The sequence below is a fragment of the Rousettus aegyptiacus genome, unplaced genomic scaffold (assembly GCF_014176215.1).
Source record: "Rousettus aegyptiacus isolate mRouAeg1 unplaced genomic scaffold, mRouAeg1.p scaffold_m13_p_4, whole genome shotgun sequence".
NCBI lineage: Eukaryota > Metazoa > Chordata > Mammalia > Chiroptera > Pteropodidae > Rousettus > Rousettus aegyptiacus.
Window position 1 is genome coordinate 104,431,495 of NW_023416307.1, and position 1,153,433 is coordinate 105,584,927.

The window sequence follows — 1,153,433 nt, forward strand, 5'->3', positions numbered from 1 at the left end:
CTACAGTGGCAGAGCAGAGTAGTTGCAACAAAGACTCTATGGTCCACAAAGCAGAAAATACTTACTATCTATCTGGCCCTTTACCTAGAAAGTTTGTTGAACCCAGTTATTGATGCCTGTCTAGCCAAATATCTGTTTATCTTAATTCCAGAGAGGGTTAATGGCTGATGCCTGTTTTTTGGTTTGTTTGTTTTCCCCTCACACCTCTTATATTACTGAGCCAGGAGGTAGGGTAAATGTTTTTCTTGATCCTCACTGCCATTTCCAGATTATTCTCCTTCTGTCCTTCCCCAAATCCCTAGAGCTCTGAATCTCATGGTTTTAGTTTCTCCCATCCTCTCCCACTTCCTTGTGGCAGTCATTTACTGATCCCTGAAAAGTTTAGCTCCTAGCTCGCTATCACTTTCAATAATCTTCCCATCATAATTCTTGGTAATTTTCATAACTATTTTCATAAATAATCTTTCCATTATTCTCACCTCTCAGGCCTTGAATCAGATCATCTCCAGTTATTTCACTTGCATTCAACATTGGACAATCATTTCTTGGGTGCCAGACCTCTCTCTTCCACATTCTCTCAGCTACTCACTTCCATGGTCATCCCCAGCCTAGTCTCTGCCAACTAGAGCAGCCCCTGCCCAATCAGGCGTCCACGCTCACTTTCTGCAACCATGACTACCAACCCCCTGAGACCCATTCCATTGATCCCACTACCTTTTCACTGTCCCTTACCCTATTCTGTCTTTATACCCCTTGCTGCTTAGCTTAAACCTCATGACCTCCTTTTGCTATCATTGCTCCCTAGCATGTATTCTCAAGACCCTTTACCCCTGCATTCCTTCACAATGCTCTTCTGGCACAACCTCAGTCTCCTGGTTATGTCCTGGTCCAGTAATGATCCATATCTGCACCTGAACATAAGAACTTGACTGAAGAGAAACATAACTATGCTGACTTGTCTTACTTTAATTCATGCCCTCTAATCTCAAGTAGACATTTATGCTCCCTGGTAATTTTATTCCATTTCTTTCACTCCCACTTTCATAGATGATTACTTCATTCTTCATCTTTGCTCATTAAACCTCCAACATCTCCATCCTTATTCTCTCTCTCAATGATCTTGACTGCTATTTCAATAAGAAAAAGAAGTAATCAGAAGAGACCATCCATCAACTTTCACCACCATAGGTACCTGCTTCTTTGCCATATAGTCTACCTTCCAACTTGTTTAAGGTTCTGTGGTTTTAGCTGAGATCGACCTCTCCATTTGTCTGCTAGACTCTATCCCTTCTTGGCTATTCAAGAATATCACTCCTTCATCTCTCCCCTTCCCTGAGTACATTCATGATTCTTTCCATTTCGTACAAGAATATTTTCATCATTAAAAATAAGTTATTTCTCCCATCTCAAAATAAAACAAAACAAACTCTTTTGACTCAATTTCCCTCTCCAGCTACCACCCCATTTCTCTGTTCTCCTTCATAGAACAACTCTTTGAAAGTGCTATCTATCCTCATTGTGCATAATTTTTTATCTTCGGTTCACTCTTCAACACTCTAATAATGCTTTTGTTATCTTTACTCCATCAGAAGTGCTCTTGTCAAAGTCACAAATGAAATCTGTATTGCTAAATCAAATGGCCAGTTCTTAGTTCTCATCTTGACCTTCCAAAAGTGTTCAACATAGTTGACTGTTCCTTCCACTTAGCTTCCAGATTATCATGTTCTTCTGATAGGAGGGGGGCCCGAGTCCTGCGAAAGAACCATCTAGGAGACCCTGGGTAACATTTGGATTGATCGTATTGAATGCAAGAGGAGACTCCTTTTTGTAGAAACCTCACCCTGGTAAAACACACACTTCAACTAAGATGAGATGATCCTCTCATTCCCATGATGTCTAGAGAAACCTAGTGGCTGACAAGAAGATAGAGTAGAGGGGTGAAGGTGGGGAGAAGAGTTAGCCCTGAGTTGAATCCTGTTCTCCGACTTACGATCTTGTGACCTTGGCCAGGTTACCTATACTTTCCAAGCCTCAGTTTTTTTTTTTTTTTATTTACAAAGTGTAGATGGGAATGCATATTGCATAGGATTGTTGTAAAGAACACATAAATTAATGTTACAGAAATCCTGGGATCACAGTTGGAAACTCAAATGACTGACAGGGTAGTCAGGCAGGAAATATAAATTAAGACCATCAACAGATGCCTACTTCCTAAAAGTAGGTCAAATTCAATCTTTGTGATTATCTAGTGATGGGTCAGACCCCACCCCAGACCTGCTGGGTCTGTGTGAAAATAACCACACCAGGCCAAATGGATCCAACCCAAAGGCCAAGTTTGACCCACCTTTTCCTTGGATAGTAGCTGAAACATGATGAGTATTTGGTAAATATTATATTTGTTTTGGAAACCCACCTCAATCAGTTAGTCATTCGGTCAATAACTACTGTTTTCATGCCTATGACACTCATTCAACACATGTGTCCTGAGCCCCCTCCATGCCGGGTGCTTTGTGAGATAAAGTGATGGTCCCTGCCCTTAGGCTCCATTTCTACTATTAGAGAGAGCAGGGTATAAAATTGGCTGACAAATTGTAAAAATAACCACAAATCGTGAAAAGTATTATGAGGACAAAGAGATGAGATTAAAGAAAAAGTGGAGGATCAGGTCTGGGGGGCCTGACCCACTACACTGGATGATCACAAAGGTCCATTAGTCTTCTAATAGCCTGAGATTCTGTAACTGCTTCCTGTGACCTGCTTATGGTCTACAGAAAAATGAGGTTTATATATAGAAAACTGTTTATTCATTCAATCATTTTTTCATTTGACACTGTTTATTGAACACCTACTGTTTGCCAGGCACTCTTCTAGAAACTGGGATCGAGCAGTTAACAGAATCATAAGATTGTAAACTCCCTGATGGCAGAGACTCAGCTAATACCTTGCACTGCCTTGCCCATTCCCCATGCCATGTACCATAATGGCTCTTAACAAATGAGAGCTGGAGAAGAGTGCAAGGCAATGCATAGGGAAGCAGTAAGCTATGCCTTGCCAACCTTACACCCAGACAACTACTGCGCAGGCAAATTAGTCTGTGTGCCAGAAATATAAGCCCTACCACCCTCACCCCCTATCAAACACACACCCCCAAACTCCATATTATTATAACGTCGATTTTATGGCTGGGATTCCATTTTTTTAGATTTATTCATTTGTTTCTTATGAAAAATAACATAACACTTTAAGCTTTATCTGACATTTCCAGGGAGAAAATAATTGGACTTCAATGATTTTACCCTTTCAATTATTTTATTTTACTGCCAGCTACACGGGAGAAACTGCCTTTCATAAATTAGCAGGTGCTCTGTATTTCTCATATTTATTTCCACAAGAGAAAGAAGGGAGTTTGTTTTGTGACCTGCTAAAGAACCAGAATAGTTACTACACAAGAAATTTTATTCAACCACATCAGCCAGTTGGCATTTGGCCTTCAACCAGGGGTCCTAATGAACATGTCAGGAAGGTCGACTGAGCACACTATTTTTTTGGCACTCTTAATGATAGGTTTATTTGATTAGACTTTATTCCACTCTCCTGCTGCCCAATCTACTCATGAATTATTGTATGTCCACTTAACCACACTTGTGATCTCAGTTATCTATGGCTGCATAACGAATCACCCCAAACTTGAATGGCTTAAAACAAGGTTCATTTTTATTGGTCTCCATTTTGTGTTTAAGGAATTTGGGCAAGGCTCAATGGGGATAGCTTATCTCTGTTCACATGTGCTGATAGCTAGGTTCAAGTTACATTTAGCTGGTGGCTACACTATGGCGATAGGCCTGAAATGGCTTCACTCTCATGTTTGGGATTATCGTGCTGGCTGTTGGCTGAGCTGCCCAGTTTTTTTTTTTTTTTCACACTGCCTCTCTCTCGTCATGGTCTCTTATTCCCTAGGATCTTTATGTCTAGGAGGAGAGCCTGAACTTCTTTACATGGCAGCTCAGGGTAGGAAGAGAGCAAGAGTTGAAGCTGCCAGGCTCAGAACTGGCACAGTAGTGCTTCCACCACATTCTACTGGTCCAAACAAATCACCAGGTCATCTCTGATTCAGGAAGGCAGGGGAGGTATATGCTACCTCTTGATGGGAGAAATTACTTGTGGCCATCTTTGCAGGTGATTAAATCTACATACTTGCCTTCTCTGAATCTTTGTCAATGCACCTCAACTGGGAAAAAATAGTATTTTTTAGGTGGAGGTGGGGCGGAGGTGACAAAACAAAGACTTTTATTTGATTTATAATATCTAAACCCAAGAGGAGTGTCAGAACTCCCATAGGGAAATAAGGATATTTAAATGATTATCTAAAGTATGTAGTTCATGGGTAAGAATGACAGTATAATATGTGTATGTCTATATGTTTATGATAAATTCGAAATGTGTCAAAACCCCAACTGTCCTTTTGGAAGCAAATACAAAAGCCAACAAAACTCTCAAATGCTTCTTATTAGGCTGAATGCATGTCAAAGAAAAAGAGATTTGAACACCACATGAGGATTTTACCAAAATCTCATGGGCAGCAGATGTTTTGAATGCTCTTCAGTTATGGAGCAATAATTCCAACCACATGCTTGCCTATTTTTTTTGAAATTATTATATTAAGAGCTTGTGAAAATATGGAACATGTAAACACACACACAAGCACATAAAAATACATAAAGCACTAATAGTATATGGTCTCTCCTCGTGGAAGTGATGAGGGACATAGCCACAGGAGGTATGTATCTGGGATACATATGGTGACCTGGTGCTTCTTAATCTTTAAATGTTCAAACAAATTACCCATAGACCTTATTAAAAGACAGATTCTGATCCAGTGGGTCTGGGGTGGGGGCTGAGATTCACATTTCTGACAAGCTGCAGGTGATGTTAATGCTGCTGGGGCATAGATTTGAAGAACAAGCTTGTATAAGATGGGGGAGAGGTTGCCTGATAAGTTTTTTTCCCTGTGGAGCAGGCAGGGCTCAGGCAGCAAATGTTGCCTCTATACCTACCACTTGCCTGAAACTGTGCTACACAATAGAAATACCAAGATAGGGCTAAAGCTCAGACTGTCAACTTAATGAGCTGCCAGTCTAGAAGGAGAGAGAAACACAGAAATAATTCAGAGAGAGAGATAAGAGAGTTTAAGTTAACAGTGATTACAGTGGATTAACGGGCACAAGCATAGGCTTTGGGTTCCTAACTCAACTCCTAACCAGGATGTGGTTCGGGTAACTTGATTGACTAGTATCTCAGTATCTTCATCTATAAAATAATTTAACAGTACCTACCTCATAGAATTCTTTTTGTTAATTTCAGTGAAATTAAGCCACAATGTAAAATAGCGCCTAGTGCATAGTAAGTGCTTAGTAATTGTTAACCATTATTATTATACAAGTGCTGCTGTATATGTTATGGGAAAAGGCTAATATATTTATCTTCAAATTTTTTAGCATATTAATCATAAAGGAAATTCTGGTACACTATTAGCAAGTATGGAAAAAGAAAGAACTTATGTCCATTCTCACAATATCCTTGAGAAACAAGTATTGTGACATCTCTCATAAGACATGTACTGAACATAAGGCATGTGTAACAGTGGTTGAGATGGAACTTTGATTTAAGGTTCTACTTATTCTTGAGCCTGTGTGACCTTGACACAATCATTTAACCTCAGCTTTCTCATCAATAAAGTGGGAACAATAACAACTGTCATGGTCAAAGTTTATGAGGTTCAAATGTCATAATGAATCTTTGGTGTCGATAGAGTTGGCTTGGAATTTTGGCCTTGTCACTTACTAGCTTGGGTGGCCTGGAGCATTTTTTTAAACTTCTACCTCAATGAAAGAAAGTATATAAAGCATTCAACCAAGTGACAGATACATAATAAGTGCTCAGTAAATGATAGTTGTTGTTATGATATGACATTGCTTTGAATGATATAAGGTATATGACTTCATGAAGATTATTATTATAAGTTATGATAAATTAATTGTCCTTTATACACATTGAAGTGTTGCTTTTCAGTTGCTGGCAGTAACGCATAAACTTTGATTTCCTGCCCCCTCCTCTTTCACGCATTGCTCCAATTGGAAAGGCAGCAGATTGGGGGGAGGGTCTAGAGAGGCAGTCTCTGGTGATGATGTAATTAGTCCATCCCTCCATCACTGGAGCAAAGAGCCTCTTAGACTGATCATCACTTCAGAATTTCAGAATTTTAAAATGTTCATAGCCTTCATAAGATTTTTCTTTATCCTTTCAATGAACCAGTTAAAATTGCAAATTCACAAGGCAAGGACAATTGTACAGGTTCTAGTTTGTGTTAGAAGGTGGACTCATGATTTTTGGCCCTTGGTTGATGATGCTCTGTAGAAGAAGGCAGGGGCATGTATAGGGTCTCAGTTGAGCTGAAGGCATTAGCCATTCTTGCTGTGGAAATGCAGCAGTTGTAGCTTAGCACTATTTGAGCATAAACCAATATTCAAATAGCCAAAGTTTGCACAATAAAACACACCTCTCCCTACCTTCACCAAAGAAAAATTTTGAAATGGAGAACAGAGAAATCTTAAAATTATCTCTTCTTATGTTCCATCCCTGGACTCATTAGTTTTCTCCCTTACCTTCAACATCTATCCATCTTGTTGACAAGATTATTATGAAGAAGGAGTTAATGAGTATACAGCTTTATTTTCCTTGGAAGAGAGATACAAAGCAGGCTCAAAGCAAGGCTGTCATCACCCTGCAAGTCTCCAGGGCTTTTATAGGTAATTATTAACTCTTTGTGGCATTCCTGGAAAAAAACAAAAAACAAAAAAAACCCTCTATGCTGAAAGCACCTTCTAAGATTTTAATTTTTTCAGAGTTCAAATTCAATAACACCTTAAAAATAAGCCTTAGATATGTGTAGCCCTATATAGTTTATAGCCCCTTGCATCTGATATCAAAATGTATCCTTCCTTAACTGTCTTAGCACTCAGGTCAGAAGTACCATTACCCTTGTTTCCATTTGAAAAAACTGAGGCTTGAAAAAAGGAAATGAGTGAGCAAAGGTTTCATGAATAATAAGGCCTGGCTAGAATCCAAGTCTTCTAAATGCTGCCCTGGTGCTCTTCTAATGTGCTGAACATAACGTAAAATCTCTTCCAATTGTAAGAAAGCACCTCCATATCCCAGCATTCTGTAAAACACCTATTATCACCACCTAGAACTGTAACAAACAGCCACAATTCAGTCCCCTGGCATTTGTGTTTTAATAAAGAAATCTCTGCGATCTACCTGCTTTCTTGTTATTTTGTTATTTGCTTCTCTCCTCACTTGGTGATTTCGGGCTATTTAAATGTTGAGTTACTGTCTATGGTCATGCTACCCGGAATAAGCCTGATTCCCTCTGATCTTGGGAGCTAAGCAGGGTTGGGCCTGATTAGTACTTGGATGGGAGACCACCTAGGAAGACTAGGAGCTGTAGGCATAAAACAAACAAACAAACAAATAAATAAAAATGATGAAAGGAAGGATTGTAAGCTGACAAGCAAAATTATATAATTGTATTAACCAATGTTACCCCAATAAACTTAATTTAAAAAAAGCTATAAAAAATTTTTGGGTTCCTCTTTTGCAGTGAGTTTGAGATGATTAGCTGCTAGGGTTTCTGTATTTCAGAAAGACCTACTGTCTTTGGGGATTTGATTTGACTCTGGCCCTAGAGTTTGGTCTGTGGCAGATTAAAACAAACTGGCAAACCTAAAGTCCTTATATGACCTGTTTAAGAAATAAGTAATCGAAATTGTGAAAATAACAGTGGAGGAAAATAAGGACCCAGAAGGCCCTAATCAACTGTTGCCCTGTGCTGAATGGACCAAGACCTGTTCTTTTATAAGCAGGGACATAGACTCCCTTAGAAACTGGCCCTCATTGTTGTTCAGGTCTCTCTGATCTTAGGTTACTGCTACAGATGAATACTGCCCTGAGCTCAACATCACTGCACTCCAAGCTCACACTCTCCTCTCAATCACAAGCAGGTTGCTAGTATGTGGGCAAACTTCCATACATGGTATGGGGAGCAGACATGACTTCATGCTCTGCTGTAGACGAGAAGAACTGCCAAGGCTCAGGCGCCCAGTCCCCCCAAGAGTTCCTCAGTTTTGGAATCCTTCTGTCTGGCTGTGGTAACCAGACCACAGGGGATGCTTTAGATTTATGGGCACACCCTTACCTTGCAGATTCTCAGATGCTATCCTCCAGAACCTTTCCGTTCCTGAAAAGCATTACACGGGTATACCCACAAGCATTTGGAAAACATTTGACAAAAAAGTATTCCTTTTACAATACTAATAATTGAACGAATCTGAAAGATAATTTTAGGTCAGTAGATCAAGTTCGATGAGTTCAATTTCTTTTTCCTGCATGGAGGGGTAGGGGCAAGGAGACTCTGACAGGTTTTTTTCTTTTCTTTTTCTTTTTCTTTTTCTTTTTCTTTTTCTTTTTCTTTTTTTTATGCCTATAGCACCTGGTCTTCCTAAGTGGTGTTCCATCCAAATATTAACCAGGTCCGACCCTACTTAGCTTCCAAGATCAGACATCAGACTTGTTCAGGGTGGCATGGCCATAGACTGTGGACCATGGCTCCACTGAGGTGTAAACCCAGGACTTTGCGTGTAAAGCAGAGGTGCTAATTGCTACACTATGGAACCATGTCCTGACAGTTTTTTTTTTTTTTTAAGAAAATATTTGCGGGTATTCTGCATTAAATTACAATTTGGTGTTCTTTGGTCTTGGAAAATTTAAGACATATTGATGTAGAAGACTTTGCAAATTTGGGGTACTTTAAATTTATCTTCTCATTATTTTATCAAAAGGCATTATAACAAAGAGATATATTTCTTCTTGTTCAGATGGAATGCGTATGTTTATGTGGATTACAAATGAAACATAAAAGCTAGTTAAAGCCCTAGGTAGACTGGGGTCAGGTGCAGCATTTTTCTGATAATGCTTCTTGGGAATCATATTTGCATTGATTTACACATATATTTGAGCATTGCTTTGGGCACCTCTTGCTGAGGTGATGCAAAAGAAAGGGAGAGGTGGAGGGAGAGGGAGAGAGAGAAGGAGATATAAGGCACCATTATCCAATAGCACGATGAATCAGAAGTAGGGGAAAAAGGAAAAAGAAGAGTAGAAGGAATAAGAAGAAACCATCAACCACTTGACTACCAAGCCCAAACCCAAGTTTGGGTGAAGAAAGGAGGTGCTCTTATGGCTGAGGGAAAGCTTAGCAACATAACTAAAACAAACCCTTTGGAACAAAATCCTTTAAATAATTTTTGCTTTTTCCTCCTGAGGAACATCCGATCCTCTCCATTTTCATACAACAGAAGTCAGATTCCATTTGCCGGAGCAAATGTTTTTCAACAGACTTGACTTGCTTAATTTTCCTGACAATGTATAGTTATGTTAGAAACTTTCATGGGACACCAGTAAACCAAAATGCTAAGAGGGGCATTTTGGTGCTAATCTTTTCCATTTTTCACGGTGTGTGTGTGTGTGCGTGCGTGTGTGTGTGTGTGTGTGTGTGTGTGTCCTTTCCCTCCCCTCCCCTACTCTGTGGGCACCTACCTTACTGTTTCAATGCACTGTCATAACACTTGGCTACTATGTTCTGATCTTACTGTAAGAGTTAGAAACTTTATAACAATTAGTTCTCTTTTTATTCTCTTAGGAGTACTCCATCTATAGCTTCTTGAAAGCTGGTTTAAAAAATCTCTGACTTAAACAAAGTATCCCCTTTGTGGGAAGGCTGGAGCATTTCCAGAAGTACCCTTCAACTAACTAGAACGTGGGTGGAGGTAGAGGAGGAGTTTGTGCATCTTCAAGAATTGGTTTCTGCAGAGCACATTTATTTTGGTAATCAAGGACATATTGCTGGATTTAAGAGGTCAAAATCAAGTCAGGAGCAGAAAGGAGCTCTTGGTTGTGTGAGAAGAAAGACTGCCACTCCTAATGAAATAACTAAAGATGCTCCAATCAGCAGGAAATTTGCTTTTGCTCCTAAAGGGCACCTAGAAAATGGAGTGCAGTTTTGCTCTAAATCTACATCTTCAGCCCTCCTTGTAGCCAGAGGAGGAGGAAAGAAACCTTACGGCCAGACAGCTCCAAGTTGGGGTGTTACCTTTTTAACCAATTTCCTCCTCTCTCCTAGACTCTGAGGGCCTCCTCCTATCTTTATTCCTCCTCTCCCCAGTTTGCATTCGTCTTCTCCGTCAACCGTTAGCCGGTTTCCTTTAGGACCTGGAGGACGTCTCTTCCTTTTCCCCTCCCAGTCCCCCCGCCCCGCCCTTCACACCTTGGGTGGGAAAAGAGAGTGGGGCGGGGTGGCAGGAGAGGCGGGAGGGGCGGGATCTTGGTGAGCGCTCCAATGGCCCTCCAGGCTGGTCGCTGTTGACTCCGGCAGCCAATGAGCAGCAGGCGGGGGCGTGGCAGGGCGCCAGTGCATTGCATCCAACGTGGGCCAGCAGGAGGCCGCGGGCCGCGGAGCCCAGGGGGTGTGTGAAGGCAAGCGGCCGGGGGCGGGGCCTCGGGGACCGGCCAGGGCTGGGCAGCCGGCAGGCCCGCGGCGAGCGGCTGATTGTTCGGCCGCGAGGTCGCTGCGGCTCTCGCAGCGCAGAGGAGCCGAGAGTGATTTGCCCGGAACTGCGCGCGGGCGCGCGCTCTGCCTTGTGCGCCGGGACAGCGAGGCGCAGGGGGCCCTTCGAACAGCGCGGGGCTGGCCGCGCCGTCCAGCCTGGGATCTGCTGTTAGGCGTTTGGGGCCGCAAGGAAGATGCCCAAGGGCGCAGAGTTCAGGCTGAGAGGCTGAGAGGCTGAGCGCCGTCCTTGCAGCGGCGGCGGCACTTGGCGTGCGCGGGAGCTCAGAAGCCGGTCAGGAGCGCGCAGAAGGACGCGGAGCACCGGCAGAACACCCTTTGCCCGGATCTGCGGGGTTCGCATCGAGTACGGGCGGGTCGGCCCGGATGGGCGCGGGGATCGCGGCCCCCTCCGGGCGCTGCGGAGCAGCCCGGGCACTGGGGGCCCGCTGAGCGCCGGAGTCGCCGCCGCGTAGAGAACTTGTGCCGGCGGCCATGCCCCGGCGCGAAGCCTAGTTCCGAGCGGAGTACCCGCGGGCCCGCTTGTGCCCGCGGTCGCCCCGTACCTCGCAGTCCCCGCGCCCCGCCGGAGTTCGCAGCGCGCTCCAGACAAGATGGCGCGTCCAGTCCGGGGAGCGCTCCGGGCCCCGCGCCGCTCGCCTTGTCTTCTCCTGTGGCTGCTGCTGCTGCTTTGGCTGGAGCCGGCAACAGTCGCGGCTGACCCGCGGGCGCCCTGCGCCGCCGCCTGCACTTGCGCTGGAGACTCGCTGGACTGCGGCGGACGCGGGCTGGCGGCGCTGCCTGGGGACCTGCCCGCTTGGACCCGGAGCCTGTGAGTGCCGCTCTCCCCGCGCTCCCTGCGCCCCGCCGTGCTGTCACTTGGGGATGGCGCGGCGGGAGTGGTTATCTGGGAAGGGGGTGCATGTTGAGTTGTTTGCTAGTCCAGTTGTATGGCCTGGAAAACTCATCGTGGATTGTAGTGGTGAGATCGTGCATAGGGGTCTGGAGGAGAGAGGGCGTACGTGAGCAGTCTGCAGGAGAGAACTATGTGCCCCTGGAGGGTCTGGAGGTGAGCGAGCGTAGGTTCCGAGGGTCTGGAGGGGAAAAAGTGTGCCTTGTGGGGGTCTGGAGGTCAACGAGAGTCATGAGGGCCTGGAGGTGAGTGACTTGGTCTTGAGGGCGATCTGGGAGTGAGTGAGTGAGTGAGTGAGTGGGTGTCTGGGGTTAAGAGAATGCGAATGAAAGTCTGTGGGTGAGGTGTTTGTGTGTATATGTGGGTAGAAGTGGGAAACATCTGGAGGGGAGAGTGTGCGGAAGTCTGTCTGGGGGGTCTGCGTGTATGTATGTCTTTATTTTTTCTTCTCCTGTAACCCAGGTCTTTGGTATCTTCGCTCCTTGGCTTTCTAGTGGGTAATGAATGAAAGTGACTATAGGCTCGAGTCTTGCATTTACATTATTAATGAGAATGTGTGTATGGCCCCCTTTTCATCCTCCAGGACCATGGTGGCCTGACATGGCCCTCGCTGGGGCAGAGGCAACCTTCTCTGGAGGACTCCTCTAGTAGTTCTGGAAATCTTACTGCTGGGAGTTTGTCCATTTTATGCCTGATTGGCATTTTAAGGAACTGGGTTCCAGACCCTTCCAGTCTGTTCCCTTGGGGCCCTCTTGAGCTTGATGATCCTGTGGGGCACCCCACCCTCTAGCATTTCTCTTCTATAAATGGTGCAAATTAGTTTTGGAGTAGTGCTACTTCAGGAGAGGGTGCCAGAGACTTGGTTGATTTAAGCAGAGTTTGCTTCACCCAAAGAGGCTCTTTATCTGTGTTGTCAGGATTTTGGCCAATAGAACTTAGTGGGACACTTCTTACAGGAGATTTGGCAAGAAAAGATACGTTAGACTTTTGTAAACATGGTAGAATATAACAGCTTTTGAAAACTTCTAAACAATCTGGTCCATGAGTCAAAACCCTATCCAGTTATGGGTAATTGCATCTCTGCAGAACTTTTAGTGCCTTCCAGAAAAGGCCTAGCTTGAGTAATCTGCTTTTCAGTTGAATAACTGGACATCTTTCTTAGAACATAGAAGAGGCCCAGTAGTAACTTCAGGCATGACATTAAGTTTAAAAAGGAGAAACAAAACTGGTGACACAAGTTTTAACCAACGCTTGTGGCCTGATCTAAGAAAATGTCTGGATATCTGCTAAGGGGTGGGATGAAAAATTAATTCCTTTCTAATGTGAAGATCCTGTACTTCTGAAATGGGGCCCAGATCTTTCTTTAACTTGGACCACACTATACGTTGTTTGATGATCAAGTACTATAGAGTTCTGAAGCTGGACTTTTTAGTTATAGTTAGATTTTCTCTTCCATATTCTGCCGCTCCTGTGGAATTCATTGATTTAGTGAAAACCTGTGGTCATAGTGTGGCTTTTAACATAGGCAGTGGCTGGGCTGTGTCAAGTAGTGGGAGACAGAGCCCAACACTGCCATTGGGTAGTTCTTTATTTAGTTGGGCAGTCTTGGGATATTGTGGTCTTTCCTTCACATACCCTTAAGGTAGTTTTTTATTTCTTTTTCTTTTCTTTCTTTTTAAAAATAAATACATATGGGCAGAATCAGAGTAATCGTCAATGTTCACCTGTTGGAAGAGTAATTCCCAATGTCATGTCAGCGGCATTATGGGGAAGTCGCTTAGTTCAGAATTGGTGACGTCCCAGAGAGGACAGGGTGTCCTCTTATTTGCACTTTCTGTGGTCACCAGATCCACTTTACTTTGATTTTTTATTTTTTAGAGCAAAACTTCTGGTCATTTTTTGAGCTTTTTGTTGCCTAGGAGTGACGTTTCACATGACGTAAATACCTTTGGAACTGCAGTCTTTTCTCTTACACATTTGATGGTCAGTAAATACCACAGTAGGTGTTTTGAGCTTCAGTAGACTTGATTGTACTGATTATGGTGTTAACTGATTAAATTTTAAGATAGGAATAGTGTAACTTTTGGCTGGTATGTGGCAGTAGTCGTCAGTTCAAAATGTATATCCTTTGAAAAATATTCATGAAGTTATTTTTTTTCTGATTAAAGAAAAATCAAGCTCATAGGATTTTTTTTCCCCTCTAGACTTCAGATTTTCCCATTTAAGTCATTAGTCTTATTCTGATTTTTTCATCAGGATACAGTTTATGTTCTTGGCTGTGATTCAGCAAGACTTTAGGGAGAAAGTCTACATAATATAATAAAATATGTTGTAGTTTCACCAAGTTTACACCCTCTGAGTGTGTTGTATCTCGAAAATGTTTTGACCTAATTTATAACCCCATGAACTAGATTTACTGCAGTTCAATCACTTTCAGGTTGTGGGTGTGAGATGGAAAGGGACCTGTGGCTTTATGGAAATTTTCTTTCTTTCTTTCTTTCTTTCTTTCTTTCTTTCTTTCTTTCTTTCTTTCTTTCTTTCTTTCTTTCTTTTTTTTTTTTTGTTACTTTTGTAAACAGTGCATCTGATTTTGGAGTTGCTCCTAGGCCTAGCATAAGGAAAGTAAAACTTTTTAATAGCGACTGTAAATGCAGTTTAAATAGAAGAAATTAAGTGGCACTGGTGGAGAAAATACTTGGGGCCCGAGGATTACTTATTCAGCACAATAACTTATAGTTGTAGTAGTTGAGCCATAACTGAATCTGCCATCCCATTACGTAGGTGAGATTGGCATAGTCCAACCAGCACATTCATAAATAGCACCAAGCACTGCCAAGCCTTATTTCAGCTTCCCAGAACCTTAGAAAAAGTTGAACTTCTTAGAACTCAGATGTTTGCTTTCTTTGAAATTATTCTTGAGAGCATGACTTCAGAAGCTATTGAAGAAGTATTAAATGCCATTTACCTTAGACTGTTATCTGTGGCATAACGTTGAGCAGTGTTTCTAGCTTAAATGCTCTGGGAGCTAAATGGGATTGTGATAGGAAGGATGGGAGGTCCGGGAGGAAGCACAAACCCGGATTCTTGTTCTTACTATGGAGAAAAGACAACATGTCATTCAGAAGCAAGGACATTCTGTAAAGGACACCAGGTGTGGTTATCCTGTGCCACATGAAGATGAATGTGCTGATTTGGACCTCTTTGTATTATGTCTCCTTATGTGTTTGCAGAACTATACCTGGGTGTCTTGGGTCAAACTTTGTTGGTTTGGGCAAGAGGTGGTGCTTATTACATTAGACAATAAATACAAACCGTGGTTGCCATTGTAATTGTGAAGTAAAGGGGGCCTTTGTCTTTCAAATTTTACAGCTGTGCTGGGAGGCCCAGGTGTGCAGGGTGCTGTGAATTAAGGCTTTGGAAAATACTTCCCATCCTGTTTATGCAAATTAGACTTAAAATACAGAAGACTAAATTGTTCCAGAACCTACACTGAGAGTCTTGTGTTTTTCTTTTCTTTTCTTTTTTTAAAGTAGGTTATTGTCCAGATTGTCCTGAGGTCTTCTTTTCTGTCATTTCCTCTTTGTGTCTCTATATCACTTAAGAAGGACTCAAAAGAAATTGAGCATCTTTCCACTTGTTGGGATAGGCAAAGGATGGTTTGAACAGTGAGCCTTTTACACATGGGTAATGGCAGAGAGAAAATCTGAAAGATGCAAGGGCTTTCAAAGTTTTAGAAAGCTTTAGCTGAAGCTCAGAGTCCTTTCCTTTGTAACAAGTATCAGAAGCCTGGCCTTACTTCCCCTTCCATCCTGGAACACTTGTCTGTTACTTGTTCTCTGACACCTTTTTTTGAGTTAGGAGAAGTCTCTGGCAAATAAAATTGGTTAAGAGAAAGTCCCCCAGATATGAAATTATGGCCATAAAATCTAATTTTTGAGTGCCTAGAGACCCCCCCCCCCCCTTGCTCAATATGAATGACTCGTGTTGGCACAGTGTCCATCTTGCCTTTTAGATATGTCAGAGCTCTTCTTTCCTCCTTTTTCAAGGGACTGTTTTAAAAAGGAGTGTGTTGCTCTTGTTCTATAATTACATTTGTTCACTAGATTTCACAAACTTTGGACTTTTGAATGTATTGTCTGTAAAAATTCTTCATCTCCAAAAAGATGAGGATGAACCAGTGCAGTGTAATGAGAGCTAGTTCCTAGTGGATATTACAATCTAGGGCACCCCAGCTCTGCTCCTAGGGCCAGAGGTTTCCTTCCCTGCAGTGTTAATTCCTTTGCCTGGGTTCCCCAGGCAGCCTTCCCTGAGCACCGTTTGGATGGCCTCTAGCTGACCTTTTTCTCCCTCAGAACCTATGCTTACAATGAAAGGGACTCTCCCCCATTCTGCAGAGGTGTCTCCTTGGTGCAGAGTCTTTTCAGCATCCTCTCTTTCAGGGTGGACAGGAATGTGAGAGAGCAGGAGGGTTTTGTGTGGCTTAACAATGCACCTGGCCCAGTGTTGTGCACCTGCTAAAGCCCTGAAGGTCTTTTAGCTGGGGAGGCCAGGGAAGGCCTAAGGAGGTTAAAATAGCCTATGGTTATTTTAAAAGTGACAAGGCAAGGGGAATCTAGAAAAGGGATGGATAGAATTGAAAGTCACTATAAGCAATGAAGAATGTTGGTTGTCTCAGGTTTTTTTTTCCTTCTTTTTCTTATTTGTTAAAAACTCAAAAGGATTCCTCTGATTTACACCATAGGTTGAAGAACTTTAAGTTTCATGAGTAAGCCTAACTTTCAATTCCCTTTGAATGAGCTTGGTGACATTTACTCACTGAGGACCTTCCCCCTCCTCAGCAACTGCAATTTGAAACCCTGGGGGTCGTTTAAAAGCTAACAGAACTCTGGGCTGTGTTAATATTCAGAGCTGTTTACAATGGGTGCAGTTTCAAAAGCTGAAGGCATTGTATTGAGACAGGAGGGAGGAGGGGTAGAAGAAAAATTCCCAGGCAGAGGAGGAGAAATATCTAAAAATCCCCAGTGTTCCCTGGCCTGTGGGAAATTGAAGGACTGTTAGTGGTGATTTTTTTTTTTTTTTTGGTGACTTATGCATAACATCGAGAGATCCTATCTACCTCATAGCTTCAGTTCATGTTGTGTGTCCATAACATGCCTGTCTCCTTTTGTTTCAAGTGCAAGTGGGAATTAGTAAGCAGCTCAGATCTGTTCTTATCTCCCCATGCAAAGAAGTAGGACTTTGAAGACAAGAGGTTAAAATTTTCTCAATAGTTTACCCTGTTGGAACTTGCACTTATTTTTTTATGTAACTGCAGAGTGGTCCAGACTAACCAGTTAATTGGCCAGTTAAATGACTGGGGCTGAGAAATTTTCTGCTGACAAACTTGATACATGACCATCATTGTCATTAAGCAAAATAAGCGGATAAAGATTGTAGGAAAAAAAATGGAAATTGTGGTTTGTATATGGTTCAGATAGAATTTGCCAGTTTGTATCCTGTTTCCTCCTCCCCCCGCCCCGCCCCCTGCCTTTGGATAAGGTGTGCTTATGAATTTTTCTTATCTAAAAGCTTTATGCTTTATATATTTATACCATTATGTTTTCTATAAATAAATACTTTATATGTGGTTTTTGTCCAAGTACTTTATGCATAGTCTTCTGAAACATAAGCTGAAAACCCAGTCTGCTTATAAAAGTCATTTCATTTTTAAAACTTTCTCTCCATTACCTTGAGTTTCATGCTCTTCATGTCTTGCGTGCAGTTCTTCTCTGTGTCCTCTAAATGAGTGTTTCGCTGCCCAACTGCACCTCGGATCTTCGATTGGTTTACTGATGGGAAGAGAAGTGGGTGAACGTGAAGCTCTCTTCACTTTTATTCTGTAAAGTGTGTAGATGTTCTCATCCCTGGTGATCACACGCAGCGTACACTCATCACTGGGGATAGTGATGAAGAGATCCAAAATTATTTCTAGGGTCCATCCCTGGCTCTACCATCCTACAGTTATGAGTGTGATTTGGGGCAAATCTCTTTCCTTCAATTCTTAAAAGGGATCAGAATATACTATCTTACAGCTGCTATGAGGGAGGACAAAGATAACAGATTTTAGCCTAGTTCCTCAATGTGGGTGGGTCAACTTGCTGATGATTCTAGAGCACAGTGTGAAGGTTAAGCCCTCAGTAGCTCAAATTTTGCACCTCTCTCGTGGCCATTCTCTAAGTCAGAAAAAGCCTTTCCTGGGAAAAATTTACTTTTCTGATATGAAGGCTTCTTTTGCAATGTGCAGCGTGGCTCAAAATCCAAGGAGTCTTCTCCCATAAAGTTTTTGGTGATACATATAGAGAGAAACAAGTGAAACTTCATGTGTCTTTGGGAAGTTCAGACAAACAGAAACAGGCCAGGAACAGGCAGGGAGGCTATGAACAGTTGCAGCAAATTACACAAATTATACAATTAGCAAAAATTATTGAGGTGGTTTATAAATGTATTCCAGTTGTGCAAATACTTCTATTTAGCGTTATGCTTTTAGGAGGTGGGGTGTGGGAAGGAGGTAGGGAAGTGAGAGGCCCTTAAACTAATAATTCAGTCCTATTAATTCTCAAGGTTTCATTGAAACTGAGCTGGACTGAGATGCAAGTAACTCCTCTCAGTCAACAGCTTGGAAAAATGCAGGTGTGCGCCTCCAAACATAGGTGCGGTTAAAGACTTTGGGGCTGGCTGAATCCTCCACTGTACCCACTTCTCTTTGGAAATATTTGAGGGAGGAGGAGGTGTGAGAGGAGGTGATTGTTGGATTGTATGCAGAGAGCTGGAGAGTGCTGACACTTTTCATTTGCTTTGGTTTGTTTGCAGTCCTTTGTGGGGGGACTTAGGGCAGTGAGCACAGAGTCATCTGAGGAGTCTGGCAAGGACACCATCTGAAAAGCCGTTTGCTGTTTCTTCTTCTGCACCTGTACCTGTGTTCCTTCCCAGTCAAAGGCCATGATTCACAGCCTTGCCCACACAAACGGCTAAGATTGTTTGCATCTTTATTACTATTTAATCTAGCACAACCAGTAAAGCTCATTGTGCCAACAACCAATCCGTTCATCTCTGTAAATGTAATACATCTTGGTTTCCTTATGAACCAGGATGCAGGTTTCAATCACTGCTTGGTCAGTTTGTTTTGGCAAGAGGTGCCATTCAGAGAGTTTAAAGAAAGCTTGGTCTGTCTCTTCTTAAGCATTTTGCATTGATTATTCTTTAAACTTGTGGTGCACAGGTCTCTAATCTTTTAAGATCTGCAGGTATTTTCTTCTCAAGTCTCATATTTGGAAGAAATGAATGAAATGAGTGAGGGTCTATTCTGTAAGCAGAATTAGCTGGGTATTAAGAAACAAGGTGGAGGTAATAGAAGTTTCTTTCTTTTTTTTTTAGCTGATTAAAAACAATCTCTCAATTTCATCCTCTAAGACTTCTTTATGCAGCTTTTAGCAAATGTCTCTCCCACCCCCACTTCCTGTCCTTTGCTCCTTCTACCAATTTATAACGTGCCATTCAAATAATTTGCCACTTTTCTTGGTTAGAGCATACATTGATCGCACTGATAAATTCTTTCTCATTAGATTACCTACATGATGATAACCTGTTAGAGACAATAAGAATTGAGCACTTGTGAATTGGGGAACAGATAATCTCACTCTAGTTCCATATCTTGTAGTTGCGGTGCTCTTTGTTTGAAAGCGTTTGCAGAACATTTTAGCACTTTAAGCTGGGTGAAAAGAAATTGATATGCCTAAGCAGTGACAACAGCCAGCTGATTGGGAAGTAGGCTGTTGAGGAGATCTTTTTCTTGTGAGGAGAAGATCTGAAAAGTTTGATTTTAAAAAAAAATCTGAATTAAAGGAACATTAGCTATGCAGCCAGGTACTTTAAATAAACTTACCCACTTTTGTTAGTCTAGGGTGTTTTTCCTTACCTTTACTGTGGAGGCAGCTAACGTCTGCACAAGTGGACAGAATCATGTAATGAACTCTATGTACCATCCCCCAGCTTCAACGATGAGGCGGTCAACTCATGGCTCCTCATATTTGATCCCCGCCTCAATACACGTCTCCCCTTCCATGTTTTTGGGAAACAAATCCAAGCATATCATTTCATCTGTAAATGTGTGTGTGTATTTAAAAAAAATAACAGTTTTATTGAGATATCATTTACATATTATACAATTCACTAAAGGGTGGTTTTAAGAAATGTGAATTTGAACAACTTTTGAAAAAAAACTTTATTTAAAATGTTTTTTGCAAAGGGAATTTTGGTAAGCTGTATATTTACAGACTATTGAGCACATACTGTGTGCATTCTTAATTTATGTTTTCAGAATACAGTTCTTTTTTGGGAGGGGCTTAATTGAGGGGTTTCTACTATGCTACTAATTATTGAATGGACTCTATTAATGAACAAACAGAATTATAAGTGGGTTATTTAAAAACTGATATTTCAGATATTATTACTTAATAGTGGGATAATTAGCCATTGGTTGTAGTTAAGTAGTGAGTCTGAATTGAGTTAACTATTGTTTACTTTGTAAGGCCTGATCCTCCAGCTGTGGCTACTTGAGGCTGCTTTAAATAGAGTCCAAGGCACCCTGTAAGAAAATCCTCTGAAAGCAAAGAACTAGGTTCCTGGAACCCTCTGTGCTTGATTTAAACTTCACACAGATTTGAAAATGCTTTTCTCCAAGTAGCTGCGGAATGCTTTTATTTTGTTATGTAAAAGTCCATAGTTTAATTTCTCCACTGCCTGTTACTTGCTTGGTTAGGATACCCTTTTAGTACAGATTGCAGGATGGCTGCAGCTTAATTAGGAATCGGAATGGGAGTTACGTAGTTATTCAAGTTCTAGTCATAGTTTATGGGATGATTTGCATATTCTATTTGTGAAAATCTAATTTCATATAGATTATGGATTGTTCACTGGTTTTAAAAGCAGTCCAACATTGTCAGGTTAAACTCACAGATATATCAAGTTTAATTAAATTTATGGTTTTAATTAGATACCATTTTACAGTGGATTCTGTGTTTAGAAAAGTGGAAGCACATGCCGAAGGGTTTAAGAAAATTTGTGAGAGAAAAACTTATGATTGAGAAAATCTGACTAAGAATTTAATTTCTATTTTGCAAATTGAGAGAACTTCATTCTTTCATCTCATTTCAGCAGTGCCATGTCTTGGTTCAGCACTGTGCATCTTGCCTACATTTTAGTTTTCATTTTATTTTTAATTAAACAAAATTCTGGTCTTTGATTCCTCTCCTTCTACCTGGGCTGTTGTGAGTTTCTGGCATACAAGCTCCCAGTGCTTGCAAAACTTATAAACAGCCAGAAGAGCTCATTGCTTCCAGGAAGTTGGTTGTTGATGCAGCAAAGTGATGGATACAGTTTGAATGGTACAGTGTTTCCTTTCGAGTTTGGAGAAGAGCTACAGAAAGGAAATGCAAATGTTTTGCAGCTATTAAGGTCTGCCTCATCCCAAATTCCTTGGAATATTTTCTTGGACTTGGTGTCTGTGTAGGACCCTTGGCTACAGGGTGGTTTGGTCTTATTGAGGGTGTGCTTAGCCCAAGAGAAAAATCTGGAACTCTTCTATGGAGATTTTTGGATTCTTTCACAAGTTCATTTGAAACAGTACTTAGAAATGATTAAATTGTATTGAATTCCAGACTGTCCTAAAATAAAGACTGGCAAATATTATTTTTGGGGTATCTAGGGAACGTTATTATATTTTTATTATATATTATGTAGTCTTAGAGCTCAGTTCATCTTTCTGGGCAGAAAGGAGCTCACATTTTCATTAAGCTTTTTAAGAGGTTCTTGACCAAAGAGGAATAAAAACTACAGACTTAAAAAAAATTAATTTTCATAAAGCCTATGGGAAAATAGCCCATGGCTGGGTCAGGAGATTTTGGAGTTTTTTTCCCAGCTCTGCCCCTGATTGGCAGTGTGACCTTGGGCTAATCAATTAATTTCCTTTCTGTAAAGGGATGTATGACTTCTAAGACTCCTTGTTTTCAGGTTTATGATTCTATCCTAATTGAAGCAAAGAGGAAATAAACTTACTACTCATTTGATGATAAGAATTAGTAAATTGATCAATGTTTCTAAGATACTTAAAGGTAATTCTTACATTTCGGTACTCTTGAGTGGAATCTTCAAATGGAACCTTGGGCAGCAAAGGGAAATAGGGTGTGTGGTGAGGCGTTTTCCTTGAGGGAACTTTTTGTGTGGCCATAGGTGTTGTTTAATGGGAGCAAATACTTCATGGTATTTCTCTCTCTAATTGGTCTCTCCTTTTTCCCTCCTTTGGCCTAAAGAAAACTATGGAAGCTGGTACAGACCTACTGTAGATCCTTCATTTAACTTTTAAGAATTTAGATCAGAAATGGAAATGAATTAAGTGCATATTTTTCCAGAGTCACTTATCTCTCCCTTTCTTAGGGCCACTGCAGGCAACATCTCACTCAAACAGGCCTTCAGTGCATAATTGGGATGAATGCAGTTATAGGCGATACTGATAAATTGCATTAAATGACAAGGTGGACTTCTTGTAGCAGATTCAGTAGTAATCACCAAAGGAAGGGCAGCTACGCACCTCCTTGTGTATCCTTTCTAAGCTGGTTCGTCATTGACTATATGCAGGAAACATGGTGAACATCAGAGTAGCTTTCAACCCTTTTACCAAGGAGATCTATCGTGTGTGCCTTTCAAGGTGGAAACTCAGCAGCTTAGTATATGCAGTCTAGTGGCTTGATTTCTCCATATTTGGGCTTTTTTGGGGATCAGATTTATACCACATCTTTCCATTTGCCTGGGTTTTCATTGATTTCCTCTTGATCAAATTAATCTTGAAAATCGTGATCTCTGTTATAACTGGACTCCTTAAAATACTTTATCTTGCAGAATCTAAGAGCTTTTATTTTCTGTATTCTGAATATCCACCTTTATTCCACATGGAGTTTGTTAGTGCCTTCAGTGGAAATTCTTGGGCTTTTTCTCTTCCTTCCACTCATTCTTTGTCATGTAAATTTTCATAAGGCGAAACTTTTGGATTTTTTTCTCTTTTTCTTTAGAACAAATCCTTGGAATTTGGAACCTGTTTGGGGATACAGATAAAATGCAGTGAAGTTGGGTCCGTAATTAGTGGTTTGGAACTTGACAGGAATTTTCACAGGAATTAGGAACTAATTTAGGACTAAAGCAAATAGTCCAAAGAACTTGATTTTTAAAAAAAATTTTTAGCGTTCTCCCTTTAAGACCTAAAGGTGGCCTTTTCCCATCTGCTTTCTGAGATCAAAATAGGCCAAATAATTCTTCAACCCTTCCACAAGCCTCTTTTGTCAATGTCAGGCATTCTGTTATTCAGTTGACCTGGCTCTGGTGAATTGATTGATTGATTAATTGTCCTCTCCTAGTGTATTCTTAGTCGATCTGCGATCTGCGTAAGTTTTCACACATCCCTGTCTTTTTTCTCCACTTAGACTTGAAAGCAGCAGGGATTGTTAAATTTCATGTACCTAAGAATCCCTTGATAATTGTTGATTGCCCTTGGACTTTCCTTCTTTGGGCCTAGTACATTTTTTTCTGGACAGAAGTGATCCTGTGTTTTCTTTCTTTCTCAAAAGGGTTCTAAGGTTTACTTCTTTTTTATTTTATTATTTTTAATTCCAGTGTTTATTAAAATTATTAGGTGACATTTATTAATCAAGTTAAGTGTGAGGTACTAACAAAAGTGCTTTTGGAATTTAGGTAAAAGTTGTATAGGCCATTTTCTTCGTGCTGAAGATATGTATTCCCATGAAGAGCCATGTAGAGGAATAAATTCAGAGGCTTTCTTCAATCACTGGTGCTCCTTGCTGTGTAGACCTTCAGTGATAAGTTATAGCTTGTGGATTGTCTGATACATGTCAAAGAGAACTTTTGGAGAGAATATTTGACCTAAAAGAAAAATTATGGATGTTCCTCCCTTTCTTTCCCCTTTCTCCTTAATTTCTACTTTCTGCTTGAGAACCACTTCAAAGAATCAGATGTGTTGGTGCCAGACGCCATGCAGTTATTGTTAAAAGAATTTGGAAATATAATTGAAAACAGACTTTGTTAAGCAAAGCAGATCTAGGCGAGTTCTTACTTTGAGGGAGAAGGGGATTCCAAGTTTTTCCTCTATTTGGAGCTGATGGCTCCAAACACTTGTTCTATGAGATGAATCATCTGTGAATTCTACATCTGGGAGTTATATATTGGGAAATGGCATTCTTTTTAAATGTAGAAGAAACACAAAAGCTTAAAGTTACAGTGTAATTGGAAAATTCTGGTCAGAGTATTAAAAAATGAGCACCGAGGTGAAATTGGCTGAATAATTGGACATGAGATTGTGATACCTAAAATAGGCATGTTCAAATAGGGAAAACAATATGACAGCCACACTTATTTATTGAGACCTGCCCTCTTTGTTTTGAGACAGATGGCATTTAAAATTTTTTTCATAAACATCAAATAATGGGACTCATTAGTTCAGGCAAATGTGACTCGTGAGTCTGAATTTATTTGTCTTGAACTCTTCAAATACGTTCAAGATTTGTGAACTAGTGAAAAGCCCAGAATGGTGCAGTGTTTCAGTGGCTACTAAGGGAGATAACGTTGTGTCCTTATCCTCTACAAAGCCCTGCTTCGTTGCACGGGTGTGGTTATGAGAGGGTGGTAGTAGTAGGGATGAAGCAGCCATATTGTTAGGTGGCACAACGGTAAGAGCAGTGACTCTGGAGCCCAGCTTCCAGGGTGACTTTGGGCAATTTACTCAGCTTCTCTCTGACTCAATTTCTTCTTATGTTAAAAGGATATTCATAGTGCTTACCTCACGAGTTCTGAGAACAAAATTGAAATACTTTATAATTTTTAGAAGAGGGCCTAACACATAACAGAAGCTTGAGAAAGGTTTGTTATAACTATAGCAGTTTACATATTTGCAGCAAGACACATGTACATTAACAAACTTAAATATCATCTTAACTATGAAATATATTACCTCCATGTTATACATGAAGCCCAAAGTGGTTGAATTACGTGCCCAGGGTCTAGCACTGTCCAGAGTTGGAACTCAAACCTGATTCCACATGACTGTTTTTAGAAAGAATACTGTAAGACTAGGCTTGTCTGATTTCTTGTCTTTGTCATGCCTCCTTTACAAGTCTGTGAATTCCTTGAGGCCAGTGATTGGTCCTTCAACTCTTTGGTGTCCTGAACTACTTAGTGCAGTTCTAGCCATAGAGCTAGTGCTCCATAAGTGGTATTTTGAATGTGATCTCGAAGAGCATGCTTCTTCATTGGGAGAGACTGGTGTGTCACAGCCCATTTTTGGTGTACCCCTTTGGTGGAGGGGGCAGTAGCATGTGCACATATCTCACCATCTGCTGTTTATTGTTTCTGTTAGGTTGTGGTTTGTGTTTCTGTTCCATGTTTCTTTGGTTTCTGAGGCAACTGTGAATATTATATGCTCAGGGATCAAAAAAAGTAAACTATTTATAAACAGTAAAGTATCCTTGGGTTTGGAAAGTGTTTTTCTCAAATGCGTGTATATTTGGTGGGTTTATTGTAATCTCTGATGGATCGTTAGACAAGTTGCGAATTGAGGCACATTTAAAAGATGGGCAAGTCACAGTCCAGCTTTGTATAACCAACCAGCTTACAAACTGCCTTGGTGATAAGGCCCTGGTGTTAACACTGACCTGACTGATGTATTTTTAACTCTGGAACATATAAACAGTTTAGCCTCCTGATGGAGTTTATACTGTGCCTGAAATCCTTGGCATGCCTTGGGTTGTGCGGCCCTGTGAGATATATGTGGTTCTGAGAGACTGCTATGGTACCAGTGGCTCACTGTCCCCTAACCGTCCTTCATTAAAAAAAAAAACGACTGCAGCAGAGGGATAGAAGGAAGAACAGTGGAATTCATCAGTGATTTTTGTATGATAAATTTTACGTTCAGCTTTCCTTCTACAGTATTTTTTTGTCTTATGCAGACTTTAGAGGGGAATAGATAGCTTTTTATTCACATCTGTTTTGTCCCCCTCCCAGCCATAGGAGTTTTTGCAGAATTGCAAATTGGAACACTTGACTCTTAGTGCCTAAAGCTCTGGCTGTTCATCTAGCTCTCCACCTTCATCTTTCCTTCCTACCTGGCTTCATGTGTCCTGGCCACCACATGGGATTTTTTCCAGGTCCTTATAACACTGTGCACATCACATGTCCCTTATATCCTGTTCCTTATATTCTGCCTAAAAAAATGTTTTTCCCTCTTTGCCTTGCAAACTCCTACTCATCCACCTTAAATGTCTCTTCCCCTGGAAAGGATTGCTAACCTTCCATCTGGGTTAGACTCTTGCCTGAGGATTCTGTACTACTTTATTCAGAAGTTTCATGTGATATTTGGTTACTATCTTGTTCCCCTGTTAGTCTGTAAGCTCCCTGAAAGCAGGGACTGGTTTTGTTTTTGGTCTACAGATATATTCCCAGAATCTAGCACAAAGCCTGGGACATATTCATTGCCCAGTACAGAAATTGATGGAGATAGAGCTTCTGGCATTCATTCTATGTAGTTCTGTAGGTCCTGTAGAAATACTTTTCCCAGACACATAGGATAATTTAGGCTCATCTATCTGTACATTTCCTAAACATGCCATATCTCTTTGATGATTTCCTCAATCCCCACTAAATACTAGTGTTGAGAAACTTAAAAGAATGGAAAGGAAGAAGCGGCATATAGAACCAAAGTTGAAAGATTACAGGTAGGTAATGTATATGCCACATTAAGAATTAATGGGTCTTTTTAGTTTGTCTTTTGTGGAAAGGTGGCTTTTAAACCCTGTATACAAGTATTGTTACTGAAACCCCTTTTCAGTTGAAGCATGTGACCTGTATCCTGCATGGGGTCCTGGGCATTGTTTCCCTTCTCAATCTCCGATGGCTGTCCTTGGCAGGTGGGACAGCCCAGCAGCTCTCCTCTGTGTTGCATTTGGCGAGGGAGCCCACAGTGCATTTCCCAACTGTCGACATGGTCGCTCATTTACTCTTTTGCTGGAGCCGATGTTTGGAGTTTGCTTTTTCAGGACTGACACTGCAGGGGAGAGTGGCTTCTTACATAGACCGAGGCTGTCTAGACACCCTTCCCTTGTGGTTATTCTGCGCAGTTTATGCTGAGCCCTGGCCAGGCAGCTGGTTTGGGTTGCTTGGCTCTTCGTTATTTTACTCAGTACTCTACTTTGACAAAAATGGTGACCAGGCCAAGATTGTTTTTCTCTCTCTGCTGGCAGAGAAAGAAGATCCTCTCCTTGACCAGAGCAAGCTGTAAGAACACTAACAGCAGGTTACCGTGTCCTTGGTCGTTCAATCCAAAGTAGCAACTTAGATTTATAGAAGCTTCTTCCATGGCAGGAAACTTTGGGCAGATAGATTTCTAACCTGGGCCCTTTTGGCATGGGCCTCAGGTGTGGGCACTCTCCTTGAGATGCTAACTAGAAGCAGTGAAAAAGCTGTATTCTGCCCAGTGAGCTCTGCCTCAGATGTGTATTTTAAAAGTATCGAGGTGTTGTTGGGCTGTGATTCTGTAGGAAGGCCCTTTTGTACCCAGTAAGATGTGATGGTTGAGAAGGGTGACTTTATGTTAAAGAGGTTTTGTACCATTGACCTGTTAGCCTAGTTACCGTGCCTTTATTTGAATTACTTTTAATTTTCTGGTGGCACATAGAAGACATACATGTTTATTGAGTAAAGAGGAAACCATAAAGGAAAAAAATAATCATGGTCATTACTGAGTGATTAATAGTATCACTTTGTTGTATAAATTTCAAGTAATGTCAGTCGTCGAATACCAATTTTGAGTTATATTTTTTAAATACAGAATTAGAGTTGCTGTTCATTTGTAATTCTGCTTTAAATTTTTAAATTGGGGATATAATTGAGATATAACATTATATTGGTTTCAGGTGTACAACGTAATGTCTACTTTTTTAAGACTCCATAGCATGAATATTTTTCCAACTTTAAACTTTTTAAAAAAATGCAGTTTATGTAATAATTAAACTTTCCCTGATATTGGGCATTTAGTTTTTTCCCTAAACATCCTTATGCATATATGTTTATACATTTTTTATTTCCTTAGGATGAGTTAGTGAACCCAATTGCTCTGGATATGCAAATTCTTAAGACTTTTGGCACCACTTCGCCTATGAGGCTACCAATTTATGTGTGAAATTGTGCGTATTTGCCACTGCACCGTCAGAAATATTAGAAACTTTTTTTCTGTAACCATACACAAGTTTAATACATGAAAATTGCATTGAATTATTTTAATCTGTATTGCCTCTTAAATTTTTTTTTTTCTGATGCTCAGTTCAGCAAATAAATTATCTTATGCCCTCAACTGTGAACTTTGGGCTTAAACACAAATATGTATCCCTAATACTAGAGATGATGTGTTTTTGAGAGTATGAAAGGCCTCTTTCTCTCAGGTGTCATTGCATAGAGAACTGCTCTGTGTTACGTATCACTGTTACGTATCACAGATTTTGACTCTGAACCAGGAAATGTTTTGTGTTCTTAAACCAAAGTTGATTATGTGTACTGGAGGGGAATTTTTCAGTGGCTTCGCAGCTCCCCACATGTAGCCCCAGTCTGCTGTAGCCCCTGCAGAACCAGCATGCCTGTGCCTAGGCTGCCCTGTCTGTGGCCAGCGTGCCTGCTATATACAGCTGGTAGGAATCAGAGCAGATTAGTGTGGCGGAGAACCCTTCAGGAACAGCTTCTAGCAAATGGAAATTATTTTAAAACAAATTGATGTGGTTTTTCCTGTCAAACCTACTTGGAGCATAAACAAGGTTGGACTGTAAGCTTGCTTCCCTTCTACAAATGAGCCCGTGTTTAGAATGTGGCTTTCAGCGAAGTAAACATGGCCTCAAAAGTAAGTTGTCATTGTGTTTGTCTGATTTGAAAAGTAAAAGTAGTGCACTGTCCAGCATTCTGTTAGTCTGATCGCACTCAAGACTTTCCTTCATTTGTCTTCATGCCGTAAAAGTCACTACTTCCTGTAAAGGTTTTAAAGGTAAGGAGTAACTTGGTGTTGAAAGGATTAAAGGGAAAGAAATGCTCGGTCAATTTCTATGGTAAGATAAACATTTTAATCTTAACCTCTTTGCCGTGTAGGACTATCAAAAACATCTTGCGAAATACTTAACTCTGTGAGTGTGTGTGTACATGTACACACCCTCCCATTTGAGCATCTTGGAATTCTTTGTCAGTTGCAAGGTGGTTCTCCCACCCTAGGGACAATGTCGGCTTTATAAAATTGGTCATAGCCCCCTCCCCTGCAGAAGATGAAACAATGCCATTAATGTTCTGATTATATATTAATGAACAACCAGGCCAAGGGACAATTGCCAGAAAAGCCACAAAGTGAGAAAGCCACTAATATCAGAATGAACTTTGCACTCTGAAAGTGTGAATGATGTTGGGTGAAAGAAGTTTATTGCAGAAGGGGAGCAACTGAAATCCCTTTGATGTTGGTTAGCATCCTGGCCCCCTTAGACTTTAGGACTTCCCAGTTAACTACATCTTTGCTGGCAAAGGCAGCACCGTGGTATGGTACCTGAATTCTGGGGGGACCTGCTCTGGTCCAGGAAGGATCATCATACCTGTGTGTGTGCACTGGGCTTCGGAGTGGGGAAGATGTGGGGGAGAGGAAGGTTAGTGGGAGGGCGTTGACCATTTGTAACTGCTTTTAGTCAACTTCAACAAAGTTTAATCTAAAACAGAAACGTATAGTCTCACACACTCACTCCCCCAACTTTTCCTCTGGAGGGACTTTTCTAGAACTAGTATTTTATTATTCTAAAATCTCAGAATAGGGTTAGATCTTAATCAGTTAGACCTTAGTCTTAATCTGACTAATTCATATTTTCCCCATGGTGGTGACATTTCCTCCTGCCTTTTGGCTTGCTCTTAATTTTTGAATGGCTGGCCTTTGGAAACCTGCTTTTCACAGCCTTATTAAATAATTACTCAAAGAAGGCAAAAAAAAAAAAAAAGCTGTTTCAAAATCCTGAGAATTTTGTTTTCTGCGAGAGAATAAACTCTAAGTGAAGTTTTTCACTTTTGATGGATTCATGGGCAGAGAGCTATGGTGTCTCGAGAACAGTTTAGGAAGCAGAAGGAACTAATTGGGAGGGAGTGATTTTTGAGGGTGGTATCATCTCTTTAGCATCCAAAATGTGGATATTTTGTTTGCTCCCCATTTCATTGATCTACTAGCATTTAGTGGAAAAGGTTATTTCTGAATTTTTTGGTATGTAAGTGGCTAGGTGGAATTTTTAATCTGGAATTTTGAAAGCCTGGTAAGGAAGCAGTCTTTTTTTTTTTTTTAATAGGATTATTGAAATGTAATTTAAATACCATAAAAGTCATCCTTTTAAACGCTATGATTAAAGGTTTTTAGTATATTCATAGAGTTGAACAGCCTTCAGTACTAATTCCCGAACATGACCCTAAAACGAAATCCTGTGCCATTAGTAGTCCCTCCCCACTCTTCCTCCCATCCCCAGGCAATATCTACTTTTTGTCTCTATGGATTTGCCTAGTCTAGATTATAGAAATGGAATCACAATACAGGGCCTTTTCTGGCTGGCTTCTTTCACTTAGCATAATGTTTTCAGAGTTCTTCCATGTTGTAGCATGAATCAGCAATTCTTTCCTTTTTTATGGCTGAATAATAGTCCATTATAATAGTCCATGGACATAACACATTTTCTATAACCATTCATCAGTTACAACTTTGGGTTGTTTCCACTTTTTGGCAATTATGAATAATGCTGCTATGAACATTGATGTACAAGTTGTCATGTGAATGTATTTTTTGATTTCTCTTCAGTAGATATCTAGGGGAGTGGAATTGTTGGGTCATATGGTAACTCTCTGTGTTTAACTTTTTGAAGAACTGCCTAGATTGTTTTTCAGAGAGGCTACATGTACCCTTTTAACTTTCATCAGCAGCATATGAAGGTTCCCATTACTCCACAGTCTCACCAATAATTATTATTGTCTGTTGTTTTAATTATAGCCATCCTAGTGGGTGTGAAGTGGAATCTCATTGTGGTTTTGACTTGATTTCCCTAATGACTGGTGATGCTGAGCATCTTTTCATTTACTTGTTGGCCATTGATGTCTCTTCTTAGGAGAAATGTCTGTTTAGTTTCTTTGCTCATTTTTTAACTGGGTCATTTGTCTTTTTGTTGAGTTACAAGCAGAGCATATTTTAGAAAGAGATAGGTGGTATGATTTTCAGTGGTTTAGATATTGCCCAGGTAGAGATGCTTTTCTCTATTTTTCCTTCCTTAGGTGAACAGAGTTTTATTTATTTATTTATTTATTTATTTACTTACTTACTTACTTTCTTTTTTATTGTTATTTTTTAGGTGAGGCAGCCCTTGGTTGACCTCACAAATTGCAAGGACCTTGTCATCTTACAATCTTTTATTTTTTAAATTTTTTACGCCTACAGCACCCGGTCTTTCTAGGTGGTCTCCTATACAAGTACTAACTAGGCCCGACCCTGCTTAGAGATCAGATGGAATCGGGCTTGTTCGGGGTAGCATGGCTGTAGACTACAGAATTTTATTTTTAAGACTTTTAAGATCTTTAGGTAGAAATATAATGGACAATACTTGCTTGATTTATTTGGTTTACTTATCTTCATGTTTGTAATCCCAAGAAAGGAGGAAATGTGGTAGAAGAGAACAGTGATTATTCTTGCAATGAATCCAGATTTCAGACTCTTTGGGAGAGCTCGTTACACAGTGTTTGCTACTAAAACGGGAGAATTTGTCCTCTTGTGCATACACATTTATAGTCAGGTCTGACCATTTTCTCTGCAATTCCTTTGCTCCAGGGCAAGCCTGCCTTTGCCGACAGATCTTTGCCGCTATAAATTTGACAGAAGTGCAGTACTGAGGCTGTCCAAATGCAGGCAGGGTAATTGCTCTGGACAGGTTTACAATAGGGAGGTGTGAAGTGTTTGGTGGAGACCGGAAGCTGGCGGGAGGAAAGACATATTGAACTTGGGCAGCTTTGGAGTGGTGGGCTGACACAGCTAATTGAAAAGTATGGCCTTCGTGGCTTTTAATGGGAAAGGAAGCCGAGGCCTTGCAGTGGTTTCTTTCATAGCAAGAAACTGAAGCGAGAGTGGCTCGCTAAGGAGGTTTGTATTAAAACTCTGCCAGCATTTAGAACCTTGAGACTGGGTGTAGAGGATCACATCTTCTGCTTTTTATTTTTAATTTCATACCCTATAGTCCCATTCTGGATGAACTAAGTGGATGGATCTGGGAATTCTGCATGTGGTGGAGAGCTTGAGAGGAGGCCTTCAAGTACATTTTAGAAAGACATTGACAGCCCACCTTTGAGATCTGACTTAGGTAGACTGGTTAGTGGGCTGATTTCTTTAAACAAATGGAATAGTAATTTAATGGTGGCCCTCTGTTAGTCCTCCAGGCAGCCAGTAGGCATTTTCTAACTCCTCCATTGACCTTGGAGTCTGAATTTCTGGTGCTTGGGCCTGGGAATCTACATGTCAACCAGTGCTAACTGGGACACTGATTTGGAGGCTTAAGTGTGAGACCTGCTGCCCTAGATGGTGGGCTCCCTCAGGCTCAGCTACAAGTTCTTGTGCTTACAAGTCCCTCTTCCCCTGCCTCCTACCATCCTACCTGGTTGCCTGATGCCAGGGGCTTTCTGAGCTCAAATGGTACAGGACTGGGTAGTTCCTTTGCCAGTTAAACCTTTCCCTCCTTCAGGGCTTTTGCCTGTACTCTTGCTACTGTGTCTCTTCTGTGTGACTTTATCCTTTTGGTCTCAGGTTAAACATTTCCTCAGAGGGCTTTCCCCAGAGCACTGCCTTATTCTAGAATAGCCTTTGGAACACAGCTCTGGTTCCTTGCTCAGTGTTCATCTTCTCTTCCTGGTTGTAAACTCCATGAGGGTAGAGACTATCTTATTGCAGTGTGGTCGTGGAGACCAGCGCCATTCTTGGCACAGACAAGGTGTTTAATAAGTATTTTTGTGTTCATTAATTTCCAAACCAAATGTGAGCGACCACTGGCTTTTCTGCTGTATTAGATTATCCTAGGCACTGTTTCCTGTGTCCCTGAAACATCTGCCTACACAGACCTTTAGGAATAACCACTTGTTGGCTGTCTACACATCTGCCCTTCTGCGTTTTGCTTATTATCGGTCCCTTGGGGGTTAATCAGATAACATTTATGGACCAGCTGCACCCACTGAAATTATTTGTTCATTAAAAACAAAAATAAAAAATGGACCCATCTGCATTTATTTCAAACTCCACGGTAGCATGTTCCAGAAAGCCCTTTCAAAGGTGGGTTGTGAAAGGTGTGGAGGTGTGGAGGTGATAGGATCTGCCTTGAGATGCGTGGTAGTTAATGTGTAACCTCTTTAACAAGAATGATGTGGGTGTTCATGTGGCCTTGCAGCTACCTTGGGCTCCTAAACTCAAGCTGCCAGTTATGTGTTTGTGGTGAGTACACAGCCTTGCAGATCACTCATACCCCATAGGTTTTAATTTCCTTTGGTGGAAAAACCACTACCACTACCAACTGGTAATCCTCCCCTGCGAAGGGTTGGAGACACTCAAATAGTAGCTGGAGAAGCCTTCCTTTGACTACCTCTCTCTTACCTGTTCTCAACACACATGCACAGTGAAGTTACGTGAGATCAAGAAAGAGAGGTGGAGAGTGTAAGGTCAGAAGGGAGAGGGAATCAGGCTCTGCATTTTTTTTTTTTTTTTGGTGGTGAGAGGTGGCGATTGAGGTACAGAAGCACACGTTCCGATTTAGATAAGACAGTCTGGTCTGAGATCCAGGAACTTGCCTCTTTGGTGAGTGCTGTTTCAACCATACCTATTGCTCCTTCGAGTGTTGGTGTCTTTGGGGATTGTCCATTTGAAGGGGCCAGATTAGAAATGAGAGCGCATGATTACAATAAAATCTTATGGGCAAACTAGGATAATTTTGCTGTACTAGGATTGCCTGTTTTCATGTGAGGAAAATAATTGCTGGAGTTTGGGTAACATAAAACCCAGAGGCTAGGTGACCCAGGTAGTGGCGTACCTGGCTTAACAAATAACATTTTGAAGTACTACCTACTCCTAATGGCAACAGAAACCATCAGTTAAATAAAGCAGCTGTTAAGTAAGAGCAAGAACAGGAGTGTTTGCATAAACCACCTTTAGATTTTTTGATCCTTGGTGAATGTCAGTTGGTTTGTGAATTATTAACTTCAGTGTGCATGAGGAAATACTGGCTGCTCAAGTGTCGTGTATATTTTTACGTAAGAAAAAATAAAACCAACCACACCCTCAGCTGCTACGATTTTGGGCTCAGTACTTGCCTGCTTTCACTCAGCAGGCATATTTAAAGCAGAGGTAGGAATTCTGGCCCCTAACAGACCGCACATGTACCATATATCATAACTCATCACTTGCCATTGCATTTTGCTTGGGAAGGAACTGAAGTGATTTGCAGCCTGTTGGCAAATATGATTACGATGATCCTTATTGGGCTGCATGAAACATCCAGAATCTGAGTGAGGTGTTCAATAGGGATATCTGTCTAGTTGGGAAGAATTGTTCATAGGGGATCAGAAAAGTAGATTTAGTGAATCATAGGAAGATGGCTTAAGAAATCAGTTTACTCTTACTTCCCATCAACTTTGCAAGAGGGCTTTGAGGTAGGTTCTTTAATTTGTCACCAGAGAAAGAGCCGCCTTTCTCTACTGCCTGGATTTCCTTGGCACGAAAACCTGAAGTTGGCCACCTCCACCAGGCCAAATCAGGGTGTCTCCTTGGAAGAAGCCAGCATATCTGACTGGGGGGGCCACAGTTTAGCACCTAGTGCAGAAAAGGGATTTGAGGACTTCGAGTGATGGCAAGAGACTCGGAGGACTCCATTTGTGCACCTGGTTTACACTGAGGCACTGCTATTTTTGGAGGTCCCAAGAGCCTCCTAAAGTTGGCATTAATGGACTAGTTATATCTTTTGACTTTTACCTGGGGAGGGGAATTATGTAGAGGCCTTTATTTGGAGGGAGAGAAAGCCTAAGGGAGGAAGACTCCATAAAGGGTGAAGGTGGTGAGAGTTTGGGAGAATCGGAGCTGACCAACAAGGCTATTGAATAGCATGTGTTCCTTTGAACTTCACATACCTTTGAGTATTGGTTTCTGGATTAACCCTGCCATAAGTCACACTTAGAAATGCCTGGACATGGCTCTAGGAGTTTGTTTGGTTATATACAGCAGGATCTAAGCTTTGCTCATTTCCAGTGCAGAAAATATGCATGCCATTGGAAGGGAGAAGGCAGGCGCCTTGTTTCTCTTCCCCATCTCTTCATTGTCCTCAGGTGCAATGCCATTTGATATTGGCAGTTCTGCATTACACAGACTGCTTTATTCTCAAGGTGCTGGGATTATTGCTGACATAGACCATAGGCCCTGCAGCCAGCCTCCTTCCTATGTGGAAATGGAAGAAAAGAAATTCAAGCTGTAGATGAATCTGTTTTGGGGCTTTGTAGTGGCAAATTATGTGAATGAATGAATTGAAAATTGCCTGTTTTCCACCATCGTGAATACCTAGGCCTTAGATAAATATTGACACCAGTAGTGCGACAGGCCTACTATTTGTCTTATGTCCTTAGGAATAAAAGATGTTTTCTGAGGCGCTTGTGACCTTATAAACTACCCTGACAAGTTTGTGCAGGTGCTTTCTGCAGTAGTTCTTTGGGTTTGAAAGTGAATGGTTTTCTCTTTGTGCTTCTGCAAGCTTAAACCTATCCAAATCCTAACCTGTTTTGGCTTATTGATCCCGGTAGTATTTGCTGTAAGTAAATGTAGTTGGCAGCACAGTTTTGCAGAGTCATGATTGTGTGACCATGCAGACCAGACCTGGGATTGGAGCACCTTTTTTTTTTTTTTTTTTTTTTTTTTTTTGCTTTGATAGTATTTCAGAACCAAGTGTAGGGGAATGAGGAGGAAGGAAAGCCATTTGGGGAGTCTTAGCTGAGACAGGCTAGATGTCATAGCTGAATACCATACTGAGCAAATTATGCCACACCTTGAACCATACTTTGTTTGATCCCCTGTATCTCCGGGCTTGGAACTCATGATGCCAGTTTTGTTAGTGTGAAGTATGCAGGGGCAAGTCAACCACCGCCTCCTCTCAAGGTAGCATGCTATTAGAAGGAAGTCGCCATGGAGTTACTTGACTCAGGCAAGCTGAACACAGACTTTAACAAACTTGAGTATGATTATATCATCTTTAAAAAGAAATGTTAGAAGCTTGGGGGATTATGTGTTTATGACAACAAGTATTAGGCAAAGAAGTCCTAGCTGTTTATAAGGAGGCTGCTTGATGTAGCTGATCTTATCAATGTCTGTCTGAGTTTGGTGTTACCCATGATTTCCTGCTGAGGTGGGAATTGAATGGCTCTTGTCTCTTCCTATGACACAGAGAGGATATGGAGTATCTAAAAGTCCATGTGGTATTTCTGAGGTTTCAATAGCCTGTACTTGGGACTCTCAAAGGAGTCATTTATAATTGAGTTTTGCTAGAGCTTTAAATCAACTTTGCTAGTATTTACTTTAAAAATGAACTAACATCCCATAGGTACCAGTATTCATTATTTGATTAAGGTATAGTTTAGCAAGTGAAATTACTGCTAGGATCCACCCCTTTAAGTTGCATCTTTGGGAGCAAATCACCTGGAACTGCAAACTGTCAAGAGGGGTGTGTTTGTGTGTGTGTGTGTGTGTGTGTGTGTGTGTGTGTGTGTGTGAGAGAGAGAGAGAGAGAGAGAGAGAGAGAGAGAGAGAGAGAGAGAGAGACTGAGAGAAAGAGAAAGAGAAAGAAAGAGAAAGGAGCTCTTGACTTTAGGATTCACTGACCTCAGTGAATGTAGATGGCCATGTGGAAGAGGTGAGGTATCATTTTTAGAGGACTTTATGAATGCTTTTTAAAAATTTTAACGAATGGAAGTATATTGTGGCTCAGTCATTTTCATGGCTAGTTTTCCATTTGACATAGTAAAATTTTAATATGTTCAAAGATGGAGGTCACACACATCAGCTGATTCTTTGTGCTCATAATTTCAATGAGCAGGAGGTTCCATATTTTAATAACAGAAAATAGTCTGTGTAAAGTAATACATGCTTAAATACTATGTTTGTTGCATTTTGACATAGTATCTTTTCAACCATTTCAATAACCAGAGCCAGAGAAGTCCCTGTGGCCCTGAGAAAATGATGGAGACTAGCTTTTAAGTTTACAGTGTTTCATGATGTCTTAGTATCATGTCTTAGTATCGCAGAAAGAAAGATGTTGCCTTTTGGCTTCAGCTAGGCATTTCATGACACATACAAACTTTAAAAAGTACAATGGAAAAATTGACAGAATGAGATCTCAAGTTGATAAGCTAATGAAGTCAGCAACATAACTGTTAGCCAGGAGGCTGACCTTTTAAAACTGTATGTTTTCTTTAAAAAATACTTAGCTAGAGACCCTTGCATGCCTCCCTGTAATACAGCAGATGTATTCTTGAAAAGTTGTGGGTAAATTCAGTTTTCAGATTTGGTGGACTGCATATCAGGGGTCTGTTCTGTATATATGAGTGATCTTCATTTGTAAGTGTTGAGGTAGTTGGGAAAGGAAGGAAGGATAAACCTAGGACATAATATTTGATATTACAAACTTAGAAGATGATATTGAAAACCTAGAAGATAGTGTTGAGAATGTTTGATAATATTTGAAGGAACCTTGTACTTTATCTAGAATGTTGAATATTGTGGCAAATGCAAGTAAACCTGGATTTTTATATTGGCTTTATAGATTTTGGATGCTTGGGCTTTGCACAGGCACAGAAATGTTAGAGACATTGAGTAGTGGGTATAATTTCGGTTGGAAAAATAAATGATGCATGTAAGTTCAAGTGGAAGCTGACGAGACTCCAAAGCACACCCCTAAGAAACTCTTTTATCCCAAAGGGTTTTCCTTATGACAGCTCTCACCTTGGAAGGTTACACCCATTATGTCATTTGTCCCTTGAATTTTTTTGTGTATGTTAAAATAGTTATTTTCCTGTCTGATAGGGAAGTTCCTCTCAGGACTTTTATGTAGGGATACGAAGAGCATGAAATCACTCACTGTTAAGTGAAGAACCATTTCAGTGTTTTGGGAAAGGAAATGGATCCCAGTATCACTGATGGTTGGTAGTTGTACCAGCTTTTACACAAATTCTGTTGGGTGACACATTCAATTAAAGAAGTGTACATTAGATGTTGCTAGTTTGCGTTTTTCATATGTAAACCCCAGATTAATGAATTTTAAGGCTATATCACACTTTTAATTATCACCCTATATTTTGCCATGGTGGATTTACAGGAAGCTTATCTCCTCAAAGTAGACATCTGTAGGGGCAGAGGGGTACAGGTGAAGATGTTAGGCAAGGAAAAATTAATCCACGACCAGAGGGGTACTGGTACACTTTACAAAGCATGTGGCGAACTGAGGATTCCAGATTTATCCGCTAGGTTACTGTGTCCCTCACGTCCTGTGCCTTTTTCCTGACTTGTTTTAACTACTATAGAAGCAAGAGTCACCCGTTTCCTGCTTCAGTAGAGCGAGGTTTCCATTTAGGAGAATACTCCTCTGTCCAAACCCTGGCCTCTGAATGTGTTGCCAGAGGCGAGCACCGGTCCTTGCTGCACTTTCTGTCCCCTCTGGGTCATGACTGATAAGCCCTCTGCTCTCACTGGAGTGCCTCCTGCCTCGGGATGTGAGAAGAGATTGATGGGGGAAGGGAGCGCTTGGCTCTGAGGCACTGACCACCCTCTGTCCCACATTATGGCCAGGCTTTTAGGTCAAGATTAAGCTGTGTGCTGAATGGTGTCTAGAAAGGGTGAAAGGGTCCTATTGTGGAGGTGATGAGTTTGGAAAGTCTCGTAAAGCTTGAAGACTCTGAAAGGGCAAATTTGTGATCCCTTTTAAGAGATGATAAAGTAGAGAATAGTTGACCAAACTCTTGACCCCTCTCCTCCCCCTGCTCATTTCCAAGGCTCCTGCAAAGCCACTTCTCTAATAGTAAAACTAAACGGTGGCTGTAGGTATCTCTTCCTTGCTGGGGTGGTCATGGGTGGTGTTCCCTTTGTGGGAGGGTCAGCCTGTGGCCAGCAGCTATTCCCTCTGCAAATTCCCTTTGTTTGTGAAGTGCCCACCAACTGCAGAGCTGGTGCGCTGGAGTGCCTCCTCTTAATTAAGTTAATTAATCTTTAGAGGTTAGCGTTGCACATACCATATTTAATGAGAGACTGTTGCAGGAAATTTGTGGGCTCTGCCTAGTACCACTGCACAACCAAGCATGAGAGTGCTTAAATAATGAAACCATGTCACACCCAATTACTTTGTTTCCCTTTAGCCAACATCTTAATTTGGTAGGAAAACCAGATCCCAGAATCTCCTGTTTTAAGGGATATTATAGAAGGCAAACACTGATTGCCTTCAGTGGTGGTGGCCTTCTGGACTGTTCTAGTCAAAACTTTAAGTAGTTGGACAAGTTGATATTCTGCCACTGTGGAAATGGTCCTATAGATTAATGTTCAAAAGGGACCTGGCCCTGTGATTTGTTAGGTTTATATAACCCTTGACTAGTACTGCCTGGTAGGTTGTGGATCTGGCTACTTTTCTTGACTTTGGCCTAAAACCGTTTGTGTCTCGCCCCTCTGCTTTCTAGGAAGCCCTGACTTTTTTACTTGATTTTTTTCTTTCTTTTCTTTTTTTTTCTTTAAAGCTTTATACCCTCTATGCCTTATTTAACATTTCTGGCCTTATTTTCTGTTATTCTTCCTCAAAAACCGTGTTCTTCTACCCCTTTTCCAGGTCTGACTGAAGTCTTTTTCTGACAAACTTTTCTTATCATACTGATATTCCCTGCTCTGAAGCCATCTATAATCAGTGGTAGCCATACTGGGGATGACAGACTCATGCTTACAGGGGCCAGACAAATGCTGCAGCTGAGTAAGGAGGACTTGGGTGAGACAATAGGAGTGGAGAGGTCTGTGATCGACTGGAGTACTTACTGAATAAATGTAGCTGATTGTTGGCAATCAGGAGTGCTGGCCCAGTGATTATTTTCAAGAGAAACTGAAGCTTTTATTTTTTTGGTGAAAACCTTCAGTTTCTTCAAACACTGTTCAGTCAGAAACAAATTTCCCCGCAGTCCAGCTTTGGACCAAAAGCCACCAATTTGCAACTCCTGGTCTACAATTCACAAGATGCTTGCCATATTAGAAACTTTGGCTGTAATTATTTGCTCCAGAGTCTTATCTGACCAGTAGGTTGTAAAATCCTTAAAGTCATGGACTAAAATCTCATCCTAATTTATCACAGCACAGTATACATCGTAGACAAACACTCAATGAATATTTGTTGAATTTGATATCTGTTGGGTGCTAAAGGACAAAGACTTAGACCTGTGTTTACATTAACCATAGGTTGGTGTAAGATGGGTGGACTGTTAGGGCACATATAAGACGCCTGGGATTATGGAAGCAGCGTGGTGACTTCTCTCAGATAATGTCTTAAGCATCAGAATTCAGAGGCCCACACTGATTTCTATAGCAGGTTTTAAGGAATAAAAGTTGATGGTGACTCAGGGGTCCTTATATTATGGCTAATGCCTATTCTTTTGAATTGCTAGAAGCCTTATTTGCACAGAGAATTATCTATGTGATATTTTCAAAAACTGAAGCAACTGTGATTCATTACTGACTTTCTTAAATATAACTGACCAAAAGCTTACAAAATGAGCTGTGAATAATATTGAGTTAATATCTGAGTGATTTTTGGGTTTTATTATTTACAGAATGTGTTTCTTTTTCCAAGCCTCAGTTTAGAGAACATGGTGCTTGCTTAGCTTACTGAGGAAAGATGGCAGGCACATACAAAAACTTCTCCTGAGTGGGAATTCTTGGGTGAGGATGCTGCAAGAATGATTCTAGTTTAATATGCAGTTTCATTCTTAATATAACCCTTTAATGTGTATTATTAGGCTGTTTAGTTGTAGTGTTTGGTTAATGAGAGGAAAACATCACAATAGAAAAAGAGGTAAGGACATCTAATATTCTAGATTTTAAAAGAACTCTCTTTTTTTCAAACCCTTATAGGGAACATAATGTGGCGATTTTATTGGAACTTATTTATACTACATATAATTCCTCAGAAGGTAAAAAAGCAGCAGAAACGGCTTTCAAAGTTTAAAGGATTAAATAACTTTAACAAAGTTGTATGTTCTTCCTTACCCACACCCCTTGAAATTTGAAAGAACTGATAGTCCTAAGCAGATAACTCTTTCTTCAATGGTGGCAAACAGTGCAATTTCTAAGGTTAAGAAGGGTTGTCTAGCTGGAGCCCACAGTTTCTTGAGAAACGAGATTTCTAGACTAGTCCTGGGCGCCTCAATAGTTGGATCATTGGATTGCCTCACACTTTTCTTTCTGGCTGTATTATTCAGTTTATTTAGCAAGCATCTGTAGCTTAAAATATGCAAAGTACAGTGACGTTTAGGAGTCCAGACAGGGTTGAGTAATGGGAAATAGCCTGGCCTGGAAACCAAACTGAGTATGAAAACCTCCTTCCCCAGGGAATGATTGTCACAGATTTAGGACTAGTTCCTTCCACTTTGAATTATGATTCCTATTAATGTTGAAAAGTACAACCACATACTGTGCCGCTTTTTGGAGCGAGGCTTTTGTCTGTGTTGTCTGGTTTGTGAGCAGTGCCTGTTTCTGAGGACGAAGTGCTAATTATGTCATCCAACGATGTTGGGGTTATCTCCTCACTACAGCTTACCCCAAAGCAAAAGGAACTTTTTACCCCTCAACTTCCAAGAAGTCAATGAATTATTGTTTGCCAGCCTTGAATAGCCTTTGCCAAGTTTGTAATAGGTGGTTCTGGTTATAATCCAGGAAGATGCTGGTCAGATTATGTAAATACTGATTAAGCCTATAGAATTAGTCTCAGAGAACATTTTTTGTTGTTGTTGAGAGTGTCTTCCTAGTGAAATATTTTCAAAGGCCTTTTCTTCTGTTAGGATGGTTAAGAACTTTGTGTCCTTAAAAGATGTGGGCTAATGTCTATGTCTACCCCCTACCACATTTTTAAACAAAGCTCTTGAATTACTGGGAAATTAAAATTTATTGTTACAATCCAAGTTCGTCCTATAAATACCATTTCATTTTAAATATTTGTTGATGATTTCATGATTTAGAAATATTGATTGATTATTCCATGATACAGCACAGTTTAATAGACGTTTCAGCGATGACAGAAGTGTCTTCTGTCTGCATCATGCAGTATGGTTGTCGTTAGCCACCTGTGTCAGTTGAACACTTGCACTGTGGCTAGTGCAGCTGAAGAAGGGAATTTTTAATTTTCTATAATCTTAAGTAGTTTAAATATAAACATCAGTAGCTTGGTGGCTAGTGGCTATGGTATTAGACACCACAGGTTTACATACTGGTGGGGATTTCTCAGCTATTTAAAGTCTTAGCCCTTCCAATTCTGTAGAGTTGGTAGGGGGCCTCGTTAGGAAAAATGCTCAGCAGGCAGATTGTTGTTGTGCACTGTTAAACATTTTGCTTTTCAGACACAAATAAAACCTGGATAAAACTTGAGCTGTTCTCAGCAGAGGTGCCTCTTGTGTGTTCTGCAAATGGTTGGCTGGACGGTCATCTTTCAGCAGATTAGCTGAAAGAATATCTATGGCTGGGCTCAATTGTTCAAAGATTTGCGCACCCTTTGTATAAGAATAGGGAAAATTTGTGTTATGACAATAACTGACAAAATGTTTAATGAAAGCTGCAATTGGCAGTAACTAAATTCCCTGAGATTTCTTTCTGCTCTTCTTTGCTTCTGAAAGGTGTAGAAATGCGTCCGACAGCATCTGTCCTGCTGACAGATGAATTGTTTTGACAGGAGAATCTGAAACCTTCAACTTAAGACACATTGAGATGTCCGGCCGGGTAAGGGCTGATCATGTTTTTAGAAATAAGTGAGATGCTTTAGATTTGTGTGTATGTCAGCTGCCACCTGAGAGAAAACCCTCGTTAAAGGTTTTTCACTGATTAACCCTTTGATTATTCTTAGGAACTGAGATGAGAATTCACACTCCTCTCTGCATAGTTATTGGGTTGAATAAATGTATATAGTTTTTTAGTCATTGAAAAATAGATGTCAGTAACCATAGCAGTCAAAGAGTTAAACAGTGTTAATAGCAGCATTATTCACAATGGTCAAGAGGTGAAAATAACCCACATGTCTATCAACTACTGAAAGATTTTTCACTGATTAACCCTTTGATTATTCTTAGGAACTGAGATGAGAATTCACACTCCTCTCTGCATAGTTATTGGGTTGAATAAATGTATATAGTTTTTTAGTCATTGAAAAATAGATGTCAGTAACCATAGCAGTCAACAAGTTTACCAGTGTTAATAGCAGCATTATTCACAATGGTCAAGAGGTGAAAATAACTCACATGTCTATCAACTACTGAATAGATAAACAAAATATGTGTGTGTGCGTGCGTGCACGTGTGTGCACCTGCATATACATATACGTGTATATGCACACATATACAGTGAATATTATTCAGCCTTGAATGGGAAGGAAATTCTAACATATGCTACAACATGAGTGAACCTTGAGGATACTATGCTAAGTGAAATAAGCTAGACACAAAAAGACAAATACTGTATGGTTCCACTTATAGGAAGTACTTAGAGTAGTCACATTCTATAGAAACAGGAAGCAGAATGGGGTTTGTCAGGCCTGGAGTAGGGGATGGGGAAGAATGGGGAGCTATTGTTTAAGAGGTACTATATTTCAGTTGGAGATTAAAAAGTTCTACAGATGGATAATGCTGATGGTTGCACACGATGTGAATGTACTTAATGCCACTGAACTATATGGACACTTAAAAATGGTTAAGATGATAAATTTTATGTTATGTGTATTTTACCACAATAAAAAAAATATATTACGCTGGGAATTTGTCTCCCTGAAATGAGCAAACAGGAAGACTTCTCTGAGAATTTTATTTCAGATTATGTTCGTCAGAGAGAATATAGTAAATATTTTCCCCATTTCCTGATCAAGCAATTGGTGATCAACAGGTTGTCCTGGGTTGCAGGATTAGTCACTTCTCAGACTTAAAAGCTAGGCAGCTCTGGTCCAAAAGTAGAAGCTGTTCCAGGGGACCTTAACTTCAGCCTTTATTCTCTCTTCTTCTCTCTGTAATTGCGAGTAGGTGCTCTGAGCAGAGAGTTACCCTTTAAAGCCAGTCTGCTTGACACTCATTTGTTCATAGGCGGCTTTCCTAGTTCATTGGAAGTTGAAGCATCATTGCACCTAGGCTGACCCAGTGAGAGCTTTAATTTCCACCTACAGATATCTTCATGTTCATTGCTGCTTACAGGGATCTCAGTGTTAGGTCCTGATGCTGCTTGGTTTCTTGATAAGACTAGCTTATGGAAGATCCTCTTGCAAGTATCCATGAAGCGATTTTATTCTAGGTAGTTGAAAATGGGGAGACACCATTTGATTGCTTGAGACCCAGATCCTGTGAGCCCTAGCTCTACCCCTGGCTACAAATGTATAAGCCAGAAACAAGTCATTCATTTGAACCTAATAGTTCAAGACTCAGTGGCCTAGATGAGCAGTTGAGAAATGGTGGTCCTCAACCCAAATGTGGCCTTCAGATACGTTCTGTTTGGCCCCATCCAGGGTTACTTTTTTATTTCTTTAAGAATTAAAAATATTTCATGTAAGAATTCCAAGTTTGAGTTTCTCTTGAAAATGGAAAAGATTGGTCTGCACTGCCCTTGTTCATAGAGACAGGAGCAAATGCCCCTTTAGAAGGGCTGGCAGGCAGGTACTGCTCAGTCGGTCTCATTCCACACATGGTGGGGTGATGGTGCCTTTGTGGTTTCTGAATCATTCTCTGATATCTCCTGCAGCTCAACAACTTGCATTATCTATGGCGATACAAATCTTATTGTAAGCTCACAGTATCTTTAGACCCAGAAACGATATTTCAGTTCTCTTCTTTTTATGATAATGTGCTCGAAATAGAAGACAATTTCATTCTATCTAGTCCTTTTTCTGATGTAGGCGAATGCTCTCCATTTGTGAATGCTCTTTTCCGAGTCTAACCTATTGATTTCTGTGTACTCAATTATAAATACCCCCAAGTACAGATAAGCTCACACAATATGTGGTTTTAAAAATTACTACCTTTAATTTTTTATAATAACATAATCTCTAGACAAATTGCTTTTAATTCAGGCTATTGCCCAGACAAGATGTACCATTAATTGCAAGTGTAGCTGAGCTTTTATTTAAATGAATGTCTTGAGTTGACAGTGAAATGGCCATGCGCTCTAGGTTAGTATTGATTGCAGTGTCTCTGGAGTAAGTTTAAAAGATAGTTGCCGCTTATGTGATGATACTGTGCTCCTAAAGAGCTAGACTTTAAACTCATAATTAGTTATTACTGTTAATTGGCAGTAATGTCAATGAAATTAATAGCTGAGATGAAAAATGTTAATCTCTTCCTGCTTACACAGGACTAAGTATATTTTGGTAGCAGGGAGCAAGAAACAGTGTGCTATAAATACGGCCCAGATGGACTCATCTCTGGATTTTGTTCCTGAAAGATTAATTAACCTGACCTATGTTGAGAGTGTGATCTGAGCAGCTCACCTGAGCACACATTTCCCATGTTGCATGTCTCCCTCTAAGGATGCAGCTTGGGTTGGTGGGGAGGGGGCGGCGCTGATGGTGAAGGAGAAAGAGATGTAGTTCTGATTAATTGTGACAGATGCCATCATCTTGAGAAGGTGCTTCATGTGTGTGGCTTTCACTGCCTTTGGTTAACACTAACCATGAATTTCCTATGACTGTGGCTCCTGGCTCCTGTGTGATTTATCACTTCCAATATTTATCCATTGGTGATAGGAATGCTGTGTTTATATATAGATTTATGATTAGGATCTTATAGTATTCACCTAAAAAAAAAAATGTCCCTTCAACTTTGACTATGCATGTGAATTTTTGTCTTAAGTTCTTGTTTAGACCAGGATTTCTCAACCTCTTAAGATTACTGTTGACACTTAGGGCTAGATAATCGTTTGTAGTTAAGGGCTGTCCTGTGCATGTAGGATGTTTAGCAGCATCCTTGGCCTCCACCCACCAGATGCCAGTAACAAACGCCACTTTCCCTGCAGTCGTGACAACCGAAAATGTCACCAGACATTGCCAAATGTCAGTCTTGATTGAGAACCATTGATTTTTAGACAACGAAGGGTCAATTTTTTTTTCTTTAGTACTGCTTGATCCTGTTTGATGCTTTAGTAAAACATTAATTTAAAAGTGCCACTTAAAATAGCCTTGGACCAGCACACTGTAATGTAGGTAGAGGACTAGCTTACCTTAGAATTTCTTTAAAAGTTGCTAAGTGGTGAATAGTATTGATTAAAATTCATTTGAATTTAGCTGATCTCAAGCGATTTGAGATTTTCACAGTGATTCGTTTATGGATATGTGTGGAGGAGATATATCTGTAAATCTCAGTATCAGGTTACTTAAAATAATGCATGAGATAGGGGCAAACATGAGGGAGAGTGCTTAGTTTTTTCGAAGGGGTGGGATAGAAGATACCTGAATTTTGAGTGTAATGTCATGTCGATTAAACTTTTTTTTTTTTCTTTCTTCTCCGTTTATCAGAAACCTGAGCTACAACAAGCTTTCTGAGATTGACCCTGCTGGTTTTGAGGACTTGCCGAATCTACAGGAAGTGTGAGTGCTCTTTGCCAAACCTCTGGGGGGTTAGAGGGATAGAGAGCTCCTTGGGAAAACCCTCTCATATTGCAGCATTGCTCACTGTCCTTGTTCAGCAGTCAAAACTTGTTAGAAGGAACATTCGCATTAAGGTTGTCAGTGACAAATTGTACTGCTTACTTAGCTCTCCTTCACTGCAGCCCACCTCTTTTTCCTAGGCAGTCAGTGGTGGGTGTGTTACAGTCCAGTAGGTTCGGACTTACAGGAAATCAGAGGAACATGGTGGGTGTGTAAGAAAGTCCCCTCCCTGTGGGAAGGCTTGTGTACCAGCTGGGTTAACACACCTGGTGGGTACTTCCCCACTGTTCCCCGGGAGGTAGAGCAGCCTGTTCAGCAGAAGTATGTGAGCCAGCCCCACCCTTCTGTTTTCCAGGAAACAAAGATATAAAAGAATAGACAATAGAGGCTTACCTTTCCTCTCAAGCATCTCTAAACAGAGCTATGCATTACTGCCTTTGGAACTTCAGGCTTGCTGCCTCTTGCAGTGTCCTTTAAACCAGGCCTCAGTCTTTTCTTCTTTTTAATGTAAAGAATTCTGCTTTTAAAAGGGACTTTATGGACACTTTCATGCATACCCACAGCAGAAAATTTAGAAACTATAGAAACATGTAAAGACTAATCACCAGTAGTATTACCCATTTATAACCCTTGTGTAGACTCAGTGAAAAATATATACCTCTACACATATAACTTTGGGATCAAAATGTATATATATTAATAGTTTTTATATGTTTCCTGTATATCCTTACATTTCAAATACTTTATCATGTAAATTGAAATTTTTTGACTTTCCTGTTTTTTTTGTTTTGTTTTGTTTTTGATTTTTTTTGTTTGTTTGTTTGTTTTTTTTGTTTTTAGTAAAACTTCATACGGCACATGGATATTCCATAAATGCTTACCCAGTGCTTATACGTTTATACATTCTGGCTATTATATGTAACAGATAAAAATCCTTATTTGTTATTCTTTGATTCCATTGTTAAGGATTCATCTAAAGGAAATTTAATTTCATCAGCTGGTACAATTTGCAAAATAGTTGCATTCCCTGCCCCATCTCCAAATTCTCCAAAGTGGTTTTTATGATTTCCACGTCTGTTTAACCCTTTTTCCATTTTTAGAAAAGTGCAGCTTGCTGCCAGCATTTATTTAACATTACAGGTAGGAATGCTATATTTTCTAGGACTTGACATTTTCAGTGACCGAGAATTACTATCTTTTGTAAATGGGAATACCACTACTAAAAACAGTGCTATAAATAGAATGATGCCGCTTGTTTCCAAAGACTATTGACATACTAGGGTGATGCAAAAATAATAATAAAGGCAAGATATGTCATGGCAAATTTTGGGGGTTAGGTTAGGACTGTAATCTATGAGTTATCTCCAGGTAAATGCTGCAGCCACAAGCACTGCTGGCAAGCGAGTATTCTCTGGGCCAATGGGAAATGGGTTAAAAAAAGGTTTACCCTTCCACAGTTGGAGGAACATCAGAGTTGGAAGAAACCCTTTGCAATACTACTTTGTCCAGGATCCTCATTTTCTGATGGGGTCAATAGGCTAGTGGTGGGGGTGGCAAGGAAGTTTGAAGTGAGTCACTCTGTTCATTTACCATAATAAAATACCACAGTGGGTGACTTTAAACAACAGAAATTTATTTTCTCACAATTCTGAAAGTTGAAAGTCCAAGACCAAGGTGCTGGCAGGGTTGTTTTCCTCTGAGGCTTCTCTCCTTGGCTTGCAGATGGCCGCCCTCCTGTTGCCCTTTCCTCTGTGCATGCACATCTGGTGTATCTTGTGTGTGTCCAAAATGTCCTCTTAGAAGAACAACAGTCATACTGGATGAAGGCCCATCCATATAACCTCATTTAACCCTAATTACCTCTTTAAAGACCCTGTCTCCAAATACAGTCATATTTTAAAGTTTTAAAGGTTAGCATATAAATTAACATATAAATTTTGAGCAGATACAATTGAACCCAACATAGTCACCCAAGATGATAAACCTAGTTTATCAAGTAGCTGGTTGGGTTCATAACCCAGTGTTTCTTCCTGATCCAGGCTATCTTTTACGTCTGTGGTTAGGATATCCATTTTCTGTGTGTTAAGTCTCCAAGCTTAGTGGTTCTTTTTAGGATTGGACAAAAAATTGGGGTATTTCTTTTGGCATTATTCAAGCTTTCCTTTAACGTTTATTTGAGTGTGTCCCATTTGCCAGACATTGCTCTGGGCGCTGGGAGTACAGTGGTAAATAGGACAGACAGACAGGGTTGGGACTGGGTTGAGGCAAGTGAGGCATTTGCCTCAGGTACAGAATTTAAGGGGGCACCAGAAACTCAGCATTTGAGATAAAGTTTATTTTAATGCAATATTTAAAAAATAAAAGTGAATGTAAAGAAATCCATAATAAGTGAAATATAAAAAGTTTAAGTAAAGACAAGATCAGTGACTTATTTTTTCCTTTTGCCCTCAAGTTCCAGTATGGCTCGATATGGTACTATTGCTGATCCTGTCTTGATGTTAAAATGTAGATATTTTGTTCATCATGGATTTTATGTACATTCATTTTGATTTTTTAAAAATACTACAGTAAAATAGTCTTTATCCTGGTTACTGATTTTTTTTGGCAGCCCCTTAAGTGTTGTATTTCTCCTCACCCAAACCCGGCCCTGCAGACAAACTTATTCTCTCTCAGAGTTTACATTAAGATAGGGGAAGACATGCACTGGAAATTAGTAAGACTTACTAGTGGTAAGTGTAAGGCGGGGAAGAGAACACAGTAATGTAAGGAGTTTTTCTTTTGTAATTTTGGAGGGGTGATAACAGAGCTGGATGGTCAGGAAGATGACAGTTGAGCAGATATGAATGATGTGTACAGGAAGGACTGCAAATACAGGGCCTCAGGGAAGGAACAGGATGAGGGCCATTGTGCCTGGCCTGCATGAGTGGGTATGGCTATGTGGCCAGGTCCTGGACCTAACATGGCCCACAGTTCCAACCATCATTACCCACCTCTTCCGCCCACCTCCATCAGCTAGGGGCATGGTAGATACTCCTGTGAGCAGTTTTCTGTGTTGTTCTCTCTGGCTCTCCTGTTTCATTTGTTCCTTCCCCTAACAGGCTTTCAACTTTCATTGGTTTGGCTCCCTGAACCTACAGCCTTCTGTTGCGTTCTACCTTTTGGAAATTATACCCCACCCAGATCTGAAGTGAGAACATATGACTTCTGCCTGTCTTTCACTGGGGATGCTGGTTATGAGTCTTGTTTTTTGTTTGTTTGTTTGTTTGTTTGTACTTTATTTTTTTCAATTATAGTTGACATTGAATATTATATTATTTTCAGAGTATACATCATAGTTGGATATTTATATAACTTACGAAGTAATCCCCCTGATAAGTCTAGTACCTATATGATACCATACATAGTTATAATACTATTGACTATATTCCCTGTGCTGTACTTTATATGCCCGTGTGGTTATGAGTCCTAAAAATAAATTTCACATGTAACAACAGCCACAGCAATTATAGCAGCATCATGCCAAATCTTTGATGAATACTACTTCATTTGACCTGACTCATACCAACACTATGATATAAATTATTTCTTTCTTTCTTTCTTTCTTTTTTTTTTTTTAAGGCAAGGCAACCCCTTTGGTTGACCTCACAGATTGTAAGGACCTTGTCAGCTTACAAACCTCTCTCCTCCCCTCCCCTCTTCTCCCCTCCCCTCTCCTCTTTTTTATGCCTATAGCACCTGGTCTTCCTAGGTGGTCCCATCTAGGTACTAACCAGGCCTGACCCTGCTTAGCTTCTGATATCAGAGAGAATCAGGCTTGTTTCAGGGTAGCATAGCTGTAGACTGTTTTTTTTTTTTGTTTGTTTGTTTTTTTTTACAATAATTTTCTCCATTTTACAGAAGAGGAAAGAAGCTTGGAGAAGAAGTTAAGTAAACCTGTGCAGTATTTAATGATTGGTAAACCTGAGAGTTGAATTCAGATCCATTCGATTCTAAATCTTATTCATTTACTCCTGAAGCTGCACTGCCCTAAATTCCTACATCCCCCATCTTAACCTGCAACATTCAACTGAAGATTTTAAACACAGAAAATCCAATGTTTATCAACTTGTATCACTCTTTCTACACCAGTCTTCTCTTTCTAGGTACAGAGTGTTTCCTCTAATTTCTCCAGACCTCTTACCCAAATCCACACGTCCTCCAAGTCCACCCTCCCTTTTCCCCTCACAACTTGGCTTTTCTCCCTCCTCTGAACACCTGTTGCATTTATAGGCAGGGTGAGGCTCCTAACCTCATCCTGTATGCCTTCTGTTTTGAGCGTGACTTCTGTCCTTCCTCTTGCAAATACGCTCATGGAAGTTGACCATAGCTAGCCGTTGTGCTAAGCACTATGCTGCATATTGTCACTTATACTTTTTTCAGATAGTTAAAGGAAGCAAGGAACAGAGAATTGACTGGCATTGCACAGCTGGTAAGTGGTAGAACTGGGCCTGCACTCCAGTCTAACTGCTGTCCCATGCTCTCTGTAGCAACACTACTTTCCTGAGTGTGGGAGTTATAAAGACAGATTGCATCATATGGATATAATATGATATAGTAGGAAAAACACACATTATGGTAGCAGACAGACCTGGGTTTGAGTTGTTTCTGTCCCTTACCAGACTGTATCCTTGGACAAATTATTTAGCACTTCAGTGCTTGCCTTCCTCTTGTGCGGTGTGGACATAATAACATTATTGTTATTATTATAATTATTAATTGGAGATTTTGTCCAGGGCCTTACACATAGGAAGGACTTACCGAATGTTATTTCTTTTTCTCTTCTACTTTCTAATCGACAGCTACCCAAATTGGGTGCATTGTTAAGAAACAAATCCTTGAGGGCTGATAGGTTGAACCTTTCACCACTGTGACTGCCTTCAGTCCCTGGTGTTGCATTGTGGGATGAATGAGACAAATTCTGTGGTGCCCAGAGCAGTGGAACGTCTCACTGATAAAATATCTCGGCCTTTCCCTAAGGGAATTCTGATACATTATGGAGGCAGAAAGAGGCTGTCAGGAGTGAGAGGTGGTGAGTTGGGGAAAGATATTGAAGGAAAAAATCATAGTTGACACACAACTGCTTCTAAATTAACTGGGCTCGAGGGTTTCCTAGGAGTTCTCGCTTCTTTTAAACCCTGTACAGCCACGCTAGTCTGGAAACCTCAGCGAGAGGGGAACCACAGGCTGGCAAAGCAACTGGCGGTGGTTTTTAGCAGTGGTTTTATTTTGGAGACCTGGAACCACAGAACACTGTGGGCTGATTGGAGAGAGAAAGCGAACCCGTTGGAGGCCCCTGGAGGACGTGAGGACACTTGTGCAGCTGCTGCCAAGCCACACGGTCTTCACTGCCCACAGCTCTGAGGAAAGCCCACCAGGGAGGCCTCCAGCCAGGGGTCCCGGACTGCGAGGCTCCTCTATTAATAAGAGGGGCTATTTATACCATTCTCTTTAAAAACTGCACTGGGATCGTGTTACTGCTGCCTGGCCCGAGAATGCTTCATGTGGGTGCTGCTGTGTGCTTTCCAGGGCCATTGACCTAAAATGTTCCTGCAGACAGCAAAGAAGGCAGAGCGGGCTCTGCCTCTGGGTATTTATGGTGCAGCCTCTTGTGTCTCAGGCTTATGCTCTCCAGTGTGTGTGTGGTGCGCTTAAGGGAGGGGTGGAATAATGAGGGGGTGTCGTTTTGAGGCACTGCGTTTTGGCTTTAAATTACTGCCACCTGTTAACATTTACTTTCTATCTGGCTATATCCTAAGCTGTTTGTTGTAATTATTTCATCCAGATCCTGCCAAAAACCTATGAAATTGGTACTTGGTGTTCTTTACATTTTTGAAAGAAGAAACTAAGGCACAGTAAGGTTAGTTGACATGCTGAAGGCCATTCAGTTGGTAAAGGGTAGGATTTGGGTTGAATGTAACCCAGGTGTGTCTGATTTAGAAATCCAAGCTGTAAAATTCCTTTAGAATAATTCGTGCTCTGTAGCTGTGCCTCGGTTTCTCTTAAGGCAGGGTAGGAATTTAGTACCTCCCTCAAAGGGTTGACATGTCATTCAGTGAGGCACTGCATGTATAGCACTCAGTTCGGAGCCTGGACCAGAGTAATAAATGTTCACAGTTATTATTATTGCTTATGATTAAAATATCACTATACTAAAACATCTATATCTGGCCATCTGGTATACAAACTACATATCATAAAGTCTTGCTAGCTATTATTTAGTATGTCCTATTCTTGAATAACTAAAAGCACTAATAATAGTAGTGATTGATTAAGTGGCCCTGACTCCCAAACCTAGGCTCCTACCTACGATTGACGACTTTTTCCCTTTAAAGAAGCAAAACCAAAGTTCCAGCCTGCTGCCCAACTCTGACTATTATTTATTGCAGCTCTCTTTGTGTTTGGAAACAATCGAAGTGTCTACTAATAGTGTGGAATGGCTATATAAATCATGGGTCATTCATTCTATTCATACCAGCAGAGGAATACTCTGTAGCTGGTTAAAAGAATTGTGGAGATTTCTAAGATACACTACTAAGAGAGAAATTGTAGTACAGAACAGTCTGTATAAGACACGCACATTATTGTAAAAAAACAAACAAACCTGTATATGTCATCTATCTCTAATAGCTGGCAGCAGGAAGCTTCCTCTTGGAGGCAGACCAGAGGATTGAAGTGCAAGGAAGCTTTTTTTTTCACTGTATAGTCCTGTTATTCTCTTGAAATGGTTTGAAAATTTTACTGTGTACTTACAACAGCTAATAAATAAGGCAAACAACAAACAAACAAAAACTCCAATAGCTCTATAATCCAAAATTGCTCGATGGGTTTGTTTTCATGGTTGAAGCCTAATCCAATTAGGTAATAATAAGTACCCTGAACTGGCCCCCTTTTTACATTTTGCAAGATGTAAAATTTCACTAAGCCAAGTAAATGGAAGTTTCGGAGACTGCTGAGGCCCAGAAGGCCCACCTCCAGAGTTTGCCCTGGGGCCAGGTGGTCCACGCAGCCCCACTTGCCTTATTCACACTTCTAGCTCCAGGGGTGGGTTGTGATTCCTAGTTTATGGCCCAATGCATCTGGGCACCTCTTGATCCAGAATCATCAATCAGGAAAAGGAAGCCAGACATTGTAGAGGATTTTTAGTGCCGTGGATGGAAGCATATTTGGGGGAGTATGAAAGGTAGAAGATTCCACAACCTTAGATATTCCGAAGATTTCATTAAACGCTATCTTAAATTCCGACAATTTCTTTAATGATGGAGACTGTGCTAAACTTCCCCAGGGCCCTTTCCCTCCAGGCTCCAGCTGTGCTATTTTTGACCAGTCTCTATTTCAGTCTGGCAAGTTGGTCATTCCTCAGAGCCAGTTCAACCTCCATTGCCTTCTGAGGATAGTATTCTTGCTTCAGCAGGGACAGAGTGAACAAAGAGAAAGTCATACTGGTGGAGCTAACAGACTTACATTTAGCTAGTGGTCCTTTTTTCATAGACATGATCGAGAAGTAAGCTGGCCATACAGTTCTTCTTTGGGCTCCAGCTGTCCTCTTCCTAAATCAGACAGCCCTGTTAAGATTAGAGCTTGCGATTTTGGCCTTACCCTATTGACTCAGGGTTGCTGATCCAGACATAAAACGCCCCATTTATCTTTAGTACTGATCTGCTGCACCTGTATGTTCTCCTTCCAGCAGTTTTGTCAAAATTTGAATAATTATTATGATGCCGCTTTTCCTTGTTCATTTATTTTTGTAAAATTGGGTGGAGCAGTTGTCATGTGTGCGGTAGGGCTGACCTGAGACCAAGCTCATTCAGCAAAAGTTTCCCTGTAGAGAAGTCTGTACTATTTTGTTTCAGATGTAAAGTCAAGTCAGATTCCGAGCAGGCTGAAACAAAACTACCATGTCACCTAGGGCAGTGGTCCCCAACCTTTTTGGCACCAGGGACCAGTGCTCCTAAATCTAATGCCTGATGATCTGAGGTCTAGCTGAGGCAGAGATGCTAGCTCTGGGCAGTGGCTGCAAGTACAGATGAAGCTTCACTTGACTGCCTGCTGCTCACCTTCTACTGTGCAGCCTGGTTCCTAACAGGCCATGAACCATTACCAGTCTGCGGCCAGGGGGTGTAGGGATGAGGACCCAAGACCTAGGGGATTAGGAGCTTTCCATGGGCTTTTTTGCTTATTGATCTTCTCTGACTTGCAGTTGCACTTGGTTTCAGCTCTTATCTGTGACCCTGGGATAGTGACTTGAATTGAAACATAAGTTTGAGAACTTACCTGTAAGGCAAGGAACAGTAGTGGCACCTGATATCTAACTCAGGGATTTAATGATGAAGTTCCATAATGCACGTTGAGTTAGTTGTTGCTATAGTTATAAAGAAATAGAGAGTAATGGTTAAGAATCTAGACTTTGGGGCTAGACTCCCAGGGCCACTGCCACTTCCTGCTGGCGACCTTCATCAAATTATTTAACATATCAGTGTTTCATGGTCCTCATTGGTACAATGCAAATGTTCACAGGATCTTCCCCCTATGAATCTAGAGATGAGTTAGTACACTGAAAAGTTCTGAGCCATGCCTGGTACACAGTAAGCCCTCGATAAGTTAGCTGCTGCTATTAAATTATTATTACTATTAGCAACATTATCCGTGTTCTAGAATAAATCTCTAGGAAATTAAGAGTTTTTAAATAAGCTTGCCTGTTGGCAACAGACCCCTGACCTTTGTTTTTCTTGCTCTGATATCTCTTTTAGTAATAAGTACATTGATGGTACTATGAAAATTTATTAGTAGAGATTCAGATTGGTGGAGAGTTTTCAGTATCTGTACCAAGATGGGAAATGGATCACTGCTGAGTTGGAGGAGGGAAAAGGTGAAGCAGAAATAATCTGAGTATGGGGGGCGGGGAGCGGGAGTCAGATAAGAGACTGTTAAAGTAATTAATTGTCTACTTCAACACACAAACCAGGTCTCTTTAAGTGGAGAAAGGATTTGCCACATGATACGGATCTGCTTTCTCTCTGCCAGATGCTTCAGTCATGAAGCTATTGAAACAGACATTTTGTGTCCCATGGCCCAGTAATTGCCAAGCTTCATCTCTAACTGGTTTTGGCACTGAAGAAAGCAAATGAGATAATTCAAGGCCTTTTCCTTTTTTTTCCTATTCACTTCTATAAAAGATGGCAGGCAACCAGATTATTCTGTTCAAGCAAATGCTAGCTGTGTACTTGTCTGAATACAGCTGTCGTTCAGTGGCCTTGTCTTTAAACAGTAACGAGATGGTCTATGTAAGACATACTCTCTTAAAAAAAAAATGAGGTTAAGATAACCCAGCTTTATATCCCCTTGATTCTGCATCACAGATACAATTTTTTTTTTAGCCCATCACCTGGCAGAAAGCCTGATTTCTGTTTTGGCTTTCTTAAGGATTTTTGGGCTCACTTCACAAGTCTGATTTTGGAGCCTCTTCTCAGATTTGGAAATACATGTCCTTGTAAGGAGGCCGGGATTGTACAGCCTCTGGGGGCAGTCTGGTCAAGCCATGTTTTGGTTTGCAGGCTTCCCCTTCCGTTTAGAGTTGTGAACTATGGAAATACAGATTTACAGTGTTCCAGCAGGAGGGGAGCTTGGAGAATATCTGTGGTCTGTGGAGAATTTTCAAAACATCTGAGTGCAGAGTTGTGTGTCTATATGTATATATGCCTGGGAAACACGTCTGGAGGCTTCATGAGAGTTCAGAGAACTTGGAATCTCAAATAGAGGAGCATTTCCAAGTCCAGCTCCTTTGTTATTGTACCGGTGAGGCATTGGAATAACTGCCTCACATATCCAAGCTCCTGGGAACTCCAAACATGTGTGTGTCCCTGGCTCTGGGTCCCAGCATGTTGCCCTCTGAAGAGGGTAGAGACCACTGTGTCACAGATGTGTGAAAACACCCAAGAGAGGAAGGTCTTTTCTCCTCAGATTCTTTTTCTGACCGTTTCAGCCCACAAGGAATGCTCTCCTTGACGGTCTTGGAGCACTTTTGTTCTGCTGCACGCATCTTGGCCTGTTGTCGCAGTTCTTTGTCTGTTAGCCTTGATTTCTGAGTTAGATTGGAAGCTCCTAGAAGACGAGAGGCACCCCCTGAGTGTTATTTTTAAACCATAGATGTGATAGATTTTGTGACCTCACATGACTTCTCTTCCTTTAAGAACTCACTTTTAACTTCTTGATCTTTTATTCAACACTACCGTGGCCAACTCAGCCCTGTTTTTCTAATTTCTCTGATATGTAGATGATTTCAAACTAATTTAAACAATTTAACTGATTAATTTCTTTGCATTGTTACAGGTACCTCAGTAACAATGAGTTGACAGCCATACCGTCCCTGGGTGCTGCTTCATCTCATATCGTCTCTCTCTTTCTGTAAGTGGTACATTCGGGGGACCTTGGGCTGGATGGTAAGGCTGTGGGATTATCTTGCTGACATTTGGTGGCAGGAAAACTGTGTTTCTGTACTCACTGGTTAAGAAGGGCCTTGCTTTATGTAGCCCTAATGATCATAACAAATGCCTTGCTTGCCGTTTTGGGGCTTTGTAAGAATTAAAACCTGGAAGTTTTGCCTCATCTCTAATTTGGGGGTGGGGGTGGAGGATTGCTTTTTTTTTTTTAATGCCCGGCGGTACAAAGAATTAAATTTCTTGGTTTTAGAGGTTAAGCTGCAATTTGGGTGAATAAACTAAAGTTAAAGGAAGCTGTGTGAATTATAAGACAGCATGTGCCAATGAATTTGGTGACATGATTCAGCTCACTTTTATGGCTTTAAAAAAGAAAATAACCCCTGAAATCAACATTAGAAGTAAGGAATTAGTAGTTTTGGTCAAGTGTGAGACAACAGGCAATCTGTTGGTTATTATAGGCAGCACACTGACAATGAAAAAGGGTACAAAGAGACTTAAATGAAAAAGAAAGGAAGGGAGGGAGGGAGGAAGGGAGGGAGGAAGGAAGGAAGGAAGGAAGGAAGGAAGGAAGGAAGGAAGGAAGGAAGGAAGGAAGGAGGCAAGCTGCGAGATATGTTATTGTTGGAGCTGTTGAGAGCCTTTGCTCAAGAGTTACCCACTTCCTCTGCAGTCAGGTGGAGGTGCTTGCTCTTTCTGAACTCACCCAGAAGTCTTTCCAGATAAACCAGTTATGAGTCCAACAGTTTTCTTGACCAGATCTTATTGGCAGCTTTTCTGAGCAGAGCACCTCCCTCTCCATGATGAATTTCCTGTTTCTACTCCAGCCCTGCATATTTTTACTTGATTTTGATTTTGCTGGTGTTATAACTCGTTTGCTCACCTGTATGTATCTTTTCTCCACACTGAGGCTCAGCAGAGGGACTTGGCAGAAAGGAATCATCCGTAAGATTGCTGGTGTAGCTCGCGCTTTCAGGTTTTTGCTGGCAGCAGGCCCTGTGTTCGGGAGGTGCTCTATCTCTGTGAAACACCTTCTCAGACTTAACCCTTTTGAGACACTGTGGGGTTGTGTAACAGGGTTAGAATTTTGGCCCAGCTCTGTGTCCTGGATAGACAACTTAATCTCTCTGAACCTCATTATCCTCATTTATAGAATGTGTTTGTGACTTGTTTACACATAGGAAAAGTGAGGCTGTGGTTTGAGGGAGGTGGAATGTCTGTGAAACTCCTGGGATCATGCACATCGTAGGTTGCTGCTTATGCCTTGGCATGATTTCACCTTTAGGGCCACAGGATTTGTGAGTCAGTCCTTATTCCTGTGTTGTGCTGGAATGAAGGTTATGGCCCTTTGTCCCAAGATTGACAGGCAAGGGTCTCTGACTTTCTTTTGTATGCATTTAACCCATGCACTCAGCATCTGGAAGGTGTTTAATTGCTGACTAAATTACATGAATTACCCTTACCTGAGGCTAATTAGGGACATGATAATCCCTCATGTTCATAGAGCCAAGAACTGGAAGGTACTTTTAACTCCTTGCTACTTAAAGTATGGCTTCTGGATCAGCAGTGTTGTATCAGTACCAAGCTCCTTAGAAATGCAGAATCTCAGGCCTCATCCCAGCCCTGCTGGGTCAGAAGTTACTTTAACAAGGTCTCCTGGTCATTTGCCCATTCACTCAAGTTTGAGAAGCCTTGTTTTCACTCCCTTTGCTCCTGTCTTGGTTGGGAATCTAGGGCCACAGAGGACATCTTTGTGTTACTAATAGGAAACTAAGGCTCCCTGAGTTCTTGTAAGTTGCAAGTTTGAGAACTGAGACTGGACACAAATGCCTGTGCATCACTCCTTTACCTACCGCCATGCGCTGGATGCAGGAGTGTGGCAGGTGACTCTGAACCACCCTGTACCACAGATAGGCAGGGCCCCTAGCTTTACCCCAAGGCCTTGTGGCATTTTGAATCGTGCCTTACTCTACTGACTAAAAATACATTTCTGTTCCTTGGCCCAAGTGCCTGGAGCACTGGGGCTGTTTGGCCTTATTCCTGCTATTCCATTAGACAGAGTTAAAATATGTAAAGTAGTGGGGGAAAAAGACTCCCTCTGGTTTTGATTGAGTTTGGAAAATGCAGGTTAGTGTTGGCAGCCACCACTTTGGCCTGAAGCTGGTCTCCATCTGACTCTGTCAGTGATTTCTCTGAAACTACAGAAACTGAAGGATCTTTATCTTCCTTTTCTCTGAGGGTCTCGTGTTCCCTGATCTTAGACCAGCTGCTTGGATATAGTGCCTGCAAAGTTAGGTTATCTGGGTAGCAGACTACAGATAATTTTGCTGTCACCCTTCATGCCTTTCTTTATGTCCAAAGTGGACCTTGCAAAGTACAGGGGAGAAAATAACAGAGTGGGCAGTAGGTGAGCATTACTTTCCCATCCTGACATACGAAGGAAGACTTCCACGTAACGATTCCAATCGTTCAGTCTTTGAAGAACATGTTTTGCTGATGAATCTGTGGCATTTCAGAACTATAGAATTAAAACATGTCGCATGTTCAACAAACATTTAGTCGGCACCTTCTGTGTTCCTGATGTTGGGGCCCAGAGGTCGTCCCAGGGTGACCTTGAGGATTCAGTGCCATCACATACGGGAAGCCCCTGACACGTTTGAAAATGCGATAGGTTAGAGGTAGGCTTAGTCTCCATATTCCTATCTCATCTTCCCTTTATGGGCATGTGGAGTATGAGAAAAATAATAAAAATGTGCAAGAGGAACAGAACAAAGGGATTAGATGGGTGAGGCCATGAGTTAGAGGAGCCCAAACAACTTTATTTGGACACGTGTAGTTTTCCTTGAACAACATGGCTTCGAACTGCGCAGGTCCACTTTATGTGGATTTTTTTTCAGTAAACATGGGTTTCACATCCATGGATTCAACCACCTACAGATCAAAAACAATATTTTCAATCTACTGTTAGGATTTTGAGAATGCAGAGGGCCAACTGTATGCATCGTTCTACACCAAGGGACTTAGGCATCTTTGGATTTTGGTATCTGTGGGAAGTCTTGGGAACAACCCTCTGTGGGTACTGAGTGACAACTGTAGTAAAGTTTTTGGGGATTCAGAGGGTATACATGGATTTTCGACTGCATGGGGGGTGGAGTATTGGCCCTCCTAACCCTGGTGTTGTTTAAGAGTCAGCTGTATAAGGTAGGTGCGTTAGGGAAAAGGGCAGACTGGGCACATACTCAACTCTATCAGATGATGTTGTGACCTGGAACGAATAGCTTTTGTCTCATTTGTTGAATGAAGGGTGAATTACATGGTAAAAGTACCCTCGAAGCTTTCATATTCTTTCTGTGACTCAGAAACTGACAGTTGGGCAGTAGTGTCACAAAAGAAACATTCCTGACCCTGCTGTCGTGTAACTACTATTGCTGCTTTATGTTGTTTAGCAGAAGCAGCAGGTTTGTGGTTTTCTGATCAGACACCTGTAATTATGGACTTTTGCCTCTGGAAGTTGGCTCTCCATCTCTGTGTTTGGTTTCCTGTCCCCTGAGTCTGTGTCAGTGCCCTGGCTCTGTGTTCATGAGACAAGGCTTTGATTCCCCAATTACCAGGGTCCTCTTTTGTTGGGGTCACAGTTGGGAGGGCCTCATGGGAAAGGGTTTGTTTTGCATCTGGCTTTACTATCAGGGCTTCAAAACAGTTTTCTGCTATCAGGGGGAACTGGAGTCATTCAGTAAAATTTCACTTGGTTAATACTTTCTGATTAAAGGAATCTAATTCAATTAAAGTATTTGTCAAAGGGCAGATTTATTTGCCTCTTGTTCTGAGGATAATGCCAAAGCCATTTGTCCTTAATAACAAAAAAGCATTAAACTGAAGGAAAGCTTTTAATAGGATCGAGTTGGAGCAAGGGAGCTAATTTCATAAAATAGTTCAGACTTTTGTTAAATGCAGGCAAAATCTGCCATTAGATTTTCACATTTGTGAGGGTTTTGTTGCTGCTGCTGCTGTTGTTGTTGTTTTTAAATTTGAAGTCCAGGAAACTCAAGTTACAATTCCCAAGGCAACAGTAATTTTGTGTGATATGCAAGTGACATTTCTGGTGACGAAAAATTTCTGCTTTTCCTGTGGTGTTACTGTACTTGTAGCATTGAGAAGATTGGTTACAGTGGAAGTGGTTGGATTTTTTTCCGTCCTAGGAGTAAAATGCTTGCTGTGAAATTGACTTTAGTTGTAAAGCAGGGCCAGCTCTTTGTCTCCTGAATATTAGCTGTAGCATTTTTCCCATATGGTGCTTGGCTTTGTCCACATAACTTCTTTTCCAGTTGGTGGTATATTTTAGACCTTGTCTTAACTATGCCTTGTTCACTGTCCCCCTGCCTTTGGCCTAGATCAGGTAGGAGAACTAGGCAAAAATTAGTTACACACAAATACTTGTGACTTTGTAATAGCACTATTAAAATCTCTTAGATTTATGTTGTATATGAAAACACGTCGAAATACCTTTTACTTCTAATCTTGAAAAAAATATTTTTGAAAACATTTATTGAGATAAAACTAACATAACTCACCTTTCTAAACATGTTAAGTATACAGTTCAGCAGCATTTAGTACATTCTCGAGGTTGTGCAGCCAATACTCTAATTCCAGAAGATCGTTACCACCATGGAACAAAGCCCATACCCTTTAAGCAGTCACTTCCCCTGTCCCCTTCCCCCAGCCCCCTGGCAATCACTAATCTGAAAACTAATTTTTTAAAGGAAAGTATTTTTCCCTTGTGTTAGTAAGTGGACCTGGAAGACTTAGAATATGAATAATTTAAATAAAAATATCAGAAGTGGATTTGACCACACAGTTATATTTTGCTGTGACCCCTTAGCTAAAGAAAAACCGACTAAATACAAGTAAGAATATTTAACATCTCTTTATTGTCACTTCCGGAGAATAAAACCCAGAAGGAATGAAACCAGGAGTCCTGTCTGTGAGTTCACTAAGAGAGAGGTAAAGTGAAGGAAGCCCTGGGTGGAGTTGGTACAGCTTGAAGCCTTGAAGAATGGCTCTTCTTGGCTGGATCTGCTGGGGAAGGAAAATCAATAACAATATAGTGTGCCTACCAAGCTCCTGAAAAAGCCGGGCCAAATCAGTCTTCTTTACAGGCTCATTAATGCAAAGATCAATTCACATTAAAGCATAAATGAAGAGCAAGCTTCGAGGGGAGGCAGTGACAATCTGGCCACCGCTGCTTCAGGGCTGGGGAGAGGAATTATATTTTCAGAGGGCCCAACCAGGAAGTCAGGAAGAAAGGGAGAGACCCAGAACTCAACTTCAGAAAATTAGAGTTGGCTTCAGGATTTGAGCTAAGGCTGTTAATAGTCAGGTGTAAAGCACAGGTGAAATTACAATGAGGAATAAATAGTCAGCTGGCATTCCTAAAACTGTGTGTGTGTGTTGGGGGGGGGGAGGGTGTGAGGTGTGGGGTGTGGAGGGCAGATGTATTCTCCAAGGAGTTGGGTTGAGGCCACTTGCCTTTCTCTTCAATTAGCTGCTCTTAAAACTTTCTCCATATTGCCTCACCTGGAATAAGCTCATCATTTGCAGACAAATAGAAAATTGATATTGAAATCCTTTTTTATACATGGTTTATGCCTGAAAATAGGAAATAATTTGTCTCAAAATGTTGAGTTGGTGGTCTTGGACTATGAAGTTCTGTGCATGTTGATACATAGCTGCATCTGCTGGGACTGTAGGTGTGTGTACAAGGTGAGGCAGACATAGCACTTCTCATCAAGGTGAAGGATCATTTGTACTTCTCTGTGGAGTAATTAGCTGGGGTATCCATGAATCGTTTAAGAGTGGACTTAATCAGTTTGATAGGTAGGCAGTGTGGAAATGGATAACTCTTGTTCCATTCTGCTTCAGAGGGGCGTCTTCCACTAAGAACCCAATTTAGTCTTCCTGGCCAGCCATTTGGGTGTGGCTATAAAAGTAAACACTACCTGTGTCATTGGCATCTTAATTTGCTCTGGGTCTTTTTATGCACTCTTGTCAAGAGTGTGGAGTTAATAGTTACTGAAACACTGTAGGAAGAAACTGTGAGCAAAGTAATGTTTAAAAAGCCCCATGTCAAGTTTAAATGAATGTCCTTGTTCCTTGCGTATCCTGTGCTCCATGTGGTTCTCAGGCACAAAAGGGAAACTGATCCTCATCAGAAAATAGCACATGAGAACATATATAAAATGAGGACTGCCGTTTCTCTCAGTGTCTTCAGAGGTATGCTCAGTTTCTGCCTTGTTTGCCCAGATTTTTGTCGATGTAAACTGATTCTTTCCTCTGTATAAAGTATCACACCCATTCCCTCGGGAGATGTGTCTTCTCCACCTATGTGTTTCTCAAACTGGACCATCGGTCAGAATCACCTGGAAGGCTTGCTAAGACACAGCCCCAGTTTCTGATTCAACAGATTTGGGGTGGGTAACTAGAGACTTTTCCTTTCTCATAAGTACCGAAGTGATGCTGATGCTGCTGGTCTGGGAAACCCCTACTTTGAGAAACACTGCCTGGGCTTATGTAGGGATTTGGGATGGAAGGCAAAGTTTCATGTGTTAAGTTCTCATTACCAAGCTGCTTAGCATTTGGGGGGCAGTAAATTATTTAGACAAGTTCCTAATGTCACTGGTTTAGCAATAGGTATTTGGGCCAGTGAGTCTCAAAAGCCCTAGTACGTGCTTGGAGCGGTGGGCACTGAGCGTGGACAGAACGAATCTGGCTGTGGGCGCAGGTTTGAGGCCCACGGTAATTACAGATTGTCTCTGCTTAGTTTTCTATTTATTGGTGATCACTGTAAGTTTCCCCAACAGCTCATCATCACCAGTTCCTACAGAGGAGGGAGTGCTTAGCAGCCCGGCCTGGTGGGAGACCTGTTATTATCTCATTGTGTGGGTATTAATGGCTCTCCTTACAGTCCTGCCTCTCTGGGCAGCAGGAGCCAGCTCAAGGAGTCACTTTTAGCACCACTTACTTTCCTGCTGATTATCAGTTACTATTATCAGATAAATCTTTGCCCTCTCAAGACTTGAATGGTACTGCTTTGTTCCAGGTGGAAATTAAAAGAAGCATCTGAAAGGAGGGTAGGCCCCCCCCCACCCGCTCCTGTGCGCTAATTGGGGAATCAAAACCCAGGGCCCACACCTGTCCCCCAACCTTCATTGTTCCTGACCTGGTTACTTACCTCTTGTTTTTTGGCCTTCTGCCATCCAGAGGCTGTCGTCCTGGTCATCGGAGGGCAAAGGGATGAAAAGAAAGTGGTGGAAGCCCAGCTTGGTTTATGATAGAGACCAGGGGCTCATCTGCAAGGCTGCTGAGGCTGCTGTGAGCTTTGCCCCCATGTTCCCCACGTGAAGCCCATATGAACAAACATGCCCCACCGACCGGAGTTCTTGCCCTCACGGAACTCGCAATTCAGCTGCAGGGAAAGATGGGTAAACAGGCAATTGTAATACAAACACCAGCTGGGAATGTCTAGGGGCTCCTCACGGCTATCACTGACGGGGTGTAAGACAGGGAAGGTTCCCAGATAGAGTGACATTTTAGCTGAATTTTCCCTTATGTGGAACTCCTTTCTCAGTCCCCTGCCAGGTTAGCGTAAGGTATGATATCAGATGGAGTACCCTGCATGCCCCGCCAACACGTTGAGTGCTTGGAGGAGCACTACTAGATCATGGCTAGTTCCATTTTAAGTCTATTTTTCCCCTCCCCACTGTTTCCTTTGTCAATGAGCAGGCTGTTAGAGGCGCCAGTGAGCTTCTTTTGGAAGGCAGAGCAGGACCCCTGTTTCTTAGAACTACAACCTCATCAGATGCTAGGTGCCACCAATGAGCCTCGAAATAGAAAATTAAACACCCAATTTACAAAGAAAGCAGCTCTGTCCCAGAAACTTCGCAGGGGTTCTGTAGTGCAGACTGCCTCTTGCCCTGAGTCTCAGTGACTTTTGCTGGGAAAGGAGCTGCTGTGGCCGCTGCCTCAAGCCTGCCAAGTTACACAGTCATGACTTGTCGTTTTCCTTCTCTCTTTTTTTTTTTTCTTTGAGAGTGGGGGTGGTGAGGCAGCCAGATGAGCGGTACATCTGCAAGTCATTTGCTGAGAAAGTGAAGCGAACACCAGCTGTGGGGTCTGGGGAGCTGAGGAAGAGGTGTGCCGGTGGAATAGAAACTTGGTCACGGAGGTCACTGCCTTTTTTGGGAAGTTGTAGCTTAGGTTCTATTGTTGAGAGTTGGCTTTTGTCATGTGTTTGGCTCCCCCCTTCCTCATTTTTCCTGATGACTGTGTAAGTTTTAAATATAGCCCAAGACCCAGTGGGAATAGGATGCTGGTGAAGCATGCGTCGTCTGGGAGGGAGGTGCCTCCTTTTAGTGGTGGGTGCTGAAACCCTCCAGGGCTACCAGAACCAGAGCTGGAAAGCAGAGCTGTTCTGTCGATTGCACAATCTCCCATGTGAAAGGAGTTGGCCCCTGCCTGGATCAACAGTCTTCTTCCAACTGGGACTGTTTCCTCCTCCTCCCCCTCGCCCACTTCCTGCAGGTGGCTTCTCTAATCCACTTACCTCTAGGGAAGCCTTGTGAACGTGTGCACCTAATCCGAAAATGGCTGGCTTGACTTTGACCCGTGTGGTGACCTTGCAGAAAAGGCAGGGCCTATTGTGTCTGCTCACACCTGGGAGCCATTTTCAGCTTTTATAGCCCAAGTGGAAGAAATGTGTTTGCGTTTATGCCGGGCCTTCCTTTCATAAGGCCTGCCATTGTTGGGCGATACGAAAGGAATATTAGGTTCACCCTGCTTGTTCAAAGGTAAGGGTCTTTAAAGATATAATAGTCTGCTCAGTGTATTGAGTCATGCAAAATTGCCGTTTTGGTTTTTTTTGTGTAGTTGAAAAAGGGTCAAAATGTTGGCAGTCTCATATGGTTAAGTCTTTTGAGGTGGAAAATTGTGATCATCAGCATATGTGATACACTGAGGTTGGCAGACATTGCTCCACGTCTTTTCCTGTGCATTATTTCATTGTATTGCCTCTGTAGTCCTAGGAGAAACAGGGTCTGTTGTTGAGCATGTTTTACAGATGAGGCACCCGAGGCACAGAGAGGGCAAGAAACTTGTGGGAGGTTGCACAGGAACTGGCAAAGGTGGGTCTTTACCTCATTTCTCTCCACCTCTGGGGATTGTGCTCACTGTATACTTGGAAGTCTGTGTTTTGGGAGCCTGAGAGGGTCTTGTTATTTCAAATGCTTACATATCTAATTATGTTAGGAGGGAGAAACCTCAGAACTATAGCCAAAAGGCTACATGTTGCACTGGGGCTAGGCTGAGAGGCTTCTTCCTAGGCAGTCATCAAGCATCTTAAAAACTGTATGCAGGCCTCCGTAAGGGTGTCCTCAGGTGAACTTACTGTGGGCAGCCCTTGGCGTGAATTTCATTAACTGATGCAGAGTAACAGGAAGTGCTTCTCCTGCCTCTAAAGATTAGGTTGACCCGCTGCTCCGATTCCTAATCACACACATTAGTTACCCTGAGTTGGTTATGATCTTTTGTCCGTTCAGGGCACAGTGAGGAAAAATCATCTTCCTGTGGGTCTCTGCAGATAGATCCCAGACTTGTTTGATTGTGCCATCAGCCTCTCACATAGTGGCTGTAAGACATCACTTCAAGGTGAACTCCTCCATAATTTCCTTGATTCCTGGATGCCTTTCATATCCGGACAGCAGAGATAAAGGTGCCAATTTGTGGGGGATTTTTTCTTCCCAACTTCAACCAGCAGATGGAAATGTATGCTGTGAAGGATGGCAGAGGTATTAGACTCACCCGTGTGGCACTCATGGAGTATCTTCTCTAGGGGCCACTGCTCTCTGCTCAGCTGTCTCTTTGTAGACCCTCTGGGTGCTAAGAAACATTTATGATTAGGGAAGGCTGCTATGAAATTAGTTTGAAAAGACCAAGTAGCTGTAGCAAAAAGGGAGGTACAAATGGATCTCTTCACCTTACTCTGATTTCTGCATCATAGGGCTTTACAGAGAGGGGACAGTTCTACATAGTGGTTAAGAGAAGGTTCTGGATCAGACAGATCTGGGTTTCAGTTCTGCCTTCATCATCCTGGCTATGTTCTTTTGGGCCTCAGTTTGCTCATGGTATTTGCTGATACAGCGACATGTGAGCATTCACTAAATACTACATGTCCCCAGTATAGTGTCTGGTATCTAGTGAATATGCACCAAGTAGTAGTGGTGCATATTTATCACTGACCACTCTCTACCAAGCACCTTGCAGGTATGGTCAGGACTAGCCCTGCTTTTGCTGTTGTGTTGTGAGGGAGTTTGTTCTCCACATGGAACCAAGAGGCCTGGTGCAGGAGACTGGGCCAGAGGTTACTTTCATTGCCTAGAAACGGACCTTACTTGCTAGTACCCATTATGGCTCACTCTTGTGAACCAGTTGGAGTTTGTGGATCATAGCATGTGTGTATGATTGTGAGTCATTAGCTTTCTTCTATACCAATTCCTGTCGTGGGAACTGTTATGCACAATAGTGGAGTTGATTTCCCTCCTCATTCCTCGTTGTCTCTACCTGGGGTGGGTACAGCAAGCAGCAAAACTGAGCAAATGTTAAGCAGTGGCTTCGTCCTTGGCTGCATGGTAGAATAACCTGGGGAGCTTTACCTTGACATCCAGGCTATGTTCCAGGGCAGTTAAAACCTTGGGTCAGGGGGCTGTTGGCAAGAGTGGCACTGGGCACAGGCGTTACTGTGTTTTTTGTTTGTTTGTTTTGGTTTTTTAAAGCTTTTCGGGTCATGCCAATGTGCAGTGAAAAGTCTTAATGAGCCACAGCTGGGAAACTGCGAATGAAAGATATTGTCCTCTCCTTCTCCTCGCATACCTGTCACTTAAAATGCCCTGGCTCATCTCACTCCCCTTCTTTTTCTTTTTCTCTCCAGGCAGAGGGGAAATAAATACTAAAGCTGGTCTTCAGTTTAGCCCTGATGAATCTGGGGGTCCCCATTAGAGGTTTTAGTTACCTCTTTCACCACTGATTTAATTGGAAGATACTATGAAGTTAGCCACTTCAAATGACTAGGAAACTGCTTTTTCTTTGTAGTGTTTGGTCTGATTATGCATGACCACCTCATTGGGTGATGACAGAATGCTTACTGTGGATTTGGCTTCTAATCTGGGTTATTTCCTTCCCCTGAAAGCTAGCCCACCCAGCCCTCACTTGTAGCCTACCTGCAAATCAGAGAAGTCCCATTATGATGATGACAAACAAAACAAACAAACCCTCTTTATAATAAAACGGTAGGCAAACCTAACTTCAGGCTCTTTAACCCCTCCCCTCCTTTTTAATTCTAAAAGTAAGACATAGCTCTTAAAAAAAAAAAAGTATGTAAATACATGCTGTAGAAAGTGAAGGTCCCCTCTGCTCTCACCCAAAAGTTGTATTGTGATTTATAGCAAAATTCTAGATGCTGAGTTTGAGTTTGGATAATTTTGTGAGGCTTGCGTGTGGAATCGGATCCTAAATTAGTCACAAAGAGAAACTAGAATTTTGTAAATATGAAATAAGATCCCTTTGGACATTTTAGAATGTGATGTTTTCTCTAAGTTTTTTTGTTTGCTTGTTTTTTGTTTGTTTTTAAATTGGGAGAACAGTTGTTGTCAGCATGCGTAATGAAATTTTTCTGTCCAGTAAGTGTTGCTTGGTTCTGAGGGTCAGAGTGAGGACTGGCCATCCAGCACCCCGCGCCCCTGCTCTGCTGACAGCAGTGATAAACCCTTTTCACCATCTGAGGCTCCTTATAGGTCATCCTGGCCCCTACCCCCTCCCTCATTCTCTAGTGTGTGTTAACAAGAGCCCTAATTTGGTGATTCTCTAGCAATTATGTGGTTCCAAGTAAGAGTCTAATGCCTGTCTTCACTTTCTCCTGTTCCCTGAAAAAAGCTAGCTCCTGAGAGATTCAGTAAATTGTCCAGGGAAATTGTCTGGGGAAATGGATTGTGGAAACAGAGTGCTCCCGTGCACCGTGGGTGTCATCAGATAGTTTCCTGGCCCACACTCACCCTCTCTCTGCTTCAGTGGGCTCGTGAGTCGCCCCTGGGAGGACCCTGCCTGATTCTAAGATGGCTGCTCCTCTGTGGGTGTTTTGGCAGAGAGCCTTGGTCCATTCTTTGCCCACCTCCAGCTGGATGTTGGGGTGTGTAGGGTGCCTTCTCTGCTGTTAGGAGAAGCTCCTCTCACCATCGTCTTGTTAAGATATCACCCAGTAAGCTCATCTTACCTGTTGATCCCAGAATGCAAGTCATTCTGCAGTGAGATGGGTGCCAGTGCCCTGGGAATGGGGAGGAAGCATATGTTCCTCAGTGCTCATGGCCTCGCCTCATCAGCACCGGAATATTCAGAAAGGAACTAATATTGGCCCCTCAGTTTCTAGCCTTGACTCTGCCAGACATTCCACAATAGGACCTTTCACAGGCCACTTTTCTTCTTTGGGCTTCTATTCTCTCAACTGTAAGGAGAGGGGCTGGTTTCCTATTAGCCACACTTAACTATGGTCAGTACACATGGCTGCTGCTCCTCCTGTAGACCTGGATAGGACCTGGGGTGTGTGTTCTTTGGAACAAATGTTCATCTCTAGTTGAGAATGGCTGACTCTCTAGCTGTGTGACCCTTGGTTCCTGGTGGAGGCTCATATAGTTGCTTATGAGTTCCGTCTAGTGGGCTAGCTGTGCTGTGTGTACCCATGTTGAGAAGTCTGATTAAATGAGGCAGGGAGTTAGCATCCTGGCCAGCTCTTCCAGTCCGCTGCCAAACCTGAGGTGTGTGCCTCATCTCTAAAGGAGGTCCTCATGGCCTCGGCTCCAAAGGTGCCCAGACTTGACCCTTTTCTTCCCCCCTCCCTTAATTCCTCCCCATGTGACCCCTATAGAGCTCTAACCTCTTCCCTCCATCCTTCCTACCCAGTGAAGTGCCTGCCTCGTGGTTGCCCCACAGTCAGTATTTGTTGAAGAAATGAATGAAGGACCCCTTTGTGGCTGCCCCATCACTCACAAGATGAAGTCTCAGCTCTTAGAATTAGCCCCTGGTTCTATTTCTTCCTGGCCTCTCTTCACTTCCTGCCTTGCACTTTAAATCAAACTGCATATAATGAAAACTCACACTGACTGTGTCTCTTGATTCCATGCCTCATCCATGTTGTCACCTTGGTCTGAAATGGCTTTCCTTCTCCTAACCTCCTCCTCCCGCAATATTGTGTCCCCACCTTTCAATGCATCCATCACATCTCTATCTTTTTCTCTCTCCTCAACTCCAGTGTGTGTTTTTGAGCACTGGGGAGTGGGATTTAGGGGGTTGGTCATACTGTAGTCAGATTTATCTTTTACTTGCAGCAGCTGCACATAACAGACATCTCACGTTTGAATGAATAAATTCACTAAATGAATGGGACAATTGAAGATTAAGTGATTGTGAAGCATAGGGCAGATACTGGATCGTTTTAGACATTTATTGGCCAGGTGAAGGAAAAACCTTAGGACAAGTAATAGCAGACATGGTCTTTTGGGGATTCCTAGAGGGCATGGCTCTTTTCAGTTAAGAGTTGGAACTTGCTTTCCTTGATTTATTGAAAAGCTGGGCAGAATTTTGGAGGAAGTGGTAGAAACTGCTCCATGGCAGGCAGTGTGGCTTCGAGGGGGCAGTGTGGGCCCTGGGTTCCCATTATCGAGGTTTGAATCTGTATCCTCTGCTTTCTTATAGCAGCTTTCCAAACTTGGGTTTGCTTAGATGTGAAATTGCCCTCCCCTGGCATGGGTGTGTCAGGAGAAGGGCTCTCCTGGTCTCTGCTTGCCTGTGAGGGGCCAGCAGGAGGTTTAAGGAAAGCTTTTTCTGAGGTGAAGATGGATAATCATTGCAGGTCCCTCCATTTGCCTTGCCCCTCTCAGAGTCAAAGGTAAGCAGCTTTCTTTACTACAAGACATGACAGAGTCTTTAATAATGAGGGGTGAAACGTGTTGTTTCCCACATAAAATGAGCCACCTGGAGCTCTTGCTCTGTGATGCGTTAACAGGTACTTAATAAAAAAAGGGTCTTGTGGTCGTGTAAGTTTAGCAAATGCAGAATCGTGCAGAATGAGAGGTATCTCTATTAGAGCCCTCATCAACACCATTCTTTGGCCGACCTGCTTTGGGCATCTACTTTTGGGCCCACAAGGGAGGATACATGCCTCCGTTCCAGAACCTTATCATGGAACTCTGCCCATGGCCCGTGATCTTGGGCTGGTACTCTGGGAATCCATGCAAGCCTGACCTGTGTCTGCCGCCATCTAGGTGTGGATGCCCAGAGAGCCCTCCTGCTTGGCCAGGTCTTACTGGGCTCAGCTGAATTACAGAGCGCAGAACTGAATGGTAACTCCGGATGTATCAGGCAGGGGCCACACTGATCTTCTGAATAAGCTTTAGTAGTAACACCTTTCTCACTAGGAGTTCAACCTCCACTGCTGCCCTTTCCTAAATGGTGGAAAGTAATTAAACAGTGCATGCCTATCCCTAGATTTCAGAAATCCTGCAAAGCCCAGTGGTATTTGGTGCTTGACCCTTAGAATCGAGTCATACAGTCTAAGGTTCTGTGGGTTTGAAGGAAAGGCTAGAAACCAAATGATTAGCAGTTTGACTCTCTGATTCCACCAGGCTCTCTATCTGATTCCACTGTGATTGTCATGACATGGTCTTCGTTGTTGTTTTAATTAAATTTTTTATTTTGAAGTAATCGTGGGTTCACATGCAATTGTTAAAAATGCAGAAAGATCTCTTAGCCTTGTTTCCTGCAATGGCAACATCTTGCAGAACTTTTCATAACCAGGTTATTGACATTGAGATCCTCAAGATACAGAACATTTCCATCCCACAAGGATCCTTCCTGTTGACTTTTTATGGCCACGCCCATTTTTTTTCCTGTCCCCATACCCCTGGCAATCTCTAGTATGTTCTCCGTGTTTGTAATTTTTCATTTAGAGAATGCTGTATAAATGGAGTCATACAGCATGTAACCTTTTGGGATTGATTTTTAGAGTTGTTTTTGGGATTATGGTATGGATATATACCACACTTTGTTTAATTATTTGCCTGTTGAAAGACATCTGCAGTGTTTCCAGATTTTGGATATTACGAATAAAGCAGCTATAAGATATCATGTGTGGGTTTTTGTGTGAACATAAATTTTCAATTCTCTGGGATAAATGCCCTAGAGTATAATTGCTGCATTGCATGGCAGTTGTTTAGTTTTTAAGAAACTGCCAAACTTTTTCAAGTGGCTGTACTGTCTTACTGTCCTACCAGTAATGTGTCTGGTTCTCTGCATCCTGGCCAGCATTTGGTGTTGTCAGGTTTTTGTTGTCGGTGGTGGTGGTGGGTTTTTTTGGTGGTGATGTTTGTTTTTTAATCATACCTACCTTTCTGGTAGGTATGTATTGATATCTCATTGTGGTTTTAATTTATATTTCCCTAATGGCTGATGATGTTGAACATCTTTTCATGTGCTTATTTTCCATCAGCATATTCTTTTTGTTGAAATATCTGTTTATGTCTTTTGTTCATTTTCTAATTGGATTTTCAAGTTTTGGCTTAATTTTGAGTTTGTTTTTTTTTTTTTTTAAATATATTCTAGATACTAGTTCTTTGTTGGACATGGAATTTGAAAATATTTTCTCCCAGTCTATAGTTTGCCTTTTCAGCTTAACAGGGTCTTTCACAGAGGAAATGCTTTCAATTTTCATGAAGTCCAGTGTATTAATTTTTTCTTTATGGATTGTGCTTTTAGTATCAAGTCTAAGAACTTAGCTTTAGATCCCAAAGGGTTTCTCCTATTTTTTTTCTGAACATCTGTAGTTTACGTTGTACATTTAGGTCCATGATGATATGTTTTTTAAAACCTGAAGCCAAGAAGAAAATTGAAGCTCATGGTTTCAAGAAAGAAAGTGGCTCCTGTAGGAACCTTGAATGGACAAGACGGAGGGACAGTGTGGTTCTGCGGTAGAGAGCAGGAGTGCTGAAGATGGTGCCACTTTGATGTCGTAGCAGGTCTTATCTTCAGGGTGGATAAGAAGGACTGTTTTAAAGGAGCAACTCCTTAATCTCAACCATACACATCCTTAACCATCCCAAGTGCAGTCGGATCATATGCTGAAGGCTTGGGAAATTGCGTAGTAAGAGATAGCCTAAATCATGTGATCAGGAGATCAGAAGTCTTCCAGATGGGGCAGGAAGCGGGCCTGGTTTTATTTTTAAAGGCACATCATTGGTATCACTCCCCAGAGAGGGAAGGAGCTTTTTTTGGAGGCTGTAGCCAAATGCTGAAGCAGCTTCCTCTTCTTTTGGAACTGCAGAGCTGCCGGGAAGCTGACATGGGAAGAGCAGAGAATGTGCCAGTGGCCAGCAGAAGATAAGGTTCTTTCTGTGATCCCTGAGGGAATATCAGGGGGGCACCCTGGCACCCACTGTCCTATCTCCGTCTTTGTAGCCACAGGCCATCTATATAGCTTCTTGTGCCTCTGTCCCTCCAGAGAGTGGCACAGCCTGGAGTCAGAGGATCCCTGGGCTCACATTTTGGGTAGCTGGGTGATGTCAGACTGGGGCCTTACCCTCTTTGATTCTGGGTTAGCACATGCCTTCCCCAGCATGTTAGAGAGTGATGGGTAAGCAGTTTTCTTCTGCTCCCTGGAGAAAGCTCAGTTCTGTTCCCTCATACTTACTGCCTGAGGAAATAAGAGCCACTCTCACCTATTTAGAGACCATACCAGTCATCTTAAATGTAAATAAGGGAGGTCTTCCTGTGTTCTGCAGCAACTGTGTGACATGCTGAGGGCCTATCAGGTTCGTGTGTGTGTGTGTATGCGCGGGGGGCGACAGGGGGGGTTGCAGTGGCCCGCGGCAGGATTTACATCCTCTGCATCTGCAGAGCTGGGTTTTGCCTTATTGGAATTGTAGCTGCCCCAGAGTTCCTTCTGCCCACTTCCATTATAAGGCAGTTTCATGTACCAAGTAGGAGTGTGGGATAAGGATTCATGTCTGGGCTCTAGTCCCACTCTATGCCTCAGCATCTCCCTCTGTGAAATGGGGATGGTAGTAATATCCTCTCAGGTAGTCATGAGGAATAAATGAGCTAAGCCAGAGCCTGGCTCCTAGTAGGAGCTAACAGCATGTTAGATTTGAGACCATTATTCCTGCTATTATGGCTACTACTCTAGCTACTGTTTCTGCAGAGAAGGAAGAGTAGTGGCTCCTTGGTGGCTAAGTGGCCACAGGGAGCTTCTTGGGAGGTTCCACTGCCCAGTGCTGCAGACTCTAGAGTTGGAACCATTTCTGGGCGGCTGCAGAGGCCCCAGGCCTCCATTGCAGGCTCCAGCTAAAAGACACTTTGATGTTTTCACCACCTGGAGCAGGCTGTGTGCCTGAGAATGTTAGCGTGCAGGGGATTCAAGAGGAACCTCCAAAACCCAGCACTTCCTTGCCTGGTAAATGAGTGGAGGAACTCTGTGTGGTGACCCTGGAGCCCCGCACTGGGGTAACCTCTTGAAGAAAGGCCCCTAGGCTGTGCTCACCTGGAAGGCCCTCTGCCTTGGGACTGTTACTGCAGGCCAAGTCTTTCTAAACTTAAGAATCAGGTTGCAAAGTTCATTCTCCAGTCATATTAATTGCTTTGCAAAATATCTATTTAATTTATTTACCTAATTTTAAACACATTAAAATAATATGCAAAAGAGGGGGGATTCCATCATCATCATCATACTACATTCAAGAGCAAGGTATATATTATAGTTTTGCCTACTTTTTTTCTGCCAGCATCTTTGAGAGGGTGGCAACCCTGTGAATTGATCAACTCTGCATCCTGCCTTTTGCTTGAGCTTTGTGCTGTGGACAGTCTCCTGAATGCCTAAATACTGCAAACACTTGATGCCCAAAGCTGAAATGGGAGGGTGCCTTAAGAAGGAGGTTATGTTTTGTTTGGAAATTTTGAGTAAAGTCAGCGTCGTTTTTCATTGGTGATTCCATTCCTGGTTGGTGATGTCTTCGAGGCACATAAACCACTGTGGCTGATGACATTGTCGTTCTTGAATTCCTGGGTGACCCTCTGTGCCACCCACCCCTACCCCAGCTGCTGACAGCATTTATGGAACTGGGGGAGAGGTGCTTGGTGTCATGTCACATGGCAGGGGTTGGGGGACTCTTCTTCTTGATGCTCATTTGTGCAGAGGGGTCAACGATTGTAGCAGCTTCTCAAGAGGGGCTGTGTGGACACTCCTTGGTGAGAATTTCTGGGGTTTGAGACTGACCTTAAGGGGTACTCTTAAGACCTTGTTCCTGATTGCTTCTTTCTCTCCACCTTGCCCGCCTATTTTTTGCCAGAAACAGTAGCTCAGCCTCTTGAGTCTGGGAGAATCTGTGCACAAGATGAGGGTTAGGCATGCTGACTTTCCTCCCTTCTTCTCTTGAAGGACAGAGCCAAATGGACACAGATGCACAGACCTTGAAAATTTTAACAGAAGGAAGCAGGCAAGTCTTGCTGTGGAGCACCCACAGGCCTCACACTGGTGTCGGGGTTGCAATTCCACAAGACAGCCTGACGCTTGGTGCTCTGACTCTCAGGCCATGAGGGCTCCAGCGTGGTTGAGAGGACTACCACCTGTATGCAGGCCAACAGAGTACCGAGGAAAGGGAGGGGAAAGAGAAGACAAGGGATGCACTGACACATTTAGGAGATGATAAAGCCAAAAGAAAGAAGAGTAGCTATGTCACCCTTGACCAGCATAGAGAAACAGTTTGGCTTTTCTGACCCATATGTGGATAGAGATTTAGGTGGAAGTGGCTCATTGTTCCTGGCTTTCCATCTCCTGGTCTGACCTGGTGCCACTCTGTCCTGCCCAGATGCCAGAACAGGTTACCGCCCCATAGTCACAGAACTGACTCCCTGAACATCAGCCAGCCCTTAGAAGTTTCTGCCAGTGTTAACTGGGCACATCCTTTCTTCCTGGGGAATGCAGTACAGATGAGGCTCAGAAGGCTTCCTCCTGATCAGAGCCTTCTTAATCGAATTCCTAATTCTTCTTCTCTGCCAGGGCCAAGGCAGGGGTTGAGGAGGTGTGTGAACAGATGGAAATGGCTGTGCTGTTTTTCACTGCCAAGGGTGGTCAGAGAAGGAGGGATTGTTAGCCACTGCTTGACTAATAGAGCTGTCACAACTTTGCCAACCCTGGCTAACCAATGAATGTCTGTGTTCAGAGTTAAATTGAACTTGGGAAATGTACGATTAGTCAGAAAATTCATTTTATTTGACATTTTCTTTTAAATATGTCTGTCTGCTTCTCTATCTAGAAAAGTTAATTCTACATTACATGTTTAAAAAAATTTTTTAGTAGGATAGTTGGTTGGTCTTGCCTCAGAGTGTTTTTTTCTGAATAACATTCCTTTGTTCTGGTTTGTGGTAGCGAACTAGGAGACTGAGCTTAAGGCGCATTTCGTTTGTTTATTCAGCAAATATTTACTGAGTGCCTTTTATGTTTTAAGCATAGTCCTAGGTGCTAAGAATATAGCTGTAAAGAAGATGGGCTAAAAATCAAGCTCTTGTGCAGCTAATGTCTAATGATATAATGAAACAATACCTTAGGTTTTGTTTTGTTCTGTTTATAATTAATAGACTTTTAGAGCAGTTTCGAGTTTATAGAAAAATTGAGCAGAAAGTACAGACTTCCCTTATACCCTCCTGCACTTTCCACTGTTACTAGCATTTTGCATTAGTGTGGTACCTTTGTTACAATTGGTGGGCCAATGTGACATTATTATTAACTAAACCCCCAGTTTATATTAGGGTTCACTGTTCATGTTGTACTGTGGGCTTCCACAAATATTTAATGACATGTGTCCACCATTGTAGAGTGTCATACAAAATAATTTCACTGCCCTAAAAATCCCCTTGGCGCCTCCTGTTCATCACTCTGTCTCCCCAAACCCCTGGCAACCACTGATCTTTTTACTGTCCGCATAGTTTTGCCTCTTCCAGAATTCTGTATCTTTGGAATCATACAGTAGGTGGCCTTTTCTGCTTAGCTTTTTTTTCCCACTCAACAGTATGCATTTCCTAGGTTTTGTTTTTTGTTTGTGCATCTTAAAATGGAATGCAGAACTGGATCTGATGATTTGCCATCATTCCTGGGTTCGGTCAACTCTAAACTTCACATAACCATGGAGGCTGACTCTTCACCGTGACTAGGTTTCTTCATTATGGATTTTGGTTTTCCAGGTCAAGTGTACATGCCAATGGGTGGGAGAACCAAGTGAGATCTGCATCAAGCTCCCTGGAACCCTGCAGTCCCATGGGGATGTGACATCAGTTCTCTTTGAAAGGAGTTAATTGGGACAGTTCATTGAAGACCCCGAGGGGAGAGTGAGGCTAAAGGAAGTGGATAGGTTGGGAGGTTGGTTGACACAGCCCAGTTTTGCCTTCAGAGGGGTTGACCCCGCCTGGCCAGAGGCTGTTTATCCCGCCACTGGGCCGGTCTTGTTTTTTATCTGATCTCCACCTGAATAAACAGATTCAGAACGTCATCTCCAGCCAGGCTGAGAATCTGCCAAAATTCCCCAGGGAACTAGTGATTCACCAGGAGTTGGGGGAAAGGCAGAGGGAGGGAGCAAGCAAGAGAAAGAGAAAGAGACCTGCTTATTCTGATTCTCATTTCCTGTCCAGCAAATAACCCAGGCTGGGCTGTTCCTATGAGGCACCAGTTTCTTGGAGCAAATTATCGATTTATGCAGTAGAACAGATGGTTTTGGTTTTAATTTTTTTAAAGAAGATGAATGCAAAGCAGGCTAGCGAGAGGGTAATACTTTCGACTGTCATTCTGAGAAGAGAAACTTTTCTTTAGGTTGGATTAGGAAACTTCTATGGACTTAATTCTTTTTAAAACTTCCTTCATTTCCAAGTTGTATATGGGCATTGGTCCTCACATCGGGTAGGTACATTGACAGCATTTCTTGCCAGTTTGAGACTTAGAATTATTAACTATTTTTCCCCCTTTTTTGGTGTTCATTATGCCCCCAATTATAATGAAATAATTAACACCTGAATGAGATTAGATTGAGTTTGTCCATGCTCTGTGGCCCCAGGCTATATTCCTAATGCTTTTGTGGGGGAGGGGCACAGGAAGAGGGCCACATGAGGGCTCTAGGATCTGAGAATGTGCTTGAATGAAGTAGCATGAAACATGGCACTTGGATCACGTGGCTTTTCAGATTCATTTCAGTTTTGAGGATTTGGTTTAAAAAAAACTACCAGTGTCTGCGAAGGCCGAACGTGCATACTCTGTGACTATATAGCAGTGTCACGCCTGGACATTGACGTCCTCCAGAAATGCTTGTAAATAGGCACCAGAGATATATGCACAAGACATGTCTGTATTGATAGCTGTGAGTTTTGCAGTAACTGAAACTGGAAATAACTCAATGTCCATCAAGAGTAAAATGGAAAAAAACAAATTGCTGTGTATTTCTTCAATAGAAATATTATAGAACAGTGAAGAAGAATTAACTACTGCTAATGTTACAACATGGATCTTATAAACAAAATGTTGAGTGAAAGTAGCCAGATACAGAAGAGTATATATGGAATGATTCCCTGCTTTCTGTAAAGCTATTTTCCCATGTGCTTTATATAAAAATAGGCAAAATTAATCATTGGTGGTAGAAATTAGAGGTCTCTTTTAAGAATGACAACTAGGAAAGCGACAGGAGGGAGGCTGCTGGGATCCTGAGCAGTGGCTACATGGGTGCCTACCTTTTGAGAAAGGCGTTAACTCTACATTTAACAGTTTATGCACTTCTCAGTATGCCTGTGATATTTCAGTAAAAACATTTACAAACAAACAGAACTGCTACCACTGAACTCTGTGGCCTGTTTGATAGCACTGTATTTTTCAACAAAGGAAAAATCATTCTCTTTATGTGTGCTCTTAAAATGACCCACATTTTTTGGCTCTTGCAGTAATTCAGGATTCCCCTTAGCAAGGCATCCGGGCCACTCTGCCCTGAGTTTTACACTAAATAATATCAGTCACAAATTGTCTCACATTGTATGGATTCCACCTATGAGATGTAAAATTACATTGTAGCCCCAAGTGGCACTTAGATGCATGCATACCTCCATTTGTTTCTGTCACACTTTGGAGTGCCTGCTGTGGACAGTGGGGTTAGGCACTGTGACACAGAACCATAGTGAGAATTATAAGGCAGTGTGACGATGGGCCAGGTACAAAGTCTGCTGGTGCCCTGAGGCGGCCGGCGTGGAGTGTGATTAACTATGTCTGTGGGATCACTGTGGAGGTAGGTGGGAGGTAAGCAGTGGTGGCAGGTATGTAATAATTTTTTCTCATTTCAGGGCTAGGTTGTGTGAAATTATTTCTTAGAGGTTCAGGGAAGGAAAGAGCTATAATTTGAATTTTGTTGATTCGATAAGTAAGACATTTAAAAGTTTGATGCCGAGGTAACATTATGCGAGATTTGTTGTTTCTAGTAAGAAAGAGTCAACACTTCAGGAATTGACAGTATGGGCTTCTGAGTCACCATAATTGTCTGGAAGACTGAAGCCTGCGTCAGTGTTAGGACTGGTGCACTGGCCGGCTTCAGCATGTTTCTGCCTAACTAGAAGAACTGAAAAGAGTAAAGATACACAGTGTGAATGTCTGTTCTCTGGAAGCAAACACCCTGTTTGCTCACCTGTCCCCACTGGCTCCAGGAAGGAACCTGGATCATCTTTTGAGGAGCATAGCAATCATGTAGACTTATGTTCCATTTCACTTCCTCAAAAGGGGGGAAATACATCAGTGAGAAAGATTGTGAGTAGTGATTTCTGACATGGGCACTGGAGGGAGAATGAGAACGTTCCCTCTCTGCTGTAGAGAGGAGCTTAGCCCCATTTTGCAGATGGTTAATCCAGATACCGAAAGAGTGATTCATATATAGTTCCAAAGCTGAAGCAGAGTTATTAGAATCTGAGTCCCTGTCCCCCAGAAGCCCAAACTGGTTGCTGTAGTATAAACCAGTAAGCTACAGGCCCTGGGACAAATCTGGCCCACAGTTGTTTTTATAAATAAAATTTTATTGGAACTCAGCCAAACTAATTCATTTACATATTGCCTATGGCGCTTTTACACTCCCAGCATCAGTGTTGAGTAGTTGTGGCAGACCACAATGACCCATAAAGCCTAAAAAATGTACTATCTAGCCCATTATAGATACGGTTTTGCTGATCCCTGGTATAGACAATAGGTGCATAATTTCAAGAACCAGCTGTAATCCATTTGACCCACATTGACCCTTCTTCCTTTGATCCCCTTGCCCTTCTTCCTGGCTGTTAATCTGTGACCTGAGATCTTTTCCACCACTAAAGAGAATACCTTGTAAACCAGGCTTTCACCAAACTGTAGTGGAACAATCAGTTATGATAAAAAGTTTAAATGTTGGTTTCAAATGGCTCTGTTTTACTGTCTAATTTAACACCGGCTCAGAAAATGTAGCCAAGTGGCAAGAGCTTATCTTGCCTGCTCTTTGCCTTTGAAGACTGACTTTATTTTTGAAGCCTTTGACAGGTGTTGGTTTAATAGACTTCTGCTGTATTAAGTTCTCCTCACCCCAGAGGGCAGCCTGAGGGGTAAACCGACACTGGGTGGAGGCAAATGCCCCGTGACCATACATTTCCCCTAGTCCCCGTCACTACAGAATTGTTCTGATTTTGTTTGGTGGCAGAGAAAGGCTGGAGTGCTCCTTCGATGAGGCCAGTTGGAGGTCCTCCCACAGTACTGCCCTATCCCCTTTCTTCTTCTCTCTTTTGTAAGCTTAAGGGCATCTCTTTGTGGCTTTCTGTTCCCTGAGACTAAAGCTAGTAATGCGTCCTTCAGATATAGATGTGTAAAGACACGATCTCAAAGAACTGTTCTCTTCTTTCCATCTAGAGTATCCATGAGTAAGAACTTTAGTTTCATCAGCCTTATTTGCTGAGATTAGCTGCACAAAATCCTCTGCAAATTTGCTGCTCACATGGGACCCTGGGAAGCTGGTACAGAAGTGAGGCCTGGTTGAGACCAATTATACAGACCAGTCTGAGATGACCAGGGAATAGTCAGCTAACACTCAGATCTAGGCAAGTTTTGCTGAAGGTTTACAGGTTGAATCTGAGATAGTGCCCTTAAAATTTTGCCTGGAGAGCCTCTTGGATGGGCTGGTAGATAATCCTGCTCCCTTGGGTTTGCATGCTGGCTCTTTTACTTCTCAGCTGTGTGACCTTGGGGAAATACCAGCAGACCCCTGAGCTTCAGTTTATTCAACTATAAATTTAGGGTTAAGAATAGTACCTACCTCTTATGTGATTTCACTGAGGCTTTACCCAGGGCCTGCTACGTATAGGTGTTCAGTAATTTGTCAGCAGTTGTTAAAAGAACTTGGAAAAGGATTCAGAGGTTATAAAGATGAATATGGACCTTCTTCTCAACTGAGCAGTTAGTTACGTTAAAAGAGTGACATCCTGACCATCTGTGTTGTACATGACATTAAAAATATGGACAGTCTTATGAAAGTGAAACGCCAGTTTGAATCAGGGAACCCTTCTTCACAGCCATCTACTCTCAAGGGAGAGATGGGAGGGCTTCCCCTGAATACTGGCTATTCCCCTGAATACTAACCCTAATGGATGGCTGTCTAGAGGGGATGTCTTCGGCAAGTCTGCTACTCCTGGCGGGGTGGGATGGGGTTTGGTGGGCGATGGGCAGGGGCCATGGGTCTGAGTCCCACTTGCTGCAGGAGTGAGAAGGGGAACATAATCCAGCTGGTTGGGGATCAATCAGATATCTAGCCACCCTGAGTCCTATAGAAGATTTGGTCTGGGATTTGCTTTGAAGCATGGCTCCCCGTGGCTGGGTTTGATACTCTGCAGCTTGAGCAGGCTTGTTTCATTCATGAAGCTAAGAGTGAGAGCTCTGAGTCAGTCCTTTGTTCCTGAAAGAGGAGTGAGGCCTGCTTGTTGACATTGAAATGGGGCAGAGGAATAGACAGGGACCAGTCATTCATTAATTTTTTTCATTTTTTTTCTAGAGCATCTCTAACAAACTAGATCCTGAGCCTGGCTCGGAGGATACAATTATGACTAATAAAGAAACAAGAACTCATTGAGCAACTGTTACATGTCGGGTCACCATTAACCTGTGGGGCATAGAAACTTCCCATTCTACTTAATAGATGGGGCTCCTCTGAGGGTCACAGCTGTAAGAAGTGTAACTGAGATTTGAATTTAGGAGAGTATTGCTCATGGCATGTTCTCACAGAACTATGTGCTCAGCTTTCCTAAGCCTAAGGAGTTCAGGCAGTGTTTGATCAGGGCTCTAGGCTAGAACCTGGAGCAGAGAGACCAGCTGTAAGGGAGAAATTGGCATGTGCATCCTTGGAGACTGGGAACAGCTGTGTTTGAGCCCCAAGGACCTCTGGAACCACTGTATGCTAGGTTGTTTGTGTCTGGGCAGTGTTACCACAGGGCAATTGGCAAATTCTTTTCTTTTGTTCCCTGAATTGAATTCATCTGCTTACATGATTTTCTTATGCTTCAGTGCTGGTGAGTCCCAAATCTGTGTCAAGACTCAGCCTTTCTGAGTTCACCCATGTTCATTGTGATTCATTTAACAAATATTTACTGAGAACCTATTATGTGCCTCACACTGCTCCAATGATTGGTGACACAGCATTGGACAAAGCAGACAAACGTCTCTGCCCTCATGGAGCCACAACCTGGTGGGAGAGACTATGTTCTACGAGAAACAAGGAAAATCTTAGATGGTAATTACAGCTGTTGAGAAAAATAAAACAGGCAGAGGAGTGAGGGGAGAGGGAGAGAGAGACAGAGACAGAGACAGAGACAGAAAGACAGACAGACAGACACACACACACGGACGGACGGACGGGGGCAGGAGGGAGGGAGAGAGAGAGAGAACGAACGTGCACGCATATTTGTGGTTTTAGAGAGCCTGGCCAGAGAATCCTCAGCGAGGTGACATTTGAATAAAGATATTAAGAAAGTAAGGGAATGAGACCTATGAGACTCTGGGGAAAGAGCATTCAAAGTAGTGGGAAGGGCAAGTGCAAGCATCCTGAGGCAGGAGTCTGCCTGCTGTGTCTGAGGGTTAGAGTGGGCAGAGCATGTGAGGTGGAGGAGTAAGAAATGAAGCAATGAGATAAATTTGTGGCAGATCATGTGGGCCTTGGAGAATATTGGAGGAACTTGATTCTAAGTGAGACATCATTTGAGTTTTAGGCAAAGGAGTCTTGTGAACTGACTTGTTTTCTGCTTTTAGTTTTTAAATTGTGGTAAAACACATAATATAAAAGTTACCATCTTAATCATTTTTAAGTATATGGTTCAGTAGTGTTCAGTACACTTGTGCTGTACAGTCTCCAGAGCTCTTGCCATCTTGCAAAACTAAAACTCCATACTCATTAAACAACTCCTCATTCCTGGGTATGCATATATCTCAGATCTGCTTTCAGTTTTTTGTGATATATGCCCATAAGTAGAATTGCTGAATCATATGGTAATTCTGTTTGATTTTTTGAAGATCCACCATGCCATTTTCTTCAGTGGCTACACCAGGATTTCAGTTTCTCCACATCGTCTCCCATACTTGTTATTTCTCTTTTTTTGATAGTAGCCATCCCATGGGTGTGAGGGGTATCTCATTGCATTTTCTTAATGATCAGTGATGTTCAGCATCTTTTCATGTGCTTATTGGCCATTTGTATATCTTTTTTGGAAAAGCGCCTATTTAAGTCCTTTGCTCATTTTTTAATGGGATAGTTTGTTTTTTGATGTTGAGTTGTAGGGGTCCTTCATATTAACCCTTTAAGAGAGACATGACTTACACATGTTTTCTCCCACTCTGTGGTAAGCCTTAACAGTATCTCTTTGGCTCTTGGGTTGGTGATAGACTATACGTGAACAAAGATGGACGGTGTAGCCTCGTAGCCTGCGAACTTAGTTATCTTATTATTTCCAAACTAGAATATATAGGATCACCATCTGATGCACCTCCCACTGTTATCTCCAGATTCTGTGGGGCCCTCTCTTATTCTCTTGTGTCTGTCTCTGTCTTGCCACCACCTCCTCATGGACTTCTGTAAGGTGATTCCCTTCTTCTTAGCTTGGCCTATGAGACATTGCTCAATGTGGTCCTGCCTACCCTCCCAGCTCCATGATCTGATCCTGCCTCTGCCCTTCTCACCAGCATCAGCATCCTGCCCTCTGGAGCTGGGCCCAGCAACCTCTTCCTGGCAGAATTCAACACTGCTCTCTCCTCGCTTCCAGCATGTTTCATCCATCCTGCCTTTGTACTCTCATTCTCACGCTCCGTTGTTTCTCATCTCCATGGCTGCCTCTTCTGCTAAGTGGGGAACTCTTTCCAACATGTGAAAGAGACCTGTCTTCATCACAGTGCCCTTCCTCCAGGATGGGCCTGGCGCAGAGAAGGGGCCTAGAACGTGTTTGATTCAATGAATAAGTAGACAAAGAAGAAGAAAGATGTAAGATAAAAGAGGAGAGAGAGGCAGTGGGAGAAGTATTGGGGGCTCGCGGCAGCTGTCCCGTGAGCCCTTCTACTGTGTAGTTTTCTTCTTTGTGTAACTTTGGGCTGATGGTGTCCCTTCTCCTTTATTCAGAGCCCCTTTTCCTGGCTCCCTGGCACTGCATTCAGAGTTCCTGGATAAGACTCAACTCTGTTGCTTTTATTTCTTACTCTTTTTTTCCCATACTTTACATAATAAAGGTTTTCTTTTATTTCCTTTTTTCCCTTTCTTTTTCTTTTGGAATCAGAAAACTGAAGAGACTATCTTTCTTAAGAACTTAATAAAGAACTCAAAGGAAATAGCTTTGAGGGGCAAGAGGGGACATGAAGGGAAAAAGTGGTCTTTCATTCTAAGGAGATTTCACTGTGTGTGGAGTTGTGCCCTTGTAAATGGATTTTTGGGTTCAGGGCCTGGGAGAGTTGTGAAAAAAACAAAGGAGTCGATGAGCAGCCCCAGAGCTTCTGGGAAAGAGGGCCTTGTTCATGCCCGTTGGAACTGATTTGGTCAAGTGTTTGTTTAAAAGAGATGCCACTTGGTAAGCGTCGCCTGGCTTACTTGTGTTGTGTTCAAGAATGCTTTGATTGGCCGGAGACCCTGACACTGTTTAGTCAGAAATTGGCCGAGTGAGTGCCTGGAACCCAGAGGCCTAGTGCTGTCACCCAAGAGATACTTACGAATCTGAACATTGGGATTAGGGCTGCAGTGATTAGAATGTGCCAGGCAGAGCCAAACCCACACAGGGGCCATTCCCTCCAGTCTCGGTTAGCATTTGTTGTCTTTCTCCTGATTAATAAATATTGGTTAGTTGGTTAGACTTGGATTTGTCAGAGGATTAAATAAATAAGTCATGGTGGTAAACACTGAACACTTAGGCTGACATCTGCCACACACTTTAGTGTGGTTTCAGATTGAATCACCTGTATTCCTAAAATAAGAGGTTGCGGCCCATCTTCCAGATGAGGAAACTGAGGAACAGAGTTATCAGGGGCTAGAGTCAGGAGGTTCAGGGGATTTGATTTCAGTTAGACGCAGCACTGAATTCCTCATTTCCCTTGTCAGGATTTTGTTGTCGTCATCTTTTTAAATGCCTTTTGCCTATCTCCATTCCTGGTACATGGAAGGTGTCAGTAGAATGTGAGGACTGTAATGACGTGTGAGGATGGATTAAACTGAACTGTGGGCTCTGGTGCCTGCAGTCTTGTAGATGGTGGGATTGGACTAAGTCCTGCAGATTCGAGATAAGAACTGCATTAGGAGCTGGCTGGTTGCACAGGGCGTATCTCGTGCATTGGTGAGTTCTGAGTTCTGCTCATGCCGTGCTGCTCTCTGCATGGTCTAAAATATCTCCCTGTGTTCTTGACCTTGGAGAGAGCAGCCTAGACTTAGAACTTGGACAGACTTGTCACAGACAGAAAATTCAGTATTCTCTATCTAGCATCCACCCACTAGATAATAATTTGATGAAAAGAAGAATGGGAGATCTCAGTCTTAAGAGTGTCTCTGCATTTGTAATGTTCTGAAAGAGCAAAACTGCTAGTAAAAAAATGTGTCTAAAACATGTGGCGAGGAAAATACTAGTTTCTTTCAAAGACGTGCTTGAGTCACCTCCCTTTGTGTGTTTTAGGCAACACAATAAGATTCGCAGTGTGGAGGGCAGTCAGCTGAAGGCTTATCTGTCCTTGGAATTGCTGGATCTGAGTTGGAACAATATCACGGAGATCCGGAGTGCCTGCTTTCCACACGGACTGCCCATAAAGGAGCTGTAAGTGCCTCTGCTCTGCCCTCGCACCCAGGTCTGGACACAGGATGGACGTTGCCTTCTCTTCTCAGCTGTGCCCTGGCTGAGGCAATGGGGATGGGCACAGAGCTCCTTGGGCTGTCCTCAGCAGGGCTGAGGGCGGGGCACCCAGGACCACATCATCTTTGTGCCTTTTTATAGAGCATTTCCAAATCCCACAGCAGCATTCTGACTTCATAGATGACGAGGAAGGTGAGGCAGGGAGAGACTAAGTATTAGCTTAACAGATCTGCCACTTGAGAGGAGATCCGAGCCGTCAAACACAGGTCTATTTTGGCGACAAAGCCTGTTTTCTTTCTCATTTATGGGGCTGTCTCCCAGGAAAGGAGAGGAGAGATTAGGGGGTAGTTAGAGGAATGACCGTGGGGGGAGACCTCTTCGCAAAGGCTTAACCTTTCAGTGCTTATCTTTCTAGCATCATGAACTATTGGATCATGTCATTTGGTTTATTTGAAGGGGGCATTTACTTTATTCTGTGGGTTCTCAGCACCTTCTAAATTTCCTTGTTAGTCTCTTCTGCTTTTACCTATCTTAATGCCCTATCTTATACCCAATGGATGGTAGACAGGAGAAGAAAGGTAAAACCTATTTAACCCATTGCCTCTAGGTAGGAAAATGTTGCTTTGGGGAAGAAACTAAAAACCCAGTTTAAAGAGACATGTTCAAATGACACGTGAGTTTTTAGTCCCTGCACTATTACTGTTCCTGACTAGTTTTAGAGATCATTTGCAAGGCCGGTGTAGGGGTCCTTGTGACCTAACTGTTCAGGGAGGCCAAGCCCTGACATGCAGATTTTCCAAGACCCCCAAGGAGAGGAATGATTTCTTTCTTAGGCTGCATCAGGTCACCAGAATTAGAAACGGGAGACCTTTGCTTTTGGTAGGCCAGCAGGGCAGTCCTGAGCCCCCCATGAGGGCTTTCCAAAGGTGTCTAGCTGCCACCGGAAACTTCCTTGCTTGCAACAAAGAAACCACCAACTGCTAACCTGAATCGCAGTGACCTTCTCTCTCTGCATGAGAGCAGGAGGGACTTTCTATTTGGCAGATACTGTCTGGTATATCTTCATCACACAGACTGTTCTGCTTTAATCTGAGTGTTAAGAACAAACAGTCCAGCCCCAATTGCAAAGAATCCTCATGTGCTCTCTCTTGGGCCGCTGCCTGATGGCGAGATGGAAAATGTCTTATTCCCTTCCTTTCTCTGTTTAAGAAAATTCTCTTTATTCTTTCTCCTCTTTGCTTATACCACAAAAAAAACATATTTATTTGGGGAAGGTAGGAGAGATATTAGGGGCAACTTCTCATGGGAATACTATACTGTTGCTTCCTCTTCTGTGTTTTTCTTTATTACTTGATATCATTAATGCACAACAGAATGCACAGATCTTAATCATATAGTGTAATGCGTTTTGAGGTGAGATGCCCCTTACACACATAATCAAGTAAGTGGAAATCCCATTGAAACATTGCTTGTTTTCTAAAAGGACTCTATGCAAGTCTCTTTAACTAGTGTTTCTTTGAGACATTTAATATTATTACATGAATTGGTTTATGCACATTTATTACGTAAGTTGCATAATGAGACTCACTTCAAAATTAAAGGATGTTTCCCCAAATTACGAAATCCACTCTGACCTTGCCTCACAGTTGACTTTCTGCTTGTTAGGGCTTTTCTCACCCTTGGGCAGAGTGAGTGTTGGGGAATGAATCTGCACAGGTGGCTCTGGAGGTGACTGGGATATGGGACTGGCGGGGGTAGAAGTAATTGACTTCCACTCCCACCCTCCTGGGGTCACCTTCCGGCCATAGCACAGTGTGCTCTGAAACAGGGCTTCTCTCCATGCCTGACACTTGTATTTCCCTTGCTCCCCCATCCAGAAGTGAAGATGGACTTTGCAGCCTTGGGAGGACAAATATCTCATTGGAAATCTGTGTTTCTGGGTGTGTTTTAGCTCATTTTCCCAATCGACTGGGTCAGAATGAGGAAGGCCTCCTACTGACCACTACATTCTCTCTCCTGAATCATTCCAGCAATCTGGCAAGCAACCGGATCAGCACCTTGGAGTCAGGAGCATTTGATGGTCTGTCACGGTCACTGCTAGTGCTTCGCCTGAGCAAAAACAGGATCACCCAGCTTCCTGTGAAAGCATTCAAGCTACCTAGGTTGACACAACTGTGAGTATAGAAATCTGCACTTTAATTAAGGTTAGGTAAACTTTATAGAGGCCAAATTTCCCCAAGGACCCCATATCAATTGCAACTCCTTCCTCACTCCCTCTCGCTCATACTCTGCATAAACTATCATTAATGACCGTATGGCAACACCTAATAAAAGCAAATTAGAAGCTGGGTCTGGTGCCTGCGAGCTGCCTCAGGTTGCTGGGAAAAAGATCCACTGAGGATATATATGCTTGTCCTTGTTGGCAATTTACAGAATGAAATGAGGAATCCTGCTGGTTAGCTGATCCTAGCTAAGGCTCAGGCTGTATGGATGGGGTTCCTTATGATCTTAGAGGTTTCTGTGTTTTTTTAAAGGAACCCATAAAATCTATGTCATGGATGTTAAGGTGTCCAGCGCTTCTTGAGCAGGTCGAGAGGAAGTCAGTGTAGCCAGAGGTAGATGTAAACGAAAATAGGCCATTGTCTTCATCTCCTTAGTCTTTTAAGGATTTTTTCAGTTTTTTGATGACCCGGGCTGAAATGCTCTTCAGAGTGGCACAAAGTTTGGATTCAAGAAAACCTCTATTTACCAGACCCTGATGGATTGTTTGTTCCCTGCATATTTGTTTTTTTTCTGTATCCTCTTTGAAGCTGAAGAGCGTATCTCAGGAAAATAAGCCAATATCGGAGATTTGGTTTAAATAGAACAAAACAATCATTCAGGGCCAAGTGTGGCAGCAAGATGGGGTGTGCCCAGCATTCCTCTGTCTGTGCTTCACACACACACCCGGGCTCTATTCTCTTCCTCTGGTCTCTTGATGTTCAGGAGCAGGGTCATGAGGCGCTGCAGTGGTATTTGGGGGAAAATCAAGTACTTTCTGATTAGCACTCTGTTCTCTGCCCCTTCCCCAAGTGTTAGTAAAGGATCAAGCCCACCCAGATTCCTGAAATCTTTTGGTTAACTGATGTTTTATCACATTGGGGCTGGAAGCCAAATGTGTATGCTTCGTGGTGTGTCTAGATCCCCTCCTCTTCCCACAGGCAGTAATTTCTCTCTGTAAGTAGAGATCCCGTTAATGCCCTCAAGTGAAAGTAGCATTGCCATTTGATACCCAGTGGTTAGATTTTTCCTGGGCTGAGGCATTGGTGTGCATTTCTGTTGCTGAGCTAAGAGACAGCTCACCTAAGATGTTCACATCCTGAGTCAGACATTTGCATCCTGAGTCATATGCACCTCCTCACTGCAGAGTCATGGACATTCTGGGAGGAAGTGGGAGTGCTCATTGTTTGAGAGCACAACAGAACTGGCTTCTGGGGAGCTCCGTGCCTCCTTTTTCATTCATTAGCAGTGGCCCTGTCAGCATCAGTGCCTGCATGGTGGGCAGGAGCTGCCATGAGACACTCGGTGGCCTCCTGCTGCATGATCAGGCTTCATTCATTGGGAACTCTTCACTGGGATTTTTTCTGTTGCCTGGGAAACCCAGCAGTGACTGTGTAGGAATGGTTGTAAGTGGGCTGTAGAGGATGCTCTGAACACACACCATCTTCATCTCTTTAGGGACCTCAATCGGAATCGGATTCGGCTGATCGAGGGTCTGACATTCCAGGGGCTTGACAGTTTGGAGGTGCTAAAGCTTCAGCGAAACAACATCAGCAAGCTGACGGATGGGGCCTTCTGGGGGCTGTCCAAGATGCATGTGCTGTAAGTGTGGGGCTGGGTTTGGGGCAGGGCCCTGGCTTTGCTTGGGTGCTAGGGACTTGCATGTGGTCTGTTTACATCATACATACGTGTGTTCATTCAGCCCCCTACCCTGAAGAATCATTTAGGACTTCAGTTGGAAGCCCCCGCTGCCCTTTGGGACTTCACCTGGTCCTAACTCATTGTCTGGGGACTTTGCCCCCCAAAAAAGTGTTTTCCTCTCAGGTTAGGAAAATCTCTTGGCAGAGGTGGGAGGTAGTGGATTCAGGCAAGTAAGTTGGTTAGTGAAGATGGAAGAGGGAGCCATTTTGCTGGGGCTGCCCTCCCCTCCTCATTTCCTCTCCCCGACTCCCGCCTCCTTCGTGGACTGTGGAGCAGGCTCCCTCCCCACATCCTCTCTCCTCTCCCACACGCTACAGGAAGTTCCCTCTCTCCCGTTTTGGGGTTGACAGACTTTCTTGATGTGCAGGTGGGCCAAAAATGTATAGTTCTTCCTGGGAGATTTATTTATGTTTGGTGAGCTAATCAAGCCACTCGGTGCAGATGTTCCGCTTCTATCAAGGGAGAGCTCTCTCCCAGCCAGATGTATACAGTCGCAGAACTTGCCTGCCTGCCAGAGTAAAACAACAAAAAAATACAGAGGAGGGCAGGAAAGGCCGTTACTGAACTTTATTTTTAAACATTTAAATTTGTTTATTGTTAATCAAAAGTAACATATCCTCGTAGATGAATAAAATCAGATTATAAAGAAAAGCAGTCATTGCCCACCCTTCCCACCCGCCATTCCCTCTTTCCGCTGGTTCCACTCCCAAGATGCAGTCACTTCTCGTTTCTCTTTTTGTGTTTTCCTGTTTGTAGTTTTGCTGGTGGTTACTTCCACGTTAATACACTAATACCACTCTCTTGATTTGTCAACTTGAGATTTCTTGCTTTATGGTCAATGATTTAACTCCCTTTCAGTCTCTACAAGTTATGTCATTATGTTTATGTCTTATATTATTACCTTTGCAACGGAAACAAAAAAACAAAAATTCTAAGTCCTGTTTTATCAACTCTCAGTGCTGTTTCTCAACAGCCACGCATGCATACACACGCACGCACACTCACACTGTGCGAAGTGAGGGCGTTAGCACTGCAGTTTTGCTTTCTTCTCTTTGTTGTCCACCCTTCATTGGCTGCATCTCTGTTTTTACATATTCAAGAACACTTTTACTTGACATCCTTAAACTTTAATTTTGGACTATGAAATCTACGTGGTCGTGTGATGGGTGGGCTGAGATTAAAAGAGAACTCTCAGAAAGAGCGTGGAGTTAGCACGTACTATATGGTTTTTATGTTGAACACTTTCATACAAATTGGGAGTGATGAGTTGTCTTAGTGGTTATTTACAAATTTCATGCTTGCCTTTTGAGTAGAGGTAGAAAGTGAGATGATAACAGTGAAACATGGTCGCCCACAACCTTTGTAATACCAAATGCTGGGCAACATTTGAATGAGTAACTTTTACTGAGGAGGTCAGTTACGTGGGGCAGAGCCATCCCTGACCAGGTTGAACAATGTCGAGAAGTTTACTTAATAAACTTGGCGGAAGCTAAAGTTCTCAGCACTGTGCTGAAATGCTGATATGTATTTTTGTTTTTCCTTCTTATAATAGCTCTACGAAGTTGATAGTCTTGAATATCTTCATTTTCTAGATGTTCGGGCTCAGACTGGCAAAATTGGGGTTTAAAACCAATTTATCTGACCCCAAAGCTAAAGCCATGTCTCTTGGTGCAGTGGCCCAGAGCCCAGACTTGGTTGGCCAAACCTGGCTTTGAGTTCTAGCCCCTCATTATTTGCTAATCTATGGGATCTTAGACAAGTTACCTAGCTTCTTCTCTCAGCCTCAGTTTCCTCATCTGCAAAATGGGGATGAGAATGAGATCTGTCTCCTAGTCCCTCTTTCTCTTCCTTTCATGGGCTCTGCTCTGTGCTAGGATCTCTTCTGTCCACTTGTGTGCCTGGTTCACCTGTGCTCAGCTAAAAAGGTCACTTCTAGGAAGCTTCCCCTTGGCCTCTGAAGTCTCCGAGTTGGACTGGACTCTCACCACCATCTGTTCTGATTTGCCTGTCTTCTCCCGTCCCTACGCACACATACACATGTGCGTGTGCGCTCACACACACACATCTCGTGAGCTGTTGCTAGGTCTTTGGTGCCAACCGGTGTCCAGTCCAAAGTGGCTGTTCACTTGCTGTCTGTGCAGTGGATGAATGAGTACCACAGGCGACATCCGCCTTCACCCTGCGTGTCGCTGTCATTGCAGGCACCTGGAGTCCAACAGCCTGGTGGAAGTGAACAGTGGCTCGCTCTATGGCCTCACGGCCCTGCATCAGCTTCACCTCAGCAACAACTCCATCTCCCGCATTAACCGTGACGGCTGGAGCTTCTGCCAGAAGTTGCATGAATTGTAAGTGTTCCCAGCTTTACCATTTGCCAGTTAGAAATGCTCCCTATAGGTGACCCCTCCAGAAGCCAGGAACCTCTAGGTCTGGCACGTCTTGAAGCATAGTGGACTTAGGAGGGCTCAAATGGAGAGGGTGCTCAGAAGCAGGCAGCGGCCTGGTTGAGGGAAGACAGAGCCCAGCCAACAGGCCCAGAACAGGACCCTGGGATTCAGCAGACCTCAGTGATTTGAGCTTGACTCCTACCTGATCCCCTCTCTGTGTCCTCTGCAGGGCTAGCCCCAGGACCCTATAAGGAGCCTTTGCCCCAAGGCCTTCTTAACATAGGTAGAGTGCTCTGTTAAAGGGCAGGCTACAGAAGTGCTCTCCTTGTAGCTGTTTTGACAGCTATTATATGTTAATGGCTATGACAAGTAACATAAGCTTCTTTAATGAAGAGGTTATTTGGGCTCAAACACAGAAAGGACAGTGATGCTGAGAGCACGCGACACGCTGATGGGTGGGAGAATTTACACATCCTGGTAGTTTCTGCCGTCCTTCCCTTAGACAGGTTGCCCTGGCGCTCGCTCCTCCCCTTCTCCAGGTGGCAGTGCCCTGGCCTGGTAGGGAGGCTCCTGTGCTGATGTGACTGTGTTTATACTTTACTTGAGGATGGACAGCGCCCTCATTCCTTTGGGAGACTCCCAGACAGGGCTCCCAGGCTGGGACTGGGAACTCCTAAGGTGGTGCCTAAGGTTCCTGAAACTGGTAGGGGCTGGCTTGGGCTGTCTGCCATGTCAGGGTGGGAGGCTGGTAATGAGAGTGGCATTGCCAGGGACTCAGGGGGCATACCCATGGTTTCTATCCCATGCCTATGAGGTTTGTGCTTTTGGAGGAAAAAAGTGGGCTCTCATTGTGTTTATCTCAGTTTAATATGTTCAGGGTTTCTCAATTCTAGTTTATCCAGTGTTTTGTTTTTTGTTTTGTTTTGTTTTTTTAAAGAGGGTTTGGGTAGGTTTTCTTTTTTTCTAGGCTTGACTGTAGGAAAAGATTCACCCACTGAAGCAAATGATTACTGAGTGCCGAGCCTCTGTCTTTCTTTTCTTGTCTCTCTTCAGACCTCACCAGGCAAACTTAGTGAGACGTTTAAACTTAATGTTGAGTCTTGTAACTGGTGTTTTTATCTGTGCTTCTGTTCTCCCCCTTCTGAATCCCTTCCCCCCAACACCCCGCACTGACTTGGAGTTTATATTTCAGTGAATCCATCATTCCCTAAAGCAGAAATCACTAGTCCTGCCTCTATCATTTTGCTCACTTTCCTTGGATTCTGTGTGTGTACATGCGAGTGTTAACCCTTTGGATTTAGCTTCCGGACCCTTCACAACTGCGCAGTTGCACAGTATTCTCCCGTGGTAGTGGATGGCTTCCAACAGGCTCTTTGCTCAGGCCGTGACCCCACTAGGGAACCCCCAGGACACATGGTTTTCTGTTGTCCAGGCCTGGGAGCCACAGGAAAGCAGAAGGGGTCTTCTAAGTCCCCCAAACCTCACTAATGGGTAAGGTGAAGGGCAGTCCTCTGAGTCACCGGAGGGGTGTGAGATCCTGGTGTTGATGTGGCGGTGGTGAAGGGCATGGTTTCTTGGCCCCTCCGGCCAGTGGGCAGTGTGAGGCTGTCTTCTGTGCCCTTTAGAAAGGGCAGAAAAGGTTACAGACGTGTGCCCTCATCAGCCTAGCAGTTTGCCCGGCACCCAGGTAACCTCAGAGTCAGATTTAGGACTGCTTTCCAGTGTTATCCTCGCCCCTCCTTTAAGCTAAATTCTTAATTGCAGGTGAGGATGTAATTTTGATCTCTTGCCAGGTCTTTGCAATTGACAGGCACTATGACTTATTTCTCCAAGAGGGAAAGAATGTTACTCCCTGTTGCCTTTAAAAGCTCATTAATCTTCTCTAAATTTATTTTCCATATTCCTGCCCCAGACCAGATTTCCCATTTTTCAATGATAGATGACTAACATGCCAAGTAACCAACCCAGGGCCGTATTGGGGAGCAGGAGGTGTGCTGAGAGCAAGGAAGGTTCGATTCTCGTATTTAGGGAAGGTGTATGATTTGGGGGCATGTTTCTTTCTTGTCCTGCTTACAGTAGCGGGGGGGGGGTCATACTTAGAGGCTGTCTCTGGTGTGGGACAAGGAAATCTAGGTGGGAGCACCTGGTCCCACAGAAACTGCTCAGGTAAGGTACAAAGTTCTACAAAGCCTTGTTCCAGGTTGTGGCTAGTGGTGCCCTCTGCTGGCCAATGTCAGGAGTCTAAATGGGACTTCCTGCTCACTGTGAGAACCTGCTGGGGTCCTGTCTAGTCTCAGGCCACTGCCATGAGAGGTCCTTCATAGCCTGGATCAAGACTGGCCATGAGCACCAACATAAAAGGGTCGGATCCTTGAGGTTTCTTAAGTTTAAGACTCCCATGTAGTCCTCACAGTTTAACACACATCCTGGTCTCCAGGACCTCCACAAACATTCCGGGAGTCAGACTATATGGGTGATAGGCCCTAATGGATTTCTAGCTACCCAACCACTTTTGCCCTCGGGATTTTTGTGGGCATATTCCCTTCCCACTGAGACCTGGCTGCATGTGACTTGATATTCAGGAGGGGAGAGAAGAAGGCAACCCTGTGACCTTATGATGACATTTGCTTCTCCCTCCCCTTCCTCAGGATTCTGTCCTTCAACAATCTCACCCGGCTAGATGAGGAGAGCCTGGCCGACCTGAGTAGCTTGAGCATCCTGCGCCTCAGCCATAATTCCATCAGCCACATCGCGGAAGGCGCCTTCAAGGGACTCAAAAACCTGCGCATCTTGTATGTCTTCCCGTGTGGGGTTGACAAAATGAAGGGGCCCCAGCTGGGAGGGCAGGCCAGAGCAAACCAACTACTTCATTGACTTCCCTTCTCATTGGCTGTGAGTCAGAACTGGATCCAAAGCTGACCTGTTATGTATGCTAATTCTCACAGTCACGCTCGGGATCCTGGGGTCCTGTTCTTAGGAAAAGCCTCCCTGGGCCAAGTACTGGAGCAGCCTCCAGGACAGTGGCCCTGGGGTCAGTCTTTCCAGTCTTGAGTTTTCCTTCCTTTGTGACTTCCATTTTTAAGTCCAGGATATTTTCTGTGTGAACCAAGGGGATGCTGAGGCTCATCTTTTGGGGTAATGTTTGCACTTCTCCAGCATAACCCGTGTCCAGGAGGCCCCATTTCCAAGAGAGGTAATCAGGGAATCCTGTGTTTTCCCTTGTGCCTCCCTCAGGGTCATTTAACAAAATGCAGGCGATAATGTCATTTCTCTCTAAGTTTCTGTTATGGGTGGAATTGTGCAAAGTTGCCGCAAGGTGCTCTTTTTTGGGGTCTTAAAATTTTTCAGTTGTTGGCTTCAGAGAACTTCGAGGCAGCTATTGGCATAAAGTTTCCAAAGAGGAGTGTATGGTTTTAACAGTGGTAGGCGTTCGGAGCCCTCCTTCCCAGGCATGCCCCGCTACAGAGAGAGGGCCTGTCCCAGTGGAAGAGGGAGGGAGGCCTTTGCACTTGCACCTGGTGGAAAGGGCAGGGTAGGCTTTAATCCTGAGCTCTCGAGGAGTGTGAAAGAGCCCGGACACCAGGCTATTCAAGCTGAGGTCAGCCTTCGAGCCCTTGCAAGGCCTGAATAACAAGGCAGGGAGCGTTCAGACTGAGCGGGCCAGAAAGAAAAGCTTTGGCAGCCAGGGCTGGGAGCAGGGCAGCGGGCACACAAAGCCACAGCCCTGCATCCCCAGTTTTTCAGTATGAAGATAATGGGGAGGAACCCATTAAAAGAAGTCCCTTCCAGCAGCAGAATCTCAGCTCTTTGAGCTTCCTGCTATAAAATAAAGGTCAGAACAAGCGTTTCACTTTGCGGTTAGAACTCCCTCCCTGTTGGCAGCGTTGGTTCCTTCCAAAGGCTCTCATGGGAGCCAAGCGAAGCATCCCTTTCTGTTCCTGGCCCATATCTGCAAGGGCTTGGAAGAGGAAGGTGTAGGAACCGAGAACCTTGTGGAAAGTTGGAGAGGGCTGACTGTGTAGCAGAATGGGGGCCTAGCGCCAGGTGGGACTTCTCGCCTGGCGCTGCGACCTGCCCTTAGAAGCCGAGGGAGGAAGCTGAGTCATTGACCTTGTGATTTGCGTTGTTGGAGGAGACTGGGCTGAAAATGTTGGCCTTATCCTCCTATCCTGGCAAATGGGTCACAAGTCTGACTCGGCACCCAGATGTTGTCCCTGGCTTGGAGTCAGGGCCTGTGTAGGCCCTGTGAAAGATGTAGGCTCCAGGTTCCGAACCCACTTGCCAGCATGGAGGTAGCCTCTGGAGCTTCTTTCATCACCATCCCTTTCTTCCAGGTGCTCTTTGCAATTTCTTGGTCAAGTCCAGAAAAGGGGCTCTGATTGATATGAAAGCAGATGGGAACCTTACAGAACCTATCTGGCTGATTTTCAGTGCGAGTGGCCAGATGTCTGCTTTTTTAGAGGTGGAATACAAACCAGGCTTTCCTGTGGCCTGTCTGCACCCCTGTCTTTCTCCCGAGGCTCAGCCATAGCTGACTGGGGGAGCTGCTTGTTCAAAGGGTGTGTCAGCTTTGTGGATAGGCTGAGAAAGCCAGGCCATACTGCAAGGTGTACTAACTTGAGCTTCCCGTGGCTCAGTGCACACTTCTCTTGATGGTGCATCACAGCTGGGCAGCTAGAATACGCCTAGAGGGGACAGATTGGGTGTCAGTCTGTTCTGCCAACTTACGCTGAAGAAAAAGTTGAGAACTCAGACTGGATGGTGAGCTCTGTCTTCTCCCCAGGGATCTGGACCATAACGAGATTTCGGGCACAATAGAGGACACCAGTGGTGCTTTCACCGGGCTTGACAGCCTCAGCAAGCTGTGAGTATCTCTTGTTTGAAGTTCTGAGGGACTCATGCATGTGAAGGCATTTCTTGGCTCCCCCTATACCTCCTTTGTTCTGGGTCCTGCCAGAGGAGAGCTGGCTCGCATTTATCTTCTTTTGTTTGGGAAGAAAACTGAATAAAAGAGTGGGAGACTTCCCGACTTCTCTCTTTCCAGTAGTCTCATCTCAGCCCTGGGCATTAGTTCTTTGGGGCCAAAGAAAGACCTGGTGTCTGGAGGCCTGCTGGATCTTCTCTCCCACTTAATTCACGACTAACTTGAAAACAGCCAGTTTTTTTGTTATTCTTTGTACAGCGGAGTATTACTCAATTTCTAGAAATTGTGTGAACTCTCTAAATCTGAGTAACTCTTGAAGGTTTTGAGTCTGGTCAGTATTTTTGTTGTTGATCATAATCTTAAACAGAAACAATCATTTACCAAGGGTAATATAGTAGCTATTTTTTATTCAAGGTTTCTCATGTTTTTGTTTTAGTTTTTTAAGCTCCTAGAACTTTCCGGTTATATTGTGAGGTATGTATATATGTCTAACAGTCTCATGAGGGCAGGCTCTATTATGCAGCTTTTTTGTAGTTGAAGAAACAGAGCTGAAGGGGTTTTGCCCAAGACCACACAAGCTGATGGGCACAGGGGCAGCATCTGCCTCTCTGGTCCTAAAGCCTGGGTTGCATGTCTCTTGTCCCACCCTCTCTCTCTGCATCCCACCAGCACTTTCTGCAGATGCTACCAAAGGAACATACAGGAGTGGGGCCTGGAACAATTATTACTATTTACTAGCCTCTCAGTGGGGGGGTTTGAAGGAGGACAAGACACAAGACAGTCACCACTCCATCTCCCCGAGCCTGTCCCTGACAGCAAGCCATGTAGAATGAAAAGTAAATATTTTGAAAGCAGTAGTGGAGTGCGAGGCCTTAGGAAAGCCTGTGGTGGGGAGAGTCTTCTAATGTTTCTGATTTGTTTTGAAAAGTGGGGTTTTTCATACCTTTTATACTCAGAGTTCTGAGTAAGAAGAAGCTATTTGGGCTTTCTGAGGATTGTGTCTCTTCTTGAGTGTTCTATATTCTGACAGCATGTCATAAATGCCTGTCAGTCTTTCTTTTTCTTCCCTTAAAAAAAAAAAATACTCCCTCCTCCCTCATCTCCTGGCCCCTTTACCCAGGATAGCACAGTGGGGTGCGGCAGAATGAACGCACTCACCTGAGGAGACCTGAGGTGGGAGTTTGGCTGCTGGGGCAGAGGGCACCTGGGCAGCCATTCAGCGCACTCCTTACTGTGTGATGCCTCAGCCATAATTAATGGATGGGTGAGGGCGGGGACAGTGGATGGTGCCACTCCATCTTTGCAGGGCATGTCCCTTCAGTGGAACTTGGAGCCATTCTTGGGCTCCAAGTCATAGCTTCTAGGAGACTCTTCTTCCCCGTGTGAGGTACAGCTGGCCCTCGGGGGTGCCAGGACTTTTACATAAACCATGCTGTGTTCGTAGCCTGATGTCACCTTCCTGGTTGCCTGCTGTTGGTTCCCCGGTGTTTTCTTCACTTCAGCCTCCTGGACTCGGTTCCACAGTTCTATTAAAGTCCCAAGAAGTTAGCATGAGCCCACGTGTTCCTCAGTTGTGTTCTGCTGTTTGACGTGGGTGCCCCAGAAGCAGTGGGTTCCCCATTGACCTGGAACTGAGACTTCAGAGAACTTGTTAAAATGCAGGGTCTCCAGCCCCAACACCCAGTCCCACTGATCAGAATCTTGGGGCTGGAGGCTATCTATCTGTTTCAAAAAAAAAAAAAAAAAAGGAGAAATGCACGTAATTGGGGGAAGTTGGTACAACAACAGTTAATTCCTTTGTATGATTAAATATATGCAGTTATTTAGGTGGGATGGCATCATGGGTATGTTGCAAAAAAAAGGAAGAATTTTTTTCCTCTTGGATTAAGAAAAAAAGAGGTGATGCCTCTGATTTGGATTCCCAATCGTCTGGCCAGGTTGGGGAATGGGAAGTGGATAGAGGCAGAGATGAAATAAGGCTGACATGATTGGATGGTGGTTGCAGCGGTATGTGAGGTTCATGACACTTCGTCTGCCTGTGATGGTGTATGAAATCTTCCATGTTAAGAGGAGAGAAGGAGAGCAAATGCTTTCCTGTGATCCTGGTGCATAGTGCTGGTTAAAAGCCACTACGCGTGGCATGTGGAAGATGTTGAGTAAACATTGTGAAAGAGAGGAAGGGAAGGGAAGGGCGGGAGAAAGGGAGGGAAAGGAAGGGTCAGGAAAGGAAAGAAGGAAGGAACCGGTGCTGCTTTGACCTCCCGCCCGCTCGGTCTCCTCGGAGCACAGCCTGGAAGCTCTCTGGCATCGCCATGGCTGGGAGACGTGGCCGTGACATCATCTGAGTGCCCTGCTGGCAAGTCTGTTGCGATTCATTAGCAGTGGGGAGCATGTTAGCACAGGGAAGGGCTGCCCCTCTAGAGCTGCTGTGTCACATGAACTTATTCAGCCTCTGGGGCTGCAGTCAGCGCTCGGAGTCCCTATGACCTACTGCAGGTCTGCCTTTGAAGCACTTGGGTGGTGTCAGGGATTTGCCTCAGCACGGGAAGGCAGAAACCCTCTCTGGCCTTCACTCAGTTATGCCAGGACTTGGGGTCCTTCCTGCCATGCAAGAGGCCTGACCTAAATTAAAATGTTTTCCTAGAAAAGAACAAGTGAGCAGCAGAGCTATAAAAGGCTTCCATCTCTGGATTGGGTGGATGTGGTCCTGCCTTATGTTTTGCAGCTGCTGAGCACAGCCATTTTGGATAGTTGTTCAAGCTGAAGTTTCCTGACAAGGCGAGAATGCTCCTAGATTCTCGCGAGTTCTTTTCTCTCTAGTTGGCTTTTGATTATTATTACTGATCTACCCTGTGGCCCCTTTCCGAATGTTTATGGAACACCTGCTGGGGGCCTTCACAGTGTCACAGGGCATGAGGAGGGAAGGGCGTAAGCAGCACAAACTAGGGGCAGAGAGGAGTGTTGAGTCACTTGTGTACAATGGGCGATGCAAGCTCCTACCCCATGGTTCCAGCTCTCTCCATGGCATTCCTTAGGATGCGGGGTTGAATTACACAGGGTGGTGTGTGTGACGGGGAGTGTTGGGGGCAATTTGCAGAACTAGGTTGTGGGACTAAGCCCCTCGATTACTGTGGAGTGGAGTGGGCCCAGGTAGGCGCTGTCATCCAGTGGGGGAGCAGTTGCCCCTCCCATCTTCTCAGTGCTATTCATTGTTGAGAGGTGGGGAAGGGCTACTCCCAGTCAGTGCCAGCACCCCCTTCGCACCCCACTCCCCAGCACCTGCAGGATTGCTTTAGCAAGAGCAAGAGCCCAAAGACCTTTGGAAGACTTTGGCCGGGCTGGCCAGGAGACGTGAGAGGATTTGATCGGTGATTCCCCAGCGTTACTATCTGCTTTGAGTTAGTGGTGCAGGGAGCTCGGGCTGCCCAGCCCTTCACCAGGAGCCTTGAATCAGGTGCAGCCAAGTCTCAGTTGCCCACTACCATGTGAGACAGAATGAGCATCCTCCAGGCCCGCAGTCCAGCTCTCTTTTCCCCACAGAGCAGCCTTTTATTAGACCGTCACAGTCTGCTAGCTTGAGCACCAGCTCCCAGCCCCCAGATGTCTGCTGGGAGAATGTAGGGACCTGTTTTAATCTACCAACAAGACGATTTGCCCCTGCATAATTGAGAATTTGAGAGATTGTTTTATTGCTATTGTCACCATTAGAAATAACAGCCTGCCCACATTGTAAAAGAGGTCAGTGTGACTAATATTTAAAGGCCGAAGTGAAGCACAGTTTTTTCCTGGATCTAGTTTATGGGAGATTTCAGTGCACAGTTCAGTACGTTTTACTGAGACCTGGAGCACACAGTGCCTCGGCCTGGGGGATCTGAGTAAGGGAGAAGTTGGCAGCCCTCTGAAAGCGCTTGGGTTTAGTGCCCCATGTGCTGTTATTTGCTCAGCTAGTTATGTGGTTGGGGAGCCTAAGTTAGCCTGGTGTCTGTGTGTTTGGTTTATTTGTTTTAAAATAAAAGCTTCAGATTGAGAGAGGTTGTGGACTCTTTCAGGATGAGATTGTTTTCACATCCATGCAGACTGCCTTGGAGAGAAAGAAAAGGCAAAGGGGTCTTTGGCCTTTGTGCCCCTTCACCCTCCAGAGGCAGGAAACAGAGCTGGCTTTGTCTGAAGGCTGGACTCATAATTACTGATGGGGCTGCATGAATGGAGGACCCAAGAGAAGGAGTCTGTTCCTGAGGCAGTGGGGGCATCTGGAAGCCCCACTGGTGGGGATGCCCTGGAAGTGGGGGCCCGTGGCGCCCCAGGGAGCAAGTTGAGAAAGCACCTCCTCCTGATGCATTTGATCCTGTCTTCCTGAAGACGGGAATTTCCCCAGGTGGCTCCAGGGGCCCCTTGCAATTAGGTTGAAGCTGAGACCAGTATGGACTGCTCTGACATCTTTGGATTTCTTCAAGGCTCACACTTCCTTTCTTTTCTCCTTTTAGGGAGGGTCTGGTGCTGTTTTTTCTTGTGAGTCCTATTCTTGGTGCGGGTCTGGATATAGAGCTGGCCTTTTGTTCAGATTTTTTTTCTGATTCTCGGTGGGATCTTGGATGAGGAATCTATTCTCTCAACCCCCACTGTGACAGGCTGAACCATATTGGCTTTTGCCAAAGGCTTTCTGCCCTGACCACCTGTACCTGTTGCCTGGAAGTTCCTATCCCAGATCTGGCAAGTCTGAGATTTCCTAGGAGTTGGCTCCCAGCAGTCCAAATTTTTACCAAATCCTAGAGGATAATCCCGATGGGCATCAAAGCTGAAGAGCCCACACAGCTGACCGTCAGCATTACCTTCAGGTGTTCGCAGGCAGACAGTTTTCTGTGCTAACAGGAGTTGGAGGGAACACCTTGGTGGGCTCCCATTAGAGCACCTGATGAGGACAGAAAACTGGAAACTTGATTTTCTTCATTCCCAGTGTCCGGCATACTCTAGGTGTTGTGTTCCTACCCCTTCACCATCCAGAAGTCCAGAAACAGACTTTTCTTTGGATTACATAGCCCAGTGGAAGAAACATTTGTTTCTTCCTTGTGTATTGCAGGGGGCAGATTTTGGTTCCCAAGAAAACTCGGTAGTCGTTGCTAAGGCTGTGGTTGGAATTGCCTGGAAGCAGGAGCCCCTTCTCATGGGTATGGCCCAGGGGCACAGGCAATAGATAACCTACAAGGTTGACCTTCAAGAACATGTCTACATGGGATTTAATGAGCCCGGTGATAGCCTTGGCTCCTGCTAACCAGGCCAAAGCGCAGTAGCCTTCTTGTAGGCAGAGTTGCAGTTTGCTTTGGGGACACTTCAGATGCAAAGAGCTAGGGCACCATCTCAGTGGACCCTGTTTTCTTGCCTCCTTTAGGAACCTTTATCCCCAGAATGCAGTTTTCAAAAGGGGTAGTTTTTGGTTTTAGAGTTTTCATTACCTTCTCTAACTCTGCCTCTTCTCACTGACATGGTGATCAGTCCCATCTCCTATGAGGCCATGGCTAAACTTCACCTGCCCCACCCCCAGCCTTGGGTGGTCCTTGGAGAGAGGCAGCCTGGGTTGGACAAGGTGATTTCCGCTTAACACTGTAAGAGGCCTTCTTAGGCAAGACGGTGCATGCAATTCCATCCTGTCATCACTGTTAAATTCTAATAAAGATAAAAGTATTTCATTTCAGAAAGGGGAAGGCCTGCATACTTCAGACCCGTAAGCTCAGCGCAGGTCAGATTTCCACCTGCCTCTCACTGGACAGACTTATCAAATAGCACTGTCCTAATTGTGTGTTCTCTTTTGCCCAACCCTCCCTTGTCTCTCCCCATCTACCCCACCTCTGCCTCCCTCCCCCTGTTTTTTTGGGTGTTTGGAAAATGCAGGACGCTGTTTGGAAACAAGATCAAGTCTGTGGCAAAGAGAGCATTCTTGGGGCTGGATGGCTTGGAGCACCTGTGAGTATCTTGCCAGACCTTCTCTGACCCCAGGCCTGCCGAATGCGGCTGCCTGGGAAGTCTGCTAGCAATCTAATCGCATCTTTGTAAACTGAGAAACAGACGACTTGGAAATGCCAGCTGCTTCCTTCTCATTATAAGTCGTCTTCAACTTTGGCCTTTATTTTGCCTATGCCAGGAACAGTTACAGAACATATGGCCAGTCGATGAGCACGTAAATTACGCTCTTGGTGTTTGGACAAATGCCCTCTTCCCTCCTCCTGCCCTGCCTCGCCTTTTTACCGGCTCCTTCACAGGCCTCTGGTTTCCTTTCCACTTTCAACAGGGCTCTTTATGCTGGCCCAGGCTGGTACGTCCACTAAAACAGCTTAACAGTGCTGAGTACATGTTGGGCTTAGCCCAGAGGTTTTCCCCTGGTATGGTTGCACCTCTTGGCTCACACAGGGGCTGACTTGAGAATGCCTGGAGTGCTTTGCATAAGTAGAGTATTCTTTTGCAGGAACCTTGGAGAGAATGCTATCAGATCTGTTCAGTTCGATGCCTTTGTGAAGATGAAGAATCTTAAGGAGCTGTAAGTACCTCCAATTTCGAGGACCCGGTTTACATGAGTAGAGAATTTCAGAGTAAGAAGTGCTTTACTTGCATTATACCTTATTTTATGTAATCGCGATCCTTTGTGTGTAAGTTAAAATGTCTTTAAAATAATGCCTTGTGGGTGGCTTATTTTGGATCAAGGATAAGCGTACTTTCTCTTAAAGGACCACATTGTAAATATTTTCAGCTTTGTGGGCCATAGAGTCTTTGTCATGACAACTCAACTCTGTTGTAGCAAGAAGCAGCCAAGTAGATGCCCTTTTATAGAAGGGTCACAATCTTGGAATGAGAGTTCTTAGAACAGTGTATACGTGGATAGATATGTAATGAAGCATGTATATAGCAAAACATTTATTGTAATATCTAAGTGGTGAGTATGTGAGTGCTCATAGTGCATTTCTTTCAATCTTTCTCTTTTTGAAACTTTCAAATACAATGTTGGAAGTAAAAAAGATCTGATTTAATGAGAAAGGGGGTATTTTGAGAGAAAGAGGGAAAGACAGGGAAAGAAGATTCTTTTCTTGGCCTGAGACAGTTTTCTTGTTTGGATTAACTGGGCCCTTCCAGGTGCTTGGACACCTCTCTCCCTGAAATGCTTCAGCAAGGTTCTGGAGGCTCAGCCTTGGCCCCCCGCCTGGGTTTCCATCAGTCGCTGCATGTACCCAGCTGTGGCTGGTCCTGGGCTCGGCTTTCTGATGGGACAAACAGTTCCACTTGGTCATTTTCTTTCCCCATTGGATCAAGGCAGGTTGTACTATGCACTTAGTCATCCTCTGGGTAAATTTCCACAAGCAATGATTAGAAACACACTTTGAGTTGGAATCATGAAAATGCATGATGTAAGCCAGCAGAGTGTTGGGATGGCTGGAGGCGGGAGCTGTGGAAGGCGGTGCCTGTTAGCGGTTGACAAGGCTGCACTTCCAGTTGATGAAGGATGAGTAGTGGGAATCTGTAGAGCTTTGGGGTTGCTGGCAATCCCTTGTCCAGTTTTGAGCCCAGCCTTTGTTTGTCTATAAAGTAATGTGTGTAAGTGGAATGAAGGTCAGGGGGACAGTGTCCTCACTGTCTGGCTCTATTTCCATTCCATCTGTCCTGTTGGTCCTAACTCATTCTTTAGGAAAGCCTTCTCTCCACCCCGAGTGCCCCCTGGCTCCTGAGGTCTGGACTCCTATTTGAGGTGGGTTTCTTTGTGGAAGAAAAGGAAATCCTCTGGGGACCTAGGCCCAACAAATAGACCAAATGTGTGACTTGAGGCTTGACCCTTTCCATACACATTTCTGATTAAGGACAAATGCCAGATTTGTTTTCCCCAATTTGTTACTGTGGCGCCAATGAAATATGTCCCTATCCCCACATAATTGCCTAAATTCTCACAGTGAAGACCCAGTATCTTCCTGTAGACATTCATGTTCAATAGTACCCAGCCGTAGGTGCTTCTGTCAGGGAGAGAGTTCCTTTCTGCTCTTCCCCTAGGCTGACAAGTTTTCCAGTGCCAGGAGGTGTCCTTCCCTACTACTACACACAGCCCATTCTGGGAACATCCCCAGGTGCTGAGCAGGAGTTGGCCCTCTCCTCACAGTGAACTGTGAGAGCCCCTTGGTCCCACAGTAATCAGCATGGCCCTCCAGGTATCTCTAAGCACAGAGCTACCTGCCCATCAAATAAAAATAGAAAATCTAGTGCTGATTTTAGGTCTAACATGGGCAAGCATCCCAGGTATAAAAGCTTTGAGATCGCTTATTTCAGTTTGAAAAAGTACTTACCAAAGTAATTTTAAGTTTAAAATGCCTAACTAATCTGGGAACAATGAGGAATAGGAGGGAAGAGTAGATTTTACTGACTTTAGTCATCCCTGGATTCTTGGGCTTCAGTTTCACTCCTCTTTGCTGTTTACTAGTTTGATAATTTCTCTCTTAGAAGACCTGACTGAAATAGGAGAAAAAAGAAAAATGGTCCACTTGGTCACTGTGCTTGACTGAGGAAAATGGTGGGTGAAGGAGGAGGCTGTTGCCATGCTATTGGCCCATGCGACATTTTGGGATTTTTGACACACTTGCATTCCCTTTCTGTCACGGTGTACTGGAGACAGCTTGTTACAGGGAAGCCCATGTGTTTCCTTTCTCGGTCTTCATCCTTGCTGTGGGCTGGCCTCCATTCTTTAGCTCATGGCCTTGAGGTCTTTCAGGAACAGGGCAGTTAGACTCTTTGGTTGACTTATCTTCGAGTGACTCCTCAGGAAGGAATGTCCACTGAGATGGTGATTTCAATTCTGTTTAAAGAGCTGATCCTCAGTTGCTGAGAAATGAAAAAGAAAATATTCTCTGTTTTGGTTGGAACCTCACAAAACTAAAGTTGTGCATTCTCATGCTCCCCGGGCAGTGGCAATTAACTAACAAGCACTATTTAAGGAGCAAAGCTGAAATCTTCTGGCCTCCTGAGTAGTGCTGGTGTAGAGATAAATATACAGACAAGAGGGAAGCGCATTGGCCAGGCTTACACTTGGGAGAAAACATGCAGCTTTTCCAAATAATAAAAATAAGTCACGTAGAAATAGAGCCCTTCTCAGAACTTGTTTCAGATTTTAGATCAAAGTCCAGACCGAATTTGGAAGCTCCCAGTAGCTTATCAGGAGAGTGGAAACAAGCAGAGAGGGGGCAGTGCTACTCCTCTCTATTTGGTGGTCAAAGGCCAGGAGTGGTTAGCCAGACTCTCAAGGGTCATGTAAGAGCAGTGTCCATCTTAGACCGTGTGTGAACTCCAGGTTGTTGCTACTCAGAGTATGGTCCAGTCAGCATCACCAGGGAACTTACTAGAAATGCAGAATTTTGAATTCCACCCCTGATGTACTGAGCCAGAGATGCATTTTATCAAAATCTCCAAGTAGGTTACATGTACTGCTCTGGGTCATTGGAGAGGAACCGTGAGAAAAATCATTGCCATTCCAATTTGCTGCTGTGAATGACAGAGGCTGATCAGAGGTGATCGATCGTGCTGTATCCTGAGAGAATATTCCTTTTTTTCCAGCCACACCTCAAATGTCCCTTGTATTTTTCTTTCAGCCGTATCAGCAGTGATAGCTTCCTGTGCGACTGCCAGCTGAAGTGGCTGCCCCCATGGTTACTGGGCAGGATGCTGCAGGCCTTCGTGACGGCCACCTGTGCCCACCCAGAATCACTGAAGGGCCAGAGCATTTTCTCTGTGCCGTCAGAGAGTTTCGTGTGTGGTAAGATTATCTTTCTCATTTTTTTTTTCCCCCATGAAAAGCAAGGAGGAGCTCTTCATTATGGGAGCGATTCCTATGATCAGAGTTAAACCCCAGTTCATGGTCACCAATCAGCTGCTGGATGCAATTTATTTCCCACTGGAACCACACATAGTATTTACTGTACAGTTGCCTCATTATGTGGTTCTTGGACTACATGCATTTAATGAGAAGGGAACATGAGTTGGCTCAATTATAGATCAGAATAACCAGTTACAGGAAGATAGTTGTGTTGTTTCAAGAGGGCTCTGGTGCCCGGGTTTAGCTGTGACTTTCCTCAGTGTATGAGGTTGAGCTTTTAATGTGTGTTTCTTTCCAACCCCAAGAATGAGAAGTTAAATACAGGAAGAACAAGTCTCAGGAGAACAGTTGCTAGTAAAAATAATTCCTTAATGTTGACTTACACACTTGCTGTTTCTCCAAACCACTGAAATCTGTACTCGTAGCTTGAAATTCTTTTTTCCTTCTGGTTGTTGTAACATAGCTCTTGCCATCTTTTGACCAGGGGTGGTTGGGGTTTAGCGCACTGGTGCAGATAGGAAAAATGCAACCTCACAGTCTTATGTGGTTAAAGAACGTGATGGATTTTGAGTCATTCCCAGAGCGAGGGTGGGATTCCCAGGACTGGATGGAACTGCTGGGCAGGTGTGAGTCCCTTCCGCCTCTGTCCGTCCTCCCCAGTCTTCCCTGAGCTCTGTGGCCCCTGTTGTGACGATCCTAATAGTAGTAGCTCCTCTAGCTTCGCACCCTTGTGGTCCACTTCCCTGTCCTTTTTGGGTATAGCAATAGCCAGTGTGCCTGCAGAAGTCAAGATACAAGTGCCCTCCTTCCTCCCATCCACCCACCACCAGCACCACCTTCCGAGAGAAGGCTTGCCCACCTTTCTCCTGATACTTAAAAACTCTTATCAGTGTGATAGCAGCTTTTCTTCCTGATAGTCTCCTGGGAACGTCCATGTAGAATGTAAGCGTGTGCTCCCATTCACTAGGATGAAATGGCTGTGCAGTCCATCATTCATCAGGTACTTGGTCATTGACCACTAATACAGAGCCCTCTTTGTTCCCTCTTTCCTGCCGTAGGGCATAGTCTTTCCCTTTGGATGTGCCAAGGTAGGACTTTTGACATGCCACATGTAGCCTCCAGCTGTGGCCCTGGTATCTTTTGGATTACAGCAATTGTTTATCCCACATCTCTCACCTCTGCCTCTGCTTGTTAACTCAGGCTCCCACCAAAACAATCTAGTGTTAATGGGGATCATAAATCTACTGGGCAGGAAATCAAAGGTCCAGGCTCGGCGGGATGCTGTATTCATATTTTATAAAATTGAAATATAATCACTTCCCACACATTGGAGGAATAGCTAGAATCAAAATTTAGGTAAATAGTGTTGGTGAGGTTGGGAAAAAATCTGAACCCTCCTGCAGAGCTGATGGGAAAGTAAAATGGTGTAGCTGCTTTGGAGAACAGTCTATTAGTCTCTCAAACAGCCAGATATAGAGTTACAATATGACCTAGCAATTGTACTCTTAGGTACATACTGAAGAGAATTGAAAATATATGTCCACATAAAAATGTGTACGTGCATGTTTATTGCAGTTACTCATAATAGCCAAAAAGCGGAAATAACCCAAATGCCACCAAGTGATAAATGGATAACTGAAATGTGGTATAACCATACAATGGTGTATCATTAGGCTACAAATAAAGAGTCAATTATACAACACAGAGGAACCTTGGAGCCTTATGCTAAGTGAAAGAAATCAGTCATAACAGACCACATATTGTAGGATTCCAGTCATAGGAAATGTCCAGAATAGGGAAACCTATACAAGTGTAAAGTGGATTAGCACTTGCTTAGGGCTGGAGAGTGATGGAGGGAGAAGGGATAGTAGCTGAAAGGTATGGAGTTTGTTTTTAAGGTGATGAAAAGTGTTTAAAAAATTGACTGTGATGATGGTTGCATATATTTGTGAATATACTAAAAGCCATAGAATTGTGTACTTTAAATAGCTGAATCGTATTTCAATAAAGCTGTTTTTAAAAAGAAATATAATTTATATCCCATAAAATTCACCCCTTTAAAGTGTACAGTTTGATGGTTTTTACAATATTGAAAAGTTGCGTAACCCTCAGTTCTAATTTTGAAAGATTTTTATCACTTCTGAAAGAAACCCAATACCTATTAGCAGTCACTCTCTTCTTCACTGTCCCCAGGCCCTGCAGCCACTATTCTACATTATGTCTCTATGATTTACATATTCTGAATGTTTTATATAAGTGGAATCCTACAATATGTAGTCTTTTGTGATTGGCTTTTTCTAGTTAGCATAATTTTTTTAACAGGTATCAGTACTTCATTCTTTTTTTTTTCTTGGTAGCTGAATAATCAGTGTATGCATATGCATTTTACTTATTCATTCATCAGGTGATGGACATTGAGGTTATTTCTAGTTTTGGGTTATTATAAATAATGCTGCTATGAATGTCGTGTTCAGGTTTTTGTGTGCATTCTCTTGGGGAAATACCTAGAAATGGAATTGCTGCGTCATATAGAAACTACATGTTTAACTTTTTGAGGAACTGCCAGACTGTTTTCTGAAGTGGCTGTTTCATTTTACATTCCCACCAGCAGTGTGTGAGGGTTTCAGTTTCTCTGCAGCCTTGTCAGCATTTGTTCCTGTCTTTTTTATTTTATCTGTGCTGGTCAATGTGAAGTGAGAGTCTCATTTCGGTTTTGATTTGCCTTTTCCTAATGACTAATGTTGACCATGTTGTCACATGTTTATTGGACGTATGTGTTTCTGCTTTGGAACAATGGCTGTTCATATTCTTTGCCCATGTTTTAATTGGGTCATCTGTCTTTTCTTGAGTTCTAAGAGTTCTTTATATATTAGAGATCCTAGACCCTCATTAAGATAATGTGATTTGCCAATATTTTCTCCCGGTGCATTATTTTTTCATTTTTTTGATGGTCAAAGCACAGAAGTTTTAAATTTTGAAGAAGTCCAATTTCTCTATTTTTTTTCTTTTGTCATTTGTACTTTAGATGTCATATCTAAGAAACTATTGCCTGAGACCAGGTCACAAAGATTTATACCTATGTTTTCTTCTAAGAGTTGTATGATTTTAGTTCTTATGTAGTCCTCCAATTTTAATCTTTTCGAAGATTGTTTTGACTATCGTGGTTTCATTGCATTTCCCTATAAAATTTTGGATTAGTTTGTCAATCTCTGTGATTAAAACAATTGGGATTTTGAAATAGGGATTGCATTGAACCTCTAGATTAATTTGAGTATTGCTATCTTAATACTAACTCTTCCCAATCCATCCATGAACATGTGATGTCTTTCCTTTTTATTTCCTTCTTCGTTGTCGTCGTCTTTTTTTTTTTTTTTTTAATCTCTTTCATGATTTCTTTCAGTGGTGGTTTGATGCTTTCAGTGCACATATTTTTTATTCTTTTAGGTGAGTGCCATTTATTTATTTATTTGTTTGTTTGTTTGTTTGTTTGTTTGTTTATTTTCTAATTGCTCGAGCTAGAACCTCCAACAGCATTGAGTAGAAATGAAGAGGACAGAAATCCTTGTCTTTTTCCTGATCTCAGAGGGAAGACACATTTAGTCGTTCACCATTAAGTATGATATTAGCATGGGTTTTTTCATAGATGACCTTCATCAAGTTGCAGAATTTCCCTTCTGTATCTTAATTTGTTGAGTGTTTTTTTCATGAAAAGGTGTCAGAGTTTGTCAAATGCTTTTCGTACATCTGTTGATGTGATCAGGTGGGGTTTTTTCCCTATATTTTATTGATATGGTATAATACATTGAGTTTTGGATGTTGAACCAACTTTGTATTCCTGAGATAAATCCAATGTGCTCATGCTATATAATTCTTTTTATATATTGTAGGGTTTGATTTGCTAGTATGTTTGTTGAAGATTTTTGAATCTACACATATAAAGATCTGTAGTTTTCTTTTTCTTTTTTTCTGTGTGTGTGTATGTGTGTTTTGTTTTATTTTATTTTTGTCTCTTTTGTTAATAGTTAATACCTGCCTCATAGGATGGAGTTAGGAAGTGTTTCCTCCTCATCTGTGTTTTTGGAAGAGTTCATAAAAGAGTGATAATTTTTTTTTAAATATTTGGTAGAGTTCGCCAGTAGTAGCCATTTGGGTCTTGGCTTTTCTTTATGGGAAGTTTTAAAATTATTAAGTCAGTCTCTTGTTACATCTTTGCAAATTTTCTATCCTTGATCAGTTTTGGTAGTTTATTCTTTCTCAGAATTTTAGACAGGTTATCTAATTTATGGGTATACAGTTTTTCATAGTAATTATTCCTGTTTATTGCTATAATATCCCTTCTTTCATTCTAAATTTTATGTATTTTGAGTGTTCCTCTGTGTCCAGCCTTTCGTTTCAGCCTGAGGGATTCTCTTTAGTATTTCTTTTATAAAAATTTTTATTAAATTTATTGGAGTGACATTGGTTAATAAAATAATAAAATAGGTTTTAATTGTACAGTTATATAATACATCTGTATATCGCATTGCGTGTTCACCACCCAAAGTCATATCTCCTTCTGTTGCCATATATTTGACCCCCTTTACCCTTTTCTACACCCCCCTTTCCTTCTGATAACCACTAAACTATTGTCTGTGCCAGTGAGTTTTTGTTTGTTTGTCTTGTTTGTTTGTTGCTTTCAGTTTTATATCCTACATGAGTGAAATCATTTGGTTCTCAACTTTTTCCATCTGACTTATTTCACTTAGTATGATGTTCTCAAGATTCGTCCATATTGTTGCCAATGGCAGTGTTTCATCTTTTCTTATGACTGAGTGATATTCTACTGTATATATGTACCACACCTTCTTTATTTAATCATCTATCGAAGGACATTTCAGTTGTTTGCATGTCTTGACCACTATGAATACTGCTGCAGTGAACATAGGGGTACATATATCTTTATGGATAAATGTTTCCAAATTTTGGGGGTAAATACCAAGAAGAGGGATTGCTGGGTCATATGGTAATTATATCCTTAATTTTTTGAGGAATCTCCGTACTGTTTTCCTTAGTGGCTGTACCAATTTACAGTCCTACCAGCAGTGTATGAGGGCTCCTTTTTCTCCACAGCCTCTCCAACACTTGTTATCACATGTCTTGTTGACAGTAGCCATTCTAACAGGTGTGAGGTAGTATTTCTTTGTGGTTTTGATTTGCATTTCCGTAATAGCTAGTGAAATTATCTTTTCATATATCTGTCAGCCATTCGTATGTCACCTAAATATAAGACCTGAAATAATAAAACTCATAGAAGAAAACATAGTTTCTAAATTTATGGACCTTAGTCTTATGATTTTATGAATCTGACCTCAAAGACAAGTAAAAGCAAAAATAAATAAATGAGACTATATCAGATTAAAAAGCTTCTGCACAGCAAAAGAAACCATTAGCAGAACCAAGAGGCAACCAACTGAATGGGATAAGATATTTGCAAACAACACCTCTGAATATATTTATAAAGCCACTTTAAAATCTTTCTTTAGGAAGCCCAAGATCTGGGCTTCCTCAGGGACAGTTTATTGCCTGCTTCACATGTTTTGTAGTTTGTTGTTGACAGCTGAGCACTTAAAATAAAATAATGTGGGAGCTCTGAAAATCAGAGTCTCCCTCTGTCTTCCCCGGGGTTTGTCATTACTCTTTTTATTACGGTCTGCTTATTCAGTGACTTTCCTGGACAAATGTTATAAAGTCAGCTCTATGCAGCCACTGAAGTCTCTTCCTGGTTAGCTTAGTGGTTAGCAAATGATTGGACAGAGTCCTTAATTCACTTCAACTAATATCTCCCATCCTTTGCCCAATATCTTTATGTTAGGGGTGTGCCATTACTACTTGTCTACACTGATTGTCCATTAGGGTCAGTTGCAGGTAAGAAATTAGGATCCTCTCAGGTCTTTCCTGGGTGTGCACATAGCCCTGTGCATGCATGTGGCCTTCTAGATCTTCAGGTATATGTCGGACCTTTTCAAAGCCCACTTTTGACATTTTAATCAGCCGGTTTTCCATTTTAGTTTTTTAGCTAGCTTCTGTTGGACCCAAGTGGTATTACTGCCTCAGCAGTGGCTGCTATTGTTTTCATCAAATGTCCTGGGGATAGGGCCTCCCTTGCTGAGCAAACTGCATCAGGTCAAATAAATACAAACCCTGAGGCTGGGGCTTTGGGGGAAGCTCCAAAGCCATTCTGCCCCCTCCCTGATCGCTAGGCTGCTGCGTTTCAAGGATGCCATAGAGTTGGGGAGGGAGGGATGGGATTTAGGGTAAGTTAAAATGCCACGAATCTTACTTTTCTTCCTGATCAACACTCTATGGATTGTTGTAGCCTGCCATTATATTCCAGAATTCTGAAAAAGTTGCTTATGACGATTTTTGCTAGTGTTTTCATTGCTTTAATAGAGGTACATATTTTTCCTTATTCTGCCATTCCTGAAATGCTTTGTACCCCACTTCTTTTGGAGTAAACTTCATGGATAAAATCTGTGCAGTCATGACCGCTAGTTCCTGGCTCTCTGTTAAGTGTGTATTGTGTTAAAATAAGTAAAGCTGATTCTAGTCTTATCATGGAAACTGCTTTCTTTGATAATTGAGTACTGGTGGCTTTGTTTGTAATAAAGGAATGTGTGCTCTTAGAGGTAATCACTGCCCAGGGACTTATAATTGGATAAGGCCAGACATCCATGGTGTGAGTCCCTTTACAGTATTTGGTGGATGTACAGGTACCCGGAAAGGTCTGGTCCTGCTCAGAGTCTGACTCAGTTTTATGTCAGCTGGAAAAGCAGCTGATCCCTCTGTGTCCTAAGAGCCTGGGTGACTTACCGTTGCCTCTTCTCTCCTCAGATGATTTACCAAAGCCACAGATTATCACCCAGCCAGAGACGACTATGGCTGTGGTGGGCAAGGACATCCGGTTCACGTGCTCAGCAGCCAGCAGCAGCAGCTCCCCTATGACCTTTGCCTGGAAGAAGGACAATGAGGTCCTGGTCAATGCTGACATGGAGAACTTTGCCCACGTCCGAGCACAGGATGGGGAGGTGATGGAGTATACCACCATTCTGCACCTCCGTCGTGTCACTTTTGGACATGAGGGCCGCTACCAGTGTGTCATCACCAACCACTTCGGCTCCACCTACTCGCACAAGGCCAGGCTCACTGTGAATGGTAGGAGGTGCTCTCTTTTTAATTCTGGTGCTAGGTTCCTATGAATCCACACTTGTGATCATTTTCTCAGTTATCCTTATAGAAATGAATGAGACAAGAGACATACAAGCTTCATTGGGACATTACTGTATCATACTATTGCCTAGGTGGACCCAGAAGAAGTTTTGAACGTTGAAGAGTTATTTTCAGAGAAGTCTTTGTTTTTTTTATTCAGTTATTATGTTAAAGAAAATTGCGGGCGCAAGCCTTGTGTTTTTATGCATTTATTATTCTCTGTAAGCCAAGGTGTCCGATATCTAGATCCAAGCATACCCTGATCCTGAGCAAGCTGCTGCCCTCTGAGTAGATGGCTCAGCCTTGGAGCCAGAGGCCAGCCTGGGTGGGGCCAGGTCAGTCAGGAGTGGGGACAGCCAGGCGGCCGCCTCTTTGGAGGCTGTGGAATGCAAGGCTGGTGTGAGTGCTAGCCTGACAGCGCAATGGCCCTGCGGGTGTTGGATGAGGATTTTTACTCTGCAAACAGCTTTAGAGCCTGTCTGGGTGCTTTCTTCAGGACTGCAATTTGTTGTAGTGAATTTAGGTAGAAGGGGAGAGTTAAATAGCTTGAGTAGTTAACCACCCCAGTCCTATAACCTAACAAGATTTTCCTGATTATTAAACCTCTCAGTAAAAAGTGCTGGAACCAATATGTTCTTTAAGCCCTTACGGACCACAGAAAACATTCTTTACCATGCTCTGGCTGGTTGTCTTGGCTTTTTTGAGAGAGTACTCAATGTTTCTCAAAAACTCAGTGAACTGTTAGATTCTCCACCAAAGCGACATTGACAGGAGCTGTCATGATGTCTGACGTGTGGCCAGTGCTTGCCACTGTCAGGGAGTATTTGTGATAAATGCTTCAAGAGAGAAGAGCCGTCGTCCCATTGCTTTCCCCGGGTGAGGACGTGTCATCCTTCCCTCTATAACTGCATCTCGATGGAGCAGATATTTTTGTTTTCCAGGCTCCCTCTTGCTGGTTACTTAAGACAGGCAAGCATCAGGCCCTAGCATATGCGCAGTGTCCCCGTAGAGACTGATTACCATATGAGAAATAGTAGAGGAAATGTTTCATTAAAAGCCTTACATTCGAGGGGGTTGTAGCCAGCCTCAGGTGTACACGAGAGACTGATGGAAATGCTCCTGGCGGGGAGAAGCTGGGCGGCCTTGGAAACCTGTTGCTCATTCACAGGTGGCAGTAGCGGCTCTAGGCAGGCACTGGCTGAAGGGCAGTGAGGTGGTAAACTGATACCCAGACATAGTGTGAGAGATCTACCTGCCAGAGGATTTTCCTGGCCTTTGCATTTAGCTTTTCCGTAACTCGACCCTAATTGTATATATTTTGCAGTGTTGCCATCATTCACCAAAATGCCCCATGACATTGCCATCCGGACTGGCACTATGGCCCGCCTTGAATGTGCTGCCACTGGCCACCCTAACCCCCAGATTGCCTGGCAGAAGGATGGAGGCACAGATTTCCCTGCTGCTCGTGAGCGACGCATGCATGTCATGCCAGACGACGATGTGTTTTTCATCACCGACGTGAAAATAGATGATATGGGGGTTTATAGCTGTACTGCCCAGAACTCGGCCGGCTCCATTTCAGCTAACGCCACCCTGACTGTCTTAGGTTCGATTATTTTTACATTGAGTATATGTGTGCGCGCGTGCCTGTGTGTGTGTGTGTGTGTGTGTGTGTGTGTGTGTGTGTGTGTGTGTGAAAGAGAGAGAGAGAGAAAGAGATTGAGATTGAGATTTTGTTAAATATAATAGGTACCTAGAGGCAGGGTTCTCAGGCTCTTCTGTGGAGCTTGAGGAAGATGAATGTGGTGGACTGTTTCTACATTAGGCAGCTTTCTAAAATTTTCTTGAACAAGTAGTTCAATCTCTTTTTTAAAAAAAATGATTTAGGTGTAAAATACTCTAGATAAGAAATGCCCTCTGAATGGGGCAGGATGGACATGGTCTTGGTGAAGAATAGAGGCACAGGCCCATCATTGGACAGTTGGGGGCAGTGGAGGTTTCTGTGGCTAGAGGTTAATTCATTCTCCTTGTGGAAGCGCCTCCCAGCATGGCAATGACTCATTGTGTTAGAAGGGCTTCTGAAAATCTTGCCACTCTGATAAAAGAGGTCATATGGCATTTCATTGATGTGTTTAATTTTCCTTTGTCCAGAAAACAAGGCAGATTTATAGCAGTTGAGGCTCACGTAATAACTATAACATCTCCTCTGACTTGCAGAAACCCCGTCCTTGGCAGTGCCCTTGGAAGACCGTGTCGTGTCCGTGGGAGAAACGGTGGCTCTGCAATGTAAAGCAACTGGGAGCCCTCCACCCCGAATCACCTGGCTCAAGGGGGACCACCCTCTGAGCCTCACTGAGCGGCACCACTTCACCCCTGGCAACCAGCTGCTGGTTGTTCAGAATGTGGTGGCAGAGGACGCAGGCCAATACACCTGTGAGATGTCCAATGCCCTGGGCACAGAGCGAGCTCACAGTCAGCTGAGCATCTTGCCCACCCCTGGCTGCAGGAAGGATGGAACCACTGTGGGCATCTTCACCATCGCTGTGGTGTGCAGTATTGTCCTGACATCGTTGGTCTGGGTGTGCATTATCTACCAAACCAGGAAGAAGAGTGAGGAATATAGTGTCACCAACACAGGTTAGCTGCTGCTGGCTGAGTTTATTTTCAGGGGAGAAAAAAATCAGTGACGTTTGTGAAGGAGGCCCAGTCCAGAGGCTTTTTCAAGAACTTCAGTATATTTAAAACTCTAGAACCTTTGGGAATATGGAGCCATTCTGGACAGCTGAGGCTCTAGTGTCATTGCACTATTTTAATCTCCAGGAATTTAACATGAAATAGGAATACTCTCAGATATTAGTCCATTATGAACTCTGCAATTTTCTATCTCTTTGGTAATTCACAGGCATCCTTGGCATGTGCTTTGTTGCCACATGGTGCATTGTTGCTGCAATGACCTGAGTGTTGTGCTTCTGTTAGTTCTGTCTCCTTTCCCATCACTGTTTTCTGTCTTTTGTGGACTCAGACATCTGATTGCCACACTTTGTACACCTGGGTGTCAAGTAAGGCCCAGGCGGCCCTGGGAGGGCCTCGAGTGCAAGACTCCACAGTGCACGGCCTTGAAAGCTGCCATTGGCGGGGAGACTGTGTCTGGGCCTGAAACTGAACAGGTGTCTGTGTTTCTCATCACTACAGAAGATTGGAACATCTGTTGTTTGACTATCCTGTCTCTTTGCAGATGAAACCATCGTTCCACCAGATGTTCCAAGCTACCTGTCTTCTCAGGGGACCCTTTCTGATCGACAGGAAAGTGTGATCAGGACTGAGGGTGGCCATCAGGCCAATGGGCACATTGAGAGCAATGGTAAGGCCTCAAAGTCTGATGCGACTGTGTTCCCATGAGCTGAAAGTGGCCTCCAGCCCCTCTCCAGGGCAGGTGTATGGCATTACTTTGAGCACATTCAAACTAGAAGGTGGGCTGGTTCAAAGCTTTCTGTTGGGTTTTTTTTGGATCTAGCCTGTGCACATTCAGCAAGGTTTTAAGAAAACATCTCCCAGGAAGTCACTACATTGGGCTTAGCGTCTCTAGAGTCTCAGTTGCTCTCATACTAGAAGGCTCTCACAAGGGTGAGCTACTTCAGTGGGAGAGACTGAGCACTTGCTTAGGGCAAGTTTATCTTCACAAGAACTTATTAATATGGCGCTAAATGCTGCAAGGTCTGCCTGCCGGGAAGATAGTAGGAGAAAATGTTCCTTGCTGGGCCTGTGATCCAGCACTCTAAAGAACATTTTAAAAATGACTCGGTTCTAGTAGCTTTGCCTATTCTCATAAGAGTTACTATGAAATGCTAAACCCAGCATTTTTAAGTGTGGGAATCTATTGCAGGTGTTTGTCCAAGAGATGCAAGCCTCTTTCCAGATGCAGACGCTCTTGGCATTACATGCAGGCAGCCCAAGCTCTGTGTTGGATATAAGGAGCCATGGAAAGTGATGGAGAAAGCTGATGGGATGCCTGGTCAACAGAAGATGGGTATGAGATGCTTTTTTCAGGAATTTTGTTCTTGAAATCAAAATTGGGGTTGACCTCATTAATGAAAGGGGGAGACACATTATTCATCTAAGACTATCTCAGAATTTGGTATTCAGTATCTAAACAGGAAACGGTGTGTGGCCCGGCTCTCTTTTAGTTCCAGAATAGGATGTCTCTTAATTCATGTGGTGAGCCTGAGCATGAACTGTCCAGATTTATAAGCAACTTAAAGGGCAAGGCCCCAAACAAAAGTGCCTTTCCACCAGGGCTCTTTGGAGGCTGTGTTTCTAATTGTTCAGAAGACTTCTGACACTTCACGGTATTTCTTGCAAATGGAATTTTTCTGGTGTGTGATCAAAGTAGTATGACTACATTGTCTGATGAAGAAATTAATCTGAAATCTTTAAACGTGGAAGAGCCCGTTCTTCATTAATGGCTTGGTGTTTGCCCAGTCCTTTTTATGTGAATGGACTAGGGGGAGAAAGGGGTTTTACAGAGTTGATAAAGTGGGGCTGTGCCTTCACAGCGTGGAGTGAGGTAGCCTGTTTGTGTGCGGATGGAGACTGTAGTGGCGATGGTTCTAATTTGTCTGTCTGTGTCGGTTGTATGCAGAGCACAGTGTCCCGGTTGTGTGCAATGACTGCAACACTGAGATGGACAGTTACTCCAAGGAACAAGCCTTCTGTCCTCAGCCTGTGTCCAGAGACAGTACACAGCCAGGTAGACTGAGCAGCGAGGAACCCAGTCGGAGCGACCGGGAACATTCTCCCCATCATCTGAACAGTGGGACGGTTGATGCACCTCGCACTGACTGCAGGGAGTCCCTCTACCCCAGTAACCACGATAGAATGCCGACGTCCTTGAAGAAAAAGCCAGTGGCACCTCTAGATGGGAAAGGTAAATTTTTACTGTCTTCCCAGGAGTCACCAGGAGCTGGGGGAGCACGTAAACAGCCAGGCTAGAGGGTCTGACGTGCCCTCTCCTTTCTTGTAGGGGCCTCCTCTTGGACGTTAGCAAGGTTGTGTGAGCCGGACTCCATAGCCCTCCTGCCTTCTACGTTAACTCCAGGCAAGCTCGAGCTCACACAAGCCACATCGGGCTTCCCCGACGTCCCGAGCGAGGGCCAGCACTTGCTTCTTTCTAATGGACACCTCCCCAAAGCATGTGACTCCAGTCCTGAGTCCACACCATTGACAGGACAGCTCCCCGGGAAGCGGAGTGTGCCACTGCTGTTTGCACCGAAAATCTAGGCTTTGTCTACCTCAGCTCTTGTGTCGCTCTCTACAGGAAAGAGGTAGGAGAGGCTGTGAGGAAGCTTGGGTTCAAGCGTCACTGATTTGTACAGTTTTAACTTCCATGTGGAGTATCAGTAGTGTAAAGGACTTGCAGCTGAAGCACAGAAATGCGAGAGGCTATTGTGTACAAAAGGCAGAAAAGTATTTGATACCATTGTACATAAGAGTTTTCAGAGATTTCATATATATTATATATCTTTTACAGAGGATATTTTAATCTTTAGTGCATGGTGAAAGAAAAAATGTACAATTTTGACAATATTATTTTTCATATCAGGTTGCTGTTTTTGGAAGAGGGGGGGTAGTTCTGGTGCCTTAATGCATGGATGGAATTTAGACGCTAAAAACCACATTGTTCCCAGGAGTTTTGGTGGGAGGGAAGGACGGAGTCCTCGGGCTTGTATTGCACTCCGCAGGAGAGGACCCCTGGGGTGCTTTACGGGCAGACTTTGCATAGGAAGTAACTTCATGTCAGTATTGCTCACGTGTGGGTGCCATGCAGCAGGCCTCCCTGTGGAGCCCAGAGGTGCGCATGTCATATACTTCTGCAGTCAGTGACTTTTTATCGTAGGTTTGAGTTCTTTAACAAGCATGATGGGGGTTATTAATCCACCACAAGCATTTGGTCTGAACAATTAAGCACTGCCTTTCTTCCTTCTATGATAAAAGCAAATATGGTCAGTATCATTCGATTGTCATTTGAGGCTTTTTAATAAGATAGAGGCTGCTGCTGTTGGTACCTGTGGATTTTTCAATAGTGATTTTTAGTTCTGCCAATATAACTAATATTACATTGGTCTTAGGGGAGAAAAAGGATGGAGTCCTTACTTTTCAGGGCTAGCTTATCTCTACTGAGGATCCGGAGCAGGCCTGTCCATGTCCTTCCCTCGCACAGACGGACCTAGGCTTGGACTGTGTAAGATTTCGCCCTTGACCTGGGTCCTGGGTATATTTGCACTTTTGAGACCTGTAGCTAACCATCTTGTGAATGCCAATGTATATTTCAGGAAAAATTGCATTGAAACTAAAAAGGTCCATAAAAGCTCAGAAAGCAAGGTCCTTTAGCCAAAAAGCTGAAGGTAGGTATTGACAAAATGGTTACCTATGTTAAATTTTACTGTCTAATGTCATCACTGTTCCAAAAGGTAAGCACATATAGAATTTTGTTCTCAACAGTTAACTGATTGTTACTTCCACAACATATGTGAATTTGCTGCTTCTGAGAGGCAATGTGAAAGAGGAAGTATTACTTTTATGTACAAAGTTATTTATTTATAGAAATTTTGGTACAATGTACATTGAAAAACATGTAAAATATTGAAGTGTCTAACAAATGGCATTGAAGTGTCTTTAATAAAGGTTCATTTATAAATGTTAACCGTGTGGCTCAAGTCATTCTACATACATTCACCACCATTGTTTCGTCCCACTGAATTCCAGAGATCCCCTCACAGATGCAGTCATTCTGCCTTTAATTACCTTTTTGTCTCAAAAAGGAAAAAAATTTTTAGGCAAAGCAGAATCATATACTATGGCTCCAGGGAAGGCACGACACCACCAGATTCTTGAGATTCTGAATTTTTCTAACACCTGGAGCTCATTAGTCAAGCTCTAAAATGGTGACCTTCCCATTTCATCCCTTCTGTTTCCAGTGTTGAGCTTAGAACCCCGGGCAACAGAGCTTACTGATTAGGGACCAAGAAACAGCGCTGTCTGCAGAGCCAGCCCCAGCCTTTCCTTTTGGTCTGCTCTGAAGAAGAGGAGAGTGTGGCTCAGCTTCCTCAGAGGACACACCTAGTCACTCGAGTTGCAGCTGTTTTCTTTCACACACACCACATGGGCTGCTGGACACTTCTCTGTAAAATAATACAGTTGTGTGTTTTTATAGGTTAAATCTGAGGGTAATTAAGAACAGTCTGGTAACCCAGCAAGAACTCTCTTTGGACACCTGTAGCTCATTCTTTCTAAACAAAATTGTAAGCTTACACAACACTAATTAACCCAGGGGAGAAACCCACCCACACATGCAAGTTTTTCCTCAAGTCTCCTTCCTTTTTGCCAGTCTAGCCATTCTTTTAAAATTATAACTATCTCTGCCTTCTGCCGACCTTGCTGTCAGGTGGCAGGAAATAAAAGATCAGATATAGATCAAATGAAAGCTCTCAAGGGCCTGGACTCAGCATTACCAAATTTATTTATTCAAAGTACCTCTGTAGACATCATTTCTTTTACTTTCTGGCAAATAGGCTAACGACATCATTCCAGCTAGCCTGTAGCATGGAAGACACATTCTCCATGTCGTAATCTTAGCAGAATTGGATTTTAGCATTGTGTTTTGTTGTTCAGATGGCTGAACAGCTGCTCCCCGGAAGGGAGACGGTTCTCACAGCAGTCTTCCTTCTTGAAAGAAGTGGATGCGGGGCCATCTGTGATTCATGGGCTCTCTTTGCCAAGTTCTAACAGCAAGCTGCGAGTTTGCTCGTAAGCACCAAGAAAGATGAAACCTCCCAGACTGATTGCTGCCATTCGAGGAAAGACACCTGCAAATAATCTAGGTGGGGGAAAGCGAAAGGAGAGATTTTTTAAAATTGTGCGTAAAAAAAAGGTTAAATTCCAGCACCAGAACTTGCTCAACTCAACACATCATGCTCATTAAACCCCACAAAGCACTTAAAAACCTTTTTTCCTTTTAGAATGGCACCAAATCACATTCTCAAGCAGACACGTTGAAGTCTGAACCCAGCTGTTTGTTGGCTAAAGTGGCTACATACCAAACGGCTTACTTGTGAGCACTCACAATTAAGTCAAGTAATTAGTCAAGAAATAGTAACTGACCTGCGACAGTCCTGTTTGAAACTTCCAGACCCTTTTTGTCTTTTAGAGATGATGAAATTGACTTTTTTGTATAAAGGAGTCAAAAGGCTGAATCCTAAGGAAGGCGGCCCAGCCCACCCTGAAAACCTAAAGTGATCTCAGGATGTCAGAGGAGATTTTTGGACAACCGCTGCTCCTCCCAGTGGCTCGGTCGGATTTTGTCCTTAGATACCCACAAATATGGTGCCACGACAGGGAGATGAATCTCCATGGATTCCTTGTTTTCCTTCCCTCTGATGAAGGACAAAAATGGTGAACGGGCTGTGGCTGGGAAGGGAGCAGCATCTCTTCACAGGTTCTGTCCCCAAGCACTACAGAAAACCAGCCACTGTTAAAGTTGCAACTTTGGAATAATTGAGGAGACAAAGTAAAAGAACATGTTACTAGGGATGTAAACTGGGGATTCATTCTTTAAAAACCCTCCCATAGCTATGCACAGATATTTGTTCAAAGAAGTTCATCATGGTACTGTTGATTAAAACAAAACAAAAAAACTACAAAGAACCCCCTCTGGTTACATGAATTCTGGTACAGTATCCACACACAGGACAGACTATGCAGCTGCTAAGAATGATTGCGGCCATAGGTACCAACAGAAAATAAACAGCAGATTCTAAAAAAAATCAAGTCCCAAAAGCTGTATGTATAATATGATCGTATGTTTGACAAACGTGGCAAGGGTATGTGTTACACTTTCTCTAGAGGGTACGATTAAAGAAGATATTCCCTGTCTGCATTTCTGTAATAACTGAACTTCCCCCCCCCCCCCAAAATGTATTACTTTTGTGAGCAGAAAGACAAAATTACAAAATCAGAACGAGTGGATTTACAAGGGAAAATTAACTAGTGAGGAGATCAGGTCTAGGAAAGAAAACTGAAAATGGTCAGGTTATGCCAACAGTGGTTTTGTATCTTTTAAGATATGGGAAGAACCTCCATGATAAGCTAAATGGTGGCTCACCAAGAAACTGGACAGGAAGAAAAGCCCTGAGCCTGGTTCACAGCCGCTCTGGCCGCTTCCTTTCTGCACGACTGTGGGGAGAGGTCAACTCGCCTCCCCTTTGTATGCACTTTTTCTCAGCACTTCTGAGAAAAATGGATTGTAGAGTAGTTTTAGGGGGTCCTTATTTTAATTAGCTAGCTAAAAATTAAAATCATTAAGTAAAATCCTTCAGATAAAATAAGAACTTCTTTTTCTTGTCTAGAAATAACCATGAAAATTCTATAGAAAACCAAAATACATCTGTAAGGAAAAAAGTTGTTCGGCTCTGCATCATGCAAATTGTTTTTGCATGAAGTGCTTGGTGAGGACAGAAACTCATAAATTATTACCACTCTGAGTCCACTGTCTCCTTCCTAAAAGACAGATTCATCTCCCTGTCCCTTCCCTACAAAGGGAAGAGTGCTGGAAAGGAAGCCAGCAGAGGCTGAGCTGTGCAAGACCACATTTGCCACGAAATCCTCCCTCCCTTACTCCTTTACTATCTCAGTTCAAAAAGCTAGCGTCTTGGTTCAGCTTCTGTTAATGAGCTCAGCTGCTCCTGGCTAGGGGCAGATGGAAGCAGTTTATGGTTTCATTAGATGACAGTTGAATCTATTAACATAATTATAGCCTTAAAGTAGAGCAATTTGTACAGTGAGCGCCCCAACCAAACTCGAAGACAAAGGCTTGAGTAGAGCAGGGCTGTTGTGTTCTAGTGACCATAGACTGAATGAGATAACAAATGTAAAGCATTTAACATAGAGCTGGGCACAAGGAAGGTGCACATGGCAGTAGTACGTTATTTCATAAAGGGCACAGTCAAGAAAAAAAAGCCAGTTGATTAACAGAAGAAAAGTAGGAAGGGGCAATGCAGGATAAGCAGGTTTCCCATCTGCTTTCTGGCTACTGGACTGAATGAACATGTGGTATTTTTATTTTGAAGAAAACAGTTTGCCCTAGAGCATACATTCCAAATATGTGCCAGAACATGGTATTCCCCTGTGTGAACCAACATGGAGAGACCAAAGTCACCACTCTGATTTACCCTGAGAGGTCAGCACCATTTCACTGCAAGGTGGAGACTATATGCTGGGCAACCTGAGCAGGTGCATGCGTGCGTGCGTGTGTGTGTGTAAACCAGACAGGAAGCAGATGAGACACCTCAGGTATGAGGACGTCTAGGCTCAGCCCTCAGAACAGCTGCATACATTTCTAGGGGTTTTCTGTTTTGCTTGCTTTTAGTTATAATTCTTTCGTCCAATTATTTGTTGTCTTTTACGACATTAATAGCAAGCTAACTGTCACTTTTTGAATGACAAGCTTGGCTGCCTGGAATACTCTGCTAAAGACCACACTGCATATAGGCACACCTCGTTTAACTAACAGGCAATTACTGCTTTATTGCACTTCACAGATGTTGCATTTTTTTTTTTTTTTTTTTGCAAGTTGAAGGCAAGACCCCCTTCCAGCAAAAAGATTTTAACTCCTTTCATTGTGATACTCACTTTATTGCAGTGGTCTGGAACCGAACCTGCAATATCCCCGAGGTATGAGCGCCCAAGACTTAAGAAGCTTCCAGAAGATAAACAAAACTCCAACTTACTTTTTCAGGGCTAACGGGACAGATATAGGCCCTTGGCACCTGTCCTCAGCCTAAAATTCTGGCACTTCCTACTTACTCGACATCAAGTACACATCACAACTGGGACAAGGAAGATTTAGTTTCAATCATCTACTCAATGAAATTCCTTCTCTACAAACTTTCAGTGGCCATGGTTTCGCCAATTATGCTACACATCACTCACATAGTCACCACCTTTTCAAGAAAGGCAGGTGGGCTGCAGGTCGACTTCAAATCCACAGAGCTAAGGTCAAGAGCAGAGGTTTGACCAAGAGTTGCCACAGGATCTAATACGAAATGTATTGAAATGAATAAGGGCGAAAAATTCAGCAATTTGACTTTATGATCTAAAAAAGCTACTGTATGCAAGCAACAATTCTGTGTGGCCCAAAACTATCTGAAACACTAAGAATCTTTTACTTGTTACTAAATAAGCTGCTTTAGCCCTCATTTCCTCTCATACCATTTCTTTGTTCGATGTGGAACTGGTGTCCAATGTGTCTCTGCTATGAGCAACCAGATTTTTACTTCTTCCCAACACATTAGCCATAAATGGCTGACAATGGCATGGAAGCCACCACGCTGCCCTTCCCTGGCTCAATTATTCCTTTCTGTTACACCCAGTTCTTGTATCAACATCTTAAGCCCTTCAGGCAACCAGAGTCATTCCATCAGAGCTGTCGCGCTCAACACAACCATCCAACACTACCTACTTTTCAAACTTCCAGTTGGAAATTTTGAATAGAAGATGGGGCTTTTCTCCTGCAAAAACCTTACCTAGAGCCTGACCAACATGCTTCACGATCCCTATCAACTAGGTCCAATAAAAACCTGCCAAATGTGTACGAAACTACTATAAACTAAATGATGAACACAGCACCGACGTGAGGGGCCACCAGCCGAACCCCGGGACTAGGCTCACCCCCGACGCCCTCCCACGGAGGCCGCTGCTTTGCGCTCTCAGGAAAATCCCCAGTGGATGATTCCGAAGAGAAAACTGTAATTTTACACACTTGCACAGATCCCGACATTCAGCCAGTTTTCCAAGTTTATGTCGTAAAAGCAATATTGAAATAACATTTTGAAGAGAGCTTTCTAAGGTATGATGCTAGAAGTTTGAGGCACTAAGCTGATAATATAGAACACTGGGTTTCGAGTAAGGTGTCATGCACTATGGTATGTTGAAAGCAATTTGTTGCTATTAATAGTTAAAAGTACCCCAAACCACAAAGCCTTTCTTCTGACAACGTTCCCCGCGCTCCCCTGTGCTCCTGCATTACATAACTGGAAGCCCATCTTGTCAATGCTGCAGCACAGAAGCTAGTGGGATGTCATTTAACATCGAGATGGACAAGGCTGCCTGGCATATTTGCATCATCTTGACTGCACAATACCATCTCACAAAACCAAATAGATCAAATATAATGTTTTGTACCATATAAATAAAGAGACCCCAACCAGGACATAAGCAGAAGGAAGGAAAAGCATTTGTCTGATGTTAGGCTAAGGAGGAAGAGACAGTGGAGAGTGAAAGACAACTGAGCACGACTCCGTGTCCTTACCCTGACAGCCCCTGTGTCCGCCACACCGTATGCAGGGCAGAGAGTACATTCCCACTAGCAGTACTGGAACCAGCCTGTGTGGAAAGACAAAAGAGAAAGACATTATCTTATGAAACTCCCTCATGTACAGCTGGCTCTCAGATATCCTCAGAGGCATGGCTCCCTAACAGCCTCATCTAGGACCCAGTTCCAGAAAGACTGGGGAGTTTCTGGGAAATCAGGACCCCTAGATCTCGCTAACCAGAAGCCCTTACATTCAAAGCCCACAGGCAACACTGATTGGCCCATGCCCATGGAACGCTGCTTTTCTAGATGCGTCATTACTAAACTATGAGCAGAGCTCACCCAAATAATTCATGTACAGCTATTGAACAGGAAAGAGACTGAAAACAATGATAACTGATCTGAGAATAATGAGGGATAATCAGTATAAATGATACTATTATGCAACTTACCTACGTAGATGATAACCACATTTAATAAATAATACTATGTTCAATTTCTTTAAAAAATTTTTTTCAATTACAGTTGACATGCAATATGGTATTAGTTTCAGGTGCACGACAGTGATTAGACATATATAAAATGATCACTCGATAAGTCTAGTACCCGTCTGACACCACAGTTGTTACAATACTAGTGACTTTATTCCCTGTGCTATACTTCACATCCCCATGACTATTCTGCAACTACCAATTTGTACTTGTTAATCCCTTCACCTTTTTACTATGTTCAATTTATAACATGGTTGACATTCTTAGGTTTGGCCTTGTCAGCCTACATACTATAATTCTGCCCTATTTGTTCCACTTTTCCACAAGGGTATGACTTTTTATTGTTTTGTTTTGGTCCAAATCTGTTACATGTATGGCATTCCCTGAAGTCTCAGTCCAGCTTTTTAAAAAATAATTTTTCTCTTTCAAACAAAGAATTTTTAATTCTGATAACTGTCCTAATTCACCTAGTTACAATCAAGCATGACCTAAGTTCTGAGACTCTAGCTTACTTGCTGCATGGTGTGAAGCATGCCAACTCTCTGAGCCAATGTAGTCTTACTAGGCAGAGGCACTACCAGCCCTGGTTGCTTTCATAATGTAGTTTAAAATGATGGTGAAAAGGTAAAATGCTATATAGACATTTGTCTCAGCAATGACTATGGATGTTGTTCTGTCAATGTCAGTTTCATTCGTGGATCAACAGGCAGCATAAGGCTGCTATTACGGGAAGGTGTTTTCCACTTTTATTCATTTTATGTACATATAAGCCTAAGTGCTGATAGACAGAAGCATCTGTTGTGTCTATATTACATTATTTTGCCACTTACCTTTGCCAACATGATTCTTGTTTTTGCCACATCCAGAGGCGTGGTGACTGCAGCTGCAAACCCACCTGTGCATATAAGAAATACCCAACACACAAGGAAGCTCCTGTTTACTGTATTACATGGTATTTTATAATTTTTATTTTATAATTCCTCATAATTCTGCCAAAATCACTTCATCATTATGGCCGCTTAAATGGTTCAATAGGATGCACACATGCAAAATCTTTACCCACGTGCTCCATTGCTTTTGTAGTGATACTGAACTGTATTTACCTACTCAAGTTAAAAACAAGCCCCACAACATGCCTTTCTCTTTTGTGAAGCAGTAAACAGACCTGTGTGTGTACATGGTTATGTGTCTGTGGGAAGGCATCTACTCTCAGTAAAAGGCTCGCTGCTCCCTCCCTATGATGTTCAGTGGGTCCCTGCGCTTCTATGGGCTACTGTTCGTTCCTTACTCTGACTCCAAAATGCTTCCATTGTTTCTGCTTCTGATACAATAAGGGCAAACAGAAATGTGTACCACTTCTGGATTCCTCATGTCAAAAACATTAAGAGTAAAGTGTTCTGTATTTCTAGGCTTCTGACAATAGGCCAGTCACAGTACCATTTCCAAGTTCCCTTCTGCATCCTGTGAGAGTCAGTCTTGATTTAATGGTCATTCTTCAGTAGGGCTTCCTTCCTACCTTATCTTTCAGGGAACGCTGTGACTGCCAAACTGATTTTTTTTTTTAGTACACACATTTTAAAGTGGTCCATATCTATGGAAAGGGGAATTGGAAAACTTTTTTTTTTTCTAATAGAAAGCACTGTATATGGTGCCAATATTTAATTTAATATGGTAAAAAGATACATTTTAAGCTTCAAGAGCCCCTAAGGAAGTAGAAACAATAAACCTAAAAGGGCTCTCTAAAGATTCAGCGTTCGTGAGCTAAGGTGAACTACGAAGTTTTTTAAGAGGGCTGAAGAGAACACATGTATGCAAAGGATGCTCCAGAAATAGTACTACTCTCCCTCCAAGTTTTGTGGCATGTGGACAAGGTCATTTGATCTATGTCAAATATCTTTCTAAATATGTTGCTGAAATAAGATCATCGCACTGAACCTCCATTTGGGAACATTATGACACTGTTTTTTTGAAAGATGTATGTAACCATTTATGCTTCTTTGTTCCATTTTTGGTTACCCACAAATGACACACCTTAGGGCTAAAGAGTATCAATTAACATGAATATTAGTCTCTTTTCTTTTAGCCACTTTTGTGTTATGAATATGTGAAACATTTTCCTCCAGATTCAAAAGTTGCCTGAAATTCAGACTTGCTATAAACTGCCAAGTATTTAAAAATTTTGTGGACCCAGTCCTAAAATCCTGCTTTTAATTTTTTTAAAACCATATATTCTGCACTAAAGGGGTAAATATATTTTTAATTATAGAAAAGGGTGCAGGAAGGCTTCACATCCATAAAAAAAAAAAAAAAAAAAAGGAAGAAAAAAGTTAAAGGAAAGAAAGGCAATGAGCTGTACCATTCCAAACTGCAAATCTTATATTCAGTTTTCTTTCCATTACTGTTCTGGCCTGAAAGAAAACACTTCTTCAGAGTCAGAGGGACCAAGCCTTAACTCCTTGCTCTACTAGGTGGCTGGCCTTAGGTAACTTACTTATTCTCTCGGTAAAGAACTTTATGAGACAGGTATTTTGTTACCCCATGCTACCAGTGTGGAAACTGAAGCTAAGAGATATTAGATAACTAACAGGAAGTTTTACTTAGTAGCACTGAGACTTGAAGTTTTCTCTCTGACTCCAGAACCCAAACTCTTGGCCACTGGGGTTTCTAGCGGCCCGTTTTTCATCTATAAGGTATGGATAGCAATATGACATAGGGAAATGAGTCTGTGCAAAGTGTCTAGAATAGTGCCCGGCTCATACTAGTGCTCAAAGTAATTAGTTCTTCTGGATTGGCAGAGATAATATGTGATTTTTCTTCATCTCTCTAGCTCGGCATACACAGTAGGTACTCAAAAATGCTTACTGGGTGCCCTGGACAAGTGTTTGTAGTTCTTACAAACTGAAGATTTCAACTTGTCCTCTCAAAGGGAGGAGGAGGGGGAAGATCAAAGCTAATAACTGTTCTTACTTTGTATCTGGAACACTGAAGCTGTATTCGGTACTTGCAATGATTATGTTGTCTCATTGCATTATGTTATCTCATTTACAGACAACTTGCCCAGGGACAAACAGGTAGTATGGAGCAGGGCCTCAAAATCATGTGTATCTTAGCACCAAAAGTAGTGCCCTTTTATTACATAATGATTTTGATATATAATAAGACATTAAAATTTGTCTGATAGTTAAAACGCAGAGGTGCATACACCATTTTTCCTATTTGAAAGTGTTCACAAACTGTCCTAGATCAACTAAAAAGACTTTAAACTTGGCAAGGACATCTGTCTGACCACTCAAGCTTTTATGAGTCACCTATGTTGAAAAGTATTTGCCTTCTAATAAATTTAGATACTACAAATCAAACTTATTTTGGCCATTAGCAAAAGTTCCCCATTCCTTTACTGTGGACGCCTGCCAACATTCTCTTAGACATTTGTTTCATCAAAGTAATACGAAGAAACGTTAAAGACAAAAACTCACATGCTTAAATAGGTCCTAATTTTACTACCATGATGGAAACTGTATTTTATGAAAGTTTCTAATAAATCAATTTGACTGTCTTCAAATATCAAAGATTGCTTTAATTCACAGACCTCACAATATTTTTTATGAGGCTGCAAGAAGGACTTGTGAAGATCATGTAATAGAACTGGTCATGACGGGGAGGGGCAGGGACCTGTACTTTCAGTTAAGATGTCATTCCTTTCTATATTTTACTTAAGGGAACTGTAAACTGCTGGTAATAAATACAAGGAACATGCTAACATATTAGACAGGAAACAATTATTTGGTACAGCAACTGTAGGCAGCTTTAGTGCTCACAACACACATGACAATTTTCTACAGGCTCCACTGTAGTTAGGCTTTTATTGATTGCTAGGCTAACTGCTTTCAAGGACCAGATTCAGGGAAAACTAGACGTAGTTCATACATGCCCTTAGGATACAAATACTGATTCTTTACACTCTCCAAAGGGGCCGCCTTCCTACAACAGGCTTGGAGCTGCCACTTCCAGGCAGCAGCCGCTAATGTGAACGCAAAAGCAAAAGCAGTGGGGGCAGCAGTGGGCGGCGTTGTCAATCATTGTCTCTCAAGCATCTTCCCTTCCCTGATCGGCCTGGGAGCAAGAAGAGTATCTTCATGTACGTCTTTGGCATGATCTGGATGTGTAGGGCTTCAACGACCACAAATGTGTGTTTGTGTTTTAAAATCTCTGTTAGGCCTTCTCATTTGTACGCAGATAATCCTTCATCCTACTCTAGAATTTCACGTCAAGGGAAGATCGATCGATGGACCTATCTATCTAACAATCAATCATCTGTCACTCTCCTCTTTCATACAATGTAAATAAAAAGGTATATTAATTACAAGAAACTGATTAAAGAATGCTAGAATAGCAATTGTCGCTATTAGCGAATGTCATAATTACTGAGACTGAATTATGGTTTTATGTTTAGAAGTTAACTGGAAGTGAAGAAGTTGGCAAAGTCCTTTTTTTCCCCTAGTTTAACCCCTGACCAAAAGCCAAGGGAATTTCTGAGCATGACAAGCCATCAACACCTCCAATCTCAAGGGCCATTTTTGGATATCTATGCCAAGTAGTTTATAAAAAACAAGCATGAACACAGAAGAGTGCCAAGGATGGCAAAGAGAGTAGTTCATCTACAATGATTTAACCTGTTTTAAAACTGGAATAGCAAGGAAGAATGAGAAATCTGATTTCTGATTTGAGAGCAAGTTTCATTACTGCCTTTATGGCCATGTAAGGCTAAAGAGTACGGAAGGGCCGCAGGTAAGCATATCAGGTCCGAAAGGAGCTGCCCAGCGTGGCAAGTCACTACTCATTTCCCCATCGTAGTGCACAATGTTGTAACAAACTCTTACAGAATATCACCTTTTCACAATCTGGAATATTTTCAAATGATGTTTATCTTTCAGAAAAGTTTTAAAGTAGTAAATTAATTCCTCAGGATCAACATTTATACCAACTAAAATTTCAAAACAAAAGAGATATAAACAAGAAATGTATTTTATCTTTTGCTAAATATATGTGGATCTACTACTGACAATGGAGTTTTGCAGAATTTGGACAAACTCCACTTATCAGAACTCTGGCTGAAAAAATAAGATGATAGTATTAAGAGAAAATGATTGTATACAATAATTTTATTAAAATTAATCTTTTGACACAGTTGGAATTATTGTGATGATAAAACTATTCATTTCCTGGGTGTTGGTTGTTTTATTGTAATAGTAATAATTCCTTACATATGTTCAATTTTATCAATTTCAAGTACTAATACCTACATTACCTCACCTGTCCCCGAAGTACTATAATTCCTTAAGGCAGGGAGGGTTGCTTCTATGTACACGTAGGGAAACTGGTGCCCAAGAAGGGCCTGAAGTCTCACTCCTTAGCTGGAGGCAGAACCGAGACTTGACAACTTTGTAAGTCCAACCAGCTGGCCTGCACTACACGTGTAGTGTAGCTCTGGGCAAAGTCTCTGCTTACATCCCGGCTTCCCTGCTGCTGGAGCAGGGTGCTGTGTGCTGCACTCTGCGCTCTTCAGGTGAGCCACCTTACTGAAAAGGCCTGGCCCACAGGATCCCACCTTCCAGTGGATGTCTGGTAAATGTTTCTTTCTTGCCCTTACCCCCAACTAATCAAGTGCTTAGTGCCTATTACAAAGCATTATCCAGAAAAAGGAACTGTAATGAATGCAGATTTCCTTAACAGAAACAATACATTTGTAAGCAAATCTTGGAATTACCTACTTAAGGAATGGGACCACAGAAAATACACTTATTTCAACACATGGAAGTTTTATGGCCATCGTTAACTCTAAAAAGTGGCCTTTCCTTATCCAGGAAGAACAGATTTCCATAATGCTCACTTTGTCCCCAGGGCTCAGGAGGGAGTCAACAAAAATTCACATTTCATTTAGAGACTGGGGTATAAAGATGCCTGACCTCTAAAAAATAAATCAAGACCACCTACTCATTCAACACAGCTAATAACTGTGTCATGTGGAAACAATTACCTGTCATAATCAATTTGAACTGGCTTCGTGTCTAGAGGCAAGATTCTTATTTTTGATTATCAATTCTATAAGTCAAATGAGTCAACTATTAATAAAGAATCCTATGAAATGTATGTTTTCTGTTTTCCTAATCACTACGACAAAACACCCAACCTAACAACCATGAAACACATTGGAAAATAATTCTTTTCTAATAAAGGTGACATCTAAACCTACATATCTATCAATTAACTGGCTTCACATCTAAACTAGAAGTTCATAACTTTCTGGCAAATCTCCACTTTGATTTATATCAACTGTAATTCTAATTTACCTTTATTTGCAACAACAAAATGTATTTCTTAGGCTGTTAAACCTATCACTTATGAAATTCCTTAAAGCATCTGAATTCTCATTAAAACTTCACTGGAAAATTCATATGACTTGGTAATGGATAACACAATATTGCACATTGTCACATTGCTCTTGGTTTAATGTCTAGAAAATGCCCAGGTGTTTAGATCTCCACATTTTCTAAACAGAGCAGTTTAGCCTTCAGTAAGTTGTGGAGCAGCCTGTTCTCCTGACACTAGTTAATCTATGGTGCTGTCAAACATGTCACACGAACCGTGAATCATTGCCTTCTGTAGAAATCGCTTAAACCCCCAAAGCACTGCTCAAGGCAGACAGCTGCACAGTTAGCCCAGCACCCACAGCAAGTCTCTTCCCACAGAAGACTTTATAAATCATCTTTAAGATAATCCAAGGGCCTGAGTGAAGGCTTCAATACAGATAAAAAGAAAAAGAAAAATTTGTCAAAAACAAATTGGTTGTCTTTCAAGTGGACACCTTTTTAGCATTTTTTTTTTCTAAAACACTTCCCCCCCACCCCAAACTAGTGGTGGAACTCTCTTCATTTAAACAACCTGGAATTTCTAAAGAATGTTGTTTTTGCATAGTTAATATTTTCACATTTTTCTCTCCCTCTTTGGTCTTTCCCAGTATAATATAATCCTTTGCACCTGCAAAAGCTCCACAGACTGCTGACTGCCAAGAATCCACCACATGATCCTGCCTCCAGGACCAGAGGGCCTGTGTTTAAGGAGAAAGAAAAATACAAGTTATTAAATATTTGAATTTATCGGAACCTCCTGTGGGTTAGCTCTAGGGATGGGAACTTAAGTGAGAAGCTATTTTGGTGGCATTCCTCACTGATGACATAAGTGATTTTCCCAAGGACTTAACTGCATTCTAAAATAAGTCAAAGAAACAAGAGTGATAGCTACATCAGAGTGCTTGTGGAAACAATTTTTAGGAAGTAGGAATATTGTGTGTGTGTATCTGTGTAAAAATAAAGATATATCTTTAAGACAATATAACATTTTAAACATTCCCCATATAATTCTGAACATATATATACTATAATTCACAAATTAATCCAGAGCAGTATTTGCCAAATCCTTCAATTCTTTTTTTCAATCTTTATCCATGTTGTACATTTGAAGGATGTTAATTCTGTTACTTGTCAATTTAAAAACTGTCAAAACATTTTTTGCACTGTTCATGAAGTTGAAGATTATACAAATAAATACCCATGCTGAGTTTCAATCTAGGCAAACTGATGGCAGAGACATGGTGTCTTGCTTATCAAGAGTTTATGATCAAGTAGAAGACAAGATACAGTCACACCAAATGTTGAACAAGGAATGCTCTGAGTTAGACCCTGGTCTAATCTCTGAATATATCTTAAAAACCTACAGTCCTTACAACAATCCTAAGAATTCGGTCTTATTATTAACTATCTTTCAGCTGGGCTTTCTAACAGTGGAGACTGTACTCTTTTTTTTTTTTTTTTTTAAGAGTTATTAAGGTATAAGTGATGTCCAATTAACTACACATATTTAAAGTATGCAACTTGTTAACTTTTAACATACACATGAAATCATTGCCATAATTAAGGTAGTGAACATATCACTCCAAAAAGTTTTTCTGTTCCTTTGTCATCCCTCTTTTCTGCTCTTCCTCGTCATCCACTAAACCTCATCTTTGTCACTCTAGATTAGTTTGCTGTATCTAGAATTTTATATAAATGAACACTCATTTTTTTTTAAAACCTGGATTTTTTTTTCCCTTGAGAATTTTTGCATGATTCATCCAAGTTACTGTGGCTATCAATAGTTTATTTCTTTCTAATTGGTAAGTAATATTCCATTGTGTACATATATCATTTATGTACTCCCCTGCTGATGAATATTTGGGATTTTTCCAGTTTTTTGGCTTTTAGAAATAAAACTGCCATGAACAATTATAAACATGCCTTCATTCTTCTTGGGGAAATACTTAGGTATGGAATAGCTAGATCACATGGCATACATATGTTTAACTTTTTAAGAAACTGCCAAACTGTTTTCCAAAGTGGTTATATCATTTTACAATCTAACCAGTTCCAGTTTCTCCACATCCTTTGAAATAGTTGGCACTGTCAATATTTTAAAATTTTTAACCCTTCTAATAGGTGTGTAGTATTTTACTGTACCTTTAATTTGTATTTCTCTGATCACAAATGATTTGAGGATTTTTTTTTTCAGGTACTTTTCTTCCACCTGTATATTTTCTTTGGTGAAGTGTCTGTTCACATGTTTTGTACATTGCTATTGTTTTCTTAATTATAGAGTTTTGAGAGTTCTTTATATATTCTAGTAAAAGTCATTGGCAAATGTTTTTTTCCTAATCTGTGGCTTGTCTTTTCATTCTTTTAACAATGTCTATTGAAAAACAAAAGTATTTAATTTTAATGATCCTTTTACAGATCTTGCTTTTAGTGACACATCCAAGAAATCTTTGCCTACCTCAAGCCACAAAAATTTTTCACCTGTGTTTTCTTCTAGAAATTTTATGTCATTAGGTTTTACATTTAGATCTATTATTCATTTGGAGTTAATTTTTAGGTATGATGCAAGGTATAAAGTTCTTTTATTTTTTACATATAGATATTTAATTGTTCCAAAAATTGGAAAAGACTATATCCTTTTTCCAATGAACTGCCTTCCTTTGTCAAACATCAGTTGTCCATATATGTGTGGGTCCATTTCTGGATTCTCTATTCCACTCTAATCTACATGTCTATCTTGATACTAATTCGATACTTTCTTGACTATTATAGCTCTATAATAAATTTTGGGATCAGGTAGTATTAGTTCCGCAGCTTTGTTCTTTTTCAAAGTTGCTCTATTTTAGGTTCTTTGTAATTCCACATGAATTTTAGAATCGGTTTATCAATTTCTACAAAACGGCCTGCTGAGATTTTCGTCTGAATTGCACTGAATCAATAGATCATTTTGGAGATAATGGAAGTATTAACAATATTGAGTTTTTCTAACCCATAAACATGGTATAATTCTCCATTTGCTTAAGCCTCTATTATTTTCTCTCAACAGAGTCTTATAATTTTCAGTACAGAGGTTTTGCAATTGTCAGTTTTATCTCTAAGTATTTCATATGTGTTGATACCACTACAAATAGTATTGCTTGTTTTATTTTAAATTTGTTTCTGTTTGTTGCTAACATGTAGAAATACAATTAATTTTTGTATACTAATCTTGTATTCTGCAACCTTGCTTAACTTACCAGCTCTAATGGCTTTTCTTTTCTAACTAAGATTATTGCCTTTTATTTCTTTTTCTTGCTTTACTGCACTGGATAGGACCTCTAGCATAACAGTATGCACTGCAATAGGGTAATGATGTACTGATGGTGGCATGACATTTTTATGGAAGATCAAATATACCACAACTGAAAGAAAAACAGCAAAATTAGTACTAATGTCCTACTCTGAAAATATACCTGTAAGGTTGAGAAGGTTGCTACAGAAATGGATAAGATGTCATGTTAACAAATCAAGACATATAGGGCCCTGTTTACTCTGTCAACTTCAACTTCAACTTTTTCTTTATGTGTGATTTACTGGTTTTATTGATTTTCTTTTACCTTTTGACCTCCTTAACCCATTGGCCCCACCGCATCCCCTGCTCCTGGCAATTACCAATCTGTTCTCTATGAGTTTGACTTTTTTTTTTAAAAGAAGATTTCACATATAAGAAAGATCATACAGTATTTGTCTTTCTCTGACTTATTTCACTTAGCATAATGCCCTTAAGGTCTATACGTGTCACAAATGGCAAGATTTTGTTCTTTTTAATGGCTGAATAATATTTCATTGTGTATATATACCAAAATTTCTTTATCCATTGATCCACTGATAAACACTTAGGATATTTCCATATTTTAGATACTGTAAATAATGCTGCAATAACACAGAGGTACAGATATCCTTTTGAGTAGTTTTTTTGTTTGTTTGTTTCCTTTGCATAAATATCCAGAAGTGGAACTGCTGGGTCACACACAATAGTTCTATTTTGAATTTTTTGAGGATCCTCCATATCATTTTCTACGGTGACTACACTAATTTATATTCTCACCAACCATGCACAAGAGTTCCCTTTTCTCCACATACTTGTTATTTCTTATCTTTTTAATAATAATCATTTTAACAGGTGTGAGGCGAAATCTCATTGTAGTTTTGATTTACATTTCCCTGATGATTAATGATGTTGAGCATCTTTCCATGTGCCTGTTAGCCATCTGTATGTCTTTTTTTGGAAAAATGTCTATTCAGATTTTCTGCCCATTTTTAAAATTGGATTGTTTGGGATCTTTTTGCTATTGTTATGTGAGTTATATATGCTGAATATTAGCCCTTTAACAGATATGATTTGAAAATATTTTCTCCCATTCAGTATGCTCTCTTTTCATTTGTTGATGATTTCCTTTGCTGTGCAGAAGATTTTTCGTTTGATGTAGTCTCATTTATTTTTGCTTTTACTGCTTTTGCTTTGGTGTCAGATTCAAAAAGTCATCTCCAAGGCCTATGCAAAGGCTCACCACCTATGTTTTCTCCTAGGAGATTTATAATTTTAAGTCTTATTTCAAGTCTTTTAATCCATTTTGAATTAATTTTTGTGTATGGTGTAAAAACAGTGGTCAAGTTTTATTCTTTTACATGTGGTTGTCTAGTTTTCCCAATACCATTTATTGACTAGATTGTCCTTTTATTATTGTATATTCTTGGCTCCTTTGTTATAAATTAATTGACCATATAAGTGTGGGTTTACTTTGAGGATCTCTATTCTATCTCATTGATCTACGTATCTGTTTTTACAGCAACACCATACTGTTTTAATTACTATAGCTTTGTAATATACTTTGAAATCAGGAAACAACTTTTCTTAAGCAAGTGTCTACCTATCTATGTCAACTATCAAACAAATTAGATATATAATACACTGTGATGTGAGACTCTAACATTTCCTTTCACCTAACTAATAAGAATGGTCACGTGAAAAATATATTTATTAAATTCACTGGGCTAAGAAAGCAGCCATCAAACCAATATTCGTAACATTAGTTATGGAAGTAGAATTTTAAAAGTTTTATTAAAAACAGCTTTCTAAAAAAAGTCTTGCCACTAAGCAAGACTATGTGGTATTTCTTTAGTAAATGCGCTAATAATATTTGTAACTATATCTGTGCTTTTGTAGCAAACATTTTCTCAAGAGCTCTTATAAGTATTGGAGACAGTATAAGAAACAAGACAGTGGCACAATATCTTCTTACATTTAAGGTGACAAAATGTATATTTTATCAGGCTAATGCCAGTTTTAACACCATAACTTACCTGCTGACTTTTTAGAAAAGAAATGTGAAATATAAACTGGACTTTTTATGATGACTGAAGGACATATTCAATTAACCTACTGATATCTTCATGGGTTGCAAAGAGCAGAAGTTTACTCCAAACAGACTTAAAATACTAATAATTAATAATGCTGAGTTTATAAGCAATAATAAAAAAAAACACATAACAAGATGTGAATTACATGTCATACAAGGGGAAATGAAACAATCAAAGGTGCTATGCAGTTCATTTACTGAGTACCTACTGGGTGTCAGGCACTATAGAGTTACGGGAAAAAACAGCAGTCCCTACATCTAATATTTAATGGGGGTACAGTGGGAGTAGAACAGGATTATAACAGAAAGTACCCAGGAGGTGATGGAGAAGGCTTCACAGAGGTGCCTGATGTAATCTAGGAGGAAAAAAAATTGGTTGCCAGGAGAAAAACAACACTTAATCAAAATAGACTCAGATGGCTGAAGACACAGTTTAAAAATAGAATCTCCATAGATAAGCATAACTTTCCACTATCACCTGGCCAGAATAATTTACCCTAAGAACATAAAAAGAAATCATTTCATATTTGAAAAGGATAATAAAAATTATCTTAAAACAAACCAAAAAAATCTCTAGAACCAGAAGGTTTAGAATCAAGAAACTTCAGTGGCAAACACAGAACATGACAATTAATGATTATAACCATAATCGCAATAAACACTTATATAGCACTTACTACATTCCAGGCACTAAACACTTTACATGCATTTACTCATGTAATCCTAACCACAATCCTCTGAGGTGCCATTTTCTCCTTATCTTATAGACAAGGAGGTTGAGGCTCAGAGAAGTTAAGTAACTTGCTAAAGTTTATACAGGTAATTAATAGCAGAACTGGAATTTGAATGAGACAATTTGGTACAGAATATAAAAACACTTAGACTTAGATCTATAGGTTACAGTTGTCTTAATAGCAAATAGTTAATAGTTTGGTATTTGTAAAACACTTTACTTCTATATACAGATCATAATTTTTACTGGAATATTATTAAAATATACAAGTGAATAAAAAAACTATGCCAATGTCCAAAACAACTTGTTTTAAATAATATGAGTTTGTAATTTTTTTAAATGAGAAATCCTCTGAATACAGAAACTTGGGAAAAATAATATTGAGACCAAGCTAAAAAGATAATTGTTACTTACAAATGATTCATTTGAGAGTAACTTTAAATTCATTAATCACCACCCCAATAACAATAAGAATCTGACTGGTAAAAAGTAGTACATATGAATTATGCTAAGTATTTTTAAATTACACATGTGCTTACATATGTGGAGGAATTGGAGGAGTGTGGTCAACAAAAAAACTGCCTGGAAAGATAGGAAAGGTTACTCATTGGAACTGTAAATACTACTGTTTACAACTTTCAAGTAACAGGACTAGATTGGAAAATGGAATAGAAATACAGTGTAATCAACAGTATAAGTGATTGCTATTAAATTAGTCACCATTTGCTGAGTACCTAGCATAGTTCAGCACTATGTTAAAGATATTACATTTCTCATTTAATTTTGGAAAATGTGTACTATTATCCACAAACATAGGTGCTAAGAGATGTTAAATAACTTGCCTGAGGTCCTACAGAGAGTAATTTGGGGAGCAGAAGCTAGTTGTTTGTCTTCCCTCCAAAGCCATGTGTCTTATAGACAGGACAGTATATATATGCAGCATTGTAAGATTCCTCACTACCATACACAGCTTACTTTCCAGTGGAACTACAATATGAAGTTATTAAAAAATATTCTGATGTCTATAAAAGTTGTTTAAACAATGTGGCTTTGTAATGGAGAATGTTAAGGGCCAATCTGAACACCAGAAATTTTTTAATTACCATAATTTCTCAACCTAAGTATGCCCATTGCCAAAGAGGTCTAATGATTATTTCTGTAAAGGCAAATAGATGACTAGGGGGCACATAAGTGAAGGAAAGAAAATGAGCCCAAATATGAAAAATCAAATGGTGGAAGCTGTGCCCCAAAATAAGTAAGGATAGAAAGCGCATGGCCATATTTGCTTATTCATCCCTATTCGATGTCCTGTTCTCTTTTTCTTTTCAAATAATTTCAGATGAATCCATGCACGTGTGTATAAACCTCATGTTAATGAGAAATTTGAAGTTGAAGTAATGAGACTGGCAGTAAGAAATGTTCTTAATTTCGCTTCTGTGTTTTTTTGTTTTTCTTCCAAGGAATGTCAACTAATAAATGACAAGAGACACCGTTGATCATGGCAGAGCTACATGATTCTAGACATGAAAAAGAGCAACCTGTGGTGCTCACCATCTTATCCTCAGTACCTGCCTGGGGTCTGGCTTATAGTTTAGTTTCTATGGTTTTTCTTAAGTTTTCTTAATGTAGGTTGATTGGAAAATATTTCTAAGAGCTTATATAGAAGATTTCAAAATAATTTAAGACTTAAAGAAAAGTTGCAAAAATATTCCCATATACCTTTCACCCAGCTTCCCTTAATGGTGACATCTTATATAATCATAGTACAATTATTAAAACAGGAGATTAAAATAGGTACAATACTATTAAGACACAGACCTTAATTAAATTTCACCATACACATTATTTTAAACTTTTAAGGTGTGTAATTTTTAAACATGCGCCTTTTTTTTTTTTAATTGAATTAATGACATTCTATTATCCATTAGGGTAGGATGAAAAATCCTGAATACTTAGTGGTATCACTACAAAAGCCATCAGGATATTCTGATTTTCCAAGTGATTTATCACTCATTACTCATTAAGGCCTATCAGAAGAAGAACAATATGAAATTTGGCTACCCCACAACAATATGAAATTTGGCTACCCCACAACAGCTATTAGCCTAAGTATTCACTCACAGGACAGAAAGCAAACACCAGGGAGAATATTATGAAACATTCAAAAGTCCAAGTCTGGGTCAGGTGTTTCCTATTAAACTATAGCATTAAGAAAAGGCTTTGTTTTTCACTTCAAAAAACCCACAGAAATGTACACTATTGCCTTATGAATGAGTAACAAATTGAAAATAAGTGTTTTGGCTTTAGTGCAAGAAAACTTAAATTTGGAATTTCTTCAGCTGTTGTACTGAAAAGTAGTTATGCGTTTCTCATTGTATGAGACTTTGAAACTTTACCAAATTCTTTTTGTGACACAAGGATAGGTATATATACAGAATCATCTACTCAATTCCAAATTAATAACATCAGATAATTTAAGACAACAGAAGGAAAATCCTGTGTAGGTCTCACTGCTGTCAACCTACTACCATAATTTTATAACACATCAAAGACAGCACACAATTTCATGCAAATGCTCTCCATACTATAGTTGATCAAGCTACACTTATGGACTTTTTACACATACACTTTAAAATGGTGACATCAGAAACATGGCAAAGTGAGAGATGTCCCCAGATCTCTCCCCTTGAAACAACAATATGTTGAACATCCCAAACTCGACAAAAAACACCCAAATTGCACACTAGCACGACAGAGCGTGGGATCGGCGCATAAGAGCTGCCACAGGTCAGAACCCCGGAAGTTGGGTGGTAGACTTGGAGAAACAAAGAAACTGCCTCTCACAGCTAGAGGTGAGAAGGTATGGCAGGTTCCCTAAACAACCTTGCCTGAGAGAGCTGTGACTGCCACGCACGGCAGAAAGCAAAGAAGCAGAGAAGACAGAGAAGCAACAGTTGATTATTACAAGTTGCAGTTGCCAAACGCAAGGCTGAGCCAAAGCCCCCATTCCCCAGCCCAGAAGGCTCCTTCCGCCATATCCTCCAAGACCAAACACCGTGGAGCTCCAGGGGATTCTGAACAAATGTTACTGAAACTGTTGCTAACTTACAGGGACTGAGACTGAGGGTAGCCAGCATAATTGAATCTCTATAAGGGGAAAAAAAGGCATTATTAAGACTTTATATAGAGCAGAGATCCAAAAGCTTAGATGCCACCTACTGGGAACCAAAAGAAAAATGCCCTCTTTGTAAATTTTTTTTTTTTTGGGGGGGGGGGGGGCAGAATATACTTCCATTAATGCCCAGGCAGAGAAATAATTCATTAAACACCATGAATAACCAAGGTAACAAGACATCTCAGAAAGAAAGAGAAAAATGTCCAGAAAATAAGTTTACAAACATAGAAATATGTGACTTAAATGACAGAGAATCCTGATAGTACTTCTGAAAAAACTCAATGAGATCTAAAACAATTCATGATAACATTTTCAGGAATTAAAAAATCAACTAGATCAGCAGAATGACTTTTTTAGTAAGGAGACTGAAACCCTCCAAAAGAACCAAATAGAACTTCTGGAGATGAAGAACATATTAAAAGAGATGAAAAATGAAACAGCAAGCTTGGGAAATAGAGTTGACCAAATGGAGGAAAGGATCAGTGATATCGAAGAGAGCAATCTAGAAATAAATCAGAAAAAAGAACAGAGAAACCGAAGAATGAGAAAGAATGAAAGAGAAATACAAGAGCTAGCTGATACCATCAGGAAAGGAAACAAGAATAATGGGCATTCTCGAAGGGGAGGAAAGAAGCAGGGACTAAAAAGCACTTTCCACACATACAAAAATCAAGAATTCTTTACTATAAGGCCTGCATTACAGGAAATACTGAAAAGGGTGAGCTCAACTAAAACAAAAGACAAAAAAAAAAAAAAAAAACCGACTATAAGTCAGGTGACTAGCAGGCAGATAGAAGCAGAGGAGTGCAACCCTTACTAAGAACAGGGCATTATATGTTTAAACAATAAGAAGAGGTTTGCTATAGCCAGATAGTAATGAACATTCGGCATACATAGGGACAAACTGAGACAAAGATAACAGAAAAAGAGAGGGTTCAAAGACCCAAATTCGAAAGGTGAGGGGAAATAAGGCACACACAGAAGAAAGTGGACTGCTATATATAATGATCCTCTACATATTCGCGATAGTAACCATATGCCAAAGATTCACAACTGAAGTATATAAAGAAGTAAAACAAGAAGGACCAAAGTAAAAATCCGCAAAACCCAAACAATAACAACAACAACAAAAAAAAAAAACAAAGAGAAGGAAGCAATTGCAACACCGAACTACCAGAAAGCAAAGATAAAATGGCTATAGGAAAACCTCATATTTCAATAATCACCCTAAATGTAAATGCACAGAACTCACCAATAACAAGGCACAGAGTTGCAGATTGGATCAGAAAACAAAACCCAACCATATGCTGCCTCCAGGAGACACATCTCAGTTCCAAAGACAAATATAGACTTAAAGTGAAAGGGTGGAAAATGATATTTCAAGCAAATGGCATTCAGAGAAAAGCAGGAGTAGTGGTACTAATATCGGAGAAAATAGACTTTAAAATCAAAAAAGGTAAAGAAAGATACTGAGGGACACTTCATAACAATAAAGGGACTCATACATACACCAAGAAGATATAACATTTATTAATATCTATGCCCCCAATCAGGGAGCCCTGAAATATATAAAGCAATTACTAACAGAACTAAAGGGATAAACAGACCAAAACACTATCGTAGTGTTTTCAAAACAGAAAATCAATAAGGAAATAACATCCTTATATGAAACGTTAGACCAACTGGACATAACTGACATTTTCAGAGCCTTTCCTACCAAAACAGCTACTTATACATTCTTTTCTAGTCAACATGGAACATTTTCAAAAACTGACCACATACTGGGACACAGGGATAGCCTCGACAAATTTAAAAGGATTGAAATCATACCAACCCTATTCTCTGATCATAATGCTTTGAACCTGGGGATCAACTGTAAAAAGAAAGCGAGAAGAACAAATACAGGGAGATGAAACATGCTACTGAAGAATGACTAGCTCGGAGGAGAAATAAAAGAGAGATCAAGAGATACATAGAAACAAATGATAATGATAGTACAACATATCAAAACTTTTGGGACACGGCAAAAGTGATCATAAGAGGAAAGTTCGTATCATTATAGGCCTATCTCAAGAAACGAGAATGAGTCCAAATAAACAACCTAATGCTTCATCTTAAAAAACTAGAAAAGAAAGAACAGAGGAAGCCCAAAGTCAGTAGAAGGAAAGAAATAATTAAATTAGAGTAGAATTAAATTGAAAATAGAAAATAGAAATGCAATGTGGAGCTGGTTCTTTGAGAAGGTAAATAAAATTGACAAACCCCTGGCTAGACTCACTAAAGAAAAAAGAGAAAGGATATAAATAAACAAAATCAGGGATGAAAGAGGGGGAAATTATAACTGATAATTCAGAAATACAAAGTATCATACAAAAATACTATGAAAAAGTACATAACACCAAACTTAATAACCTAAAAGAAATGGACAAGTACTTAGATACAACCTTCAGAGACTAAAGCAAGAAGAACTGAAAAACCTAAATAGACAGATCAGCAGTATGGAAATTGAAACAATCATCAAAAACCTACCAAAAAGTAAAAGTCCAGGACCAGGTGGCTTCACTGATGAATTTTACCAAACATTCAAAGATTTAATTCCTATTTTCTCAAACTCTTCCAAAAATCAAAGAGGAGGCAACACTTCCTAATTCATTTTATAAGGCCAATATCATCCTGATACCAAAACCTGGTAAAGATAACACAAAAACACACACGAAAAAATTACAGACCAATATCTCTTATAAACATAGATGCAAAAATCCTAAATAAGATACCAGTGAACCAAATACAGCAACTTATTAAAGAGATTATATACCATGATCAAGTGGGCTTCAGCCCAGGGGAACAGGGCTGGTTTAACATACAAAAATTGATTAATGTGATACACCACATAAACAAATTAAAAAATAAGTATCATATGATCATATCAATAAATGCAGAAAAAGCCTTCGACAAGATACAGCATCCATTTATGATCAAAACACTTAATGAAATTGGTATAGAAGGAAAGTAACTTAACATAATAAAAGCCATATATAACAAACCCTCAGCCAACATTATACTTAATGGTGAAAAAATAAAAACCTTCCCTCTAAAATCAGGAACGAGACAAGTCTGTCCACTATCACCACTGTTATTCAATATAACATTGGAGGTCCTAGCGAGTACAATCAGGCAAGAGAAAGATATAAAAGGCATTCGAATAGGAGAGAAGTCAAACTGTCGCTATTTGCGGATAACAAGATTCTCCACCTAGAAAATCCTAAAGACTCCACAAGAACACTACTAGAAACAATAAGCAAATACAGTAAAATTTCTGGATTAAAAAAATCAATGTTCTAAAATACACAGCATTCCTATACTCTAATAATGAAAAATCAGAAAAAGATGTGGAAAAAAAGATTCCTTTTGCAATTGCAACAAAAAGAATAAAATACCTAGGAATAAATTTCATGAAACATGTGAAGGAACTATATATAAGGAAACTGTAAGAACCTATTTTAAAAAAAGAAGATACAAAGAAATGGAAAGATATTCTGTGTTCTTGGATTGGAAGAATCAACATGTTTAAAATTACCTTATTACTTAAAGCATTATACAAATTTAATGCAATCCCTGTCAAAATCCCATCGGCATTTTTAAAAGAAATAGAACCAAAAAATCATCAATTTTGCATGTAAGCACAAATGACCCCAAATTACCAAAATCATCCTGAGGAAAAAAGAACAACGCTGGAGGCATCACTCTGCCAGACTTCAATTTATATTAAATGACAATAATCAAAACGGCATAGAAATAGACACACAGACCAGTGGAACAGAATCAAGAGTCCAGAAATAAACTCATATTTATATAGGCAACTAATTTTCAACAAAAAATGAAAAATATACAGTGGAGTTAGGAAAGCCTCTTCAATAAATGGTCCTGAGAAAACTGGTAAGCCACCTACAAAAGAATGAAACTAAACTATTGTCCATCACTACACACCAAAATTAGCTCAAAATGGATTAAGGACCTGAATAAAAGACCTGAAACAATAAACTGAATAGAAGAAAACATAGAAACTAAATTCATAGACCCTGGACTTATAGAGGATTTTATAAATTTGACCTCAAAAGCAGTAAAAATGAAAATAAATGAGTGGGGCTACATCAAACTAAAAATCTTCTGCACAGCAAAGTAAACAAGGTTAAGAGACGACCATCCGAATAGGAAAAATATTTGCAAGCAACACCTCCAATAAGGGCCTCATATCCAAAATATACAAAGAATCCGTATCACTCAATAACAACAAAATCCAATTAGAAAGTGGACAGAGGACCTGAACAGACACTTCTCCCAAGGAGACATACATATGGCCAACAAACATATGAAAGGATGCTCAACATTGCTAGCTATGAGGGAAATGCAAATCGAAACCACAATGAGATACCATCTTACACACTTGTTAGAATAGTTGTTATCAATAGGACAAGTAATAACAAATGTTGGAGAGGATACAGAGAAAAAAGACCCCTCATACACTGCTGGTGGGACTGCAAATTGGTACAGCCGCTACGGAAAACAGCATGGAGTTTCCTCAAAAAGCTAAGAATTGATCTATTGTATGATCTAGCAATCCCTCTACTGGGCATTTACCTCCAAAGACTTGAAAACCCATATCCGAAAAGATGTTTGCACACCGATGTTCATAGCAGCATTTTTCACGGTGGCCAGGACATGGAAGCAACCAGAGTGTCCTACCCCAGACAATTGGATAAAGAAGCTGCGGTACATATATACAATGGAATATTAGCCATAAAAAGAGATGAAATATTTCCATTTGTGACAATATGAATGGACCTTGAAATAATCATTCTAAGCAAAGTAAGCCAGACAAAAAGTTGAAAACCACATGCTATCACTTATATGTGTGATATAAACCTAAATAAATGAGAAACAAACAGAGACTCATGGACATGGTCAACAGACTAGAGGGTGGTAGGGAGTAGGGAGGAGGGAGGGTTGATCAAGTAAAAGGGGTCAAACATGGGGTGAAAGAAAGAAATCTAACTATGAGAGGTGAACACATAAGGCAATATATATATATATATATATATATATATGCCTTAGCGTTAAATTGTACCCCTGAGACGTACTGAATTTCATTAACCGTCATTAACCGTCATCATAAAAATAAATAAACAAATAAAATAAGATGGGCTCATCTACTAAGTTTACTGAGTAATATTTAGCTTTTATAGTTAGAAAGTAACATTTTGGAGTATGTATGGCTAGGTTTTTCTGGAGGGGTACTTATTCTGGTTGGGAATTCTCTGAGCTTCCTGGATCTGTGAGGATTTTTTAAAAATTTTGTTATATATTAGTTTCAGGTATACAGTGCATTGGTTAGACATTTATATCATTTGTGAAGTAATTCCCCTGATTACACTAGCACCCATCTGGCTCTACACATAGTCATTACAATACAATTGACTATATTCCCTATGATGTACTCTATGTCCTTGTGACTATTTTGTAACTACTAATTTGTACTTTTCCATCTCTTCATCTTTTCACTCAACCTCCAACTCCCCTCCTCTCTGGCAGTTACCAAACTGTCCTCTGTATCTGTGGGTCTGTGTTCATTTGGCTTATTCCTTTTGTTCCTTAGATTCCACATATAAGTGAAGTCATATGGTATTTATCTTTCTCTGACTTTTTTCACTCAGCATAATAACCTCTAGGTACAACCATGTCATCACAAATGGAAGAATTTCATTTTTTTATGGCTGAGTAATATTCCATTGTATTAAAAAAAAACAAAACCCTAACTTCTTTATCCAATCATCTGTTGATAGGCATTAAGGTTGCTTCCATTCTTGGCTATTGTGAATAGTGCTGCCATGAAAAAGGAGTGCACAGATCTTTATGAAATTAGTGTTTTAGTTTTCTTTGGATAAATACCCAAAAATGCAATTGCTGGGTCAAAAGGTAGTTCTATTTTTAAATTTTTGAGGAATCTCTAAACTGTTTTCCATAATGGCTATATCATTTTGCAATCCCACCAACAGTGTACGAAGATTCCCTCTTCTTCATATCCTTGCCAATAATTGTTTTTTATTTTATTGATGACAGCCATTCTAACAGGTATGAATGAGGTAATATCTCATTTTGGTTTTTATTTGCATTTCTCTGGTCATTAGTGATGTTGAATATCTTTTTGTGTCTTTTGGCCATCTGTATGTCATCTTTGGAGAAATATCTATTCGGATCTTCTGTCCATTTTTAATTTGACTGTTTTTTCTGGTGTTGACTTGTATGACTTCTTTATAAATATTGGATATTAACTCCTTATCAGGTGTATTATAGGCGAATATCTTCTCCCATTCCATAGGTTTTCTTTTAGTTTTGTTGGTGGTTTCCTTTGGTTTTTAGTTTGACATAGTACTATCTGTTTATTTAATTGTTTTCCTTGCCTTTGGTGATATATTGGGAAAAAATATTACTAAATATTAAAGAGCTTACTGTCTATGTCTTCTTCTTGAAGTTTAATGATTTAGGGTCTTATATTTAAGTCTTTAATCCTTTTGAGTTTATTCTTGTATGCAGTATAAGAAGGTGGTCCAGTTTCGTTTTCGTGCATATATCCATAGTTTTCCCAAAACCATTTGTTGAAAAGACCGTCTTTACCCCCACTGTATATTCTTGCCTTCTTTGACATAGATTAAATGACCATGTAGGTGTAGATTTATTTCTGGGCTCTCTATTCTGTTCCACTAATCTATGTGCTGATTTAATTACTATAGCCTTATAATATAGTTTGATATAGGTCATATGATACCTCCTACTTTGTTCTTTCTCAAGATCGCTGTGGCTATTTAGGATCTTTTATGGTTCCATATAAATTTTTAGATTATTCTAGTTCTTTGAAAAATGTCATTGGTATTTTGATAGGGATTGCATTGAATCTCTTGATTGCTTTGGGTACTACGGCCATTTTAATGATGTTGCTTCTTCCTACCCATGAGAATGGTATATGCTTCTATTTATTTGTATCTTCTTCAATTTCTTTTTTCAGTGACTTATAATTTTCGGAATACAGGTCTTTTATGTTTTTCGTTAAATTTATTCCTAGGTATTTTGTTTTTGATGCAACTGTAGATGAGATTGTTCTCTTACTTTCTCTGATAAATCATCACAATATATAAAAATGCAACGGACTTTTGAATATTAATTTTGTATTCTGCTACTTTACTGAATTCATTTATCAGTTCTAACAGTTTTTTGGTGGAATCTTTGGGGTTCTCTACATATAGTATCATGTTATTTGCAAATAATGACAGTTTTACTTCTCGCTTTCCAACTTGGCTGCCTTTTTTTTCTTTTTCTTGTGTGATCACTGTGGCTAGGGGTTCCAACACTATGTTGAATAAAAGTGGTAAAAGAGCTCATCCTTGTCTGGTTCCTGATCTAACGGAAAATGCTTTTATCCTTTCCCCACTGAGTATGATGTTAGCTGTATGTTTATCACATATGGCCTTTATTATGTTGAGGTATGTTCTCTCTATTCCCACTTTGCTGAGAGTTTTCATCATAAATGAATGCCGGATTTTTGTCAAAATGCCTTTTCTGCATTTACTGATATGATCACATGATTTTTATCTATGTTAATGTGCAGTATCACATTAATTGATTTGCAAAAAATGAACCAACCTTGCATCCTAAGAATAAATCCAACTTGATCATGGTATACGATATTTTTAATGTATTGCTAAATTTGGTTTGCTAATATTTTGTTCAGGATTTTTGTATCTATGTGCATCAGGGATATCAGCCTATAATTTTCTTCTTCTATTTTTTTTTTGTAATGTCTTTGTATGGTTTTGGAATCAAGGTAATGATTCCAATCATGAAAAGAATTAGGGAGCCTTCCTTCCTCTTGAATTTTTTAAAGAAGTTTTAGAAGAATAGGTGTTGATTCTTTGAATGTCTGGTAAAATTCACACGTGAAGCCATCTGGTACAGGACTTCTGTTTTGGGGGAGTTTTTTGATTACTGTATCAATTTCGTTGGTGGTAATTGGTTGGTTCACATTTGCTCTTTCTTCTTGACTCTTGGAAGACTGTAAGTTTCTAAGAATGTATCCATTTCTTCTAGATTGTCCAGTCTGTAGGCATATAATTGCTCATAGTACATTCTTATAATTTTTTGTTTTTCTGTGGAGTCCGTAGCTTCTTTTCCGCTTTCATTTCTGATTTTGTTTATTTGGGTCTTTTTTTTTCCTTGATGAGTCTGGTTAAAGGTTTATCAATTTTGTTTATCCTTTCAAGAACCAGCTCCTGGTTTCAAAGACCTTCTGTAATGTTTTTCTAGACTCTATTGTGTTTGTTGCCACCCTGATCTTTATTATTTTCTTCCTTCTACTCACTTTGGGCTTTGTTTGACATTCTTTTTCTTGTTCCTTTAGGTGTAAAGTTAGATGGTTTGAGCTTTTTCTTGTTTCTTAAGGTAGGCCTCTTGCTATTGCTATGAATTTCCCTCTTAGCACTGCTTTCGTTGTATTTTTTGAGTTCTGTTTTCATTTCCATTTGTCTCAAGGTATATTTTGATTTTTTTCCTTGACCTCACTGTCAATCCATGGGTCTTGTTTACTTATCCATTCAACATGTCTTTTGATTGGAGCATTTAATACATTTACATTTAAAGTGATTATTGATAAGTAAACAGTTATTGCCATTTTATTATTTGTATTTATGCATTTTCCCCTCTTCTTCTTTTTACATTAGTCTCCTTAGCATTTCTTGAAATACTAGCTTGTTCATGATGAAATCCTTAAGCTTTTTCCTGTCTGGGAAGCTCTTTATCTCACCTTCCATTTTAACTTATAGCCTGGCTGGGAAGAGTAATCTTGGTTGTAGGTTCTTGTTTTTCATCACTTTGAATATTTCTCACCAGTCTCTTCTGCTCTGCAAAGTTTCTGTTGAAAAGTCAACTGACATTCTTATGAGGGTACCCTTATATATAACAAGCTGCCTTTTTCTTACTGCTGTTAGGATTTTCTTTATCTTTAACCTTTTACATTTTAGTGATGATGTGTCTTGGTGTGGGTCTGTTTGGGTTCTTCTTGTTTGCTACTGTTTGTGCTTCCTGGACTTGTATGTCTAATTCCTTTGCCAGGTTAGAGGAGTTTTCTGTCATTGTTTCTTCAATAGGTTCTCAATCTCTTGCTCTCTCTCTTCTCCCTATGGTATCTCTATGATGCACATGTTGGTATAGGTGATGTTGTCCCATAGGTCTCTTAAACTATCCTCATTTTTTTCTTTTTGCTCTTTCGATTGGATGCTTTCTGCTATCTTGTTTTCCAACTTGTTAATTGGATTTTCTGCTTTACCTAATTTCCTGTTGATTCCTTCTAGTGTATTCTTTATTTCAGTTATTGTATTCTTCATTTCTGGCTGGTTCTTTTTTTTATGGGTTCTATATCATTTGTTGAAGTTCTCACTGAGACTTCATCTATTCTTCCCCTAAGTTCATCAAGCATCCTTACAATCAGTGTTTGCACTCTGTCTCTGATAAGTTGCTTGCCTCCATTTTGTTTAGTTTTCTTTTTCTTTTTTCCTGGAGTTCCTCCTGTAATTTCATTTGTGACACATTTCTTTGTTTCCTCATTTTAGGTGCCTGTGTTCATTTCTATGTGTTAGGAAGACTTGTTACATCATCCAGCTTTGGCCAGATGGCCTTATGTAGTAGGTGTCCTGTGTGGCCCAGTGGCATAATCTCCCTAATCACTTGTGCCAGGGGCTCTGGGCATGTTCCTTGTGTGATTGTGTGTGTTCTGTTGTTGCTAAGCCGATTGCTATTAGCACTTCAGTGGGTGAGAATGATTCTCAGGCTGACTGGCTATAGGGATTGGCCATGCCCGCAGAGTATGAGTTGCTATGTGGAAGCGCATCCCTCAAAGTGGGATTTGCCCCAGCAGACTCGTGTGCCTGTTGAGACCACCTTTGTGTCTGCTGCTTATGGGACTAATCAGGTGGTGTTCAGGTTGTAGGGTCTGACGCCAGCCTCTGGTTGTGTTGATTCTGTGGCCTCTAGTAGTCACTGCCTTTGTATGAGGCTACCTGGCAGGGGCTACAAAGTGATCGTGGATGGCTGCTGCCTATGCTGGATCTGAAGGCAAGTGTGAGAGACAACGCTGCAAGCCAAGGTCCTATTACTCCCCAGTACCAAGCCTGAGGCAGCTTAGTAAAAGGATCAGTGCGCCTCAAGGCTTGAGGCTTCCTTCCAGCAGTTTGTAAGACTCTGCAGCTGGAAGAGCCTTTGGGTGATAAGCAACTTGGGTGGTACAGGGACCCAGGGAGTAACTGGGGTATATGGAGCAGATTTCTCCTAGCCAGTGAGTGTTAGTTCTTGTGTCAGTGCTCTGTGGCTTCCCGTAAAATTCTCAGGTCACAGCAAGGCTAGCTTCTGCCCACCTTGGGCCTGCAGACATCTGAGATCTGTTCAAGAAATACCGTATCTTGGTGCAAGGTGTGTAGCCCGCCACTAGAAGTCTCTCCTAGGATGCATGGTCTGTGAGTGGGCAGCATGAGCTAAGGGCTGTTGTTTTCTGTTAAATTCATGGCCTAAGAAAAGCACAGGGTGGAGCTGGCTGCCTGCGAATGGGCCTACCGTAGGTAGTTTGTGGGTTTGGTGGTGTAGGGTCCTAGGAGGGCACAGGGTGAGTGTCTATAAGGGTGTCTGTGCACAGGTCTTTTAAGGAGGACATCTGATCTGAGTTTTCTACTTCCTTCTGTCTCACTCATACAGCCAGAATCCCCACTGAGTTTTACAGTCAGACTTTGTGAGAACTCCTCTCCCTGGGACTGGAACTCTGGACTGGGGAGCCTCTCTGTGGGGTTTGGACCTCTCATTCCTTCAGAGGGGCCTCTGCAGCTGTGCTTTCCCTCCTGGTGATCAACCAACACATGTAAGTGTGGAGCCAAGTCATTGTGCTCTGCCCCTCCTACTGGTCTTGATGTGGCTTTTTCTTTATATCCTCAGATGTATGTGTTATGATTACCTAGACTTCAGGAGGTTCTCTACATTTATTGTTTTATAATTTGGTTGTAATTTTAATGCAATCCTGAGAGGAGACAAACCCCACTTTTACCTAGTCTAGCATCTTGACAATCACCCCAACTCTCGCTTAGATCTGTGGTTTTATGTCTTATTAGTTTTGGATAGCAACGAAAGGTCCTATTCAAGTTAACAAAATCTTAATATATCACTGAATAACAGTTACAAAAAAGCAAATTTTTGTAACCGATGCTCATGGTGTTCATTGTGAATCAACAAGAAGAGTTGATTACTTATAATACTCCTACCTGCAAAGGCATACCTGGCTTGCTAAGTCCAAATATCAAAGAATCTTTCGAAAAGATTTTTATTAAAAAAATTATTAAAATGAAAGAATTGAGGGACTTACACTGACAAACCCCATTTATCTAGAAATAGATATGCTTACAAGCTATCCTCAACAGCACCAGAAAGATATAAATAATGACTCACTTGTTTTCACTAACCTTCAAAAGCTGTCTAATCTCAGCCTTGTTTCTACAGGAGAGAGACAGACCCTCATTACCTTTGTCTCTGAAGTCCCACAGGGACTTGCAGTGTACCTTATACAAAGAAGGCAGGCAAATATGTGGTGCCTAAATGAACCTCTATGATGTATATAGTGTTTGATAATTTTATCTTTATGTAGATAGTGAGGGAAGACATGAACTAGCCAAACATCATAATTCCCAATTTTCATTCTTGGCTCAGGAGAGCAGCAGTCCCCAACCCTGTTGGCACCAGGGACTGGTGCTCCTATGAAAATCTAGAGCCTGATGATCTGAGGTGGAGCTGAGGCGGTTATGCTAGTGCTGGCGAGCGGCTGCAAATACAGATGAAGCCCACTTGCTTGCTCGCCCACCACTCAACTCCTGCTGTGCAGCCCAGTTCCTAACAGGTCACGGACCGGTATGGTGCGAGGCCCAGGAGATGGGGACCCCTGCAATAGAGGACCATACAAATCAGGAATGGCAAATAGGTTCCACCTCGAGGACTAACATTTACTGAACTAGACAAGGCTTTCTGGTGAGCTATGATAAGATGGTTCCAAGGTTCTGTTTAGGTTCAGCTGGAATGAGGGCTTGTGACCAACCAGTGATGTCTGCTGAGACACAGAGATAATAGAACAGCACAAATGCTATGACATCACATATTTAAAGTAAAAATACTACCGAACACCAAAAATGCTCACAAATAACCAGGAAGCAAGTCTAAAGAACAAGGGAAAACAAAACTAAATCTTTTTTCCTCCATTTTTCAAAAGAGGTTACATGTGAATCTATAGATGGATCTCTTGAAAGCAAATACTGGCAGGGTTTTATATTGCCAAAACAACTGGGAATCATTAGTCATTTTAAAGGTGCTTTTTAATATTTATGTTTCCTAATCTAATTAAACTAAAGTGGTAAACTCTTGTCACACTTTGTCTCAACCAAAGGAATCATCACAGGAATCTTATATCTGATTGATCCTACTTATCTCATTTTAGTCACAAACTTGCAAAAGTAGGAGAGAAATGCTTGAAAGAAAGACAAAATAGTAAAGAAGACAAAAGATTTTTAAAAACCCTCCTTTTTATTGTTTTTTGACAAAGGACCCTAACCCCCTACCCTCTAAGCTCATGAGACATAGTTAAATCTGACCTTCAATTGAAAGTAATGGAACCTGCAAGGAACATGTTAGGTGTTATCACTTTGGCTTCACAGTCTACAAGCAGGCAGCCTGCAGCTGGGTGCTCGGTCTCAGTTCGCTGAGAAACCATACCTTTTCCATTCGTCCTCTCAAGCCTTTGCCAACATACTGCTCCTTCTTCCCTGCTTAGCTTTGTCATCTCCTTTTCACCATCTGTCTTTACCTTTTAACTATAAAATACATGCATTTCTAAACATTTGGTTTACTGATTGAATCTGACTTAAAAGCAGGAGGAATCTTATATTTTTCCAATTCTCACACTCCTTACATGGATCTCTCTCCCTCAAAAGCTCTAGAAACAAGAAAATGTTGCCCATTACTTTTATAAACTGAATGAAAGGATACTTCGGTGTTCTAATTTCTTTTTCCTTTGCATGAAGTGTTCCATATTTTCCAGGATGCAAATTAAGAATTCAAATATTCTTGGTAGTTTTTGAATTGTTAAATGATGATTGCTTCACTATATGATTTTGCTAAAATCTTTATCAGCACATTAGACTCTGACTTAACTGGTGACCTGGACATATAATAAATACCTTGCTCTTATTTTCAGTTGTTCTCTTCCATATTAACATGTTATATTTAATTTAGGGTAAGAGTTAAGTATAGTAAAAATCACACACACACACATTTTACTCATGCTCTTCTCAATCTTTCATATACCATTATAGGAATCTTCTGACCAAACATGTCTGTGCGGACATCAGATTCTTCCAGGCTTATGAAATGATACATGTGGAGACAGACCCTGAACATCGAGCATCTTCTAAGTTACTATCATTTTGTTAATATTACTAAAGGTATGGGAGTTTTGTGGATGGGGTAATGAGACATGTTAACTATGGATAAAATAAGAATCAACAACTATAAACAAGTTATTTATTCTTCAACTTGAATAAAAATAGTTTTTATGAAGTACAGTTTAAAATATTTATAAAATATAAATGAAAAAATCTAATTATTTTATAAACTGTAATTTAAATGATAATCCACTGGCCTCTGATTTCTATTACAAAGCTATGATTTCATCGTAGAAAATCATCAGTACAATGCCATAGTCTTACATAACCAAACTAGTTTTATTTTCATTTTTCTTCAAAGTTGCATCTGAGCTTAAAGCTTACATTTTTACTAGCTACTGCTTTGTAACTTTGTAACACCTCCTGGCTAGAAGCAAAACTATGTAGACCTAACACTAAGAGCACTTTTAACAATCCTTTTACACTGTACTCTACACTGATGTTCAGTATTCAGACAATAGGAAAAAACCTTAAATTCTTACAAGAAATTTTATCATATCTTTTCAAAATATGCTTATTGTTTAAGCTCAGGAATAAATCTGTATGTTATTGTTGTGAACATACCTCTAAAACAACTAATTAGAAACAAAAAAGTCAATGTATACATTTATCCAACTTTGCATTGAATTTGAAAGAGAATGCTAACCTTCAAACAATTAAGTAAGTAGTTATAAACACTTGCTGTGTAAAAGACAGAACCATAAGGAATAAACATAAATATAAACAATCAGAAAAAGTTTCTTCTTCCAAAAAGCAAGGTTATGTGAGGAATTAAACAAAACACATGGAAAAATGTGCCCTGGCTCCATTCATCACCATAAACTATCCGCGCTCCCTGTGGGGGTGGAGGGGGGGAGGTGACTGAGAGCTGACTGGTGAAGTGAACACTTTTCAATCCTTGCTCACGGGCAGCAGAACCTAGGGGTTGGGGGGGAAGTGGTGGTTGGGAGAACTGGTCTAAGAAATATTGTAGCCAGGGTTTTAATATTTATGTCATAACGTTAAGGAACTAATACAATTTTCAGAAACCCCTTAAATAAGCTGATGTAATATGATCATATGGTCACAACTTTTTGGCAACTTTTGATTATATGAAACTACAAAAACATTATTAAAGACATTGTGCACTATGTGCAGTTATGAGTAAAATGGTTAAGAACATCAACTGTGGCGTCGGGCTGCCTGGGTTCCAACCCTGGCTGTACCCCTTTATATCCCTGCAGCCTTGGGCAAGGCACTCAAACTGTCCTTCAGATTCAACACCTACAAAATGAAGTCCATACAGCACCTATCTCTCAGAACTGTCATGAATATTAATAGATGATCCAGAGAAAGTGGTTATCACAGTAAAGGGTACATTGTAACTTTGAGAAATTTAGGTATTATGATGGTTTTTATTACGATGTTTATCATTAACAATGTTAACATAGTAAAAAGATACTGAACAGGAAACCAAGGACTTGGGTTACTAGATGAAGAACAACCTCTCAGGGCCCCGGTTTCCTTGTTTAGTGGGGATAACAAGGTCGACCTCCCTAAGTTATGTGTGATGTAAATGAGATGCTAATCATACACAGCTGACCCTTGAACAACATGGCTTTGGACTGTGCGGGTTCACTTGTATGTGGATTTTTTTTCAATCAATATGCAGTCAGCCCTCCATATGCCAGGGTTTCCCATCCGCGGATTCAATCAACCGCAGATTAAAAACAGGGTTTTCAATACACGCATGTGGAGAGCCAACTTAAGTTTATATGCAGACTTTCAACCATGTGGGGGTCAGCGTCCCTAACCCTATGCGATTCAAAGGTCAACTGTATAGTGCTTAGCCCAGTGCTGGGCATAAGCACTAAACTTTAGCTCAAAACACAGTTGATATTTTTAAGTAAGTATTCAGTTGATAACAAGTATGTAACTAACAGTTAATAAAATGCTGGAAGAAAATAAATAGGTGCTGTGACTATTATGGAGGAATTAAGGGAGGGTAACACTCAAAAGAGTGGTGGACAAGGAGTGTCTCTCTGAGGTGACATATGATCTAAGATCTGGGGAACAAGAAAGAGTTGGAAATGAGAAAAGCCTAGGGGAAGAGCTAGAATGAAAGCTCAAAGAGGGAAGGGATGTTTGTCAGTCCTCCTCATCACCATATCTCCATACCCTAGAAAATGCCTGGCTCATTGTAGGCCCTCAGTAACGATGGAGAGAATGAATGAATAAAGACTATTTCTGGCAGAGGGCACAACAAATAAATACCATCTCGGCATGTTCAAAGGGACCAGAGGGGAGGCCAGCAAGGCTACAGTGTAGTAGTGGATACACTGTGGCTGGAGTGTAGTAGGTGGGTGGCAATTGATAAAGTCAGTGAGGAAGGTGGATGACAGAGGACTCTGTCAGCCATTGTTTAAATTCTGAATTTTATTCTTTCAAAGAGATGTCACTGAAGGGTTTGAGAGGATTTGATCTGGTTTATTTCTTTAAAAGAGTACTCTAGCTGCTGTTAAGAGAAGATACTCTTTTAGAGAAACAAGGATGAAATCAGGGAGGCCATTTGAGAAGCCAGTGTAGCAATTCAAGCAAGAGGTGAGTTAGAGGCTTCAATCAGATTAGTGGACTTGTTGATGAGCTGGATTATGAGGGATGTAGAAAAAGGAGAACTGTAGAATAATTCTTAGCTTTCTACTTTAGCAAGCAACAGATATTTATTTGTGCTACTTACTGAGAAGGAAACAACTGGGAAGGAAAAGGTTGAGAAAAAGAAGAAAAGCAAAAATTCTGTTCTGAACTGGTTCCCCTAAGACATCTAAGTGATGATGTCAACTAGAAAGTTGGTCACATGTGGCTGCAACTCAGAGGAGGGGGTCCACAACAGAGCTACAAACGTGCAACTTATCCATATAAAGATGGCATCCAAAGCCAAGGGATAAGATCAAATAATAGGCTATGGATCTTTACTGGGTAATAAGAACAATGTAACCTATTGTGTTTCTCTTCTTGTTGGGCTGTCAGCAAGTTCCATACTCAACATAAATCTTAAAGGAAAATTATCTTCTCAGAAGTTCTAGATATGATAATCTACTTCTTCTACTTCCCTTCTTCTTTATGGTGTCTAGTCTTTTATCTAAGATCGTTTTTGTAAGTAAATGTATTATTTTCAAAAAAAAGAAAGAAAGAAAGAAAAATATAAGAAATGAGGCAGTACAGGGACATGATTTGGGGAGTCAGAGGGACTGGCTCCCACATTACCTTAAATAGTCTTCAATTACAGACACATTACCTGAAATTATCTGTGGGTGTGTGCCTCTATGGTAGACTATAAGCTCCCCAAGAGCATTAGCTACATCCTATTCATCTTTGCGGTACTGTGAAATGGAACAATTTCTAGCTCAGAATAGGCAGGCACCTGTATACTGACAGCATGTGTGTCACATCTGTAAATGGAAGGGGTTGAGGCCTTGTACGAATATGCTAAGGCTTAGTTCTAAGATGTTTTAAACACAGTGCGGTGCATGATTAAACATCAGTCTGTAATACAGACAACTGCTAGATAAGGGTAAATCTTCATAGCCTGGATTGAAAGATATCAAGCAAGAAAAAAAGAAAAAACAAAACAAAAAAACTGAACTGGCCTTAAAAGATGCAAAGTATTGGGACCCATGGGAGCACATTTCAGAAAGGAGCCAAAGGACAGGGGCAGTAAAGAGCCTACTCTGGCTGGAGGGAAATGATTTTGCAAGGAAATGTATAAGGAAAGGGGAGCTAAGAGAAAAACGACGATGACAACAGTGAGAACACAGTGTGGACATTCCAAGTGCCAAGTTATAAATTTCTAAGAACTTCAAAGAGATATTTAAGGAAGATCACACGAATTCAATATGTAGAATGGATGAGAAAGTAGAGAAACTGTTAACTTAGTCTAGGCATAAGTTAACAGAAGCTGATAAAAAGGAGGTCACAGGTTTGCAAAAGTCAGAGTCAACCAAACTTGGTGAATTGATATGATATGGAGAAAGAAAAAGAGAATCAGATTTTAATTTGGGGGTTGAGACCAAATGGTCAAGAAAATAGTAGTCTGATTAACAAAAATCATGGAGAGAACAGCGGAAAATGATTTCAGAAGGTAATAGCTTCAATTTTAGGCAGAGTAAATTTAAGATGAAAGTGGCCATCCCCATTTCTTGACTCCCTCTCCTTAAAGCACAATGTGAATGCAATCTACTAAAGTCCTTGCCGGGAAAAATTTTCTTGAGTATATTTACATAAACACGACAGAAAAACCCTTCCATATAATATAATCTCTATGATTGCAAAAGTAAATTTAAATGGATAAAATCATAAACAAAAATAAAAGTGCCAAAAATTGTTGACTTGTAAAAAGCACTATATTTCAGTTGAATGTTTTTTAAAAAACACTATTATATGAAAAGATGCTCAACATTATTTAGCCATGAGAGAACTGCAAATTAAAACCACAATGAGATACCAATACACAACTATTAGAATGGCTAAATTTTCTTTTAGACTCCAATAATAACAATGACATGGATGCAGAGCAACTGGAACTCTCATACATTGTTACAAAATGGCACAGCCATGTTGGAAAAACACTTTCACAGCTTCTTACAAAATTAAACTTATACTTTCCCTATGACACAGCAATCCCACTCCCAGGTACTTACCCAAGAGAAACAAAAACATATATTCATACAAATAGCTATATACAAATACTTATGGCAACTTTATTCATAATCATCAAAAACAAGAAACAACTCATATGTGCATTAATTAGTAAATGGACAAACAAATCACATTACATCCATACAATGGAATATTAGTTAGTGACAAAAAGGAACTAACTACTGGTACAGGCAAAAATGAATGAATCTCAACAGTCATATTAAGTGGGAGAAGTCAGGCACAAAACACTAAATAGTGTGTGATTCTATTTATATGATATTCTGGAAAAGAGAAAAGTAGAAATAGTCTATATTTTGGTTATGGTGGCAGTCATAAACATTTGTCAAAACTCATAAAAATGTATACTTGTAAAGCATGAATTTTCCTGTATGAAAATTATTCCTCAATAAATCTGAGTTACAAAAAATAATAACAAACTATAGCATCTTAATGTTTGCTCAAAGAAAACTGTTAAAACTTAACATTGTTAATTATGATTACTCTGAAACATTTTAGACATTTCTTAACTAGCTAAAATACTACAAATGTCCTTAACACTGTAAAAAAATAAACTCTATGCTTTTTCCCTTTTTGGGCCTCAAAACATTCCTATGCAGAGATAAGGCATAGGATGTGAGAGAGTGTGCAGAAGCTGCGTGAATGCTGGTTATTGAGACACTAATAAAGTGAGTCTTGTTTGCCGGACAGCTGTTGGCTCCATTGTTCTTTTGTCACACACACAAAAGGAAAGCTGTTATGCTCATGGAATGTGACCTTCTCATTGGATAGCTGTTACATCATGGCCGGAAACTGCCTGAGAAATCCATTTTTGCTGTGTACCACATAGAAAATGGTAAAAACAAAAACAAAACAATAACCCAACAAAGACCCAAGAAACTATATTAAATAAATTGTACTACTCCTTAAAATCAGATAACTCATAAGAACACTTTCTCAGTACTTAATATTCCAGAGGGGTTTTTTATGAATGTTTTATCTCATTTTACTCTCAGTATATAATCTCAAAAGAATATTTCTTATAGTCCAAATAATTTTTGCTGTTCTTCAAAAGAAATTTTGTCTGGGCCATCTATGATTACTAATTTACTAATTTCATACAACTACGGGAATAATTCCTTTATTTTTTGTATTATCAAATGTCTACCTAGATACTTTGTCATTTTACAGTTCAGTCATTTACAAACCATTTTCACTTGAAGAAGGGCTTTCAAATTCTTTTCATCATTATCCTCACTGAGAAATACATTTTACATTGCAACCCAGTACAGACATGAGTGTGTACATGTGCGTATAACTCTCAAGTTTTACAAAATAAGACATCCTTACCACATAAGATGCTCTCTATTAAATAATTTTCTTTTTTACTATAGTCTTTAAAATGCTGACAAACATACAATGCATAGCATGACCCACAATTTTTAAAATCATCCCATCATAAGATGAAAAACAAATACATCTCTGCATTTTCAAACACAGGTTTTTAAAAATTCATTTGTTTTTATTTAAACATCTGAGTGACCTTTCCAAGGCTTAGTCACAACTCATCATGCTCTATGACTTCTCACTGGGGGTTCCTAGGCCTAGTGGGGTAAGCAGCCAAGATGGAAGGTCCAGACTAACAGAGCGGCATGCCCCCTGAAGCTCCCTCCTCATGCCCACCCTTAGATGTGGATGGAGGGGGCCTGGCTTAGGCCTACAGATATGAGGGCCTTGCTTTCTTTCCTTTTTCATTTACCCTCATTGTTATTCCCTAACATCTACACACACACACACACACACACACACACACACACTCTGAAGTGAAATAAAATTCAGCTGGGTGGAAAAAGAGCTGCAATGCAGAAAAGTAAGGCACAGCTTTTCCTAACATCTGAGGATTTTTGTTGTGACCATATGCTTATTTCTCAGTACCACAGACAGCTGAACAAGTTTAAATGACTGAATTAATGTATAAATCACATGCAAAAAAATATTTTCAACTCTTTGAAATTTTGAAATTTTAAACTGCGAGTCAATATTATATTCTACTATTTCACACTGAAACTCTTGAGTATTTATGGTAGAAATTTTATATGAAGATTGTAAAACTTACTTTTAGAGACTCCCACAAGGGAAACTGGACCAGTGAGAAAGGAATCTGGGGGAAAAAATAAATTAGGCAAAAAAGATCAGACTCTGTCTGGCATTACTATATGAACCCATAACTACTATTTAGAAACATTATTTCATTTTAACTAACTATTATAAAGCTAACATTAAATAAATTTATAGACTCAGTATACATAGGTTTTATAAAGCAAGTTAACTAAAACTGCCTTTAGAGTTCTAACTTTGGAACCCAAGGGATATAAAGTGATGCTGTGACACCCTTTTGAAATGGAAAGGGAAGCACAATATACAGAGGTTCTGGCTATGAAATGACAAAATAAATATTTCCCATCACAAGCAATAAAGATTTTAAAGACCTGACATTTTTCTGCTTAAGAAGTGTTAAGTTTAAAAGAGAAACAGGGATGACAAGAGAGGAATCGAAGGGGAGAGAGGGAGAAAGAGTTGGGAGCAGAGAGACAGTAGAGAGAGGGAAAGGACGAGAAAGCAGGGAAAGGAGGGGAAGAAAAAGAAAGAAGGGAGAGAGGAAAAGAGGAGTGGTGGAAAGAGGGAAAGGAGGGGCAGAGAGGAAGAGAAGGAGGGAACGAGAGAGAAGAAAAGGGAACAGAGAGGGAGGAGAGAGGTTGGAGAGACAGAAGAGTGAGGAAGAAAGGAAGGGAGAGAGCAGGAAAGGAGAAGGGGACAAGAGAGAGAAGAGTGAGAAACAGGTAGAGAGGGCAAGGCAGGTGAAGGAATGAGGGGTAGGGAAGAGAGGAGATAGGCAGAGCTATTTGTGAGAGTCGGCTGAGAAACAGGGCCCAAGGAACAAAGCATCAGTGTTGAAACTCTGCCTCCCCCAAGGAAGATGTAACTTATCGACAGAGAAGGAATGGAGGGCCTGAAAACCTGATTTAGATACAAGAGCAGTCAGGGAGAAGAGTAATTTGCAGTAATGAAGTCTGAGTGGTAGAGATAATCACCACACTTACATAAGTATTAACAACCAGTTGTATAACAAAAAGAGCTAGAATTACCAAGCACTTTTTATGTGTCAGGCACTGTGCTAATAAGCACTTCATAAGTTTTTATTTCACAGAATCCTCACACCCCTATAAAGACAGGTATTATTACTATCCCCATTTTATAGATGAGGAGAGGGAGGTTCAAAGCAGCTCTGTAACTTCCCTGAAGGCACACAGTCAGGAAGTAAAAAGCCCAGGCAATCTGACTCCAGAACCTGGACTAGTACGGTAACTAAAATACATATTAGTACATTCATCTGCACATAGTAAATTCACCCTCAGTATAATCTATTTGCTTTCACTAAACTTTCTAAAATTCTAAAATAGAACCCACCTCCATATTTCCTAAAGTAAAAAAAACCTTAACTCCGGTGGACCCCACACACACTAGCCCAGGAGGACTAAAAGGCAGATGACTCTAATGTTCTTTTTTATCCTCTTCCCTCCCAAATGTAAATGTATCATACTTTAACAAGAATGTAAATACTTCACATTTACAATATGAAAAAGGCCTTGTAATTTATTGTAAACTGTCCATGCTAGCATTCTTCACTTCTTGATTAAAATAACCCATGAAACTGCACTGTATGTTATCTGCACATTTTGGTACTTAATAAATATTAGATTTTGAATCCTGTAGTTGAACATTTTGCCTGTTTTCCTCTATTAAAAATTATTCTTTAAATTGTTCCTTTAATTTAAAGAAGTTATTTAAAAACCACACATTTGAAATTGCCAAACTATTCCATCAGGTATTTATTTTAAAAAGTGGGCCGACAGTAAATCCCAACTTTACTTTCTAAAACAAGATTAACTGACAGTCTAAGGTAACTAAATGTGCTGTCAATGTTTAAACAAATTTATTTCTGGTTTCGGGTAGTAAATATCCCTCATAAGATAAACTCCTGATGTGTGAAAATTTTTCAAATATTCTTCAAGTCAAAATCTTATTGAATGTATCTTGTTATTTACTGTATGAAGAAATAATAATGAAAATGTGTTCCCCACATGTTAGAGAAGTACTGCCAGCAAACATGGCTCCACAGCTAAAACAAATACTTCTCCCAACTTCTACAGTTCCCAACATGGCCTGTCAGAAAGCTAGCTCCCTCCCAGGTCTGGTTTGGAGTTACATAACAGTGATGTTTCTTCAAAACGTGAAATTTTAAAACCCAAACAGATGTAAGCTGTTATTCTAAAATGTTTTATAGATAAAGAAAATGAATAGCTGGACTCAGAGGTCTTATATTCCAAAACACAACATACCCATTTTATTGCACCAAAAGTTACAAAATGGCTCACTGTTGTGACCTTTTTAATGCCTCCATTTAAGATGTTTTGTTTGAATAAGGTTGTTAAGACCCAGGGCACTAATAAGTGAGTAGCAGTAAACCCAGCTACCATCAAAGAGGCAGATGTAGAGGGCAGAAACCTGCTAAAATTTAACATGGATTCCTCTAGTAATAAACAGAGCAATAATTCTATATAATAGTGTATGCGAGGATTCCATGTGAAGCAGATAAAATGAAATTTGGGTGTGGTAAACAGGGGAAGGAAGTGTTGGGTGATACTAAAAAATAAAGATTGTACAAAAGTACATTATGAGAACTCTACCTATCACCAAGCATTGGACTAGAATCATCCCTGAAGCCAGTAAATGCTTATAACCCTGTGATCTTAAATGCCTATAATCTTGTAAGTCTTTTAATAATGATGTGATTTATAATATAACTGAGGGCATATAAAATAAGACTTCTAAGGTATTATTGAGCTCTAAAATTCTATTTTTCAATGAAAAGTAAAATTAGTATACCAATACATTTTTTGAAAAATAAGACTTGATTGAAAGCTGCAATGAACACAATACCTCTATAACTGATCAAGGAAGCCTAAAGAACACAAAAGTAAATTTAAAAAGCTATGAAGGCGATCATGCTTTCAGAAATAACCCCCAAATTCTCCAGCAATGCAACCAAAAAAAAAAAAAAAAAAAAGAATCACAAAAACTGTTTGCTAAGACCTCAAATCAGAAGGGGTTTGAAGAACAGCATGTATATTGTGGTGGGTCCAAACTGGCCCATTCCAAGTTTCAAAGGATCCTACAAGTGACCCACAAGGGAGTCAGTCTCCTTTCTGTTTTATGACAGTGTCCAAATTTCTGAGCTTGACTTAGGATTTTCCATTCTAGTGTCGCACAGTAACAAAGCCATTTCTACTCTTAAATAACGTGCCTCTTTTCATTCGACCTCAGTTGTAACCAAGGAAAATTAAGTGGAAGACTCAAAAACTTTTGGCTTCAAAGTGGCTTATTATTACATTAAAAAAAAAGTGAAAACCATTCAAATCTGGTCTACTAGCATATGACGTACCAAGAAAAAATTCTAACAAATATATATTGATTTTTAAGTTTAACAACTTTAATCATTTATGTGTACTGTAGAGAAAAGAATGTATACCAATTAGGAAAAAATAAATGGCACAGATGATAGAGGCTTTGTTCATCTCTCTTGAGACCAAATCAAAGTTGTGACAGAAACAAGGAGCAAACAACAAGAAAAAATTGCCTGGGATCTAGATGGACAATCCATACAAACAGGGAGAAATCTAAATCACTCTGCAATGGCAGAAGGTAGGACAGGGCGAGGACATGAGGCTGCCTGGTCCGAGCGGCGGAGTGGGACACAGGCAGCCGGTAACTGCAGACGTCTCTTAAAGGGGCCATGACCACAGGCTGACATTCGCGGTGCTGGACCTGCTCATTTTGTGCACCACTGTCAGTTCGGCTGCACAGGAACTTACAGGGTAACACTGAGTTGAGGGCCGCGGTGAGATTCGCTCTGCACAGAAGTGCCGACAGTATCCATTGTTCCTCTGTTGAGCCCGCCCACTTCCCAGTGTGCAAACTCAGCGCCGCCATAGTGGAGACATCAGTAAACTGGATAAGAGGTCACTCCACCCAGAGGATTCTCTGAAACTCCGCCTCCCCCAACTGGCGGCCCTACCCAAGCCACCTCCAGGTGTCTCCTCAGCAAGTCAGATGCTCCTTGATAAGCAGTGCCTAGACTCACATTAGAGGCAGCTGGCCTCAGTTTTTGGTGTGGCCTTTTGAGGCAACTATAAGCACAGCATCTGTGGATTGCTTGCTGAATCTTAACAGGTGGCCCCAGAGGGGCTTAATAGGGCCTGCGGCTGAACCCCTTTCAGGACTGTGCCACTGGACACCTACTACACAAATCCACACTAATAAAATTGGGAGACTTAGGAGCTTTGCTTAGTACATAGAAACAGACCCAGAAAGCCAGACAAAATGGGAAGACAAAGCAAATGCAGAGTTCAAAACACTGGTTAAAAAAATGCTCAATGGACTTAGGGGAAGAATAGGTGAACTCAGTGAGAACTTTAATAAAGCTATAAAAAACATAAAAATGGAAATTACAAAAGAGAACCAATCAGAAATAAAGAACACATTATCTGAGATGAAGAGTATATTAGAGGGAATCAACAGAGTGAATAAAGAAGAAGATCAGACCACTGACATAGAAGATGGTGAAGCCAAGAACACCCAATTAGAATGACAAGAGAAAAGAAGTCAAGGCTATAATAATAATTTAAGGAGCTTATGGGATACAATGAAATGTAAAAATATTCATGTCATAGGGGTACCTGGAGGATAAGAATAAGTTGAAGAGCTATTTGAAGAAATGATGGAAAACTTTCCTAACCTGGTGAAGGAAACAGACATACAACCCCAGGAAGCTCAGAGAGTCCCAAAAAAGATGAACCCTAAGAGGCCCACACCAAGACACACTATTAAAATAGCAAAGATTAAATACAAACAGAGAATTTTAAGAGCAACGAGAGAAAAGCAGTTAGTTACCTACAAGGGAGCACCCATAAGACTTGCAGCTGATTTTTCAAAAGAAACTATGCAGGACAGAAAAGCTTGGCACAAAATATTCAATGTGATGAAAACCCAGGCTCTACAACCAAGAATACTTTATTCAGCAAAACTATCATTTAGAGTTGAAGAACAGATAAATAACTTCCCAGACAAAAATAAACTGAAGGAATTTATCAATACCAAGCCAGTGGTACAGAAAATGTTGGAGGGACTTCTTTAAGAAGAAAAAACATATTTCAAAAATATTCCTATTAACATGTACCTCAAATTGAAAAGAATTAAGTGCTCCAACCAAAAGACAGAGTGGCTGAATGGATAAGAAAACAAGAACCCTACAGATTAAATGACACACAGAGACTAAAAAGAAGGGGATGGAAAAAGATATTGCCTTGATCGACCTAGAGGGTCTTGTTCTGAATGAAATAAGTCAGATAGAGAAAGACAAATATCGCATGATTTCATATACATGTGGAATCTAAAGAACAAAATAAACAACAACAACAACAGAAATAAACCCATAGATACAAAGAAGATATAGACGGCTACTAGATGGGAGGGTGGCTGGGGGGAATGGCAAAAAAAGGCAAAAAAGTTAAGAAGTATAAATGGATAGTTACAAAACAAACATAGAGATATAAAGCGTAGCATAAAGAAAATAGTCAAGGATGTTGTGATAAATGTGTAAGGGAGAAGAAAGGTACTAGATTTAGTGGGGTGATCACTTTATGAGTTATGTGGATCTCTGATCACTATGCTGTACAACTGAAACTAATATTGCATGCCAACTATAATTGAAAAAAACTCATTGAATTGTACAATGTCAATATGAGCAACTAGTTTATCTATTAATAAAGCCAGAAAAAAAAATTTAAAAAGAATCTATACCTAATAGAGAAAATTAATCTAAAAGTAGGAAAAATTGAAAGTGATTTACTCCTGAGGTTTCAAATTCCTAAAGCATCTTACTAATGAAAGCACAAAATGGACACAAGAGTAAGAAAATCTAATATAGAAAATGAGATGTGTGAGCAGTTTGATTCTCAAGTAAAAGTATTAGATCTGAAAGGCAAAAGCATTGAGAGTATTAAAACTTACTACAAAGCTATAGTGAACAAAAACAGTGCAGTAGTGGCATTGCTAGACATACAGAGCAATGGAATAGAATAGAAGAGTGCCCAGATATAAACCTTTGCATATATTATCAAATGATCTTTGACAAGAATGCCAAATCCATTTAATAGAGAAAGGACAAATGCTGCTAGGCAAATTGGATCTTCGCATGGAATGAAGTTAGGCCCTTACTTTACACCATATACAAAAATTAACTCAAAATGGATCAAATATCTGAATGTAAAACCTAAAACAATAAAACTCAGAGGAAAATCTTCATGACATTGGATTTGGCAATGAGTTCTTGGCTATGATACCAATCCACAGGCAACAAAAACAAAATAAGACAAATGTGACAATGTCAAAATTTAAAGCTTCCATATACCAAAGAACACAATCAACATACTGGAGTGGGAGAAAATACACTGAAAATCATATATCTGATAAGGGGTTAATATTCATAATCTATAAAGAACTCCTTTAACTCAACAGCAAAAAACCAAACCACCCAATTTTTTAAATGGGCAAAGAATTTGAATAGTAATTTCTCCAAATAAGATATACAAATAGTCAGCAAGCATATGGAAAGATACTCAACATTATTAAACATTAGGGATATACCAATTGAAACCACAAGGAGAATCACCCATTTAGGACCTACTATCAAAAACATCCAAAAAATAACAAGCATAAGCAAGGATGTGAAGTAATTGGAACCCTTGTGCTCTATTGGTGGGAAGGTAAAGTGGTGTAGCCACTTGGAAAATAGTATGGAAGTTCCTCAAAAAATTAAAAATAGAAGCAATTCCTTCTGGGTATATACACTAAAGAATTTAAAGTAAAACCTCAGAGATATTTGTACATTCATGTTCATAGTAGAATTATTCATGACAGCCAGAAGATGGAAGAAACCCAATTATCCTTCGATAGATAAATGGATACAGGAAACGTGGTATATACACACAATGGAATATTATTCAGTCTTAAAAAGAAAAGAATTCTGACATGCTACAGAATGGATGAAGCTTGAGTACAATAAGGTAAGTAAAATAGGTCAGACACGAAAAGACAAATACTGTATGATTCCGCTTACAGGAATCTAGAGAAGTAAAATTCATAGGTGCAGAAAGTAAAATGGTGGCTGGGAGAAGGGAATGTGGAGTTACTGTTTAATGGGTATAGAGTTTCAGTTTTTCAAAATGAAAAGGGTTTTGGAGATTGGTCACACAACAATGTGAAATTAATACAACCGAATTATACACTTAAAGTGGTTAAGATTATAAGTGTTTTTGTGTATTTTACCACTATTTAATTTTTTAAAAAATATTTAAAAACACAGTGTTAATAAAGAGGCAAGCTACAGACAGGAAGAAAGTATTCACCAAGTATATCTGACAAAGGATTTCTATTTAAAATACATAAAGAAATTTCAAAGCTTAATAAAAAGAGAGAAATACTAATAGCCCAATTTTTAAAATGCACAAGACTTGAACAAACATTTCACAAAGAAAGATATACAAATCTTAAGTTAAACTTGATGTCCAAGGATTTCTTTGTGCTCTGATATTCTTGAATATTAACACTGAGCATTTTTAAGAATTAGCTAATGAAGGGTTAACTAACAATAGTTAGTGTCCATCAACAGGACAAAGGCTATACAAATTGTGGTATATTTATACAATAGAATAATAGGAATAAAATAGAAAGAATCACTGATACATTCTATTAACATTAATGTTCTCGCACACATCATGACGAGCAAAAAATGTTAGACACAAAAAGAGTTTGTCCTATATGATCCTATTTATATAAATTTCTAGGAAAAGATAGAACAACCTGAGTGGGCAGACTGACTGGGATGGGATACCAGAGAACAGTCTGGGGATACGAAAATATTCAATATCATATTTGGGGTGTGGATTACATGAGTATATCTATTCTTCAAAAGTATACATCTATGATTTGTGATTTCAATGAATACAAATTTTATCTACAAATATAACTATAAAGAATACAATTGCAATCAAGGTGAAGAGTGGGTGGAGATATAGATGAATAAAATGGCAGAATATTGATAACTGCTGAAGTGTGGTGGTGGGCACTTCGGGGTTCGTTTTACTATTTTGTTGACATTGTGTATATTTTAAATTTTCCTTCATAAAAAGCAAGTATACAAGTAAAGCATGACTACATTCTTATTATTAAAATTCATCTACAGAAGCCTGGAACTAAGTCACAGGGAGCTCCCTACCTCCAGTAAACCAAAGTTAACTCACATTAATAGTTTGGGATATATCACCTCATTTATCTTAACATATTTTGTTTTAGTTTTTTTTAAATTAGAGACTAGTATACATATAGTTCCAAAATTTGATTTTCCCCCCCAAATGATGTCTTAGAGATATTTCCATGTTGATTAATATAAATCTGTCATTTCTGACCATTGCATAGTATTTCATAATACTTAACTATCCCTTAATGGTTTATTTCCAATTTTTTTCTCATAAAACACTGTTTAATTGATAATTTCTAATATGTAGGAGATTCTAGATACAGGATATGGATTTTATATATATATATTATATATAATTTCTGATCATACTTGATAACATGGCAGGCTAAAGGCCAACCTAAACTCTTCATTAGCATAATTCTCTTTAAAAATGCCCAGTGTTAATATTCAGGAATATCAAAGCACAAAGAAATCCTTTTTAGGTATCAAGTTTAATTTAAGAAATCAATCAAAATGAAAATCCCAAAGTCACACTGGCTTTCACACATCAAGTAAGTGATTCTAATACACCATTCAACATTAACTGTCTTCTAGCGAATGTTCAATACTTGTATTAAAATTTAATCCTGTTTCCACAGGTCTGTAAACATTACTTATGCAGCGGAATTATGGTGTCAAGGATTACCAACCTATGCTTGACTTAGCAGAATGTAAATATGAGGTCACAAGTGGATACAAGTTATGCCCTACCAAAAAAAAAGAAAAGAAAAAAAAACAAAACTAGTTTTGGTAGTTGGAATTCTTAAGAAATAAAGTTAAAAATGCTTTTAAAAGTTTTCTATTTAATTCAGGAAAGTTTTAAAAATCCTATCGTTACATAAATATACATATATATACATACATATACATATACACTGATTCCTTCAGTGATCCACTTATTTTCATTGGCTTCTTTAATGAACTGTGGGTTGCCCCACAATTCTTAATCAGCAATTGTGATGATCCTTGCTATTGAAACCTGAAATTTTCTTTTTGTGTATAAGAGGCAAATGAAGAAGTTCATTTTCAGTTCTTAACAGAGTCATTTCCAATATGTTAAGCAATGTTGATTTAAGCCTTCTAAGAAAACAGCCACAGGGTAGCTGAGGGAGGTGCATGAGACTCAGAAATATCAAAACCAGAATTCCTGTCAAGATGTTAGAACTCTGGCACAGGGTCAGGAAACAGATGTTTTCAGTTGGAATCTGTATGCAACTTTAATCCCTTACAAAATATAATCAGGTTGTTATTAAGATATTTTTTCTGTAGCTGAGAATGACATTAACATACATAGTTCAGTTGTCTTTCTCACCTACAACCTCTTCTTTCCCTTCTTGCCACCATATTTAGCTCTCTACTCAAAATACAAAAAAAGGGGGGGGCAAGGAAAAATGAATAACCAGCCCTTTAAGAAGTTCTACAATAGAAAGTAGATTATTTTACTTATTGTCCTGCCAACTGCCCTTGTAAACTAAGGATCATGCTTATTTATCCAGATTTTCCCCATTTCTGAAGCAATTTTTTTTGGTAATAAAGATGTTCTAATTGATGCTTTCCCAAACTCTAAAGGTAAATCAAAAATTAATAGAATTTAGAAGACTAACCAGGAGCAATAAACATCTCACCTAATAGTCAAAGCATTTGAATAGATATATCCTTTGGTCATTTATGCAAAATTACAACTTGAAAGGATCATGAAAATAAAAACAGGTTTGTATAGTGGTTAGGCCATGTGGGTTAGCTCACATCTCCCTCCCTCCCCACTGACTTACCCTTCTCTCTCAGTACCATGCCCCCAGCCTCCCCAAAATAATCCACTGGTAATAAAAACATATTTGAAAGCAGCCCCAATAACATAAAATGACAAGAGTGAGGCTGGGTGGTAATGTGGCACTGACTAATTTATAGTATGGTCAGAAGAAATAGGCTGAGGGAACAGAAGAAAAGATAGTAAGCTGGATAAGGGCAGGAAGGTAGCAGGGTCTGGCTTACATCTCATTACATTCCAGCGTTTGGCATAACAAGAGTGCTCAGTATCTTTATTACCTAAACAAATGAAGGAAAGGCAAAGGAATGAAAGAAGAGAAGGCAGGGAAAAAGGCTAGTGGCAGAATAAGGGTGGAACCCAGGTCGCTGGGCTTACAGTTCAACGAACACCCTTTCCATTCATCAACTATTGTTTTACAAATACTTGTCAGAACAACATTCTGAGAGCTTAATAAGAAAAAAAGAAAAGTGAATACAGATTATATAGAAATGGGAGAAAATATGAAAATAGATCTCATTTGTTATATTTGTTAGTTAAATCAACAAGTCATATAGGTATATGGCTTTGGAAAACCACTCTATAAGTGCTTCTCCAATTTTTCAACTCTTATTTATTTATGATAACAGAAAACAGCATTAACACCCAGGTATTGAGAACCATAAGGAATCTACTCTGTGTAATTAGAGAGAAGCCATACTTTCAAAAGAATAATTTTGGGTAGAGTTTAGGGCCTTAGATAAATAAGTATAATGAACTGCCACAAGACACTGCCCCCAATTTGCTGGTTGCCCTTCCCTCAGTTCTGTTACATGGATTGGGTCTTATATATAATTCATAAACACTCTACCATAGGTAATTAGTATTTGACCTTAACAACACTATCTTAGTCTATAGCAGTTTAGGAGAGACAGAAAATAGACTTATGGATCTGATACATATTTTAAAGATGATGGAAAAAATAAATATTACTAATAAAAGGAGGAACAAGAAATTAAACCAGATTTTATCCGTCAGCTCTGCTACAGTACCAAAACAACCCACAAATTTCAGTGACATACAACGAACTTGTTTTTCTCACTCACATTACATGTGGGCTATAGCTGCCTTCAGGCTGTGGCATTTACTCCCTGTATCTTCTCATTCCCAGACACAATTAGAAGGAAAAGACCATATCTAAGACATGCCATTCTCAAGGCGAAAGGTAGAAGCAAGAGGACTGATGAAACTTGTTATACCTCTTAAAACTCTGTTCAAAATTAGAATATCGTCACTTCCACAAATATTCCACTTACCAAAACAAGTCACGATTCTAAGCCTGACTACGGGACAGGGAGAAACTGCAAATCATTTAATAGAAAGTAGGAAAGCATAATTGATCCTCTTATAGGGAAAGAAGCCAAGAGTTGAGAACTATAATTTATCTATCTCACAAGACTGTACAACTTCCATGCCTAATGCTTTTCTCCCCACTGCTAGTATTTCTAGGCAAAAGCATACAACCATAACCTTTCAAGAAAGAAAAGAAAGAGAAAAGAAAAGAAAAGAAAAGAAAAGAAAAGAAAAGAAAAGAAAAGAAAAGAAAAGAAAAGAAAAGATCCAGGCCTGTAAAAGACCCCAGAAGATGGTGAGATGAATTCACCCTCTTTTATCTCCACTATCATTTTCAATCTTGTCTGCTACAATAGACATAGGCCTGGAGTCTGCAGATAGCTAAATGGCAGTGAAGACTTAGGCTCTCTGGAATGTAGAGGAAGGAACTGGAAAGTGGGGTGTGTGTGTGTGTGTGTGTGTGTGTGTGTGTGTGCGTGCAGGGGTGGGGGGTTATTTATTTATTTTTCTAGGAGCTGGGCAAGTGCCTAGAGACTAGATTCTTGGAACTCGGGAAATAAGACTATAAGTTAATGGTTCTAGAAAAAGCCTGGCCTGTGGAGATCTGATGACCTTTAGGTGGGGGCACATCTCCCTGAATCATTAGATGCCAAAACCAGAACTGGGTCCTAATGAGCTAACAAGGAAGCTACAACAACATATTAGGAGGCTGAACATGCAAAAAGACAGTGATCAGTCAGGACAAAGGGCGCAAACCCACAACCAAACAGAGCTATTTGGAGAGAGAGGTCAATATGGGTCAGAAAAATAACCAGGGAACTTAGAGAGATTTAAGTACAGCACAGAGAGGCCTTCGTGCATCTAAAACCATGATTTTCCCAATAAACCATACAGTAGGTTAACTGAAGGAAAAAAAAATGGATTATGGCAAAGGTCCAAATTTGTGGTCTGTAAAATCAAATGAAAAAAATAGCTCAAAGTAGCAAAACCAAAATCGTGACAGAAACGATAAAGAGACTTGGAGGACATATCTAATGAGATGAACAGCAGTTTCAGCAGAAGAAACAGAGGAGAGGCAATAATAAAATTCATAACAAAAGAAAATTTACTTGGACCAAAGAAAGGCCTCAATCTGCAGATTAAAAAAGCTTATTTTATTCTAGACTTAGACCTATACATGACCTGGTACATTCCTGAATTCTATAACAAAACAAACAAACAAACAAACAAAACAAAACTACAAGCTTGCAGGTAGAAAGAACATTACTTACAGAGGGGAAAACTCAGAGAGGCATCAGACTTCTCATCTGGAAGCTATAGCAATGGTTCTAACAGACTACTGAAAGAGAAATGGTGGCCAAGCACTACACCTGGCAGCTGGCAGGGAAAAAAAAAAAATGTGTGGGTACTCACAAAATATACCACCCACATAACTCACACAGCAAAACACCTGTGTAAGAATTCTGTCTAAAGAACAAACAAATTAAAACAGAGACCCTCTGGGGAAGGACGGAAGAGAGAACAGTAGTAAGAAATAAACTCCGTATTTTCACTCTGTACTCCATATATAGTTTCATGTATCTGTATCAATTTCACAGATTCTACTAACCATAAGAAAAACAAGTGTTGCCAGTTCAATTGTACATTTACTTCTAGAAACAATTTTAAGGCACTTCTTAATTTCAGAAGTACTAAAATGCAAAAAAAAAAAAAAGTGCTTTTTAGAATTATAAAATGTGATAGTTTTATATAAAGTTTAATCTAAATGAGTAATGATTAATGGGCAGCATGTAATAAATTCTAAATCAGAACTCTTGAAACAAAATAGACGTAGAACAAAGCAATAATTAGTACAAATTGAACTAAAAGTATTAAACTGTCTCAGGAAAATCTGAGAGTTGAGAGAGGAGCTAAAGATAGTAGCAGTAAAAGTATTCTCAAGTTCTCAGCTGGGTATGAGAGAGAGAAAAAAGCAGGGAAGTGAAATATTCTAAGTTCTTGGCTTACTGAAGGGTGGAAGTAAGAGGTATAAAAATGAACCAATCACAGCAAAGTTAAGATACTAGAGATTTCTCACCACCAACTCATTTTCAAATAATGAAAAAGCAATCATTAATTAATTAAATGTACATGTTTAGCAGAATTTCCATAGTAACAAGATTTTTTAAAAAGGAATCCAAAATAACTTTTTAAACCAGCAAAAATAAGAAAAGAAATAAGAAACCACAAGTAACAATACATAATAAATAAAGCAAGTTAAAAGCAAAACTATTGATACGGCAGGTAAAAAAAAGTAAATTACTCCATTAAAAGACTTAGCTGTACTCTGTTTAAAAGAAATATTCTACATAAAATGATAAAGAAATGCTTAAAATAATAGGCATAGAAATTAGGTTTAAAAGGTTAAAATGACTAAATGGGATTTTTTAAAAAGGGCATTAAAAGCCATGACAAAGATATAGTATAAAACCATATTCAACCAAACACATAGCAGTTAAATAAATTAAAAACTAAAACCAGATAGGGATGCCTGCTGTCAGCAGGATTAATTGACATTCCTTAAAGGTTCTAGTGAACACAGTAAGACAAGAAAATGAAATAGCTTGTAGGAACACCGGAAAAGGAAGGAAAAAGAATGGGGAAAAAAAAAAACCTTTTGATTCTCATGCAATGACTTTTTATTAGAAATCCCAGGGTTTCTAGTAAAACAATACTAGACTTAATCAGAAAATTGGATAATGTAGCTGTTACAGAGAAATTTAAAAGTCAATACCTTTTAAAACCATTCTATCGATAAACTCCTAAAATAAATAGGGATGGGGAGTCAGTCCATTTACAATAGTAACAAACACTAGAAAATACCTAGAAATAAGTTCAACAAGAGGGGTATATGACATATAGTATATGAACAAAACTATAAAATTGTATCAAAAAACATCAAAAAAGGTCTGAAAGAAATGTAGAAACTATACTACATTCTTGTTAGTTCTCCCAGGCTTAATATATACATTGCATATTCTTTCAGTTATAAAGCTGTCTCTTTTAAAATTGTATATTGATCTCAACATTTATATAGAAAAATAAAAGCCCGTGCATAACCATGAGTGTTTTGAGAAAGAAGAGCAAGGAGTGGGTTGAAGAAGAGAGAGAATTCAAATTCAGACATCAGAATATACTATATAGTTGCTTTAATCAAATAAATTCATTAATCTAAAAGTAGATAAAACTATTAACGATAGTGAACCAAGTAATAAATTCTCAATATATATGGAAATTTAATTTATAAAAAGGTGGAGAAAGGTGCTGGCATAATATACTAAGGGCAACTAGAAGAAAATAGGGCCCATCTTACCTCAGGCACAAAAAATAAATACTAGACAGATTAAATGTAAAAAAGATTGTTCTGTAAGAACCTTGCAAAAAAATCTAAGAGAATATATGTACATTATGCAAACAAGGAAACCTTAAACTCAGAAGCTATAAATAAGAAGACAGGAATATTTACTACATGAAAATAAAAAATTTCTATAGCAAACGATGGAAAAGCAAAAGAACAGACAATAGCTTTTGGGAAAATATTTCCTATACAGAGGACAGAGGCTTAATATTCATAAAAACAAAGAGCTTTTACAAACTCATAAGATCAGCACCAAGGAAAAAAATGGGGAAAAACAAAAAAAAAGAGGCAAATTCACAGAAGAGCAATTCCCAGTGGTCAATGTTACCAGTAAACAAAACGAGAAAACCCTCAAACTTCGGGAAATGCAAACTGAACTACCAAGGAGGTATCGCTCCATGTCAATCTACTGCAATGTTCTCCATTATTAAATAGACACAATACAGCTTCTTCATGGGAAAACAATCCTTTGCTTTCCAAGTTCAGTGCCATTTAGATATATAAAATTTGAAGGGCATTCTAAGTTATTTGATAAACAGAAGATGCAGAATTTAAGAAAATGAAGAGGTTCTTAAGATGACATGTTTTAAAAAAATCTACAGAGAAACCTCAAAAGGAGGAAATGCAGAAAAACAAATTACAGTATACATGCAAATTAAATATAAAGATAGAAAATCTTTTGTAGAGAGCTTTGGAGTAAACTATAATGTTATCATATCGACCACCAACAATATCAAATTTCAATGTAAAAACTAAAAAAAAGGCACTTCATTTCCATCTTCTCCATCTTTAAAATCAAAATAATAATAGCAAAACCTTAGTGCTCACCTATTGTGCCAGGCACTGTTTGAGCACTTTACATACTACAAATAGGTTATAATACATAACTAATTCTAATGCAGTTAACAACAACAAAAACCCTGCATATATTTTGAGTTTTAACAAAGGTTAGTCAAGAGAAAACAATATTGTAATTCACCTGCTCATAAGGTAAATTTCCCTTAAAGATACTTTTTCTCATAATCCAATAAGGAAATGTTAATATTTTCTTAAAACATTTTAAATGATGTCATTTAGAAAACAAACGGGAAATTAAGAATTCAAATCTAAATGCAAATAATCATAAAAAATACCCAGTAAGGAGAAACACAATGGTGTTTTATTAACACAATTTTTATTGATTAAAGAATGTATAATACTCCTATAAAGACACCTAAGCCATTCCTTAAACACTGAGTTTTCCTTAAGGTAAAAACTGTATAATATAAATGACTTGAGCAGCTCTAGATGAATGGTGGTATTGTTAGATAGGAAATAGAAGTGTGTCAGTGTCAAATCTTTTAGAGTTCTATTGTTAAAGGAAACAGGATAACAATGAATCATCCAAAAATCTGTGCGCTGTTATACCTATATAATATACATACACACACACACACACACACACACACACACACACACACACACACACCACAGCTGACCTCCTACTCATTAGTAGGTAATGTGCTGAATTTAAGACCATGAATATCTAAAACTGATTCACATGAGCAGTGCCTCACAGAAGCAGTTTTTCATATTAAATAAAACTTCAGAGAATAAGAGTTGAAATTTAATATAAAGAAACCTTTGCTATGAAGTAACTCAATCTTTAAATTTGCATCTTAATAGGACTTTTACTCTTTCCATACTATTGTGAAAAGATTGCAACATCATCACAATATTAAGAAAGATCAATATAATTGAAATAATATGTGAAAAACTTTTCTTCCTAATTAGAATTGTTAATAAGAGACAAAGAACGGCTAAATACCATAAGAGAATAAAATATTCTTTCATAAAATATTTACTAAGTGTTTCAATCAAATTCCTAATAACACAGAGTACATGTATTAATACAAATCCAAGGCATGTTACCTTTATTATATCTTTTTTCAATTTGACACAAAGATTTTATTACATGTTAATACCTTTACTTTCTTGATGACTAAATTATTACTTGTTTTTCCATCATTAAATTAGATGAGAAAGAAATGAATGGAAAGAACAGTCATGACAGAATGAACTAAAAAAAAAAACTAAGAGCCCTTTAAAAAGTACAAGTTTTTTATGGAAAAAATTTTAAGTAAAACACAATATGAAAGTTCAAAAAGACTTAATTTAACTCAATCTCCATTAACACTACAAACATTTACTGAAGGCCCATTAAGTGTCCAGTGCTAAGGTAAACTCACAGGATAAAGTATGATTAAAACAAGGTCTTTGGCCTCAAGGAGCCTATAATCTAATGGTATTTTAAATTTTTGTAAGAATAACTTTAACAGATGTTACTTCACTAAATAAAAGTTACTGGCTCCATATCCCATGAGATTACATGGCCTGGCTGCTTGTGGGCACTTCATAAATGATCACTGAAGCAGCTGAACTGAATTATAGCATAGCTGGAAGTGGCGCAGAAAGTTCAATAGCACAGAGGTAGAGACTGACTGACTTTCCTTTCTTAAAAATTGAACCTTCTCAAACTCCAAGGCTGAGAAAACAATAAGATGGATGTTGATGTTCTGTGCTCCTCCTCTTCCCCTCTCCCACTACAGCGCTGCAGAAGCAACTCCTTACTTCAAGGATCTTTTGAGTACCAGTTCTGTGGTAGCCCTTGATAAGAAAAGTCAGATTTCTGACTGTGGGAAGGATTACCAGCCTATTTCAGATACCAGTTTAATAACAAAGATGAGAACTGCTTTTGCCTCCATGTTTGGAAGCCTTACCTGTATACTAGGAAAATTAAAAAAGTGGGCAGATGGCATCGTAGGTTTGCCAAGTAACTCCATTCAATTTTGGTCCAAAAAAAAAAATAGGAAAGACCTTGCAAACAAGTAACTTTACAAAATTTTTAGAGAAACAGAGAAAGGGGATGAATGTGTGTCTGTGGGGGGACTGTGCGGTGTGTGTGCATGTGTGTGTGTACAATATGTAAATATACACACACATATACACACATATACCTGTATGTACATTTATACGTATGTGTACAAACACATATAAACATTTATATATCAAAGACATATAATATTTTATGTAAGACCCACGACCTCCTTATCATGTGATATTTACGGTAAAAAAAAAAAAAAACACCTCAGATGGACTTTGCAAACAGATATTTACTAGCAATCTGTGATTTTAAAAAGGCTGAAGAAACCTAATTGTTAAGTTTAGTAAAGTCTTAATTCTCTGATGTTTTAGGCAGTCCAGCATGTTCAGTCCAAGGAGAATGCACAATGTCTAATGGCTACCTTTGGGCAACAGAATCTTCCTCTAAGCGGTGAAACACGGAACTAGTAACAGTTCTTTATGTTAATTAATGAATCCTCTAGTACAGGTTTAGACAGTAATATCTGAAGTCCTTGCCATAGCTACTTCTATAATATAGACTGGATCAGGGCCCTTCAAATACAAACTATTATTATCAGATATTTCATTAGTTAACCATTCTATAGTGTGATTACAATTAACTTATATACATATGCATATATTGTACTATATTTAGAAAGACTGTTCAATAAGTTACAGATATACAACACTGAAGTAACGGTCTCTGCAAAATAACTTAAATAGAAATACAGAAATACCAGTACCTCCAAAATAATAAATTCTCAGTGATTTGATTTCAGTTTTTAAATCAGACCAACTTCCACCAAACCTTTTGACGTCAACTACCATCATCTACGATTCGATCCCTCAGGACCACTGGCAGTGTCAAGACAGTTGTGAAAACCAGAAACCACACACAAAGGGCACAGCAAACACATGTGCAGATTGGAAAAGTTATCAGAAACCCAAAGACATTTATAGTCTTAAACACCAAATGACTGAAACAAATTTAATGTTCACTTTAAGAAAATGCAACTTTGAAGAAAAAAATGACAGCATTTATATGACGAATTTATAGACTTCCTACAAGATTCAAGGCCCCATAATGGAAGAGGCACAGTACTCAGAGGGTAAGAGGAGATCTCAGGTAGGAGTGATCATCTGTATCAGCTGATGGAAGTGGCATATAGGCTTTGAAAAATGGATAGTGTTCTGATAGATGTAGATGGAGAGTGGGATCTTTTGGTGGAAGGAACAAATAAATAGAGAAGCACAGATAGAGAAAAGCCACTGAGGAGCAGAAACTCGTGTGGGTTAGCTGGCATGTGTGAGATCAGGGACAGTGGGGTATACAGAAGGGAAATATGCACGCTGGGGCCCTATCATATGGTACCATGAATATCAGTCTGAAGAGTTCTGGTGTAAAACAGGAGGTTCTAGGGAGAACTCAGTTGGTATGCGCTGAAGAGGGACATATGCACAGTGGTGTCTTAGGAAAAGACCAGTTAGGAGGTTACTGCAACAGTGTGGAAATGAAGGGAGATTGAACTAGGCTAGACAGAGTAAGAAGAGACAGGAACAGCAGTATTAAAGGTTATGGAAGAACAGTGAAAAGCTCTTGCAATTAAATGTGAGTGCTGAAAGGGAAGTCAAATATGAGAACAGCAGTGTACTCTAGGAAAAGGTGGGGCCAAGAGTTTGATGCTTGGGCTACAGTCTTCTCTTCCCATTAACAGAATCTGTGACTCTGATGTCTTTGTTTCTCTTTCTATAAAGTAAGGCTATTAAACACCAAGATTTCAAAAGTCTTTTCCAACATTAAAGATTCAGAATTCTAAGGTTCCAAGGTTTTAAGTTTTGTTGGCTGAGAGGACTCTGATACAAGGGACAGAAAAGTCAAGAAGTATAGTACTGAAATAGAGGACATCCATGTATCTGTGGGATCACAGATATTTCAAAAATAATTTTAAAATGACTATAGATTATTATTTTAGTTTAACTGTTTTCTGGATTGGAACTGGGTTAGTGAAAAGAGCTAAAGCTATGAATCAAAAAAGACTCTTGTTAAAATCCAAATCTGCCAAATGAATTTGAGCAAATTAATGTCCCTAAATCTCAATTTTAACCCATAAAAGAGAGGCATGAACTGGGAGATATAAAGAGGTGTCTGGCTGACAGTAAGCATTCAATGAATGATAGCTTTCCTGTAGATGGCTCTACAGATAACTATTTTAAGATTATCTTTCCACTCCTTCACTGATGCTGTCATGTAAGATATTTTAAGAGAGGAGAAAAGATTTTATTAGCATAATCTCTAGCATTTGTAAATTTCTATAATGTTTGACATTCCAATAACAATTATAGGACCCACAAAGCTGCTGGCCGACCCAAACAAATATTTTCTTTTAAAATTTATCTGAAATTCTCTCTCTAGTCCAGACAGCTCTTCTAGCTCCTCCCGATCCATATATTCAACTGCTCACTCAGTATCTCCACTTGATCATCTCACAGGCAACTCACTTAAACCCAGTGTGTCCTGCAATCTATTCCATAGTCTAAAGCCCCAACCTCCAAAGCCCATCCTTTTCTGGGGTTCCTTATCTCAGTCAACATGGACACTATACACCTAGGTGATTGTGTCAGAGGCCTGTGGGTATTTCTTAGCAAATTCTTTGTCATCACATGCTAGTGGTCAATTCTATCCCATCAATTTGCTCTCCTAAATATCTCCTTTACCTGGTTCTCTCCACTGCACCCCTAGTCCAAGCTACCATTAACTTTCACCTGGACAACTGCAACAGCCTGACTCATCTCTGCCTAACCTCCTTTTCATTCCCTCCTCCACCACCACCCCCACCATGACCCATTCTTCAGAGAAACCAGAGGCAGCACTAGAAAAGCAGGCCAACAAACATGTATAATCTTCTGTTTAAAGCTTTCAATGATTTTCTATTATTTTTAGGATAAAGTTAAACATCATTCATGGTTTTCAAGCCTCTGCATGAACTGCCTCATTTCAAGCCTCCTCCATGTGCTCAGCTACACTAGCCTTGCCATACCCTAAGAGCCTTCAAACATGATTCCCTCTGCCTAGACTGCTCAGCCTTAACCAAAACCCTTTTCACCTACTTAATCACTATTCATACCTGGGAACTCAGACCCAATAGCACTTCCAGGAAAATGCCATTACTGATCCCAGATTAGATGAGGTGTTCCACTTTGGCATTCTCAGAATACCCATGCTTCCCTGAAACACTCATTATATTCAAATTAAATAGTGTCTGTTTCACTTATTAGACCATGAGCAAGGTAAGAGCAAAGGGCAGAGACTATACTTACCTTGTATTATGCACAGTGCCATGTACATATGAAAGATTGAGTGTACATTTGCAAATGAACTAAGCATCTATCCATTTATTTATCTGTAAAACCTCATGGAGCTGGACTTGACTTCTGTTGTACAAACAGGGTAGTGCACATCGCCTTACCTTTCCTTAGAATTTTTAACTTTCATTTTGATTATCTCTTCTTTTTTATTAAATATATCTGTCTTAAGTCTCCCACAAACTAGAACTGTAGAGTGTTCTGAATGGAATGCTTATATTGGAATTGTGGAAACATCAAACTAGACCAAGATAAAGCAGGGGGTTAAGGCAACTCTCTAGCATAAAGAAAGAGAAATCCAAATGAAAAGGGACATAGAGGTGGAAATCAAACTATTAAGCAGAGTAGTGGTACAGAGTAAAGGAAAAAATCCTCAAATCAGCTCAAACTTTCCATAAATTTCTCTTAACTTGCTCTTAAAATTTAGAATACCTGGTTTTATAGAACAAACTTTATAGAGTAATACATGCACACTAAGTCTGACAACCACTAAGCTAAAGCATAGAAAACAATAAAGCAATATGGAGACCTTTTTGCATTCAAACCATTTTCCCTTTAAGATGCTATCAAATTCCTAAGTGAAAGGAAGCTGGAACAGTATTCTAAAGTAGCCAGCTTGCCTGTGGGGTATATTTCATTTTGTTTTATTATTAAACCTGTTTAACCTTAATATAAGGTCATAGATCCATGTGTTTGCTATAATTCAACAAGTTCCGAAGTGTGGACTTTACTAACATAAGGCCTGGCACATAGTAGGTGTTGGATTTAAATCCATGATTTGCTAAATCGAAACCACATAAATGCTGTTCTTTGAAAAACTATAGAAAAAGACATAGTTAACTGCTTGCTGTCTTTCCTGGTTGGCACTTTTTACCACAGCCTCACTAAACAGCCTCTGGAACTCTCCGAGTTGAGTCCCATTTTACATGGAGTTAGGCTCTGTAAAAGACCACATAATGTTACTCTATGTAGTGGGACTTCTTGCCAGAAACCAAGGCAGTTAAAAACAGAAGAGAACAGGCAAAGTTGGATTTGTGGTCAGGAACCAAGGGCACACACCATAGCTATCAGTTTACGGGCCAGGTAGACACGAGGACACTGTGAAGCAGTAACTGGAGAGTTTGCTCCTTCATGCAATTCTTGTCACTTCACCTGATAGGTAATCAATGCCAGCATGTCCAAGAGCAAGAAAAGGGAAAATGAGAAATTCCCATGCAAAATATCTTTATGAATATAGGGGTAAAAGCACAGAAACCATTGAGCAAAATGAGGGACTAAGGATTGGTACCCCTGGTGGAGCCAGATAATTTACAGAGTCTAAGCCACTGTGAAAACACCTCCATGTTAGTAACAGAGACAGTGGTCCCATCTTTGGAGAATCCTATGCTTTTTATGATATTTGATTCTGAAGACATCCTAAGCACTTCAGCTATTCTACAAATGATAACATCCAAACCCCTTTCCTGGTGGCAATGCCATTTTCCAAACAATTCTCTGTAATCACACCATTTGGTTTATCAAGCTAAGTACAAATGATGTGAGCACAAGAACGACTCTCTTTAGAGGGGTCAGTAGAAGACTCAAATGGTCTTGAGAGTCTCAAATACATTAAGGATGTGATTTCCAGATTTACATGTAAGAAAGAAATATTGAGACAGCAGATCACTATTCTTCCATATCCTTAAAGAAAGGGTAAACTTTTCTCTTATTTTTCATTTAAATATAACCAACTAAATTAAGATACACAACAAGTCCCCTCTATGTTAGGATACTTAAAACAACAACAAAAATTTACCCTCTATCCACCTAAAGAGTTTACATGACCTGAAATAAAGTTGTTAAAGGCATGTAGTGACCTGGAAATAGAATAATTGCTTTCCCTGAATAATATTTTTTAAATATTGGGATGTGCTAGGACTACTAGGCTTTGACCTACTGTCATATTCCACAGAGCTGTGTTTTGTCACTCAATTATACAAAATAATATTTCTCACACTGGATGTTATAGTTTGAAGGTGAACTAAAATAGAATTTTTGCTAAAAATATGTAAACAAAAGGGATCTCTCCAACAAGAGAAGACTAATGAGTACATGCTTATTTGGGAAGTTTTAAATTGGTTCAACCACTTTGGATAAGAATATGGTAGTATTTATTAAGTTAAATATACATCTTACCCCATGACACAGCATTTCTACCCCTGTATACACCCAAAAGAAATGAGTACCTAAACTTACAAAAAATCATGTACAAGAGTGCTCATAGCACCTTTACTCATAACAGCTGAAAAAGGTCAACAACCTAAATATCTATCAATAGGAAAAGCGATATACGAATGGAATATTATAAAATAAAACGATAAAGTTCTATACATGTAATATGGCTGAATCTCAGAGTGAAAGAAGACTGACACAAAAAGACATGTAGTGTGTGTCTACTTATATGAAGGCCATGAATAGATGAAAACATCTAGGATGATGAAAGTCAAAACAAGTGGTTAACTCTTGAGGGCTGGGGGTATGAACATGAAATGGTAAAAGGCCCAAGAGAGACTCTGGGTGATGAAAAAATTTAATCTGAGTTGTGGCTATGGGGATATATATATATAAGTGCAACACACCAAGCTGGGCACTTAAGATCTGTGCACTTTGGAATATGTAAATTATACCTCAGTGAAAAAAATTGGTAAAGGCTTTTCATAAAGCAAAGGAAAAGTCATAAAGGAGGAGAAAATGAAATAGTTGTCTACATAAAAAGGTAAAGCTTCCATATGGAACATAAAAGTCTTGTAGAAAATTAAAAGGCAACTGGCACAACAGGGCATATATTTACAATGTACGTGATAAAGATTGATATCCTAAATATGTATCTCACAATCTAAGTACATCTAAGTACACACAAGAATAAATACATCTCATATAAAATTAACAAAGGACATCGACGGGAAATTTTCAAAATAAACACTAACACTCTGATGTGAACCCTGAGCAGTAATTTCAAACTGAGTAAGCGTACCAAGTAAGTATGTCCTCCAACAAGGCACCACCACAGTCAGCTAAAAGTCTCCAGTTCCATAGGGAATCAGTCATTTCCCTAGTAACAAGCTGAAGAACTATGATACTTTTTTTCTGTCCCTCTCCTAATGGCAGATGGCATTTTCCTAGTATAATTACAAGGTTGAGGTAGGATTTCTATCCTTCCTCCACTAGCAGCAGCCAACCTTTGCCTTGGACTAAGACTGGGAAGAAGAGGAGAGGGTTACCTGCCCCACCCCCAGCAGGTGACTTCTGTTGTATTTCAGTGAAGGATCTGGGACATGGGTGAGTTTTGTGCCTGTTTCACACCCTGTACTCATGCAGGGCTCAGAGCACAGATGAGTTTTTCTGGGTACTCCTGGTCTACCCTTAAACTCTGTGCATCAAGGGCACTCTCTCAGATCTCTTTCCCTGACCCCAAATCCTTCTTATAAGTACCTGGTAGAAGAACACAAAAATGAGCTATAGAATGGGTACAGATTCTCCTGATGCCTAAGACTTCCAGAAATTCTAAACTATCATGATAGAAAACAATGAACTTTTAAGAATGTGTAATATTTCAGTTATTTCCTTCTTACCTACTTTTATGGCTGCCACCTACTTCTTTCTGTTTACCAAAGGTTAAAGTCCATGTATCTGGTCTCTTCTTGGATGGGCTTGTGACCCTTTATAACTCAGTTTGCCTGGACGCCTTGCAATCTTAGCTCTATGATAGGCTCAAGAAAAAGAACTATGATTTCATATATTATCTGGCCTTCTCCTTGTGGCATTATACATCCTATGTGAAAGAACACTTCAGAAAATATTGAGAAATGAAGGAAAATGAAAACCCATTATCAGATTTTGGGATATACAGCTAAATTGGTGCTTAGAGGAAAATTTACAAATTTAAATGCTTATATGAGGGGAAAAAGGAAGATCTACAAATCAATGATCCAAGCTTCCAACTTAAAAAGTTGGGGGAAAAATAACAAAGTAAACCCAAAGTAGTAGGGGAAAAAAGTGATAACTATAAAAGCAGAAATTGGTGAAAGAGAAAGCACACCAAAAATAAAGTCGATTTTTAAAAATTGTTTCCTTGAATAGATCAGTAAATTCACCAACCTCTATCTATACTGACAAAGGAAAGAAAAAAAAAGAAAAGAAAATACAACTAACCAATATGTGAACATCACATTAAAAGGATAAGACAACTTAGATGACATGGACAAATTTCTTGAAAAAGTACAACTTACAAAGCTGACACAAGATAGAATGCCTTAATGCCCTTTATCTGTCAAATATATTGAATTTATCAAAAGTGTGTTAACAAAGAAAACCTACACCCAGATGGGTTCACTAGTGAATTCTACCCCAAAACAAGGAAGAACTATTACCAATCTTACACAAACTCTTTTAAAAAATAAGAAATATTTCCTTATATATTTTATGGGCCACCATTATCCTGATACCGATACCAAAACCAAAGATATTGTTACAAGAAAAATCTACAGATCAATATTCATGAACAAAGATGTAAAAAAAAAAAAAAATTAACAAATACAAGAAGTTGAATCCCAAAATACATGAAAACGATAATACGTCATGAGCAAGTAAAGTTTATTCCAGGAATATAAAGTTGTTTCATCATTCTAAAATCAATATAATTAAACAGAATAAAGAAGAAAAGCTACATGATCATTTCAAGCGAAAAGCGTCTGAAAAAATTAAACATCCATTATAATAAAGTAGAAACAGTTGAGAACTTTCCCAACATCATAAAGAACATCTATAAGAAGTGTACAGCTGGTATCACATTTTATGGCAAAAGACTGCAAGTTTTCCCTGAGACTGGGAAAAACAAGGATGAGCACGGTTGCCACCTTTGTTTAACATTTTATTGGAGAGTCTAGCTAGTATAGTAAAGCAAGAAAAAGAAAGAATATATATTGGAACAGAAAAGTAAAAAAGACTGACAGTATCAAGTTTGGGCAAGGATATGGGCAACTAGAACTCACACACAACTAGCTGGTACCATCACTTTGGAAAAAGTTTGGCAGTTTCTTAAAAAGTTAAAGACACAACACATGGGCCATCCACTTCTACATATGGCCCATGAAGTCTAAAATATTTATTATATGGCCCTTTCTGTAAAAAGTTTGCTGACACCTTTTCTTGATCTTTATCTTACTTGGGATGAGTTTACAAGACTATAAATGTCAAAACCTATTGACCTGTACATTTAAAACGGATATGTTGTAGGTAAATTATACCTCAGTAAAACTGATCTAAAAGGAACAAATACTTTGAAGAAGATAAATCATGATGTAAAAACAAAATATTAGTCCAATTAGTTTTTTTAAAAAAAAAAAAAAGCTAAGACACAAAACATAAATCAAAAGAAATAAAATTTGGTTTAAAAATGAACTTTAACAAATGAAAATATCTTTTTTAGATATAAAGTAATTATTTTTAGACTAGACTATCATTTTTATTGTTGTAAAGCTGGTTGGAAAACACCAGAGTAAAATACTAGAGTAAATTCTTGCTTCGAAAGTCTTATTTACATAAGAACTTTGCAAAGATGTGAATTTTATAATACCAAAATGTTTTGAATCTCATCTTTATGAGAAATAAACCATAATATTTAAAAATCAAGAAGGTAAAAAGGAGATCTGGGAGAAATTTGTTCCTACTTAATCACAAAACCTGACTAAAAATATACTATGAAAAACTTGCAGAAAATTGTTTACAACAAATGTGATTTCCAATCGCTAATAGACACCCTAAATAATTGGTGCACAGAATGAAACATTTCATACAGGAATTGGTAAACTACTTAACACTGACTGAGTGCTGAGCTATCAACTGACTTAGAAGTTAAAGTCATGGTACATATATAAAACTTCAAATTCTAATTCAACATTCATTTGTTCGTATTTATTTCTTATGAAAACCATATGTTGGCACAAAGTCATTTTATGGTTCATTTGAGACAAACATGCAGAAAATTGTGGGAAACAAATAGATCACTAGAAATCTGTTAAAGGCAAGATACTCAACTCCAATGCAACCTCAGTTATGAGGTTTTATGAAGCCTAAACTAAAAAGTTTATCTGTGGTTGATAAGAGGTTTGTCTTAATAAGAAAACTGTACAGTGGCTATAATGAGATTGAAATATAGCAACCACTGACTAAGTTTTAACTTTTATTCCAGAAACTGGAAAATATGGATCTGAAAGGGTTCAGAACAAGTCTCCCCACAAGGTGCCATTTTGGCATGTAGGCTATTTTGAGCTAAAGACAATCAAGGCCCCAAAAGACTCAAGAAGAGCTTACTAGCTCCCCTTTAATAACGTAAAAGAATTTGGTCTAGAAAGAACGCTACTACCAAAGATAACAAGGAATATGGGCTGAGTGTGGTGGGCTAAGAGGACCTAGGCAGGACCTAGGCAGGGCCTGGAGATCAAAATCCTCTCTGTGTCCTATTGTCTCTGCATGACAGGGCAAACATTTATTTACCAAGCATGCTCTTACCAACTTCTTGTGAATTGCCTTTCTTCTCTTTGAAGCCTCAAATCCCTATTCCCTTCTCCTTAGCTCAGGATGGCACATAAGCCTTTTTTGGCCTGAATGTCTAAGGGTCTCATCTTCTTACGGGACCCCTGTACATACATAATTAAATTTATTTTTTCTCTCCTAATTTGATCATGAGACCAGCCAAAGAACCTAGAGGGTAGAAAAAAATTTTTTCCTCCTCAACAGATGCCACTACTTAATGACAGAATGTGTGCCCAAATTTAGATGATGTATCTTCAACTAGTGGTATATTTAAATTTTGCAGGGTTAAAGTGTCTTATAACAAAACAAAACCAAAACTAAAGTATGTGTTGAACTAGTGAATAGCAAAATATTAATACAAAGGACTTCTTCCTAAAAGACACTTTCCCTAACAAGGAAAACAGAGTCATCTCAGAATCTGTCTCCCATACAACTATCTTCAAAATTCATTTTAGACAAACTTGTAAGCATTTCAAAGCAAGTTCCTCTGATAATTTGGAATTCTTGATAGCACACCACTGTTCAAATAAGACAAAAAGTAATGAAGTAGACAGGAAGCTAAGTAACAAGAAAGTGTATATAAAATCCCACATGAAAAATTTTTTTTAAATTCAAAATCACCTTTTGCCATGGTTTCCACTACCCTACAGGTTAAATAACAACTGGCTTCCTCTCTCCTTCCTTTTCTGCATGTACCCTGTCTGCACCCACTGGGGAACACAATTCAAATTAACAAACCTTTAAATAATCTCTATAATTTGTTAAGCATTATGAAAGATGAAATGGTGAAAGAGATGGAAATCTCTACACTGAAGGGCTTCTCAAACTGGAGAAGACACCCAACAAACTAGTAGCATTCCACAGCATAGTCCACCAGGAGCCCGGGGCAGGAAGTGACTTGGGTTGGGGAAGCCATCCTAGAAGGGGCTGTGCCAAGACGCATGGACTCTTACTGAGGGACAGGGGAAGTACTCTAAAAGGGGAATAATATAAATTCTGATATGCATCATTTGGAAGGCTTATTAAAACACAGACTCTGGCTCCTATCCCTAGATTTCTGACTTATTAGGGCCTGAGAATTTGCATTTATATCAAATTCCCAGGTGATGCTGATGCTCTTGGTCCATGGACCACACTTTAATATAAGCAGATATGCATATCTATTTGGAGAATCTCGATTAGTTTACTATGGTTAGAATATAGGTTGGCATTAATTTATAAGAAGTTTCTTTTTACCACCCCCCACCCACCCAAAATCCTATTAGTTTACTTTTTTTTTCGGTAGGGTACACATACTTTAAAGATCATGACAATCGGGATAAAAATAACCAATGTTAACATATAAAAGAATTAGAGGGCCTAACAATATTTTATGGAAAATATTTTAAACTACAATTTCTAAAAATGTTGAACTTGAAGCTTATTTAAACAAAGTTCAAAGCTTTCATAAACCATCTCAAGACATTCTAGTGGTTTATATTACTTCACACCTACTAGGATAGCTATAATCAAAAACGGAAAGTAGGAGGTGGAAAAAAAATGGGGTAGATGATATAGGCTCTATTCATTCTTCTGGCAGCCAAATCAAAGTTGTGACAGAAACAAGGAGCAAACAACAATAAAAAATCACCTAGGACCTAGATGAACAATCCATCACCCTGCAATGGCAGAAGGGGCAAGGATGTGGGGTGACTCGGTATTGAGCAGCTGAGTGAGATGGAGGTTGCAGCAGTGGCAGAAGCTTCTTCAAGGGGCCGCGTCCACGAGTGGATTTTTGTGGCAACAATCCTGCTCTCTCTGAGTACCAGTGCTGATTCTGCTGCACGCAGGGGACACCAGGGACTTACAGGGAGATATTGTCAGAGTGAGGGCTGAGGTGAGATCTGCAGGTTATGGAAGTGCTGGAGATATCCATTGTTCCCTGTTGAACCCTCCCAACTCCCTGTGCACTGGACACAGTGCCGCCATAGCTAGGACATCATCAAACTGGATAACAGAGGTCGCTCTGCACAGAGGATTCCCTGAAACCCTACTTTCCCAAACTCACAGCACTACCCAAGCCATATCCAGGTATTTCCTCAGCACGTCAGGTGCTCCTTGCTGAGCAGCGGCTAGACTCACAGTGGAGGCAGCTGGCCTCAGTTTCTGGTGTGGCCTTGTGAGGCAACTATAAGCATAGCATCTGTGGATTGCTTGCTGAATATTAACAGGTGGCCCTGGGTGGGGGGGGGGGGCACAAGCTGGGGCTTAATTTGGCCTGCAGCTGAATCCCTCTCAGGACTGTGCCACTGGACACGTACTTCACAAATCCACATTAATAAGACTGGGAGACTTAGGAGCTTTGCTTAGTACATAGAAACAGATACAAAAAGGCAGCCAAAATGGGAAGACAAAGAAGCAGAAATCATATGAGAGAAGAGAACAGAGATCTAGAAATAAAGAGAACAGCAATCTAACATGCAGAGTTCAAAACACTGGTTATAAAGATGCTCAATGAACTTCTGGGAAGTGTAGATGAATTCAGTGAGGCTTCAACAAAGAGATAAAAAACATAAAAACAGAAATGGAAATTATAAAAGAGAACCAGTCAGAAATGAAGAATTCAGTGAGGCTTCAACAAAGAGATAAAAAACATAAAAATAGAAATGGAAATTATAAAAGGGAACCAGTCAGAAATGAAGAACACATTATCTGAGATGAGAAGTATATTAAAGGAAATAAACGGAGTGAATAAAGAAGAGGATCAAATGACCTATAAAGCCAAGGAGACTCAATCAGAATGGCAAGAAAAAATAAGCCAAGACTATAATAATAATTCAAGGAGCCTATCGGTCACTATTAAAGGTAAAAATATCCATGTTGTAAGGGTACCTGAAGGAAAACAAGATGTTGAAAACTTCCCTAACCTAGTAAAGGAAATAGACATAAAACACCAGGAAGCTCAGATAATCCTAAAAAAGATAAACGCGAAGAGGCCTACACCAAAATACATCATAATTAAAATGTCAAAGGTAAAATACAAAGAGAGAATCTTAAAAGCAGCAAGAGAAAAGCAGTTAGTTACCTATAAGGAAGCACCCATAAGACTGGCAGAAGCTTTACAGGACAGAAGGGCTTGGCACAAAATATTCGACAGGATAAAAGCCCAGGATTTACAACCAAGAATACTTTATCTAGCAAAGCTATCATTTATGGTTGAAGGACAGATAAAGAGCTTCCCAGACAAAAATAAGCTAAAGGAATTTATCACCACCAAGCCATCATTATAGGAAATGTTGTAGGGACTTCGTTAAAAAGAAAAACATGTATCAAAAACAGGAATAAAATGGTAATGACTACATTGTTATCAAAAAGTACCTCAAATGGAAAAGAATTAAGTGCTCCAACCAAAAGACAAAATGGCTGAATAGACAAGAAAACAAGACACCTACATATGCTGCCTATAAAAGACTCACTTCAGATTAAAAGACATACATGGACTAAAAGGAAGGGGATGGAAAAAGATATTTCCTTAATGGACCTAGAGTATGGTATTACACTCAATGAAATGGGTAGGACAGAGAAAGACAAATATCTCAGAATTTCATGCATATGTGGAATCTAAAGAACAAAATCGACAACAACAACAAAAGTAGAAATAAACTCACAGATACAGAGAATATTTAGAGAGCTACTAGATGAGAGGAGGATTGGGGGAACAAAAAAAGGCAAAATGATTAAGAAGTACAAATGGATAGCTGCAGAATAGATATGAAGATGTAGAGTGTAGCATGGGGAAGATGGTTAATAAGGTTGTAATAAATATGTAAGGGGAATGGGGTATTAGATTTAGTGAGGTGATCACTTTGCAAGTTATGTGGATCTCTGATCACAACTGAAACTGGTATATTATTGTATGCCAACCGTAAGTGGAAAAAAAAAAAACCTCATTGATTGTACAATGTAAATCCAAACAACTAATTGTCTATTATACTTCAATGAAGAAAAAAAAAATTTTTTTAAATAAATAAAAAAGATGACCAAAAAATTAAACAACAACAAAAAAAAACCAGAAAGTAACAAGCATTGGAGAGAAATCAGGACCCACATATGGTGTTGGTGATAATGTAAAATGATACAGCCACTGTGGAAAAGTTTGATAGTTTCTCAAAAAGCTAAATACAGACTTACTATATGACTCAGCAATTCCACTTCTAGGTATATACCCACTAAGAACAGAAAGCAGAGTCTCAAACAGATACTTCTGTACGAGTGCTCACTGCATGCTAGCCAGAACGTTTATGTTCCCTCAAAATTCACATGCGAGAATTCTAATGACCAGTGTGATGATGTTAGAAGGCGGGGCCTTTGGGAGGTGATTAAGTTATGAGATTGGAGCCCTAATGAATGGGATTTGTATGTTTATAAAAGAGACCCCACAGAGCTCCCTAGCTACTTCTGCCAGGTGACGATACAATGAGAAGGCTAAAACCCAGAAGAGGGCCCTCACCTGACCTTGCTGGCACCCTGATCTTGGATTTCCAGCCTTCAGAATTGTGAACAATAAATCTCTGTTTATAATCCACCCAGTCTATGGCATTTTGTTACCCAGCCCAAACGTACCAAGACACTACAGCATTATTCATAACAGCCAAAAGGTATAAGCAACCTGAGCGTCCATCAATAGATGATTGGATAAACAAAATGTATGTACATACAATGGAATGTTATCCAGTCATAAAAAGAAATAAAGTTCTGGTCAAACTGCTACATGGATAAACAGTGAAAATGTTGTACAAAGTGAAATAAGCCGGACACAGAGGACAAATATTTTAATGGTAAGAGTTAATGATTAGGGTGATGAGAAAGTTTTTGAAATAAATAGTGGTGATGGTTGCACAACACTATGCATGTAATTAACGCTACCAAATTATAGACTTAAAAATGGTTAAAGAGGCAAATGTTACATTGTACATATTTTACCAGTCCAAATATTTTAATCTCAATTATTTGTTCCAAAAGCCCACTGGAGATTAAATTGTTAATATCGGTACTTTGATTCTGTAAATTACAAAGACATGTCATATTGGTCTTGTTTTGTCTACAAAGAAAACCCACTCCTGGTAGACTTGACAACAGTTTTAACCCAATCTAGTCAAATCAGCTGTGAAAGGCAGAAGTAGCTACAAGAACTAGCTCACTAATCAGAGACCAGAAAGGTACAAGAATGCTATGTAAGTAGTCTTGTTTCAAAGAAAAATTATCTAATTTCATTTTCTCCAAATCACATGAAAAGTATACTGCCTAGTGAAAGCACATGAAGTATTTTGATAAAAGACTGGCAGGATGTATCACACATCCGAATGATATCACTGCCCATAATTTTTATTTGCTTAGCCATAATATGTATTTCCAGTTGTATATGGTCTCACTTGCTTCTGGCAGCCGTCAACTTTCAATACTTTCAGTACCTGAAAACAAATTATATTCGACTCAAATTATATATCAAGGTCCCTGCAATATATGAAATTTGTGAATAGCTGTGTATCTGATACACTTTCCTACTTCACTAACTTTCATTCTACAACCTCTGACATATTTTAAATGATGCTGACTCTTGATTTCCTACATCAAAAATGTAAACTCCTTGAGGGTGGCTAGACTCTGCCTTCACTCTTCATATTCACAGCCTCTGGTATACACAAAATATATCACTGTTAAGTAAAAGTTTATAAATATAACATAAATCACATGGGGGTGGATTAAGGGTTAACTTTATGAATCTAAAAATCCTTCTATCCTTAATATATAAACTTGGTGTCTATTAATATAATCTTAAGATCCTAACTAGGAGTTCCAGTTTTCACACAACTGAATAACTTAATCAGGTTACTCCTAGAGAACCATCTTGAAAGAAAAATATGCAGATCCACTTGAGAAAAAGACAAGTTATCATGTGTCTTTAATAAACACTTTATTAACAGAAAAGAACTCCATCCCCCAAGTCTAGACACTACTACTCAAAGTTCTTGCATCCATGAGAACACCAAAGATAGGCATGAGAACTCAAGACATTTAATGTGCTTATGAATTATTATTTTGGGGAAGAGGGATTAAGATCATTTAGAAATAGCTGTGGCTTTTGACAGGTGCAAGTGTAAAATTTTAGCTCCTAGTAAATTGTTAGTTGCTTAATAAAAATCCTAGGATTCTAACAACTGATACCGTGTTATAAAGATCACAAGATGTACTTTTCAGTGACAAAAATCTTCAATGACATTATGCATTAAAAGGTTGGTGAGTTTGTCAGGTCTTTTTGATTCTAAAAAGCATAATGTATGTCATAAATCATCTTCTTGATACTAATATATCAATACAGCCACAGAAAAGAAATACGCCAATGGCCATGTGAGCTTGGCAGAAGGCCCGAGCCTCAGATGAAATCATAGACTTGGCTGACACCTCAACTGCTGCCTTGTGAGCCTCTGAGCAGAGAACCCAGCCACACCATGCCCAGACTGCTAGTCTGGAGAACTGTGGGATAATAAATACATGTTGTTATAAGCCACTAAGTTTGTAGTTCTTTGTTGCACAGTTATAGAAACTAACAGTCATCTAAAGCACCTCTAGATGTTCCTCTAAGTGAATCTGATATCACATAACACCTTATTAAGTCATTCATTTTAATAGGGTGAAAAATGTGGGGTACCCTGTTTAAATGATCTTGAGTATTATGTTTGACCTCAGAGCAGAGAATAGCCAAAATTGTGTGTGTGTGTGTGTGTGTGTGTGTGTGTGTGTGTGTGTGTGTGTGTGTGTGTACACACTCACACGTGCTATTAAGGCTTCAGAAACCTTCCAATATTTTCTGACTCATGGCCTAAATTTTATCCAGAAGGCATCTCGGCCATTATCTGGTGCAACCACCTCATTTTCTAAACAAGCGGCAGGGGGGTACTGACTTGCCTGGGCTCACATAGCTAATGCGTAGTAGAGGAAGAACAAGAGCCCAGGTCTCTAGCACACTGAGCTGTCCTCTCAGAAGTATGTCGGCTGGCCTCTCTTTAAAGATATTAGTAGTTGGGCTTGACTGTAGAAAGGAAGAGAAAGAATATTTCATCTCTCTCCTAATGCATTAAAATGTCTGCAAAAGAAATACTGAGCACTTCAGAAAAGTAGGTTTTAAGGCAAAAAATTTAAAGACTAAAAGAATTACTAAAGATGTCAATGGTAACTGAAGCACAATAACTATATTACAATGTCTTCCATATCTTTAAAGCAGTGGTTCTCAACCAAGGACAATTCTGCCACCCAGGGGACATTTGGTTGTCACTACAGGGAGAAGAGAGTAAGAGTTTCTAGCATCTAGTGCGTAGAGGCCAGGGATGCACAGAACAGCCCACACAGCACTTACAGGCCTAAAGTGTAAATAGTGCTGAAGCTGAGAAAGCCTGCTTTAAGGCATCACAGTTGCCCTCTTCATCCCTGTTAACCACTTAGCACTGTGACTTATTCAACTGTACTCTTATACACTCAGATAGCAAAGCTCTCCCATATGCCAATTTTCTATGGCTTAGGTTTCAATCACTTGTTCTTTGGCTTGAGATTAAACAAAAGCTAACTTTTTTACCTTCATTTTCAGCAAATTGTATCCTGCTCTGATAGCATGGACCCATCTGCACCTCTCACTGTTCCTTCTGATAGATGAAACCAAAACACTATTATGTATACTGGATTTTAACAATGTGTTTTCTACACATATCAAAATCTGGCAACCTACAGTAAAGGATGAGTGGAATGTGAGTATGCATAACACCTAGTTGAGAATCTCTGCCTAATCTGAACTGCTGGCAGCAAAGAAATATTATGTGTCTCAAGCAAATGATACAAATGGATGAAGTAAGAAGGTGTTAAAACAACGATAGTGGTAGAGGCTCAGGTCATCTGGGGAACACGGCTTCTGTCTAAAGGGGCAGCTAATACTCAGTTCAAACCAACTGTTGCCACACAGGAATGTGGACTCAATATTGCCAGATATTCTGATTAAACCAAGAAAACTTGCTTATCTGGAGTTGTGTTTGAAATCACTCAATTTTAACATTTTGGTTCATAGTTTTTAAAAACTCTATGAGTCCAACATTTTGGACTACCTTTTTGAAATTTAGGGACTGGTAATTATAATAAGGTCAAATGAAGAGGCTCCAAATAGATTGAATTCAGGGTTTTTTCAGGGTATGCTAAGTTCACTAGGAAGCCTTAGAATAAAGCTAAATGATAAGGCTCTTGGATGAGTCCAGCAAGTTTTACAGTGGCTCTAGTAATGACCATATCACATAACAACAACAATAAATCATAACACTCCTATAGGACTATGTTTCAGGTCCTGTCCTAGGCATTTGCATGTATGAACATACGTAATCATCCCAACAACTTTATGAAATAACTATTATTACCATAATCATGCAGATGAAGAAAATGAGATAAGTGAGATTAAATAACCTTCCTAAGGACACAGGATTAGTAAGTACTAGAGTTGAGATCTGAACTCAGAGGCTACCTCCAGAGTTCATGCTCCTAACCATCACCTATCATGATTCTCATGTTTATGTCTGTAGGTATTAAGTTTCATCTCTCTAACCATCTGTAAGTATGGATAAAACATGGTTCATCAATCTAAGTTCTTAATGGCAACACTTAGATAAGAAAAGGCTAAAACAGTACTCAGTGTACTTTGTCTAAACATGCATGGAATCAGAAGCATTTTTTCTAAATGAAAATCTTAGCCCTCTGCTCTCTACAAATTATGTTGGCCCAGCATGATTCAGTCCGTCTTGTCAGTTAAAGTTTTACTTTCTTGATGATGGTTTGGGCTTGTTTGTAAGAATATTGACAAACACATGTACATGCCATACTCTCTTCCATTTAAGTCAAAAAGCGTATAAGAATTGGCCATGCCCTCTGACCATAGTGGGAAGAACTACGGCAAGCAACTCTAAAGCCCACCAAGGATTTATGGCATGACATTGTCCAACACATGGAAATTGCACAGACACTACACATGGCAACATCATTACTAAAATGCCTTTAAATGTGCATATTCGAAATTCATAACAACTTAGCAAACAAAATTATACCTCAAAGCAGATAATATGTAAATTAACTTCGCAATTTACTTAATTTTAAAACAAGAGTCCTTGCTATGATAAATTCAGGGAAACTGGCAGCTTTAACTTGAATTTAAAAAAGAAAATTCAATTTTCACCTTAAGTAGAAGCTCTGCTATTTGCTTTCTTCATGAACCCTGTTTTCCATTTTAGAATCAAAAGCCCAGAGGAAAGGAGTTCTGTATTTCATTCTTGCAGATCAAAAATGATCTAATGTTATTAAAATGTACAGATTTTATTTAGAGGTGAAAAGAAACTTCAAATATTTTAAACGTCATTACTCCCAAATCTGCTTAGAAATCCAAACAAAATCTCATTTAGAAACAGAAATTTAAACTGTTGGGAAAAAGAACTCTGCACATACAGAAGCATAAATATAGATTAACGAGCGAATTTAACAAGATGCTAACATACAATATATATATGTGTTAGCAATCATTTTGAAGAAAGTACTAAAAATATTGGTACTAATCCATCTTCTTTTAAAGCATGCTGCTGTCTAAAACATTTATATTTCCTACTTTCCCTCCAATAAATGATACCATTAAAATATTTTTTTTAATGAAGCAAAACGGAAACAATCTGAGAACACCAGGCAAATATGAATAAACCATGGTGACATTCCCAGCAGAATGCATTTAAATCCCCACTCAATCCTGAATTTTCAAAACAAACAAACAAAAAAGTATCACCAACAACAAAACTGGAAGATTCTTTAAGAAAGTAGTTTTTAGCATTTAATTGCTCAAACTGTTAAAGATGAATAGGAAAACATTACCTGAAATATGTGCAAACATAAGAGAAATTTTACCTGAGACTAATTTAGTATTTCCTTTAGAAAAGAATAAAGTTCAAGTCATATTTACCAATGTCAACATCAGAAAAATCTGGGCATTACAAAAGATCTCCCTCCCAAACTGCAGTCAATGGCCCACTCCAAGTAATATTGGTAATGGCTGAATTCCAATATAACAAAAAAATAATAACAGCCTAGAAGTCTATTGGAGTTCACTGTAACGAGATTTGAGCTATAATTAAATTTGATTAGTTTGGTTCAAACCTCAAGTTCAAAAGAATTATCAGCATGAATGGATGAAAAGCCCTTTTACACGGGCATTTTGAAAATATGAAAAGGGCTGACACAGCAAGCATCAAAGACTTTAAAAGCAATTGACCCTTCCCAGAGCAAAGGAGAAATGCTAACAGCTGAAACTCAGATGCTGCGTGCAAAGAAAATAAAATTCCAGATGGTTCAAAAAGGCTGGTAGTTTATTAAATATTAAATACTATTATTTTTAACTGGATATTGCCCAGGGATAGCCAAATGTGTCATCTATAAAATGTGAAAAACTGAGGCAAATAAATATTCCCTTTATCAAAAACTGCTATCATGAGAAACATTGCCAAGGTTTGACATTCAAACAACCATGAGGTTTTATTAAAAAAAAAAAAACAAAATAAAACAAACAAAAAAAAAATCCCTATAACCTAAAAAGCCAAACCTGTTTACCTGAAGAAAACTTCACAGAATTTACATGTACATGTATATGTAATTATTCTTTATTATAAAGTAAGAGTTAAATATCTCCAAATATTATATTATATTAACTCTTACTTTATAATAAAGGATAATTACATATACATGTACATTTTGTCCCCCTTGAATTACATTATCTTTTTGGTACATCTAAAAAAGAAAGAAAGAAATATTTTTAAAATTAAAAAGGAGAAAGTAAAAGCAACCAGCATAATAAATTTGGTCTATAGAACTTATTAGTGAATGAGAGTTAACAGATTTCAGAAGCAGTTAAAATATAGTATTAGAGGATTATATTTATGAAAGTTTGTTGTATGTATTTTTTAAAATATATATATACATTCACACAATCAAATTAACTGTATACATAAATGTATAAGTATATATAACACTATAAACGTGATATATGTGTATGTTATATTATGTGTGTACATATCCATGCATGCCAGTTCACACACACACACACACACACACACACACACACACACAAATCCAAGGGTCCCTTTTCAATAAAATTAAGTTAATTCAATTTATACATTCTGCATTTTTAGATGGCACATCTAAGTGAGTTTTTATGTTAAAAGTTTTCTCTTATTACCATGCTGTATCTATATACTTTGGGATTTGGGGAAGAGCAAAGACTGTTTTTCAAAAGATGGAAACAGTCTGTGCCAAATGAAGCAGGTGTGAGATATCTCAAAGATGAAAGCAATTCTCCAAATAACAACGTCATCCTGTAATGCTTTCTTGACATGTACAACTTTGCTATTCCTCTCTTTGAGATTTACTACAAAGCACTATGCTTGTGATCTTTCCTAACAGATGAGTAGTCTGATTGGTACTCATTTCTACTGGTTTTTAGCACTGAAAAAAAAGTCAATTCAACATCGATCTCACTTAACATGGGTAAGAAAGGTAGCCACATAAGACAAGCTACTATACCCCATAAATGATTTTTTTCTTAAAGCATTCACTTTGTAAGCAAAATAATTTAAATAATTCTGTTATTTTTAAAACTGTTTATTTCAAATCATTGGTTTTAAAATAACTCAAAGTAATCCTCCACCAAGAAAAAAAATCCCATAAAAAAATCAATTATATTATTTACTTTTCTTTTTGTCCATTAAAAAAGTGTATTTAGCACTCTTTAATTAATACAAGGCATTATTATTTAATATTTCTCATACTATTTCCAAATAGGAAGCTTACACTTTACAGGACTAAACTCTTGTCACATTGGGTCTTTGCATCATACACTTGGGTGAATAAGGACCTGAGATTGAGCCTTCTGATAAGGAACTGTCGAAAACAGGGAATCAAGGGTTTCTCAGTTCTTACCCTCTTGGTCTTTCACCTTTTTCATCCTATTCACCATTCATTTGGCATCATTCCTTACAAAAATTATTCCCAATACTAAAGTTTTCCCACATGAAAACCAGAAGAGGTAGTAAATTATGACAAATTAAAAACAATGTTTTGTGCAGACTACTAGGTTTGCTCTTAGTTCTAGTTATTAGATAATATTAAAGTGAAACAATATTTATCTAATAAAAATAAAGCAAATATGCTATCTTTACCACACAGATAAAAGTATATGATTATACGTGTATATAATACGCAAGCATTTATGTATGTATATGTCTGTAAATACACACACACACACACACACACACACACACACGCAAATACATACTCCATGCTTCGATAGCTGCCTAAGCTTTTACTCTTAAAACTGACATTTGAATAAGTGAATATATTTTAGCAACCCATAAAGTAAATTTTATGCATTGCCTTAGAACTACTTATGCCAGTTTCTAAAAAATAAACCTGTGCATACATATTATGAAAAAGAAAATACCCTAGCTTTAATTATCAAACACGAATTCAAAAAAATTTTTCTAAAATTGCTCTACAGTTAAAAGTGTGTGATGGGTCCTAAATCTGAGAAAAAGTTTTAGACATGTTTGATGTATACCGAACCGTGCATGAAAAAGCATCTGTTATTTACAGATCAAAGTAACCCTGAGTATCCTAAAACAACCAGAGTGAAAAATGCCTAAATCTAATTTCATCCCTGTCCACATGCTTCTTTGAACTAATAATTCAGAGAACTGGTCAGTACGTTGAACTAATTAATTAGCATGCTTAACGCTTGCCAACTTTGATGGCTCCAATTCTTTATTTTAAGAAAGGGTCTAAAAAAAAAAGTTTAAAAAACACAAACGAGCAGATTTGAGAAAATGCAAAAACTATTCCAAGTTAACAAAGTCACAGATATTGAATAATGCCTCAAAAAGTCCCAGAATATGAACGACACCTATTTAATATTCTCTAAGCTATAAAATAGGTTGTAAATGATTTGGGGGTTTTGATTCACATCATATGAATTTTAAAACATTTTTTCTTTATCCAGTCATTTTTTGTGAGATCTAGCCTTACATCATAACTTTACTTCAACATAAGAAAACTGTTCCTGATGAGAGGTTAACACTTTGTTCTCAATTGAAATGAGAGTAAGTTAATTCAAGATCTTTTCAATGAAATACCACACATTAGAGCCAAGAGCAAAGCGTATGCTTTTACTGTTCACACGTTTGGGCCTCATGGGCACATTTGCTACGAAGATCTTCCTAACATTTACTTACAGTAATCAATGAAAAATCCATTGTACATAGGTCACTGAGTATTAAACGGAGAATGTTAATTAGCTAACATCTACATACTTTTTTCTGGCCCAGTATTGGATGGATTTTTTAAAAGTTCTTCTATTTAATGTTGATATTCTAAGAAGACCCATTCCTATAATTTGCCTGAGAACATCACACGGAGCCTTCCAAGCAAATTTTACTTGCCATTCTATTTTTCCCTTCTAATTTGAGGCAAAAGTTAAGCACCTAAAAAAAAAAAGTTAACAAAGGTCTCAGCTCCAAAGGGGGTTGGGTACATGTGATTACAGGCAGGAAGTCCAAGATTAGTGTTTTAGTTACAAGATAAAAAATATTCTTTAAAAAGCAGTTGGCGTGCTTTTTTTAGAATGCTTCCCAAGACTGAAACATCAATTTCATTATTCTCCCCTTTTTCTCTTTTGTTAAAGGATTACCCAAAATTCAACTCATCCAGACATAAGGATTCACTTCCAGACTGACTACTTAATCTTATACTTGCCAGCACTTTAGCACTTATACTATTATTTTCAACTACTGATGAACTGCATACAAATGCAAATATGTGCCCTTTCACACACAAATTACAGAAGCCCAATGAAGGTAAAATCCTTCATCTTTTCTGTTGTATCCACATACTGCTAACTCCAATGGCATTACTACTTCAGTATCAATATTTTTCTCATAACCACAATGAATTTTGGGGCTACAGAATGCAAAGAAAATCTCCATAAACTTTCTTTTGCACTAAGAGCTTCAAGGGAATTTCATGGTTTGTAGACTTACCATTCTTGGAGGGCAGTGCTAAATTAAGAGTCAAATAATCTGAGTTCTCAGTTTATCTTTACCACAAACTAGCACAATGATCTTGGTAAGTCATTTCAGATCTTGTGCTTTATAGAATATTGTTAAGAGGATGACTCTCAAAGCAAACATGCTTCATGCTTGGATAAAATAAAACACATATAGCACCTTTTTCTTCTGCAAAAAAGTAAGTGTAAGATTATTTATACTATATGGCAATGAAACAGCAGTAACAACAAACAAAAAAAATGAGTAGCCCCATCAAAATTAGATGAAGAACTAAGCTTTAAACCCACTGACGTATACATTTCAAAGGTAGAGTAATTCAAGGGAAAACAGGTCATTCTTAGAAAATGGAAGAAAAATGGTCCAAGAAACATAAATTTTGCAATGTCTGTAGTCAGTCCTTCCTATCAGCTTTTTTTTTTTTTTTTTAAGAGATGATTTAGGGGGAAAAAATTTATGGAAGACACATAAGTTTTGGGGTCTTATTAGATAGCCCTTCCTATCAATTTAAAAAAAAAGAAAGAAAGAAAGAAAGAAAGAAAGAAAAAGAAACTTCTTAGATAATCAAAACATCATCTTTCAAAACTGGGATGTTCAAAAAATATGAATACAAATATCTGAGTTCCTTAGCACATAACAAGGAACCAATACAAGTTTGTTCCAGATACAGACCCACACAAATATGGCCAAATGATTTGTAACATAGGTGCAAAAACATTTCAATGGAGAAAAGACAGTCTTTTTAATAAATGCTTTTGGAACAACTGGATATCTATATGCAAAAATCAAACCTAGATCTAAACCTAATTCCTTAAATAAAAATCAACCCAAAATGGATCAAAGATGTAAATGTCAAGCATAAAACTATAAAACTCTTAGGAAAAAACATAGAAGAAAACCTTAATGACTTGAAGTTAAGTTCTTAGACTGTCATAGTCAAAGTACAATTCATAAAAGAAAAAGTTGATGAACTGGACTTTGCCAAAATTTAAAGTTTTTATTTTATAAATAATACTGTTCAGAGAATGAAAATACAAACTACAGATTATCAGAAGTTATCTGCAAATCAAATAAGTGACAAAGGACCAACATCCCAAACATATAAAAAAACAACTTTCAAAATCACTACAGTGAGAAATAACCCAATTAAAAAATGGGCAAAAGCACTTCACCAAAGAACATCCTAGGATAGCAAATAAACACACGAAAAGCTGTTCAGTATCATTATCCATTAGGAAAACAAAAATTGAATGCACTATGGGGTATCATTACATACCTATTAGAATGGCTAAAATAAAAATCCTGCCAAAAATCAAGCACTGATGGGGATTCAGAGCATGCTTTGCCAGTGGGCATGCAAAATTGTACAGCCATTTTAGAAGAGTTTAGTAGTTTCTCATAAAGTTACCATACACTTAACCATATTACCCAGCAATCCCATTTCTGACTACCTTAGAGAAATGAAAATTTATGTTCAGGCAAAAACCTGTACCTAAGTATTTATAACAATTCTTTTCACAGTGGCCCCAAACTGGAAAGAATAAAGCATCTGTTGACAGGTGAATTTATAAACAAATTGCAGTGTATACAAACAATGGATATGATGAATCTCAAAGGCATTATGGTGATAGAAACTACTCTGTACAATTTATGATTCCATTTAAATGACATTCTCAAAAAGAAAAAAAATATTGAGATAGAGAACAGATCAGTCGTTGCCAGAGGTTAGAAGTAGGGAAATGGATATGGCTACAAAGGGATAGCACAAGGGAGTTTGTGGGACAATGGGAAAGTTTTGTACCCTAATTGTGCTGCAGGTTATACAAATCTGTGCGTGTTAAAATTTACAGCTCTGTATAGAAGTCAATTTTATGGTATGATAAATTAAAAAATAAACAGTATTTGTTGTTCTTGCCTGAGAGACAGAAAAATTGAAAGTAGAAAAAAATTAGCATATTTAATTTTTTAAATTTCTTCTACCCAATAAAAGAATCTAGATGCAATAAGACACCTAGACTCCCAATCTTTGTTTCTAACCACCACTCCTTAGAAAGGTGGCTGATTATAGGACTGGGACAGGGAAAGTACAAAGGAGTGGGACACCTCGTTATACCAGTAAGGAAGCTCTCAGAGATTAATGGGGAAATGTTGTAAGAACAGTCCCACTGGCCAAATTTGGGGCAGTCTGAGCATCGAAAATAATAATAATGATGGTAATGAATTATAATTATTGAATAAAGAGTCCATAACTGTGGTGATAACTGCACATATTTGTGAACATACTAAAACCCACTGAATTGTTACTTTAAATGAGTAAATTGTATGGTACATGAATTACATCTCAATGAAGCTGTTAAAAAGAAAAGAGTCCATGAGTCCATAGGGATACTAAAGAAAGGAGTTTTGGATGGAGGAAGAGTACAGAAGAGGAATGTCAGCTAATGAATTCAGAGAAAAATGACAGTACTGGGAAAATCAACATTTTGCAATCACCAATGTAATAAATGCTTCAGACAAGAAGCATCCACAGACGTTAAAACTATTGGGTGAAAGATTATTAGGGAACAGAATAATCACATGGTCTCAGAATATTACCCCATAGATTAGTTCTTAATAACAAAAGAGAATTGAACTCTTAGAGTACAGAAAACTAGAGAACTTAATCAAATGATTAAACTGAACTTCACCAAGGATACAACATCAAGTGCCTCCTGGTAAAATGCAATACAAAGTATACGACATCATCCATGTAGTATTAATACACACACACACGAATGTAATCTTAATATAATCATGAGGAAACTATATATTCCAGATTATGTGACTATTTACAGAAGGACTACCCTGGACTTTACAAGAATGTCAATATCATGGGGAAAAAAGCCTGGGGACAACTAACAACCATATGCAATGTGTGGTCCCTTACTGAACCCTGTCAAAGGAAAAAAAAATTATAAAACTTTTATTATTAGGACAATAGGAAAAAGGATAAAACTGACCATATATTAGATATTAATGTGTCAATTTCTTGGATATAATGGTACTGTAGATATGAGAAGCATGACTATTCTTAGAAGACATCCTGAATATTTAAGTGATGAAATGTCGGGATGTCTTTTACCTCCTTAAAACATTTCAGGAAAAAGTGTGTGTGTGTGTGTGTGTGTGTGTGTGTGTGTGTGTGTGTGTGTGTATTTAGAGAGAGAGAGATAAAGCAGATAAGGCAAAATGTTGTTAATCAATCTTGGAAAAATATATGTTTTAACTTTTCTGTAAATTGTAATTTTTCAAAATAAAAAGTTAGAAAGGTAGAAGAAAAAGAAGGTGCTACTAGTCTTTTTAAAACCTACTCACACTTCCAGCAGAGAAAAGGAAATACATACATTGTTACGAGAATAGTTTAAGAGTTCAAAGAATTCAGAGCCCAACTCTGCCCTCTGTTAACTGTTACTCCCATCACTGGTTATCAGTTTTCTCTTTGTTATTACACAGACATCTGTTAGTTCATAACATGGTTTACTAGATAGACAAATATAGATTGGTTGGAAATCATGACCAGATATGTAGAGGGTGCATATTTTGCAAGTTCTCAGTGGCAATAATGATTCTTTTTACTATTACTGTAAAGATTAAATGAAAAATATGAAAAGAACCTGGTCTGACAAATGACAGATGCTGGATAGATTCACCCTACATCCTTCTCCAAATACAGAAAAATAATGTGAACTTACCAAGAGGTTACTACCCTTTATTTAGTGTTTTCACTTAGTCAAAAGTAGTCCACAGTAAATGATTAAGTTTTGTTAACTATATCACACACAATTAACTATTGTGTGAACCAACAGATAAATCGGCGGAGAGTGTAACTTCCACAAGATCCTGGTTGCTCAATATAAGATATGTCCTAGTCTCTCCTCTAAATACAGGTATTACTGGTATCTTCTATCAGGCAAAAGACATATATAATTTATCCTATGAAGAAAATTTCATCTCAAAGTAATTTTTAACTTGGTCATTGTTCCATTTCCCAAACAAAATCTGGAATAATTCATGGATAAACAACAGAGAAGATTCATAACGTGTGGATCAAGATATAGGGGAGCTTTGTTAGAAAACACAGTATCAGTTTAAAAGACTCCTACACACAAATTTAATCACGTATTTCCCCAATATAATTAGGATGCACACTAAACTGATAAGATCAAAATACTTTTCTAAGAACCATAACTTATTAGCATAATTCCTTCCTACTTAAAAAAAATCAATGAGACACATTTGAAGCCAAAGAATCATTATGAATGGTTATTATCTAGTGTAATTAGTAAGAACCTTTGTAAATTATATTAGGCACTAGAGAAAGATAATTACTGACTAAAAAGAATTAGAATAAAATAAAGGTCTTCAAACAAATCAGCTATATCCTTATATTTATTATGCCTTAAAATATTTTCATTAGATGAGGACAGAAAGGCATCAGCGGTATAAACTTTGTCAGAGGCAGAGCTGTGGCTGAACCCAGACAAAGTGGCTGCAAAGCCATGGTATGAACCACTATGTTCCAGGGTTTCCAGGACACAACAAATCCAACCCGGGAAGAAAGTAAGGGGACTCCAGAAGCATTCTGATCTTATCAGTGACTGATTATTCCAGATTAGAACAAGAGGAGAGAAGATTCCAAGATTACCAAGGGAAAAAGAAACTCAGTATAAAAAAGATATGATTTTGAGAGTCACACTTAAAACGTATGGAAAAGGTAAATAATGCACCCCAGAAAGGGCAATTAGAAACTCCAAGGAAAAAAATGTAAGAAAGTTCATTCCCAATATGTTCGATAAATTAAATATTGGATAAATTTTTAAAAACTGGTAGAGCACAAGGGTAGACAGTTCATTTGATTCTGATGCTGGAAACATCTCTTTTAGGGTAAACTTGAGTTGATTGCTTGATACCTGATAAAAAAAGGCAGTATAACTCCAGCCCACTGCTTGGCCTTTATAACCATTCATTAAGTCTTAAATTCTAGTTCATTGGTGTTCAACTTTTATAATCAATCCAGAAAAATCACGAAAGAAGTGATGGCGGGTGAAGGATATGATAAAACGGTCATGTCTTGACATCTTGACAATCTAGGGCAAAAGTACAGCTGAGAAAAAGTCATTCCAGAAAGTGGAATTTGAAAGTTAAGGAGAGTAAGGTGGCAAAAAGGAAGTAACAATCTCATCTTACAAAGACAAAGTTATGACACTGAAAGTTTGTGGGATGAGAAATGAAAACACAACTATATGACTTAAAGTTTTTAAAATAATCAGAGGCATGAAATTTATATAACTGTGAAGCTAGAATGAGATAAGATTGGGGAGGAGCATCATGTGAGCTAAATCACATCTTCCATTCCAAAGACTCAACAGATCATGTTCAAAACTGGCAAATTAATAAACAGACATTTACATATATTTATTATCCAGAAATGCAGGTGTAATAAGAAAAATAGAAACAGTTAATGTAAGTTACCTCTAGATAGTGGGACTAAATAAAAGATGAGGAAAAAAACTTTTGCTTTTCATCAGAAATCCTTCTAAATTATTTGACTTATTACTGATTGGATGTATTACTTGGATATAAAAAATTTTAATTGTTTTACATTTAAATTGTCATTATTTTAGAAGATCATTTTTAAAATTAATTAAGTATTTCATATAATGTCCAAATCTGGCTTTGTTTTTTTTCAGGCTTTTAATTTTTGAAATAATTTATAGACTTTCATAAAAGTTGCTAATATAGGGATTTCACATATACCCCATTCCTAGCTCCCCTAATGTTAATAACTTAAATAACCAGACTATGATTATCAAAACCAGATATTAGTATTGCCATAATACTAACAGCTAAATTATAGACATTTGAATTTCACCAGCCTTCCCCTCTAATATCCTTTTTCTATTCCAGGATCCAACCCAGGATCCCTCGCCGCATTTGCTCATTGTGTCTCCCCAGTCTCCTCCTAAATGTGACTACTTTTATCTTTACTTTTCATGACCTTGGCTATTTTGTACATTGTCTCTCGATTTGAGTTTCTCTGATGTTTTCTCACCATCAGATTAAGATCACACACTTTTTGGCTAGAAGACCAATAAAGTGATATTGTATGCTTCTTGGTATATCCTATTGGGGGTATATGATATCAACAGGTCTTCCTACTACTGGTGAGGTTAACCTTCGTCATTTGAATAAAGTAGCGTCTGCCAGTTTTTCCGACTGTAAAATTCTTATTTTTCCCTTTGTAATTTAAAAAGAGCTTCGGGGAAATACTCTGAAACTGTGACATTCATTTTTTGATAAGTTAAATATGTTTTTATCTTTTAGCATGTATAATGAAGTATTTCAGGATTAAATAATATTATTCAGAAATCTTGAATTAGAAAACACTATTTATCATGCTTGATTTTCATTCTGAATTCAAACCAGTTTTAAAGGTATCAAGCAATCAACTCAAGAGCTTCTAGATTCATGCATACTGAAGTTCCTGCCAGCAACATTTAAAACACAGGCATTGTGCACCCTCTAGTGCGTAATTCTATAACACAACTTTTGCATTGACAAGCTCGATAACAAAAAGTTAGTTTCACAAAGGCAAAGAAACATCTTTATAGAGAGAAGGCTATTTTTGCTTCTACGCCAGTTAATAAATTATCTGTTAATTACCTGGCTATGTACAAAACAGCTGGTTTTGATAATTATACTCTGGTTACTTACGTTATTAACATTTTAATACCAATCAACTTTTTCCCACCTATTGTGCTGTTTCTCAGAACATATGCTAAAGCCCAGGGACGAAAAGAAGATAGAAGACTAAAATCAGTCATGCATTTTTAAGTAACCTTAACAAAGGCTAGATGAAGGAGGATGTTGAAATCGGTGCCTGATTTAGAAGAACCTCTTTCTGATTTGCCTAATGGCTCCATTTCTATCTTTTAGAATCCTCTAATGCTCAGAAATTGTGCTCAACTTCAAGTTAACAGATTTGGTTCAAGTCTTACAGACACATTACCACTTTATTTTCCTATGATTTACTGAAAAATTCTAAGAAGAATAAACAGTGAATTTATCTGCGAGTCATGAGCAGGAAGCAAAGTATAATTAAGAAACGAAGGCTATGGAATCATACAGGCTTAGCCTCTGCTTCCAGTTCTGCCACATACTAGCTGTACTGCTTAACACTTAGAAAACCCAGCCTACTACTCTGTAAAAAAACAAAGGTTAATATCTTACAGTTTTATCTAAGGATTAGAAAAATATATGTGAAATATATCATCGGAATTCAAATTATAATTAATAGTATATAATCCTGAGGTAATATGCAAGCAGGTGGTCAAACCTACAGGCAAACATTTTCAATAGTTCTTTTAAATAATTCCTTTCAACCACAATCCTTGAATTACATATAAAAATCTAGATTTTATCTTCATAATTTGTTTTTTTAATACATATAGTCTCTTCCTCAATACTCCTTAAAAGATGGTGTTTGTTCAGAAAATAACATAGTACCTAGTACTGAAAATCTCAAGAGTAAATTTTGACCCACACGGTATTCATTATATATAATTTGTATATCTGATGAAGGAATTTCTTCATAAATAAGTTGTTTACTATTTTCATGTCATTTCAAAATAGTATTCTACATATACAAAATAGTCACAGGAGCAACCTTAACTAGAAATGACAAAATTAAAATAAGGGCTATTTGTGGAAGACAGAAGAATACCAGGAAATATGATTTAAAAAAAAAAAAAAGAGAAAATTAACTTAGTGGAAGTGCAGAAAGTTTATATGGTAGAAAAACACTAACTTGCCTGAGAAATAAGTGAGGATGTCATAATTCTTGCCAAATGCTTCTTAGCCTGAGCATGTGTTAGAGATTTGAAATACCTAAGTAGTTAAAACTAGACTACTTCTGAGAACCAAGTATGATTAAGTCATTGGTTTGTTCATCAAATATTTTCTGAGTGTGCTATGTGTCAAGTACTCTTCTAGGTTTTGGATTAAGTATGGAACAAAACAGACAGTAGGTACCTTGTGGTGCGGTGTGAAGGAAGCAGGTAATAAGTTTGTAAACAAAAAATGAAGATAATTTCAGATAATGGTGCCTGCTAGGTACCACGTGAGTGATCGGAGTTGGAGTAGGTCTGCTTTGGCTAGAGTTGTCACAGAAGACGCCTCAGAGAAGAAATGTATGAACGAACACCTGAATAATAAGAGCAAATCATGCAAACGTATGCAATAATGTGCACATACAAGCCACTGTTCTTCGTGAATATCTCTATTGAAGTAGATTCTCTATATTTATTTGTGTCCTCTGATTAACTTTTGTTTTAATATGAAAATGAGTTGCTGAGAACTCATTTTCCCCAAAGTTCTGGCACTTGTGTCTATCTAAAGGTTCAAAGACCAAAGATATAAATATAGACTATTAACTTTAAATATATATTTTCTTCCTCAGAAAAACTTATCTGCATATAAGTGCAAAAAATACAGCTCAACAAAGGGGTTAAGATCATGGACTCTGAGTCCTTGATTCTCTCCGTTACTAGAGGTAAGAGGGACTATGAATAAACCACAACCTTCCTAAGATTCATGTTCTATAAAACAGGGATCATGTTTTGGATTATTGAAAAGATTTTATGAAATAGTGCTTGCAAAAAAATTAGTACAGTCACTGGAACATTTTAAGTATTTAGTAAGCATTAGCTGTTATTTTAATTTTGCTTTACATATTTTTCAAGGAAAGTATCTGCAGATAAATATGTCAATACTGGTATTCTGAGATCTTATTTTTAAAAACAAAACTGTATTAAAAATAAGTAACTGACATAAACTCATGTTTTCAGAATAATTCAGAGAGAACACCACATGATTTTTAAAGAGTTTTCATATGTGCCCAAAAGAACAAAAGTGGCAGAAAAGGAATAAAAACAGACATTACAGTTTACAGAGTAGAACTGAATGCCTAAAAATTGTGATCTAGACAAATGTTCTGAATGTGAACAACAGAGTACCAAAGTATGCAGCTGAAGCCAGAGGTGCAAGAAATAGTGCAAGGGATAGAACTTGAGCTAGGCTTGAATAGACAGAATTTGGCAAATATTGTACGGTTGCTCAGTAATAGTCTCAACCACTCTCTTTTCCTGTCTTCACTTACTACACTGAAAAATGACATACATGCTTAACTTCCCAATCTCCAGGTTACTCAGGGACACCCTAAGACAGTTGGCCCAAAAAAGCTTTTGTTTTCCAGGTAACCAGAGTGACAGGTAAGGCTAGTAGTATTGTCTCCTGCCCTTTCCTACTTCTTCATGCTTAGAAAGGAGCCACAATGCCTAAAAGTGCAGCAACCATTTTGTGATAATGAGTAAATCAGGCAGAGTATTAAGGTTAGACAAGCAGAATGAAAGAGCCTGGATCCTCAATGCCCTCATTTAATTAGTAACCACCTCCAGGATTCTTGTTATAGGAGAAAAAACCCTTACTCGGTACAGCTACTGTATGTAGTCTGATTTCCTGTTATTTGCAGTCTAAATGCAATCAAAATCGACAAAGATGAAGGAAGGATATATTTCACATGAGACGAAAAACACAAACAAAGGAATACCATAAACAGAGCTGCTTCAACATTATGGTTTTATGACACTAACATTTAAAATCAAGAATTAACTTCCACCTTTATCCAACAGCTTTCTTATATGTTTACACTGAAGAGTCATGTTAGTGCATTTACATCCCAGTAAACCCTATGCATAGGAACTGGTATGCCTTCAGGACATGGCCAACACGCAACAATGCAAATAGGCAGCCTTTTCAAACTATACAAGTGCAAATGAAATTCGGCCAAAGAATGAGAAAAGTAAACAGCAGCTGGTTTCATATAAACAAAACATGGGAAAATATGTGCTAAAGGGCTAAAGTAATTTTTCTACATTAAGATAATTTTACTAAATTGTTCTTTCTAAAAATGTTTGTTTATTTAAGAGATGATGAAAAACTGTAAGCTAAAGTCCATGTTTGAGGAGTAATAATTTTAGATTTTTGTATTAAAAAATGAACTAAATGAACTACCATTCATTCTTTACAGACCATCCCATCTCTACAGTAAAGTTATAATAATGTAAATGCAATTAAGTGACTCATTTTATAAACCTATGTGATTAAAGGGGATATTTCATTTTCATTTGTTAAATATTCGTATTAATAAGAATGTCTCATTATACATTTACTGAAATCCTGAACAATAAAATAGTGGACGAATTCCAAGAGCAAACAGATTTTTTTCTTTTCCCATGAAGCTAACATTATGGAATTTTAACAGATGTTCTATTTGGTCATAGTTAATAAAATGAATTATGTAGGATTAAAATAGGGTTCAATATGTTTGCATTGGATTTTAACTGAAAAACAATTTCACAATAAAAGTTTGGAAAGACTTATAGTAACTTTTTCCCTTTCAAATGCAATTACTAAGATGTATAAAATAAGTGAATTACAACACTTACCACTTTTCTAATGAAATCAGGCTTATAAAAACTATGTTTTCAAAGTTTAAGAAGACTGTAATCTTAGAAAATTATATACTTTTTGGTATTTCATCACCTATCTAATGCAAAGATCCTATAATGTAGTGTGTCCAAAGGCTGCACCACCAACCTGTGTAATTCCAATTCCCCTAAAAGCTCACTTCAGTATTCTGAAAAGAGCATGGTGTCTAGAAGCAGCTAAACAAAAAATAATCAAACCTAAAGAAATAAAAAAACAAATATTTACTGAGTGATGACTTTGTGAAAGACATTATTCTAGAGCCTATGCGTGCTACAAAGATATAAAAATCCAATTGCTGTTTTCAAGAGGAACTTATATGCTATCTGAGAAGACAGGCATAGTTACATGTAGTCAGACAGAATGGAAATGTAAAGACAAACCAAAAACAAAAGAAATATGCAGGTCAAAGAAAACAAGTTCATACAAACACACACAGAGACAGATACACAGCACTGTGATACAAGGGAAAAAAATTCTAATCAGCTAGAACTTTTTTTCCCCTTTTACTATCACGAAAGCAGGAACTAGTACACAGACTTAAGGATATTAAATAAGTAATAGAGGTTCTTGCTACAGTCGCTTCATAACATTTTTCAATGGGAAACATTCAAGTGTTCCAATCTCAATAAGAAAGCCTTCCTAGACATGGGTATCTTATTTGGGAAATAAACTGCAGTAAATAATCATCTGACCTAAATGAGAATAATCATAAAAATTTTCCAGCCCATTTACCTTACCAATTTTGATCAGCTCAACCACCAATACTCTCCATTTGTAGTTGAAAAGCTTTACAAGTAATAACAGCTGCCCTCTACTTCAAACACACCTACTGTTACCCATCATCATGAAATGACACGTCTTTAAATGTAGATAGATCAAGGTTGCATCCTTGTTCAAGAACCTAACAACCTAGAGGCAGGTTTCTCCACTCAATCTCCCAAGCAGACCTCTCTACTGCTGTCATACCTCCTTCCTCAGACTGCTGTGAGATTTCAACAAGAAAAATCTATGCAAAGTTCCTAGCACAGATGGGCAAACTTGGGCATAGAGAGGTTTAGTAACTTGCCAAGAGCAGACAGTGGTAAGAGACAGAGTTGCATTTTACACATAGGTGTTATTTCCTGTCAAAAGCCCTTTCAGTTACCAAGAATACTAACAAACATAGTTAACATTTCTTAAACACCTACTATGTGACAAGCTCTGTAGAAAACACCTCATATCGATCTCATTTAATTCTGACAATAACTTTAGCATAATTTAATCAGTTCACAGTAAATAAATCAGATCTCAAATATATGTCAGACGTCCAGTCTTACTTTAAAAGTACAGTGAGATCATTTTTACCTCTTAGGTTGCTAGTACCGTTAGCAAGGCAGAAGAAACAAGAGAGCTCCTGCATTGTTGGCAAAAACATCAACTAGTAGTTCCATGAAGGGCAATCTGGTGATACATATCAAAATTACAAATGCCTATACACCTTTAACCAAGCAATTCCACTTTTTAGCATATAACTTACATCCTTAACTATGTACAAAATGACATAGGAACAACATATATTATAGCATGCTTGTAATATCCACCAATGAGGAACTGGCTATAAACTGTGGTTAATTTGTACAATGGAGTACTAAGCAATTATAAAAAAGAGAGGGTGCTCTTTATGAAAAGTGGCATAAAATGGTCTCCACAATATTTTGGTTAAGAAAATAAACAAGATACAAAACATCTAAGACAGAGTGGCTCTGAATAAAAACACAAGAGACTTCTATAACATGGAGAGTTTGGGGGAAAAGGAACTTAGTGTGCAGACAACGGAACTGGGAAAAATACTCTGAAGGATGATCACAGAGGTTCCTGTTTCCAGTCACTAGATTAGGGGAAATTTTTACTGCTCAAAGTAGACAATAAGGGTAAATAACTTTGGAAAGCTGCTATATGTACTTAAAAGTGAACTTTTCAATCAGAAAGTTTGAGGGCCTCGATGAACTTATAGAACGGGTTGAATGACTTATTTTGGTCTTTCTGAGTGCTTGATTTTGATTGCACATGTTTGACTGTATGTACAATAGAATTTGGTGTGAGACTTGCTTTCATCAAAGCCTGGTAGCAAAACTGGAAAGAGAAGGGGAAACGACCCTCACCTATTTCAAATGTCTTTAGTGGCCACTCTTATCTACCAAAAAGAAACTGGAACTTATTTATTACCAAAATGGCAATATCCTGCCATTGAGGCACTAAAACCAGCATCTCACTGTCATATTTGTGTAGACAAGAGTCAAACGCCAATAATTTATCCTCCAAACTCCAGGGGACATATGTCAGGCTCTTGCAAAGGCATTTCCATGTGCTCCACTCCAGTCCCCTGGCAAACATCCAGCTAGGGTGGTTGTTCAACCTCTCCCCCTAGCAAACACCCCACCTGGTCAAGTGCTTTCTTGAGGCAGCCTTACTTGGCTTCAGGTAAAGGAAAATCACTCTTGCCTCTTTAATAGGTATGAAAACCCCAATTCTGCTTAGATAGTCAAGATACATGTGTTCTTTCACACCTTGTGCCTTTACATCTGCCTGTCTCCTTCACTATTCTAATTGCCACTCTTTCGAGAATTAAGTCAAAACTAGTTTTCATATATGCAAAAAATACTAATTGAGTACCACTCCAGCACTGCTTCTTCTATAATCTCAGCTGCATCTGGAACATACATATCATTATAGCACTATCACACTGCACTGTAAAGTGTCTATTCCCTTGTTTCCCCGCCAGAACATGAATTCTTTGGGGCAGAAATGTTCTGTGTGGTGCCCAACACATAGGCGATACTCTTAAAGAGATTGCTAAATAGAATTTGTGGATAAAACACATTTGCTGAGTTTAACCTATTCCTATTTCTTTTGAAACATCTTGCCTTTTCCTGCTTTCTTCTTTTAAAGAAGTCCTCATTCACACCCAAGATCATGAGGCTGCTCTCCACAGAATTCTCAGGACAATGGACTCTCTGAAATCAGCCTGACTAAGAAGGCAATTGTGATTTTGCTCCCCACTTCCATCTTATTGCAATAACACCACTGCACCACAATGCCTGGCCACGTCTAATTTGGCCAAGATCATGAGGCAAATGAACACTGAAAGGGTGAGATAAATAGTATAATCGGGTGACCTACCTTAAACTCAAGTATAAAATTCACAGTAACTAAAATAATTTAGAACATAAGGAATAAGCATGCAATCTCTACAAACATTAAATGTAGTAAAAAAAACGTGACAGCATTCATAAAATCTAAAGAACACACAATCTATTTTATAATGCATGGATTCAAACATCAATCTCACTCTAATGGTCTACAACTAGGGAGATAAAACTACTTTAAAAAAATTGTACACAGAATAAACGTATAAAGTTCCCTGGTGATTTTCACTAAGGCTTCCGAGTATTTTCTTATTGAAATAATCACACAAGCTCTTGGCAAAAAGATTTGATATTGGTGTGAGAACAATGTAAGAATTGAAACTATTTATAATGCAAAAATTTTGTTTAAAGCAGACACATCATTTCTTATTTTTCTCATTTTGAAAAGTCGCAATGTTTCGCTCAGCAATAATTTTTCTCTCATTCTATCAGAGAATCTGTACAAAAGCAATATTTCAACTAAAATCAGTTCTGAAAGATCTTTTATGAATACGAATAATGCAAAAGACCTCAATTAAATTGTCAACAAAGCACTGCCATTTTGAATAAACAAAGTCATCTCAGGAAGGTCACATTATTTGCAAGAATTGCAGCCTAGAAATTAATTACAAGTGTGATATATGTCAAAACAAATTTTTAAAAGAATAGAATGCAATTGTAACCATGTGTTTTATCTATTTATTTGTATGCGAAACCAGTATTCTCTGGCATGTAATTATATTAATTTATTCAGCATCTCCCAGAAAAATAAAAAAGGTTCATTGGTCCCCCTGCCTTTTTCCTGCATTCAGTGAAATCTGAGTAAATAACACATGCGTAGTGAGAAAATAAGTACAGAAGATATAGTACAGGTGATATTTTTGAAAGGCAGAGGTCATCTTCACACAAATGACCAATTCTGAAACATCCCACTTGCCTTCAAAAAAAATTTTTCAAAGATATACATCACCTACACAACACTACACTAAAGGTTGTTACCTTGCACAAATCAAAGCTTTAAATAGCAGTGGCAGTGTTTCATAAAGACTATAATCTATAGTATAAAACAAACGAACAAAAAAACTACCTGGGAATATAATTAGGGATTTCAAAAAATTTTAAGATTCTGCTAATTGTGACAATATTTATTTAAATTTAAAACATTTTCATAAATGAATAGCATCCAAGTAACTCCAAAGAGAAAACAAATGTATGCAGAGTGGGCAAGTCAGGAGTGATGGATGTCACCACAGGGACATCACCACAAGGAGACGCCTCCAGCTCCAGTACTGGAGCTGTTGGCAGCAGCCGTCAGCAGCCAGCATTGCCAGCGGTGTGTTCTAGGTCAATATCCAGTTGGATTCACTGGACTAGACAACATGGGGAATCCAATACCAAAAAATATCTCTTTAAACGTGGTTATCCATTCATTATTTATGATGTATTTGCATGCAGGTGAACAGGTAGTGTCCTCCCCAGCAGCATGTAGCTGAAGAAAGCTGAAAGAATTATTATAATGTTGCCTACCAGTATTAATGTGATAGAAGCCTATTCTGGAGCAAATGGAATTCTAAAATATCAGTAGAGAAAGGCTCGCTATTAATGGATTCAAGTACTATTGATCCTGTGGTTTTGAAGGAATTGGCCAAAGTTGAGAAAATGGGAGCAGTTTTCATGGATGCCCCCGTTTCTGGTGGTATGGGAGCTGCTCACTCTGGGCACCGTATGTTTACAGTGGAACGAGCAAAAGATGAATTTGCTGCTGCCCAAAAACTGCTGGGTGCATGGGCTCTGATGTGGTGTACTGTGGTGTGGGGACCCAGCAGGCTGCAAAGATCTGCAACAACATGCTGCAAGTTATTAATAAGAGTGGAACCACTGAAGCTATGAATCTTGGAATCAAGTTAGGGCTTGAACCAAAACCATTGGCTAAAATCCTACATATGCGCTCAGGATGGTGTTGTTCAAGTGAAACTTACAATCCCGTACCTTTGAGTGATGGATGGAGCTCCCTCCTCTGCTAATTACTATCAGGGTAGATTCAGAACAATACTCATAGCTAAGTATCCTGGATTAGCACAAGACTCTGCTACCAGTACAAAGAACTCTATCCTCCTGGGCAGTCAAGCCCACCAGATCTACAGGATGATGTATGCGAAAGGATACTCAAAGAAAGACTTCTCATCTGTGTTCCAATTTCTACAAGAGGAAGAGACCTTTCAAGTTTATACTTTGGCCGTAGATGCTGTTGGAAATCTAATTCTATCTTGAGCCTCCTTACAGATCACTACACAAGTAAATGAGTTTAATCAAAAGAAACCTATATGCTTTTGATTACTAAGTCACCATAAACCCTAGGATTTTTCATCCATTTTTAACTGTTTACTCTTTTTAACTTTTTAGTGAACATATAGTATCTGAATTTTTTTTCTGTAAGCCACCCATGGTTTATGCTAATTAGCTAATTAACCTTTTTCAAACATTTGATCCTTGATCACCTTCAACTAAATCGCTGCATATTTCAATCAGGATATTATTTACTTCATTTCACAAATGAAACAAAATATTTTGCAGTAGGATGAAACTGATCTTAAAGGGAAAAATAAAAGAAATCAGTGTGGGGAAAGAAGGTAAAGAAAGGGAAAGTACAGTGAATTACGTATGACCTGTGTCCCTCAGGAAGTTTGTCCTGTTAACCAGGTGGTGATATTTCTGCATTACTGAGGTTATTGATTTATTTTCCATGGACTTGATAAAGCAAAAGAACTCCTTGCTATGTTTTATAATTTGAACTCTATTACAGCCTGTTAGTGTGTCCATCTTATAACAATTCCCAATACTCAGCAAACTTTTTTATATTTTTGCTTCCTTGTACATTCTTAGTACATATTTTTGTACTTCAAAGGAATGACATCATTAAACCTGTTTCAGGGCCAAGGATATTTGCCTTAGACAATTAGTATAGTATTCTAAATAGAACCATGTTACTTTGAATTCAAATAAATTTCTGTGCTGATAATAAGAAAAAAAAGGGTGTCAGATGTTCTTTTGTGATTTAATAGAAAATTATGTCTCAATCCTTTTTACAGTGTATATATATATGAACTCATCATGCTGTGCACTTTAAATACCTTACTATTTTATTTGCCAATTATATTGCAATGTAGCTGGGGGTTGGGGGGGGGGAAGTACTGCAAAATTTAAGATCATTAAAAAAGAAAAAAGAAAATTATGTCCCAAATCAAAGACTTCTTTTATACCTCACATACCTATAACTTTTGAATTTCAAAATAGCATCTTTTACATGAGGCAAAAATTAAAACATGTTACCTGCAGTAATATACTGAAATCATTTTGCTTTTTTGAGGGGGAGAAGGACAGGGAGAAGGAGGGGAGAAGGGGAAGAAGGGGAAAGGAGGGAGACGAGTAGAGGAGGGAGAGAAGGAGGGAGAAGAAATTTACCACATATTAAATCACACAAGTTGTGGGTTAGAAGGCACGGGAGATAAAATGGCTCACTTCCAGGCATACCTGCAGTGCCAGGACTCCAGGCCAGACTGAACTTCCCAGTTCATCATCATATTTTGTTATCAGGAAAACAAAAGCTAACTAAATGATAGAGACTTTTGAGATACTTGTTTCAGAACAGTGGTCCCCAACCTTTTCAGCACCCAGGACCGATGCTCCTAGGAAAATTTAATGTCTGATGATCAGAGGTGGAGCTGAGACGGTGATGCTAGTGCTGGGGAGCAGCTGCAAATACAGATGAAGCTTCGCTTGCTCAATGCTCCTTACCTCCTGCACTGCTCCTAACAGGCCAAGGACCAGGACCAGTCTGCGGCCTGGAGGTTGGGGACCCCTATCTTAGAGTGTTTCTTTCACTACCAACTTCTGTGTATTATAATAATTAACTTTATATCTTGACCTTTGTAATTATTTCCTAATATTTCAGCTACAACAGACATTTAGTCACTCTAGAAGTACAAAGAAACTACAGGATGGGCCATTTTTATCACCGGGATCACCCTTTCAGCAAACTCCTTCTACCCATTTATTAGATGCAAGAACCAAGATAAGACTAAACTGTGTTTTAAAAAGTGATAATTTCCTTCTTTCATTTTTAAACCAGTTTCACCAAATAAATTTACTGAACAAAGCATATCATTTTTGTACTTCAATGATGGAAATTAAGTTAGTCACCTCTCTTAAAACGGTGCTTTTGTAGCCTCGATACAATCCTTGGATACCCTGAAACAAACAAAAGGCAGAAAGTTCAGAAAGTCAGAACAGTAGAAATTTGTGAATGACAATCTAAATAAGGCATGGGAGGTAAATCATATTTACCTTTTCTAAAGTTTGAGTTGTAAAATGTTCACAATGGCCACAGTTCTGTAAGAGGTTAAAGAACTGGCCTAAGGTATGCAAAGCTCAGGTCAGCTCCCTTTAAAATGGGAACATCTCTAGTAATAAAATTGACTACATATTAATTTAGCTTTAGTTGCTTTCAAAATTTCTTCTCCTGAAAAGAATACTTAAGATGTTTTAACTAAATACATTTCCAGAAGCAAACGTACACGGAATGCTGATTACCCTTTCATATAAAAGCAGAATTATATTTCATAGTTTCAATCAAAAGACATCAGAAATTTATTAATAAACTCTCAATAGTATTAAATACCTCTGGACAAGCTTTGGCTTATCTGTTTAACTGTCCACATGAATAAACAGGGACCTTCTATTGTCTGGATTGATCTCATTCATACAATTAAATATTCAGTATCTCCTCACAGAGGGACCATTAAGAATAACTTTTCTAAAACCTAGACCCATTGAAATTTCCATGTGATTGACTTTAATGATAAAAAAAAAAAAAAAGCATTAAGGTTTCTCTAAAAACTATACAGGAAGCACCTCAATGGTCCCTAGTCACATGGCCAGGAGGAATGATCTCTGACCCACAGCTTAACACTAACCAGTAAGAGGAATTACATTTGACATAAACACTATGACATTAGTCATTAACATCAGTCTATTACTACACTTCTCTTCCATGGGTCCTCAAATTCGGTAATGATGTTTTAATATATCTTCATTCACTTTACATATTTACTATTTATTCCATGTCTGATTCCAAAAGAACTATATAGGATGATTACAATGGAAGACACATATACAACAGTGGCACTCAATATGTGCTTGTTTATAAATTTTAAAAGTGAAAATAAAAATTCAAAAACAAAGGAAAAAAACATTGACAATCTTAGCGTAAAAAGTTACTATAATTGGACATTACATTTAGCTTTAAGGTCTCATCTAGGACTCCTAAGACTCATAGTGTTCATACTAGCTACTATAAAATCTTTCTCAATCAAGAAAAGAGCTTCAAAACACATCTTACCTCTTGATATAAGATGTTTGAGAAAATTTGAAATGTTCTCAAAGAAACTGAAACTTGTGCCCTCTGCTTAACTACTTCAGAAGGAACTCGAATCAGGCAGGCAACCTAAAATATATAAATTTAATTATATCCTAGCAAAGTAATAACTGTTATGAAAATTAAAATGTTTTCATAAGCAAAAATTACAGTATAAAAAATATATTGTACAGGTTTACTGCAAGACATCAAAAGGCTGTTTTTTTGTTTTATTTTGTTTTGTTTTTTTAACCTAACAGACCTAGAATCCTTAATGGACATCCACTGTTTTATCGCCACAAAACCTTTCCTGCCTTATTCTGTAAAGATCCTCCCACCTCCTGCCATATTGTTCCAAGCACATCTATCTATAAGCCCCTGGATAAAAAGAAGCACATTTATTCATGTTGAACCCCCAACACCTATGGAATGGCATCTGATGTTCACATAACAGCCATTTCAAACATGTCTGATGAAAGAATGAACCAAAAGGGCCTTTGCTTTACTAGAAATAACATGCATATTTGTAGAGGCAAAACTGATCATCAGCTGATTACCCTTAACTTTTCATCTCACCCCACTGCAGCTCAACCAGCCCCAGCACCCAGCTCCCCTCGCCGTGTAATGACAAAGAAGTAACTCCAGGCACTCTCAGACCCTGCTCCACCATTCAAGTCGACATAGGTACTGGTTGGTCCATCCCCACCCCTGACTAGTCAACAAATAATTTTAACATTATCCTTCATGATAAGCCAGAGAGAGGTATGTGCCACCTCAAACTTACACTTCTAGGACTCTGCCTTTAGTAAACTACTTATTTTCACAAATTAGAACAATAAAAAACTAGTCAATCACTCAGATTTGTCATCAAAATGACAAGATATAACAAGTGTTAGCCAGGATATGGAGAAAAGGGAACTCCTGTGCTCTGTTAGTGAAACTGTAAATTAGTAAAGCCACTATGGAAAATATGAAAATTAGAACTACCATATGATCTAGCAATTCCACTTCTAGGCATATAGCAAAATAAACAATATCACTATCTCAAAGAGATATCTGCTCCCCCATGTTCACTGTAGCATTATTTATATTAGCCAAGACATGGAAACAATATATCCATCAACAGATGAATAAATAAAGTGTGGTATGCACATTCCATTGTAGTATACAATGGAATATTATTTAGCCATAAAAAAGAAAGAGATCCTGCCATTTGTAACAACATGGATGGACCCTGAAGGCAATATACTAAGTGAAATAAATCAGAGAGCAAAAAACAAACCATATGATCTCACTCGCATGTCGAATCTAAAAAAAACAAACACAGAGAAACAGAACAGACTTGTGGATGTCAGAGGCAGAGCCTGGGAAGTGGGCAAAGGTACAAACTTCCAATTATAAGGGAAGTTCTAGAAATGTAGCATACAGCATAGTGACTATAGTTAACAATACTATATTGAATATTTGAAATTGCTAAGCGTAGATCTTAAAAGCTACCATTAGAAAAAAAAATTTTTTAACTATACGAAGTGATGGATGTTAACTAAACTTATTGTGGTGATCATTTCACAATACATATATCAAATCATTATGTTGTATGTCTTAAACTCATATACTCTTATATGTCAGTTAAATCTCAATAATCTTGAAAAAGAAAAAAAAAATCAAACCAGAAGAAACTCTGCCCACAGGACAGAAGGCAGGGGTAAGGAAAGGGTCTCAGGGTACAAGGAGGTAATCTATGAACTGATCTTTTAACCTGTTTTAATGGAAATACTATATTTAAGCCTCCACACACTAGGCAGTCTACCAAAGATGCAAATTTTTTCTGCAACTTAAGATTTAACACACCTGACTCACATCGTGCATATGGTTGAGGAAATTTCCTTTAAAACTTTTAGACTCAAAAAAAATGTATATACGCACACACACTTGTCTGTTTATATATATTTACATATGTGTTTATGTATACGCACGTATATACACATTATAAAACATGTAGTATATATAAATACATATATATTTGAGTCACAGTAAGAAACAGAGGCAATCTTTCTTCAATGACACATGTAGTAAAATGGAAAGAACAACAAGAAATTTAACGAAACCATCCCACCAAATTCAAAGAGGCTTGTCCTTTTCAATCTATATTCTCCTAATTTCTAATTCTCCTAATTTCTAATCTGAGATTACTGCCCAATTGGATATTTATGTAAGGCTTTGTCTTTCCAATATTAAGTGCCTCTGAGCATGGATCAGTAAACTTTTAATGTAAAAGATGAAACAGCAAATATTTTGGACTTTGCAAGAAACCTGCCCTCTGTCGCAACCACTCAACTATGCTGTGGGAACACAACAGCAGCCATAAAAATATGTAAATGAATGAAATAGCTGCATTCCAATAAAACTTTATTTAGAAAAACAGGTGGCAGTTTGCCAGCCCTTGATGTAAGTTATTATTCTGGCAAATTCTTCTTTGGTACAAGCCTTGGCAAGAGCAGAATAGGCATGGATAGATACAGGCCTCAGCACTCCAGGAGACAAGGGCCAGACATGGCATGTGATGTGATTCTAGATGTCATGGAGTCAGGTTACAGGGGCATATCGCCTCTAAAAGATAGCTCAAAAGCAGCAATGCTTTATGTTAATGCACTGCAACAGGTATGGTTATAACAAAGAATTCATTACCTGAAGTCACTTTTTTCTCAAAACTAACAAGACTTACAAAACAATATAATCTGATTTCTGTTTCTTAATTCATCAAATATTTGAATGCTTTTTGTTTGCAAAGATATCTGCAATATGAGTTAACATACCTTTCCACTCACAGTCTACCTTCAAACTTACCTCATTCAGTTGAACAAAAACACCTGAGCCAAATATTGCTGCAAGGTAAAGAAGAATAAGATGGTGCCCTGGCCTCAAAGAACCCGCAGCTACATACAGATAATCTGAATAATATTTGGCTAAATAAAAAGAGGCATATACAAGTAACAAGGCAAACAGGAGGGGCACAAGATTCAGGGAAAACTGCCAGAGGTTATGCCTTCACGGAGCATTCCAAATTAGCCAGAATTAGCTGGCAAGAAAGGTGACAGGGCATGATGAGGAGAAAAAAACATGAGAAGCCTGGCTCATACCTTCCAGCATCACCTTGTCACACGACTGGGTCCAGGACGAGAAGTACAGGCCTCCTCTTTTTTCTTTGATGCCTCCCAGCAGTGTCCACTTGCATGTGTTGCCCAGAACTACATGACATGGCCATCCTCTATTAGGAAGGCTGGGAATGTATAGATCTAGTAAAGAGTTGATGATACTGCTACCTAAACCAAATCAGTATTCTGTCGGCAAGTGAGACAGGGAAGGCAAATTAATAGTGTCTGTCAACCTTCCAAAAAGAATCTTTTTTTCCATAGGTTACCCAAGATCTATTTCAACTGCAAGCAACCAAGAACTGTACTTAATATTCAAGAGGGAGAGAAATTTGTAATGGAGATTTGTAGAGCAATGGGTCAAGAGTCCCAAGCAATGTACACACGAGGGTTAACAGAATTCACCAAAACTGTTTCGATGGAGGGCTAGGACAGGAGACTCATTACAGAGAACTTGTAATTTTGAGATAGAGATGGACAGATGTAGACTACTACTACAAGAAGGGGGCTAAGGCATGAGGAGATAGGGTCACAGTTAAAGGTAGTTGTTGTTCTTATTTTATTTGGGATGGTAAATAGCTGCACATAGGATGGGGAAAGTGGTAGCAGCAAGGCAGAAGTTAACAATCTAGGAAAGAGATGAGATAATACATATAGATCCTAGAGGCTATGAGAAAAGGCAGAGTCAGCAGCCTTTGCAGATGCCTACAAAGGGAGATGTGTGACTATCTCCCTTTGCCCAGGCTACCCTTCAGCCAAGGGTGACATTTCCTGCATCTACATCAGACCTTTCCTTCAGGGCTCAACCCCAGTAGGGAATGAGCAGGGACTAGTTGAGGTCTCAGACCTAGACTGGCCAACTTCTGTAAGTGAACTCTCAAATGTTCCCTTTGCTTTCTGGGGTCTGATTTTCTTCTTATTTGACTTGGTCCAGAAATCTTTGTGGGATCCTTTTAAGTCTTGATTTCTATAATTCTAAATTTTCCTCAATCATACTTTCTCTTCTTTACCTCAAAAGAATCTTTACTCTTAAAATAAACTATGTCCTCCTTATTCTTATTTCCCAAAATTACCTTACCTGACATTTTTTATGTGTTAGCTTATACCACATAGTTTTTCGTATATATTATTTTCTCTTCTACTAAACCATAAACACCATGAAGATAAGAAGAAAATATGCATCAACCTTACTAATCAAACAGAAAGAATCTCTCTAAAGTATTTTTACCCAGCTTTATTTAGATATAACTGACAAAATTATATTTACTATTTTTTTGTATTATTTTATGACAAAAGTAAAGGAGACTATGCAAGAGGAAGAATAACACCAAAACTCAATCATTTCCACAGAAATGACCTTACCAATACTCCAGAATTTTTTAATATATGTTTTTCTTTGTATTGAATAGACTGTCTATATATAGTTATATAAAGACTAGAAAAAATAGAGTGGGATCAGAGGTGATGTTTCCTCTTCTTTCTTACCTACCTATATTTTCTAAAGTCTCTACAATAAATACGTATTATTACTTTCTGAGTATTTTTTTAAATGATTTTAAAGGGTAAAAATATTTGCTATGAACCAAAGATTCTAAGAAAATAAAATGAAAAAAACTACTTTAAGATATGTTTTTAGATACAATTATATTTATTAGCCTTGACCAAAAAAGTATTTTTAATTTTAATGACAATAACATGCACAAAAACAGATTAAACAGCTTATATCAAGGCCAACAATTAATATAAATTATGTTACCTTTGATAAGAGTGAACTTTTAAATCTACCCTCATAAAACCAAAATAGAAAATAGAGTCCTATGAAACTTACATGAACCTAAAAGGACAGCTCCCAGCATCTAAAACTCATTAAAGAAATGAAAATAAATAAAGAAAAAAGAACAAAGATAGAAAAGGGTATACTAACTCCTTATATTTTTCAATTCAAGAGGTCAAGAGTGAAATATGACCTCAATATGTCAAGAAAATAAGAATTGTCTACTTTTGTGAGTTGGCATAAATATTTATGGAACTTCATGCTTCATAACACTCCATGTTCTTACATTATGTTTTTATTTCTTAAAAATACAGAAACAGAAGAAAAACTTTGAAAAGGTTCTCAGATGAAACACAGTAACTAACACAAGGGGTACAAAGCACTCAGCATGGCTTCCTGACTTCCGCGGCGTGGCAATTTTGGCATAAGAGAGAGGCCACAAAGTAATGCCTCTGTCTATTTCCTCCAGTAACTCTGCTGCCTCCCATTTGGTTTTCTATTAACTCTGATCTTTCTTAGATTTGAATTTGAGCTACAACAGAGTATTTCACTGCACAAGAACAAAAACATGTTACAGTATTATGATTCTATGAAAGAAAATAAAGGTAATGTCATCTGTGGGTCTCTTGGTAAATCCACTCTTTAGAGCATTCCTTCCTCATAAACCTGGGGTTCAGTTTGAATCCAGATTTGTTTTGTGTTTTTTTTTTTTTGTTAAAGTTCTATCAAAGGTCAAGAAAACTAAGGTTTTCCATAAAGAAAATGCATGTCTCCACCTTTTATTAACATTGAAATGCAATACTGGCCTTATTAGATTTAAGCATACCAAAAATTTGATGACCTTTAGATTAAAAATTATCTGTAATAATGAAGCTGCTACCAAGATTTTTTCTTTTACATAATTAAAAACTTTTCTGATACGATTTTATTTTTGCAATGGAGAGTTGAATATCTCCTTTAGTATTTATTAAACATCAAAATGCAAAATTACAAGTCGTAAGACTAAGTCTATGAAAGGGAAAAAGTTAGTGAACTTCAGCCTCACATTAGGTAAAATAAGTGAAGGCAGAGTGAGAGAAAACTAGTAAGAGATAGATGCCGCTAAAATCTCTGGTTCTTTCATCGCTACGACCAAACCACATACCTCCACATGTCTGCCAGTGTTTTACAGCCTCACTTCCAGCCTCTCACTCTTGAAATGTTCTTCAGAGTCACTATGTATCAATAATTATACCTTATATTAACATTACACCTTTTCCCCCAACTATTTCAACATAGTTCACAAAAACTGCCTGATTTAAGCTTTTTCTCTAAGAAACTCAATCAACAACCTATAAATAATTATGTCAGCATTTTATACATAAATTAATCCGAGATAGTAGAAGTTATTGAAGGTCAGAGAGCTACTTGGCTTAGGGAATAAGGATGAAACCCAAATCTTTCGATTATCATCTCCAGAATTATTTTTCATAAAAGGTATATCATATTTACACATATCTAATGAACTTAAAGCTTAAAGGTTTAATATCGGTCCAGTGTTTAAACAGGAAAATCTATAATAAATTTAACAGAAACTTAAGTCGAATAGAGCCAATCACAGCAAAAACCAAAAAGCTGCTTAGGACTTTGCAGAGTAAATTCAATGTGGCAAATTAATGAGAGATTTTTGAACTCCATATCTTACTTATTTACGGTACTTTTTTCCACATTCTTTATGTAATTCCCAAAATTCTTTCTAGAAAACACATTGCCAAAATTAAGAATATCAAATAAATCTTTCTACACCACCATTTAAAAGTGAAACCCTATAACTGAACAGTTCATCTGTGTGCCAATTCTGCCATCTTCTGGTTACATATGGAATCACAGCCAGTGATAAAAATCCAAACAATTTATCAATCCTAATTTCCTTAGGGTTTACATTTTATCCACTGATTTGGAGCACAGGTTCATCACACCTTTCTTCCTTATAAGACTCTTTCCATGTATACGAGTAGCCAATAAGCATAAGAAGAAAAAATTTTAATATCCAAACAGAAAGTTAATAGTCTTCTCAACGAAAATAATTACATCATTAGGCCCTGTGTCTAAAAGTTGTTCACATAATTTTACACATCCCAAGAGGTAAGCCTCAAAAAAGTAAAAAATTTTATATCTTTCCTTAACAGAAATGAGCCATGATTTTATAAAAACCTCATGGATAGATTTATATTATATATAGCTTTCTTTCGCTATAAAATCTGAAAAGGAAGACTGTAAAGGTAACTGCATTAGCTCCATTGCTGCCCTAATAAATTACCACATACTCAGAGGCTCAAAACAACACATTCTCATAATTCTGGAGGTCAAAAGTCCAAAATGAATCATACTGAGATAAAATCAAGGTGTCAGGTGGCATTCCTTCTGGAGGCTCCAAGGAAACATCTATTTCTTTGTTTCTAGCCACCTGCATTCCTTGGTTTGTGGTGCCTTCTTCCATCCTCAAGCAAGCTGCATAGCATCTTAAAACCTTTCTCTCTGACATTCCTGCTTCCCCCTAATAAGGACCCTTGTGATTATACTTTGCCACATGGATAATGTAGAAAAAATCTTCTCAGTTTAAGATTCTTAACTTAATCATAGCTGCAAAGTTCCTTTTGCCATGTCAGGTAACATATTAACAGGTTTGGGAGACTAGGACATATTGGGTGGGGGGGAGGCATTATTTTGCCTACCATTATAACTAACAGCAAATTTTAGAACCCTGACATTTTCTTATTTTCAGAAACCCCGAGTGACCTGAATTCTTAATATTACCCAAGTAACACACTTCTCATTTCCAGTTTTGCATCAATTCTGCCATTTAAAAAATATTACATAAAAAGAAGACAAAGATGCTCCTGGAGGTACAGAGAGAAATATTTGTCTATTAATTCTGTAATGGCATTCTATTGCCCCAGTAGCTGAGAAACCTTGAGTGAGTCATTAAACTGAATTTTAACTTCTTCATCTTCTGAACTAAAGGCCTTCCCTAAACAACAAAATTCTAAAAATGTGCTACATATAGCAATTTGCATGACATAGGACTAGAACCAACATTTATTGGACACTTTATGTATCAGATGCTAGGCTGGGCACTTTGTAAGTGTTGTATCTTTTAATCCTTATAAGATCTGTAAGGTGGAAGCATTAACCTTGTTTTAAAGATAAGGAAAACAGCAGATATGTGAAGTTAAATAAGTGGCCTACAGACCCACAGCAAATATGCAGACAAGACACAATTCCAACCCAGACTTGTGTAACTTGACAGCTCATGATTCACACACAGCCTTATTACAAAGGCCTTCAAAATATTTTCTACTTATTTAAGAAACGTATCCAACTCATTATTCACACAATCCCCAAGGACAGTAATCGTAATTCTTAATCTATGTTTCTTATCACCAATCATAGTGTTTAATATGTAATAGGCAATCAAATATTGAAAAGGATTGTGAAAATGAACACAGGAAACCTCATTCAAAATGGAATGAGGAAGTCATTGATAGTGCCTAACCAGAGTTTTCCATAAGTCAATACCCCTTTGCACCAACACACCTAACAAATAATCATACCCTAAAATTCAGCTCAAGGATTAACTTTTCTATGAAGCCTTCCCTGAATCAACACCCATCTACCCACTCCGATGTGGACAAACCGACCATTTCTTTCCCTTCAGACTCTCCCTGCACCTTGTTCCTTTTTCTAAAAATACCTGTAACACTTTAGTATACTTACACACTTATATGTCCATCTCTACCTGTAGACTGCAAGCCTCTTAAAGGCAGTATCTTATCTTGTCATCTTATCCTCAATGCCTAGAACAAATTAAAGATTTAAGATCTAAATCCACACTGTCAGTTAAAGGCAAACAAAAGTGGTAGAGGAAATGGGAGCTCAACAAAAGCAGCCTATACAGAAGGCCTAAGTGAGGAAAGGATAATAAAAAGTAAAGGCTTTAAAGATGAGGTGATAAATAAAGGGTTTATTGTTGAGGTGATATTTTGAATAATTCTTAGAGTTTGGGGTTTTTAAGAAGAAATTTAAGACTCTGCTTGCCTTATGCACTAATGTCCTGAAGTGAAAAATAATCCCCAGGCACAGTGGTAAGTGACCAGGAGAACAGCATAGTCATGTGGTTAGCTATCTGATGGTTCAGTTTCCATCTTCTAATTGTACAGCAAATATCCCAGCAATATCTGTACACTTCTGCTTCCATTCATCTTTAAATACAAGCAATGTCCACCTGCAGCATTACTGAGCTTCCTTCTGATTTAATGACTACACTGCACTTCAGCGGCAGCCGTCTTATCGTCTACTCAACCTATCTCCCATGACGCAAGTTTATACAACTGCGTGAGTTTGGCGAAATCGCAAATATAAGTCAATCTATATTAATTTATGCGCATTTCAAAATCTATGGTGACTATTTCAAAAGATATCGCACATTTCAAAAGCTGACCATTATTCTTATTTTGTTGAGTGGTTTTTACAAAAAAAAAAAGTTAAGATCATGAAAAACACTATAAATACATCTCAGAACATGATATTAACAGCATAATAAAAAAATAGCTCAAATCCCTAGGGAACCCACAATGTTAAGCAGCCTGTGCACTGCGCTTTGCAGCTGACAAATACTCCTAACAGCATCAATGCATCTAATCTGCCAGATAGCCAATTCTGTGAGAAAACCGAATAAAAATGACATGCTTAACCCAATAAGCTCCCCAAATAGACTGCAATACAGAGACCCACTGACCTTGTTAGAGTTTATGCTAAACTGTAGCATAAGATGCCTTCAACAGCATGGGCCTTGAAGAAAACATCAGACCCGGGTGCAACATGCACTATAACGTCAAAATCCAAATCTATATGTCTGAGCATACTGCCACCCTCAAAATTAATCAGGTTATTAAACTAGGATTTTTAGGTCTAAAATAATATAATTCTGAGGATGGCAAAGGGAATAACTTTCATCAGCATGTGGCACTCATGTTCTGTAGCTAGAAAAATATTTTTATGCATGGTACGGACAAGCTGAATCCATAAAAACATTTACGACTGGGGTATAAATTAAATTTTTTGATAATCCTAAATCAGTGGTGCTTAAGTATCACGGAGCACCGGAACTATCTAGAAATCAGGCTTAAAATGCAGGGCCCCTGGTGCCATCTCCTAAAACCTTCATTTGTAACCAACTGTCCAGGCAACTGATTCTAAATTAGGTGCTCCTTGGCCCATGCAGAAGTATGTTAGAGGCTGTCAGAAAAGCATTTACAAAACATGATATAATTTATTTCCTTGCTTTCCCATATCTAAGTTAGAATGAGACTGAAAAGGATAATTATCTACCAGCAATCGTGTGTGTGAGGACATCCACATGTCCTCAATAAATTCAGTGGCTGATTTTGGCTGCAAAAATTTTCAATGTTCTTTCATTTCTGAAAACAGAATGAACTAAGGCCAAGAGTTGGATAAGACTCGGGAAAGTCAAATCTACAGCCTTAAAAAAATCACTACTACTCTAATATTATAGCATCTTTGTATTAACGTAAACCTGCTTCAACCTTTCTGATCTAATTACAGATTCTACTTCTCACAAGGCTTTTTCCGTGTCTGATGAAAACTGAGCTGTAAAATAACTGATGTAGGGATTTAGGGATTTGATACAGCAAACTTCCTAATAAACGGATTGTCCTTACTGTTGTTACATATTACATATTATTTGATCGATTTTACTGTATTCCAAGTTACAAACATAAGGTAGAAGGTTGTAATTATAGTTTTATTAATTTGTCATTAAGTTTAAATCAAGCTGCTGCTACAGGGAACAGTTATTATGCCAGGGTTCTTTTGTTTCTGTTTCATTTACGTACTTAAAGTTGCTATAACAAAGTAATTGTGGCCAAATTTATAAAGTATTATTTCTAAGAAATCTGTAACATATTCATATCAAAGGAAATGTGTTACAAAGCAATAATGGCACGGAACTATTTCTTATTTTCTCTAGGTCTCTGCACCTTTATGACCATTGAGAGCTATACATGTTTTTGTTTTCTATTCCATTTTACCTATGAAAATTTGTTTCTCCTTAATTCAACCCTTTCTCTTACTTTTAGCAACCACACTTATATGAATCTGAAACCAAAAGTTTATGCTCTATGAAACTGAAAGAAGCTACTAAAACAGGAAAGTAGTATATACATTTCTCAAGCATTTCCTGAGAAAACTGATATTGAATGGTTTGGGGAAGTTTTTAAAGAAAGTTCATAGATAACTGGAGCATCAGAATCAACATTTTCTCAAATTCCCTAAACCTGACAATCTTTTCGGCATACTAAACTGTAAATGAATTTAAAATCAATTAAAAGTCAACATCAAGAGATGTTTCACCTGTGAAGTCAATCTCTACCTGCTGCTGATAAACTGTCCTCTTAAAGTTCTCTGGACATTAACAGAAACTATAAAAAGGCATCTGGCACTGGGCCTTACCACCTAAGAAACCACAGAAACCCAATAGAGATAAGAATGTTCTAGAATTGTATATTTCCAGTCTTACAGATACTTGTTCCCCAACTAAAGTCTACCTATACCACGTCCTATGCCCAACAGTTCACATGTAGAATATTAAAGACTCCCATATTTTAAATATATCAGCTACAGATATTATCATGTTAGAATACACAGCATTTCCTACAAATGAAAAGATGTATCATTAACGTGAGTAATCGAATAGCTCTCATTTTCCCTACCTTATTATATCACTTTATATACTCTGGTTAAGTCTAAGAGACAGTTTATAAATTGAAAAAAGTCTGTCCTTCAACATGGCAAACTAGCTTTCAGGAGAGATGACCCTATATGAAATAAGTAGCCAAGTTCTTTTTTGCTGCTCATTCTCAGCAACATATTAAAAAACATAAACCAAATGTTGAATTTACGATAATGCATTTAAACTTAATCAAAGCAACATGCAATGCTAAAACAGGCGAGAGCTGTCATAAATGCAGAATTTTCAAAACCCGAGACAGTGACTCTCATGATTTTGTTATTCGTTAGTACATATACTCAAAAATAACGCATGTAATGAGATTCTAATTTTAGAGCAATATCACAGACACAAAAACATCTAAACCAAAGACCTGATTAAAATATTTTTAAATATAAATTGCTCTGAAATTACAGTTTAAGCTAATTTTCATACAGAATTCAAACACTAGAGTTCTTACTTTGGGAAGAGACTAAAGAATAAAAATCCCCAGAAATTGTATGTAAAAATGTTCATATGTTTACTTTACTGGAGAGAAAGCCACAGTTTTTCATTAGATTCCTAAAGGGGTCTATAGTTCATAAAAGAAACTACTACTTTATGTTCTTTGCTACTCAAAAATTAATATATTGTTAGTCCTATCAATTCTGTAACTTCGGTAAATTATGAATGCGATTTTTAAAATCCAGAGTTAATTTGGGTTCTGCAAAGGCATTTTTAAACCAATGGCAAAAGGAAATTTTATTAAATACATGTCAGTGAACAATGTCTCTCAGGCTAATTTCTTCCAACAGTCTCTTCAAGGACCATACAACTGATTTCTTAGATCAAGATATTCATTTTACGGCTATTAACAAAAAAGACAAACAAGTGTTAGAGAGGATGTGGAAAAAAGCGAACCCTGTGCACTATTTGTGGGATGTAAATTGGTGTAGCCACTACAGAAAACAGTACAGAGGTTCCTCAAAAATTAAAAATAGAATTACCAAGTGATCCAATAATTCCACTTCTGGATACTTATCCAAAGAAAAAGAAAACACTAATTTGAAAAGATATATGCACCCCTATGTTCATCACAGTATTATTTATAATAGCCAAGATATGGAAACAACCTGAGTGTGCATGAATGGATAAAGAACATATGAGAGATATCTACACACATACAAACACACACACACACACAAGAATATAATTCTGCCATAAAAAAAAAAAATGAATGAAATCTTGCCATTTGCAACAACATGGATGGACCCTGAGGGCATTAATCTAAGTGAAATGAGTCAAGCAGAGAAAGACAAATACCATATGATCTCACATATAAGTGGAATCTAAAAATACAAAAAAAATGAAAGCAGCCAAAGATACAGAGAACACATTGGTGGCTGCCAGAGGTAGGGGATGGGTGAAATGAGTGAAGGTGGTCAAAAGATACAAACTTCTAGTCATAAAATAAATAAATTATGGTGATATAATGTACACCATGGTGACTATAGTTAATAATACTGTAATGCATACTTGAAAGTTGCTAAGAGAGTAAATCTTAAAAGTTCTCAACATACACACAAAAAATTCTGAAACTATGTATAGTGACCGATGTTAACTAGACTTACAGTGATGACCATCTTGTAATATATACAAATATCAAGTCATGTTGTACTGCTGATACTAATACAATGTATGTCAATTATGCTCCAATTTTAATAAATTCATTTTACAATAAGGGGGAAATATAAAGTTTTATATATACCAGATATATAAAAATAAATGAAATGCAAAAACACCATGAGGACTAAAGTTCATCTTTTTTCCCATATCAAATATTATAACCTCAACAATTCAAATTTTCACATGAACAGGGATATATTTACTTTTCTTTAGAACTCAAGACTCCTCCATAATTCTCTTTCTCCTGGATTTTCCAGAGATACTCCTGATATGTTTTCATCAACCAAAATAATATAATTAATTTGACTACTCTTCTTTACAATAAGTTTTACAGAAATTATCTTAACACTCTCCAACTCTTTCCATGAGGCCAGTTTTACCTAGATACCAAAACCAGCAAAATCCACAAGATCACTACAAACCAATATCTCTTACGAATAAAAGAGCAAAAGTCTTCAACAAAAGTACTAGTAAACAAATTAAAACTATATAAAAAGTATTACATACCATGATTAAGTGAAATTTGTTCCAGGAATACAAGAATGGCTAACATTTGAAAATCAATTAATACAACTCATCATATCAATAAAATAAAGAAAACCACATGATTATCTCAATGCGAGAACAAAGAGCACTAACAAAATTCAAACACTCACAATTTAAAAAATAAAAATCACTCAACAAACTAGAAGGCAACTTTTCCAACTTGAAAAAGGACATCTATGAAAAATTCACAGCTAACATCATATTTAATGGTGAAACACTAAATACTTTCTCCCTAAGATCAGAAACAAGATGAAGATGTCCACTCTTACCACTCCTATTCAATATTCTACTAGAGCTTCTAGTCAGGGCAACGAGGCAACAAAATAAAATAAAAGACACAAAGTTTAAAAGAAAGAAGGAAAACTATCTCTGTTTGCAGATGGTATGATCTTGTATATAGAAAATCCTCAGGAATCCACTAACTTTAAAACTAAATAATTAGTTCATCAAAGTTGCAGGACACACAATCGATATACAAAAATCAATTTATTTATATACAGTAGCAATGAGCTAAACAAAAATGAAATTGAGAAAAAACTTCCATTAAAATAGCATCGAAAAGAATTACTTAGGGATAAATTTAACAAAAGAAGTACAAAACTTATTCTCTAAAACTACAAAACATTGTTGAAATTAAGATCTAAATAAATGGAAAGATATCCCATGTATATGGACTGCAAAATTTAATATTCTTAAGATGGCAATACTCTCTAGATTAACTTGTAAATTCACTGCAATCTCTATCAAAATCTCAGTTGTCTTTTTTGCAGAAACTAGCAAGCTGATCCTAAAATTCACAGGGAAATGCAAGGAACCCAGAATAGGCAAAACGATCTTGATAGGGAATAAGTCGGAGGACTCACTTCTGATTTTAAAACTTACCATAAAGCTGCTGTGATCGAGACTATGTCGTATTGGCATAAGGACAGACATATAGATGAACAGAACAGAGTGGAGAGTTGACAAAACCACACATTTATAATCAATTAGTTTTTGACAAAGGTGCCAAGGCCATTCAATGGAGAAAGAATAGTCTTCAACAAATGGTACAGGATCAACTGGATATCCACATGCAAAAGAATGAAGTCAGACCACTACCTCACATCAGATATAAAAATTAACTCAAAACGGATCAAAGACCTAAACACAAGATGGTTTCTTAGGTGTAATACCGAAACACAAGAAATGTAAGATAAAACATAAATTGAAACTTATGCTTCAAAGGACATGATTAGGAAAGTGAAAAAAGAATGCAAAGAATGGGAGAAAAATTCTGCAAATCCTATGTCTGATAAGAGGCTTATATCTAGAATATATAAAGACCTCCTACAAGATGGCAATAGTAAAGAACAGACAATTCTAGATGGATACATAAAAATAATTCTAACAGAGACTGTCACTTAGTATTGGGGAGGAGAGATGAAGAAAGTTGGGTGAGGGGAATGGGAAACCCTTACTGGTACTCTTCTCTGTGTTAGTTTAGGAAAAAAATAGCCCTGTATTATTTTTTATTTACAAATATTTTATCACTTACATTATGATTTCTTTTTTTGGCTCATGAATTATTTATGAGAGAGTTAGTTTTTTTTTTAAACACATGGTAGGGATGAACTGGTTATCTTTTTGTCATTGCTTTCCAATTTTAGTTTTATTAAAGTTCCAAATATGCTTCATAAAAATGAGTTATCTTTATCTATTAGGTGCAGAGCTCTATATATCTCCATTAGACTAATTTTGCTGTTGTGTTGTTCAAATCTCTGGTATTAAATTTATGCCTGTCTGGTCTTAAAGACTTTTACAGATAGATGTGAATATCTCCAATGAAGATTATATTTTTATTCATTTCTCTTTATAATTCTGGCAATTTTTATTTTATATTTTGAGACTATGTTATTTAGTCTAGAATTAGGTTAACTACATCTCTCAGGAGAATGGTTCCTTATATCATTCGTTATACAATGGTATCTTTGTTTTTTTGCTTTACGTCTTTTTTGTCTGATATTAACATTATTCCATCAACTATTTCAATTAGTATTTCTATATCAGAGAAGTAGAACCACTATGAATGATAAGAATAAGAGGTTATTGTTGGGATGTGAACACTAATTGTGGTTAAGTAGTTTATGTGGAACTGTTGCTTCTACATCTAGTGTTGGGACAGAAATCACAGAGCAGGCAGTCAGAAAGGAAAGATGAATGTGATACAGGGAAAAGAAAGGACAAACTGAAACTCACATTACCTCTCACTAATCTCGATGATAAGGGTGAGCTGCAGTATAAGCTGGCACCCTCCACCACAACACCCACACATCTGGACTCAGAATTTAGAGAAACTGAAGAAGAAAGGAGATCCAGTGGGTGCTGGTGGATCTGGAGGCCCAGCTGCTGCCTGAGACCAACAGATCAGAGACGAGGTGTATGAACTGCAACAGCGCCTGCCCCTACATAAGTCTTCTGAGAATAAACTCTACATCTGTTTCACATCCTCAATACAACTCTTGTGCAAATGTCTCCTATGGCCAGCATAACTAGGAACTATCCTAGAAAGGGAATTCAAGAAAAAGGAGTTTGAGTTCAGTTATGCTGAAATACTACACAGTCACCACAATTTGCATGGATATTTTCTTCCATATCTTTAATTTTATTCTTTCTGTAATTTTAGGTCTGGCTCTTATAAATAGCATGTACCTGGATTTTTCTTTCATACTATTTAGATTCTGTCTTTTAATTATCATGCTTAATCTATTTATACTTATTGAAATTTGACTCATAACTCAAACTTTTTCATTTCATTAAAAAATGAAATAAAGTAATATCTATACTGAAGATATATGCATAATTTGCATTTCTGAAGTATTTTATATACATAACTTGTTACTTACCACTTCTCCAGCAGAGGCAGCCAACATATGCTTTGCAGGCATCAAATATGAAGATGAATCAGTGTGTAAAAACCACTTCACATATTCATAGGTGATAAAAAAGGCAGCGGCTGAAATTTAAAACAATCTCAGTCTTTAAAGTATAATTATATATTCAAACCACTAAGAAATGTTTCTCAAAAAAATTACAACTCTAATTAATAAACTGTGAGAACAGACAAAGATAATAAACACATACTCTTCTCCTAATGCCCTTACCCTTGCAGACTTTACTGAGCCCATGTTCTGTGCCCAACACTGGACTTAAGAAAATGCAGAAGACATAATACCTGCCCCAAGGGAGCCTAACAGCTAACCCAGCATTCACCATTTTGTATTAACAAATCATTTAACATTTTTCAGTAAGCCTTCTAGAAAGGGGTGTGAATTTCTGTAATCCAAAATATCTTTATATAGTCATAAAATATAATCAGCTTCACCAATTCAAAGATGGGTTAAAATTGCAAACATGCCTTACCTAAGTAAAACATCTAACAATAATGTTTTATTTCTGCTTATTCAAAATAACCATAGATACTTTTTACTATATCAATTCACCTTTACATCAAGGAAACAATCAACTAATTAAAACTGGAAATCGAAATCTCAAAAAAGCAACCCCTGTCACCATAAATTAATCTCAGCTGCCCAAGAGGGTTTTAAGACTTGCTATGTACTGTTAATCAAAAGATATTTATCATTTCCATAAAAGATAAGGCATGAAAGATAAATGAATGACAAATTCACCTTTCGAAGGACACTTGAACATGCCACATTAAAGTCTAAAACACTTAGGAAAAGAGTTTGACAGTGAAAATCAGTTCTCCATAGTTAGTCAACAAGCTTGTAAACACTCTTCGGGCTGCAAACAAAAACATGAGGACAAAGGAGGATGCACATTGTACCTGGAAGACTGATGACCAATGCAAACTGTTTCATGTAGTTAATACAGGTCCTTATTCCCACTTGTCATTCTTAATAAGGCTTTTCCTACTTTGGCTCACTCACTAAATGTACAGCTTGAATATCTCCAATTGCATTCAGCTGTAAGTTCCACCTGCTACATAATTCACCCTCCCATCCTTACCCACAAGGAGAAGGAAGAAAGAGAGCTAAGTTTCTAGGTTTTCATGGTTAACCACTTGAGCTGGGTCAGACTTTACTGCTACTTTTATGATAGACAAAGTCTTTTAGAAATAAAAGTCCCAAAACTCTCGTGAGTGACATTCAAGAACCCCTTGCTAACTGGAAATGATGGCGCAATAAGGTTCCAAATGAGGCTCTAGGCAAGTTGCAACAAAGGAGGAAGCTGGGCTGACATCTACGGTCCCTTCTACGTAGCTCTTTAAAAAAAGCAAAAACAAACTACTATGGTTTTTCTACATTCCCTTCTACACGGAGAGTAAAGATTATGAATATACGTCCTATATCCCCTTTCACCTTCAATGCCCTCCATTCCAAACTCCTCACCCCTGCAGAATACGTCCTCAAAAAAGTCTACAGCCACTGGATGTTACACTGGTGTAGTATACTCAGACTAGAACTTGAACCATTAGCAAAAGAAAAAAGAAAAGTGCCATATACCAAATTTCAATTCACTGAAAATTTACAGAAAAAAGACCATTTCTGAAACCCTGACACTTGGACAATTCATCCAGTATCTCCTATTCACTGATGTTCTGTGGATAGCAAAAAGTGGCAGGAAAGTGGCAGGAACACCACTTTCTCATACACATAAAAATATGAAGCCACATTCTATATGTAAACTCCTGCTGGAAAGAATATAAACTAGTCCTGTGAGCTTAATGTAGCACCATGTACCCTACAGACTCTCGCTAAGACTACATCTACTAACAATGATTCTTAGGTATGATATTTAAGAATAAAAGATCTTTAGAACAATGAGAGAGACACTGTAAAAACTGATGACCAAAAGATAAGGACCTAGTAACATTCCTTTGCAACTTCCTAGTTCAAAGATTCTCAAATTTGTCTGCATATTAAAATCACCTGGGGATTTTTTAAACTTCCAACTCCCAGGCCATATCTCAGACCAGTTAAATCACAATTTCTGGAAGTGGAACACAGGCATTAGTACTTTACTTTCTTCAGGTGGTCAGGTGATTGAAATGTAGTCAAATTTAGAAACCACTACCCATACTTGGCACTGAGTGGGTGCTCAATAACATGTTATAATCAATTACTGAAGGTATTACAACAAACAAAAATTCAAGGACAACCTTAAAACAGTTTGTTGTTCTAAGGACTGCTAGAGGAGGGGGAAAGGAGAGAAGGAAACAAAAGAACCAAAATACTATTTTTTCCCTTTGCACCACAAATCTTTATGTGAGTGCCGTGCCCACAGATGGACACAGATGAACGTTTAAATGTCAAGTTAACATGAAAGAATTTCTCATGAATTATCCTGAGAAAAATAAAATCAAAGCCCAGAATTTAAGAGTCTCCTAGAGTAGAAGTTCTATAATTGTGTGTGTGTGTGTAGTGGTGGTAGTGGCGATGGTTTTTTCCTTTACTTGGTTTGTTGTTGAATGCCAAAACAACAGTAAACAATTAAAATGAGATGAGTTTCTGAAAAAAGTATACCAACAAGTAGATTAAGTAAAAGATATAATATTGATTCTAGAATAAGAGGGCCATTCATCATATAATGTGACTTCAAATCCAAAACAAAACAAGACACTGTAAGGAAAGTATCCAGGAGCTAAGTGGGAATCGTTTGCATCATCTAGAAGCAATTTAGTTTAGAAATGTTTAATGCCTCTTAGATTCATCTGCTCCAGAAGACTCTCCAAAGCAGTAGTTATTAAACTCAGCCCCACATTGGAATCACCTGGGAAACTACTAAAATCCCTTACACTCAAAGCCCAGACCAATTAAACTTCTGGGAGTGACAGAGGCATTAGTAATTTTTAAAGCTTCCCAAGAGATTCTAATGTGCAGGCAAGATTGAGAAACTCTGCTCTAGGCATCATAATTAATGTTAGAATGATACTTTAAGGACTCTAACTGGGAATTTTAACAACAAAAACCTTTTTAAAAAGATTGCTCATATTTTTTCTATTACAAATACAGTGGCATGGGATCTACAGCTGATTCAAAACTAATGAACAGAAAGCATTCCAAAGATAAGCCACACACATAAGAAACAGTATATGGGGTAACACCACATGCCATTCTGAAAATAAATCCTATCATTTTGGCTTTATAATACTGAGAATATAAATGTAATTTTTACCATTAGGAAAGGATCCAATAGCAGCAGAAGGAACGCCAGCATATATTCCACGAAAACCACCAGCCTTATTAAATCCTTGGGGACTCTGTAGCCTCGTTTTAATGGTATCCAGAGGAAATAATATCAAATCAACAGAGACACCTGCTACTCCACCAGCCTTAAAAAAAAGGAAAAATAAGATTACAACCATTATTAAGCAACATTTCCAAACTATAAATTTTTAAATGAAATGTCCTTTTAAAATGAATTTAATATTTATTTTTAAATTTTTAAATTCACTTTTAATATTTTCACATTGTTCAAAAAAGTAAACGAGCAAACAAACTCAGAGAGGTTAAAAAGTTCAAAGTCTCCTTCCCTCTTCCTAGTAATTCACTTAACCACTTTTATTGGTTTCTTACTGTATCCTCCCAAAGTTACTTTAGGTATATACAAGCAAATATGAATACGTATTTTATTTTCCTTTTTAAAAAAATAAAAGGTGTATACAATATACACCATGCTGGATCTTATTTTTTTCACTTAATTTACATTGGTAATCCTTCCACATCAAACTAAATGTTATATTTTTGTCTTTTTAACTACCGAGTAGTGAACCCGTAGTTAAGACTTTTGGCAGGGGAAGGAGGAGAGGGTTGGAATACTTCTATTTTGAAACAGGTAATGATCCTTGCAAATCTAGATCTATATTTTAAAAATCACATATCTAAAGATTTCTATAGCATTCTCATTTGTGCATATTTGAAAATTCTTTGATAAATTTTTTAATTAACTGAATAAATGGGTGAGGCGGGGCAGAATAAGAGCTAAATTCCTAAAGAACATTAAAACCTGGCCCAAACTAGTCATCTCTCAAGAGAGACAATGTTGCTTTAGAAAGCTGCACTTTAAAAACTAAGTTTGTACCTCATGATTATGTGGGGCATATGTAGAATATTTTAAAGCTGGTTACACCTTAGTCAAAGCAAAAAAGATATTAAGAAAAAGATGAACTAAAAGGCAGTGTCATAGAAAAGTCAATACACAAGGTCTAAAAGCATCGCTTAAAGATGTGTGAATCAAAACCAGTTTACTGAATAAGCAGACAGAAGAATTACAAAGAGGAAACTCTCAATATAGTTTCTACTTAGTAATTTTTAGATTGAATTGTTAACTTTTCTTATCTTTTGAATTTGGAACCTGTAATTATATTACCTATTCAAAAGTTAAAATATACATTAAAAATTGTATATTCCAAACATAGAAAAAGAAGAACTAGTATTCAAACATACAAAGTTCCAAATTATCAGCTGTTTCTACTTTTTGGGTTTATAGAATGCTCAGGTGGTACAAAGCTTAGAACCTAGCAAACACTCTCTGCTCTACTTACCACTCACCATAAAACCACTGCAAGATTTCATTGGAAAAATAAAATTACTTTAATAATTAATCAGCATAGGTAAATTATTAAAAATTAGTTTAAGTGCCAATCAAGATGGCGGAGCAGGTAAACACTGTGCTCAGCTCCTCCCATGACCGTACTAAAATTACAACTAAATTATAGAACAATTAACTTTGAGAACCACCTGGAGTCTAGCTGAACATATCACCTATAAATAAGGTTATAAAAAAGAGGCCACATTGAGACTGGTAGGAGGGGCGGAAACTTGAAATGGACTGGCCCCACACCTATGTGTAGTGATTGACCATTGGGAGGGATATCTTGGCTGCAGAGGTCCCCCTAAAAGAGTACAAGGCCTAAGACCCACACCAGGGTTCCCAATTCCAGTGCCAGGAAGAGGAGTCCACACAAAAGTTGGTTGTGAAAATCAGTGGGGATTCTGATGCCTGGGTAAGACGAAAGAAATTTGGAAACCCAGATATCCCCTTAAAGGGCCCACGTACAGACACCCTGGATTCCAACAGAGGGACAGTAGCTCGGGAGGCACCAGAGACATACAGGGAAAGACTGAATTGTGTCACTTCAGGGCAAGGGCTCTAGGGACAGTAATCAATGTCCCTTTGTTGAGCCCTCCTCCTGTGCAGCCTGCAGGCAGGTGCCATGTTGCCTGTGTTGAGCCCTCCACTCACAGAGCCAATTCTGAACCTGCAATGCCTGGTGAGATTGGCTTGCTCCACCCTGTGACTCCTTGAGACCCTGCCCCACCCAACTCCCAACTGCCTGGTGAAATCCTGTTGCTAAGCAATCAGCCCCACCTTGTGCTCTTCGCAGTGAGCTTATTGGACAGCAATCAGAGGCCTTGGCTGGCCCACCATGGGAGAAAAGTTCAATGGTCCGCAACCAGCCCTAGCAGGAGCTGCAGTATCTCTTGAGCAAATCCTGGGAGTCAGCGGGCACCAGTTGGCCTAGGTGTGATCTGAGACTTTTGCAAGAGGCCACAGGCTCAGCACTGGCGCCGAACCTGAATCTGTACTAGCCAGGATGAAAACCACTTGCTTTACCCCTAGGGCCCAGCCCCACCCAACCTGCATACCACCTAAAGGCTCTTTCAGCTGATGAGCCTTACAGGCAGCCAGTAGGCAGCCTCAGGTCTTGAGGTACCCTGGACCTTTTGCTAAGCTGCCTCAGGCCTGGTACTGGTGGCAGCTTGCCTCAGTTCACAGCATGGCCTCTCCCACTTGCCACCAGGTCTAGCACAGGTAGTGACCAACTGCAGATTGTTTTGTAGCTCTGACCTGGTAGTCATCAGCAGTCATAGGCAGAGGCTGACCTTGGCCTGCGCAGGAGCCACTGCCAAGGGGCCACAGAACCAACACATCAGAAAGCTGGCATCAGACTATAACAGAGCACCACCTGACTAGCCCCAAAAGCAGCACACCCAAAGAGTAGTCTCAATAAGTACAAATGCATGCTGGGGTGCATCGCACTCCATGGGGTCAGCCACCATGCAGCAGCATATACCCTGTTGGTGTGGCCAGTCCTCACAGCCAGTCAGCCTGGGCATCAATCCCATCCACTAACGTGGCAAAAGCAATCAAGGCTCAACTACAACAGGAAAGCACACACAACTCACACAAGGGGTACTCATAGAGCACCTTGCACAAGTAATCCAGGAGACTACGCCACTGGACCACACAGGGCACCTACTACATAAAAACTGGGAGACATAGCAAATATATCTAATATACAAAGAACTAAATGAAGGCAAGCAACCTACTAGAGACACTGCAAAACACTGATTATAAGGATGCTCAATGATCTTAGGGGAAGAATAGACGAGCTCAGTGACAACTCTGACAAAGAGATAATAAGTATAAAAAAAGATGTAGAAACCATAAACAAGAACCAGTCATAAATGAAGAATAACTGAAATAAAGAATACACTAGGAGGAATCAATAGTAGATTAGATGAAGGAGAAGATCGAATCAGCGATTTGGAAGACAAGGTAGCAGAAAACACCCAATCGGAAGAGCAAAAAGAAAAATTAATCAAAAAAAAAAAAAAAAGTTTAAGGGACCTGTGGGACAACATCAAGTGCACCAACATCTGCACTTATAGGGGTACCAGAAGGAGAAGAGCGAGAGCAAAGGATTGAGAACCTATTTGAAGAAATAATAAAACTTCCCTAACCTAGACAAGAAAACAGACATACAAGTCCAGACAGCACAGTGTCCCAAACAAGAGGAACCCAAACCGACCCACCACAAGATGCATCATCACTAAAATGCAAAGGTTAAAGACAAAGAGGAGCCTAAGAGCAGCAAGAGAAAGGGCAAGCTCTATAAGAAGGTCAGCTGCCTTTTCAACAGAAAGTTTGCAGGCCAGAAGGGAATGATGAGAAATATTCAAAGCAATAAAAAACAAGAACCTACAACCAAGAATACTCTACCGAGCCAGGCTATCAATTAAAATGAAAGATGAGATAAAGAGCTTCCCAGACAGGAAAAAGCTTAAGGAATTCATCACCAACAAGCCAGTATTACAAGAAATGTAAGGGGGACTTTTGTAAAAGGAAAGGGGGGGAAAACATATAGACGAATAATAAAATGGCAGTAACTATGTACCTATCAATAAGTATTTTAAATGTAAATGGATTTAATGTTCAATCAAAAGACATAGAGTAACTGAATGGATAAGAAAACAAGACCCATATGCTGTCTACAAGAGACCCACTTCAGGTGAAATGACACACACAGACTGAAAGTAAAGGGATGGAATAAGATATTTCATGCAAATGGAAATTTTAAAAAACTGGGGTAGCAATACTTATAATACCGGACTACACAGACTTTAACACAAAAGCTATAATAAGAGACAAAGAAGGATATAACATAATGATAAAGGGATCAACCCAACAAGAGGATATTTACCCTAGTAAATATTTATGCACCCAACATGAGAACCTATATACATAAAGCAGATATGGACTGACAGAAAGGGAGAGACTGACAGTAATACAGACATAGTAGGGGACTTTAACACCCAATTGACACCAATGGACAGATCTTCAGACAAAAGTTCTACAAGGAAACAGCGGGCTTAAATGACACACTGGGCCAGATGGAGTTCATTGATACTTTCAGAGCATTTCACCCCAAAGCACAATGTATATTCTTCTCAAGTGCACATAGAACATTTTCCAGGATACACCACGTTAGGTCACAAAACAACTATCGATAAATTTAAGAAGACTGAAATCATATCAAGCGTTTTCTCCTACTGAAATGGTATGAAACTAGAAATGTAGAGGCTAAATAACGCGCTACTAAACAATGGGTTAACAATGAGGTCAAGGAAGAAATGAAAAGATAACTTGAGACAAATGAAAATGAAAACCCAACAACTCAAAATCTATGGCACATAGCAAAAGCAGTCCTAAGAGAGAAAGTCAGAGTAATTAAGAGACAGAAAAATCACAAACAATGTAACCTTACCTAAAAGAACTAGAAAAAAAAAATAACAAACAAAACCCAAAGTGAGTAGAAAAAAGAAAATAATAAAAATCAGAGTGAAAATAAACAAAACAGAGTCCAGAATAACAGTACAAAAGATCAATGCAACCAAGGGCTGGTTCTTTGAAAAGATGAACAAAATTGATAAATCTTTAACCATCAAGAAAAAAGAGGACACAATAAATAAAATGAGAAATGAAAAACAAGTGTTCACTGACTCCAAAGAAACACAAAGAATTATAAGAAAACACTATGCGCAATTACATGCCAACAAATTGGACAATCCAGAAGAAACACATAAATTCCTAAAAACTTACATTCCTAAAAACTTACGATCTCTCAAGACTGAGTCAAGAAAAAAACCAAAAAATCTCAACAGACCAATTACTACTAAAAAGTGAATCAATAACCAAAAAAACTCCCAAAAGGCAAAATTCCCAGACCAGATGGCTTCACAGGTGAATTTTACCAAACAGTCAAAGATGAATTAACTAACACCTATTCTTCTCAAACTATTTCAAACAGTTCAAGAAGAAGGAAGGCTCCCTAATTCTTTTCACAAAGCCACCATTACCCTATTCCAAAACCATACAAAGACATTACAAAAAAAGAAAATTATAGGCTGATATCCCTGATGAACATAGATTCAAAAATCTTTAACAAAATATTAGCAAACCAAATTCAGCAATACATTAAAAATACCATACACCATGATCAAGTTGGATTTATTCCTGGGACTCAAGGTTGGTTCGATATTTGCAAATCAATTAATGGGATACACCACATTAACAAATTGAAAGATAAAATCATATGATCATGTCAATAGATACAGAAGAAGTGGCCAAAAGCCAGCATCCATTTATGTTAAAAGCTCTCAGCAAAGTGGGAACAGAGGGAACATACCTCAATATAATAAAGCCTATATATGACAAACGAACAGCTAACATCATACTCAAGGCGGAAAAGTTAAAAGCATTTTCCTTAAGATCAGGAATGAGACAAGGATATCCACTTTCATCACTTTTATTCAACATAGTATTGAAAGTTCTAGCCACAGCAATCAGACAAGAAAGAGGAGTAAGAGACACTCAAATTGGAAAGAAGTAAAACTGTCATTATTTGCAGATGACATGATACTATACATAGAAAACTCTAAAGAATCCACCAAAAAAAAAAAAAAACTGTTAGAACTGATCAAAGAATTCAGTACAGTAGCAGAATAAAAATTAATATTCAGAAGTCAGTTGCATTTTTATAGACTAATGATGAACTATCAGAAAGAGGAATTACAAAAACAATCCCATTAACGATTACATCAAAAACAATAAAATATGTAGGAATAAATTTAACCAAAAAGGTAAAAGCCCTGTACTCAGAAAATTATAAGTCACTGCAAAAAGAAACAGAAGATACAAACAAATGGAAGCATAGACCATGATCATAGACAGGAAGAATTAACATCATTGAAATGGCACTACTACTCAAAGCAATCTAGAGAGTCAATGCAATCTCTATCAAAATGCCAATGGCATTTTTCAGAGAACTAGAACAAAATTCAAAAAATTTATATGGAACCATAAGAAATCTTAATTAGCCACAGCAATCTTGAGAAAGAACAAAATAGAAGGTATCATACTACCTGATATCAAACTATACTACAGGTTCTAGTAATCAAAACAGCATGGTGCTAGCCTAAAAACAGATACATAGATCAATGGAACAGAATAGAGAGCCCAGAAATAAACCCATTATTATATGGTCATTTAATGTATGACAAAGGAGGCAAGAATATACAGTGGGGTAAAGACAGTCTCTTCAACAAATGGTGTTGGGAAAACTGAACAGAACACGCAAAAAAATGAAACTGGGTCACCTTCTTATACCCTATACAAGGATTAATTTAAAATGCATTAAAGATTTAAATGTAAGACCCAAAACCATAGAACTCCTAGAAGAAAACACAGGCAATAAGCTCTCTGATATTGCTGTTAGTGATATTTTTTTCTGATATACCTCCTCAGGCAAGGAAAACAAAAGAAAAAATAAACAAATGGGACTACATCAAACAAAAATGTTTTTTTCACAGCAAAAGAAATCATCAACAAAATGAAAAGAACACTTGTTGAATGGGAGAAGATATTCACCTGGGATACAATATTCAAAATTTATAAAGAACTCATACAACTCAACAAGAAACAATCCAATTAAAAAAAAAAAATGGGCAGAAGACCTGAATGCCTATGTCTCAAAAAAAAAAAAACATACAGATGGCCAATAGGCATATGAAAAGATGCTCGAGGTCACTAATCATCAGAGAAATGCAAATTAAAAACACAATGAGATATCACTTCATACCTGTCAGAATGGCTTCCATCAGTAAATCCAAAAACAACAAGTATTGGCAAGGATGTGGAGAAAAGGGAGCCCTCGTACACTGTTACTGGGTTTGCAAAGTGGTGCAGCCACTATGGAAAACAGTATGAAAGTGCCTCAATAAATGAAAAATACAACTACTTTTTGATCCAACAATTGCAATTCTGGTTATTTATCCAAAGAAAACCAAAACGTTAATTTGTAAAGATCTATGCACCCCTATGTTCACAGCAGTGCTATTCACAATAGCCAAGATATGAAAGCAACCTAAGTGCCCATTCATAGATGATTTGATAAAGAAGTTATAGCACATATATACAATGGAATATTACTCAGGCATAAAAAAAATGAAATCTTACCGTTTGCAATGACATGGATGCATCTAGAGGTTATTATGCTAAGTGAAATAAGTCAAAGAAAAATACCACATGATTTCACTTATATGTAGAATCTAAAAGACAAAAACAAACAAAATAAAAACAAACTCACAGATGCAGAGAACAAACTGGTGATTGTTGGATGGGAGGGGTTTGAAGGAGTGGGTCAAAAAGGTAAAGGGAATAAGAAGTACATACTATTAGTTACAAAATAGTCACAGGGATGTGAAGTATAGCATAATAATACTGTAATGGCTCTGTATAGTGCCAAGTGGGTACTTCAAAAGTGGGATCACTTCAAAAATTATATAAATGTCTAACCACTATGCTATACACCTGAAACTAATATAAAATTTAAACAATTACTTTATAGCAGAAAAGTACATTACCATAAACATTAATACTATACTATATGATCAGCCTGAAAGACATGACAGAAACTCTCAAAGACCATGAAGGTCTATTCTTTGAAGGACCTAAAAAGACGTCACCAAAAGAACAGGGAAATGTGCCAGTAGAGACTCACATATGGCAATAAAAGAATAAAAGAATGACAAATAGCATGTAATTTATCTCAGGATATAAAGATGGTCTTTTCTAAGTCATAGGAAAAAGTTCATAAGTAATGTAGAAAGAGGAGGAAGGTGGGAAAGTCCACCTTTTTCAACATTTTTCTCACTTATTTTTAAAGGATTTTATAAAATTCATATGTAAATAAAATATTTTGCCTGCCTCTTAATTTTCTCAAAACACAAGGACTAAAATCCTGCTGAGAATGTCTAATATGACTGGATTCATTAAAAACATGCTGCACTTCACTCTAATTTTCTCTTTAATCTTAGGAGAGGGTTCGGAGACATGCTTGCTATATATTCCTAAATTTTAATCTATAAGTTAATTACTCTCTCAATCTACTTGGGTACTTTGCATGTATTAATTCTTTAATCCTTCTTTCATCAGAATTCTTATCTTCTCAGAATAAAATGACCATGTTCAATCAACTTATCTAGTAAAACACAAAAGTTACCAATTGCTTCTGTAGATTTTAAACTTCTGTAACTCAAATGTCATTTAAACTCATGAGACTGAAAAAAAAAACAGCTAACAGAAAGCAGGAAGAAGAAATATCTATATATTTATCTATATATTTAAATAGCTATATATTTAAGCAGTGCTTACAATTTTACATTCATGGTGTTTTGTATATAATTATATACAAAATACACAAGCCAACATCAGCTGAATTTTAAAGATCTCTGCTAAATTCCTTTATGTTTAAGCCTGAGAAATTTGTTTTATTTATGGTTATTTAACAAAAAGGTTTTTTGGCAAATGATTAGTTTCAAGATTTATGGTAGCTTATACTGAAAATGCTAAGTTAAGATCTAGACAAAATCCAAAGATACAGAAAACAACCCAGACACAATTTATTGAAACCTTGACATCATATAGATAAAATACACATCTCTACCTCAATAAATGTAAAAAATACTAGCAGGTTGTAGGGAGAACGTCTGTAATTAGTGCTTTGAAATTACTCTGGGAGTTGAAAAAAGTCAAGATTACATGCTCTAAAGCTTTTATTTCTCAAAAAGAGGCTCGCACATAACACACACAAATAAAGCACTGCTACTCAACTACAGGAAAAAAAACGAACGACTTGTCTAGTTTAACTAAGCAAAATCATCACAGGCCACTGGCCTAAACCATAGCTAAGAACCAGCCAAAACATTAACATGGCTTCTCAGGGGAACATCCCTCCTTGACATTCTGTTTTCTCCACAACAAAGTATCCACTAGTGACTTTAAACACCTCCTTAAAGAACTGCTGCTTCCGCTTCCTGTGATACTTCTCTTCCCAATTCACCATCCATTCTTCCTGCAGTGCTATTTTGCCACTCCTACACTAATGGCAGTCATCTCTGGAAAACGCAAATTTCAATTTTTATTTTGTCACTCTCCAGCCTATAAGTCCTCCGAACTTTCCAACAGCCTTTAGGATAAAGGACAAAATCCTAGTACAGCCTATCAGGCTCTGGAAGGTCTAGACTCCATCCACCTCTCCACCCTCAACTCCATCATTTATCCTTTGCTCACCTTCTTGCCACCTTGAGTTCTCGTTTCCTCCAAGTCATCTGATCTTCCTCATTTCTAGGACTTTGTACAGCTATTCCCTAATTCCCCAGTCTCGGATTAAACCCTCTTGTTTCCACATGCTGATTACCATTTTAATTCTATAACTGAGCATCTGACTACTCTGTATGTCCTACTGGACTGTAAAATCCATACCTGTTTTGTTCACCAAGATGTTCCCAGCACCAGTACAGAGTAGGTGATCAACTATTTGAAGAATGCATGAATTAATTACTATAATGAACGGTTACTACCCATATTTTAGAGAGTACTACAAGTCAATGTAAGTACAAAAAGTTTTTAAAAATTGCAAAACATAAGACTAAGTATTTCCCAAAAGAAATACATAAATGGCCAACAAAATATGCTTCCCCACATTAATGATCAAATAAGAACAAATTAAAACATTTTCCCAATAAAATTAGAAAATGTTAAAAAATGAACAAGTTATGGGCACTATAAAGAGAAACAAATTAGTATAATCTATTGGACAATCTGGCAAAACAAAAATGTTAAATTATAAAATTCTTGATCCAGCTATTTTATTTCTAAATAATTCTCCCACAGAAATGAATGCATATAAGAACGTTTACTACAGTATTGTTTGTTACAGTAAAAATTGGTTATAACCTAAAGGTCTATCCTAGGGGGTCTTGTTAAACAAATTCTTATATCTAAGTAATGAATTGCTACATAGTCTTTAAAATAATAAGGTTGATCTAAACTTACTAGCACAGAAATATGTTATATTCTTAAATTTATCAAATAGGCTATTGAGCAATATAGGCTGTATAATCCTACCTTTCAAAGAAATGTGTATCTATTATACATTCATAATTAGAAATCCAGAAGTGTACACACTAAATTATTAGAAGTTATTACCTCTGTGGAAAGAGATTCAAGATGAGGAATATTTTTACTATCTTGTTAATTTTTGTATTGTCCAAGTTTTATGAGTATTATGAACAAAAAGTAAAGCTATTCAAATTTAATACTGTTGTGGCATGTTCAAATCTAAGACCCACGCAGCCAACTGAGATTAATTATGAGTCTTTATTAGCCGGACAGTGACTGATTCTCCCCACTAGCCACTAGAGAACCGGCCTTCAATAGCCAGCCCGCGACTGACCCTCCCCACTAGAAAGTCAGCCCCAAGCCTCCTCCGGAGGAGGCAGCTTAGAAAGCCCGAAACTACGTCCTGGTTGGCCTTGATCAAGCAAGCAAGCAGATTACAAAAGCAAAAGTTAGCTGTTAGCATCTAGCACAAAGAAATATGGTTTCTGGTGGACAGCTATGTTACCTGTACTCCAGCGATAATACTGTTCTATTTTTCTTCTTGGGAGCCTTGGAGCTATTTACTCCTTGGCAGCTGGCACCTGGATATATCACTCTCTGCCCTGTCCTTGGGGCTGACTTACTGAGGAATTGATACCAATAACCATAACAACATATTTTCCAAAGTAGTAATGGCCAGAATAAAGAGGGGAGATGTGAACAAGGAAGATATTATTGAAATGCATTTTTTAACTGGTTGCATTTGTTATACAGAAGGAACTCAGTAAGGGGTACCTAAGAACCTCAACCTATGGACCCTAAACTACATGTCCAGCTTCATTTCACATACTCTAACAAACCTTGAGCCTCATCCAATCTGACTACCCTGTTTCCCAAACATATCCTGAAACTTCCCATTTCTGTGCTCCTGCCTGGGTTTTTCTCTCAACATGGAATGCTGTTCCTATGCCCCTTGTCCCGTCTACTGCAGCCAGCAAATCACCTGCTCCCCTGCCCCGTGACATATACACACCTGCCAAAATCCTGTTCATTGTTACAAGGCTGTGACTACATGCCACATCCTTCCTAAAGCCTTTCCCAATCTCCCAGTCAGCACTAAATGCTACTTCCTTGACTTCCCCACTTTTGTTACTAACCATCATGTCTGCATTATGATCCTTCGGAGTAGAATATAGGTCAGTCACCTTTACCTTCCTAAATATCTAATCCCGCGCCTCGTAAGTTAGCTGGGCTTCTGCACTTGCTTGTTGGTTTGAATCAAAAGGAAATGTGATATGAGAAAACACTTTATAAAAAGATTAAATGTTCAAAAGAAAAACTGCATTAGGCCACTCTTTGGTTGTCTCTGTTGTGGTTTGCCACAGCACTTGTAACAGTGAAAACCAGAGTTATCTGTCTGCTGCTATACTTTTTAACATTCCACAGATACTTCAATGGCATTATCGTATATTCACAGTGACTTCCCCAGAAATTCTCTTCTTATCATCACCTTCTGAAGGAAAAGACTGTAGGTTCAGTTTTGTTTAGTGAGGTTATTCTCAAGAATGCAATGATAGTTCGAGAATTTTGAGGATTCTTCCATTTCTCCTGAAATTCTTTCAGATTAAATATTACCTAAAACCACAGCTTTGGCATCAGACAGACCTGGCTTCAGTCTCAACTAGGTCTCCTCAGAAAAGCTTTTTAACCTAAGCCTATATTTCTTCATGCTTGAAATGGAGAAAATAACAGTATCTATACTTAAAAGAATTTTTGAGAATTGAGTGAGATTACATGAGAAATAAATACAATTAGATGAGCCTGTTATATGCTTAGCAAAATGTCTACCCTTAATAAATTATCAATAAATATGAGTTTTTCTTTAGTATTATGTAACTATAAATATCTTTCAAAGTTTGCTTATGCCATATTTCTGACATGCCAATATGAAAAAACATGTGAAAGACTAAGGTATACTTTACAAAGACTGAAGATTACATTCATATATTAAACTTAATAAATTCATATATAAAATCTATAAATTCAAGTCTTTCATTGCAATAATGAATTAAAAGCTCTCCTCAAATTATGCTCCTTGGACAAGAACCACCCACAGACTTACTCATCAGAAAGCCAAATCATGCAGTGCAGGGCGAGAACAATTCAGCATCAACCTCGAAAACCTGAGCAATACTAATGTTCGAACTTTTTTATAACACTTTGAACTAAATTTATGGGTTAATTTTTTAAGAGACTACAAAACTGTAATGATATTTGGATATGAAAAATTGTATAAACACGTGTTAAAGTGCTCAGTAAATGGTTACTTTTTATCAACATTTGCAATTAATTTTTGTTTTATTTTCTGTTTAATACCTGCTCCTATGTGACTGTACATTCATGGGGCCAGGTACCATAGCTTTGAAGCACTATTCCCAAGCACTAGAGCACAAGCTAACAAATACCTGGGTAAACAGGATAAGAGATAGCTGCTTTGTGGAGGTGGAAAAGCCGTGGATGCAACTTTGTCTTTCCTCTACTTAGCATTTCACTAATATTACTCAAATTCTGTCTTTATCATAAAAAATTAATATTAAAAATTTACATACAGTGTTTTTGGGGGGGAAGTGGTAACAAAAACACATTAACAAGTAATTTCCCTCTACATCATCACATACTAAAACTTTCCCAGTACCCCATCTTAGACTGAAAGAAAAATAAGAAAGGAAAGGTAGTCTCATCTTCCAGCACCTGAGATGCCGAAGAAATGCCTCCATCATAGCAATGGTTCCCAGTTGTGGTCCTAGATGACTAGTGATCTCCAAGGGTACCTCACAGGCACTCTTTTGACTTATCAAAATTCAGAATATACTTGTGTATTGGTGACCGCCTGCTCAACACAAAAATAAGCAAAAAAGAAAGACCTACTCACTTTGATTTATATGCCAAAAAGAAACTAGTCACACAAAGCAACCTTGAGAACATAAAGTATCACTCCCAATTCCTTACAGATCTGGAGATAATACTTCATTATCAGATACTAACTTCCCTTTACTCCAGAATGAATTCTAGAAAGCTACCCTCCAGAAAGATTTGGGGCAAAGAACACTGAACAATTTTCCCTTAACAGTATGTCCAATACTTTAATCTTATCTTTTCTTCTGTTTTCTTACTCCACCTAAGAAGCCCTAGCAATATCCCTAAGCCATTCCCCTCAAGTCCCCTTCTTCCAATAGTTCACAGCATAAAGGCAGGTTCAGTGAGGTACTGCTTAGCACAGTACCTACACAAGAATTTCAGTTACCACAAGTAACACAAGTCCTCCAACACCAGGGTTCAAATTAGTTACCATAGTACCATACTGACATTTTATAAAAATGGTAATTAAAAGAAGGAATTGGCCAAGAAAGATGAAAGTGCAGCGAATAAATGAAAAGTGGTAACAATGAAAGTGTTAGTCAAAGATAAGTGGAGTTACAGAAGAAATAGCTGGCTGTGAGAATAATGTCACTTCTGTCGTTTGAGGGACTAGATATACAGCTAGCTAGAGGAAATTAGTAAAGGCAAACTTATCAACAATGAGGAAGACATCTCAGAGGAAGTTATGCCAGCAAAAATCTTCACATTAAAGGAACTATGTGAGATATTTCACAACACTGAAGCACACAGAATAAAACGTTAGAAGTTGACCCAAACTTAGAAAGTACTATGATACTTTGCCAAGGCATTAAAAAAGATGTTTGTTCTGTATTGTAAGCTATATGACTAGAAAACAAGTACTATTCAAATTATTTTTGATACATTTTTACAAAGAATTAAGTTTTTAATATTTCCAATGTTTTAAATTACAATGTATTAACTGTTATTTTTACTATTTTTTCATTTCCCTAAGCATTTACAATCAACAATAAGTTTTTAATTTTAACATCGACAATTTTTAAAGATAATTAAATTATCATAATTCTTCTCATGATTAAGTCCACTCTGCATGATTTCCATTTATATTCATTTTTACAGCCCCACACTACCATGCAAAGGACTGCCTGTACTTTATACTGTGTAGCACCCACCCTTGCCAAAGTCCTTTCACCTGTAACTTAGGACTGGTTAAAAGTAACTGCAGCAGGGATGTTTTAGTTTCATTCAAAAACAAGCCAGGTAAATAGATGAACTACAAGATCAATAAAAGAGTTAAGTACTGAAAGGGAGAGAGAAAAGAGTCACTCATGGAGAAAAAAGATGTGATAAAGGGTGTGCTATTTTTAAAAATCTAAAGTACTTTTTTGTATTTAAAAAAACTATAAGAAAAAAGTACAGGCATGCCCGTTTTATTACGCTTTGCTTAATCGTGCTTCACAGGAGTTGAGTTTTTTACAAATGGAAGCAAGATCCTCTACCTGCAAAAAGATTATGACTCACTTTATTGTGATACTTAATTACAGTGGTCTGGAACCGAAACCTCAATATCTCAACGAAGCCTGTCCAGGCTTCACTGCAGTGGTCTGGAACTACTATCAGTAATGCTATGATCAAAATTACTTTGTATTATCTTGGAGATTTTAAATGCAGCTTTTTTTTAAATGAATGGAATAGTATTTTTACATAGTTTTAATTAGGCATAAACAGGTATACATATGCACTGTATTGCATTTTTTTTTTTTTACTCTTATAAGCATTTTCCAGCATATGCTCTTCACAAGCACTACTGTCAAGGGCCGCTGAATAGGCCATGAAATGCCACCTAACATCGCTTACCTAACCATTCCTCTTGTGTTTCATGTTTAAGTGGCTTCCTATTATCTTCACTGCGTTAAATGCTATGAACATCTTTAGGTTGCTAATACTTAATTCCAAACTACTTTCCTAAAAGCATGTACCAGTCAATGTACTTTTTGAGGCTTTTTTTCCTAAATAGCCCTCTCTATACTCCAAATGAAAACTGACATCCCAGAGGCATCCCTTATTCAACTCTATAGACCTTCAATGCCCCTCATGAAGCTTTAGAAAGGGGACATTTAAATGTCTGCTACATGCCAGGGTCTGTACTGCATGTTTGATGTTATCGCCTTTAACCTTTAAAATCCAAGTTTCAAGACCTCAGCAATCATCTAGGCCTACCTTTCATTCATTGATTCAACAAATAGTGTTGAGTGCCTACAAAGTGTCAGGTTCTAACGCAGTAGTAAACAAAACAGTGCTTCCTCAGGAACATTCAGCCTTTCTCAAAAATGCTACCAACCTTAAAAAATGGCCACTCCATTTCTATACTACTTTGATAAGAAAATCTTCTAATGGCTTCCATCATGCTTCAGATAAATCCAAATTCCTTTCCAAGGCCCACAAAGACTCTCCTCTGGTGGCCTTGCCTACCTCTCCAGTATTATCTCCTGCCATATTACTCTTACCCACTAGGCCTCAGTCACTTTAACATTCTAAGCTCTTTCCACCTAAGGATTTTCTAACATGCTGCTCACTCTGAACTTTCCCCTATTCCCATCAAAATATCTTGCTCCTACCTATCTTTCAGGTCTTCGCTTAAATATCACCCCTTCAGAGCCTTCCTTGGTCACTCCACCTAAAGTAGGTTCTCCAATATTATTCTATCTCTATCCCACCTCAGTTATTTCTTTTAGAGTACTTATCTTTTGGTTTTGGTTTGTTTGCCACTGTTATCTCCAAGGGTAATCACAGTGCCCAGTGGGCAGAATTCATAGCAGAAAAAATGTGTGCTGAATGAATAAAATAATTTGTCCTTAGCTAGAATGAAATCTAACTTCCTTGAAACTTGTACCCGTTGATGCTGGTTTTACCCTCTGTAACTACATGAAAGAAAAGTATACATTTCTGCAATGTGTACCACTTTAATAAACTTTAAAATCATTGTTCTTTTGTTAACTTGGACACTCACTACTACTACTGCTACTGACTTCAGAAATAGTTATCAAGGAACAGTTAAGGGTATGGAATCCCATATTACACTGCCTGGGTCGGAATCTAATCTCCAACACTTACACGTAAGAAATGGATATCACTATGTAATTTTGGACAAGTTATCTAAGCTCTCTGTACCTCAGCTCCCTCATCTGGCAAACTAGAATAAGACGTCAGTTCTTTGACAGAATTAAATGAGATGATGTATGTAAAGAGCTTATCCCAGGTCCTGGCACAACAATGTTAACTGTTAAAACTACTGCTGCTATCTCACCAGCTAGACAGGAAAATTCCTTGAAAGTGCTAATATATTTCTTTGCATGCATCTCTAAAGCCTAGCTTATGCAAGTCTCATCCCACAAATCTGGCTAAGTTGTCATTTATCCTAACAGTCGCTTTACTGTTCTATCTCTGCTACCTGACCCATGAGAAGTCTATCTTGTTCACGTTATCTCCAACACCTGGAACAATAAACATTTGATAATTAAATGAATGCCTATGGACCTCCATATTTGATGAGAAGCTTTTTAAAAGTTACTATCTGCTTCTGTCCATCCCCCCACAAACCAATCCCTGTCCTATTCACTACTTTATCTAGCTTCCCTTACTGGACCTGCCATAGAGAGATTTCAAAGTATTAATGGATTTTTTCTTTCTTTTTTTTATGCTAAAAAAAAATGTTAATTCTCATAGTTTTCTAAGGCATTAAGCATTGTCATTTGGTTCCATGGCGCGGCTGTTTGTGTTCATCAATATATCTAAAGCCTAGAAGAATGTTTGGAAGCAAAATAAGTGGATTAATTATATATTGAATGAATGAATGGATGTGATTTTCTGAGACTGAAAAAAGATACATCAAAATGACAACGATAGTTTTGGACCGAAGGGCTCTGAGAGATTTAAGTAAGCGTTTTCTGTTTTGCTACATATGTTTTCTTAATTCTCAAGTTCTCCCGAGTGTAGTTAAATTAATTGAAGCTCTTCGTTCTTTAAGTAGTGAAACGGTCTTCGTGCGGAAGGCAATGAGTCAAGTACCACCCCGTCTAGACCCCCGTCTCTTTCTGGCGTCCGGGTAGGAAAAACATGGCCTTGACACAAGGTCCGGCGGCGGCCCAAGGGACCCGCTCTCCCTCCCAAACCTGGTGACCGGTGACTGGAGGAGAGTCCAGTGCGCAAAACCGGAAGAAACTGCTAGTGCAGAGAAGCCCGCACAGGCACCAGTGCCAGACTCTGGCACTCCGAACGCTCCACTTTACCGCCCCGTACTCACCACCAGCGAGGCTGTGAATCCAGGCTGATCCATGGCCCCGCAGACACGGCCAAGGCTACAAATCGGGTCTGAGCAGAGGAGGGTTACGGACATATGCTACGGGCGCCGCCATCTTGAAGGCGGGGCCTAATGTGCCGGCATGTCCGAGGTCACATGAGGGCGAACTACAAAATTACGCGCACAACCAAGAAAGCTGGCTTGGAGAAGCTCCGTGAGAGAGGGGCGGGGCCTGGGGAGGTGTAAGCAAGCCAAATCTCGCGGTTCTTCTCTGCCTTCATTTCCTGCAGCAGCCTGTGATTCGGCTAGATGGAGGAACTCTCGCGAGCACTAACCCTCGGCTGGGTTTCAGGGTTGGAGAGCAAAGCAGTGAGGGCTGGGTGGAGCTAACGATTTAGACGAAGAGACGTGGCTATAGTAGAATGGGAGGCTGTGGAGGGCCCGCTAGTTTCAGGGGACAAAGTTAGTGGTTTCTAAACAGTTATATTTTTTTGGTTTTCTCTTGGTTTTATCTGTACAAATTTTGTCTGAATTACTATAAAACATGCAATTTCAGAATATTATTAAAGATAGAGAAAAACTTCAAAATTTTCCGTACTCCAGCTAAAAATTAACGTCTTCCACTTCTACGTACTGGCAATTATTGCACTTAAAATTATTCACGTGTTCAATTAGTTACTTTCTTTACTTTGTTTCCTGTGATACCAGTGTGCACACCTCGAAGACCACTTTATTAAATACTTAGTACAAGTTTCTTAGAGTAGACCTGCCTTTACATTTATTAAATAAATACCGTCTAAGTTTCCATTTATTAAGGACCAAGTACATCTCATACTTGGTGCTAGATGATTGATAGATCGTTTCGAACTTAATACAACCATTTTGTAAGGTAAGCACCATCTTCATCCTCATTTTACAGAGGATGATGATGCTCCCAAAAGGTTCAGTAGCTAATCCAAAGCTGCAGAGAACATAGCAGAGCTAGGCTTGCAATTTTACTTAGTGTCGTTATCATCTTTCCTCAAAACCTTTGCAACAGCCTGAGCAAGCTCCTTGTTTGCCCTTCTTCAATCCATCTTTCATACCATTGCTAGAATCTTTATTCTCTTCTAGATGAAATGATCTAGAAATGACTAGCAGAATACCTTTAGAGTTTCAAATTCTGAACTGTCACCTTTTCTAAGAGTGAGTTTCCTCCCTTGTAAAGTGGGGATTATGATAGTAACTTCTTCTTTAGTACTATAACAGATTAAGTGAAATGATACATGCACTTTAACTTAGTTCTTGGCTCATAGAAGGTGCTCTGTAAAGATGATGATAATGTCACTTCCCTCTTTTAAATGAACCCCTTTTGCTACTCATGTGAGACAGTCCAGCTCCTTAGCATAGAACTCACCTCACTTGGTGTCTCTCGTCATCCTTCCCACTGGCTGGACTACTCACAGACTATACAGTTTCAAACCTCCTCATTTTACCCATATTGTTCCCTCTACCAAGAACAACTTCCCCTATACTGCCTGCAGAACACTGATACTCTCCTGTTTGCCACGTGGCACCCTCCAAAGGCCATCTCAAACCATGTTAGTTCACTTCCTCTAAGCCAGCAGGAGAATCTCATGCTGTTTGTCTCTTCTAAGGGCTCATATAGCTAGGTCAGGCTCACCCAGAATAGTGTCCTTTTGATTAACTCAAAGTCAAATGATTTGGGAACTTAATTACATCTAAAAAGTCCCTTTTGCCACATAATGCAATATAATCATGGTAGTAATATCATACTAACAGGTTCTACTCACACACAAGGGAAGCAATTATGCAAAATATATACATTAGGGAGCACGAATCTTGAGAACCATCTTAGAATTTTGCCCACCACACTTTCCCAAAGGCCCTTGCTGGTAGCCTCCTCACAGGCCATCAAGGTTCTATCAATAGGCTCTCACTGAAACCTCACTCAAAGTTTTTCCATCTTTCATCTACTCCCTGATGCCAAAGCCACTCCCATAGTGTAGATGTTTGTTACAGTAGCACCCCATTTCCAAGTCCCAAAATCTTTATTGGTTGTCTAGTGCTGAGTAACAAACTACCCCAAAATTTAGAACAACAATAAACTTTTATTACCCCACACAGTTTCTGTTGGTCAGGAATCTGTGAATGACTGAGTGGTTTACCCTCATAGTTTCTCTCCTGAGATTGCAGTCAAGGCATCAGCTAGGGCTATATCCAAAAATTTGTTTGGGAGATGAAGGATCTACTTATAACATGGCTCACTCCAATGACTGGGAAATTAGTGCTAGCTATTGGCAGTTCCTTCACCCATAGACCTCTCCATAAGGTTGCTTGAGTATCCTCATGATATGACAGCTGGTTTTCCCCAGAGTGAGTGATCTAAGAGAAAACGAAATAGAAACTACGATGTCTTTTATGACCTGGCCTCAGAAGTCACTCAGTTACCATTTCTAAAAGAGTCTATTGGTTACACAAGTCATCCTATAGGATTGGATTAAATACCAGGAGATGTGGATCACTGGCTACCACATCAGAGAAATGCAAGTAAAAACCACAATGGGTTACAACTACATACTCACTAAAAGGACTATGATTTAAAAGACCAAAAAGACCAAGTGCTGTTTTCCAGGATGAAAATCAACTGGAACTTTCATGCATTGCTGTTGGGAATGTAATATGTACAACCACTATGGAAAACAATGATCCTTTTATATGTTTATATGTGTTTTTATTATTTTTTTTAAAAATTTCCTCCTATCATTAAATTCTCCCCAAATGTTTTTCCCCTCATCCCCAGCTTTCCAATGCACCCCTTAGGTATTTACCTAAGAGAAATAAAAACATGTGTTCAAATAAAGACTTTTATATTATTATTCAAAACAGTTTTACCAATGACAAGCAAAAACTGGAAACAATCCAAATGTCCATCAACTGATGGATAAATATTTTGTGGTATATATTCATACAATTAAATATTACTCAACAATGAAAAGGAATGAGTTACTGACACATGCAACAACATGAATTAATCTCAAACTTCTAAGTGAAAAAAAAAACAGATTAAAAAACTACATACTTTGTGATTCCACTTATATCAAATTTTAGAAAGAATAAAACTCTAGTGACAACACATATCAGTGATTTCCATGGGCAGGGGGCAGGAGCAAAGAGTTGATTACAAAGGGGGCACACAGAAGAACATGTTGTAGTGATGGAGATATTTGGTATCATTATTGTGGTGGCAGTTGCTTAGGTGTACACGTTTACAAAAATTCATTAAATTGCACAATTTAAATGGATGTATTTTCCTGTGTGTAAATTATACCTCAATAAAGATGATTAAAATATAATCATTTATCTCACAGGATGGTAATAACTGAATGATATATGCATGGAAAGCACTTAGCCGAGTGCCTGGTATGTAGAAAATATTTAATTTGTTCAGTATTTGCCTATTGACGTTACAGATCCTGAATGTTATGAATGAGAAGTTGAAACATTATTAAGACATGTAAGCATGTTGTGATACATACAAATCTACTTTCCTTAAAGAAAACATCTTATTTTCAGTAACTAATCATCTTGGAAGTTTTAGATACAACTCTTCCCCTAAGAGAAAATTTAACCCAGACTTTTGATTTTAATTTCAAGGTAATACTTCCTTTGATCTAAAATTAAGGAAAAATTCTTTTCCTCCTCAATGTAATGGTTGTCTTTAACTTTTTAAGGAGAAATTATATTGAGGCCATTTTCTAGTAACCTGAGGATAATGAAATTCATCAGGTGCCTTTCAGAATCAAGAAGACATATCATATCCTCTCCTTTTGCATAAAGGTAAAAGCTTCATCAGATACTTCGTGATACCACTTAAGCCCTTTAGGAAATATAGATATCACAAACATGACCTGGGGCCTTCTTTTGATGAAATGTTAACAGAAAGATTATTACTATTTGTACATAACCATTTAATTCGAGCATTTCAGTGCATTCTCATTGTCACCACAATTGCAGGTAGAGTAATATCCTCAAATCTTAGATTTTAAAAGATATAAGAAATGAGGTAAGCACTGATTGACATTAAATATGTAAAATTATACTAATAACATTGTCTTCATCAATTAAATCTGCCACTGTAAGCCAAATTTACTTTTAAACAAGTTCTAAAATGATAATAGTATTGATAAAAATTAGCAAGAGGTCAAAAACATAAGTCAAAAAACAAGTTAGGCCTAGCTTAGGGAAAATAAAGGATATAATCTTCAACCAAGAGTAGGCCAGCTCGAAATTCCTGCTACTGATCTTTTTGAAAAGTAAGGTAATAGTTAGAATCATTTTCAATAATAATATTCATGGGAGTATTTTAACCCATCTGCAAAGGGTAACAAATATGTATAATTAAAAGGAAGTCTAATAAAAATGTATAAGTCCTGTTTTTAAGAACAGTTTTTCCTTAATAGGATCAAGGGTATACTTGTCATGTGGCTTTGTGTTTCTATTTCAAAGCAGTGAGGAAAAAAAATTGGTCCTTTCAATGAACGGTTTTGGGACGTAAGCATTTAGAAGAAAATAATTTGTCAGTTCTATCTTAAATTTTATTTACAAAAATAATTCCAAATAATTAAAATTCTTACATCACGTAAACTATTAAAATACTAGAAGGAAAAGGTAAACATTTTAATATTCTTGAGATAAAAAATAGATTCTACACATAAAATTTTTTCTAAAAGCTGGAAAAAATATTTGTAGCATATATGACATTGAACTTTTAATACCTTATGAATCAATGAGAAAAAGACTAGTACCAATAAAAATGAGCAAAGGTCATAAAGAAATATAAGTAGCTAATGAATATGAAAAATATTTTAAATTCATCAAAGCGAAATTAAAACAATAGAGCATATTTTTAAACTTATCAAATAGGCAAAGATTTTTCTTCCAGAGGGAGGGTCAACTTTTCTGAGCAATATGGCAAGATTTTTCAAAACTCTAAAAAAGTCCTTCATCCTCAACTATTCTACTTGCATTGTACTCTAAGAAACTATTTTTAAAAATCCATACAAATATGACTTTAAGGATTTTATTTCACTATCATAGCAAAAGAATTTTTATGTAACTAAAAGTGTTCTTTAGTATATAATTGAGAAAATTTGGTTATGTTACTCATAGGTAGGTATTTAAAACCATGATGTAGAAGAATCTTTAATGATATAGAAAAATGGCAAACAAAAACAGTTTCACAGGAGTATATGCATGTCCTGGTTTTTCCCTTTCTACCTCAGCAGATCCATTCTCTACTTTCTCTGCATTGTTCTCTGCCCTAGGAACTGTCCTTTGATTTCCAGTTGGGTTTGACCAATGAAAGTCATGGACAGATCTGAGGATGGCAAGAGAAAGAGATCAGAGTATTTCTTTTCTACTCAACCTTGCCTTGACCCAGTTCTGGCTGGTGTTTTGTTCCTCTACAATACTTCTATAAGACAGGCTCCCCTCTGTGGCTCCCTCTCTCTTTGGCCTCTGATAACATCTTTTCCTTCGAGTCTAGGAATAATAATGGCTTCCCACTGTTGTAAGCCCTGGCTACTTCTTCATACTTCATTCATTTTCTTAATATTGGCCACAGTTCAAAGCCCAGTTGAGTATACTCTATTTGCTGCTAGAACTCTGACAAAAACCACTATAACCCAGCTTTAGTAAATATGTGTATGTGTGTATGTATATGTGCATGATCTCTTTCTGCATAACAAACTACCCCAACACTTAGCAGTTTAAAACAACAAACATTTATCATACCAGAGTTTCTGTGGGTCCAAAATATGGACGTGCCCTAGCAAGACATGGCTGGCTCAAAAGTCTCTCATGGGACTGCAATCATGCGGTCAGCCAGGACTTCAGTTTCATCTGATGGCTCAAATGGGGAAAGATCTACTTCCAATATCACTCACACAATTGTTGGTGGGTTTAGGTCCCTCACAGAATGTTGACTGAGGGTTTTGATTCTTCATTGTGTGTTGACTGAAGGCCTCCCTCAGTTCCTTACCAGATGAGCCTCTCTAGACAGGAGCTTGCAACATGGCCCCTGGCTTTCACCAGAGTGAGCAAACAAGAAAGAATGAGAAAGAACACTGAAGATGGAAGTCCCAGGTTTTTGTCATCTGATCTCTGAGGTGACATCTCATCACTTTTGCCAGCCCACACTCAAGGAAAAGGGATCATACAAGGGCATGAACACAAAGCAGCAAGAATCATTAGGAGGCAATCTTAGAGGCAATATGTAATTTACAAATGCACAGAAAAAAACCTGTGTGATGACTGGTTATGTTTGGGCACATTAAAAATTATCTTTCTGGTTTCTTTTTGCATTATCAGCCACTTCTAATGAATAATTACTACTACTCTGACTATTATCATCATATAAATCTTTTGTTACTGACCTATCTCTAGCTGAGTGAGTTGATATAAACCTACCTAGACTTGACAAAGAGTGAATCAATTATCTGCCTTAATTGGTTTTGTTCAATATTTGACCCAAGATAAAGCTCTGGCTTGGCTTCCAATACACATATAAAAAGAAACAGGATGGAATTTGCTTCGCATCTACAGAATGCAGAAATTATCCTAAAACCTTGCCTTCTGTATTTACCACCCATCAGTTTGGCAAGCCTATCACTTTGAAATGCAACACAGAGGTGCCCTTGCTGTAATTGTTCTCCTTTTTTAAGTGTTAACAAATAATTAAAGGTCGCCCTTGTGACACTTACCTGACACAGAGGACGACATAAAATGATTTTTCTCAGCCACTGACTATTGTTATATTCAAGGGTAAATTGAGCTATTTTTTCTTTGCAGTATAGGAAATGAGAAAACATAAATGGGGTTCATGATCTTCCCATTATAGGAAATTTAAACAAAAATGTCCACCATTAAACCATAGTCTGGATGAGTACAAATAAGAACTTTTATTCTTCTTCAAATTAATTTCACTAGCAAGTGCTGAGCACTTATTACACATCCATAATGGTTTTATTTCTTTATAAACGTCTTACCCTCTCAACTTTATTTTTTATCATGGTTCCATGATTCTTATAATCTTCCAGGTTAAGAATCCTGCTCTGGTCCAATTTCTTATTTATCTTTGATGTCCAAACCATTATCTGACCTTTTGGAGGACGCCCCTTTCTCTCTTCAAAAACCTTTATTTAGGCCTTTGAAAATCATAACTTAATGGTTATGATTAAGTTATGATGAGGTCATTAAAAACGTTCTCATGACTTTAAATCCCCATTTCCAGTTCACCTAGACAGCTCTACATGAGTAAAGAAATTGCGAACATTTTATGTCATGCCTTATGTAGATGACTGCCCATTTCCCTATTTACTTTCTCACCTAATCTAAACTGTCACCCTGTGACTTAGGTATTTTAATAAGACCTGGACTCCTGGTTTCTGAAAAGAAAACAATAACGCCCAAAAAGTAGTCATTCTCACTTTAAAAGACAGTTTGACAGTTTCTTACAAAGCTAAATATAATTTCAATGTGTGATCTGAAAATTATGCTCCTCGGTACTGAAATTAGTTGAAAATATGTCCACACAAAAACCTGCACGTGGATGTTTATAGCATCTTTATTATAATGCCAAAACTTGGGAGAAACCAATATGTCCTATTTATCCATTCAGTAGGTGAATGAATAAATAAACTCATACATATATGACATTCTGGAAAAGGCAAAACTATGGAGACAATAAAATAATCAATGGTGCCCTGGGGTGCAGGGAGTCAGGGAGAGGAAGGAATGAAGTCTGAAGCACAGAGGATTTTTAGGACAGTGAAACTATTTTGGTACTATATATATATATATATATATATATATATATATATATATATATATATACTATGTAAATATATAGCATATATAGTATGATACTATAATAGTGAAGATATGTCATCGTACACTTCAAAACACACAGAACATACAGTACCAAGTGATTTACCTAAACTATGGATTTTGAATGATAATGATGTTTCAATATAGGATTGTCAGTGGTAATGAATGCACCACTCTGGTTGGGAATGTGAATGCTCAAGGAGGCTGCGTCTGTGTGCGTGGAGTGGTGGTGGGGGTGGGGAGTGGCAAGAGATATATGGAAACTATAGTTTCTGCTCAATTTTGCTGTAAACCTAAAAATGCTCTAAAAAAATAAATTCTATTACAATAAAAAGGAGGTCGTTGTACTATTTTTTGAGATTCCCAATGATAACATACTTTAGTCAAATTCCAATCTCTTTCTACCCAGGGAGAAAGAGAGGGAGGGAAGGTAGAAAGGAAGAGAGGAACACTAAGATAATATAAGGAAAAAAAAAAAAAGATCATGTCTTGCTCCATGTTTAAAAGACATTTTTCTCCAATCCAAATGTCCATGAGCAGATGAACGGATAAAAAAAATGTTGTGTACATACAATGGAATATTATTTGGCCTTAAAACGAAAGGAAATTCTGACATGCTATTATGTAGATAAACCTTGAAGACATTATGCTAAACTAAATAAGCCAGTCACGAAAGGACAAATACTGTATGATTTTGCTTTTAAGAAGTACTGAGAGTAGTCATATTTATAGAGAGAGAACGTAAAATGGTGCTTACCAGGGGCTAAGGACGGGGGGACATGGTTAATGTTTAAGGGTATGGAATTTCAGTTGGGAAAGATGAAATGTTCTAAGAATAGATGGTAGTAATGAGCATACTTAATGCCATTGAACTATACATTTAAAATGGTCATTTTTATGTTATGTATATTTTACCACCATAAACAAAAGACTCTTTCTCTTCATAGGAGGTGGAATGCATTTAATATATTTATTTCATTTCAAAGATGAAATGTTTCTCAGTCTCACAAGGAAGCTGGTGCACAACATTCTTTAATTAACTTAAAGTTTTTCTTACCCCTTCAATGATATTTTGCTTCATGATTCAGAGTTGCTGAAGGGAAGGAGAAAGGGAGACAACAATCGGTGAGGAGCTCTTTTACGTGTCCCAGATAATTCACTGATATGGAAACATTTAAAAGAATGATAGATATTACTTACTATTTCCACTCACCAACTCCCTCATCATTATGTGCCTCTCCCAGCTCAGTAATTAAGATAACACATTACCACTATTGGGTAATGTGTCACTCAGTTCAGTACCACATTCTCTGTTAATTATTAGTTTTGTTCCTTTTGCAGGTTTAATTTCTCAACAGACATTTTATATTTTTACTTTCAGCCCGAGTGATCTAGCTCCCAATGACTACTTCAACTTCATGGCCTATGAGTCACCTTTTTTTGTTTGTTTGTTTTGCTAATTAAGCTTTAGCAATACTGGAGTTTTTGGTCCCTCAGAGAAGTCAGTCCTGTCCATACCTTCAGTCTCAGGTATGTGCCCAGCCCCAATTCCCACATTACTCCTTCTCACTTGACCTTCATCGAGGGCTCAGCTTAATTTGGTTTCCTCAGATGTTGTCTTCTCCTTCGCATTACCCTATTACCACCAGTTTTCTCCTGTAGTGTCATACTTTCTTTAGCACTTATTGCAATTTGTAATTCTGTTTCTGTGCTCATTTTTTTGACATCTGTCTCCACCACTAGATTATAAAATCCATGAAGACAAGGATAATGTCTATCAAGTTCAACACTATGTGCTCAGTTCCAGACACATGATGTGGGCTCAAGAGTTGGACTGAAGGACAGAAGGGAGAGAAGAGAGGAAAGGAGAAAGAAAGTAAAGGAGACCATGTGACACAGTCAAAGCTGATGTGCATTGGGAAGTTTCAATAAGCATCAAGATTCCTAGAAACCAGTACCAGAGGATTTTTAGTGCTACCTAAATCTTCAGGGTATCCTTTTCCCCAGAAAATTATTCCTCCTATATTTCTGACAGTTGTAAAACAAAAGACGTCAATTCATAATGTGTGTTCCTGGCAAAAGAGCATGTAGAATCTATATAGCAGCCTATATCCTAATTTCTCTGATCTCTGCCTCTCTTAGAGTTCACCACTATTGGCCTGTCATAACCCCCTTTCAAGAAATGAGCTGTCTCAGAATCACAGCTGAATCTAAGAGCAATGAAAAATCAGTTCTGTTGAGATCCCATTGGCAATATATTGGCCATTTCACAAGAGAAGGTGATCATCTCTCTTTCTAAAAGTCATTATGATCAATGAGATTATACACTGCTTGCAGAAATAACATGAGGAAATCAAAGAGGGACCTAGATTTTTATCTTCATAAATATAGGGAAAGAATTATTTAAAATAATTTTCAAAAAGTGAGAATACAGTTGACTAATCCCTCAGAAACAAAGTAATTTTTCCGTACTGTTTTAATTATAAAGTTTTTTCCCATGCAATACATAAGTTACCCTCAGTAAGTATTTAGAGAGTACTGTGCTTACATAAGTACTCACAGTATGCTACTTTTATGCTTGCATATATTGAGTTTTAATTCAAGGCAGACTACTTCTCTCATGTCGATAAACTATGTTTCAACAATTGATCAATAGTAATAGATAATCCATTATGCCACCTTCTTTTCCACCTCTATTTCTCTTCAACTTCTAAAATATTCCTCTAAAAGAAAGCTTAGATGCACAAGAAAATTGGGACAGGACTTACGATCAAGGTTTAAAATTAAGTTGAGAAATATATTTCTAAAATACATCATATGCCTCTTTCTTCTTCTCCAAATATTCTACAATTAACAAGACCCATTTGTAACTTTTTAAAAATCTTGGTTTTGACTATTAATTTGTTTACATGAAAGTTTACAGCATTCATCAATTGCTATAGGTAGGAATTGGGAGGTGAGGGCCACTGCTTTATATGTGTTGTGTTCTTATTCATCAAAGAATCATGCAGACGATTGTGAGTAAAATATTAACCTTAAGCCCTGGGCTGAAGCAAGATCTGTTTTTGATACATATTTGGAGCTTGCTATCTTACAGTACTGTCTCACTGAAAATGACAAATTAAGATACATGTGGAAGGTCGTATCTGGCTTGTGTCTGAAAACCTCTAATTGTTGAAACCATGCTGAGAGTGGAAGAGCCTTAAACTGGACTAGAATGGTCTAAAGAATTGGTGAGAAACTGAGGCTGCAGCCTCTTTGTGCTATAGGTGACATGTATGTGTGGCAGCTATACGTGTCCTGTGTAGGTGAAGAAAGCCAGAAAGCTGGAAATTCAGGTAGCAATTGGGCCTCTCAATGAGGCACAGATGCTGTGCATGTGGTCCCGTATCCACCTAAAAAGCTTAGAAAAGATGGTGCTAAAGCTTACTGAGTCTCCTGAGTCTGGTTGCCTGTAACTTTAGAAAGTGTAACTATTACTGAGCTGATGTAAATATATTAACTGAAGTTTCCTTTATTCTAAAATGTCCTCTAACACTTTATAATAATTTCTTTGCTCTTCCAAAAATAATATCTACCCTTCATAGGAGGATTTTCTTATAAAGAGAGTATGTGTACAGCTTTGCAGATTGTGCATTGCATGGCTCCAAGGAATGCCAATTATAATGTAGTCCACATGAATGTTTTACAGATTGTTCATTGCACAGCTCTGGGGGACAATAATTACTTTGCAGTCTATATAAGTGGCAGTTCCTGGAGCTGTATAATGCACAACCTCCACGCTATACATGGCAGCCCTGGATCTCTCAGTCTGAGGTTTACTAGTTCCAAAATGAACCCTGACTTGGAGTAAAGAAAGCAAGAATTTTGCTTTTAGCAATGCTATTTATGCACTACACCATATCTCCCTGGCTCATCTGAGTTCACCTATAGCTATGGTAGGCAGTTCCTGAGAATATCCCAATTCAGGAATCAGTGTTTCTCATCCTTTGCCTGAGCACTCTCTCCTGCACCGTGGGAGATTTGCAGGCACAATCTAAGTATGTGGGTAAGTAAATGCCCCAACCTTCACTCTAACAGGGAGCTTTCACATAGTTTCTCAGACGTTTCCCAGGAGAATTGAGCCATAGTTGCTCACAGCACTAATCTGCTATTTTATGCATATTTTATCACCTTTTTTCCCTTTCTTGTCTCACTTTTTTCACTCTCTTATTTGTGCTTCTAGGAATTGTTTCCACCCCTCCGCCCCCGCCTCCCTGCAAAAAAAAAAAAAAAAAAAAAAAAAAACTACCTGCACCCAAGTCTTTATCTCAGAGTCTATTTTAGAAGAAGCCCAAATTAAAACAGATAACCATTAGAAACAAATTACCTTAATTGATTTTGTAAATTGAGTGCTGAGCGAGGTCTAAATATTTATTAAATGAAGGAACAAATAACTCTTCAACAGGAACAATACACTGCCTCCACTGATCAGGAAGGTGTGAAGCAAAAAGTGAGGCAATAATTTCCATACCTCAATCTGCATGTGTGACAATGTGACAGAAAACTCAACTCAACTGTCCCTCATGTATGCAATAAAGCATGATTGATTCCAGACGCAAACGAATGCTGCTTTATATAGCACTGACATACTTCACATTGTAATTTTTGAGTTGGGAGAAGTATAAGACCCCTTGTATTATGCTATAAAATGTCTCCCTCAACCTCTCAAATTCCCTTCAAGCTCTTAATAAAATATCTGCTAACATTTCCATTCTAATCTTGAACACAAACCTTTGAAATAATCTAGCTTTGGAATGATTATGAATGCATCTGCTTCCTAACCAGAGAAAGATATTAGACTCTGGGGACAGGGAATTATGAATCTGTTTCTTCTTTAAAATAATTTCTTTATCTCTGAGCCTCAATGATTTACTCTTTCTCTCTCATTTGAGGAGGAATACATGTGCAAAGATCATGAAATTAACACAGTGCATGCACAATCTCAATAAATAAACAAGAAAATCTTTTAGTTGTACATCAGTACCTTCATTTAGTTACTAAGATGTTGAAACACAGTTGCATTGCACAACCTAACTTTTTAATCTTTGGAAAAACTAAATGAACAGACAAAAAACTAGCAAATAATGAAGATTGAAATTCTTCCTTTTCCACCAGAGTGCTCAACCAAACACAGAACCAGCAGAATCTGCTTTCCATAATTCTCACTTCCATCTCTAAGCCACTTTGGTCCTCCTAGTCAATACTTTTCCCCACTCCCCAGTACCATAGTCTTCCTCTTTGTCGTCAACTAACTGTACAAAATGTTAACAAGTAGTTTAACACATTTATGACAAACATGTTACAAACATCCTCCCTTTCATTATTGTGCCCATGGCAGGCATTGCTAATCTATTGCTGAAAGAGGATCACACTCTTCAACAAAGTGCTGCCAGCATCCATCAGCAATCAGAGTTGGTGCAAGAAAATCATTCCTTCAATTAACATTTACTGAACTCTTACTATGTTCTAGTCACTGTTCTGACTCTAGGAGCAGTGATGAAAAAATAATATCCTTGAAGACATGATATAGTGAACAAAACAGACAATATCTTTGCTTTTCCTGGGGTCTCGTTATTTTAATAAGTGCTTTTGAAAACAGAAAAATGAAAAGCCAAAAGAATGGACCTCCAGAAATAAATGACACACGTAGGTATTTTTGCTTGCATACTCCATCAAATAACTATTGTTATTTTTATGTAAACTTCCAGCTATAAAGCCAGTAAATCTAGCGTTGAATCATTAGGTCAATTATTTCATTGATTCAGATATAGGGGAAGAAGGTAAAAAAAATAGATAGAGTATTTCTTTCCCCTCTTTACGTTTTCCAACACGCTGCCTGCCTACTATGTGCCAAGTGCTATTAGGCGTGGAGATGAAAAGGTTATTAAGTTTCATTCTCTATCATTGTAATGCTCACAGTGTAATGAAAGATATGGGATCATAAACAGAGTAACTCAGAGTAATACTGTGGAGTACTAGGGCCTGGAATCACTGTATCAGCTGAATAAGCTGACCCTAGAAGGTAATCAATCTACTGTAGAACTACGGCTGTAAATGCTCTGGAAGTAATGTACTACTTTTATGAACTACACCACAAAGAATTACTGTCTTTAAAGCAATCCATCTTTTCTCTTTTTCTCTAGACATCCAGAGGACAGAAAGTTAAAAAACATCTTGGTAATTGTTTATGACCATTTATCTCTTATTATTTAAAAACTTTAAAAAGGAAAAACCAAAGATATATGTATAATCATCCAAAGGTATTTTCATATTTCATTAATCTACAGATATTTTAAGAAATAAGGGTAGGAGGTGAATACACAATGCAATATATATATATGTATATATATATATATATATATATATATATACACACACACACAAACACACATATATATTTATGGCTTACTGTTGAATTTTACACTTGAAACATTGGATTTTGTTAATCAGTGTCACCACAATAATTTTTTAATCACTTCAATCAAAAGAAGAAATAAGTGTAAATAAAATCATATTTAGTCAGCAGTTTTTGAATTTTTTTCTTTTAGAAATTACAGGCATTTAAAGATAACTTATTAATTAAATTAAGCCTAAGTTTTTAAAGCTAGTTAAGAATCTGAAAATTACAGTTTAGTTAACAACTAGATCTTTATGATCTGTATTACTGTAAGAATTTTATAAAACTAAACAATTTAAGAAGATATTCACTATTATGCTATTTAGTTAAATACAATTTAATATATATTATTTTTAATTGTAAATTTAACCTTGGTCTTGAGCAAAGCAAAGTATTATGCTAACTTTTTTATGGTACACTACTTGTTAGAGATTGAATGATGTCTGAAGCGTCGGGATTACCACTCAAACACTTAGAGTTATTGGAAAACCCAGGCAACCGAACAGAATTTTTTTTTTGTATCTTCTTTTTAAAATGGGATTTCTTAATGGCTTTTCTTAGGCCTGCTGATGTATATTATCACATGGGAATGAAATTCAAGCTATGCAAAGGAGGTGAGAATCCTGTTGAACAAGTTTCTCAGGTGATTCCTATGATGCAGCAAATTTGAGACACCTGAATACCCTTATTGCAATAAATCTGGCAATAAGATTTTTTTCTTTCTTAAATGAGGAAGGTCATCTGCTTTACTGCAGTTATCATTTGCTTCTGCTTTTGTGCTACTGTTGTAGGTAGTGTAAAATATTCTGTATTGGGTCTGTGTTTCTTAGATTTCTGTAGTTTAATAGTGCTGCTAGCTGTGTTATCCATTCAGGGCGATGGTGCCTGTGGCTACATAAAAAATACCCATTCATGATATTGATTATGGGGCTTACAACCAAGTCAGAAATGGCATGATGTCAGCACCGAGCTGATGGAAGCAGGAAGATTTCGGCGGTGAGATGCCCAATTGAAAAAACCCACAAGGAGCCCACACGAAGATGAGACTGCAAGCCTTTATTGAAGGGACAGTATGGGCTTATATATGCCAGAGAACAACCGTGGCATTCTGCCACACATGTGTGGTGCAGCAAGCTAATTAATTCTTACATAAGCTGGGCGCAGGTACACCACTGCATCTAATAATGTAACAGGCTGGATCTAGGGTCATGTCCTTAGCTGCAAGCCTGGATTGTGTCAGCCAGGCCTGGGGCCTAGATATGACAAGATCAGTCCCTTATATGCAATGTGCAGGCACAGTATTTATAGTGAAGGACTAAAAACCATTAATTTACTTGGAAATTTGAAAACAAATTCTATTTGATGAAGAAAAGGCTCCATTTTTTTTTTTTTAAGTAAATCATGTCCATTTCTTCCTCTTTTCCCTAATATCTGAATATCTGAACTTTTACTTTTCTTACTGGTCTGATTTTCCTTTAGTAAGAAGGAAACAGTAGTGCAGTCAAGAAAATATGATTATATCCATGAACAATCAGTTGTCTTTCTTCCACCCTGACCACATCTGAGTCTTTTCTCATCAATGATTATACTATACTGTGTTTGGCACATAAGAATCTTAAGATATCCCCCCCCCCCTTTGCCAATTGCTCTAAACTAATTCAGAGGCATTTTCTTACACAAAAGTTCTTAATGGAAAACTTTTCCAGTATGAACTCTCCGAAGTTTATGCCACCTCTAAAAGTAATTTCTGATTTTGGTTTAATAAGATGCATATGTTTGTGACATGTAAAGCGAATTTTTTTTTCAGTTTTTAAAAATAGGTTTTATAGGAGTAAAAAGGGTCGAATATGTGGGGACGGAAAGAAATCTAACTATGGGCAGTGAACACATAATGCAGTATATATATGCCTTACTATTGAATTGTGCAACTGAAATTTACTGGATTTCGTTAACCAATGTCACCATAATAAAATAGATAGATAGATAGATAGATAGATAGATAGATAGATAGATAGATAGATAAAAAATAGCTTTTTATAAAAATAGCTCCTGAAAAAATAAGCACAAGTTTGTTTTTTCTTCTGTGAGAGGTCATGAAAATGCAGCAATCATTGATCTCCTTTGCTCTTGTTAGGCACAAATGATGTGTGTATTATTGTTCTCTATGGAAGTGCATTTGTGGAGTATCCATTGCTTATAATCTTTGTAATACTTTTTCTGTGATAAAAAGATGCTAAAGAACCCATTGTAATAGCTATGGCACTTAGGTCCACAGCTGCCAGCCATGAAACAGAAACTGAGTCCTTGCGTCCTGTTCCACCCTCCCTTCCTTGCTGCCATGGATTGTGCCAGCTGATCTGTCTTACACAGCACCTGACAGGGGAAAATTATTAAAGACTACGGGCATTGTGTGGGGCTAAGCAAGACTATGGTCTCCCTAGCCAGCCAGGCATCTTTTTAGAGGGCTTGAATTAGTTTGGAACCCTAAAAAGTTTGGAACTATTTTCAGCCCTCTAACCTATAAGCCACTAGATGGATAATTTACCATAGTAGCAAAGAGGAATAATAACAGCTACCACATGTTTATTTTTTTAATTTAATTTCATTGTATTAAACCATGTTAACATGAACCAAACAGTATTTGAAAATAAGCAGTACAAATGTGAGCAAGTTGTTAACTATGCATAGTTTCTAAAGAACATTCTTATTGCAAGTTACAAGAAACCAAAATGAAACTAGAGTATATGTGCTTACAAGAAGGTACCATGCTCAAAATCAATTTGGTGATAATGGTTCATGTCAGGTTCAGGATGTAGTTGAAGAAAGGTCAAGATAAGGGTCAATGTGAGGATCCAATCAGGGTTAACATCAACTTGAGGATGGTAGCAAAGGTCAGGTTTAGGGTAAAAGTAAGTTTCAAGTCAGGGTCACGATGAAGAGCAGGGTCATGACCGGTCGGGTCAGGGTCAATATCATGGTGAGGGTGAGATTCCAGATTAGGATAAGAATCAGGACAAGGGTTCAAATAAGTACCAGGGTTAGGATCTGGGTCAGTGAAGGGTTTACTGTCAGGATGAAGATGAAAAAGGGTCAGGTACAGATTCAGGGTCGGCATCAAATGAGGATGAAGGTCAGAGTCAGGATGGGGGTGAGTGCACATTTTAGAGTCAGTGTTGGTATAATAGTCAGTGACAGGGACAGGGTCTGACTGAGGATCAAGGTCATCGTCAAGGTCATAGGGAATGTCAAGGTCAGAGTGAGAGTCCAGTAAGAGTCAAGGTGAGGATATTATTCAAGGTTATTTTCAGAGTCAGGATGAGGGTTATCATCAGAGTCAAAGCAAGAGTGAGGGTCAGGTCTGGTATAAGGGTCATTATTCAGGACAGGTGGGAATAAGGGTGAGAGTCAGGGTGAAGATCAAGGTCAAGTTCAGTGTCAATGTGAAGTAATAATTAATGTGTTTTTTAATTTATACTCAGGGTCATTGTAAGGATCAGGGTGAAGGTAAGGTAAGAATCAGGTTTAGAATAAGAGTTGGGTCAGAGTGAGCATCAGGGTTAAAGTCAGAGTGTTGTTCAGACTCGAGGTGATGATTAGGGGCAGGGTCAAGTTTAGTGTCAAGTACAGGGTAGGAAAAGTTGGGGAGTTAGAAACAGTGTCAGGCTGACATCAAGTTTAGAATAAGATTTGAGGGTAAGTATCATGAAGAGTGAGAATGACTACAAAAATCAGGTAAGGGTCAGGTTCAGGGGTCATTTCGGGGCCATGGTCAAAGTGAAAGTCAGAGTCATTGTAAGGGTGAGTCACATTGAGTGCAGTTTCAAGTCAGCTCTAGAGTCAGGGTCAAGATCAGGGTGATCATCAGGTTCAGGTGAGGGACAAGGTGAGATTGCAGTCAAGGAGAGGGTCAGAATTAAAATGAGTTTAAAGGTCAGAGTGAAGGAAAAAATCAAGGTAAGATCAATGTCGAAGTGTGCTATTGTAAAAGTAAGACTAAGTGTTAATGTCAGGTTTGGGATCAAATTCAGGTTCATAGGGTGAAGGCCGGGGCAGGTTAAGTAAGGGTCACGGCAAGAAATAGAGTCAGCAATATGATGTGGGTCAGAATCAAGTGAAGTATCAGATGTCCCGCCCGCGGGACCGGTTATTTGGTGGGAGAACCGAGGAGAACCCAACCTAAAGAAAAGAGGGGTAACACGGACGAGAGAAAAGAGTGGAGGCAAGACAGTATTCTGATCAAGCCTCAAATTTTATTTTACAAAGCAGCTATATTTATACAGCAAGAACAAAGGGGGGCAAGCAAAAGGGACTTGTCACAATATAATTGGTCTTCAGCTGGTGCTATGGGGACAAGGGGCAGTGGAAGGAAAGAAGAGGAAAGGGGGTACTGGTCATGTACTGATCGGTCAAGCACAGGTGGTGTAAAACAAAGGAAGTTCTCAGAGTTCTCTGTACAAACATGTTGGTGTCACGGGCTGCTGAGCTGCTATTTGTCTTCTGTTCTTGTGAAGCCCAAGCCCAGCATGTTTTATCCTTAACCCTTAAGGGCCCGTTTAGGTTGTGGCGCCCCTAACATCTCCTCCCTTTCTGTTTTTAGAAAGGCGGGCCTTAACCGAGTGGGGGAACATTGACCTGGTTCCTCCCGTGGGCTATATACGCCCATCTATTGTTGGCTCTTGGTATCTTTTGGGGAGGAGAGGCAGAGCCGGTTTTAAATTGTGATTTGGATACCAACCTCTATGCAAACCAGGTATGTTCTCAGGGAAGGACAGAGGGGACCCTCTAGTGGGTCTTCCCTTGCAGTAGCTTTGCATCTGCACCCATCTCGATGCCCATACCTTCCCTTGGTCTATCAAAGGTGAAGGTAGACATTTCTCTGTCCCTTATGTCGTCCCCGTAGGGAGAGGGGTATTTACCACCAACCAAACCTGCTATACCAAGGTCGAGGTCCCTCTTGGGCCAAGGTGGAGAAATTTAGGGCTGCGCCGACTTCTTCCGAGGGCTCTGTCATTGTGATTTGTTGGTAGTATACCGTAGGTCCTTTGGATAGCGCCGAGTCAACCTGTCTTTTAATTAGATCTGTTATTCTCCTGAATGCCCAGGGGCCAAAAGTGAGTAATAAGAGCAAGCCTATGAAAGGTCCTAATAGACTAGGGAGCAGTGTTGAAAAGAGTGGGGAGGTGGAAAACCAATTTTTATACCAGGCTTCATCTTTTTCTCTCTGTTTCTGCCTGGCCTCTAGGCTTTTTCTGACTTTATCTATGCTGTCCTGGACAAGTGTAAAGAACAGCAATCCTAATCTGTGGGTAAGGGGAATATTAGAGTCAGTGCAGAGGAGGACGAGAAACAGGAGGAAGAGCAAAATTCCCGTGAGGAGGAGAGGGGCTGGAGACCATCCTCTGCAATGCTTCTCCGGAGGACGAGGCGGTTATCTGTAAGAGAACAGAGGGGAAGCGAGGTCTCAGGGCTGTGGATCCCTGGACGGATTATAGAGTTTCAGTAGTCGGTCAGGTAACCACCGGGCGTTTTGAGCCTGATTGTCATAGATGCAAGCGTGTCCCTTTCCCCAGATAAGGACGGGGTCAGGACCATTCCATTTTGATGTCAGAGGATCTTTCCACAGGGCTTGTGCATAAGAGTCTGCAGTAGTAGGGTGCCAAAATCGGTCGGCTGCAGACTTTCCATCATTGTCGAGTGTCAGAAAATTAAGGACAAAAAGGGCATGATTTAGCAAGGTCTTATTATTGTTGTGTGGGGGGTATAGGATACCTTTGGAGTGTTGAAGTTTTGTAAGCATATTCTTCAGAGTCTGGTGTGCTCTTTCAACAATGCCCTGGCCCTGGGGGTTGTATGGAATACCTGTAATATGTTTGATATTTAGTTGAGCACAAAATTGTTTAAAGGAAGTACTGGTGTAGCCTGGGCCGTTATCAGTCTTGAGAGTTTTAGGTAATGGTAGAAAGGCAAGGCATGAAATCATATGACTGATAACATGTTTGGTGGCTTCTCCAGACTGTAGGGTTGCACAGAGAAAGCCACTGAAGGTATCTATAGAAACATGTATATATTTCAGTTTACCAAAAGGGCTGAAATGAGTAACATCCATTTGCCACAGTTCTCCAGGAGTAAGGCCGCGAGGATTGACGCCAAGATGGGGTTCAGGTAGTAGAGTAAGACACCCCTGACATTGGCGCACTATTTGGCGTGCCTGTTCCCTAGTAATGGAGAATAAAAGGCGAAGAGTCCGGGCATTTAGGTGGTGTATCTGATGAGCCTGTTGAGCTTGTTGAATGGGGTCAGTAGAAGATATAGCCATAACAAGGTTGGAAACTTCTCGAGAGGCTCTATCAACAAGATCATTGCCAGTACTTAGGGGGCCGGGGAGACCTGAGTGAGCACGGATGTGCCCTATAAAAAAGGGATGAGATCTGGCGAGGATGAGGTTTTGGAGTTCTGAGAATAAGGGGGAGGCATTAGTGGAGGGTCGAATAAAAGGGACGGTCTCCAGAAGGGGAACTGATTGACTTATATAAGCACTATCGGTGAACAAATTAAAAGGACTATTAGGGAGAGTCTTAAAGACTTGAACAACTGCAAAAAGTTCTACAAGCTGTGCGGACAAGTAGTCGGTCCTGATCTTAGTAAGCTGTCCATTAATACTAAAGGCAGCAATTCCTGAAGAGGAGCCATCTGTGAAAACAGAAGGGGCTTGTGGAATAGGACGGCTCTTGGTCAGGGAAGGGAAAACTACAGCTTGGTTTTTAAGGAATTGTATGAGTTTGTCAGCAGGGTAATGATTATCTATCTTTCCTTGAAATGAAATACAATTGACAGCCCATTCATCTGATGTTTGTAGTAGCCATTTGACCTGAGCTGCTTCATAGGGCACAACAATGATGTCAGGGTCTTTGTTAAAAAGCTTTAGGGAGCTTTCGCGCCCCATTTTAAGTATTTGTGCGATAAGAGAAGGGTAGACAGGGAGTATCTTAGAAGGAGTAGCTGGCAAATGAAGCCAATATAGGGGTTTGTTTTGCCACAGGACACCCGTAGGCGTGAATGTTGTGGGAAGAATTAGTAGCCACAGGGCACAGGCAGGGGAATAGTATGAGATGTTTTGATTTAAAATGGCTTTTTCAACTAAGTTTAAGGCCGAGGCTGCCTCAGGCGTCAGGGTGCGTGGAGAAGAGGGATCAGGATCTCCTCGAAGAATGTCAAAGAGGGGCTTTAAATCTCCGGTGGTCAACTTTAGATATGGGCGAAGCCAGTTGATATCACCTAACAGGCGTTGGAAGTCATTGAGGGTCTGTAAAGAGTCTTTCCTTAATTCAACCTTTTGTGAAAGGACCTTAGTGGGGTGTAACTCGAAGCCTAGGAAGAGGAAAGGGGGCTGTAATTGAATCTTTTCTGGGGAGATCTGTAGTCCTAGATCTTGAAGGGCATCAACTAATTTATGGCTGGTATCACGCAAGATGGCAATATCAGAGCCTGCCAGGAGAATATCATCCATATAATGAACAATGTATAGGTCGGGATGTGTAAGGCGAAACGGATCAATGGCCTGGGCAACAAATTTTTGACAAAGGGTAGGACTGTTTGCCATGCCCTGAGGCAAAACCTTCCATTGAAATCTTGGGGAGGGTCCTATGCAGTTAACAACCGGGAGGCTAAAGGCGAAACGCTTTCTGTCCTCCGGATGTAAAGGGATACAGAAAAAACAGTCTTTTAGATCTATGACTATCTTGTGATATCCTGTAGGTATTGCAACGGGGGACGGCAGCCCTGGTTGGAGCGCCCCCATGGGAACCATGGTCTTATTGATTTCTCTGAGATCTTGAAGAAGTCTCCATTTACCCCCTTTCTTTTGTATAACAAAGATGGGAGTGTTCCAAGGGGAGGTAGATGGTTCAATGTGGCCAGCATCTAACTGTTCCTGCACTAACTGTGTGGCCGCTGAAAGTTTATGACGGGGCAAGGGCCATTGATCAATCCAGACAGGGTGGTTGCTCTTCCACGTGATTTTATCTGCCTGGAGTGCAGGGGGAGCAACGGCCCTCACGAAAAATTTTTGATGTCGTACCCTAAGCCTGTCCGTGGGGCCCTGTGTTCGGCCTCTATGGGAACGGTAATACCCTGATTATTTTTTCCAAGGCCCTTGCCCGGGATGAACCCTTGGTTTAGCATTTGATGAGTAACGGTAGCTGAGGGACTGAACATTAAAACTCCCATCTGGGTCAATATGTCGCGACCCCACAGATTTACGGGAAGCCCGGGGACAATAAAGGGGCGGACCTGACCAGTGTTTCCATCAGGGTCTTCCCAGGTGAGGAGTTGAGAGCTTTGAAAGGTGTTTTGAGAGTGTCCTATGCCTTGAAGATGAGTAAGAGAGGGCTGGCAAGGCCAGGAAGAAGGCCAGGAGGCCTTCGCAAGCACTGTAGAATCAGCGCCCGTGTCAAGGATGCCCTTGAATTCTTTGCCATTGATTTTGAGTGTGTGGTATGGGCGTTCCCGAGAAAGTTGCTGGATCCAGAAAATATCAGAGGAACCAGGCGTAGACGCCCCTCGGGAAGGCCCTAGGGAAGGATTAGATGTGTCGAGGGGTAGGGGTAGAGCCTGAGCAAGGCGTTGACCTTGGTGTATATAAAGTGGGCCTCTGGAGCTACTGGCTAATATCTTTATCTCCCCGGAATAATCACTGTCAACAATAGAGGGAAAAATGGTGATGCCCTGCAAGGTAGAGGAGGCCCTTCCAAGGATAAGAAAAAATGTTTTAGGAGGAGGGGGCCCAAAAACGCCTGTGGGGATCACCTGAGTCCCGCTATCGGGCTCTAATATGATGTCGGAGGAGGCACAGAGGTCCAGTCCTGCGCTTCCTGGGGTGGCCCTGTAAAGGGAATGGACTGATTTTGGGGAAAGGTGGGTAGGGGCTGAGTTTGTTTTATCTGGCTGTTCCCCGAGGCCCTGAGAAAAGGGATTGGCTGAGGGGCCCGGGGCTGGCCCCTCTGTCCGTTTCCCTGCTGGCGAGTGATGGGGTTACCGAGTATGTCGGTGGTGGAGCGGCAGTCTCTAGCCCAGTGTCGGCCCTTTTTGCAAACAGGGCAAGGTGTCGAGGGAGGAGAAGGTCCTTTATTATAAGGGCCCTGAACCCTGGGTTTGTCATGGGAACCGTGGCATTGACGGGCAAAGTGTCCTGGCTGACCGCATTTGAAACAATTTTTCTGTTGGCCAGGGTTGGCCTGGACTGCAGCACCAACCGCTAGATGAATGGCCTGAGATACCTTGGAAGTAAATGGATCAACGTCTCGGCACAAGCGAAGCATTTCATCGAGCGTCTTGTCTCGGGTCTTACCCCTGAGGACGGCTCGGCAGGAGGCGTTAGCATTTTCAAAAGCCAATTGTTTGACCAATCTATCATTAGCGGCGTCGCTTCCTAGAGCGCGCTCAGCAGCCTCTAGGAGGCGACTGACAAATTCACTGTAATCTTCCTGGGGACCTTGGATAACCTTGGTGAGTGGCGTGGTGGGTGTGCCAGAACTAGGAAGAGTCCTCCAGGCCCCGAGAGCGGCATTATGTGTCTGAGAGAGGAGTCCAATAGGGAGATTTTGTTGCCGCTCCTCAGTGGCATATGTCCCCTGACCAGTAAGTTTTTCAAAGGTCCAAGAATGAGAGCGGGGATTTTTAAGATTATTAGCGGCTATAGTCTGGCAGCGGTCACAGAAATCAGCCCGCCAAGTTAGATATTGGCCACGGGTGAGGACAGCCTGGACTATGCGGAGCCATTCACAAGGGAGAAGGTGTCCCCCTCGAGACAGTGTTTCGAGGACAGATAAGGTGTAAGGAGCATTAGGTCCATAAGTCCTGACAGCTGTATTTAGTTCTTTTAAGTTTTTGAACTGTAATTTATGGAACTCTTTACGCTCCGGGGCGGGGGAAGGGAGTTCGTCGTCACTGCTTTCTTCCTCATCATTATTGTTAGCAGTATCCTCTCCACCTTCAGGGGCATCAGGGGGATCAGCGGTGTTAGAGGTGGGAGATTCAGGTCGCTGGGATCGGGTGATGACAGGGAAAGTGAGGGTTTTTGGTTTGGGGTTTTTGGAAGGTTTTATAGGCAAGCGTTGGGCGGTAAGAACAGTCTCTTGTAAAGCAGCCTGAAGGGAGGCCAGTTTGCTCTCTATCTCGGCCATCTGTGCAGCAAGCTTATCTTTGGTTTGTGAAGCGTTATTGCCGTTGGAGGCGGGGAATGGCAGAACAGGCGCACGGAACTGTGGATTGTAGGGTGGGGGCCAAGTAGAAGGCCAATCTGGGTTACGATATCGTACGGCCTCATCTTCTAAGGTGGCGGCATCACCAGGATCTAAGGGGTCATTGAGTGGTCTTTTAGTCAATAAGGGATTGGTAAGAGGACCTTTAGGAGAAGGGGAATGTCCTGTGGGCAAAGAGGGGTATATGCCTTTAGTTGGAGAGGGATCGCTCATGTCTATAACGACTGAGGGACATCTAGAGGGGGGCTTTTCAGTGGGAAGAGAAGCAACGGATGCTGAGCGAGACAGCGGTTTAAGGCAGTACTCCGCTACTGACAAGAGTTGTCGTTTTTTCGGGGTCATCGGAGGCGGTTTCTACAATGTCTCGAATTAGTCCCCAATAAGAGAAAGCAGAGACGGGGACGGCATCAGGACCTTCCTTTTGTAACTTATCGTTTAAATCTCTGCCTACCTTTTGCCATTTTTTTGGATGGATTTCAGGGCCATTTACTATGAACCAGGGACAGACTTCATCAATGAAGAGAAAAAATTTGACTAAATCCTTCTTTTTTACTCGGATTCCTCGCTCCTTGAATGAGCATTTTAAGTCTTTTATGAATTGTGCTTCTCTGGACAAGGTTTGTCCCATTTTTTTTTTGTTTTATTTATCTAAAAAGAAAGAGGGATAGGAACTGAGGAAGTGAACATAGGTATCAAGGCAAAAAGGAGGAGAAGGGAACTTAACTTCTCTCCCGCGTGGGCAGCCGGTTAGTACAATCCGCTAACACGGACCCCCCGGGGGTGCGATGCCTACGGACGTCCCGCCGGCTGTGCCTTTGGGCATAGACAAGGCTCTTTTACAGAGGCGGCAGAGGAGGGATTATATCAGAGGTCTCGACGTGGGCAGTCGGTTGGTATAATCCGCCAACACGGCTCTCAAGAGGCGAATCGCAGACCTACCGCTCTCTCCAGGGCGGAGGGAGAGGTCTACGACCGGGATGCCCTCTGAGTGGACGACTTCTGCCTTAAAGTCGACTGACACACTGTATTTTCCCAACTCAGAAAAAGCAGCCTCTAACCTCAGGGGTGGACGGCTTGTGCCAAGAAGCGGGCTAGAGAGAAAAGTCCCTAATCCTTTGAAAAAAAAGGAAAAGACAAGAGGACCTAGAGAAGACAGAGGGAGTTTATGCTCAACTCTTTTCTCCGTTTAAAATTTGTTACTTATGATCCTAGCAGTCCGTGCTGAAACTAAACTAAGGCGGATGAACACTCACCGAAGACGGCGATCTCCGGTGAGCCGAAGACGAGGACCTTCCATGAGCGGTGAAAGGCAGTCTTCTCTGAAAAACTTCTTCTCTGAAAAACTTCTCCTTAACGAGCCGCGGCCTCTGTTATTTCGTAGTCCGCCTGGGTAAGGGTTCTGCACTCGGGCCCCACGTTGGGCGCCACCTGTCCCGCCCGCGGGACCGGTTATTTGGTGGGAGAACCGAGGAGAACCCAACCTAAAGAAAAGAGGGGTAACACGGACGAGAGAAAAGAGTGGAGGCAAGACAGTATTCTGATCAAGCCTCAAATTTTATTTTACAAAGCAGCTATATTTATACAGCAAGAACAAAGGGGGGCAAGCAAAAGGGACTTGTCACAATATAATTGGTCTTCAGCTGGTGCTATGGGGACAAGGGGCAGTGGAAGGAAAGAAGAGGAAAGGGGGTACTGGTCATGTACTGATCGGTCAAGCACAGGTGGTGTAAAACAAAGGAAGTTCTCAGAGTTCTCTGTACAAACATGTTGGTGTCATGGGCTGCTGAGCTGCTATTTGTCTTCTGTTCTTGTGAAGCCCAAGCCCAGCATGTTTTATCCTTAACCCTTAAGGGCCCGTTTAGGTTGTGGCGCCCCTAACAATCAGAGACATGGTGAAGGTGAGGGTCTGGGTCAGAATGAGGCTGACAGTGCAAGTGAGAGTCAGCATCAGGATCATGGTGAGGAATAGAGCTAGGATGAGAGTTAGCATTAGTGTCATGTGAGTTTCAGAGTCAAGTGCAGGGTCAGGATGAGAAGAAGGGTAAAGTTCTAGGTCAGGGTCAAAGTTATAGTAATAAGGGTCACTGTGAAAGTCAGGTACACCTCAGGATGAGAGTCAGATTCAGGGTGAAATTTAGTGTCAGAGTCAGTGTGAGGGTATATGTCAGGGACATAGTAAGGAATAGGGTAGGATCTAAATGAGCATGAGGACAAATGTCAGGGTTTGGTCATGGTGAAGTTTAAAGTCAGATTTAGATTTAGAGTCAGGTCAACTTCAGCTTGAGGGTAAAAATCACATTTAGGGTCAAAGTAACAGTCAGGATCTATGTGAATGTCACTATCAGGCCAACATCAAGGTCAGAGTCAGTATCAGGGCAAACTTCAATGTCAGAGTCAGGAAGAATCAGGGTCAAGGTTATGATAAGGGTCATTGGTTAGAGTGAGTGTCAGGTGACTGTCACAGTGTCATGTAAACTTCAAGGTCAGTATCAGCTTAACAATAAGGATGGGGGTTGGAATCATTTCAAATGAATATTAGGACCAAAGTCAGGTCCACAGGAGAATGAGGTTCAGACTATAGTGAGGGTCAGAGTCAAGTGCAGGGTAAAGGAGATGGTCTGGGTGACAGTCAGGGTAAGAGTGAGGGTTAACATCAGGTTCATGATGGTAGATAAGATTAGTATGAGGTTGAAGGTCAGGATCAAGTGCTAGTGCATGGTCAACTAGGTTAGTGCAAATTTATGGGTAAAGATCAAGATTGTAATGTGACAATAATCAAAACAGCATGGTATTGGCAGAAAAACAGACACACAGACCAGCGGAACAGAATCAAGAGTCCAGAAGTAAACCCATTTTTACATGGGCAAATAATTTTTGACAAAAGAGCCAAAAACATAGTGGAGAAAGGAAAGCCTCTTCAATAAATAGTGCTGGGAAAACTGGAAAGTCACCTGCAAAAGAATGAAAGTAGACTGTTGTCTATCACCACACACCAAAATTAACTCAAAATGGATTCAGGACCTGAATATAAGATCTAAAACAATAAATAGCATAGAAGAAAACATAGAAACTAGACTCATGAACCCTGGACTTAAAGAGGATTTTATGAATTTGACCTTAAAGGCAAAGGAAATAAAAACAAAAATAAATTAATGGGACTACATCAAACTAAAAGCTTCTGCACAGCAAAATAAACCATCAACAAGGTAAAGAGACAACCATACAAATGGGAAAATATATTTACAAGTAACATCTCGATAAGGGCCTAATATCCAAAATATGCAAAGAATTCACACAACTCAATTACAACAACAACAACAACAAAAACAATCCAATTAAAAAATGGGCAGAGGACCTGAACAGATATTTCTCCCAAGAAGGTATACAAATGGCCAACAAACACATGAAAAGAGGCTCAACATCGCTAGCTATTAGGGAAATGCAAATCAAAACCACAATGAGATACCATCTCACACATGTTAAAATAGCTGTTATCAACAGGACAAGTAATAACAAGTGTTGGAGGGGATATGGAGAAAAAGGAACCCTCATACACTGCTAGTAGAACTGCAAACTGGTACAGCCACTATGAAAAACAGTATGGAGCTTCCTCACAATTCTAATAATTGAACTACCATATGATCCAGCAATCCCTCTACTAGTTATTTACCCCCAAAGACTTGAAAATACATCTCTGAAAAGATATTTGCATACCGATGTTCATAGCAGCAGTTCACGGTGGCCAGAACATGGAAGCGACCAAAGTGCCCTATGATAATTGGATAAGGAAGCTGTGGTTCATATACACAATGAAATATTACTCAGCCATAACAAGAGATGAAATATTGCCATTTGCAACAACCCTGAGATAATCACGCTAAGTGAAATAAGCCAGACAGAAAAAGTTGAAAACACATGATTTCACTTATTTGTAGGATACAAACCTAAAAGCAACAAACAAATAGGACAAACAAAGATTCATGGACATGGACAATAGATTAGTGGTAACCAGAGGGGAGGGGGGTGGGCATGGTCAATGGGCAAAAGGGGTCAAATACATAGTGACAAATCTAACTATGGTCAGTGAACACACAATGCTATATACAGACACACATATGCCTTACCAGTGAATTGTACACCTGAAACTTACTGGATTACATTAACCAATGTTACCATAATAAAAATTTTTTAAAAAAACTAAAAAATAAAATAAAGTTAAAAAAGATCAAGATTGTAGATATGATGAGGGTTGAGTGATGGTAAAGTTCGAGAGAGGGTCAAGGTCAGGTGATAGCTATGAATGGGGTCATAGTCAGAGATAAATAATAGTCAGTGTCAAGGTAAGGGTGAGTGTACATTTCAGAGAAAGGGTCAGGTTGACGGTCAGGGTCAGTGTCAGGTTGAGTATCAAAGTAAGAGTCAGCATCGTGTGAACATCAGGATGAAAGTTAGAGTCAGGTCAGGTTCAGGGTCAAGTTTAGGATTCAGGTCGTGCAAGAGTAGTACACAAGACAAATACTGGCAGGGTAGGGTGAGTATTGGGTGCAGGCCAGGTTTAGGATGAGAGTCAGATCAGGGGAAGGGTAAAGGTCTGGTTCAGGTTGAGAGTCCGGGTGATTGAAAAGTCTGAAACAAGGATCAAGATCATATTCAGATGAAGGTCAGGGTAACTAACAGGTTTAGAATAACATTCAGGGTGAGAGTCAGATCAGACTAAGGGTAAAGGTGAGAATCCTAGTAAGGGTCAGGGTAGTTTAAGGTTTTAAGGTAAGCATTAGGTGAAGGCTCAGAGACAAGGCGAAGCTAGGTTTTAGGAACAAGGTAAAAGTGGGAGAAATGTAAAGGTTAAGGGCAACTTCAGAGTCAAGCTCGAGGTGTTGATCTGGGTCACAGACTAGATCAGGGGCAGTGTTAGGGTCAAGTTGAAGATCTGAGGAGTGGGAAATTAGAGATGGTGTCAGGAGGACATCAGAGTCGGTTTGAGGGACAGGTTCTTGAAGAAGGTGAACATGAGGGTCAGGGTTATGGCGAAGGATCAGTTTTGGAATCTGATTCAGGCTCAGGATCAGGATGATAGTCATGGTCCATGTCAGTGTGAGAGTAATGTCAAAGGAAGGAGAGGATCATGGTTAGGATCAGGATCAGGTTCAGTGTCAGGTTATAGGTCTATTTCATAAATAGGCTCAGTGTGAGAGTAAGAATAAGGGTCAGGAAAAGTGTGAGCATCAGGGACAAAGTCAGTGTGTCAGGATCTGAGTCAGGGTTAGGGTAGGAGTAGGATTAACATTCAGATTCTGAGGATTAGAGTCTAACTCAGGCTTAGTGTCAGGGTCAGTTGAGGGTCAGAGTCAGGTTTACAGGCAGTGCGAATATATATGTCGGTTATGTTTAGAGTCAGGGTCATGGTGAGAATGAGCATGAGGATCATCAAAGAGTGAACATGAAGGTAGAGAGAAGGTAAAGCATAGGGTAATAGGACAGAAAAAATGTGAATAGGAGGGTCAAATTCAATGTCAGAGTCAGTCGGCATGAATGTTAGAGTCTGAGTAAGGGTCAAAGTCAGTATCAGGTGAAGGCCATTCAGGGTCAAGGGTCATGTTAAGATTGAGTGTCAGAATTGGGGTGAGAATGAAAATTAGGGCAGGATCAAGGTAAGGTTCATGTCAGAATTAGTATCAGGATGAGGGTTAGATTAGGGTGAGAGTGAGAGTAAGAGTGAGTGTAAGGGTCAAGGTCAGGGTGAGGGTCAATGTGAATTGCAGTACCTTAATGAGGATAAGAGTTACAATTAGGGTCAGTGTTGTAGCATACACATGGTGAGGTTCAGACTCAAATTCAGACTGAGTGTCAGGTCAAATTTAAGGATTAAGCTGATCCAGCTTTTGATTTTCACCTTATCCTAAAAATATCCTTACCTTAACCCTGATCCTGAAGCTGACTCTGATACAGGTACTACCCTCTTGCTGACCTTGATCCTGACCTTGAGTCCAAACCTTACTGGCCCTGATCTTTACATTTTCATCATGACACTGATTCTGATCTTAACCCTTAACCTGACTCTGACTATCTATCTAGATGATACTTTCTCTGAAGTATATATTCATCTTTATCGCAATGCTAACAATCACCACTTCTCTGAACCTAATTCTGTCCTTGACTGTTACCTGATCTTGACCATTATGCTACCTCTGACCTAAACTCCACCCTGAACCTGACTGTTATATTCTCCGTAAACTTCACTCTGAAACTCACCATTTCTATAATCTTGATCCTTAACCTCACATGTACATAGACTCAGAATCTCCCTCTCATCTGCACTTGACCCTGACCCTAATCTTCAGCCTTACACTGACCATATCTCTGACCATGATATTGACAACATGATATTGATGTCACCCTGACTCTGGCCCCTCCAACCTTTCCCTCGCCTGGACATATAACTTCACCCTACATCTGACTCTGTCCCTCATCCAAGTTTGAAATCTACCCTCAAACTGACGATTCTGTCACTCACTCTGACAATGATTCCAACCCTCACTCTTATCCTTATCTAACATAACCCTAATCCTTACCCTGAGTCTCCCCTGATATTGATTTTGTCTCTCAATCTGATGTTAATTGGACACTGAAAGTGACCCTGAGACTTATCCTGACCCTACAATGACCCTTACACTCACAATGACCCTAACTCTCATTATAACACTTAGCTTGAAGCCAACCTGACCCTGAACCTCACCACGAGTTAACCCTGATATTATCACCCTCACCTTGACCTTATTATTCACTATGTTCCTGATACTTACCTTCACATTGACCTAACACTGACCTTCACCCTGAATCTGACTCTGACACTGTGCATCTGACCTTCACAGTGGCCTTCAGCATTTCCATGACCTTGACCCTAACCTAGAACTAACTTTATTATTACATTCATCCTGACCTTGCATTTGGCCTTAAAATTCACCTGACTCTCACCTTTATCCAGACCCTATTCCTTACCATTGCCCTGACATTGACCATTACTTACACTCTCAATTTTATTTTGACCCTCACAATGTCCTTGACCCTGCATTTGACCCTGACTCTCACTCTCAGCTTGGCCCTTTATTTGTCCTATGCCTTGCCCCTGACCTTCACCCTGATCTTGACCCTCACTTTTGCTGTGTTGCTAACCCTGAAGCTGAACTCGAACAACACCCTCACTATGACTCTAACACCCTTACTTCCACAATGAGACGTTTCGAAATTTACCTTTACCTTGATTCTCTCCTCATTCTGATCCTCTCTCTGATTGTGACTCTTTCTTTGATCCCCACCTGAACTTGACCATCACCCTGATTATGGCCCTAAGCTGACTTGACACTGACCCTCAATGTGACCCTTAACTTATGATCTGAACTTCACCCTGACCACGATCATGCATCAGACTCTCACCCTGATCCTGACCCTCATCTTCACCCTCCTCATGACTCTCATCCTCAACCTGACTCTGACCCTGATATCATCTCTGAGCTCCCCACCCCTTGTACCTTACTTGATTTATATCCTAATCCTGATCCTGACCAATTTCATGACTGACCCTGACCCTGATCATACCTTGACTCTTACCTCACACTGATAGCGAACTTGACCCTCTCCCCAACTCTGACCCTCATTCTATCCCCTAAACAATGACATATTCTCACCTTTCCTTGATCTTAACCCTAACCCTGCTTCTGAAACTGGTATCAAGCCTCATCCATAATTTGACCCTTATTTGGCCCTCACTCTGACCCTGACTCTCACAATGACCCTAAAAGTAACCTTGATTCTCAACCTGGCCCTATCACTCTGACACTGACCATAAGTGTACACCCAATCTCATCCTGACTCTGACCTCTACTTTCACTCTGACACTAATCTTGACACTGTACCTGACAGCCCCTTGACTCTCACTTTAACAATAAAGTCTTCACTGACCATAACCCTTGTTTTGACCCTACCTCACACTTTAACCTTGATCCTGACCCTTACTGTGACCCCAAAGCTAACTCTCATAATAACATTTACCCTCGCCCTTATCCTCAGCCTGAATGACCCTCTCCATGACATAAAATTTGGTTCTACCTTGACCCTGACCTAAATACTTCCTTTATCTTGAGCCTAACACTAACATCATGAAATATGTGACCCTGACCAGAGCCTGATACTGAGCCTGATGCCTTTCATGCCCCTGGCCCTGAAGTGAGCCGTATCATCACCAAGTTGAGTTTGAACATAAAATCTCGTACACTTACACTTTAGTGGTATCCTTGTAACTCACAATATGAATGCATTTTTGAGAAGAATGTATAATTCTGCACTTGCTTAAACTTGTATCACATGTTTTCAAATATGCTGCTTTGATTTGTATTAATATGCTCTACTTCAAAGTAAGAAAGTACAGTAGAGAAGAATATCTGGTTTTCGTTGATTTGCCTCTGATTAAACATGGGCTCAATCCCACTAATTCTAACAGTTATTAAGAAATTTCTTGAGACAAATGCCTGATTCTGAGTTTGTTTGTCTGTGAACATATGTACAATTTTCAACTATATTTGCTTTAATTCCAAATAAGTTACTGTTGAGAACATTGTGTAAATATGAGCTAATTTTCACACATATGGCTTATATTAACCTTGTCTTGTTCTAATTCATAAGAAGAAAGAGCAATTGTGATGAAGTGCATTTCTGAATTTTTTCTTCACATAAATCTTACAAATGTCTCCATTCAGGTAAACAAGAAGTAATATTGAAAACAATTCATATTTGTGCAAACCAGCCTCAGACATCTTTCACAGGAAAGTCCTTACTGCTCCTTAGAGTAAACTGAGGTAAACATAAAGATAGCAAAACACATCTTACTTAAAGAAAACAAGATATAAAACATGCTTATAAACCATAATTTTAATTGACCTCTTATTTCTTAAAATATTGGTGAATTAAAATATACAAATTCGTATTGCAATACATATGTTTGTATTTGCCTCCTTAAATTTTTTGATTAATATAAGATAATGCTCTTTAAAAATTACCTAGACAGTTTTTAACTTTCTGTCCTCTAGGTGTCACTTATGTCTACAGAAAAAGAAAGAAAAGACTACTTCAATTAAAGATAATAATTAATGTAGATAGTTGATTATACTGGGTACAAGAATTACAGTGAGAACTTCTACTTGATTTTCTGTTTATTTAAAAAAGTTTTTGCAAGTTGTTTACATAATAAATTCAATATATGTTGTTTTATTTAATATACTTACAAAGTATATTTTAAAACTGTTGTTAAAAACTTTAGATTATTACCTAATTGTGTGTCTGTGTATCTACATAGTACCCAATCATGGAATTGCCCCCACTCTCTAACAACACCCAAATAAGAACAAACCCTCACTTCCTTAGACTCCCGCAAATCATCCAACGAAAGACCCAATTCTATAATAGGTAATTTTAATACCCTCTTACTGAGACACCCTATGGTTCCCAGTGGTGTGCATTCTCCGGTAGCAAGCCAAATTTATTCAATACAGGTATGTTCTTAGGGGTCTTTTACTCAAATGGTATTGACAAGTTGAATGCGTACATAGGCACAGGAGCTGTGGAGTCAATGGTCAGGGTTAAAATATTTTCCTTTTTGCCATTTCAAAAATAAAATAATAAGAGATAAGTGCTTGTTTTTAAAAATATGGATAGCTTTAAACTTTCTTTCCTCCGGGTATATTTTATATCTAGAGAAAAAGAGAAAGGATTGATTACTGTAATTAAACATACTAACTAATATAAATGTTGATTACACTGGGTATAACGATTGTAGACATATACAGGTCTATGTATAATATAATTGTATTTGAAGGCTATAGTCAGGAATTTTAAATTATTACTATCTGATGTTTGTATATCTATCCATTATATGTCTGTATATCTATGCATGCCTGAATTCATACAAATAAATACATATTAATATCAATAGATCCTATATAAATAGATCCTTTACTGCAATTTATTATGTAAGTAATGTGCCAAAGGAATAAATTCGGATTTAGGTCTTTCATGTAAAAATTACTGAGTTATTTTATGTCCAGATCAATAAAGGTTTCTTTTGTCACCAAATTATTGTAAATTCTCAATGCTTTTTGCATGCCCTTCAATCATTCTTTTAAGACTTTCTTAATTATATTTGTTGATATTTTAAAACGCCATTGCAGACTTTAATTCACCCCTAAAAACATGGACCACATTACCAGCAGGTGGAGTCGACGAGTATTAGTGCTCCTGGCTGCGCCGCACCGCGCCTTTAGCTACACGCCCCGGACCTGCCCAGGGCAAGCGCACTTTCTTGAAGGAATAGGTGATCGAAATCCGGTATTTATCTGAGCGCAATCTTCCCTCCTGTGTGGTACTTCCTTTGGAGGAAAGAGGGGGGTGCATTAGATTTCCTCGGTAACCCCCATCCTCGCCCGGCCGCTGCAGCAGGCGCTCTTGGGGCTGCCGAGCGCTGCCTCGCGTTTGCCTCTCTGGAACAACTATTTGGCCGCCAACGCACCTGGAATAGTCTGAGTGTGGTCAACAGTTGGGCAGGGGGCTTTATCCCAAAAGTAGTATTTGGCAGGGTCAACGGGATCTCAGCGGGCGTTTCTTAGCAACTGATTCCTGGCTGGGTAGAGCGTGCAGGAGCAGGGGGTCCTCTCTACAAATTTTTCCTAGAGTGGCAATACCTCCTGCCCGCGAGCATATATTGAGGAGCAGTGGGAACGTGATTTATGCCAAAATAATTAAGTTGCAAAAGGATACTGGATAGTGTAAACCTCGCGATCCGTCACTGGGTTGCGGGTAAAGGGGGTGGGGTTGAGGCAAGCCAGAGAGATCTGTTGCAGCTCTCTCCCTTCCCCCAAGAAGTGGATGGACGAGAGGTGAGGTGGGTGACCCAGGTAGACCGCGGGGTCCAACCACTTGTCCTTTTTAAGATAGTTTCACCCTTTCAGAATAAGGAGAAAATGTGTGAGTCCCAGAAAGAGTTGATCTTACAAATTTGAAAAGTTAATGGTAGTTTGGGTGCTAAGAGTTCGAGATTTTCTGAGAGCTTTGTTAATTTAGTTTTAGAACTTTATTAGTTTTGTCCGCTGTTCTTGAGGACTTCTAGATGAAAAGGACAGTGCAGTTTCTCTGTGAAAGTACTACTTAATAGCAGTGCTAGTAAAATAAGTGCCACGGTCATTAGAGAGGTAAATGGGAATTCCTCAGGTAGGAAAACGAAACCAAGCCACCTTTCCATCTCCCAGGTATGGACATAGCTCTCTGGTAATGAAAAAACTTCAATGTGCCCTGAGACTAAATGCTTAATACATGGAACATATTTCCAATTCAATGCAAAATATATCTGCATGAAGTCCATTTGGAGGTGTTTAAAGGGCCCTAGGGGCCTTCGTTCCTGTCCATGAGCCACCTTGACTGTTTTATCAGGATTGTATGGTTGCAAGACTTGCTTAGAAAACATCCTTAGCATCTACATCTAAAATTAGGCCACCAGTATTGATTTAATATTGCTGCTGATTTGTCTTTGCTTTATGAGTAATACGAAGAAATTTGTTAAACTGAATTTTCAAGTGTTTTTGCATAATCAGTTGGCCATCCCAAGTAGAAATGAGTTAAATTAGGAACTTGTTTCTGACAGTTAATAACAGCCTGTTTGAATTTCTCCAAGGCTTTTCTTGTCTGTGTGATTTTAAGAGTATTTATCTAAGTTAACATTGTTTAACACAGTGGTCAGCTGAAGCATCACTGTAACATTCTAGGTCTTTGTCTTTGACTTTTTATTTTTATTATAGCTATTTTCTTAGGTAATAGCAAAGCATCTAAAAGTTCTTTGATGTGTTGTTCAGTTTGTATAGGTTTTTCTCAAGGTTAGAAACACTTTTGTTTCTAAATGATTCTGAATCTGTGGACTACCCCCAAATCACATTTACTATCAGTATAAATATTTGCATTTTTCCATTGTATATATGTACCATAGCTTCTTTAGCCAATCATCTATTATAGGATGATTCGGTTGCTTCCATGTCCTGGCCACCGTGAATAATGCTGCTATGAACACTAGTGTGCAAACATCTTTTCAGATATGAGTATTCAAGTCTTTGGGGTAAATACCCAGTAGAGAGATTGCTGGATCATATGGGAGATCAATTCTGAGTTTTTTGAGGAACCTTCATACTGTTTTTCGTAGTGGCTGTACCAATTGGCAGTCCCATCCGCAGTGTGTGAGGGTTCCTTTTTCTCTATGTCCTCTCAAACATTTGTTATTACTTGTCCTGTTGATTATAGCTGTTCTAACAGGCATGAGATGGTATCTCATTGTGGTTTTGATCTTCATAATAGCTAGCTATGTCGAGCATCTTTCATACGTTCGTTGGCCATTTGTATATCCTCTAGGAAGAAGTGTCTGTTCTGGACCTCTGCCCATTTTTTGATTGGATTGTTTGTTTTTTTGTTGTTATTGAGTCATATGAGTTCTTTATATACAATGGAATATTACTCAGCCATAAGAAGAGATGAAATACTGCCATTTGCGACAACGTGGATGGACCTCGAGATAATCATGCTAAGTGAAATAAACCAGACAGAAAAAGTGGAAAATGACATGATATCACTTATATGTGGGATATAAACCTAAAAGCAACAAATGAACATAACAAACAAGCAGAGACTCATAGACATGTACAATGGAGGAGTGGTTACCAGAGGGTAGGGGGTGGCAAGGAGAGGGAAGGTAGATGGGGTAAAGTGGGGCAAATATAGGGGGGTAGGGGAAGGGTGAAGTAGGTAAAGGGAATTAAATATATGGCAGCTGAAGGAAACTGGACTTTGGGTGGTAAACACACAATAGGATATATAGGTGTCAGATTATAGTGTACACCTGAAAATTATATAAAAAAAATATTTGCACTTTTATTTTTTCTGAGTTGGCAAGCTTCTGTGAGGACAATTACGCTAGTCACCTGAACTGATTTAATTTCTGGAAGTTGTCTATGTCTAAACGGTGACTTTAAGTCTGTGATAGCATTTTTAACATTGAACAAATAGAATTAGGTCAAGGCTATCCTTGGAATAGCTAAGAATATAGTTGAAGAGTATGCAAAAAAGCATGAGCGTTAATAATTAACCAGCTGTTAACTGTGACAAAAAGGGACTGCCATTGATCTGGGAATAAAATAACAAGTCATTTTACACAAAGGGCTAATTCTAATTTTACATATGTAACAAATTGTAGTAAAGTAACTTTTTTTGTATGCATCAAGACATACATATAAAACACATGTATTAGATAATGATTTAAAGATTTAAACTATAGCTTTAAAATATAATTGTCAGTATAATAAATAATAATTCAAGGGAGGGAGGTAGAAAAGGGTAAATGGGGTCAAATATATGGTGATGGAAGGAGATTTGACTTTGAATGGTTAACACAATGCAATGTACAGATGATGTGTTATAAAATTATGTATTCGAAACCTATATAATTTTATTAACCAATGTCACCCCAATAAATTTTATAAAAAAAATAAAAACAAAACAAAAAGTAAAGTAAAATAATAAAACAATATATCATTTAAGATTTATTATGTGAACAAACTACAACTTTTTTAAATAAACAGAAAAATCACATCCTATACATGTATTGGTTTCTCTCTGCCATGCTTGTACCCAGTATAATCAACTATCTACTCCAAATATTATCTTTAATTCATTTTTTTCTTTTTTCCTATAGATGTAAGAAACACCTAGAGGGTAGAAATTTAAAAATTTCCCTGTTAATTTTTTTATGAATATTTATCTCATATTAATTAAAAGCTTTGATAAGGCAAATACAAACATATATGTATTACTATCCAAAGACATTTACATATTTTGTTAACCCATGAAGAGTTTAAGAATGAAAAGTCAATTAAAATTATGTTTAGTAGACAGTATAGTTTATTCGTTTTTTTCTTTTATTAAGAATATGCCTTTGAAATGTGTTTTGCTGTCCTTATGTTTATCTTGCTTTATTCTGAAAAGGAACAAGGAGTTATTCTTGAGAAGAATGTCTGAGACTGAGCTCACTAATACTAATATTTTCACTACTACTGTTTAGACTCTTCCTCATTTGCTGTACCTCACACTAAGGATGTGCCTTTGAGAGGAATGACACATTCATCTATGTTTGTGTGTACCTTGGCTTACTCTAAGAAGCACTAAGAACTGTCTTTTGATAGAAATGTCTGAGATTGTGCTTTTTTGCACTAATATGGGTTTTTTTAATTCTAATTTATTTTTGCCTACACTGAAATATATAAAAGATTTTTACGACCAAAAATAACCCCTCAGGAATGCTTGTTTATCTCCACTGCATTTTATTCTTGTGAGAACAGGAGGAGTCTAAGCCATATATATGAAAATGAGTTCAGATTTATACATTATTCTCCACAGTAACTTCTTATTGTGAATTAAAGCAAATATTGTTGAAAATAAATTTATATGAACAGACTAGAAGTAAAGAAGTTAGACACTAGTCTCTAAAAAGAATATTGACTGCTAGAATTAACCTATACTTTATCTGAGACAAATCAATTGGATCCAGACATTCTTTTCAATGTACTTTATTACTTTGAAGTAAGAAATTTATTAACACAAATAAAAGCAGTGTATTTGAAAATACATAGTACAAATGTATAGTTAGTTCTCAAAACTATGTTATTATTGCTAGTTATGAGAAATCTAGATGAAACTATCATGTAAGTGTACAAGATTTCATGTTCAAATTCAACTTGGTGATGATTTGGTCATTGTTAGGATCAGGACCACTATAAGAACCATTATGAGAGTCAGGGTAACATTGAGAGTCAGAGAGAGTCACAGATAGAGTCAGATTTAGGGTCTAGATCATGATGACAGTAAGCTTTAGGATCATGGGGAGGGTCACAATCAGTGTTAGAGTCAGAATCTAGGTCACAATGTATATTAGGATTAGGGTCGGTGAGGGGGTTAATGTCAGGATGAGAGAGAGAAGGTCTGATACAAGCTCATAATGAGGGTGGGCATACAGTTCAGGATCAGTGTCAGAGTTAGGATCAGGGTGAGGATCAAGGCAACTTTCAGAGTAAAAGTCAATCTGAAGGTCAGGAAAGAGTAAGAGTAAACATAAGAATGAAGTTCAGGGTCAAGGTGATGGTTGGAATCTGGGTCAGGGTGAAAGTGAAGATGAGGCTTCAGGTAATAGTCATCATTTAGGGGAGAATAGGATGAGGATCCAGGTCATGGTGAGGATTACAATTAGGTTCAGTGTAAGTGTGAGGTAAGAATCAAGCTATAACAGAATTAGGGTTATGTTGAGGATTAGGGTCACATTAGGGTGAGGGTCAGGTTAAGGGTGAATGAAGTATAAGGTCAGGGTGTTGGTCACACTTGGAATGATGAACAGGGTCACTCGGGTTGTTCATCATGGAGAGTAATGTTTGAGGAGTAAGGAAGTCAGATACAGTGTCAGGGCGATGTCAGGGTCAGAGTCACACTGTGGATAAGCGTCATAAAAAGGGTAAATATGAGCATTAGGATCAGAGTGAGGTCAGGTATAGGGTCTGATCAATGTTGAGTCAGAGTAAGTATAAGATTCAGGGTCAAGTTCAAGATCAGTGAGAAAGTTAGAGTGAGGGTCATGGTAAAGGTATGGATCAAAATCAGGGTCAGAATGAGGATGAAGAGTCAGGGTAAGTATAAAGATCTGAGTCAAGATAAGAGTTGAGGTAGAAGATGGGTAAGGATTAGGATCCAAATGACGGGCAGGTCAGGGTTAAATTAATATCAGGTTCAAAGTAACGGGGACAGAGTGAAGGTGAGGTCCAGATAAAGGTCAGGGTCAGGGTCAAGATGAAGATAGGGTAAGGATGAGAGTCAGGTTCCAGGTCAGGAGCTTATTCAACATTGAGTTCAGGTCAGGCTGAGGGTGATGATGAGAGTCAGTGTGAGGTTCAATTTAAGGGTCAGAATTCAATCAAGAAGAGAGTTATGTTGAGAATAGGTCAAGGTCAGGATGAGGATCTCTATGAGGGTCAGGTTCAGGATCCGAGTCTTTGAGAGTATCAGGGATGATTAGGATTAGATTCAGAGGGAGTAGGAGGAAATTGTTAAAGGCCATCAGCGGAGTAAGTATCAGTGTTAATAGAAGAGCCATAATCAGGTTCAGGGACATGGTGAGGGTCAGGGTGAGAGTCAGATTCAAGATCATAATCAGGGTGAAAATCAGGGTCAGGTAAATTTCAAGATCAAGATTAGAATTATATTCAGTGTGAGCCTCATGATCAGGGTCAGTGTATAGAACAAGTTCAACGTGAGGATAAAGGTGAGAATCAGTTAGTGTTGGTGTCAGGGTCTATGTCAGAGTCTAGGTTAGCATTAGGCTGAGTCATGGTAGTCTCAGGAACAGGGATATGGACTATGTCAAGATCTATATGAGTGGAAATCAGAGTCAAAGTTAGACTAAGGGTCTGGTTCAATATTAAGCTCAAAATCAGGGTCAGGCTCAGGGTCATGGTGAAGATTAAAGGCAGGTTCAGGGTAAGGGTCAGAGAAAGAATTAAGTTCAGCTTCAGGCTAAAGGTCAGGTTAAGGTGAGGGTGTAGGTGTGGGACAGAGTCAAAGTATGAGGGCGAGGGTCACCATTACTTTGGGAGCGGTTTGTTGTGCAGGACAAATAAAAACTCTTTTTTTCAGAGGGGCATTATTTATTTGCACTGAAAGCCAACAACTGCTTCATGATCTTTCACATCCTTTACTGTCCAACTCCTGCAGGTCCTTGGAAAGACCTACCTGAAGAACCATGGACTCTTAGAAGCCACCTAGAACAACAGGAGTAATCTACTTTTGTGTTCCCGCAGCCCTCCCAGTCTCTTCCTTTGGGCCTGTTGAGCCAATGCCCTATGATTGGTCCCAGCCTCCTAAAGGCACTTAATTCTCTGTATTAGGAAAAGAGGATACCTTCTCAGAAATTCCCTGGTCATTCACGATATCCCCTCATCTTTGGAGTGAAGCAAGTACTGGCAGGCACATCCAGCTATAACAATTCACCCTCATGCCAGAGACTTCTCTCCGCACATCAGTCACATCTGTAAAATAGGGACGTTGGATTTGATGGTCTTTTTAGACTCTATGGGAGCCTTTCAGGCACTGACTCTTTCCAACTTTCAGGTCCAACTTCTTTTCTGTAGGCTGCAGAATAGTGTTTCTCAGCTTTTAATATTCATGTCCCAAATGGCCAAAAATGCAGGGTCATGGTCTCATCTCACTATTCAAAACCCACCTCCTATCCCATTTGGACCCCCTTCGACTCCTACAGAGCTTCCAGAAGATTCCACAGAGTTTTAATTTCTGTAGTTCGAACCGTGAGAGTAAGAGCAATTTTTGCCATTTTTCCAAATATAAAAATTACAATATGAAATCTGCTTTTTAAAACAACACCCTACCACTTCCTAGGAGAGCCCAGCAAACTTTCTCAGGCTGTCATTTTCAGGTCTCCTCTCACCTCTCTTTTAGAAATCTCTGCTTTCATATCATTTAAAGATATTGATTATCTGCTCTACCACTGACCCTGTTCTCTTTCTTCTTGTCCTAGTTGCCTGTGTCAGTTTTCAGATAAGGAAAGAGTTGCTATTAAGGCTCTATTTATAATATGTCCTTGAAAGCTGAGCGCTGACTTCTTTGAGCTAAAAAAAAAAAAAAAAAACTGGTGGGTAAGGAGAAGAGACACTAGGCAGAGGGTCATCATTAGTGAGATGACAGCACAGGAAGCATAAATGTGGACATGCCGGAATAGGCGCGCGCGCACACACACACGCATACACATGAATAGCATCTAGGTCAAAACAAATAAAAAGAAAAGAAACAGAGAGGTCAGGGAAAGAAGAGGAAATGCCTGGAACATGATAGAAGCTTGACACATGTTTAGTAAAAAGAAAAGAAGACAAGAAAGGAGGGAATGAGGTGGGGAAGGGAGGAATTCAGAGAGACAGCAAATTTAGTGAGGAGTGAACTTAGAGTCAGAGACCTTAATTTGAAGCCTGGCTCTCCTTGGTTTATTTGATTTAGTAGAAATTTGAGCTTGGGCAAGTTTCCTGGCCTCTCCAAATTTTGGTTTCCTTTTCTCTCGAGTGGGTATAATATTTCCTTCCCAACTAATTGCATAAGATTGCTATAAAAATCAAGTGAAACGATGATTATAGAAGTACTGAAAATACTATAAACAATGAGGCCCGGCATGACTGTGAGAGCTAGCATTTTGTAGAGTGCTATTTACTAGCCACTGTGACATGCCGTACTTACACCAAGCATCGATCTTACAGGTATAAACTATTATTATTTCTCTTTTACAGATGAACAAAGATACAGAAGCATGATAATTTGCTAGAGGTCACACACCTAGTAAATGGTCAACTTGGATTTGAACAAGTCCTGCTAGAGTCCAATAGCCAATTTTCTTAACCACTCTGCCACCTCTCAAACATTAATATGTATCCAGTTCCCTTTCACATACCCAAATTAAATGAAATCTTCCTCTCAATATTCAAAGACATTGTATTAGTCAGCTTGGGCTGCCATAACAGAATACCACAGACAAGGTGGCTTAAACAGCAGAAATGTACTTTCTCACGGTTCCGGAGGCTAGAAGTTTGAGATCAGGTGCCTGCAGGGTGCAACTGCAATCTCATAATGCCAAGCAGCTCTGCTATAAAGGAATGAAGTGGGTTTTGTACAAAATATTTAAAATGTTCCTGCTCTCTCTCTCTCCTGCTTGAGAGCATTCTGAAGAAGTGAAAGGTCTGTCCCTTCTCCCCCTTCTTGCCAAGCATTCCTATTTATAGTTTCTGGCGCTGCCAGGTCTGAGGAGTCAAGAGTTTTCAAATCACTTCCATGGCTTTGCAGCTTGCTTCCCCCACCTCCCACCCCCCTCAGCCATTAGCAACCTTTATTCCTGGTTCCCATGGCATAGGGGTGAGGGGAGAAGAGAAACAGAAAGATTTGGAGCTTGCAAAGCTGCAGGGGTTTTTTTTTAAGCCTCAGAGGAAAATAAATTGTGGTTTTATCCCTGCAGTGTTTTTTGCTTAGGTCTACTCATAAGCAAGCCCTCCTGGTCTGTTCTTGAAAACTTAGAGAAAAAGTTTCATATTGACTTCATCCTTGAACCCCACTTCACAGAGATGCTGATGAGTCTGAGGGCAAAGAGAGAAAGGCCAGAAAGGTTTGTTGCCTGGATGCCAGAAACCATTAAAAGGTTTTACAATTCATCTCTCTACTCCTAGCAGCATATGATAAATTACCAGCATCACTCTATCTAACAGTATCAGGCTTCAGAACTTGTGAGCCATATGTTCACATCATTGCTTTGTGTAAATAGATACTCTAAATATGCATTGATCTGGCACATTTCATGAGCATTTATCAAAATGTTCTTTTGTCTCCCAACACATATATTAATAAAAATAATACCAAGTTGCAGCCATGCACGAGATTCCAAACTGTAGGCTTAGTTTGCAAATTTAATGAAGGCTATTTGTAGTCGTAAAAATAAAATTTAAAAAAAATTGGTTCAGTAACCAGAAGTTCTTATGGAAGATAGAATAAAATGTATTTTTTTATAGATAGATAATATAGGAAAAATAGAAATATGGTTGAACTTGACTTATTCCCGATAAAAATTCCGGATTGGGCATTCAGCCATCTGGAGAAAGAACAAACATTCTTTACTTTGGGAACCTTGTCTGTATGATTGTAAAATAAGTCACACCCCATATTTACTCATAGTGCTAACTGACATTTTCTGGAAAAGAAATTAATATATTATTAAAATTTTGGAGGGTAAAAGGGGTCAAATATGTGGTGACAGAAAGAAACCTAACTATTGGCAATGAACATGATGCAATATGTATATATCTTACTGTTGAATTGTACACCTGAAACTTACTGAATTTTATTAACCAGTGTCACCATAATAATAAAAATTATCTATTACAATACTTTCTACCTGATTCCCATAGTCAACAACAGAAGTTCTGAGCTTCTAAAGACAGCAAGACTAATAGTTACATTTCAAGTCAACAGATACTAAGTTAGAAAAAAAGAGCCAGAAGAGTATATGTCAAATTGGCAACATTGGTTATTGCTTGGGGCTGAGTTTATATAGGTCATTATAATTCCTTTTCAAAGTTTTGAATTCACTGAATTCTATTAGAAAACACTTAAGACGTCTTTAACTTTTTGATTTGGGAAAAAATTCTAAAATACATAATAAAGAAAAATACAACATGCATGTATACTTTCCTACCAAAAATGATAAATGTTAACATTTTTGCCAACTTTTCTTCAACCCTTTTCTATAAAATACATGGCAAAAATTACAGATAAAGTTGAAATTTCCTCTCTATCCCTTGCCATTCCCGTTTTCCTGTCTGCCTCACAGAGGTAACCACCACTGTGAATTTGGAATGCACCCTTCGGTGACATTATATATGTAGCTGTCAGTTATGTAAGACGTTGTTTTCTATGTCCTTAAACAGATATATATATATAAACAGCGCATCATTCTTCAATTTAATTTTTCACTCTTATGCTTCCTTGAAGGCTTTCCTCCCAGGTTACTTTCTGGTATTTCAGAAATACACATTAATTTTTTAACAATTTACATTTTTTAACTTTAATAAGTCGAAGTCAGCCAGAGACATCTATAGTACTGACACTTTACAGAATATTATCAGAGAAAGCCACCCGCTTGATGTCTCCATTTAGGACCCCCTAAGGCAAGGAGTTGGGCACAATTATTTTATCAGGAGACTCCCAGGAAGCAAGAGAAGGAAGCAAGGGGTGAGGAAACCAATATGAAAATGCATTACTGAAACTGCCACTGGGCAGGGGCAACAGGGACTTAATTCCACCAGAACCTCTTGAAAAACACATGAAACACTGCCCAGAATTGTCTGGCTAATGCAAGCTCCTCTTCCCCACTGGTCGAAGGTGGCTCCCCAGGGAGTTAGTTCTCCTACCCTTTTGGGCTGCAGCTTCAGAAGGCTGTAAGGCATCAGGAGAGACTCTGAAGCAGAACAAGAAGGATACACGGTGTACCCTCTGATGGGATGTGGCCAGCCAGGGTGGGTCTGAACTCACCCAGAACCACTGGGCCATCTGAACCTGGCCTCTAGCTAGGGCCGTAAAGGCTGACAACAGCTAATAGCAGGCCTCTTTCTTCCTTACAAATGAATCTGATTTGACTACACAAAGTAGGCCTGCCTTACTTCCTCAAATTCAACAAATGATAGAAAAGCTAATTTTCTAATTCTCAAAAGCCATCTCATGTGGAAAATTCCAAACAAGGGATTTGAAATCACTCATCTCTTATAGCTCAAATGCCAACCCAGAAAAAATCAGTCTGTTTAGTCCACTCATCTTACCACTTTTTTCCCCTATAAGTAGAATGATAGAGCAGCTGCCCAGTGTTGTGAGAAAGTCACCAATATCTTCTTTTCTGGCCTGGGCTCACTATAGTTAAAGGAAATGAGCCACGGCTATCTCTGAAACTCCAGCACGTAGTAGATGCTCAGTAAATGTATTGTGACCTGTTCACTCCATCTTGTGCCTAAAATGGCAGGTTTACCTAACATTACTCTTCAAGGAATAAGTCCATAACCTGAGAGAGTTTCATGCACCATTCAAGTCACCCATTGATCTTACTCATTCCTATCCCCTGGGCAATCATAGGGCAGAGGATGGGTATTCTGTGAGAAATAAAGGATGCATAGCAAAGGTTCTACTTAGGGAAAAAGGGAACAGTGGGGTGTCAATACTGAGGGGAGAAAAGATGTTGGCAATGAAAGGTAATAGTTCAAAAGATGAAAGGGTGAATGAAGCTAGAAAGTTTTGTGAGCTGTTGCTGAAAAAAAGTTTCTGTAGCTTCACAATTTTTCTGAGGGCCCACTGTGATTCTCCTTATGTGCAAAGGCAATTTAGTTCAGTGATCTTTGGGATACTATCTTTGTTCAGAACTTTGTTTGTTGCTTCTCATTATCGCTAAGATGACCTAACCTATAAGACAATCTGTGTTCAGTCCAGCTATGTCAGCACTTCCAAAATTCTGCAGGGCAGTGATCAGATCAGTTGACCTTCACTGTGGTACCCAGCATATTTGCAGTTCTCAATGAATCCAGTTAACCATCTTTTTATTCAGTCAATAGGGCATTTCTTTTGATTAAACATGCCAGGCTTCCAAAGTCAAAGGGAAGCACAAGATTATAGTAATTATCTGGATGACTCTGGCTCTAACCTCACTTTTGCCTAAGTGTGATCCTTACCTTAATTACCTTGATAGCTAGAAAGAGACTTTATTCTTGGAATTGTAAAATTATAGGACTAAAAGAGATCTAACAAGGTCATTTATCATCAGGATAATAGGCTCAATTATTTGTTACAAAAACCAGACTCCTCTAACCTTTCATGCTTTACAGGTAAAGGAGATTTAGTAGTTATCTTCCTCCTCACTCCATCTTACCACCTTTCATTTTTTCCCCAATTAAGGCAACCAAAAATGAAAACTTCATCAGTTCTTACAAAATTATAAGGGTCCCTTAAGAAAAAACAAAAATCAATATAAAGTGCCCTTTGATTCCTGTACACAATGATGTCATTTATTTAGGCATAATCTGATGCTAGACTTTGAAATGGTGAATCACATAGATGCAAAAATCTGAGATCTTCTAAACTCTGATACTTATTTTTAGATGGTATTTTCTCCTCAATACTGTAAAATTTCAGGTAATATTCTGTAACTGCAAATAGATTTCAAGAGAATACTGAAGACTGATTTTTTAAAATTTGATCAATAAAGTTCAAATGTATTTTTGATTTACTACGCTCCAAGGCATCCTCTGAATTTATATTAGAGCAGCATATTATAGGAAATAAGGACTGTCACTTACAAAGGATGCCACCATCCACAGACTCCTTCCATGTTTCCCCCTTCTATCAGTAAAAGTGTCCGTCATTCCTAGTCTGTTATGCTTATATAACATCTTAACACTTTTCTCAGGTTCATTGGAAAATACCGAATATTTGTTCCAGTTTTTTTTCTTAAAGCACTCTGTACTGTACGTATGCATGGGTGGCTTTTCAAAACAATTACTTAGGGGTATATCTTGTTCTTATCGACTAAATACACGGTGAAACATGCCCTTTACAATTTGGTAGGTATCTCTTTCAAGATTAAAACAATTATCAAGGTGTGGTTTTACAGAGATTCTATTTATCTAAACATCACATTCAAGAAAAATGATCAAGTGCACTTACAAGTTTTTAATTATTAAAGAAAAAAACCTTTTTTTAAATTTCACAATGTTTGCCATTTCGCTGAATGCTTTCTATAGATAGGTACTACATCATATAATTTCATAGGTTAACCTATTTAATCTTCAAAACAATTTTATGAGCTGGGTATTTATTTCTATATTGTAAATGAGGAAACTTATGCTTGGAGCAGTTCAGTTACTTGCCCAGAGAGTAAAAGGGCTGAATCTGGGATTAGAACCAGGCCTATTATTATTCAAAAGCCAGGTTTGCAAATAACCTTTGTGCTCACTGTATCAATTGTGCTTCATTTAACATATAGACGCACATGTAAATCTACCCACTTTCTGGATTAGCTATAGTGTGGTACTAGGTAGATCAAAATATACTAACTATATCATTAAAGATTTAAGTGCCACCCTCTACATAGCAACATCTAGTAACTTCATAATGCATTTCCATAAGCTTGACAACGTCATCTTATTTTGGTCTTCATTTAGAAATAATGATGAATATTAATAAGAGCTCCAGGCACAGTGTTTTTTTCTTATGAGAGCCTTGTCACATGAGTGAGTAAGTGTCTAGAAAGTTTTGTTCAAAATGGAATTGTGGATATAAATGCTAAAGTGAGGAGATGCAGGTACTCAGGGCTCTGTAACTTAGGTACACCTTTCCAAACCACTGTTTATCTCTGATGAGAGTTTGGGGACATTCTGAATTTTCTGGGGAGAGCCATTCATCAGCCAGGAACTCTATCAGAAGAATTAAATGTCTTGTTTTGTGAACAGGGGCATTCTATCTGTTCTCTGCTACTAATATTTTTAAGCAGACTAATTTCAAGGTATGCCAAAGATTGCCAGCAAACCACCAAAAGCTAGGAGAGAGGCGAGGAACATTCTCTTTCACAACCTCAGAAGGAACCAGTCTTGCCTACATCTTGATCTTAGACTTCTAGCCTCTGAAACTGAGACAATAAATATCTGTCGTTTAAGTCCTCTATGCAGTGCTTCGGTATGACAGCCCTAGCACTAGTATAGAGCCACTGACCAGTCTTGCCTGAAGTTGACTCACCCTAGAATTTTCAGTTTTCTGAATCAATAATGTTTTTTTACTTAATCCAATTTGATTATTTCTAATACTTACTGCATAACGTATGTTACAAATATTCCATCAACCTATAGAGCATCAGAGGAGGGAGACAAAACGGTGATGGGAATAAAACTGTATCAGCTAGGAACAATTGAAGGAGCTGGGCATATTTAACCAGCTGAATGACAACTTACAGGAAAGAAGTAAAACTGGAGTAAGGCAATTTTCACATAAGCTCCATTAGAGCAAGAACATTTCTATGTGATTCCCTGTTATATCTCCAGTGCCTGTCATACAGTAGCTGCTTTGTAAATATTTGATGAACAAATAAAACAAAAATCTCAGAGTTCTTAGTTGCAAGCAATAGAACGTGTTTAACAAAAATAGATGAGGAAGGGTTTATTAAAAATATATTGAATAAACCAAGTAATTTCTGGGATGACTAGGGAAATTAACTGGAATGTGCAGCCAGGATGATAATCAAAATTATGCCACAAAACCAGTTGTGAGGACTCCACTGCTGCTACCCCTGAATACTGCACATCACAGTTTGGGCTGCATTTGTCACTACCACTGAGGACAGAGAGAAATGTTTTATAAACACTTTGTAGTCCAAGCTTGGTTTACCCATTACTACATTCCGGTCCAAAAAAATAAAATATTCATGTCATCAGGGAGTAGGCTCTGCTGCCAACTATTCTGAAATGAAGGACTGCTTTCAATGAAACAATAACATCTATTAAATGCTTGCTCTGTTCCAGGCTCCACATACTATATTCATCTTGCCATTTAGTTATTCTAACCACTCCAGGGGCCATGTCATATGCCCACTGTGTGTCAGGCACTGAGGAATTGCTTACGTATGGAGAAGCAGTTTGAATTATACAGGGGCATTTAATAGGTGTCTGTCCTTGGTCAAGTTACTTAATTCTTCTGTGCCTCAGTTTCCCAGGCTGTAAAATGACAAGATTTATGAATGATTTACTTCATAGATTCTTATGACAATTATATTATATTATTGAGTTAACATATGAAAAGTAGCTAGTACAGTGTAGCTAGCACATGCTCCTCGTCACAATCCTATAACGTGAGTTTACCATTTTGCCATGTTGAAACTGAGGTCCAGTGAGAGTAGTTTATCCATGGTGACACAAAGTAGTTGAGCCTGGATTCAAACAGAAATCCATCTGACTCCAGAGCCTAAAATCTTAAACATCCACAAGATTGACAGTAGAAGCAAACTATGTTGAAATATTTCAGTCACACCTGAGATATAAAAACCATAGAAAGTTTGGACAACAAATTATTATTTTTCAAAATATTTTTCCTGTTCTAATTTTGCATATCCACACCCAAACTTCTTAGGAACCTCACTAGTTTTAAATATTTTTTTCATATACTATCAATAAAAAAACATAAAGGCAAATAAAAGCACTTGACTTGTAACTTGCTTGGCACCTAAATGCAGGGTGCCCCAAGCTGGAAAGGCTGAAACACTGCTCACCCAGATGTGTGCTTTGGTGTAACAGAATGAGTTGGACTCAGTCTAGACTAGAAGCAAGTTGGCCTCAGCCAGTGCTACCTGTTCCATTTGGAGCTGAGGAATGTTATTGCCCTTCTCTCCTGAAAAATATGCATAAAATTTTAAAATGTCAGAGGGTTCATGGGCCTCCATAACCAATTTATGAATTTTTGGAATTTTTGGTGAAGAACCTTTCTTCTTCATTAGTAACTCTTAAACCTGTCAAAAGCCTGCAATCCTTTTTATTTATTTATTTATTTTTTAGTGCAGCAAAAACCACCATAGTTGACCTATATCACTTGCTCCCAGTGTCCAAGAGGAATTTCATATCTGCAGGCCAGTACGTAAAGGCGCATGGAAGCCAGATTTTTTTTCATTCAGCAAATATATATTGAGTATCCACTATGCATTTGGCATAGTTTCTCAAAGCTGGTGATATAGATGTGAATGAGATGGACAAGGCTCTTGTTCTTATGGAGCTGGAATTCCATGGATAAGACTGATAATAAACACAAAAAGCAATGTACAAAACAAAATAGGATAAAGTCACCAAAAGTGACTGGTGGATGGCTATTTTAATGAGGTGGGCAAGGAAAGCATCCCTGAGGGGTCATTTGAGCTGATACCTAAGTGGCAAGATGGAGCCAAATAGAAGAACTAAGAAACCACATTCCTAGGAGAGGAAATAGCAAGTTCAAAGGCCCTAAGTAGGTAATGAACATGGTCTTACTGAAGAATAGAGAGCAATAGGACCATGTAGCTGGCACATAATAGGTTACTATGGAATTTGAAGCTTTAGTAATTCTAATAGTGCACTACATTTAGTTTCTGATTGTCAAATTTGAAGAAGCATTAATAACTACTTAGTAATAACAAGTTTTTAGGAATAGACTTTGTGTATAATCGTTGAAATCTAGGAAACTAAAAGTATTGAAAAATTTCAAGAAAGGATCAACATTTTTTCAATTATTAAATATCTTATCAGGAAGACCTGTGGGCTATACATTATTTTTAGGAATTGCTGAGCTAGATGGCTTCTTGAGGGCTTAAAACCACATATGTCAGCTGGAAGCTCAGCTCTCTCAGACTTTTAGGCCCCTGTTCACCCGCTGCTTTCACTTTGACCATCAGAATTTCAACATCTCTAAATTATATTCCAAACATGTGTCTACTTTGGGAGAAAAGGCAAAATCCGTGTTTTTAGCAGAGATATTTTACATTTAGGAGAAAAAAAGACTAATTACAGTTTGACTGTAAGTCCGAGCTTCAAAAAGACTTCCTAAAAATGCTTTAGAAAGGTAAAGTTTTCTAAAGACACCCCCAAAAAGAGATGTTAATTTGAGAAAACATCTGCAAAAGTTTTTGGCCTGCCTCAGAATTTCAGGAATGTCATTATAATGGATTCATCTTAGTGCAGATAAAATCAAGAGTAGTGAATGGCGGAGTGCTTGTTCCATCACTCAAAACAGCCATTTCATTGCAATTTAAGAAAACATCAAGGGAGCGATGGTTCCCTTGAGGTTCTTGTTACAAAGTAATGCAAAAAGCTGGTTGTACTTAGCTATGCATTTTTAACCCACACTGAAAGAACACAGAGATCCTCCAGGTTATTATTTAGTTCACTGAGAAATTTAATAAGTGAAACACATTAGCGTAAAATCAAAGGAAGGAAAATTGAAGGTTTTTCTCATCAGAGCATCGAGACTGCAAGCAGAATTAAATGGAATAATATTTATAATGCATTTAGAGAAACATGGATTGAAAAAAAGGTTAGCTCCAGGGAACATTAGTGTAGTTTTTATGTTGTACCTTTGACAAAGAAAGGATTTTCAAATATTTTACTTGGTCCTCATAATAATCTTACAGTTAACATGTTAATTAGAAATCTTTTAGGTTGTAGGTATAAGATATGTAAACACATCTTAAGTGTTTATAAACATAAAAGGGATGTATTGGCTTATCTAAAGTGTGCTACATTTAGGCCCAGGTAGATCCAGAGGCTAAATTACTTCTTTATCATTCTCTCTCTTTCTCATTCTCTTTCTCCTTCCTTCTCTGTATCTTTTTATTTTCTAAAATCATGTTAGTGCCATCTCCTATTATAGGTGACTTGCTATAAGCAGCTAAAGTTTACATCATTTTATAGATTTCAGTTCCAGATGAAACGGAAATCAGATTATGTGGAGAGATTCTAAGTGTCCCTGCATTGGCCGTGTACCCATCCCTTGAACAAATCTGTATGAACAATGGAACGGTTTACCATGACTGTCCAGGCTAAAGTCTACGGCCACTTCAGTGGCCAGGCAGTTGATGTAATTGACAGTCCAACCAGAGCCACGTGGAATTAGGATTGAGGGTACTATTTCAGCAATGGAAAGAGGCGTGCCAAGCCGACAAAAGCTACAAATAGGCAATGCCAGCATTGTTAGCCCCATTTTTCAGGCGAAGAAATTTTAATGGTAGACTTGACCAAATTTAAAAATGTCTATTAATAATGGCCTCAAATTTCTTTAACAGAAAATTAAACTTTCTATTTCAAAAAATAAAGGTTAAAGTGTACATTAACACAGTGAATTAAACTTATATCAAAGTAAAAATGTCTGTTATAAGATCCTTCTCTAAGAGTCTTATTTCAGGAGATGAGTACAGTTGTGTGTGTGTAAAGGAGGAAGGAGAAATGCAGTAAGAAGAGTTATTTTAATTGAATCCTTGTCATTTCCTCTCTAGACTGCAGACTTCTTAAAGAAAGAATCTGTGACTTCCCTCCTTTATCCTCTGCAGAGCTTGGCAATGATAGCAAACAGCAGTAAATGTGAGCCAAATAAAGAGAAATATATTACCACCCTTTGCTTGTCCTCTTTTCCTTGGTAAATTGCTACAAGTTCAGTATATCACTTTCAATGCTATGTCCATTGATAGACAAACTGACCCGCTGCATTGGTGGAAACTAAAGGTGTCTGACAGGAATTTGAGAGCAGTGCAAATAACCTGGAATTGTAAATTTACAGATTAAAGCTGCGTTTTTGCATAGCATATGATACAACTTCGCTAATTTTTATATATCAGAGAATGGATGCCAGAAAATGCATATCGAGCCCCAAATTTTCTGTGGGCAAAAGTGGTGGAGGTATGAAGACTACTGTCCTTGGTTCTGAACCACTACTCCATTTATACTTGCTCTTCCTAATGTTGGACACTTGTACTCCTGTCCAACCCCTCCTGGTGCTTTGGGCTTTTCTGTATTTCTGTTTTCAAGATAGATAGGGGGAGGAATATAAGCTATTTACTTCTTTCAAAAAAATGCAACTGAGCCTTGTATCGCAATATATACATGTTACTCCACAACTTTTGAAAGTTCCCTCATTTTGCTGACAATTCACCTTCTCCTTCCCAGGATTTTCTTATTCCATTCAAAGAAGTTAATCAATTTGCTTCAAAATCAGAAATGAATTAGAGGTCCCAAAATTCTTAACTCCTCTGTTGGGTTCCCTCCCATCCACTACCACATCTTACTGTCTCACTGATATCTGAAACTTCCATTCCAAAAGTCTTAAAACTAAGGCATTGCCATCCCTCTTAGACACTTGTGTATTAGTTATCTATGGCTACATAACAAATCACCCCAAAACCAAAGGACTTAAGACAATAAGTATGTATTATCTTACAGTTCTAATGGGTCACTAATTCAGAAGCAGGTTAGCTGAGATGTTCTGGCTGAGAGTCTCTAATGTGGTTGCAGTAAAGATGTTAGCCTGAACTTCAGTCAACTGAAAGCTCATTCTAGGGTTAGGGGAGCTGCTTCCAATGTGGTTCATTCTCATGGCTGGCAAGCTGGTGCTGGTCATGGGTGGAAAGCCTCAGCTCCTCACTCTGTGGGCCTCTCAACAGTTTACTTGAGTGTCTTCACAATTTAGCAGCTGGCTTTTGCCAGAATAGGCACTTCGCGAGACTGAGGCAGAAGTGACAATCTCTTTTATGACCTAGTCTCTAAAGTCATACACTGTCATTTCCATTAGTCCAACAAACCAACATAATATAAGGGTATAAATGCTAGGAGGCATGGATCATTGGTGGCTATCCCAGAGGCTGGCTACCACAGCCTCTTTTATGCGTTTTTATTATACCACTTATCCCACTGTATCATAATTACCTTTTACTTGCATGCCTTTCTGTGGCATACACAGTTGTCTGCCTACCAACAGTAATTATCCCCATTCTCTTTGCTAACATCACCTTGATTTTGTCCAGATATTATAAAGCATTTTTCTCAGGGATCAGCAAACTATGGCCCATGGCCTGTTTTCGTACAGTCCATGAGCTAAATATAGTTTAACATTTTTAAATCCTGTAAATAAAAGAAGAAGAATGTGCAACACAGACCACATATTGCTCACAAAGCCTAAAATATTTGCTACATGTTCCTTTATAGAAAACGTTTGCTAATTCCTGGTCTAAGTCACTGATGATAATTCCACTCCCAACTTACCCTGAAGGGCTAACGAATAGGCAAGTGTCCCAATTTTGGCATGAGGAATGTAAGAGGAAGCCTACTGGGTACTGGAGAGCTTCGGGAAAGGATTTTTCTCCCTCATAAGAAAATAAATCATCAGAGGATATCCCTTTTGCCTTTCTTCCATCCTGTGATGGAGTTTGTCTGGTGAGAATAGAGCTGTGACAGCTGTTTTACAACCATGAGGGGAAAGCCAAAAATATTCTGGAGAGGCTGACCCAGATACCTGACATTGTTAAGTTACTCAGCCAATCCGAAAACCACCTACTTCCAGATTTTTGCTGAGAAAATTAAAATATCTTTAAGCCATCTTTGGGAATTTTGTTACTTGCAACTGAAAATATTCTATATTATATTTAGCCCCCTGTAGACAATGAATATAGGAGGGAAAAAAATGTGTTTATCACAGAATTCCTTATTTCTATAATAAGGCCTGGCAAAGAATAAATTTCTAAATATTAGTTGTCTAAATCATGGTTTATCAACCTCAGCATTATTGACATTTGGGGTCTGATAATTCTCAGTCTTAGGGGCTATCCTGTATATTGGAGCACATAACATTATCTCTGGAGCCACCTATGAGATTCTACTAACACCCCTTTGCCCAAGTTGTGACAAACAAAAATATTCCCAGACATTTCCAACTGTCTTCTGGGGAAAAGAATCACTCCTGGTTGAGAACCACTGATTTAAATAAATGATTCTAAGAATATTAATTTCTAGCATGAATTATTAGGCAAAACATCATATTAAACATGGATGGGGTTCAGTCAGACTCTGGTCAAGGCATAGAGGCCTTAGAGACAATGGATACAATGAAGGAGCAAGATGGGACCATAAAGGCAAAGGAAGAGGTGAGCACTGTAGAAATCTCAGCTGTGTCTCAGGATGGCAGGGCTCAGATTTAACCACTACTATTTCCTCTTCTGGTCCTTTCTGTTATGTAGAAGTTACTGGAGCATAATGAGAAATATTTCTTGGTCTGTGTCTTAGACAAAAGTCCTGAGGACCACAAAAGGCCAGATGACAAAGATGAAAAGAAAAAAAGTGTGATCTTGGTATTGATACCCAGAGTGTTCAGGGAGGCTATAGCCCTTTGGGGCAAAGATTTTGATAAAGGATGGGTGGGGTGGAAGGAGATTAGAAGCTAATACATACTGATGGTTGAAAAACAGAACCCAATAATGAAAAATGTACCAATGTATCAGTGTTGTTTCCTGTAACATGCCTGTCTCTTTTGAAAATACAACAGAAAAGTTTCTATCAAACTGTTTTCTGTCAAATGCTGGCCCCTGACAGATTGTGGCATATGGAGTGTGGTTTATCTTTTAAGTCATTGAGGTTTTCTCACTCAACTTTAGCAAATGGTGGCTGTAATTACGGCAGTAAATGCCTCTCAAATGACAGCTTTTTTTCCTCCTTAAAGAGTGAACATTTTAACAAGGATGTCGAGTAGACCACAAAGAAATATGTGCTACAGGGCTTCTTGGAAGAGAAGCTAGATAATTCAGTTCGCCACGCAGGAGGCTGATTTCCTAGAAAGATCTTGGAGCAATGAAGTAAAAGGCAGGAGTTCCAATCCAGGCAAACCAGATGCTAACTTTGTGACCTTTGTTAGGCAAATCCCTCTATCTCTCTGAAATCTAGTGTTGTCAGCTGTGAATTGGTAGGATTAAACAAGAACGTCTCCATGAAAATCTTTATTAACTGCACCTACATTTGCAAGGATTATTATCATCGTCATCTCCACAACTTATGTCTCTCTATGAAAGGTGAAGAGCCAGCTTATGCAAGGCTCATGCTATGTGTTCATGCATCACCAGTGGCCTTTAAATATCAAATTAATATAAATCTAATTCTGTCTCTTGCTTAAAACTCTTTGTGTCCCATTGAACTAACCTTAACTTGGATGTCAAAGACCTCCACAATACAGCTCTTCTTATGCTCCAACCGCAAATATTATTGCTTTCCATGTCACATCTAGGCTCTAGCTATCCCAAAGTACTTGCACATTGCCACACATGCACGTTGCCACATAAGACAATTTCTTTCATTTCCAGGCCTTGATACATGGGTACTTTTGACACAGAATGTTCTCCCTTGTCAACCTAAAATTATCATGAGGCAATACTCTAGCAAAAAAATGTTTATTTGGGATCAAAAAATTGCCATTCTGAATATACAGATTTAGGTAGCAACTCAAATAGTGTCCTGGTAGGGAGCAAAAGTCAGAGGTTTTTAAAGGAAAAGAAAAAAAATAATGTTTGCATAAGCCGTTTACAAAGAGTTTTGATCAGTGTTAATGGCAGAAAGCTAGTCTTGGCTAAACATGAGTGATTTAGGGGACTAAGCAAAATTCCATTACTGTAGCAAGTTGCAGTTCTTTGCAAAGTCCTCGGAATATTTGTGTTCAAAAGTTCATGGTTCCATGCACATAAAGTCTACTTCCCTAATGGCCTTCCGGCTCCATTTTAAAACCCTTGACATAAGTGATTCCATTTTATTTTACCTTTCACGAACTTTTCCCTAGCTCTTGACCTGACTAAATTCCACTTCTTCTTCAAGGGTCAACTTAAAAGTCAGTTCTCTTTTATTATAGATGGTATTATGTCCCCTCTCATTCATATGTTCAAGACCTAACTCTCAGTACCTCAGAATGTGAATATTTGGAGATAGAGCCATTAAAATGGTAATTAATCCAATATTGTTGATGCCCTTATGAGAAGAGATTAGGACACAAACATGCATAGAAGGAAAACCACATGAAGTCAGCTGTCTACAAGGTAAGGAGAAAGACCTCAGAAGAAATCAATCCTGCCAACACCCCAATCTTGGACTTCCAGCTTTGAGAACTATGAGGAAATTTCTGTTGTTTAAGCCATCCAATCTGTTGTACTTTATTATGAAATTGTCTCCTTCTTAGTGTGTCGGTATATGGGCATTGATGGAATGGCTTGAGGAATGGGCAATTGAAAGTCTTAGGGTCAGGGATTGTATGTTTGCATCATCAAGCTCTACCTGAATGCCTACAGGCATACAAGAGGCATGCTGTATGTTTTCCATGGATGGATGAATATGAATGAAAAGTGTTATGTCAGTTATCCAGATAATTTAGATAATACAAACTCTTTCATTGAAGAAAAGACATGGATTTGAAGTAGCATTTTTCTAATTTACCTAAATTCACTAGCTTCTAATAAAAGTATGTATACATCACTAGATTTATGAAGTCACAGATTTCAAATGTTCCTCAATTTGGTCCTAGAACTGTTAGTAGTCAAAGAAAAATTTCTAACGGATTTTCATTATTTATTTATCTTGCTTCTGTGTATCACCATTTCTGTATTACATTTCCCATAGGAGTCAGGATCAATGATGCTGAGAGGGAAAGATGGAGGCGAGAAGAAAGAGTCTTTGTATATTTAGGAATCCACAATCAGGAAATTGTCAAAGATTTAACCATGGTACCTCCTGCTACAGCTCAAATCTGTTTATACTGATTGCATAGGAAAGTGGTTGGTCACCATTTTTCACGTAACCATCAATCATAGTGCAAATTGACAGAGCTTAAAGAAATAAGTCCAAGATTAGAAAAATTATTTTAAAAAATGGAATCTCAATTTATGTTAGATTTAGCTTTTTTGATATTTAGATAACAAATAATTGAAAGCCGTGACAGCCAAAGGGAGCAATTAGTGGGGGAAAGAAAATTAAGAGCTTGCAAATACATTCTGTTCTATTGTCTTTGTCAGCTAAGTGTTCCCTTTAATTACTATTGATTTTCATAATAGTTTATTAACCCAATATGTCAATTCAAGTTTGTCACAGATTATTATGCACATAGAACAATTCATTTTACAGTAGTGGAGGGGAGGAGAGGCCAGTGTATTGGGAATAAATGTTTCCCCTTACACATTCATGTCTGATTTTTAAAATTGTTTTGCTTAGCCAGAACTTCATTTTATTTTAACTGAATTGACCAATCGTCTTGACAGTGTTTTGGCTCCAAGCCCTTTGGTTTTTTGAGGCTGTGGAGAAATGGAAGACAGAAACGATTTGACAAATCAAGTCAATAAAACCACCTTTACAAGTTTCATGATTAATATTTTATAAATGCAGCACAGGACTTGTGTAGAGTTGAGACAATCAGGGTCAAGACTCAATTTTTGCCACTTTTGACCCTTTTCAAGCTTCCATTTCCTCAACAGTTAAAATGAGGCTTCATGATACCTACTTTACCCTATCTTTCCAAGCTAGCAAAAGGCCCAAATGAGATCATGAAAGGGTTTCTTAAAATTTAACATGTACGAAAAGTTAAGATATTACAGGCTTTCTTGTTTATAAAAAGGTATCATTAAATTAAAAACAAGAATGGACACAGATGCCCCTTAAAGTAAATGCCTAAAACCAGAATCTTCTAAGATTTACCAATCCTGGCTATTAAAATAGAAATTAAACACCAATTGCCACAGGAGGGAAATCAGATTAATGTGGTGGTGCTTTACCTAAATATTAATTATGAATTAAGAGATTCCATTACAAGGCTCAGACAGGACATGATTGATAAGGAGCTCATGTTAACAGGCTGGCATAAAACATTCTCTAAGGAATCAGCCCTGGCATTTTTGCCAGAGACCATAAACTCAAAATAATTTACCTAGCAAAAAATCTATTATCTTCCAGTCTGTAAAACAGTAATGAGAAACACCAGGATGGGTAGAAAAATGAGGATTTAAAAAGTCATGGATGCTCTATTTTCTATTTCTTCATCAATGTCAAAGCTGCTTATACTTATCGGGCATAGAATTTCCTTGAATAAAGCCACTTTATAGAACAATTTGTGAACCAAATACATGAATCTTTAGCCTGTAATCAAAAAGAGGGACAATACTATCTAGGTATGTACTTAAGGGAATTAAAAACAAACATCCATACAAAAACTTGTACATATATATTGAGAGTAATATTACTTATAATTGACAAAAAATGAAAGCAACCCAAATGCCCATCCACTGATGAATGGATAAATAAAATGGGATATACCTATACAATAGATACATGCTACAACATGGACGAACTTAAACATACTGTGCTAAGTGAAAGAAGTAAGACACAAAGACCACATATTGTCTGATTCCATTTATACATAATGTCTGGATAGGTAAATCCATAGAGACAGAAAGCAGACTGGTGGTTTGCCAGGGGTTAAGGGAAGGGAGGAATGGGGGGTGACTGCTAATGGGTAATGGCTATCTTTCGGAGTGAAAAAAATGTTCTGGAATTAGATAGTGGTGATAGTTGTACAACTCTGTGAATATAATAGACTTAACTTTAAAAGGTTAATTTTGTGGTATGTGAATTAGATCTAAATTTTAAAAATTTAAGTGAGAAATGGGGAAAAAGAAAGAATCATTGGCTTGCCTATTCTTTCTAGCAAAATCAAACTCGGGCTTAGCTGATTCATTTCTCTACACTTCCTGAGGACTGAAGTCAAGTTTGAAGCATCAAAAAGGCTGCACTGCCCTCATATACTTCCCTACCTACTTTCTGATGCCTGAAACTCTGCTATGGAGTTACATTCTAGTTCAAGTGTTTTAATAGTTTGCTCTTACTCATTATATTCATGGACCAGTTTCTGGAACCAATCTTGTCTCATGTTACAATACTTCCTCCCCTCAATGCGTGTTAGACTCTAATGGTTTGATGGGAGGGTTGCAAACAAAAAAATTATTCTGCATTTAATCTGAAATTCAAGGTTTTCACAGTCCTTTCCTGTAGTTGAATAGGAGCTTTGAAAGATATAGGACATGTTTACTGCATTCATTAGTAGAAAGTTCAATGGAAATAGAAATTATGACATAGTCATTTAGTTGTCTAATACTACTCAGGGAAGCCAGAGGTCCAAGTCAGCTGGAACCAGGCAGTATCATAAAAACCATGCAGTTTGTTGCTGAAATGCCTACACTTGAAGTCCAGTTCTATCATGTGACTGTAAGCAAATTATAGAGCCTTTCTGCACCTTGATTTCTTCAACTGTAAAATGGGGATAATAATAGTATTTACCTCATTTATAATTGGAGAAATTAAATAAGTTAATACATAGTATATTTGCATGCATTAAATAAGTTAATACATGGAGAGATTTTAGAACATTGCCTAGCTTGTGTTAAGCATTCGGTAAGCCTTAGCTGTTGTTATTCTGAGGATGACCAGAGAAGAGCCCACCCTTTGTTGCATCCTTTCTATGAAAGACTATTGAAGAAAGTCCAAGAGGTGTGAAGTACAGATGAACAGGTGACCTCTCCTCTTCCTCTTTATTTCTTCTACTTTCCCTGAAGCCTGCCGTCATTAAGCAGGCCTCCAAATCCTGCAGAGGCCACTGAATCTAGGAATGTTGTATGCCTTAAACCACGCAGAGCTGCTTTAATTGTTTCCAAAAGAGGGCTAAAGAGGGCGGCTCCAGGGCCTGGTTGTCCCTAATCCAGCCCAAGTTAAATGCTTTTTCACCAATTGTTCCCTACATCATGAAAAATAAAGGAAGAATTGCAAAGAACATTCTGACCTCTACTTTTACTATCTTTTAAATAAACAGAACAACCAAATCAGGGCACTATTTTTGGTATTTTTGGCAGTATGACAGAATAAGACACTTCAAGTGGCAACTGAAAATAACCTTCTCACCCCTTCTCCGTCATCCTGCATCATATTGTTGATTTCTGAAGTTATCTTGCTCACATTCTTGTTTGTGGTAATGCAAGATCGTTTGCATTGTAGAATGAGGATTCCAAGAGGGCATGGTTCTTGTTTCTCTTACTTATCACCACTGTATCCCTAGCACCTGGAACAGTGCCTGGCACAAAGTAGATATCCAGTGGATATTTCTGGAATGAACGAAAGGTGCTCACTCCAATACCCAGCACATTGTCTGTATTCTAGAGAGGCCTCTACCAATGACCACCTCTCAGAACCTACCCACATTTTCCCTTTGAGCTTCTGCAAAGCAGCAGGCAGGTCGGAGAACCTCCTGCCCACCCTCACACCACCACCTTATAATATTATAGTTGACAGGACCTGGGGTAGACTCCTTCCTTAAGTTAAGACATTCATAATTTCTTTCTTGAAAGTTCACATTTGATACACAGAGATTCTGGTTATTAAGAGTTGGTGCTTAAAATAAGAGGCTACAGTGGTCTTGTCTCTAGTGTGATCAAAGTAGAAAATGCCAGTATGCAGCTGAAGAGAATAAAACTAATTTCAAAGCATAAGTGAGAAGATGAGAGGGGAGGGAGGTAGAAAGAGAGAGAGACAGAGTCCGGGCAAGCGAATTTGCTAATTTTTCAGTTCTGCACCTCCCTCAAGACCTGGCTATTTTTCCAGCCTTGGTTATTTCTTTCAGTCCACATTTGTTTTATGGGGTTTCTATTTCTTATACACAAATAATTCCTGACTACAAAACCCTAGCACATTGGAGTCATCCACAAAAACTTTGTTGACTTGAATTTATTTTTCATTCATTAATTTTTCACTTATTCGACAAATATTTGCAGAGCCAGGCAGTGAGCTAGAAAGTATAGGCAAACAGGTATGCCAAAAGTAGGCACCACCTTCCTTTGTGGAATTCTGGCAAGGAGATAGTCACTAATCAAATAAAGACAAGAAGAGGAATAGTGAATTTAACTTTACATCACACACTGCCTTGTGGGTTAGACAAAGACAATTGAGTCATCATCATTATTAAGTGGACCACAGTCTGTTCAGAATGGGGAACCCTCATAGTGCTCTTTACCAAAGAACTGAAACATATTTTTAGCTAATTTGATTCTCAGAGTAATTCCATGAGATTGGTCTTAGAAGATGCCCATTGTATAGGCAAGATGATAAACTTGAATCCCACAAGGGTCAGTGACTTATCTAAAGTCAAAAAGACTGGTCAGAGCCCACTGTTTTTCCTTTTCCTCATCCTGTAAAATGTTGTCCTTTCTGTGAGACAGCAAGTATGCAAGAACCATACATACTGTACAACCCTGCAGAAACTTGAGGTAGAAAGCATCCCCTGGATGTGCTATATTTAGGATAAACTGCCAAAAACAATGCTAGCAGCAAAGAGAAGAGAACTTTAGTCAGTTCTCTTTGCTGAAGTCACTACAACGTGGGTCTCAGAGGGTTTATTTGCAGTGTTAGAGCTCTGATAGAGGCCAGGGTCTCCTTGGGAGGGAAGGTGGATGGCTGAAGTTTGCCAGACCTGCTGTCCCTTCCTCAAATCTCCTGGGTAGCCAGGCTCTGGTAATCAGGTTTCATATTCAGGCACCACAGTGAGACAATAAACAACCTGGTCATAGAGTTTCCCAGAGGCTCAGACCAGGCTCATCACAATTACATTACAATACTCAACAAAACTGTATACTCCTGGGGATCTCATTTTCCTCCCTACTTATCTCACATTACTGACAGAAAGGATAGAAATAACCTCCTCAGAGCTATAAAAATGAATGTCAACGAAACTCCCAGAGCTCTGTCTGTATGTTAGAAGCTGTAACCCTGTCTTCAGACAATCTTACCTCAGAGGAAGATGAGATCATGAACTAGCTGGGGTTTTCATCTGGCTTTACAAGATCAAGTCCAGCAAAGAAAAATGAGATGTGCTTCCAAGGCTACTCAGGAAGATCCCAATGATCTCCCCATCCACCAAGGTGCCTGAAATCCCACCAGGAGACTTGCATTACAGCTCCAGTTGCCACCTTTCATACCTGAGAGCACAAGATGATTGGAATTATTCAAACATCTATTAGGACCAGGTTTGCATATAGGACGACATGAGCCACCTCTTCTAAAGCTAGCAAATGGACAACTTCAGCCTAATACATTATAAATTCCTCCCGCCTCACCCCATATATAACCAAAATTGGTCAAATCGGAGTTAAGAATAGAATTTTTCTTGATGGTTGGGAGAACAGATAACCTCTTTTCTACTGGATGGTATAGTACAGAAATACAGCAGCTGAAAAAGTTGCAATCATTTTGCCACCATCAAGGAAGTCAACAGAAGAATGGAAAAGACACTTAGAGGAGGGCAGCACCGAAAGAATCACAGAGAAAGAGTTGGAGCCTTGATCCAATTATGCCTGAATTCCACCCTGTCACTGGCCTCACTTAGTGACAAAATAAATCATCTTTATTTTTTAAGTAAGCCAGTTTTAAGCTGGGTTTTCTGTTACTCATAACCAAAAGCATCTTAACTAATGTACCACTCTGAGCCAATATCCTCTTGCAACTACATGATGATGCATAGAACCTTGCTGTTCAGTGTGGTCTTTGTTAGAAATACAGAATCTCAGCCTCCCTTCCAAGTCTACTGAATCAGAAGTTTCATTGTAACAAGATGCCTTAGTGACTCATATAAACATTAAAGTTTGAGAAGCAGTGGCTTAGATAGCTGATCTCTCAAGCACTGGGCTAGGTGATAGGGAGACAATGATAAGCTAATACAGACATGGTTACTTGATTCCTCTGACTTGCTTAGATGCCCTGTTTTATACTCAGTAACACTTCACCTTCATCAACTCATTTATTCTTTCACTCATTTGATACATTTGAATTTAGCACCACATTTATATAAATTTAACAAAATTAACAAAAATATTAAAAAGTGAACAAAGAAGAGAGAGCAGGCATTTGCCCTTAAGAAGTTCACTATTTGAGAAAACAGACAATTGTGAAGGTGCCAATTACATTAGTGCTACCCTGGGAAAGTACCAGGGCCATGACAGGAGATTTCATCTAATCAAGGTGGTCAGGCAAGGCTACACTGAGGAGAACTGAAGGATGAGTAAAGAAGGATGAGAAAGACAAAAAGGAGAATATCCAAGGCAGAAGGAGGAAAGAACAACATTTAACCCCTTCTATTCTGGAAGAAGCAGGTGAACTCAACTAGCTGGAAGAGGACAAGGAGCCTGGGATTCAAAGAGTTGAGTTGGAAATAGGAGGTTTATGATGAGTTCGAAGGTGTGGCCAAGGGCCAGGCTCTATAACGCTTTAAAATCCATGTTAGGGAGTGAGTTTCCCCCTTTAGTCCCCAAAACTGATGTATTTTGTTTAAAAAAAATTTTTTTTTGTGTGGTGAGAACACAAAATCAGATCTATCCTTTTAACAAAATTTTAAGTGTACAATACAATATCGTTGACTCTGGACTGACAGTGTTTTACCTCATATCTCTAGAGTCTATTCATTTTGACTGAAGCTTTTTGCCTGTTGATTAGTAACTCTCCATCCCTCCCTACCCCCAGGCCCTGCAACTATTATTCAATTCTTTAACTTTGCAAATCTGACTATTTTAAATACCTCAAATAAGCAGAATCAGGTAGTATTTGTTTTACTGCAGCTGGCTTATTTCGCTTAGTATAATGTCCTCAACATTCATCCATGTTGCTGCATATTGCAAAATTTTTCTTTTTTAAGGCTAAATAGTATTCCATTGTATGTATTTTCTATATTTTCTTAATCCATTCACCTGTCAATGGCATTTGGGTTATTTCCACAAATCGGCTATTGTGAATAATGCTGCAATATATATAAGAATACTAATGACGTCTCTTTGAGATCCTGATTGCAATTCTTTCAGTTGAATACCTAGATAGATGTGGTTGTTGGATTATATGGTAGTTCTACGTCTAATTTTTTGAGAAACTTCCATACTCTTTTCTATAGCTGTTGCACTATTTTGCATTCACACCGACAGTGTGCAAGGATTCTAATTTCTCCACGTCCTTATCGATACTTGTCTTTTTTGATAAAAGCCACATTGACAGGTGTGAGGTAATGTCTCGTTGTGGTTTTTATTTACATTTCCCTGATGATTGGTAATGTTTAATTTTTTTCATATACCTGTTGGCCATTTCTATATATTTGTAGACATGTCTACTCAAGTTGTTAGTCCATTTAATCAGGGTATTCATTTTTCTGCTATTGAGTCATAGATTTCTTTATATATCTTGGAAATTAACCTCTTATCAAATATATAGTTTGCAAATATTTTTTTTTCCTTTCCGTAGGATATATTTTCACTCTGTTGATTGTTTCCTTTCTTTAAAATTTATAAATGTTTGTTTCCTCAGTTATCAATTGAGAATGGTGTACAGCCTGAGCCCACCCCCAAAAGCTTTTGCCCTTGTCTTTTCTACCCTTTTCCCAGCCTAGCAGAGCAGACCAGCATAGCTTAGCTTGTTCACACCACGTTTGTTATTTACAGCTGACAGAAGGAATGGAGCAGTGGGCCAGGCTGAATTGGACTGAACCAGTTTCACATCTTTGCTGTGAATGTCCTGTAGGTAACATTATCATCATTTTGCTCTCAGTACTTTGGGCCACACACTCTGGTCCAAAGAAGGTTGTAATAAATATCTGTTGGATGAATGGCCTAGCCCAGGTTCCTTATCCATAGTATGCCTAAATTTTCTTGTCTGTAAAATAGGACAATAATAGTACCTGGTTCCTAGGGTCGTGTTAGAGGTGAAGGTGTGAGTGCATAGCACAGTGCAAGGCACATGCCACATTTCCCACACCCCATACACACATACATACTTGTGCATGTGCACACACACACACACCACACAAAAGGTATGTCAAAAGAAAGATAGTGTGAGCAGGTGGCTCCCACCATCGGCTACTGCAATCTAAAACAGAGAGTCTCTTAAATATTATCCAACAATTTCTGAATAATCCAGGTGATTTTGTGAGTGGATAGAGAGAAGAAAACGTCCTCATTTACCTCTGTCTCATAGTTTTTGATACAGTCTCAAATTCATCCTATTAATAGTTGTTCTTCTAGGCACCATATCATACCTTTTTTATAGTTCATACTTTTATTGTTTTAGCAGCTCAAAAACTGCCTTTTATAAATGCACCTTTGTACTTTAAGTTCCTCCAGCTTGGAGACTTGGAGATAAGGCTTTGTTGTAGCTTGAACTTCGATCTCCTATGCATATGTATTGATCTGTGAATGAGGAGGCTACAAACCTTGAAAAGCCTCTCTATGGGTTCATAGACTAGACACAGTTGTGGCCCACAGCAGATAATGTATCTTTATAACCCGGTTGCACTTGCCGCTGTTTCTCAATTTGCTCCAGTGCATCCATTATTGTCTGTTGTCTGCTCTTCTCTATGTCTTGAGACCAGCCTCTTAGGAGTGCCCAGTCTGGGTTCTGCTGGGTTCAGATCAGGGGCAAAAATGTAAGGTTACATAATCATCTCCCCACCCCCCACACTCAGTCTCTGCCTAGCCAAGGTCCTATCAGTCTCAAGCTCTCTCTAGGCTCTTGGAATCATGTTCCCTTTGGCTTTCTATAAGGGTGGTAACAACTGCCCTCTGCACTACTGTTTGGGTCTTTCATCGTGCCCTGTTGGGTCCTTAATCCTGACAACTCCTCTCCACAAAGTGATTAAACTCAATTCAACTCTCCTTGCCTAAACTCTTGAATATACCATCTGTTTATGGTCACAATTCTGACCCACAGTTTGCCTATATTAGTTTTCTCTTTTCTCCCACATATTATACAAATAACTGTAGAAAAATACGAAAATACAAAAAGAAAAATCATACCTAATCTTACCCTTAGATCTGATGATTACTACATTTTGGGACATACAGTCCCATATTTTATTCTTTGCATGTAAAATATATATGTGTGTGTGTGTGTGTGTGTGTGTGTGTGTGTATAATTTTTAAAACAAAAGTTCTCAAAAGTAAAAAAAAAGTGTAAAAATAGTTTACCTTTCCTGTTTAAAAAGGTAATAGGAAGCTAATGTTTTCAGATTCAACTTTAACCATATAAAAATTAACTTTATGTTTGTAGAACATTATTATTAGGCTTATTATAACTTCACCTTTTTCAAAACAATTACAAAATAATTATTTTCAGAGCTTCCTCTTAAGGAAGTGACTTAACTTTCAAATTTTACTCAGGCCAGGAAAAATAAATGTGGGGAATATTTTTTGACTCGACTGGTTTCAGTGAATTTCTTCTGCTATCATAGTAGAGGATAAAAGAGACTTGAAATGAGATGGAACATTTTCTAATTTCTATTTCCATCTGGAGGTGTTATATTTAGCTCTAAATGAAAATAAAACATTTTCCCTAGGTATTTCACTTTGAAAGAATAAAAAACTTGTCACATGATGATAAGTATTTTAAAAAATACAAAAGTTATGTATCGCATACCGAATAGAATGCTGATTCAGCAATGCCTATTAACAAGGCAAAAGGATTTGGGACTCTGTCTCCTGCCAAGAATTGTCTTAAACAGGACTCCAAAGAATGACTGAAACCACTCACAGACGTTCTCACCAATAAGTAGTTCCACACGTGCAATGAATATGAAGGCCACTTCAGAACCTGATAAGAACTGAACGCTGTGTCCCCCCCCAAATTTATCCTAAATGTGATGGTATTCGGGGTGCTTTGGAAGGTAATTAATTCTTGGGGTTAAAGCACTGACAAATGAGATTAACACCCTTATAAAAAGGACCTTAGAGATCTCTATCACTTGCTGTCATGTGAGGATACAATGAGAAGTTGGCAGTCTGCAACCTGGAAGAGGGTCCTTACCAGAACCCACCCACTTGGCACCCTGATCTCAGACTTCTGGCCTCCAGAACTGTGAGAGACAAATGTTTGTTGCTTAATCCACCCAGTTTATGGTGGTTTGCTATAGCAGGCCCAGTGACCAAGACAATGTCCTTTAAAATGAATATGATAATATTTATAGGTCCAAGTTATTCAGAGTGATCTAAGATAACAAAATGTTTATCCACCAAAAAAGAACTAGGAAACATTTACTCATGCAAACCTTATGGAGCATTCATGCTCCCACTCAATCATTTCTGTGATCTGGTGTCTTCATTTTCTCCTTTCAGATGATAATTCAATGCTCCTTCACAGTTTCTAATACCGTTTAGGTAAGACATGGAGAATATAGATTTTTCCTTCTTGCTAATAGATAGTCTCTAGCCCCATTAGTTCAATTTTCTAAACCATTGATTTTAAGTAATTCCTAAGAGATTCCTTCTGACCAGCATCATCTCTCTGACTCATCCACCACTAACTTCATGGCTCCAGAAGAGTCTTGGCCTGGGCGTAAATTTTATTTCTTGAGCTGGGACTTGCCCAGTTGCAAAGAGAACTGCTAGGTCAGTCAGACGTCTGACCCTTTCACCTTATACAGTACTTGTAAATGTCTGGAGACGTGTTCTACACATTTTTCCAGTTCCAAGACCTTGATGAATATTAGAGCTTTTGAAGGCATACTTAAAGAGATGAAAAAACACTGAAGCAGTCAGCAATGATTGAAATGCAGGGTTTACTCCAGTTTAAAAATGTCTGGTGGTGTCTATGTGAGTGTACACAAAAATTATTCTGTTCTCTTGGCCTCAGTTCAACCTCCTTTACTTCCAGGACTGTGCTATCAGAAACCCATGTTCTCGATACATCCCAGTAGACAGCCTTTGGCACTGTGTTGACATCATGGTATGCTTCTTATCATTCACTAGCATAAAATTGTACTTCACACACATTGTATCCAGCCACCCCTCATTTAAGCATAACTCAGATACTAGGCATTCCTAGTTGAAGGAGAATAAATTTTACACTTTAAGCAAAATCTGGGGGCCACCTGGGAAGTACCTGGGAGACCAGTGTACCCTGTCCTGCTCATTGAGAATCATGGGTCCAGGGCAGCTTCGCTGGCTTCATTCCAAAGAACAGGCCCAAATGCTTACTTATTAGAAACGTAAAACCTTGCGAGCCTTCTTCAAGGAGCATAATGTTAGAAATCATACTTGGACCCAAGCTAAAGAGAGCCAGGCTCTAGCCACACTAGCTTTGTTTTGTTGTTTTGGTTCCTGAACCACACCAAGCACATAAAGACCTGGGGCTTTGCCTAAGCTGTTCCCTCAGCTTGGATACTTGTTCCTAGATTTTGATAAAGCTGGCCCCCTTTTACCATCTGTGTCTCAGCTTAAACATGATCTTCTCGAGAGCCCTTTCCTAACCACCTATCCAAAGTAGCTCACCCAGTTCCAGTTCTTCTCTGTCACCTTACCGCATTTTGCGTGCTTGCAGGTGCTTGGCATCTGAAATTACCATATTTTTGTCAGGGTGGGCTTCAGGGTGGGTGACATATGCAGCCTCTGAGGGGCTAGTACTTAGAAGGGCCTTTCATGTGGTTTAATGCTCTGCTGTTGCCATCTAATGTTCTGAATAATGTTTCACCAAAGAGACCTGAATTTTCATTTTGCACCACAAGTTATGTACCACTCCTGTTTTTTGTTGTCACTTTGCTATTAGAATATAAGCCCCAGGAAAGCAGAGATTTTATCCCTTTGGTTCAATATTGTGTAGTCAGCACTTAGAATACCACAGGGAATATTGTAGGTGCTCAAAAAATATTTGGTAAGTTAAACATAGGACCGTTATATGACCCGGCAATGTCACTCCTAGGTATATTCCCTAAAGAATTGAAAACAATACAACACACAAAGGGATAGGCCACACTGGCTAAAGCCATGGCCTACGGTGGGGTAGGCCGGCAGGCAGGTGGACTGGCGGGGCAGGGATGGCTCCACAGACCCCTCCCCTTCCACCTTTGCAGGACAGTGGCGGGCGGTGTTATGGACCTAGCCAGGCTCTTGCTGGGCAAAAAGGGCACCTTCTCCCTCACCGGCTTTCTGGGTCTTCTTGTTGCTCCTCTGACACCAGAAGCTGAATGCCCAGATCCAGAGAAGACTCTACTATGGCTGAGACTGGAAAGCTGACTGTATGGAGGAGCTCTCCAGGCCCATGGCAGACACTGCTTTGTAAATGCTCCGGAAAGCAGCTCCAAGCCCTGTTAGCACACTTCAGAAGAAATCTGCAGCACAAGTGTCCCTGTCCTGTGATGCTAGCTCTGAGTATATTAAGAGGCTCTGGTACCACACCCAAACTACCTACAGCATGTGTCCTCTTCTCACTTGTTCCTGATCTCCGTGATGGTAGCCAGTTAGTATCCCTATGATGAGGCAGGGAGGAGGAGGTCTTCAACGATGAACGGGGAGCTGTGGAGGGTGTGGCCCACTCTACTCTCAATGCCCTGGAGAGGGACTTTCTGGGTATCATGGATTGACATCTCTACATTGACCTTTGAAAGATTTTTGAGGTATTGAGCTGGCTAGAGAGCTATGTGGCTGAGAAGAATGGATGGAGATAGGGCTGGTACACCTAAGCAGACCTGTACTGCTGGAGTCATCAGCCTGGAAGCTGGCCCTGGACTCGCTCTGCTAGCAGCTGGTAAAGTTGCCCTACCTGTTGGCTGCAGCATATATGAGCAGTGTGGTCCTGGCTGTGGCATTGGTGGCTATAGTACACCAGTTCTTAAGGCTGAACCGTAGCCCCCCACGTGACCCCCTGGGCCTTGGACTGACTTTCAGGTACTTCTTGGAACCCTGCATACCTTCTCCCATGCCACAGTGCCTGCCAGCTCCTGCCAAAGTTTCCAGCTGCCTGGAATGTGATGTAGTGTTGCCTTTACTCTGGCCTCACTGACACCCCACCTTTGCCTCTCCTAGATCCTCCTGCCCCTCTCACTCTTCTCTATAACTGTGCCCTTTGCCAGAAGCTCCAGAAAGATGCCCCCGCAACCTGCTGTACCTGCCACCACCCCCACCATACCATCCGCACTGGGCCCCCCAGCTTCTTGTACCGTCCCCATGGCTTGCCTTCCCACTGGCCTTGGAGCCCAATGACCCGTCTACTCCCACAGCTCCAGCAGTGTTTCCTTTTCAGCATCATGGAGCTGGCCCGCCTCAAGTCTTTCATTTTTCCCAGGGTAGGTGGAGCTCCAAGGAATGCATTAAGAGGACTTGGGAATCCTTCAGAAGCTGGAGGAGCAAGGCTTGATTTGGATCCTCTCTACCTCTCTGGGTCTTTGTCTGATTCCCTGTTTCTCTGGGTAAGGGAACTTAAGGGGTTGTGGGGCAGAAGAACTGAAGGGCACTCGCTTCCCTAGACCTTAGGGGCTGGCTGCTCATCCAGGACAGTGATGGTATCAGAGAAAGCTTCAACTTGGTAACCAGAGGCATGTTACAGATGGACAGAGGAAAAGCCTGTGTCTATTCATCTCCCCTGGGCTCTTCTAGATTTTTGTTTATGAGATCCCTGGGATGGAAAGATAAAGGTGGAAGACAGGAGAAGTGGGGGGAAGGAGGAGAAGAAATATTGACCCTGAAGCAGGAGAGTCAGGGATTGATACAGCCAAAGAGGGAGCTGAGGGAAGGCGGGGTAAGGTGGGAAGCCCTCTCCACACTCATCCCTTGCATATAATTGAAAGGAGCCAGGGACTACGCAGGCCTTCAACCTTGCCCTTTTGTCTTCCAGCCTTCTCTTAGAACTCTGCTCCTGGTCTTCCCTCTCTTCTGGTTTCTCTTCTGGGTATTCCCTTCACAGGCCTCTCTGTATCTGGGTTCTTTATGCTTTTGTAGAACTGAAGTTTTAATAAACAGATTCAGTTGCAAAAGAAGGAAGAGAAAGAGGGACTGCGGGAAAGAAAGAAAAAGAAAACAGAATGCAACAAATACTTGTCTGCAAATATTATAGCAGCATTATTCATAACAATCAAAAGGTGGAAACAACGCCAATGTTTATCAACTGATGAATGGATAAACAAAATGTGCGATATTCATATAACAGCATTATTCAGCAATGAAAAGGAATGGGGTACTGATGAACATACAACATAAATGAATATTTTGCTTAGCAAAATACGCTAAGTACAAAAAATAAGCCAGACACAAAAGGTCATGTATGTTGTGTGATTCCATTTATGTGAAATATCCAGAGTAGGTAAATCTATAGAGATAGGAAACAGATTAGTGGTTGTCAGAGGGGATGGGTTGGGAGGGGATGGCAAGAAACGGCTTAATAGATGTGGGGCTTTATTTTGGGGTGATGAAAATGGTTGGAACTGGATCGAGATGGTGGTTGCACAACATTATGAATATACTAAATGATGCTGAATTATTCATTTAAGAGTTAACGTTAGGTTTTAAAATGATTAATTTTATGTTATGTGAATTTTACCTCAATTTTTTAAAAATAAATACTTGTCAAATGAATACCTACTTCTAGAACTTTTTCAGAACTCTTTCCACAACTAAGTTCATCCAGCCTACAGCTTCTACAACTTCTGTCCAACGTTTTGAGTCTGCGTGAAGATAAGAACATATTCACACTATTATTTGGAAAAAGATTTCAAATATTTGCGTCTATCAAGATGACACAGGACATCATTATCATCATAATGCCAATCCCATAACTAATTTTTTGGTTGTTTTTGTTTGTTGGTCTTATGCTATTTCATAATAAAATTTGAGATTATTTTAGATGCATATGCAGTTGTGAAAAATTACAGAGACCTTGCGTTCCCTTCACCAAGTTACCCCAATGGCAACATTTTGAAAAACTACAAAATAGTATCATAACCAGGCAACTGACATTGATACAGTCCATTTATCTGATTGGCAGTGGTTTTATGTACTCATTTGTGTGTGTGTGTATGTCTTATTTCTTTACCGAAGTATAACAATAGTCCCTTTTAGTATTGTAGTCTGTTGACTAAATTCCAGAGAGATTGTGGTACTACCAGAGTAACCACAAGTAAATGGTCCCAAGTACAAGTTAAAAGAAAAAAACATTTCTAAAGCAGTGACAAGGGCTTAGCAGTCTGGAACCTGTTAGCTCAGCCATGCCTTTTACATTCACTTAACCCTTTCAGCGCCGCGATTCTTAGATCGGCTGCCACATATTTTATTTAATTCAACTAACTGAGAGGTGTGCTACAGTAAAACTTTCTTTTGTCCTTTGAAAAAATTGGAAATGTAAAATTTGACAAACATTGGCTGGTAGCATACAAAAAAGGTATCAGTTAGATTGTTTTTACTTGGGAAGAACACTTGCTAGTTCAGCCGCCTAATAAATTTAACTTAGAACAGACTTGAGGACATTTTCCAGTGTTTACTATAGGGTCCATCCTGTGTGTGAAATGAATTTTATTTGAAGGTTCTAGTGACTGTTGCTTTCTAAATTGCATCAGATGAATGATTAGACAGATCTTCCCTACTCAGCATCCATCCCACCATGTTCTAATAGCATGTAGATTTTAGTCTTAGGCTAGCTGTTTTGGTAGTGCTATCTACAAACCCCCGGTATGCTACCCCTCACTCCACACACACACACTCATGGCTCACGGAATGGGCACAAACTCAATCAACACATTCCATTCTTTTAGGCACAGTGATTATTTCTGAAAAAGTGTATATCTAAACTGTCAGAGAGATCTAATCCCTGATCTTTTGCTAGAATGATTAGGACAAAGAATCTCTTTCATTGGACTTACATGTGTTAATATATAGACAATGGAGCACCAGTGAATAACGGCAGTGACAGTATGTTGTAAATAAAGCCAACATGGAAGAAAGACGACCTGATAACCATACTTGAGCATTGTTAAAAAAGAAATAATAGGCCCCAAAACAGAGTCACTTGTGCTAAGCCCATGTCACCAAACCAAGACTTAATATCTAACCTAATTGGAGCTTCAGCCTCTCCCAGAAACATAGACTTTAACAAGTCACTCTAGAATTACCTGGTCAGCACTGGTGAGGTAAACTGCCATCTCCCAGAAGAAGGCGACCTTGCTGAAACAAGTCACTCTTTGCTAGAAACTTCCTTTTTACACCCCTTTCCACCTATAAACGCCTTCTATTTTGTACAGCTCTTTGGAGCTCATTTCTATTTGCTAGATGGGATGCTGCTTAATTCATGGTTTGTTGAATAAAGCCAATTAGATTTTTAAATTTATCCAGTTGAATTTTGTTTTTTTTTTATCAGCGTCTAGAACCAGCCATACCTGAAGCTCTTAATTTCTGTTACATGAAAGAATAAGATAATAAATTACCTTTCTGAGTGTACATCAATGAACATGAATTTTTAAATTTTTATTTTTATTTTTGTCACTTGCAACTCAGTGAGAAGAATCAGTGCCAAATAACATTTATTAGATTAAGCTGGGGAACCATAAATCTTTAAGTTAATTTAGTATTTGTCTTCTTATCATTCAACAATTCCCTTATCTTCTCATCTGTCTACACTACTGCCAGCAACAATTTGCCTGACCCAGGGCCTTGGTACTCAAGTAGTACTCAGTAGCGTAAATGAATGGCACTGTGAGTACATTAATGCTTCTGGTCTGATACTGTCATCTTTTAAATAGGTTATGCATGTGTAATGCAGCAGCTGACCATCTGTACTGCTTATTTAAGTTCTGTAATGAAATGGCAAGGCCCTCATTGTTTATTTATGTGATGCAGGCAGCCTCTCTCTAAATCCTAATTCACTCTTTAGTCACTTTTTTGTAAGGTAGAAGCTCTAATGACTGCAAAAGAAATGTTTGCTGCTTCAGATGGTGCTATTAAAAGAAAATTGTTCCCAAAGAAATTCTTATCTCCTGATGGGGGGAGCTAAATCACTATAAATTATGGAAAAGGAAATTGCAAATGTGTCTTGCTTTCTCTTTATTGGAGGCATTGTTTTATCACAACTGTCAAGTCCCGCATATACCTATTTCGAAAAGCTCTTTACAGCTTTGAATTAAGCACAAATGGAAAAATAAGAGGCTGCATAATTAGAAAAGCTAAGAGAGTTCTGCTTTGCAAGGCAAAGGCAGGGTTTTACCATTGCTTTTTTATTCCCAAATGGCACCAACAAAGGGGCGGGGCAGGGCAAAGACTGTGAAAAAGGAAAGAAAAGCAACCACAAAATACAGTCAAGAGAAACAACCAAGGAGACCACTGGAGACCTGGCAGGAGAGTAATAAGAATCTTGAAAAGAAAAGCTGAGACCTTTAGAATTTCATTCCACTGGGGCAGAGAAAAAGAGAAACAGACAGGGGAGGGGCGAGGTCTCGGGTTCTAATTTGTTTCTACTGAATAAGCACAATCATTAGCCATTAATGTTGATGTAATGTTGATAAAAATTCCATAAAGGTGGCTGTTTCTCTTTTCTCTCCATCACAGGTGCTTTCCACTGACTAGAACCTTGCGTAGTCTCTGCTCACGTTAATCACCTAGTGGATGTGTCCAGTGAGGCCAGCAGAGGGAGTGCAAGATTAACCAGTGGGTTCCAAGCTTTGCCAAAGCAACCATCTTCCTTATTCAGGACCTCCAAATCTAGTTTGTGAAGATGAAGCTCTGTCTCCATGCCTCCATCCCTACCCATCTCCCTTTATTTCCCTCTTTTCCCTAGCCTGCCCCTAAGACAGCCATGCTCCCCAAACCCGAAGAGCCCGATTGGTCATTTGGGGACCTTTTACCAAAGAGTGGACAGGTTGACATTCTGTTCATAGATCCCATGATGAATGGGAAAGATAGGCCCCAATGTGGCTCAGACATTAAAAATCATGTTGAATGAGAGAGGACAAAAAAATGGCATAGATGATAGAGGTTCTGTTCATCCCTTTGGCAACTAAAAGTTGTGACAGAAACAAGGAGCAAATACCAAGGAAAAATCACCTGGGATCTAGATGATCAAGCCATACACATAGGAAGAAATCTAAGAAATCATCTGCAAAGGCAGACGGTAGGACGGGGCAAGGACCCGAGGCTGCCCATTGCCGAGTGGCTGAGTGGGACAGAGGTGGCGGCAGCGGCAGAGACAGACGCCTCTTAAAGAGGCCAGGTCTGCGAGCAGACTTTTGTGCTAACAGACTTGCTCTATCTGAGCACCAGTACTGGTTTAGCAGTGCAGGAACTCACACGGGGACACTGAGTTGTGAGGATCCAGGCAAGATTCGCTCTGTACAGAAGTGCTGGTGGTATCTATTGTTCCTCAGTTGAGCCCTCCCCCACCTCCCCCCCAACACACTAGTGCATGGATACAGCACCACCATAGCTGAGACATTATCCAACTGGATTCCCTGAAACTCCGCCTCTCCAAACTCGCACCCCACCCAGGGCACATTCAGGTGTATCCTCAGAGAGTCAAGTGCTCCTTGCTGAGTGGTGCCTAGACTCACATTGGTGGCAGCTGACCTCGGTCTCTGGCATGGCTTTTTGAGGTAACTATAAGCACAGCATCTGTGGATTGCTTGCTAAATCTCAACAGGTGGCACTGTTGCGGGGGGAGGGGACACAGGCTGGAGTTCAACTTGGCCTGCAGCTGAACCTCTCTCAGGACTGTGCCACTGAACACCTACTTCACAAATCCACACTAATAAGACTGGGAGACTCAGGAGCTTTGCTTAGTCCATAGAAACGAACATAGAAAGGCAGCCAAAATGAAAAGACAAAGAAGCAGAAACCATGTGAGAGAAGAGAACAGAGATCCAGAAATAATGGAGTCAAGCAATCTAACAGATGCAGAGTTCAAACCACTGGTTATAAAGATTCTTAATGAACTTATGGGAAGTGTAGATGAATTCAGTGAGAACTTCAATGAAGAATTAAAAACACAAAAATGGAAATGGAAATTATAAAAGGGAACCAGTCTGAAATGAAGAACATATTATCTGAGATGAGAAGTATATTAAATGGGATAAACAAAGTGAATAAAGAAGAGGATCGAATGACCTATCTAGAGGATGGGAAAGCCAAGGACACGCAATCAAAATGGCAAGAAAAAAGAAGTCGAGACTATAATAATAATTTAAGGAGCCTATGGGACACTATTAAAGTTAAGAATATCCATCTCATCGAGGTACCAGAAGGAAAACAAGATGTTAAACAGCTATTTAAAGAAATAATGATGGAAAACTTCCCTAACCTGGTGAAGGAAATAGATATAAAACCCCAGGAATCTCAGAGAGTCCCCAAAGCCAGGAACTCAGAAAGGCCCACACCAAGACACATTATAATTAAAATGCCAAAGATTAAATGCAAAGAGAGAATCTTAAAAACAGCAAGAGAAAAACAGTTACCTACAAGGGAGCACCCATAAGACTGGCAGTTGATTTTTCAAATTAAATTATGCAGGACAGAAGGGCCTGGGCACAAAATATTCGACATGATGAAAATCCATGATCTACAACTAAGAATACTTTATCCAGCAAAGCTATCATTTAGAGTTGAAGGACAAATAAAGAGCTTCCCAGATAAAAATAAGCTAAAGGAATTTATCATCACCAAGCCAGCATTACAAGAAATGTTGTAGGAACTTCTTTTAAAAAAGAAAAACATGTATCAAAAACAAGAATAAATAATGGTAACAACTACATTCCTATCAACAAGTACCTCAAATGGAAAAGAATTAATGCTCCAACCAAAAGATAGAGTGGCTGAATGGATAAGAAAACAAAATCCCTACATATGATGCCTACAAGACTCACTTCAGATTAAAAGACACACATGGACTAAAAGGAAGGGGATGGAAAAGATATTGCCTTGATGGACCTAAAGAGTATTGTGCTAAACGTAGTGGGTTGGATAGAGAAAGACAAATATCTCATGATCTCATGCACTTGTGGAATCTAAAGAATAAAATCAACAACGACAACAACAAAAGCAGAAATAAACTTAGAGATACATAGAATATTTAGAGGGACACTAGATGGGAGTAGGTAGGGGGAAAAGGCAAAGGGATTAAGAGGTACAAATGGATAGATGCAGAATGGACATGGAGATGTATAGTGCAGACGGGGAAGATGGTTAATAATGTTGGAATAAATACGTAAGGGGGAAAAGAGGTACTAGATTTAGAGTGGTGATCACTTTGTAAGTTATGTGGATCTCTGATCAATATGCTATAAAACTGAAACTAGTATATTATTGTATACTATAATTGAAAAAACTCATTGAATTGTACAATGTAAATACAAGCAACTAATTGTCTATTATATTTCAATAAGGACAAAGAAAAAGAAAAAAACATGTTAAATGAAAGAATTTTGAAAGCCACGTTAAAAAGTCCAATGTTAAGTAAAAATAACAGGTTAGAAAACTGCATATATGGTAGCATCTCAAGAATATGAAGATTTTTATCATAAAAAAAATAGAAACGTCAATTAAGAGAGTGGCTGACTTTGATGGGGACTGAGTAAAAAATGGAAAGTAATTAAGAAGTACAAATTGGTAGTTAGAAAATAGTTACAGGGATGTAAAGTACAGCTTAGGGAATATAGTCAATAATATTGGTTTTTTATTTTTATATTTTTCTTTTTTTATTATAATTGACATACATTATTATATTAGTTTCAGGTGTACAACACAGTGATTAGACATTCACATAATTTATAAAGTGATTACCCTAATAAATCCAGCACCCATCTGACACCATACATAGTTATTACAATACTTCTGGCTATATTCCCCATGCTGTACTCTCTATCCCCATGTCTATTTTGTAACTACTAGTTTGTACCTCTTAATCCTCTCCCCACTTACCAAACCCTCACTCATCAATCTGACAACTATCAAAATGTTCTCTGTATCTATGTGCTTGTTTCTGTTGTTTGTTTGTTTATCCTGTTCTCTAGATTCCACATATGACTTACTCCACTCAGCACAATACCCCCTAGGGTTTCATTCTTTTTTATGGTTGAGCAATATTCCAGTGTGTGTGTGTGTGTGTGTGTGTGTGTGTGCATCTCACCTCTTCTTATCCATTCATCCATATTGGACACCCAGGATGCCTCCATATCTTGGCTACTGTAAATAATGCTGCAATGAACATGGGGATTCATATGTCTCTTCGAAGTAGTATTTTGAATTTCTTCAGATAAATATCCAGAAGTGGGATAACTGGGTCTTTTTTTGTCTCTTTTTATAGCCTTTGTTTTAAAGTCTATTTTGTCTGATAAAAGTACTAGTACCTCAGCTTTTTTGTTTCCTCGTTTCCATTTTCATGAAATAACTTTTTTCATCCCTTTACTTTCAGTCTGTATGTGTCTTTCAATCTGAAGTGAGTCTCTTGTAGGCAGCATATATAAGGATCTTGTTTTCTTATCCATATAGCCACCCTATCTTTTGATCGGAGCATTTAATCCATTTACACTTAAAGTAACTATTGCTAGATATGTAGTTATTATCATTTTATTATTCATATTTTTAATGCTTTTTCTTCTTCTTAAAGAAGTCCCTCTTACATTTTCTGTAACACTGGCTTAGTGATCATAAACTCCTTTAGCTTTTTCTTCTCTGGGAAGCTTTTGATCTGTCCTTTGATTCTAAATGATAGTTTTGCTGGATAGTGTAATCCTGGTTGTAGGTCCTTACTTTTCATCACTTTAGATATTTCATGCCAATCCCTCTGACCTGCAAAATTTCTGTTGAGAAATTAGCTGACAGTTTTATGAGAGCTTCCTTGTAGGTAATTAACTGCTTTTCAGATTCTCTCTTTAGGGTCGGGCCTGGTTAGTACTTGAATGGGAAACCACATAGGAATCCCAGGTGCTGTAGGTGTTTAAAAACTTTTTTTTTTTTAAAGATTCTCTCTTTGTCTTTAACCTTTGGCATTTTAATTATGATGTGTCTTGCTGCGAGCCTGTTTGGGTTCATCTTCTTTGGGACTATATGCGCTTCCTAGGGTTTTATGTCTATTTCCTTTACCAAGTTAGGGGAGTTTTCAGTCATTATTTCTTCAAATAGGTTTTCAATTCCTTGCTCTCTCTCCTCTTTGATGCAAATGTTAATATGCTTGATGTTGTCCCAGAGGGCCCTTAAACTATCTTCAGATTTTGGTGATCCTCTTTTCTCATTGATGTTCTGGTTGGGTGTTTTCTGCTACCTTATCTTCTAAATCACTGATTTGATCCTCTTCATCTTATCTACTGTTAATTCTTCCTAAGGTAGTCTTCATTTCAGTTATTGTAGTTTTCATTTCTGACTGGTTCTTTTTTTAAGTTTTCTAGCTCCACTTTGTTTTCTATCTCTTTGTTAACATTCTCACTGAGTTCTTCTTCTCTTTCCCTAAGTTCATTGAGCCTCCTTATAACCAGCGTTTTGAACTCTGCATCTTGTAGATTACTTGTCTCCATTTTGTTTAGTTCTTTTTCTAGAGCTTTGTTATGTTCTTTCATTTGGGACATGTTTGTCTTCCCATTTTTACTCCCTACTTGTGTTTGTTTCTATGTATTAGATAGGGCTTCTATCTCTTCTGGTCTTAGTAGAGTGGCCTTATGTAGTAAGTGTCCTGTGGGGCCCAATGGAAGTCTTCCCTGGTCACTGAGCTGGGTGCTCCAGGTATGTCCCTTATGGGCTGTGTGTGCCCCCCTGCTAGAGTTGAGCCTTGGTTGCTGTTCGCTCATCAATGAGAGGGATTGATCCTTGGGCTGATTGTTCATGAGGACTGACCATGACTAGCAGAGGAGGCGTTGTGCAGGGACTGACTCTACACAGCAGGATTCACTTCAGCAAGGCTCTAGTGCCTTCCTAGTCTGCCCTTCAGGGGTATTGTCTTCAGATGTGACCCTGGGTGGTGCACCGGCACAGACCAAAGTCAGCCACCAGGTGCATAGGCCACGGCTTCCTAGGAGGGGCCCTGCTTCAGGCCAAGTTCAGCCTCAGCCTGTGCCTTGCCTGGAGCCACTTGGCATGAAACAACAAGCAATCTGCAGATGGACATCACCTACACAGGGCTTGGAAGTGCCTCTAAAGGCCACATTACAAACCAAGGCCAACTGCAGCTAGTGCTGGGCTTAGGGCTGCTCAGTTAGAGATATGGGAAATGCCGAGGCCAGATGTTGCTTGTTTAGGTTTTGTGAACCTTTGAGAGATTTTAGGAAAGTCCACAGCATAAGCCAAGATAGGCTATTTGTATGGAAAACCCACCGGAAGGGGCTTGGGTGGTCCTACACATTGAGGGGTGGGATCTCAGGGAATCACCAAGATGGAGTGACCAGTGTTAGCTTCGTTGATGGAGACTCAGATATAGCAGCCACCTGTGTCTGTAAGCTGGACTCGGGAGGGCTCAGCAAAAAAAGAACGCCCTCTGCCAGCACTTATGTTTGGGAGAAAGCTGCCCCTCCAGCTCTTGCCCTAAAGCCAAACAACTCAGTTCTTCCATTTATGTCCCTGGCACCTTTTGAGCTGCTGCTCCAGTGCTGGAGCCCAGAGCGAATGAGTCCATTAGTGAGTAAGGCCTCTTAAGAAGAAAATCTGACTCCCTCAGCCCTCCATCTCACTCAGGCAAAATCTTTGCTGTTTTTCACAGCCAGAAATTGTAGACTTCTATTCCCAGCACTGGAACCTTGGGCTGGGAAGCCCGGCATGGGGCCTGGACCCGTCATCCCTCATCAGCCATGGAGATATTTCCCCTGATCCTCAACTGCCACACATGGTGTAGGACCCGCCCATTTTGCATCTCTACCCCTCTTACCAGTCTTGAGGTGGCCTCTTCTGCATGTCCCCAGTTGTAGGACTTTTGTTCAGCTAGACTTCAGGCAACTCTCAATGATGGCTATTCTGTAGTTTAGTTGTAATTTTGATGTGGTCATGAGAGGAAGCAAGCATAGCATTTACCTACTTCACCATCTTGACCAGAAGCCTCGATAATATTGTAACAACTATACATGGTGTCAGGTTATTAATATTGTAATAACTATACAGGGTATAAGACTTACTGAGGATCACTTCCTAAATTATATAAATGTCTAACCACTATTATGTACACTCAAAACTAATATAATATTGAATGTCAATTGTAATTTTTTTAAAAAAAAACTTTTTTAAAAGAGTAGTTGACTTTGAGGTGTGATGTTTGTATATAAGGGAGTGGATTGGAAGAATTATTTCTTTTTTTCTTCATTACGTATTTTAAATTTCAAATGCAAATCACAGGGGAAAATTAAAGACTGCAAATGCTTGCAAATGTTTTATGTGTTCATATGCAATACTCTCTGTTTTATAATACCATAGGAAATGTTTATGTAACTATACTAAGTAGCACCACAGAAAGAAAAAAAGAAAATGAGTTCTTATTGAGACCTATGTGCTAAAAACTATATTAGAAGCTGAGGGATAAAAAGATTAATTAGATACACTCTGTGACCTCAGAAAGCTTACGGTGACCTATATAATTTTATTTCCTTGTCACAATAATTCTATGAAGTAGATAGCACTGCTTACAATGGGGAGACATTCTGAGAAATGCATCATTAGACAATTAAGCAGCAGCTTAGAGTTTATTTACATAAATCTAAATGGTATAGCCTGCTACTGTAATTGTATGTGCTGTATCTTTATACAATGAACAGTGCAGAAGGCTTATTTACACTAATATCACTACAAACACATGAATAATGAATCGCACTATGACAACTATGATGTCACTAGGTGAAAGGAATTTTTCAACTTCATTAAAACCTATGAGACCACTGTCATATATGTGGTTTCTCATTGACCAAAATGTCATTATGTGGTGCACGACTATAGTATTTTCAGATTGACAGATAAATTCCTACAGTTAAGTGACCCAGGGCCACATAACTATTGACTGGCTGACTGGAATAGTCCTGGCTTTTCACCTCCGAAGACTCTCCTCCTTCCCAAATTTGAGTTGTCATAAGAGTGATAATTGTTGCCATCTCCTACCTCATAACTATTACCTAAGTTATTTAATCACTGCTTTTCTTTATCTCAACCTATTTTTAACTTAAATTTATTTTAAAAGAAGCTTTACACTAGTAATATAAATACAAAACAATTATTTCCCATAAATAAAAGATAACTATTAAGTAAGAACAATTAAAAAATTACATACTAACCCTTCTGCGGAGGCTCTGAAACTCTCTTTGTTCTAAAAAGCAGAGTAACAAGTATGAGAAAGATGTTAAAGACATCTACTACCTCGCTGAGGCTTTCCGCTTGATATAATCAGGATATCTAAGCAAGTACTGTAAGGGAGTAGCTCTGTATGCAATTTAATGCATACCTTAAATGATAACAAGCACTGCTTTGAGAAATATGGTATTTGATGCAAAGCCAAGAAAAATATCACAGCCTAAACAGAACAGAGAAACCTACCAATTAGAAAGACAAGGCTGAGGTCAAATACTATATAAATCAAATTTCACTACCATAAGTCTCATGATTATGGGAGTACTCTTTTTTTTTTTTTGATATCAAGTAATTACTTTGAAATATTAGCATCAACTTGAACATGAAACTAAAAGCATTTTTTTTAAAGAATAAAAATGTATTTCTCTTTGTCGAGAAGACATTCAGTGAGAAGGCAGTGCATTGAGATAGAAAGAGCATCGATTTAGGAACCAAATAAACGTGAATTCAAATCCAGCTCATCAATTTATGACATATATGTGCTGGGTTTGTCTGAGCTTCCATGTCTTTATCTATAAGCCTGAGGAGAGAGCCAAGCGGTTTTCTATCGTGCAACGGTCATTTGTTAAAAGATAATTTTCCTCAAAAGGTAAAATCATGATTCTCATATAGATAAAAATGAATACCCGGTAAATATTTTGTTCAACTTAATATAAGTAAAAATTAGTAAAATGTTACAACTCATTCAAAGGAGAAGTCAACAGAGACATAGATATAGATAGATAGGAATGCTGAAATAAATTTACAAACGAACAAAAAATTTTCTTCTTCCATAATAGGAGAGGGAAACAGTGGACTACCTACAGAACAGAATTTCCGTGCATGTCCATAAACAAGAAGGCCCCTCACAATTATAAAATTATAAGATTCAATCATCCAGCAGATTATTAAATAAGAATGTTTATGTCTATTTTACTAAATCTAAGTTTAAGAAGGTTAGGAGTAAAGTGAAAATCAATCTGAAATAAAAATAAGTAATTTCTGAAATTAGAATGTACGTTATGAAAAAAATAGTCAATAACAGAAAAATAAAATTAAAACAATTTTCAGTAAAATTTGAATTCTATAATCCCAGGCTTTTCCTTATTTAAGAAGTACTGACAAAGAATGACACTACCAAAAAATGAAAGATGACAAAAGCTCTAACTCAATGTCCTGTCAATACAGAAATTTATTGTAAAGCAATTTCCAAGACTTTCTTCAAAGTGATGTACATAATTATTTTTAGCTCAATGAGTATCATTTTATAGAGTAAACAAAGTATCTCAAGGTATACTTTCTAAGCAATTAAGATAGTGTTTGGAAGTTTTTTAAATTTTATTAATTCCTTAATTGTGCACTCAGATTCCCAGTGAAGTTCTTTGTGTCTCTTAACATTTTAGCACTGCCTCCAAATTGGCTGGTTCTTATTCTCAGTGTTGGGGCAGTCCTCAGAGGCAGACCAACAAACTCAATGATTCTCTCATAGCCATTGGGACCACTCACGCCCTCCAATAAATTTAGCAAACAAAGCAAAGGACTCCAAATGACATTTCCTTCTATTCACAAAAACTTCAACTTTTATGTTCAGTAATTAATGGCACTGTTTAACCAGGAATGATGTTAAAAATGAGGCAGTTGTTATTTACCATAGTCATGTAATAAAGTGTCAAAGGTTATCACAACAGGATATCTGTGTTTAAATAGAAAGAGATAAAGAGACAAAGTCAAGCTAGTTATGCCTGTTTTGTTTTCCAGCTGGAGGGAAGTCTGTTAAAATAGACTTCTAAATATCTAAAGCAGCAATCTCAGCACAAATGCTAATTTTAATATTCTAGCCCTTCTTTCCTTCAGATTGTGAGCGACAAAAGTGAACATTCGAATATAACAATTCTGAGTACCTGCAATGTGCTATATTTTACTGGTACCTTCTCATGATCTATACGTAGCATGAGTTTTCTTTCCTGTCTTATATAAGGAGGGTAGCCAGGTTCTAGAAGCAGTCTGAAAACAGGGATGGTGCGCCTGTGTTGATTGTTGTTTAAGGAACATGGACCTCATTGAGGCTTCACTTTCCTACCTTCTCTGTCTCATCTCATGACCTTGCTTTCTCACAGATTTATTCCTCTATCATTTTCTCATCATGATTCTAACACTGTCATTTCAACCCTTCATCTTTATATTTACTCAAAGGAGCATGGCTTTGGAGAACCACTCATCCCTCTCCCTGGGCTTATAGATGAAAGACACTATGCTATGTAGTTGTTGCCAAGTAGTTAAAGCAATGGACTAGATGAAAGACACTGGAGCTTAGAGAGGCTTAGTTTACATATGTAATAAACAGTCCATTGAATTTGAACCCACATCTACTCAGTCTCTAAGCCAGTGTTCATTCTTTCTCAGGCATTTCCTCCTCATTGAAAAATAAATTTGCATTCCTTTAAAAATTGTTTTCATATGTTCATTGTAAAAATAATTCAAACTATGCAGAAAATGCAAAATACGAAAGTAAAAATTACTCAAATTCTCACCATATAGTGGTTAATACTTAAAGATATTGTTTTCCAGTTTCTCTAATGCAACTTACAAAATTGGAATCATCCAGCAATTGGAATCATCAACATGATGTTAACACCATTTTCTTATTAACTATTTTAAGAACATAGTTGCCAATCATTGCAAATAATTCCTTCATATTAATATACCAGTTTATTTAAATCCCTCAAGTAACATTTTAATCCCATTTTAGTTATCGAAATCTTTCATCTTAGATGTTTATATCATAAGTGGAATTATTATATGAACAAGTTATGGAATTCAGAAATTAAGAACATAGGATTTTATTTTCAACAGTCGTAAGTGCAATGGATAAACAGCAGAGACTCCCTATATAGAGAAGATCACTGCAAAAAGTTACATGTAATAAAGGCAATAACATGTCTGAGTCCATTATAATACAGATTTCTTGCCACAAAAGAAGTTTTTTTCCACTTAAGCGGCATTTACACAGTACCAACACATCCAGCTAAAGAATGAAAAATTATCTCATCTAGATGTGACAGTCTTTTAGAAGTGCTAAATCATTTGTGCAAGCTTCAATAACACCTGGGGTCAAAAAGTACTTCATTTTTAAAGTAAAAGCAAAAAAGCAGTATGACAACAGTACAACCTAAAAATGATATGTAATGGGGGATGTTTTAAATATTTTTATATGAAGCATAAAAAGCCACTGATAAATGTAACAGAAGCCAGTATGTTACAGCCACATTATATCCATAATGTTCACTGATATTTTCTCACCCTCCTCCCTGTTGATTCTCTTGAAAGTGGACTTTAACACTCCTGCTGATTTAGGTCTAACCAGGATTTTTAGCAGCCGTGGTTGTCAATTTGTACAAAGGTATTTATGCCTGTAGCACATATTAGGTAAAGAATAACTAATTGTAGCAGAAAAGGCCTGGGAGAAAAAAATATCAACACAGTCTCAAGAAAAGTAAGTTCAGTAACATCTGAATCCCTTATTGTGGCCAGCAAACCTTCTAGATGTAAAAATCACATTTCTATGTAACCGACTTACAATATATGAGCACTTGAGAGCCACTTAAAGCTGTGTGTGAATTAGAATATAACCCACGTCTTCATCCAATACCCAGGTAGTCTCTTGAAGCCAAAACATTGAGCTCTCGCCATGCATCTTCTTTAATAAAACCTACATTCACCAGACTGGCTTCTGGGGCGAACAGAATTTCTCTAGAATTCCTGCTTTTGTTATACATTGCCCTCATCTGGATTATTTCCCTGAAATATTTTTTCTAGACTTAAGCTTTGCCTAAAACCAAAATTCCCTCGCACTCTCCATCCCATGATCATCTTCCATTATTGTCAAGGAACAACTTTGGCTTTTGCTGTGTGTGTGAGGGAGAAGAGAGGAGAGAAGAAAAAAAGAGAAGCGTCAGGATAAAAGTCCCCAACACAGCTCTGAGAGAATGTTTAGGTAAAATAAGAATTTATCCCACATCTTTACAGCTGGATATTATAGAACTAGGCAGACATGGTTACACTGCGTTCTTGCCCCAGATTAAATTATAACCAGCAAAGAACCAGTAAAATTGCAATTGATCTTGGCAAAGTTGCCTCCGTTTCGTCATTCAGAATTCAGCAGCAGGGGGAGGGTGAGGGTGAAGTGGATAAAGGAGATCGAATATATGGTTGCTGAAGAAAACTGGACTTTGGGTGGTAAACACGCAATAGAATTTACAGATGTCATATTATAATGTACACCTTAAAATTATATAATTGTATTAACCAATGTTACCCCAATCAACTTAATTTTTAAAAGGATAAAAAAAAAAAAAGAATTCAGCAGCAATGTCACTTCTTTGGAGAGCTGCCTCCCTAATCTCTGTATAATGTAGAATCCAAGTTACTCTTATTTGTAACTCATTTTCCTACTTTGCACAGATTTCTTGGCTATTTGTCATTTTTTGCGAGTGAGCATGTCTGTGTAAGTGAGTGTGCGCTTCCTTTCTGGCTTTCTGTTTGCCTGCATTGTGATGACAGCTTCAAGAGAGCATGGTTCTTAGTAGTCTCATGGCAGCAGGTGTTGCCGGTGGCTTACTCAAAGATGCATTGAATTGTGCTCTTCTTCCCAGTAGTAGCCCTCCAAAGAAAACAAACTAACCAAAAAAAAAAAAAAAAAATGCTACATTTCTTAGCTTCCATACTGCTAGGTGGCCAAGAGACAGGTAAGAACATATAAGCAGGAATAATCAGGTAAACTTTTCAAGAAAGCATGATCATAGGGCGAGGAATCCTCTGGAACACATATTTTCCCTTCATCATACCCCCTTTCCTGCCTGGAATGCAGACACTTCTGGAGTGGGAGCAGCAAGCTTAGGATCATAAGGAGAAGGTAGAAGTAGACAGGGGCCCTGATGGCCCCTTGGAGACACTGTAAGAGCACAGGGCTGCCTATGTCTAGACTTCTAATTACATGAGAAAAATAAAACCCTTACTTGGTTTAAGCCATTGCTTTTGGTGTTTCTGTCGATTTCTGCCAAAAGTCATTCCTGGCTGATATATAGCAGTATTCCTAGTACTTTGAACAGTTTCTGGCACATGGTAGATGTTCCACATTTATGGGAAAGAGAGGAAGAGGATCCTTTGAGGACATTCATAATCAGGTCCTAACAGGTGCCAATCATATTTTTCATCTTTAAGGATTATGAACCAATTGACAATGACACAGTAGAAAATATAAAGGTCAGTATTTAAAATGACGTTTCATTCATTTAATATTTACTAACTCCTACTACGTACCAGACATCATTGGAGATAAAGCGACACATAAAACAGATCAAAATTCCTGTCCTTGTGGTACTTCTATTCAGCACGGAAGGACAATAAACAAGATATATGTGTGTGTTAGAAGTTGGGGTGCAATTTAAAGGTGATCAGAAAAGGCCTCTTTGAGGAGTCGTTTTGAGCATAGACCTGAAGGGTAATATGTGAATATCAGAGGGAAGAGTGTCCTAGGCAAAGGGAACAACAAATGTGTAGGCCTAAAGTGGACACTTTCAGGTTTTACCATTTTAGTACCAGCCTGATATCAAATTATCAGCATCCACATCCTTTTTTTGCCTGAGAGCTTTCTCTAGGCACTGGAGCCTGCTTCCTTCCCCTGAACCCTCCAACACGCTGGCCAGGGAAAGGAAAGAGTTGGTATTTAAACACCTGAACCTCCACCCGCTCCTCCCACACCCCTTCCCCTTCCCTTTCTGGTGGGCTAACACCGAGGTGCATATTCTACACTGGCTCTCAGACTTTGCCAGTGGATTGAGATCAATTGCCCATTGTGGAACTGGCTTGGTAGCATGCCTTTCCTCTCTCTCTTCCCAATGTCCTAGGGGCATTTTCTTCACTTTCCAAATAACTTACACTCAAATTCTTGTCTCCAAGTCTGCTCCTGGGAGGACACAAACTGAGAAAGTCCCTGAGTTTGGGCATGGAAGGAGGCCAGTATTGCTGTAGCTGAGGGAGTGAGGGAGGAGGGGAGTGATAAGAGAGGAAGTCAGAGAAAATAAGATCATGGGGCACCAGGCCTGTAGGATGCTCAGATTTTACACCAAGTGAGATGGGAATCCATTGTGGGTTTACAGTAGAGGAGTGACATGTTCTGACTTGTGTTTTAAATGCTCACTCCAGCTGCTGTGTTGAGAACAGTTTGTAAGACATACTAATGTTGAAAGTAGGAAGACTTACAAGTAAATTTTTACAACTAATACAGGTAATAGACGATGAGAGCTTGGCCAGCATGGTAGCTTTGATAGTTGTTAAAGCTGAAGAGGAGAACACTGTCTAGACATGAAACCAAAATGATCTTCCTGTCCCTCCTCACCTCAGATGAGTTTATTCTCCAAGCAGAACAGCTGGAAAATCTCCCAGCACCGGGTGGAGTCAATATTCAGTAAGTTACACACACCTGGATTTGAGTCCTGGCTCTGCCACTTACTTTCAGCTTTGCACAAGGTACCTGATTTCTCCAGAGCTAAAAACATTACCTATCATATAAGGCTGCTTGAAGATCAAGTTAAATGAGAGAATATTTTTAAATTGCTGAGTATAATTCTTGGATCAATAAATTACAGCTTAAATATTATCATTCTAATCACTATATTTCATCGAATGTAAGACACCATTGTTAGTAAATGCACTGTTATTTATCTACCTCCAAGAAGAATAAAAATTCTGCCAATTAAATTATGACACAAGGCCTTAATGACAGTCCTGCAGGACACATAAATGAGACACATCGGCTTCTCACTGCTTTGAAATTTCTTTCATCTATTTCAAGAAATATGGCCATTTCGCCTTCCTTCAGTTGTATGGGTTCATGTGTGGTGGGAAATGCTTTTGCACACATCTGAGAAACAGCATGAATTCAAGTATAATTGGCAGCTTTATCTCCTTGAGGATATCTGTCTTCTTAGGTTCCTTCCGCAAACATTTAGAAGAACCATGTACTCCTCCCTTGAGGAATATTCGTTTCAATAATATTATTTTCACCCTGCTACTCTGTTTCTGTATCCATAAAAACTGTGAAAATAATAATTCTTCATTTTAATGCTGAATCATTGTGTACTCTTGTAAAGTGTATCGACATCAATTGAATTCAATACATATAGTTCCAACAGTATGTAAAATGTTGTTGAAGCTACAATTTCGAATAGGTATGACCAAGTAAACAGATTTGCAAGACAAGATCAACTACTTTGTGACCCAGTGGAAACACATACACTTGACCAAAACTCATGTACTAAAAGGGTTATAATAACCCTCTTCCTAAGAGCCTCACCCTGGTCAGCTCCCATATATCTATCGATGGTAGAATAGATAAGTTTTAGTATGTGCATACTATGTGATACATAGCAATGAGAATGAATAAACTATTATAAGCAATAACATATATAAATCTCACAGACATAACATGAAGAAAAAGAAGCCAGATACAAAATATAATTTCATTTATATGACATTCAAGAATAAGCAAAACTCATCTACGCTGTTAGAAGTTGGGAGAGTTATTTCTTGGGTGGGAGTGGATAATAACTGGATTTGGGCAGGAGAGGAGCACCCAGGGTGCTAGTAATGTTTATTTCTGGGGCTAGGTACTGACTACCTATTTGTGAATGAATTATAAAAATGAAAATTCACTGAGCTGTACATTTTTGAGTTGTGAATTTTTCTGAAAGTATAGTATATGTCAAAAAAGTTTAAAATACTGAAGCTCTAAAACATTTATGCAAACACACACAAAACAAACATATACATAGGTGTGTATATATAAAACAAAACTGACTTTTTTATTAGGCCAAAAAGTAACACTTGAATCATGCCACTTATCGTAAAACTTTATTTATTAAAACTTTATGCCAAGCAAAACAATAAATACTTGATTTATTCTTTGCCTCTTGCATGTAGTTGTAATCAGAAATAGCATTTTATTGAGTAAGAAATAATATTTTTATAATTTTATTTTCATTTTCTCTCAAGGTCAATTCCATTAAACCTGACCTCATCCCAAATATACATCCACACTACTCACTGAAGCATGGTCCTAATTTGAAGTCTTTATCTAGTGCCAGTTTTCCTCAGATGATGAGGACCTTCTGTGGGTACAAAACACTGCAAGAACATAGCAGAAGAAACCACCACTTCTGCCTGGAGAAGTCTGGAAAGTATTCCCTATAGAATAAATGACAATATTCCCTGTCATGTCAAGTGGGTAGAATAGCAGCTTCTAATACAAGGATCAATAGTTCAAGAGGTCAATTATTAGATGAAATGAGAGTGATGAGCTAGAGGAAAGCCCATGCTCCAATAGGATTCTGTTGCTTCTGAACACTAGTAAAGTTGTCTCTTCTTATTTATGCTACAATTTACCAAACTTCTGGTAATTTCTCCCCAGCTCTGTAATAGCCCTGGGGGCTCAGAAGACTAAACTCTTCTCTCCAGGAATGCCCAGCCTCCTCCTCCTCCTCCTCCTCCTCCTCCTCCTCCTCCTCCTCCTCCTCCTCCTCCTCCTTCTTTTTTTGCACCATATAGCATAACTTCTTTTCATCTGCCCTTACATGCATGGCTACAGAAGTGTGTTTACACCTTTCCTCAATGACTGTAGCAAATCATCCGCCAGCTCAATACCATCGACAAATCTCCAGCTACTCCAGATAGATCAGAAGAATCGCATAGTCCAGCTCACATTCTGTACCCACAAAATTATGAGATATAATGTTATTTTATGTCACCACATTTTGGTGAAGCTCATTATGCAGCAATATATAACTGGAACAGTAACAATGATTCAAATGATGAATAACTGAAAGGAAGTACACTGAATTTGTAGATTTTGGAAAAGACTGAGAAATTTATTAGCCTCGTGAAGATTACAGAATAAGATAATAGAAATAAACCTTAGAGAACCATTCGGACAAACTTTTAATCCATTCCTGTTTGCCCTGAGAATACTTGCCAGCAGCACTTGTGGTGAATATTATAGACAGCTGTCTAATTACAGTCCCGACCTTATCCCTGAAGTTTGCCATAAAATATTCCTCTTATTATTATTTTTGCATCACTCTAGTATATCGATAACATTTTGTTTTCAGTAGTGGTATTTCCATTTATAAAACATAGTAATTCTCAATTGCTAAAAATGTCAAATTCTAGAAAACGTAGCATTTCTACAAGTGATGTTAAATGAATGCTGGCAGCGAGCTGCACTTTTTTCCCCTAAATGGGAAAAGTTTGGTGACCTTAGGGCTTTTAGTACTTGGTCCTCTGCTCTTTTCTCATACTTACTCCCTTAGTGATTTCTTTCGATTTCATGGCTTTGAACGTTATCTATATTTAAAAAAAAAAAATCATCTATATGCTAGTAACTCTGAAATTACAACTCTAGCCCAGACCTTTCTCTTAAAATTCAGGCTCGCTAATTCAACTATCTACTTGATTTCTTCAGTTGGATGTCTATTAGAAATGTTGAAATTAACAAGGCCAAAACTTCACTCTTGTTCCTCCACTTTACCCCTGACTGTTTCCATATGCAGTCTTCCATATCTCACCAAATTCCAACTTCCTCCATCCACTTGCTCTGGCCAGAAACCTTGGATTCATCCTGGCCTGCTCTTTTTCTCAGTTTCCATATCCCATCCACCAGGAAACCCTGTTGACTCTACCATCAGAATGTGTCCATGATCTGTTCTTTCATGTGATGACCAGTCAGAGGTACCCACAGAAGAGATACAGGAAAGGCTCTGAAAAATAAAGTTTAATACACTCACAGCTCCTAGAAGTGCAAGGCATGGCACACCACATAGGGCCATGTAAGGAACACAGGTTCTGATCAGGAGGCTGAAGACAGGAGGGAGGAGAAAGTTTAGACCAGAGCCTTTATTAGAATTTCTGCGGGAGATGAAAGGCAGGGAAAGGTAAACAGTTCGAATAATTTCTTCAGGCTTTAAACTATAAAGGTGGTACTTAGTCGCTTGGTACCTCACCTTGGGATGATTCAGGTAGAGGAATTTTGCCTACTAGGGTGCAAGGGTCACTCAGGTATGGAGGAGGTACGGCTCTGGATTGGTTAGTTGCATATCAAAGACATGTTGAGCCCTTTACCGCCTCTAAGAATTGGCTAGCCCTTGGAAGGGCAGTCTCTCCCTGTCCAGAAAGGTGTTTGTTTGTTTGTTTGTTTGTTTGTTTTTAAAGATGTTAAAACATCATAACCTACAGAAAATAAAAAATATATAAACCATACAATCCAGAATCTAATCACTTCTAACACTTCTACTGACAACAATGTGGTCCAAGTCATTATCATCTCTCACCTGAATTAAACCAATACTTGGAACTGTTGGAGGATCAAAGCCCCTCTAGATAAATGGAAATTGGGCAGGGTTCCCAGAACACATCATACAGAGTTTTGCCTATCATCCAAGTCATCTGGCTTTCCATGTTAAAGTGTTTTGCATTGCTGCACAGACACCCATTTATTCAACAAACATATAATGAGCTCCTACTCCATGCCATGTACTTTTCCAGGCATTGTGGACACAGCATGAGCAAGGTAGGCTAGTTTCATAGAACTCATGAAAGTGCCCCCTTATATTCAAGAGGGGGCAGTGATAAGTCTGGACTTAGCAGTTATCGAATCTATCCTTTGCCTTATCCAAGTATGACTCAGAGTTATTTTAAATTTCTCCTTCCTTCTTTAAAATATTCAATCAGTCTCCAAATGAATAGGAAAATACATATTTAGAGGGTCTAGTTTCTAGTACCAACTCCAGTGTGTCTTGGGGGGTCGAAGCTGGTTCCTCACACAAAGCAATTCTCTGCAATACCATCTGGGCATCCTACAATTCGACTCAATTCTGACACTATCTACCCAGAGATAGCATCAGATTCCACAGGTTAAGGGCTCAGAAGCACAACATGAGCTGTCAATGGAAAGCTCATGTTGTGCTTCTGACTGAGTACAAATTGAAGGTTCCAATGACTCCCTCCAACTCAGAATACCGATCACAAGTCTAGGTTGTTATTTGTACATCTGACCCACTGGCTATAAATTAGAGGTTCCCATGACAGCCTCCTTGGGTTTGATTAATTTACTAGTGTGGCTCACAGAACTCAAAGAAACATTTTACTTACCAGATCACTGTATCTTATTATAAAAAGATATGTTGAATAATACACATGAACATCCAGATGGAAGAGATGCATATGGCAAGTTTTATGGGAAGGGGCACAGAGGTTTCTTGTTCTGTCTGGACTTGCTACTCTCCCAGCATCGCCACATGTTCACCAACTCAGAAGCTCTCCAAATCCTGTACTTTCGGGATTCATATGGAGGCTTCATCATGTAGACACAATAGATCATTAACTCCATTTTCAGCTCTTCTTCCTTCTCAGGAGAATGGAGGGTGGACTGACAATGCCAAGCTTCTAATCATGGATTGTCCTTTCCAATGACCAGCCCTCAGCCAGGAACTCACCCAGAGTTGCCTCACTGGAAATAAAGACACTCCAATTACCCAGAAAATTATAAAGATCGAAGACCAATATTAGAATAAGAGATGTTCTTTTCTCAGTGCTCCTATCACTTAGGAAATTTCAAGGGTTTTAGAAGCTTTGGGTCAGGAACTGGGGGCAGAGACCAATATATATTTTCTTTTATATCACATATATGTAAGTATACATGTATACATACATTTGTACATATATATTTGTATACGTGTGTGTATGTATGTGTATGTGTGTATAAATACATATAAAACTTTGTCTGGTTTTCTTTTTTTCACCCTACCTCTAAATGTAGAAGGGACTCAGGGTAGATCCTGGCCTAGGCCACCATCTTCTTTTCTTTCTTCCTCTGCCTATTTCTCGCTGATTTCCCTTCAAATCCTTCCCACTGCTTTAAAATCCACCTACTTATTTGTGGACAAGTCTTGGTAAAAGAAAAAGGAAAATAGTAACAAAATTGCTTAGTAGTATGTACTGGCAGTGAAGGAGGATACCAGTTCAGATTTTACTTAAAAGCACTCCTTGGTGAATTTACAGCAGAATTTCAAAAGCCTTTATCCAAAGTGAAGACTCCACACAGAATGAGTGGCCCAGGATATAAAATTGATTATCCTGTCTTTTTCTACTACATAGAGACATTTCCCACTGGAAGAATTTAAGAATATAAATGTGCACTACTGGCTCACATGTAAGATCAGGCTCTCCAGCCCACCTGGACTTATGCAAAGTAACAGAATCTCTAAATATACCTAAGGCTAGGGCTGTTGTTTGTAAATGGGGCCTCTTTTGTTTCCAGGGAATATTTGACAATGTCTGGAGACTTTTTTTTTTTTTTTTTTTTTTACCATTACAACTAGAGGGGAAGTGCTCCTGGCATCCAGTGGGTGAAGCTAAGGATGCGGCTAGAGACATCCTACAATGTACAGAACAGCCTCAACAACAAAGAATTACCTGGCCCCAAATGTCAAGAGTGCTGATGTTGAAACACTCTGGTCTAGGGATAAGTACCTTCTCTCCTTCCTCAGCCCTATCCATCCCACAATGGAGTTCTTACACCTTCAATGATCTTCTAAATCACATAGTCATGACTCTAGTGGCTTAGACAACTAGCTTTCAGTCTGGGTCTAAGTTTCTGTAGTAGCTAATTTGCAAAGACTGCCCCCAATAAAGTATACCATCTGGTATTCATATCTTTGCGTAGTCTACTCGTGAATCTAAATGGTCCTATGACTCACTTTAACCAGTAGAATGTCACAAATGTGACACTATGCCAGATCCAGGTCTAAGCCTGAGGAAGGTCTGGTAGCTTTTGCCTTTCTTGCCTGAGGTGCCATGTAAGAAGTCCAGCTTCCTAGCTAAGGAGACCGAGTGGAGAGGCTTACATGCAGAGGCCATGTGGACAGGGAGAAGCTCTGAAACTACAGGGAGGGAGGGAGAGAGAAACCCAGTGTCCTGGCTGACCCAGAAAATTCCTGTTTTTGTCAAGGCATTAGACAAGTGACCCTGTTGAACCCCCAAATAACTAGCCCCAGTGGATGTCACAAGGAGCAGAAGAACTGCCCAGCTGAGCCCAATCAGCTCACAGAATTGTAAGAGAAGGCTGTTGTTTAAGCCACTAAGTTTTGAGGTAGTTTATTATGATGCAAAACACAAAACTATTTCGTTATCTTTAAAATAAGAAGATGTGACAAAATCATGATATCTCAAATTCTTTTTAGCCTCATAATCCTTGGTCCAAACAAAATCTTATCTGGAAGAACAATATGTATATATCTGTTAAGAATGTTTTTTTTTTATATGGAAGGGACAAAAAGCCAATTGAAGCAGCTCATGTGGCAAGAAGTCTGGAGCCAGATGGTTTCTGGAATTTGTTCAGTGGCTCATTGAGGTCAGATTCAATGTTCCCGTGATTCTGAAACTGAAGGTCCTTATGACTTTGATTAATTTAGCTTTAAATCCTAGATATAGAAATCATCTCTCTCTTTCTCTCTCTTCCTCCCACCCCATCCCACTCAGAAACCTAACCTTTACTCCAAATAGATCAGCAATACTCTGAGACAGCAAAAGAGAATAGCCCAGGCCTGACTAGTAATCACAGGGTCCAGACCTCTGGCAAGCTAAGGTAACTTTTGACCTAAGTTATATTTCAACTACTAAGCCTTAAGGTGGAAGGACCCCCTTACTTCTTACCCATGAAACCAGATGAAAGGACACTGGAACAGACTTTAGGACTGTCCTCAAGACCGGAAGAAATGATTTATTACCTCACTTTACCTTACCTCCAACCAATCACCTCCTGGCATGTCCTAGAATCCCCTAACCCACGGTATCTTGTGATTTTGCCCTATATAATCTGTAACCTACATACCATCAGGAAGTTCGGACTTTTGAGCATTAGCCTCCTGTTTTTCTGGGTAACACCATTCATAATAAAATAGCTAGTATTTCTTCACTGCAATTCCCAATGTTTAGTATTTGGGTCTTCTAGGGCTGGGTGGATGAAATCTTTCTGTTTGATTGCAATTCCAGGAATTCATATCACGCTTATGGCCACATGGTCACAAGATTACTAATGTACACTAGGGCCAGATATGATGTTGGCATTGAAGGAAGGAGGAAGGAAGAAAGAGAAGGTCAGTACCAGCCATGTATGTCCCTTTTTCATCAGGAACTCAACGATTCACAAAAACTTTAGCATCAAGGACTTCTCATGTTTCATGGGCCAACATAGCTGCCAGCAAGACTGAGAAATTGAAGGATAGAATTGTCATAAATGACTTTGAACCTACTCCATAGCTTGAAGGTGGGTCCACTTCCAATGCACACAAAATCACTGTGCAGGAAGGAAGAAATGGGGGCTAAATATTAAGCAATAAAAAACTAGCTTCTGGAGCCATGTAAAAAGACACAAATGGAGCTGATCATACTAAATCAGGGGAGGAGGGGCATGATTTCTGTCAACTCAGCCTCCTTTTTCCTTGTTATTGCCACTACCACATGAGATTCCAAGAGACCTTCCAAGAAGACCCCAGGACTTCAAAAGCCAAGTCTAAAAACCACTTGACTATATCTTGACAGCTCTTCCTGCTCTAACATTCTAGAATCTGTACAGTCAATTAATGTAATTTCTTCAGGTATTAAGTTCCATACTTTTTTTTCAGGTAGGGGGAAGTTGAGATTCTTAAATTTTCTCTGCATCAAATGGTAAGAGTTCCCCTTCCCAGTACCATATTTCATTTATTCATTCACTTATCAAGGTCCTTTAGGAAACTCAGGTCTCTCTCTTTCTTTCTCTCTCTCTCTCTCTCTCTCTCTCTCTCTCTCTCTCTCTCTCTCTCTCTCATATGTAATAATAACAGTAATAATATGTAAAAAATACTTTCAGGATCATTGTTCCAATGATCTTCACAAATACTCTGAGAGGTAGTTATCATTTTACAGATGAGAGACTGAGAGTAGAATGAGCCAAGGTCACACAGTGCTAGAAATGCTACCCAAATCATCTGACCCATGTCAAGCGCTCTTTGCACCAAAGTCTCTTCCAAGAGCTGAGAATAGAGTGGTGAGCATGTCAGGTAAGGTTCTTGCTCTCATGGGTTTTACATTCTAGATGGGAATCTATTGGGGGAATCGCAAGGAGACCAGTATGGTTGGACTGGAGGGAGGGAGAGGAACTAAGTCAAGAGGAGTGGTCAGAGAAGTAATTTGATCATTTGTCCACAACTGCCTACTTCTCGAACTTCACCTTGCCCATGATCTTTTTCACAGGACTCACTCTACTTTCACTTTTGTCTTCTTTGAGGGTCAAGAGCTAGAAAAGTCAGATCCAATGATGCTGATTCTGGAATCTAATGATTTTATGAAAGTAGGCTTGTTAGAGAAATGGTAATAGAGAGTCTATGGATGAAGTTTCCTAATGCTGTCTCTTTTTTTCCTTTTCATTTGGAAGCTGGCATTGACCAGATAAATCATTGTCTTTGCAGCTAAAAATTGCTGAGTCAAGAAAATATGCCACTTTATGGGACATCCATTCCATCTACCCTGAAGTGGAGGGAAAGGGAGCCACTGCAGTGATATGTGCTCCAAATTATGAAGGGAGAGCTCCAATGTTCTTATTCCCCAGCTGCAGAATTTATGGGCTGTCTTGGTTTCTGTTAAAACCAATGAACAGACTTTATAACAACTGCCAAATCCCCTTAGGCCAAGTGTAAACAAACTGATTAATGATGCTTTCCAGTAATTAGCAATTCCACAGGGTTATTGCCCTAACAAACTCTTTTAACTTGAGGTAGGAGGTGTTTTGTTTGTTTGTTTGTTTTTGTTTTAAGTAAAATACAGGGTGAAATTTGAATATTAGATGTGATCCTTCTGAGCCAGAGCATCAGAAAGCTTCAATAGATAAGGAGAATATTTCCCTGTGCAGATGAGAACTAGACTCTCCACAGGGTTTTCAACAATGCCCAAACACTGTAAGCCTTCCTAACAAGACACTGGGAAAAACACTTGAGGTAACCACACTTGCCCTTTGCTGTAAGAGCCAAAATGACTTTTAAAGGAAGTATAACATGATGGTTGTATAATCTGTGACCAACCAAGGATTGAAGGTTTGACACTGCAAGCACCACCCTTGCATGACCTCATACCTTAGATTGCCGCTATCCCTTTACTGAAATGAAGGGTCACTAAAACCCCCCAAAGTCAATGATATGGAACAATAAGACAACAAACAGAACAATAGTGAACCATACAATAAAATAATGATTGTGATGACAACAACAACCATAGTTTCTATCATTTATTGAGAGTACATTATGAACCAAGAGCTTGACATGTTTTATCTAATTTAAATCTTACAACATTCCTGCGAGGTATATACTAGCATAATAGATATTAGTATGATATCAGATGCTGTTATAATCCCAATTATACAGAAAATAAAACTCAGAATCTAAGTCCTGGGTAATGTACCCAAGGTTACTGAGATACTTAATTCTAGGAATTCTGATTCTAGTGGAAATGAGCCCAACTACTAAGCATTCTACCCCTTCCATAGCATTTGTGTTAATATGACATTTCTGTTTTTAAAGATTCTTTGGAAAGAGAGATGTTTCAAAATTCACTGAGCCTATTTCTCATTGTAGGTTAGTCTTTTGGTTATGTTTTGATTTGGTTGTATTTCTAAATTCACAGATTTACAGTAAACAAACATGTCAAGCTCAGTCAAAAACAACTGAAATTATATACTAATTTGATTGCCTAGCAATCCATGTTCTATGCCATTTGAAATAGTTTACACATTGCTTGTTTAAAAAAAAAAAAGCCAGGATGGAGTTTAACCTTCCTAACAAAACAAAATAAAACACATAAATCTTCCTTTTGGCTAGAAGGAAAGAAAAGAAGGAAGGGAGAGAGTTAGGGAGGAAGGAGGGAGGGACTGAGGGAGAGAAGAAAGAAGGAAGGGAAGAAGTGCGGAAGGAGAGGTAGGAGGAAAGACAACCTCTCATAGCATACTAATTGACATCCAATGGAGAGAGCAGGGAAGGAAATTATCCTTTAGGTTTCTGAGATGCCTGACAAAAACATCCCATTGTTAGAAGAGTTCTTGGCCAAAAGTAAAGGGAGTCTTCCTTCTTCCTCCCAGCTCCTGATCAATTATTTCATTTTGTTAGGTACAGAGCAACAGGCTCAGAACTTCAAGAGATAGACTTCAATTAGAACAGTTCACAGCAAAGTCCCTTTTATTTTCCATTCAAAATAACATCAAGTAATGTATTGAAACAGAACTTATCCACCTTCTCAGATTCTCCTAACTGCCCCTTCGTCTCACTGTAAGTGCCTCTTTCACATGAGGTCATTCTTCCACTTCTGGGGAAGGGGATCTGCATCCTGAGCAGTTGCCAAGGAGTTGGATTATACAACAGAAACAGAGGAGAATTAGCCCCCCATGAGGGTAAACCTTGACCAATGGAAAATGGGAGCATGGTTGGAGGGGGGGGGAGAGAAACAGATAAATTCCCCTTACTTTCCTCTTTCATGGACTACTTCCAGGCACATTATTCTTTGTAACCCTTGCAGAAAAGTACTGTGTGCAAAGCCAGCAAGCTTGATGAGTGGTCCGCATGATTCTTCATGACTAGCTCATAATGCAAAGCTTCACATTGCTTACATCTTTCCTTGCCTGGCTTCACTTTTTCCCTCACTAAAACCTCCCTGGGTTTGAACCTCCTAAATCAAAGTTTTAGTGACTTACACATGGCTGCACAGCTAGAGACCAAACCCTTGGAGCTAAGTATAGCTATTTGACTAAGTTCTTGCCAAAAAGATGTGAACAGAAGTGGTATATACAAATTCTAGGGCTTGTCCTTAAAAACAGTTTAGTATACACCTCCCTCCCACCCTCTTGCCTCCCTTCTTTTTCTCCCTCTCCATCACTCCACTCTCTCCTAGCTGGGAAGCAGCAACAATTCAAACAATTCGGGAGGCTACAAATCAATGATGGCTAAGCTGCCATGCCAATACTGGGCCATTCATCACTGGGTTTTTAAGTGAGAGAGAAATAAACTTCTACATTTAAAATGAAAATTTATTGGGTATCTCAAACTTTGCCTCAAGTAATAACTGGGCATCCTTTTTTTTTTTTTTTTTTTTTTTTTTTTTGCCAGCTTTCTTGTGAACATTCTTCCCTTATGTTATACTAAGTGTCCTGGCTGAAGTGAAGGTGGCTTAGGAGGGCAGACACATCTGAAAATCAATGCCCCCATGGTCAAGCATCACAGCTATAACTCAGACCCAGCTTTTCCTCTTCAGGTGACCTTCTTTTATATCTGAGATCATCAACAGATGACATCCAAATGCAAGCATTGATCTCTGGGACACTGAGAAGTTGGTTTCCTGTATTTTCAAATAAAAATATGACAAAGATAAGAAAGCATGTTTGAATACTCATGTTATAGAAAAAGACAGCCTTAAAAAGCTCTCAGGCTTCCATTCACTTCCCCTAGTAAAAATGACTAAATTAATTTTTACAAATATAATATCCTGTGCCTGGCAGTGCCATGGTCTTGTGTTCAAATTTTTTAACTTAAAAAAAAGACCATGACAAGGTAAATGGCCAAGGTCTTGGCCTGCTGAGACAAGATCAACCAATAGTCCTCTGGAAAAATACCTAAACTAAGGTCAATGATATCTAGAAGTAATGATTAGAGGGATTATGAAGATGATGTGAGAAAGGAAAAAATCCAAGTCTATCTCCCTTCGATCAGCAATTCTGGTGCTAGGAATTTACCCTAGATGTCGGGTTTACTTTTAAATGATATTTACACCAGAGTTTTCGTATTAATGTAATAATACAAAACTCGAAAATAACAAAAAATATCTATTTTTAGTAACACAGTTTTGCAAATTCCGGTATATTCACATAATATAATACTAGGTAGTTATTCAAAATGATAATAAATAAAGATTTGTGGTCATTGACATAAAGAAAACATCCATGAAAACTTTGAGTCTTTTAAAAGCATGTTGCTAAATGCAGTAAGATGGTGTCTCTGTTCTGGAACACTGGTTTTCAAATGTGATCCTTGAACTAGCAGCAACATCAGCACTTGGGAAAATGCAAATCCTTGGCCCTGCTAAATCAGAAACTCTTGTAGTAGAGGACACTAACCTGTTTTAACAAGACTTCCAGGTGATTCTAATACATATTAAAGATTAAGAACCACTGGTTTAGAAGGACATTGCTATACACATTTATAAGGAATGAATAACAGCACTGTTTCCCGTTGTTATTCTAACAAAGTTCAGGATTATTAGTTACAATGACTAGTAATAGAAAACGATCTTAAACAATGACTATTACTTCACATAAACTTGTGTATGGCAGGTTCCAGGACCTATAGCGAAGGCTCCATCGCCATGTCTTATGATTTTTTTATGCATGTGCTTCATATTTAGCCTGGCAGTCTGTTGGCTGTTGCTGTTCTACATATCATATTCACATATGCCGCATCGAGAGGCAAAAAGGACCATTTCTTCTGGAATTTTATTCTTAACAGTAAAGGAACATTTTCTAGGAAACTTCCTCTCTCCCAGCAGCCCTTCCCTCATTTTTCACTGGCTAGATCTAGGTCACATACTCATTCCTCAGCTATTATTTGGTTCAGGAAAAAGAAAACCATGATTAGCTTAAATTAATTGGGATTCTCCCCTGAGCTGAAGGTAGGATCACCTTCCTTGAAGGATGGGTGCTGAACAAATTTGAGCTCCTGCTAGTAAAGAAGAAGAGAAGAAATGGCTTATGAGTAGGCAACAAACTGTTACACTGAATCTAGGCCAATAACCATTTCTTTTTACACTTTTCTATAAAACTGAATTATTCATCGCTGCCATGAGTAACTTGTTAGGTATTTTGGAAATAGGGCTTACTATGTTTCCATTTTTTTCTTTTTAGGGCATTCCTTGTTTTTAAAATGACTCCTGAATCTCAAGAGGAAGAAGAATCTATGTTGGCAAGGTTTTTCTTCTTCTTTCTTTTCTTTTAAAGTGCCTTAAAAGACTGATAATATCTAGTGCTGACAAGGCTGTGGAGCAACTAGAAATCTCATACATCGCTGGTAGGAGTCTAAATTACTACAAACACTTTGAAACACCAGTGGTAGTATCTACTAAAGCTAAACATTCACTGATCCTACAATGAGCCTAAACAACCCATACGTCTATCAAAAGAAGGATGAATAAAGAAATTGTGGCATAAGAATAAAAAGAATACTACACAGCAATGAAAATAAACAAGTTATTGATAACGCCAGTTACGTGGATGTACCTCACAGATAAAATATGAAATGAAAGAAGTCCGACACAAAATAATACACACTGTATAGATCCATTTATATGAGATCAAAAACAGCCGAAATTAATCTGCAGTGGTAGGAGTCAGAATAGTTGTTATCTACACTGAAAAAGAAAACCTTCATTGTGGTCTTGTTCTACCAGATAAATAGCCCTAATAATTAAAACAGTATAGTGCTTGCAAATGAAAAAACAAATAACCTATATAACAATAGAATCCTAAAAATAGACTCAACTGAAAATGTAGCATCTCAAACCTCAATAACCAATGTCAAAAAAGACTTTGTAACAATGACTCAAAATTCCAGAGACAATAAAAGCAAGTTGATAAACTTGACTACATAAATATTTTTAAAATTTCATGACCAAAAAATGCTATAAACAAAATCAAAAGGCAACTGACAAACTGGGAGAAAATATTTGCAATATATGTGAGAAGACTAATGCCACTAAAACATAAAAATCTAACAAAAGAAGGGGAAGACACATGAACAGACCACACACATATACAAATGGCCCTTAAACTTATGAAAAGATGTTCAAACTCCCTCCTAATTAGGTAATTAGAGAAACATAGATTAAACAACATTGAAGTACTATTTCTTAGCTGTCAATTTGTGAAAATTAACAACTCCTTCTGTTAGCAAGACTGTGGGGAAAATAGGTACTCTCAAACGTTGCTGGTGGAAACACACATGAGTGTAAGCCCTCTGGAGGAGAATTTGGAAATATCTAACAAAGCTACATATTCATTTACATTTTGACCCAGCAATCCCCTTTCTAGGAATCAACTGAACTTACATCTCCGACAATACAAAAATACACACACACAAGTTATTTATTGCAGCATTGATTGTAGTTGCAAAATAGTGGAACTAACCTGCATACCCACATATAGAGAATGGTCGAGTAACCAGGGTATATCACACAATGGAGTGCTATGTTGCTGATAAAAAAAAAAAAAAAAAAGACAAGGAAAGTCTTAATGACCTGATAAAAAGTGATTTACAGAGTATGTTTTCAGTGAATAAAGCAAAGTGCAAAAGAATATCTGTAGTATGTCACCTTTCATGTAAAAAAGGAGATAGACGAAAACTTGCACAAAAAGAAACACAGGAAAGGTAAAATGGAAACTAAGGAAAATCTTCCCTACGAGAGATGAAAGAGAATGAAGCAGAAAGAACAGGAAATGGGAATGGGGTGGCGAGGGGAGTGACCCTTTTGAGCACAAAGATGGATTTTAGAACCATGTTAATGTTTGCATTCTCAAAATATAAATATATAATCAAAATCAACCAGGATGTGGGGAGAACCCAATAGAATATAAACAGTAACAAACGAGCCTGAGATACAACTGAATAACAGAAGAACTGTTGAGGGGTGAGTAAACTTTTTTTTTAAGTAACTCTGGAAAACAGTATTTTCATTGTATAACACTAAGGAATTGTTTTAACAGGGGTATAGGTTAATAATTCTAAGGCTATTTTACATGTATTCAAGGATTGAGCAAGTTAGTGAGGAAACCTGAGATCCTGGAAATATTCTCTATCTTGATCTAGCTTGGGGTACGTGGGTATACACATATTTAAATTTCACTGAGCACTATGGTTAAGATTTATGCACTTTGCTATAGGTATTTTATTCCCCAATTAAAAAAAAAAAAAGTATTAAAAGAAGAACCAAATCAACTTTGAGTAAAACTGATGACCGAGCTCAGTGATTTGCATTGGGCTAGGCTCCTAATAAAATTCCAGAAATGTACTATTTATCATCATGGTGCTATCAATGAATACAGCAAGTCCCCAGGGGAGATATCAAATGTTATATTTACAGCCCAGTGGCATTTCAAGGGTGCTTATAATTGGTAGAACTGTGTGAAATACTTGGCGTTTTTACTTCATAGATTTTTCGTGACAAAACAGTGAAGAAGATTTTAGTACCCATCTGCCCCCTTTTTTAAGATGAGGAAACCAAGTCTCATAGACATAAGAAGACATCGACTATCCAGGCAGAACTGGCAAAGCCAACATTTCAAAGTCTGATGTGCCTGTTTCTAGGTCCTGGACATTTCTTGCTGTTCCACATGGCCTCAAACAGGAAGATTTTGACTTGTATTTTTGAAAAATGAACTCCAAGTCATTTTATGGTTATTAATTGTTAAACACAAATTATGGTCATGATTTTTAGCTGTACTCCATCAAAAAAAAAAAGGTCTAATTAAAAAAAAGTTTGGGGACTTAGATCTTAAAAAGAATTGTGCCTTTGAATGTTTAGAAAAATTCTTTAAGTTTAGCTTTTTATCAGCTTGATTTCATTTTCTCCTTTTGCTAACTTTTGAACTTTACTTCATTAACTTTCCCTTGAAATTAAGTTGAATGCCTTTCACCAATCATAATAAAATAATAGAATGCGTTCAGACAGACTCACAATAGAGTCAATGGGCAATGACTAAGTAATTCCTTCACAAAGTGCTTCTTTGTATCTTTTTGCCACACATATTAGACACTGGTCTACTGCACCTCAAACATCTCTTATTCCAATTAGTCCAGGAATCCTGAAATCATCTCAATCTATCCACACAGTTTAGCAATCTCCTCTGTGGGCAATACAATCTGATGTTAAAGACCACAGAGCTTAAAATCCGATACACCTGGGTGAAGCCCAGGCTTTATCGTTTTTTTCATTGGTAAGACCTTATAAGGCAAATTGTTTCCTGAAGTCTAGTTTCTTTATCATTAAAATGAGACACCTGCTACTGCTAGTAGTAGTACTGCTTTTTTTCTAAAACAATTTATTATATGAGATAAATATTTTTTAATTTGATCTAATTTTTTTGTAGAAGTAACAACTTTTTTTGTATTTACATTGTACAATTCAATGATTATTTTTTCAATTATAGTTGGCATACAATAATATACCAGTTTCAATTGTACAGTATAGTGATCAGAGATCCACATAACTCACAAAGTGATCACCCAACTAAATCTAGTGCCTCTCTTCCCTCTTCTCCCTTACATATTTATTACATTATTAACCATCTTCCCTATACTACACTCTACATCTCCATGTCTATTCTGCAACTATCCATTTGTACCTCCTAATCTCTTTGCCCTTTCTTGCCATCCCTGCTAAACCGCCTTCCATCTAGGAGCCCTCAAAATATTCTCTGTATTTATGAGTTTATTTCCTTTTTATTGTTGTTATTTATTTTGTTCTTTAGATTTCACATGTATGTAAAATCATGAGGTATTTGCCTTTCTCTATCTGACTCATTTCATTCAGTGCAATACCCTCTAGGTCCATCAAGGCAATATTTTTTTTCTATCCCCTACCTTTTAGTCTGTATGTGTCTTTTAATCTGAAGTAAGTCTCTTGTGGGCAGCATATGTAGGGGTCTTGTTTTCTTATCCTTCTTTAAGAATAAAAACATGTATCAAAAACATGAATAAAGAATGGTTACAAGAATGGAAAGGAATTAAGTGCTCCAACTAAAAGATAGAGTGGCTAAAAGGATAAGTAGTACTACTTGTATCTATTGTCCCTGGGTTATAGGAGGGGTAAAGCATGTACAACACTTTGCATATCCTTTGGCATGTAATTGTTGTTAACTATCACCATTTTCTGGCACTAATTCAATCTGACTGATATTCTGCTCATTATTCAAGAACACGCCTAGGTATTTGTATTGAGAACCTACTATGCATACAGCACTCTGAGGAAAACAAAGATTGATCCTTTTAATATGTCACAGTGAAAAAATTTTACTCTGGAATTCAGTGTAAATATGTTTGATGTATGTCTACGATGGGCCAGCCATTGTATCAGGTTTGGGGAAAACAGTGGCAAATAAACCCAACTCCTGAAGCTTATAGTCTATTGGGAAGAAACAGACAATAAACAAGTAAACAAAGACACAAGAAGATTGTAGTTAGTGAGAAAAGTAAAGCATGTTTATGTGACAGAATATCTGAGGGAGCCACCGGTTGATTTTGCAAAGCCTCCTGCTCCTTGTCCTTTCTGCCCCGACCTTTCTGATTGCTTAAATGCCTACAGAGCCAGAGCAGCCATGTTGGACAATAACATGGACCTGGAAGACAGAAGGTAGAAGGAGCCTGGATCCTGGGCACCATGCTGCAACTAGCTTTTCTTACCTCAGCCACTGTTTTGGGGTTTTGCCACTCACTCCCAAGCTTAATATTACCGAAAGCAATGACTAATTCTCTTCAGAGGACATTTCTGTGTTCAACCTTATCAAATATGGAAGTCTGGAAAAAATTCAGAATTTTATTCATAAAAGCAGAGAGAATGCAAAAGATTACAAACTAGTAACAATTTCGAATTATTTTTGCATATTTTTTACTAATTTGTGAAGCTTCAAAACATCATAGTAACTTTATGAATTATCTCCCTCATGCCTCATTCAAAAAATAAATGAACATAATCCAAGTAGTTAAATCCTTCTTTAAAAAGTGACTGGAGACAAGATTTATTTCCGGAGTGAGAAAACCTTGAGCCTAAATTACTATTTCCTCTCCTATACTCTCTCTAGGGTCAGCAGGAAAAGTAGAGTAAGTGAACTGAAAAGATAAGAGGCACATGCATGTGATAAAGTATTAAATAAATGACTTATGAATAAAAGAAGACAAGAGAAAGAAGAATGATGAAAATCAAGAATTGATGGAAGATGCAGATTCATGGTCCTCTTGATGGTATCTACTTCTACTTTTGTGGCTGAAGGCAATCGTATTTGAAAATCTTTATAACTTGAGGGCACCACCCAGAGCAGGATTCCCTAACTAGAGAAGAAAGCATTTATGCTTTGTTCTATGACAAAATCCTGCCCATTACCTGTTTATTTTTATATATATATATATATATATAAAGTTTTTTTGGCGCAAAGCCACTCCCATTCATTTATGTGGCTACTTTTGCTCCGCAATAGTAGAGGTAAGCAGTTGTGACAGAGACCTTGAAAGACTTCATTATTTATTATTGAGCCCTTGTTGTGGTGCGATCAAATCTAAGACCCACAGAGCCAATTAAGATGAATTGTGAGCCTTTATTAGCCAGCCGGCGACTGACTCTACCACGCAGGGTCGGAGGAGATCAGCTCCCAAAAGAGGCAGTTTATAAAGCCTAGAACCACACCTTGGTTAACACGTAAACAGATTACCACACCCTGGTTAACAGAATCAGAAGTAAATCCTTAATGCTGGTTTACTGGAAAATTTTCCACCCATAACATTTTCCACTGGTTTTCTAGGGGAATTCGAATCATTGATTTGTCAACCTGGAGCAGTGGGCAGTGAGCTCTGAGAACTGTGAATTTCACTACCTGCACCCTTTTTTGACATACATGGTTAACAGTAGGTCTAATCCTCTCCTACTCTGTCAGGCCTCACCTAAAGCCATACAAAGACCTCCTTACTTTAGGATAGAGAGAATTAAGATGGTCCAGACTGGACCCTTGATAGTCTTATTTTTAGTGGGTCCTCTGTCTGATGCAGGGTCCATTGCTCTGATGTCGGTGGTGGATGCGCAGCCTTGATTCTGGTACAGTGAATCCAATGACGGCGCCCAGCTACCTTGACTGCAGTGGGTGTTGTGAGGATGACAGGAAAAGGCCCGTCCCAGCAGGGCTCAAGAGAAGCAGGCTGTACCTTTCTCACCCAGATCCAATCGCCTGGAGTGTGGTTGTGTGGCTGGACTGGATGCTGAGAAGCTGTTCTGGTAGCAGAGACCAGTTGGTGGGTCTCCTGTTGTGTGAGAGAGAGAGCTTGCAAAGATTTAAGCAGTGAAAAATTATGAACTTCAGTTAGCTTTTATTCCCTTAAGTTGGGGAGGAGAGGTGAGGGTCTTCCAAACATTATTTCCCAAGGCGTGAAGCCCTTACAATAGGGTATGCACCGTGCCCTTAAAAGGGCAAAGGGGAGGAGACTCACCCAGTTTTCGCCATTTTCCAGCTTTAACTTAGTTAAGGTTTCTTTCAAGGTCCTATTCATCCTTTCTACCTGTCCTGAACTCTGAGGCCTATAAATGCAATGCAATTTCCAATTGATCCCTAACGTCTTTGCTAGGGATTGGCTGGTCTGGGCGATGAACGCCGGGCTGTTGTCGGACCCCAGTGTTATGGGCAGGCCAAATCGAGGCACTATTTCTGAGACTAATTTCTTTGCTACTACCTGAGCAGTTTCCTGCTTGGTGGGGGCTTCAGTCCATCCTGAAAAAGTGTCAATGAACACAAGCAAGTACTTGAATCTGAAGTTTTCTGGGCTGACCTCAGTGAAATCCAACTCCCAATGTTCCCCTGGTGCTTGTCCACGAAGTCTCATCCCTTGTTGCATTTCCTTGAAGGGCTCTGGATTCACTTGTGTGCAGATGTGGCACCGGGCTGATACCTGCTTGGCCATTCGTTGCAGCCCCGAAATGTAATAGTCTCTTTTTAACAGTTCAGTTAACTTGGTTCCTCCCAAGTGAGTGCTCTGGTAAACCTGGGTTATAAGGTCTCGGCTCAAGGCCTCAGGTACTACAATGCGGCCGTCCGGGAGCCTAACCCACCCAGCAGATTCTTCTTTGCCTCCCAGCTTGCTGCATAGTTCAACTTCCCCTGGAGTGTAGGTAGCGGTGTCTGTTAGCACTCTGGGTGGTAGGGTTGGCAGAATGTCAATTGGCCCCACTGGTTTTCGGGCAGCCTCCTTTGCTGTCTGTTCAGTGAAAGAGTTGCCCTGTGCTACCTCAGAGCTCGAGTTCTGGTGCCCTGGGCAATGGATGATTGCCACTTTCTTTGGCAGCCAAATTGCCTCAGGAAGGGCTAGTATTTCCTCCTTATTCTTAATTTCTTTTCCCCCTGAGGTCAGTAGCCCCCTTTCCTTATATAACTCCCCATGTATATGGGCAGTGACAAAGACATACCTGCTGTCCATGTAGATGTTAACAGTCTTGTTCTTACCCCACCGCAGAGCTCGAGTCACTGCCACTAGTTCAGCCCTCTGAGCTAAAGTGCCATGGCTTAGGGCTTGTGCCCAGATGACAGTCTCAGTGGTAAACACTGCAGCCCCAGCATACCTGACTCCTTCTGAGACGAAGCTACTCCCATCCGTAAATAGAGTAGCGTCTGGATTAGGCCAAGGGCTATCTGTCAGGTCCCGTCTGGTGCAGGTGACGTTCTCTAGGACCTCAAGGCAGTCATGCAGGGGTTGGTGAGAGTCATCGTCAGGCCATAGGGTAGCTGGGTTGAGTGCGGCAGTTTTTAGGAACTCCTCATTCTGCGTCCTCAAAGAGGATGAGGGGGCACTTCTTTTGGGGGTCTCGTCCTTTTTCAGAACACTCATTCTTCCAATGTCCCTTTTTCTTGTAATATGCGCATTGGTCCTTCTCTAACCTGACTCTCCTGGGTCCGTTGTTTGCCCTGGGTGCCTGTTTTCAGCCTCTGCCTTTTCTTGGCAGTCACTTTGGCTGGGCTCCTTGCATGGTTGCAAGCAGGATCTGGGCCATCTTCTTAATATGTGCTATATCTACCTCATCTCTATTGTTGGATACTCATTAGGCTATCTCGACCAGCTCAGACAGGTTCTTTCCTTCAAACCTTTCCATCTTCTGCAGTTTCTTTCTAATATCTGGGGATGACTAACTTACAAAGGTTAAATTCACAGCCCTCCTATTATTAGGGTCCTCTGGGTCAATAGGGGTATAAAACCGGTATGACTCTAAGAGTTGTTCCAGGAGTGCCGCCGGTGACTCATCTTTAGTTTGGATGACCTCGCTTACCTTAGATAAGTTAGTGGGTTGTCGGGTGGCAGACCGGAGGCCCTGGAGCAAAAGCTGGCGATACCGTTGGAGAGCCTCCTTTCCTTGGTCGGCGTTGGGGTGTCAAGGTGGACGGGTGTTCGAGAGAACATGTTGGACACAGGTCAGACATATTGGAACTGTCTGTTGGGCTCTAATATCGCTTTTGCAGCCTACCTCAGGATCCGTTCCTGCTCCTCTGAGGTAAACAGGACCTGGAGGAGAAGCTGACAATTGTCCCAGGTCAGCTGAAAGGCTGTTTGCAGGTCGAGTGACACCTCTGATGGCCACCCTGTTCCAAATGTGGGCCAATCTAACTAGCAGAACCTCTGAAGATCAAAGGGAGTGACACTGGCTCCATAGGCGTGGGCTTGTCTCCTGAAATCCTTTAAATGGTTAAGGAGGCACTGAAGTGGGGTAGGATGATTCGAGGAAGAAGCTTGACTCATGTTAATAAAAACAGGCGAGATCCCCACAAAAGCCAAATAAGCCAGGGCTAGGATCAGCCTCTGACCTAGTGTCCAATCAGACGGGGCCATAGAGGCCAGATCTAAGGAAATAATTAAAATACCACACATTGATATATGGAGTAAGCTTATGAAAACCAAGGCAGTAAGAGGGTAACAGTACATTTTGACCAGTCCGGACAGACAATCACAATACAGAACACAAAACAGTAACAGACTAAGGTAAACCAGTCCGGACGGACAGACACAATACAGAACTGTATATTCGACCAGTCTGGTGACCAGTCCAGACAGACAGACACAATATAGACAAACAAGAACCAGTCCAGACAGACAGACACAATACAGAACACAAAACAGTAACAGACTAAGGTAAACCAGTTCGAACAGACAGACACAAGACAAACTATAGGCAACACAAAACGCTAGGGCACCCAAAAACCTTAAGACAAGTCTGACGTCTCAGGCCTTGACCGAACTAGGGAAGTATTGCTGCGTCCAGCCTTCCACTAGTTCCTCGACAGATACCCAGAAACCTGGATACCTGTAGTGCAGTCTGACTCACCGGTGAAGCTGCTCCAGATGGCTCGTGCCCAATTGTTACAGAATTGTACCTTTTGTCCGCCTGCCCTCCTGGGAGAGTCTGCCTGGTGTCCGGGGCTGAGGAACATCTCTCAGCAGCTGTCCCCTAGACAGGGCAGGTCCTCGCCCAAGATGGCCGGGGTTGTGGGTCTTAGGAGATATCCCCCTTTGGAGAAATCTCGCTGGGGCCTCCAAATGTTATGTGGTGCAATCAAATCTAAGACCCACAGAGCCAATTGAGATGAATTGTGAGCCTTTATTAGCCAGCCGGCGACTGACTCTCTACCATGCAGGGTCAGAGGAGATCAGCTCCCAAAAGAGGCAGTTTATAAAGCCTAGAACCACGCCCTGGTTAACAGAATCAGAAGTAAATCCTTAATGCTGGTTTACTGGAAGATTTTCCACCCTTAACATCCTTTACAGAAAAGCCTGCCAACCTCTGCTCTGTGGTGAGGTTACAGGTCAGAAATCTTCCTGGTTATGCTACATCAGCTCTCCTATGACATAAAGATGAAGCACTGGGAACAACAATCCTTTCTAGGATTTTTTTCACTTCTGAACATATATGTTTAGGGGAAATGCTGAACCTCTATCCTAATGAAAATTTTAAATGCTCAGCAAAACCAAACCCGTTTGGACTGCCCGCCTGTGTATGAGTGGTCACAGTATACCAGGAGACACTTATCTGAATCTTAATAGTACACACCCTTGAACACTCCTTCCTTGTTTAAAAATATGATCATAGATTTAATTAAGTTTAAATCCACTAGATTCATACTTTATTAAGTCACAATAAACTAAAATGAAAGAAAATGGAGGAAAACTTGCCATAAGGAAGACGGCTTTTAGAATGCAGTTGGTAAATAGAGTGAAAATGGGCATCTTGGCTATATTTTTGTAGTGGCAGGAAGCTGCAGTGATTACATTATTCAGTGAGTAATGTAATGTTCTCACACACTTATTCTCGAAGGGGAGAACCCAGGGTTTTAATCATTTGGTAAAGCACTTGCATCGAAACTTGCAGATTTGTCAAATGCCATAAATGAACCACAGTTTTCTCTCTTTTGGGGCCAGCACTATTTTTCATCCACAGCATAAGCAACTTTGAACAGAATGGACAGCCGGGAGGGGAAATCATCGTTCCCGAGAACTCCTGAGCTCCTGGTGCTGGCCTAAGCTGTTTGAGAAAGAACTAGGTGAGGAACTTCAGAACCACCTATAAGATTTCCCTGAAGCCTCCTTTAAGACAGCAGAGGCAGCAGGAGCTGCAATATTTAAATTTCTTTCTGGGATCCTAATGGAAAGCCACTCTTGGGTAAAATTTGCTTTCTGTGTTGTTCCACAGTGGCCACACACACTCTTTAATGCCCGAGTTGGTGTAATCCTTTTCCTGTGTAATTTCAACTGCTTGTCATGTCTGTTTCCTCTGGGTTTCAGTTGCATTGTGGTGAGGCTTTGCTGGGGAGGTGGGGGCAGCAGCGGTGGTGGATATAATCAATCTCTCTGTGGATTAGTCACTTGGCGGATTATGCGTGGGGCGTTTCTAATCTCAGCTGGGCTTCTACATGCCACCCAGCATGATCTCAGCAAAACCCTTCTCTGTCATCTTGTGTCCCTGGGAAATGAAAGCCAGTTTGAATTAGTTAACTCTGGTCTCTATCTAAGAAAAAGTGGTAATATTGGGTGGTTAAGAGGAAAGACTTTAGGAGTAAGACAAACTTGGATCTGAACATCAGTTTTACATCTTACTGGCTGTGTGGCCTACAGTCAGTCAGTTCTTTAACTTCTCTGAACCTCAGTTTTCTCATTTTTTAAAATGGGGTGGCATTTTTAAATAGCCAACTCCCAGGCTTGCTGTAAGGATTAAATGAGTCTACCTATAAAGAAGACTTAAGCTCAGACCCTTAAAATAAAAGTTCAAAAATAAGATTAAAGTTTCCACCTAGAAATTGTGAAAAAAAATCAACAAAGCAATAGAAGTGTGAGCAAGAAATATTGACAGGTTACAGAAAAATAAATATAAATGTCTCTTATCTATATGAAAAGAAGTTTTCCCTCACTTATTATAAGAAAAATGCAAGTCAAAACTATACAAAGATATCATTTTTCACCTATTGAGTTGGCAAAAATCCACCTAAAAAATCCTACAACATGTTTTGTAATACATAGAAAAATTAGACAATTCCCTGCATTTGCTGGCAAGAATGCAAAATGGTACAACCCTTTGGGGAGCTCATTGGTAAATCCTATCAAAATAAAAAATGCATCTATTTTTTGCTCAGCAATATCAGTCCTGAGAATTTTTTACAGTTATACTTAAACCAGCATGAAGTAAAGTGATAGATAAACCCCATTATTAATTTCAGAGTTGTGTGCATGTGTGAGGTAGAGGCTGGAAGTGCCCAAGTGTCCATCTAGAGAGGAGCAGATGAATAAATCAAGGCACTGCTACACAATATCACACAACTGTGAAAAAGAGAATGTCTCCGAACCCTGTGAAAACATCTCAGGAAAACTAGTAAGCAAAAAAGGCAGGATGCAAACAATCCATACAGTGTTCTAATTTCTATGTAAAAAAGGGGAAAATAAGATATTTCTATTTGTTATATCCACACAAAAAGCAACACCAGAAGCCTATACAAAAACTTAATAAGAGTGGTTATGTATAAGAGGCGGAAGGTGGGAAATTGGGTAGGTGGGGTCAAGAGTTAGAATAAAAGCCCTTGATTTTATTTTTATTTTTGAAGAATGTAAATATATGACCAACTCAAATAATACAATCAAAATAAAGAAAATAATTAGCATCTTCTAAAGTAAATAACTTCCAAAATTAGGTAGCAGCCATATTTGAATTCTTTGTCATTTTGAATAGATTTATGGCCCCAGGCTAGGTTGCAGACCTTGAAGACAGGGTACATCTTATGCAACACTGTAACCCAGGTGGCCAGCCATGTTTCTTACTCTCAATCAGGGAGTTAAATGTGTATTTTTTACTGAACCAATGAATAAATAAATGAGCTTACTGCTTTCAAGTATAAAAAGTATGATCATTAGCTGACTATCAAAAACTATCAAAGAATCAAGGAATGACATGAAAACAACAAAATTTTCATTTTCAAGATGGGAACTAAAAAGTAGACTGCTGAAGTAAGAGCTCAATGACCTAAAAGGGAAAACAGAAAACTATAAATGAATTCCTTCTCTGAATTTTATGGGATTCTTTAATCCAGCCTCCTTTGGGGGATTTACATTCAAAACAGAAACCCAAATTCTAGTAGTGTTCTCTTAACAGGCTGGGAAAGAGGTCCAGTTGTGTTAAACCCAAGGAGAGACTTGACAGGTCAAAGAACATGTTTCTCCACAGAAGGTTCTACTCTTTCCTCCTGACCAATCCCCTAGAAAGAATAGGGGAAAGGTCACTCCAATCAGATGACTGATAAAATGACTTCTATGCCAAGAAGCTAATAAAACTTGTTCATCCACGTGTTTACTTTTTGGATCCACTATGCTTTATACAAAAATGCCATCTTCCTTGCTGAAGGGGGCTTGATTTATAGATTGGGCATTTGTTTTATATAAAGGGCCCCATGTAGAACAACAATCTATGTTCTAACAAAACAAAGGACTCTTTCATAAAGCACTTTCAACCAATCAGATACCTCCTACTGATTTTTTTTCAAACCCAATGCATATTTTTCTTCCTCAGAGCTTGTCCTGCATGCTGCTATCAAGAACAGAAAAACACATATATTTCAAGCTTTTAAAGACTCCAAAAAAGCAATAGGAAGCCCAGTAATCAGTCTATTTCTCTTTCATTTCATTCTATAAGACCCTTTTATAAATATTTTCAGGAGGAAATACTTAAAATAGTTAATGTCCTCAGAGAGCCTCTAGCCCAGGAATTGGCAAACAAATGGAACTTACTTTATTATTCCCTGTTTCCTTGCCTACAGCAGACATTACTAATTGAGCAGCTTTTTCCCACTGAGCTTTGCTTGAGGTCCTGCGGTAATTCTCAGCACGAAATTTCAGGTAACCGCCATTAAAAAGCAGCAATTAATTTGCAGAATGGAATAGTTCAATCAGATCCCTTTTAGGATAACAGAACTAAATCAGAGAGGGGAAAGAAATTTTGCCACGGTCACACAGTGAGTCAGAGATGCACCTGAAGTATATCTACACGACCATATGATTTGCGTTCTGATGGTCAAGGATGCATTTGTTACGTATGTGTGGTTTTCTTTTATCTTTTATCTTTTTTTTTTTAAACAGAGCTCTCTTTTCTTAAAAAAAAATCTTTATACACCAAAATGATACCAATTAACTGTTTTTCAAATGAAAAATTTACTAATCATTCCAATACAAACGATTTAGAAGCTCCTGGTAGCTCTAAATACCATTCTGTTTTAGCAATGATCTTCTCCTATCAAATATGCTTCCTCAATGAAAAAGGGATAATTGTTATTAAACAGAAAATTACTTTTTATTTGGGCTAACACAAAGGACTGTGTGATGAGCTTGGATTCATGAACAATACTCACCATCACAATGACACAATGATGTGGTTAAACTGCAGTGGCTCTTTAATCAATTTACTACAGTGTTTATTAAATGTCAACTGAGTTTTGAAAATCTTTTGCTTCAGCAAAATTTCTTAGAATTATAGCATATCAGAGCTAGATGGGACTTTACACTTCATCTAATTAAACAACTATAACAGAGCAGGAGAGTCCCGGAAATTATTTGCCCAGGGTAACATAGCTAGGACCCAGGTTTTATAATCCTAAGCCCCTTCTAAATCAGTATCCCACAACCATGAAATCAAAATGATTAATTCTCTATCTAGCAGATAATCCAAAACATACTGAGTTCTCTAACCAATGCTTCTCAAACTGTTATGTGCATATAACTCAAACTGGGACTCTTGTTAAATTATAGATTCATATTATGTATGTCTGGGATGGAGCTTGCAATTCTGCATTTCTAACAGCTCCTAGGTGACACAAATACTGCTGATCCATGGACCAGTCCTCTGCTTAGTCAAAAGTGAACCATCTTCACTAGATCCCAAAATAATAAGTCACATACAATAATCATGTCAATCAGGTAACCTCAGATTGTTAAAAACTGAGATACAGTTTACACAATAATGAAGACTTATGAGAGAAACTGGCTAGTTAAATGAATTGAACTTGATAAGATACAGGAGGAAGAAAATTCGTTTCCCCCTTTGCTGGCTTCAAATCTTTACTGTGTTTTTCTCCCCGACCCAGGGTCAATATCTAGGGCAGATTCCATGGCTTGTTCAGGAACATTTACATATTAACAATCTCATTTTCAGGTATTGAAATGTCTAATGCAATTTTAACATCTAAACTGTAGTTTCTCATCCAAGTCCAACTTTTCTTTCCAATAGCTCATAACTAACCCAGGATGAGAAAGTGTAATGATTTGTTGTTTCTCTTCTTGTTGTGCCTCCGATTTTAACCACTCTTGGCTACTTCTAGACCCATAGAGTTAGGGCAGGGACAGGGAGGAAAGCTTATAAAAGGTGACAATATGGTCTTACTGAACTGATGACATTAAATCTCATATATTGCCCCTTCCTTTTGGGGGGCAGTTTTATGTTCTTTAGAGACTCACTGCCTCCCTAACCATCCCAAAACTAGGGACTTCTGACAGTGCTCTCTTTCCTTACTTAATGCCTTCTTTCACCAACAGCTTATGTATCTTCTTCTGGTCCGCTCTGGTGGTATAGCCCATATTGCCACATTGGCTACATTATTCTTCAGAGTGGGGTTCTTTAAAGAGATTCAAACAAGTTTACAAATGCCAGTAGGGCATCCACAGTCTTGGCTCACAGCCCACTCTGTAATGCTTTGCCAAGAGGGAAGGCCTCTCACCTTAAGGCTTTTCCATGTAAGTCAGGTTCTGAGCACCCAAAACACCAGGAGAAAGTAGTCAAGCCCTGTCAAGAACATTTTCATTGTGCTTTAGTAAGTGATATTGGCCCCCTACACACACTTTTTAATCTAATGAAGAACTGTATAGTATAGAATGTTAATCTATGGGGCTTAATTTTCAAAGATATATATTTTAGACTGAAGCAAGTTTCCTGAATACAGAATGATTTTTTAAAAATATTTCTAATAAATTATTGCTAATCCTACTAGAATAAAAGTTAGGTAGATGGTATTGAATGTTTCCTCCAATTCAATTAACTATAGCAATTGAGCATCTACTAATTTCCAGGCATTCCTTAAAGCATTAACACTCTAAAATTGCTGTGAATTAATGATAAAAGTACTATTGGAATTCTGGTAAGTGAAGCTCTAATTTTTTTCCATGAAAAATGTATCATACAGAACATTAATCTTAGTACATTCATCTAGTGAAATATCCACCTATAAATTATTATGAAGTCCATAATAGATTAGTGGAAAATGTTTATAGAAATGACTATATACAGTATGTACGTATATCATTTGCAAGGGTATAAGTCATAATGTTAACAGGAGTGATGATTCGGATTATAGAAGAGCTTTTGCTTTTCAATTTATTCTTTCCTATATTTCTGACATTTGACTACATTATAATACACGTAAAATCAGAAAAAAAGATTATTAAGAAACAAATAATAATGCCATAGAATTAAATCCCCAGTTTTTTCCTTTTTAGGTGTCTTTTGTGAGAACCTGCAATATGCTAGATTAACCTATCCAATGAAAATATGAGGCACAGATAAAATTTTTTTCTAGTAGCATTTTACTTGACCTACTATATTTAAAATATTATCATTTTAACATATAATCAATATAATACCACTGAGATATTTATATTTTTTTCCCTAGATTTTTGAAATCCTCAGTGTACATCTTGGCATATCTCATTTAACATGTCATTAATGGTCACTCTGTTGGACAGTGTGGTTTTAGATATGCATGTGCTGTCATTCTGCATAATGATAGCCTGGCCAATTCTGTTTTTTTAGTAACTTTCCACTTGCTTTTCTAGTTTAAACAAGTAGTTAGATCATAAAACACAAACAAACAAGCAAAACAACCCAAAGATAAACATGTCCAAGAGTTCATAGTGGTTAATTTTGGAGGAGAGTCTTTACTTAAGCAGAGTTTTTAATTTCTAAAGTTGTTTGATTCTATTCATATGGTTGTCAATTATACCGGTAATTGTTCAGAGACTGTTGTTGGCTGTTTGTTTGTTTAGAGGAGCTGCTGTCTAAGGGCACCTCCTTTTCCCTGAACAAACACGCCTTGGGTGAACCCTTACTTCTCACCCTTGTCTCTACTTTTATTCTCTCTTAGTCTCTATTGTTGTTGATAAGAGGGGTCAAAAGTCAGAATCGTCAGTAGCTATAATTTGGGCTGGTCCCTGGAAGAAGGAGTGGCAGTGAGAGAATAATAAAAGGCCACACTTACTGGAGCTTGCTTACTGCACCACTAAAGAATGACTTGAATTATTATCAAGCTTCTCTGAATAATCAAAATGACATCTCAAAGGTCTGATTCATTCTAAAGAGGTACTCCTTTTTTTTCTTTTTCTTTTTCTGCAATACCATTACCAAAGGGATATTTTTATTGCCTGACCATCAATGAGAAGAACAGGCTGCAGTGTAGACACCGTGGCACAGTGTAATCAAGTGGCCCTGGGTTTGCATGTCTTTTTCCTCAACTGCAGAGACCATACTATTCGACCTACTTCATAGGATCGTTTCATCATTTTATGAATACTTTGTAATATTTATTGATATTTTGTATCAAGTATCCTATACATAAAGTGCACACAGCCTAAGTGCAAATCACCTGAATCTTTACAAATTAAAAATATAGTCATGTAACCATTACCTAGATGAGGAAACAGAATATTCTCAGTGCTTCAGTAGTTCCTTTCCAGTCTCTACCATCTATATTAGTTTTCTATTACTCCGTAACAGACAAGCTTAGTGACTTCAAACAATACGAATTTATTATCTCGGTTTTTAGAGGACGGGATTCTGGGCATGGCATAACTCGATCTTCTGCTCACGTCTCACAAGGTGACAATCAAGGTGTTAGCCAAGACTTAGTTCTCATCTGAGGCTTGAGCTCATTCAGGTTGTTGGTAGAATTTAATTCCTTATGGCTGTATAATTGAAGTCCCCACTTTTTTTTTTTTTTTTTTTGCTAGATGTTGACTGAGTACTACAAGCTGCCCACATTTCTTGCCACATGACCTCTAGATGCATTTCACCCTGTCGCTTTTGTCCAGGCCAAAAGTAGCCGGTATCTCTGACTTCTGTCCCTGACCTTTAAATGCACTTTTAAGAACTCTCCTGATTAGGTCGAGTCCACCCAGGACAATCTCCTAGGCAATTAGTGATCTCAACTGGAGGAGTAATGTCCCATCAAATCACAGGCCCCTCCTTGTTCAAGGGGCAGGGATTATATAAGAGAGTAACCCTGCTGGCAAAGAGTATGTGGCCACCTTAAGATTCTGCCCACTACATCATCCTCTAAGGGTAACCACTATCTGATTTTAAAACAGGAGTTTTACCTATTTTTTTTTTTTTTTGAAAGTTACAAAAATGGAATTCTACAGTTTGCCTCTTGTGCCCGGCTTCTTTGGTTCAACATTATGGTTGTGAAACACACTCATTCTTCTGTATGTAATTGCAGATGGTTCATTTGTATTGCTGCAAGTATAAATATGCCACCATTTATTTACCCATATAAAAATTGATGGGCATTTGGATAGTTCCTATTTGGGGGCTATCACTAACAGTGCTGCCATGAACATTCTAGAACATGTCTTTTGGTAAGCACATGTACACATCTCTGTTAGGTACACATTAAGGAGTGGAATTTCTGGTTCGTACGATAGGTATATTTGGGAGATACTTCCCAACAGTTTTCCAAAGTGGCTTTACCAAGCTGTGTATCCATCAACAGTATTAGGATATTCCATAAGGCTGTTTTGAGGGTTAAAAATTAAGATCATGATAAAGAACACAGGATAGGATGAGATATAGTAATGACTAAGTAAAAGTTAGTATTATCAATAGAAATTAATGTTGAATGTTCTTTTTTGTTACACTATTAAAACTTTGAGGTGTATATGCCCAACTTATTCATATACCCTTAGTACCTAGCCAAAACATATTAAATAGTCAAGAAACACATTGGTGTTGAGTGGCTTTCTGAAAAAGAACAATTTCTTCATATTTGCAGTAACTTTCCTTTTCTCTGGTCCCTGCACCAAGACGCACAATATGGATACAGAGGGATCTTCATTGTTCAGATCCGAAATTAGCCTAGGCCTCACTGAGTCCGGTAGTTTCTTTGAACTACAAGCAAGCTAACAAGATTAAAACAAAGCACCACAGAGCTTTTGCATACAGCATTTATTTCTAGAACAAAGAACACTCAGGTTGTGTCTTTGCTGGCAATTTAAAGAAAGATAGTTCAGTGGTGGGATCATCAAACCACAAGAAATACTTTGCTTTAAAACCTTGCCTAGAGAAGGATTTTGTCTCTTTTTGCAGGAGATTAAGATGTGAAACTAAGTGCACTTAGCAGCAAGGAAATGTTAATCTTTTGTACTTGGTTATCTTTTGTTTTCATTATTAGTTAATCTTTTATTAATCCAATATGAGTGTATATCATACACCAAATGCCAGTGAAGAAATGCATAAAAGAGTGCTTAAATGAATTTTTTTTGATGTAGGGGAAAACAGTGAAAGAAAGACAACTAAAATGAACAGTGATTTTTATATTAGTCACTACAGATAAAATGATAAACAAAAAATCTATTTGCATAATTGAAAACATATTTAATGGTTATCCAACTTGCAGCATGCCAAATAAGTAAATCAGATCAATGGCACCCCTGATATCTAAACAGATAACCTATTTAAATACAAAGAATAATGCACCGGCCTGGGAACCAGCCTTGTTGGTATACCATCACTTCAGAATGTTATATTTTTCATTTTGGGGGTAATATTCACACAAGTACATATTTCCCATGGAACTTTCCTTTCTGGTTGTAAGACTAATCTATTTTTCAACCTTATTACTAAGTCTTTCATGCTTTTCACCTTAGCTTTGTTGGCAAATTTCTAATTTTTCAAAGTTATTAACTTAATTTTGATTTTTCACAGCTTTCTTCCCCACCCAGTTTTATTGAGAAATAATTGACATACATCACTGTACAAGGCTAAGACATACAGCATGATGGTTTGGTTTGCATATATGGTAAAATGATTAACACAAGTTTAGCTAACATCCATCTTCTCATACAGATAAAATTAAAATAAAAAAAGGAAAAAAATATTTGTACTTGGTTATCTTTTTATCCAAGGGCTCAGGCATGCTAATCAACTCTTCCTAATTGTTCGTCATTATTTCTAACAGGGACGATGAGTCACCAGGTTCAGCTGCTTGCTGCAAGGCTTGAGAAGGCCAAGTCAGATTAAAGTGATCAATAATAGGAAACTCTGCATAGTCATCCTTTTGGTGAACTAAAGTTTTTGCCTAGACCAAAAGTTCTTCAGGAGCCTGACTTCAATTCAGGGTCACTTAACCCCTCTAAACTTCTAGTTCTTCCTTTGTAAAATGGGATAAATAAAGGCATTTATCATATTGGGTATCAATCATTCATTGATTCAACAAATACTTAATTCCCATTATCTGCCAGGCTCTGTGTCAGGCAATTAATTAGTATTTATTAAATGTTAATCATATATCGGCTATTATATTGTCAACACTTAATTATTTGTGTATCAACTATCCTCCTGGGGGAAAGTATCTGAAAGATTCAGAGTCTTAGGCTAGCTTCATACTCCTCCTCTCAAGCTCATACCCACCCGCATGCATAATCACACACCCACTGTCTATCCCTGGTGTGAGTCCAACTCTTCAAGCCTGTGTCCTCAACTTTTGTGGTCAGAGAATGCAAACTAATTTTATTATCACCCTAAGTGCTTCATACTTAGGCAAATATGCCACATTTCAAAGTCACAGAGGAAAGTTTTGGGGATTAACTGATATTTTGATTAATTGTTTCACATTTCCTTTTCCTTTAGCTACGCACATTAGGTCTCAGAGCACTAGATGCATTTGGAAGTACACGGATTCATTTCTATAGCAAAGATTCTCATTCCCTCCCATTCTCCTACATCCCCCATCACCCCACTCCCACCATCTCCTGTCCCCATCCACCCCCAGCTCCTAGGACCCTACAGGAAACTATTAGTGAGAAAACATTTCCAGAATGTTGTTCTTTCTTTGATAGAGAAGTATTCAAATTTGCTTTCAGCCTTATTCATATGGTTAAGGAACAACTATTAAATCAACATTAACGGAGAAACAACAGAAAGTCAGGGGAGCAAAAGAATGGTACTAAATAGAATATTCATTTCTGGAAGCAGAATACTTGAGCTCAAATCATGATAGCTTCATTTTAGAGTTGCCAGATAAAGTACAGGATGCCCAGTTAAATTTAAATTTCATACGAACCACAAAAAATTTTTTAGCAAAAATATGTCCTCAATCTTCATATGGGATATATTTAACACAAAAAATTATTAGTTGTTTGTGTGAAATTCAAATTTAACTGGGTGTTCTGAATTTTTATTTGCTAAACCTTGTAATCCTATTCCATTTACTAGTTTTGTGACCTAGGGCAAGTTATATAAACTCTGTGTTTCCGTTTTCTCTTCTATAAAAAATAGAAATAGTAAAAGCACATCCTTCATAGAATGGTTGTAGTCATTTGTACTGTTCACTAAAGTGTGTCTGCTTCTCTTCCTTCCATGGTAGAATAGCACTTCCTTGTCCTTTCACATTTAGATGAAGCCTATGACTTGCTTTAGCCAATGAAAAGTGAACAGAAGGAATGTGTCACTTCTAGGCAGATGTCTTTAAGAACTAATGCACAATTTGCTGCTCTCTCTTCCTCTGGCACAGTGACCTGCTATTTGCCAAGTGCAATCAGGGTACCTGAGTGGATAACATGAGGAGGCACCCGTGCCTCCCCCGGAATCACACACATTGACCCACAGAAGAAATAGTTTTAAAGACTGAAATTTTGGAATTGTTTGTACTGTAGCACAATTTAGCCCACTCTGATTGAATGCTGTTAATAAGATTGCATGAGTTAATAATTCTTAAATATTGAGAACATGTCTGACACATAGTGAGCATGACATAAATATTTATTGGGTTAAGAAAAAGTCAACAATGATCTTTTGGTACTAAAAAGGAATCGAGATTGGCCCTGCTTGCTATTGAAGTTTTTGTAATAAATATATATTGTCCAGTTTTTTTTCTCTAAGGCTGAGAAATCAAATCTCCCGCTTCTCCACAGCCTTTGGTAATAAACTCAGTAAAGTTAGCAGCACTTAGCTTAGGGAGTTTCTTTAATCATTAGATAGAATTTTTATGTCTAAAACACTCTTGATATTGGGCCACTCAAGTTGTAGTGTGGGTTATAATAGAGCAGCAGACTCTGCAGATGAGCGGAGCCCTGCGATCTGCGGAAGTCAGCCATGTGCACAGTAATTCAGAAAGGGCAGAGGAGCCGGATCCGAGGGGAAAGTCGCCGGTGGTTAATGAGAATCAGATGCAGTGTGATACAGACTGCAGTGCTCGCCCCGATCTCTGGGCACAGGGAATTACATCCATAAACAGACTGACTTGATTTTATGCAGCACTTTCATCCCCCCAAAAAATTCCAAAAGCATTCCAAAAGAATGCTCCTTACTAGACACTCAGTGATGTGGAAGACAAGTAGGGAAATGTGTTCATAAGTGAGGCTCTGTGCCATCCAGAATGGGCTAGCGTGACTAGAATGACGGGTGACCCTTTCCTTTTATGAAAAATATGATTTATTTTTTACCTTTCAGATGAAAATATCCTCACAAAAGAAATCCAAATATGCACTGAAGAGGCTTTCAAATTCCTTCCAAAAGAACCACAGAGCTCATGTCAGACTTACTACATTGATATTTATGAACACATGGATATATTTTCATATATAAACTTCACAAAATATTACCCTTATTATATGTGGTGTAGTTTGATGTCATTGATTCAATTTCACTTATTTTAAGATGTTGGTCACTACCCAATACATTGATTTTATAATTCACTTGTAGGATTTTAAATTTTAAAATTCATTTCGCCAAAAGATAATGAAAGAAAGGGGAAGACTTGGACACCACGGCACTTTAATTATACCACAATTTAATGACACCGGGACAGCCACTTCACATTTTTAGGTGACAAATCTGAGAATCTTTCTGTTTTAACTGCTGAGATTTTGATGTATGGTACCTGTATAGAGATAAAGCAAAAATATGCTGAAACCATCTTCATGTGCTGAGACTATTTTGCAGTTCCTATGTTGATTAAGAGCTGAAGTTAAAGGTAGGGAGAAAAGTCCATTTTCTTTCAGTACTAAACACAGCATTGGGCGGCTCCTATCAGATTTTTCTTTTTCTTTTGGATTGGATGGAACAGAGCCCTCCCCCTCTCAAACACACACAAGCAATTATTCGTTCAAATAGTGGACTGGTTCAGGGGCTATGCGGGCTTCAGCATAGCTGGCTCCAGATGCTAAGATGATGCCATAGTAACCTGTCTTTTTCCATCTCTGGGCTCTACTTTCCTCTCTCGTGGCTTCATTCTTTCCGTTATAGACAGGATCCCTCCTTGTGTACAGAGAAGATATTCAGCAACAGCTCTAAACTTAAATTCTTCCAGGCTAATTATCCAAAGGAAAGAGGCACCTCTTTTCTGATTCTTTCATCAAAAGCTCCAGGCTCCTCATTATCCCAACTTGGGTCACACATCCATTCCTGGACCAATTGCAGTGACCAGGGAAATGTACTGCTCGAACTGGTCAAATCTAGGCCATGTGCTCACCCCTGGGGCATAGCGGTGATGTCAGATCAACTATACTATATGAACTTGAGAATGGCATTATTTCACAAAGGAAAATCAAGGGACCATTTCCAAAATTTAGGGGTAAGAATTTCAAGTAGATGATAAAAAACAAACAAACAAAAAAGGCTTCTACTGACTTGCATCTGCATATACTACCAATCTCTAGCTCCTACTCAATCTTAAAGTATAGAGAGAAAGCTGGCTGTCTATCACAGCACTTGGAGAACACTTTTCATCAAGAGAAATCCTGACGTTTTTCTCTTTCTAATCACTTTTAGAAGTTACAAGCTGTGGCAAAGGATTCTCTTAGCTGTTAAATGGAAAACTTAATGTGCCATGAACTTCTGGTCATAGCCTAAGAAGTGAAAACTCTCTTCGGGCCTTTTAGAAATCATCTCTCTGGCTTTATGTCCATGGTGTGTAATGTTGTAACTCTCTTCGGGCCTTTTAGAAATCATCTCTCCAACTTTATGGCCATGGTTTGTAATGTCATAATTGCCTTCATGATTGTACTGCAGCCATCTTTGCAAACGAAGTTTAAACCGGCAGGTCACCTTGAATTAACCAATTTATTGTGTGCTCAGCTGATGAGCTGAACTACTAGAGTCATGAATACTAGCTCTATTTTGACTGAAAAGCACACACAGAGGGAAAACACACATGTGCACATAACAACTTTGACTAAATCTGACAAAAAAAAGAAGAAAGCATATTGGTGAAAGATGGATCCGATATTATTTTCCTGCATTTTGCTGAACACCATTTGTCTTCTGGGAAGCATTGCAAACAGACCTATGGCTTCTAGGCTCTCCAAATATTATTGCTATACATGTGAGGATATAAACTTGCTAAAACACAGAAGAAGGTAATGTAAGGAGAACATAGACTCTTTCTTTAGGCATATGCCTTTCTCAGACCAGATCATCAGGACTAAAGTTTTGTTTTTTGTTTGCTTGCTTTGTTTTGTTTTTAGTTCATTTGGGTATTTTTTAAAAGTAATTTCCATAGAATAGTTCAATTCAAACTAAGAAAGGCAACCTGGCGATGATGCAAGCACATTTATTACCTTCAAGAAATTGACGGTTTTGATTTGATAACAGTATTTTGCCTTGGGTTTAAGATACAAAATACAATACTTATAGGTACCACATATGGTACAAAGAAACTCGTGCTTTTCCTACTGCCCAGAACATTGTCCCTTCCTTCTTCCTTAGCTTTCTTTTTCAGCCTCCAGATCTTGACTTAAATGTCTGGCTATAGTTTCTTAAAAATTAAACATGAACAAAAGTAAACAAAGCCACCATATAACCAAGCAATTCCATTTCTAGGCATGTGCCCATGAGAAATGAAAATACATGCCCATACAAAACCTCGTACCTAAACTGGAAAATATCTAAAGATTTGTCAACTGACAAATTAATGAACAAAATATGGTCTAGTCATAAAATGGAAAGTATTCTGCCATAAAAAGGAAAGAAGTACAGATAGATGGTACAACATGGATGAACCTAAAAAACATTATGCTAAATGAAAGAAGCCGACACAAAAGATCACATATTGTGTAATTCTATTTATATGAAATGTCCAGGAAAAGCAAATCTATAGACACAAAAAGTAGATTATTGGTTACCTATGGGTGGATGTAGAAACAGAAATTAACTATAAATGGGAATGGAAGATAACATTGGGGTAATGAGAATATTCTAAGATGGATTTTGGTGGTAATTCTACAACTCAGTAAATTTTTATAAAAATCATTAAGTTGTATAATAATAATAATAATGTCTTTCTTAGACCAAGATTAAACAAAATGCCCTTGCTACAAGCTCCCTTGGCACCTACTTTAGAAAGCCTTATCACACTTCAAAGTGCTTAGATTTGGTCTAGACACAAGTGGATTCTAGTCTCGGCTATGCCATTTACTAGCACAATCTTGGAAAGGTCACTTACTCTTCTTAAGTTCTTAAGACTTTAGGCGGCAAGTACATTTGTATTAAATTATTGATCATAGTCTCAAAATGTTGTCTATGTTTGTGTCCTTTCACCTTAATACACCGTGCATTCAGAGATTGTTCCTTCATCTCTCTCGCATCTTGCCTAGTGACACAGCTCAGATCTCTGGGCAGGGCAGCACGGTGGGTGCTCGGGTTTGAATCCACTCCCTAGCTGTGTGACCACTCCCGAGTTATTTAACCACACTGTTTTATCATTGGAAAGTGGTCTTTTTTGTGTGTGCGATATTAAGGATGTTGCGGAAATTTAATGAGATGATTATCTCTGTACCTCATATGTAGACAGATACAAATATCATGCATCTGCTTGACTTTTCACTTCCCAGAAGTGTTTGTGTCCATGTTAGACACGCATCACCACCCATCAACATTGGTACTGTGCTCACTTTAACCTCTGAACAACCTGGTTGTTTATACTTCTTCCAAAAGATCCTTCAATCTTTCACCTGAGATTCTAAACAAAGGTTATCTTTTAGTAAAAATTCAACAAACTCTTTTGTACTAGCATTACTCTCATTAACTTATTCATTAATTCATTGAATCATTCATTGAATCATTCATTGAATCTTTCAAGTTGACCCTTGAACAGCATAGATTTGAATGTTGTGGGTCCACTTACATGACTGATTTTTTTCAATAAATACTGTAAGTGTAATTTTCCTTCCTTATAGTTTTCTTAATAACATTTTCTTTTTTCTAGCTTACCTTATTGTAAGAATACAGTATGTAATATATATAACACACAAAATATATGTTAATCAACTGTTTATGTTATTTTAAGGCTTCTGGTCAACAGTAGGCTATGAGTAGTTAAATTTTTTTCTAATTATTTATTTTAATTAGTTTCAAGTATACAGTACATTGTTTAGACATCTATATAGTTCATAAAATAATCCCCCAATTGCTCCCTCCCTCTCCTGATCCTCCACCTAGCAAACATATTAATGCTAACTGCATTCCCTATGCTGTGTTTCCCATTCCCGTGACCATCCTTCAGCTACTAATTTGTATTTCTTTAATCCTTCACCCCATTCTCCCATCTCCCAAACCCTCCTCCCCTCTGTCCATCACCAAATTATCCACTATAATTGTGAGACTGTTTTTGATTAGTTTATTCTTTTTATTCCTTAGATTCTGCATATAAGTGAAGTCATATAGTGTTTATCTTTCTCTGTCTGACTTAAATGCCTTCTGGGTCCATCAAAGCAATATCTTTTTCCATCCCCTTCCTTTTAGTCTGTGTGTGTCTTTTAATCTGAAGTAAGTCTCTTAAAGGCAACATGTAGGGCTCTTGTTTTTTTTTTCCATTCATCCATTCTATCTTTTATTTGGAGCACGTAATTATTTTCCTTTTGAGATACTTATTGATATGAATGTAATTGTTACCATCTTTATTCCTGTTTTTGATACATGTTTTTTCTTCTTTAAGAAGTCCCTACAACATTTCCTGTAATACTGGCTTAGTGGTGATAAATTCCTTTAGCTTATTTTTGTCTGGGAAGCTCTTTATCTGCCTTTCAAATCTAAATGATAGCTTTGCTAGATAAAGTATTCTTGGTTGTATATCCCGGGTCTTCATCACGTTGAAAATTCTTTTGCCAAACCCTTCTGTCCTGCATAGTTTCTTCTGAGAAATCAGCTGCCAGTCTATGGGTGTTCCCTTATAGGCAACTACCTGCTTTTCTCTTGCTGCTTTTAATATTCTTTCTTTGTATTTAACCTTTGTCATTTTAATTATGATGTGTCTTGGTGTGGGCTTCTTTGGTTCCATTTATTGGGATTCTCTGAGCTTCCTGGGGTTTTAGGTCCATTTCCTTCACCAGGTTAGGGGAGTTTTCCATCATTATTTCTACAAATAACTGTTCGACATTTTGTTTTCTTTTAGATATGGCAATCGGATGAATATTTTGGCCCTTAATAGTGTCCCATATGCGCCTTAAATTATTTTTATAGTCTTGGCATCTTATCTCTTGACATTCTGATTGAGTGTTCTTGGCTTTCCCGTCATCTAGGTAGGGCATTTGATCCTCTTGGTTCCCTTTTATAATTTCCATTTCCATTTTATGTTTTTTATTTCTGTGTTGGAGTTCTCACTAAATTTATCTACACTTCCCAAAATTTCATTGAGCATTTTTCTATCTAGTGTTTTGAACACTGTTAGATTACTTGACTCCATTATATCTGGATCTCTATTCAGTTCTCTTATATGATTTCTGTTTCATCTTCCCATTTTGGCTGCCTTTCCATATGCATTTCTATGTTCTAAGCAAAGCTCCTAAGTCTCCCAATCTTAATAGTGTAGATTTGTGAAGTAGGTGTCCAGTGGCACGGTCCTGAGAGGGGGTTAGCTGCTGCAGGCCAAATTTTGCCCAAGCCTCTGCCTCTCCAGGGCCACCTGTTAAGATTCAGCAAGCAATACACAGATGCTATGCTTATGGTTGCCTCAGAAGGCCACACCAGACAGAGGCCAGCAGCCATCAGTGTGAGTCTACGTGCTGCTCAGTAAGAAACACCTGACTCGCCTAGGATACACCTGAATGTGTTTTGGGTGGGGCCATGAATTACGGGAGGTGGGTTTTCAGGGAATCCTCTGGGCAGAGTGACTTCTGTTATCCAGTTTGATGATGTCAGGGCTATGGCAATGCTGTGTCTGCACACTGGGAGGGGGGAGGGCTCAACAGGGAACAATGGATACTGCTGGCATTTCTGTACAGAGCGAGTCTCATCTCAGCCTTCACTCTGACATGTCTCCCTGTAAGTCCCTGGTGCCCCCTGAGCACAGACTTATAGGCACTGGTGCTCAGAACAAGCAGGTCTGTCACTGCGAAAAATCTGCTTGTGGATGGGGCTCCTTTAAGAGGAGTCTACCGCTGCTGCCGCCTCCTTCTCACTCAGCTGCTAGACTGGGCAGCCTCGCATCCTCACCTTGTCCTACCTTTTGCCATTGCAGGGAGATTTCTTGGATTTCTCCCTAAAGTTGTATGGCTCGTTCATCTAGATCCCAGGTGATTTTTTCTTGCTGCTTGTTCCTTCTCTCTGTCACAACTTTGATTTGGTTGCCAGATAGATGAGCCTCTATCATCTATGCCATTTTTTCCCCCTCTCAAGTAGTTAAGTTTTTGGGAGTCGAGTTATACACATATTTTTGAACTGCAAGGGGGCTCTGTGCCTCTACCCCCACCCCCAAAATTGTTCAAGTGTCAATTCAATGCTCACTGTGTGCCACTGTCCTAGGAGTTTGGGATTTAATGCAGAACAAGATACAATCCTTGTCCTCAAGAAGTTTATAGTCCGAATCAGAGGTTCCAAAAATCTATAGGCATCAGAATGACCTGGAGAAGCAGTAGGGTGATAGGTCTGCTATGGAGAAGGAAGGTTTAAGCACCACTCCCCAACCCTATAATTTCCATCAACACCATAAAGCGACTTCTAATTTAAAAACGATTAAAAAAAAAAAACTAATATAATATCTACTTAAAAACATGTTTAGAAAACTGCTATTTTCATTAATCTGTAACATGCAATCAATGCAAAAGCAATATGCTTGCTATGTAAACAGTCTCAGATAAGTTCACAGGGGAGCCAAAACAAAAATCTATCATGAGTTTCCTATTTAGAAATTTTGGAGCTGTCAAGTTCCAAAGTATAAAGCTTTTTTTATTCATTTAAATCATTATGATGATGGATTTATGAAGTACAGATCCACAAGACTTTCTAAATTAAAATTTCCAGAGGCAGAGCCCATGCATCTGTATTTTTAACAAACTTTCCAGGGTTCAGTTCTAAATCATGGGTGGAAGGGAGGGAGGACAGATTAAACTAAATGCAAGGAGACCAGCTAGGAGGTTAAGAGATGAGGACGGAATGAGCCATGCAAGAGGTGTGTGTTGGGCTGAAAGACAGCTGCCACAGATGTGCATACTCTAATTCTTTGGATTTGTGAATGTTACCCGACACGGAAAAAAGAACTTTGTAGATGTGATTAAGGATCTTGAGAGGGAGAGATTATCTAGGTGGGCCCTAATTGTGATCACAGTACTCTTATAAGAGAGAAGGAGAGGGAGATTTAACTGCACAAGAGGAAGAAGACCATGCGATTAGGGATATAGGGAGAAAAAAGTCGATGTGGTGGGAGGAAGCAGCCAAAAGACAAATAACAGGCAGCTTCCAGAAACCATAAAAGTTGAAGAAATGGATTCTGCCATGGAGCCTGCAGAAGGAACCAGCCCTACTGACGCCCTGATTTCAGACCTAAGAGACTCATTTCAGATTTCTGGCTTCCAGAATCGTAAGGGAATAAATCTGTGTTATTTTAAGTCACTATATTTGGTTATTTGTTACAACAGCCATAAGAAACTAATACAGAGGATTTTTTAAAAAATACAAAAATATGTAGGAGTGAAACCATTAACATTTGGCAATTGATAGGCTAGGACATACAATGTAGAAAAAAGAGAAGGAAGGATCAAGAATGAGTAGATTTCTAATCATGCATAGATGCTGCTGACACCAATGAAAGGAGGAGGTCAAAAGGAGAATGAGTTGTTTGGGCCGTTGCTTGTGTGATGTGCAGGTAAAGGTACATCAGGTAGTTGGATATGCAGGTTTAAAGTGTTGGTTATATCACTTGTAAAATAAACAGAATAAAATACTCTATGTCTGGTGGTTGTGAGATCTAAAGAAGATAGTGTGTGTGGAAGCCTGGCATATGTAGGTAGGTATTCAACAGATGTTAGAGGAAATAGGCCCACAACTACATAGTTCCATGATCTAGGCTAGTTTTCTAGGCAAGGCAGGCTGTGAGACTTTGTCCCTTATCCCCACCCTACTCCTATCAGTCTACTTGGCAGATGCAAAATACTAACTGGAACAGTTGTTAAAATAATCACTGATACCAGCTAAGGTTTAAGAGCCTGGTGAAAAGCGCCTCTTTTGACCACAGAGGAAGACACAGGCTAATGCAGCGGTCAATATTTCCTAATTGAGTAAAGCCTCATTAATTAAGACAGAGGCTCAACTTAAGTTTATGTTTTCCCTTTTTTAAAGAGAAAGACTTTGGGAAGTAAATGAAGAGTTTAACAAGATTTCTAGAGGGAATATTTAAACTGCTTAGAAAAACAAACTGCTTTTAATCACCATCAAATACTTGACAAGCACCATTTGCGGTCCAACTGATTTGTGAATTGTAAACCATTTCCAATACTTTATTAAACAAGTGCTCAGGGCAGACCAGGGAATAATTTTATAGTCTGGTTCTATTTCCAGGAAATAATAAAACTGTTTCCTTTCAAATATTTCATCATTCTGACCTTTCACTGATTCTGATTGGCTTTCCTCTAACAAGGAGTCAGATGACTAGGCTTTGATGGATATTTTTGTCTATAGCTGCTCCTCCATCACTTATCCTTGTCATGTATTTTGGGGTCCTTGGACTCAATTCAAACATTGTGTAGGGGATTGTGGGGCAGGGCGTCCTCCTAACATCACCAAGCAGATCTCAGGGCACCAACTGGCTGCCCCACAATTCAATTTAATTCTGACACTGTCTACCTGGAGATGGCTTCAGGTTCCACAGGTTAAGGGTACAGTCCACAAGACTGCCCTCCACGACTCCTCTTTAGACACCAGTCACAAGCCCAGGTTGTTACTTATGCTTCTGACTGACCAACTATAAATAGAAGGTTCCCAAAATCTCCTCCTCCTGGGGTTTGATTAATTTGTTAGAGTGACTCACAGAACTCCAGCCAGATGGAAGGGACACAGGAGGCAAAGCAGGGGGAAGGGCATGGATTTCCCATGTCCTCTCCAGGCAAGTCACTCTCCCGGAACGTCAACATGTTCACCAACCCGGAAGCTCTTTGAATCCTGTCCTTTTTAGGTTTTTATAAAGGCTTCGTTATATAGGCAGGATTGATGAAATCATTGGCCATTGGTAAATGATTCATCCTCCAATCCCTTGACCCTCTCCCTTCCCCAGAGGTCAGAGCTTGGGACTGAAAGTTCCAACCCTTTAATTGCATGGTTGGCTCAGCTAGCAACCAGCCCTTCCATCTTTAGGTGGGGTCCAAAAATTATCTCATCAACATAACAAAAGACACCTTTATTGCTTCATCACTTAGGAAATTCCAAGAGTTTTAGAAGCTCTGTGCCAGAAACAAGGACAAAGGCCAAATGCATATTTCATAAATGTCAGGGAAAAACCCAGGGCTTATCCTCAGTACTACTCTTCCTATATCCCTAAGGAATCTATCTCCAAAACCTGACCATCCCCATCTGCTTTCCTCTAATTTCACCCTCAGAATTCTAGACCTAGCTACCGATGCCTCTTACCTGGACAAGTAACTGGTAAAGGAACTGTACCTGTAAGAGTTCCTTCTTTGGTTTCTTGAATTCATTCAATGCTCTTTCAAGTCACCCTCCTGACAACTGCCAGTGAGGTCTATCCAAATAACGTGTATCGTCTAGAGTCAGATTGAATGGAATTGTTAGCTACGGGGGCTTTCGCACAGCCATAGTCTTTATGAGCCTTATTGTCTTCATCTACAAACTAATAACAGTCACAGCCTCTGAGATTTCAGGTGAGGATTAATAAAAGTGATGTGTTTCCTTTAGTGAGTGCAAATAACAAATGCTCAGTAAATATTAGGTGTGGTTACTTTTTCCACTTGGTCTGTCCATTGGCCAATGAGTAAGGACAATCTCACCTCAGTTATTATAAACATGTGCATGTTTAGTATACAACACTCATTCACTTGTTTATATAGGTAAAGTGCAAAAGGAGGTTCATTTCTTCTTTTCTTTCCAATAATTTTTGATGCTAGTATAATTATGAGACAATGTATACACCTTAGATGAAACCTATCATATTATGAAAGTCTAAATTGCACATATAAAATGATCATCTAAAATGTGGGCAGATGGACCACTTCAAGGTTCTTCCTTTAAGGAGATTAATAAAATTCCTTTCATACACCTAACAGACTCTTCCCACTATGTATTTTCTAAGGACCCCAATTTAAAAAAAAAAAAAAAAACTTTTTAAAAGATATAAAAATCAACTATAAATAGAGTGGGATATTAAGTATTCAGAAGAGCACTTTATCAGAATGTGATGAAAGAATTTAATCCTTAGCTGATCAAAAACAATGAAAAGTCAAAAAGTAATGCTTCCCTGAAATCTCCATTGTAATTCTATCTAAACACAACATGTGTGTTTTCTGTCAGGTGATTCCTTTTATCTCAGGAGCTGTTCTAATTGCTCAAAATGTGCTCCAAGTTGGCTAATTCAAGAGCAAAGTCTCTCATAACTATTTTGCAGGAAAAGCTGATTAACTCAATGTGAAAGAAGCTTTCTCCAAAGTACGTAATATTTTTAAATGAAATGACATTTTATTACTTTTAAAGGACCCTGGGCTAGAGTTAGAACCTTAAGAAACTCAAAGGATTGAAGAAATTATGGTAGTTACTTTCCATACTCTATCTTGTATTTAAAAATAAAAACAACTTTAAAGTAAATAAAAAGACCACAGTTTGACTTTTCCCGCAAATACTACATTGCTGATTTTTTTCAATAGTATACATTTAATTTTTTCTCAATTTTTTTTTTTTTTTTTTTTTTTTTTTTTTTAGTGAAACTGTTTTGCTGGTGCCTGAGCTCATTTGGTCTGCCTCTCAAGGATTCAGAACTGTAAGGACCTACATGACTAAAACAAATCTGGTACAGATTAGACCAGCCAAGGTGGAACTGAGAGATCTGGATTCAAATCCCAGCTGAGCCTTTCATTAACTGTGTCATCCTGGGCTTGTTGCTAATCTCTGAATATCAATCACTTGTTGATTGAAATGTGGTTGTGTGGGGGATTAGAACAAATAAACAGTGTCTTCTAAATTTGGTAACAACTATTTGCAATTAACCCATTTCCTGCATGTAGATGATGCTTAAGCCAAGTCCTGTTGTTTCCTTAAGTAGACTTAACAGGCTCTCTTAAGACTGTTATTTTGTAAAAATTTGCTTAGTATGTTCAAATGACAGAGAACTTTTCAAAAACTTCACAAATTTCAATTTAGCAGAGTTTAAATTAATGAGTTTTTGGTACCAAAAGCATGGAGAGAAGGAATGACCAAAGAAGAAAATTATATATAAGAACTATTAAAGATAATGAAACACTCACCATATCAGTAGATTTTAAGCATTTAGGAAGTAAATAAAATGTTCTTTGCAGGAATATGCTTGATGCCTGTTGAGAAAACTTACTTTCCTGAGAGGCGAAGGCTTTCAACTTTCAATACCTGCTCAATTATTTCATGTCTTGTCCATACATTGAGGTGATTAAAATAAGAGAAAAAAAGGAGATGCTGTTATTTAACACATCTGACTACACTTCCTCACCCCTGTAGCAGTCATTCATTTAATTCTTTGCTGAATCAGCTGAATACCAACCCATTGTGTTAGATAATGAGGATAAAATGACCAATGAGACTCATATATTACCGTCGCTCACATGGGACATATATGTTTGAAGGAGGGCAAAAAAGGTACTTTTCAGGGCATTTATTGTGCAGTAGCTATGTGCCGGGTACTGCTTTAGCACATTCCGTGTGAATGGACTTGTTATGGACTTCATTGACAACGCCGAATCAGAAGCTATGCAATTCTCATTCATCCTTTTCTTCCAGTTACTATCAAAAGTTGTTAATTGGAAAGCAATAAGAACCATAAAACCTACATTTCTCAAAAAATTTTTTTCTAGGTAATCTGTTTAAAAGTGGACCTGTGTCCTCCAAAAATGTCATTGTCATAAAAGACCAAGAAAGGCTGTGAAGGACTGGTCAAAATTAAAGAAGACCTCACAACAAACCAAATGTAATGTTCCATCTTGGCCTGAATCCTGTACTGGAGAAAAAAGATGCAGTGGAGGTCCTTATTGGGTCAGTCAACAAAATTGGAATATGGACAGTAAATGAGATAAAAGTATTGATCAATATTTAATTACTTGAAGAAGGTAAATGTAAGCTGTTATGTAAGAGAATGTCCTTGTCTGGAAATACACGCCTAAGAATTTAAGGGTAAGGTGACATGATAAATGCAACTTAATTGCAAATAGTTGGGGGAAAAATTTTATATCTGACAAATGATGGGGTAAATATGGTAAGATGTTAACAACTGGCGGATCTCGTAAAAATATATGGAGTTTTTTGTACTATCCTTGTGATTTTTCTTTTTATTTGTTATTAGTTGAGAACAAAAGTTTTAAAACTTTGTAAATCTAAAATATAGAGTCCCTAATAGCACAAAGGCAGGGATGAAAATTTCAAGCACATACTCTGCAGCTGGGTGTCATTATGAATGATGTCCTGTTGTGATCTGATATTAAAAGTTCAATCTGCCATGGTGAATTTCTGTGGATTTGGGCAATAAAATGAAACATTCTTCCAGTCTAGGATTTTATTATCATCCCTCTGAGACTGTATGCTTGGTCAAACATTCTTTATTTTGGCTCCAAGTCACCTGCAATTTCGGAATGTGTTTTAAAGTCAATTCATCTCTTAGCCCATCCAAATATTGAAAATGTCATTAAAATATGAAATAGAACTGAAAAGATTTTTGTCTTGAAATTTTCAGTCCATTCCCATTTCCAGTAGTCATCGGGGAATTTTTACTTGAAATCTGAAATCCCTAATGAACTTAGTCTCTTGATAGCTCAAACATAACTTTGCCTTGATTTAAAGTTTTTCTTTAACAATGTGATTTATGTGCTAACTTACACATATTTCAGCAGGTAAGGGATTCAAAGATCATTCACGATTTGGGACTTTGGGAGAAATAATTTTATGTAGACTCTATTATAAATGGGGAAAATAATTCTTACCTCAGAGAGGTAATTATCATTTGCAAAATGCCTCAAGGTCTTGAGATGAAAGGGGCCATTTTGGTGTTCAGACTGTCATTTTTATTATAGGCTTACATTTCTTTTATAGTAGGTAGAGCACAGTAATTTTAAATGAATTATTTCCTCAGAAAGCTGTGAAGATGGTTACCTTATTTCACAGATTAAACAAACCCATTTACTTGCCCTTGGCCACAGGTAGAATTCCTATCAGAGGAATGTAGAATGAAGAAATTTCTAGCCATGTTGCTTCTCCTTCTTCTTGCTGGCTTACTAAGTAGGCTGTTTTATATTCACTTTGTTACTTTTCTTTTATTTTCATGTTACTATTTTAATTTTATTATATAAACTATTCTTGCCTTATCACTTTTTAATAAGAGCTTTGCCAGATAAATTCAATTCCACTGTCTTAGTTTGCTCAGGCTGCTATACCAAAGTATCATAGACTGGGTAGCTTATAAAAAACAAAAAAAATTATATTCACACTTCTGGAGCCTGGAAGTCTAAGAGCAGGGTGCCACATCATTGGGTTCTGGTGAGAGCCCTCTTTTGGCTGTGCCCTCACATGGTAGAAAGAGGGGAGAGAGCTCTCTGGAGTCCCTTTTACAAGGTTACCAATCCCAGTCATTAAGAATCCACACTCTTGACCTAATTACCTCCCCAAAGCTCCACCCCTAAATTCCATGGGGATTTGGATTTTGAGGAGACACAAACATTTAGTTCATAACATCCACTAATATTTATTGAGCATTTGTCACTTGCTGGGCACCAAGAGAAAATTGGTAGACAAAGAGACCCAGTCCCTGATCTCATGAAGTTTGGAGTCCAGGGGAAAAGACAAGAAATAATCATATAATAAATATTCCATTTTAAAGTTTGATAAGACACAAATAGAAAGTAAAAGATGAGACCTGAGATTATAAAGATGGGGCCTAATATAAATTAACTTCTAATACATCTTTCCAGTTCTGTTTGTAATAAATGTGATCACATATTTCCTCATAGGTAAAATATTTTAATAACACACTCATTTGTCTGTAACAGGAAGAGTTCAGCCTCATTTTGTTAGCAATTCTTATTTTCTCAGAGTTTTAATATTTTTGTGAATAAGATGGAATGGAACATTGCAACAGTAGAAAAAAATGCAAATGCTGAGGCAAAATCGGGTCTTATATACTTGACTGGTAAGAATCAAGAGGAAACTAAACATTTTTCAAAAGAAAATTACAAAATAAATAATCTTGCAGTAATGAATTTAGGGACAAAATATTTATAAGACTCATTGCAGTTCCTAAGAGGACATCTAGTTACCATTTATTCAATGTTTTCTATCTGTATAGAGTAAAGGATGAATAAATGATACTTATTTCTATATCGTATTTGTTGGGCTCATATTGCAGTAAGGACCCACTCTGATTAGCTGAATCAGGAATTTGGGCTCTGTGGGAGAATGGTCAACAAAGACTCTGGAAACATTCAGGCATAAAGAACAGGACCCATAGAGACTCGAATGAATGGAAGATTTCTCTAAAGCAGTATTTCTCAAAATGTGGCCCTTGGACCCCCAGAATCAGCATCAACTAGGACCCTGTTAGAAATGCAAATTCTCATTTCCCTCTCCTTTACCCACCTGCTAAATCAGAAACTCTGGAGGTGGGCCCAGCATGTTTTAAACATGCCCTCCAGGTGATTCTAATGCATGCATAAGTGTGAGAACAAATGCTCTAGAATTAAGGCTGCTCCCTGACCTGGTTGTTTCTGGATAGCTACCGGGTTTGAAAATCTTGACTAGGGGTTCAACAGTTACATGACTTAGCTACTATGTTGCTTTGGTTTTTGCTTCCTTGGCTAACATGTATTCTATTTTCTCTGTAAGTCAGTTCAAAGAGAGGATATGACTGGTACAATGTTGTTATCATAATTCCTATTGGACAAAGTTCTGGAGCCAGGCCTGCTCATAGTCCACCAGCCAACCTATAAAGTGGCTGTCCTTAGGTCCTGTGCCCAGCCCTGGTCCAGTCAGTGAGGGCTACAGGGAACACACATGGGCACTGACGCTGGGTGAAAAGCTGTGTTTTGCAGTAAGGGATTGTGGGGAAGGATCTTCCTAGAAAAGGGCTATTGGTCCCTTGCTTTTTTTCCCACTTAGAAGTATTAAAGGATCTAGCATAAAATTAACTCTAAGACAGGTCCAAAACTGAGTTGGTTTATACTAGAATAATTGTAAAGCTGTTAACAAAGGCCTTTAAATATCAGCGTGTTTAAAAACCACAGAGGATCGAATAGTCATTGGGCCTATTACCTTCTTTTCAAATGAACATGTGTGTTAGGCCCTTGAGGTAAGGATCAGCACCCAAATATTCCCTGAAACATACTGAGTGTCCAATGAATATTTGTTGAATAAATAAATGGGTGGATCAATGAATGAGAAAAAGGAATCCTCTTATTTGTAGGGAAAATGAGGGTTAAATACCAAAGAAGACCAAAGGGAAAAAATTTTTTTGAATTCTTTTACTTAGGGTCCCAAATTTAAAACTTTTGCTTCAACTGTCTATATTCATATAGATTGTTATTTAGAACATTTTATACAGTTTTCAAACAAAAGAACACACGCAACATCATTTGTTTCAGGTTTGTAGAAGATTGCTAAAGGTTATAGCCAAAATGACTTTCCATAGGAACTTGATTAAATTATGGAACCCCCAAAATGGGATAATTTGAGCCATTTATTAATTTTAAATAAAATTTCTCAGAAGCTTATGAAGGTGTTTGTTACTGTTGCTTCATTTCACCGATTAAACAAACCAATTTACTGGCCCGATTACTGATAGCAACGAAAGGAAGAGTGGAAAATGTCTAGCCATGTTGCCATATTTAAGAAGCAGCTTAAATATTTTCTTATATGGAACAACCTCTGAGATTTATTTCTAAGCAAAAAAAGCAAGGGGCTGACAGCAGATAGTGACATTTGTGTAAATTAAAAGAGATATCTATGTACAGAATATCTTAGGAGGTATACGTAAGAAACTGTAAAGTAGTTAAAATGTTGCCTTTGGGAGAACTGAGAAGAGTCGAATGGAGATCTTCATCTTACTGTGTACCCCTTCGTGTTCCCTGCATTTTTTTTTTAAACATACATTTTTATTTACTCAAAATTTCATTAATATATTTACGGTGTTAACTCTTGGAAGATTTCACTTAAAAAAATTAAGAGAAGATAGACCTTGGAGTGATTCTACCCTCATTCAGATTTCCTATACATGCTGCTGTACTTTTATTGAATAGAAAATTGATTCTGAATTTTCATCACCCTTACCATCTAGGAAGATGTGACCACCAGTTATAGAAATCTTGACTTAATAAACAGAATGTATGGATTTCTTTAATGGAAGAGCCCAGATGCAAGGTGGGATTCAAGTGGGATTTCATTCTGAGGTTTACAATGTTTTCGAGGTTTCACAGCTCTTTCCCTTCAATTCTTTCAACTCTGGCCTCTTCTGAATTAGCATTGGCCCCCAGTTGCCATGTCCTGACGGTGGTAAAAATGGTCACTTCTGTTCCAGGCCCCGTAATTGCAATATCACCACACAGTCCGGAATGAAGGGAGCTTTTGTCCCAGCATTCCAAGCACAACCCCTGAGGTCTACCCCCAGGAACCAGCCTGGGGCACCTGTGCAGCACTGAATCGGTGACTGTGGCCAGGTGAATGAAATAGGCCTATCAGCTGCAATGCACCTGGGTTACCAGCTCCTGCCCCTGGGGTGGGTGAAGTCTACTTTCCACAGATGCCCTCAAATGAAAGATGAGGCTGCTGAAAAGGAGGAAAGGGGGGAAGTAGAGGCTGATGAGATAAGAATGAAGTCTGTTACATCAGTATTAAAGGACAAATATGAGGAATTGTCCTCAAAAGGTTGATCTTTGGGCTTACAAAAAAAGAGGATTTAGTGAGATCTCTGCACTTTGATCCCAGAGTTATGTTACACTATTTTTTCCTCACAGTAAGATGCCTGGGCAATCAATCTACTGGGTGGCCAACAGGTATCTTAGGTAACACCACGCATGTTCTCAAAACAAAAGAACAATATCGTTTTCATAGCTTATTCCTCAGCCTCTTTACTACTGCGCAAATGAGCACCCATCCAAGTGCACTTTGGCTTAGTCAGGGTGAGAACAGCACACTGCCTCATTATGATGAAGGTATAAAGGTGACATGTGGATTCTGCTTCTCTGTGGGAGGAGTTCTCCATGGTCATGCTCAGCTTTTATCTATGGCTTTGAAACAGAAACCTCAGCTTTGAATACTGCCAAGTCTACTGGCCTTTTCTGAACCCCAAATCTGGCAGAGCCAACTACTCATAAAACACAAAGTGCAGTTTCGTTATTGAGGCTTTCACATGGTTGTTAGGTTGCTTGAGATGCCAGCTAGTCAGCCAGCCAGCCAGTAGGCCACAAATAGGGTTTGCTGCAGACTACACTCTGGGCAGGTGCCGGGGATATAGTAGTAAAGAAGACAGGGTCCCAGCCCCCCCCCCCCCACCACCAGGGGCTTGCTCCAGCAGAGAAGACACACTGTAAACATATTACATAACAGTTAAGTAAACCCAAACTACAGAGACCCTGTGTGATGATCCCCTGCTCATATCTTCCAGCTTATTAGGGATGCCTCCACCCTCATTCTCTGCAAGATGGATGCCTAGATCTTTGATTTCTTAGAAATAACCCTGTCCCCTTCCACACCTTTGAATACACACTCTTCCCTTTATAGGAAATGGACCCTAATACCACACAATCTCATTCCTCTCCACCTGGTTGACCTCTCTTTCTTCTTTGGATTTCAGTTTGAACTGTCTCCTAAAGGAATCCTTCCCGCAGATTTCTAGCCCCATCTGTGCTTCCCTCTTGGCACCTAGACCCTTCAGAAATAGACATATATTTGGGAGATATTTGATTACTATCTGGCACTCCAGCCAGACTCTACCATCTTGCCTAGATCATGAAGATGAGAGCCTTGTCTATTATTTTCACCTTTGTGTTTCCATGTTACACCAAGCACACTCCCACCTTAGGGCCTTTGCCCTTGCTCTTTCTTCTGCATGGAACCCTCTCTCCCAGAGATCCACCCGGTCCACTCTCCCAAATATAAACTTAGTCATGAGGCTCTCCCTGACCTGCACATACATAATAGTAATCCTTCCTTTGGGCATCACAATCCTTCCTTTTCCTTCTCCACAGCACCTACGCTGTTCAAAGACGTTAGTTTCTTATTTGGGATTTGCTCCACTAAAATATAAGTTCTGTGAGAACATACCTTTGTCCATTTATTTGACTGTTTTTTTCCCTAGTAGTTCACATGCCTGACAGGTATTAGATGCTCAATAAATATTTATTCAATGAAAGACTGAATCAGTACCTAGTGCTCAGCAAATTGTTAGTACATAATAGACACTCAGTAAATATTTTTGAATGAATGGATGCCTGAATGAAGAAGTATAGATAAAACAAATACAGGACATTTAACCTAGTTGAAGGAGTCATATAAGGTATATAGAAGAGGTAAGGAGGTTTTAGTCATTGGATTGTGTTAATCCAACATGTCTAATGTAAATCAAACTCTGTTATAGCTGTGGTAAGACTAGACTGTAAAAGCAGGGATGAGAACTCTGTTAAACCCTTCACTCCTCAGATATCCATATGACCTACACTGCTGCTCTTCTGATATCCATATATTCACTCAACTGGCAGCTTTTGTCATCTTGCAGTTTCTTGCCAAGAACAAAGATTAAAAGTGTCCCATAGAGAAATGAGCCTCAGAGTTGACCAAGTGGAAGCCAAACCCAGAAGTTATTTTTCAGCATTTCTCAACTCCCAGGAGAGCCAGAGAGGAAAAGGAGAAGAGGTTAGAGGGCAGTGTTCTAGAAGTGCCATTCTCTTACTTAGGCTGAGTCATGTGGGTAGAGGAATTATGTGTGATATAGAGCAGAGAGTCCTGTGTATGAACTTTTTGGGAGGTGAAATTCCTCTGCCTTTTATATGTGTTAGCTTTTCAGTTACTAATGACACTAAAGGAGCTATATGTTTTTGTCTGAAGCTGTGTCAGGATTTGCTCCATAAATTACCTAGGAGGATGCCACATGCAAATACAAGAAAAAATAGCAGTCTTGATATTTGTGGCGACAGCTTAGTTATCCTCAAGGGAAAGGGAAGGAGAAGTAGGTCTCTTTGTTCTTAATCAAGTCTTTTCTATCAGCTCCTAGGGTCCATAACCATTCTTACTTGGTAACAGGTTGTGACCAGCCTAGAAATTTTAGTAAAAGTAACTTAACATGAATGTTATTTAAATCTCACATAATAATCCTAGTGGATTGCTATTTTCCTCTGGAAAGTATTTTAAAGGCCTATTCACAGTATCCTTTTCCTGGGATGTAGAAAGCCACATATGGGCATAAAAATATGATTATCTCCTCAAAAGTGGATTACTTTGCTTTTAATGATCACTAGGAATATTAGCAACACTCAATTCACATACAAAGGAGAAAAAGAATGAAGTAACTATTAATTATCATCATCATTATTATGCTAATTGACAACTTATATAACAAATATTTCATTATAACTAACAGCAATAATGCACAGTTTATGAATGAGGACAGCAAGTCTCAGGCAGGTTATAAACTTGCCTAAGGACATCTCGTTCTTATGTGAGCACAGGGCTTTCGTCCTAGAGCTGCCACTTATGAAAATCCATGCTCTAGATCAGGATGCTATAACTGGGCACTGATACTTCACGTAATATATAAATTTTTTCCTTTGTACATTATTGTATACCCCAGCACATTCTATATTATTTTAGTATTTCACAATTTTTTAACGGTGTCAGAGTGTTTTTTTTTTTTAATTTAGGTAAAATTTACATGACATAAAGTTCACCATTTTAATCATTTGAATCATTTTAAGGTATACAATTCAGTGGTATTTAGTACATTAACAATGTTGTGCAACCATCACCATTATTTAGTTTCAGAACATTTTCATCACCCCAAAAGGAAAGCCCAGAACCCTAGAGCCGCACTCCCCATCCCTCTTTTTCCCAGCTCCTGGTAACCACTAACTTACTTCCTGCTCCTGTGGATTTGCGTACTCCAGACATTTCATATCAATGAGATCATAAATTGTGTGGCCTTTTGTATTCAGCTTCTTTCACATAAAGTCTTGTTTTTAAGGTTCTTCATTCTATTAGCATATATCGCTACTTCACTCCTTTTTATAGCTGAATAATATTCCACGTTTTGTTTATACATTCATCTGTTGTTGGTCGTTCAGATTGTTTTCACCTTTGGCTATTGTCAATACTTCCGCTATGCACATTCATGCACAAATTTTTGTTTGTACGTCTGTCTTCAGTTCTTTGGGTATATATACCGGGGTGGAATTGCTGAGTAGTAAAGTAGTTCTATGTTTCACTTGTTGAGGAACTGCCAAACTGTTTTCTGCAGTGTCTGCATTATTATATAGTCCCACCAGCAATGTATAAGGGTTCCAGTTTCTTCACATCTGCACCAACTTGCAAATTTCCATTTAAAAAAGAAATTATATCCATTCTAGTGGGTATTTAATGGTAGCATTGAAATTTTAATTTGCATTTCACTAATGACTAATAACATTAAACATCTTTTCACATGCTTCAGAGTGTTTTTGCAAATAAATTTTTAATTTTAGAGTAGTTTTAGATTTACAGAAAATTAGCAAAGATTATATAACAACATTTTAAGAATACAGTCTCTATATCAAATGTACTAGAAGGCCTCTCTAGCCTTCCTATACTTCTTTCACCTAATGAAGACTGTGCTACATTGTTTATTTTGCCTACAAAACGGGGTAGATAGTATTACGCTGATTAAAAATTAATAAATGAAGGTACATAGCAGAGTGATTAATAACATAATTTTCATCACACAGGTCTTACTACTACTGGTTGTGTCATCTCAGACAAGATATTTTACCTCTTTGTCTCTCAGTCTCATCTGTAAAATAAAACGAAAATAAAAATAAATAGCATCTACTTCACAATGTTGTTATGAGGATCAAATGAGAAAACTTATTGAAACTACTTATATACAGTGTTTGGCACTCAATAAATGAGACATATACTTGCTTGCTTTCTTTTTAAAGCACAGAGCAATCACCTAAGTTTCTGTTCCGTGTTTGGTTAGGATCCATGATGATCATCATTCTATCTCTGCATCCTTCATTAATTCATGCATGTATTCGTTTATTCTTCAAATATGCATTGGGTCCATGTCATGTGTCAAATTGTGGGCAAGAAGCTGAAAAGGTGAATAGTAGTCAAAATCATAGATCTAGAAGCAGAGGAACCGAGGATCAAATCCCAACGGCCACTTCCTGGATGTGTGACCCTGTGCAAGTTACGGTCTTGTCAAGTCTCTGTTTCCTCATCTGTAAAATGGGAATATTAATACTCTCTGCCTCACAGAGAGGATTAAATTAATGTATCATCTAAAGCATTTACCAAAGCAACTTATCTGACACAATGAGCACTCATTTAAAAAATGTTAACCATTATTTCTATTACAGTCGTGATTCTGATTAAGACAAAGACAAATTATAGTAAAGATTTAATGAGACAATAAATGAAAAGATTTAAGAATGTATGACATGTTGTAAATATGTCTCAATATAAATGTTATTCTTTTTTTGATTTTTTTCAAACGTCTAAAAGCGCAAAATCATTCTTAGCTCACTGGTCATAAAGAGGAAGGTTGAGAAATGGATTTGGCTAGGAGCCATAACCCCTGGCACAGTGTATCACACAGAGAAAAGATGAATAAGGTTTCATGGAACTTTTGTTTCAAATATATATATATATATATATATATATATATATATATATATATATATATGTATGTATATATGTATGTGTGTATGGGAATCATGTAGTGAAACTAAATGCATTTCTTACTCTGAACAGCAATCAAAAAAGTTTGAAAACACTAACCTAGAGGAGGATCTCAGCTATCTGGAGAGCAATGTGAGGAAACACTAGCTTGCCTTAGCAAGTGGATTCATAGCTTTGATAGTTTTAAGCTTTAGTAGTGTCAATTCAAAAACTAGAGTCATAACAAGATGATATGTTAAAATAAAGTTAAAAACTGAAAGGGAAATTGGATCTAGTCTAAAACAGAGTAACCTAAGATTTAAGATAAAAAGAAGAAAAGAAAAAAGAAATTGTTATCTATTTTTTACTCCCATCACTCAGCTGTGAGTGTTCCCAGCACTCTCAGGATTCTAGAGAAAAGGTCAAAAGATCAAGTTCAAATATCTGAAAAATGCAGATGCTGTGAGTTTGGAAGCAGAAATATTCAAAAGCCTATGCCAGCTTATGCATTCACTAAAGCAGAGGGCTAACTTAATAATTAAAACTGCAGTATCTTCCAACATTTGGCTCAATTCAGCAGTTTCCTGCTACATGTAAAATGATTGTGGTACCCAAACTCTGGCATACTGAATTTCTCAGCCGGGAGTGTCAGGAATGTTCAGAATACAAAGACTTTAAATCTGGGCACAGAATGGTTGGTCTTAACCATTCTGGGTTTGAGTAAGCCTCCCTTCACCTGGGCAACAGGCCATAAAAATAAGTTTAAAATTCTAGGACAGTGCTAAATTTGAAAAGTGAATAATACATTTGGAGGAGGGCAGTCCTTATTTTTCTGGCTACAAGATTTTGTGGGGAACAATTTTCCAGAGATGGCACAGTTCAAGTAGCAAGGTTGCTCAGATTCCAGATGGTTTAATTATCCTGAGTCATTTTCCAAAACTCCACCTAATGTTTGCTGGATCAGCTTTGTGGCAAGACAGAGTCGTGCTTTATGGAACCATGTATTCACACTGTGGGCGACTGTAACCACCTGGGAACTCTATGAATGTCTCCAATAAAACACACCTTTGAGTAACATCATGTGATTGTAAAACTAGAATTTGTCTTTCACTTCTTAAAATACTATTAAAATAAATTAGAGGGGGAGGAAGCAAGAAGTTCCAACAATGGTACCTTTAATTTCTGAAGCCATGTTGGCAAATTACGATGCTCCCTAATGAGATGTCCTCCAGGATTACCTGGGCTCCCTGTCATTGAACTTACCAAACATCATTGAACTGGTCTGTGTTCTTGTCTGAGTAACCAATTAGAATGTAAACTTCCTCCAGAGGAAAAAAAAAAAGTGTGTCTTTTAGTTTTATACTATAAGTGCCTATTAGGAATCGACAAAATAAGTATTTAATCAACATTTGAACAAACTAATGAGTGAAAATAATCTACTAACTGTCATGTGCCATCTTAGAATATTTAATTCTTTTTTTCAGTGTGGCCTCAGAGAAACTTAAGATTCATTTCAGAACATTTGAAATCAATCTTATGTATTTTAACAAACCATCTGTATTAAACAAGTATGACACTTGATTTGGCTTCCTTTGTAAGAGGTACAATCCTGCGTTATTGCCAGCTTCAGAATATCTTCAAAATGTCTACCAAAATGTAGGCCAACCACTGCAGTTTTAATGGAAATCAAACTCCCATGACATTTGAATTCCTGGAATTCCTGGCTAACTGTAGAAAAGGGGACCACGATAAGAACCACCTTGGCGAGGTGTCCCTGCATTGTCCCAAGTCCACATATACTTGCTCTGCCAGGTTTGGTCTGGCAGCTGATGATGTTTGTAACTTACTCATGTTTATGGTCAAAGCCACTGAAAAATAGGCAAATTCTACCTCTACTCTCAATAAGTGAAATTGAAAGCTGTAATACAGACTGTAATTTCTCTGATTGCTTTTTCAATTTGTTAGTGAACATCTCCTTTCTTCCGACATTGCTAAACCTGAATGATGTAAGTAAGCTACTTGGGGCTGTGTATCCTGGCTGTCTGGAGAAGGCCAATCTGTATGAGGTAGGAAACAGTGAGGGCAACAGAGCAAAATGGAACTAAGAGTTGGAGGGATAGAAAGCTGAGGGCATCTCTTGAACCTCTTCATCTAGCCATGCTAGTTTCACCTCCAGTATTACCAGTAATATGGGGTAATATATTCCCTTTTTGGCTTAAGTTAGTTCGGTTGGATTTCTATCACTGGTAATCAAAAACCGTAATACAAATAATTACTTTAGCCCCAATCGGAATCCTAAATGATTATTAACAGGGCATTGGTTAAAAATATTTTAAAGCATTCAAAGAATGGAATATTATCGAGCTATTGAAAGTGATATATACAGGTCTATATTTACAAATAAGAATTGAATGATATATTGATGAAAAGGGATTAAAAGAATTGGTTTGTTTCATAAATTAGCTATAAATCCCAAAAGGAGAGAGAAAGAGAGACAGAGAGAGACAGAGAGAGATAGAGATAGAGAGACAGACAGACAGACTGTACATTCAAGAGGGTAAACCCTGTGTCTGTGTGTATATATGTGTGTGTGTGGGTATTTGTATTGACCAAAGTCCAGGAGGAGATACCTCCAAATGTAAAAAGTGGTTATCTGTTGGTAATAGAATTTCGAATGTCTTAATTTAATGTTGCATTTTTATTTATCTATTTTTTAAATTGTTCTGTAAAAACATATCAATATAGTATTTTTTAAAACATCAGCATTCTTTGTTTCAATGTGTATTTTCCTCTTCTCTCATTTAGTTCTGTTTTAGTGCAGCAAGTTATTAAAGATATACAATAAGGAAGAAGAAGACATGAACATGTTCAATAATAAAATACTGTATTAATTAAGCATCTGTCATGTTCAAATTATTATACTTTCATAGAGTTGGTGGGAGAAGGAATAAAAGAGATACAAATGTCTGTAATCAATAAAATGCAAATGTCCTATTCTCAAAAAAATTAACAAAATCAACAGATATTTTCAATAGAGTTATGCGGGATAACATGCTAATTTGGGATTCTTAGTGTTTTATACAGCTTAATCATTTGGGAAATTTCAGGAGAGAGTCTCATGATACATTCTTGGGTTTCTGGGACCATCATTGAATTTCAAGTCTTCCAGTTCCCAATATTCATTTTTCCCATGGAAGTGAACAAGTATAGTAGCCAGGAGTAAACTCTCTTTCTTGAGTTCCTTCTCTGGGGTAGTAAACTAATAATTCACATGTGATATCTTGAAAGTTTACAAGAATTAACTCTTTATTCTTACCTATCTGAAAGTACTAAAAGGAGTAATACTATGGTCAGAGAAACCCACCCATCTGCCTCCCTGGAAGGAAAAGAATAAGTTATCAAGTGAATCATTAAAGTGCCACTGGGAGATGACTAGGAAAATGGGCCTCACTGCCATTTACCTTCCATCTGAACTAATGGTTTAAACTTCCTCTGTTGCTTTAAATCGCTGGTTTGGAGTCAGTAACTTTACCGAACATGTATGAGGTATTTATGTTGATATCTATAAAATATGCCTCTTGATGACATTTTCAGAAATTAAAAGATAACCAATTTATATGTTCTTCTTTGCCCCACAGCTGACTAACTTATTTCCCATCCTGACATTTTCAGAAAAATGAGGCACGATACCACTTTAGACTGTAATTATAAATTTCTTTAATCACAACTGGAAAACTTTGGGAAGAGATGTATTTGGGAAAAAGAGAAGAACTGCACATTTTATATTTGTGGTTTATCCCACTTTCCCTTAGTGGAACTAACTATATGAAAATAAGATCTTAACTTGTGCAGAGTTTGTGTTACAGTTTAGTTCTCATCTGAATCTACTGTGTTTATTAAGAGTTCATTGTTGAAATGCTAATGCAATAATGATATAAGGATATTTGGCACATCACTTGTATCACAGCCCACAGACCTCTAAACACTTTAGAAATGTTTGCAAAATAATTTTTATATTCCGGTAAATTATTTAATCTTCAGAGCTCACAGATGGAGAACAGGAGATTGGATTCCGGAGTAGAACACTGTATTCCTTCAGATTAAAGGGATGAGATAGGAGGGTGACTTAATTAGTGTGCCTACACTATGTGGCAGAGTCAGGAGCCCCAAAAATGCTGTTATCCAAATTTGTTAAATGACAGGTGGTCACGTCCTATACTCTAATAGTGCAGTGGTTCTGAGCATGGGCTTTGGGTCATGCCTCTTGGTTGACATTCTAGTTTTATCACTTCTAAGCTCTTGAACAAGTTTCTTTACTTCCTTAGCTTCACTTCCCTCAATTGTAAAATCAACGTCATTCATGGAAAATCAAAGCCATACCTACTTCATACAGTTGTGATGATTAAATAAAATAATGTACATAATTATCCCGGCACACATGTTAGGCCTCAAAGTTAGGTATTTTAGAGCATTATATTCCCCATTGGAATGTATTACCAAAGTCACAGCCTAAGTGGGAGAAGTTAGAGCACTAGGATCTCACTTTACATCTCTTCAAGAAAAATCTACTTCCAAGTGAGATAACTGTAAGCTCTTTCAAGAAAATAATCTTTAACACCTTTGTTCTAGCCACCAAATCTAAATAGGCCTTGTATCAAAGGTCACATAATATGCAGTTTAATGTCACACTTCATCCATTTCTTCAAGTATTCAATCAACAAGTGTGTATGGTGAACATTCCACACAAGGGATGGGTTTGGGTGTTGAGGATTCAAAGTCTGGATAGGATAGGCTATTCCTGCCCTGAAGCTGCTTACAGTCTGTGACACAGGAACTGGAGCAGGTGAGAGACCAGACAGAAAGGGTAAGAGGAAAAGTGTTTGGGAACACCAGAAACTTTGTGCCTGGAACTCGGTGGTCTTAGTTGCTTTGGAGGTTCCACATACTTATGTCTTTGGATTATAATACATTTTTTTATATGTCTCTTCACCCTGCTCTCTGTACCCTCAGGTGTCCCTTCTTTTCTTGGGGTTATGCCACATCTAAAATCTGAAGTGTGCTAAATTCCAGGTTCTTTCCTGTTCTCAGTTACAGCCCACCTGGAATCTTGGAAAGGAAAGATGGTGCTACTGCAATGGAAGGAATCACAAAATACTTGGTCCTACCCATCCTTTGGACTCCTCCAGGTGGGAACCAAAATCCAATGGGGAGGTAGGGAGGAAGTCACTAATTCTAGGCAGATAGGGGTATGGAGGAATGCTTGGCAAACAATCAGACTGCTAGAATATAGAGTGGGGAAGTAGGGAAAAACACAAGGTAAAGCTTACTAGTGATTTATTCGTAGGGGATTCTGTGACTCCACTCTAAGGTGGTATGCAAAAATGTGTATTTTTGTGAGGAGATCCTTTCAAAAAATACTCGTGCATTAATTAGGTACCAGCCACTGTTTTAGCAACTGGGAATACATCAATAAACCTAACTGCCAAAGTTCTCTGCCACCTCTGGAGCTAACACGCTAGAGGAAGATGACCACAGGATTACACTCCAAAAGGGTCTGATATAAAAAATGCTCAGGAATCAACATGCTGGACCTCTGGTCTTCAATGTTATGTACCAGCACCACTTAAGGGGAACCTTAAATGTCCTGAGGTTCTGGTGGGCTGGATGGTTGTTTGGGCTTGGGAAGCAACATTTTGAACTCCCACTCATTTTGATCCAGTCAAGTTTGAAATGTACTGATTGCTTCTGAGAAAAGAGGATGGAGATGAAGTTTCCCTCACTGAGAGCCAAGGGAAATTGGCTGCCTCCTTCTTTCACAAATACTACAAGGCAATGGGATTTTCGGTTCTGGATATCCCAAGAGAAAAGCATCAACATTTTTCTGTATTTTTATTAGCTTAGATAGCACTCTCCGAATAGTGCTTTAAAATATTTAAATGTATTCCTATATATTTTAAACTTTAGAAATGAGAGAAATTGTCATCATCATGTAACTTGATACATCAAATGATTTCCCAATTCTTTCTCCAAATACTAATATTAGTAATAACAGTATAAGTTTTCATTATACGCCACTTTACAAGTATTCTTTTTACAAGCTGAGCACTTTACAAGTATTCGCCCATGTCATAATCCCCGGAACCTTGTGCGGTACTGTTATACTCAACAGGGGAAGAACTAAGGCTCAGAAGGGTCACGGAGCTTGCTCAAAGTCACTCAGAAATTGGACCAGTGAGACCCTAAACCCAGAGGCCGCATCTCAAACCTGGGAGCTGCGGCATCCCATTCTTTCTGAATCCCTTCCGCTCACTTCCCTTACTTAACACTTAGAATCTCGCCTGTGACTAAAGATGAGCAAACAAGATATAAATCACTGACGAAGAAAAATTGCTTGGGAGACTACCGCACAGGCGGATTTCGGGAGTATTCGGGAGTATCCTTTCTGGTGCAGGGTCTTTCCGTTGGCAGCTCCGGGGCTCTTTCCTAAACCTAGACCGGACAGCTGCTCAGTCTACCCCCACCCCTGGGCGGCGCCAGAGGCGGCACCGACCTTCGGGCTGCGAATTGCGAGAGGTGCCTGCCGCACCCACACCCTCACGGGCGCCAAGATGCGGGTGCAGATCCCAGACGCTAGGGTGATCCTTATCTCCTGGCCCCCGGGTAGGGCCGCAGGCTTCCCGGCTCAACCAGGAATGCGAGTCCGGGATAGATGACTGACTCCAGAAGTCTTTGCTGGAAGGGCAGTTAAAAAGCCCTTTTAGGTTGAAGATCCGAAACTCCTCTAACCTTATTGATTTCTTTCTAATGGTTTCTCGGCTATAGTTTTCTCTTTGTACTAAAAAGTTGGCCCCAAAGTTCCAGGGTGTGGGTATGCGTGCATGTGGGGGGAGCGTGTGACACTCGCGGGGATCCCAGTTGGGAGGCCTAGGGGACCCTCACCAACTGCCTACTCAGGGTCCCAGAGACGCAGGCAAGCCTCGCTCCAGCACCCAAATCCACAGAGGCAGTGCAGTTGCAGGCGGCGGACAAGCTGGGCTAGGTGACCCACAGCATGGCCAGCCACTGGTTGAGGTCGATTAGGAGGCTTAGGCCGGCGTAAGTGCGTGAGTGTGCGTGAGTGTGAGGCGAGGGCGAATGTGAGTCTCCCCAACCCCCCACCAGTTTGAAATGGTTTTAAAATGCTAGATTGCCCATGTTTCAAAAGTTGCACACAGTTGGAGTAAAACACGTGAGCGTCCTCTTAGTTTCAAGGGATTTGCTGCGTCCAGGGCATTGAAAGAAAAGAAGTAATAAGAGGGGCATACAAGAGGTGGTAACTTGCCTTCTCCCGGGAGGTCGGTTTTAGGACCCAACGGGAAGCACATTGGAATCTCTCCCTTCGGGGAGGAGAGGTGGGGCGGGCCGGCCGGCAGGCGACCACGGGGCGCATGCGCGCGCGTTTTCTCTCGCCGGCCGCTGCGCTTGGCCGCGCGGAATAGAATGAACTGTAACAAAACAAGCAGAGCCTTTGTATCTGCTTAAAGGGGCCGCAGGCATTTCCCTCCTGTTTCCCCCACCCCCGCTCCGCTACAGCGTCTCCAGGGCTCCCAGCAACTGTCTGGAAGGGCTTCCCTCACTCTCAGGAACAACCCGCCAGCGAGGAAAGGCGAACCAGGCGGGAGGTAAAGAGGAGATTCCGCATCTCTAAGAGGCAAGGAAGGAAGGAAGGAAGGAAAAAAATAACCCAAGCGGTACAGATTGGACTCTGGTCTGGGAGAGCACGGTCGGGCGCCGGAACGGGGACCAAGAAGCACCGGAATGCAAACAAAGCTCGCGGGCGCCTGTGCAGGGCTCGCGGGGAAGCCCAGAAAGTTTGTTTTATGATGGCTTGAGTGCGCGAGTGTGTTCAGGGGAGCGAGGCTGCCAAGTTTCTCTCTCCCGTTGCGTTATTTGGGGGGAGATGTCTCTCCCATGAACGAGCGGGGATTGGGGGCTCGTGCTGTGGGGGGCACCTGTCTCTCATTTTATTATTTTTTGGGGGGCAGGAGAGGTGTAACTCGTCATGTCGAAAGTGATCCAGAAGAAGAACCACTGGACTAGCAAGGTTCACGAATGCACCGTGAAGCGGGGACCTCAGGGCGAGCTGGGGGTGACGGTGCTAGGGGGCGCGGAGAACGGGGAGTTTCCGTATGTCGGAGCGGTGGCTGCGTTGGAGGCGACGGGGCTTCCCGGCGGCGGCGAGGGCCCTAGGCTGGGCGAGGGGGAGCTGCTTCTGGAGGTGCAGGGGATCCGGGTGTCCGGCTTGCCCCGCTATGACGTGCTGGGAGTCATCGACAGCTGCAAGGAGGCCGTCACCTTCAAAGCCGTCAGACAAGGTAAGACGGGACGCGCCTCTGAGAGGTACTGAGAAAAGGGGATCGGCCTGCGGATTGACCGCTATCCTCCTTCTCCTCCTCCTCGCATCTCCCAAATCTGGATTTCCCGCTTTCCTCCTGCGAGCGCAGTTTACAGGGGAAATTGAGGCCGTGCGCCCTGGTGGTGAAATACACAAAGTTGTAGAGAGATTGCGGGTTGTTTGCCCACCTGCGTTAGAAAGAGGGGTTTGGATTTGCGTTGGGAAACGGGGAGACTTTTTGCAGGCCTGGTTTGCCAACCTGTTATTTCAGCCGCCAAGTACAGCGCAGCTTCGCCTGCGTCTGGAGTAGAGTGGGGCAGCCGAGGCTGGGGCAAAGTGGAGGCTCTCCTGGCTCCTTGGAGGAGTGATGCAGCAGGGCGGCGCTGCGTTCTTTTGCCACTTGTCTGTTTCCAGACCTAGAGAACGGGTATGAACTAGGAGAGGGTTTGTGGTTATTGGATCTCCTCCGTCAGAAAATCGCTGTTACCACTCAACCCTCCAGGTGGGTCGGGGCGCCGGAGGAACCTCTTAAGCCGGCCGCCTGAAAATCCTGTATTCATCCCACAGCTGGATGACGCATGTCTACACCGTGCGGCTCAGCACCAGGCTTGGCGGGGGCTGGGGGGAGGGAGAGGAGGGGTATTTCTCTCTCAGCGCGAATCAAGCCCAAGTGTATGCTGCCACCAGCATCACCACCATCACCATCACTAACATTATTGGTGATGGTAATGATAGCTACTCTTCATTCTTAGCTTACTACGTGCCAGACTCTGCGTAAAATGCTTCCCGTGCACTATCTTGTTCTGAGTCACAACAATTCTGAGGAGTGAGTTGTTCTTATAAACCCCATGTTGCAGATAAGAAAACTGGGACTGACATTGGTTAAGTTAGTTGCCCCAGGTCACACAGATATCAAAATGAGGGGTTGAGCCCTTGCTACGGAGCCTTAAGCACTGAGGAGGAAGAAATGGGGGCCTGACCCTTGTGAACTCCTGAGGAGGGGGTGGAAGCAAATTCTCAGAAGCCTGTAGAGGAGTGATGACCTCTTTGATGGTTGTTAGTGGTGGGGAGTCTCTTACATCTCAACTGGTGCAAGCAAGGGGTTGTCCTGTCAGTCCAACAGAAAAGGACTCCATTTCCTTAAAGAGATCCCTTGTATTACCAAGTGCCTTGACACACTTTCTCTCCCATAAAAGCACTAGAAGAGGTGGCAGAGTTGAGTGTGGTGAAAAGTTCCCATGTGTGCATGCTGTTCTGGAAGGGCAACAGCAGCTGGAGGAATGTGTCAAAGGAAAAAAGGGCTGGGTTGGGTTAGGCTGGTCCTCTCTTAGAAACAGGCCTGTTGCAGATGAAACAGAGGAGGGGGCCAGGGGAAATAGAAGGGCTTTTTAGTTTTGGGAACTGAGGGGTGGACACTTAGTTATGGAAAGCTTCTTCCATTTATGTCCACATCTTCCATTTGGACCCCTCCTCCAGGAAGCCTTCTAGCATCCAGCCAGATAGAACCAATCCGTTCTTCTCTGGAATCCCCTAAATGTGTACCTTGTGGATTTTTACTTATCCTAAACTGTGAATTAGGTATCTCCCCTCATTTCCATATAAGGTGGTAAGCTTACTAAAGGGAGAGACTGTGTTTCCTTCATTAAACATCTCCCTGGGCTTTACTTGAGGGCCAATACAGAGCCAGACCTGAGAATGTGTCCTCATCTCTAAACTAGCTTTCTTGAGGGTATTACATAAGCTAATAAGTGGAAAGTATGTGGAACAGTGCCTGACTCTCAGTAGTAACTGCTCAATAAAGATGAGCAATTATCGTTATATTTAAATCGAATGTAAGCAGTTATTTATTTCTAAGCCTAGCTTTTAGTGTCAGGAACATGTATTTATAAATTTAATGCCAATACCTAGATTATCGGGACTTGATAAAACTGTAGAGAAAATACTGTGTCAAAGCATTTGATGGGAGTAGCTCCAGGTGTCATTTCAGGGGCATTTTGGAGAAAGGGATGGAGGAAGGACAGCCAAGGGTACCATCTACTGGTGTCTAATGGGTCCTGTGTGGGAGCTTTTTCAGTGTGCAAGATGCTGCATGTGGTTGAACCTCTTCCTCCTAACCAGTTTTCAAAGATCCTGGAGGTGTTGTCCCAGGGCTGCCTCATCATGGACTTTAGGTAGAGTTGGTCAAATAATCAAGCAGGGGTGTGTGTGTGTATAAATCTACTTGTTCTCCTTGTAGTGGGATAGAATAAAGATGTGGATGGGGACACTAGAATGGCCTGGAATCTACTACACAGTGAAAGCTACTATTTCATATGATAATTACATGGGCACAGTTAGCTCTTCTAATGTCTTCATTATAGAAAGACGGCATAGAAAGCATTTCACTCGTCTTCTGTTCCCTATTTATATCAAGAATATGATTTAAATTATATGACCGAATGGCTCTTATTGTGTCTTCATTACGATGTCTTAATCATATTTGATAGGCTCATACTTGGTACATGGTAAAGGAAAATGTTACTTTTGTGTTGTTTGTACCCTAAACTAGCCACTCCCAGGAACATGGGTCACTCTAGGTGCTGTCTGTATGAAAATGTCACGATTTTCTTGTGGGAGAAAATTCTGCTGTTTCTATTTCACTGCGACTCTCTGGAAAGATGCACAGACCAAAATAGTCTGTAGCAAATGGTATTATATGAGGCAGGGCTGGATTTTGAAGGAATCAAGGTAAATGGATCTATCAGGTTGGAGTTAGTTCATTTTATCACCAAGTACCTAACAAAATTTACATATACATATGTATGCTATATAAAATGTGTTATTTTCTATATTTAATAAAGCATATATGTATACTTTATAAGTATATATTTATCTATAGTAAAATGTACAGATCTTAAGGATATAGTTTGATGAGTTTTGACCAGTGCATATGCTTCTATTATATTCACCCAAATCAAGATATAGAACATTTCCATCACCTCAGAAATTTCCCTCCTATCCCTTTCTAGTCATTTCCCCCCATCTCTTCCAGAGGCAAAGGCTATTTGGTTTCTTTCCACATGGATTAGTTTTGTCTATTATTGAAATTCATATGGATAAAATAGTACTGTATGTATTTCTTTGTGTCTGGCTTTTTTATTCAAAATATTTTGAAGATTTTGTATTGTGTGTTCTCTTTTATTGTTGAGTAGTATTCCATTGTATACATATACCAGTTTTTTTATATTTTTGTTCGTCAGTGGACATTTGGACTTTATAATTTATTGGCTATTGAATAATAGGTATATGAATAGCTATATGAACAAAGATGCTCCAAATATACCAAATCGCTCCACATCTTTGCCAATCTTAGATCTTGTCTTTTGAATTTTAGCTATTCTAGTGTATGTGAAAAAAGAAAAGAGTTCTTAAGGAAACTTTGCTATAGGAAGTAGTTAGTATTTATTAAGCACTTGCTTTAGAATGTGCCAGGCCTTGGCTAAGCTAGTACTTTGTGGACATTTCATTCTTTTTTTCCTCATACTGGGACTCAGATATTGGAAATTGAGGTCTGGAGAGTTTGGGTGGCTTTTCCAAGGGTCATACACATGGTAGAAGTAGACCTGGAACTCAGTTGTGTATTGGACTCTAAAACCCATACTAATTCTTGGGTCAGTGGGTCTCAAAGTAAGGTCCCCAGATCAGTGGCATTAATATTGCCTGGGAACTGGTTAGATATGCAAATTCCCAGGCTTCCCCTTACCCACTACTGATTCTGAAACTCATAGTGATGGAGCCTGTGGGGTGCTTTTAACATGTCCTCAGATGATGCTGGTGCATGCTTAATTTTGAGAACCACTGTTCTAGGGTGTTGATTGACCTTGAGAATGTTGCATCAGATGAGGCAGGTGACCTGGGTTCCAGGTTTGCCAGCTAACATTGTCATCTCCGGCAAGTCATCCTCTTTGTGCCCCTTCAGGTCTTTTGCACTCAAAATGCAGCAATTCCATGAATAATGCAGACTCCAGAAGTTTAAAAGGGTGTGATTGTAGTTTCCCAAACTGGTAATATTATAGGTCATGCTTACATATTTTTGTAGGTGAATTTTGTGGTTTTGCAAATTACTTAGGAACCAAAACTGTCCCTCCACTTTTTTTTTTTTTTTTTTGAGATGGAATGGAGACAATAAATAAGACACAATATAAAAACCACAATACCACTACCAGGCCTTTCCCTCACAGTAATGAGGGAATTATGACCACATACAATTGAATATAGATCTTTGTGCCCTTCTTTGTTTTATTTTGATCTTATGTGTTTATTTTGACCCATTGGAATATGTTACAACAGTTCTGTAACAAAATAATTCTGTTCTTATTTTAAAATAGTGCCTGGCTTTTCTTGGTTTCCCACAAATTCTGTTTCAGGGTCTCTGGGCTTGCTTTTTCTTTCCCCCTGCATGGTCACAAGATTGACTCCTCTCTTCAGTATCTCTTGGAAGAGAACTTCATTGAGCTCTTCATCTGGTGGTGTGTTGCTAAATGCTTAACAACCAATTCTGGTAAAGGGGTGACCCCGATTTATAGTATAGCTAGAGTAGGGAAGAGTTGCATATAATCAGTTCTCCAGAGCCAGCATGAGCTGGCCCCAGCACTCCACCGACCCTATTTAAGATAGCTCGGTGAGCCATGTGCCATCCCCTCATCCTGTTTTGTGTCTTCATAGTCTTGTTACAATTTCACATTATCTTATGTTTCTTCTTTATCGTTTGTCCCTCCTTCCACTAGAATGTAAGGTCCATGAAAACAAGCAGCTTTACCCACTTGTTCACCCATCTGTTTCCCAGTGCCTAAAATAGCACCTGGCAGATCATAGGTGCTCACTAAAGTTTGTTGGATGCGTGAATGAATTTTCCCAGTGTTGCTTCTTACTCAGGTGATAAGTTCAGACTAGACCATCTTCACCATCTTTCCCCCTTTTCTCCCTATTCATCTTTTATTTCTTCTCATTTAGATCATAATATGTTCATTTTCTCATCACTAGATCTTTAATTCAGCTGGTTTCCTGTGTCTAATAATTTATACTGAGCTCTAAATGAATGGATGAATGAATGAATGGCCAAAAAAGCTTTATGAATTATGTTTAAGTATTTCTGCCTGTTGACTCTAACTGGAGTTTAAGAAATAAAATTTTAAATGTTCAGCAGGCAGGATAATAAGGAATTTATCTGTTTTCTGTTGATGAATGATTTGCTGTATGTTAAGATCCATAAGAATGACACTTTACTTCTGTTTTCTCTGTGTACAGTTTTTCCAGCAAATAAGATCTTTGCCACGGAAGTCTGATTTTTGTCCTTTCTTGCTCTTAAATTGTGTGTGTGTTCTTTTTTTTGTGTGTGTATATATATATATGCATACACACACACACACACACAAACTTAAACTTTCAAAAAATTAATCCGTTTTTGTTCTTGGTGCCAAAAGACCACTCTCTGAAGGGTATTTTTACGTTATACTATGGAACATTCCACAGTTTTTACAAAAAATAATGCAAGGACAGGTAACCTAACTGTGCATTGTTCCCAGTGGTCACCCTTTGCCAATGGCTGAGCTATTTAAAAATAGATTAACTTGACCTTATGATGCAATGGCATACAGTTGGCTCACTGCATTTGTTGGCATTCATTCTCCGACTAGTTTTGGATGGCAGAATTGATGATATCCACCAAGGGGAATTAAGTGGTTTATAAGCGAAAACATTCTGACATCTCCTTACCACAAGGGTTTACGTGAAGGATGTTGCTTTATAAACGATGGTTATTTAATGCAAAACACCAGTATCTGATGTTAGTGGTCTCTTCCTTGAGTTTGTATATGTGTGTAACAGGATATACTGATTTTGTATACACTGAGAATAAAAGCTGTCAAATTCGTTAAGGGCTGACATTCACATCCTAAAAGAGTAGGTTACTGCGTTCCTGTCTGTCTTTATGCAGCTCATATGTGAGATCTATAACCTTGAAAAACTCCTAGTAAACACTGGAGCTTTGCTATACTGCATCCCTATGGATGTCGGCATCTATGTACTATTTCTTGCGAATTTGTTTTGATATTTCCATAGCTGAACCCCCATGGACATCAAGGACATGCCTTTATCATCTTGACTTCTGCTTTATAGTAAAGTGTCCTAGGGAGGGTCCAGTGTCTTCTGCATGTCAACTTTTCTGAAAGCATGTAGCAAAATTAGAAAATGTAACTTGAACAATGTCTTCATGATTAAATAATAATCTCTTTTTATAGCTAAGTAGTTAAATAATGAAATAATCTATTATAATCATTTCTATAGTTCCTGTCTGAGAGTGAAAGCCAAAGTCTTTACAGTAACTCCCAGGGCCCCCCATAGTCTGACCCATGACATTCCTTCTCTCTCCGTCCATGGCCTGCTGGTCTCTACCTAGACATTGAGGAGGCTTGCTTTCTCATGAGCTTCAGGTCTTTCCTAAATGTCACCTTCTCAGTGACACCTCCTCTGACCCCATAACTCCACTGCAGCTTGTCATTCCCAACCCCCTTCTCTGCTTCATTTTATTCTATAGTATGTAAATAATTTCAAAATAAGTGCCTTGTTTTGTCTCTCTCTTGTAGGATATAAACTCTGAGAAGGCAGGGATGTAGTTGATCCTGGTCTCTGCTGCCCCACCCCCGCCCCGTACAGAGAATAGTGCCTGGTGCATAGTAGTTGCTCAAATATTTCTTGAACTGTCAAATTTGGAATTAGAATAAATCTCTCCCAAGTTCAGTTGTCTCTAAAAATTCTGATATTTGAAAGTATGACAATTTATGATGGATTGTGTTAAATTTGATAAGGGTTTAATGTTTGTAGTCTCTGACTGGGGCTAAGAAGAACTTAGCTGATTAATGTAGGAATATTCTTGAAGACAACGAGCGTTGCTGGCCTGCTTCAGTTGGTCTTCATATTACGGATTTCAAGCAGCACTGTGCTGAGTGTGTCAGGGAAACCTGCAAACCCTCTCAGCCTCAGATGGACTGTGAGAGGTTCTTCCAGGCACCGTCAGCTGTGTGTAGACTTTTTCTTTTACCATCTCCAGTGTCGTGGGAATGAGTTATGTAAGAGAATTACATTCTCACGGCTAAGGTGTCAGCCCCACCACTACTGCCAACGGAGGCCTTTGGTGTGCCTTTAATGAGATGCAGTTATGTTTTCCACAATAAGGCTTGTCTTTCAGCCCATTATGAGACAAGATTCGAAGCTCTTTTTATGGACAATGACATGATGGTGCAATTAAAAGGCAATTATGCCCTGATTATAAGCCATGTTTCAAAATTATTGCAATATAGAGAGTTAATAGGACTGCAGTACTGCTTGTGAGATAATTCATAAATATCAATTTCTTGATGTGTTGTAGATTCACAGGTTTTGGACTCAGGCTGGCACAGGTTAGAAGGCAGGCTTTTCCACTTATTAACTGGGTGACCTAGGGCAAGAGACTTCACCTCTTTGCTCCAGGATTTCTCCCTCTGAAGATGGGGATAATAATGATACCTACTTTCTAGAGCTGGTGGAGGAACAAAATGAGATTTAAGTAAACCACATGGCTCAGGTCCTGGCACATAGTGAGTGCTCAATAAATGTTGGCTTCTGTTATTTTTTGAATGTTCCCTATTTGAAAACATTTTGTGGAGATGAATCTCTTGAGAGATGGAGATTGTGGTACACAGTTCCCTGGAGAGCTTTTCAAGTCTAGAAAAAAACCCTTCATTTTTCTGCATGATTCAGATGCTGCTTTTTTAAAAGGCTGGGACTGGATTCGTTCAGACAAGTAATCCTCTAGAAGGAATCCTCTCGACCTCATCCTGTGTAGGTGGAGGTCTGAGTTGTCTGAACTTCTTCCACATTGTCACTGGTGACAATTAATTCTAATGATTGTTGTCAGGCCCCAGGCTGCAGTAAGGCATAGAGGAAGGACAAGTCTTCTCTCAATTTGCTGGAGGCCCTGGGCAGGCCAGACCAACAGTATAATCCTTGAGAACTTGACACTGAGGTCTTCTGACCTTCCCAACACCATACCTGGGCTCCCAAATCAGGAATGGCTTAGGAGAGGGACAGTGGAGCTTGGTGTTACAAGAGTTTGGAGTCAGACTGGTTGGATTCGAATCCAGGCTCTGCCACTTCTCAGCTGAGTGACCACAGACACATTAACCTTCTAGAACTTCAGTTCTCTCAGTTGAACACTAGAATAATACCTACCTCATAGGATAGTTATGAGGATTAAATGAGAAAATGTATGCAAAACACTTAGTCCTTTGCTTGGCACCTAAGTAGTGCTTGCTGAAATACTTATATAATAGCAGCTGTGATAATTTTCTGTTGAGAGATGGAAACCCATCAATGGGTTCCTCTAAACCAGTGATTCTCACCCTGGGAGATTTTGCCCCCGCTCCCCTGGGACATTTGGCAATGTCTGGAGACATTTTTGTTGTTATGTGTGAGGATGGGGAGTGATACTGACATTTAGGGAGTAGAGGCCAAGGATGCTGCTAAACATCTTGCAATGCAAAATACAACCCTACGACAGAACCCTTAGCCCCAAATGACAATCAGGCCGAGATTGAAAAACCTGCTCTGAGGTATAACTTCATGGTTGAGACTGGGAATCTGAATTAGGAGTGGTAAACTCATAATCATAACTATTATTTATGGATCTTCTGACATGTCACTGAGACCAGATTAGGGTTTTGCCTGGGTAGATGATGTCATTCTCATTTTAGCCATGAGAAAATTAGCTGGAGAGGTCAGGTAATTTATCCTGGCTCTCAGGCATCTGACATAGGTGAGGTTCAAGCTCAGAGCTATTTGGTTCCAGAGTTCTTATCCAAGGCCTTACATTGGCTCTGGATTAGAGGAGTGGGAGAAGGAGAAGCTGAGGAAGTTCTGGGATAGGAGCACAGTCTGTAAGGAAGAAGTATTTGGTGCTTCTGGATTGGTTGTGGGCTGTAGTCTGGAAAGTTCACGCATAAGCAAGACGTGGTAGCATCTGGTGGACGGCTATTCCTTTTAGAAAAGAACTGAAATAGCTGCCTGGAAGTTGATTCAAAGTTTTAACACATATTCAAGACCAGGAGCAGTCTTGTGTTGGTTTCTGCCAATAGCTGTTAACTGATTAACTTTCCTTGTCTCTTCTTCCCACCTTCTGGTCTACTGTCATTTAACTTAGGGCATGTCAATTTTTCTCTTGTCAGTTTCACTAGAACTGTGTTGACTCCATAGCTGAGAGGTGTGTGTCCTTTTACTGTGGGGGTCAGTGGGAATGCTTCTTTTTTAGGTTGTACCATTGCTGCCTGAGATAGCACAGACGTGCCTGGTGGCCTCACCAAAGATACTCCTGGAAATAAAAAAAAATGGATTCCCAAAGTATTTATTGGTTAGAAGACAGAGCATGCTGCTACGTATTTTCAAGCAATTCTGCTTATTTGCCTTCTTCTGTTTTCCCCTGATCTCCCTCAGCAACACCGTCTATTCCTTTCTCTCTGTGCTCTCTTTTTTTTCCCCTATGCACATCATGATTTCAAGAGTCACAATAGTGTTTTGTATTGTAGATTTGCCAGTATTCTGTACCGGATTATGCATTTCTTGAATTCTTGAAGGCAGCATCCCTGCTTTTGAGATCTTTGTAATCTCTGCCCTCTGTAGGTGCCCAACGAATATCTGTTGAATTGAATTCTTTGGAGGATAACAAGTAGGCATAACTTTTAAATAAATAAAAAATTCTTGCCTAAGATCTTGTTGGCTAGAAAATCCATGGTTTATTTTTAAGGCATATTAAATATACCTAACCATATGTCTGACTTTCCTGTGATGATTTAAGATGGTTGTCTGCCAGTTGTTGTAGCATTTTGAACTGTAGAGAAAATATTGAATTAATTGCGTTGAAGGTCGTGGAGGGTCTTTATTCTGACCAGATGTGTGCAGTGATTGAACCTATTGCTCATGTAATGTGGCCATGGAAAGCATCACTTTGGTTTGATTTAGTCAGTATTTTACCACCTGGATTCTTGGCCAGGCGTTAGAATTTACATCTGATAGGGAGAGCATACTCATATCCTCCTCCAGCTATCAGCCTGTTTAAGTCTGTGTGACTTGGTTAAAAATTCAAAACTCAAGATCGAGTTGTTAAAAAAAGAAATTTCTTTGGTATTGGAGCGTGTGGGTTTTTTATTTTTATTTTTTTAAAGAAAGCATAGGCATCTAGATTTTGGGTTCTGATCTTTGAAAAACGCAGAGTATTGTGACCTTGTATGGCTGTCAGTCACTATCCATGGTTGGTTTGTGCTTCCACAGCTAACATTTTTTTCTGGTGAAATTTAAGTTTTCCTTCTTCATTTAAACAATGTGTACAATACAGAAAGATGTGAAATTGAAAGAAAAATGTATCCACATTGCTCAACCACCTCAGAGAAATACACGTAATAATACTTTTTATTTAGACATTTATATGTATATAGATATATAAAACACAAACATATATATAGTTTTTTTTTTTTGATGGACTTTTGGGAGGGTCTTTTTCTCATGAAAATTAGATCATGCAGTACATGCTCTTTTAGTGAGATTTTTCTTTGTGCCTAATAATATATCATGGACAGTTTTTCTATACTATGTATTTATCTACTTTATTATTTCAGTGGCTATGGAAACAATTTTTGGTTGTATTATATTAAACCATGCCTTTGAGGGTGAACATTTAGGTCGTTTTCAGTTCTCTATTTTATACAACACATTGATGAATATCCTTATGCATATATTTTAGTAAACTTCTTCAGGTAGATGTCTAGAACTTTTGGCTCATATAAAAATTATTTTTTGTAAGACTTAATACGTATGATTATGGTGCTCTCCAGAGAGCACATCAGCTTGTATCCCTGTAGCCTGTGAGAACTTTGTATTTCTCCACTCACCTCAGTTATAACAGTTATAACTTAGCCCTGAAATTGTTTATTTAGAATAGTCATTGCAAACTCAGATACTGAGCAGGTATTTTAAAAGACGTTAAGGAGTGGTGAGGACTGGAGTATACTGGAAGGCCCTGTCTTATTCAGAGGGAGCACTCAGCTTTAGCTTATTGCTGTCATGTGGGAACATTGGCCAGTGTTGCCAGATTTTTCAAGTTTTCAAGAGAATCCAGAAGCTTGAATTTGTTAAAAAAGTGAACTTTGCCAACTTAAAAATGTTGGTTCAAAGTTCTTTCAAAAGCATGGATCAACCAAACAAAACACATCTGGGAGCCATATTTGGTCCTCAGGCAACAAGTTTGCAACCTCTCATTTATGTATTTGTCTCTCACACTTGACGTCTCTCACACGTCATCTCTTCAAGAGCAGTGATCACATTTCTTATTCTTGTCTGTATGTATTCTCAGGGCCCAGGATAGCGACCATCTTGCAGAAAGAGTAAATAAATGTGTATCATTGTGAATAATAAGTTTCAGAAGTGGTCTAGTTTGTCACTGTAGTCCATATAGGTTTATTTGGGGCCCACTTGGTGACAGCTCTTCCATTCTCATTGTCTATTTTGACAGCAGATCATAATTCCGAGAATATTTTGTCTCATGGTCCTGGTCTGCTGACTCTTGGAACTGGGTGTAAAATGGCATCTTGATATTTATATAAATATAATATTTATATAAATATGTACTGGAAATATTATTATCTATATTCTTTGCTCTGAGTTGATTTTACTATATAATATATGGCCTTACAAATAAAAGAATGAATGAATTTTATGTTTATCTCTTAGGTTTTAAACATAGCAGGGAAATTCCTAATAACATGACTTGTTTGGACATTCTGCAGGTTAGTCAGGACGCTAACCTTTACTCCAAGAATGGATGCTTTCAGAAGACGATTAACCTCTAAGACCAGTGGGCATCTGTTTTTCAGAGACAGCGTTATATGATAGAGTTTTGTTTTTTGAAAACCAGTGCAGCCCTTTTTATTTTCCTAGCTGTGTAATAGATTGTTCTGCATTGCATAATTCATGGTAGGCTCTGGATTTGCAGCATTAGGATGAGGAAAAGGATTCAGATAATTCAGATTAGAAGTTAAGTCAATGCAGTTTTTCTTTCAAGGAGCCAAGCAAAGAAGAACCTCTACTAAATGAGAACTATACAATTGGCAGCAAAAGCCCAACATGGAATTCAGATTTTGCTAGGTTTGGATTTGGATTATTTCTGTTCTCTCCTTCCCTTGTATCCTTCCCTCTGTTCATATCCATATGAGAATAAGAACATTATGATAGGCTGTCTAGGAACTCAGATTATAGGTAGGATATTGTATATGTAATTTAGGACTTTAGGTGTGAGACAAACTAAAGACAGTTTTCAAGTTTAGACTACCATAGCTTTGATCCACTTCTTTCATTATGGTAATCACTTTTGAGGCACCCACAATCCCCCCAGGTTGTCATGAAATTTGGCTTCCGTTTGATACTTTAAAATGCTTAAGGATAGGATGTAACAGGAAAAGCTTATATTCTATGTTGTTTTAGGATAGGCTATGCTTGATAAAATTCCTGAGCTTCGGTCTTTGGTAAAGAGAAGAAGCTAGTCATAGTGAATCATGCCACAGTGCAAAGCCACGGATAAGCACCTCCACAGTGTATATGAAAACTCTTTAGAAAGCCCAGTGTTCTCTTAATATTGATATTTATCAATATTAGAAGAGAAAAGTCAGAGAGACAGGATGCCCAGGAAGGAAAAAATTCATGTAGCTATTGTCTATTTTTGTCTAAGTCTGTGGGAAAATACTGCCATAAGGAAGAAAGGGCCAGGCTTTCATAAGCAATGTGAATCTGTTTCTCGGGTTCAGTTTAGCTAAAAATGTAAGCTCAAGCTATTCTATGTGAAATAATTATCTCAAAGGAAGATGATTGTGAGAAGAAGACATTAATGGGAATATGATAGCTAGTTAGTATTGGAGTCTTTTTTGGTGGAAGGAGCCTATCCATGGGGTTTAATAAAACACTGTGAGTCATCCCGTTGCCTGAATCCTGAGGGAAAAGAGATATTCTGAAAAGACTGTGGGGGGATCTTCGTGGCCCTGTGCACCTGTTACCAGGCACTTATATTCACCTCATGGCTGCTAACAGATTGCAGGCAGAGTTGCTTGGAGAAAATGATCAGCTTCAGAAACACTGGCCCACAGATTGGGTTTACCAGAATGGAAAGTGCATCAGAATTACCTGGGAGAATTTTTAAGCTGTGGGCATCTGGGGTGACTTCATTAGTGTTTCTGACTCATGTCTCTCTGCCACGTGCATCCTGATGCCCCAACTCCAAAGAATGCTCTACAAATAGCCACTGATTCAGAATCATCCATGGTTTTTATTAAGTATGGGGATCACTAGGCCTTAGCCCAGACCTATGGAATTAGAATCCCGAGCAGTAGGCCCTCTGAATCCACAGTGATTAAAAAAGGCCTGGCTGATTGTGGGAAGTCCTGTTTGAGGCTCCAGTCTCTAAAATACTGGCTTTTTCAATTCCAGTTACCTAATAACTGATGGTAATAGACCCCACTCTCTACTCACATGAACACTGATTGAGGGAGGGAGTCAAGAATAGAAAGACTAATTGATTTGAGCTACTAATTCTAGGGTGGTAAATCCTGGGTGTGTGCATATGTGTATGTGGAAGGTCAGTTTCTTGCTTTAGGATCCTAGCATTAGTCTGATAATTTAGAGGGACCTCTTCCTCAGCACATTTGCCTTTTTAAAATAGAAAAGGAACTGGAGGAAAGATAGCACTACCCAATAGAGCATTCTGCAATGTTGGAAATGTTCTTTATCTATGCTGTTCAATATTTTAGCCATTAGCTGCATGTGGACATTATGTGCTTGTAATGTGACTAGTGTGGCCACATTTCACTGGCCATACCGTGAAAATAAAATTTTCATTTTATTTACATATAATGAACTTGAATTGAACTCTAGCCACATGTGGCTCGTGTCTACCACATTGAACATTACAGGAGACAATGCTATTACAAAAAGTGAGGATAGTGACAATTCTTTGGTGTTATACTTACTTACCTGCTTTATGAAGAAGAAACTGGAGTGACACTTTGGGTTGATACTTGTTAAATGTAAAAGCTTAGGTAGGTGGTTTCTAAGTGTCCTTTTACTTTTTTTTTTTATCAATGTGTTCATTGACAACAGTTTTCTTAAAGAAGCTCAGTTATGGCAGTGTGCTGATTCTCCCGAATGAAGCAGTTCTTATGGAATAGATATATTCCATGAGGCTAAGGAAGATGTTTTTTTTCCTGTGGACTGCTGTGTATCCAGCACCTGATATAATGGATAGTTGAATAAATGGTTTCAATTTGAGTATTTTGTACAGAGAGGGAGACTATGAGTTACGTTGGGGTCATATAAACCATTTTTTTTTACCTTGATGCTTTTGGTTACAAGTAATAAAAAACAACTCAAATGGGTTAAAAAAAAAAGAGAGATTAGCTGACACATGCAACTAAGAATTTCAGAAGAAAGAGGGAGCTTCAGGTAGGGTTTGATCAGGGCATGGGCCATGTGTCTCTGATTTACTTTGGATTTGCCATTAGCCCATATGGCACCTTTGTTCAAATTAGAAAGTACATATCCCTGGGCAAACACATCCAAGCATGGCATGGAGAGCAGAGTGTGGGCTGGATTTCAACCCGTACTTAGCACCATGAGGACATGACCTAGATATTGTAAGGGACAGCCTTGATTCTCTCAGTGTTGCTGTCTATGCTGACTTTGGCCTCGGCATGACTTCTCTTATTTGCAAATGGGTGACTATAGCAAAGGGGGTGACATGGTTGCTTATTTACAGCCAGGAAAAGAGGCCCAGAGGAATGCTATGTGCTGTGTGCTTAAGTGGCTTAGGTCTGCAATCGCTAAACTAATCGTTGTGGCTCCTGCAAATCAGTACTCACTTGCAGTATGGATGAGGTCAGTCGTTATCTGGACCATGTGACTGTTACAGTGGGAGAGACATGGTTCTCTAATGAACATGTAGGTGCTGTTAAGAAGGGAGAAGCCATGGAATAGATGCTGGGTAGATTAGCCAACCGATACTCAATTCTCATACCTACCCCCAAAATGGTGGTGAATTTAGAGAGAGTCAAATTGTCCAGATGCCATGGGAATTTCAATCGTAATTGAGTGTAGATGAGGCAAAAATGGAATTCTTAGACACGAGTTCAGTAACTGATAGATTCAAGAATATTAACAACTCCATTTATTGACCCTTTGTTATTGTAGCCCTGTTTTAGGCTCTTTGTAGAAAATGTATATTGGTCTGCTTGGGCTGTCATAACAAAATACCACAGATTGGATGGTTTAAACAACAGACATTTTTTTTTTACACTTTTAGGCTAGAAGTTAGTCCATGGTCAAGGAGATGGCAAATTTCAGTTTCTGGTGAGGGCTCTCTTCCTGGCTGTCTTCTTACCTTTGGTGTCTCTTCTTATAAGGACCCTAATCCTGTCGGATTGGGGCCCTGCCCTTATGTCCTCATTTAACCTTAATTACGTCTTTAGATGTTTCATCTCCAGATGTAGCCTCACTAGGGGTTAGGGCTTCAATATGTGAATTAGGTGGGTGAGGGGTGAGGAGGGCACAAATATTGAGTGCATAAAAAAATATATTATCTTATTTTTTTCACAATAACTTTTACAGTAGATATTACTTTACCCATTTTACTGATGAAAAAACTGAAGCATAGATTAAGTAATTTGCTTAAACTCAACAGCTAATAAGCAGCAATTCTAATCTTGTTCTAACTCCAGAGCCTATGCTGTTAAACATTATTCAAACCAAGGTGATTTTGCTCCTGTCCTCCACCCCTGACCAGGCAATGTCTGAAGACAGTTTGGTTATTAAAATTGGGAAGGGGCAACTGGCATCTAGTAGGTAGAAACTAGGGATGCTGCTAAACATCCCACAATGCATAGGATAATCCCCCCTCAGCAAAGAATTATCTAGCCCCAAATGCCAGTAGTGCCAAGATTTAGAAACCTGGTCAAGATTCAAGTGTTACCTTCTCATAGAATCTATCCCCTCTCCAGTCACTCACTCCTTCATTGTTCTTCTTTCATCTTGGCACTCATCACCATCTGAAATTAGCTCATTTATTTTCTGTCCTACTAGAGTGTCATTACCTTGAGGGCAGGAACCTGAGTCATATACTCTGTTATTCTTATGGCACCTGGCAGCATAAACATTTGATACATGAATGAATGAATGGATGAACCAACCCAATGGATGCCTTCTTGTGGTAGGTAGGTGCGATATCGATATGGCTCAGGGAAGATGTAAGAATTAACCAGAAGCTTTAAACAGTGCTGGTTAGCTATGGAGACACACTGGGTTCCCAAAGGACAGAGAGAAGGGCAGATAACTTTTGATCTGCTGGCCAGACTTGACAAGCAATGACTTGAAGAGGAGCAAGGGAGATAAGTAACTGGTACCAAACCGTATTGTGCAGAGTGCGGTGAGAGACTGAGCTCAGGTGGCTGATTAGGACCTTGAGCACTCAGAATACAGGGGAATGCAAAGAAGGTCACCAGCCCTATCAGTGGCCACCAAAGGCTGCAGCAGGTACACCTAGAACCAAGGCCACAAGGGACTATGATCCATGTGAATCAAGAGATCTCAGCGGTTGCAGAGGGCTGCCCCGATTTCAATTCCAGCTCCACCCTTTACCAGCTGTATCACTGTGAACACTTTATTTAGCTTCTCTGTGCCTCAGTTTCTTCATCTGTAAAATGACATGATAATAATAGTGTCTGGCTGGAGGCCGCATAGCTTAATGCTTCAGAATTTTAGAAGTGCAGATAGGGTGCAAATCCTAGCTTCAAATACCCTGTTTGGTGGGTGGAGAGGGGGATGGATGTCACCTTTAGGGAAAGAGAGCCAACTGCTGTTAACCAAGCATACAATCTGTGGATGAAAATAGTCTGCTTTTATATTCCCTGAGTGGTGGTAACAAAAAGTTACAAATGTGAAAATATGCTGGAGCTGCACATGAATGTGCGTGTGTTGTGTGGGGGGTGTGTGTGTGTGGGGGGGTATGCATGCACATTTGATGTTGTTGTATTTTACAAGCCTGGAACAAAATATCTTTAACAACCCCACCCTCCCACACATACCAGAGTGTCCTAACCTTATCTTTCTTTGTTTCATGGTTATGTGTGTGTGAGAGAGAGTACAGCCAGCATTAATTAGGGACTCCATCTCTAACCAAGATGAAAGAAGGTGAAATGAATGAATCCAAGACAATATAGTAATTTACAGATATTAACTCTCAAAGAAGAGTAAAGAAAGATATTTGCTTTTTCTTTTATCATGTTGGTTCTCAGAATTCTCACTGTTTGACTACTCACTGGCTTTCTCCTGCTTTATTGTGTGTGTCTAAAAATCTTTCTTTCTTGTCAGAGTTGGGAAGCCTTCCAGCCCTCACCTCCTCCCCTTAGCATATCATCTGCCTGTTGGGCTTCAAGTCTGGGAGTAGAAACAGGGGAGGAGACGAATACCGATGATGCCAACGATAGCAGGATTCAGTTTAGTGCTTGTCAAGTCAGGCTTTGCTCTGAGGGCCACACAAGCATAATCTTTAATCCTCAGCATGAGCTGTGAAGTGTGTGTATCATCCTCCCATTTTAAAGGTGAGGACACTGAGGCTTGAGGAGTCTTTTTTTTTTTTTTTTTTTTTTTTTTTTTTTAGGTGAGGCGTTCTTGGTTGACCTCGCAGGTTGCAAGGACCTTGTCAGCTTACTATCCCCTTATTTTAGTTCATTTTTTAAATTTTTTATGCCTACCGCACCTGGTCTTCCTAGCTGGTCTCCCATCCAAGTACTAACCAGGTCCAACCCTGCTTAGCTTCTGAGATCAGATTGAGGAGTCATTTCTTGTCTCAGGTACTCAGCTACTTAAGTGACAGTGAAGGATTTCCTCTAGCTTGGAAACCCTCCAGGCTTTCACCAGGATGCTGCATAATTGCCTCATGGCATGTGGTGGGAACCCTTCTGAAGTTTCAGGGTACAGAAACTTCCCGGGTGTGGTCTCCAGAGGCCAGGGACCCTTTTTTGCACTTGCGCAGGCCACAGTCTTTGTGCTCTCCACGGGGAAGGAAATGTCTGTGCTTGGGGGGACGGGTTTGAGGTAAGTCTGCTTGGCAGGTAAGCTGCAACCTAGAGCTTCTGTTTGCTTATCTGCAGCTGTGTCCCGCACAAGTTTTCAGCATGGAACAAAGGCAGTGTTGAATAAATAATATTATTAAAGTTGTTAGTTTTTCACTTTCGAATCTGATATCTCTTGATTTTAGGTTTGTGGAGGCACTGAATTGATTTCATAATTGACTCAAAACACTTCTGTTTAACACTCTTGAGTTTTTATCTTCTTTCCTGGCACTACCACCTCCTCTTAGATTTTATGGAGCTAAATTTGTTGGACCAAATTATATGGAGCAGATTTGATAGAAACACATTCTAAGTATATGATCTTTATGTCTTCATGTTATTTCTCTTAGATCTCTTGCTTGAGGTCTGAATTTAGTCACCACTCTGTAGGAAGTTACAAATGATTATAGCATAACTAAATGATTCCTGAGTCTTTAGAATTCTAGAATGATTGGTATAAAGATAGAAGGGTAGCAAATGCATAGTCATTTTCCAATAAACTTTTATGCCAGGGTAGTTGTGTGGTTACGTTAGTTATTCTTTCAATTGATTTTTCTGGCTGTGCATGGGATCAAAATAGAGCCACTAGACATTTATTGCATATAAAAATTTATGTATCCTTTTATCTCATTTAGTTCTTACAAGTACTAGTTATAGCTTTCACTGTGTGTTATGCTTTGCTGTAAGTATGCTATATTATCTCATTTACTCTTTAGACAGCTCTATGTAGTGTAGGTATTATAATCATTCCCATTTTACAGAAGAAATTGAGGCTCCTAGAAATTAAGATATCTTTGCCATTGCTGTTAATGGCAAAGCCGGGATACAAACCAGGTTATCAGGTCCAGGAATGATGGATGTTCTTATCAGCACAAGGAGGTGGTTGGCTGCGTCTTCATTTCTTAATGAGGAAATGGACTTCTCTGGGATCAGTAGAGCCAGAATCATGTCCAGGTCTTTGATGCCATATCCTGATTTACCACAGCTGTTTTCATTGATCATTTAGTACATGTACATTATATCTTTCTTTCACATTTTTCAAATCAATAAAGACCTTTGATATGTGACAGGGACAGTTAGTAGAAGCCCTGCAAATGGGGCAAGAAATCAGGGTGACTGTTGTGGGGAAAACTATATTTACTGGCAATCTTATTTTATTTCTACTTTTGAGTGATCTAGGACTCTGCTACTTTATAATTTCTGTGCCTCAGTTTCTTCATCTGTAGAAAGAGTAGCGTGTCATATTTATAGATATGAGGAAAAACTGCTAGAATTAAGCGAAGTTGCTAATTGCGTTATCTACCGAGCCAAAGTAGCCATCACGAGGACATCATCTTTCTGCTCATTAAGTGCCAGCAATGGCCTTGTGGGGTGAGGATTTTCAATAACACCCTGCGGGGCTGGAAGTTCCTGACATGGTGGTTGTGTGTAAGGCTCACTTTTGAATTGCTCCCCAGACTGTTGGAATACCCAGTCATATTTCCTGTCTCAGTGTAGCATGCTGCAGTAGAACCGTATGAGTATGTTCTTGGACCTGAAGGCCACAGTGTGGGTCAAGTCCAGGACCCACTGGCCTGGAAGAAGCCTTGGTTGAGCTTTGCTTTGGAGACCTGGCATTCACCCTCTATAGGATTGTTTTATCTGTCCTTGTGCTTGGTGCTCATTTTATTTTTAAAGTATATATTTGGTTGGGAGATCTGGTAAGGGCTGAGTAAGGGACAGGGATACTTGAGTAGTCATTGCCCTAAGCAGCAGGTTTTTTCCTTTTTAAAAATCTAGTCCCCACACATATAAAGGAATTTATATTCTATGAAATAATTTGTTTGTGAGTAAGACTAAGAGGTTTTTGGGATTCTGTTGACTTCTCTCTCTAATATAATATTTGATGCAGAGTAGCACCCAGACTCGAATGCTTTAAAGGTACAGACTGTGGAGTCAGGCAGCTGTGGGTCTTAAAGCCCCTCTCCACCTCTGATGCTGGGTAAGATTTATAACCTCTTTAGTCTCAGTTTTCTTACCTGTAAAGTACATACTTTATAGAATTGTGGTGAGGATTAAACAGATAATGTACAAGAAATAGCCATCGGAGCACCTAGTACATACTGAGCACTCAATACAGGTTAACTACCATTATTATTCTTATTATTTGATACTGTGAACAAGATGATTAAAGGCTTCATTCAACAAACATCAACAAAGGCCTAGTAGCAGGAAAATTCCACAAACATCCATGGCCTAGACTGTCTGGAGTTGAGAGAACATGCAAGAAAGTAATGGAATGACATAGCATGCTTCCTTTATCAGCTTTGCAGAAATTCAGAAGTGTTCATTAACTGTTGGTCTTGATATGACTTGATAAAGCCTTTTTGGAGGGCATTTGGCAGGAATCCGTCAACAATGGTGACCTTAGGAGTTAGCATTTCCACCATTAAAAGTCTATTCTCTGGAAACTCTCAAACCCATAAAAGATGGATGTAAGCCTGTGTTCTCTATAGCATTGCTAATAATGACAAAAATACAAAGTTCACTCATATGTGCTGTGAGTGATTGAAAAATTATAGCATCCCTATAGTGGCATATTCTGCAGTCAATTAAAAAGAATGAGGTGGATCTCTGTGCCTTGATGTGTAAACATATCATGATATATTAAATTAAGAGCAAGGGACAACAGCATCTATAGGATGATTTTATTTGTGTAACTTGTTCACAACTGATGTGGGTGGGTACGTTTGTGTGTGTGCATTAAAAATAAAAAGGTCTGAACAATGGGGAACTGTTACCCTTGGCTACCTCTGAGGAGGGTGGCCATATGTCCCAGTCAGCTTCAGAAATACCTGGTTTACACCTGTTGTCCTGGCCTATTTATTAATAGTGCCCCTTTCACTCTTCAGTATCCTAGTTTGGACAATGAATTATGTGGTTACCCTACCTTCCTCTGAGGATTAGAATTGGGGAAGAGTAATGGGAAACTGGCTGTTATACATGTGACTTGTTAGTATGGTTTACAGAAGGACAGTATTTTTTTTTTTAAGGTAAATTAAAGATTACGGCCCTGATACATTATGTAGTGGCTTACCACTGAGGCGCACTGCATGGTCATTACTGAGGAAGAAGTTACCTTTTTTCTTTTTTGTCAGGATCTGAGTTTCTACCTCATTCTACTTAAGTAAGTCTTCAGTGAACTCATTGAAGATATTTATTGTCTGAGAAAAGTGCTTAGCATTTGCTACTAACATGCTTTTTCAAAGACCTAGTGGGGATTTTTTTATTTCCTTCTTTCATTTGGCTCCTAGGTTATTGAATTGAAATTATTCTTTGGAAAAACAACACACCTTTTTAAAAAATGTAGATATTGTGACCTTCCCCACCCCCCAGGTTCCTTAAACATAAATTTAGACACAATAGGAGTCAAAGTTATTAAATGCGCTACATGCAAACTATTGACCTAGAGTGGGCTTCAGAGTTGGCTTTGTTCCTCTTTTCTTTGCTTCCCAGTAAAATCCTAGAGGAAATGGGGATGGGTGGGAAACAGCTGAAGTTAAAAAATAGCAATGATTCAGATTTACCAGACATCACAGACACCTTTGATGTGCCAGGCACTGTGTAGGTGATTTCTCATCTGTCATCTCATTTATTCTTTACCAGAACTCTTGAAGAGTATTATTAGTCCCATTTTATACATGTGGAAACCAAGGCTCGGAAAAGCTAAGCATTTGCTCAAGGTAGTTGGGATTCAAATCAGGCTCCTTTAATTTGTGATTTTAGTGTTCATTCCACTCCGCTAGAGTTTCTTAACCTCAGCACTATTGACGTTTTGTGCTGGGTGATTCTTTATTGTTAGGGGCTGTGGTGGATGTCTTAAGATGTCCGTCCTTGGCCTCTATCCTTTATTTCTTTAAATATTTTTCCCCTTCTTTAATTCCGTTCTGCCCTGCACCATCTTCCTCCCCCATCACCCCCCCCCCAACTTCCACCCCTGACCTATGGATGTTGCTGTTTCTCCTTAAGAACTGGATCTCTGAAGGCAGGGCGTCTCCTCCCACACCCTCACAAGCGGACCCAGGGCCTGTCCCCCCACTGTGGGTATGGTCCATGGCTCCAACTGTGGTGCGAACCCAGGACCTTCTGCGTGTAAAGCAGACGTGCTAACCATTACACTATGGAGTCATCCCCCAAGCCTCTATCCTTTAGCTGCCAGGACCCGCCCCCCCTTCCCCTCAAGTTGTAACAACGGAAAAAAATGTCTTTATACTTTGCTAAAAGTCCCCTGGTCTGGGGGAGGGCAGAATAGTCCTTAGTTGAGAATGACTTTACTACACCAAAATTGAAGAATAGTGTAGAATCCAAACAAATCAAGACTTAAACATAGTCAAGCAAAAGTAGAGAGACTCTAAAACTTGGCAACTTGTGTACTCTTCCAAATCTAATTTTCTTTGCTTCTCATTTTCGTTTATTAAGTTTGATAAAGTAGCCAAAAATCCTATTAGTCTATTAATGACTCTGATCAAAATGTTGAAAAGGTTGAAAATGTTGAACTAAGAAGAGATTTCTTAGTTTATTAATCTATTCATTTTTTGTCCAGATATCGGTCCTTCCATCTTGGTTAGTCAGAGATGTGCTATAACCATGAAGGCTCATATTATAAATTCCTTATGACTCTATTCAGAGTTATACCAAGAAGCTTAAAAAAAAAAAAAAAGCTTTAAAAAGAGCATTCGGTGAAGTATTCAGTGGTCTCTGGACTTTATATCACGTATTTCTCCTTGAAGACTATACAGGTCTATTTCTTAGCCACTTGATGTTTCATCCTAGGAAGTTCCCTTTAAGTGAGTTAAAGTAGTTAACAAAGTGTCTCATCCATTTTCTCTTCTTCTTTTCATAATTACCTGGTTATTATTGAGCCTTAATATTTTTTCTTTGTGTTTCAAGGCAGGGCTAGTGATAGGGGACTTCTCTTCCCATATCTATTTTCTTAAGAACAATTTGGAATGAATATTTACTAGATAAAGTATAGTTTTTATTATTCAAATTCAGTGGACCTTGGTACAATTTCTTATCTTTTCCCTCTGCTAAAAAATAATTTCTAAAATATTACTTTATTACTTGTCCAAGAAAAGTTTTCGTTAAGTGTTGGAGTGATTAAAGCCTGTATGCATTTTAAAGTTGGGTGTTTCAGGTTAGCTGATTATAGATGGTTTCAGTAGTTGTCATTTCTTTTAATTTAAAAGATATAACTTTCAAACATATACTTTGTTGTTCATTCTAATTAAAACAAACAAAAGCAAATCTGATGTAGACCAGTTTGTGTGAGGTAGGGAGAGTTAGAGCTGAGGAAAAACAAAATGTCAAATATATGCCGGGTAGGGTATCATATCAGCCCTTTAAAAGTTCGTTTTTTTCTTTTTAGATTTGCATTTTACCTAACCTTGGAGAAATGACAAATCAGATAGTATGGTACTATCTCTCCTTTCATTGTTTTGGTCAAATATATGATTTGGCTCCCTTGATAGCAAACTAAGATGGTGATTTCCATACATTTGTTAGGGAATGCCTAGGGATCAATCCTGATAGAGGGATTAGTTGAAGAAGTTAGGTTGAGATAACCTCGGTGAAGACCCAGGCTGACCCACAGGAAGCTCGGAAGTTGAGATGGTTCTTCAGTGTTGAGATGACAGGGCAGGCTTGTCATGTCAGTTAACCATTGGGTGTGGGCTCTTCTGGGAAGGGGGTGTGGCCTTGGGGAAGGTGGCTTTTGGCAGACTTGACAGATCCTGAAGGGGAATCCTGGAGGGAGACATAGAATAGTGTTCCCTGCATATGCAAGTGTGTGTGTGTGTGTGTGTGTGTGTGTGTGTGTGTGTGTGTGTTTGTATTAATTTAATAAGTGCCACTTTCTAAAGTAACTTGACCAAGAACACAGATCTGGGAAGAGGATGCATCTGAATATGAACTCAGGTTTGACTAGTTCTTAAGCCTCTACTTTTGCTGCTGTATGACTCTTACAATGTTAGTTGCCACAGGAAAGACTACCTTGGGGAGGCCCTTTCATTTTCCATGTGGTTTTATGTCTGCTGCAGTGTGGGGACACCCTTAAAGTTTGCTGAATTGGCTTTCTTTAACATATCTTTTGTCACAGGAGTTTGAATGGAAAGATAAAATCATTTGTCCTAAATGAATCATCAGCTAGAATGAAAGTCTGCACTCTAGCCCACTATTATATTCGCCAGGTAGGGGTGACTTTGAGCAAATTGGTATCCCTCCAATTCCCTGGGCAAACACTTGAGTCAACAGGCCCCTTATTATTTAAATACCACAGGTAACACTTGGTTTCCTCTGAGAAAGCTTTCAGGTCCTGGTCCCTTGCTTAGAGCTGGCTGGCATTCAGCACACCCCCTATTGCTCTAGAATAGGAGCCAGCCACAAACTATTCTCTCTGCTTTTATCACTGCCTGGAAATCCTGGGGGCAAAGGTCCTTTGTAAAACCAAGTTGGTGGTGGCTGTGGTGTGCAAAAATTGGAAAATGAAGGCAGTTCAGTTCATGGTTGAATAAAGCAGGTATTAGGCAGTTCCTCCAAACAGCCCAAACAGGAAATTCCAAAGAGGAAGTTACCTTTTACTAAAACTCAGTCCTTATGGATTTTCAGGCAATTGGCTTACTAAGTACACTGCAATACAGCCAAGCCAGAGAAAGCCTCTCTTTACTAGAAAGGTGTGAGTGGGAAACTTCTATGGAGTACACCTGCATCCATCCTTTGTTACCTCTCATCTGCTTCTACTCCTGGCCTAGGGGTAGGTTCTCTTAGGAGGCAGCTTCCTTCATTCCAGCTATAACTGAGTGAGAATTGGAGTGCACCAGGCCTTGGCAGGCTTTAGTGAACATAAGCATGATATTCCCATGCTTCAGAGAGTTCAGAGGTGAATGGGAGAGCCCTTTGTGAATTGTCAACATGCTGCACAGGGTTATGTCTGCTGGGGGCCCTGTGGAGTTCTGAAGCCTGCCTAGGTAGAGCCTGGATTCCCCCTGAATGCCTGAGAAAGCTACATACCTCTTCGTGCTTTGTTGTAAATTGGGGTTAAGAGCAGCACCTACTTCATAGAGTTATGTGATAACTTAATGAAGTAGTAAATGTAAGTGAGGACTTAGCATTGTCACAGGGGTTTGTACGTGTCAATGATTATACTTTTTAAATAAAAAACATTTCTTTTTAGCTTCAAGAGTTAATATTCTCATGAGGGAGAGTTGAAAGCTACAGTGTTGTATAAAGGTAATATATCTTTTATTGAATACCTGCTAGCTCCAACAAATTCCCAGGAGAAGCTGATTCTGGTCCTGGGACCACATTTTGAATAGTAAGAGTCTATGGATCCAGATAAGATCCAGAGAACAGGTGTCGCTGGGGTGCATCCCCCATTTTGTACCTCTTATTCTCTTCTGCTCCTGAGGGAAGTATAGCAAATACATTGAAATGGTTACTGCTATACTGTGGCTTGTCACATTACTTGTTCTCTATTTTCCTTCTTGTCTACTGTATATTTTCTCTTTTGTATCAAGCTCATCCATATTACCATCCCAGCACTCTTTATAAAAGGTCCTGAAATGTTTCCCCCAAAACAACACAGCAGCAGACCTCACTGGCAGCAGCTGCTTAGCAGGCAGTTAAAGAATTCTCCCCGGCACTTGCACGGTCGCTCTTACCCCTGCTCAGTTATGCAGTTGAGTTTGCTGTCATCTCCTCCCTGTCGGACTAGACATGCTATGGCGGGATTTTGGAGGCAACTCCTGCTTTCTTAGGCACCAGTTAGGTTTTAGGTTTATGACCCAGCTTTTCTGCTTCTTGCTTTCCTAATTCTCTTGTTTGTACTTGATTTTGTGTGTTAATTAATAATACAGGAAAAGAGACAGTGAATCTTTGGGAAGATGGGAATGCCACTGTGATCTGGGCTTCAAAGAGGTAATCACATAGAACTGATAAAATTCTACCAGGGTAGGGCTCACTGTCCTCCCCACGTGGCATCATGGGACCTGGCCTCTGCACTATGCCCTGAGTGTCCTCGAACTCCATACAGTTTACGTGAAGTTCATGCTCTGAAAAGCTAAGATCCTGAGCTAAAAAACAAATGAAAATTTAAAAACTCATAATTTCATTCTCCAATAATATTTATATGTTTGTATATTTAAATGTTTTTATGTCATACTATTTAAACAGTATATGCGACATCATTAGAAGCTTTCTTGAGTCCTGGTACTATAGGATGGTTAGAATCTAAACAAATAAAAAAGTTTTATTTCTGCTTGGGCTAGGGTTTGGTGTTTGCTGGAAATAAATCGTTCTAGTTTGACTTAGGCACACACACATTCATATGCACATATATATGTATATATGTGTGCATATATATATATAAGTGTATATGTTTGTGTTGAAAATTAAGAATGACTTGTTTGACTTTATGAGAGGTTTTTAAGACTTCAAAACTTCGGATAAGATCCTTGACAATTTTCTTTCTTAGAAAGTGAGAATTCCTTTTATTTCACATGCACTACTGGCAGTAATAATTTTTTTCAGCCTCCGGCAAGTTAATTCTCATTTGCTGATGTTATTTGTATAGTAGCAACACAAATGCTTTGATGTTGGTTCCTGGTTTTGGCCTGGTGAATAGCTAATTCTCATGATCAATTGGTAATAAAGGCTAAATGAATCTGTGTAGATTCCTGTTTACCACAGAGTGTGATGTAGTGGTAAATCACTAACTTTGGTGACAGGCAAAATCGAGTTGTCACTTTACTAGTTACTGATCTCTCTGAGCCTCATTTTTATTAGCTGTATGGAACCCAAGGAAACCTAGGGATCCTAAGTGACTGAGTCCTGGAGCGATGTCTCATTCAAAGAAACAGAGTCCGGGACTTGACAAGGCTTGCTAGACTGCGACCGGCGCATACTGAATTGTGATCCTTTCTTTTTCCTGAATAAATCCTTTTGCTGAAGGAAACAACAACAACAAAAATAAAGAAATAGAGTCCAGGAGCCAGTAGTAGAAGTGAATCCAGTCTTCTGTCTTTTGAAGAACATTTCAATGAACTCAGGTTATTCCCTACTCCTATATTTTCCTTCTCTGCCTGTTAGTTTCTATCCAATTCTTGGTACCTTGGTAAGTGCCTTGAAGGTCTCCGAATTGTACATTCCTTTTCTCTACCAAATCTCTCCCCTGCATATGTTATCCTTCCTCTTTGTCTCTTCTTCTCTCTCTTTTTATTTATCTTTCAGCTGCTATTTTCTTATCTCCTTTTGCTTTCTCCTCCTCCATTCACATATGCCATTGCCTCAATGTGCATAGTAAAACACAAGAGAAACGAGTAGGAGATTTTGGAATGGGGTTAGTACTGAGTGAGCAGTGCCAAAAATTTTCATACTAGGTGAGGAGAGGCAAAGAGGCTGTGAATATTGATCCTTGAATAATTGGGGTGAGGAGTGAGGAGGACTGCTACAAAATAAAGATGTTAGCTTAATATCTTGTAGTGATGGTGATCCTGGTTCATGATGAAACTGGAAACTTAAAAGGTGGGCTTTTTATATCCTTAAAATAGAAGATGAGGCCGGAGCATGGTTTTTAGGTTTAAGAAGGGGAAAAAGGATGCAGAAAACCAAGGTATGGGATGCTCATTGTTGACCATCTCCTCTGCTTCCCTCTCCTTTCTCTCGAAGAGCAGGACTGCTATGAGATGCTACATTATTGAAGACTGAGGTCTCCTTTGCAACATGTCCAAAGATCTGTAGGTCACATCAGCTGCAAATTAAACCTTATCCTTGGCTTCGCATATGGGGCTGCTTTATAAACAGCTGCTCTTTGTAGTCCATTAAAAAATAAAAACTCTATTTAACATGATGAATTTGTAGTTTCATAGATTTCATCTCAGTGTCATCTGAACTTTGGAATTATAATTCAGCAGATGTTTTAATACTCTTGTACATTTAAATCAAATGTCAATGGGCTACAGAAGGAACCAAGCTGTAGTGAAATAGCAAAGGTATGTATGCTGAGGACCCTTCTAATTGTTACCAGGACTAGTGTTTGTAATTATGGCTTCAAAGGCAGCTCGGTGGGCTTCTGTGGCTGAAATCCCATTCCCCTAGCTCTTGGCTGTGATCTTTGGCCTATCACAGTGTTTGCTTTAAATCTGCAATAGTCAAAGTTGCCTGAGACCCAGATTTTTGTATTTGTTTCGTTTGTGGGATTCTTTTGTCAGCGGTGGTTCATTGTGGCAGATTGCATTTTTTAAAGATGGCTGCAAATATCTCTCATCCCACATCCTCATCTTACAACATGACATTGACTCTCTTCCCAATAGAGTGGGTAGGGGGTATCTTTATCCCTCCTCTTGAACCCGGACAGGCCTTTGTGATTGTTTCAACCAACAGAGCATGACAGAAGTCAGTCATACTATGTAACTTTTGAGGCAAGACTGTAAAAATGCCATGTGCTTCTGCTTTGCTCTCTTGGGGTACTTACTCTTGGAACCCAGCCACCATGCTGTGAGGAAGCCCAAAGTAGCCCACGCAGAGACCACATGGAGAGGCCATGTGTAGGTGCTCCAGCTGACAGCCGGTCTTAGCCTCTAGGCATGTGAGTGAAGATGCCTCCAGACATTGCAGCCTCCAGATGTCAAGTCACCCCAGCTGAGGTCCCAGATATTGTAGAGTCCAACCATTTCCACTGTTTGCCATCTGAATTCCTGAACCCCATAACATGTGAGCATAATAAAATGGTGGTTTTATAACACAAGTTTTGGGGTGGTATAGTTTATTTTGGAGCATTAGTAACTATAGAGAGCGAGAGAGAGTGAGCAGGAAAGGAAATGGAAAAAAGCATTCCCTTCACATGAAATCTGAGTGGGATGTCCCCCCCACCCCCACCCTGGCCACCACCACATTTGTTTTTTGGGAGCATAAAGCATGACCTTCTGAATTATTTTAGCTTGACTCCTAGATATAAAGGAAGTGACATTGTCAGTTTAAAAAAGAGAGTAGAGGTACATTATTGTGAGTCACTCATCTTCTCTTGGTAGCATCCTTTTATTAAAAACAAAGAAGTAAGAATTCACTCTAAGCAATTACCAAGTTAGCCTTAAAAACAGAAAGCATTTGGTTTCCTGACATCCTAGGACCTGCCGTGTTTCTGGTTTTGAGGTACTATCTTCCTTCATAGCTTCCTACCCCTGGTGAATTTTCTAAACCAGATTTGATGACTATTTGGTAAAAGAACATTTTCTGGTAAAGAGTGTTGAGCTATAAGGGACCTTAGTAGTTACCTCTTCTGTTGCCTTTATCTTATAGAAACCCGTGTTTAGAAAGGAGTGATTTGCTTGAAGACATAGAACTAAGGTATCATAGAGCTAAGAGTAGGGTTTTGGCCTCCTGGCTTTCAGGAAGGAGTGGCCTAAAGGTGGACTTTGTGTCAGTAAAGTCTGTGCATTCACAGGAGATGCCCTGGGAACTAATACGTTCCTTTCTTACCTAGTACATAGTAAATACATTTAAAAAGCCGTATCTGTCTGTGAGTGATAGAAACAAATAATATGACAATAGATTTCCCCTCTTTCTGTAATGTAACAGTTTTATCATATGCCTACCGTCTTTTAACCTTAGGAATCAACAAGGCAAATCTATGCTTTCCATTACACAGTAGCTAGATTGCCATTGTGTCGTATTGCGTTCCTGTCTTTGATCACAGTGCTGATGGCTGGTGAGAAAAGAGAGGGAATGGAGGGAAGTGTACAAGTTTGGATTAACGCTTATGGCCATCCTGTGATACTGCTGTTCAAGGGCAAAAGGGCTTTGCTGTTTCACATCAACTGTCCTGTTCATTTTCACAGTTTTACAGATACCAAAGTTCTCATTTCTTCTCTCATATATTTATGGTGGACAGGCCAAAGCAGTTCAATGGCAGTTTTGCCTGAAATATGAATATAATACTACCTCTGTGTATATATGTATTTATTGTTAATTCCAGACTTGTAATAATTCTCCCGTTAGTGTCAATCATTAAATATAATTTACCCACCTGGGCAAATGGCCCTTCCCATGCCATGTAAGTATCAGGGAGGCCAACTTCAAAGTGCAGTGAATCAGAAGCACCTCTTTTAAAAAAGAGTCCATATTAGGAATGGTGATTAGTACCCAGTCAATTTGGAGAAGACACAGATTTTACCCCCTTCCAAAATGTCTAAAAAATAGGCCCTAAATTCTTGTGTAAGACATATATCCTTACAAATAAAATTAGAGTTGTGGTGTTGTCTTCTGTATATTTGTATCAAAAGGAAGTAAAATGTCAAGTGACTAAAATTAATAGTTTAGGGGATTCTTTATTACAGAGACTTTTACCATAGTGAGATCTCACCTCCTCCATCCAGATATTTTTTCTTCTGCAAATTTGTCCTTTGTTTCAAAAAATGCTAATTACAAGTGGTTTATTTCTAAGCTAATTATTTAGTTAATGTTTTGTCAAAGGTGAGCTAATGCAAGTCCCTTTACTGGCAAGAAATTTCTGTGCTATTTGTTTTTTTTAGTGAGATTCCCTCTGTGAAATAGAGTCAGCAAGCTTTGTCAGATGGCTTTTGAGGGTCTGAGCACCCTGGGACATATAGGACTTAAGGCAGGAAGTGGTTTATCAAACATGAGCTTTCTCCTGGGAACAAGTACAGAGGCTACAGGAAGGTGGTATAGACCCTGGCAGTCATCATATGGGTAGCTTTTTGTTTTATATACATGAGTATTTTCAGTATCTATCTTTTTTCTAAGGCGTGCCTGTGGGCAAAACAATTATTTCATTAAAATTGGAACAGATGTCCAGAATTTTTCATTCCTATTTAGACTACTTGGTTTTGATTAGCAGACACATTATTATAAACTGGACAGGAAGCAAAATCTGAAGGGCAGGCAGGAGCAATCTTTAAGGAGCTGATTATATAAGTTTCTGCAACTCAAGCACCAGAACAAGGCATCTTCATAATGCCTTACATTTGCTGACTGCAACTTTTGGAGTCTTAAGTTCCTTCCTTCTTGCCCATTGGATCATTGGGATGCCTAAATGAAATAATGGGTGTGATGCCCTTTACACAGGGCTTAGCGTGTAGTGGATTCTCATTGAGGCTGGTAGACTGAGAGGACAAATAGTAGCTGTACTTTTATAAATGCCTGATATGGAAGCTTTAGCCCATGAGACAGAGTATTGCCTTGTCGCTGACAGGGACTAAATGTTCACTAAGTGCCCACTGCAGGCCAAGCCCCTTAAGCTAAGTTTTTGCCCTTACTAAAGGAGGCCTGGGAGATGAGCCAGATTTTCAGCCCACCAGGTTCCTTATTGAAATATTTGTTTGGAACACTTTTCATCTTGTCTGAGGCCTTTGGAAAGCTTAGGTTTCATTCCCCACAAGGCCCATCATATGCCATTCATTATTTAGAAGCATCAGTGTGTATGTTGGGGTTACTTTTGCCTTATATTAGATTTTTTTAAAACCTACTTTTATTGCAGTAAGAAAAATTTAATTGGGGTAGAAAGAAAGAGAAGGGGAAATAGGGATTAAAAGTGAACATTACCTCCCAGCCTGGTTTCCTGATCCTCTTTGGAGTGATTGAAAGGCTTTTGGGGAAAGAATCACAAGCTATTTTCATTACTGAAGAGAACAAAATCCACTGGACAAGAGTACATTTTTAAAAGATATGGTTACCTAGGTTAACTAAAATGTCAAGTTTCTTTATTTTTAGATGAAATTATCTCAACTCTGTTGGTTACACTGGTTTTCTCGGGGGCAGATAAGTTACTCATTAGTTCATAAGTGCAGTCAGGGAGCACAGACTTCTCATGACTGGGCTGTATTTACCAAACATGATTCAATTAGTTCTTGATGGCAAAAAGGTAGAACAGTGACCTATAGTATCATGCCTTAAAAGGAAACTTAAAAACTCAAAACTCGATAATAAAGAGGGTAACAAGTTAACATTGCTATATATATCAAAAAGTAATTTGAGCTTTCTGACATAGAAAAAAATGATAGAGTTTCTAAGGTGTCCTAGAAAGCATTTTGAATTAATCTGAATTTTAGGTCATTAAATATTTATTAACATAGATTTGTTTTATTCACTGAATATTTCACCATATATCACTATAAGGCTCTGGGTGCTCTGTTAGGCGCTTCTTCCATATTTTTTTGTACTTGGAGTGGGAGAAGGCAATGATAGATTATCACCATCTGTCTCATATCAAATTTTAGTATTTCATATGCTTGGCACATTGAAATTAAGCATATCAATACCATAGGTGGGAAACATATTGGCTTCAGATTTGTTTGTCCTATTTCCCCTCCTACCCCCAACCTGTAATTTCATTAATAAGGGATTCTTTTATAGCCATTGCCTTGAGTGACAAAGGGTCAGAATGAAAAGATACTTATAAAGTGTAACATAGTTGTACACCCATTTAGATGTGATTCTGTTCTCTCCTAAGATATGAAGTAATTATAAATACAATATATGTAAGTGAACTGTAGAACTACATCCATTAAATGTTTCAAGTAATGGAAACAACAGTAACTCTATGAAGCTATATGCCTTAAAAGTTTACAGCCTTTTGAGCTTCAAGGCTTTTTGCACTAGACGAAAGGAATACTACCCTATAAAAATTGGTATCTTATGAACTTAAACCTTCACCAGCATTTTAGGAAAGGAAGGGTTAAAAAAAAATCACTGGTTTGAGTGTTATCTACAAATGGGAGAAGTGGTCATTATCTTTTGGCTTCAGTTAAATAAGAAAGGTCTAACAAATCAGCCTTGATCTCTTAAATCTCAATTTATGAATATGTATTCTTTGTTACGCAAAGGAGTATATTGGAAAGCAAAAACCAGGCTTAAAACTTGACATAGTACAGAATTGTCACAATTAATGGATTTTGGAAGTACTAAGTATAGTGAATTTTTTTTTGTTAATTCATTTGTCAATTTGTTAAATAGATATTTACTATTTATTATCAAGTAGGTATCTATAAGAGTCTGCTGTCTCTGTCATCTGTTGGTGTATGAATGCTTTCTATCAAATCATCTAAAACTCTGTGGCATTGAGCATTAGCATTTATTCTCATACTCCCAGGTCTGCAAATTGGCTGGGGAGCTCTACTCTATGAATTTTGTTCTGGGGCCCAAGCTGAGTGGGACGGTGGTAACTGCGGCAGGTTCTTCTCATGGCAAATATCAGAGCTCCTAGTGGGCAAGTAGGACTAGGTGTAGACAATGAAGCCTGGTCTTGGGACTGAAATGACTTTGGCATTTCAGGACATATTCAAAGCACATCAACAAAATAGATTCCTTTCACAGAGGTTGGAGGAGTAGAGGGAGAGTATTTGCCAAAACATAATCTAATCCACCACCACTAGTATTTGACGTTTCTCGTGAGACTGGAGTTAACAGTGATGACAAGATTGGGAAAGGCCTTTCATAGATCTTACATTCTTATTTTGGAGGGTGAGGATGGAAGGAAAAGACAGTAAACATTAGCAAAAACATTAGTTGAATGAAATAATATCATATAGTGGGCAGGGTGACGTGGTAGAACATGACTGAATGAAATAAATGTAGTCATGTATATCGTATTTTGTCATTTTTATTGGGTTCTTTAGGGTTGATAATCTTTACTTGCTAGTATGATGGTGCTGTAGTTTTATAATTTTGTTTGACAAATCTGAATTTTGGTGTGCGGATAAGTTGGTGGAGGTTTTAGTAGTTTGGGTTCTGTATGAGATTTTTACACGCTGGTTAGTGTAAGTCTACTGCCAGAACATATCCATCAAGATGAGGTGTGTCCAAGTATACATTTTTAATACTTCCTAGATCAGACACTGTTGTCTAGGGAGTGTAAAGTGCTGGAAGCAACATAATCTGCAGGAGAAAATCTAAGGAACTCTACATATACCTCAATTAAATTTCTGCCTTTTCTAAGCAAATCGAAGGTCCAGCAAGCTAGTTAGTTGCTTTTCAGCTGTGAGAAATCGGGAGTAGAGCACCTAAGAAGGTGTGTATTGGGGATGACGTCACTGCTGGTTAAGATGTGAGCTTACTGGACATTTATTTATCGAACTTTTTACCATGACTGGCTGGGGCTCTCTTACAGTTCAAGGTGCTGATATCATCAGAAATAACTCAGAAAGAATGGGAGAAAGCTCCCTGAGTTCCCAGCCTTCCGACTGTCCCAGCTGTCCAACGCAAGCTGGAGTGTCTCTTGCTTTACCTGGCAGAGTGCTCCCGGCTCAGAACAGGAAATGTGGGAGTTCTCCACCCAACCTTGACAGACGGGAGTGGAAAGGAGCATAGCTGGCGGAAGTCTAACTTCATTTTCGGTTTTTAGACTGTCAGACTGGGAGAGTAACTTTAAGTTGGGGATTTTTTCCCTTAGTTTTTCATTTATAGTTATCACTAAATATATTCCGATGATGGAAAATTACGGCTTTTTACTTGCCATTTGGCAGCTGTGCCTGTATCTCTTTTTTAGTTTTTGGTCTATATTTTAAATTCAGTTAGATTTGAATGGAGTGGAATTATGAGACTTAAAAAAAGTTGTCTCAGTGTTAATTTAGGGTTAGGTGCAGTATAAAAAGACAAGTTATAATAGTAGCTAGCAATTATTGAGAACCTATTGGGTGCCATGTCCTGGGCAAAGCGCACAACAGACATGGCATCATTTTGTTGTTTTTATCCTTCTAACAACCCTATGAGGTGGGTGCTATTATTTCCCCCATATTATAGACGAGGAAGCTGAGGTTTAGAGAGGTTCACTAGTTGCCCAAGGTTACCTAGCTGATGAGTGGTGAGTCCTAGATTCCAATCCAACCTGCATGCTCTGGGGCCCAATTTCTTAGAACTCTGGTGTTTTTTTTTTTTTTTTTTTAAAGAAAGAAGAGCATTTTGAATTGGTGCACAAACTTTTGTCTGAAAGAATCTATTCCCAGAAATCTATTCCCAGGATTCCTGGAGCATGGACTTAGGTAGACACTGAGTACTATGGAAACGATCGCACCTGAATAATTACAAATGGGACTAGAAGGGCCCAGCTGAGCAGTGTGCTCTCAGCTGGAAGAGATTATGGGAGGTTGTTAAGTTTGCTGTTTTAGGAATGTGCTTGCTAGTTTCTTTATTTTCCCTCCTCCCCTGACTATAGCTGGAGTGGAATTTGAATTAATTGTTTGGAGCCTGGTGATACACTTTGTATCTGACCCCCATCTCCAAAAATCCTTAAGGGAGCTATAAATCCCTACAGGGAAAATGGGTGAAAAGAATGTGTCCTCTTGTTTCTGTCAGCTATACTGTTTAAAAGTATTTTAGATTTCTAATTAACTTGAACTTTCAATGGGACCAAATCTGTTTTTTATTATTTCTCGGCTCCCTTAGCCACTTGCTAGTTAATGACTTATTGTAATTATTGGTTATTGCTGAACCTCTCTGGACAGACACTGTTGGGTAGCAAATCCATCCTGAGACCATATTGCATTTGTTGTTTATGTTGCTGGTTAACTCAGTGCCTTTATGCAAGTGTGTCTCTTCTTGTCTGTCTGCATCGGAGAGAAGCCAAAGCTGAATGAGTCATCAGAAGGTCATGGTTCCTTTGTGTTTGTCTAGGGCCTGCAGTGTGTAAGTGTTGGGGATCACTGGGGAAAAAGACAATGTTTTTGCCCCTAAAAAGTTTATACAACATTCCCCCTCTTATCTGTGGAGATACATTCCAAGACCGCAACGGGTGCCTGAAACTGCAGATAGTAGTACCGAACTCTATATATACTATGTTTTTTCCTATATATGCATATCTGTTTTAGAGTTTATTATAAATTAGGCACAGTACAAGATTAATAATAACTAATACTAAAGCCATTATAATATACCATCATAAAAGTTATATGAATATGGTCTCAACATAACTTATTGTACTGTACTTATCCTTGTGATGTGAGATGACTCAATGTTTATGTGATGAGATGAAGTGAGATATTCAGGCACACAATTTAAAATGTATAAATTATTTCTGGAATTTTTCCATTTAATGTTTTTGGACCAAGGTTGACTATGGGTAACTGGAACCGTGGATAAGGGGGACTACTGTAGGTCGGTGAAGGAGTTTCTTATCCTAGAACTTCATGCCCCTCACATTTAGCACCTGACTACTTAACCCTTTGCGAACTTTTCTAATTATCCTCAGCTGGATAAGCCATTCTTGCTGGGACTCCAGACTTGTGAGTGCGGAAGGCATCTTGGATGCTCCAGCCCCAGCAGATACCACAGGGAGCCAAGACAGAACATTCTGCTGTTTGCTGTCCAAATTCCAAATGGACAAAATCATGAGAAATAATGTTATTTATTCTAAGCCACTAAGCTCTGGATAGTTCGATATAAATAAGATAATCAGAACAAATGCATTCAGGAGATGTGCAGTCAGCACAAGTGTGGGCCCATCACTGGGCTGGCTGGTTTCTCTGCCTCAGAGGGCTTAGTGTATGGGTAGGAAGAAAGATATTTGATACATTTTTACAATAAAAATATTTTGAAAATGGCAGTGGGTTTCTCACTGGATGCTGAGTTCTAGAGCATTTTGTATGTGGTTTACCATTTACTATTTTTTGTTTAACTGCTTCCCAGGTGTGAGTTGCTCTCTCTTTTTCATGAGATGATAAACTTCTGGAAGACAGGCAGGGAATTGCTTTTCTCTCAAAGAGGGAGCACAGACTAGAGGTAAGAGCATAGACCTTGCAATCAGGCATTTACTAACTGTTGCTGGGAGAATTTTACTTAACTACCTTACGATGTGTGTGTGTGCACGCATCTGTGTGTATGTATGTGACTGAGATCTCTTTACAGATAACATTTACCTCATGGAGTGTGAAGATTAAGATGATGTAGCATAGGGCCTGATGAGATAATGTTTGAATTGCCTAACAAGCTTGTTGAGATCGGATTTCATTCAATTTGATTTAAAGAAATGAAGTGTCTGCTGAAGGTACAAAGCCTACAGCAGTGAATAAGTGTTTGGGTTCAGGCCATGGAACCTCGAAGAGTATTTCAAACATAGTTAATACCCCGCAAGCATTTGTTGAGTGAATGACTAATGTGTGAGGCCTATTTGGATGAAAGTTATTGTTGGTCAATAGGTGTTTAGTAAGGGCTTGTTAGTTCTTCTAATTGCCTGTCGATTCCTACAGCGAGTCATCAGCCTCTAGCTACCTGTGTTCTTGTTCTATCAATGTAGGGCCACACCCTGCAGAATGACAGGCAGAGCTGTCACTTTGAAGCGCCAGTGGCAAAACTGGCATCAGATGGTTTGCTGGTAAAATCGTGTGAAGTAAGCAGGTTAGTATTGTGTCATTACAGCCAACTCCACATGGTCTGTTGCAGTGGTTCTCCATTAAATGGGATGTTCTGATAGACATTTTATTTACCTCCTGGAACATCTTGAAATAAAGTTGAAACGATAGCCAGATTCTTGGAAAGAGAAGGGAATTTGTGAAAACCTGATAAGGACTATGCTGTTCCTTTTGTTGTTCTTGCTGGTTTAGAAGGTGTTGATGTCTTTCAGGGTTTCGCTGTTTACAATGTGGTCCATAGACTGACCAGCAGCTTCAGCATCTCCTGAGAGCTTATTAACTATGGAATCTCAGTCTCCTTTCCAGCTCTACTAGATGAGACTCTGCATTTTAACAAGATCCCCAGGTGATGTCTTGAGTGTTAAACCTGTGCTGGGGAGGGTTATTGGTTTGTTTTGGTTAGGTGGTCCTGGTATTGAAAGGAAGCAAAGTGATGACTGTTAAAGTGTTACTTTTAGGCAGGCAGGACACAACTATGAGTACACAATTAATCACTAAGCTATTCACTGTTTTTGGTTAAATTTTCTTCAGTACAAACTGCACTCCGACTGGGTTATTTCATTGTAGATGATGAAGGCTAGCACTCAAGGACCTGGGGAAGTTGAACAAATACTTGTGCTAAATTATTTATGGAATGAACGTCTTTGTCAGGACGTTGGTGAAGTAGTGTTTCCTGAACTGCATAACTGGCTGTGTTATTCAAAGAAAGTGCCTATTATACATCAGTTAGTGTGCAAGGCACCTTCTGTGCATTATTTCATTTAGTCCTCTTACAACTTCATGAGGACCTGGAAGTTTTTTGAGGTTAACTTGCCCATGATCAAACTCCATATCTCTATGGCACCTAATCCCTTCCATGCCATCATCCTGTATACTTCTTTCTTAGGGGATTGGGACTTATTTTTAAACCTGATATCAGCATGTGATTGAGAGAAGAATCTAAGCAGGGAAAGAGTCTACATCATGTTTGGTCGGTCAGAGCAAAATCTGAAATGTAGTGGTTAGTAAATATTTGAATTTTGTTGCATCAGAAGCAGGCCAGGAGACAGTCTGCTAGAATGAGCTCATCCAAGTTATTTCTTCATTTTCCTGGGCATGAGAAAAAGTGATGTCTAGCTCTGTATTTCCAACACCTACATTTCATAAAGTACACCGAAGCTGTAGAGAAACACTGGGGAAGAACATTACAAAAAATGGGATCCGAAGCAAAGTCCTCAAATGTGAGTCACTTGGAAATTACCTTCATGATTTTTGCCATAGTTATATTTTATTACTGTACTATTGACCTGTTTTTCTATAACTGATTCACTTAAATAATTAATTGTATTTAAAGAGCAAATTTTATATCACAGTCACAAAAGGAATCCTGCACTATTGGCTATGACTATAACGCACACCTAAGTACAAGCTTCTGAGACTGAGTCCTGTTGTCCCTTTATTAAAGAGTGCTTTGGATTAGCCAGTGTTTGGTGCAAAACTCCCTTCTAGTTCCAAACTGTGACCTTCTGAGATTCAGAATCTGAAGGGTCGAAAGAGAATTAGAAAGGAAATGATTTTCTCAAAAGATAATTTAGTGTTACTTGTGCTTGTGTGGGTATTGCATCTAAATTCTTCTGCACATTGGCAAATATGACTGAAGAGAAACAAGTTTTCATAGTTGGAATTCTCTTTCTAGAGCCATTTCTGAGCAAGTTGTCCAGTTTACAACACTTGAGCTTCAGGAGAGTTATATTATACTGAGTTCATGTTTATTAGTTAGCCCCTTTTAGGAGGCAAACAGGCTCAGAGGAGCATAGTACCATGGCAAGAACTGAATTTGAAGAATGAAACGTGAAGCATATACCTGAGAATGTCCTGACAGCTAGGCTTTTATGAGTGTAGAAGCTTCACCCTAATGAGAAGAGTCTCCCTTACCATGGGGCCGTTCTTCAGCAGGCAGCCATAGTAAGTGGCACCGTTTTCAAGGAACGTGTAGTTCTTTCGAAGGGACTACTCCTGAGCAGTTGATTTCAATGCTGATCTTCCATCAGTAATCCCCTTAATCTTTAACTTCTCCATTTGTGCCCATGGTGGAATGCTTACTGCCCACCTACCAGGTATTGGTAGCACTTGGAACAAGATGCAGAACTTTTCACTTTCCTCTACTTCGTCATGGTTGACTCTCACTAACTCTTTCTTCCTCGTTCATGCCTCAGGTCATTCTGTAAATCCTGCCAGTTCTTCCTCCTGTGTCTGCTTCTCTCTCTTCAGCCCCCTCTCATGACCCCATGCAGCTTTCATCATTAGATATCTAGACTTTGGTCCTTCTTGAACTACCTTCATGAAGTCTTCATGTGTGTGTACCACCTGTACTATTTTTTAGTTATTCCTTTAACCAAAAGCTTTTAAAACTTTAGTCTGAAAAAAACATGAAAAGTCATCAATTTTCTATGACAACTAACTTTTCCCAGATACTCATTTAAATGAACATATGACTGTTGGCAGTAAAAAAAAAATTGTACCTGGTATCACAAAATCATTTCATATACCATCCCTTGAGTATGTGCTATTGGTAGCAACTTTTGACCTATAGCAGCGGTTCTCAACTGAAGCATTACATTAAATTCATGGGGGAAAGATATTAAAAAAAAAACCAAAACTCTATGTTCCATACTTTACCAATTAGGTCAAAGTTTCTGGGAGTGGGATACAGGTATAGAGAGTTTTTCTAAAAAGTTTCTTGAGTGAGTCTAATGTGCAGCCAAAATTGAAAACACAGCCTTAGAATAACATCAGGTATTCCAGCTATGTTTAGTTTCTACCTGTTTTAATCCATGTTTTACATTATTTCTATATTAATCCTCTTAAAGCCTTCATTTTCAATACATACTGGTGATACAGAAATAATTATGGTACTCTGAATAGTTCTCAGCATATGGAATATTTTAAATGTAAAATTTTGTGATATAACACTGGAGTGAAAGTGATCACAATTGGGTTCTGGGTTGGGTTCTGCCACTTATTAACTTGGGGATTACAGGCATTTGACTACATCTTTCTGAGCCTCAGTTAAATCGGTTGTCAAATGGAGGAACTAATCTTAATCTGTAACATGTGTATTTTCCAGAGCTGAGTAAGGATCAAATGAGAAAATGTATTTTTAAAATTCTCGTCAACTTTCCTAAGGCTATCATGGCATATAACTATTGTTAATTAACAAGTTCAGGGGAAGATGAATAGGGTAGGAAGAATTTGAGAATGTATTTCACATAAGTGGTGATGATTTTAAAAAATGACTTCTCGTTAATTATAATTATACAACCTACCCCACATTTTCACTCTTGTACTGCTCATAGTCCTCAGAATGGGACAGCTGGGCTCGTCTTAGTGCTTGAACTGAACAACAGCTGCTAATTACAACTAAAACAAAAAACACAGGCTGGCTTGATTGTGGTGTCTAGAGGTTAGAGTCCCTTTCATTGTATCTCCATGTGTTTATTTGGTTTTTGCTATGTGGGTTAGCTCTGGATTTGCCCTCGTTTGTGGATGGAGTCCTTGGAAGTTGCCCGTTTCCACATTATTGGTAGAAATCTTGCTTTGTAGCAGACAGTGTCTCAGATGGGGTGATGTGGGTAAAGAGAGAAATCCACCTCCTCATGTCCCACTGGATTTTAGGGGTGCTTTCTGGGTTCCCTTTTTATTACAGTCAGTTGCTGACATTGTCAAGAATACAAATACATCTGACTTAACCTTCATGGCCACTCTTGCTTTTGGGAATCGTAGGCTGAAAATATAAAAAGGGATCTCACAGACATAAATAAACACCTTGAATTTTGGGACAAGTGTAGATTTGAGTGATTTGGAGATGTTTCTGAGTATTTTCCTTATTTATTAACTTAGGTTTCTTGTTCGATTGAAATGTCATAAGTTTATTATAAATGTCATAATAAACTGAAAAGTAGGGAGGTTTTTGGTTTTGTTTTTTAAACTTTTAAAAAAATATCCAGATAATAACTTATGCCTGTCTTAAATCTTCACTGTGTTTTCAGATCCATGATCTCATTTCACCGTTATAACAGCGTGAGGTAATTAAGGAAGGAATTTTCCTCACCTGATAACAAGTAAATGATTGTGGCATTTAAGGTTCAGCTTTAAGGAGCAGGGTCAGGAGGTGAGTGTTTTGAATCCTGGCTTCTGCCAGTTATTAGCTGTGTGATATGGGCAAGTTGCTTAGCCTCTCTGAGGCACGTTTCCATGGACTATATAAATGCAGTACATGGGTGTATGAAGAATAAAAAGATAACATGTGGAAAATATGGTGACTTAGCACAGACTTGCTAATTGATAGCTGAGGTTCAAGCTGGTGAAATGAGTGGAGAGAACTAGTACACGGGACTGCTGATGTCTGATACTGTGGAAGGAGCACTGGCCTGAGGGTTGACGAGTGCTCGCTCACTCATCAGTGCCAGCCCTGCACTGATCACCCGTGTGCTCTAAAACCTACCCTGTCCTATGTTTATAGTATTTAAATTTAAATAATTAAAATTACATGAATTAAAGTGAATTAAAATGATAAATTTAATTCCATAGTTACATTAGCCACATCTCAAGAGCTCAGTAGCCACACATGTCTGGTGGCTACTATATTGGGTAATCGGTTATAAAACATTTCAGTCACCACTGAAAGTGCTATTGGGTGCTGTTCTAGCAGATAGGTGAACTGTATGGCCCACAATTTGCCTTTTGAGGCCATGCAGAGGATGATCTCAGCTTCTCCAGTAATTACTAACTGACGTTGGGCAAACTACTCAGCTTCTTTCAGCTTTCGTTTGATCATCTGTAAAATCAGGATGATAGCCCTTTTACAGACTTGCTGTAAATGTTATATGAGAGACTGTATGTATTAAGTGCTCAAAAGGTGGTATATATGTATTTTATGTATGGCTTAGCGCTTGCCCCAGTTCTTATAAGTGGGCACCTCTGCCTTCAGAGCCCAAGTTTTTTACAGAGCACTGCAGTGCTGCACCTCCTGACCTTGCAAGAGTGGAGACCTTAATTATGTAATATAAAATAAGCAAATAAAGGGACATTTATCCTGCAATGCCATTTTGTCTGAAGTTGGATTTAATCTGAAGACAAGTGCCTGCATCTCTCGGTCCAGTTCCCTGGGCATCTGGCCCTTTCTTGGTGTCCTTGGGAAGAGGTCTTGACTCGAAGAGGGTTTCTATGACAACTTCAGCCTGGGGGTTAATTCCCACCCTCTGCTTATCTCTAGGGCTAAAGTGCTTCTTGAGATCTTTATATAAAAGGTGCAGCTTCAAGAAAAAAGGCAGATTCCTCTTCTGTTACCTTTCTCTTCCTCCTTAGTGAGACAGTTTTCCTTCATCATGGGCAGAGTTTAAGAAACACTTGGGAAATTTCCATGGTGCATTCATAAAGGGAAGAATGCCAAAACACAGCTATAAAAGAGATGGTATATTTTAAATATTTATACCTAATAAATTAATGCTTTTACTACATATATAATATGCCATATGGACTGACTGCTATTATTAGATAATTATGGTTTCATAAAAAATATTAATTATCAATGCCTTGGAGCATGTGTGGTCTGGTAATGGGGCTTGTGTGTAAAGTTGTAATGATTGTAGTGTAATTTCAATTCAATCACTAGGTTAGAGTCCCTGTATATCCAAGCTCCATCTGAAATAATGCCGGAAAACTGAGAGGCCCCAGGACTAAAATCTCTCAGCAGCCCTCATGGTAGCTCCTAAGAATGCAAAATCTATCTTATTAAAAAAAATTTTTTTTTTTTTTAACAGCAAAGAGCATAGATATTTTAATGCTTGGGGTTTCGTAGAGGAAAGGAAAAATCCAGAATACATCATCAAGAAAAAGTTGCTTACTTTCTAATGTGAATATTTGTTTCTCGTTTCTTTATAATGTGGACTTATGGATTATTTCTCTCCTTTTATTTCTCTCATCTTATTTCTCTGCTTTCTGCTTCACTAGTTACTGCTGTATGGACAGACCATTGTTTGTTCGTGCTCCCCTTTGAAGTTGTGAAAATTAAATGAAGTCCTTTTATCCGAAGAATGTAGGGTATAATGCAGTTCTCTGAGGTCTCTGTGAAATGACTTTAAAATCATAGCAACTTTGGACTTTTTGGTCTTTTAAAATTCACTTACATAATTTGGATTAAAAGAATTTGAACAGACAGTGAGACTTAGATAGCATGACTCCGAATGTGAATGCTTTTCTCTAAATACATTTTCATTTTAGATAGTTTTTTAAAAATCAAACTGAAGGTTTTAGTGGCTTGTCTTTTAAATAAATAATGTCTCTCTCTCTCCTTATCCCTCTTTTCCCCCCAGTTGCCCTCTCATTATTCACTTATGCCTTCAGTCATACAGTCACTCAGGACTCCTAGAGTGGACAGAAACATTAGTTGAGAGCAGCCACTTCCTATGTGGGTCAGTTTGTCAGATTACTTAACCTCTTTCTGTCTCAGTTTTCTGGATTTGCAGAATGAGAATAGTGGTGGTACTAACCCTGAAGGTAAGCCCCATAGGTATAGTTTATAAGGTGGTGGGAGGTTTAAATGAGTTAACGCATATAAAGTACTTTGAGTAGTACCTGTTACCCAGGAAGTATTCAATATGTTGTCATTATTATTTATTTTCTGTTATTATTATCATTCTCATTCTTTTTTTTACTTGCTGCTTCATTCATCAAGTAGTAATTGAATGCCTTCTGAAAAGGCAGCATGCTGAATACTGGGAAACTAGTGGTTAATATAGAAACGTGGTTTTGTGTTCATGGGTCTTGAACCTAGCATTTATTTATTTTTAAAGTTCTATTCACGTGGATAGAAGTGTTTAATGAAACTGTGATGGCCAGTTTGCATGTTTATATCCCACTACCCCCTTTAAAAAAGTTTTAAAATAGTTTTTTCAAAATATAATATTTTGTTCTCAGATTAATGTTCTTCAGTGGAGAAGAGGGGAGGTTTTATCTGTGTTTTACAAGTGGAAGGACTGAGGACAGATAGCTGAAATTCCTGTTTGTGATAGGGGTTAGAGTAGGGCTGAGGCACCAGGGCTTCTAACTCTCAGTCCAGTTCTTTGAAGTGGTCTGTCCAAGCCCACTTTCAGTATTGATGGCAACCCTGGTGTTTCCTTATTTTTTGAGGTTGTGTGAGGCTTTGTGAGCCTAAGTTCTGTGATGGATTCATGCTGAGTATTGGATGGAGTTCAGGGTGTTTCAGGAATATATGACAGGTCGTTCTTAACATCATCTCAGTGGGGGGTGGCAGGCCGAGAAAGGTTTCCTGTAGGAGACAGCATTTAAGCTGAGACCTTCATCAATTCATTCTCTTCTAAGAATGGCTTAAATGACCATAGTGGACAATTTGGTAGCCTGATTGTTTGGATCATATTCAGGGATATTCTCAACAGGTAGTTGGAGCTAATTGGTGTACAGGCACCTCCTTTTTGGAGGTGTACATGATAGGCAGTTGTGAACAGTTGGAAGTGCGTATCTTTCCAAAGTCTCACTGAAAATTTCTGTAGATTTCAGATTCAAATGGGTTCAATGGAATAAAAGATTATTGAAGTAAGTATAAAACTAATGCATTGTTTTAGGTAGAAATCCACCCCCCCCCATACTTGAGAGGCTAAAATAAACTTCATTTCCAGTATTTGATTGTTTATTTACTAACTACCTGTTTGGAGGAAATGTGTATTGTCTCAGAACAATGGGGCTATGGTCACAAGAGGGCGGTGAGTTCAGACAGTGCGTTCGGATAGACCCATTTTGGCTCAAATTTTTTGCATCTCTGAATTCAGGTGAAAAGGATAGTGGCATTCTAGAGAAAACAAGAGAATGGGAACTGGAAAACTGAAACATTAAAACAGTTAAAATAGTGTCCATTTTCAATATGCTTCTTGATTTTGAACTGTCAAGAAGAATGTACTAAATGCTGCAGATATTTGTAAATATGTCAACCTAGTTCACAGATTTCCTATTCCTTTGTGGCTTTTGGATAATCAACTCCGGGGCAAGGGTTTCGGATGGGGGGAGAAGTAGGTTAGATGTACATACATCATTGGTCATTGCCTCCCTATGCCCATGGTAGGTATAGCTGATCAATCATGACACCTTTCTTCTCAAAGGTAGATTTGTTTGCAAAGTTATTCTCAGTTTATTGGAAATACAAATGAAATGCAACCTGTATGCTATTCATATGACATTGCTTTTTTTCTATTGCTGTGGCCCTTTTTTACTCGTGGTAAATTAACTTTTAAAAAAATGATTGTCTTAGGAGAAGAGCTAATATTTGCAGAGCTCTTTAGGTGCAGCTGAAGAAATAGAGTCTATAAATATATTTACAACCCATACTAATTTTATCCATAGATGAGTTGGGGTGTGCACCTGAATCTGTCTCTTGCATCTGAATCGAGGCCAATCTCTCAGTTCTGTTAGCAGAAATATGTAATTAAGGTAAAGGGATTCAAATAGGCCAGCCAGTCCTAAAATTAGCTTTTGCTTTGATGTTCCCCCAGGTGCACATGCACACATCCTTGGTCCTTTCACCTTTGATGCACTTGATTTCTTTTTCTAAGGTATGTGCATACCTTACCCGGATTTCAGCGAGTTTGGTTCTAGCTCAGATTGGGGAACTGAGATTGTTTTCTCCTGTGACTCATTAGTCATATTTGAAATATCAGTTGGAACCTTAGAAGCTTGTTTGTTTAAATATTCTTTTAAGGGTAAGTGTTACAGTTGTTGAGCTTGTGATAACCCAAAAAGCTGTTTCTTCTTTCAAGCTGTTTTTGTGTTTATACTTTGAGTATTATGTTATATTCATTGGCTGCCCTTTCATTCAGTGAAGGTAATCAGTGCAGTTAAAGAAGAGGTTTTAAATTTACCTTTCAAGGAATACCAGTATAGCTACAAATTCCACTCTGGCTGCTTTGGGAGTGAAGCCCTTGAGTCCCTGCTAGTACTAGTGAGCAACCTTATGCAACTTATGCAACCTGTCTTGTGCTTTAGTATCCTGAGTAAAATGAAGATAACACTACTTACCTCATAAGATCGTTATGAGAATCAGAAGGATGACATAGCAGAAATGAATAAATCAACTGGCACATGAACTTAAGATGTAAGCATTTACTCCAAAGAGATGGGTTGTCAGGTAAATAATAGTTAATGCAATATTTTAAAAAATCATGATTAATGAAAAATTTATGGTAGATACTTTTTTGCTGCAAAAAGCTTTATTGTTTCAAAAAACATCAAGTTTTTAATAAAATCAGAATTCGACCCTGCACTTGTATACCCTTGCCTCACTTTTTACACTTTAAACCCAGTCTTGGTGGTTGCTCAGGGATGGTCTAGCCCTGGGCCAAGGCCTCAACAGCATTTTTAGGAAAGGTGATCAGTTTGTACTGACCCATTTTGTAGGCCAGTTAATCTTGAGTCACTAGCACATACTTTCAAGATGACTCTTTGGGACCAAGAGTGCAGTCGAATCCCGGAATATTGCTGAGCTCACAGTTTATAAGGAGGCTGATTCTATATCCTTGGCCTCATGGCCCATCCAAACTGGGCAGGCCCAGACATTGGAGTAATTGGCATGTGCTATTAACACGTAAGTTATTTAGGTATTAAGAACTTTGGACCTCATGTCATCAAGTTTATTAATGTAGCTACTCTTACCGAGGTGAGGTGTAGTTTCCAGTTCTTAAGCTGACCTTCATTCTGAAAACAAAATGAAGACAAGGGAAAGAGAAAGAAAGACTGTTTCAGAAGAGGCATCAATTTTTGTTCATGTTTCTCTGGGTATTTTAAGGCTGTTGTGAAACAGAGGTGTGCCATTAAAATTCCCTGAAGCGAAGAGAGCTGTGAGTTTTATAAGCTCATCTCCAAAGAAGTTAATCAGGTTTCCTTGGGGTTGCTGGGCTACGTTGCTTTGAGGAAAAATAGCACTACCCTGAAGAGTAAGAATAGCTGAAACCACATGTCCCAGTGAGCTTTTAGCCAACTGCTCCTGAAGGAAACCAAACTCAACTGCTAGAAAGGTTTTTGTTGGATGGCGTTTTGATTAATCAACAGGCTGCTTCCCAGCCCTGGAGATGTGATCTTTTGAAGATAAAACTATGGCCCAAATAGAAGCTGGAATAGTAGGAGGGGATTGTAGGCTGAGGTTGTGCCTCGTTGGTTAAGTTACTGTACGAAAATTGGACAGGGTTTAATGTTCAATTCTTATTTATTGTTCCAGAGATCTTGAGATTTCTGTGTGTAGCTGTGGCAAACAAAACAAAACAAAACAAAACAAAAACCCAAAACTGAAAACAAAAACCAATTAAAAAAAAAAAAACCTGGCTATTCTCTCTAACTTGACTGCTTTTTCTGGTATTAAAAAAAGTGAGTGAAGTCAGTGAAAAGTGAGTCAGTGAAATGGATATACGGGCTCTTTGAATGAAGAAAGAAAGCTTTCTGGATCCTTAAAATCATTGTTCTGTGAATCAAGTAATGTAGTGCTGAGTCACCCTTGCTGTATAATTTCAGATTACGCTTGCAATGAAGAAACTAAGTATGTTGGTGGGAGTGGAGGATAGGATTCCTAAATTGGAAGGAAGGTGACCTGGTATAGGAGATGAGTGAGCTTCCTTCCTCTTGCTTCTCTTCCAAGCACTAAGCTCTGGGAGATTGAGCAGTAGGCAGAACAGAGAAGGCCTCTGTTCTGATGGGAAGGCAGCAGGATCTAAAGGTTAAGGGCAGGGATTCTAGAGCCACATAATTCTGGATTTGCATCTCAACCTTACTAGCTATTGGCTGTGTGTTGGGCAAATTACTTAACCTCTCTATGCTTTAGTGTTCTCATATGTAGGATGAGGATAATGCCTTATCTGGTGGTTGTGAAAACTAAGGTGCTTAGAATTGTTCCTGGCACCTAATGAGTCTTTATACAATATAAGCCTTAGTTTTTATTAACTGCTATTACTGCAGAGAGCTTACCTTCTCATACATACCCATATGACAGATAATAGGCATCTTAATTAATAAATGCAGATAAAGACAACTGGTGAAAAGGGTTAATAGGGGATGCCATATTAGATAGGCTGGTTAGGGAAGTCCTCCCTATGAAGTTGATATTTTAGACATGACCAGGATTCTGAGGAGTTGGCCTCATGATCTGGGGCAGAGGGAGCAGGACCAACAAAAGCCCTGAGGCAGGAAAGAACTCAGTGAGTTCGAACTAGAGCTAGAAGACCAATGTGGCTCAAGCGGCAAAAAAATGTAATATGGCCCAAAAGCAAGGCGGTGGCCAGATCATGTTGGGCTCTGTGGATCTTGGAGATGAACTTGGATTTTATTGTAAGGGTGGTAGGTCTTCAGCTGAGTAGCAACATTATCTGGTTTTGAAAAGCTACTCTGTAACCCGTACCTGAGAGTGTCCTCAGGGTGAAGTCAGGTAGAGTGCCTGCAGGCTGAAGGTAACAACACTGGAAACGGTGATGCTGACAACCTTCCATGTATTCTATTGGGGGAGGAAGGTGTCAGTGGACCACATGGTTAGATTCTGTTATGACTTCTGATCTCCTTTCCAATACTGAGTTGCCTAAAGCACAAATTAAATGGGAGCAAACCCTATAATGCCACCATCATTTATAAATAGGTATTGAGCATCACCAAAAAGGCCCAAGTTAAGTGTTTTAATTGACATTTTGGTTTCCTGGCAAAAGAGTTTGAAAAATTGCCTATCGGAGGGGTTTCTATCTCTTGTTAACTTGAAATATTCAAATGATTTCTGCCTGAAAATACCTATAAGAGATACCACTAAGAATATTTGAGGATGCTCTCTGCTTGCTGTTTCTTTGAACTACACAGTGTAAAAGTGTGTAATTTGAATTAGGGCAAGTAATAAAGCTTCTACTAATTTAGCATCATGCTTCCTAACTTCTAATGCCTCTTCATGGTTTACCTGTCTTTTAAGCTAAGTGTGTTTTGATTGATTCTTGTATGTAATTAAGTTTGATTTAAAAGAGTAACAAAGTCAAGTTCAAGAATAATTAGATCATGATCAAAAACTTTTTACCATCAATAAACTCATCAGTGATAAAGGTCTTTTAAGTATATTTTGCATGGCCTACATTTTGCCATCCCCTCTCCCCCCATTTAAAAAGTAGTCATGTACAATAAATTCCATCGTTTCAAGGTGTTAGTGATGATTTGCTTTAATTGTGAATACTTCATGACTCAGCAGCACTTACAGTGTCATCTAGTGCCACATATGGGCTGGCCAGGAGGGAGGCAGCAAGGGGTTGACAGCGTACACAGAGACATGGCTGAGTTCGCCAAATGCTTCTGGCTTCTTAGCACTCAGTGTAGAACTATGATGAAACACTTGTAAAGGGCACTTTGGAAGGAACCAGAACCAGCATAGGAAGCAGCCATAAATAAAGTCTGCCCTTTGCAATAGAGACCTCTTCGTCATTCAGTGGCAGCAGCGTTCAGCCTGACATTTGTTTTTCCTTAATTCCAGCTCAAAAATATAATTTGAAGTCCTTTATATTAATACATGCTGGCCATTGTCACCATCCTCTGGAAACAATTAAACCGAAGAAGAATGCGCCGAGTAAGGTTACCCATGGGCTTGATTCAGTCACGGAAAAGCTCAGACTCGGGAGAGTCAACATTTGTCAGTTATGACTTAATTTTAGTCAAGTCTGTGTGACATTTGATTACAAAAGAAGAAGCAGAGAAATCAGTGGAAAGTTTTTAGCGATGTAAAATTCATATTCCAATTTAGACTGGGGTGATAAGGTGTTTCAGAAAAGTGTTTCCTTCTGTTTTATGCCCTACATAAAATGTTATGTGCCTATGCAAGAGCTAGAGGTGACAGACCATTTTGTGGTCTAAACTCATTTTATTTATTTAAATTTTTTAATTTAGATCTACCTTATGCTCCAGAACAAGAGAGAGGTTTTAATTTGGGAAATTTACCTCTGGGCACTGATGTGTTTGCTGAGCCAAGTCCTGACGTTTTAGAATGTAAATCAATATTATCATAAATTGAAAGGTGGGTAGCAAGAGCATTTCAGTTATTTTTGGTACAGGAAGAAAATCAAAGTTCATATTTCTCACAGATAGTTACTTTTTTTTTACATAGATATTTCTCTTTTTATCTTGGTAACATAACATGAATGATTTGTATAAGTTTTTGCAACTATGCAAGAATAACTGCCTGTGGTTCTGTACTAATTTGTCATTGTCTGAGTTTGGCTCCAGGATTTAAAAGATTTGATGATTTTAAAATTTACAGCCTAAGATGTTCCCCAATGATTCCTATATCCTGTTATTCATACCCTTGTACAGGCTTTTCTCCCGCTGTCAGGGTTGGTCTGTGTGACCAATAGCATAGTGATGGCAGAAGTTATGGTATGTCACTTTTGAGATTATTTTATAAAAGTCTTCCTTCTGTCTTGGGCATTCTTTCTCTTCCATCCTCTCTTGGATCCATCACTCTGGGGGAAGCTGGCTTGTAAGCAGCCCTATGGAGAGGCCCATGTAGTGAGGAACTGAAGTCCTTTTCCAAGAGCCATGTGAGTGAGCTTGGAAGAGTATCTTCCAGACCCTGTAGGTGACTGCAGTCCTACTAACACCTAGTGAAGATATGAGAAGTCCTGACCCACAATCACCCAGCCAAGTCTTTCTTGGATTCCTGATTCCCAGAAACTGTGAGATAATACATTTTTAAAAACTTTTTAAAAATTGAGAAAAAATGGGCATATAATGTTATATTAGTTCCAGGTATATGACATAATGATTCAGAATTTGTATATATCGTAAAATGATCCCCACAATAAGGCTAGTTAACATCCATTACCACACAGTTATAATTTTTTTAATCAAGAACTTTTAAGATTTAATCTCTTAGCAATTTTCAAATTTAAAATATAGTATTATCAATTATAGACACCAGGCTGTACATTACATTCCCATGACTTCCTTTTTTTATAACTGGAAGTTTTTTACCTTTTGACCACCTTCACCCATTTTGCCCACCCCCCTTAATGTTTGTTGTTTGAAGCCAATTAGTTTGGGACAATTCGTTATGCAGTAGCTAATTAATACAAACCAGTAGCATAAGGTTGGCCAGTTTATCTACCCACTCACCCCACTCTCCATGCTTTCAACAAATACTCGAGGACCTACTCTGTTCCAGGAACTATGCTTGATGATTAATCAGGACACTAAAACCATGCCACAATCTGTGTCTGAAGTTGCAAAATACCTAGTTTTCTCCGACAAAACTATAATTGAATTCTACCTTGCCATTTTCCTAGGATGAAATTTGAATTTTAGAAGTAAATATTTAAAGAACATTCTTTTCTGTATCTTTTAACTTTTATTTTGTAATGCCAATTTAGAATAGGTAACAACCATTAATTTAAACCGTATTTGATTTACACTGTAAAAATGAATTTTTGATAAAATTAATGCAAAATATATTTTATGGCATCAGTATTTATAAGTTGTATAATGCTTAAGTGGATTCTACATGTTCATCGTTTACACTTTTTTTTACAGATTGTATGAATTGTTTCAAAATTAAAAAGATACTAAGGAATTTGAGAAAGAATTTGATTTGAGCCAAATCATTACATAATAGTAGATGTAAATATTGAAGTGCTTTTCTCTATGCCTGATTATATGCTTAGGAATTTATGTGTATTTCCTCTGTTAATTCTTACAAGGTATTATAATTATTATCCCCATTTTCATAATGAAACTAAGATTTAGAACTGTTAATTTGCACCAAGTCCAAAAATCAGTAGGAGTTGAAGGTGAGTTTCAAACCCAGATCTCTAGGCCTTAGGTACTCTGTTATACATAAATGTATATACTTGTGTATTGGTACACAATATCAGGCTGCATATTTCAGGAGTTTATAGTTTTGTCAGGAGACATTTAGTTTTACTGTTTGCTATGTGTAAACAGAGCCCTTAGAGCATGGTTTGGCCAAATTTGTATCAGAATATCATGGATGCTGCAATAGTCAGAACTTTAAATGGGGTATCATATCAAATCTTGTGCAATGCAAAGGAACTTCTTGGTACTTTTTAAATAAAAGCATTGAAGATGAAAATAAAAAAAGAAAATATCATTAGAAGTCTCATGAAAATTTACTTTGTTATTAAATTTTGATCAATGTTAAGAGAGGGGGCCTGAGATGAGTCGACTGATGTTTCCTAGGAGAAGTCCCCTTACATTTTTGTCTTTATAAAGCTGAATTTGGCATCCACCTTGGGGGCAGGGGGACAGGATGCTTGTGAGTTTGTTCAGAGAACAGGACTAGAAATAATTGGCCCTTGATTTAATCCAAGCATCATTGTTTACCAGATATGTGACCTCAGTCAAGATGCCTAAGTACTTTTGAGCTCATTTTCCCATATATAAAATTAGAATAACATTTACATGCTTTTATGTTGTTCTGTGGATTATGTATATGCATATGTATATATACTTAATAAATGTTGATTACTAATCTTGATTTATTTCCCCTCTTTTCCTTTTCCTCTTCATCATTATCCTCCTCAGTAGCAACACGTCTCATCCAATCGTAACCCTCCAGAGGTATCATAATGATTCTAGCAGGAATACATGAGCTTTCAGGCTGAATACAAACTTCAAATAAAAATCAGGAAACAAGATGGTTTCAGCCAAGTGAAGGTCAGATAGTGCCAACTGCCCAGGATGTTACATAATAGAAATTAAATTAAAAGGAATGATGTACATATTGGCTAATGAATCTTACTGCATCAGAAATTGTTTAAAATTGCTAAAGTATAATCAACAAAATTTCATCTTTTGGTGGACATCTTTCTAACAATAGGAAATTCAAGTAGGTTTAAATTTACAACAATAGCTTTGTCATTAAATATCTCCTTTAATGGTCTTTCCCTTCCACTTCTTTCTCTACTGCTATTGTATGTGTTCCTCCTATCTGCAGCTTTATATCCATCCCTGTCAGTTTTTCAGTTGAGGGATGGGAACTGCATTGCCTCATGATATGACAGAATTAGGAATGTGTTAGGCTGCAGGATGGAGGGGGTAGGCCTGAGAAAGTCTTGACTAACACCCTCTCTTTTATTCCCTAGAATCAGTCTTCCCTTATGTGCTAGGCCTCTTATCCCCAGGTAGGATCTTTTCCCATTTGCCCCTAGATTTTCCTTTTGCTCCTTGCTGCGTACAGCATGATTATTGACCATTCTCAAGAGGAAGCTCTGTTGAGCTTGGGCCATAACAGGATAAAAGTTCATTCCTTGGGGGGAAAAAAATCTAAACCATCTCCCTTTCTTAGCTACTAGATGCAGAGGGGAAGGGAAGCCGGGGTAGGGTGTGGAGCTGGTTAAAGCGCAGGCAAGCACATCAGGCAGGAAGCTGGGCAGGCTTCCTCCCAGCAGGAGATGGGCAGGCATCCTTGTCTGGTGGAAGTGATGGTGTGCCTGAGTCAGCTTCACGATCTTTGTGCATGATGACAGGGCTCCGGTGAGCTCTCCAATTGTTCACGTTTTTTTTTTTTTGCATAAAAACATGTTTGGCTTGGATGCAAATTTTATTTCTTTTCTGTGTGAAGGGTCTCAGATAGTAGAATGTATTGGTCGCCAGCTCAGAGTGACTGCCAGAGACTGCCGAAAAAAGAAATTTTGAAAGGAGAACATTGAGTGAGGCCTGAAGTGCTTCAGGGAGCATTTCATATTGGATGCTTTTATAATCAGATGGTCTCCAGAGTTCTGAGAGGTGCCAGGCTTCATTTTCCTCAAGTTCAACACCACCAAAAACCATAAGCCACAAGCCCTTAAGGAATGAAGCACAATTCTACACTGGATCCACCTTTAAGGCTCTGAGGCCTAATTGGCCTTCTACCTAATGATCCTTAAAGTGCGTAGTTCAGGACATTCTATTTAAAAGAACTGATATATCTAGAATTTTAGAATGCAGCTGATTCTTAGGCACCTTGTGCCAAGTATTATTCTTTGAAGATTCTCTTGGTGGCAAAGCCATGACCATTGAAACTCATGGTATCAGGTAGCTTTTGCTGTGTAACAAACTGCCCCTAAAATTCATAGCCTACAATGACAAGGATGTGTTTCTCTTAGTCATAGGTGGCTTTATGTCAGGCTGGTGTTGGCTCCAGAGTATAGGGTTGGGTTTGGGTCTGTTCTGTTTATTTCCTCTTTCTTCTCTGACTAGCAGCTACTCTGACATATTCTTCTCATGACAAATTACCAGAGAGTAAGAGGGCATGTCAGACTGCAAAAGCACATTTGAAGCCTCTCTCTGCTTGTGTCAGGTCATGTCTGGGAACATTCCATTAGACAAAACAGATCGTATGTCAAACCAGATGTTCATGGTACAGGGAAGTACGCTCTGTCCATATCAGAAAGAACTGTGAAGGTATATGGCAAAGGGCATGGATGTATAATTTTAATACAGGGATGGCATGAAGAATCATGAGCAGTTGTTCAGTTTATCATGTTGTATTAAGTTTTCTTGGTTTGTTTCTCCCTCCTTCCTTCCTCTCCTCTTCCTCTCCCTCCTTACTTTTCTCTCTTTCTCTCCCTCTCTCCCTCCCTCCTTCTCTTCCTTCCTTCCATAATATACATAATGTTAAAGTTGTCATTTTAACCATTTCTAAGTGTATAATTCTTTCTGTGGCATTAATTACATTCACATTATTGTACAACCATCACCATCATCTATCCTCAGAACTTTTTATCTTTCCAAACTGATACTCTGTATCCAAATGCCAACTCCATATTTTCCCCTCCCTTAACCCCTGGCAACTGCCATTCTGCTTTATTTCTCAATTTCACTACTCTGGAGGCTGCATATAAGTAGAATCATAAAATATTTATCTTTTTTGACTAGCTTATTTCACTTAACATAATGTCTTCAAGATTCATCTATGTTGTAGCACGTGTCAAAATCTCTTTCCTTTTTAGGGCCAAATAATATTCTATTACATGTCTATCCATAAGCCAGAACTTGTCTGTCCATTTATCTGTCAACAGACACTTGGGTTACTTTCACTTTCCTAATTCCTTGTTTCTGAGTTCATATTTTCCTTGGACTGGATCTTTTCCACCCTGGATTCTGGGTCCAACTTTGGCCATTCATTTATTCATTAATTCAACAAACACTTATTAAGAACCTAGTATATTCCAGTAGTTGTTCTAAAGGAACCTGAAATCTCTCAATACTTAAGAGTTTTACTTTCCTATTTGATAGCCAATAGTTACATGTGGCTATTTAAATATAACTTAAAGTGAAATAAAAATTTTAAATGCAGTTTTTCAATTGTAGCAGCTACATTACAGGTAATTAATAACCACATGTGGCTAGTGCCCTCTGTATTAGACAGTGCTGACCTACAGGGTTTAGGGAAAGCCATATAGCAGTGGTAGAGTGACAGCTCTCTCCTTCTGGAAACTCTCCTTTTAACCATAAGCCTATCAAGTTGTCAGCTTGTGAGTGCAAGCTTTCCATAGTTTATTCACCCAGGTTTGAGCAATAAGCCAAGCCAATCAGTTCCCTCCCTCAGTATTTAGGAAGGCAAACTGAACAAGTGATTCACTTTCTCTAGGTCACTGGAAATTTTGCTCCCTGGAGGCAGTTGGCAATGTCTGGAGACAATTTGTTTGTCACAGCTGGGGGAGGAGGGAGGTGCTACTGGCATCTCGTCTAGTGGGTAGAGGCCAGGGATACTGCTAAACATCCTAAAATGGACAGAACAGCCCCCCACAGCAAAGAATTTATGGCTGCAAAAGGTCATAATTCCAAACATGAGATGTGCCTGCTCCTGTTGAAATGGTTATAGATACAGATGGGGGACTGAGTGGTGTTTTCTGGCATGTAGAAGAAGCTGGTCTTCAGTAGAGAAAATGAAGCCACAGAGGTGGAGAGACTCTTGATGGGATCCCAGTCTCTACTTTCTCTTTTGCTTAGGTTCTGAGAAGGACCTCAGTATTATAAAACTTTACTCTTTCATTTGAATTATTTTGAACTGGATTTTAAGCCTTTTGTTAAATGTTGCTATACAGCAAGTTATCTAGCAGTTCTTTTAGTTATATCCTGTGTAAACTGGGTGTTATATTTAAGGGAATCCTATGAAATGTTTAACACACAGTAGGCATTCAGTTAAAGCAAGCTCACAGGATGTTTTGACTAAATTCCAAATAAATTGCTACATTCCCTATGGATTAAATATTATTTTAAAGAAACAGTAGGGCCTCATCATATTTTACTAGTGAACTGTTGGCTGGTGAGGCTCTTAGTTTTACATATTTTTACTGGCAACCAAAAGGCATCAGTACAATGCCTTTTCAAAATCTTACCATCTCAGCAGATGAGGATTTTCTGTTATGTATCACCTGTATAACTCAAAGACCTATATATACTTAAAGGGGGACCTATGATTTTAAAGACTGAGTTTGAGCCAAGACATAGAAACGACAGAAGTGTCCTTCAATAGATGATTGAATGAAGGAGATGTGGTACGTATGTACAATGGAATAAGACTCAGCTATAAGAAAAGATTAAATACTGCCATTTGAGACAACATGGATGGACCTTGAGATAATCATGATAAATAAGTTAGAAAAAGTTGAGAGCCCATATGATTTGACTCATGTGTGGGATGTAAAACTGAAAGCAACAAATGAATAAGACAGACAAAAACCCATAGACGCAGACAACAGTTTAGTGGTTACCAGAGGGAAAAGGGGGAAAGGGGTAGGTAGACAAGGATAAAGGGTATAAAATATATGGTGACAGAAGGAGATTTGACTTTGGGTGGTGAACACACAGTGCAATACACAGATGATGTGTTATAGAATTATACACTTGAAACCTATTATAGAATCATACGCTTATTAACTAATGGCACCTCAATAAATTTAATTAAAAGACTGAGTTTTAGTCATTTGGAAACTGTATGAATCAACTTGATTTTCAGAGATCAACAGCCTGAGACTTTGATTTTTATCACTCACTCAAGACGTCCTTGACAGAATGTCCATGGGAGTGACACATTTTTGTACTGGAGGTTTTAATCAAGAGGAGTTAATGCATATGAAGGTGAACTTTAAAATACTATACAAATGTGCAGTATTTCAGGAGATGCCACTAATTGTCACAGTCCCTTTGGAAATAATTTAGTACAAATTCACAAATAGTACAATATACTGTGAAGCTATATAAAAATAGTTCAATGGTCTGATTTAGAATATGCATATGTGTTTACTTTTATTTGAAGTGAAAAAGGAATATAGATGCGGAGTAAAAAATTCAAATGGCATAAAAGGATATAGAGTGAAAAGTCTCTGGTCCCTGCCTTCTCTACTTCTCCTAGATGGAACCACCTTTAATGTTCTAGAAATTGTATATACTATTATAAGCATATGTTTTTTCTTCTTCTCTTTCCCTCCCTCCTTTTAAAAAAATACACAGAAAATTATATATAGAAAACAGTACATGTGTATATCTATGTGTATGTGTGTGTGTATATATATGAATGTGTATCTATGTAAACACGTACATATGCTGTATGTATTTTTTAATGATGCATATATATCAGTTTCTACTCTTTGTTATTTTCAGTTAATATTTACAACTGTTCTGGAGCCCTTTTCCATTAGCACTGAGGTTGGCTTCACTCTTTGCAATGACTTGGAATTCACCTTGGTGTCACTGTTCCATACATAATTCATTTAACCGGTCCCTTCCGATGAGCACTGAGGTTCTCTCCAGCCTTCTGTTTTTACAAATAATGCTGCAGTGAGTACTATATCCTTGGGCCTTGATCTTTTTGCACATATAATTGTATTTATAAAACAAAATCCCAGTAGTTGACTTTCTAGTTCAAAAGGTAGGTACATTTTGTGTTTTTATTATGTAATGCCAAATTACCCCCCCCCCCCCCGCCCCGAGAAGATGCACCGTTTTTCACTTTTACCAATGGCATATGGACATGCCTAAAATTTCATCCCTTTATTCCTTATCATCTGTTCCTTCCCATTTCTCTCTCCACTTCCCTTCCTAACCCCAGACCCAGTCGAGAAGGTGGGAGGCTTTCAATTGAAGGGTTTCTCTCACTGAAGTATGTAGAACGCAAGTCATGGGCACATTCTCGAAAGCCACAAACCTGTCCTCTTTTCGAGCACAGCCGACAGTTTCTCCTTGGAAAGGGTATGCCGTGCTGCTGCTGTATGCTCGCCTCCCTCCTTCATGTCGATTGCTGGCTCAGCTGCATCTGGGTGAAACCTCCTTCCTCATTCTTTCCTCCTTTTCATTCCCTGGGAGGCTTTTAAGAGCTGGTACTCATCTGTAGCGCTTGAGAAGTTGAAATCTTTTCACTCGTCTTGGGTGCTTGCCAGCACTTAAAGATAGGCATGGTTGGACCACCACATTCTTCGCCGTTTCAGAAGAAGCAGTATCTGCATGTACAGTGTCAAGAAACGGTTTCCAGATGACTGCTTTGGCCTGGCATTTCCATTAATGCTTTCACTGGGGAGATGGTTTCTCTAGCTAAGCTGGCAGGACCCAGGCTTCCAGCCCACATGCTTTTCTCTATCTTTCCTCGCCTTCGACCCTGATTGGAGTAACCTGTAACTTGATTCTGTGGCCTGTACGGTTTAACTGGGACACTTTTTTTTTTTTTTTTCCTTTCACTGTGACATTTTTGGCACATAAATCCGCTCTTGTGTGGGCTATTTTTGAGCAGGGATCAACATTCTGGGCTCTTGTTTGCTGTCCTCTCAACATTTTATTATGAAAAATTTTAAACATACAGCAAAGTTGAAAGAATTTTGTGATGAGCACCCATATGCTTGCTAACAGATTCTGCTATAAACATTTTACTCTATTTGTTTCATCATTTTGGGCTCTTTTCATGGTATCTCTCTGGCATTTCGGAGACATCGTTGCTGGGTGGTTGGGAGTGTGAGCTGTGGAGCCAGAATGGATTTGATTCCCGACTCTGATGTTTGCTAGCCCTGTGACCACGGGCAAGTTAATCCTCTTTGTGCCTCAGTGTTTTCATCTGTAAAATGGTAGTAATAATAGTGCCAAGTGCATGGGGTTTTGTGAGATTAAATAAATGGATACATGTACAACATTTAGAACAGAGGCTACCCACATTACCCATGTAGTTCATGCCATATAGTAAGAACTTTAATATTTTTCATGGATTTTAGAGAAGAAGGCACTGCGTGCCTAGTACCGTGCCAGACATTTTAAGTACTTCACCTCATTTGATCTTCAAAACCACCTTAGGTAGATTATCCCCATGTGCAGAATAGCAAACTGAGGCCCAGTAAGTGGCAGCAATGGGATTTACTCACAGATCCAGTGTACTTTAATGGTCATAACCTCTAGGTTTTTGTCCTTTCTTTTTTAATCACAAGATGGAGAAATTTTAGTATTATGTAAAGTGGCAAAATTTCTGAGGTTGGGAAAAAACCTTCATTTGAACTTGGGAAACAGATAGAAGCACCCAAGTTTTTATCATTTTGGTGTGACCTTGAGCTCTTGAAGGTTAATCTTGAAGGTTAATCAGAAGAAAAAACACCGTGCTATTTTTTTTGTGTCTTATTAAAATACTTTCCCTCTCATTAGCATTTCCAACTCCAGGTCCTCCTGCTGTCTGGAATTCTGGCTGACCTAGCTGGATTGGAATTACCGTGGGGTGTTTTGGCAATGCCATCATTTGTCAAATGTTTAACATCTCAGAGACTAGAAAATTATTCTTCATTTGCTGTCCAAAATCTTTGTGGAAAGAAGAAAAAAAATATGACTACTACTCACTCTCTCCTAGACCTGGATGTTTTGAGGAGAAGCCTTGCCCCATTTGGTCACTTTCGGGCGACAGTTGTGGCCTTGATAACATCTGTGTGTCTGAGAAGTGGTCCACACTAAGCTATGTTATATGCATGTATACTTCAGGCAGTAAAGAGGAGATTGAAGTAAAGCCCTCACTCTTATCTTCTCATTAATTTCTTCCTTAATTCAGATTCAGTCCTTTCCCCCTTTCCCATTAATTCTAGGTGCCATCGTGTCTTTAACACCCCTTAACATTTGCTCATTTCCCTTTATAATTGTGAGAACATAGGATTTAATGATGTCATTTGGCTTTCATTGTATTTGCTTTTAGAGTTACCTTATTTTTATGGCAGCCGATTATGTCTTCTGATAGTGGTGATATATAGTTTCCATTCAAAATGCATTTAAAGCTAAGATGGAATAGTTGAATGGTACTCAGATGTGGCAAAAGTCATGAGGATGAGATGCAAACACTGGAAGTTTTTTAAAACACTAAATGATCCTCAAGGTTGTCTGCCCAGTCTCCACTGACAGTAGTAGATGATTTGGGTGGAGGAAACATTTATTAGATAGTTGCATCTGTTTTGAAGATGCTCAGTGGAAAATCATTTACACCCTATATCTGTTTCTTGGCTAAGAAAAATACATATAGTAGGTTCTGGCCTCTTTGAAAGGTTTTAGAGCAAAGCTAATAATGCCTTGGGGCTTTGGCCAAACATGTTTGTTTGCATGAAACAGTCCTTGGTATCATAAGCATCCAGAATAGGTGAGTTGGATGCAGATGTTTCCAACTTCTCATTGAAATTCTTTTTTTTTTTTTTTGTGGCACTACAACCAAGAAATGGGTACTGTAAATCTGTTAGACTTGAGATGGCTTCATAAGGCAGAGGAACATCAAAGGGTGGCATCCTCAGGGAGTCCTCTGAAAGAGAATTCGAGATAAGCCTGAGGATGTGCATGATTTTTAGGGATTCTGTTTAGAGAGATAAAGGTGTGCAGCTGCTCATAAAAATCTGTCTGGGCTCATTTAGTGCTAAATAACCTAAAGTTTGGAAAGGACGGGAAGGTAAGGGCAAGATCCTTACCTTGGAAAGAGAACCAGATACTCACTGGTAAGAACTTGTTGGCAATTCATGGAGTCTTAAGAACAAGAACAAACAGGAGGTGAGGGGTGGGGGTGGTGGTGATGGGGAGAGAGATGGAGAGATTTTGAGGTGTATCAAAGGAGACTCCTTTCTTTGTATCTTAGGCAAGAAAGGAGCCATGACTCAGGTTTCTGCTCTGTGAAGAGTTCTTTCTCTTTGACTGACTCTTTCTGATTCAGAGATCTAAGGCCTGTTTGAGATGTCCAGGTAATTCAGATAAGCCTCCTTCTTCCTGCTCCTAGGGTCTGATTTTGATATCAGTATGGAAGCGACTTCCTCCAACAGTGAAGGGGCTGTGTTGTCAGAAGGTCAGCAGTTTCGCTTCTCTCAAGTCCTGAATGTCTTTAGGTTTCCCCATGGATCTCTGATGCTAAGGTAATTTCTGGGGTCAGCTACCCTGTAAAAGAGACAGTGAAAGGATAGTGGGAGCCATGGGGAGAGCAGTTACTGGGTAAGAATAGTGTGTGTCTCTCAGTCTGCAGCGTGGGGTCATGATCATAGCTTCCTTGCAGAGATGTGATGTGAATAAGGGCTAATGTTAACATTCTTAAAAGTGATAGAAGGATCAGACTCACAGAGTGGTTGCATACTAGGATTCAGGAATCCCACTGTCTTTCATTGGGATCCTGGCTTAACCATTGGCTGGTCTTGTGGTGTCAGACAGGTTGCTTAATATTTATGAGCCGAATTTGTCTAACGTAAAAAAAATGTTGACTTTTGGTCAACAAAGTATTACTAAGTATCTACTGTTTGCTTGGCACTGCACCAGATCTTGAGATAAATGGCTGAAAAAGGCAAAGCTTTCTGCCCTCATGGGATTCCCCTCACCCCTCTTATTTAGGGTTGTTGTGAGATTTAAATGAAATAGTGCCTGCAAAAGGGCTTGTTTGGCATAGGGCTTGTGTAATTATAAAATGATTATGGAAAAGTCATAAACTGCCCATTCTACATTGGGTTGTCATTATTTTAACAACAGAATGGTTAGAACAAATTACTTCATTATTTTATACACAGGATTAAAAAATCTTATACTCTTTTAATGTTCTTTTTTTTTGCCTGGTCTTGAGATGAAACCCAGTTTCTCTGCCCATTGTGACATGATTCTTTAATCAGTATTTCGAGGTAATAAGATTTATCTTCCTAAATAACTGAGTTGGAAAGTACATTTGTGTGTGTGTGTGTGTGTGTGTGTGTGTGTGTGTATGCGCGCGCACATGCGCGCATGCATGTAACCCCTGTAAAAACTTGAATACATTTGAATGATATAGTTCAGAGTAGTGTCCAGAAGAGCAAACAAACCAAATGTGCGTATTTCTTATCCTAAAACTAGTAATATGAGAGAGAGAGAGGAAAACAACCTCTTGATAAATATTATGCCAAGTCATTTCATGGAAACGGTCCCAAATGGAGGAGTAACCTTTTTCAAATATCTTAGCTGATTGCTTAGGTGGCTCCCAAGCGTATAGCTCTAACCAAGCAATTTGAAGTAAGCTTCTTTTTTCTCGGGACGATGGAACATTTATGAATTTTATCTGGCAGAAACTTTATTAAGGGCAGCCCGACAGGAAGGTCAGGGAGAAGAAGAATGGAGACTGTCATTATTGGAAAATTTGTTTTTGAAACGTCAAATGACATGATTGGATGTAGTTCTGTATTATCAATTTAGCTCCCTACCATGCTGGCAACGAGAAGACCTGGTCCCTGTAGATTGACTTTTGAGGCACTATTTAGGCATTTGACCATCCTTATCTCATTGGTATCTCCAAAAGGGCTCCATTTTAATATTATTTGCCAAGATATCCAGCATAGCACATATACAGAGGTATTTCTGTTGTTATAGCCAGCCATGCGGACTGCACAAATTATTTTTCAATGGATTTTTTTTGGTTTTATATTTTTTTCTTAATTTACATCAGGAATTTTCAAGATCCTAGTCATTTATTCATTGCTGACAGTGTTGCATATGCATATTCAGTGTTGCTTCAGGAACTTGACTTGAAAATAACAATACTAGTACTGAATGAATTCAAAGAGGTATGGGGAAGTGCATGCTGGGTAAATAGTACTAAGCTCAAGGTGATTTTTATTTTTATAGATTTGTTTTGAATAATTCTTTCTTGGTTTCCTGTCTGGCCTTTCTGATGCATCTCAGCAAGTAGAAATAGCCTGATGCAGGGGTATACTAGATGAAAACAGTAATAATCCCAGTCTTCTTATTCCTAAAAGCATGGTGTCATGGAAATTCAAAAGGTTATTCTGGGATTTCATGTTATTTCAAAGCATAACAAGGATCTAATTCATCTTTTAACCTCAGTATTTGCCTGTCTGCCATGTCAGGCTGGTCTGTGCTCTGTGCTGCCTATAGCATGGAAAAGATGGTTGAGTCCCTGCCCATCAAGAGCTTATAGCTTAGAGACAAGGTACAGAAAGTCAGCAAGAGTGATAAGTTATTAACAGAAAAGAAAAGAAAGGAGTACATGTTAGTGGAACATTTAAACTCGTTTCTCAGAATTGTTCTCCTTGCGGGCAAATAGGAGGAAGGATAGGAAAATTATATGGAAGCCAAGTGGGGAATTATGAGGAGAAGTGGGAGAATTGAATGGGTGTAGGGACAAAGAACCACCTCCCTGCACAGTTCTGCTCACAGGCAGTCTTATGAATATTTGTGTGGACAATGAGACCCATAATTTCAGCTTCAAACCTGGGTGATTTTCTCCTCTGCAATTTTGGAATAAAATATTGTAATTAACTCATGATTAGGTGCTTTTTCACTCCTTGAGAGTCATTCCATAGGACAGACTTTTTTTCTTTTGGTGGTCACAGACTTGATAAAGGGACCAGTGACTAATGACATTCTAGTTGTCGTAGAATGTTTGTACTCATCACTTTGTTACAAACCACTCTAAAGACAGATGTCTGACCACCCTTCCTCCAGCTCTCTTCTTCAAAGATGCCAAAACCCTTGTGAGGAATCTGTGTAATGTGAACTATGACTTGGTTATATGAGGTTCAGTGAAATAGCTGGAGCTTTTCCCAGCAGAAGGCTAAAGCAGAATTGTCTAGACATCACTTTCTCCTTATCTAGGCAAGCTTTTCTGGGAGCTTTTCCACATGGGAAGTCAGGCTCACAGGAAAATCAACTTGACTGTCTAAAAACCCATCTGGGGTGAGTTTAGATTACTTCTGAAATGCACCGGGCTGCAGTTGTTGATTTGAGAAGAGCAGAAAGATCTTTGCCTCTGCTGTTTTTGTTGGTATTAAGAGAGAGTTTACTCTTTTGTCCATTAGGACATTATCAAGCACCTACTATGCACAGACACTGTCCTTTGTCCTGGGGAATTAATTATGGGCAAAAAAGTGATTTCTTTGTGGTGAATCAAAGAATTGTGTAGATAAGGGTATAATGACAATTTGTGTAAAGAGCTAATAGGAAAGGGACAACATTCTAAGGGAGCAGAATATGAAGGGACCCAACACAGGGGAAAGGGAGGTCAGGGGAAGCTTGGGAGCCGTGAGCTTGAGGTGAGTCTGAAATATTTTTGATTGTTAACTAAATGAAGAGGCTGGAGAAGCAAGCTAGTTTGGAGTCCTAGGCCTACGTCTTTTGGAGCAGCTATGTCCTCAGAGGCTTCTGGATAGTTTGAAACCTTATTTGTGCTCTGGCAAACGTGAGAAGCACTGGAATTCTTTCTTCACTGATGAAGGGACAGAATGACTATTTTTGCTCCATAGAACCATGGACATTGGCTTTTTATCTTAAATATATGGACCATGTAATGTAGAGCCCTGTTGTCTTCTGTAGGACTATTGGAAATAATGATGAGAAGGACATTTAAGACCAGGCTAGCCGCTGCTTTCTTAGTAGCTCCTGAATAGAATACTGAAGTTTTAAAGTGGCTCTGTGTATTTTGTGCCAAAATACTAAATGACTTCACCATCGCAACAAAAGAGTTATACTTTCAAATCCAAGGCACTGTATGTGTATGCCTCTTCTTGAGACGGATTGGGTGTGTGACGCTTCGATACCACAATAAGCAGGTATTTATTGAATACAGACATGCTTTAAAATACTGTTGAATCATTTCTCTGTAGAATTGTTTCGGCATGTCAAGAATATTGAACTAATTTAAGAATGTCTTATGTTGCACCACTTTTTCTCTCGTGCAGGTCGTAAAAACTTGATTTAGATTTATAGGTTTTATGAAGTTCCTTACTCGTTTTTTAGAGAGGAGGGAGAGAAAAGTATAGTTGGCTCTCTCTTGTCCATGGGGGATATGTTTCAGGATCCCCAGTGGATTCTGAAACTGCCAATAGCACCAAACTCTATAAGTACTATTATACATAAGTATAATAGAGTTTAATATGTAAATTAGTCACAGTAAGAGATTAACAACAATAACTATAATAATAAAGTAAGTTGAAACAATATACTATAATAAAATTTATGTGAATGTGGTCTGTCTCACTGTACCGTACTCACCTTTATTGTCTTCTCTTTGCATATCTGAATTGCCAGCATCGCTGCTTTTGCACTTTGAAAGAAGTGGTTGGCTACACTGCTTTGGAACTTTTGAAAATAAAATATATTTATTTTAGTTTATCTATTTTTAGGGGAAACAAAGTTATTTTGTATCCTAGTGCTTATGTTCAAATAAGCGTTGTTTGAACATAAGCACTATGATAACGTGACAGTCCATGTGATAACTGAGACAGCTCCTAAGTGACAATGGCTGGGTGACATATACAGCTTGGATGTGCTGGACTAAGGGATGATTCACATCCCAGGTGGGACGGAGTGGGTTGGTGCTCGATCTTACCACACCAGTCCTAATGGCACACCATTTAAAACTTATGAATTGTTTATTTCTGGAATTTTCCATTTAATATTTTTGGACTGCGCAGTTGACAGCGGGTGACTGAAACCACTGAAAGTGAAACTGCGGATAGGAAGGACTCCTGTAATCCAAGAGAGAATCACATAAATTATGAGTGTTCAGGGATGAGAGGTCAAGAAGTCAACCCTGGGTAACACTAGCTCAGTCTAGAACTGGAACTCAGTGGCAACCGAGAAGATCCGTCCCCAAAGGCAACCACCACCCTGACTGCTCTCCCTACCGATGAGTTTTACTTGTTTTGGGACTTAGTATAAATGGATTCATTTATTCAGTATGTATTCTTTTGTACCTGATTTTATTCATTCAGTGTTATGCTTGAGGTTTGTCCATGTTGCATAAAGCTATAGGTCATTTTTTATGGTATTATAGCATGAAGATAGCAACGTTAACTCACATGTTCTACTTTTGATGACATTTATGTTGCTTGTAGTTTGGGACTGTTATGAATAGTGTTCCTATTGCCTTTGCCATACATGTCTTTTGGTATACATAAAATGTACTTGCATTTCATGGGTGTGTGGCCCAGAGCTGAGTTGTAGAACTGAGTCATAGCGTGTGCATTTATCTGATTCCCTTGGGTAATTCCAGATAGCACTCCAGGGCGGTGGGTCCAGTTTGCATTCCCACCAGCAGCACGTGAGTTCCCATTGTTTCACATCTTCAACAGCACTTAGTATTGCCAGTCGTTTAATTTTAGCCATTTAGAAGTAGACCTACTTTAAATTTTTAAAATCGATCATTGTGATATCTGAGTGTTTTGTTGATAACAAAAGAGTCTGAGGTTTGAAGCCCAGAAATCTTGAATGAGTTGTGCTTAAACCTTAGTTGAAGGGTCACTAGGGGACCATTTGAGACCCTAGCTGAATGTGGGGTAATTTTCTTAGACTTCAACCTCCAGAATCTGACAGAACATGCACAGTTATCTGACCTCTGTGAGCCACAGTCTGCAAAATGAGAATACTATTCAATTCCTCTCAGAGTTGCTATAAAGAGTACATAAGTCAATCCACCAAAAAACACGTACTTCTGTCCCATAGTCATAATAAGAAAGAAGTCATGAGGTCGCTGTGAGTCACAGGAAGAAGTGGCTAGCTACACTGCTTTGGAACCCTCCTGTATTTATTTTAGTTTATCTATTTTTAGGGGAAACAAAGTTATTTCACTCAGAGCATTAGACGTCAAAACCCAATATATCCTTTGTGGAACTACCTTGTTTGATGTTCGGGTGGCTCTGTGTGTTGTTTTGAAGGACGGCATGTTTATGGCTCAGCTGGACCATAAACACTCCCGGAGCGCAGGGCTGCTCTGGATTTGTGTGCAGTTGACACGAGGGCAGCAGAGAAGGAAATCATCTTCAGCTTGTGTTTTGACACAGACGAGTTTTGTTTTTCCTTTGTCAACTCTCTGCATCCTCCACTGAGAACAAACAAACATTCCAGCACTGGTAAATATTGTGACTGGCAGCCCAGAGTTGTGTTTTTTCCTTTTCCAACATTTCATGGGGACCGTGGGTGACATTTTAAAAGATTAGTGGTTGTCATCATGATATCTAGAAGAGAACTGTAGCCATTCCAAATTTATCATGCCACCTATCTCGAGCCTTCGGAGAGACTCAGAAAGACAGTGGAGCTTCATTTCAGGTGGCTTATTTCATAGCTTCCCTCTAAGCATGGCCTCACTGTCCTTCATTTGCTCTGCCTGGGGAGAGTTGGCTGGAACTGAGGTACGAGCCAGGCCAGGAGGTGGGAGAGGGGTAGCCTCTCATCACACAGCCTCCTAGAATTAGGCCTAGTGGAATTTCATTTGTAATTAGTTAAGGTTATTTTTATTAGTTTAAGAAAGTATATTTCTAACATGTTCTCTATATTTTCTCCTTGTCTTTTTTTTTAAGAGAAAGCAAGGAAAGAAAAAGCAGTAGTTGAGAGAGGTTAACACTGCTGGGGTTTGAATTTACGCTCCAGGTGTGCATTCTTCCGTGTATCTCTTATTGGATGCATGATTTGAGGCACATTCCTTGATTTTGCTAAGCCTCATCTTTTTCATCTCTCCACAGACACAGTAATCCTACCACTTATAATGAAGGTTATGTTAAAAATGACAAATATTATGAATTGCAAAAATAATAACAGCTGCACTTATCTAAAGTACTTGGCATAGTCATTCTTTTAAGCCTCGCAACAGCCCCGTGGGTTGAGGAAACTGAGGCAGACAGTGTTTAAGTGACTTGACTAAGATTCCTCAGGTAATAAGTCCAGAGCTGGGGTTTGAATGCAAGACAGTTTAGTTGTAGAATCTGTGTGCTTAATGACAATATTGCTATTTGCCCACTGACCGTCCAAACAGCGCACCTCCTGCATCTCCCTTTCTTCTCTCTAGAGACAACTATTTACAGTTGGCAGAACTTTTGTGCAGTTTGAAGCAACGAATCTGGTATCAAGTGATCCACTGCACTTGTGTGCCTTGCCTGTTTCATGATATGCTACATCACAAATGTTTTCCATGTCAGTACCTATAGCCTCACCGGGTAAAAAATTAACCAGATTGGCAAGAGCTGGCTCTTTGGCCTGGCCTTGGGTGGGGGTGGGGGTGGGGGTGGGGGTGGGGGTGGCTGGCTTTCTTTCAGAGCAACCCAGTTGCTCTGGGTTGGCTGGCTTGCTGCCTAGGGACTGGCTTTCTTTCCCACAAAGTAGCTTCTGAGAAAAACTGTGGGAAACAAATGACTTCAGAGGTTTTTAGAAACAAAAGTGCAAACTCTAACAAATTTCATCTGGCCTAGAAATGTTATTACCCAAAATCTTGAAAATATTTTCTTATAGGATTATTCCCCCAAGGTTGTTAATCTGAGAACGATCCAGGCCTATTAGGCCTGACTTTTTGCCCCCTGATATTGGAGTATTTTTGTCTTGGAGTGCCAGAGTGTGGGGGTTGAGGTAAAAATATTTCTCTGGAGGAAATGAGGTCATTTTATTTAATATTATAGCCACCACTGGGACTCTATCATTTCAGAAAGGGGATGGCAGTTCACACAGCAAACATAAAGCTTTTAAATTAGTCTGAGACCTTTTAAAGGGTAGTGGTAGGTTTTTGGAGCCACAGGTATTTATTGATTGTATCTGTCCTAAAGATTCTTACTCTAGTTAAATTTTACCTAACGAGCATTATCTTTCTAGATAACTGTTATTGTAACATTATCTGTGTCTTTCTTTTAGTAGTTGGCATTCAGAGTCATTTTACTTTTGGTGTTATAGAGTGGCAGCTCGCTAAACTGTTTCTGTGTTGAGATTATTGTGGGAGAGAGAGGCTTATCTGGCCCTGAGAGCCTGGGTAGCATGAAGACAATCATTTATTTGTTCACAGCTGGAAAGAATGTGCTATTGTACACCTGCCTCCCCAGATACACCTGTAGGGCTGGTTTCGCTGACGAAACCTTACTGTTCAGCGCTTGACACAGGCAGTTTACTCAGCCCTGGCAACTGAGTGTCAACAGTGACTGGACTTGAAGAATCGAGGTTTCTGTGTCTTCTTGCTGGTTGAGTCCTGAGTATGTGTGTAATCTCTCTTAAACTGGTGTGGTGAAGTCGAAACTCGGCTTATCACTGGGCCTAGATTCTCCTAGAACATATTTTAGATAAGAGTTGAAAAAATGCCAGGCCCAGTATTTGCTGCCCTAAGATACAGAGGAGCTTTATTTTTCAACGCAGACAAAGAAAGGCATTTGGATTAATTTTAAAAGCTGCTTCTGAATGGGCTAGAAGGTATAAAAATGGCCTTCCTTACCTCATCTAGGTTGAATTTTTCAGCAAGTGATTTAGAAACAGGGAATGAGGGTGCTAATAACCTTTGCTCACTTGTAGTAGTGAGTTAGTCTTGAGGTTCCTTTGTTTAGTATTTCCTTGTCCTTGAAAACACCACAGGTAACTGGTCTCTGTTGGAAGCCCACCTTGACTTTGGGCAAGTTACCAAACTTTCTCTGAGCCTCAGTCTTCTCATCTGTAAAAAGGGATAATAATAATAGTGGTGAACTTTATCGGGTGGTATTAAGAATTAAGGTTGTAATATTTGTAGTTCTTAGGACAGTACCTAGCACAGAATAAGTAGAAGTGTTTGTAAATGAAAATAAACTGGGAAATACTTTGTATAATTATATGAAGAGCTACTGAAATTAATAAGGTCCTTCTGGTTGCTGAATATTCCGACACACAGAAATTAATTACGAGATCAAAAGAATTTTCTTTTTTGAAACATCATTACGTTTTTTTTTTTTCCTTTTGAGTATACATTCCTTACTGCTCTTCCTGTTCCCTTTGGAGAGCAAAAGTATCGGAAAAAAACAAGTGCAAGCACTTCCTCATAATATTGGTTTGGTTGTGGTCAAAAACAGGAATTGTGAGTCATGAACTCCAAATTAACAGGAATGAGCCAAGGTAAAGTGACATCCTAAGGACGAGGGTCATCTTTGACAAACAGACTCAGGAATCCACTAGGTATTACAACAGCCCTCTTAACCCGGCGTCCGTGGATCCCCAAGGGGCTCTGTGGATAGAAATCAGTGGATCAGATGTTTGGGTGTGAGATAAAAATTACATCTACATTTTCCCTCACCCCTCACTGAACTTGAGCATTTCCTTCAATTATTAATGGAGGCAACAAACCACAGCAGCATAAACTGTACCTAGGGACTTTGTCATCAATAGAAATCTCATCTGTTTTAATGTGGCATTACAGTTTTGTTTGTGTATATTATTACTTAGAAATTATACTAGGTGGTAGAATCACCATTATTTATTAAGTGCTTTAATTTAGGAAAACCGTAGTTATATTATACATTTATTTTTAAACACTTTAAAAATTACATTTTGGTATAATTGGTTTCCTTTGTACCCTTACACATTTTATTCATTTATAAACATCATTCTGAGAAGGGCCTATAGATTTCACCCACTGTCAAAGGAGTCTAGGCATAAAAAACGGTAGTTTTAAAGGTGAAAGTTGAAGCTGATTTGAATCTCTAGAGTGATGTGCTACCCAATATTAATATAATGTGAGCCATATGTAATGAAAATATTTCTAGTTGCTACTTTAAAATGAGTAAAGGGAACATGTCATTAATATTAATAACAATTTTGTTTTAATAAATAGAAAACGATTAATTTAATAATTCAACAGAAGTTATTCCAAACATTATTTCAACAGGTAGTCTATATTAAGTTGCTAATGAGATATTTTACATTTTTTCTTCACAGCAGGTCTTTAAATTAGAGTGTGTATTTTACACTTAGAGTGCATCTCATTTTGTATGCTACAGTTTCATTGGAAATATTTCATCTGTATTTACATTTAACAGGATTTAGTTGGAAAATTAAATTAGATTCAGGTCCAAATACGATGAATAGTTTTCTGTTAACTGCATTAGGTCATTTAAACTTAAATCAATGAAGATGAAATACAATTTAAAATTTCGATCCTTAGTCAGTCACCCTGACACCTCACAGGTACTCAGGCCTGCGGGTAGCCTGCAGTTACCGTATTAGACAGCTGAACTCTAGTCTGACGGGACACAGAACCCTTGTTGTCGAGAAAAAAGGGAAGGAGGCATTTGGGGAGATTTCATGAAGACTGCACATGCTCTTTCGTTACTTGGTTTAGTGAAGCAGGTGCTCATTGAGATCCTCCCTGAAAGGTGTCCCCAGTTCTCTGCCATCCCCAGTAGACCCTCACTTCAGTAGTGACAACACAGAAAACTCTGGCTGAGGCTTTGTGTGACTCAAAGGAGGCCTTTCCATTTAAGTGGGGGCTTTTGCAGATCAGTAAGGAGTGGAATTTTGTAATTTCCATTTCAGCCTTTGAAGAGGGATTTACAAATTCTTGGAGAGGAAGGATTCTAATTTTTTTTTCCTTGAGCAATCCTTTGTCATAACAATGGAATTTAATTTACACATGAAGTTTAGTGCTCGTTTTTATTCACACTCTTTATCCCCTTGCTGTCCTGCCCACTCAATTTAATCTTTTACCCTAGTCTGTCCTTCCTGAATTCACACTTGACTTTTTTTGACTGTCATTTACTATTTAGGGCGGGTGCAGGCCTGGTTGGTCCTTTAGTCTTTTAGGGACTCTGGAGAAACTGCAAATCTACATGGGGGACCTTTACCAGGAAGGTTGCGTGAGGCTCCATGCTTCCCACCACTGGCTCAAGTTGTTAGAAATGTCTTTTCCCTTCCAGGGGTGAGTTTCTGAAGATAAGCTAGGTAATTTCAGCAAGTGTTAAGTCACTCATTTGGGCAGTGTAGCTCTATTTTCATATCCTAAAGTGTGTGTCTGATTTGGATACTGGATGTGGCATCTTCATTTCTTTTGATTAAAAGGGACAAGCTTTGAAAAAATTATGAACCAATAAAGTTGCTAGTCCTGATCCAGTTTACTGTTTCCTAGATATAAAAGTTTAAAAATTTGGGGTTTAGGTAGATATGAAGGGCATTCTGATACTGTCAGTAAGTGAATCTGCTCATGAGTAACTTCTGCTGTATTTGGCACTTTGGAGAGAGTGTTTAACTCGGTTGGCTCGTAGAAACCTGGAAGCATGTCTCTCTCATACCACAGCTGAATGTTATACTGTGCGAGGGCTTCTGAAAAAGAATAAATGGCACATTTCCTGCTCTTGAGGAGCTGTAGTCTTGGTAAAATGAAGCAGTCAACTTGGACAAATCTAAATACTAATTGAGACAGGTACAGTTTTCAGTGGATTCTGTTGTTTTTTTTTTTTTTTTTTTTTTTCAAATTTTACACCTAACAGAAACATAGCAATTTCCAGCCAAGTAATAATAATAACAGCAGCAAATGGAATTTATTTATTACTTTAACATATGTTTAGTGGATGCTTACTATGTGTTCAGTACTATTCTAGAATATAGCAGCCAACACAATGGACACAGTTTGCTTAGGTTTATTATGCAGGTCTTGGGAATATATATCTGATATGGCTCATGCACACTTGCATTTCAGTGAGTTGAGTGAATGTTATAATAGCCACAATGGAAGTATGCTCAGCAAGTAATCAGTGCTTTGAAGAATACAGATAGGTTTGGTGAGGATAAACTTGGAGGAGTGACAGTTGCATTCTCTGCATATTTTTTTCTCTGTGCTTCATTTACTCTGTTCTTCTAATCTTTCTTGGGATGATTACTGGGCCATTGGAAGGAGACTGTGGATGATTCGGTTCAGTCATTTTGCTTTGGGACATAAAATTCAGTTGCATGATTCATGGATAGTATATCTGTACTGTCATCTTCATGCTCTATAGATTTGTATTTTAAATCACAGTAAGAGATTTTTATGATGCTTAAATCAAAACAGAATTTAAAATTTAAAAACAATTTAAAGCAACTTAAATTTTAAGCAGTTTATACAGTTACTTAAGTATTATTTCTAGGCATATAGGGCTTTTTTAATCTGTGGGTTGAAGATGTCTTCACTTGTGACACAGTGATTTATTTTACAACTATATTGAATAAGCTAATCCAGTTTGTATTTTGTCCATATTTTTTAAAGGAAAGATTTCTAAAATTCAAATATAGATTTTGATTTTTTTGAGTAAGCTCTACTGAACTTTCCAAGAATTTTCAGGCTCTGGAGTCTAATACGAACTGTAGTTTAGTAAGGCTGGCCTAGTGACTTTTAATCCCGTTTCAGAGTTACCATAAACTTTACTTGGACAGTTTGGATTCTATCATAATGAAAGGGCAAACACATCTGGCATTTTACTCAGGCTGTTGCAGTAGGGATAACTTTCATTAATGAGGAAAGCCTCAAAGTAGACCGAAAACTTGGGGTTTTATAAAACAAGGCAATCATTGGGAAAAGATGGAAGTGGGCAGCGTGGTTCTTTGCAGTTAGTCCTTTCTCTGAACACAAAAGGATCATGAAAGGGAGGAGGCATATCTTGAACAGGCGCCCTCCCCAGAACACACTCTGATAAAGTTCAGCATGGACCGAGCACAGACTGCAAAGTCTTTTGAAAAGGTTTTGCTGATTAAAGCTTTCATTTCATTTAAAAGCTTCAGCAGTTAATCAGAAATGTGCAGTTTATAATTAGTATAATTTAAGCATAATAATTTCATGATAGCTTGTCCCACTGTACACATTTGATGATTCTAAGATATAAATACAAGATTTTTGATCCTTACAATTTACCTTATGCCAGAATTTAGAGAAATGCTTTTATTTTCTCCATTACCCCATCTTAGGTTGACTATATGATTTTTCTAGGTTCTTAATTGTATTTAGAAGATAGTTGTACTTTGCAAATTTGTTTGGAGTTTTAGAAATTCTAATCCCGGAGTTCCTGTAGCTACAACCATAAATGTAAAAGGACAGAGGCCGGTTATCTTAGTATTTTGTTGCTCTGCTTTCAGGAACTGTTTGCTGTGGCTTGTAGATCTAATTCTCTTACAACATTGGGATTCAGTTTCTTGTAGGGACTGAAGGTAGCACAAGCTGGGGAATTATTTTACCTAACAGTCATGGTAAAATATTATTTATGTATAAATTACTCAAAACCTAAAGGCTTTAGGGCACCAAACATAACATACTGTAGAAACGAACCAGTTTTCATTGACATTTATCTTTAAATTGAAATCAATTCATATAAAATACCTGAGATGAAAAATTTTAGCAGTGAAATTTTGGGTACTGCTTAGCTTTCATGATTTTGTCGTTTTAGATTTAATTTCAAAAGTGTGTTGTATAAAGTCATTTGCTAGATAAAATTTTCCAGCTATCTACTTTCCCCTGTACTTTCTTACTCTGTAGGTGAAAAAATATTTTAATATTTAAAATTCGTATGTGTTTTGTTCCATGTGGCTTGTACCTTTTCTGTTATTTTATTAGTTTGTGCCTGGCCATACTTCTTCTGGAGTCAAAGCAGACTGGGGGGTGGTGCATTGTCGTGTGCGTGTGCGTGTGCGTGTGCGTGTGTGTGTGTGTGTTTTCAGGATACCGTTTATTTGAGAGACGGGTGACTGCAACAGCAAGGCCTGCCTACTTGTGGGCAAATGACATAACCAACAGCTTACTGAATGCCTTGCCAAAACAAATAGGATTGAGTTGTCCCCATTGGTGGCTGCTCATGCCCATGCTGAATTTCATTCCACCCTTGGCTCTGCCTTTCTCGAACCAAGAGAAGCTTGCTGAAATTTTACTCCAAAGAAAGAAACAAAAAGACCAAAACAGGATGTAGTGAAGTTTTCATATTCCAAATCAGGAAATAAATGATAAAATGCAGAAAAGACGGGGAACAAATTCTACCTGGCGTAGAGTTCAGAGGTCAGTGTAAACAACCAGAAAGAGACAGAGGAGGATTTACAGTTACTAAACATTTTTTTTAACTTGTGCTTCTTGAATTGTGAGGTAACACATTTTTTGTTCTCTGTCACCACCCTTCTTATTTCCACTTGTTGCCCTTAAATCCCTGGGAGGGCGTGCAGGATTGGCAGGAAATGCTAGGGTGTCACTTGTAGAGGCCTCTCCAGGTGGCTGCTAGCCCTCTGTGGCCAACTGATTCCACCCCCTTCCAGTGTCCCCTTTGTAGGCTGACCTTACGAAGGTCACATTTACAGAGCTGTCGCATGTGTTTTTCTTCTTACGTAAAAAATAAATTAGCAGGGAAATGTTGGCTCTTGAATTACGTTTTTTGAATCTATGTGAGAAACACTATTTTAATTTTAAAGAATTAAAAATTGTTACTACCCTAATGTTCGTTTCTCAAGTGTAGCTTCATCTATTGCTCTGTTTTAGCACCTCGAGCAGGATTGGCACATACTAGGTAGCCAGTTAATTTTCACTGATTGAATTTATGACTCATAGATACCAACCTCAAGCTCCTGGGCTGTCATCACAAATGCAGATTCTTGGGCACTCCCCAGGCCTTCAGAATCAGAATGTCTAGGAGTGAGGACGGAAAATCTGCATTTTAAAATAGTCTTCCCCAATCAGATTGATTTTCGCCTCCAAGTCTGAGAACAGCTGCCGTAACATACTTTTCATATATATGTACCGTGGAGATTCTAGTTCCCATTCCCTCTGCAACACTGCTCACCGCATCCCAGTAATGTTATATAACAAAAGCACCAAATATAACGAAGGAATGCCAGTCCTGTGAAACATTTTCCCAGTTATTATACACTATACTGTTATCCACTCTCTGTATTTAACCACTTCGCCATTGTTGGAGAACCTCCCACTCCCACTGCCCCCAATTTTCTGTTATTCTTTAATGCTACAAAGGGTAAGTAATTTAAGCACATAGCTTTCTTTTTGTGAGATGGAAGGAGCTCTTTCTAGAAGTTTCTTGCAGAAAGAAGATATAATATCCAAACGGTTCCATTCATGTTTTTAAATTTGTACTTATTTATTGGAAAGGCTATTAAAAAAATTTCTAATTGTGTGTGGTAATGGATATTAACTAAACACTGTGGTCATCGTTTTGCAGTATATACATATATCAAATCATTGTGTTGTACACCTTAAACTAATACAATGTTATATGTCAATTGTATCTTGATAAAACTGGAGGAAAAAGGTAATGCCAAACACCCTCCCACCCCCAAATATATACCTAGTGCAGTGTCTGGCATGTAGTAGATAGTTAATAAATATTTATTGAATAGATCACTGAATAAATAAATGGGTGTGTGACTCAAAAACACAAAAGACTTTAAAAGCTATTAGCATATATACAGCACTTTCAGTGTCTGTTATCTTTCTTGCTTAACTAGTACACTCCCTTTTTAAGGGCCACTTTTCAATAACTTAACTAAGAAATTGAAAAACTGCTTAATGGAGCTGAGCAAGGGTTCCTAAGCACTTCCCTTGTGTCAGGCCCAGGAGTAGGCACGTTGAGAAGAGAAGAATGTTTCTCCATAGCACTCTGTTTTTGATTTGAGAAATTAAACTTAGCTGTAGTTCCTTAAGCCAGGTGATGTTCCCAGTTCACAGATAAGTTTGGGGACTTTGGAGTTCTACAGAATTAATAGATTTCTTAATTGCAGAATTTCTTAAGACTTGTATTGTTGTTGGGATAAATAAAATAAACTTTTTCAAAGTTATTTGACCACAGAATCGCTGATGTCACTTCTCTACAGAAAACTCTCTGGGGGAATACTAGTCTAAAGTGGTGTTTTTCAAATTGTAGGACAAGATTCATGATTATTGGTTGTGAAATCCATATAGTGGGTTACAACCAGAATTTACATACACATATACAAAAACGCACACCTAATTAGTGTATTGAATATGGTAGGGTATTGTTTCCTGCAATGTTTTTTTTTTTCCTAGATGTGTGTGTTCTGAGAGTTCAGAGACAGAAGAGGACATTTCAGAAGACTGTTACTCCCTCTCCTCCTATCAAAAGAAAAACAAAATAACATAAAAATATAGCCCATGTGACATGCAGAATGCAAGCATGAACATTATAATTTCTTCTTCAAATAACGGCAGTATTAATTTTATTTATTTAACAAATATGTAGTACTGACCATGTGCCAACACTGTGGTGAGCGATTTACAAATATTAACTAATTGATCCTTATTACAACATGACAGGTGTAGGTACTACTGTTATAATCTCCATTTTATGGACGAGAGAAGTGAAGTACATTCTAACATTCTTTTGGGTATAATTAACTGTAAAAATCAGAAAGTGACAGCAATAATTACTCTAGTGTATATAACTTTGACCTCATGTTTAATATGGTAATAAAAATAAAAAAAAAGAAGCCAACCATATTATATTAGAGTCGGGATCATAGGAAATGTTCTTTCTGGCCCCAAACTAATAGGGCTGGGGACAAAACAAATTATATTTAGACCCTAAAACGATCAACTTTCTGAGGACTATTAAAAAAAAAAGACATCTCCACAACATCAACAAAACTTCTTCAAATATGGCCTGCCAGTTTCTCGCCACTGCATGTGATGGGCGGTCATCCTCAATAAAGAATATTTTTGTTTTATAACTGATTATTTCACTAGTATCAGGATTATTCCTTTTGTTGATTTTGTTCCTGTCTTTTTTGCAGGTGAAAATAAATGTAATACTTCTTCCAAATTATACAGTGGATACAGTGACTTGTTGAGTGGTGAGCCTCTGGCCAGCCACGGGAGGGGAAGGTTTTATTCAGTACACACTACCCCAAAATACGGCACCTTACCATATTTGATATTTCAAGCTGAGGGAATTTTAGAAATGACGTTCTCAGGAAGGACTCTGTCTGACCTTCCCCTGAAGCAGGTCATGTGACTCACACCTGGAGGAAAGGAGCATCTTTATCCCCTGAGAGGAAGGGACACTGAGAGCAATGAACACACCTTGCTAAGTTTCCCCCTTTGCTCATGTCCTTCTGTCCCAGCACATTTTCCTAAGACTTTCCGCACTTCATCACACCTAACATAAAAAAAGCTCAGATTTAACTACTTCTTGAGGTATTCATTTCTTTACGAAAGCTCCCAGGTAACTTAAAACTTATATTAAATAAATTTGTATGCTTTTCTCTTATTAATGTTAATCTGTCTTTTGATTCAAATCCCTAGGTGAGAACTGAGAAGGGTAGAAGAAAAGGATTTTTTTCCTCCCCTACAAGAGAAATGGCATTGTCTGAGGAAGTTAATGCTCTTCCTTCAATGTCCCATAGCCATTGAAAAACACTTCTTATTTCTGAAGAGGTGATTTGATTCACTTACGAGAAAAGCCAAACCCAAGTGGTTCAGACGTTAGAGTTGTGGTTCTCATTAGTAGCAGTGGTTTTCGACCACAGGGTTCTGTGCTGTCCCCCGAGGGACATTTGGTGATGTCTGGACACATTTTTGTTTGTTACCACTGGGAGGGTGCTCCTGGCACCCAGAGAGTAGAGGCAAGAAATGCTGCCTAAATATCCTACAATGCACAGCATAGCTCCCCACAGCAGTGAATTATCTTGCCACAAAGGTAAGTCTTGCCAAAGCTGAGAAAGCCCTCTTCAGAGCAGTTTGATGCAACTCAGTGTTCGTGAACTGTCTTGGTTTTAACTAGGAACAATAGTATTCCAATTCTTTGCTCCTTGATTCCATTAAAATTATTTTTCTTGCATATCGTTTCCTGTCCAGTGGCAAATATTTTTTGGAGGGGGCACTGCAGTAGAGAAAAGAGGTGAAAAATAGTGTCAGTTTACAGAAAAACTGTGATATTAAGGGTTTCTCTAATAGTTGAACTTTGGAATAAGGGAGCTGGTTCAGGTTTGGAATTTGTGAGGCATTGAGAGATCTGCTGAAAAATGCGCTATGAACAAACTAAATCACGGTTAATGCATTTAAGGCTGTCCCCAGGTTGGGCAGTGTGATAAAGTGCTTTGCATATATTTTGCTTATTCATAATATATAATAAAATTCAAAATGTTACCTATTTTAAAGATGAAGAAAGAATCTCAGTAAACTCCTTAAAAGTTAGAAGCGTGGCATAAATAAACAATTCTTTGGTGATTCCTTAGTGTTGCTTTCCTTGTGAAATGTGATTTGTTTGGGATAAAGAGAAGTGAGGTTTGGAGAACCCCTCTCTGAATGTGACTTTGCTGTCGCTGGTGGTCACCTAGCCCAGCTCCTGGCACTTGATTGTCAATGGCGTAGAAGTTCTGTTGCTAAAGGACAAAGGGCTGGGATCAACAGCAGACAACCTGCAGCCTCTTGCACACTGATATTCAACGATTCTTCTCTGATTTTTTAAAAAAATTCTAATCACCTTCTTCTTTCTTATTTTATTGTTTTTGTCACTTAGATTCTTCTTATTTTAGTCTTCTTTTATGTCCAGAGACTATAAAGTGACTCAGAAACCTAGTAATATTATAAACGAGCATTTAGCAAGTGGCCACAATATGCTTACTACCGTTCAAAGACTGTGAGGAATGTCAGCCTCGCTTTCAGATCCTTGTTAGTCCCAAACTCCTTCACAGCAGTCAGTGTTTGTCTTTTTACTCTCTAAATCCGTCACCGCTTCCTTACTCGTAGGGCCTTAGGTACAGGTGACACATTCCAGGGACGATCACAGGGGCTGGTCTGAGTGATGGAGAAGTAGGAGTTGGTATTTTATATAGCCCATGTTACTCCTGCTTAATAATTTAGATGGGCTCATAATTTAACATTCACCATTGAAATATTTTCTCTGAAGTTAGAAAATGAACCATCTTTAACACCATTTGGTAACGTTTCTTGGCAATACTTTTACATTATTCAGTCAGAGTAATTCAAGCTCATCTATAGTTGTCTACATTTAGCTGTTTATAATTTGTCCAAAATTAGCATTGATGATCTTTCTGGTTATTGATTTATTTTTTCCCTTCACAGTATAAACATGAAAGAGTACGAAATAATGATCTTGGTGGTAGAATGTAGTTTGTACTTTTTTAGAAAATAATAAACATTATACGTTTTGCTATTATATTGGTCTTCCTGCTCCTAGTAATAGCAGTGTGGAAATCTGTATAACTTGCAAAAGGCAATTATAAAAAGGGGAAATAAATAAAAAGACTCATATCCAACTGTAAGTCCCCAGTAAGTTCATTGATGATCTGCATAGCCCATTTGATGCGTGACCTGTGTTAAAATATAAGTAGATGAGTTTGTGTTTTTCTCTTTAGCTTCATAGTCATAATGAAATGATTTGAGGCTGGTTACAAAAGAATTCCTAATGCTAGTGTTTACTCCAGCAGCTTAGAGTTCCTAAATTAATGAGTTAAACAGGGCAGGATATAGCAGCAGGAGGGAGTTCTTGCTGTTTACCTACAATGGCTACATCCTCAGTTGTCAGTTACCCGCCCCCCAGCCCTGAGACGACAAGCAGAACTGTCTTTGAGGTCCTTTGTCCCTTTGTGCTCTGCAGCCTACCACAATAAAATGATTTCAGTGATGTAGTATCATTTCAGTGTTTAACGAGTCTCAGGAATACTATAAATAAATCTTATGTCACTGTTGCACCAAACAAGTACTTCTTGAGGCCTTAGATAATTAGAATGTCCTACCTACATTCATTATGAGCAGTCTGCATTCAAAGAGGTGCATGTTTGACAGTTTATTTTAATTTATTTTATTCTGGGCTTTAAATGGTCCTGTCTAAATGCAGAAAGGCAAAACGTATCAAGTCTCATTGAATGTGACTAGTGGGGAGGTTAACATTTTTAACAATGTCATCATGAGAGCGAAGGAGACATTTTGAGGTTGGTCATTCTGTCCCAGCTTCTATGTAATACTTGAGTCACCTTGAGCAGATAAGAGAACCGAGCCTTTGTTAAAGGTTTTTAAGCATGGTTCAAAATCTGCCCCCGCCCCCACCTTCCCGTAATACTTTAGTTAACTAAAGTAAATTGAAAGAAATTGTTCCTTTCCACGGATCAAGTTCTTTATGTCTCACGGCAGCTCTATTTTTATCTTTAACTTGGATAATTGAAAAACTCAGTAGCTTGAAGTTTATCTTCCTTTTATGTATGCGAACTTGAGAGGTAAGGGTGACCATACTGACATTTAATGTAGAATATACTTCTTAAGGTCAAGGTATATGCTTAAATATTTCATTCTTAGAAGAATATTATTTTGTTCATATTTCGCTGATTCTGATAACTTCTCTTTTTCTTAGAAAAGCTAAATACGTAAATAGAATGAAATAAAGGTGAAAGAACTGCCGTATTTTGTTTTTCATTAAATTGAGACTGATTTCACCTATTTATAACTCTTTTGAGCTAAAGTAACCATCTCAGAAGAATATCCTTTAAATAAAATTCTTATTTAATTCTGATGTAATTTCATTACTGTCCCTTTCCCCCTTCTTTGAATAAAATATCATCCTTGACAATAGCTTTCCTTTTTGTCAGAAGTTAGGTTGGAAATAAAATAATAATAATAATAATAATAAAAGGCATGGCTTAAAAATTCTATTAAGCAGGTGAGGGACTGAGGATTATGAGTTGTGATTATTCAAAGCGAGTCATATAGCCAGCACACAACTACACAGGTGCCCCATGCTGCCGTGGCTGCCTGTGACCATGTGTGCAGCCCATCATGCATGAATTGTCCAGCCAGGGGAGTGCTCTCAGCTCCAGAGACAGCCTCCCTCTCTCCCTGTGGGCAGTCAGGCCACCTCCAGGAAAAAGCTGACTTCCAAACAATTTCCTGGTGAGCCAGCTGGAGAAGGAGGGGATTTCCTTAGCTGAACACTGTGACTGTCATTCAGAACAGACAAAGCCATTGAACCTTGGAAATTTGAGGGAAGTAGGTAAGGGAGATGTGATCAGGAGCAGCAGGCTGAGGTCTGCGAACTGAAAGCATTTTCAAGATATTTGGCTGCCATTCTTTTGACAGCTTTTTTGAAATCTCAAGCAGTAATACCTTGCTCTTGGAATTTAGATTTCAGAATAAAGGCCTTTCTCTCTCTTGCTAATTTACTTTCCTGACAAAATTTTCTCTCTGGTATGAGCACATTGGTATAGGGTGCGCTTTTCCTAAGCCGTATAAACTAGTTCATCAGGATGAAAGATAGCGTCTATAGAAAAAAATTAAACATTTTTTTTTAACAATTTGATTCAAATTTTGCTGAATTGATTTTATTTTATTTTTGGCTGGCAAGGTAAATATAATTTCTTCTTTGCTTATATTGATGGCTCAGCACCTTGGTGCAGTAAGCCTTTATGTCACTTTGATCTCTGCCCTCACATCTGAATCCTTCTCTCTGTTTCTGTCATTGCCATTTAAAGACAGTCAAGGAACAGGGTACTTTGGAGAGTTCCCCTCAATGACTAATGGAATTGATTAAAATGTACTAACTTCTGTGATAAAAAATAACATGTATCTATATAAGAATTGATTTACACTTGACCTGCTACGGCTTGCAGGCATCTACCAAAACATGAGTGAATTCTGATCCTGCCATTTTTCTTTTTGTGTTCAGTAGTCAGTCCCCTGCCTCCCACCGCCTTTATAAGGTTTTCAGGCCCTTGGAAAGTTTTTGGCCTAGGCACCGTGTCTGTGGTACTAATGGATGTTACCTCATTCTCAAAACCCTTCTTCCATCATTCTTCATCGATTTCAGGATGAAGGTTAATTTCCGCAATCAGGTCTCTTTCCGTTTGCTGCCTAACAAAACCCCCAAAGCTTAGTGGCTTAAAACAAAAACAAAAACAAACCCCATGTTATTTCTCATGATTTTTTGGGTGGCTAGATAGTTCTTGGGCTTGTTTCACCTAGACTGACTCATTTTTTATTTTCAATATGTGACTGAGCTAGAAAGTCAAGGTGGTCTCCCTCACTGTCTGGCCTTTGGTCCTTGCTGTCCACTGGGGCATCTTGGTTCTTTTCCATATGGTCTCTTTACATCCATCAGGCTAGACTGGCTTCTTTACGTGGTGCTTTCAAGGCAGCACTCTAAAAGGGTGAAGGTAGAAGCTGCAAGGTCCTTTGAAGCCCAAGCTATAGCAGTCACAGAGAGTCACCTTCACCACATTCTATTGGTCAAAGCAGCTCCCAGGTCAACCAAAATTCGAAGAGTGAAGAAATAGACTCCACCTTTTGATGGAATTTGCAGCAGAGAATTCAATCTGCCAAACCACTTGTCACCTTTCACTGTACATTCTAGCCACTAAACTGCTTTCGATTTTTAAACTCACATTATTCTTCAGTTTTTGGCCTGAAAACATGCATGTCTCTCCACTTGGAATATTCTTTCTTGCCTATTTTTTTCCAGCTAACTTCTGCACACACTAAAGATTTCAGCTGATAACCTAGGTATAAGGAAGTGTAATTGTTCTTCTATGATTGCTTTCTTTGTCATAATAGCTCTCATCATTCCTTTATTAGAATTTTCATTTTTATTTTTGTCTTCCTGATAAACTGAAAACTGTAGGAGGGCCAGACTGGTGTCCATCTTGTTTTTACTATGTGTCTACTATCTAGCCCAGTGACTGGCTTACAATAGCTGGTGTTAAATAAATTCTTATGGAATGCAGATCAAATTAGTATAGATTCCTTATTGGTGTTTTCCCATAAGATGATTTTGATGTTTCCCTTGTGGAATATTTTCCTCATCCTCCACTCCCACCTTTAACCATTCCTGCTCAGCCTAGCAGTCTGGTCTCAAAGAAATAGAAAATGGACTTGTGTTATAATTATTAGGTTGGAAGCCTTTTTCTTTTACTTACTGAGCCATTAGACCTGTTAAATCACTTGCTAACATCAAATGAATGTTTGGAAAAAGCCTTACCTATAGTCTATAAAATAGGTGGTTAAAGATGAAACTTAAGAAAGACTTTCCTTTTGCTCATCCACCCTATTATTTCTTCCTTTCCTGAACCTATATTGCATTTACAATCAGTTGTTGCCTTAATTGCTCTCTAATGATTCCATGTGCAAGTCTCAGCTTCTCACCTAGATTCAGCTCTTTAAAGGAATAGGAGCATGTGTTATACCCCATTTATTTTCATCTTCACAGTGCATACTATCATAAATAATTAATAAACACTAGCTCACCAAGATGTCGTCCTTTTTTCTTCTTTTACTCCAAGCGCTATATTTAGTATTTTAAAATTCACAATTTCAACGAGTACATATTCTAATTTAGTCAGTTGTGGTAGCAGCCTCCATCCCCTCCTCCCTTGCTCCTGGCAATTCTCACTTCTTGTATTCATGCCTCATAAAGTTCTCTCCCACACTGAATAGGACCAACATTCGAGCCAATGAAATATTGTGGAAATGACAGCATGTCACTCCCAACACTAGGTCCTTGAGGATATTTTGCTTCTGCTTTACTCTTTTGGATCACTCTCTCTAAGGAAGCCTTTTCGAATGGTCCACCTTGTGAGGAACACAACAGATATCTTACCAACAGCCATATGAATGAGCATCTTAGATGCAGATCCTCTAGTTCAGATCAAGCCTTCAGATGTCTATAGCCCTGGCCACCTTCTTGACTACAACCATATGATAGCCTCAGAGCCAGAATCACTTTGCTAAACTGGTCCCAAATGCCTGACCTACAGAAACTGTGTGAGATAATAAATGTTCATTGGTGTTTTAGGCCTCTACATTTTGGAGTAATTCGTTTCACAGCAATAGAGAACTAATATATCAGCCATTTTGCATTCTCACTGGATTCTTAGAACATGACCTTTGTCTGCAACTGGATAGACTGAATTTAGCCATGGAAAAAGTCCTCCCAGACATACATATTTGTACAGTATAACTAGTTATTGAGAGAAGTATAACTATAACCTTTCTTGGATGCCCAATTTTAAATGGAACATTTGGTCAGGTGCTCCTTAGAAACATGTAGGGCTGTCTCATCTAATGTCATTCATACTTTTAAAGATCAAAACTTTGAAAAGATAGAGCTAAGTAGATAAAGTCTGTTATAGGATAGAACGATGGTGCTTTATCTAAACTTTATTATGAATCAGCTTTGGTTGCAAGTAACCGCATAAGAAGGAAGGCGTATTTATTATATAGAAAAAGGAATGTTTCATAAAACTCAAGGGTAAGGAGGAAATAAGGTCTCATGAAGGATCTGGAATTGAAACAGAAAGTTGAGAGGACTTCATTTCTTCTTTGCTCTGAATATTGTTCTAGATAGTCTTTCTCTGACTTTCTATCTACAAGATAGAATTTGGAAGTCCTATAGCTCTCTAATTTACTATGTGACAGTTTTAGTCACACAGAGGCTCTGTATTCTAGTTTTCCCCAAAGAGAGAATTTTGTAGTGCCTCAGCCAGATGTTTATTCCTGAGCCAATCAGCCATTCGTGTGTGTGTGTGTGTTTGTGTAGGGGTTGGGGGGTGGAGGTTGAGGGCTGCCGGAGCACATTTCTGTTGATGATATGTATATGTTAAGGGGGAGATACTAAAGGAGGAGATTAAGGTCTAAAGAAGGAGGCTGTGGGACCGACAGATACTTGCTTCTAAGGTATCTGCTACCAGAGAGAACAAATTTTAGAAATATAATGTATTTCTCAGTGTTATAAGGCAGCACATTCTCAACCCATTAGTTTTGAAGCAGTCATCATGATAAAGCCCTGAATATAATATTCCTCCTCTTACACATTCCCACTTAGATCCTGAGTTATACCTTTTGCTATCAAGAGCTTTAGTATTTGGGAGTAAAGTAATACTTATTATATACTCTAAAAGCCAGAATCAAAGACTATATTGATAATGTACTTTTATGACATTTATAAGGAAAGTCAGTATTGGCTGTTCCAAATTATTACCTGTAAACTTGCATTTACAAAGTAGAGTGAGAAAGAACAAATCTTCTTCTGGTCAGTGTAAACTCAAGCATCCTTGATGTCTGGGCTGAATTCATGAGGTAGTTCTGATGTTCTTATTTGTCATATATGTTTTAGGATCGTATACTTTCTTCATGAACAATATAATGAAGTAATTTCAATAGATCATAATCCACAGGTCTCCAAAAAGGCCTTCTTTTCATTGTTTTAAGCAGAGCAGAAGAGAAAATGAGCAAGAAAATAATGTTTAAATCATCAAAAAAGTAGTACAAGTTTGAGGCATTCTTTACTGAAAAATAAAAATAGTGAAATCTTTTGAAATGTTTGTAAACATTCATGTCCACAAAAAGGTAGGTAATTTAATGAGGTTCTTTTTTATTCCAAAATGCTTGGATTCTCAAAATCTTGATTTTTCTCTGTGGTTTATTGTCTGGACTATTTGGCAAATCTAAGTTTCAGTAAAGTATTTTTATATGTGATAGTATTCTGGTGTGGAGGGTGTGTTTTAAAACACATGTGAATTGTACGTATATAATAATTCTAATATAGTGCAATGAAAAGGCAATTGTAAGAAAATATATGTGGAGATTTTTGCTGTGCTATTCCAGAATTGGGTTAAAATTCACACATAATGGCAGGTTATTTTGTGCCCTGGGGAATAATGCATAATTCTTTGACCTGTAATATAACTTGAAGTTGAAGAGAAAACAAGAATGGAGGTGGTCATTTGTTAAATACTCCATCTGTTAGAAGCTACTAATAAAGGCCAAAACACAATTGGAAGAACTTGATACTTACTTTAGATACAAGGTTATTTTTTTGTTATATATAGTTTGTTTTTAATGAACTTACCTTTACATACTCTCTATAAGTAGGAAAGGTGTGAAGTACATAGGGAAGCATTTTCCCCTTTTGCTGATGAAGGTAACTATAGCTTTGTTTACTACCCTGTCATGTCACTAGAGCCCAGGATTTCTGACCCAGGCCACTCCCCACATAGAGCCCTCTGGTATCCCTCAGCTTCTGACCCTCAATCATTATGAGTTGGTCTGCCCCGAGACCCCTTTGTTTGTGTATCATGTTTGTGGGGATTTGTTTAGGTTTTTCACTTTTCCAGCTTTTGCAGGATGAAGGAGTTTCAGTTACTTGAGGTACAATTATCCAGTGCCTTATATGGGTTGTTTTAAATTCTTGTTATAATTCTTCTAATTCCATCCTTGTTCTCTGTGTGATGGCTGAGTTTTTGTCAATTTGGAAGAGGATACTATATGAAGTGAATTATGCGTTAGATTAAGGACAAAGGACGAACAAAGTATAGAGAGGTTGGAGGACAGATGTTCTACAAACGGATTTATTGTCACAGGCTTTTTTCATTGAATGCATTGAAAAGGCATCAGTAATAACCTCTTGTGTACTGGAGACCGATTGTCATTGTATCCCTGAAAATTCATGCTAATTACATCCTTAATTAGAACTGTTTTAATCCTTTTGAGGAACAAAATGGTTTCATTGTTTTGTTTATAGGCTGGAATAAAAACACTTGGAAAGTGTGGTTTACTTTAAGAAACAGCTCCCATTGTTACATTTTTACCTGAAAGATAGATTTTAAATGGAGAAACTGCACTTTTCATTTTAAAAGAAGACGCTGACCATTTTCTCTATAGAGATTAGAACCCTGGAGATTAGACCTAATGAGCTTTGACGTGGATTACAAAATTTTAGAATCTTGAGTTGGAAAAGATACAATTAAATATAGCCACAATATGCAGCATGCTTGCCAGGATCACATATGCTCCTGATAAATGATGCCATCCAGTTTCTGTTTAAACAATGCTACTGGTTCCAATATGAAGAACTCTCTCACTTGTAAATCTGTCCTTATATTGCTGTTGCCTTTAATTCTGTTCTCAATCATCATCCTTGATGTGCTGGTTAATGGTTACAGTCTGCTCTGGACAGGGAGTGCTGATTTGTAATGTTTGCCAACTTCCATTGTGTAAATATTCCCACCAAGGCCAATATTAAGTGACTAATGTGAAGGCACTGAACACAGGATTGGGAAGAGTCACATACAATTGGCTATTTGGTGTTAATACTGCCGGCTCATGCCACCACTTGAGTTCCATACACAATAAAGCATTATGACTGATAATATAATAACCATAAATGAGGATGGATAATGGTTCATTGGGATTAGGAGTTTTAAAGGTTCTTTTACAGTCTGAAATTAGTGCTGTTACTCATCCTGTTTTAATACAGTCTCTATTCCCAAGTACTTGGATTCTCATTCCCTTTAGTCATCTTGGTGAAATCTGAGGTTATCCAAAACCTCAGAATGTAGTTGCTTGTAAATGGTAGATCTGAGATTCAAACCTATGTCTTTCTGATTCCAGAGTCTGCATTTATAATTACTGTAAAACATAAATAATTATTCAAATATTTAAAAAGGTTATTGCATTTCCCTTAAGCTTTCTCCTTTCTAGTTGTGAGCATTCAGAAGTCTTGGGAAATAATTCAATAATTATTTCAGTTTAATAAGCATCTATTCTGTGTTAGGAATTGTACTGTGTACTGGGGGTGTATCGGTGAACAAAACAGTAAAATACCCTTGTCCTCATGGAGAGGAATAGACAACAAATTCATGTAAAAGCAATGATTGTTGCATGTTAGGAGGTGAAAATGCTGTAAAAAAAAATAGAACAGAGTAAAAGGGATTATAGATAATGGTAGGATCTAGGATGCAATTTTAAGTAAAGAGATACTCTCCCCTTAGCTCACTTAATTTTCAGACCTTTCTTCTCTGGAAAGGACATACTGTGTTAAGTAGTTGTGTTTCTTGAGCCTGACCGGCTATAGTCTGTCTGGCTCACTGTGCAGACAGAGCTCCTTTCTTTCCCTTGATTTGGTCCTTAAGGGGTTGGGAATGCAGCCTAAGAGGCCCTTTCCTCCTCTTGGACCCAGGTTGCATTCTCGGCCGGTGTTGATCTTGTGGTCAGCCTAAACCACAAGTCCCTTTCCACATGAGCACCTGCCAGCCAAGCCTGGTTTTCCTTCTCATATAATTTTACCATTGACTGAGTGAACCTAGAAGTAGTACTTTATATTTATCTCTGTGGTTTCTCATTATGTAAAAAACTTACAGAGGCAACTTGATTTATTGGCAAATAAACCCACATTTGTAACATCTCTATTTCTTAATGTTCCTTGGAGCGGTGTTTTCTAAAATGTGGGACTACCCATGATACATGAGGGGATTGACATTAAATTGCATTGAATCTTACAGTGAGATGGTCACTCCCCCTTGCAGTTTACCTTCTGTGGGCATGATTATGTTGAGACAGTCTCATTTGGTGCTCGTGAGTCTTTAATTAATCTTTAACACTTGCTCATCTTCCTTTTCAGAAAAAGGAGAGTGGGAGAGAGAGAGAACTTCCATCTTGAACCCACTGCAGATGACAGTTCTTAGCTAGAAATGAATAATATTCTTTTATATACATTGTGTTTATTTTAGAGTAGATGATACTGATTTTTGAATTAAATCTACACATGTTAAAAAATGTTCAGTTAAAGAAATATGAAATAAATAACAGGTGATTTTCAAGTATGACACGTTTTGAAGATGGGTCTTCAGTGTCTGGAGTTTGGGTAATATTTGTCTAAATAATGCTGCAGAATCAGAAGTAGATATAAATCTTTTTAAGAGGTCTGTCTGTGAAATAAGTAATAACATTTTAAAAACCTAAGAATAGCTTACAATAATCATGTATGTGAATAGTGGTTAAGAACGTAAACTTTGGAGCCAAACTTTCTTAATTTGAATCTCTCTTTTACTAGTTGTGTGACCTTGGTTTGGGTACTTAATGCCTGGTGTCTCAGTTCACTCATCTGAAAATGGATATAAAAGTATTTACCTCAAAGGGCAGTTGTGAGGATAAAGTGAGTTCATGCATTAAGGATGGTTACAACTATCTAGGTGTAAGCTATTATTTTTATTGTTCTTTAAGAGTATGGAGTTCTTCATTTTTATCAGTCCAACCAACGTGTTCTAGTTGTTAAAGGAGTATCACTTAGTATTCTAGGTCATGTAAATACAAAAAGGAATAAACCATGTTGTGTTAATATTATGAACAAAGTCCCCATTGTTTTTCTTCCAGCTTCACATTGGGGAATTATGTTAGCCTGGCCCTGGGTTGTTTATAATTGTTCTTGTTGGGTCAAGGTGGGCTTTTTTTACAGTAAGCCTGGGCAAGGTGCCCTTTATTGTCATTTCATTTGACCTTTCAGCCAATTTCTTATATATAAATAATACATAAAAACACCACCTGGACTGAAGCCTTTTATAACTTTGGAATTAAATTCCAAAGGAAGTATGAAGGGCGATTCAGTAGTTGAGGAACTGGAAATTTATAAGTGGCTTAAATATGGGTCTGCTTTTTCTTCTTCCATCTTATTGCTTAAGTTAAAAATAAAATCTCCTGGATTACATGATGAGCAGTGGAAGTAAAGGAAGCAGAGACACAAACAGGGATTGGAGCTGCATATCGCATGGTAAACTCTGTAGGACTTGAGCTCCCCTAGTGACAGAAAGTGTTTCATGGGGCAATAAAAAGATCCGGTGGCCAGACAAGTTTGGGAAAGACTGGAACACATAAAAAGCTCAATAGATTTATCTATTTGCATGACTTCTCAGAGAGTTTTATGTATGGAAATCTATCATAATGCTCTAAAATGGAAAATAGTAAGTTAACTTATTTAGCACTTACTATCTGCCAGGCATGGTTCTGAGCACTATATATGTATTAATTTATAAGTCCTCACAACAACTTTATGAGGTAGATATCTCTATTTATTCTCATTTGATATATGAGAAAACTGAAGTATGGAGTGTAGGATGTGGGGTTTCCTAAGCTTACCTGATCAGAGATAGGTTTTGTGATGGACCTCGTGTAATCAGAGCATGGGAAACTTGCACTAAGTAAACTGGCTCACATGTGGATAATTTTGAACATAGGATGGCCTCACTCTGACCTCATGTTACTAGGCTTCCTGATTTCTGCCCAGGATATGATGGCTTCTCTTAGAATCCTCACATTATTTAGATTTCTCTCTCAATAATATTCTTGCTTGATTTGATGCTAGAAATTCTTGAAGCAGTACTCATATATCTTAAAAATGATAGATTTAATTTTTTAATTTTACAGTCTCCTGGATGGGGAGAAGAGATCCCATTTCTGCAGACCAGCCCTTTTTCATCTGGAACTTCAGTAGTTTCTTTAAGGCAGGGACCTGATATGTGGAAGGAGAAGACAGGTTTGAATAGGGCCTGTGATCCTGCTTTAGTTCAATGAAAGTCATTTGATTAATAAATCATTTCAATTTTCCTAAAGTTAAAAGAATGGAAAAAGCTACACTTTGCGTCAAGGTTTTAAATACACATTAATTGATCAAGAGCCAAAATGTCATTTTTACAGATGGCCTTAGCTTCATTTATTTATACATTTCCTTGAATTATTTCACTATTACACAAATGATGAAATCATGTTAGGTAAATTACTGCCTCTGCTCTTTTTGACAACTAAGTCTAATACTTAAAAAAAAAACACAACTCAGATATTTCCTATTACTCTTAATATAAAATCCATATTCATGAATGCTGCCTGCAAGGTCTGGTCCCTTTCCTATATGGCTTCAGGGCTGATGCTAGTTCAAATTGGTTCTTTGTGGTAATGAGAAAATAACACTCTTCTGGTCAGACTGTACACATGGAGGGGGCTGCCCTTTAGCCCCTTCATGTGCTTTGGCCAGGTGCCCTTGTGTAGCGCACCACCCGTACAACTGCACATGGCTGACCAGCCTCATCTCATCTGCCTCACGACATCCTTCATGTGTCCTTGGCAATTCTCATCACACTTACAATGACTCATTGAATGTCTCATTCTTGCTAGAGGGTAAACTCTCCAAAGGATGGGCCTATATTTGTCATCTTTACCCTTGTATCTTGCTGAACAGGCAAAAATGCCTAGCACCTAGTAGGCTCTTTATTATGTTTATTATTTATGATGTGTATTGAATGCAGGCTTGAAAATTGCGTACATGGGTGGGTGGATCGATACAAAAGAAATGGATAGAACAAGCATAGGCCTTACACTGAAGAGGTCGTTTGCTTGGGGCACATGAACCTGAGATCTTAGAATCAAACTTACAGGCTGGTATGGAATAATCAACTTTATCGAATTGCTTCTCAGGCTTGCAAATTTTTTCTGTTGTGAATCTCTTTTGTTCAGCATAACCATATGTTCCTGCTATGAAGAAAAAAAAAGGTTATGTTTTACTGTTATGTGCAAGTGCTTCAGAGCTCATCATAGACATATTTGTAAGCTGGGGCTTCAAATCACTGTTGGAAGGTTCTGGAAATACCCTGGTTATTTGGCACCAACCTGGTGATATTCTGACTTGCTGGATTCTATTACTGTCTCTCTGTTCACAGATTTTCTCTGGGCTGTACTGCTACATCGAATCATTAAATTCTCTTCCCCGGGTGTATTGGTTTCCTAGGGCTACCATGACAAAATACCACAAGCCACATGGCTTAAAACAACAGAAATTATTCTCTCACAGTTTTGGAAGTAGAAGTCTGAGATCAAGGTGTGCACCATGCCATGCTTTCTCTGAAGGCTCTAGGGAAGAACCCTTTCTTATCTCTTCTTAGCTTCTGCTGGTTGGTTGCTGGCAATCCTTGGCATTCTTTGGTTTGATGCCTCATCATTCCACTTTCTGCCTCTGTCTGCACATGACACCTGGGAAGAGATTCGATATAGCAGTACAGCCCAGAGAAAATCTGTGAACAGAGAGACAGTAATTAATAGAATCCAGCAAGTCAGAAGATCACCAGGTTGGTGCCAAATAACCAGGGTATTTCCAGAACCTTCCAACAGTGATTTGAAGCCTCAGCTTGCAAATATGTCTATGATGAGCTCTGAAGCACTTGCACATAACAGTAAAACATAACCTTTTTTTTCTTCTTCTGTGCCTCCGAGTGTCCTTTCTCATGAGGACAAAGTCATATTGAATTTAGGGCTGACCCTAATCCAATGTGACTTCATCTTAACTAATAATATCTGTAAAGATCCTATTTCTAAATGAGGTCACCAGAAGTTACAGGTGAACGTGAGTTTTAGGGGGCTGGGGACGCTATTCAACCCAGTATACTACTAGTGGCTAGTCCATGAGTTTAGGTCTAGGCTCTGCTGCTCATTGTATGAGCTTTTGAATGTCATGTCATATCATCTCTTACAGTTTCAGTTTCTGCAAAAGGAGGCTAGTATTTGTCTCTGTATCTTAGGAGGTTTTGAGGATTAAATGAGATGATACAGACAAACCATGTAATACATGGCAAGTACATGGGAAAAACATTTAATATGCTCTTATAATTCCTTTCTTTCATTCTAACCCAAACCTGAAAGTAATTTCTGAATTTCTTTTTACTGATTTTCCGAATCAATTTTGATTTTCTTCTGTGCTTCTTTAACTTTTATTTGTAGGTTGTAGCCAATTATTAGTCATTTTGATTCTTTTTTGATCAGTTGAGTAGATTAATCACTCCTTGAAGGAGATTACAAGAGAGGTAAGAACCTCTGTGTAGATTGGTAACTATTGCAATACAATGGTAAAGTTTTTAAGAAAATTGTAAGTCAATGCTAAAAGAGAGACTGACTTAAGAAAATTGTCTTTTCAAGTCTAATTTTTCTGATTGAGCATTTGCTTGAGCAAGATATGTGGTCGGGATGTTCCAGTTAGGCAAAACCATATTAAGTAATTCTGCAGTGGGTTAAAATGGTAATTAAAGTCAAGGAAATATGTTTGCATTTTCTGTGTAATTATAATCTTTCCTGAGTTTGGCAGTAGAGTAGATTATAAGTGTAAAATGGTAGCCCAATTCCATTTTTTACTTAGTATATGTTGCAATATAAATTAAATCCTGTTATAATAGGAGGGGGAATAATTCAATTTAATGTTAATTTTCATTTTCTTCTGAAAAGTGAAATTGAGTAAATGTTATTAAGAATCTCTTTAAGAAGGTGCAAAATGGACTATAATTATACTGTAATGTTTAAAAAAATTTTTTAAGTTCCAGGAGAGAATGAAGCTTATAAATATGAAGTGGCTTGAGGTGATTAAATATAGGAGAACAGAAATTAGGTTTTCACCTGACATATATATGTATTACAGTCTTAAGATGAGATGGTTCAGAATTAGAAATTCATATGGTGTTTGTATATGACTGACAGGGTATGATTGAAGATCCAGTATGTTTTGTTACACACTGCTTAAAACTAAAAAGAAGGTAAATGTAGAACCACTCGTTCTCGAATATCACTATGTCCTTGATGACTATCACAGAGATCTTAGAGAAATTAAGGGCACAATCTGAAGAAAATAATATAGTGGAATGGAATTGGGTGAAGGGATCATATGTGTAACTGAAGTTCAGTTTGTTCTCTGTGGACTTATGAAATGTAAACAGAATTATGGGGAGTAATTGCTTACATGCAGAGCTCCCTAAAATGAGATGCAGTCACCTAAGAAATTGGTTCATTCACTGACATCTGAGCTTACCAAGCCCAGGCTAGGTTTTCCCAGGAAGTTTAGAGTGGACCCAAACATTGGATGAGAAATTGGGCCAGATGAGGTGACCACTTAGATCCTGAGTTTTCAATATGATGACCAATGGGATATGACTGAAAGAAGTTCAAAGGGGTCTGGAATATTTGGCTAAGAAGTAGTTTTGATATACAAATCGGTAGCTGGATATTAGGGAAGAAGCAAAGAGTATGTATGAGGAGAATTATTCTAGTAGTATTTAATGGTCATTGTTAACAATGCCTCAAATGAGGAAAATTGCCTTTTACTAACTTGATGCAATGAAAGAGAAAAATAGAGGAGAGGAAAGAAAAAGAGAAAGAGAGAGAATGAATGAAGTAGAACATATCCAATTTACCGTCTAGATAACTTCTCTTGTGTAAGCATATTGGAGGTTAAGAAATGGAAAATCAAGTTGTTCTTACATATATAACTTCTGAATGAGAAGTCAGCATTTTAGCTCCTGAAATGCAAAAAAGCTCCCTCAAAGTCAGTGATATTAATTCACTCTTCTCTAGTGGAAACCTGATGAAATTCTGTTGATAGTCTTTCCAAATCAGTGTTTATCGTATTACCTGGTTTTGTGTGCAGTGAGTGCCCCAGTAGACGCACTAATGTCTACCAGAACAATAGGGGATCCCAATTTTATACCTTCTCATCTAGCTTTCGTTTTGCTTTGTTTTTTGTTTTTTTTTTGAAAATGAAGAATATTATCCTTCCTTGAGAAAAACAAATCTCCCTGAGATACACTTAAACTCTTCAAAACTTTCTATAATCATTCTCCTTATCTTGCATTTGTTTGTTGATGGGACAATATAAAGAAGAGAATAATATTTTAAATATTCGGATTTTAAGCAATTGAATTTAAGCTGATGTGTTTATCCACTAAGCATTAGGATGAAAACACTCATTTGTTTCCAAAAGAGGTTAGTCGACGAATGTTATAAAGCTATATATTTTTATAGATCTTCAAAAGGGTGCAATGTTCAGGTGAATGTTTTCAACCCCAGATTTTTTATCAAGATAAAAAAAATTAAAGAGCAGAAAATTAACCTGGTATGATTATTTAATTTCCTGTTCAACTTACAAGTGTCTTTCTGGACATTTAATACAAATACTGAAAGATAGGAATTTTCTTGTAATGATTCTGATCCTGCCTATGTATGTAGCCATTCTTTTTATAATCAGTCTTATTCTGATAATTTTCTGTGTAGTCTTTTTTTAGTAACTTTTTAAAGAATGCTTTTAGGTTCACAGCAAAATTGAGAGGAAGGCACAGAGATTTCCCATATACCCTCACACGTATTTAGCATTCTCCATTGTCAAAACCCCCCATGAGAATGGTATATATGTTACAACTGATGAACTGAAATTTATAGTTTACATTAGTGTTTATGTTAATTGTACATTCTGTCAGTCTGGACAAATGTGTAGTGACAGGTATCCACTGATATGGTATCATACAGAGTATTTCCTTTGCCCTGTGATTTCTCTATGTTTCTCCTATTCATCCCTCCTTCCCCTGGCAATCAATGATTTTTTTCCTGTCTCTATAATTTTGCCTTTCCCAAAATGGTATACAGTTGTAATCATAACGGCATGTAGCCTTTTTCAGATTGGCTTCTTTCACTTAGTCACGTATGTTGTTTCCTCCATGTCTTTTCATGGCTTGATCATTTACTTCTTTTTAGTGCTAAATAATATTCCATTATCTGGATGTACATAGTTTACATATCCATTCACCTACAGAAGGATGTCTTAGTTGCTTCCAAGTTTTCACAATTGTATGTAAAGCTGCTATAAACATCTGAGTGCAGATTTTTTGTGTAGATATAATAACGTTTTCAACGCCTTTGGGTAAATACCCTGTGGATATAATTTTTTCGGCTCCTTTGCATAGATACCAAGGAGTGCAATTGTACGATAAGATGTTTGGTTTCGTAAGACACTGCCAAACGTCTTCCATAGTGGCTGTACCACTTTTCATTCCACCAGAATGAGTGAGAGTTCCTGTTGCTCCACATGTTCACCAGCATTTGGTGTTGTTGTTCTGGATTTTGGGCAAAATAAATGTGTTGTAGCATCTCATTGTTGTTCTTCTCTGTAGCTTTTTATTTTATTTTATTTTATTTTATTTTATTTTATTTTTAATTTTAAAAGCGATAATATTTCAGAAGGAAAGAGAATAAAACAAAACCTCTAGCCTGAGGTAACTCCTCATCCTTTGAGTTAATGGTCTGATGTATACCTTTCCAGATATTTTTCTATTTATGTACAAAAAAAGAGAAATATTCCTGGATAAGTTTAAGAAACAAAAGCAGATTAGTTGAAAAACTTTTGACATTAGTAATTTGAAGTTATAAGAAAGCACTTGGCAGTCCAGATAAATTTTTGAAAAGTCAAAGGTAAATTTTTAGGACCATTAATATATTTATAAGGTATATAATTTCCAAAAGATAAAAAGTAGTTCCTCAATCAGTTGGCTTCCCCTTAACTCTATCAGTGGGCTTTCTAAGAGGCAGAGTGTGTGTGTGTGTGTCTGTGGTGTAATATAGCACATCACATATACATATGACAAATGGTAACATTATACATAATTTTGCATCTAGCTTTTCCCCTACTGATAGTATACTTTGATTCAATATGAATCAAAACTTGATTTACTAAGCTCTGAGCTTCTTGCTTCAAGGTTGCTTAATTATTTTTAGAATTAAGGAAACACAAATGAACTGGGATGTCCTTAGGGAGGAAAGACAGGAAGCAGAAAATACCATTAGTTACCTGATAGTCATCATTTTACCAAGCTATGAGAAAGCAGTTTTCAGGAAAGCATATGGTATCTGGCTCTTGATGGAGCTACGTGCCACTTGAAGGATACACGTGGATAACCCACAGGGATGATTCACTACAGCGCAGCTGTAAACTTCTATTTAATTAGGTAGGAAGCACCTGTGTGTTATTACTTCATTTTTCCTTTTCCTAGTCCAGTTTCTTCAGGGATTAAAAAAATGACCAAAGAAGCTGGAATTTAAACTTTCTGAAGGAGAGAGCACTCAATGTCTGTAAAAAGGGCCATCCTACAAATTATCTGATGGAAAACAAGGTGGGACTGGTAACATTAATGGCTGTGAATTAGGGAGGGCAAATGACTGCACACTGCAAGGTATTTGGCAGGGAGCTATGTATTAGCATCCTGTGTGTGTTTGGATTTATACTTTTGATTTGAGTATTTTACAGAATTAATGCTAAATGTTTACAAGCTACTCAAATTTGAATGGTACCAGTATTTTTTTTTTTTTTTTTAAATATCCTTGGGCTCTGAGCAGATCTATGAGATGGCACCAGTGTTTCTTCATGACTTATGGAAAGTGACTGAGGTAGGTCACACAATTAGTAGCTTTTTCTGAGGGAGTGATCAGCATCATTACCTAGCAGTTTGCCTATGAAATTCACTCTGCCCTCACCTAAATTGTTTTAAACATCACTGGTGTCCAACTTCTCCGTGGATGTGTGCACAGGTGGCTCAACTCGCTCTCTAACGCCAAGCCAGTATGAGCGTCAGAGAGCACTTTGTCTAAGATATGTATATATAACGAGTCCAGCGAGAAACCAACTAAGCAAGGACGACCCACACACAAATAGTTGCCAAAGCATCACACAAGTTTAGTCATACCAGATCCTGATGGATTTCAGTCCTGGTAGACCACCTAGCGGTGCTGGCGGAGACTAGACATGTATTAAGCAGTGACCGGTCGATGCTGGATCGGATGCTGTCAATCAGCGGAGGCCTCTTCTTCAAAGCAGGGCAGTCAAGAACCAGGAGACGGAGTAATGTAGTTCCAGGAGGATAGGGACCACTCTCTCTAAGTCTGCATTAGAGTCCCTTTTGCTTTATACTCTATGATGACATCTTTGGTGTCTTATCAGCCACCTGCACAGGTGTCTGTTTATCTTAAACACTTTGGGTAGCTAAGACATTTTTTTTTTTGGATTTGCATTATCTGGGTTACACATATACAGACCACGGCAACAGTAGCAATAGGGAGAAATGCAACTTTTAAATTTTTATATCACACACACAAACAAGAAATCATATTATGTTTGCCACTCTCGGATTACTGTAACAACTGGTAATAATAACTGAAATATACTTTGTAAAAAAAATGTTTAATGGAGTACCTGCTGTATGCTAAGAGTGGTACAAATGTATCTCTGTGTAACCTTTACTACTTCCCAAAGGGGCTGGTATTATCATCTTAATTTTTTAGATGAGGAAACTGAGGCTCAGAGAGGTGACCTGCCTCGCCCGCAATCATTCAGCGGGTGTTCAGCTCAGTTTTGCAGTGTTGAAAGCCTATTATGTTTGTACATACACCTTGCAAATATTCATCCACCATAAGCAAATTTATTTGACACATCTGGGTTGACACTATTCTCATCTTGGTGATTTGTGAATTAAATGTGCTCATCAGGCATTTGTAGAAGAGTAGGTTCAAATCCTCTTAAGGAAGGTAGGACCTCAGAGGTCTCAAACTAGCAGCCTGTGGGCAGAATTTGGACTGCAGCTGTTCGTCCTTCCCTCCACCCCCAGGAGGAAAGCATTGTTTTATTGAATTGAACAGTTAAGGCGTGGCTTATACTCTTAAATTTCCCTTTAGTCCCCATAACCTCCTATTTTCGTAGGCCCTGCCTGTGTCACTCATTAAAGTTTTCTGCATGGCCCCTGAGGAATTAGAATTTCTGATGACAAGTCATTAAACTAGGAAGTATACCAGTTAGACAGTATACCAGTTCATTTGTTGACTTAGATTAACATTAACAAATCACTTTTTGCCCTGAAATAACCATTGCCGTTATTTATATTACTCAATATAAAATAATGAGTTGACTTTATTACCAATTCACTTTTAACCTTTTTTCCCAGAAGGCCTTTCTTTGGTAGAATTCCTCACCTTATTTTTGTTGAATATCTGCTGACCTGTGGATAGAGTTGTACAGTGCATCTCCTGAAGACTGATGTTTGGTTCATTGTAATAATATGCCCTAAGGTGATTTTTATCATATGGCTTAATCTACTGAAGAAAAAAAATGAAAGAAAGTTAGTTGTTTGTTTATAAGCACTAGTAGGGAAAGGAGAGTTTATAATTCTTTTTCTTTCCTTTCCCCTCCCTCGCTCTCTCACCCCGTACCTCCCCCCTCTCTCTTCTTTTTCCTCTCTTCCTTGCTAATTGACTGTCCAGCTTTGAATAAATTGCATCCTGGCCCCATGACAGTGTCTTCTAAATTATCCAGAATATTTGAGAGCTTTAGGACCTTTTAATAGCAAGCAGAGAACCTGGAATGCTGGGTCAGCAGTGGAACCTCTCTGCAGTTCTATTTATGTACATTGCCTGCTCTAAATGTGGTACATTTTGAAGGAATTTCTGTTCCATGCATTTTCATCTTTAAATAGATTCTACCACATTTTTGGTATGTTTCTCATGAAATACTTGCCCATAGGATACTTTGTGCAAATAAGTTTGGGAAATGATTTTTGCTTCTACACCTACTTAGGGATTCGAAATGCATAACATATCAAAGGCTCTGACAGTACCATATTTAAGGAACATATTTTGTTTTGCCTAACACAGCATTTCTCAAACTTATTGGACCAGAGAACCCCCTCTAGAATCTGTTTTTTCTGTACGGTACCTCCCTATCCTCCAAAACAACCCATACCTATTAGCTTTCTATAGAACATACTTTGAGATTGCCTCTCTGTAAAGATTGCTTAAAATCATGAAACCATGTCTTTATTTTTTTGAATGGGGGAGGCATAATCCCATTTCAATTTTGATGGATTTATTTTGTGAAATGCAAGTTTGTCAGATATGAACAACTGTCATAGCTTAGTAATATTTAAAATGTGCATGCTAAATAGAAGCTTATATAACTCTTCATGATGTCTGGTGGGTGGATTGCTTGATTATATGGGGACTATTTCTTTCTGTTTTAATGACTTGAAGCTGATGATGCAATTTTTAATGTGTTGTACAAACTTGTCTAAATGTCAATTCAGATGGACCTTCTCTGCTTTTTCTGGGTATATTAATCTTGTCATGATCATAAATCTTTCCCACATGAAATTATTTCTTTTGATTCTAATAATAATCCTGTGAGGTAGCTACAAAAAGTATGTTTCTCCATTTTGTTAAGGAAACTGGTTCTAGGAGATTAAATCATGATAAGTTCCATGAATTAGGTTCTGTAGCTGTAGGTCTTCATTACTCAAACCAGCTTTACTTTGTGCATTGAAAAATACATTTATATTACCTAATTTTTTAAAACCCAAAAGTCAGAATTTCTGAACTCTTTGGCATTTGTTTATTAGACAACAAAGGGAGCTTAAATAAAACCAGATGTGACTTATTTTTAACTATGCCCAAATCCAAATGATTGCATGTGAATTATCGACTTGCAGATAATTTTTAATCCCTGGCTTCTGGGTTTTCCCCTACCTGTAGACCTGATGTTCTGTCTCCCTGCCCCTACTTTGGCCTTGTCAGAACAGCTTATAAACCAATGCAAAGTTTGAGAACTTGGTACGTATCATTGAGGGAGCAGAACTCTTTTTTTTTTTTTTTTGAGAGGACAGGGTTTATTATTATTATTATCATTATTATTATTATCATCATCATCATCATCATCATTATTATTAGTTTAGCTAAAGTAATGTATTATTCTATTTAACTCTAAATAGTTTTTAAGATAGGGTTCATGGACATTCAAATGGGCAAGGGTTTGGTTATTAGTAGCCAGTTAATAAAATAAAAATTCCCAAGATATGGTTACTTTCGTGACCACTCCCCCCATCAAGTATTATCATCGTTAGTGATTGGGAATTTAGGTTTTCAGGGGTACAGTTGGATATTATTCTTGATCTGTCCACTTAGTAGCTGTGTATATTGTATATGTATGTGTGTGTGTGTGTGTGTGTGTGTGTGTGTGTGCATGCCCTTGTGCAAGGTAATCTCTTTTCAGCCTTGCTCTGCTCATCTGGGAAATGGGAGTGCCACTTAGTACAGTGCCTTACACATAGTAAGTACTTAGTAAAGGTAGATAAAGAAATCTTATTGCCATCTAGGTGGCAAATTTAGTTCTCAAAAATCACAAGTCAATGGGCTATTAAACAAAATTACGCTTTTGTATTTTATTTGGAAAAGGAGGGCAAATGAAAAATAACAGTATATGATAGGACTCATAAAAGTTTTGAGGAAAGAAAGTCATGGTGTTGGGGTAGTAGCTTTAATTGGGGACTGGGTTTTTATACCAACATGTAAGAATGTCCTTGGCAAACATGTGAGTTTAGATACTTTGGTTGCAAGTGACAGAAAATTTACCCTGAATCCATTTCGAGCAAAATAAAATATAATAAATTTGTTAAAAACAAACAGTAGGAACATGGGGTAGTGTATAGACTCTGAGAGACACCTGAAAAATGGGAATAGAAAGGTAGAAACTGGGCAGCTCCAGGGCAGCTGGATGGACGGAACTGATCCACCATCTCTGCCAAGTGCCCCCTGGAGGATGAATCCACTCCAACCACTTTCAGTCTTTCTGCTTGAGATTTGAATTTCATTAACAAATGTCCAAATAAAAGGTCCACCTTTGGTAAAATTGCTCACATAGAACACTTTGACCGGTGGTCCCAGTGGAAAAAAGGTATGTTCTTTCAACAAAATTGGCTTGCTCCTACCAGAAGGGAAATGGATATTGGATAGCAGAAGTCCACCATGTATGAAAGAGAGGAGGAAGTCATCCATGATGTTGGATAGTTGATGAGCAGAGACTTGATTTGATCAAGATCTTTGTGTCAGGAGGACATAGGGAAGGGAAGTTGGAGAGGTGGTTTGGGATTATGTCCTGAGAATACCGGGACGGCATTGTAGGATTTTGTTGGAGGGTGAGGGCAATTTCTTATTTTTTACAGCAAAAAATTTTCAATAACTAGTTCTTTAAAAAGTAGTACTCTTTTCTTAGATTAGTTTACCATTTTGTCTAGATACCCCATACCTCTGTGTCCCCATCATATTAGTTTTTGGCATGGTGCTACTCCAGCAACCACTTTGATTAATAAAGAAAGGGGTGGCTCCATAGTGTAGTGGTTAGCATGTCTGCTTTGCACACAGAAAATGTCCTGGGTTTGCACTCCAGATGAGGCCATGGACCATACCCCAGGTGCGCTAGGCCCCGGGTGCATGCTGCGAGCATGTGTGAGGGGACACCCCGCCTCCAGAGACCTGGCTTTTAAGGGGAAATTGCAACATCCATGGGTCAGGGGTGGAAGTAGGAGGGTGGAATTAAAGAGGGGAGAAGAAAAAGGGGGAGGGGAAAGAAAGACACAAATGGTGATTTACCTATTGCTGGTTTTTCACTTATTTTTTTTCTTAAGAGTGTTTCTTTTTACTCTGGAATGTGCATTTTACAGACATATTGTCAGCACAGTATATATTGTTATTTTTGATGTATTTGTTTGTTTCATGGGGATAAAAAAATCTCTATCCAAATTTGATATTCTCAGTTCTAAATCTTAACAAAGGTACTCCTTAAGTCTTTAGATTAATAGCCAAAACTATTTAAAATACTTATGTTTTATATTTAGTTATTCAGTATAATTTTATCCATACAGTCATTTGGTTATGCACTTGAGTTTTGCAATTATCATCTGGGTTTGCTTATCTTGTTTGGAATTCCCAAGCCTCTGCAATAAAGCTGATAGCAGCTACTTTGAGAAGAGGTGGCTGTGGAAAATAATTTTGACACTAGCACTGCATTGATGCCTTCAGTGCAGGACGAGAGATTTTATATGTGTGAATGCATTTTGAGGGTGGTCTCATGGGGAGGGGAGGCACAGTGAGCAGAATACGTCCCATGGTAAGAATTCACACGCTCTCCTTGGAAATAGTCATACTTTAACTTGATTTCCAGTTGTGCATGGAGTTGGCATTATAAAAGGCAATCTCTAGAAAATGGGTCATTTTATCATATCTGGAAGTCATCCTCTGTATTTTAAAATCATAAATTTACCACCTTTATTAAAAAATTGATCTGCATCAGCATAACATTCTGGGGAATGAGCAGACTTCTACATTTCAGCTTTAGTGTGTTGCAGATAGAAATGGGCCTGTGAATGGTCATTATGGCTAATGACCAAGAGAAACTTCTAGTGATAAGGCATACTGGAAAGTTACCCTGAGGAGTCTGTCTGAAAGACTGCTTCAGATTTTCTGGAGGGGGAAGTTAGCCAGGGAGTCCTAATATACTTTAGTTTGGATGGCTTAGTTAGTTTTCTCTTAGCTGGTTTTTATAATCTAACCTATTTCATAGAGGGAGCAATACAGGAGATAATTTGTTACCACAGTTAAAAAGTTATTCCTTTTAGAAGCATTAAGGTTTGTTGTGGATAATATTGGCAGAGGAACATGTTAAACAAACAGCAGGAAGAAGAGGCTTTGAGGCAGGAACACGACTGAAAAAGCTACTGGATGTTTGAGGAAGGTAAATTGGGGTGGGGAAGGCATAGCTTGAAACAGGCTCACAGGAAAAGTGAAGTGAAGTTGCCCAGAAGGATTAGTGGTGATGCTGAATGATGACTCAAGGCTGGGCAACATGAAACAGGTCTACTAAAGACTTCGACCTGAAAAATGTCAAACCTTTTGGTTGGCCATTTCCGGAGAGCAGAGTATTCTAGATTTTAAAATAACACGTGCTTTTGCTTTAATATGTCCTCTTTACTTTCAAATGTGCTTATATTTCATTAGTCAAAGCTCGACTGGCTGAGTTGTTAAAAAGTCTAGGAAGGAAGTAGGAGCGAAAGCATTTTGTAGGTGGTGACTTTAAAGGACTTGGCTCCAGAGACCTGAGTTGGAGTCTTCCTTCTGGCACTGACAATCTGTAGGGCTTTTGACAAGTAATTTTATCTCTCGAGGTCTCAGTATATAACAAGATAGTGATATACACCTATTCGAGTTATCTGAAGGATCAATGGTAATAGAATATATAAAGTGTTTATTGCTAATAATATATGTCATGTCACATTTGAAACCAAAGGGAGCTAAGTAGCAACATTCTTTGCAGTTTGAAAAATATGATTAAGGGCTCTCATTAGGCAGTAAAGTAGAACTAATGTTATTTGTAATCAAGCTGTTTCTTTTAAAAATCCTTAACCTTCACCAAATGGAGATTGTTTCATTGTTTTAGTTTTGTTTTAAGTAAACAAGAACAAGAGTTTTCTCACTGAATTTGGAGAGCAATGCTAGCAACAATAGGGAAATCTCATTTTTCTCACTATGGTTCAAGTATAGAAGTACATTATCGAGTTCTCCTTTTTAAAACTTACTAGGAAGACCATAGATTTAGGCTTAAACTTTTCTTTGTTTTTGGTATTTCCGTTGAGGGCCTATTTGAGACAGGGCGATTTAAGACCCGGAGAATGAGAAAGACCTAGAGATGGGAATAAAAGAGAAAGGACATTCTGAGCTGAGGGATGGCAGGAACAAAGTCCTAGAAGTGGGTGGAGCTTGGAATGCTCCATGAGGCTGGGCGCAGAGAGAACGGTGGGAACTGGATTGGGAAGGGCAGCAGAGGACACAGGGCCTTGAAGGCCATAGTACGGGGTTTAGGTTTTGTTTAAGGGCAGTGGCCAGCCATTGGGGGGCTTTAAACAGGCAGTGAGCTTCCCATCATCCAGCTTGACATCTCAGAGGCTGAATAACCCTTTGGAGATATGGTAGGTGAGAAGGGCTTTGAGATTGGGTGGCCTTATTGCCCTCTCTAATCCTGGGAATCTGATTTCAAGTGAGGCAGGGAAAATAGAAGAGAAGAGAAAGCAAGATTGGCCAGCACACGTCACTCTGGCCCTTACCAGCCCTCTTTACTGCATATTATATTGTAGAACTATCAGCCATCAATATGATGGTATTTCTGTACTGTCTGGAATTAGTTGGAGAGGTGAGAGATGAATCAAAAAGTTATCACACAATCTAGATGACTCCTAAAGATGAAATATTCTGTACTCTTTTTCATTTACTAGGTATATATAGTTTCAGTGAATTTTAAATTATTTTTTTTGTGCCCAATTTTAGTCAAATCAAAAACTAGGCCATTTATAAAAGGCACTCGGAACTTTGATTAAAGCAAAACAACTGGCAAGGAATAAAAACAAAAACCTTTCAGGGAGTACCTTCTTTCTTCTTAACGAAACTGATCTCTAGGGAAGGGTGTGTGTGTGTATAGACTCTCCTTGGTTGTATTATACTTGATAATGACATTTCAGACTGCTTTCTGTGTGCTGGGAATTTAATTCTTACTCCACCCTATGATGCAGGCGCTGCTATTATCCCTATTTTGTAGATGAGGAAACTATCTTAGAGAGGAGAAGTGACTTGCTCAAAGTCACACCCAACTAGGAAATGGTATAGTGAGGATATAAACCCAGGTCCCAGAGCCTTAACTCTTATCCACTGCTCTTGCACTGTTTTAAGACTTCAAGCAGAGAACCCTTGGCTGAATGTGGACAGATTCCTTGGCTCTTTTTACCTGATTGGCCCTGTGGTCTCATTCAAGCCATTTAGGGACTCCCATGACCCCTTTTGTTCTCTTCCTTTGATCTTTAATTTCTGATTCTCTTAAAGCTCCTTAGGACAATTTTAGTTTTCTCTCATATTTTCTTAGGTTAATAATAATGTTGGAGGGCGGACACTGGTTACACTTAAATTAGAGACGAGGGTGTGTGGTCTCACCCTGTGTTGTTCCCTGGTTGGGGAGCATGCTCAGTTTGCTGTGCTCAGGTGCCAGCCAAACTCAGGCAGCCCCGCCCCTTTCTCAAAGTTGCTGGGAGAGTCTTGGTCGGCTCTCCCAAATTGGAATAAGGGGGAGGGAGCCACAGGCTTGTACAGGTAAGAGAGCCGGAGCTCCAGCTCGATCTGTTTCTTTACAGCTAAAACTCAGCCCTTCTGCTTGTGATTCCTGCAGGGCCCTGGATGCTTCCAGCAGGAGTGAATGACTCCATAGGGGGATTGGCTTCTTCATGTTCAAGGAACTTGGGCTGTCGGTTACTGTCTTCCTGAACTGTTTTAAATTTCATTGTGAAGGAGCCATCTTGGCTGTTTTTGTTTTAACTGTACTCTTTGAAGTTGGGCTTCCATTTAGATGGGAGACAGTCTGAGACAGTCTCTCCTTGCTAGACACCCTGGAGATGGTATGAGCATTACTGGGGAGACCAGTTCTCTGGGAAGACAAAGCTCAGAGATGTGGGAAAGTTTTCTCTCCTTCCACTTTGCTCGTTTGTCTCCCTTCTATTTATATAATGCTAACATTGCAACCTGTATGATTCTTCAGTAACAGAAGCAAATCCAGATACTCATTTCCTACTATTGCTATATGAGAAATTATTCATTCATGTTGAAGAACTCTCACAAAAAGATTTATTGGGGTGTGTGTGTGTGTGTGTGTGTGTGTGTGTGTAGTACCTTTGTGAAAAGTTAAGGAGTATGTTGCCCTTTTGGGGAGATGTCTTGGTAGTTCTTTCAGTCTGGTGAAAGTGGTGTTTTTTAATAATAATAAAATTTTAAACCCAGTAGGTGTCTTTTAAAGGAGAATGAGCATGCACTAGTAAAAGTGTTAATTATTGGAACTCTGTGGGATAGCAGGCATTTGTGGGAGTTTTTAGGCATTCTTGGATATATAAATGCAAATTTGTGGAGGTCGCTTAGGAAATGAGAACAGTAGAATTGGTTTATACAAAATTTGCCAGTTTTCTGAGAAACTGGGATTGGACCAGAGCCCTGGTATAGCTTGAACAGAAGTTATTTGTGTATGTAGATAAATGATTTTCACCATTCTGAAGCTTAACAGAAATATTTTTCAATAGGAAAAAAAAAACTTGCCATTGCAGTTCTTTGTTTTCCACAGTGGTAGCAAGTGGCGAATGAGAGAATGTTTTTAATTGAAATCACAGAACTTCTCCTCAGCCAGCTTTCAATTGCTTCCCCTGTGCAGCATTTTGCCAGAGTTTCAAACAAGACTGTGCAAGAAAGGGAAAGAATGTGGTATTCACAGATACTAAAACATTATAAAAACAACACTGATATCCTAGCCAATTTAGTCACTACTTTACTCTCGCCATTACACAAAGGATGAACAGAACTGTAATTCATAGACTTTTTCTGAGCTCCCATGTCTCCATTCTGGCCCTGTGTGGTAGATTCCTCATCTGTTTAAGGGCCACCCTGGGTTATCTGCCCTTCTGTTCCTGTGACTTTTATCTTTTCCTTCTTTTCCTTTCTTGTACATTGATTAATTTTGTTAGAGAATCCTTTGTGTAGGACTCTGAGTTGCAAGTAGTATAATGGTCTTGAGACAAAATAGAAAGAAGTTGTATATTTTATGGATCTGAGGGATACACAAGGTAAAGGATGTAGTCAAGCCTTAGAAACACCCTGCGACACAGGACTCTAAGCCTGTCTTTCTCCGCTTAATGTGTTCTTGCTACATTTTTCTATTCTCTTAAAATAGTCTAATCTACCTACCATACCAGAGCCTGGCGGCCTACAGCTCCCAGCATACATTTCTTCCTTTCACAGTCTCAGCCAGATTGAAGCTGGAATCTCTTAGTTCTTGTAAATTCTAGGGAGAGGGATTCTCATTGGTCTTTAAGAGTCTGGATTAATAAAGTGGCCAAGGCAGTGGGGTTCTGTGCAAATACAGCGGCTGGAAGGATGTTTCTTATAACCAGGAGATAGGGGTGCAACGATGTCTAGACAATTGGGGAATCAGGATAATTGCCAGGCAACCCAATGGTGTTGGGCTTATACTTGTTGGACCTCTTATTACCTTCCTCCCCATCCCAACTTCAATTTAATTGGAACCTAGCTGAATAGTGGTATTTATTTGCATAGTGTCGGATGGCCAGACATGGCAAAGTAATTGTGTATAGTATACTATTACTAAGTAAGCATTTATTGAATGCCTACTATTTTAAGTCTAATACTAGACAGCTAATACATGCCTCATTTTATTTTCATTCATACTTTGATTACCTCTTCTCAATTATAACCCTGTGTTTTCTGTGTATTTTTCACCCATCATGTTTATTGTAATGAGTGAGAAATCATTTTGCAGATTGATTAGCAATGTTTGATTTATACCTTTCATGTCCTAGGTGATGGGCATGATTTTTAAATAGTTAATGAATTCAAAGAGACTTGGTTAGATATGTAAGAAACTGCATGTGTTCTAGCAGTGCTATTCAAGGCATGATGACTGAATATATACTGCTCATCACTTGTCCTAAAGACACACAAAAAAGCATACTTTCCTAGTAGGATAGAAAGCTCATTATATTTCGGCCCAGGTAATTATAATCCTGGGGCATATGATAATGTGAAAACTGATCTGAAATTCTTTTGGAACTTTATTTCATTATTCTCTTTGATTTAAGCATACAAGTGATTAACTGAAAGATATGTGAAAAACATTCTTTTCCCTTTTTCTTTGAAAGCAAGATGTGGACTTAAGGCCATTTTAGTGCTACCACTTTGGACTTGACCAAGACTTATTATATGGTATCTGGAAAATTAATGCATCAGGAAGAGTTTTTTTAATTTGCATTTCTTAATCCAGTTTTAACTTTAATCCTCCTTTGCAAATCTAATTCAAAAGGTAAGCAAGTTAGCCGATATACTATATAAATTGCCTAAAAATCTCTGTGGGTCTCCAGTGTATGTATGGAGAATTAACATTGATGCCAGGGTCCTTACTGCGAATTAATTTTCCATCCTAAAAAGTGAGGACAGCTTGCAATTGTTTCTTCTCTTTCCAGCCCTCTTCATTTTATTCCTCTTTTATTGTTGTCTATAACAGGTTTTAACCAAATCATGTCAAAAGGGTTGGTGGTTTTGGCATGGGTGACATTTCCATTACCTGTCAGCGCCTGTGAAAAGATTTTGTTTTTTCCTGAGGTGGACATTCCATCTCTGCCTTCCTGTGATTTGTTTTCATTTCTTGATAAGCCTGATTTCTTCAGATGAATGATCATAAAGGTACATGTTATTGCTAAGAATTACAGAGAGAAAATGGACCTAAATAATTGTGAACTTTTGCCTCTGATGGCTGTTTTCATGGAGCTTGATGAATTCCCTCAGTGTGGATTTCACAGTGTGAATGCATTTTCTGTTTCTGAAAGACATCTATTTACAATGTATTGCTTTGTCATTGGTTGCTGTTGTTTTTATGTGTTATTCTAGATCAGTATATTTTGAAGGACTATGTATAATAAACGTTTCAAAACAGTGGTAGGAACTTTTGCTGAAATGAGTCATACAAAGGAAGGAGGCACAAATTTACTCTTCTTTTCTGTATTTACCAACAATTTGAATTTCAGGTTGTCCTTTTGATTTTGTTGTATGTGTTTTTGTATATATAATTGTGCACACACACGTATACATATGTGTATACACAAACATTCATGTATACCTAATTTTTAGAAATAAATGCCTACATTGCATGATGCCATACCAAACTCTTCTATATTATTATTGCCTTTCCTTAGGTATAGTAAAATAGTACTTTATCCTCACCATTTTTCCCCTTATGCTTTTTTTTTTTTTTTGAGATTTCCATGGACTATTATTTGGGAAGAATAAAGATTTGATTCTTTATGGCTTGGTTAAGTTTGGATTTCTGGGTGAAAACATGTGGCAAAAATAGATATATTCAGGAGTCCTTTTGAATGGGGATTCCATAGAAAGAATCATTGAACTGACTGATATATCACACTCAGACTCATGGTCAGTCTTCTCTGAGGCATTCATTCTTAAGAGTTCTACAGAGAGAAAAACTATGCCTTTATATTGAGTCAAGTATTTGGATTTGAGCTGCAAGTTAATTTCAGGGAATAAGTGTCTGTCTTCTCTGAAAACAGTGTGCCTTTATAAGTGATTCATGTGATAAAATGTTGGTGAAATACTTAAATGCTTTACGTTAATTTTCTAATGCAAATGAGTGGTACATGTTCATTACAGATATGTTAAGAAGACTACATTAACTAATTACCTGTAATTCCACCAATCAAATGTAACCAGGATTATCCTTTTGGGATATGTTATTCCAGTTGTATTGTATATATGTATATAAAATTAAAATTTATATTGAAGCAAATACAGGTTGCTACTTGAATTTTCATTTCCTAATATATCATGAACATTTGCCTTGTCAAAAAAAAACCCACATGATTTTACCCTGTCATTTTGAAGGTTCGCTTAGTATGTCATTACATAGACATATTGTATAACTATTTCCTTTAGTGTTGGGTATCTTACAAGTTTTCATGGTTAAAGTTAAATTTTTGCCCAGTAGATTAATGGTTTTTCTGGAAGAGCTTTTAAGATATAGAATTGCTGAGTCCAAAATTTTGATGATTCTAACTAAGCTTTTTTTTTTTTTTTTTTTTTTAATCATATGTAACCAAATTTTCCTCTATCGATAACATTCCCATCAGCACTGGGCATGGTTGTGCTCTTATTGTTGTGACTACTGTTGTTGTTGTTATTATTATTTAACATCCTGGTGGTTTCACTTTTGAATGGAACCTCAGTTTTCTTCCATGCCCAAGCCTATTACTTGTGTCTGACTTTGAGGTCTATTGCAACATTTACCTTTTGGCCACTGCTTCATGGGAGAAAAATACCACAGCGAGTAGAGATGTGGTCTGTCTGGGGCTTCTTCCTATCTGCCATACTGTTGGGTGTTATTGATCTGCTCCTCTGTGAGCATCCCTTCACAAGTCTGACAGTGCTAGTGAGTCTGTAGTCCTCTCCATGCTAGAGAAGTGCTGAGCAAGTGTTTCCATCTCCGAACACCAGGGTATCTCTTGGGTTTCTAGGCAGCTAGAGAATGCTAAATAACTAATTGGTTTTCAGGGAGATGTTAAATGCTATGGTTGAATATTCTTTTGGGCTTACTGCTATTGTAGGTTGATTATTGAAGAATCCTTTTAGATGATACAAGTGTTTAGTGTATTGGTGGCATAGGGAGGCATTGTTTTTCAACATTAATATGGAGGGATATTTGACATAATTTTGGAGGAGCCTTTGTTTTGATTTTAGCCATTAACTATGCACTTGGAATTTCAAGCTATAATTAATTTAGGTAAAAATATTCTAATATTGAAAACTGAAAGATAGATGTTCATTAGTCATAGTCAGATCCTTTGTAGGGGTTTGGAAAGCAAAAAATTTGATTACTATTTGAAGACAAAGGTAGTGTCTAATCTGCCTTGTATTTTGGGATTAATTTAGAGAATTCTGGTCTCTTACTCTGAGGTGACAATTTGATTCTGAACCCTCAAGGTGTGACTCGATCAAACCTAGATCAGCAAATGCTGTGTGTATTTCACATGTTGTGTTCTTTAATACCCTGGTCAAGGCATTCGGTGGAGAGAACAGAGATTGAAAAGAGGCTCTAGATTTTTAAATAAGCCACTCTGCCTTTTTTACTTGCTATGAACCCAAAGAGGGGGCAAGTGCTGACATTGCCCATTTATAAGACACATTTGCTGAAGAGGTACAGTCACTTTTATGCCTGGCGTTTTACTCAACTCAGTGGTGAAATAAAACACTGATGGACTTAATGTCAAGGGTCCCCCATGAACATCACAGATATCTAAAAAAGAGATGTCTTGATTTGTCGAAGTAAAAAAATTAAGCGTCTTTATTACCTATCCTTGTTATCGTTCAGTACTATTTGGAAGTGTCACAATGATGGGTGTGTGTTATTTTGGCCTCATGTGAAGGTTCCATAACAACAATAAACATTCACATTGCAGGTTTTCATAAGGCAATAAATTTGGATGATGTAAGCATGCTTGGCCTACAATAAAGATGTGTTGTGAAATTCCCCATGCCAGAAGAGACACTCATAGCTGGGATTGACATTTTCAAGGCCATTGATGATGGTAACTGAGAACACTCCTTTTACACTTGACATTAGATGGAGTTTCTAGCTCATTGGATGGGTTGTTTTGTTTAGACTTCATCGGACGCTTGTACCACTGTCTTAGGTGGTTCCTGTTCTTCTCAAGAATTCTATTTGCAGAATACCCTTGGGATTTATTTCTCTTTTACTGTACTAACCCTCAGTTAAAAACAAACAAACCCTAGAATTTAACATCCTTGATAAAGCTAAGAAAATAATAAGATTTCCAACTGCTAGGAGTCGACTGTTAGGAATCATATTATTCGTTGTCTTTTAGGTATCATCGCAGAAATTGAGTGTGGTAGTATGTCCTAGTCCACACTCTTCTTACATAATGAGTTGGGTACCACTTCTGAGGGATGTAGGGGATCTTGGTGTCTGTGCTGTGTTTTTTTCAATTAAGGCTTTATAATTATGTCATTACAGTGGAATTGGTGCTATGAGAATTCCAAGATCAGATCAGAAAAAGTGACATAGTTTTCACCTGATAGTCTTGGAATATTTTATTTTGGAATCTAGCCAGCAGGCTATGAGGAAGCTCAAGCAGACACATGGAACACCTGGCCGCTCCAAGTGTGTCCCATTGGATAGCTACAGCTGAGGTTCCAGATGATTCTCTCCCCTAGCTGTTGAGTCACCCTCAGTCTTCCCAGTAAAAGCTCTAGGAATCCAGGAGCAGAGTCAAGACATTTCTGCTGTGCTCTGTATAAAATCCTGACTCACAGGAACCATGAAAGATAAAATTATTGTTGTCTCTTAAAAAAATTGATGTATAATTGAGACTTAAAATTATATTAGTTTTACGTGTACATTGTAATGATTTTATATTTGAAAATATTGTAAAATCAACACCACAGTAAGTCTATATATATATATGTATATAATTACTGTATTTTTTTTCTACAAATAGCATGAGATCAACATTAAGATTACAACCTGTTGAAAGCCATAAAGCTTATTTCCACATTTGGCTTTTATAAAGAACATTGCAGTGAACATCTATATACATATGTGCATATCCTCATACAAATAAATCCTTTGTGAACATATGCCAATATGTTTACAGTATATTTCTGCTTTTGCTGGCAGCTCAAGTGGCACTTCCTATAGAAAGCCTTACCTGATAACCTGTTCTGAATCCTCACATCCCTTTTACCCCAGGTTAAGTGCCTCTCTTCATGCTCCTTTATATACCACACATGCCTTTTTTAAAGCATGTCTACTGTATTCCCCTCCACCATGAGTTCTTTGAGAGTAAAGATGACTTCTTTTATATTCATATCCCCATATGATGCGTCATAGATGCTCAATACACATTAATACATGGTAATTCATATATGTAATTCATATGATTCATGCATTCTACAAATGAATGAATCGATGGATTGATTGATGGATGTTTTACCAAAACTGAAGTCTCTCTGTCTGACTTTGCCTCTTATTCCTGATATTACAAAATCTAATCAGAATATTGACATTTCATCTTGGGGCTTATATTATTACCCTTTCCTTGGGTTTATTTTCTTCAACTTCTAGGTTGAAATTCAGGGAGATATTTCTCATAGCCTCTCACTAAGGTACCAGAAAATGTAAATGTGATGGTTTTAATTGTCCAAAATTCTATCATTTTATTATTGACAGTATATCATTAGGAAAGTGAATAATAAAATATTTTTAATTTCAATGTTAATTAATTAAATCCTCACATTTCATTCTACTTAACCATTTCTGATCATCTTTTGGTATATGCTTAAGAACTGTAAATTTATTTTAATATCAGTTTAAGTGAAATGAAATTCTGAAGGGTGGTACTCCAATAATTGCTGTCCAGTGACTTTTGAATAATCTACACCTTTGTTTCCCTCTGATTGCATGGGAAATAGAATATTGCTTATTTTGTAGATTCCAAGGCATGCTTTAAAAAAATGAGAGCCCAGCAGTGGTTTTCCTGGTCTTTGGAGCCTAAAGCCCTGTTGAGTTACTAAGTGTAAATTTACCCCAAACCTTAGTTCTCAGTAGGTGGTGATGGAAATAATTATTTTTCTTTTCCTTATTATGACTAATTTTTACATTGTTGTTTTAGTTATTGTTATTTTAAGGCCTCTCAAGTTCAACTCTCATGTTGTCTCAAGTTTCAGCTCCCTGGAGAGTGTTACTTCTGTGAATCACTTATGTTTAAAAGTTAGTTGGCATAAGCTTAGAATTTGCTGAAAGTCACTAATGGTATTCAAGAATAGTTATCACTGTGGCTCATTGCGTTTCTGAATAGCTGAGAGGACAGAGAATTATGACTCTGGACTGAAACTGTTCAGTTTATTACTAAGCCCAGAAGAGAATGGTCTGTGCTAATCCAAAATCAGCAGCAGCAACTGCACTTCTAGAAAGACTCACCTTTTTAAAACTGACGAATCTTTTTTCTTCTCCTTTCACACATTTTCCACTACATATCAGATAATTGTTTTCTATGCTTAGTTAATTCAGCCATCTTACTCTGACCTAGGGCTAATTTAGTTACTCTTTCCATCTAGCAAACATTATGTTATCTAGGTCAATTGAGAGATCCTTCTAGATAAGCGTGGTGGTTTTCAGTCTTTTAGAGTCTATAGACTGTACATTTTTTAAAAAAATTAGATACTCATTTAGTATTAGTTATACTTTCAGTATGTTAGTTTTGTTAAACTACTATAATGCCTATTTATATGTTACATGCATATATTCTGTCTATTCATACATATGTGTATATATAATATTTACATTTTAATTACATTATTATATAGGATACAGATAATTCTTAATATACACATAGAATCTCAAGCCCCTTGGAATAACTTTTCTTCCTTTTATAAAATTAAAGAACCTTTTCAATTAGAGTTGATGTTCAATATTATTTTATATTAGTTTCAGGTGTACAGCATACTGGTTAGACTGGAATAATTTTTCTGTCTATCAGATTTTGTGACCCATAGTTTCTAGGAGCATTAGATTGTAATGTCTTGTGCACCTTGGGCAATCTTTATGCTTGCTCATAATTTGTTTTTATAATGGGGAAATTAAAGATTTTAGATTTTTAATAAGTATTTTATTTTTTACTTTAATCATAAAAAATATTGTCCTAGCATTTCAAATTTGTGTGTGTGTGTGTGTGTGTGTGTGTGTGTGTGTGTATTTAAGACTTGTGAATGAAATTTTTTATTTTGGTAGGTTCTAAAACTGCTGTCACTGATATCTGAAATTTATTCCATTTATTGCTTGAATAATTTTGTTTTTTTTAACTTCTGACAGTAGTAGTACCTTGCGATGTACACCATTTTTTCCTTCTCAATTTAGCCTCTTAAGACTTCATTGGACCTTGAGAGTTAATGGGTCTCTTGAATTCTCTGGTTGCCAGCATTAGACATGTACTAATTCCCTGCTATATACTCAACACTTTCCTTGCTTCTGGCCCCAGAGATGAAAGGTATAGACCTTCATTTTTTCACCTCTCTTTGAATATGCTTAGACTTCTGTAAAGTTGTTGAGATGGATTCTAGGTGCTTAATATGGCTTCTTAGATGGTAACTTTCATAAAGATTTGGAGCACTCTTTTCTAGGAATACTTAAAAGTTGAAGATTTCACACAGTTATGTGGCTATTCTTTTACCATGAGGTTGGGTAGTAGAATAGTTTTTACAGTAATGAGAATGTGATTTAGCTAATCAGCTGGACATACCTTTTATAGAGTTTGGGTATTGCTGATCTAAAGAAGTATTAGTTTGATAGTATGTTCTTTGTGAAATACAATACACTACATTGAACAAATGACAGCCTGAATGATAATAGTCAGTTACTGATACTGTATTATGCAAGGTCTCATAGTTGCTAACATTCAATGTATATGACATTAATGTGTGGTTGATGTGCATTTATCGTTCAGTGTAGTATAGCTATGCTGTTCTTAGATGGGAATAAGTCCTTTACAATAAATGCTGTATCACTGCCTAAGTTTGATAATGGTCTGCCTACCACATCCTCATAAGGTCTGATAGCCTTCAGATCTTGATTCAGACTTAAAGATGGGCCGATTTAGCATCTGAAAACACTGTCCTTAGACGCCATCGGTGTCTCGTGAGTGTGTTTAACATCTTAACCAGAAAAGGAGTGTTTATTTCTCTCATTCTTTAATTTTTCATGAATTTCTTTTTTTTTTGTTTATTGACTCAGAGAAATTGTGGTATCTGTTCAAGTTAAGGAAGTTAAAGAAATATATTTAACTTTTAACTTTTATTGTGTGCTGTGGTTTTTTATGTATAGTAAAAGTTATAAGTTTATGAATTTATTTCATTGAATTCAGAAGGCTGTGGTTTTATTTGGAAATTTCATTGCCTCTCCCTGCACCTGTCTTTTTTTTTTTTTTTATTGTTTTGGTATAACTTACAGAGTTCTAAAATATGCTTTTTTTGGTAGTTTTTTTATATTATTAAAGTATTATTAAAGTTTATTGTGAAACTTCTAATAAATTATAGGCATATATAGGTATATAGCCCTCCAGAGGTAAACAATTTGAGATATATTTTTTTCAATTTTAATACACATTAACTATACATATAATCTTTGGAATTTTCATCTAGATGGAAGATATTTTACTCTTGCCTTAAAACCTTGCTTCAACTCTTGACTATCCTTAATCAATATTTTATTATAATTGTGCCTAGTATTTTATGTGTTTGCACAGAAGCCCTTGACATTAACTCTATTAAATGATTAAGAAATGACAAGTGGAATATCCCCATTTTGAGATATTTTTTTGAGGAACAGATGTATTAGATTAGAGAAATTAAATAGCTGACCATTACCACTGTATTCAAGTTTTATGTGTATCAGCCAAGATATAGGTTTGGCTGCGTTAGCATGCACCCAAATCAGAGGCTTCAGTTTATAGAAGTTCATTTCTGTCTTATGTAATGGTTCAGCCCTATAATAGTCTGAGGCTAATGTGGTGGTTCTGTGGGGATGCAAACTTGGGTTCTATCCCATTTACTGTTCTGCTATTATCAGAATATTATCTTTTTTAGTATTCACGCTAGTGAGAAGGGAACATGGGGAAGGCAGGTCTCTTTGCAAACTCGTCTTGGAAATTACACACTTCACTTCTGCTCACATCTCATTAGCCAGACCTCATTTGTATGGCCATTACCAGATGCAGTGGAAGACCTTAATCAGGGCAGCCATATGCTCAGTTGAGAATTTGGAGGAACTGGAGAATATGTGTCAGTAGGCAACTCACAGTCTTTGCTGATCTGTATGACTATTATTTTGCTTAAAAAGAATCTTGATATAAATACTTAGCTGAGATTAAGTGAAAAATCTCACTGATATATCAAATATAAGTTAAAAAAGTAATTTTCTATTTAAATTTTTCATTGTTTTCGATTTATATAGTTTAACTGTCAACAAATGTTACATATAATTTTGCTAATAATGAAAACATATGAACATTCTCTGCAGAATAGGTGTGAAACAAGATTTTATTAGGTAATGAAACTAAAATAGGGAGATTTTGGAATATAACAGTTCATTTCTCAATCTAATTAAAGATTGGCCTGTTAACTGTTTTAACCTTTATGTAAGTATAGCACATTATCCTTGTAAAGTTATTTTTCCTTTAGTTTATCAAACTTCTTTTCTGTAGTTAGAAAATATAGATAAATAAAACTGTGATATCTCTATTCAGAGATAACCATCATGCAACATTTGATTTTTTAACAGCATTATGTTTGTGTGAATGTATATGTATGTGTATACGACCTATAATTGCATGAATATTTTGTCTCAGATTTTAACTATTTGACAGCCTGAATTTTTTCCACCACATGATCTATAAGGAATGATGTTTACAATACATATAAAACACCAGTTTACATCACTATTCAGATATTCATTTTATGGGTGATTTATAACTTAATGAGTTCTGTTATTGAATATTAGGTTGCCTCTGATTAATATCTTTGTATATTTTTCTGACTGTTTTCTTGAGGTAACTATGACATGTGGAATTGCTTGGTCATGGAGTTTATACTTTAAAGTTTTTTTGATACCGTATTAATACAAATTTTATATTCTCCCAAACCCTGGAGTTTTATCTTTTACTTAAATCTTTGTTAATCTGATAGCAAAATTAGTTGTTTGATAGTTCAGTACTTTCATAGTTAGAAAATTGATTTAAATTGTCTTAAATGTACTCTTCCTTAATTTTATCCCATACTTTGAACTTTGAAACTGTATATGTGTTTTTTATTTGTTATTTTTTTGTTTTTTTTTGGTATTTGAGGGAAATATGTTTGTTCATTATTCACCCTTTTTGTGTGTTTGTAAATGGTAGTGTAGTCAAGGTCTCCCTTTATTCTTTCACTCCACGTGGTAAAATTTATCCTTTCATACTGGTAATGAGTCTGCGCTTAGATACCTCACATTTTGTATCTTCTATCATTTGCTCGCCGATGTACGTAAGGATAGGAAGCAACTGGCAGGGAGGTGGGGAGAGGAGGTTGGTAGGCTTATTTGGGCATGTAGTTCTTTCTGTTTTATTGTGAATTCAGGAATGACATTAGTTGATCAACTTTACGTCCCTTTAACATAATTATTGGTTGGTATCTTCTCTGTTTATCTTTCTTCATTCTCATTCTTTTTCCTATCTATTTTCTACTAAAATTGCATTCTTTCTTTCTTACTTTTTTTTTTTTTTTTTTTTTTGCCTGTTTAGGAAACAGTTTTGAACAAATTCCTTCTTTCTTTTTGGAAGACTGGGGAATTAAAATTGAAAAGCTTATTTCTTCTTGATGAACAAGAGATATACTTGCCCTATTAGTTTATTTAGGGGAGTCGCATTTTACCAAATACCCATAAACAATTCTTGTGTACAAAAAAAAACCAAGATAAACAGTTGTTATTGCAGCAATCCTCTCTCCTGTCGGAGGGTGGGAGACAGGGAAAACAAGGCCATAGAGAGGGTTAAAACTGTGGCAGTCCTGAAATGTAGCATCTGTTTTACAACTGGATATTCCGATGCCAGTGTTTATAGTATCAGATCTGTTCCAAAGAATATCTTTTGAAAAATATGAGTATTAGCAATTTAATAATTGACACATTTAGTTTAATCTGGGTGGTCTTTTAGCAATAGAATCTTAGAGCAAATTGGCAGTTTCAGCAGAATTCCAGAAATAAGTCATTGTTATACTTGTAAAGAATTATTTATCTAACAAGTATTAAATTTTTCCTTGTTATGACCCACCCATATGTAAAAAAGATTCTCTTGTTCATTCTTGAGGGTCTCATTTCAATATTATTTGATTTTATTTCTTTTAGACAAGAACTACAACTTCTGCATGAGTATATTTTTGAAATATTACTTCCAACTTGGTTAGGTAACACAAAATCCATCTTCAATAAAGATTATGTAGTGAAATACCTAAATCTTCTTTTATGACTTTCGTTGACTTTTTGGCTCATTTTTAATATATGCATTTTAATTAACTGTGCTCTTCTCACGAGAGGCCATTGTATTTCCAGACCTGCACTTCAACCTTTTCAGTATAGCTCAATCAATTAAATAACTAGAATGTTAAAGAAATTTGGAAAATAGACAATTGTGTAAGTTCCTGTTGTGGGGTACCTGAATGCTTTTGACATGTACTTATGCGTTTTCTGCATGGAAGAGGTTCAACACATGTATCTTCCCTTTCTCTTTCCTTCCCTTCCTCCATCCCCCACTACTTTCTTTTTCTTCCTTATTCCCATCTAACCCCCTCCTTTAATTATTGGGAAAGTCTCTTTTAGTCTCAGTGGAATTGTCCACTAAAGTTCTCTGCCTTCTGATAGGAGAACATGTGATTTAAGCCAAGTCAATCAGTCACATTTTTCCTCAAGGTAAATATAGAACTGAGTGATACAAAAACTACTGATCCAGAGGTGAGAAGACTATTAGCTCCTGCTTCCTAGATCTTTAAAATTATTTTGGTTCCTGTCCTTCCTAAGGCTGTTTCTTCACCTTTTTTTTTTTCTTTTTTTTTGCCATACAATAAACTTCTTTTTCTTTTTTCTTTTAAGTTAGGGTTGTTTTCTGTTGCTAACTAAAGAAGCCTGTCTGAAATGAACCATCTTGTGATGGTTCAAAGGAAGCCTGTGCAGCAGCCAGGGGACCTACAGGAAGTATTTATTTACCTAGGTGTCAGGAGCAAACTCACATTAATTCACCTCACAGAGAATGATACACAAATTAGAATGATCACCTATGAATGTATAAAAAGAAAATCAGCTATCAGGATAGAATGCTTATTGTGGCATTTTAATACATTCGTTTCCTATTGGTAAGCCACTCAGGAAGTCAGGAGTATTCCAAACAGAAGGTTGCTAGGTGAATAGGATGAGTTAGTTGTATGGTCTACATTTGAAACCTGATCTCCTCAAGACAGTGCTTGGATGGGCACTGCTAATCTCTGGCCCTTGTCCCTGCTAGATTCCCAGAGGCTCTCATACTGTTTTGACCACCACCTGCTTAGGTGAGCAGAATTTTGAATGTCTTCTCTCACATAGCTCACCTTCTGGGGAAGTGTACCTGGATGAATTCAGAAAGGCACAAGGAGCTCAGGCCCTCCACCATACATTTGAAAACACATTCTCCTGTACACCTAGACTTTCTTAAGGCAAAATATAATCAATTGATGAGCTATAATCAGTTGATAAGAACTACTGTGAAATGAGCTTATACACCCACATGTTAGCCCTAACCTCCTAGGATCACAACCAGATAATCTGGATTAGACTTTGGGTGCTTCTGAATTTTTCAGCACACATTCACACTCAACCCTTGGCCAAGAGGAACAGCTTTATTCCCTGCCTCCTTGCCCCACATTTTTTCTCCCAAGAATTTGGAGGCAATGTGATAATAGTTGAGAGGTTGGTCAATAGACCTAGCTTTCCCAGAAAGATAGCCAGACTTGATTTCCCCAGATGTTTTTTATCACGTGTCTGAGTCTCATGGGTCTTCGGAATGTTGGTACCACTGAAGTTTCACCTTTTCTTTCCTCTGGATTACTCTAATGTGCTTACCTGGTTTCTCTGAATTTAGTCTCCTTCATTCAATTTTGTTAATATGGCCAGAAGAATTTTTCTAAGAAAGTACTTTAATTATAGTATTCCCATGGCCAAGAATATAGAGTGACTCCCTGTTTCTGTGCAGAGGCTGCATAGCTTAGTGGTCGAGAACGCAGGCTCTGGAGCTTAGCTGCTTGGGTTGAGCAGTTGTTCTCTCAGGCAAATTACCCTCTCAGTGCCGTAATTTAATCGGTAGAATGGGGGTAATAATAGTACTTATATGGCTGTTGGGAAGATTAAATGAGTTAATATATTATCTTGAGAGGTTTGAGTATTGTCATAACTGTTGTACCTGGTGTAGTGAGAGCCATGCATGTGCTGGGTATTTGATCAATAGTCATAGACTATCAAAGTGCCCTTCCTTGTTCTAATTTATAAGGTTTAAGTTTGATTCCCACTTGTCAAGCATCTGGTATGTGGCATGTACTGTGCTAAATTTTGTTAATATATTATGAAATTGACTCTCCGCAATAGCTGTCAGATAAAGAAGTCTTGAACTCCATTTTTCACATAGGCAACATGAGTCTTAGAAAGGTTAAGGCCCAGAGTCATGCTACACAGCTGGTGAGGTGAGGAAGAGGAATCCAACCTGAGATCTGTCATCTCCAAAGTGTAGCTCTCTGCTCCTGTTGTTACTTCTGCACTATTGAAGTTCTAACTCATGGAGCCGTGGCCAGTTGACCAGTAGTGTGTCTACTTTCAAATTTTTCAGTTGTATGGCTTAAGAATTGGTTCCTGTATTATTTTTCTAATTAATATAAGTGCTCTAGATTTAAAACTACATAGGGAAAAAAATCTCTTGGAATAAAATTCCTCTGCATCAAAAGAGCAAACAATTTTTAAATATTTTAATTTTTTAAATTGACTATAGTACTGCATCATTTTAAAGCAGATTCAGTGGTACACACTGGTAGATTTCAGGGTCATTCTAGATCAGCAGTCCCCAACTTTTTTGGCACCAGAGACTGGTGTTTCTGTGAGAATCTAATACCTGATGGTCTGAGGTGGAGAGGCGGTGATGCCAGCTCTGGGGAGCGGCTGCAAACACAGATGAAGCTTCGCTCATTTGCTCGTCGTCTACTCACTGCTGTGCAGCCCAGTTCCTAATAGACTATGGATCGGTACTGGGAGTTGGGCACCCTTTTCTAGATCATTTTACTGACACAGAATTGAAAGCAGAAGGTTGTTTATTGGCTTACCAAAGGCCACCTAGTAAATTAACAACAAAACTGGCATTAAAGCCCAAGTTTTCTTACTCCTGTGCAATTTGTACCCTGAGGCCATCTTGTCCTTTAAGACAAGAGAAGTGATTTTAAATTTATATTTGATGCTTCCTGGGAAATGAAATCTGTCTGAAATGGTATTTGGGAGGAACTGACACATCCGCCAGGCAGCATCACGCTGTTATATGTGGATTATAGTGGTGGAAGAAGAAGAGATGAAGAAACCTAAAAATTGCTTAGTTTCACAATGATTGTCCTGGTTATTCATGATCTTGACTTCAGGCTTGATATGAATCTGTTGGTCCTTCCACCTGGGAGGTTCCATACCTTTTCTGGCTCTCATTCTCCTCAATCCACCTACAATAGTCTTAGTCACAGTTTAGGTCTTAGCTTAAAACTCTTTTTAGGGAGCCCCTCTTCCCTTATTCACTACTTGGTTCCTTCCTCCTTTGACCTCAGTCATGTTCTTTGAAATATTCTATGAAATCCCACTTCATTTTCTCCCTCTTTTGGCCACCAACCTGTCAAAACTTGACTTTTAATCATTCCTAATGACTTTACTGGCCAAGATACATTTTTCTTGGTAGAATCATGGTCAGATCAAATACATTCTATTACGAGCTACAAAACATAATGTTCCTAAATACACATGTCCACATGGAGAACTTCTCACATGGAGCGTTTCCTTTACTTGTTAACTTACCCCAACCAGTTTCCCTTACCTGTTGTTTACCCCAATCATTCCTACTCACTTAAATACAGTACATTTTTCTCCTGATCAGTCTGTACCACCCATCAGTATTATTCGAATGATTCTTTAATGTGACTCTTCCCTTTTAAGAATGAAGACTGCCTGAGGGCAGGTTCAATTTCTGTCTCAGTCATTGTTATATCCCTAATGCAATGTATAGCATGAAGTAGGACCTTAGTAAATATTTGTTGGTTAAGTTAATGTTTAAATGAAAATATGCAAATGTACAGGGCATGGGAGGCTGGGCATGAATAGCATAGTAGAAAGATGAATCCAGCCATCAAAGAGCTTCCAATCCAGAGGACGAGACAAGTAGTAAATGGTAAAGTTCATGAAAGGATCGACTGAGCTGAGGGTTAATTGGAAGATCAAGGAAAGGCAGGAAATCATGAGCTGATGACAAGGGCTACAGAGTGATTAATCTCGACCGGGCTGGGGGATGACAAGGCAGACTTCACAGAAGAGATGACATTTAATTTGGCTTTGAAAACAAACTAATTTAGTTTGTGTGAGGTGGAGAAGGTCCAAAGCATGACAAATTACAGCTGGGTTTATGTAGCTCTGGACCACTCAGCTCTCTATCCAGGCAAGGTAGTAGAAAGATCACAGGGCTATAAATCAGAACACTTGAGTTTGCTACTGCCTATTTTCACTGCCCTAGACTTAAGGTTAAGTGTAACAGAAGGGTATTGCATGTGAATTTGAAGGACTCATTCTTCTCTGAAACTAACATTCCATGGATGCCACTTTGTCCCTGATCACTGTCTGACTCAGCCATCAAGGCTTTTCTAGTGTTACCTTTCTTTTGGGAATCACAGAAAATCTCGACGAGGAATTAGCCAATAGCTAATCTCGTATTTTTTAAGGGTAATAACAGAAAGAGTAGAGGGAAGAGGAAAGACTATAATAAGTATGATCTCTGGAGTCCATCAGACCCAGTTCTGCCACGTATCACCTGTGTAACTTTAGACAAACTTGTGATCCCTTCTGAGCGTGATTTCCTTATCTGTAAAAATGGGAACAACAACAACAAAATGATGTTCACTCAGTATGTACTAGATATTTACCCAGACTGCCTACTTCAAACTGTTTAACTCCCCTTTGGGTTGTAGGAATCATTATTTTTCTCAACTAACAGATGAGCCTGAGTACAGAGAAGTAAGAACTTTGCCTGTGGACACACAGCCAGTGTGTTGGGGAGCTGGAACTGGGATACAGGTGGTCTGGTTGCCCAAGGTTGTTATAACAGGTGAAGCTTTGAGCATGATGTCACTTAGCACTTTGTAACATTTATTCAAAATGTAATAACATGATCACAAGCTAGGCTTTAATCATCAAGGAAACCTGTTCTTCCCTTAATGAAGGTAGCTCTCACTTCTCTCTGCACAGAACTTTTACTGCCATCTTGAAATTCTGTCTGCTGCAGGTGGTGGGGGATCTGGTATTCCACAATCCTTAAAGCAAATGTAGAATGATTGCTTTTTAGGAGTTTGATTATTAATCTTGGGACTTCCAGTAAATTTACGGTTTCTACTCACACTCTCCTTCCACCTGAATTTCTGGCTTTGCTTCAACAAGTTAAGAAATGTTCAAGGAGGTTTCAGCTAAAGTCTCTGGTGCATTGATGAGCTGACTCATCCCCAATTAGACTGTGGACTTGCCTGGTGGGGATACTCTTGTTTACCAAGGCCTTTTTTTTTTTTAAAGGTGGATTGATGGCATGGACATTATTCCAATGCGAGGTCTATATTGACTTTGAGCACTCCGGCTTTCACTTTTTGAGCTCCAGAAACAAGGGCAAGTAAAAGCAGCTCAGATAGGGTGAATGATAAAGATTTGGAAGAAGAAACTGCCAAATGTAAAAAAACAGTTTCTACCTTTAGCTCCTCCCTCCACCCCCACCTGTTACATAGACAAATTGGAGGAAGCTTCCTGTCAGCTGGTCATTAAATCAATCCAGGCAGCCTTCCTCTGGGCTGTGAGCAGGAGCAGGACTCTGGACTATTTGTAAACAGGCTGAGAGCATTGAAGCAAAGTGCAATATTTAAACTATCACAAATGTAATATGCAATCATGGTGGGAAAACTATTCTGTTATTGGTGTCGTTTGTTCTTTTATTTCTTCTTTCTGATCATGGGTAATAAACACTTATTTGAGGACTAGAGAGAATAATAATATTTTTGTCTTTTTTGGGACAATTAAAGGATAGACCTACATTCACACATCTCAGATTGTTGACTTGAAGCCTGAACACCTTGTCAGGTGAGGATTTTGTCCAGAGTCGGGTGGTTTTGTTATGTACTATGGTCCTATTTTGTTATGGGGTATTCTGTATTTGTAGGTGATCAGATTCTTTTCTGATGACCAGAAAGCTTCTGATCCACAGTTTTGAAAAATCTGGGTGACTGTTTTGCTGGGAAAACATTTCCCCATCTTCTCCCCTTACTGAATCTGTACCTGAGAGCTGCAACACTTTCTGCAAGGATGAGGCCTACACCCTGTAGCTGGATGCAAGCTGAGGTCATCTCTAGGGAACCCGTCCCATGGGTGGAAGTGGAGAAAAACACATCAAAATATCTGAGGGCTTTTGAGAGCTGCTCATAGTTATAGGGCAGCTGCCAGTGTTTATGGCTCTGCCTTAATTACTTGTGTTACTCATGCCAGTTGAGTGTTGGGAGAGAGAAAGAGGGAGAATTGAGCTGTGTAGGTTTTCATCTCTTCTGTGAAATGAATTAACTCATATTGGTGATTATGTTAAAAGTGACTTAATTTGTTTAAAAATGTTTTCTAAGACATCTCCAAGAGCATTTTACATAAATCCTTTAGGGATGAAGGTCCCATAGGTTAGGCCACAGAGTAGGTTGATGGCATCGATTTTGGGCTCGGACCTGAATTTTAATCTCAGTTTTTTATTTTGTTTTAACTTTATTAAAAAATCAAAATAATACACATAATTATAAGAAGCCCAAAAAGTACTTTTTATAATAAAAAGTATGAGTTCCTAACATCATCCCTCCCCACCCTTCAATGGATACCATCTTTAACTCTAAGCTTTTTTGTCTGATATTTCTCTCCATATCTACAAACCTTATGTTGGCATTTCTATTACTTGCAGTTTCAAAGGTAGGTATTATCTAGTATTATCCCTAGTAAGAAATTGAGAATTCATTTTCTCATTCCACCTAGAACTCATACTTTTCTTCCTCTATCCTCCTAATATCTATATATCATTATTAGCATTTTGGGATAAACATTCACAGTCATATAGTATACTAAAATTACATTGCTTTTTATGACACTAATAAATGCTTAGCTTTTTCTGTTGCCTATTTTCTTCTCTGCAGCAAAACTTCAAAATGCTCCCCACATAGCCAAACCAATCACAGAATCCATCATTTCTTAAAAAAAAAAAATTTCTTGGACTCTTCTCTCATGTTGTTTCTTATCTTCCTGCTCTAATCTGGACTGGGCCCTTTCTGTGTCTATTCCACAGTTGTCATCCTGGAATTTCCCTTCATAATATCCTTGATGGACAAAGGGTCTCAATCCTTCTCAGGACAGTTTCTCATCTGAACTATGGGGATAATATTATCTGACTCAAGAAGTTATTGTGAGAATTGAATGAGCTAATGCATAAATGTAAGGCAAGTAGCATGAAGTAGTGCTCGATCAGTATTAGTTACGATTTTTCTTCTTTATTATTTCTACTCTTCATCATGTTATACTAAGATAACTAATCTGCAATGCATCTTTGAGAATCAGGAAATATTAGAGCTGGGAGAGAATTATGACGTTTTTCAATGAGACTCAGAGGAGAGATCTGTCTTTACCAAGGTCACCGAGCGAGTCTGGGCCAGCGAGGTGGAGCAGAACTCGATCTCTGCCCCTCTCACGTTAGGCACAGTCATGTGTTCTTTCCATTTCCTTATGTGGCCTCAGTAGCCTACAGGATATTCTGTTTTTATTTTTCAAAATGTCATAGCCATTCCTTTTCTCCTTTGCTAATTTCTTTTAAAAAATAGAGAACAATTGCATTGCGACGTAATTCAAAACCATACAATTCACTCATTTCAGGTTTAAAATTCAGTAGTTTTAGTATATTCACAAAGTTATGCAGCCATCTCTAAAATCTAACTTAAGTACATTTTATCATCTCAAAGAAAAAGCCTGTATCCCTTTGCTCTCATTCTCCTAACCCCCATCCCTAGTCCACTACTAATCTACTTCCTTTCTCAGTGGATTTGACTGTTCTGGATATTCCATATAAATAGAACCTACAATATGTGGTCTTTCGTGACTAGTTTCTTTTACTTAACACTCTTGCAAGATTCATCTATGTCATAGCATGTATCAATACTTCATTTTTATGACTAAATTCTCCATCGTATAGATATACATATTGTTCATTCATCAGTTGATGGATATGTTGGTTATTTCCAGTTTTGGGCTCCTATGAATATTCATATACATAGATATATGTTTTTATTTCTCTTGAGAATATACCTGAGTGTGGAATTGCTGGCTTGCATGAAAACTCTATGGTTACCTTTTTGAGAAACTGTTTTCCAAAGCAGCTGCACTGTTTTGCATTCCCACCAGCAATGTATGACGGACTGAATTTCTTTACGTCATCACCAACACATGTTATTAAATCAAGTGTATGAAGTATACAAATTTCAAGTGTATGAAGTGGTATCTCATTGTGGTTTTTGCTTGTATTTCCCTGTTGGCTAATGATATTGAGCACTTTTTCCTGTGCTTATTGGCCATTGTGTATCTTCTTTGGAGAAGTATTTATTCAGATGCTTTCTCCATTTTTAAATTGTATAATTTATATTATTTAGTTGCGTAATTATTTTTATGTTATGGACACAAATCCCTTATTGATTGTATGGTTTGCAAATATTTTCCCCCTGTTCTGTTGGGCATCTTTTCATTTGCACAAAACTGTTTTATCTATTTTTTTTCTTTTAGTATTTGTGCTTTTAATTCATATCTAAGAAGACTTTGCCTAACTCACAGTCATGAGGATTTACTCCTATATCTTCTAAGAGTTTTATAGTTTTAGGTCTTATATTTAGGTCTGTGATCCATTTTGAGCTAATTTTTGTGTATGGTGTGAGGAAAGGGTCCCAACTTCATTTGTTTGCATGCAGATAGGATATTGTCCCGGTTTCATTTGTTGAAAAGACTGTTCTTTTCTCATTAAATTGTCTTGGGACCCTTGTCAAAAATCAAATCTGCCAGGGATTTGGACACACTGTCACTCTATCTTCTTCTCCCTCAAAATGTGGCAACTAATATAATAATGTGCCTGATAATGAATGGGTCCCAATAAGCTCCATTGTGTGAAAGCCTTGTGACCAGAGAGAATAGACACCTTCAGGGGATGCATTCCAGATCAGAGAGTCAAATGAGGGGAAGAAAGAGAACAAAGTATCATAATGTGACAACTAAAAAACATCAAATGTGCCAGAAAATATGAATTAAGAATTAATCTTGAGGATTACTGAAAGAACATAATGTAGAATCAGCACAAGCAGCGCAGCTGTGGATGAGCTGTGCTTTAGCTTTTGCTGCAGACCTCTGCAGGTCTGACAGTTTGCTGTGGGGCTGAAAGATGCAGAGGGCAGCAGATGCAATTGTGACTCCATTGGATGTGTCCTGATCTACACTGTTCCCATTCCCGCATACAAGGTTGTCTGAGGTCTTAGCCAAGGCACAAGTCAGCACTTGGCCTGTGGACAGCACCAAAGTCCGCCATGTTGGCTGTTACCCCAGAACCCTGGAGACCTCTGCAGTGAAATGGATGTAGATATTTTTATTTCTTTTGTCCTTTTTTAGTCGAAGGCTAGAATACATAAAGCATGTAAAGTACTAATGTTAAATACAGCTTGGTGACCTTTTAACCTGTGTATTCTTCTGTTGCCACCACCCAGATCAAAGTACAGAGCACTGCAAGCACCCCTGAAGTTTCTCTTGTGTCTCTTCCTACTGAAAGCTCCCTTTTCAAGGAGGTCACTTCTGTTTTGCTTCTGTTTACTAAACATTTATTTTGCCTGCCCTCGAAATTGAAATAAACAAAAACAGTATATGTGTTCTTTTATGCCTGGCTTAACTTATTCAATATAACATTTATGAGACGTATCTATTTTGTTGTGCCTATCTAGTTCATTTATTATTGCTTTTAGATTACATCGTACAGTGTTATATTCTACTGTATGAACACACTATACCATAATATATTTATTCATTCTTCTAGCCATAGGAATCTGGGTAGCTTGTAGTTTTGGGGCTATTTTCAATTAAAATTCTGCATTTATTTTTGTATAGGTATTTCGGTAGACACAAGCACTCATTTCTTTTATATATTGCACAGGTGTGGAAGAGCTGGGTGGGATGGTAGGTATGCATTTGGATTTAGAAGACATTGCTAAATGAATTCTAATTTTTGATCCTTGTCTCTGTTTACATCTCTCTCTAAGCTCTGGCTTAGACTTTGTGGCCTCAGGTATGAATAGGTCAGGGTTAAAAAAGAGGAAGAGAATTTGGTAGAGGTAGAAAGGGATAGAGGAATGTGGTAGTATTAAAGGAAAATAGCAAATGTGAAAATATTAAATGGGTAATATTACAGGAAGAAAGTAGAGAGAATGTCTTGAAGACAGTATAATTATGAGTTGGGAACACAAGTTTTCCATCTGGATTTAAATTCTAGCTCTGCTATTTACTAGTTATTTAACCTCAAGACACTTACTTCACTTCTGAGGCACATTTTTGTCACCTGTAATGTGGAACTAATAATAAGAAGTTGTATTATAGGGTGACTGTGAGTAGTATATGAAGCATTGCCTAAAAGTCATAGCTTGTATTTATTGAGACCTTCCTATGTGCTAGCCACTACACTAATGTAATTATCTAATTTAATCTTTAATACAAGTCTATGAGTTATGTACTGTACTCTTAATTTTCCCAATTTTACCAGTAAGTAAGCTGAAGGTCTTAGAGGTTTGGTAACATGCCCTCAGGTCACACAGCTGGTAAGTTAGCAGAGCGAGAACTCTGATAGGTTGACACCAATGTTTTGATTGCAGAGACTGTGGGAGGCAGACTGACATGAAAGAGAATGTCCTTACTTGTATACACGAAGTGGAGAACTATTGTTGAGACAGGCAGGACAAATTACCAACAAGTAGTTCATCCACGGTTTTCTGGAGTAGTCCAAGAAGGAACAATGACTGCTGGGATGAAGGAGAAAGGAAAGTTGGTAAATCTTTTTCCATGATATTTAACCCTATTTCCAGGGTAAAGTTTTGAGTTTCTTTCCCAGCATTCACTAGAAAACTTTACATCAAGGTAATGCTAAATAGTCCAGGTCTCCACTCAACTCTCCCCCACCTCCCACTCTGCCTCTTCTGCTTTACGTCCTCTACTTGCTCTTTCCTGAAGTCTGATCCTGAGTCTGGTCCTAGGTAAAAGTGCCCTTCCTGTTCCTTCCCCTTCACCTCAGTCTGTCTGCCATGTTTTGGGCTGTACGGCTTCACACTACTGTTTGGCTGCAGACCGCTTTGCTCCCTAAGATCTAATACTTGCCTCCTGGGAAGTATTCCATAATTACTTTTCTCCTTTTTTCCCTCAGAAGTTCCCCAGTTCTCTTTTCTCGGTGCTGATCTCTTGGATGGCTGTACTACAGTCACATAATTCCAATACCAGAGCAAGTCAAACAGTATAGAACTGTGTAACAAAAAAGTTAACATATCCTCCCCACCCCCCTGCCCCACTCTGGCCAATCTCAACGCTTCTTCAGTCCCACCTCAGGCATCTAGTGTTATTAGGTTGATTCTCTTCACACCTCTAGGAATGTATCAAAGCATAAAAACCATAGTTTGCTTTCATTTCATTAAAAAATCTTTTTTCCTGAAATGGTAGTCTTCATTATGCACACAGTCCTATTTTTCTCTCCACTCTTTCCTGTCTCCCTTCCACCCTCCTTCACACCATTAAGAACTGTCTTTTCTGGTTCCCTTCCCTCTTTCCTCCCCTCATCTTTTCCCACCTCTCATCCTCATTTCAGTGAGTTGCTACTAGCCATTGTGCTGGGGCCAGGGGATACAAAGATATGCAGTAAGACACTGACCTTACCCCCTGGGAGATCAAGGTCTTGTGGGGAGGTCAGATGTGAATAGCTAATTGCTACAAAGATTATTTTTCTATCATTTGGATAACCCTCCTCATTCATTTAGAATGAAACCGAATAGTCATTGAGATCCAGGCCTGCTACTCTAGTACTGAATTGACCCTGGGCCATGGGAATTAAAAAAAGATTGTATCCCAGCTCTTAGACAGCCTATTAAATTAAGTCCAGTCTCTACCCTTTCCATATTTGGTTGCTGATCATTACGGACATTTGTCAACATTATAGGCTCCTGTCTATGGAAGAAATAAATGCTCAGCATCCTTAGTAGAATAGCTTCTTCTAACAGGAATTGCATTTAATAAAGAATAGCTTTCTCATTCTCAGAAACAGCTTGATCCATGGTAAGGGTAGCAATCAATGGCTCAGTCTATGAAGCCAGGTGCAGACTACTATGCAGATTTCATTTTCTGGGTTACAGACAGAATAGAGAAGAGGTATTGAATGCTAACTCTGTGCCAGGCATTGTACCACATGCACTTCACTTGTCTCTCACCTGCAGTGAGAATCTTCATTTCAATTTAGTTCAATCAGAAATATGTATGGCATGCCTACCATGTGCTAGACTCTTGTCAGTACTTGGGGTGCATCAGTTCAAAAACAGTGTTGCCCTCCGGTAGTGTACATTCTAGTGGAGGTGGGCAGGTAGGTAGGACAGATGATAAACTATAAACATTAATTAGCAAATTATGAAGAATATTGGAAGTTGGTAAGGGCTATGAAATAAAGAAAAAGTAGAGCAGAGTCAGAGGACTAAAAATGCCCAGAGTTTAGCAGATTTTAGTATTAAATGGAATAGTCTGGGTGGACTTCATGTGGAAGTGATTTCTGTAAAATATGTGAAATATTAAAAAAGACCACTCTGTCCTACAGTCTAGATAAAAGATTTAAAAACTTATTTGTCAAGTCTTTGTTGTGCTGCGTAATAGAGGAATGGTCCATCCTGTCATCCATACCCTTAATGCCTTATAATTTTTCGAGGGACTCAGCCCCTGGAAATAATTAGGTGCTCCAGGGAATAGTGCACATTTCCAATGGAGTTCAGAGGAGGAAAGACTGGATGTCAGTGAGCACTCTCCCAGAGAGATGTGCTGAGCATATGGTATGTGGGAGGCCATGTGACAGACACACGGAGATTCTGAGACATTCTCCCAGAGTGCTGAAAATCTCTTTGGGAGATTAAGAGAAGTGATTAAGGGCCTTGTCTTCAGAGTCAAACTACCTTTTGAATCTGAGCTCTGCCATTTTAGGTTTGGTGATTTCCTTTACCTCTTCGAGATTTGCTTTCTTCCTCTGTAAAATGGGAATATTAATACTTGCCTCAAAGGGTTGTTATAATGCTGATGTAAGGATGGTTGACAGCATTTAGTGTAGTGTCTGACATATGTCACAACAGTGATCATTGTTCTCTACCCTCATCTGCAGGATCATTTGAGGATTTACTCACTGGCAAGATGGCTGAGATAACAATTAGTCTCACAAAATCTCCTGAGCTGAGGCCAGGTGAGAGGCCTGTGGTAGGAAGGTACTGGCACTTTTCACTTCCTATTCTCAACACAGGGCCAACTTTCCCGAAAAGCATATGGACCAAAAGAACTCGTGGGGGTTTTTCTCAGTAGGTGGACGTGTAAACAAATGACAGGGCAGGGAGTAGTGGCTTGTGGATTCCTGATAGGTCAGCAGTTATAAGGAGTCACCCCCGGGACTGCCATCTGTTCCCATCCTCTCCAGACTTGCCATGTCCTGAGTTTCCGACCTAGAGGGGAATTAGGAAAATACAAGTAAAGGGCAGAGGTTGTTATGGCTGAGGTGAGGAGCAGTCTTTCAAGGAGGCTGCTTCCTGTGCAGGCCACTCACACCCTTTGAGATTAGATGGGTCTGGACTGGTAACACAAGAAGGTCTTAATGGACCTTAACTCATTAGGAATTATTCTGTGATTGATTCCTATATTCAGAAAACACTGCTACCAACAGTATGCCAGTTATTATGCCATTGGGAGGGAGAAGAAGCCAGCAGAAGCATTGGCCCTGCCCTCAGGTTGCTCATGAGTGTCAGGCAGAAGTAGTTCAGGGGTATCTGTGGGAGCTCATGGTTGGATGATGATAAACACTGAGTACTTACCTTGGGCCAGGTAACTGTCTAAGCAGTTTCTGTGGATTAAGTCATTTAAACATCACAACAGCCCTGTGAGATAGATCTTATTTATCTCCAATTTACAAACTGGAGAAATAAACCAGATAGAGGTTAAGTAACCCTAGGACACACTCAGATAGTAATGGACACTTAGTATATCAGGAGGTTTCCCGGACATTTGGGTTTTTGGCTTCTTTTAAAGAAGATCCAAAGATGGATATCCGTGGTTGGGCTCTTGTCCTGCCAGGCAACAGCCAGCGGCAGTTGAGTAGCTGCTCATCTTGCTGGTTGGCCAGTCCCCACCATTGACTGCTGGGTAAGGCCTCACCCTCTTCTCTGTGCTGATTACCTGGCCTCTTTTGCATGTGGTGAGCAACCATGAGTTAGTTCACTTTTTAAGTTTATTTGATGAAGGTAGCAACACTCCAGCCTTCGAAAATAGCTTCAGAAAATAGTAAAGTTTAGGTGCTTGGGGGAGGGGGAATGTAGGTAAGTTGCAGTGGGCAATGCCCACACTGGAAACACTGTCTTGTACATGTAGACGAGATGCCGCATCTCTAGTTCTTTAGGTCCAGAGCCCAACTTACATGGGTTATTCTATCATGACCTGGTTTTTCTCAACTGGCTCTTCTATAACCCAGCATGGAGTTCTCTCTTCCTTTTTCCTTGAGTTTCCTTTCATTGTTCTACCATTTTTTAAAATTGCACATCTCATTTTTAAAGAAAAAAATTGAAAATACAGGGAAAAAGTTGAAGACAGCCAATATCAACAGTCCCTCCCAACTATAACTACTTTCTTCACATTTAGTGTGCATTCGTTTTATATTTTATATGTTTTTATATTCTATGTAATATTCATATTTTTAAACAAATTGTATACATTTAGCCTACACATATAAATGTTTCTATTATAAAACTTGAATCATACAATATATAGTGTTTTGAAACTTGTTTTTCTGTCAATAATATACATGAACATTATTAGATGTCAGCAGCTACATTTGTGGTTTTTAAAAGTTTGCCCTTTTTTTGGTATACTGTAATTTCTTTACCTAGATAATGCTCAAGATGTTTACAGATTTTCATATTGGCGCACATCCTAGGTTATTTATTTGATTAAATTCCAGGAGTAAATTGTACCATCAAAGAGTAAATAACACGAGCCTATGGTGGCTCAGTTTCCCTAACTTCTGATTTTTTTGTAAACATTACTATATATTACATATACTTTCTATGTGTGTATATATGTGTGTACATGTGCCTCTGTGTATGCATGTCTATATGGTAAAATTATAGATGCACTTAAAGTATTGAAGGGAAGAGCTGATTATGCCTGCCATTACGATAATGGCGTGCGTTCCTTTATCCCTGCCAGTCTTCCCTAGGAAACTCTTGATTTCCCTTATTCTGCAGCCTCAGTAAAATCTCCATTTTGTGATAGGGTGAGTAAGTAAGTACTTCCAGTGAATCACCACCTGGTTCTCTCTCAAACAGCCTGGAAGGAAGTGGCAGGGTAAAGGCAGAGTACCTTGCTCCTTTCGTTCTTCATCTTCTTCTCTCCATAGCGAACTGGCTGTAGTTGGAAAATTGGAATAGAAAATGCTGTTTTTCTCAATTCTGGTATATAGTTAGCTCTGCAGTGTCGGATGTGGCTGGTTTAGCCACTTGGCACATGTCATGGGCTCCACCATCATGCCATGGCTGGTGACAGCCTGGACGGTCCACACTTTTCCATCACAGCTGCTGTTTTGTAGTTTGTGAGCAAAGCAGGGAAGGAGGCCAGATTTTTCACCTGCTCCCAGAAGTTGTCCATTGCATCCATTTACTCGGGGGGAAACTGCTCTGGACTGTACCAGGGAGAAAGAAGAGCCTGGAGTCTTCTGAATGAAGGTGTGATTCCCTCACACAGATACTTTTAACATTGGCTAGAAGAGTGCGTTGCTGATATTTTGGTAAAGAGCCTTGCCGAGAGAAGTGTATATTGGCAGGTGAGTATAACATTTTTCCTTCACAAAATAAGATTATGCTGAACATGCTATTAGGTGACTTAATTTTTTTTCGGTAATAAGTATATTTTTTCATGTCACTATTCTGTTGAATTTTCATTCATTGGTTCATTCACTAACTTATTTAATAAAAGAAAAAGAAAAGCTCTTTCCACCATCCTTCATTTACTATTAGTGGGAAAGACAGATAATAATCAAATAATCATACCGAATCACACCAATTCTGAAAGAAGTTGCTCTTTGAGCATATAGCAGAGGCGACCTGAGGAAATGCTACGTTAGCTGTGATCTGAGGGATAAGATGTGGAGGTGGAATTAGGATGGGAAAACAGAGACAATAGCCATATTTATAGTATAATATTTTACTTAGGTCTATGTCATATTTTATGTAACAGATTTTTGGGGAGGGATTTTTCCCCAGCTTTATTGAGTGAAGTATAATTAACAATGGGAGCATTTACATTATTTTTGATTTTACACCTATTTCATCCAGTTTGATAGATGGATTGGAGGCTTTGAGTTCCTGATCTAGCAGTGGAGTGAATTTCCCTGGATTTTCTAATATTCTCACTTGGCTCTCTTGTGTTCAGTGATCCAGATTTGCAAATCTCAGACTGAGCTGTAGACAAAGGAAATCAATCTGCCATGGAATTACACTATGGAAGTGGCCTTGCTTTTGGCTTGTGAGGCCAAATAGCCGCACCTGCGTTTATTACCTAATGTAGCTGGCAGGTGCCCTATTCCTTTATGCATCTATTAATTTACCCATGTAACATTTATGAAGTCCCTAGTCATGCCAGCTGATGTGTTAAAGGTTGATAATGTGAAATTGAAGAGCTCTTAGCCTCTGTCCTCCAGAAGCACCTAGTAGGTGTGAAAACACAGAAGTAATTCAGTATATAATGTCATAAATGGTACTCCTGTAGTAAAGGAGTGAACCTAGTCTGTTCTGTCTACTCTGGGAGCCAGAGAACATAACAACCAGCTCCCCATAGGTTTCTCAAAGGAGGTGGTAATTGAACTGATTCTTTTTTTTTTAAAGCGATTCTTGAAGACTGATTAAATTTTGTCAAATATGAAGGGATTTGGGGCTTTCTGATAGAAGGGATTCTTAGAGCAAAGATTTCAAGAACTGAGGGGAATGGCGATGGCCAGTACTTGTGGGAAGTATTTGTATGTTGCTGGCTTCTTGGTGGGAAATTGGCTTGGAGAGTAGTTGGGGCCTTATAGATAAGGAGAGACCTTGAATGCCATGCAGGGAAAGCTGGGTTTTGTTCTGTATGCAGTGAGAGAATGTTTCCATCAGATTGAGTATGTTAGGTAATATGAGCTGCGGTAACAGATACAATTCAAAACCTTTTTGACTTTACATCATAGCCATTAATTTATTCTCCACCTAATGTCCAAAAGGGATGTTTCTGATTGGCAGGTGACTCTCCTTCTAGTGGGGATTTTCATGGAGGTGAGTCGTTTTGTCTTTTTTTTTTTCTCTGAATATACAAAGCTGGGTTTGCAAATACAGTGTTTAGGGTCCAGAGAGGTACCATAAGAGTAACACTGGCCTGGCTTAGTCAGAATTGGTCAGAATTTGTGGGGCGGTGGCGTGTCAAGAGAGTCCACGCCTGATCTGAGAAACTGCTAACTCAACTTAAAAAAAAAAAAAGCCATTGTGTTGGCAAACAAAATATTTACTAGGGGTGTATTTGGTCCCCAAGTTTCTACTTTGTGATCTCTGATAAGGAATATAGCACATTGGAGAAATCTTTGAAAACCAGGAGCAGCATAAAGAGGATATAGGTAGGTCCCTTGCCTCCTCCACAGCCAAAAAACTAGAGTAAGGTAAGCTTTCTTTCTGTAACTCTTAAATCTGAGGGTGATGCCGGCCCCACAGTCACAGTGCTGTGGCTGACTCACCTCCTTGGAAATGCTGCTGAGATAAGGACCTTCGTTAAAGGACAATCTGTGCCCCTCTGATTTGAATTCTATATGCTATTTTGGAAGTAATGAGAAAGTGTAGGGAAAGTAATGATTATTGTTTGTTACTCTGAAATTCCTTGAACAGTGTGTTTGTCATGTAAAGCCCAGTTTAAATTTATGAAGGACAGTCCCCTTCTCAAAGTAGCTGACATTAATGGAAGAAGAGAAAAAATTGCTCACTGTTAGTCTACCACACATACATCCTGCTTTTCTCCCCTGAGCGTTCCCTTTAGTGGCACTAGCTGCCTTAGGGAGGACAAGCTCCTAACACAATTCTAGAGGGCCCTTCCCCGGGGCATCTGGCTGAGGATGCCATCACCATGGTAAATCCCCACAGCTACTGTTAGAAATGTACCCAGAGATCCCTGTGACCTCCCCATAGGACTTTTCCCTCTATTGAGTTAGAGGGGAGGGAGAGGAAAGCATGGGGGCTGCAGAGCCAGGTATACCGGCGCTCCCACCGCCCAGCTCTGTGACTTCCAGCTCCTCCCTGCTCCACCGTTTGTCTCCATTCGTAAAGATGGCTGTCAGTTCACTTGTCTACAATTCTGGTATAAGGACTAAATAAAATCACATATTTAAAGCACACAGCGCAACAGCTGGCACATAGCAGGCATTCAACATATGATGGTTCCCTTCTTTTCACCCTTTCCTGCCCATGGTAGGAATTTCTTGCTCTGTAGTTTGTAGCCTCCAATTGCATTTCTGGTAGATGCAGGGAAACTCGATGTTAGCTTATTTAGAAGTAAAGATGAATTAACTGTGAAATAATAATACAAGTCAATGAGAAAATAGGATTTGATTTATTACTATTTTAATTTAGATGCAGTTGGAGATTACATATTTGCATAAAATAATTCTTGAAAATTATTTCTTTCCATGTACTCATAGATGAGGAGTTTCTTGCAGAGACGAAAAGAGCCCGTGGTGGTTTTAAAAAGGTTTAGGGCCACAATGTTATTGTTCTCCCCCTTTCCTCTTTTCAAAAGAGAAATAATCATAATTATAGCCCATGGAGAGATGGAGAGTGCAGTAGAGTTAAAGGTAAATGAATTTTTGATTCTTGCTTAAACAGGCAATGATTTGGTTACCTCTTATTAAACTTTGAAAATCTGGGTTCAGTTTTTCAAATGTATTAATAGCATTACTCAGCCAAGCAGAGTCACAAACCCACAAGATTAAAAATTAGTTGAATGCACCAGAGACCCATGGATGTATTGACTCCATAACAACTGGCTTGTATTATAGATGTGAGACAGGGCATTTTTATTAATCACACTGCTTACTTAGCTCCATAAATTACATCATCACGTCTTAATGTCAGCATGGAGCTATGAGTCCTTTCTGACGTCATCTGGAAGCTTCTGTTGGTCATGAGTTTTTGTTTAGTGGTAATGATCCCATTTATGCTTAGGCCATTAATGAAACATTGTACTAGTTATTACTATTTTAGAATTAACACTTGAAAACACTAGCTTTTCATCAATCTTTATTTAATCATCAAAATGTGTGTAGTTAGGCTAATTTGTTCCCTCCCTCCTTCCCTTTTTATCTCCTTTGAAATGGCTTCAGGATGTTTTCAATGTTTTCCTTCTGAAAAGAATTCAGTTTAAGTAAAGCAGGACTCGGGTATCAGTCCCATCTATGTGGGTGGCAGACTATAGCGCCACCTACCTAGATTCCTGATGCATAGCAGTTTTCAGGTTTCATGACAGGCAGCATCTCAAGTTTATGGCTTTTTAGGTTCTTTAGGGGAAGAAGGATAATTTTCTCTCTACCCTTATAGGTTCTTGGCTGAGAACCCTCCCACCCCAATAAAAGACAGATTAACAGGAGGAAGACAAACAAGTTTAATACTTCCATATACATGGACGATGCCCAGGAAAACTGAGTAACTCCCTGAGTTGGCCCAAGCAGTCACCTTAAATACCATCTCTAGGTAAAGACGAAAGATGCTGGGGGTGGTGGGGAAGGCCAGTTATGGGAGGTGACCAGGAAAAACACAGTATACAAGGTTATGCAAATTAAAGTCCAGCCTTCTCCACTTAATGAGAGTGTCTAGAATGTTAGTCACCCCCCTCTTCCTGGTGTAGAGAGGAAGACAACCTTACACTTTTTCTTATAAATGTAAATGTCTCTCACAAAAAGGTAGTATCTCTGGTTTTTGGAGCTTCTTGTGTGTCTACTTTCTTAAAAATAACCAATTTAAGATAATTCTATGTCAAAGAAGTATATTTTGGGGTGGCCTATTTCCTCCCTCCCTCCCCCGTCACCAGCATCTTTCTTGAGGGAAATACTGGACAAAAGAGCTAAAACAACGGGCTTGCCGACCAACTTTCTGCAGTATGATACACCAGATGACCCTGCTGGGAAGTTAAGGCCGTTCTGCTCTGGACCCGGTGACCAGGCAGGACCCTCTGCTGTGTTTTTCCCTATAGAAATCGGTGGCAGTGAGATCTGCTCTAGCTGGAGTCGTGTAAAGATTAACAGGTGTAAATTAGAGAATAGCTATGAAAATGTTCTGATTTACAATCTTAGGGTGATAATTACACAATTTCATCATTTTCTGAGTTGTTAAGTATGAAAAATAGGACATATCTGAAATCAGAGATCACTTGGCATCATTTTTGTATTTTGATGGTTCATAAAAATCTAAAACACTATTAGATTGTATGCAGTATTCTCGTGTTTCCTTTCTCCAGGGAACTGCTTGCCAGTCCTCATAAATACTAGCTCTATTTTCTTATGAATGATGCTGACCATGACTTTAGCAGTGACCCTATGAACAAAGGTCACTTCCCATTGAGAAATAAGAGCTGCCTTTCTGCCAGGTGTACCTCGTGTGTGTGTGTGTGTGTGTGTGTGTGTGTGTGTGTGTGTGTGTGTGCACGCATGCACGCAGTGGCCATGAGCCCTGCTAAGCCCCATTACCTCTGTTTGGGCTTGCCAGTTCTTGTCAAGTGAATAGGGCAGTCAGGTTATATTGGTTTTCATGTGATTTCTATGTTTTGGTGGACTAATTGACAATTTCTAATATGTTACTCTGTTTCAAGAAAAGAAAGTCTGGCCCTGTGGGCGATTCAAGTTCCCCTTCCATTAGACATCCTATAAACTCGAGCATGCCCTGAAACTCTCCTGGAAAGAGAAGGTGCTGTTCTTTCAGGCTGCTGACTGCAGTGCAGAGAACCATTCCAGCTTTGCTGAGGGGGTTGAGCCCATCAGCTGCCTGTTCTTTGCTCCAAGCATCAATATAGTCAGGACAAGTTGATCTCTTGAAAAAGTGCTATTGACATGAAAGTTTAGCACATCAACAGCTTCGCTCATTCATCCAAAATATATCAAAATGGAGAGGAGCAAAGTCCTGTTTGTGTTTTCTTGGACTCCTTGTTTTCTATAGCACTGCAGCTTGTGTGTCACTTCATGTGAAAGTGACCTTGTCATTCTTTCAGGGATATATGGGAAGGCAACAGCATCAGGCAGCATGCAGTTTGGACGGAACTGGATTGGGCACCTGAGTCTGTTGACTCAGTGCTCTGGTAGACACTTTACTGAATGGGAGTACAAGCTGTGTTTGTTATCATCTGCCGTTTATTTTTAACTTCTACCTGAGAGGGCACGTTATGAGGTTGGGGGAGGGACGAGTGGGAAAGCTGAACACATGAGGTATTTAATCGGTACAGAAAGTTATGAGTATAAAGGTAGTTGTTGAGGTAAGACCTGCATTCCATTTCTTTGGGGCCTTCCATTCTCCTTGCTTTTCCTTTTCTTCTTCCCAGCCTGAGGGCTACTTCCTACATACTCTGCCTAGACCTGCACTGTCCAGTGTGGTAGCCAGTAACCACATGTGGCTATTTAATTTGAAATGTCAGTTAATGAAAATGAAATACAATTATAAAACCTCTCAATCTCTCAGTTACGATAGCCATATTTCAAGTGCCCTTAGCCACATGTCGCTACCATAAAGGACAATGAAGTTCTAAGAAAGTTCTGTAATCCCAGGAAGTTCTGTTGTACTGCACTGCAGACAGTAAGCTCTGGAGAAGCAAAGGGTGTGTGTGTGTGTGTGTGTGTGTGTGTGTGCGCGCGCGCGCGCGCGCGAGTGTACGCTCACCATCAAGTCTTCAGTGCTGAGCCATGGTGCTTGGCTCATGAGAAGCTTCCAGTGAATGTTGTATGAGTGAATGGATATATAGGAGTGAATGAATGAAGCAATTTTACTTTACGTATGCATGATTTAACTTTGTTCTTCTTTTCCTTCCCCAAACTCATGTACCCAGTGGGGTTAATGGCTATCCGGGTTTGGTTCATGTAAGTTTACACGTGCCTCTGCCTCCTTCTGACTTCATTTATTTGATTGCATTCCTCGCATTTCTTCCGTGCTATTAATGTCTTGCCTGTAGATCTCAAAGCAGATATTTGATAGGCTGTTTTCCATCTTGTGGACTCACGTGGGTTCCTACTCCAATTAGCATATTTTATTAAGCACATTTGATATGCTGGCTAGGGTGATAAGTACTTCAGGTAAACCATTCAGTGCAATCTGTGTGTTTCTCCTGGGAGGTAGGTACTACCAGAGGCCCCAGTGAGAAAGCAGAGGCCAGCCAGGTTAAGAAGCTTGCCCAAGGCAAGCTATCTCCCTAGAACGTGGCAGACCCAGTGGTCACAACCTTATCTAAGATTCCAAAGCCTCTCTGTTGGAGGCCTGTGCCCTCAGTGCTTCACATGTGTATCAATATTCTGATTGATCTTAGAAGCACCTATGCCTCTGTGTCAGTTAGGAATTATATTGGGATGATAATGCAACAAATCTAAAATAGTAACCTAAACAAGATGGACTTTTCTTTCAGAAAATGCTAAGTCCAGGAAATGTGGCCCAGAATGTAAGGTGCATGATAGTGTCACCAGTTTTTCTTCGTGTTCTGCCATCCCTAGGTCATGCCGTTGTCCTTACCTCACGTGAAGCTCCTGAATCAAGTTTAAGGCAGGAAGAAACAAGAAAGGGGATAAGCTTAAATGACAATTGTCTGTTCTCTTTTAAGGAACATTTCTGGAAGTTCCATCCAACACCTCATTGGTTATTCCTCACTGCAAGGGAGAGTAGAACATGCAGTCTTTTAAATGAACATGTTTCCTCCCATGAAATTAGACTTCCATCCACAAGTATGAATCAAAGAATGAGTATTGGGCGGGCACCTTTTAGCCTATCACAACCTCACTGTTACGTTATCGTTTTAGAGGCTGTGAACTCGCACTCTCATGATTTGGGCAGGTTTTGCTTGATCAGCTGAGTTTAACTATTAATTTTTATCCTTCAGATCTGGCATACCCTCTGTTACTAGCAACCCAGATTTTTTCCTTGCACCTGCCTGTCTGTGTGCACTTGACCAAAGAAATGCATGAACAGGCATTTCTATAGAAAGAAAAAAAAATAGTTTAATATTGAATTGGCCAGTATGGAGGCAGGAAGCTAATGCTCAAAACCCAGCTCCCTGATGGTGTGTAGGTTTCAGATTAAATAGGACGAAATCAAAAGACACTGTAGGTTAAGATGTTTGAATTTGTGCTAGGAACTGATTGATCAGAGGTGAGGTAAGAATAATAAATTATTTCTTCAGGTCTTGAGGACAGTTCTGAGGTCTTTTCCAGCATCCCTCTGTCTGGTCTCATGAGAAACTAGCCATGGGGTCATTCTACCTTAGGGTTCAGGAGCTGAAACATAACTTAGCCAAGATGGTATCTTTAGCCTGCCAGAGGTCTGAAAGTGCGACCATTAGTGAGGTCTGGGCTAGTGTCTTCTGCTGCCTCAGGGGTTGCTCATCAGTTTTAAATCCTAGAGCTAGGATTTAAAACTAAATTTAATCAAAGTCATAGGGACCCTCCATTTCATCTCTAGCTGCAGACAGCACTGTCCCCTCTTGGGTAATTCCCAGCAGATGTACGCATTCATCTTACCTTTCTGATCCCCATAGATATTTTGAGTCTCCAGCCCCTGATCAGAGGATGCTGTTCCTACCTCTGAGGTGCCACACTTCTCCTTTGGTTGTGGGCTTTGTGTGGATTATTTCCCTTTTCTCAGTAGTGTGGTCCCAGGAGGTGTGTGAGACCTATGGATCATGGTGAGACCAGAAAAACCCAGTAACACAGCAACCCATTTAGTTGGCAGAGCTTAGCTTTGTTTTAAAGGGGATGCCTCATTTGTAAAACCCACTCCACCAAGCACCCCTCAGGTAGGGTGTTTTATGCAAATTCCCCCAAGTAGGACTCCCGGGAGTATTATTGGTAAGACTAGCTTTTAGTTTTTCTATGACTATATTTGAAAGTTACACATTTTGCAAAAGGGCAGTTCTTCTAAATCTGGCCTTTCAGGCGAGTTGTATTTATCTGGTGGGCTCTTTAAATTATATGGAAATTGTGATTGTGGAACCGCTGGCTTAGGAATTCCTGAACTTTTTGATAGTGGAGAGATAGATGCACTCATTCATTCATTCAAAAATGAGATGTTTTGTACTTACGAAGTTTACTGGGTTGGCAAAATGTTTGAATGAAAAGAGAAGGTGTGTTGCATTTGTTTATGTTTCTTTGTTTTTGACTGCTTAAAAAATATATTTTCACACAATCTAACTCTTTTTGTCAGGGGCATTTCAGAGGATTATTGATTCAGAAGATCATTTTTTTTTCCCCCAGGAAGGTCTTTTTTAGTGTTTGTTGGGTACAAAATGCATCAATCAAAGCATTTTAATACAATTTAATAAAATATGGTCTCATGTAGATAAACTGATTTTGTTTTCTTGTTTATTGAGGTTTATTTATTGATCAAGAAATTCATCATATGTTTCTTTTATAATAAGTTGATGGGGAAGGACAAACGTAGGCAGAGCAGAGACGTGAATAAAGGTTTGATATATCAGAACTTCCCAGCAGCTGAGAAAAGTATGGTGTGTGTTTTAGACTTTTGATATTGAGGTATTTGAGGGATGGAACATGTGTTAAACATTTTATCAGCTCAGAGTATACATAGAAAATGAGCTAAGATCTTGACCTTGTGAGGAACTCACTTATCAATGCATTAAGCTTGCACTTGTGAAATTATATCACGCAAGCAAGATAATGTTTACAGTTTCCATTGAGCCATTTGCAGCATCTGTGTTAGGTTGGGCTATCTAGAGATTGTAATAAATCTCAAAAGATTCCCTTTTGAATCTTAAATTATGAATCAAAAAAGGATGCTGGTCATGCGCCTCAGAGTAGCAACCACAAATATTTTCTAGCACTTTGCCAATTACTTAAAACACGGGTGTCAAACATGACTTCTAACTTATTTTTATAGTAATGGATGTGTGCATGTACACACATCTAGTGTTTATTTTTACCTATTAGTTAGAGCTTCACATTTGATCCACTATCTTAAACACAATGTTGTGGAATAAAGTAAAATTTGCCCACTATCCTCTTCTTCCCTTTCTGGGCAAGCCCAAAACTGATACTGGCTAAGGCCAGACTGCCTATCCTGGATATCATGCTGTTCTTATTACTAGGTGCTGTATCACCTCATGGAAGCCATCAGAAGAATAACCCTAGCCAAGATTTCTTTCTTAGGCTAGGGACAAAAAAGAGGGCAGATGTAGGTAGTATTGATCCATGAACACTTGGTGTTTAGACTAGCCTGGCTTACCTTGGGCCCAAGGGCTCTTGAGCCCTCCCACCCTGACTTACTTTATTCTCTTGCATCTCTACTTAAAAAAACAAAACAAAAACAACAACCACAAAAAACAAAAACAAAAACAAACTTCCCCATATCATCTCAGCTTTTGGCCTTGCGGGGGTCAAAAAGTAATTTTTCTCCTACCTTTCTATGTTCTTCTGGCTGGGTTAATAATCAAATTGATATGAGACAAATTAACAGGAGAAAATGTCCAGAATTTATTATAGATGTACATGTATGGATGCCATAAGAATATGAGATCTGGGAAGACATAGAGCAGTTGAGGTTTATATGCCATCCTGAAGCTAAGGAAAAGTGATTTGGGACTTCAAAGGTCAAGAAGGCAACTCACATGGAGATAGAAAAGCAAGTGCTTGGTGAATAAATGTTTGTTGGCCGTCTTTAAAGTGGGACACAGAGAAGACATTGATCTAATGGGCCTTCCCAGGTTCCTCCCTGTGTATCACAGCACTAGTTCATATTAAACTATAGTTACCTGTGGTGATATCTTCTTTCCTAGAGCAATTCCTCTAACTAACTAAATTCTTTTCAGCAGTTAGGGGAGGTCAAAGATTTTTCCTGAGTCTTTATTTCTGAAAAATAAACAGCTTAAACATATTAATATTCCAAAAGGCATATTTGGGGTGCTAAAACGTTGGTCCCCCTCAGCCTTCATCTACATTTTTCTCAAATTCTTCCCCTTTTCCTCCTCCTCTCATAGTCATACTGTTTAGTCTCTTCCTCCTTATGTTGCATATGGCTTCAGACTTTTTATTTATTTATTTATTTATTTATTTATTTATTTATTTATTTGATTTTTTTTAGGTGAGGCAACTCTTGGTTGACCTCACAGATTGTAAGGACCTTGTCAGCTTACAACCCCTTATTTTGTTATTTTTTAATTTATTTTTTATGCCTATAGCACCTGGTCTTCCTAGGTGGTCTCCCATTCAAGTACTAACTAGGCTCAACCCTGCTTAGCTTCCGAGATCAGACGAGATCGGACTTGTTCAGAGTGGCATGGCCGTATACTCTTCAGACTTTTTTGATTGAACGTCGTTTGATATTACTGAGTATAAATATTTGATTTCTGCCAGCGTATTTTAGTAAATGTTTCCAAATACATGTGGTCATTTAAGTTAATATAGTAGTGCCCCTTTATCTATAGGGATACATTCCAAGATCCTCCAGTGGAAACCTGAAACCTCAGATAGTACTGAATCCTCATATACTATGTTTTCCCCCATATATACATACCTATGATAAAATTTAACTTATAAATTAGGCACAGTAAAGGATTAAGAACAATAATAAAATAGTACAATCATGACAGTATAGTATAATAATTTATATGAACGTGGTTTCTCTCAAAATATCTTCCTGTATTGCACTCGCTTTTTTACTTCACGGGAAGTACTTATGGCTTTCTTGGGCACATCCCAATCATCACTGATCTTGTGCTTTGGAGCCGTTGTGAAGGAGAATAAGAGTTACTTGAACACGAGAGCTGTGATATGTGACAGTTGATTTGATAACCTAGCCAGCTACGAAGAGACTAATGGAAGGGTTTGTAAGAATGTAGGGATGCTGGGCAAAGGGATGATTAAAATCTTGGCTGGAATGGAGCAGGATATCTTGAGATTTCATCACACTACTCAGAACAGCATGCAATTTAAAACTTGATTGCTTATTTCTGAAAATTTTCATTTAATGTTTTTGGATCATGACTGTGCGTAACAGAAACTGCAGAAAGTGAACCTTAGGATAAGGAGAGATTTACTGCATGTATAATTTAGCCTAACAGATTTTCTTTGACTTTAGTTTGCAAGTTCACACTCTATCACTACTACCCAGCAAAATCCAAATAATGCAACAACACAATATCCAGAAGTCGTTGAATGGGAGAAAGTAAGATGATAAAAAGCATTGCAAAAATAATAGAAATCACTTTAATACAGCCATTATTATATGCAAAGCACTTCCACATAACGATCTTTGATAGTGTTACCTATCCTCACATGGTATTAATTTTGTGCCTGGCTTAAAGATTTAGCTGCTCATTTAGTAAAATACTGCAGAGGTCCCTGGCAGACAGTAGTGACCAAAGCAAAGTCCATGCCTTCTAATGAGGAGTGTTTTAAAATAGAGGAAACATAATCGAGGCCTAGAGAGGTTAAATGACTGGTCTGAGGTCATGTAGCAAGTTAGGGAGAGGTGAACGTTATATCCTAGGTGTTTCTGTGTCTGTGGCTTTTTTTCTACAGCTTCACTTATCAGTCTTCTCCACCATGCGCCCCTGTAAAAACAGAAGTTAAAAAGCTTAACATTACTTTGACTGCTTGAGTTCTTTTTCCCCAAAGTTCACCCAGAGTTTATATAGTATCCTATTACATATATTTGTTTCAATGTAAAATTCTTTGAGATGATGTAATATTACCCGCCCCCCCCCACACACACCTCCAATTGTATCTTACACTCCAGAAAGGTGTGTCTTACTTATTTTATGCTTGAAGGCTGTCTTTGCAATAGGGTTGACGAGCCATCCTGGTTTATCCTGAGTTGACAGCGCTCCTGAGATGCAGACTTTCTTAAAACTGAAATAGTCTTAGACTGTCTGGTTTGCCTGAGACTGAGTGGTTTCCAGGTTTGCAGGACTTTCAGTGCTAAAACTGGGTAAGTCTCAGGCAATATGGGGCTAGTTGGTCATCCTGCATTGCATATTGGAAGTAGGAAGGGACTACATTTATTGTAATTGAGAGCATGACGAAGCACTGGTTCAAAATCTTAGAACATTCCCCGGTAGTTAATTTAAATTAGCATTTTTATAAAGAAACAGGGTAGCCAAATGAGTTTGGCTGATGATATTTTGCTTCACTTCTAATATCACCTTTTTTGTGGAAAAACTTGGTATGGTCCTCAACCATAATAGAGCATAACTGATAATTAATTTTAGGTGTATATTCATGCTTTTGTACCAAATCGATAAACTAATTTATTCATCCGCATTGCAGAGAAATTCTCTAGTTTGAAGTTGAATCCAGAGAGGTAGAGCTGGTTTCCTTGGGGTTAAATTTTATAGTTCCCAAATATCAACATCAAATCATCTGTGGAACCTGGAAAGGAGAAAACGTTTATTGATTTATGTTTCACTTTGGTTAAATTTATCTCTATTAAGATTGAAGAAAAATAATATACCTTCAGTGTATGCCTGGAGTACTAGCCATGTTATACCGGTCTAGGAGAAATGCTTACCAAAAAAAAAATAAAATAAAAAAAGGAAAAGAAAGGGAAAAAAAGAGAAAAGACATTTATTGAATACTTACAAACATCTTAACAGCATTATTTCATTTACTCCTTACACCCAGCTTATGAAGTATTTTGTCAGTCCGTATTGTCTGCAGTGACAGAACAACCACACCCCAAATTCCAGTGTTAATAAAAAAAGAGTTTGTTTTTTAGATCAGGATATGTGTGCATCAAATATGTTAGTGGGTGGGGAGGGGAGCCTGCTCATCATAGTCACTCATGTTGATAGGGAGGGCACCTCCCAACATTACTGGTTGCCATGCAAAAGGAAAAAGGAAACTTTGGTTGGTCTTAAATCTGCAGTTCTGTGTTTGGACTAGAAGTGACACACCTCACTTCTGCATACAACTTATTGGCCAGAACTAATCACACAGCCCCACCCACCTATCAAAGCGGAGGCTGGGAAGTGTTACCCTTGGATGTCCCCAAAAGCAGAGGGCCAGAAATCTTTGGTGAGCTGCTCCGATGTCTACCACAGCAGGAAGTCTTCTGTTTGAAGCTGGGGAACCTGAAGCTAAGAAAAGTTAAGTAACTCAACCAAGAGCTTTCAGTTTGCAGGTGGCAGGGCTCCAACTCAGGGCTATCTGGGTCCAGCATCCAAGCTTTTAACCACTAAGCTACTCTGCTGCCATTCTTCCACACCCCATGCCCCTTGTTCCCCACAGAATTTTCCCTCTCTTAATAAATTTAAGATCAATTTCTTGCCTTTGGTAAATACTCTCAGCCTAGAAGGAAAACACACAAAAAAGAAAAGTAGATACAACATAAGTTTGTTAACGCTACCAAAAAAGCAGTCATTTTCTTTGTGTAAACTGTGCCTCAAGTTATTTTCGATTCATTTTAATTAAAGATTGCCTGTCAGCTCTCCGTAAGTGTTGTGTTATGCTGAAGTAAGCAATGATGGATCCATGGCAGGGAGTAAATGTACACAAGTGCCGAAGTGGATTCTCAGTCCATAGGAAGTCAATCTGAGCATCTTAATTAAGAGTGTCCAAAACCAACGCAGGATATAAAACATTCTAGATCACTTGACTTCGCTTGGCCTACCTCTTTAACTCTCTCATGTGTTTCCTATTTGGTTTTCTTTGACTTGAAATTTCATTCAGTATAACACGCAGTTCTCATATTCACCACACTTCCAGTAACCCAGAGACACATGGTTAAGGAAAGTGGATTTCTTTTGACTTTTTCCTCTTTGTTGAGGCTGGCCATTACCTTTGGATATTTCTTATCCTCTTGTTCTCTCTTTTGTGCTTCTATAGGGGAAGAACATTTAGTACTTCAGAGCTACCCAAGGTCAACTGACCCTTTAAACTAATAAATGAGCAAATGTTTGAGCACCTTTTATGTGTCCAGTACAACTGCACTTTGACTTACTAGGTTTGCCAGCAAAAGAATTTTAGCGTAACTGCCATTTATTAATGGGGTTTAAACACTCCTTAGAACTCTTCCATTTTTATGCAAATATATTAGGGTTAGTGAGCATCATGGTCATCAAGGTAAAGCATATAGGGCATAGCAGTAAGGACTATGGGAACAGATAACACTACATTTATATTTTAGGCCTGCTACATACTTTTCTTACTAGTTCTGGGATAAGTTCTAAATTCAGACTGAGCCTCAGTGTCCTCAGCTGTAAAATGGTGAAGTGCTCAGTACTCATTGTAGTTGCATCATCAAAAGTACATTTAACTTATATGAAATCATCTTTCCATCCTCATCCTGAATGAATGAATGATGTAGGTGGTTCCCCATTGTGGGTTAAGTTTAAGAGTATTCAAACTGTGCTGGATATGTGTCTTGGGGATTTTAAACTCATATATTTTGATATATCCTCTATATTTAAGGGAATGCTCTAGAGATGAGAATGTCTCAATATAGATGACAATTAAATTTGTTCAATACTTTAGTTAGAATTACACGAATAAATTATAAATTAAGGATTGCCTGCTTTCTTATATTGGGTCAGTTTGTTTGAAAGCAAGCCTATCTTTCAGATAGATCTTAGTTGGCTCATGGGGACTTAGATTTTGGAGGAAAAAAGAACCACCAGGTGGTGCCAGCCATTTTCTGATCCAGAGACAAGAAATACAATCCCAGCTAAGTAATTTCCATCCGGGATACCCTTAACAATTTGGGATTTCTTAAGGCATTCTGCCATCTGCCTCAGATTTAATGTTATTAAGTACATTGAAATTCTTGAGCTTTAAATCCTCATGTCAAAGACTCTTTCTCTGATTTGTGATTTGTCATGCTACACTCTTTTAGCTGATAGGATTTTTGTATTTACAAAAAAAAAAAATTGCCTGTAGTGATCAGCTGTTGCTTTTCGAACAGTCATTTCATTATGTGGCAGTGTTTAAATAAGTACCTACCCTCAGGGTAGTAAAAATTTGGTTGGGAAATAATTGTCTTAAAATCAGTATAAACAAATGTGCTTGGTTTTTAGTAAGCTGTTGCTATTCTTTGTAATCTGTAAGGAGAACAAATCGATGTTTTCTTCCTTTGGGGGAAAAAAAATACCGGAGGGTGAAAACACCAGATAATTATATTTGTCAATTCATCCTCCCTTTCACAAATATTATTAAATGCTTCTTCAGGGAGACAATGTGGTACAATGGCTAGGACCTTAGGCCCTGCGGTCAGACTACTTGGATTTGAATCCTAGCTCCACCATTTCCTAGCTACTTCTCAGGCCTGTGGTTATTTTATCTGTTGTGATGATAACAACAGAACTTTTTAAGGGGTCGTTATGAGGCCAAAAGCATGACACATGTGTTTTTATAGAATAAATGCTCAAAACATGTTGAAGCCCATGAATGTTAGTGCTTTGAGCTTGTTGCTACTTAGGATTAATACAAGGACTCTAATGGAGCTGGAGGCCCCATCTTGGATCCACTGACCTGCAGTGCCATTGATGGGAGAGCATTATTTAGCTCTCATAACTTAGAAAATCCAGACCATGACCCCCATTTTACAAACGAGGAAATGTGAAGGCTTAAATAACTTATTACGGTTGCTTAAAGGCCAAGCAGCATCCGGTGTCCCAACCTTGCTCTAGATTTGCCATGTAGTCTAAGGCAGGGGTCCCCAACCTTTTTGGCACCAGGGATGGGTGCTCCTAAGAGAATCTAATGCCCGATGATCTGAGGTGGAGTTGAGTTGGTGATGCTAGCTCTGGGGAGCGGCTGCAAATCCAGATGAAACATCCCTTGCCACTCACCTCCTGCTGTGTGGCCTGGTTCCTAAAAGGCTATGGACTGTTCTCAGCCACGGGATTGGGGACCCTTGGTATAGGGCAAAATTTCCCTTTCCAACTGTTATTCACTTGAGACCACATTACCTCATGGCTTGCATTCCGGAATGATACTCATTTTCAGGCAACCGTTAGTCAACTTTAAAGGTTCTCATGAGCATCTTGAAAATAATACTTTTACATAACCACTGCCTTCTGCTAGTGTTAGGATGGGGCTGGCAGATGCTGCATTTGATAGCTGTCTAATCTTCCATCCTTTACTATATGTGCTTGTGCCCACACAGCAATTCCATTTCTATGGGTTCTCAACTGGCCACTCAGTGCTAAGTGTGGCATCGTTACTACTGTTTTGTAGTTCTAATTCCCAAATTTTATGAAAGGCGTAATTCAACCTTGTTAGCCTGGCTATCTACCTATATTTTATCTTTGAACTAGATAAGGACAAAAGGCTCTTATAGGCTTCGCAGGTTAATCTGTCTGTTAGACAATAGTAAAATACTGGTGGGGGGGGGAGGGGGTGGTGGTATTGGAAACAAAATAGCATAGCTTACGTTTTGTAAAAGACTGAAACTTCTAAAACTGAGGTGGTTATTATGGCACTGTCTGCAGTTCGGACCTAGAGAAAGTCAAGACAGGTATGGCTGGAACAGGCGTGTGAAGAACGCAGAGGTGCCACATGAAAGCAAAGTTAAAGTGTCGGATTCTTCAGCCTGTCAGTGCAAAGGCACAGCAGGGACACAAAATCCGTGCTGTTGTGAATGGTGTGATTGAAACATGATGAGACGTTGGGATTCTGTCAGGAACTTAAATAGGTTAATTTCATATTCGACGAGTTGGATGATAGTAACAGTGCCAAATAGGTGACATTTATTGAGTGCCTACTCTGAGTCAGACATCATGTCAAATTAACATAAATTGTCTCATGTAATGCAATGTGGTAGGTCTTATTCTTATTTTACAGATAAAGATGGGGAAGCTCAGCAAGGTTAATTGGCATGTATAGTAAGTGATGAAGCCAGAAATCAAGTTTAAAGTTACTCCAAGGCCCATCGTCTTAAATAATTCACTATATGTTTCCAAGGATTTTGAGTAGCAGAACAAAGAAAGAAAGGGTTGAGCAAATTTATACATGGCCACATGGAGTGCTGATGTCTCCCTAACCTTGAGATCTGAAGTGAAAGTGGACTTAATGGCACCCCCTGGCATACCCTCTAGAGGTAGATTGGTAAATGATAATCAGTATCACTTCATTTAAAATTTGATATTTGTGTTTTTAAAATAGGTTTTGATCTGCATTGGAAAATACACTATAAAATAGGATCCAAGACCTACATGAATTGGGTTTTCGCTTACTTTTCCAGCTGCACTGTGAGAACTGCTGCTCTGGACCTCTGTTCCCCAAAGTATGCCACTCTCACTAGTTCAGTGGGATGTTAGTAGGATATAGCTGTGCATTTGGAGAGTGTACTAAAGCAGAGCTCCTTTGCAGGATTCTTGGGGCTTTCGATATGCTGACAACCCTTAGTATTCCCCACGAAGAGCTTGTCAAAATATTTTTGATCCTGAAACTCTTTTACAGAGCTCCTCTGGGACAACTGTTGAAAACATGAAAAATTTGATCCATACTCTTACTTCCATTGTATTTTAATTATTTCAGTGTGAAAAACCTTCCATATAGCTAAGTCATGGTGATGACTTTTTTCTTCTGCACCAGAAACTCAATGAGGAGAGCTGGAGTGAAGGGATCCTGTGGAAACAGAAGGCTCTTTGGAAATGAGTGATTTAAGTGACAGGTGACTAAATCTCAATTTGGCCATAGAGATCTCCAGGTGGGAAGGAATATTAGTTATCTACTGCTGTATAACAAATTACCTCCAATATTATCAGCTTACAACAGTAAACGTTTTGTATTGCATAGTTTCTGTGGGTCAGTAATCTGAGAATGGCTTAACTCGGTACCTTGGGCTCAAGGTTTCTGATGAAATTGCATTCGAACTGTCAACCAGGGTACAGTCTCATCTAAGGCTTGATTGCGGTGCTATGGGGACTCTCCTTTCAAGATCACTCTTGTGGTTGGCAGGCCTTGGTCCTTCACCACATGGACTTCTCCACATAGCAGCTACTCAATATGGCACCTGACTTCTCCCAAGAAGAAAGATCTGGGAGAGAGTGGGAGAGAGAACCTAAGGCAGAAGAGACAGTCTTTTTATAACCTTACCACGGAAGTGAAAAGAGGGTTGGAGTTTCCTTGGTAGAAATGTGTTTCAGTTTTCATTTGTGGTGAGGAGACAGAACAGTTTAACAAAAAAGCTACTACCTCCCATTGTAAGTATCATATTTCATGGTCCATGAGTAGGCAGAGAAAAATAAGGTACATACGGAAATCAATCAGGAGCAGTTGGTCAGTATGATTTTGCCCTAGGGAACCATGTGGGCTGTGAAGCTTGCTAGAAGGAAGGAAGGAATTACAGAGAAGCATTTTGCTGTAGTCCAAATATTTCTTTCATCAGGAAACAAAATTATGTTAAAACTACACATTTCTAAAATTCAAGGGAGGCAGAACTAAGAAAAGGAGAGATAACAAGTGTGAATTTGTTTTCTTGATTAAATAACCTTTTCTACTTCCTTATTTGAGTGTAAATTGTGGTGTTACAAAAAGGTGGTATTGTTTATTTGCTCTCTTAAGACACCCAGGAGAGAAAACTCAACTTCTTCCTGCTGTCTAGGAAACAGCTCCATAACTCAGTCCTGACATCTGTTTTGATGTTAGCAAAATGGCAATAAAATTTGATTGAGGTGAAATACTTCTATGGGGGTAGGTCTGGAGCAGGAAGTGGTAAGGTGGAATGATAAAAATGCTCACACTGATATTTACATATTTAGTTACTTAAGTATTTTATTACTGAGATTGGCTTCCCTTGTGTCTATATTGTCAAACTAGATAATGATCCTGTTTTTAAAATGAACCCCTGATGTCCCTCAGGCTGTCGGAGTTGGCTCATTTCAGGCCAGTTGTAGTATGGACCATTTGTTCCCCAAATGTGAGGACCTTCACTTCCCCTTCCACTTGAGCATATTTTGTAACATCTGGAGAAATTTTTGATTGTCACAGCTGGTAGCTTGTGGTGGGTGGTGCTATTGGAAGAGGTCAGGGATGCTGCCAAACATCCTACAGTATACAGCAAAGCCATCACAATAAAGAACTATTCAGCTCAAAATGTCAACAGTTGGAGTTTGACAAACTCTAGAAAGCACAGACTTGAGGTTATGCCCTTAAGGAACAAGTTGATAATATCAGACAGGACATAATAGATGAGCAGAGTAAACCAATATAGATTAGAATGCTGACAAAAAACCTTCCTGTAAACCTAAAGGAGAAAAAAGTATAACCTAAGAGAAAGAAAATGGCAAGTTTGAATTACTTGGTGCTTTTCGTTCATACCTGAATTTTATACCGTACGTAAGATGCTCCCTGTTACCAAGCAGCAGGAGCTTGGCTGGAGCTTAACTATATCTCCGGTGAGCAGCTGGTTGCAGTGGCTGCATATTTTATGCAAGCAAAGGACAAAGGCACCTGCTGGTTGTGGTATTCCTTTGTGGTGAACTGGAGAGGTAGACGCTGTGGTGGTGTGATGTTGCAGGTGTGCAGGCGGTGGAGATATGGCTGGGAGAAATCCAGGAGCCCTGTCCCACCTCTGGGAGGTGGTTGTATTTTTTTCCCTCTTCCTTTTTTAATATTGTGCTCTATCTTCCCTTTAGCAAGCACAGCAGCTGCAGCTGATGTTGACCTGGTTCAGCCGTTTCAGTCAGCTGCTGCAGAGAGAACAGACAGGGCCCAGCATGGAGGCGGCATGGCCAGGGAGCCACACATCTGCCTTGGAAATTCCGTTTTTCCTAGGATTATTTCTAGCAGGAGGTGGCTTCTGTGCTTCATCATAGGTGCTTCATGAGGAATTATATCTGACTCTGTCTTTGTCCTGAACTTCCTTATCTTTGTCCTTTCTTCATCATCCCTGTCACTAAGCCAGTGGTCCTCAACCTCTGCGTGTTTTAAAGATCCTTTCAAGGATCTAGAAAAACTGCAGGGGCATTGCACTATGCATACAGACTGAGATTAGTTTCTTTGTTACCATTTAGCCTGTCACTGAGTAAAGCTGTTTACTTTCCAGATTGTAATTTTTCATGTATTCATGGAGCAAAATGTTCAGATTTTCCAATGAAAAGATCATCTTTCTTTAACTTTGTGATGTTGTGTGCTTTCTCTTTTACCTCTTACTAGGGACTAAGTTATACTTCACTTCTATCCTGGGTCATACAATCCAGGATTTGTTTAGGGCAAAATTGAACTGGTAGACCGGAGCAGTATGTACCTGAGGTGATGTGAGTGACATGGCAGAAGCCACCAAACTACAGTGTCCTGATACTTGGTCTTCAGATTGAGTAGGCAGCACCAGTTTGTTCACAGTGATGTGAACTTAAGTTCTGCTTTCATTTATTGTTCATAATATTAAATTTATAATTAAAGCAGGAATAAACAAGAAGCTTAATGTAATCAATAAAGGAGAAACAGGGCTGTTGAACAGAAGGGCCACATCCTGATTTCAAGCACAGGACAGCAGAGTCTATATACGGTACAGTGGATGCCAAAATTATAGATATAAATCATTAAATCGGCCAAATAATGGCCGATAAGTATTTAGTGTAAAATAAGAATGTTCTCATTTACATTTAAATAGTTTAGTGTTCTTAGATTTCTCTATAAAAATGTAATATTAATGCAAATATTATTTGGCAATGAAAATAAATACTGCAGAGTTATTAATTCCTTATACACGGTCATCTATTTTCAAATATTGGCTTACCATGAATGGCCTTTACCATGTTTATGAGTTCTATTTGTTAAAGTGGCAAGAATAAGAAAGTCAGCAAATGCAGATTCATGGAATTAGAAAATCCATTGGCTTTGTGTTGAAATTGAATTTTTTCTCGTTACCTGCTATAAATTAACTTACAGGAACATTTGTCATCGCTACTTAGAGGCCCTTCTGACACTTTGTTTTCCTGCCAGACACATCTGAACCAGTGAATTTTTAAATATCCTTATGATATGACTGTAGTGTCTTGTTTCCTTGATGTGAGTAAAGTAAGTGCATAGTATTTAGCACATAAGAAGCCCATGGTTAAATAAAATAGATATTGTACCAAAGAGATACACTCAAAAATACTATAGACATATCAAAATAGAATTCCCCAAAATGTTCGTTACCCATAGGAAGGCAGGAAACAGGAGAGAGGGAGAGAGAGAGAGAGAGAACAAAATAAAAATTAAAATTGTAGACTTAAGCCCTAACATAATATAACAGTAATTTCATTAAATGCAAATGGTCTATCTAAGTACAGAGGTCAGTTTTAAGACAGAGACTGGCAAGGTGAACTGAAAGCATGACCTAACTTATCCTGTCTTCAAGAAACTTGCTTCAAATAAAACAACATAGGCAGGTTCAATGTAAAATGATGGAAAAAGTTATATCACAGAAACACAATTAAAAGAAAGCAAAGGTGGTTATATTAATATCAGGTAAAGTAAACTTCAGAGCAGATAAAACAACCAGAGAGAGAGGGCCATTTTAAATGATGAAAGGGTCATTCCACAAAGTTTACATAGCAATTCTGAATGTCTGTACACCAAACAACAGAGCTCCAAACTATATATTGCAAAAACTCTGAGAAATGAAAGGAGAACTAGACAAACCCACAACTATATTTGGAGAATTCAACACCCCCCTCTCTACAATTGATAGAACAATTTGAGAGGAGATTTCAAATGTGCTGAAGAACTTAACATCATCAGCCATCAAGATTTATAGACTACTCCACACAACAAGAGTAAAATACATGTTCTTTTCAAGTACTCACAGATAGTATACCAAGATAGACCATATCCTGAGACATAAAGCAAATAGGTTGAATGTGGTCGAAAGCAATCTGAAACCTGTGCACTTAATTTATGGAAAACGGCATGTAGTTAGTTGCCTAAAGTTGATTGCAATGACGAAATAAAAATCTAAGGCAGTGAATTTTAAATTTAAATGGAATTTAAAAATGAATATTCTTTATTTCATATGGCATAGCAAAGACTTGCACATAGGTAAATGATTAACAAATAGTGGTCACCCTATTAAATAGTTATTTGAGCATATAAGAGCACATTAAGTGAAAGATCATCCTCAAGGTATTTAGTTTTTCTGTTTTGCCTTTGAGTTGTACAGATGCTGTTGGGTAAGTTGGAGAGGTCGTAAAGCATGAGTATTGGAAGTTTGACAGACCTAGGTTCTAGTTTTTGTTCTGTCATTTATTTATTTTTTTTTTGCTGGAAGATGTTGGGAAAGTCATTTACCGTACCAGGCCCTAGTTACCTCACCCATAAGGATGGGAGTGATAAAAGCATCACCGTTGAGTTTTTGTGAGAATTTTAACAAAAAATAATAATAATGTATATTTAATCTGTTCGCTTGACATAATCATATATTGGGAGAAAGCTGTGAGTAGGGTTCAAGCCTCCCCTACAGTGAATAATAATCAGACTTGAAAATTCAATAATATTTATAATGGTGTGTCATTTCCACCAAAGTAGATAGGAACCCCTATGGTAACATAGAAGGCAGATGCTTTGCTTGGTTGATAGTCATTGCAGTAAATAGTAAGTATCACTTGTGTTTCTGGGTAGGCCAAGCTGTGGATATATAGAAATGGATAAGAAGCTCTGGTCTTCTGAGAGAGGGCCAGAAAAATGAACAGCTATAAAACAGACTTTCTGAGCTGGGTGCTTTTATGGCAGACAGCAGGGAGCATCTAGCTTCACCCAGGAGTCTCACAGAATAAGTGACTGTTCACCTGATAAAGGTGGAGCAGTTAGGGAGAGTATACTTGGAAAGCAGATTGGCCTGGAAGCTCACCCATTCAGAGAAGTGCTAGCAGTTTGATTTTGAAAAAATTCTCTCTAAACTTTTAATTTTTTTGGGTCTTCTATATACCTAGCGGTTTCATTTTCAATGTGTTTAGTCTTATTATATGTACTAAAAGCACACTGAAAGACTCACTATTGTTTTGAAGATTCTCTCCTAGCTCCTTCCTTGACATAATCTTTGAAGGCTTAACCAAATTATAAGACGTGAGGACTATAGAGAACCAGCTGTATTTGTAGGTAGTGGTTTGGCAGACATCAATTCTGCTAATAAAATGTATGGTTAATGGATCTCTAGTGTGATTTATACCAATGGCTGTGTAGTTGCTCCCTTTCCAGTCACGGTTAAGCATTTGTCTGTGAACGCACAAGAGAGAAGTGCTTTCAAAAGGAATTTTGGTGGAAAACATCAGAGACCGAAAGGCACTCAGGAGTGATGACAAAAAAAAAAATGTAAAGGACCTTTTGTTCAATGACAGTATGAAGTCTCTCAAAAGAGTTTTGGCACAATGTTGAAAGCAAGACCTCCACAATTAATACTCAACATTCACAAAGTCTAAGGGTGGATAAAGTATGTAAATTAGAAAATGATGGTGTGCTCCTCGCGGAACCTTGTGTCTCACATGTGGTGGCAAGTTTCAGATTTGCCTTTTTCAATTTTCAATCTGCAGTAAAGACTTTAAATACTTGCCACCTTTCTTTTTTTAAGTCAATATAGTTCAATATGGGTATTTTATCTAAACTCCCATTGTAGGTTTTCTCTAGTAGGTGCTCTTCAAATTGTCTTGCCAAAAATCTTTGTGGAATTTTGGTTTGCTCTTTTTTCGGCTTTCCTGCCCAAATTTTAAGACCAGGAGCCATTTAGTTTTTTGTTTTTTTTTTCTTTTTTTTTTTTTTTTGTTCAAAAACTTGGCATTCTTTATTGTGGTTACATACCAGCTGTCAAGGGTTAGAAGCCAATCTTCAAATCTATTTTATGAATTAAGTGTTCTATTTTGTGTTTTTGGAAGAAGAGTAGTCAAATTCAAAAGGGAACTTATTACAATGAGATGCTTTATATTTCTCTCCTTCACCCACCTCATCTTAAAAGGATAAAGGAAATCAAACTCATTAGTTTTGGGTTTTAGTTCCTACTTGTTTTAGTTTTTGTAAACAGTAATGCTACTTAGGTTATATAAAAATTTCTCTCCAGGTTGCCCTAATTCTTCCTCACAATTAGAAGAGGAAGCTTCTAGCAAGGGAGAAACCGAGGCTTGCACAGAAGCCACACTTGCTCAAGGTTGTCCTTGAAATGAGAGGAGCAGTCATAGCAGTGGGGCAGGCTGGTTCTAGCTCGGTGTTAGAAGCGAGGAACATAATCAGGACTCAAAGGTCACCGTTAGGGACAGTGCTAGTCCACATGAATTTAGAATGCAAACTCAAATGCAGACCTGTTCTTCATTTCACAAATGAGGGGGAAAATCAGAAGCTCAAAGAGGTCCAGTTACTTACCTAAAGACTTACAGCTAATTATCAGCAGAGTCTAAATGCCAGGCTTATGTTTACTTTTTAAAGATACCATATAACCTTCCTGAAATCATCAAATGCTACCCCCTCTCTAGTTTTATGTGCTATTTTACTTCAATTTAATAATATAAACCTTTTCATTTGATATCATCAGATGTCACAAGTGGGATTCATGGTAAACAATCGAAGTATTGTCATCTCTTCATATTTTACTTACCCTTAATATTAAGTTGTAAGCATTGCCACCTTGATAAGCTTTGGGTGAGTGTTTCATGTTTAGTCACATGGACACATCTGATAATTTTTAATGGATTGCAAAATAGAATACTGTTAATCATAAACCATATTGGAAATTGATCACAAAGTTAATCAGCCTTGTCGAGTTGGTATTGGTAAGGTGTCTGATACCAAGTCTGGCTATTGGAATCTGGTGGAAGAAATGTCTACTGAGAGGAAAGTGTGTGGTAGCATATTCCTCAAGTATTGGTTACTTGTGATTTAACATTTAGAAAATTAATTAAATCCATTTTCTTTTTTGAAACTTATTTTTTGTTTTCCGTGAGAGTTTTCACTGGAGTCTGGTTGAACCAGTCATGGGTTGGTAATAAACTGAACCATGCCAACAACAGCTACCCCAAGTTTTTTTTTTTTTTAAGTGACTGTTTTTTTGATAGTCATGCCTTTCATTCCTTTTACAATATTTTTTCCAGGTGTGGCTTTAGCAGTACATAAATAGCCTCGAGTAAATTTGTGATTATTAAAAATTCAGACTCACCCCTAAGATAAAATTGCAAAAACTGTGATGCCCTAGAGAGAGATCTCCTCTGACCCAGTATGTACCAAGACAGTAGTAGTGTATTCAGCCATGACACTGGCTCTCATCTTATGGGCCTGGGCAGTGCTGGTGGTAAGAACACAGAGAGATCCTTTGCATCCAAATGTGTACCAGGCTTTGTCTGCATAAATAATTTTCTCATGTGTATCTGAAATACAATTTTTCACCTGTATGAGATACTATTGTGATCAATAAGACACCAACTCATTTACAAGCATTGAAGGAATGCAGACTAGATTTGGGAGATTATGTATGTTATCAATCCACACTTACCGAAAGCACAAATTTCATATAGGGGTCCATGCTCTTATCTCCCCATTATAAATACTCCTTATACTTGAAAAAAATTGGAATTGCAGATCAAATTATCTTTGCCTTTCAGCATGGTCTGGGATGATTTAATATCTTTGATAGTGGTCTCTCAGAGACTTTGTCTAACACCAATAGCTGTTTTTGGCATTGCAAATGTGGTTCTGCAGCAACTCTCTTACTAGAGCATGTCTGTGAACCGTATGGTACTATGTAACTGGTTCCTTTTGATTTTGAAGAGTAGAGCCCACTATGTTCAGAAATGGGTTCATTTTTCCTAAGCTATACATTACTTTCCTATTGCTGCCATAACTAACGACGACAAATTTAGTGGGTTGAAATAATACAAGTTTATTTTATATTTTTGGAGGTTCAAAGTATGACTTGGGTCTCACTGGGTTAATATTAAGGTGTTGGCAGGGCTGTATTCCTTTCTGGGAGCTCTAGGGAAAGAGCTGTTTTCTTACTTATTTGAGTTGTTGGCAAAGTTTTGTTCATTTGATTGTAGCAGTGAGATCCCATTTCCTTGCTGGCTGTCAACTGAGAGCCATGCTCAACTTCGTGAGGCAACCCGTTTTCTTTAGTTCATGGCCATCATTCTTCCATCTTTATAGCCAGCAGCAGCTGATTGAGTCCCTTTCACTCTTGCAATCTCTTCTTCTTCTGCCCCATCTCTATGACTTGAGAAGGTCCCCAGCTTTTAGGGACTCATGTAACTAGGTTGTGCCCACCAGATAATTGAGGATAATCTCCTCTTCTGAAGGTCCATTCCCCTTACTGTATCTGCAAAGTCCTTTTGCAACGTAAGGTACATGTTCACTGGGGATGTGAACATCTTTTAGACACCATTATTCTGCCAACCACAGCCTAGCCACTATTTGACTTTAAAACTTGAAGCCATGTTAATTGCTTAGATTTCTGCCCTTTGGGATTTGGAGAGCAGTGTATTAATCACTGACTACACAGCAACATTGGTAGTGGTTGTTCCCTTCTAGTCCCCCATCTAAGTGCTCAAAAAGAGCCATTTAAAGAAATCCAGCCATTAATTTGAGATTGCACAGCCCCAGGGAACAAAAACAATGCAGAAACTAGCTGTAAAGAAGTATTTAGTTTAGTTCAGTGGTGAAAAATCTTACTGTTGTGGTATAGGTCTTCTCCTTCCTCCTTGTTTAACTCTAGAAGTTCAGCTTTAGAGTTAGCCTGTGATGCTGGCTCTTGATATTTATCCAGCTTGGATCAGAACTTGATCAATAAATGGTCCTTTTCTGGCCTATTGAAGAAATCTCTTAAGATATGCTGAGTTAACAGTGAAAAGTAGAACTAGATAAGGACTTTCAGTTTAACGTGCAGATAGAAACATTCCAGACTCAGGGCTCCTTTAAGCTGACTTAAAATCCATCTCTTCTTTGCTGCCAAGAAAGCAGATGGGCCCTTGTCACTGCAGAATGAAGCTATGTTAATTAACATATTATGATACCAACTCTAGTTGAACATGAACTCTGTATGACTGAGTGGTTGCTGGTCTATCTGGAAGGAAGTGCTCAGGGAATTTTTTGCATGCATTTAAGTCTCACCATTGTAATGGCAGATGTAAAGATACTGCTTATTTGTACACATAACTCATTTTTAAAAATATTGTAAGCAATTGGAAGGATTTGATGGGGAAATCTTAGGTTACATAAATGGGAGTAGAACTGTACTTTTGAGTACTGAAATGAGATGGGAGAAAGCTTATCCATCTGTGTAAAAAGTATCTCAGCAATCCTAGCAACTTCCTCTATGCCAAGAGTACCATAGCTAGGGAATTAGAAATTTAGCGTGTCGTGGAGGATGTAGGTGAGTAAGCCTTGATGTAAAGATGTACCTGACATGTCTGTGTTTGACTCCCTTGACTCAACCATCCTAGGTCAAGGCATTTCAAAGTTTAGAACGAAGGTTGCCTGGAGGCAGAAGAGAAAGGCTTTTGAAACAATGTGGTTTGACTCTATAGTTAACTGATTAGCTCTCTGTGACATTGGCATTATTTCATTTTGCTGAGTAAGTTCCAAATGATAATATTATCTCCTGAGAAGACTTTTGAGCATTGAGAGATTTAAAAATAATAATAATATTGTTTGCACTGTGCCTGGCATATAGCGAAATAATCAATATATGGAAGTTCTTTTCTTCTTCCATTTCTTTCCCACATGCTGTCTTACCTCCCAATTTGGCATTAACTTTCTAAAGTTTGACAAATCTCAGACTTTTGGGCATGAATTTTGCTGTTTTATCCTTTTGTCAGGGAGCAGAATGGAATAAAGGAAGGAAAAAAAGGAGAAATATCAAAAGTAGTGGTGAAGATTTAGGTTTATAACCAGCACTGAATTTCTTGGGACTAGATAAAGAAAATTTTTATTTAAAATTTTATTTTTGTCATCAGTACCCCCTGGGTTTATGCAGTATGGTAGCCCTGGAGCTGGCATTCATTTGTATAGCAAATCTCAGAATCTAAGACCTATGGAACAACCATTGAAGCTGGGAAAATATAAATTTAAGATGAATGAACTATTTCTAATGTAGCCGTTGAAAAAATCCTATATCTCAATGTCTCAAAAAACTGTGTAGACTGAAAATAGCAGCAAAATAAATAAGGATGATATTGGAATATTGCCTAAAGAATAAATTGAAATATCATTGAGTCTGTAATGATAACAATAAATGATAGAATAAATAAATAAATGAGGAAGAAGAGAGAAATCTTTACAGATGATTCTAAATTCTACAGGTTGATACTTTCACCTGAAAAAGGGAGAGTTTAATTTGCTTTCTCTGAACGTGGCATGGATGTAGTGACTTGCTTCCAAAGATTAGAACACGGAGGATGAAAAATAACAACTTTACAGTGGAAAAGCCTGGCAGACACAACAAAATGATCAAGGTCAACATCATCAGTGATGAGCCATGTTGACAGCATGTACTCCTAATATGATGTGATAAGAATGGCATCTTCTGCTATTTTTCCTAAAACTTACAACCTAGTTTAATCACGAGAAAAACATCAGACAAACCAAATCGAGCATCATTGTGCAAAATACCTGACCAGCACTTTTCAAAATTGCCAAAGTTATGAAAAATAAGGCAAGTCTAAGAAACTTGAATGAGATTAAGCAAATAATTATTTTAAGTGTGTTTTAATTAGGTGATTACTCTAGATTATAGAAAATGAACCCTCAAGGATTATAGAATGTTGAATCTCCTTGAGAAATAGGAAGCCTTGTTGTGGAGTAGGATACGGCGGATGGTGGCACAAATTCATATCAGATTCAAACAAGTCAGGTAATGCGAGATGAAACTGGAGAATGCTCCGAAGAGCAGTACTAATAGAATGGATTAATTTTCTCTCATTTATTTATAAAGACTATCGTATTCCTCTCACTAACGTTATCATTGGCAATATGTTTCTAAGGTGTTGTGAAAAAGCTCTATTTAAAATATGAAGTTGATCATATGTCCCATCTTCAAGACCTACAGTAAAGGATTTGTGGGATCAGATTGTTAAAACATCCTAATGGGAAAACTGTTGACATCTCAACACAATGCCTTTAGTATAATTAGAGAGAATTAAAAAAAAAAAATCTGCACTGATAAATTTCAGGTTAGTCTGATCTTCTGAATTGGGCACAAGATATACCAAGTCTTGAATGATGTGGATCAGTGTATGTAATTATAGGAAAGTTCCCTAAGAAAAATGTTCTTCACAATTATCTATTAATTTTTTAAAAAGTTTTATCAGACTGAATATCCATACTTAATTAGCCCAGAAGCAGAGGAAGGCTCTTTTAGGCAAAAACAACTTTTGAAAAGTTGCACAGAAGTCTGACGTCTGATCCATTTCAGTACATTTAAAAAATAATACTCCCCTCTATTTTTCACCTCAACTGTCTTCACATGTAAGTAGCTCATAATGTTAATATTGAAATGCACATGTTCGTGTAATAAAATTAATATATTTTAACTTAAGTTTTGTTGTGGTTCCTTATCCATTATGAAATCATAGCTATTCATTTCAAAAACTTTGGAAAATTCAGAAAAGTAAGATGAAGAAACTAAAACTCACTCATATTCCTACCACTCATTGATATTGTGTATTTACCATTTTGGTATATATTTTTCCAGATTCTCTATCTCTCTGTCACTGTTTGTGTCTGTCTGTCTATCTGTCTCTAAACTGAGATTATATATATAATACCTACATTTGTATACATGTATGTAATTTTAACTTTAAAATACTATGGATATCTTCCTCATTGAGAAAGATATAGTTCTATGTTACTTTTCAAAGTGTTTTAGAAGTCCATTGTATAATTGTGCCATCATTTATTTTTTAAAAAGTCCGTTTTTGATAGGCATATATAGCTTCAGTAAGTCTGTAGGTAATTATGTAGCAACTGGTTATCCAGGGAGAAAAGAGCCCTAATTTGAAACACTTGCCGATTTCTGCAGTGTAAGTATATTCACTGTGGCCAATTTCAAGGTATCAATATGAGGTCGCTGAACATGCATTTGGGAAGAGATACTACTCTTGTGAGCCAGCATGAACCAGCTTCAGCACCCATTGCTAAGGTTAAATTTTAAACAATTGATTTTAAGGATAGTTCTTTAAGAGAAATATTGGTTAAATGCTAGACCAATTCTAAACTTGATGAGAGACCCTCTCAGCTGGGGTCTGTATATATGGGGGAAGAATGTGCCTGCCTTTGGCCAAAATGTTTCATTGGTAATTGGTCAAGCTCTTTTCTTTTTACTACTTCTTTTATTTTTATTTTTTTAAAACTAACCTTGGGCTCCAATTTTCAAAGATAATCTTTTAAAACATCTTCACAAGTTTGCTCTTCACAAGTGATTAATGGATTTTCTGTGTCTTTGCTTTTTGAAGATGTTACTCTCTCTTCTTTAGTTCGTGGATTTCTTACTTTTGGCTGCTATGTCTGTTTGGTGGCCTGGGGTAGGGAGTGCAGGTCATGCTTCTTCCAGGGAGCGTCTGCAAATATTTAGTGTTCACTTAATCTTAAAATGTGTTTTAATATTCCCATGGATATTTTGGTATCTGAGAGCAGAAGAGATTAAGATGGAAAAGAAACATGGCCTTTTCCATGTCTCTTATAACTTACTAAGAGGTTTAATTATTGATAGGCAAGAAAAAAAACCCATGGCGTCTAGTAATATTACCTTTCTGATTAAAAACTCTAAGCTTTAAATGCTAAGTTAGATGTGAAAGGTATTTAGGTGGCCACTTTCAGGAGGAAATGGAGGGCTATTGATTTCATTTCTTTGTTTGTGAATACATTAATGGTGGAGAGAGATTGGGTCAGCTGAAAGCAGATTTACTTTTGAAGATAATGAACCTCATGCAAAATCCTTTCAACAGTCCATTTGGCTTGCATATGCAGCTTTCTTAAGGTCTTTGTCACCGTTCATATGTTTTTTAACAGCTCACAGTTTGAGAATTATCCTTGGGCCTCTAGACCTGCTGGGTCCCTTGTTTTTTTTCCATCCATGCAGCGGGGCGTATTCATTTACCTCTTGAAGCAAGTGCACAAATAAGATATATTGCTTTGGACCTTGTAAAGAGTTCTTGACCAGCAAGAAATTGGAAAGAAATCAAGATGTGATGTGCAAACAAAACCCCCTATTTGCACATCTGCAACCTTGGCCGTTGGTTACATCTCTCCTTCCAGATCACAGAAGGATACAGGCAGGGCATGGAGTCTCAAAATCATTTCGAGTCCAAATTTGCAGGAGTGGTGGGTAGTCTGGGGCGGCTTGGCCAAGTAACTGTTAATCCTTTTTCAGTTAAAACAAATTAATTCTTTAAAAAATTCCTAGGAAAAGAATTGGTACAATAATCAGTAACTTTTTGATTATTATGAACTAGGCATTATGAAAGGTACTTTTTGTTTAATTTTAACAATTCTGGAGTATAAAGTTTTAACTGTTCTGTTTTACCAGTCAAAATGTAGAGGTGAAGAGAGTTTAAATAATTCATCTAATGTCCCAAAACCAAGATTCATATTCAATCTCTAAAATTCTAGAACCAAGTGTGCATTACTACCTTTTATATGGTGGAATTAGAGAAGGCACATGCCAGGTATGTGTCCACCATTAAAATGTATTTGCCATGAAGCGTTCTCAGTATGAAGATCAGCTCTAGCAGACAGTATAAGATCAGTAAATATTCATTGTCATATTCTGAGATATCTATGATTCTAATATTCTAATGCAAAAGCTTAGACTAATTAGAATCAGTGTGTAGATCAGGAGTTTATAACCAGCACCCACTTCTTTGTTTTCCAGCAAAAACCTCTTGGATTTATATTGAACCACTACTACCCTTCCTCTGCTAATTTGACCTCCAGCTTCTGGGGTGGGCATGTGGCACAATGTTGGGCAGAGATTCCCATCTCCTTGGCTGTAGTAATTGACTTGCAGATGGGCATGTGACCTAATCAGAAACAGAGCTAATACTGTGAGTTTTGTTAGTATAGTAGTAAGAAAGGTCCTGTCTTCTTTCCTTTGAACTTGAACCTGAGACCATGTTGGCCTATAGCACTTCACTCCATGGTCTACTGTATAGATCCTGAGAATTAAGTCTACAGAGATGAAAGAAAGACAGTCTTGATGATGCAAACTGTATCTCTTGACTCAAGTTGTGCCGTTATTATATAACATATTAGTTATGTTATTTGTATAAGATGATAGTTCCTGGGGGTGAGGTGACTTGAGTTGGTTTGACTTAGATTTCCTGTTTCTTAGAACTCCCAAAATCCTGACCCATTAGATGTATTTGGGGGGGTCCATGCATGGGCTTCAAAAATTTTATTTACGATTTTGTGACTCTAGGGAGCCATGACCCAATCGGTTTCTGACCCCAAAACGTTAAGGACCCTTGATGAAGATGTTTCTTAATTATCATGGAAGAAGCCCTCTTGACTTAAAGGGAAGAGGTCACTATTCTGTCTCTACGCCTTCTACCAACAACCCCTTGACATGGAAGATGACATCACTGATGTAACTAAAGATGGGATATAACTAAAGATCATCACAGATTGGGTGTAAATAGCAAGAAAATCCTGGAGAAATCTCAATGTTAAAGAGCAGGCGTCTAAAACTGTTCCCATTTTTGGCATGAGCACCAGGGCCTCATCTCTGAGGATCTCCCAGAAAATGGTAATTTTATGCAGTGCAAGTTGAAAGGCAGAAAAAACTGCTACAGTAAATAACACTACCTTCAAGTGTGGTGATTTTTTTTTTTTTTTTTTTTTTTTACTTTGAAATACTTGGTTGTATAGCAGTAAAGATTTGTTTCTGTTTGGGTACTGATTGTTGGACATTCTGGTAAGTCTGTTTAAAGGTTAACCAATTGATTAATAAAGAGCTTGGATGATGCCCAGAATGGTCCAGTGTGATGCTTCTTGAGTTATATACCTGTGCAGAAGGAATGTATATGCTTATAATACATAATTCTGCTCAACAATTATGAATGGATACCCAAGCTACTTTAATTCCTTAGCTTTGCTTTTTATTGCTGTAATACTGGGATGGACTCTATCACATTGATGGGATCAACATTATAAAAAAAAGTGAGTTAACTCGGTACAGGGATCTCTAATTCTGACTTGCCAATATGCAACTGTATTCATTAATAGCTAGGGCAGTGAATGTGAGGGTGATGAGAAGGAAGTAGTATGCATAACATTTAGGGCAAGCTAATTTAGTCATTGTAAAACAGCTCAAACTTCATGTTTTCTTGTTAGGGAGCATATACATTGTTAGTAAAGAATGATATATATATGTGTGTGTGTATATATATTTATATGTATTTATACACACACACACACACACATGTATTTGAGTGAATTGGTAAATGGATATGTTTTCCAGTATGAATCAAGTTGAATCAGCATTGTCAATCTTGTGTTGAGCATTCTGGGTTGTAGTCTGCAGGAGTTTTCTGCTTTTCCACTTCCTCCACACTCTAATCTCTTCTCTCTAAGGCTGCCAAAGCAATTGTCCTATAAAATTCAAAGCTGGTTCCACCATGCTGTCAGGGTAAAAGTCAGAACGTTCTAATAAGATGTACAGTAGTTAACTCTGCTCATTCCCTGGCCTCATCTTGAACTCACTACTCTCCCCTCTCACTTACTGAATGTTGTCGTCTTCATTCAGTGCTGTGCCCACTGCCAAGCTATTGTACATGCCATTTCTTGGGTCAGCAATGCTCTTAACTTTCCTTACTCTCTGCTCCTCTGCTGTTTCTGTTGGTCAGCTTGGATTCATACTTTGGGTCACATCTTCTGGAAGGATGTTTCTCACTCTCACATCTGGGCCTGGATCCCCCACTGTATGTTCGGACAGCACCCTGTACTTACTCCCTTTATAGCATTTATCATCCCTTATTCAGCCATTAATTTATGTATTGTTCCGTCAGACTATGGAACTTAGCAAGTTCATTGTCAGATCTCCAACATCTGGTATGGTGTTTGGCAAACGGACCCCCAATAAATATTTGTTGAATTAAATGTTGGAGATAGGTTTACAAACTAACTACACAATAGTACAGTGAACTCTTTGGTAGAGAAATGTATAAGAGAACCCATGGAGGATAAATTAACCAACATTTTCTAGACCAGGGCAGTATTTGAATAATACAGAATATGGTGTTAAGGGAAAAAAAAGACTTAAAAATATTCTTAGAAAAGAGGAAGTGGGGCAGAGACTGACTTATAATTTCATTTAGTTGTTTTTTGACTGCAATTAATGTGTTATGTGTTTTGGCTTTCACTGTGTAACTAGAAAGAAACAATGAGGAGCTATCATGGTCTCTTGTTTTGGAAATGACTGTTTTAGGCCATTATCACAGTCCAAATTTCTTTTAGAATCTGCATTTCTTTTTTATCAGACCATCGTATCTTGTTCTAATACATTTGCTCTGTAATTAGTTTAAAAACTCGGGCAAAATCTTCCTTTTTTTTAGTGTCATAAAAGTGGTACTTACCAAGGCCGAAGCAATAATTCTTACTTAGATCAGGGGTCCTCAGCCTCTGGGCTGCAGACCGGTACTGGTCCGTGACCTGTTAGGAACTGGGCCACACAGCAGGAGGTGAGCAGTGGGCCAGTGAGTAAAGCTTCATCTGTATTTGCAGCTGCTCCCCAGCGCCAGCATCACCGCCTCAGCTCCACCTCAGATCATCAGGCATTAGGTTGTCCTAGGGGCACCAGTCCCCAGTGCCAAATGGTTGGAGACCACTGATAGATGATATACAGAAGAGTTGTGTCCTCAAAGCAACTGATGACTACATGAGATTCATATTCCATGTCATTGATCACTCTCCCTCTCAATTTTCTAATAGCTACTCATTGGTTAACCTGGCTTTGTTTTGGGAAATGGGAAGAATTTCAAGTATATTATTGAGTTAATGAGAAGTATATCAATATGTTTTTGGTTTTTATTTCTAGAGAATTTAATTTATCAGATGAAGCTCTTGTTTGGTTTTAGATGGTTGCATGGTAAAGGTACATGTGGGGCCATAAATGGTGTTTTCTTTTTGAAAGTGTCATTCAGAATATAATAAATAATTTTAAATTATGGAGGAATTTACACGTATAATTAGCTAAGTGTAATTTATTGCAAAGCATTTCTGAATTAAATTCAGATATGAAATATGTCAGTCTCTGATATACAAAATTCAACAAATCTGAGGCTTTTAAAAAAGCATATCATTTTATGGCAAAATTCATGGAAATATGCATATCTCTGGAATTAGTCCACTGACATGTAGTCTTGTAGATTAAATTAGCTTGGCACGCAGGAAATATACATATCTCTGGAATTAGTCCACTGACATGTAGTCTTGTAGACTAGATTAGCTTGGCACGCAGGCATGTAATGTACCCAAGAATGTAAAAAATTCTTTTTAAAATAAAAGTGAAATGTATTGGTAATTTTTCTAGACTGTAAATTATGTCTAAGCTCTTATATTCTACAAGTATTATTAGCTACAATATTCAAGATATTGGATACATGTATTCATAATTGCTCTATCATTAAGTAATTAACCCATTGAATATATTTAAAACATTGGAGTAGGGGCCAAAGATATAAAGATGCACAATTCTCATATCCTAAATTCACTTTATTTCTTTACATTATTATTATGACATGATACATATGATGGCCGTGATTAGCAGTTGTTACTTGCTTTATATAGAGCAAATTAAGAATGATCCTGAAGACTTGTGTCCTCAGAGCATATTTGGCTGAATACATTTGACATATTTTCAATAGCATTGATCATTTTTTTTTCCTATTAGCTAGTCAGAGCATATGAATTGTTAACAAAGGTCCATTTGGGAAAATCAGTTCTGTCACATAACTGATGTGAACAGTAAGAGCTCATCTGCGTTGCCTCTTTGCTTACAGTCAACATCCCTCTTCACCCATTTCAAACCAATGAGGCTGAAGCAGATTAATGTCCAATACAATACTCTTCTCATGAGGGAATTGAAATTTAAATTAATAAAAATATAATAAAATTTGAAATTCTATTCCTGTCACACTTTCACACTAGCCATTGTAGCTAGTGACTGCCATTTCGACAGTGCAGATTATAGAATATTTTCATCGCTGAAGGAAGTTTTTTGGGACTATGCTGCTCTAGAGATTTTCAAAACCTCATTTGGTTGCTTAGCTTCTTCTCTTAACATTTAAGTTCTACACCAAATCCTTCCAGGTGGTGATTTCTAACCTTGACTCTACATAAAAATCATCTTGGGGGTGTTTTAAAATTGATGTGCTCACGCCAGTTGGAATCAGAATGGTAGTAGGCGGAGTGTGTGGGGGGCAGGTAGAGAGAGACAGTAGCCTGTATGTTAGTAGCCTATAAGGGCTCAGCCTTGGGAGTCAAGTGAACCTGGGTTCTGCCCCTTTCCAGCTGAGTGACTTTTAGCCAGTTACTTTATCAGTCTGAGCTTTTGTTACTTCATGTGTAAAATGTAGATTATAATAGTACTCGTCTTGTAGCATGTGAAGATTAATTAAGATAAAGTATAGAAAACAGTTGTGACAGTTCCTGGCACATAAGCCCTTAATAAATATTAATATATATTATAATATAAAATGGTTAAAATGTAGTATATTTTATGATATAATTTTATAGTATAAAATTCTTGCTAAGATAATATTACATGATTTGTCTTCATGAATTTTGTCCTTTTCTGTCAGGGACGTTTTAAATATACTCCTTACTATATCTAATGGCCAATAAAGGTAGATATGTAAGCACTGTTGTCAATTGAGTGGGGAGATATTTGGGTGAAGGAAGGCTTGCAGAGTCTGCTGTGTATACCACAAGTTGCTTGCTCTGTTTTCTCCTTTAACATGGTAAAATTGCTAAGCAGGATTGAATTTGAATGCTCTTAGCAAGTGTTCTCTCTTGAGAAATGACTGGGGCCGTCCTGGGTTAGATAAGACCATTTTATTCCTAGACCGGTGGGCCCAGCCTTGTCAAACTTCGAAGAGAAGCTTCTCTTCTAGTTCCTAGAATCATTGAGACTTCCATGAAACTGGATGGAGAGGTTGTGAAGGAGGGGCAGATTTCAATTCTGCTGTTCGCTGCTGGCTCATTGAACTCTTTAGACAAGGGGCTCTCATGGCAGCAATTGGCTGGGAACTGTACCAGGTAGGACTTAGCAATATATCAGTGAATCTTTGATTGATTTCCCAAGTGGATGATCTTGCAGCTTTCCCAAGTCAAAACTAAAATGCAGTTAAATTTTATGAGCTCCATTCATTCTTTTCCCCTCTGTAGATGTTAGTATTTTCTTCCAAAAGGCATGTTTTCATAAGCTGCCTATTAAAGTGCCAAGACTCTTAGCAACTGGTTATATAAATGAACCATTTTATATCTGTGTTTTAAAATGGTTAAAGCAAATTACTATAGAAATGAAACCTGAATTATCACCATTTCTCAAAGACATAAAAACACATCCACCATACTTCTCTTCATCAGTGCTTCCGTAACAGTCCGTGATGCTCTGAGTGTTCCTTGAGTATTCTCATGGTTGTGGGGAAAGGTGACTTGTCAGGGTTGTTAGAAGAGGATATGCAGTTGCTTGAGAAGCAAAGTGCTTGCTTCCTTAGTTGCAGAAACAAAACAAAACAAAACAAAACAAAATACCAAAAAATTTGTACAGTTCAAAGACTGGAGTCCATTAGGCGAGAAAAGCAATTTTTGACTGTACAAAACACTTGGTTTTATGGATGTCTTCTAGGATATCTGAGATGTTACATCAATGGGAAGTGAGGGATAAATACTGGCTAAATGTGAAATTCTAAGCTTTAGACTGATATATATCAAAAGAGCTTCCATTGTAGAGTCTTGAGTATCAGGCATTGAGGTAAAAATATTTACATGCGTTATCTTAGTGAAATTTCATCATAATCTTAAGAATGAGATTTTATCATTATTGCCTGCAGGTAAAATTAAAAGAAGATTACACCATTTTTAAGAGTTTATTAAGGATGAAAACCCTCATGTATGTCAGGAAAATTTGTGCCTGTAACTAGTAGGTACTAAAGATCCACCCTTCACTGGAACCTACTAGATATTTGGGGAGCTAATCACCCTTTTTTAGTCCATATATATCTTTATATTACATGATTTATAACAGTTGCATGATAGTCCTTAGTGTCCAACCATTTTTTGTTTCTTAAGCAGTATAACCATTTAATTATACACAATTTTAAGATGTTTAATATGTCATACAGATTAAGTCTGGGATGAATGAGGAAGATATCCACCCACTGGTATTCCCCTGTCAAAGCTGCAGAAGACCTTTAGCTACATCAGCAACTCCTTAAGTTTTTCAGAACAAAGTTTGAAGAATCCTGGGTTTAAATATATGTGTACACTTCTGGGAACCACTCCACCATTGTGGGGCCATTATATCGGTGCCATTATCTCCCTGTTCTAAGACGTACTTGAGAATGGATTGGAATCTGAACCTGAAAAGCCATCAGAACTTTTTCTCTCCCTCTTGTCTCTACTCCACCCCCCCCCCCCCGCCCCCCATATCTTTTCTTTCTTTGTGGAGCAGCTTTCATGTGGAAGAAAACATGAATATCTCTTAGCTCCTTCTACAGTTCCAGCCACCCACAGAGACTGACTAGCTGGCTCTTTCTTAGTTTTACATTCCCTGGAAAGAGATTCTGCTTTGCCTTGTGTGGATCACATGGCTGCTCTTGGCCAATAAGCGGAGCTTGCATTCTCAGTCTAAACATGGCTGCCTTGAGCTCCCCATGGATATCTGGCAGGAAGCTTCTCAAGAAGAGGGTTGGCTTCTGGGCTTGGCAGACAATCCAAAAGATGTTCAATGTAATAAGAAAAAGCAACCCAGGATTTAGACACTAGCACTCTAGACTCTAGGCAGGAAATGTTAGCATATGTAGTCTTCATTGTCTGTTGGGACTGAACGATAAGACAGAGGGGAAAAATTACCATAACGGTATATGCTCAACAAATATTAAAGGGTCAAGAGGCAGAGGTTGTTTTGTGAAACTGCATGGAGGTAAATAATGAAGTATATATGGACACATACTTAAGTGTGGTAGAATATTTTCTACAGTTAAGTTTCCAGAAGCTAAAAATCAATTATCTATTGAGAAGAAAAGCGTCTCTTTCTTCGTCAATATTTGTTATGGACTAAATGTTTTATGTTTCCTTCGAATTCAATTGAGGCCCTAACTCCCAACATAATGAAATCTGGAGGTGGGGCCTTTGGGAGGTAATGAGCTTTAAATGAGCTCATGAGCCTGGGCCCCCTCATCAGGATTTGTGTCCTTATAAGAAGAGAAAGATAAACTAGATCTCTCTCTATCTTCACCATGTGAGGACGCAATGGGAAGGCAACTGTTTGTGAGTGAGGAAAAGCACTCTCACTAGGAACCAAATCAGTTGGTACATTGACTTTGGACTTCTCAGCCTTCAGAACCATAAGAAATAAATTACTATTGTTTTAGCCACCTGGTCAATGGTCTTTTATTATGACAGCTGTAGTCAACTAAGACAGTATGTAGCTATTCATTCATTATTCATCAGTTTTTTGTTTAAAACCAGTGGATTAATTACCTCACCAAATATGTATTAAGTGCCTATGCTGTGATATGTATTTGCAAGGTAATAAGGAGATTGCCTAGAGTCCTGCTGAATTATATAGTCTCATGGAGGAGAAAGGGGAGAAAGAGTAAACACACAAACGAAAAACAAAAACAGAATAATAAGATGTGTAGATGCCCCAAAGGACATAAATAGGTTGCTGGAGTTAAGAATCAGTGGACCTGAGGAGAGAATAGGACTCTTTTCCATGTCACTATTTTCAGATCATGACAAAGACTTCTTTGACTAGGTGACACCCGAGATTGAGACTGGAAGAATGAAAAGAATTGGACAAAGACTTTTCTAGCTGGAGGGAAGGGAAGTCATATTGTTAAGTTGTAGCGAACAAGGTATATTGTGGTGTGAATGCTCCTGGGTCATGAGGGCCTGATAGATGATGAGCTGTTATTTTTTAATGAATCTGTGTGATTCATAGTCCATTTTTGAATACAAGACAGATATGACAATAAGCATATGCATCTGGGAATGAGAGAAACAGGGACCTGTGGGGTCACAGTGAAGGCAGTATCTAACTTCTCTGGAGGGAGGGCACAAAATAAGGAAGACCTATGATTGTCCTGGCTGGCTGATGTGTGTGTCACCAGAAGGTCTGGATGCCAGAGGTTGAAGTTTCATCTAAAGCATCTGGAAATATGGGGTGTTTAGTCACCACATTCAGAGGTGTGAGTTGAGAAAGTCATTGCATAGGGCATATTTTGAAACTGGAAGATAAATCCCAAGGTTGACATGAAAAAAGCCCGTATACTATGAGAACTTTGCAAATATTTAGTGAAATTCTTAAGAAGGCAAATATATACTTCCAGTGATAACATTTGTGAGTTATTCTGCAGCTTGACTAACCACGTTGTTGGGTGTTATCTTACGTATGGGTATACGTGTACATGTTGTGTAAGGAGCAGAGTGGTGGAATGTGAACTTTTATTGCCCATATTTCATGGAAGTGGAGAGATCTACTGCTCCCTGCCATATGTCGAGATTGGGCTGTTTCCCCTTGGCTGATTGAGGAATGCTAGCGCTCCAACAGAGGGCTGCCATCATCTTCCTTGAAATTGACTCTTTAACGTCACTGACAGAGATGGAATCTTTGCTGGATCCTCAGAAATTAGAGAAGGAAAATACCCATCAGTTCATTTGATTCTCTCCAGGGAGCCAAGTTGAAGTTCATTTTCCAGTTGTTGTGGTTTCTCGTTTCTTGTCTGGAGCAAGTTTCTGACTTGTGTTCCTAATCAACAGTCTAATGGAATTACTCATGTTTCATTTAACAGTCTGTCTTGAAATAACCTTTTGGAGGTATTACTCGTCCAGATAGAGGCATTACTGGCTCTAATTGGCTTTTAGGTGTATGGGGTAGAGACTGGATAAAAGAGAGAAGCTTCCTGCTGGTTAGACTTTAGAGGCAGACTATCTCCATGGCACAATTTGAAGGCCATTAGGAAGATAGTTCCTCTTGGTTTCCCCAAAGTGCCACAAAAATTCCACCATTAAAGTCCCTGCCTTACAGTTAAAACGACTTTACCTAAAGTGTGGCATAACAGGAAATGATTATGCTGGTAGAAACTTTTGCCAAATGAAGTCATGTACTGGCTCATGTTTCTGGCGGAGATGAAATCATAGGCTACTTGGGAAAAGAGGAGATACTGAAGGAGACTGATAGATGATAGAGAGGGGTATGTGTAGGGGAACTCAGCTATGCACATAGGACAAGTGGGAGGAGAGTTGGGGAAGAGGCATACAAAATGGGGTGTGTAGTAGGGCAGCAGAGAAGAAAGGAACCCAGGTGAGCTTTGAAGACTGACTAAGCTTTTCTAGAAAGCTTAGAAAGCAGAACTATGTAATATTCACCATTATACGTAGATGACAAGACTGACCTGAATGTGTAGTGCATTGCATTTACTCTCCCTTACTTCGGTAACTGGGTGCCACTTTTCCTCTGGGCAACTGAGCCAGTTCTGTGGCAGCCTCTTCCCTGGCCTCTGGGATCCAGGCTGGGCATGTGACTAGGGCAGCAGATGAGAGTGTCCCATCTTCAACTTGAGTTTGGTTTCCCATCATAACTGAAAAAATTTTTTTCTTTTACTGTTGTTTATTTCTGTAGGGTGGTGGGATTGAGCAGAACAAAATGAAGACTAGTACAAAGTGTTTCTGAAAGACCTCTAATTAAATTAAATTGTTCTTTCCTACCCCACTGATGTTTCTTTTGTGCCGCCTTTATCGCCTCCAGTTTTGACTTGCATAAGTCCTATCATTTTCATATTGCAAGGGAGTTTAAAATGGACAATGTCTGAGAACTGAATTTTTGTGATCCTGGTAAAGGTTTATATAAAATTCTTTCACCTACTTATTTAACCTCTCCTTAGAAATGGTGACAATTGTTACTGCGTCTTAATGGCCTTAAATTTAAATTTATCTACTACATTTGAGCTGCTGAAGTGTCCAGAAAGAAGCTTAAGGTCCCAGCGTGGTCAATTATCCCAGCTATTAGAGCATATCATCACTGTCTGTGATGGGAGTGCTATGTGAAACCTGAAATAGTATTTTTATACCACTATGGGGTGTGTGTGTGTGTGTGTGTGTGTGTGTGTGTGTGTGTGTGTAGCAAAGTATTTCAATGTAAATGCATTTCTTAATAACATCCCGTGGACCTTTCTGGACTATAATCATGGGCTCAGTTCTCCTTTGGAATTCCCAATATCCAAATATTCCTCTCAGATTAAATATCTGTACTTAGATTATTCCCACCCTGGGTATTGCTCTCATTTTCCCACCATAAATCTCCCTTTGTTTCTTTCCTTTCCTGCTTTGGGTTATCCACGAGACACATTGTTCATATACTTCACGTGTCCCAGATGAGCTTCAGCTGTGAAGCTAATATTTTTGTAAAAGGAGAATTCGCTACTCCCCCCCACCCCCACCCCACCACCTCCTCCACCCCCACAATCTGGTTCTACTTAAAATGAGATTTAAAAAGCCAAGACCCATAGAGGACCTGAGTAAGTCCAGAGTGACAGGAGACCGAACAGTCCCCAATCTGTGAGGTGGTTGGTTGGGGCGTGCTGCTGGAGCTCTGTTGGTCTTATGAAGATCTCACTACAGAGTGAGACCCAACAGTTTTTAACCTGTGTCAGTTACTGCTGATAGTCTGTCAGCTGTTTACATCATTATTATTCCTTAACCTATAAAATCATTGTGTCCAAAGCTATTGAGGCTCAGTTGTCACCTTGATCTCATTTTAAATTTTGGCTCCATCAGGAAAGCCAGTTGTGTGACCTCAAATAATTTACTCAGTCTCTTGAGGGACAGTTTTCTTACCTGTAACATGGAAATACTAGTGTCTCTCTCAAAAGATTACTCTGAGGATTTTCGAAATCACATGAACATATGAAGCATATGCTATTAATAGAAGCCACACGAGAATTCCCTGTCCCATGGTGGCCTGCTTCTTTGCCTCTACGCATGTTGTATTGTTTGGGTACCACATTCTATGTTTACCTGTTTGGAATAGTCTGATGCTGTGTTCAAAGAGTACTGTCATAATTCTCTGTGTGGAGATGGCAGTACAGATTTAAAAGTTTGACCTAGATGTGGACCTTTGGTCAACTTCTTACTGTGTCATCTTGAATAGTGCATTTAACCTTTTTGAACCTTAGTTCCTTTATCTATAAAATATAGTACCTATCTGATAGAGTTGTTTTACAGAATAAAGTATATATAAAGTCCTCAGTACAACATCTGATGTAGAATACCGAATAGGAGGAAATTGTCCTGTTTTATTCTTATTACTGCTTTTGTTACTATCATCATCATCATCATCATCATCATCATCTGTGTCATTATTATAAATCAGTGGTTCTCAACCAAGGGCCATTTAATCTTCCAGGGGACAATGCAAATGTCTAGAGATGTTTTTAGTTGTCACGACTTGGGAGATGTACTGCTGGCATCTAATGGGCAGAGCCCAGGGATGCTGTTAAATATCCTGCAGTGCGCAGGACAGCCTCCCATTAGAAAAATGATTTGGTTCCAAGTGCCAGCGGAGTTGAGGTTGATATAAATCAGTTGTCCACACCAATCACTGATGTCATCTGGAAATCTTTTCTTTGTTTTAATGTTCTGGCATTACTGTGTTCCTTTTACTAAGCCATCTGAAAAATGCTGAGAAATGATGCCCTTTACAATAAGTGCTACCTGCATGATTTTAGCCTATTGTTAAATTTTCATCTCCTGATAGAATACTGTTGGATTTCTCATACTATTTTGTTTATAGCACTTTACCAGAATAGAGATGTTTGCTATCTTTAATTAAAAAAAAAAATCAGCTTATGTAACAATTGTCTTATTCAAAACCTCTTTCATGTTGCAAGACACAGAAAACAGAGAAATAAACGAAAAATGGATGAAGATGTTATTAAAAGGATAAAAGGAGGTAACACAGAGTCTGTTGAGGGCACTGAATCTGTCTTTGTCTTCATGATGGTTTACATGGGTGTATCCAATAACAGGAAACAGCTAGGTGTTGAAATTTGTGTTCTGCACTGTGGATAAGTTAGATATCAACCAAAGACATGGACACACAGGAGGTGATCCTTTGTGGGGAGTCTTAAGAGAGTGTGTTGAAGTCACCAAGGAAGAAAAAATGGTTAGGCATTCAATACTAGTTCTTCAGTTACCCATTCTTTCCTCAGCCATTCAGTAATCACTTAGCTGAGTCTTGGTTATATGCCAGGCATTGTGTACTTGATGGAGGTTACAGGGATGAACAAGGGAAAGATTGTCTTTGCCTGAACATTGCCACCCATTTACTAATTTGCAATGATAGTAACAAATGGGTAGAGCCACTGGTTTTTAATCCCAATATATAGTGTGTGATTGCACAGTATCTCATTTTCTTAAGAGGGCTTAAAGTAATTGCAAAGAACTTTTTTTATTTTTCTAAATATTTCTCACACAAATGCTTTAGTTCTCTCCCTTTATTTTTTAGTAATATGAGTAATTCATTAATGCATTCATATGGTCAAAATTAAAACCCCAAAGACAAAGGGAAAATTGCCTCCATCTTCCCCTCTTCACTCTTTCTCTCAACCAAATAGTATTTAGAATTCCCTTATCAGAGGTAATCGTTTTGTTCAGACCCATTCTGAGAGAGAGGGAAGGAGAAGGAGAGGAAGGGAAAAATGGGAAGGAGGACAGAAAGTTTTCTGGGGCAGAATTTGTATCTCAAGTTCTACGAACAATGCCTAGCACATAGTAGGAGCTCAGATAAACTTGAATTGACTCTATTTTTAAATTAATGCATATTCTTTGAGAGTTAATAAAATAGAAACTCAGTGAATTTCTTGATGGTTATTATATGTATTTGCTTAACCAATTGATATTAAAAATAAAATTACTGTCATTTTAGGATCCACTAAACTTTAAAATGTATCTGCATATTTGGAAAAGTTGGGAGTTACTAAGCTGGAGTGTAGGACAAGTGGTGGGTGGGGGAGTTTTTAGAAGGGGAGGCAGCCTTCAGGGAGATGGAGACTGATGGGCTACAGGCAGGCCACCCCAAAATATGCCACTTTGACATTTGATTATTTTGAATTAAACAGCATAAGCTGTTTATCAAGAACACTCTGATCTCCCTGTCCTTTATTCCAAAAGCAGGACTTAAATCACCCATGTGAAAGTATCCTCTTATACCCAAAAAATGGAATGCATCCTTATCACCAGAGTTAGGGAATTCCAAGCTGAGAAAGCTGTATAAACAAACTTCTTTACTTCTTCATTAATTTTCTACTCAAAGCAAAAACTGCTTTATTTTGTTATATCTTCACAAATAATTTTTTTGTTGTTGTTTAAAACATACATATATATATATATATATATATATATATATATATATATATATATATATATATAAACAGGCTGCTTTGGTCACTTCTTAGGTCCCATTTCTGTAGACCTTCGTACATATAAATAAGCTTTTTTTCCCCTCTGTTAATCTGTTTTGTGTCAATTTAATTGTTAGACCAGCCAATGAGAACTAAGAAGAGTAGGGGGAAAGTTTCCCCTTCTTCAACAGTACCCAGATTTGTAGAGATCTTCCTCAGACCTTGATAAGGTAGACCTTTCTCCAGCCGAGTTTGCTTAAGACGTTACTTTAGCAAAGTAATCCAACTGCAAAGATTTTTCTCCAAATTTAATAGTCGTGTTGGTGGAATCTAAGATCTAACCAACCTGGCATTTTTTAAAGAATGTTATGACTTTGCATCTGATCTCAAGACCCAGCTACTTTTATCAGTTCAAGTTTTCGTGCACCCCCTCACCCCCGCTTTTTAAAATTGGTCCTGGGAATGTACATTGTTAGATCTGGAAAGACTCAAGCCACTGAGATTGACCACATCAGTGTTCTTGTATAACGGGAAGCCAAACACTTGCTGTTTTGGAAACCCTTCCTCCAATTTCTGTGATTGTTCCTTGCCATTCAAAAATGAATTTACCATTAGAATCTTTAGATCTTTGATGCTGGCTCAGAAGAGCTTTAACAAGAATTGTTCTTTATTTTTTGTTTCCATAATCAGCAATCCCTGTTTCTTGGCAGTTTGCAAATAAATGTAAGGTGACCGAGAAAGAGGTAAGTAGAAACTTCCGGAGAAGTTTGTCTGGTTGTTGCTTTTGGGTATTCCAGATCTTCTGGCCACGACTTTCATCTCATCTTCTACTATTATTGGTATCTTTTAGCCTTAGAGTGTTGTCCATGAAGGGAAGGACTTGGGATCCAAGTCATATCTTGTTTTGTGGAAATGCAGTATACACCAAATACTGTGACCATTTTGCTCCAATGAGAAAGGAAGGTAATGGATTTGACTGGAGTCTTCAGGTTCACAGAAGTGCATCATTGCCTGAGGAGAAGGTTGGATAACTTCTCAGCCAGCAGAAATTTTTAAGTACCATCTGTGTTCACAAGACCAACATGAAATAGCAGGAAATGGAGTGTTTTTTTTTGTCTATGTGGTACTGGTAGAGAAATATATCCATGCAATATATTTTCTTTGTCTTTTTTATGGCTAGATTCATCTTTAGAGTGTAAGAAGATAAACTGACAGGAGGAACCGGGGTCGGACTGCCCTTGAAGTCCTCCCAGACAGACACAGGTCTCTAGCTGCTTCACCCAGGCTGGTGGTTGGTTAGGTATTTGCTTCAGTATTTTCATTGTTCTCTTGTCTAGATAGCACCCCAGATTCTTAGGCTAACACCTTGAAGTTTGCTTAGTTGCTATTTTAATCTCTTAACCTATACATAGTCTCTTTTCACTGCAGATAAGTATTTTGAACAGTGTAGCTCAGAATAATACCTCAGTAATATTGTTTTTCTTGTCAGTCAAAGGTAGAGGTTTGGATGATTTCTAAGTTCTGTCCCACCTCTAGCATTCTGAGATTTTCAGCTTCTCAGTGGAAGGCAATTGGTTTAATTACCAAAGGTTATGTTGGTGAGAGCTCTTTTCATTAGCTACTACTGTGTATAATTAACCAATTTATAAATCAATTATTTTATTTCTTGCCAGGGCCTGAGTAATTTTATTAAAGATGGTCACAGATAGATTAATCCCATATTCCATCTGTCCCAGCTAAACAAACTTCTTCTCTTCAACTAAGCCCACAGGGTGCCTAAATAGTATCTGCTCTCTAGAATATGATAAAACCCCGCCTGCGATTGCTACTTCGAGACCCTGGCCCTGCCTTCCAAAACCCCTGTCTTTCTAAATTTGGCTTCCCTAGAGACAGTCTTCAAGGGGTTTCTTAGTAAGAAAAGAAAACTGTTTCACTTAGGTGGATGCCTGAACAAATTATTAAAGCCAGAATTTAGCCTTATGATTAACCAGTTTTTCAAACTCAAATAGAGTAAAGAGTTCTCCTCTTTTGGTATGCTTGAGAATCACCGAGAGAGACAGAATACAAATTCCACGGCCTCACCTCAGAGGTTCTGGTTGAAATAATTGGAATGGAGCTAAAAATGCTCATAGGCAGTTGTGCTGATTATGGTCGGAGAGTAGACTGAACTATTATTACAAAGACGTTAAAGAAACACCAAGGGCGGTGGGAGTCAGGGATATGAATCAATCTCAGTCTCTCTCAATCTCTCTCTCTCTCTCTCTCTCTCTCTCTCTCTCTCTCTCTCTATATATATATATATATATATATATATATATATATATATTTGGGAAGTGGAAAACACAGAGAGAGTAAACACAACTCATAAGCTACCAATAAAAATGTTTACCTCACTGTTAATTTAACATGGGGAGAAAGATGATAAATCCTCCATCTCTTTCTCTCTCCTTTCCCATTTTTTCCTTCTCTTCATCTCCTCCTACTCTCCCTTTTATATTTAAAATACATAATTATATGTCACTGATACTTTTTAGAAATTCTCATTTTAAGCTTCCCCCATTTAATGCTCCTCGAATATTATCTTTTAGTATTTTTTAACAATGTGCTTTTTAATTGCTGTCTATCATAGATCATTCAGATGTAGGTTCCATGAAGCAGACCTTGTTCTGTTCACAGTTGAGTCCAGTGCTTGCAACAATGGTAAATAAATATCTGTTGAACAGTATTAGAATGTATGAATCATAACCAATCCTATGTAGCTTGTCATTTAAGTTTCTGTGCAATTTTGTTATTGTAACACTTCAGTGAACATACTTGTATACATACTATATGTATTAGTTTGTCCAGCTATTTTCTTGAGAATATTATACCTCAAGGTGGAATTCTACATCAAAGTGGAAATGTCAGTCTGAGGGTTTTAACACAAAAAGAAACTTATTCAAATTAGCTGAAGAAAAAAAGATAATTTATGGAGGACACGAAGACAGCTCTTAGAACCCAAGAATGGGAAAAGGGCTAGCCTCATGTGAACTCGACCTGGTTGATAGATTTCTAACCAGAGTCCCACTTTGTCTTTCCTTGTTATTTTCTTTTATTGCTTTTTATATCTACTCCATTTTCCTTGCCTTGCATACCAACTTTCTCTATTTTCGCATATACCTGGTGGAAAAATGGCTATTGCAGCCCTGACTTTATGGGATGTTTCAGCAACATGTTACAACCAGGTACCTAGAGTTAGTGTCTCAATTTTGAATTCTGTTAGAGAGTGTCTGACATTTAGCTTTGATGGGAGAGATCATGGGTTCCTTCACTTGGAGGCTGAATCTACACCAATCATGTGGGGCTTGCAGTGAGGAGAAGCTGACGGTGATGGAAAAATGGATGGCAAGCACTGTGAAGGGTGTCTGTTGCAAATATATTGCATTTATAAAGCATGTTGATTTGAACATTCTCTTATTACACCAATCTCTTACCACTGTGGAATTGTTCCCACAGGAAGCTGAGATTGTTAGGTTGATGAATGATGACACTTTGAGTCCAGGCTACCATTTTCCCCATTTTATTAGCTTAAGTTTAACATTTTTAAAACTCTTATAGCCAATTTAACATGAGTAGTAAAACATCATCCTATCAAGTTCTAAGTCTATGTGTTTTGGGAAAAATAGGGTGTGTTTTTGTCTGACAGTCATGTCTTCTGCTTAACCAATAAAACTTTTAGTCAAAAGAAGGTTTATTACTAGACTTCAAAGGGGTTGGATTAAAAACTTGCTGGGCCTGGGTTAATAAAAGCCTAATTTAGGCAGAGCTGTTTTGGGCAAATATTTTGAAAGGACGCCTCAATGTGTTTCCTTGTCCTTTTTCTTCTTTCTTCCCCAATTATATGAACTGCTGTAATTAAGAAGGAAGTAAGATCAAAAGGTCAAGCAAAGCATTTTATCTTTTGTTTTTCTTTTTTTTTTTTTATTGTAGTCTGGAGGCCTTATTGTTGTTATTAATTTCAAATATTGCATCTTGATTTTTAATGTTGGGTTTGGTGAAATTGGAGTAAGCATAAACTTTCTTGGACTCATGAGAAAGTTAGAACTACTAATCTGAAATAAGACAAACCAGGGTTGGAGTCTAGATCCTGTTACTGAGTTCATGTCCTCGGCTTGTTCTTTCTCCTTTCTGAACCTCAGTAAAGTTATTTGTAAGGGTGGGATGAGAACACTTGCATCGTGGGATGGTTATGTGATTGCCAGGACAAACTGCACTTGAAAACTCTTTGTAAAACTTGAAAGTGCTTTTAACATACATCTGACTTATGAGTCCTGCCCAAATGGGCTTTTGGAGAATTTCTCACTGTTATTTCCTGTGAACTTACTTGGGCACAGCTGAGTGACAGCATGTGTTAATTACTTTTTAAGGTTTTTGGTTTGACCTCAAGAAAATTTAGATGGGTCCAGAAAATGGGGGTGGGGGGGAAATGTAGCCTCCAAACTTGTATGCCCTTGAAGGTTTGGCTCCTAAAAATCAAAATGTTTATTACATTTTTCATGGTTAGCCTGTGCTTACTTCCTTAACCTCTGTTAGTTTTTGTTCCATACTCAGTTTCAACCATACTGAACTCTCTTGTTTCTTGAATTTGCAAAGCTCTCCTGCTTCCAGGCCTTTGCACAGGCTTTTCCTACTTATTTCAATGGCCAATTCCTTCTCATAACTTTCAGCTATATTACATTTATTTGTAGTTATTACTATATACTTAGGTTTAAGTTAGGAGCTCTATATTCCTATAGAATCATGTGCCTACTCTGACATGCTACTCTCTTTTGTTGTGGTTCACTTATTTGTCTGTCTGGTTTATCAGGCTGTTAGCTGTCAGAGGGCAGGGACTATACTCCATAGTTAGATGGAATGATTTTTAGGTATGTAGATGAATGATGTTTGAAGGTTCGTTCCCTTGTTGCTCAAGTACAGCGTGTTTTGGCATTCTATTTAAAGGTTTTGGGCTGCCTAGAACCGGGTAAACATAACATCTTTGTTTTGACAGTACACTGTTCACTGAAAAATGGCAGAGAAAGACTTTCCAAGTTGTTTATCATTTAGCAATCCAGTTTCTTATAGAGTGTATTGCTGTGAAAATGCTCTGGTACCTGATAAACTCAAAGTGCCTTAAAGATGACTGTCGCTTGTGTCTGCAACAGCTCATCCTTCACCTATTTGTTAATACCAAATGAAAAACATCTCTGAAAATTATGCCTAATTTTTATTGTGACCTAGTTTAGAGTCTAATAGAATTTTTGAAATCAAACATGGCTTCTGGCGAGGAAGTAGGGCCAGGCCCAGTATTCTTATTGCTTCAGACATTATTCTGATGTCAGACTATTTGAAATATGAGATAGATGGAGAGGAATCTGGTTTCTCCTAACAGAATGCTCTGTACTTGTGGTTTATTAAGAGGTACATTGATTGAAGAACTTTAAGTAGGAAAGCCAGAGGTTACTCACTGAGAGAGGTGCACCAGCCAATATTAATAAAGGATTCCGTGGCCAAAGGAATTGTATTTACTACCACAGAACGTCTCTATAAACTCGTTTGAGATGTTCAGTAAAATGACGGTGATGTTTTATTCATTTGTTGTATGGATGAAGGGAAGGATTTTGATCTGGTCTCCAAGGCATGGTAGATAATTTTTCCCTCTGAAATTTAAGAAATGTGGATGGCATTCATTTTTTGATTATCTTATTCATTTAATAAATATTTATTGAGTGCCAGTTATACTAGACATTGTTACAGGGGCTGGAAATAGAGAGCAGAAATCAAGTATTTATAAAATGTTCCATTTCTTGTAGTGATTTGTATTATCTTAATGAGTTTTATGCTAAATAAATAACTTTGTATAATCTGTTGTATGACTAGAAGGCGAAGAAATGAGCCCAATACAATGCTATCTGTAGTTTCTGTATTACTGATATTTAAACACTTTTTCTATCTGTTTAAGTCATGACTTTCAACCTATTACCAAATTTGGTCACACCGTTGGCTTAAATGTGTTGGATGAATACATTTCTATTCTAAATATGATGGTATTTAGAATTTTATAAATATCACTAATAATACTACCACCCTACTCCCACTTCTCCCTGCCTTCTCTTCAAAAAAAAAAAAAAAAGCTTGAAATAATATCGAATTGGTAACTATTAACCTGGTAATTTAGTCTCCTCATTCTGTAGCTATGAAGAAAGCGCCCTCTTGTGGTGGACTGTGGTTGCTTTACAATTCTTTCTCAAATATCTGCTTCCTTATGTAAAAACGATACAGTAATTCATGGATACAATGGAGTATGGAAGTTAAGACACATTTTAAACAGTTTTATTGAGATATAAATAATATACCATACAATTTTTCCACATAATATGTACAATTCAATATTTTTAATAGATTCACAGTGTTGTGCAATCATTGCCACAGTCAGGTTTTAAAATGTTTTATTCGCTCCAAAGGGAATACTGTCCTCATTAGTAGTCACTTCTTGCTCAATCTCTTCCCCCTGCCCTCAGTGCTAGGAAACCACATATTTACTTTCTGTCTCTATCAATGTGCCTGCTCTGGATAAATGGATACAAATAGAATAATACAATCTGGGGTCTTTTGTGACTACTTTCACTTATCTTGGTTTCAGGTTCATCCATGTTTTAACATATATCATTACTTCATTTCTTTTTTATTGCAAAATAATATTCCACTGTATGGATATACCACATTTTATTTCTCTATCAGTTGGTGGACATTTGAGTAGTTTCTACTTTTTGACTATTATGAATAATGCTGCTATGAACATTAATGTATAAGTTTTTGTGTGGCCATGTTTTCATTTCTCTTGAGTATATACCTAGTAATGGATTGCTGGGTCACATGGTTACTCTGTGTTTAACTTTTTGAAGAACTCCCAGACTGTTTTCCAAAGTGGCAGATCCGTGAGGGTTCTGATTTCATTATATCAACACTCATTATTGTACCTTTTTGATTTTAGCAATCCTTGTGGGTGTGGAGAGGTATCTTGTGCTTTTTGTGTGCATTTTCCTAATGAGTACGGACGCTGAGCATCTTATGTGCTCATCGATCACTTCTTTGAGCAACTGTCTGTTAAAATTCTGGTCCTATTTTTTAATTGGATTATTTTTTTATTGTTGAGTTGTAAGAGTTTTTATATGTTTTGGACAATGGACCTTTATCAGGTACATGATTTGCAAATATTTTTCCCATTCTACAGGTTGTCTTTCCACTTTCTTGGTAATATCATTTATACTATAAATAATGGTATAAACAATGCTTGATTTTGATGTCCAATTTATCTTTTTCTTTAGTTGCTAATGTTTTTGGTTGTATTCAAGAAACTATTGCTAAACTCAGGGTCATGTGAATTACTTCTATGTTTCCTTTTCTGAGTTTTCTAGTTTTAGCTCTTACATTTAGGCTTATGACCATTAAATTACTTTTCACTAGCGGCCCAATAATAACAGTATCTGCCTCATAGGTTGTTTTGAGAACTTAATGAGACACTTACACCTGGAACATAGTAAACATTAAGGAATTGTTTATTGCGGTAACTGAACCCCAAAACGGATCAACTATACTAAAACACCCCTTCAAACTATCTAAATTATACTCTAAACTACAATCGTAAACTTCAGTTACTTTGAAAAGGAGATATTTTGAGAAAAATAATCATAATAAAGCAAACCTTTCAAACTTACGATTTTTTTCTTTTGCTAAAAAAAATTCATGTAATCCCTTTTGAAAATAGTTTATATTCTCCCTGTTCCAAGAGGTTTAGAAAAAGACTCAGTAGTTACTTCCTGTATTAGTTTCCTTTTTACTGCTGAAACAAATTTCCACAAACTTAGTGTCTTAGAACATAAAATTTATTACCTTATAGTTCTGTAGGTTAGAAGTCCTGCAGTTTTACTGAGCTAAAATCAAGTTGTCTAGCCGGACTGCATTCCTTTTTGGAAATTCTGGGAGAATTTGTTTTCCTTGACTTTTCCAACTTCTAGAGGCTTCTTTCTTCTGCCTGAAAAGCCATCAGGGTTGCATCTTTTTGTGCCTTTCTCCCATACCCATATCTTCCTCTGATTCTTCTCTTGTGCTTTCATCCTCCTCTTTTAAGGGCCCTTGGGATTAGATTTGGCCCACCTGGATAATCCAGGATACTCTCACTGTTTTAAAGTCACTATAATTAGCAACTTAATTCTCCTTTGTCATGTAACATATTCACAGACTCTGTGGATTGGGGTGTGGACATATTTGGGGGCCATTATTCTACCCACCAAACTTCTTAATTATAATTTCTGCCAGCTATGATAGCAATTTTGATAGTTACAGGTTATCTATACTAGACATGTGATAAACTGATATAAAACGCCTCCCATCTCAAGTGCTATGAAACAGTAAAAGCTACCAGTCTTTCTGAGAATTTTCTTTTCTTTTCATGTGTCTCTATTTTTATAGAACAGTCTCATGTTTGCAATGGGGGGTTTTCTAGTCAGATAGTTCAGCCTCCCACTAATCCTGTGACTTCAAGACAGCTCCCTAAACTGCATTTTTGTAGCCTCAGAGGAGCAGGATGGTAGAGATGATTCAGAATTGACTAAAGTCGTTAGTAAGTTCCTGTTGTGGTAGTGGTTTTTATTAGGGATAGTGCCGATATTAGCCCCAAAGCTGTTATGATTTTATACCAGCTTTTCAGTCATGAAATGAAACTGAATTATCTATGAGTTTAATATCAAGTCAGTTTCATTATATCCTTGGTCTTTGAAAATCTGCAATTGCTATAATTTGTATAATGTCTTTTAGTGAAACTATTTCTGCGAAACAAACATTTTAGTTAAAACAACAACAACAACAACAACAACAACAACAACAACAACAACTTCATTCCCTAATCAGGGTAGATAAAGCAGTTGTGAGGATGAAACAATCAGATGCTCAGATGATCAAATGAAGCCCTAAGCCCAGTGCCTGGCACTTAGAAGTGTTCAGTGAGTGCTACGAAGTATCTTATGATGTACCAACATTTGTTTTTTAGGATGCTGTTTGCAGGCACTATTTTGTTTTCCTTCCCAACTTTTAAAAATAAATACTGGAAGTACTAAAACCTAAAAACTGAAAGATACTGAAAAGATAAAAATCACCCATAGTCATAGACCTTAAAAAGTATAAAATAAGCAGTGTTTCTATTCTCTTCTGCCCCATGTGGGCTAGATTCTCCTCCTGTCTTTTGCGAACCACTGTTAACAATTTGGCACCCATCCTTTATTAATTTTTCTAAGTTTTACAAATAAATCCACATATGCTTTTAAAACATACAGTGGGGTTTTTCATCCAATTGAACAAAGTAATGATTTATTTTAAATGTTAGAATCTTTTTAAAAAATGGATTCTTCCTGCAAAGAGGAAGCTCTGATTCAGCTGTTAACACTTTCTGACCCTGTGACTCTGGAGTACCAGTATGAAAACTTTCCATGAATAAATGTGCAAATTAGCCCTTCAAGACTCCTTTCATTAGTTTCAGATCTGGTTGTTTATCCTTTCAAAATCCTTAGTATTGTGGTTGTAGAACTTCTGCTTTAAATCATCTTTAGAGCTTTTGAAAGTCTTTAGGGCATGTTAGTAATTTTAGAATTAAGTATTGATTTAAATTAATCTGTATATATTTTATCAAACATATCAGGAAAATGTTTTTGCCTTCCTGTTTGCATATTTGCTGGCGATAACATAGAATAAACTGCCTTTTTTTTCTTCCTGCCTCTTCTTACTACACCTTAAGAAGACAGTATAGTCTCAAACAGTGCCACCCTTTTTTCAAATTTGTCAAAAGTGTTACAGCTGTCATCCTCCTCCCAACTCCAAACACTGTGCTTTGCATGAATATTCATGCTCCCTTCATGTGTAATCGATAGCAGATCAAACTAATAAGAAAAAGGTTAGAGTTACTTGTTACTGCCTTGGCTTAACAACATATACTTGTCGCTTTCAAAAGATAGATTGTTTTTAGAGACCTTAAGGAATCAAGATCTTTTCCTCCATGGTGTGAGTAAAAATTCATTAGACTATGACTTTCCAAAAAGCCGTGTTCCCACAGGAGAACTGATTATCCAAGAGATCCATAAATCTTAAGCTGAAATTTTCAAGGAAGGGGCAGAGGCTATCAAATTAGGGAATAAATCTATCAAGTGACTGCAATTTCTGCTCTTAGCAAATTCAACTTTACCTTTCCAGGGCAATTTTTACCTTGGATGATTTAATTTTAAATCGTCTCACAGTTTTTTATGCCAGAAAACACAGGCAAAGAAGACCACAATGCTGGTTCGAAGATGGACTACATCTGGAAAAATGTCGACGGCAACAATGTATGGCACTGAAAAGACCCCCTTGCTGACTCTCCTTACTCTGGTCTGAGCCCTTTCAGAAGCTAATTGGGGACCTTCTGTGTCAACTTGAAACTGTTATGAGTCCGTTTGTTCACATCTTCGTGGAGAAGAAGGCCACTGACATGAAAGGAGGCCTAGCCTCCGGCGTGATGAAAGAGGTCACATTGGCAGTAATGTGTGCTGAAGCATAAACTTAACACCTGGGAAGAATGAGCGCACTAAGTGGTTATTTCTATGGAATTTTAGAGCATCGCCAAGCACCGTACAACTCTGTAAAGTCAAAGATTTTCATTTCGCCGGTGATTACAGGGTTTCTTAACGTTGGCACTATTGATATTTTGACTGGATAAATCCATTGTCGCATCCCTGGCCTCTACCCCAGGTGCGAGTAGCTCCTTCCTCGTTGTGACAGCCATGACTGTCTCTGGTCCTTGACAGTTTCCCCTGGAGGCATACCCCGCCCCATAGAAAATCCTCGGAATACTTTGGAATCTTTGGTAATTTGTTATAGCAACTTGAGCTTAGATGAGAGTTTGTCTTTTCAAGAGTTATTAAAAGTGAAGATGAATTCTGACTGTTTGGCTTTACTCACCTTTATATTTTGCTTGTCAGTAAATTTGAAAGAGATGGGCATAATGCTGGATAGGTCTGAGTTTGAATTCTGTCCCTGAGACATGGGTGACTCGTGAGACTTGGCAAGTGGCTTAACTGCTGTGTGTCCTCACCTGTGCATCAATGTTGGTCTGTTGTGCAGGTGAAGTTAGATTACACATGTACAAAGCCCTCTATGGGGCCTGGAAGCAGTTGGGTATTCAGTATTCAGGGTATCCTCTTCTACATTTCTCAAAAGGTTTTTCTTTTTATATTTTTTTAAATGAAGTTAATGCTGTAAATTGTATCTTGTGCCTATTGTGGAACTTTGCAGAATATGACCTCTAAATAAAGGTTCCCGATATGATGTAAGTGCTCTGTAAGTATTATACACATGAATAAATTGTGCATAACATAAATTATTATGTAATACCTATTTAGTCATGATATTACCAGATTCTCAAATAACATAGTAGTGTTAGCTAAAATGTATTGATTATTAACTGTGTGCCAGACATCTTACTAAATTCTTTATACATATTGTTTAATCTTCACAAAAACCCTGTGAGATGGGAACTGTTGTTATCATCTCCATTTATAAATAATTTACAGAGGCCCAGAGATTATACAATACCCCAATCAAATGCACAGGATTTGAAGCTAGCTATGTACATTTGTTCCCCATCTTTTAGGATAGTGAATAATTTTCCAAGTCCATTTGCTATTTATGCCAAGATTGACCCTTCTGTATTAATAGAATAGCAACAGTGAACTTGGTGTTTATTTGCTTTTCCTTACTTCTTTTCCTTTGACTTGGAGCATTTATTTTGTTCCAGTCATTCTGCGAAGTACTTTACAAACGGTAAATAATTGAACCCTCCAGTGACCCCCAGAAGCAGGCACTGCTGCTGACCATTTTAGAGGTGAAGATGCTGCAGCACCAAGGGGAAGGAATTTCCCTGCTGTCATGCAGTATGGGGCATATTATCTGTATATTTGCTTCTAAAAAATAGCATATTTCCTTTTATAAATGAAGTCCTTTTAGAATCAGGGAAGTCTTTTAGTTTTTGATACTTGGTTCATTTACATTCTCAGTCATTGTCTAGTCTGTCTACCAAGCCTTTGGTTGAGCATCTACTCTGTTCCAGGCAATGTGCTGGGCTCCGGATGCCCTTCAGGGACTGTGGAGGAGATTAAAAGTAAAGAGAGGTAAAGGCCGTGTTGGAACCAGTGGTAGAAATCAGGAGCACTGTTCAGCACAGACAAAACCAGGGTATGAATGAAGCAGCCAAAGCTGGGTGTAAACGAAAGTGGCTGAAATGCAGAAAGGTCTGATGGAAGAGATCGAATGACTCTTTGTTCATGAATCACACAAATGTCTTTCAGCTGCTCTAGGCTAGAGGCCGTGTGGATTCATGTTTTACATTAAATCTGTGATTATTTGGGGGGGGGCATTTTCTTGTTACTGTCATGAAATTTTTTTTCATTATGAAGCCTGAAAGCTGGCATTAATTATTGTAGCAGTATGTCTGCCCAGAGAGTTCCTGCAGCTGCCAAGAAAACCAAATATTTGAGGAGAGTCAGAAAATCACCCCAGATGTGTTCTATTATGATTTAGAAATCAGACTTTACAAAACTGATGTCCAATATATAATTTAATATGTTCAACAAGGAGATCTTTTGTGTGTGTGTGCGTGCATGTGTGTGTGCGTGCGTGTGTGCATGTATGCGTGTGTGTGTGTGCGTGTTTAAATAAGGGTTAAAAATCGTGTTTTCTAGGACTCAGAGAACTTGGAAATATATCTTCCATTCTTTCACCTCATCATTTTTTTTTGACATTAATGTTTGCATAGCTTTTTTAAAAAATTGTAAGTAGGATTTAGTTAATGGAAGGTAAAACATTCAGAAGCCATAAAAATCCCAGCTGTCTAATGCCGATAAGTGTTTCATGCAGGAAGTAGTAAAGAATGCTGCATTGATTCCTTTTATTCTGTGTACCACCTATGGAGAAGGCAGAGCAATGCATATTTATATTTCAAGGGTCTAGTAAAAATTGCAAACTGGATAGTAAGAGTGATAAAAAATTGTATTCATGTAATTTATTCTACTAGATTTTGGGCACAATGTAAGTTGGGAGTTTATGTTATTTCTTTATGGAAACAAATTTTAATTTCCTTATTTCAGAAGTAATATGTGTTCATCAAAGAACAATAGAAAATGCTGTTATAAAGAGGCCTATAGTTTTACCAGTCATAACCACAGGAACACTTTGGTGTATATTATTGCAGATTTCTTCTATGCATATCCATTTATACATATATGGACTATGTGATCTTTATATAAGACACTGTCTATTGTATTGTTTATTGTTGTTCACTAAAGTGGGCAGCAGTAGTTTTATAAGATAGAGGAGGATGGGAAGGAGAGGAACTTTATTATAGTACAGATTAGCATAAAAAAATGCATTCGAGATCAATAAATCTATTTTTATGTTGTATTAATTTGACTCTTTTGGGTGATGATGATGATGATGATGATAATAATAATAATAATAATAATAATTATAGCTAATATGTTTGAGCACTTACTATACACCAGGCACTATGAACTTTATATATATTGTCTCATAAAATTTTCACTGCTATCCAATGTTGATATTTTTAATCTCAATTTCATAGATAGGGAAACTGAAGCTTTAAAGGCTAAGTAATAGATTCATGTAGATTAATCAGTAGCAGAAGCAGAATCAAACCCGGGCTTATCTGGTTTCAACGGCTGACTTCTTAATATTGTTTACCTGCCATGTAAGCTGAGTGTTGCATCTTAGGCCCCTTGTTAGGCAAGAAGATATGCTCAATACCAGTTGGCTCTTTGGTTAAATTTCTTGGTAATCTTTTACTACCATCACTTGTGATCTTTAAGTTTGAGGTAGTTGTTTATCACTGAGTGGGAAAATATCTTAAGCATGCTATTTCTCTTAGTAGAGCAGATGAATATCAAGGTAAAGAATGAATACACACGGCATCATCCATCGACCACGTGAACAAAAGCTTGACAGACTTGGAGTTTTTAGGGGTTCCGAGGAAAGTATGTGAGCACTTATTATGAGTCCATTTCCACTGAAACCTGGGCATTTACTATAAGAAGGAACTTCTGGTCTCAAGAAGATTTTAAATGTAGGACAAGTTTGTACTTCAGAAACTAATTTTCCCTGAAGTGATGCAGGACAAAAATAGTGTTGATTTCAAACACATTTTCAATAAATTCATGGGTGAAAAAATCACAGGGAGATCATAGAGGCAACAATGGTATTGTGATAAATGTATTCCATACCTTAGAAAGCAACATCAAAAATGACAACCACTGTTCCACCCTGCTCAGGACTTTCATGCTTGTCAAAAATGGAATTTGGTTCAGCCAGACATGTTATAAGTAGATATTCTAACACTGTAGAGTTTCCTCCAACGTTAGAATACATTTTTATTATATACTAGTGTTTTAAATTTTTATAAACCAGATAATCTAAGACTATAAAAACAGATGTCCATGTGCCACTTAATTATTGTGCTGGTTACATTATGGGGTTCTATAGTGTGTAATTTCTGCAACAGAGTTATTTATCCTTTGGAGCTTTCTTTCTTCCTATGACTTCTTCCTGTTTGTTGTTTGGAAGAAGTCGTTCTAATTTATAACATTCAGCAACCACAAGTAATTCATATTAAAAAGAGAGTTCGATGGAATATAAAAATTTTAATCTTTGTTTCTAATTACAAAAAATGTCATTAAAATTAATGACTTAAATATAATTAAGGCTAACCAGCCTAGTCAAGGCAATCTGAGGCCTGAGAAGGACAAATTAGAATACAATTTTTTTTTCTTTCTGAATTCACCATATTCCCCAGAAGGCAGTCTTATGAATTTTTAGGTCATACAGCAAATTCAAAGGCAACTTAAAATTTCAAGACCTGTCTAGCAGCACCACAACCCTTGGAACTTTCCAAGGCAGCAGCTGACTTTTAACAATCAGAATGATGTTGGTAGGACTGGGGACAGTATTCTAATTTATCTGCCAGTGATCCTCCCTCCCACCACTTTAGCTCATTAATTTTTTGGAGGTGTTGGTTGTTATTTTAATATATCATTTCTTGATCATAGTGATTCAAGGTTGGTGAGAACTTGGGGATTTATATACATATATATTTTTAACTTTATATTTTATGGGGGTAAAAAAACAATAATAGCCAACATTTATAGAGCACTACTGTATACTAGGTACTTTTCTAAAAATCTCATACATATGATTTCATTTATTTTTTATGACAGTCCTGCCAGGCTGGTAGTTTCCCCATTTAACATATAAGAAAACTAGGCCCTGAAAGATCTAATAATTTTTCAAAGTAAGAAGGTGGTGGCTGGTATGAGTCTGGATGTTGACACAGTTCTTTAGACCTCAAACTTCCAAATCCTACCTGCTAACACTATTTCCCCTCCCTAAATTCTCAGGTCATTAGTTGCTTTCTATGCATCGCTTCTGTCATCCTTGAAGGTAAGAAATCCTCATCAGCCTGCTTAGTAACAGGGACTGGGTCACAAAATCAGGTCCCTGAAAACGTGTTTTATCCCAAACATAGACTGATTTATAAATGCCACCCCTAGTTCCTCTGGTTTGCTGGCTTCCTGATTTATGAGGCTTTATCTAAGACTCATCATTATTCTTTTCTCTGCTCCATGTTCACTTCCTCTATTTGCTTCAATCTTGGGAAGGTGTTCTCCACATGACAGCTCTGAACTTACTTTAGTCTCATACCTAGTGAGGAAAGAGGCACCCCTCCCTTCTAGCATGATTATTGTTCTCCAAACAGACCTGTTACTTCAGTCAGGGGTCATGCTTATATCAGGATCGCCTGGCCACCCTGGTTCCTGTGCCAGGATGGCAAAGTCCTATAATGGATGATTGTACTCAAGTCCCATGTAGTCTCATGAAGTCTGGACAGAGGAGACAAGGAAGGAATAGGTTTTCCCCATAGTCTGACATTAAGTAATGGGTAGAACTTTGAGTAAAGAATCATAAAGCAGAATCATAAAGTCTCTATTTTGATGAGTAAAGAGGACACTGATCCCTCTAGGGAAGGAGTCGAGCCTTGTGTGTAACAGTCTTTTAAAATGTTCACAACCATAAATTAAGATCTTACATGACATAGAATCATAAAATGGACTTCAGACACTATCTGGCCCCTGGTTTTCATAGCGTGTTCCAAGCGGCACTGGGGATTCATGATTAAGGCTAAAATAGAGTAAAATAATCATAGTTTTATTGAATAAAAAAATAGATCCATTAAGCTTTTTGTTTTACTTAAATTTCTTAAATTTTTGGTGGTTACCCTAGTTTATTTGCTTTTGAATGTTAGCAGAAAAGAAGACAATATAGGCTAATAGCACACAATTATTAGCTAAAACATTTGAAGAAGGCTGATTATATCTTTTTTTGATAGCTAGGTTTTTAAAAATTGCACATTTATAATCTAATAGCCATGATTTTATAATACATATTTATAAAAATTTCCTTTGTATTAATGTTAAAATAGATACCTCAGTATTACTCTGTGTTTTGTGAATAAATGCTCACTTTCAAGTGCTCTGCCACCTGAAAAGACTGAGAACCTCCTTCAAGATTTGTTTTTCACATTCACATACCATCTGAGCTGATATTGCTTAACAATATTCTTTAAATTGACTTTCTTAAAAATAACACGATTTACTAGAAAAGAAAACCTAAGTCTATATTACAAAGGACGAATATTTTTCTAATACTCATTACCTACTAAAAGCATCTTTCGCACTCTCTTCCCCTATTCCCCTCCATGGGAAGTAAACCGCACTTTGAGAAACACTTGAGGCAGATAAGTATCATTTACACAAGAGTGAACTGAGGGAGGTATAGTAACTTGCTTGTGTCAAGGGCTACTGGGCATGGCCAGAGAAAGGACTGACCAGCAGGCTTTCGCTCAGCTCTTTTACTTTTTATACCTGGCAAGCTGGACCAGAGATTAAATTTACCAAGTGATGTCCTACAATAATTAAAGGGCAGATGAAGGTATGTCAGCATTTTACCTACTTCTAATTAATTAGCTTGGCCAATTTTGATACAAAGGTTGGGAATCCTGATTACGGTTTTCTGGGAGGCAGTCTTCTTGGGAACTGGAAGAAGATATAGAGTCCCTGGGAAAAGTTGAATGACCTCAATAGTCTCGTCTTAGTGGTTGCACTTCTGCCGGAGTTAGAACAAATCCATGGTAAGCACGGAGAGCAGTTTGCCATGTGATATATTTTCTTCTGCTTCCCTCACCTCCCCTGCATCCTTAATAAGGTACTTACTTGAGAGCTATAATAGTGTCATGGGCCTTAGATAGCAATCTCCTGAGTGCTACATAAATCTGTAACTTGAGACTTTCTTTTATGGTGAGTTTTGGATGTAAAAATCTTTGCCCAAGGACCCTGTGCCTTTTGTTAGGGATTGTGACAGGAGAGGCCATCTCATTGGTGATGTTTGTACTACATTATTAGAGAAGTTATGTACATGGGGAAGGTGTTCCCAAAGACCCTCCGTTCCTGAATTTGAAGGGTCCTTTTTAATCTCATCCTGTTTCAATTTTCTCATAGGTCAAACAGAGATATGAAACTTACTGGACCAAGATCAAATGAGGTGGATAATGAGATTAGCTAATTGCTTATAATGGTTCTTCACTTAGTTTTTTTTTTTCTATTGTGCTTTTGTTTTTATAACAGTTCAGATGTAAATAAGACATAATAGCATAATCTACGGATGTACTCTAAAAAAAAGAAAGAAGAGCATGCTATTTTTAGAGGGTATTGTTACATCAAGACTGTAACTATACCTTTAAAACAAGGTGCTCACTTATTTTCTTGGTGTCCAGAGACCTGTGCTATCAACATCTGTATCTATATTTTCTCATCAAAGAATAGGAATAGTACTTTATAATCACCTTACAGCTCAGGGCTTTTTCAGCTTTCATTTGCACGCACATCCCTTTGGAATATCCTTAAAATGCGGTTTGTACTTGAGGTGGGGCCTGAGATTGTGTATTTTTAATAAGCTTCCTGTAGTGCTGATGTACTTTGAGCAGCAAAACCAAGGACATCTACAATGTGAGCCCATTTTTATAAAAAGATCAAAAGGAAACAAAGACCTAATATATATACACACATGTGTTAGGATTATATACACCTAGGTAATCATTTGGCCTTGCTTACTTACATTACTTTTGTCATCAGAAAAAGAGATTGACAACTTTTTTTTTTAATTAAAATGATTAGGATGACATTGGTTAATAGAATCAAATAGGTTTCAAGTGTACAATTCAATAATATGTTATATGTACATTGCATTGTGTGTTCATCACCCAAAGTCATATTTCCTTCCGTCACCAAATACTTGATCACCTTAACCCCATCAACTACCCACCGCCCCCTCTTCTTCTGGTAATCAATTTTAGTTACTAGGAGCTGCTTGCTGGTTTTAAATTTCAAGGTGTTCTTAGCACCAAGTTTGGATAGAAAGACTGCCTCAGAATCCCAATGGCCTTCAGTAAGATGACATAGGAAAACTCTTCTTGTCCTTGGAGTTTAAAAGAGAAGGTATTCTCTATGCAGCATAGTTTTTATCATTTTTGAACCATGTTTCTCACAGTTTTCTAAAGATAATAATTTCTTTAACGCAACTGTAGAGTTGCCTAAGCAGAGATATTAAAATTTAAACTCTAGAAAGGTTCAAACTCACACTTCTGTGTGCTCTATCTTAACTGGAAAAAAATAGGTCTCCATTGCTATATATTTCATCTTTGTCATTTATTTAATAGATGTGGATAAAGTCATTCTGCCCCACAGCTGGGTTTATTATGTGAGCCTTGCAGGAGTGATTAGTTTTTCAGAAAGATTTTAACTTTCTGCTGTTTGATTTCAAGTGTGCGCGCGTGTGTGTGTGTGTGTGTGTGTGTGTGTGTGTGTGTGTGTTCATGCACATAAGTACATACATTTTAGTAAAACTACCTGTGATTCAGAAAGAAAAAGCAGATATATTTTTGGGTCTAGAAGAAATATTGGACTTAGGGATCACAGAGGGGTCAGACAGAAAGTTAAATGTGTGAATAGGTGATTATTGATAAAATGGAAAGGTAGCAAGTATGGGGATCTAAGGAATTCGTGCTGGACACCCAGAACAGATGTGCTGCTTGATTTCGCATGCCATGATTCTGCCATCCCTGCTAGATAATCTAGGCAAAATACTCAGAGAAGAGACAAGAGAAAAACTTAAACTCACAGATGGGGATACGATTTGCCTAAGAGGATGGTCTGTTATCAACTGAGGCTGGACTAGGCCCCAGGCATCTTTACCCCCAGGCTAGTGTGTTTTCTGTCACTTTGTCATAGTAATGACTGATAAAGATTTTTCTTTCACTTTGGTGGGCCACATATCCCATACTTTCCATTTTATCAAGAGGTCTCCAGTTCGTCATTCTCTGGTGTCTTAAAGTTCTTGCTGTTGATCAGTAGTTGCCAACTATGGTGTAACTAGGATATGTAGGGCATGTAAAAAAACAAAAACAAACAAAATGTTAGCGTCTATTTTCTGAAAATAGTTTCTGAAAAACTATTTTCTGAACATATTCATTAGAGTATTTTTTTTAAACTGTAAGAGTAAGATATGATGTGTAACATATCATTTCCAACACGACACCCCCTGTCGTGTGTGTGTGTGTGTGTGTGTGTGTGTGCGCGCGCATCGTGAAACTTATATTTCAAGCTAATTTAAAGGACATTATTTTAGATATATATCTAACATTCTACTGCTTGGGGGTAACCATTAAATTCCTTTCAACCTGGTTTCAAATCCTTACTCACATCTCCTTTGCACACAATTCAGTTTATATCCCTCTTAAAATGTGGCATCCAGAACAGATCGCAGTAACTATTGCTCACCAGAGCAGGATACCTCCTCTGCTCTTCTAGAGAATATATGACACTGAATGCAAGCAAAGCTTATTAAAATACCTATGTCTGAGTTGAAGCAGGTATCCCCCACTTACCCAGATGACGTTTTCCGAGGATTAATTTGTTAACTTGTGCTATGCCTTGTAGAAAAAGCTATGCTAAATCTGTGAAGTTTAATTAGTACTAAACATATTAGGAAGACAAATGCAAATATCCGTAGTTGTTAATTATACAAGTAGGAAAATGTTAGGCATAGTTCAACCTCACCTATTCATCTCAATTTAATAAGTAGCAAGAATTAAGCCACAGATGGGAGTGAGGGTTGGGATGGTCAAATCAAATTTTTTAGTTAAAGGGCAGCAAATATTTTGGTTCTATTGTCAGGGTCATACATATATTAACAATTTAGGCAGATGTTGCAGAAATATGAATATCATATAGGAATTGCCTTGCCTAGAAACATGGTTGAAAAGGACAAATTATGAAAATGTTGAAGATTGCCTATTGACTTTCATGGAAAAACTAAATTGATTTCGTGGCTAAGGAATCACTGACATTCTTTACAACACTGATTCTCTACAAAACTAATTCAAAAAGGCTACATAGCCTCTGGTTGAGTATTTCTAAAGACCAATCTCAGTACTTCTCCAGGCAATTTTTCAAAACACCTTAAAAGATGGAGTAAAGGCACAATAACTTTATGGATTTGGTGTTAGGCTATCTTGGACTTGAATCCTGACTCGTCCAACTCTTTAGCTGAATGACTTGGGGTAAATTACTTAAATATTTTAAAATTCAATTTTCTTTATTATATAAAATAGAGTTACTGTATATACACTTTTTAAGGTTGTTAAGAGCACTAATGAAATTCTTCAGCTTAATGAGCACTCAAATATTGGTAAATTTATAGTTGTCGCCACTACCAATTTTTGTGATAAAGTCAAATAGTTGGCACTATCTCAAATGAAACTTAAGCTCCCTAATAGCAGTCCTGTATTTGTTGGGTAGCCTTGCCCTTTGGGATCAGTCCTTTCCTTAACACCAGAGCTGTAAGTGGGATCTATCATATTTGCCAACAATTTTCATTCTACAGGAGTTGATCTCATATATTATACGTTTTAAAGGGAACAGATAAATCACATAATGTTAGTTCCTAAATTCTGTAGGACCAAAGATACCACATTGAGAGCCATCTATTGACTTTTATGATGGAAAGTATATATCGCGTGCCTAGGGACACAGCCCCTCTATAGAAACCAACCTCACTGTTTGTTTGACTAAATTAAGTTTCTATAATTTCTTTAATGATCAAGTGTCCATTTTTCTGCCATATTCTTGGCTCAGCGATAGAACCCGAAGGAAGTAGTTCACATTCTGTTGCCATGTCACTTTGTGAGCCATGTGAAAAGACATGAAAATGGACAAAACAAATGGTGCTGTTTTTAAATGTCTAGAAGAAATCAGCAGGCCCTAGGCATGTACTGAATCTATGTGTGCACATCTATGCTTATCCCAGAAACTCATTAGTTTCTGAAATTCTTTTTAAAAAGTCATTTTAAATGATACTATTTTTTTGCATACCGTATCCTAAAGAGGATGCTTAAAAATAAAAAAAAAGCTGATTTATGGTTGATGTCTACTTTCTGCGAATTGTACTGATTCTGATGAATTTTTTTTGTAAGCATTCTATCAAGTTAGGGGAGTCTTTCCAAAAGGCCTCAGTTGTTAGGCCTTCTTTAAAACTTTAAGGTAAGCTGAGCTTTGATTTAGAGTGTTAACCTTAAATAGCCAGATTGTTCTTCAGCAAATGGGTGTATTTGGGAACACAAAGAATTGCAATTCAGGACATACATGGTGAGAGAAACAAAGCAGAGGACTGATGCTTTGTGGACTTGGCAGGGACTGTTGTAAACAAAGAGTCCATTGGAGAAAACTGAAAGTTCATAGTGTAGTGACTTTTCATTGGCTGAATTATGACAGTCTTCCATTGGCTGAGCAGTTACTGGGCGAGGAGGAGTCTTTTCTTCCTTCTGCTGCCATGGTAAAGTAGTATCACTTCCTGTTGGAGATGCAAGGTTCATCTTTTCCTGTGGGGTCAATAGTGTGCACTGAGTGATGTGTGTGAGGTGTCTGTTTATTTCCACAAGAATAAAAAGCAAAGAATCAAAGTAAATGAAACTGACATTCCCTTTCTTCTTTAAAAATGTTCGCTGTTTTGAAATTATAGCAAACATGGTGAAGTAGAATACAGCAACTTGGAATGTCAGAGCTAGACGTTTAGATTTTCTTTTCTTTTCTTTTTTTAATAGTGAAGGAGGGAGGAGGAGAAAGGGAGAGAGGCAGAGAAGGAATGAGTCACAATATTAAGTAATGCTGTACCGGCTTACATTAAAAGTTTAGCTGGAAAGCACTTTATAATTCTTTATCAGAGCATTTTGACATCTACATCTTTTTCTTATGGAGAAGGAGTTAGAAATTCTGCTAATTGTATTTAAGTGTTTCATGTTCATTATAAAAAGAAAGAGAAAGACCATGTTAATACCCAAGTATAACCCTTATTTTATTAGCAATCACGGTTCTTTTTTTCTTTAAAAAAATATAAAAATGGAATAAGCGTACAGTCCTAACAAGGATATTGTATTATTTTGTCACCTTCAGTGTAGGGTAATCCTGGGACAGCCTGGATTAGAATCCCGGCTGTTGTACTTAGTAACAGTATGACTGGGAAAGTTGCTTTATTTCTCTGTGCTTCAGTGTTCTGAGGTTGTTGCGAGGATTAAATGAGCTAATATATGAAAAGTGCCTGGCAGGAAGTGAGTGCGATATAAATATTGACGTCACCGCTTCACTCAGCTGTGTTTTCCTTTGTAGTGACTGCCTGTGTTCCATTGTGCAGCTCTATCATCATTTATTGAACCACCTGACTCTGGGGAAGTGATGCTGTTTTTATTTATTTATTTTTGGTTCCAAATCGTGCTGCTATGATTATTCTTGTACACACACTTATGCCTGCATTTAGCCCACGTTCTGGAGGTGGTAGCCTGATGCGTACATTAATACCACACAGAGAATGCTGCTCTATTTCATTTTCCATGTGCAGACAAGAGTTTAGATCCTGTCTCAGCTACTTACTGGCTGTGTGACCTTGGGGGAATGTATTTTGCCTGTTGGGACCTCAGTTTACCCTTCTTTAAAATGGGAGAAAGCAATATTACCTACTTTAGTGGGGGGTTAAATGGATTAAATGAGAAAAGCACTTAGCACAGTGCCTGACCCATAATAAACACACCATCTGTAACCAAAGAAACAAATGAAAACAAAATCATTATTATTATTGATAATGTTATCACTTCTTTAGTGAATGAATAAATGAGCAATGAGTGGTTCACTCTTTTCTTGGGATTATTATAAACTAAAACCCGATGGCATCCTTCTGAGAGCTGCACATTTTTGCTCCCGCTCTCCCTACCTCACTTGTCCATCTGCTGTGCAGTAATGAGATTCCTGAGAGAGGCTAGTTTTTGGAGAATGAATAGGTGCCCCGGGAGCCACCTCTGCTGCATGCGTCACTTTCCCATCATCAGAGGACTGCAGCCACTGCACAGCATTTCCAGTTTGGAGAAGAGAGAAATGGATGTTCAAAGAAGTGAGAGTGGGAACCCCTTCCTGGGACACATTCCTGCTTCTTGCTGGAGAGGGAAAAAGTACAACCACCTGAGCTGTGATTGTTTATGGATTGCCTGCCTGAAAGGACTTGGGTATTTGAAATGGTTTTTACCTGTTGAAATGCAGTCATTCTGGATTATCATGAGCACTGGATAAATGATAGTTACTGTGAAGAAAAAGGGGACAGTTCCGATCACTGCTCTGTTGACCTCTCCAAACTTCCTGGGCTCATGTTCTGTTCTGCTCTATTGAGGTGTCGACCCTGAAGGGTTAATCTGCCCTCATTTTGTGTCTGTCTAAGCCCATTTAAAACAAGATGGAAAATGCAGCTCTTCATCCTGTCAAGACTATTTTTCATTTCTGCAGCACCATCCCCCCATACCTGACTTGTTTTCGCAAACACTTGGAAGCCTAGCAATCCTTGAAGGAAGGAGTGGAAATGAAACAGATCACATTCCCTACCAAGTGGGACTGAGAGGCAAAAACAATTAGTTTTTCCTGCAGCCATCATGGGCATCTGTTTTGTGTGATTACCACAAAATTGTGCATTCCAGACTCATTCTCTGCTGGTTAATGAGGAGCAGGCTCGCTGACAGAATAAAGACTTCTTTTGCAGCATTGTGCATTCAGGTTGTGGCTCGTTTGAAACAAAATGGCTCTCTCCTCTTAACCTCTCTCCTTTTGCCACTAGAGAAGAGATATAAAAGCATTTCGAGAGGTTAGAAATGAAACCTCATGTAATTACTACAGGAAATGGCTTAACAATGTTAGGATTTGGTATTTTGCTATAGTTCTGTAGAGTCCTTACTTGACAAGACTACCCCTAGGTTTATTGGAAATATGATTTAGTCTTCATAAAAATGTCTAACACTTTTTAATTTGACTCCATTTGCCTTCTCTAGCTATGCAGGAGTCTCTGTTTATCATCTTAGATCTTATAATTATTCCTCTGAATTTAGGTGGTGAAGTTGTATGGCTATGAAGCTGTGATTTCTGACAGCTGTGCTCACAAATATACCATCTTTTGCCTTCTACATCTCGGTCACTATGGAAATTGGACTTGCCCAGAGAGACTCAAGATAAGTTGAGGGTTTCAAATCACATATGTTATTTCACTGCATCTGTCCTGTGGAAAGGCTCCATTTATCCATCTTCAAACATGTGCCTACTTCAGTAATTGGGATCCCAGATTACAAGAAATTTCTCAGCCTGTCTCTCTTTTACTTTTCCACTATTAAAAGACAGTGTCTCATGATAGTCCAGCCTCACAGGCTGAGCTCAAGTATCAGCTTTGCCACTTTCTGGTTTGGTGAACCTGGGCAAGTTTCTTAACCTCTCTGCTGTCTAATTTCTATCTTTTAAATATGAATAGTAAGTACCTCATAGACCATTGTCTGGAACATAGTAAATAGTTATGTTAGCACTTATTAATCATCAGATATATATTGTCAGCCTACCTTGAGCTAGGCATGGAGCTGGGCGTTATGGATAGTGATGATAACAGCAACAACAGTAATGATGGTTCACATTTATTTTACATGTACAGGATGCCAGATCTTGTGTTAAGAGTTTGACATGCATATCGTTTGTATCTCAAAACAATTCTAAAAAGGAAGTGCTGTTGTAATCTCAAATTTGCCCAGGAAACTGAAGATATGAAACATTTTATGAGACTTTCTACTGGTCAGAGCTAGTAAGTGGTAGGGCCAAGATTCGAATCCAGGCTATTTCTAGGACCTTGAGTTTTAATTTCAGTGCCACATCCCTTATAAGAAAATGAGCTCCATTTTGGGCCTGTTTCTCCTATTCACTATCCCTTTAAGGATATAGAGACTCAGTTCTATTGGAACAAAGATCTCCACATATTTGTTAGGCATAGTGTTACCCCATGACTTTGTGTCTTTAAGAGCAGAAATGGGAATAAAGGTGAATGCCAAAGACTTCTGTTCGTTTAACTGTGTGCCCCATGTAACTTGAAAGCAACCTCTTTTTCCACTCCCCGTTCTATTGATAGTGTTTTGCAATAGATGTTTCTTGTGTTGGCTTTCTTCTCCCAACTTTTTTGGTGGCTTGCTCAAATATTACTTGGCTATAATTACACACATTGGCCTGTGGTCTCACTAACAAGAATAACAGCAGCAGCTGCCTGTTCTTTTTGAGAGCTCATTTTGTGCAAAGCACAGACCTAAGGAGCATTATATTATTCTTCACAACATGTACCTATTTTACAGGTAAGGAAACTGAGACTCGCATAGGTTAAGTAATGTCTTTTAATGTTTGATGTTGATGAGGATGGTTAGTTTTAGCAGTTTAGTTCCATATTTACGAAATTATCCTGGAGGAGAATATTATCGTAGTAGGAGGAAGAACACCAAAATTAGAGACAAGATTCAATTTCCTGCTCTCCTGTGCACCCACTGGGAAAATCCAGACAAATTGCTTTACTTCCCTCAAGCTCAGTTTCCTTTTTTTCACAATAGGCATAACACTTCTTTGTGGGCCTGCAGTAAGGTATGTGTGAGGTAGCATATAAGAAAGCTTACAAGTGTCTGACAGGTTTGAAATGCACATTTGGCTAACATTCACGAACATGTGTTCATTGAATGTCTTATTTTTTAAGTGAAAAATAAGTAAATATTTGTCTGTTTTTCAGACTTATTGAAGAATTTGAGTCAGAAAGTTTACCCCATGGAGAAAACACCGTTCTCAGTGAGTGAAGGCCATGAAAATGCTATTGATTTCTCTAGGACAGAGTTCCTCACCCTTGACACTGTAGACATTTCAGGCAGGGTACTTCTTGTCATGGGAGGTCTGTGCATTGTAGGAAGTTTAGCAATACTCTTGGCCTCTGTCCATTATATGTCAGCAGCATCCCCCTGGTTATGACAACCAAAAATGTCTTCAGCCATTGCCAAATGTCCCCTGGGTGTGATAGCAATCCCAGTTGAGAACCAATGCTTTGCGATTATATATTGGCGAGGAATTCACTTAAAAATAAGTATATTGCAAGCTCGGAAATGTGATAATGGGCCCATGTGGACGGTTTGAGAAATCTGACCCATTGCAGACAAAAGGGGATTTTCTTTTCAAGAATGCCTTTTTTTCAAGGTATTTCAAGAGTGCCTTTAGTGGGAATGAACACCATGTGATTAAAAGAAAAAAGCAGTGAGACAGACTGGCTGCCTAACATGTGGAAAGTTTTGAATATAATAAAATCTGTAGCAGGAAGCATCTTTGAGAAGGATGACTAACTATTCTTTCCCTCCCTTCCCTTAGTTTTGTTTATGTCTTATTCTGCCCCTTCTCCTCCCATTCCACCTTGCTTTCTTAACATGGGAAAGGTGACTGGTTCAACAATTCCATTTTAGGTGGTCATTTCTGTGCCTCTCTGAGAGACTCAGCTAGGACTGGGAGATTTATCTCCTTGAGAATCAATACACTCTTGAAGTCAAAGAGAGTCCTTTTTTAGGTTAGAATCCACTTAATTAGGCTCTAGGACTTCGGGTGCCTTCGATCAGTGTGTGTTTAAGGTGCTGAGATGTCAGAGAAAAGGAGCCTCTTAAGTCCGAGAGAAGTTTCTGGCAAGAGAAGAAATGCTCTGAAGTATATATCTGGAACAGAATGTTAACCTCTATTTTTCAGAGGAAATTAGGTGATTCATTTAGTTAAAATTCAAGTGTGTCTTGCTTTCTATATCAAAGGTGAAAATCTCAACTTATAAACCAGAGAAAGTAGAAATGAGTACCTTTTTCTATCTTTTTCCCTTTTTAAAAAATTTCTAAGGTAATTTATTCCAGAATTTCTTTTAATGGGTCATGTGGCAGAGAAAGTGGCAGGGAAACCTAAAACCGAAGTAGTTAGTTGCCCCTGCCTAATGTGACACCTCTGAGAAGATGATTTAAGTAACCAGGAGGTTGTGGTTTTATTTATAGAAATTTAATTTACACTACATTAAAAAAAGTCAGCTGGTTATATAGTGATAGTGGAGTCTGTTTTCATGTTTCAGAGACTCTCTTCTGTAAAAGCCCTTTCCCTCACCCCCAGCTTTGATCCCCTAAAATGGCTGTAAATCAGTGCTTGTTCTGAGTTCAAACTCAGTGAAGATGAAAAGAGTCTACATAGACTATCAAATATGTTTTTCTCTCCAAGTTACTGTTAAACAAACAAACAAACAAACAAGCAAATGAAAAGTTACATAAAGGCTTTTAAATAAATTGATAAACTTTGCATTCAAAAAAGTAACAAGCCAAAGCTATGATACATTATAAGACTTAAAGTGTTTTTTCTTAAGTGTCTGAAATAGAACTTTTTCATTATGATTTAAGAGTTATTTTCTTGAACTGAAATGTTTTCAAATCTGCCTTTCGGTCTACAGATTCAGATATAAGGTCTTCATTACCAAAGAAATTCTACTTTTCATCAAGGGTAGATAATAGTTAAATATCCTGTCTGTACGATGGTGTGTTTGTGTATGTGAGTACTATTTTGTTTTAGTTAAGACTGAAATGTAGACATTGTATATAGCTTTCATTTTAGCTCTGTTTTTTGAGTACTCTGTCTTGAAGATAATATCTACCAATGACCTAAGAATGCGTTACTTGGGAATATAACTGTAATTTTTTCATTAATATAATTTATAGGAACAGACTATGCCACCGTAATTCACTTTGGAGCGTGTACACTGGGCAAAAGGCGTATCTCGTGATGTACAGAGATATTTAGGAAAGGCTTGACAGCAGGTTCCAGAGGCTAGATGGGCATGTAATATTTCTGTGCTCATGCCATCCAGTCCTAGAGTAGTATTGCATTCAAAGAGGCAGGGTCCCAACAATAATTTTGACCTTTACTCACATCTTTATGAGATATTGAAGGTAATCCATAATTACTGACTGCATGACAGCTCTTAACTGAAATTTTCTGGCCTCTGTTTTCTTTAGCTTCTCAATGCTTCAGAACTTCACTCTAATTGACACTGTCATCACCACAATTTCAGTTCCATAGCTGTGCTGCAAAAAATGTGCACAAATTTTTCCCCACAGGTCATATTTCCCCAGGGGAATGCTACCTCTATTTTAGCTTCTTTATTCCCCCCCTCCCCCCCACACACAAGGATTTAATAGTGGAAAACTAAATCAGATTGTCCTTTTTCTTTTCAGCAAGTGGGGGTCAGGGTGGAAACTCAGATGACAAAGAGAGAGGAAGAAGTCCGTGAACCTTCCCGTATGAATGTTTCACCACATGCATTTTATAGTTGTTCCCAGATTTAAATTATCTTCCATTGTGAAAGTTGAAGGTATTTTAAAGATTTAAGGGGAGAGCTTATTTATAAGTGGAGGAGTGATAATGGTAAAACTATATGAATTTTAAATGTAAGAGTTTAGAAATGACAGATTTTGAATTATACACATTCAGATTATGCATTATTTGTACTGCAGCATAATAATTCATAAAGTTGCCTTTGGGGTAACAGTTTTCTCAGATTGGTGCTATTTGAAATGACTTGGTACAGGGTTAATGAGATTTTATTTAAATAATTATGGTAACTTTGAAGAATAGCTGTTGCCTTAATTTTTTTTAAGATTTACTTGATTGTGGTAAGTTAATTTCATTATTCACATGAGAAAATATTAAGGCATTATGATAACCTTTCTCTAGGCCATAAATATGTATAGTTGTATCCTTGTGTTTCATTTACATTTTCATAGAAGACATTGATTTTATATGTCTACATTTAAATTCCTACCACTTCATGCTGGATCCCATTAGACTAAGAGATATTAATTCTAATACCACCCATACTCTTTCTCTGCCTGCTGTATGACTCTACACAAAGTAGTGATCTTTAAATAAACTCCTATGTTCATATGTAAATATACCAGTATCAGAGACCACAGATATACTGGGGAAAGATTATGGGCTGAACCTAGTCAGAAATGACCATGAATCTGACCAAGTTACTTAACCTTTCTAAGCTCTTCCTCTTTAATTGTCTAAAGGAGATATCTACCTCCTTGTGTGAATTGTTTATAAGCGAATATGTTTTTGTGTGTCCTGAATATTAATAAGTCTTTGATAGGTGCTCTATATAGTTAATTTTTAAAAAAATTTCATCACAGATCAGCTTCTTATTTTTTCCCCTCTTGCAACTGTCACTTTAATGGAGATGAACATTTATTTTTAACATGCCATTGTTTTTATATCAGATCCTAGAATATTAATTCATTCTTTGTGGTGGTGATCAAAATTGTCTTTCAAACATATGTAGGAAGTATGAGTTTTACCTTTATACTTTAAAAAAATTGGTAAAAGTTACTGTATTATAGCAATATCCATCGTGATAGATTTCAAATGAAAGTAAAACGGAGGAGAAGAAGGTCCTCTGGGAGGGATATTCAAAGACTAATAAAACTTGGGTGATTATAACTCATGAAGAGGGCAGGCTAACTTATTTGTTCTGTTAGACATCAAATACCCATTCAAAAATTGCCTGAATCCATGTGGTCAGTCCCCACGGCCATGAGGTTGCAGTTGGGTGGTTCTCTAGTTGGGGTACCCTTGCTTCTCCTGGAGTTTTAATTTTTCTTTTTCTCCTTTCTCCTAGATATTGCTCCCAGGGAATCAGTTTTGTGTGATGGTGAAAAAAATGGGCTTCAGAATCAATCTGCCTGCATTTGATTTTAGGCTCTGTCACTTTCTAACTTGGCACAAATTACTGGACTTTTTAAATTATCAGTTATTTCATAAATAAAATGGTGATAATAATCATATCTATGTTAAAAGATAAACTGAGGCATATTAAAAATCTTATATAATTTTAAAAGTGAGCAAAAATCGATTCATTTTGCATCTAGCCAATCTGGAAATGGTTAGGAGTGCTCTACCAACAGGAACTGGGAAGAGACTTTTATAGAGAAGAGGTGGTAGTGAAACTGGAGGCAGTCTAGTCTGGGGCTCATCTTGCCTGTGCCGCTTTTAGCCAGTAGACTGACACAGGAGTTGGGCTATTTAGAATTAGCGTTTGTTAGAGAATTGCAATTGCTGGAGACACAGGCAAGCTAGTGCTCAAAGGCCTGGCTCCCTGAGTATCTCGAAAGCACAGATTATATAGGAAAAATCAGTTGTCATGGAAACTAAAGGAGTTGGTGTCATGGGTGCTACTGATTGGACGATTAAAAGGGGATGAGGTAATTGATCATTGTGTCTGGTTCTGGTATCAGCCATGGTGCCATCTTGTTTGATCCTGTGACCTTGTACCTTGGCTGGTGGGGTGTAGTTCTGTTTCCGTGGGGCTGAGCCTGAAACATATCTAAAAAGAAGATATTTTCTTTAGTCTAGAGTTCAAATGAAATCTATTTGTCCTCATGATTATAGACCTGAGGCTCAGTTAATCTTATATTCTAAAGTCTTAATAATTAAAGGAGCAGGTATACAGAGGATAAGGGCGGAGGAAAAGGCAAGCGGTCCCAGGGCTATTACCTGGGCAAAATCAACTTGAATCAGAGAGGAAAAAAAATTTTTTTTTAAAGAAATTAACTTTGTGTGTGGTTACAAGCTATAGGGTAAGAAGAGGTGAGGCTGGGGACACCATAAGGCCCATTATATGGGGGTCTTTGTATCAGGTCTTTCTTCAGTAGCAAAGCCAGGAAATTATTGGATTGGCCGTAACTTAAGCAGTTGCATTATTTAGGAAAGCCTAGTGGGCTGTTTGTAATTGGTTGTTCTTTAGTTTCGATTTCTTAGTCTTGAGGCATTACAGGCTTAGGTTTTGGGTAGTTTATGTAGGCTAAGGCTTTAAAGCTACCTCAGTCTCAGAGCCTCCTTGTTTAATTAATTTAACACCTACTTCGTAGGTTTTCTCTGAAAATTCAGTGAGATAATATACATAAGAGTGTTTCTTATTAGTATTTTTTTCTTGGTTTTTCTCATTGGGTGATGATGGCAGTGTGTCTAGGTTACCACAAATTTCAATGACTCAGGGCAGTTTAGGCTTACACAGTCACAGAGAGAGAGAGAGAGAGAGAGAGAGAGAGAGAGAGAGAGAGAGAGAGAGAGAGAGAGAGAGTGTCTGTGTATGTCTGTGTGTGTCTGTGTGTCTGTGTCTGTGTCTGTGCGTCTGTGTGTGTGTTTGCAAATGCTTCCCTATAGTTCTCAGACACTCGATTTCAATTCAGGATATATGGCCTTTTCCTGATTTTCTTATATCTGTTTCTGTCATCTTTGTCAGTGCCCTATGGCATAAGCTCATGCTTTTTCTATTTCTCTTTTGCACACTGTTAAAAAAAATTACTTTGATGCTCATTAAAATAGTATGGAAGACTTTATTTAGAACTGTTAAAATGAGGGTTTACAATAGGGGAGAGAGATAGGGATCAACTTGGAATATTGGAAGAACTAGTGGCTATTTATAACCATTGAGCTGAGTAGGGGCATCAGTGGCTAGAAAATTGCTAAGAGAGGACATCAAGGGTAGGGGGCTTCATGCTAAATTGACTTAACAGTTTTCAGGCTGAAGGCAGATTAGAGTGATCAGATATCACGGGTAGGGAGAATGACTTAGTAAGATGCTTTGCTAAAATTGAGCTAGGCAGGGCAAAGAAAAGACAAGAGCTGGAACAGGATCTAGTCAAAGAGAGGTCTCAGAAGAGCCTAACTCTGAAGTTTGATAAATGGGAGAATCTTTGTCAGTACACAGGGATGCATCAAGGTCTTGTACTCAATTGAAAACAGATACCTGCATCGCACCATTCCCGTAGTAGCTTTGTTCCCTATGCTTAAGAACCATACCTCTGGGCTTGCAGTTGTAACTGTGCAAGATAGTTTCTAAATTTTTTGGATTATTTGCATGATTTAATTTTGAATTTAAATTACATTTTCGCGATTGGTTATCAGCTGTAAAGCACTTTACCATACATTATTTTATGTACTCCTCACAAGAAACCTAAGTAGGCATTTCCCCGTCGTAGAGAAGGAAATTGAAACTTAGAGAGGTTGAGTGACTTGTCTAACATCATACTGTAGTAAATGACAAAACCTGAGTTTTAACTCCAAGTCTTAAAGATTTCTCAAGACCTTTAAAGATATCTTTAAAGATAAATACCTCCAATAAAGATAAATATCTTTATTTTTATTAAAAATTATTGGGCCAACATTGATCAACAAAATCCAGTAAGTTTCAAGTGTACAATTCAACAGTATGTCATATATATTGCATTGTATGTTCATTAAGGATAAATATATTTAAAAGTAACATCTTTATTAAAGGTATTTATCTTTAAAGATAAATATTGTTTAAAAATTCTTCTGTAAGAAATTCTGTATTTGTAAGACTGAACAGAATAAAAAGGAAGTAAAAAATTGGTTAACAGTCAAATCTTTTGACTCTAAATATTATACATCTGATTCTAAGCTCTAAAAGTGTTACATGAACTAGAGTGTAGAATTTTTATGTATTTCAATTATGGAGAGGAAAAATATGTCATATGCACATGTATATAATAATGTGTGCACTTGAACAAGTGCGCACGCATGCACACACACACACACACAAACACACACACACGTCCTAACAGGCATACCATCCACGTTTGACTCAGTGATACTTGCAAAGACCATCTTTCAGTGACATTTGGAAACAGCCTTTGTCATCTGTCTCTATTAAATGACACAATCATCATCTTGTCGTCTTGGTCAGAAGTACTGCTAGTGTCTAGGAAGTGTGTTTTGGAAAGCAGCTTATCAGAACCATGTAGAACAGTGCCCTTTTCTCCGAAGGTCACTCTGACATCATAATCTTAGATTGAAAAGGGACATCAAAGTAGACAAAGGGAGACAATGTTTGTTCTTTCAAGCTGACCCTGACACATAATGAAAACTCTGCAGCTGGCTCTGATGCTACAAATATGCTTTTCTCTTTTTCCCTCTGTTAGTACTCCATTGCTTAGCAGGGGGTAAGACCAGTTCTTTCTTCATTAGCCATCTCTAGCTGAAGATCCTTACTTTTGTTTCACAGGGTTTCTGAGCTAGTTTGGGTAAATGTAAAGGCAGAAATGTGATTGGCAATCTTCTTTTGAATGTAAGACTAGTTATATCATTTTAATCAGATGTTTTATGTAGGTAATTATGGCTTATACTGTATAGTTTATAGCTTATACACTTTCTATGTGTCTGGCACTGTACAAAGTAGATGTATTAGCTGAATCAGTCCTCATAAAAGATTTATGATGTTATTTTTAACCCCCATTATAAAGATGAGGAAACTGAGATTCAGCGAGGTAAAATAAACTTTCTCACTGCTTTTCCTGATTATAACCTTCAACCTCACTTGCATAATAGATGATTGGCCAAAAGTACAGTTTTATAGCTGATTTTGGTCATGTTTTACATAGATTTTGGCCTAATTCTCAGTTAAAAGGATAGCTATGATAATAGTAGACACAACAGTTATTATTACTTACATTTATCAGGCATTGGGTATTCTTTCATTTAATCTTTACCACTATCTTTACTAGGGTTTGCTGGCTACAAACGAACACCTTCCACTCTTATGTGACCAAGTTGTAGAAGCCTGCCAGCTCTTCCATTGTAGAAAATTGGCTGTTTATTTTGTGTTTCTCTCTTTCATCCCATGCATCCAGTTATCCCTATAGTCCCATTGATGCCATTCCAAAATATCTTTGACCCTATCTACTTCTCTCAGCCTGCTGCTGCTGGCCAAGTTGAGGATGCCGTCTGGACCACCATCATCATTCTGTCTAACCTGGGATTCCTGCCTCTGGTTTAGTCCTCCTTCCCAGGGTTGCTTTGAGAGCCTGAGTTGCTTCTACCCTTTTGCACATATGGTCCCCCAGTCAGCACTGTTGTGCCTTTTACCCTTCTACTCATAATCTGGCCAAATTTTACCTGTCATCCAGTTTTCAATTTTGGCCGCTTCTCCTCCAGAAACACATGTTCCTCATGTCCTTCCTTTGGGTGCCTATAACATCCTTTCTCTCTCATAAGATGTCAAACTCAGTAGTTGTGGTCTCTTTCTTTTTTTAAAATCAGTTGCTCTAACTTTATTACCATGTCCCTGCTGTCAGGTCTGGCACACAGTAAGGGTTTAATAAATATCAGCTGGAAGAGTGAATGGAAAACTGAACCCAGCCTGCCCTGCACTGTGTAGCAGTACAAAGCAGCAGGTAGAAATTTATATCATTCTGTTTGAAATGATACATAATTGCATTACTCTCTGGGGATTACTGCTCAATTTTTAAAAGCCCTAACCCAGAAGAGAGCTCTGGGCTTTGCATTAATCATTTCAAGAAGACTTGAACTTGAGAATCAAAATGTCTCTATGCTCATGGCTTTAGTTTCCTTCTAAAGAGAAAAGTCTTTAGAGAAAGTAACTTTAGTGGACATGGGCTGGCTTAGTACCACATCTCACTGATTCTTTGAGGTCACTCTCCCAGTTACTGGTCTATACTAAAACAACAATCATATTTTAATTCTCCTAATCTTGATAAGAGCAAGCCTGAAAAGTCTAACTGTCTAAATTCTGCTACTTAGGTTCATGTCACTCTTGCTTGTAGCTTGATTGTCTCTGAGACTTCTGTGTTTTCCTTGTTCCTCTTAGCTGACATTATTTTAGGAGAGAGGAGTCCTGTTTCTGGCAGCAATGCTGGGAAATGTTATCTTATTGAAAGCTTTCTTTAGATCCACATCTTAGTTCTAATTACCATCACCTCTCACCTTGGTTAAATGACATTGCTCACTGGTTGCTCTGTCTACCTCCCTCACACTAGCTTCAGTTCTGCTTTTCTATAGGTCAAGGTTTCTCAGACTTTTTGATCTCAACACTCTTGTGTACTCTCTCTTTTAATAGAATTTCGTTTTTGGAGTAGTTTTAGGTTTACAGAAAAATTGCACAGAAAGTATATAGAGTTCCCACATATCCTTTCTCTGCTCACTGGATGGTTTTTCTTATTACTGTATTGAGTTAGTATATACATTTTTTTTACAGTTGATAAACCAATATCAGTTATTATTTGAAGTCCATAGTTTAATCCTTTATACTAAAATATATTTGAGAATACAAAAAGCTTCTGTTTCTTATATATTTACCTTTTTAGAAGTTAAAATTATGAAATTAAAAAAATTGTAACTGGCATTTCTTTACATTTTTGACAGTCTTTTTATGCTATGATGTAAAAGAGGAGAGCCGAATTCTCATAATTGCTTCTACCTTCAAGCTGCTGTGATGTCACTAGTCACATAGCCTCTGGAAAACACCACTGTAAACTTGTGGGCAAATGAGAATGAAAAGGACATATACTTGTTAGTATTATTAGGAAATGGTTTTGAGCTTGTGAATCCTCTGAAAGGGTCTTGGGGACCCCCTGACCACACTTTGAGAACCTCTTCCACCCTAAATGACACTACTTTAACTCCTACTCATCCTTTAGATCGCAGTTTATATGTTTGTCATCAAGGAGGCCTTCTCTTACCCCAGTCTAGATCTCCCAGTTCTACCCTCCCATCACACACACTTGTATTAGAATATCTGTATTTGTTAATAGACGGTAAGTTCTCCTAAGGCAGGGATTGGGGTTCTGTTCACTGCCATATGGCCTATTCCTAGCACAAACATTCTGTGCATACTTAATGAATCAATGATTGACTAGGCAGAAGGAGTGGAAACTAGTATAATTATTGTCCAGAAATTTGCTAAGAAGGAAGGAAGAGGTTTGAGCATAATTTATTTCTACATTAGATTGCAAAGTCCTTGATGACTGGAATCATGCTTTTTCTCTGTGTGTCATCCACAGACATATTTAGTGCTCAATAAATGTGGTGCTAAGTGAATGGATGGGTATTCAATGAGTGAATGGATGGATTCAGGGGTTAGATGTGATTTCAGGTGGGAGTTGAGAGTCCATGTGATTATTGTGTCTTAGAAACGACTAATTATACTGTTAATAATTGATGTCAGCTCTGAGTTCTATTTGACACAGCATTTAATATACTTGCCTTTGGAGCACCTACATTCTACATGGGAATGTTTACATGAAAACCATCTTGACTCAGGAATAAATGTGCATTGAATTAAGAATTCAATATCCATATCCCACTGCCAGCCTGCCATGAGAAGAAGAAATAATTGATTAAGCATGTAGCTTAAACTACTAAGAAAGACATAAAATTATGCCAATTGAATTTTAATATGTGTTATATATTTATGTTTTTCAGGTAAGGAATTACATATCGTTCTGCCTGGTTTCCCAAGGAACTTGACAAATGCTGTCTTCTTGTGTTCATTTGTAACCTGCCAAATTGTGCAAAATATGCTTGCCTGCAAAATTAGGGCTTCAATTGTAAGTAATATATTCTATACTTTTGTCAGTGCAGTGGATCTTGAGGTAAGAGCTGTGGAAGACACTGTTGGTTATATGTTTATTCTCTGTTAGGCTGATTGCAGAGTAGCCATCTGACATACTGACTACTACTAATCATTGTGGGGGCTCTGAGCTACTCACCGTCTGCCTCGTGCACCTTTATCTGCTCTATTCTTCCTGTGGGGATTCCTTTCCTTGTAACTCATTCATTATTTCAAGCATAAAGCCTAATGATTTCCTATGTATAACATTTTCATTGTGAAAAAAAATCAAATACACAAAAATATATTAAAAAATTATTTGTTGTGATGAACTTTGAAAACATTATGCTAATTGAAATAAACCATATGTAAAGAGACTGGAATCATATGATTCCATTTATATAAAATTCTTAGAATGGACAAATTCGTAGATAGAAAGTAGATAAGAGGTTACCAGGGGTTGGGAGCATGGAGGGAATGTGAAATTATTGCCTAATAATTACAGAATTTCTGTTTGAGGTGATGAAGGAGTCCTCCCCCCACCACACCATTTTATTGAGATATAATTGAAAAAGTTTTGGAAATAGATAGTGGTGATACTTGCACAACATTGTGAATGTAACTACTGCTACTTGATTGTACACTTAATTGGCTAAAATGGCTAACTTTATGTTATATATATTTTATCAGAGTTTTAAAAAATGAAAAAATCAACCATAACCTTACCCCTCAAAGATTTCATTGTTAATACTTGGGTACATTTCTCTTATTTTTAACACCTTTAATGTATTCTTACTAATCTTTCTTATTATTGAAGTTAAGATTCTATAGTTCAATAAATTCTACATCTAATTTTCTTTAATTCAGCCTTCTTTTATAAGTATTTTTTTTCATACCATGGACATTTTTACATCAATACTGTCAGCTACATAAGATTTCATTCTAATCAGACAATTCATTAAACACCAAGTGTGACCATAATCTTTCTCAGCCTATTTCTGTTTATGCTGACTTATCTATTTCATTCTTTAGCAGATAGTTCTAGAGTACTCATTATGAGTTACTCTCTCTTCTGGGCCCCCTGAGTGAGGAGGAGGCCAGGATTGGGGCTCAAGCAGTGGAATCACATCATCAGACCTATGCAAACTCGTTCTGCGGGATGCATTTTGGGAGACACTGGACTGGATGGTCTATGATTATCATTCCACTGGTTCTAAAATTCTCTGATAATAGGGGATTCAATACAGATATTTGAAAACTAACTGAAAGTAACCCGGTCATGAATAAACTACTGTAAGCATTTTCCAAAGTTAGCTCTCTTTCTTTTAGTTAGTACTCAAGATGTTTTGACCTCTCCTAAAAACTGATTTGTAATATAATGAACACTTTGAAAAAGTTATTAAAAAAATAAGACAAGTGCATCCCTTTACCACAATTTTGGTGACAAAGTGTAAAGTCATATTTTTTAAGAAGTAGAAGGACAAAGCCCACACACAACAATGGTGTCATGTAAATGTGTATCTTTGTTATGTATAAATTAATTCTTCCTAGACTTTCTTTTTTTACATTGAAATGCATGCCACTCAAGATTTGAGAATCAACATAAGGAAATGAATATATGCTAAATATAGCTACAGACAAAATTACTTTAATGAAAGTCTTAATGAAACTAGTGGGAATGTTTTTTAGACATTTTAAATATTGGCAGAGACAGTATTAGGACTACTTCAGAAACATATTTCTTGATTAGCAGGTGGATGGTGGAATGTGAAGAACTAGTTGGACATACTCTTGGGCAGTCAGCATAAACATTGTATAGTATCAGACACATAGTAGAAACTTGACGTTCATTTGAATGAATGGATTTTGTAAAGATAGAACTTTTACATTAGGATATGACTATTATCACCGTGGGAATAATGTTACTTATTTAAACACATGATCTCAAAGAAAATTGGAGAGGTAATAATGGGGTAGTATGAATCATGTTTGTATGCCTACATGTATCCAGCATCCAGGAATATATGCAGATACCTTTGTTTATAGAAAGCACATAGGATATTTTTTTCCCCGGTGATTGATAAAATAGGGCTTATTTTACTCTACCTTCTATTTATCCTCTTTCTTAAAAAGCTAATTTTCATATGTTTTCAGATGTTTACGTGGGCAGATGTTTTATAGTTTATTTGCAAACATCTCCCAGACATCTAGTTGATCAGCAGGTTTCTTCACTTAACAGCAGCTTCTTAAGCCTGTCTTCTGCATTCTGACTATATGACAAATGCCATAGGTTTTCAGGGACAGAAGTTTACCAACTCAGCAGAATCCAATGGAAATCAGATAATGTATCTTAGGACAATTCTTACAGTATGGAATTCATTAATAGTTGTAGGTCTTGTCTTGGATGAGATAATGCTCAGCTATTGTGCACTTGCCACACTAAGTACTAGACAGTGCGCACACACATTCACTCATGCGTGGTATCTTACGTAATCCTCTGAAGAGTTATGAAACAAGAGACTGGAATCTTTATTTAATGGATGAGAATTGAGTCTCAGAGACCATAGAACTTGCCAGAGTCCACTTGCAAAATTCATGGTGCAAAGGCATTTCATGCCCCGATGCGTCATGCTCTAAAAGCCCTTACTTGCTCTCTCTTTAAAAAAAAAAAAAAAAAAAAGACTTCTTGAAATGACAAGCATGTTCTGGGGTGTGTTGGATTTTTATGAAGGGAAAAATGTGTGCATTATCTCACAACATAGGCACAAGAATCTGAGAATCATCTCTTGAAATGAAATGATGTAGAATGTTTGACATGGTACCTGATGCATCCTAATATTCTGTAAGTAATGCCTGCCATTGCTATTGTTTTTATTATTGATCTATAACAATGGTAGCCTTTGAAGAGCAATCTTTGTTGTTCTTGAACTTGATATAGTGGGTGTGGCATTTAGAAATAGAGGGGCAGAGTCAAGCTCTTCAGGTTCAGACCTCAGCATCTTGGTTTACTGGGTGTGTGACCTTTGGCAAGCTTACTAACCCCTCAAAGCATTGCTCTCTGTACCTGTACAGTGGGGATAATAATTACACTAACTTCCTGGGATTTATGTGAGGATTAAAGTAAATGTTAGGGTAATGTACATACTATACCTTGCACAATGTCTGCTACTTAGAAAATATTTTGAGCATCATTATCGATCATTAATGTCATTATCATTTGATTGTCATAAAAACCTAAAAGGCACCCCCCCCCCCCCCAGTGGAAGCTGATCAATGCTATTTCCTGGCAGAAATACGAATATGGGTTGCTGGTTGGCTGTGTGTGAATGCAGGTGGGAGTACCTGTGCGTGCTGTGTGTACATTACTATCAGCAGCTTTGAATCGACACAAAAGCCATCACAAGGCTTCTCGGGGGATAGTGATAGGATGAGTACTAATTTCAGTGTAAACCTGTGATTTAAACACTTTGATACTGTATTGAGAAGATGTGGCCCAAAGCCATTGTCACAGAGAAGAAAGAAAACTGAGAGCTTTTGAAAGCACTTTTGTTTGCAGTGACTTTTTCTTATTAAATTAGAAAATTGTAAGGGAACACAGAATCTAATTTTAGGAGGCCTAATGAGGCTGGTTTCATGAGCTTATGTGCGTGGGTGTATTTTCAGTAATTGGTTAAGTGAAACTTCAGACTTCTACCTTTACCCCTTTCCTACCCATTTGTCACATGTAGCCAGAGTGAGGTTCATAAGTAGAATCTGATAGCCTCACTTCCTTGTTTGAAACCTTTCTTTGGTTCTAATTTGACATGACTTACCTGGGCCTTTGTGATCTGATCCTGGGCACCTACTCATCTAAAACCTTTATTTCCTGCCTTTCAGGAGAGTTGGTAAGTCTGGCCACATGTGGCAGCTGGTGGTTGTGAGGAGTGGCTGAAGCCCTTAGACCAGGCATTCAAGGCCCACGGCTCACTGCTGTTACTCACCTGGCATTGTGGCCGTTTAGCACTTATGAAGGAAGGAGCCCCTTGGTGTCTTCATGACAGGGTTGTAAGGTCCCTTTGCTACACTCTAACACTCTCTGCTTATCCCTGTCAAAGCTGTGATACAGCTGGAACAATATCAAATCATCGTCTTGTGCCCTTTGGGATTCCCAGTGACTAGCACATTGCTGGGTTCTAACTCAAGGCATGCTTGGTGAATAAATGAATTAGTTCCAAAGACTGACTTGTCTCTTACCTGTAGAAATTGCTTTTATTATTAATTTTGGGGCCAATCTATCTGTTGGTCCATCCATCCATCTATCCATCTATTCACTCACTCATCCATCCATTTAAAAAGGCTTGAAGTAAACGGCATTAATGACCAGTTCTGGCTGGTGGGAACACAGGTGTTTGTAATATTCGGTGAATGACATCTTTGAAATTAATAGTATTTCATCAAACAAAAGCTCTGTTCTTGCCACCTGGAGCTCTACTGATAAAAAAAATCACCACTTGAAAATTTTAGAGAGGTGAGGCTGCTGCTCTTTCTGGGAACTTTTCTTATGGGTTTGAGATAGAATAATAGAAATAAAAGTCCTCCTGTGGTGAGACCCATATAAAATCACAGGAGAGTTGAGTGATGGGAACAGAATTGAAGGGTGGGAGGATAGCCAACCATTTCCTCTCTGAATTCACTTTGAAAAATATCAATACTGTTCTTGAAAATTCTGTTTATGGGAGTCATAATTGTTGGAGCATCTGAGGTAAAAGTAGTGGCTTTGGAGATGAAGATTCATGTTCGGTTGTACCTTGGTTACTCACTGGTGGTGTGACCTTGACCAGGCCATCTAATCTTCTTGAGCTTTCATGAAATTTGACTATGGGGATAAGAACAGCTGCCCACAAAGACATCCTGAGGATTTATTGACATGGTGCCTGTGAAGTGCTTGGCACAATGCCTTTCACGTTCTAAATATTTAATCAATGGTGGCAGTTATCATTGCTAAACTATTTATTTATATTGAAATGTCTAATTTCTCTATTGTAAAAGAGAATTAGCAGAGGAGAGATCTTTAAGTGTGTAGCCTCCTTGTCTGTACGTGTTGCTTTTTTTTTTTTTTTTTTTAAAGTCTTCAGTAGGCTGTTGACAATAAGCACCGTTGCTTTGCTGCCGTGGAGCCTGAGGGTTACATTTTACACCAGCTCAGGGGCTTTCCACTGGGTCAGAAGGATCCCTAGCAAGAGCTGAGAATACCAAATTCAGTGCTGTCTAGATATCAATGGAGTCTACAGATTGCTCTTGACCCTTAGACAGCTTTACTGATTATTCTGATTTATATGTTCATATGAAGCCATGGAATCCCACCCATCTCCTACTTCTTACTGTCCTGTTTTGTTCTCACTGCCTTACATAACCTTAAGTATTACTCCCTATAAATATTTTCTATTGACTTCTTATCTTAAAACAATCCAACAAAACTTTAAAAAATGGACTTCATTCACTTTTAAAATGAGAGACGAAAACGGTACATAAATTCAACTTTTGTTTGCCTATTAGAACACTTGCAGACAGCAATCAATAAAGTGAAATTTTAAATGAAGCAATCTGTATGGCTCTCATTCATTCATTTTTTTGGGGGGAAATGAAATGCTGGAAATACGGAACAATTCTAATAGGTGTCTGAAGAAATCTTTGGAGATTAAACGATATCATAAGTCTTTAAATTTAATTTTGTATCTCCTTCAGGAATAATTTATTATTGAATAACAGGTGGAGATTTGGCCAGATTTTCAAGTAAATTATACGCATATGCATATACTTTCTTTAACATGTAGGAAAGAACTCATGTGAATTGCAATGGACAGTAGGGGAATTTTAGAATTTGTTCTCTGTCATTTGTTCTCTTGCTTTCTTTTTCAGAGCAATTAATCCAGATATGATACTGGATATAACACTCCAGGAATTTCTAATAAATGCATAAATATATTGAAAGGGATTGGATCTTTTTATAGATTTTAGGAACTCTGCAGCTTTCAGGAATCTTCAAAGGTCATATATTTGATTTGGGAATAGTAACTAAAGAGTTTTTAATGCTGCCGAAATAGAGATTTGACTAATGACAGTAAAGCTTATATAGACGAGACAATCTATTTAACATGCCAATGAAAATAACCTGGCATCTTGTTACCTCATTCTCATTTGCTGAATCTATATTCCTTGATCTGTTGTCTCTGGAGAAAATGGACAGAGAATATGTACTTATTATTGAAGAAAAGATAAATGATTATAAGGAAGGTTATGCTGATAGGAAGAGGAGACTGGAGTTTAAATTTGACACAAGATGGGGAAAAATAACAGTAGGAATTAAGGCTGAAACTTTTGTGTTTAACCAGATCTGCACTTGAGAAGATTAATAACAGCAGCAGTGGTGTGGCCTCCTGCAAATGCGAATCTGCACTATTGCCTTCATTTCCTCCTTGGGAATGTCCCTCTGACTATCTTTCTTTTGAGATTTGGGACTGAGCCTGTAGGGGAAGAAATAGCCCACACTATTGGAGTAATTTATTTATGCTTTAATATGCCATAGAAAGCCTCTTTGTTTCAAAATTAAGATGAAACACCCAATGAAGGGATTGGTTGAAGATTTAAGCAGTCTTCAAATTACCACATCTGCTACATCTGTCCCGATTAACCAGATGGTTTTTTGATAGGATGAATCGCATTGTAGGACAGATGGATGAGTTCTCCTTCTGTTTTTTTTTTTTTTCCCCCTTGGTTTGCAGTTGCCATTGATAGATGATCTTATAGCAGAGATGTCTGCTATGGTGGGCCAAATACAATCTACTGTCATGATTTCCTTTCCCCAATACAATGTTTTGAGGTAATTTGAACATCTAAAATATGAAGATTTTACATTTTTTTGACTTTTTAAGAGTGAAAAAAATTAAGTGATATTACAACACTGGGCCCACATAATCTAGTAGGACTAAGCAGATCCTCACCTCTTTAATGAGTGTGAGCTCTCCAGTTTGCCACAGCCCTTACCATTCCCCACTGTTTTATACTTAGTTTATTTCTCTCGTTTGAGTTTCTAATCAGTGAATTTAAGAACCACTGAGTCATAGTTTTTTGGAACTTAGAGCACTTTTTTATGGAGTAGATAGTTTAATGCCTTCAGATAGTGAGTGTGTAATCCCCATGAAGTGGACTATATCTGGGGGGATAGGGTAATGGGCTAATTACTCTTCACTGTGATATATAATATGAGACAAGATTTTTGCATGGTTTCCTTAAGATAGCAGAAATGTAAAAGCTTGTCTCAAGAGTTCTGAATGTTATATAAGAGAAGTCCTCATTTTAAATCAGTATATATTCTTTTCTAAGCCATAAGAAATAAGTGAACAATATAGTGCAATGATGTGAAAGTTGTTTTTCTTCCTTTCCTGCTGTAATATTGAGATCCTCTAGAGGGCAATATAGAGCAGCTAGCGCAGTCTCTGTCAGGGATGCTGGTTTGTAATAACTGAGAAATCTTTTCTTCTTCCTGTCTTCCTCTCATGCCAAATCCTGACAGTACAGGAGATTTCTTGGAAGATGTAAGAAGAAGAATGAAAGTTATATTCTCTGCGAGATATTGTTTATTAATGTCTCTAGGAATCAATCAAATACCGTGTGTGTGTGTGTGTGTGTGTGTGTGTGTGTGTACACACAAAGAATTTACAGGTCTTTGTATCTTTTAAATCAGAGTAGCAAAATACAGCGTGCATGTGTATTTGTCCTGAGCGCCAAACGACTGGACTGTGAAACTAGCACAGGCACTAACAAGAGAGGCAGGAGCTTTTCCTCTCGAGATTCTATTGTCTCTCTTAGGTTTGCGGCCTGTTCTTGAGGCCAAGTCTGAAATATTTATTGCTAAACAGGTTAGCAAGAGCTAATTGGCTTAACTGATTTACATGGTTATTTTCTACTAGGAAACAATGTAATTTAAAGGGGTAAAGTTTTCATAAGACTTAGAACTGTTTAATTATAACATTTTATATCATCTTAATATTACATCTCAACCACAGATAATCAGTGCAAATAATATTTCATTTGGCAGTTTCTAAAATATGGAGATTCATTCTGCCCTGTGCTTGTAAACATCCAAAATGGAGATTATACATTATGTTCTAATTTTGGCCACAGTCAGCATTCAGTGTTCATCTTAGTATCAGTCTTTGCTTTCTGGGAATAAATATGTACAGTTTGTTTACTACCTGAGTTATAAGAAGTACCATTTATTATTAAAGCACTAAAAATTGCTAATTTATGCATGATAATATAAATTTCTTTATATGCTTCTAGAATTCAGTTTTAGCCAGACTGCAGCCAAATGTTAAGTTTGGCAGTGTGATGGTGTTTTAGCTGTGATGTGGAAATTACTTTTATGTGTGTCTGACTTGGCAAACAATGACCCTCATATTCTCTTTGGAGCTGTACTTCTCTGGGGCAGATTTCCTTTGTGAGAGTATTTGTAAATTTTACTTTTTCTTTGTATACCACTCATTACATCATTGGGATATGTATCGTACATTCAAAATGGACATTTAGATCATCTTTTAGAAAAACCGATATACCCTCTTGTATTTTGGTTACCTTTTGAGTTATTCAGTCAGTGAGTTTTGGTGTTTGAAGATATTTCTGGAGGTAATTTGAATCTTCCTTCTTCTTTGCAATGAATATGGTAAAGCCTGCTGTGGAGATGACCACCTCTCTTATTAAAAATAATAAAAAATCTGAGAAGGAGCATTGTCAATAACTCATTCTATTCTATAGCTCTGACATTTCGGCTTCCCACAGTATTTAGGCTTCGGAGGAAACAAGGTATGAGATAACTTTTATCCTTTAATGGCCATTTGTTTATGCACAGATACTTCCATCCTGTGAACACTTGTGGAGTACACCACTGTCCTTGCCTCCCACTTGTTCCTACTAATAAATCCCTGATTCTGTGTTTAGTCAGCATGATTACTTGGTCTTAGGCAAAGCAAGCCTGTCCCATTTGTACTTGATGAATAATGATTGGTCTTAGCCAGTTTGGTCAGCCCTTCCTGCTCCAACAGCGATTGGTCTAGAGTTGTACATGTGACCCACCTCTGGCCAGTGATGCATAAGGGGACATGGGAGAGGTTTCTTTCCTGAATGAGAATGACAGACACCCTGAAGACAAATTCTTTTGTCTCTCTTGTTTCTTGTTTTGAATAAGGATATGTTACTTTGAAATACAGCAGCCATCTTATAACAATGAGGTGACAGTCTTGAAGAAAAAAGGAAAATGCTGAGGATGGTGGAATAGGTGGAGAGAGCTGTGTCTTCACAGCATTGTCGAATAGCCGAATCAACACCAGGGACCACCTCCCTCTAGAATTCAATGAGAAGAATAAACCACTAATTACTTAAACCACTGTGATTCAGGGATTCTCTTATTTGCAGCCAAAAGCATTCCTAACTGATACACTGCCTGAAAGGCAAATTATGTAATGGAGATGTTCGCAAGATGAAAAGACAGCAGTGTATTTTGTCTAAGTCTGCTATTTTGTAAATATTATTTTCTTTTGGCCTTGTATTAAAGACAGATGTTGAGAAATATAATTAGACAATTGGTAATATGGCCAAGTTTTAATTTTTAATTGAACCTGAGGCCCTGAAATATTTGGCAACAGAAAGAAAATAATCCAGCATTTCTTACTAATTAAGTCATCCTGTACTACTGTATAACTGAAGATCAGAGCTAGTATGATTGCATTACATGGTGATTTTAGCGTTGCTGTCTTTTGTTGCTAACCGCTTGTTTTAAAATCTAGCCTAGTCTGCTGCTTCAAATGCAACACTGTATTTACAGAAAACTGATTTAGAGGTTCTCTCAGGAGACTATGGTTATGGCTGGATTCCCATAGCGGCTGAAAAGGTCAGGAGGCAGAGTTCACTTTTGTTGGTGGTGGGACCCTCAGTGATGGGTTCCAGAGAGGTCAAGCAGAGGTTTGCTCATGGGACAGTTGCTGTAATGTTCAGGTAAAGCACCTTTAACAGAGGCTCCTCTGTCTTAGATTTACCATCATTTCTAAACCTAAATGGCTGGAGCTTAATCCACTTGTAAGTTCAGAAAAAAACAAACCAACAGGTGACTGGATGAAATATGTCTGTTTTTTATTATCTGTTCTGCATAGTATTGTACCCCAAATGTTAAAATATACTAATTTCATGTGATTCGAGGCAACCTCAAATTTCATACTAATTAATAATAAGGCTAGCTAGAATTACTGAAAACTTTCAACTAGGAAATATTTTTAAATGAATATATTCATTAGCTAAGATATAGATATAAGCAACCTCAAAGTAGGCTAACAATATAATAGATCTTTTGGTAGCTTGCTATAATGAATAGATAAGCACTTTGTAATGAGTGTATTGGTTCTATATAAATAGATTTCTATATAGTTATTTCTCTTCAGATTAAATCTGCCCTCCACCATTGTCTGATTAATAGGGTCAGAATTAATCAGGTTTTACTGAGTCTCATGTCTTTTTAATCTCAAGAAATTTTAAACATGTTGAGTTATAATTTTGTGAGGAACCGTCATATATGTATTAAGAATTAAGGTAAAGTCTTACCATTTAAAAAAATAATTGACTTCTATATACACTTGAATTCTACTTGAGGAACAGTGCTTATGTAGTTAAAATTTTAAGTTTTATCCTCAAGTTCTTTTTTTTCTTTAAGATTCAAAAGAAGGTGGTTCAGAATAGTAGTATCCTGGATGATACACTATTAAAGCAAGTGTGTTTTTCTTTGCATCAATTCTTTGGGATGACTGTATCTCTTCTGACAGTACTGTTTCAAGGGTAAAGTGCAACTGAGTGACAGAACATCTGTTCTTTCCTTAGCTGGGTGAATATCAAGTTTGACTCATTCCTCCAGGATTTGGAATTCTAGGCCTCAGGTTTGTGGAGGTAACCTACTATGTTTAGGTGCAAATTACTGTTTCATTTCTCTAATATTTTTCCTGCTGTTTTTTTTATGCAGCAGTACCCCCTTTTTAACAAAAGAAATCATGTCATGGCATTTTCCTGGTAAAGCAGCTGATTAACTTTTCTTGGATTAGGGGTCCCCAACGCCAGGCCACAGACCGGTTAGGACCTTTAGGAACCAGGCTGTGTAGCAGGTGAGTGGCAGGTGAGCAAGCGAGTCTGTATTTGCAGCCGCTCCCTAATGCTAGCATCACTGCCTCAGCTCCCCCTCAGATCATCAGGTGTTAGATTCTCATAGGAGCCCCGATCCCTGGTGCCACAGAAGTCAGGGACTAATACCTTAAATGGTGAACATCCGAATTCCTTACTATGGGCTCTGTGGGCCTGCATGATCTGTCCTCTCCCTGTGTCTCCAGACTCATCTTTTTCCACTTTCTTCCTCTCCAGCTGCACTTATTCTGTTCCTTAGTTGCCCTAAGCTCATTTCTATCTCAAAATCATTTGCATCTGTGTGCCTGGTAAGGCAATCTCTTTTCCCAGAAATTTGCTTTCTTAGCTTGTTCTCATAGTCTTAAAATCAGCCCCTAAGTCAGTCACCTCCTTAGAGTGCTCACACTCAGTCTTAAATCATATTACCCAGGTTGCTATATCACACTTAAAGGCGTGACATGATTTTACTACTGAATTTATTTTATATGTAAACATTCCTATTGTTTGTCTCCCTTTGTGGAAATGGAAGTGCCATCTTTCCTACCTTGTTTATTCATCTTGTCTATTTTCTCTATCTGGAATCTCCAGTGACTAGAGCACATTGTAGGTACTCATAAATACTACTTGAATGAAATGAAAGGAAAGAAAACAAACAATGTACAACTGGAATATTTTAGAAATAAAATGGCAGAATTAATTTAGGCCATCCAAATATATTATTAATTACTTCTCCTAGATCACATCCTGTCCTTTTTATCATAAAACATCTTACCTCATTTGGAACTCCATCTGGAATACCTCCCCCTTTCTTTTTCTATTTATTTTTTTAAAAAAAATAATTTATATATAACTTTACTGCTTATTGAAGCTCCTTCATTGGGTAGCATAAGTTAAATGCTTAAAGCAGATGTTCCCAAACTGTGTTCTATGCATTCTTAATCATGATGTAGCACCATTAAAATGAGTGTACTATCAAATAAGTCGGTGAAATACAACATATTCCATTAGCATATTAAGGAATTTTTCAAAGTCCTGCAGCGAGGAAATCTCTATTACTTTGTTTCACTATTTACTATATTTGTCCATAGAATCTCCTCCATCCCCATGTATTTTGTTTTTTTTCCACACTCCTGTTAACATTGTGTGGAACTATAGCATCTCAGTCTGCCCCTCACTTTTTGGCTGTCATGAATGAAATAGACAATGGTGATATTTGCATAGCCCTTTGGAGGGAATTTAGAGCCTCATCAAGATGCACATAGGATGAGACCATCCTGAGGCCCCTCAGCTGCTCAAGTCTCCACCCAGGACCTTGAGGGTTGAGGGCATCAGTTTTTCTAACAACCCTGGTTGAGAAGCTGTGCTTTATAGCACACTTATTAATGGTGATCTTTTATGGCAATTGTTTATAGCCTTCGTTCATATCAGTGTGTATAGAAGGCTATAATTCTCTATTTTCGAGATATCATCTGTGAACTGGGCTTCGTGAATGCTGTAGAAACTAGGTGCCCCTACAAGAAAACATGGTAGTTTATGCCTGCCCCTGTGGTAGGTTTATCAAAGATTTGGTCTAGTTCTGAAACCCACTTCCCAATTGGAGGAAAATGTGTGTTGCAGTAGATATCCAGTGCCAGAGATTCAGTGTCTTTACTAGATTGAATGATTCATCCTCAACAAAGGATATTCTTTTTCCTAGATTCACATTTTGGCATAATGTAGCTCAAAAGTAAGGTTTTCATTGTGAAGTATTAGGCTAAGATTTTTTTTTGTGTGTAGAAAGCATTGAATTATTTTATTCTCCAGGTGGCATAGTTTAAGTAAGATGGAAGTGTAAATCTAATCAGCTATGAAACTATGTCTATTTTATACTGTGTAGCTTCTTTAAAAAAGACTGATTCATATGCAGCGGTAATTCATTTAATTTCAATGAGTCTTTACATAATTTTATATCTTTCTACTATACACTCTTTGCCAAGAACATGTTCATATAAATCACTTTTCCCCTGCTAAACTGGCTTCAGAAAATATTTGAAAAGCAACTAGACCCTTCAAATAATAGTCTTTTTCTCTTTTTCCATATTATTAATTAAATTACCTGGAATCAAATTCTTTGAGAAAATGAGTTTCTGTATTTTTCCTATTATGCACAGACTTTTTTAATATTGGAGCAATCACCTTGGAGAGTCTTGGAATCCTAACCTCCAGATCATTTGTCTGTGATCAATAGCTAAGGCTGTGTTGTTTCCATTTTTAAGTTGGCTAGAATGAATTGTGCTGCTACTCATGCTAGAATTTGGCCAGAGAGTGAAGGATTCACCAGTTCATGTCTTTCTACTCCCTCAGCTCAGGATCACTGAAGTCCCTTGTATACTTTCTTTTACATGCTATGGCAGGGGATCATAAAGTTAGCCCACATGTTTGCTTTTCAGCTTTTGTTTTGGAATATCTAATGGAGGTGTAAATGCAAGCATTGTGATTTGATCTTAAAAGATTTGGTAGAGTTTTGAAATCTGCTTCCCAACTGTAGAAAAATTTATACCAGCTTTTGCTGAGTTGAGACAATGGAAGGCATACAAGATATGTAATACCATGTGGGTGGTGCTGTAATAAGAACTTCGGATGTTTTATTCATCTTTTTATCCGTAGTGTATGCTCAATTATAATAGCTGTAGGTCTTATTACTGTCTCTGTTTTTCAGCTGGAAACACAGGGGCACACAGAAATTAAATGGCCCCTTCAAAGTCACATAGTGATAGAGCCAGGATTCAAACCCAAGCATTAAAGTTCCAGAGTCCATGCACTTAACCATTGTACTATCCTATCTCAGTTGAATGACTTAATGATAATTGGAAGGGATACAGTGTCAAACTATGTTGCATAGGAATCTTATTTGGAGTTTTCTGAGCAGGTTAAAACACTGAGTTCTTTTGACCCACATTCTGGGCCTTGATATTTAAAAATAAAGCATGGAGATTTGAACTGAGGTTTTTTATTAATGCTGTGTTCTTTCATTCATTTATTCAGCAGATGTTTATTGAGCACCTAGTATGTGCCATGCTTTATCCTAGATAATGGAGATTCATCAAAGAACAAAGACAGGGAAAAAAACCCTTCTCTCAGGTAGCATCCCCTCTCATGGGCAGTACTGAGCCAGCCATGCAGGGAATTCTCTACCCAAAGACTTTGTAATTATGACCATACTTAGGTGATTCAGAACAATCAGAGTCCTATGCCTAAAGGACTTTACTCTGGACTGTTGAGGAATAACTCAAGGAAGTCATTTTGGCAAGAACCTCTGAGATGAAACAGAAGCACTCAGACGTCTCCAGTGTGGTGGTGATTTTTTGTTGCTATAGTAACCACTTTTCTTAGCATCCTTCTCTACTGCTACATCATAATTTTGACAGGACAATGTGAGTTTATGTACAAATACATGTGCTTTTATAAAGCCTGGTGGAGTGTAAGAAAGCTCTAACATGTTTTTTTATTTTTTTATTTTTTTAAGGTACATGATGTCCAGGCTAATTAAACCTATCTGTATAGGCTTATAATTGTCAGTGCTTTGCTTGGAGTATCAAATTGCTTTTTTTGAAATGATGGTGTGTCTGCAAGTGATGGGATTTTTAAACTATATATGTTCACAAGTACACCTAGCAAATTCTCACTTTTTCTAATCCAGAAACGTGCTTATTTTCACACGAAGTTCTCTAGCACACTGCATCTCACTGAAGACGAAATACTTGAGGCTCTAGTGAGGCCCTCCTATGTGATTAGGATTTCATTACTCTCACGTTAGCATAAGTTTTGCACCAAACCTGTGATTATGATGTGTATCTTACATGTTGGAATTACTAATTTTGTCATCTTTCGTTGTTATTTTTCATTTTCTAACATTAATGAGAACTCACTGCTTAAAGAGGAGGTATGTATTGAAGAGGCCCACATCCCAGTTTATTATGTATGATGGCTGAAGTGACTGGGTGTGTTAAAAATATAGTACTTATGGAATCCATTCCCCTTTGTGAGTAACACTGCAAGCAGGGGGAAAGTCTTGCTAGAATAATTTTGAAACGTATAGAGGGGTCCTGAAACTTTGCAAACTGCTGTTCCAGGAGTTTCCACAGCTGGAGGTGCCAGAAAGTGTCCCTGCTCTCATTTCTGCCATCTGCGGATTCTCAGGTTTCTTTTGGAACCACCTTGGGGTGGGGAAATATCAGATGCTGGATGTTCTGCACAAAAGGTCCAATATTAAAGTTTTCGGTAATGCAGCTCTTTGTTGTACGCACATCTATGCATGCACGCACTCACACATTTTCTCCTCGTGGTGTATTCACAATGCCACAAGAGTTTTCACTACTAGCCATACTCTATCCTCTACCATCCTTTCTCTCAGTCCGTCGGGGTTTTGTTGAGTGCTGTTTAGTAGTCCAAACTCTAAGGTAGTTTTCTTCTCGGGCCTCCCTGACATCTTTTTTTGATTTGTGACCATAGTGTAGACAACCTCAGTCCATCAGGGATGTTTTGATAATCATCGTTCCTGCTCAAGGGTCCTGGAGCTCCAAGTTCGCATTTACCTCCTTTATTCAAAACCATGAATACCTACTTCCTATATCCAGAAAATTAAAAGGTTCCATTCAAGTGTGGCTCCCTCCCCCGACCAAGTATCCAATTCTAGAAAGAGAAGTGACAGGAAACTCACATGATGATGCTCTTGATTCTTTCCAGAACTGAGGCCATATGGAGGTCTGAATTGTGTTTGCTCATATGAAACTTCTGATAACATTTATTAAGAATTTCTTGAGGTTTTTCATGTCATGCTAACATTTTGGAAGTTAGCTGAAATCTAGTCTTTATTATCAAAGAGTTTAACATCCAGGTAGAAAGAAGATGTACCTAAAGTAATTTGTTATATTTGCCCAGCTCAACTGTTTCCAAGAACTTTCACATTCAATAAGACATTTAATTCTTAACAACCAGAAATAACAACAAAAAGACCACGTAAGGTGGACACTGCTGAGTAAAACCTAGGTTGGAATACTTGTACCACAATTTACTAAATTTAGTTTCCTAATCTGCAAAATGGGGATACTCTACCTACCTCTCAATTTGTTGCACAGATTGGTCGACTCAGTTCTTAACCTCTGAAAAGCACTCTCGTTGTGTAGAGGAACCGGAGAGCACTACAGAGGGAGCAAGTAACCATGAGCAGGAAGACTGGGGGAAGGGAGTGGAGGGCAGTCGGTAAAGGCCTCAGCATGGAGGGTAGGAGTTTTAAGGGTGGAGTGGGATGGTTGAAGGGCATTCCAGGAAGAGGAAACAGCATGGCAGAGTCGAGAATCACTATGGTAAGTAGGAAATTATAGGCTGCTTAGTAGGCTCCCAGCATGTTTTTCTTGTTTCCTCCACAAGCCTCTTTAGTAATTACCAAGTCTTCATAAGCCTGCTTTCTTAAAAAAAAGCATAAGAAAATCACTGAGCAAGTGTGCAGTGATTAAGTTCCATGAGTTGTGTCCTTTGCTATATTGTTTAGAATAACATAAATAAGAGGGCTAATAATTTTGAGTATATTAATATGTTTTCTTCTGTATTTCTATATATGAAACCACCTTCCTAATCACTCAGAGACGTCCATTTGCCAGAGATTAGAATTCTTAGAGCAGGAAGGCAATTAAAAAATCAGTGTCCAACTTCATCTACCAAAACAAGAATTTCTGAATCCCTTAAGTCTCCCTGACGGTGTCAAGAACTGAGATTCATGATCCTGAGCATAAGTTTCAGTACGACTAGAGTGACCACACCTACCGGCTTGTCTCAGGCACCTCCAGTTCATGCACGTTGTCCTGGCCTAAATATCAATAGCATCTCTTTTACTTGCAAATGTGTTCTGATTTGGTCGATACATTATATGTAAGGGAAATCCCTGCCACAGAGGAGGTAGAGTGAGATGGAGCTCAACCATTCAGTCCCAGTTAAGTGTGGAAATGGAGAAGGAAGATGGAAGGGGTGGGCAGTCAATATGTATATGTATGTTACCCTATGTCCAAAGTCAAAATTCCTTTTACTGTGTTTTTAGGGTACTGGTTGACATCTTAGCTAAAAGCAATAATATATTTGGCTTCACTCTCCTTGGAACCCTAGAAAGGCTACAGTACAGGGTCACCCCATGCCAAGACAGGTTGGCAGCAGCATGTTAAGAACAGCCGCGAAGTGGGCTTAGGCAGAGAGAAGGCCTGAGAGATCCTATCAGTCCTGAGCTTCCTGCAATCTCACGTGGTGTGAAAAGGAAGTTTTGATGCATTCCTTGGGGGGATGTGCATGACCTGAGTAGAAAACTGAAGCCTTGCTTATGGGGGAAAGTTAGTGAGCATGAGATAACATCCTGGAGGGTAGAGCTTAAATAGGCTAAATCAGGGCTTGGTTGGAAGACAAGGCCAAGGCCCAGAGAGTCCATCAGAATTCAAAAGCATTATATAGGTTGAAGTTGGGAAAGGAGGATACAGGACTCCGTCCGAGCTTGGAGAGCAGAGCCAAGTCACTGGGGGTCGACTTCAGTGTCCAACACACTAGATAACCTGGGTAGACAAGGAGCCTCACAGCATAAAGCAGAACACCCAGTGACCAGCACAGGTTCCTACTCCCCAGCACACTAGATTGTGTAAGCCTGCCTGCCGTACACCTGGATGCCATCTTGGGTGGGGATTAGCAGAAATAGGAAAATGGAGGGTGTGGAGTTTGCACTCTCATGAAAATGATCGATTCTTTCATTTAAAACATATTTATTGAACAGTTACCCTATACCAGGTATTGGTCTACATACTGGGGATAGATGCATCAGTAAATAAAATGGACAAAAAATACCTACCTGCCTTTGAAAAACTTGCATTTCAATGGCTTTATCCAAGGACCTCATTTAGACCATAAGAAATTGAAATAAATTAATACTACTCAGCTATGGTGGCGGGATGGGGGAAATGAGAACTTAAGGAAGGCTAAATAAACTGTAGAAAGTTAAGAAGTTGCATTAAGTTTTACTATCCAAATAATAACATTTGAAAGTTTGACCCCAAATGAGCAAAAAACTAAATATGTAAAGATGAGGGATTGAAAAGGTAAATTATGGTACATCTTTAATAAAATACTATAGATTAACAATCAAGTTATGGATTAATATTAATTGGTGTAGAACAGTATTCACAGTGTGTAATGTAAGTTATGAAAAGCTAGTTACAAGATCACATAATATTCTATTGCTTATTAAAATATTTAATACATATTACATACAGTATAGTATCTGTTTTCAAAAATGAAATTATATAAAATCATATGTGTATGTATATCTTTTTCATATAATAAATAATAAAATCCACACATACATTTATGCACAGTTTGAACAAATTTATAGCAATATGTTTATAGAGGTTGTCTTTACATGGATGCACTATTTGTAGATCTCTTTGTAGCTTTCTATGTCTTCTGATGCTTCTCTTAAAAATAAATAATGTTTTGGTTTAAAGTTATTTTTCAAGGGATTTTAAAAAAATATTTCTAGTATCCAACAGTTTAGGGCATTTACATTGTACTCTTTGTTTTTTTGTAGGACTGTGTGCTGCTGGGTGGAAATTCTGGAAGGAAGCATATAGGGTGGGGTGAGGAGCAGAGAAGGGGCAAGGGGAAGTGGTCAACAATGTCTCTTAGTGGTTTTTGGAAGGAAGGAAGTGAAAAAGGAAGGAAGGAGAAACAAAAGAAGGAAAAATACTGTGGCTCAGTTTGAACTAACAGATGGAAGTCTGTGAAGGACGTCTGTGATACTCAACCTGGGAAACTTAATATTGAAATGACCAATACATTTCTGGAAGATTCATATGAAAAGAAGAGGAATTTATTCATTTCAATTTTTATGTTGTCCACTTTAGTGCTATATCCATTTCTGGGTTCACTTACCATTGTTTATGTGTAAATCCCATAATAATGTGACCTCAGATGTACCTAGAAATCTGCATTATCCTTGATCACAGGCTACTTTGACTATTTATACCAGTCACAAAATGTGAAGAAATTCTAAGTCAAGGCACATTACCAGCACTTAACTACAGTGAACTGCCTGTGCTCTGCAGAGAGATAAAATGCGATAGAATGATTTGAAAAGATAAATCAAATACTCAGCATTGCAACTGATCAAAGATTCGTTCATCTCCCTTTCATTGTAGAAGTGGGTATTGTGAATTGTATCAAGTTCACATAGTAATCTTTTTTTATTTTTCATCATTTCAAGAAGCTGTCTTTTAGATCCAGCCATAATGCTTCTGGCAATGCCGTAGAGCTCGCTTCTATTGTTAGAGTGCCTGGTCACAGCATTCTTAAAGAAAAAGTCTGTATTGACCAAAGTCATGTCACATTTACCTCAGACAACATAGTCTACCAATTGTATGTCACTGTGACCTCTTGAGAAACACCTTGTTGGGGGGTTAGATTCACAGGCTAGTTAATTCAGAGTCCCAGGTAGAGATGTGGAGGTGCAGAGACATACATGGAAGGTGTTGCTGTTGCTATACAGTGTTCATAAAACCCTCCAAAATCATTTTGTCCACTTGGCTAGATAGAATCTAATGCTGGAGCAGACACTTTAAAAAAATCTTTGTTACATTGTTTCTTTTTGATGACCAGCTTCATTTTGACCACTATTTTGCATTCTGGTGTATGTGGAGCAGTTGCTGACTCAACTCTTTTGGCCTTGGCGAGGGCATGTGACCCATCTTGGCCAACAGGATAGAGCTCCATCCTCATAGCCACTATGATAGTTCAGGAGTCAGGGACTGATTCAAGCTGGGCCAGTCAGAATCAATACAAGGACTTTTGCCAGACCTATCAAGGAAGGGACATCTGAGATTGAGAGTTGTAGGCTTGAAGCTGTTTGCAGCCACATTGTTACTATGTAGGGAGATATTAGCAGGTGAATACAGCCAAGCAAAGCCAAGACATGCAGGGAAAATATGCCGGTATTACATTGTTTTAAGACAGCACACAATTGACATTTGGAGCTGGATAATTCTTTGTTGTAGGGGGCTGTCTTATGCAATGTAGGATGTTTAGCAGCATCCCTGGCTGAGAATCCCACCACGTGTCAATGGCACCGTCTCCATAGCACCAGACGTGATAACCAGACATGTTTCCAGGCGTTACTCAATGTCCTTTGAGGGACAAAATTGTCTCCAGTTGAGAACTGCTGATTGAAACTCTTGCGTCTAACTGGGTTTGAAGACAACTCTTTGACTTTTTAGTTATTTGTACTGTATTAGATTTTTTTTTTTTTATCACTGGTGTCTGTATGGCTTTGCTTCTGTCATCATATGTCTGACTAAAGCCGGAAAAGTTCTTCTTTTTAAAGGATTCATGTTAATTCGATTGGCCTATCCATATAATCCAGAATTGTCTCCTTATCTCAAGGTCCTTCACTTAATCACAGGTGCAAAGTCCCTTTCACCATGTAAGGTGACAAATTTACAGATTCGAAGAGTAGGTCATGGACATCCATGGGGGGCCATTATTCTACTTGCTCCATGCACTGATAAATTTGTTTTGCCCGAATTAGTGTGACTTGACTTTCAGTTGCTGCAACCAAGAATTAACAATAAACTGTTCGAAACCTTGTACTCAAAATTTCTAAGTCATGCTGTGGTTTATAGAATCAGATTTTTTCTTACCCCCAAACCCATACATGACCCTGTGTGTACAGTGGGCCCTCCATGCAGACTCACTGAATGTGTGTTTATTCTTTTCATTTGTCTTGGGTCTCGAGAGAAGAGTTATTAGAAACTCTACCACATGAATTGTTAGGCAGAGCTCTGGGAGAGAGAAAGCAGAGAAAGGATGTAAACATTCCCTGCAAAGATAAGCAATTAAGTGATTTTAAAGAACTGGGGATTTCAGAGTCAGGTAGCAAGGAACAAATTGCAGCTCCCCACTGTTCCTACTACTCTGTGAAATAAGATAGTCTGTCTTTGTGTTGGCCTAATTGCTGCTCTCTCTGGTTTCTTTCTTTTCTTTCTTTTTTTTTTTTTTGTGCATTGCACATTGAAGTGATTGATAAATCAGTCCTAGGTGGAAAAAATTTATTATTTTTATTTTCCTCCTCAGAGCAGTTTCTCAAGATGAAAATATTTTATGTGTTTCAGTCTTATGTATTCTGTGGTCTCAGGTTTTTCTAACGGGGAGATGGCACAAATACCCTTTGAGATTACAATTCATTGGACATCCCTACTATGCCTTCTGTGTCCTCGGTCTCCCAGATTCTCAGGCAGGTCCTGTATCTGATATAGTTCCTCCATCCTAGGTAGACATTGTCTGCTACCTCAGCCCCAAAAGATGAGGACTAGAGGATGCCTTTAATTTAAAACATCCAAGGGAGCCTGCATGGTTTATCTCTGCAGATGCTATCTTGGAATTCGATGTTTAGTTTTCAAAGGCATTAGACAACAGAGAGACCTGAATCTCACATACCTTTCATTGAAACATGGAGCTTTTTGAAAGCTGTGCTCTCACCAAGTGCTTTTAGCACATCTGGCTGCCCAAAGGACATCTCAGCTGATATGGGAGCTACCCTGGCTTGAGTTTACTAAATTTACAAATCCAAACCAGAATGGTTTCCACAAACTAAACTCTTTCTGCTTTTTCACTTAAGCAGCACAAAATCTTGGTTATAAAACGGAGTGTTTTCCCGTAATGAGTGCACATAAATATTTCATCAATGCAATTATCTTTGATGTGATATAATTCCATAGCACGGTTAGTGCCTAGGAGAAGCGATAAATCTGCTTCCTTCCTCCAGGTGATTTCTTTTTTAAACAAACAAAATGTGTGTCTGAAACTGTGGTTCATGTGTGCGCATATCTCTTTGTACCTGCCATTTCTTTCCCTGGAATATGCACAGGACTACTAGGAGTAAGTGGTAATGAGAAAGGAAAACAGTGTTGCTTTTTGCAGCCAAGATGAAATAGACAAATACTGGTCCAATTGGAATTTCCAAACTTGGTACACTTAACTAAAAATGCATTTCAAATTCAGAGTTTTTACCATAATATAACAAGAGTTAGCAAATTAAACTTATATGTTTGGTCTTAAAAAAAAATTGGGCTGCAGAAAAGGAAGAAAATGCTACAAGGGGACCAAGAAAATCTTTTTCATCCTGCAAAATTTATAATTGCTACCTGTACATTTTTCACTTTTATTTGGGTTACATAACATTGTCGTACTCCATTTTTGTCATCTGATAAAAATGATATGCCCTTGATAAAGTACGTTTTTGCAGAGCATTGCTGATTAAAACTTACTCGTCTGAGATAATTTTTCTTTCTGGATAAGTTTCCATTTTGAGAGTAAATCTGTGCACTTTACAATATTTGAAAATTTGCCACCTTCTTTGCTTTTATGATTCTTTGGCATTCTCTCTTTTCCCTCCCTCCTTCCTTCTCTCTCTCCCTTCTCTTTTGTCATCTTATGTCTTTGTCACCATTCTGCATAATGATGAACAGAAATTTGGGATGATTTAGATTGGTGTTGCATGGTGCGTATTCTGTGTGCATGCGTGCGTGCGTGCGTGTGTGTGTGTGTGTGTGTATTTCATGATGATGGTACCTAAGAACTGTCATTAAAAGAGACTACTCTGTCAGAGACTGAAGACTTATCTGTAGAAAACTAAGTTAGGGATCACTGGTGATTCTTGAGGGACATTGTCAGGATCTGGAATTTTACTCTATTGACAAGCTAATAAGTTTGCCTATTACAGTTTTATGCATGCTGGCAGAAAACATGAGACCCTTGTGTCAGAGATAAAGGACTTAATTTCTCCCCGTACAGCGAGCAAAATGAGCATCATTTTGTGTCAACTCTAAAGCTCCCCAAATCCCAAAGTGGTGATGCAAAGGAGCCCAGATGGATATCTGCACACTGGATTTGCTCTGAAGCTGAGGATCTTGAGTTTGGGAAATCTACCTCTTTTATGGCACACCTGCTCTTTTCCCTTCAGGAAGTTTTGACCTTATCTATTAAGGTTGCTTAGTGCAGACACAATTCTGGGCAGCGGCCCAGGCAAAGAGCAGTCAGGGTGTAACATTCTTTCCAGGGACACTGGAGGTGCAGAGCCTGTGGTGGATTGCCTCTCCCAAAAGTCTCCAAGGTTCTTTCATATGTCATATGAATAATACCACCTGCAATTTACTGAACATCTCTATATACCAAGCATGGAGTGCACACTCTACATGGGTTAATTTGCAACAAAACAGCATAGTAGTATGTCTGTTTATAGATAGGCAAACTAAGACTTAAAAAATTTAAACAACATTGCCTGTTCTGACCTAAAGTGGGACTCTTTCTATTATTTTCTGTTTAATAACCCCTTGGATATCTCTTTCATAGCTCCTATAATGATATGTCATATATTTAATTTTTCTCCTCTGTCTCCACTACTAAAAGGAAAGATTTTTAAAGGCAAGGACTTTATTTTGTTCATTTTTGTTTTCCCTACAGCTCGATTAGTGCCTAGTGGTGTATGGAGGCATGGGGTAAATATTTCAGGACTGTCTGTTTTGTACACAAGGGTTTTCTCAGTGTTTAGCAAGAAACACTTCAGTGCCTGTGAGCTAGTAGGTGTATGAAAACATTTTGTTTAATGACTGTATAAATGAATGAATGGATTTACCGAGATACTGAGTAATGTAGTCAGGACTTGAACTGTGATCTGTCTGTCTCTGAAGCCTCGTACTTAACTATTATCAATCTCTGCCCTTCTCAATTAGTACTAGAATCAGCCCAATGCTCAAAAATTCTTGGAACTTAGGGTTCTGTATGGATCGTTTTAGTATTTCCCATAAGGTAGGCAGTTAATGTTATTTTGGAAGTCAGAAATAAAAGCTTCATTAATTTTACTGAAAACATTTCTCTTGCAGCTTGAAAGGGAGAAAACAATGGGAGAAAGCAATGGATGCCTCTCAGAATCAAAAATAACAATTTTTACTTAAATACAAGCCTCTCTTTCTAGAGCTCCCTGTGGGTGACAGCATAGAGGGTTTGACCAAGAATGTTGAGATTCTTCCCAGGCTAGTTTCCATGGTGATGGTTGCAGCTTTGATAGGGCTGGTGTGGCAGAGAGAGGAAGCATTAGACAGGGTGATGCTGCATCACTAAGTAACCAGAATCTCTCATGACCACAAACAGTAGAGTCTGCAGCCAATGACGGTGTATAGAAACTGGCTCGTGAATCGAAGGAATGGATCTTAAAAAGCTGTTTTTATCTATTAAACTATCTTAATCCATTTTTGAGAGATGTGCCTGTAGTAGGGGTCAAGAGTTAACAGTAAGATTACTTCTCTTGTTGGAGAGTCGAGCAGTGAGAAAATCAAGGCAGAATGATGCTCACCTATTAGGTTCTCAGAAATATCCCAAAGCACTTATGGACACAATTTGTACAAATATCCCAGAAAGAATTTCATCGAGCAAATATTTTAGAGTGCTGTTCAGGTAATATATTGCTACATAAGAAACCATCCCCAAATAAAGTGGCTTAAAACAGTAATTTTACTATTATCTCTCATGGTTCGGTGGGTGTTCTTTCTTGTCGTCTCTCATGTGGTTGCATTTCAGATGGTAGTTGCCCCTGGGTTCATTCTGAGGGATTTCTAATTCACGCGTCAACCAGAACACATGCTCATGGCCTCTCTACATGGCCTGGTTTCCTCACAGGATGGTGGATGGGTTTCAGGAGTGAGTATTAAGGAGAAAGGAACTAGAAGTCTCTTAAGCCCACAGCCTGGAAACTGGCACGGCATCACTTCTGCTGTGTTCTGGAGACTGTGTTGTTCCAGAACCCACCGACGTAGATCCTGCCTTCTAATGGAAGGAATGCCAAGGAATTTTTTAGTTGTGTTTCTATTTATTTTTTATTAGCCTACAGCACCTGGTCTTCCTAGGTAGTCTCCCATCCAAGTACTAACCAGGCCTGACGCTGCTTTAGCTTCGGAGATCAGACGAGATTGGGCGTGTTCAAGGTGGCATGACCGTAGACTAAGTTGTGTTTTTAAACCAGCAAAGTGCCAAATAGATGCTGGACACTTTGGAGAAATATGCCTTCTTTCTGTCCTCATGGAGTTTTATAGTTTGAGAGATAGACTTCAATCTAAAATCATACAAATAAAAGGTAAATTACAGTATGGTAAGGGCCATGATGGGGCTCTTACTCTGAGAGTCTACAATATGGGTACAGTCTTAGCTTGCTCAAACTTCCATAACAAAATACTACAGACTGGAGGGCTTAAACAACAGAAATGTATTTTCACGCAGTTCTGGAGGCTAGCATTCCAGGATCACACTATCATCAGATTTGGTTTCTTCTGAGCCCTCTCTCCTTGGCTTGCAGATGGCTGCCTTCTTACTGGGTCCTCACAAGGTCTGTATTCTATGTCCTAATCTCTTCAAGACCTTATCTTCAAATACTCACTCATACTCTGAGGTTTTGGGAATTAAGACCTCAACATACAAATTTGGGAGGGACACAGTTAAGCTCATAATAGGGATTTGGCTATTTATTTAAAGTTGTTTTTTTTTCCCCAGGTCTTTTTGTCTGTGGATATATCTTGCTGTGGATATAAACTCAAATTACCAAGTTTTAAATCATTTGGGACAGTCTGTTTTTAAAGGTCATTTTTTAATTTAATTTTGTTTTATGGTTAAATAAAATGTTTACATGGTTTCAAAGTAAAATCTACGAAGTAGAGTATATTCAAAGAAATCTAGCTCCTAAACTTTAAACTCATTTCCTCTGGAAGTCATTATCTGATTGATCTCATCTTTACACTCAGAGTTTGTTATGTCCAATGACCATGGCATTGTGGAGTTCATAGTAATCGTTTCTCACTAATTGTTTCTCCTTTGCTAGAGTGCAAGCTCCATGAAGTCAGGAACTTTTATTCTTTCATTCATAGCATTATCCCTGAAACCTATTACTGTACCAGGAACATAGTTGGCATTTGTTGAATGAATGTGTGGTTCTGAGTTTCAGGGTATAGACTGGAACCAATAGATTTGAAAGTCATCTGCATAGGGGCTCTTAAACATGGAGAGAAACCTCAGAAGTATTAACAGAGGGAGGAGAATTGACTCACTTTTAAAGACAGAGACTTGGCAAAAGACACAGCTTCAAAAATGTTTTCTTAAAACTTTTGAGGTGCTAGGCATTGGACTAGAAACAGAGAGATGGTTTTCATTTTCTAGTATGTCACTAAGCGCCTCTGCCTCAGGGATTGGTTTAAGAAATATGTCAGGCTGCACATTAGTTTCCTCAGTCCTTTTTTATATTTGGAAAAAACTGAGATATAGTAATGTAAGTGCAGAGCAAATTTCTGTCACACAAAAGGGAACAGAGACCTATTATATGTGTAACACATATATACACATAAACACACACATCTTTATTTGAAAATTATGGGCTAGTTTTAAATTTAATTTTTATCATATAAAAGCTGGAGTGTGTGGGTCTGTCTGATCTTCTAAGTTCTAGTTAAATTAGAACAATTTGTTAACTCTTATGAAACCTCTGATTTCCTTCTCTGAGGACACAGAGCCTGTAGAGCATTGAGAGATAGGGGAAGTAATGTGAAAATTAATCTTCCCTACTTGGCTGGATTTACCCTCCCTTCTTCTCTTCACATCCTTCAGATACCTTGGCATTTGGCGAGAAAGAAAGAAAAATAAGGGAAGTGCTCATTGAGAAGAATGGCAAGGTCTCTTCAGAAGATGCCAGAAGAAACGGAATGCTATCTCCTGTCTAGTCTCTTTCCTTCTCTTTCTGTTTTCTCTTCTTTCTTCTTTTGCCTTCTTCTCTACTCTCATCCTTTTATTCTCCTATCCTCCCTTCTTTTCTTCTGTTTATCTTCCTCCTTTTCCCCCCTTTTTCCCCACTACCACTAACCTACTTGCTAACCTTACTGTTTATTTAAGCTCCAATTAGAAGAAACAATTGATAGAACATTTCTTCCCACATTCATTTTTAAGAAGATAAAGCTTTTCTGGATTAATGACAGCATGGCATCTCTCAGCCATATTTTTTTAGCCCATCTATGGTAGTGCTCTTTCCTCCTTCAGCAAATAAGCGTAGCTGCTGCTCCAAGCTCATCATCTCTCTTTCTACAGGGACAGAAGGGCTCCACTCAGACTCCTCACTTTTAATTGCAAGAGGCCGGAGGATACTTTTGTCAATGAAAGCTGGCCTTCCTTTCCTCCTGGTCCTCTTATCATCTCTTCATTGGCTTTGTTCATTTTTTAATCATTCCCATATTTAATTAGGATTGGCATTTTTTTTTTTTTTAAAGAGGGAAAAGCTAGATTGAGTCTCATCTGTAATGGTTGAAGTAACACTGAACCTCAGGTTGGAGGAAGTTTAGTTGTAGGAGAGACATCAAGTGTATCAGGTTGGTTCTAAAGATTATTTTTTAACTTATAGAAAGTTGGTTACATTTATAGAGTTGATGATTTTTATAAATAGGACATATACAGAACTATGCCCTGTTCTCTATCTACCCTTTGATAATGAAATGCTTTATGTATATATTTATGTGTGTATATATATACACACATTAATGATTTATCTAATGATAAATCATGTATATGTATACATTGATGATTTATCTAATGATGCTTAACTCTTTGTGCCTATCTGGCTTTATATTCTTCACACAGTCACAGCCTCAGGTTGGACTGGCATGACCATAAACTTGAGTTTTTAAAGGACTTCTGATTCTCAATATTTTATTGACTTGCTTTCCTCTGATTCAGCTATTGATGCAGTTTGAAAGCGTTCCTTAAAAAAAAAAAAAAAAAAAAAAAAAAAAGCTTTCTGAGAAAGAAACATGAGAAACATGAGAGGGAAGTTTGAAATCCAGGGCTGGTGAAATATCTTTCGTCTTTGTGGTTTAATAACTCTCTTCTTTAGGGATGCACTTGCCATCCTGATTGCATATTTTGATTACTTACAAAGTCCTTCTATGTGGCATAGCACTGAAGCATATCAGTAATGAAATATTTAATTTGGAAGTGTGAAATGGCAGATTTAGTTTGAAAGTTACATTTTAGGAGCCCTGCCAATCAGCACTGATGAAAAGTTTCCTATGTGTAAGGTTTAGTTAGACTTTGGATTTAGAAGTTTCTACACCATCCACAGGAACTACAGCAAATACGTTCATGTTTGATCAGTAAGCTGTCATCTCCCCAAATCTTTTGCCAAGTCTTTACTTTTCCTGCTGCCATGCTGAAACGGTGATTCACTTGAAGTGGTGAATGAAATCCACAGATGGTTTTGGTATGGAAATTTTTGTTTATGCCTTGCAAAGATGGAATTATAGGACTGGACTTAAGGCAAATTGAGTATCCTGAATAAAGGCCTTCAGTGTTTCCCTGTTGAAATTACAATAAAATGCAGAAACTTATTATCATGGCCAACAAGGCCCCGTGGTATCCAGCCCCATCTGGCTTTTTCAGTTCCATCTCATTCTACTATTCACTACCCCCGCCCCCATGTCCCCTGCCCGTCCCCATCACCTTCGTGACTGTATAGTCAGCAGAAGGGCAGTGATGCTGGTTAAACTGCTTCATCTTAGGATCTTTGCATTTCCATTTCCCTCTTCTCAAATCTTTGCTTTCTTCCCCTGATAACTGGATCTTCCTCAGATTTCATTCCACTCAAGGCTGTGCCAGGTTCTCGCCTGACACCCAGGGCTTTCCTCTACCCTTATCACATGGCAGATTGTATTGTAACACTGTTTTCCAGCTCATTGAAACTGGGACCTTGGCTCATTTTTGACGGTTTCCCCATTTGTAGCACTCTGCTTCAGTGAATGGAAGTGAATGACGCTCTGTGAGTCAGTGAATGGAGCCTGGGTAAACTGAGGGAAGATAGAGGTTTTAGAGGTTCCTTATTTTTACTGGAATAGCAACTAAATATACCAATGAGGCTTTTAAATATTTTGCTCATTCATTTCAACAGTTGCCATGGTTTGCTATTTCAGAACTTTTTTTTTTATTTAACAGAAAATTTTATTCTTTCAAACAGAAGGATCAATTTGATATAAAGTTAGGATTATTTTGTTTTAAATCCCACCTGCAAAGCAAGGGGAAATTTAAACTTGCCTGTGTACTTTCTACTAATGGGTTTTCCAACAAAATATAACAAAAGTGCTAATATTTTCATTGTATCTATTAGAAAGAAAATTAATTGGAGAACTTGGTTTGGACCTACTGAACTGTTTGTCGAGTAGAAAGCACTGCAAAGCACATCCTTACAAACAGAATCAGAGTTTGTGTTTTTACAGGAGAGCTTAACTCATGAGCTTGGAATAGATTTTATGCTACGATGATAATTCAATCAGAAATACATAGCAGTAAGTAAATAATCTCTCTGCTGTAAGAATTTCTTTTGTAAATTAATAAGAAAATCAGTGTTAAGCTCCCATTAGCTTCCATATTGAGAGGACATATTTGCCCTAAACCTGTGCATTAGTCTTGTCTGAACAAGAAAATAGTCATTCGATTTTGAAATTTATTTTCCACACTCAAGGAATCTTTGGAATGGGAGGAGTTAAGGTCTAATTATCTAGGAAGAGGTGAAGATGTCCAATATCTATTATGATTTAGCTTTGAAGAATTAGTTAGTCGAAGCCATAAACTGGAAGGTCTACAATTGAATATAAGAGTATCTACTGTTCCCCAATGTGAATGATGAAGCGTCATCATTGCAGGTTGTTTAGACTGACTTAGCATGCCGCATAATTGCTTTTTTAAAAAATTGAGCTAAAATTCATATAACAAAATTAACCATTTTAAAATGTACATGCACAATTGTTTTTTAAGGGATTAGGTGTACAGTTGCTATTGGTCTTCTCTCTTTTAATTGGTCTCTTTCTTTAATTAGAATTTTAATAAATTCTCAGAGTACCTCATAGCTGGCCTTGGTATGCCACTGATTGCTAACTGCTTTGTGAAATTTCGTAGAGCAGAAAAAATACTCAGTTAACACACTCTAATAATAATAAATTACTTGAAATATCACTTTATTATCCAAATGTGAGTGTAGATATTATTTTCTCCTGCTTCAAATAGACCTCTATAAGAACATAGTTTGACTTAACACCATGAGAATGAGAGTTTTTTAAAAATCTTCTGAAATTCTCTGCATCAGTGTCTTATCCAATATCTGTATGAAAGTAATATGAGACGAATTGTGACTGATCCTTACCCTCAGCAAAGGTCTCCAAAAATTTAGCCAGGCAGAGCCATTTTTAATTGATCAGGGATTTGAGAGAGCCACTGAGGAATTTGTGCAGCTGTAGAAAGCCATGTTTTGAGTTTAGAAGGAAAACAATGGGAATTATTTGGAAGAGTAGGTAAATATGAGAAATAGCTCACAGTGTCCACCTACTGCAGAATGAAATGGGATGAGATCTACTGCATGACTAAAACTGAGGAGAACTATTTAGCTCACTATGTGGGTGCATCTTTACAAAGTGTGAACACTGTAATGCTACTTGTGCCATTAAAAAAATGAATCTAAAAAAATGAATCATTATGTGGTCATGCATTCAGATGCACAGAAATTCTCAAGAACTGATTAAAATAATGATTGAAAAAAGAGATCTACAATAGCATTTCTAAATTTACGAACCACATAAGCCCCATTGACTTATATGTCAAGTGTACAAGTTCTTGGTGCCAAATCAGATGAGAAAAAAAGAATCAGAACGAGAATAATCTGTCTGGACAAAGATAATTGAAAACAGAGAAGATTGAGGGCAGGAGAAACCTGACAAGTGGTAATGTCCCAAACTTCTGAGGAAGCATATGGAAATGAGGCAATCTAGGACAGCCAGTCTGATGTGAGCCTCCCACTGGGAAGTACGGATGGTCATCTCTGGGCAAGTCGGCTGAGTTGATACCTAGAGCTGGTGCTTGTTTGGAAGCAACTGTGTCTAAGAAAATTGGAAAGAGTTGGAGCTTGGAAACAAACTGCAAATGAACTGTGTCCCCGAAGGACAACAGAGTTCCTTTTAGGGTTTGAGACTAACTCAGCCTATTCGTGTTGGTGAACTAAAAGATAAATGAGGCAGAACACATAGCCAGCTGGACTTGTAGAATGTTGCTCAAGAAATGGTATTTTCCTATGAGGATTATTAAAAGTGACTAGCGGATTGGCGACCCCCTTTCTTTTTCCACTACTCCTTACCCCCTGCACTGGGAGGTCTTCATTAACTGAGACTTTTAAACAGCAAAGTAAGCAATAAAAGGCTGTTCATATTGTACTAGCTTCCCCCTAAACCCCTGAATACTAGGCAAGTTTATTTCTTGAAACAAGAAATTCTAAGCCCATCGATATATAAGAAATCTCCAGCTAACACTGAAGTTAACAATTCCCGGATTAATGGGAGGTTGGGTAGCATTTTATTGACAGTTTTCGCTGTCATTACCAATCTAGAACTCATTTCCCTGAGGTTCATTTACCCAAGCAAATCAGTACATTTGCCCCTCCCTCTCAGTTTTCCTGCAGGCATCCCCATCAACGAGGTGGAAAGACTATGTATTCTTTGGTGTCATCTAAACCTGAAATTAACCTGCCACTTTCTATCAGTATTACCCTGGGCAAGTTTTGCACAATTTTGAGTTTGAGATGCCTGCAAGATATCCAAGTAGTAGTGTCCAAGCGGCAGTTGCATATGTGAGAGTTACTCAGATAAAGGTCCGGCCTGGAAGACTCATCAGCGTAGAGATAATAATTGAAGCCTTGGGCTTGGATAGAATTGCTTAAGGGCAGAGCATCTAATGAAATGAGAAAGAGCTCTGGGAGAGTATTTAAATTTTCTTGGACACGTTTTTATTGGGTCTTTATTCTAATCAGTGAGAAAAGTTGTCCAGGGCAGTCTTGCTTGCATTAGAATAGATAATTGACTCACCAGTCATGGGCCCTCACTTACATACCACACTCCTGGGTTCAGTGAATGCCCTCATGGTGTTCATTACTCTAGTTAAATTTACTCAGCATTAGAACAGCTGTCAGATTTGCTCATCTTCTGGTTCAGTAGTATAGCAGCAAAGACTGAAAGCCAGCCATCCTCTGCCCCAACAGTAGGGAGGAGTACATCATGCCTTGAAGCCCGAATGATGCAGATTGTCAACTGTAGCATGGAGCTTCTGCACTTGGAGGGTGGGCTGCCCCTCTTAGGCCCCTCCCCTTAGTGTTTCTGCTCCAGATTCTGCTTGAAAGTATTCTGTGAAGGCAAGTACATTCCTTCTTTCTTAGCAGGGAGGCAGCCCTGCATCTCAGATCTGGGGAAGAAAATTTATACTGAGCTCAAGCTTTTAGGAGTGGATTTTTTTTTGAAAAGGAGCTGCTAATTTATTCATTTATTTGACAGCACGCATTAAAAACCAAGGCTTTAGAGATACACTGGTTGCTAAGACAGACAAAGTCCTTGCATTTATGGAGTTCAAATATGGAATTGATATGTAGATAAAATAAATAAAATAATTACAGGTAGTTGAAGTATTCTGATAGAAAATAATTAAGTAGTCTTCTTTAGCCAGAGAAGGCCTCTCAGAGGAGGGGACATTTAAGCTGAGTCCTGAAGGGTGCAAAGTGATAGATGTAGAAGAATCAAAAAGAGTTAAAGAATAAGTGAAAAGGCCAAGAAGGAAAAGGCATGGTGATTCTAGAAAGGGAGAGGAGTGTGCCGTATGAGAGGTGTCTCTTGGGGTAGTCTGCAAAATGCCCTATGTTAAATTACACCGGTGACCCCAAAGGCTATAGTGGCATTGGACTTGCCTTTCTTTCCATCATAGTCTTTATTTTAAAGGTGTTGGGTTCAGTCGTGAAAACCCTTTTGGGAGTGACTACTCCCAAAAAGTGGTTTGTCCTGTGTGCGTTGATTTTTTAAAGAAGCAGAGTGGCAAAAGTCTGCCTGTAAAGGGGCTGAGGCCTTTTAAACTGACACTTAAAAGATATTTGCATACAAATTCTTCTCAACATTTGGATTTAATGCTGCTATTATAGGGGACCAGTGGGCTCCTTCGTGAACAATATACTGAATCTCAATCAAAAATCTTCCTCAGATTTGTCATCTTCACCACAGCAAATGTTCCATCCAGAGCACTAAGCCAAGAAGGTGATTAGAGCTCCATTGTTTCTAGTTGGATTTCCCAAGAGCCATATCCTAAAGAGAGGGGGGAAAAAACAGGCCTAGGGAATATATGCAGGCATTGTGTGCTCTTTGCATATAACTTGCATAGCACTTGATAAGCTGAAATCTAATCTCAGAAAATATTCAAATTAAAATTTTATCATGGCTAACTGTGTAGCCATTTCTTATTATTTTTCCCTCTATTTTATTCTTTTGCTCATATTGACTGTAATCCATGTATTTCGTTTTGTTAGAAACTTACAGCTATGATTCAGAGCATCAATGAAAAAAGAGGAATGTCTGGGTCCACTAGAGACCATTTCTTGGCAAACGAAGTTTATATTCAAGGCCTTCTTAGTCCTGTAGTAAAAGTGCCTTTATTTGGAGCTTGTCTTGGAAGCTGAAGAGAGCTGCATATGTGATAGGAAAAAAAAAGTGATTCTTGTATTGAAAGCTGCTTGGATTCAAGTTCAGTCTTTATTCTTTATTCTTATGAATTGTGAATTTTTAGGTGAGTTACTTTGACTATTGGGACCTCATTTTTTTCATTCATAACTTGGAATAAATATAACCTTCGTTGGCTAGTGCAAAAATTAAACAACATATACGTAGTGCTTAGCACAAGGCCAGCAATTAATATTGATAACCTGTTTATATAAACTGTCCTCAAGCCATATTATGGGCGTAATTTTTGTCTCTGAAATTTGATAATGAGTGCCTTAATGTTGGCCCCAATGCAGTAAGACGGTGCTGTTGACTAAGTGATTGCGGACTCCCGTTCTCCCTGCTCTTTAGATTTAGGGAGTGGCTAGAGCACTTTAGTGATCTGAAGAGCTGTGCTGCATCTTATAAGTACTCACATTTGCACTTAATATTTAATTAACACATACACTGACTTCATTAGAAGCAATTAAAGGAACAGCTTCAGGTAAAGACTTTTTTGAAATTTCTGTACATGGGGCTGTTAGACATTCATGTTTTCTATCCTTCGAGGGTTTCTTATATGACGTTTTATAGTCATTTTTTAATTTGCTAATTCTTGCTAATTATCAGAACTGCTACCTGAAACAATCTCAACATTAGGATGAAATTAGATGTGGTTGCTCAGTTTTATTTATAAGTAGACCCAGGGCAGCCATGGAATACAAAGCCTTATTTAAAAAAATATTTAAAACATTAGATCCATTTATGTATAATTACTAGCCAAAATGACAATTCCATTAAGAGGATAGGATAAAATGTACTGTTTATTATTTAAGGGCTGTCGCACCCACCTTATAATCATCTTTTTTAATTTGTAAGTCAAAAGAATAAGATTGTGCCTAGTTAAAATAAATTTCTAAGACCTCACATCTTCCTTCACGGCAGTAGTTCTCAAACTTGAGTGTGTATCACAATCCTTTGGAGGGCTTATAAAAACACAGATTTCTGGGCCCCTACCTTCAAAGTTTATGATTCAGTGGGTCTAGAGTAGGGCCTAAGAATTTCCATTTTTAGCAAGTGCCCAGGGGATTCTGATGCTGAATCTGGGGTCACATTATGAAAATTACTGCTTTAGGGAAAACGTACAAGGTGTTACGAGAGAGCTTTTCCTTCTGTGTTGTTTCTTTATTACACGTGTTTCATAGTGAGATAGATTGCTTTTTAATGAGAATCCAAATATGTGTTTCTATACCCTAATTTTTCTTCACATCATGTAAATCTTTCACCTTTTACAAATGTGTGCTTCTATTTGACTTTTCATCACAATTGTTTCAAATTGGGAAATTGGGTTTATGGTTTCTGGCAGGAGGGTGGCAAAGTATGGGACTCACATAGATGTGTTTTGAGGGGTAGATAAGCTGTTCTTTAGATGAAAATAGGCCTTAATTATCATAAGTATCAGTGGGAATTCATTATTCATTCAACACGTGTATTGGGGAGTCCTGTGTGCCAAGTATTGTTCTAAGTGTTCTGGATACCTCATGAATAAAGAGGATAATATGCCTTCCTTAATGGGGTTTAGGTATTGGATGAGCACGGGAAGGGCTGGAGGGAGGTAGTAGATGATAAATGTATTTGCATGTCAAGTAGAAAATGTTATAAAGAAGAATGAAGCTGGATGAAATTATGGAAAGCGATGGTGAAGGAGGGCTATTTTACATCGAGCAAGCAAGGTAGGCCACCCAGATACAGTGATAGTTGCTGCAGGAAGTAAGGAATCTGGGCTTATGGATATTTGGGGAAAGAGGATGTTTCTGATGGAGGAAAGTGCTTCCGGGAGGCAGAAATGTTCTTGTTGTGTTTGAAGAACAGAGAAGAGGCCAATGCCTCATTGGGTGAGAGGGAAGGTGAGTGATGAATGACCGCTGGATTTTACTCTGAGTGAGAAGGGCTTCTTTGAAGGGTTTTGAGAAGTCCAGTGATAGGATCTGCCTTACCTTTAGGAGGAGGAGCAGTCTGGCTGCTTGTGGAGGGTAGAAACAAGGAAAGCATCCTAGGTGATGGAGGATGAGTAAAGAATGAGTAAAACACTGGCATACTTGTTGCCGCACACATGGCAGACATCACAAATCAACCACAGAATCCTTTCCTAGTGGTAGGGATTTTGATTGGGATGACTTCCCAACACAGCATGCAGCCAAAACTGAGCTCTTGGAGTGTGCAGATGAAATGAGATTTCTTTATATCCGCCCCAACAGTTCATACATTGAATGGCTTTCGAATGCGTTATTTATCCTTAGAAGATGTCTAAGCATCCGCTCCAGATTCAGTCATCAACAATATATAGTGAGCTTTGTGAAGCAGATAATTTAAAAAAGGTCAATGAGTAAGTGAACTTGATATTTCAGATCATAAGTGCTGTGAAGAAAAAAATGACGAGATTGAGACCTGAGAAATGAGGAGTTGGCTGTTTAAATAATAGCATTTGGTGTGAGGGAGCAGCAGATATGAGGTCCACTAAAGGAAGTGTGTGTAGGGTGCATATCCTCTTTTCTCTAAGTTCACATGTATCCTTTTGGTCCGTGCTGAGTGTGAGTTTTGTAGTACTCTTCCCGTGACATGATTGGCAGGTCTGTGATCAGGCGATGCCTACATCAGTTCTGGGCTTCCGCTTAACACTCTCGTGCCCAAAACATCTCTCTTCTGCACTCATGTCCACATTGTCTTCCTTTCTCTAACTTAGTTATTTCTTATCCTTTTTTATCTTACCAGTTACCTATGTGGAAGGTGACTGTCTGGCAGAATTTATGAGAATGGATTTCACATGGCCTTTATGTATTAATAAGCTTATTAGTTTGGTGACCTTCTTCCTTCCCTCTTTCCATCTATAATTACTTTTTATAATAAATACTCATCTAGTTTACTAAATTTCCCTTGAACATAAGCAACCTTATATACAAAAGAAATTTCTCATTTTGTACCCTGATGTAGTAGTAGTGCCAAAATATCCACACAAAAAAAGTCATTCAATAGGAAAAATAAAGTATAAAGGAAACCAATGATTTCATCTGTTCAGGGAGTCATGCAGCCAGAGTAGTTAGTAGTAATTGCAGCATTTTGTCATGGAAGTCTTTGGTTGTAAATAATAGATTTCTGCTTTTTAGTACATTCACATTATTGCCCATTAGAGGGCCTTGCTTTGAGAAGTGCAGCTGGGAGGTTAGTCACAGGGGCAGGAGTTAAGGGGAATGTCAGGGCACCTGCTATTAGCAGGATGAGTTTCCAGACATGATTGGACAAGAACAGAAAACTTAGCCAGAATCAATTGTTGGCATTGTCAGCATCTGTCAATATTAAAGGGACTTTCTGATGAGTCTCTTTTGCTCTTCATCCCCTGCGAATGGCTCACGGAGTTTCGGTTTACTTTTCTGTAAAATGGAGTCGATTGAATCTGCCTTACTGAGTTGCTATGATAATAAGCCCAGGGTGGTGGTAAGAACCGTTCATATTTTGAACACTTACTACCTTCCAGGCATTTTCCAAAGCACTTTACATACACGCTTTCAGTTAATCCTCATAACAGCCTCATTTAGACCCTGGTATCCCCATGTTCCTACTGAGGAAACCATGAAAAGTTAAGTGAGTGGCTCAAGGACACCCTGCTTAGTCCAATGCCTGACACACATAACTGCAGTTGCTACTGTTTAGACTAACTTAAAAACATAATTTGAATATATTACAGAGTATAGGAGGTCATATTCTTAATACCTCTTGTTTTCTGTTTAGTTATCTGGTTCCATTTTACAGCACTAATTTTCATCTTTATTGTTTTTCTGCTGATAAACAAGTCTGTTTTTATTTATTTATTTTTTTGCCCATATTTTCCCCTCCTGTAAGGGCTCTGCACGTGGGCATCCTGTTAGAATACACCTGCGTGATCTTGGGTCAGACCTTCTTTGTTCGCTCCAGGAAGACCCACCCTGATTCCCCTTAGGGGACAAGGGAGTAGATATTTCAAGTTAAAAAAGATCCTCCAGGAAGTTACGATTATGGGCGTTCCCTGCACTTCTCATTTTCAATGTTTTCAGGATCTCACATGGCTTTCTTGAAAACATGGCCAATTATGCGTGTTTTTTTTTTTTTTATGCTCCAGGTGCCTTGGAACCCATTAGTGGGGACAGTGAAGACATCGGCCCAGGCCTTAGCTATGTATGTAAAGGTTGTCTGATCTTAGGAAGATTTCACAATGTTGTCAAGTCTCAGTCTCAAAATGGGAATGATAGTGATGATGACGTTGATGATGGTACTAGGGTATCTTAGGGTTATACAGATCTCATTATCTCATATAATCTCATAAGGTTATACAGCTTATATAAAACTATGTAGGATAAGTCAAAGCCACTGTAGGCTATTTTTCCTCCTCTCAATTAATATACTTCATTTTCTGTGTTCTACTTTTCCCTCAATATTTAGTTTTCTTCATGTTGTTCCTTCCTATACCCCTGTTCTTATATTCTTTCCTTTTTTCCATTTATCCAATCATTCATCTACCCACCCATCACTCATCCTTCCACCTGTCTATCCATCCATCAACCTTGAGTACCACTTTTACCAATTGCCCTTTTAAACCCTGGGCACATAATAAATAAAACAGATGCAGTCCCTGTCTTCATAGATCTTACTTTCTTTCCTACTCAATCCCTTTGTACCTAGTAATTTAAATAAGATTTTATCCTGTAAATGGGGATCAGATTTTGGGGAAATGATGGTTCATTGCATAGTTTTCAGGAAGAATATTGCAGCTGACTTGAAGATGGCTCTATCTGCCCTAATACTTCAGTGGGAAGTACTGAGCTTTTCGCTTGGCTAAGAGGTTGAAAACAGAGGAGGAATCTGTTCAAAGAATGCAAAGCACACAAGAAGTATTAGGAGAAAAGGGAATATAGAAGAAATAGAGACTAGGCATCACTGCCAGAGGGCATTTAAAATAACGATAGGGTAGACAAATGGGGATGTTCTTTGAGGAAATAAAAAGCAATGAATGTGATGAAAAAAGAAAACACTAGAAGTAAGAACTTCAAGGAAGTGGTCTAGAATTTCATCTATAGTGGGCTGTGATGCCAAGAAGTAAGATATGCTTGTCACCATTTACAATGTTGTGGCCATACAGATGTTAATCTATATTGTGATGAAATGTAAATATATATATATATGTGTGTGTGTGTGTATTTATATATATGTTTCTATATATGCTTCTACAAATATAACTACATATATGTTTCTCATTTTTTTTCCTCGTCTCACCTGCCCTTTAGATTTTTCTCTTAATGCTATAAGTACAGCTGCTGTGTCCCCAGTGTTCAGAGCAATGTCTGGCACAGAGTAGCACTTAACAAATAAATGAATGAATCTCTACTGAAACTTAACATATAGGCAAATTGAGAAATGAGTGCTCATTCAGTTTATAAGAACCTGGGATTATTTAACAGTTTGAGCAGTTTCAGAATTGTCCTATCAGAAGATAACTGTGAACAGTTTTCAAATTATGGTCTTTGTAGATTCAAGAGTTTCTTATAAATGTGTAGGAATTGATTTTCTGGGAGAAGAGAAACGCAGAGCTGATGTGACTCTGGGCTCCCACACCCAGCTTCAGTCAGAGTGGCTCTGCTTTTATCTAATTCATGTATCTGGCTTCTACTTAAGATCTGATTTGAAGAATGGTTTCTTCTACTAAACACTTTAGTATTGGATTAGAAAATCCTTCAAAAGCAGTGCTACTCTAGTAGTCTAGTTTGGTCTCCTTTCAGATCCCTTTCAGGCATTCTGTATGCTGGAGCCAGAATGATCTTTCAAAGTATAAACCTGACCATTATATACCTCCCTCTACTTAAAGCTCCACAATGGATTCTCATCAATAATAAAAACAATATCTACCATTTATTAAGTATTAGTAAGTCCTAGCACCATGCTAAGCATTTTGTGTGTATTAACTCATCAGGTCCTCTATATTGGTGAGACACTGTGATAAGTCCCCATTTTATAGGTGAGAGAACTGAGGTTTAGAGATGTTAAGAAAATTTGTCCAAGTGATACAGCCAATAATTAATCTTCTAATAAAGATAAAACAAGGATCTTAAGGGTTCCTATACATTTTGTGCCTGACAGCCTGATACAATCTATAGAAACCATCTCAGAATACTATTTTTTCACTGTGTAAGAAGGCATCATATTACAAAGAAAATGATTACATTTGAATAGTTAAAAAATTATTTTAAATAAATTTGTAGCATATGGATTATAAAAATCATATACGAGCTTCTTTAAATGTATTAAGTAACCAGTTTAGAGCCAGGTATAGTAACTCCATAATTTTAAAGAAATGATGAATGCAAATGAATTTCAAGGTGTCTGAAAGAACCCCAATGTGATATGAAAATACTACTAATTTCTATTAGAGAAAAGGTTTCAGATTTGCTATAATACTACCATGACTTGTTTCCTATGTACATAATAGAAGGGAATGCTGAATTTTAGTTAAAGGTTAGTTAAAATAAGAATGTGATTTTTTTTTCTATCTAAGTTCTCAGACTCCTGGAATATGATCTTAATAATAACTCCTTCCTTGTCTTGAACACTACAGCTTGGCCTACTATACCCCTGCACTTTCTGTTCCACAGACACATAGCTTGCCTCGGGTCCCTCATGTTCTTCTCCACAGTGCCTTTGCACGTGCTCTTTTCTCTACCTAGAATATACTTCCCATCCCTTCTCACTTTGGTAACCCCCCTCCTTCCCATCTCAGTTCATGTGTCACTTTTGCGGGGAGGGCCTTCTTGATCTTCCCTATCAGGTCACTCTTCTCTGTTACAGGACTCTGCTACAGGAGCTGGTAGGCTCTTGGCACATGGATTTCATGTACCAAGTCAGAAATGCAGATCTGGGTTTGTGTGAGTACTTGATAGAGGCCTGTCTTTCCAAATAGAGTTTAAGCTTTATGAGTACAAGGGCTATCATAACAAAGTATCATAGACTGGATTGCTTAAACAACAGAAATTTATTTTCTCATAATTTCAGAGGCTAGAAGTTCAAGATCAAGGTCTCAGCAGGGTTTGATATCTTCCGAGTCTTCATTCCTGGCTCATAGATGACCACCTTCTTTTTGTGTCTTCACCTGATCTTGCCTCTGAGTGCACCTCTGTCCTAATCTCCTCTTCTTATAAGGACATAGGTCATATTGGATTAGGGCCCACCCTAATGACCTCATTTTAACTCAATTACCTCTTAAAAAGCCTCATCTCACATTTTGAGAAAGTGGGGGTGAGACTTCAATCTACAAATTTGGCAGGGGTGGGGATGGGGCCATAATTCAGTCAATAACATGAGGGAAGGGAAGAAGTCTGATTTTGCTGACCACTCTGTCCCCATTATCTAGCATAACATTTAGCCCAGAGTAGGCCATCAGTCAATATCTATTAAATGAATAAATATGCATGCAGACATGAATGAATGATACCATACTTTGTTGACCACTGCAATTTTTAAAACATACATTTTTATCACATATTCGAACATTGAGCTTATTCTTTAAGTTTTGTTTTTCATTGTTCTTAAGTTAGTACATCTGATCTGTGAATGGCCAGATCACATTAAAAAAAAATAAAAAAACAAAAAACTCAGTGCCTATAATTGAGATTCAGCTCAAGTAATGTGAGTCATGTAATTAAATCACAAATACAGAATGTTTAAGTTTTGACTCTGGAGTGATTAGTTACAACCAGAGTTTTATTCTATTCTGAAATGTAGCACTTTAACTTTGATTTAATAATAGCTATTTGGTTATATAAAGCAGGTTTTTAACTTCTATTAGAAACTAGTTAGAATTGATTTAAACACGTATTTTCTGGGTTGATTTTAGTCTCGTTAGGCATACCTTTTTATTTTTGCTCACATATCAGCAGAAGTGACCACAGCAGTCTCAAATATAAAATTGAGAAGTATAACACGATGATGACAGCATAACTTCTGGAAGTATATTGTCTTGGGATATGCTGTGATAGTGGGATTTAAATTCTGTTAGATTTTGAAAATCAAGGTGCGTACATTTTTATTAATACAGCAGCAAACTGGGAAAACAAGAATAGGAATGTGCTTCAGATGGAGCTGGTAGGCTCTTGAGTGCAGTTTTCTCTAGTGAAATGTTACTGGGTATTGCTAAAAATAAATTTTAAAAAAGACTGTTATGTGGTCACAGATCACTGGAAAGCAAGTTTCTTAAATACAGAACTTAATATGCTAATATACATTGTGACTTTCCAAGCAGGGAAAACAGTTTGCAGGCTGTCATACACATTTGCCCCCAAATATTTTTCCTTAATGAACAAGTATCCTGAGAATCACTGAGAATGGTCTCTCTAGACAATCTAAAAGAGCTCACACATTTTGTTAGTTTTGTTAAGTAGGGTAATTTTATCAGAATTTTGCCTTTTATCATTCAGGATATTATAGTATTATGACTTGGTATTTCACAGGCATCATTCCAAATATCAGATTTTAACATAGACCATTACAATGGTTAAAGTTTTATAGACCTATTGTAAGCTTTTCACTAAAATCAGCAATTAAAAAATAACTTGGAGCCTCTGTATTTTTTTTGTTACAAGTGTCAGAAAGCCAACTCAAACTGGCTTTAGCAAAAAATAGTGTGAAAGTATCAGGAGAGGGATGCATTAACTAAGAGTGTGTCATCAGGATTCAGCCCCACTCCATCTGCTAGATTTTCTCTTCCTCCATAGTCATTTGATTCTCAAGGGAGAGCTTTGCCTGTGTAAGCAAATGGACTCCAGCAGGTTTACTCATATAGCATTTGTAGTGCAAATTGAACTTTTTTGGGGCATTCTTCCAACAAAGTCCCAGATTTAAATCTCATTGGCCTGGTTTGGGTTCTGTGACTCCTTCCTCCCACTCCCTCCTAGGCCTGTGACCGGCAAGGCTGGATTTTGTGCTGTCCCTTACTCCAAGGGGAAGGAGCAACCCCGCTGTAACTACATGCACTGAGCCAGGGTAAAGATACAGGAGATGGATTCCCAGAGGAAAATGGAGGCACTATGGTCCAAAGAAGCAGAAATGTGTACCTGGCAGGTAAAAATAACAGGTAGCCCATTTGTTTGCTTTCAGCTTGTTGGCTTGTGAAAACCTCTTTTCCCATAAGTTGAATGAAAAGTATTTCAGTTAATTGAGCCTCTAGTTAGTTAAGCTGCAGCTAATTAAGTTTGTTAGATTAGGTGCTGATGGAGTAAACAAGTGGAAGAGATATCACAGAAATAAAATCAACAGGTCCTGACAATGGATTCAATGTGGGAACAAGTGAGAGAGAAGATTTAAGATGTCATAAAATGTTTTGCATGATATGACTAGACTATGAGCTCTCCTTGTCTGTGAGCTTCTCCACCAGGGGAACTGTGTCTCTTTCATTGTGGTGTAGCCATAGCCTGGCATAGTTAATTCTCAGTGATTTTTGCTCATTTTTGTAGAATTAGGAGGTTGGAATTTTTGAGGGGGAGGGAGGATTTGCAAGAAGGCACAAAAAAGAAAAATACAGATTTAGGAGAAAAGATACTGAGTGTGAATTTGAAATTAAAATATATTGGAGCTGTGGGTGGGACAATTTGGAGCATGGGAGCATGGAACCCAGGGTCATTTGATTGTATTACAGGAAAATCCAACCTTGTCTTTACTTCAGTTTAAAATAAAACTTTCTTTGATGAAAGTGTAGGCATATTTCCTCATGAGAAGCAGTAGGTGAATTGCTTTATCCCGTAATAACACTGTTTAAGGGAAATGTTTATGGAGCATTTGTTTTCTCTTAAATTCACTGATGTCTGGGTCTCAGAGGGGTGATGTATTTTCAAATGTTTCCATTTGTGAGTGGCAAATTGCATTCGATGCCACATTTTAGTGACATAATATCACATTGTCTCAATGAGAGCAATTTGGGGTACAAAAATCATAGTCAAGAAAAGTCACATTTATTTCCTTTCCAGTCAGCTGTAGTTCAACTATTTTTCCAGGGCAGGGATAATATAGAAAAATAAAACTACAAACAGAATTGGCAACGTGTAAATAATTTCTTAGTATTTCTCAACTCAGTGATTCTCTATTTTATAATACAGTCTTTTAGTGTTTCCTTTAATATCCTAAAATGAAATAGATAATACACCCTTTCATAGATCTAATTCATTAAGTCATGTAGTAACCTAACTACAGAAAATAAAAATAAAAAGTAATTTATAGTAAATGATGTATGTGCAATACGTTCTTTGGCCCAAGTTCACTAGGGCAGTGCTTCTCTTGGGAATCATGGTAAAAAGCAGACTGTGTTTCAGCAGCTCTGGTGCTGGTGTGGGGCCTGAAATTCTGCATTTCTAACAAACTCCCTGATGATGCTGGTACCACAGGTCTTAGACCCCACTTTCATTAGCAAGGCTCTAGAGGACATAATGGAGTATCAGCTGCTTGAGCTTACACACAGAATCCTTATGGATACTTCAACTATAAAACCCACTGCTACAGATGCAGTGAATGGACTACTGAAAACTGGAAGCTGCTGGTAACACAATTTTCTGAAATGGTAAACAAACCTTAGTAAAGTTCCCAGCAAAGCAAAGTAGCAATTTCCTCTCATGTTACACAATTATGCATGCATTATATATTAAAACTGTAAAAAAAAACATGCTCTGCATTTATGTGAACTAAAGGAAGGTTCTAGGCTCAGAGGCTTAACATTTCATTTACTCTCCACTGGGGCAGTTCTAAGTGATGCATGCCATAGCAGTTCTTTGAGGTACCCTGCCCACAAACTCCCAGTCTTGACTCCCAGTTGCTGAGATAGTTCCCTTCCTCTCTGTATTTAGACAACGCCCCCACAGATTTCCAAGATGCCTCAGAGGTGGAGCTTTCGTCTGTTGAGACTCTCTGAACCCAAAGACCAGTAAATGGAAATAGGCTACAGGGTGGTTCATAGGTATGATGTGACTACCTACAGTTTAATTAGGCAAATTATCCCACAAGCCAGGGTCCAAAGAAAATAGAGTTGCAGTCATTGCACCAAGCATGACAAGAAGAGTGATATATTCTTTTCTGAGGTGTTTTCTCTGCTGTTCACTTTGTTACTGTAGTAATTGGGGAAAAAGTTGCCATGGCCATATTTGCAGCTGACAGATTTGTTTTGCACCATGTTGTGAGAGAGTGTTAAGTGGAGGCCTGTGAAGCATCTGAAGCAAATGGAGATAAGTTGCGGAGGGGGGCGGGGCGGGGTGGCGTGGAATAAGCGAGTGTTAATTTCCTAGTTACCACAGACTGGTTTGTGTTTTTCCAGCTTAGTTTCTACTTCTCCCAGTGGCCCTGTATTTCCAATGTCAGAACCCTTGGTGCTCTCCTGACAGCAGAAAGGGAGAGAGCAGTTACTCAGGGCTACATAAGCCTCTGAAGATCTACATTTGTACCTTATAGCTCTACTGAAAGCCTTATTTCTAAAATAGAAAAGATGGTATCGACTGAATGAAAGTATGTAGAGTGAGTTTTATTAATTACATCAAAAGAAGTATTTATCATTTCTAAATTCAACATTTCTACCGCAAATAGTTTCTTAAAATATTCTAACCCTCAGACAAGCTGCATTCTTTGACTTTGTGCTTGATAAAAAATATAACATGAATGATGTTTCCCTTTTGATATCAAGCATTTTTAATGGCATTGGAGTATAAAAACAATATAGTCATTATAGACTATTTGGAAAATAAGTTAAAAATGTGAGAAAAAAAAACAAAAAGCAAGTAACAGTATTATAATTCCACTACCCAGAAATGATAGACACTAACAAGAACAGCATTTTCTCTTAATCTTTTTTCATAATGTATAACTATATGATCACATGCTCACATTTTAAGAAAATTCACATAGTTCTACTAGTTTTGTATGTTAATACTTTTACTTAGTATTATAAAGTGTACATCTTAATGGTACTTTAACAATATTTTTGTAATAGAAAAATTTTAAGGTGATTGTAGATTCATATGTATTTTCACGAAAGAGTACAGCAAGATCCCTTATTGTAACATTTTATCAAACTGTAGTATAATATAGGATTGAGGATATTGACATTGATACAATCCACCAATCTTATTGAGATATCTTCAATTTTACTTGTACTCATTTGTATGGATATATGTATTTAGTTTTATGCAGCTTTATCACCTATGTAGGTTTTTTGTATCCATCTCCACAATCAAAATACTGAACAGTTCCAGCAACACAAGGATCCCTACTATTACAGCCACCTCCATCCTGCCTCTGCGTCTAACCCCTGACAACTGCTTATCTGTCCTCAGTTTCTAAAATTTTGTCATTTCAAAAATTTTATGTTAGTGGAGCAATAAACATTAACCTTTTGCGATTGACTTTTTTTTCACTCAGCAATCTAGATTTCACTAACCTGGAATTTATCCAAGTTATTATAGCGAGTCCATCCCTTTTAATTTATTTTATATACACATACATACATATATATTTATTATATATACCACAGTTGACCTAACCACTCACCTGTTGAAAGGCATCTTGGCCATTTCCAGTTTTTGGCTATTACAAATAAAATTGTTGTGAATGTTCATGTACAGTTTTTTCCCCCCTTTTTTGTATAAACATTTTCTTTTTTTTTTTTTTTTTTGAGTAAAATGCACAAGGACACAATTGCTGATCAAATGTTTAGTCTATAATAAACTGACAAACTGTTTTCCAGGGTGGCTGTACCATTTTGCATTCTCACCGGTATGGCGGTATCACTATTTTCATTTTATCCATTCTGATAGGTGTGAAGTGATCTCATTATATTTTAAATTTGCATTTCCTGAATGACTAATAACATTGAATATCTTTTCATGTGCTTGCCATCTACTTATTCTCTTCAGTCAGACGTCCTTTCAGGTATTTTGCCCATTTTCTAATTGGATTTTTTAAAAAATGTTGAGGTTTGAGAATTTGTTATATGTTGTAGATACTAGTCCTTTGTCATGTGTGTCAAAAAAATCTGTAAACGGAGCCACTTTAAAATGGAGCTAGAGCCGCTATGCCAGAGGAAAGTCGTATGCCTCAAATTATTGGACTGTTAAAGCATGGCAGAATATCCTTTGGGCTGGGCCTAAAGCAACCTTACGTCCCAAAGAACTGTTTGCAGGGATAGCAAGAAAGCAAGTATTATAACTACCAGACTAATGGTTACCGGACTAAAAATTTAAAAATTGTTTATAATTAACATCATTATGTTATCTGAACCAATAGAAATGTCTTCCTTCTATTGATGTAATTGTTCTACTTCCCTTTCTCATAAATTCCCCTTGCCTTTGCTAATCGGAACATTATCTGAGTTTCTGCTTGAATCAGTGCTTCTCAGGCTATTCTTTGATCTCAAATAAATGCTTGTTGTCTCTCTCACTTTGAAAGCCTTTTTCTTTTTAGGTTAACATGTGTGTAATTTGCAAATATTTTCTCCCAGTCTTAAAGTTGTCTTTTCCATTCTCTTCACATTGGTTTTCATAGAGTAAAAGTTTTTACTTTCGATAAGGTTCAAATGATCAGTTTTGCCTTTTATGGATCATGCCTTTGGTGTCAAACTAAGTTACATTTAAGCCCATGATCCATTTTGAGTACATTTTGTATGAAGTTTGAGGTTTAGATCAATACTCATTTTTCTGCCGATGGATATCCACTTGTTCTAGCACCATTTGTTGAATAGACTATTCTTCCTCCTTTGAATATTTTTGTGACTTTGTCAAAAATCAGTTAGGCATATTTGTATAGGTCTATTTCTGTGTTCTATATCATATTTCTTTGATTTATGTGTCTACCTCTCTGCCAACACCACACTGTCTTGATTATTGTAGCTATATAATAAACCTTAATATTGGGTAGAATGATTTTTCCTGCTTCATTCTTCTTTGTCAGGATTGTTTTAGCTAGTCTAGGGCTGGACTGCTTGCTTCTGGTGTTGCATGTTCATTCATGATGCTCATTTTCAACCCTGGATTCATTTTCCAGTTTTTCTTCCAGAGGCATTTTATTTTACTAAGGGAGCATTTTCCCTTTCCCAGGGAATCTTGTCTTTCTTTCTTTTTTTTCCCCTCTGAGTGTCTTAAAAATTAAAATTATAAGTGATTTTTTTTAATGCCCACCTAAACCTGTCAAACTCTTAAACAAATTATAATGGACTTGTTCTGCTTTTTTATCATCTTCTCCCTTGGGCACATAGTTCTTAAGTTCTTTTCATTTTGTTCAAGTTTATCTGCATGATTGGGATTAGGGACGAAGAGACAGAAATTACTCACTAGTCATCTAACCGTGGTCTCTTTAAAAAGCAAGATGGCTTTGCATTGGAGTCTCAGTGAACTTGAGCATAAATATAAGTGCAGAGGGTCTGCTAGTGTTTACTTAAACAGAAAGTTTTTTAGAGTTATCTTCTTTGGAAAATGTTTCCAAACAATATGACAGCAAAATGATAGTGTAAATTGGAATGCCTTTCCTCATTGGATATGTAAACAGGAAGAATCATTAAAAAACATTTTGGGGGGTTATTCATTTAGATTGAAAACAATGTAACTCTCATTCAAAAATAATGGCAGCATAAAATAATGATTTCATCTTTTAGAGTCATATAGATCCTTTGTTACTTTTCAAAGACTCTGAGGGAATAGCTAGTGTGGAGCAGGTGTTTCTAGATTGTGGTCTATAAGTGAGATCCAGGCCTTTGGAAGAGAGAGGGAATCAATTCAGGGAGGAATGATTTAGAATTATTCTTTGTGTTGTAAATAATGAAATGGATGCTCTTAAGTTTCTATGGTGGTGCTTTAGCCATTAGACTAAGAAGTACCTACATTTTGTTCTTAAAGTCCCTGATATGCTTATGCATAGATGATGAATCAAAGTACAAGAATATAGATGCTTTGCCCTTAAACCCCACTGTAGATCTCAGTTAAGCACATCTGGACCTATGAACTTGTGACCTCCTTTCCCAAGCCTCACCAGTGCTCCAGAATGGCTTAAAAACTAAAGTAGGCCCAAACCAATCCTTCATAGTTCCCAAGGCCCAAACTCAAATATATAGTCTTTTTACTTCATAATGAGAAAAAAATTCATACCATAATTTTCTGGTTTGCCTGGGACAATTCTAGTATATATCTCTGGTTGTCCCAGTTCACTTATTAAAAGATTCCTTTTCAGTCTCAGGAATATCCTTATTTGGATGATAAATTATGTGGTCACTGGAAACTCAATCAGAAACAAATCAGAAGGAAGGAATGAATGACAAGAGACTGCTTTAATGCTTGGTGGAGAGCTACCCCAGGGTGCTCTTCAGTGGTACCTAGTGACCGAAGTGAGTTTGGGGTATGGATGGGATTCCAAGGGAGATACCTGTAGACCTATTCTACCTAATTTCATAGAAGAATAGAAAATACACAAAGAAAAAAGTGGGTGATGTAATGCCTTTTCCTACAGGATGCCCTTTTTGCTTTCTTATCCATATTTAGAAAGGGGAACACTTCGGGATCAAGGGAGTTACTAGTTTCTGCCTGCCTCCTTCCCGCTTTGTCAAGAGAATAAAGAAAGTCAGAATATTAGAGTCATCGGGTATGTCCTTGTCCTATAGGAATCTATAGTCCAGCCACTGCCCAAAAGTCTCATGGGAAGCAAGGAGATGGGAGAGATTCTACAGCCCCATGCACTCAAAGTTCTGATGAGCAAAATGAAACCCCACCCAGTCTTAGAGACCACTCTCCCCTTACTCTCTCCAACCATCGCAGTACTCTTCTTTCTGGAGAGTAGTGTGAAGATGGGAGAAATGAAAGATTTTCTTAAAAGCCATGCCTACCTCCTGCTTATGATGTATATCTCTGGGGCCTGGTCATTCTTCTGCCTCTGAGGAATGTGTGACATATGATATATTTCCAGGGCAAAGTAAGATTAGGGCAGCATCATTGCCTCCACCTTGCTTTGGTATAGAATTTGTAGCAGTATTTTTTGAGCACTTTAATAATGATACCAACAATTTACATGTCAAAAACTGTCATTTTAGAAGAGAATTAAATTGAGAAGTGTGTGTTATTGTTGGTTCCACTATAAATAAGTACTATGCGCGGCATTTCACATTTGAGTTATAAATTTATATACTTCTCACGTAACTGAAAAAGACATATTAGAATGCATATGAGTATTCATTCATATAAACTAGTATTCATTCTAGCTTATATGAAAATAGAAAATAATTTGCGAACTCAAACATTTTAATTATTAAAAGTGTCTGATGACATTCTTCCTACCCTGTGGGCAGACAGTGGCATTTGAGAATTGCTTACCACATGTGAAGACATTACCCAGTGTGGGTCTTGAGTTGTCTTTACAGGTAACATGCAGAGCCTGCTGAAAGAAGCTTCTTCTGTATTATCCTGTGCTTTGGATTTGTTCTCCCTTTTTTTTTTTTTTTTTATTTGGATGAGTTTACTGATGGGTCCAGGGGAGATTTTCATTAGGCTGTGGAAATGCTGCGAAGAAAATGGTAAGATTCATCAAAGATTCCCTAGGGAAACCTCAACTACTGTTCTTATCATTATGGATGCCTGTTAAAAGATGGTCCTAAAACGAAGTAATCACTATGCATTAGATTTCAAGACATGGCTCACTGTGTGTAATTCATTTGCCAAACACAATGCAAGTGCAGAATATTTGAGATGGTTTAGTATAGCTCATTCATGTTTTTTGAGCTTAAGGATGTAGTCAGGTAAACAGAAAACCTTCACTGCAGAAATGACACAGTGTAGGGGAAAATTGTTTTATTAATCCAACGATATGCTTAGCTGACGAGAAATTAAACAACATGATTGAGGAGGAAAAGCTGAGCAAATGGAACATGGTAATAAAGAAGAGTTCTGCCATCACTTCGGCCATTATTCATGTTGAAAGATTGAATGGCTTTTAATTTTTCATTTGAGTGTCAATGAGGATAGACGATAACTCTTTCAGAAGTAAAATGGTAAGTTCAGATGAGTAAGAGATTCTCAAAATCCTAAAGTTAAGTCTATGTAGAATTTTGGAGGTTTTCCGAAGCCTGTTGAGTTTCATGTTGGAGAAAAATGTTACACCAATGGACAGTTTTCTTGTTCAAAGAGTGTTAGCACAACAGGCTGACAGAATCTGAAAAGAACTGTGCTGATGCGCAAAAGAAAAAGGGATGACTCTGAGCTTCCTGCGATTAGCAAGGCAAACTGGGGGTTACTGTAAGTGTAACCAAATAAATGTGTGCTTTTCTGCATCTTTAAAAAGTCTGAGAACATAGAGTGGATGTGAGGAAGTGTCAGTTATCTGTTTCCTCCACTTAGGCCCAAAGGATGTACGTATATTTCTTTTAATCCCATTATGTTGTTGCCTGATTTCAAGTAACATTTGCTTTTATTTTGGTAGCAAGGATGTTTGACTTAATTTCTTGGTCTGTACGATGGATAACTAAAGAAAATGCAAAAATACTACAACTTCTCAGTGTGAGTAATATATGTTTTTTAATAGGAAGGAAAAATACACAGCCTACCAGCGATTAATAGAGTGCTGATTTTTTGCCCTTCTCTGTGGCATAGTGCATTTTTTTGTGGATTTGGATTAGGCAGAGGCAGGATGCTTGGCATGTGAAGAGTTTTACCTTTCGATGTGAATATGAGAGAGCGAGAGGAACTGGAGTCGCTACCAAACTCATGCTAACAGCAGAAAGCTGTAAAGTGTAGAAAGTGAGGAGGGAGCACGAAGTGGGGACTCCCTCTCCTGAGTGATAAATCTGGGTCAGATTTTGACTTTTCAAACTGCCTTCCTATTTCCGCATACTGACATAGTTTTTCTACATCACATTAAGCCCTCTTCTCAAATCCAACATTTTTCTTCACTGTTTCTGTCAGTTACAGGAACAGCTGTTTTTGTTGTCGAGGCGGAAACCTTGCCAGTCTGTCATCAAGCCACGTAAAGTCTCCTTCCGAATGTCTGGGTCACCACTGTCCACCCAGCTGTCATCCCTGGATGCCTTAGTGGCTGAAAAGCCTCTTTTAGTCTTCTTGCCTCTACTTTGCTGTGTGTCCTGGCCTCACTTGCAGTGCTCTCCTTTCCAAAGCTTACCTGACCTTTCTGGCAAATAGTAAATACAGAAAAAAAAAAAAAATTAGAGGAAGACAAAATGAAATAGTAAATTTTAAAAAGGTCATAAAATTTCTCTCTCGCTCTTTTTAGCCTAGTCTCAACTCTAAAGATCTTGTTTATACTTTGTAACAACAGCAACAACAACAAATAATGAGTTCTTTCTCCTATTTAATCTTAAACTTCTCCAAATTGTTTATCTCATTGTCATTTTTTCCCTCCCTACCATGAAATTTTAGATTTCTAAAGGGCCCTCCACAGCTTATAATAAAATACCAAGTCCACAGGAGACACCGAATTAATACTTGTTGAATTAAATACATCTGGTAAAATCCCTTTGAATAGCTCATTAGTAATAAAGTCTGGTAAGTTTCTGTGTGAGGAGCAAACTGGGATATGTCATTCTGTGTTGTCGAACACAATATTGTCCCTTCAGAAAAACACTGTTGGTTTTGTGTGATTCATTGACAAATTCAACGGATGGTATGACCATCTGTTTTCTATAGCTCCTGAGGAAAGAACAAAAGGATTAGCCTTTGAGCTGAAAATAAAAAGAAGGGGTTGGATAAAAGGAAGAATTTTTTTTCACTATTCAGGTTGTATAACAATTAACTAGATAATCCAGGAACTCTGCCACCTCCTTCCATAGAGTCTTCATACAAGGAGCATCTTCTTTGATGGAAATGGTGGACATGGCCTTTCCGAGATGACCTCTCTGGGCTGGACCCATTTCTGTGTTTTTAATTCAAGGTTCCCTCTCCCTCCCCATTCTCCAGAATTTTTGTTAATTACAAAAGAAATATGTTTTTTAAAAAAAATCTGAGTTTTCAGAAAGTTACAAAGTAAAAGTCTTCGCTGTAATATCTTTCCCCAGAGGTAACCACTATTAAAGATTTGATGTATGTCTTTTCATGCTTTTTATTTTAAATATAGAAACATGTGTGTACATGTCATAGCTTTTATAAAAATGCAATTATAGTTTTCACCCTGTCCTTTAGTTTGCATCTTTCCTCTCATTATTGTGTATTAATCTGAGTAATGATTACTCAGAATTTCTTTGTATAAATATACATAATTTTACTCTCACATAGATGTATATTTATGTTGTTTCCAAAATTTACTGTTAAATATAATGCTACACATGTTTGTGCTTTACTATAAATGTGTCCAGAATATGTGCTCAAGTTTATGAAATACTTTCTTTAAGCCATACGCTGGGTCACTATATTTTTTTCCCTCTAAAATATTGATAGATAGAGAGTATTAAAAGTTTAAAGTCATCAAACAAGGTGAAAATTGAGTACTGCTATAAATACCTTTGGAAGTCCATTAAATCTCATTTCTGCTCTAGCATTTCTCAGTGAGAGTAGCTCAGCCACATTTTCTCCCAGTATTGGAACAGATTATTGTTTCTTTGATTGAGCCCTATGAAAGGGTTGGCTTGTGTTATAGACCACCTTTTATCAAAGACGATTGTTCTTGGTTAAATTATTGTTGTGTTGTTTTGGTTTTAGCTCAGTTATACAATTGGAATTCATAAGTTAGAAGTAAGTATGTTGCTCTGCCATTGTAATGAACTATATTAATAGATCTTTCTATTGTACTTTCCTTGAAATTTTGGATTAAGTCCTGCTTGGTCCATGGTGGGTTTGCTTTTGTTTTTAACATTCTGTTGAATTAACTGTTCTACATTTTTATATGAGTTCATATGAGTTTATCTTCGTGTATTTTCCACAAGTTCCTTAACACATAACTTTTATATGTATTCTACAATGTACTATTAGTAAACTTTCAAGTAGTATGTTTCTGGTACTTCTGCCCCCCACCCCCACCCCCTAGTTTAAATTGTCATTGATGCTATGGCAGAAATCACTTTGAGACAAACGAGTGCAGCTTTCCAAATTGGTTTATTCTAAGCAAGCATATTCCATTATCCTTGAAATTCAGAGGTCCACGGGGGTTCCATTTTTAAGGCCAATATGTTGCTGTTTTAAATTACACTGAAAACACTAAACATGTGGAGCTTTTCATTTACCCTCCATCACACACATCAATGACTCTCGTAATTTTATTTTTATTTGGTCTCATGAATCTCAATGCCCACATGATGTGATTGAGAGTGACGGTATGGTCGAAGGTTTGTTAGGGAGATCAGAGAGTGTCAGGTCAGCATGTTCTTTCCTTCTAGTTTCTGATCCTTCTGTATTATGAGATACACCAGAGCCTGCTACCTGAGTACTTACTTCGGTGGTGCAGCTTTGGAATATCAGTGGAACTCTCCGCCCTCTTTATTAGGAACCAGGCGAAAAGCAAATTGGGAATGTACCTTACAGTGTCTGCAGGAAGTTTCAGGTTTATTTATGGTTATTAAACACATTCGTTGGGCTGCAGTGATGAGATTAATTCTTACTTTTAATATTTGATTTGCAATCGATTAATCGCTTGAATCTTTCCTTGTACTACAAATTTAGACTGCCAATATGACTGCGAAGTGCACCAGATTCTGAATTACACAGGCAGTGGTGGTAGGCACGGGAAGGAGTAGGGATATTGAAAAGGTGAAGGGCACACTGGAAATTTATCTTTTTTTCGATTGTGACTCTAGGGGAAAGGCGGCTTTGAAACTCGTCTGAAAATGTAAAGCCTTGGAAACAGCTGCTGTACAAACTAGGGAAAGCTGAATTGTGTCAGTAAAAGAGAAAGGGTTATTTTAGTGATACACAGCCTCTGACACTTTGGCCTTTTTCCTGAAATATAGTTTCCATATGTGGAGTTTTACGGACACCTTATGGGATTGGGAATGTCTGTGATCATAGGGAAAAAATTAAAAAACTGCTCATTCTTGAAAATTCATATGAGGGCTTACATTTTTCAGTGTTTGCGAGAATGGTAACTAAAAGCCTCATGCTGATCAGGCTGTGATTGCTTCTCTATGATGGTGTATTATCTTGTTAGGCTTGTCAGAGTATAAAAATTCATAGGCCGTGAAGTAGAAATCTAAGCTACTTAACATCTTTTTTATACACACATATACACACACACATATACATATATAGGTTTAGACATATGCACACATATATACACATATACATAGACACACACACATAAATTTGGAACTCTTAAGCCATCAGTCCCAAAGTAATTTCTGCCAGAGCATAAATGACAATTTAAACACAGGAAGAAAACTTCCAGAAGAATACACTCTAAAGTTTATTAACAATACATTATAGGATTTTTTCTACATATACATATATATGACATATATGTATATATAATATTTTGAAGACTTATGCTTTAAAAAAGTTTTAGTTTCACTGCAAAATAGAGAAGATACAGAGTTCCTGTACACGTCCTGATCCCCCACATGCGTAACTTCCCTCATTATCAACATTTCTCACCAGAGTGGCACACTTGTTACTGGTAAACCTACATTGACACATAATCACCCATCATATAGGTTACCCCTGATCTTTGTACTGTCTCCGATTTTGCCTTTTCCAGAATGTTATATAGTTGGAATCATACAGTGTGTAGCTTTTCACATTGGCCTTCACTTAGTAACATGCATTTAAGGGTCCTCTGTGTGTCTTTTCATGGCTTCATGGCTCATTTCTTTTTAGTAGTGAATAATATCTTATTGTCTTTATGTATCACAGTTTATTTATACATTTCCCTACTGAAGGACATCTTAGTTGCTTCCATGATTTGGCAATTATGACTAAAGCTGCTATAAGCTTCTATATATAGGTTTTTGTGTGGACATAATTTTCAGCTCCTTTAGGTAAATACCAGAGAGCATGATTGTTGGATGGTATGTTTAGTTTTGTAAGAAACTGTCAAACTGCCTTCCAAAGTGGCCGTACCATTTTTCATTCCTATCAGCAATGAATGAAAATTCCTGTTGTTCTATATCTTCACTAATATTTGTTTTTTTTTCAGTGTTTCAAAATTTGGCCACTTTAATTGGTGTGTAGTGGTATCTTGCTGTTCTAATTTACATTTTTCTGATGACATATGACATGGAGCATATTTTCATATACTTTTTTTCTATCTATATCTTCTTTCATGAGGTGTCTCTTAAGGTCTTTGGCCCATTTTTAATTAGGTTGTTTGCTTATTGTTGAGTTGTACATTTTGTATGTTAACTTCATTTTTGAGACCTCTGTAGATATGGTCATTATTTATGTCTTTAGCGTCCTTTTGTGCCACCTTTTAACTCTAAATCTGAGTTACCGTGTATGCTTAAATAGGAAGTGACCCTACATGTAAGACAATGCCCCATTTCACTAATGAGAAGGATGGGAAGGAGCTCTTATTTTGCCAACTTAAATATATAAGCTTTTAGGGATATAGAAGAAATAGGAAATGTCTATTTGTAATATTTATTAATTATATAGTATATAAAATGATAGAATTATGTTTTTCTGTGCTCACGTTTTTAAAGGAATGTGCACCTGTGGCTCGCCAGTAGAAAGAGAGGAGTGAGGCTTGTGTCTGGAGGTCCGGTGGCCATTGTTGCAGACTGCTAGAGATGGAAGCACCCTTAGAGATCCTGTCCCAGGTTCTGACCTTCCAGTGAGGAAACCAAGGCTCGATGTGGGCACACGGTGTGGCAGAGCTGAGCTTGAGTTCATGCCGACTCTTCTCAAATTGAGTTAGAAGTATTTGTGGAGATTGTTAAATATCCAGAGTTACATGAAACCAGGGAATAGATATGGTACCTAAATGAATCATCAATTCAACCTGAATATTTGGTGATAAACCATAAGCAGCCAAGCTGTAAATACTCTTAAATATTTTTAGATAGAACCAGAAATGGATTACTCTGGTGTACAGCACAAAAATCAGATGGAATTTTAAGGTAAAATATTAGACATCAGGAAATTTGAGGCAATTACTTTAGACTTTACCTCTACTACAGGAAACTCATGCAGGATCTGGCCACAAAGGGGTACAGACATTAGGAGGAATGTTTAAGAATGTCTGTACTACACCATTAAGAATAGTATGAAGACGCCTCTCCATGTATAAAACTTTGATCAAGCCACCTTGATCCAATGTGAACAAAGAAATGTGCAAGCCCCAGTAAAGTACACTTCTAACTGCGACCAATAGATGGTGGTAGTGGTCATTTCGGTGATGCCTTGCTGGGCTTGGGAACAAGTTTTTAACACTCACCTTTTCAGAACCTAACTCAACAATTGAAAAGATGGGATATAAGAAAGCACTTTTTCATACTTGATGTTGGTATATCTCTTAAGATCTGCTGAACTCCTCTTTGTAATTCCATGCTCACCAAGAAAATTGGAATAATTTTTTTGACACTTTAAATTGAGTAAGGCCTACTCTTTATGAGAGTATACTGGTAGCACATATTTGCAGGACCTACTTAAAGAATGGTTGTTCTCATTTTTACTTGAGCAACCCAAGACACTTTCAAATATAACCATTTCATTCTGTGTTTACATATGATTAGAAAGTAAAAGTGACCTCAACTGATATAACTTGCAGATTATCCACAAATTGATAAAAGCAGAGAAAAATGTCTTCTTTTAAACTGTTGGGATGGTCCATCAGCAGTTTTCACATTTTGCACTTAAGTAGTATAAACAGATACAGCAGTGATGGTTTGATTCTCTAAAGTAATTTCATGTTGTGGGATGAATTTTTTTGGGTTGGGGATAAGACCTGGGATTGTCAGACTATATAGCCCTACCCATCTATAATATATAGTATATCTCCATTTTTTTCTTTTGCATTTTATCAGAGGACATGAATGCATTTCCCTGCATCATTTCCAGTCAAAAATTTCTAGTGAATACAGTTTATGGCAATACCGATTTGGGGTCTATCTCCCTCTTCCGCCCCCGCCCCCTGGGGTTTGTAGCAGACACTTTGCATGACAGAGAGGTGAATTTCCAATTTAGGATTTAATTTTTACCTCCCTCAGCTTCGAAGTAGAAACCAGCCTTTTTGTAGCAATGATTCTGCTCCATTTTTTTTTTAATCTATGATGAAGAGATTGTATTTCTATGAAGGAATCTGTCTTTGACCAGATTGTCTCCAGTTATATGAAAATGGGAGTTTTACAAACATTTTTCCTTTGGGAGTTTGACCCACTGTGTGCAGTGCAGTGCAGAGTGGAAGCCTGTTAAGGAGGAAAGTGATGAGTATCTGGTGATTTCACAGAATAGAACATTAGCTGTGGAAAGGCTAACAGTTGAGCCCTATCCACTCAATTTCTGGATAAGGGATTTGCGGCACAGAGAAGGGGAGTAATTTCCCAAGATGACATAGCTAATTGGTGGCCGACATCTCCTCTAATAATTTTCCTGGACTATTATGCTGGATCCTAGAAATTCTGATTCCCTGAGTCAGTGGTTGGGCCTGACATTTCCATTTTTAGTCTAATTTTTAAAAAGTATCCCCTAAGCATTTTTATATATAGCCGAATTTAGAAATTCCTCTACTCTGCTTCTCTTCGCTTAACAGCAGTGGTTCTCAGCCAGGGGCAGTTTTGCTCCTGAAGGTACATTTGGCAAACTCATTTGGGTGAGTTTGTTTTTTACTGGAGACACTATTAATGGTCACAAATAGGAATTGCTCCTGGTATCTAGTCAGTAGAAGTCAGAGATGCTGCAAAACATCTACAGTCCATAGCAGTGCACAGCAAAGAACTATCCAGCCCCAAATGCCAGTAGTGGCAAGATTGAGAAGCACATGATTTATAGCTCTAGAGTCTGCAAACTCCAGATTGAATTTTAGTCCTTTCCAGCACTGTGACCCTAGGCAAGCTACTTAATCTCTTGAAGCTTTCCCATCTGTAAAATGGGGATATTAATAGGATGCTTCACAAAGCTGTGAGGCGTAAAGTGCTTAGAAGAATGCATGGCTGCTAAGAAATCCTCAAGAAACATTAGGTGTTATAACTGACTGTCATTACAGTTAATGCCTTTTAGTTTTGATACAATATCATAGCTAAAAACAGTGAATGAATAGTCCCCAAATATAAACAGTTATAAAAAGCACTCTGACACATTTTAAGGGCTTAAAACAGACTTGTTCATTAAATTGAAAAATGTGAATGTGAGTATGTGTGTAGCTTTTTTGGGGGGTGGGTGGGTATACATTGAGTAGGAGGGATACATAGCAAATATGCAGAGCCTCAGGGCAATGCTATACTTGTTATCCACGTTAATTGTGGAGATAGCTGAGATTCCTGGAGGACGGAATAAAAGCAGCTAAGCCCCATTGGGGCTCAAAATGATCCCAGGGAGAGCAGTGCTCACCAGTGACTTGGTGCCAGATTCCCACTTGATCTGCCTTTAGTCCTGTGAGAGATGAATACGGGGTGATGGGGCAGGGGAGGTAAGATGAGTTGGGGTCTTACTTCTTGTATTATCTTGGCAAAAAATCAGCTAGGTTGTAAACCACTTATAGGCAAGACCTTTGTTATGCTTCTTCTGTAGCCCATCATGACTAAGTCTGTGCTGACACATCATAAATATCTGTCATTGGGTTGAGGATTTGGAAACAACCTCAAATTTTTCATGTAACCTGCATAAAAGTCAGGAATTCAAAAGACCCAATCTCTGCTCAAGTCACATTAAAAATAGATTAGTAACATTATAATAATGATGGCAAACATTATGTGTCTATGCATGTAAATATATGGATATATATGTATACATGTAGACGTGTGTGCACACACATGTGTATGTGTATGTATGTTTGATGTGTTGGTAAATGTTTAACAACTGACTCTCGCTTTGGTGAGGGATGACTGATGTCACTGGATACAGAGTTGAGCAAAGATTTGGCTCTTGTGAACCAGTACGAGCTACCTTCAGGACACAGTTATTTGATACCACTTGAGGTGCCAGGTACCTTGCTAAGTGCTTTAAGTGTATAGCTCATTTAAACCTCATGTCAGCTTTTTGAGGTAGATAGAGTATTATCTCTGTTTTGCAGATGAGAAAACTGATACACAGAGAGTATAAGCAATAGCCCAAGGTCACATAGCTAGTAAGTGGCAAAATTGGGATGCGATCCAGGTAGCCTGGGTTCTGAGTTCATGTTCTTACCTCAACATTATACTATTATAGCTCAGAAAACTTTTAATGTTATTCATTTAAATTTCACTTAGAGTCTAGAATTACTTCTGAAAAGACACCTATTCCTCCTGGCTCTGTTTTTTCTCCTGTACACGTAGACCTCCCTTAGCCAGTGCCACGCATACATCACATTCCTCAAGCAGGAATGTCTCCAGTGGCCTTTGAAAGTATAATTAAGTTTTACCTTCTGGCTGCTTTTCTCACAAGAGTTGGCCACTGTGGAATTCTGATGAATCAAACTCTTCTCTGGATTACATCTGTTCCCTCTATCAAACCACTTTGAAATTTTTCCCTCCCATCTTAATCCATATCATCACATATACCACATAGCCTGGTTCCACTTACCATTTTGAGTTGTCCCTCAAGGGACAATAACCCATTGCTCTCTTCTTCGTGACTCTCTCCTGATGTCTCTAAATAATTTAGATAAACACCTTTTGAAAATGAAAATGTCTTGATTTAAAGACTTTTCTCCTCTATTCTTCTAAGCAAAAGGAAGCCGTTTTCACTCACTGTGAACAAATAGCACACTGCCATTTTTCTATATGAGAAAATTCTTTCCTTATGCTCATCTCTCCCAGTGGGATAGTAGTGGCTATTTCTAAAAAGGTTAACCTGGGTCATGTTGTCTAGTTTAGGACAGCTATTGTCCTGGAGAAAAGGGTAGTGAAGTCCAGTGCTCAGTTCCCCCTAATGGCAGCCCTTAACTGTGATAATGCAGGAAATAGTGCAGCTTTTGAATTTCTGAAGGGGGGCAAAGCTGTATAGTGACTGATCTGCAATTAATGCTTATGTTGAAGAAAGAATTGTGAGGAGTAATAGAGGATTCATTAGAGAATCAAAGGGACCATTAGTGGTGGATTGCTTTATCTGTGGCCTCTGCCACCAAGATATTCAAACAGCATTTCTAAGCATTGTTCTCTGGAATTTATAGGTGTTTAGAAGAAATGCATCATCAACTAAGCCTGGGAGATGCTCACTGAAACATATTTTAGACATGTTTTATTCTTACCTTCCCTTCAGGGCTTCTCAGAGCTTTTATTACGCTAATATACAATCGAATGTGTACAAGACTTTATCCAGCATTTTCCAGACTCATCTGTGGTAGAATTCTTTCTTTTCAAAGTATTTTATTTGACTTGTGTTCAACAGAACAGCCTCTGGGGCATTCTGGATTGGAGATAAAAATTGTTGGACATTTAGGGATGACCCTAAGATCCACCTTGAGTAGGATTCAGTCATTGTTCTTTTAAGAAAGTACATTTCCAAGTCACTGTTCATAGTCATGTCAATGTCTCTGATTATCTTTTAATGCTATTTGTATATTGTTCTGATTACTAACATAATAATACATGGTAAACAAACAAACAAAAAGAAAGTTTTAAAGAGGAAGGAAATTAAAACTTGCTGAGAGTGACAAGAAGTCAACGACAGACTCCTGTCGTATATTGATCAACACTATTCAGTGTTATTATGGTTAGTACAGAAAGCCTTCTGCCTTAACAAATGGACCTCTGGCGAGAATTTTGGGTCGGGTTACTTTTTAAAATTTCCTAATGGTTTAGAAAAATTGTTGCCTGGAAGCAAAGATATAAGCCAAATAATTTCACAGCATGAGCCTTGTATGTCATACAAATAAAATTTAGGGTGATTCCAAAGGCTAGAATGAATAATAGTTTGTTAGAGAGCATTACATATCACAGTGTTCATAAGCTCAGGTCTGCGGATGAAGAGCTTTAAAACACTGAGATTTCTGGGCCCTACTGCTGAATATTTTAATTCCGCAGCTGTGAGGTGAAGCCCAGAAATATGTAATTTCTAGCAGTGGTTCAGATGCCGCTGATGCTTGTTTTTGTTAACAGTTATGTTCTATGGAGTTGCCACGAATATTGAAGCCAGATTTCTTTGGCTTTCAGTCTCACCATGCTGTCTACTATGCTTTTGTTGTTGTTGTTGTCGTCATTGTTATCATCTCAAGAATCCTCAAATTTAGCCACTTTTTCATTTTTTTCCGTGGCTCCAGAATGCACTATGTTACTTTTAGCATATTCTGTAGCAGCCTCATGTACAGATTGACAGATTTTTTCCTTCCTTTTTCCAGATGTACCTTACTGTTGTTAACATGGAACTTATGGTGAAGAGCATTATAATTCATGTCTGAAAGTTTATCTAATGCATATTTTTTTTCATAAGGCACATCATAGCCTTCTCACACGTAAGAACGCTAGACAGCACTTTAGCATTGCACTTGAGGGCCATTTTAAATAGAGAAATCACAAATAAAAAGCACAGAAATGTGAAAACATGGCACTTAATAGATTATGAAAAGGATACTTGTTTATACTTTGAGAACAGAAACTAGAAGGCAGAGTGTTGCCTTATTTGATCTCTACTGATAACATACACATTAGTTGAGTAAAATTTTTCACCATTCTGCGCATGTCTATGAATGACTGCAAAACTACCACAGTGTTGATTTGGGGGTTAAATTTTAGTAAGTAGGCCAGTTCACAAATATGTACTCTGAATAATTAGGGTTGGCTTTATTTCTCCATGTGAAACTAGGTTGGAGAACCACTGGTGAAGTAGAATTAAAATCCCTCTTTCACCATGTAAGAATGGTGTAACCTTAGATATCAATGTCAGATGCTACCTCATAGGATTGTCCTGAGCATTAAATGAGATGATGGCGTTAGAGCAATAGTTTACATGTACACATACTTATTGAATAAATGTTACCTTTTGTGTTATTGGTGGTGATAATGATATTAGACTTGGAGACAGTAAAATCGAGTATAATGTCTGCCAGAGCTACTTTATGTAAACGGCTTAATTTTTCTGGATCTCTGTTTTCTCTTCCATGTAGTACATGCTGTAATAATTACTTGTCAAGGCTTTTGTCAGCGTTCCATGACATACCATAGATGACAGAAGTTGATCAGTTCTGAAACCCAACACAGGTACTCTTGCGATGTCATGGAGAAGTATGAATGAAGTCTACCATTTTCCTAATGGTCATAACTATCATTTAGTTAGGATTTACATTTTATAACGAACATTATTTTTCTGTGAGGATTTAACATTTTGGAGTTAAAACCCCTTCTGTACCATTTGGCATGTTATTTTTCTTATTAACTGTAATTATCATTTCTTTGCTTTAGGACAGTGGTTCACAATGGAAGTGATTTTGATGCTTGGTATGCATTTGGCAATGCCTGGAGAGACTTTCTGTCAGAACTAGGGAAGGTGCTACTGGCTTCTCATCTAGTGGGCAGATCCCAGGGTTGCTGCTAAACATCCTACAATGCACAGGACAGCTGTCCACAACAAAGAACTGTTGGGCTTAAAATGTCAGTAGTACCAAGGGTGAAAAAAAAAAAAAAAAACCCTGAACTAAACTGAAGACTTCCTGAGGGCAGATACTGTGACTTACCCTCCTGAAGCCTGGCACAGGACTGGATGCCCGGTGGGCTCTGAATAGATGAACTTCTCTAATGAAAGGATCTGCAACACACTTCGCTTTTTGGTTTGGCATGTCTACAGATTGGCTCCACATTTTAAGATTCAGTCTTTAATCTCCTCATTTCTGATTTTATTTTAAAAACCTCAGTTAAATGTGGTCTGTGGACTCGTGCCAGTGTGCAAACTGATATCAATCCATAAGGCGCCCAGTAAAGAAAGTGGGAGTAGGAGTTTAGATGTTTTGGTAGCATTTGGCCAGGGCTGTGATGCTTCTGTAGTTATACAAAAATATTGGTCTGTAGCAGTATGGAAATTTAAAACCCTAGACCTTCATCTCTGGTAGTTTGAGAAGCACAGATAACCAACACTTGTGACTCCCACTTCCCAGATTTCACAGATGTTGACATTTTGTTGCATGAAATTCATATCTCTATGTCCATCTTGCTCTGTCACCTTTTGCTCTTTTTTTTTTTTTTAAATAAGACCTTCTGAGTATATTTATTGAGCTCCCAATATGTGCTAGGCACAGGTTAAGTGCCTTTCTTTGTACCAGGTTCTTCAGTGCCCTGCCCAGCACCCACCCCCTTGTTTGCTCTACCGTCCATCCCTTGCCCCTCACCTGATAGTGGAAGCTGAGGAGGTAGACAGAAACAACCGCTAGGAGAACAACAAACAAGAACATAGCTACCATACCGACCTCTCACATTTCCATTTAAATCGAGGATAAGCTGTCTTTGTTTCAGTCAACTTTTATGGGAACACAGCCATGCCTGTTCGTCTGGGCAATATCCCCGGATGCTTTCAAACTGAGTGGCTAAAGTCCCTATGATCTACAAAGCCTAAAATGGTTAGTTATTGCCTGGCCTTTTACAGAAAATGTTTGTTAATCCCTAATTTAGAAGAGTACTTTTTTATGTAAAACCAGACTAGGCTACTCATTTGCATGTCAATGTAAACAATTTGCCTTTTTGGGGGGACTAAATTGATACTTCTTAAGGGTGGGGGTAGGGGATAAGGTGGACCAAATCTTGCAATTAAAAGATTTTTTTCTTCTTTAATTCACCTTTTAGTTTCATATTATTGAGATTCTATCCTGAACTTGTTATTAAAGTTCTTGGTAATTCCTGTTTTTTTTTTTCTCTTTTTTCTCCCTGTATTTCAGTGGCCTTGCTGTTTTGGAGGCAATAATAAAGAAATACAAATATGAGTATAAGAATAGTAATAACAGGTAACAGTTACAAGTGTCAAGTGCCAGGCTGTGAATTTTATATGCTTCACTTCACAGCAAGACTATCATCTCCTATTTACAAATGAGGAAACTGAGGCTCAGGGAGGAGAAGCAGCTTGCCCAAGGTATCCCAGCTTAGAAGTAGAGCAGGAATTCTGACTCAAATGTCTTGACCTGAGTCCAGTTTCAACCTTTGTACAGAAGGACCTATTGATTACTGATGTGTTGATGTGGTATATGTTTCACCATATATTTTAAAGTGTTAATATTCAGGCCTTTTTTCTTGAAAAACCAAGATGTCATTTTAAATGGCTGTTTTCCATGGAATTTGTTCTCGTTTAATTATGAAAATGACTTGCGTGTTTAATAAGATGCCACATGCACAACAAAATACAGAATTTTCATTTTGTTGATAGAAAATAATTTATTCTGTAATTTACATATGATAATGGAGGTATCTTTGACATTTGCTTTTCTTTCTGCTTATCTCCAGATTCTAGACTAGGGATCTGAAAAGGCTATTTCTGCTCCTTGGAGATATATACCTACAATCAATCTAGTTGCAAACCAGAGCAGATGTGCCTAAGAATGTGCATTTGGGCTTTTCAGTTTTTTATTTTCTAGAGCTCTAAACTGATGTTAGGAAAGATGGTTCTGTGTTCTGAAGGGCGCCTAATTTTCTTCAGAAAATGAGCATTCATGCTGGAATCCTGGGGTGTAGTTTAGCGTTTTGTTTGATGTGCTTATGAGGTGTCAGTGTGATGAGTGTATTTTTGTTTGAACTTAATGCTTTTCTCTCTACTAATCTTATTCCCAGAATTAAATTCTAGTAATAATTGGTCCTTTGACATCATATAGATGATTTCAATGTGTTGTTAATGGCTTATTATGAAAAACTAGACATTGTGGCCTCCCAGAGAGATAATGTTCCCTGTTCATCTTGTTTCATTATATGCAAAATTTGTTTAATCTGAAAGTGAAAAGAACCATTAGCAGATGTCAGAAAACTTTTTGACACTCTAGTTTTCTGTGATTTTAGCCATGGTTTGAAGTAATCATGTAATAAGAGCCAAAATCTGGCCCATTTTTTCCTAATGAAATCTGGAAACGTTTTTCAAGTCAGTAATGTTCTTTGTTCCCAATGAATGTGTCAATTTTATAGTTGTGAAAGGACAGTCACTTTGTGGAGCTAGACAAAAAAAATAGGTTAATAAATAAGCGTGTTTGAGTATGTATCTTAACCTTGTCTTAGTTTTCTAGGATGTGTTGTCTGTGGCCCTAGATAAGGCCAGGTCTCCCCCAGCATCTTGTACTTGACCCTGGTTGTGTTCATCACAATTATGATTATTTATATAATTGTGAATTTACATCTATCTCTACTGCTTGACTATGAACTCAGAGAGGGTGAAGCTGTCACCTGACCTCTTTACCTTCATGGTCCTAGTACCCTACAGAGTGGGTGACATGGGACAACTTCTTAGTGAACATTTGTGGAATAAATGAAATCAATGAAATTTTACCTCACCAAAAATACTGGATTCCCTTATAGGCTAACACTGTTCCTGCCCTTCCTTCCTTCCTATCTCCCTCCCTCCTTCCTTCTTTAAATTTATTTTTAAATTATAGCTGACATACAATATTATATTAGTTTTAGGTGTGCAGCATAGATATTAGACATTTATAAACTTTAAGAAGTGATCACCACAATAAGTCTAGTAACCACTTGTCACCACACATAATTATTACCATATTATGGACTGTTATTTCTTATGCTACACTTTACATCCCCATTACTTACTTTATAACTAGAAGTTTATACTTTTTATTCCCTTCACCCCCCCTCTTCTAACAGTTTGTTCCCTCTATCTATGAGTTTGTTGTTCATTTGTTGTGTTTTTTAAATTTTACATATAAGTGAAATCATACGGTATTTGTCTATATCTGACCACCTTTCCTTTCTTATATTTACCCCACAACACAGCATAGGGGACTCATTTGATAAATACCAGTTAAATTAGATAGTTGAGTGATTTCTGTGTGGTCAACTTACAATAGGTGTCTTTTCAGTATTGTTCTGGGCAGGCTGTAAGCCACTGGCTCCGTCCAGCACACAGAGAGATAGAAACCAAACTCTGGGAATCTGCTTCCTTCACCATGAGCTCATTCAGAGATTCAGGGAGTGACAAATGTAGGACCTGGAACTGATACCACTGTGACACAGGGAATTCTTTGGTTCCCTTATACTCCAGAAGCAGAACTGAAAGTTCTGGGATAATTGTACATCATAACGAGCCCATGAGCATGGACTTGGGAGTCACACAAACTCTGTACTTTCTATCTGGATGACATTGGGTAAGTTGTTTAATCTTGCTGAGCCTCACTTTCCTCTTCTGAAAAATAGGGATAAAAATAGAACCTACCTGGTGGTTGTTGGGATTAGATAAACATAAAGGACCGTTGTGAAACATGTAAAAAAAGAAGTAACTATTATTAACCCTTAAAGAAAGAAGGTATGGATTTAAGTTCTGGTTTTTAGTATTTATTGTATTTTCATCCTAATGTAGTTATATCAAGGTACGGGGCAAGAAAACCCTCAGATTTAGGCCCAGCACAATCTTTTGTTTTTTAGCTATTTTATTTGGTTTAGCATTGAACAGAAACCTCCTCTGAAGTAGGATAAAAAGTGCCTTGCAATCTGATAAAGAAAATATCAAGCTAGATGAGAGAGAGAGAGGGAGAGAGAGATGACTTGTGTCTCATAACCTTACTACTTAGAGTGTGCTCCGTGAACCAGCAGCATTCTCGTCCCTGTGAGAAATGCAGAGAAGACCTGTGTTACAAAATTCATTTGGTCATTATATTAATTTGGTTACTATCATGCTGAAATCCTGGTGTTTATAGATGGTGTTGCAGGATAAAGAAGGCAAAAAATATCTTTAACAAAATTAATCTTGTTAAAATAGTAGCATTTTACCTGACCATTGGGTTTTTAACTGAATATCAAACTTGAGCTTTCATTTCTGTACTGACGTATTGATATTTGGTCCATCATGTCCTTATTAAAAGTCAACAATGATATTTATAAAAAGAACTGTACAATTTCCTAGAGCCCAATAGAAAGGTTTTATAAGTGATTTTGAGCCAAAAAACAGAATCAGTTAATTTTAATGAACCATCTCCTCGTTCTACCTTCTTATTACAAGTTATTCTTTTCAACATTAAATCTCTTTCCCGGGGATTTTGTGATAAAGTCATTGATTTCCCTTGTTGTGACTTTTATGTCATTTTAAAACCTAGCATATTGAATTACTGTTGAATCCCCATTTTCTGTAAGTACACTTAATGATTCACTGATTAATAGTATACATGGCACTGAGCATTTTACATACATTATTTACATGCTCAATTAACAGTGACCCTCTAAGGAAGATATTGTTATGCAAGCTTGATAGATGAGGAAATTACACTCAGAGAATACAAGTGATCTTCCCAGTAGCAGGTGGCTGCTATTCAATGACAGATTCAAGATTTAAACTAAGGTCCTGGTGCTATCACTTCTATGTGGGGTGAAGGGAATTGTGCACGGTGGTTTGATTTTTATTGCACTTTGCTCCAAGTTTTGTTGCTACCAGGTTTTGTTTGCACAAAGCTCAGGCTAATTAAGATATAGCCAAATAGAGCTTTTAACAGAAACCAAAGTCCAGCCAGGCTGTTGAAACCAGATGGGTTTCACTGCACTGTCATTCCCTAAATACTCGGGGATCCAAGTTACTCTTCCCTTTAACAGAGGTGTTCATTTGGGATATTAGTACATTTTGCTCCCTAAATAAATAGCAGCACACAGCTTTCTACATTGCTTGCTCTCGTATGTACCAATTGAGAGCACTTTCCACTACCCCTCTTAATTCAAACGTATCTTTTTTATTTGTTCTACTTGGGAGGCAGTGTCAGCATAGGCTCTGGAGTTTGAATTCTAGCTCCACACTTATACCTTGGATAAGATATCTAGCTTGTCTCTGCTTCTATTTCCTTCTCTTTAAGTTGGAGATAACAGTAGTATTTACCTCCTAGGAATGTTGTTGGAGTTTGAAGGCAGAGATGTATATAAATTTCTTAATCCAATAATTGGCAGGTAGTGGGCATTCCATAAATATTAGCTATTAATATCATTGTTGTTTCCCTTATTATCATCATGCTCACTATTGTGTCACTTTTTTGATGCTTCCTGATGTATCCTGTTTGTTATGGAACACAATAGATGTTCTTTAATTTATTCCCATCTTTTATCAGATAGCCCTGCTTTCTTTTTCTCCCCTGGAATAAGCAGTTTGTACTAAAAGATTCCAGTGTCCTTTTACCTTTGATGGTAATGATTGCAACTGGACTTGCTATTCCAAGGCAGGAGATACCCTTGAAATCCATGTGAAAAGAGTGGTGTAAATAGCAAGAGGCATTTTCATGTTTGAATTTAAATTATTTGACAATTGCACAATACATATAATCACTCCACATGCAATCTATCCTTAAGATTTTACTTTTCTAAGGCAACTGGGCAGTAAGTCAGTGTACTTTATATTTTTGTACTTGAGGCCCAACACTCAAAACTTTGGACAAGAAATGCAGCAGACAGAAGACAGAATTGTCAGTGGTCCCTACACAATTGTTCATTTCATTTCCTAACCAAGACTCTGCTGTGGCATTTGGGTAACTAAAGGTAAGTGTAGGTGAAATTTGGTAGGTGAGTATATCACCATACTCATAATGAAAAAGACATTGTTCAGGACAAAAAAATAGACAGTCACTACTCTTGTCATGAGCACACAGAAAGAGCCTTAGTTGTGTGTGCTGAATGAAGCTGTGAATGTGAAGCTTTTAATATTCATGGTGCTTTAATGGAACTTTTGATTTGAAAGTGGCAGGGAAACCTTTTTTACCGAGTATTACAAGATGGCCATACTTTAAAACTGTACTTCTCCCTTTATTTATATTCACAATGGATCAGTTATTTCACATCTCTCTATATACCTTTAACACATCCTAATATTCTGGAGCCATTAATAATTTTACTGGAAATTTCTATGCTTTCAATTTCGTGTATTTTTGTGTGGGTGTTAAAAACTTTAGGGATGATGGATCCGGGATGGTAACTTGTGAAGGCACCAAATGATAACAATTTCCATTCTGTGCCCTGTTATCCAGACATAAATATCTGCAGCTTAAAAGAATAAGGGCACGTGATAAATTTTTCCATTCTAAAGCAATTTGATGCTACCTTCGCCATCTGTTCTGTATCTAGGTCTATACATAAAGACTTTTTTTAAAAAGTAACCTTGTAGGGTTTTTATTTATTTTTCTTATTTTGTTATCGATAGTGGAAACTACATGAAAGTATTGAGAATCAAATTAATCATCTCTAATCTTACCATCCAGAGATATTCCCATTAACATATGGCTGTGTTTCTTTCAAGCTCATTTGCCTTGTGTATAACTCTATGTATAATTACCTCTCCCCCCTCCTCCAGCCCCATGGAAATATAATGTGTATGTGGATGTAGATTTTGAATATAGTTGTGTTTTATATTCTGGAATCACATTGTTAATAAAGTTCATCACCACTGTAACTTCCCCAACCTGCACTCCTGCCAGATTTAAACTAACCTTGGCCCAGTTCCCTCTCACCCTCTCAGGAAAAAGAAAGTCACGTAGAAATTCAAAGAGAAACTAGAGAAGTTAATTCGTGACCTTTGAGTTTCCAAAAGTGTAAGTCCTGGCAGTGTAGAGTGATTTTTAGGTGTTAGGTGTTAGGATTATCTGACTTCTTAAACTGTTTTAGTACCAAACCTTGCATAAGGTGTGATTCCACTACATATAACATTGTTTTCTGTGTCCCTCCGTGCCCCTCTCTTATATTAAATCATAGTCTAAATAACACAGAAGCTTGAAGGCATTTGAATTTCATTTAAACACATTCAGAAACCCAGGAAGGAGTATAAGCTGGAGAGGTCAGTCAGATTCATGCTTTTGAAAGTTTGCTTAATGTCCCACAGGTGACTATTTAAGAGGCTTTTGTAATAGTCCAGCGATGAAAGGTATAATGAGAAGTAGTGGGGTTATTCATCAGATACACAGGAGGTGGGATTGGGAGAACTGGGCCATTGATGTGATGTAGGGGATATAAAAGATGGAAGAAGTCAAAGGTGACTTTCAGGTATAAGAAGGTGCTCTTTTCTCTTCCCCAGGTTGTGAGTTTAATGCAAATTTCTATTGAGGAAAATAAAAAATAAAAAATAACATACAGGAAAAAAATTACAAAATAACATCAGTAACCTCTGCGTGCTTGCTGGGTGAGTTAGCTTACCTTGTAGACCTCTCCTGACTACTGATATTTCCTGGACTACAGCAATTTAGGCTAATGGGGGTCATATTTGTGATGATAACTTAGACCAGGTCTACAACATGTTTCCCACGTTTTTGGACAGAGTGACTTTATCAGTTATGCCTCATATTAACTTTGGATGTTTGCTTTAGCCTCCAGAATTATATCTTCAGTCTCTAGAAAACCAAGGACCAGTTATTATTTCATTCCCTATAAAGCTGAAGCCTCTACATTCATGACCTTGCATTGCATGAAGTATGCTAATATTTGGATGATTCCTAAAAACTAGTCATAGGAAGCTGAATGGTGACTGTCATTCCATTGGGTTGGCCAACCACTAAACTCGCAGAGGCCAAAGGAGTTCAGTTATGTATCAAAATTCAACGAGGCTACCCTATTGCTTAGTTAAAGAGATGGTTCTCAACTGAGGACAGTTTATTCCCCAGATGTTAGGCATGGCTAGAAATGATTTTAGTTTTCTCAACTAGCAGGAAATGAGTATTAGCGTCTGGAATCTAGAGTGTAGAGGCGAGGGATCCTGTTAAATATCCTACGATGCATAGCATAACTTCCCCACAACAAAGAATTATCTGACCCCATATGTCAGTGGTACTAAGTTTTAGAGCCCAGAATTAAAGTAACATTTTATTTTTTCCATGTGTTATAGTGTTATTTCTTCCTTCTATTTACTCACTTTGAATGACCATGAATCCTACTTTCTTCTTGAAATCTTTAAATAGTGGCAAGTAACTTCATATTCAGAAGTGAAAACAAATTTTCTTAGAAGAGTGTTTAATTATCTACCCTTTGATAATCAGAGTTTAAAATTATTTAAACAATGACTTCATAGCATGAGTGTGATTGTATAGAAACAATAATAAAACTCATTTAGCTTTCATTTTGGATGGCATATATATAAATAATTGTTGAAGTTTGGAAGTAGATATTGTTTCGTTTAGTCAACTTAGTATTATCTCTTTAATTAAAGTGTTTTTTCCCCTCAGTATAATAGTTAAAGAAGATAGGTTTTTAGATGTTTACATATAAATATTCTCAGAACATGTTTGAACTGGAGCACTGCGTTCTCTATAGAGGAGCTGAAAAGTTCATCTAAAATGAGGTCATTTTAAGATGGGGGCAAAGAGGGTTGGCTTTTAGTACAAATCGTTTGAAATATTAACTTTGGAGTTGAGTGAAGCATATCGTTGCTTTAAATTATGTGAAAAAAGATTATCTCTTGGATCACCTGAAAATCTGGTGGTGTTTCCGTGGTGCCGATTGCAACGTTGGCATGCCTGGGATGTCTGTCTGCAGTGAGAAAAAGAAGGAAGAAATGAATTTAAAAGTTGACTCACAATAAGCAGTCAAGTGATTGCACTGCCTGGTGTTGCTGATTCCATGTAGCTGGAAATGTGGGTTTAATGTACAATAATAGGCTGCAATGCCCAGGCACACAGCTAAGCACCATCGCAATCAGAGCAGTGAACATTTCCAATGGGCACTGGGCTCTCGTTGCCAGATCTGCATTCTGGAGCAAATATAGACCCACAGACTTTGTATATGCAGGGAGTATGTCTGTACTTGCTGCTTGGTCCTCAACCCTCAGAGCGTTTGGAGCTGCTTTGGGTGTTTCTTCGGATGGACCACTGTTTTCTTGAAGGTCTTTAAACTGCCTGGAACCTTGCAGACTTGGTTGTTAATGAACCTGGGTAAATTCGTTGTGTGGGATTTCATTCCACCAGGTCATCACAATCTTAGGAAAGCAGTGAGCAAAAAAGTAAATGTTGATCCAAATGTTGAGCCCCAATATAAACCTGTATTTGCCTTAGAAATCATCTTAAAACATATAATTATAAGAAGTGTTGAGAACAAAGTGGGGCCTGGGAGGAAAGAGTCACAATCCCTCTTCCCCCCAGTAGCTATTTGTATGTTTTGCTTTTCTCCATCTAGATCTTGACTGTATACACACACACACACACACACACACACACACACACACACACAAATCACACTAACAATATGGAATTTCAAATGTGTACCCTGCTTGTTTTACATACATTGATACCATTAATGCTTTCCACACTGGTACAAAGCCATCGCCACAAAAAGAACTGTGTAGTAGTGTATATCAGAGCCGCTCATTCTTTAACCATATTTAATCACCTGAGAACATTGTTTAAATCCTGATTCTGATTCATTATATCTGGGTCAGGAGCTGAGAATCTGGAGTCTCAGCAAATTCCCACAGGCTGCTGATATGGCAGGTATATTAGTTTCCTGTGGCTACTGTAACAAATTACCACAAACTGGGTGGCTAAAAACCACATAAACTTATTCGCTTACGGTTTTAGAAGTCAGAAGTTAGAAATCAAAGTGTTGCCAGAAGTGTGCTTCCTCCATAGGTTGTAGGGGAGAGTCTCTTCTTTGCTTCTTTCTACCTATTGTCATTTCAAAAATGTTATATAAATGGAATCATACAGAAAGTAACCATTTAGGATTGGCATTTTTTCACTTATTATAATTCTCTGGAGATTCATCTAGGTTGTTACATGTATCATTTGTTCCTTCCTTTTTATTTTTGAGTAGTAAACTGTAGTTTTACCACAGTTTAACCAGTTACCCACTGAAGGATATCTTGGTTCATTTTTTTGGCTATTACAAGTAAAGCTTCTATAAACATTTGTGCACAGGTTTTTGTGTGAGCATGATTTTTCTTTTTCTCAGATAAATGTCCAGGTGTACAGTTGCTGAGCCATGTGATAGTTGCATGTTTAGGTATTTAAGAAGCTGCCAAACTTTTCCAGAGTAGTTGTATTAGTCTGCATTCCCATCAGCAGTTTATGGGTAATCCAGTTTCTCTGTATTCTAGCGAGCATTAGGTGTTATTATTTTAGCCATTCTGATAGGTGTGTAGTTAGTGATAGCTCAAGGTTTTAATTTGCATTTCCCTAGTCCCTAATGATGTTGAATATCTTTTTATATGCTAATTTCCATCTGTACGTATGTTTCCTTTAGTTCGATGTCTGGTATCTTGCCTATTTCTACTTGAGTTATTTGTTATTGTTGTGTTTACTCTTGAGTGTTCAGAATCCTTTTTCTGTTCTAGATTCTAATCTTTTGTCAGATATACAGTTTACAAATTTTTTTTCCAAAGTTTTTCATCCTGTTAATGGTTTTATAGAAAAAAATAGTTGTTAATTTTGATGAAGCCCATTTTATTAATTTTTTCTTTCGTGGATTGTGGTTTTGGTGTCATCTAAGAACTCTTTGCCTAGCTCTCAGTACCGAAGATTGCTTCATTTTTTTTTTTTCACCATAAACATTTTATAATTTTATGTTTTACATTTAAGTCTATCATCTCAAATGAGTTATTTTTATATAAGGTATGATGTTTAAATTGAGGTTCATTTTTTTTTCTGTGGATGTTCAATTGTCGAAAAGTTATCCCTTCTAACCTGAATCGCTTTTGTTCCTTTGAGAAAAAATCAGTTGGGCATATTTGTGTGGATCTGTTTCTAAGTTCTGTATTGTGTCCTGTTGATTTATGTGTCTAGCCTCCATTAATAGTATACATCCTTGAATACTTAGCTATATAATCAATCTTGAAATTAAGTAAATGGATACCTCTAACTTTATTCTTTTTCAAAAAAAATTTTGTTATTCCACTTTCTTTGCCTTTCCATATGAATTTCGGAATAATCTTGTATATATCTACAAAAAAACTTTCCTGAGATTTTGATAGGTATTATATTAAACCAGTATGACCATTTGAGGAAAATTGATATCTTTTTAGTGTTGACTCTTTTAATTCATGAATATGGCACATATCTATATTTATTTAGGTCCTTTTTTTTACCTTATTTCATCACTGTTTTCCAGTTTTCAGCAAGAAAGTCTTATACATGATTTATCAGATTTACACCTAACAGCTCTGTCTTTTGAGCCACTGTAAATTGTATTTTAAATTTAGATTTCATCGTGTTCATTGTTGGTATATAGAAATACTGTTGATTTCTGTATGTGTTTCTTGTATCCTGCAATCTTTCCGAAGTCACTTAGTACGAGGAGGTTGTTTTATTTATTTTTAAATAAATTCCTTGGGATTTTCTGTGTAGACAATCATGTCATTTGTAAATAAGGACAGTTTTATTTCTTCCTTTCTGATCTGTATGCCTTCTGTTTCCTTTCTGGTCTTTGTTGCAGGAGTTTTTGGAGAACTTCCAGCATTTTGTTAATTGAAAGCCTTGTGCTGTTTCCAGTCTTAGGTGGGAGGTATTTAAGCCTTTCACCATTAAGAATAAAGTAGTTGCGGGTTTTTTTAAAGGTGTTCTTTATCAATATGAAGTTCTTTTCTATTCATAATTTTCTGAGTTTTTGTCATGAATGTGTATGAAATTCTATCGAATACTTCTGAATCAGTTGATATGATCATGTATTTTCTTCTTTAGCATGTTAACATTGTAGATTATAGTGATTGATTTTTGAATTTACAACCAATCTTGCATCCCTGAAATAAACCTCATTTGGTCATGATGTGTAATTCTTTTTATATTTAGTTCGATTCAATTTACTAAAATTTTTTTGAGGATTTTTACAACTCTAAGTTTATGAGAAATGTTGGTGCAAAAGGTTTTTTGTTTTATTTTGATTTGATTTGCCTATGTTCGTTCTGGTATTGGAGTAATACTAACTTAATAAAATAAATTGCTAAATGTTCTTTCCTTTTTTATTTTTCAGGAAGAAATTGTGTAGAATTGATGTTACTTTTTAAACATTTGTTAGGATCCTCCAGCAAAACAGTGTGGGCTGGGCGATTTCCTTTTGGGTTTTTAATTTGTAAATTCAAATTCCTTAATAGTTCTAGGGTTATCCAAATTCTATATATTATATTGGGTGAGTGTGGTAGTTTGTATTTTTTAAGGTATTTGTCCATTTAGTCTAAGTTGTCAATTATAGATTTGTTCATAGTATTTACTTACCTCTTGGGACATATGCAATGATCTTTAGTGAAATCCTTGTTTATTTCCTGTTCTTGACTAGAAATTTTTTAGTTGTTTGATCTTTTTAAATAACTTGTTCTTTGTTTCATTTTTCTCTGATGTTTTTCTGTTTTTAATTTCATTGATTTCTGCTCTTTATGTTTTCCTTTTCTTTGGGTTAATTTTTCTTTTTTTGTAGATTCTTGAGGTAACTAAAATTTTGATTTGAAACTATTTTTTTTCTTTTCTAATATGATCCTTTAGTGTTATACATTTTCCTCTCAGCCTTGCTTTAGCTGTGTCTCACAAATTTTGAAATGTTGTGTTTTTATTTTTTGTTCAGCTCACTGTATTTCATTTCTCTTAAGATTTTTTCTCTTTGACCCCTCCCACCCCCCTGTTTTTTTTAGAGAAGTATTAGATTTTAGCGTTTAGAGGTTTTCTTATCTTTCTTTTATTGATTTCAAGTTTGGTTCCCTTGTGCTTAGAGAATATACTGTATTATTTCAATTCTTTAAAATTTATTGAGGTTTACTTTATTATCCACAATATGGCCTATTATGGTGTATGATTGGTGGACACTTGAAAAGAATTTGCATTCTGCTGTTGCTTGGTGAAGTGTTTTATAAATGTTCACTTGATCCTGTTGCTTGAAGGTGGGTTTTTCTATATCTTGCTGATTTTCTCTCTAATTCTATCAATTGTTGAGAGAGGAGGATTGAACTTTCCAAGGATATCCAAATGGATTTGTTTCTTTTGCTTTTCGGTTCCATCAATTTTGTATTCTGCAACACTCTTGTTTGATGCATATACTTTTAGAATTGCTATATCTTCTTGGCAATTTGACCCTTTCTTATTACATTAATTTTTTTCTGTGTTAACTTTCTTTGCTCTGAAGTCTATTTTACTAATATTAATATAGCAGTCCTACTTTCTTTTGATTAATATTTGCATGATGTATCATTTTCTATTCTTTTATTTTCAACATACCTGTAACATTATATTTGGAGTTTCTTATAGACAGAATATAATTGAATTGTTTCATAACCTACTCTGGTAATATCTATTTTTTAATTGATATATTTGGAACATTTCCATTTAATGTAATTATTGCTAATTTAGAGCATAGGTTTAACATTTTGTTTTTCTTCTGTGTTTGGTCTCTCTCTTAGTCATTTGTTTTCTATTTCCTGCCTTCCTGTAGGTTATCCTAACACTTTTTTAGCATTCCATTTTGATTTATCTGTATTGTTTGGAGTGTATCTCTTTTTGATTGCTTTAGATATAGACTTTTTTTTTATATTCTATTGTTGTCATTTTACCAATTCAAGTGAGTGAACCGCTGAAACTTTGCTTCCCTTTATATCCTTGTTTAAAACATCATTGTCTTAAATATTTTCTTCACATACACTTAGAACTGCATCAGACAGTGTTATAATTATTGTTTTGAACATCAAACTAACTTAGAAAACTCAAGGGGAGTAGGAAAATACATTGTATTTATCCATATTTTTGTTTTTTTCCAATTTTTTTCTTTCCTCTTATTCTAAAATTCCTACTTTTATAACTTCTTTTCTGTTTAGCAAACTTCTTTAGCCATTTTTTTAGGGTAGGTCTGCTCCCCGCAGAGACTTTTAATTTTCCTTTATTTAAAAATGTCTTGATTTCCACCTTATTTCTGATGGAGATTTTTATTTGATATAGAATTCTTGGTTGATCATTCTTTTATTCCATCACTTGAAAAATCTTGGACCCCTTTCTTTGTGGTTTTCATAGTTCTTTATTAAAAATCCATTGTCATTCTAATTATTTTTCTCCTCTAGGTAAGGTGTCATTTATTTTATTGCTTTCAAGACTGTTCTTTTTCTTTATGTGTTTGGGTGTGTGTTTTTAAAACTTCATTCTGTTTTGGGGTTCACTACGCTTCTTGAATCTGTATATTTATGTCTTTTGCTAAATTTGGGACATTCTCAGTCATTATTTCTTCAGGTAGTTATTTAACACTGCCCTCTTTATCCTTTCTTTCAAGACTCCAACAATATAAATGTTAGAATTTTTTGTTACATTCCTACAGGTACCTGAGGCCCTGTTTATTTTTTTTCTAGTCTCTTTCTCACTTTTTTAGGTTGGATAATTTCTAAAGTTTTACCTTCAAGTTGACTGTTTCCCTGTCCCCGCTTTATTATAAATTGAGTTTTTTTATTTCACTGATTGTAATTTATAGTTCTAAAATTGCTATTTGTTTTACCTTTATATCTTCTGTTGGTTTTTTTGAGACTTTATACTTTTTCGTTTGTTTCAAGTATGTTTGTAATTGCTCCTTGAATTATTTTTATAATGAACGTTTTAAAATCTTTGCTGGATAATTCCAATGTCTCGTCACCTCAGTGTTGGTGTCTGTTGATTATCATCATCCTGGATGAGATTTTTCTGGATCTTGTTATGATAAGTTATGATATTTTGGATATTATGTTCTGAGACTCTGAATCTTATTTAACTTTTCTGTTTTATATGGTTTGGTTTGACATGGCTTTGTCAGAGAAAGGGGAAAGATACCTTTTTACTGCCAGGGCTGGGTAGAAGTTGAGAGTCTTCACTTTTCTACCATTGACACTTGATGGGGGAAGTGATTTTTTATTACTCTCAGGTGTGGCAGGAGTCGTGGCCTGCTATGGAACACATATTGGGGAGGGAGAGCATAGGGAGGTGAAAAGGTTCATTTCAGCCCAGTGGGTTGAAAATTCTGTCTCTCTACTTGTTCTCTGACATTACCCTGACATGGGGAGGGGAGATTGGGATACCCCATTGCAGACTGGAGAGGGCAAATGCTAGGCTCCCTACTCCATTGTTTCTGGATCGGGTATTGGTGGGACCATAATTTCTTTTTCTATGGTATTTAGCTGGAGTAAAGCAGTTATTGTTGAAATGTTTCCTGTATTGTTAGTCTATCTCTTTTTTTGGTTCTTCAGCCTGAGAGAGCAGGCTTTCATTGCACTATTTTTTGTCTTCATCCATTGCTGTTTATCACTTGCTGGCTCTTCAGCTCCAATTCTGGGACATGTGAGATGTAAAGAAAACCCGTGGAACTCACCTCCATGCTGAGGTCTGTCCTGAGATTCCTAGCTTGCCTGCCTTCATCTGTTCCACATTTCAGACTTCTTGTTTGTTTTATAGGTGATACCCAAGGTCTGTTGTTGCACTTAGTAGGAGAAATAAAGAAACATGCATCTGCCCCCTCTTCTCAGAAGGGAAAATGCTACCCTTTTACTTTTTATATGCAGCAGGTGAGACATTGACTTGGCTCTATAATCCAGAATGTTTAATAATGAGAGCCGTTTAGTTGGCACGAGATGTTTGGTATCAGCATGATTTTAATAAAGATAATTACTAAGAAAATTGGTTATATACATTTATCCAGTTCTTTTCTTTTCAGCCCTTCTAAGGAACCCTGAAATGGAAAGTTACAAATGGATGGGCAAAGAGGGTGAGGAACTGGTAAATGAATAATCCACTCTACCATTTGGCCTGCTGCAGTTCAGAAAGTCACATGACACCACCGAGTTAGTTCTCTGTGTTTACCTGAGGTGCCAAATGCTATATTTAAGCCAAGAACTGATTTTGAAAATATTTTTCTACTTCTGTTTGTCAAACGTGTTCTTTGGCATATTATGTTAGGGCTTGTTCTGCTAAAGCTTAGCAGAGCCTTCTGTTTCTTCAAGCTGATTTGGCTTGCACAATTCAAACATTAGACCCTTGTTTTGGAACAGAAGTCTTCTCTAGAGATAGCACAGAGTATGTTTTAATTTTCACACAGGTAATAACCATCAAATGAGAGATGGAGCTTTTATTCTTTAATTGTTATTCTTTTATATATGGGACTTCTTTGAGCTATTTTCTGCTCAAGCCTGTTTGACTACATTTTCTCTTTCCAGAATCCTTGTAATTATGGGGAGAAAAGGAAATGTTAAGCTAGTCTTATTTTAACAAGAAAAAGGAAAGGAAGTGCAACTGCTGCTCTATTTTCATAATTTTATTTTGCTTGAACTTTTAAAATACCAGTATGCTTTCAGTGTATATAAATAAAGCATACATATCAAGGTTATAGATAGAGTAGATGTCTAGGTAAGCCAGTATAGAAACACTTCATGGAAAACTGTGGTATCTGGATGAAGAAAGTGTTTTCTATTGGGCTTAAATATTTTTAGTTTGCTGATGGAAAAATTTTGAATACTTTGCACTCATTCCCTGGAAGTTTTCTGGAGAGAGGGCATGACAGTAATAGTGACCAGTGGAGGAATAATATCTCATTAAAAGAAATTGATTGTCCTTGTGAGTATTGAAGGTATTGATTAGAATCTGAGAGTGGCTGAAAGCATCAATTGGTGTTAGTACTTGAAGAAACCTTTTGTTGAGGTACCATATGGGTTGGTGTTAGCTTGAGTGTAGAATTCATCAACAGAATAATTACTAGATTCACAGCAGTCACATTTGAGTTGTGTTTCATTTGGGGGAGCCTTCTATCTGTTCTTTCATCTTTTTAGCAGTTTCTAAATGTGGCGGTGCTTCATTTGGCTTCGGAAGTCAGCCTGTGCCACATTAAGACATCATTAATATCAGTTCAGTGTGGGAAACCCTGCATCTGTGCTCTCAGCCCACCCATTCTCACCTCGCTCTTTGTCATCGATTATAGCCAGGCGGAAACTTTGCTCCCCCCAGCCTCTATCCCACCCTTTACATTTGATGTGTGCTTTTCAAACTTAGTATAAGTAACTTTTGACTTTTCTCAGGAACTGGTTTGAAAGTGAAAAATGTGGCTGAGCTGCAGTGAGAGACATCAAAGTGCAGGTCACTCAGAGCTTCCTGATCCTTCGAGGTGAATTTTCTACTCAGCTAATTTGAGTTTTCTTCCCAAGTCAGGGCAGGCAGAAACCCAGTTTAAATCCGCAGGGCTGTGATTCTAACAGGGTGTTGGGATTTATTTTAGCTTCCTTTCCCCTTGATGTTCTTCACTCACATCCACCCCACTCTGGTTCTGACCCTTGTATTTCCACTTTGAAGCTCAGGGCACCGCCTCTTAGGAGATCCAATAGGATACTCTATAAACAGAAAGTTCTGTATAGATATTCTTATATTAAGTGAATCTACTGATAATTCAGGATCAGAGAAAGAGGCTAGGCTTAGAACCTGGACTACACAAAGGAACATGACAAAAAAAAAAGCCTTGTCCCTCCCCATAGATTCTTACTTAGTCGGTCTGAGGTAGGAAGGAGCCTGGGCACTGATATTTTAGATGTTTCCCAGGTGATTCTAACATTTAGCAAGGATCAGTCCCCGCCTTTCTAGGTAACTCCCAGTTACCACTTAAATTTAGAATAAGCCTGTTTGGTTCCCTGTTATCAGAACGTTTCAGGATTTGAGGCAAGAGCGGCTCTCTGCTTTTGTTTGAGCCATGCTGGGGATTCCAGTGAATTGAGTTTCTTCATGTTCACACTGTAACTCTCGATCACGATCACCTAATTTTCTTTTTTCATATAGATTTATTATAAAGCAAGAATTCTCAATTGTGGTTTGACATCTCCCTAGGGTGTAGGCTGGTCTCAGAAGGCATTGCAAATTTTATTTAAAGTCACCTGAATTTCTAAAGATGGATTTATTTCTCATGAGGACTGGTCTGAAATCTGGCAGTAAAAAAGAGGATGTCAGGGTTCCCAAAGGCCGAAGTGTCGACATGTTTCAGTTTGTTCCTCTGACAAATGTTGGATCCCCTTCCTATGTTTTGGTAACTCTGGAGTGTCAGAGACTTGCTTGCCCAATAGTGGGTCAGTAATTGGGTTTACTGGCTCATCTGGCATCTTTGTTGCAGTTTTTAAAATGTTATTTTGGGAGTAGGGTGAGTGTGTCTGTATATAAGTAATGTACTTAGAGGAGAAACTGGAGAGAATTCTGCAGCTACCACCCTGATTATGAGTAAACTCTCAGAAAACTTTGAATTGTTTGCAGTCTTTAGCATTGCTTCCACAACATGGGACGAGTAAGCCAGAACAGGTGTCTATGGAGCCAGGGGCCTATTAGAATTACTGCTAAGTTGATTAGCCAGGAGGATGCTTTGTTACTTTTTCTGAGAGGCACAGCCAAATTAATTTTAGAAGAAGACACTCAAGGGAGAAGGTGTTGCTGGAATAGAAAAGTGAGACCAAGGTAAGTATCAGATTTTTAGAATAGGAGAGACCTCAGGGATTGGTGAATCCAGCCCATTCATTTACAGATTTGTGAACGAGGCCAATTTTTTAGAGGTTCTAATTCATTAAATACCTATAAAAATGCTACATGCTGTGCTGGAACTAGAGGACATAGATGATGTGTTACTCAGGGTTCTTCATAGAAATAGAGCCAATATATATATAGAGTGTGTGTGTATATAAAGAGATTGATTGTAAGAAATTTGCTTATGCAGTTATGGAGGGCTGACAAGTCCCAAGATTTGTAGTTGGAAAACTGGAGACTCAGGAGAGCTTATAGTATATTTCTAGTTGGAGTGTGAAGGCACAACAACCAGCAGAGTTCCAGTTTGAAGGCAGGTAGGCTTGAGACCCAGGAAGGGCCAATGTTTCAGTTCGAGTCTGAAGACAGGAAAAAGCCAATGTTACAGCTCAAAGGTTCAGGTAGGAAGGATTCCCTCTTACTCATGGGAAAATCAGCTCTTTTTGTTCGATTCAGGCCTTCAGCTGATTGGATGAGGCCCACCCTCACCAGGGAGGGCAATCTGCTTTATTCAGTATACCAATTTAAATGTTAAACTCATCCAAAAGCATACTCATAGAAAGATGCAGAATAATATCTGATCAAATATCTGGGCACCCCAGTCAAGTTGACACATAAAATTAACCCTCACAAATGACTTCTCCAAACACGAATATGACACAGATTTAAGTCCAAATCCAGGTATCCTAACTGTTACCCAGAGTTCTTCTATCTACGTGATTATGCTGTTTGTTGACTCATCTGTAGTAAGTGAAAAAAATAGATAAAATTGATAAATTAGATTTCATCAACAATCTAAACTTCCATTTATTAAAAGACATCATTAAGAAAGTGAATAGATATAACACAGACTGGAAGAAGATTTTGCAAAATATATTTCTGATAAAGACCTGGTATTCAGATGCATAAGGAACTCTTACAATTCAATATCAAGAAAACAATCTAATAGAAAATTAGGAAACGATTTGAATAGAAACTTCACAAACAAATAAATATTCCATTAGCACATGACAAGGTGCTTTCCATCATTAGTCAATTAGTCATCAGGGTAATTCAAATTAAAATAATGAATAACCAATACTATATATATATATATATATATATATATAGAGAGAGAGAGAGAGAGAGAGAGAGAGAGAGAGAGAGAAGAACTAAATGCCAGATACCCTGAAGTCTGGCCTAAAGGGAGAAGTGCAGTTGTTTGATACTTTGCTTTGTCATCATAGTTCGCACAAACCTGGAAATCCTGTCTCTTTGCTTGCATACCTTTGGCCAATGAGTATACTATGAACAGAAGTGGGTGTGTGAAAGCAATCTGGTGATAACATGTAGGTTTTAATTAGTTTGCAGTCTAGCGATATGGAAAGGCTGGTTTGTTTGACTTTTTTGTTTTATATATTTAGTCATAATCACAAATCTTTAAACAAAATTTCTCTCCTTGAGAACAGAATTCTATGAAAGGTGTTTTCGAAATACATTACTTTCAAGTCAAGTGATGAAGAGGAGGATTACCTTGTGTAGTCTCATTTATTCCTCATTGCAGCCTTTCTGGGAATATGCTGTCTTGTCCTCATTCCACTGATTGAGACTCAGAATAATTAATGAACTTGCCTAAGAATACAGAGGTAGCAAATAGTAAAGTCAGGATGAGAACATAGGTCTACATGGTTTAGTTACTGCTTATATTATTTTAATTAGTATTATCATTATTTACTTATTTATCGAGTCATTACATTATGCCAACTCAGCTCTCGTTCAAAACTCTCATGGTGAAGGAGGTGACAGATAATAAACAAGAAAAAGGAAAATAAATTATCTAGAAGAATGGTAATAGCTATGAATGCAGTAAACCAGAGCAATGGGATAGACGCTGGTGGAGCGGCCTCCTTAGCGGGCCTTGTCAGAGAGGGCCTCTGCTGAGCCAGTGAGAAGATTAGCTCAAGTCTCTGATCCTGGAACTAAGCTCTGCTGCCTCTCAGTCATCAACCCTATACCAGAAGACATGTATGTTTATGTAATCTGTGCATAGCAAGTATAATTTTAGCAGTTTGGAATCATCCACAGTGTGGGCCCTCCTGCAATATTCTTTTCTAATATGTTCTTGGCTCTAAATATAAAAAAAGAAAGAAAATTTAACAGTTAAACAATAACTGTCCCTGACTGCTTTTCATTTCCTACCTCCCAAAGTGGGACTGACCCACTAGGGTTGTCACAATGACTAGGGAGCTTCAGACATTTCTTGAGGCCTGCCAAGAGCTGGGATTGCTGATGTCTGGGGTGGGGGTGGAGGGCGGGGTAGGAGAGGAGGGGTAAAGCCACAACAAAGAACTGTCCTGCCAGGATGTCAGTGGTCCTCCTGTTGAGAAACACTTGGTGAGTCGTGCATAGTGCTTAATTAAGCTTGTGTACTAAAGTCTCATGTGTTGAGAGGTGGGATTTGGTCCACCAGGTCTGAAATTTTTGTCATTGAATTTCACTTAGGTCTCTCCCATTCTGTGTTAAAGGCCAGGACTTTGACTTGAGTCAATTTTTTATCTTCTGTACTTTCCCTCCTGTTCTCTGGACATAAGAAATGCCAAGACAGAAAATGGTTTATTAAGTTTTTTTTTTTTTTCCTTGTATGTACAATCTAAAAAGCTATAGCACTTTGGCTTGCTGATCTATTCTCTAGTCAAGAAAAAGAAGCTGTTAGGAGCAATGCTAACATGCAACCGGAGAGCCCTTCAGAGGGGAAACCAGACTAGCAGATGTGATAGAGTTGTCTTCCGTAAATCACCTTCCATTGTCGAGGTGGGCATATGGCCAGTGAGTGTCCTAATTATTGAACGACTTTTATAGCCTCATCATTTATAATCACTTTTGAATAGCAGCTGAAAGACTATAGTGAGATGGGATAAAAATAGAGTGTGAAAATGACAATCATTTATGGAATTATAGAGATTAGAACTATCTAATGACCAATCTGTGAGTTAAGAACTCTCTTTTCCAATCATTTTTTAACCAGATGTACTATATACCACAGTCTCTAAAACTGTGAGCTGTGGTCAAGCCAGAGAGGTGAAAATCTGTAAGAATTCTGACCTTAGTGGGTTTGCAACATACAAAATGGCCCTGCACACAGCCACATTCACATAATGAGTGCAGTATACATTTTTTAAAGAAATGAACTCTATTTTGAAATATTTAAGATGCAAAAAAAATTGCGAAGATAGTACTGAGTTCCTGAATCTCCTTCACCTAATTTTCCCTAGTGCTAACAACTTCTTGCATAACCATGGTATATTTGTCAAAAGTTAAGTAAGTTAACTTTACTTACTTAATGGTACATTACTATTAACTCCAGTCTTAACTCAGATTTCACCATTTTTGTTTGTTTGTTTTTCACTACTGCCCTTTATTTTTCCCCGGATCCAGTGCAAGACACTAGCTTGCATTTAGATGTCATGTCTTCTTAGCCTCCTCTAGTCTGTGCCTTGCTTGCTTTTCCATGACCTTGATCATTTTGAAGAATATCAGTATTTGGTTTTAACAACACAAAGTGAACTCCACTGCTGTATGAACATCTTGTTTGAAGTCACAGAGGTGGAGGAGCATCGAACTTTGTCAGAACATCTGGATTCTAATCTTGTACCTGATCGCTTTAACGCTGGGAGTCTCACTTTCCTCATCTGTTTTAAAGTGGGAATAATGCCACCTTTCATAAAAGTGATTTATGATAAAGCATAAATTTATAATCAAAGGGAAATTTGTATTTATTGTGTATAAATTTTTCTATCCTGCATGTTTGTAGAAACTGGAGCTTGGCACTAGTAACAGATTTCATTCCAAGAGTCATTTGATAAATTTCCCTGAAGGCTATCCAGGTCTTTAAATTTGTGAAATTATTCTACTTTCTAGAGGATGTGGGGCTAAGGTATTTTTAACCTATTCGGTATTTCTTTGAAAGCTCCATCATTGTGGACCCAAGGCCCACCTTCCTACTCCTTTTCTGAGGGAGTGGTTTATATACACCTGTACAAACATGCACATCCCTGGCAATATTAGGAAAAGGTAGCATATTTTTGAGAGAGACACAATCCTCTAGCACAAGGGATGACGAAGTACAGCTTGTGGGCCAAATCTATCCCACTGCCTGCTTTTGTAATAAAGTTTTATTATAATACAATCATGTAGTCAGTTACATATTATTTACAGTTGATTTCCTGCTTAAAAAAAGGAGAGTTCAGCACTTGGAACATTGATCTTACAGCCTGAAATATTTACTGTCTGACCTTACAGAAAAATTTTGCCTGCCTCTGCTCGAAAATCCTGATGCCTGAGAAGTTTTTTTGTTGTTGTTTTTTGTTTTTTGTACCCCCCACCCCCCTTCTCACCTGTCTGGGACCATGTGATTCTCTCTTTTGTTTTCAGCTTTGAAAGATATTTAAAGAGAGGCACTGTGCAAAGAATAGATTTCTAGGGATGCCCTGCTGATGGTAAATAGTTGCACCTTTTTTAGACCCATCAAATTATGTGCAATATTGCTGACGATGTTTTTTTTTTTCCTCATAATCTAGCAGAAATTGAAGTGGCATGCTCTATTGTAACCCTGTTTGCATGAGGTTTTCCCAGTGTGGGTCAGAGTGTCTGGAACTCTTCCCCTAGCCTACTGTTGTGTGAATGATGTCAGACCATATTAGAATACAGTTTGTGACCTAGATTATTGATTCCTGTCTGAAAATAAATTAGGGTGAGGCTGGGAGGGTAGGGTAACAGCTGCTTTAATTATTATAGATGTTCCAGGCTAGGGAATGTCAGTGGGATCTCAGTTTGCATTTGCATAAAAGCATTTAAAACATTTTATTTGTCAGCACTGTCCTAACACCCAATAGTGCAGGTGCTGGTTCCTGGGAAGGAACCTTATTTATATTACATCCCTGGCTAAGTGTTCTCTGAAAGTCAGTGCTGTTTAGATGTCACTTTCTGGGTTTCTACAAATGTTGGGCATTGAGAATGATTTGGGGACAACTTTACAATATGACTGTTTAGTTGGGAAGTCAGTCTTTGGTTTTTATACCGAGATTCACATTGATGTTTTCTAATGGCATGGTGTATATAACTGCTTTAGAAAAATAATTTTATTTTCCTTTTTTATTTTTAAAAATTTCAAACCTACACTGCTGTCGAAAGAATAGCATAATGTATAGCCCCATCACCAAAACTGACTAGTTATTAACATGTTGACGTACCCATTCCTTCTCTTTATATTTATACATATTTCCATTCTGTCAAATTACCTGAGTGCTGGGACAATCTGCAGGGCTTCTTCTGTAAAATGGGACTGGAGATAGAGCCAAACTTATTGGGTTGAAATGAGGACTATAAAGTGTCTGGTCTGTAAAAAGTGCTCAAGAAATGTTCACCGTCATCACTGGAGTCCAGCAGGTCACCTGAGCAGAGTTCTTTAAGCACCGAATGAGTTTCTTTTTAAAAAATCTAGTGTTTTCTTGAAGGGTGTGTACGCACACACACGTGCACACGCACGCACACACGCGCACACATACACACGCATATCTTCAGATTCCACTCAAGCTTCTGAGTGTAGAACATCTGACTTCAGCTTTTGGTGAGGTCATGCAGCTGTTTGTTGATTAGGACTGGACCTAAACTCATTCCAGCCATGTTACTTTGCCAATAGCAGGACATTGCTTTCTACTTTATCAATGAACATCTTGTATTTATTTATTTTTGAACGGCTATTCATCTACTACCCTTGTTTAACTAGAATAAATATAAGAAGCACAGAAGGCTGAAAAGAATGAAAAAAAAAATAGAGATGATGGAATTTAAACCTTGCTTTTTCCCCCCATGCTTAATTCAAGTTTCTTCTCACTGAGGAATGAAACTTGTTATAAAAAGATTCATCAGGAGAAAAAGAACCAAGAAGGCAGTCAGGATGTAATAATAAAGTGAATGTCCTGAAGTGCTAGCAAAATGTTTTGTGCTTATTCATATGGGGAGTTAAATGTAAATAGAAGTTTCTAGAGTTTCATCAGCATAAATAAATCTGTCCTGCAGCCTCTATTTCACATCACTGCACAGTTTTCTTTTTTCATTTTATTTAAATTCTACATAAACATGACTGAAAGAACAACTGTCTTTGTAACACTAGGGGAATGGATTCAACCTCTGCATGTCTGATGAGGTACCTACCACCTGCCTGTAGTTCCTTCTGCTCTGTCTCTAATTATAAAGTGTTATTATTAGCCCAGTAGTGGAGTGGCAGTACTTGAGGTTTGCCAGAGATGGGAACATTTGTGAGAAATTGGGAAATAGGCTCATTCTCAGAGCCTAGCTGCTCACATTTTGTCAGGGAGCTTTGCTGTGATTTAGTCCATTGGTTCTCAACCTTCAGCATGTGTTAGAATCACTTGAAGTCTTGCTAAAACATAGATTGCTATATTCAACCCTCAGAAGTTCTAACTGAGTCTGGGATGGAACCCAAATATTTACATTTAAGTAGTTTCTGGGTAGTAATGCTGCTTAGGTCACCTTGGAGAAATGAATACTCTCCACCTCTAACCCAAGAATTACATAAGAAGAATTGCTCCCATTGAGATGCAGGACCAACATCTAGGCTCAAAAATTAGCAAAGTATGGCCCCAGGGCCAAACCTGCTGCCTGTTTTTATAAATAAAGTTTTATTGGAAAACAACCTTGTTTACACATAATCTATGGCTGCTTTTATACTACAAAGGCAGAGTTTAGTAGTCCAACAGAGTCTTGATTGATATGCCCCCAAAGCTAGAACATATGTATCTGGCCCTTGGCCCTTTGTAGAAGAATTTTGCTGGCTCTTGATTGACCAGTTCTTGTATGTCATTGGGGAGAATGGGGCTTGGAAGTAATTCTGTAAGGGACGGGCACACTGAGTGTTCCCAATTTGTGTGTGTGTGTGTGTGTTTTTTAGAAGTATAGTTTTTTTTGTTTGTCTTTATTTTTTTACTTAAATATATACTAATGAAATTCATTCATTACTTCTCAATAAGCCATTCTCCAAATTAATTTTCTTATTGGAATCTGCAGTTTCTCAAAATGAAAAGAAACTCAGTTTTACCATACACATTGCCTTGCTAATATAGTGTTGGCACTTTTAAAATTATTGGTGGAAAGGTTTTTAATTTTTTAAATAATTAAAAGGGGAAAATCATTCTTATTTCACACTGTAATTGTCAGATTAGTGGTATTGTGCACCTTTTAGGCTTTAGTAGAAACTAGTGTAACTCTTCTGGAAAGCAGTGTCAATATGTATCAAGAATCTTCGAAATAATGTTCATACTCATTACTCTAATAATCCTCTTTTGGAAATTTAAGCAAAAATTCATATTCAAGATTTTTCATTACTGCATTGTTTATAGTAGTCTATTAAAATGGAAGACCTCTAAATGTCTATTAATATGAAACTGATAATATTATGAGGAATCCACACTGCTACTTTGGAGCCATTTAAAATCAAGCTGGATAAAGGGAAGCTAGAGGGAATTTGTACCAAAAGCCTGAAATGCTTTTACACTTTTTTTGTCTCAATATTGCTATTTCAAGGATCATGAGAAAATAATCAGAGATACAGATAGATTTTATGCAAGGAAAATAATCACAGTGAAAATAGTGTGCATACTTAGTAATTGGTAATGGTTAAATAGGTTGAGGTAGAATGATAAGATAAAATACTGTGTAGCTATTAAATTTTTTTTTTTTTTGAGCACTGGTAGCATATTGGAAATGTGTTAAATTATGTGTGGAACATTTGAATATAAATCCACATATATGGCATGATCCTACATATCTCAAATTTAATAGGAACTTTGTATTCCACTCAAACCTACTCATCACCAGTTAAGCCGAGACATTGGGTTCACTTTGACTCCTCCCTTGTGTTTGGTATCTTCCACCATCACATCAGCAAACGCTATCAGTTCCAGCCTTAAATTACATCTCTCTATCCCCTCCTCTCCCATTTCTCTGCCATTTCCTTAGTCCAGGCCACTTCAGGTTTACTGTGATCAGCTCCACTGGCTTCATCCTGTCTTCTGCCTCTATTCCCGATCCATTGCACAGCTGCAAAAGTAATCTCAAAATTTGGGCCGTGACCTCCCACCTCCCTGACTGAAATCTCTTCAGTGGATTCCTACTGAGCTTAGAATAAAATGCAAACTTTTTATCATGGCCTGTAAGACAGAGAATTATTTGGCCTCTACTTTTCTTTTTAACCTCAGTCTGTGCCACCCATTGTCTGAACTTCATGCTATTTGTCTAACATGCCAACCTCTTTTATACTTAACAAACTATTTGCACATGCTGTTCCCATTGCCTAAAATGCTCTTCCCTCCACACTTTGCAGAGCCAACCAGCCTCTTGTCTTCCTTCAGTTTGCATCTTAACAATTGTGTTCATCTGGAGGATAGCCCCTTTCTACCCTTCCTAAAACATGTATGTCAGTCCCTGCTCAGGAATTCTATGTTGTCATGTTGGATCTTAAGGGCCCATAGAATATCTGGATGTAGGCACTTAATAAATATTTGCTGAACCAGTGAATGAATCTCTTCAAATGTCTAAGTGTACTATATGTGAATGTGTGCATGCACAATTGAAATGTTAATGGTGATGCAAATCAAGTTACAGTTGATTTCAACTTTGTTGTACTTGTCTATATTTTTCACATACTATAATTAACCTGTATTACCTTTTTTTGTGGTAAAATATATATAACATGAAATTTATCATTTTAACTATTTTTAAGTGTATAGTTCTATGCTATTAGTTTAAAGGCCTGTTTACCAAGTTGTCTCTTGGCTGGAATCTGGGACCTTGGATTTCAGAAGGGTTCGGTCCACTCCCTAATAAGTGTGGCTCACTATGCTTTAACTGTTTGTGCAAAAGATATGGTTTCTGCTTTCCTTCTGAGAGTCTAGAGTTTTGTTTCATGCCAGACAGAGGCTGCCTATATGACCAGTTCCTAATAAAAACTCTGGGCCCTGAGTGTCTAATGAGCTTCCCGCAGTGTCTAATGGGCAACATTTCACAAGTGTTGTTAAAACTCATTGCACTGGGAATTAAGTGTGTGACTCCTGTGAGAAAGGTCTTTGGGAGCTTCCACTTGATTTCTTGTCGCATGAGCCTTTCCCTTTGCTGGCCTTGCTTTGTATCCTTTTGCTGTAATAAATCATAGCTATGAGTCCTTTGAATCCTGCTAGTGATCTAGGGCAGGAGTCCTCAACCCTTGGGCCATGGACAGGTACCAGTCGATGGCCTGTTAGGAACTGGGCCACACTGCAGGAGGTGGGAAAGCGAAGTTTCACCTGTATTTGCAGGGACTCCTCACTGCTAGCATCACCACCTCGGGTCCAACTCAGGTTATCGGGCATTAGATTCTCATAAGAGCAGCAGCCTTTGGTGCCAAAAAGGTTGGGGACCACTCATCTGGAGTACCCCTGATGCACTAATAATAGCCAGTATTGGCCTGAGAGTGGCGAAATCGAACCTCAAAAACTATTGGTGGAAAATGGCACCACCATTTTGGGGAAGAATTTAGCAATATCTAGGTAAGTTGAAGATGTCTATGTCTGTTTCCAGGTTTAGATGGTTTAGAGAAAAAAAAATTAACACTTTCTTTCTTTTTCTTTTTCTTTTTTTAAAGGCATTACAATGACATTGCAACGTTGTCATATTATCAAAAACAATGGAGATAGCCTAACAATCTATGAAGGAGAAATATATTTTGGTAGATTTTTAAAATGGAATATTATACTACATTTAAAATAATTAATGAAACTTACATCAGTCAACATGGTTAAACTTCTGTAACCTAATGTGAACTTAAAAAGCAGCAATATATTGTTTTATATGTAAAAGACAGAATTCCAGATATATAGATAAAATATGAAAATATAAAATCATGGCAGTCCAGGGTAGTCTAAGCCCTATTTTTCCCATTTAGTTTATAAAATTGTTTAAAAATAAGCTCTGAATCCTTTTCTTAGAAAAAATTTCACATATTCCTGACCTATGTTTTCTTTTCCATTTGCAAAACAAATCTTGAATTTCAAAGAAGGTGTAGATCCTATGACAAATTCTCTCTTGCAATGTATTATTTCATTGGCTCATTGCCCTTGACAATTAGGAGAAGATTTATAGACATGTCCCCTAAATAATTGGCAATTAATTTGAGATTAGATGCCAAAAAAGTACAGTATTCTTAATGTAATGTGAAGGTTGAGGCTTTTTCACTTATAAATGTCACAGAACAGAGTAAATGTTAACTGGCAACACAGTTAACCCTGCTCTTTTCTGTATCCGCAGTAGAGAGGAGTTATACAGTTTGATAATTGTAAACTGTAACTAGCTTGGCTAGTTTTAATGTAAAGCCTAAGTATAAACAAACAGTGCCTGTGTCTTAGTGCTTTCCAATTCATAACTCCTTGGTTTATGTCGATAGGTACTGCTTATGATCCATAGGGGTGGATGAACCTACGTTCTTTATGAGACGAAGAGACAGTGTATTCCAAATCCTCTTTGGAATTTGGCTTTTGACTCAAGCAGTACATTTGGGTCTGATAGACATCTTTGGTACTTATGACTCAAATGATAACTACCAGGGTCTTTCATTTTTACTTTTTTAATTTTTCATTTGCAGTTGACATTCAATATTATATTAGTTCCAGGTGTATAACATAGTGGTTAGACATTTATATAACTTATGAAGTGATCACCCCGATAAGTCTAGTACCCACCTGGCAGTTAATGTCTAGAACCGTGGTCTCTTAAGGAGAATATAAAACCTTAGATTCTAGACAATACACATTTTACTGGTAAACATTGTTAACCTTTCAATCAAGTTACAGAGTGCTTTACACCTAGAGGTAGAATTGGCAGGTGTAACTATCAGATATCAGTGATTTACCATTTGGTTTCATTTCCTGAACTTCAGCTCTACTAAATGTTAACCAGTTTACATATGTCCGGACCATTTGAGCACAAGTAGCATTTTATTCCCCTTGCTCAAATGATCTACACATATGTAACTCTAGAAATATCCTTCAATCTAAGTTTCCCCAGGCCTATATTTTGTTTCTGACTATATCTAAACCAATAGGATGGATTTTATGTTAATGTGCATTAAAAAAAAAAAAAAAACGGTCCATCTTTGGACTGATCCCAGTTCTTTCCCCATTCGTCTCAAACTATTGTTCACTCTATATTCTCATAATGATAATTTTCATCATTCATTGAGTACTTTCCCTTTGCCAAGCGCTTTCCGAATCTCATTTAATCATAACAACAATCATATGATGGAGCTACTGATATATCAGTGCTCTATTTTTGCAGATGAGAAAAGTGAGATTCAGAGATTAAGCAATGCGCTTGGGTTTACCAGCTAATTATTATTGGAGCCAGAATTTAAACCCAGCCCTGTCTGTGTTAACTACCAAAATTTATTCTATTTTTCTGTCAGTTCAGTTTTCTAATGGGAACTTGAGAATGAGCCATTTAGAATAGTGTCTAACACATAATCATTCAACAGTTATATATATTTTAAACTTTCGAAATAGGTTTTCTTACAGGATAATTTACATACTATAAAATGCACCCATTTACATATATAGTTCTGTAAGTTTTGACAAATGGATAAGCCTGTGATAGCATATCATAGTTAAGATATATTTTTTGGCATCTCCCCCAAAAGTTTTTCTTGTTCTCCTCCTTTTAAAAACATTTTATTTAGAAATCATTGTAGTTGCCCAGGAAGTTATAAAAAAAACAAGACAGAGTTTCCCTCTACCTTTTACTCAGTTTCCCCCAGTGGTAAAATCTTATAAAGCTATAGTTAAATTGCAAAGCCAAGAAATAGACATTCAGTACACTCCATTTGCAGTCAGCCTTTATCTACTCTCAGGTAACCATTTAACTGCCCTCTGTCACTATAAAGTTTTTAACCTTTACTAAAACTTTTTATAAAGTTAGAATTGTACAATATGTTCTCTTTTGTGTCTAGCTTCGTTTGCCTAGCATTACGAGTTTGAGATTTATCAATATTATGTATTTACTCCTTTTACTTGGTATTGCATCGTATTGTTTGAATGTAATTTAATTTGCTTATCCATTCACCTGTTGATGGACATTTGGGTTATTTTCAATTTGGGGGCTATTATATAATGAATAAAGTTGCTATGAAGATTAATCTACAAGTTTGCGTGTATGTGTGTGTTTTTGTATACTTGTTTTCATTTTGCATGCATAAATAAAAGTGGAATTACTGGATCATTTGGTTAGTAAATTGTTAACTTTATAAGATATTGCCAAATTGTTTTTCCAAGAAAATGAACCATTTTATTCACCCTAGCAGTGTATAAAAGTTACTGTTGGCCCACAATCCTGCTAACGCTTGATATTGTCGGTCTTTTTAATTTTTGTCATTCTAGGGGGTATAAAGTAGGATGTTATTGTGGTTTTAATTTTCCTTTTTCTTATAATTAATGATATTGAACACCCCTTCATGCACTTAATGGCCAGTCATATATATTCTTTTGTGAAATGTCTGTTCTAACCTTGTGCCCATTTTAGTGGGGAGTGAGTGGGAAGTTTGAGTGTTTGTCTCTTTCATTTAATAAATATTTGATGAGTAATTGGATATTTATTGAATGACCTAAGATTGACTTGAATAGATGTATTTTCTTTTTGGACACTTGAGACCATGAGTATAATACAACCCAAATAAAATAGTTCAAGTTGGATTTTGTTAATATGTTCTAAAATGATCAACCTTAGCAGGGACTCGTGTTTTGAACATGATGTTTCCTGCCCTAGGTAGGACATATCATCATCTTAACTATTCCTGTCATCCTGGCAATTGACTCTTTTTGACCGTGGGGAAGTTCTCATCTGAAGACGTGAATTCTGTGGCTCACATGGATACTGCATTGCTGCATTGTTTCTCTAAGGCTAGAAATGCTCTTACCTAATTTTTATCTTGTCTAAATGGAAGGTCAGTCTTAACTTTTCTATTTTTAGCTGTCACTGAAACATCTTTCTTTATTAAGGGTGAATGTTAGCTAGGTTGATCTACGAGCCTTCTGTTGATCCTGTAGACTATAATTTGTGTTTATAATTTTAAAAATACATTTTTTTACCATCTTCCTATGACACATATTTGTAACAATGTAATTTTTAAGTTTTTCTTTCTGTTACATGAAGAGAATTACAAAGAAATAAACACATAGCTCCATCCATTAACTATTGCTTAAACAACAACAATAATAAAAAAGATGTATCTAATGTCTGTAAATTAACACAGGATAGTATGATCTATCTATTTTTATCTATCTGTCTATGTAGCGATGAGTGATGTATCCTCCTTTATTTCCCACCCTCAAGTCCTTCTCCCTAAAGGGAACTGTTGTTAAAACTTTCTTATGATTCCTTCTATTAATAACGCATAGTCTTTCCTTTTCTTTATTCCTTTTTACACAACAAGGATCAGGCAGCATGCACTATTCCACATATCTTCCTATAATACCAACATATGAAGATCTAGCATCTGCGGAGTCGTTACTATTTGGATGAATATGGTTTACTTAGTAGATCCCAGGTTTTTTGTTTTTGTTTTTGTTTCCAGGTTTTTTGTTTTTGTTTTTATTTATTTGCTGTTATAAAGTACTTCAATAAACAATACTGGAGATTTGGGTAGACTTTTGCAAGTATATCAATAGGGCAAATTTCTACCAATTGGTTCCTTGGTCAAAGAACATTTTATAATTTGTCAGCTATCGCTAGATTGTCCTCTTTAAAGTTTCAGTCATTTTCTCTCCCTCTAATAGTGTCTGCAAGTGTCTATGGCACATATTTTTCATGTAATAGCCTAGTTTAAATTCTTTGTTATTTTAGCCTTCTAGTATTCTGTGAAACGGGACCCCCAAATTAATGCTATTTCAGTGCTGTTTTGTCTTTATCACATTCTTGCTTACTTTCTCCCCTGCAGAGAAAAACCTAAAGTGAGTCCTCCTAATGACTAAGAGTGGCTGATAGAATGGCTTCATGTGGCTTTCCCGCGCATGGCTCTCAGGCTGCTCAGTTTTCAGGAAGCCCTGTTGTTGATGTATTGTGTCTCTTTCATATATTTCCTACAGGAGGAAAGCTGAACAAGGACCTGCGACATTTTCTCAATCAGCGGTTCCAGAAAGGGTCTCCTGATCATGAGCTCCAGCAGACCATAAGGGATAACCTTTACCGCCATGCTGTGCCTTGTGAGTAGCCAGTTTTGGGCATCTTGCTGCTGGGTGGGTGTGTGAAAGTCGAGTGGAGAAAGAATAGCTCGACAGCTGGTTCTGGAACACTTGGCAGCTTGCTCACTTAGTGACTCCATAAGTCCAGGGAATCATAATTGGCAAGGGACATACAGCACAGCACAAGGTGAATTACTTGGCTTTCGAGTTCTGCCTCTGCCACCTAGTAGCTTATAATGCAGGGTAAAGTATTTATCCTTTGTAAGGTTCAGTTTCACATCAGTGAGAAGGACATCTCAATCATACTAATAACTTCACAGAACTGTTGTGAGGAATAAATGGCCTGAGGTACATAAATGCCTTTTGTATCATGTGGGCATGGTGTAAGCCTTCATAATGTTAACCATCTTTGTTATTAATGGAGTAGACCAGGCCAGAGACCTTCAGGCGACCACTGTGGAGGTCCCTACGTTCCCTCAGGGAAGCGAATGCCTCATTGGATTTTTTTCTTTCCCAACTTTATCAGATTCAAAAATTTATGTATAATTTTGTTTGAAGAAATGGTTTCTGTAGATTAATAAACCCAAAGCCCCAAACTCATTAGATCAAACCAAATCTGAGAAACCAGGACAGAGAACATAGGGACTGTGAAAGCAGGGTTTTTCTATTAAGGAGGGAAAGAAAGAAGGAATGGAGGGAGTGAGTTTATGAGGTAGGTAAATTGGCAGTTCGTTTGTAGTGAAGCATTACCATGCTTTACCAAACTACATTCCTATATAGCTAATCATAAGCTAGGAATCCTGAGAATATATACAATTATTTAATTTCATTCAAAATAGGAAGAAAGAATGATCTGGTTTTATTACTTGGAATTTTTTCTTTTATCTTCTATTTCTTAGAAATATTATATTTTAACCAGAAAATAACAGGAAAAATGATTTGAAGTTCAAAGTACCCTGCTTATTGCTGCTATTTGTTTGTTATAAATTAATTTCTTTAAAAAATAATACTTTGCAAGTAATGTCCTAGAGCATGAATGTTTCCTGATAGTACTGCAAAATAATAAACAGACCTAATCTAAGCTATGCCATAGCTCTGCAAGAACTTAAACCAAGAACTTAAATCTAGACTGGTACCTTTAGAGATCAGATTCTGGAATAACCCCCTGCCCTCCATTTTACTTATTAATGAAACCAAAGCTTCAAGAGGAAAAGGTTAACTGCTAGTAAGTGGGGTCAGTGCCCCAAAGCTGCTTTTTTTCTGATGAGTGGCAGAGATGCATTTGACAGAGAAAATGCGATAATGTCTTAATGGGAATTTCTGGCCCTCAGTTCTCTTAGTCTTACAGCCTTGGAATTGAAACCTGTTATCCTAATAATAATTTCTTATACTTGGATTAATAATAATTTTTAATGTTAATCACATGAGTGAGGCAAGGATTATCACTTTATTTTTATAAACCAAGAAACCAAGGCACTGAGGTTAGTCAATAAAAAGACTTAAAGGTGACCAGGACTTCTAGTCTCCTGAGTCTACCATTGCCCTGCCCCTGATACACTGTCCAGTTTTACTTTTAGAAAAACCCTTTGAGGTTGGAATTTTTAATGCCCATTTTACAGATGAGGAAACAGTCATAGGGTGATCAAGTAACTGACAAGTAGCATCTCTAAAGCCCTCTAGGGCTATTTCTGTAGCTGTACCATAGCTGCCTCTGAAGTTTTAGTATAGCAGGTCGAGTGCAGTTTTGCAGAATTTAGTAATTGCAGAATCATGATTGTTTTCTGTGTAATTTTTCCCCTACTTAGATTCCAATTTAAGAAATGGGGAATGAAGCAAATGAGCACACCATTTCTTGATGCATCTGTGGTGTTACTATGGTTACATTTTGGCATGCTTTCCCATTTATTTTTTTCACTGATTTATTGGACCTGACTGTAAGCTAACTGGCTTGATTTTTAAGCTTACCACTATGTAGGAACTGGGGCAAAAATGACCTCAGCCTTTTAAAAACAGTTGAAAATCATGTTTTATGTTTGCTTTTATAAAACCCTTGGTATTGATGTTTCATTTCAATGAAACCAGGAAATCGGGAATTTGGAACGTGGAAATGGTCTTCCTACTGAGAGAAAACAAGTAACATTTCATTTTTACACTTCCTTCATAAAATGGGAAGGAATCAGAAGAGGTCATTTTCTGAGTCTGGCGCAGTGCGTGCGCCTTTAAACATGAGGAGACCAGGTGCGATTTGGGATTCTGTTACAGGCTTGGATAACTCTGGCCACATTTGTGTTTAGTTTGATTCTTTGACCCATGTGATGGTAAAGCAGTACCTCTCTACCAACCTGTTCTGCTAATGGATTAGGAAGCCCTTGATTAGGAGAATTGATCTTTCTGATTATGTGGTAATTTTGCCATAGAGAAACAAACTCATGTAATCTGTATTCCTAGAACTTCCTGCTGCTGCTATTTCAGTGACTTCAGTATTTTGAGAAGGGATGATCTCATGAACAGGTGCTTGTGAGTTACCCTAGCCTACTTTTCCTATACATTTTAAGAGCTCACATGTCATTAGAAATTAATAAATAAAGTCCCTTTTTTTCTCAAGTTCTTTTTGGTGTCGTCATAGTGTAGTAGAGCCTTATGTGCACCATGGTGGATTTTTATCATTGAGGATTCTGTTTTATCCTAATCCCTGAGCAAAGACAATGAAGGTAATAGCAGCCTGGTTTTACAGGGAAGAAAATGAAGCAACAAATGTGACTTCCTCAAAATTGAACCCCTTCTAAAGGGCACATTATTCTTATCTAGTGCTATTTTAATTTTTAAAATTTTAACAGTATTATTGAAAAATAACTCATATAAATACAGTTCACCCACTTAAAGTGTTCATCCAGTGCTATTTTTGCTGCAGTTATTATTCTTCACTCCTCTTTTATTTTGTCTTTATTCAAATAGTTTCATTATTTCTACAATTTTCAAAAGGTCATCGTAGTTGAAATTTAGTTATATTACCATTGAAAATCACCACCAAAACAAAAAAAAAAATATGGCAAGAAGGAGAACTAGTTGCAGAATGAGTCAGAAATCCTGGTGTGCAGTCTGAGGGCTGTTGTGAAGCTAGCTATATGGCTTGGCACAAGTCATGTAACCTCTCTGAGTCTCATTACTCTTCAGTAAAATGGAAATAGAAATACCTACCTTAAGTATTGTCTCGCCAGTTACTGACAGCAGCCCTAGAGATGGGTCCATTACAGGAAACAGAGGCTTGGAGAGGTGAATAGCTTGCCTAGAATCACTCAGTTAGCAAGTAGCATAGTCAGTATTAAATCAGTTCTCTCTAACTCCAGTGTGGAGTGTAATTAATAATAATGTGATTAGAGCAGTATAACGTGGACTATTGAGGGTGAAAGAAAAGAAGCTTCTCATTGCTGAATTGTATAGTTTTAGCTGTTTAAAATCACAGGGTTTTATGTCTTGGGAGTGGGTGCTATGTAAGGCACTATACCTTAAAAACAAGTATCTTATCTCTTGTAAGCTCACTAGTATGTACAATAGAATTTTAATAATCGCTTAATGATTATTCAGCTTTTAAGAATCATTATAGGATTATCTTGGGGTATCTAGGTTTATCTTATTTTTCATTAGATCTGTTAGCATACCTATGAATAAGCACCTTTAAATAAATAGACTTGAAATGCAGGTAAATGTCATCTGTGCTGCTTACTTCTCTCACCCCTCAGAACCATCCGGATAATATTCGTATTTCCTGCCCCTCAAATTCTGTTTAAATTCCAAACCTCCTCCTCCTCAATGTTTCAGCCATACAGACTTCATCCATTCCTGGAACACACCTAGTATCTTTTTGTAACTGGGTATATATTATTTTCCCCTATTTTCCTACCTTTCCATGTGACCAGTTCACAGCCTTCTTTTAAGCTGTAACTTAGATGTCACTTTCTCCATGAAAGCCTCCATAGATTGCACTTACTGCCCTCCTCACTGCTCCCAGAACCACCCTTTATGACTCTCTTCAAGCATGTAACATGCCTGCTTGCAGTGCCTGCTACATATCTGTCTAATTAAAATCTAACTCTTCTGAGATTGAGGACTGTATCAAACTCAGTGACCAGCCTATGTCTAGCTTAATGTTTTGACCATAGGCTAAATGTTTGTTGAATGAATGAACAAATGAAGAAATGGATAAAGATTTTCTTTGTTTTTCTTGTTCTATTTTTTTCTTGGTTAGTTAACATTTGGGAGAAACAGCAGAGCTGCCATAAAGGTTTTAGAATAAAAGGTAGGCAGCTCAGTGGCTTAAACTCCTAGTTGGCTGATAAAGATTCCACTGATCACTTGCTTTGGTAAGCCAGGCCCAGAGGGAAAAAGTCAGGGCTCCTGTGAGCTTGAAGCTGGAGTGTCCATTCACAGCTCCTCCTAATTGCAGTTGAGATATCGCTGTACCTCCTGCATTGATAGTCTTCCTACTTTATGACTTCTTGTCCTAGCTGATGTGACAACATCTGAGAGTCTTACTTTGCAGTGGCTGCTTTTCCTGTGAAGATAAATGCATTACCTGACGGGGCTTGTCATTTACTATACTGCTGCTGTCAAAATGAGATACAACTCATCCAGTAATACTGGTTCTGTAGAATGCTGAACAACACCCCTCCCATCTCTTCTCTCTTCTCTAGGCTCAACTCTAAGGAGCTCATCTTTTCTTTTCAAGCAAAGGTCATCTGAACAAGGAAGAGATGGGTCAGTTTTCTTTTGTAGCTTAACACTTTGTTATCCAAGGCTCTCCTGATACTGAGACCACTGAGATCTATGTAAGAGGCATTGATTATTGACTTAAAGGAGTTTTTAAAGGGATTAAATTTCTTTGATCTACAAGACAAGTTTAAATCTGATAAGGTGGCAATCATAGGAGATCCTGCTCTTTATTTATAGTGGTGCCATTTTCAAACATATTTGGAGCTATTATTCTCTTAAGCATAGCTATTTCTAATACCGCCTACCTAGAATCAACCCATTCTGCAATTAGAGACTATGATATGAACTAGGCCAGTTTATCAGCAAGAGGCCAGGATAAAGAACTGAGCATTAGAACGTTACTGCTCTCTTGGATTGTGCATGCCTGTTTTCAGGTTGTTTGACATGAGCAAAATGTTTCAGGTTGTAATTCATGAGCTAGACAGTCCTACAGGCATCCCTGGGACTGATCAGATAAAAGTCACTAGAAACTTTCTCACTGTGATTATTGCCTTCCTCTTGTAAGGAAACTAAGTGCTGTCTAAAAGAAAAGGGAACACACAATGCAATATATATTTGCCTTACTGTTAAATTGTTGCCTGTATACAATCAGTATTTGTCTTCATTCTCTATCAGTTCTCAACTCTTTCTCTCCCTTTCCCTTTACTCATCAATACTATATTTTCTCATGTGTCCCCTGGCTGGTCTGTGGTCTGGAGACTCCTCCTTACCCAGTGACCCACCCTCTCACTCCCTACACCTAACCTTTCCTTTCTTCTTCATCTAAACTTATTTTTTCTACATTGGTTTCCTGTTGACTTGTCCTCAAAGAAGCCAAGAATTAAAACAAAGAAGTGAATGGTTCATATTGTGGTGTAGGGTTCTCCATCTTATATAATATGTATATTTTAACAGATGACTTGTGCTGCTAGAAATACCCTATATAATGGAATTTTCTGCCAACAAAGTAGATTAATGGGTAGAGATGAGTTCTTATGCTTTTGATTTGTTTTTATACTTTTTATGGTGTTTATCTCTGTTTATGTACACACACACACACTCACACACACACACACAAACACACACACACACACTACACTTTAAACATAAGATTGCCTGTATCAAGGAGATTTTCCCCTCTGCTTGCTGTATTACTACTCATTTATAGTTTCCTATTCCACCAAGTATAAGCTGAGACATTCCTGAATTGGACATTTCCTCTTCTCCTTGGGGATAGAACGTTCAGGTATGGTGGGCTGGAGAGGCTAGTAGGTGCTATGTTAAAACTTACCAACTTTGTTAACTTGGGCAGGTGACGTGGGCTTTCTGGGACTTTGTTTTCTCATTACCATTATTAGTGTTTATTAGAAGTACGTAAGCGCACAGCATGGCACCTCATAGGTCCTCTGTGTAGATCGATCCTCTTTCTTTCATGCCTTCTTTTCTTTCCCTTTCTAACATGATTTCTCAGGCCCCACATTCTCCCTTTTCTCTTTTCAATTTCTCATTAGGCTTTGGGCTTTATTTAATTGATTCACTCTCCTTTTAAAATGATTTTTATTATTTATATGATGGGGGGACAAGTTATTTTCAAATATTTGTTAAGTGACATCCTAACAATAGAAGCTAGGTGAGAATATAGTGAAGATTAATGATAAGATGATTAAACCAATAATAGGCATGTTTAAAACAGCACATTTTCCACATAGTCCCAGCATCAGCTAATTCCCCAATGTTATTTTTCTTTGTGTTTCCTATTATATTTTGTTACCCTAATTGCCATTGTATATTTGCTGAGTAGAAGGAGTCATTGGAGAAAAAAAGGAAAGAAAACCTACCAACTTAAAAGCTGATAACGCTGGACTTGATTCATATATGTCTATTAATAGACTTATATAAACATGGTTTGGCTTGTGTTCTTTATTCTAAGGTTCTCAGGAATGTAGAAAAAGAGAAACCCATAGGAGTTTAGACTTAAGTTTAATTAGGATTGAGGTAATATATAATCTTCTTGTGAAAACATGTTAGACCAGCCTTACTGTTTAGTAACATCTATCATTAATTGAGTAGTTACTATATGTACCAGGCACTGTGCTAAGTGATTTACAAGCTTTGTTTTTTTTAACCCTCTCCAAACTCTAAGAGACATAGTATTGTCGTTCCTATGTTATGAGCACAGCAATTGAGATGTGGAGAGCTTAGGTACATGACTCGTTCAAGGATGGATGCAGTTTAATAATGTTGGAACACAGACCCAAATCCAGTTCTTACTGCCTGCAAGAGTCAAAACTCTTGATTTATTTCTCTGGTTGCAGTCACCTTAAAGACCATTTTTAAACCTAATATATTGAATTTAAAAAGAGTCTTTTCTTAATAACATATGGATTCGTCCTTGGCTGGATATAGGATACTAAAATATCTACTTGGCAGTCATACTAATTTATTTAATTGCTTTATAATTTTAGATGACATTTTTCATCAAGATTTGTTGCAATTATAAAGTAATTTCCACAGCAATTTATGTAGGGACATGGAATTTTTTACAGTGTCCTTACTACCTATTATTTATTTCGAGAGACAGTTTTACCAAATTTTAGCTTCCAAAGAATCATTTAAATCAAGAGAATGAAGTACAATATATTTTTAAAGAAATCTTGTATCAAATGTGTTCAATAAAAATATGTACGAATAAATTTTATGACTTCTGTAATGGATTATGTGCATTTATGCTAAGATCCAAATAAGGGTACTTCACCGGTTATACTCTGATAGGCTTTCCTGAAGTCCATATGAAGTGAACTATCCCAAATGATTACCTTAAATTTAAACAATAAAATGTCACTTTGTGATATAATATGAGTTGACTTATTGACAACTCAATGAGATATTTTCCTATTGCATTTTAAACTAACCGGTTACACATCCATGTTTTTAGGAGATACACTGTAATGTGTTTAGTGGTAAAGGGCCATGGCTATGGCCGATGCAACTTACTCTCGAATGGCTACAAAACATTAAAAATGGTTAAAAATATGTTTTGTGTGGGGAAAAAAAGAGACCAAATGAGATATAGGTTAAAATGTCAATATTAGGCGAACCTGGGTAAAGGGTATACAGCTTTCTATGTACTTTTCTTGTTCTTGCAACTTTCTGTAAATTTGAAATTATTTCTAAAGAAAATATTTAAAAAATAAATCCATGCCAAAACATTTTTTTAAATGCAAACAATATAATTTACATTTTTGTTCCCTCCCTAATAGTATTAGGGTTTTTAGCCTATTATTGAATATTTTATTAGTACTTTGATAGAACTTGTCTGTATAAGTACAGAGAGACTAGCCGGAAAGACATTGTGTGTATACAAAACAAATATCTTACACTTATGGAATGCCAAATATGCACTAAGTGTTTTAATTATAGTTTCTCATTTAATCCTTCTTGAAATCCTATTTAATAAATACTACTATTCTTCTCATTTTCAGATGAGGAAACTAAAAAATAGTAATGTTAAGTGATGGGACTGGAACCCAGGCAGTCAAGATGGATCCCACTAGTAACCACATTTTATTTGCTCAGATTGTATATGTGTACATCTCTCTCTCTCTCTCTCTCTCTCTCTCTCTCTATACATATATATATAGATGTACACATACTGAATTTTTTTAGAAAATAACTTAGGGAAGTTTATTTTAAATGAATCCTAAGTATCTGCCAATGAGATTCTAGGCGAAAATAAAAGTATAATAATAATAATTATTATTATTATTATTATTATTAATGTATTGAGCACTTGCCTTGTGCTAGGTTTTATTCTATATTAGCATAATAATTTATTTCTTCCTAACTGTATTCGTGTGATGTAGGTGCTATTACTCTCCACGTCAAAGGAACAAAAGGGTTAAATGACTTGCTCACAGTGTCACATCTAATAAGTGGTAGAACTGTGCTGCATTACTTCATTCTTAAGCAGTGGCTCATATTGTTTATTTTACAACTCTAGAAAAAATTTAAAAAAGAAAAAGAGAATCAGTAACTAACTAAACATATTATTTTTCTTCGGGAGGAGGTGTCTTTTGTTATTCTTTCTGTGATATTTACTTCTAAGGCTTAGGTCCCATTAAAACCATTACATTATACAACTCTAGGGGGCATTATTTGTTTGTGATCCTTGTGCATGGTGTCTTTGATGGGCAGCACCCTGACTGAGTGACTTTATGTAGTGGCTGAGTTCTAATAGTAGGTACTCAGCTACTAGAGATAGACGTAAACTGCCATTCATTTGAGAGGTGCATATCTCAACTGTGTTCTCCAAATATGGTGAAGTGGTACCTTTTTCTGGTAAGAATAATATCAATGAGATCCTTGAATATCAGAAGCCTAATCCAATCTAGTTACAAGATCTCTCCATTTTTAGTGTAGCTAATTAAAAGCTGTAGACAGTGTTAGAATTAGATCTTATTGAACAGTAACTATTATTTCCTTTGATCTATCTACTCACCCTGCCATTCTCCATTTATTCCATTTATCTGTCCATTCAATGAAAATGTATTGAATATTACTATGAGTGGGTAACATTTTCTGCTCTCGAGGAGTTTACAGTATAGTGGGGAGGACAAAGAAGAAACAGCTATAATAGAGAAAGATAAATCCTATGGTAGGGTAAACCCAGGACTGTGTGAAATACAAGGACAGGCACTAACCTCAGTCTTGAGACCAGAGAATCGGTGTTACCAGGAAGTGAAATAAATACCAAGAGAGAGACAAAATAAAAGCAGTGGAACCTGTTTCTCAAGGAGAATCAGGAAAGATCTACCCATATGACAGTGGGCAAGTGATGCTGCTTAACATCTCTAGGTTTAATTCTTCTTTTAAAAGGAATCTGTTTATTAGGGGCATAATATATATATTAAGCATTCTAATCTCCAGGCTCAGTCTCAAGGTAATGTATTCCTCTGAGTGATGCTTGCTCCTTTGGACCAGCTAAGGATTGGGAGACCACTTATGTTTTTAAGTCTCTTGCAATATTTAGAAACAATAAAAACAGAGACCTATGCCAGAGCAAAAGTTAGAACATGGTTTTAACATTTGTATTTAGTTAATGCTTTTAACATACACAGCAATATCTTATAATTGTGTTATTCACCAATTGCAAGATGTATAAATCATTAACTCAAGGCACATCAAAATCAGTATAGTCTAGTAATAGAACCTCTGTTTAAATAGCTTTCATTTCTTTTAGTATATCTTTATAACTGTAGACATAACTTTATTTGAAGAGAAAAAAAGTCTAAATTTGAGACCCTACATGACTAGAAGACCTGATCAAATGACCTTCTTGCTCGTACTTATTCTTGGCAACCTAGATAGGTATGGGATGCTATGGGATGACACTTTTGAACCAAGACTTGACTATTTCAGATCCAGCTTGAGTTACAGGGTGACAGTTAGACAAGAACTGTCTAAGCAAGCAAGATGGGCCATATCAGAACCCCAGTTTTACCAGGGCACCACCTTCTCATTGCATTTCTCATCACTCCTGTCATCAGAAGAAAAGTCTTTATTCCTTTTATACCATTTATACCATTTCTTCTGAAGTTGCCATATTTCTACTTGGTTCTTCTCTATTCTCATGTTAGAAGTCTTAAATGCTTTGCTTTGAAAAGTGAGACGAAATTTGGTTATATTAGAAATGAAGTCATTATCATGGTCAACAAGTTGCTGATCTGTAAAAGATTTATTACTTTGGCTTTCTAATGGTAGTTCCTGTATATAAATGAACTTGACATTTTTCTCCTCTCCCATCTTGTAAGATAAAATCATTATGAACAGACCTTATAGGATTGCCAAGAGTTATAACATCTGTATTCTTTGTTTTTATCATCAATTGATTTGAGAGATGCAGATTTCTTATTTCCATCTGTCAATGGTTTTGCACACTCTGTACTTCACTTAATTAATGATAGTTTTAGGGGGAAAAACATATTTTTCAGTGGAATTTTTAAAGAAAATGTTGCCCGAGTTGTAGATAAACTATTCTTTATATGTATGATATGAATTGAAAATGGATATCATAAAAATGCATCAGGTGGGTGGAAACTCAGCCTAACTTCTGACAGTGTTTCTTGCTGGACTATACTAATTCTGGAAATCTTTAGGTCTCCAGGTTTTTTCCTCAGAGGATAAAAGTTTGTGGCTAATACAGATTTGATGGAGTTGCACATCTGCTGCTCAATTTAATACCCAGTTTCCAAAGTGATTGTACTAATTTGTACTCACATTACACTATGTGAGAGTTCTGATTGCTCCTCATCCTCAGCAACATTTTCTGTTGTCATTCTTTTTGATTTTCTGTCATCTTGGCGGATAGTGGTATCACTTTGTGATTTCAATTTGCATTTTCCTGATGTATAATGATATTGAGAACCTTTTCAAATTTTTATTGTCTATTTGGATATCCTCTTTTGTAAAGTTCCTATTCAAGTCTCTTCTAATTTTTCCTTTTAATTGAGTTGTTTGACTTTTTCTTTCTGATTTGTAGAAAGAATTGTGTTTTAAATTCTAACTTTGCTGCTTATTCACTATGGTTGGACAGTTTGCCTAAACTTTTTGAGCTTCGTCTATTGGACAGGGCCAGTAATACCTGCTTAGTAAAATTGTGGTGAGGATAATAGGAGGAAATGCATGTTAATCACTAAGCGTAGTTCCAAGCACAAAAAAGGCATAGATGACTAGTATCTAAATCAAAAATAAATCTATTTTGATGTAAGATGAATATCCCATTAATATATTCTAATATTTTTTCTTCATTTTCTTTTTCTATGCTCACATCTTCTTTTTATTCTTATAGCTGAGAAGGAAAGACAGTGACCATGTACATAATACACAGTAGGCCAAAGTGACTAATTTTTTACAAAGGAACACTATAAAATCAAATCTATTCTAAGAAATTTGCCATTGCAACAGAACAAATGAGAACCAGAAAAGAGTTTTTGTAAAGGAGAGAATAAGATAAAATGTAGATGTGGGACCCAGTTAGAGAAATCCGTCTGCCCTGGTTAGTGGTGGGGAGCATGTCTTTTATTTCCTTTTCCTACCTTGTCAGTTAGCTTCTCGGAGACTTAGTTTCCTCATCTGCAAAATAAGGGTAATGATACCTCCCTTAAAAAAGTTGTCCTGAGGCCTCACACACATAATATCTTGTTCTCATGTAAGCACCTCACATATGGAAGGTGCTGGGGCGAATCATGGTCATGGCTCTAGTGCTTGTTGTGATGGGGATGGTGGTGATGATGATGAAGATGCTGTTAACAGACATGTTGTGAGCCCAATGAAATGCTGTTTCAGGGGCAGAGGAAATGGGCAGGTAGTGTGACCTGCAGCAAGAGGTAGGCAGGTCAGAAAGGAGCAAAGAATCTTCTGCCCTGGGAAGAACCAGTGTAGGAAGGATATCGATTTGTACACTAAATTCAGGTATGTTGGAGAGGACCTGGGTATCCTAAACTATATTGCAATGAGTTATGTTACTGTGTTTGATTATATATCTCTAAAATATATATTAATCAGAGTGGAAAACAAATCATAGCGGCACAAGCAGTTACTGAAACTTGCCTTAAAGCACCCATATCCACATTAACCAGAACCTGAGTCTCAAGGGTACTTCCAGGAGAAGCAGCCTCCATCAGCTTTCAGGGCATTGAGAGGCACAGGGTTATGGTTGCTAATAAACACAGGCTTTGGATATGGACAGAGCTGGGTTTGACTCATGGCGGTGAAGAAGTTACTTCCCTGAGATTTCATTTCCTATTTTAAAGAATTGGGACAATAGTATCATCTTCACAGAACTGTGGTGAGAGTTAAGTGACACAATACATGAGAAGCACCAAGAGGGGCCCTGACACATAGTAGATGTTCAAACTGCAGAAGTATATTCATGTATCTGATGAGTAGAGCTGCACACTCCATGTCTATTTCCATGACTACTATTTAGTGAACAGAGAGGAGCGATGCAGAGGAGGAAGGGATCTTTTTATTGTATCCACCCTGAAACACAGTAGAACTTACTACACCTCATCTCTGTTGTGGGTGAAAATAGGCTTTATTGCAGAGGTTGGTCACTAAATCTGCTGCCAAAATGCTTTGTGTTTTTTAGAACAATTACAATTGGGATGAGTTTGCTGTATAACTAACCCACCATCTAGGCCAAATTGGACAATTTATTATTTACTTACATAAGGCATACTGATGGGCACATTTAAGTGGTAAGTGCTGTTGTGGACTTGTTTATTCTTTCCTCCTAATTAACTCTGATCTGCCGAAAGCCCCTAAGCATACTCTAAATGTAGGACAGGCACCCTAGAAGGGTCTAGTTGGCCTACAAGGTCTAGTTTTTCTTTTCTTGCCAACTCTTGAGCTCTTCATCACTGAGTCTTTGTGTATCTGCAGGAAAATGAGCACTCCCTAGAGTGGTGCATGGCCCCTAAGAAGCGCAGTTGCCTTTCACATCACATTTTCCAGCAAGTATCAAATGTGTATTTCATGTCCCTGTTATTTATTCATTGTGACAGATTTACTCAGAAGCTCAGTTGGTTAGTATATGAGTGCAGTGAGTTCTAACATGCACATGGTGAATATACTGTTGGGAGTCCTAATTTGTGTTCTAAACCAGCAAGAGTCAAATACAAAAAGATGACACTATAGGTTCAATGTAGGTTGCACAGTTTTAGGGATGAAGAGATGTGGCCTTGTAAAACAGATCATTCATAGAAAGATCCAGTCATAAAAATATAAAGATTAAATTTTGACAACACCCCTTTTGCAACAAAAGTTCTTACAACTATTATCTTTGAGAGTGCCATTGCTGAATCATTATTCTCTCATTAGCTATCTTAAATTGCGTATTTGCATTTCATGAGCCATTTTTTGACATAATAGCTGGAAACTTTTCTGCATTTTCTTGGGGAACCTGTAAAACTCATTTGAGTACCATTCATGAAGGTAGTCATCTTTCACACCTTGGAGAGAAATAACGCTAGAATAGTGACGCTTTAAGGTAAATGTTTCATGTCTGTTCTATTTCCATTTCTTGTTGAAATTTATAACCATATGAATTCTTTTTATTTCATGTTTGCTCTTTGGTTCCCCAGTTGACTAACAAAAGCCAGAGAATTGTCAATGGAGTTATTTATTTATAAAGAGGTTACTTTGTCTTATTTTCATGGCAATTCAAGGTAAAATCCATCTAGACAACGGCATCTCAAGCTAGCCTTTCTCTTCCTTCCTTTCTTCCTTTCTTCCTCCTTCCTTCCTTCCTTCCTTCCTTCCTTCCTTCCTTCCTTCCTTCCTTCCTTCCTTCCTTCCCACCTCCCTCCCTCATTCATTAGTTTGTTCATTTGTTCTTTATTTAATGGTGGAAATCAAAGGTTATTATAAGAAAAATACCCATCTCTTTAAATACCCAAATTGAAGTGATTTGTTAATTATCTTTGACAAATGAAAGTCATCATATTCCATAAGCCATGAAAAAAAATCAACAATAGCAACTCCCAGTATTACTCTTCTGCTGTATGCTGATCTTATAGTCAGGACCCTTGGTCATTTAAAAAAACAAACAAACAAACAAACAAAAACATTAGCTATATTGAGGCACTTTTGTTTTCCTTCCCAGCCAACAATATTTTCCTTAATAACCCAAAATATTTATTATTTCTTAAATAATCACCATAAACTAATGTCAATATCTAACTAAACATCATTGTCTAGGTAGACCTTTGCTGCAGAATCTAAACAACAGCTTAAAATGTTATCATTGGACGAGTGTTTTTAATTTTTATCAGTATTTCTCTTGGTCATATAATACCATTATTTCTTGATTCTCAAATACATATATTTTTCTGAATTTGGATGTTATTGAACTCAATGTAAATATTTAATGTGGTAGTTTTCTTTTTTCCCCTAATTAATAATATTTTAAAACAAAGGAAAATTTTGCTATTATAAGAATTACAAGGCTGTTCATACTATTTGTTAATTCTACTTTGACTTTATATTTTGGTTTTCAACTTCATTATTTATCCTGAGGGATTTTGCCTGCAATTAGAATAAGTGGCCATGAGATGGCAATAATACTTTTCCCTTACCTACTCTCCATGGTTCAGTCAACCAGACAGAAAATTTAATCCAAGTCTCCAGTGAATATCTTAATTTTTTCAATCCTAATAATTGTCAAATTATTTTTACTATTGTGTAAGCAATACATATAATTTTTAAATTAAAAATAAAAGCATCAAAATGAATTGTAATATCCCCTTTGACCATCCACCCTAAAGCTGTTTTGTCTTCCTTAGAAGTAACCAAGAATCATCATTTTAAAATATTCCTCTGAGATCTTTTTGAATCATTCATAAAAATGTATGAACTCATAGAAAATAGATAATATATAGTAAAGAGAGAGTGTGTTTTATATTAACATAAGGGGTACCACACTCTTCTTTGAAGGCTTGTCTATAAAGCATCCTGGACTGGAACATGCTTTTTATCCTTATAGGATCTGGGAAAAGGGAGAGGGGGGATACTTTTCTAACTTCTTTTCATTTTAGTTTTAGCCATTGCTCTAGGGAAGATTTCTGCTTCTTAAGATAGTTTCATTTATTTATTATCCTAGAAAATGATCCATTTTTTTCTAGATTTTGAAGTTAATTAGTATAAAGTTGTACATGGCATTCTCTTATACGTAACAATAAACATCTTCTATACTTGTAATGCTTTCTTTTTTTCCTAAAATTGATTGTGATTTTTTTCTCTCTTTATTCAGGATCACATTTGCCAAAGGTTTTTCAATTTTATTAGTCCTTTCATAGAAACAACTTGTTCTCTTGCTTTTTTTTTCTTTTTTGCCTACAGTTCCCTGTCTATATTTCTACCTTAATTTCATTATTCCTTCTTTGTACATTTTTAAAATAGCGTATTGAGATTTAATTCACATACTATATAATTCACCCACTTAAAATTAGCGTTTTTTAGTATGTTGAAAAGATTGTACAACTGCCACTACAATCTGATTTTAGAATATTTTTATCACCCTCCCCCCCCCAAAAAAAAACCCTATTCCCATTAACTGTCATACCATATTTTCCACTAACTCCCACAGCTTTAGGTAATCACTAATCTACTTTCTGTTTTTACAAATTTGTCTATTCTGGACATTGCATATAAATGGAGTCATGTAATATATAACATTTTGTGTCTGGCTCCTTTTACTTAGCATAATGCTTTTAAGGTTCATCCATGTTGTAACTTGTATCATTACTTCACTCTTTTTTATTGTTGAATAATATTCCATTGTATTAGATATGCATTTTGTTTATTAATTTGGCAATTGATGGACATTGATTCCGCACCCCCCCCCCCCCGCACGCCACTTTTTGGCTATTATGAATAATGCTATTAACATTTGTGTACAAATTTTTGTGTAGATGTATGCTTTTATTTCTCATGGGTATATATCTGGGAGTAGAACTGCTGGGCCATATTGTAACTCTATGTTTAACTTTCTGAGAGACTGCCAAACTATTTTCCATTACTTTCTTATGTATGAGAGTTCCAATTTTCTACATTGTCACCAATACTTGACTTTTTAATGATAGCCATCCTAGTGGATATGAAATGGTTTTGATTTGCATTTCCTTAATAACTAATGATGCTATGTATCTTCTCATATCCTTATTGTCCATCTGTGTGTTGTGTTTGGAGAAATGTCTATCCAAGTCCTTTCCCCATTTTTTAATTGGGTTATTTGTCTTTTTATTGTTGAGTTGTAGGGATTCTTTATATATTCTAGATACAAGTTTGTTTCTTAATTAACATTCTCTCCCATTCATTGGATTGGATTTTCACTTTATTGGAAGTATTGTTTTCAGCACAAAACTCTTTAATTTTGATGTAGTATAATTTATTTTTTTCTTTTGTTGCTTGTACTTTTGATATCATTATCTAGGTCAAAGTCATAAAGATTTATTCCTGTGTTTTCTTCTAGGAGTTTTATAGTTTTAGGTTTTACATTTGGATTTATGATCCCTTTTGAGTTTTTTTTTGTGTGTGTATATGATATAAGGTACAGGTCCAACTTCCTTCTTTTCATGTGGCTATCTAATTATCCTAGCACTATGTGTTGAATTTTCTACCTTTTTTTTTTTTAAAAAAAGTTTATTTCATTCAGAGTAGAAAGAGTAATTTATTTTTCCTCTCTTATTCTCTACTAAATGCATTTAATGCTTTAATTCTCTTTATGTAGGAATTTAGTTGGCATTCCACAGATTTTATTATTGCTATTAATGTTTATCTTCTTTTTCTATTAATTTCTATTTTTTATTGTATTTTACTTTGTGAATGTGGCCTATGTTATTGTCACTTCAACATAATTTTATCCAAAAGGTATTTCTATTAAAAAATGACTATAAAATCTTTTTTGAACCCTATAGATGTACCATACCTCTTTATAACATCAATAGTGCTGTGTACTTAGTATATGCTCAATAAATATTTGTGGAAAGACATGCAGAGCAAGCCTTTAGAGGAAATCCACGCCTAAGTGTTGGAAGTGTTTGACATGGCAGTAAAAACTAACACTTATTGAGTACTTTTCTCTGTGCCAGGCTTGTCTATATGCATTGCCCTCATTTATTCGGTCTTCATAACAACCCTATGAGGCAGGAACTCTTTAGTCCCATTTTCTAGGTGAGAAAGTAGAGATGTTGTATGGTAAAGTCTCTTAGCTAGTGGTTCACACCGAGAAAGAGCCAGAGGTAAGTTTTGAACTAGTTTTATAAGTGGTCACATTTCCACAAAATTTAATTGGTCTGATTCCTAATCATTTCTTTAATTGCTTTGGACGTGTTCAGTGAAGGAAGTTCTTGACCCTTTTCTCACAGTAATTTGTTAAAAATTGCTAGTAAAGAAGTGTCTACACTTCACTGCTACTCTAAACTGCCCTCAAGACTCTGCATAGCTCAGCCTTCCGGTTTAGAAGTCAGGCACCCCTGGAGGAAGGCCGGCCAGGATATACTGGGTTTAATTTTTTGTGTGTGACAACAGAGCGTTTAGAGGAAATGCAATTAAGCATTTTTCCTGGCTACCACTAGAGACCACACAAGCTCAGAGAGGCTCAGTTTTTGAGATCAAGTGTGTACTCTGATGAAAACTAAGTAGATTTTCATGAAATCTTTTACTCATGCTTTACTTACGCATAGAGAAACCTGGTCTTTGGAGCTCTGAATGAAAATAATTTGTTATTGTTAGAGATATTTCCAAACCAAATGAGGGCTATTTTTCTTCCTCTATTGAAGATTGGAAAGCTACATCCTTGAATACTTATTGAATAAAAGTTTCCTTCTTTCTTTCATAAAGAAAATGGCTTTTGTATTTTTGTTCCTTTCAGTTCAGATTCTATGCAGCTTACAAAAAAGCGATTTAATTTATACTGTACAGTCATTTTCTTGTGGAAAACTAATAAAATACAAATTCCATTTTTCAGCATTAGGTTGTGGCTAAAGGTTTTCAAAAGTTTTAGGTAGAATTTACTTTTCTTTTTCTTTTTTGATGATGATTGAGAGGAGAAATGATATAAATGCTCACATGTCTTATATACATGGTTGATAAAGACACTGTTCCTTTAAGTTCATTGTTTCTCTGAAACCAAAAATATAAGCTAATACTTCACACTCAGCTCTCAAGGCCTTTTCACCGTCCTAAAAGTAGATGTGAAATAAGAATGAAGCAAAGGAATCTGTTTTTCTTCCAAGGCAGCTTGTTCACGTTTTCTGGGAGGTTTAGTGATATCCAGGGTGCTGCTGTCATTTTTCTGACTGAAGCCCTGGGAGCTGTTCCGGTGTACAGGTCCCACAGAAACAGAGGATAGGGACTTTCATTTTGTAGAGACACTTTACACGGAAGAGATAGTTATAATAATAATATAATAATATAATAATATAATAATAATGATAGTAATAATAAATGCCATTTAGTGAACACCTTTTATGTATGGTGAACTGTGCCAGGCACTTGGTATGTATTATCCTCACAACAATTAGGTAGTTTTTGTTTCATATTTTATACATGGAGAAACAGGTGCAGTTCTGGCAAGTAACTTACCCATAATCACACAGCAGAAAAGTGGAGAGATGTGGTTGAAACCCAGTACATCTGACTCCAGAGTTGACTCCTTTGACCATAATAAGTGACAGAAGGACAAGGTGGATTAGAAATGCAGCCCTTCCCCACCCTGTGTTGTTCAGGGAATAGTCAGACATACTTGTATACAGTGACTGTTTACTGAGTAACAAATGTGTAGAAACAAATTTTGTTTTCTTATCTGCTGTGAAATCCAGCTAATAACTGCATTGAGGGAAAGAACTTTGTTACCTTGTTATTTGAATGGCTTTTCCTCTCTCATTCTTACTGCTTTTCCATCACGTGAAATCTAGACCTCCACCCATTTTGCATCTAGGTTTTACATTGCCCTTCTCCTCCCTACCCTGAAGGAGGAGACACTTCCTTTGCTTCTACCCCATCCCCCCTTTCTATTTTCTTATCATTCTTCACCTCAGAGCCTCTTCCAGACCCTTTATTTTCTTCTGTTCAAACTGCAGTAGTGAATTCCTGGAGGATGGTTACATGTGACTCAGTAACACCTGGGTTAGGGGAAGGTAAGAAAGACAGTGGACTGACTTCTTCCTTTGACAATCTGTGGCCATTCTCTGCCTGATGACAAGGAGGGGCTTCAGCATTTACCAAGGACAGACCATTTGACAGTGGAGAAAGCTTGCCTCACTAATGCCAGAGGTCTCTTAAAGTTTTTTCACCAAGGAGGGTGAGGAGTAGGGGAGGGATGTCTCCTTAGAAACAGAATGGTAACAATACCCCTGGGCTCCTACAGATTTCTTATAAAGTGTAGGTTTGAATGACATAGAGATAAGCAGTAAAGAAACAGCTTGATTCTGTACCAGGTTCTATCCTTTGTTATTGAAGTGTCTGTTCTTTAAAAGTAGATTCTTCAAATTAATATTCTAAGCCTCTTCATCCACCTTTATCTTAACTCCAAGGAAAACTTATCATTTCAAACATGAGCGTTATTATCTTTGAAATTCCCTCTAGAGTTGGGGAAGAGACACCTAGGCAGAAGTGGGTACCATAGGAAGGCACCTGGAAGCCTTCTGCCTCTGGTTCTTGTGAAGTCAGAGTTGCACCCCTAACCAAGAAAGTCCTTGCCTTCCCCTCCCCTCACCCATTCATCCACACAGCCTCCTGCCTCTTGCCAATGGAACAGCCCCATTTCCCGCCTTTCCTTGGCCAGAGGCTCCCCCCAGGACCATGCAGGCAATCGGGACCTGACGTGCCTGGTGGGAGAGGCAGTGCCCGCCCCGCTCAGCTCCTCCTGCCCCACAGGTGCGGCCCTAATCCCTCTGGCCTAGATATCCGTCAGCCTCTAGGAACCCGGGCTCTGTGATGTAATGCTCTTTTTTCACACTCCCGGCTTAAATACAGATGGAAATTGTTGTCATGTGTTAGAAATGTCGCCAGTAATATAAAAGGCGCAAGCTTGGGCATCTTCTCTCCCTTTTTGCACCGTCAGCTGCTCCCGCCATCAGCGCCTTCTTCCCTCGCAAAACCGCTCTGTGGTCAGGTGGCCGAGGCGCCCCCAGCTCGCCTAGGAAGGGGTTCGGATCCCACCCCCCACCCCCGCCTCTCTTTACAGCCGCTGCAGAGCGAGGACCAGCGTGGTGGGAGGCTCTTTCAGGCTCACAAAGGGAAGGATTAATCTTGGCGATTGGGCTGGGGTTTGCAGGCAAGTACAAGTGGTCCATGGTCACTCTCTCGCAGACCCCTGCCGACCCCTGCCCACCTCTGGATTCGAACTCTCTTCCGCTGGAGGAAGGCTGGGGACAGACAGGCGGCGGCAGGGGTGTCCTGCCACCGGAGGTTTGCGCTTGGGTTGTGGGAACGTCCATGGAGGTGAAGATGCTGTGTGTGGTGTGTGGACCAGGGAGGAGGGGCGGAGAGAAACCGGGCCAGCTTGGGAGAGCCAGATGGCTGCGGCTGCGTTTTAATTTACCGGGCAGGCCCGTTTGGCTAGGCAGGGTGGGAGGGGGAGGGGGAGAAAAAAAATCAGGGGTCAGTGAGTAGGGAGAGGCCGGGCTCTGGAGCAGATGCCTGGTGAACAATGGGGCTTTTGAAGGGGATGCTGGAGGAAGTGTGGCGCGCGCTTTGTATCGCCTCCTCCGCATTGCAGGTTGGAATCGGGCAGCTAAATTTTAATGAAGTGCATTCCAAAGTGTGCTCGTCAGCCTGGGCTTTCAGAGTGAGGGGCTCAGCTGAATGGGGACTAGGGGTGGAAGGGGGAGGGGGCCGGCGAAATGAGTTCCTGATGGATGGTAAAGGAGGAGATGAAAGCCTGCTCAGTGTGGAGGGCAAGGGAAGGAAGGGGGAAAAATCAATACGTCCCCGTGCATATTAATAGGCTCCAGCAGGTGTTGGTAAATGTATGTTGCTGCATTGTTCCGGCGCCCAGGCTGGGGAAGGCGGGGAGAGACAGAGCTGCCTCTCTGGGGCGCGGTGGGCAAATAAATGCCTTTGCACTTTGGAGGGCTTTGCAAGCTCCCGGGAATTAATAAAAGGAGGAAGGAGCTGCGATCTGCACCCACCTCCCGTTTCCCCCATTTTTAAAAGAAAGAATGTACTTGCAGAAGGCTTTTTAAGTTTGCTTCCTGGAAATTAACATGTGTGTATCAGAGCACAGTCTTATCTAGGTAAGATATGCATGTCTGTGGGCATCCAGAAAATAGAAAGGGGAATCTAGAATCTGGCTTGCTGGGTGCTTGGGAGCTGAAGGGCTAGTCTCCCTCTCTGGTTCTTGTAAGTGAACCTGCCAAGCCAGGAAGGTTGGGGGATTTTTCAGTCCTAGGTGCCCAGGGTACCTGAGTAGAAGGAAGCTATCATGTCCATGGTGTTGGTACATACACTTTGTCTCACACAATGGGAGTAGATTTGTGCCTGAGACAAATTAGTTGATGACATGTATAGCATATTTATAAGGATTAGGTACGTAGTGTCCTTTTCTCTTCCCTAGAGTTTACCGTACTCAGAGCTCTGTCAATTTAGAATCATTTAGACTACTTATGAGTGTGTGCTGGCCAAATAACCCTACCTGGGGCTTGTTGCCTGTTTGTTTGTTTGACTCTTCCTCTTGAATAAGCATTCAATGCTTCAAAAGGTTCAGACATATTTGTTGGGGTTCAAATAAAACTGGAAGCTTTTGCATGAGGGCATTATGAGACTTTTTATATTAAATATTTGTGTGTGTGTGTATACACACATATATATATGTATATATATGACCTGTGTGTATGCATTTGGTAACCCATAGAATAACCTATTGTCTTTCCGTTTCTGGGAAAATAAATGCATATCTTAGTTGAGAAAAGCTTGTCTTTTATCATCGATAAGGCTATTCCTTCTGAAAATTGATGTTTTATGATAACTTTGGAAGCCCTCAAGTATTGATTGGATTTGCTCTTAGGTTCTTTTCATGATTTAACTTGCACTGTATCTCATCGGCAAGACGCAGCTCATCACTTGCCAATGAATTTTAGTGCTGTTGAAAGCTTTAGCAGATTAATGGTATCAAAGAGACTTGATTCCTCCATTTCTCAGCTGAGCCAAACAGAAGCAGCCTGTTCTCAACTCCCAAAGCCTTTCCTCTTCTGGTTTTGGGAAAGCGGTTGGGGCTGAGGGAAAGCATCCCTGCTGCAGACACGGGTCTCTGACCCCCACCTCCACCCCACCAAGCTAAGCACTGAAGCTCACTCGTTGGCGTTTCTGTGTGGTTTCTTTCTTAGGCTGCATATTTCAGCCTGTATTTCTGTGGCAACATTTAAAAAAAAAATGTTTGGGTTTTGGAGTTCGGTTGTGTTGTGCTTCTAATAAAGAGGTGTGGGGTCAGTTTGTTGTTCCTTTCTTTTAACTATGGCTGTTGAATGGGTCTATGATTACCTTTAACTTGAGTCTTACCTGCCATTTCTTGCTGAGCAAAAAGCATGGGGAGTGTATTTACAATGAGACCTCCCCCAGGGGAGATCAGAGCCACACTGCCTTTTAAGTTAACTGTGGCTGGAAGAAGCAATTTGTGATGTGCCCCATGTGTCTGCTGGACCCAGGTTCTCTAAAAATTTTAGGTAACACTTTCATTAACAAAAACGATCTCCTTGAACCACTACATCCTCCCTCAATACCTAGGATGGCTGTAAATCTTTAATACCCTTATGTATAAGAACAGAAACTATACCCATGTGTTAAAGGCACTCTAAGCAATGACTGTAGCTGATATTACTAAGACATGGCTAGCGTGAGACTTCTGTTGAGAGGCTCCACCTCTCCTCCTTGTTTTCCATTCATTCTTGGTATATGGATGTGGATAGAGGAGAGAAAAAAGAAAGGGATCTCTGTAGTTACTAAGGAGTCGACCACCATGATTAATTGACATGTTACTGAAAAATTAAATTGTGTTTTCCGTTTGACTATGTTCTGTCATATAAAAGAGATGATAGGATACCAACTGTGATTGCCTATTAATGATCTAAATAACTATGAAAACCCATGTATTTTTCTGAGGTTGGCTTATTAGAGTTGCTGTAGGGAAAAGAATTTGGGAGACACTTGTAACTAAAAGTAAAAGAATTTCTGAAGTCAAAAGTAAATACAGAAATGATAGTACTAGAAAACCTAAATCAAAAGATTCTTTCTGCCCTGGTCTAAACACTCCAAATTTTTCTTTACAATTTTTATGGCAAAATCCAGTTAGTTTGGTAGTCACCAGTTTGTCAGCATATTTGTTTCTTCTTTAAAAAAAAAAAAAGTTTCTTATGTTGATAATCAGACCCCAAATATTTGAATGTAAGCACATCCCTTGCAGTCATACTGACACCCTCTGGCACCAGAGAAACTGTCATAGCATTTTTTGAGAAGTCTGGTGGGAAGAAAAGGCAGCAGTGCCAACCATTAATTCATTAGCTTTGCTGATGGCTGCGTCTGACAGCAGGTCGGCTCTGGGTGACTTTCAGGCTTTTCAAATATTATTAACACTAAGTACAAATATCTTGCTGACCTTCCTTTGCTTACCAGGTCTTGATGACAAGTTTATGCTATTGCTGGCCTCTAAATTGTGCCTACGAAGTGTGATGTGCCATTTTTCATTGGTAAACCTATTTGACTCGTAATTCCATTTTGATTACAGCAGCCCTAAATCTGTTCACTCCCCAGAAGTCTAGTGAGTTGGTAACTAAATGTTGTCTAGATATCTGTTAGTTTTTTTTTTCTCCTGATACAGTTTTTGAGCTGCTGTTCTTGAATTTTATTTCTTCTTTTAATTACGTCAACGTCTCTTTAAGTTTCAGTAGGTTGTCAGATTCTAGAGTTAAAACAGACTGAAGAAAATAATACCTAATTTTCACTCAGAGGTTGAGATCTTAAACGTGAGAGTAAAGGGGAGGTCTTGGGCTTGAAAATGAATCACTAGACTGAACATTCTTGAATGAAAAGATTTTTAAAGTTTTAATGTTTGTGGTTATGTGATCTGAGAGGGCAGCAAAAAAGTGTAGTGTACTTAACTCTATTTTGTGAGGCTTAATACTTTTGTCTGTAGGGGGTTTTGCTGTTTCTTTCTATATCCCAGTTCTAAGGACAATGCTTAGCACATAACATGTGTTCAATAAATACTTGAAGGAGTGGATGCTTTGAGAACTTTGACTAGTCATTAAGAAGTTTGAGCTATTTCTTAGACTGGATTTGCTATTACCAAAACAAGGCAAAAAAGTACAACTACATGAAAAATTGTTTTAAAAATACAAAAGGAAAACAGAGCTTTCTCTTGTATTTAATAACGCACATTCTTTTCCATAAGGTAGGTATTTATCCTGTAGTGCTGTCGGACATAAAAAAGCATTTAGATTTCTACTCACTGTTTAATCTATCGTAAAAGTTGATGCTGTTCTCCTGATTCAAGAATCTCCTTTCCTCAATACCTTTTCTACTTCAGTATGTCATGGGTCTGAATTATCACACTGGGTATATTTCTTTGCTGCAATAAAGATTAGATCAGTGTGAATCTACAAATTTAACAACAGCCATATGAAATAATTTCCCTGTTAGACAGTAAGTGCCATAATTTTCTAATTAATTGTGGCACAATGCCAAAGAGAGTTGCTTTAAAAATATATAATGATTATAGATAGAGACCTGAAAGGGAAGCAAAAAAATCTAAAGCATTTATTAACTCCTTTTTATGAGACTTAATACTCTGGTCTATGAAGGCTTTTGCTGTTTCTTTTTGTAGCTTTTTGGACCTTTTAATTCACTACTTATACTTTTACCTGGAAGTGATCTCTTATCAAAACTAACTTTATAAATATTTGAGTGCCTACTGTGTGTCAGGCACTTTTTAGGTGTTGGGGATAGTGGAGGGAACGAAGCAGACAAAACCTTCTACACTTCTGGAACTTGTATTAGAATCCATTAATTTATTCCTAATAAGATCAGGGAATAGGGAATAAGGTTCAAATGATTAGTTAAAATGAAATCTATCAGCTGTGAGAAGTTTGTTCCTAAAAATTACTGTAGTTGGCAAAACTGAAGTTTGCTTGTTTGCTTGCAAAATAGTCAAGTACAATGGAATATAAAATTATGTACTAGCCTTCACTCTTCAAAAGTAACTATTATGTATATATTTAATATGTTTTCCCTCTAAACCTTTCAGCATTAATATGTACACATAGCTTTTTTTTCTTTCAAAGAAAATAGAAAATGGTATCACACTCTATGTCCTTTTCAATCAGTAAGTAACTTTTCCCCCCACCTGAAATTTACATCTTATTACGATAATACAAATATTTCTTCCTAAGTCTTGGTATCAACTACCTGGTGTCCAAAGTATGGAGGTGAAGGTTGTATAATCTAATTAACTGTTACCTGGATGGAGAGATTATAAATTTGATTGTTTTGTTTTTTCAGTATTACTAACAATGCTGTAATAATAAATGGGCAGCTTTCCACATAAGTACATGTATGCCTTCTTTGTTCTTTCTAATAATAACTGGAACCTACATTGATTAGGTGGCTGTTTGCAAGGGCTGGTTCACTTTGTTCTTACAAAAAAATCTAAGGTATATTTATTTATTCATTCAGTAAGTATTTACTTAGCAACTTTTATGTGTTAGGTGCTTGGGACTGTTCTAGGTGCTTGGGACAGTTTTGACCAAAACAGATAAAGATACTTCATAGGGTTTATGCTCTCATCTGGAAGACAGGTGATAAATAGTAGATGTACTTAAATAAGTAAGTGATTTTATATATTAGGAAGTAGTAAGTGATTTTGGGGAGAAAAGCAGAAGAGAGTAAGGTGGTCAAGACTGTGGAGATGGGTATGTTGCAATTTTAAATAGGGTTGTCAGGAGAGAATTCACAGGGAAGGTAGCATTTAAGCAGAAATTTGAAAGAGTAAAGGAAGGAGCCATGTGTGTATCTGGGTGAAGTCCAAATGCCCTGTGGCAGAAGCACAAAGGCGTAGTGCAAAGGCCCTGTGGCAGAAATGGAACTGCAGGGAAGCCAGAGTGGCTGGAATAGAGAGAGCAATGGAAGGACTATAGAAGGAGAGGTCAAAGTGTAAGAGAGAGCAGACAGATTATGCCAAGCATTTTAGACCATTTGTACTACTTTACTCAGAGTGAAATGGGAGCCATCGTGAGGTCATAATTGGGATAACAGCATCCTTAATTAACATAAGTAGTCTCACTTTAGGTAACATATGGAAACGTGGAAGCATAGAACACAAGAAGCTGTTATTGAAATCCTGGTACAAGATGATGGTTGCTAGACCACAGTAGTTCTAGTAGAGGTGGCATGAGGAAAGGTTGGATATATTTTGAAAGTATACCCAAAAGAATTGTCTGATGGATTAAATGAAGGGTATGAAAATGAGAGGCGTTAAGAATGATTCCAAGGTGTTTTTAAACCTGAACAGTTGGAAGGATGGAGCTGCCATTTGCTGGATAAGGAAAGCTGGGGCTGTGTCATCTTTTGGTTGAAGATCTGGAGTTTCATTTTGGACATAGTGAGTTTGAGATGTCTGTTAGACATGGAAATGGACTCTCAGGAAGGCAGAAGGCACAGGATGCGGAGTTTGTGGAGAACATTTCTGTACCATGATGTCGGTCATCTTTTCCTAGTTTTGGAATGCTAAAAACAATGCTGGAAGGGGCATCTTTGCACGCAGAGCTAGGTGCCCAACTGTGATTCTTTTCACAGGTTAACTCCTGAAAGTGACATCACTGATTTTAGGAGGGTGTGCATTTTAGGATTAGAAAGTACTTCCCATTTATTTACATTCCTATCAGTGGGTACAAGTATTCATTTCCATTCATCTTTGCCAAAATCGAACATAATCTTTTAAAGTTTTGCTAGCTTGATAGGTGGAAGATTTTTATAGTCTTTACTTACAAGCCCGCCCATATGTCCTCTGGCTTCAGGCTCTGTTTTGGAAAATAGAAATTTCCCTGCTCTGTGAAGGTTTGTCTTTTGTAGACACAGTGATGACGCAGGTCACACAGATATACCTCAGAGTTATTGTGGGTTCGGTTCCAAAACACTTCAGTAAAGTTAGTATTGCAATAAAGCAAGCCACATGAATTTTTTGGTTTCCCAATGCATAGAAAAGTTATATTTACACTATACTGTGGTCTGTTAAGTATATAGTAGCATTATGTCTAAAACAATGCACATACATTAATTAAAAATACTTTATTGCTTAAAAAATGCTAACCGTCATCTGAGCTTTCAGCGAGTTGTAATCTTTTTGCTGGTGGAGGATCTTACTTTCACTTTGTAAAACACAGAATAAAGTGACACAATAAAATGAGGTGTGCCTGTATTTGGTAGGACAAACTAATTGCTTGAAGGCTTAAGCTTTCTGCAAGAGGATGTAACATATTCAGCATTGTTCAAGCAGCTAATTAAAGACTAATGGGGAGACAGCTAAGTAGCAGTTTTAAAGTACATCTCCTTTAAGAGAGGAAATTTTGAATTATACCATCCTGAGAACGAACAGTACATTCTGACATTTGGACAATTTTTAATAGCAAGTATTGAATTTAAATCATTGGCAAACCACAGTAATTGGAATGTTGAGAGAATTTGAATTTCTTTTAAGTTCTATAAGGTCAAATGAGCTCCAAGTTGGAATATTTGTGATTTTTGCACAAATTAATGAAAGAAATAGTTGCTATGACCCAGCTGTGTGCTAGATATTTTATTAGATCCAGAGAATACAAAGAAAGATGTATAAGCACAGCGATTACCCTAATAGAGAGTCTAGTAGAGTTGGTGGTGGTGAGAGACAGATATATGGCAATGACAGTCCAGTGTCACATGGGCTATAAAAGAATCTGTAAGTCCTTGGGGAATAGAGAGACTGGCTTGATTTTGTTCAGAATTCAAATCAGGGAAGTTTTCATGGAAGAGACATTGGTTATGTGTTTGAAGGACAGACAGGAATTTGCCAGATGGACAAGTGGAGACATTGCAGAAAGAGGATCCAAGCATGTGCAAATTATGGCATGAGAGGCTGGTATTTCTGGGAAGCGTCAAGTCATTGATTGTTGAATGTGCAGTGGTACGAGTTTGAGAAACAGGCAGGAGGAGAGACACAGAGGTCCTTGTATGTCCTGCAAAGGATACTGGAACTTATCCCAAGGGCAGTGGAAGTCTTGGAAGGGTTTAGGCAGGAAAAGAGCATGGTCCTTTTTGTATTTTTTGTAAACCACTCTGGCAGCCATCTAAGGCAGGGGTCGTGCAACTGTGGTCCTCGGGCAAAATTCAGCTCACTGCCACTTTTTTGTTTAAAACATTCTGTTGGAACACAGTCATTGGTTATGTGTTGTTTGTGGCTGCTTTTGTGCTACAATGTCAGGGTTGAGTAGTTGACACAGAGACTGAATGCCTTCCAAAACCTAAACTCTTTCTTATCTGGCCCTGTACAGAAAAAGTGTGTTGACCTTTCTGTAGGGAATGAAATTAATGCAGGAGTGGCAACAAAGAAGCTATGGTCAAAGTGAAAGCCCAAGGTAAGGTAAAGGAGGAAAGGAGAGACCCAAAAGATATGCAAGAGTGAGAACTTAGTGAGTGATGGAATGAATGAAAGGGAGAAGGAGAAGTCCAAGATGGCATGCTGAGTCCTAGGAAAAGAGTGACCAGGTACTCTGGAAGGTCATAAGGCGCATCTGAAGAAAGATGTGTCAGAGTGTGGGGTAAATGAGCCCGGGTATGGCATAAGTGAGTGTTCAAAATGACAAGTTTAAGTTTAAACCCATTTTTATAGTGCCTTGTTAATACATGTAAGTCCAGAAGCACCTTATTCCAATGCCCCATCTAATAGCCTCTTCTTGAAATGAACCTCCATCTTTGCCATTTTTAATATTTCTTGACCAGTCAAGCAAGGCTTGGCCACATGTCAGTACACTTCAGGAAGCCTCCTCTGCAGACTGCAAGTGTGACCTGTCTGTCTGAGGCGCTGTAGAATATCCGTGGAAACTTTAGTGACTACATGGTTCTTTTCTCAAGTCAACATTTCTTATTTTTCTGTCTAGAATGTAACTTTAAGGATACGTTCAGCATCTCATATATTTTTCTGTGCCTACCAGGTGTATTGTAAAATCACAGGTTAGGTGTACTAATATTTATTTTTTAATTACTGAACCAGATAGTCAAACAATGGAGCAAAGCAAAGTTGTCCTGCCTCTTAATCATTCATTCAGCCATTCAACAAAAACTTATTGAGCCAGACACTCCGCTAGGTACCAAGGATACATGGACTGCCCTCATAGAACTTATATTTTAATGGAGGACAGAAAATACAATGTCCTCTGTGCTTTTCTAATTCCTAAAACTATACAGCATAATATTACAAGAAAACTCTGAGATTTTATTCTTGCTCAACCCTCTTATTTTACAGGTGTTTAAACTGCATAGATATAGAAATTGAACTGCCCATCTCACTAAGAATGGTGAGGCTTTCATCTGTGTTGTCCAGATTGAACAATGCGATTTGATTCCTATTCAAGAATATAGTAATTCATTGTTCTAATGCACTTTTATATGCAGGGAGTTGCTTGTCATCTATACTCTGGTGAGTGTCGATTCTGAAGTTTTTCTTTTTGCTATTAACACAACCCTACCAAATTTGTCTTTTACTTCAAAATCTCTGCCTCATGGGTCAAATTTAGGGAGGAATGCTTTCCCCCATTCCACAGTCTTATCTCCTATAACATTAGTATTCTTGAAAACTGACATAAAAAATGAAGAAACACAGTCTCTGGCAGCTTCCCGTCTTCATCTTTACAGGAGTTGAAAGCATCAATTTTCATTTCATGCTTTAAATTGCTCATAATATGGGTTTTTAGCAAGTCTTTGAGATGAGCCAGAACTTTGGGGCTGTTCATGAAAGGAGCCTGGAAGGAAAGCAAGAAAACAGGCTCTGGAACGCCAGGGGCAGAACCAAATGTGAGCTGGAGAATGGAAGTCCAAATGTATTGCTCTCCCAACACTGCCCAAGTGAGCTTCTCGCTGGCTTGCCAGACACTTCGTAAACTTCCTCACTGACAGAGGGCTTCAGTTTGGCGTCCTTATGTTATAATACGTCATGCCAAGAAGTGGGATGAAGGGCGTGGTTAATGCCCCAGTGAGAGTGAAAAAGGTAAGGATGGACGTTTGAGCGCCATGGTATCTTGTGAGGGAATGACAAAGGATATCAAAAGGAGTTTAACCAGGACTTTGATAGCAAATCACTTACCCAGCAGTAGATTAGGATAGAAATTCCCAGGGCAATTGACCAGGTTATTCTTATGGTACATCTTTCTTACTGGGAAATCAGCAAGCCTATGGAAAATTACAGCTTCTTGGCAGTTTCTCCTCTGTGAAGATACACATTAGCTATAGCAGATTTTGTGTCTTATTACAGGCTGAGGAGAAACGTGCACCCCCATTCCAGAAGTTCCCCTGCACAGTGTTTGCATTTTTCAGCACGAAGGTGTTGGAGCGAGCTGTTCTGCTTGCCAACCAGAGAGGTGTTAAAAAAAAAAGTCAGTTACTTACCAGTTTGAAAATATGTATGTTCCAACATTTCGTCATTAAGAAAACTTCTTATAGTTTAAAGTGGCTTTAATCTAGATGAGTTTTAATATATTTATGAGAGGTATTTAATTTCTCATGTTAAAATCACAATTTTTCAAGTGAATTTTTTTATGTTTGAATTTACGTTAACAGTGAAATTCGCTCTTTTTGCTATATAGTTCTCTGAGTTTTGACAGATGCCTATAGTCATGTAACCTCCACTTCACTGAAAACACAGAATTGTTTTCTAGTTTTAGGGTATTATGAGTAGAATCACTAAAGGAGCTTCCACAGAAAGCAAGAGAATAGGCTGAGAACCCCAGAGAAAGGATCAAATGTGTATAGGAAAGGTTTGTGTATTAACTTGTTTTCATGTTGCCTGGGTAAATACCTAGGAGCGAAGTCACTGGGTTGTATGGTAAGTTTAACTTTATAAGAAACTGTCAAACTCTTTTCCAAACCAATTACAATTTTGCATTCTCCCTTTGTAACATATAAGAGTTCCAGTTGCTCTGTGCATCTTCACTAGCACTTGGTGTTGTCAATATTAAATATTTTGTTTCTCCTAGACTTTCTAATAGTGTGGTGGTATTTCATTGTGATTTTAAATTGCATTTTCCAAATGATTAAAGATGTTGAACATATTTTCATGTGCTTATTTGCCATCTGTCTGTCTTCTTTGGTGAAGTGTCTGTTCGATTTCTTTATGCATGTTTTAAATTGGTTTTACTTCAATTATGAGTTTTAATGGCATGCACAAACCGATCACTCAATCTTGCTAACTGTTGATTTACCTAATTTGCTTAAAATATCAAGATGATGTTTTCAAACATGATTTGTAAACATCTTGTTTTCAAATATTAAGCTTATAATAGCAGTCAGACAAATCTGGGTTTGCGTCTTAGCTCTATCACTGACTATCTGAATGACCTTGGCCAGTCATTAGACCTCTGTAAGACTTATTTACCTCAACTGTGAAGTGATCTTAAAGCCTAATTGCTGATGATTGTTAGGTTTAAATGAGTGTCTTGCACAGAACCCAACACATATTAGGCATTCACTAAATGACAATTCTTATTACGAATGTTATCAATATTATTGACTCAGGTGAACTTATGTAACCATGTCTGCCTTCCCCACAGTGGATAAGTAGGATCCATGAAGGCAGGTCCTTGTCAGATTGAGTTAACCAGTGTAGTACCAGTGTCTAGGATAGAACTCAGTGTATGAAAGACTTGGATGAACTGGTCGAATGAATACATGAATGAAGAAAAGAATGGGTACTATTTATGCTTGACTCACCAAAAATAATGCAAATATAGTCTTGTGAGGCACTGTCCTGAATCTAGCATTTGTTGAGTAGTACTCTTATTACATTTTCCATTTATTTTAGTACTGTAATCATTGGAATTTTTTTTATCCACACACTTCCAATTTATTTTTTGTAAGACTGAAGGCATAAGGATTTGGGATGCTATATGCTTTTCTTCACTCTGCTTTTATATGCATTTTCAGAGGCCAAAAGGTTCATGACCCATGATGCGTTTTTAGGTTTCTCTTCCACTTCAATGTGATATCGGCAAGTAATTGCAGAATAAATCAATTGCTTTCCAGCTCTGTGCCAAACACTGTTCATCATTCAGTTCTACCAGAGGTTGCTGCCAATTATTTTTTGGCTGTTTTTAGGATAGTCAGTGTGTTACCGGTCAGCCTTTTCCTTTGTCTAAGAGACTGGGCTTGGAGATATATAGCATCTGGGCTCCTATACTGTGACCCCATTTTTAAGAAATTGCTGACTTTGGCAGGGCACTTTCAGAGTCTCACCAATTCCAGCATTGGTCTCCTGAAAATCATTGTCGCAGGTGGTCTCTGCTGAGTCAAAAGTTAAAACTGGCCCAAAATATCTCATTGTAGGCTGAGCAATACTTGAAACCAACCTCGCACTGAGAGAGAGAGAGAAAGTTAACTATAATCCGGTTCACTTTCTTTTGCAAAAGCTTTTTAAGACCATGGGAAATGAAAATAGAGGTTGAGAATGTCAGAGTCTCGATGTCCTGTGATGTGTTAATTATTTTATGTTCCATCTAGCTAGGCACTTCACAGCACTGTCACTGTGGAAAGTTCTCCAGATTGAACTGCCTTTCATATTTCAGTAATCCATTTCACCTTTAAGAGGCTAGTAGAAGCAATAATCTCATCTTCAAGGAGAAAATGACAGAGCTCTTCTTGGTACAGACTTTCAAAGCAACTTTCTCACCTGATGAATTACCACCTAACCTGAATGTGTTTTAAGTCCTTCATTAAAAACTTAGTTAGGACATTATATTGAGTCCTTAAAGAGTCTTGTTCCTCTGTAAGTCTTATCTTGGTTGTTCCTCTTAGAACACTAAGAGTTTGCCTACAGCAGTGTAATTATAATGAGAAAGAAAATGCAGTTCAATTTTCTCCTGTTTCCAGTCTCCTTTTTGTTGCTGTTCGGTTTATCTTTTGTTATTGTTGGCATAGCTGTTTCAAAAAGCCGTGTGGTCAGCACACATATGCCCTATCATCAATGAGATGCACCATTGTAAAACACTTCTGAAAATCATTGGAATTCAGTGACATAGGTTCTAGTTAGAGCTCAGAGAAACACACATATTATTTGGGAATAACAAAAACAGACTAGCTCTGTCACACTTCACAGCCCTTTCCCACTATGATGCTGCCTTTTTTAAATACCTTGCAAGAAGCATGTTTTGAAGCCAAGAACAATGAAAATGATGTCATTATAGGTTAGAAGACATTTTGAAATCAGTTATATGATCTTTAATTGATATGAATCTGAGAGGAGCAATAGCATCCTTGAAAAGAAGAAGCTTAACATCTAGTCTTGTGGCATCCAATATGGTGGCCACTAGCTACATGTGACAGTAGGAGCATTTTTAATGTGGCCAGTCTGAATTGAGATGTAGTGTCAGCGTAAAATAACTATATACCAGATTTTGAAAACTTAGTGTAAAAGAGGAAGGTAAAATATATCATTAATATATTTTTTACTGATTTCATATTGAAATTATAGTAGTTTGGATATATTGAGTTAGAGTACATATATTTTTGAATTAATTTCATTTGTTCTTTTTTACTTTTTATTGCTATGTATATAATTTAAAATCACATGTCTTTACTGGACAGTGCTGAAAGAATGGATGACAGTGGTTATAGAAGTTGAAGTCATATTTCATGGTACTATTCATTTGCTAATGAGGCATATCTATCTATTGGAAATTAACATTTATGGAAGCAAAGTCTTTGAGAGTTCTGGCAGAGAAGAGGGACTTGGTAGATGATGGTTGAGATTTCTTTCCTAGATATTTGGACTCATGACAACTTTGGTGTGAATTTCAAGATAAAGAAATGAGGTAACAAGGTCAGAACACAAAGTAAAACCCAGCCATTTCTCTGGAGAAGATTTCTATCCATAGACATCTTATTTAACCTCATTTTCATGCTCAGAATCCTTATACATGTCAAAATCGGTGAGTCCCTCTCTGATATGATATGCCCCATGGGAATTCCAAGGGGCTGTTACCTGAAGTTAAGTGCTTCTGTGGCATTTTCAAAATTGTCCTGCTCCCCGATATTCCCAAGAATATTGAGAGAGGCCTGTGTGTATCTGGCCATTAGAGGAGACTAGGTGGAGCATAACCAGGCTGAGCCCCTCCTCTATGCATCAGATGTTCTTTCTGTGTGCCAGGAGAATCAGAAACTCAGAATAAACAAGAGCTGTATTTCTTGTCCACAGTGAGCTTACATGTTCAGCAATTATTGAGTACTTACTATGTGCCACGAACTATTCTGGGGCTGAAGATGCAATAGCAAGAAAGCAAACTAAAATCCTTGCCTTCGGGGAGCTTACATTCTGGTGCAGCCTATCATGTAATTTAAAACACTCATTTGGAATGAATTTGTGAGTTAGAGGGAAACTTAAGGGTTGTGTAGCCCAACCTATTTATTTAACGAGGATACGTGTCATTTTATATTTTGAATCTACTACAGGAACTAGTCCAGTGCCTCACATATGGTAGGTACCAATTGTAGCTACTCATTTATTCAACAGAAATTTATTAAACACCAGTGTTCTAAACACTCTTCTAAGTGTTGGGGACATACTGGTGAACAGAAAAAAGATGGTTGTTCTAAGGGAGTTTAGATTCCACCTGGGTAATGGGGTTAGACAAGACCACAAAGTATAAGTTAGTTATATAGTATGAAATTGAGAAAAACTATAAAAGGAAAATGATGGTAAGAGCAAGATAAGGGGTGTTGAGAATGCCGATAGAAGATGGATTGTAACTTAAAATAGAGCTAGCTGAGAAGGTGACATTTGTTCAAATGGTGGAGTGTAGGGTGTTAACCTTCCAAATTTCTGGGAGGTAGGGTGGAGCAGAACACATTCCAGGGAAAGGGAACAGCTAGCACAAAGTCACTGAGGCAGGAGCATGCCTAACTTGTTTGAGGAGCTACAAGGGGGCTAGTGTGCCTGGAGAAAAGTGTGTGAAGAGGAGAAAGGGTATGAGAAGATTAAGTCAGAGATATACTAGGGAATTTGATTGTGTGCGAACTTCACTTTTACAATACAGGTTTTTGAGCAGACAGCTTCTGTGGTCTGACATATTTTTGGTTAAACTTTGTTAAACATACAGTAAAATTTCCCCTTATCAGTATACAGCTCCGTGAGCTTGAATGAATGAACATAGTCATGTAAACACTACCACAGTCAAGATACAGAGTCAGTCATTCCATTACTCCAAAAACTCCCTCATGCTGGCTCTTCATTACCATAACATTTTGAAAGATAATTCTGGATGATCTATGTACATTAGACTGTAAGAAGGCAAGCTTGGATGTGGCAAGACCAGTTGAGAGGTTCATGCCACTATCAAAGTGAACAGTGATGGATGCTGGCCCAGAGTGAGCAGGAAGTGGTCAGGTTCTGGGTCAATCCTGAAAACAGAGGTTTGGGGGGAAATGTGAAAGAAAGGAAAAAAAAGGATGGCATAATGATTTTCGCCAAGCCAAAAGGAAAGCTGAAGTCATCATTTACGAGATGGAACATGGTACAGGTCTGAAGGGGAAGGTTATTGTTCAACTTTGGTGTTTGGGCTTTCACTGCCTATTAGATACCCAAGCAGAGGTGCTGACAGGGAAGTCTGCTGAGTTGAAGTCCATAATTCATGTTTAGAAACCAATGTGCACATCGTCAAACAGTTGGGGAAAAAAATCTGTGATTCTTATAAGGAACCATTTGTCACTCTTTAGGATTCAGAGGTGCTTGAGTAATCAGATACCCAATTCGTTGTCTGCCACATCTTTGTTATTGTCCTTCAGTTGTATTCTTCATCCTTTCTTTGGTAGAAAGATATATATCCTTCCTGTGCAGAAAATACTACAAAGTTCAGGATGACTGTAATGGTCCTGGTGTTTGCTTGACTTGTTAATTGAAAAAAATGACCTGCATTAGGAGTTAGGAAGAACTGGTTCAGAAGGACTCTTTTTACTCCATCAAAGTTGTTTAACTCAGGAAGGACTAATGGTGTTTGACTTTGAGTCACTGTATTGATTTACTCAATTCTGCTGCCTTTAGCTGCCAATGCACCTGAGTTGAAGAAGAGAGAACAAAAATTAAAGGCATAATGTTATAAAATCAAAAATTAAAGATATAGGATACAAAATTCTTTATATGGTCTAATCTCAAATTAGATAGAAAATTTGCGTGTGTGTGTGTGTGTGTGTGTGTGTGTGTGTGTATCCAGACTATATTTTGAACAGAATATCCTAAAATGTTATTATGAATGTAAGTAAACTATAAGTCTCTGTACTGTGAAATGATGATTTTTGCTTTATTCAGAACATTTTTTCCTGTTTTCAAGATTTTCTCAATGAAAATACATACATACATGTATTTTCTCCTATATATTCAGAAATGTTTATTCAGACCAGGAAGGAGGATAGACCAATGAACAAGCCAGAAAAAGGCTCTGTAACTTCAGGAAGCTAATAGCTTTGTGATGTCATTATAGTTTTATAATTAGAAAAAAAGATAATTAATGAAGAAAGAATGCAAGTGAACTTATTCCGTCAGCTTTGTGATGTACCAGTACTAAATGAGTTTTTTATGAATCACTCTTCATCCATGTTTCTCCCTGTTGCAGTCTCAGAGGAGTGGGCCTTTGTGACTATGTGACTCCTGGCTACATTTCTGATGCCACTCATATAATGTGGCATATCTTGTCATGATAGAGAAAGAGGTCTTTCACCATGGGGAGGGACTGCCTTAGGAACATTGCCAACCTTGGGTTCACATAGTCCTACCACAGGGCAGTAGAAGACATCATGATTTCTTGGCAGAAGGTGTGGTGGAGGGTCACACCTGCTGTCAGTATGATCTAAGACAAGTCATCTGGTCTTGCTAAGCCTGTAACCTAACCTGGAAAGTACCTGAGACAACCCTGTGGAATCTGATATTCTGTGACTCCAAAATTTGCACAGTGGTGACATTGGGTAGTTCCTGATTTGAACTTCGAGAATGCTCACCTAACAGATATTTACATAAACATAATTATCAAACTTTCTTTCCGCCATGAGAGGCCAAGTGCCAAATCCATATTTTATATCAGTGACCCCAGGAATGGAGCTGATTTCGGAGAGCTTGTAGGTAATCTGTTCTCACTGAGAGACTTGGACCAGGGAGATTTCTTTTTCCCCAATGACTGTTTATTTAGGTGTAAATACAATTAAGGAATTGGCATCCAGCTCTTATATTAGTTGGTGACTGGCTAGATTCCATAAGTAGGAGCAAAGAGAAATAGGAGAGATGTTTTATTCCCCAAGATTTGGAACTTACAAGAAATATTCTAGTATTTTCACTGTACTAGATCTCATAGCTAGTTGAATTTTACTTTCCTCTTTTTTTCCCTTTCTTGTATGAAAATGTTGATATGGTGACTTCCTTCTAATTTTATCAAATACAGTATGTCCAGAAGCAAAACGAAACCGTGTTTCCATGTGTGATTCCTGGCAGAAACGATACAATTTTATCTTAGGATAAAACTGTGAATTTGTGGGAAGCAACATGGTATGGGTACTTAGGAAAAGCAAAAGGAATACATAGCTTAGCTGCCAGAGTCGCCTTTGTCTTGGAAAGAAATCACTAGCGATTTGTGAGAGCTGAGGCTCCTAAGGACAGAGTCAGTCGGTCAACAAGCATGTGTGCTGGGTGGAGCCAAGGGGCAGACGGTACTGCCTTTCCAGTAAAGTCACATTATTTATGCATTCAATTTACACAGGTCAAGTGTGTGTGTGTGTGTGTGTGTGTGTGTGTGTGTGTGTGTGTGTGTGTGTAGAGAGAGAGAGAGAGAGAAGAAGGGAGGGAAAGAGAGAAGGAGGGAGGGAGGGAAATGGAGACTGGGAGGAAGAGTAAAAACACAAACAAGAATGAACATAGATAAATAAAATAGTGTAGTTGAGTCCACCTGCCTCTGAGGCTATGTCTGGAGTAAGGGTGACATGATGAGAGACATGAAACTTTTTTTTTCAGTTCCCAAGAGACTCGTATAGCACCACAACAACCCTGAGCTGAGTGCGACTCTGCTGGTTATAGACACACATTTTGCATATAGCATGGCTCCTTAAATGTAAATCAGCTTCTTGATCCAGGAGTCACCTAGAGAAACGGTGAGCTGTTCCAACAGTGGAGACAACTGGCTTGAGTTGCATTTATTATGTACAGTCTAAGGGATTTTTCAAGGGCAATTTTGACTATTGTGCAGGGCTGAGATTAGGTGAAACAAGTGAGACACTCACCTGGTGCACAAAATTTAAGGGAGTACCAAAAAACTTAGTAATCAAGAGAGAGAACACTTTAATGTAATTTTTTTAAAAAATTCAAAATTAAATATGAAAGGATCAGTGTTAACTGATTTTTTTTTCCCCCTTTTGCCTTGGGCTTCAGTATAGCTCTGCATGACTTTGTTAACTGATCCTGTCTTCATTTAAAACTGATTTTGTTCATCATGAACTCTTTGCATTAATTTTGATTTTTAATAATAGTGCATGAAAATACTGCATACTATTTTTCTTGATCTTTAAAATTTGTGTACCAGGATTCTTTCTGTCTTGTTTGTTTCACTGTAGTCTGGCTCTGTTTGTGATACTTGCCTTAATTTCTAATGTTAGAAGCCCTGAGTAAAATATGGTTTCAGGGGACCAAGAGAGCACCCAGGGTTACTGTCTTCAAGCAGCTCAGTTCTTACAGAATATTGGCTATGTTCATGAATTAAACTTCTTTTTATGTGAAAGGCTACTTACATATTCATTTATTTAGTAGCTTTTTGTTGAACACTTAATATGTGCTTAGCACTATTCTAGGTGCTGGTGTTACAGTGATGCACAAATTAGACAAAATCTCAGTATTTGTAGAGCTAACATCTCATTGGTAACTATACATGACCTTTAGTCCTCACAAGCACTTTGCAATGCAGATGTCAGTGTCACCATTTTACAGGTGTGAAAAAGATTCGGAGGATAACCCTAGCAGCAGATAACTGAGTATGGCATTGTCTAACACAGAATATAGTGTTGAAAGGATTCAGAGAAAGTCAGATTTATTATATGGTATGGGCTTAGTTAATAGGAAGCTTCCTGCAATATGTTACAAAGTGTAAAAATTATTGTTGAATGGATTAGTAGTAACAATTATTAACTAATTGTTACTTGATTGATGGGAGAGTTTGTCCATTTCTACAAAACAATATGGTGGGATTTGATTGCTACTGCAATGAATATAGATATAGACATAGACGTAGATGTGGACATACGTATAGATCAATTTGCAGAGAATTGACATTTAAAAAATATTAACCGTAAACAGGGAACATCTTTTTAACTTTCAGTAAACTTTTATAGCTTTCATGCAGTTCGTTTATATCTCTAGTTAGATTTTCTCTGAGTATTTTAAAAATTTTGGTGCTGTTATAAATGATATTTTAAATTTCAATTTCTGATTACAAATATTAAGTGTATGGAAATATAAGTGGCTTTCACATATTGATCTTGTATTCTGAAATATTGCTACACTTGCTATTAGTTCTCAATGTTTTATTGCAGATTTTATCAGATTTCCTTTGTAGATCAGGAATTAACCATTTTTTTCTTAAAAAGCCAGATAGTAGATATTTTAGGTTTGTGTGCCATGTGGTCTTTCTGGCACCTCTTCAAGTTTACCCTATTGTTGGAAGAAAGCAGCCCTAGGCAATACATAAGTGATTTAGGTGTGACTATGTTATAATAAAACTTAATTTACAAAAACTGCTTCAGTTTGCCAACCCGTGACATAAACATACAAGTCCTCTTATAAAAACAAAAAAGTTTTACATCTTTCTTTTTCAATCCGGATGCTTTTATTTTCTTTCCTTGCTTTATTGCACTGGCTAGAATCTCTAGAAGATATTGAATGGAAATGAGAAAAGCAGATTTTTTTGTCTTGCTCACTCTTTCACCATTAAGTATGATGTTAGCTGTAGTTTTTTTCATAGATTCCTTTATCATGTTGAAGAAGTTACTTGCTATTTATAGTTATCAAAGTTTTTTTTTTTTAATCAGAAATCATTGTCAGAGTTTGTCAAATGCTTTTTTTGTGTGTCTGTTGAGATTATATATATATTTCCTTTTATTACTGTGGCAAATTATACTGATTTTTTGATGTTAAACCAATCTGCATTCCTGGGGTAAACCCCACTTTGTCATGATTTATTGTCCTTTTTATTTAGTGTTGGATTTGATTATTAATATTTTATTAAGAATTTTCATGTGTTCATGTGAGATGTCATACAATATGTACAGTTTGACTCTATTTTGATGAATGGAAATCCCTTAGATTTATGTGTATATGTGTTTATATAGTTTTGTATGAAAGGAGTGAATATAAACACCAGGATATTTTGCATTGATTATTTTGAGTATGTGATTGGGATATAGAGATAGGATAGTTTATTTTGCCTTTATATATCATAACATGTTTTTTGTTTTTTGGGTTTTTTTGTTTGTTTGTTCGTTTTAATTTGTAAAGGAGGTGCAAGCCTAAATTAAATTCATGGGTAGGCTAAAACTCTGGAAACTGTGTAAGTAGGGGAGAAACAATCTGTTTTTTGGCCAGAGTTTGATCCTTCCTAAAACTGTTGAACAAATAAAATGTTTTTATGATCTGTTTCTCCTTTGGGAAGGAAAGTAGTATAGTGGGCATAAGTTTTTGTAACTAAAGACATATGACCTTGAATCCTGATCCTGTTGACTGACTTGCTTTGGGCCTTTGATTTTTCTGTGCTTAAAATAGACATAATAAGACCTACTGGACTATATTGTTATAAGGACAAAGGATACAGAGACTAGTATATACAACATTTTTAATAAGTGGTAATTTCTACAACCACTGCTACTTCTGCTACTGTTTATAGAATCAAAAAAACTCCAGGTCTTTAGTTCAATTTTATATGCCTAAATCCAATCTCTGTGTTTACAAGTGATCTATTACCTCTACTTAAATACTTTGAAGGATAGATGTTTATGATCTTGTAGTCTTCACTCTTCCACTGTGATCAGCAATAACTCCCCAACTGGATATCCAGCTCTCCCTCATTTTGTCACACACACCATGAACTGTAGCAATATTGTCTTTCTTTCTATCCCTCTGACACCTTTAGCTTCTTCATCTTAGCCTCTTATGTTTTCATTAACTGTTCTTTTAGCCTGGGAAGCAAATCCAGCTCTTCTCACTTAAATTCATGTAACCGTAGACCATCCCTTAACCCCTTTGAGACTTAATTTACTTATCCATAAAAATTGGATAATAATAGTACTCTCCATGTAGGGTGGACTTACTGAGATATTATTTATAAAGTATTGAGGATGGTGCTGGCATGGAATAAGTACTTATTATTATAAACCAGTCTGATCTGCCTCATTCTTATCAGTCAGAATTAAATAGGATTAATACCTTCTTTGTATTTTACATTACTTCTCTATTAAAGAATAATGTCTTCCTGTCGCTTTTTTTTCTATTTATTTTTAAATTTGTGCATAAGTGCTATATTTTTCCTTTTTACTCACCCAAAGAATAGGACTTTTACTTTTTACTTTTTTCTTGAGGTTGGGTATATTTGTACAAACTGACAAAATGATTTTAAATCCTCCTTTTGTGTATCAAATTATCAGCACTGTCTTGGAGCTGTGTTTGATCAGCATGCTCTTTGTGTTTTCATTTAAAACATGCTTGTATCTCTGAGCAGGACAAAGTCAAATATAGAGATTAATGACTTCTCTCACAATCAATCCATTGGTCAATACTCTTTAGGTGTGATTGTCCCGTCACCTGTGGATCCTCCCTTGTCAAGGATATCATATAAGAAAACCCAAGCAAATGCCTTTTGAAATCCAAATACCCTTTGCTGTATTTTTTGACCTATGATTTATAATGAAGAACCCTAAAAATTACTTAAAGAAGTTAGTTGGTTATAGTTTTTTCTTGGTAATCCCATGGTATAATCTATTAATCATTACTTGCTTTTGAAGGGTACATTTTATTAACTTATGAAGTAGAAAGTTCTAGTTACTAAGCCTTCTGAAATCTTAGCTACTGATTCAATTGAAGATCATTCAAATGCTCTTATAAATAACACTAGACAATTTTCTTTGAGTGATAGGCCATCATTATGTGTATTTATGATTTAAAAACCATTGAAAAGCATGTATTTTCTTCTACATTCTCCAAAATACAATATTGGAGGAAAATTACTATTTTGTATATTTATTGCCTTGATAGAAAGTTGTAGGAAATAATTTGCATACAGTTGAGTAAAGGAGGAAAAATATTCCCCTTAGTTTCAATCACTGTGATTTTTAAAATGGAATTTGCCAAGCAATTAATCCCTAATGTGTGCAGGTGCATTTGGGTTTTTCATTTGCTGGAACATATTTCATGTTTAAAATTTTATTGAAAAACACTAAAAAGCAAGCTGGTTTATAAGTCTCTGGAAAAAGAAATGACCTTTCGGTCTGCTCTCTTGAAGGAAACAAAATTAGTAAATGCATCTGATTTTAAAAAAACATTTAAACCTACTTTTCTACAGATACAGTTGACAAAATAGAATTTGTTACTCAGTATTTGACAGTTTGGTTTGCATGTTTTTGTTGTTGTTGTTATTTTGAACCATTGAGTTTAAAAAAGACCGCAAACAACTAGACAGCCAGAAATGGAGTGAAATAGTGGGAAAAAGTGGTTTAGTCCTTATTCATTGCTTATTCTGTTTTCTATTGTTAACTTGATTTTAACCCCCACCCTAAAAGTAGAAAGAGCGGTGTAATCAATCTAGATATAACTATCACCTATTTTAAAAATTTTCAACTTTTGGCCACTCTTGTTTTATCTGTACATCCACTCCAGTGTACTCCCCCAGATCCTGGAGCAAATTTGAGACATAAAATTATATAATTTTATGGTAAACATTTCAGTGTGTTTGATCTGGTTTATAAGTCTTATAGATAGAGGACATTTTCTAATGTTTGGTATTCTTTATTTTTTAGTATAACTTTTGATTTCTAATTTATAGTGTTTTTCTTTCACTGTTATATTTTTAATCTAATCTGGCTAAGTACATATTCCTTAATAAGTAAAGTATTATAGAGATGAAAGGTGCTCACCTATATGTCAAGAGAGACCATTACCTCTCATTTTCTTCTAATGCCACGAGTTCCTCCTTGCTGTATCCCAGCTGAGTATTTTAGTAAAAGTAGTATAAAAGTCAGTATTCACCACATAATGTTCTCTTGAATATTTTTAATCTTAAAAGGTCCTAAAAGAAAATATCCTGGGGTGATATAAACCAAAATAATGAGTTGGTTATTTCTGAAGTATATTAGGATTTATACTTCCTTTTGCTTACCTGCATTTTCTGATTCCACGATGCACATATATTCATGTCTATAAATGAAGAAAGTTATTTTTAAAATATTTTTATTGTGGTTAAGTATAAATAGCACAGCTTATCACTTTAATCATTTTAATTGTATAATTCAGTTACACTAAGTACATTCACACTGTTACACAACAACGACCAGAATCTGTGTTACTTTTACATCTTCTCAAGCTGAAACTATGGGCTCATTACACAATAATTCTCTTTTCCTTCCTCCCACCAGCTGCTGATAACCACCATTTTCTTTTCTGTCTCTATGAATTTTATTTAAGATAATGGAATTATATTTGTAAATGAAATTATATTTGTCCTTCGTAGAGGCTTATTTCATTTAGCATAATGTCTTCAAGGTTAATCCTTTGCAGCAGGTATCAGAATTTTCTTCCTTTCAGGGGGCTGAATAATATTCCAATATATATGTATTTTACCACATTAAATTTTTTTAAATTAATTTTATTGGGGTGACATTGGTTGATAAAATTATATAGATTTCAAGTGTACAATTCTGTAATATATCATCTGTGTATTGCATTGCGTATTCACCGCCCAAAATAAAATCTCCTTCTATCACCATATATACATATTTGACCCCTTTACCCTTTTTCTTTCCCTTTCTCCCCCTTCCCTTGCTAACCACTGAGCTGTTGTCTGTATCTATAAGTTTTTGTTTGTTTGTTTGTCTTGTTTATTTGTTGCTTTTAGTTTTATATTCCACATATGAGTGAAATTGTGTGGTTCTCAAATGTTTCTGTCAGACTTACTTCGCTTACTGTGATTATCTCAAGATCCATCCATGTTGTTGCAATTGACAGTATTAATGTTTTCTTACTACTGAGTAATATTCCATCATATATATGGACCACATCTTCTTTATCCAATCATCCCTCAGTGGGCATTTCAGCTGTTTCCATGTCTGGGCTACAGTGAATAATGCTGCAGTAAACATAGGGGTGCATATATCTTTATAGACAAATGTTTTCAAGTTTTTTGGGTAAATATTCAGAAGAAAGATGGCTGGATCTTATGGTAATTCCTACTTTTTTTTCTTTTCTTTTTTCTTTTTTTTTTTTTTTAGTACATTCATCCACTAATGGACATTTAGGGTATTTCCACAGGTTTTTTTTTTTTTTCTTTAAAGTGCTCACATAAATGTGTCCTTTCATATCCGTGTTTTATCTGAACCTCCAGAAAACTTTGGATGTGGCCAGTGGTCGTTGGCCTCATTTTTCTATATCTGGAAAGAGATTCAGAAAGGTTGTAAGCTCGCGAGTAGATACAAGGCGTCATATTTGCAGCCAGGCTTCGAGACTTGAGCTCTAGTGTTCTAACTTTGGTACTCTGTTCTATATCCTGGGTCCATGCTGGAGGTCTGCAGATGTCAGCATGGTTTTCTCTATCTCTAGTTTGAGGATCTTATTGGTCATTTGGATGGGACAGCTCCATTGTGTAACAGTGTCACAAGTATCAGAGATCATTCATTATGTGACAACAAAAATTATATCTACAGTGTGAGCAAGTGTCATTGAACTGTAAAAAGCTCAGCGTTCTTCATCTTTAGTGAGTCCCAATATACTGGTCTTAGTCATAGCAATTGCACATACTGGCTCTCTTACTTCCATCCATCTAGTGTTAGGCTTCATGTGTTCATAAATCAGGCAATCCTAATATACTGGTCCTGATAAGATGTGGTGTCTTTTTCTAGGTATACATAGCTGTTATGGATATTGATAAGGTACCCTAGCTAAAACTGGCACTGAGTCATAATTCACACAATCACTTTATACACTGCCTATTTGGAACTCCTGACATAAATAAATGAAATGTGCTATGCAGACTTACAACAGGAATGATAGAGACTTGAGATAACTGGAGCACATAACTGGAACGTCCCACTCCTCTCCAGCCATCCGTGCCAGGGAGTGGTGCAGGATCTGCGTTGTCACATCTCCATTTTTTTAAGGCAAGCTAGAAATTTGAATTATTTTTCTATGACTTTTCTCAGTTTTTAAATATTGGCAACTAAGTATTTTTAATTGAATTAAAATGCATATAACATAAAATTTACCCTATTAATCATTTTTAAGTGTATGATTCAGTTGTATTACATGCACACTGAAGGTACAACAGTGTGAAATACATTTATACTATATTGCCAGCAATTTACAGAACTCTTTTTATCTTGCAGGACTGAAAGTCTACCCACTATACAACTTTCAATTTTCTCCTTCCCTCTAGCCCCTGGCAACCACCATTCTACTTTCTGTCTCTATGAATTTTACTGCTCAAGGTATCTCATATAAGTGGAATTATATATTTATCTTTTTGTAACTGGTTTATTTTACTTAGCATAACATTCTCAAGTTTCATCCATGTTGTAACATGTATCAGAATTGCCTTCCGTTTTAGGCTGAATAATAGTCCTTTGTAGGGATATTCAACATTTTGTTTATCCATTCATCCACTAATGGATACTTGGGTTGCTTGGCAACTAATATTTTGAAAGAATTGAGAGCACAGTGTGAGACAGACAAATTTCTCAGCTGGCTGGATTTAGCACATGGGCTGCCATTTTGTGTCAGCTGCTCTATATGGATAATAAAATTACATATGGACATCATTATTAACTCATTGCTGTAGGTCATAGAAACCTTGGAGGCAGAGAGGATAAAGAAACCCTGGAAATCACACTTAGGGGACAGGCCTCCTTCTACTTAAAGGCTTGGCTAATTCTATAAGTGAAATTTATGGAGCATTACCAGAGACTTTTCAAGACACCAAACACTTATGTTTCATACTCAGTCAGGTTAAAATACCAAAGCAAACTTGGAAGCAGTCCTCCTCCTTTGGGAACCAACATATAGCACCTTGCACAAAGCTTTGCCCAAAGCAGGCGCTAGACAGGTGCAGAGTCAGAGAATTCATAGCAGACCTGAGTTATGTAGTTCCTACTCCCCAGTACACTACTGAAAAATCACCAAACTGAGTGGAACACGAGTGTAATCAAGTCATAGCTCCCTGCTCATGTGTGATGGCTCCCTGACTCGGCAAGTCACAAAAATGACTTTATTCTGCGCCCTTATTTGAGTGCAGTTAAGGATTGAGAAACCATAGCAAGCCATTACTTAGGTATGCTTGGATGTATATAACCAGGCCTCTCTAAGCTCTTGTGAACAACCAAAAGGGAAACATAATGCATGTCTTCCCAATCAAAAATTATTTTATTTTTATTGCCATGAAGTTTGGCATCTGGACTGGAGAGGAGAGGGGGAATGAGATGAGGGAAGCCATTCCCGCTTCACGACCAGCAGAACACTGCCTGGCCCTTACCGGGATGGGGGAAGAATTTATGACGAGTTGGTCTTAGGCAGATGTTTGGCACTTCAGTAGTCTTTCACTTTCATGATAATTGACCTCTGGTTTTGTCCCTTCCCTGGTAAATAGTTTCCCTTAGAAAGATTCTTTTAATGGTTTCTGTATTGATGTTGATATGGAAGCTGATCTCTGGATTTATATCCTGGCACCCCTTTGAAGGAAACATCCAGTTGCTAAAGAGATTTGCTAGAGTCACATTCAGCCTAAATTAAATGTAAATATAACACGCCAGTGGGACGTGTTACAGCAGCATGTGAAGAGCATGGGAAGCTCGCAGCTTCCCGTCCTCTTCCTTCTTCAGTCAGTTAGATTTGATGAGATAGTTAAAGACGCGATTATAGAGCCTTCCATCAAATATGCTTTTAATATTAGGACACTTAACATTATTTTTTAATATTAGTAGCTGTTCTTATGTAGAGACATTTTCTTTGGAGAGGGGCAAGCAGACATTTTTATAGAATCAGGGTGACTGTGGAAGAAGCAAGAACAGCTTCAGATTTAGACTTTTGATATTATCGCCAAATGAAAGTTGACATAGAGCCACTTAGATATATTCATAGTATTTTAATTAATATATTTAAAGATAACCCAAAATTTGTATAACAATTTCTGGGCATTTTATACTAAAGGCTTCAAAAATCTCAAGGATCTTGGGCCTCTTCTGACATCTCAGAGTCCTTGTCAATTTTGCCTGCTTTTAGAGAAGTACAGATAATTAAAACTATGTCATACTTTAGGTTGCTTTTTTCTAAATTCCTAAACTCTTCTGCACAAGCATATGATCCACATTCTGAAACAAACAAAAGTCCAGGAATGTTAACTTGGGGAAGCTGACATCTGAGTTAATATGTCACATTAACCAAAGCCTTAAGAAACTTTAAAAATAAATTTTCCTAGGTTTTTAGTATCAACTGTGTACTCTTTGCCTTTGCTACCATATGCAGTGAATGTGACCATCACAGAGATCATTCATGTTCATTATGGAAATAAATTACAGATAAGCAACATGGGAGAAATAAAAATCACCTCGAATCCCGCTGGCTCTTGTTAATGATCCGATGTTGATATCCTTCCTGCCTTTCTTCTGTGAGCATATAGATGACATGTAGATATGTAACGTGTGTACCTATTTTCAACCAAAATTACTTTTTGTGCTTTTTTCCTATGTAAAAATGTCGTGATACTTTTCTCTTCCAGTTCCTGTAACTTCACATAATTGGTAAGGGCTCCCTCTCAATCTGTTGTATGACATATTTTCACTTCGAGGCCATGCCTTCCTGGAGGGCATGTAGATTCTTTCATAAATGTTTCTTAATGAGTAGTGTTGCCCAGACTAAACCATGTTGTCAAGCCAAGCGAGGTGAAGATCTGAAATGTTAAATCAGCTCAAACACTTTGACCTAACAACCGTGAATGCAAATGGCCATTGTGTGCTTTTTCTTTTTTAAACTACTCCTAAAGTCTTTAGAAATATTTGTTGTTCACGCATGTTCCTACATATTTTCTAATTAGTGCTGTACATGCTAGTGGCTACATATTGTGGATTAACAGCAAGGAATATGATAGGCCATGGATAAAAATATTTATTTTCTACTAGAGTTAGTCAGTATTCGATATAGGTCATGGTATCTGATAATGAGAAAAAATGGACAAGGTGTCTTCAGTCGTGCACATTTTCTCTTACTCATTTGTAACTTTCATGAATTGCTTGTGCATACACGTGTGTATTTGTGTGCATGGTTGCATGTGGGTTTGTGTTAGTGCCTGTCGCTGAGTATCTAGGTTTAGGAAGAACGAGACAATCTCTACAATATCTTAGTAGTTCAGTTGGCCTTGACTGAGGTCTATTGCTTTTATGTTCTCTGGGGAACCAGTACTCTGGATATGTAACCTGCTTTCTCATCTTCATCTTTAAGTTGTCCCACTTGGTCTGAAGCTTTTGGAAACATTATGTCTTTGCCATTGATGAGTTGGTTGGCATTGAGGGATCAGTAAAGTTATTCTCTCACAGGCATTTACTGACGATAAAACATTAGTGATGCCATTTAAGAGCATTTTGGACAAGTAGTCTCTCTACTAAAGACCCTGGCTGCAGGTTAGAATACTGCTAGGCCATCAAAATGTTAAGCAAATGAATCTTTTGGTTGCTATTGAACATGAAAGGAGGTGGTGCCTGTTGTTAATTTCCTTGGGGATTCAGGAATAGCCATTGCATGGCCCACTTTTTTTTCTTCTTTTTTTATCTTCATATGAGTATTGTAAATGGGATGACAATTCTTGTCCACAGTTATTTCAAGATTTCCACAGGGAGTTATTTATAAGGGATTTAAAAAAAAATAAATCTCATTCATTTTTATGCCATCTAATTGTCTCTTTGCTTTGGCTAGATATATTCAGAGAACAAGAAAAATCAGAATTAGATGTGGAAGGAGGCCAAATGCAGGGAGATGTCAGTGGAAGTATCAAAATCAGGGCACTTTGCGAAGCACATTGTGATTGTAAAAGGAAGGAACGAATCTTTAAAATAGATTTGTTCTGCCCTTCCCCCCCCCCCCCCACACTTAAAGATTTGTTATCTATTTTAGTAGTCTTCTCTAAAGCAGGGGAGCTGGTCCAGGATTCATGAAATCACTTGCCAATCCTGCATTCTATTCTAGTCGGTTTTTAATGACCTAGTCATTAGGGTGGCTTTGGTAGGAGAGAAAGTATTGAAAAGGGTAGATGCAGGAGCTTGGACGGTCCATTTGGCCAGTCAGGACCAGTGTTTTGTTCCCCAGGAGCCCAGCTTCTAGTTGCAGGAGTGCTTATATATCGTATGTGCTGTTGCTGGAAGCTGCATTCATTAGGTACTTCCCGAGTGCTGTGCAGTAGTACCTACCTTAGTAGGTGAGAAGATAAGGACTATGAAGGCTTACCACTATGATAATGATTATGAATATAAAGGCTTGGCATAGTGGTCTGACGTAAGTAAGTATTCAGTAAGCATTTCTCATTAGCAATATTTGTATTGAATTTTAGCGACTCATGATAAGCCAATGAGGGGGGGGTCACAATTTCCAACCCCATTTTACTGATGAAAATGTTGATTCTTAGAGAAATGGAGTACCTCACCCAAAGTTACCCTGCTATTAAGTGGCTGAATCTGCATTCAAATCCAGGTTGGAATGATTACAAAATTTATTCACGTAAGTACCAGTAATATTAGTGATCAGTACCATTTATGTAATGGGTGCTTGCTTTTTGCAGCTATTTTATAGACATTCTTATTTAACTTTTATGACAACCTGGTAATGTTGGCATTATCTGACTTACCCATTATCACACAACTAGTAAGAGGTGAGGTTAAGTTTTGAATTCAATTCTTGATTCTACCTTAGTGCTCTCATACTCATTTCAGCCCCAGAGGCCCAGGAATTGAAGGGTGAATTATCTTTATTTTTTACCAAAATCAGGCTCTTAATTATGAACTGGATCTCAACTCTGATTTCCCTGCTCAGTTCTCCCTGCAACCTTTCTATCCTCCTTCTACCTGGTGAAGTCAGTGGATAGTTCAAAGGAACGCACAACCATCTCAGAGAGTGGGCAGCTCCAATGGCCTTGCTCTGACCAGAGCCAAAGGGGAGAGGACAAGTAGAGAAGTGTCCACACTTCAATTGCTCTTTTTTAGTGTCTATCATAAAAAATGGGTGTACTGAAGTCAAGCTATGATTCGGGGTAAATTCTTAATCTTCATGACGTGTTTTCTTTTTTGTAAAATTGGTCCAATAATATTGCCTGTATAGGGTAATTGTAAGAAATAAAGAATATTCAGGACACCTGAGAACCATGGCACCTACTTCTGTTATTGCCAATCAAAACCCATCCTTGTCCTTCTGTGAATTCTGAGGTTTTACAAGCCTGCCTCACCTGACATATGCTCATAAAATACGTTAGCCTACTTTTTTGGTATTTCACAAAACAGGCTTATTTAGCTGTGTGTTGACTCTGGAATTTGAAGAGGATAACAGTAGTTTCTGCTAGTTGATTTTCTTTGCATACAAAGGTGGACTGGATATTTGGAAATACAGGTGTTTTATGGATCACTTTTTTCTTGTTTCTTCTGCCCTTGATTTTGTTTTGTTATGAAACAGATCTGTATATGGGCTTCAGGGACCCACTGTTTTGAGCCTGACAATCCCAAGAGCCGGGTCTCCCTGATATAGGCCTTTGGAGGTGCGATGCGGTCAGTGCAAGGAGAGGAAAGCAAATGGGATTGAGGTTCTTGGCTGGAAGCTGTTTTCGGGCATTGAGGTTGCTGTCTAGCTGTGGGCGCTTGTTCTCCATGACGAAGGCTACAAGTACAGGATGGGTTTGGTTTTCTGGTGTCCTTTTTTATTCCCAACTTCCATATGTGTACATGGCTCATTCATCTTTAACTGAATACTCTTGCTTGCTGTTGCTGTTATCACACTATCTTAATTTCTTACTTATATTTGGTTTAGTACCTTACTGGGGAATTATGAAAGGAGACAAGAGCCTCACGTATAAAGGGGTATTTTGTAGCCTCCTATAATCCAGAAACCCGGAGAACCTCACTTAAGGAACCCCCATGTAACCAACTTGCTGTTCATTCTAAAAGGTGCTCATAGCCTGCTGACTGTCCATATCAGCACACTGCTGTATTAATTATCACTTCTATGTGGCAAATTATTCTCAAACTTAATGGCTTACAATAATAAGCGTATGTTACTTCGTATGGTCTCTATAGACCTGGAATCTGGGAATGGCTTATCTGTGTGGTTCTGAGCCAGGGTCTCTCATGAGATTGTAGTTGAGGTGACAGCCTTAGTTGCTATGGACTTCTAAAGGCTTGATTGGGGCTGGATGTCAAGGTGAGACACCTCCAAGGTGTGTCACTTGCATGCCTGTTTAGCTCATGCTGGTTGTTGGCAGGAGGCCACAGGGACTTCTCCATAGGGTTGGTTGAGTGGCCTCATGACATGACAGCTGGCTTCCCTCTAGTGAGAGACCAAAGAGAGATCGAGTTGCAATTTGTAATGTCTTTTATGACTGACCTAACCTCAGAAATCATACTCCATCATTTCTGCAATATCAGGTTAACCCCATTCATTGTAGGAGGAGACTACATAGGAGGTTGACTACCTAGGGGAAAGAATTAGTAGGCATCTCCTCAAAAACTGGTGTCCATCGGCGCATCTCTCTGCCCACTGTGAGTTGCATGCTTTCCAGTAATCTGTTGTTTATTCTCAAACCTGATTATACATATTATATTGTTACTAAAATAATGTAATTTAACTAAATATTACATAACCCATTGACATATGAGTGGGGAAAAAAAAGAGATGTTTTTCCTTGAATACTTAAATCCTTTAAGAAGACTTAAAAGGTTGGTTGCTTAAAAATTGTTGTTAAATTATATATTGGAAGGAGTGAAATATAAAGAGAAGACATAAAAAAATCTAAAGCACTAAAATTGCTTTGCAAGTATCTTTACATTATCACTTCATTTCAAATGAGCCCAAATTGCAAATCATAGACTTTAAATTATAAGCCTACTAGTTTATATCAAGAAAGATTCTATAGAATCCTAAACAGGAAACCTAGGTTCAAAAAAAGTTCTCAATCTAATTTAAAAGATGGATGAAACAACACTGCGTGTTAAAGTAAGAGACTTTATGAATGTATGTATGAATAATTTTGTATTTTTCTTTTGTGGAACTCTTTTGTTTAAGTCATATATGCTGGTCTCATACCTGTCAGAAGGAAGTCTTTTAATACATGACATGTTCAACAAACTCTTTCTTACCTGTTAATTATCACAAAAAGAAGTTTACCACATTCTGTTCTTTTAAGAGCCATATAAATCAAGGCATTTCTTTTTCGCAATATCATATTTCATTAATTCTAAGATCCGTCATTTTCTACACTGAAATATTTTAGAAATTGAAAATGCATTCTACAATTATGGCATGTTGTCATTTAATTGGCAGTTTTTTTTTTTTTTTGCCTTACTGCTTCATAAATTATAATTGTCTTAGATTTGATTTAACATGTTTTTTTTAATGATTTTATTTTCTAGAAAATGTGTTAAATATATGTTAAATACATGTGAATTGCTTTTTTAGAGTTGAGGTGGGCACATCTGCCTAGATATGGTTTAGACTGAGTCTGTCTAAATTTATTAATAAAGTTTTCTAAAGCAGTAGCCTGATTTAAAAAAGTAGGAAACTCATATTTTATCTTTTTTTTAAGTAATGGTAATAAACATCACCTTTGTGTGTCTTGGTTTTTTCATGTGTAAAATGAAAAAGGCAATATAAATTATGTCTAAAGTCCCTGTCAAGTTGACTATCCTATGAATCTGGGTCTTTTCTAGAGCAAATTGAAACTTAATTTTTAATCTTTATGGGGACTGTCAGGTGTCTTTTATTATAGGATAAAATCCATCAACCCTCTCCAGCTAGCAATAGTGCCCATGAGACCTTATTCCCGATTTCACCTGTGATTTCAGGGGTTAATAGTGCACTCAGAGCTTGTTCCTGAACATCTCAGAGTCTTTTGACCTCAAGCCAAGCACATCTTTGAATTTTGCATCTTGAGTTTGGATTTTTTCTGTGTCATGGTTTCTTTCTTTGTAAAACTGTGTGAAGTGGAACTTTTTGAATTTTTTTTTTTGAATTTACGGATTGCTTTTTAAGGCTCAAGTCTTTGCTAGTATCCTCTACCTTAGTCCACCTACAGTTCTGATTTTTCATTTGCCCCAGCCATAGATAGTCTAACTGGGAGCCGGCACAATTGTGAAGGGAAAGAAGCTCTCAAAATACTTTGATAAAATAATCTCTATAACTCAAATCTCTGCCAAATAGGGAAGAGTTATTGACGAAAAAATATCATTGTTATACTTTGTGTTTGAAGATTTATACAAATTTTTTCTACTTGGAGTTGTTTTAAAGGCTTAATATAACTCCCAGTTACAGAATCCATTAAAGAAGTAGGAAAAGCACTAGGGCTAACATTTAAATGCCCTGAACAGCTTGTTTTTATCTTTCTGTATATATCTGCCATACTGGTTGTGTTGCGTTGATAAGAATTACTGAAGGACGTATGTACTGGCATGAACATTTTCAAAAAGTGGACTGAATTTGTACTGATTTATCTCCATGGATCACCTTCAATGATGCTCAAATCAGCAACTTTAGCAGTTCCTACCTGGATTAAATCACCAAAGAGCATTCATCCCAGACTTCCCAAATGTTTGGAGATGGGCCACATATCTCTTATGCTCTTTCGTGGGCACTACAGCAGGAAACACTCCCATGTGGGAAAACCTCAGCATTATGGCTTTATACTTGGTGGCTTTGCTTTTTCCATCGTAGAGTCCATCTTTTCGTATCTGGTAACACAATGGGATAAGAAACAGCTCACATTTCCTCTAACTCTGTTAAATTAATTGCAGGTGGATGGCTTTTTCAGAATCCAAACCTGTCTTTAGAATTTGGTCCAGCATTTGTAGTTTCTCTTTATTAAAGGATAGAATAAGAATAGGCCTCCATTTTTTGTTGCGCCATTCTAATGGACAGTTTTAAGTGATGGATTTAACAGCAGTGTTGTGTCACTTTCTCTGAAGCAATAGAAAATCAGCACTGATATGTGCCAGGGAATCCCCTGTGTGGGACAATATTAATTATTTATTTTATGGGGCTATTAATTTTTATTTTATGGGACAATATTAGCTATTTTTATTTTATAGTTTCGTGTATTGCCAAGAAAACAAGCTTTGAAGTCAGAATTGTTTTAATTTTTCCCAGCTTTATTAAGAAATAATTGACAAAGAAAAATGATATATTTAAGGTATATAATGTGATGATGTAATATACAATTATGAAATGATTACCACAATCAAGTTAATTAACATAGCTATCACCTCACACAATTACTCTTTTTGTATGTGGTTAGAATACTTAAAAAAAAATCTACTCTTTTACAAATTTCAAGTAATAATACTGTATTGTTAACTATCATCACCTTGCTATACATTAGATCCCCAGACTTATTCATTTTATATCTTAAAGTTTGTACCCTTGACCAGCATCTCCCCATTTTCTCCACCCTGCAACCCCTAGCAACCACCATTCTGCTCTCTGGTTCTGTGAGTTCCTTTTTTTTAGATTCACATAGAAATGGTCATACAATATTTATCTTTCTGCGTCTGGCTTGTTTTGCTTAGCATAATGTCTTCTGGTTTATCCATGTTTGTCACAAATGAGAGTGTTTCCTTGTTTTTTTGATGACCGAATAATATTTATATAATAATTACATAATATAATATATACATACATCTTATACATTATATATGTATATATTTTCACATTTTCTTTATCCATTCATTCTTGAATATGCACTTAGGTTATTTCCACATCTTAGCTATTGAGAATAATGCTGCAGTGAACATAAGAATGAGTACAGACATCTCTCTGAGATACTGATTTGATATTCTTTGCATATATACCCAGAAGTGGGATTGTGGGATTATTCAGATTTGTTTTAAATGCTTGTTCATCACCCATGAGCCATGTGAACTAAGACAAGTTTTGTAGCCTCTCTGAACCTCTTCTTGGTAAGGGTTTTGGGGAGATTAAAATAAATAATGGATGAAATTATATAGTGTAACACCTGGCATACACTAAGTAAGTGCCAGAAGACTATTAGAGATATTTCAAGAGAGAATAAATGAAAAAAAATGAAAGTAATTTAAAAAAATTAAAGTAGTATGCAAACGAATATTTTCATATAGATCATTTGTATTTTGAAAACTGAAAATATTGAAGAATCACCCAATCACATAGACATGTCCAATTTTTAGGTAGGTTTGTTTAAAAGTAGTTTGATAGTTGGGGTCAGAAACAGCTTCTGACCCAGATAGGATAAGAAAGAGTGGCTAAGAAAAAGATGATTGAGTCCTCTGCTTTGGATCACTGTTTTTATAGTGACAAATGACATAACAAAACTTTCTTGTAACTTCCTTCAACTGGTCACATGAAGAAGATATTCTCAAGGAGCTATTAAAATTGGTTCCTTATTTGGAAGTTCATTAAGGAAAGCGAACTCCAAGAAGGGTACTGTTATTTTCATTGTCGTAAGACTTTTTTTTTTTACCTCCACCTATTATGAAAAGGACTTGAACCGTCTAGTATGCAATGTGAGTGTATAATTCTATCCTTTCGGTTGCTTTGTGAGAAGCCTGATTTAGAAGAGTAGTATAATAGTGCTTGAGAATGAAGTTCCTAAAATTTTTTGCTGTAGAAGGTTCATTGTTCTCAATTTTCTGTCATTTGCATTAGAGCAAATATGTGCATTTGTGAGATCATAGCCCATTATAGTAGAAGTGATTTTAAGTCACTTAGAGCTTTTATACCTGGTATTATAGTCCATTTCATGGGTTACTGGCTAAAAATGTGCGTTTCTAGGCTACTTTTCTGGAAATTCTGACTAAATTGATCTTGATGGGGTCCTAAATCTGCTTTTTTTCTTTTTTTTCAAACAAGCACCCCAGTTGAAAATGTATATTAAAGCAAGGCTGAGCAACCATAGCCACTATGGTTAATCCATTGTAAGCACTGGCTAGATCCTTGTGCATCTTGCAGGTGAAATATGAGCTTTCTTTAACCAGAAGACCTAAATTTGGGGAAGTAACAGAGAGAATGGTACAAGGAAAAAATAAAATCTATCACTAGCTTTGATTAAACATTGAGTGTTGATGGCCTGCCAGATCTCTTTGTGGCTGTATACTGACAGCTTGACTGTACCTAAGAGTGTTCTTTCAAGATCACTTACGTGGTTATGGCAAGAGGCTTCATTTCTGGGCTACTCACGCATGAAAGTTGGCTTCCCCATCACCACCACCACCAAAACAAATAGCCCAAGAAAGAGATAGAAACTGTGCACATTACCAAGATGAAAGTGTTAGTGTTTTATAACCTAACCTTGTAAGTGACATATACTGTCACTTCTCCTACCTTCTATTGGTCACACAGATCAACTCTGGTACACTGTGGCTATAAAATACAAAAGAGTCTGTATACCAGGAAATGGGCACTATTAAGGTGCTATCTTGGAAGTCACCAGCTCACTGAGTCTGGGGGATTGTTTGCAGGCTTTTCTGAGATAGTGCTGTTCAAGCTGAGATACAATGGATAAGTAGGTAGAGTGTGGGTAGTGATAGATAGAGAGCCTCTCCTCGGTGGTCAGAGCATATTTTGAATGAAAGCTGGTAGGGGTAGAGCAGAAATAGCTGGTAATCATGTGCTGAGAGATGATGCCGAAGAGGTTGGAAGGGACCAGACCACATATGTCTTTTTAAGTCAAATTAAGATTTTGTTCTTTGGAGACTTAAACCGATGAATAATGTAATCATATTTATTCCCCCCCTCCCCCCCCCCCTTTTTTTAACACCTCTGCCTACTGTGAGCAGAATGAATTATAGGTAAGGAAGCCAGTTTAGAAGCTATTACAGTTGTCCTGGCTAAAGATTGTGGTGGATGAGAAAATTGGCAGTAGAGATAGTAGTGCATGGATGTGAAATATATTTAGGTAGAAAATTTGTCAGAACTTAGAGATGCACCTAAGAGGTTATCTAGGATGATTACACAAGTTCTGACTCATAGAATGGGATGGATGGAGGTAATATTCACGAATAGAGTGAACCCTGGAAGGGGACTGGGTTTATGAAATACATGACAGAACTGATCCTGAATTTAGAGATGTCATTGCATATGTTGATTAAATGTATCAGGTTATTCAGGTATGGAGACAGGGAGGTCTTTGCCAGGAAACTGTAATTCCACTCTGATTTATAAAAGCATGCTGCATTTTTAGAACCATATGACAAGTTTTTTTGTTTGTTTTAATTTATGTGTGAGGCAGTAAATTCTGGTAATGTATGACAGGGAATTCTTTGTCTTTCTCTTTTGATTATCATTCTTGTTCTTTGAAGCAAGTTGTTGAAATCTTTTAAATACCAACTTAATTTGTTTTTCGAAGTAAATTTTAAGGTCCATTAGGATATATTAGTTCAGGTCTCTATTCTTCTTTACCTTTATCTCCAAAGTGAATTTGTTAACTAACATTCTCTTACACATACTCCCTCTTACATACACACACACAAATCACACATACATGCTTATTTGTCAAATAACTATGACACGTCATAAAATTTTAACATTTGAGGGTCTAAATAGACCAACAGCCGATCATTCTTATATTCTAGGCATAAAATATGTTAATTGAACACATACTTTCTGCCAGGCTCTGTACCAAGGGCTTTCATATTTCATAAAAATGATACTGTCTCTCACCCATCAAATATTTACTCTGTAGCAAGCACTGTTTTAGGATTACATGCCAGGCAATACATCCATTCCCTGGGGTGGCAGAGAACAATAATCATACCCTGGTTATAAGCAATTTACACTCCTGCCGTGGAGACATAAATGTGGCATTGCAGTAGACAAAATAAGGCCCATAGGTATTACCCCATAGCTAATCTGAGAAGAGACAAAATCACTAGAATGTAACAATATCCATAATGTTAGATATTATTGTCTTATTTGGTTCATTACTGATTCCCAAGCTTCCCAAAGGACCTGCTTGGGATAGACCCTCAGGATATACTTGTTGAAAGAATAAATGAGAAAATCACCATGTTTTTTATTTTTCTTAACTTCATTTTGAAATAATTTAGAGTTGGAGAAAAGTTAGAAAAATAGCATGGAGAGTTCCGATATCCTTTACCCAGCTTCCCCTGATATTAACATCTTACATAACCACGGTATAATGATCAAAACTACAAAATTAATATTGGCACAACACTGTTAACTAAAGACTATTAGAATTTCGCCATTTTTTCCCATTATTGTCCTTCTTCTGTTTCAATATCCAATCTAAAATTCCACATTGTGTTTAGTTGTCATGTCTCCTCCAATCTGGGATATTTTCTCAGTCTTTCCTTGTTTTACATGATCTCAACATTTTTGAGGAACAGCTATAGTTAGTTATTTTGTAAAATGTCCATCAGCATAGGGTTATCTGATAACTGAGGGCTGGCAAAGACTTTGTACTAGAAAAAACTTCATGGAGGAAGTGGGACTTTTAGTGGGCTTGATGGAAGGGGCTCTGATAGTGCACTTGGATGGACAGAGAAACGGAAAGAGAACTTTTCAGGCAAGAATGGAATGTGCCTGTCCTGGAGCACTGTGGTGTTATCTTGGTTCTTCTTTGTATGTGCAAGTGACAGGGAGCCTTAGCTGACTAAGAGTTATTATCACTCTTCGTCCAGCTACCCTGCTGCTTTGGGTTTTGACTTTCTCCCATCAGCCAGCAGGTCTTCCTGATTCAGGCTCATTCCCAGCCTCCAGATGTTGCCTGCTGTGCTGTTGGATTCAGGCTTTGGCTTCCTGGGTGTCAGAGCTGATGTGCTTCTTGTCATCTTTTTAGCAAACTTTAAACCCTTCTCCAGTCTAGGGACATCAGGTCTTCTATTTATGTTTTCTATTACAACTATTGTATTTGCTAAGATTTAGCAAGCACTATGTGCCAGACTCTAGGCCATGCTTTCTCAATGGGGAGTGATATTACCCCTAAGGGGGCAAATGTTGGTGCTTCCAGTAGGTGTGAAAAAATCTTACTATTTTTATGTATAGCTACAGATAGGCATACAATACCTAAATAGTCATGCGGGATATCTATAGTACTAAAATTTCATGGGAAGATGGGGTGGGGGTTGATGAGGGAAAAAGAAATGTTAAAAAGCTTATTAGTGGGATTGATAATGAAATAAAGGTTGGGAAACATTGATCCAGGCCAAATAATTTCCCTATATTATCTCATTTAACTTTATAACATTACCTCAAGGGAAGAATTTTTATTATCCTCATTAAAAAATATAAATGATGAAACCAAGGATTAGTAGAATTCAGTAATTTGTCCAAGGTCAGAAAGCTGAGGCTAGACTGGAGATGTCCACCTCGACTCCAAGACCAAGGTCCAAAGACTGATCATCACTGTCAGTTTGTAGCCTTATTCATATTAAAGACTGTTTCGAAAGTCAGTAGAAAAAACACATAGTATATCCTAAAACCAAAGAAAACTTTCATAGGCTTAGTTATTCATTGGAATTTCTTGTTATATTACCCTATGATTAGGGTTAGTAATTGTGGGTCACCTCTGTATACATTCGAATACCGATGTTAGGATTCTAGTTAGGTACAGGTATACAACTGCATGAGGGCAGGGCCTTTTATCTGTCCCCTCTTGCATGTCCAGTGTCCAGTATTCATTTGAGTTGAAGGAATAAAAGGGAAAGGATATTATATTTTAAGAAAAAAATTAAAGCCAAACTGAAATAATTCTATTCGATGTTAGGACCATGATGTTTGCACTAAAAAAATAAGCACCAAACACCAAAATGTAGGACAAGACTCATACCTACCACAGAGAAAGTAAGTTCTGGGGTGGCCAGTTGGGTTTAATCTACAAGCCACACCTAGTTACTCAAACTCCAAATGTATGACTTAATATTGTTATATCATGTATAGCTGATAGAGTAAATCGGACTTACTTTTTCCATCCATTTTTAGGAGCTCAGAAAAAACCCACAATGTTATTATTTGAGATAGAATGGTGATAATACAATTGAGTGAAATATAAAGCATTTTCCCTTCCCTTCTCTTTCTTTCCCTTCCCTTCCCTTCTCCAGTTGAATGTTAAGGACAGCTATGTATGTTTGGGGTGGGGACTAAACATACATGAGATGTTTCATTGCATCAGAAAGGATGAGCAAAAACCCCAAGTTGTATGAGGATATACAAGAAATTTTTAAATTTCCCCTCCCTAAGAAATTTTACATTTACCATCTGTGAATAAGAACTATAAATTAGTCAGAATAGTACACAAAACTTAGAATTCATTTTATAATCTTTACCGAGGCATAACACATACATCTGCTTGAGCTAGGTTGAAGGGTCAGGATTGACTACAGAATTAAGTTAAATTTGCTAAACTACCCCCGACAGACAAATGCAAATTTCAGTTTTCATAAGGCCTTCCCATTTTAGAGACCAGGAAAGGCTTGAGTGGCTAGAGTGGCTCCAAAGAAGCCCATTTCAATATGGGCCCTCTCTATATCAGTAGAGGTAGACAAAAGGTTGGTGACATCACCACCAAGCCCTAACATCATGGTCCTAACATCGAATAGAATTTTCTTGTTGCTAATGGCATTTACCAGAAACAGCACTGAGAGGGCTTCTAAGAAAATCTGCAAGTGTAAATGAAACAAAAATTGTGTAGCTCAGAATCCGAGCGTTGTTAGGAATTTTGCGGCTGCTTCAAAGGATAAGCTACTGTTACACCCCTGTGTTAGACGCAAGCTTCTTTAGGATGTGGGTTCAAATATTTCTTCCTCTAAATGCCATTTTTTAGAATCTTGTAAAGTGACTTTTTTGTTTCGCTTTGCTTTTAATTCTTCTTTCCCTACCCCCTTGAAGTTTATAGGGCTTGGCATAGTTAGTAGTAGTAATGGGAAATAGACACTCACACTCACATACACACCACCTCCCCACCCTTTGTTACCTAGGCAGGCTGTATTCCAGTCCTCTTCATGAAGAGGTAGGTGCTTCAGAGCTTCTGTAACAAACTTCCTGCCACCCAACACTCAGCCTGTGAGAACCCTCTTAGCAAGAATACCCTGTACATGTACTACAGACACTTCATTCCAAACACTGAATGCCCTAACATAATTATTCAGAATTGAAAAATCACTTTCACTTCAATGGGAGTATCTCAGCCCTGCCCCCTCCTTTGGAGTTACTAACTTAGATATTCTTTTTTTGCATCTTATCAGAATTAGGCTTATCTAGTCCTCTGTTGAGCTCCACTTACGGAAATTGTACTAGCTTGGCTTTGGGGAACCCCTCATGTCAAATCCTTCCCCTGTGGCTGCTTAAGAAAAAAAAAAGAAGACACTATCGAAAGCGATATGACTTGCTCATTTGCTAATGCATTTCCACACCCTGGAGGGAAGGCCTGCTTCAGACTTATATTGTGGATTTTATTGTCCTCTAATTCTATAATTCACATGGAAAAATCATTTTAACATTATATAAAGTATATCAAATAATTGCTTCTAAGCTTCCACCTTGGTAGATGATTTGTTGTCCTAGGCAGTGATGTGAGCATGCCTGGGGCCAATCCCAACATAGTCAAATCGATTATTTCCCACGAATGCCCATTCATTGCCATGGTCCACCTGAAATTACAATTGAATTCTGTACAAATCAGAAGGATGAGCTGGCCTGTGGTGACAGATTCAAAGGGGTTCTCTGAAAATTTTTTTTCTTGGCCCAGGGAGTCCATCTGGGGTGGTGGAAGGGGGTTCTTTGCCAAAGAAGAGGTGAAATATCTTCCAAAATTCAAAAAGCATGCTCTCTTGGGCTTCACGTTTACAAAGAGCAGTAGCATGAGGAGACTAAGATCCAGGACTTTGACTATGGACTGACTAGAACATTGTTCCAAGAACTTAGCTGAGTAACCTTTGCCCATTATTTAATCTCTCTCAACCCATCTTTCTCATTGTTCAGAGGGAAGATAGTTACCCCTTTCTAGGGTTGCATGAGGCAGAGATGCATTTGTTTGGGGGCTGGCGAGCAGCACCAAGATAGATTTTTAAGGGATCTTGAATGTTAAGCTAAGATGGTTAGCTTGTGTTTCATGAATTGAAGCCAATATAAGTTTCCAGAAGAGTGAAGATATGATTGTATTTGTATTAACCAGAGTGGAAGTGGTAGACTGGAATACCAGCACAGTGCTTTCAAAGTGGTCTGCACCAAGAGAGAATATTTTTGGCTTATAATAAGTACTTAATAAAATGGCAGGTGCCACTTAATAATTATTATAAGATGATGATGCAAGGTTCAGCTTTATTCCTGCTATATTTTAAGGTAAATAGAATTGTCCTGTTTGACCCACACCTCTCAACATTTATTTCCAAGGGTGTAACAACTTTAAGTGGGCCCACATTTCCTGGCTACCCTGGACTGAGACCACGTGACCCCTCTCCGCTGCTAGGTGCCCTGAAAACCATGTTTATCCCTCCATCCCCATCCAGACCGTGTGGATGGGGGTGGGTGGGAGGCCGCGCACTCCCGGGGGACCCGGCACTGGCCCCCGAGTGTGAATAGCACGCATTGACGCTGCTGCCGCCAGAGCGAGCTGGCTAGGGACGCGCGGGCAGTGCCTCGGTTGCGGGCCTCATAAAAGGAGCAGCTGCCGCCGGGGCCGTTCAGACTCGCGGGGATGAGGCGGGCGGCGGCTGAGTGAGCGCCTGGGCTCCGGCAGTGACCGAGGCGGACCTCGCGGCCGCTCAGGGGTTCGCAGGTAACGGCGTGTGCGGGTGGGTTTTGTCCTTGGACTTGGAAGTGACAGCAAGAGGAGGGGAGGGGCGTGGGTCAGGGAGGCAGGAAAGAGGCTGGGCAGGAATGAGAAAGAGGGGAAGAGGGGACAGAAATGAAGAGGAAAGAGAAGGAAGGAAGGAAGGAAGGAGCCACGCCGGGAGCAGCTGGGATGTGCTGCTCTCGCCTCCAGCCCAGACGTTCAAGTTCCTCACCTCCGACCTCTCCCCGCCTGCAGCAGCTGGTTGCATCCCTCCCCGAAACGCTCCCGCGTGTCGCGCGCGCATCGCGGATGCTCCAGCCAGCCATGTTTTCTAGGCATCTCCGCCCGCAGCGCTGAGCGGCAAGGCCGGCACGCAGCGACAGCCTTGGCTGCGGCGTGGGGTCAGGTGGAAGGAGACTGGAGCGGCCAGTCTCCTCCAGGCTTGTGCTGCTTAGGGTGGGGTCCGTGAGAGGATGCTTTCCTTTGCTTCCAGTGGGTTAAAAGCCAGGGTACCTTCCCCCTCGCTGCCTCCCGTTCCCGCCGTCCCTACTTCACTGGCCCGCTGCCACTTAATGAATTGTTGGCTTGCTCCTCTCTTCCCCACCCCCAGTAGCCAGTATTTTGAGCTTCTTTAAGAGTGTTGTTTGCATAAAACTGAGCTCAGCTGGAGAAAATGGAGACAGTCCAAAAAGGAGGAGGCCCTTTTGTGCAGGGCCCCATTGTAGAGCCCCTTTTCTTCCCCACCCGAGACTCTGGAGGTACCCAACACAGAAAGAAGTATGGTGGGGCACCCCAGACTTCCTTGGCTTGCTGTTGGTCAGCTTCCACCTCTCCTCTGCTATTGGGATTCTTCCTCTTTGAGAAAAAGGTTGCTCTGAGGTCCCCATTTCACCTGGGATGCTCCAAATAACCCTTGGCTCTAGTTTCCATGGCTTCCGGGGCCACTCAAAGGAGGTGCAACTCTTGATGACTGCAACTGGCTGCATTGAGCAGTTTCTTACTCCAGACCAAAGCTGAACACATCAGTGGGCTGTGTAGATTCTAGTCTGGGTTTGGGGGTTATAAGAGACATTTGCTTGGAGCTCTTCGATAGGTATTTGGGAGTTCCTCAGTTGCTCTCCTTACTCCTTGGTTGAGTTTCGTCCTTGATTCTCACCTGATAATGAAACTTCATAGCTGGTCTTTTCTACAACATGTGGTGTGTCCCAACCACAGACTTTGCCCTAAAGTGGTCCAATGGTGGTTTGTATGTGGGTAAAACATGTATGATTGTAGCTCTATTAAGAATGAATATGGGCAGTATAACCATAGCAGTGAGTTATATGGAGTGTCCAAGCGTGGGTCAGACACTGTTCTCAGCTCTTTATACATGTTATGCTCTTCGATACATACAGTAATCAAGAATCCTTAGTTAACAGATAAACAGAAGCATAGAGATATTAATTGTGCAGCATCCACAGCAACTATATGATTGTGCTGGGATTTGAACCTAAGCAGCATCACTCCTGAGCTCATGCCCCTAACTGTGGAGTCAGATAGATTTAGGTTGAATCTTGGATGCCATATTTACAAAATTTGTGAGTTATCCTATATAAATCCTCCATAGTATATTATACAATAATGAATATAAAATTCCTAGTGTGTGATTTATAAACAGTTATTATTAGATGTATTTGGTAGTTGAAAGAGCACAGTACCATTACCAGTTATAGATTTTAAAGCAGAGGCTTTGTGTTGCACTTATGTCCAATTCTATCACATAGGGGCTAAATGAACATAGCAAAATACCTAAACCTCTCTTTTCACATCTGTAAATGTGGGTTGTTCTGCCACTAAATTAGAAGATGTACTTAAAACAGCACAGAGCCTGGCACACGTAGTGCTCAAAAGATATTACTATTGGGGTTTTTGGGGTTCGTTTGTTTTATAAGTCAGTATAGACTACTGTATTGTGTTTGTTTTTGTGTTGTAATACCTGGATTAGTATGGTTCAGCATTACTCCTTGGGCTACAGTGCATCATGGACTCTCTACAACTCTTAGCTTAAAGAGTTTGTATGCACACTCATGTTCTTGCATGTGTGCCTGTGTGCATGTGTGTGCGTGTGTGTGCATCCACACACACAAACTAGAACCTGTACATTTGAAATGATAAGAACTTAGTGAATTCTGACTTGTTCAGCAAGAGTTTTGTTTCTCTTGGCAAAGCAATTACTCTTTTACAGGGTAGAGAAACTTCAAGGTTAATTTGAAAACTGCCTGAAAACCAGCTGGAAGAATTAGCACCACACCTAACAGTTACAAGGGAAAAAAAATGTATTGACTGGAATTTATTTTCTTCATAGGCTCTTAAAATCTAAAACACATTCTGCTAAGCTTTTAGAAATAATCAATTGGAATCTTAACTTAAACAATTCTAGAATGAGCATCTTCTCAGATATGGTTTTGTAGATACTGGTAAGTGAAAAGAAGTCATTGAATGAAATAGTTTCAAAATACAATGTTAACATAGATTAAGGTGTTTTAAATAGCTGTTTGGAATTTGGCTAAGATATTTGTTTATAAAAGAAGAGGATGCTGTAAGGTCAGTGCTTATTTAAAAAAAAATGTATTGACTGGAAAACAAACTAGATACCCATCAATAGGAACTGGTTAAAGAAATTGTAGCATATACTTACATTGAGGCGAATATACTCCCATTGAAAAAATGAGGTGTTGTTTATCTGATGATATGGAATAGATAACTGCAATATCAACTTCATGAGGTCAAGAATTTTGTCCATTTTGATCACTTATTTAGTACCTCCTAGAACAGTGCTTGCTACTTCATAGTTGCTCAATAAATAATTGAATTAGTGAGTGAATATTGTTCAGTGAGACAAAGCAAGGTATTGAACAGTGTCTACATTTTTAAATGACAACTTATGTGTTTGTTTGCATGTGTATAGAAAACAATGATTGTCTCTAGGAAAGGACTGGAGGGTTGGGGGCGGGGAGAGTGTTTGTTGTTGCTTGGTTGTTTTTTTTGTAACATAGCCCACTATGTGCACGTACTAATTAAAAACAAAACATTTCAGAGGAGTTGATTTCTCTGAATTTGCTCTTAATTTTTATTCTATATAACTCACCCTTCTTCTTACTCCTTTACTATAAGCTGTTTAATTTCTTTGCCTTGTTAAAGTAACGGCCACCCTTCTATAGGAGGATAAGCATGGATTTGGGACAGGAGAGTGTCTACTAGATGGGATTCCTGTATAAGAAATGGTGCCTTGTCCTGCCTGTGAGATTGCTCATGAGGCACACTCTACTGTTGTTTTTTGGAGCAGTATACAGAGGCCTCCCATGCCTTATACAGAGTTTAAGTCACATAAGAATTTAGAATTTCATAGCAATAAGGGCAAGCCTCAAACTAAGCAATGTTTGCTTCAAGATGAGTACTTCCTAGTCTTTGAGAAGCATCTTGCACACACTTCTAGAATTCTAACCTCTGTATAGGTCCATTTAGGGAAGTGGTCTTCAAAGTTCAAGAGGGCCCATGAGAATAGAGAAAATATCAAGAGTTCTGTGTCTATACACTTAAAAAATATTATCTTTTTAATATCATATAGATCCCGAATGTTAATGGTTTTTTGGTATTTGCTTTCTTTCATTGTTTTGATTTGTTTGGGCTGAACCATTGCAAGTTAGTTGCCCATATTATGCCACTTCACCCTTACCAACTTTTTTCTTGAATTTTTAAGTTTCTTTCAAGTTACCGTATTTTTTTTTCTTATAGATTTTTAAAGAGTGACATTAGAATTTGGAAGAAATATATATTTTGTTATCTGAATTTTTAGTATGTGTCCATTTCTAAGATGTGGGTCTTAATTTCCATTATCTTGGACCATCTTGGTAAACTGAAAAAATGATATTGATCATTATATCCTAGAAGTGATTGATATAGATGAAAATAATAGTGAAGATGTTAGCAACATATTAACACTTTTTGGAAGTTTATGCTCACATTTATAATTTAATCCATAAAATAACCTTATCAAGTTTGTGTTATGTTTGTTATTAGAGATAACACTGATCACACTGCTTTTTCATCACTATTTCTAACAACACGTATATTCCTTAATATTCTGGAACTATCCTATTACTATCAGTTAGGCTTTGGTGATGGATCAGGACAAGACCACTCGTAATCATGTCCTAACACAAACAAAAACCATAAAAATTGTCTAGAACACAAAAATGACCTTCTTATGATTGACTTCTGCTTCTTTATTTTTTCAGTTATAATGGTAGCACTGCTTTATTCCTCCTGCATTCTAGGTGAGATTTATTAGGATACTGAAACATAGAATTACCTCCACTTCTTAACAGCATGCAGTCCAGAATGAAGCCCTGCTTCTTTGAACCCTCCCTTCAGATTGCCTGAAGTCATGTGACACATGCCCAACTCCTATAAAAGCCCTTTGCAATACCCTCTTACTGAGCCACCCATCCATTCTTCATAGTGTGTATTCTTTCTGTTGCAATGAGTAATAAGCCAACTTGTTCAGTGACCAATTTGTTCCTGGTGGTCTTTGAAGCAGTTGCTATTCAGTTGTTTAAAAACAGAAGAACTTATTGGATACCTTTGAGTAATATTTTACAGTGACATACAGAATTTCATCTGTAAAATAATAATTATGCATTATAGAGAATCAGAAAAGTACAAAAAGATTCCAACAATAAAATAAAAATTATTTTATTTTCATAGTCTAAGAATAATCATTACAAAAATTCAGCTGTATTTCCTTTGATCTATATTGACATCTACTTCTACATTCCTCTCTCCATATGTACATGCACAAAACATATACTACATATATGTATACATACACATACGCACACTTAAATTATTCTATATAAAATGATCAGTTTTTTTTTAACTACCATGATAAACATCTTATAATTTTAAGGTATATTTAGATTTCTGTTTATTGCTTCAGGATAGATTTCCTTAGAAAAGTAACTACTTTAATACATATTCTTCATATGTATTTCCTAATTATTTTTTTTAAATGTTGGTACTTATATCATCTAGAGGTTTGGTAACAGTTGGGAGTCAGAGCTTATGACACCATAGGGAGTCCTGGAGTTCTCAGTCTCGCTGCTGCTCTGCACATCTGCTCCTTCCTTTCCTCTCACGGCAGACTGGTCTTTACATTTTACCAACATGGCTGTATTTGCTATCACCATGCGGAAGAAGGGAGAGGGGCAGTTCCCAACGAAGGGGGAATTATTGTGCATTGATGCGCCCCAGTGTGTATGAACTATATTCTTCTAGTACCTTTTTAATGCCAGAATCTGATTAATCATTACCTCCTCCTCAGGACCTAGCTGGCAGCTTTGTAGAATATGCTCCCTAGTAAATATTTGTTGCCTAAATAGATGATAATCTTGTTACAGATGATGAGCAACCTACAATATTTAAAATCCTTTTAAGAAAATACAGCTCCCTTCCAAAACCAAATATAAAAGTTTATAACCCCCTACATTTTTGGACTTATATTTCTCTAACATCCTGAAAATACTTATTGAGGACCTCCTTTTTGCTAGGCATTAGTAAGGGCACTGGGGATAGAGCAGTGAGCTTAACCAAGTTTACATTATAGAGCGTGCATACAGAGAATAAACTCCACATAATGTAAAGTGCCAGGGAATGATACATGCTAAAATAATAAAGTGGGGTGAGGAGATAGAGAATCAAGGGGTCGATGGTTATTTTGAATAGAGTGGCAAATAAAAATTAAGAAGTCTCTCTACTGTTGGTTATGTTTGTTGATCCAGAATATTCATCATAGCTTAGATATTAGTGAACATCTATCGCCTAGTTGTCAATATGTGGTTGGTTACTTTTCCTCTGAGCCCATCTCAGTGACAAGCACTTTCCGCATATTATTTAATCTCATGTTCCCGGTGCTCTTGTGAGGTAGCTTTTTGCCTCTTCTATGGAAATAAGTGTATAGGGAGTGAGAGAAGTTAAATTACTAGCCTAAGTTCACAAAGCTCCTAAGTTGATATTCAAATCCATACTTTTTTTATAAAGCCCCTTAAAAGGCATCATTGGCCATGACTAAGAAGTCTAGAGGTAGTCCTTCCCTAGGTTCCTGAGGCTAAGAAGGAAAAAGCACTTGTGGTCAAAACTACTGGTGATAGGTTAATTAGAAACCGTTGGTATGTAAGCCATATTAATATTGATGACAGACTGCTTTTGTTTCTGAAAAGTGGATACAGACATAGGGCCTCTTCATATGCTAACTAGCTGTACAAAGTCTGCTAAGTGCAAAGGAAGCCTGCTCCCTTTGTGTCTAGGAATAGCATGGAAAGGCTTGCTCTGCTTTTGATCCGAGTTGGGCTGTAGTGAGTTATTTAACATATGTTTCCTTACACTCTTGTTATTGAGCACATATGCTTTGGCCCAGGATCACAAATACAGATACAGGGTAAAAGGACATAGGCATTTTTTGTTGTTATTGTGCTTGTTCCCCAGAGATTTCAAATATCCATTTCAGACGGCCCCTTGGCAGCATTGTGGGGAGGAGAGTTTTCTCTTTGACGGTAGTTGGTATGTGTGTCTTGTTTCATAAAAGAAAAATATTGAGGATTAAATGGAAAGAAAGCGGCTACTTTGGGTCTAAATGCTGCCCTTCACATCCATCTGATTCTGACATGAATCTTGCTCTCTGAGAGTTAGATCAGAGCACAGCATCCCTTTATCTTATTAGTTGAAGAGAAGTACACTAAAACTGTAATTAATTTTTCAGCTTAATTACATGCTTCTTTTGATAGTCCTAATATTTTCCAGATTTCAAAGAGTTTTGGTAATATTACAGTTAAACCCAGCTTAACTTGGTATGAAGCTACCTGTAGAGGGTTTCTGGATATGGGTATTTCTTTCAGAAAATACTTAGCATTAAATAGATAGTTTTGGATAAGAGAGATTGGTGTTTCATCACTTTGGTGTATATCTTTTAGTCTGGTCAAAGAATTTCCCATTGAATCTATCCCAGGTAAAGCATTATTCTTAGCTGAGGCATTTTATTGATTATATTAGAATCTGGAAGTCTTCAGACCACTGCTTTCCTGATTCCTTTAATTCCACCCTCTGGTTTCATCTTTATGCTCCAACCTGTAGGTTAGGGAAATTGGCCGAGGGAGAGAGAAACAATTGTGATTACATTGAAAAGATCAGTAACTTCATTCTCTATCTCTTTGAAGTGTATACTTTTCAAAGGTTTTGGGGAGAACATGGAAACCTAATTTGACTATTAGTTTAACAGTAATTATTTCCTTTGTAGTCACTTAATAAATCTAGTTTAAGTCAAAAGATGGAAAGGTTATTTTGGAAATAATTGAATCTAATACTGATCTGATTTTTGCTTGGATTCCAAGGTATATTCAGGTCCTAGACACTCTTGTTCAGAGAACAGCTTTGTTCTCTGCCCCCTGTTTCATTCCGTTTTCCTTCCCACAATTTCTAATTGAACATTAAATTATGAGGAAACAAAACTTAATGTTATATACTTTTTGAGTATGGACTGTTGAGCAGCGAGAGAGACAGATGAACAAATAACAATAATCTAATGTGGCAAAAGCCATAAGATGCCATAAATCATGGGAGAAATGTTAAGTGAGCATGGCGAAAAGAATGGTTGTTTCTGCTTTGAGTACTGGGAAAGGCTACTTTAGAAAAGTGGACTTTGTTGTATCAATAGAAGTTTGCCAGGCAGAGAAAGGGGGAAGGATCTCATAGGGAAAGGTAATATAATGAGCTAAGGCATGTTGGCCTAAATGTGCATAGTCTCTTCATGGGCAATATATAGTGGAACATATCTAGTTTTTAAGTGCATGGAATGAATGATAGATGATGGCAGATGAGGTTAGAGGAAGTAGGGCAGGGTTTACTGTGAAGGATCTGAGTGTCACAAGCCTATGCTAATCCTTAGTAACACCAATTTTTCACTTAGAGCCCTTGGCCTTACCACAGACAGAATCTGAACTCAAATAGACTGAAACAGAAAAGAGAATTATTGGCTTATGTAATGAAAAACCCAAAGGTATATAACTGCCCTCAGGCATGGTTGGATCCAGGTACCCACAGGTCGTTGTCATGAATCTGCCCTACATCTCAGCTCTGCCCTCTCCTGTGTTGGTTTTATTCATATCTCTGGTAGTGGGATTTTTCCTGGCAGCTTTAGACTCTCATTTTTGTAGCTTAGCACCCTCCACGAAGATGAGGTTCTTTTTCTTTGTAGTCCTGTGATTGAGTCCCTTTGGATTCACTTGGATCATATGACCACCATGAACACCCCGGCTGGAGAAGAGGCAGTGCGGATTAGCTAGGTCCGGCTCACATGCCAATCTCTGGAGCTGGGATCGGGTTGCATTAAAATGGGGAATGGAGACTAGTTAGACCAAAACAGTACATTTCCAATACTATAAATTCACCTTCACAAATAAAAGGATTGGCTTTTTTGAAAATATCCTGGCATCTTTTTGCTTTGTTTTATTTTCATAACTATTGCAAGAGCCTCATCATCCTATTTGTATAAATCTTTAGGAAGGGTAAGCTGTAGCAATATTTTCAAAGCTTTTTTTTTTACCTCATATTTCATTAGCAGATCACTTTTTTATCCATTTAGATTATCCCATTATACCCTTTTCTGAGAACCTAGTATGTGGGAAGAGCTTGAAGCTAGGAAATTACAGTGTACTAGGAATTATTATAAAAAGATGAATCCTGCATTCACAGAACTTACAGCTTAGTCACTGAGATAAGCTTAGAATAAAAATAATAATAAAGAGTAAAATGTGAGTACATATGAAATGCAAAATCCACAATCTACAAGGAAAAACATAAATAATACAGTCTTTGCCAGCTGCCTTTCAAAATAATGGGTAAAGACCTCAGAGTGAGGAGTTAAGGCATGAATCTGCCTGTTTCATTTGTTTTTGGTGTCTATGTGCCCCTCATGGTGTGAGCATCTCACAAAGTGGGATGTCATTCTAGTGCTTGTTTATGTGTGTGTATGTGTGTGTGTGTGTGTATTTTTTTTTAATTCAACATGGTCCTTGAATCCAAGCCAGCTTCCTCAGCTGCTATTTAACCAAAGAAGCAGTAATCAATGGTGATTTTGACTATAAGCTGTCAAGAAAAAAATATCGAGGTGTCATAATTAAGACAGAGATTACTTAACTGATTTCTATTTTAAGAAATATTAATTTTCACTTTGCCAAATTCAAGATTCAGCTATTTATTTTGAATCATTCTTCTTAGTCAAATGCATAAAATAGCTTTCAGCTGAAAGAATGATGGTATTTGAATGTCCTTGATAGTTTTATTCCATTAAAAAAGAAAGAAACTGAACACTTGGGTTACTTTCTGGATTTAAAAGATTACCATGTTCATTGTTTTCCCAGTGTGAAACAAACCTGCGTACTGAGAGAAATACAGTTGAGGTCTTAACACACCTTTCTGGATGCCATTTCAATATTTCCTGCCCTTTACCTTTGTCCATAAACTCCCCTCATAGGGACTTCTGGTATTAAACACTAGCTTCCTTCCTCCTCTCCCTATTGCCATATTGACTGCACTCAGAAGCTTATGTCAGAGACAAGTCATCTTATCTAGTTCACCTGTCTCATCTTATCTAGTTCTTTTGCAAGAGAGGAGAGTGAGGTTGTTAAACTTCCTCAGAGTTAACAATGATCTTCTTGAAACAGATCTCCCCTTTGAAGAGTTGTTCATGCACCAGGTTTTTGGGAAAGGAGGAAATTGTTTTAATGACCTGGCCTTAGAAATAGTCACTATCATCAAACTTCCTTTCATCTTTTAGGTCATTTTCAAATTCATGACACTAAAATCTCTTGGGGAACAAGAACAACACTGAGAAGGAGCTGACCTGGGCTGACATCTCCTACCAGCCGTATTGGATTTTGCCAGGGTTATTTTTGCCCTTGGCAGTCTTCTTCCTCCCTAATTGCAGGGCCATATGGTGCCTTGTCCCCCACATGGAGAGTTGGCACTTTTTCTCCATTCAATCTCTGTTCTTTCTGCTCTACAAATTATCTGCCATGGTGATGGAGTTGAACAAACTCACCACCCGCCCCCGTCCCCCTCTCCCCCGGCTACCCAGAGGTTTTGCAGCCTCAGTGCCTTAAAACTCAGGGCTTCTTCTAGATGCTCTAGATTGGCGACCAGCAATGAAAAAACTAAATAAGAAATGGTGAAATGAGATTGAGTTTTGGAGATAGGCATACCTGGGTTCAAATACTGGCTCAGTCTTGCTATTATTATCTTTGTTCTAGCTGACAATACACTGAGCATTTATGCCAGAGACTGTGATCTCATTTTCGGATCTTATTTATTTGTCATATCAGCTCTTGTGTGGAACTGAGGCTTGGAATAGTTATTAAGATACTTGCTTGCTCAAGTCACAAGGTTCGGGCCAGTTTTGAACTCCAGTCTTTTTTGTTTCTAAATTCCACCATACTCTTAACCAATAGTATCTTTTACCTCTACAATATCTAATATTAATTGTGTTTTCATACTGTATTTTATGTCATAACATAATCTGCATACAGGACCATTAATGATCATACTTTTTACACAAATTTACACAAATGATCTTAGGTAGGTAGTGAGGGATTTGGGATTGGATGAATGTAGTATGTGGGGTGGTTTCTCAAGACTTCACAGGTTTAATTTTCAAGGCTTCTATCTTAAGCACAATCAGACCACGAAACCATCTTAACCACATGGATAATTCCTTATTCAAGTGCACAGAAAATATTTTGATGGAGAAGATCTATTAGGAGTTGCCTCTTGTGGGAATATTTGGTCAAATTAAAAGGACTTGGTAAAATCCTACTTGTTACCATTCTTCAGGCATAGTCAGTCATTGAATTCCAGAAGGTGATTTTGAAGGGAAGATGTTACAGTGATAGAATTTCTCATAATCGGGTGTTTAGTGACATTTTGAAACTGTATTTTGGAAGATGTCCATACTCTGTGATAGTCAAAACACTGAAGTAATGATTGCAGTGTGTTTCAAAACTAGATCCAAAAATGAAAATAATGCATAAAGTCTAAGCTCCTTTTAAGTATACACAAAGCAAAAGTTACCATCAACTTACTATTTTACTCCTTGAATATTTAATGGTATGCTAAGAAATGTGGAATACATTATTATCACACTGCGATGCCCCTATGGATAGTGACTGTGCCTCAGTTATCTTTGTTCCTCCAGTGTTTCCACCCAGTCAATGCTCAATACGTGTTCGACTGAATTAAATCCACTAATTTGAGATAAGAAAGTCATCCAATATTTGAAAGAAACACAAAACCAGGCCATCCACACATACCATGAATTAGTCAGTCAAAAGAGAAATATTTCATTCCTTTTGTGAGCCAGGAGCTATTCTAAATGCTGGGGGGTTCAGAGGTCCTCCAAAAAGCTTACCTTTGGTGAATGGAGGCATACATTAAAGAAGAAGCTAAGTAATTCCCTGTGCTACCAAGTGCTACAAAGAAGAAAGCGTAGAACATGTGGTGGAGATACTGGGAGAGAGGAAAGGGTCCTGCTGAACCAGGATGGTTAGGGAAATCTCCCTAAGGTAGTGCCATTTGAGATGAGAAAGGGACAGCCATGCAGGAATCTGCAGGGTAAATTGTTCTGCAAAGAAATGGAGAGAGAACTCATTAAAGTGGCTTAAACAGGATAGGAAAGCATTGTCTTTTTCTCCCTCACATTAGCAATATGGGGATAAGTAATCTGGAGCTGATAATGCAGTTTGATGATCACCTGGACTCAGGTTGCTTCTGTGTTCTTATTTTGCCTTTTATAGCTTTTGGCTCCTTCTATCTTGTTGCTTTGCATTTTTCCAACCTCATGCTCTAAAATGGCTATCCAACCGTGAGCTGCCATATTTGCACTGCAGCGTACCCCACCAAAGAAACTCTAAAGGGAGATGTGCTTTCCTGATTTCAGGTCTTTTCCTGAAAGTCACATGTAATATTTCTGCTTCGATTCCATTGGCTAGAATGTAGTCCCCAATCTGTATCTAGCTGCAAAGCAGGCTGAAAATGTAGTCTCTGCTCTAGGACACCATGTGGCCAGAAGAAATTGGGAGTTCTTTAACTAAGAATGGGAGAGGGGATGTTGGAGGTCAAGTAGCAATCCCTGCCACAAACTGCAAGTGCAAAATCTTTGCCATGTTCAAAAGCATTGTGGTTAGAGATTAGTGAAAAGAGAGTGGAGACAGATGAGGTCAGAGAGGAAAGTAGTAGTAAGAGCATATAGAACTTTTTAGGCTGTTAAGATTTTATAAAAAATAATTGTTCTCAGTGCAAAACTAAGGGAGCATTGAATGGAAAGTGGTGGTGTAGAAGATGATTTGATTCAGGTTTTAGAAAGTTTGCTCTGACCATTTTGGAACATGAACTGTAGAAGGGCTAGAGAGTAGGGACAGAGACACATGATTCGAGGATATACAGATTTATGGGAATTGATGACGGTGGTGGATTATACTATGCTGTTGGCAGTTGAAAGAACTAAAAGAGCTCAGGTTTAGAATGCATGCTAAGTATGAGTGTAAGGCAAAGAAAAATAACAGCTAATTACTAACAACTTGTAATGCACTGTGCACCATTGGAATCGCTCTACTATATCAATTTACTAATTTTCATAGTAACTCCATGCCATAGGTCCTATTTATTCTTATTTTACGGATGAGGAGACTAAGTATGGGAAGGCCAGGTAACTTGCTCAAGTTCACTTGGCTGGAAACTGGAGGAGCTATGATTCAAACCCAGCAGTCTGACTCTAGGACATGTGTTCTTAATGCTGCTATCTCTGTAGGCCTTGAGGATGATGCCTAAGTGCTTCACTTGAGTGCACTATGGTTCATTTACTGAGATGGATGGGGAAATTGGGGCTGGAGAGCAAATCTATAGTAGTTCAGTCTGGGCCATGTTAATTTTAGTAGTATTATTAATAACTTTTAATTTTTAAGTAGTTAATACATAAATTTGCAAACATAATACAGAGAGTTCCTGTGTATACTTCCATAAACAGTATCTTTGTCATACACTGTATTAATTCTAAGATGTCTCTTAGAGATCTAAAATGGAGATTTCATTTAGGCAGTTGGACAGTAGGCAAGTCTGCAGCTCAGACAGCAACTCTAGCTCTAAATTTGAGGTATCAATTTGAGATTCATCAACTTACAGATGTAGAACCATGGGTCTAGATTGGAGCAACTGGCAATGGTTTCCCCAGAGATTTTGGCGTACCCCAAGAGAAATTTAATTCATGCTTGGGACCTCTATAATTAATGTTTAGAGGTACCTTTGATTGCACTACCTATATACTTTGTTAAGTACTTCACATGGATTATGTCACTTGATTCCCACAACAACTCGAAGGCATGGAGATTATTTTCCTTATTAGACAGGCAAATTGAAGCTTATGGGAACTGCAAATAGTAACATGACCAGTTGAAATTCCAACGCTGTGCTGTCTGTCTCCAAACCAATATTTTTAACCACTCTGCTATGCCATTTGGAGGAGTTTTGTGATAAAGAGAGAAATCAAGGTTAGTCTTAGCACTTGCCTAATTTAACAACTTGGAAGACACTGATGATAAGCATTCAGTGACATTCAGGGTAGCACTCTGAACACTAATGGATGCCTTTTATTTTAACCTTGGATAATTACAGGGTTGATATTCCATCATGTGCTCACTTTATTTTTACTACATGCAAGATATTACTTTATCATTCATTTATTCAGCAAACATTTACTGAACACCTAATATAAGCTAGGACTTTCCTGGATACATGGGTAATATATGTAGGTGGGGTATGGAGAGGACATAAATTCACTTTAGAGTCTATAAATGTAAAGGTGGGAGAAAGTCAAAATCAACTAATGATGGGGAAAGGAACAGGAAAGGCCTTCACCAAACAAGTGTAGCGAAGGCTTACTGCAGAAGTTACTGGCTGTGTGCATGTGTGTGTTTAGTGTAACTACCTATTAATTCTAGTTATGTCGAGTCAACCCTTAAACAATATGGGTTTTAGGCGTGCCAACCTCCCCCTCACCCCTCCCCGTGCCGTCTAAAATCCCTGTGTAACTTTCGATTCTCCAAAAACTTAACTACTAATGTCCTACTGTTGACTTAAAACTTTACCGATAACATGAACAGTCAAATAATACATATTTTGTATGTTATATATATTTTGTATTTTTACAATAAAGTAAGCTAGAGCTAAGAAAACATTATTAAGAAAATCATAAGCGAGAGGAAATACATTCACAAATACTGTACTTATTTTATCAATACTGTAAGTTTTGACCGTCTGATTACAAGATGAATCATCTCTTAGTACCTACATCAATATAGCCTTATATGATACAAAACACTATAGATATTATTTGTATTACTAACACGAGACAGCAAAAATGAAAAGATAATATGACAAATAAATTCATTTATTTGCAAGTATAAAGATTCATGCACTAATAACAAAGAAGCAGTAATATTGTTGTTTATGGTAGCCTAGTGTAAAAGGTACAATTGGTTCATGGTAGTAAGAAAATCTCCTAAAAATTTTGAACAAATCCACATATAAGTGGACCTGTACATTTTAAACCTGTGTTGTTTAAGGGTCAACTGTGTATATTATTTGTGTAGATGTTATATTTATGTATATAGAATGTGTACATCTATATGTGTTTGTGTTTCATCTGTGTATCTATATATTATATATGTGTATATATTTAAAATATTTAAAATATTCCACTCCTAGATAGATACTCAAAATAATTGAAAACATGTTAAAACAAAAACTTGGACATGAATGTTCATGTAGTAAACGATTCACAACAATCAAAAGGTAGAAAGAACCCAGAAGTTTATCCACTAATGAATGAATAAACAAAATGCAGTACAAATACAAAAGAATATTAGGAAAAGGAAGTACTACATCCTACAAGAAGATACATGCTACCATATGAATGAATCTTGAAAACATCCTAAGTGAAAGAACCCAGACACAAAAGACCATGGTTCCATTTTTAAGAAATATCCAGGATAGGCAAACTCATAGTAGTTGCCAGGAGTTGTGGGGAGATGAGAATAGGAGTGAATGTTTAATGGGTATGGACTTTCCATTTGGGGTAATGAAAGTGTTTTGGAACAAGATAAAGATGATGGTTGTACAATATTGTGAATGTACTAAATGCCACTGAATTGTACAGTGAGATTTATTTTTTTATATTTATTAGTATAAAAATATGTGTTTGAAATCTTTTACTTTTGAAATGTGAACAGAAATTCCTGGATTTCTTTTATTTTTAGAAAAGAGCTTTCTAATGAGACATTAATTAATGGCAATATTTTGAATAGCTAAAAGTAATGTATTGGCACAGTGGTGAATTTTTACCTTGGAAGGAAGAAAAGAATTGTGAATTGACGTTTGCTGCACATTTGTTCTCTTCCAGGCCCTGTGTGAAGTACTTAACTAGGTTATCAAATTCAAATAATCACAAGAGCCTTTTGTTCTGGGAGACATTTCTCCATGTTAAAGATTCGGAAGTTGAGGTGCAGGTGGACCTGTAACTTGCCCAGTATCTCACAGAGAGAGGTGCTATTTCTGTGAGTGCCAGTTCCCTTGGATGTTCCACTGCATGAGGACAGGCACCCCTTCTTCTGGTTCATCCATGGTGACCTCAGGCCCTGGCCCCTGGCCCCTGGCCCCACCATGGTGTATGTATTGAATCTGGTCAGTGAATGGACAACAGTCTTCATTTATGTAAAGTAGCACAGTATTTGATGGCAATTGGACCACTTGCCATCATGAGGAAACAGATTACTTTGGTACCGTTAGGCAAATCTGTATCAGTTAACATAGAGTAAAAGAGAAGTGAGGAGAAAATATGGTATTTCTGTTACCTTAAAAAAAAGTATAAGTTTCAAGCCACCTTTTTCAAGGTGTTTCAGGTCTTCTGTGATATAAATGATAGAGGCAGGACAAGGAGGAATTAATAAGCAGTTTCAGATTAATTTATGGTCCTCTTAAAGTCTTTGTATTCTTTCCGTCAACTGGAAAAGGCAGTCTATAAAAATAACTTTATTTTATATAAAGATCAATCCTCCTCACTTTTTGTAAAATTGCCAGTTACTACTTACAGTCTCTCTGAAATATAATTAACTTTGAAAACAATATTGGAGATAACCGGATATGAGACTCTTGAGTATCTTCATGGTAAGCACAGCAAGCTGTGGGTGCCCAGAGTGCCGATTGCGACTCTGCTTCCTTGAAAGAAGGCTGCTGGTGTGACCAAGCAGTGCTTACTTTTCTTCTGCAGGTCTAGGTAAAAGCAATGACTTAGGTCAGCTCTTTGAAATCTAGAAAATAACCAGAGGGAGAGAATATACGTGAATATTACCCTTCCTGAATATATTGACCATTCTAAATGACTTAAGACCTGCGTTTGTAGCTTTATGCTTGTATTTTAGGCTTGGAATTAAGAACTTGATATTCTTTTTTTCGTCTCTTACTCCTGCCTGCTGGTGGCTTTTGAAAGTTCCAGGACTTAGTGTTAATGATCGATGGCAAAGCTAGGAACTAACAGCTGTGGGTTTGATGGCCATTTAATTTTTTAACCTTTAGAGGATCGTGGGACTATTTATTCACCCAATTACACATATTGTCAGTTGAGAGAGCTCTCCTCCTATACAGCATTGAAAGTGTCAGGTCTATAGAAGGTAACCTAGAAATTCCCCTCTTGGCTGTTCTTGTATTTATTTAAGGCAATGAGAAGGCGGGTCAAATACCAGGTCCTACGTGTGAGGAAGGAATTAGACTCTTGGTTGGTGAGCGACTGCAGGTATATGCAGTGTGTTATTAGAGTAATTGAGCTGTGTTTTCATAAAGAAGATAGTTTCATTATCAAATTCTTGTTTTAACACTGTCATAATAGCAGCTGGAACACATATGAATTAATTTGCATGCATATAAGGAATTCTGGACAGCTTGGTGGCATAATTACTGCATAACATACGTTGCCAGGAAGAGCTGGAGCTTTTACTAGAGGTATGCTCATGGGACTCATCTCCCTGACTTTGTTAAGTTTCAAATGATATACAAGCAAGAAGTAGCCATTTTAGTGACACTCCATTTGTTTTACAGGCAATAACTTCCCAAGTTACCTTAATTTGAGCAGGCATTTTGGCAATATATAGGAATAATGTCAACAACACCTTCATAGCGAACTGAACATCAGGGAGGATAGAAAAAAAAGAAAAGAAACAATCATATATCCCATTCTGTTTTTGGAGTAGAAAACCACAATAGATATTAATTCACAGGTATAATTAGTTAGAATAATGTAAATTATGATGAAAATAGATAATGTAAGATTATTTCTTTGAAAATCTGATTATATGTAACAAAAGATTCTAATTTTGTAAAACTTAGGAAGACTTTTTTTCTATACACATTTTCTAAAACTGTCATCTCCCCCTGACTGTGATTTGGTAAAGTCAGTGAGGTCCCCAAGAAAAAGGTGAGTATGATGAGGACAGGAGATAATGTCTGTTTGCATCACTTTTACTAGACACAGTGAGTGAACATAGTAGGTGCTCAGTAAATATTTGTATAACGAAGAATTGGATTCTCATCATTAACCCTGAGGATATTAAGAATTAAACACATTCTATATTAATGATAAGATCACTGTTTTGTTCTCCTTTTGCTTTTTTGTAAATTTTTACAAATCAGAAGTTCTTTGTATCTATGATTGGAATATTCTATGACATTAATCTGAAAAGGTAATACAGTGGAGCATATAGAGTTACTTCAGACAGTAGTCCATATTTTAAATTAAGATGTCATTTTATTTAATCTTCCTAGAAACTAGTGGATTAGACACCTCACTGTTCTAAACTTAGTATTTACATTTCTTAGATTACTGTTGGTCCTTTAGTGACATCTTCGGGTATCTATCATAGGTTTATCTTAATTTTGCAAATTTTTTTAAAATATTTTTTTCAATTACAATTGACATACAATATTATATTAGTTTCAGGTATACAAAATAGTGATTAGACATTTCTATAACGTATAAGGTGATCACCCTAATAAATCTAGTACCCATCTGACAGCATACAGAGTTATTACAGTATTATTGACTATATTTCTTATGTTCTGCATTACATCTCTGTGACTATTCTGTCACTACCAGTTTGTACTTCTTAATCCCTTCTTCTTTTTCACCTGTCCTCCAACGTCCCTCCCTTCTGGCAACCATCAAAATGTTCCCTGCACCTATGAGTCTGTTTCTGTTTTGTTTGTTTATTTTGTTTTTAAGATTCTACTTTAAGTGTAATTGTATGGTAGCTGTCTTTCTCTTACTCATTTCATTTAGCACAATACCTTATAGGTCTATCCATATTTTTGCAGGTGGCAAGATTTCATTATTTTTTATGGCTGAGTAATATTCCATCATATATATATGATGGAATACATACATTTGCATATACATATACATATACATACATATACCACTTCTTTATACATTCATCTGTTGATGGATACTTGGGTTGCTTCCATATCTTAGCCACTGTAAACAATGCTGCAATGAACATATGGATGCATATGCCTTCAAATTAGTGTTTTGGGTTTCTTTGAATAAATACTCAGAAGTGGAATTACTAGGTACTTCTTGGCTTTTGTTATAGCCTTTGTTTTAAAGTCTATTTTGTCCAGTATAAGGATTGCTACCCTCCCCCAGCATTTTTTTTCACTTCCATTGTCATTGGATATCTTTTTCTGTCTCATTACTTTCAGTCTGTGTTTCCCTTCAATCTAAAGTGACTCTCTTATAGGCAACATGTGTAAGGGTCTTGTTGTTCTTTGTTTGTTTGTTTTTTCTATTCAGCCACACTATGTCTTTTGATTGGAGCATTTAATCCATTTACATTTAAAGTAGCTGTTGATAGATATGGACCCTACAGGACACCTACTACATAAGGCCACAAGGCCACTCTGCCAAGACTAGGAGACATAGTAGTAGTTCTACCTAATGCATAGAAACAAACAGGGAGGCTGCCAAAATGAAAAGACAAATGAATATTATCCAAATGAAAGAAGAAAACAAAACTCCAGAAAGAGAACAAAATGAAATGCAGGCAAACAATCTACTAGATACAGAGTTCAAAATACTGGGTAAGGATGCACAGTGATCTCAGTGAGAACTGAACAAAGACATCAGAAGCATAAAAATGGAGACAGAAAACATAAAAAAAAAGAACCAGTCAGAAATGAAGACTACATTAGAGGGACTCAGCAGTAGATTAAATGAAGCAGAGTATCAAATCAGCAATTTGGAAGTTAAGGTAGTGGAAAATACTCAATCAGAACAACAAAAAGGAAAAAGAATTTTTTTTAAATATGGATAGTTTAAGGAGCCTCTGGGACAACATCAAGCATATCAACATTTGCATCATAGGGGTACCAGAAGGAGAATAGAGGGAGCAAGGAATTAAAAACCTATTTGAAGAAATAATGATGGAAAACTTCCCTAACCTGGTGAAAGAAATAGACATACAAGCCCGGGAAGTGCAGAGAGTCCCAAACAAGATGAACCTCAAAGAGGCCCATACCAAGACACATCATAATTAAAATGCCGAAGGTTAAAGATAAAGAGATAATTTTAAAAGCAACAAGAGAAAAGCAGTTAGTTACCTACAAGGGAGCTCCCATGACTGTCCGCTAATTTCAACAGAAACCTTGCAGTCACAAAATATCCTTTTTTTTTTTTTTTTTAGGTGAGGCAACCCTTGGTTGACCTCACAGATTGCAAGGACCTTGTCAGCTTTCAGTCCCTTATTTTTTAATTTTTATGCCTACAGCACCTGGTCTTCTGAGGTGGTCTCCCATCCAAGTACTAACCAGGCCCAACCCTGCTTAGCTTCTCACATAAGATGGGATGGGGCTTGTTCAGGATAGCATGGCCATTGACTGAAATATTCAAAATGATGGAAAGAAAGGACCTACAACCAACATTACTCTACCCAGCAAAGCTATCATTTAGAATCAAAGGACAGATAAAGAATTTCCCAGATAAGGAAAAGCTAAAGGAGTTCATCAGCACCAAACCAGTATTACAAGAAATGTTAAAGGGACTTCTTTAAGAAGAAGGGGGGAAAAGGTCAAAATAAGAATAATGAAATGGCAATAATTACGGTTGCATGGATTTTCAAAGTATTCCCAGCACTAGCTGATTGTTCTCTGCAGATGACCTCAGTACAACAGGTGGTGTTCTTGGTCATAAATAAGGGTGAAGAGAGGGGAAAATGACTGAGGTTGATGGAGTCTGTGAGGCTATCGCTTGGAGCTGCCAATCTGAGGAAAGTATTTTGCTCAGCACATGTTAGAATTTTCCCAGAAAGGTTATTCACAAATGAGGCAGCTGTGATGTCAGGGTAGAGAGATGGCCGCATCTGGGAAACTTGCTGATTGAGGGTTATGAGCTGGAAAGGAACCATGGACTCATTATAGGGAGATGAAAATGTTTAAATTTGAGCCTGCAGATACAGTTCCAAGGAGATGCTTAAAATGGTGGTTGAAGGAGGTTGGGGCTAAGGGGAGAGAGCTATTTCTAACAGCACAAATGAACCTCTATTTTAGAGTAATTGTTTCTGGAAGACATACGTGAGGCTGTACCCGCTAGACCTGTGATCTTTAATGCTTGATCTGAAAGGTACAGTTTGCGTATTATTAATAGTCTGGGTTTGGAGCTTTGCCAGTTTTCCTATTACGTTTTTCTGGATCATACCCAAAACCTTGTAGATGAGCTATGACCTCCAGAAAGAGCCCCATGAATTGAGAGAGTTAGAGTGTAAGTGACCACAAGGAATTCTTCATAGCCCAACTTTTCAAATATCCACCTGACATGATCTGTTGTTTGGCTCAACTTGGTTCTACAATAAGGACTACACCCTTCAATATTGTTCACCCGTTTTCACACTTACACAGCAGACTGGAAGAACAGGAAGTGTTGACACTTTGTAGAATAGGCTACACTTGCTCAGTTCTTCTATTTCTCTGTTACCTGATTCCATTCCATTGTAGCATGACCAACTGGAATATAATCATGCTCCCAAATGTCTCAGCATTTGCCCTGGAAATGTGACAGAACACAGCTACATGCCTATCACTTTTCTATAAGCAAAAACAAAGTAATAAGCTAGAGGCTAACATTCATTAGAAATGAGCACTCCTGCCTTACCTGTGGCACTTTGGTTTTCCTCTTTTGAAATCTATAAGAGACTCCATTTATTCCAAATAGAACACATCAGACATTTTCCACTGGGTAGTATTATCTGTCTCTATTGTATATCATGATTTGTGGATTAAGGATATGGTCTAAAATTTTAATTATTAATGTTTGCTGTAGGATAACGAAACTACTCCAAAATCCAAAATCAATGTTTCTTTCTTCTTTACCTTCCTTTTTTCTTTTCTTTCTCTTTGTTTCCCTTCTTCCATTTTTTCTTCTTTTTTTACACCTTGCCTTCCCTCTATTTCTCATTTTCTTTCCTTTCTCAGAGTTTCATTGCTTTGTAATAACCACTATAGTAACTGGAGGGCTTTGTAATAACCAGTATAGTAACTGGAGGCCTGGGTTTCATGTGATCTTTAACTTTGAATTTCTGTTGGTGTCAGGAGGAATAAGATATCATGGACTCTTCTGTAGTGACATTTCCCAGGACATGCACTCTGGAAATATTTATGCTTGTTATCTTGAATGACACAAAATTATGTAAAGGCCCTGTGGCTAATTTATGTTTGCATTTTAGTTTCAGCCAGTATTTGCAGTTATTGCCAGCACAGAAAGAATTCTTATTTAGAATACTTATGCAACCCAGTATTAACCATGTCCATTCTCAAGCACACAAGGCAAACAGAATTGATTAAGGTCAAGGTCTCCCTTGAAATTGTCTTAATTTGTGAACTATCTCACACTCTGTGGGGCAAGATGCTCACTTTGAGGTCCACATGGAACAAGGACCATTGGGAGAGCAACCTCTCATCTCCTGGCCACTCAGGACAGAAGTTCATTTAAATGGAGAAACAACTGCATTCTTCAGATTGCTTTTTCTACCTCCCTCCACTTTTTCCCTTCCTCTTTTCTTTTTTTCCTAACTTCACTCATTATGTTAGCACACATTAAATGGTATATATAGTGATTGCACTCTACCCTTTCTTGGACTTTTGCAATAGTAGAACTAGAGCATTGTCTCATTAAATATCCAGAGCATCTGAAGTAGAATTTTCTACTCTTGAGATAAAATGACAGGCATTATTGGGTTAACAATAATCTGTTTAGTGATCATACGTTCTGAGTGATTAATGATTGTTTGTGGTGTAAAAGACTCTTTACTAGAAATGATGTGTGTGCCCAGACCCCATAGTTAGCCTCCAGGGAATATACATGCTGGTTGAAACAAACAAATAGATCATTTCAATGGAGAGTGGTAAGTCTTATGGTGTGGGTAGGGTGGATGCTTTGAGAACTCATAGTAATAATACCCAATCCGGCATTTGTGTATCAGACAAAGTTTCCTGGAAGAACTAATGTCTTAGATGAGCCTAATGCCAGAAGAACATATGAGAGTCCAGCAGGAACTTATGGCATGTTTTCTGATAAAGGAGTAGCAAGTATAAGTCTCCAAGTGTAGATGATCATGGTAGGTGCCACATTCAGCTAAATTAGCTAAGACTTCTTTGTCTTTGGAGCATTTACTTGGACAGAGGGGATGTGGGTAGCCAGGAATGCCAAAACTGGGGTCCTAATTGCTGACAGAGATGACTGGGGAGGAAGCAGGTTATAGAAAAACTTTCAAGAACTCTACAGAATTTTGATTTTCTCTTGTAGGTTTTGGAAAGCCATTGGAGGACTTCAAACAGGAGAATGATGTAATTAGATTTGTATTTGCCATTATCGTCTCTTGGGTCTAGAAAGTGTGCCCTAACTCATAAATCATTGCAAGATTTCATCCTAAACTTGACTTATGTGGAAGAGAAAATAATAACAGGAATCTTCTTGATACTGAGTTCCTTCAAAAACATGAATAAGCTGCCTTTGAGATCAAGGAAAGTGGTACTCAAACTTCCCCAGCCTGCGTTGGTGTTTCCCACAGGGAACACTAGTGCTGTGAAATGTCCAGTGAAGAAGGAGCTGGGTAAATGCAGCATAGTTTATCCTTTTGGGAAACTCAGTGGGTACCAGCACCTTAAAGACTTTGAAGAAGTCTTGCAGTAAACACTCTGTTTAATTGGATTCAATTATTTGACTCAGATCTCTTTCCTGCTGAAACTATGTTAATATTCACAAGCCATGCTGTGGGAGAAAAGCAGAGTTTTGGGGGAATATTGTTGTAAGAGGGAAAGAGGAATGAAACCCTTTTTTCCCCCCTCGCGATAGTGTGTTCTCTTTATTACTACCTCTCTGTAACAATAAAGACAGTTTGGGGAACTTATTGCTCCCTTAAGCTAATGTGGCTATAAAGGATTATGGAAATGACAGAGAAACACATCCCAGATACATTAAATTCTATTGAAATAAGCAATAAATTTAATAGCCAATACAAGTTTTTAAAAATAACAAAATTTTGGTTTATGCTTCAGCAGATAAATGGTGGCTTCTGTGTAAAAATGAGAAGTTTTATGATTGCTAGTTTGTAATGACTTTCTAATGCATTTCAACGTTTTGTAGTTTAAAATGAAAACTTGACTCTTCATAAAGTTCCTGTGCTTTAAATACTTATTAATATATGGTAAGGGATATAACATTTATCATAATCTAACCACCGAATAGGAAGCTAAATCACTGAGGAACTCAGGTATACATATTTACATTAAAATAGTGAATTTTCATTGTTCATGAATATTCATTGTGCTTTGTATTTACTCAGTAAGTAACACAAGCCTCAATATTTTCTGAAATCTATATTTTACAAACTAATGGCATTTTGGCATATGTATGTATATGTTTATTAAACCAATTCCAAACATCTGTTGTACTTGCTCCTAAATCATAGGCTCTTGACACTTTTTAAGTAACATTCCTTTCCAATGTCCTCCCAACAATGTACCTTGAAGGCTGGTTGTTTAATATAAGGATGTATGGAAGTAGGTTTTTCTGTTTTGCTGTCACTATTATGTCAGAATTTTATTGCTTCTGGCTAAATGCCACAGAAAGACTTTTACTGTTAAAATTGGCTCTCTATTCAGTATAATCTCCATAATAAAGTAGAAGTGCATGTGAGTATCTCAGAACAGTGATCTGTTATCAAGCCCAGGTTAATAAAGTGGTAAAGTGATCCTTCTGTTTGATTCTCTTCCTCTCAGGGTGGTTGGTGTTGCATCTCATGTGTAGGGTTTTATAATGGAGCTTATTCTAATTTTCTGCAGTGAGATTTCGATAGAATGATAAAATCCTACACGTTCTTTTGTAAATTTACAGCCTCATAAATTGGTGTCATTCCAGTTTGCTTTTCACCAAGTTGGCTAAAATCTTTACCAAAGTAGATACAATGGTCTTAAGATTTGGGGAAAGTATTATGTCAAGAGTTGGGACGATTTCATTAACTCCTTTTGTTATCACCATGCTTCACCAGTCACAAGAGGCTTCTGAAAGTCACTGTGGCAGATAATCATAGATTTTAAACATTGTTCTTGGTTCGAAGGTGGGTAGTCAACTGTGGTTGTTAGTTCCCCCGGAACTAATTCTTTTTATATCTGGGCTCTTATGGTAATAGAAATCAGGGACTCATGCCACAGCAGCTTCCATTTTGAAACTATTCAGTGGTATATGCCATTTTTAAAAATGTGAAAAAGCAATCTTTTTTCTAGTTCACTTTTTTTAAAGAGTACTCATTATGTATCAGACACCAGCAAAGCATTTTACATACATATCTCAGTGTAACTAACAACATCTCAAGCAACCAGGCCATTTTATCAATTCCATTTACAGATGAAGTTCAGAAAAAGTAATTAATTTGCCTAAGGTCACCGGTAAGGTGCCATAGTTGAGTTCAAATACAAATCTTTCTGAGTCCAAAACCCAAGTTCTTAACCACATTAACCTAATTTTCCCCAAATAACGCTTAGGAACTTATCTTTTCCCTTATGGCTGGACGTAGGCCCCCATGAATTCCGTTTTGGTTCTCTATTGCTGTGTCACAAACCACTCCAGAACTTAGTGACATAAATCAATAATAGACATTTGTTCTGTTCATGAATCTGCACTTAGGCTAGGGCTCATTGGGGTAGCTCGTGTCCCTTCCATAAAGAGTAGACTGGGTGGTTCAAGTGTAAACTAGAGGGTCCTTAGAAGGATGGTTGACTCATGTGCCTGGAGTGTTGGGTGGAAGCTTCTGTTCCTCTCCAGAGGGGCTTCTCCCGCCTCCTCCTAACATGGCAGTTATGTTCCAAGAGCAAGCGTTCTAAGAGGCCAAGTTGGAAGCTACAAGAAACCTTCTGACTAGCCTTGGAAATAACAGTGTCACTTCCTCCATATTCTCTTGGTCAAGCAAGTCACTAAGCAGATTCGGATTCAAGGGGAAAAGAAAACTGGACACTATCTTAATGGGAAGGATTAGTGGCTTATTTACCCTGTCACAATCTATTGTTTCAGTTACTGTAATCTTTTAACTACCGTTCCCGTTTCTATAGTGCACTATGGAGTTTATTCTCAACCCAGTAGATGGAGTGACCTCTTTAAAATCAGTCTGTAAATTCTTGTAACATTGCTCTGGTAAAAACCTTTCAGAGTGAGAACTTATGGTGGCCTACTTCTCCTTTTTTTAATCAAGTCTCCATTAACTCTCCGATCTGAAATTTTACTCTTACCCCACCCATCTGCTCTTGCTGTGACTAGTACACCAGGCACATTCCTGCCTCGAGGCGGTTGCGTTTGGCGATTTGCATTTGGTGTTCCACCCTGTGCCTAGAACATTTTTCTGGGTTTTCTACATGGGTTCTATGCTCACTTTCTTTAGCCTTGTCTACGTCTTTTACCTTCTTAGTGAGGCATTCCCTGACCACAGAAAATTGTAATTCCACTTTCATCACTCAGAATTCCCAATCACTCTTATTAGCTTATTTATTGTGTATTTTTAACCTGTTAGAATGTAATGTCTGTGAGGTCAGAAGCTTTGTTTTGTTTGTTTTGTTTTGTTTTATTGGCTTAGTAAATATTTGTTGAATGCATGAAGGAACGTGATTTCAACATAAGTTTTAATTTTTTGTGGTATCGATGTTTATGAAGTATTTTAATTAATGACCATTACTTAATGTCTCATAATGCTATTGGACATCATATCTGACCCAACAAACAGCCATTTGGGATTCTAAGTCACACTGAGGCATTCCAAGGGGAGATCACTACCAATTCCCACCTCCTCCTCCTTTCTTTTTTCTTGGAAATATCAAAAGGGATTATTGTTTTGTGAGGTTATTTCAACCCCACGTGCCTTCCTTTCAACAAGTAATTGTGCAACTACTGTATGCCTGGGCTGTTCTAGTCACTGAGGACATAGTGGGACAGACATACCTTAGCCCTTAAGGTGTTAATATCATGGTGGAAGAGAAAGATAACAAATCAGTGTGCAGATACATAAAGTCCTTACAGATTGTGAAAAGTGCTATAAAAGGAATCTACAGTGGTCTGTGAAGGGGAATTAGAGAAGACTTACTTTGGTTTGGGTAAAGGGAAGCCTTTGGGTACAAGGTGCCCTTTACGCTGGAACCTAGACAGTAGCTTCTGGTTAGTTTTAAGCTACTAAGGACAGAGAAACATTCATTCAGCTAATGTTTATTCAACACCTACCATGTTCAAGTTACTATTCCAGATTCTAGGGATTCGACACTAACAAGACAGACAAAACCCATTCTCATGGAGCTTACATTTTAGTTTAAGAAGGTATTTTCTAAATGTTTTTTATAATCTAAAATTAAAATATAGTGTAATATTTTATGATGCATCAGTTAGGGTTTGGTCAGGAAAACAAAAACAATACTGGGTATTTCAAAAGAAGGATTCTCTAATATTATAGGAATTAGTGTTGAAGTTCTGAAAAAGCAAAAGGAGAACTGAGGTTATACAAAGAAAATAATGCCATGAAGCAGTTCGTACTCTTAGGGTAAGAGGACCAAAATGAAGCAATTGGGGTTGTTCAACTCTGCAGGCTCAGAAGAGGGGCTCTGATGGCTGAGAACTTAGACTTCAGAGGAGGTGGCACTACCCTCCCTCCCCTCCCTCACTGCTGGTACCTCCCAGATGGGATGAGGCTGGTTCCAGGGAGCTGTCACCTGGAACCAACTGCTACTACTAGGTGAAAGGTCTCTGATGGGCTCACACCGACAAACAGCAAACAAGCAGGAAGAAGCAGGTCCTGTCTCCTCTCCTCCTGCCTTCTGATCTTCCTCAATCAGCCTCTACTGTACAAGAATTTTGGGAAATACAGTTTGCAGATTCCTAATGCTATATGGAAGGGTAGATTTGGAGCTGAGAGACTACTTTAATAACCAGCAAAAATGATGATATGTGCTATAGAGAAAGATAAAGCAGGACAGATATTACGAGGATGGAGGGAAGTGGGAGAAGGCTGTTGCAATTTAAAATAAGGCATTAGAGATCTCCTTACTGAGAAGATAACTAGTCTTTTGGGGCTGCCATAACAAAATACCATAAACTGGTGGCTTAAACAGCAGAAATGTATTTTCTCATAGTCTCAGAGGCTGGAAGTACAAGATCTAGGTGCCAGCATGGTTGAGTTGTGGTGTGAACCCTCTTCCTGGCTTACAGATGGCCCATTCTTTTTTGCTGTGTGCTCACTAGGTAGATGGGGGAGATGAGAGGAGGGGGAGGGAGAGAGAGAGAGAGAAAGAGAATACAAGAGAGGAAGGCAAGAGCTCTTCCTGATGTCTCTTCTTAAAAGGACACTAATCCTTTCGTGGGGGCCGCACCTCATAACTTTATTTAAATATTACCTCTCAAAGTTCCCACCTGCAGATAACCATTACATTGGGAGTTAGGGCTTCACCATGTGAATTTTGGGGCAGATACAATTCAGTAACAGCAGTGATATTTGAGCAAATACTTGAAGGAGGTTTAAGAGCAGCCATGAGGCTATCTGGTGAAAGAGTGTAGTAGAGTTGAGTTACTACAAATACAAAGGCCCTGAGGCAGGAACCTGCTTAGAGTGTTCTAGGGGCATAGCAGACAAAGAGCGACACACGGATCCATATGGCATCAAACTTTAGAGTTTAGGCTCAAGTCAGAAAATTCTAGGCTTTAATCCGAGTTCGTACCCCTGTTTATATGATGGCCCTTGGAAAGGTAATATGTCCTCTCCAGTCCTTAGTTTCTTCATTTGAGAAATGAGGATATTAAAACTATTCTCATGATCATTATGAGGTTTCAGGGGGAAAAGAAAGTAAAGTACTTGCACAGTGCCTAACATACAGTAAGTGCTTAATAAATACGCAGTGTGGTGCTGATAATGGTAGTATTAATTCAACACCTGCTATCATTGCTACTAATGCTTCTCCTTCTCCTCCTCCATCTTATTATTATTATTATTCCTACTGCTATTACTACTACTTCTTTTGATACTACAAATGCTAATACTCATACTGCTATACTTATTTAATGACCCAGGGCTTAAAACCTAGGTCAAGAAATTGCTTTTGATAAATTTTGGAGTTTTTATAATTCTAGTCCCTCAACCCCGTGTTAAGATTTCTGAATTGTGCATCAGTCGGTATTATTTTTCACCATAAATTTTGTGCTGTGCCCTCGATCTCAATTTCAGTATTTGTGCAGCCTGAAGTATATGAGTGGTCACTGTGCTAATTTGATTATGAAAAATAGCAGTGCTTTTTCCTTGCAAAGTATTGGTCCACGATTGTTGAATCTGGATTGTAATGAGTGGTTAGTGACAATTTTGAGGTCTGAGAATTTACTGGAAGACTCTAGGACCTCAACCCTGGGACTGAGTGATGACTGGGGCCTTTGGGTTCTTCGCTATTGATAGTGTTCATTTCTGAATGTTGGGGATACTTGTCTTCTTTGTGCTTTTTGGAGGTTCTAAATTTTCTGTGGTATGCACTTTTTATATATGAAGAGAAAAATAAGAGATTTTAAGTGTTATTTGTTTTAAAGTTAGCCACTTCTATATGCATTTTTTATTGTCTGTTGCCATTGATTTTGTTGTAAATGTCATTGACATTAGTTGGTATTCATTTAAGGGTTTAGAAAACCAATTTTCTCTCTTAAGTGTCTCATATCCTGTTTTACCACAAAAATTTCTTCTGCAAAATTTTGTGAAGTCGCTAACTTTAAAAATGAATAGCTTTAATCTCTTATTTCTCTTTTCAAATATAACATGTATTACATATTTAGATTGGAAAAACTTTCTGGATTTCCATGCTGGCTTGTTTAAATGCCCCCCCCCCTTTTTATTTTGCTTTGTTTTGAGAAGTCAAGACTGTGGAGGACATTGATGGTAGTTTCTGGATTTATCAAAGACTTTGATAGTTTGTTCCCCTCTGGGCAAAAATGTGGGTTTCCCAGAAGATGAGAGTGTAACTGCCAGGTAAATAGGGTAAGAGGCAGATATCTGGTGTAAACTCCTTGTAAGAGCTCCAAGATCATCTATCACATCTCCAGGTCTTCACCTGCTGACAGGAAGCTAACGGCAGTCATACTCTGTTGCCAAATCGAGGCAATAAAGATTTCTTCTACTCTCTCTTTACCCTTGATCAGTAGGCACTGTCAACAGGGATGATGAATTAGATGAAACCGAAGAAAAAGAACCAGTAAGCAATATGTGACAGGACATTTAATTAATATATATAAAGCAAAACAAAAATAAAAATCACTCAATTTTTTTCCTTTTGGGAATAGATTATTCATATTACAACTAAGATGTCATTACCTTTTAATTAATTGATCTTTAAATTTCTGTCTCTAATAAAGAGTCATTGATTTGATTCTTGATTTGATTTTATCTAGTCTAATCTGGACAGATGACAAGGGCATAATTTGCATTCTTAGGTTAATGAGATTCCTGTAGGCTTAAAATGATATGGCCATCTTAGAAGACAGTGTATTTACTCACCTGACATTTCTGAAGTAAGACTTGTTTGAAAGGGTCAATTTCTATTAGAATACAGAATAATTCTTGTTTTTATATAATAATTATTATTAGTAACTTATAATAACAAAAATTGCCACTTGACTTTGCTTTTTAAAAACTGGCCATTTGTTTTCAAATAATATCTTTAATACCTCATGTAGTCTAATGAAATAATTTTTTAAAACGTGAGTGTGGACGAAGACCAGGTTTTAAATTTATCTCATCGGCACAGGCCTCTATTCATTGCTGTCTAAATGTTTGCCAAGTATTAGTAATTTTTTTTAAATTTTACCTCTAAAAGCTGCCTAATTTACCTTAAGAGCTAGAGTGAAAAATAATAATTTATAGGACTCATCTATCTAGAAACCGTAGTCTATTACATAAAATGAGTTGGAGTTGTGGCAAGAGAAATACTACATAATGTGAGAATATAATTACTCATTGAGAAATGAACTAATTGAAATGGGGGCAATAACAGTTAATCAACTGGGTCTATATCATTTTGCAAGTGCTCCAAGTCCTTGTTTTTTTTGGATTCTTTCTTATAATTACAGAGATAATCAGCACACATTAGATGGATGGCCCTGGGGTGGGGAGAAGTCAAGGAGGTAATTCAGTTTTCTGGGAATCTGCTGATGTCATCATTTATGGGGGAAAAGCATTAGTAGCAGTCTCAAGTGAATCCAATTGCCTGGGAACCAACCCACCCTTAAGTGATGTTCAAATATGTTTCTGTCTTTGCTCACAAGACACTTTTTGAATGTTAGAGTTTTTGGTGCCAGTAAAGCCTTTTTAGAGTGAATGCTTGTATTAAAAACAAAAACAAAGTGAAAACAAAAAAATGCATATTTAAAAATGGAACGATATATCTAGTTAATATACTCTTCACTCGGTAACCCTTCAACACTATGCTGAAATATAATCCTAGAAATTCTGCTTTTCTCACTGGTTTTTTGTTTTTGTTTTTGTTTTGTTTTGTTTTGTTTTAATGCTGTAAAGACAGTGCCCAACAAGGGAACATTTAAGTAGTACCAAAGTATATCTTTAATCAGTATAGGCTTAATATACCACATTACACAATATTCTCTTTTGTTTACTTTGGCATGGCAGTATATATACTTGATGGGAACCAAAATGAAATCTGCATAGTGATGAATATTTGGCTGTATGCTTGAGAAGACTTTAAGAACTGTCATGCCTTAAGTCAACTGAGAACTAGTGTATTTATTAAATTAACAAAACTCACTCCTTTTTTTGTATATTCATCTTAAATTGTTCCTATAATTGCATCGTGTTAGTACTCAATATTAATTGATTTGTCTTTATAACTAGTCAAATAGTATTTATTGAATAAGTGTATATCATATCCCTTCAATTGAATAATATGATCACATGAAATCAGGGAACTTGAGGTCCTCAAATTCAGACATTGTATTCCAACAAACATTTTCTTATAGATAGATACTAGTGCTTGATAATAAATTGATCAACTAAAATTATGGTATTTACAGAATCTGCTGACTTTGTGATTTCTTATTAAAGATAATCCAAAGAGTTGTGGTTGGGAGTGTGTACCTGTGTGAGAAACTTTGGGAAATGATGGTTAAAGATAGAAAATTTTATGAAGGTAGGAGAGAAAAAGTTACTCTTGGGAGCATTGAATTAGACAGTATTATGTATAGAAAACCTGTGTTCCATGTTAGAAGTTTACTAAATGATCATTAGCTAGCTTCTTTTCTTTCACAACCATTTCCCTTAAAAAGAATATGTGGTGGTTTTGATGGTGATGATGCTTTCGTCATTATAGCTAATGTTTATTAAGCGCATATGCTGATCAGGCTAAGCATTTTATATGTGTTGTCTTTTTATAATTCCTACACAACCTTATGAGGCAAGTATTATTAATACTCCTAATTTAGAGATGAGGAACCAATGCCCCAAAATTTTAACTTTGCTATGGTTGCACAGTTTGTAAATATCAGAGTTGAAATTTGAACTCACCAAGTCTAATTTTAGATTTTATAGTGATTTATCTATACTGCCCTTCTGAGAGAACTCCAGACCCCTGCAATTTTTGGAAAAATAACATAATATGGTCGGTAATTTCTGATCTCACACTTGTCCTTGGTTTATATATCAAGAGAACTAATAGTGGCAGCTATTAAATTGTTGAAGAGTGAATTATACCATGCACATACAATTCATTAGAATTTAACTGTTCCTCTATTCAAAATTATGATATCCTTGAGGACAGAGACTATTTTCTATTTATCTTTGTGTCTCTGTAGTATAATTTTAACAGCTTTATTGATATATAATACACATTCCATAAAATTCACCCCTTTTAAAGTGTAAAATTGAGTGTTTTCATTATATTCCCAAAATTGTGGCAACCATTGGAACTATCTAATTTTGGAACATACTCATAACCCCCAAAAGAAACCACATAACCATTTGCAGTCATTCTTGACTTTTTTTAAGCTAAAGAAAGAAAGCAGTCAATATTAGAAACATTCTACAGTGGGTTTACAAAGTCATCTACTTTGCAGAAACTTGATTTTATTAATTAATTGTAGCTTTTAAACCAAAATAATCATTTTCTTTCACATGCTTTTGAAATTATCTGGTTGAAATCATTGGAATGAGTTCATTCCTTTTATATAGACAATTGCTGTCATTAATTCAGTGAAAATAAAAAGCATTACCTGTCATAATGAAGAACATCTATCCGATCTAATCCCTGTTTATCATAGATAGCCCTTAGTACTAGGATATGACATTGCTGATTTCCAGAATTCCTTTCTGCACAAAAATGTCCGAAGATAATCCTCAGAAGTTGATTTTCGATAAGTGTGTAGCTAGTGCTGGAGATTCTTGTCCTTTATTTCTTGAATGTTGAATGTTTGACACGAATCAATGCCATCTTGAGAATTTTTACTTTCTCGTTTTTAATGAATGCAGTGTTTCCATGTTTATGTATGCCAAAGTTTCTTCCTCCATGTAAAAGAGGAAGAACATTTCAAGTTATTAGTTGACTTTCTGGTTCAATGGATTCTGGCCTAATTTACCTCATTATTTAATTTAAGAGGAGTAAGACATAGTTCCTGAGAGCTTGGGTTTTAGACCAAAAAAAAATCTTGTGAGAGAGACATTCTCCCATAAGTTTAACTCTGTCAATGGACCTTTCCTTTCTTTGATGAGGACAAGTGATGATTTACTCACCCGTAGGTGAAGAGCTGTGGAGATCAGCTATCCCCCTCCCTCCACCAGTTTGTTCCCTTATTCCATTGTACAGGAGCTTTCACTGCTATGTGTCAATAAATCTCTGAATTCAACTCTTAGCTCTGCCTCTTACCAGCTGGGTAATTTTTGGCAAGTCACCTAATCTCTCTATGCATTTTTTCTCAACTGTGAAGTGGGTTTAATCATGGTACCTACTTTATAGGGAGGGTTATTACAGAATTACATGAGATACCATGTTTAAAGTATAAATGTTGGCCTAAATGCAGATTTTTATTATGAACAAAATTTGGCAGGGACTTTGTATCCTTTCACAGGAGTTGATTTGTTATCTCATACTCATACTCATTCTGTGATATCATCAAGGCAACGCTTACCCTTCCTGTTTTACAAATAAGGGCATTGAGTACATAAAAAGAAACTGTTCAAGGTCACTAACATTATTAATTTAGTGTTAGAGCTGAAACTAGAACCTGATTTTTCTTATATCAGTTCCTTCCTTTTGAGTCACTGCCTTTGTTCATTATTGGGAGCAATCTGCTTGCTAAAGTCTTCCATAGATCACCTTTCTTTGTATCATAATGCGGTTCATACAGCAGTGATTGGGTAGATCTCCTTGAAGGGGAGGTAACAAGTTCAAACTTCTTCTAATAGAGGAAGACTGACTTTCAAAAAAAATGATATATGGGCATTTTGAATGGTTTCTGTTGAACTACCTTCAGCATGGTAGCTCATTTGATTCTGCTATTCAGTACTTCTCTCTCTTCAGCCCAAATCATAGTCATAGAGTGAAAAGCTAGAACTAGGATCATGAAAACCATGTTTGCCACCTCTAATATCTAGGGTACATTTCCAAGTCATGAACACAATGGAAGAAATGCCAAGTCTTTACTTATTTTTGAGTGCTTTAAGGGTGATCCATTAATTAGATTCTTGTGCCTTTATCATACAATGTTCCTACATGAAAGGTGGACCCCAAAAGGGTTTTTCAGTATCAAGCATGTGAGTTGTAGCGGGCATGAAATAATTATATTTACACACTTGCTGTTGAGCAGCTTGGAAGTATTCCATTCAAGACATAATTACTGAGTATTCTGTGTTACAATCCAGGATAGAAAGATAAGGGTACTATTTCTGACCTTTGCTGTGATGACTGTGAGGTTTGGAGAGAGGGAATGCCCAGTTAGTCAAAATGTTGTTTCTCAAAAGGATCAATTGACATTGCCCTGTATATTAGTCACAGTTCTTCAGAGAAACAGGACAAATTGTATATGTGTGTGTGTGTATAGAGTGAGAGTGAGATTGATTGATTGATTGATTATAGGAATTGGCTCACATATAGTTATGGAGGCCTAGAAGGCTTTCAGTCTGTCCTCCACCTATTGGAGAATCAGGAAAGCTGGTAGGGTAAGTCCTGGTCTTGAGTCCGAAAGATCGAGAACCAGGAGTCCTGTAGTCTCTGGACAAGAAAAAATGGATATCTCAGATCAAACAGGGGGCAAAGTCGCCCTTCCTTTGTCTTCTCTTAGGCCCCCAATGGATTGGCTGATGCTCACCCTTTCTAAAAGGGTGTTCTTTACTCCATCTACGTCATGCTAATCTCTTTATGAAATACTCTCATAGACACCCAGAAGTAATGTTTTACCAGGTAACTGGGCACCTAACTCAAGTTGACACACGAAATTAATCATCATACTCGGTGTGACCTTCCTTCTTCATTGGGACTTCCTTGCAAAGTAAGGGAGTGATTGATGATTTATAGATCTCTATGTTTGGAGCATTAAAGAACACATCAACAACTTACAAACTTTGGTTCCAGTGCCCCTAGAATTAGGTTGTCCTGTTTATTTATTTTTATTTTAATCGAACAAGTCCCTTGTAGTTGCTTTCCCATTTATAACGAAGTATCAATTTTGACTGGACACAGGCTCAATCACATTCTGAGTTCTGAACACAAGGACCTTATCTTCTCAGCTTTGTTCTGTTGGAAATACAGCACAGCTAGTGTGTGTGTGTGTGTGTGTGTGTGTGTGTGTGTGTGTGTGTGTGTGTTGCTCAGTGACACTATCTGAAAGTTTGAGGCACATTCGTTCCTGTGACCATTCTGTGTACGATAGCTGTCAAACCCGAGATCGTCAGTATTGTGGATTTTCACCTCTTCTCCACTGTTTCTTTTTCTGCCTTCCCCTTTCCCAACACACACCAAGTATGAGCCACAGAATACTTTCAGTGCTTCCCATGGCTCCATGACCACCTTGTCCAACTCTTTCCTCTTGTCACATTGGAATTTTTTAATGTTCTTTAACACACTTTTCTTTGTTTTATCTCTGGGACTTTTCACTTTTAGATCCCTTTGATAGCACCCAGAGACTTCTCTAGTTTCTCCTTCATAGCACTTGTTGTCGTGATTATTTTATGCTCTCCACAAACTTTAAGCTTTCTTAGTATAGGGACTGCATCTGTCTCGCTCACCACCATCACCTTACATAATATCTAGCACATATATAGTAAGCACTTTAGAAATTGTCGTTGGATAAATAAAAGTGCAAGCATGCATTAGAAAGTGAAGACTAGAGGGGTAATTCTAAAGACCTTTAACTCTTGCCATGCATCAGGATACTGTTATCTTTGAATTGCTAAGTATAGCAATTCCCTGGCACATGGTAAGTAAGTGCTCAATAAATAGTGGCTATTACTAATATTGTCATTCTATATTTCTAAATGAGGAGATACTTTCAACAATCATATATTATGGCCTAGCCTTGTGTTTCCTCTGTCTTTAGCTCTTCTTTCTATCTTCTTTAATGTTTTCTGGTTGATTCTATTATAAAAAATCAGTTTAGATCACCTTTTTCAAGGAATGAAGATTTGAAAGGATTCAAGCAAGAAGCCAGATGGACTTGTATTAAACGTAGAAGAAAAAGTCTGTTGGTCTTCTGTCCTCAGTTTTCTGTGGATATTTCATGTTAAGCAGCAGCATTAGTGATACAGAAGCTTCAGTAAGACTGAGTTCTTTTTATTGAAAAATCCAGGAAGATAACATGAAGTACACATTCTACTCCACATTTTGGTGCCTGCTGCTGCATTTAAGGCACCATAGAAAAGTCATTATGGTTTTGAATACATAAAATGAATATGGCCATGGTCAGTATTTGTGGATATTTTGTTTCCAAATCTTTGTTTAGGGAGTAAGGAGATTTAAATCCTTCCTTGTGATTGATCAGGCTCCCTAAGAAAAAAAGCGTGCATTCATAGAAAAATGTTTGCAATGGCGTGTGCTATGAGATTTGAATTTCTTGGATGGTGAAAAGCGGACAGGATCGTTGACAAATCAGAGTGAAAAGTCAGGACTTTTTCCTTCAAGGTGAAAACATAAAGATCATTTATCTGTAGGATGTATGTTCCCTCCATTTTTATTTTGAAACAGAGAGGATTGAAATAGTACATAGGCAGGTAAACACCTAGCCAGAGTAAAGAAGGATTACCTTAACCGAGGGCCAGAATCAAATGATGCTGATTTGGCTTTGGTGATATTTTGCATGAGTACAACATAATATGTAATGTATCTAAATCATAAGTATAGAGATTTTCTCCATGAGCATATTTTCAAGAGTGTTGTTGAAAGTCACATCCCAGTTTCTAAGCCAGCCAAATCAGCCAGCTGAGTATCAACCCCTGTTTGTTTCGGATGCTTACGATATGTTGGACGCTGTGATGCGATCTGCATAGGTGGTGTTGGAGCTGGTGCTCACCAGAGCCTTGAGGTGTAGATATTTCTATTATGTCCATTAAAACATTTCTATTTAAAATTCATATTTATTTTTATGATTTACATCTTCACCTGTAGATGAGGAAACTAAGAACTCAAAACATTTAGCAACCTAAATTCTTTGGAGAGTAAAGTGGTGGAGTTAGACTTTGAAACTAGATTTTTCCAACTTCACAACTTACCTCTCTGTCCTGTTTTTCCAAGTGTAGAGGCTTAGTTCTAGTGGTTCTCAAAACAACTTCAGGATGATGTGAGATGTTTTCAGTCAGTGTTTTAGATGCTACTTTAACATTTAATCCAATAGTGAGCTACTGATTTTCTCTATAATTTTTAAAAATCCCTATAATTATATTAAGAAGAAGGTCTAAATTTGATATTTGTAGGTATCTAACACCTTTTGAATGTTTGTCAGTTTCCCTTTGTAATAAGAGAATGCAAACCTCAGCTCAGAGCCTTAGGCTCTTGATATAATGAAATAGCTTTGTTTTATTTTCGTTGTATTTATTTTTAGTTACTATTTTTGGGAGGGTAAAACTGATTTTTCATTTGAGGTAATGCTGTTTCCTTTTTAAAAAATTATAAGCAGGAAAATTCATCCTGTGAGACGTACAGTTCTGTAGATTTTGAGAAATGTATAGTTAATCCACCACCACTGTGATCAGGACAGAGAATAGCTCTGCATCCCCCCCACCCCCAATTCCCTCGTGCTGCCCATTTGTAGTCAATTCCAGCCCTACACCTGGCAGCCACTGGTTTATTCTACATCCCTCTTCTAAATTTACCTTTTATAGAATATCATTTAAATGGAATCACAGAGTATGTATGCAGCCTTTTGGGTCTGGCTTTTCTTTCTCTTAGCACAATGTATTTGAGACTCATCCATGTTGTGTACATCTGTAGCTTTGCTGAGTGGTATTCATTTATTCATTCACCAATTCACCATTTATTCATTAATCATACCACATTTGGGTTGTTTCTCAGTTTGGGATGATTATACGTAAAGCTACTATAAACATTATATAGGTTTATGCGTGAAAATACATTTTTATTTCTCTGGGATAAATATCTAAGAGGGTGGTTGTTGGGTTATATGATAAATTTATATTTAACTTTTTAGCAAACTTTCAGATTCTTTTTCTAGTGACTATACCATTTTGCATCTTGCCAACAATTGTATATGGGAGTTCTAGTTACGCCATATTTTTGCCAGCATTTAGTGGTGTAAGACTTAAAAAAAAAATTCTAATAGTTGTGTAGCAGTTAACTATTTCCTTTTTACATGAATATATATATATATATATATTTTTTAAAGCAGTTTGTTTCTAAAGGAAAATATTGAATAAATACTACCACTGGTCCTGAGATCCTGCAAAAAATTTGTAAGTGTTAGGTATAAGTGAATTTGGGGGAATAACACATTCCACTCTGCTCCATCTTCATCACCTAAAGAAAGAAGGGTATTCTGGATATCTAACCAATTTCAAGCAATGAAAACAACTATTTTATTATAGAAAATAATGATCTTTTCTTAACATGAACATTACTACAATTTTTGAAGTCTTGTTGGATTTTGAGAAGCAGTTCCCAGATTAATTCAGCATCACTCGATATTGAATATTAGCAATTTAATCTGAGTAGACTAATGATTCCTATATTAGTAGTCTGGCCTTGAGACAGTTTGTACAGGTGCTTGCCTGGAAACCCAAGGGTGTTGGAAACACATAGCAGTGGAAATGGCATATCAAGTGTCTCATCTCTTAAGATTTTTTTGCTTCCTCAACTGGATATTTCAAGATAATTATTGGAATTAGAAGAGAGAGCAAAAAAGCTCCGAATGTGGTTTTCTTTCTGTAGCCATCGTTTGTGGAGTTTGATGATGAGGAAGGTCACTTTCTGATTTCCTTAGCAAGGGTCACTCAAGCTGGGTATGCTAAAAGTTGAACCATAAAATGTGTATAAGAAGCAAGCAGCCACTCAAGCTTTAAGGTGGGGACTTTTCAGGGTATTGGTAATTCATACTGAGATATTCCATAGGGCACAGCTCAAATTAATTTGCTAAATTATCTGTTGGTAAAAGGGTTGATAGTACTCACTACTCAGGTGCAAATCTTTTAGATATTTTAACACTTAAAAAGGACTCTGTTTAAGTGCGTTTGAGGTTTAAAAAACAAAATCAGGTAGAAAAGTAATACCACCTTCTCTCAACTTTTTTTGTAGTGTGTTCCTATAAACAGCCATAAGCAAGTGTTGTTGACATTGATGCTGGCTTCTGTGAGATGGGAAACCTCAGAACATATCATTTGTTTGATTTACTCAGAGCCTATATTCTTTTGCACGCTTCTGCAAGGTCTTAGTTAATACAGAAGATACTATAGTAGACTGCCCAAGATTCAAGTCTTTCAAGATTCCTTAAATAATTATTTTATTCAATTTATAAAATGTTAAAACAGCTACTACATATGCACTGGTACAATTCAGAATGTGAAAGGTATTTAACTAAACAATCATTTCATCTTTTCCCATTTCTGAACCCGCCCTCTTGAGGGTACCACTGTTAAAGGTTTAGTATTATTCTGCCCTTTTTAACTGTTTATTAACTCAGAAAACATGAAACATCCATCTTTTGTATTTTTCCACACAATGCATTTAGCATTTTATTTTGTAACTTGTTTTATCACTCAACTGTACATCATAGACATTCTTCTGGTAACTGCGTATAGATCTATTTCTTCATGTAGTGAAAAAAATGTTAAAGGTGAAAATACCGTATTTCATTTAATATTTCTTGTATTCATGGGTACTCAGTTTTTTTGTTGTTGTTTTGTTTTTGATTTTTTGTCTTGTTTTATTTTGTTTTGGAAGGCTGCTTTTGTTTTGGTCTCAGTGTTTTCATTTCAACCGCAAACCATGCTGCCACAAATATCTAAGGAGGGTTTTTTCAAAGAGACCACAGCCAGTAAGAACCAAATAGAGTTTTTAGTACAAAGCAGAGTTAGATTAGATCATTTTTCAAAGCATGTAAGTTTTTAGAAGGAAGGTTTTTGTATGTAAGTACAAAAGATGTCTGCCTTTTAATATAAGTATGGTTCTTGTTATTATTTTGAGGGCAGATGTACTTTGTGGGCAATGTACTGGGTACAGTGCAATGCAGGGAACTCAAATACCAACATGGTTTCAAGCTGTGATAGCCAGTCCGGTTGTTCCTAGCCACTAGTGATTATTTAAAGTTCTTAAATTTTAAAATTCAGCTCCTCAGTCACACTAGCCACTTATCAAGAGCCACGTGTGGTTTGTGACTACCATGTTAGAAAGCACAGATATAGAACAGTACCGTCATGGCAGAAAGTTCTGTTGGACAGTAGTGGTTTAGAACGAGGGATGCTAAAGTCAGAACGTCTGCTTTCAAATTATAGCCCTGCCCAGCTTACTAGTTATGTGACCTTGGGCAGGTTACTTTACTCTCTAACTCTTAGTTTCCTCATCAATAAAATGGGTAGAATAGTAATCTTTCTACATTTCTTATAAAGATTAAATACAGTAGTCTTGATTAAGTACTTAATAACTTCCCTGAGATATAAGTAAACATCCAATAAATGGAAGCTATTATTCTTTTCCTAATAATCTTTTTTTCTTTTTTGAAAGTAGGAGGTGGGCACTGTGTTTATTCATTTAAAGCTAATGACAAGATATCGTTGACCCGATTTCTAGCTAGACAAGCAGAAGGCAGTGTTGTAGGTTGTAGAAAACCCCAGTATGTCAGCCTGGTGATTTTTTTTTTTTTATTTAAACATGCTGTTCCTGAGAAACATGATAGAATTTGTTTTATTTCTCTTCTGCCAGGAAGTAACCCTTCTGGCTTTGTTAGAAGCATGGTTTGTAATAATTGTACCCACCCCAGATGGCTCCTGAAAACCCTTTGAAATGCCATCTGCCAGGCGTGTGTCCAGCAGGCAGCCTGTCATTCTGCTAGAAGAAAAGAGGAGGCGGAGTCCCCTCCCCAGCCCTTTCCTTCCTCGCATCACTGAATGGAGCCTGGTCATATTGGCGGAGAACCAAGGCGAGTTGCTCAGAGGATAACTGGGAGTAAACCTCCTGCTAGCCTGCAGAGTGGAAAGGTTTTGTCTGGTAATAAACCCTGAAGGTTTTGTGGGCAGAGACTTACCCGTCCTCTACTCCCTTCCCCTGCAGCTCAAAGGCCATCTAAGCATATTTATTTACAGGGGGAAATGGTATCTGCTAGTTTCATTTTTCCTCTAAAATGTAGCATTTTTGAAGTCATCATTATTGCAAATCCTTTCAGGAAATTAAGACCCAAGGGTGATTGTTGTCTTTAAAGTCTGACAAATTAGTTCTGAAAACATGGTTGAAAGAAATGGCAAAGATAAGATGGCTACAGAGAGAGGGGGAAAATAACACTGTCTGGTTTTGGAAGATTTTAGAAACCCAAGAAGTCTTTTGTTTGATTTTATTCATTCTCATCTTTTTTGAGAGGTAGAGTCGGGGGATGGATTAAGTTAATGGAATTTTGGTATGCAGACCAAGTTTGATAGTTGCCATATAGAACATATTTAGGACAGATCTTTTCACAGCAAGTTTCAAAGAGATTACATTCTTGCACTACACTGGAATTTCCCAATATGATGTCAACTGTTTGTTTTCCAAGTAGCTGACTGAACAGCTCTTTCACTTGGCTCCAAGATATCATACCCTCATCCTTTGCTGACTGCTGCCTCTTAGTCTCCATTGAGGACCTTCCTTTTTTTCCATGTTTCTACTTATTATAAGGTTTTAGTGTTTAACCCAAACATCTTGCCTTTTTTTTCTAGATGCTCTCTCCCTAGATTCCCTCATTCTATCCCTTGTCTTTAAATACTAGTGGTTTACTAATCATTACCAAGTTTATGTACCAACCTTCATTCTGATCTTCAGATTTATATATTCAACTATCCACAGTTCTCTACACCTAGGAGTTTAATAGGCATCTCAAACTTTACATGTCCAAAAGTGGACTCTTAATTTTTTTTCCCTAAAAATTATTTCCCCCATCTTCTTGATCTCTAAAAATGGCACCACCTATTTGCCCAGGTCAAAAAATTAGATGTCAGTCTTCATTCATGTCTTTTCCTTACACATCCACTCCATCAGCAAGTTCTGTCTTAAAAATATAGACCTAGGATGGCCCGATGAGTTGACATACTTTTAATATGTCTACCTTGTGGACATATATTACATCTATTTAAGATATTCACAATTCATGATAAAAATTCATCTGCTTCTTACGACATCCTACTATTCTTGCCTGTGCCCTGATTTTCTCTCACTTGGACACTGTAATAGCCACCTAATTGGTCTTCTTGCTTCTATTCTTGCCTCCTTCCCTCTACTATTTTGCCCATAGCCTGTAATCTATAAAGTCGAATGATGTTTTAAAAATAAATTATGGCATCACCCTGCTCAGAACCCTCTAGTGGCTTCTCATCATCCTTAGAATAAAATCTAAAGTGTTTTCTGTGGCCTACATAACCGGGCCCCTTTCTTTCATTTCTAACCTTTTTTCCACTGCTCTACTGCATTTCTCTGGCTTTTTTTTTTTTTTTTTTTTTTTGCCCTTGCCTCAACATGCCAAGCCTATTCCCACATCAAAGCCCTAGGTCTTTAACACCTTCCTGCAATGCTTTTCTCATCACCTTTGCAGGACTCTAGATTTGGATGAACCTCCTTAGCCAGGCTTTTCCTACTCACCTATCTAAAATAGCTTCTCTACTCTCCACCTCCCTTCCCTCCTCCAAGACACTCTCCAGTCTTTTAACCTATGTTGGCTCTGAGACACTTTCTAACCCTTTAAGCTCTGTTTCCTACAGAAGAATTATTTCCAACTAAAATTAAATACTACATCTATTCACATACATAATTATTTTTCGTCTTTCACAGTAAACTATAAATTCCATTAAGGTAGGGGCTTCGCCTTGTTCACCAGTATTTCCCCAGTGCCTAAATTAGTGCCTGGCATATATTAGAACCTTAGTAAATATTTATCAAATAAGTGGAACATAAGGATCTGTGCAATGATAATAATATAAGTGATTTGAACTGTAATATTCTATTAACTCATTTCATTCTAACGGTAACATAAACCATAATGTCTGCTAATGGTTATTGAGCTAAGTCTTCTGAAAGGATTATCACATGCGATACACACAGCAAACCTCTGGCGTAAGTACTATTATGATCTCCATTTTGCAGATGAAGAAACTGAGAAATAACAGAAACTAAGGAACATGCCCAAGACCACAAGTTCTGGAACTAGACCATGATCCATCATTCCCATGCCAGACCCCTGCTTATGAACAGAATATGATACTCTTTGTGTTTCTGGACTCTACCTATTGTGTACCTGACACTAGAGATGTAAATTTAAAACTTATGAGGAACTTCAAAGTACTTGTCATTGTCCGCCAGGGGAGCCAGAAATGCGAACAAACTAGGAAACAGCAGAAGAGCAGATTTCTAGATACCATACAAGTAGGCTTTACCAGAAAGCCCAGCATACTGGGCATGATAAACAAACATTTTTAATATAACCATTCTATGGACAATTTGCAACTATTTTTAAAACATTCAGATTTCAGATATTAGAAAAATTGGGCTCATTTAAAAATGTATTTATCTTGAGTTAAATATGTAAAATTTGTTAAGTTTTCCATCTTACAAAAATTCTGGATATCCACTGTATGTATATGGATTTGCTCGGTCACATAGGCACGTAATCAGAGAATGCACTGTGCTAGGAATATTAGAGCCACTAGGATCATATATACAGTTGGTCATTTAATTGCTTTTAAAGTTCCAAAGAATGATGAAAAATCCCAGCTTATTATGTAGGAAAACATTGACCTTAAAGCACCATAGGTGATGGTGCCTTTCCGAATCAGCCATGTCAGTTATACCCCCTAACTTGAACATAGGAGCAGAAATCATGTGTTTTGCTTTTTCTGGGTGGAGGGGCTTTTTATAATATTTAAGATAAATTCCTAGTATGTACTCCATAATTGATTCTTGCTTTATTTTCTTTTATTGGTTTATGTGTAAACCACGTCCTTCCACATTGCTTCTACGCTTTGAGTTGAGATTGAGCTAAAATGATAGGTCTACAGTCCAGCACCTGAGCTGGGTGACTAAAATATTCTAGAGGCTCTATATTTATTTTTTTATAAGAGGATTTGTTCTATTTATTAGTCATTGAGAGAATAACCAGCTTAAGGCAAGGGGGAGAATTTTCTAGCAAATGCAGTGTCCTTTCTCTGCAGTCAGAACTTATAGGTAGCCTCTTTTTACCAAACATATTAATTACATGGAAGGCAGCAGTGTTATTTAGTCCCTGGGCGATATCCAGCCACAGATCTTGGGCAGTCACAGTTCTCTAGAGAAGTGTTTATGTAGTGTGTGTCATTTTCTTCAAAAGGCTTATTACATTGGGACTTACCTGATGTACTAAGGAACACAAGATTCTGAAGGCCTGTGATGAAAATATAAGCCCCTTAGGCGCTGAGCTTAAGGTGGATAACTTTTTAGTATTTACCAGAGTCCTCAAAGGTGCTGATTATGAATGTTTTCTGTATAAAATCCAGTTCACCTTTTTCATTCAGCGCATTTGTAAAAGGATAAAACTTCCCTTGCCTTACCTCGCTCTGCTTGGTTTTCTCTTTGTCCTCTTTGAGAATCCTGGGCACTGGACGTTATAAATGAGGATGTTATTCTGTTAGAAAAAAGTTGCCTTTACCAGGTCCCTGACTGGGCAGATCGGTCTCAGAATCTTAGGTACTCTAGCTTACTGAACAGGTTATTTTAATTACACCTGGATGCGGAGCTTCCTGTTTTAGTTGACTGATGGCGTGTTGTGCATTTGTTTTGTCTCCTGCAGGCACAACCCGATCTCCGAGAGAAGGAGAAGTGCCTGGCGTGGACTATAACTTTCTGACTGTGAAGGAGTTCTTGGACCTCGAGCAGAGCGGGACTCTTCTGGAAGTTGGCACCTATGAAGGTGAGCTTATCAATGTAGCAGCCATGAGGATGCCTCTTTCCTTGGCACTTGGAAGGACTCAGGGCCATCTCGGCAGAAATTCTTCATGTACTAGTGAGATCTGAACAACTATAGGAGATTGCAGTTCACCTTAATAATAATAAAATATATGGAATAAGGTGTTGTGGAGCTCTTTAAAATTAGTTTTCATTTTCTTCCTCTAGGAGTTTTCTGATTTAACTTGCTAATTTAAATACGTATGTTTTGTTTTTTAATAAGGACATGTGTTTTATTAGAAGAAGAAGAATCATGCTTAGTCTCAAAATGTGACCTAATCAGTACGGAATGTCATTTTTACCATGAATTGATTTTTAATATGTTTTTGAGTAGATAATACAGTTACATGGTTCATAAAGCAAAATATTTTAAGAATATTCAGTGAGTAATATCTTTCCTATAACTATCTTCTACTTGCCTTATTTCCAGTTTTTTTTTTTTTTCTTTTGCCAATGTTAAAACCAATATTATTAGTTTCTGGTTACTGTTCTGAAAGTTCTTTATGTAAATACAAATATATGTGTGTTCTTATTTCTTTCCTGTTTTACACAAAAAGTAATATGTACTGCATACTATTTGGCACCTTGCTCATTTATTCAATAGTATATCTTACAGGTCTTCACAATTCTGTAACAGAGCACCTGTTTTATAAGTGGCTGTATAATCTCTTTGTATGGGCATACCATAATTTCTTTAACTAGTTCCCTTTGGATAAATATTTTTAATATTTCAAAACATTATAGCACTGAATAACATAGACATAAATCATTTCACACAGGTGAAAATATAAGATGAGATCCCACAAATGAGATTGCAAGGTCAAAGCCAAATGTGGGAAAAAATTAAACTTACATTTTCTGAAAAAAATATTATAGCTTCATTGCTCTTTTGAGTGTTATTATTTGAGACAGAAGAGCATAGTATAATACTATTATTAACTGAGTAAAATTATTAACTTAGTCAAGTTATTATGATATATCTTTATGAACTCTGAAAATTGGTATTTACTGGATGATCACAGGGGCATTTTCAAGATTAGCGTTAAAAACAGAGGGTAAATACAAAGTTGACCATTATTGTGTTAGGAACATTATAGCTTTGATGTGAGAATAGCCCCCATCTCAGGCAGTGGCTACAAGTTAAGTAATTGATCTTCAGTGTTAGGTGTGCTAATTCTAATTCAGTATTCTTTGGGAGGGGGAAGGGGAAGAAAATTATCTCTATATCTACCGTTCATTTCCAAATTGTGAATATACAGTGGACAGTGTTTAGATGTTAGTCAAATTTCTGTTGTAACTCAGATATTTCTTTTGAGTGTTGCTCATTATCAATTATCTCAGTTTCCTGGTGATTGGGGGGTATGAGAGGAGATCCGAGAATGCCTGAAGCAAGAACGGTTCATTAAGTCCTACAAGTGAGTAAGGAAAGGGAAGAATACTGGGAGCTTCTTCAACATGTTGTCTTATAGATGTGAATCTAGTTAAAAATTCGAATGACTGAGAACAGAGCAAATGTGAATCCTCTTTGGTTAGCAGAAAGAGAATAGTCCTTATTTGAAGTCATTATGCCCATCTGGGAGCTTGAGTCCTCTAATATAGAAAACATCCATTTGCATTTTTAGAGAGGTTAAGGGTGAGGGTGGTTGTGTAAAGCCACTGTTGAGTTGAAAAGGAAAAGCACGTGGCTTACACAATGGTCATTTTATTGAGGTGTTTATGTTATAAAAGATATATAGGTGGAATCTCTTTGTTTTCTTATTTAATTTGATTGCTTTGATAGACATAGCTATTATCACCATTTTTAGATGGGGATGCTGAGGCCAAGTAGCACTTAGGCATTTTTTTCAAGGTAGTACAGCTGGTTCTAGAATGCTAGAGCCAAGAACCGAACCCAGCTCAGTTGGACTTTCGGATCCCACACTTTTTCCTGAAAACCCCAAGAGGAATATTTTAGATGTAACTAAAAAGTTTTAGAACTAACCTCTTAGTGCCTTAACCTAACTTCCTGGTATATAGCAATAGAGAAACGTTTTTCAGAAAACATCTGATCATGTCATATAAAACTGACTTTCCTTGAATGTTGCTTAGTTATTTTAGAGTTGAAATTTTCTTATGCCCCAAATTAATCCATTACAATTTTAAGGCATTTGACTGTACAGTGTTCTTCAGTCTTTGACCTTTTAACTGTATAATTTCCCTACCATATGAGACAGCTCATAATTTTTTAGAACTGACTGGAGTTTATTATGTTGACTCTCATAAGCTGAAAGCAAAGCGGAATTTTTATTAAATGCCAGATACTGTGACAAGAATAGGGCTGGACAGATTTTCAGAGAGCTTCCCATGTCTTTGCCTCCCCTATACCAGCCCCTCAGTGGTGGCTGCTGTCTGTTGTTGGACACCAACAGGCGTGCAGGCTGTGCTGTGGCACTGCCTGAGTTTGAATCTCTGCCCCTCTACTATTGAGCTGTGTGCCCTCCAGCAAGTTGGTTAATGCTCCATGTCTCCATTTTCCCTTCTGTAAAATGAGGATAATAATAGTGCTTCCTCATAGGTAGGATTAAATGAGACAATAATTGGAAAGGGCTGAGCACAGTGTCTGACACATGTAAGCTCTCATTAAGCATTAGCTCTTAAATTTACACACGGGGCTGGTCTGAAAATTGCCACCCGAGTGGATTCCTTTCCTTTCCACTAGTCACTAACCCAGCAGATTTATCAGTAAATATCTTTACTCTGCAGGTACTCATCATCTTTTTTCCCTGCTCAAATTGTTTTTTTTCTAGGCTTGTCCTGGTTCCTGAAAGGAAAAGCATGCCAGAACACCACAAAATACTAGTTAAAATTTTTAAGTAATAAATGTACATAATAGACTATTTATATTAAAGAACTTAAAAATATTTAAGTCTAAGTTGCTTCTCCCTGTAAGTAACCACTGTTAAAGGATCTAGTGCAAGGAAAACTTATACATAAATGGTGTGTACATTTGTGTTCTTGTGTATTTCACTCTGTTTTTGCCTTTTACACATATAACTTGGAGATCTTTTCACATTACTTTGTATAGTTCCACCTCATTCTTTATAAATGCTGCACAGTATACCAGTGTATGAACGTACATAATTTATTTAAACCAGTTGCCCTGTAGTGGTGGAATCTTAGGATGGACTCTATCTCACCTCCTTTTTTGGTGTTTTGTGAACAGTGCTTCAGTGAGCATCCCTGAATAAATATCTTACTGAAACCAGAGGGCAAATGAGTCCGGGACTCGTGCTGCCTGCTCCACTCAGCCAAAAGACCGACACAGGAGTTGGGCTAAATAGAATAAGCGTTTATTAGAGAATTGAAAGTCTCAGAGACAGAAGCGAGCTATTGCTTCAAGTCATGGCTCCCCAAGTATCTTCGGAACACAGATTATATAAGGAAAAAATCTGTAGTCATGGAAACTAAGGGAGATGGGGTCGTGGGTGCTGCTGATCGGATGATTAAAATGGGATGAGGTAATTGATCATTGTGCTTGGTTCTGGAATCAGCAAAGGAGTCATCCCTTCTGGTCCCCTCACCTGGCTCCTTGGCCGGTAGGGTTGTAATTCTGCCTCGATGGGCCTGGGGCTGAAATACATCTAAAGCCAAGATGTTGTCCTTAGTCTAAAGTCAAACAGAAACCTATTGTCCTCATGATTACAGACCTGAGGCTCTGGTAATCTTATATCCGAAGGCTTAACAAGTAAAGGAGCTGGCATGGGTGGGGGGAGAGGAGCAAGTGAGTCACAATGCCATTGTCTGGGCAAAACCAGCTTGAATCAGAGGGAAAAAAAAAACTATATTAAAGAAATGAAGTGTGTGTGTGGTTACAAGCTATAGGGTAAGAAGAGGGAAGGCCGGGGATACCATGAGGCCCATAATACAGGGGTCGTTGTATCATGTCCTTTTTCATTACTACACTCTTTTGAACATAACTCTAGATTATGTTTCTGATAGTGCACTTTTAAAGCAAGCCCTTTTATACAAATGCAGTTTGTTTCTTCAAGTATTTACTTTGGGTCAGATATTTTCCAAGCCACAGAGTATGATGTCCAGATCAGAAGACAAAGCAGCTTTGCCTTTTTAGTGCTTAAGCTTTTTAGTTATTTTTACCAACGCTTGTCCATATATACTATGTGATGGGTGCTGTTCAAAGTGTATTATAGTCACTAACTCTCTTAATTAACCAACAATCCTATGAGATAGTTATAATTTATCCCCATATGACAGAAGAGGAGTTGAGACCCAGGAATGCCGGTTATCATTTTTAAGTTCACATGGTAAGCCAGACATAAAGCTGTGATTCAAACTCAGGCTGTCTGGCTCAGGGTCCCAGCTCTGCATATAGCCCGAAAGTCTTATGAGGCAATTAAATTTAAACAATTTCAAAACAAGTGAAGATGTTCTGAGAAGGGAACTCCAGAAGCATGTAGTCATATCACTGCATCTAACCCCACCTCAGAGTAGGGCCCCTTGACAAAGTGACATTTGAACTGAAGCTTGTCAGGATTTTATGAGGTGAAGTGAGAGGCTCACGACTGTGTTTCAGTTCGGAAATCAACACCGAGCATGATGTCTGAATCCAGAGAGAGCAAGATGATGAACCAAGAGAAGGTTAGAATGATGGGTCCTCGAGATGGAGGGATCAGGAACCATGCCCAGCTTCCTGTAATGGAACTTTCTTCAGAGATAGAAATGTTCAGTATTCTGAGCTGCCCAGTAGGACAGCCACTAGTCACATGTGGCTACTGCAACTGAAAAACTGAATTTTTAATTTAACTTAATTTAAACAAATTTAATTTTAAATAGCCACATGTTCCTGACAGCTGCCATATTTTACAGCGCAATTATAGAGTAAAAGCTTCTGCAAGGAAGGATTGAGGACCTCTTCAAAAAGATCATGCCCTTCTCACCCAGCTGAGTGCAGAGAACTAAAGCACATCTTTTAGAGTTAAGCTCCTTTTTAAAAAGTATAATTTTAAATCCTTGCAAAAAGGATGTCACTACAGAGGAGTGGTGATCTTCTTTTGTGGATACATTCAGTGACATGTGATATGACAGACAAGTAGAGTGAACCAATAAAACCTCAAGGCCTGATAATCTGCAGAATATTCTTTCAGGCCCAATATTTTGGGATTTTTAGAATTACAGAGTTGTAGTATTTTAAAGCTGGTAATGCAGTACAGCTCATATCTTCATATTATAAAACAGATCCAGAGAGAGACTGGTGAAGACACTGAAGGGAGTTGGGGACAAACCCTGACAAATGCCTGTCACCCAGGTCATGTCACAAGCTAGTATTTCCTATGTCTGCTGTCTGGAAATTGATACTTCTTTTGTAGACTCTATTATCAGTTTGTTCATTATGTAAGATAAAATACTGGGCAAAACCAGATAGGACCATTGTCTTTATGAGTCTTACAGTTTAGTACATGAGACACGTTATTCAGATATCACAGAAATAAATATACAATTGTAAGTATGTTTGGATCTATAAAGGAGACCATAGGATGGAGAGATTTGATCTCTATAGAGTTGAGAAAAGCTTCCCCTGCAGAGGTAATAATTGAGGTGAGCTCTGGTGGTTGAGCTGGAGTTAAGTTGCTAAATTTGGCAAATAAAATTACAGAACACTCAGGCGTGCAGTTTACCTGGCAACCCTAGTTGGAGTTAGTTTTGGACTATGTTGGCAGTGGTGATAGTAGTAATGAGCCAATGAATATAGAAATGTTTATGCGATTGAAAAGTTAGTAATGTACTGGTTATCTCATAAGGAGGTAAAGAGGCAGATAATGATAACCCTCCTAGGATAACTCCTAGTTTCTGTCTTACTTAACTGGATAGATGCTGCTATCATTTGTTGAAATAAGAAACACTGGAAAGCACCAGTTATGGTGGGGCAGCCAGGGGCTCATTGATGAAACTTTCTATCCCCACCAGCTGTAATTGCTTATTCCAACAGAGTAAAGGCCCTTCCTGGCTGTATAAGGAACCCAGCTATCATTCCTCGCAAGGCATAGGAGTTATTGGTTGAGCTCATAATTGATTTCCGCTTTCAATTTGAGCCAAATTCTCTTTCTGTCACTAGACAGAATCAACATCAAGGCAAGTCAAGGCCAAGAAGACAAGAATAAACGTGTCTTTCTTCCTTGGCCCAACTTCTTAATTGTGGCACTGAGCTAATTTATTTGATATGATGCTTGAAATAAATCAGTTGTAACCATCTTCCTTTTGCATTGCTTTCCTTTATTTTTATTTCCTATTGACATTTTTTGCTCAGCAAGACAGGTTGCTGCCTCAGCCAGTTCTTGGGGCTAATGTAGGAGAAAGTTTACAAGAGGTGAACTGTTCAGTGAGGGTGGTTCCGAACATGCCTGTTTTACAAATACCTCTGGGCAGAAGAGGTTGATTATACACTTTGAGCGCTGCAGAGATTTCCCCTCGGCATGGAAGTGCAGTGCCCGTGGGATGTTTCAAATTGGAAGGAAGAATTGCATATTTCTGCATGTGAATTAGGAAAAGGGATGACAGCATTCAATAATATTATTGTTTTGCTTCCTAGAAGGTCTGCAAAAAAAGCAACTGCCATGAGTATACTTTTGGGAGGGACACAGATAAAGCAGTGGTGAAGAGAGTTCTTGTATGTAAAGAGAGTTCTTGTATGTCATTGAGGAAAATGAGACCGGCTGGAGTCCTGTTCTTTGGCAGACCTTGGAAGCCTTCTGTTGTGATAAGCTCTGTTGGCAAACTCCACCATGGAATGTTCTCTGTTGATAACAGAAGTGACCAAAAGGTTTTTGTGCTACTGTGGACAGTTCCTCTGCACATGAAATGAGGAGGCCTTGGGCCAGCGAAGGTTCTCTTACCTCCCTACTCAGAGATCCCCAAAGATGCCTGGAGTTGAGAGTATACATGTTGGAGTCAGACAAATCTTTGTGTAAATGCCAGTCATCATGTATGCATTGTGTGAATCTGTTTCTTTACATGGAAATAGAAATATTGCTATCTTTTTTTCTATAGGATTGTTAAAGATTTGAGTAGATGACTATATGGGTAATGACATATGGTAGGTGCACAATAAAAGTAACTTTTGCTAATGTTCTTTGAATATATATTTTCATAACATACCCTCTTCTGCATTTTAAAGCTTTTATTTGCCACAATATCTGGCACACTTTAAAACTGCTAGGGTTTATTACATGCTAACATTGTGCCAAGCACAATGCTGAGTACTTTATATACATTATCAAATTTAATTTTCACAGAAACCTTATTAAATGGGCACTATTCCTACCATTAGTTTATTCCATGGGGACTGAGGCTGGAAAGAGGGTGGTCCCTTACCAGCTCAGGGTAATAACACTATTAATTTACATTGCCCTCTTCAGTCTTGCATTTAAAGCCAAATGACATTGATAAGAACAAACACCTAATTAACAGGATGTTGGTTTATTGTCCTTCTGTGCATACAAATCATAGTTCTGTAGGGTAGAACAGGTAGGAAAAAGGAGAGTGAAAAGACCATGACAGGAGTTTTATGAATGATTGCATCAAGCGTTGAGCAAGAAAGTGACCAAGTTAAGTGATATGGATCAGAGGTAATTCGCGTATAATTGATTGACTGCAAAGAAACTGCCCTGTTATGCTATTAAAAACCAGATTCACAATGTAGCTTTTCATGGCTGCAATTCATGGGTACTGTCTCACTTGTTCATTTACTCATTCTGTAAAGAATTACTGAGCGACAGCATGTGCCTGGCACCATGTTAGTGTGGGGATTCGGTGGTATGTAAAAATAGATTTTGTCCCTGCCTTCATGGAGCTTATAGTTTAGAAATAATAACAGGTGTCGATTAATCAAGTAGTCTGATAAATATGGTAAAGGATGTTGTGAAGGAGAGGTACATGGTTCTCTGAGAACGTGTAAGAACCTGTAAGGGTGGCTTTGATCTAGTTTCTGGGGTCAGATACTGTCCCTGGGGATGAGTGGGTGGCAATGGGACAAGAAGCAGAGAGAAAAGTGTTATAGAGAGGGAAAAGTAGATGTAAGAGCTATGAGATGAGGGGGAGCACGGTTTGCATGTGGGAGGGGGGCTGAAAGAAAAGCAGTGGATTTAGAGCAGAAAGAGCAGGTGAGAGTGACTATGATATGTGCCTGCAAACTGTCAAGGGTCAGTCGTGCACGGCCTTGGGTCCAAAACAAAAGCATATGCTGGATGCCTATGGCTTTAGGTGCTGTATGTGTGTCTGTGCTTTACGCATCAAAAGCATAAAGTTTTTTTAATCCCCTCCCCCTGCAAAAAAAAAAAAAAAAAAAACCTATTATGCCCTCTTGGAACCAACATTGTCCCTTTGAAAGTGTATGCTCTAGATTCCCAGCTATCAGTGGTCAGTATCATCCTGTTCTATTTATTTTCAAAAGCTTCTCCTATAGGAAAATAAGTCTCTCTCCCCGACCCCATACAGAACATGGGACTAGGGACAGAAAGCCTTGAGTGCTCTTTACCCTGAACCAGCCAAGTTAACCCTAAAAAAGATATTTTTGCTGCTTTGGGCTTCCCTGTTTCTCATCTTTTACAGAAAAGGAATGATTTTCTCTGTCCTAGTTACCTTTATTGTGCAAGGGGTGGTCAATGGATGAGCAGCATCAACATCACCTGAGTACTTGTTCAAAATTCAGAATCTCAGGCTCATCCTGACCTACTGAATTAATTTAATGTGTAACTTTATTGTTTGCACAAAGTTTAAGAAAACTAAAGTATATCATATCATATAGAGCAATTGTGAGAATTGTGTATTAGTCCCACTTTTACATTTTATTTCTAGTGCCTAGCACAGCGCCTGGCCTGAAAAGGTTCTCTGTGAAGAAATCAGTGAGTGAATACTAAATATGTTTAAAGTGAGAGTCGGTATAGATTTGATTCATTTTGACTTAAAATTCAGGGTTACGGTTCTCCTTAAATATTTTATCAAGCTCAGAAAATTGACTTGCAGTCCCTATTAATTTTTAAATGTATTTCGGAAAATGTTTTCTTTGGCTTGGCGGTGGCCAAAGATTGTGCCTGTTAATTAAGGACAGAAGTAGCTGCTTCTTACATTTTTCCCTGCCCTTTCCTCTCTCCCCAGCCACTATCCCTGTTGAGTTTTATTGTAGAGCCAGTTCCGAAAATAGCAGCAGAGACACACACAGTCCCACTTGGGAGAGAGCCCGACCACCTCCGCAAGTATGTTGGCTAATGTGGAGACTGGGGGACAGTCAGGCTCGTGACTCCTAGAAACTGCAGCCTGCCAAGTGATAACCCAAATTAATTTTTTAATCATTTATAATCCTTTACATAATTTTTATTTAATACCATTAAGTGATCAATATAGTCTTCACAGGCACTTTCTTATGCATACTCTCTGTAAGGTTTGTGTTTCTGCCAGTGGCTAGGCTTGGCCTGATTATTTATGACCAGAGTGCAAACTAATGATAAGGTGGAATTTCCTGGAAGGGAAGAGTTGTGAACTCAAATGCCTGGGGGTATTTGAGAGGATTGAGACCATAGAGACCCCTGTTAACTGTGACTGATGAGGGAAGTACATAATCTGAAAGTTTTTAAATGTTGGTCAGTAATTCAAATTATTATTTTTTTTTATTTTATGAAAAGAAATCTACAAAGGGGAGTTGAACCCTCTGCAGTTAGAAAACCACACTGCATAGAAACTTTTCTATAAAGGTTGTAGGCAATATGGAAAATGAGAAATACTGAAGCGATTTGAAAAATAACACCACTGTATTTATAACATCTTATAGTTTACAGGGTACCTTCAAGAAAGTTATATTATTTGATCTTCACAATAATCCTGTAAGGTCACTAGCGCTGGTGCTATTTCTGAGAGAATTTCCCATTTCACAGAGAAAGTATTATTAGATTGAGTTTAAAAACCTTGCCGGAGGTTATTTGGTCATTGGCGGGTTTGCTGACTTATTCCTTACATCAAGGAATAAATAATACTAGATTACCAAGTGGCAAGCATTTCAGACACATTGTCTCATTAATCTTCCCAACAAGGTGTAATGATCCTCATTTTAAAGATTAAAAACATACACTGTCAACATTCATAAGCATTTATCAAGCCTCACTCTAGCATCAGACTTTACCATGGGCTAAAGACTTTAAATGGATTTTTTCCTCATAACAAGTTTTCTAGTTAGAAACTAGGTACTCTTAGAATCCCAGTTTTACAAAAGAAGATAAGACTTTTTACAGAATGGTGGAATAACTTGCCCAGGGACACATAGCCAGTTAGTGGGTGCTAAAGCCGGGATTTGAACCATGAGCTTTCTTTCTCTTCTTAGTCCTTTTCCACTACAGTGTGTTGAATACTGCTAATGCCTGTACATTAGATTAACCCAAATGAAATTGCCAATATTTGACAGTTTGTCTTCTATAATAGCAATTTTGTGTAGTTCAACTAATAATATGTACTTTAAATGCCTTCAGTCAATCTTAAATTAATTTCCAGAACCAAGAAACAACTATGAATGAGTAGATCATTTGGGAGAGATTTTAGTCACATTTTGAAATCTGTTAATCATTTATTAACTTAAGAAAGATCCTGACCTTTAAAACTAACAAAAATTCATGCATATTTGTCAAATTTAGGTAGAACTTTTATTTTTCAAACATTTATTTCTATCAAAATTGAGGATGTCTAAGTTTTAATTGATTCTTAACTGACAATGAGTGTCTTATGAGTGTTACTTCAATTTAATGGCACTGGAAAAGAGTAATATGATTGCAATTTTGTAATTATAAAATTATGAATTAAGGGTTCCATCCTTTAGTGACATCTTTCAATGGAAGATTCGTATAGACATCAACCTTAGTTTAAACTGTAACTCAAAAATCTACATGGTGTTTTGGTGAAATAGAGATTGGAAGGAATTAGAATTAAATTCAGTAGAGGTGTGTCTCTATTTTTTGTTCACTGTGAAGAATTTTTTTAGTAGTCAGCGTCTTTGCTTTTCTAAACCTCACTAATAGTCTTCAGTGAATGAAAAAGTCAACACTGTGGCCTAGTTTGAACTTCAGGAAGGCATGGACATCTTTTGATGATGAGTCTTGCAAGATGAATCTTGTTTCTTACATGTGCTAGTTCTTCCTTGCGTGTGTGCGAACTCCATAAAAACACACATGCGAGGCCTTTCTTCACGCTGATTCTACTCAGTACCTGTACCTTTATTTGGAAACCTGAAAGAATTTTTTTGGAGAGTTGATAGTTATATCGCCTTTATAAGGTGATAATGATTGAGTACTGTAATGATTGAGTACAAGTCACAAGATTGTGCTTATTAGGTTGCTGTCTGGTATCTTTCAAATTCAAACATGATACCCCTTAGTCTACTGCACTTTTCAATTTGTGCGTTCAGAATTTCCCATCCTGACACTCTGTTATACCACGGTCAAAGAAAGTGGATATGTCTATTTATAATTTGGCAATTAAAAAATATTTTAAAGAAATAATTTTGGTAAAAATGTATTAATTATAAAGATAAAACTTAATGCAAGCAAATTCTTCATCACATATTACTGTCACCTTTTGCTTTTGTCCTGGTATGATAAATGTATATTTTATGTAATTTTGTACTGAGGTTAGACAATGAGATGAAATCCTTGGTATCCTTGGGAAAAAAAAAAAAACAGTGTGCATAGGATTTCTTGTGATTTATAAATCCTACTTTACTAAGCACAGAATTAAAATTTTGCTTATGATTTATTGAAAGGCTCAATATAATTTGTTTTCTTGGGCATACTCTAAAGGATGTGGTGAATAGGTCAGTGATTTTTTTTTAATCATGTAGTCACAGAATATTATTAATCATAAGCTTTTTTTCCAAACTTGGGCCGTTATGAATCAACTTCATGATTTTGTCCATATCTTAACATGTCTATTATTAAGGCTTTCTTTAAAAAGCTTACTTTCTAACTTAAATTTTCAAAAGGAAATAACCATTGCTATTCTTTATTAAGTGGATTAATTTCTTATTCTATATATTTACATTTTTAAACTTCAAGTTTAAAAAGTCAATTTTTAAAAATATTGTTTTTTCACTTAGTTTTTATAAGTCAACTTTATATTACTACCATACTTTGCTAGTTATATTTTTTTAGTGTACATTAAAAATATACACACTTGTTACAATGCAAAAATTCAGCTGTGTACCTCAGAATCAACAAGCACATTATGGTTGGACCTTAACCAAACTTTGGAGAAAAGTGGCCAAAAGAAGATGGGCAGGTACTAAAAGGGTGACCTATAGGGGTGGCACAGTTGACACAGAGTTTCTGTTAAAACTTAGCAAGGTTGTTTCCACCCTGAATGACCCTGAGGGTCAAGCCTGCCATTCAGTTAAAGAGGCGACACGTGGTGTTCACTGTCGTTCTTTCTAAATATTGCCCTGCTTCCCTCTTGAAGAGTCCTCTTATTAAGGGAAGGTGACCTCAACTTGGTAGGCCTGTAAGGATGTCAGCAGTAATGAATTTTTTATTTTCTATGAGGCTCAGTCTAAATTGGATTCAGCATTATGCTAGTGCATATATGTAAAAAGGTAAATAACCAATTGAAATTCAAATGTAATGAGGGTGAAGTTTTGTTATTCTACACAGCTGCCTTTGTTTTTAGCCCTGGAAAATTCTTTGCACCAAAACAAAGCAGCTTTCCCTCTCGCTTCTGAAATCATGTCTAGCTGGGTAGAAACATCTTTTCTAACCAGTTTCAGAAATACAGTTTGCCCTGGGTTGTTCCTCCCCTCTCCACCCCCCAACCCCCCCAGTTTAAATGCATACTTTTAAAATGTGCTGAGAAATTTGGATGTGAAGTCTTTAAATAAAAACAAAGTATTCTTTCTGAAACATGCAAATGTGTCTCTCTATCTCCTAGGAAACTATTATGGGACACCCAAACCTCCTAGCCAGCCAGTCAGTGGGAAAGTGATCACAACGGATGCCTTGCAAAACCTTCAGTCTGGCTCCAAGCAGTCGACTCCAAAGAGAACCAAGTCCTACAATGATATGCAAAATGCTGGCATAGTCCATGCGGAGAATGAGGAGGAGGATGATGTTCCTGAAATGAACAGTAGCTTTACAGGTAAAGAAGACTAGATAATGTTCCACCTCAATGAACTTGGGGAAAGGAGGCAATGGGAGGCCTTTACAAAGAATTGTGGAAAGGTTTCTATTCTCTAGGAATTCAGAAGTGTCACCAGAATTCAAACTCTGACCACATAATTCTTGGAAGAGGTGGGAGGTGGTCTTTTCCCTGGTCTTTTTTTCATGCTTCTTCACAAGAGTATTTTAACTACAACCAAGTATCTTAAAGGGGCTGGAGGGAACTGTCTGTAGAAGAGAGTCAAAAATAATTAGCGTTGTTTCTTTGTCATCAAAATGATATAGATAAGAATATTTGTATTTTGTTCATTTATTTCTTGGCCTTGACACTGCTCCATAATTATAGCTAAATTGCTTATAAAAAGAGAAATATGAGAATTTGTTTAACAATTTAGTAACAGTTGACGCTGTATAGAAGGCCAGCAGTACTCTTTTATGTTGTATCTTTGTAAGAGATATGGTAGAAATATATCATGCATTCGGTTAACATTGACAAATTTTCCTATATGCCCTATGAGAAATATGGGGGAAAAAATACTGTAAGTGTATATCCTGAATGTGCATTCTATATTATATAACATGTATTACTCATAGCATTATATATTTGTATCTATTCAGGGCTGCCTACCTCCATGCTTAAATATACTGTATTTAATGAAGGGATCTTTAAGGACAAGGTCTCTAGACAAGGCTATAGAAGTTGAGTCTTGCACATTTCCAGGAGGTACCATTCACAGAGGCTGTGATGTATGCAGTAACCTAGAACTGTTCAAAAATATTTTTCACTATATGGGGGTTTGACCTTATACAATAATTCAAATGTAACAACTGCAGTGAACATGAGTTACTCCAGTCTATAATGTTTTGACTTTGAAGAATATCTTGTGTCTTTTATTTTTCTATACTTAGATATTTTCTTCAATATTTTAGGGTTATTGTTCTCCAGGAGTTACCCATTTGCAGCGTTATGAGATCTTCCTCTCTTATACTGGCCTTTTCTCACTTCACTGCATTTCAGTCATTATTTAGTTAGACTTAACCATAATAAAGGGGAAATTAGTTAACTCCGTGTTTTCCTTCTTGTACTACCAAGTCTAATAGAATATTTAAAGAAAAGGTTTGTATTGGTTGAACGCTTTCTGTAGCCTGCATGGACCTCTCTGAGGTTTTCTTCTTATTCAATCTCAAAAGCCTAAAATTCTACAAGATGGCAATTAAAAACGTCTTTTGATGACTTTATTGTCATAACAATAGCCTAAGACTTCTATAAGGAACATTGGGAAAAAGAAGAGGAGGTCTGGTTTGGGATCTTGGCTTGGTTCTTGGTAGTTGTCTTATTATGAATATAATATGTAACTTCTCTTATCTGTACAATGACTGGTTAGGATTAAATCATGTCTGAGTTCCTCCTTCTAGCTCCAAGAATTTGATTGCATGAAAATTTTCATTTTCCCATTTAGAATGTATTAGGCCAGTGGCCAGCCTCTAGTTGCGATATCTAGGAGGAATTTGCTAAATTTTACATATGTCTTTATTGAAATCAGCTGATTTCATCTACTTAGAAATAAATATTTTAGCCACTTATAGTAGCCCTCATTGATACGAAAAAAGATCATTAAGTCAACATTTCTTTTAAAATAGCTAATATTTTGATGTCTTAATGTCTTTCAATGTCAAAACATTTTGTACTCTGAACCACTTTAAGTAACAATCTACCAGCCACTCTAAGCATAAAGTGACAGTAGAATATTGAGGTCTTGTGTTTTAACAATCTCCCCAGGTGATTCTTATGTGCACTAAGTGAGAAAAGTGGAAGGCCTTGCAAAGATAACCAGAAATGAATATGTATTGCTTCTTGGAGAATTAAGAATGAATCTCTAAATTCTTGCCAAGTTTTGAATCTATTCTTTATTGATGAGTAAAATTTCAAAGTATTTCTTCTCTGTTGTCCTAATTTCTCTTTTCCTTCAAGCATATAGTTAGTTTATTAATCTGTACCCCTGGGTGCAAATTATGAAACCAACTCAAATTGGCTTAAGCAGGAAAGAATATTTAGGAGATTAAGTAACTGAGGCTCAATGAGGGGTAGTAGGTAATTTCCTGTATCCTTCATCTCTGCTTTCCTTTTTGTAGGCATAAGTCTCAGCATATCTCAACAGCACCTGCAGCATAAGAACTTATTAGCTTAATAACTTCAGCATCAAGAGGCCACCTCTTGCTTGATAGAGAAGAATTTCCGTGTTTAACATTTATTGATTTTCTTTGGATCATATGCTGAAGAGTTTGGCTTGAGCACACTACATGAGTTAGAGATTTGAGTCAGTCCCCACCTACACCTGGAATAGAGAGGGTGATTTTTAAAGAGATCTGAGTGGTGGTACCAGAAAAAAAAGGGATAGATGCAGAGTAAGGAAAGACCATAGCCTCTTCAATGGTGGTATATTTTTGGTGGAGGTGGTCGTTTAATAGATTTCACATGTCCTCTATCCAACTATTGAATTACCTTTGTTTTCGTGTGTGTCATTGAGAGCTACATATCAAGAAACATTTGATTTACAGCCTTTTATTTTTCCTCAATCTGCTTTTAGTAAATCAGAAATGTCTATAGGAGAATTAGTGTGGGAGATAGGAAATAACTCCATCCCGTGATTATTGTGATTTAAAACCCCATAGAGACTGACATTTAACATCATTAGCCTCTATAAAAATTCAAGCAGAATGTCGACATTGCCTTCTATGGATGCTTTAATGACATCACCTCTAGACATTTCTAGTTAATAAGAAGGCAAGGAGACTCGTGTACTTAGAGCCCTCTTTTAAGACCTAAGTCAAATCAGTCCACCCACATGGTACTTGTTCTAGGGGTAACTGTCTTGGTTTTCACAGGAACATTCTCCTCACTTTGGCAAAAGAGACTCAAATCTGACTCACTGGTTTAGCTGTCTCTATATTCTAAACTCTTTTGTACTTTCCAGCTTGATTTGTCAGTCTTCGATCTTTGCCACTATCTACCAAAAATGTTTTAAATAATTTTTACAAAATGGACAATAATGCCCCCATATCTGGTTTCAGCAGGACTTTTTTCTTACCTTCATAAGTCCTCTGAGCCATAAAACCAAATGGTACCTCTGGAACGAGAGTATAGCTCAGTCTGTGTTTTGATGACCTTCTTAGTTTAAGAAGCTTTAGAGTTTGAGTCATGAATTTGTTTCTTCTTTGACATTTCTAAGATTGTGAGCAATGCATTATTTGAACCTGTTTTTCTCTTCTTTCTTTTTTGCTAAAATAAATTTGGTTCATCATTTTGATGTTTTTCATTAAAAGAACTTTTATCTAAATAAAACAATATAGTCAATGATCAGAAATTAGGAAATGATGAGAACTTTTTAAGAATAGAGACCCACACAGTACTTGGCCTAGTAGCCCAGTTTGGCATATGACTGATGTTTTGTTTTGTTTTGTTTTTCTCCAACAAATAAACAGCCGATTCTGGTGATCAAGAAGAGCACAGTCTCCAAGAAACAACGCTACCACCTGTGAATAGTAGCATCATCGCTGCTCCCATCACGGACGCTTCTCAGAAGTTCCCTCAATACCTACCTCTTTCTGCAGAGGATAATTTAGGTCCTCTACCTGAAAACTGGGAGATGGCCTATACCGAAAATGGAGAAGTCTATTTTATAGAGTAAAGTATACCATTATTTCTACCTGAATCTCTTCCTTTCTTTTATTCTCCTTCCTTCCCTTTCTTCTAGATGTAGATTAAATATAAAAGGATTGACCCCACACAGATAGTATTCACCTACACTATTTAACAAACTTTGTATAAAAAAATGAAATTAGCATGTTATCTAAATCATTGAGCCTGAATAGCTTGAGAAAACATAAGGTTAATAATTTCCTCAAAGAGTTAGACAACTAAGTTATGGTGTATATATAAATTATGGCATAATACATAAAGAATATATTTAGCCATTAAAACCAGGTAAATCTTTTGCTTATCTTTTCTTAATTGGGTTGTAGTTTTCTTTTTGTTGCGTTTTAAGAGTTCATATATTTTAGATACAGTTCCCTTATCATATCTATGACTTGCAAACATTTTCTCCAAGTCGGGGTTTTCTTTTCATTGTCTTAACTATGTCATATAAAAAGCTGGAAGTTCTTAATTTTTATGAAGTCTAATTAATCAATTTTCTTCTGTGTGGATTGTGCTTTTAGTGTAGTAGCTAAGAAATCTTTGTTTAATTCAAAAAGTCATAAAGCAGTCTAATTTTTTTTTAGAAATTTTATAGCTTACATTTTGCCTTTAGGTCTACGATCTGTTTTTATTATTTTTTTTACATGGCGCAAGGCATGTGAATTGAAGTTTGAGAATACATAAATATAAAAGTTTTTTAGAATTATAATACTTAATATTACATAGTTAAACATTTAATACATAATCTTTACTGAACAGGAAAAATACATATAATTGAAACTATACTAAAAAAATTAAGATAATATAATTTCCTAACCAATAATAGTCAATTTTTAAAATGCCGTACTTTGGATCCTTTATTAAGATTATCTATTAAGGATTGCCATAGTTTTGTGTACCACTAAAAAGAAAAAACAAAATGGCTAATTGAGCTTCAAAATAAATAAAAACATAGATAAATCTATTATACTCGATCAGGTTAAAGTTGAAGGTCTACTGTTCAGTGAAAAATAACAAAGGGGGGGAATGCAGAACAATATATAAAATATCTCATTTTATTAAAATATATGGACATATACACACATGTGTATTATATGTACACATTCGTTTCTGTGAATATGTAGATATAGTTCTACGTGTGGAAAAATTCCGAAAGTATCTTAACACTTGAATTTGACTAAGGAATTTAAAAATTTATTTTAACCACATTATACATTTCTGTGTGGCTTGAATGTGTATTTCCATTCAAAAATATACATGAGCATATATTTTGTAATTGGAAAATCAGGGAGGATAAGAAAGTATAATTTTCCTAAAGAGGTTGGAGCGAAGGAAAAGGTTTGGGTCTCAGAACACTCTTTGAAAACCGACCAAGGAAATCTGAAGTAAGTGAACTAGAACTCCTGTGTAATTTTACCCTCAGAAGGAGGGAATAGGCCACATTTCTGCCTTCATGTTAACAACAAATGCTTATTAAAGATGAAAATGGAAGATGTAGTTTTTTTTTTCCTCCTCTGGGAGTCGGGCAAGTATATAGGGGTTAAGAGGTCACCTAAAAAGTCATGTTGTTTCTATCACTTACTAGTTGTGTGACCTTGGGAACTTGAGTTTACCTCTTTGCATCTCAGAAAAGACATGGACATTATGAATCATACCTGCACTGTCAGATGGTCATGAGAATTAGATGAGATAATGGATGTAAAGTATTTGGGCTAGTACTAATTAGTGAGCATTATCATTACAGTTACCATTTCCATCATCATTTGGTTGTTGCAGAGGAGTTTAAACCTTGTTATAAAAACGGATGTCAGCTGTAAGTTTAGGATTTTGTACTTAGCTTTTGCAATAAATTTCCTATGAGATTATGTTCATTAGTAAGAAAAAATTGTATTTAGCAGAAGTAAGTATAACAGGAATTCCTGATACAGAATGGTATGTAAAACTCAAATTCTTGGAAGAGAATGTACCAATAATTTTTGTAAACACTTCATAAATCTCAAAAAAAGAAGGCTGGTTATTTTGCTGGTTAGGAAGACCCAAGACTCTGGCTCACTTACAGGAAAATGCAGTGATTTGCTTACCTCTATAACCTAATTTAGCTTTTAACTGATGCTAATGTTTCTTTTAAACACTGGCCTAATGTTTAACAGAAAAAATTATTCAAAAGTATGGCTTATGACAATTATGGGATTTGGTCAGCAGCCATAGGTATTAAGTTATTAGATATACAACATTTATATTTTAGCTTAAATTATATATCTAGGTTAATGAGTTTTCAGGTATCCTTTATTCTAAAGAACTTTATCTTATAGTATCTTACTTTGGATAGCAAAGTTAAATTTCTGTGAAATCAAATGTACCTTGTTCTATGTATATGTGTGAATATTTACAGTTTATGAGAAATCTAAGAAATGCTAGAATTTAAAAAGAACATTAAAAACCAAGCATGGACTTACAAACACTCTGGACATTATGTAGTAAACAAATATAAGACTTAGAAAAGAGGGAAAAAGGCAGACCAGCAAGGGGGCTTGGGATCAAAGGAATATAGGTGGTGAGTTCCCTGAGTTTTCTTTTTACCTCATATATCCCAGACGTGGAGCTAAAGAAACCAGTAACCCAGAAACGCCAAAAGAGAGATTTAAAAAAAAAAAAAAAAAAAAACCCTTACAAAAGTCTGCTCTCTCTAGCCAAAGGACCAAGAAAAGGGCATCCTACAAGACAGAAATCTTTTATTCAGTAACTGCTGGACTCTGGCCAACAACACAGAAAATCCTGTGGTCCCTCCCACCAGCAAAGGTCAGATGCGGAGCTTAGTCCTCTATCCTCCACAGGTTGTAACTAGGAGCCCAAACCTCCCTGCTGGGGTGGTGTCAAAAAAGGCTCAGCAAGAGCTGCAATTTTGATTGTGGTCAGGCAGTACTGAGCACTCCCCCTTTCTCCATGTGGACTTAATGGAGGCCATGTGGGGGAAAGCCTGGACTCTCACCCTGCCCTGGCAGTAACGAGGCAGCCACCCCCTACCCACTAGGATGGTATCAGAAAAGGTTTGATGGAGAGTCAGAACTTTGCCACCATCCAATGGTAAAGAGTCTCCCCCTTCCCCGTGGAGTCAGTGGAACCAAGTTGGAAGCAGCCTAGCTTGTATCAGCAGAGATCCAGTGGGAAACTGGAACTCCCATCTCCCCTCAGCTGTAACAAGGAGCTTCTCACCTCCTTGGGTGTCAGTGTAGGCCAAATGGGGACCCTGGACTTTAACCTCCACTGAGAAGTAACAAGTATCACCACCCCTTGCCCTGTTTGAGCAGTTTCAGGCAAAGTCAACTAAAATAGAAGATGTAAACAAGCTCTGGAATTCTATACATAATAACCTAATGTTCAGATTTTAATAAAAATTCCCTTATTATACCATAAATTTGAAAAAAATCTCAAATTGAGTGAATAAGATAACTAGTAGATACCACCAGGATAACAGATAGGTTAGAATAATCTGACAAAAGATTTCAAAACAGCCATCATAGGCAATATGGATATGCTTTATTTATATTTCACAATTATAAATATGCTTGAAACAAATGGAAAAATAGAACATTTAAGCACAAAATAAGCCTCAGGAAAGCAACAGAAGACATAAAAAGTGGAAATTTTAGAATAGAAAAACAATAAGCAAAATAAAAAGCTCAGTAGATGAATTTAACAACAGAATGAAAGGGAGAAAGGAAAGAATCAGTAAACTTTAAGATAGAAAATAGAAATTACCCATCTGAACAGCAGAGAAAAAAATAAACTACATAAAATTCGAGCAGAGCTTTAAGGGCCTTTGGACAATAACAGAAGATTTAGTATTTGGGCCATCAGAATCCCAGGAGAATTGAAAGGGAGTAGGCCTTTAAGAACTTTAAGAACAAAATTCCCAAATTTGGCCAAATAATTTACAGAGAAGCTAAGTGGACTCGAACAGGATAAATCCCTCTAAAAACTATACCAAGACACATTATCATCAAACTTCTGAAAACAAAGAAAAATCTTAAGAACAGTGAGATAAATGACACATTACTTATGTTGGTAAAGCAATTCAGATTACAGCATATTTCTCATCAGAAGCCACAGGTCAGAAGGCAGCATTTTTCAGGTGGTGAAGGAAAAGAAGCAGCAACCCATACTTCTGCATCCAGTAAAAATAAAATCCAATGAACATGAAGGGAAACCACGACATTCTTAGATGAAGGAGAACTAAAAGAATTTCTCACCAGCAGGCTTCTCCTAAATGAAGAGCTGAAGGATAAAAAGAAAATTATGAAAGAAATAATCTTGGAACATCAGAAAGGAAGGAAGAACAATAGAAAGAGTAAAAATATACAGAAATAAAATACATTTTTCTTCTCAAGTTTTCTAATTAGGTTTAAGGGTGAAGCAAAAATTATAATACTGTCTAATATGTTTCTAAATGTACATAGTGAAAATATTTAAGACAATTTTATTATAAATGAGGAAATGTTAAGGGATAATGTATGTATATATACATTTATGGCTATGTACAGCAAGAGACTATACAGTCAGTCTGTTTGAGCTGCTGTAACAAAAATAGCATAGACTAGATGGCTTAAACTACAAACATTTATTTCATAGTTCAAATGCTTGGCAAGTTCAAGATCATGGCACCATGGCACCAGCTGATTCTGTTTCTGGTGAGAGTTCACTTTCTGGTTCATAGACAGCTATCTTCTTTCTGTGTTCTCACATGATGGGAAAAACAGAACAAATAGAAAACAAAATGGAAGACTTAAGTCCAACACGATAATTGCATTAAATGAATTTAAATATAGCTGTTAAAAGATAGAAAATGGCAAAGAGATTTAAAAATATGACCATACTAAATACTATCTACCAAAATGTATTTCAGATAAAACAGTATCGGTAAGTTGAAGTAAAAGTCTGGAAAAAATATATCTTGAAACATTAATCATAAAAAAGTAAGAGCTACATGTTAAAGTAGAAAAATCTCTAAAACTTAGAAACTAAACTTAGAAACATACTTCTCAATATTCTATATGTCAAGCAGAAAGTCTCAAGGGAAGTTCTTTGGAAAATGCATTGACCTGAACAAAAATGAAAATACAGCATCTCAAAATAGCTGGGACATAGCCAAAGCAGTAATAAAGCTAAATTTATAGCACTAAACACATACTTAGAAAAGAGGAAAAGTCTCTGATAAACTATTTAAACTCCCAACTCAAGCACCTAGAGAAACAATAGCAAATTAAACATGAAATAAGTAAGTTGAGGGAAACAATAAAAAGGTGAAATCAATGAAATAGAAAATAAAAACAATGGATAAAATCAATAAAACAGCTGATTCTTCAAAAAGATTAATGAAATTGAGGAATCTATAGCAAAACTGACCAAAAGAATTAGAGGAGACACAAGTTACCAAGATTAGGAATTAAACAAGGAATCACCTCAGATCTTGAAGACTGAAAAAGATAATAAGAGAATGCTGCCAACAAGTCTGCGCACATAAATTTCACAACTTAGATAAAATGGACCATTTTCTTAAGAAGTATGAACTACCACAACTCATCCAATAGGGAATAGATCATATAAATAGCCCTGTAACTATTAAGGAAAATGAATTTGTAATTTAAAAACTCATGAAAAAGAAATCTCCACGTCCAGATGGTTTCACTGGAGAACCGTTCAAAGAATTAAATTTTTACACAATCTCTTCCTAAAAATAGAAGCAGAGGAACACTTTTCAATAATGTTTATGAACATAGTATTAACCTCATTACCAAAAAAACAAACAAGGACAGTCAAAGAAGAAAGAAAACTGCACGGCATGAAGATAGATGGAAAAGTCTGTAACAAAATGGTAGCTTATAGTATTCAGTAATTTGTAAAAAGAATTATATACCATGACCGAGTCAGAATTATTCCAAAGATGCAAGAACTATTTTAATACTTGAAATTTTAATCAGTGTAATCCACTATATTGAGGCTAAAGAAGAAAATCACAAGATCATAATTGTCAATGCAGTAAAAGCTTATGACAAAATTTAGCACTTGTTCATGATAAAAATTCTCAGAAAAATCAGAATAGAGGGTAATTTTCTTTACCTGATAAAGAGCATCTACAAAAATCCTGCAGCTAACATTATATCAATGGTGAAAGATAAAATATTTTTCCTGCAAGACTGTAAATAAACCAAAGATATTCGTTCTCACCACTCTTATTCAACATCATGCTAAAAGTTTGAGCCAGGATAATGTGTCAATAAAAAGAAATAAAAGACATATGGATTGAAAAGGAAGGAATAGAATTGTATTCCTCTTTGTAGATTATATGATTATATAGAAAATTACAAGAAATATACAAAAAAAAAATCCTAGAGTAAGTATCTTCAGCAAGATTGCAAAATAAAAGATAAACATGCAAATATCAACCATGTATCTTATAGTAGCAGTGAACATGTGGATAACAAAATGCAAAGTAAATTATTCATATTTACTTAAAACAACAACTTCGGTATAAATTTAGCAAAACATGAACAGGATTTTATGTGTTGTAAAGTGCAAAATGCTGACGAAAGAAATCAAAGAAAATCTATATAGAGAGATAGATATACCCTATTTATGGATCGGAAGACTCAGAATTGGTACAGTAACGATGTCAGTTCTCCCCAGATGGGTATACAGGTTTAATGCAAATCCTGTCAAAGTCTCAGTGAGGTTTTTTCTTAGTATGGATAAGTTTATTCTAAAGGTTATATAGAAAGGCAAAGGAACTAGCGTATAGAATAGCTAAAAAAATTTTGTAAAAGAATAAAGTCAGAATAATCAATCAAGACTTGTTATACAGCCATAGTAAGGTTGTATTGATGATTAAATAGATACATAACCAGTGGAACCCAGAAATAGACCCACAAATGTGTCCAACTTATTTTCAACAAAGGTGCAAAAACTATTCAATGCAGAGAAGATAACCTTTTCAATAAAATGGTACTGGAGCAAGTGAATAGCTGAGGAAAAAAAAACTAAGCTCAACCTCACAGTTTATACAAAAGAATTAACTCAAATTAGATCATCCTAAACTCAAGTGTAAAATGTGAAGCAATAATACTTATAGGAAAAAAAAAGAAATTTTTGAGATCTAGGAATAGACAAAGAATTCTTAGACTTGACATCAAAAGCATGCTTCTTAATAAGAATAATTGATAAATTCAACTTCATCAAAATGAACAACTTTTGCTTTAAAAAAAAGACTCTAATAATAGGATGAGAAGAAAACTATAGACTGGGAGAAATATTTACAAACCTCATATCTGAAAATGGACCTGATGGCAAATAAGTACCTGCAAAATGTTCATCAGTAGCCATTACAAAATGCAAATTGAAACTACAAACTAGCCTATTAGCATGGCTAAAAAAAAAAAAAAGTAACACTAAATAATGGCAAAGATGCAGAAAAAGTAGATCACTCATATGTTGCTGGTGGGTCTGTAAAGTTGTAGGGCATTTGAGAAAACATTTTGGCAGTGTCTTAAAAAACTAAATATGCAACTACCATATGACCTGGCAATTACACATTTGGCAGATAAGTGAATATTTACATTTACACAAAAACCTGTACATGAATGTGTAAAGTAGATTTATTATATAATTTATTATTAAAGTAGATTTATAAATAGCCAAAACTGGAAATAACCACTGATGTCTTTTAGTGATTAAACTGGTACACTCATGCTGTGGAATATTACTCAACAATAAAAAGAATTATTGATATATGCAACAATTTCAGTGAGAATTATGCTGAATGAAAGATGGCAATCTCAAAAGATTACATACTGTATGATTCCATTTATATAACATTTTGAAATGACAAAATTATAAAAATGGAGAACTAATTAGTGGTAGCCAGGATTTTAAAATGGGCTTTATGGGGAAGGATTAGAAGGAAAGCATGAGTGGCTATCGAAGGGCGGCAGGAAGGATCCTTGAGATAATGGAAATGTTTTGGATCTTGACTGTACGGATATCAGCATCCCGGAGTTGATATTGTACTGTAGTTTGCAGGATGTTACCATTGGTGATATCTGGGTAAAGGGTATGCAGGATCTCTGTGTTTTTCCTGCAACTACATGTATCTGTAATTATCTCAAAATAAAAAGGTATTTTTGAAAAATTATTCACAGTATTTCCTCCCAGTGATGACCATTTTTATCATCTCACTGTGTAGAAACAGCGCAGACCATGGATTCTGGTATGAGACTGCCTGGGGTTGATTGTCAGTTCTGCCATATATGAACAGAGAGTTCTTTGGCAATTTTTTCACCTATCGGTCCTCAGTTTTCTTATTCATAAAATGGGAGTAATCATTTTTAATACTAATAATACCCTTCTTATAGAGTTATTGTAAGAATTAAGTAAATTCTACCATATGTAAAAGAGCAGATTCTGGTAGTTGTAAGCAGACAAATAAGTAGATAAGTAGTACCGATGGTACTACGTTACTTTTTTTTTTCTTTCACTCATTCGAGATGAAGTGTGTATACATTTATACATTTTGTTTTTCACTTAAGGCATAATTATTTGTCAATATTTCATAAGATTTGAAGCTAATATAAAGAACTTGGACAACTTTTCAACATATTTGCAACCTAAACTTCAGAGTTCTAAAAACAAACAAACAAAAAAAAACAGGTTACTATCTAAACTATAAAAAACAAATTTTTAATCTAGTTTTCATTTCTGGTTTACAGCATAAACTACCAGACTTGCAGTTCTTTGCCCCTCCAGTTTAGCTTGCATAGAGTAGACCGGTAGCTCAAGCAGAACTTTGCCTGTGGATTGATCTGCTTTGCATCAAATCTTCCAGTCATTCCTGTGACATTTCTAAAGTGATAAGGAGCAATATTCTTGGGAATGTTTCTGCACTCTTTCAGACCTTCAAGGCCTCAGTCAATGTCTGTTGAAACACTTCATTCGGAGTTGGGTTCTACCCTCGAGAAAGCAGTTAGGTGACATGTCTAACTTCTTTGCAAGGCTCTTCTTGGCCCAGACTCTATTTATGATAGGTAATTTTGGGTTGCCTTCACTATATCTGAAGCATAATTTAGGACACTGCAATTAATGGCATGTATTAGCAGCTTTTAGCCACTTGCATGAATTGAGGTAATTTCACTGTCATGAGAATTCTGATGGAATAGAATGAGTGAAATAGCAGCCTTCTTTGTGAATTCCAGCATTCAAGATTTAAGTCATAGCAAATTTAAAATAAATTGGAGTTTGCTCTTCAGCAAATGTGAAGACTAAAATAAGTCTAAACAACAGTAGACAGTACAGACAAGGAGTGTCATTTAGAACTCATTGTTCAGAAATACGACTGGTATTGCAATTTCAGCTTTCAATAATGGAATGATCATATTAAGGTAGGTTAAAGGACCCTGCCTAAGAGCTTTCCTAAGCCATTTTATAATTCCAAACTCAGGCTTTCTTCTGATCTGGGTTTGCTGTTGGAAAGTATCTTTCATTGGTCAAAGAGCAAATATTCAGGAAGGTATAATTCTTTTGTCATTGGACTTTTTGCTTTTTTTTTTTTTTTCAAAAAAAAAAAAACATTTCTTCTTTTTGTTTCTCGATTTCAGCCATAACACAAAAACAACATCTTGGTTAGACCCACGGTGCCTGAACAAGCAGCAGAAGTCTCTGGAAGAGTGTGAAGATGATGGTAAGGGGTTTGGAAGGTCTTGGTTTAAGTGAGTTGGGTGTTTGTTCACACGTGCACATTTGAAAGGTCAGCAAGGTCAGCCAGGTTTTAACTATGAGTTTTTGAAAGGCAGACGCATAGTAATATCTCCACTGGAAATAGAACTATACACAGAAATTATTCAAATGAAATAAAACCGCTACCTACAGGAACTAGAGAAAACTCTACAATGTCTCTAAGAATAGAGACTTACCTATTGGACTATAATCTTATATTTTGAAAGTCTTAGAGGAAAAAATTAGTAGGTTTTTCTAAACTCCCCATGTTTCATAACTCTATTATATCCCAAGTCTTGGTGTAGGGAAAGCACATCTTGACTTGTTTAGCAATCTCTGTGTAATTTAGATTATATCTTAAATACCTGAGAAGTGTCCAAGAAAGAGGCCGAGGTATTATCCTAGCCCTACTCTCCTTTTTAATCTTGAAAAAGAATCAACTGCCTATAAAAATTACTATTTAAAAAAGTTTATTTCAATGCTTTGGGATTTCTAATTGTTTTTCTAAAATGAAAAAAAAAATTGAAATGGAACAAACATGTTCATTTTTGGTACATTGAGGTCTATCCCAAGTCATACCAAAATTACTTTTTGATGTGGATGAATTAAAAGGAATATGGTTGGCTCTGCTGTTCATTATTCATTGCTGGCATTTGAATTAGTATAATTATTGAATACATATTTTACTGTAAGAACTTTATTAATTTATCCTATTAGGCAGAATTATATATATGTATGTGTACAAATATATACACACATACTTGAGGCTTGTTTGAAAACATGAGCCAGTAAAATATAATACTGTCAAAATCTTATACTCTAAAATTCATCCATTATACATAGATTGAAGATTACATGAAATGAACATACAAATTCATGTTCATATTTATTTGGCTGACGTCTAGTAGAAATACAAATCCTTCTGACTGAGAATGCATGACCAAGCTACTCATTTTACTGTGGTTGCTTAGTCCCATTCCTGAAGAAGGAATGGAACAGATGTGGTCAGCTGCATTCTTCTTCATGCTTAAGGAATAATGAACTGTCCTAATTATTCAAATATTCTTTTTAATATATAATACATAGTGACCAATTTCCAAAAATCAGAACATAAAATACATTCAGTCATAAAACTTCATGGAACAAAATTTAAACCCTTTTTGATACCTGATGATTATGAAGGCACTTTAGGCATTTTTATTACCACAGGATCTTCAATGTCAGTATCCATTATAATTATATTGTGGATGTGTGAAAATACCTATTATAATTTTATAGGTTGTAGAAAACTCCAATACCTTGTATTAAGAAAAACTGTTAATATACTAGAAATAGTGGGTAAAATTACTGAATGGTGTTACCAAATCTAGTAATTTTTAATTCTTTAGGGTTCTTATTATTGGTGTCAATGTTATTTCTTTTGGAACAAGTATGTATACATACCAAATGCACTTAGTTTAGTAATTATCCCTTCAACATTAGAATTTATATATTGTTTTCCGAGTAGAAATTATATGTATGTCTGTATGCCTGTATACACAAACAGTTACAAATATGTAACAATGTAACAAAAAGATTATGCCACAATAACAAGTATAGGTTCCCAAACCTGCATTTTCTGTTGCCAGTTAACACAAAGCTATTTTGTGTTGTTTATATCATAACACAAAGAAGAATAATATTATTGGTCACAACATTATTCCTGCCTTTCTACTCTCTATGGATAATATGCATATGGAATGTAGCAACAGAGCATCATACTTACTGACTTACTGTAAAAATTGTATGTTTTCTGTTTCCTATCTCAAAAATGGAGAAATTAGTTTGGGATTTTAATTTTCATTGTATAACTCTTTTTGCCTTTGAACTTGCCTTTGAGCTCCAGGCCAATGTTTTAATATGCCTGGTTGATCACACCAACTGTTAGTCCCAAAGAGACTTCAAACTCAATATGATTAAAACCCAACTAATCATCTTTTCCACTAAAATCTCATCCTCTGGTTTTCCTGTCTCAGTTGAGGGTAAATTCATGATACTTAGAAGACCCCTTGACCTGTTACCCATTTTTAATCCATCTACTACCAGCTGAGTTCACTTTGCCTCCCAGATACCTTTGCAATCCATTCTCTATATTTTCTTCATCACCTCTACCATCCTAGCCCAGGCCATGCTCATCTTCCACCCGGACTGTTGCCCATTCTCCTTCTTACACTGTACTCAGAGCAATCTTTTAAAATGTAAATGTGATTGTGTTATCACTGACTACCCTCTCAAGCCTAATGCAATGGCTCTCTGGTCTGCTCAGTTAGTGCCAAGTCCTTAGCTTGCCTTTTCAAGCATTATGTGGTTTAGCCTCTATAGCTTGTCTTATTCTTGCTCTTCCCCACTCTCTGCCCTTCATCCCCACTAGTCTTCAGCAAATTCCTTGCCCATGACAGTTAGATGTATAGTTTTCTCTCCTTAGAATATTCTTAAGTCCCACATCTTTTTATTGAGTGCCTCCCATATGTCATATATTCTGGGAACTTCAGCTGTATTAATGAACACAATAAACAAAAAGTCCTGCTCTCAGAGAGCTTAAATTCTAGTCATTTTTTACTCTAAGTCTTTTTGTTAAATTTTATATATCCTTCAGATTATATCTCATGGGCTATTCCTGTGACCTTGCCCCTAGATATGATTAGATTATCCTAGTATATGTCTTACTCTAGAGAACTTATTACAGTTTTAATTTACTTTTTTAATGTGAGCTTTCAATTTGTCTTCCCATAGAAAAGAATACAGATATATGTGATTTTGCTCATTTTGTTATCTCTGTCAGTTAGCATAGTGACTGGTCTCATTAAATAATTATTGAAGAAATGAATGAATGCCCCCAAAGACATTAAATAATATCCAAATTGGAATTTTCATGAAAGATTATGTAAATAATATTCCTTTTTAAGAAACAATGCTTGTGTCAAAACTTATTTGTGGCAATTATATAGTTTTTAATTCAAGAGTTTCTAAAGTCAATAGTCGATTCATTTATTCATTCATCGATTTGAGAAATGTTTAGTCCCCCTCATGAACTAAAATTACACTGAGCACTGAGCAAATTGCAGTAGTGAAAACAGGCTTGATCCCTGAAACTTACTGTGGAAGGGTCAGTTACCTGCTCTGTAGCTGGAGAGACTTTATGAAATGTTTTGTCGTATGCTGTCCTGTGTTCTCTCCTATGTAATAATAAAATATTTTATTGACAGCAAGAGGAGGTCAAGAATGGAAATGATCTTGACTTGTTTTGCTCCTTGAGATTATTGAGGACATTTCATTCCAACATTTCTGAGCTGTTTGACTTAAGAAATCTTATATAATGTAAACTCTGCCTCCTTTAGGGCAGCCTTCAAGCTTTGCTTCCCGAATGTGCATCATCAAATAATTCATTTTGCTAACCCCTTTTTAAAGATATTGAAGTGTACAGTTCATTTTAAAATCTTCATCTCAATTTGACCTCACCTTCCATTTTTCAGGCAGCGGTATTACTTATAAATTAAGTAAGTCTTTAATTGTGAATTTAATTGCCTCACTGATCAGAGAATTATTGAAGGATTAAAAGGACTAATATTGAAAGCTCTAACAACTTTGTTCGAAATAAGGTCTGTAATAAGTGACTTTTCGCTTGAGAACATTGAAACCACAAAGGTATTTGTCATCTTCTACAACCAATCAAACCTTATTTTGATATGCAAGGAAATGAGCCATTTAATTATGTTGCCAATATCAGCTCTTACTGTTTTGTGATTTACACTGAGGTCTCAAGTTTATTAGCCAGCCCAATGAAATAAGCCACAAAGCAGGTAAGGACAAAATTAAGTGATTTGTTTGCTGCTATTTTTCTGATGGGAGTTTCTTTCTTGGTGCTGGTGTCTGAATTTTTCTTTCTCTCTTTTCTGTCTCATTCCTGCTATTCCTTTGGAGAAGAAGGGGTCCACACCGAGGAGCTGGACAGTGAACTAGGTAAACCCTCCCAGCCTGCTGCTGCCGTGTGACTTGCTCTGAACGATTCTGTCTCCAGTGAATTGCTTAATCCCTCTGTTTCTTTAGTTGGTGCTTCTCCAATTGTGATGGCCATTCTGGCTTATCCATGGAATGTCAGTCTTACAACGCATGTGCCTGACTGCAGACATGATGCAGAGCTATAATAAATCGCATCTACAAAGAAAAAGTCGGAGCGAATTGAGACTAGAACAAGAATTAGCAAATTGGTGCTAGGTATTGTAATTTGAGGATTAAGAGAAAACTGAAGAGACAGATCCTTGTTGTGTCCCTTGAACTCTCTCATATAACCTATTAGCCTCATTTTTCTAATTTGTTTAATGTGAGTAGTCTTCTATATGGGTAATACAAAAAAAGCAAAGCAAAACAAAAAGCTACCAGACAAAATATAAAGATCTTTATTGCGTAACAGCAATACAATAATTTCTGAATAGTTAATGTCTTTACTATTGTGTTATTATTAAAGCATTGGCCACAGGTGTATAACTGTAGTGACTGGCTTGCAAACCAGATGCTAGGTTTATATACCATTTTCCTTAAAGCATATATATCAATGTAAATCAGATCCTGACTACCCTAGCTATTGTAGTTTAGAAATAAGTTCCATTAGCAGGTAATGCCACACTCTTTTATCTTTGCTGTTGGAATGTATTGAATTATGTCCCCTGCTAAGTTAAATGTTTTACGTTCAGCTTTGAACAGTTCATATTAGTTTGCATTCCATCTGATGCCTCTAGAGAAGGATAGATGGGAAAGCACAGGTTTTAGCTAAATTGCACATGAAAGCCTTAGCTGATTGAAGAATGACCATGGTACATTTTTTAAATAAAAAATTGTTTAACATCAATGTGAATGGAACTGTACTGAGATTATTGAATCAAACTAGCATTCTTAAGATTGCCTTAAGAACTGAAAATATAAGTATTTAATACAGATTATTTTCATTCAATTTCGTTTTTGTTATATAGGTAGAGATAATCATGGTTGACTAGAGTTATGATATAATACAATTTAGCTCTGTTTTTCTTAATGTTTGGAGCATATTCTATTGTAATGGATGGATATGCCAGCAATGGTGGGTAACTATTGGTAGACCTATTTTAAACATGTTTAATAAGTTGCCCTTGTGGTCATTGTGGTAGAAGTGACTTGTGATTCAACCTGTGTAATATAACAATCTGAAAGTAATTTTATTTTTTAAAAATGTATCAGTCTACTGTTATTAGATTAAGTAATTGAAAAAGACAGAACTAGGTTTCCCAGACATAAAATGAGTGCCTTAATAATTTGTTAAGCCACTTTAAGCCACTCTTGATACCTAACTAATATTTGTGAACTACTGCTGTCTGTAGGCAGCTGGTAGAGATAATATAGCTGTGTTCAGAAGCGCACATTTATTTGCTTCTATGGAAATTTAAATGTTGAAGTTTTTAAGAAAGAAATGTCTGTTTTCTTTTTTCTCATGTAGCTGTAATATTGTGAAAACTTTCCCATGCTGTTATGGACTCTAAAAATAAGTTTTAATGAGTGCATAATATCCTTCTCGTGTCATTGCCTCAATTCTTGGAGGTGCTTTGGTGAAGTGGAGGAGCTGTGTCTGGGGTCAGAATAGGCTGCCTGGCCTCACATTCAGGCTCCCCCATTTTTTGGCTTTATGAACTTGGATGAGTCATTCACTTTCACTTAGCTTCCCTTTCCTTATCTGTAGAAAGGGACTGAAAGAGGAGCTCCCAAGGTGCTTGTTGAGGAAACTTAGTGAGAATGTGCCTTAATATTTATCCCTGTGATCAGCTCATATTGTTTATACCAGTTTGTTTGTTTGTTTTTTTGTTTCCTTTTGTTGGACTTTTCAGTAATTCTTTATAGTACGTTCTGCCTTTAACATGGGGCAGGAGAGGAACATGTATACTATAGAAATGACCCAAATGTGTTCTTGTGGGTAGAGTAGAGATAGGACTCTTTGTTTTTTCCTGCATGTGTCCGCTGTTTAAAGAGTGGTGTACATACCTGTGTATACACACACACGTACACACACACATGGAGTTTTCTTTTGCATTAATTCTAGATTCTTTTGACAAATTCATTGTTCATTGCCCATTTTCATAATTAGAGGATCCTAATTTCAAACGATAGCAACTCTCAGGTTTTCAGTGAACAATACAATTCCAGATGTGATAAGGAAACCTTTTCTATAAAATGCCTCTGAAAAGGGGCTGTTGGCATGGGTGTTGGGCACAGGTCATTTGATTATAGAGTTGCCATTTCTGAACTCTATTGTTTGAGCTGGGTCAGTGACTCTGTATGCACTTCCGAATTACAGAATTCATCACATCCTCTGTAGTCTTCTCCCCAGAACTGAAAAGCACTCGCAGTATCTTCTTTTGGAATTACAGGGTATTCATGTGCTGAAACAAACTAAGAGAGGTAGAGACAAGAAAATGGGTCTCTTGCCAACCAAAACTAAGTTACAGTTTTGAAATTTGTCCCTGATTATGGACATGACTTTCAATCTGTTTGCTGACAAATCCCTTTTGAAAAGAACTTAGAACATTTGTCTGCAGCACATTTGCTTCTGTGGTGACAATCAGTATAGTATGAGATTTCAGAGGCAAGAATAGCAAGCAAGCAGACCATACAAATCTGTCCTACTCCTTTTGTGCTTTCCTAGAACAGTTGCCTTTTTTTTTTTTTTTTTTTTTTTTTTTTTTGAGCCTATGTGCTAGCTGGGTGCTGTACATCTCATTTACAAGTTGACCTTCGAGGTAAATCCTAGAGAAGGATGTGATTCCAACATGTTAAGAAACTAACCCAACTCCAGACATATGAGGTGGTAGAGTTAAGGTTCAGTTCTAGATCTGGGCAACCCCTAACGAGTCTTAGCTGCCTGAAATCTCTGTGATAGGTTATATAGCCTGGTTTGAAGTCTGATGTTATTAAACAAGGCAGAAGGGGGAGGAAGGAGTATATGTCTCTTTAGGCATCTTCATAGTATTTAGCTAAATAAGAAATGTGATGTCATCTTTTTATGAGCTTCAATATTTTCTGCCATTTTCATTTATTTAGATTGAAATAGCAAATTGGAAGACAGACATCTTTTTTTAAATTGACGATCTATTTCTATTTTAAGCATTAGGAGACTAATTCCTATTATTAAATTAATCACCACTTTGAAATTGAGAAAGCTGTCTTTTCAATTTAAAATGAGTTTCAGGTTGAAAAACTGGAAAATTTTTGCAATTTGCTATTCTGATCCAGAAAATGTGTTTAAATTTACAAATGTCCAGATACACTGGTTGACCGACCTCATTCTTTGCTGACTGCGTGGCAGGACCAAGTCAGAAGTGCCTTCTTTTCTTGTTCTGCACCCTTCTCGGACCTCCATCAAAGCACCTACCATGAGATGTTTGAATAATCTGTTCAGATGGTGCAATCGCAATTATCTTTGAGTCCTGGTGCCTAGCACACTCTCAGGGAGACAATAGGCACTCAATTAATGTTTGACAAGTTAATAATAGAATGAATTGAATTCTTAAAGTTTTCTGTATTTTATCTAAAGATAATAGGGCCAATTGCAGATTTTGAAAAGAGATTTGGTTCATTAAACATGATGTGGTCCCCTTACACTCAACACTTTTTCTGCCCCATGCCAGAACAAATATATGACTATACACCAATTTGCATTTTTTAAAAATCTTTGATTTCTCAACTCTTTAGAAATATTTTTCTGGTTCAGTTTAATTTAAATGGTAATTTCCAGCTTTGTAAGGGGAAACCATTTCCCTGGCATTTGATTTGCATTAGTCCTCAAGACTGCGTATAAAAATACCAAGTTGTATCAACATCTGCAAAGTGAACCTGTCTTGCATTTTTGTAGCTTACATCTCCCAGAATTCAGAGACTTCTTTAAAACCTGATAAGGGTTTTTGTTTGTTTGTTTGTTTTTTAATGAAAATATAAGGAAGAAAACCTTGTCTCTTTGTTTACAATTGTATAACATGAAGCAAAATCTATGAAATCAATTTGTCTTGATGTTCCCCCAAATGTGAACAATAAATAACCATTAAACAATTAGTCTGTGCGTGGGTACACGCATATGACTCCATATTAGTATAAAACTATTTGAGGCATATGTGAACCCTATGCCTTGATGAAACAGTCACTATTTGAAAATACTGACTACATGATTCTTTGAATTAAAAAAAAAATCTAGTATTTCAAAGTAAGTGATATTCGTAATATATTTCATTCAAGTTGGTCTTAATAGCTACTTTCAGGAATAACAATTCACTTTGGAGTACTGTATTTATACAATCTTTCTTTAATTACGTCTGTATCTGGGTGGCTTTGAAATTTAAATTGATTGATTATTCTCTATGCGAAACAATTGTTTAATGACACAAAACATAGCTGCTTTTATCAGGTCAAATTGCCTAGCGCAATGGGTTTTTTTCACAATAGATTCTTGCTGTAACAGAACTCACTATTAGTTAGTTAATAAAGTTCCAACCTTTGATAGGAAACCTTACAAAGTCAAGTCTAGTAGAGTACAGTTGAGTTTTCAAAAAGGCACATATATTCCGCAGTGCCATTTTACCATCACATTGAAGGGAATAAATTCTAGTGAGTTCCTGGAGACCAGGACCTGTGTTTCTGCTTTCATAGGCAAACTGCTGGTGAAGATGCGTGTGTTTAAATATAACAGTTGGGTGACAGATGTGTGCAATTCAAAAACTCAACCTCATGGGCATTTTTACTTACTGAATAACATTTTAATTAGGAACAAGGAGAAAATAAGATGTAAATTTTATTTCATTTCAGGAAGAGCAAAAAGAGCACTATTGTATTGAAAATGAAAAGAAACATTTATTTTTACTCAAATTTGTTTTTGTGGTAAGGTAGTCTAGAAGTAAAATGAGAAAACTATAAATACTTAGGAACCAGACATCAAGGCAAATTCTAACTATATTTTTATTAAAATATAATTGAATAGTTGATTTAGAATGGCACTGAGGACTTCATTTTATTGGTTCATTTGCTTGCATAAGATATCAGTAAAGAATTATTCTTCATATAGAAAAATACAGTTGTAAAATAAAAATAATGCTTGCTTTTCTCTTAGGATACACAGTTTTAATTGGATTTAAGGCATTTTTATGTATGAGTCTTTCTCTTTTTGCCTAACTTGTTAAAAATCCCTAGGTTCTTTAAGAGTGTGCTCTTCTTGTTCTAAATGTTCTTTTATTTTATTTTTCAGAACTGCCTGCTGGTTGGGAAAAGATTGAAGACCCTGTCTATGGTATCTACTATGTAGAGTAAGTGCCTAATCCACACTTTAGTTTGTACCCTCTGTAATTATGCATATTTATGCTGTACAGACTTTGACATCATTATAATGTATAAACTAAATAATAATTTTATAATGAAAAAATATATGTATATTTTAATGAATGAGAAAATATTCAGCAAATAACAAGACAGCAAATTATGTTATGAAATTCATGAGGGCCAGAATTGTGTCTTTTGTTTACCACTCTATTACCAAGGCCCAAATCATCCTGGTGTATGGCAGGTACTTAACAAGTATTAGTTGAATGAATGAGCAAATGAATGAACGAATGAACGAACAAGAAAGGCACAGATTCAGTAGACCAAATAAATAGGGGTTATCTTTAGGAGGAGAATCTGTTTGTCTACTTTTTGCCCTTTCTTTATTCATACAGACTTTCTAAAAGGGTCAGACAAATCTTAATATTGTATAACACTTTGCCAAGATTAAGAAGGAAATTGAGAACTAGCTAACGTGCAAGATCTTGTATGCCTGTTGGCCTCTCCCTTGCCTGAGGACCATACAGATGGCTCCTGTTTTCCATTTTCAATAGTCTCAACCCTCATCATAACCTGTTTAACTATGTACCTTAGTCAAGCATTAGAAATACACTTTGTGCTTTCATCAAACCCATCAATTGGTAGGATGAAACCAAAAGAAAATAAAAGAAACCTGAGCTATTAAACATTGAATAAATATGCTAAATATGCTTTATATCATTTCTTCAGAGAAAGATGAGAAATGACTAATAAAAGATTCTTTGAAAGAAACAAATGCCATATAAGTGTTCTGTCGTTATGAATTCTAGCTGCCACAGTGAAGACAACCAGCAAGCTTTCTGCACTTCACACTGCTGGCAATGAAAAGTCATTTGTATACAACCCTGGTGATAAGAACATATGATGCAAAAACTCAAGGTTGTAAAATGCTCAACATCTTACTGTAAAAACACGAGTTTCATATAGCAAGTTTCTTTTGCCATGACATTGCCACCTCTTTACCTAACAGGAAGGATTGGTAATTTGGAGCATCAAAAAGGCCAGCTCAGTTGTTTCTCTGACCTTCACAAAATGAAGTTCCTATATATGCCCTGTAGATCATCTTTTTCACAGACGTACAATAGGGTTCTTGCCTATGAGGGGCTCATTTTGCGTTTTCCCTCAACTAATTTGTGTATTAAGAGAAAAGGAATAGGTGACAACAACTTTGATAGAGGAAGAAACTTATTTGAGGGCCAGTTGTTGTCTTACTATACAGTTCTCTCTGTGTCTTTTCGGATATACGTGCCCATTCATGTTAGACTATTTCTTAGCATGAAATTGCCTACAAGAATTAGGACATAAACCAGTAGTCCTGCAATAGGAAATAAGAGTAATTGGTCTGTCTATCCTATTTGACATGCCTGCTTTTAAAACTTAAAACCTGGCTTTAAAAAGTATTTCAACTCTAAATAATCACATAATAAGTATGTTCCCAAACTTCTAGTGAAGTATAATTTTGATTTTAAAAAATGAGTGTGTTTATGCTTTTGTGTGTTTATATAAGGTGTGTATGTACATACACGTAAATAAGGCCATCGCAAAGAAAACATATGTATGTGTGTGTGTCTATGTATGTATGTATGTATACATGTGTATGTGAGTGTATGTGTGGGGGGGGTTGTTTGTTTTGCCATGGCATTTTTAGTTTTGGAGCTATCTGAAGTATCTGAGTCTTTGTCACTTTGAACACATTACATTTGCTTAGGCTAGCTGTACTTGGAGTCTATTTGCCTAAGGTTTATACTTTTAATCCTGACTCCATACCTGTTGATCAAAATAGTTTACAGATGTAGGTAGATTCCTTCTTTTAACTTTATTGTGTGAATGAATGCTTCCATGAACTCTATCATAGAAAGTTACACAGCAGTTCTGGCATTATATGTTACAGACAACATCACTTCTCCATTTTAATCTCATTTTTTCAATTCTTCTATAACCTATTTCTTGTTGAATTAAAGCAACTTGACTTACCAGGTGATTCCTTGAACATTTGGGAGTCGTGGGATTTGAATGCAGACAGACCTGAGCTTGCATGCCTCTTTACTGTTTACTAACTATGTTGTGTTAGGTGACTTATTAACTGTTCAGGAATTTGCTTTTTTTTAAAATCCATAAAATATAAATAAAAATAGGACCTAACTCCTGGCATTTATTGAAGATTTTAAAATAAATTGCATGTAAAACTTACAGCACAATGCTTGGCACATGTAAGCAGTGAGTTGGAAACCGTTCACTTTTATTTCCTCTTCCTAATTGCACATTTTGACACAAGATGGTCAAAATCTCAGACCACCTGCTTTGCTCAGTTCTAATCACAGGACTTGGCCTGACTGGCATTTTGCTTGTGGAATGAAATGTTTCCCAACTGAATCTTTTCTGCCTTCTGCTCCAGCCACATCAACAGGAAAACACAATATGAGAACCCAGTTCTAGAAGCCAAACGGAAGAAGCAGATTGAGCAGCAGCAGCAGCAACAGCAGCAGCAGCCACAACAACAGCCGCAGCAGCAGCAGCAGCAGCAGCAGCAGCAGCAGCAGCAACAGCAGCAGCCACAGCAGCAAGAAGGTTGGCTTTTTCTTGATCTGTGGGCTGAGGAATTCAGGGCGAAGCCTGGGCGCCGACACCCCCATGTGGTCAGAACTGGCCTTGAATAATCATATCCTGCCATCCTGAGGACTTGATGTCCTGGTGAAAGGAATACAGAGCTGCTAGAGTTCCCTGCATCCTAGACAGCTCAAATGGGGGGCCCAAATCAAAGGCAACCAAATCTCAAATGTAGAAAGGAAAGCTGTCTTTAGGATTGGAGACCTTTCTGATGGTGAAAGAATTTCCTTGCCCCAGCAGCATTCGCACACCGACTGGTATCTAAATCTAAACCACTTTTAGCACTTTAAGAGGAATTACCAGATATGAAACTTTTAATTTTAAGAACATTACATGTGTGCATTACAGAAAGTGGATAATTTGAGTGCTTTTTAAAAATCTAAGTTAATTCATGCTTTTTGTAGTATAGAACATTAAATTCTCCCCCACTCTCTCCAGATCCATTCTCAACCAGAAATTTTCTAGGAATGTACAAATACCCATATTTTAATAAAAATCATAATTTATATATATAGGTTTTGTGACCCATTTTTCTTGCATAAATATGCTTCTTGTACATGATCAGTTGGTTAATATAGATTTATCTTATAATTTTTAATAGCTGCATAATATTCCATTTTATGAATATTTCTACTTAGCCATCTGTTGATTAATAGATGCTTAGGTTTTTCTCAGTTTTCACTGCATACTTATAAAAAAGATAGGCTAATACACCCTCAATATAATATTTGATATCAAATATATATGAATGTCAAATATAACGCTTATAATATAATATTGAATATCATAAATATACACCATAGAGTGGAAGGCAAATTTTTTCTGGGCAGATAGTAAATTTTGTGGGCTTTATTGTCTCTATTACAACTACTCATCTCTGCCCTTGTAGTATAAAAATAGCTATAGATAATATGTGAACCAATGAGCTTGCAATGTTCCAATACAACATGATCTATGGACACTGAAATTTAAACTTCATGTAATTTTTGTGTGTTGTAAAATATTCTTTTTAATTTTTTTTCCCAATCATTCAAAAGCGTAAAAGCCATTTTTGGCTCCAGTTGTATAACACAGGCATTGGGTCCAATTTTGGCCTTTGACCATAATTCGCCAGCCACTACCACAGACTCTATGGGAGGCGGGGTGTGTTTGTGTGTGTTTGTATATGTTCACTTATTAAAAAGTTCTCCTTTCTACCTTAATCTATTTTTTTATTTTAAAAAAAATGTTTTTTAATATTTTTTTCTGAGCTGGTGAAACTTGATATTGCATTTTGGAGAATGAGAGTATACAACTGAATATGAATGTACAATGGAATATGTTAATTGAGCTGGAAAGGAATCTAGGGTAAATATCAAGGGTTATTCACTATGAGTTCTTTCTGGGCTTCCAGGAGGAATAGGACTGTAGTTAGGATCCAAGATTATTGGTAATGGGTCCTGTCTGGAGTTCAGAGATGATAGGAGATAGCATCTTAGCAAACTGCTGAAATGCACCTTCAGTACTTCAGATAAGCAAGCTTAGCAGTCCAACACATGCTCAATTACATTTGAGACGCATCTCCCTTGTTGGGCTGTCTTTAGTTGACTCTGTCTTTCACGATGTTGCTTGGTCTCACTTTTGACTCTCTAGCCAGAGAGAACTAAATATTTATTGGGTATATCACAGTATTTTTTTCCCTAAAGGTCTTAGAAAAGTGACAGAGACAGAGATATCTTGAGATTCTTAACCTAGAGTGAGGTCAAATACCAATTTTTTTTAATTTAAGTTCTGTGCCTCTGGTTTTATTGGTTTGTGTAGTTTTATAGTTAAGAAGAAGGTGAATGCTAGAGAAGTTGGCCATCCATTTGAAGGGAAAACCGGTAAACTGTTGCTTCTCTTTCTTGTAGAATGGACGGAAGACCATTCATCGCTTGTGCCTCCTGTTATTCCTAGCCACCCCCCAAGCAATCCGGAGCCGGCCAGAGAAGCTTCACTTCAGGGTAAAGTATTTTTATAATTGCATCATAATTTTAGCTCAAAAATTTAATTTTATGGATATTTTAAGAAGTTGAATTTCGTAACTCCCAGCTCATTCTTTTGATAGCAAAAACCATAATGACTGAAACTTTAAATACATTGTTAATCAAAATTGTCAAAAAAATGAGAAACTTTTCTGTATGAATTTCTTCAGCTATTTGTAATGCTCTAAAAGTAATGACTACTTGTTATTAAAGATAAATTAAACCAGGGTTTATCAACCTAAGTACAATTGACATTTTGGGTCAGATAATTCCTTGTTACTGGCCTGTGTTATATACACACATTGTAGAATATTTATTTAGCAGCATCCCTGACCTCTAACCATAAGGTACCAGTAGCACCTCTTCCCCTGTTATGACAAAAAATGTCCCTAGGGGGCAAAAATATCCCAGAGTTGTGAACCACAAATTTAGAGACCATAGATATTTATTATCGTGCTAATAAAATAAATTGAAAACTTGGCATTAGGTATTTTCAGATTCTAGTCAACATATTTGCTTTTAACTATAATTTTCCTATAAAAGTAAAATGATTTGATATTATTGTTTTATATTCTCATCTCCTGTTCTTACTGCAGTTCTGGCATTTATGCATGTTTTACAGCATTTCATTGGGTCTCACTTATTTACATTCACAAATAGTTATGAGCCCCCTAGAGAGGCTCATTTTTGAAAATTGAAAGCTCCAGAATCTTACTATTTTCAGGCCTCATTACTTTTAAATGATAGAAAAGATTTTTTTTTGCTGTTTGTTTAGGGTTTTTTTACTTTTAAATAAGAAAAATAGAACAAGCATCATATTTGATGACATTGGGGAATATTTGTGGTGCAGAACTATTAATATGCCTGTAAAATTTGTCTTCCTCTTCATTTTAAAAGAGATAATAATTGTGTTAGATATAAAAAGATGAGTAGAATAAGTATTTTCTCTAATTTGATTCCCTCATTATCATTTTCAAAAGAAAGAAGTTATTCCCTGCTAGCTGATCTTGTCATGAGATTAGTATTAATATCAGTTTATGTGAAATAATTTCTGCTGGCTTGGATATATTTTTTATGGTGATAATGGCTTTAATAAAGATAGAACATGGTAGATATTAACATATTAATTAGTATCAACATGATTGTGGCCTCCCCTGTATTTTTTAAGTATAAATACTTAAAAAATATTGTCTCATATTGTCTTATTTCCCCCTCTCCTGATGTTAGCTACACTAACTTTTCAGTTTTTTGAACCTCTTTTCAGTTCCTGGAACCAGCAAACCTTCGACCATGTCAGATCCTTTGCATGTCCTGTTCACTCTGTTTGCAGTTGTCTTTTCTTCCTACTGTTTGCTTCGCTAACTCCTTTTCATCTCAGATCATTGTTAGGTTCCCATGTTATATTCACTCTTTCCATCTTATTCTTTTCATTTATAGAATTAACATTTTATAATTAGCATTTGTATGTGTTCAGCTTTTTAATAGTTTCCTTTTTAAACTTTAAATTTCACAGAGGTATGTATGTGTATATATGTACATATATGTATGTGTGTGTGTGTGTGTGTGTGTGTGTATTATATTTACTGTAGGATACTCCAAACAAGATAAAATCCCTTTGCTACCTAGTTTCTACTGAAATTTATTATGGAGTGAAACAATATACACATATGTGCATATATACACACACACACACACACACACACACACACACACACACACACACATAGATGATAAGTAGACCAGCTTCCTTAAAGAATTGTCTTAGAGATTAAAATTAAACTTTTAAAGGTTCAGATTCTGGGTTGCAAATGCTCAGTGCACCAACTCAGGGAAGGGTCAGATGGTATGTGTCCATGTTGGGAGCATCATCTCAGATTCCTTCTTTTTTCTACACCATTTTTTTTTTTTTTTCTTCTTTGACTCCTTTCAGTCCCATAGTGGTTCAGAATTTGGGAGAAGTTCATTGAACTCTCCCTGGGAATCATTCATGATTGTTACAGCCTTTCTACTATGTAATTTCCATGCTAATCCTTTACTTTCAAACAGTTATAACTTTGCCACAGGAAGTGCTATTGGACAGCACTGGTCTACAGTCTTCACACAGTCGTGCCAAGAATAGTTAATAGCCTGAAAGGGAAACACGTACCTAAGAGTTGTTCAAAAGCAGATTTTTAGGCCAAGATCCAGAAAATCCTGATTCAGTGAATCTAGGGCAGGCCCTAAAAATGAGTATATTAAAAAAGCTATCCAGGTGACTCTCACATATAACAAAATCTTACAACTGGCAACTAGCCAACAGACTAGGCTCTCTTAGAAAATTACATGTACCACAGGGCTACAGCAAAGAGCCCCAAATTTCACTGCATGTGGGTAGAAAAGCATTTCTTTTCCAAAGCTATATTAACTGATAGCCTGCCCATACGTAAAACAATAAAACATACATAAGTGTGAAACCTTCTGATCTTTCCTCCCTAGTTAAGCATTGAAAAAGAATGTCAGTGATGTAATTTCAAAGCTCTGCTCATGTCTGTATTAAGGTGAAAACATGTTAAGCTCATAATATACTAATGGCTTTAAAAAAATTCATTCAAGTAAACTTCCAGGCACATTTTCACATTTTCTAACTTTGCCTATAATAAGGAGGAAAAGCTTATACTCCCAACCACCTCTTTTAGCCTTGTCAAAGACATATTAAATCTCATTTCTTTGTGCTGTTGTTCATTCATTCAATATACATTTTTGGAACATATGAAATGAAACGGGCAGTATTCTACACACTGGATATACAAGCAGAAATCCTCATGGAGCTTACATTCTAGTGGTTGTATGTATGTGCATGTGCAGTGCCTTTCATGCAAGGGGGTGGGGGAGAGTGAGACAAAACACCAAACCAGTGAGTGACATATAGACTGTGTTGGGTGGTGATAAATGCTAAGGACAAAAATAAAGCAGGAAAGGGAGATTGGGAATGGTGGAGGAGCTACTGCAGTTTTTAAGATGGTGGTTCGAGAAAGCCTCCTTTAGAAGGTGACGGCTATAGGCATCTCTGCATAACTGCAATGTGTTTCCCTTCAAGCTCTCTGAGCTCCCCAACAGCCTCTGTCTCAAAAATTCACATATACCTCAAAGTAAAATTTGGGGGTAACCTCACTTGTCCTCAATTTTTCATCTGATAATTGCCATGGTGCCTGTCTCTCCGTAAGCCCTGACTGCAGCTGACATCATCTTCCCAGTTCCTTGGCAGATGACCTTACATAGTGAATCCTGCTATGCCTTTACTTTCATTAGCCACGGTGACAGGGCTGTACTTTGTCAAGCTTCCAACCAGCCTTGAGACTAGAGAAAACGAGGTTAGTGAGCAGACCTGTGACTCTAGGCAATTTAAAAGAGCCTTTTTGAGAGCCAGAAACTTTTGAAATACATAATTACAAATTATATGTCTGCCCAGAGACCTTTTTAAAAAGGCCTTTTAGATATACCTAACCAAAAATAATTTCCTTCTTGGGTACCAGACTCTAGTACAAGAGTTATAGAGACTTTTCTCCTGTTTGTTTGTTTGTTTGTTTGTTTGTTTGTTTAATAACGCTTTGGATAGAAAAGAAATAGGGCACATGAGGAAACTGTGGTAAGGAACAGGAGATAGAAGTATAATTAGGAGAGCTGAAATTAGGTTGACTATGTGGGATAACCAGAGAAATTCTAGTGAGTTTCTCAATTATAGTGAAATGCCCAACTCACAAAACCCAAAACAAAATTTTGGGTTTCTGTATAAATTTTATTAATGTTATCAAGAAAATTCAATAAAACTAGGTAGCATATTTGGAAGTTAATTACCTATATATCTATTAATTTATTTTAAAGAAGACAAGTGAATTTGGAGCTATATGGCTCTTGTTAGTAACTATTTGTTTATTTTTTTTTATTTTTTAAAAATATTCTAAGCCACATGTTTTAAGCTTTTTTTAAACAATAAATTTTAGCATTGGAAATGTCCAGGCTATTTAACAAATTGTTCAAAGATGCAAATTAACGAGAAAAATCAGTTGAATCCAGAATTCAATTCAAAGAAAATCTATAACTTTTAATTTTGGAAGTAGTGATTCTACATTTTTATCAAATTGTTCTTTGTGACCATTCGGTATGTTTCTTAGTATTATCTATGTATTTTCAGAATGAGTTTTCTGTTTGATTAACAGCTAAAGTTTTTGCTGAATTGGTTTTACAAGTGGAAGCCAAGCCCAAAGGCAACACATTGGAAGCTGAATTGCATAATATAAACTATAACAAAACAAAATACATCAAGCAAAGGACCCACATTTTCTATGAGGACTTCATGGCAGCTTGATTGCTATCAAACTATGTGAACTAAAACCATGGCATATGTTAGACGATGGACACCAATTTCATCCTTCTCTCATATTGTCTTTTGGATCTTCCTGACATGCTGTATGTGCTATCCTCCCTCCTTACACAAAGGGGCCTAGCATCACCCTTACTACTGAAATCAAGAGAGACCTTTTTTAAGACACCTATGTGCCCAAATGCCTGAGCGCAGGAGCCTGGAGAGTTATCTATAAGTTGCATCATTTCTTATCTAATTTACTTTTTCACTCATGGTAACATTCATTATGTTCTTCTTGTTTTCATCTAGGCAAACCCTTTTTTACACGAAACCCTTCTGAGTTGAAAGGCAAGTTTATTCACACGAAGCTGCGGAAAAGCAGTCGTGGCTTCGGCTTCACAGTCGTCGGAGGGGATGAACCTGACGAGTTTCTGCAGATCAAGAGTTTGGTCCTAGATGGTCCTGCTGCATTGGACGGCAAGATGGAAACAGGTAGAGACACTACATGGCCTAGTAGCATTTCCTGTATAGTGGGTGAGATTTCTACCTGGCACCTGAGCAAGACCAAGTAACAGCATGATTTTCTGAATTTCTAAATGTCCTTTAAAAACTTTACAAATGAGCAAGATTCCTCCACTACATTAAATGTATTCCCTGGTATAGATTAAATTCTTTGAATCCATTTTAACTCTGGGGAGCTATTAGGGTGCTATTGAGAATAGTACAGCAGTAATTTAGTAAAAAAAAAAAAAATGTAGATCTATTTGAATAAAGGGATTCTAAACTTGGATTTCTGCATGAGAAATATTTTTTAGATGAAAGTGCCAATGTTTTTTCAGTGACCATTATATTCTCACTAGCAGGGAAGACACTAGATGCTAAAAGAATGCCTTATCAGTAGTTAAAATAAGTAATAGAAACAGTCTCTTTGTGCCCTACAGGACTACCCCCAAATGTAGCATCAGTTTGGCTTCTTAGTGGTAGGATTTTATATTATAATATTGATATAATTTTCTAGGTGTTTTTGTCTTTTATTAACTCCCAAACTCTTACTTTTTTGCAGGAGATGTAATTGTCAGTGTGAACGACACCTGTGTTTTGGGACACACACATGCACAAGTTGTGAAAATCTTCCAGTCCATTCCCATTGGTGCCAGCGTGGACCTTGAACTCTGCCGAGGTTATCCGTTGCCTTTTGACCCAGATGACCCCAATACGAGTTTAGTGACCTCCGTGGCCATTTTGGATAAAGAACCAATCATTGTGAATGGGCAAGAGACCTATGATTCGCCAGCTAGTCACAGTAGTAAAACAGGCAAAGTCAATGGCACGAAGGACGCCAGGCCAAGCAGTCCTGCTGATGTGGCTTCAAACGGTTCCCATGGTTACTCCAATGACACTGTCTCTTTGGCTTCCTCCATAGCCACTCAGCCAGAACTCATAACTGTTCATATAGTCAAAGGGCCAATGGGTTTTGGTTTTACTATCGCGGATAGTCCTGGTGGTGGTGGCCAAAGGGTGAAACAGATTGTTGACAGTCCGAGGTGCCGAGGCCTGAAAGAAGGGGATCTTATAGTGGAAGTTAATAAGAAGAACGTGCAGGCTCTGACTCACAACCAAGTTGTGGATATGCTGATTGAATGTCCAAAGGGAAGTGAGGTCACATTATTGGTGCAACGAGGAGGTATGTAGGTTTATGTTGTTCTTTGATTTTTTTTAAAACCCATAATCCTTTGTTTAACTTACTGGTATTCAGATGGCTATTCAAGGGCTTTAAATGTTTGGAAATGCATTTAAAATGCCTTCTGATTTCTTCAAATGCTAGTGTCTTTGGGATAAGGGTTGTGTTTATACATTATGTTACACATGTGCAAATAGAGTGATACTCTTAACTATAAATCAGGTTGTGCCTTTTAATAACCATTAAGATTTTAAAACTTTATCTTTAATTCTCCTGAACCTGGTATACATGCAAAATAGGGCTCCTGGCCACCCTTCCAACCTCATCTCACAGTCCTCTCCCCTACTCACTATGCTTTAGTCACTTGGCTTTTTTTCTGAAGTGTCTATAGTGCTCCAAGTCCTTTCTGTCTCAGGGCCTTTGCACTTCCTGTTCCCTCTGCTTGGAATGCTCTATTCTCAGTTCTTCCCTTGGCTAGTCTAGTCTCATTCAAGTCTCCTCCTAAAAGAAGGCTTCAGTGATCACTTATCTAAAGTAGTCCCCCAATACCTCCATGTAGTCTCCATCCTATTTTTTCAAAGTCTCTATCATGATTATTACCACAAGTAATTGATTTGTTTATTTATTTGTTTATTTTTGTTATTTTCTCTTTTTCACTAGTATATAAGATCCATAAAGCCAGAGGCCAGGTCTGCATGTTGACTGCTGTAATCTCAGCATTTAGCACAATACCTGACTCCTGCTCTAGGTATTCATGAATAAATTGGTATTGGGTGAATGAATGAATGAATAGATATTGATTATTTATATTTGTCAGGAACAATAGCTCCACCAATCATATCAAAAGCTTATCTCAGCATACCCACAATTTAATGAAGTAGTTAAAGATCTTAGCGGAGCAAGGTATTCTAAATCTTGAGAAATTATACTTCATTTTATTCCCCTGTCTGCACCCCCCACCCTTCCCCCACCAGAGCTCCCAGGACCTCACACTGAGAAATATTTTCCATACTGTTGAAATGTCTTGCTTCTGGATACGTGTTTGTAACTAGTCTTGATTGATTACCTCATGCAATGGACCCGAGATTAGTTGTTCCCCTGATCCTTGCCAACATGATTTGTTTTATGCACAGCATATTCTGACCCCCTGAAAAGAGATGAAGAACCAGACTTTTATTTCTTCTTGATTCCATTACAACAGGGGAGCTCATTTATGTCACAGCAGCCATGTTCTCATGCTCTCGTGAAACTGTGTGCTCCGTGATCACTGGAAAGAACTCTAAAATTCAGAGCAACTGTCTGTGCAGATTGAAATGTTCAGTCAGCCCTTCTTGAACAGTTAAAAAGCCATGGTATAGATTTTATTCTTAAAAATGTTTTCTCCCAATAAAATTTTGAAGTCTCTTTTTGTACCTAGATTACTTGACTGCACAGATAGTTGTTTTTAAAACAATAACCAAGATGTAGTAGGAAGTGACTTGAGTATAAGAATGATGATGATGATACCAGGACTTATAGATAAGTTGGCAATTTACAAAACACTTCCATACTGTCATGCGCCTCTCATCTCATTTTTACCATGTCCCTGAAAGGTAGGAAGGTGCCAACCCAAGTATGACTAAGAAGTTCACCTCCAGTCTGTAGTTTCCAGTCCAGTGCTCTGTCCTACATAACTTTGAATTACACTGATTTTTGCATAATTGTTGATTCCCAAAGCCGGAAACTTGGAAACTATTCAATAGTTTTTAGTTCATCAGTGGCGTGATTCAGCCACTGCTCATTTGATAGTCACAAACTACACTGCTTTCCTACTGTATTTAATCTATTCCTTCATTTCCTTTGTTATTGTATTCAGTTTTTTTTTTTATTAAATTCACTTTTAAGGAGACCAAAAAATAAAGTCTCATTACAATCTACTAACTTACAATAGTTTCTAGAACCATGTTATGATGAATATGCCAAAACTAGCAAACAACCGATTATAGAAGTATACTCTTTGATTTTAAATAAGTTTGCACGCTCTCTTCTTAATTTTTGAAAACTTCTTTTCGTTAATGCCATTACATTTTATAACATTAAATTAATATGGAAAGATCCAGAATATATTACCACATTAGTCAACATCTACATAGTTTATTCTAGAACCTGAGTAATTTAAAATCACTGTAACATCAGCAGTCTTTAAAATACACCATATGCCTTGTGTTTGATTTATGTATCGAATAGGAAGTTTATACATCTACAATTGGCAGGCTAGTAGTAGCTACTATTAATCTTCCTAGAAAACAAATAAATATATTTATTTCCGCCGTACATTAGTTAATTGAATCAGCACTGACATTTTAATCATCGCTCCTGTATGGTAGGGGGCGTATAAATGAGAAGGTTTGATGAAACAACAAAGACAGTAGCTATGTTAAATGAAAAGTAAATGGACATTTCACCGATTCTTTCTAATGAATCTCATTTCTGTCATAACTCCTAGTAAGCAGGTTGATAAATTCATTAAGTCTGCACAGTTCGTAATGATCAGGAATCTAGATCTCTAGGAAGAGGCTTTCTATGCTTTAAAGAAATGCCTTTTTCTACTTTAGGGCATAACTGGCTACATTTTTATTTTGTTTTAATGTTTGATCTCCCAAGCTCATTTTTGATATTTATTTGTGTTAGGTACATTTTGGTTTTTAGTGTTTTTAACCCCCCCACCCCCTTCGTCCTGGAAATCAAGCAGAGATTAGGATATCATTTCTTAGTTTCTAGGGTCAAACAGTTTCCTGGATCATAGTTGCTTATGATGTCCATCCATATGGCCCAGCAGCTGGGACCGTTACTGATTTGTTTACAAATCTCTTCCCTATAAACGTGACCCTGCCTACTGGTCTGTCAGTCAGGTTCGTTAAGGAACAGCACCTTCTTCCTGTGCCTAGCTCCCCTGCTTCCTTTGGCGTGTTCTTTCCTCCTTCTCCCTCTACTGTCCAGTCAGGAGAATGCTTTTTATTATTTTTTATTTTTTTTTATTTTTTCCATATCGTTTGCATTCAGACACCCTGTACCCTGACACCAGTGTGAGTCTAGAGACATTTTTTGAGGTATTTTGAAAATCACCCTAGAAGATGATTGCTATTAAAAAAAAAAAAAGTTGTATTTTTAATTTACAAAAAGATATAATAGAATTTAGCCCATAAAGGTTATTTTACTTTTTGAAAGAAAGGAATTATATTATAGCATATAACTACTGTGCTCCTCTAAGTAGAACGTGTTTTATATTTGGCTAATTCAACATCAATTAGTAGGTGGAACACTTTTTAAGAAGTAATTTTGGGTTGAATCAGAATACTCTGTTTCAAGAGAAGATTTGACAGTGCTTTATGAAAGTTGAGAATGCACGAAGTATGTTTTGCTTTTCAGAGAAAGTATGTATTGAAAAGAAAGCTGAACCGAGGGTGTCAGGAGCCAGCCTCTAGTTCAGACTCTGTTCTTAGCTGCTCTGTACCTCTGATTAGGTTACTACTCCTGCCCTGTGACTCATTTCTTTATCAAAAAAGGATGATTTGCACTAGATCATCTTTAGAGTAATTCCTTTTGGCTCTGATTTTATGCAAAGAATGACCTCGTGATGCATTCAAAAACAATATTTAACCGAGTGAATGATAGAGATCTTACTGGCTTTATTCAGTGATTTGTGACTCAGGCAGCATCCCATCTAGCAGACAGGAAGGAGTTCCGAGGAGCTGTACAAAATGGAAGACTTTTCTAGGAAGGAGAGAGCCAGACAGGAAGTTTTACTATTAAAACGTAGAGTGGTTGTAGTAGGCCACCTTTCTTTAGGAGATATCAGGAACCTTTTTCAGGCAGATTAGCTCAGTAGTGCTGACCAGGTAATTGCGTGTTGGCTGGTAAGATTCCATCTCTGGGAAAAGCCAAAACTGTTAAGTCTGGATTCATCGACACAGGACTTAGAGTATAAATGACTCTATTTGGGGCCTGTTGTCTTGTTTTCAATAGTTGTATAGAGAAATGAGCACAAGATTCTAGAGCCAGGTGATGCAAGTTTAAATCCCAGCTTCTGCATTTACTGGCTTTGTGACCTTAGGTAAGTCATCTGAAAACATGGGAATGATGATACGTGCTTTGCACACGCCTATGCATGACAGAAATAAAATAAAGGAGCATTAGTGCTAATTCCTGACATAGAAATAGTTATGTGGTAAATCAGTGGTATTTTACTGACATTGCCTGATATCAGAAGCAATTGGGTATGGGTGGCTTTTTAATTATTAAAAGGAAGGAAGGAAGGAAGGAAGGAAGGAAGGAAGGGAGGGAGGGAGGGAGGGAGGAAGGAGGGAAAGAAAGAAGAAAGAAGGAAGAAAGAAAGAAGAAAGAAGGAAGAAAAGGAAGGTAGGAAGGAAAGAAAAGGAAGAAAAGAAAAGAAAAGAAAGGAAAGGAAAGAAAGCTCCAGCCTGGACCTACTGTATCTTAATCTCAGTGTATGACCACCAGTCATCAGTATTTTTTTAGAAGCTCTGTTAGCTATTCTAATGTACAATCAGAGTGGTAACCAACGTTAGGCTCTTGTGCTCATGGATTCTTCTAATTTTGATGTTATGGCTTATGACTTGTGGGGCAGGGGGAGGGATAAGTTTATAAAACTAAACAATTATGTTCATTTCTGAGTATTATTCTTCGTTTTAAAGTCTACCTTATATGTAACAGGTTGTTTAGTCTTCCCTAAGGTCCATTTCAGCTCCCAAATTCTACGTTTTTCTACTTCTGAGGAGAATAGAAGGGAGGACTTGATTTGTGGGATGTTCGATTTGAACACTGTCTCTCGGTGGCTTTTGCCGATCATGACAGTAATAGAAGTGATGTTTTGCTTTGCACTTACACAGACTGCATCCTGAATGCTTTTGTCAGGTCACTCAGTATAAAGTAATAAAATGTTAGAGTTTGATTCCTGGATGGCAGAACTGTGTTCACCTTTAACACTTACATCCCTGGTACCTCATGAGGGAAATGGCATGTGCTAAGGCCTCGGTAAACACTAGCTGAATAAATTAAACTGGCTCCACACATCACAATAGAAAATGAATCATATGGCTTTATAGTCATACCTCATAATTTTAGAAAGATGACAGAGAGATGTTAAAAGGCAATAATTAGATGTGAAAATGGGCTTGGTGATGGCAATGATAATGTTACCACTGTCATCGATCGAATACTTACTGTGTGCCAGGCTTGTTATCATGGCACAAGCAATAAACACACATAAATAAAACCTCACAACAACCCCATTGTTGTGACAACGTTGGAACTGCTACCAGTTTGCAATGTGATTCTGAGCGGGTCCCTTAGAAAATGATGGCTATGATTGTTAGTCCCTACTCTAGGGGGTGGAAAATTGAAGGACTTGTTTTTGCTTTCAGTGTTGAAACTTCACAGCGATATTTACTTGGTTTATAGCAAAGGGAGAATTTCTGGTTTGGTTGGCAAAGTATGTATAAGACTCTTTCTTGCTTAAACCACTTGTAATAAAAACAGTAAACTCTTCCACAATGTGCCAGGCATCATTGGTTCTAAATGTTTTATATCTCATAAATCAAAAGAGCCTTGATGTAAGTAAAATCTTGGCTCCATTTTAGATAGGACAATGAGCCTAGAGAGGTTCATTGATTTTTCCAGAATCACATAACTGATTATTGCCAAAGCCAAGAATTTTGGTTCTAGAGACTCGGCTCTTAACTACTCTGCCAAGCAGACTTATGACTTATGGAGAAGAAACTCCACTACTGGAACTGCTGAGAACTATATCATATACATTATAGAAAAGGATATGGCCTGAAGTCCATGGACAAGTTGATGCCACTTAATTTTCATCAAAATTTACTGATGGTATTTACTTTACTAAATCATCATCAATCCAAACAGGAACAGCAATATCTAATCTCATCATCCAAGCACATGATTAACATTGAATCCGTGTGTGTGTGTGTGTGTGTGTGTGTGTGTGTGTGTGTGTGTGTGTTTCTTTCTGAAATGATGCAAAGCCATCATAATTAGAACCGCAGTGAGCTGTGCCCCAGAGAGTTAAACCCCGGTGATCAGGAGCCTCTCCTCTCTTTGCCCTCTGGGTTGGACTGGAGAATGAATTGCAAATTGTATCACTTAAGTGTTTGACTGCCAGATCCTCTCAAATTGAACTGCAGGGCCTCTGAAAGGGAATTCAGGTTGCTTGCAAAATGTTATTCTAATAGTTCTGTATATTCACATCGGCAAATTCTGTCAGCTCTTCCTTTCAGTATGTCCAGGCTCCATCTACCTCCCAGCTCTAACCTGGCCTCCGCCATCCATCATATGGCACTTGGCCTTGCAGTGGCCTTACAACAGATCTCAATGCTTCCTACTGTCTATTCTTCTGCTAGAGTGATTTAAAGTCAACTAATCAAGTCACTCTTCATGTCAAAATAGCTTCCCATCATTCAAATTGAACTCCAAAGTCTGGCATCAGGGCCCTAGCTCTTGCTTTCCCCCCCCCTCCCCCTCTGTCTATACTTTTCTCCCAGAGAGCCACAGGGCTCTCTCACCCACATCCTTCAGGCTTCTGCTCAAAGACCCTTTCCTCAGAGCGACCTGCTCAGACTATTCCATAGAAATAAAGTAGCATCCACCACCATCACTTTTTACTCTGTCCTTCCTCTTTATGGCATTTACACTCACTTGTGATCTTGAGAGAAGGGCTTGGTCTCAACTACTACCTCATCCCCACCACCTTAAAATGTGCCTGGCATATTGTAGGTAGTCAGGTAGTTGTTGAATGAAAATATGAATTAATGCCAGGCCCTTTGTTCATAAACATGAATTCTCAAGAGAACTTTCTGAAGTGAGTACCATCATTATAGCTGAGGAAACAAGCGGCAAGAGAGATCACCCAATGTAAAGGTGACAGAGCCTAAATCCCAACACAGGACTATTTGCCTGCAAAGCCTATGCTCTCTGTTGCCGGCTGCTCTATGTGATGCCAGTATCCTAGAGAATCAGATCAGTGAATTATATTGGTCCAATTAAACATGTTCTCCAGCATCAATACAGTAGTCAGTCACTGGCCGTACATGGCTATTTCATTAATTAAAATTAAATGCAATGTAAAATTCAGTTCTTTGGTCAAGCCGGCCCCATTTCAAGAGCTCAGTGGCCACATGTGGCTCAAGGCAACTTTATGGTGAATGGATTTTTAAAAATCCAAACAGGTCCTATTCAGTTCCTTCCATGTGTGACACCACTTTAAGCTCTTTACATGTGTTAGATGTTAGAGGGTCACAAGGAATTGAGACTGAGAGAACTTAAAAGACTTGTTAAGTATTAGCATTTGGGGCCACCAGCTGTATCCCAAGGAGACAGCTCATCATTTTTAATGGGCATTGCAGGGCCTATACTAGCCAGGAAGTATATCATCATCTGATACTGGACTGACATTATTTAAGAAGCTTAATTTAAATTATTTTATTATGTAAAGTACCTTAAATCCAAAAAAAAGGGAAGAAACTTTAGAACACAAGGAAAGTTCACCTTAAATTTTTATATATAAAATAATGTATAGTCTACCACATGAGCTATCAGCAACTTAAATTTTGTCAGACTCTCTTGAAAAAAGATGTTGAAATCTCCTTGCTGTATTTATCTCATTTGACATCTCAAACTAATTGACTTCCCTCCTTCCTTATGGTGCGTGCTTAATTTTCTAATAATTTTGGAAGTCCAGTCCTCTTGTCAGACCCACTGTGCTGCCTAATATCTTCTTAGGTATTAAAAGTTGTTCAGGTTAAATTAGCAAATTTCCCAGCACTTCTACAGTGCTAAACAGGATGGCAATAGCATTTGTTACTAACACAGTTTTAAGTTACTATTTTTGTTTATTGCCATGGTTTACAGTCAACAAAGATTTTACTTTAGAATTCTTTTTATAGATTATTAGTTCACATTTATATTTGAAAATATTCGGGCTTATAGCAAGAAATGAGATTTAAAAAATATCTCAATTTTGGGTCTTTCATTATACAACATAAAAATTACCCCTCACTTTTAGCAACTTAAGGAACTCTTGGTTTTGGTCTTAAAATTTTTTATTGGATTTTTGGTCTTATAATTTTTAAACCTAAGTAGGCTTCACTTTTTTGTTCTAACATTTATATGCAGTTTTAGACTTAATTATACAGTTTGAATGTTATTTATATTATATTCATAATATAAAGTTCCTGATACACCTAAAACTTCTGCTTTTCCTTCTGTAAATAATGTCTTATCCACCTTGAAGTTAAACATAATGCTCTGAGTTATTTGCTTTTATGCTTTATTTATTATAAATGTGTGCATGATTCATAATTCTCATTAAAGAATGGTGATATCCCCTCGCCTATCTGGAAGAGTATAGGAATTTCAAGTTAGAATTATGGGCATGGCTAGCAGGCTGTAGAATTATCATTCTGTGCTTCTACTTAAGGGCTGAATTTGAATATAAAGAAGTCATTTTGTTTTCCCTTTGGGGTAGGGGACAAATTCATTTACGTCATGTGCCAGGAATTGTCTAGGCAATGACCTGGGAATAGAGCAGAATCATCTGCAAATAAAACAAGTGCCTGATTTCATGAAGCTTATATTCTAGAGGAAGGAAAGGGCAGAAATAAACAGATGAATAAGAAAATGTCAGTCAGAAAGAAGTGCTCTGAAGAGAATAAAACTGGGAGTGATAAGTCGGAGTGAGAAGTCTGCTTTATTAACTAGTTGAGATTTGAGTGACCACAGGGAAGGGAATGTCATTGCAGGAAAAAGAGAGAGTTAGTACAAAGGCCCCAAGGAAGAAGTGGAACTGAAGCTCTTGTGACTAAAGAAAGGTGATCACCAGAAGTGGTAATGAAGTTCAGAGACCAGGATCAGGAGTTCAGATTTCATTTTCAATGTAAGGTTCAATTTTGCACAGTGAAGGGTCAAGAGCTCATTAACATTTTAGACACTCCTTCTGGCATATTGTGTGAAGAAAATATTTTAGAGAAGCAGGCATGAAAGGGTAGAGAAGTATTAGGGCCATCGCAGTGGTCTGAGAAGGGTGTTGGCAGCTCGGACCAGAATAATTACAGTGAAGACAGAGGGAAGTGGGGGATTTGGGATGAGTTGGGGATTTAGGAGTCAGTAGGACATGTTAGGTTGACTACAGAATAGAGGTTGGTAAACTCTTTCTGTAAAGGGCCAGATGGTAAATATTGTAGCTTTGTGGGCTGTGTGATCTCTGTCACCACTACTCTGCTATGCCCTTGTAGTAGACAATACATAAGCAAATGGATTGGTTGTGTTCTAAGAAAACATTGTTTGGTCCACAGGCTATAGTTTGCCAACCCCTGCTGAAAGGAAGGAAATGGGAGGAGCCAAAGTAACCCCTGAGCTTTTGGCCTAAGCAGTTACATAGATAGAGGGGAGGTTAGTGAAGATTTGGATGCTGAAGTAGGAGTAGGTGAGTCTTGAGCTGTGGAATCAAGGGTTCCTTCTCAGGTATGTTAACTGAATGTTCATTTGACATTTAAGTGAAGCTAAAACATAGGTAGTTGTCTGGAGCCTTAGTGATGGCAAGGTTAGGGCAAGAGATATACATTAATAAGCCATTATCTTATCAATGAGTATGCTACAAACTGAGCTGTGACCCATTATTAAGCTATGAAACCAATATATTGGGCTAGAACCAGTGTTTTTCTTGAAAATTAAATAGAATAGAAACAATCAGAGTACATCATAGTAAAGATAAGTGCTTTTTCATGAAACACTTACTTGTATGTTATACATACATGTACACATACAAACACACATGTGGATGTGGATGAATGTATTATAAAGTGGACCATATTCTCTTTGAGGACCATAGTCACAAAAATTTGTGAAACAGTCATGTGGACAGTATTTAGAGCCATGAGACTGAATGAGATTACCTGGTGAAAAAGCAAAAAGAAGAGGAGCCAAAACAGATCCCTAGGGTTCATCACCAGGGGTCAGGCTGAACAGAGGAGACCAGTAAAGAAGATCAAGGTGGAGCAGCCAGTGCAGAGAAGGAAAAGGAAGTATGGGATTATGGATTCAAGAGAAGAAAGTGTCTCAAGATCGTAGCTTCAGAAGTGGCATTGAGAAGTGGAGGTATATGAGGATGGAAATATTGCATGTGGCATCGGTCACCTCTGAGAGCAGGATCCTGAAAGTGTGCAAATGCAGCAGCCTGGAGTAGGGACAAGAGGTGGAAGTGGGATGGGAATTCAGATGAGTCGTTTAGGAAGTTTCCCTGTAAAGTGGAACGGAGAGAAGTGGTACTAACTGGATAGGGCTGTAAAAGGAGAATGTTTAGTTTGGTTTCGTTTTTAAGATGGGTAATCCTGCAGCATTCGCATATGCTGATAGAAATAACTTAGAAGACACAAAAACTGGAGATGCCCAGGGCAAAAAGGAGAATCATTGCAGAAGTGAGGTCTTTAAGAAACGGAAGGATTTAGGACCCAGAATATGAGAGGAGGGGTTGGCCTTTGGGACAGTGTATATAAACTATTCAGAAAATGGGACTAGATTTGTTCTTTTTTTTTTTTCCTCCTAAAAGTAAACTATTGAAATTTCTGTATATGAGGTTTCCTGTTGGTACAATCAATGGAGGTTATGCTGTAGCTGTTCTTCTTTTCAATTTAATTCATAGTTCAAATAATTTTTGTGACAAGCATTTTCCTGGTTAACTCATTCTTGATTTTAACCAAAAATTGAACATGTTCCTTATGCACAGCTCTAGAATAAGGAGAGAGAAAACAGGGTACTTGAAACTTAGTGAGACAAGACTGGCATATGATTTTACCAGCAGTAACATGTAGTATGAACCTGTGCAGTACAAATTTGGACAAGAGCTTACAATGGAGTCTGTTTAAATAACATGAGGCCAGAGCAGAGTGTCTCAACCTCAGCACTATTGACATTTGGGGTAGATAATTCTTTGTTGCAGGAGTCAGTCCTATGCATTGTAGGATGTTTAACAGCATCCTTGCCTCCACACCACCTATCTCGCCACCCTGTAAACTGTGACAATAAAATATCTCCAGACATTGACAAATGACCCCTACAGGGCAAGATTGCTCTCTGCGGAGAACTGCTAGACTGCAGCATTAAGGTATAGGAAGGATTTAGAGTTGTGATCCGGGGGTCCATAGGAGGAGATATTTGGCATGATCCATTTATTATTTTCACAGTAGACTCTTTTCAAAATATTCTGAAGTATGAATGCATTTTTTGGCACCAACAATTCCACTTTGCCATGGGCCTGCCATTCCCTTTTTTTTTCCATCCGGCATGCACATTCTTGTTTATTACCTGCCCATTGCCCACAGACAGCTGAGATTGAGACCCAAAGACAGCATGCAGGAAGGCACTAAGGTGCATAGACCTGGCTGGAGACCCATTTCCTAGGAATTTCTCTTTACCACCGTCATCTCAAAATCCCAGCAACTGGCTACTTTTTCTTTCCTTTTAGATTAATTTATATATCTTTTTAACAGAAAAAAACAAGATATCTTCAGTCTTTTTTTTTTAACATTGGAGTTTGTTGTCTATCTTTATTTTGGTCCCATATGAAAATTAATTTAGTAATTATTACCTTCTTCAGGTGGTGTCTCCCATGTGGAAAGTCTCTGCTATGAGGAACATTGTTATGACAGCTCCTTCCTCCTCTGATACTAATTTCACTGAGTTTTCTTTCTGTCCTTCATTCTAAGTATTTTACAATTCTGAACATTTTCAAAACTTATCTGAGGCAGAGAGTTTACGTAATATTTTTCCACCTTCCGTCATGGCCCTCAAATTATGTCACACGTTCTTTACCACCATCTGGAATTAAGTATTTGCCATAATTTATATTGAATCTATTTTTTCATTGCCACCTACATATGTTTTAAAACTTCCCCAACTTGTACCTTGCTTGGTACTTCCCTTGTGTGTATTCCTGCTCAGGTATTAATCACGCGTCCCTTATTTGTGAACATTATCCTTTTTGATTCAGAAATCTCGTTGGTAGAATCTTAATGTATTTGAAAATAGCATTGAATCCTTAGGAGTGTTGTTCCCCCTGGCGACATGCAACATGCCTTTTTTTGTGCCAAATTGTTATCTAGGTTTATTTCACACTCATGTTTCTTTTTGTGTTTCTAATGTTCTCAACGTTTCTTGTTTCTCACCATATGCAGTAAACAATATTCATTATTTTTTTTCATCAACAAACTTCAGCACTAATCTCTCTTAAATGCTAATCTCTCATTATAGATGAATGGCATGCAAGCAAACATCTAAAATACAGTGTGCTTAGTCACATTTTGTCGTGCTTAATTCTTTTTCTAAAAATCTCACTCGATATTACCTTTGCATTGAAAAGTTCTAATATGTTAATTTTATCATTTGAATATTTGAGGCGAAGTTGTTTAAATGATCTTTTTTACACTGTATCATAGAGTAGCAGTCATAATAGCTAGGAAACTGCAATGAGGATTGATGATAAGACTCTGTAACAGAAGGAATCCCTTTCTATCCCTGTTGTTGTCTATCAACATATCTCATTCAGCCGCCTGAGGTTTTACTAGACTTTTATTTTGCCAGTTGGTATGTTTAGGGAGCTTGGCATGATGTACAGGAAGTAAAAAGCTATATGTAAAAAGACTTCTTATAGTTGCATAAATACGTAGTGGGTTTTTAAAAATCATTTGGAGATAGTTAGAAATAGGTCTATGCTTCTGTAGATATTTATGTTGTTTCTAAATTTAAAAATGTGGTTACTTTTTCCATAGTTCTGTCTTTGGTACCATTTATCAAAGTGGGAGATGCCTGCATTAAAAAATAGCGCTGCCCATGAATTAATGGGACTCTGATTACGCAGTTTGCCCCTGCAAAGGAACTTTCACTTAGACTTTGGCGATTGGAGGAAGAGGCAGCTGTTCATCACAGTTTCTCAAACTAGGCAGGACTGATACCATGAACTGGATGATTCTTTGTTGGGGGCTATCCTGCACATCACAGGATGTTTAGCAGCTTCCCTGGCCTCTCCCTACTAAGTGCCACAGCACCTCCCCTCCTTTGCAGTGGTAATATCCAACAGTTTCTTCAGATATGGGCAGATGTCCCCTGATGAGCAACAGCGTACTTGATTGAGAACCACTGTTTTAACCCCTTTGCTACCAACTTTGTTTTTGCTTATTGGAAATGCTATATTCAATTTTTTTTAGGTGCAAATGGGCTATTTTTTGTAGAACTTGGGTGGAGGAAATTTTATATAAGAGTTTTCCTATTTCTTCTCAGTCATCACTTCTGCATCAGCTCAGTAATGGAAGTAGCAACTTGGCCAGTTGTCATAATCTGCCTTCAGATCTCACTCTGCCACTAGCTATTAGTGCAGTCTGGGTCAGCCATGGGAAATGTCCCTGAGTCTCTACGTCGTCATCTGAAATATGAGTGGACCTGTACCTTCCTCAGCACCATACTGAAGGTGGAATGAGATGAGGGCTTAGCATATCCACGGTGCCACCCTTTTCCAATTGAAGGTTTATTGGTCTGTCAGATTGGATGGGGCTTAAAAGAAAGGAGGTGGTAGCAATAGATACTCAGGTGGTTCTACTGTTTTCAGTACACTCACCGTAATTTTCTGGGATAGAGAAAAGATAAGAGAATGCAAAAAGGAGGAGCCTCAAGGGAAAAGGTAGCTGGAGATGTGTTCCTTCTGGTCTGTGATGACATGATGTCTAGTAAGCAGTGAAATAAGAAAAACCATGACAGACTAGTAGGCTCCTCATGATGTTGTTTTTCCAAGGTGAAGAGCCCTCCTTTATAGATTACATCCTTCCTATCTTTCTTTCGCTGAAACATCTTTTTGCTTACAGAATAGTAGTTGATTATTTGTCTCCCCCTTATTAATGTTTCTAGTTTGCAAAATAAGGAATTGGAAAATTGTGATTAGTTGCTTATATCTGTTTTACAAAATTGTGCTGGCCCATGAAATCGAAAATCTAGGTATCTCTGCTTCAGGGAAGGAGACCCTCAGGAGTTTGGGAAAACAGGACAAGAGACAAGATGCGGGGAATAATGTGTGAGTGGGGGTCTGGAATCCATATCAGGAGAAAGGGCAGTGGGAACGCCCCCCTTTCTCTGACCATTGCTTCCAGGCCTGTTAATTAGGAAGAAGCCGAGTTTGGGTTCAAGTACAGAGTTAGATTTATCACTCTCTTCTGTATTGTCATTACTTAATGCTTCCTTTATTGGTCAGATATTTTCACAAATTCTTTTGTCCTGAGAAGGGAGAAAAATTGGGTGAACTGTGCAAATTCACTGTACCCAAAGTACCCCAAAATATCCATGGCTGATTTCTTGTATGTATAAGCAGTCTCAAAAACTTTGACATTTTTTAAAAATTCATTTCCAGTGTATTTGCTTGCATTAAGTTCTCCATCTGAGTTGACTCTAAGCTTGATTAGAGCCTTATTTACCAAGAAAAAGCAACAGGAGACAGCCAATATCATATAGGAAAAGGAAGCAAAAGGATCCTGGCATTTGATTTCCACCATAAGAAATTTGTTGAATATCTTCCTCAGTGTTAATGCTTATTGGGAGAGCATGTATTTCATTTCCAGTGTGAATTTCTGTTACTTACTCTTCCCTGCCCAAAATGCAAAGTATTCCTTCAAGGCAATGCCCTGTGAAACATTTTGTTCTCAGATAAAATATTTCATTAAATAGCCTGGCAGTTCTTGACTTGTTCCTGCATCTTAAATGTACTTGACCTATAAAAGTTATTTTTAATTGAGATTTATCCTGAGTAGGACAGTGAGTATGCTGGGGTGTGTGTGTGGGGGGGGGGGGGGCGGTGAAACCGATTCCCATATTCTTGCCTTTAAGCAAATCCAATTGGCAAAATGAGTATTGACTCACTGAAACCTAAAATCTAATAGTTGAACAAAGCGTAAGCTTCTGCTGCTTCCCATAGTTATCTAGGGCAGCAATTCATTAAAATTGACAAAGTCAAGGAAACAGCTTTTTTTCCCCCTCTGTAATTCACATGATCACTTAGACCAGTTCAGATATTGTTTCAGCCAGAGGTTTTTGAAGACATTTAATATCTCCATGGGAGATGAATGGGGCTGCTCATCATATGTCCTTTGCTCTTTGGAAAAACCTGACTCTTCAGTAAATGGCTCTTTAGGTCTGACTTCCAAACACTCCACATAATGTAGTGCTGCAGGATTCCCATGTCGGATCACGTTGCCTTTGTTAAAAGTGGCCAGTGTTTCCTAAAGCTAATATAATTTCCTAAATTTAAGAGACTGGAATAAAGTTTTCTATGGTGCCAGGAGTGGCTTTAGTCAAAATTAAGCAATTTGTAATAAAGTTCATTGAAATGGCTAAATAATAGATGCCCTTACAGAACAAATGAGAAAATTTTCCTTCTGTTTTGCAAAAGTACATTACAACAGAAAAGTGATTGTCATACCCATGAGGTTGTAAAACTGCTCAAGAAATTCATGGATTTGGCAGGATAAAAGGACCTGAAATCTTCTTTTTCATCATTGTCTGCTTTTTTTGTGTGGGAAAGGGTGAGGAGGCATGCTTGGAGCCTTTTAATTTGGTTTTGTCATAGAAGTGGCTTTTCTAAGAAAAGACATGAATGCATCCTACTTGAAGAATTATTTAGACTCTCAAAGAATCCCCGAGAACACATCCATTTTCTGTAGGGTTTGGGGTTTCTTTGTGAGCCTTCAGTTAATGCCGTGTTGAGCCATCCATTGTGATGGGAATTTAGAACACAAGGTGGCACAGTGGAACCTTGCTCTCCACATGAAGAGAGGCAGTGGTGAGTCGAGCTGAGCCTGCCAGCTCACTAATAAATTACGGAGCAGCCCAAGGATCACGAGCTGTGAAGTAGTCACAGCAGCGGTGATGGCGATCAGAAGGCCAAGTCACCCCTCCCCTTCCTCACATCAGCTCTTCCTGCATCCCTCCAGGTACAAATTCACTTCATAAGCTCCACACATTCACACATTTATTCAAAAGACATTTATTGAACTGGAGATCAGATACCGGTCTAGGGCTGAGGACTACCCCTAGAATAAGACTAGGTCCCCAAAACAGAGATAATAAACAAGTAAATGATAACAATAAACAATAAACAAATAGAATAATTTTAGAGAGTCATCAGTCTATGAAAACAAATAGGGCTGTGTGAATAAAGTGACTAGAAAGGTCACTTCAGATCTGCTGATGGCCCGTATCCTTGGATGGCTTCCTTGAAGAAGTAACGTTTGAGGAGCTCCCTGAGTGAGGAGAAGCCACCCACACAGTGACCTATACGCACAATGCTCCTGGCAGAGGGTACAGCCAGTAGAAATGTCCAGAGGAACAAGAGATTAGCCAGGAAGTAGAGGGAGTCAGCTTTGCTGGAGCAAATGGGCAAGGAGAAGAGTAGTAGGAAATAAAATTAGTGAGGTAGGCAGGGTCAGATGAAGAAGGCCAAGAGTTTGTGTTTTATCAAAGCTGTGTTAGGAAGTCACAGGGACTAGGAAGCCATATAATCTAATTTATGCTGTAGAAAGATGTCTCTGGCTACTGTGTAGATAATGCATTAAAGGGGATGAAGAATAAAGCAGAGAGACCAGGTTTTCGTCTCTTACAGTCATTTAGGAAAGAAAAGGCAGTGGAGACAGACAAGCAGATGAATTCAGAATACGTTCTGGATACATGTGGTAGGAGAGATTAAAAAGCCTCAAAAAGGGCCTTATAGTTTAGGGCTTTGTTGTTCTGTAAAGATAAAATTTGGGATGCTCTCCTGGATCTCTTTCTTGGTCCTGTGCCTAACTTATATTGCTAAAAATAGGCAGGGTAAGAATCATCCTAAAAGTCAGTAATCCTGAAATAAAGGATCCTGGCATGTATTATTTTAACCTAGAAACATCTCAGCACCAATTACTGTGTTAGGTTTCCCTTCAGGGACAGTGACCTTAAACTAAAGGAGCCCTGTTTAACACAGCATCCTGTTTTTCCAACCCAGAAAAGGAATCCTTATAGGTTTTTTCTTTCAATGAGCTATTTTGAGGTATTGTTTCACATTTCCCCTTTAGAAATCCTGTGCAGCTAAAAGTCACACTTTTGACTTTGGAGGAACTTGCCTTGGAGCTTCCAGGCCACAGGTATTCTTTCCCATCCCAGAGAGACCTCAATGAACTGTTGATAAGCCGAATGGACAACAGGGCCAACCTGTAAGCATTTGTACAGAAAGCAATTCACATTTGAAATAAACATGGTAGAAAATCCAGGCTGTCAGTCTGGCAGCCAGGGCGTCTTTCGCGGAGGTGGAAGCATATGTAGACTGAGGTGGGAACCTGTGCCTAAACACCCTAGTCATAAATATTTCCAACCCACATAGAGTTAGAGCGCCTTTCTGGAACCGTTTGAGAAACTGTCTTCATTCCACCTTTAAAAAGTCGATCTTGGTAGGAATTCTCTGGAGAAGAAAGACTGGCCTCGTGGTAGATACATCATGACAAATTAGTGGTCTTTTAAAATTAACAATGCTTTTCCTTTCCTCTTCTGGACAGAAGAAGCTGTAATTCACTCGACTTCTGACTCACTCCATCTTTTGCCTACTCTCAATTTTTTTTTTCTAGTTTTGTTATCAGGTAGTGTCATATCATATTTACAAGCTAGATAAAGCTCCTACTCACTTTTGAAACTATTCCATAGAGATTGGTGGCCAGCCAACCTGTTCGGTAGCTTTAAAGATTTGTTTTATTACCCCCAAATCAGAGACCCATCTTATTATATTTTAGTATGTGTCGCCTTGAATAGACAATGATTTAGGTGACTTGGAGTGATGTATCAGAGACATGTGAAGAACTTGACTGACTATGCGTAGACTTCCATACTATCTGTAGAAAGGAAACTCTCTTCCTAAATCTACATCTAAATTACGGGTTCAAGATTCCCGGATCCATTGACCTATAGGTTGATATCCATGTATCCCATGAAGCTGTTTGCAAAATTTTTTATGAATGCATTTAATGTGTGCAAATACCGTTGTATTATTTCCTTTTCCTTCATAATGCTCTATGATCCAAAATAAATTAAGCACCTTTGAATGAGACTGTACAATTCAGTGTTTAAAGGCACAGGCTTGGTTGACATTAGTCCAAGCCTCCTCTCAGCTGCTCACTTGACTATGTGACCTTGGCCATGTTATAAAATCATCAGTATCTCAATTTGCTCATCTTTAAAATAGAGATGATATTACTACTTAACTCAGACAGCAGTTATGAAGAATACATGTATGTCAAAGGCAAGCTCCTCATTCTTGCTAGATAGTTTTGCACTCAGCCCTTGCTTTTGAAGACCCATTTATTTTTTTTAAATGAAAAGAGAAGACCAGTTTTTTGATTCTTCAAGGTGTATTTCACACATTTTCGAGAGTCAACAACAATAGGACTATCTATGTTATTTCACTGACACCTTTTCTAAAGTGACCATTGATCTCTCGGGAATTGCATGATGACAGTTCATCCATCTTAGCTAGGTTTTTGAGCAGCCCAAAGTATTAATGACTTCATGTTTCTCCTCACCTGTGGCCAGTTCAAGGCTTATGACTTTGAGGTGAAAGGCTCTATAAACCATTAGCAGTCACCAGCCTTGCAAACCATTTATTTCTCTTCAGGACATATTTATTAGGCTATACGTACTGGGTAATTGAAGCAGACTTCTCCATGGCTGTAAAGCTATACAAGTCTATTCTTAATCTTCTTAACAAAATGCCAACTGACACAGCATTGGGAGCTACTTATTCCAGACATCTGAAGTCTAACCATCTCTAATTTATAATAGCCATAATATATAATGACCATTACAAGGTCCTCAAAGGAAAGAATGTCTTCATATTTTTGGAGACATTGGGTCTGATGCTCCTATTCTTGGCAGCTGGGATCATCTTTACATTGAAAAATTATACCACGGAGTTGATGATGCTATTTGGCCAGAGGAAGGAGAAAAAAATCAAACATGTTTAAACAAGAACTATTTTTCATTTTGTATTATGGATTCAACTTCATGATATATAGTGTTTGAAAAGTCCTTCAATGAAAATGAACTGTAGTTTAAATTTGGCCTTGAGTTTATGCTGGCACACTGATTTAGCTTAAAAAAAAAAAAACATAAAAAATGGTCATCATCATTATTTAATCAAGCATTAATCACCACATGTTGCTGCCAGTCTCCCGACCACATGATTTGGTACTGGCCTTCCTTCAGTGTTCACCTCGTCCCTTCTGATCCTTCTCCACGTTGGATTAGCTCTCTTTTCTTGTGCTTCCATTGTGGCATTTAGCACTAACCACACTGAATTATAACTGTTCCTCTGCTTCTTTTTCTTCTAAGACAGACTATGAGCTCGTCCAGGTCAGGGCCATATCTGATTTACCTTTGTCTCTACAGTAATGCTTCACTTGGCATATGGCAGAGCTCAGTAAATCTTATATGGATGAATAGTCATGTGGTTGGTCCCTTCTCATGATTCAGGTCTTAGCTCAAACACTGTCTCTTCAAGAAAGACGTGCTTGAACTGAACATCCAGTGTAAAGTAGCTGTGCATCGCAGGCACAGCTTGTTCCACTATCCTGCTTCATTTTCTTCACCCAGGTTACCCCTCTGAAATTGTTGGCTAAGTCATTTATTCTCCGTTTCCACACAGTACATGAGCACAGTGAAAACAGGCATTTATAGGTCTTGTTTATTGCTTTATTTCATGCCAACTCCTGGCACATAGTTGGCCCTTAGCAGTTGGGTTAAATGAGAGTGAATTTTCCCCATTTTCCTTCCTGCCCTCAGTGGAAAAGTTAGGGCTATGTATACATATTTTATTTTTGGTTCTCTGGACTGTACTTAAGTACTTTATTGATAAGGCAAGGGCAGTTTAAATTTATTTCATGGTTTATATATTATATATTAAACAAAACAAACAAAAAAACCAGTTGGTAGAGATTGGTGCATATGGCTTTCTTTACGAGGGTTACTGGCCATTAATATTGTCTAGAGCCACTGGTTTGCAGTCAAATAATAGTTAATTCTGAATTTCTGGGGAAAGCAAAGATTTTTCTCACTGTTTTCCTGTACCCCTCCACATAATGTACCTCATTGATCTCTTAGATTTTGCTCTATCATCATACTACGCCACGACCCCCCTCATAAAAGTAGTACCTATAAGGTTCATTATTTTTCATGCAGCAGCATTTTCACTAATAAATATTAGAATTTTGGCATGTTCTTGAATGTAATTTATCAAAAATTTTTTAGAGATGCTCTTTAGATCTTCAAAGAAAGAAAAAGGATAAACAAGCAATGAAACCTTTTCCTTTCTGCTTGATTCTTCTCATTGTTCTTTCTACTTGCAGATACATTATTTTACATATGCTGCCCTTATTAGAGGCACGAACTTAGCTGATGTGAATCTCACCCTAGAAATTGCATCTAACATTCTAGCTATGTGCTTGGACAAGGATAATTTAATCTGAGAATCATAGGCCCCAATAGAAGGTTTCAGAGACTGCTTGAAAATATATGCAAAATTGTGTATTTCTGTGCAGCTTTGCTTGAGGGAGGCTCTAACAGCTTTTTATCCCATTTTCAATCAAGGCCATGGACCAGTAATTCAGTAGCACAGACATTTGAGTAAAAATGTCAGTTACTGAGTCAAGGAAAAGCTACAACAAACACGTTATTTTTTTTTTTAACCTAGGACTGCACTAAAGGCAGTGAGTGCATACCATTGTCCAAGCACACGCAGTATGGCTGCAGTATTCAATGTTTAGCTGTTTGTGATTCTAGCTGTATCATATGTAAAATATAGAAAACTTGTAAAATACTGAAAAGAACATGAATCACCTGTTAATCCTAGCATTCAAAAACAATATTTTAATACATTTCCTTCTAGGCTTCAGGTGTATGATGTATGCATGTGATACATATATGTATATCTATTTTTTAACAATGAATTTACGTTCTATGGCAGTTTTTGTCCTAGTTTTCATGTCTTATATCACTACTATTTTCCCACAACACTTAATACTCGTCGCTGCAGTCATTTTTAATGGATTCGTAACTTTTCATCTTACTGATATAACAATCTGTTTGCTCAGTCCTCTGTTCATGGAAATACATAGTTTCCAATTTTATCTTTTTAAAATAATCCTGTGTTGAATATCTTTTTATATAAATCTTTGAGACACACTGATTATTTCCTTAATATAAACTCCAAGTGATGATTTACTGAGTTAGTGTCAGCTATAATTTTGGGGTCCTGCGTTTAGCAACTATGTATTGATAAATTATAGAATAAGATAGAAGCCTAGTGGGGTCTGCGATGCAAATGTGTCCATCTTATCCTCTTTGGTACATAATGCTAGCCCCTAACCAAGTTCTCAGAGTCTTCTGCTTTCCGTGGCTTTTCAGTGATCTCCACAAACCCATCCATTTCTCTCTCTCTCTCTTTCTCTCTCTCTCTCTCTCTCTCTCTCTCTCTCTCTCTCTCTCTCTCTCTCTCTCTCTCTCGCTATAACAATTCCCTGCTCTTCGCACATTGCATTACCCTATTCAGCTCCAGTACAGTCTTTAATGCAACATTTGCTGTGCAAAACGCTAAGTATCCTGTGTGTTCAATGATATATTGATTAGCTACATAGGCATAGAGTTTGTTAGAATGCTGAAGAGGAAACCAAAATGACAAGGTACATTTTTGTAATTAATAGATCTACTTTGCATATGACAGGGATTTTAAGATTCATTCTTTCGAAGCCCTTTGCAGAATTTTTCTTAATTCTTTCAGTTATTGAGGTTGGTTGACATTCTCACGTCCTTTAAACCTAGAGGAAATTAGATTTAGGGAAGTCCCATCTCTTTCCCCAAAACTTAGGAGGATTTTTTAATTTTATTGGGGTAACATTGGTTAATACAACTACATAATTTTCAGGTGTACATTATAATTTGACATCTATATATTCTATTGTGTGATTACCACCCAGAATCCAGTTTCCTTCAGCTACCATATATTTGATCCCCTTTACCCACTTCACCCTTTCTCAACCCCCCTATATTTGACCCCCTTTACTCTGTCTACCTCTTCCCTGCCCTCCCCCAACCCCCTACCCTCTGGTAACCACTAGTCCATTGTTCATGTTCCTGAGTCTCTATCTAGTTCGTTTCTTTATTTTAGGTTTATATCCCACATATAAGTGATATCATGTGATTTTCAGCTTATTTCACTTAGCATGATTATCTTGAGGTCCATCCAGGCTGTTGCAAATGACAGTATTTCATCTCTTCTTATGGCTGAGTAATACTCCATTGCATATATGTACCACAACTTCTTTAGCCAATCATCTATCATAGGACACTTTGGTCTTCCATGTCCTAGCCACTGTGAATAATGCTGCTATGAACACAGGTGTGCAAATATCTTTTTGGATATGGTAAATTCTATGGGCATTTCAAGTCTGTAGGTAAATTCCCTGTAGAGGAATTGCTGGATCATATGGTAGATCCATTCTTAACAAAACTCAAGTTTTAATATCAGTGCTGAAATGGCTGTGCATGGCCTCTGTTTGGCTTTCCTAGTAGCACAGCTGAGCTGTCCAGCATCTTCCATATTTTCATTTAATCAACTGGACAAACACGAGTCTTAATCTCAAAAGGGTGCTTAAAGAAGCTCTATATCTATATAGTACTGGGAAAATGTGAACAACTCTTAGAGGATGTAGAGATCTGTGATGGCTCTAGAAATGTAAGAGTGTAATAAAATATTCTAAAATTTGCTGCATTTGTCTTATTTAAAAAAGTAGTATAGAGTTTTGTTATTGTGGTATTTGTGTGTATAGATATGTGTATCTTTATAAAAAGCCATACTTTTACAGGAGCCAAAATAAATTTATAATTTATTTTAGCCAGAACTATTCAGATGGTTCTTATGGTATCTGTGTGTATAGGTATGTGTATCTTTATAAATAAATAAATAGTACTTTTCATGTTATAGAAAATACTAAAATAGGTAATAAAATCATCCAAGATCCCAGGAGCCAAAGAACATGTTGTTTTGGTGTATAACTTTCTAGTCTTTGTTTCCAAATGTATATGCATTGTTATATTTTTTACTTTTTTCATATAAATTTTGTACAACCATTACAAAATTTTACCAAGAGTAACATTTGTCATTTAGTTTTTTGAGAACATAGTCAATAGCATAGTTTATGACCCTGATATTTAAAGGAACAAGATTCCTCCTCCTCATGTTTATTGGTCAATTCCCAGTCATTAGCAGTGAATTTGCCATTTGTTTTCCCCAAAGGGACACCTTTTTCATAGAAAACTTAAGAAATTTAGTTCCCAAGCTTTCCTCGCTTCTGTAGATCACACTTAGATTCAGACTTTGAACGTACACTTACCCGTAAAAGTTTGCTGGGATCCCTTTGAAGTAGCATTTGCCACCTTTTAAGCTCTTAGAGCAGATGGTGGGATCCATGAACTCCTTCTGCCTCTTCCTAAAATTCTTCTTTCTTTCCCTGAAGGGAGCAGATGAGCCCATTAAGATAGGTGCTGTTTCTACCCATATGCCTCCTATGTAATATGTGACACAATTTACACAACACAAGCTTCCTGCCATACTGGGAACACAAAGTGTACATTTATCCTAAGGAAAACCACTGTCATGCTGTAAAGTGTGAGATTGTGCTGCTTCCTGTAGCCCAGCCAATATGGGATGGCCGTCAGTCACCTCTAGCTAGACGAGAGCCACACCCTATGATTTCTAGGTCTTGGAGAATTCTGCCAAATGGTGACCTTTTTTGAGTGTTTTCTGTTAGTTCTCCCAACTGTTTTCAATCCATCCGAATAGTTCTGGCTAAAATAAATTATAAATTGTAATTAGAAACTTTGTTTCAGCATTCATATTCTTTTGATTTTAAGAGTTAATGACTATATGGACCTAAAACAAATCTTTGTGTTTTGTTTTTTAAAGCAGTCAAGTGGAGTCTCTTGATTCTTGACTTTTTAAATACTAATTTGTGGCCACTTTTGACTCCTTTAGAAGTATGGCTTTTTAAAAAGAAACTTTTCAACTAACTAGTGAAAAGGAACAAATTTATTTTTAAGTTAAAAGAAGGGTTTTGTTTGTTTTTACTTGTAAAATACAACTTATGTCAATTGAGTTGGGACCACTGGAATGTTCCATGCACTTCATCCAGATCAGTTGGTTTTGTACAATTAATGAGAGGACCATTAATTAATTAATGTTTACTTTCAAATTAACATTTTATTGTCTTAGCAATATGCAAATATGGTTTTCTTGGAAAAGAATTCTAGTTTAAGGCTAAATTCTGCCTTAACTGGTCCCTCTGACCCTCACCCTTCCTTGTCCCACCAGAAATGTCCCAGTTTTTAATTTGGTTTGGACAGTCATGGAAGGGTAAATACCATGCACATGTTTGAGTGTGATTGACACCTGTCTTCTGTACCTGCCACTCTGCAGCCTGCTGTTCTCAACATCATGTTTTGGAGACCACCCATGCTGTTACCGACAGAGATAGCTTATTTCTTTTAACGTCTGCAAACTGCTTAATAGGTTGGCTGTTCCACAGTTTATTTAGAACTTTTAGTCCTTTCCAGGTTTCCTTTGTACCAACAGTGCTGCAATGAGCATCCTTTACAGGCACCTTCAAACATGTGTGAGTGTTTCTCTATGACAGAGAATGAAAAGTGTGCTGTATTTTATATGTGAAAATCTTAAGATACAAAGAATTTAAGATTGGCTATAGTCTTATAAATGACTAGTAGAGTGTGGATTGAAGGCATTTTCCCTGACTCCTCTTACCTAGTTGGACATTCTTTACAAATTTTTGGAGAGAGTCATAGGGATTCTGGGTAAAGCCAAGTCTAGTAAAAGCTAACTGTGGTGAAACCTCATTCATTCTAATTAACCAAGGTCAGTCCAAATTAGGGAAAAATTAAACTTTAAGATGTCATATATAATTTTGAAGCATATACAGTGACCTGCACTAATATAACTTGATATAATTCCTTAAGGGAATCATATTAATGAACAAATAAATTTTTATGAATAATGACATATCTAAATTGTTCACATTATTCTCATCCATAGTCATGGAAGGTAAATACCATTGTTGTTTCTCTACAACATTTTTTATTTTTTAACATGCTAAGCAAATGCTGCTATTCTCTAGTCAAAGATAACCAGAACCACTTCCTTCCTGAATAGTATAAATGAGCAAAGGAAAATGAAAGGGGTGGACATTTGAGGGCCTACTCACTGCCAGCTACAAAGCTTTTAAACATTTTTGTCTGTTTAATTACCATAACAATTTTATGAAGTGAGTCTTATTCCCTCTTTTCATAAATTGAGAAGCTGAGACATAGAGGGCTCTAAAGCAACTCACTAAAAGTTAGTCTCTGAGTTTTCCTGACTCAGAAGAGTAAGGCTTTTTATACTATGTCATCATTTTTTTTTAAATGTGGTCCTCAGACCCTCTGCATCAGAATCTCCCGGAATATTTCTTCATACTGCAGATTCCTGGGCCCCTGTCAGGTAAGGCCCAGGGCTTCTGTGGGTTTAACAAGCTTCCGGGTGTTCCTTAAGCACTCTGAAGTCTTAAGGTGCCAGACCTTGGTGACCTTATTTTGGTGATGAGCCCTTCCAGAAGAGCGCTCCATGACTTTGAGGACCAGTGAGCTCTCTTACGCCTCACTTACAGTGCTCCTCTGGGTGGCTCCCTCCCACTTGCCCACTTCCGTTGCCTCATGTTACATGTACTGAACTTAGCATGGCTTATGGTTTGACAAGTCACTTCCAAAAGAGTAAAATCATCATGCCACATAGCAGACCTTTTTTTTTTTTTTTTTAATTTCCCATGCAACATCATCAGATCCCAAGTGTACCTTTGGTATCTAATACAGATGGAATCTGCATTTTGCATTCTAACCCTTGCTCAAACCAGATAAATATAAAATGAGAAGGCAGCTTACAGAAATGATTACTTTTGAAACACTGTTATATGCTTGAATTTTCATTTTTAGTTCTCCTCTGCTACACTCCCCTGGTGGTAGATTTCCCAGTCTGCCTCTAATCCCTTCTGACTTTCCTAGAAGTGAGATCAAAGGTCCTATCCAGCTCACTTCTTCCTAATTAAGGCAGGATTTTGGAAGAGCCAGACAGGTTCAATGACCACTTTTGACTCCCTTACCTTCCTTTTCCTCCATTATTATTTCTTTCTCTCAGCTCTGTGGAATTTCTTTTTTGCTTCCCAACCACCTGCTTTCCTTATTGAGGGGCTAATCCCAGCTGAGCCTTTTCCGGCTAGCCAAATAGGAGTTTGCTTGAATGACTGACACACATGGTGAGGTGTGTCCAAGATCCAGAGGGGGTCTTAGACCAACTTGGATTTGTTTTGTGTAAGGAAAAGAGCATCTGTCTTTGTTTTCGTATTCAGCTCATCCAAATAAAGAAGGCATTTCCTCTCCTGCAAGGCAGAAAGAAAAGACAAAAAAGAAAAAGAAAAAAAAAGACGACAGATTTTAACTATGTACTCCTCTGAAACTAAATATATATGCCCCTTCCTCTGTCCTGATTGGTCCGCTTCAATTGACAAGTGATTGTGTTTAAAGGAAATATCCTGGACTTAATTGTAAGTTAAATCTCTCTTAATCCAGAAGAGCATTTGAGATTCTGTCCAAGTGTTCAATTTCCCAGGCCGCTGAGGTCTGTGAATTTCTTTTCCCAGCCTCCAGGCTGCTGCAGTACAAGTCAGCATAGCTAATGCAGATAGATCTCCTGCCTCTCGCTCTCCTCCTCCCTCTGCTTTGATTCGATATGAACAGCCTGGTAACTCCGATGCTGGGGAGAAATCTGACATAACTCTGCAGATGGCTAGGTTGCCATGAAACACCTGGGGATTGTTCTATAAGGAAAAGGTAACATTTATGTGCTAATGATTTCTTCCCCCCCCCCCACCCCTCCTTGTTGCATTTTTTTCCAGGGCTGCCGGTTCCCAAGAAGAGCCCAAAGTCGGTAAGGACTTGTCAGTTACTTGGTGCTGCTTTGGGGATGTGGGAGGCGGTTGGTGGTGGGAGGGGATGCTGTCTGGCTTGACTTCACTAAATGTGTTTAAGAGTAGATGGGGGAGACAGGATCCAGGGTTCCTTCTGTTAAGTTCCGGGGATCTATTTGGTATAGAAGGTATTTGGGTTTGTCTTTGACTGTCTAGTGATTTGTGAGCAGGCTGCAGGAGCCAGGATAAAGAATGCATGATTGAAATCTTCTCTATTTAAATGCATTACAACTCTCATTCAGAAGAATGAGTTTCTTAGATGTTTCAACTTGATAGAAAAGCTATTATTTCTTTTGGGAGAAGGAAAAAAAAAATGTTCCACCTGCTTCCTGGGTAGCCTTGCTCTCAACTGGTGTTTGCAGACATTCACATGGGTAGATTCTCTCCCCTGAGCTTTCTTCGGCACTGAATGGTGAATTATTTACAAAATTAAAAAGCCTGAGGTTTGAGTAAGAACTGCTCTGCCCTGTATATATGTCCATGCTCACATGGAATAATGTCCACTGCCCTAGCACTGAGAATAAGACATTTCCTTGCTATGGAAATGTTCTTTGTTGTTTTGCTAGCTTTAGCAGCATTATGCTGCAGGTATAGGATTCTTAAAAAAAAAAAAAAAAAAATCAATGTTTTGCTGTCCTTTCTAACTGGTTTCCCTGAAGATGCATTACCTAGCTGACATGTTAGCTAATAGCTTAGAGGCTGTAGTATTTTGCTTGGTGGTGTGAGCTTCTGCTCTCGGGGCACTGACAACAAATTAAAATGCTACTTCAAAACTCAAAATCTGGAACTCCGATGCCTGAGAAATGGATCCGGGTGGAAGAGGCTTCCCAATTCATTAACATTAGGATAAAGAGGAGTGCTTCCATGTGGCTTAGAATATGTAGGGGAGGGAAATTTTGCAGCTTTCTGCCAGCGGGGAACGGAGAACCTTTAAAACTTTGCAGCTCATGGCACTGCAGCTGAATGCTTTTCACCTATCTCCAAGCCTGCCAGCCAGAGGCAGAAGTTTATTAAGGAGATGAGAGAGGGAGCTTCTTCCTGCATTCTGAAGCCCCACTCCTAAGTTCTCCAAAGAGGAAAAACCTGCAATAATTGATGTGATTCCAATGGCATAGTGCCATGGTGATTGAAACATGTGACTTCAGGGCTGTTCCCCTTGTCAGTTTGTGTTAAAGTCCAGGCAGAAAAAGTGATGATAGGTACCCACATTGGAACCACATAGATGACAAAAACTGTGTGTGTGTGTGTGTGTGTGTGTGCGCGCGCGCGCGCGCGCGCATGCATCTCCGCATCCCTGATTCATAGTCAGAAACCTATTCAGCCTTCAGAAACAGAAGCAAGTCTGGAAGATGTGTCACATAAGCTTGAGTTAGCAGGACCCATCCTTTTCTCTCCCCCACCCCCAACTACGCTGCATGATGCATGGACTTATTTTACACACCCTGCATGGAATGGAGTCTTGGCAAGGAACATACTGGGGGACATACAACAGTTTTGCACAGGCAGCATGTTATCAGGTAGCATGGTGTTTTTGTTTTGCATCCCATTTAAACTTACTGTGCAAGAAGATTTTTGTAGATTGATCTGCATCTCTTCTTCCCCAAAGTGTTTTGGAATTCCCTACTGAACTCAGAGTGTATCAAACAGGTATAGAGCCTGCATTCACCAAGTCAGTTGGAAGAATTCCCTATGACAGTTTATTTTTGTAGAAGCCATGTCATTAGCAAGCAGCAAGCCAATTACTCAGGCTTCATTCCTAGAGAAAAAAAAGCTCTCTTAACTGCTTTGCCCACAGTCTGCTGGCTCTTAATTACCACAAGCCAAGAGCTGGGATGTTATTGGGTTAGAGAAAAGCAAGCCCCCAGCTTGGTGCTTGTCCTTACTCGATTTCTGTGCCAGGACAGGGATGATGGTTTTCAAAGCATTGTTGGCACACTCTGGCAGCTGCTGTTCAAAATTTGGGGGCTGTCAGCCAAGGGATGCTGTTTCTAGTGGAGCATTGCTAACATCTGTGATCAGTGGGAGCTCCTTATAGGTGAGTTGAAAGCTGTTTCCCTTTCCCAATTTGAATTTTGATGATGTCCTGCCAGAGAGACAAATGATTATGGGATTTTTCTGGTAGGGTCTGAGGAAATCCTTGGGGAAGCTGCATGTCATGGTTCCAAAAGCTATTCACATGACAGACAGTGTCAATTATGAATGGTCTGTGTTGTGATATACTTAGATTTACCTTCGGCTCTGTGAATATACTATCTTAACCCAGAACTGTGTTTTTTTCTTTTTCTCAGAGGCTCCTGACATTGTTCGCTTGCTCATGTGACTGACAGCTTCCTTTTGCCCTCATACTTAAAAAAAAATGTTTTCAATAATTGAGTAGTTGGGTTTTTATTAGAACAGAAGGACTTATCTTTTTTACCTTGTTTCCCCTCCAGGATAATCTCTACAGCTTACTCTTAATAAACAATTTCACCTACTAGATTTAGTTTAAATGTTGAATTTATGGTTTATATAGTCATTAGGGACAATGGTAGTGTCTTAATGAAATTTTATTAATTTCATACTGGGACATCCATAACAGAGATTGTTCTGCCAAATGACAGAGACAAAAATAAGACATAGTTGCTGTCAGGTTTTAGACTTTACTGGGAAACTGATTCTGTGGTCCAATTTAATCATCCTGACTGGAAACTTATTTAACTGAGACTGTTGGTCTAGATCACACACAACGATTATATGTGTAAGAATTTAAAACTCTGTCATGCCAAACCCTGAATTTTAAGTTAATATTCATTTGTTTTCTCACTAGCTTATTTCCCTCTAGTGCTTCTGTTTCTCCCTTTCTTCATCTGTCCAACTGATCATTTATCCATCTGTCCATCCATTTATTTATCCATTTATTCAGCAAACTAGTATGGAGAACCAACTAAGTGCCAGGATCTGTGCGAGACATTAGAAATGCTATAATAAATAAGATGTCATGGCGCCTTTTTTTTTTTTCGAAGCTTACAAACAAACAATTTATCTATTGCTGCTTTAAAAAATAAGATTCATCAACACAAATCAACAAAATTGTTTTATGCATTTGTTTCAACAGTTAAGTGTTTACTGAGTATCATCTCTGTGTCAGACCTGGTACCAGTATACAACGGGACCTGAAATAGAAAATGTCCTTGCTCATGCATCTGAGGGGAGACAACTACACAAACAGGCAGATCTGTACAGACCCTCCTAGATGGGGCTTAGAAAAAACCCAAGACTGAATTAGACGCTATGATTGAGCTGGGATTCCTCCGAGTTCCCCAGCAGCCTGAGTAATATAGGAAACCACATTATTCACTATGTCAGATCAAAGAAAGCATACTATATTTACTAGGAAGACATAATGTTCTCAGTTACTAAAAAACACACAGTTTTCATATGCAGTACAGTGAATGATGGGCAAGGCAGTCTCTTCAGCACCCTCTTTGAGCAAATGCAGCAAGATGAAAGGTAGCAATAGTGACAGGTTTCTGTTTCGTTGCCTTCCAACCCTTTCCCCTGGAAAGGATGCTAAGGACATTGCTGACAACTAGTCATTAAGAGGTGTGAGGGAGAGATCTCTTAGATAATGTGCGCAGTGAGTGAACCCTGCCTGAATCATCCAGTTTTATGCATCCTGCCTCTTTCTGAAACTCTCCCAATTGTCTCAGCACTCTGGTGCCACTTGTCTTTCAATCAGGACAGTAATACAACCCATCAAACCTCGTACAGACTGCAGGGAAAGAAGTACATGGGAGAAGGATGAGGGCAACTTAAATAAGTCTCTTCGCCTCTCACCTCCCACAGCAACTCATACTCTCAGCCTTTTGGAGCCCTAGAAAAAAGGCTTTGCTGTTGCATTAGGTTACTTTAAGACATTCATTGTGAACTAGAATTCATTTTCATATCCAATCAATACCTCCCTTTTCTTCTCCATTAACTCCCTGGCCTGCCTTTTTTGGAAGAAGTCATTTAACCTAGACCCATAAATGATAAAAAGAAGAGACAAAAAGGACCAGACCGTCTTCTGCTTTGCCTCATACTTGAGTGTCTGATTTTCATACAACCTTTAATGACATTGTCCTAATATCTCATCAGCACTTGGAGTTTTTCCTGTTGTCCATGTAAATCACTGCAGTGGCCTTCAGTCTTGGCAGATAAGTGAACTGTAAATAATTTTGCTTTAAAATGGATCGATTTGTCATTTTTAAGCCACATGAATTCTTTTCATCATTAAAGCTCCTAAGTGCTGTCTGTATTCATTTGCTCTTCCAAGCAAATATTTTCAGCTCACTTTATAAGTACCTTCATTTTGAAATGATTCAATGAAATACTGATGAGCTGATTTTTTTCCCCCATTTCAATTTATAAAAATCATTGCATCTTCCCAGTTTCCCTGGCCTGTCAGTAGTAAGGAAATCATTCATTTTAGGGAGGTTGATACAGTTTTATTTTCAAAAGTCTTATGACACAAGTTCATGGCTGGTATGTGGCCAAGGACTTCTATAGAGTTTTCAAAATTAAGCCAATTTTTAATTAAATTAGCTATATTTTTATAATTATAATTATTTTATATTAGTTTCAGGTGTACAGCATAGTGGTTAGACATTTATATAATTCACAAAGTGATTCCTTGATTAGTCTAGTACCCACCTGGCACTGTACATAGCCATTACAAAATTATTGACTATATTCCCTGTGCTGTACTTCATATTCTTACCATTTGTAATGACATGGATTATGCTAAGTGAAATATGTCAGAGAAAAACAAATACCAGATGATTTCACTTATAAGTTGAATCTAAAGAACAAAATGAACTAAGAAACAAAATGAAAACAGATTCATAGATACAGAGTACAAACTGATGATTGCTAGATGGAAGGGTATTGAGTGTCTGGGTGAAAAAAAGTTGCAGGAATTAAGAAGTGCAAATTGGTAGCTTCAAAATTAAGCCCATTTATTTCTTCCTAGTTGGCTCTGGTTCAGTATTCAGAAATAAAAAATCTCAATTCAAAAATATCAGCATAGTAACAACAGCTAACATTGGAAATATCCATATGTAGCACTTCTTTCCATCCAGTTGCTCCAGCTGGAGACATGGGAGGTGGATGTCCATGTTTCTAAGATCTCTTCTTCCTCCTCCTGCTCCTTTCCCCTGGGCAGTCAGTCTGTCAGCAGTACCTATTGACTCTGGCACCAAAATGTCTTTTTACTGCACTTGTACCTCTCTTTTGTCATACTACTTCCCTAGCATAAACCAGTTCAGGTCACTCATGTAGACTGCTCAGCAGTTTCCTTGCTGGCTCTCACCAATGTTTTCATCATCCAGTAGCCAGACCAAACTCTGGAAGTGAGTTGGCTCCTGATGCATACCTGCTTTAACTTCATTAATGGATTCCTCCTCCCCTGAACTAAGAATGAAACCCAAACTCCTTAAAGTAGCCCACAAGGCTCTTACATTATTTAGTCTTCAAGCCCACAGACCGCCCCAGTCCCTTGCTACGCCACGCTAGCCTTCTCTATTCTTCAAAAGGTCCAAACTCAATTTTGCTTCAAAGGCTTAGCACATATGCTTCTATTACTGGAATGTTCTTCAAGAGGCCTCTCCTTACTGCCTACCTAAAGGACATGGCAATATGTTATCAGTCTGTTAGGATTGTTTGATTAATATCCAGACATGCATACACACACATACACACGTACACACATACCCCTAGATACACACTGAGATATAAATCCTAAGAGCTCAGCTACCATCTTTTCCTTGTTTACATGTTGTATCCCTTAGAATCTGGCTCACAGTAGGTGAACAGTGTGTATTTATTGGATGAATGAATAGATGTGTGGCAGGTAGTTACTCACAAGAGGATGGAGGCTGGATGTTCTATCATTGGTGTAGTAGGTGCTTCCTCCACTCATGTTATTAGTATGCATGGGATTACTTAACAGACTTAAAGTGTGTCTTTAACTACACACACTTGTCTTTGAACCAGTTTTTCACCTAGAAAGTGAGGTGAAAGACAATCACATTAGATGCAGATCTTATCCTGTATTATAACTAGTTCAGAAGTGAATTTGTTCTCATGTCCCAAATCTTCCGGGAGATAATCCAGACTGCCGAAGAGGCATATAAGTTGTCTGTAATTTGAGAGATATATAAACATGACTTTTCTCCTGACTAGTTCTGGGCTCTAATTAGATAAAAGACAATGTCATAGCTAATTAGCATTCTCACAGAAAATAAAAAGGGATATTTTGAACTTTTCCACCATAGAGAGCATAGCTTCAAAAAGCCCAGAGTGCTAGCCAACAAGATATTAAATACAGACTGCATCTTCAAATTAAGTAATTCTCATAATTGAACTTGAGAAGAAACATAAAGTGAGGTTAAATCTTATCTGGGGGAAAATCTAAAAGCATTCCAGATTATTGTGTACTTAGCCCATTAGTATGGGTTAGAAAATGCCATTTAGTGAAAGTTTATGATGGCACAGTTTTTAGAATGCATTTCAGGATGCTGATTTTTATTTTCCAAATTTAGGAACAAAGTTTAGATGGCATTTAAAAGGATTGCAGAAGTGTGGTTAGATTGAGAGGCAGTTTTGCAAACTTGTTCCAGATTTTATCTGTCATTTTGTCTTAAATTGGACCTAAATGACTCATTTATTGGGGAAGTAAGAGGGGTGTTAAAATTTGAAAAATGGCTCTAACCATTTCCAGTAGACTTTATGTGCACGCTCTGTTTAAAACAAAGCCATCTCTTCAGTTAAATTCAAGAGCTCTGGTCCTCCATGCCAACGATTTGTTACACTGGCACAGCCATTGAAGATCTTGGCACACCATGAGGTAACATATAAACTCTGTTCGCATGCATTTGTGGGTACATGTGTAAAAGCACATGTGCATTCTCTGGAGGAAGTTCCGTCCAGTCTTTTCTCAGACTCACTCAGTGAGGCAGTATTGCCAGAAAGATATTTTTCTCCAGTTCACAAAAGGAAGCAAGTGGAAGAGGTTAAAATTAGGTTTCCAGGGACTGCAGAGTATCTCCAGGAAAGTTAGTGTGACATTTCCCTCAGGTAATCCTGTGGTGTAGCTCACTCTGTGTCCCGGTGAGTTTTTGTGAAGAGTAGTCTCAGCACGAGACTAGAGTTTCAAGGGTCAAAGACTTAACTGGGAAATGAATTTAGTGTCAATGGACAGACCTCATACTCTGGCAGTCGACACTCATTTGAGGGACCAAGAGAGAGTGGGCATTTGAAGGGAGGGATGCAACTCTCAAAGTAAACTTGTAGGTCCTTTATTGAATTATTTGCTTTTACATTTAAAAGTATCCGCCACCCTCCCAAGAGGTGAACAAAAACAAAGTATTCCCTGAATGTAAAAATTAAAAGTAACAGCCCCCATTAATTTTCTTTACCAAGGTTTACTTCAAAGTGAAAATAGCTTTAAATTTGTCTTGGTAATAAAAAGCTTTCTCTATTCATTATAATAGTAAAAAATAGGCAATACAGGAATACAAACACACCTTGAATCCCATGTTTTTCTATTTATGCTCGTGTACACACACCAAAAATGAGCCGATGCTACACATGCTTGCTTATAGTGTAGACCCTTTTAAAGACCACAGTGAAGAGAAAAACAAATTCCCATGTACATACAAAAGAGAATGGAGATTCTATCTGTCATTAACATTTTCTGACTCTTCATAAAATCTCCAGCATATCTCCAGGGGAAGTGAGAAGGCAAGGTATTTACCTCTGAGGCCAGAAAGAGCACTGAGAGCCAAACTCACTGTTGGGTAGGACACTATTAGAGGTTAGCAGCCAGATTCGAGTCCAGGCCTTTAAAGCTGAACACATTACCCTCAAAAGAGAATGGTGGCAACATGGGGTTCTGATGATATTTGTCACTACCCAGACACCATTGTGTTTTTCTGGCATCTTCTCTAGGGTGTGCTGTCCCCTCGAATCTAAGTAAATTAAACCCCTCATACATTTTTTTCCTAGACCTCTTTGCTAGTTTAGAATGTGCTCCTCAAAGTTCTCCCACAGGCACATCAAATAAAATTTTAAGTGGTCTATCTTACTTTCATTAAATACATGCCTAATTTTCCTCAACTTTGAATTCTTGCCAAAACCTGTATTTAGATTGTAATCTGCGATAGTCGAGGGCAAAAGAGGCTTTTGTCCTCCTTTGGCTTTCTTCAGATACTTATTTCAAATCAGGGACTGAAGAGAGAGGGAATCAAGAGACTTTAGATTTAAATGAAAATCACTTTGGAAATTTCCATTAATATGAGAAATGAAAGATGGGAGATTCCTAGGGGGAAGGAAAGGAAGAACTGTTTTGATAGGATTCATTGTAAGACCAAGGGGAAGATTTTGACCCTATAAAGAACTTTAGAGACTTGGAATTCTCTGGATCAATGATCTTATAAACTACTTAAAAAGCATAAGCTATACAGGGTCTGTAGGAGAGGATGGAGATACCCCTGGCTGGCTGTCCTCTGCCCTTTTATGATGCTCTTCAGCAGGTAAAGTGTAGGGATGTAGTGTCTGTCATGTGAGAGACAGGATTCCAAGAGTTTGTTTTGAATGGGAGAGACTAAACACATGGGCTTACCACAACTTTTTACTGGAAAAACCAAGGACTGAAAATTTTTTATTTCCCAGTGGATATTTTCCTCCTACTAGTTTTTGCTCTTTATTTAAAGAACATTTCATAAAATAGGAAGGGTCTTTTGCTGGGCAGGTTTTAAGGAACTAGAACCTGCTTATTTTTTTGAAATGTAAATGAAATTCTTTCGCTTCGAATACTGCTTGAATTTTGGACAAGTTGCAAATCTAAGAATGTTGACCCCCTGAGGTCAACCCGTATATAAAGTTTGATACTGGTTTTCAAACCACTTCACTGTCAGGAGATCAAGAAGTAAAGTGTGATACCTGCAAAGTTGATTAGCTAAGAATTATGAAAGCTCTTCATACAAGTACACATTTAATGCTTGGCATGATTTTTAAAATATCTAGTTCTTTTTTTCTTATAGTCTGGGAGAACCGACGCCAAACCATAAGATAGGAGTCAGGTATTTTATTATTGAAAGATGCAGGACATGGGATCCTAAAAAGCATTTTTAGACTTGATTGTATTTCTTTTGGATATCATAGCCTTACATTTGAAACACTATGGTATTTTGTGTCACATATTTTGTCAAAAAATAAGGATGTTAGAACTGATACATCTTGTCATAAATGAGCCCAAGGTCTTAGTCAAGAGCCTATGATGAAAATTGGATTTGTTTTCTGCCACAGCCCAGAGAGCAGTATGGTTTGTGATTATGTCTTTCCAACTGGCCCACCCCTCTCTCTGTCTGCCAATCACCTGGGAATTTATCTGCATTCAGCATTAGCTGAAGGAAGGTGGAAGCCAAAATGTTGTTGATATATTTATGTATGTGTGCACAGAAGTGCTGAACAAAGACAAGCTGATGGAAAACACCCACTCAGAAAAACAATAATAATCTTCTCTTCTTGCCCCTCTCACTCACTTACTTTCAGCAACCACTGGAAAGAAAAGACAGCCAGAATAGTTCTCAGCACAGTGTTTCCAGCCACCGAAGCCTGCACACAGCATCCCCAAGCCACGGCACACAGGTGCTCCCCGAGTACTCACCTGCTGAGGCTCCAGCTCCAGATCAGACCGACAGCTCTGGGCAGAAAAAACCAGATCCTTTTAAAATCTGGGCCCAGTCCAGGAGCATGTATGAAAACCGACGTGAGTAGCACCCTGGCCACTGTCTTTTTGAGACCCTGCCTCAAGGCTTCAGCTTCCTCTTGAGACTTATTAAAAATAGATTTTCAGTGTGTAGACTGCATAAAGCTAAATCAAGGTGAGAGGTGAAGGCTTCTCAGGGCAGGGATAGAATCTGATGGATATTCACGGAGGCTCCATTATGTCTTCAGTTTGGGGAGGGGTAAATACAGATGCTCATCAAATAAAGAGCCTGGATAAAAATGGATTTATTTTTCCTTGCAGTTAAAATAAGTGGTAGAGCAGAGGTACTGTTTCATTAATCTTCCCTGCGTGGAGATTGTAGCATTTTCTTGTGAAACAGCTCTGATCTGATATACAATAGGACATAAATATGATTGACTTGAATTGCAAGAGTAATAACAAGAAATTAAATGCTTTCTTAGTCTCTTAGTTTTTAAGAATACTGGTAATTTTTCTTTTACATTACTATCAGTCTTTCTAAACATTCCCCTTAAAATGAAAAAAAAAAAATGGTGAGTGATTTGTGCTTTAATTATTTATACTGTGGTTAAATGTGTTCTGTTGGATTTACCTTTTCGATAAATACGAACTAGTGATGGCATATGTCATGACTTTTTGGCTCTTAAAAGCCTATTTTTGCCTTCATGTTTAATTTCTGAACTTTCATTATGAAATGATTTTGAAAGACAATTCACCATAAGTGATATTCATTAGGCTTATTGCCAATGAAAGTTCCTAAAATGCTTTGCTCTTAGGGTATACAAATGGGCCCTTTTGGGGCTGTGGCTATTGCTGAGTTTGATTGGTCAGGATGAAGCAACTATTAGGCACTTTCAGTTTCCCTTTCAGGCATGGAATAGGAGAGAATGTCTAATGACAGAAGAAGCCGTATTTTGTGAAGGGTCTGGTTAATTAAAACTGGAAGAAAGAAGAGAATCATTTTGCTATCTTCTTTGTCCCCGTCCCCTCTCTGCACAGGTGTGGTTTATGGCCACATACACTATGGCTCTCTCTCAGACAAAACCCCTTGGAGAGTCATGGCACAGAGGTGGTGGACACATGGGAGGCGTTCCAGCCTCTTGCCAGCCCACTTGGACCTGGCTATGAAGCATATCCTTGGCTGGCTGAAGCAACTCCTCTGTGACCCAAACAAAACAGGGGAGAAAGGCCAGAATCCCTGTCTGAGAAGGAAAGCTGGCTATTACTGGGTGCAATTCAGCAGTTAGGGGCACAAGACAAGTCTGGAGTCTGGCCGATTATCAAATTTTAGAAGTCAGTCAGTCCCCCCCGCCCCATTGTTTTCTTCCTCAGGGGAGAAATAATTATTGCCTTCTTATTATAACAGTGCATAGAATTAAATAGGCTGTTTTGGCTAAGAGTTCACTCTGCTGACAAAAGTCAGATAATTTGAGAAGGGATTTATTTAGTTCCTGGACTGGAAAGACCCCTAGAGTAAACGTGATGCCAGGCCAAAGGAAATGAAGTTCCATTTGGAACATCTCTCATAAGCGGTAGTTACTAAGCATGAACGTGAAGTCTTTCCTCACTGAGTCTTCTCATTAACTGTAGTGATTTCACTGACGAAATGTTTTCCAAAGAAGTGTATTTTCACATTCTCTTCACATTTCTCTTTAACCATGCATCTTCTCTGATCAATGGCCCAACTTCAGTTGATGTTGAGATATTGCTTTATTGCCTGTCCTTTCTTAATACAGTACACATTTATAACTGAGTTTTGTGATAAAATACGTCAAGTTCTGAATTACTGACAGGAGGCATCATGGATTAACAGATAGTTCTAATGCGTTTTATTAATAGGAGGCTCCAGTTCAAATGCCATTTTCACCTTTATGGAAGCAAAATTTCTTCAGAACTTGGTATTTAATCCAATATTTAAAAAAGTTTTCAGCCCCTCCTCTCACCCCCCCCCCTCCAAAAAAAGAAAGAAAAATACGGAATCTTGCCCCAGCCAGCTGCTTTAAGCATCAAAATTGTTCAGGTGGCAGTCAGACTAAAATATGTGGAATGATACCAGTTTTGTGCCTTCACTTTCTTTGACGTCTGAGGAATAGGATCTGGCAGCACAAGTGAGAATCAATTTCTTTTTGGTGATTGGAGGCTCTGTAATTGAATGATTATAGCATCCTAATTAATGTTAAAATTCTCTTGGATTTCTTCCTCACTACTAAATAAGGATAATGATGAGACCTTTTCCTCTAATGGTAATTATTCAGGATCTATCAGATTTTCTTCTTTCACAGTACCTATGAATGAACCTACATCAATCTTGTCTTTTAATTAGTATTTTGCTTTATCCCAGATTAGTTTATGCCATTTCCTTAGGTTATTTTTTCATCTAGTCTTTTGAAAATAAAACAAACAAAAAATATAGTGTATAGCTCTGTTAAGATGTGATTTGCTTCCCCTCCCCTCAAGACATTAAAATGAGCAAAGTTTTCCGGAAAAATTTAAGTCAGCCATAGCACCTTAATTTTACCCTTAACTGAGGCCCCCCCCTCCTTTTTGGGAAAAAATATTTTTCTTATATTTCATTTTATTGTGAAGGGCAACATGATGATTAATAGTCTCTGATCTAATTCTTTCACATGGTCTAAATGCCGTGCAAAATACCATATTCTTGATATGGCCATCTGTCAAAATAGCAGTGTCAAATGAGTCAATCTGAATTGGAGATGTGTTAGTAAATCCCTTTGAAGGGCTTAAATATTTAATTAAAAACAAAGGCGAGCATGGAAGTCCTTTAAAAGCCATGTTGCCCGTTTTGTATTTTCTCTAGAAAGCATACCAATTGTGCACGTGTTTTTAAAAATGACAGTAATACAATCTTATTAGGTTATGTTCAGGAAAATTAGCTAGTGTCCACTAGTGCTTACTATAAAAGAAAATCTAAAACTTCCAGTTGAAATTCTGCTTGTTCACAAAATAGTTTGGAAAGAAAAGATATCAAAACCATCATGTTAACTAATATAAACCTATCCTGCTTGGGAGAGACATACTTAGAAATTTGGAATTGGTGAATGGGCTCCATTATCATAGTGGGTATAAGGATCAGAGTTTTAAGAGCTATTATGACAGTTCTTATTTGTGTGTGTGTTCAGATCTTGGGCAAATCTGATGATTTGTGTCTCTAAATAAAAGACTGTTGTGGTTGAACTGCCTAGAATTCATCTGAACAGGTATTAGCACAAGAATGAATTCCATCAGGAACTTGATAGTCTTAAATAAACACTGTAGTGCGGCAGTGACAGAAGTGTGCTTAATTTTTTTTCAAGAGGAAATAAGGGTTTAGACAAATCTTAAGTTCGTGACATAATTAAAACAAGGTCATACAAGTACATGTACTTTAGGGTATAATTAAATATGAACAGTCTAAGATGGTAATGGGAGTTCTATGAAATTTTCAATTGTACAATTGTAAATTCTAGCTTTTTGACAAGCACCGTGACAAAAAATAAAAAAAAAAAAAAAACAGAATGAAACAATTGTCTTTTCAAATCCACAGCAGCCATGACCTTTACTGTAAAAGCTTAACTGCACTTTCCTTATCAATCAAAACTAAATTAAAATGAACTAAGAGAAAGCACATACATTAAGCTTTGCAAAATTGTGAAATTAATATTCCAGCTATGTCACCTTCTCCTGCATCGGGATTGAGCAAGGGTGAAAGAGAGAGAGAGATCAATTCTACGAATTTTGGAGAATGTCAGAGTAAGGATCTGCTGAAAACATTTCATTTCTCCATTATTATTCATCCTGTTTGATGTTCCCATTGGTCTCGGGGGTGCTGGGGAGAAACTCAGAAAGCAAAATGCCACAAACAAATGTTTTTGGTACTCTCATTGAGCAGGCGCAGACCAAAGACAAGATGAAACAAAGTGGTGGGCATGTTTTAGATAAGTCTGGAAGTGTGCATCTGCGGTAATGGAGACACCAGGAGGTTCCTCTGCAAACCTGGTGATTCCATTCTTCTAGTTATCAAAGGAAGTCTTTGGGCCGCTCTGTTGAATTGCTGCTGGCATTCCCAAAGCATTTTAACTGCGGATATTGTCTTCTATGCAAGGGCTTAAAAATCAAGAAAGCTGTACGAGATCGTCTTAGTTCTTTTTGATCTAGCCTCCATCAAAAGAAAAACAAGGCGATGTAAACATCAGAAAGATGGTTCTACACTGCTACCTCTTAAAAATTTAATTATATTAGAATCTGCCTGAAATAAAGAAGAGAACAAACCATTTTGGAGGAGTAGTCTAGAGACTTCAGTGCTCCTGGTAGGAAGTAGCAGCAGAGGACACAAAAGAGAGAAATTCTATAATTCTATAATATGTTGCAGTACTGATTTGCCATCAAAGTCATGGCATTTGGTTGGTGGGAGAGTATACTTGTTAAAATGCCAAAATTAAGGTGCCAAAAGACTTTCTTTGTAACAGCCCTATGTGTTGGTGTATCGTGTTTGTGTCCGTCTCTTCCTGGTTCACTGTTGGTGTCTTCAACGCCCTTGGTGTCATTTGGGCATCTTGTTTTCCAACAGAAAGCTCTTTAAATAAATTCGCCATTTCCCCAACTGATTTTCAGAGAGAAACAAATGCTTTTTTCCTATGAACTAAACTGTATGATAAGCCTAAGTCTGTTGGCCATAACCAGCCATACCCTGATAGCTTATACCAGATGAGCAATATAAGACAAAAACTAGCTATATTTGATGTCACCATAGGACGGACAAGTGTTCCTGTGTTAAAGGAGGCTGAGGAAAGTGGGTCCAGGCTGGAGGTTTCAGCAGAGGCCCTTTCCTTGTTCACAGAGAGGCTCTGCAGACTTAAAGCAGACTCTGCCAGGAACCTAGTGCTGACTGGAAAGCACCCATGGTCTATTTTGGTAATAATTCTCCTGCTTGAGTGAACCAAAGACGGAGATCTAACGTGATTTAATTCATTGTTTCAGTGAGGCTATTACAGTAAATACCCTTAAGCCAGCTACTCAAAAAGAAAGAAAATATTGTTACCTTAGCGTGCTCAAGAAAATATCATTCTCGAATCACATTTATGGGAGTACTATGATGTAGCTTAACTCCATGTTCCATGGCGTGTTGCAGCTTAGCCTCAGCAATTATAATAATAATAATAATAATAGTAATAATAATAATAATAGGATTGTATAAAAAAGCACCATTTAAAGCCATGGCATCAAGATAGCTCAAGCAAAAATACTGGATTCAGACTCCTCTAACTTGTACCGATCTGTTTTATTTAGTTTCTTCTCTCTTGGTGTATTCATTCACTATACATTTTAAACTCGTGGGTGAATCACTGAGAAAGGACATCTCTCTCCAACTTGCCATCTAAACAACTGCATTCTTCCTCTCTAGCCCACTGTACAAAATTGGAGAAGACAAGAATTAAATTCTCAGGCTTACACACTCCTTCAGCCTAAAATCCAATTAATTAAATAAACCAGGAAGTTTGCAGAACAATATTTGAAAATCTCCTTTTTTAAGATTCCCTGCCACTAAACTATTTTTTCTCTTTAAATAAAAGATATGTCATTTTATACATGCTATTTATACATTAAAATATTTAATAAGAATTGAATAGAAGTAACCCTTTTTTATTACCTTAGTTAAGTAATAGAGTGGTATATATAGAAGAATTTCATTTACAGTAAGCATGTTTTTATAGAAGGTACTTTTCTTTAAAAAAATAAGACTTTTCATTTTAAAACCCTGAACTATTTTTGGGTTTTATAAGTAAAATCAAGCTATTTGAATGATAATACTTATAATGTTGAAATATTATGGGGAAGTTCTGGAATAAAACAGTCATTTTAATGTTGAAATATGATTCCTTGATATAGAACAATTTTGTTGTTACCATTAATGTTAAAAATATGGAAGGCTGGCTACTTTTGGTAATAGTGCTGAAATCATAGTTAACTTTGTAAATTTGGAAATACCAGGATGTTTAAGAGTAACTTTTTGGCTAATATTATCTACCCAATCAAATTATTGGCATTGCTGTTCTAAGGGAGAAAGAACTTTTTAAAATGGATTTCTTAATGATTTTTTTAAAATAGAAAACACTTTACCCCAGGCTATTTCCTGTCTTTTAATTGATAGAACATCAGGTGACTTAATAGGGCTTCTGAATCCTCAGAGCCAGCCTTTGCTTCAGAGGTCACGCTGACTTGGCATGAGCTCTCTTCTTGGACACGGGCACCCACTGTACGGTGCGGCACCTGGTGATTTTAATTCCCCTTGCAACAGTACCAAGGAGAGCAGTCAATGCAGATTTCTGGGTTAGTGAGGGATAATGACTTGGGCTCGATTTGGAATCATCAAACAGTAATTAGTCCTTTCAAAAAACCTAAGGCTCAGTGACTGCTCCCACTGTTACTTTTGCCCAGCATCCTCTGTTATTTCACCCGTCCAGATTATTTTGTTTCCTTGTCTGTGTTGGAAAGCTGTCATCTGCTCAAGCCCATCAGTACCGGTCCTATAACTGTGTAACCTGAGGGGTATGATTTCTTTCATCACAGAAGTAATCTCTCTTCCTTCTCTCTTCTCTGAAGTCCCAGATTACCAAGAACAGGACATCTTCCTCTGGAGGAAAGAGACTGGATTTGGATTTAGGATTCTGGGTGGAAATGAACCAGGAGAACCTGTGAGTCTTTTGTCTACCTCTCTCCCTCAGTGCTGTTTTCTAAGACTTTAAAGCAAATTGGCAGCAGTGACAAATCATCAAGGTTTAAGTCCAACTAGGTGCAACACTTACTGTTTCATGTCAAGATAGTTGGGGTTATTCATTAGATTTTCTGGAGCTTTTTTGTCTTGAGGAAAAAGTGAGTAGATCCCTTCTAAAAAATTGCATTCATGTTTGTGAAAAGTGGCAGCTACAGCATCTGCAACCCCCCATCAAAGAAATAACCAAAAAAGGAATAGTTATCAACTAAGAAAACAGTGTCCTGATCCTTCTGGCTAATTCTGCTAAATCTGCCAGCAGGTAGTTGGCTTTGTATATTGAGTAGCTACTGTACTGAGAACACTTCTCAAGGCATCAGGATAGATTAGAGAAAGTAGGGCTACCGTCCTTACAGAAGTAGAGAACCCTAAATGAGGGTCCAAAGACATTTAACTGCTCTGGGTCTCATCTCTAGAATAAACTTAGTATTGCATCACAGAATCCTTCTGAAAGGGAAAAAGAGAACTAAAGATAAGTATTATTAATTCCCTCATCATAATAAAAAAATATAGCTTTTGTTTATTGAGTTCTTACTATGTGCCAAATGCTGCACCAAAAGCTTTTAATATACATTCTTTCATTTATCCATGAAATCCATGAATTTATCTCCATTTTTCAGATCATAAAATAAAGACATAGAAAGGTTAATTAACTTACCGAAGATCACAGAGTTAATAAATGGAAGGACTGGAAAGGGTCTGATTCCAGTCCATATTTTTAACTACTCTTTTGTCAAAGTTTTTTTAAAACTATAAATGTCATGTAAAGGTAGCTATAGTATTATTATATAATGAGAAGACAAAGAGAGCAAAAATATTTTAAAGTTTAGTGGGTGGTAAATATAATAGCAATACACTAAATATAAAGACTGCTCGTGTGCAGGTGCTAAAATAATACAGATATGGAGATGCTGTTAGACCAGACTTTGCTTGATTCATTCTTTCATTTAACAACATTTATTGTTCATTCACCAATGCTAGGCACAGTGCTGGACCTTTAAATAAAAATAGTATTAGTATTATAATTAGAGTTTTCTGAAAGGAGAGTTTCTTTTTCTTTTTAATTAAGTTTATTGGAGTAACATTGGTCAATATAATTATGTAATTTTCAAATGTGCATTATCATTTGACATCTGTATATTCTATTGTGTGTTTACCACCCAAAGTCCAGTTTCCTCTAGCTACCGTATATTTGATCCCCTTTACCCACTTCAAATGGGGGTTTGTAAGTAGATAGAAAAGGAGAAATGGTTTTGCAAATGAAAGGAATAAAATTATTTATTTCTGCAAAGGAGGAAAAAAAATGAATCATCACCAGACTGCAGATAAGTGTAAAGGAAGCAAACAAGAAAAAGTTTTTTCCCACTATTTAAGAATTGTTATAGCACCTAGCACAATGCCTGATACCCAGTAGGCACTCAGTAAATGTTTGTGGCATGGATGCAGGCATGAATGAATGAATTGAAATGTTCTTGGAGATGTGAAGGCCATCAGTATAATAGTAAAACAAAAGGTCAATGTTTCATCCATCATCCAATTATTCAACAGATTTATATTGGTCACATTGTACCACTGGGTGCTGCTGATACAGATGGCCGCCTGAGGTCTGGGGATGAATTAATCTGTGTGGATGGGACACCGGTAATTGGAAAATCACACCAGCTTGTGGTCCAGCTTATGCAACAAGCTGCCAAGCAAGGCCACGTCAATCTCACAGTGCGGCGTAAAGTCGTATTTGCAGGTATGTTTCTTACTCATTCCTTCAGACAGTGTGCACTGTCACTTTATGCACAGAAAAGGACCCCTTCCTGTGTCTGCCTCCTCAAGCAAGATTTCTAGAAGAAGGTTAGTTGAATATATATTCCCTCCCCCAGCCCTGGCCAACTAAAACTTAGTCATCCTCTTCATTTAATGATAACTTTCAACAAAAGAAATTTCCTCCTTCTTCCAACTGCCTCCAGATTTTAGTATTTCCTTCTTGCCATTCTTGTGTATCAGGATTTACTTCTGTATAGAATCTGCCATTTAGAGACAACTCCTTATGTGTCTTCCCTTTCCATTCACTCACCAGCTTCCTGAAAGCACATATGTTGGTGGTTCATCTTTGTCTGCTGCCCCCTCCCCTAAATATTCAAGACAGAACCTAGAATGCAGTAGAAGCAGATTGTGTTGTATCAGTTGAATTACTGAAGAAGGAATTCAACATAATTAATCAATTATAATGAAGTAATCAATATAATTAATTACAGAATTAAAATATCAGATTCCAGTGTGAGAGTTCTACCTACTGCTATAGAAAACAGTGTTAATTAATAAGGTCTCTAGAGCTCACTTATGGTATCAGAATATTTCTTAACATAGTATTCTATGCAGCCAATAGCAGTCTGTTAGAAATGGCTTTTGAAATGCAATGAAAACATTTTACTTCACTGGCTTAAATAAAAATAGTATAGCAATGTGATTTTTGTTTCAGAATTATTTTTTAAATCTTAAATATTTTGGGTTTTTAGCTCGGAGTCAAAGGTATATTAAATCTATGAAGAGATATTAGCCTAAGTGAAATAAGCCAGTCACAAAAGAATAAATGTTAAATGATTCCGTTTTCATGAGGTGCCTAGAGTAGTCAAATTTATAGAGACAAAGAGTAAAATGGTGGTTACCCAGGGCTAGGGGAGGAGGAAATGGTTAGTTCGCATTTAATAGGTACAGAGTTTCAGTTTTGGAAAAAGGAAAATTTCTGGAGACGGATGATGGTGATGGTTGCACAACAGTGTGACTGTACTTAATGCCACTGAACTATACGCTTAAAATGGTTAAAATGATGTTGTATGTTCTCTGTATTTTACTACAATAAAAAAGAAATTTATGGAAGGAGAAGCTTTCAGGAATAAATAGTCTTATCCAAAACCTGAATACACAGTTTGCTTTCGGCATGAAACATAAGTTGGTTCCCCCAACTATTGTGGCTACATAAGAGTGCTTTACTTTGTCACCTGACAAAGTAATAACACTGGAATTCAGTAAAACTGGAAATCTGATGATTTTAGAACTGAACCCAGATGATTCCAGGAAATAGTATCCAGTTGTGTGATCAAAGTAGATAATTGACATCTGGAAGCTAGGAAGAGAAACTAAGTGTACCTCTGACAGGTTTTGTCAGGAAGCCCACAGTATGGCAACATTAATGATACTGTCAACTTTTGATCTGGTGACTGATAGAAAAATCAAAAGCAAAGACTGTTTGGAAAGCTGAACAGAACTGTGACTTGAGGGTAATGACAATATGAATGTGCAGCCAGGGTCCTATCTCTGAGGTAAAGATGTAATGATCATCATAGGTGTGGGCCACACCTCCATTTCCTATACGTTTGCCTTTGATTTGTGCACTGGGAGGATTGCAGAGTGGGCCGATCTTGCTGCAAACTTAGTTCCAAGTGTGGATGTTGATGTATAGTATGCTGTTGATGATACATGATTTGGTGTCCATTTTGGTGTTTTTCTGTGTGATCAATGTCAGTAGAGACTGCATAGTAAACACTTTCCTCAAGAAGCTGTTTGCAGTTCTTGTATCTCAGGTCTGTGAGGCCAGGTGCTCTCTTACTTCAATCTCTTGATTTCTTGCATGTTGTGGAGTTGGGGGGAGAAGGAGGAAGGAGTGGCGGGGCATGTTTTGGGCCAAGTCCGGTAACTGAAAGGCGCATCTCTTGTACAGCCCCCAAAACAGAGAACGAGGTGCCCTCGCCAGCCTCCTCTCATCACAGTAGCACCCAGCCAGCCTCGCTGACCGAGGAGAAACGTACCCCGCAGGGCAGCCAGAACTCCTTGAACACGGTGAGCTCGGGCAGCGGCAGCACCAGCGGCATTGGCAGTGGCGGGGGCGGCGGCAGCGGCGTCGTGAGCACCGTGTTGCAGCCCTATGACGTGGAGATCCGGCGCGGGGAGAACGAGGGCTTCGGCTTTGTCATCGTGTCGTCTGTGAGCAGGCCTGAAGCAGGCACGACTTTCGGTGAGTGTTTGACCATTCTTTTCCGCGGTGTTTCCGAGGATGCCAATGAAAGGCAGCCAAAATCTCATTAACAAAAATGCTTCCATGCTTTTCGCTTCAGGTAATTAAAGTCTTAATTGGGGATGCAGTTTATTTGGTAGATTTTCCCCTCCTGAAGGTTGGGATTTTTGTTGTTGTTGTTATCCATTCAGCTTCTTTTCTGAATGCATGTTCACACACACACAAAGTATACGTGAAATTTGCCAGAAATTTGCAGAGCGACCCCTTGACAGTGTAGTATGAGGAAGTCTTGCTAGTGAAAGCCTTCTGCAAGGTCCTGAGTAGGATGTCATTAATAGCGGTAGCATCAGAAGATGTAAAAGCTTTTTAAAGGAGCGTGTAATTGTAAAATGCTTAGGAAAAATAGAAGTGTGAGGAGTAAACATGTTACATGAAATGCCCTTTCTACTTTATCTGTGTCCTTTCGCTACTCTATCCCTATCTGAAGTTTTTTAAGTTTAAGTTTAAATGATATTTTTACTATTCCTTGGGTAAGAATCTAATTGAAATCAGAGCCAAAATTCATTTGTCTTCATTGCCCTTTAATTCTAGCAGGGGTGATTTTCTTATCTCATCCAGGTTTTGAGGATTTCAGCAGAGTATGGAGAAACATGGTCGTCACCCTATCAGAAAGTTAACTCTTTGTTGGGTGCACTGGCAGAGACAAATAAGAATCCACATGATTCCAAGAAATAGTAATTTGTGAATCTATTTCTGATTGAATGAATTATAAATATGTACTCCAAAAATGATCTATTTTCTTCATTAAATAAAATATTAGTTGTTATTCCCCAAGCACATTTTATTGATTAATATGGAATATGGTAGAAGGCAGAAAGGGTTATGCAGGCTTTGAAATTTACCTCAGCTCTATGTCCAGATGACTTATCCACAAGAAATCAGATGACCGGTGGCCCCCGGTCACTTGCTGACTATGATCAGCTAGGTGTTCCATCCCTTTAGCTTTCTGCTCCCATAGGAGTCCCTTGCTTCCATTTAGTCTTGTCCATTGCTTCCGCTAAAGCCATTCTCTCTAAGGTTTGTCCATTAGGTCACAGCGGTCCCCAATCTTTGTGGCATCGGGGACCAGTACTCCTATGAGAAATGCCTGATGATCTGAGGTGGAGCTGAGGCGGTGATGCTAGCTCGGGGGAGCAGCTGCAAATAACAGATGAAACTTCGGTCCCTCACCCATCACTCACCTCCTTTGTGGCCCTATTCCTAACAGGCCACGAACTGGTACCGGTCCATGGCCCGGGGGTTGGGGACCCCTGCATTAGGAGACTGTGAGTCAGCAGGACTATGCATGTGTGGCTGCAGTAACAAACACCCATTACTAACAGTGCTTTCGTGAGCTGCTTTAATACAGTTATCACAGCATGTCATGGATGGGTGACATGACATCAAGTCAAGATTTTTTGTTTTTAAAATTAATTTTAGAGTCTTTTATGCTTAATTTCAAAATAAAAAGAAAGACAGAAAGGGAAAAAGAGATCCCAAGTTCTTTTCTTCAAATCTACATTTTGACTATCTCCATGCACCCTGTGATATTCTCAGGACTCCAGGTTCCTCAGTTTCACTTTCTAGAATAAAGTAGCGGATATGTTAGGTGGGAGGCTGTATGTTATTTAATGAATTTTGAATGTCTTCACTCAAAATTTGGTCTTTAATTGTTTTCCTCTGGCTCTTATAATGAACAAATTAAAATTTCCCTAATACTTTGCATGAGATTTCTGTTGCAAGCTACGCAGAGCTTTCTTCATACCTGCTGTTTGATGCCTTTCTCATGAGAGTTGTCCTAGGAGATGGGCTAAACTTAATCAAGACCTTGAATTTGAGTATGGAAGCTTCCCACCATATCTACCTGTTGAATTCCAAAAAACTTTAACTCCTTTTTTAAAAAATTCCTCGTCCATGACGTTACATCCAGTGACTCCAGCAAATGTGCTGAAGTGTAAAGGTATTATAGTACATTTTCCCACAAGGTTCAAATTATGATGGAAGAGCCTACTCAGTTTCAATGTCTCCCATGTTAATTTTGTCACCCTTTCCAAAAGATGTCTCAATTGCATAACTGTCTTCATAGTCCCCAGAAAGACAAATTCTAAAAATAGCTGAATGTGCCTAAGAAACTTTGAAACTAAATATACAATTTGCTAAAAACTGTATGTCAGGCTTCAGAGCCAATTTTCCACCTATCTCTAGAAGTTACAATGCTCTTGATTGTGAGATGGAATCCCATCCCCCAAAGTGTACAATACACCATCCTCTTCAAATGTACTCTTCCTGGCTTTTCATATTGTAGATGTGTAATAACTGATAATGAGAAAGGAAATAATTAATGGGAAAGGATTGAGGAATAATTTGAACTTAGCTTTGGATCACTGTCCTCAGCCCAAGTATGTACAAGATTTTCATATTCCTTTGAGGAGATTTTTGTGAGGATAGAGGAAGATTTCAGAGTTCATGAGCCATTTGGACCTTACCCTGAAAGCACATGATATAGGCTGACTGAGCAAGGGTCATAAAAGCAAAAATATATGTCAAGATTAGGGGCTCTCTTCCCTCATCTCTTGTAATTATGCCCCTTTTCTAAAGCTTTCGTCATTCTGAATAGAAGGCAGGAAGTCTAAGCGTTCGTCCATTAGGTGCCTTCAGATTGAATTTTCAGTGCTAGCGGACTCTCATGCCTCACCAGATGCCCAATGATTATTTTTCTAAATGGAGAAAGAACAAAACATTGGCAGAAGCTTAAACAACAGCTGACAAAAGTAAAGTGACTTGAACACAGAATGCGTAAAAGCATTCATCCCAGTTCTGGGTTTCACATTTGCAGCCCCAAAATAAGCCAATGGCAAATTATTTTGGAGCTCTTGAGAATCTCTGAAGTTGCTAAGTATCCAAAGTTTTGTAATTGATTTAAAGAGGGGAGCTGGGGCTTTCCCCGCATTTTGAATCAGGAAAAGACCACTGCGAGGAACTACCGTTTCAGGGCCGTAGCTTCTTACACAGACGCCCTGACTGTTGCCAATGTTTTGACCATCGACGCAGAGCTCTCCTTTAATAACATTTGCTTAATGCTTTAATTAATTAACACTTAACCTTCTCTTTCCCTTTTCAACCCTTTTTCTCCTCCCTTCACTATATTCCCACGTAACTTTTAAAAAAATTAAAACTCAATATCAAAGCAGGCAATGCATGTGTGGCTATGCCTCACAAAATAGGTCGGATTATTGAGGGGAGCCCTGCTGACCGATGTGGCAAGCTGAAAGTAGGAGACCGGATCTTGGCAGTAAATGGATGTTCCATCACCAACAAGTCCCATTCAGACATTGTCAACCTAATCAAGGAAGCAGGAAACACAGTTACCCTCCGCATCATTCCTGGGGATGGTAAAGTATACCTGTTGTCTCTGTCTCTCTCCCCTTCCCCGACCCCTCCCTCTCTCCCTCCCTCCCTCCGATCTGTGTGTACATCTCTCTCCCTCTCCCTCTCTCTCCTCCTCCCCTGCTTCTCTCTTCTCCCTGCTTCCCCGCCCCTCACCCAGTATCTGTGTGTACATCTCTCTCTCTATATCTCTCTCTTGATCTCTTTCTGGATCTCTTTATCATTAGCTTTCATGTAATTGCATAGTGTTGCTTTAGAGACAGCCTTATCTATCCCTAAGGGAACATATCCATCAAACAAATGTGAGCCATTGTTAATAACCTTATCTCACTCTCTTTACTTAATCTCCTATCCCTTAATACCTGTCTTGTGGCAAATAGAAATATTTTAGAAAATCTTCAGATTTCCCCTATTTATTTTGGTTTTGGTGCCCTTGGCTTTCAAATAATAGAATAGTTTGAATATAGTGGTAAAGACCTGATATCCTGTTTGGAAATCACTCAGGATTTTTTTTTTTAAACAATCACTAAAATTCAACTGTATAGTGTGGTTACATCACAAAATCTACAAAATAAAGATATAGAGCCAGCACTACGTTTTTTCACAATAAGTTAATATGTCAATTTTTTTATTTAATTGGGAGAGTCTTGGGGTTTATGCCTCCATGATTTGTTCCTAATTTTTATATGTCAATGAAGAAAAAATTAAATCTATATTTTTTATTTAGTTGTAGGTTATAGCAACAATAAACTAGGCATACTCTTGTTTGGTTGGTTGGTTAAATTTAAATCTTTGGTTCTTTTACACCAGGTGTAATCCTGCCCCCCCCCCTCCCCAGGGACATTGGCATTGTCTGGGATGGGTGCGAATGGCATATAGAGGGTAGACCCAGAGATGCTTCTTAACATCCTATGGCTCCCTATAATAAAAAGTTATCCAGCAAAAAATATCAATGCTCATTGTAATATTCATATTTAATAAAAATTAAGTTGATACACTGTCACCAAATATAGGTTCTTCAGAGAATTAAGTCCTGAATATTGATTTCATTCTGAGCAGATTTTGCTCATGGGAGAAAACTGATATTTGTTCCAAAATGTTTCAATGTGGGTTTTTTTTTTCATTCTTGCTACACATTATAAAATAAAATATATATTCTAAAAGTCAGTGAGTATTTTTTTCAAGAGGAAATGTGGTTTATGGCGCTAACGTGATAAAATTGTATGCCATCGATATGTAAAATAAGAAAATTAGAGATTTTTATTTAAACGTTATTCACCAAATGAATTTTTTTATATATAAATGGTTAGAAAATGAGCCTTGTAGTTTAAAATTCGAGTAGTATAGGCTGTGCCTTTCAGAAAGAGTGAATCCAAAACCAAACATTAGTATTAAAAATTGTTGGTTCTAAGAACAGAGAATTTTCTCTGCACCAGAAATATCCCATACAAAATGTTGAGGAAAAAAATAGCTCCTTGAATGATGCTCTCCTTCAGCCTGCCTCAAATTTATGGTTAGTAATTTACCATCTGGTCTGGAGTCCATTCTACCAGTTCACCACTCTGGAAAGCTATTACAATTTAGGAAAGTGAGCACGAGATGATAGAACATAGGTTCCTAATGGAAAGAATGAAGAAAGCCAGAAAAAAATTAAGTAATAAATGATTGAGAGAGCCAAATCTAGTATATAAATTTAGACACCTTTATCTACATGCCATGGAGAGATTTAAAAAAAAAAAAAAAAAACTAACCCAAAAGAACTAGACACAGCAATTGACTTGCTGAATCTATATTGGTCAGTCTTCATGGAAATTAGTATGTCCGAAAAAGAAAAGAAGGAAAGAAAGCACTTCTTGAGTGAAGGGCTTAGGAGAAGAGTTTGAAATCAAGAAAGACAGAAATATGCAGAAGCTACTTATACTACTCTGCACTTACTAAGTATTGACTTAATTTTTTTAAAGCACAATGGAAAATATTTTTGGAAAACCTGAACACCAAGAAATATAATGCAAGGCTAATTATCCAATAACAGTTGTCAATAAAAAGATATTTTTTAAAACTCAGATACTTCAAAAATATAAAATTCAGATAGACATATCCACATGCTATCTAGGTTAGAAGAAAGTAAATGTTAAAGTTGATACAATAGAGTTAAAGATTGGTGCACTGCTGAGGATGTGATTTCATTCCAAGAAACTGCAGAAATTTGTTGCCATGATAATAACATTCTTAACTGGTTACTTCATAAGTTTTGGAGGCCATGAGAAGTCATTTGAGTCTGGCAGAGGGTGGATTTGTGATACTCTCTTTTAAATGAGGCTGAAAATTGCCATCTTAGAAATTAGAGTTGAGGCAGGGGAGCTAGATTTCTGGAGAGATTTTGGAGCTAGAGTGACACAAGAGGGTTTTGTAACACCTAGAAGACAAAGTGACTGTTACACTTTGATGAAAGGAATTCATGGTGGATCTACTGCCTCTCTCTGGAAGTGTTCTGGCCATGATAGGTTATAGGGTAAAAGAAGGTGCTCTCTTTGTTAGGGGCCTCTGGTCTCCTTCAGATCTTTCACTCTAACGTTTAATTCATCAGGCCCAAAGACGGTTTGTCCTGTGATCCTCATGAGAAGACTAAACTTAATCAGAATGGTCTCTAAACTCTTAGAAACTCATTTCGTCCAGACTATTGTTCTCAGAAACTCTAAGAGGCACTTCAAGAGGATGCATTCTTGTTTGGACAGTGCTTGGAACCCACTTCAAACCACTTCTTTATCTTACTCATGCTGCCTAATTTTTTTTCTTGTCATTGTTCACCTCATTCTTTCCCCAACTTCACTTATCTAGGTCTGTAGTTTTCCTCACTCTGCTTCTCCCGTTTTTCTCACCTCTCTCTTTCATTGCCAGCCCCTTCCAATAAAAGCTCTGTAACATGACTCCCCTTTATTTGGCATTATTGTGTGTTCAGAAGGCCTGCCTTCACAGATCTTGGACAAGCCTAGATCATGGGAGTCCTCACCATCTCTGCTTTTACTGCCTTTGGGATGGAGGGGAGGTGGAGTGTGGGCAGAACCTTTTCTCAAATGAGATATAGGTAAGGGATAGGAAATACATAATGGCAGCAAGAAAGGTCCAGAGAATAGATGAATATACTAAATCTGCACTTGAAATCTGATAAGTCAAATCACACCTGCTTCCTACAGACCTGTGTTATATAGAAGACATGTGAAGTCTGGGTGTGAATGGAACAGGGCAGACCCTGACCGAGCCAGGCTAAAATGGACCATCAGAATGAATTAAATTCACAATAATGAAAATATTTATGAGCTTAAAAATATATTACTTAAATTATGGTCATAAATTTGTACTTCTGAGCATTGATTCAAAACATTTCCTTAAATTAGGAGGTAAGGTTTGGCAGCACAGTTATTATTGCTATGTCTTTGGCAAAGGTATAGAATAGTATACGTTTATCTTAACAGAAAGCTCTGTGGATATGATGCTAGCATATACTTGGGCAAAAGGACTAGGGTTCCAGCCATACACATTTAAAAAGTCTCCTGAAACTTTTCAAATATTTATGGGATTCTAATTTCAAACTCTTCCTTCAGATATTTATTACATATGTGTTTATGCATTAAAATATTTATGAAAGGAATTATATCCTTTGTTGATTTGCTTGGCTTTGTAATGTGATTCTGTAAGAGAGGCTAAGGATATTACCATGGAAACAAGGTTAGAATTGTAATCTCTTGTCACGGAGATACGTTGAAACCCAGGATAGAAGCTCCTGTCAGAAGTTAGTGCCCTGATTTAGCACGGCACCGTGACAGTGCCCTGAGAGCTAGGATATGCTTTTCTTGATACACTATTGCTATGGAAAGTGTAGTAATATTCATTTTCATTCCTCTGAGAGAGCTAAAGTAGGTGTAAACATGGTTTAATAAAGGATGTAGGGTACTTTCTGGAATATATCATAAAAACAGCCAATCTGTCAATCTGCCTTAGAGTTTTAAAAGTCAAATACATTGACACCCTTTCATAATACTGCTGCTGGAGCATTCCTATATCAGACCCTTCTTTTATAGTATTTTTTGTTACAGGGGGCAAATTTTGCTTTGGAATACAGCTATAAATTTATGATAATGGGCTTCATCTCTATTTTAAAAAGTTAGAATTTCAACATTTAAAGTCTTGGTTTAATTCTAAATGAAGATTTAAAATGCTGCCAGTGCCAATGTTGCCAGTGCCTCCCTTGCTTTCTGGGTGACCTCAGACACATTACCTGCCTTTTCTAAGCCTCAGCCGTAAAATGGGTGTACTATATACAGTTATTTAATTGTAAGAATTAAATGAAATAAGGCATGTGATAATGCACTTAGCACAGTTCTTGGCACATTGTAAATGATCAAGAAATGGTGGTTATTCATAGATTAAGGAAAACAAAACTCAGGGAGCTCAAATAGGCATTTGCATATTAAATGTTAACTTTAAAATGCTTGAAGTTTAGCTTCAACCAAAACAGATTTGCATGTAAAGAAGTGAAAAATAGCAAATGAAGCTTCGGAGGGAAATCAATAAAATAGTTGTTTTCATGTGCATTAACTAATTATCTGTTATATCTCAGCAATCATGAAAGCAGCAGAAACATAAAAATTGTTTGAGAATGGGATCTGATCTGCCTGGAAAACTCTGGCTACCAAAAACACACAAGAACTCTAAAGGGGAACCTCTATACAATTCAGTAATTATAATCATTTTAATTACAAGGAAACATTCTTTTTTGGTACCTTGATTATGATTTCCCCATGGTCCGAACAATCTTGTGACTTCCCAGAGAGTCTCCATAAAATTAATTACAATGAGCAATATCAAGTGTTTTTTTAAGGACCAATACATTTGTTTATGAAACTTCTGGTGAATCATAATGAAAAGCTGTACAGTATTAGTCCTTTGTACTGACATAGTAGGTGTACTCTGAAATATCTCAGATTTATCACCTTGGTTGTACCAGTTAACCGCAATCATCAAAATGCACTAATCATATGCTTTCAATATTTTGATAACCGTAATAAATACATGCTAGCAAAAAGGTATGCTAATCATTTTAGGGGCAGTTTCTCTCTCTCTCTCTCTCTCTCTCTCTCTCTCTCTCTCTCTCTCTCTCTCTCTCTCAAATAACTTTGGCACCAGTTCTCTTAGATACTTCTCTTATCCCACATGTGCAGTGGAGAAAACCGAGGCATAAAAAGTTTAACTTTGCTTAAGTCAGAGCCAGTAAATTGCAGAGCTCGGGATGCAAAGCCATATAGTCTGACTATAGAATCTGACCATGTAACCATTATGATAAATGCCTCCCAATAAAGTTGAGAAATATCAGCTTCCCAACTCAGTCACAAGGCATATTGGCGTGGTGGCATAGTTAAAGGCTTTGAGGAGTCCACGAGGAAAGCAAAACACACACATGCGAAAACATTTCTCTGTTTCACCCATTATTGCTCACCCTTAATTGACCACAGGTTCTTTTCCCTCGGAATATCTAGAAACATTTGGTAAAACAGATGGTGAGAAAGACATTATGCTGACGCATGAACAGGGTTCACATTTCAGTTCACTTGATATAGTTACATTTTCTTATTCATCTTGTACCTGAGTTATAAGAATCATGGGCTTTATGGCTGGAATATAAACTGTTAAAAACATATTTCAACTTTCTTATTTTGCAGAAAATTTAAATAACTTATATATGTTCCACAGTAATAAATAAAAAGTAGAAGTAATAGCAAGATCCATAACTATGGTAAATGTGTACTGAGTGCTTACTGTATGTCAGGTACTGTACTAAACATTTAATATACTTTTATCTAACAGAAGGGAGTAAATATCATCATCTCCTTCTATCAGATGAGGAAAATAAGGCATACAGCTAATTAGCAGGGAAACTCAGGTCTGAATCTCAAGTCCCTGCTTTTAACAACTGTGTATAATGAAAATAACAAACTGAGTAATACCCTTAGGAAAGGAAAATGGAAGGTAGACAGCACATGATTGGGATTTGACGGACGTCTCATCACCTAGAAGAACTGCTGTGGAGAGGGATATAGTCCATGTACCCAGTTGGGGTACTAAACACAGTTTCCCATAGAAACATTGCCGTACATGATGGGTAGATATATATTCAGCAAACATTAAGGTGCCTCCTATGAATCGTTGGGCTCCTAAAAACTTCTAGAGTTCCTGGCATTTATAAGCTAATCTTAGCACTTAACCCCATATTTAGCATTTTTTTTTAACAGAAGATTTATGTTCCCAACGGTCAATCTAAAAAATATTTAAAGTGCAACTTGCTCATAGCTGCTTACTCTCTGCCTTGAAAATAATGGAGAAATCATTCTTAAAAGACCATATAACCATTACTATATGAATGATTTAATTTTAATATATACATGTTGGTGTGTAGTCTATGGGCATGTTCATGAATGTTTTAAAAATCTGAATCTCCAAACTTCTAGAGATTAATGAAGTTGCTTATGAATGTGGCTAGTGGAGAAGAAAGTCAATTTACATAAGAATATAATCATATTCATTACGTTTATTTGGCTTCATGATTTATACAGTTTATATTTACAAGTTCAGACTCTGATGAATGCAAGTTTTAAAATTAATCTCTCATGAGTGATACTAGATGAAATCTGTCAAGAACTCCACATTTTCAATTGTGCTTCATTAAAACCAATGAGGAAGAAAGTAGTGTGTGTGTGTGACAAGATGTTAGCCCACTTCTAATTTTAATATTCACATTAGGCAATCAAGCAGACTCACTAAATATCGCTGATAAATTACAGGCAATGTTAGCAAAGACATGTATTATCAGCCTGTAAAATTCTGCAAACTAATACTGGTGCGGTACAGTGTTTTAATGGGACTGCTGTTTTTAAATGGCGAGGGATGAGAGACACCGATCTTGACTACAATTTTAGAGTAGAATTTTTGGGGGCAAACTCTTTTTATCTGTGGGGTTGTCCAGTTGGGAGGAGGATAATGGGGATATACAGGGCTCACATTATAGAATATCTTAGAATGGTTCTTTAAATTCTTGTTTAAAAATTCAAGTTAGAACTGCTTGAAATGGTGACAGAGAAGTTAGACTTGTCATTCAGATATGGGGCTTCTACACACCTTCTAGTGTGATGTCTTTTCCAGGGCCCTCATTTCGTTATGCACTGTCTCATCCTGCAGAGTCTTCAAATGCAACGTTGCTGACCAATGCAGAGAAGATTGCCACCATCACCACCACACACACCCCCTCTCAGCAAGGGGTCCAGGAGACCAGGTCAGACATGGCTTTGGTTTCTTTTGTTGGTTAAAGGGAAAAAGTAACTCTTGGCATGATGACATTCATTCTTGGTTCTCTGTTTCCCTACGAGTTGCCCTTATGTTTATTTCATTCACTTTGGCAGGAATACCACCAAACCAAAGCCGGAATCTCAGTTTGAGTTCAAGGCACCCCAGGCAACACAGGTGAGGGCTGTTTCTCTTTCTTCTCTTTTTGCTTTGTATGTTTTCTTCCAACTTTCTGAGACTGTTTTTATGAGGTATCTTTTACAAGATACCCTCAGTTAAAATAAATAACCTTATGTGAGGGGATATACTAAATATGTACTTACATTTGGTTGTCTAGGAAATGGCATTTTACTACCTTTGAAAAATATTCCTAGATATCCTTTTCTAGGAGGAAAAAACAAAGTAAAAGCCAGAATTGGCAATCAGTGGAAGAACAAAACAGCTGATATCTATTTGTGGTATTCATAATTGTATTTATGCCAAGAAAATGTCTTTTTCTTAATGTATTGCTCAGGCTTGTGAATTTCAGGTGGGACCCTTAGAGCTAAATACTTGTCCCATATAATAGTAATGGAGGGTGCACAAATAATAGCAGGTGAAGTAAATTTGGGAAACATTGAGTGATACAATTAAATAGTTTCCTTTTTTTTATTGGTCTTCTCAGAGACTTTTGGTATCCTAATGATGGGTACTGCTGGCATTTTTCAGGCATGGGGAAGGGAGGCTGAACATCTAGTAATGTGCAGGATGGTATAATGTAATGAATTTTCCTTCCATGAATGTGAATTACAGCCTCACTGGTTACATTTTAATATATGCATTTGGTGTGCAGTCTGTAGGCACACTCATAAATGTTTTTAAATGCTGTATCTCCAAACTTCTAAGGTTAATGGACATTAAAAAACAATTGAGGATCACCAAGAGGGGGAGAGCACTTGTACCTTTTTGTCAAATCAGCATGATACAAAGTGTGTGAGCAGAGATGGAGAAAAATATGTGTGGATATAAGTTCTCCCAAAATGATTACATTTTATTTCTTGAAATAGGATCAAGATTTTTACACTGTGGAACTGGAAAGAGGAGCCAAGGGATTTGGCTTTAGTCTTCGAGGGGGCCGAGAGTATAACATGGACCTTTATGTTCTGCGCTTAGCAGAAGATGGTCCTGCAGAAAGGTGTGGAAAGATGAGGGTAAGTAGGAAAAGGAGTCCAGAGTAGATGTAAATATGTCATCTGCAGTGACTTTTTACCTTTTTACATTATATAGCTAGAACCTTTGTGATCATGAGAAATACATTTCCCATAGCTTTCAAGACATTCTAAATGCATGACCCCCACCCTACAGTAAATTTCTCCCTGAAGCATAGTTGTAGCTGCTAAAGTTAAGTGATCCCTTCCAAATCTTTGGAGTTGAATAAAGTATTAAAATTACTTACTAACTTATTAAAGTTAATGTTTTCTGAATCCCATTTCCATAGTTGTTATACTTAATCTCATGAGGCAGACACATCACTTCACAGGAATTCCTGGGTGTACCAGGATGTTTAGAAAGCAAGAAAACCCTGTAGTATTATAAGTTTTGGGTGGTGGGCTCCATTCTGTCTCTAGCTAGTCACCAGCCATCTTACCCTGACATCAGGAGTTTATTGACTCTGCCTCAGCAAAGGGTCAGCTACTTCATGGTGTTGCTCTGTGACAGTCAAAGCTGCAAATTTTAAATACACAAATGCCAAGAGTCTGCTCTGTTTAGATATTTCATATCTATTACTTTGTATGAATGTGTTGATCTCCTGGGCAGGTTAGATAATTAAAAAAGAAAAGTCATTTGCTCGTTATAGATAGGTCACATAGATTGAGACATACATATAAGGGAGCAATCTGCAAAGAATTAAAAGAAATCAAAAGTTAGGTTAGGAAAGGAAAAAAAGTGAATGAAATTGGGCCAGAACAGAAAAAGGAAAAAAGTGACCAAGAGTAGGGAACTTAATATTTGTACTTAAGACACAATTCTTACTTTTAAGTTTCTTCAGATTGAATTTTTTAATGAGCTTTTTTAAAATTAGGAAAGTAGACATGTAGGTGGTTTTAAAAAAATTAAACAGGGAAAGATGGTACATAATAAAAGGTGGTTTCCAGTGTCAACCTGTACACTAGTTTCTTACACATTCTTCCTTTATGCATTTACATGCACAATTTGTGCATATACAAGGCAGTATACAGTGGAATGTTTAAATTTCTAACAGATGGAATATGCTTTTCCATGTCTTTACTCACACAAGAGTTTCTAATTGAATGAATTACCATTATCATGATATTTTTTATAATGCTGACTAGATCATAAGACACATTCACATGTATTATCTGATTTGACCCCTTTAGCTTGGTAGGCATGGGGTATTATTACCTTCTTATACATATAAGGAATCGATCTCCAAGAAGTTAAAAGAACTTGAGCAAGACCACTTAGCTAAGAAGTAATAGGACTCAAATTCAAGGCTTCAAAAGTCAAAGCTAGTGCTTCTCTTCTACCTCCTGGAATATATTAACTCCGTGAAAGCAAAGATCTGGCCTGTCTTGTTCACTCCTTTATCTCCTGTGCCTAAAATAGCAGCTGACACATAGTAAGTGCTGCAGTCATGTATCAGTCAGGATTGTGGTCTCATCTGAAGGCTCAGCTGGGAAAAGATTTGCTTCTAAGCTCATCCACAGGGTCATTGGCAGAATGCAATACTTCTTGGGCTTCTAACCCCAGCCCTCCATCATTTCCTTATCATGGACTCACTAGGGCAGCTCACATCATGCATCAGAGTGAACAAGTGAGAGAACAAAAGAGGTCAAGGAAGACAGAAACCAAATAATTTTGTAACTTTTTCTTTGAATTGACCTCTCATCACATTTGCCATATTCTGTTTGTTAGAAGCAAGCCACTAATTTCAATCCACATTCAAAGGAAAGGAGATTACACAGGATGTGAATACAAAGAGGTGGGCATCATTGAGAGCCATCCTAGAAGGTGCTTACCACATCTCCCTTCCTTCAATTAATATCCCCCTTTATTATTTTTTATTAGCACTGACACTATCTAACATACTTGTACTTTTCTAATTTTCTTGTCTTTCTCCCATTAGAATGTCATCTAAATGAAGGCAGGAATTTTTGTTTTGTTAACTGCTGAATCCTAAGCAGAAGATTTCCTGGCATTTATTCAATAAATATTTAGTAAATCAATCAATATAAGAATTTTAAATTATAAAACACCTCAATAGCTGGTGAAACCCTTTTGTGATCTTTGTTCTCTCTTGCTTTGGGCAGATTGGTGATGAAATTTTAGAAATCAATGGTGAAACCACCAAAAACATGAAGCATTCTCGGGCTATTGAACTGATTAAGAATGGCGGCCGCAGAGTACGTCTTTTTCTGAAGCGGGGAGACGGCTCAGTACCAGAATATGGTGGGTCAAACTATGAAAACATTCCTTCCTTCCCTGGCATGACTCCATGAATTTGTCTCCAGAACTGCAGCAGGAAAGTCTTTTTGTTTCCCCTATTCACCAGTGTCTTACCAGCCTTTCGCACCATGTGATTATTTGCCTCGCTTGTTCTGAAATCTCTACACATTTCATCCTTTTGCTTGCTTACATGGACTGGGGCATGGCCTAAGTCAAGATCTTTATAGCCCCCTTTCTGATAATCAGAGAGAACATTTTGTCTAGTCCGACCAAGAGCGAAGGAATGATTGTTTGAACTGTGCCAAACTGTTTCTCAGATCCAATTGTTAGCACAAAATGACTATACTCCTTTTAAGAAGCAGGAAAGCAGGTTTCCTGAGTGATATGTTGAGGCACAAATCTTTTTATTTCTTTTTTTGGTTACTTGATGTCTTAAGAGACATGAAATTTTGAGATGATTTGGGGGCCTTTCTCACCACCTTTATGCTTTGTATACAACACTTCTACATCCCCTCTACCCCACACTGGTCTCTACCCCAAATCAGACCACCTGAGCCCACTGCTATAAAACAAACGAAACTGTTGATATGTTAGCCATATGTTTTTAAATTATAAAGGATGAACTAGATTCCCAGTGCTCATCATGAGGGAAACACATTACTATACCTTTCCTATGGGGAAAGCCAGGTTATACATAAAGTTCTTTTGTCATATCTATAGACATGATTCGAGTAAACAAACAGCAATGATCTTTACATAGCTTAGTGTCCTGATGGCAAAATATTGTATATTATAATAATTATGTCCTGTTTATTTGAGATTCTTGTTTAAAATTTAAAAAAAGAAAAACTATGCCCTAGATGTAGGGCTTTTCTTCCCAGCCAAAGGTCTACCAAAGTTTCTATAGAAACTGTGATTGAATCGTCCCCATATACGTCAGTCCCCTTTATTAGGGATTTTATCTGTCACCCTCTTTTCTGAAAGTCATTCTGCACAATTCCCAGTTGCATTTTGGACTTCATAAGATCTTTAATTCACATGCAGCTCAAAGACAAGGGTAACTACTTGAAGGACAGCCTTCCCAGGTGTTGGACATTAATACAGGTGCAAAACATGAGGGCCCATGGTGGGGGGAGCTGGGTATCAGATGAGGCCCCTTTAGACATGGCCAACCGCAGGGGAGGTATTTTGACAACATTAAGATGTTACAGCTGTGCACTGTACTAAACCACTGATAGGTGTATGGATGCCACTGAAACTGTGTAACGTTGTCTCCCTTTTCTGTCTTCCCTATGCTTCTGTTGGATGTGATATTTCATTTGAGAGTCACCGTCAGTAACCTGTGTACCTTCTCAAAACCTATGTCTCTTGCACTGAGGATGAAAATCCAACACTAACAGATGTTCTTTGGGCTGAAAATAAAGATCATTTAAATACTCGGTTTTCCAAAAGGGGTTGAACATGCCAGGGTTGTGCTGCTGTAATGTCTCCATGTATCATTTGGACTAAATCTCTCTAATTCTATTGATTAGAGTCAGAAATGGGTTATAATATGTTAAGTTCCAATATTTTTCTGACTTGATTGGAACCTGCTTCTCTGTGAGGCTATTTTTGTAATGAGTTTTTTGTACTTAATTTAACTGTCGCGGTCTTTGGGGGAGGGGGAGGGGGGAACTTTGTTCTTTTATTGTTTATTGTTAATGCTCTCCTATGCCAGCCTGTCATTGTTCCAGTTGTTTGAAAAAAAAAAAAGAAAGAAAGAAAGAAAGAAAAAAGGATGCATCCATTGTCTGGGTCCTCGAGTCACCTTATATGGCTGTCTAAAAATTTCGCTGTTCTGATTGCGGTCTCTGCAGCCTTATTTGAGTGTTGCCTTAGACTGTCTGACTGGACAAATAAACTCTCTTTACCCTATGTTAACAAATGCAGATTTTTTTTCTTTCCTCTTTGTTATAGGGAATCTAAATGTTCAACTTTTTCTCTTTCTCTCTTTCTCTTTCTCTCTGACTGTTCTTGGTGCTGGGCCCTCCCTTCTACAGCGATGATACCTCCTAATATCGCTGCATGTATGAGAAATGAAAAGCTCGGGGAGGCTTGCTTCTACCTTATGGGCCATAATCAAACTACGGTTTGTAGCTCAATCAATACTAGGTGTTTCTGTGCTGTGGCCTAATTTCCTCATTGCTTCTGCTTAGCTCTATTTTGATATGTTTGGCAATTCATTCTGAGCACCCTGCGTTCTTTGAATTGTAAGTACACCGCTGACCCTGTTGAAGTCTTGCTCTCCCTTATCTTAAAAGTAGGTATAAGAAACCCCAAGGTTAGATTTATGATAGTGATCTAAACACCTTCACTCACCCACATCTTAAAATGGCTTTTTGTTGATTATTATAGCCTATTCAGCATTTAGAAAGAACAAACCTCACATCACAGAGCTCTCACCTAGGAAGATAGGGCTTTGCTAGACAGGAAGATGAGATTTCCTGTTTGATCAGTTATCTCTTGGCGAAGGGCACCCCATGGGCCAAATCCTGTCCACAGCCTATTTTTTGTAAGTAAAGTTTTAGTAAGTAGTACATAGCCATGCCCATTTTTAATGTGTGTCTAAGACTGCTTTTACACTACAGTGCCAGAGTTGAGAAGTTGTAACAAACTGTGTGGCCCACAAAGCCAAAAATATTTATTCTTTGGCTTTTTACAGAAAGAGTTTGCCAACCCCTCCTCAATGGCTATAATTCTGCTTTTGTCAACACCCACTCAAGGTTCTGGGAGATCATTCATGAAACAGTTGCTTGTTGCCTCATGAAAGATCCTTAAAGAGCATCCACTTCATCTCTGTGGCTATCTCCCTAGTTTTCCCTCCACACTGCAACACACCATTTCTTGGTCTTGCCTAAAATTATATAATGTGTATGACTTGTTGGATTGAGTTGTAATGAAACACTCCTGCTTTAAAAAGAGTTCTCATAAATTTGAGACATTACCTAAAACATCTTCGGTGTTATTTTAAATAATTTAATAATAAATAGGAGCCTCGTGTGTTGCCCTGCTTTTAAATCTATAGATGTCTTGATGTGGTAAGAAGCAGTCCAATGACTCCATGGCTCATAGATGTAATTATGGCTGCTTTGTACAGCATAAATAAAAGTGCCTCTAAACTCAGAGACAATCTGAACTCCTGATGTCAACTGTGTACCTGACAACCTCCCTTCCACTCCCTTTTATCTGTCAGGAGACTCCACATTTTAAAAACAGTTTCTTAATCTTATACAAAAGTAGAGAAAATAGTTGGATAACATGCACAAAGGCAAAGAGAATGTCTCCTGGACACTCACATTCATGTCACATTTGTAGTCATTGACATCTGGCCATGTTGCCTCCATAATCTCCTTTGCCCACCACCCTGGATTATTTTTTTAATAGAAATATACTTTGCATACAGTAAAATGCACAAAGCCTAAGTATAGAGTGCAGTGAGGTTTTTTTTGTTTTTGTTTTAACTTCTGTGTGCACACATTTAATTACCACCCAGATCAAAACATAGACTATTTCCATTCCCCCAGAAAGTTCCCTCATTCCAGGTCAATAGGGCAGATTATTTTTAAATTAAAACACAAGTATTCTTCAAAAGAAAGAATATTTTCTTTCACGGGTGCATGAGAGGGGTGGGAAAGGGAGAAGGGTTGGTGAGTGGGAAAAGGGATAAAGTGGGGGAAGTTCTGATACTTCTAGACAGACTTGAGGTCATGCCTTTATAGAGTAAAATTGTGACTGTTATAAGTTCTTTAATGATCTATGCCTTGAGTGTAGAGAACAGTAGGCCAGACCCTGAAAGCCACAAACACTAGTTTTTAACCCTACCTAGCTGCAGTTATACTTATCCAAGACCCAGGTGGCTTCAATCTGACTGCTTTAACTGTGTATTTGTTGTGACTAATGAGAGCTCACGTGTGGGAGTGGGGACAGGAGCCAAAGGTCCTTCCTACTCACTGACCGCCGCTCTCCTCTCCTTTCCTCGCAGACCCCGGCAGCGACCGGAACGGCCCCTGCGCCGGTGCACAAGGGCTTCCGGAAATGAGGTCCGGGCCCGCCGACCGCCGGCCGCACCCGTCCCTGGAGTCCAGTTACCCACCCGATTTTCACAAATCATCACCACATGGGGAAAAGCGGGCACACGTGAGAGATTCCAAAGGCAGCAGAGAGTATAGCAGACAATCCAATGAACATCACACATGGAACGGAACTTCTAGAAAACCGGACAGTGGGGCTTGCCGACCCAAGGACCGGGCACCAGAGGGGCGAAGAGAAGCACAACCTGAGCGGATGGTGACCAATGGCCCCAAGAGAAGGTCTCCCGAGAAGCGGAGGGAAGGCACCCGGAGCGCTGACAACACTTTGGAGAGGAGGGAGAAGCATGAGAAAAAAAGAGAGAGTTCTCCCGAGAGGAGGCGAGAGCGGTCGCCGACCCGCAGAAGGGACAGCTCGCCCAGCCGTCGGAGGAGGTCTCTCGAAAGACTCTTGGATCAGAGAAGATCTCCTGAACGAAGAAGAGGGAGCTCGCCCGAAAGGAGAGCAAAATCGACCGACCGGAGGCGAGCAAGGTCCCCCGAGCGGAGGAGAGAGCGGTCACTTGAGAAAAGGAACAGAGAGGACAAAGTCAGCCACCGAGAAAGGGAAGAGATGAGTCTGAAACAGGATGCCGGCAGAAGTTCCAGACATCCCCCAGAGCAGAGAAGGCGACCTTACAAAGAATGTAGCACCGACCTCAGTATCTGAGTTCTGAGACGCATTCCAGCCTTTACCGTGTTAAAGGTTCTAAGAGGAAGGTCACAAACCTGAAATAATTTAGTTTCTTACCTAATAAAGCATCTGACACCTGATGATCCTATAAATAGCAACAAACACTTTATGCATTTGAAATCTTATAAGAAAAAAATATATATGAAAAGTGTTGTGCCTGATGTATAATATTACAGAAAGTATTTTTAAATGCATACTTTTTTGGAAATTATTTGCCAAATGCTGCCCCAAAGGGATATAAATTTTGTTTCTACATAAACTGTAGACTTGTCAAGAATTGTTCCCTTATTTTGGGCAATCTTTTTCTCTCCTGGTTAAATAGGGCTGTTGATTATTTTCTGTAAGTAAGGGAAATTATTGACTACATTTAATTAATTTGATATAGACTTATGTAATGATGTAGTGCTATAATGTAGTTAGGAGTTTTTCTTTAAAAAAAGGCAAAAGTTATATTTGTAAAAGCTGAGGACTCTTTGGGGTGGATTAGGATTGCTGGTGATTTTAAAATCAAGCAAACTGTATGAAGAGACTACTATTGCAAATGAAGGATATTTATAGCTAACCTATACAGCACAAAGAAATGTTATGTTTTTGAGTCATAGTTTGTACTCTTCCTGGCCATACAAAGGCACAGAGAGGAGAAGGTTGGCCGCCATTACCCAAAAGCAGCCAGAGCACAGATGGGCAGGTTCATTAGCATTACTAACATCTATTAAGAGCTCATTAAGGCAGTGCCATCACAGCTTTGCTCAACTACTAGAAGGAATGGACAACAAATACCTTCTTTTGTGTTGCGTTGTCTGATTTGAGACTGAGTAGTTGAGAGAGTAGGGGATAATATATCCAGTGTGAAGGAGTTACAAAAGTCCCTGATACAGAAAGTATGTTTCCCCTTTTTAGCATAAGCCAATGGTTGCCTTTTGCCAAATTGGGGAGGAGGGAATGAGCCTTGGTGGAAGTTACCTCTCTGTTGATATTTAAAGAAGTGAGGGTTGGAGGTGCTTATTCTTAGGAATGCTGATTTCCCTTTAAAACCATAACAACAGTCTCCAGTATGTGAAAGGGAAAAAAGGACACAAGCCCAGCGGTTTCAGATCTGGTTGACAAACTCTGCCCTCATGACCCTGTCCTTTGAATTTTTGAACAGCAGAGCGAAACATAATGATTTTTCTTTTTTGAAAACCTATCATTTTGTGATCCCATGGAAGGTGTGGTTGGGTCGGCTATAGCCCCGTGATGTGGTTGAAATGGATTACTGCCTAGCTGAGCCAAAATGTTTGCTCGTACCTGTTGGATCACTACAGCAAACCATTGCTTACAATGCATTGTATATTTCTGTAGTACTATTTTCCATTTTCCGTACAGTCATAAAACTTTGCAAGTCAATCACTGTTGTTCTCATGGTACTGCTTTAAAAAAAAAAGGAAAAAAAACGGAGAAAACCAGCCAATCATTGTGTGTACAGAGTTAAAATTGTAATTAATAGAGCCTGTTTAAAAAAAAAAAAAGCAACTGTTGCCTTTTTTCTTGTATAAAAGAGAATTTATGACAAAAAAATTTAGCTGTGAGGAATGTGATACGTGTTTATATTTCTGAATATGGAACGAATTGATTCATTGGGATATATTTTAATGTGAACTAAATCAGGTATGTAAAGCTGTTTTAAAATGGGAGACTATATAAGTAATTCTCTAAAGCTTTAGTTGGTTTGAATATCATCATATCCTCCATGGTGAGCCTGCTTGTGAATTATTAAGCATTTGTTTGCATTCTCTTCTTCACTCATTTCTTGCAGTGTGCTATGGATTTAATGCTGTTTCTGTATTGATGAAAAGCAGTATGTGGGCCAATCTTTTTATAAAACACTATGCATATATAAATATTACATTGTTCATAGCTTTATTTGACTTATGGGTTTATACATAACATTAGACTGAGTAGCTGTGGTTGTGTGGACATTCACAAAACAAGTTCCTTTCCCAGAAAAGACACAATGAACATTCTATAACTAAAAAGGAGAGAAAAGTCTGCGACTGCTATTTTTATCAAAGTTTTCCATATATAGCGTACTTTGAGCTGTAGTAGTAACACTGAGGGAGAATACAACTGAATAGTGATATTCTTTTTCACCCATCTCCTAAGAGCCAACTTGGGGATTTTATTCCTAAGGTTCCACTGCTAGGAATTTTCTCACTATTTCTAGCAAAATCTGTGATATTAAATGCTCAATGCTCTCAATTGCAGTCTATAGTTTTAAATAAATGAAATCAAGGTGGATTTTTGGAGTACATCCTAAAGTTAATATATTGATGTCTTTCTTGCCAGAGATGACACATGACTTTTTTAAATCTATCTGCTACCCACCTGGGCTTGTCTCAGTCTGTGAAGACTTTTGGTGTGGCAGTTTCTTCTGAATTCCACACATCAGATGTGCTTTGGAAATATTGTACTGTACAGGGACTATGCATTAAGCAGAAAGATAGTTTTCTCCGAACTACTGTAACCTTAAATTGGAGACTGATTCTTGTGAGCCTACTTCCCTAGTCCTCCACTTCATGTAAATGTCTTGATGAGAGATGGTGGATGAGTATTTTGTATGATTAAATCAAACAATTTATGAATTTTTCTCCCAACCATTACACAATTGATGCTTGGAAGAATGTCACGGGGAGAACTCAACACCCTACTTGTATTTTTTAAGTTTCTTTTGTGAAAGATTTTTTAATGCATTTTTACTGTAAAAATACATGGAAATGTATGCATTCCATAACCACTACTGCTTCTGGATTGATATCTTTCTTGTCTCCGTGTTGTCTGAAATGTATCAGGGTCAAATAATCAACTGAGAGTGTCTGGCTCCAGCTCGATGAAATATACCATTCTGTTGAAAGAGAAGGAATTATGTCTTTGCATTAGTTTAGTGCCTTGCTTCTCGAAGTGTGGTCTGTCAACCAGCTGCCTCATCAACACTGCAGATCCACCCTAGACCTACTGAGTCAGATTGTGCGTTTAACAAGATACCTTGCTAATTCATATGCTCATGAAAGTTTGAACAGTATGGTAGAGCATGGCGCCCTGGTAATAAAGCAAAACCTAACAAGCAAAGAGCTTTGTCGCTTCCTAACTAGTCTTGGGAAGTATCTTAATCTCTTTTTAAGCCTGTTTCCTCATCTTTAAAAGGCCATGCCTCAGAGTTGGTAAGAATAACTGCAAAGTGCTTAGCACACCTCTGACAATTAGAAAAATCCTCAGTAAAAGGTACCTTTTTTTTTTAAGATTTTCTATATGGCAATCAGTATTCTATTATTTTCACTATCCTGATTAATTTTTCAATCATAATAAATATTTTCTTACTCTATTAAAATGGGGAAGAAAGCTTCTATTTTAATTATGAAGTTACAATGTGGCTCATGCTACTTCACAAGTATCATTACGCTTACCAGTGTCCTAAAATATGAAACCAAAAGGCTGTGCTGTGAAAGTTTAGATAAAAATAGTCTCAAAGTATAACTCTTCAAGATAGAGGTGTATATGGAGTGAGACATACTCCTAACGAGTCATCCTAGATGAAAAGTTTAACCCCTTAGTGAGTGATTTAATATCTGTCCTATTTGATCATGTAGTTCATAATGACATTCCAATTTCCCTCACATAATTTTTGGATTTTTCCTTCAGTATGGCTTAGGGTTTTCCTGCAGAACCTAAAGTTACTGGGCATTCAAAAAGGTATTATGTTTAATATGAAGCTTTCCTACAATCCATCTATTTTGCTGCATTTTGTTACCTACGTGGTAATTATGAACACTGCTCGCTTCTCTACAACCTTTTTTTTTTTTTTAAGATGGTATCTGGAAATGGTCCCTGGCTTAACTGACAATTGGAGCAATTTGTAAAGCCCTATGTCACATAAGTTCTTTGCCTGCCATAAATAGCCACACTGAAAGGAATGCACTGTGACTCAATTATAGCTCTCAGGGATTTTTCCTGCGCATGGGCAGTCTGAGACCACCTTTGATGATCTGCATTAATTGTTAAAGAAGGACCCCTTTCAAGTTCCTCCAGGTGGTTTTTCTTATAATCAGGCAACAGCATAAGCATTGGAGAAAGATCCTACTGCTCTTGGAATACATGTTATTGCATGCCCTGAAGAAGGAAAATGACAAAACTTGGCCCTCTTCAACACAATCCTTTCGGGTGTTTTTTGTAGGAGTGGGCTTTCTATGAAAATTTTTTGACTAGAGTCACCCACTGATATCTTTATACGTTGTACTCCTTGTCAGTAGCAAGCGTTAGGTTCTCCCTGGATCCAAAGCACCAGATATTTTTTAAAGTAGATGGATTTAAGCAAGGTAGTGTTAACAGTAAATACTCAAGTATTGCATGTGACTGCTCCCCACTACCACCCTTCCACTTAACTGAAAAGTTTTCACTGCCATGTCCCTCGAGGACGACTTGGTCGGCACAGCCTGGAACTCCATGCCACACCAATAAACACTGTCCTTTTAAGTATATTTATCCTTCAGGAAATAAAGTCTGATCTCAGAGGATCATATTGTTGAAGAAAATAGCTCAGAAAGGCTGCTAATTCCTACATGCATAATGGGCAAGTCTTATTACTCAATTATTCATTTTTTCAATACATATTGAAGACTCACTCTATCAGGTACTTGGTGGGACTGGAAACACCTGCTTCCTGGTCTTAAGAGCTAATTGCTTGGTGGGGGAAGGCAAATGGATACATATAAACCACATACCAAGCAGAGTGCAGAGTCCTATGAACGTAATTAATAGAGGGTTTAACCAGATTGAAGGGTATTCCAGAAGGCAGAGGGTGAAAAGGTGAAAGAGGGAGGCCAGGGCCCAGACATAACAGAGCATAGTACAAAATGGAAGGAGTTACAGCATGGAGGGTCAGGCCAGCTTTGTTCGGAATTTTAGACATAGAATAACAAAGGCCCATTGAAGAGCTTAACAGGGCCCCTAGTAAACTTCGTGTGTGCTCAGAAAAGGGGTGGGACCCATCTCTGAGCTTCAGAAAGCTAGCCTCAGAGCAACACAGAGCAGATTAGAGGAGGGTGGGAGTGAATCCAGTTAGGCGCTAGTGTGAGTCCACAATCCTTATCAAGAAAAGCCATCCTAGATGAGGCAGGACTCCTCGGAGCTAAAAAGCTCCCAGGCCATGTTTGTCGTCCTCTTATTACAAAAATTCATTTTCCTTGCAACCTAAATCCTTCTACCTCCTCACTATATCTTTGTTAAAACATGCAGTGTACCAGATTCCTTTTATTAGAGTCAATTTTTTACTATTCTACCTGGTTTTCTCTAGGTTTACAAATTTCCACCTCACTATCTATTTTTTCAAATCCTGCTTTCACATCTTGCAATTTTATTTTTACTTTTTTTTAGATTAACCATGTCTTTCTCAAGCTATAGAAGCCAAATTAAATATTATCTAGCCTTTGTCAGATATTCTCCACGTTTGAATGTTAAAGGAGGAACTATTCCTATGATATCCTACTTTAAAAAGCTGTTTTTTATAAACTAGTTTATACTTATAGTAAAATATTTAAGTATATCAGGAGAGTATAAAATGAAAGGAAATGCTATTCCTTACTACTTGTCAATCCCAGTCCACAGAAGGAACAATTGTTAACAGTTCGGTTTATGACGTTTAAGATCTTTGTCTACTTATATACAAATATATATACAGTCATCCCCTTTTATCCACAATTTCACTTTCTGCAGTTGCAGTTACTCTCAGTCAACCATGGTCTGAAAATGTTAAATGGGAAATTCCAGAAATAAACAATTCATGTTTTAAATTGCATGATGTTCTAAGTAGCATGATGAAATCTCATGCCATCTCACATGAACCATCGCTTTGTCCAGTATCTCCATGCTGTAGATGCTCCCTGCCTGTTAATCATTTTGTAGCCATCTATCTTGGGGATGAGGTCAACTATCAGTGTGTTGCAGAAAAATCAGACCAACGAGAAACCAAGCACAACCTGGAGAATTGGAGAACTCAGGTTTATTATGCCAGCAGTCCCAGAAGAGCTAGCGCTCTGAAGATCTGGGCCCCAAGCTCAGGGGTAACTTTACTTTTATAGGGCTTATCCACCAACAAGCAAAGGGGATACATCTGTTATCTAGACAGAACAAGCAAAGGGGAGGGTGAGTCTTCAGTTGATCTCGAGGTCACCCTGCCCTTCGGCCTATGCAGCAATTATGTGTATGGAAGCAGAAGAAAGAGCTGATTCAAAGGTTAACCATTTGAGTGGAAAATTCCTCTTCAAGGGTATCACAGTACTTGTGTTCAAGTAATCCTTATTTTACTTTATCGCAAGAGTTGTGATGCTAGCAATTGGGATATCCCAAAGAGAAGCCATAAAGTGCTCCCTTTCAGTGAAAAGGTGAAAATTGGACTTAAGAAGAAAAATCACATGCTGAGATTACTAAGATCTACGGTGAGAATGAATCTTCTATTTGTGAAATTGTGAAGAAGGAAAAAGATATTTGTGCTTAGTTATGATGGAAAAGGCATTAAATTTGTGGGTGGAAGAAATGAAAAGAGACTACATACACGTAACTTTTATTACAGAAGGTTGTTATCATTGTTCTATTTTATTATTATTTGTTATTGTTAATCTCTTACTACACCTAATTCATTAATTAAATTTCATCATAGGTAGGTATATATAGAAAAAACAGTGTGTATAGGCTTTGGTACTATCTGCAGTTTCAGGCATCCATTGGGGGTCTTGGAATGTATCTTGCAGAAAGGCTACTATACATAGTTTGGAGTTTTGTTTTCATACAAAAAGAACGTACCGTTATGTATATACTATTTTATACACTGTACTTTTACCTTACATATTATGGGCAATTTCACATGCTACAATATGTATGTGTGTGTGTGTGTGTGTGTGTGTGTGTGTGTGTATGTGTATGGGGCATGCACATGCGTGTGTGTAATCTCACATTCTAAATTTAGTCTCATTCTCTATCTTTCCTTCTCTCCTCTCTCCTGGATTACTCCAGTAGCTTTTTTACAATTCTCCCTTCCTTTACCCTTGCCCATCTACCTATAGATTCTTCACTCAGCAGCCAGAGTGAATCTTTTAAAATGTCAAGTGAAAGGTCAGAGTCCTTACAGTCAGCTATAAGGCCTTATGTGATCCAGCCTCTGCTTTTCTCTCTGACCTCTCCTCACTAGTTCTACTCCAGCTACACTCCAGGCATGCTCCCAGCCTTACGTAGTTAGCTAGTTATCTTTACTTTAGCTGGTTATCTGCCTGGAAAGTTCTTTCCCAAATATTAATGGCTGACTCCCTCACTTCTTTGGTCAAATCTCACTCTTCCATTATGCCCCATCCCAACCACCCTATTTAAAACTGCAACTTGATTTTCCTTCTCTGTTTTAGTCTTTCACCTTCATATCATTTTTTGTTTCCCTTCCCTAGAATCTTGACTGACTTTACAGACATGCAACCTGCGCAGTCACATGAGGCCTGCATTCAGAAGGGCCCTGGGCTTGGTTTAATGCTCTGCTGTTACCATTTTGAAATTTTAGTAATTTTGAACAAGGAACACCACCTTTTCAATTTGCACCATGTCCCACAAATTATGTAGCTGACCTTGTCTAGAACATAAGCGTCATAGGGGCAAGGATTTTTAAAGTCTTGAACTTTGATGAATTCCAAGTTCCTGGAATAGAATCATATTTATAGTCAGTGTACATAGTAGGTACTCAGTAAATAGAAGTATTTTGCCCTCTCTTAGTAGTTTCATGTCCTGAAGCTGACCGCCACTAAGTTAACTAGTCCTTTATGGATTACAAAAACATGCTACAGTGAACAACCTTATACATAAAACTGGGTACCCTTGAGTAGTTTGGTTTAAATACTTTTGAAGGACTATGTTGTGACTCATTCTTTTTTATTTCTGGTGACATTGATATTACTGAGGTTTCGCATGCTTTCACTGGAAACAGTTGTTTTAGCAAAGTGCTTGAATGCTGTGTACCTACATCTCGTCAGATGAGAGTTACCAAGTACAGCGAAGCCCCGAAACTAACAGTTCATAGCCTTGGCTATATATTGGAATCGCCTGGAAGCTTTAAAAATGCTGATGTCTAGGCCTACCTCCCAGAGATTCTGATGTAATTAGTCTGGGGTGGGGCCTGGGCTTTTTAAAGGTCATGTGTGATTATAATAGGCAACCATTACATTCTTCATCTGCTTTAACCTCATAAACTGTGTAGGATTAAATGGATCCGCTTTACTTCTTTCCCCTTCTTCATACTGTCTACGGTTGCCTTTTTAATTTCCAATATTTCAGCAGCTCAAAGGAAAGATAATTAGAAATTTCTTTCCCAAAGTAAACTAAACAGTTTTCTGATTCCAAGAAGTTATTAGCCAAATATAAACATAATGGGCACATATGTGTCAATTGTGAATTCTGTTTTATATTCCTGTCATCACTAAACTTATTCATTAATAAGGATAATTGAGAGACTTCTACATTTTTAACAAGAAGAGATCAAAGCACTATCATTTATCTAAAGTTTAGCCAGAGTACTTTCACTTAAATTCATTTGAGAAATATTTTACTGCTTTTATTAAGTGGGACATGTGCTATGTTAAAACCTAATGAGAAAGAGAATATGGAATAATTAGCAATTATCAGTCATGAGGATAAAAGGTTCTTTCCTAACAAGTTCTTTCGAAGTATTTATGATGTCACTCCCCCTCCTCCAACTATTTTTAGCAGACGACATTTAGCAGACAATTACTAGGCCAAAAAGTAATTGTGTCATGGCTAAATAAGTGGAATGTGACATTCCTATGACCAAAACAACATACATGCCTTAAAATTTAAAGGGTGTGTAATTCTTGGGAAAATAGTGCTGGGAACAAATGCAATTTACCTAGAAGCTCCTGTGTTAACATAAGAAACTCTAACATTGATCCAGGCCAGTGGTGCAGAATCTACCACTGGTATGACTAGCCCTAACTCTGGAACACAGGGGAACTCAAGAATAAATATGAAATAGTCATGAAATTCAGAACTAGTGGTATCCCTCTCTCCCTGGTTGCTGATAGTGGTAAGACCAGTGAAAATTTCATCTGTCTCTCCAACCCATCAATCTGGCAGACCTCCTTATAGCCATCCCTTCTAGAAGGAATTTTTTTGAGGCAAGTTCTTCACTTATTTTTGAAAATTAGATCTAAGTTGACTTTAACTCCTTTTATTATCTCCCGAAAATATAGTTTAGATCAAAGTTACATTTAGCATATAGAAAATATATATAGAAAATATTTACTGAGGACTGTTTCCAGGACACTCAAATGTCAAACAGGCCACAAAACCACGACTTCTCTGAAGGTGAGAGTCTAACAAGGCAGGTCAACATTAAATAATTGAGTTAAATTAGTCAGAGCTATGGAGGTGATATTGGTGTCCATGTCTACAAGAGAGGGCAAGGAGGAGGAAGGGCTTTCCAAGGAGAAAGTGAGACCTGGATAAAGGCTGCATGGCCTATTCCAAGAATGAAGCAAGGACCCAAGGGACAAGATCTAGCATAAAAAGGGAGGAAGCAATAGAAGCAAGACCTGAAATGTGTCTGTGAATCTTGGGGAGAGAGGCCCACTGCCCCCATTGCGAGAGAAAAGGGAGACCCAAAGGGGCAATTCATAGGGAACCTCCTATAAATTAATCCCCACCTGCCTCATGCTAAAATAACTCCTACAACCAAAACCAGTAAGAACAGCCCACATTCTACATCTCTAATCCTAAAACCTACTAGAGTAACCACAAACATGAAGGAAAAAATCATGTGTTGTTCTCCTTTTTACAAAGGAGCAAATATTTTATTTATTCTTCCTACAAAAGCCAACATGTCAGTTATAGAGCACAGTCTGGGACTGCCTTTGCTGCCAATCTCTTTCTTTTACCAGGAAATTCTTATTGTAAACTTGTAACACAGGGAAATATTTTCTGTAGATAGATGGGAAAAATTATTGAGCAATGTTTGAATCCCATGAAATCTGGCTTCTGATGTCTGTTCCTCTCAGCTTATTTCAGTTTTATTTTAGTAATCAATTTCATGGGGGTTTATTTTTATTACTTCAGTATGTTTTGTCTAGATTGTTTTTGTTTCATTCTTCATTTTTATTAAAAGTGTATTTTTTTTTCTCTCTTCCTGAATTTCACTGAAAAGAATGTAAAGAAAAATCCCACGGGTAAATGCCTAGAGAATGAAAATGTTGTAATCTTCTTTCCCATTAATGAATTTTAATTTGTATTTTGAGTAATGGGTTATTTCTTTGTGCCCCTTCTCTATGGCATCATGGAAAGTTACACTCAAATGCTGGGAAATTGTCTGGTTCATTTATAGAATTTAGATTTAAAAAATTCAATATTCTCGAATAAGAAGAAGACACCCTGACAAATGGAGATTTCTTATAAAGCATTGTGATTTAAAAAACTAGTGAACAGAGGGGGAAAACAATAGTGTAGATAATAGAGGCTCTGTTCATCCCTCTGGCGACTGAATCAAAATTGTGATGGAAACAAGGAGCAAAAAGTAAGGAAAAATCTCTTAGGACCTAGATGAACAAGACATGCAACTAGGGAGAAATCCAAGAAATCACCCTGCAACAGCAGAAGGTAGGACAGGGTGAGGATGCAGGGCTGCCAGAGCTCCAGCCGCTGAGTGGAACAGAGACTCTGACAGCAGCAGCAGCAGCAGCAGCAGCAGCAGCAGCAGCGGGCACCTCTTAAAGGGGCCGCGTCCATGAGTAGATTTTTGCGATGACGGACTTGCTCGCTCTGAGCACCAGTGACAATTTGGCTGTGTGCTGGGGGCACCAGGGACTTACAAGGAGACATTGTCGAAGTGAGGGGCCAAGGCAAGACTCCCTCTGTACTGAAGTGCTGGTGGTATCCATTGTTCCCTGTTGAGCCCTCCACCATACCAGTGCACAGACACAGCCCCACCATAGTCTTGACATCATCAAACTGGATAACAGAGGTCGCTCTGCCCAGATGATTCACTGTAACCCTGCCTCCTCCAACTCACGGACCCACCCAAGCCACATCCAGCTATATCGTCAGAAAGTTAGGTGCTCCTTGCTGAGCAGCATCTAGGCTCATGCTGAAGGCAGCTGGTATCGGTTTCTGGTGCAGCCTTTTGAAGCAACTATAAGCACAGCATCTGTGAATTGCTTGCTGAATCTTAACAAGTGGTCCTGGAGGGACACAGGCTTGGGCTAAATTAGGCCTGCAGCTAAACCCCTCTCAGGACTGTGCCACTAGACACCTATTTCACAAATCCACACTAATAAGACTTCGATAAAGACATAAAACCATGGAAATGGAAATTATAAAAGGGATTAATCTGAAATGATGAACACATTATCTGAGATGAGAAGTATATTAAATGGAATAAACAAAGGAATAAACAAAGTGAATAAAGAAGATGATCAAATGCCCTATCTAGAGGATGGGAAAGTCAAGGACATTCAATCAGAATGACAAGAAAAAAGATGCCAAGACTATGAAAATAATTTAATGAGCATATGGGATACTATTAAGGGTTTAAATATTCGTCTAATCAGCATACCTGACAAAAAACAAGATGTTGAACAGCTGTTGAAGAAATAATGATAAAAAACTTCCCTAACCTGGTGAAGGAAATGGACATACAGCCCAAGGAAGCTCAGAGAATCCCAAAAAACAGTGATCCAAAGAGGCCAACACCAAGATACATCATAGTTAAAATGCCAAAAGTTAAATACAAAGAAAGAATATTACAAGCAGCAAGAAAAAAGTAGATAGTTACCTACAAGGGAATACCCATTAGACTGGCAACTGATTTCTCAAAAGAAACTATACAGTAGAGAAGGGCTTGGCAAAAAAATATTCACTGTGATAAAGACCTAGGATCTACAACCAAGACTTCTTTGTCCCATAGAGCTATCATTAAGAGTTGAAGAACAGATAAAGAGCTTCCCAGACAAAAATAAGCTAAAGGAATTTATCACCACCAAGCCAGAATTAAAGGAAATGTTAGAGGGACTTCTTTAAGAAGAAAAAAACATGTATCAAAAGCAGGAATAAAGAATGGTAACAACTACATTCCTATCAATAAGTACTTCAAATGGAAAAGAATTAAGTGCTCCAACCAAAAGATAGAGTAAATGAATGGATAGGAAAGTAAGACCCCTACATGTTACCTACAAGAGACACTTCAGATTAAAAGACACACACAGACTAAAAGGAAGGGGATGGAAAAAGATAGTTTTGATGGACTTAGATGGTATTTAAGTCAGAGAAAGATAAACACTATATGATTTCACCTATATGTGGAATCTAAGGAATAAAAAGAACAAACTAATCAAAAACAGATTCGCAAATATAGTGGACAATTTGGTGACTGACAGAGGGAGGGGTGTTGTGGGACTGTGAGAATGAGGCAAAGCATTAAAGAAGTACAAATTAGTAGCTGACGAATGGTCATGGGGATGGGGAGCACAGCATAAGGAATGCAGTTAGCATTAATATGATGGCTAGGTGGAAGATCAGGGGAGGGAGGGAGCAATTATGGAGATCATTTTATGAACTATATAGATGTTTAACCAATGTACTATATACTTGAAACTAATTTTTTTAAAAAAGAATTCAATATTCTCTATGGTTTTATGCTACTTTCAGGAGAGGCTGCTTATGGGCATCACTGAGAACATGATTCAGCTTTGAAAAGACTAGGGAAAGCAGGTAGAACGGACCAAAAATAGCTTAATTTTTCATTTGTTTTATGAGATAATTAATACATAATACCATAGCTTTGTTTAAAAATATCCAAACAAGTATGAAATAAAAGTCTTTCTTCACCACAGCCCTCCCAGATCCCAGTCTTCCCTTAGAGTTGCTGTTGTCAAACTGGGGTTTTTCTCCCAGACACATCACTACATCTGTGCAAACACATAAAAGTACATATACATAGATGACAGTGTTTGTCTATGGGTCTGCAGAAGACACACACAGAATAAGGTAGTTATTGTTTGACAGCGTTATTTATTTTTTCCCATGTAGGACATCTCGTAGATCTTACCAGGTTAGTGAGTATTCTTGTGCCTTTTTTCCCCCTTTTAAAAAGCCTTCTGAATAGTATTCTAATGTCTTAGTCTGCTCAGGCCACCATAACAGAATATCATAGACTGGGAGGTTTAAACAACAGTGATTTATTTTCAAGATCAAGGTGTCATGGTTGGTTCCTGGTGAGAGCTCTCTTCCGGGCTTGCAGATGGCTGCCTTCTCACTGTGTCTTCACAGGGCCTTCTCTGTGCATGAACACACCTGGTGTCTCCTCCTCTTCTTACAAGGACACCAGTTTTTTTGATTAGAGCCCAATTCCTATGACCTCATTTAATTATCTTCATTAAGGCCCTATCTCCAAATATAGTCACATTGGGGATTAAAGTTTCAACATTTGAATTTGGGAGGCACACAATTCAGTCCATCACATATAATATAGATGTACAACACTTTATTTAATCCCTTTATCTGCCATGGGATAAATTTCTTTACATTTTTTTAAGCTTAACTATAGCATGATTTTGTTTGTTTGGTCTAAAAGACATTAAGGTTTTCTTCACATTAGGGGAGTGTGGAACAGCAAGAGAAAAGGAATGGAGATGGAGAGGGATACGGAAGCAAGAGACTGATTTCTAAAAGGCCGATGTCAATTACTCGTTCTCACTAGCCCACTGAGTTTCTGGCTTTTCTCTCCCTGCTAAGAAAGTAGGAGAATCTGGCGTTTGAGGATGTGAAGTTGGAGAGGCAAAGCCAGAAATGTCCTGTGTGGGCTGCATGCCTTCCTTGAAAATTAGCACTGCCAGTGGAAAACCTGGGAAAACTGAAAAAGCTCAGGGGCCACAGGCAGACACCCCAGCTGAGTTTCCAGTCACTAACCAGAGTTTTCCAGGGGCATTTGCATTATCCAATTACCAAAATGCAACATTCAGGATTCTGTGAATCTTTTAAGAACTCTCTGTGAGCATACACCTGTCATCTAATGCCATAGGAGAATCTGAAATTCTTTGTTCTTGAGATTAAAGAGTAAGACCCAGGGAAGAAAAAAAAAAAAAGTTTTTTTCCCTTGTAAATCAAGAGCCTTCTGGATGTGTGCAATACTGGAGAGAAATACCTTGACTTCTCTTTTAAGCCAGTGTCTCTCATCCAGGGGCAATATCTGGAGACATTTTGATTGTCACACTGGGAGAGGGGGAGGGGTGGTGTCTTACTGACATCTAATAAGTAGAGGCCAGGGATGCTGCTAAACATTCTACAATGCACAGGACAGCCCCCACAACAAAAAATTACCTAGCCTAAAATATCAATAGTGCCATGGTTGAAAAAAACTGCTTTTAGTCAAATGATAGAAATTTTCTGGGCCCTTGCAGCTGAGGAAGTAATTTCAAAGAACGTTGACATCTTAATTTTGCAGAAGATGTGATTCTTAGATAAGTCTGCATTCCTCCAAAATTGCTGATTTGAATGTTTCTTTGACATAGCTATCAGTAAACAATTTTCTTTTATTTTTTTAGATGGCTACTAAAGCAGTCTGTTAAATTTCTTAGTTCTAACACACAGGATCCTTGGAGAACAGTTTGTGATCTCTATAGCCAACCTAAGCTTGGTTGAATATTCATTTGTATTACTTCTCACTATCAAATGGCTTTGATTTAAATTTCAGCCACTGACTGAAGCTTCACCTTGAGTTAAAAAATAATACATACTTCAAAAGGTGTTATGAGGCTTAATTAGTTAAGTTTTGTAAGGTGCTTTAAAGATAAAACAAATTTGTGTTGAGTTCTAACTATCATAATTAGGCACTTTTTGGCCATTACTAATGGTTTTGATCCTGCCTGCCTTCTCACTTACCTAACCAGTTCGATCACTGGAAGGAAGGATATAGGAATAATAGGTGGAAAAATGCAAAATCATTTTTGATGGCAATTTTTGAATTCTCTTTTAGTGGTGAGATGAGAGAGAGAGAGAGAGAGAGAGAGAGAGAGAGAGAGAGAGAGAGAGAGAGAGAGAGAGAGAGAGAGAGAGAGAGAGAGAGAGAGAGAGAGAGAGAGAGAGAGAACATCTCCAAGGGAAATTAAAATTAAAATCCCTTAGTAGTAGTGATGGAAGACTTCAGGGTATTACCTCTGAAACACCAATAGGTAGATTAGAGAAATGATGTGTTCTCTCACTCTTATTCACTCATTCATTATCTCTTCCCTCTACCTTCCTACCCGCTTCCACTCCTACCCCTGCCAAAAGGAAAGCATGATTATAAGACTCTGCTAAAAATGTCCCAAGTAAACTACATGTATGTTAGGGAAATCTTTATTTTTCTGTGTAGACTCTGTCTTTTAATCCCTTTGGACTTTGCTTCCTTCTTTCCTTATAAATACCATCATCATTGTTATTATCATCATCCTATATCTGTATGGCCCTTTGGAGTTTGGAAAAAAATTGAAGCCAAAACATACCAGGCCCTGTTCTGGGGGCTCAATACTCCATTTATCCTCACAACATCTATCGAGATCAGTACAATTATCCCCAATTTATAGATACAGTAACTGAAGCTCGCAGAGGCCGCTATCTTGACCATGGACACAGAGCTGGGAAGTGATGATGCTCAGACTGATTGTGTTCAAAATCAGTGTTGTATCCTTTCTAGAACCTCGAGCTAAAAGAAATGCCACTCTACCTTTTCTTTGTGCAGTTTTTGTCCTCTTGAGAGTCCAGTAGGAAAGGTGGCATTTTCTCTGTTCTTCAGATAGAGACAATAGATAACGGATTTGCCTGTGAATACCAACAAGTCCATTGGTGAATTCACCTTGCTCATCTCTCGTATACTCTTCAACCCCTGCAATCTGGTTTCCACATTGACCGCTTGTGACTCCGAGCCCACAAAGGCCACCTATCCTAATAGGCATGTCCAGTGGCACTTTCCTGCTCTCTTTCTCTTCTGTCCTGCAGCACTGAACACAGCTGACCACACCCTCTTTGATTCTCCCCTTTGCCTTTGCTGTTTCCTCTTCCCCCTCTGCCCTTACTCCGCCTTCCCTTTGTTGTCTTGTCCCTATGTACCTTTAGACACAGATGGCTCTCCAAGAAATCATCTTGAGCATTCTTTTCTACTTTGATGATTTCATCTATTTCTATGGCTTAGATCTTGGTTTCTAAACTTCACTGCATATGAGAATCACCCGGAGGAGCTTTATAACATCTTAGTGTCCAGATTACACCATAGACTAGTTAAATAAGAATCTCTGATCATAGTGTTTTCTTAAACAGCTCTCTTTGTGATTCCCAAATGCAGTCAAATGTGAGAACTAAAGACATGAATCATCTTCCATGTGATTCTCAGGTGTGGACTTCTAGCCACGACCTCTCCCCTCAATATTAAACATGTCTCCATGTGCTCCCTGTGCCCCACAGATACCTCAAACTCAGCACTTTCAAGGAGTAAGGTTGCCAAATTTAACAAGTAAAAATACAGAAAGCTCTGTTACATTTATATTTCAGATAAACTGAATAACTTTTTAGTATAAGCATATGGGACACACTTATCCTAAAAAATCGTTTGTTATTTATCTGAAATAGAAACATAACTGAGCCTCCTGCATTTTATATGGAACCCTGAAGAAGAAAAAGATATTCCTTTGAACTGCCTCTTTGTCTACATGTCCTTTAGAGCAGGGAAGAAATTCATTACCCTCTTGTCAACTCAGTGGTAAATCTCAGCGTCTTCTTTGAATCTGGTCTTTCTTTTCTAGCCCCACATATGAAAACCAGCTCTTTCGACTGCTCCTCTACAATCCTGAAATGCTTCTCAAATCTTTCCTTCTCACTTCTTTGCTGATGCTTCTGACTCCATATCCGCCCTTATCTTCTTGTTTCTTCAGGATTTTATTAGCTTTATAACTAGACCCCTTTGCATCTATCCTCTTTTCTCTGATAATCTAATTTCCATGATTTGCCAAAATAGCTTTATACAGAGATGATTATGTCGCTCTTCCCTGTAAAAGCTTCCGATGGCCACTCGTTGCCAAAGACATGGCAGAGTATGCACCTCAGAATCAGACCCTGACCTAATGTTCCAGCAGTTCTCCCAGGCCCAGAGGCCCCAGGGACCCAATCTTAAAGAAAGAATGTCATGGCACTTGCCTGTGCCATGGCTGCTGCATGGCCTTAAATGCTATCTCCTTCCTAATAAAATAAAAACAAACAGAACAAACCCACCTTGGAGTCATCCTTGTCACTTTCTAATCCATTAGTAGTTCCTCTAGACTTCCTTATAACTCTTACCAGCTGTCAAACACTTCTCTCCATCATTACCAGTAATACTCTTTCAAGATACCAGTATTTTGAGCCTGGACTAACATAACAGTTTTTTAATTGGTCTTACTGCTTCCATATTTGTCGCCCTTCTTGTGTGGGTCTTTTTAGAAGTAGGTCAGATCTTGTTCCTTATCTTCCTGGGTGGCCCCTCCCTAATTCATCACACCCCCTCCCCTTTTTGGTCATGACAGACAACCATTTCAGTGCATACCAGCTGACTTCCAGTGGCCGGAACCTGAATGTTGATGCCTGTAAGCTTTCTCTGGCCAAGGGAGCCAGTTCTTTCCATATAAGCAGAAGGCTGGCAGTGCCAGAGAATTACACAACCCAACCCCAGCAAGCCCTCAACTAATGCTTAAAAAGCCCTGGATGCATGACCACACTGTTTCTCAGAGTTACCCGGTGGGCTTAAGCACCAGTTGCTTGCACTGGTAACTTGCTTGTTAACTTACCATTCATTGGTTCCTTCTGGCCTCTAATTTTTTCATTCCAGTGTTGGCATTTTCTGGGATCATCTCCCAAATAAACTATTTGCTCTTGAATCTTTGACTCAGGGTCTGTTTCTGAGAGGGCCCCCAAACCAAGACTGAAGTAAACTGTCTTGTATCCTTTTCTCTGTGCGTTATATATTAACAACCATTTGTGCTTTATGAGTAGAACATAAAGAATGTTACAGTTTATTGAAGGACTGCACAGAATCAGGAGAGTTTGAATGATGCCTTTTTATGTTATCACAAGATTGACTACTTTCCCTCTTCCTTATTGAAACTCATTCATAAAGCTGAGGCTAAGCTTAAACAACTCCCAACAACTCCTTAAGTGCTTCGTTCACACACAAAACTTGGGGCCTTGGTAATCATGTTTATAGTCTCTAACTTTGGTCATACATGATTGGACCAGAGTGGCCCTCTGACCCAAGGTGGACCAATAAAGTTCACTTTTTCAGGAATATGGAGTTAGGACTTAGACATTCTAGTTCAAATGAGAAAAATAAAACATAAGAACAATGGGATAGCCATCCACCCCATATTTTCTACCACACGGGCTAAGTAACAGAAAAAGCTAGTCTGAGGAGAAAATAAAGCAGGGAGAGATAAGAGAATGGGAGGACTATCTTCCTTCCTGGCTAATTTTCTAGTCTCTTCCTGAAGCTCAGTGGCATTTCTGTCTACAGGTTCTGGGAGACAACCTGTATCCTTATAAATCTTAAAAACAAACAAACAAACAAACAAACAAACAAACAAAAACTTTAGCTAGCTCAAGTCAGTTTCTTTTACTTCCAGCCAAAGGGTTTGAATGAATACAGTTTTCATAGAGCTTGCAAGGAAAGGAGTGAAACATTTTTGATGTGCTTTCCTGGTGGAAGAGTTTTGTTCAGACCACTTAGGTGGTCCAAAAATAAGCATCCTGTGCCTGCAAGACTGTCTGAACAAAAGTGGTGAACACAGTGCTTAGTGTTTTTGTTTCTTGACAGGCTTTTGTTTTTTTGGACTTTTTTTTCCATTAGTTTGCCCATTCTACTAGAGTATTTTCATGCCATTTTACTTCTTAAGACTTCATATCTCTGTTAAGTCTTAACTTGGGGGGAAAGTATATTTATGGCTATCGCCCTTGAAAATTTATCTTAAGCATGGTTAAAGGAAATAAGCAATGGCATCTTTCAGCTAGTCTAAAAACTTGATATATTGGAACACAGGTTTCGAAGACTCTGAATCCATCAATTGGTTTCTCCCACCTGTTCTTTGCTTAAGTGATACTATGTAGTGTTTCAGTCCTGAGAAAGCAAGTCAGTGTTAAGCTGATATGGGAGTGGCCACAGTGCTAGACTAGCTACATTGATGACTCCAGTTAATGGTCTCTCTTTGTTCATTCCTCTGCCCTGAAACTTTATAGTTCCATGTCAGTATGATTCTTGGCTAGCTGTGTGACTTGCTTTAACCTAAAAATGCAGTGAAAATGACAGCATGAGAGTTTAGAGCCTAGGTCTCAATAGGCCTTGCGCACCTTACTTGCTTTCCTGCACATTAGGTCCTGCTCATGCTTGAACTCTAGCCCCACCATGAGCACAAGTCCTAGGTAGTAATCTGGAAGAAGAGAGACCACGTGGAGCAGGCCCAAGTCATCTTAGTCAAGCTCATCAACTGGTCCTAGCCAACTCAGAAGCTGAGTACAGACACATAAGCAAGCTCAGCCACGGTCAGCAAACCAGGCCCAATAAGCAGGACCATCAAGGTAATCCATAGACTTTGGAGAAATGACAGATGGCTGTTGCTTTAAGCTACGAAGCTTTATAGTGATTTGTTATATTACCTCATTGTAGTAACAGATATAGCAGATATGATGGAAATACTTCTTCTATCGGAATTGCAGATGCTTAAGTCCATAACATAAAACTTGAAAGGAAAAGATATACTTCTATTTGTGTTACTATAGATTTTAAACAGTGTTAGAGGCTATATTTCAAGCCATTGTCTTAATATGGGCTATATTGTATACATGGAAATCGTTCTACAAATGACTTGGGTGTTATCTGAAAGAAATTAACCCTGCAGAACAGAGCTTGGCAAACTAGTTCATGAGCCAAATTCCACTCATGGCCAGTTTTGGGAAATAAAATTTTATTGGAATAAAGTCACACTCATTTGTTTACATATTATCTATGGTTGCTTTTGTGCCACAATGATACAGTTGTATAATTTTGACAGAGACTATATGACCTCAAATGTCTAAACTAAAAACATTCTGGCCCTTTATAGAAAAAGTTTGCCAGTCTTAGAGAATCTAAAATAATTGGAAGAGAGGTGCCATATGGATGAAAAAGACAAGGGCAGAGAAAACAACTATTTCAAATAAGAAGCAAAAACCTGAAGTTGCAGAGGTACATGCTCCAAATGGCAGCCACCCACCTGGGGTGGGGGTGCTTTTCACAAAGACACATACATGAAGTATGCTCCATGGAGAGAAACAGCAAGAGTTTATTTAATTAATGACCAATAGCAATCTCTCTATTCAACAACAGTGAGCCCAGCTTGTTCTGAATATATGAATGTCACCCTTAAACTCCTTGAAAAATCACTTTTCTCTGTAGTCAACATCTCAGAGTCTGTAATATTTCTCTCTAGAATGCAACTTTTTTTGGAATGTAAGAAACCATAGAGAAAATTATTATAAAGAGATTGGTTCCAATTAACTCTGCCACTGATTTACTGTGTTGATAAATAAATAAAGAAGAGTCATGAAGATTAACCAAGCTTCTCTGGGATGATGGATCCCAGATACTTAAATAATTCCTCCTATCAACTACCCCATGTTAGCATGAAAATATTAGGAACAAAAAGATGCGGGTAAATGACATGGAAAAAAATTTTCTTCCCAAGTTGTCGTAACTAAAATGTAGCAGGGAAATGCATAATTTAAATGAACAGTTCAGAAACCTTTGTAAAGCAAATAATTCTATTTTCCAGGTGTGTCTGCTTTCCCCCTCATCTTACTTCATTAATCAAACACTTGCTATGTGCTGAGCATTGTGCAATGCCCCCATATGAATGCTGGAGAAGCATGTCAAAGTCAGCATGTCACATTGGCACGGTTGCCTCCTCTCCCAGTCTACTTCTGCCCAGTCTTCCCCAGCCCAGTTCAATAGCAGCAGCCCCACCCACTTGTTTACCTCAAACCTGGCACTTTCTTGCCTTCTGTTCCTCTGATTTCTCCCATCCCATACATCATCAAATTCTGTCAGTTCTTTCATTGAAATGCAACCTAAATCTGACAACTTTTCCACATTCCTCTTGCTATCATGGTCCTCAGCTTAACGTCTCTGTGGCCCCACTGCTTCTGTTCTAACCCCCAGGATCATTTTTCCCCACAGCAACCAGAGTGATCTTTTCAAAATGAAAATCAGGTCAAATTCTTTCCCCACTCAAACCTTCCAATATCTTCCCTGCTACTCAAATTCTAAACCGCTTCCCACCATCTCTAAGGCCCCATGGGATCTGGCCTTTCACTACTTCTCAGACTTCATCTTTGACCTTGTTTTTTCCCCTGACATCAGCAGTTGAGCCATCTAGACTTCCCTTCTTCCAAACCACCTGCTTATTTCCACCCCTTAGGTGCCTTTGCACTTGCTCTTCCTTCTCCCCGGAGGACTCCGCCTTGAACAATTGCATTGATCTCTCCCTCCCTCCTCTTCTGTGGTGATTTTGCATCACAGAGGACATCTGGTAAATGTCTGGAGACATATTTGATTGTCACAGCTGAGGAAGGTGCTACTGGCGATGCCAGGGATGCTGCTAAACATCCTATATTACCCAGGACAGCCCCCATGACCAGGAGTGATCCAGTCCCAAATGCCAGCAGTACCGAGGATGAGAAACCCTGTCCTACACAGTTCTCTGCTCAACTGTTTTTTTGTTTTTTTGTTTTTGTTTTTTCTCAAAGAAAACTTTTGACACACGCTTTAGGACACATCTTTTTTCCTCTTCTAACCCCACCTATTCCTGTGCTTTTATCCAGCTCAACAGTGTCTAGAATTAGGGTATATAGTTATGTTTTTTCTCTCCCACCCCCATTTGAATGTAAACTTCTTGAGGGGAGGAGCTTTGTCTGGTTTACCACGCAAAGTGTTTAGGGAAATACTTGGCACATAGTATCCTTCAATAAGTGGTGCTAGATCTTGGACATTTGGAGAGCCTAAGTAACTTGCCTAACATCACACAAGGCTAGTAAAGAGCAAAGCCACCCAGTGTCCATCAGCCCCTTTAAACCACTGCACAGACACATACAATCCAAGGAACAGCTTTGTGCTGGTTATGCAAATGCACCTTTAAGACAATTTCTCAACTTTCCCCTTCTAACTTTCCATACTTTCTCGATGCCTTATTTCAAGTCCCTCCTATCTAGAAATTCTAGATCCATTAAAACCCAGATCCTCTGGCCCCTTGACAAAATGTTTATTTCTTGTTCCTCTCTGATCTTCCTTCGTCATACAAAAAGGGCTAACACAGGTGAGGTGGAAATGCTAAGCATCCAGGAGCCAGATCACATGAGAGCTGTCAGTCTGTTAGCAAACCCCACTGTCTATATTGGATTACTTGCTTGCTTTACCTCGAGTTCTCTGTAGCTTTTCCCTCCCAGACAAAATTACCAGTCTCCTTCAGCATCAGCTCGGCAATAAAAAAGGAAGACTTGAAACAATTATCCTAATTCAAAGATAAGATGAATTCCTGGCTCTTTTTTATATGAACAAAAAGTTCATATAAAACTGTTCTTGCAAAAGCCATGAGCTTTAAAAAAAAAAAGTCATATACTTTCCCCTCTTGACTTTTCTGTACCTTAAAATGACTTCGAATTTTAGTTTTCAAAGACTTGGCATTTCTATATTTAATATTGGACATTTTCACTTTGGGCTTTGCCCATTTCTCCATCCTCAATTCCACTTCTGCTCCCACAGTGCACACACGCGTGCGTGCACACACACGCACGCGTGCGTGCACACACACACGCACCCCCCACACGCTACTCATTTCTGATGCTGAATAAATAGCCACTGTAACCATGAAAATTATTTTGACCAGGTAGAACTGGTGTCAAAGGGAGCCCTTAGCTGGACATCATCAAGTTTGTAAAATGAAGGAAGTTACTTCCTCCTGGAAGGAGGTTCTCGAACTTTTGGTTATGGACTTCCCTTTTTGCCTTTATCAAAAGCTATGTGCATTTCGCGACACTGAAGCCTGTTCCTTAATGAATTAATTTCTTAGCAACCTTCTTGGTTTGTGGCTGAGAACTTTAGTCTCTCATTGGGGATTTTCTGTGAACCTTGACCTTGCATGGCTCTGGCTGGGAAAGTAGTCTGTCTGCAGACTAGCCTGACTCTAGGCTTGCGTAGTCTGAATTACCTTTTCCTTAGGAGACAAGCTGCATTTGTTTCCTCTTCGTAATCCCCGCTGTGGTCTTCAACTTGAGAGAAGCCCCAAAGCTCTTTAAATCACATTAGAGCAGCTGTTGTGTTAGCTGCAAAATTTAAATTAGCCAAGTCCAGGAGAAAGTAACGAAGACAATTAACATTTCAAGGAGTTAGTATATATTAAACATGAGGCAGGTTGTCTCATGGAGCAGAAAGAATTCACACTTTGGAGGAAAGCATTGGTTCAGATTTTATTTCACTATGTACAAGCTGTGTCACTCAGGCTAAATCACTGAATTTCTCTGGGCCTCAATTTCCCCTACAAAATAGGGTTTATAATACCTGCCATTGTAGAATTTGGGGAAAGATTGAGACTAGAGTTTGGATAGTGCCTAATAAAGTGACTGACACATAGTAGGGGCAATTTCTATTTTTACTGAAAATCTTAACTATGGAATGTCTATTTACTGTGAAAACCCCAATGGCTATGTTTTCATCTAGAGTCAGCCCACGATTGGGTTCCAACAGGTTTTTTCCACTACCTACCTTGTGATCCTGAGTCATAAGCTTTCCCTCCCTGGGTTCTGAAATGCTCCTATTTAAAGAATCTAAGGTGTTATTTTAGTGTGTGCATTAATGTGGGTCCCGTCAACTGTGTGGCCTGTGTGTGGCAAATCATTTGAGTCATAGACCAAGTTTCTAGCTTGATTTCCTGAGCACGCTGGTCCTGCATGAGGTCGAATTCCTTCAGCCCAGCCCGTTCTGCTGTTCATCTAATGAAGAGCAATTATAACTGACTTTGGAAAACTACAGCCCCTGCATTTGTGTTGAGTTCTAAACCTTTAAAAAGTGATATGACAATAAAATGTCTAATTTATAGTTACCCATAGCCCTGCGAGGCGTATATGATAATTTTGTGTCTATTGATGAGGAAACTGTGACCTAGAAGTAATTCGTCCACAGTTTGATAATTGGGGGAGTAAAGCCAGATTTCCCATCCCACTGGGCCTACCCACTGTGGTATGAGGGACACCCCATTGCCGTGAGCCTCAGAACAGTCTGACATTATGCTGGTGTTGAGCCTTATTAAAGCACCGCTGCACAGCTTGTGTTGGATAATGTCACCAGGCCACATCCCTTAAAATCTGGGTATTTTTTTCTGGCTCTCTTCCAATTTATAGTCAGTAATAGCTTTTCAACAGAGGACCTGAATGCCTTTCAGCAGAGTATGAATGGATAATAATGATAGTGATGATGGTGAGAATAATAGCAGCTCATATTTATTCAGGGCTTGCAAAGGCACTGGGTGAGTGCTTAACAAAGGTGACCTTATTTAACCCTCATTTAACGAGCTTCATAACAATCCTATGCAGAACTTGGTGTGTCTATCCTCATGTGACAAATGAGGAAGCCAAGGTAGAAAGGCAGGATAACTCGTTCAGTACCACACAGCAACTATGGAAAAGCCAGAATGGGAACTTGGCTCTTTCTGATTCCAGAGCCCATACACTTAAAAATTTAATGCTACTCTTGCAATAATAGCCTAAATTTTCGATGGACAAACTCATTTAGCCAAACTTTTTTGTGTGTCTGCTAGGTATCCAGTATTCTATTAGGTGCCGGGTAGATGTTACCACTGACTGGAGAAGCTGTGAATTTGTGGGTCCGTCCAACTCCACTAATGAAGTTTTATAGTAGACAGAGCACAAAGCTTTGCAAAACCATAGAGAGGAGAATAAGTAGCTCTTTCTCATAATGTCAGGGACAATGTCCTAGAGATACTTGAGAATGAGAAGTTTATTTGGAGGAGAGGCAAAATGTATTTCAAGGAAGAACAATATATTATGTATAAAGGCATGGCAAAGGCATGGCGAAAGCATGGCATATCTTTGGAAATATTGATGTGTGTTTGTGTGTGTGAGAGAGAGAGAGAGAGAGACAGAGACAGAGAGAGACAGGGGGAGAGAGAGACAGAGAGAAAGACAGAGATAGAGAGAGAGAGAGACAGACAGAGACAGAGAGAGAGAGAGAGAGAGAGAGAGAGAGAATAGGGAAGAGAGAGGAAAGAAAAATAAAATGGAGAAAAATTATCGGAACCAAGACAGAAATGACATTATATACCATCCCAGAAATTTAAACTTGTCACTTAAGAAATAAGAGCACACAATATTTTGGGTAGGAAAGTGCCGGGATGAAATAAAATTCTTAGGAGATCATTCTGTTGACTGGAAGATGGATAGCAAAGAAAAGCGATGGTAGAGAGCCTTGCCAGCAGGCTATTGTCAAAGTCCAACAAAAAATTACATGTGCCAGATCTAAGACTGTGGGAATTGGGGTGCAAAGAGGATTGTGAGACACACTGTGCAGAGTTTGTAGGCATTGAAGTCAAGCGGCACACAGGAAGAAGCTGATGTGAGAATCATGCACCAGCTTGTGGAGAATGGGTAGATAGTTTTACTATTTGTCAAGATAGTAAACACGACCCATTTCTGGGTATCTATCTGAAAAATATGAAAACACTAAATCTAAAAGATATCCACATTCCCATGTTTACTGCAGCATCATTTACAACAGCCAAGATATGGAAACAACCTAAATATTTATTGATGAATGATTGGATAAAGAAGATATGGTGTGTACACACACACACACACACACACACACACACACACACACACACACACACACTGGAAGACTACTTAACCATAAAAAGAATGAAATCTTGCCATTTGCAACAATGTGCGTGAATCTTGAAGGCATTATGCTAAGTGAAATAAGTCAGACATACCACATGATTTCACTCATACCTGGAATTTAAAGAAGCAAAACAAATGAACAAACAAAACACAAACTTACAAATACAGAGAACAGATTCATGTTTACTAGAGGGGAAGGGGAATGGGGTTGGGTGAAATGTATTAAGGAGGTCAACTCTGTGGTGATGAATGGTAACTAGACTTGTCGTGATGATTGCTTTGTAGTATATGCAGGTGTTGAATTGTAATGCGGTACACCTGAAATATAAGAATATGTGTGGTGGAGAATTCCTATAAAATTTCAGGGATATCTTTTCTATTCAGTAGGAAAAAATTCTTGTTTCAAGTTAAACCTAATTTCCCCAAAGTTTATCATTCATCTTTTCAAGTGATTTAAATGAAAATTCTATTAGATGGTTAATCAAAACAGTGACATGTTAATTTCATACTTCTTTGTGAAAACCATTAATTACAAGAAAAGTGTCACTACGATGATATACAAGATTTTTTTTTTTTTTTTTTAAAAAGATAGCAAACCAGAGAAGGAGCAGTATCAAGAGGAAATGTTGCATGTTTTTATTTAATTATATCTAGATGGAGATGTCCAGAAGGTATCTGGGGGTAAGAGTCTGAAGTTCAAGGGAGACTTTTTTTAGTTGACACAAACTGGGATAGCTGTCTAGCTTACCTCAACTCTCAGTGACCATGCTGGAGTTACCTGCTCCCAATCATTGCAGATCAGTCTAAGACAATGTTTGTCAGCCATGAATGATTTTGCCCTGCAGGGAACATTAGTCAATGTCTGGAGTGGGTGCTGCTGTCATTTAGTAGGTAGAAGCCTTGAATACTGCTAAATACCCTACAATGCAAAGGGCAGTTCCCACAGTGAGGAGTCCTGACCAAAATGTCAATAGTGCTAAGGTTGGGAAACTCTTGTGAAAGTATAGAGGTGTCTTTCCCAAGTATGCCCAATTAGATTATTTTCTCCAAGGAATTTGAAAACCCAAATGACAGTACTTATAAATGGAAAGTTGCTGGGGCCAAGTTATATTTTGACAATATCCCAAAAAGAAAGTCAGTGAGCACTTGATGATGCTATTCCCTGAGTTTCTCTGGTTGTTTTATTCTTCCTTTGCCTCTGTGTATTACTTTCAAAATCCTTCCAATAAATTTATTTTATGTTCAAGTTGTGCTTTTGTTAGTTTGCCAAAGAACTTGTATTAGTTAATACTCTTGTTTGCTAATTACAGAAATCCAATTCAAGATAGTGTAAGTTAAAAAAAATAGGATTAACTTGTAATCCTGGGACGTTACGACATTTGCTGCCTTCACATGTAATACAGAATCTCAAATAATTTGACAGGGATTTTTCTCCCTCTTTTCTGACCTAGCTTCTGCTTGCATTCAGTGTTGGCTTCAGATCTTATTGTTCTGTGACCAGAAGACAGAGAAAAGAACATACTGGAAAAGCTGGAAGATTACAGCTTCTACTCTCTTCTATAAAAACTGATATCTTGTTAGGAGAATAACTGCTGAATTGTTTTTATGCCCATGAGTATTAATTGTTGAAAGTTAGAGCTGGAAGCAACCTTAGGGATCTGCTCTTGCCATATTATTTGCATATCAGCAACCTACGATGGAGACCAATGCCAAAGATTTTCGACCAGCGACACAACCCTGTGAAGCCACCTTAGAATCTCACTTGGTGGGTAGGGCTAGAGAAGCCAAACTGGAATCTCGCTGTGTAGTTTGAGAAATTTATCCAGCAGACTTTCATACACTCTCCATCCATGTTGTAGAAACAGTCTCAGCTGTTCATTTTGACTCAGATACTGAGTTAATTTATTACTGCTACTTAGTAGCTAGGTCTAGAAGTCATAGATCTTGAGTTTAAATCTAGGTTTCTGTGGAAGAGATGGTTGACCACACATTATTTGTATCTTTTTCTTTTCTAATACTGTGAGATCATCAGATTAACTTCTAGTTGGTGGACTGTGGGCAGAAGCCATGAGCACCACGTTGGCACTGGCCCAAATACCTCCCACACACACCTTCAGGGTTTTTCCATGCCAGCTGCATCAGATGGAGACAGTTCTCAGGCATTTGTGTAAGTCATGTATTGATGACGGGAGTGCCTCCAACAGCCTAGGGCCCAAAAGGAATGCATGGTAAGGATGACCTTTCACCCTGTTTATTTACCCAGACCTGTAATACCAGCAAGAAATAAACCTCATTGTGTTTGTGCTACTATACATTTTGGGGTCTATTTGTTACAGTAGTTGGCCCACCCTCAGACAGAAATTGTTTGTCAGTTTTTTTTTTTGTTATGGCATGCTCATTGTATTAGATTGGCTTCTGTGTGATTACAAATAACACTTCCTTCTCTCAATGCAAAATAGAGGAATTCCGACTCTATCATAGGCACATTTTGAAACAGATACCATGCTGTTCATCTCTCTTTTGAATTTCCTGTGTGAGTTTGACTTGTTCTGATTTTAAAGACAATGAAGGAGAAATGACATCATTTCTTCAAGATTTCCAGTAAGCTACAGTGAAATTTGAATTAGAAGCAGAGGGCCATGCATCATTTTGCAAGGAAGCTTTAAACTTCATCACAATAGCTTTTTTCCTTGTTTTGTTTTGTTTTGTTTTGTTTTCCCATGCCTCTTGGTTCCCAAGACTTCTTTCTTTCAGGACTGTTAGCATGATGTTTCTATTTTTAGAGAACTCTTTATTTCTCTCCTCCCTCAGTGGCTCAAAGTCAGACTCCAAATAAGTCTTTCATGATGAAAGAGAAGGAAGGCTTGATTCTGTAAGCCTTCACTGAAGAGCGCCATCACCCAGGAAAGAGTCTCAGGAGGCCATGACAGTGGGAACAAATGGGACCATTATATAACAATAATAACAACACAGCCACAGCTTGGTTACTGTTGCTGGTTGTTGAACATTTTCCATATGCCAGAATGTGTATTACAGACATTTTATTATTCAATCACAATGATATTTGAAGCAAATAGGTAGTATGGCTTTATTTTACAGGTGAGAAAACCGAAGCTCATAATGGTGAAAGAGCTTATCCTATTTAGCAGTGTCTCTGAAGCCTGGAGTTGAAGTAGCTTTCCTGGCCCTAAAGCTTGAGCCCAGAATCAGTCTGAAAGATCTCTGTCACCACTCATGTTGCTGAGAGGGCAAATGAGAAATTGAGTTTATTGAAGTTTAGAATTTATTTTTGAACAATACATGAGAGAGTGATTTGGTGAGGGAGAAGGAAGACAGGATATTTTGTAGGTTGGCAGAATTATGGGTACTTGCTATAGAGAGAGATGCTGTGTTGTGCTGTGGGACTGTCCACAGAGGGGTACAATGAGTTTTCCATTTACTCAGAGACATGACAGGATACTTGAACCTGAAGTTATCAAGCCTATGTGGCTCCCAATGACCAGTTCATACTTTCTGATTCCACTCTTTGTGATACCCGAATTGTATCCGTATATTCTAGAAGCAATGTGTGTTGTATTAATTTTTTCCTGTTACTTTATCCCTCCATTTTTTCTCTCTTCAAGCAATTATCCTAGTTGCTAGTGTCTTAGGTTCTGTTCTCCAGAAGCTGACCAAATAAACTATTTGTATTCAATGGAGAACAGAAGCCATTGAATACAAATAGTTTATTTGGAAGGTGATCCCAGGAAGCACGGGGAAGATGATGAAGAAGTGAGATAGGTAAAAGGGGGAAGCCAACACAAGCCTGTTAGTGAACAAGCTATCTCTGGGGCAACTGGGGCTCAGTCCTGGGGGTGGGGGGAGTCCCCAGGAGACAGTGTTGAACATCCTCAGAGATGTTCCCCAGAAGCAGATGCTATAAACTGAGCAACGAGTGCTGAGAGATGATGGTGTGACAGTGATGGCATGTGCCACAATGGGACATGGCGAGGAAAACTACCTGAGAATGAGGATGGCTGTGTTTATGCAGGGAGTCAGCTAAAAGAACCCCAGGCCAGGAAATCAGAACTCTCTTCTAACCCCAGTTCTGACTCTACCCAGATGGCTAAGCTTGGGCAACTGTCTTTCCCTCTCTGATTTTCTCATCTACAAAGAAAGAGCCAGGGGTGAATGACCCTGGAGGCCCCTTCCAGCTCAGAAACCAAGGGTTCTTTGAATCAGAGTCTTGTGATGGACTCAAAGAAACAGGTCCATGTTTGCTGCCGGCGTTTTCACCAAAAGGATAAATTATGAGAGTTACCTTCAATTGAACACTTCCTCTTCACCAAAGACTAAGACAAAGACAAAGCTTACATGCAATATTTTATTTCATCTTCACGGCAGTACTAGGAAAACAGGCATTGCTTTTATTCTATTTTGTGGAAGAAGAAAGAAAGCGAGGTTGATGAATTTGTCCATGCTGCGTGGATAAGTGATATAGCTGAGGTTTAAGCTCACACCAGTCTGACTCATAAACACTACATTCTGCTGCCACCCCTTTTTTTTACATGATGGACAGCACATCTGTGCTATAGTATCATTTCTCATGTGATACACATATGGAAGTCCAGTGGAACCCTTGACCTGTAATAGGACATATGGATTACTAATGCAATCCAGATATGTCCATGTTATAAGCTGTGTCCTAGGATGGGAACCTACAACTAAAATACCCCTTTCTAACATTGTCGCTATTGTCATTATTGTTAGAGCATCAACAGCTTTTTGATAGAGACATACTGCATGCCTGGCACTATTCTCAGTGCATCACATTTGTCAACTTACTCAATCCGTATAACAACCCCATGAGATAGCTACAATTACTACCCTCACTTTTCATATAAGAAAACTGGAACACAGAGGTATCAAGTAACTTGGCTGGGTCTCATGGCCAAGTATGACCTAATAAGTGGCAGAGCAAGGAGTCCGGCTTCAGAGACTATACTCATTCCTCTACAACTAGTTCACTTTTCCAGAGTCTCTGATACTCAGTCACTTTGGCATTTGCATTCACATGGCAACTCACTAAAATAGAGCTCTGACTACATTCGCTGTGACAGTCTAGAAGCCAACAGTGAAGTGTCTGAGAACTACTTCAGACAAGATCATCCAGGTGCCAGCATGCAGCTTTGAAGGGGTACTTTCAGGTTTTCTTTGTTCTCTGGTACATTCTACTTATTGTGAATGCTCTTTACCTTTTATTTTTTATCCATTCAGGAATATGGCATATGTCTGAGTTTTTATTATTGTTTACATGTTGCGTTACATCTCAGTGTTCTCGTAGTATCTCTCCATCATCTACTCCCAATTATTCTTGAGCTGGGACAACCTGGACTCTCACACACTAACCAAGTCCCATCGGTAAAGGTGTTTCTAGCTGCAGGACCTGAGACCATTCTTGAAGGGAAGACACACAAGACAAGACTGGCCATTTGACAAGCACCCGTGATGAGTCTTCACTGAATTATTCTGTATTCACTCAGTCATTCTTTCATTCATATATTCATTCAAGAATTGCACACCAATTCATAGTCAGATTCTCTGTGATGCACCATGGGGAACACAAAAAGTGAACAATTTAGAATCCTCAAAGATTTGCTTACCAGCTTTCTAAAATATGGAATTGAGGCACGGATATGGGAAGAACCAATTCATCGTGGAATAAGATTAGGACACTATCCTGTTGTTCAAGAAACAAAGATTAAAGAGTGAAAAGTACCCATGTTAAAAATTTGGCCTTTAGAAAACAATGAGAACATATTGGCTGTAAAAAAGCAAAGGTATTCCTCAAATTAGAAAAAAGGAGGGGGATAAAACATGGCACTTTTTAAAAATAGATAACTTGTAACTTAAATTTAAAGACCATCTTGAGCTTCTTTTTAAAAGAAGCTTGTTTAATGTTTTTCCTTTAGTTATTTAGCAGGGTTAAAATTAGGTCAGATTGTACTTATATTTCATTCAAACTCAACCTCTGATCTTAGCCTTGAGAGATCTCAAGGCTTATTGTCAATCAGCTGTAGGTACAATTCCTTAGATGAATCTGAAAGCAGTGTGTAATTAAGCAGGAAGAGAGAGAAAATGAAGTTGTTTCTGAAGGTGACAAGTTACAGGTGTTGAAGTGCAGTGACAGATCTGTTTGTCCTCAGGAGAGGAGAGAGCTGAGGGCAAGCAAGGTAAAACATTTCCCTCCAAGAAGATTTGCCCCCCCCATCCACCTCTGCTGGTAGTTTGGCTGGATTTTTTAAAGAGCAATGGAGGTAATATATATGGGAAGGATTAATGATGAAACAGTACGTGGGTACCATGATCCACTGAAAAAAATGAGTGACAGACATTCAAGTTTATGTGCCTTTTATTCTTGCAATGTCAAGAATCCTCCATCTGTAAGTAGTAAATGTACACCATGTTCCCCTGTTTGTTTATCCCATGCTGTGAATATCAACTGCCACTGATGTTGTAATGTTTGGTCCGCCTATCTTTATAATTGGTCCACTTCCTATCCACTTGCTCCTCTTCTGATCCCCAGACACGAAAAGAGAATTATCCCTCTCCTGTATTTCTGACAGTTGTGCCATGTGTCCTTTATCTTCTAAGATTGACAAAATAGAGTTCTGAGTTAAGGAAGTGATTTTTATGTGGTAGAGATGATACTGTAGCAGCTCACTTAACCACAGGCCATCTATCCAAGCAAATTCACCACTTTGGAATAGCAATAAAAAGTCAAAACAAAGGAAGAAAAGATTCTGAGGGATAAAATATAGGTCAGCCTAGGCACAGAATCTCGTGAAAGAATTCTTTAGGCCTTAATTGATATTCAACTTCCTCTTGTTGTATGTAGTTTTAACAAACTGATTTAGATGGTCTCTCAAATCAGCAGATTGATTATAGTAATTATTTCAGGTAGTCAGAACAGCACCAGCCAATAGAACTTTCTGCAGTGATGAAAATGTTCTAAACCTCTGCTGGCCAATATGGCAGCTGCCAGCAACATGGAGCTGTTGAGTCCTTAAAATATGGCTAATGTGATTGAGGAACTGAATTTGTACTTGACTTTATTTTCATTAGTGTAAATTTAAATTTCAAAAGCCACATATGGCTGGTAGCTATTACATTCCACAGTACTGCTCTTAAACAGACTCATTGGCTATAATGAAGTAACCAAAACATTATTGTATTGGGCCATTTAGAACAGAGCCAAAGAGCCTCCTAAAGTATCAACGAGTAGCTCAGAGCATCATCGGATTACTCTCAATTGAATGTAACAGTTTCATTGAGCATTATAGATTCATATATCATGGATCTTGAACAGAGTTCTCAGAGAATCGTATCACCCTTAGGCACATAGGGTGACATAGAGTGACATCATCCTCGCTGTCTAGGTAAACCTCGAGGGCCAAAGAGACTTAGCCATTTTACCAAAGATACACCTGGTCTTTATGAAATCGTGTTCTCAAATGGGACAATTTTGCCCTGCAAGGGACATCTGGTGATGTCCGGAGACATTTTGGCTGTCACACTGGGAAGGGGTTACTGGCATCTAATGAGTAGAGGCCAGGAATGCTATTAAACATACAACAAGGCATAGGTCAGCTCCACAGCAAAGAACTGTGCAGGCTGAAATGTCAGCAGAGCAGAGGTTGAGAACCCCAGTTTTACTCTTGCCATGTAGATCATCAGAGCTTGGATCAGCTTCAAATCTGAAGGAGAGGATGAAGTATAGTTCTAGAAACAGATACAGGACACAAAGCCTCTAAAGTATATGACTCCCCGTATGCACTCTGGATGGTGTGGGAGTGTTTGCTTACACAGGTGCTCTGAATGACTGAGCTTTGTTTCATCTTACGAGGTTTTGGACTTCGTTTGGCTAGTGTTTGTGTAACAAAACTGGATGGTGTTTGTTCAGAGAAAGATCAGGAGGTTTGCTTAGAAAAAGAAAGAGGAAAAAAACTATTTCTTGGCTGTTTTGTTGGCAACTTATCAACCTCCCAAATGAAGCCAAAAAGAGAAAAGAAGCAAAGGCTTCAGTGCAAGGAGATTAGGTTCATGATGGCGAATCCTGCTGAGTGGTTAGGTCACGTGCTGACAATTTGTAAATTCTTCCTTTGGAACAGATAAGAGAAAAATCGTCAAAGTTAGGACAGTGGTGAGGGTCAGAAAGAGGCTTAAAAAATACTTTGGTCTCTCACTATATGAGTGGGTCTTGAAAAGAAATCTTTTAACCCTCTAATGGCTTCCTGACACACTTAAACGCCAAAGTTCTTATAGTCTGCTAGGCCCTGCAAACCCCTCTTTTTCACCCTCATGCCTCCCTGGCCTCCTCTCCATTCTTTAAGCACATCAGGCGTAGCCCCACCTCAGGGCCTTTGCGTTTGCTGTCTTCCTGCTCGGAACTCTCTTCCCCTTCATCTCCACCTGGCGTGCTCCCTCACTTCCTTCATGTCTCTGCTTGGAGAGGCTGTTTTTGACAAATGCCTACACTTGGAAGTGCTATCTTATCACGTTTACCACGTTTTATCTGTTAAAGTAAATTGCTAGGTCCCATCCTCACTCAAAGGGAGAGGATTACATAAGGGCACGACCACCAGGAGGCGCTGTTTGTGTTACACAACTGTCAAGGGGCAGCATACAGATATGCACAACATTTCCAGTGTTTCTACACTGATCTACAGCATCTTTCATCTGCCTGTGTATGTGATTAGTGTTCTCCACCTTGTGATACACATCCTTTTGACAAACGCCTATTGGATGCCTGTGATGTGGCAGGCACTGACCTGGATGCTGAGGGACAGCAGGGAACAAATACACAAACCTTAAAGTGTAAATTATATCAGATGATAAAAAAAGTAAGAGAATGAAAAGGGCTGTGGAGGGAGGTAATGGTCGAAGGCAGCCTCTCTGAGCAGAGACATGAGGAAAGTGAGGCAGCAGAGCATGTGAAGATGTGGGGGAAGAGCATTGCAAGCAGAGGTTTTAAAAGACTGTGGCTTCTTTTCTTGCTTGCACTTTCTCCTCTTGCATGCTCCCTCCTATAAAGCAAGCTGTCGTGCTGTGAGCTGCCCTGTGGAGAGGACCGTGTGGCAAGAAATCAAATGTAGCTTCCAGCTGACAGTCAGTGGAGAACTGAGGCCCTCAGTCCAAGAGCCTACAAGGAACCTAGTTCTGCCAATAACCCTGAGTGGCTTGGAAGTGAACCCTTCTCCACTCAAGCTTTGAGATGTAACTGTGACTGCAGAGAACACACTTATTACAGCCTTGTGAAAGAATATGGGCCAGAGATTCACTGGTGCCCAGATTTCCGATGTATAGATTCTGTGAAAGATAAAGATATTGTTTTAAGTTACTAACTTTTGAGGTAATTTGTGATGCAGCAATAGATAACTAATACATCTTGAATGAGTTTTTAGTTAGATTTTCCTTACACGTAAAATGTGGGTAGTAAATAATCCTCTCACCGTGAGGGTTGCTACAAGGACTAAATGAAAAAAAAATATGAGCAAAAAAGAATTACTCATATCAAGGAGAGGTTTTATGTCAGCTGTGGAGCCTGACAGTGGAAATGAGTGGGAAAAGGCATTCCCAGAATAGGAAATGGCATGAATAAAGGCATAGTGAAGTAACAGTGAACAGCAAGTAGTCTGAGGCACAGGAGTTTGTGGAAGAAGTAAGAGTTGAGACTAGGACCAGGCCAAGGCCAAACCATTGAGAGACATTGTGTGTCCTGAGAAGGGGACTGGGCGAGTTTCCTGGGGGTAATTGGAGCACCGAGGTATTTTGAGCACTGGAACACGTTGGAACAGGCTGTGGCCATAAAGGATTTTAAGTTCTAAGGTAACAGATTAAATTGCTTTTATTTTCAATTTTTAAAATGTATGAGCAATGTGTATGTTCTTTTTGTAAACAGTTAATTAATACAAAGTAAAAATCATCCTTTTTTATTTCTTACTCCTCCTTTCCCTCCCCAAGGGCATCGTAGTTTTGATTTGTTATATCACATAAAGGAACACAACAAACAACAATGTGCTAGAGCTGGCTTCTAACAATGCTTATGTTTAGGGAAATCACATTAGTAGCTTGAAATTGGCCATATTTGTGCTATGGAAATCAGCAGACTACAAATCAGAGCTCCTCCCTACAAAGACTGTTTACAAGGATACCACTGGTCATATGTATCTATTAAGATCCCTTTCTACTTATAAGTATGTAAAAAAAATTTTCAGACCGATAGCTAGAAAAATGCAGGTGGTTTTGAGAGTGAACCTTCTTGGAGTCAGGGAGCTTGAATTCCCATCCTAACTCTACCCTACACTAAGTGACCTTGGCTGAGCTATTTGACTTCTCTGAGTTTCAGTTTCCTTCTCTGTAGAATGAAGATAATAGTAGTGCCTACTTCATAAAGTTATAGTGAAGACAAAATGAGCAAATGTATGTAAAGGGCTTGGAACAGTGCCTGCCACCCAGTAGGTCTGTAAATTTTAGTTAATATTGTTAACATGCATTGGATCATAATATAGGTAATGTTCTACAACTTACTTCTTTTCGAACAATAAATACATCTTGGAGAGATTAGAGATTATATTTCCTTTTAAAAAATTAAGCCTTTTATATTGAAATAATTATATATTCACATGCAGAAAAAATATAGATATTCTGTGTACCCTTTCACAAGTATCAAATAGTAACATCTTATAAAACTAAAGTACAATATCAAAACCAAAATGTCGACATGGTTACACTGAAGATATAGAATATTGCCATCACCACAAGGATCCCTTTTGTGACCCTCTTAGAATGGCACTTACTTTTCTCCTGTCCCCACTCCTCCTTAAACCCTGAAGCTACTAATCTGTTCTTCATTTCTATAGTTTTGTGATTTCGAGAATGTTGTATAAATGGCATATTACAGTACATAACCTTTTGGGATTGACTCTTTTCACACAGCATAATTCTGTGAACAACATTCACAACATAATACACATTGCATGTGCTAATAGTTCCTTTTTACTGCCGAATAGTATTCTATAGTATGGGCATACCACCATTTGTTACCTTTTCACCCAATTGAAGGAAATCTTTATTGTTTGGGGCCATTAAGGATGTTACATTAAGAATGTTACAAAGATTCATATACAGGTTGGGTTGCTGACTTCCTCAGCTCCAGTTGTGGGATATGTAAGACAAAAAGAAAATCCAGGGCATTTACTGCTGTGTCATTCCTTTGACTGCAGATCCCTAGCTGATCTGCCTTCTTCATGCCTTTCAGTTTCCTTATGTTTGTTTTATAGATAATATCCGGAGATTTTAGTTAAGCTAGCAGGAGGAATAGGAAAAAGTATGTCTATTCAGTTTTCCTGAAAGCAGAAGTCCCAGCATTCTTTTTAACAGCTGAATATCACCTTAGAGTATGACTGTATGGATATGCCGTAATTATTTTGTCCATCTTTCACATTTTCCCAAGTTTTTACTCTAAAAACAATGCTCCACTGAATGGCCTTGCATATGTCATTTTGTACCTATGAGGATTTTTTTCTATGATATTAATCAGAGTGAAATTTCTTAGTCAAAGGTATAAACTCTTATATTTAGATAGATGCTCCAAAATGTCCTCCAAAAAGACATTCTCAATTTATATTCCCACACATTCTAATATGCACTGGATAATATCTTGTGGATACTGAAGGCCAGCTCTATACTCACCTCAGATTTAGTGGGTACAGGTGGAATAAAGTGAGATTTATTTATTGTGACCTGGATGTGGATTTAAACATGGGCTCATCTTTTCCTGAATCTGAGTGTCGAATGTTTAAAAAGGTGGACAAGGGCCTGATGAGAGGCTGGTGTCACAGAAGTTGCTTCAGTGTACCAGTGGTGAAGAACTTGTTGCTTCAATTAGAGAGCTGTGCCCACCAATGGAAAGATTCATAAGCCCCCACACCCTCTCTCAAACTTGTGACAGTGGATTAGGTCAGCTGGGAAAATCAGCCTAGGTTCAGAGCCAGGAAGAAACCCGGCCACTAGTCTAAAGCTAGGGTCTCACTAAATTCAGGGCGGTAATAGGGATTGCATTTGCTGTGAAGAAAGGAAGACAGTTGGGTGGTAGGGAAAGGATGAGTGATGGTCCCAGGAAAGCACAACCATAAAAGCCATGAAGAACTGTCAGGGAGAGTGAGCAGATTATATAAATGTATATTTGAAGTCATGGCGACTCATGTGGAAACATGCAGTGACATCCCTATAAGACAACAAGGTCCAGAGTCACCAAGATGGGAAAGGGATGTTGGGAAGAGGCTGAAAATCAAATTGCTAAGAAGGCCCTGGTATAAATTGTCAGCTTTTAGATGAGGAAAAGATGGAGAAATTTTAGATCTGATTCTTGAGGAACAGACAGGATTTCAAAAGGGAAGTGAGAGCATTCTACAAAGACAGCACAGTACTATTTGCATTAATTTTCTTTGCTGTGTGATAAACCTAGCAACTTAAAACAACACACATTTATTATCTAACAGTTTCTGTGGGTCATGAATTTGGGAACTGCTTGATGGGATCATCTGCTCATTATCTCACAAGGTCGCAATCAAGATATTGACCAGGTCTGGGTTCTCATCAGAGTCTTAATTGGGATGGGATACACTTCACAGTTTCATTAATTTGTTAGCAGAATTCATCTCCTTGGAGAGAGAGTTTATGGCAGCTTGCTTCTTTAAATTGAGCAATGGAGAGAGAGAGAGAGAGAGAGAGAGAGAGAGAGAGAGAGAGAGAGAGAGAGATTTCAGAATGAATCACCAGCAATATAGAGTTTTACATAGAGTAATATAATCGTGGGAATAATGTCCCCTCCCCTTTGCCATATCCTACTGGTTGGAAGTACACACTAATCCACAGGATGATAAAAATATGTAAAAACCAGGTGCACTGGAAATCTTGCTAGCCACCTTAAATTCTGTCTGCCATGGTAGCAAAGACATGGAGGGGTATTAGAATATTGGGTTCAAAAGGAAAAGGAAGAGATTACTTGGCTTTTGAAAAATATTGGAGATAAGGATAGATCTGAAGATTAGTGCTACAGTCTAGGGAGCCCTGAAGTCTAGTTTGAGAGATTTGCCCTTTGGGCATTGTGGGACTTATTAAAAGACATATTTATCCTTGGCCTCATGTTGCTTCCTGAAGCCAGCATTCTTGCTAAGAAACCCATTTTTGCTTTCAATCCTTTGCTCAGATACTCATTTTCCAAGCAAGCATTTCTTTTTAGAAATGTTTTGGAAATGAAATGACAATTGCATTTAAAGTGAAGTATCTACGTTGAATTAACCTTGATCATTTTCTATGGTTCATTATTTTGTGAGTTGTTGAAGCCAAACACGCAAACTCATCCTCCATTGAGAAACAAGACAATATATAACCTTTTCAACCTTTTCTCTAGCACAGCTCCTTTGTGGGACTAATTGTAGAGAACAGAACATTCTACTTGCTAAATACATCATGTCTGTATCCTTTGCTATGAGGGGCTGTTTAAGGAGCTATGTTAGATAATAAAAGATTCTTGTGGAAATATTTAGGAAGGTAACAACTTATGGAGATGGAGCTCATTGGACTATGTTATAAATTGTTCTCAAATTTTATAGAAAAAAATTGAAAAATAACAGCACTGCCAAATAAAAAAAGTTCCCTGCAGACAAAATTTATAAGCCTCTAAAACAGTTATTTGCACCATTTTAATTGTCAAAATGTTTTGTGAATTTCCATATGATGGTGCGTGTGTGCCTATTAGTACTCCTTGGTTGATAAAGTATATATTGACAAAAAATAAAACCTTATGACAAGTTTATAATTTATTGAAAATGACAACCACATTGTAATTAAACTTTTTTTTTTTTCTGTATGATGAGAACTCCTTTGGGAAGCTTGTTGAAAGCGATGGACTTTTCTCCTGAAAAATGCTTATAGGAAGAAAATTACATATATTACATCCATTGTGGACATCTGTGGATTCTACATTAAGAAACCTTGATTTATCTCTATGTTTGCAAAAAAATAGGATGGTGGGTGTGTATTTATTAGATTGAAAGAATAACACATGTATGAGAAAGGCAGACAGAGACAGACAGAAAGAGATAGAGAAAACTTGACATACATACAGAGACAGAGAAACAGAGAAAAAGAGAGATGGAGAGAGAAAAAGAGATAGAGTGAGAGACATATAGAGAGGAAAATACAGAGAGAGAGACATGCAAACAGAGGGAGACTCACATAGTGACAAAAGAAATAGGGAGGGAGGAAGAATCAGGGGTAGGCATAGACACGGAGACAGAAAGTCAATCTCAGATTGTTGTGGAGGCTGACAGTCAAGCGTGAGATATGCAAAGTGAGAGGCAGAGAATTTCCAAGCCTGTGAGTACCCAGGAGTACGTCTACCTGCTAACCAGCAACGGGACACCAGTAATATGCTTTATCATCATGAAAGAACTGTGAATGGGCTAGTGGATGAATAAACAAAGAGGCAAGGCCCTGCTGGGTGACTTACTCCCTGGGTATAAATTAGACGACTCAGAAAGGACATCGGTATAGACCTTGTGCCACCATTTGTTAAACACTTGTCTGGGATAGTGCTGCTAGGTTGGAAGAAATCGATACCTTTCAGCTTTCCAGGAGTTTTTGTTGAACTTCTGAACAAGTTTTGCTGAACTTTTGAAAGTGTGTTTATCTTATCTCTCAATGCGTGAGAAGATGAGTATCTAAAAAAAAAAAAATGTACTTTTAAGTCTTTCTAGAATATTGCTAGAGTTTTTCTGAATGCTTGGCCTGTAAGTGTTACATAAGGTAAAAAAAGGTCATTTAAGAAGACATTACACTAGTCTTTCATGGAGGATCAGCCACGGCCTGCATTAACGTCAAGAAAGACACGTAAAATTTGGTAACGATATCTTTGATGTGCACAGAATTACTCACTGGTTCCCCACACAGTAAATGGCTATAATTCATGTAGTGAATGTTCAGTGCCTTTAGTGTCTTGTAACATGAAAGTACTTGGAGTTTAAAATCTTGCTTGGAAAAATGATAGCTCACATCTTAGTGCATATGTCCCTGATAAACATATGCTTTGAGCAGATATTCAATCTCTCCTACCTGCTAAGTCAATGAAAACTAAAGAATTTACCAGAAAGCCTCATTTTTATGTGTCATCATCACATCGCATTAGGATCTAATTTGTGTCAAAGGAATGACTTATTATTCAATCAAACCTTGACACAAACAGTTTCCAACCACAAAATTAAGCATCAGTACTTCTGTCTATCCTGGGACCCACTAACTTGAGAAACTGGATTAGAGAACAGAAGCAGAAATTAAAACAACCTTGATGAACTGTAGTCGATACTTACACTGATTGGCCAGAAAATGATATAAAAGGACCTGGAAGACATTTTGGACTGTGGATAGAACAGCAGCCTTGACTAATGCCTCTGGGATTAGGAACTATGTCTATCTTGGTGATATTATCTAACAGGTTAAATTCAGAGGAGTGCCTGGCTCTTAGTAGATGCTCAAAACGTATTTTTAATGAATGAGTGAACAAATGAATAAAAGTAGTCTCATGTTAAACAGAAATAAGAGCGCATTAAAAGAAGGACCTAGAAAGTAAAGTTTAGCAATACAAAATCACTCATTTTAAGAAGAAGGTTAACTGACTGAGGGATTTCAGAACACTAGTGGTTGTTGATAATAAAACAGACATAGCAAATTTCGTCACTGTCAAAAGCATCTAAAAGAATCACTTAATTTGTTTTTTTTTCTTTTTATATTTTCAGCTCCCTACTATTTGCTCAAATAAAACATTTTGCCTTGATGAGGATAAAGTGTAGAGACCTTGACTCTTGGTAGCAGAAATGTAAGTGTGAAATTTAAACATGAACATAGTATGTAATAGTAGGATTAATGTTGTTCAGAAAATTGTCAAAATTGTAGGAGCAGCTATTAATCGCATTTGCTAATGACTCTGTGCTGGATACTGTGCTATATGTGTTATATGTTTTATAAGCTGTTATTTAATCATCTAAGAATCTTCAATGCTAGATATTATCTATGTTTCTTTATGAGAATGAGGTTCACAGAGGCTCTGCAACTCGCCCAAGGTCGTTCAGCTAGACTGAGAATGGAAGTTTACATAGAAATACATTTCATCACATTTCCAATTACTCTTATTTGCAAATATTAACTTCAATGCTAAGCTAATTTGTCTGTGACATAAACACTTCACTTTCTGAGAATGTCCTGAATTAATTTTTTTCTGTGTCATGAGGTATATGCATGTATGTCAGCGTTAATATTATATTATTTACTCCTAGAGGACAGAATTGAATTCTTAAACCTCTTTACAAAGTGCCTCATTTTGTGTCCTCAGAGCCTGACACGTAGAATGCATTCAGTAATTTATCCAAAAAGTAAATGAGTGAGTGAGCAAGTGTCACATGTACATGAGGACCTCTCCTTTGGCTCATGAAATTACTTTTAATGTGTAAATAAGTTTGTGCCTCACATGCTCATTATATACAAATTCAAAAGTGTCAGGGAAAATGATCAAAAAGAATGCTGAATTTCACATCATAAAAGCTTTTATAATGCTGATGAGGTATGTGGTCCTGTTCTCTCTCTTGGGGCCAGTGGTGGGACCTGTGGCTCATATATAATTTTCTGGACTGAGCACCGGAGATTTCATAATTCCTTTGGGAACAATTATGAAGGACACCTTGGGAAAGGGGCAGGCATTGTTTTCTCTACCTATTCCCAAGACTTTTTCTACTGCTGTTCTTTGAAGATTAGTTAACATTTTAAGCTACAGTAGCCAATTTCCTTGATTGTTCTTAACTCCCTTAAGATTTGTGTTCATTTTCCAGTACCCTCCTTGTGGACTTTTCTAAATGTAAAATTGTGGAGAGTGGTACACCTCATAAGAAAGGTTATTTTTAAATGAGGTCTTGGATTTTCTTTTACAGATGCCCATGAAGAGGTTGTGTATCGCAATCATGTCTGACTGCTAGTGTAATGGTTAATTTTATGTGTCAACCTGACTGGGCCACAGGGTGCCCAGATATTTGGTCAAACATTATTCTTAGTATACCTATGAGTGTGTTTATGGATAAGATTTATATTTGAATCAGTAGATTGAGTAAGGCAGATTGCCCTACAAAATGTGGGTGGCCTTCATCAAATCAATTGAAGGCTAGAATAGAACAGAAAGGCTGACCTTTCCATGAATAAGGGAGAACTTCTCCTGTCTGTTTGGGCTGGGACCTTGGTCATTTTCTGTCTTTGGACTTAAAATGAAACATTGGCTCTTAGGGGTCCAGGTTATCTGCTTTGGACTGGAGTTTACGCCATTGACTCTTCTGAATCTCCAGCGTGCTGACTGTAGATCTTGTGATATCTCAGGCTCCATAATCATGTGAGCCAATTCTTATAATAAATCTACTCATCTTGCTATCTCTCTATATCTATCATCTCTATCTATCTATCTATCTATCTATCTATCTATCTATCTATCTATCTATTATCTATCTATCTATCTATCATCTATCTATCTATCATCTATCATCTATCTATCTATTTTTATGCATGTATATACATCCTATTGGTTCTGTTTCTCTGGAGAATCTTGCTAACACAGCTTATAATGAAAAAAATATATAAAATTTAAATAAGTATGAGGTCTGTTAGTCTCACATGAGAAGTAGTCTGGGAGTAGGCAGTACTAAATCAACATGGCAGCCCAATGAGCAAAGACCCAGGCTCTTTCTGTGTTCTTCTTTGCCTTTTTGTGTAGCTTTGTTCTCATGCTCACAAGGCTGCTGTCACACACCTAGGAGTTGCATCTACATTCCAGGCATGAAGGTGATGGAAGGGCTAAAGGTCAAAGGGGTTTGTAGGAGTCTCATGTGGCAGCATGATGAATACCTTATTGGCTAGAGTTATGCATGCGGATACTCTGGCTTCTGAGGGACCGGGAAATAAACTATTAGCTCAGCATATTATTGCCACAAATACGTTTTGGGTTTTGTTAGGAAGAAGAAGGGATGGATATTGGGTAGGTCATTAGCAATATTCTCCATAAATTGTTAGGTAACCAAGTGAAAACTAAAAGATAGATTTCAGTACTTCATTGACTTTGGAGATTATATGGATTCACAATTTGAAATTAAATGTTATATGTAAGCTTCTCCAAGCCCAGTATGTTGAAAAATGATTTAATGATGCAAGCATACTTACATTTACTGTGCATCTACCAAAAGCCATGCACATTGCCATTGCTTTCTGCATGTTCCCTTTTGGTTCTATTGCCCACATTTTACAAATAGTGAAAATGAGCCTAGAGAGACTTTACATAAATTGTTTAAACTGCACAGAAAACAAGTAGAAGAATCAGATTAGAACTATGTCCATCTCCCCTTTACAAAACCCCTTCTTGTTTTAATAAAAAAAATTATTTATGTTATAATATAAATATTTTTAACTCTGATGCTCATCACAATGTTGTGCAATTAGTAAGCTCTCAGTAAATATCTATTAATCATATTGATTTTTCCAGGTGCAGCCTTTGAAATTGATAGACTTTTTCCAGGATCCTTTTCAAGTTCCAATCTAGAATAGCCAGCTCACATCTGAAGCCAGACAATAATCTCATGAGTAAAATCAGTAAAAAGAATGTCTTCAGTTTTAAGAACATTCAATAAATATTCATTGAAGACCAGTTATAAGCCAGGCCTCACCTAAGCCTCTCTTTCTTTTCCAGTTATTTTTCATATGTGCTGTTTTCTGGATAGGTGCCTCCTACTCTGTTCTAGTTCACATATTCTCATTTTAAGTGATCTGCTGCCCAATCTAGAAATTAAATTTTAAAAAATAATTTTTAAAAATTTAAATTATAGTTTGCATACAATATTATATTAGCTTCAGGTGTACAACATAATGATTAGACATTTATATAACTTACAAAGTGATCGCCCAATAAATCTAGTACTCACCTGACACCATATAAAGTTATTACAATATTGTTGACTATATTCTTTATGCTATAGTTTACATCCCCATGACTATTTGTAATTACTAAATTGTACTGCTTAATCCCTTCCCCTTTTTTACCCAATCTCCAATTCCTCTCCCATCTGGCAACTATCAAATGTTCTCTGTATCTATGAGTTTGTTTGTTTTGTTTGTTCATTTTGTTTGTTTGTTGTGTTTTGTTTGTTTATTTTGTTCTTTAGATTCCACATATAAGAGAAATCATATGGCATTTGTCTTTCTCTGTCTGACTCATTTTAGTTAGTACAATACCCTCTAGGTTCATTCATGTTTTTGCACATGGCAAGATTTCATTATTTTTTATGGCTGAAAATATTCCATTGTATATATGTACCACCTCTTCTTTACCCTTTTATCCATTGATGGATACCCAGGTTGCTTCCATATCTTGGCTATTGTAAATAATGCTGCAATGAACATATAGATTTACATGTCCTTTTGAAGTAATGATTTGGGTTTGTTCAGATAAATATTCCGAAGTAGGATTACTAGATCTTTCTTTATCTCTTGTTTATCTTTGGTTTAAAGTCATTTTGCCTGGTGTAAGTATTGCTACCACAGCTTTTTGTTTGTTCGTTTCCATTTTCATGCAATATTTTTTTCCATCCCTTTCCCTTCAGTCTGTACGTCTTTCAATCTGAAGTGAGTCTCTTGTAGGCAGCATATGTAATGGTCTTGTTTTGTTTTCTTATCCATTCAGCCACTCTATCTTTTGTTTGGAACATTTATTCCATTTACATTTAAAATATTTGTCTAAAGATGTGTAGTTATTGTCATTTTATTATTCATATTTTTTACCTTTTAAAAAAATTTTATTTTTCTTCTCAAAGAAGTTTAGTGGTAATAGACTCCTTTAGCTTTTTCTTGCCTAGGAAGCTCTTATCTGTCCTTCGATTTCATATAATAGCTTTGCTGGTAGAGTAATCTTGCTTTTCATCACTTTGAATATTTCATTGCTTCTGGCCTGCAAAGTTTCTGTTTAAAAATCAGCTGACAGTCTTAGGGAAGCTCCCTTGTAGGTAACTGCTTTTCTCTTGCTGCTTTCAAGATCCTCTTTTTGTCTTTAATCTTTAGCATTTTAATTATGATGTGTTTTGCTGTGGGCCTCTTTGGGTTCAGCTTGTTTGGGACTTTCTGTGCTTATTGGGCTTGTATGTCTATTTCCTTCTTCAGGTTAGGAAAGATTTCTGTCATTATTTCTTCAAATAGATTTTGATTCCTTGCTCTCTCTCTTCTCCTTCTGGTACCCCTATGATACATACAAATGTTGGTGTGCTTGATGTTGTTCTAGAGGCCCCTTAAACTATCATCATTTTTTTAAAATTCTTTTTTCTTGTTGTTGTTCTGATTGGATGTTTTCTGCTACTTTATCTTCTAAATTGCTGATTTGGTCCTCTATCTAACTGCTGTTGATTCCTTCTAATGTATCCTTCATTTCGATTATTGTATTCTTCATTTCTGACTGATTCTTTTTTATGTTTTCTATCTCCATTTTTATGTTTTCTATCTCTTTGTAAAAGTTCTTGCTGAGTTCATCTACTCCTCCCCTAAATTCATCAAACATTTGTATAACTAGTGTTTTGAACTCTGCATCTGCTAGATTGTTCATGTTCATTTTGCTTAGTTCTTTTTCTGAAGCATTGTTCTATTCTTTCATTTGGGACATGTTTCTTTGTCTCCCCATTATGGCTGCTTCCCTGTGTTTGTTTCTACATATTAGATAAGGCTGCTATGTCTCCCAGTCTTAGTAGAGTGGTTTTATGTAGTAGGTATCCTGTTGGGTCCAGTGGTACAGCTTCTATGGTCACCTGAGTTAGATTCTCCAGGTGTATCCCTTGTATAGGTTGGTGCATCCTTCTGTTGTAGTTGAGCTTTGGTTGCTGTTTGCGTGTGAAAGGGAGGGATTGACCCATGGGCTGATTAGTTGTAAGGACTGGCTGGCAACAACAGTGGAGGAGCTGTTATGCATGGGTTGACCCTACAGAGGGGGATTCACTTTAGCAGGGCTCTAGTGCTTGCCCAGTCTGCCTTTTGGGTGTGTCATTCTCAGATGTGTCCCTGGGTGGTACTCTAGCTTGGTCTGAAGCTGACCACTAGGAACGCTGGCCATGGGTTTCCTGGAATGGGGCCAAGTTCAGGAGTCACCTGGCATGAGCCACCAAGCCATCTGCAGATGACTGCACCCACACTGGGCTTGGATATGCCTTGAGAGTTCAACCTATAAACCGAAGCTAGCTGCCATTAGTGATGGGCTTGGGGCTAGTCAGCAAGAGTTATAGGGCATGAGAAGGCTTGTTTGGGTTTTGTGATTTTTTGAGAGATTTTAAGAAAGAGCACATTATGAGCCAAGACAGGCCATTTGTATGAAAAAGCCACTAGAAGTGGCTAAGGTGGGCTCACAAGTTGGGTGGGGTGGAGTCTCAGGGAATCATTAAGGTAGAGTGAATGGTGTTAGCCAGGTTGATGAAGACTCAGTTATGGTGGCCCCCTGCATCTTGGAAGAGGGAATGCTCAACAAAGAAGCAATGGATTCTGCCAGCAGTTCTTCCTGGAAGAAAGCTGCCCCTTCAGCCCTCAATCTGAAGCCAGACAATTCCGTTTCTCTTTGTATGTCCCTGGCAACTTTTGAGCTGCTGCCCCAGAGCTGGAGCTCAGAGCAAGCGAGTCTGTCATTGAGTAAATCCATGTGTGAGCCTCTTAAGAGGAAAGTCTATGACTCCCTTAGCCCTCTGTCTCACTCAGGCACAATCTCCACTGGTTTTCACAGCCAGAAGTTGTGAGGACTTCTCTTCATGACACCAGAACCCTGTGCTGGTGTTGAGCTGGGACCCCTCACTCCTTCCGAATAGAGCTCCACAGCTGAGATATTCCTCCTTATTTTTAACCAGTATATGCAGGTGCAGGACCAGCTCATTTCACATCTCTGCCACTCCAACCAGTCTTGAGGTGGCTTCTTCTATGTGTCCCCAGTTGTAGTACGTCTTTTTGGCTAGACTTCAAGTGATTCTCAATGATGGTTGTTCTGCAGTTTGGTTGTAATTTTGATGTGTCATGAAAGGAGGCAAGCACATGCTCTACCATCTTGACTGGAAGTGTTTATACATTAAGTTTTAAATTTTGGTTATTGTGTTTTTTATTTATACAAGTTTAAGTTTGTTCTTTTTTTAAATCTTATATAACACTTTTTATAATTTCCTTCATTTATTTTCAAATTTATCTTTTATTTCATTAAACACAGAAACATAGTTTTTAGTAATCCATGTCTGATAATAACAATATCTGAAATATTTAGGTGTCAGTTAATTCTCTTGGTTCTCACTCATGTTATATTATTTCCTTATGTATTGGTTGTGTATCGCTCACTGCCTGTAAACAAATATTTGTAAGTGTGTTTAGAAACATGGGGGAGAATGGTTCTTCATGATTGAAGAACTGTTTTAAGTTGAAATTATAGTTTATATTTTTTGGACCACTTAAGTGCTGCAAAATTGGGGCTGTAAATCCTTGAGAGAGCCTATCTATATTTTAATCTTCTTAGAGACAATTCTCTTTGTTTCCTCCTTCCTTTCCTTTCTCCTGCTCTGCTCAGTGCTGAGGTACAGGTCTCAAAACTATTAGGGTGGACAAAGAGGAGGAGGTGGATATATTCCTGGTTTTTTCTCTCCCTGATGCTATAGACTTTTGAGATCTCAGCTTAATGAATCTGGCAAGTTGTTAACCAGACACACAACACTGAATGGGCCCCCTGGTTCAACTTTTGTTTCCTCATCCCACAAGGCCACCAAAAACATAGCTAAATTTCTTCCCAATAGGCAAATGGCTGCAGAGCTAAAACAACTATAAAGTTTTCCATTTACCTTTTTTATTACTTATTTAGTATTTCCTTTCTGTTTTGTCAGCTTTTTGATGCTGTTAAAAGGATTAAAAATGTTTAATGCAGCTGTTTTGTTTGTTTTCATGGGGAGAGCTAGTTCAAATAACCTTGTTTGTCATTGTCACCTCATCAAATTTTTAAAGAATCATCTTTAATCATCTTTAATAACTTTTCCTTTCATAATCAGAAAAAAAACCTAAGAGTCAGGAATTTTTTAAATTTTAACTTGTTTCCTCTTCTTTCTTTTTTATACTTTGAGAAAATTTCTAACTTCTTAGAATTCATATTTTTTCCCAACTTCAGAGTGCTAAGGGAAAAATGAAGTGAGCATATGGTAACCACTGCAGTGAAATTTGGGCCTTTACTCTTGTCTATACCGGATGTGGGATTGCATACATAATTACAATTTTTTCTATAAAATTGACCAAATTGGCTAATTTACTTAATTCGTTTAACATATTTCCACAAAGAAAGTAATCTGGGCTGTATGACTATGGTAGAAGAACCAAAGATATCCATAAAGGTAAATCAGGAAGGGAAGTATGAGCCACCCACTTCCTTGATATGAATGCAATTCCAGATTGCGTAGATTTTGCAGGTCTTACAATGAACTTCCTTCATTTTAGTTTTTCAATTACATTTAGCTATATTTTTTTCATGCTTCATGAAATGCATTTAGGACCTCTTCTCTGTTATTATAGGTGTGTTACATAAGGTATTCTATCCTCTGTTTAATAAATTTTTAAAGATTATGACTTCCTCCCTTTATTACGAATGTCTTTTTTTCCCTTCTTAAATTATCTCTGGTTCTGGTTAGACATTTTATGTTTATTACTCATCTGACACATACTCAATTTACATTTTTTTTTCTAAATGGAGAAAGCTTTGCTTTTATTTTCTCATTATTGGAATAATACACTCCTGTAAAAATGTAGGGGGAAAAAAGCTCTTCTTTAATATCACTTTCCAGAGATAATTTCTATTACTCTATTTAGAGTTTTGGTAAATACTATTCCAAATTTCTCTTTATCGCTCTCTATACATGTATGTTTCTGTGCATAATATATGTTTATGTATATTTATAACACATATACACACACAACATATACACACGTATATAAAGTATGTAAATGCATATGTGAATACACACATACATGTTTGTGAAAATGCGACCACACTCTATGACTATATGAAGAAAAACAAATCATTCTTTACTAACAAAACACATGTAGCCACATATGTTTCTAAGATGCAGAAACATTTCTTTCTAAATCAGTTAAATAGACCATTTATCAACAAAATGATGGTTTGTGTACAGGTCCTTAAGACAGAAAATTGAAACAAAGAGAACTAAATTCTGCTCATAATGAAATATGAATCTGAGAACTCTCAGGAGCCACTGCAGAAAGAGGCAGAGGGGACTGGAGAAAAAAGAGCTAGCCAGAAAATTAACTAGAGACAAATTAAAAACTAGTGGCAGTTTAAGAGTATTTAAAAATAAACAGTGATGGCCCAAATCCAATCTTTAGTCACTCTCTGTGAAAGTGCTGTGAGTACTCATTTCTGCACCACTGTCCCACCACACTTTTCTAAACCATCCATAGAGGAGCCCATCTATATAATCTTTGATCTTAGATGCTTTGTGGTGTGAAGGGACTAGAGTTGTGCTCAACCTTTCCTGACACTTTACAAAAAAGCACAAGCACAGAAGGGATTCAGAGCAGTGTTGGAGAATTCAGCATGAGATAAAAATTGGAGCCAGAGTTGGTGAGAAAATATATAAGCTGGGACTCAAACTGCAATCCCTGATCTTAACCACTAGAATCCTGAGGATGGTAGTCTTCATTCTTCCCACATACCAGCCCCACCATTGACCTTAGCTATCTATAGCCCAGTACCAATATTATTTCCTAACTAGGATTGTATCCTTAGCCATTTAGCCATTTCTTAACTTCATTCATTACTGCAGCCTCACCCCATACCTGTTTTAGAACTTCCCAGTGCAGCTTTGATGGACTATTAGCAAATGCCAATTTTTTCTTTTCACATCTCATGGTGTAGGACATCTCACGTCATTCTTATCATTATTCAAAAAGCAATATTTGAGAAGATTTTATTGATGGTAGCCTCTACTGTTAGAAATGGAATGTTCTAAAATTGGCAAAAGTACCTGGTACGTACTAAGTCCTAAAAAATAGTAACTTATTTTTTTCACTCTGTATTGATCCAAGAGGCTATTACCAAGGGCAAGGGCGATGAATGGGGTTTAAAAAACAGAGATTGGTTGCAAATATATATATGGTGCTATTAGAGTCCAGATTTCCTGTTCCACCCTCTCAGCCATACACTATCCTTTGCTATCCACCCCTGACTAAAGACTGGGTATTTATTTTTTGCAGAAATTGAATTGAGAAGTGGCTTATTGTGTCATTATCCTGCAGTGCAACTCTCCCATTAACCAACCTCATTCCTATATACAGAGATTCCAATTTGCTTTTTTATTATCTCACTTTTTAGTATGAACAGCAAAAGATTGCCACACATTTGAGGAAAGCTTTCAACTAGACAGAAAAAGACATTTTCATCTCCCTAGAAGAAATAGAAAGAAAGCTTTAAAAAATATAATAATAGTAGTGGCAACAATATTCAGTAATCAATATCCTCTGAGATATTAGAAGATATTGCATCTATAATATGAGAACAAGGGACTATAAAAAAAAAGGAGGGGAGAATATCTAAGAAAGAGAAAAGACATTTCAAAATTAAATGTGAAAATAATATGGGGGAAAAAAAGCTGAAATTAAAGTTTGATAGAAGGGCATACAGAAAAGGAAAGAAATGGATAACAGAGAAAAGATGAGGAAGTTAGAGGATGATTCCAGGAGGCTTAGGATACAAATAATAGAAATTTCAGAGAGCAAAACTAGAGAAAAGAGAGGGAAGGAAAACATCAATTAATTTTAAAAACATGTGGAAGTGGAGGCAGTGAGTTCAAGAATGCAAAGGACCTATGATCACTGTTGTGGTTAAAATAATGTTCCTCCAAATTTATGTTTACCTGGAACATCAGAATTTTAACTTATTTGGAATGACAGTCTTTGAAGATGTAATTAGTTAAGCTACGATGAAGTCATACTGGGTTAGAGTGGATCCTAAATTCAATGACTGGTGTTCTTATAAGAAGGCCATACGGAGACACAGAGGAGACACACAGGGAAGAAGGCCATATGACAACAGAGACAGAAATTGCAAAGATACAGCTATAAGCCAAGAAATGGCAAGGATTTCTAGCAACTGCCAGAAGCTAGAAAAGAAGCATGGAACAGATTCTCCCTCAGAGTTTCCAGTAGGAATCAAGCTTTTTGATACTTTGATTCTGGACTTCTAGCCTCCAAAACTGTGAGAAACTAAATTTCTGTTGCTTTAAGCTACCTAACATGCTATTTTGTTATAACGGCCCTAGGAAACTAACCCAAGTCTCCTTGTATTAGTGCATCTAATCTCATTCATAGATTGGACCTACATTAAAAAAAATTATAGTATTTTAAAACTCAAAGTTGAAAGTGAGCTCTAAAGGCTTCAAAGGGGGAGAAAAAGTAACATGTAGAGTATCAGGAGTTAGGATAGCATCAGATTCCTCATCACAGTAACACTAGAAAATAATTTCCAAGCTATTCTACTCAGTCTCACAAATAAGGATAGACAAATGACACTGTCATACTTGCAAACACTCAAAATATTTACTTTCAGGGTAGCCTTCCTTAGGGTCTTCTGGAGGGTGTGCTCTTATGTACAATTGGATAAACAATAACAACGACAAAAGCAAACATGGAATTCAGAAATAGGCACTCCAACACAGGATAATTTGCTGCTAAGGAAAAGACTCAGAATGTCAGTTGAGTAGCAGACCTACAAAGAAAATGCAGAATGGAGCAAAGTAGGTGGAAAACTCCCAGAGGAAGGAATATATGGAACTGATGTGTATGAGTAAATGGACAATATTATTCATGAGTATGTGACATAGATGTTGGAGCATTTGGGAAATATTAACAACTTAGAGAACTTTTAAACACTGAGGGAAAATGGTCTGTTCTGAAATCACTGAGAGATGGTTCAATGATATAAAATCAAGTAGACTTGACTTTGAGTGATTTAAGAGGTTTTACATAATTTTAAGACACAATTTTTTTCCTTACTTACCAACTGAGAAACTAACCCCATATGAGATACAACTCTACAACAATAGAGACTAGGGTTGCCAGATATAACAAAAACAAGCAAGCAAGTGAGCGAACAAACAACATCAATGAAAACCAATCAAACGAATTAGGATGAATAGTTACATTTAAATTTCAGATAAACAATACCTTTTTTTTTATAGTATAAGTAAGTCTCAAATAGTGCATGGAACATACTTATACTAAATTATTTTTCATTTTTTATCTGAAACAAATTTAATTGAGTGTTCTCTATTTTATGTGGCAACCTTAATAGAGGCTCAATAGATAATTATTAGACCTCTTTTTTCTTAATAACCCATAAAGATCTGTCATCTAAGCATTATCAAAACCTGCTTGCAATCTATCTCTATTTTCAAACTCTATCAGCTTTTGGGATTAATGAGTTCCATAAGGCGACTAACCACTTACAATCCCAGATGAATGTCTATCTATGCGGCTCTGCCATAAATTTATAATTTAACCATGGCCAAATTAATGACTTCAATGAAAAACTTGGTGGACAGATCCAGGTACAAGTCATGGTAAACAAATCTGATAGCATTTTAAAACTTTTGTGGGTGAAGAAAGGATATATGAAATGAAGTATCATATCTGAATAAGCTGGCATGTACTTGGTAGAGAGGGTGGTGACCTTGTCTAAAGATTGTCAAACACAAAGTTGCTCTTGTCCTCCCTTTGAACTCAGGCTAAACATCTTAATAGTCATGGCTGTCACCAATCAAGCTTTTATCCCATGTCAGTCCATTTTTTTTTTGTTAGAATTATTCCCTGGCACCTCTTTCACCTTTAATATAATGGCAGAGTAATTCATTCTTCTTCATCAGCAATTAGCTGGTCAGCGTTGATATGCCCAGTTTTCAAATTCTTTCCAGAATTCAATTTTTCAAACCACCTGGAGAAATCAAAGAAGCTATAAAGTGGTCAATTGCATGACTATGTTTTTTAATTATTTCCAGCATGGTAAATATTCTATCTGTAATGAACTTATGAGTATTAAATCTCTAACTTTATAATGAGATGTTTTCAGGTTATCAAAGAACTTTTTCCTAGACTAAATGTATCCTAATATACTTATTTCTTTAGCTCATGCTGCTCTTTTTTTCCTACATCCTCATATTTTTAAAAGGCATAATCGTTTTCTCATAATTCTCATCTCTTTAATATCCCATATCTATCCAAAATGTCAATAAGCTTCTCTGCCCCAATTTTACTGGCTTCTAAATACAAAATACTCACCCAAAATACCATGATTTTAGTCAAACCCATGACCACCATTTCACTTTGAGTGTTGGCAGAAAATATCTCACCCTAAGCATAGATGAATTGCTTCATGTCTTAGGGCTTATAGTTGGACAAAAAGGGCTTAGAATTCAAGAATTCTGATGCTCTTTGCTCTTTCTAATACACTATACTGCTTCATGGCATCCACAGTAAGAGTTTTTAAAAATTATCTGCTTTCTTTAAATTAATTTTGAAAAGTCTTCTGACTTTGATTTTATTTGATCATCTTAGAATGAGGTTCATATTTTTTTTTGTACTTTGTTAACTTTTGGAGTCTTTTCCTCTGTAGAATGTATTTCTGTAATCTCTTTGGCCCCACAAAGAAGGGAAAATGGTTACAAAAAATCACATTTGAAAAACAATGAAAAAAGTGATTCATTCTGTGTTAAACATTGATGAACATAATATCTGTGTTTTCAAATAGTGAAAACACTTGTTACTGCCTACTGAGAGCAAGAAGTGGTATCCTGAATTGTCACAAAAAGAAATACAGGGCAGTGTAGTCACATGGTGAGGGAAGCAAGGTTAGAAATGTGGAGGCAGTCACAGTATACTGCGGTTAAGTTCCTAAGTGGTTTTTTTGGTTGGTGTCCTTTTGGAGCTTTCATCAAGATGAAGCCAAGTTTCTCTTATCTGCCTCTCCGAGACCTAATATAAACAAACTGAGGTGCTTTCAATGGGCAGGTACACATTTACCCCAGGGCTTGTCTACAATTTTTATATCTCTGACCTAGAAGCTAGTACATTATGGTAACTCTTCTCAGTTATCATAGAAGTATTTCATTTAAATGGATTTAATGTGGTAAGTGCACAACAAATGACCATGCTTTAGGGATGCTTTTCTGATAGGGAATTTGCTCACTGTGGCAGAACCCATCGATTGCCTAAAAAAAATCAAAGACATTCCTTTTTCCCAAATTAGAACACATATTTTATTTGGATAGTAATGTGTCTGAGTCTGAGGGTGCGTCATGATTGGTTTAAGCTATAAACTTACCACTTATCTTTGTATTAGGATAGCCATTGACACAATTTTAGCCAATTAGTTATAAATGAAAGTCAGCAAGGCATCTTAAAAAGCAGCTATGGGCACCACCCTTCACTCTCTTTGCATAGTAGACATGATGCCAGAAGCTAAAGCAGTCATCTTTCACTATGAGGAAACAAGCATGAAGACAAAAAGCCAAAAGATAACTGTCAGAATCAAAGCTGGCAATTATCTACCTTTATATTTCTTGTTTGAGTCTGGGAGAAGTTGAGTATCTATTACTTTAAACCAAAAGCGCTATTGACAGCCCTGTTATTACTAGCGAAATAGATTTTGTCTTCTTTTGCCTTTATTCCATCATATAATTCTAATTTTCTAATCCCTGCTTTGGATTAATCTTTAAAACTTTAATTAATTCTTCCCATAGTATGTATGAGACAACAAAATTAAATAAAGAAGGTACTGAATTCAAAAAGTGTAAACGTAATTATCATCTGTTTCAGAGGTGTGACCATTAGTATTTAAATAGTGACGCCTCAGTTTCCTCATCTGTAAAATGAAGATGATAATGACAAACACATTAACAACAGTGATAATAGTAATAATAGCTAACACGTATTGCTACTTTATAGCCAGGCACTGAGTTAAAGAAGTTTATGTGCATTGTCTAAATCTTTTCAACATGACTACAACGTAGATAGTTAAAAAATTTTTTTAGTGCATAGTTGAGCAGACTAAAAGTTAAAGAAGTTAGGTGACTTGTCTGAAGTTAAAAGACTTCAAACTCAACTCTTCCAGGTATTTACTCAATGTTAGTGTTAACCAGACTCTCTAAAAATGCCCCCATTGATTCTGACCTCATGATAGTCACACCCTTGTGAAGTGACTTTCGACAAGGTTCCAAGTTTAATTCTTGTGACCAAGAGCATACAGCAGAAGGGGTAATATGTTACTTCTTTGATTAAGTTATAAAAAAAACTGTGGCTTTCATATTTCTGTCAATAATTATCCTTACTGCATATGTCTTTTTAGTCTAGAAATCAATAAAAGAAGAACTTTTTGATAGAACGTCTATTATAGCAAGTAAATCTGAATTTTAATTCCCACTCTAATTTATTTGTGATTTTGAAGAACACAACATTTTTGATCTGATTTTTTTCTCATCTCTTAAATTTCCTTCTTATTTAAACATATTGATAACTTTTGGTTATAGAAAAAAGAAACTCATGTTATAGTTTCCTAAAAACTGTGTCTGTTTTATCTTCCTTTATTTCTAATTTTCGCTTAATTACTTTCTGATGATGATCTTAAGGAAAAACAAAAGCCAGAAGGATCATAATTGCCTTGTCTTGTCCTCAGGGCCAAGAGTCAAAGGAGACAAACAAAATACTTGGTAAGTTACAAAGCGAGTTTTCAAAGCCTCACATTGACCACCACAGTAGAATTTGTTGAAGAATCTATCCAAGGCTTTGATCTAGAATCACTGCCAACCTATTGAGGCTTATATTCAATGCATTACCTGACCCAACAAACTCTTTTCTATAGAAAGGGGTTGAGTAGTGTGTGGTGTGACAGTGAAGTTCAATCCAAGCTAGCAGTTTTGAAAGGATTATTTAAAACATACTTCTTGGTTGCTCAATACCAACTATTCTTTGGTCTCTATTCTTTGTTCCAAGAAGTTTTCATTTTATTTGGGTCGTTTTATTTTTTTTGTTAATATTCAACTTCTCTGTTTAAATAGTTCATACCCTTCAAGATTCTAAAAGTGACTTTTGTCAAGATTTTATGTTAATGGCTATCCAGCATCTTTTGGTATTTATCTCAGTCTTTCTCTCTGTCTCTTTCTCTGTCACTTTTTCATTCTATATCTTAGGATATTCAGTCTGCCTCAGAAAATATATTTTCAGAAAATTTACCAGCTGACATAAGTGAAGAGTCTATAGATAGAGCTTCAGATATGGTTTGATTCAAATTTTTATGGTATCATTAGATATCTAGATACCTTTCTCTGGGATTTGCTTGACTCTGCCCCTACTGTTTATCAGCTTCATCCTAATATTAGTTTCCTTACGGTTGCAAAAATTGCTGCTGTCAAACCATGTATCCAGAGGAAGAATATACACCTGTTTTTCTGAATTCCAAGCCAAAACACAAAGCTATGGAATAATTTTAAGTCACATGCCAGGAAGAGAATACTTCCTGGTTGACCTCTAATATCTAGTATCTTCTTCTTTACTAGTGACAGAATTTTAGCTGGGCACATATAGGCCAGAAAAAAAAAAAAAACAGTATTTCCACCTTCTTTTGCTTATAGTGTGGCCATGTGACTGAGTTCTAGCCAATGAAATGTGAGTGAAATTATTCTGTGCAATTTTGGTATTTCTCCCATAAAGTAAAGAAGAAGAAACTGGTGATATTTCCTAGGTTAAGTAATTTTGGGGTCATGTGGACAAGAGTAGGACTCTAAAAATAGAAGAGCAACAACATAGCAGGAGCTCAAGCCCTTGGTGCCTCTAAAGAACAGAATCATAATATCAGCTTAAGATTTATGTGATAGAAAAATAAATCTTGATTTTGTTTATTTCACTGTTAATTTTGAGTCTTGTCCCATTTACAGCCACATCCTTTTTTTAAACACCTAAACAATCAATTATTGACCGGTAGGATAAATTGTATAGATTGGTTCAACTGAGGTTACATGCTCCTCTACTCAAGTTTGGGGTGGACTCAGCTTTCCAGAACAATGTGGATTTCCAAATGCAAATGGAAGATTGTTGAGAAAGGAAAGAGAGGAAGCATGGGAAACTACCGCCAATTGTCCACTAAGCTTTCTTTTCTTTTCTCTGTGATTCTGCTTTTAACTCCCATGACCAACTTTGCCTGCAACATGAAACTGTTGTTGGCTGTAAGTAGACCAAACAGATAAACAACAAAAACCAGAAGATTTTCACAGCATCTTTGAAGATGGTGACACTCAATTGATGATTTGGTGACCACTGAGAAGGGTGTGCTGCTCCTTCAGAAGGATGAGGGAAGAATGAGATGCATGCCTTAGTTTGATTTAAGTTTTTATATGTGGGTCTGTGTTAAGAATAGGCTGTGTTATGTCTTCATCATAAATGATACGCTCAAATAGATGTCTGTCTCTTGGATGTGTTTAATCAATGCGGCACTGAGGATTAAAAAGGCTCTGCAAAGTGACTCCTGAATGTACCATTAACCAAGAAAAATGGGGGAAAAGAATAGATTGTAAAAGTATGAAAGTAACTGTTACTAAAAGAGAATAAATTTCCCCAATGGTACAAAAGTATAAGTTTTAGGCACATGACACATTTATGGAGAGAAACCAGAAATAGCGATAGAAAAATCTTAGAGTATATGTTCCCCAAGTTCACCTGCTTCCATTTAATTTCATGGTTTGCTTGCTCATCTGGAATTCAGGAGTGGGGTATTTAACATGCTGAGAGTTTGTTTTAAATATATATTCCAAGGCAGAAGAGTGATGGTTGCGGGCGGGGGGGCGGGGAGGACGGGCGTTGTGAGCTGAAAGGCAGTTTATTTTTCTGCTTTTCCACATACATACTGAAGAGGCCCATTTCACAAATTGAAGTCAATTGCAACCAAATAACATTGCTTACCCTCATACCCTCCTTTGTGTAGAAAATAAAGCTATTTGGATTTCAAAGGACATTGCCTCTAGATTTCTTGAATAGAGTTAAAAATCTATCTTTAACAACGTTAAAAATTTATGTTAAAAACACATAAATGCCAATGGAGGAAGTCCCCAAAAGTATTCTATCAAGAAAGATGGAGCAAAAACAATAGTGCAGAAAAACCACCAGCAGATAAGGAGAAAATTGTGAAGAAGGTGTTAGTGTTTATATTTGCATAAGGGTTCCAGCTACATGCATTGTTCAAATGAATATTTTATAATATGTTACCATAGGCTATATCACACATCAGTCAAAGCACAAAGCTTTTGCTCAGTGTCTCTCCATTGTTGTGTGAACAATGTGCTTCAAACACTTGTCTAAATAAGGTTTAATGCTGCTTCAGGCAGCAGCAATGACCGCTGAGATATATCGTACCAAAAAAGGGAGAAAAGAGGTTAGCAGCTGAATGGGTTACACTGCATATAAGTTCCTGACCTGGATTAAACATTTACTTGGTACCCCTTTTCTTTGGATGCTGCTGGATATATTACCCTGAAGTATTAATTTATGGGTACTACACTTCTTTAATGACTTGCTAGGATCATATGGTAAAGTTATAGCTTTGTTTGTATTGAGCTATCATCTACATGTATACAGTCCTCAGTTCTGGTAGTTTTTACAGACCATAAGGAATCACTTCCAGTCTTCACTGAGCAACCTTCTAAGAGCAAAGTTCATTCTAAATGTTCCCAGGAAATCAAATTGAGATTTTACTTTAATGAGTCAGTGCCAAGCAAGACTGCATAGCAGTAACTCCTCTGCTCTGAGCTTACGTGGAAATGCATGGTGGGACCTTTTGGCTCTGAGCCACGTGGACAATGTTCACTACCTTGGCGGTGTTTGAGTGGCTGGTGCCTGACCACGAGCCAGGGACTAGAGATGGTCGTTAATAGAAAGCTTAGCATTATGGGAGAGAATGGAGTAACTTGAGGGAGACCTGGGTCTCAGACTTTGTTGGTTTAGAAAGTTTAAGATATTTTAAAAGACTGTGGGTGCATGCTACAAACCATGATTAAAATGGAATGGAAATTAATATTTGAGTGGCCTTTAAGCCAGGGCAAAGGAAGCTCTTGACTTTGATGCAGGGAAGTAGCACGTGGAATAAATCCCTGCCTGTAGAGTTATACCTGGTCCCAAATGAGTTAGTACTACATGTCAATTCTTTGATACTGATGAGAGCTATAGTACACTCTATTCTGAAAGCCATGGGGCAGGGCAGCTACAGTTACCTACTTGACTGGTCAAAGTCCTCCAAGGCTGGGGTTTCTAAATTCTTTTGATCTTCAGAATCCTCTGGACAGCTTTAAGCATACTGATTTCTAGGGCTCCCACCAGGCTTATGAAATGGGAGAGTTGAGTGTGGGCACTTGAAATAAAGTTTTGAAAGAAAACTCTGCAGGAGGTTTTGAGGATTGGACAGGCCAGAGAACCTGCCTTGAGCAGCACTATATGCAGTAAAGTGTGGAGACTTTGAGTCAGACTGTATAGGGCAATCTTTGCTTTGTTACTTCTGAACTATGTGAGCCTAGACTGGTAACTTAACTTCTCTGTGCTGCAGTGCTGTCAAATGTTAGCTGAAGCTGATGATAGAAACTCCCGCTGTACTATGAGTTTAGCATAATGCCTGGAATGCAATCTATATTCTAAATAAGTTAACTATTTTTATTAACTATTAGGGCAATGTTAATCTTTAAGAACCAAATCTATCCACAACTTTCTTATCCATCAAAGCCAAAAACAATGATAGTGATGATAATAGCTAAGAGTTATTTAGTATTTATTGGGAATCTGATAATACAAGTTCTTTCCAATAATTATCTTATCTTGTCAACACAACTACTTTCTAAAGTAGGCAGTGTTTATACTTCTATTGTTTAAAAGAGGTGTCTCATGATCAGAAAAGTGAAGCTACATGCCCAAAAGTTCCATTAATTCCTTCAACTAGTGTGTGACAGTGCTGGGATTTGAACCCTGGACCATCCCACTTCAAAGCCTTCAAACTGAAAAGGTACTACCTGCCATTGCTGCTGTGCCTGTCCCAAACGTCTCCTCTAAGTAAAGAATTTCTAGACCTTTTAAAAACCCATGTTCCTTCAGTACTTTTCACTGTTTTCTATGTATCTCTACTAGCTATCTGTGGTACTGAATGCTTTTTCAAATATCAATAATCTCTTCTACTGAGAATCACTGTTCTTGAACTTGGTTTGTTTGTTTCATGCAACTATGTCCTTGGATAAATGGACTACTCTTATTTTTTTATATGTACAAATACTGTGAGCATCTTAAAGGAAATGGGAGTGTTTTACGGTTTTCCTTTTGCCTCTTTTTGGGCCTATCTCAATGCTGGTGAAATAAGAGATCATGGGAAGGTACTCAGGAGTCTTTTATTGAAAACAGACTGACCAGGTTTGAATTTATGTAGGATTTCATCTCTGAAGTTTCTTTATTTGAAGTTTAGACTGTATTTTCTTGATTTAGACTGTATTTTCCTGCTCTGGAAGACTTTAATTTCTTATTCTCAATACTATATCCATGGTCTATGTTGAAGAGTCTTAAAAAGAACCAAAAGAATTAAAATTAGGTTCTCAAAGAGATGTCTACACACCTATATTAATTGTAGCATAATTCTACAATAGCCAAAGGTATAAACAACCTAAGTACCCATCAAAGATGAATGAATAATGAAAATGTGACATAGAGATACAGTGGAATATTATCTAGCCTTGAAAAAAAAATAGTACCATATGTGAGAGATGAACCTGAAAGACATAATGCTAAATGAAATAAAACAATCATAGCAGGACAAATATTGCGTGATTCCACTTATATGAGGTATCTAAAATTGTCCAACTCAACTACTCAGAGAATAGAATAGTGGTTGCCAAGAGATGGGGGAGGGGAAATGAGAGGTTGCTTTCAACGAGTATAAAATTTCAGTTATGCAAGGTGAATAAGTTCTAGAGATCTGCTCTACAATATCGTGCCTATAGTTAACTATACTGTATTGTGAACTTAAAAATTGCTTTAGAGGGTAAACCTCATGTTAAGTGTTTTTATCACAATTTATGAAAAAAGAAACACTCAAAGAAACTTAGGGTGAAACTACCTTACCTGCCTGGTTTGATCTGCCTCACTTTCCTTGGTCTTTCCTAAAGACGACTAGACTGTAGACACTTTATAATTTCTTTTATGTCCAGGGAGTAGTCAGATAATCCTTCATTACAGTCTCATGGTGTTCTATATTTCCTTTCTTAGTGGTTGTAAATTTTTTTTGAAACATATTTATCTATGTGTTTCCTTGACTAATTTGTCTTTCCACTCCCAGTCTGTTAAGTCCATGTCTATTTTATATATTAAAGTATCTCCAGTACCTATCAGAGTACCTGGCTCTCAAGAAATATTTGCTGAATGAATGGATGGATTTATTGTTTACACATTTGTGAAGAACAAGCATGGAGAGAAATATAGCTCAAATGGACTCAATCATGAGAAGAGATTCATCGACCCACATAATTGAAAATTTGGGTGTAGATTCAGGAATGGATGCAAGAATGACTGCATCCAAGAGTTCAAACTGTGAGCATCAAAATCTGCTTTTTCCCATCTCTCAGTTCTGCTTCTCTCTGCTATCTTCATGCTTGGGCTAATCTGTTACGTTATGGTGAATAGACTGCTACTAGCTGCAGGATGGTATCCTTACAATTTAATTATCTCAGTGTAAAAAGTTTACTTTTTCTTGATTCTTTCATCAGAAATCCCAGACTTGAATATCACTGGCCCAACTTTAATAGCATATTCATTTCCTGAACTAATCATTATTACAGGGAGGGATGATTATTGGAGTTGTCCAGGCATTGGTCATGAGAGGGTGTGATCAGCCTCACAAGGACCATGTGGTCTGAGATAGAGGAGGCGTTGTTCATCCTCCAGAACTCAGATGCTATGTCTAGAAGAAAGAAGAAAGGGTGCAGTTATTCACTTTGGTACCAACTGGTAAGTATCCATGAAACTAAGAAGTACAAACAGCCTTAGAAAGAAGAGCTAATTGACCTGAAGGACTCACTAGAACTGCAGGTGAGGCCCACTGTGGAAAACTCCAAAAAAAGACAAAAATTACCTGTGCCAGCTTACTCTTTTCTTTCCTAATAAGAACCTTACTGTAGGTATGGGCTGTGACTTATTACGGTGAAGAGGAGTACATGGAACTAGCAGGCCAATAATGAAAGACAGTGCAGTGTGAAGCAGGGCTTACCAACATAAGTCTTTGTAGAAGAGTGCTCCTTTAAGCAGGACTTAAGATGTCTTCTTTTCTGATGCCATAACATCTCACAAAGTCAACCAGATTTTCTAGGATGCTATGTGTCCCATTAGCTCCTTTATTTTCATTGTGTTTCCCCAGGGACCCCAAGAAGGGTCGAAGTGATAGGAGATGACCGAGCTCTGTACATTTGGGGTTTAACTTTCTAGTAAAATTTTCCTGGATAATATATTTATCTACAACCTGGAATAGCAAGCACTCGATTTTCACTTTTGGATCAGTAATCATTCATCTGCTGTTACAGAAACTGAGGGGTAGTGAAAGAAAAGCAGATTCCTTCTCTACCTGCTCTATGAAAGAGCCAGGAGCCAGATGTATGACTTGAGCTCAGCCAATCGGATATTTTTTTTTTCCTGGGACTTCAATATTGAAGTAGTGATGTAAGCCTAAATAAAATATTTGGAGTGATTTTCATGGCCATTGATGGCAATAGCAGTGACAAGAGTGGTGTCCCATGCAATGTTCTGACCAAACTATTTCTGGAGAGAGTGAGTTGCTATGCTTCTTACTTCCAGAAAATCAGCCCCTAGAACCTTTGCCATTTTTAAACCCCACTTTTCAGTTGTCCATTGGTACTAAGCCATTTACATCCTTCCAATGAATTCTTCTAGCTGAAGGTAATCACAGTTAGTATATCTTGCTTGCTACCAGGTAGTCTAACTAATGTCTTTGTTAAATTTTTTCACTTTTACTTTAACTGTATTAGATAGGTAAGGAATTCTAATTCTAAATTCATCCAGTTTGTGTAAAAATTTCCACTTTAGTGTAAAGCCTCTAGAATGGGAGTCAAAAGATCTGAAACCCCAGTTCAATATCCATTTAGCTATATAATTCCAGTGAGTTATTTAATATCCATTTCAGTTTCTTCCTCTATAAAATGGGAGTAGGAAAATTTTCTGCTTGTGGGGATATTGTGAGCGCTAGTGAGAATATGTGTCAGAGAACTGAAAACCAAAAATGTCATATAAATTAAAAATGTGGATTAGAATTATGTGGCTCATCCATTAGTGGACGAATTTGATTTAATTCTTCCATGTTGCAATTTTATTCTATTTCCACTCTGTACATGCTAATCACCGACACTGGGATTCATGCATCTGTTCTAGGGATATTTATTAAGTACCCACTGTGTACCAGGCATAAGTTTCTAATTAGTATTTTATAAGGGATTTATCATTTGCTGTGTATCTGTTATCTTCCTCCAATTCTACAGAACACACTACTCAGATCTCCATGCCTACAGGAGGAAATTATTGACTAGTTTCCAGGTATCATGCCTCTTTCGCCAAGAGTCATTTTCTTTTCCTTCTGAGCAAGCACTGATAAAATAAGAGCAACCAGGAAGCAGCCTTTGTTTCTTACAATGTCTTTCCTTACCATCCCCCTCCAAAAAATATTTTCAACTATTTAAGTGTCCTTCTTGGTGCCATATTTCCATCAGCAGCTCTTCAAGGTATACGTGCTGGCTGGGGGACAAGGCCATGGTTAGCAAGCATTACAACTTTGATGTCAGTGCAAATTGGCAGAATCAGCAAGGGGGCAGATGATTTCAAACATCAACTCCAGCTAGCTCTGTTTTTTGGGAGGGGAAAAAGAGAAAAACTATATAACAATGCCATAAACATTTTGGCAAATAAAAAGGCATAACACCATACAAACTATTCTCGAGTAATTAAATATATTTTTATCCAACAACAGCAACAACAACAACAACAAAAATCAGTAAAAAGTAAGGGGAAAAAAGGTGAGATTTTCGGTTCATTAAATGAGCTCAATGCACGAGTCCTAAAATAAAATTTATCTGATATACATTGAAACCTGCATTGAGTAGTGATTAGCAGTACAGAATTTCAGAAGATGGCAACAGTTAACAATAATGACTTGGAAAGCTTGGCAAGTGGGGTTTACCTGAAATGTGCTAAGGATAATAAATTATTGTAGGAGCCTAAGTAGACTCTTCTTTCCCCTAAAGTAGAACCAGTTTGGCTGGGAGATTTGTCTGCTTTAATAGAGCTACAAAATTATACTGCCTCCAAGTGCTAATATCTAGCTAATTTCTCTGATTTTTGTGGAAGAGCTGAGGCAAAAAGCCATTTTTAATGTCGACTATTTATAATTCTTAAGAGAACACAAAGAAGAGAAAGTTTCTCTGCCGCATAATTATTTGTGATGATTCAACATTTCTGGAGTGCCAACTCTACCACGCACACATAGGAATGAGCACAAAAGCACGTATCAAAAGGAGCCTTTTACTTTGTTCCATGATGTTGATTTTTTTCAGGTGAAGTGGACAAGCCTCCCTCTGCTGGATCTTTGCAAAATGTGATTCATTGAAATGTGAATACACAAAATGTGAGAGCTAAAAAGGACTTTGGCGATCATGGAGTTCGGCTTCCCCCTCTTTTCCAGAAACTGCAAGCTGGGGGACCTACATGAGTACTAAGATCGTGACAAATGTCACTAGAACTCAAGACTTTCAGATTTTCGAAATCCTCTCCCTGCAATGTTGTCTCTTCATTCTTTTAAGACAGAACCATTTGAAGATTTTTCACATTTTTAATGCCAGATAACAGTGGCTCTATTAATCGAGAGATGAGTTCTTTGCATCTCCTTTATTATGAATTATCTCGTTTATTTAAATAGATTGCTTTCTAAAGTAACATGAAGTGGAGGAAGGGAGAAGCAAACGTCATTTTCCATAAAACATTTCCTATGAGAGCAAATAGAAAAGAGAAGCCTGCAGAGTGAGAGACTCAGCTTCCTGGGAGAGGTTCAGTGGGCTTGATGACCTTGATGTTCATGTTATAGTTGTTATGGCAACAGCAAAGTGAAATTATGGTTGCTAAGGGACACCGAGCTGAAACGTTCTCCATCACTTACTGGTCACTTCACTCTGGAACTCAGAAATCCACCCAAAGCAAGAATGAGTCAGCAAAACAAATGATAAAAGTTGACCTAAAATTGCACTATATTTAGTAGTATTTGTTTTTGAAAAAAGTTGCAAGGTTTTATAATGCTTTGGACAATTATTTTTAAAGCTTTAAATGACTTAAATGTGGTAAAAGCTTCCAAATGGAAGAAATGTTTGTGTCCCCACATCTGTAAGCCTCCCCAGGCACTGTGGCTCCATTTTATATAAACTGATGATTTTTGAAACAGGTTATATATTCACAGCATAAATCTTTGCCTCAAGAAAGGTCAACATAATAAAGGAAGAGAAAGCTTAGGTTATACCTGAAAATGACTAATGGCTCATTAAGTCAAATGTTTCCCTGTATCATCTTTAGAGGACCATCAGTGACATCAATGCCCATTTTCCTGAGCAATGACTCTCACCCTTCCTCACATCTATCAAAATCCACAGTGTACACAGGATGCTTTGTTGACCAAAGAGTGTTGGGGTGGGGGGAGGATGGCTACCACCGATTACAGTGTAATCAAAAGCCCCTGCATTTTGATGCTTAGGGCATCAACAACATGTGTAAGTCATGTGAAGACAGTCTCTCTTCATATGGCACATAGTGAACATTCTATGTATTTGGTAACTGTTGGGTAGACCACAGGAAGGGGTGGATTACTGTATACATGCAGCCTATGGGTAAGCATTTTCGAAAATGGTTCCTGTCCTTCAACCCTTCCTCTTCCACTCTCTCCCTCCTGCCCTTTCTTCTTTCCTATCTCAAACATTTCCTGAGCATGTCCTACCTGCCAGGCACCCTGACAGGTGCTGGGAATACGGAAATAAATAAGGGTAAGTCCCTAGCCTTCAAGGAGCACATTCACAGTGGCATTATAGACTTGTAAACAGCTGTGACAATGTGATAAATGTGATAATGGAGTTATGAAAGATGTAATAAGAATAGAGGAGAGCCCAAAACGGGGGAATCACATGAACTTTCAGAGAGACTTCCTCATGTAGTGTTCTCACCCATGACTATGCATGCATGTGCACAATCTTTTCTCTCAGGGTATGTGGGAGAGCTTGTTTGTATGCAGTTTTAGTGATTTTTGACAGATAGTTTCCTTGGGAAGCAGATGCCAAGATAGAGAGGTAGATATACAAGAGATTTGTTGGGCATATTGCCTATGAATGATAAGAGGAAGGGAGGAAGAGCAGTCAGAGAAAGCGTTCAGACCATGAAGTAGGGCTGACAACTGTGAAAGGTATGAGAAAAAAGAGAAAGAACCTCAGAATGTAGGACAGCTCTGAGAAAGTCTTGTCCAACTCAAAGGGAGCTCAGATACAAAGATGACCCAGAGAGGCATCCAATATTGGCGAACCCTCTGACATCATCGTGTTCTGTCACTGGCTGGAGCATGGCTGGGAAATGGGTGGCCTTCACTAAAAGCTGAAGCAGATTGTGAAGATACCTACAGGTGGTGACCAACAGCTATCTTTTGTCTTTCTATATCTCTCTAAAAAACACAATAAGGTAAATTTTACCAACTTAACCACTTTTAAGTGGACAGTTAACTATCTGCATATTGTTGTACAATGGATTTCTGGATTTTTTTTTTTTTTTTGTCTTGCAAACAGAAATTTGTTATCTATTGAATAACTTCTTCTTTTCCCCTCCCGGAAGCCCCTGGGACCCACCATTCTATTTTATGTTTTTAAGACTGACTATTTTAGATACCTCATGTAAGCGGAATTAATGCAGTACATGTCTATTTGTGATTAAGTTATTTCATTTTAGCAGACTGTCCTCAAGATTCATCCATGTTGTAGCATGCATTAGAACTTCATTTTTTTTAGGCTAAATAATATTTCATTGTATGTTTATACCACATTATAAAATTCATTAATCTATTTATAAAATATATTATAAAATATTATAATATAAAATTATAAAATATTATTATAATACATATTATATATTATTTTATAATATATAATATTATAAAATATTATAATATGATACATTTTATAAATAGATTAATCTATTGATGGACATTTAGGTTGATTCTACCTGCTGGCTATTGTGAATGATGTTGCAATAAACATGGGCATGCAAATATCTCTTTGAGATACCAGGGTCTCTCTCAAAGAGAGATCTGAGTGGTGCACCCACTTAGGACTGTTAGAGTTCACATCTCTTTTTGGATGAATGTCATAATGCAATCATTTTAATACTCAGGGTTATTCCAGTAGCTACATTTTGGCTGCTCCTTTTCTGAGAAATTGTCCCTCTCCACATACAAAGAAGTGACACATTGCAGTCATGATTACATTACATAGCTATCTTCTTTCATGACTCCATTATATTGAGAAAGGATAGACACATGAGTAAAGTCCTTCCACTGGTGGGGCTCAGCCAACCAGTTGTTCTTACCTGAGAGTTTGAAATAGGTATGCAGGAATGACAATGAGCAAGTGGTGGCATTGGAACTGGGAAGCAGTGTAAGGTATTCAGGAAGTCATATTTCAATCATGAGGAAGTTGGGTTAGAGAAGGATGTGCACACATGGGGAGAGAAGCAGAAGTGAGAAAATAGGAGACGATTTGGCAGTGAAGACTGGAGAAGAGCAAGACAGAGAAAAGAGCCTCCTTGGTTTGAATTGGCTTTTCTAGTTCTTAGTTTCTCAGTCTCGTCATTACAAGACTAGTTCTTAGTCTTATAATTCTATTAGATACCCCTAGTGATTAAAATAAGAATCTCCTTTTAAGGCTGCTTGAGCGGGTTTTCATTTCTGACATCCAAATGACTTTCAACCCTTGCTAAAATGACACTAACATTAATCTCATCATTTTTATTTATTTATTTATTTATTTATTTGTTTGTTTGTCTGCTTAATTTTTTTAGTGCACTATCCAGAGTTTTCATGATGGGTCTGAGGAAAATGTAAACTGGCTATGAAATAACATTCCATTTGTGGACTAGATGAAAAGATATTAGTCTTGGACTCACAAATTTGAATTTTAGCTCCCATTCTGCTATTTTTTAACTGTGTGACTTTGGACAACCATTTATTCTCTAAGCTGAAGAAACCACATCCTCAAAATGAGAGTTGCTCCTGGTTTAAAAATACTGTTTTATATAATATGTGCAATGCAATACATATTAATGGACTATGATGATCTGTAACAATCACAGATGTGTGTGCCATTTTTTTGATTCCTCATTGGTGGAAAGGCAGAGGGATTAGATAGTGTTTTGTTAAAGATGATGTGACATATATATATGTATATATATACACATATACATGTATATTTGGACTTGCATGTAATAAACACTAAACACATTCTTCGTAACTGTTTTCAAAACCGCTGCCCATTTTTATACAGATTTTTTTCCTATAATTACATCTATAATTTCTTTTAACAGTAAATCAATAAATATTCATAAAAATAATCTTGATGTGCCTAGCACTGAGAAAATGAAAATAAAGGAAAATCGTTCCTTATTAAGAGGCCACTATGTGACTGATGATCAAAGTTTTTCTAAAATCCTTACTTCATTTAATTCTCACAATGATTTTGCAAAGTAGGCATTTGTCCTTTATCTTTTTTATAGATGAGGATTCTAAAGTTCAGAATCTGGATCTCTAAACTTTTACATTGATTGATGTGTGGTAGAAATAAAGATGGTGCCCTGATCCCCAGGAAGCATATACCTAGCCTGGGGGAGATTAGGGGTGGATAGGAAGATGGGAGTGCTGGGCAGAAAAAAAATATATCCCTGCAAGGAATACTAGGATAATGAGTCTTGCTCTCTGAATCAAGTTTAGTATACAAAGTATAGTCATTACAGTAGCTTAGAGAAGGGTCAAAGTGAATTAAAAGATTTTCAAAGGACATAATGGAGAAATGAATCTAGATGAGTATCTCACATCTTCAGGACACATCTCACCATGAGTAAAATGGGAATAATTATATCTGCTCTGTTTTCTTTGTGTTAATTTTGTGAGATCAAATTGGTTAAAGTATATTAAAGCACTTTGAACTATCCTAGTACTTTTCAAATGTGAGGGACTGGTTTTCTAAGTAAGAGTAGGTAGGATTTATACTATAAGAGAGGGATAGGAAAAAGGAAGTCCAGGAAGAGAGAAGAGCATGAGGAAAGAGAGAAGTAAAATTATTTCTGATACCTCTCCTCTGTATCTGCATCTATATCTTCCTGCCCCCATTCTCTCTTCATCTCCATCTCCATCTCCATCTCCACCTCCATCTCCATCTCCACCTCCATCTCCATCTCCACTTCCATCTTCATCTCCATCTCCATCTCCTTCCCCATCCCCATCGCCATCTTGATCTTCATTCCTATCATCTTGAGAGATAGCGATAGATACATAGAGAGATATAGAAATATATATAGATAAAGATGGGAATGAGATACAGGAGGGAGAATGGGGAAAGGAGGGTATAAGTGCAGGTAAGGAAAACCATCTGAGTTCATAAAAAAATTTTCAAATTAAAAAAAATAGAACTATAAATTGACAACTATTTGCTAATGACAGTGTCTAATCTAACTACCATGAAGAAGTATTTGAATATATAGTGAACACATGACATTTCATTTGGTTACCTAGTGTCCAAACCCTGTCTTCTTTATGACAGACTCTCCTATTATGTGTAGTTCTTTGAGGGTAGCTGAGAGGAACTGTCGTAGATTGAAGACAGATGCTGAAATAAACGCTTACCTGTAGGTGGGTCACTGGGGAGTACTTTAGGAACAATATCCATAAGGGAGTGAGGAGAGCAGGACTGGGAAGAGGATGACATTTAACTGTGATGTAGTTTGCATTAGAAATGCCAGCCAACTTCACAGGAGCTGTGAGTGTTGAATAGCCCTTCAGAGATATCTCAAATTGAGGCATGGGGGCCAGGCCTTTGTGTCCCTATATCATCCAGACATTGATGTAGATTGTTTCCAGTAGAGGGTGTACCCTTGGGTGAGTCTCCTCCCAGTAGAGGATGATTCCTCTAGAGGGACTCGCCTGTGAGCCATCAGCAAACAACATACCTGATGGGCGGGGGATGAGGACATGGGTCATACACCATAGCCCTCACTCCTAGGCCAGCTTCCCTGTCTCCATGTTGTCTGGCTGCTAGGGAATGTGTACATGAGCTAGCTCAGCCCATTGTATTCGCTAAGGACTTGCAATCTTGAACAAAGGACACAAAGTAGAAGAGTCCACTAGCATTCATGTAGGATGGCAGCAGCAGTAAGCATGAGTGTCTTTTTTTTGAGATTTGTGACAATAGTAATTAGTTGAAATATTTCTGAAACCCAAGTTCCCAGTGTCCCAGGGTTCCCAAACATTTTCCAATTCTTCTTGAACTTCTGATTGATTTTGTGAGTTTCTGATTTCATTCCAATAAACTCCATTTTATCTCCAGACATTGAGAGTTGGTTTTGGTTTCTTGGAACTAGGAATGCTGATTGATAAAGGGAATAAACTACAAAAGAGGAAAGAAGGAAAGCTAAATTCTAGAATAATGCTTATTACCTTCACTAGTATTAATAGAATATGACAGTGGTAATAATAAGTTGATTATTATCCTCACCCCCAAGACTTCACTTGTTTAACCCCAGAAAAGGATAAAAAAGAGGTAAGATCCTGCTTTAAAAAAGTAGCATTTAAAAAGAAACATATAAAATTAGCAATTTGTTGGACCAGGAGTGGTAGAGATGTGGCATCCATTATATATACCTCTTTTGTATCATATTCTCAAGCATATTTACAAAAATGAATGCGATTTTAGAAGATAGATCTGATTGAGTGTTTTAGGCTAAGCAAGAAAATGGGAAGCTGTCACTGGGCATATTAAAAGCCCTTCTGGGGCCAAGATGGGTGAAATCAGATTAAAAAAGAATAGAATTTGGTTAAGACTATGATGGCAGTTCTGTCGAGGCTTCTGGATAATTCAGAGCTCAGGGTTGAAGGGTCTTTGTAGAACTTAAAGTGAGATTAAGATGCCAGTGGTTTTGATTGCAGATACCCAGAGGCAGCAGTCCTGGAAAGTTATTCCAAGAAGTGAAACAAAAGGGCAAGAGACAGGAGGACAGCTAAAGTATTAATGACAGTAGCTTTGGAGTGTTGAAATCTTTGACTAATGGTTTAATAAATCATGGATTAATAGTGATATCCCAGTGGGAAAAATCAAAGTTCCCAATCAATCAATTTATATGTAGATAGAGTGCTCCCCAGGTTAAGTCATTAAAACTTGTTAGAGTATACTTATCAAGGCAAGTGATACTAAATGTGAAGCTAAGTTCCTTCATCTTGTTGACTGGATGGAAGGCAAATCAGTTCAAGTGGGTCCCCACCATTCAAATACTATCCCTTTTGGAGCATGCCTGCTGATAGAGGAAATGGATCCCAGCAGGAGCAGATCGCTGAGTATTTAATCTCTGACTGATACTGCAGCGCATTGACAGGCTTGAGGTGGCCAGGGTAAAAACTGGGGTTTCTGTTTCTCAGTGTCTTGAAACAAGCTAAAGGGGATAATGTGGCAACCCTAGGAAAAGGCATAAAACTTTCTTTGGGAGATATGATGCATAGTGTTGGGCTTTGGAGTAAAAAAGGAATGTTCTTTGGGTAAAGTGGTCAGAGAAGGGCTTATTGAGAAAGTCATATTTAGGCTGAGACAAGTAAAATCAGAAGGAGCCAGCCATAGAAAGAGGTTAGGGATGAGGCCGGAGGAAATAGGGAATATTCCAGCAGAAGGCACAACATTGCAAATACTCTGAGGGTAGAAAGCTTGATATATTTGAAGAATTGAAAAATGGCCAGTGTGGCTATAATTGAGTGAGGGAGGATTGGGCGAAAAGGGGTTAGGGAGATTGGGTACCCAGACACCATTAGAGAGGCAGGAAGGGGGCCTGTTAGCTTGGCTAATTGGACCATGATGTGAAGTTTGGATTTTACTTGAAATGCAGTAGGAAATTTATTGAGAGTTTTTAAGGCAAGAAATAACATGATCAGATTTCTTTTAATAAAAGTCACTATGACTTCTACAAGGAGAATGGATTATTGGGAAATGAAAGCAGAATTAGGCAAATCAATGAGGAAGCAATCACGAAAGTCCAGAGGATACATGGTAATGGCTTGGTCTAGGGTGGTGCCAGTGGAGGTTGAGAAAGGCTGAGGAATTAATATAATTATGAGGCAGAATAAGGAGGATCTGGTGATGGATTGGCTGGTGGAAGAGATCATTATAATGGTAGGAATTCGGGATAATACCAAGGTTTTTGTTTTGAGCTACTATTGGTGTGTGGTAGAGCCATTGTCTACCTTGATTTTAGCTATCGGTGCAGTTTTATTCTAAAATTTCATTCCCTTGAGCTCTTGCTAAGTCAAGATCTCAGTCACTACTCCTCAGTGTTGAGAAGAAAAAAATCAATAGCTTCTCTCCTGCGCGAATTGTGCCTCTTGCCAATGTAATTGAAAAATGGAGCTCTTTTTTTGGTTATCAGGCCCACATGACTGGCCTCTCTCACACGCAATGCTGGCTTCCTGAATGATTTAGAACCAGCTCTTCCTACTCAGATCTAATATGAATGCATTGCCTGTTGATTATCTCAGACACAACTTATTACCCTGAATTTAAGACTCCTTCAGTGCCGTTTCAATTAATGCGGCGATGAGCGTGTACATTAGAATGGCCAAGCACAGCCAGGATTTAATTGATTTAATTTGCATATCTCATTCTGAAAGAATTATATGTTATAAATTCACTCACTGGCAGGACCTAACTACTGCTACCTCCTCTGTGAATGCAAAATTAGCTTTTCTGAAGGTTTTCCTAATGTTGGTTGCCTTTAGATCACTTAAGAATCCTAACAGTTATTCCATCTTTTTAGAGGAAGGTTTTGAAGCCTCTTGAGAAATAAATGCAAGTTTAGGGGAAGGCTATTAGTATACCTAGATTGCTTATGATAGGAGCAAATGTCACAGAGACTAGCATCATCTTTGAGTCATCTCCAAAGAATATTTTAGGGACTGTTGCTTTGGGAGCTGAAGTCAGAGCAGATGCTTCTTTGATGGAAAGTACAATGGGAAAGAGAGTTATAGTATTTTCTTGTCAGAGATACATTTCTTAGTAATCCGGATACCTACCTGGATGCTGTTAAAAATTTTTTGCATTAAAAAAATATGTAAAATGGAAACTGATAGAAATCTTGTATTTTATATATACATATGTAAATTAACTGTATTATACATATAAATATACACAAACTCATATTCATAAACAGCTTGTAATCACCAAGTATGTACCAGTACAAGTATTCCAGATGAGAAACTATTGAAATATTTCCGTAGCACTTGGTAAATAGCTCCTGCCCTTGAGTGCTCCTCTTGCCACACCTTGTAACTCTCAGTCTCTCCATGACTTAGCTGAAATGTAGCTGAAGTGGCTACATTTAGTCCTTTGAGGGTACCTCCAGGCCCTTGCCCCAATCCTGCAGTAGTGTGTGCTTTCTGATTGATCTGTGAATTTATAGGTTATAAACTATTTTGCATATCATCTGTGTTTGTGTGTGTGCATAATTATTTGGCATCTGACCTTATGTTGAAATTTCTTTATCAACTCATTCATTCAACGAAGACTAACTGAATGCCTACTATATTTGAGATACCGTGCTAAATTCAGGGCATACAAAATTCACTTGGATCATCCCTGTGCTCAAGGAATTTAGTTGAGGAGTAGAGAGCAGCACATAAATGTGTAAGTACCATGACTGTAGAATCACTGGGGACTCCTAATCCAACCTGACATTATAGTGATGTGAATAGTCAGGGAAGACTTCTTGGAGGAAGTAATAGCTGAGAAGAGTCTTGCAAGGTAAATGATGGTTATCTATATGAGTTGGTGGAAGTGAGGAGTAGTATTCCTTGGGTTTCACTGACCAAAAGTGTCCAGAGGTGTAGGAGAAGAGGCTGGGGCCAGACCAGTGAAGACTTATGCATGCAAAAACTGTTATTCTGTCTGCACAACATCCTTTCTGCTAATAGAACATATCTCTTTATTTTGTGTTACTGTACCCCCACTCCCAGACTAGTAGTTTGAACGTGATTGCTTCTCACTTCCTGTTATCTGGAATGGACATGTTATAGAGATTTGGCTAAATGTATCTTCTTTCCCATTGACACAGTGATTGGTTCAGTGATGGGCATAGGACCCAAGTCAATTCAATAAGAGTCAGCCCCAAGATATATGATGAATGTATTAGAAAAAGGAGCTTTCTCTCTTTCTGATGGTGTTGCTAAGTTGACCAGCATCTGGTGGTCAGCTTGCTACTGTGAGGAGAGCCAGCTACCATCCTAGAAAACAGAGTCAAACATGACAAAAACAGATTCCTAAAGAATGTCATCTGATCATCTAGATTCCACTGCGCTGATGCTCATGAACACTTAGGCTTTTTTAGTAACGTGAACAATATCCCTTTCAGTTTAAGTCGAATCAAGGTGGGGTTCTGCCATGTGAAAGTGAAGAGACATGACTGGTATATCTTATCCAGAAGAGTAAGCCACCAGGATTTTGGGGAACAATATAAATTAAGAAACAGGTGGATGTAGGGAACATTGCCAAGGATGTAAGGATGGAAATGTCCAAGAAATAAGAGGAGAATCTTTGTTGCTTGTACAAAGAGCTTTCTGCCAATGTGGATATAATTTATTCTCTTAAGCAAGTTTGAAAGCAGAGTCACTTTTGCATACTGACAAGGCATATAGACTCCTGTTCCTATTGATGTTGGTCATATTCAATCCATGTAACCTGCTTTCTACTATTTCATTTGTTAAAAAACATTTTTAAAAAATTGTCATTTCAAAGAGAAATGTTGGTGAGGCATTTTTTTTTTAACACTACTGGATCCTAAGTAGTAGATTTTGATTTCAAGATGTTTTATCATAATGCCTTAAAACACTGTACTCCCTTCCTCCTTGGTAACATCAGTTTATCGGGGGACCACTTCATTTGTCATTAGTACTTTGGATTTCATGACAAGCTAACTTAATAATGATGTGGAAATATCAACAATAACAGTATCAATCCTTTACTTCATGCCAAAGGCTGTTCTAAGCTCTCCTTATGCAACTGGCTTTTGAAGATGGCAACCATTATTAATCTTATTTTAGAGATGAGCAAACTGAGGTGTAGAAGGACTGTGAAATGTGTGCAAACTCATACAACTAATAAGTGACAAAGCTGGGCACTGAGCTCACTTTTATTCCACTTTTGTGGGAAAAAGATTTTTTTCTATTACATAAGTCCATATGGAAAACTAAGCTTCAAAGGCCTAGATTTTTATGTTCTCTGAAATTCATTTTGTATGATTTTTAATTTCTTAGGTTTTTGATTATGTTTCATTGCTCTGTGTGTCACCTCATGTCAATAACTTATAGGACCTCTTATTAACAACAAATAATAACTCTTTATTTCTGGGCAACTCTGATGACCAGTCATTCTGGCCTTTCCCGCACCTGTTAAAAGTTATTGCCTTCCATGGATCATTTTGTGTGATTTTGCAACCAATATTTTATCCTTGGTTGCTTAATAAATACAATCAACACCACAGCCCTTAATATTTTGTCAGAACTGCTCTCTGATTTCTCAACAATAATGAATCTGTCTACCAGAGGAATAGCCGGGAGGGACTCTATTTCTTGTAGAATGAAATGAAAAATTTTGTCCATGAAGCAAAATCAGAAAATCTGGGGCTTCTCTGATGCTATTGCATGATTTTTTTTTTTTTTTTTGCTACCCATCCCTCAGCATCATGACAGAAGCAAATAATTTCTCAAGAGACTTAGAAGATCCAGGCTAAGACCAGGTCAGGTTTTCCATTAGTATTAGAAGTAAGCCAAAGTTCCTCCAGAGAAGCATTCCTTGCAAACTGCCAAAGCAAAACATACAAAAGATGAAGTCTGTTATATATTTACAATTTAAATACTTTGTAAAACATGATTGAGTCAAGTCCCCTACCTACTTTTATTTTTATTCACCAAGAGGACATTGTTTTCACCCAAAACACATATTTTCTGCCCTGACAACTAAAAATGAAATATGACATACACCAAAAAAGCTTCCTGGGAGAATTATTGCAGAACCTCTCAGTTGTTAGAGGTGAGGAGAAAGCAGAGCAGTTTTCTGTGATGAAGTGGTTCCTAGCAGCTGCCTCACATGTGAGAACTGCCTGTCTTACTGTAAAAAGGGCGCTTCTTACAAGAGAGTTTTCAGTCATGATTGTGTTTGAGGGAAGACAAAAGCTCTTGGCCATTAACATCCTCAGAATGGTTGGTTCATCCCTTAAGTGTACCCACGCTGATTTTCTACCACTTAGGATAAAATAGCTGGAACATTCTATACAATTTTTTAAATTTACACTTGAGTCTCTGTATGATCTGAGTTAGACTGAGTTTGAAAAGCTATCTCCAGATTCCAGAAAAGTAAAATGATCCTGGATTATGGCAGATTTTGTAATTTGGAATAACCCTATCACTAATGACGATCAGGAATCTCGACAAAATATTATAAATAAAAAATTCTGTTTGAAGGCTTAAAAGCACTAACTAGGTTATGAGAAAGTATTGGAGCTAGATGCAGGAGAAAAAAAGAGGTGAAACTAAAATTTTTGGCTGCCTTACCTATAGGTGCACTTGTTGATTCTGGAAGAGGCATCTGAGGGCTGAGCACTGCTTCTGACAGCCTGATGGATTAGGGGGGCAAAAGTTGGAGTTTAGGACCCCTTAAGGGTAGAGAAGAAGTAAAAGTTCTACTTATTGGATTGGAAATATAAAGGGCTACTCATTCATTAGGAAAAATAATCCAAGAGGAAATCTGCCCTCTTAGTGTCTGCAGCTTATCTTTGAATTATCTGGGTGGTTCCTAAAGTTGGATAGAGGGAATTCTAGATTCCTAATGCCTTTAGCTGCCTGACAAAAACAAATGGAAAATCCCCTTTGGAAGAAGGTAATATGATTTGAGTTGTCAAATTGTTTCTGTAAACACTTTTTCAAATACATTATATCCATAGATAATCAGACTCACAAGGAGACTACACATAATTAATTACAGACAGAACAACAGAATAGAGTTAGACCCTACCCGAATGTTAGAAAGATTAAACACATTTAAATACTTATGCATGAAAAATTAAAAATCTTGTCAGGAAACTGGAAGAAGTACACAATAGGTTTTTAAAGAACCAAACATAAATGTGGGAATTAAAAACTACAATAATCAAAATTAACATCTTAATAGATAAATTTAACAGCAAATTAGATACATATGAAGAGATAATTGGTGAAGTGTAACATAGAATAAAAAGTATATCTCAAACTGCTGGGGTCCATCAGTAATGAAATGAGCTCATGGAAAGTGTAGATAACTCCACCAGGCTGGATTCCATTAATGTAAAAAATTCAGAAGTTAAGTTTTCATACCAGTGGGATCACTTTTTAAGTTATATAAATGTCTAACCACTATGCTGTACACCTGAAACTAATATAATATTGAATGTCAATTGTAATTGAAAAATAAAAATTGGAAAAAAAAAGAGAAAGTTTTTGTTTGTGGAGCATTGTTCAGAAATCACAGTGGATAATTATATTGGTCAGGGTCCAGTTGCAGATAACAGAAAATAATCTACCTGATTTAAATAGAAAGGGGTCAAATATGCAGAGAGTTAGGAGCTTACAAAATCTTCAGAAGGACTACAGGAACAGGTTGTAGGCTGGGCTTTGATGGAAGGTCTCTAAGATTACATTGCTAATTAGTTTACCAAAGGAGCTGCTACCACTACAATGATTAGAAAGCCACCATCACATCTGTTGCCTCAAAGACCAGATTATTTCAGGCATGACACTTTCTAGCAAATTAGATGCTCTGAAGTATTTTCTTGTTACCCATGAAGCTGGGGACCATCTATAATTATCTCACCAAATGCCTCCATGAAAGCACTGCCAGAATAAACAATATTAGTTGCTAATTTTGCATAAGTATGTCTTCTAGTAGAAACTGTCTTTGCAAATATGAACTGTAAGGAAGAGTGGGATGTGAAGTTTCTAGCTTTGCAGACTCTAGCATCCAATAGGACATACTACAAGAATGTTGGACTGGAAAGTCATGAGTCAACCTGCAAAATTGACCATATTCGTTGTTCTTGTTTGCCTGGTACCACATTATCCTATTCCTTCTGGAAACAGCATTTATCTATCTATCTATCTATCTATCTATCTATCTATCTATCTATCTCTAATTTATTTATTTTTCTGTAAGGGAAAAATTCACTCAGTGGTAGACACTGACTCAGATCTGCCAATTAGATAAAATTGTCCCCTAGACACTGTGATTGGTTTATAGATGTGCATTTGATCCATCTTAGTTCTGCAAGAGTCTTCCCCAATGTTCCTCTGCCAAAGCTATAAAAAAACTTGTTTTTACTACTAAGAATCCTGAACTTTCAGGATGGGAATGTGAGGCTGCTACTAATGGTTTGCCACAAGGAAGAGAAGACCTATCTGAAAATGAAGCCACATTCAAGGGGATATAAGAAATGGAGAGAGGTACAGCATTACCTTCTTTTAGCTTGAACCTCTGGATCAAACTATGCCTGTTTATTAACTTTTGATTCCGCAGTTATGCTATAAATTCCCTTTTGCTTACACTGGTTTCAGTTGGATTTCTGTCATTTACAATACAGAGTTCTGACTCATAATTGTGTAAATCAACATAACTTGATGTGCCCTTTTCTATATTTACAGCTAGAAACCATCTCTTTTTTTTTTTATAAAAATGGTCATAGAGGTTATATAAGGCCATAGCATTTTATTTTTCGTTCCACATTTCCTTGATGAAAGGTTTGTGGGAAGGATTCTGAGAGGCTCACTTCAGACATAAAATGGAGCTCCCTGTGCGTGGGAGTCTGGACAATTCGGCCCTTTGTGGCAGTAGAGTAAGTATTAGGTAAGCGAGGTTATATAATTTAAAACTGAGATGATCACATCAGTAATGAAAGCTAGATTGTATCTTGCACTTTTCTCAAAAGTCCTTTTAATAGTTATCTGTTGAGGTGTAAGACTAGTTTATTCATTTTAGTCATGCAACGTTTTGGAATCTCAACTCCGTGGCTTAGGGCAGTTACTTTTCAATAAAAGCAGTGGTTGTATAAATCTACCATTTACAAACTTTTAATGGCTTCACATTGCCTAGAAAAAAAAGGGCAAATTTTGAGTCCTTCTTGATCCAATACTAACCTGTCTTTGAAACCATAGCTCCAACCATTTTTTCTCAGAGAGTCTGTGGAGCAGGCACACTGTGATACTTACCACTTTCTTTAAAAGACTTGGTTCTTCCTCCTCCACTAGCATCAGTACTTTTGCTCATATGAATCTCTTGGATATGGATATATTTCCTTGCCTACTCATTTTTCCATATTTGGATCAGGTGGCACTTATTGCACATCCTGATTTTTACATTAAGATCAAATCCACCTTTAAGCTCCCAATGTATTTTTTCACATTACCTTTATTAGATTAATCACACAGTAATAAAGCTGTTTTATAGTGTTTTTATCCTTTGTTACACTAGGAGTAAGTGTATAATCCATTCATTCTGTTATCTTCAGTGCTCCAGACTAACTAGGTCAATTCATTTATCATATAGTCTATTGTGGCATCACAATTTCTTTGCAATATTTGTCATGATTGGAATTTTATAGCTGCTTATGTGACTTCTGCATTAATGTGTGTCATCTTTATTAGATCAAAAGCCTAAAAGGGCTAGGGTCAATTTTGTTCACCAGCATATCCCTACTACCTAACATAATCTCTGACACATAAGAGGTGCTGAAAACATTTATTGAATAGATGGGTGAATTTTTATTGCATAGATGAATCAATTAGTCATGGATAATAGAATATGTTAATCTCCATTCAGGAATATTAATAGTTTAGAAATAGGGGCGGAGAGAAGATAAAACTTTCTTCTAGTGGACAGAATTAGTAAAGTCAATAATAGTGAAATTTCAGCATGAGGGTGATTTAAAAGCAATGTTTACATTTTCATCTTACAGAAGAGTTGAAGAAACAGTACAAAGAACTTTTTTCCTCACTAATTACTTGAGAGTAAATTGCAAATGTAGTGCCCAGTCATCCCCCAGTACTTGAGAGTACATTTGGCCTAAATGACAACATTCCCCTATATACCTACAATATATCCAACAGCATCAGGACATTAACATTAATCAATGACTACCATTTAATCCACGGGACCCATCAAAGTTTGGTAATTTTTCTATTAGTGTCCTTATAGCAAAAGGATCTAATCCTAGATCACACGTTACATTTGCTTATCATGTCTATTTAGTCTTCTTTTGTTTAATAGTTTATTAGATTAACTTATAACATAGACATATAGTGTGTGGATCTTCATTTATACTCTTGCTCCAGGCCCTGCAAATGTTAGGGGTGGGCTTTCTCAGATCTCCCTATCCAGCCCACTGCTTACATAAATACTGAAATTTATGATTATCTTGAACTCTAGAGAAAATTCAGACATTATTTTCAAATTCTGTACATTGGAGAGGATTGCATTTGTTTGTCTGTATAGTAGCCATTGCCATCTGCTTAATCTTAGACATAGCCTTGCAGACTGTCAGGGGGCTTCTGTGCACACTGTATCTTTTTTTAGTGAAAGTCTGGTGACACTTGACAGTTAAAGCTAGACTTTAACAAGAGGGTTAATAAACTAGAAGAGTAAGCCCAGTGTTTTATTTAGAGTTGCCCAGAAAATTGTTCAATTATCTTTCCACTGGTTGGTGTTGGTCTTCAGTCTAAAGTTGCCCCATGAGTTCCTGTGGAATTGCAATTTAAACAGCATAGTGTGCAAGCGCTACAGCTCTCTTTTCTAGTAGGAAGCTAATCAATATTAAAAACTGTCTCCTCTCCACCCTTCTCTGAAGCTCAGCTTTGATTGAATGTGTTTTTTTTTCTTATCATAAAAGCAATACTTGTTTATAGAAGGAAAATAGAAATAAGCAAAGAGAAGAAAATAAAAACACCAACAATCCCACCAGATAGAGACAGCTGCTAATAAATATGTAAGTTTATATCTTTAGAATCACTTGGGTAGCTTTTAGGAAATACAATATTCCCTCTTCCATGGGGGTTATGTTCCAAGACCCCCGTAGATGCCTAAAACTGTGAAGTGTACCAAACCTAACATATACTATGTTTTTTCCAATACATACCTACCTCCGATAAAGTTTAATTTAAAATTAGGCAAAGTAAGAAATTAACAACAGTATCTAATAATTAAATGAAACAATTATAGCAATACGCTGTAATAAAAGTTCTGTGAATGTGCTCTTTTTCACTCTTTCAAAATATCTTATCGTGCTGCACTTACCTTTTCACTTAAAGGAAGAACTTTACAGCTTTTCTTTGGCATGTGTGAATTGCTAGCATCACTACTCTTGTGCGCTGCAGCCATTATTAAGTAAAATAAGGTGACTTGAACACAAGCACTGTGGTACCAAGACAATCGATCTGATAACCAAGACAGCTACTAAAGAACTAATGGTTGGGGAGCCTAAACAGGGTGGGTACGCTGGACAAAGGGATGATTTACATCATGGTTGGGAGGAAGAAGGACACTGTGAAATTTCACCATGCTACTCAGAACTACATGCAATTTAAACTTATGGATTGTTTATTTCTGGATTTTTCCATTTAATATTTTTGGAACATGGTTGATCACAGGTCACTGAAACTACAGAAAGCAAAACTGCGGATAAGAGAAGACTGTTGTACTGTATCAATGCCAGTACTTCACCCCCAGAGATTCTGACTCAAGTCATCTGTAGTGAGCCTGAACAGAGATCATTTTTTTTAAGGTTTAATGTGCAGATGAAAACTCCGGGTCTAGACATTTAGTATATAAAATATATATTTTGCTAAAATGGGCCTTCTCTAATATAGTTCTATAACATGATTTTATTATTTAACAGTTTATTATGAATATCTTTCCACAAATGGATGGGTATCTAAACTTTCTTTTTAATGACCTCATATTATGATTTAACTTACTTAATTGTTTCCCTTGTGGTTAAATAGGCAGGATGTTTTCACCTGGTAGAGGAGACAGTGTTGGGTTGAAGGTGGGAGGCAGAGGCAGGAAAACCATAAATAAGCTCACTGGTACAGAGAAAATAAACCCAAGCTTGACTTGTGTTATGACAAATGACATAAAGACTGAAATTATTTGGCTGCAAAGCTATATTTTTCAGTGGGATAGTCTCCGAATGATTGCTTATTAGCCATAGACACACCTGGAAATTCACTCAATTACATATTCCACATTCATTCACTCATTCATTCATTCAACCAACACATACAGAGCATTACTTAGGGCCTACTATGGGGATAAAAAATGAATAAGATTTTTTTTCTTTACAGAGCTTATAATTTAAGAAGAGCTGAGACAGAGACTATACAAATAGCTACATGGATATTTATTGAGCACATACTGTTCCATGTACTCTTCTAATCACGTTTAGTGAATTTCTTCAGTTAATGTTCAACACTACCTGATGAAGTCAGTATTACTATTATCCCTTTCTACACATGAAGAGACTGGGGTACAGAGAGGTTACTTTGGCCAAGTAATTGATAGAACTAAGAATCTAGGCAAGGCCTTCCGACTCCAGAGTCCAAGCTCCTAACTGCTATACCCTGCTACATCAATGAGCATGTCGAAGGACAGCAAGAACCATAATAGAATGCATGAAGGAGGAAGTGATAAATTCTAATGTAGGGAGTAAGGAGGAGGGGTTTTCAGAAAGGCTTTAGAGCTCACACAAATTATTTAATTTTATAAGGGTAAATACCATAAAGAAAAAGAATATGTAGATACTTGTCGTACATACACATAGTGCTATAACTCCTGTTGGGAATGTTTTATTTCTTCTCTAGATCTCCTATATCTGCATATCTCATGGGACCGTCAGGAAGACCAATGGAGGTAGTCCGATATCCCTTGGAGTGTGGGTGGATCCATTGATACACGATTCCAGGTGGGATACTGGAGCCACCAAGCTAAGAAGGATAACACACCTATAGTATGAGAAAGGCCAAGGCTGTAACCTTTCATCTAGGGGCAGATAAAAGTGCATACAAAGGGAGAAGGGAAGCATCACTCAAAGCCTCTTCTCCTAAAGGGAGGTCTCTGAACCAACAGCAGAGAAGGTAAGACCCAAGAGAATTTCTAATTTATTGCCAGATTAGAGGGAACTCCTCAAGGAGTCTGATCAATGTTTTTATCTAGAAAGATATTCCAGAATGCCTACTGCTAAAACCCACACTGCTGCAAGTGCCCTGGCTATCTGGGAATAGATACGTGTTAGGAGGAATCACTGGACTCACCAAGCAGAAATAAACACAGAAGTAGATCTTGCCAATAGAGGGCAGAGAATCACAGGAGAAGAATTAGAAAGCAGACCACCACCGGAGAGTGTTTAAAAAAATTCTTATATACATTGATAATCTTTTTTTAATGTAGTGGATCCTGGCTTTGGTTCTGTGAACACCTTGATAGGTTTATTTATATAAGTATGAAAGTAGGAGCTACAGAAATATGAATTTCTCTGTTATGATGCTTTGTACTGAAAGTAACAAAAGGTCTTGCTCCAAATGGCTTAATGATCAAGGAAAACTCAGTTCATAAGAGAAAGTCTATAGGTAGAAAAACTTAAGGGTTGGTTGATTCAACACTCAAAGAATTTGGTTGTATTAATCAGTAAGAAATTCTATGTACTATGTCTTAGTCTACTGTAACAAAATGCCATAGACTGGGCAGCTTAAAAACAACAGAAATTTATTCCTCAAAGTTCTGGACACTGAAAGTCCAAGTTGAAGGTGCCAGCATGGCCAAATACTATTAAGATCCTTCTTCTGGGTTGCAAGCTGCCAACTTCTTATTGTATCCTCACATGGCAGAAAGAGAGAGGGATAGTTTTATGGCTTCTTCTTAAAAGGACACTAATCTTATTTATGAGGGCTCCACACTCATGATCTAATTACCTTGTAAAGACCTCACCTCCAAATACTATCACACTGGGGATTAGATTTCAACATATGAAATTAGGGAGGACACAGACATTCGATCTGTAACAAGCTATAACAAACTCATACTGAGATCTCAGTGGCTTACCACAATACAACATTACTACTCATTCATATAATCATAATATGGAAAGGAAAGTTTCTACTTCATTTAAGGACATTTGGCTTCTTTTCTCTTGTAGTTATGCCCTCTTGAATATGGTTTCAGATCACCCTGGCGTGATCCAGCCTACAGATGAAGAAAGAGAAAAAATGTAGAGGATCAAGCAGGACATCTTAGAGGTCAGGCCTAGAAGTTATAAATATCATTTTCATCCATAATCCACTCATCAGGACTCGATTTTGTGTCACTGACTAACTTCAGGGAAGTCTGTTGATTTTGGTTTGCTGTGTGTCTAAGAAGGAAATAAAATGAATTTAGTGAGCTTATAATTACCTCTTTCACATGAGTTGTTTCCATTTTTCTACTCTGTCATTCTTAAAGTTACCATCCATCTCTTTGTAGCAAATAGCTGCAGTAGTTCCAGGTGTCATATCCAACAACCATGGCTGAGGGGAGGAAATAGATTGTCTCTTCTTTTGGCTGTCTCCTATGACTAAGGACATTTTTCTCAGAAGCTCTCCAGCAAACCTTCACTCATCTCTCTCTCTGCCTTAGCATCACTTGGGAATTTGTTATAAATGCAGAATCCCAGATCCCACTCTAGACCTTCTAAAGCAGAACTCTCATTCTGAGAAGACCCTCTAACAATTTGATGCACATTAAAGTTTGGAAATAACTTCTATGGGGTTTATTGAATAGCAATATTGTAAATGGTCTTGTCTGTACTGGATATATGTAATGGATATATTTATCTAATAAGTGATGGCAAGCCACTTAACAGATGTAGTTTAGGGAGTAGTGTGGTCAGATATTTTTTTTAAAATTTGAGATACTATTTAAATATTTTTTGGTCAGTATTCTCCCTGTATTTTCTCCTTCTTTCTATTCCAAGAAGTAGCCAGGTCCTTAGTATTTCCTTAATATTCCTTTCCACCACCCAAATTGATAGCCATCTAGTTGCCTGAAGACAAGACTGTTCTTGCCTTGTCAAGAAGCCTAAGCATTTAGAAGAGATGAGACTAAGGGTCCAAGTTTTTAGGGTAGAGGGAAGGTGTTTGAGGTCAAGGATAAAGAATAAGGGAATAATTCTAAGAACCAGGAAGTGTCTAAACATGGTAAAGCACAGTAGGGCCTGAGATTAGCAGATCCATCCAAGGCTGTATCCCTGGGTTGGAGAAGGGTGATGCCTATCCAGAGATCCTAGGGACAGAAACATAAGTTCAAGGTATTCAGAAATAATCCAAGATTCCCATGTCCCTAGCATAGCATGGCAACCATGGAATCTTTCCTTGGAAGCAGTGTGCCACAGATGCCTAGGAGATAAACAGGTCACTCCCCGCCCTTTTCCCCATGCTTGAGGTTGGGTGATAAACTGGGATCTTGGCATGACCTTGGGAGAGCAGAAATACCAATAATGATGGATAATTTTTTAATCACATGGCAAACTGGGCACTAGGAATCAGATAATTTGACAAATATATAAATAAACATAATATTTATTGCTTTCCTGAGATTAAGGACTAGCTGCATTTTTGTAACATTTAGAAGGTTCCCCTTGATGCTTCTTTTGCAAAAAGTCATAGTGACATAAGACACAGTGTTTTTTGTTTTTTGTTTATAGAATGAGAAAAGAAATCAAAATGAATTATAGATTTCGAAAAGCTGACAAATATCACAAACATTACACAAAATGCAGAAAACAACAATATACTTTTATTAGTTAACTGCCTGCCACATCTCTACAATTGATCTGCTCTTCATATAAGTTTATAATACTGTTGTCAGTCTTTTCTCTTGCATACTTGATTAACATTTAATTTTTATTATGATTCGTGAAAATTAATTTCAACTTCACACATAATTTTTTGCAATATTATACACTTTTAGAATTGTTATTAAATTTGGAGAAAATTCTAATAAATTTCCTTTATGTATGATCTACAAGAATTAAAATAATTTTTACATATAAGTTCTTGGCTCTTTACAATTCAATTTTTTTTCTTCATGTTTATATTGAGTTACAGTCATTTCCATCTAGTGACATGAAGATATAGGGCCGGATATGTCTTCATGTCACTAGATGGAAATGACTGTAAACACATAAATGCATCCTACTAAATCTGAAAAAAATGTATCACCAACTTTAGCCCAATCCCAAAGATGCCCATTGTCATTCCAATACCTTCAAAAATAGAATTGTGATGGAAGTAGAATGGAAAGAGACAGAAACAGAATGGTTTTGATGGTGGTTTTTGGCTATCTCCTCTTGTTTCCTCACCTCAGCAAAGCAGAAGCCTAAGAGAAGCAATCAGGGCTCCCTCCTTTCATTTTGGTATACTCAGGGATGACAATGCATGTGATAGTTGGTACTGCTGCCACGTTCACATCACCCATTTGCTCCCGTCTCTCTTCTCGGCTAAAAGGCTGAAAGTAACACGTCCAATAGCAACAGAATATGCTTTTCCATTTTACTAATTTGTAGTTCTAGAACTACAGGGTTGTACCAAATACAAACTTCCTTTCTATTTTCCATCAAGTAGTACTTTATTCTTTTTTGATGGCATATCAAAAGCCTCCTTACACATTTGTGTTTGGTTATTATCCTTGGAGATCTCTAATAGCTCACAGTAGGTGGTTACCATGTACATGTAGTTCATTAGTTAAGAATGACCAATAATTTTGTGCTTATCTGGGACCGGGTATATGGATGATGTCGTCTATATGTTACACTAGTGTTCATTTCACAACTACTTACATGTAAAATGCCATCTCTTCTCTGAAGCCCTTCTCTCATTCCTTCTAAAGGCATATAGCCACATACTTTTCTCAGTCCCCATACCTGTCTAGCTGTACTAGTAGTTTTCAAACTTGGCTGCATATCAGAATCACCTGAGGGTTCTTTAAAAAACTCACAAATACTCAAGGCCTTGCTCCAGACAGATGGAATCAGGATCTCCAGAGGTGGAACAAAGATATTTCACAATTTTAAAAAATTCTCCACATAGTTCCGATGTATACTGAAGGTTATGAACCACTGATATCTACCTCTGATAGTACTGATTTTTTCCCACCTTGTGAAGCAGTGGTTATGACTGTGGATATGACTCTTCTCTTCCAAAATTAAAACTCACCAGTTTCTGCTCCCTTTTCTATCCCTTTTTCCACCCTAACACATGACACTATCTACATCATTGCTACATATGAAATACATTTATTATTACCCTACATTAAATATTTATAGATACTGATATGAAAGAAAAGAGTCCATAATATATGGTAAAGGAGGTAAAATGATTTCAAAATCCATAATTTTGATCCAGTATTTTGATACAAAATACTTAAAGAAAAAAATTGCAAGTATTCAACACCATAAAAAATTATTCTTCAATTTAAATTTACAATTTAAAACATACTTTTCTTAAATTGCAAAAACCCTTTCATGTTCACTACCAAGAAGTCAGTAAATACAAGCCGGTCAGGAAAACAAAAACAAAACAAAAAACCCAACACTTCCAGAGCTTTCTCCAAGATAAATATTGCACTGTCATTTCTGTTGAAGGCAGACTACTTGGTTTATGAAGTGTGTCCCACTTTGCTTCATGAGATAGTAAACCTGGCTTTTCAACGTGTTAAATTGGAGACCTGCACATAACTATAAGATGAACACAAAGCATATCTCTTTTCCAATTCATTCTTATCTAAAATGCCACCAGGGTTTATTCCTTCTGCCTAAAACTTTGTTCCATGATCAAAATGCAAATAGTAGCTAAAACTATCCTGCTATGATACTCTAGGCACTGTACTGTACTAAGTGCTTTACTTTTACTATCTTGTTAAATCTCACAAAAGCTTTGTGAAGTAGATACTGTTAATATTTTCACTTTACAGATTAGGAAACTGAAGGTCAGAATGAAGATATTAGATTCAAAGTCAGGCCATCTACAGATTCAGTGGGTTCTGTGGTCTATTGAGACTTCAGAAACTTCTGTAATTCACCAAGCTTTTATAGTCACTTCTCCATGTAACCAAGTTTTATGAGCTGTGTGGTTGAGTTGTAGTTTTGATGAATGGGGAGAATTTCCAGGTGCAGAAATTTGTGTGCACTGAGGAAGGTGGTACCAAGAACCAAGAAAGGGGACTCTGATAGTATAATGAACATGAGTTCTTATTCTCTTTTGAAAAATAGTATAAAATTTACCTTCCCATTTTCATCTTGTGATACTGTCATCCTCCTACATATTTACTTTTAACTATGTTTTTAAATTCTTCCAACACATTGATCTCCTTCCTTTATTATGATTTTGACCTTTGCTGTACCTCGCACTGGCAATGATCCTTCTCTCCTTCCCCCACCTCTTCCCCGACCCACCATGAGGGGCCCCTTCCTCAGAGAAACCTATCTCTGTCTGTTAAACTAGTCAAGATGACTCTCTCGTAACCTCTCAGAGCATGTTTACTTGTCTGTCATAGAACCCTGATGGGATTCTGGGTGAAACAGACCAGCAGGGGGAACATAAAAACCAACAAACAAGGGAATAAAGGAAAAGGGGGCTTCTTGGTAGTTCAAGACATTGGGACTGTCCAGAGCCTTAGGCAAAGCTGAACATTCTGGACTTGGTGAAAAGAGATCCTCAGAAAGTAACATATAGCCTAAGAGGAGATGAGTAAAGGAGAGGAAAAGAAACACATGAAGTGTGTGTGTGTGTGTGTGTGTGTGTGTGTGTGTGTGTGTGTGTGTGTGTGTTAAGGGCACCCTTACTATATACCCAATCCTTAGATATCTATCACAGGCAAACATGTTCATCTTCTGAAACAATCACAGAGATGGATGCTGGAGTCAGAAAACCAAATGGAAATGGAACAATTTTCGGATGATCTGTCACTGGAAAAGAGAAGCGCACACCTTCAGAGGTGTTTATACAGTCCCTGTTTGTTGCATGTATCTTAGAGGTCAGCTTGACTGCATCCTTGCTTCTTTTGTGATTTATAGGACAATCAAGGTTTTCTGGATAATTTTCCTTCTCTTTAATTTTTGCCTGAGTGCTTAGTGGCTAATCAAGAGAAAAATACTAAGACCTAATTTTTGAACAAGAAATAAGACTCAGAAGTGGCAATTTGTGTGTTATCTGATGTTAGGTTCTACACTTACATTACTTATTCTTTGCTAGTAACTTTTTTTGCAAACCAGAATCACTGACCATCAATTTTATGAGCCACACTGCTCAGAAGTCTCTGGAGCATGCCACCATTAAAAAAAATTCTCTGATCTGTCTTCTTGAGTTTAGTTTTAGGTGGTGATTGGGACTCCTAATTAATCTCTGCAAATGTGGAGATGTGGAAAGGAACTCAGCAGAAAAGCAATTAAAGGGCTCTCTATGATTGTTTTTCCCATTAACCAAGTCTATTGAAATCACTAAGCCAGCTGTGGCAAGTCTATTTAATAACTTTCTTTTCATTTCCTGATTTCTTACTCAGTTTCTCCTGCTCTCCTCATTCCTGGGCAGCCTGCATTCATTGTTTGCTATTTCCGTCCATATGCTACTTTAAAATAATCACATATGGATTTATGTTGAAATCTGCCCTTAGAGTCAATTTTTCTGGCCAGCAGCTATCAACGATGGAAACCAATGGAACAAAAGACTGGGATAAATGATGAAGGGAGATAAACAAGAAATATATCCTCCCCTCCCCAGCATAAGGTTCAAATTATAAATTTTATTTTTAATTAAAAATAAATCTTTCCCTTAAAAGGCCCCTTGCATGGTGAAGCACAAGAGGGCAGTATTACGCTAAATTATGTTAAATTAAAGTCTATGAAGATCTGATTAGTAGTGAAAACCTGGAGGGATTAGATTAATCATAATGTTGAAAATGAGATTGCTGTGGTAGTGGCAGTGAGAATGTGAATAATGTAAGAAGGGTGACTGGAACCCATCTCCCAGTGTTCAGATCCACTGACCATGGTTCGTATTTGCCAGTAGACTAATCTGAGAAGAGGTAGGGAATTAGTCCTCAGCAACCGAGCCATATCAGGGGTTTTGCGGGCTATGACAGCTCTCAAACCCATTTTTAATGGCCTTTGGTTTTTAAAAGTCATGCTTATCATTATAATTTCATACTTCTCTGGAGGGCTCTCAAGAGATGGTGCAAAGCCAAGAAACAACTAGAGGTGGGGGATGGGGAGATGGATATTTGAAATGAGAAGAAACTTCATTATTGCAATGGTTTGCATTGCAGTGTTCCAGGATCAGTGGACTTCAGGGCTTCATTTAATCATCCGAGCAGCTAAATGTTGACTCAAACTCCAAAACCAAGAGGCGTTAGTGTTTCAACTTCTGTACAGTGCTAGCCAAGGCGTGTGATTGGCCTTGAACCAAGCGCACTTCATTGTCTCTTCTTTGTCCCTATCTGCCTGCCTCTCCTTCTAGCATCTTCCCCATTCCCTCTGGATCTCATGACTTTGTCTTCTCTCGGCAGCATACTTCTACCTACCGCTTGATGATTCCTCAACAAGCCACTTCCGTCTTGTGCTTTATTTTTACATCTGTAGAAAGTGGTCAAAAATGAAATTATAAGGTTTATAAATGAAACAAAATGAGGAAAGTCCCTAGCATAATGACTAGCATATTTGCTTTTTAATATAAGGAATATAATTTTACTATTGCTGTGATTCTGTCAATCTACGATATAAATAATATTTAAAATGAGTTCCACTTCTCTTATAATTTCAAGAAATTTTCAACATCAAAACCCTTAAACTTTTTTTTAATTTTAGAAAGTTTACAAAATTAAGTTGAATGTGTAAGTGTAATTTATTATTCAAGCTGGGACACCTTGAAAGGTAATGCTATTACTAATTACACTTGGGTAGTAGGCATAAAGCAGGGCTATCCCAACCAAATCAAGATGTATGTTCACACTAATATAATGTACAGGTTTTGCTGAAACAATAAATTCAGACCGAAGTGCAGGGCGATTGTCAAGTGAAGCTTTATGACATGAGCATGCAATGAGAAATGTCTATTGCAGAAATTGCAAAAAAAGGAAATACAGCAATTGAAATTGTTTTCCAATATTATTGGAATAGAAGCTCTATCCTTATGTTTTTTTTTTGTATGAATATGCCTCATATACAAGCAAGAAAACCATGACTACCTCAAGCCCCCAGTCCCAATGCCTTAGAGTCTAGAGTTTACTGTGCCTCCCCGATCTCTCAGGCCAGTTTTCACAGCCCTGAAAGCTGGGCGGGGAGTTTTGCTTTAGTTTCCTAACTTGTAAAGTGGAATTTGGAGGTTTTACTGGCGATGGAGTTGAGCCTGGGGAGAGGTTGCCATTCAACGATCAACTATCCAGGCTAGGACTACCAGAACCCTGGCCACCTCAGGTGCCCCTCCTCCATGGTACCACAGCCTTTTTCTGCATTACATTCTGATCACATTACATTCTGTGTATTGCCTATTGAGGGCAAGGAAATATGTCTCATTCATCACTGTCAGCAACCTTTGAGGACAGTGCCTGGCACATAGTTCAATGTCCTTGAGTTAAAGAAGAAAGAAAATACTGACTTGAGTCCTTGAAAAGTTAGAAAGGAAGAGGCTAGTCAACATAAAGACACGAGATGTCCAAGGAAGACTTAAAAATTATAATTATAGCAAATAAACATTTATTGAGCTCTTACTATATGCCAGAACTTGTTAAGCATTTTATATTTTGATTTCTTTTAATCTTCACAGCAGTCTTATTCTCAATTTCTAGAAGGGGAAACTGAGGCTCAGAGATTTTAGGTAACTTACCCGAGACCATATGGCTGCTAAGTTAATTCAGACAGATATGAAGGTTTCAGACAGAGCTAGCTGCTGAAGTAATTGCTGAGAGGTAACACAGAGGGTGAAGCCTCAAGGGTGGGTGAAAGCCACTCCTATGCTGCAGCAAACATGGAACCATCATTAACCAAAAATTCTGCCATCCTTTCCAGCCAAAAACTACAGACCTATCTATCAGGCTATTCTTTCTTTTTTTTCAAAGAAGTTTTTTTCCACATTGAATTTGGACTTCAAGTGACTGCTCTACTTTTAAATGATTTCTTTTTGGAGAGGTCACTTGAGTTCTTTTAAAAAATCCAATACTGACCTACCAAGTGCTGCTTGCCACAATAGGTAATGCTTGTGAAGCTGAAATAAAAGGTTTCAAGTAGTTAAGAAAGATTTCCTCTTAGTGAAGAGCAGTCATTTATTTCTCTGGCTGATATTGCTGATGAATTCACTCTAATTCTACTTGCCTGTTATTAATTCTTGGAAACTTCCCAAAGGCCAGATACATTTGCCCCTTTTATTTGTCTCACAGTTAGAATTAATGGACAATGATCTGTTTTATAATGTGCTGGCTGCTTATGTTCCCCTTCTGAGTCACGAGCATTCATCCAGTAGGACAGGTTCTAGCGTTTTTCAAAGGTTCTTGACTACTACTCTGACACCATTTTGGGACACATTCTTGGATGATAGGAAAGTAAGAAATACAGCAATTGGAATAGTTTTCCTAATATTACTTAACAGCACAGGTTTCTTAAAAGAGTGAGCACATTGTATTTGGTATTGGGCCATAATTTAACTAGTCATTTGAAACAAAAAACAAAATTCATACTTTCAGCCTGCTCTGAGTGTGTGCTTGAAAGCTCTTACTTAAGAATGGTCTAGAAGTTAAATCTATATGGTTAAATCCTCCAATTTTTAAGAAGATAAAGAAATATTTTTCCTGCACAGCATAAATTTTGTATCAATCAGGATGATCTAAGTATTGCTGCTATAACAAACAGCACTCAGATCTTAAAGATGTGTAACAAGAAAAGGTTTATTCTTGCTAAATGCATGCCAAATGTGGTTTGACTGAGGGTTGTTCTCATACCGTCTCTCATAGACCCAAATTGAGGGAGGTTTCATATGAATGTATTCTTTGTTCATCACAAATAGGCCTAAAAAGCTTCTTTCAAAAGTGACACTAGCTTCCATCTCATGGGCCAAAGCAAGTCACTTGTTTACATCTAAATTCAAAGAAGGAGGGAAGAGTAAACTCATCATGTACCTTGAAGATGGAGAGCTGAGACTACTTGGTAAATAGCACTAATGTCCCCCACACCTTCTTTTTTCCAAATTTTTGTCATAAAAATTACAGACATATAGAACTGATGAAAAATCATACAACTGAAATGAACATCTAAATACTTTTCTCACCTAGATTCAGTAATGGCTAATTTTACCATACTTGTGTTCCATTTTCTCTCTCTCTCTCTCTCCTCCAGGTATGGGTGAGTCCTCTCCTATCTCATGGGAGATTACATGGGTTTTGGGGAAAACAGATTTCTCCTTTTTAAGCATGTGATTATGGGAGACTGACAACCTCACTTACACCAAGCTCTCGTGCAGGAGCTACAAGAAGGGACTCTTCTTTCTTCTTGGTATGGTGCAGTATGAGGAGGTGATTCTGGAACTGCTACTGCCATTTTGCATCCATAAAGAGAGATGTTGGAGCTTCCAAGCACTCACCATATGAAGGTTTAGGGTAAGGGCAACAAGGGAGGAAATCGGGTTGAAGAGAAAGGGAGAAACCAGGTCCTTAATATTATTTGAGTCTACATTGAAATCAGCTTTACTTCTGGACTTTTCATTTAGGTGAGAAAATAAATTTCTCTTTTTAATCGATAAGAATATAAATAAAAGACTAGAGGAGAAAACTCCTATAAGTGCCATGATATCTAAGGTATGTTAAATGGTATTTGGCCTGTGAATGATGACAAATTGCATAAAACTCATGTATCATGTCTACTGTTCTCATGTACCATCACTGATTTCATAATAATAATACGAAAAGTTAAAATTTATGTAAATATAACCGTCTTTATCTAGGCCTTTGTATTTTTTAGGACACTTGAAATTGGAAGTGGGCAACACTTAAATGAGTACAATTCAAATTCAAACTTGGCTCACTTACTTAGAAAGTCTGGTGGGGGTTCATGCTTTAAGCATGACTGGATGAGTCTAAGTGATATTTGCCTCATCCTACATGCAGGGTCTATCCCCAAGGTGAAGAAGAATGAGCTCTGATCATTTCAGAATCATATTATCCTACTTAAGCCATTCCAGAAGAAAGAGGTACTTCTCTCTGCTTGTATCCATGTATGGCTTCAGGAAAGGAGTCTACTTGGATCAACTGCCCTTTCTGGATTAATTGCTATTTAAAAGACATTCAGGGATGATTTTGTCCATGTGACCAGGGAAGGGAGTGGACACCACAACTGACCACTCATGGAATAGGTTGTGATGGTGGTGGGTGCCAGTTTCAGAAATAAGGATGCTGGGCAGATAAAAACAACTGGGTCTTCCCCATACACCTGCACACCCATCCAGGCATCTAGCACCACTCCCCAAAAGAATAGACATTATTAAGACAGTTTTATAGGTATAGCAGTGTGCTAAACCTGGTATGAGAGTCACAATTCAAGATAGTGCAAGGTCAGAAGTGCTAAGTAGGGTAAGAGAGATGTATGTAGTTAAAGGGCTATGAATTTTCAGAAGGAACTATTTCCAACAGTTAGTAGAAGTTGGGAATGACTTCTCAGAGGTAATATTAAAATAATGATGAAATGCATTCATCCCTGGCACTTAAAAGACTAGAGTTTGATTCTTGGCTCCACTAGTTATTAGCTGTATAAAATTTTCACTCCAAACTCATTGTGGTATCTCCAAAATTGGGGTAAAATAGCATCTACCTCATAAGACCATGATGTAGAGATGGGACACATGCGAGTTTTTAGTATGCCTGGCATAAAACAAAAGCTCAATGAATGGCATGTGTCATGGTTTTGTTGTAATTATTTTCAGAGCTTTATTTGAGAAGTTCCACCTGGAAAAGAAATGTGGCATCCTTAATGACATTTGTGAATGTGCAGAAGATACTGAAAGCTGGTGTGATTATAAATACATCAGGGTTTTGTCTGTAGGAATGAGAGAGGAAGGGGCCCCTATTTTTTACATGTTGAGTAGTAGCTGCTTGGTGGGTGGCAGCTGGATTGTGTCATACCCGATTGTGTGCCTAGGAAATTGTGTTTCTTATTGAAGAGGATAAAGAGACAATAAAAAAAAAGACATGAATTATAGAGAAAAGTGTGCTAAGTCTGTTTTGGATTAGTGGTAATAAAATGGGTGGAAAACATTTGGTTGTTTGATTGTAAGAAGAGCTATTAAAAAAGTTCCAGGTTTGTATGTTCTCCAGAATGTTTCTTCTAATAATAATGCCATAGGAGTCACGTGAGGTAGGAAAAAGATATAAGTTGGACTTGGATGAACTGGCTTTAGCATTGACTCCACCAGGTTTTGTTATGTGAATACGAGAGGTCTCTCCTAGAGCTGTCAGCTTCAGTTGCCTCATCTGCAAATCAGGGCAGTATTCTGCCTTCTTTCCAGGATTTTGATGTGGGGGAGGGGGATCAAGTGACATAATGACACATAAATTGTTGCAAAGAGTTATTCACTCTGTAGGACAGCGCAATGAGTATTGGACGCAAGATTCAGGGGGAGTGTGTGGTCATTAAGACAGTTCAGGACATCATATCACGGCATGGAGCTTTTCTAACTATGGTGTATACCAAAGCCTGAAATTTACAGCCCTGTCTTTAGGGGATGACTTGTTTGCTATCAGGGTATTTCAATATTATGTTTTTCATTTTGATGAAAATTTAACAAAAACAATATAGGCATGTTTTGAACCATCTGGTTCTCCTTATAACCAAATATTGCCATGCAATGCCAGTGCCCACATTTGCATTGGTGTTTATGACTATGTTGGAACCAAGAACGACTTTGACTGTCACAGTAAAGAGTGGAGGCAGAGCTTACACAATAATTATGAATTCCTGCCAAAAGAAGTCCACAAAATATCATGGGGTATAATATGAACAACTCAAGGAAATTTTCAAGTAGTGGCTTAGGGTAAGCAAAAATCATCATCTCATTATTATTTATAGTAGTTTGGATTGAAATTTTAATTTTTCTTGTCATATAATATTTATAAGTAAAAGAAATGTTTGCCTCATTTTATGTTGGTATTTTGTTAATGCTATAATAAAAATAAATATTACTATTAAAGTTATTTAATGTTTGAGGATTGGTATGATTTCATTTTTTTATTTAAAATGAATCATATATTTGGATGAGAAACAGTGACATTGAATGTAAAATCTTGTACTCGAAGCAAGCACATGAAAAGATGCTCAAGATCATTAGTCACTAGAGAAATGCAAATTAAAACCACAATGAGATAGCACTATATATCCATCAGAATTGTTAAAATTAACAACACTAAATCATACCAAGTGTTGGTGAAAATTCACAGCAACCGAATTCTCATACACTGCTGGTGAGAATGTGAAATGGTGCAGCCGCTTTGGAAAGCAATCTGGCAGTTCCTCAAAAAGTTAAATACAGATAGCGTACCACTCAATCATTCTGCTTCTATTTATTTACCGAAGAGAAATCAAAGCATGTATTCACACAAATATATTACGTGAATGCTCATAGTACTGTTATATGTAATAGTCTCAAACTGGAAACGATTCAAATGTTTATCAGCAGATGAATGGATAAATAAATTGTGGTATATACATATAATAAAATACTACACAGCAATAAAAAGGAGTGAACACTAACTACATAGACGAATTTCAAAATCAATATAAAAAGAAAGTCAAAAAAGGCACACAATCTGTGATTCCTTTATGTAAAACTCTAGAAAATGCAAACCAAGGTATAGTGACAGAAAGATAATGATTGCCTGGGGGAAGGGGGATGGGGAGAGAGGAATGACAGAGTCATGAGAAAGCTAATTCAGACCCCAAATTCCAAGTTGACTGGACACAGCTTCTCTGACTGGAACGTGGACAGAGTCCTGCTCACAACAAGTTCAGGCTCCCTTCTCACTGTGGCCTAGACGACTAGTTTCCTGCTGTCCCCATGGGGCACTCAATGAGTACTTCAAATTCTTGGTTTAACATCATTTTCCCAGGAGACACCTATGGTTTTCCCAGGGCCTAGGAACTGGACTGGTGGTTGCTTTGAGCCGTAAGTCAGGCTTGGGAAGAAATGTGTGATCACAGGACAGATGGCCTCCTTGCAGGACCCAGTGACCACTGGCCCCACTTTCCAGGGAGAGGGCACATGCACATTCACACAGGAGGCAGTTATGGTCATTAAAAGGGCACAAGGAGATATATAGAGGCATTTTCTTGATTGTGGTGATGCTTTCACAGATGTAGACATATTTCAAAACTCATCAATCATATCTTTTAACTATGCAGTTCATTGTATGTAACTTATACCTAAATAGAACTCTTAATAAAAAACACACTTTGCCGGACCTTGCCACTAGACAGACTTGGTTTTGAATCCCAGTTTCGCCTCTCACTGATATCTTTAACTTGGGCAATTACTTCATTTTTTTGAGTGTCAAATGTGAAATGAATATGATGAAACCTACTCTAGAAGGTTGTCTTAGGGTCAAGTGAAATATATGTGCCTTCTAGCAAAGTATTCGATACATAGTAAATACCCAATACGTAGCAGTTTTTCTAGAGTAAGAATTTTACCTGACAAAAAGCAATCTGGGCTTCATGCATGAACATCTATCTCTTGTTTCTGGGGATCACAGTACATTCTGCTCACTTATGATACATGAATACTTCAAGAAAAATGTGCTACCATTTTCTAAAAATCTTTTATATATAGCTACTACCCAGGCTGCACCCAAAATTAGTGAAATCAGAATCTCTGGGGCTGAGAACCAGGCATCAGTATTTTAACAGCTCTAAGGAGACTCAAATGTATGAGACATTTGAGAACTAGGGCTCCTTTGATGTGCTACTCAAAGTGTGATCCTTAGATCAGCAGCATCACATCACATGAAAGTTTCTTAGAAATACAGCATCTCAGGCTCAACCCCAGATCTGTTAAATCAGAAGCTGCATTTTATTTATTAGGAAATCCAGGTGATCTGTGTGCACATTAAAGATTGAGAAGCACCAGGAGGGAGGGATGATCATGGAAAATCCTTCCTTCTTTCAAATATTGTGCTTAATTTTTGAGTATGATGTGATAATGTCATATTCCATTTTAAGTCTTATTGGGAGGAATCAAGGATACCAAAAGATTATATCTCAGAGAGGGAGACAGTGAAGGAGGGAGAGAGAGAAAGAGAAAAGAGAGGCAGGTCAGAGAAAATTTTGCTAGTGGGGATGCTTAATTCTTAGAATAGAAGGCCTTCAATTAGCCCTTCACAGAATGATAATTTGGGATGACTGAGGACAAATTGACCTCAACAGGAACTCTGTATTTATATTCTTATCAAAAAACTTCATTTACATGGTTCATTTTCTAAGTTTACAAATCTTGCAATTAACACAATAATTTTTTCTATCAGAAACCGGATTTGATGGGCCAATTTTTCAGTTCCATCATAATCAATCAAATTAATTTGTCTATATGTCAGTCTTTGTGCAAGAGCTTTTGCTACACTACCTTATTTAATTTAACTCTTACATTAAGTCTATGAAATAGTTACCATTAGTAAACCCATTTTTACAAATAAAGGCAGTATGGCTTAGGAAGCATAGTGATTTGTCAAAGGTTCCATCCGAATAGAAATTGACAACACGGAAATTTGACCCCATGTCTGTGTAGATCAAAGCTTATGTGTCTGCCAAGGCTGGCAGAGTAGGGAGCTAAAGAGAGTGATTCTAGACTTGGCCTGCCTGAATTTGGATCTTGACTCAAAGTTGAATGGAGAAATGAACGAATTAGTGACTTAGCTGTATGCACATGACTGTGGGTTCAGGGGAGAAAGTCCAGAATGCCTCAGAGAAGTAGCAGAGATGAGGTAATAATTCTGGTGAACAAGAGAGAAGCATGGTGGCACTCAGTTTTTAACTCAGAAGGTTATGGTAAGGCATGGAGTAAGGATTAGGGGTTGAGATGGGGGAAATAGTGTAGTTTGGAGGAGTAGAGAAGATGGAGTTGCAGGGAGTGTTGGTAACACACATGAGGACAAATAATTATAGTAATGAGGTCACTGTGGGGAAGAAATAAGAACGGTATGGTCTAATGCCAAAAGAGAAAATGTAGTCTAAAATGCGCCTACATCACGTCTTTGCCAAAATTAAGTGATACACATAATTATCATATCTGGCACATGGTCTAACATCTAATAGCACTTAAATGGTAACTATCACTAGATCTCCCAAAGAATCTGTTGCTACTTTTTTTTATCCAAGAGTCTCTGCAAGAAGCAGCTGTCTTACTTATTGTAGTACCATTATCCTCCTTTTCTAAAGGAAATTACTTTAACTTGAAGCCCAGGCCCACCCAGGCCCATCCTGCCCCATCATAAAGCTCTATTTCAGAGATTATGAAATACTTTGTGATTATGGTTTTGTATTGTTTATTTATTTATTTAACCTGATTTTTAATATGACTTAATTAAAAATATATATTTTAATTAAATAAGAAATACATATTTTGTAGGAAAATGGAAAGAAAACATATAAGCAAAACTAAGGAAAATATAACACATAACTCTAGTTTTTATTGTTTAATATTGAGGTAATTCATAATAAATTACCTTTATAAATAATACTGATCAGACCATCTCATCTGCAAATCTTTGTACATATTTCTTATTATTTTGTTAAGATATATTTTGCAAGGTGAACCAACAAAGCTATTTGTCACCAGTTTTGGTTGAGAACTCTAACACTAGGTTCAGGGTATACACCTCAGGTAGAAATTTAGATCCATTGTTGAGGGAAGGGCTTGGTAAGTGGTAAAAATTTGCCCTTTCCAATTTACATCTAGCTTTCCCTGAGACTTCATCTACTCTGGGATGTCTCAGAGGTAACATTTCAAAATGGTATTTGGGAAACTCATCTAATAAAAATGCCTGAGAACTGCATTCTCAATTGTGCAGATTTTTTCCTCAGGGTTTTCCTGCATATCTGCCTCTAGACCCAAAGTCTAAACTGTCAATGGAAATTGTGTTATCTCTTTTGAGTATAAAAGTTTCTGCACTCTTCAAGAGAACTCAAACTACTATTTTAAGTGCCTTTTGCACAGCCTAAATCCTGGAAAATTATATCATTTTACCATCAATAAAGACAAACTAGTAGAAATTGGTCATTCTAATAATTAGTAGAGAGAGCATCAGTAAGGACTGAAATCAGATCTAAGCCAACCAATTATACTTCTAACAAAATATTTTCTCTAAAAGCGAAGTGAAAATTAGAAAGAAAATCAATTTTTTTACTATGGGAAAAAAAGGACATAGTGGAACATTGCAGGGATTGATGCTGGAAGACCTGACCTCTGCCTATCAAGACAACATCATTGCTGATGGATGAGTTCCCCTCCAGCTGAGAAAAAGGTGAGCATTTGGGAGATCCTAAATCAGTTTCATTATAAGGACATTGATCATGTGTGCTGCATTCAAATTACTTATGAGAAAGAAGAGAGAAAGAAATGTGCCTGCTGACTTAGACTACTTTAAGGACTTTAAATAGTCTCCAAACGGCTCTCTGGGGGAATTCCACAGCTTGTTTACAGCAGTATCTTCAGTTTTGTGGTCCAAAATGGACCTCTAGCCTCAAAACCCAGCAGACTTGTGCTTTTTTAAGGCTCTCGGCCAGCAACAAAGGGAAGTAGTCTAACCACATAGTAAAATGGGATTTCTGTAGTCAGCCTTTTGTTTATAGCAGTTGGCCAGTGTAAATATTTATCACATGATCTTTGTAAAATACTTATATGGAAAACCTGAAACTAAAAATATGTTAGAGATGGAAACCTAAATTTTTTGTTAAATGGGAAGACTAGTCCAGGCACTTCACCAAGGAGGTTAATCAAATGGACAATTGATATTTGAAAGTATTTGAAAGGTGCCCAACATCATTAATTACCATAGAAATGCAAATTGAAACAATGAGATACCACTATAAACCCATAAAAATAGCTAAAATTTACTGTATGCCAGAAAGCTGAATGTATGTATACATTTGAAATGACCCAACAATTCAGCACTAATGTGTTGAATATCCCAAAGGAATGTGTGTATACATTCATTGAAAGGCTGATATAAAATGTTCATAGAAGTACTGCTGTTTAATAGCCTCAAAATTGGAATCAACCTAAATTTTTTTAGCAGTCGAATGAATAAATAAATTGTGTTACATTTACACAGAAATACAAAAGAACAAACTACTGCGTATGCATCAATATGAATGAATCTCAGAGATGTAATTCTGGTCAAACAAGCGGACATAGAGTAAGTACTGTGTGATTTAATTATATATATTCAAAACAGGCTAAACTGATCAGAAGTATTAGTGGTCAAGATAATAGCTGAGAGGGGGCAGGAAAGAGATTTCTAGAATGTTGGTCAAATTCTATTTCTTATCCAATTACATGAATGTGAACAATTTGTAAAAATTCATTGAGCCACACATATATAGATTAGGCACTTTTCTGTATCTATGTTATTCATCAGTGAAGTCATTTACTAAAAAAGAAATAAAAGGTCACAAAGGGAGATGCCTGATAAGTAGGCTATCTCATTTCCTTGATGAAGAAAAGGAATGTGATTGATTCATGGACGATAGTCTTTATAATTATATCTTATTTTCTCACTAAGTGTGGGATGAAAATTTGTGGGTAAACACATTTTGTTAAATTGAATTTTGTTCTTTAAGGAGACCTTGTGATGAATCATTTTGAGAGGGTCCTAGCACTCTAATTCATCTTGTCTATGAATTAAGACTTTTATTCATTAAGCTTGCTCCCAGAGATGAACACCTAACTGCTTCAAATATGGGTCATTGGCTGTTGTTCTTTGCTTATATATTCATTCACTCACTCATTCATTTAAAGGTAAGCTATATTCTCAAACAGCATCTATATTCACCACTGTATTATTTCCCTAGGACTGCCATAACAAATTACTATGAACTACAAAGCTTCAAATGACAGAAGTATATTCTATCATACTTCTCAAGGTCAGAAGTCTAAAATCAAGGTTTTTAGTGATACTACACTCACCATGATGAGGGCTCTGGAAGAGAATCCTTGATTCTTCCTGCTTCAGTGGCTCCATGCATTTCTTGGCTGTGGCAACAATCTGTTTTTGTGTTTTCACGTGGCCTTGCCCTCTATGTTGCCCTGTGTCCTCTCAGAAGAGAGACCATTCTATATTTAAGCTTGAGATCCTTAATTAATTACATCTGCAAAGACTCTATTTCCAGATAGATCACATTCTGAGGTTCTGGGTGGACATGAATTTTGGAGAGAAGACCACTCACTGTTCAACCAACTATAATGGAATAAACCCACCTACACTACTGCACTGCATGCTCTTGGCCACATGGACTGGGAACTCCCAGGAGTCACATTTGCTGGAACTGACTTTTCCTTCCAGTCATTCAACAAACATTTTTGATCCTCTACTGTAATGCTTGAAATTATCCCAGAAACAGAAGATAAAGAACTTAACAACTAATGTTAGGATATAACTAAGTGCCAGGATTTTTATCATTTAATCCTCTCCACAAATCTATCATTTTATAAATGTTGCAATGGTGAAACATTGTTTAAGTAACTTTCTCAAAGTCACACAATTAGAGTGATTGAGTTCACGTCTCTCTGCTCCAAAAAGCTGATACCTATTTCTAAAACTATACCACATGGCAATGAACATTAATTGCATGCTCACTATGAATCAGGGCCTGAATTAGACTACCGGGCACAGAGATGAATGAAAGATAGGCCCTGCCTCTCAGAAGCTCATGACCTATATATTTACTTAAACCAAGAATACTAGTGGCAAGACATTCATTCAACAAATATGCAATAAAAGTCATGTACATACTGAGCATGGTTTTAAGTGCTGGTGTGTTATTGGTGAACATGACACACAAGATTCCTGCTATTTTGGAGCATACAGTATTTTGGGGGAAACAGAATGATAATAAATAAGCAAAGAGGCATTAAAATATGTCCACATCGTGACAAATATGAAGAAAATGAATTTGGAAATCAATAAAGGGTCAGGATCTCCATTTTGGATGAAGAGTGATTAAGCAATGACCTTCGAGAGAAAAACCAAATGTAGGCACTTGGGGTGGAGAGCCTAGTGTTTAGGTTGTAAAGCACTATATAAACCCTGGCAAAGCTATTATGACTTGGCAGGTTACCAAAAAGCTTATCTGTAAAATAGGGATAATTGTAACCCCTACTATGGAGGGTTGTTTTATGAATGGACTTAACTTTGCACACTACCTGGCACATGGTGATGGGGCTCAACAAAGATTAGAATTCATTTCTTGGGAAATATCGTTAGAGAAGGGGATGGAGTAGTAAGGATTTGCTAAAACTTTTCTGCTTCCTCCAACCCAGGAATACAACTGTGTTTTTGGCCCACCTCCACTGGAGACTGGACCTCATAGTAAGCTCACATTCAGTTTAGGGAGACCATAGCTAACCATGAAGGAAGATGAATGCAGTGTGTTCTCCCTCTTAGAATTCTGCTTTTATTCCTCCTAACAGTCAATAGCCTTTGAACCAAGCCTTCCTCTCATCCTCTGTTCACTGAGGCTGTTTCTTCCCACATCAAAGCTGCTTGTGACCCAGTGGAGCCTTCCCTGCCTATAGGCTAGGACTGTGTTGCATGCACAGGTGTTGCTGATAGAATCTCATTATACATTCAGGGAAAATTTTAATATTGACAGCAGTGACTGGACACAGCATACAATTACAGAGCTGATTTTTCTCTCTCCCCCTACAGTGATATGATAGAGTTTATTCCTGGAGAGCTCTGCGGGCAAGATTTAAGTATGTTTTTCCCTGCTGTGAGTCTGGAACAAAGTCTTCACAGATTGCCAAGCAGGTTCAGTGAATCATTTTTGCTTATTGGTGCTCCTCGCTCCTCTGCATGGAGGATACAACCTGATTTAGTAAATGTCACTCTTGCCTTCTATTTATCACAAGCCTTAGACACACTACCAGGCAGTGATACTCAATTGCAGATTTTCCTATCGGCTCATTACAGCAGCAAAGAGCCTTTTCTCAATGTAGGCTTTCAAATGGGAGATTGTCTTTCTGCAAGAGATGGACTCATCACATCCAGGGTCACTCTGTGACCTAATAAGCCAGTGGTTCCTGGGATCAATACAGAAGCATCAGTTCTGGAAAAAGCCTGTGTCAAAACTGGCGATTGCTTCTGTCAAGATGTAGAATTTTCTTTTGTGTGTGTGTGTGTGGAAGAAGTGGGCTTTCTGGATTGTTTGGACAAAACATTTACAGAGGTAAAAAATACTGGCTTAGGAATGATGTGGCTTATGGCTAATCTATCAGTTACTTTTTCTGTAGCTTTGGGTAAGTTGTTTAACCTCTCTGATCTCCAATTTGTTCATCTGTAGAATACTACTTAATTTTGCGAGATGGGGGTTGTTACATGACATAAGGCATGCAAAGTGTGATGCCTGGCACCTAGTAAATGATAAATAAAAATTAGCAATTGTTAATATGTTGTTATTGCTGCTGTATTCATCTGATCATTTGATGTTATTATTTTCAACCAAGCTAATGGTTAGCCAAACTCTATTTTTCTTAGCCTTGTTTTCCTGGAGGGGTTGGAGAGAAGATCTTTCGGGGTACGGGGGGGCATCCAATCTGATCTATCTGGGCCAAATGTCAGGGGAAATTGTACCAGCCAGTTAAAACATTGTGGAGGTAACATTCTGGTGTTAAAAAAAAGGAGCACTGGACTTCAGAGTCACAAAACTTGATGCTAAGTTCAAGCTTCTCCACTACCTGTTGGAATTTAAGCATGACACTTAGCCTTTTTGAACTTTCCTTTCCCTTCATGTCTCCTCCAAGTAGTTGCTGTGAGGATTATTAATATTGTACAATGCCTATTATTGCATGTCTACTATTCATTGAGTGAGAATATAGCTCAGGCATTTCTGAGTTCTTAACACGTGTCAACTTATTTAATCATCTCAACAATCCTGTAAGATAGCTAGAATTATCTCCAGCTTCAGGTGACCCTAAAGCCTTATGTTTAACTACTCACAGTCTAGTCAAATGAGATTATGTCTCTAAAGATGAAAATCTTCTTCTCAAAACTTTTTTTCTGTTAAAGATTTCTCAAGAATGTTTTGTGGCCTTGAGTCACTAACATGACAGTTAGTGAACTTTGAAGTCAGCCCCAGGTCACATTTCCATTCTCATGTCCTGTCTATAACTGGGATCTGTGCTCCTTATTGTAGCTCCTTATTGCCATTTCCCAAAGTTTGCCATTCTCACGCAGGCCTCTGGGCCTTTGCATATCTGTTCCCTCCAACTCTGATGTCCTTCCCTTGTCTGCTTGTTTACTTGGAAATCTTCTACTCTTCCTTCGGGCTCAGAATAGGTGACCTCTGTGATTTGTGACTCTGACTTCTCAGGTAGAGCCTGTCACCTTGTCATTTGTGTTTTCAGTGCACCCTGAAGAAGACTCTCACACGGCACATATCACACTCTTCTAGGATTATCTATGAGAGCATGTGATTATCTCTGTTCATATATTAGTCAATAAACTTTAAATTGCCAGCGCCAACCACAGTGCCTGGCGCAAAGTACATGCTTAATACTTGCTATGGAATGAAGGAATAGGATATGCCTGGGCGGTTTCCCCTGTTTACCTCATTGATTTCCCCCAACCTCACCTGTGATGTGGAGGAGGTGTTTGTATTCAGTAATGTGTTAGCAGTATAATGTGTGCTAGGACAGAATTTAGAGAAAATTGGCTTGCCTTATAGTTACTCTCTAATGCAAAGAACTCAGGCAAATGGTTCTGGTCTGAGCTGGGGACAGGGAATACTTGGCATTATATGTATCACAAGCTCACACTTGGTCCTCAAATTCTACATTAAAAAATTTATCCTGAGAATGTAATCAATTCTGGTAAAAATATTCTTTTTGATTTTTATTATTGTGTTTTATGTAATAGCAAATAATTTATGAAAAAAATCTAAATGTCTCACAATGTGGAACTGGTTGAATAAATTTTTAGCAGAGCTGTGTAACAGAATTCAAGTAATCAATCAAAAACAACGTCGTACAGGTGGTCAAAATGGTGTTAAATGTAGAGGCTGTGTATGCCTTCTCTCATGACCACACCAAAATCATAAAAAAATTACACAGCAACTAGCACATGGAGTTCCCTGAGGTCTGGCTGAACAGAAGCCCTATAACTAGGGATGAAAAAAACAGGTCACCTCAAACTGAAGGAGGGGTAGAGACATGAAACAGCTTGGTCCCACAACTGTGTGTAGTGATGGAGAATCGAGAGGGCCATCTTGGCTGCAGAGCCGACTCCCTCACCTGAGGAGAGAGGTGTCCCAGCCTCACACTGGGCTCCCCAGCCCAGGGTTCCAGTACCAGGAAGAGAAGTCCCCAGAACCTCTGGCTGTGAAAACCCATGAGGTTGTGGCTGAGTGAGATGGAGGGCTGTGGAAGTTGCAGACATTCCTCTTAAAGGGCCCATGCCCAGCCTTACTTGCTGATGGACTCACTCACTCTGAACTCCAGCACCGGGGCAGCTGCTTGAGGAGCACAAGGGACATACAGGGAGGTGTTGTGTTGTCACACTTCAGGGTAAGGGCTGGTAGGGTAGTTTTCTCCAAGACAGAATTGCTGGCAGTATCCATTGCTCCTTTATTAAGCCCTCCCCAATACCAGCTTGCGGATGCAGATGCCCTGGTATCTGAGTCACCATCCATCTGGATAGCACAGATCACTCTGCCCAGGGGATTTTCTGAGACTTCACCTCTCCCAACTTGTGAGCTCGCCCAAGCTGCTTCCAGTGGTTTATTCCATACAAATAGGCTATCTTTGCTCACGTTGCAGACTTTCCTAAAATCTCTCAAAGGCTCAAAATCCAAAGAAGCAGCATGTAGCCTCAGTGTGCCCTATACCTCTTGCTGAGCAGTCTCAAGCTCCACATTAGCGGCAGCTGGCCTCAGTTTCTGGCTTGGCCCCTTGAGGCAACTATAAGCCCAGCATGGGTGACAGCCATTGTGGATTACTTGGTGACTCTTACCAGGTGGCTCCAGAGGTGCACAGGCTACGGCTTAACTTGGCCTGCAGCTGGACCCCTCCCACAACTGTGCCACTGGGTCCCACAGCACACCTACTACATAAAGCCACTCTACTAAGACCAGAAGACTTAGCAGCCCTATCTAATTCATAGAAACACATAGAGAGGCAACCAAAATGTGGAGACAAAGAAGCATGTTCCACATGAAAGAACAGAACAAAGCTCCAGAAATAGAATTCACCAAAACGGAAACAAGCAATCTGTCAGATGCAAAGTTCAAAATACTGGTTATAAGTATGCTCAAGGAACTTAGGAGAAGAGTAGATGAACTCAGTGAGAACTTTAGCAAAGAAAAAAAAAACATATAAATGGAGATAGAAAACATAGTAGGGAACCAGTTAGAAATGAAGAATATCTGAAACGAAGAGTACATTAGAGGGAATTAACTGAGTGGATAAGGCAGGGGATCAAATAAGCAGGATAGAAGATGGGGAAGCAGAGAATACTCAACCAGAACAGCAACAAGAAAAAAGAATATAAAAAGTGAAGATAGTTTAAGGAGCCTCTGGAACAACAACCAGCATAATAATAACCTTGAATCATAGGGAGAGAGAGAGTAAGGAATGGAAAACTGATTTGAAGAAATAATGACATAAAACTTTCCTAATTGGGGGAAGAAATATACCCCCAGGAAATTCAGAGAGTCCTAAACAATATGAATCCAAAGAGACCCACACCAAGATACATTACATTTAAAAAATGCCACAGAGATTAAAGACAGAGAAAATCTTAAAAGCAGTAAGAGAAAAGTGATTAGTTATTTACAAGGGAGCTCCCATAAGACTGTCAGCAGATTTCTTGACAGAAAATTTGCGGGTCAGAAAGGCTTGACACAAAATATTCAAAGTGATGAAAACTCAGGACCTACAACCAAGATAACTCTACCCAGCAAAGCTATCATTTAGAATCGAAGGACAGATAAAGAACTTCCTAGACAAGAAAAAGCTAAAGGAGTTCCTCACCACCAAGCCAATATTACTGGAAATTTTGGAGGGACCTCTTTAATAAGAAAAAGAAATATGTATCAAACATAAAAATAAAAAATGGCAATAACTACATATCTATCAACAAATACTTCAAATAAAGAAGAATTAAACGCTCTAATGAAAAGATAGAGTGGCTGAATGGATAAGAAAATAAGACCCTTTTATATGCTACCTACAAGAGACTCACTTTAGATTAAAAGACACACATAAAGTAAAAGTAAAGAGATGGAAAAGATATTTCATGATGGACCTAGGGAGTAGTGTGCTGACTGGAGTAAGTCAGATAGAGAAAGACAAATGCCAAATTATTTCATATATATGTGGAATCTAAAGAACAAAATAAATAGAGAAAAAAAGAAACAAACTCATAGATGCAGAGAACATTTTGAGGGTTACCAGATGGGAGGGTTTTGGGAGGGTTGGTGAGACAGGGGGAAGAGATTAAGAAATACAAATTGGTAGTTACAAAATAATCATGGAGATATAAAGTATAGCATAAGGAATGTAGCCAATAGTATTGTAATCACTATCATGGTGTCAGAGGAGCTCTAGACTTATCGGGGCATTCACTTTGTGAGTTATATAGCTATCTAATTACTACGTTGTACACCTGAAACTAATATAATATTGTATGCCAACTATAACTGAAAAATAAAAAATATTATTTAAAAAAATTAAAGTTGTAGACGAACATTTTGTAACAGAAAAAATATATTCACACGTAGAGTAAGAAAAGCAGATTACAAAATGTAGGTATGGCATGATGCCTTATTTATAAAAATGTACATATAATTTTATATTTATTTGTAATTTTTATCATATGTGTATACAAATATAACTATGCCTGTGTGTGTGTGTGTGCATGTGTATGTGCGTACATATGATACACTTAGGAAAAGATTTGGAAGATTATACATCAAGATGTTAAGAATGCTTCTATCTGGTTGGTGGAATTGTAGCATTAACATTTCTTTTTTAGTAATAAAAATATTCTGAATTTATGTTTAATGTTGAAATATATTTACATCCATAGCAATGTTTATTAGAGTTTGATTTCTAAATGCTAATGTTTCATTACATTAAAAAACAATTTTTTTTTTTCCAAAATGAGATAGTGAAATGATGCTGGCTGCAACTGATCAAAGTCTCCTCTATATTATATGTGACAAACTATTCTGCAAATGACATCCTTTGGACAATTCACAATTAGATGGCTGGGATGAAAAATTATCTCAGTATAGGCGGAAGGACAGGGTGAATTATAATTGCTTCTTGAAATGGATTTCATGTTGAGAGTTCTAGCTGATTGATTTATGGTTAAAATCAAGTTTTCAAAAAACTTCCCCAAATAGATTAGCAGACAAAAATGGTTTACCCATCCAGGCTCCAGAGGTGGTATTCTAATGAGACATTTAAAATAAAGATCATGAGAAACTGTTCAATGGCAGGCAAGTTGCCATCTACAAGGCTAATGTAATTATATAAAACAAATCTCTTATAGTTTTTCTCTTCATATTCTTCTGGTAATTAAGGTCCTCCTTCACAACCTAGCCTTTGCTTATGCAATATCTTATATTCTTTCCTTTTAATTATTTGGACTAAATTTGATTATCATCATGTCGCGCTTTTCTTTCCTAACAAACCCAAACCCACTAGGGATTCATGAGTAGAAAGTAGTGGATGAGGAATCTTGACCTATTTTTAATATTTTAAAGTGTAGCTAGACATAGTATATTTCCCCATCCTCAAACCATTTAGGCCAACCAAAATGTCAATTTTCTTTTCTCTTGGTTGGAATATGAACAGGGTGGTAATCTTAGTTATTTTTTGTTTGCCAGATGTACCATTTGACCATTAAGGCCACTATGGAAATTTCTGGGATGTGTGTGAAAGACCAGTTATCAGAGCACTGTGATTAGATAGTGGAAGAAATGCAAACCATTGGCCAAGGATATAGATGAACACAATGTTAATGTTTAATATATATCAGTTGTCTTGGGTAAGGGGACTTTCTTTTATTGAGATAAGTTATTCGGTTTGTTTGACATCAAATCAAGCAGACCAAATAGCAGGTTACTGACTGAGTTTTTCAATTTTATTTGTGTGTTTTGAGACAATAGTTTTCCATAAACACACCAGAATCACCTGGAGAACATTTTACACTAAAGATTCTCTGGCTTCCCTCTTCTCTGCTCCATGATTCTGATTTAGTAGGTCTAGGGTAAGGCCCAGGAATCTGAAATTTTAATAAGCCACCACATAATGATTGTGCACATTTAAATTTAGGAAGTGCTAATGTAGACCAATAGTCAATAACTTCAAAAAAAGTAATAGATTTTAATTTTTTTAAGTGTATATATGAAACATAAAAATGCCTACAAGTGATCTACCTTGGATGATTGCTAGAATGTTCTAGATCTTGTTGGCTCTTCTTTCTCTTTGATCTATCCCCAAGAACAGCTTCTGCGGAATATTCCCTGAATGAAATATGAAGATGTGTTACCTGCCACGAAGTTAAAGGCAAATTCTCTGCTGGTAATATGAATATTTTCCCCCTAGATTCAAGGATGTGGAGGCTCTAAAGGCAATTAAGGGGGAAAAAAGTTAACCAGGTGACTTTAGTGTAAATTCTTAATGCTGTAAGAAAAATAAAAGGTGTAACTTTCTTCCAGATCATATTCCAATAGCCACACACAACCTGTTATTCTCTTCTCCTAATTAAATCATTTGTTTTTCCAACACTATAGACAAGATAGACTCTTATTTTGGCTGAGTTTGAATTCAGGATGTTTTCCTACTTGGAAATATAACCTCTGAAATGTTTTATTTAAATAGTGCAGTGAAAAGTACCACTGCTGTTAGGAAAGTTATAATTATCTATATCATTAAAACCAATATACTTTAATACATGTAAAGCATCAAATAAATTGAAAATCAACATATGGAATTCCATGTAATGAAATATTATTTGCAGCAAACATATATTTTTTTAAGTCTTCAAACATACAAAAGGATTTTATTTAGATGATCCTTACAATGTGCTTTCCGCTGTGATAGGATACAGGGAATGAGTCTAAATAACAGCAACGGACTTGGGGATTGATATTGAGGAGTTATTTTAAATGATCCATCAACATAATTATTTGCTCAGGGGTTTATATAATGAAAAAGATTTTTTATGTCGATAATATCCATTTTGACATTATTTTATGTGTAACCTATTTAGTATTCCTTATTTTAATTCTGTATTGTTCTCCTTTACCTAATGGGATTTCCTGGCTCTCCTCCTACCTTTCCAACCCCACTTTTTCTATCTTTTTGCCCTCATGCACCGTAACTATAGTTACTCTCAGTTCCTGGCTCTTTGTTATTTTTTCAGACCTTTCATTTATTTTTTTATACTTCCTATTACTTAGCCTATCTGTCTTTGCAGTTCTGTAGCGGACTTCATATATGATTTCCTGTCTTCTAATTTTATGCAAACACATTTTTTGAAGAATAATTGCATTTAAAATGTTCAAGATACCATGCTGTTGTAAAAATAATTAAAAAGTATATACTAGCATGAACCAAATACGGGGGCAACACAAATAGAAAAATAAATCAGCTGGCAAACACTCCAAAAATTTTATCAGTGGTTATCTCTAGATGTCATAATTATAGTCATTTTTATTTATCATACTATATTTATCATAAATTTTATTTATTTTCTAAACTTACTATACAAAGCACACAATACCTTTCTGATTGGAAAATAAAACAAATTGGTTTTTAAAGAAGATCTACATATACATTAGATACTAACCTAACATTTATTTGTCCATACCTATACCAATGTTTGAATCCTGGAAAAGAATGCAGATCAATGTTTTATGAAGGACATGAAGTTGTGGGGTAAAATGAGAAGAGAGCTGGGGGCTGGGGTTGCAAGGTGGCAAGGGTCTGGCAGACTTGGGGTAATATACTCCCCACTGTGTGAAATTCATGACAGGCATTACCAGTGACTTCGGCCCTTTCCCCACTGAGCTCTGGTATCAAACTTCCAAACATCTCATCAATACCGTCAGTTGACTGGAGAGGGCACACAGGTAGCAATCTACTGGTCTTTGCTGGCTTGAGTCCTTATCACCCGGGCACTATATATAATTGAGAGACATAGCATACATGAGAAAAGTAAAGTATAAAGATTAATTTTCCAGTTCAAAATAAACAAAGAAAGAAGAAATGTTACCAGGCAGTTCATGATTAATTATGAAATGAATTATGAAATGAATTTCATGATTAATTATGAAATGATTCATTATGAAATGAGGAGGAATACATCAACATTTTTCAGTATGTACCAGATTTGTCTATATGATGTTAAAATATGTGGAAGAAAATGTGCCTGCCTCCCACTCTGTGGCTCAGAGTCCTTTCCACTCCTGGATGATCAGACCTGACATACATTTAGTCAAATAGTGAACCCGAGCATATTGTTTTCTCTCTCTGGGTTTTAATTTTCTTTTACTTCACAGTGAGTAAATGTAACAACCTATACATATTCTGAAACTTCAGGAGGTTACTTAAGTATAGTAAAAGCCTATTTAAAGTTTTATTTTCATAGACTCAATTTATTCCATATATCAAATGATGGCTTCCCTATGCTTTAGCTGTAATAAGGCATCTTTTCCACTCTACTTGGGGAAGCTTCTGAAACAGATGGGTTGTGAGATGATAATTAAACTTAACTCCCCTTTAGGGTGTTTGTGTTGGTATTTATTTATATGCTGATAGTCATAAAACAGACTATCTTGTAGTGGTGACCGCAAGATAGTTATTTAATGAATGAATGAAAGTTTTGTTTCTTCTCAATGATAGGCTATATCTACTTCACTTTAATTTGTGAAAGCACAATATTTTGTCATGTTTCACAGCAGCAGTATATATCATAATTTTAAGACTGCTTGCCAAGTGGAGGGAGAGATGAATATATCATATTATGCCAGGATGTGGAATAGCAGTTTTCAGAGCTGTGCTGGGAGTTAGAAGACCTAGGAGATCATCTTTCCTTGGTCATTTACTAGTTATATGTCCTTGGGTGTTGTGAACCTGTTTTTCTTCCCTGCCAAATTCTCACTTTTCCCTTACTAGGCTAACTACCTCAATTTTCATTTGAGTAACTACTCTTTCTTCATTTAGTGCATGTCCCTGATTGAGGGAAGGAATATGAATAAGTCTTGCCAATGAGAACAAGAGTGTGAATGACAGATGAGCATGTGACCCAAACTGGACCAATTAGAGTGAATCCTGTGACTTTGCTAGAATTTTTAGGAAAGGAAAATTCTCTTTTATATGGGAGGCTGCTAAACCTGTATATGACCATCTTCTTACTATTAGGAGTGCCTGCTTTAGAATGAAACACTACAGTCAGGGTCTCATAGTTTCTGTGAATCAGTCAGTTAGCTGATTTGCTTAAACTTTGATTTACGTTTTTGTCACTTGCAGCCAGAGTTCTAACCAGTTGGGTAATTCCTCTTCAGGCCTTTAGGCTTCTCTTTAAAGAGTTAGATATTTTAAAAATCTTTACTTTGCTTTCTGATTCATAAAGTGATATATTCTCATTGTAAAATTATAACATTATAGAAAAGGACTATTAGGTTGGGTCTACATGAACATTATTAGGTTATGTCAGTTAACAATTGCTATATGACAAGTCATACCTAAATCCAGTGGCTTGAAATATAAATGTTTATTATTGCTCATGATTCTAAATGTTAATTGGATAGCTCTTCTGATCTAGTCCAAACTAGGAGATTACACTTGAAGTTACTTATGTGTCTGTGGTTGGCTGGTATATTGGCTGGAGGGTGACTGGTCTAGAATAGCCTCGTTTACAAATCTGGTGGGGCAATAAGGTGTCAGAGTTATGTCTCTCATCATACAGCAAGCTAGTCTGGGGATTGTTATGATGGCTAATCAGGGCCTTACAAGAACAAGTGGAAGCTTTTGAGGTCTAGGTTTATAAATGGTACACCTTTGCTCCTGTTATTTCTTTTGGCCAGCTTAAGTCACAAGGCCAGCTAAGATTCAAGGGAAAGAGAAACTGACTCTACATTTTCACAGGAGTTGTAAAATCACATTACAAGAAGCATATATACAGGAAGAGGGAATAATTGTTGCTATTTTTGTAATCACTTCATAACTTTATTCCTTCAAAAATAATCAGTTAATATTTTGATGTACATTCTTTTAGATTTATCCAGAATATATATCTTCTATTTATTTTTATTTTGGAGAACAGCTATTTTCCAGAAAATTTATTTTCTATTTGTTATTTCTGTGGTTATTATGTTTTTGAAAAAATGATATTATATGTATTAGTTTATAATTTATTGTTTTCAGTGTGATAATATATCTTGGATAATTTCCACTTTTGAAGAGATTGAATATAGATCATTTTCTTAGCTGTGGTCTTCTGAGACTCTTGGATTCTGTGACTCATTTCGAACAAAATTTCCCTAATCCTAAAGCTTATTTCCCCAAAGTGACAGGAAAACTATTAGATTCCCAAGCAGCTAAAAAGTAGAGCCTATAATCCTGACTGAGATTATGTGTCAGTTTTGAATATTGAGTGATTGATTTCACCCTTGCTGGTTAGAAAATTGCTTATCGTTATTATTATTAATTTTAACAATAATTGAAAGTCTGTTTCTGCTGAAAATTCAACAATTGACTCTCACTAGCCCATGAAAGTATGTGCTGATTGTTCTGGATATACTGCTTGTCTTCTGGTTTGCACCAATTCAGCAAATATGCTAAACTGGGAAGGCAGAACGACATACTAAGAATAGGTAACCTGGATGTAGTAAGGTAAGTGCTCACCACATTGATTCCATGCCATGAAGTTAAAGAAAGATGAAAGACTGAGGATTACTAGGCTCTGGCTTTTTCTGGCTCTTGGGTTTTAAGAAATTATAAAGTCTCGAAAGCTGCTCATGCTTCTTCAAAGCGCGTCCTCATAGTTCTTATGCAGCTTCAGCCTGAAGACAACTTACACTGTAGTAACTGACTTTGGAAACCTGAGTTGATTCTTTTTCTGTTATGATTAAGAACTTTTGGGATATTTTAGTTAATAGATGTTAACTAAAAAATGACAAGACAGTTATAGATCCTACAATAAGTGATTCATCACTGAAACAGTTGTTTTCAAGCATTTTTTCGTTGTCGTAACCACGGTTTAACCATTAGTTACATTGTCAGCATTGATCAGGCCAATGTGATATGCACTAAGAGCAAGTGGGCTTCTATGTCTGCTATAAGGCAGATGTTTTTCATTCATCCATTCAAAAGTATTTATCAATCATCTGCTGTTTGCTATGGGAATATAAAGATGAATAAAACAGTGTTTGTCCTCAAGATTTTATGTTTTAGTAAAGGGAAAACGATATCTTCGATGTGATTTAAGGTGTTCCATGAACAGAAACTGATGTAATTGTTTAAAGGAAAATTGAAATGGCATATAAAGATACCTGAAATAATAAAATACATGATAATAATAGCACATGCGTATGTAGTGTTATTACCAGTGAGAGTTCTCCAGAAAAACAGAACCAATAGGAGAATATCTGTGTATTTCTATATCTATCTATCTATCTATCTATCTATCTATCTATCTATCTATCTATCTATCATCTATCTATATCTATCTATCTGTCTATCTATCTATCTATCTATCTATCTATCTATCTATCTATCTATCTATCTATCTTTATCATCTTCCACTGGATGAGAAAGAGAAAGAGTGGGGGTGGGAAGAGAAGGAGAAAGAAAGAGAAAGAGAAAGAGGGCTTTATTTTTAAGAAATTGGCTCACACAATTTTGGAGGCTAGCAAGTCCAAAATCTGAAAGGCAAGCTGGCAAGCGGAGACTCAGGGAAGAGTCAATGTCATAGCTTGAGACCAAATGCAGTCTGGTGGCAGAATTCCTTCTTCCTTAGAGGACTTCAGTCTTTTTCTCTTAGGGCTGTCAATGGACTGAATGAGGCCCACCCACACTGTAAAGAATAATCTGCATTATTCAGAATCTACTAATTTAAATATTAGTTACATTTAAAAAATACTTTCAAAACAACATCTAGACTTGTGTTTGAGAAAAAATTAGGCGCCACAAAATTAGCCATGACAGTCCTGGTTAGTTGGCCAAGTTGACACATGAAATTAACCATCACGGTCATCCTTTGTCAACTTGGCATCTATACATAACTCCTTAAAACATACTTAATCTCCAAAATAAAGACACTAACAAGATCATACTTCTGCCAAACACGATACAAATAGCCCAATCACGATAAAAATGCACTGATACTTTCCGAAGAAAGGGTACAAAGTCCTAGGGTGGTATTTACTCTTTGAGATATTCTATAACTTAAAAATTATGATGTAAAGTTAACAATACTTGATTACCATGATGTAAAGTTAATACATATTATCTTATATCATAAGGGAATAAGAGAGAGAAGGAAAAAATATTTTCTTAATATACACATACACTTATAACAAAATGAGAAAGTATGTTTGACAATTATGATTCCCATTTCTATAACTAGTCACATAGTCATAGTTGGTATTTATACCCACCTTCCTCCATTCCATATTCTCTTTGTCCTCAGCAAACACTTTAACTAGTTTTATATTTTTACCTGGTGGGGCAACCTAAACATTTATTCCTGAAGGGTCTGAACCATTAGTAGTCCTGCCTGAATTTAGTTATAGTTTTTCATTGACTTTAATCACAAAACAAAAGAACACTAAAAGATACACTAAGATACACTAAGAGATCTCCTCTAACCCAGACCTACCCTTCTCTATCTCCATTGTGGAGCAGGAATCCAATTTCTCCTGAGTGATCAAGATTAATCATCCCTTCCAACACAGTAACTCCCTTCTTTGCCTGTTGATTCAGAGGTGTGATGAGCCCAAAGTGACTGGGTGGCAATCTTAACTTCCAGTTCAATGGAATCACTGTCAAATTTCCTGGTGAAAACATTTCTCCCTCTAGAATTAATATTGCTAGATCTTCAGAGGATAAGGTTGCAGGGACAGAAAGCATAAAATATGCTAGCAAAGTACTCACTGGTATTCACTAGTACTCACTAGTACGAAGTATTCACTAGTAGATGACCCCTTGATTCCTGGGCCCATCAACCTTGGCTATGGGAGGAAGAGCGCCATATACTGAAAGCTGATTCAGAGCATATTATAACCTCTTGGAGAAACTTGACCCAACCCTGCAAAGCACTGCCACCTAGCTGACACTAACTGAGTCTTCAAAAGGTCATTCTACCAGTCCATCAAATCAGTCAATTCAGGATGATGGGAGACATGGCAAGACCAGTAAATTCCATTGCTGCACTTTATTTGCTGTGAAGTGAGTTCCTTCATCAGGAGTAATGTTGCATAGAATAGCATAACTGTGAACAAAACATTCCGTAAGTTTAAAGGTGCTAGTTTTTACAGAAGCATTGAATGAAGGGAAGGCAAATCCATATCTAGAAAAGGTGTCTATTTCAGTAAGAACATAATTCTGCCCCTTCCATGATAGAAGTGGTCCAATGTAATCAACCTGCTATCAGGTTACTGGCAGATCATCCTGGGAAATGGTATCATATTAGGGACTCAGCGTTGGTTTCTGATGCTGGGAGAAGTTGAGGTCACACAAGTGGTAAGGAAATGTGGCTTCAAAGTCTACGTCTTAACTGCTACATTTATCTGATCTGTAATAAAGACAAATGGCCCCCAATGTGGGCACAAAATGAAGTAGTTTTCAGAGAAACCCTGCTGTTGAAGATGAAGTACTGAATGAGACTTTTTAGATGACTTAAGCAGCTTTCTTTCTCTCATTTAGAGAGTTGCCTCAATTGTAAAATCATAGGGGAGGGAAGAGGGGGGAGGAGGAAAAAATTAAAAAATAAAATGTTAAATAAATAATTAAATTAAAAAAATAATAAAAATAAATAAAATCACAGTATCGACTTAAATCATGGGTCTTTAAATGTGTTAATAATTTTTGGTTATTTAAATGTTCTGGCTGTGAAAAGTCTCTGAATGATAATTAAAGAGACCAAACAGGTGAATTTCTCGGTGTCTCTCCAACAACATCTTTACTTCAACCAGAGAAATTTAACTTCCATCTAGTTTCATTTGTGAGAGGTCACAGACCACTGGACCAGAAGATCAGATACCTCTTATTTTCAACATTATTAAGACATGAAATGGATATTTAGCCAACATTTTCTGGAAGTTCCTCTACTTACAAGTTTTAAATCTAAAAATTGTTTTCAGTTAGGTATTGCTTAGTGGCTTAACAAAACCACACATTATTTGTTACATTTCTAAAGGTTGGCTGAGTGGTTCTTTGTTCCATATGGTGTTTACAGGGATACCTTATAAAGTTACATTTAACTGGTGGTTATGTAGATCTCTAATGCTCCAAAAGTTTTGTCTCACATGCTTAAGGTTTCAGTGCTGGTTGATGGTTAGGGAAACTTGGATCTTCACCTTGCATTCTCTAATCCCCCAGGATATTCCCATGAGGCCTTTCTCATAAGCAGGCTAGCCTGAACTTATAGAATATGGTGGCTTCTTTAAGCATCATTTATGTTTTATTTGACTGGTCAATGAGAATTACAATGACAGTCCAGATACAAAAGGAAGAGAAATAAACTCCCACCTCTTGATAGGAGGAGCTATATGTGTGTACAGGAAGGGAGAGATTATTGGTGGCTTATCTTTGATTTCATTGATTTTTTTTACTATTTTTCTATTCTCTAGTTCATTAATTTCTGCTCTAATCTTCATTATCTCCTACCTTTTGCTTCCTTTGGGATTAGTTTACTCTTTTTTTTCCCCCAGTGTCTTAAGATGGCAGTTGTTATCGATTTCAGATCTTATATTTTAATGTAGTCATTTATAGCTAAATTACCCTATAAATACTGCTTTAGCTGCATCTCATGAATTTTCATGTGTTGTGTCTTCATTTTCATTCATTGTGAAGTATTTCCTAATTTCATTTGTGGTGTTGATCCATTGGTTATTTAGGAGTGGCTTGTTTAATTTCTACATATTTATGAGTTTCCAAAACTTTTTTCTGTTATTGATTTCTAATTTTATTTCATTGTGGTCAGACAATATACTCTGTATTATTTCAATCCTTTTAAATCTATTGTGGCTTATTTCATGGCCTAACATATGGTCTATTTTGGGGAGTGTTCAAGGTGTTCTTGAGAAGACTGTGTCTTTTCTGTTGTTGGTTGGAGTGTGTCATGGATGTTTGTTAGGTCTACTTGTTATTCAAGTATTCTATGTCTTGTGGATATCCATTATTGAAAGCGAAGTATTGAAGTTCCAACTATTATTGTTGAATTGTCTATTTCTCCTTTTAATGCTTAGTTTTGCTTCCTGTGTTTTGGGGCTCTGTTGTTAGGTGTATAGATGTTTATAAACATCTTCCTGATTGACTGACAAAAAAATATATACTTTGTCATTCTAAAATCCTCTTTTTTATCTCTAGTAACATTTTGTATCTAAAATATATTTTATGTAATATTAAGATAGCTACTCAGATTTTTAATGATTGCTGTTTGTATGGTATATTTTTTTACATTCTTTTTCTTTCTGTATATTTGTGTCTTTGAATTTAAAATGTGCCTCCTGTCGACAGCAAATAGTTATATCTTGTTGTTTAACACAGTCTGACAATCTCTGCCTTTTAATTGGATTGTTTAATTCATTCACACTTAATGTTATTACTATATATTTGGATTTATGTACACCATTTTATTTTTTGTTTTAAATGTGGTGTATGTTTTTCTTGCTGCTCTATTTTTCTTTACTGCTTTCTTTTGCACTAAGTGAATATCTTCAAGCAAAACATCTCAATTCCTTTAATGATCTTTACTATATTTATATATATTTGAGCCACTTTCTTAGTGGTTGCTTTAGGGATTACCACATACATCTGATCTTATCAGAACTGACTTTAGATTTGTACAAAGGCAATTCCAGTGATGTATAAAACATTACTTCTATAGATCTTTAATCTCTTTTCTCCCTTTTGTGCCATTGTCACAATTTTACATATATCTATGTTACAAACCCAACAATTTTTTTGCTATAATTATTGCTTTATATAATTTGTCTATAAACAAAGTCAAAAGAGGAGACAAACATATATTTATAGAGTTTGTTGTATTAACCTTTCTATTTGTCATTTTTTCCCCATTTCTGTGAATTAGAGTTACCATCTGGTGTCTTTTCTTATTTCCCTGTAACTTTGCTCCATCCCACTACCTTTGTGCTGTTATTGTCAAATATTCTATACTTCCACATGTTATAGACTTAACAATACAATTATATACACATTTTTGTACAGTACTTTTAAAATTAGTTAAGGAAGTAAAAGCAATAAGCATTCATACTATCTTTTATAATTACATACTTAACTGATGTTAAGTACTGTGTGTGTGTGTGTGTGTGTGTGTGTGTGTGTGTATTCAAATTACTATCTGGGAATACTTTATTTCAGCCTAATGAATTTCTTTTAACGTTTCTTGTAAGACACATTTGACCAACATAGTGACCATCTTTGAGATACTCTATCATAAATTGCTGTAGAATTCAACAAAGACATACAGTGGACTCTACCCACCACCAACAGGCATTTGAGTTTGTATCATAACATCATAGAAACCCTTATGATCACTTTGATTGGAGCTTTGATTGTAAGTAGAAAGAATTTCAATAATGCTGGGCAGTGTGCTAAGCAAGCTTTCTGGGAGAGGAATGCCAGGAAGGTCAGAGGAAGCTACAAGGCAGGGGCTTTTGAGCTGTCAAAGTGGCTGCCTTGCTTGGTATGACCTACAAAGCAGAGGAGAGAAAGCTTCTAGTTCTGGCTTCTTCCCAAAACAAATACATATTCCCAGTTATACTGTGGCTGCTTAAAAATAGGTCATATCTCATCTCTGCTATTTTGTGTTGACCCCATAATCTAAACTAGCTCTTTGCTCTCTATTTAATTTGGAAAAATCATTAAAACAAAACAAAACAAAAATCCAATAGAAAAGACTGGCTGCACAAAAGATAATTACTGCTTTTTTTAGAAAACAAGTATCTTCGGATATACCTAGATTGGGGGAGGCAGAGCCAAACTTCATGGACCAGGCACTACTCTGAATATCATCAACAATTTCTCTCTAATGCCTCATGAAAATAACTCTGAGTCAGAAGTCATTATCTCCTGTTTATAAGAGCATATTCTGGAGCCCTGAGAGTTTAAGTAACTGACTCCAGTCACATAGCTAAAAAGTGGAAGAAAGATGAAATATAGGTCTGTGTGCCCTGAGTTTCATTGGGGCAGTGAGAGCACCTTTATTTCTTCTGGTTTATCTCAGACCATTTTTGTTAGTCAACATCCCACCCTTTCCCATTCCACCTCTACTCAGTTTGTGTTTGGTAGTTTGCTCTGTTTTATACATAGACTGATCCCCTAATGTAAATACATTTCATTTGATGATTCAATGGTTTGGAAATTTTAGAATAATAATATTTGTTTTCTGTCTTTCTTACTGATGACAGGAATTTGTAGTGCCACACTTGCTTTCTCTATTAAACTGGGCTTTTATTATGTGTAAAGTTGACTTGCAGATCATGACACCTGGAACACTTTCATGATAGTCTCATAATCAGAGCTAATTAGATTCTAGTTGGTAGGTAAAAAATACTGGTCTGGGTGTCATGAGGTTTATTGCATCACTACTTCTACCACAAACAAAGTGCATGAACTTAGGGAAGTCATTTTACCTTGCTAGATCTCCATTTCTTCATTTGCAAAATTAGAGGGTTGTACTTGATACTTCTATGACCTTAGGACTAAGACTTTGTTATGGCTTTATCAGACCCCTAGAGGTTGGGAGAAGAATAACTCAAAAGACGTAGGAGTTTGTGTTTTCCTTGTGCTACCATCACTCCAGCCACAAAACACACAAACCAATCGTCCAGCTACTGGTCCATCTAAACTCTCTTTCCTACCCAACTTTTACATTCCCACCTGAAACTCTGTGCCCTTTTTTACTCTGAATTTTGTTGGTTTCCAACAACCTTTTCCACAACTTTGGTACCACAAATATAAATGATGACACTTTGCTACCTTTTATTGAGTCTCACTGCATTCCAATGTTGTGTCCTGTTTTGAACATCTACTATATGCACTATTAAAAGCAATTTACATATACTGTCTCATTTAACACTTGCAGCATGCCTGTAAAGTGGATATCCTTATTATCTCCAATGTGATATGGTGAAAATGAAGCCCAGAGACAGTAAGGGACAGAATAAAGATTATAATTCAGCTCTCTGACACCAAAACATGTGCTGTTAGCCACCAGGCTGTCTCCTATGGGAAGTAAAAACTGGAAACCTCAGCATAACTCACCTGGAGAGGAGGTCTTGGATGTGAAATTTATTTTCCCAAACTGTATGTCTGTTTCCCAGTAGGGAAAGAATGGAATGAATATTTGGAGACAACCACAATGTGTAATTTCAGGCTTTAGATAGAATTTCTAAAAATTATTTAAGTACAGCTAGAAAGTTATCAGTAATTCATAGCCAAGAACCAACTATCATCAAGGCATGAGGCTAGAATACAGAAAAGACAACTATAGTGTTCCCATGGGCAGGTGGAAAGGATAGAGCTCTCCTATTGCAGTTAAAGGACCAAGAATAAAGACCAATAGGCCAAGTTTTTGGCTATTATATTCCCTTCTCACATTTGCATCAAATGGAATTATATATTGAAGCAAGCCACTTCAAAATGGCTTCAAGGACAATTTCCACCTTGGAGTTCCTGAAGGTATGGTATCATTCCTTAAGCCCAAGACTTGGAGAGCTGTTCTAATATGCACAACTTCCCACTCATGTGAGATGCCTTTCATGGACAACACTGAGTGAGACCACAGAGTGGAGACATGTTCCCTTTCTCATGTTGTTTTTTTTCTTCGATTTGAAGGGCATAGGAAGGCAGAGGAACATTCAAGACACTTCTCAAGAAAACTCCATTCTTAGTCTTTGTACTTTATTCATAACTAGCTTGGGAAGAAACATTAAGGAGGCTTGATTATAATTTTGAAGGACAGAACCAACTGTAAAATATCAATTATTTACTAGTATTTTTGGTGATGGGAAACAGTTTTGTAGTGGAACTGTCTGCTGATGTGTTATATTTTCTGTAGATCACATGCATTGGGTTAATACTAGACAGCAGGTTATTTTTCTGTGTTCTTGAATGAATTTGAGACAGGAGTCTAATGATACTTTAGCTCTGGACAATACTTTAATTGCAGCCTGAGAGATCCTGAGGCAGAGGACACAGCTGAGCTACTTCTGGATACCTGATCCACAGGAACTGTGAGGCAATAAATGTTTTAAACCACTAAGTTTGGGTCTTAAAGTAATATTTATATCCTAAAGTTAAATGATTGTTGAGTCAAATTTTCCAATCTTTATGCTGAGCACTCAATTTTAAACTTTTATTCCTTTATTTTCAGTTGGATTCAGTATGTTAAGTGTGTTAAAAATGAATGACATATTTTGTATTTCATCATTGGCATGTAGCATTTATATAAATAATTATAATTTGGTTTTGGCTAAACCTGTATCTATCTCTTTAGCTCTTTACTGACCCCTTCTTTCTAAAAGCATATTGAATTAGAACTCATTTTGCAAATGTCAGAAAAACAAATGCAAACTACTTAAGCAAAAAATGAGGCTTTGCTTACTTACATGTGTGAAAAGACCAAGGAGATGATCCTGGCTTCAGCATGACTAGATGTAAGGGTTCAAATCAGGCACCATAACTCAGACACTTTCTCTGTCTCTCCAACTCCCCATCTCTCAGCTTTTAACACCTCTCTCTCTGCTCTCTAAATTCTCTTGTCTCATCTGTGTTTCCATACCAACTCTTTCTTCCTTTCAACAAAGATGCCATCTCAGAGTTGAAAAACCCATAGAAAAGGGTAACATCTCCTTTTTATAAAGTCTGCATTGATTCTGCCAAGGGTCTCTGATTGGCCCTGTTATGTCATGTGTCTCCTATCTTAGACCAATCACTGTCTACAGATGTGATACTACAATTGGCTAGCTTGGACCACATATCTGCCCCTGAGCCAGAGGACCCTGAGTTATCTAGTGTACAACTCCAGAAAGATCATATAGAATTAGAAAGGGAAAGAGTTCCTAAAGGGGAAAAAATTCCAGGCAGCTAAAAAATACCAGAGGTCCACTAAGTAGAAAGATAAAAATTTATTTCTTAGAATGTTATAGTTATTTATTGCTATAAAGTCATGCATTGTTTAACATAGGGGATACATTCTGAGAAATGTAGCATTAGGCAATTTTTGTCGTTGTGGCAACATCATAGAGTGCACTTGCAAAACCTAAATGGTATTGCCTACTGCACACCTAGGCTATATGGTATAGTCAAATACTCTTGGGCTACAAACATATAGTGCATGTTACTGTGCTGAATACTGTAGGCAACTGTAGCACAACAGTTACTATTTATGTATATAAGCATATCTAAACTTTAGAAAAAGTACAACAAAAATGTAAAATAAAGGCTAAAAAATAGTATGCTTGTATAGGGTACTTAGCATGAATGGAGCTTGTAAGACTGAAAGTTGTTCTGGGTGAGTCAGTGAGTGAGGGGTGAGTGAGTGCGAAGGCCGAGAACATTACTATGCACTACTTAAACTTTATAAACAGTATCCCACAAAACTTACCCTTGTTTCCTTTCAACAGGGTCAGAAATAAAACATCAAAACCATCAATGCTGTGGGATATGGGCTGGCATGATCAGAAATATCGAGGAGAAACAGGTTGAGTAAGGCACAGATCACCACAATAGTCATTGTCAGGAGAGAGTGAAAGGTGGCCTGAGGATCAATAAAAATAAGAAATCAAGATGGAGAGATAAAAGAACATAGGGGACTAACATGACAATGTGGTTTTGGCTACTACGTGTTAGAGCAATGGTCAGATTAAGAAACTTTGTGGCATTAATTTTTTAAAAAGAGGGTGTTTAACATGGAGAGAATGTAGAACTGAGGACAAAATATTATGACTTTAGAAATTTATTTTTTGGTTCCACTGACCCCAACTAAACAAAAAAATCTCTCTGGCATTGAATTGATAGAAGGAATAAAACTCGTCTGTGCTATCCATCATTACGACATGAAAATATTTCCAAAGTACAAGGACAGGCTAGCTCCAAACTACCACAGAAAGCTTTTACTAAAGTGGCAGTGGCACTTAATATTTGTTAGGGTAGCTCCTGTGGACCTGTGTCCTTGTACAGGACTTTCAATCCTCAACAATAAATTTACAGCAATGTATTCTGTAAACCATCAAGCTAGATCTGGGCAAGGGTGGCAGGGGAGAGGCGGGATCAGGCGCCTCTGTGCTGAAACAGGTCAGTGGCTGACTTGGATGTAATCCATGAATTCACAATTGAGGTGGTGTGAGTGAGAGAGAATCTATTGTCAAATCCCACAGATATTGCTCCTGTCAAAGAAAAAAGAATTCCTCCTGAACCACGTATTTTTCCATTTCTTACAGGAAATTCAGATTCATTATTATCTTATGGGTCCACTGTTGTATATGTGGTCTGTCATTGACCAAAACTTTTGTTATGCAGTATGTGACTGTCTAACAAATCATTCCAACTTCATGGCATAAAAGATAATAATCATTTATTATTATCACCTCTTACAGTCCTGTGAACTGACAGGGTTCAGCTAGATGTTCCCACGTGGGGTTGTTAAAGCAGTTGCAGTCAGATGGTGGCTAACCTGGAGTTATCTGAAAGGCATCATCACTCACAGATTTGGTTCCTAGGCTGGGAAGACTCAAATAGCTGGAATTCCTTTTTCAACTCTCTCTATATATATTTGGTCTCCCTAGCGTGGCAGTTATAAGGTAGTTGGACTTCTTACACCATGAGGTAAAAAGTCTCTATTGGAGAGAGAGCTAGGTGCCTTTTATCATTCTAGCCTCAAAATTCACACAGTATCACTTTTGCTGCCTTTCTTCCTTAAAAAGGAGGCCTATTCAAGGGGAATAGAATGGGAGTACACTCTTGATGAGAGCAGCATCAGAGAATTTGTGGATACATTTTTAAACCATTACATGGAATTTTAAAAAATCTTTTTTGTCTTTCTGAGCCAGCACTTAATTGAGAATTATTTCTAGATGAGGCCAAGATTTGACTGAGATCTATGTATGTTTGACAAAGGAAGGTGTTAAAGTCACTAAATTACGTGTATTTTCTTAATCAGTCTTCCAAATCTCAAAGAAACACGTGATTTCATACTGAAAATTTATGTATGTACCAAACCGTGTTCCAGTGAAAGGAGGACAATACACTTGCTCAGTTGTAAACTATTGTATTTCCTGTGTATGCAGAGGATCCTGAATTTCTGTAGGGGTTTATTTCTTATGTAATTAATTATTTTTATTGAGGAACAATATGCCACGAGTAGAAGGGCATTTTGCTCTCTAAATTTGTCTCATCTCTTTTCATGCCTTATTTGTCATATATTTCCTAAAGGTTTCTAAACTTACAATTGTGTGTGTGTGTGTGTGTGTGTGTAAATAAACAATTTAAAATGTTTATTTGCAATAACAAGTGAAATAGCCACTCTTTCCTGACTGAGGAAAACTTTGATGATTGGTTTTGTCAACTTTATTTGCAACAAATTTGGATTGTGACTAGGCAAATCACTTCATCTTTATGTGCCTTAGATTCTTGGTTGGGCTACTTTGGGTATAGAGTTCCATCTGTTTAGGAGCTCCTGTCTACAAACCATAAACCTTAAAGTCTGAGGTGCTCAGCTTCATACATACAGAACAAAAGCCCTTCCATACATGTATATCACCAAATTTTTTATAGATGCTTAATTCCCATAAATCTTAAAATAAATATACTCAGCCTCTCAATAGTTTCCCACTGCCTCGGTGTCACTGCCATATGCTTCCACTCTTCCCCTGCTGATATGATACAGGAAGAGATGATTCTATGATCCTCTCTTCCTCTACTGGTAAGATACAGGAAGAGGAGAAAAAGCAAGATGGATTTCAAGATATTATTTGGTGGTGGAAAAGGTGTAACCAACTATGGTAGCAGGAGACAATAAAACATGAATTTAATGACACCTTGTAACAACATAGGCTAGATTCCCTGCCAGTGCATTTCCAAAGGGAGGTGGGGTGGGAACAATGGTTCTGAGGACTGAACCAAACAGGAGGTCATGCCAATGAATTGGGGTGGTGAGAGTTGTGGAATTCCGATACCTCTCTGACCATTTCAGAGCACCATTGCCACTCCTGGGATCGGGCTTGTTCAGGGTAGCAGTGCCATAGACAAGTCTCAATAAATTTAAAAAGATTGAAATTATATCAACCATTTTTTCTGATCACAATGATATGAAACTAGGTATCAACTACAAGAAAAAAACTGGAAAATACACAAACACATGAAGTCTAAATAATATGCCACTAAACAATGAATGGGTTATTAATGAGATCAAGGAAGAAATCAAGATACCTAGAAACAAATGAAAATGAAAACACAGTGACTCAAAATTTATGGGTCACAGCAAAAGCAGGCCTAAGAGGGAAATTCATAGCAATACAGGCCTACCTCAAAAAACAAGAAAAAGCTCAAATACACAATCTAACTTACAATTAAAAGAACTAGAAAAAGAACAGCAAACAAAGCTCAAAGTGAATAGTAGGAAGGAAATAATAAAGATCAGAGCAGAAATAAATGAAATAGTCTAGAAAAACAATACAAAAGATTAATGAAACCAAGAGCTGGTTTTTAAAAAAGGATAAACAAAATCGACAGACCCTTAGCCAGATTCATCAAAGAAAAAAGAAAAAGAACACAAATAAATAAAATCAGAAATTAAAGTGGAAAAATAACCATGGACTTCACAGAAATATAATGGATCATTAGAAAATACTACAAGCAATTATATACCAACAAATTGGGCAATCTGGAAGAAATGGATGCATTCCTAGAAACATACAGTCTCCCAAGACTGAATCAAGAAGAAATAGAAATCTGACCTGACTGATTACTACCAATGAAATAGAATCAGTAATCAAAAACCTCCCCAAAACAAAAAACCTGGATCAGATGATTTTGTAGGCAAATTTTACCAAACATTCAAAGAAGAATTATCACCTATTCTTCTGAAATTATTCCAAAAAATTCAGGAAGAGGGAAGGCTTCCTTACTCCTTCTATGACGCCACCATTACCTTGATTCCAAAACCAGACAAAGATGTTACAAAAAAAGAAACCTGTAGGCCAATATCTCTTATGAACATTGATGCAAAAATCCTCAATATAAATTAGCAAGCCAAATTCAGCAATACATTAAAAATTGCTGAATGTATAAATCCAACCATGATCAAGTTGGATTTATTCCTGGGATGCAAGGTTGGTACAATATCCACAAATCAATTAATGTGGTACACCACATTAACAAATCGGAAGATAAAAACTATAGAAGCATATTAATAGATGCAGAAAAAGTGTTTGACAAAATTCAGCATCCATTTATGATAAAAACTCTTAGAAAAGTGGGAATAGAGGGAACATACCTCAACATAATAAAGGCCATATATGATAAACCTACAGCTAACATCATACCCAATGGAGAAAGGATAAAAGCATTTTTCTTAAGATCAGTAACAAGACAAGGATGGTAACTTTCACTATTTCTCTTTAATATTCATCAACAGTAAAACAAGAAAGAGAAATAAGAGGCATCTGAATTAGAGAGGAAGTAAAACTCTCGTTATTTGCCTGTATGATACTATATATAGAAAACCCCAAAGATTCCACCAAAAAACTGTTAGAATTAATCAATGAATTCAGTAAAGCAGCAGATTACAAAATAAATATTTAGAAGTCAGTGGCATTTTTATACACCAATGATGAACTTTTAGAAAGAGAATATAAGAAAACAATCCCATTTACAATTGCATCGAAAACTGTAAAATACCTGGGAATCAAATTAACCAAGAAGGTAAAAAACCCATTTTCAGAAAATCATGTCATTGAAAAAAGAAACTGAAGAAGATACAAATAAATGGAAACATATACCATGTTCATGAATAGGAAGAATCAACATCGTAAAAATGGCCATACTACCCAAAACAATCTATAGATTCAATGCAATCCCTATCAAAATACCAATGGCATTTTCAGAGAGCTAGAACAAACAATCCTAAAATTTATACGGAGCCATAAAAAACCCTAAATAACCACGGCAATCTTGAGAAAGAAGAACAAACTTGGAGGGATCACACTACCTAATATCAAACTATACTACAAGGCTACAGTAATCAAAACAGCATGGTACAAGCAGAAAAACAGATACATTGATCAATGAAACAGAACAGAAAGACTAGAATAAATCCAGGCCTATAGGCTCACTTAATATATGACAAAGGAGGTAAGAATATACAATGGGGTAAAGACAGTCCCTTCAATAAATGGTGTTGGACAGATACATGCAAGAAAAAAAAAGCTGGACCATCTTCTAACACTGTATACAAGAATAGACTCAAATGGATTAAAAACTTTAATGTAAGACTTGAAATCATAAAACTTCTTAAAAAAAGACATAGGCAGTAAACTCTGATATTACTAACAGGAATTTCTTTTCAGATATATATCCTTGGGCAAGGGAACAAAAGAAAAAATAAACAAATGGGACTACATCAAACTAAAATGTTTTTGTACAGCAAAGGAAATCATCAACAAAACAAAAGACAACTGACTGTTTGGGAGAAGATACTCTCTAATGATACATTTGATAAGGAGCTACTATCCAAAATATATAAATAACTTATACAGTTCAACAACAAAAAAACAAACAATCCAATTAAAAAACAAGCAGAAGACCTGAACAGATACTTCTCCAAAGAGGAAATACAGATGGCTAATAGACATATGAAAAGATGCTCAAGGTTGCTAATCATCAGAAAAATGCAAATTAAAACCACAATGAGATATCATCTCACACTTGTCAGAATGGCTATCATCAATAAATCAAAAAACAAGTGTTGGCGAGAATGTGAAGAAAAGGGAATCCTCATAAATTGTTGGTGGGATGGGAAATTAGTACAGCTGCTATGGAAAACAGTATGGAGGCTTCTCAAAAAATTAAAAATGAATATACCTTTTGACTCAGCAACTGCACTCCTGGGTATTTACCCAAAGAAAACCAAAACAATAATTCATAAGGATCTATGCACTCCAATATTCATGGCAGCACTATTTACAATAGCCAAGATATGGAAGCAACCCAAATGCCCATCAACAGATGATTAGATAAAGAAATTATGGTTCATATATACAATGAAATATTACTCAGCCATTAAAAAAATGAAATCCTACCATTTGCAATGACATGGGCTTGTTATGTTGAGTGAAGTAAATCAAACAGAGAAAGAAAAATACCACATGATTTCACTTATATGCGGAATCTAAAGAATAAAAAGAACAAACTAATCAAAAACAGACTCACAAATATAGTGGACAATTTGGTGACGGACAGAGGAGAGAGGGATGGGGGACTGGGAGAATGGGGTGAAGGTTTAAAGAAATACAAATTAGTAGTTGATAGTTGGTCACAGGGATGGGGAGCACAGCAGAAGAAATGGAGTCTGCATTAATATGATGACTAAGTAGGTGGATGGCCAGGGGAGGGAGGAAGCAATTGGGAGGATTGCTTTATGAATTATATTGATTTTTAACCAATGTACTGTGTACTTGAAATGCAACCTTTTAAATTCATAGTCATGTTTATTTTGTATTTGCACAGGTACTTGTGACCAGTGGACATTTGACCCAAACAAGGACAGAAGCTTGCTTTCAAAGTATCAACCTAGAAATGTCCAAACCTATAGAGAATTTTTATGAGTTTATATGAATGGAACTGACGACATATGCCAGGGAGCAAGGTCTCAAATGCTTCAGAGGATAGCAGTTTCACAACTTATTTTATACATTCGAATCAAAGGAGAAGATGTAAGGAAGGTGTATGAAATCCATTAGTGATAGGTAGATTAAGGAGGCAGGTGAAAGCAACGTGGGGCAATCTCTTGGATTGGATAAAAAACAAAATGGAGAAACATACTTCTTTACATTGGTGAGAACAGAATAGTTAACATTTAACATTTACAGTAAATACAGATGGTATGTGGGCAACAGGATAACAAAGAGGGGTTGGTGGTCTCGTGCTCTTTTGGTTTTGTGCTCTTGTGTCTACGGTTGTGTCTTTGAGCATTCTGGAAAAGAAAATTACTCTGACATTTCAAAAGTATGTTATCCTAGATCATAAGAACAATGGACAGGGCTCACTAAGGTAAAGATCGACCTTTGCTAAGGAAGCAACAGGCTTGGGACCTGACTACCCACTATGACCTGCCCAGTCAGGAATTTGTGATTAGACCATCCTATGTGGTTACTTTTGGTCACTGAGCTTGTCAAACCTCCCATGTGGCCTACTGAGCTCGTAAGGTTTATTGCATAGCATCCCCCTCCCCCCCTTTTTTTGCTCACAAAAAAAAAAAAAAAAAAGAAAGCCAGAGGAATGGAGTCATTAAGAGAGCAAAGGTAGGAGATGAGATGAGAAATAGCTGATCATGGGCCAGATAATGGAGGCCATGACAAAACTTTAGATTTTGCAGTTGTAACCAGAGTGGTAACATGGCTTAATTTCTATTGATTATTCCAGTTGCTTTATGAAAAATTGACTGCAGGAGATTAAGCGAGGAACCAAAGGGACCAGTTAGGTGGCTCCTCATTTTTTATTTCTTTGGGTGACTGTGTAAAGAGTTCATGTACTTGAATTCCATTTTAATTTCTGTACTGTGTTCCACTGACTGCCATGCTCTAAACTCTGACAAAACTGTCCATATCAGGCCGCAGGATTCATTTAGTTTCCATGTGCATCAAGTGCTCCCAGTCTACCATCCTCAATGCTAAGCACTAGGGTAAGAACTTGCCAACACACAGTTATTGACAAAATCAAAGAATGGAATAATTGTGAATAGAGAAAAGTCGCAAGTTTTCAGATGGGCCTATTTCAGTCAATGATTTATTTAGTTCCCCGAGGCTTATTTACCAGAAACCAAAATGAAGGCAGCGTGTGTGTGTGTGTGAGAGAATGAGCTGCTTTGTTTTTCCTTTCCTTGTTCTCCTACTTGTAAAAATGTTTGTGAGACATACATATGGCCCAAACATCAGAAGGAAGATTAGCAAGAAGGATGAAAAATTAGATTCATCCTTTGAGTCACCTGGCAGGGACAGAGAGACCTTGAGCTCAAAGGGGGCTCTTCTGCCTGAACGAACTCAATCTTTTGGCTCAGTTCAGTGGCAAGAAGACCTTGCAAGGCCAAGCTTGTGTCTGAGCTCCAATTCACTTGAGGGGACACCTGAAGTTTTTGTTAGTAGGGACACAATGCCACTGGTTCCATCTGGGACCCCAAGGTGCCAACAGAGAAATGTCCATGTGGCGTGAATATCATTTTCAGGTCCCAGTGGTTCTCAGACAACTTAGTAGCATCCTGTTACAATGATAACAAGGGGACCACAGCTCCTATGACATCCATTGATGGCAGAAGGCAAAAGAACCCCCAAAGATCAAGCTATAAAAGCTTTTCAATGTTGTATGTAAATCTGCATATGCTCTTAAGCCTGTTTGAAACAGAAAATTAATTATAGACTTGTGAGAGAGTTTCTCTGGAGAAAATGCCCTTGGAATCTTAAAACACTCCCGTTCCCCCTCCCTCTTGTTATCAACTGTTAATGAAATGGCTTGCATTTATCCTAGGTATTGCCTTGAGCTGGATTTGAAAGTGTCTGCAATTCTACCAGGACCAACAATTAGGAAGATAAGAAGATCATTATACCAAGACTAACAAATAAATTGTCTATGCTACAGTTACCCCATTTTGCTAACTCGGCCTGGTGCCCAGGTTAAAATTCATTACACAAAGTCTCTCAAGGTCTTAATTCTTATGTAAGTCTTAATATCCCAAGATTTAAAGAACTGCTGTTTGCTTTCGCCTAGTTTTCTTGGCAGGGATGGGAGTAGGGGGACAATGTCAGCAATTGGCATAACGTTAGGTCAAAAGTCCTTGGAATATATGATACAGGGACATTTTGTAGAACAGAAATAATCTTTACGTTGTGAAGGAAACCAGACTAATAGCAAGACTTTACACATTGACCTCAGGACTTTGACTCTGCCAACTTCATTACTGCCCACTTTTCCTGTTCTGTTTTTGAAAGATGGGAAATGTAGACCACAGTGCAGAGCAGGTGGTAAATCTCTCAGGGTTGACGTAAACCAGATGTCGTAAAGTGACATCAGCTGAATTGATCCTGAAAGAATGTGAACAGGGGCATCTGTAAAATAATGATTCATTGACTTGGGTAGTGGTGCAGACTGCAATCCAGTCAATGCGATGGTGCATAAATGTTTTTAAAAGAATTTCAAAACATTCTGTTCTAGCAGTATCCATTCACCTTTGATTTGACTCACTCTATTTGGATCCCAATATTAATTTGGAGCTTTTTGGTAATAGATGGAATGGAGCAGGGCCACTGTGTTTGCACAACGAGCGCTCTCCATTCTCATTTTAATCTGTCACTGGTCTGCAACTAGGGATGATTTTGCCCCCAGAAGACATTTTTACAATGTCTCAAGTCATTTAAGTTGTCATAACTGGGAGGTATTGCTCATGGTAGTTAGTGGGTAGAGATCAGGAATATTAAACATACTGCAAAGCATAAGACAGCCCACTACAACAAAGAATTATCTGGCTCAAAATGTCTATAGCGAGAAGTGGAGAAACCTTGCTCTGCAAGAATGACCTGATCCCTGCACTCCCCACCCTCCTCTATCCAGTGTCCTTCAAGGTGACACAGGGAGGATTCAGGCCAGAAGATATGCATGCATTTGCTTTTGCTTTCAGTTTTTGTTTAATAGTCTTTGTCACTTGACAGACTATACAGTTATTATTGGTAGTTAATAGGCTTTGGAGTGAGATGAACTGGTTTTAAAATGAGAATACAATGCATAACCCATAGTAGGACTTCATAAGTGATAGTTGCATGACAAAGTCAGAGCTATACCCCATAAGCTAAACCTTTTAACAGTCACTGCTAATAGACAACTGTATTAAGCAGAGTGAGTGATTACTGCATTTATTATTTTTATTATCAGTGGTTAGAAAAATATATGATAGTTTCTGTGTCAGATAAAGATTCCTTGACTAATATCCCTCTGGGGAAAAACTTTGCTTTGTGTATGATGTATGATGTTTGATATGGAGGCATCAGAATTAAGATAGAAAATAATTACAATCAAAAGCAACTAAGAGGAGAAGAAATGCCAAACCCATAAAAAAGTAGATAATCATTTGGATTTTGTGGAGATACCAATTTGAGAAAACTCTAATATAAAAAAAAATACTGTTTAGGGAATATTTCTCTAATCTTGAGTGATTTAGCTTAGTAGTCCCTGCCTGTACCTCTATCCCCAATTGACTCCTCAGAAATGTTTCTGTGATATCAAATTTTCAAGCAAGTTTCTCTGTGCTCACATGAGTGGGGGTTCTAAAAGGATTCTGAGAATACCTTCAACATGACTTATAATGGATGTCTGTGATAGAAGGCCCCTGTGGTTTTCATTTTGGACTTAATAAAAAACAATCATGCTAACAAAAGAGAGTGGGAGGGCGTCTGCTTCTCCCAATTTTTCTATTGTGTGGCCAATTTAATGTTAGACTTCTCAAAGGACTTTAAAATACAAGACAGCAGGAAAAATAATTTAATATAGAAATGCCAGCATGGAGTAAACTTAAGTAGAGTAAATCAAGCAAAAGTAGAGTATCTTAAGGATATAGGTTCTACTTTTTTTTCTTTTTAATTTCAATGTTTAATAGCACAGTACCATGGAGTTTGTTTTTCCATGCATGAATATAAGTGCCAAGAGAAGGCTTTCATCAGACATACTCCAGTGGGTACCAGAGAACCTCTCACCAGTATCTTCGGCCAGTCTGATTTCCCTGTTGGTTAAATAAGACGAGAATTTAAGACACAATGCTGTCATCTTAAACCTAGACGGAAGAAAAAAACTGATTACATCATGTGGTATCCAAACTGATCAAAAACATTTTTTTCCACTCAGCTAGAGTAACTGAAATTTCTCTGTAAAAATTGCCTTTCAGTTAAAGCATTTCCATTCAGTTAAAGATATACAATGTTCAAGCATTGTATATCTTAAACCACAGATATAATATTCTATCAAGGTTATCAACCTTTACCACAAATTAGAATCACTTGGGAAGTCTTTAAAAAAATATTAATTACATCAAACATCTACAAGAAAATATAATTGAATTGGCATAGGGTAGAACTTGGCATCAGTATTTAAAGAATAAACTGTCCCATATTATTTTCTAACCTGCTACCAGGCTTGAAAACCATTTTAATAACAATTTAAGCTCTGGTCCTTGGATATTTTTTTCTTAATCAAAATACCTACAGATTACCACACACCTTCATTGGTCACAGTGACTCACTTTGGTCACTTCATGAGATAGAATCTTGACTTGGGGTAAGGGAATATAGAAATGAAGGGAAGAGAAGGAATGGTATATGTAGCTTGAATAAGCTCCACATGCAGGGTGATGTGACATTGAAAATCAATGTGGCATGGGCACTGAGCTATCAGAACAGGTGCTACTTAATACCAGCTTTGCGAATCTGGGTATTAGGACATTGGCACCTACTGGCTCTTGCACATTGTGAATTCATCCTATTATCAGCAGTCTCCTAGCAAAAACCCAAGTCAGGGGAGCGGAGGGGAGAAGTTAAAATGCTTGGAGACCAAAGAGGCAGAGTGTGTGACTGGCTATCTGTTGGGGGATGGAAGGGTTTAATATAGAGTAACACTGGACAGAGGGCTGATAGATTTGGAATATTAAAACGGATATTACCTACTTCCTAGTGTTATTTGGTTCAGTCAAGTTCTTGGATGTCAAGATGTTTCATAAACATAGTGCCCTTTGTGAGAATTCTGGAGATGGCTTATAAAAACTTGGAGCTAAAAAGTCTCCTAATGAGAACTAATAGTTCTCAACAAGCTCCTAGAAGTCACATAACAACAAAACTATAAATTGTGAATTTGAGACCCAAGCAAAGTTTCACCATGACATTTTGCACATCATTAAACTAGCAACCCTCTACTTGCCTGTTGATGGCCACAGGGTCTCTCTCCTGCAGGACCAATCATCTGTGTTCTCTGGGAGTCCAAGAAATTCCAGGGAACAGAACAGTCCTATTTTCTTTTTTTCTTCTTATAAAAAAATTATTGGGGGAGTGAAAAAAATTACATAGATAATAGAGGCTCAGTTCATCCCTCTGGTGACGAAATCAAGTCATGATTGAAACAAGAAGCAGCAGCAAGGAAAAATCGCCTGGGATCTAGATGAACAAGCCACACAACTACAGAGAAATCCAAGAAAGCACCCCACAATAGCAGAATGTAGGACAGGGTTAGGACATGGGGCTGCCGAGTCCCAAGCAGCTGAGTGAGACGATGGCTATGTCAGCGGCAGTGGCAGACATCTCTTAAAGGGGCCGCATCCGCAAGCAGATTTTCGTGGTGATGGGCCTGCTCGCTCTGAGCACCAGTGCCCATTCTGCTGCCCAAAGGGAGCACCAGGTACTTACAGGGAGATGTTGTTAGAGTGAAGGCTGAGGAGAGACTGTCAGTACAGAAGTGCCGGTGGTATCCATTCTTTCCTGTTGAGCCCTCCCCAATATGAGTGCAGGGACACAGTGCTGACATAGCTGTGAAGTCATCAAACTGGATAACGGAGGTCATTCCACCCAAAGGATTCCCTGAAATCCCGCCTCCCCCAACTTGTGGTCCCCCCTAAGCCACATCCAGGTGTATCCTCAGCGAGTCAGGGGCTCCTTGCTGAGACTCACACTGGTGCAGGCAGATGACCTTGGTTTTTGGTGTGGCTTTTTGAGCATAGCATCTGTGGATTGCTTGCTGAATCTTTACAGGTGGCCTTGGAGAGGTAGAGGCTTGGGCTAAATTTGGGCTAAATTTGCCCCTCTCAGGACTGTGCCACTGGATACCTACTTCACAAATCCACACAAATAAGACCATGAGACTTAGAAGCTTTGCTTCACACACAGAAATAGACATGAAAAGACAGCCAAATGGGAAGCCAAAGAAGTAGAAACCATATGAGAGAACAAAACAGATATTCAGATATAATGGAGTCAAGTAATCTAACAAATGCAGAATTCAAATACTGATTATAAAGATGCTCAATGAACTTTTGGGAAGCGTAGATAAATCTAGTGAGAACTTCACCAAAGAGATAAAAAACATAAAGATGGAAGTAAAAATTATAAAAGAGAACCAGTCCAAAATGAAAAACACATTATCTAAGATGAGAGGTATAGTAAATGAAATAAACAAAGGAATAAACAAAGTGAATAAAGAATAGGATCACATGCCCTATCTAGAGGACAGGAAAGCCAATCAGGACACTCAATCGGAATGGCAAGAAAAAAGATGCCAAGACAAAAAAAAAAAATTTAAGGAGGACATGGGACACTATTAAGGCTCCAAATTTCATCTGATCAGTGTAATGGAAGAAAAGCGAGATGTCAAACAGCTGTTTGAAGAAATAGTGATGGAAAACTTCCCTAACCTGGTGAAGGAAATGGACATAAAACCCCAGGAAGCTCAGAGAATTCCAAAAATCAGGGATCCAAAGAGGCCCACACCAAGACACATCATAATTAAAATGCCAAAGGTTAAATATAAAGAAAGAATATTAAAAGCAGCAAGAAAAAAATGAGTAATTACATAAAGGAAACACCCATAAGGCTGGCAGCTGATTTCTCAAAAGAAACTATGCAGGACAGAAGGGCTTGGCAAAAATTATTCAACAAGGTGAAAACCCAGAATGTACATACAACCAAGAATAATTTATAGGGCAAAACTATCATTTAGAGTTGAAGTACAGATAAAGAGCTTTCCAGACAAAAATAAACTTAAAGAAATGTATCACCGCTAAGCCAGAATTACAGGAAATGTTGGAGGGATTTCTTTAAGAAGAAAAAACATGGATCAAAAACAGGAATAAAGAATAGTAATAACTTCATTCCTATCAATAAGTACCTTAAATGAAAAAGAGTTAAGTGCTCCAACCAAAAGATAGAGTGGCCGAAAGAATAAGAAAACAAGACCTCTGCATATGAAAAGGAAGGGAATGAAAAAAGATATTGCTCTGATGAACCTAGAAGGTATTTAAGTCAGACAGAGAAAGATAAACATTATATGATTTCACTTATATGTGGAATTTAAGGAATAAAAGAACAAACAATCAAAACCAGACTCACAAATATAGTGGGAAATTTGATAATGGGCAGAAAGGAGGGGGATTTAGGGGGCTGGGAAAATGGGGTGAAGGGTTAAAGAAGTACAAATTGGTAATAACTGAAGGGTGGTCACGAGGATGGGGAGCACAGCAGAGAGAATGCAATTAGCATTAATACATTGGCTAGGTGGAGGGTTAAGGGAGGTAAGAAATAATTGGGGCAATTATTTTACCAACTATATAGATGTCTAACCAATGCACTGTATACTTGAAACAAATTAAAATTATAAAAAAATTATTAGGGAAAAATTAGTTAATAAAATTAATACGTTCCAAGTGTACAATTTAATAATATGTCATAAGTATATTGCATTGTGTGTTCACCACCCAAAGTTAAATTTCCTTCCTGTTTACAATTACTCCTCTAACCCAGCTTGGCTTTAGTCAGCATTTTGCCCCCTGAAACCTTCCCTCTGACAATGCTGGTCTGTTGCCACAAGGCAAAATCTGGAAATATAAGTTGGTGTGTAATTGAAAGTTTCTAGTTAAAGATCCAGTGTGTAACTATCCTCTGACATAGGAAATTTGTCTTGTTCCACATTAGTCAGACACTCTTCAACTTTTGTGCACCTTAGACTCATTTCAAGTTGATTTGAAAAGGTGGTAAGCACTGAAATAAATATTTTTTTGCAGATATCAAGTATGCTCAAGATTTTAAGATCAGAAATCTAAAGCATTACATTGCTGAGTTGTTATTTTTTGTGATTTTTGAGGTCAAGAGAATATTTGATCTCACTGTCACTACCACCTTCAAAGAAAAGAAGAGTTAATCTTATTTCTTAGCAGTCTACCATTACATTAAAAATAACCTGGTGGCAAAAAGAGACTGTTATTTAAAGGTCATCCAACTCCGCTGTAAAACACTATTCATTTCTTGTTCAGAATAAGTATTCAATGTCTGTACAACTGATTAGTGACACCTTTTCACATACAGCTTCGAGACCATCTTCTCAGCCTGAGATCCACAGCTGTTCTGAAACTGCAGCCATGTAAGTCGTTTATCTATTTATTTAAAAAAAAATTGTTTGTTGTCATTGTTGTTGAATCTCCAGTAGAAAGAGTGCAGTTGACTACTGGTCAGTTGCTGTCACATTATTATTCTGTGAAAGATCCTCTTTTGTGCTTTTTGTTCTTTATTCACTCCATTTCATTTGTATCAGCTCTACTTTTTATGCAAATGATATTCTTTATTATTTTATAGTCCTTTTCTTATTTCCTACCTTTTCCCACTAAGCACGTGTGTATTCAAGATTCACAATGACTAACAGGATGTAAACTGCAGGATCCAGTGTTCTTTTCCCATTAACTGGAAACTGGCTGGGATGGGGTGGGGGGAGGTTCCTCCTCACTCTGCAGCAGGGTGAGCTGCACCCAGCTTCAATTTCCCAAAAGCTTCTCCAAGTGCTATCAGCATGAGCATACAACTCCCCTGAATAGCAAGCCCTACACACAGCCTATTTTTGCCCAATTTTGCCTGCATGAAAGGCTGTTCTCACAAGCCTTATAAGAAGGGGTTCATCTCCTTCTTGGAGCACAACCCGTGATATATCTAGCCCAAAAACAACTGTCCATAGGATGCTATAGTAAAGGGCAACTGTGTGTCCAGCATCTTGCTGCTGTTGTTATCCCTGGGACTTCTAATCTGTCCATGCGAGGCTTCCATAGTGTGTGACAAAGTTCTGAAGTCAACAAAGATCTTCAATATTGCTATATGTAGTTCTTTGCTTTTAACTGTGGCATAATACTCTGAAATGTGCTTCCACTGCATTTTTCCTAATCTTCTCCCCCAAGTAAAGGACCTCCAACTTTTTGCCATGACAAACAGTATGCAAAGAACAGCCTTATACAAGTACCTTTACAAATCTGTATAAAATTCACATTGGAGTAGAATTTCACAAAAAAATGCATATACATAATTTGCCTGAGTAGTTCCAGGTTGCTCTGCTATGAAAATATGCCCCTCTACTGAAAGAATTCCATCTGGAAATTTAGAATCAGAAAGGTGGTCTGTCTAAACATTTGAATTGAGAACCCTCAATCTAGTGAGTTGAGGGAATGGCCAGTTTCTGTCAAGCATGCCTAGAGTGGCAGAGAATGCTGTTCTGCAAAGAGAAGGCTGAAACTGACTATAGAGAGATGGAGAGATGACAGAGCTTCATACAGGGAGATCAAGAGATCCAGAGACTGGCTGTCTAGTTTGTGGATCCCATCCCTCCTGAGCTGTTTCTTTCCTTTGAGTCCCATAGTGTTCATTCCCCACTCCAAAACAAGATTCAATACATTTTTGTTACTTGTCACCAAATATGCTTTTAATACAAAATGTGCTTCTAAAGAATGACAATAACAAAAACTCTAATCTCAATGTTTTTCTAAGTTTTCTGAAAGCTGTGTTCTAGATATTTTTTAGAAATAAAGGTTTGGGTTTGATTGAAGTCAAGTTTTATCAGTGGCTTTTTAAATGACAGATGGGGTTCTTCTATCAGATTAAGGTAGTTCTTGAATTTCTGCTAAGACAGCGTAAAAAATAAGACATGAGAGGAGTTTTGTAGGACCATAACCCTATAGAAATTAGATACAAGTTGCTGACATGAAGACAGCTATTTTAATGTATAATTTTCAAGTAAACTGGCATAATATAGGCATAGTATATCGTACATATATGATGAATTGAACTTTTCCTATTTAAAATTTTTGTATCAAGTATAAATTGTTCTACTTTTAAAATCATGAATTTTAGTATCATTTTTAAAATTCTAGGCATTTCCTTAGGCAATTGACTGTGCTCTTTCCTGCTCTTTCTATAAAATGTTTGGATGAGCTAGACTTCAATTTGAGTGGACATTAGTTTCCATAGTATCTTTTTTTAAAATTTATTTTAATTAGTTTCAAGTATACAGTACATTGGTTAGATATCTGCATAGTTCATAAAAGGATCCTAATTGCTCCCTCCCTCCATTCAATGTATTAGTGCTTACTGCATTCCCTATGCCATGCTCCCCATCCCCATGACTATCTATCAGCTACTATAGCATATTTTTGTAAGGCTGGTTAAAAATGTCTGGTAAGTTTAATTTCAGGGAAACGTGTAGCTTTGGGTCAGGAGTATGGGAATTGATGGACTTAATATCATTGAAAATAGTTGCTCTCTTTTATGGCCAGAGAATATACAGAGAGCAGTGAAAAGAAATTTTTGATAGCAGGTCATAAAAATGTGGTTGATATAATGCCAATGCTTCTTATCTCTTTCTTGGTTGCAACAACACTAAAGATGAATGCAACTGTTTCTATAGTTTATTTAGAAAATACATAGGAGAACTGGGCAAAATGGCATAGATGATGGCAACTTTACTCATCCCCTCTTGCTACCACATCAAAGTTGAGATGGAAACATGGAGCAAATAGCAAGCACAGTAACCGGGGGTCTAGATGAACAGAAGCACTACAACTAGGGAGAGAAGTAAGAAATCACTTGCCATAGTTGAAGGTAAGAAAGGGCGCAGATGCGAGACTGCCTGGTCCCTAACAGTTGAATGAGACAGAGGTTGTGGCAGGGGCAGCTGCAGATGCCTCTTAAAGTGGCCCTATGTGCAACCAGACTTTAGCAGTGACAGACTTGCTCTCTTGAAGCAACAGCAATGGGTTGACTGCTCGGGGATCACCAGGGACTTATAGGGGGACACTGATTTGTAGGAGTGAGGGCCAGAGTGAAGCCCTCCCGGGCAGAGAAGTGCCAGCGGTATCCATTGTTCCTCTGTTGAGCCCTCCCCACTCCTACTGTACAGATGCAGCACCGCCATAGCTAAGACATCATCAAACTGGATAACAGAGGTCGCTCAGCCCAGAGGACTTCCTGAAACTCCACCTTTCCCAACTTGCGGAGCCGCTCAAACCACATCCGGTTGTATCCTCAGCGAATCCAGCGCTCCTCGCTGAGCATCACCAAGACGCACTGGCGGCAACTGGTTTTTGGCATAGCTTCTTGAGGCAACTATAAGCACAGCAACTATTAACACAGTATCTGTGGATTGCTTGCTAAATCTTAATAGGTGGCCTTGGTGGGGCACAGGCTGGAGCTAAAACTGGTCTGCAGCTGAACCCCTCTCAGGACTGTGCTGCCGGACACCTACTACACAAATCCACACTAATAAGACCAGGAGACATAAGAGCTTTGCTTAGCACATAGAAACAGACATAGAAAGGCAGCCAAAATGGGAAGGCAAAGAAGCAGAAACCATATGAGAGAATGGAACAGAGATCCAGAAATAATGAATCCAAACAATCTAACAGATCCAGAGTTCAAAACACTGATTATAAAGATGCTCAACAAAATTAAGGGATGCTTAGATGAATTCATGTGAACTTTAACAAAAAGATAAAAATATTAAAAATGGAAATGGAAATTACAAAAGGGAACTAGTCAGAAATGAAGAATACGTTATCTGAGATGAAGAGTATATCGAAGGGAATCAATAGAGTGGAGGAAGAAGAGGATCAAAACACTGACATAGAGGATTGGGAAGCTAAGGACACCCAATCGAAATGGAAAGAAAAAAGTAACCAAGAATTTAATAATAGTTTAAGAAGTCTATGGGACAAAATTAAGAGTAACAACCTTTCTGTCATAGGGGTACCTGAAGAGGGAGAGCAAGAAGTGGAATACATATTTGAAGAAATAATGATGCAAAACTTTCCTAGCCTGATGAAGGAAATAAACATAGAAGCTCCCCAGAAATGAACCCAAAGAGGCCCACACCAAGACACATCATAATTAAAATATCAAAGGTTAAATATAAAGAAAGAATCTTAAGAGCAGCAAGAGAATATCAATTAGTTACCTACAAGGGAGCTCCCATAAGACTGGCAGCCAGTTTCTCAAAAGAAACTGCAGGACAGAGGGCTTGGAACAAAATATTTAAAGTATTGAAAACCCAGTATCTACAACCAAGAATACTTTATCAAAACTATCATTTAGAGTTAAAGGACAGATAAAGAGCTTCCCAGACAAAAATAAGTTAAAGGAATTCATCAACACCAAGTCAGTATTACGAGAATTGTTGGAGGGATTTCTTTAAGAAGAAAAAACATGAATAAAGAATGGTAATAACTATATATTTATCAACAAGTACCTCAAATGGAAAAGAATTAAGTGCTCCAAACAAAAGATAGGGAAGCCAAATGGATAAGAAATCAAGACCCCTACATATGCTGTTTACAAGAGACTCAATTCAGATTAAAAGACACACACAGACTAAAAGGAAGGGGATGGAAAAAGATATTGCTTTGACAGATGTAGAGGGTACTGTGCTGAATGAAATAAGTCAGATAAAGGTAAATACCACGTAATTTCATGTACACATGAAATCTAAAGAACAAAATAATAAATACAATAAAAACAGAAACAAACTCATAGAGTGGAGACAGTGAAAAAGGGCAAAGGGATTAAGAAGTACAAACAGATAGATACAAAATAGTCATGGAGATATAAAGTGTAGCGTAAGGAAAAAGTCAATATTGTAAAAAATACATAAGGGGAAGGGGGGTACCTGATTTAGTGGGGTGATCACTTTGTGAGTTATATAGATGTCTAATCGCTATGCTGTACAAATGAAACTAATATATTATTGTATGACAACTATAATTGAGAAGCTCATTGAATTATGCAGTGTAAACATGAGCAACTAATTGTCTATTATGTTTCAATAATGCTGGAGGTGGGGGAGAAGAAAAGAAAAGAAAATACATATATTTCCCATTTAAAGTTAGTCGTCCAATCATGTTTTGTTTTGTTGGGACTACTTCTTCCAACCACATTATATCTTATCAGAGAGTTGTTTCATATTCTGTGTAGTTTTTGCCCTAAAGTTTTTATCTTTTCTTTCCTCCCATTGTATTTTTCTTGGTTCATAGCCCATCTGTTGTGAATCCCAGATAAAATATAGTAAAAATTTAGATTTATGCCAAGGAAACATCACAATCAGGCAGTTGCAGTTAAAGGCAAACAGATTTGTAATGGCAAAATTTTGTAAAATCGCATGCAAACCTAGAATATATTTAGTTAACTTTCACAGAAAAGAACAAGAAAGATAAGTGAAAATGACCTTGATTTTTTTTTATCTGAACATTTCTACATGGTCAAGGTATAGATCAGCAAAAAGCAGTTGAGGTTGTGGGGAAGTAGTGACCGGAGTATACCAAACTCACCAGAGTTTACCAAAAGGAAACATTTTTTCCAGTTTGTAAGTTCTTTCTTTTCCCATGAAGGTAAAAGACAGAACTTCAAAGCCACAATTATCCTTTTGCTCCCAGCAAATGTTTTTGTATTCATGGTCTTGTTATACAGTTTAACTTTTTTCTTTCTTTTTTCTTTTTCTGAAAAAAAAAAATTGACCAAATGAATTGCTGGGTTTATACCATATGTTTAAGTTTTAAACCTCTTTTAAACTCCATGAAATGAATTAGACTAAGTGGATATGGAAACTCCAGTGTCTGGCTTCTGAGTTATGTGATAGCCTTCTTCACTAAACTTGGACTTGTGTGGACACCTTTTGCTTCCCCTGAATAGGACCTGCCTTCTGGAAGCAGAGGTCTTGGAGGTGAGAGAGACTGGTGATAACTTGTCAGAAACAAAGCCCTCCTTCCTCTCTGAGTAGGTGGACTTGAGGGAGGAGCTTCCTGGAACAATCTCCTCCAAGGCCTAAATTAAAGCTTCAAAAGAATGAGTAAACATTCTGTTTGACCAATCTAGGGTTTCAAGAAAATTTTAAATTGCAATGCATTCTCTACCACTTCTTTTTACTAACCCCTAGCTGAATTCACGCATTTCTACCACCTGGTTGGCCCCTGTGGGGATTTTGTAATGCCTTAGATTATTTTGTAAATGACACCTCAAACTTCATTCACTTATCCATCCATCTATCCATCCATCCATCCACAAATTTTTTTTATTTTTCAATTGAGGTTGACATTCAATATTATTTTACATTAGTTTCAGGTGTAAGCATAGTGGTTAGACATTTATATAATCTATGAAGCGATTGCTGTCCCCTGCTCCTCGATTAGTCTAGTATCCAGCTGGCACTGTATAGTTATTACAATATTATTGATTATATTCCCTATGCTGTACTTTACATCCCCTTAAATATTTCATAGCTACCAATTTGTACTTCTTAATCCCTTTATCTTTTCATCCAGCACCCCAACCTCCTTCCCACCTGGTAACCATCAGTTTATTCTCTGTATCTATGTCTGTTTCTGTTTTGTTTGTTCATTTATTTTATTCTTTAAATTCCACATATAAGTGAGATCATATGATGTTTGTCTTTCTTCGTTTAACTTATTTCACTTAGTGTAATACCCTTCAGGTATTACACCATGTTGTTGCAAATGGTAAGATTTCATTCTTTTTTTTTAATGGGTGATTAATATTACATTGTGTATGTGTATATGTATGTACATATATGTACATACATACATATACATACACACACATATATATATACACACATATATACATGTGTGTGTGTGTGTGTGTGTGTATACATCATATCTTCTTTATTTATCCATGGTCATATCTTCTTTATTTATCCAATCTTGGATACTTTAAATAATGCTGCAGTGAACATAGGAGTGTATGTATCTTTCTGAAGTAGTGTTTTGGATTTTTTGGATAAATAACCAGAAGTGGAATTGCTGGATTATAAGATAGTTCTATTTTTAACTTTTTGAGGCATCTCCATACTGTTTTCCATGGTAGCAGAACCAATTTGCAATCCCATCAATAGTGCATAAGTATTCCCTTTTCTCCGCATCCTCACAACACTTTTTTGTTGATTTACTGATGATGACTATTCTGAAGGTGTGGGGTGATATCTCGTTGTGGTCTTAATTTGCATTTCTCTTATGATTAGTGATGAGAAGCATCTTTTCATATGTCTATTGATTATCTGTATGTCTTCTTTGGAGAAATGTCTACTCTGGTCCTCTGCCCATTTTTAACTGCATTGTTAGTTTTCTGGTGCTAAATTTCCTGAGTTCTTTATAAATTTTGGGTATTAACCCTTTATAAGATGTATCATTGGTGAATATCTTCTCCCATTGGGTAGATTGTATTTTAATTTTTTTTTTTTTGATGATTTTCTTTGCTGTACAAAAACTTTTCAATTTGATTTAGTTCCATTTGTTTATTTTCACAAAAGGTTATTTAGTGTCTTCTGAATGCTAGGCAATGTGTTGCATGTTGAGAATGTAATGGACAGCATTAAAATATCAAGTCTCTGCTATTCAGGAACTTAAAATCTAGGACAAAAGACAAGATTCCTCAAGCAATCCTACGGAATGATAGGGTTATTATTGAGTCAAAAGAGGGCACAATTAGAAACATATTTAAATCCTGTAAAGCAAAGGAACTGGCTCTGGACTTGGGGAGGAAATGTGATCAAGGGCTCTCCTCAGTAAAGCAATTAAGCTTAAATCTGAAGAATATCAGGAGTTAATAGTGAAGAGAGGGGTGTATAAAACACTGTAGGTTGAGGGAATATTCATTTAAAGTCACGTGACACCAAGGGCTTGGCATGGCCGTAGGTTGAGTACATATGAATTGGCTCCAGTTGAGGTGGATAAGGTGCACAGTCGTCATCTCTACAAATCTCTTGTAGGTTAATTGAGGCCTTTGTTCTTTATCCTAAGGACAATTGGAAGTCATCGAAAGCAGGGATGTAACATGGCAGATTTTTCATAAAGGACACATTGGCCGCTAAGTGAGACCTTGAAGGTCCCAAGGAATCAAAAGTATGGAGTGTTTAAACAACACACACACACACACACACACACACACACACACACACACACACAGAGAGAGAGAGAGAGAGAGAGAGAGAGAGAGAGAGAGGCCCTTCTACCTAGTGAAAGTGGTAGGCTCAGTATGACAGTGCATATGACAGACGAGATGTAGCATGGTCCTGGCAGACCAGGGCTTGGCTTCTTTCACTTACCTAGGCTTCTGAAAGTTGTTTTTTGTTTTGCTTTGTTTTGTTTTGCTTTGTTTTGTTTTGTTTTGTTTTGTTTTACAAATTCCCATACTTAAAGCTTAATAGTAAAAAGAGGAACTTAACCGGGGTTTGTGTAATACTAATAAAGCAGAAACTATAAAGGGACAGGGAAGAGGGACTATATACCTGTGGAAATAAGGAAGGTGGTCTTGATGGAGTATATTCAACTTCATATGTATTTTTGACTCAAGTCCTCATTTTTTTTTGGTCTAGGATAATTTTATTTAATTGCCCTTTAGGTCCCATTATTTCCTGAGCTCACTTTTTGACCAGAGTTATAGAAAATTACCATATGATAACCAAATTCTTCAAGCCACCAATGCAAGTGTTTTTTCCTTTATACTTACCCAACTGCCTTCTCCAGAGAAGGATGAGAAAGAAGGTTAAGGTGGTTTGTAAGAAATAAGATAGCACAGTGAAATAATTTAATGGCACTGTGTACCAGCCTGCCTTCTGTTCTAAGAGGTATTTTGGTACAAAGATACCCTATGAGTCTCTTATCATTTTTTTTAAATTAAATTTTCTCCAGTCTCCTTTACCCTGAGTAAGCAGAGCATCATTTCATCATGTTGTAAATTCCTTCTGTGAGCTATAAGAAAAACAGGCCCCATAAAAAGCTCTAGCTCATTTAATAACTTGATTAAAGGGAAGGAAAGTGTCAAGGAGCATTTTAATCTTTCCCATTCTCTAGATATACTCAGCTGAACATTAATTTGAGGCAACTCTTTAGAAAGGAAATCATGGCATTCTTATCTCAGTAGCTTTCTTGATAATTTGAGTTCTGCACATGTTCAGAGATTGGGAGTTTCTTCTCTGGCAGTTTTGGGGACAGCATGATTAGTTCTATCTTGGAAATGAACTAATATCCCACTTGGACACTTCTGTTATTGCAGATATTCAAACAATAGCTTCTCTTGGTCTGAAGACAGAAAAACATAAATAGCTTTTCAATTAATTTTGAAACAGATTAGTCACCCTTGATTTTACTGAATTGGAGTGTGTGTACACATTTGGTGGGGAAGGCAGAAGAAACACAGTGCCATGGAAAGAACAGGGAATTTGGAATTCCAACTTAGAATATTAGCTCTGTCTGTCCCTGTACAACCCTGGGTAAATCATCCCATTGCTCTGATCTCAATTTCTTCAACTGTGAAATGGAAATAATAATAATTCCCACCCATCTTCATCAAAACGCTGGTTTAAGGGTATAAACAAATCTTTATACATAGGAGAAGATTATTATTAGAATTGTTACTTCTCCCTCTATGGATTAATCATTCATTGGTTCATTTATTCAATAATGATGGGAGTGATATAATCTGACTTGCTGGATGGAGGCTGAGCTGGAGGACAGTGTGAGTGGAGCTGGGGAATAGTAGTGTGGTGGCTGCAGTCATTCCAGAAGAGTGTCCTAGACCATTGTGGTGACTAAGAAGGTAGAAAGAAGTAGATGATTCAAGATAAGATCAAGAGGACTGATTCCAATCTTGATGAGGGAGGTAAAACTTAAGTTTAAAGAACAAGATGAGTTCTTGGGGACAAATATGTAGAAAAGTATGAGAAGTCAGAAAGGCTTCAGTGGGAACTACTTTCTGTTTTATTTTTGTTTTGAATATTTGAAGTCATACATTTAGAAAGGCAAAAGAAAAAAGTTGCATCCCATGTAAAAGACCATAAGCCATTGAACTGATGGTTTTTCATTTTAAGTAACACGTGGCATGAGTAATTTCTTTCTCTATTAACTTTCAATTACTTTAAATTAATTACTCAGGGTGTGGTAATAGTAACCTCAAAAAGCCAAAGAAACTTAGACCTTATAGTAGAGTTCAAAATGACTTTTATGTTTTATTGAACAAAGGTTGACTTGCGAGAGAATCACAATATCCTTGACATGTGTAAGTGAGACAGACTCAGAATGGAGCTGCTGACACTTTCCTTTGGTTGTTATACATTCATTGTTAACGGAATTAGAATAAACACATCATTAGCAACCTATGCAAAAAAGCCTGCATCGTAAATTTGCGTAATGGTAATAGGTCTGTTGTCTAATTTGTTCTCTTTTTAAATATTTCTGAGAAACAAATGTGCAGCATGTGGATATGAGTTGGGCTGGTTGAGAATATCACAACAGCTGACAACACTTTCAAGACAGTGATTGAACTGAATTAACTATAATAAGTATGTCTACTTTCATTACATTCTCTACTTCTAGATTAGCTAGTGCATATTTTTTATGAAAAAGTTAATAAACTATTATTATTCCATCTAAATGAAGGGCACCTATTTATGTCACTTTTATTCATATAATACTGTGATTATTTAACTATATTTTGGTGAGATAATTGATTTCTTAATTTCCTAATTATTTATGCATTTGGTGAGCATTTGTTTTACCCTATGGTAGGCCTTGTTTTAGGGATGAGGATTCATGGAAGATAAGCAGACATTATTTCTGCCTTTCCGAGTGGGGAAGACTAACACATACTCCAAAATGAAACATGCAAATTAATAAAATAACTGCAAGTTGTAACATCATGCAGGGTCTACTATATTGTGGAAGGGATTTGTATTTTAGTTTTAAGTGTAATGGGTGGCCTTTGAAAGTTTTAGGTAATGAAGTATTGAGACATAGGTTAAAGACTTCTATTGTGTGAAGAATAGATTGGGCAGAATAGAATAGCCAACAACACAATGAAAGATGCTCAATATCATTAGTCATTAGGAAAATGCAAATCAAAACTGTAATGAGATACCACAGTGAGATATAAAATCATATCCACTAGGAAGGCTATAATAAAAATGACAGGCATAATAAATGTTGTCAAGAATGTAGAAGAATTGGCACCTTGTATATTGTTGGTAAGAATGTAAAATAGTACAGTCTCTTTGGAAAACAGTTATGCAATTCCTCAAAATGTTAAATGTAGCATTAATCACATGACCCAACAATGAAAACATATGTGCACAGAAATACTTGTATATGAATGTCAATAGCAGCATTTTTCACAAAAGCCAGAAAGTGGATATAATTCAAATGTCCATCAACTAATGAATGGCTATATAAAATGTGGTATATCCATACAATACAGTATTACTCAGCCATGGAAAAGATTGAAGTATTGATATATGCTATGATGAGGATGAATCTTAAAAGCTTTATGCTAAGTAAGAGAAACCAGTCAGAAAAGACTACATATTATGAAATTCCTTTATATAAAATGTTCAGAATAAGCAAATCCATGGAGACATAAAGTGTATTAGTGTTTGTCTGAAAATGGGTTGTGGAGTTGAAGGCTAACAGTTGTTTTTGAGGTGATGAAAATTTTATATAATTGGATTGTGGTTATGGTTACACAATTTGGTGAATATATTAAAAACTGCCGAATTGGATAGTATGTGTACTATATCTCAATAAAGATGTCAAGAAAAAGAAAAATGGAAGAAGAAAACTGAAGGAAACCACTAAGAACAGGAATTTATGACTGACTTCTCTTCTTGCTACTGGTCATAACTGGTCAAGCCTTGGAATTTCTCCTGTGGAATAAATGTGCTAAATGTATACATAATAGCAGTCAAGATTCCCTCCACATCACCCCCTGTACCTCATATACCAGCCCCACAAAATCACCTCTCTTTCTCTGAACCAGCTAGGCACTTTTATTTCTACTTGCCCTTGCTCAGGCTCTGCTGTGTTTCCCCGCACCGCCCCCCGCACCCCCCTCCCCCGCCCATCTCTTTCAGTTAGAAAAAAAAAAAAGTCCTAATTCTACAAGCTCAGTTCAAATTCCTCCTGGAAACTCCCCTTAGTTGCCTGGCCCTATATTATAATAATATTTTTGCTTTTTGAGGGCCTATTACATGTAGCTTGTATCTCTTTAAGATCTCTTTAAGCATTTCAAAGACTCACTTCGAATTCCTTTTTCTGCCTTCTCTTTCTCTCTTCTTCTACAGCTCCTGTTCCTTCTCTTCCTCCTTTCCTTTTTAACAATCAGAAGGAAGTTTGTCTGCTACTTTAAAGTCCTGAACTCTGTCTCATCCTATCCAATACCAATAGATCCGCTCACAAATGGTTTCCCAAATCTAGTTGTATAACAGATGTTCTCACAGAGGTTCACCCTGTTCTCTTAACAACATTCCCCTCCTTCTAGAATCAAAGTTTTTCTGGCAGTCTTAAGCAGGATATAACAAGCACTTTTCTTTCCATAATTTATTTAACGAAATTCTCCAATAAATATTTATTGATCTCCTACTATGTACCAGGCATTAATTCCAAAAGATACATCAAGGTTCTTAATGTTATTCAAGATCAGAAAATGACAAGTGCAGTGCAGAGACTCAGACTGGGTGACATTAGAAAGAGTGAGTGCGAGGCATCTTAAGATTGAATGGCCTGGGAAGGTCTGTGAGGAGATGTTATTTGAGCTGTAGTCCAAATGACACAAAGGAGCAAAAAATTATTCCAAGCAGAAGGAACAGTTCACGCACAGGCGCAAGTGTCAGAAGTGCTGGGTATGTTAAAAGACCTGAAGAAAGTTTAGTGTAGCTAGCGTTTGGTAGACAAGGGGGAAAGAGGCAGCAGAGCAGTTGGAGCAATATCCAGGGGCTAGCTCTTCTGTGGTTTTGCAAGTCAGTTTGAGTAGTTGAAATTTATTTCAGTTTCATGGAGAAGCCACTAGAGGAAATTTGACATGAAAATTGGTTTGTAAATTTGTTGAAACTGGGGGTTTCATGCTTTTAACTATTATTTTGGCCTTTAAAAAAATAACATTACCCGTCTAGAAAGTGAAAAAGGAAAGTGAAGAGATGGTCAAGAGAAGTTGAAGCTCTTTACTCTAGCTGAGCATCAAACTGATAAACAATGAAACACACAAACTACTGAGTTTCAAGTGATGAAAAGATAACATCTAGGGATGCTATTGCTGGAGGCTGCATAATCAGTATTTTGAGTTTCACATTTTTTGCATAATCTAATTACAACTTAATGAGAACAGGAAAGGATTCTTTTCTATCTGAAAGTTTTAAAAGCTCTTCCTGTCTCCACACAGAAGAGAACGTGGATCTCATAATGGAACTGAGAAAAAATCCTATTGGTTAGAGAGACAAAGAGCTGTAGCATCACATATTACCAGCCAGGTATTTAAAGAGCATTTTGGAAGAAATAATGTATTGTAATAGAAATTCATTGAATATAACAAAAACTTTCACAATGTTTTCCTTTTAGATGTTGAAAATTCCACTCCTAGGAATGTATCTGAAGAAAAGATCACAGATCTGCACAAACAATTAGCTCCATGGATATTCAACCATTTTTTAAAAAATAATAAAAATTTAGAAACCTTCAAAATATCCAGTAACAGAGGAATGGTTAAATAAATCCTCCTAGACAATGTAATATTCTGCATTATGCACAATGATGTTGGGGAACATTTAATGACAAAGATGTTTTTCCCCATAAAGTATGATTAAATGAAAAAATATGACATTTTTCCCCAATAATTGGTGGTTAAGTTGAACCAAATTAGGTTACGAAATACTAAGTATACTTTGGTCTCAGTTCTGCAATTATATATTTAAAAAGAAACTTTTCCAAAATATTAACAGTGGTTATCTCTGAGAGGTTAGATAACAAGATTTTAAATTTTCTTCCTTTTAATTTATTTTCTGAATTTCTGAAGTGATTATAAGTAAAAATTAGTAAAAGATATCCATTGATCAATAATTAATAAAAATAGCTATAGATTTAACTGCTACATACCAGGTGCCAAAGTGCTTTCTTAATCTTATCATAAATAAGTTTAATATTTACAGTCATCTTCTGAGACTGCTACCCTCATTAATCCCATCTACTGTTGACAAAATTGAGGCACAGAGATGTTAACATATCCAAGTCACAGATCTAGCAGATGGATGTTGGCGCTGGGTTTAGAATGCCAGGCAGTGTGATGCCAAAGTCCACTCTTTTAACTATGACTCTACACTTCTGGCAAATGCCTAAGTCAAAGGAGTAAAAAGTTTCTCTGTTACTAGACATAGTATGAGAACTGTTTCCTCAACTTCACTGTTTAGAGATTATCACCAATTCTTTAGTGACTAGAGACTCTGAGTCTTTTTTTTAATCTATTTTATAGAATATAGATTTCCTTGTAGAATATGGATTCCATCTATTTCTATGAACCTCTCAGCTTTTGTGATTAAAGAACACATCTGGTTATTCCCATATGTAGGTACTTAGACAAAAGGATCATACAAGACTTTATAAAGCAAGATTTTGATGTCTCTCCAACGGGAAAAACCTGGTATGCTGACTTTGCATAATTATCTTAACCAGGGTTCTCTCTAACTGGGTTTGCAATGCACTGCACCCAATCCATTTACTGTGAGCTTGCCAGTTGGCTTGGGCTAGCCTTTGTCATATAGAAGGCTAGACTCTATTTCAGAAAGACAAGAACATAATAAGAGGCATAAAAGCAGACTTTACTCCAAGAATGAAACAGGAATGAAATGTTAAAAGAGGCTATAGTGAGAACTGCCAATATAATGTGAGAATCATAATAGCATGTATTATGTAATGTGTATTATTAATAAGTGATATTTAAGTGCCAAGAATTATATTAAGTGCACATAATATATGTTAATCCCATTACTCATCATTCATAACAATCTATGAGATGAGTGTTATTCTCTCACTTCATACAGGAGAAAGTTGATGCATAGAGAGGTAAATTGTCCAAAGCCGCACAGCTGGCCCCAATGCTTTTAATCACAAGGCTCTTTTCTCCACAAAGGCAAATGGCATCTTTCACAGTCACCCCGTATCTCTCTGTTCCTTCCTCAAATATAAATCTTTAAATTATTGGTTTTTTTATTGTTTTACTTCTACTGAGTGATTAAAAAAAAACTAAACTTTTTTTTTTTAAGCTTTCAGTGTACTTTGGGAGAGAAAGACTCTTTTCCCTCCTATTGTAAAAAATGCATGAAAATGTCAATGTTCCTTTGACCATCCCTGGGGATTCATGATCCTGAGTTTCAGTGGCAGAATACGTGCCGCTTCACCATGGGGACTCTGGGAGTAGTCAGATTATCATGAAATGATTTTAGTAGGCACTGAGTCAGAGTGGCTGGAAGCCTTTGGAATCTGACAAATTCACACTCTTTTTTACTTACCTGTCACTGCAGCTTAGTCTGGGTATTCCTAGGCAGTGGGGCTGACATCCTGGTTATTCTGGCATCTGAAAATGACTGAAATGCTTTCTTGCTTTGCATCTGTCTAGCTTGTCCTCTGTGCAGCATCTGAGGCTGCCACCAGGGGAGGACCCTGTCATTGTCAGAGGATGGGACTCTTTCTTGGCCTTTTGGGAGATCAGGGCCGTGTTGTGAGGACAGCCTCTCTGCTGCTTGCCAGAAATCCCTAGCTGGTTGTCAGCAGTTATGCTGTGGTTCTTCACCTTGGATGGTCCATTCAAATACATTATCTTTTTACTTTAGGTCATTTTCAGCTAGTTTTTAATGGGCATTCTATACTGATCTCTACTCGCCACTCTCAAGTCCTGAAATAAAAACTCTCTTTCACTTTGCTTTTTAAAATGTACTCTAAGTGATGACAGTGTTTATACCCTTGCCTTTCTCTTTTAGCCTATTCTTTAATGAATTATGATATATTTTTTTCCCAGCTTTACTGAAGTATAATAGACAATTGGTTACCCATATTTACATTGTACAATTCAATGAGTTTTTTTCAATTGTGATGTTTTTTAAGTGCAATTGAAGTGTCCAGAAATTACTACTGTAATTACGCAAGTGTCTTCTCTTTGTATTGTAGCAAGTATCCTATATTTTATGTAGTGAAGTATACATACAGCCACACAGCTGTGAAAATTTATTTTATAAATTGGTTGCAACTTTAGCTAGTTGGTCAAGGAAGATGGACATATTCATTTGAGATAACGATTGTTTTGTTTCAGCTAATGCTTATCTGCCCCCTTTAAAAGAAGTTATAATATGTATATATTATAATGCACAAATATTCAGTGTACAGTTTGAGAAATTCTTGCATATGTACATAATGACTGCCAGATGAAGGCAGAATATTTTAAGCATTCAACACCCCTAAAGATTTCCTCATGGCCCTCAGTCAATAACCCATCTCCCTTAAGAGGAAACCACTATCCTGACCGCTATCACCACAGATTAGTTTGTCATTCTTTGAACTTCATATACATGAAATCATACAGTAATTATCCTTTGGTGTCTGATATCTTTTGATCAATATTATGTATGTGAAAGTCATCCATGTTGTTAAATTAACAACACTGTTCTTTTTTTTTTTTTAAGTATTTCTTGTGTGACTATACCACAATTGATTTTGTTGATGGACAATTTTTTGTCATTCCCAGTTTTAGGCTTTAATGAATAAAGGTGCTGTCCTGAGTAAGTCTGAGACATTTTTAGTGTTTGCATTGTTGTCCAACTTCTTCCTCTGCCCAATCCTGTTCCCTTTCTATTCCCAACACCATCAATCTTGAAGTCCTTCAATCTTGAAGAACTCCCAAATAATCTCCTCTTGTGGTAATAATCTCCATCTCACAGTCCACTTCCTGGGTACCTGAACTGCCACAACATCCTCGATGGATATATCATTTCAAATTGGCTGTGCTGTTTTATTTTGCTCAATACTTAGAAAAACTAAACCTTAGAAGTCAAGATTTCATAAGGCCCTGGTCACAAAGGGGACAGAAACTGGCCTGCCAGGTGCACTCTCAGATTGAATGTCATGGTCAAAGGTAATTTTCCAAATACAATTGAGTGTTCTTTTTATTTTTAGGCAAAAGCTTCATGTAAAATGAGAAAAGTTTTAGAAGGTGTAATCTGGCTTTGTAGATACAAAATGAATTGGAGGAGAAATCTTTTTTGAACAATTATAATAGTTCTGATGTTTAAAAAAAAAAAAAAGGAAGCAGGGAATGTGAAAGCCTTTGTGAAGGAAGGAGGCACAGCTTGAGGGCATTGTGGCTGTCTGTAGGATTGTCAATGCAGAAAATGGAGAAGTTAATGGTGACACCAATGCTCTGACCCCAAGTAGCTGGGATTGCATTTCTCTTACCATTCATCCGGGCTTTGGGGAAGAGGAAAAAGAGTATAAAAAAAAACATGCTTTTGAAAAATATAGATATCAGACGAAACAGTTGTATGGGTGTAAGAAGATGCAGAGTTCAGTTTAAGAGCATGGTGCAAACATTAAAAAGATCTATCAAGGAATAAGAGAAACAGACCTTTATGTATGAATGAATTAAAAAAGAGAAAGATTTGGAGGTCATATCATGTATTAGTTATCAATTATTGCTGTACAACAGATTATGCCAAACTTTGCAGCTCAAAATGACAATGTATTTTTTATTTCACAGATACCGTGCGTCAGGAATCCAGGTGTAACTTAGCTGGGTCTTCTAGCTTTAGGTCTCTCACAGGACTGCAGTCATCTTAAGACTTAACCAGAAAGATTGCCTTCCAAGCTCACTCATGTGTTTGTTGCCAGGATTTAGTTCCTTGTGGGGTTTTGGACTGAGCTTTAGTTCCTTGTGAGCTGTTGACTATCTTTTATTGCTTGCCATGTGGGCCTCTGCATAGGGAAACTGTCAACACAAAAGCAGAAATCAAGAAGATAAGAGAAAGTGCCAGCAACAGAGAAAAAGCAAGCAAAAGTCAGACTCTTTTATAATTTCATCATGGACATGATATCCCATAACCTGTGTTATATTCTGTTTGTTAGAAGTGAGTCACTATGTCCCAAATACATTCATGGGAAGGGGATTACACAAGGATGTGGGTCCCAGGAGTCAGGCATTTTTGGGAACCCTGTCGGAAGCTGCCTACCACATCTATATAAAGTAATTGTTGAGAAAATGATGCTGATACACTACAGACAAACTTTCTAAGCATTTTTTTTTTTTTGCCATCTATAATTTCGCAGTTAGGAACTTCTATAAGAATAATAGAAGTGTTTTCTTTTGATAGAAGGCCATATGTCAGTGGAGGTGTTTTAGACATTTACTAATGTACTCTGTAACTTGATTTGAAAAGTGAACTGTGCAATACTATATAATTTCAAACACTTTCTAGCAAAAAAGTATTACCTTTAATTAGACTGACTTAAAGCTGTTAAGATTCTTGTCAGAAATAATTTTTAAGTGTATGTGTCAAGATAAAAACAGCAGTTGTCAAGTGAAGAAAATGATAATTTGTGCATGAGCTGTCTGGCTTATAAGCAATCAGGTCTTTAAATACTGGGTATTTGTGCTTACAATTTTTTTTATAGAATTCATTCTGACAGTTAGGGATCCAAATTGTTGGAATGCTATTGTTGGTGATAAATATTTGTCTTATGCCTAGGAAATGAAATTTGGGTCCTACTCTGTAATATAGACAAAAGCATCGCTATAAGAGAAAGCATTTAAGCAATTCAATTCGCCAATTAATTGGTGAAATACATAGCATGAGCAAAGCATTCTAGGTGATTACAAGGTAGAATAACAATAATAATAATGAAGATCACTCTAACAAAAACAAGTCAGGTGACTTAAAGCACTTGAAAAAGCTTGAATTTTATTTTCAATCTTTTAAGGCTGTTAATTTCTTTAGCAAGCCTTTGTTATTGGGCAGTGAAAAGAAAGTCTTTTGCCTGATCTCTGTTGCAGGGTTTCTTAGTAGTGGCACTATTGACATTTGGGGTCACATAATTCTTTGTCATGGGAGGTGTCCTGTGCATTGTAAGTTGTTTAGCTCCATTCCTAGCTTCTGCTCACTAGATGCTAATAGCTCTGCTCTCCTCGCCCCAGTTTTGATAATGAAATATGGTTCCAGACTTTGTCAGATGTACCTTGGGATGGAGGAAGGAAGGAAGGCAAAATCACTGTACTATGGAAATTAACACAGCTTTTGAATTAGGGAATTCTAAATTAATAAGAGCTAATGTCATCTCACTTTTATACATTGCATATAAATATGTTGTCTTTTCTCTTGGTCCTCAAAAGCAAAATTCAATATGCTATATAAAAATCATTCATTCTCCTCTTCAACGAGTCAGTAAACATTCATTGAGCACTTACCCCATGCAATCGACTTTACCCAGATATTGTGAGACATACAGAAAAGAATAACACAGATTGTTGTCCTCAAGAATTGTGAGATCTGAGATGGGGTGAAGTGGGGATTGAGGTCATGTATACAAATAACTATAATGCAAGCAGGCAGCACTAAGTTTGACAAAAGAAAGAGGTAAGATTTTACAGGATGTTTTAAAGGAGAGAAACTTTAATTTTTCCTTTGCAGACCAGCAGTGGGTTAGAAGTTCATCCTTGAACTGAATTTAGTCTGAGTGAGGTTGACCTATGGTTTTGGGGTATGAGAGTAGTTTGGAGTTAGAGCTAGGCCTCTAAAACAAAACATCAAATCTAATGGAGCTAGGCAGAGAGATGGAGACCCAGTCTGAAGCCAAAGGTTTTGAACTAGAAATAGTGTGAGATGGAGAACGCATGTTCAAAAAGAGCAGTACAGGAGAAGGCTGGAGAAGATTTCTGAAGCACTGATTACTGTACTTGGTACCTTTTGTAGGAAAATGCTAATAACCACAAGGTACAATAGGAGCTGCAAGGGCATTAAATTCATTTGACGGGTGAGAAGCCTTCCAGTGTGACCGAAATCATTCTCTTACCTGTGGTACTCAGTAATTTAGCAGTTCTGTATCGAAAGCAATTCCAAGCCAGATACAACCAGTGGAAGACAAGCTATCAAAGAGTCCTGCTTCCATGTACCTACTACTGGCCAGCCATGTGTCCATCATCTCCACCATTAGATCTTTGTTGTTTGGGTGAACCTTTCAAAATAAAAGATACAAATGTTCCTAGAGATGGCATTATTAACACAAATCTTATGGTGTTACACTCTCGAAGTATATTTTAGACTATTAATAGGTATTAACTTGAGAACTTTTATTAACAAATTAGTTTTGAATTGCCAGTAAATAAAATTAAACACATTTCTTTACTGAAGAACTTGTCAAAGCCTTTAAGACACATCTTAAATCACAAATGCAGGAATGTAATATGAAACATTTCCCAAATTTATTTAATTACAAAGCCTTTTATCGTGTAACATTTCATGAGAACATGGTCTGTACTACACATTTTGTATTACCCTAACTGTGTATGAATGAGTTTGCAAAATACTGCCAACTGTCTGGACTTTAAGTGAATAGGATACGGCAGGGAAAATATACCAAAGTGAATATTCACAGATCTCTTCCTCCTTCATCTGCTAAAGAAAAATTTGACTTTGTCAGCTTGGTTCCACCACTTCTACTTCAGTAGATGTATTTCTCTCTTAATCACTAGGTTCTTGGTCTTTAGTACATACCACTATAGATGATGAGGTCTGGAGATGCTAGCTTACTAGAGTAATTCTAGTAAGGTCAAAGAAAAAATGACAGGAGAAAAAGAATAGAAATATTAAGAAAAAAATAAAAAGGGAGACAGGTTTGGAGAGCAAGTGTTGGTATTTGAGCAGGGCAGATGACTGACCTTGAGAGCAGCCTTCATGCAACTCGGAGTTTGAGAGAAAGGGAGTGCTTGGTGAGAGACTGTTTTCTGGGTATTACAAGAGTAATCCATAAGGTTGTGTTTTTCCTTATCAAACTGTAGTAAACATTGAAATTGCTTTTTATTTACTTGTGATTGCTAAGATAAATTTCTTTAAATATGAAAATGAGATTAAATCTAGGGCTTTAAGGTGGGGTCCAAATCCAAAAGACCTATCTTCAGAAGGGTTATTACCAGCAATATTTAATGGGAAGCAGAAGTTGTATGTTAAGGTGATACAAGGTCAAAGTATTTGACTATTTCGGGAATAAAGGCTTAATGGAATGTTCTGGTGAGTATCTGTTGTTTTTGACTTTCCACTCACTTTCTCAGAACAAACACCCTCTTTCTTCTACTAACTGTTCCTCTTACACTCCATGTGGTTCTAAGAAGCTGTCAATCATAAGACATAGCCCTATGACCAAAGGAATGGGCACACAAGTAGGCCTGGCCAATCATATTAACCTATTTCATGGCTACAGAGATGAACACATGACCCTGTTCAGGCCAATCAGTATCCTTCCCTGCTATTTTGTAGAGTGACATGATGACATAGAGACGCTCTGGTGTGACTAAGTAGAGATGGTGGAAGCCTGGACTTATCTACACTCACACTTCTACCATTCCATTCCTCAATCTAACCACAAGGAAGAAGCCAACATATAGCACAGAAGGAAGTCATAAGGTAGAATCTGAGCTGGGAGATGAAGGGAGATGGTAAAACGTAATCATATTGTCTAAGTTACTAGGCAACGTGAGGCCAGCTTACCTCTGGACTTCCCCCATTATTTAAGCCAATCATTCCAGTCTAGCTTAATTAATTTTACTTTCTGTCATCTGTAACCAAAGGAGACCTAATGAATTATCCCACGATGTTCTGAATGCCTTGAGGACAGAAGGGTATAAATAGCAGTGATGAGGAAGAAAGGTGATGAAGATGGAGAGAGAAGGTGTTGCTGTAAACTTTCTCCTCAGCTCTATTTTCTTAGAGCTGACATAAGGAAGAAGTGGGAATTGGAAAGTGAGTAAGGATTGAAAAATTAATTTCTTCTTCTCACCCTGAGTTGGCTGATCTCCTGAGGTGATGAGGCAAGATGAGCTAGATTTCTGGCGTTGTGTTTTGATTTTGAATTACTTAAATTTATGCTTTAAAGATTGATCCTTTTTTTCTCCTCTGATCTGTTTCATCACTATAGTCAGTATACTTTACTTGGGTTAAAAAAAAATACAAGGCTATAGTTTTTATCAGTTGCCTAATTTAACCACTTCTTTTCAGTTAGAAGAAGCGATAGGTGCAGAGAAAATGTGATACTTCGTGATATTTGAGCTATCAATATGAGCTGAAGAGATATTTGAGCTATCATTATGAGCATGATGAAATGTTGACATGAGCGGAAGAATCTACCCACATCCGACTGAGTGCAGGGCGCTGTGCTTTCCTGTGTTGGCATCACAGATTCTTCTCATATACACTCCTCCTGTATTTCTTTTAGAAATTCGGTTCATGCTGCACAAATTAATGTCTCATTTTGTGTCTTTGTGAAAGGCAGTAACTAAGCAGATGATAGCTTTGAATGAGGAAGCATTTGAGTTCTGGAAAGAAAAGACAGAGACTGTATTGATTTTCCACTGTGAACCTGAAACATAAATGAGAGTACTACATCCGTTTTTTTCTTCTTGTTATTTATTTTATTTTACTTCTTTATACCTTTGTTATAAAGAAAGTTCTTATGCAGATTCAACAGGTCTTAGCTTGTCATCTACCTTCTTATCTATTCCCTATACACCTATAAGGTTGATGTAGTATGAACTCCAGTTGAATTAGAAACCAATTTTTAAAGGTAACTGAGCTGGAAAATTAATTTACCCTTTGGTCCATGCGCATAGGTGTGAGGTGTGGATCTGGCTTCCTGGGAGGAGGTGGGGCTATAGGCTTGTGGTCCTGGTCAGTAAACTCATAAACTTGGCAGCAGTGCTAGAAAACCTCTAACCATAATCCATGACATTTTTCTGCCTGTATAAAAAGGCTTTGGGCCCTACGTACTGTGGGGACTTGAGTTTTTAAGTAGTTAATACAACTATGTGTTAGTTGAAAAACTTGGGGTGTGTAGCTAAGTGAATGGAGGTTATATCAGAGAAGTGATAAGGATAATGATGATGACTACATATGTTCTTATTTAACTGATACAGCAATGTGATCAGGTTGCTCATCTCTTGGATGAGGAACCTGAGGCTCTGAAAGAGCTCACACAGCTGTTTTATATAATAGAATAGGATTTGGACCCACATCTCTATAATTTCAGGATTGGATTGAGATTCAACTAGTGAATGATAATTTGATGTACTTATCAATGTTGTCTTGCCAGGCTATTTCTGGAGATGCCCAAGCCTGGGTTGGAGGTTATTGTTGGGGATATTGTAAAGAGAATTCTTATAAAGAGAATTCTGACCGAAGACGACAAGATGAAGACTCAGAGCAGAAAGGCCTAAGAGTTTTGGGTAAGTAAACCAAGGTCATATGTTATTAAAAGGATTTGATGTCTTAATCCTGGAAGCCTTAGGAAGCATTTGAAAGGCTTTAAGCTGGAGAAGTACTTGAATTTTTGTAAGATTACACAGGCTTCATTGAAAAATGTATCCAAGTGGCCAGACTAGGTCAGTAGGAACTTTTAGAAAGTCATTTCATTGATACCATTGACATGAGGGAGCTAATCATGGCTTGAACTAAGCTACTTGAATAAAATAAATTTTCCAGTTTAGGCAATATCATCCTCTGGTGTTTAGTCTGCCACATTCCCAGTCATCCCTCTTGCCTTGAAATTCTCTCATTGCATTGCTCATCACTTTCATCTGCTTAAAAAAACTGGAAGACTTCTGAAGAAGCCACTCATTAAACAGGGTATTTAGGGAATATTAGTGTAAATAAGTGACTTAATCTTGTCCCTCGATAGAGGTGTCTGCGTGAAAGAACAGTTAGATCTTTACTTGAGATGGAGGAAGGTTGGTTTGACTGACCAAGTTCACTGTAGGTGGGAGGTGGAAGGATTGAAGCTGGCATTGTTTCTTAGTCAGGCATCTAAGGAAGTAAAAATGAAAAATAAGAATCAGGAGGCTCTTCTTTTTAAATTATGGGACCTTGGCTATGTCACTATATCCTGAAGTCTCAATAGTTTTGTCTAGAAAGTGAGAATAATGATAAAGCCTACCCCCTACTTCTCATAGATTCTTGGAAGTATCTAATAAAGTGGCATATGTGGAAATGTTTAAAAAGCCACAAATCAATATATTATTATCAAATTCTGTGTACATTAACTGCCAGTCATTGAGATGAGAGACAATTTACAAATGCAAACAATTTCACTGGGAGAGCATACTTATATTTTAAAATTTCAGTTTTCTCAAGTATCTGTGCATCGAAGTATCATTCCTAGAATCGAATTGTACTTTCCTTTGTAAATAGCTATTTAACAGGTGGTATTTCTATTTTGTGGAAGCAGTATTGCGGAGTGCTAAGAACTCTAAGAGAGTTATACAGATACAGGAGTATGAATTTTGGAATCATACAGATATAGGTTCAATTTTATGTTCTGCATTTTGACATCTATATGACCTTGGTAAAATTATTTAACTTCTCTGAATCTTGGTTTTAGCCTCTGCAAAATGGGTCTATTAGTATAATTGACTTCGTAAGTCTGTTTTGAGGATTAAATGAAATATTACATGGCAGGTTGTTAACACAGTGAAGTTCATGTGAAAAAATCACTATGTGCTAGCTCTGACTATTTCTACCTGCTTTAAATTGTATAACACACTTTTCAGCTGCATTTTCTCATTTAGTCATCCTTAACATTATCAATAAGATGTGAGAGAGATCTGATTATTATCTGTCTTAATTCATGTATCCATTTAGGTAGGTTTTGCCTGGACACCTGAATGATCTCTATTCCCCATCCCTCACCCCCAATTCTCTGGGAAATAATCTAGAAGAGGGAGTCAGATGGGAGAGGGGTGGAGACAGCTTTTTGTTGGAACTGATAATGATGAAAGCAAATGACATTAGGCCACTTCAAATTCGTGAAGTCCCCAGGTCCCCTGGGAGCACCTACGACACTGAAGAGACGTTCCCATCAGCCCTTACATCATCAGTGGCTCCCTCACCACAGCCCCATGGGAGAGCTCGCTGGTGCCCTGTCCTGAGCTGATGCTGACGCACAGCCCTGTGAGATTCCAAACAGTTCCAAAGAGTCAGTGGGCGCAGGGCCGAGCTAGGACTGGTGATGTCACAGAGGAATCTCAGCACTTGGAAGGCTGTCAGACTGCCTTTGCCAGCTACACACTGGAAGTCAGAAGAGGATTTGACCTCCAGAAAGCACACTTTCATTCCAGCCTGGAGCTGGTCAAATTCATCACATGGCTCTCAGCAGTTAAAGATTCATTCTGTTGAAAGTGAGGAAAATGCTAAAGAGATGTCTCCTTGTCCTGAGTAGCACTAGCTGATCCTCTTTAAGCAGGTGGATGAATCATTATTCCCATCAATAAGGGACCAACGCACAGCTCCCTTTTCTAGCAATCCGACCTGAGGGTTTTGGGCCTCCTTTGCCAAAGCTGAGGACATGGAAGGGACAAAATCTGCAGGGGGAGCTATTTTGTTTTGAATGCAGAGTGTAATCCTGCCTTTTCAAGTAAGTGAGATATTTATATTCTGAGTTTCTTTTGGAGAAAAATTTCACTTTCTGGGGCATTATGAGAATCCTATTGAAGGCAGCCCTAGGCATCATATAGGACATGTCATATAATATGCATCAGTGTGAATCTAAATTAGGAAATAAGACACATGCTCTCCCAATTATATCAAATGGTATTTGGATATTTTTGGGGTAAAAGCAAAGACTTTGAAACCATAGAAACCTGGGGTCAGATCCCAGTAAGCTAGTTACTAGCTAAGTGACTAGACAATTTGCTTCATAACCCTGAAAAAAGGAAAGAGGTAAGCCTGTGCCTAGGTTCTTATTTGGATTTAATTTGACCAGTGCATTTAAAGATCAACCAGTAATAGGTGCTCAACAGACGACTTTTTCATCCTCCTTATTTCTCTGGAGTGTCAGACATCATACTCATTCATACCCATCTATGAATTTTGCTTCCCTAATTGTTTTTTGTTTTCATTTTTTATTTTTTGTTTTTGTTTTTTGTTTGTTTTCTGCTTTTTACATGGAAGGTGTAATTAGGTTCACAAAAAAAGGGCACATACTCAAAATTAGTTCTACTCTGAAGCGAGACATCATCTATTCATGTCTTTGGTAGGATGGTTGGAGGCCGAAGTCTTCACAGAAGAGTGCCTGGTGCTGAGGAGAAACATATCTGTGCTCAAGCACGGGTCAGAGGGAAAGCAATGACAATAGTGTTTGCTTCAGTGGGGAGGGCAGGGAAGTGACTTGAAAGCGATTCTAGAACCAAAGCATATTTCCATGAATATATGGTGGTGGCAGCCCAGGGACTGCTCGGCTCTTTTTTCAGACATAATATTCTGGTCAGGTTAAGCCTCCCTCAGAACCCCAAAGGCCATAGGCATAGCAAGCCAATTTCTCTGCCTGCAACGAAACAAAGATTGCTTCTGAATTCATTTTGAAAATCACAAATGAGTCTTACCACCTGACCAAAGAACTGTACTTAAACAATAAATGAAATCAAGATGGTGGGGGTGAGGGGGTGGGGAGGGGCATATAGACCAGCAACATACTACAAGGGAAAATGTTCTGCATATTCTCCCTCTTTCTCCTGTGTTGGGCCTGGACATCTGATTCTCTAGAGATATTACCTGAGAGAGTTTATCAGAAGCCTGCCTGGCTGAAAGTTTGCTTTCTTAATTTTTTTTTCTTTAGTCACATGTATACAGGAATATTCCATGTTTGACAGTACCCTAGTACTTTATTTAACAAAGGTATTTTAATTTTTCCATGACAGTAACATTGAAGTTACCTCAAGTCTCATATTACAAGAGTTGCTACACTTATTATTAGAATAAAGGGGGAAGAAAACATGGAGGCAATTACTTCAATTCCTTTATTTTTATATGTGACAATTTGAGGACCCAAATTGAGTCCCTTCTCAAGGCAACACAAACACTGGGGTCAAGGCTGGGCTGAGACCTCAGATCAGTATTTCCACAGTGATGCTTTTTTAATACTTGATATGTAATCATTTGGATGCTACTTGGTTGTAGAAAACTTAGAACGTTAACAGGGTTTAAGTATAAGAGAATAACACCAAACGAGTCCGCTGTAGAAAATCATGACCCACTGAATGTAATGGAGAGGGTGTCACAAAGGTTATGAAAGTTATATGTTACAGTCAAAGAAAATGTGGCAGAGAAGTTGAGTGATTTACTGAAGGCAGCTAATAATTGATGGGAGTCAAGATTTGAACTCATATCTGGCCTATTAGACGCTACTTATTAGTATCTTAGTTTCTACTAGTTGGAAATTAAGCTGGAGTTGGCCAAAGGTTTTACTGCACTCAGTAAATTGCTTTGTTTTGCAGGATGCTCAACCAAGCTTCAAGAAAAAAGAAGTGCTGGGTTGGCTGCATTTTGATTACAGTTGTTTAATTTATTTTTTGTTTTGTTGTTTTGTAAAGAACTTATAAAAAAATTCTCCAGCTGAATTCCACCTGGTGCCTAGATCCTGATCCTTTTGAAAAAAAAAATTTTTTTTTTTTTATTGTCTAGTTTCTGGATACTGTGGTTCTAAAAATGAATAAGACATGGAGACAGTAGGCCACAGTAAAATTTAAGAAAAAAAGTTAGCAACCTAAAGGGGGTACAAATTATCAAAGCAAAGAAAAACAAACAAACAAAAAGGGGTGAAATCTCCAAGTTTGAGGTTAATTTCATTTGCCAAATCTCAGAGCAAATTGAGAAGGTAGCCAAAAGCATAATAAGAAAAAGTTTGCTTGGGAAAGTATGCATTAATTAAAAGCAACTTCTACAGAAAGAGTCTTTCTTCCAAAATAGAGTCCTGACATTGAAACTCATTGGCTATTATCAGCCCAAATTGAGCTCCTTTGTTCATCTCTGAATTAAGCACTATGGTCCCAGGGGTGTGATGCTGTGATGGTCAGATTTGAATCACACGTCTGGCCCTATGGAGATGATGAACAGCACCCTACCAAGATTACGGAAAGGGTGTTATAAGGAAAAACAGGATGCAAAAGAAGAGTGAATGAAAGTCAGACAGGTAACAAAAGAAACCATCCAGGCTAGAGTTTTCTCTAAAGTGGACATTGTGTAGAAATTCAAACTTTTTTAATGGCATATTTCTAAGTGAAACATTATTACCTAGTACAAGCATTTCTGTGAGATTTATAGAAAATATACCTGTATCTCTATGTTGGAAATCTCACATTAACAGAAATAGTTCTGACACATTGAAAATGTAAGAAACCTAGAGAATACTTTTGGTTCACAAGTATAATTACAAGAAAGTAAGGATTGAATATTATGAAATCATAAAGACTTCAGTTTCAATTACTTGTTACATGTCCTTATTATGGACTCAGGATTTCCTTAAGGATACTTTAATATAAATAATTTCAGAGCTGTAAAAACTGTAATTTTTGTGAAACTGTCAGCTCTGGGCTCCTGGACTATTCCACATTCAGAACTTTCTCAATGATACAAGACTATAGAAAATAACCTGGTTGGGGAAACTAATTGGCCTAACCAGAATGATCCCTTGGTGTCATTTTGCCCCCCTTACAGGAAATTTCCTTAAAACCCAAAGTTATACATTGTGTTTATTCTAAGATTTGGGTTTGGTAATTTTCTGAGTGCATTTTTCTTATTCCTCTCTCTCTCTTGGAAATTTTTTAAGCATAATAATTTATTAATTTAAAAATCTTCCCTCATATTCAGGAAATATCGCCTTCTGAGATGAACATGGATGCTCACAATAAAAATAAGGCATATGAAAAGTAAGTGAGCATTGTTGCATAAATGCATTGCTGGAAGAAAATAAGATGGTGGCATTTTACCCAGCTTAACCCTTTAACCTGATACTCCACCTTCAGAAACAGACAGACATGCCATCTATCATATTTTACATTTCCTTTGTAGTAAATTTTGACTAATTTTAATTACCATATTTTGTTGGCTTGATATAATAATATGCAGTATTCGAGTTGAAAAAGGCATGAGCAACTAAAATGACATCTCATTTTTTTTTAGGAACCTTTGTTCTTAAATTCAGGAAGCTGTAAAATCTTCAATAGCAAATTTCATTAGTTCTTAGACAATACTCTAAGTGGTGGTATTCTATTGAGAACTCCTTGATCATGAATCAGGAGATTAACTTTTGTAGCAAACTGTCAATCTTTACTTCTAAATTATGGTGAGTAGTGATTTTTTTTTGTTTTGGCTTTGAAGTTAAATTATTTTCTTTGCTCAATCATGTCAGTCAGAAAGATTTTTCTTCTCAGCTGAGCTCTGTGGTGTGTGTGTGTGTGTGTGTGTGTGTGTAATGTAATTAACATCTCTCTACCACTTGCACTATGCCATTATTTTGTTATTATTCTCATTCATTAAGTTCTTAACATTTCTTTAAAATTCTGAGAGGTTTGACAGGTTAAACTGTATCCCATTATTGACAATATTAAATAACACATTCTGAACATGCTTCTTCAAGCTGTCATATTTTCAGTAAAATGTCGTTATATTTACATCTTTATTTCTTTAAGAGAGAGAGGTCACTCAAAATTACTTGCTTAAGTTCCTTACAACATGTTTTAGATGAAAAAATATGGTTTAGAAAGCAAGAAAAAGTGTATTTCTTAGAAACATTGTGTAATATCTACTGTTAGCAGGCATGTGAGCTTAAGTGCACTCAAATATTTGGCCAAGAATGTTCATTGCTGCCTTATTTGTACCAGCTAAAAAACAAAAATAAAAACACCTAAATTTTCAACTAGATGAAAAGTGAAATAAGCCATGGTACAAGGTCATGTTATGTAATATTTGAAAAGATTGAAGTAGACTTACCTGGTTTTACTTGAAATGACATTCATGAGATATTATTAGGAATAAAAAAGCAATTACATAATAGTTGATGTAGTAGAATCATGTGTTGTAAAATATGTCTTTATCTCATATATATGAATTGATGCAAACTGTTAGCTGTAGTTACCTGTGAGCAGTAAGAATTGTGAATAATGAGTTGGTGGGTAGGGGACTCTTGCTGTTACATCTGCATTGTTTTTTTTTTTTATGATGAGCATATGCAAAGACTTTTAAATACTTGTAGTCAAAAGAAAATAGGTTATCAAGTTCTCTTATTTCATAAACTAGAGAACTAAGTGTGGAGATATTAAATGATTTCCTCACAGTAACACAACTCATTAGAGCTAGAGATGGAATTTGAATCCAGGTTTTTGGACTTCAACTTCTGTAAGATTTACTCCTATATCAAAGTGGCCCTCCTTATAATAACTAATCAGAAAAAAATGTTTTAATTATTAATACCCACATATTTGAAATCAAACAGAAACAAAAAGTACCATTGCCAGCTACAAAAACCTTGGAATTTAAATTTTAGTCTGATCTTACTTTTTTTCACAATATCTTTAAATGTACTTTCTTGTATGAATTAGAATTAATGCTTCTCTTTTGTTTTTCCAATTAATTTTATTATCATCTAAAAAATAGGATAACCTTGGTGCAGGCAAGAAATACCTTAATTAACTAAAAAGTGAAATTGAGTAATTAGATCAATCTACAAAATTAAGAGGAGGGGGGGAAGAAAGGAAGACTGTATTTATGCTGCTTTATGTAATAGTTTAATCACGCAACACTAGGGACAGTCACCATGGCTCAGCTCTTCCAACAAAGTGGTCATTGTAGTGATACCTATGAATTGACTCTGCAAAGACCATCTATCCAGATGGGCTCTGAATTGAGCTCTGTTTCTTCTACTTTTCCCTTGTTCTCATTCATTCCTTTCTCCATAGCTACCCACAAAAAGTTGCTCCAGATAGATGCTCAAGCACCTGAATTCACCCTGTTCAGTACTCAACTCATCGTTTTCTTGCAGTCCTCTTTAAATTGCAGACATTTAGCTGCTGATTCTTTTTTTCTTTGTAGGGGATCTGAACTCTGAGTGCTGAGGAAAGAACATTATAAGGGAAAGAGAAGAAAGATGATCAAAAGAATAGGGAGTTTCTGAGCTAAATTTTAATGTTAGCCAATTATCAGTACCATCTTCCTTACCAGTCTTCAATCTAATTCTTATTATCAACAGAGCTCTCATTTATTGAGCATTGGCTAGGAGCCAGGCATTTTATGGGTTGGGCATTTTATGTAAATTTATGCCTCGCTACAACCTATTGGGGTAGGTATTGTTATTACTATCTATTTATATCTAAGGAGATTGAAGCAAATCAAGCTTAGATGATTTGTTCAAGGTCACATTGCTAAGAACTACCTTGCCTGTTTCAGAGGAAAATTGATTGAATCTCTCAGAATTGAATCTTAGGTTGGGAAAACAGGACAAGGCGCCAAAATAAGACTCATCACAGAAATGGAATCCTCCAACATTTCTTTGTCCCATTGTGTTCAGCTTATTAGTATATAGGGGAACTCTTTGACTTTCTGAAAACATCTATTGATTTCCTCCTGTGGGAAGATTTACAAAGACAATTTGTAGGCCTCAGATGCCATTGAAACATTCACTGCTTTGTCATAGAAAGGAAGAATGTTTGTGAAAAGAAGGCCAAGTAATGTCATTATTTAGCTTCATATGTGAAATGGATGGTGGTGTTCTTGGCACTAAGAAAGTTGCCCCCAAACCATTTGAAAGATGAAAGGGCTTATCTTGAAACAAAGTTTCCTGGAAGATCACAAACCAATCATTTAAAATGTCAGTTCAGATAAAATGAGAGCAAAGAACTATCAGAATCTTGCAGTTGAAATGTCTAATTAGGATTTTAACAGCATGTAGGGAAATTATCCTTGCTCCAACCTTTGGAATTGATTCTTCTTATAGAAAAAGAAACAAGTTTTCCTATCTCTTGAAATGAACTTCAAAGCTATGCAGTGATTAGAGTGTTTTATTTTGCCCAGCCCTCGTATCCGGGCATTCCTATTGGATTCTATAGTCAAAATTCTTTTTTGCAATCAAGGCTAATTTTTATATAAATAGCGGATTCATCCTATTTCTGGTGCTTATTAAAATGTCATTCAGCAATTAGCTGAATCAAAAAAGAAACATAGTGCACCATTATTCTGCCTCAAAGCTAGTCCATATATAAGTTGAGAATTTGCTTTGCTCCCATCACCCTGAAGCAGCTGTTGTTTTGGAGCCTGGATTATAAATACAGGAGTAAGTGCTGCTTTTTAGTTATAGCTAAAGGGAATAACTTCTGCTACCCTACTCTGCTAACATCATCAACTAATTTCAGAAATGATAAGGATGGGTTCCTTAGGGCCATCAACTTCCATTTAATGTGTCATGAAATATAATAATTACATCAAAATATTACTATTCATATCATACTTTCTACAAATGTTTAGCTTCCACATAACCTTGAAAATTGAAAATCAAGTGCTATCCTAAAATTCAAAAGAAATCCAGGCTATAAAAAAATTAGGTATCACTATGAACAGTAGGATTCTTACCTCCTCCAGTGAATTTGTGGGCAATCCCTGAGATGTTGCTATCACATGAAAGGGTGAAGTTTTTTTAGGATAGGTCTGAAAAAGTTTAATTTTCTCAACCCTGCCTCATCACTGGTAGCTACCATAACATGCCTCATTTGGGTAGCACAGCAGTTGAGACATCCTTTCAGCATGGAAAGAGTAACAAAAATAGGGACGCTTCCCTCCTCACTCGCCAGTTAGTACCATGAAGAAATGTCATTAAGGACTTGCATGCTTAATATAATGAAAATAGCAGTAATTCTTCTTCAGTTTGGTTCTAAATTAATAGTAAGCAAAAGGGAAAAAGCCTATAATTAGATACTGTATTGTGTCCCTTAAAAAAAAGATTTCCAATACTTTAGATTAATTGGCACATTAAATTTTCTTTATTTTTTAGAATTGACAACGACTCCACTTGCTCACTTCCGATTAAATGCATTTTCTAAGCAAACTGGCTCAAGTCTTATCTTTAATCATTCTTTTCATAATTCTGGAGTAGGAATCTCAAAAAAAAAAAAAGATATTAGGCTAACTTCTGGAATGACAGAGATAGGACATCCAAAAATTCACTTATCCATATAAGAAATGAGAACACTAGCAAAAACTGTCTATATCAACTTTTGGGGAACTCTGGAAATTAACTAAAGGCTTGCAACAATCTGTGAAGTGTTTATTCAAGAGAAATTGCTAAATCTTGGCAAGAACAGCAGGATTTATGACATTTTAAAACTTGCCATAATTCTACCCCCTTCTTCAGCTGCAGTAGGCTTGAAAACTAACAGCCTTGCTCTATAACAACTGTGAAAAACAGCAGCTTGCCATCCTTTGGAGTGGGGAAAATGGGTTCAGAGCCCTCCTAAAATTCAGTCCCCAGAGAATTTCTGCAATTTAGCCTGTCTGGAAGTTTACTGAAAAACTCCATTCTCAGGACTTGTTTTTACTTAACTTGATTTAGAACTCTGTACAAACAGCATTATCTCTAGGGTTTGTTGGAAATAATCACTGGTAATTGTTTAACATTATAGCCACCTGAGGGACCATTACCAATTGGGGTTAATAAGGAATTGACCAAAATTTTGAAAGAAAAAATTGAGGAATGGGAGGCCCATATGAGGCTTTGAAAGTCTCTGGCACATTCCTAAGAATCTAGAAGGCCACAGAAATTCTATGTAGAAAATCCTAAGGAAACCTCTCAAAACTAATAAATGAGTTCAGTCGGGCTACAGGACACTAGATCTATACGGTAGTCCCCCTTACCCATGTTTTTTCTTTTCATAGTTTCATTTATCTGTGGTCAACCGTTGTCCGAAAATTTTAAATGAAAAACTCCAGAAATAAATAATTCTTAAGTTTTAAGTTGCATGGTGTTCTGAGCGGCGTATTGAATCTTGTACCATCCCACCCTGTCCCACTTGGGCTGTGAATAATCTTAGCGTCTAGTATATTCATGCTGTTTACACTACCCACCCATTAGTCACTTAGTAGCCATCTGGTTATCAGATCGACTGACTGGGTATCACACAGTACTTGTGTTCAGGTAACACTTATTTTACTTAATAATGGTCCCAAAGCTCAAGAGTGGTGATGCTGGCAATTTGGATATGGCAAAGAGAAGTTGTAAAATGCTTCCTGTAAGTGAAAAGATTTGTATGTCTATGAAGAAAACATAGTATATATGGAGCTTGACACTATCCATGATATCAGGCATCCACTGGGAGTCTTAAACATGTCTTCATAGATGTGAAGGAGCTGTAGTATATAAAAATCAATTATATTTCTATATTTAGCAGTGACTAAATTAAAAATGAAAATGTAAAAGACATTCTTTTTACAATTTTATTCAAAAAGAATAAAATTCTCAGGAATAAATTTAACAGAATAAATTTGAGACTTGTACACTGAAAACTAAAAAACACCATTAATTGAATCTAATGAATATCTAAATAATTGAAAAACATTTCATGTCTATAGGTTGGAAGAATTAATATGTTTAAGAAGGCATTACTCCTCAAATTCATCTGTAGACTTAATTCAATCTCTTTCAAAATCCAACCTGCCTTTCTTTGCAGCAATGGACAGGCTGTTCCTGAAATTTATATGGAAATGCAAGGGACCCAGAATAGCCAAAACAATCTTCAAAACAAAACAAAACAAAACAAAGTTCTTGAAATAACAAGGAAGAATTCATACTTCCTGATTTCAAAGCTTACTACAAATCCATAGTAATTAAGATGTGGTACTACTGGCATAAAGATAGACATAGAGATCGATGGAATAGAATTGAAAACCCAGAAATAAACTCTAAAATTTGTTTAATTGATCTTTGATAGAAGTGCTAAGACAATTCAACAGGGAATGAATAGCCTTTTCAACAACTGATGCTAGTACAACTGGATACCCACATGGAATAGGATGAAGTTGAATCCCTATCTCACATCATATACAAAAATTAACTTACAATGAATCATATATTTAAATATAAAAACTTAAATCTTTGCAACCCTGGATTAAGCATGATTTTTTAAAAATGAATAAATTAGACATTTTCAAAATTAAAAGTTTTTGCACTTCAAAGAACACCATCAATAAAGTAAAAGGACAATCCCAACAATGGGAGAATATATTTGAAAATTATATATCTGGCAAGTGTCTAGTATCTAGAATATATAAAGAACTCATAACTCAACAATAAAAAGACAAACATTAAAAACTGGACAAAGGATTTGAATAGACATTTCTAAAAAAAAAGATATACGAATAGTCAATAAGTACATAAAAACACATTCAATGTTGTTAGTCATTAGGGAAATGCAAATTAAAACCTCAATGAGATTCCAAATTACACTCACAAGAATGTCTAGAATAAAAAAGGCATACAGTAGCAAGTTTTGGCAAAGATGAGGAGAAACTGGAAATTTCTTGCTGGTGGGAATATAAAATGTTGCAGTCATTTCAAAGACAATTTGGCAGTTTCTCAAATATTCAACATAGAGGTATCATATGGCCCAGAGATCATATGATACCTAATAAACATTAGGTATATTCCCCAGAGAATGGAAAATATATATCCACGCAAAAATGTTTATATTAATGTTCATAGCAGCATTATTTATATACAAAAGTTGTAACAAGCCAATGCTCATCAAATGATGAATGTATAAATAAAACCTGGTACATATACAATAAATGTTGATCAGCCATAAAAAATAGTATATGCTGCTATATGCTACAATAAGAATGAACCTCAAAACATTATGCTAAGTGAGAAGCCCATTACAAAAGACCACATATTATAGCATTTTGTTTCTATGAAATGTCCATAGGCAAATTTATAGAGTCATAAAGTAAATTAGTGCAGGGGCTGGGTTGAGGAGGAGGTAAGGAGTGACTTTTAATGGGTATGGGGATTCTTTTTGGGGTGATGAAAATGTTCTGGAATTAGTGGTGACAATTGCACAAATTTGTGAGTATACTAAAAACACTGATTGTATATTGTTAGAGGATGAATTTTATGGTATGTGAATTATATCTCGATAAAGCCATTATTTTAATAAAAAAGGCATTTCCCAGCTGTTCTCAATTAATGCTCTCAGGTCTTGTGTGGATGAATGATTTGGTAGAACTTAGCTCAGTAGTTCCTAACTTATATTTTTAAGAGATCCAAACTATTTCGCAAGACAGCAAATATTTTAAACAGAATATAATCGTCACATATCACTGTTATAAACTAGATAAACAAAACAAATTTCTTCAAAGACACCGTATGGAGATGGGATTCACCGATAAACACATCCAAGTTGCTTTGGTTATTCTACACTGAACTTGAGTTGGCAGAGAAAAAGAGAAAGGGAGGTTAAGGCAGAATAATCCAGGCCTGATGATTCTGCTCTTGATTAACAAAAATAAAAAGGCTTTTGTTAGATCCTTAACTGTCCACCCTGGCTCCCTCTACTGATTACCTTCAACAGATAATAGTTTGTTGGCTAGGTACTAGTAATTATTTTAGATTGTGAGATTTCACTGTAATTAAATTAATTAAAATCTGTCTCCCTGGCATCCTCAATAAAGCCTATACCTCTAAGAGTTTAAGCATTTTTTTCCTTTAGTTAGAGAATGGTTAAAAAGAGACTGGTGTGTCCTTGAAAAAGAGAAACGCAGACTCTTCTACCAAGTGTCATAATGAAAGATGACAATAATAAAAGAGTTGAACATTTGGCAATGAACTGTTCCTTTGTATTTTTGTTAGTCTGATCCCTTTCCAGGTAAATATATCTTTGTTTATTTAATGCTCACATTTACTTTAACATTCTAATACTGACATTTTATTTTCAGTTCCTTGGATGCACAAGAGTGTATTATTATAAGTAGATAATATCCTGCTAAGATGCTTTTAATTGCCATTAGATATAACAAGGTGCATCATTTAAAAAAGGAAGCACATAGGAAATTTCAGCAGTTTGAGTCTCAATATTTTAGTTTTTAAGTGTGCATATGCATAAATATTTATATTTTGCTCTGTATTTTCTAACTTAAGTTATACATGCTTATATGCTAATATGATCTTGGTGCCCCAAGGGTATAACCTGAGAAAATGTAATTGTAAAATTGGATTGCAATTTAAATATTCCATGGGAGCAAACTAAAGATACTGTTCATCTTATGAATTGACAAGTTATTTAAGGGAGAGGTTGAAACATAAATCAAGTATAACTTTTCCTCCCAGTGAACCTCTTTGGCCATTTGTCAATTATTCTACTTTGGACATATTTATCTTAGGTTCATCATAAGAGGATGAAAAAGAAGACTTTGAACTGTCATCTGGAAACTGAATTATCTGATAACATTTATACATTTTAAGAAATCTGGGGCAGAACTTTTTGTTTAGATCTGATTGATAATGTGGAATTCCCATGTGAATATGAATATAATCTTGAAGGGTAATTTAGATTTTCTGTTACTTTTCCCTTGTGACTGGTTTTTGCTAAAGAATGCATATAAATTACAACTAGAAGAAACAGTGTCTTTAGAATTTTCAACTTGTGTTAGTGACCAAAGATGTCTAGCATTGTCATAAACAACTGAAAGATTTGAAAATGTTCCTAACTAAGATGGAAAGGTATTGTCCCAGACCTGTTCAGCAACATGGGTCTGAAAAGAATAAATTAGAAAAAAGTTGGGATTAGCTTAATTTTGGAACAATTACATTCAAAATTGGGGTTGTTTTCAGATCTTGGTCAGAATCTGATTAATCTCTGAATGTTTTAGAGATAAAATCCAGGCGTTGTAGGGTAATAGATCCCCAGCATGCATGTATATATGTGTGACAGCACTCCCTAGTACCATTCAAGGCAGATATCATTAATGGAACAGGACAAACTTTCCTGTTAAACCCTAATATAAGGTATGATAGCTATCCCCCAAAACGTCCCCCAGTGATCCTAGCCTCCCTTGTGTAAACATGCCCTTGTGTAATTTCATCCCATTTTCCATAAGGCTGGCCTGTTTTACCACTAGAATACTGTAGAAGTGAAGTATAGCAGGTGTGTGATTTCCAAGTCTAAATCATAAAACACATTGTGACTACTGCCTTGCTCTCCCTTAGATCCCTTCCTCTGGAGGCAACCAGCTGCCTTGTCACAAGGAACCTCAAACTATAGAGAATTCCACGTGTTGAGGTCTCCCGCTCACAGCCAGCACCAACTTGCCAGCCACCTGGGTGAGCCATCTTGGAAGCGAATCCTCCAGCTCCACTCAGGCCTTCATTTGACTACAACCTAATGACTACAATCCCTGAGCCAGAGCCACACAGTAAAGCTTATCCTTATTTCCTGGCCTATGGAAACTACAAGAGATAAATGTTTATGGTTGTTTTAAACTGCTGAATTTGAGAATAATGTATTAGCAGGCAATAGATATCTAACATGTAATGTTTGGTGGTCCTTGGAAACCTAAATGAGGGAATGAGGAGAGTGAGTCAGGGCAGAGAGAGCAGTCAGTAAAACTTTTGTTAATGTGGGCAACCAGTTCAATTCCATTGGAGGCCCTTCGAGGATTATTCAATTCCTACCTGAGGACTATGTCACAAAGGGATGGGAAAGTGTGTGTATTTTCTATTGATTCCTATTCCTCATTGGCTTAAGGCTGCCCATGGGGGCATTAAATCCTCAATATTTCCAGGCTGCTTTGCCCTTAGGCTCCTAAAGAAACAGAAAATTCTCAGTTAGAAAAGCAGAAAGCTGCAGGTGGTTAAAATAAGAGGCTGTCAGTGTGTAAAAGAACTGGTCACTGAGGCCTCATGTGAACTCAGGGGTGGACTGAGTAGATTATGGGTTGGATTATAGAGTGGGACTTCAATAATGTCTTCCACATAGCTTCACAGTCTTTTTCATTGCCACACTTTGAGCAGCCACTCCCAATCAATTAGAGCTGTGATTTGAGATGAAGTCCACTTGTCTTCCATAGTCCAGAGTATACCCCCCACTCTTTGTTCTGTCCCCTCTACTCAATACCACTTTCCACCTGGTGAATTCTTAAACTTTCAAAGGTCAAAGGTTACCTACCCAATGAACCTTCTCTAATAACCCTCCCTTTGCCTGGCTGAGTTAGCCTTCCTTTATTCGCTGGTGCCCTGCTTTCAATAGTTACATGGGTTGTAATCATTTCGTTATGTGTTTATCTCCCTGACTTGCCTGTCAGTGAGCTATTGCTCATCTTTGTATTTCTAATGTCTACAATATGTTAGGCCTTCAAAAAATATGAACTAAAAGTGCACGACTGGAGGACTGGAGGCCAAGCTCCTCAGTGGTCCACAATATTCTCCTAGAGTTTATTCTCCCTACGGAGGTATTCACAGACATGGGCATTACTGCGGGTAGAAGAAACATGTTCACATTCTTTTTTTTTTTTTTTGGATTAGTTGGACTGCTTTTGCTTTGTATGGAAGGAGTAATAAAGATTCTGCTAACTTGAGTTTGGGGAGATTAACATTTTAAGACTTAAACCATGCAATATTTGAATTTACTTACCATATGCTTTTTAAAAACTATTATATTCTACAGGTTTGGTAGAGAAATTTTTCAACTTTTTAAAAAATGGACTCTCCATAGTAAAATCATGGAATGGCTCTGTTGCCATGTTAAATGTAGCATGATGTTTGGTTCCTATTATTAAAGTTTAAAGATAATGTTTATATGGAGGAAAGTGAAGAAGTGACCAGCACTATTTCAAAGCTGGCATTGTTTCTAAAGATCCCTGGGGAATGGAGATGTCCAAACATTAACAGATGTCATTCTCCTGTCCTGAATTGACCCAAGGCCCTTACCCGTGGTTTAATTGTGCAGCAATTTAGCCCTTGTGGATTTCCTCATCTTTCCCTTCAGGGCAGGACAAGCAAAGAGAAGCAAGTTTCGTTTTGGCTCTTTTTGTTTTGTTTTGTTTTTATCCCATCAGAGCCACTCCATGGCTTATGTTTAGAGCATCTAATAGTTGCGGACATGGAGAATCCCTTCTTGTCCCATGCCAAGAGTTAAATGGATTCAGTACATTTTTCCAGGGGGTATTATTAAAGGTGCTAACAGATGTCGATTTCGGCTTTGTCATTAAAGTGCTTCTCAAACGCTACCTGATGTCCCTGGGTTAAAGCTTTTCTTTCAGCCTTTTCTCATTACATTTTAGCTTTGTTTTGTGAATAAACCTTTGAGGAAACTTGAGAGCAATTTTGGAAACCTAAGGAGTAGAAAACTTGAAATGCCTGAGCTCCAAAATATGCTTTTGACCTTATTCCCTATGCCCATGTATTTTTCTGTGCTCTAAAAAATAAGTTCCTCAAAAACCTAGCCATTAATTCTATTAAAATTATATGTACACACAAAACATTTTCTACTGTGGTCTTTATATAAATCCTTCAAATTTGATGTTAAAAAAATTATATCATGTTTGGAACTTTTGAATGATTTTATCCTAAAGGTGGATACAATAAATCTAATAAAATGCATTCAAATTTTCTTTCTTTCTATAGCTATTCGTAGGAAATATAAATGAGAGAAGTTTCCACAGATAAAACAATCAAGAGTGGTGGTGAGTATGGCAAACTAGAACGGATGCTCTATCTAAAGGACAAGCTGACATTTTAGTTCTCATCAATTGTTGCATGAGGGAGCATTAACAAACCTACTTCCCTTAGGAAAACCTGAAATGTGGATATTTATTTAAAATTTTTACTTTGCATTTTTGCAGCAAATTTTTTAAAACACAAAAGTATTATTTGGGCTAAATAGCACATGCATTCGAGACCTGCTTACAGGTTCTCACTGGCAACTTCCACTGAACTTGACCATAGAGGTAGGATAAGTGGTTGTCTCAAGTCATTTGATACTAATCTATTCCTCTCTACGCCAATATCTGAAGATAATTTCCTTTAAAAATATATCTTTGTGTAAACTTAAAGTTCTCACTCAATGCTACCTCTCTCTCTTTGCTTTGGTTGTGTTTTATGAAGAGAAGAAACAAGGACACACTTATATTTATATCCTTTTGCAAGTAGCAGAGTTGTTGTCAAGAGCAGAGTCTCTGGAGATTTTCTGCCTGAGTGTGTGACCTTAGGCAAGTAACCTAAGCTTGCCATGTCTGGTTTCTTTTTATATCAAATAGAGATAGTAGTTACTACTTCAGGCAGTTGTTACAAGGATTCATTGAATTGTATGTACATTACTTAGACTAGTGTCAGGCATGTAGTAAGCACTCAGTAATTTTTGCTGTTTTTAGGGTTATCATGTTAGTATTGCTAGTGAATTGTGCTTATCCTTGTATTTACTCATTGATTTTTTTCCTTCATGTGGTTCACAGCTGAACAAAGGTTGGTTGTTTGCCCTACTCTTATAATATATATGCAGATGAGGGTGAAGAGTAGCAAAACATAATCCCCAGGTTTTCTCATTTGGATATCCTTTTGTAGGGATCAGGAATCCATCGGGCTGTGTAGACACTGGTTAAAAAAAAAAAAAAAATAGAACTGGGGGTTGAGACCTTCCGGAGGTGGTTTCCAAAGTTCTGAGACAAAAGCCCAGGCTATTTTAACTGAGCTCTCTCTTAAGCTAGACCGCCACCTATTTCTGATCTTATCACCAATATGCCATTAAAAACAGTAACCTCTATTGCTCTGACTGGCGATTGTGCTCTTTGGTGTTCTTAGTAATTCTACTAAGGAGTTTTAATATCTTTGGAGTAATTTTCTGATACTACTGTTTTTACTAACATCAATTTTGTCACCAGCTTGGTCATTATCTTGCAACAGGTATATGCTATCTTAAAGTACACATTTTCTAGTTGGTCAAACAGGCTGGAACCTCTTTCTCAGATAGAACAAACCCATTCTATGTAGAGAGAGGAGTATCTAGAAATAAATCATGCAATATATTGTTCGTATTTCTTAATAGTGCAATTATCAGGGGTAGGATAGCTGTTGTGTAACATATGGTGGTAGGACTGGTTCAGGATCTGATTTCACAAACATCTCAAAGATTTGTACTGTATGTCTTCCTGTCTGTAGTATGCCTCTGACTGGAGGCCACCTTGCCATGTTCAGCAACCCTCTCAGAAAAGGGGATGAGCACATCCCCCCAAGTGGCAGGCAGGTGTAATAGGAAAGGAATGTGGAGACTTCAATAGGTTGTTGTTGCCTTAATGTTGAAATCCTGGCAATTTTGAGTGGTTAGAGAGGCAGTGGTGAATTTGTATGGAGAGGGTTCCTCCTCCTTAAGAAAAGCTGTTTTCTTTGCATGGATCACCTTCTCTTACATTAATCTTTTTGTTTGTTTGTTTTCTTTTTTCCTGTTTAGGGAGAGGGCTTTATAGATGGTAGTTTCAGGAAGAAATTTACTGAGTCCTGCTCTCCAGACCCTCCTATCTCCCACACTGACATTTATGAGACAGAAAGAAGATAATTCAGAGAGTCTGTAAAAGTTGATGTGGATGACTGAAGGGATGTATTCATTTCATGAGTCAGGGGAAATCTCGACAGGGTGACTGGCAGGTACCCACATTTGGCCTTCTCTGTCTATCCTAGAAATTCATTTGATGGTGGGCAGTGTCTGTGAGATAAGGCAAGGCTGGATAAGAAGAGGCCACTGGGTTCCCAGGATGACCCTTTTGGATTTACTTCCAATGCATGTTTATGCCTTATCATTTCAGTTGTTCAGGCCTTTTTCCTGCCATTAAAGGCTCAGCAGGACTTAAACTTCGTTTTATCCACACCTCTGCAGAGCAGCACCATGATCCTATCGCCCATTTGTGCTTGGAATTAAGAGCTTTCTTAAGAGTTTGGGGCTTTCATCCAAGAGTTCATTCAGCCATCCTTTTCAACATCATCTCTGATTAGTAGGAAACCAAACTTTATTTCTTTATTTTGATTTGCTTTTTCTTGAACTGTGATTTCCCCCTCTTGACTGAATTAGTAATGATTTGCTTATTAGACTCCTTCCCCTTCCAGAAATTATATGAAGATTGGAGACATCATAGTCTGTCTCTTGAGTTATTCATTGCATAACATCTTCTTGATAGGACAATTACAGTGAGCAAAGTATTTTAGGTGACATCTAACTAGAGACTTGTAAACTATATTGTCACTTTGATTTCTGTTCTTTCACTTTTTATTGTATTTTCTCTGCTTTGGCTACAATCTCCCATGTGGTTTTTAATTCATCCCAGGTGCTGAACTTTAAAAATGTATTCGTGTGGTCAACATGTTACACCAGAATGGCCTCTCTTAATCTGGAGTGAGCTTGGGGGCTCAGTTTACATGTTCTTGTACCAATTCTTGCTTCTTAAATTCTAAGCTCTTTCCATTTTTATGGATATTGCTAAGGAAACTATTCATATCCTGGTAGTCACATGATTAATACACATTCCATTTCATGGCTTCTAAGATCTTCAACTGTAGATGAAAAATTCTTAGTAGCTACGTGTTCTGTTAGAAGTTGTGATAAGAGCTGACTTTTATGTTTACCACTGATAAATTTCCATTTACTGTTGCAGCATTGGAAATCTTTTATAAGCTGAAAAAAAAAAAATAACACGCTCTTGACATCTTGGCCTCTGTCTCTGCAAAGTCTCTACTTTAGGCCTGACAGTAGCAAGGAGGGATGGGGGAAGGTGACATCACTTTCCAACAGAATTTTCAGCAGTGCTAGAAATGTTCTATGTTATGCTTTCCAGTATGGTAACCGTTAGCCACATGTGACTATTGCGCATTTGAAATGTGGTTAGTGTGCCTGAGAAACTAAAACTTTCATTTCATTTTATTTATTTAAATAGTCACAGGTGTCTATTAATGCTACACCTTGCCCAATAAGGTAGGTACTTATTGGGCAAGGTGTAGCATTTGTTAAACTTTGAGACTTCTATTAAGTTTGTAAATTATTCCCTTGTGCTTCAGTCTGTCTTAAAAAATTAATAATGGTGATAATAACACTTTTGAATTCTTATTTTGCACTGTATCATGTCCGTGCTACGTATTTTAACATGCATTACCTTATTTAATCTTTATCTCAAACTACAAGGGAGCTATTATTATGGTTCTCCTTTATTGTTGTTAAAATGGAGATAGAGAAAAGGCAAATAATGTGTCCAAGTAACACAGGGAATTGCAGTTGAAGCCTGAGGCCAAGTGATCTCACTTGGGTGATTTCTCTGTCTTCCAGTCACTAAAGGATTTATGCTTTTCCATTATTTATGAATCATCTAAACAGGAGCTGTATTAATTTCCTAGCACTGCCATAATAAACTAGCACAAACTGAGTAGCTTAGAACAACAGGTATTTATTGTCTAACAGTTCTGGAGACTAGTGCCCTCTTTACCTCTTCCTAGATTCTAGTGATTTGCTAGCAATCTTTGGCATCCTTGGTTTGTAGATACATTACTCCAGTCCTTGACATCATATGGTGTTCTCTCTTTGTGTTTCTGTGTTAGCATGACTTCCTTCTTATGAGGACAATAGTTGTATTGGATTAGGGGCCCACCATACCCCGCTATGACCCCATCTTCACTAACGACATCTGCAGTGACTCTGTTTCCAACTAAGGTCACATTCTGAGGCACCAGAGGTTAGGACTTCAACATAACTATTGCAGGGAATACAATTCAACCCATAATAGGAGCCTATTTTATTTTGTTAAGATTGGGGTCTTTTCTGCATTCTTAGATTATTTTATAGTGAGATTTTCTGTAAGTAGTATATCACAATGGGAAAACTATACTGGGATTCAAGAGACTGGGTTTAAATCTTGAGACTGCTTCAGTCCCACCATTGCTAGGTTTTCTCATCAGTAAAATGAAGATGTAAGAGCAGTGGACTAGTGTTCCATTTTTCTCTTCTTTTTATGGTAGGCCTTTCTAAGTAAAGGAAGTGTGGAAGCTATGAGTAGCACAAATCATTCCCTCTACAGGCTGAGTCTGTTAATGGTGATGGCTCTTTCTTTCACTTCTCTCATTTCCAGGCAAGTGTCAGGACACAGCCCTACCACAAGTTCAGGAGGAGGCCAGGCAAGATGGTAGCAGGTGCTAGCATGACTTTGTACTCAGATTAGTTTCCAGCACTCCTGAGGACTCCTGAGGGTGAGCTTTGTGGAAAAGAAGGAAGCAATAAGGGTGTGAGCATTGCCACCTGGCACCATGGAGAGAAGGCTCAGCAGCAGAATGCCCTATTCATGGATTTAGCTCAGCAGTCTCCAGCCGTGTGATCACAGGGGACTGACCTCCTCTCTCTGCTACCCAAATAGTTTCCCTTACCATCAGTGCAGAGTTAGAGCTGTATTTACTTAGCCCTCTTCTGCCCTTACTTTTATCAATAGATGCAGAGTTAAACCGAAGACCAATGAAGAATTTGTAAAAGTTTGTTTGTTAAACCCACAATTATTTCCATCTTTCTCTGATTTGGGTATTTCTTTAGAAGCATGGAAGAAAAGTTTGACCCTCACTCATATGCAGGTCAGTAGCTGAATTTTGGTACCTACTCAGAAGTTAAGAAATAATACGTTTGTTTTGTGTATCTTTCCCATGTCTAGAGGCTGAAATCTCAAATGATCCATGCTAAAGTCTGGTGGTAATCCTTCTGAACATCTCTTACTCAGTGTCCTTGCAGTAAATGTTCTACCCTCCATGCCTCAATCTCCTGGTAGAATTCCTGGATTCAGTGACTCAAGTCTTGCAGTGTTCTTTTTTCCTGTGTGTGGCTTATCAGGTGAAAATGCAGGGCATCAAAAGGCAAATAAGAAGAGTTTGGGACTACACCCATTCTTGTTTCCAAATTAGCCATGCTCCAAATTTTAAGCAGAGGAAGAATCTTAATTTTTGCAAAATGTCTCAGGTATTGAAAAGACAGAAATGAAAGATGTCCACTGCTCTAGTCATTTGTTTTGTGGTCTGAGCAGACATGCTCAGATTATTGGAAGATGTTTATTTATTTCTACCATCCATGAGTTAATTTTTAAGGAAAACTGACTTGTTCAGTAGTATACAGTGACTTGAAGAATGTCTTTTTAAAAGAGATTCTTTTTAAAATGGATGTCTCTTGTCATGAAGCAAATCTTTGAATGTAAAAACAGTATTTTAAGAAAAAAATGTTTCTTGCTTATAATTCTTGGGGAAAATTTTACCTTCCAATTATGATTATGCCAATTTTGTGAATGGTACAATAACATTTTAGAGGAATTTAATGTATTTATTTAATATTCTGCACTGGATTAGATTATATTTCAACAGAAATAAAGAATCTCCAAATAGCAGTGGCTTAAAAAAGGTTGAAATGAATTTTCTTCTCATACTTAAGAAGTTAGAGGAAGTTCATTCATGGATGACATGATGGTGTTTGGCATTAGAGAACAAGATTTCCTTTATATTTCTGTCACAGGTAGTTTCTATTCCCATGTACATCTCACGGTCCAAGATGGCTGCTCACTTTTAGCCATTACATCTATATTCTAAACAACAGTAAAGAAAAAAGAGTGACAAAGGGCACTCCCCTTTTCTTTAAGGAAGCTTCTAACTTGTTGAAAAGGGAGCTAGGGAATGTAGTAGATTTTATTCCAGGTTGCCTTGTGCACAGCTTAAAAAAACAAGTGTTCTTTTATTGAGAAAAGGTAGATAGGATTTTAAGAGTAGAATTAGCTTCTCCTCAAACACTGTGTCCCAAGCCAAGCCGGATGCTGAATAAGTTGATGAGCGCCCCAAACTGGTCTAAAATGTCCTCCATTATCTAGTTTCTACTTACCTTACAAAGCTTATTTTTCAATAATCTCTTCATAAATATTCTAATCTTTGATCTGCTGACCCTTTCTCAGTTTCCTAGACTGCTCTTTCCCGGAATTAAGCCTTCACCTGTGCTGTTTTTTCAGTCTAGAATGGTCTCCTTTTCCACCCCCACTCCATATGAAACTCTAACTTGTCTTCTAGATCTTAGTCAAGTTCCATATCTCTAAGGAGTATGGTCCTGGTCTTGTGCATGTAAGGTTCTGTAGTCACATATTCTTGTAGAACTATGCTCTCTTTCCTCAGAGCGTTGATCGCTGTCTTCAATTATACACCCATTCATGTCTTTATCTGGTGACCTATGACCTCCCCTATTCTCCGCTAGTCTACAAGTTACTTCCTGTGGGTAAAGATCATGCCTGTGTTTTTTATTGCCAACCTCACTGTGGCTATCAGAGTTCTCAGTATCTTATGGATATTTAGTAAATATATGTTGAGTAAATGAATGTACCAATAAATGCTCAGATACAAAAAAATTATAGTTTTACTAGGGTGATACAGTAAACTGAGTTTACTTAATATATACATGAAATACAAGTAAATGCTACATGATTTTAAAAATAATGAGAGAAAAGCAATCTAGTTAATTAATGTGTCTATGAAAGATTCTATTTTCACTTCTACCATGATTTTTTGCTGTTATTTATACTTAGCTTAATAATAAATCCATTCTCCATATTAGCGAGAATGTAGTTTTCTGTTAGTAATCAATTAGTTTATTGGTTAGCTTTACATTTTTCCAATTGATATTTTGGTCTCATTTTGATCTGATCAAGCAAATAAGGAAATGTGGTTCTCTTCCGATCTTATGCAAATTGCTTCACTCTCCATGCATCAATGTTCTCATTTAGAAATGAGGATGATTAAAGCTTATATCTCTTAGGTGTGCATTGGTTTGGATAGGCTTTGCTGCACTAACAAATTTCCCCAGAACTCAGGTGCTCACCCCAACAGAGGTTTATTTTTCATTACCACAAAATTTTCTGTGAGTCAGGTTGCTCCCCAGGCCAACTATCCATTCACTGGCTCTGCAATGATCTAGGTCACCTCAATTTTTTTTAACATCACCACTTCAATGCAAGGTTCTCAGGAAACAGAGAGAGAACTGGAGGAAAGAGGATCATCATTCCTCAGCTCCTAAATACTTCAGATTGGAAGGGTCACATGCCACGTTTGCTCATAGCCCATTTGTCAGAACTAGTAGAGCACATGAATTTCAGTGGGCAGTAAATGTGTCAGCTATGGAGTAATTGCAATGACTAAATAATTGAGAATAATGATGATGATAGTGGCATTCTGATAGATATTTCCTTAAGAGCCTATGTTTTATTTTTCTTTATCTCTCACACTTTCTTCTCCCTCCACAAATAAATAGGTAACAATTAGCTCTATGAATTCCCTGAATAATATGTTTGTTGAATAACAAAACAAAAAACAAAACCATGAGCCAGCATTCAATGAGTAATACCTGTAACAATGATGATGGGATTCTAATGAAGGAGCAAGAAATTGCAACTAGGTGTACTAAAAAAAGTTTTCACAGCAATACTGAGTACATTTAAACTGGATATATGGGATAAATAGGATTTCGAGGGGTAGAGAAAGTAGTCAAAAAGGAAAATGTGGAGAATTACAAAAAAGGGACTAATACGAGCAATGTTCTCAAGGATTCAAAATTTCACCTGTGGAGGAGGGGAACTGCTCATGGTCAGGCTAGTAGTAAGGGAATGAAGTAGATATGATAATCCCCATGAGAGGAGTGTCTCGAATGTTAAGTTGCTGATAACAAAGTTGTCTTTAATTAGACAGATGTTACAGCATTTCTATCACAAGGTTCCTAGTCTCTGCCTTGTTTTCCCTCTCTGTCTGGCTCCTCCCACTTTCTATGTACCGGATTCCCCTAAAAGAGAAGAAGATGGTTACATTTTTTGTGTGATCTGTTCATATGATATGCAGTGAACAAAGAAAGACATTTCTTCTACTCTCTAGATATATTCTATAATTTTTGTACATTTTGTAATACAAATATGGAAAAATGTCTTTGAAGAAAAAATAGCCTCATATTATTTTTCTAACACTTTTATTGAATATCCTTGTTATTTTCTAATAGCTGGCAGTGTTGGGCTGGCTCTAACTGGTCCTCTATCTCTCTCATCTATTTGATGAAAATAGGTTTGTGAGGAGACTTTTGACTTGTCTTTTCATCTTTTGTTTTTTAAGTTTTCAGAAAATGAGTTAATGTCATTGGGCTTCATTCCTCTTTCTTTTTCTGAGTAAAATGTCTTTTCTATCTCCATGGAAACACTCTGAAAGTGCTACCAACCAGTATTTTTGGTAGAAGCCACTGATTATGCTATAGAAATTATTTCTCGCTTCTGAAAATATAAGGCATTATTACTTGATTGGGCCTGGTTCTCTTAGAGTGTGGTCTACGTTTCTTTTAAAAGTCAAGTGTCCCATGATATCCCAAGAAGAATATGAAAGTACAAGACTCATGATGGACTTTAAGGTGAAAGATGGTTTTCAAGATGCCCCAGAGGATGAAACTCTACATTGAGTCTGAGGAAACTCAGGGAAAGAATATTGCCTCAGGTAGAATCTGGCAACTACCAATATTGCATGTCATGAGCGAATCTTTCTAAACATGATTAGGAACAAAGAATAAAGGCTCTTGGGGTGGATTGGTACATTAATCAAGGGAATTGAGATCCTCATGCTTTTTTTATGCATGCTGGAATAAATTAAAGTAAAAACTGATCCATCACGACCAAAGGTGCAGGCACTTTGCCTAGAAAATGAAAAGCGAAGGAAAGAATTTCATCTGGTGGTAGGACATGTTGCTCTCAAACCAGCCAAATTAATGAGTGTTTGGAAGAAGTCTGGCAGTCAAGTGAGTTGTTGGCTTGTTGGTATTACTCTAGTGGTTGGAGAATTTGAGATAATGGGAAAAGAGAGGGAAGACTGGGGTATTATACGCTAAGAGAGAGCCGACTGTATCAGAAGCCCATGGGAGTGGAGAGTTAGATGTCATTATATATATAAATGACCTGACTAGCAACAAAGATTGATGACAAAAGAAGAAAGAAAAGGGAAGGACCCTTTGAAAGAGATTTTGCCTTGATCAGAGGGTAATTTATTTACTGTTTAACATGACAAAAGATGTAAAATGAGATTCTGGAGTAAGAAAGGGGGATTTCAGATTTGGCAATCAATTGGGGACTTAAAACAGTTTTCTGAACCCATAAGCCAAATAAATATAGCAGTTTAGCAATGTGTATATAAGGAGGATTGAACCGACAGCCATGTGGGAGGACAGACATTTGATAGCTGACACTGCAGATGGATTTGGAGATTGAATGTGGAAGATTTAAAATCAAACCAATAAATACATACATACATACATACATACATACATACATACAGTACAATACAATACCAAAAATGTAAGGAAGAAGGTTCTAGGCCATAGTGTGAAGTAGGTTTCTATCAAAATAATAACTTTCATTTTTTAAGAGTTAACCTAGAATATATTATTTGAATTAATCCTTACAATAAATTATGAGTTAGGTCAAATTACTGTATCTGTTTTACAGATGGAGAGTTTAAGGCTCAGAAATGTTAAGTAATGTGTCAAGAGCACACAGATAGGATGAAGGAAGTTGAGAGATTGAAGAGATCTAACTCAAAGTGCAAGTCTTCTCTGCTGTCTTTCCTATGGAACACCTAAGGGACAGCATATTTTCATGAAGATCAAGGTAAATGTGTCCTATCTCAGACAGGAGTTAAAGGGCAAAAACATATTGAAAATCATGCTGCATCCTATATGCTTTTCTTGACTACATTACCTCAAGTTCCTCCCCTGATCTTTTGTTTTGTTTGTGTTCTTTTTCCCTTCCTTTATTTGTACCCATCTCTTAGACTGTGGTATTGATCTACCTTTTCATTCTGCTTTGCTTTCTTTTAACATTCAGGTGGTCAACACAGAAGAGAAGTTAAAAGTGTGGTTTCTGAGACTGGGTTGCCTGGGTTTAAATCCTAGGTTTGCTACTTTACTAGCTGTGGTGACCTTTAGTGTTTCAGTTTCCTCATCTGTTTTAGTTATCTATGGATATATAACAAACCACTTTGCAACTTAGTGGCTTAAACCAACCACAAGCAGTTGCTCACAATTCTGCAAGTTAGCTAGGGCTCGGCATGGATTGCTCATCTCTGCTCCATGTGGTGCTGGCTGCTGGGGCTTGACTAGAACTGGAGGGGCCAAGATGGTCTCATTCACATGCATGGGTCCTCAACTGGAGTAGATGGAACAACAGAGACCAAATTACCTCTCTTTCTGTTTCTCCATGATCACTTATCACTCAACAATCTAGCCCAAGCTTTTTTACATGATGGCTGGATCCTAAGAGTGCAAAAGCAGAACTTACCAAATCTCTTAAGCTGTAGGCCCAGAAATCACATGGCATCACTGCAGCTGCATTTAACTAGTCCAAGAGAATCATGAAGTCAGCCCAGACTCAAGGAAAAGGGAATAGGCTCTACTCCTTGGTGGGAGGAATGACATGTGTGTTAGGGATGGGTGGAATTTTGGGATGCTATTTTGACAATCTACCACAGGGAGGTAATTGTGTTGTTAAGGTAGCTAGTTCCTATTATCCCGACCTAACTTCATGAGCTATCAAGAGAAAATTGTAACAAGAGATAGACTCTGTGATTCTGTTGTGAGATGAAATGCAATATTAGACCATGGCATGAATTCACAGCCAGTAAAGCCTCATTATAAGCCAAGAGGATGTGCCAATGTAAAAATTAAAATATCTACCATTTAGATGACATTTGTTTCCGTCAAAGGCAGGGGCATGCTAATCTTTCCAAATAGCTCATTCTCTCATAATTATCTGAATTATAATTTGACTTCCAAGAAAGTTAAAAAGTTATTATTGGAATGAGTTTGAAGTAAGGTCAACTCATCTAACAAATCAAGAGTTTGTAGGTTCTTTTTGTATAGGGTTTATCATAGACAATGATTAACAAAGCGTATGTCACAACATGTTACATGTGTCATAAATACATGGACCCAGTCAATGCAGGTACACCCATAACCATGGTTGCCGAGATGTATTACAACTTCTGAAGAGGAGTCCATGAGTGATGGGACATACAAAATCATCCAAGATGGAATCAGACAGGAAGGAGCCTCAGCAAATCCAGTAATCTGAATAACTTGAATCCATGTCTTGTTATATAGATATGAACAGATTCATTTTTCCTTTCATGTGAATTCCTCCAAAGCTCTTCTCTGAAACATTCTATGCCCCACTCCTCAGACACAGAATTAGGCACTTAATTCTCTAGACCACCTCTAAGAAGACCGTATGGCCACCTGACTTACATGAATTCAAGTGCACATGACATATGAGTCCCCTGTTTCTTCACTCATAAACAGGCAGTAGAAGAAAATTAAGCCAGGAATGAAGGCAAACACATAGAGGAAGAATGAGTGAAGATTTCAGGGGTTTTACCAACATGGACATTGTTGTATCACACTTTGTTTGGGAGGTAGTTTATACTTTCTCAACATTCCAAAGGAATTTAAGAGCAGTTTAAAGGCCATAAAAAACATTGGCTATTGCTGTACTTTCTGGGTGACTTAGAGCTAATGTAGATGATGCAAAATTTTTATTTTTTAGACATTAATATCTTGGTAACATTAGTCTCTACCTCTATACTTCTGTTACTATTGTGCTTAACATACTAGGTTGTATTTGTTTGCCCACTTTATTTGGATATAGGTGAAGTTGCAGTAACAGATAGAGACTCCAAAATATGGTGGCTGTAATAGGTGGAAGTTTTATTTTTATCTCACAGAACAGTCAAAGAGTGAACAGTCCAGAGTGGCTGTACCATCCTAAATGTGGAGCTTGTAACTCCAAGTTCAAGGAAGCTCTAGTTATTGTTATCTCCTTTGAATATCTCCACTGAATGGCTCAGGAATGTCATTCATTCATTCATTCATTGTCCTTCAATAGATGTTATTTGAGCCTTTTTAGTGTTCCAGGCATTGGCTAGGAAGCAGGTTGAGAACACCATGTAAGACAGATGTGTCTGAGTCTGCTAATTGCATTCTGGTATTAATTTCCCCTTTTTCTTGGTTAATAAACTCTCTGATTATTGACTAGGCCTATAAAAAATAAAGACTACATTGCCCATCCTCTTTTGCAGAAAATATGACCATATGATTTGGTTTAGGCTAATGAGATATTTACAGGAGGAAGGACCTTGCTTTTTTCACTAGTCTTCCTTCCTGGTGGTTGGCAAACCAAACCATGACTGAACCACAAGTGAAAAGCCTTTCGAAGGCAGTAGACTTAAAAGATTGAAAGAATTTAAGTCTATTAAAGATCTAGGAGTCACATTACTAGCCCTGGACTTCCTTTATGTGAGAAAGAAATAAATTCTTATCTTGTTTAAGCCGTTGAGTTTGTATTTTCCATGAGCAGCAGAGGAAGCTCATTTTATTTGGTACAATAGATAAGATTCCAGTTCTCATTGAGTTTACACTCTGTTGTGGGGAAATAGATCATAAATAAATGAACGTCATTTGGAGATAAGCACAGTCAAAAAGTAATGCTGAATGGCTACTTTAGATTAATCAAGAGGATCTCTTCGAATAAGTAACAGATAAGCTTCAGCCAGATAGATTTTGTGAAAGATTGTGGCAGAGGTGTTACGAAAGGCTCATGAGGTAGATGAGGTAAAGGAGGTCAAATATAGGGGTGTAGTGGAAGGGTGAAGTGGGTAAAGGGGATCAAATATATGGTACCTGAAGGAAACTAGACTTTGGGTGGTAATCACACAATAGAATATATAGATGTCAAACTATAATGTACACCTGAAAATTATATAATTGTATATAATTGTTACCCCAATAAACTTAATAAAAACATAAAAAAATAACTAAAATAAAATAAAGTAAAGAAAGAGCAGCATTCTTCCTGCCTTTGGGCAAGGAAATAGGATAGAAGGTAAAGGCCTGATTTATGGTGGTTTTCTAAGATCGGTTTCTACATACTCTGATTTAACTGCCCAAAACATCTCCTAACATACAAATACCACCCTTTAAAAACACAAATAACACAAAAAACTTCAAATAGCAATCCAAAGGAACATCATCTCACTAAGTCTGCACCCCTATACTCATAACAGTTAGTAAAATGTTTCTCTAACTTCACAGCCATAGGGATAGGCTGCCCTGAATCTAAACCAGTGTATCGGTAAGTACATTTCTATTATGTTTGATGACAG

General features: G+C 38.0%; 3 protein-coding genes and 6 pseudogenes across 24 annotated transcripts; 4 read left to right on the plus strand and 5 right to left on the minus strand.

The window, feature by feature from the left end:
- The first annotated feature begins 7,391 nt into the window (after window positions 1-7,391).
- Window positions 7,392-7,510, plus strand: LOC118601933 (annotated as a pseudogene).
- Window positions 7,511-10,653: 3,143 nt separating this feature from the next.
- LRIG1 (leucine rich repeats and immunoglobulin like domains 1) lies at window positions 10,654-121,616 on the plus strand. Its single transcript, XM_036219903.1, has 19 exons — window positions 10,654-11,492; window positions 46,490-46,561; window positions 56,987-57,061; window positions 86,395-86,532; window positions 88,599-88,742; window positions 90,286-90,429; window positions 92,730-92,873; window positions 95,561-95,704; window positions 97,696-97,776; window positions 103,723-103,794; window positions 104,294-104,365; window positions 107,448-107,611; window positions 114,542-114,862; window positions 116,241-116,522; window positions 117,134-117,553; window positions 118,152-118,277; window positions 118,800-118,943; window positions 119,556-119,840; window positions 119,937-121,616. The coding sequence occupies exons 1-19, from the start codon at window positions 11,275-11,277 to the stop codon at window positions 120,191-120,193; spliced, it is 3,303 nt and encodes a 1,100-aa protein (XP_036075796.1). The 5' UTR covers window positions 10,654-11,274; the 3' UTR covers window positions 120,194-121,616.
- LOC118602158 lies at window positions 50,345-50,462 on the minus strand (annotated as a pseudogene).
- On the minus strand, window positions 121,489-262,829 carry SLC25A26 (solute carrier family 25 member 26). 7 transcript variants are annotated; one of them, XR_001597550.2, is made up of 11 exons: window positions 262,628-262,828; window positions 244,876-245,032; window positions 241,581-241,690; window positions 224,760-224,864; window positions 223,562-223,609; window positions 163,844-163,888; window positions 134,810-134,879; window positions 128,602-128,666; window positions 127,278-127,351; window positions 122,447-122,789; window positions 121,489-122,094 (listed from the first exon to the last, which is right to left on the minus strand). XR_001597550.2 is itself a non-coding variant. In XM_016150226.2 (11 exons), exons 4-11 carry the CDS (start codon window positions 241,620-241,622, stop codon window positions 122,672-122,674), a joined length of 567 nt encoding a protein of 188 aa, XP_016005712.1. In that variant the 5' UTR covers window positions 241,623-241,690; window positions 244,876-245,032; window positions 252,125-252,234; window positions 262,628-262,701; the 3' UTR covers window positions 122,407-122,671. The 7 variants fall into 7 exon arrangements, 6 of the variants coding, with proteins under 6 accessions (XP_016005712.1, XP_016005710.1, XP_016005707.2 ...); XM_016150226.2 differs by lacking the exon at window positions 121,489-122,094 and adding an exon at window positions 252,125-252,234 and having other exon boundaries at window positions 122,407-122,789; window positions 262,628-262,701; XM_016150224.2 differs by lacking the exons at window positions 121,489-122,094; window positions 262,628-262,828 and adding exons at window positions 252,125-252,234; window positions 252,502-252,535 and having other exon boundaries at window positions 122,407-122,789.
- A 70,527-nt stretch (window positions 262,830-333,356) lies between these two features.
- On the plus strand, window positions 333,357-339,192 carry LOC107513461 (annotated as a pseudogene).
- A 78,759-nt stretch (window positions 339,193-417,951) lies between these two features.
- Window positions 417,952-960,745, plus strand: MAGI1 (membrane associated guanylate kinase, WW and PDZ domain containing 1). 16 transcript variants are annotated; one of them, XM_016150212.2, is made up of 25 exons: window positions 417,952-418,873; window positions 735,374-735,490; window positions 844,409-844,528; window positions 857,512-857,718; window positions 861,222-861,423; window positions 871,080-871,162; window positions 875,158-875,196; window positions 880,490-880,547; window positions 882,995-883,167; window positions 885,096-885,188; window positions 889,861-890,043; window positions 890,615-891,235; window positions 918,346-918,377; window positions 927,991-928,207; window positions 931,853-931,936; window positions 934,787-934,878; window positions 936,504-936,696; window positions 938,668-938,961; window positions 942,189-942,392; window positions 949,618-949,711; window positions 949,839-949,899; window positions 950,769-950,912; window positions 953,034-953,172; window positions 955,209-955,297; window positions 957,191-957,388. In XM_016150212.2, exons 1-25 carry the CDS (start codon window positions 418,561-418,563, stop codon window positions 957,245-957,247), a joined length of 3,909 nt encoding a protein of 1,302 aa, XP_016005698.1. In that variant the 5' UTR covers window positions 417,952-418,560; the 3' UTR covers window positions 957,248-957,388. The 16 variants fall into 16 exon arrangements, with proteins under 16 accessions (XP_016005698.1, XP_016005704.1, XP_016005699.1 ...); XM_016150218.2 differs by having other exon boundaries at window positions 417,953-418,873; window positions 875,161-875,196; XM_016150213.2 differs by having other exon boundaries at window positions 417,953-418,873; window positions 875,161-875,196; window positions 942,192-942,392.
- LOC118602656 lies at window positions 566,368-566,486 on the minus strand (annotated as a pseudogene).
- On the minus strand, window positions 663,878-663,997 carry LOC118601946 (annotated as a pseudogene).
- Window positions 819,171-819,289, minus strand: LOC118601869 (annotated as a pseudogene).
- Window positions 960,746-1,153,433: the final 192,688 nt, after the last annotated feature.

Bases quoted from the DNA above. Each gene is read 5' to 3' on its own strand.
- LRIG1 (XM_036219903.1), top strand. From the start codon at position 11,275: ATGGCGCGTCCAGTCCGGGGAGCGCTCCGGGCCCCGCGCCGCTCGCCT. The intron at 86,533-88,598 runs GTAAGTGCCTCT...GAATCATTCCAG, and splicing joins GGACTGCCCATAAAGGAGCT to CAATCTGGCAAGCAACCGGA. The intron at 118,944-119,555 runs GTATGAGATGCT...GGTTGTATGCAG, and splicing joins GCCTGGTCAACAGAAGATGG to AGCACAGTGTCCCGGTTGTG.
- SLC25A26 (XM_016150221.2), bottom strand. From the start codon at position 262,720: ATGTCCGTAACCCTCCTCTGCTCAGACCCGATTTGTAGCCTTGGCCGT. The intron at 224,865-241,580 runs GTAAGTAACAAG...TATATATTTTAG, and splicing joins CTGCCTCTGCTGGAGAAGTG to GTTGCCTGCCTGATTCGAGT. The intron at 128,667-134,809 runs GTGCAAAGGATT...TTATATGCACAG, and splicing joins AGTCTGTGGAGCTTTTGCAG to GTGGGTTTGCAGCTGCAGTC.
- MAGI1 (XM_016150200.2), top strand. From the start codon at position 418,561: ATGTCGAAAGTGATCCAGAAGAAGAACCACTGGACTAGCAAGGTTCAC. The intron at 883,168-885,095 runs GTTGGCTTTTTC...TCTTTCTTGTAG, and splicing joins GCAGCCACAGCAGCAAGAAG to AATGGACGGAAGACCATTCA. The intron at 949,900-950,768 runs GTGAGGGCTGTT...TTCTTGAAATAG, and splicing joins AGGCACCCCAGGCAACACAG to GATCAAGATTTTTACACTGT.